The sequence below is a fragment of the Miniopterus schreibersii genome, assembly GCF_964146895.1.
Source record: "Miniopterus schreibersii genome assembly, chromosome: 5".
Taxonomy (NCBI): domain Eukaryota; kingdom Metazoa; phylum Chordata; class Mammalia; order Chiroptera; family Miniopteridae; genus Miniopterus; species Miniopterus schreibersii.
Window position 1 is genome coordinate 46,294,889 of NC_138106.1, and position 960,549 is coordinate 47,255,437.

Here is a 960,549-nt window from a genome sequence, read left to right on the forward strand (position 1 = left end):
AAATTTTCTCCAAATGCAAAGCAGTACTGTGTGTGTGTGTCAAAGTTGACCGGCTCTGTGGCTGTCACCGCGTGGTCCCAGCCCGCGGCTCCGCGGCGCCGCCCCCGCCCCTTCCTGCGCTCTCCCCGCCCCGGGCCGGCCGCGCGCGGCGGGTGATGTCAACCCGCGGAGGAGCCGCCCGCCCGCGACCCGCCCGGCTAATTAGCATGCAGCGGCGCCGGGGCCGCCTCCGCCGCGCCCGCGCGGCCCCCGGCCGCCCCCCCGCGGCTCCCCACAACTTTTGAGGCGGGGACTGCGCTGGCAGCCTCACTTCGCCGACTTCCCCGGCCCTACACGCGCCCGCCGCCAGCTTCCCTCGCACCCGCGGCCGCCGCGCGGCCGCCCCGCGAGCCGGGCATGTGAACCCGGGCGGGCGCCGCCACCATGGCCTCGCCGCGCGCCTCGCGGTGGCCGCCGCCGCTCCCGCTGCCGCTGCTCCTGCTGCTGCTGCTGCCGCCGGCCGCCCCCGGGACGCGGGGCCAGCCGCCCGCCCCGGCCCGCCGCGAGCCGAGCGGGGCGCCTCCCGCAGGCGCGGGGCTGGCACGGCCGCCCGAGCCCGGCCCCGAGCGCGAGCTGCAGCCGCCGCCGCCCACGCCGCCCCCGGAGCGCCGCGGGCCCGCGCCCCCCGGCCCCAACCGGACGGCCCCGGCGCCGGACGCCGCCGCACGGCCGGGACCCTCGGGCCGGGCGCCCCGAGGCGGGAGCGCGGGTGAGTGAGAGCCGGGGGCGGGCCTCGGGCAGGGGCGCGGGCGCCGCGGGGCCGCATCCCGGCCCTAGGCCCCTCGGAGCCGCTCGGCCCGCGCGGGGCTCCGCTGACCTGTGCGTCGGCGGCACCCTGCGGGCGGGCGGGCGGCGAGCGCGCGCGGTGGGCTTCCGAGACCATTTCGCCGGCCGCTGGACTGGGGGGTGTGACCGTCCTGTTCTCCCCCACCCCTTGGAAGAAAACTTACCTCCCGTGGTGTACCCTGGACCCACATACACCCTCCCCCCCTTAAAAAAAGGAAAATAGAAAAATCCCAAACCTTCCAAAGCGCCTCTGCCACCTCTCCGAGTGATGATGTCCGGCCTGTTCAGTCCCCAATTCCATTCTTTTCCTATAGATAAAGAAGTAGCCGCTCCAGGCACAGAGCCTGACTTTCAGATATAAAGAACTGATTTTTAAAGAATTCTAGTCCTTAGGATATTGTAAATGACAAAGGATGTAACTGGAAACAAAATACTGTACTGGTTCACTCTGAAAGCAGAGGGACTGGGGGGATGGGGCGGGGGGGGGGAGTTGCAAGATCGAACCCCTGCGAGGCAAAGGCTGGCACAGGACCGTCCCTGAGCGTTTTCCTCCCCTTTCCTTTCATACATAGCCACTGCCCGACCTGCTCAGGGGACCTGCCCACTCTCCTCCTGTCCTTCTGATCCAGTTTCCTTCTTTAGGTCTGGGAGAAATGCTAAAGACTGAGCAAAATTTCAACCATGATACCAGTGTGACCTTGGGAATGTCGCCTCTTTAGATCTGTCTCTCCATCTGTGATATGGAAGTAATGATCCCTGTTCCTCCTAGCCTCCTAGTGATGATGTGACAAAATGAAAGTAAAAAGAATGGAAAGTGCTTTGAACAAAGTCAGCAATGTGGTGGTGTTAGCCGGTGCCTTCCTGTGAGCGACACAGGGCATACATACGCTCTCTCAGGGAAGCAGGGTTGCTTGTAACGCTAGGCGAGGATTTGGGGTTCAGGTAAAGGTTGAGAAGATTTCATCGTCCTAGTCGATGCTTCATTTGAGTTTCTCGCATCACACAAACTTTGTGGTATAGGAATTAGTTTGCTTTGTTGAACCTAGGGATGCTTCCTGTAATAAGAAAAAGAAGTTTAAAAAAAAAATCAGATCCCCTATTAAAAACTAAACATATTCAGTAGTACTCCCATCATTGCAAAATACCTTGCCTTTGTGAATTTCTAAATTACTGGCACAAGATTGAGAAACTGAGCTACAGTAAGGAAAGGGAGAGGAGAAAGACACTTTAAAAGACCTGCTGGGAACACACCCACAGTGACTTCCAACACACATTGTTTTAAGTTCCACGGGAAGGAATTAAGAATGTAAAGGAGAACATTTCCTGGCTTTCTTGCACTAGAAAAGTAACTAAGGAACACTGGAGCATTTTGTGAGTTTTCTAAATGGAAAGTGGAGTGCAGGGGAGTGATGCCATGCCAGAGGAGACACCCAGGAACTGAAGGCAGGTTTCTCAGGCTGGTAATCAGGCTTTCTTAGCTTGGGCCCTGATCTTCTTAGGGGATGGGTAGGAGGGATGATGCCTTGCAGGAAGGTGGGGGTGGGGGGCTCTGGCTGGATGAAGCTGGCACCTGGATCTTCTTCCTTTTCTTATGGCTGGGAATCCCTGCCTCACAGAGAGCTAGGGGTTAGTCAGAGAGAGCTAGGGGTTACAGGGAGAGGGGCAGTGGAGGGAAACTGGCTTCGGGGACTCAGCAGGTAAGAATTGGGGCTGATCTTTTTTGCTAGTCAGGGACTCCCTTCTGCCTTAAGTAACCCACCCTTCCTCACAGTTCGTCAGATGACACTGCCAGCCTTGATGTTACAACCTTCCCAGTTTGATTCATTTTGGGAGATGAGAGCGATGGAGACTTCAGGTGCTCAAGATCTGGAGGAATGCACGTGAGAGTCCCAGAGAGCAGGCAGGCAGGAGGTAGAGTAGTCTAAAACTTCTCTTTCCTAAGAGGTTCTCTTCTGGTGCCCCCATGAAGACCGCCCAAGGAGAGTCTGCTGGTCGGCTGATATAAGGCTGCATGCCAACTGCCATGTTAGAAACCCGAGATTAGAAGAGAGGAAATTGATTACCTATTGAAAACCGCTAGAAGCTACTAACATGACTGAGGCATCAGGCATGACCTGTGCTTGTTTTCTGGTTGTGGCTCAAACAATGCCACTTACTGGGGAAAAGAAAGAACAAAAGAGCCAGCATTGCATGATTTCAGTGAGTCTGAGTTTCTTAATAACCGCCAAGGATTTTCTTTGGACCCTTTTTTATTGGCTACCTTATATCACAAGGTACAGTCATTTTTCTCCCAAGGCAGCAAAGTCTCCACGCTGGAAAGGCTCCCCTGAGACCCTCTGGTCCTCATTGTGTCCCATGTGTATCTGCCGTCTCAGCACCCTGACAGATGGCCGTCCAGGCTGTACACCAACGGTTTTGTGTTTGTGGAGGCGCTCCCTCCTGCTGGTAATGAGCCCAAGTCTTAGAAATAATGTGTTTCATTTGATTGTTGTGGAAACTGCCTGCAGCCCCTTCTGCTGCAGGGATGCTTGTGGTCAGTGCATCCCTGGCCCTTGTGGTTTGGGCTTCCAAATACATGGGCGTCAGCAGCAGGGACTAGAGATGTCCTTTTCTTCCCTGGAGCCATTTCTTGCCCTTTTCCTCTTGACAGAGTCCAAGGTTCTCACTATTAAGTAACCGCACTTGCATTGTGTCTGTGGGTTGTTGGCCTGCATTAGACTGCAAGACCCAGGACAGCAGTCCCCCACCCCAACGCCACTGTTAAGCTTTTACTCTCACCTGTGACCTGCAGGCTGTTTAGGTGAAGTTGTTGCTGGTAGTTTAGCCAGAGGAGATAGAGAGGATGACAAGTCCTGGAGGGTTTTTTCTCTGTGTGTGCTTTTTTTTTTTTTTTTTTTTTTTAACAACTCAGGGCTTCTAAACCACAGTTTTAAGCTGATTTTTATATGCCTTGATTTTTGCAATTTATAGGCCATACATTAATTGTGAGATCTGTAGATGAGAGGGGGAAAAAAAGGCTTAAGTCACAATGAAAATCAATGCAGAAGAAAAGAACTTTCCCACCCAAAAGGGAAATGACCCTGAGTAGCTGAGCAGCCAGCCCAAGGAATAATAATCTTAGAAAAATGCAACTCCCTAGAGTAAAGGAAACACTATGGGCCTGTCCCTTCTGGGCTGTTACATAGCTGTCGCCTGAATTGCTGTAACTTTGTGGGCCAACTTCTTCATTTAACTTTAGCTGCTGGGAAACCCAGTACACAGGGCAGTGAAGACTCAGGCTGGGCAAGAGGCAGCCCCGCAGGGAAGGGAGAGGGGCTTTCCTCCAGGAGTTTGGCCATCTCTGTCCTGGCCAATACTGGGGGAAGTGGGGGGGGGACTCCTGAGACGCCTGCTTGCTTTGATGGAGGGTGTCCCAAATAGGAGGAGGGATGTGGGGAAAGGGACTCTCCATGCCTGTGTATTTAAAAGCCACATCCTTTTAACCTGGCAGAAACCCTTTTATTGCTTCCCTCGGCATGTGTGCAGGTGCTGAACTGCTGTTCTGTGCCCAGGAGCTGAGTGGTGTGGGCAGAGGGAGAATGAAAGGTGTTTGATGCCCAGCTGGACAGTGACTGCATTCCTGTCCCGGGGAGCTGGGGAAGGAGCCTCTGCCCGCTCAGTGATCCCCTGCGCCTTCCAGCAGCCCTGCCCAGCTGGCTGGAAACAGTTCTTGGAGTTGACTAGTCTCAGAGTCGCTCAGAAAGAAAGCAGAGAACGGACGGCAGTTGAGTTCTCATGAGCCACTTATTGCCTTCTTCGGTGGCTTCCCTCTGCCCCCAGGCCTCTTTTATATAAACGGTGGGTTTCAGCTGTAACAAATGTCTCTCCCTTTGAAGAGTCGTAGGGAAGGAGATTGCTGTTGGTCCCTCTTTGGACTTCAAGCCTTTGAGCACCTACCTGTGATGGGAGCTTTCCTTTCCTCATCCCAGTGAATCCTGTGAGAGGTATTATTTCTCCTTCTACAGTCGTGAAAACTGAGACCTGGTGAAGTTAGAACACACAGTAAATGGAGGAGGCAGAATTTAAATCAGTTTGGCCAAATTGATTTGGATTTTTCACAATATCATGCAGCCATTGGTAAAATGGGGTGAGGATTGTTCTAATCTCCAAGATCCTCTCCAGCGCATCACCCTCCCTCTCCTCTCCGGTCCCTTGCTCATGCCCCTTTTAGAGAGTAGGGACTAAGGCTGGGTGAGGGATGGGATGAGCAGAGGCAGTGGCAGTGAGGACTACCTGCAGAGTAGAGAGAAAAAAAACCTTTTTTTAATTGCTCAAGACAAGACCACGTGTGTGTGTGCACACACATATATATACTTATATAATGGTATTTTATAGAGAGATTTGAATTTTGCCCTACTTATATGCCAATCCATAGGTTATTGTTGCCAGAGGTAGCTACGTTAATTATCAAAAAAACGAAAATGCATCGGTGATGTTCTTAACCGGCTCTCTCCTGGGAACATGGCTGATGTTGTGAGGCAGTTGTTATACATTCCTCCTCAGTAGGAGGAGATGTTAAATGGCGCCCCTATTCAGGTCCTGTAAAATTGTTTTCTTTTTAATATCTATGCCCCCTTCTACCCTCACCGTCCATCTTACATAGAAACAGAGATGTTTCTGTGCTGTCTTCTTTCCTCTTATTTTGCTGAAGTGCAGCAGATGTCTCAGGCTGTGTCACATTTGACTGATTTGTAAATCAGGAAATACTTACAGAGCCCCTTCTGTGTGCGAGGAGGCTGTGCCACGTGACGTGGAGGGTGCGGTGCTCCCAGGGAGCGTGGAGCGTTTTGGAACGATGCACTGGTGATTCACCGGAGAACGTCGAGAGCGCGTGCCGACCTGAGGAGTGATGGGGGTAGCTGACAGCAGACGCAGCGGTGAGAGGCTGCTGGGGGCGGGAGTCCGGGGAGACTTCAGACACAAGGAAGGAGTGGAGTGGGGTGTGGGTAGACAGAGGCGGGGGGGTACTGGCACCAGCAAAATCCCAAGTATTAAAAAGCTCAAGACTTTTAAAATGGAGGCAGTCAACAACCAGGAAGGTGGGGTTGGGGCAAGGAGAGGACTTGGGGAAACTAGTTAGGCTCTGGAATAAATGGAGTCATTGAAGACAAGACTAGAAAGGAGCATTAGTGCGCATGGTGGAGGGCTTCAGAGGCCTGTTGAAGGCATTTGTTGTTATCGCATTGCATTGAGGAGCCCCTGGTGGCTTTTGGGGAAGGAGCAGTGTCATTTGCTTGTTAGTTGTTCATTTGTGCTTGGTGCTGGGGTGCCATGGCTGAACCATGTACAGATCTGCCCTTACTAGAGCCAGCAGTTATTGCAGAAATGTCGAATGCTGGCAGGCATTGTATCAATACATTGGGAGGAAAAGACTGAAAACGGCCTGGGCTAGAATGGGGGTGGTGGACCTTGAAAAGGAGCTATGCAAGGGTGAGGCAGGAGGACCTGGTGACCGCCTGGCTGTGGGGATGCCAGGAGAGTGGAGGGGCACCGGTTTACCATCAGAGTCTGCCTGAGTTCCTGGGGCTTTCACATTCAAGACTGCAGCATGTCTCAGTGGAAGTGTCTGTGGACAGTTGAGAATGTGGGACTGAACTGGGAAGTCGGGGCCAGAGTCAGCCTGGAGGGGTTGAAGCCACAGGAGAAGAGGAAGCCTCTGACTGGGTGGAGAACCTCCAGTGTGGCCAGTGGGGGAGGAGGTGGCGCCAGCCGAGGAGCCAGGCCATCCCGAAGGCACAGCGAGGGCTGGGCAGTTTGGACCTGGCTGGGGGTTGGCAGGTGGTTTGAATATAGCCCACGGTTTATGCCTAGAATGTGACGGTCTGTGAAGGTACATGTAGGTTAATGTGTATCTGTCGGGATTTATCTCATCTGGGCACTATCCAAGTTAAAAGGAAAGGGAGATGGGAGGGGTATGAGGTGCGGAAAAGCCATTGGACTTGATTCTGAGAGGTTTAGGGGAGCCTGTAAGAGTTCAGGAGGAAGGCTGCTCACTGCGCGGGAGACCACAGATGTTAACTTCTCTGGACGCAGTGACACCAAAGAGGCAGGTCAGCGAGAACCAGCACCCTTGATGCCCGCCCCCTAAACCTGCTGTCAACTCCCACTCTTCCCATGTCAGAAATTGGCAACATCATCTACTTAGTTGCTTAAAAAATAAGCCTAAAACCTATCCTCCGTTCTTTTCTCACCCTCTCCTCCCTTCCTTCCTCCCCCCCCTTCCTTCCTTCCTTCCTTCCTTCCTTCCTTCCTTCCTTCCTTCCTTCCTTCCTTCCACTCCAGTAGATTCTCTTTCTAGAGTATATCACAAATCTGCCTTCATCTGCACTACTCTTTTCTGTTTTCTCTGTGTGCACTGCTGCTCTCCCTCTAATCCATGCTCACAGAAGCCCAGGTGATCTTCTTAAAATGTAATTCAGGTCACCTAACTCTTGGGCTGTAAACTCTCCAAGGACTTTGCATTGTACTTAGAATAAAATCCAGATTCCCTTTTGGAATGCAAGGTCCACAGGATCCGACCCTGCCAACCCTCAGGCCTCATCTTTCTCCACGCCCCTCTTCTAACACCAGACAACTGTTTATACATGTCAGACTCTTTCCTATCCTGGAGACTAGGCACATGGTGTCCCCCTGCCTGTAGTAGAACCAGCCTCCTAGCCAGTGCAAATGCCCTGAGGCTGGAACAAGCTTGGATGTTTCAGGACTGGAGAGAAGGGAGATCATGTAGTTGCCATGAGAACTGCAGTAAGGAAGGAGGTCAGTTTCTTCTGGGTCCCATTGGAGGGGTGTTAGCTGAGGAGGGATGTGGAGAGTAGACTGTGGGAAGACCAGAGGAAGGGAAGGTGGGAAGCCAGGGCTAGTTCAGTGCCTGGCCCATGGTAAGAACTCATGGTGGTTGCTGAAAGAGAAAATGGGTCCAGATGTCAAAGTTGGTGGTGGAGAGAGGAATGCATGCTTGCAGTAATCTTTCTGACTGAGCTATTCTTATGTTCCTGTATCATCAAAACACAGGGTAGGCTACTCAATACCTTCCTCTTGCTTTACTCCCAAAAGGAGTAGGACAGTGGACTGGACGGTCTTCTTCTCTGGGTGGGGGAGAGGGCAGGGCCTGCCATTGGAGCAGAGGCCTGCATCCTTGCTTGAGGTAGGGTGGGGTCCGCGATACTGGACTGGGGCACGGTGGACGATCTCTGGCGTCAAGGGTTTGGATGTACGTGTCTGAAGTGTTTGCTTCTTTCTTACTGGGTTCTTTCCTCCCTCACTGGCCCAGGAACTGTCAGAGGGCGAGGAAGCTTCTCCCTTCAAGCAGGACCCCTCCTCCCTGACAGTTGTTACCCCTGCCAGACCCGGGACCCTCAGCCCAGAGAAGCCTGGCTTGCCATCAGTCAACAGTGCGGCTGTGAGGTGACATTTTTGACTTAGGCTCAGGATAAAGTGCTCAAATTTTGGTATTTCCAAACTGTATGGTCATCTTTGCTTTTAAAAGATTATAACATTAATTTTTTCCTGATTATAAACGTTTTATGCGTTTGTCATACAATTTGGAAGTTAAACAGAAAAACAACAAATAAAATATTACCTACATTCCAACTGCTAGAAGTACATTAAAACATTAACAATTCTTTTTTTTTTTAATTTTTTTTTTTTTAATCCTCACCCAAGGATATTTTTTCCATTGCTTTTCAGAGAGAGTGGAAGGGAGAGAGAGAGAGAGAGAGAAACATCAATATGAGAGAGACACATCGATTGGTTACTCCCGCAGCCGGGACTGGGGATCGAGCCTGCAACTGAGGTACGTGCCCTTGGCCAGAATCGAACCTGGGACCCTTCATTCAGCAGAACTGAGCCAAACCAGTTAGAGCTAAAACATTAACAACTCTTATTGTTTCTCATTTATGTGGAATATAAAGTTTTATATATCCATGTGAATATCCAGAATAGATGCTGTTCCATTATACCATAACTTTTTTTGTCTTTTAGCTATTTATTGGATATATAGACGGTTTCCAGTTTTTCACTATCATAAATAATGCTGTGATAAACATCTTTGTGCATCAGTTTTTGTATTTGTACCTGTTTATTGGCCTAGTATCAATTCTTGGATGTGGAAAATTTTAAGATGCTGGCAGGACTACCCAGTGGTCCCTTAGAATTGTTCCAAATTATACTCCCAGCAGCACTGTATGAATTTATAGATCTTACTGTGCCCTGTTTGTCACCGGGCATTTTGATTAAAACTGAGCACCTGTCTCCTGCCTTTCTTTTTCATCCAGGTATCTTCTGCTAGTGGTTTGTGTGTGCGGGGGAGGGGGGCAATCACAGCATTGCTCTGCTAACCCCATCTCCTGAAGCTCCTCGGGCTCCACCTCCTCCTCTGGTCCGAGGCAGGTTGAAGAGAAGATGTTTCTGTGGGTGCCTGACTGCAGGGTGTGAGGTGAATAGGAAGCTTGGTGGACACTGCTGATGGAAGTGGGTTCCTCTGGAGAATCTGGCAAGCTCTTCTCCATAGATGCGTCGAGGTGGCTACATCTGGGCAGGGAGGCAGCCTGGCAAAGTGCTTAGGCAGAGTGGCCAGGCAGAAGGCAAACAGTGTTTCAGAAGGAACTGGAATGCAAAATTTGGGATGGGGCAAGAGAATGCCACAGGGACCTGCATCATTCTAAATTAGACCCGTTTCCTTGGCAGTAATTGATCCTTTAAATTGTGGAGTAATGGGGAAAATTAGATTTTTGTTTTGGGTCTAGAAGAACATTTTGAGAATTCTTGACTCAGGATTAAAAGGGACCTTAAAAGGTCCCTTTTAATTCATTAAATGATGGAAAAGCATATTTCCAAAATGAGGAAAGAGAAGGCTCTCCATTTCGTTCCAGAGCTCCCACTCTTTGGCCTCATCTTCCCTGGTTGATTTCCAGCCAGAGTCAGTAAATTTCACTTTGTGCTCAGAAACTTTTGGCCTCTTTGTTCAGGGCACAATGCAAAACTTGAGGTCACCTTAGATTGGGAGATTATTTGATAAATCAGGACGCTTCCAACCAGCTTGAAGACTTAGGTAGTCCTGGAGAGGTGCCGGAAACCAGTGAAGCAATTTCACAGCTGTCGTCGTGACAGTCAGAGCTGCAGTTGGGGGTGGAAATGGCACTCCAGTGACTTGGCGTGGCTGGAGGTGAAAGCTGGTCCAAAAGGGCAAGTTTTGGCTTGGCCACTTTGCCAAAGTGTGACTTAGAGCAAATCAGGTCCATTTCTGGGCCTCCGTTTCTTCATTATGAAGGGGAGGGATGGTCCTCCCCATGCTAAAAGCTCCATTCCTGAGAGGGTCCATCTTTATCCTGTGAATCTCCCGACTTCCCTGATGCTGGCATGACGTGTAAGGAGACACACCTTGCTTCTGAGCTCAGGGTCTGGGAGCTATGAGAGCCTGTGTGCGGGATGAGGTAAAGGGCCTCACGTAGGATCTGCTGGTACACCTGCGAGCTGGCTAGACCTTCAGCTCCTTGGGAGGAGGCACCAGATCCTATTCATCTTTGTTCCCTAGTCCCTAGCACAGGCTTCAGCCCAGGGAGCACCTGTCTAACCTGTGACCTCAGCTGCCCAGGTGATACTGCAGCATCGCCCACACCACCACGTGGCCTAGGACTCCTGTCATCAGGAGCTGGCGAGACCACCTGCCAAGGCTACAGAAGCTGTTAAAAATTGACACTTTTTTTTTTTCTTTAATATTTTGGTTCTGGGGTACTTGTGCTTCATAGAACCATTTGGGTTCCCTGTCATGTAAGAGTATTTGAGGAAAGCTCGCAGGTGAGGTGGTGTGGCTGGCAGGCTCTGTGTTCCCGGTTGCTGGGGCTTGAGGGGAGGCTCTGACCTTACTGGAGACCCTGAATAACAGGGGCTTCTACCTTCCTGTGCTGGAAAGGAGTTGGGCTGCTGAAGGCAAGGAGATGGATCTGATAAGTGTGACAAGTTTCTACTTAGAGTCTTTGCTAAGTTGGAAAATGAAGACCAAAGAGGAAGATGAGTGATGAGAAGAGGCCAGAGGCCAAGGTCAAGCTCTCCAGTTGGTCCTCCACCATCCTGGGCCATCTGAACTGAAGCAGTCACATTGGAGGAAGGAGTAGCGAGAATGCAGGGGAAGATGCCTGGTTGTAATCTGGTGGGATGTTGTTCTTTGCACAAGTCGTGACTAGTGATTATCCTACATTAGGCCAGTATTGAAAACCACTCCTATTTCCTTATCTGTATCGCAGGAGGAGACCGAAACAGCTTCAACTTGGGGACGAGTTTCACTCCTGTAGACTCAGGTGAGGCTATGTGGTGAGACTTCAGGGATCACCTTTTTGCCCAGGTGTGGATAAGAGCCCTGCTGGCTTTGCAGTCACAGACCTGGCATGGGGGCCAGACTGCTCAGTTCAAATCCCAGCAGTGCCACTTACCAGTTATGGGACTTGGTAGGTTATCCGGCTTCCCTGTGCCACCAGTTTCTCATCTGTCAGATAGGCTATCAGTAGGCCCTACTCAGGCAATGTAAGTGTCATGTACGCCTGTCAAGCAGATTGCTCAGTGCCTGGGTAGGAGAGCTCTGCAAACATTGGCAATGATGATGCCACTGAAACCGATGCCCATTTATCCGAACCACTGCATTGATGACAGCACCCACTCCATTTCCAGGCTTCTTGAACAGGGGTCAAGTTATGAATGTAAAAGGTTCAAGTCCACCTTCCAAGGACCTCTGGTCCTTCCTCACCCTGGAACCCTGCCAACCTCACCCCTCGGTATCCCTAGAACTTCCTCTTTGTCCTTAGCTTCAGGTGCAGAGAGGAAAGAGCAAGATTTGAAGTTAGAACAAGTAAGTGCCACACCTGTAATCATCTGAGGAGACCAGCTTAACACACATGAAGCAGTTAGCATTCAATAAAAACAGTATGGGACAGGTTTGCTACAAAATAATAAGCTTTAAAAATCAATATGCTGGGACCTTTGTGGCCAGTGAGTGTTCCCCTTCTGCTCAGAACCTTTGCAGGTTATTGGCACAAGCCTAAAAAGCATTTGAAGAAGGTGGAAGCTACCTTCAGAGCCAGGGAGTGGCCCACAAGCAACTCACTAGTGTTTCTTTGCAGTGAAACCTCCTTCTGGATCCCAAATGGGGTCACCAATCTCCACCTCCTGCATCAGTCACTGGATTGGGCTTTGAATTTTTGTCTATCTCTAAAATAATCCACATCCATTATCAAGGGATGAAAATTCAGGAAACTCAAGAGAATAGTCTGCAGGCTCCATTGAATATTAGAGAATTCTGGAAACCAGCTTGAGCTATCAGCATTATTGGAATAAATATGTTTTAATGGGACCTCTTTGAAGAGGATCATACCCATTGGATAGGTGAATTCCTGTGGTTTGTTAGGAGTTATTTATAGTACAGTCACGCCTCGGTGGTGATGGAGGGCTGCTGTCTGTCTGTAGCTGCTGGAAGAGTTAGGGAAGGGAGGTGCCAGTGGTGGCTCAAGAGCTCTGTTAAGGTCAGAGGACTTTTGGTCTTAACCCCTTCACTTTCTAGCTCAGTGGCATTTGGGCAGCTACCTAATGCCTCTGGGTCTTAACTTTCCTCGTGTTAAGAATGGGGATCATAATATCTGTTTTGCTTCCTTAACAAGGCTTTTGAAGCACAGCAAATATAATTATGACTGCGAAAGCACTTTTAACCTTTATTTGATGAAAGGGCACTTTAGTTCCCGGTAAGGAGTGGGTCCCGCTGGCCGAATTTAAATGCTGACGGAATTTAAGTGCCGTCTTTTAAAGGTTAAATACTCAGAAACCTAAGCATATACGTTCTTTTTTACAGGCAAAAGGAAAGAAACCATTATTTGTACAGTTGATCCTGGAAAATATATGGAGTTTGTATGATGCTGTCTTTTAAATGCCGTCTTTTAAAAGTTAAATGTGGACATAGCAAGCAATTTGAGTTATAATACAATGAACCTTGGGCAGGGCATTTCATCTCTGAGCCTGTGTCCATATCTGTAAAATGGGGATGATCATTCTAGTTCTGTCCACTTCACAGTGTTTTGTTGGGGTAAAACGAATTAATCCACACGGACAAGCTTAGTAACATGCTGTGTGCGTGTTCGTCATTAACACTCCCTAAAACACATGGGCATGACCATGCTTCATGAAGAAAGTAGATGCGGGAGGGTGAGTAGAAAGTTGGAGAGGAGGCGGAGAGAGGGAGACCATCCTAGGCAATCTCAGTGGCCTTTTTCAGTCCTTCATCTCTGTCCTCTCAGCTACCTCTGGTCGCCATGAACTCTTTCCCATCTCCTCTCCCTCCCACCAACTGGGATGTTCTTCACAGTCCTGCCGTTGGCCTTCCACGTCCAGCTCAGTTCAGTGAACATTTATTGAGCCCCTCCGATGAGTCACTCTTTCACAAGGACATGGAAATGTGATCAAATAAGTCATAATTGTGTAACAAGGTAAAGCAATAGCCGAGAGGGAGAGGTCTCTCTGGGAAAGACTTATTGGAAGTGGTGGCCTTGGAGCCGGTTGTGAGAAATGAGTCAGATTTTGCCAGAAGGCCAAGGGGGAGGCTAGCTGGGTATTCCAGGTGGGGAGGGCAGCAGGGGTGAAGGGGTGGAGAGGAGACTGCGCATGGCCTCACCTGTTTTCCCTGATGGGGTGGTTCTCAGAACTTGCTTCTCTTCAGAAGTCCAGTTCTCCACCTTCAGCGGCCTGCCAGACCTCCACACAACAGATGATGGCTTTAAATGCAGACATGTCACCCCTTCCTCCTCCATAGCCCAGCTTCCCTTTGGTTATTAATGGTCCCATCCATCTCTCTGTCGCACATTCAAAACCCCAGCCGTCCTTGCCTTGCCTTTTCTTACTCATGTGTGATCACCATCGACTCCCTCCTCTCTTCCGTCCCCCTTCTGAATCCTGTGCGCAGGTAACCGCCGTGGACGGGAGCCGCGCGGGCTGTGGGGAGGTGATGCTCCCTGCGCGTCGGGGGCCTGCGCGTGGGTCAGGCGGCCTGCGGGAGGGTCAGTCGCCTCTGTGCTCCCTGGCTCTCCTTGTCTGAAGATGCTGCTGTTTTTGAAGCTGTTGGCCTTTGTTTTGCTCTTTTCTTTCTCATCCTTTACTCTTTCTCTATTTCTGTCTTTTTTAAAATTGGACTTCCTTTGGAATCAAATAGACCTGGGTTGGGGTCCTGTTCTACTCTGTGCCGCGCAGCTTTGGGCAACTTCCTTCCTCTCACTATACCTCAGAAAAGCGGAGACGACAATGACACCTACCTCTTAGAGCTGTTGCGAGGATTAAGGGACAATCCCTGTGAACAGCTTAGCGTGGTGCCTGCAGGGAGCAAATGCCACCCACGCTTGGGCTGGTGTAGTGATAATAATAGTTACCCTATGTGGTGGCGTCTGCTTTTTAAAATTCTCCCTAGCTTTATTTCTCCCTCCCTCTGCAAGTTTCTCCCTTTTGTTTCATTTCTCTTTTCACCTCCTTCCTTTTTCCTCCCTCTGTTTTATCTCTTTTTCTTAACTGGCTATGCTGTACAACTGATTTTTAAAGTATTGGTTATATTTGAATTGAGTGTCAGGTTTCCCGATCTTAATTGTAAAAGTCTACTAGTAAACTAATTTATCCCTTTAAATAGCTCTTATCCAAGCCCGGAGGGTCCTGGGGGGCCCTCGGTGAGCACCCTGGCCTGTGAGGGGCAGTGACAGCAGTGACCATGCTCCCCCCCAGTGCAGGCCTCAGGCCCTTTGTGCTGCAACGCCATTCCACTGCATATGTTTTCGGACGCTGTAAACTTTCCAGACAAATGATGTTTCTATAATTTCCTTAGCGTCCTGGGCCGCTTCACACGGGTCTGTAGATTAAATTAACCGCTGAACTTATAAAAACTCGGCCGCCAGGGCCGAGGGGGTGTTTAAAGCCCAGGGCCACATCTCATTAAATCCGCCCTCGCCGCCCCGGTAGGAGGCCCCTCTTCCTGCCCTTCCTCCCCCCTTCCTCCTCGGAACCAGGATGTTTTTCCTTGCCTTTTTATTGTTTCGCTAACCTGGCAGGCCTCCTTAGGTGGAGCCCTGCCACCAGGCTTCCTCTCTGGGTGTGATCGAATGTTCGGGTGACAGCGGGAGACAGGGCTGCCCACTCCCCGTCCTGGCTGCCCCACCTTCACCTCCAGGCGCCACAGGGAGCTGCCCTTGGCTTGAGGCTCCTCTTCAGCCCCTCTGCTGGGTGTTTCCTTTTCAGAGGCTGAGGGGGCAACGAAAAGGGAGGCAAAGGGTAGACACATCTTAGAAACCAGGTAGGCACCCCGGCACCGTTTTGTTTACTTAGCTAATTGAACGGGAATCTTCTGACTTTGGACCCTAGGGCTTTGTCTCAAGTTTTTTTTCTTCTTCTTTTTTTAAACCCGTAGAATCATTTCTAAAGCTTGAGGTCACTTCAAGGTCTTCATCTTTCATTCCTGCCAGGGAACGCAGCCTCCCTCATCGCCCCCAGGCCACCGCAGGGGCCATTCCATTTCTGAGAGCCTGACCCCCGACTCGGGTCAGCAGATCCCTGGGTCAGAGGCCAGGCCTGCTGGTCTGCCTTTCTCCCCGGAGGATGGTCAGCTGGACAAAAGCTGGCCGTCTCACAGGGAGGGAGGGTAACGTGTCTTGTAAACGTTATGCTTTTCATATCTAGAGGCTGTTCCAGGGGAATTTTTTTTTTTTTTTTAAATCAGCTCATCGGATCTCAAGTCCAAACACTTCTCAATGTGTATGGTTTTTCTTAGGGCCTCTCCTTTCAGGGCAAGAACAAGGAAGGAAACGAAACTCCCCATGAGCCCTGGACAGTTCAGATCAAGGGCTGAGTCTTTTGTTCACACAAACTCATTTGGCTCCTAAACGCCCTCCACCCAGAATCATGACATCCGGCAGCAGCGTTTCCAAACACAGTCCAGAGCAGCCAGCTGAGTAGGAGGCTGCCTCTCTGGTGAGGTCGCAGCCACCTGCCCTCACACCCCCAGGGTTCCTGTGTGCCCCAAAATATCCCACCCCTGGCCATCCGGCCTGAAATCCCCCTCATTGAGAGGATTCCTGGGATGAACGCATGATCTGGAGGAAAGGGCCGAAGCCTGGAAGGGCAGGTGGGATTCTGGTCTCAGCCCTACACCTTCCAAACTCTCAGGGCATCCTCTGTGGTGCTAGACCACTCCCCACACCCCAGTTGCTTTGGGGGATGTCTTTATTGACACCGGTCAGCTCTCTTGGAAGCGGTAAGCTCCTTGAGTCTCTACTTTGTCTTGTGTGGGATTGATACTCAGTAAATATACATATATAAAACAATATACAAAATATAAAATTGACCATTTTAGCCATTTTTAGTATTTTTTTTTTTTAATATCTTTATTGATTTCAGAGAGAGGAAAGGAGAGGGAGAGAGAGGTAGAAATATCAATGATGAGAGAGTCATTGATCGAGCCTACAGCCCGGGCATGTGCCCTGACAGGGAATCGAACCCCGATCGCCTGGATCCCAGGTCGATGCTCAACCGCTGAGCCGTGCCTGGCTGGGCCATTGTAGCCATTTTTAAGTGTACAAGTCACTGGCATTGAGCACATTCACAGTGTTGTACAAATGGCACCACCATCCATTTCCAGAATTGTTCATCATCTCAAATAGAAACTTGTTAAATAATGATTCCCCATTCCTCCCTCCCCCGGCCCTTGCTAATCTCTATTCTACTTTCTGTCTCTATGATTTTGCCTAATCTAGGTACTTCATACAAAGAGAATCATACGTTATTTGTCCTGGCTTATTTCACTTGCCATAATGTTTTCAAGGTTCCCCCATGTTGTAGCATATGTCAGAATTTCCTCCCTTTTTAAGGCTGAATGATATTCTATTGGATATAAATACATTTTGTTTATCCATCTATCCATTGGTGGGCACTTGGGTAGCTTTTACCCTTTGGCTATTGTGAATACTGCTTCAGTGAACATGGGTGTGCACGTATCTGTTTGGTTCTCTGCTTTCAATTCTTTTTTTTTTTTTTTTTTAATCTTTATTGTTGAAAGTATCACAGGTGTCCCATTCCCCCCCCCAATTGACCCCCTCCACCTCACTCCCACCCCCTCCCCATGCCTTCTCCCCGTCATTGTCTGTGTCCACGGGTTATGCATATAGCTTCTTTGGTTAATCTCTTCCCACCCTCCACCCCCCTTCCCTCTTTCCTCTGAAATATGATCGTCTGTTACATATGAGCGTCAGTGTCTCTGGATCTATTTAGTTCATCAGATTCTTTTGTTCATTAGCTTCTTGTTAAAGAAGACCCTTCAACATTTCCTGTAGTGCTGGTTTGGTGGTAATGAACTCCTTTAGCTCAATTCTTTTTTAAATTTTATTTTATTGATTTAAGAGTGAGAGAGGGAAAGAAACATCAATGTGAGAGAGAAACATCGATTGGTTGCCTCCTGTACGCTCCCCGACTGGGAGTTGAGCCCAAAACCTTTTGGTTTACAGAACGATGCTCCAACCAACTGAGCCACACCAACCAGGGCCCTGCTTTCAATTCTTCTGTGTATATACCTAGCAGGGGAATCTTACGGTAATTCTATGTTTAAATTTTTGAGGATCCATCAAATTGTTTTCCACAGTGGCTGCACCATTTTACATTCTACCAGCAGTGCAAGAAGTTTGCAATTTCGCCACGTCCTTGCCGACACTTGTTCTTTTCCTTATTTTATAATAGCCATCCTAAGGAATATGAAAATAAACTTGTTTTAAAATTCATAAATGCCACTCACTGGCTATATTGTGGATTTTGGACTGTTATTGCCCCTCTTGGAGTCCAGTCCTGTCATCTGAGGGTCAGACTAGTTGGTTGCTATAGTGCCTTATGGTGGAGTTCACCTTCGGAGAGGGGTGGGACACCCAAGACAACCCAGCCAGTTTCCCAGCTTGAGCCGGAATGAACGATCCAAAGCACTGTGGGTGCTGCTAGTGAAGCAGGCTGCACACCACACGTTAGTTAGGGAAGAGATGGCTGAGCTCAGTCCTCACTGGTTTTCATATGGGTGGTTAATTAGGAAAGACACCGAATGAAAGAGCTGGCTCTAGTCTCTACCCTGCCACTTCTTCTCTGGCTTATCCTGGGAAGGTGACCTTAGTACTGAGCCTCAGCCTTCTCTTCGGTGAAATGGGGTAAGAATTCCTATTCTGCCTGCCACCCAGAATGTCAGGATCTAACAGGTTAATGGAGGGCCCTGAAATTATCCCATGAACAGTGCTTTGCAGATTGAAAATAGGTGGGATTTCGTTACTCGATCTCTGAGAATAGGAGTGTAATTTAATTCTCCGTAAAGTTCCTGTGGACAATAACCAGCTCCTCTTGTGATTTACACCAACCCCCCCCCTCAGTACCCAAAGGGGAATTAAAAAGAGAGGGGGCTAACAGTCTATTTATTTAAAAAAGTCTTCTCCCCTCCCTATGTGAGCAATTGAATCTTAAGGAAATATTTAAAAATTACAAAGAAACCCACCATCATAAATACAAGATCCATGCTGGTACAAAGAACAGCTCTCGTAAGAGGTTCCCAAGTGGAGATCCGGGAGAGCTCTAAGCGGGAGGCCGGGATGGGAATTCTGCAGCTGGGGGTCAGTGTCTTACTGTTCCAGAGCCTCCCCCTCATGAGCCATATCTCCTAGCAGTCTTGCTTCATCTTCCATCTATCAAGGATCATTCTGGAAAGTCCTGGGACTTTGGTTGATGACTTTTCTTATAGGCCTGGTACCCATGGCCTCTCTCTGCTGCATTCCAGCACTTACCACCTTCCTGACCCGTGGTTTTAATTCTGTCCCATCCTTCCCTCGTCACGTGTGTCTTCTTCACTGGCTCTTTTCCACAGTCCAGATTCAAGTTTCCCCTTAATTCAGTCCGTGACCCTTCATATGCCATCTCCTTGTCCTTCCTTCTAATCCATAGTCCCCAGTGTTTAACTACCTGTCAGACCTTTCCGCTTGGGAGTTCCAGCCTCACCCCAAACTTCACATTTCAAAAGTAGGCTTTTCTTGTCCCTCACACTTGTCCTTCATCCTGCCTTTGCTCTTTCTTCCTACCCTTATTTTCATTGTTCATAAGACTGCTCTCTGACACTGAGGCTAATTCAGAAGTCCTCTTGTGCAGTCTTGTAGCTAAGGCAGAGTCATAGAGTAAGCTGGGGTGGGCTAGAGTGACACCTGGGTACAGGTTGGTTCTCTCTGCTGCTGAGCATGTGGCCTTGAATAATCCCTTAATCATCTGCCCCTCAGTTTCCCCTTGATGCCCACTTGACCGGTGACATGCGCATTAAATCAGAAAACACTTAGTATGTGGTGGTGAAATCTGAATCTAAAGAGAGGGAAATGGGAAGAAAGGCTGGTGCTTCAACTCTGTGCCCCAGAAACCCAAGATCAAATCGTGGCTGGCAGCACTTGGCACATGGCCCGCTGAAGCTGCGTGGGGGCGCCCTGCCCTCTGGGAGGAAATTGCCTCTTTGGATGACACAGTGCACTCCCTGTCCACGCCCACTCCACTGCTCAGGAACAATGCAAGTTGAGAAACCCCCATTCATGGGATGGGTGGGTGACAAGGAGTTGACTCTGTAGCAGCTGCTAATTAGGAAATCCTATTCCTGGCCTATGCTAGTGTCCCTGATGATGTCGGTTCACAAACAGATGTTTTGGAACATTAAGACACTACAGAAGTGGAAGTTGTCATGGGGGGGGGGCAGGCAAAGCAATAAAACTGTCTTGTTAATTTAATCTCCAGTTATGGTAACAAAGGAAAGTGATGGTGTGACACAGGGGGCTGAGTGCAGAGGGAAGGATGGTATTTCCGGCTCAGAAGATACCTGGGAAATTGGGACTTGTAACCTCCAATAGGAGGCTGGTTGGTGTGGCTTAGTTGCCACAGGCTCTGAGGGGAGTTTGAGCAATTGTCTCTGACCATCAGGGGAGAGGGATGGGTGAGGTGAGGAGCACCAGCTTCTGCTGAGCCTCAGGGTGCCCCACCTATCTTAGCATCTGCCCCTAAGTGTCTGGTGGGGCACAGCCTCTTCTCACTCCCCGTCTGGCCCCGGGCTCTGCAGCCTGAAGCATCCCTTTCCTTCCCACTTCTCCAGGGCCATTTCTCTTCTTCACCAAGGGGAAGAGCAGGTGTCCCCGAGACCTCTCCCTGCTTGTGGTAGGTCCCTGTTCAGTCCTGTCCACTTTGCTCTGACTTACCCTCCCACTCAGCATTTATACCTGTGCTGAATGGGGAGCCACACCACAAATTAAATTCCGCTGTACTAGCCCTAAGCAGCTTGGGGCTTCTGAAAGGATTTGGCCTTTGACTTCAGTAACTGTTTCAGCATTCGACCCATCATTCTCCCCGAGATATAGCGCGGAGGGGTGGAAAGCATTGGGATGTTCACAGTCACCTGAGACCTCAAGTGCCAGCGGGTGGGCTGGGTGCTGCCTGCTTCAGCCTGCCTGCTTTGTTAATCCCTCATCTCAGGAATAGTTCAGGGGCAGTATACGAGGTAGGGGGACATCCAGAGTTAAACTGGGGGCAGTGGGACACTGCTCTTTTGGAACTCCAGGCCAGTGACATCAGGGACTTATGCCAGAGGTGGTCACCGTGTGCCCCAAGTTCTTCCTGCACCTGCCAGGAGGGTGTCATGGTGCAGAGCTAGAGCCAGGCACAAGCTGCCCCAGCAGCCGCTTAGCCAGCCTCGGTATTTCATCAGGATGCACGCCTCACTTCCAGGAAGGCTGGGGGCCTGCATGGTACAGGGGCTTTCACCTCGTACCTGCTGCCCAGAGAAGGATTGGAAAGCTGGGCTATGACTGGTGGGCAGTGCCTGCCAAAACCATCCCCACATTTGTGTGTTAAAAACGGATAGACCTCAATCCATTGAATAGTTACAATGAATATAGCACTCACTATGTCCCATGTACCAGATACTACTGGGAGCTCTCACATGCGTGTACTGTTACAGTCCAGTAAGGTAGGTACTCTTACTGTCCCCATTTTACAGATGAAGAAGCCAAGGCCCAGAGAAATTATGTGTCTTGTCTAAGGTCATCGAGCATGTGAGAGGTAGAGCCAGAAGTCTCACCCAGACAGCCTGACTTTAACCACAGTCAGTGTGTTACCACTGCTGGTCTTACTAAGAAATGAATTTCTAGATGCAGGCATGGAGCAGGAAGCAGGCTTTTTTCCTTCTAGATGAGAGGACCTTTGCATAGGGAACACTGATTCACAAGGTACAGGTAAAGCAAGTGACTTTTTAGGTTGCCTCCTGTGTTCCTGGGGGAAGAAAGAGAAAGATCTCTAGATAAAGGGGGCCAAAAAAAAATTCTGACCAGTTTAGGCAGGCGTGGCACCGTGACCGGGGGAAGAGGGTGGAGGTGGCAGCACACACCAGCAGGTCTCTGAGGCCAGCCCAGGGCCCGGCAGGGGCAGCACTAACCAGGGGTGTGTCTTACCTCTGCGCTGGAGAGATGGTCACTGACACCTCGCCTTCATCAGCCACCAGCTGAGACCACAGCTGGTGCTGAGAGAAGTTGATAATCTAGAGGCCAGGTGGCCCAGACATAAGTAAACTCCTCAGTCCTTCAGCTGAGCAGTCAGAGGCCGCTCACTTGCTTACGTTTCAGAAATGTTACTAAACCCCAAACCCACACGCTGTCTTACTGGCAAGTTGCATGAGCCAACTTTATACTTAAGTCTGAAGCCTTCACCTACCTTCCCGGCAGGTCTGAGGACCAAAGAAAGCCCATTACAAGGTGGCTTCTGGACCCGGAGATACCAAGATACCAACCTTTTTTGTTCCTTTTCTTGGGAGATGCATTTTTTTTTAACAGATTTTTTTTAACTGTATTTTTATTGATTTCAGAGAGAGGAAAGGAGAGGGAGAGGGGGAGGGGGAGGGGGAGAGGGAGAGGGAGAGGGAGACATCAGTGATGAGAGAGTCATTGATTGGCTGCCTCCTGCACTCCCCCTGCTGGGGATCGAGCCCACAAATGGGGTGTGTGCTCTGGGAATCAAACCGAGATCTCCTGGATGCTAGGTTGATGCTCAACCGCTGAGCCACGCCAGCCAGGCTAACAGATGTATTTTAAATAACATGAGATTATATGATCCATACTATTTTGTAATTTATGTTTTCACTTAACAGTAGAGGGTGAGCATTAATATATTTTGGTCAGTTCTTTAAAATTTTATTTTCTCATAATTAAGTTAACCAACTCCCCATTGCAGAAATTTAGGTTCTTTCCAATTTTCATTTTTATAAACAATGCTGTGATAAACTTCCTTATGCCTGAAACTTTTTGTGCTTCTTTAATAATTTCCTTGGAATTAATTTCCAGAAATGGAATTTCTAGTTCAAAATACAGGCCCATTTTAAAGCTTTTGCAATGGATTTGAAATTTCTCATAAGAAAGAATGTGCCCATGACATTCTTACTAACATCGTATGCAAATGTCCGTTTTCTTGTTATTTTTTTCATTAAAAATTTTTTTTAATCAGATTACATTCAATATTATTCTGTATTAGTTTCAGGTATACAACATAGTAGTTAGATAACCATATACTTTCTAAGGGGTCCCTCCTATATTTCAGGTACCTACAGTAGCAAATGTTCATTTTCTATACCTGCAATGACATTAGATATTATAAATTTTTTAATCTTTGCCAATTTGATAGGAAAAGTAGATGTATAAAAATTTTAAAAGGTGTTTTCTAGTTTGTATTTTATTTCTTTCCAACAATACTTTCATATATTTATTCTCTACTTACTTCCTTTTGTGGATCACACAGTCATGTTCTATGAGATGTACACCTTAGGAATGTGAAAAAGTTCTTCATGTATTAAGAATGCTAAACTTTTATCATGCACTGGAGACATTTACCCCAGTTTGTTGTTCAACTTTTAAAAACATTTAATATTCATTTTTATCAAACTTATACATAGTATTAAGATCAAATATGTTTTATAAAGCTATTATTGAAACCCTGGCCACTCGTACTATCATCATTTTCTGCTTCCCAGAATCAACCACTTTCAATCCTTTTAACTGATTATTTTAGTAATTATGTTCATATTTCTAAATAACAGGCTTCTATTGCTATTGATTGATTGGTTTGTTTTGGTTTTAGGCAATATTCATTGATTTCCATCAATGGAAATTTTGTATTATTTCAAGCTATGCCATTCAGAAGTGAGAGACTCAATCTCAATTCCTTAGGGTCAGATTGAGGAACTTTAAAATGCATTGTTGATACAATTTAGTTACCTCTCTCCTACAGTGCAATGCCGATAGTCCCCTCCCAATTTATGTGCTGTTGTTATCCAGGATATGCTCTGTCTTGTTTTATTAATCCCACAAGTGAGAAATTATTTTATAAACCCACTATTTCTTTAGATTTATGTCCACATTTACCGTTTTCTTTGCTCATTATTTCTTGCATCTCAAAGCTTTCATGTAGGATTGTTTTTCTTTTGCTTGGAATAAATTCTCCATAATTTCCCTGAGTGGATGTGGTTGATAAACTCAAATGTGACTGAAATGTTTCTATTTTGAGACATAATCTCAAGATTTTTTTCAAAGATAGTTTTGCAGAGTATTCAGTTCTAGATTTTTCTCTTTCAGCACATTGAAAATATTCACCCTCTGTCCTTTGGCTTCCATGGTTGCTGTTGGAAAGTCAGCAGTTAGACTGTCATCTTCTGTAGATGACTTGTTATTTTTTCCCTCTGGTAGTTTTTAAGACCTAGTTTTTTCTGTGATTTTCTGCAGTTTCACTATGATTAGGGTTTGTGTTTCTTTTTAATTCAGCTTCCCAGGACTTGTTGGGCTTCCTTACTCTGAGGATTCGTACTTTTTATTATTAGTTCTGTAAAATTTTCAGCCATTGCCTTCTTGAATATTGCAGTTCTCTTTGATCTCTCTTCTCCTAGAACTCTAGTTAGGTATATGTTGGACTTTCTTCCTTTTTGTTCCTTTTGTCTTCACCTCTTTTTCGCATTGTCTGTCTTTTTATACCATCTGGGTACGGGTATCCTTTTGCCACTTGTCTTGTAATTCTTATTTCTCTTTTCAGCCATATTTAATCTGCCGTTGAATTTCTTAATTTCAATTATTATATTTTTTCATTTCTAGAATTTCTATTTAGATTTTTAAAAAATGTTTTCGGCCATTATTTATAGTCTTTTTTCCCCCTCTCATTGTCAGTTTCTTATTTATTTTCATGTTGTCTTATATACTTATATTTTTTGTCTGATAATTCCTGTATTTGAAGTCTTTGCTTGTCCACTTTGCTGACTTGTGTCCATGGAAGCTTTTTTTCCTTGTATATTTTGTGATTTTCTTACTGTGACCTCTTATTCCTTAGAATTTATCAGTAAATGACAAAATTGGATTGTGGGTGTGTTCATCTAGAGAGCATTCACATTTGTTTCTGCCCAGTACCTGAAGACACTATATATCAGGACCACTATTCCCCCATTAACAGGATCTGCGTGTGTTTGTGTTTGAGATGTAATTTAAATACCACAAAAATCACCCTTTCTAAGTATTCAGTTCAGTGGTTTTAGTATAGCCACATGGTTCAAGACCACTTTTTAAGCACATACGTGGCTTGAGTTGTAGCCAACATAGGTATTGTGCGTTTGTGCTGCATGTGCACACGAGGGCCAGTTTTATGGTTACAAATTCTCGGCTGAGATTTATTTTTCTTTTACCTAAGATCAAGATGGAAGGGCCTTGCTGTTTTCCTTGCCGTTTCCTTCTGCAGGGCAGATTGGCCTCTATTTACCTGACACCCAAGGTACAGCCCTGGCCCAGCTTTACCCTCTCAGACACCCTCCTTGAGAGTTTTGACTCCTGTCCCTTGCATCCCCATAACCATCAGACAGAATTTCAAGGACGCACATTTCGAGCAGGTGCCTCAGGGGAGCTGCCAGCTTCAGAGTTAGCTCACCCCCCTGGATTCCAGCTCTTCCTTCATTTTTGGCCTCAGAAGATTTGATTCTTTACTTACTTGTGAACTCAGCAATACATTTAGAAATATTTTTAAACAATATTTTATTCAGCATTTTGTGTTTGATGGCAAGGTTATTCAAGATGCCTCAGGATCGTTGTCTATCTTTTAGTTTTGTTTTTAGTGTGCATTTTTTCCCTCTTCCAGGGGAGAGTGTGGTTCAGTGCTAGCCATGTCCTGTTCCATGTGGCCGTTCTTTCCCTCTGGAGACTGCAGTGGCATTCCCTGACTTGACTGGGGTCTGCCACTTCCACTGGTCATCCCTAAAGAAGGGGGCGTTGCTCCTTCCTTGGAGGCCCAGCTCCATTAGTCTCACATTCGTCTTAGGGTATAATATAGCTAAATCCATTTCCTTATCTTTGTTCATGGCCTGCCAGTTTTGGGGCATGGGTTTTGAGTCCCTTCTGTCTCCCCTCACTCACTTTTTTCTGGCTCCTTTTGAGAATACTTTCTCTCATTGTACCAAGAGGGCAGAGAAAGCATCCTCAAACACTTTCACCTCCTCCTGGAAGGCCAGCTTGCCTTGGCAGCTCAGATAGGAAGGACAAAGGAAACATGTCATATGGGTCACTGCTCTTCACAACCTCGGAGTCTCAAGTTCAATTTAGGGACTTTGCATCTGCCCCCGGAAACATCCCTCCACATCCCATTTCTGGGTGAGTTTGTGCCTTGCCCCAGAGGAGCCCAGATGCCTGGACAACTTCCCTCCCCCTTCAGGAAGCTTCTGTTAATTATCACTTACAGGAAACAGAATAGGAAGCATGGAAACAGTAATCTCAAGGGATTGGGGGAGGAAATGATTCCCTTAGGAAAGTTTGTGACAATCTCTTATGGAAGTTTTCATAATCACCACCCTTCCAACCCCACTGCTTCTGGTAGGAGTGGTCTAGAGTGGGAAAATGTTGAGAACGGTTGATCTAGAATCGCACTGTCCAATACGGTTGCCACTAGCCACATGTGGCTATTGAGCTCTCACAGCACGGGGAGTAAAATGCTCCCTGGGCTTTAAAGGTTTAATACAAAAAGATGCAAACTATCTCGGTAACTTTTATATCAATTAGATACTGCAATGGAACTATTTTGGATATGTCAGGTTAAATAAAATATTTATTAAAATTAATTCCGCCTGTCTCTTTTTACTTTTTAAAATGTGGTTGCTAGGAGATTTAAAGTTACATATGTGACTTGGGCATCCCACCCACCTGCCCTGCCTCTGAACTCTCTGCCTTGACAAATGACCTAATACTACAAGATGATTTTCTCTGAGCCCAATTTTACCCTCAACTTACTTCACCATCATAGCATGTTTAACCATTGCCCTCTTTGCGATCATCTTGGGCAATGTGGAAGTAAATGATCACTTAAACATTTTTCTGACTAATATAAATGCATTCCTAATTTATGAACACCAAGTAACAGTGCACACTAATAAGCAGATTTCCTCAGCGCCTCTGAACTGGAAGTAAGAGAGATCAGCAGAGTTTGCTTGAACACTCCTCTTCAGCACTTTATCTTCCAGCTGAGCACAGCTGGGAGCTGAGGGCTTGGGCTTCCAGCCTGCTGCCAGGTGACTTGGGCAAGGAACGGGACCTCCGTGGCCTCCTTTGCATTCCGTGCAAAGTGGGGACAATGAGAGCAGCTACCTCCAACAAGTGCAAGGATTAAATGAATGCGCGCATGCCAAGCGCTTGCATCAGTGTTTGGTACATACACACACGGTTGCTTTTATTATTATTTTTTAACAAAATGAGACCATGCTCTAAGTTCCATTTTGAAGCCTGTTGCTTTAATTAAATGGTACCTGTAGAATATCTTTATCCTATTTTATAACCTAGTTTTAATGACCTCATAGTATCCTTTCATATGGATTTACTGCAACTGGTTTAACTGATCTGCTATAGGAATTTTAGGTTCTTTCTTCCTTTCTTTCTTGCCTCCCTCTCATCTCCTTCCCACCCCTTCTTCCTTCCTTCCTCCCTGCCTATGAAGTTACTGCATCAAACCCATTTACATTACTAAGGTTTTGGTAACATGGCCAAATCCTTCACATGCTTTTCCAGAACTGTGCAGGTCCCACCTCCTGCCTACAAGAGCAGGCGTCAGGATTAAGAGCTGCCGGCTTTTGCCCACTACCACCGAGAAGGCACAGGTCACAGCCTTGTGCTTATGAAGGGCTTTCTCCCCCCCCCCCTCCGCCCCCCCCCCCCCCCGCCCTCACCTGACCTTCGTCCCCCATGCCCCTCCCTGAGCCTGCCCACATGCCAGAGCTTCCGGCCCCCTTCCCTGAGCCCCACGTTGATCTCTATCAATTTCCATCATTTATCCCACGTATTGTAAACTCTAATCCTATATACAATTGTTGCTTCATAATTTCTTCCACTGGATTGATCGTAAGAATAATTACTGTGGGGAAAGGTGAAATTACTCTGCTTGAATCCACTTCTTATGGACAGTGCTGCTCTTGGTGTCGTTTCTGAAGGTTTATTCCTCTTTTCAGAAGCCAGCTGGTTCTCACCGATCCTTTTTTGATTGTTTCAGCTGCTCTAAGGAACCACTGGCCAGAAAGCAACACTGAGCCCCACACAGAGAACATCACCTCTGATCAGAATCAAGTGGACGTTTCCACAGTGGCCTCCAAGGAGGGTGTGATGGCTCAGACCCCCGGCCAGATTCGTGCTCCTTCAGGTGCCCCAGAAAACATCGCTCCACCGGCTGAAAGCGCAGGCGCTGGAGGAAAGAACCACTCCGCGAGGGGAACCGACGCCACCACCTCCCCTGCTGGGCCCGAGAGAGCAGCCGCCCTGACTTCCCGGAGCAGCACCTCGGGTGAGTTTGTGCTCACGACACTCACTTCATTCACGAATGTCCAGCCCTGGACAGCAAGGCTTCTGCCAGGCTCCTCTCTCCCTCCCTGAGCCTCGGTACCATCGCAGGGTCCCGGGCTGGGGGTCAGACCTGTGACTTGGGCTCCACCTGTGACATGCTGCGGTGGACTAAGTTAGAAGTATAAACCAGACAAGGGTGTGGATTTGCTGGGAGGCCTGTCCAGTCCCATAGAATCTATATTCCATGGCTGGTCTGCATCCAAACAGCACCCAGCCATCCTGCTACACTTTGCAAGTATCAGGCACCCGGCATGGTGGCCTGTGTGGCTGCGTGTGTGTGTCGACGTGGCTCAAATGGATGTTCTTGCTTCAGCCTGCACAGCTGTGGTTTGCCATTTTTAGCAAAGGATTTCAAGAGGGGGCCGGGGCTGAAGGAACAAGATTTGACTGAGGAAGGGAAGATAGAAAACGAGCGCTGCTTAGGCCCCTACTACACACAATGTGTCTGGTCTCTCAGTTCTCACAGCAAGCGGTGGAGTCACATTATCCTCATCTTAGGAATTCAGAAATTGAAGCCCAGAGAGGTCAACCCATCCAAAAGGTGTAAGTCAAACAGCTGACAAGTTTCAGAGCTGGGATCTGAGCCTCAGTCTGCGTATCTGAGCCAGGCAGAGGGGCAGCTGAGGAGTAGGTGCCTGGACCATGTGAAGGGTGATACAGAGGAGGGAAATGTGAGCATTTTGTGTGGCAGCAAGGCCCGGAGCCTCCCTTGAGGGAGGCAAAAGTCACAAACAGGAGAGGAGCAGTGGGTAGGATGGTTGTGTGGATGGGGTTAGGGACAATCATGGGGGACTTTAAAAGGCTGGCAGTTTAGATTTGGTATGGTGGCCAGAGTCCCTGAAGGTTTCTGAACCAGGCAGTGACATGATTAAAGCGCATTTGGAGAGGATTCACCTGGCAGGCAGGTGTAAGAGGTCTGGGGAGGGAGATGGGCTGAAGGGAACCTGGAGTTGGGGGGGGGGACCACCCAGGCAGACACAGAAATCCAGACACCAGGTGCTGAAATATGGCCTGATGGCCTCAGGGATGGAGAGGAAGGGATTGATAGTCTTCACAAGGACAATTGATAGGCGTTGGTAACTGCCCAAAAGTAGAGGGTGAAGCCATGAAGATGCCCCCAGGGTTTTACACGCTAGTGACAGGCGGTCTGGTTGGGGCACTCAGTGCTGAGGATATTTTATGTTTCGTTCATGAATGATGAAGTTAGAGCTTAGAGCCTCTGCACATAGTGCTGCCTGGGTTTGCTGGTCATCCAGATACTGGAAATTCTGTTTACGCTGAATTCAAGTAAATTCTGGAACCAGCTTTGTGGAATATGGGTGATGAGTCATGGTGATCAGAAACCAATCTCTGGTTCCATATCGTTGGCTGTTTAGCTTCATCGTGCTTGCTTTCTGATCGTCTTACCGCAAGGTGCACAGTCTTTGTGAGATCTAAAGACAGTTTTTGTCTTAGTTTGTGGTCTCTCATGCAGGGGTTAGCTTTCCACAGAATGAATAATTGCTCCTGACTTCTTCTCATGTCTGTATATGGTATAGAGGTCAGAGCTGAGCCCGCTAAAGGATTCTTCAGAAATTGGGAGGTCTGCTGGTGGAACTTTAATTGTTGCTGTCTGCTTTCAGCCTTGGGAGGGCTTCACCTGCCAGCCAGCAGTACAGGATCAGAAGAAAGCAGTGCCCCTCCTCACACAGAGAGCAGAACCTCCCGGGGTTCCGAAGAAGCGTCCGTGCGTGCCCACGTGGCCACTTCAGTTTTGAGCCAGTCCTTTCTTCCTGCTCTGGAGACGGGAGAAGAGACCACACTGTCCAGGAGGAGGAATTCCTCAGAGGCAGAGTTCTCCTGGCTGCATTTCTCCAGGACATCAGCTTCCTCCCCTCCCTCAGGTCACTCCGAAGGTGAGTACCCTGTCCCAGCTGAACACTCGGAAGTCACTCAGAATAGAAGTAAACAGACACGTACAGCTAGACGTCCTCGTCACAGGGGCCAAGGGGAAAAGACATTAAGCACAAATGCAAAGTGTTTGGGGTAAAAGTGCGACCCACACAATTTATCTCAGTATTGAAGTTCATATTTAAAATGTTTTATTTAACTGTATAAGGAGTAAACTAATAGCTGGTCTGGTGGCTGTTCTAGACCTTTCTGTCCACCGGCCCCTGTTTCCCCCCACCCCCACATACACACACATATACACACAGCAAAGACTAAGTGGTGTTGGTGTGAACTCTTGCACAAGAGGCCATATACTGGGGTGAATGGAATGGTGAGCATTGTATCATTTAATTAGGAGTTAGATTTATATTTCTTCACTATTGCAAAAGTTTCTTTCAGTGGCAAAGATAACATAGAGAGCATTTTTCTAGGCATCATTTTCTAAAAATCATACAGTGCAGGTGGTTTGCAAGGCTGTAGGAGTGGAGTAGTCACCTCTCTGCCATTCCAGTTCCTAGTCATCAGTTGAGTCTTTCTCAGGTATTTCCATCTCCACAAAGCCTTTCTTCAGCCCCTGATCCTCTGAGTCATTAGTGTATCTTATCACACTAGGTCATCTAATGCCTGTCTGCCCAGAGGGATCGTAATCCTCTTGAGGACATAGGCTGTGTCTGTTACTTCTCTTAGGTTCCCCGCTGCCCCAGAACAAGGTACAGCTGATAAGTAATGGGGAGTAGCATTGCCCAGATATTACAGGGCTCACCCAGCCCTGGGTCAAAGAGAATGCTGGAAACTGCCGGCCTTTGCTCTTCTCTGAGGTTTTGTTCTGAGTCAGTGACACTGCAAGTGTTTTCATCCCCACACCTGAAGGAGCAGGACAGAGAGGGTTGCAGATATTCCTGGGAAATAGAAATTAGGCTGCTTTAGATATTGCCATTTCAAAATTTTTAGAGGTCAGAGGTTTTTAAAAGTACTTTGCAAGACTGGGGGTTTGGGTTATGCCATCAAAGTAAAAACTGAATCCAGAGGTCCTTTCTGTAATGCCCATGTAAAGCCACCAGTTTCTCTCCCATGTACTCTCTGTGCACCATTTCCTGACTGGGATGTGCGTAATTTATGATTCGTGTCTTTCGGAGATTGCTTTTTAAGATTATTTTTAAACGTTGGTTAGATCAAATGAAAGCTGCTATCCTTTCCAGCTTCAAAGTCCTGTGGTTTTAGTGATTTACAACCAGCTTGACTAAATGGTGGAAAGGAAACATGTTCGAAGAAGCTACACTTCAGTTCTGGTCAGAGTCATTTAATATTTATAAGTTAAATTCAACCCACTATTGTGGTATATTTGGAAATCAGCCTCTGTTTCTAACTTTACTGCACTTGACTCTGTATTCCCCTATATTTTTCAACATTAAAAAATAATTGGTCTTTAGATTCCTTGAGTATTCATCCTTTTAGAACCTTATACATTTAATTTTAAAGAGTAGTGCTCTGTCTTTCCAGAGTTTCCCCCTGAGCATTTCTCTTCCTTCTCAGCGAACTGGGTGTTCTGTGCTGGGTGGAGTCCCACTACCTTCTTAGATGCCGAAGAGGGCGTTGGCTGCTATTAAATGAGAGAATAGCCAGGCATCCGGGAAGTCTGGGTCCAGCCTCCAGCCTCCTCTCCTCCCTGTGGGGATGCAGAGGGGACATGCACAAGGACCTGAAACCAGTCGGGAAACAAAACTCTGCTTCATTTTTAAGGCTGGGCTAGCACCCACTAACCTACTAACCAGAGCTCTGGTATACCGAATTCCTCCCATTGCGTCTGCATCTTGAGATTTTACTATCCCTTTCTGGCCATGGGATCCAGGAGCTCTAGGCACGCAGGCAGGAGTGCTGAGAGGGCTGGCGGGACTTGTCAGAGGCAGACCCATGTTGGGGGGCCCAGCTGGTCGATCTGTAGGAGAACAGTAGTGAAGAGGAAGTGTGGCGGTGGTGTGTGTCTTTTGACACTTGGCCACTCCCTGCACTAATAAATGTGACTCATCAAGCCCCTGGCACTTAGACCAGTCAGATGAATGGTGCCCCTCACAGTGGTTGCTAGGGTGGCAGCCAGGAGCTCGGCCCAGGGAGAATGGGCCTCCTTATTTGAAACATGAAGGGGTTAGAGCAGCTGATCCTAAAGGTTCTTTCTAGTTCCAGCATCTGTTACTCCAAACACACCAGCCTTTGCACTGTGTGCCTCCTTCCTCTCCTCACTCTGCTGCACAGAAGCAGGCATGCAGCACAGCCTCTTCTGAGGCTCAGGGAGCCTGGAGTACCTGCTTCCAACAAGAAATTGTATCCCAACAAATATATGCATGAAAGCAGGTGTAGGCCCAGAGAGCCGACTCAGATTTAAGACAAGAGATTGGAAGCCATTTGAAATTATTTTTCTTGCTGCTTTACATTCTTTGCTGCTTTACATCTTTCTGTACTTTCCATACTTTCTATAATGACCATGCACTATTTGATCATAACGGGGAAAATAAGTAAAGCAACTAACAGGGAAAAAAGTTCCCTTTTGAAGGTGGAAAGAGATATGTGTATGTTGAATTGTGGGAGAGCAGCTACAATCGAGCACTAAATTTAGTACTGAGCTTCCTGGAAACCAGGGCACAAAGGGAAGCCGGGAGGGGCATGAGATTGTCATCTGATAAGGTCAGCACACAATTCCATCCATGGGCATACGTGTTCTGGGGGCAGTAAATTCTAAGATGAATATTTATGTAAGGAATGTTGAGAATCGTAATAGAAAATGCTATCAATTGCTATTCTGTGGAAATTGTGCTAATGTTCTTTAAAAGGTGGTATTTTATATAGATTCTCAATTGGAGCTGAGGGTATAGTAATGGATCTCTTCTCATGAAAGTATTTCTGTGAGGAGCTGAGCTAATGTGGTCCAGGTAAATTGCTTTGTGGTGATTTCACTTTGTAAAGGAAGGGAGCATAAATAACTCAGAAGATTGTAGATTTAGCATATCTTTCTCAAATATCAGCTGCCTCAGCTGGATTTTTGGCAGGTTCTGGGTAGCAGTGAAGCCAAGGTTGAGCGTTCTGCTGCATGCCTGAGGCTCCAGGGTTTGTGCTGCGACTGGAGACTGACCCATATACTTTACCAGATGAGTAGTCGTTCTTTCCACCTCCTGTAATAAAATCAAGGAACTTGGCTTGTTTCTGCTCCCAAATGGATGGTCTTCCCATTTTGAATGGCTGCTTTAAAGGTAGAAATGAGCAAGGGAAGGCAACTATTAACTAATCAGTAGAGCTGGCCTGTTCCTGAGAAACATGGTCTGTTTCCCCTACGTGCCGTTAACAGTCGCTCACTTAGTGGTGTAAGTGGTCACCGTAGATTAGTTTGACCAAACATTTTGTCTTTTTGTTAAGAGGCACCAGCTCTATGGAAGCCTTCACACTGCTTCAGAACTTTACCAAGAGGATTCAATGAGGTTATGTATACAAAGTACTTACTTGGCACCATGTGTAAAGGTTCATATAAAGTACTGGCATGCCGTAATTGGTCAGTAGATGGCAGCTTTTAATAATGCTGATAATGAGTTGACGAAGCAAATGTTCCACGGAGCCCTCGGGGCCAGGGAAAATACAGCCACTTCCCTTTTGGGACTGTCAGCATTGGTGACTTTTATAACTGTATTTCTGTGGCCGTTGATTTGCTGGACAAGTATTCAGGCTGAGTCCAGGATAACAGCCACTGTACCTTGAATCGGTAAAATAATGCAGTTTCCTGAGGCTGTAACTTGGTGGATTTAGATGGTAGCTGCAATGAAGTGAAGCCTGAGAAGCTACGTGGTTGAGTGAGGATTTGGGGTATATCTCTAGTAAGCTTTCCTGTTGTTAATACTAATGCGTTTTTGTGTTAAGTAGGGATGGGTTTAGGTGAGCTGGGATTATGATTTTGTGTTTGGGTCTCTTTTTTCCCTTGTTTTACTTACTAGTTGTATGGATCGTCTGCAGCTTCCTTTTGTCTTTATTAAGGTCCAGTGACCGGAGCTGCCGGTCGTGTTCTAAGCACAGTTGATTCTATGGTCTGTACTCCAGTACGAGGAACCTTTGTGTTTCCTGTGCTCTCTTTCTAATTATACTTAGTATTTATTTGTGCTTTTGGTCATAACTGCACATAGGACTGGTCTTCAAGGAACCATTTATAATGAGAACTTTCTTTTTCCCTTTCTGGGTCATAATTAACAGCTTAAAACCTTTCATTATAAGGTATAGAGTCCTTTTAATTATTTTTGGCTGATAAAGAAAAATAACACTCTTGTTTCTTGATTGGATCCCGCCTGCCATGTTTCTTCCCACTCACAGAGCTTTCCTGCAGGCTATTCATTCCCGTTTGGAGTGGGGATTTCAGCGTGCCCGCTGGAGGTCTGTGCCCAGGGTGCCCTTGGGAAAGTTCTGTGTGAGAGGAGCCATGAGCGAGCCACCTGGACTGTGCATTTTGAACAATGGCGTATAATTCAGTTCTGAGAGGTCCTGATGATTAATCCAGCCTTTTCCATCAGTTCATCAGAAAAACTGCTCCAAGCCTGGAGTCCTTGATCTCCTAGGGCCCGTTGGAGGAGAGTGTAAACATGAGAGCTGGCCTCCAGAGCCCAGAGAGGCTGCTTGCTTTCGGCTGGAATTAAATCAAATCAGTAGGGGAACAGTGACAGTCTCCTGCTGATTAGAAACTGTGTTACTTAATAAATGCATTTCAGTTCGGAGTCTTTCAAATCATAAGGTTTATGGTGGCCCTTAGGTGGGAAATAATAACCTTGATGGTGACAGGCTGGAAATTGTTGCTCGGGGCTGGTGTTGCTTCTGCTGTGCAGAGCCCAAGGCCCTCCGCTGTGACCTGGGAGCTTGGTGCCCTGGAACGGCCCACTTTTATTCATTTTTATGTATGGGTTTTCCTCTGTGATAGCATTTGAACATATGGTTACAGCTGCTAAAATAAAACAGACAAAAACCTGTACTTGATCACAATGGCCTGTGCTATATAAGCTATAAGGTGAATTCAAGGGTATAAGCCTCTTCCTTCCTCTCTAAAAACCAAGGCAAATAGGGTCTAGAGGCATTCTCTCTTCCTTTTCTGGAGCAGAAGCTTTTCATTGAGCTTGGTGAAGGATGCCACTGGTTCCCCACTTAGCTCTACAAGAATTGGAGCGAGGGGGGGAGAGTAGGTGAGTGTGTCAAATGTGTTTATCTGTATCAGATCTACGTTATCTAGATTTACTTACCGAAATGTAATAGACGTTATTTGTGTCTAGATACAACCCTGATTTTCTCAAACCACCCCCTGAGTGAGTAGTCTTGAAGCATTTCTTTTTTTTTTTCATTTTAGCTTCTGGAAGTAAGGAGGAGCTAAACAACTCTACTGCTCCTCGAAGCCCTTCAGCCAGTTGGACAGAGAGTGTGCAGGTTGCCACCACGTTCCCCAATGGTGTCCCAAGGGTGATTCAGTCTTTAGCTGTCAGTCTGGGACGGCTAAACGTGACAGAGGGTTTCTCCAATGGCTCTGAAATTGCCACGACTCCAGCATCAGTCCATTCTTCACCGTCTGAGACAGAACTGAGGAGAAACACCAGAGTAATTGGGAGTCTAGGGGATGGGGAATTCAGTGAGCCGTCCACAGAAAATGGATTTGGCCTTCCATCTTCCGAGGCCTCAGTGGGATTTTGGCAAAATGATTTCCCAAGTAAGTATTCAATTTTGCTTAACTATTACGGACATTTAAAAATTGTTGGATTTTCGCCCTAGCTGGGCGAGTCAGTCAGTTGGAGCATCGTCGCATACACCAAAAGGTGGCGGGTTAGATTCCTTGTCAGGGCACATAGCTAGGTTCCGGGTTCGATCGCTCGTCAGGGCGAGTATGGGAGGCAACCAATTGAAGTTTCTCTCTCACATCAATATTTCTCTCTCCCTCTCTCTCTCCTTTCTTCTCTCTCTGAAATCAATGGAAACATACCCTTGGGTGAAGATTAAAAATAAAAATTGTTGTATTCTCTTAAGGGATGGCTTCCAGACCATTTGCAGTCTCTAAGAAAAAGAATGTCCTTAGATAACACCATCCCCTTTCTCTTGTATATCACACGTTGATTTTCATCCTTATGAAAACATTGTGAAGTTTGTCCAACAGGCGTCATTCCTCCTGCTTTCTTTGTAGATGACGAAACCAAGGGTCAGAGGGTTTCGGCAGAGCTGAGACCTCAGCCTCGGAGCCCTCACTGCTGATTGCGTCTTGTCACTGCAGCATCGTCTCCAAAGTGAGAGCTGGCCTGCTCTTTAAAACTAGTTTGAGTTATTTTATATATCATTAGAACTAAACCATGTAGCTATAAATATATTCCCCAAATTCATACTTCAAAATTAGAATAATCTAATAATCAAAATTAGAATAATAATAGAACTGTTTTAGAAAAATGGTTCCTACCATTTTGAGCCGCATTGGACATAACACCCTACCTTTCTTAATCACTTTTGGGAAACAAGAACACAATACTCAAGCCTATCGGTTACTCTGCTGCCTTGCACATGCTGTTTAAAAGCTCCCCTCTTCACCGTTCATTTTTAGTATTGCTATCTTATTGGCACTGAAGAGTTTTGAATTAATTATTTAGAATATGAAAATGCATGTCAGATTACACATATAATAAATTCTATGCAAGGTCATTGCCAAGGGGATCTTTCCTTAGAGAGGACTCACATTTCAGTTGTGGAGGGGTCTCTTTCACATCCGTGTAATGGCATTTTTCCCCCTGCCACCTTACAGTCTCGGAAGGACACCAGCGGGCCAGCAGCTCTGACCCGAGAACCGGGAGCCCCGTGTCCCAGACTGAGACTGTGCCCGGGCCCGTCCCGTTGGGCAGCACTGGAGAGAGCGCCGCGCGCTGGGGCTTGACCAGCAGCAAGACGGTTGAAGATGTGCCGGGAAGCTCTGCTTCCTACCCTGCAGCTGTGAACTCTTCCGCTTTGACCCGGTTCTCAGCCTCTGCCCCACAGCCTGGAGGAAGTGACACAGCGCTGGGTGAGAGGAGGCGCTCCGAGCCGGGCACCGAGTCCTCGCCCTCCTCCTCCTCAGAAAGCCTGGAGTCCTCAGCACCGCGCGGCCAACGCTCCAGTGAGTTTCCCCGCTCAGCCTGGGCCGCGGAGGGGCGGGTGCTGCCAGGCCTGTGGCCCGCAGCAGGGTAGGCCACGCGTTAGTGAAGCAGCGCCATAGGCCCCTCTGGTTTCAGTAATCCCGGCCGTTCTTCTAGCCGGTGGGTACAGATATACCTCTGTGCCCCTAAATTTTTTCTGGGACATCTCCACAGAGTTGCCGTTGCCACCTGCCCCTCCCACACAGAGCTCAGGGGCCTCTCTGTCCATGTCCTTCCACCCCCTATAGCCCACCCCGCCCCCCTGTACCTGCCTCAGTCCCATAGCTCTGGAAAGTTGTTCACCCCAAGTCCAGGCATTCATCAAGAGAAACTCTCTTTTTATAATAGCTTTATTAAGATATAATTTACATTCTCTACAATTCTCTCATTCAAAGTGTACAATTCAGTGGTTTTTAGTATATGCACAAAGTTGTGTAACCACCTATCTAAGATTTTCATCACCTCAAAAAGGAACCCGGTGCCAGAAGTCATTCCCTATTCTCCCCTCCTTTCAGCCTCTGGCAACCACGAATTTACTTTTTGCCTCTATGGATTTGCCTGTTCTACACATTTCATGGAATCATGGAATCACATGGTATTTGGCTTTCTGTGTTTTTCACTCAGCATAATGTTTTCAAGATTCATCCATGTTGTAGCATGTATCAGTACTTTATTCATTTTTATGGCTGAATAATATCCCATTGTGTGGATGTCCCACATTTTGTTTATCTTTTTATCAATTGGTGGATATGTAGGTTTTTAAAAAAATCTTTTGGCTATTGTGAATGATACTGTTATGATCATTCCAGTACTAGTTTTTGTGTGGACACCTGTTTTCAGTTCTCTTGGATTGCTGGGTTAAATAGTAACTCTATTTTTAACCTTTTGAAGAATGCCAGTCTGTTTCCAAAGTGGCTGCCCTGCTTTATCTTCCCGACAGCAGTGTACTGCTGGGGGTCCCAGTTTCTCAGCAACTTTACCAACACTTGTTATGGTCCATCTTTTTTTCACTGTTGCCATCCTGGTGGGTGTGCTGTGGTATCTCATTGTGGGTTTGACTTGTATTTTCTAGCTGAGCATCCTTTCATTTGCTCATTGGCCATTTGTATATCTTCTTTGGGAATGTGCATTTAGATCTTTTGGCTATTTTTAAATCAGGTTGTCTTTTTTTTTTTTTTTTTTTTAGTTAAGGGAGTTCTTTTTGTGTTCTGGTTACCAGTCCCTTATCAGATAGATGATTTGCAGGCATTGTCTCCCATTCTTTGGGTTGTCATTTCACTTTCTTGATGGCATTATTTGCAACACAACAGTTTTTAATTTTGATGAAGTTCAATTTATCAATTTGAGAAAACTTTTCTTTTGATGTTCCTTTCTAATAATGTTTTTGGGTAATTTTTTAAAACCATTTTCAGCAGCCTTATCCATGTAAATTTATGTTGACTAAAGCAAAAATGCATTAACTTATCATTTAAAACTTATAATAGGTTTAAATTCTTACTCTCTACCACTAATAATAGCATCCCTATTTTACTACTCATGCGATGTGAGAAAACATGCTTATCATGAAAGAATACCACATGTATGGGTGAAGTTATCTTGTTCGTTTAAGTCTGTGCATGGAAAACGCATTATCTATCTCCTAAACAAAAAGAACCATTTTCCACCCTCACAGTTGTGGGGCTCAGGCTTGTTACCCTTCGAACCAGGAGCTTAGGTTCCTTAGCCTTTCCTTTTTCCTTCCTTTCAGTGCCCTTCACGCTGCAGTTAATGCTCAGCTGGTTCTAGTAGAAAATATGAGTGGATCTTGGGGTTGGGTTATAGAGTGCTGGATACAGAAGAGCCTTGTTCCTGAAACCACCCCACTGTGGGCTGACACAGTGCTTTATCTTGTTTCCTCTGATCGCCCAAAGCTGACTCTGCCAGCCAGCCTTCCAGAGTTCTCGAGCTGTTCCTCTCTGGATTCCAATGCAACCCCTCTGTTCCAGGTCATGACGCTCCACCGAGTTAAGTCTGTCAGCCTGAGGGGTTGTTTGCCTAAATTTTGTCTAACAGAGCCTCTATGGTCTCCCCATCCCGGGCCTCGTTCCCTTTGCCTAGGGAACTTGTGCTCAGATCCGCTCAGCTCTGAAGCCTTCCCTGGTGGGTCTTCCATGGGTCTCTTCAGCCCTTCAGCCTAAGTCTTTCCCTGGTTCCTGGCTTCTCAGTGCTGCTCCAGGTCACTGTATCCCGGCCTCCTCTCATTCCTGTGTGTCAGTGAATGCAGACCTCTCATGAAGTGAGCTTACCTAACCCTCAGCTTTACCTCCATTTTCCTTCGAGGTGTGTCCATGGGGCATCAAGAGCTAGCCTGGTCTGCGAATAGGAATAAGAACCGGGACAAGAACTTGTTTTCTCATAGAGCCAGGTTGTGACGGATTTAGGCCAAGAAAAATTGGACCCCACTTCCATACCCAAGAAAGGATATTTATTCATGTGTCACCTGTCCCTATCCCATCACCACCAAGAAAATAAAACAAATACGTTTAAACCCACACACAAACCAAGCACACCTTTAACCTCTGATCGCAGTGCCATTTCTCATGGATGTGTAAGGGCAAAGAATGAAAGGTCTACAGAATGACAGGCCCTGTTTCAGTTCATGCATTGCTGCCCTACCAGGAGGTGAGAGCCTTTGGAGTAACATGGGCCCCCCTGCTTGATCTTGTCAGAAAGTGTAAAGCCCCAGTAGGGCTGTTAGTCTTTTGCCCATTGTTCACCTTCCCTGCGGCCACCACCAATTCCCTGACATAAACTCTATTTATTATGTATCGCCGAGCAGAAATACAGTATTGATCGTGTTCACTTAAGCAATAAACCTTCCCATAAATCCAAGTCAGCTGAACACGCTGATCCGCAGTGCGTCCTGAGGTTTCCGCCACTGGCAGGCGTCTGCGGGAACACCACACGCTTGGTTTTCTCAGATAGAGACCCTGAGAGAGCACAGGGAGGCTCTCGGACTCCCATAGTCCAGGAAGCGAGGCTTGTTCCTGAGACTCAAGTCCATACCGTGGTCTCCCTTCCACCCCCGAATTGGCCGGTCATCCCTTTTCAATCTTCTTTTTAAAATTTTCCTTTTTATTGAATTCACTGGGGTGACACTGGTTAACAAACTATACAGGTTTCGGGTGCACGATTCCACAACACATCACCTGTACACTGTACTGTGTGTTCACCAAGCCAAGTCAAGTCTCGTTCCATCACCATTTATTCCTCCTCTACCTTCCTCTACCTCTCCCCACTCCCCCCTCCTCCTGGTAATCACCACAGTCCATGTTTATGAGTTTTTCTCTTTTTTTCCTTTTTTGCTAAATCCCCCCCCCCCGAGCTGTCAGCCTGCTCTGTATCTATGAGTCTGTCTCTATTTTGCTTGTTATTTCATTTTGTTTATTAGATTCCATATATGAGTGAAATCATATGGTACTTGTCTTTCCCTTTTCAATCTTCCTGTAGCCACTGAAGATAGTCCTGAGCTGGGCGTCAGTGCCGACACCCACGAGGGGCCCCACAGGACATCAGGAGCCCGTGCCCACAGCCCGCACACTTCAGCTACTGTCGCTGGAAACGGAGAGCGCACGCTGCGATCAGTCACCAATGGGAGCACGACTTCGGGGGGCGAGGGGCACTCTGAGGCAGCGCCCCGAGAAGCAGAGAGCGCCACTCCGCGTGGGAACATGACCACGACTGGTGAGGCTGTCGGAGGTGCTGAGCAGGATCTCTTTCCACACTCTCTCAGTTCGTCTCTCAGTGTGCTCAGGGCCCCAGAATGATGAAGCTCGCGGTCCACCCCAAGTACCTTACAAGCTCTTTATGAAGAGAACTTTCTGGGTTCTCTCACCTCCCTTCCCCTCCTCCCGGCCCCCTTCGCTCACCTAAGGCGTTTGCCAGTGGTGTCTGCCAGGAGGCTTAAATGAAAGAGAACAGTCACTTTGTGGCTAAGGTCAATCTCCTGGGAAAGAAATATCTCATTCAGAATGGAAAGTTGGGAGGCTTTTCCTTTTTCCATTTAGGCGTAACAATTGTTCTATTTGGGGTCTTAAGAGCTTTTAAGATACCAATTTGCTTTTATCAAAAAAGGCGTGTGGAAGGAATTCGGACACCCCCCCCCTAATTCTTTGGCCCCTGGCCTCACTTCTCTTTTATTACCATTCCATTGCCGTGACTGCACTCCTCGCAGGAGGTAAACCTGCGCGCAGACACGGACCCTGCCTGCCTTCCACACTGTCGGGGTCGCCCCCCCCCCGCCCGAGAGCTCCCTGTTGGACACCACGGCTCCGGAGGAAGTGTCTCTCCGACCGGCGTTCGGCGTTCGTGGATAGGGCACTGGCAGTCTGCTCACAGTGTGTGCTCAGGAGATTGCTTATTTGCTTCGTTGGTCTGACTTTGGTTTTTCCCTTTGCAGTCACTGGAATTAGCCACAATCAAGTGACTGGCACAGGTACTGAGCAGAGGACTTCCAGCGACCACACGGACCACACCTATGTCTTGTCTACTTTAACCAAAGGAGAGCGAGCACTACTGTCCATCACGGACAACAGCTCATCTTCAGAGACGAGAGAGAGTTCGACCTCTTCCGTGAAGGTCTCAGGCTCCCCACGTTCAGACTACCCTTCCCCTTCTCAGGTTCAGACTGAAGGAAGTAACGCCTCATCCTACGGAGGGGTGTATGCCCAGCCTCCCACGGAGCCGCTGGGTCTGCATACAGCCAGCCTGCCACCCTACACACCCACCGCTAAAATGTCAGGCACCTTGGGTCTCCCGGACGCGCATGCCGGATCAGTCGGTGGCTCATCTTCTTCGTCAGGGCCCCCTTTGCCCCTGCCCTCAGTGTCCCAGTCCCACCAGCCGTTCTCCTCAAACTTATCCCCCAGGGCCTCCGCTCCTCCCCTGGAGGCCACCCCTGAAGCGCCCACACCTTCGCCCTCCTCGCCACCACCTTCGCCCATATCCCTGACAGCCTCTACCCCTGCTTCACTGTCCCTGACCCAGACAACCCTACCACCTTCATCTTCTACCTTGGTCCTGCCCCGGGCAGGGGGCACTCCTGTGACAGCAGTCCGGATGTCGACAGTGGCATCGTCTGTGGTGATGCTCCCCGGCAGTCAGACAGCAGATCCTAAGGACCAGAGCAGCCCACACCACGAAAAAATGGTCACGGAATCAAAGCCACTGAGCCGGGAGTCTCTGCCTACAGAGGTCACCGAAGCTGAAACTGTGAGCCCTGCTTCGGGGATCCGTGTGTCCCCTGCCTTAACAGAGTTCTCCACTGAGCAGACCCTTCCAGCCACAACCACCGGCTTAGCCCAGACGCCTCCAGCTTTGACAGCCACCACTCTCAAGGCCTCCCATCCCCCCGCGCCCACTCCCAGCCCCACGTCAAGCACAGCGACTCTGACGGCTGGCCCCACCGCAGTCCAGACTACGGCTGGAAAACAGTTCCTGACGACCACTCCTGAAATTCTGGTGCCACGAATCTCAACAGAAGTTGTTACCACAAAAAGAAACCAAGTTCATATAGATAATACCACCCGATTAAGCCCCCTGACCAGTGCACCCACATCAGCAGAAGTATTGACCACGGGGCCTGGCATTCCAGAAGAGTCCAGCCCAGCTTCACATTTCCCCAGAACATCTCCTCCCCAAGGCTCACACGTTTCTCCGGCTGAAGTGCTGACTCCCAAACCTACCGCCTTCCGCGCTCAGAGCAGCACACGGTCACCCACGGCGTCGTCGTCTCCAGCCCCAGGTAGAATGCAGTCTCACAGGCATCCTGAAAGCTGCTGGGGCGGGGGTTCGTGTGTATGTGGGCCAGTGGTTGGTACCTGCAGGAGTGCAGTGTGTGTTTGATGATCTGAAATGTTTCCCGTAGAAGCACTTAAAGCATAAAATAATGTCACGGTGGACCTACTTTCCTCACCCCTGAGTTACATAATTCTTCTCGAAGAGAGGGGAGAGGATGCCATTGGCTGTGTGTGACATCAGTAGATGGTGTAATTGTAGCCTGTAATGCCCCATAATTGCAAGAGCTTTTCAGGCATGCCTTTAACTCCTCCGTGGCCAGAGTGGGCGGCAACATAGGACAGGAGGGTGCAGAAGATTTCGGTGGCCTGGCTGGGACATGGAGTGAGTAGGTGACTGCTCCCAGACCAGGGCCCCAAGTTTCTGGGTCAGTCAGGCGGCTCCACAGTCACCAGAGAGGCTTTCTTGGTCCAGGGGAAGCCCAGGCCCCTTTGTCTCCCTCAGATTATGCTGCTAGTTGATAAACATGGGGTGCGGGGGGGGATAGGTGCTCATGTTCAATCGGGAGATGATGAACTAATCTTTCCCCATAGCGGCTGCACTGTGCCTGAGGTTATCTTTAAGCCCACGTTGGCGTTCCCGGCACGCACGTGGTTCTTTATCATGTAAGGAGAGGTGGAAATGAGACCATCTGTCTTTTGATGTCGTGTTTGAAGTGGTACATTTAGCTTGTCCAGACCCAGGAAAGGAAAAACGCTGGTGGTTATGGGGTACAGCGGAGATTGACATCTTAAGGAAAAAGAAAAGACGAGAAATGCTTTATCGCGACTGGAGTAGGGAACTCAGTTAGTGGCAGAGTTCCACCTCGTCAGCCATCAGCAGGCTGGCGGATGGGGGGGCCATATTTCTGCCCCGCCAGCCCCACAGTGCCAGATGCATCAGTGCCCCTTTGTACCAGTGATCCCAGCACCTCTGGGAAATTGAAAGCTGGGTCCTTCACCTGAGAAGTGTGGGGTCCCTGCTTCAGACTTCACAGGGCTTCATTTCCAGCGGCCAGATATACAAAGCTCCCTTCAAGCTGATGACGGCCATTGCACTGGTCACTGTGAGCGGGTATTAGGAACGTCGTGACTGGCTGGTAATATATCATGCAGCAGGATCCCTGGGTTCAGTGTTTGGATATATAGCTGCTGTGCCTAGACGGCTGGATTAGGTATATTAAAGCAGCAGTGAGGAGTAGGAGCACCATCTTCAGGTTTAGCCCATTGGTTTTCAGGGTTATTCTTTTGGAGTTAGAACCCTTGACTTTTGGTCCTTCTACCACCGATTTTCTCCTTGGAGACGCTGCAGTTATTTTGTGGGCTTCGGCTTTTCTCAGTATGTGTCAGAAACCTTTACTAGGCAGTTGTTGCGTAACTGGAGCGTGACAAGGCGGGTTACACAGGCCGAAATAGAGCGCTGTGGTCACTGCCCTTGGGAGCTGGGAGTCCGAGATGACGCTGAAACCAGTACCTCACCGAGGCCCAGGTGAATCCTATGGGGCTCCTCGTTACGTACGTAAAGAGAAGGCGTTGTAGTGCTCACCTCCAGTGAGTTTTCTGAATGATTGCCCAACATGTGGAGGCCCACGTACTGTTACATTCTGAGATTTTCAGATAAAGGGAAATCTTGCAGCAGGATCCTTTTCTGCTTAATAGGTGTCTTAACTGGGCATCAATTCAAGTAGAACTTCCTAAGTGTCACAAAGTCAGTATAATTGTCCATCCTGAGCGGAGTGATCTATGGGCAGCGTTTGGATTTGAACCAGTTCTTGCATTCAGGGACCCAGCTGTCTGACGCTGTGTCATTCCACCAGCAAGCACCGGAATCCAGGCCCACCGCCTCTCTGCTGCCCCTCTCGGGAGTCCATTCCGTTTGGGTAGTGCGGCCTTTCAGGGCAAGTAAACAGAAATAAGCGAGAATCAAATATTAGCCAGGAGAATTAAATATTTACCTTGAGCTGCCTTTACATTTCGCGTGTGGTTAACTGCTTTATTCCTGGAATGTGTTTTTAGTGAACAGCTGTGCCCCTAACCCTTGTCTTCACGATGGGAAATGCGTTGTGGACCCCACCCGCCGTGGGTATCGATGCGTGTGCTCGCCTTCCTGGCAAGGGGATGACTGCAGCGTGGGTAAGAGGAAAAGTCATCTCCAGTCGTCTACAGGACAATATGCACCTCGAGATAGGCAGCAAACTCCTTTTTCTCCAAAATGCAGGGGAGAAAGATTTTTAAATTAATGCCCTGCTGACTTGAGAGTTAGCATGCTCATTGTTGTCTGCAGAATAATGTCAGGCAGTGAGGCTGACGAGTTGCCACGATCTGGCTTCATTTTGTGGGCTCCCTCCACTCCTGCCACACTGGGCCACCCACAGCTCCCCAAAGACCCCTCTGCTTTCCCGTCCTGGCCTTCACTGCGCTGGTGCCTCAGCCTAGAATCCCGCCTGCCCCCCACTTACGTCTGCTTATTAAAGTTCTTCTAGTCTTAGTCCAGATATTATTTGAAACAGTCTTTTCCTGTGTTTTTATTGTTGACACTATTACAGATTGAAACAGTCTTAATCCTCTCCTCCATTAAAATCTGCTACTTTCTCTGTGCTCCTGCCTTGTGTCCATAGTTAGCTGTATACATGGCTGCCTCCATCCTTAATAGACTGGTAGCCCCTTGAGAACAAGGATAGTGTCCTACTCGTCTCTGGGCCCCACTACACCTAGTGCCATTTGGCCCTTCGTAAGTGCTTACCGCACTGGGTTATGGTTTTGCTGTCTGATACAGTCAGTATGGCCTGTGTTCTGTCCTCTGCAGATGTGAATGAATGCCTCTCGAACCCCTGCCCACCCCTGGCCATGTGCAACAATACTCAGGGATCCTTTACCTGCAGATGCCCAGTTGGGTACCAGCTGGAAAAAGGAATATGCAATTTGGGTAAGAAAGTTTGTCTATCTTGGAATTCTTTCTACACCACAATATATTTTGCAAAGTAATACAAAAAGTAACATTGTTTTTCTTCCTAATCAAAACCAATATTTGCCCAAGGTCTAACTTCAAGGAATAGAGAAAGAATTGGCGGATGCTGCCTCTTATGCCACCACTTAGAAATATAGCACCTTATATGAAACTCTTTTAGTGTGCGTTATATTTTTACATAGTTGAAATCATATGGTATCTATACAAACTACATCGTAAACATTTTCCCATTTTATTAAAAATATTATGCAGACTTCTTAATGATTGTATAACTGTGCCATCATTTGTGCATAACACTGTTTGCTTAACCATTCCACCCTGCAGTTAGGAAAAAATATGTATATATCAAAGGATATTCTAACCACATAGTTTAAAACAATACATTTTAGGGAGAGAGAAAAAGAGAAAACCCCTGACTGTCCTTACCAAATTCACACATTCTTTTCATTTTTAAAAACAATCTTCATGTTCTTGTCCACAGGCAGAAATATTTTTACAAAGCTATTGCTGTCATTGTACTGTTCAGTTTGTCATATGTTGTTTCCTAATTTGATAAGATTCATGAAGCTGGTTGAGTTTAGATATAATCACCACTGTAAGATTAAGACGTAAACAACCCACGGGGACACTAAGGCCCGGATGAGGTGCTAAGCGACCAGGCGTATACAACTGCTAGATTGGAGGCCGGGTTCCAGCCCACAGTTCCTCCTAGCACACAGTGATTTGTCCATTGTAAGAGCTTTCTTGCACACAGTGTGTAACCCTGTGTTGGAGTCCCGAGTTCAACACATAACTTGAAGAAATTAGAAGCGAAGAACTTAGAGTTATTATCTAAGCTCGATAAGGAAGCTGGCAGGTAAAGTGACTCATCCTTGAATCATTTTAAATCGCCCAGTGTGATACTTAACATATGGAAAGGACTCAGTAGATAGTATTTTGAGAGAACAAATGTCTTTGTGTTTTGAAAATATCATTTGCATAAACTCTTGTTGCCTATAGGCTGAAGGGAATCGTCAGATGTTTTAGAAGGTTGTGTCAAATGACAACTCTAAAACAATTTAGTAAAGAGCTTGACATCCTTGATTCAAGAAAAACAACCCGTGGAGGGGAGTGCAGGGCCTCCTCACAAGCCGGGGAGCCCTCTCCTGCGGGGGGTGGGCAAGTGCGGGTTTTATAGAGGGTTTGAAGCGGAACTGTAGAGACAGCCTGTGACTGGCTGGGGTTGCGTGCCTTATCTTACCTTATTTAGAAAGATCAAGGCACAAGGAAACAAGTGTGGAGTCCAGGGTAGATTTGGCATGTGGGGTTTGGCTGGCTGGATACAGCAGAGCATTTATAGGAAAGTTCTGTTTGCTTCCATGGCACCCCAGACAGGGGCAGCTCCATCTTGGGCCTAGAAATTTATTTCAACAGTTGCTACCCTATTAAAATAATGGTAGAATTTTGAAAATTGTTTAAAACACAAAGATCAAGTCAAAGCATTATTTAAAGAAATGAAAATGTAGTAGTATAGATAGATATCAGTCAAAATTAAGAATTCCTCTTATTCTCATAGTTTATTTGCTTTGGGGTAACCTATTCCATTAGCTGCACCCTGTAAGAAATAAGCCAGGAGTTTTGGGTTTAAGAATAGAGAAGATGGAAATGATTTTGTTCTGAAGCAATGTGCAAAATCCACCTGCCCAGGAGCTCAGATGCCTGACTGCCAGCCCCAGGGCCACCACCCACAGCACATGATCCTTGAGTCTCACTTTCCTCACCTGTAAAATCAGATTACCCCCTGGTCTGCTTCCCACTTAGGGTTATTGTGAAAATCAAAGAAAATAATGTATTTGAGCAAGCTTTGGAAATGATAGCATTCAGGAACCCTCCCTGGCATATGTTGTCAGTTTGACTCAAATAAACTTATAAAAAATTTTTAAAAAGAAAATGGTAGAGTTCTCCAGATGGGAGGCATCATTTAACATTAGTCTAATCTCTTGGGCCGCTTGGACCAGAATTGAAAGCAATGAGAATAATAAACTACTCTGAATACAAAGTAATAATTATGGATCTTTTAAAAAATCACTTCAATAACCTGTGTAACTCAACGATTACATCTGAAGTAAGAAATTGCCTTAAAGCCAGGTGAGGTAACTGCAGACTTGAAGATGTCTGTGTGCCCGGGAGGGTGCAGGGGTTGGGAGGACACTGCGTGATGCCACCTTCACATTCACACTGAAAGTTAGAGGCCACAGGAGAGATCTGTGTACTTGGCATTTAGAGCCCGTATATTTCTCTGCGGAGTGTCTGGGTATAAACCTGGACCTGTGAGATGTGAGGATGAAGGAGTGGGATGATGGTGCGGGAGTGTCCGGGGGCACCAGTACTGGGAGGAGAGCGGGTCTATTGTGTTAACAATCATCTTTCCCTTTTCAAGTCATTTAACTTCATTGTTCATAAACATCAGAGGGACATGCAAATTAGAGCATGCTGAAATGCTTTCATTCGGCCAAGAATGTTTTCAAAGAGCTCCCTGCTGCTCAAAAAGAGTCCTAAGCAGCTGGCTTCGCTGAACTGTAGAACAAGCAAAAAGATGTTAAATAAGGATTCAGGGCTTTAGACAGTAAGTATAAGATGTTAAATGTTTTCCCTGGCTCATTCGCAGGCCTTTTTCTAAATTCAGCAAGCGCGCTTTCTGTGAAAGAGCAGCTTCAGGGGTTTCTGTGTTTCGGGTTATTATTTTTTTTCCTGTTCAGAAGGGAAGATAAGAATTTAATATAAAGGAAGATAAGAGCCAGATATACAGCAGGCTATACTAATTTTTGGTTGCCTGCCTAAGCTCCATTCCCCTCAGGCCCAGTCAGCACTAATTGATGTTAACTAGAATTTTATTTTATGAGTGAAACGGGCCTTGAAAACGGGGCTGCTTTCTTTCATGTCTGAATCCAACATTGTCTTGAATATGGGTTGTTTCATTACGTGACTTATAATCATGGAGTCTGGCAACCCCCTGGAGGTTTGGAACCTTTCTCTGTAGCCCCTTGGTTGTCCTTAGAATACCAGATTCCTCAAGGGGCTGAGGGTGTAGAAGAACTTGGAAGATGGGCACACATGACATTAAATGTTCATTTTGGCCCTTGGGAGCTGTGCGACCTTGGGAAGTTACTGACTTCTGGCAGCTTCTTTTATCAGGATAAAATGGGCATTTCCTCTGAGAAAGAGGAATAGGGGTTGACAGGGGTAACTCTAGTGAGAAGAGAAAACCAAAGCGTGCCCTTGAAGGCGAGGGCTTGTCAACTTGGTGAAAGACCCAGAGGGCCAGAGCTTTCCTCTCTAAAGTGTTACAGGGCCTGATGAGCATTTTTTGTGTCTGGCCCCACGTCTCCCTGCTGGGATTATGTTGTTTAGGCCAGCTCACCTTTCTTTTTCGTCACAGCCTTATTGGGCATGTATTATGGGAAGACCATTAGGGAGACATCAAGGAGGCTCCTTTCAGCAGCCCCTCCCCCGACCCCCCACATACACAAAAGGCTCCTTGAAGTCCCTCACAAAAGGCTGTCTCAGTCTGAGCCTTCAGCTCAGCTCCCTGGATGCTCACTTTCCTAGAGAGGAGCCTGGAAAGGGAGAGGTGGTCTCCGTCCTCAAGGAGGAAGAAATGCACAGAGATAGATGGTCCTTTGAGGTGGAGTGAAGCTGGATGCCCCATAAATTTACAAACACAGCCTTGTGTAGGTCAACTTGCCATGTAGCCTAATAGGTTATGTTTTTATTTTCAGTTAGAACCTTCGTGACAGAGTTTAAATTAAAGAAAATGTCTCTTAATACCACCACGGAGAAACATTCAGACCTACACGAAGTTGAAAATGAGATCACCCAGACAGTAAGTTTCTGAAGGGCGTCTTCCTTCCAGTCCTTTGTTTTCCAGAACAGATTTTGTTCAGAATTGGGAACCTCCCGGGGATCAGTTATATCTCTCAGTCTGTTCATTTCTGTTTCATTTGGAAGGAAAACTTCATGGTAAAATAAAAGGCCTCTCGGAAGTAGAAGGGAGATGTTGAGAAGTAGTGGTTCCCAGTAGGAGCGGTTCTTGGAACGTGCCCTCATGTGCAGCCTTTATCCATGGCCTGGCATTTCTTTTCCATGTGCAAACTGACAGTCACAGACATGTAGATGACATGAACCTATAAAAGCTGTTGGTGAAGAGGAAAGCCCCAGAAGATCCTGCCATCCCACCTGCTGCTGACCTCTCTGTGCTTAGGAACATGGAGAGGATGCTCTCTTTCCTCAAGGGAATGCGAAAGGAGGAGCAGTTAATCCTGATTATCCAGGGCAGATAATTCGTTGCGTAGATTATCAGGGGCCTTTGATTCTTCTGTTCCTTTTTACTTACTTTTTGTCAGGGCAGGGGGAAAAAAGAAAGAAAGAAAAATTAAAGTAGAGAGGAAGAAAGAAGAGATGAAAATGAAGCTCAGATAGTAAATTTTGCCTCTCAGCTGCTACCTGAGTCTAAGATTTGGTGTCTGGAAAATCAAAGTTTGCCATTAAAACAAGTTTTTGAGATCAGTCGATTTCTGATTTCAATTTACTAGTTCTTTATGGGTGAGAGTTAATGTGTTAGCCACAACCTCTAGGAGTTTACAGGACTGTGGGTTTTATTTGCGTAGAATTTAGCTTCCAGTTCTGTTTCCGTATCGGCCGAGCATCTGCTCTGTGGCAGGTATTTGACAGGTGCCTCACTTCTGTAAGAGGTACTGCAGACACCTTTACAGGTGGTAAACTAAGAGGCTCGGGAAGTCGATGACATTGCCTGAGCTCACACAGAGCAGGTACAAAGTTAGGGAACAGTCCACCAGACCACTCTCATTTCTGACACCAGTTACAAGTTTGGGGATCCCCAGACCACCCTCAAATCTGATAATTCAGTAGGACTCACAGATCTTTCCCAAAGCTTTTACACTGAGGTTATGGTTTATTACAGTGAATGGATCCAGGTTACAATCAGCCAAGGGAAGAGAGGCATGGGGCAGAATCCAGGAGGCTTCCAGATGTGGTGTTTCAGTTGCCTTCTCCCCCATGGAGACACGGACAGTGCTAACTCCTCTTGGCGATGATGTGTATAATAGTCACGGACTATTGCCAGCCAGGGACGCTTACCTGAGTCTTGGGGTTTACTGCCAAAACGTAGTGCTTGCTTCGTCAGCACATATACTAAAATTAGAGCCAATATGTAGACATAGTAAACTGCCCACATGGCTGACCTCAGTCTCCAGCCCCTCTGGAGGTCTAGGGGATACCATATAACTCAAAGCCCTCACCATAAATCACGTTCCTAGACTATCTGGAGTGGCCCAGTCCTCCAAGTAAACAAAGGCAGGCCATTCCAAAAGCTTAGAGATTACCTCCCAGGAGCCAAGGGCCAGGCCTCTCTTTGGGCAAGGTTTAATTCTTTATTATACAGTGGGTTTTATGTCTATTCTTACATCTTCTAGCCCGACACCAGGTGTTCTTGTCACTCCACCACACCTGCCCCTTGGTTGTGCTGTTGGTCAGTATTTCCTTCTAAGACAGTACAGGGCCTTAGAACCCCGTGCACGGGTGCAGTCCTTCCCATTCCACAGTGTTTGTGACTGCTCTGACTTGTTAAGCTTTACCCAGTATCCACGGATAATTTATTAGTGAAGTGACATCCCCACCCCAGGGAATATTAAAGATTTAGGCAGTGACTGCAGAAGCCACTCAGGTGGCCTTTCCCAGGATGCCATTCTATTCTGAAATGTGCCATTCCTGTTACGGGGGGGAGGGGGGGGGTGCCTAAGTACTAATGCTATAATAAATCATTGCTTATCAAAATATAAAGGGGTGTCATACAAGGCCACAAAGGGTCTGATGACATCCCACGTTTGAATCCATCTTCTGAAGAGTGAGATGTATCTTCCCCATGGGCTGTGAAGCCAGGTGGGTCTGCACCGGTCAAGGTATTGAGACCCTCTGCTGCATAAAAGGAATCTCCAGCCCCAATGTAGGGGGAACAGGGAAGCAGGCATGGTACTCTCTTTACTCCCTGAGGGATTTCCTGCTGTCTCTGAGGGCACAAGGCAAACACAGGCAGAGTCGCTCTTAATTTGTTCTCAACAAAAGGCTTCTTGACCCACATAATGTAATTTCCCATGGAGAGCCTGTTTGAAGAGGACCTATCTTTGAGTTAGGTCAGCTCATTGTAGATTAGGAGGGGTCCTCGCGGGGCCTGCCAGACCTGGGGCAGCTGAAAGGAACCAGCCTTTCCATGAGGCTCGTTCACTATGTGAAGTCCAAATAAACAGTTGCCTCTGAGTTTTTTGAAACCCTGTATCTTAGAAGAGATCTGCTGCTTTGAAGATGTTTTGCATCCAAGGGCGCTGTTCCGAACATCCCTTCCTGCCAAGACTTTCCCCACTGATTCACTAGCTGCCTCTCTCCCTTTGTACTCGCAGAACAACAGAATAAGCCCAGGAAGGCATTTAAGAGGGAACACAAAAAGGACACCACTCCTCTGTAAAGCCCCCTGCTGATAAGTTGATGGCTGGAAGATGCCTGTTTCATACTGAAAATAGGAAATTGGTTCCAGGTCTAAGGCTTTTGTCTAATCCACAGTTAATTTACCTGTTCTTCCTTTCAGTTAAATATGTGCTTTTCGACATTACCTGGTTATACCCGATCCACAGTTCATGCTTCTAGGTAAGTACATTGGCTTGTGAACCAGTCTGTAGAAAGGAGAGGATATTTGTACATGGGTGGCAGCAATAAAACTGGGCCCTGTTTTGACCAAACCACAGGGTGACCCAGGGCCAAAGTCACTGGATCTCATGCTGTCCCATTCCCTCACTGGACAATGGAGATGACACTCATTTTTCAAAAGCCTTGGGGCCCACATATCATTTTAGAGCAATTAAAAACCTACACACTTTGCCTGTAGAGAGCCCAGCGCCGTGGTCCTGTCACTGCAGACCACCTTCTCCCTGGCCTCCAACGTGACGCTGTTTGACCTGGCTGACGGGATGCAGATATGTGTCAACTCCTGCAGGTCCTCTGCTGAGGTCTGCCAGCTCCTGGGATCTCAGAGGCGTATCTTTAGAGGTGAGAGAATGGCCCTCCGGGAGGACCCGGCCCATACGGTTAGGCACACACCTGAAATAGAAATGTAAGGCATTCAGGGCTCAGGTCCAAGTAGAGCTCCTCAGAGAGCAGGCTGTCTTTGAAATGGATGTTAAGCAGAAGACCTTTGTGTGTGTGCACCTTTGTACATTCGCGTGGGAGGGGGCGCTTGCTCGCATGCGTGCACACACACACACACACACACACACACACACAGTCTTGCAGTTGCCTGCTCCTTGGCCTGCTGCCCCGTCTACTCCTACACAGGAGCTGATGTAAAGAAGCAGAAATCACTCTTCTCTCCCTTGAAAAGTCCCTACTCTCTCTAGGGAGACAGACATTCACACGCAGAATGTACCTGCTTGTCAATACCCCAAACCCTCATTGTCATATACCATCGAGGAAAGAAAGCCTGTGCGGTATTATCGGTCATTTTTGTTTGTTTGCAAATCACCGATACACAAAAACAAGACCAGGCTGATATAGACCAGCGCCGGTGTCGTTCAGGATAATCTCCCTATTCTTGTTCCTGCTTTGTCTGTTTTGTCAAAAGCTTCTACAGTGCATCTAGACGAAAGCAGATGAAGAAAGGGATTCGAGACAAGTTTGGAAGGCAAATGTGGGTCTTAGAGGGGAGGTGTTGTCTCTGGGATGGGAGAACTGCTGGAATCAAAGTGCTTCCTTGCAAAGGGGGCTTGTCCCTGCTGCCATCTCATGAGTGATCAAAGCAGGCTCTGCTAAGCTCTTTTCTCCACACAGTTAGGATGTGGAATCTGTGTGGACCTCCCACCTGGTGCCCAGACGCTGGACCTGAGCGGGTTTGGTGCGTTGTCTGCTGGTAGATCCAGGACTTTCCCGCTGGGTCAGGGCTCAATGCGTGCGGGAGAGCCTGGGAGCCAGGAGTTAAGCCTTTCACTCTGGGATAGATGCCGCATCTTTGGCCTATTTCAGGGCTAGCTATGCTTTTTTTTTTTAAGTATTTTTTTTTATTGTTGACAGTATTATAGGTGTCCCCTATTTCCCCCCCACTTTCCCCCTCCACTGAGCCCCTGCCCCACCCCAGGCCTTCACCACACTATTGTCAGTGTCCGCGGGCTATGCATATATGCATGTAAGTTCTTTGGTTAATCTCTTCCTGTCACCCCCTCACTCTCCTCCCCTCGGAGATCTGCCAGTCTGTCCCATGCATCCATGCCTCTGGCTAAACTTTCTGAAGTTGTAGTTGCTATCATTCAGCATCATTGGGGAATTAGCTTAAACATTCTTGCCCCAGTAGGCTGTGCTCTAAACTCTGAGGCGAGAGCTCTTAGGTTTTACTTTGTTTTTTTTTGTGATTCAAGCGTCCCAGTTTGCCCTCCCCAGCAAGTAGGAAGGAAACCTTTCAATTCACTGAACACTTACTGAGTACATCCTATGTGGTCGGCATTGTGTAAGGTTACTTTTTTTGTCCCCACTAAATGCATTTCGTGCCTTTCAGGTCACGTGGCCAGATACTTGGCTTGGTAAGGCCCTGTTCAGAGCAGCCCTGCCCACTCTCTGACTCCCACTCTCCCAGCTTGGATGTGTGAGGCTCATGGGAAAACTTGTTTTCCTTGCTGAGGTCCCATTCTTTTTCTTTTCTTTTTTTTAAGACTTGAATTTTTTTTTAGAGCACTGCAAAATTGAGACTAAGATAGAGAGAGATCCCACATACATAGCCCCTCATCCTCACACGTGCTGGTCCCCATGCTTCACCTCCCTTCAGAGCCTGTGAAAACAAAGACAGCCAGGCATCTGGGCTCAGTGCAGGCTCACTTCTCTATTCTGAATTCCAGGTTTTGCCAACACACCCAGCTTGGTCTATCGCTCACCTTTCTGAGTGCTAAGGAGGCAGGCATGACTAGCAGGAGCTCTCAGGCTGACATCTGGGGGTTTCCAGCATCTAGGCCATGCCCGCTACTCTGGATGCAGCCATTGGGAAGGCAGGTTTTTACCCTTCAATTCACAAAATACCTACTTCCTGGCCTTTTAGAACCCCACAGCTCTCGTGTCTCCAGAGGTTTAGAGTCCTTGGAAATCCCCCTGGTAGTGTCTCAGCCTTGGATTTATGTAAGTTCTCATTGTCTGGCGGATGTTATGCCCAGGAAGGACCATGGGAACTGTGGATGTAGAAAAATCACATCGCCAGGCTTCAGATGAAAATGGGATTCTGCATGGTTCCATTTGATGGATTTATGGTAGACTGCTCTTCAAGGAATTTTAGGATTGCAACTCCTCTTTTGCAGGGGCAGAGCCAGGGCCAGGGCCAGCTTCCCTTGTGTCCCCATGAATCTGCTTCTGTGCAAGGAAGGGTTGCTTCCACCGGGCGAGTCGTTTTCTAGCGCTGGATTAAGGGGCAGGATGAAAGGAAAACATGACATTGGTTTCCAGAAAATATCTAATCAGACCAGGCACCTTAGGCTGGCTGCTGGACAAGGCTGGTGCTGGACAGGCAGCCTTTGGCCCTGGAGGTATTTCTTCAGATTAAGGCTCGAGGACTGGCAGCACCTTCAGAAAGTATAGATGAGGGATTGCAGGGTTTTAGAACCTCTCTGGTGCCAGCTTTGCAGTGTTTGCTCAGTGAGATTTTCCATTTTTTATTTTTCTCCCTTAAATATAAACTTTTCACAATAAACAAAGGAAATTCGATCACACACACAAACAGGGTTCTGACTTAGCACATCAGCTTCCACTGATAAAGACAGGAAGCTCGGCATTGAGAACTAAAATTGTGTCCTAAACTTACCTCCCTGTGACCAGGCCATCCACCAGGTCCCAAGCTCTCAGGTCTCAGAAAAGGAGGCTGGTGCTGGGACCCCCCCCACCCTACTCCCCCACCCCCAACAACCCGTGTGGGCTTCAGCTCCCATCACCAGAACCTGCCTAGGCAGGGTCAGTTTTGCCATGTGAAGAGCTAGTTTCTGAATAGGTTGGTGTCTTCCTTAAGGTGGGAGAAGGGAGACCATCCTCACTGCACGATATACACATTGCCCTTCCACGGCTCTCCCCCCTTTCTGAACTTGCCCTTGTCTGCCAACAACAGCAGCATATACCAGACTTGCCTTGCCCTGTACACAGTTCTAAATAAGTCACTGCTTACGAACTCTCCAGTTGGTTTCATATTTTTGTTCTATTGTCTGTGTACCCCAATTACATGTGTCTTTTTTTTGCTGGGCTTATCTTAGATGGTAAAATGCACCCTCATTGTTTCTGCTGTATACAGTCTCAGAGAGTGTATACAACCTCAGGGAGGGCCACATGCCCAACTTGAATGCTTTTTGATAAAAATGAAGTAGTTCTTTGTCATCCATGAAATGAATGTGGCCCCCACGTGCCTAGGGCTGGACACAGCCAGGTGGATACACATGGAAGAAATAAGGCCTTACAGTGAAGGAGGTAGAAAGCCTGAAAGATACATTCCTTCTTGGCCTGCCTGTCTCTCCTGGTGACCCGGTGACTGGTGGTCTGACGGCACCTTCAGCATGCGTGTATCAGGCATCGTGTGTGGGCCAGTCTCTGTGTGAGGTGCTGAAGATCCAGAGATGAGTAAGCCTGAAGACATAGTCAATGTAGTGGGGAGGCAGACAGGGGACATAATTAAACTAGAGCCCCTGGAGAGCAGATTATCTTCCACATCTCCCCTTGGGATCATCTATCTTAGGTAGCAAGCTACCCTCCACAGGAGCACCCCCTGGGCTGCACAAACAGTGAGCTGAGACACCTTCAGCTCGAGGCAGGGTCTGACCCCTCGGCTTCCTCCGAGGGGTGTGGTCACAGCTTCTGGGTATGTGTTGATCTCCCCACTGCAGACCTTACACAAGAAGATACCACACATTGGAGGGCCATACTTGCAGTGGGTGCTGGAGTTGGGAGCAGCACCCTGTTTCTCCTGGGTTTCTCCAACTCGTGCCATGCTGTAAACTGGCCTGGGGGCCAACACGGGGGAGGAGTGGCAGAGGCAGAACAGGCTTCTGAAAGGAGTGTGCACCAGGCAGGCTTTTTGGAAACCTGTTCTCGGAGCCTCTTGAAATAGAAAGTTCAGGCATCTTAAGGTCTGGCGTGGAGGAGGTTTGGTTTTGTTTCACTGTTTTGTTTTTCCATTCCAGCGGGCAGCTTGTGTAAGCGGAAGACTCCGGAGTGTGACAAGGAGACGTCCATCTGCACTGACCTGGACGGTGTGGCGCTGTGTCAGTGCAAGTCAGGCTACTTCCAGTTCAACAAGATGGACCACTCTTGCCGAGGTGCGCAGCTTCCCGGGGCTGTGCGGCCCAGCTTGGGACAGGATAGATGCTTTTCTCTGCCGGGGCTCTCTTCCTGCTCTCGGTGTGCCTGTTCTAAACTCGGGGTAACAGTTCTTGTTATTTTGCTCACAGCAGGCTAGAATACATTATCTCCTTGGAATAATAGCATTATCTCTGACCTCTCGCTGGCTAGCCCCTGGATTCAAAGGAAAAGAAAGAGAATGGAATGCCTGTGACGGCAACGCCTTTTCTTTTTTTTTCTTTTTTTTTTCCACTTGAAGAAAGTTAGAAAAATTTTTGTTTTAATTCCCAAAGCTTTATTCTATTGTATGCTAATCTTTTAAAATGGTAATACAGTCATGGAGTCAGGCTCTACCTTTCAGCAGCAGCTGTGGCCCAGTAGACAGAGTCCCGATGAGGCTCAGCGACGTGGCTCAGAGCCCACCGGGGCCTCACCATGTATGATCTTAGGCCAGTCACTTCACTTCCCTGAATCTCAGTTTCCTCTTCTGTGAAATGGGCGTAGTGATACTTCATTGGATAGACTAAGAATTAGAGAAGGCAGTATACATGGCAGCACTTTGTAAGCTATCCACATTTGCTCTTGTATTTTACCCAGGTTGTTGAATAGACGAGTCTTAGTTTTAAAGGTTTCATAAAGTGTTTGAGGTGAGAAAGCTCATTCTGCAAACCTTTTAGGTGAGGCTTAAATTCATTTAGTTTGAGATTAAAGGCTGCTCAGTGAGTGTAAAGCTTTAACATAAATGAGCCCAAGTCCAGAGCGCTGTGTACCTGACTTATGAAGGCTGCTGTAGCGCAATCACCAGGGAAACCGCAATGCAGATGCCAGAATGTAGCTTTAACCACCGCATCACATTAGAATGAGTGTGGCTTACTTTTCCTGCTCCGTCAGCACCTGCTGGTGACAGGTATCCTGGAATCTGAGTAAAATCACATACCTGGGAGAGGTGACATGCCACTTGTACCTGGCAGGACTGCCCGCTAGAGGACTCATTCTGTCAGGAGAGGATGCAAATACATTTCAGGGTAGCACTCTCATCCTGAACTTGAGACCCTGTGGCTTAGGTTCACGTACAAAGGGCTTTGAAAGTGCACATCCTGCGCTTTGCACGCAGGCCCTGCGGCGGCTGTTGAGAAGAGGGCCAGTGCTCCGCGACGGGCAGCCGCCCTGACACCTGGCAGCCTCACAGCATTTCTCAGCACGTGTCAGGCTGCCGCCTGGATACAAAGAGACAATGCTTCCTAATTTCGTCTCATCTGGTTAATGCAAAGTGTTCCTCCCCCTTCTTAGAAACTGGGCCATTGAGCCCCACTTCATGTGGGAAGGTCACCTCTGCTAAAATCCATCTGCTGGGGCACTGTGCAGCCGGCCGGAGGGAAACGGAAGGTGGGCAGAAGTGTGGGCGTTGTAGGAGTGCCGGCCCCCATACACCGTGCCTCTGGTGGCCTCCAGAATGGCCCTGCCACTTCTGCTCCGGCTGGCCTGAGCCACTTCCCCTCTACTTCCAAGTCGGTGGTTTCATATTTGCGTCGCTTACAGAGTAGCATTAGCGATAGCAGAGCCATCAGAGGTTTTTCAGATGCAATGGCACAGGCACCAGCAATCTGTGTTTATCCAGGATGACCCAAAAAGTAGCATAAAGAAACCTTGGGTAGCTTGTGGGCTTGTTGCCCAGGGCCCGTGAAGCCTCATTTCTGCAGTATCCTCCTTGATTAGATTTTCGCCTGTGGCTATCAGGCCTCTGATGAGTACAGGTAGGATCACCTTGGGTCACAGCCCTGTCAACTGGGTTCTAATGGGTTAGCAGTGACATCTTCTGGCCATTGGTGCTGGAGCACAGGGGTATTTAAAATGAGTCCCCTTTGGACACTGCAAATCAGGGCTCAGTCCCCTGTATAAATAGAAGATAGAGGTGTGAGTGTGTTTTCTAAATCCCTGCAGTTCACAGCTGTGCATTAGCAGGGCTGTATCATTCTCTGTCGTATACACATACACTCTTAGTATCTCACATACAGTGTTTTACCAGACTTTCCAACTGTCATAAAATTACAAGGGGTGGCGATGAGGTGCACTGGAGTGCCCATGACAAGGTTTTCCACCAAGAGCCCTAGAACAGCGCCATGCCCACAGTAGCATCAGTCTTCGATGAATGACCAAATGAGCCCATTTGAAATAAAGAAATATTGTATCAGGAGTCAGAATTTTTCCAGAGCTGAATGAAAACAGCCCAGCCCATCAGCTGCAGGCAGGGCGACAGCCAGGCCTTACCTGTGGCTGGATGACAGTCACAGGGTGCAAAGCCCCCACCCAGCAGATGAGGATTGGGTGGGGAGATCTGATGTAAAGACATTTCCAGGAAGAAGTGTTTACATAGGACAGACTGGGGTGACATCAGCCTGCTGAGTCCCTGGGGATGCCAGCAAACTGCCCTGCAGACAGAGCCATGGGTCACCCAGCAGCAGCTTCCATGACCTGCCACAGCATGAAGACTGCCACACAAGCTGCTTTCCACTGGGAGGCAGGAGTGCTTAGCTTGTTCCTTAGAGAAGGCCCCGCCTAACCCAGGCGTGGAGCACTCGGGAGGGCCTTGTTCCTCCTTCTTTCCTGGAACGTGATGATGCCCTACCTGCTTGTGGAAAAAGAATTGAAACCCCTAATGAAAATTCATGTAACCAAATGAGATTTAATTTAAAAGGTAAATCAGGTTAAGGAGAAATAAAATGACTTCTTTGTTGAGGCTAGAAGGAAAGCGACTTTGCAGAAAGGTAGACCATCAGGTCCTGCATGTTTGCTAAAGGTAGGCCGCTCACCCAAGTTCTGAGCTCCCTGGTCACTGAGGCAAATAGAGAAGCGTGATTCTGAAAACAGGCGGGGACCATAAAGTAAAGTGCAGCTGTTCAGGAGCTTCCCATCTTCCTAGCCCCTGGGCCCGAGAGAAGCATCTCTGGGGTGTCCCCATCAGGAGGTATTGTGGCAGTGTTGTCCATGACATCCCACAGTTGATACCATCAGGACCTGCTCAGGGCTGCTGCTTATACCAGACAGCCCTGAATACAAGAATATGTGGCTCAGGAAAAGCGATTCCATGGAGTCAAACCACGCAGTCCAGCTTTCACAATAGGCTGTGAGACAATTGTAGGTTGTTTAAAACAGTGTTTTCCAAACCGCTCTACAAAACTCTAGTTATGTGTCTGCGGTGTGTGACTACAAAGCAGATGCTAGGAACATTTAATGTCTAACATTAAAAAATAGAAGGAAGAACACCATTAAGCACATCTATGTAGTTAACATTATTACGCATTAATCTGTAAGGGAGGGTGTGGGAAGTCTGCGAGATCTCTCCTCCCTGCCTGCAGGGCCCGCCCCTCTCCTTTCCCGGCCTTGCCGCTGCTGGCATCACAGCTCACCATTAGCTAGCACGTAGGCTGTGTGTGCAGGGAGCTCTGCTCTGCACTTCATACCTGCTGTTACCCAGGATTTTTTTATGCAGTGTATACCGGACTTTAATCACAAATCAAATTTTTATCATTCCATGCAGCAATGGATTTGTCTAGGGGGCCATTTTTTATTGTCTGCTTCCATCCAAGCATGTGTTGTAGCTCATGGCATTCTGTCAGCTGATTGTAGTGTTGAAAGTGTTCTGTGACCCAGTAAATTCAGGAACTGCTGATTCAGGGGGATGGCTGGGCCACACACAGACCTTCAGGGAAGCAGTGTCCGTGAGCAGCACCACCAGAGGGTGCAAGGTTATGCTCTTGGGTGACATGCCAGTTAGGGCTCATCTAGAGATCCCGCTGCAAAGACTGTAGGGGGAGCTGCTATTGTGAAAACGGAGGCACCCACTGGAGCATAGCCCAGAGGATGCCACCTACCACCTCATGGAAGGGAGCCACGGGGCCAGCAGCAGGTTAAAGGTTTGACTTAAAGAAGGTGAAGCGTGCCCTAGCCGGTTTGGCTCTGTAGTTAGAGCGTTGCCTGCAGACTGAAGGATCTCAGAACCCTGGCCCTGGCCCCACTCGGGCACGTCGGGGCAGCCAACGGATGTGTCTCTCTCACATCGATGTTTTTCTCTCTGTGTCTCTCCCCCTCCCTCCCACTCTCTCTAAAAATATCAATGAAAAAAACAAATATCCTTGGGTGAGGATTAATAAGAAAAAGGTGAAGCGCTTGTCTTTGTGTGTATGATGTTGCCCGGGGGCCACAGGGAGTCTCCAGAGGGCATTGCATTTGTTGGAACATAATTTTAAAAATTTATTTGGTGGTTGCTGTGTGTCAGACACTGTGCTAAGCCATTTGCATGCCTTATTTTACTTGATCCCCTCCAAGAAACTATAAGGTAGATGATATTATTATTATTATTATTATTATTATTTACTCTTTATAGAAGGGAAACTGAGAGCCACAAAGAGGTTAAAAATTTGGGGGGCGGGGGTAAAATTATGAGTTGAGCTGACAACAGTATTTAGCCCAGATAACAGATAATTCTAAAGCTATTTGTGGCCTTCTGGTTCTAGAATATTCTTGTGGACTTTAGGGTGTCTGGTGCTTAATTAACTGTCAATTTGGGCTGAGGGAAGTAGCCACGTTCATGGACCGTCCTTTCCTCTTTCAGCATGTGAAGATGGCTATCGGCTTGAAAACGAAACCTGTATGAGGTAAGCTCTTGAAAACGAACCTGTATGAAGTAGGCTCCGTGTTCATTTATTCTGATGAATTTGTTACAAACCTAATTTAGAAATTATGTAGTAAATGGCCTCAATTTCTTTTGAGATTTGAAACCAATTCTTGTACTTTCTCTTTGTTCATTTGCAGTTGCCCGTTTGGCCTTGGTGGTCTCAACTGTGGAAACCGTAAGTATGCAGGATAGCTTTGTCCTTTATTCTATAAACATGCCAACAGTCTATATTCTAAGTTTACTTAAACCAAAAGTAGACATGATTTTCTCTACTGTGTTTAAATTCCCCAGTTCCTGTTCCCCAGTGGTCTACGTTGCATTTTATGTCCTTGATGATATTTTCTTTGCTCATAAACTTTCTTTTAGTAAGTTTCATTATGTACTTTTTTTGAGCATAAATAATAAGTTAAATGAAATAATAAAACAAATTCAATCCTGAGTATACACTCCCTTGGAGTACTCAGCATGGAGCCACTCAGACCAGACTCTAGAGATTTGGAATTAAATATCCATGTAGGATTACTGGTGACTTTGGTCGTCTTATTTATCCTGACTGCAACCTAGCAAGAGGTTACAGTAGACAGCCTAAGAGAAAGACTAGGGAAGTACTTCTAGGAGCAACTATATTTAGAGTCATATTGAACAGAGAGGGAGGAGCTCACAGAATTAATGTTTGTTTTTAAGTAGCCCTGTCAGCTTTAGCAGTCCCTGAGGACAGCGTGAAACGACTTAAGTGCAGACATTCATTAAGATGGACCCAAAGTATCACACACTAAATGGTATTCCGTGTTACCATGAACTGATTTTTACTCACAACACTTCTAACACCAAATATGTGGGGGTTTTCTCCATACCAACCAATTCTGACATTACCCAGGGTAAGTTCAGACCTCCCATGGGAAAGGGCTCAGTTCCACAAAACTGCCGCCACTTCAGACACCAATCCCAAGTTCAGGCCTCCAGTACTTATGACCAACCAGCTATAAATCAGAGGTTCCCTTGACCCCCCCCATCACATTCGATAATTTGCTAGAATATAGAGTGTCGTTAAACTGATCAGAGACAGAAGTGACTTGCACACAAGAATAAACCAGAGAACACCTAGGACTTTTCCATGTGGAAAATGGAGGCTGAGTAGTCAGGCAAAACATATGACATTTGAGACCTGTTCACCGAATGCTGGAATGAAGACTCGAACTAATGGTATAGCCTTTTAGAAGACATGGTTGTAGAACTCACAGTAGTGACTGCACCACAAGCCTGTGGACCTTATGCTGTGACATTAGAAGTATTAAAAACACAGAAGCTTGCCCTGGCCGGTTTGGTTCAGTGGTTAGAACGTCGGCCCTCGACTGAAGGGTCCCGGGTTTGATTCCAGCCAAGGGCATGTACCTCGGTTGCAGGCTCTATCTCAATCCTGGTTGGGGCTCGTGCAGGAGGCAACCAATTAATGTGTCTTTCTCACATCGATGTTTCTCTCTCTCCCTGTCTCTCTCTCCTCCCCCTCCCTTCCACTTTCTCTGAAAAGCAATGGAAACAATATCCTCCTGTGAGAATTAAAAACAACAAAAAAGAGGCTTAGATAATATAATTAATAAAGAATAATTTAAGCGAGGGAGGAGATTACAGCAGAGTTGTATCACATTTGCAAGGAACTTATTGGAATATAGTCCCATCAGATGGCAAAGAAAGAATGAACGAACAAGACCGGTGAGGAGTGTGGAGCTGCAGCAGCTCTGGGGTGAGCCAGGGAACAGAGGGGAGAGAGGCTATCTGCCAAGTCCTTCTGGGCACTCTGGGCCCTGACAGGCTCTCCCAGGATGAGCCAGTACCTCAGACCTGCTTTGGTCAAACAGCTTCCTAAATAGTTTTCACTGAAAAATGCTTCCTATTTCTCAGTGAATGGAAGAGTATTCAGTAGAGGGAAATGAACATACGGGAAAGCCCAAGAAAGGGTTGAAGAAAGGGGAGTGAATGCATGGCATTGTTCTAAGTGGCAGTTAGTGATTTTTTTTTTTTTGGAGATTATTAAATGCCATAAATGTCTGGAGATGATAAGCCCCTATGTCCTTGGACTATTCTGTAAGTTTCTGTGTCTCCCCATTATGTGTGTGGGGTCTTGGAAGCACCCAGGACTTCTCTCTGATCTAAGACTTCTTTTTCATCTCTGTTTATCCAAATTGCTCTCCTATCCAGCAGGGGACACACTGCTGTTTGGATGGAGGCTAGCTCCCGGCCCCTTTTTGTTGGTGACGTCTGTTAATTCAGTGATGGTGTGTGAAAACCACTTTATGACTTTGATATCTCTATTAGTTGTAGTGTTCCCAAGCTGTTAATAGTGGCTGATAACAAACAGCACCTGCCATCTGCCCCTTTCCCTGAGATCTCAGACCAGCCCTGGGTGTTGGTTAATGAATTGGTATCACCTGAACTTCATCCCTCTCTGTAGCGATGGCGCCTTGGCTTGTCACTCAGTGTTTTGTGCCAAATAACAGGGCTCTGATCACCTTAGTTTTATTTTATATTTACTATCACTATAAGTTAAAAAATCTAAGAAACAACACCAAAGGATGGGAAGTAACCAAGAAAAGATCCTATTACTTTTTAAAAACCAATTTAACTGGAGGCATTATTTACACATAATAAAATGCACACATATTAAGTGAGAAAAAAATAGGAAGGACAGAGTCTTAGAAGACAGAACAGTGATTAAAACCGAATAGATTTAGTTTTTGAAAAATTTATACATCTCCTTTATTTTTCTGTTTACCCTGGGTTGGTGAAAATGTCATCAGGGCTGGTCTGCAAGTGCAATTTGGGAGCCACCATTGTAGGAGTGGCTGAGAAAGAGGAACTTTACTCAGAACAGTGTAGGGGAGGAAAAATAATTTTCCCTCTACTCTTCTATGTTCTTCACTGACACCCCCAAGCATCACCATAATAAAATATATTAATAGGTGAAAGAAAATTTTAATTACATATGTGCACATGGGAGTCCCACAAGATGAGGTTCAAAGGCAGCCCAGATGACTGAAGCTAATGTACCCTCCTGAGCTAAGGGTGGGGCTGGGGGGCTGGGGCTGCAGATCAGGGGAAGACAGTTCATGGCAGGGTGAGAAGAGGAAATATTTGGTAAACAATAGCTTCCCTGCCATGTAGGTAAGTCTCTCAGATGAAAAGGTTGTCTCTGCTAATAGCTCTATTCCTGGTGCAGGCCACCTTTCTAATGTAAATTTCCCTTACAGACCAGTAAATAATGCTCAGTTTTCAGAGCTTCTCCTATGTCTGCAGTTTCTCAAAAATAATAAATATGCGAAAGAGGCATTTTTGGGGGTGGCAAATTCTGCTGCCCTCTGAGAAAGAAAATGTAGAACTAACCCCGAGGAGCCCTTGCTGGGGGCCCAGGAAGTGACAGATGAGATCACCAGCTGAGGCACAGGTGGCTGTGGGGTGGGGAGGAGGACCATTCTTGTGTATTCATTTATTCACTCATCACCTCTTACCAGTCTACTTTTTTTTAAACCTGTTTAGCCTATCAGCTTATCACTGTGGTGATTGCAGCAGCAGGAGGTGGGCTTCTGCTGATCCTCGGCATCGCACTGATTGTCACCTGTTGCCGGTGAGTGATGGAGTTCACATTCTAATTCTGTTTCTCTGTGTGTGCTATGCAAGGGCCAATTTTTACTCTTAAGGGATGTTTGGGGTGGTTTACAACATTAAATCATAATGTATGACTGAACCATTAAAGAAGGGAGAAAAGGAGATTCTTGATAGGTAGTGCCATTGGAGGAGAGAAAAAGACAGTTATTTTCTTTACTAACAAGGAATATCCAGAAGCACAAGCAATAAAAAGGATAGACTGGACTGCATCTAAATTAAAAACTTTGCTATGTAGGGAAGAAAAAAATTTTCTCTACCCTTCTAGGTTCTTTGAGTGATCTAATAATCAAATTAATGTAAGACAGATTAACAGGAGAAAAAGAAATTTAATTATGTATGTCGGGGGTGGGTGGTGGCACATAAGAATATGAGACCCACAGTTAGTCAGGCATTTGAGGCTTATGTACTGTCCTAAACTATGAGAAAGGGGTAGGGATCTGCGACTTCAAAGGGGAGGAAAGTGATTTACAGGAAGATGGAAAGAGCAAATGTTTCATCAACCAGCTTTAGCCATGCCATGCAGAGAAAATGGGATGCAGAGACAATGGGACACAGAGAGGACTTTGAACAAACAGGCCCTGCTGAGCTCCCCCACAGCTTGCCACACCTAGCCCATACTCTGTAGTTACCTCTGGTGATGGCTCTCTTTCTGGACCAAGCCCTCTATCTAAATTCTTTTAGGCAGCTAAAGTGAGTCTTTCTGGCCTTGATTGTCTTCAGCTCAAAATTGTCTGCATGTCAAAGTGGCACATTCTGGGGAGACTTGTTCTGAACCCCTTCAGCTTCAAAGATTACTATCAAGAAAGGGAAAAGACAGCCCACAGAATGGGAGAAAGTATTTGCAAATGAATCATATGTCTAATAAGGGATTTGTATCTAGAATATGTAAAGAATTCTTACAAGTCAATAATAAAAAGACAATTCAATTTAAAAATGGGCAAAGAACTTGAAAAGACATTTCTCCAAAGAAGATACACAAATGTCCAGTAGGCACATGAAAAGATGCTCAACATCATTAGCCATCAGGGAAATGCAATCAAAATCATCATGAAATACTACCTTATACCCACTAGGATGGCTATTTTAAAAAAAAAAGGCCCTGGCTGGGTAACTAAGTTGGGTTAGAGCATCGCCAAGGTTGCAAGTTCAATCACTGGTCAGGGCACATACAAAAATCAACCAATGGGAGATTAAAGGTGGTGGCAGACTGAGTGGAAGCTACACTGACACTCTCCTGGGACCAAACTGGAATTACAACTAAAATATAGGAAAATCATCCGGAATCAACTGCAACTGAAGACGAGCTGGAGAGCACCCTCATAACCAAGGAGGAAAAGTGGAGACTGCATAGAAACTGGTAGGGAGTACGGAGGCATGAGAGAGCTGGCCAGGCTCCCACAGGCAGCAGCTGAAGGTCTGGAGGGACAGCTCAGCTGTGGGGGTTTCCCACTGAGAACTCTGGGACCTAAACCCCAGGCTGGGCTTCCCAGCTAAGAGCACCAGAACTCAGAAAGGTGCCCATATAACATCTGGCTGTGAAAAGCAGCCGGGTTTCTGTTGGCCAGGGAGAGATGGCTGGAAATGCAGCCACCCTTTTAAAGAGCCAACGCACAAAGTTTTGTGTGCAGCCACTTACCTTGGGCTCCAGCTGAGGGAGGCCAGAGTGGACTGGAGCTGTGTGAAGAGAATCTAGGGTTGTGGGTTCTGGAGATAGAGATCAGAAGGCACCCCTCTGGATTCCTGTGCCGAGTCATTCCCCTATACTGCAGAGGACATTTTTCTCAGGTGGACATTTACCTTCCAAGCAGCTTTTGCTGAGGGGGGGTCGGGGGGGAAGCAATTGCCCTACCCTGCTAGAAAACCTCTTCACTACCCAGAGGAGCTTCTACAGCATGAGGTTTATTAAGAGACTGATAACAATCAGCAGCCCCACCCTGTGGAGTTTCTACAGACTGAGGCTCATTAAGAGAATCAGATTAATTAGTCTGCAGGCAGAGGCAGAACTCAGAGTGCTTTGAGTCTTTGCCTGATCTGATTCTGGACCCGGGCCTTGGAAAAGCAGACTTTGGTGTGCATCTTGGTCCTGTCCAAATGCACCCAGCCCCAGGAGGGGAGACCTCAAGTGGACGGTTGTTGATAGCTCCAAACAGGGTACTCAGGGCCAGTCACAAACTGCGTCTGACATTGGCCTGCACCAGAGACCCTCCAAAAAGACTGAGAATCCTAGCAAATCTACCTAATACATAGAAACAAACCCAAACAGGCAGCCAAAATGGGGAAACAAAAAAAAACAAAACAAGCCCAAACGAAAGGACAAGAGAAGTCTCCAGAAAAAGAGCTAAATGAAATGGAGATAAGCAATCTATCAGATACAGAGTTCAGAATACTGATTATAAGGATGCTCTACAGCATAAAAAAAGATATGGAAACTGTGATGGAAATTAAAAATAACATAGCGGAAATAAAGAATAGAGTGGAAGGACTAAACAGCAGATTAGAGGAAGCTGAGGATTGGATCAGCAAATTAGAAGACAAGGTAGAAAAAAATCACTCAGAGATCCAAAAAGAAAAAACAATTAAAAACCAGGAGGGCAGTCTAAGGGAGCTGTGGGACAACATGAAATGTAACAATATTTGCATCATAGGAGTGCCAAAAGTGGTCGAAAGTAAGCAAGAGTTAGAGAATCTGTTTGAAGAAATAATGGCAGAAAACTTCCCTAACTTAGTGAAGGAAAAAGTCACTCAAGCTCAGGAGGCACAGAGAGTCCCAAGCAAGAAGAATCCAAAGAGGCCCACACCCATACACATCATAATTAAAGTGCCAAAAATTCAAGACAGAATATTAAAGGCAGGGAGAGAAAAGCAATCTGTTACCTACAAAGATAGACCACATGTTAGGACACAAAACAAGTCTCTACAAATTCAAGAAGGTTGAAATCATATCAAGCATCTCATATCACAATGGCATGAAATTAGAAATCAACTACAGTAAGAACACTCAAAAACATTCAAACACATGGAGGCTAAATAGCATGTTTTTAAACAATGAATGGGTTACCAATAAGATAAGAAAGAAATCAAAAATTTCCTGGAAACAAATGAAAATGAACACACAACCACCTAAAATCTATGGGACACAGCAAAAGCAGCCCTAAGAGGGAAGTTCATAGCACTACAGGCCTACCTCAAAAAGCAAGAAAATTTTTTAGTAAACTATCTAACCCTACAACTTAAAGAGTTAGAAAGCTCCCCTGTGCAGCTGTCCCAACCAGGGCTTTTGTTTGTTGGGAATTTTTTTTTTTTATTACTGCTTCAATTTCATCAGTTGTTGTTAGCCTAATCAGATTTTCTGATCCTTCCTGATTCAGTTTTACATGATCTCACTCATATGTGGAATCTAATAAACAAAATAGGCTGAGGAACAAAATAGATCCAGAGACATAGAAGCATGGAAGGAACAGACTGATGGATTTCTGTGGGAAGGTGGGGGTGGGGAGTGGGTGGGGAGACATTAATCAAAGAACTTATATGCATATATGCATAACCCGTGGACACAGACAATAGTGTGGGGAAGGCCTGGGGGGGGGCGGATGTGGGGTGGAGGGGGTCAATGGGGAAAAAGGGGGGATATCTGTAATACTTTCAACAATAAAGATAAATTAAAAAAAAGAATCAACCAATGAATGCATAAATAGGTGGAACAACAAATCTTTCTCTCTCTTTCTCTCTCTTTCCCCCTTCCTCCCTCTCTAAAATCAATCAATCAATAAATTTTTAAAGCCAGGGAATTACAAGTTATGGTATGAGGATATGGAAAGATTAGAACACTAATACACTGCTATGGAAATGTAAAATGATGCAGCCACTTTGAAAGTGCCTGGCAGTTCCTCAGACATTAAACACATTGTTGCCATTTGACCTAGTACTTCTACTATATACCAAGAGAAATGAAAACTTATGTCCACACAGAAACATGTACATGAATGTTCATGGTACCATAATTCATAATAGCCAAGAGGTGAAAATAACCCCAACATCCATCAACTGATGACTGTATAAGCAAAATGTGACATATCCATACAATGGAATATTATTCAGCCACAAAAAATAATGAAGTGCTGATACATGCTGTAATGTGCATGAGCCTTGAAAATATTATGCTAAGTGAAATAAGCCACTCACAAAAGACCACCTATTGTATGATTCCATTGATATGAAATGTCCCAAATTGGCAAATCGAATAGGGACAGAAAGTAGACAAGTGGTTGCCTAGGGCTGGGTGGGCAGGGGGTAGAATTGAGAAGTAGTGGCTAAGGAGTATGGGGTTTCTCTTTAGGGTGATAAAACTGTTCTAAAATTGATTGTGATGATGGTTACACAACTCTGAATATACTTTAAATGGGTAAGTTAAAAAACAAAGATGAAAGGGGTTGCCTGAAGTATTTGAGCATAGAGGAGTTGTAGCAGGCTCATGGGGTGAGCAGAGCCTCAGCAGTGTGCTTGGTCTGGGCTTCCTGGGAGCCCGTGGGGCTGGATTTCTAATGGGAAAGGAAGAGAAAGGACAGAGCTGGTTCCCCTTCTCTGTGATTATCTCTTCAGATAAAGAAACATTATGACCTTTGATTTAGATGATAATAAATGGCAGAAATTATCCTGACATAACAGATGGAGGAAACCTACCGAAATAGCAAGTTCTTTTTTCAAGCACTGACATGAAGGACGTTTTAAGATGTTCTCTATCTCCAGTAAGGCTACAGAGAGCAGGTTGCCCTAACTGACCATTTGGAACACAGGCCTCACCGTACGGCCTTTGCCTGTCATTTACAAAGTTGCCACCAAATGATCAGAGATAAAGTATGAGTGAAGTAAAATTCTCGGCTGAGAGGAGCTGGAGAGAGAACCTGAGTGCTCAAGGGGACATAAGCCTCCTATTTGCTGAGTGCCCTGTGCCAGGTAGTGTCGCCATTTGGGGAAGGAGCCTGTGACTGTTGGTCACTGGGAAGGGAGGCTAGTTGTGAATAAGCCATTGTTTGAGACCAGACGCCCCACCCTCCAGGGGCAGCACAGGGGTGGGCCTCTACTGAACTTGCAGGAGGGACACCACCTAAACCACACACTGGACATTTGGTTTTATGACCTTGAGTTGTTTCTTGCTTCCCCAGAAAGTTTACGTATAGGAAAATGAGGTAGAAGGAAGAAACTTCCAGGGTAAATATGGATAAAAAATGTCTCTGAATAGGTGAATAACATATTCCGACAATGTCCAGTGAACTGTCACAAGTAGGGAACTTGTCCCAGGATTTCCCTGACCCACTGGCCTGAGAATATGTGTAGGGATATAACTAGTTAGGCTTTTTTGCAAACAAAACATCCTGTTTTTATGGTTTGTGAAGCAGCTTCATGTGTTAGAAGAGCACTGGCCAGGGAGTTGGACAGCCTTTGTTCTAGTCAAAGCTTTGCTACTAGCAAGATGTCTCCCTGGGAACAGGTGGCATCTCTTCCCAGCCAAAAGTGCCCCATCCCCTGAGGTCCTGTTTTAGTCAATCTGTGTGAGGTCTAGAAGCTCCCATGTAACATTCTGATGCTCATGCTGGCTGGGAACCAGTGGATGAAAGGCCTTCCTCTCTGATTCTTGGTTCCCCACTGCCCCCAGGATGCACTGATCTGTCCCCCAGGGGAGCCTAAGTCAGCTCCATGGCAGCTGTCTGAGAGGTCTGCCCACGGTAAATAACCTGGGCATCTTAGGTTGGAAGATTTTTGGCATCTCTTCTTGCACCTAATTGCATTTGTGCTTGTTTTGGGAAAATACTAAAGATAAGAACAACAATAATAACATTCCTCAGGGGCCAGCTACAAAGAAATACAGTGGTAGCTTTAGGTCTAATTGACCTTGTAAAATACTAGATGGTGCTTTCACAAGTATCTTTTTTTTTTTTTTTTACAAAACTTAGTCATCTAAATTTTCAAGTATTTTTTACCCTACAGAAAGAATAAAAATGACATAAGCAAACTCATCTTCAAAAGTGGAGATTTCCAAATGTCCCCGTATGCTGAGTACCCCAAGAACCCTCGCTCACAGGAATGGGGCCGAGAAGCTATTGAAATGCATGAGAACGGAAGTACCAAGAACCTCCTGCAGATGACGGATGTGTACTACTCGGTGTGTATTCCCGTGTCCAGGGTGGTCCCAGGCCCCGTTCCCTCAGAATGAAAGGGATTCTGTTTTGCTGTGGTGAAAGCACTGCAGCTGGTTACGGGTTAAAGAGAATGATGGCCTAAGCCTCTTATTCACATAACTGAATGTTCAATTCACTTATGACCTATTTGCATATTATTTATTAGAATTGATGTTGAGAGATTTCCACAGAGCACGTTACTTTTATGGGATTGTAGCAGTAACCCTCTTGTTACTGTCCTTGCTTTTAAGTTACAGGATTGGATACTGAGAGAGAGAGAGAATGTAGTGATATTCAGCCTTTGGCCCTCTCATTTTTCTCTCTTGTCTGCCACCTTTGACCTCATGTGGTTGGGTAATCGAAACCGAGAGGCTGGAGAAAGGTTGTAAAGAGACCAATTCAACATCACCCTCGACCAGCACTTCTCAGAAGTTTCGGAGATTATATATTTAGTAGGTGTTTAATAATTTGCTATGCCCAGCCCCGGATTACGTCTCTTGGACAGATGTGACACTCCCTTCGCCCCTTGCTACTTCTGTCCCACATTGAGTAACCCATGTCCTATTCCCGGGAATGCACTGCTCGGTTCACTTCACATTACACTGTGTCAGCCATAAAGCAAACACATAAAGCTGAAAAATAAATAGATGTCAGGTGACTTCTCACACCATGCGGACTGTCTGAGCTATAGCAATAAACATGAAACCTGGCCCCACAGGGACTTAATAGCACTAGGCGAGCCTGTGACAGAAACCACAACCCCTCTGGTTGCTATGGGGATTAGCCATGGGGGTTCAGACTTTGGATGGGAAGGGCAGGTTTTTTCATGCTGAGAAAGCTGTTGTTTCCGTGGGCTCTTTGACAAATTTAAACCCGGAGGAAGAACGAGAGGACATGGGAAAGAGAAGCGTAGACACAAGCTTAGCTCTTGTTTAAGTGGTTCGGTCGATGTTTCCGCATAAGGGGTTTGTTTTCTCTGTGTGTCAGGAAAGTCCTTTTGCTCTAATAACTGCAGCCATAACTCCAGGGGTCTCACCCAGGAGTGACCGCACACTCACAGCCTTTGCTAGGGTCTCCTCAACCCCAGCGTGGTGTGACAACCTAGCCACAAACTGGCCTACGGAGTCCTAGGACCCAGCTGTGTGTTTCCATGGCGTTAGCTAGCGAGTTGCCTTAAATAGACATTGTCGAGAACTTAAATGAACCCCATCTGCATTTAAAAATAGGCCGAGCACTCTAGAAGCAGAGCCTAAGCTACCGCGTGAAGCCGTCACCTGTGTGAGAGCGCTGTCACTCGCCCGCCGTGGTCTCAGGCGTGCATTGGGCTTTGCGTTTGTTATATGCAGTATCTAGTGTTTTATTTCTGCCAGGCAAGCATTTCCCCTGCTGGTCCCGAATGAGGGCCTGCACATCAGATAGGGAGGTAGTCACAACCCACTAAGCTGGGACCTGGTCAGATACCTAAGAATCGCTGTGGCTTCCTTCTTTGGGGTCCTAACTCCCTCCACCTCCAGCAGGGGGTCACACAGCCGAGTTCAGCTAAATGCCAGAGAGGATTTAATGCTGCTGTGCTCTGCAGAGAAGAACACTTTTTTAAAAGGTCAAGCTAATAATCAGATGATAATTTACCTTGATAATAATAAAGACAATAATTAACCCAGGTATTTTCCTTTGTTGTTCAAAAACCACTGGACTGCTCTTGATTAAAGTTTTTTCCATAAAGAGACGGCCTGGAGGAGGGTCCTGGCTTCTAGGTCAGACCTTGCTCTGCTTTGTACTAACTGCCTCCATCTGAGGTTTATTAAAGTGCAGCTTTCTTTTTAAAAAAAAAAAAAACTATTAAATTTAAATGATGAATCATAAATTGACTTTTTTTCCTTTTTTCTTTGGCCACCAGCCCACAAGTGTAAGGAATCCTGAACTTGAACGAAACGGACTCTACCCGGCCTACACTGGATTGCCAGGATCACGGCATTCTTGCATCTTCCCGGGACAGTATAACCCATCTTTCATCAGTGATGAGAGCAGGAGAAGAGACTACTTTTAAGTGAGAAGAGAGAGGAGCCTGTTGCTCTGAGCAAGTGGCCAGGGACCGCAGTTGCCCAGAGGACTGCACCTGGGGAGCCCCGCCGGCTGGCTGCTCCCAGGACCTGAGGAGCCACACTGGAGTGGCAGGCAGAATGTGGGATAGGTGTGAAGGGCGTGGCCACAGTGGGAGAGGACAGATGGAACCTGTGGACGTGACGCTGCAGGCTGCTCACTTGTTACTGTGAATGTGAACATGGCCAGTACCAGGAGGTCTCTGAGTGACTGTGGCTCGTCCGCTGGCTGCAGGGGTGATGTCAGCTGGGCAGCTCATAGGCACACCACTGCAAGGACCCGGTTTCTCCTTAGTTTGCACTTTAGTAAATTGGGTAAGGGGTCTCCTTTCGGATTTTTTTCAAGACTGTCCTAGAAAGAAGGTCTCATTTCCCCAGACATTTCCATAGGCCTCAATTTGGTGATTAATTTATAGCAAAATACGGGCTCTTTTGTTGTTTTCCTGCCCAGCACCACGTGCTAACAACAGGTGGTGGTGATGAACATACCACTAAGGTTTGGAGATGTGGTAGGTGTTTCTAGGTCTTCTTGTGCTACAGTTTCCAAGCCAATCCCCAAAATGAGAAATTGTGAGGCACAGCACACAACTCCAGTTTGTCTTTTGAGTCAAGGTGACACCTGGATTTAAGATTATTTCTTCCCTTTGCAGTTAAATCTCACTTTTTCAAATAAGCCTAGATCAGGGCAAAATTACTTCCACTTGGTTTTAGTTCGAGGCATCCAGCTGCCCTGCAGTGAGGCCCAGCGAGCAGCCCTGGGGCACTGAGGCTGAGCAAAGGCCCCAGAGGAAGAGTTAGACCTGCAGGCGGAGGGGCGCTTTTCATCCCTGAGGACAGAGCCTGGCACCTGGGGCTCTCACCGTCATTTTTGAGGCCCAGACTGCACCACATGGAGTAGAAATGCTAAGCTGAATGCAGGTCGGGTCTGAGCTGGTGTTGCACCACTAAAGGAAAAGCAGCTTGTGTAAGCCTGACAGCTGACTGTGGTTAGAGGAATGGGCTGAATAGGCGAGTTCGCTGCCTGAAACACCAGTGCTCTGGGATGCCGGGAGATGCCTGAGGAAGGCTGGGGAGCGGGGATGGAGCCACACGTGAGTCTGCTCACTTCCAGGTGCTGCACCGTTGATTGTATCCCTCCTCTTGTCCACCAGCTCGTTATAAACTTTCATCCAACTGCTCAGAGCTATTTATTCACTGAAGATGTAACTTATTTTCGCTCATCTAGTGATTTGCCCCGCTTTATACTACTATACAGTTCCCTCCGGAAACACGGCTCTAATTCAAGTCAGCATCAGAGAACTAAAGACTTCGGGACAGGTAGGAAGTGAGAGTTTGCCTTTGGGAAGGGACTTTCTCGCGTCTTATTTATTATGCCTGTGGCGTGGGTCCCGCGACGGGGGCATATCCAGTGCTCTGTCCTTAGCTGCTCCTTGTGGACCTGTGATGATTCTCGCCATCCGCTTCTGGATGAAATGAAGAGAACACGGGGTAAAGGAACTCTCGCCCTGAAGCCCAGAGTTCAGTGGAACCCATAGTTTTGGAAATGGGGTAGACTTGGGGACAGTTCTGTGCTCGGCATGGCTGTTTCTTCAAGGTTCTTAACCTCTTTAGAATGTATCTAATGCCTATTCTTACGTGATTCTCATCTTAACAGTTTTAAGTGCGAACCCCTGTGTCCCGTGGTCTCCGGGGGCCCTCACTCCCCTGCGGCCGCGGGAACGCGTCAGCTGTGAGGCCTATTAGAAGTTAAATTGCACTCATCTCTTGAGATAGATACAAAAAGAACTCTGTTTTAATCAACGGATGCCCACTTAAAATTTCAGAGCATCACCTTTTTGAAATCTTGGGTCTTGCATCTCCCTGTGGAACCAAACAGCCCTTTGTACTCATGGCCTCACATCTAACTAGAGAGCTCTGAGCTCCTGCACTCAGCTCACCTGAGCCAGCAGACTTGAGGTGGCCTGGCTTCCTGGCTCTCGAGCAGATCCTTGCTCGTCCCCAGGACCCAGAGCCACGGTGGGGGTGGTCCTCAGGCATGCGCACCTGCCACCTTCAGCTGCCACCACGTCATCTCCTGTATCTGGGCCAGAGCTCTGAGCTCCACAAAATGAAGGGTTCCGTCCCAAAAGCATTCTTGAGAAGAATCCTGAAAAGTACGTCCTGTGAGCTCCAAGAATACTTTCCTGTGAATGGGTTTTGTGCATATGAAGTGGATTAAGAGTGTTGTTTTTCTTTTACTGTGAAAAGAGCAGGTCACCTGCAAGGTTGAGTTCACAGAGACTCTGCAGTTGCTAGGAGGCACGTGGGGGTGGGGAGGGTGCATCTGCAGGGCATGAGGGTCTAAGAAGGCATGAGGACAGCGTGACAGTCGGTGCCAGCTTACCCTGGGCGAGGAAGGGAGCGGCTGGCTTCATTCCTGCTCGGGGTTGGTCATACCTACGTAAGGGCCCTTTCTGCCAAGGGGCCACACCTAATAGGGGGGCAGCCGCCTCTGGACTGAAGTGACAGGACTGGATGCACCCCTGGCAAACAAGCTCTCAGCTCTGGCACAGGGGCTCAGTGTCATCTCCGCACCTGGAATCCATGGGCACAGAAATGCCACAGTCCTACGTCCCTGGGTGGGGCCCACAGCCGGGGGAAGGTGGGAGGAAGGGGAAAGTGACACTAACTGCCCACGAGACCCTTAAATTTTTGTAGGGACGAGTGGGGCTGAATGGAACCCACCTGTCCCGCAGCATACCTGAGCAAGGTGACTCGCAGAGCAGGGTGGTGCTCACCTGCTGGCCTCCTAGCATCTGTGGCTTTTGTTTAAGCTCTTAACCAAAAGGTCTGATTTCTCCTGTCCTTTCCTCTTTGTCCCATGAGCCCTCCCAGGGCTGTAGAGACAAAATAGGAAGCCTAAAGAGTCACACAGCATCTCTGGTGTTCCTGCCGTGGCCAGGCTCCATGCAAAGTACTTGGCCTCAGGACACCCTTGCGAGGTGGGCATGAGATGCCCATTTCTCAGGTATGGGAAACTTCAGAGAGGATAATTGCCTTGGGGAGCCAGGATTCACACCCTTTTGCCTGGCTTGCTCTTCTCACTATCCTCCTGCCTCACCATCCAGTGTGCTTTAAATATCAAAGGGCATCAGAGAGTGGGCTGTAAATACCTTATTGTTTTTTAAAGAACCTTAATGTTATTAAGCAATAACTAAACTAATGACATGCAAAAACAAAATGTTGACTCCCCTTTTGAAAAAGCACTTTCAGGTTTGTCATTACATGGATTTCTTGGACACTTGCGGCCATTAAGAAGATAGTGGCTGGCTTGTGCTTAGCAAGAAGCACATTGGTATGTGGCTTTGGGTGTAGGAGGTGTAAGGTAATGATGACCTGGTTTTTTGACACACAGCCAGATTTAAATGTCTATCTGAGGGCCACTTTGAAACGTTTATTTTCAGAAGCAGCGAAGTCATTTAGAGCCAAAATTGCTGAGTGGATAGTGTAATCAAGCTGGCTGGTAGCATGGGGTCAGAAACTAAGATGTGATTGTTGAGTTCTTGAAGAGGTGACTGTAAAAGTTGGTCCAAAAGAGAGGGCAGCATCTTTTCAATACAAGGCTGGATGGCTGCCCAAGAAAATGTCTTTGAAGGATATTTATTCAGATGTGAAAGTTCTCAGAGCAGACACAGTAGAGTCTTGTATGTGACTTTTGGGGGCTTCTATTTAGCCACCCTGCCCACTGGTGAAGTGCCCGGGTGCCTGTAGCTCTAGGAACTTTGCCTGGAGATGCTAGAGTTGTATTGTCCAGTTGTCCCTGGATTAGTTTTGCCTAATGAACCCACCACTTAGGTGTGACCCATAGTTCTAAGATACACTGATTTCAAAACTAAAGCAATTCTGTGGAAAGAGGAAGAATTTCCGTATTTTACGTCTTGTTTAAAACTACCCTTACTGTCAGAGATATTTTTTTCTATGTGAATATTTTTGCGGGGACTAGAAGGGACATTTTATTTCACTCTGGGGTTCTTGTGTATGTGTTTGGAAAATGATACCCGGTTTTGCAGAGTTGGCTTTTGAGTACAGTGTGTATTCTTTTTTCTTTTTCTTTTCTCCAATCCCCAGAGAAGGGAACGGGTTGAAATACTAGGAACATTAGAGTATTAAATGTCAGTTAATTTGTTGTGCTAAAATATCCTTTTAATAATGTTATAATCCATCCTATTTGGTGTAAACTGCTCACAGAAAAACCTGTGAAGCCAAAGGGGACAGTTTGGGTCTGAAAAGAGACAGATCTCAGACTGGCTCTGTCCCCTTGGCATTTTTTAAGAGGACACATGAGGTCTGGTTCTATTGTCGTTTTGTGGACACACCTAATGCACATCAGATGCAGGGTCATTAGGGAGGAAGGACGGGACCACACAGGGATGGATGGAACCAGTCTACCCTGGGGAACTAACTCGAGTCACTTATCTTCCTCTGTTACCTTGGTATGTTTCTTTACAAAAAAGGTCTTTCAACATGGGCTGTGAGTTTTCTCAATGTTTGTGTTGCTGGATTTACGGTGAGAGGAAGCATGTAGCTGGAATCTGAACTGTTTGAGTTTTCACATCCTGGATCTCTCTCTGCAAACTTCTACACCTTAGCCCCCGATTGATTGTGTTAAATCCATTATGAGAGTGTTATTTAAAGTTGTATTATAATGGCAACCTCCACTAATTATTCAGTACTGTAGCAGCAAAGTATTATTTGTAAAAATTCAGTTATTTTTATACTTATACTCACTATAAGTCTGGCGTTCTAGTCAGTAAAATGATGCAATAAAATAAATATCATTTTCTTTGTGTGTTTTTCTTGTAAAAACAAGCAAACCAAACAGAGTACAGCAAATCGTTTTCCCCGAGGCATCACGTAAACCATGACCCTCTCTACAGTGAGCCCTTACACAGTGAACTCCCACATGGCAAATGAAGGGACCGAGTATTTCTGTGTCCTCAGTGCCCAGCACCGTGAGGAGATATACTTTTTTTTTTTAATATATCTTTATTGATTTCAGAGAGAGGAAGGGAGAGGGAGAGAAAGAGATAGAAACATCAGTGATGAGAGAGGCATTGATCTGCTGCCTCCTGCACGCCCCCTACTGGGCATCGAGCCCGAAACCAGGGCATGTGCCCTGACCGGGAATCGAACCGTGATCTATTGGATCATAGGTCGACGCTCAACCGCTAAGCCACGCCCGGCCAGGTGAGATATGCTTTTGATGATGGATAGATAGATAAATGATAAAAAGCCTAATTCAGGTATAACACCTGCTTTGTTTACTTTTCTTTCTGTGGATTGAGAGCATAAGGAACCAATTCAGACACTGAAAATTTCCACCTGAATTCCTCCCACTACCTCTCCATGCCAGTTCTGTATGTCTTGGAGGAGAGGGGAAAGTAAATATCTGTGCTCTGTTGCCGTGAACCAGCCGCGGCGAACAGGACTGTGCTCCGGAGGTGAAGAAGAAAAGAAAGAGAAGAGACAATGGGGCTGGGAGGGCTCTCTCCCTCAGGGATGCTGAGTGAGAGTCAAGCAAGCTTTATTCAGAGTCACAGCGTTTTAGGGCATTCGGCCAACCTTCTGAACTTCTAAGACATTCCTAGATACAACACTTTAGAGGAGGCTGCAGCCACACTGGCATCTCAGAGGAATGTTTCCCAGATAAGGTAGGGGAGTATCTGGTCTAATTGGATCTGGGAACCATGCGGGGCTGAGCACACAGGGCAGCAGGCAATTAGGCGCTCCCTGATTTACAGGGGGCCTCAGCACTGACGCACCTGGCTGATCTCTTTCAAGAACACCAGGACGCCGCGGTCCGCTGCCCCGGGGCCCAGGACCCCACACTCTGTGGTGAAGAGACTATGGAGCTTTAAGATAGTGGGCCGTGGGCCTTACACTTACAGGGGCTCATGAACGTGGCTGCCTGGCTCGATGTATGTTAATGAGTTGCTTCCTCGGGTGTCTTTCGTGGCAGGAGATGGATGAGCCCCTCAGATTCAGCTGTATGACCGAAACCTTGGCACTAGGAGAGACCATTAAGGGCAGCTGGGGCACACCGGTGGTTTCTGGGCAGATCAGGCATTGTAGCCCACCAGACAGCCCTGAATGGGGATGACCAGCAGCACTCTCCCTTCCTAGCCTGTCCCTCCCACTGAGCTTTCCAGCTTAACAGAAACCCAGCGCTGGGCCCTTTATTGTCCTGCTCAGCTCAGCCAAACATTATAAACATCACAGATGCCAGGAATAAGATATTTGTGCTGCCTTTTATTGACCTCATAAAAACTTGCACAATCAGAAGGTCTGGGCGCTGACAACTGGTATAAGACCATTTTCTAACAACTTCATGGCTGTTTTCCCCAGATTGTGATGTCAGGCCTAAGAGTCTGCTCAGCTCTCTGAGCCTCTGTGTCCTAATCGGTGATGTGGGGATAATAATTACTGCCTCCCACAGCTGTTATGAGGATTCAAGGGGAGAATTCATATGAAAACACTCTGTAAGCTGCAAAGAAACATAACACACATTGGTTCTCTTAAATAGGGCCTTACTGTCACCACAAGAAAGTCTCACAATCATAGGATTAATATGTCATTTCAATGCTGATTCACTAGTAACTGGTCCTGAAGACCTTAGACTTGATTCAACTTTTTGGAAATCAATGGCATGTGGTGATGGAAGGCAGAATTGCCAGCAATAGGTGTTGACCAGGTCATGACAAAAAAAACATATGTCAAAAGTGACTCTTAGGCCCTGCGGGTGTGACTCAGTGGTTGAGCATCGATCTGTGAACCAGGAGGTCATGGTTCCATTCCAGGTCAGGGCACGTGCCCAGCTTGCAGGCTCGATCCCCAGTAGGGGGCGTGCAGGAGGCAGCCGATCAATAAGTCTCTCTCATCGTTGATGTTTTTATTTCTCTCTCCCTCTCTCAAATCAATAAAAACATTTAAAAAAAATAGTGACCCTTAGCCTGAGAGGAAGCAGATCTTCAGGATTTTTGAAGAGGATGGCTATAGACCCTAGGGGAAGGAAGGTACAGGGAAACCTCTGCAAATGAAGTGATGTGTCCCAGCACCATCCCCTGTGGTAAGCATCAGTAGTCAAGGTAGAAATTATACAAGTGGAAAAAAGGTATGTTTCAGGACATTTGAGAGGAGACCTTTTGCTTTAAGAAATATTAACTACAAATGAAAACAACACTATGAAACATAAAATACAGAATCCTGGAGTCTCAGGTCTGGAAGAGATCTTAGACACTGTTTATTCCAACTACCCTTGAAAAGTACGTAAATCCCCTCTCAGCTGAGTAGCTTTCCCAGGAACAAGGAGCTCATCTGCTTTGAGGAAGCCCCCTGCTTATCTCAATAACTCCAACTACTAGAAAGTTCTTTCCTACTTCAACCCAGTTAGTTCCCCCTTCCTGGACAAGAGTCTTCTTGGGAGGGGCAAGGAGCTTGAAGGGGGTGAAAGTACTGGATTTAGGTTAGGGCTACATGGGGACAGATTTGAGCAAAGCTGAACAGGAGCGAAGAGAGGTGACGCTGGGAAGGAGGGTCCGTATGAAGGCCGTGGGCTCCAGGTGCAGACAGACAGCAGTGATAGGGGCACAGGTTCTTCTGCTCTGGGTGAGCCACAAGCAGCTTTCCAGGGACACTTGAAAAATGTGTGAGGAGAAAGAGGCCCTTGCCCACCTCTGCCCTGCAGGCATGGTGGGGGATGGCAGAGGCTGACAAGGCGGTGGAACAAGACAAATGACCCTGACCACTCACACAGACTTCCTGGATTCACACCCCCACTTACTAGCTCTGTGGCCCTGGGCAAGTTATTTTTAATCTCTTTTTAATTTTTCAGATGTAATAATATAGAACTTACCTCTTAGACTTGTCATGAGAGTTAAATAAGTCAATGTCTATAAAACACTTACACCAGGACTCTACATGTAGTAAGTGCAGTGTGTTAAATGTAAAACATTTTGGAGTTCAAACTAAATGAACCATGACTTGGGATTCATGTTTATGTAGCTGACTTAATGTACTCTCTTGTTTCTTTTTAAAATTGTATTTCTGACAACCTCTTAAACTATGAAACACGTTGAGAATTCCACTATAATGAGAGAGGCATTATAATTGCTAAAAGAGTAAATCTTAAAATTTCTCATCACAAGAAAAAAAAATTTTTTATAACTATGTGAGGTGATGGATGTTAACTAAACTTATTTTAGTAGTCATTTCACAATACAAACATCTACCAAACCAATGGGTTGTATACCTAAAACTAATACAATGTTCTATGTCAATTATATATTAATTGGGCGTGGGGTAGGGACAAGATCTTCTGGAAAAAGGAAGAAAGCAGGTGATATGGGTTGAAAGGAGGGAAGGAGAACACCTGAAATGGCTGGTTAGGAACATGGGGGGAAGCTGATTCGGGACATGGAGTATATTAGATACAAGTTGAGAACAGGGCCTGTGGTAGCAGCAATCCCCACATAAAGTCATTTTACTCTCTCAGAGCTCAGCAGTGGGTATTAGAGCAGAGAAGGGGGCCAATGGATTGACCCAGAATTGAGGTTTTGTTTGGCAGGTGGCACCAGAACAGGAGTGTACTGGCTGCAGAACTTGACTGTGAGCAAATGGGTCTGGACTTAGAAGAGGGAAGGGCTAGGTGAAAATGAAGGGGCGACAAAGCTTAATATCTTTAATCCATAAATTATCTAAACATCTCATTCACTTTAACTAGAACATTATGAATAACTCTTCCCTTAAAACAATAGACAAAAATCAGGAACAGGAACTACAAATAACCTAACAAATATAGAGAGAATGTTCAGTCTCGTGAGTGGTCAGATAAATGAGAATTTAAACATGGAGGTATCCTTTTTACTTACCATGGTGGGAAAAAAAAACCTACTTTTAAAAAATGAATATACTTCATGCTGATGGATGAGAGGACAACTGTAGGAGTATAAATTAATATAAGAATCTTTAAGACTAATTGTTCTTTATTATTAAAGAATAATAATTATCTTTAAGAAGATAATTAGGCAATGATTTCTAGAAGCCTTAAAAATATTTAACCCTGGAATTAGTAATTTTACTCCCTGGAATTTATACTAAGGAAATAATGCAAAACAAAAACAAAAAAATGAACCCTAGCTGCTTTGGCTCAGTGGTTAGAGCATTGGCCTGTGGACTAACGGGTCCTGGGTTCGATTCCAGCCAAGGGCATGTACCTCAGTTGCAGGCTCAGCCCCCAGCCCTGGTCAGGGCATGTGCATGTGGCAACCAATTGATGTGTCTCTCTCCCGTCGATGTTTCTCTCTCTCTTCCACTCTCTCTGAAAAGCGATAGAAAAAATATCCTCAGATGAGGATTTAAAAAAAGAGAGAGAGAGGCACACCCTCTCACTCCCTTGCCCCCCAGCAAGCACTATGCTTATATTCAAAGAGCCAAGTCAGATTAACCTTCAGGAATAACGGAACTTGGAGGCTGGAGGCTCTCTGTCCCCTGATTGACAGGCATCACAATAAAGCAGGATCTCTCAGTCTACTTCTCTACAGAGGCAGGTAAGTCTAAAGGCCCCCTAACTTTGTTGCTGTTGATTCCTACATTTCTGTAATTCCTAAGTTTCTATTAGCTCCTTGGTTATTACCACCCACTAGGCTGTGAACTCCTCAAGAGCAGGGACCAGTTTTACAGCATTTGTCTGTTTGTCTTGCACTCACCTGCACTCCCTTTTGCTGGCACTCACACGGCAGATGCCTAATAAATATTTGTGGAATTGGCTGTTTTTCCAGCTGTGCCCCACTCCATAATGCCCCATTCTCTACCTCTTTAGTTTGTACACTGGCTGAAGATCAAGTTGTTCTCTTTGTTCAGTTAATTATTCTTAAATGTTCTTGTGTATGTGCAAACCAATTGGCACTTCAGGGGTGCTATGTCTATTAATAGACTCTTGTCATATACCTTGCAGCAAGGTTCAGGGGCCATGTCTCTCTGAACCTATCAGCAGTAATAACTTCTCATAACTCTTACTAATAAAGGAACATGGTGATAAGTGGGTAATAAAGCATGAGGAGGAGTCAGTTGACTCCTAGAAAGTTAAAACCAGGAGGAAGTTCAGGAAATGATGGCCTCACTCAACCCCCACTCTGATTCTATAATAATGAAACTGAAGATCAGAAAGGGGATGTTTCCCCAAGATTACATTCTGCTTCATGGAAGGGTTGGGATAAGAATCTAAAGTCTAGGCATCCAGTTTATTATGAGTTCCAGGATACATGATGTCATCAAAAGTATGTGTTGTAAGAACATGTGAACTACAGCAGTGTATGGGACAGGGCAAGGCCAGCACACCCAGCTGTGTTGACTGACAAGGCCAAGCTCCATAATGGAGACAGAAGTCACTGTGATTCTGGGAGAAGGCCTGGTTGGAGAACATGGGCAGGGGTGTGGGGCAGGCATAGACAAGTATCTGGATGAAATAGAGACAGTATGGTATGGTGAGTAGAGCATGGCCTTTGAAACCTGGAATTCAATCCCAGGGCTGCCACATATCCCCTTGTTACTTAACATCTCTAAGACCCAAGTTTTTAATCTGTAAAAACTTGCCCATAGAACTGACTTCTCAGAATGGAGTTAAAGGAGACAGTGGATGTATTGTAATCAACTCAGCACTGGGAAGGAGCTCTGGAAGATGGTGGTTTGTGACATCTTCATGGAGGTCAAGTCCTGTGGTCCGTCTAGGAGGTTAAAACTGAACACCAAGACAGCAGAATTTCTTCCTGAAATTAAATAAGGAAAATTAGGCTATAATCAGAGCAAGTTTCCAAGTGGCTCATTTGTTAGTCAAGCAAGGAAAGCCTTTTAGGGATGAGTTAATTAAATTCTGTTTGACTGAAGCAGTCCAAGGAAAAGAAATTTGTTTAAGAATGTTTTAGCAAGAAAAGTTGCTCAGAGAATTGAGAGCATTGGGAACAGCATCAATAGTCAATAAACAAGGCAAGTAATTCTGAGTTGCTTTCCTTGGTTCTTGATGAGTTAACAGATGTTACCACATGACTTAGGTGTTTATTCAAGGAGTCAGTGACAAATTTGAAGTGACTGAAGAATTAGCCTCTGTGGAACAACTATAAGAAACAATATTTTTTTAGATGAAATCATACACTTTAAATGGGTGTATTGAATGGTATATGAATTAAATCTCAATGAAGTTGGGGGTTCTTAAGTGATTTTCAAAGAAGCGGAGAAAACATTATTTCAGTATAAACTGAAGTGGAATCTGCTAAGATGTGTTACAATTAGAGGTGGTAGAAATATTTGTGGAGTAGAAAGGCTATAAAGTGACTCATTTACAAAGCTTATAAAATGTCAGGCATTTAAAGATTATGGTCATTCATTGTATTATTCATGAGTAAGTATTTTGTGGAAAATACTTCACTATATCATGTGTTGTGGAACCACTTAACCACTCACTCACTGCCAGTGAACTTAACCATCATTGGTTCTGTGATTTTTGTCAGATATAGAAGCTAATATTCTGACTTACCCTACTATAAAAACTTTAGCAGTAGTAAAGTTTTATTTCAAGTTTTTGAGCACAGGGCTGAGATTAAAATATTTCTGAGTGAGAAGAACCGCTCTTATCAGACAAGAATGACTTACATGCAAATTTTATACTTTGGTGAAGTCATTTTAACAACTGATGTTGTGTAAATTACAAGCAATGGCAAGCTACTCTCTGTACTTCCTGTGTGGTCAAAAGTTAAAATCAGATCTTCTTTCCCACACAAATCTGCAGCAGACATATATTCTGAACTTAAACTATAGTTCCAGCAGTACTTTTTGGACCTTAATGCAAGTATAAAAAAAGTTTTTGCATTTCAAAGACCGTTTTATTAAGCAATTGAGGAGCATCTACCTTTCAATTGGAAGTGATTAATTTGCAATATAATGGTATGCTAAAAGACAACTACCAATAAAAGAATCTCATAGAGTTCTATAACTTCCTTCCAAGAAATAAATATACTTAATTAAAATTATATGCTCATGGACTGATATCAGCATTTGGCAGTACATATCTGTGTGAAAGACATTTTCAAAGATGAAATACATAAAATTTCATTATAAATCAGCATTTACAGTTGAATGTTTGTGCTCAATTCTGATAGGAAACCTAACTCTGAACCTCAATTAAGCAAAATATTATTTCCACCCCCACCCCACCAAGACTAATTATATTCTTCTATTAGTAGACCAGTATTACCAAAAATTGTGCTCAATTATTATATTTTAAAATTTTTTGGAAATTGTTTTTTCTCTTGTTTTATAAATGTCTACATAATATCCTCAATTTCGCCTTGTGGCCCACACAGCCTAAAATATTTACTATCTAGTTCTTTATAGAAAAAGTTTGCTGACTCTGATCTAAGTCACAGTCCTACCTGTGCTTCAGGTTTCTAGCTATAATATGGGTATGATAATAGTAAATCTACTTCATGGTTTTGAGTTAATAAGTTTAAAGCATGTAGAATGGTGGCGCATGGTAGGTGCTTTTTAAGTGTAAGTTGTTATTAACAACTACATTTCTGTAGCTCTTCTGAACTATACAGAGTTATGGTCATTGCAAAAGTTATGTGTAGGTGCAGGGAGGTCTCTGGTGATAGAAATTTCCTTTAAGACAGTCCTCTCTAAAATTGCTCTCGTGCTGTTTCCATCTAATCCATCCCAGCTTATTTTTTTTAATATGTTCTTTTATATTTCTTGTGGTAGTAGCTTTATTGAGATATAATTTATATACCATATAATTCACTCATTTAAATTAAATTTAATCACCACAACCAATCTTAGATTTCCATTATCCCAGAAAGAAATCTGTACTTAGCTATCATCCCCAAATTCTCTCACTTCCCATTAGCCCTAGGCAACAACTAATTCACTTTCTGTCTCTATAGATTTGCCTATTCTAGACATTTAATATAAATGGAATCATACACTATGTAGTCTTTTGTGACTGGCTTCTTTCACTTAGCATAATGTTTTCAAGATTCATCCATGTTGTAGCATATGTCAGTACTTCTTTCCTTTTTATGGTAGAAAAATATTCCATTGTATGGATGTACCGTATTTTGCTTATCCATTCATCAGATTATGAATATTGGGTGCAAGTTTTTGTGTGCATATATTTTGTTTCTCTTAGAAATATAGCTAGAAGTGGAATTTCTGGGTCAAATAGTAAGTCTATATCTAACTTTCTGAGGAACTGTCAGACTGTTTTCTAAAGTGGCTACACCATTTTACATTTCCACCAGTAGTGTATAAGGGTTCCAAATTCTCCAAGTCCTCATTAATATTTTCTGCCTTTTTTAAAAGTAGCCTTCCTAGTGACAATTGAGTGATACCCAGTTCACTCTTAATTCTCTGGGGTGGAGTACGGTGGAAACTGCCTTCTTTACCCTCCCTGCTAGGTCCACATGGGAACACCACCTGGGAACCCAGCCCTGAAAGAGCATCAGGGTATTTTTACTAAAACTTAAGTTTTTACTCAGAAGAGGAAAGGATCCCATAGATTGTGCCCCATTGGTAGTTTTTTAAATTCACAAACCCACACATTTACACTGCCCTTTAAGAAGGCATTATTGAGAGACATAGAAATGTTTTTCAAGGGACTACAAATACTTCCAGGGCAGATTATTACAAGGCATCTTGACTCAGCAAGAGCTAGGACGAGATTGCTGCTAGAGGGAAGTTCTGTAGATATGACTGCCCAGCCCCACCTTCCATCTTCCATCCTGGGATTTATAGAGACAGTAAGGGGCATCCTGGGGAGAGGAACCAGGGCCACTGGGAGAGAAATCTCCCTAGGGAGTCAGGCCCCACAGCAGGTCAGGAGGTCGGAGGGGGGGATCTTTCTGGTCCTGCCCTGTGTAGCAATTGCAGAGATTGCTATATTTGCCACTAAAGAAAGTCAGCCGATCAAGGCTTATATATTATGTCCCTACTGTGTGCTAGCCTCTGCCGAGTGTCGTTACTGTGTAGTTTGCCAAGAGTGTTTCAAAGTAAGGTCTTCCCTCTTAGGGAATTGCTTTGCGTACATGTCACAGTTTTGTTTTATTTTTTTCAAATTTGCCATAAATGAAACGGTTCCTGAGAAAGCCAAATCAAAGGTTCCTTCTTGGTTCCTTATAGGTGACTTGGAGCAGCAACAACAAGCAAACAGAATGTCTGGTTAAAGATTTTGGGGATGGTTGTAAGCCGTGTTCAAGCCTTGAATATTGAGTCAGCATGGGGTGGGGGTGGGGTGGGGGTGGGGTGGGGGCTTCCCAACAACAGGTGTTTATCTGATTAAAGTCAATCAGAAACTAACTCAGAGTTCAGCTCATTCCGTTTTCTCTTTTACTAGTATGATGTGGCATTTTTCATGTTGTTGATATTGCGTATTTCTTTTTTACTTATTTTAGCTGTTTGCTTCCCCTGCCCCCACACCCTTAAAGGCCCTCTGCCTCAGCAGCCACTCGACCATGTGTCCTAGCGCAGCGTTCTCCAAGCCTCAGTCAGCTTTGTTCCACCCTCAGGTTCCTGACAGACCGCGTAGAGCGGTCCCCGCCTTACTCGAGGTTTCGATTTCCTCTCTTTTACTTATCAATTGCAGTCCACCTGAACTACCTGGCCCCAGGGATGAAATCTCGAGTCCGGGTCCCCCCCGCCCAGGATGTGAATTGCCCTTTTATTTGTACAGTACAAGCACTTAGTAGCTTTCTTGGTGACCAGATCCACTGTCACGGTATCCAGTGCTTGTGTGAAAGTCACCCGTAGTTTACTTGATAATGACTCCAAAGAGCAAGGGTAGTGATGCTGGCAGATGCCCGTGCCAAAGACAAGCCCTTGAAGTGCTTCCTTTAACTGCAAAGGTGTGACTTCTCGACTTTATAAGGGAAAAGAATCATATGCTGAGGTTGCTAAGATCTATGGTAAGAAAGAATCTTCTATCCATGGAATGGTGAGAAGGGAAAAAGAAAATCGTGCTAGTTTTGCTGTCTTACCTCAAACTGCAACAGTCAGAGCCACTGTGCACGGTAAGCGCCTAGTTAGGATGCGGGAGGCATTACGGTTGTGGGGACGTGAACAGGAAACATGGTTTGACTGATGCTAACGTGTTGTACCAGAAAGCACGGAGGACTTTATGAGGACTTCGGCGCGGGATCCCCTGAAACAAGTGACACCAAGCTATTCACTGCAAGTAAGGGCTGGCCACACAGATTCAGGAATAGGTTTGGACTGAAAAATGAAAAACTTCCTGGAGAGCCTGCATCTGCTGAGGAAGGCTCTGCTGCCGCAGAGCTGCCGTTGATCAGGGTTTGGCACTGCCCGAGGTGTCAGGCGCTCCCTGGGGGTCTCCAAACACATGCCCTGTGGATAAGGCGGGACTACTCTATCGCCTTTACCTCTTCCATAATATTTCTCATGAAATCTACTTATTTCTTTAAGACCTAAATGAATTTCCTTTTAAAATAAATGACATCATCACCTCAAATAAAACACTAGTCTTCTTAGCCATAAATAGAAAGTCACCACAAAATAAATACAATAAAAATAAAGTGTTATTGTATTCTGGGTGTGTATCTTTGATTACCAAAGGCTCTGTGCCTGAGGCCTGCTCTCTCTTCCTTGTGAAGGGAAATATGCACGTAAGGGAAAGACAGGTAAGATATACTAGCAGTAAATGAGATTTTCTCCTGGTATAATCATAATGTCTAAAATAAATCGGAAAGGCAATTACTTTCCCCCTCTATGTGAACTGGTGTTCTCTAATGCTGTGTCCATGGACCACTTGAAATCTTTTGTGCCGCGAGCGTGTATCAGAGATACTGGGAGTCTTGTTAAAACACAGATGGCTGATTCAGTAGGTCTGGGCTGGGGCTTAAGATGTGTATTTGCAAAAGGTTTCCAAGTCACGCTGGTGTTGTTGGTCTGGGGAACATGGTTCGAGAGCCACTGCCCTCGTTGCATCATCTCTCACTTTAGGAATAACTGTGTTGGGGAAGGCTGACGGGTGCAAACCAGAAACAATTGCGAGCTGCAAACAGGGGCAGACTTGCTCCCAACTGTTGTTGGCAATTTTCCGCTTAATGGGCAACAAACCCAGGCCCAGCATGAGCATCCCCAAGAGCAGTTTCACTTTCTAGAACCACGCACTTCCTCTATGAGGAAACCTAAATTACAATCTGAGCTGCCAAAAGAGAGCTTTCTGACCTTAGCCAAACCTCCCCATAATCCCACTTAGTGAGGGGAGGAGGAAGTAGCTGAGAAGTGAAGCTACATCCTGGGGAAAGCCCCATCCGTGTAACTTCCCCAAGAGCTTATTAATTCCAGAAGATAGATGATGATGAAAAGTATTTATTTTTAGAGCTGACTAATCTCAGCAGGACCCGTAGATAAGTGATTGTGGAGTTTTATAAGCCAAGACTCCAAAAGCCTATTCCTGCGCTTTTTAAATGGAACACATCTCCAGTAATTAAAAGTCCACACGGTGGCATTTAAACCTCTCCTGAGCCTCTGACATCCTTCGTGTTTGAGAAGAGAAAAGCCCAGGGAGAGAGCTTCAGCCACTATACTGCCTTCCAACAAATCAAAACACATTCATCTGTCCATGTTTCCTTCTAGTGCACAACATTATTTCTGTGGAAAAATGGAGTCTGTGTTCATGACTTACAGATACAGCCCTAGAATGTAGCTGGGGTGGCCCTGGCTGGGTAACTCAGTTGGTTAGAGCGTTGTCCCAAAACGCCATGGTTGCAGGTTCAATCCCTGGTCAGGGCACATACAAGAATCAACTAACGAATGCATAAATAAGTGGAACAACAATGTCTCTCTGTCTCTCTTCCCAACCCCTTCCTCTCTCTAAAATCAACCAATACATTTAAAAAATATATATATATAGCTGGGGTTGTGCTAATGAATATCACCCCCTTTCCTCATCCAGGTTTTGAATCATGTAAGAAATAAAACCAAGAATATGACAGGTGGAGACAAAATATCACTTCTTATGGAGAAAGTGGCTTAGGGCTTCCTAATGCTGACTCCTTTCCCCTGCCCAGGTACAACAGTTGTGAATATCCAGGACCTCTCCCAGAAGGGAAAAGGCAGGGTCAGAGGCAAGCAGTCCCAATTTATTCCTCTGAAATAACTCATTACCCCTCGCTTAGGGCAGAGTGAATGAAGCAGCGCCCGGGGACCAGGAGTGTGGCTCTCACCGAGTCCCCTCCATGGGGCGAGCAAACACAGACAATAGGGAAGAAGCATTTCCCATAATGAGAAGCTCTGTGTACCTTGTGTCTATAATTCTGGGGTGTTGCAATAGGGTGTGGTCTGGGTTAGGAGGGGGCATAAAGAATGATTGCTGGTTGGTACTGTCAGGGCTGCCAGACTTTCTTATTGACTAAGTGTCCCCAGGTAAGGCCAGGGATGAGTCAGGAGGCAGGTGTTTAGCAGCCTCCATGCCTTCCTGGTCACTGTTCATTGTATGCTCAGCAGAAGTGATACAGAAAACCAGGGTAGATATTGACACAGTTGTAAGAAATATAATGGCATTAGCAGATGTTGGCTGTAGAGCTCTGCGGGTACTACTCCCTCGATATCTTGAACCCAAGACAAGATAGAGCAGTGGGCTGTTCCTGCTTTAGGAGACAGGATTAGAGGCCCTGCAGCTGATTTTGTCACCTCAGGCCACTTTTTAATTTTTCCTAGATTCCTGGTTAGCCTTTTATAAAGTAAATGTAGTAGGTTGAAATGCCATGTAAAAAGGGAGACCATCTTTGCAATACATATAGAAAGAACTCTTACAACTCAAAAATAAGATGACAGGCAACTCAACTTTAAAAAACGGGCAAATGATTTGAACAAATATTTTACCAAAGAAGAGATATGAGTGGCTAATAAGCACATGAAAGGTTGCTCAATATCATTTGTCATCAGGAGATGCAAATTAAAACCAGAGTGAGATACCACTACATACCCTTTGGAATGGTTAATACTAAAAGACTGGTAACAATCAACTGTTGGTAAGGATGGGCAGCAACGGAAACTCGTGGAAATGTAAAATTATACAACTGTGGAAAACAGTTTGATGATTTATTAAAAGGTAAACATATTCCTACCATCTGATGAGGTCATTTTGCTCGCCAGTATTTACCCAAGAGAAATGAAAGTATATATCCACACAAAGACGTGTACACGAATATTCATAACACCTTTATTTGTAATGGGCAAAAAGTACCCAATTTAAATATCCCTCAACAGATGAATAAACCACGGTATATCCAGCATATCTACTTTTACTATTCAGAAATACAAAACCTACTGATATATACAGCAACATGAATGAATCTTAAAATAATTATGCTGAGTGAAAGAAGCCAGATCAACCGTAAAAACCCCCAAGCCCAGTATACATCCATATGGTTCCATTTATATAAAATTCTAGAAAATGCAAACTCACCCATAGTGACAAACCAGATGAGTAGTTCCCTCAGACTGGGGGTGTGGGGAAGGATGGACACAGGAATGCTTTGGGGTCTATGAGAATGTTTGATAGCTTGATTGCAGTGATAATTTCATGGATGTATGCACAGGTCAAGACTTTAAATATACGCAGTTTGCTATATATAAAGTTTATGTCAATAAAGTGGTAAAAGAAAGGAAGGAAGGCAAGAAGGAAGGAAGGAAGGTCTCACTCAGTAATGTGGAAGAATTTCAAAATCATTGTGCTGAGGGGGAGACGCCAGACATATAGAACATACCATATGACACCATTTTTATACAGTCTAGAAAAAGCCAACTACTCTCTAGTGACAAAAAGCAGATCAGTGGTTGCCTGGAGTTGGGGGTGGAAGGAGGAATGGACTGTGAGGGGCAAGAGAAAATATTGGGGTGCGATAGTAATGGCCTGCTTCTTGATTGTGATGGTGACTACACATGTATATACATCTATCAAAAGTCATGGAATTTTACAATTTAAATGGGTTTGTTTATTGAGGCAAATTATACCCCCCTAAATAAAATGAGTTTGAAAGGAAAAGAGAAAAGAAATTTTTGTAAAGGCTTTTGTTTAACTCCTGGTATCAGGGATCACTCAAGCTGAGAAAAACAGCACGAAACATGGGTGTGAGAGGTGACTTGCGTGGGAAAAGTAAGTAAATGGGCCTCTTAGCGCTTTTTTTTTTTGTTAACCCTCACCCCAGGATATTTTTTCCATGATTTTTCTGAGAGAGTGGGAGAGAGGGAAGGGAGAGAGAGACACACACATCGATTGGTTGCCTCCTGCACGTGCCCTGGCCTTGACCAGGGACCAAACCTGTAACCCAGGGATGTGCCCTCGACCGGATATCAAACCGGCAACCCTTCGGCGTGCGGGCCGGCACTCTAACCACTGAACCACACTGGCCAGGGCTGGGCCTCTTAGATTTATAAGAGCCAACCCCAAATCCCATTGCCGAATGGAGACTTTTGGGAGAAGAAAGTAACCTGCTATGTAATCATATAAAAATGTTGTTTTTACAGGGTCAGGGTGAAAACTGTGGCTGATATTCACCAGGTGTTATTGGTTTCATTCCTCAGGCTGGGGCTGCACTCAGGGCTGGAGTCCTGGATTTGAAGGAGGGAGGACTGGATTGAGAAGCCCCTCATCCAGCTGATGAGGCTGGCTCCTGAAATGCGTGAGAGTCCGGTGGCCGAGGTGCAGCTCCTGAGTAGAGGCACCAAGGGGGGGGGGGGGCAGCACGAGCAGTGAGCAGGCGGGAGCGGAGGGAGAAAGTCATCTGTTTTAAGTTTTTCCCCTTTTCTACACTGTATTTCCCCTTCCTTGACCTGTCACCCACAAGCCTTCAGTAAACAGGTTAAATGCTACAATTTGATATTAACTGTGTTTGAGGACGTTAAGGTGGGGGGGAGGGGCAGGGCTGTGTCCACGCAGAGTGATCTGTGGGGAAGCACGGAAGCTTGGAGACATGCTTACCAAGTTGCTAGATGTGACCATCAGGGAGGCCCAGAGTGGCGAGTGGCAATCCACAGCAAAAGGTGACAAATGCTAAGCCACAAACAGCCTGGGGAAACATGTAAGTACTTCTCAGGGATTCTTGAAACTACTGATGGGCCTGGCGGGGCGTGGCTCAGCGGTTGAGCGTTGACCTGGGATCCAGGCGATCAGGGTTCGATTCCCGGTCAGGGCACATGCCCGGGTTGCGGGCTCCATCCCCAGTTGGGGGCGTGCAAAGGGCAGCCCATTGATGACTCTCTCATCATTGATGTTTCTGTCTCTCTCTCCTCTCCTTTCCTCTCTCTGAAATCAATAAAGATTAAAAAAAAAAAAAAAGATGAAAAAAAGAAACTACTGGTGGAAGCAAATAGATTTCCTGCACTTGAATGAGGGTGAGTTAAAGCAGAGACTATATACCATTAGGTGTTTAAAGAAACAGTGATCTCCTAAAAGGAGACGTTTGGGATATAAAGAGATCAACTGCCACCACCACCCACCACCACCCCAACTCTCAAGGATATTTGTGCTGTCCTGAATTATTTTAGACCATGAGACAGAAAAATAGTTCATAAGGCCAGGTCCTTCTCTTCTATCTCAACAGCTCACCTGAGACCTATGGTATATGACCAAACCCTCATGAATAATTGCCTTTGGCTGATTTGACGTCAGTTCCTGACTGGACTTTGAACCTGAAAGAGAGTTAAAGCTAAAGATAGCTGGGGGGAAATCACTTCTTCCTTGGATTGCCTAGCGAGACAATCCAAAATGCAAGCCCTCACTCACCTAGCTCTTCTCACCCTCCTTGCTGTAACTTCAGGTAAGGAACAATTCAATCTTTAAAATTCTTTTAATCAGTGTTTGTTGTCTTTGAGATAGAACCAACAGGCTTTAGCTACTAATTTCCACAGCCCAACAGTCAGACTATTTTGTGGATAAAATTTCCTCTCCAACTCTGCTCAAGACACGAGGCATTTCAGTCTGTGACGAAGGAAGATAGAGCAGTAGTTAGGCGGCCTCTGGACTAGATTTGGGGTTCAGCACACCAGAGATGTGTCCTTAAGAGTTTCTGAGGGCAGAGAAGAGAGACTTAGGAGGTTCCAAGGGCCCAATGCTCTTCTCTTTGGCCCCCAAAAGTCATTTGGGCCCCAATGCAGTACAGGGACCTAATTTAATCCCTGCTTCTAGCATCAAGAGTTTTTGGCCCCTTTACTTGTGGGAATTAAAGGGTTACCCCCAAGTAAATCTCTTAATCCCTCGGAGTATTGGTGCACTCTTCTGTTAAATGTGTCTCTCGTATCTACCTCCCAGGTCCTGTCAGGCACAGGGTAAGCCCTTGATAAATGAGAACAGTAGGAACAGGAGTGGCAGCAGTCAAAATGACTCAATGGTGGACTAGTTTCTTGCCCCTGGAAGAACAATTGCTTATCTCTTCAACACTTAGGAATGACTATTTAAGCTAGGCTCCATTCAAGGTGAAGAACCCCCATCCAGGGGCTCACAGACCCATGGGGGAATCAGGGAGCCTCTTCGGCAGTTTTCTGTTTTCGAGGGTTTAGAAACTGCTTTCTCACTAAAACTTTTAATAATTTTTTTTAACTGACTGTCAATATCAGAGTTCTAAAGACAATTAAGGGTTCTAGAAAACTGATTACTGGATCACTAAGTGTTTACTACCCCTATGTCCAGAGGCTCCTAAGAGTTAAAAAAAAAAAAAAAGGCAACATTGATGATCACCATAGCCCTTAGGGCAAAGATCATCTCTATTCATCTTACTCTTTAAAAAGTTCATGTGTCTAGAATTACAAATGGGTGAACATTACTAGAAAAATGTTTTTGGAATAAGTTTAATACACACTTAATGAGGTTTTTTATTTCATCACTCTTTAAACATACCCTTTGCCTTCCTCCATACCCATCAACAGCTAAAATGCCATGTAATGAAAAATTGGGACAATTGCCTTAAACTAAACAAACAAAGGAGTTTGTAACAGCGCCACCTGGTGACATTTTTAGTTGTCCTCAGTGAGGACTACTCTGAGGAACAAACCCAGACTGACAGTTCTGCAACTACAGGCATAAATGATATTACTTCTTGGTATTCATTAACTCTATGTCATATTTTTAATGACATTTTCCCAGTTTCATCTGTTTAATTTTTTAACTTTATTTAATGTGAGTTTTGTGTTTGTGTGTGTGTGTGTGTGTTTGGAAGTAGTCATGTATTTTCGTTTTTAACGTAGTCAATTAAACAGTAATTCCTTACCTCACATTGTCAATAGGTTCTGCAACTTAAAGCAAAATATTGTATAATGAAACCAGTTTTGCCATGGGCTAATTGATACAAACAAGAGTTAAGTTCCTACATCATCTTATCAACATTCTAGCAAAAAAAAATGTTGAATGAAACATTATTCAAGGGCCTGTTGCATTTATTTTTCAGAAAAGAATTAGTTGAGTACTAATTACAGCTGACCCTTGAACAACACAGGTTTGAACTGTATGAGTCCACTTATACCTGGATTTTAAAAATCAAACCTGTGTTGTTCAAGAGTCAACTGTAGTATTAGATGATAGCAACTGTCATTATATAGTCAATGTTCTGTCTTCTGAAACTTGGTATCTTTGTTCCATCAACCAAATTTACCTACTAACTTTCCAACCACCACTCCCACAGCTAATCTCACCTCATCGGCAGGTCCCGCAAAAAACGCCGCCACGCCTCCAGGTCCCGCAAGTAACACCACCGTGCCCCCAGCCCCCCCGAGCAACACCACCGTGCCTTCAGGCCCCCCGAGCAACACCACCGTGCCTTCAGGCCCCCCCAGCAACACCACCGTGCCTTCAGGCCCCCCCAGCAACACCACCGTGCCTTCAGGCCCCCCCAGCAACACCACCGTGCCCCCAGCCCCCTCGAGCAACACCACCGTGCCTTCAGGCCCCCCCAGCAACACCACCGTGCCCCCAGCCCCCTCGAGCAACACCACCGTGCCTTCAGGCCCCCCCAGCAACACCACCGTGCCCCCAGCCCCCCCGAGCAACACCACCGTGCCTTCAGGCCCCCCCAGCAACACCACCGTGCCCCCAGCCCCCCCGAGCAACACCACCGTGCCTTCAGGCCCCCCCAGCAACACCACCGTGCCTTCAGGCCCCCCGAGCAACACCACCGTGCCTTCAGGCCCCCCCAGCAACACCACCGTGCCTTCAGGCCCCCCCAGCAACACCACCGTGCCCCCAGGCCCCCCGAGCAACACCACCGTGCCCCCAGCCCCCCCGAGCAACACCACCGTGCCTTCAGGCCCCCCCAGCAACACCACCGTGCCCCCAGCCCCCCCGAGCAACACCACCGTGCCTTCAGGCCCCCCCAGCAACACCACCGTGCCTTCAGGCCCCCCGAGCAACACCACCGTGCCCCCAGCCCCTCCGAGCAACACCACCACCCCGGCAGGAAATGTCCCCTCAGTGACTTCCAGCAGTGCCACTTCACCCAACACCAGCAACCCAAACGCAGGTAAGAGCGACTCCCCCAGAAACGCCTCTCTGAGGAGTAGTGTTGCGGAGGGTGGCAGGCAAGTATGTTCTGCTGGGAACCCATGGAATTAAAAAAAATCTGAGTCCCAAAGGCTCAGTAATGGTGGCAGAAACCCAAAAAATTACCTGCAGTTTCATCTGTTCTCCATTCCATACTACTCACCCTACCTCAAGCTGTTTGCCAGATGTGGGACACTTTCATGAACTTGGACTTTGTGAAAGGCACTCCTCCAGCTGCCCTGCCAGTGGGAGGTGTTTGGAAATAGTTTCAGCTTCTCTGCAAAGGCCAGGTCTAAATAAGCACCAACTCTCCAGCCCCATTGGTCTAGCTCCTTTACCTAAGGAAGGAGTCACTTCTACTCTGATACCTTATCAGATGTTATTGAAAAATAGGACAAGTTATAATGGTGGCTGATCATAATTGGGAGTTTGAGCCAATTTGTGGAATTTGAGCCTGAGGGATTAAAAGCCAAACAGCAGTGCTCAAACAGTCCTAGACATGATCGGGGCCATTGTCCAAAGGACAGATGTTCCGGGGATATTGTCTAAGAGTTGACTTCAAGCCAGAGTTATTGAAACAAACCACTCGACTCATTTCCCAAAGCTTGGGCTACAATTGGGGTCAACAGACTTTATCAATAAAGGCAAACTAGTGCCTGACCGGGTGTGGCTCAGTGGTTGAGCATTGACCTAGGATCCAGGAAACTGAGGTCCGATTCTTGGTCAGGGCACATGCTAGGGTTTCAGGCTCCATCCCCAGTAGGGGGCATGCAGGAGGCAGCCGGTCAATGACCTTCTCTCATCATTGATGTTTCTATCTCTCTCTCTCTCCCTTCCTCTCTCTGAAATCAATAAAGATTTTTTTTTTTTTAAAAGGGCAAACTAGTAAATATTTTAGATTTTATGGGCCACAACAGGGTCTCTCTTACACCTACTCCACCCTGCTATTTTGTCATAAAAGTATAGTCAGTATATAAATGAATGAGTCTGGCTGTGTACAAATAAAACTTTATTTATAAAATCAGAAGTTTGGCCAGATTTGGCTCATGAGTCATGGTTTATCAAACCCTGGTCTAAAAGAATCCTCAAACCTAGGCTCTCAGATAGGGAAACAGAGGCCTAGCAAGGGCAGCCATTTGCCCAAGGTCAAAGAGCAAGTTGAGTTTCCCTACACTTACGTTGTTTGGCTTCCCCAGTGTTCTTTGATAGATGTAAAGAGATGGATGATTAAGCAAATGGAGCCAGAGCCTGTATCTAAGACCTGGCTCCCAGTCTTTTGTGTTTTGGAGGGGCCACTCCGAAGGGTGGGCCAGGTGGGCACAGCTGCACACTCAGCTCTCCTTGCATCAGGGAAGGGAGCTTTTCTAAGCCATTTCTGCTTCCCCAGACCTTCTGTGTTCTGGCCCTGGCACTAACAGCAGGGGGTGGGGTGAACCACTTCTCTCTGGGCTTCAACTTGCTCATCTGTAGTAAGGTGTGACTGAACTAAATAGCCACCCAAATCTTCCAGCTGTAACATCCAGTGACTATTCCTGGCTCACAGAACAAGCCACGTTTGTCCTTTGTTGCCAGAAAGAAGGCATTCCAGGAGTTATTTGTCTGGTGGGTCCAAAGTGGAGCTGCATTCAGTTTCTTACCTAGGTTTCCCAAAGCATCCTTGCAATGTGACTGAGGCTTTTTTACTTATTTACTTCATCTAGAATATTGGTTCACACCTTGTCGGAGGGGTGGCCCTTGACACTCCACTATGCCTTTTGTCCCATGCAGCATTTAAAAAAACTCTTTAAAAATTTTAAAAATAGACTTAATTTTTTTAGAACAGTTTTGGATTCACAGCAAAATTGAGAGGAAGGTACAGAGATTTCCCAGATACCCCAGCACTACATATGCGTAGTCTCCCTTACCAGAGGGTACATTTGTTACAGCTTACATTGACACATCATGATCACCCAAAGTCCACAGTCTATATTAGGGTTCACTAGTGGTGTTTGTGCATTCTATGAGTTTTGAAAACTGCGTATCCCATCACTATAGTAACACGTAGAGTGCTTTTACCACCCTAAAAATCTTCTGCGCTCCACCTATCTATCCTCTCCTCCCAACCCCTGGCAACCACTGATCTTTTAACTGTCTTATACTTTTACCTTTTCCAGAATGTCATAGTTGGAATCATACAGTATGTAGCCTTTTCAGATTAAATTCTTTCACTTAGTAATAGGTACTTAGTTTCCCCCATGTCTTTTCACGGCTTGAGTATCATTCAGCACTGAAAGGCTCATTTCTTTTTAGCACTGAATGATAGTCCACGATCTGGCTGTGCCACAGTTTGTGTATCACTTCACCTACTAAAGGGAGCACCTACTAGTTGCTTCCAAGTTTTGGCAATTATGAATAAAGCTGTTAGAAGTATTTGTGTGTAGGTTTTTTTGAGTGGATATAAGTTTTCAACTCCTTTTGGTAAATGCCAAGGAGTTCACATGCTCTTCATATGGTAAGGGTATGTTTAGTTCTATAAGAAATCCCTAAACTGCCTTCCAAGGTGACTGCACCATTTCACAGTCCCACTAGCAATGCTGATCCACATTCTCATCAGCACTAACTTCCTTTTATTTTATATTTTTAAATAAAAGTAAGTTAGGCCACCCTGGCTGGTGTGCCTCAGTGGTTAGAGCATCAGCCCATGCAGTGAAGGGTCGAGGGTTCAATTCCCTGTCAAGGGCACATACCTGGGTTACAGGTTTGATCCCCTGCCCCAGTCGGGGAGCTTGTGGGAGGCAACCAACTGATGTGTTTTTCTCACATCCATCTCTCTCCTTCTCCTTCCCTCCCTTCCACTTTCTCTAAAAATCACTGGGAAAAATATCCTCAGGTGAGGATTAACAACACCAAAAAATTAAATTAGCCCAAGAATTATGGGAAAAGAAGCGTAAACAGGGTAAAAATATATTCAATAAAAACTAAATCTCCCTCCCATCCTAAATCCCTAGGACCCAGATTTCCAGTTTCCTTCCCCAGAGGCCAGTTCTGTGGCCAGTTTCTTATGTCTCCCTCCATAGATAATCTATATAAATAGAAACATACACATTTGTGTTTTTGCCTATTCCCCCCTTTTTAATCATAAAAAGGATGTTATACACATTGTACCTTATATGTAGATTTAAAAAAAAAAATCTATTTCTACCTATAGGTTCATAAGCATTTAGACAGCTCTGAAGGTTGTCAGACACTTAATTTATTCAGAAATCAAACCTCAGACTCATTTCATTTGAAAGACATGAATTAGATGGCCAGCCGAGATCAGCATTTGGCCACCGACTTGACTTGCTTCCTTGGATCCCATCTGATCTCTAGAGATAGAAAAGACGCTGCACCCTGCCTGGTCTCAGAGTCCTGGCCAGTAGCGTGGAAACAACTGCAGTATTGTTCTCACCATATGTTCCAGTTGTCCACTCAGAAAGACAGAAAGAGGAGTTTCATTTCATCAGTTCCTCTTAGAATTTTCACTGACTTAATCCAACATCCCTTTCCTTTCATGGACCATGTATGCTAACCAGAATATAACATCTAGTTTCTTTTTGGAGCTTCTTGCCCTTTCCTCCCCATAAAACAGTTATTTGTACCTTCCTTAAAAATATGACTCTTTCTACACTAATTTGAAAGAATATATGCACCCCTACTTCATTGCAGCGTTGTTTACAATAGCCAAGATTTGGAAGAAGCCCAAGGGTTCATCAGTAGATGAGTGGATAAAAGAGCTGTGGTACATTTATACCATGGAATACTACTCAGCCGTGAAAAAGAAGGAAACCTTACATTTTGCAATAGCATGGAGAACATCATACTATGTGAAATAAGCCAGTCAGAGAAAGACAACTACCACATGATTTTACTCATACGTGGAATTTAATGAACAAACTGAACTACCAAGCAAAATAGAGACAGACTCAGAGAGAGCAGGCAGACAGCTCTGGTTGGGGGTGTGGGAGGGGACGGATTGAGCAAAAAAGGAAAAAAGAGAGAGCAAACTCGTGGACATAGACAACATTGTGGTGATTGCATCGGGGGGGGGGGAGTGGAGGTGGAAGAGGGCATAGAGGGGATAAATGGTGATAGAGAAAATTTAAATAAATTTAAAAATGTTTTAAATGATGTTGTCTATTAAATAGTGTTGGGGAGCTCTGTCTAGTGTTAGAGGATCAGACATCAAGTTTCTGGAGGGTTCTTTAGGTGCAAAGATTCCTGACTCCTTGGAATTAGAAGACTGCTCTGAGCACAGTCTTGCCCACCAACCTCTGACCTTTACTGTTGACAAGCACTTGTTCCAGAATTTCAGCAACAAACTCCCTGGATACCTAAGAAAATATGTATTTATTTCCAACTCTTCTAAGGGTGTGCCCTGGAATTACACAACCAAGGAATAGAAAGTGTGAGGGAGGGAGGCATGAAAATTTAAAAGTATGTTTCTGGGTGTTATTTGTTGTTCTGTGGATTTTTTATCTCTTTTTGCTCCCTCTCAGGTGTTTGCCAAAGAGATACCTGTGGCAAGGATTCTTCATGCGTTGCTCTGAATAATACACATTTTTGCTTGTGTGTTGATGGGTATTACTATAAGTCTTCCATGTGCAATAAAGGTGAGTCACAAAGCATAAACTGTGCAGAGCTGCACCTCATACCGAAAGCGGAATAGAAAACTTAAAATAATGGCAGAAAAGAGCTTTGGGAATACTAGAGATAGAGGAAAGTTTAGAGGCCCTGTCTTTGTCTCAGTGGAACCAAGTGTGAGAGGAAATGGACCGAGTCAGATTGGTGAGCCCCTCCTGAAGGTCCGGGAGTAGGAGTGTCCCTTCGCCCTTCACTTGACCTGTTCTAAGAAACCATGTCATGAAGACAAAATGAGAGTGATAGGTGTTGAAGGCCCAGAAAAGGCACAAAGACCGCCCAGGGTAGTGCTGCCACATGGGGACACTAGAGCAGAATAGGTGATGTGCCTAAAACCACATGGTCGGACAAGCCTGGTCGGTTCTCTGTCATAGGATTTGCTTGCTCTGTAATAGCAAACCCCATTTTTAGAGACTTAAGAGCCTCTCAGGTCTAGAAATGGACTTCAGGAGCAAATGGCCGTAAATTTGACATAACACCCTTCTGGTTAGATGAACTGGGTGCTGTGAAGAAGGCTGTTTCCTGTGTAATAAACTTTTGTTTCATGAATGAGAAAAATCCCCCCTCACCAGAGCAGATCAATTGAACAGAAAACAAATGCATAGTATTGGCCACAGGGATTAGAGATATTTCAAAAGCCAAAAGGATGTTCTTATTTTTACACTAATAATCTTATTTCTGGGGATCCTTTCTAAGTCAGTGACCCCAAATATAGAAAGGCTTCGGCATAAAGATGTTCATTACACCCCCCCACATACACCCCACGCCCTGATCCTTTTAAATAATTAAAAGTGCTTAAAATAAAAAATGACTACATCAATGAAGGGAACATATATTTCATAGAATATTATGCAGCGTTTAAGAAAATAATTATAAAGACCAGGTAATGACTTGGGAAAATGCTTGTTCTTTAATACCAAGTAAAGAAGATTTGTGATATAAACTTGGAATTATAATGATATAAACTACAGGAAAAAAGGAGCTGGGAGAAATACAGGTTTCCCCCACTATCTGAAAATAGAGCCTTCCTATGAAAACTTTTGGGGGTTTTTTCGTTTGTTTTTTTAAATATATCTTTATTGATTTCAGAGAGAAGAAGGGAGAGGGGGAGAGAGAAACAGAAACATCAATGATGAGAGAGTCATTGATCGGCTGCCACGTGCACGCCCCCTACTGGGGATCGAGCCCGCAACCCGGGCATGTGCCCTGACCTGGAATCGAACCTCGATCTCCTGGATCCTAGGTCGATGCTCAACTGCTGAGCCACGCCGGCCGGGCCCTATGAAACTTTTTGTAATCCAAAATTGCAAAAAAGGAAGATGCAATTACCTTAGGACTCATCTTGCTAACCAATCCACAGAATAAATTGCGGCGAAGCGCAGATGCTCAGACAGTGCAGAGCTGGGGCCCTAGGTCCGGGATGCTGAGTGGCGTTTCCAGGGAAGGCGCTGGCGGGGCCCCTCTCGCTGCCCAGGGCCTGCGCCGCCTCTACAGCAGCTTGCTGCAAAAACATTGAATGCTGTTTTCGATTTTCACCTTTTTTCATAAAAGCAAAAATCCTCTCAGGATTTCTTTCAGTTAGCGAAAACAGGTCCTAATGTAGGTCTTTTGTCAAAGCGAAGTGGCATAAAGCAAACTTTTGAAAAGTAGGGGATACTTTTATACCAAAATGAAAATGGTTGTGTGAGGTTTGGTGGGATTTGGGGTAGCATTTATCGTATTTCCAGGCTTCTTGTAGTATCATCACAAAATGTTTAGAATTTTTAAGAAGTACGTCTTAAACAAAATGAAAATGACCCTCTTTACATTAAACATTAAAGAAAGATTCTGCTTGAATTTCAGGAAAGGTATTCCCTGGAACAATCCAATTAAAAGTGTCAGAAACATCTGACTTGGAAAATGAAAAGTCGGTAGCCTATGAAAAATTACATATGGAAGTTACAAATTTTGTAAGTATTTCCCACCTTCCTTCCTGTGTAAGTGTTCTTCATTCCAACACTGAGTTGCAGAGAGTAGGGCTGGTGCTCAGGTGGTTCACACCGGTACAGCTGCTCCAGTAGTTGTTCAAATAGTGAAATACACCCTTACTGGCTGGTGAACAGCAGCTGTCCTGAACCCCGTGGGCACCTCTGCTTCCTGGTGGCCCAGGCCCGTCCCCCAGGCCCCTTGGGCCTCCCCGTGATCCTGCTCCTCCCTACGTAACTCCCAGCTCACAGAGGACCTTCAGAAGCTTGCTCCAGGCATGCCATACTTGTCATTCCATAAGCTATTAGAATATTTTTTAATGAACAGGTAAATATAATGATGTTTTAAATTGAATTATTTCCACAGAATTGAAGAGAAAAAGTTTTAAAGATGTTGCTTCTTTTTTTTTCTTTTTTCATTCCAATTTGTATACAGTTCTGTACTAGTGTGACTTTCTTAATGTCTGAAAGAGGAGCTCCATCTGAATGAACATCTGTTCCTTCTTTTCCCCATTGTCAAAAATGTCAGAATGAACAACTGCCTCTTTTCACTGTGGTTATTGTGAGTGGCTGTGCCTACATGAGATCTCCACTCTAGAACCACAGGTACTAGACCTGGAAGGGCTTGCAGAGGGCATCCAGCCAAGGTTTCTCAAAGCTTAGCAAGACTTTAAAAGCTAAGGTCTTATTCTATGACGATATCTTTCAATTCGGAATTATATAATACAAAGGAGTTTTGTTATTAGAACTGATAAAATATAAAAAACAATTATCCAAATGATTTTACAGATTGAACAGAGAGAACTAGTGCTCACGATGGAGCAACTGGTCCCGACACTGCTGGGGTAAAACCCCCGGCTGCCATAGCCCAGGGTTCCCCTGGCCCCTGTCATACCACCTGTGACCGATGGGCCAACTGCCCATGACGTCTCCTCTTCTCCTGGATCCACACTCCCATTTGCCTGCTTGGATGAGAATCAGTACCTTGAAGAAGGCAACGTCAATGTGATCCTATTTCCAGGGAGTCCCTTGATTTTCACATGGGCCTTTACTGAGCACTTGGCCACGGTGGCCACCAAAAGGCCCCTCCAGCTCCAGGCCTATGCCCTGGTCTTCAGAGACCAGTTTAGAGACTCGGTCTCAGCCAGGTCTTGATGGTCCCAGGGGTACCAGGAAGGAGATAGAGCATTCTTATAATTTCCAAGAAGCTGTTAATCCAAAAGGGTTGCGCCAGAGCTCCCTTGCAACTCCTAGAGATAGTAAAATAGAGGCAATTTACTTTCTTCAGGGTCCTCTTAGCAGACTTTGCAGCTGGGGCAGTCCCAGTTCAGACCCTGAGAAGTCTCCCAGGATCCTTTTTTTTTTCACCCAGCTGTATCCAAACGGATAGTCCCTGACTTGGAGTTCTCCTGTTGCATGAGGTACCTGCCATTTTCTGTGTAATATTTCTAATTCTCAGAATAGGCCCATGAGGGTGGTGCCTCTTTTGTGAATTAAGCAGTCAAGGCTCAGGAAAGTGAAGTAACTAGCTGAAAGTAACCCAGCTGATGAGGGAGGAGGTCAGCATTTGAACCCAGATCTGCCTGACCACAGATCAGCCTTCTCCTCACTTGCTAGCTCTGTTGTGTGGTGGAGGCCAGGCAGGCCAGTTTGGGTAGTGCCTACTTTCGTATCCAAACTTACAGCTCTTTAGACCTACAGGTGTTGATATTCGAACATCTCAAAGGATGGCCTGAAAGAGAAAAAAAACAAAAACCACTTTTTCCTATGCCCAATGCTAATTTTGCAATCTCTTCTTTGGGATTAAGTAAACTAAATGTGCAATGGTCAGTAGGGGAGCCAAAGGGACCCTGGAGGTCATCCAGGGCACCTGTTCCTATGTGGTTCCCAGTGCCCTGATGGTTTACAGAAACACCAGCTATCCCTAGTACTTAAAAGAATTATAAGGAATATGGATATATTCTGGATATAAGGCTGCCCAGGCTAACTAGAGCATCACATTTATTTGAATTTGACTAGAATAAAAGAGAAATTATTTAACATCTTTTTAAATGACATTGGTTGGCACAAACTTTTTAAATGTGGGGTTCCCATGGGGAGAAAAATAATAAAACATCATGAATTATAAAAAGGTTGCAACACTTGTGCAGTAAATATGGAGACTGGGGCCCAAAGAGGGGACGACATGTCCAAGGTCGTGTCTTTCACATTTCATTTATTCAATTATCAGTCAACCAGTGTTGAACTTTTCCTAGGTATCACTCTATGCTGGGTGCTGTGGGGTGGGGGTGGAAAAGATTGTGTCATAAGAAAGAGAAAACAAACCCCATTCTTGGCATCAAAGAACTTCTGTTCTGATTGGGACCCTCAGCCACCCCTACCTCATCCCTGCCGGAGGCCTCAGCTTTATCTCTGGCAACATCTCTATAAGTATCTAGAGTTGTCTCTGTTCTTAGAACACAACTCAGGCCTGATAAGATGCACCTTCCTGCTCACAAAGCCCTGTATCATATACTCCATCTCATTTCATACACTTATAGCCCTACATGGTAGGAATTACTGCTCTCTCAAGTTTTCTATTGAAAAAGTGAGGTTCAAAGAAGTTAAATTATTCAACTTATGGAAGAGAGTTTCCTTGCACTTCCACAGGAGATCATTTCAGTCTATGGCACTTACCTGTCTCAGCCTCATGGTGTGGTTCCCTGTTTGATCACAGTGCTGGGTCAGCCCATCTTTGTAATTTCTAAGTCCCCTGGAATAATTGCCTTGCAGGCAATTATAGAAGTGTTCCTTGGGTAAATTGATGCATGCATGAAGCCGGCATGGAGATAGGTCTAACAAATACACAAAACTTTTTACCATGACTTTTTTTTTTTTTTTTTAAGTATATCTTTGTTGATTTCAGAAAGAGGAAGGGAGAGGGAGAGAGAGAGATAGAAACATTAATGATGAGAGAGGGTCATTGATCGGCTGCCTCCTGCACCCCCCAACAAGAGATCGAGCCCGTAACCCGGGCATGTGCCCTGACCGGGAATCGAACTGCGATCTCCTGGATCCTAGGTTCATGCTCAACTGCTGAGTCACGCCTGCCCGGGCTACCGTGACTTTCAAAAGACAAACTTAATAACCCAGTCACCTTAATTTTTGAGAGTATGATCATTGATTGGTTACTTTAGATTTCCATCTTGGATAACCCAGACTTATATTAAGTTCTTACTATTTTACAGCAAAAAATACTGAAAGGCGTTAGAGAGCATATCAAGAATAAATAATTTGCTATGATGAACCATGTATATTTATACACAGGAGTTTAGAAATGTATGTATGTTAAAACCTAGATATAGTATCACTCCCCCCCTCCCTTTGAAGTTGTTATTAAATTTGTTTTCTTTTCCACAGTTTCAAAATGCATTTACGAATTCTGATTTTGGACAGACTGTAATTTATAAAGTCAGGTAAGTTTTCTGTGTACTGATGGGGTACCTTGGAGGCAGGTGTGCATTTATTTAACTTCTTGTCTTCGCCTGAGTTCCCTGTGCAGAACTAAGGCCCTCCAATAGGAAGCCACAGGTCAGGAAGAGGTGGTCGGTCTGATGTCACGCTGACCTTGGTGTGGATGGGCAGTGTAGCCTGGGGACAGCAAGGTGCTGTCTATGATTGGCTCTTCAGCAATTTGCACCCATAGTCCAGCGCATCACCTGGATTAGCCTGTTTGGTTTGATCCCTTGGCTACAAACCACACCTAGTCATTCACCAGAATGTGCATTCCAGGGGGCCAGGAAAAGAATGAGTGGCTCACCTGGCCGGGCGTGGCTCAGCGGTTGAGCGTCGACCTGGGATCCAGGCAATCGGGGTTCGATTCCTGGTCAGGGCACATGCCCGGGTTGTGGGCTCGATCTATAACTCTCTCATCATTGATGTTTCTATCTCTCTTTCTCCCTCTCCTTTCCTCTCTCTGAAATCAATAAAGATATATTTAAAAAAAAAAAAAAGAATGAGTGGCTCATGGTCATCTCTTCCCTCATGTCTGGGCAGTGAGGGAGCTAACACCCAAATCTCACATGTGGCTACAGTAGTGAGCTCTTCCTGCAGTAAAAATTAGGATTTATTGATCCTATCAATATGCAGTGACCAGTGCTGAGTGCTATTTAGGGACCCAAAGAGGCAAAGGATTCTCAGGAAGTTGGCGATTCTATTTCAGCCTTCCCTGAAGCACATTCAACGCAAGTGCAACAGCCCGAGGAAAGATGCTCTAAGACGAATGAAGTTGTGCAGGAAAAGCAGCCCTAATGTATTCATATTTTATGGTTTGACTATTGCATCTGTCTTTATAAGCTTTGTGAAATTCTTGGTGAAATAGGATACAGTGTATATTTATGCCTGTAAATTCAGAGGAGGCCTCCTGAAGGTGGTGAGTTTTGAGCTGATGGTGAGCGGGTGTGGTTGATTGGCAGCCAGGAGACCACAGTGAGTGCGGCATGGCACAGGGCAGGCAGCGGGCAGGAAGGTGGGTTCTGAAGCTGGAAGCTCACAGCGGGCAGCTGCTGGGGGGCTGGGCACTGCTTCGGGGCGTTTGGTTTGGTTTAGTGGACAATAGGAAGTTCATGCTCTGAGCATAACTGGTTAACGCAGGAACAGTGAGGTGGGCCGGCTTCAGCCAAATCTGTACTTGAATCCTGGCCTTGGCGCTTCCTCGCTGCATGAATGGATAGTTGTTTTAACCTCTCTGAACATTGCTTACCTCACCTGTATACCTGGGATAATCTGATCAGCTTTCCTAAAACCTTGGGAGGAATGAATGAGGTAACATTTGAAAGATCCCCTGCACAAAGTACGTGGCCCGTAAATGATTTCAACATGTGTTAAATCATCTATTTCCTTTCCAGAACATGGGACCCTGCAAGTGTAATGAAGAGCTGGTCCCACAGGTCATTCTGAGGGGTTCCCTGAAATTGCACTCCTTTTTTCTTATGGAGATACTAAAAGGGAGCCAGCAGTGTTCAGAGGCAACCTTCGCCTGTGAGCTCAGTGTCCTAGCGAGAGACTACTTCCCCCACAGAGGCTGAGGCAGGGTAAATGCACCTTAGTCTCACCTAGGAAGGCTTTTTTTTTTTTTAATCCTCACCTGAGGATATGTTTTTTATTGACCTTAGAGAGAAATGGGGGGGGGGGGGCGGGAGAGAGAGAGAAACAGAAACATCAGTTAGTTACCTCCCATACACACCCTGACCAGGAATCAACTCCCAGCCTTTTGGTGTATGGGATGACACTCCACCAACTGAGCCACCCATCCAGGGCAGAAGACATTTCTTGGGCTCCAGTCAAATGCTCTTTCCTTTGAATCACCAAGATCTTTGTCTGTGGTATAAATGTTGGAATTGGAAGGATACTCAGAATTTCTCTAAGTCTCAAATCTCTCTTTGGACAGAGGCAGACACTCGGGCTCAGGGAAGCTGTGACTGGTCTTGGGCTGCAAAAGACTGAGGCGATCTTGGGTCTAGATCTCAGGTCTCTTAACTCCCAGTCTAGAGCTCTAGTCATCTATACTATAGCTTTTGTGTCACCTAAGTGCACAGTGGCTTCCTTAAGTCATGAGTGTAATGTGTCTTGCCTCCTAAACTGGAGTGTAAGCTAGTAGATTCTTTGAATGGGTGAATTATGGATGGCATTTCTTTCCTAGCCCCACTGTAAATTTATACCATAGATTTCTGGTCATTTTTTAACGCAAAAAGAATAACTTGAATAAAGGAACCCTTTTCACTGCTGTCTACCTTCCCTGCCACCTCTAAATCCTATCATAAGTGAATCATGGGGCGACCATTTAAAGTGAGAATTCTGAAGCCATTTGGTTTCTTGGACTCCCCTTTGAGGTGATCGTTCTTAAAAACAGAATTTGGTTAATGTTTTGGATTATGCTGATGGTTCTGAAGAACCAGCATGGCTGTAAACATTTCCTAAACAAGTTGGCTATGTTTTTGAGCTTGTGTATTTACTCAAAAGTCATAATGGGGTAGAGAGAAAAAACTGGGCAGGAAAAATATATCCCGAGTCTTAAAAATACACAGCCACAAATCAAATAGGGAGAGAGTTTTTTTAAAGTCCTTTTATTTCTTTCTCAGTGGTTGTATCACTTGAGTCCTTTGGGGCAATGAAAGAATTAGAACTTGGCCCAGCTGTTCTTAGGGCTCCAGACTGCAGTGCTGATGAGAGAGAGACTCACAATGTTTTGCTCATGGCAGACACTCAGTATTTGGTGATATGATTTGGTATTATATACTCATGTTTCCCACAGCCCCATCTCTCCTTGTTTCAGTTCTCCTCGGCCTGCTGACTTTCTGACCATTCCTGGGAGTGACCCAGACTCTGTGTGGCTGATTACTGCTCTCTCTGTGTTCAGGGAGGAACACACTCCCCTCTGTCTCTCTCAAAGTACAATTTTGAGGTTTAACAGCTCAGCAAGAGACTTTCCCCCCCCCCCCCAATCTTTATTGATTTCAGAGAGAGGAGAGGGGGAGAGAGATAGAAACATCAATAATGAGAGAGTTGTCATTGACTGGCTGCCTCCTGCACGCCCCCGACTGGGATTCAGCCCGCAACCTGGGCATGTGCCCTGACGAGAAATCAAACCTCGATCTCCTGGATCCTAGGTCGATGCTCAACTGCTGAGCCACACTGGCTGGGCAAGACTTACTCTTGGTTTTTCTACAGAAAGTGACAAGTTACTCTTTCAGGTGTTACTTCTACTTCTGGTTAGTTCCAGGCTCCTAGATCCTAAAAATGATTGTCCACAATTTTTCTAAGTATCCTCCAATGGGATATTGTTTTAGCCATAGGTTTCCTCTGGACACACATTGAATAGAGATCTCTGGGCCTGTAAAGTGCCATCTTGTTGCAACCCCAGGCCTCCTTATTGGGCCCCCAATTATGAAAATATCTGTGCATCAGGATTAGAACTGGGAGACTTGAGAGTATGGGAAGTTCAAAGACCAATTTGTTGATGTTTGTGTTTAGTTCATCAAGTAATGTATTCATTTCATTTTTAGATTGTCTGTTTCAGCAAGATCTGAAATGCGTGCTGATGAAAAGCTTGTTGATGTTACAGTAGTAAACCTTTTTGCAGAAACTACACAAGAAGATGAGACGACCGTAAATAATAAAATTGAGAAAGCCATTTCAAGCAACTCTAAAACCTTTACAAGCTATAATAGTAAGTATGAAATAATTTTATTCAAAGTTTACCTAAACACCTACCTACCTTTTTGTAAACTTTTCCACTGTATGTAAGTAGGGGGCAAGAAGAATTGGATAACTGGATCTACAGATGTCTCCAAGAATAGACCTTTTCACCAGTCCATTCTTCCTCCCTTTCTTCTCTCACTTGGCTTCTACTCCTTTCTAACCATCTCCCAAGTCATCAAACTGACCAGTTTGTTTCTCTTTTTGGAAGGTAATCTTGGACAAATAGTCTCTGGAATGGGAAAGACGAAGCAAGGCAAAACAAGAGGGCTTTATCTCAGGTTATAGCTTTGCGAGTGATTAGAAAAATTTTACCTCTACTGCTTCCCCTTTAGGGGGACACACAAGGTCACAGCATAGCTGTAACAATTCACTTTTACTGTATTACAAACCACCCCCAAAACTTAGCGGCCTCTTTATTTATTGCAATGCCATCATTCCGTGGGTCAGAATTTGGATCCGGCTCAGCTAGGCAATTCTGCTGATCTAGGCCAGGCTTGGCTGATCTCTGCTGCGCTCACCTAGGCAATTGCTGTTAGCTGCTGGGTGAGTCAGCTAGGGGCTGACTGATCTAAGGTAGTTCAGCTAGATGGTTTGTCTCTGCTCCACATGGTCTCTCATCCTCCAGCAGCCTAGTCCTAAAGGGTTTCTAAAGCAGCAAGAGGGTAAGTTTCAATATACAGGTATTTCTCAAGTTTCTGCTTACATCACATTTATAGCTGTCCTGATGGCCAAAGCAATTCACATGACCAAGCACAGGGGGACAGGCCCTACCAAAGGGCATGGGTACGGGAAGGCATGAATACATTGACACTATGACAGCAGTCGTCAGAGGTTTCTCATCTCAGAGCTTACTGTTAAGGCCAGCCCTGCTGGAAGCTCTGTACAACTGGTTCTCAGTCCTGGTTGCCAAATCCAAAGGCCTCTAAGACACAATAGATTTGAGTTGTCTGTAGCATTTGGCACTGGTATCTTTCCCTCCCTGAGGCCCTCCTCACCCTGGGCCTCCACCCACCGTTCTCCTGACCCCCTTCCTGCCTCCCCCATTCTTCTTTGTGATCCTTCTAAGACTATTTCTTTGGTCTCTTAAATTTTTGCTTATTAATGATTATAACCTCCTTGGCCTAGGGTGCAAAACTTCTCTTTCTGAGAATATAAACAAGTCCTGTTCATTTATAGTTTTCCAGCGCCTTTTATCTTTCTTCAAGATTTCACAGAGATCCTCACTATTCTCTCAGGACTTGGGATGTCAGTGCTCTATGATGAGATGCTTAGAAGTCCACCAGGAAAGATGGGGTCTCCTCTGTACTGTTCGCTCTCCTTGGGCTGCAGTCCCTTCAGCAATGTCCATTCAACTCTTCTCTACCTAAGTGTCATTTCCTGGCAGAGGAGACGAGAAAAGTAGCTGTGGAGCCGTCCTATTTTTCTTATGTTGTCCGTAACATAACATCAACCGGCCCTGGCCTCTCCTTGAGTCCCTGTAGCATGGGACACACACACACACACACACACACACACACACACACACACACACCTCCATTTATTTGCCTATTTTCCCACTTTATCCCTTTGCTATCTGTTGTTGGATCTTGTTGTTATTTTGGGTTTTGTTTGTGGCAAACCTGAGCTCTTTTGGGGCTCTAGCCTTTCTCTGCCACATTTTTAATATTCTGACTTTGGTTATGGGACCTTCTTTCCATATTTCACTTGTGTCCCATTTGACAGCTTCCTGTGCAAACCATGCCAATTTCTTAGACTACCAGACCCTCTCCCCGCTTGTTTTTTTACAGCTCACTTAGCAGCTGCACAGCTAGAATTACATTTTCAGAGTTTCTTACCTTCTCAAACTATTTTCACCTTCCAGAGTCTGATCCCACAGAATGACACCCTTTCCTTCCTGAACATTTCAATATGCACTCTGTCAAAGGCACACTCCTCTCTCTGGCTGTCACTTTGTTCTTGTATTCCAAGGGACCTATTGCTTCCACCTGCCAAGCGATTTCTCCTTGGGTCAGAATTTGGTGCAGAGCAGCAATTCACGCAGTCCCAACCTCTACTCCCTGGAAGAGGAAATTGTCAACAAGGCAAGATGAACCTTAGCATACACTCTGCTTTTGGCGAGATGACACTTCTAGCAAGTGTGAGGAAGCTGAGGGTCCCCATCAGCATGAAGACTGACCACTCAGAGTGGTTGCCCACTGAAAATCGCCGGTGCATTCTTCAGGATAAAGATGGGGTGCCTGTGTAATTCTCTCAGTTTGGCTCTCCCTAGTAACTGCCTTGGCTCTAAGCCCTGGCATACTTGAAACCATTTGACCTCAGCTGGGGAATTGCTCTCTTTTGACAACTCCTTTCAACATCTCTCCACTCTGAGACCAGGCATGCACTCTTAAATGCATTAACAAATTACCAAATGATGCCAGTTAGAGGTGGCCACAAAAGCATGAACCGCCCAGCAAAGGGAAGTGAGAGGCTAGGAACTTTGAGGGGAAAACACCTTTTCCTGCTTCTGCTGCAAAGACAGATTCTGTCTTCTGTGTCAAAAGTTGCACAGTCTTTTTCTCCAGACTTTTAATTGGAGGCATTTTTAAATAGATGAAGAAGGAAGGTTTGTTACAGGTCTGGGACGATTAGAAGAGAGTAACCACAGAGCTGTTCTGCCTCCTATTCTCTCCCCCTAATCTAGTCTCAGATTCATCTTTTTATTCTGAATGCCTTCCAACCTGCTTCTAGGTTAACATTCTTTTTTTAAGTTTATTTTTTCAATTACAGTTTATATACAATATTATATTAGTTTCAGGTGTACAATACAGTCTAGTACCCTGATAAGTCTAGTACCCATCTGGCACCATACATAGTTATTACAATTTATTGACTATGTTCCCTGTGCGGTATTGTACAACCCTGTGACTATTTTTATAACTGGCAATTAGTACTTCTTAATCCCTTCCCCTTTTTCATCCACTCCTTCAGTCTCCCTCCCATCTGGTAACCATCAATTTGTTCTCTGTATCTATGAGTTTGTTTCTATTTGTTTGTTTTCTTTTTTATATTCCACATATATGTGAAATCACGTGGTATTTATCTTTTTCTCTCTGACTTATCTCACTTAGCACAATATCCTCTAGGTCCATCCATGTTGTCACATATGGCAAAATTTCATTCTTTTTATGGCTGAGTAATATTCCACTGTATGTGTGTACCACCTCTTTATCCATTCTAGACTAACATTCTTAAAAGATTGCTTTATCATGCCATGCTCCTGCTTAGAATCTGCCAACGGATTCTCAAGCTTGTAGGATTAAAGCCCTTGTCCTTAGCCTGGCATTCAAACCCTGCTATACCTGTGAATGAACAAAAGAATGATTATTTGCTGAGACTCCTGCAGTGGGATTGCATTTACATTAGCTCATTCAATTCTCACCACAATCATGTGCAACAAGAATTACCAGCCCCATTTTATAGATGGAGGGAACTTGGACCCACCAAAAATCAAATGACTGAACAGAGAGAGCCCACAGCCAATAAATGGCACAGCCAATAAATGGCACAGCCAAGAATTTTCTGTTTTCTTCTACTTTACCACACCACACTGCCTTTCCCCTACCCAAATCCAGCACCACTACTCCCTGACAAGAATTCTTTGCTTCTGCTCATGCCTTGTTTACTCTACTTAGAAAGACTTTGCCTTTCCTTTGTTCAGATCTTCCCTATCTTTGAAGACAGCCCAGTTCCCATCTCCTCCATGAAGTTACCTTTAGCTACTTGAGCCCCCGAATTCCCATTGTACTTAAAGTCTGGAGGATGAGTTGCTTGAAGCAACTCCCTATGGGCTCAGTCATGTAACTCTACAAAGATGGGACCCAAAAGATATATAGTTATGTTTCCCCTGTGGAACCCAGCATAGAGCTTGATGCATAAGAGATCTTGAACTGGAACGTGACTGCAGTGCTTTGGATGGAATTCATTTGAATTGAATAATGTAAGGAAATAATCATGAAGAGAGGATTGGGGGGTTGGGTTTTAGAATCCCAGATTTTTATCTGTTAAATCACCCAAACTTATTAAAAGGCAACTATAACACAAATATATTTGGAATTATTTGTGCCCCTCAGAGCAAGATCTGTGTGATTTTTATGGTTGTATAAAGACGAATGACCAAGATAACTGCAACAGTGGCCTACTGTGTACATGCAAACCAGGGCTGGAAAGGCCCAACCCACAGACTCCTTCATGTCTTGGTAAGTGTCCCACCTGCTTCTAAAGGTTCTTCAGAACCCCTATCCTCTCTCCGTTCATATTTTCAAATTCTGGCCTTACCGCTCAAGTGTCCAGGTGCATTGCCGCTTCTGAGCGGTGTGAATTTTGGCTTTAGACATACGGCCCTGAAGTGTGGCCTTGGCCATGGTGAGGCGGCCCATGGGCAGCTTCGCAGGGGCACATCGTGTGCACAGCCAAGGGGCACCTCATTTTGCCTAGGAAAAGAAATGTGAAAAAATTGGATTCTGTGACCTATCACTTTGGGGCTGACAAGGTTGTTTCTGAAAATTACCCAGAAATCACTCTGTTTTGAAGATCTAGGTCCAAAGTGTTCTGACGACTGCAGGGCAGAACACAACATGCAGTGCGTCGTGAGGAGCAACAGGAGCGCGGCCTGCCTGTGCTTGCCGGGCTACCAGAAGGACCAGCGAGGGGCCTGCCAAGCGTAAGAGAGACCGCTCCTTTCTTATCTTGCCGCAGCTGGAGCTTACGTGTGGGGTAAAGGATTAAAAGGGTCGAGCTTGCCACATGGCTTTAGGCCCAGGAAGCTGGTATGCTGGCATGAGGCGGTAGGCACAGGGCAACATCACCAGGGGCGTCACCGTCGGCGTTAGTTTTCGAACGTCCTCTGTGTGCTTGGGGCCGCTCTAAGTAATGCCTCTCCCACAGCGACACCGTCAGGAATGTCGCGGCTCCCCCCATTTTCAGCTGAGGAAACTGCAGCTCAGAGAACATAAGTGATTTGCCCCAGCTCACAGGGCAGTACCTAAGCGGAGAGCCGCAGGGCCTCAGGGCCCGAGGGGGACCCACTGTGCCCCGGCCCTCTGGGGGACCCACTGTGCCCCTAACCCTCCCAGAGCTCCACGAAGGTGCTCACCTGGAGAAGGGGACCGGAAGGAAGGAAAGGGGGGGGGACCAGGGAGCGAGGGTGAAGGCTGGGTGGAGAGGAACGCGGAGGCCGGGAGAGCCACCTCGAGGCCACGCGCCCTGACCGCGGCCCCCTGTCGTGTTGCGTTTTAGGTGCGCCTTCGGCTACAGTGGAGTCAACTGCGAAGACAGTGAGTATAAACGTCTGCTTTGTCGTCAGGCACCTGAAAAACAAACATCAATCCCATTCGGAGTTCAGTCCAGTCCCCTTTACGAAGAGGGAGGAAAATGTGCCTGTAGTTTGCCTTCTGGGTCGTGCCATCCGCCCCGTCCTTAGGCCGCAGGCCGCAGCAGCTTTGCCATAGGGACACCACAGAACTCAGCCCAAGAAGTGGGCTGCCACCTCTGGACAGGTCCCCGTCTGCCAAGGGCATCCTAGTGTTCTATTCATTTTCTCCATTAGCTTAAATATGCATTTTCTGCTACTAGAAAGGATAAAAGACCAGTATGTTCCAAACACGTTTGTGGTCGTGGGAGGAGAGCAGAACTAGGAACCGGACATCTAAATACTCAAACCTTTGCTTCAGAGCTGCTTAGTGGTTCAAGATGTGTCATCGCAAATTCAATTGCCTCATTTCCTCCCATGCCCCACACCCACCCACCAGATTATGACAATACCTTTATATTTTAAATTATTTTATATTTAAAATTTTACATAATGAACTAAAGATCCATGAGTGACAACTCCGCTCCAACCTGGTTGCCCCCAGCTGGTCGCGCAGGTCGGGCGTGGTGGGCAGGCAACGGCAGCAGAGCTCAGGGGGGAGTGTGGCCCTCGGTTGAGGTCCCATTCCCCAGGAAGCCCGGGAAGCCCTGGCACCATGGCCTCTTGAGTTTATGGTCTTTTATCTGGCAAGCCTGCCTTTTCTGATTGAGTTCTGAAGATACAGTTGGTGTTTGGAGGTGGTGGGGAGAGGGTTAAAGGAGATGAGGGACCCATGCAACCTGGCCCTGAAGGGATCACAGATGAGAGCCTGATTGTCCTCACGGCCAGGAGCCCCTGGGAACACACGTACCTGTGCAGTAGACAGACAGTGCAGGCTTGCTTGTGGGATACTGCTCCTACTCCTCTCTCTTCCCTTTCAGAATTCGAGCTGATTCTCACCATTGTGGGCACCATTGCTGGAATCCTCATTCTTGGCATGCTGATTGCACTGATCGTCACGAGGTATGGAAAGCAAATGTCTCTGTACTGGGGTACAGTGCCACTGGCATTACATTCTGGTTTCCAAACACACACAGCCTTTCCCAGGCGAGAGAAGGGAAGTAAGGCAAGGCTTCTCTAAAACCACTGAATTTTTTTTTTCTTACCTTCTGATTATATGAGCTGTACATGGTTCTGGAAGAAAAGCTGGAAAATAGAGAAGTGTGTAAAGGAGCAGAATAAAAAATCGCCCACAAAACCCTCCACTCTGAGGCAACTAACATTTTGGCGTATATCCTTCCAGGTTTTTCTCTATCTTTTGAAAGGATATTAAAAGCATAATTTTGTATTCTTTGTGTTTTAAAAGAATTTGCTGAGGTTATTTTTGCTTCACACTATAATGTGACATGGCAACTGTTTTCTTATGTCATAAAAACTCTTTGTTAACAGTATTTAACTCCACTAATGTTGTCAAATGTCATTTTCATTCAGTCCTCTGCCCAGGACCTTGCTGAAATCAGCCTCAGCTGGAGCCCCCTGTTTTAAGTAGAAAGTTTTCTCTGTGTGCAGTTTCTCAGCTAGGGGCCTTAAGTGTTCTTCTTAAGAACTTAAGTTGGGCCCATTCATTTATTCAACAAGTGTTTAGATATCCTAGAGTCCCTTCATTAACAGAGAGAGAATGCTATTATCTATTCCACTCTAAATGTGCCAAATGGAGACCCACTTAGATAGAAAACAAGCTACTTTTAAAAATTAACATTTAGCTCATATGTTATATTTTGGCAAAATGGGTGTTTTTGCACTGTAATGTGAGAGGATAAGTAGATTTTAAGTTCCTAAAATGTTTTGTTTCTTCCCTTTTTAAAAATTTCATTTTGATATTAACTCTTCCCCAGAGATAATTATAAGGACACAAAGCAGGAGAGGGCCCAGAACATTCTGATCACGGAGCGAGGCTGCCTCCTGCTTTCCTGGAAGGACTGGCTCTCTCAGCCCGGCCTCCAGGGCCCTCAGGGGCTGCTGCAGAACCCTGTGACCCCGGGGCAGCCACGCCCCTTCTTTCTTTTGTTCTTAGCTTAGCCTCAGATTCATGGTTCCTGGGAACACACTCCAAAAGTTACTTCTTGCCCATTTCGAAAGGAAGGGAGCCTCTTCTCAGGCACCTTAGACAGGAGTGTTGTCAAAGGGCAGGAACTCTGTTGTGGGCTGGGCTGGCCATCAGGATCCAGAGTGAATGGGTCTTCCTTTACAACATTCTCAGTGTGACTGAGGAAGAGTGACTGTCACCCTGGGAGGCCCTTGGGCATCATGGATGTAGCCAGACCGCACCCCCCTTCCTACAGTCTAGGGCACTGCAGGGGCAAGTCCATGGCCTGGCGGACAGGAGGAAGAATGGGGTCACAATCAGGGTTAACTGGGGCAGATGTCTCTCTCACCTGCAAGAACATTCACTTGGCCTTAAATGCTTATCCTTGAGAGGCCAACACTTGAACTTGTTTCATCCACCGAGGTGCTTCTATAGACATTGACTTTGCTTGAATGTAAAATCATATCACAAATCATCTTTTCTCTTAGACTTCTATTATTATTTCCATAAATAACCCCAAAGCACACTTAAGAATACTAACATAAGCAAAATTTACACAGGCTGGTGGAATTAGATGGTAATGTTGGATCAGTATTAGCCTTCTGGTTTTGATGGTTACATGAAGCTTGTGAGGAAACTGTTCTTAAACTTAGGGACTCTACACTGAATGAAGTAATGAAATATTATGGGTAATGGGTCATCAGGTCTGCAACTTATGCTTAAATGGTTCAGAAGTGTTAACAGTTGGGGAATCTGGGCGATGATGTATGAGAACTCTGCAACAGTTTTTTGGTAACTCACATGTAAATTTGAAAATATTTCCAAATAGAGTATTAATATTAACATTTGCTTTCAGGAACTTTCTGCCATTGTCAGATCCTAACTCCTTTACTAATTACAGATCAAAGAAGAAACGGGGTATTGAAGAAGAGAACTTGATTGAGAACGACTTTAATGGTCTGAGAATGCAGCAAACCACGGACTTCAGCAATCTAGGAGCAGGAGGGAGCATCTTCCCTAAAGTCCGAGCGTCTGTCCCCACGAGCAGCCAGATGCAGAATCCCTACGCACAGAGGGGCATGCCCCGCCCTGACTACTAGGTGAGTCAGTGGCTTTTCTGAGTGCAATGCCCAAGGCAGAGTAAGGACCTGGTATTGTGTCTTCACCTAGCCCTTGCTGCCTTGCAAGCCTTTTTGTCTTTTTAAATCAAGAGAAAGGGCAGAAGAAGCTCTCTGCTATTGTAAATAGCTACCACTTGGTCCCTAACACTGACCATCTTTGGGACTTTAGCTATGTCACTTAATTCCTAGGCCATCTATTTCCTCAACTGTTAAATAAAAATAAATAAAGCAAGCAAGCAAGCAACAACAGCAGCTTAATTTAGATTTCTTTAAGGCCCCTTGAAAATACATGCTTCCATGGCTATGACTCCTGTGGTTGTGTGGGGTTGAGTTATAATTCCCAGGCTGTTTAAGGACCCAGGACATAGGTGGGGCCCGAGGAAGACTGTTGGGTGTACACATGGTCTGTGGATCCTTTCCAGCCAGCCCATGTAAAGCTCTCCTTTCCTTCCCCCAGACTTCAAGGCAACTGAGCACTTTCTAAAGAGACAAGGCCAGTTAGGCCGACGGTCCTTAATTTCCCACAGAAGGGCTGTGGCGGAGAATAGCTCCTACTCGTTAGATTTGTATTGGATCATCGTGGCTGGCCTTGCTCGGGGTGACTGGCCCAAAGCAAAGGCTGAGAGGAGGAAGCCTGAGAGAGGCAACGCTTGTGGGGCGAGTGACCAGGGGGCTGAGATGGATGGAAGAGCAATGGGGAAAGAGGAAGGCAGGGGGGCCAGAGAAGAGCCAGGAAAAATAAGGCGAGGAGAGAAATGATTTTTTTTTTTTAACTAAAAAGGAAAGACAAGGGGAGAAAGGGAAAGAAGGAAGGGCTGGAGTGAGGCATGCCCAGAAGAGTTGAAAAATAAAGAGGATGGGGAGAGGGCACCCGGGGTGGGGGGGGGCCAGGAGGGCGGGCATGGCCCCTGAGGTCTCCGTGGGTCCACTGGACGTCCGCGGGCTGCCCAGCTGAGCGCACTGCCCTTTTAAGGATCTTAACACACTTTGAACATGCCGGGAAAACTTGGCCTATTTTTATTTTGAAATCCTATGGTTTATGTTGCTCAGAAACTTTCCTTTAGTCAAGGAAGTCTAAGTGACCAATGTGTGTGCAAAGGGCTGACTGGCCCAATATGCACCATGTTGGGTCAGACACGGGGCCTCGCCAGCAGTATTAAAAAATGGGTGTTCTGTTGGTCCCACCTAAGGTGAGCCTTAACTACTGAACCCATTAAAAACGTCTTTTCCTCCTTATCAGTGGAGCCTTCACTTTAAATTTGGGATAAGTGTGGGATTTAGATTCCTAGAGACCTGGGCTCAAAGCCTCGCCCTCCCTGTTACTACTTGCTGTGTGATCTCGGACGAGTTATTTGACTTCTCTGGGTTTGTTGTCTCATCTATGAAATGGACAAAATGCATCCTACTCATAGGACAAAGATCTAGCAGAATGATAGATTCTGATTTAAAAATAGTACTCAAATGATGTTAATTAAGTTAGGTTAATAATTTATGAATCTACATTTTCTCTTGGGTTTCTATTGGAATGCTGCTTTTCTAAGAGTTTTTCTTTTCCTTCTCTCTTTCTCTCTTTTTGTCTAGGATGGTAAAAATTTGGAACCATCCATGAAGCATCCAACATATGAGCTTTTATTTTGATGAAGAGACTGGTGGAGAAGTGAGCGGCAGTGAAGATGTGGCCTTTGGCGTTGTTATTGCATCTGACACCTCTCTCTCTGAATGAAAGTCTTGAATGTTTGCAGTGACTACATCTTGTTTGCTAACCAAGTACCTATGAAATTAAATGCACTTAGATGCTATTAGCACTTGTAAGACAGTTGGTTTTCTGTAATCAGTACAATGGTCAGGGTTTTGTTGTTATTGCTGTTTTTTCTGGTGGGCAACAATAACCATTTTCAATCTAGAGGAAAGTCTCCAAGGTTGACTACTCCTGGGAAAACATTGCTCTTGAGTTGATAGCCTGCAGATAAGTGACCTACGTCTGGGAGACTCTGACACATCAGCTGTGGAAGTCCCAGGGTATTAGAAGAGATACCATCTTTTAAGGTTCTTCTATTCCTCAGCTGTAGGGATTTCATTGCCCTTGAATTGCAGGAAGCTTGTGACCTGGTCTCACGCCAAGAAGAGAGAAAAATGACATGTCTCCGCTTTTTCAGGAGGAGTGAATCCAGGACCTTTTTGTTCATTAGGTTTGGACTATAAGTGTCCATCATGGGTGCATTCTAGAGTTTTTGAAATGCCAGTAAGTGGGAGAGGCAGGGAGGAAAAAACAAAAACGTGACCAGGAGCAGGAAGAACAGAGGCAGAAGGAAGCTGGATTGAGAGGATGAGTGAGGGACAAGGTACACAGGACCTACCTTCGTCCTCAGATTCCCCTCCTCAATGAGCAAATGGGCACTTCCTCTAATGCATCCCCTACCCAAGACTCAGAGCCTAGGAAAAGGTGTGGAGACAGAAACCCCAGGAGCAAGAGCTTGAAGTCACTTTGAAGTTGCAGACATTCAGTCTGGCTGATGGTGGGAGAGGGAGCTTATGCTCTGGACCTGATGTCTAGCCTTGTGATGCAGATTCCAGAGGCCCATCACTGAGGCCTCAGCCTTCCCTGGCGACCCAGGCTTAGCTGTGGCCACCAACACATACACAGCCAAGAATGGGGGCAGCCACATGCAGCACGGACTTTCTTTAATATTAATAGTGTCCTTATTTATGTCTAATGTCTGATCCCCTTGCAAGTTTTTATTTGTTGTTATTGTTATTTGTTCTTGACTTCGTGTGAAAGGTAACAAATAAAGTATCTTTGGTAGATGGTGTCCTTGTGTTCGGGGCTTTTGGCGATGCACAAAGCAGTAAGTCTCACTCTCAATAGCAACCATGACACATGGAAAACTGGATTGACATCTGCTGTCCCTCCTCGGTGGCTGTTTAACAGGCAGCAGATATCTTCTGCTGCTTCCTGGTGCACATCCCACTCCCCTCCCATTATGAAGCAGCCGAGCCCTGCAGGTGGGACCGACTGGACCCTCATCTCCCAGGGGTGGCCTTTGGTTGGCCTGAGCCAACCAGTGGAATCCCACCCCCCTTGCCACAGTGACTGACTGAAGAGTGAACACCTGGCATAAGTGGATGCAATAAGAATGAAGCCCAAACTCTGTTAGGAGGCTTGGAGGAAGAGAAACTTCTGGAGAACGGGCCTGAAGATGTAAAGCCTCGAACTGCTTCAGCTTTGCTGAGCTAACACATAGAGGGAGGACAGAGCTGAGAAAACCACAGAAAATGGAGGTGGAGCATATAATCAGGCCACAGCTCAAGTTTCTGGACTTTATTGTTAGGCCAGTTTGAGTACAGGCATACTTCGAAGATGTCATGGGTTCGCTTCCAAACCACTGCAATAAAGCAAGCTATAATCTTTTTGCTGGTGAAGGGTCATGTTTTCAATTTGCAAAAAATGCAACACTACGCTGGCCTGTTTGGCTCAGTGGTTAGAGCGTCGGCCCCCAGACCAAAGAGTCCTGGGTTCGATTCAGGCCGAGGGCACATACCTCAGTTGCAGGCTCAGCCCGGTAGGGGAATGAGCGGGAGGCAACCAATCGATGTGTCTCTCTCACATCGATGTTTCTCTCTCTGTCTCTCTCTCCCACTCACTCTGAAAGAGCAATGGAAAAAATATCCTCAAGTGAGGATTAAAAAAAAATAAATGCAGCACCTGTGAAGTGCAATATAGCAAAACAAAATAAAATGAGGTAAGCCTATTGTAGTTTTCAGTTTTGCAGTTGAAAGTATCCTCACTGATTCCACTTGTGTTTACTCTTGTGTTTGCAAGGCTAGGTGGTGAATGGAATAAAAGAAATACACTCTTATGAGCTACTAATGCCCACAGGGAAGACATTAGCCACCAACCAATCGATTAATAGCAGGAGAATCAATGCAGACATAATTTAATATTGTCTAACACTGTGACTTGTAATCATAGACTTTATTTCTGACCTGCCTGTTATCTCCTTTATATTTGAAGATGGTTCTGGATTCAGTGCTAAAACTAGGCTATTTGAACCTGTTTTCTAAAGAATCCACCTCCCTGGTGCCCCTCTGCTCCAGAGCAGGCAAGCTTCCATTGCTTTTAAAAGGTCCTGAGCCATACAAACTCTAGGCTTCACAAACCAGAGTACCATCCATTCTTCAGAGACTTTCATCACCATTGTTTAAATAAAAACAATGCTCTAAATAAGTATATAGGTAATGTTTATGAAAACAGCTTTCGCATTCAAAATGGCTTTTGATTCTTATATAATATGGCCTACAATTCATTTGTTTCTGCTAAGACCTTTGCAGAGGTTTTCCAACTGCTTGTCCTGCAGCCTTGGAGGGCTGTCAGAATGAATGTTTAAGATGCAGATCTGATCATGACACTCCCTTGTTTAAGGCTTGCAGGGTTCTCCAGGAGAGAATAAAGCTCATAGAACCAAGCCAGACTCCTTAGGGCTCATCACTCCTTGTCCTCTGGCTGTTGCCACCAACTGCTCCCACTTTGCCTCATCCCCCCCCCCCCCCAAGGGCACTAACACTGGCCACACCTGCTGCTACCTAAACATAAGGCCTCTTCAGCCTCCACTCTGCTCGCGCTGTTCCCTTCGCTTGGACTGCTCCTTGCCTTCACCTGCCCTGTAAACAGCTCCACCTGTCTAGATCAGCTACACCGCCATCTCTTCTGACCAGCTTTTCCTAATTTTCTCTCTGCAGCACTCCCAAGTAGAAGTAGGGTCTCCTTCATGGCCCAGGGGGTCCTGTGACCAGTTCCCGCAAGGAAGAGGTTGTGCATGGTGAGTCTGTGTTTCCTTTAAACCCAGCACAACGCCTGGCGTAGAATGACTTAAATAATTGTGAAACAGGAGTATCGAACTGGACTCTTCCAGCTCAGTCTTGAAGAGTATGGTCCTTATCTTGTTGTGGGGATGGTTTCACAGTTATATCAAAACTTGTCAAATTGTACACTTGACATATGTACAGTTTATTGTACATCTATACCTCAATGTGACATTATGATTTATAAGAAATATATATTTGGTCAGTCAGATGATCAAAGTATATTTCTCACATGTATTTGGCCTTGTTCACAATTCCTGCTTCACAGCTCGGGGAACTCTTGGAATTTCCTAGGTGTTGAGAGTGAAAAAGGTGGCTTTTGTTATGGTAATGAGGTGGCTTTTGGAAAGCCGGCCTAAAGAACCAATGGAACCAACTTTGTGATTGGAGGGTTGGAACTTTTAGTCCCACCCCTGAATCAAATGCAAATGGCAATGATTTAATCAGTCATGACTAGGTAACTGAAGCCTCCTTAACAACCCAAGAGTTTGGGGTTGGGAGAGCTTCCAGGTAGGTGAACAGATAGAGATTCAGGGAGAGTGGCACACCTAAGAGAGGGCATGGAAGCTTCTGCCCCTTCCCACATGCCTTGCCCTGTGCATCTCTTCCATCTGGCTGTTCCTGAGCTATATCTTTTTCCAATAAAGCAGTGATCTAGTGAGTAAAGTGTTTCTCTGAATTCTGTGAGCTATTCTAGCAAATTAACTGAACCCAAGGAGGGGGGTCATAGGAACCTCTGATTTATAGCCAGTTGGTCAGGAGTACAGGTGACAACCTGGACTTGTCATTGGCGTTCTGAGTTGGGAGCGGGTCATTGGAACTTCCAATCTGTAGCCAGTAAGTCAGAGCACAGTGTTCAGCTGGTATCTGAAGGGGTGGGAGGTGGGAGGTGGGAGGGGGTAGTCTTGTAGGCCTGAATCTTTCATCTGTGGAATCTGGTGCTATCTCCAGTATCAGAACTGAGCTGAATTCTTGGATACCCTGCTGGTGTCTGAGAATTGTTTGTTGGTGTGGGGGAACACACCACCATGGTGGATTTGGGTCTAGAACCTGGTTTACTCAATGAAGTTCCGGGTTTGTGTGTGTGTTTTGTTTGTTTGCTTGTTTGTTTGTTTTTAAGTGAAAGCACTTCACTGATCTTGAGGAAGGCATCCTGGGATCACAGCCCCAACACAGGACAGGAACATAGACATGCCATCCTGCTGCTGATCTCTGCATTAGACTGAAAGTTCTTTGAGGTCAGCAAGGGGTGAAAAAAACTGGGGATGGGCCACTGCCCTGACAGCTACAGGTCTCTGCTGCACATTGGACTCACCTGAGGAGATTTAAAAATCACTGATGCCTGGGTCCCATCCCAGAGCGCTTCACTGGTGTAGGGTAGGCCTGAGCATATTGAGTTTTAAGCTCCTGAAGTTATTCGAATGGGCACGGAATTCGAGAACCACTGCTTTAGGTCACATCATTTCCCATTCCTTCCTCCAGGAGGCTAGAAACCAGAGCCCATTATGCAAGAAGCTTCAGTGGGCTCCCAGCTTCCTTATGGAGAAGGAGGAGGTTAGGCGTTTGGGTGGCATCGACACCAAAACAGCTTGAAACAAATCTTTTTGGGGTTTTGCGCCTGAACCGCCGACCCTCTCACCGCTTGGCAAATTCCATGGCCAGTAGGTGGCGCTGTCTCCCACGGCTTGCAGATAGCTCAACTTCCAGCAGGGCAACTCTTAAAGGGCTTGTTTGAAATCAACTTTTAATACACCAACTCAAATAAATTTCCCTTTGACTTTTTCTTTGTCTTTTCATTCCTTGCTCTTGTGCCACGAAAACATGAATGTTACTCATTCTTGTTGAAATATTTGCATTATTTTTACTGGATCGTTAGAGATCATACATTGTTCCCTTTTAATGGTCCTATAATATGCAGTATTGAAATAGTGTTAATGTCATATTAATGGTGCATAAAATTTGATATAATTGTTTAGATAATCAACGTTTTATTTAAGGGTGATTTTTTTTTCAAAATAAAAAAAGGAGATAAATCCATTTTCACTGAAAAATTCTTCAGTTAAAATAAAAACAGAATACCACCAGTGGGAGGTCTGTCTTTCATCAGCTTTTAGGAGATGAACAAGGTCTGGCTGTGTTTCTTAGACAATGAGGTTGGGAGAGCCCAGGGGCACAGTATGGGGGTCTTCCCAACCTCCAGGCTGTGAAATGTGGGTTCCTTTATTCAAAGACAGAAACAAAAGCCTCATAATTCCTGCAGGCCCAGTAACATCTTTTCTGAGCCCACAATTATGACAAGTGGTCCAATAAAAGAATTCTCTCCTGCTTTCAGAAGAGAGCCATTTTGAAAAATAATGATAATAATAGTTAATATTATGGAGTGCTTACTATATGCCAGGCACAATTCTTAGTGCTTTATTAACCCCTTTAATTCTTATGATAATTATGAAGTAGGTACTATTATGAATTTTGTTCAATAGTTAGGGAAACAGAGGCAAGAAACTTGCCCAAAGTCACATATGTAGTAAATAGCACAGCTAGGGTTTGAACCCAGGCAGTCCAGCTCCAGAGCCTACCTCTCTGTCATTGAATGCCAAAATAGTGACATGTAGGATATTTTAGTGGTCAGCAGAGACAATAAGATATATATTTGAAACTGAGAGGTTCCAATCTAGGCCTGGTGCCAAATAAAAATAGAGCTTCCTGGAGCTAATAGGTTAAAAGGCCTTTATTACCAAAAATGAAAAATTCTGTCTAAATTTATGCAATTGTTCAAATTTCAGAAAATAGTTTGTATGTTACTGGGGAGATGATGAAAAGGCCTTGGTTCTTGTCTTCTTGAGGGAAAGATTTCAGTCAAGAGACAAAGTAGAAAAGAAAGCAAGAATTTATTGGCCACAGCAAAAATACATTTAAAAAGGGCATAGAAGAAACAGAAGAGTCTAGGCTGGGCTGCGTTGGCTCATTGAGATGTCAGAGAGAGAGACAGGTTCAGAGGTAAGCTTGGGATGAGCTGCCACTGCCCATTGCTCCCCTGGTTGCAAGTCTCTTGGGGTCCCCTGGGAGGGAAGAAGGAGATGGTGCTGGCATGGGTCCTTCGTCAAGAGCTTAATCTCTTTCTTGCAGGCAGGAATCTGAGGAGAGGTCCTAGGGGAGTATCTCAATAGAACATTCATCAGCTTTCCAGGGGTGCTCTTTCAGGATTGTGGTCTCCACTGATTGGTCAGTGCCAGGGGCGTCATTAGTCAGTGTATCTGGTCCTGAGTCAGCCACAGGGCACCACCTGTCTGCTTTTGCCGCTTATCTGGGCCTGGAGCTGAAATACAACTGTGGTCCAGATGTTATCTTTAGGGATGAAAAGGTCATGGGGTCTAAACTACACGACTAGTGATATGCTAGGGGAGGAAAGGCCAACCTGGGGACAAAGTTCTTGTTTTCCCAGTTTCACTCCTTGCCAGGCATCTGGGGCTTCCTGCCCTGGTGAGTTTCTATATCTGGCCCATGGTCCTTGTTCAGCTCCTGGCTGTCGAACTGCCTATATAACATCTCCATTAAAGTAATTCATTTAAATCCATCTGTAAAATGCCTGCTGTTTATTACTTATTACCCCAGGTATGGCTTCTACCTTTCTTTGAGGGGCCCTCCAGCTTTTCTCTCTCCATTCTCAGACCAGCAGTAGTGTCTTTCCCTTATGTGGTATTGGAGAAAACTTTTTAAAATATAATGTTTTTACTTTTCTATTATAGTTGATATTCAATATTATATTAGTTTCAGGTATACAGTATAGTGGTTAGACAATTATATAATTTACACGGTGATCCCCCAGTAATTCGAGTACCCACTCAGTTATTATAATACAGGGTGGGGCAAAAGTAGGTTTACAGTTGTTTGTATGAAAAAATAATACAATTAATAAATAATTAAGAATAAACATGTTTCATGTACTCACAACTGTAAACCTACTTTGCCCCACCCTATATCAGTGACTATATTCCCTATGCTGTACTATATATCCCCATAACTATTCTGTAACTACCAATTTGTATTTCCTACCTTCAGTTTTTTCACCCAGCCCCCCAATTCCCATCCCCTCTGCCAACCATCAGTTTGTTCTCTGCATCTATGAATCTGTTTCCATTTTGTTTGTTCACTTATTTTTTCTTTAGATTCTACATATAAGTAAAATATGGTATTTGTCTTTCTCTGTCTGACTTATTTCACTTAGCATAATTCCCTCTAAGTTCATCCATGCTGTGACAAATGCTAAGATTTCAGCCTTTTTTATGACTAATATTCCATTACATACATGTACCACTGCTTTTTTATCCACTCATCTATTGATGGGCACTTGGGTTGCTTCCATACCTTGGCCATTGTAATAATGCTGCAGTGAACATAGGGATGCATATATCCTTTTGAATTAGAGTTTTGGATTTCTTTGTATATAGACCCAGAAGAGGAATTGCTGAGTCATAGGCCAATTCTATTTTTAATATTTTGAGGAACCTCCACACTTTTTCCAAAGTGGCTGCACCAATCTGTATTCCCACCAACAGCACACGAGAGCTCTCTTTTCTCCACAGCCTCAGCAACACTTGTTTGTTGACATATTGATGATAGCCATTCTGTTAGGTGTGAGATGGTATCTCATTGTGGTTTTAATGTGTCATTTAAGGCCACTGCTTCCTTGCTGATTTTCTGTCTGAAAGATCTATCCATTGATGTCAATGGGGTATTAAAGTCCCTGACTAAAGCCTGGCTAGTGTGACTCAGTGGTTGAGCATCAGCCTATGAACCAGGAGGTTAGTTTGATTCCTTGGTTGCCAGCTTGATCCCCAGTAGGGGGTGTGCAGGAGGTAGCCGATCAATGATTCTCTCTCGTCATTGATATTTCTCTCTCTCTCTCCCTCTCCCTTCCTCTCTCTCTGAAATAAAAAAGTATATATATTTATAAAGTATAAAAAATAAAAAATAAAGAGGCGATGTGATCCTCTTCGGAGTGTTGCCTCAAGGCAGGCCCTCACAGTCTTCCCACAGACAGGACATGTTTGTGTTTTTTAAAAATATGTCTTTATTGATTTCAGAGAGAGGAAAGGAGAGGGAGAGAGAGACGGAAACATCAATGATGAGAGTCGTTGACCAGCTGCCTCCTGCACGCCCCTGACTGGGGATGGAGCCCTCAACCCCGGCATGTGCCCTGACCGGGAATCGAACTGCTGTCTCCTGGATCCTAGGTCGACATTCAGCCACTGAGCCATGCCCGCGGAGCCAGAACATGTTTTTAAAAATCATTGCATCCTCTGTGAAAGGGCAGTGGTTTTTTGAAGGACACTTTTTAGTTGGTAGAACAGGTTATGTAAACCAGATCCCACTGCCAAGTGCCAAACACGTTTGATTTCACAGCTAGTAATTATAGGGCCAGCTCTGGCATGAACCAGATCCTTTGATTTCCAAATCAGCTAACTGAGGTGTACAGAGGGGCAGGCAGTTGTGTGCTGCTCAACTAGTTGATGGCACTGAGCACTGGAACTCCGAGTCCAGATTTCTAGTTTTATTCCAGCAACTGACTACGACGAGCTGTACTCCTCAAAAGGGGCCACAGCCTCCGCATACAGGGCGAAGCGGGGTCCCAGACTGGTGGCTGGTGGCTTCTTGCAGACTCAGTCCTTGAGCAGCTGCTCAGCCTCCACTCCCCCATCCTACCCACAACCGGGGCCCTCAGGAAGGAGTAGGGGTCTGAAGCTTGTCTCACCTTTTGAAAGGCTGCCGGACTCTAGCGAGGCATTGTCTTAAGGGCCACTGATGGACCTAAGGCAAGGCAGAGGAGCGAGGCGAGGAGGGAACAGAGTGTAGTTGAAAAGAAGAAACAGAGTGGTATTCAGGCGGCCAAGGCAGGACGCCGGTTCAGCTTCCAAAAGCGTTTCCCAGTTACTGGCTTCTCCCTTCTGGTCTTCAGATATCTCTGTCCTTGCCTGTGTCTGTGACGTTCACTCACCTCTGTCCCATTCTCCCACCCTGTGACATTTCTCCTCAGGTCACACCTGCATGGAAAGTACCTGTTCTGTGCCCCTTCTTCATTCCCTACCAACTCCTTTTTTTTTTTCCCTTGGCATTTACTCTAGAAGTTTCCAGCCATGATTAATTACAAAGGGTGTGTGTGTGTGTGTGTGTGTGTGTGTGTGTGTGTGTACTTATATTCATTCATTCTACTTTCTAAAAAAACATGTTTTTATTGATTTCAGAGAGAGGAAAGGAGAGGGAGAGGGAGAGAGGGAAACATCAGTGATGAGAGAGTCATTGATCGGCTGCCTCCTGCACGCCCCCCAAATGGGGATCGAGCCCGAATCCCCAGCATGTGCCCTGACCGGGAATCGAACCGCCTTCTCCTGGTTCCCCGGTTGATGCTCAATCACTGAGCCACGCCCAGCCAGGCATTCATTGTACTTTTTATTGAAATAACAGGAAAAGAAAGTTATGCATAACTTTAGGTGGTGTGCATAATTTACAGGAACGGAGAAACAAATTGTGATGGCTTTGCTAGAACAAAAAGGGGCATTTACGTAAAGACTTTAGCAGTCTCTTCTGGGTCTAAGACCTAAGAGAATTTTAAAGAAAAGTTTTCTAAAAAGAAAGCAAACATGCCAAAATTAAGTGAAAAATATCACACTTTTACTATAATTATACTAATGAATATTGCTTTAAAATATTTCTGTCCATGAAAGCTGGAAAACATACATTCCATCTGGAATACGTAATCTTAAATTGCTCTCAGAAAGATGTAATAATTAACAAGCACTTTCAGAACTGATTATCATATGACCAGAGAGGTTGAAAACACATGAGTTATTTGCCAAGGCTACTGCTTTAATAAGTTTAAAATGCTTCTTAACTTCAGAGAAGTATGGCATTTCTATGACTCACAGCAATGTTTGTCATTAAAAGCAAAAACAACAAACAGAAACACCTCTCCCTATTGTTGAAAACTTCTGTCAAGACCTGTTTTTTATTCCCCTTCTCAATGTGAAATTCCACCCATTCAGGCTTGGTATAACCACAATGTGCATGAAAGCCCCAAAATAAGCAAACAAAAATTACTGAGGGATCTGCTATATGTCAGTTAACATAATAGGCGATTTTCACCAAAACAGCACCACGGCTCGCCCTCCACTTCCCTCCTGTGTTTACCTATTATCTCAATGTTGCCGCTCGGTCTGTCCTTGGCAGTCTGTATGGGCTGTAAACTCTGAGAGCGGGAATGGGGGTTATTTTTTCCTAACCAGGATCATGGTACACAGGGGAGAGAAAAACCTATAAAGAACATTTTCCTATAAAAAGGAGTATTATTTGGTATTTTTAAAATAAAAATACTAACATTAAAAAAATTTGATGCATTGCTGCAAAAGAATTTTGTAATATCCTGGCGGCAGGGCCCCTCATTTCTTGCACTGTGACAAATCCCAGGCGTAACTATTAAAAGCAGAGTTAAGTATAGTACCTAAACTAAGGTGAATATTGTACGGTTGTTGTCTTTTCCCCCTCAGTTTTTCCCCCCTGCATATCAAATTGCAACCGTGTATCAGTAAAGTGTTCTTGACCTGGATTATAAACTGAATTGTGCAATATGGCAAATCACTGTGGGAGTGGTGAGTTAACATGTAAATCTGAGTTGCAAAATAGAAAAGCTTTAACTAATCTGATTTTTAAGTGTTATTTTAAATTATGGTAAAGTATATATAACATAATATTTACCATTTTAACCATTTTTAAGTATACAGTTCAGTGGTATTAACTCACAGTGTTAACGGATCACCTCAATCCATTTCCAGAACCCTTTCATTATCGCAAACTGAAGATCTATACATTCTCTCCCTCTCCAGCCTCTGAGTTTGTCTATCTAGGTACACTCATAGGTAGAATGATATAATCTGTACTTTTGTGTCTTGCTTATTTCACTTAGCATAATGTTTTCAAGGGTCATCCATGTTATAGCATGTGTCAGAATTCAATTTCTTTTTAAGGTTGAACTATAATCCATTATATGTAGATGCTACAATTTGTTTACCAATTCATCTGTTGATAGACATTTAAGTTGCTTCCAGCTTTTGGCTATTGTGAATAGTGCTGCTAAGAACACAGGCGTACATATATCTGTGTGAGTCCCTCTTTTCAATTTTTCAATTCTTTTGGGTATATACTAGAACTGGAATTGCTGAATCATATGGTAATTCTGTGTCTCACTTTTTGAGGAACTAACCTTATGTAATGTTATGTTATGTTACTTATTTAAATCCTCACCCGAGGATACTTGTTCCATTGCTTTTCAGAGAGAGTGGAAAAGAGAGAAACATCGATGTGAAAGGAACACATTGATTGGTTGCCTCCCGAACGTGCCCCGACCAGGGCCAGGGATGGAGCCCGCAATCAAGGGACGTGCCCTTGGTCCGAATCGAACCCAGGACCCTTAAGTCTGCAGTCTGACGCTCTAACCACTGAGCAAAACCAGCGAGGGCCTAACCTTATTTTAAAACTAATAAGAAACAAAGTTTCTATGGGTTATCCATGCTCAAACCTCGAGAGTCAAACCCAATCCAACCAGTAGCCTCCTTCGGGCCCAGAAGCTCAGCAATAATCAGAAATGGGATGTTCCCAGTGACTGTGGGAAGTCCTGCCTTATCTCCCTTCTGAGGGGGCTGTTAGTACACCCTGACTTTGCTGATTCGAGAAAGTCAAAGCATTCGAAGGGCACTTTTACCCTCCAGTTTAATAAAAAGAGCGAAGGGTTCTTGGACAGGAAAAAAGCAACAAACCAGAAAGCAAAAGCTTCAGGGGAATTAGAAAAGGCATCTCCAAACCAGTTCTAAAATAACAGAATATGGAAGAATGTTGTCATCAGTTGGGATTCAGCGGCTTATGGCAGGTCTGCACAGGTTGGGAACCACCAGGTGGGATGGGATGAGCACAGATCCGATGGCAGCTCTTTCCAGGTGCAGTACAGGTAAATAAGGGGTCTGTGTTGGTCTGAACAGGGGACCAACGTGTTGGGGTGGGGAAGGTGATGCACAGAAGACCCGACACCACGGGGCCTTAAACTTTGAGGATGCTTGATAAATGCAAGTTATTATTGTACTTAATGCACTATTTACCCAGTTTCTGAGACTTGACTTTCTTCCATCTAATCCATCCTTTACAACCCTGCCAGACAAATCTTTTTAAAATCACCACCTGGCAAATGACACCACCCAGTTCAAACTTTTACTGGCCTCAAGTGCTTTATAATCATTGCCTCTCAGGGTTGGATAAGAGTAGCCCAAGGCCACTCTCCTGAGAGGCAGAAAACCCAAGAGAAACCCCGGGCAGCCTCTGCAGCACCATCAGATCAGATAAGGAGATATTATAGATAGAGTAAATGATATTTGCATGCAGGTTTAGGACGAAGCACTGGCCTTCAGGGAAACCTGGAGTTTTGCCTCTAGGCACAGTACACTGCAAGAACAGGTTTACTTTCTCATGCGTGGGGGCACCACCTCAGTAGGGTTGGTGGTGGTGTGTGTGTGGACTATTTACCTGGACTGCACCTGGAAGTGAAGGTTGAACTCCAAACTCCCTAATCTGGGCAGTTAGAACTATTCCCTGCCTGGCCCCTGGGAGCCATCTGTCCACCTGGTTCCTGACCTGCAAGGCCAGGTCACATTGCTCTTGACCCCTTTACTGCTTCTGTTTTTCATCAAAGCATTCTGAACTTTTGGACAAGGCACTTTCGGACACTGTCACTCCTGGCACATTAACCTCTCTGTGCCTCAGTTTTCTCATCCGGGTAACAGTGGGGTTGCCAGGAGCATCACCCGAGTTAACACGGCAAAGTATTTAGTAGAGGGCCCGACCGGCCGTGCGCCGCTTTCTTCTCCTTTCCAGTCTTCGCCCCTTCGCCATCCAGCTCCGCACGTGCCGCCAGGGGTCGGAGCTCCCCCTCCGCGCCCCTCACGGGCAGGTTCAGAGCCAGCTCGGGTGTGAACCGTCAGGTGGACTTTCGCGGGAGCAGCTGGATGCTTCTGAGTGTATCAGTTTGGCTCGACGGAACCCGCGGGCGCATCGAGGTAAAACAAAGACTAGAGGCGCATCGGCCAGTCGCGAATCCTCGACAGAGGCAAAACGTTAGCGAGGAAGCAGTGGGGTCCGCGTTTCCCCACCTTCTCCACCGAGCTCCTGGCCTCGCGATTACGCGCGCGGGCGCCCCGGTCCTTCCTCCGGCCGGCGCGGGGCGCGGGGCGCGGCTCTGCGGGGACCCCAGTACCTGCTCTCCCTCCAGAAGTCCCGCCTCGGAAGAACCCAGGCTCGCGGGGCGGAAGGTGTCCCGCCCCCTCCCGGTGGCTCCCAGCCCCCAGGAGCGCCGAGCCAGACCCCACCCAGCGACTTGGAGCCCCCGCCCCTGCGCGCCGGAAGGGACGGACACCTGGACCGCGGCCTCGGTCCCGGCCGTTCCCCGCGCGTGGGCGGAGCTGGCCCGGCCCGGAGCTCGCCCCGCCCCGCCCCGCCCCGCCCCGCCGTAAACTGACCGAGTGGCAGCCCGGCAGGGGCCTGGAAGGGGAGAGAAGGGGAGGAGAGAAGAGGGGAGGAAAGTGGAGCCTGGCGGGCCGGAGGGGGGAGCGAAGGGGCGGAGGCGAAGAGCACAGTGTGCGGCGCGCGGGGGAGCCTCAGCGCGGGGCGCGTCCCGGAGCCCAAGTTGCGGCCACTGAGCGGAGCCAGCCCCTCCCCTGCTCGGAGCCGCCGTCCGGGGCCGTCTGGAGCTGGGGCACCCTAGGCGTCCGGGCCGGCGAGCCAGGGCAGCGGCTGCCCCGGGACTCCGCTGCGAGCGCCGCAGGAGGGATGGTGGCGGTGGGGCGCGGGCCAGCGCAGCCGCCACCGACTCCCGCCGGGCCCCGGGCACTGTGAGTCCCGGCTGCGCGCCGGGCATGCGGCTGCGGCCCCCGGCCCTCGGCCCTCGCGCACCGGCCTGGGACGCACGCCCCCGCGGAGCCCGCCGCCCGCGCCGCCGCTGAGGCGGGCGCCCCACCATGCCGCGGGCCCCGGCGCCCCTGTACGCCTGCCTCCTTGGGCTCTGCACGCTGGTGCCCAGGCTCCCAGGTAAGAAACTTTGTTGCAGAAAGAAACTTTGTTGCGCGCAAAGCGGCCCGAAGGCGTCTTGGAGGGGCCGGGGCGGGAGGCGGTGCCTGAGGATGGAAAGCGTCTCCTGAGCCCTCCCAGGTGGGCGAGCTGCCTGGGCTCGGCCGGGCGAAGGGCTTCCGAAGTGCGCGCGCCACCCCGCGCAGTCCCGCCGGGCTGTCGTCGGCCGCCGGTCCCCTCCCGGGCTGAGGAGGAGCCTTCCCTTCCCGTGTAAACAGCCTGCCCGCCCGCTGACCCAGTCCCCGCGCGCCCGCGCCCAGGGCGGGGAGGGCCTCGGCCAGCCCGGAGTCGGGGCCGGGACGCGACACTCCCTGGCACAAAACGGCCCTTGTGGCCCGCGGGGGGCCGGCGGGCTTGTGGTAGGCGCCGAGTGATGTCGCCGGTGCCCTAGTCCCCGGACAGCGAAGGACACTTGGAGGTGCGAGACCCGGACGGCTCGTCTCCTGGAACTGCGGGCGCTCAAGGCCCTCTAGGGAGTCCAAGAGATTCACTGCGCCCGGGCCAACCAGCTTTCTTTAAAGGTGTAATCCCTCTGCTTCCTCCCCCAAGAAACCGCAAACCCGAGGGGAGACCCCGGTCCCTAGCCAAGGCCACACCTGGGATTTCCCGATCTGATTCCTCTGCCTGGCATTTTACCGCGATTTGCAAACATTCCTCGGTGCGGCACACCTCCCTAACTGCGGAGGATTCTGGAGTGGAGGTGGGGGGGGTGGGGGGGGAGGGGTGTGGGGTGTGTGTGTGTGTGTGTGTGTGTGTGTGTGTGTGTGCGCGCGCGTGTGTGCGCGTGTGCGCGCTAATACACTCCACACTGCCCTGAGCTGGCTGCTGTGTGTTACCTGCTTTAAGTTTTCGGAGTTGGGAGACGGCTGGATGGCAGTTAGAAAGCCAAAGGATGCTCTGTTGGGTGCCAGGCCTTTGAGACAGGGGAGGAAGCCCCAAACTTTCTCTTCCCGTCGGAAATAACTGTTGGCGTGCTCCGTTCACTTTCAAGGCCGAAGTACTTAGTTGCTCTTGTGAGCCTAGTGCCTGGCTGCGGAGGGGGGCAGGACAGTCTCCCCTACGGTGTCTGATTTACACGAAGGCAGTGGAGGTTTCTGTCTGAGAGCCCTGGGGGAGTCTCGGCAAACAAAAAACGTATTCAGGCCCTAATTCAAACTTAATACTGTAGCTAGGCTTCTTTTATGGGACACTAATCACTGCAGAGCTTGGAATAGATCAGTGGTTTCCAAACACCCATCTGGCAACCAGTGCCCATCACTGATGTTTTCATGGGTCCCCAGGAAAATGCAACTGAAAAGATGTAGCCTGTCTCATACCTAGGAGTGTATCTTTGCCAGCCAGTCCCCTGTTCACAAGGACTGTCCTTTAATTTTGAAATTCTTTTTTATTTTTAGTGAGAAACTCATTTTGTTTTAATGATTAAAAGTGGTAACAGAGGGTAGTTGTTTTTTTGTGTTTTTTTTTTTGACAAAATAAAAAATGTCTGGCAATCCTATATAAATTTCCCTGTTTTTTTTTTTTGTTTTGTTTTGTTTTGTTTTGTTCTGTTAATGTCCTGTGAAATCCAAAAATTAGGAATTGCTAAAGGAAATGACTTCTAAGTTCCCTTACAGCTTGACATTCTGTGGTTCTAATGAAACCTCGTATTTTCAGCTGCAAAGAATTATTTCAATATATGATTTTTCATTTGCGTCATGATTTGTTTTTTGAAGTTCATATACATGATCTTCATTTTTCGAGTGGGCCCAAGAGGGTGAAGTGACTTGCCCGTCCACCTTGTCTGTGGAACTCAAGACTTTTTAGGCCCAGTGCCCTTTGTCCTACCTGACACTTATTAAGTGAAAAACAACAACAACATTGAGCCATGGTGGTATATTTCCAACTCCTTCAGGTTTCCCTTTTCTTCTGCCCTTACCTTAGAGCTCAGCCAGCCCTGGTGGATCAGCAGAATGGTGGCAGAGCAAGTCCATCGCTGGCCTCCAGACCTGGTCATCTCCCTCTTATGCCCTGCAGCTTCCCAAGGTTCAAAGGGGCTGACTCACATCCCTGTGAGTTCTCCTAGTTTCCGGTGGTGCTGAGCCAACATCAAACATAGTTTGAAAACAGTTTTTCTTCTCTCTTCCTTCCCTTTTCTTTTTTTCTTGAAGCCCTGCAGATACTTTCTCCAGAATTTGTTTCTGTCTTGCTACTAGGAGCATGATTTGAAAGAAAACCCTTCCTTATCTAGTGAAAGAAAGAGATGACCTGCAGGGCCATGCCTGCCTGGGTGTCCCTAGACCATTAGCTAAGTTGCCGGTCCGTTGCTTTCACCACACTTTCATCTCCGTGCTTAATCCAGCTGGAAACAGACTTTTAATGTAAGGGTGCTCATTTCAAACAAGGCTCTGACAGGCTGACAACCCCCCACCCCAGGGTTATCTTCTGTTCTCAGTATTACCCCATGGTCAAGAGCCTCTGGACGGACCCTAGGACTGGTCTTTCCACAGGACCAAAGAAAGGTTTCTCTGGGGTGAGGCCCTTGCTCTCTAAGGAGTGGGGAATGTGCTATTGATCTTACTGTAGGACCAGAGCTGTGTTTGCTATCATAGTTTATTATTTTTTAAATGTTCTTTTCGTGATGCCCTGCAAATTCCAATGCTCTAAGTCCTAAGGGAGTCCTTTAGTCTATATTAGTGGACTCCTGTTGGCAGCCCTTCCCCCAGCCCACATTTCCTTGGTCTGTGATGGGGCTGTTTGGATTTGCCTGTGGGTTTGTGGCCCTCTTTAGGTAATCAGACACAGGTTTAGAAATGACTGGGACAGTGAGATGCACATAGGGGGCCTGGTGTGCGGACTGCTGTTTACCCTAGGTATTTACATTTTAGTTCACTCATCCTTGAATTAGGGGGCTTTACATAAAGGGGATTGAAGCAGAAGAGGGCAGGGTCTAATTAGCTTTAATTAGTATTCCTCTCTTGCCTGTTCTCCATGCTTATTTAGCTACTGAGGCAACGGAGAATTAAAATATCTAAGTGGTTGGCAAAAGGCCCTTTGTGCCTGCCTGCCCTGGTAACTACTTTTTCTTCTTCAGCTGGTTCGTGGACATATTCTGAGAAGTCTTAAGGATATCAGCAATGTGGGACAATTACACAGTACTTAAATAATAGTGTCCGTTCACTTGGTGGTGTGCGGCTGGGTTAATGGGGTAGGGGCTCTTTTCACAGGTATTTTCATTTGGCTGGGGCAGAGGGCTTTGGAAAGCCACAGCTATGGTTTGTTTTCTTTCTTTCCAGTTGGAATGGGATTAATGGTCTTTATAAACGTAAAGGAACACTTTATTTACAGGCACCCGTTGGTTTGTGAGGCTGCCTCTTCTGTTGAAAGCAGGGTTTAATTCCTCTGCCACACCATGAAAAGTTTGCTCCAAGACAGGCCTGGACACATCCCCTGTGGAGGATGTTTGGAGGGGGCTGTAGTGTGGCCTGTCCTCTCCTTACTGGATTCCCTCCCCCACCCCCACCCTCATGCCCACCCCCACCAGAGGTTTTCAGAGATGGTTGCTTGTCTCGTAGAACTGGGACCAGTTTCTGCACTTGTCCCTTGAGTAATTCTCCATTCTAACTCAGAGTGATCCTGTTAAAACAACGCAGATCATGCCACTCTGCTTAAAACCCTCCAAAAAGTTCTGCCAGTGCCCTGCCAGGCTCTCTATGAACTCTCTCTCCCTCTCTCTGTCCCCCAAATTCCTTACCACTTCCCCTCACACACTTCCCTCCAGCATCACCAGCCTCGTCCTGGCTGTTTCCCCGCACAATACCGCTGCTCCTGCTGCAGGCCCTTCCCTCTGCCTGGAGTACTCTCGGCCCAGAGATGCAGGGCAGGCTTTCTCTACCTTTTCTCAGTAGTTTCCCACTCAGCCAGTTTTCCCTGGGCATGCCCAACTAAAACTGCAACCTCTGGCCCCACCTTCTTCCCGTGTGCTTTCCTTCCTCGATTTTCCTCCTTAGCTCTCTCACCATCTAAGGTACTTGTTTACTTTGATATTGTGTATCTTCCCTACCGAGGGTGTCCCCAGCCGGGACATGAGCTCCATGAGGCAGGGAGTTTTAGCAGTTTTAGTCATCTCTCTAGCCTCTGTGCCTCGAACAGTGTTTGAATCATATTGGCTGAATGCATAGGTGAGCAACAAGTCTTGGTTGTGTGTGTGTGTGTGTTGGGGAGAAGGGGTGTCCCTTCCTTACCTCCTCACTGCCTTCTCCAAATAGTTTTGAGGTCAGGGACTCTGCATATAGCTTATTAGGAAGACACATTCTGGGGGGGAGAGAACCCATTTAAATGTTGAGATTTTGGGGGGATGGAATCTATGATAGAGACTGTTTAGTTGAATTGTTTGCATGAAGATGCTGAGGCCTGGGAAGGTAAAGTGACTTGCCCAAGGTCATGTGGCCAGTAAGTGGAGCTTTCATGCCCAGCATATCCTCTCCTCATCCCATAATTCCAGCCCAAATATCCCCTCCCCTGTGAAGGCTTCTCTGCATCCCTCTGGAGGAGCAGAATTGGCCTCCCCTTCCCTTGGCTCATAGCGCATACAGGGACTGGAGGGGGTCTGTCTCACCTGCTACCAGGTGAATTGGCCTGGTCCTACTTACCTTAGGTTCCTGATACAACCACAATAGTTGGCACTCAGTTGATTTCTCCCACTCCCACCTCCATGGTTTCAATGGCATTTTTAAAAATAACCTTCAACTTAAAAAAATAAAATAAAACCGGTTTTAGATTTACAGAAAAATTGAGAAGATAGTACAGAGAGTCTCATAAACCCATTTCCAGTTTTGCTTGTTATTAACATCTGATATTAGCATGGTACATTTGTTAGAGTTAATGTACCACATGGACATATTATTGTTAACTAAAGTCCATACTTATTCAGATTTCCTTAGTTTTTACCTAATGTCCTTTTTCTGTTCTAGTTTCCCACCAAGGACAACACATGACCCTGCGTTGTCCAGAATATTGCTCAGACCCCTTCCCTGCACAGATTACCCCCATTAGGCCTCTTATGTATCCAGAGTGTTTCTATGCCCTCCCCCAATTTTATTGAAAGGCAGCACTAAAAACACTTCTACATCTTGTCATTTATTTATTCATTCATTCATTCATTATTCCTCACCCCAAGGATATGTTTTTATTGATTTTTTAGAGAGAGAAGAAGGGGAGGGGGGAGAGAGAGAGAGAGGGAAACATTGATGTGAGAGAGAAACATTGATCGGTTGCCTCCCATACTAGCCCTGACTAGGGATCGAACCCACAACCTTTTGTGGTACGGGACAACGCTCCAACCGAGTGAGCCACCTGGCCAGTGCTTGCCTTTTATTTTTAACTCAGCAATATTATCAGAGTAAGCTTTTTTTTTAAAAAAAAATGTTTTTATTATTGATTTCAGAGAGAGGAAGGGAGATAAAAATACAAACATCAGTGATAAGAGAGGGTCATTGATTGGCTGCCTCTTGTATGCCTCTTTCTGGAGATCAAGCCTGCAACCCAGGCATGTGCCCTGATTGGGAATCCAACCCTGACCTCCTGGTTCATAGGTCAACGACTGAGCCCACACCCCAGTCTGGCCAGAGGAAGCTTTTTATTAGTATATAGGGAGCATGCACATTTTTTTTTAACAGTGCAAGTATTCCATTATATGAATTGATATTAAAAATTCCTATCTGTAACGTTGACATTGTTGGACGTTCTGCCAATGCCTGATGTTCAGAAAGGCAGTCTAAGATGTGAACTAAGATCCTTCCTAGGGCATGTTTATTTCTCATAGTAACATCTTTAAACCAGTGCTAGGTTCTGTACCGGAAATAATGTATTTATTATGTGACAAATGTGGTAGGTGTTCAGGTCATGGGGAGAAGCATGCCAGTCCCTTACCATCTTTTTTCCTTTTTTAAACAAGAATAACGAAATGTTTTTATTTTCTGTTGTCTTGAAAACAGTGACTAAAATGTAATTCAGGACTATATTTCTCTAGCCTGGCTTCTCACTTGTGTCATGAAGACGATGGCACAGACATTAACTGCTCCGAATAGCATGGCCTGTTACTGTTCGTGTGCTTGCCAGGGAGGGTGTGCACCCTGTCTCACCACCCAGCTGACTAGGGTCGTGTTTCCTCTCCCCCAGCCAGTAGGGCCGGTCCAGCTTGGTACTCACTTCTGTTGTCCCACTGAATGTTTTGGATCAGGAAACTTCAACTGCTGGGTACGTGCTTCAGTAGGTGTTGCTTGGCCTTGGACATGTGTGCTGGGAGAGGCAGAATGGAGGGAGGCCAGGCAGGAGGCTGCTGCAGGGATCTGCAGAGGGCCTGGCTTGGACTGTGTGGGGTGGAGGGGCAGGCAGGAAGGGTTGGATTAGAAGAAAGAAACATTTCATACATCTTGAAGGAATGATCGCCGGATATGGTGGCTGCCTGGATATGATTGATGAAGGAGAGGGGTAAGTCAATGAGTTTCGGAAGGAGAGCGTATTTTTAGATTATGGTTTGCAGTAAACCCCAGGCTTCGTAGACATCAAGAGCTGCAGGCAGTTGAAGTTGAGTTGGGAGTAGCCACTACGCAAACAGCAACTAAGAAAAGACATGGCCATCGTCTGTGCCGCCAGCGACGGTTTCCGTGACCTAGACACAACACTCTGACATCTGTGAACTCCAGCTGTTTAGCTTTTTATTCATTGCTTCCTTCTTTTCACAGTGCTATTGGTGCCGAGTGACTCATCCAGCCAAATCCAAACTGTCTGAAATATTAATAGGTGGAGAGAGGAGAGATGCCAAAGGGAGTGACTCTCTGGCACTGTGACCCGTATCAGCACACAGCCTATGCCGTCGCAGCCTGGAGTGCCTGGCTGCTGCCTGGTACCCGGCAGGCTGTGAGCTCTTGGGGAACAAGGCCTGGGTCATTCATCTCTGTACCCCTGGCATCTCCTAGTCCCATGCATGGCATGCTTAGTGCAAGTTTTCTTGAATTTGATTTTGTTCCCACAGCAACCTAATTCTAGAGGAATCATTTTGAGTGCAGTAAAATACTACTGCATGTGAATGTGTGATAATAAAATACAATTAGTAACACAGTATGACAGATATTTTACAGTTGTTCCATATGTTATCATACCAGATGTCTGTCACATTTGAGTCTTTCCAGTGTTATGTCTAAGGTCTCAGGCTGGCAAAGTAGAAGACCAGAGCCCAGTCTGATGTGGGTCAGAACTGAGGACCCTTGAGCCCAGGACCACCACCCCCGCCCCCACCCCCACCCCCACCCCCACAGTTCCCAGAGCTCAGTGATGAGGCCCTCCTAACTAGAAAGTGGTATTTGTGAATTTATATGGATTGGGTGTAGAGACATAAGTGAGATATCCGATCTCAGGTTTCTTTCTGACCAAAGGCCCATTGGAGATCTCTTCCAGAGGACACTGGAACTCACCGGTCATGTGGCTTTGAGTCTGGGATGGTGCTGGGACCACCAGGCAGGTGCCCCACGTGGGCACTTGCTGGCCAGCACCACCTCTGACCTCTTCCTGTAGACTGGACTCCTGGTTTCAAGTCAATCTTATTTCTCATGTTTTCATCTATAAATTGAGGTGACTTGACTAGCTCATCTTAAAACATTTTTAGCTCCAAGGTTCTGTAGTTCCGTGATTTCATGGAAACAATCTTATACACCAAAGCACATGGTTTGCTCGAGTGTGTATTTGACGAGCTGAGGGGAGAACAGGAGGAAAGTCACTTTCCTCCTAGATTTGATTACCACCCCCAGGTGGTGGTTCCTGACAGGTAAGGGGATTGGACCAAAAAATGAAACTGGCATTTTGAAACTTACCCTGCATGCATTCTCTTTTTCAAAGGTGCAAGTGTGTATTTAAAAGTCACCGCAAGCAGGAGGCAGGCAGGATTCTAAGATTTCCTTGGCCAGTGTCTGGCTCTTCCTGTTCAAACACGGTTTTGCACCATGGTTGGTCCCAGCTTGTCTTTCCTGGAAAGGGTGTTCTGAGTCCAGCACCGCACCCAGGGGGCCCTGCTGCAGGCCTGGCAGTGCGATGGTGACAGAGCAATGCCAGCTCCGTGTGTGTGTGTGTGTGTGTGTGTGTGTGTGTGTGTGTGTGAGGCAGGGGTCCCCACGGGGTGCTGGCTGGTGGGGATGAGGGGCCCAGGGCTCAGGGTTGGGGTCTGTGGCTGGTGAAACCATTGTTTTCACCCTCAAAGCCACCCTTCCTTTCTTCCCAGCAGCTCATGTCCTGCCAGTTCCTCCCCCCTTCTATCCAGCTACCATTCTATCCTTCTAGTGTCCCTTGGGGCCACACAGTTCGCTTCCTGTGTCTCCCAGTTTCTGTGGGTTTTTACTTCTAGTGACAAAGGAGAAGCAGGAAATTAAAATGAACACATTAGGGAAATGTTAGAGTTTCAGGATGCCTTACAGTAAATGTTGTTATGGTGTTTAGTGGAGATGGGACTATTTCCACCTCCCCGTGTCCTCTCTTCCACGTTACCCTTTTCGTCTTTTTGACTCCCCCCCCCCACCCCTGACTTCCTGAGCCCTTTTTTCCTATGGCTGGTAGCCCTGGGTTTTTCTTATTCTGTCCGTCATGCCTCTAGGCAGCAACCAGGAGAGACCAGTGGGTCTGTCTGTCTGTCAGTGTTGTAGGGACCAAATAAGAGTCATTTTCATTGGAGAAGAACCGTCAAGTTCTGCTCTTGGTCAAAAGAAGTCTGTCCTGATGCTTCAGAGAGGAAGGGAAAGGAAGGGATAAGCTTCACCAGGGAGGGCTGTGCTGCTGGGGGGCGGGGTGGGGTGGGTAGGAGTGTGAGAAGGGGGGTGAGTTAGGGCGCTGGGGTGGAGGGAGGAGAGGGGACAATGGATTAACCTCAACACCATGGGAGGTGTTGGGGGGAGGTGGCCTGGGTTTGAAATAAATAACTTTTACAGTAAAGAAGCTTCCTTCTAATCTTAGTTCCTGATTTTGTTTTAAGGGGGATGGGCTTTTGAATTTGATCAGATGCCTTTTCGTTACCTACTGAGGTGATGATATGGCTTGTCTTATTTGACCTACTAGTGATGTATTGAATTAATGGATTCTCTTTATCTTAGCCCAGCATTGTATTCCTGGGCTACCTTCTCGAAGGGCTGTGCTGGCTTCTTTTGGTGTACTGTGGGTTTGGTGTGACAGTGCCGGATTTAGGATTTTTTTTTTTTGAACATATCTTTATTGATTTCAGAAAGAGGAAGGGAGAGGGAGAGAGAAAGATTGAAACATAAATGATGAGAGAGTCATTGATCGGCTGCCTCCTACACACCCCCGACTGGAGATCGAGCCCGCAGCCCGGGCATGTGCCCTGACTGGGAATCGAACCGCGATCTCCTGGATCCTAGGTCGATGCTCAACCTCTGAGCCACACCCGGCTGGGCTAGGATTTTTTTTTTCTTATGCCTGAAGGAGACTCATCTGTTCTTTTTTCTTTCCTTTTTTGTACTCCTTTTTTTGACATTTTGACTGAACTAAATGTAAAGGGGCCTGTTCCCCTCAGTGAGGGAGAACTGCTGTGTTGTGGGAAAGGGGGTGGAAATCCAAGTGGTCCAGCAGAAGAAATGGGAATTGCTCACACAGGTGTGCCCGCTCAGTGGGTGCTTCAAAATGTCAGTGTTTATATTCAGCCCCTGAGCTTTAACCTGCAGTTAGCACTAGGGCCTGCACCCAGCAGCCTTACCCAGGCCCCTGTTCAGAAAGGAAGTGACCCCTCCTCCCATCCCTTTCAAAGGCCTCCTCCACAGGGATTATGGCCAGGGACTCATTGGTGCACCTTTATCTTGCTTTGAAGGTCTCAACGAATGCACTCGAGGGAGTGCCACGTCTTGTGAAGAGTGCCTGCTGATCCACCCCAAGTGTGCCTGGTGCTCCAAAGAGGTATGTGGGCGGGGGAAGCTGAGACAGAGGGGAAGAAGCACTGTGGGGGTGGGGTGGGGTGGGGTGGGGTGGGGTGGGGCTGGGCTGGGCTGCGCCACAGCGCGCACGTTCTTTGGATAAAAAAAGTATGTGCAGATTCTGCAAGCTGCTCTTCCTTTTTTCCCAGGGTGGTGACAAGAGAAAAGCTGCGTTTTTTGTAACATTACAAGTAAAATTGGGTCTCCAGATAGTGTCAAAAGTTTTAATTGTTTTAGGGAAGCAAGGTCTTCCTTTCTTTTTGTGGGGGAACCCGTTAGGACTCTTGTATAGTTTTCTGCTCTTTAGTCAGAGACCTGAGCTTGTGAAGTGAATTCATTGTGTAATGATTCAAAACATCCTGGGTGGGTGACATGTTGGTGGGTGCTGCTCATCTTAATGTGGCTTGAGGATGAATTGAATATCCATAAGCTGGCCTTTATGGAATGATTTTATTTAAAAATAATTGCAATTTCTTCAAACCCTATAGGAAGGGGCGTAAGTTTGGGGTGGTGATAAGCAGACTGCTCTCCTAAAGCAGTACAGATACAAGGTTGGTGGGCTAACTGGGAAGTGATTGATTTCTAAACTTCCCATCCTGAAGGAAGTTTCTGGGTCAGTTTTCTAAACTGTTTTTAGAACCGTGGGGCATAAATCCTTCTTGCACGAGTGCATAATTAAGGTTCTTTTTGAAAGAACGGAAAACTTGTCATTTGGACTGGCTTAGCCTCTGCAGTTCAGGGTGTGGTACCCGTCAGGGGGACCAAGAGTCGGCTTCTGGGAGGCCAGGCTTCTTTGCCGTGACACAGCCTCAGAGGTCTAGGGAGATCTTTAGCCTACAGTGGCTAAAAATGATCACGAGGGGACCCCTACTAGATACCACACACTTTGTGCACAGTATCTTTAAGCACAACAGCTCTGTTCGGTGGGTTAGGTAATACACCCATTTTATTGATGAAAAGTTGAGGCTCTGAGAAGTAAAGTGTCTCTTTCAAGGCCACATGATGTTCCAAAGCTGGAGTTTGAGTCTGGCTTCTTGGATTTCTGAGTCTGAGCTCTTTCCTGTAGGCTCTACTGCCTCTTACATGTGACTGCCCTAGAATCTTTTCTAGTAGAGAATAGGGTTATGGCACATGTATTTTGAGAGAGGAATCTTTGCAGTATGTAAACCCTTCATTGATTTGTGTTTAATTAGTGTCTTTGTAATGAACATTCTTTAAAACCTTTCTCTGGTTCTCTATGACCTGCAGGGCAAATCCAAGTTCCCACCTTGCCCACCTCCAACACGGGAGCCAGGGGGAACTACCTGCAGATCCCCAGAGCCATGACTGTGAACACTCTCCTGATTTTCCCTGTGGTGCTGCTCCTCCTGGAGGGCCTCGTAGTCCATACCTTCCCTGACCAACACCTTGTCTTCTAGTTTCCAAGAATCAGTTCAGACTTCATTTATTCTATGAAGACTTCCATGGTTTTCCCCTGAGACATCTGTCCATCCATCCATATTTGATATGAGAATGTAGGTTCTTTCTACCAGAATGTTAGGGCAGGAGTTTTATCTGTATCCTTCATTGCTGTATCTCCAGCACCCAGAATGGTACCTGACGCACAGTAGTTGCTCAATAAATATTGATTGAAGGAGTTCTTTAAATGGCTATTTACTGTGTGTCTGCATGTGCAGGCCATGGCCACTTCTTTGTCTCCCATACTCTGTGCTCCTTCAGTGGCACTTATAGTCTCTTATTCTGTTCATTTGTTCTCATGCCCATTACCAACTAAATTGTCATCTCCTTGAGAACCTAAACCATGTTTTTTTCATCTTAGCATCCCCAGATCGCCAGGAATCTGGCAGGAATTCGTCTTTGATAAAAGAGGCCCACTAAAAAGACATGGAGTTAGAAAACCAAAGTTTAAATACTGGTTTTGTCATGATTTATTCTCAGTTTCTTGATATGTAAAATGAGTGAGATATTTCCCACCCTCCAGCGTTATTGGGAGTATAAAGCCTCCAGAATGAGGAGTGAGAGTTATCCAGCAATCAGCTGCCATCACTGGGTATATTTTCTAGTGAAATGTGGGCAGTGGGATCCAGACACCAGGATCAATTTGTCTGTTGGAGGTTTTTTCCTTTCTTGTGTCAGTACTTCCATGAGTCTGTCGTCCTGATATTGACAGCGAATGACATTATTCCCAGGAGCATATCATTGTCCCAGCTCACACCCGGGTTCCTTCTCTAGCCCCTTGGGCTCCCTCTATGCTTGGATAGAGCCTTCATTCTTGGCTGCAGAACTTCTTGTGAGGCCTGCACCAGAATGCAGCTTCCTACCTTCTTTGGGAGTTAACTTTCCCCGGGGCCTGAGGGTGTTTCAGAGGATGGGGTCTGGAGAGTTTGGAATGGCTTTGATCCGTCCCTGCCCCTTAGCAAGACAGAGTGAGAGTGGCCTAGTACCGTCTTAACCATACATCCTGGGACATCTTCGAAGAAGTAACGTATCTGCCAAGAGCATAGGATGTGTGTGTATTGCGGGGTCATACCAAGTGGGCAGCATGGAGGGCCAGGTCCCTCACCATGTGGCTTCTGATCTTCGGGTTCCTGGTCGATGCATACATACCGCCCGGGATTAGTCCCTGCACACCAGCCCGGGTTAACCCCAGCACGCATCCCACGGGACTCCCCTGCGCTATATCCCACACTGACTTCCTTATTTTACTTGAGGTGGAGGTGGGGACTCCTTACATTTGACACCCCTCGTAACCTAACTCCACCTCCCAGTGCTGCCGCCTCCAGGTGTCCTCACGCACTGCAGCCCAGCCCAGCTTGCCAGCTCTCTACCCAGCTCTGCCGCCTGGCCCTATGAACCTGGCTCTCCTGTCTTTGTTTCCCAAGGTCACTTACCTGGCAGCTCCAGACTTACCCTCGGGCTTTAAGACCAGAGTTGCCAGACTCTCGCCTGCTCTGAGTAGGACATGCAGGGAGCTGCCTGTCCACCTGTCTGCACTGCACACCTCAGCCCCTGTCCCTTGTCCTTCGTGACCCCTGGGCTGTTTTTTGCCGGCCTCAGCCCTTGCTTCTCAGCTTGAACACTTTTGCTGTGTGTACTGCAAGCATAACACACAGCAAACCCAAGCAGCTTAATATCTATCTTGTCCCTCCTTTTTTTTAAAGTGGGAATTCTCCTCTGCTCTAAGATGGTCGGTTTCGCAGCCCAGCCAGCTGTAAAGAGGAATGTATGGGGAAGGCTTCGTGGGTGCCTCAGGGTAGCTCTCAGCACATCCGCCTATCTAAAGCCCAGTCTTCACTACGCCTGCAGCACTGAGAACTGGAAACAACCTAGCTGTGAGGCCAGGAGGAAAGGGAGGGTGGGTTTTGTGGACTAACAGCATGCTGGAGGCAGGGAGGCTGGTATGCCTTGTAAGGGGACAGTGGTCGACAGGTGGCAGGCCTGAGGGACCCATGTTTCCCGTGGGACAGAAAGCAGGGTTGGTGGGAGCGAGAGAGGAGGCAGAGGCAGGCAAGGAGATGGAGCTCAGGGCTTGGCTGGGGGAAGAGGGGAGGATCTAGGTGTGAAAGTGAGACCCCTTGAGGTGATGTGGCCTTGGGCAGCACAGGCTCCTGAGACACTGGAAAAGGAAGGACCCAGCAGGCAAGGCTGCTCTGTGGGAGCTGAGAATAGGGAGGCCTGGGACATGTGGATGGGTGGAGATAGGGTAGGGCGTGGAAGAAGCCTGGGGGAAGCCTGGGCTGGGGCGAAGGGTCTTTGCCTTGGAGGTAGACGTGGAGGAGCGAAGAAGTCAGGACTGGAGGCAGGAAAGTGAGAAAGGAGACGGAATTAGAGGCGGGGAAGCAAGACGGGCTTACTGGACCTTCCGGGAAATTATGGTGGCAGGGAAAAGTGGAGGAGACATTACCAATATTTCCTTTGAGCTGGGAAAAAATGAAAAAAAATGAGCATTTACTCCAGCTCACCACTAAAATATAGATTCGTTGAGAGAACATCTCTTTGTGGTCATGGAAAGGATAATCTTGGCCTGCTGTAGATGCTTTATATAAATATTTGTTCAATGCATTAACTCAGCCGACTGGAAGCTGACAGGGATTTCTCTAACCCCAGGCAGGAAGCACACATGGTAGCGTGTGGCTGGTGCACAGATTTTGGGTTGCATCACTTACCTTCTCTCCTCCCCCCAAACCACGAGCACTCTGCCAAGCCAGGACTGCAGCCTTGGCAGGTCAGACAGCCTGGCCTGGTCGTATCGCAGGGGAAGGCCAGCCTCAGAGGACAGCCAGCTTCCCGCCTGTGGCCACTTCTCTGCCAGGCTCTCCGCCTCTACACCAGTTTGCTGCTTCCCTCTTCATCCCAGGGATTGGCCTGGCTGCCTCCTTTTCTCCTTGGATTCCTCTTCTCCCAGGGCCTGCGGTTTCAAACAAACAAAAATCTGTCCTTCCCCCCAGAACGATCACCCACATCTTTTTAGCATTTTAGCCTTCAGAAAGAATGGGTGGGGTGGTCTGCAGATATAACGTAATGACTGGTGTGGCACAGACAGACGGCCCTGAATGCACTGGCCGAGATGCCCTACTGCTGTGCTAAGAGCCAGCTGAGCACTGGCCTTGGCCGCAGGAAAAGAGATTGTGATTAGCAAAGTGTACAGTGAGTCAGGTGTCACAGTGTTACAACAAACAGTAAACCTCATTATGTCCTCTGGGCAATGGGACAGAGAATAGAGAGGGGCAGGATGCAACGGTGTTGTAACAAATTAAAAGGATCTAAATTTGGAACACCTCCCTTTTCTTTTTTGTGTTATCTCCATATAGTGACTAAAAACCACAAAAGATAGTTCAAGTTCCTGTTCCCATTCTGTTGCTACTCTTGTAATTTGCCTGTAATGCAGTTACCCTATATGAGTCCTTTGGAGGATGGATGATGGAGGTTCTGGCGACCATGGACAGAGGCGTCCTTCATGAACTGAAGCCTCCTCAGCTTGGAGCACCAGGAGCGTCTGCAAGCAATTGAGCTGTGCCCATCAGAAGCCCATCCTGGAGCTAGTTTCCATTTTTCAGTGTTGAGCTGAAGTCGTCCCCCCACCTTCCATACTCACTTTTCTGCGTGAAGAGGACATTTGTCCTCCAAGTTTGCTAGGTGGCAGGAAGATCTCTGCATTTGGGGCAGCAAGCAGATACTAAATTCAGAGGGATAGAATCTGTGTGCCCAGTTAGTTTTCTGCTGTGGAATTCAGCAGTGGTCTTGGCTGAGATGAGAGGGTGACGATAAAAAAGAAGCTGAGGCCAGAAGAATTTAGACTTCTCGGGTGAACGTAGTCAAGAACTCAGGCATGTGGTCCTCGGATTCCTCACCCACAGAAGCGAGGGGCTGGCACCAGGCGATACGTCCACGGTCCCCTTCCCTTGGAATTTGCTGCATTCCCATGCCTGTCGAAGGTTTGGGTGTCAGGTCCCTGGGATATGAAGGCTCTTAGCACATCAGATGTTGGGATGTCATTCATGTGAGGAGGGCTTTCTTAATCACAAGTCTTCCTTTTCTCCAAGGATTTATAATTCGGGGCATCTGCTCTCATTGAATTTGGAGCTTGGAATTGTAGTTATTGAGACGTTGTCTTTATAATGTTTGTGTATCTGAAAGGTCATAACCATCACAGTATGTGCCCCTGGCCTCTGTGTTTTTGATTTCTTCTATTTAAATGTGCATATGTCCCTGTTTAAAATGAACTAGAAAGGAGCTCAGGGGAATAGAGGAGAAATTCTTGGGCTTGTGGGATGAACACTCTCTTTGGGGTCTGCAGCACTCTCTGTCCTATTCTTGGGCAATGAGAACCTATGGCTAGAAATTAGCCAGGCTTGTTTTCAGACTCGATGCCATAGGAACCTTCAACTGCAGTGGGAATCCCACTGTTGAGGTAGCTGCCTTACTCTCAAAAGCTTCTTCACACCTGCATGCCCAGAGGTGCCTCAGCTGGTATCTCTGAGGCCCTAAGGCTCTGGAACAATGTCAGGGTTTGACATATAGGTAAGGATGCCTCAAAGGCTGTTGAGCACATCAGTAAAACCATTGGGACTGCCCTAAGTAGCGAGGCACTGAGCTTTGTGCAATAGAATTTGGACAAACTGATGACAGAGACGAATGGCACTGAGACTAACCCTAACTTTGGCACGGGCGCCGTGACAGATGTCCCTTGCTGACGTAAAGCTGGAGCTGCTGGGAAGGGGGCGGCCCGGACTGTGTTGCTGCCTTGGTTGGCACTTCTGACGTCATACTGAAGTTGCAGATTTAATGTGGTCAGTGGTGGTTCTCGCTCCAAGAACCAGGTGACGAGGCAGGAGTTCACGGTCCTTCCTGCGGTGCAGCAGACTTCAGGAAAGCCATGCGCATTGAAGCTGAGGTTTTACCACAGCCTTGAAAAATGGCATTAAGAAGAAAGAGGGGGGATGCTGCTACCAATGAGGGGAATGAAGAGGGCTCTGCTCCTAACATCCTAGAGAATAAAGAAGCCCTAGAGTACAGTTGGAAAGGCCAGCTACACGGGCAAGGTTGTAACTGGCGCAGGTGTGGCCGCCTCTGAGATCTTCAGATCTGGGAAGGCTAACCTGGACTTTGAGTCTCCTGATGATTCCAGCAGGTCCATCTTTCCTGGCCAGCAGGTGGCCCTGTATGGGTCCTCCACCAAGAACTGGTAGTGTGTATCAAAGACCCCTTTAAGCGGGACAGCCAGGAGGGTCCAGGCAACAGGGGATCATCTCGATGACCAGCCTAAAAGCGAATGGCTGAGGCTATGGGTGAGGAATCAAGCAGCTGCCTCCTCAGCGTGAATCAGATTGGTTCTATGACCTAGCCTATTCCAGAGTATAAGCTGCTCGGGACCATGGGAGGGACAGCAGGGGTTCCCATCGCTCTCTGGAGAGAACAAAGATGCTTTCCTTGCCAACTTGGTGGCAGGAATCTGCACAGGACTGGGCAAGACGTGCACCTTGACAGTCAGAACTGGGCCAAGGATAAACAGCTCCTCAGAATTGGAGGAGCCGGCAGCAAGGCCCAGTGTGTCAGCCAGAAGTTCAGAAGTTCTCTAGCCAAGTGAGCTCCGAGCAGGCAAGCCCCTGAGCCCTTCCAGACCTGGGCAGCTAGTTAAACGTCTGCTTCAGACAGCTCAGGACAGCAGGGCGATAGCTGCAGGGCCCTCGGGAAGGGAACTCTCCCTTCCCCTGTACCTGGGCTTTTTTTATTGCTTCATTAGAATTGTTACATCAGAGGCAACCTTGACCACTTGGAACCCAGTTCTGGAAGCCCTAGCTTTGAAATCTTGTACAATTTTAAGGATAATCATTTTACGCTAGAATAATCATGTTTCCCACCTTGTTCCACAAGAGGCTGTGGAGTTGGTTATACTTATGGTGCAGTCCCAGAGGTTTTGATAGGCAAGATCTCCAAGGGTTCAATACAGGGGGAAAAAAAAATCCAGTTATAAAAACACACACAAAAGAACCCAGAAAACTCACAGAGGCTCAGAATAACACATCTGGTTTTACTTATTTAAAAAATACTACACAGTCTTTCTTCTTGACTTCTTGGTCTTGAATCTTGCAAAGACTCTGACATTGACCAGCCTCGGGGCATCCTAGACCACGACTGAGGGCGAGTCCCTCTGCGTGCTTGTGCTTCTGCCAACAGTCTGGCTTCTAACACGGCAGACAAGGCACACTTGACCCACTAGAGGCTTCCAGGCAAAGTGTTACCGAGGGGGGAGGAAGGTCAGTGTCCCGACTCCTCCAGCCTTTGTGTGGATCATCAGTACAGGCCTGGCAGCCAACCAGCGGGAGGAGGTGATCTCAGTTCTCACCTCTGTCAATGAAAGGGCATTCAGAGAGAATCCTGGGTTTGCTTTGCCATTTAAAAACGTCATTACTGGAAAATAATCAGTACTTACTGTCACCATATATTAAAACAAAGTATATTATTTCATTTTAAAGTTAACGGCCCAAACTCTTGGTGCCCACATTAGGTTGGTTCATGCTGATTCCCTGCTTCTCCTCATTTCATCTTAAGAAAAATATTTTTCTTATCGATGTGGCTTTATTGTTCAAACAGCAATAAAGAACAATTAGGGTAGCTTCTCTATCCTAATACCTCAACTATATTCATTTTAAAGTTTTTCTTTTGAATCCCAGTACAGATATGATTATATTTTCTGATTTTTTTCTTAGTATCAATGTTTTGAAATTTCTACTTAGTCTTTATAATCATTGGTAATGGCTGTGTCATCCATTGAGGTGATATACTGTGTTTCTTATGGTTTAGGGGTTTAGGTTTACAAATTTATAAGATTATACTATTCTCAACAACACTGCAGTACATATCTTACAGAGTTCCCCTTCATTTTTACTATTTTCTTGTAAATTCCTAAAGTGCACCTCTAGGCTAGAGGATATGATGTATATTGCCAGTTGTTCTCTCAATGGTTGTGCAAAGCTCAGTGCCTGCAGAATAGAGGAATAGACAGTGGACAGCTCAGAAGTTAACTCTTGATTGCCTGAGTGATGACTAACTCGGACACTATGTCTTTCAAAAAATTTTAGTTATACAGCTTCTGACCATTTCATTTACTCTCTCCTGCTGATCACGTAGACAGTTCAGCACGTTTTTAAAGGAGCATTTTGACCATTAAAATAATCATGAAACCAAACATTTTTATTATGTATTTATAGTTCACAAAATGCTTTCATATCCAGCCCCTCAGTCCACTTAATATCTGGTGTGGCATTTGGGATACAGATGATCATTTCTCCGTTTTCAGACAATGCAAATGGAAAGCAGAGAGTTCAAAGTCAACCAGAGGGTGAAGGTCCTACAACCTGAGATGTTCCGGAGAGACACCCTGACCACTTCCCTTCTCCTCCTCTGTTTCTTTGCTTAGAACTTCGGCAGCCTGCGGTCAGTCACCTCCCGGTGTGACTTGAAGGCAAACCTGGTCAGAAATGGCTGCGGAGGAGAGTTTGAGAGCCCGGCCAGTGTCACCCAGGTCCTGCGGAGCCTGCCTCTCAGCAGCAAGGGCTCCAGCTACGCGGGCTCAGACGTCATTCAGATGACGCCACAGGAGATTGCTGTGAACCTGCGGCCTGGTGAGTGCCCTTGAAATGGGACACGTTAAAAATGGAGACATGTGCCAGGGCAGGCTGAAGGCAGGAGCCAGGGGAGGGGCGTGGGAGACGTGGCCCAGACCCTAGAAGCAGCGTACAAGGCCCCTGTGGGAGGACAGAATATCTTTGCTATTTTTTTTAAATTGGTAAAATAGATGTAACATAAAATTTATCATTTTAACCATTTCTAACTGTGTAGTTCATTGGCATTAAGTACACTCACAGTGTTGTACAACCATCACCACAATCCATTTCCAGAACTTTCTGCATCTTTTCAAACTGAAGCTCTGTACCCATTGAATGGGAACTCCTCATTCCCTCTCCCCCAGCCTCTGGCAGGCACCGTTCCCCTTTCTGTCTCTACGAGTTTGACTGCTCTGGGTTCCTCAGATAAGTGGGCTCATACAGTATTTTTTGTGTGTGTGTCTGACTTATGTCACTTAACATAATGTCATCAGGGCTCATGCATGCTGTAGGATGTGTCAGAATTTTCTTCCTTCTTATATATTTATATTTATTTATAATATATAATGTAACTATAATATACTTAATTATACTCCATTGTATGTATATTCTGTATTTTGTTTATCTATTCATCCATCAGTGGACATGTGGGTTGTTTCCACCTTTTAGCTACTGTGAATAATGTTACCGTTCAAGTTTCAGGGAAAGTACTATTTCGGGGAAAAGTACTTTTTTCTGTCAGCAAATTCCATTTGAATCAGTGACATTCTAAAGGGACAAACTTTCAGAGTAGAAATATTTTGCTTTATGACCCTGGAGCCTCTGTAGGCCCTAGAGTTGATTGTGCTATAAGGAAACTAACAGATGTGCAGTTTGTGCTAAATGCTTGACCTACCCTAAGGTAGAGCATATCATTTTGTGCAGGAGGAGTAACCTGCTCAGGTTCTCCCGGTTGGAAGTGGTGACTCTGATTCCATCCCAGGTCTTTGGGACTGCAGGACTCAAGGTTGTCTCCAGTTCACCACTTTTGTTATCCAGTATTCTACATATTAGAATCATTGGATATCGAAGGATGGATGTGGGTGTGACTAAGTTAGGAAGGATTACATTGTTGAGAGAAGGCAGCTTTTTCCCCAGATTTCATTGATTTGTAGCTTTTTCTTCTATCCCATTGTCTGGGACACCGCCGGCAGTCACTATATCTAGATGGCTTTTTTTTAGATTCCAGGGCCGCTTGGCACAGTGAAAAAGCACAGATCTGGTTGGCCGTTCTGGGTTCTAGCTCTGCCTCTGTCCCTACCTCAGAGGCCCAGGGCAAGTTACCTGACCCTCACGTTCATTCCTCACAGCTATTTTCAGAGGCCTAAATGAGGCTTTTTGTATAAATGCACTTTAAAAAGTTAAAATTATTATTTTCAAAGAATAATGACCAGAGTTTTAGATTCTGGAATCAGCCAGATACAGGTTTGAGTAGGGATTCCCTGTGGGTCAGAAATGGATTTAGCACAGCTCTGCACATCGGAAGTACTGCATAATGCTGCTTGTTTTTGTTAATAGAGCTCTGAGTCATCATAGAGTTGAAAAATGTTTTATTTGCCTATTGAGTTATCTTGGAAGTAAGAAACCAAAGAAAGATGTTAAGTGGCCCTGCTGGATAGAGAGGCACAAGCTCCTGGACGGCCCAGGGATTAGTGCTGGGATTAGCTGAAGTTGCTATTTTTATGCGTCATCTCACTATGAGTGACACTTAGCCTTTTTGTTTGGTAAACATCAAGTTGAGAGGGAAGGAAGGGAGCCTTTACAAAGCTGTGTGGGTGAGTAGAAAAGTCAGCTGAGCCTTTATGTGGGCAGATGTTTGGTGACGTCCTTATGTGGAAAATAACTCATATCCTTATGTGCAGACAGGCTCAGGGTCAAGGGCTTTGACCTAGAAGGGATGTAGCAGTTGTGGTAGACTCTGGAGATATTGGAGCACTGTGCAGGAGAACAGTTATCAACTAAGGTGAACGATGTATCTCCGTTTTTATTGTAATAAGTCTAACGGTAACTTAAGGGAAATTTTTGAAAGATCCACTTCAACACAGTATTATTTTTCATTTTTACTAGATACTCTGTCTTTATTCATGTGTTCATATTTTTCATCTACTTATAATGTATTTATAATTGTGTATAGGTTTTACTCAATAATCTTTGAAATCAAGAACCAAAGTTCATACCTTCAAAAGAGTTTATTTTTTCCAGATCATCACCGACGGAGATTTTTATATTTTTGGAACCCCTCATCTAGAATTGTTCCCAGAGTAAATACCCTTCATGGTAGCAAATTCTAATTCTTTTTTATTTTTATTTTTATTGATTTTAGAGAGGTTGGAAGGGAGAGAAAGAGTAACACTGATGTGAGAGAGAGAGACATCGATTGGCTGCCTCCCGTACCTGCCCCAAACCCATGCCCGTTGGGTGCACCGGCCAACTGAGCCACACCTGCCAGGGTGGCAAATTCTTATGGTTTAGGGGTAGATTTAGTTTAGGAAAGAGTTGGAGGTCACACAAAGCCAGAGATATCACAGTTTTAATGCCAGTTTTAAAAATCAGAATTAAAGTGAGACTGTAAGGTGGAGAAATTGTTGTTTGGTTTGACTTTTCACCTGGCTGTTAAAACAACCCCCAAAGAGAAGCTAAGAAAGAGTGAGCAGCCTCCTTGGGCAAAGTTCTCTTGGCACTAAATTTATGCGCAGTCCTTATTTATGCATAAAGTTCAATGTCTGCGCAATTAAAGAAAAAAGAAATTCATTTTACTTGGTGTGGTCACATCTCCTGCTAAGCATTCGGATACAGTGGCTGGTATTATAAATAAAATGGAAAACACGATCCTGTGTTCATACCAAACCGTGTTGCGGATGCGTGTTCCTCTCTGGTCCTGTGGACAGTGTAGCGATGGGGGTCAAGGTGATGGAGGGGCTGGCTGCCTTGTGAAGACACCCACGTCGTGAGGATGTTTTAGTCTGTAGAGATGAAGACCAGGAGCAGATCTGGTGAAAATATGAATTCTTAAAGGTCAGAACCTTGTGAATATGTTTCTCAAATATAGAAATACTTAAAGCCAACAATGCCTCTTAACATTTTGAAAATGTTAATATTTAAAGAGAAATACAGGCAAATCCAGATATTTATTTACTTAGGGGAAGGAGAAAATGGTATGTTGCAGTTAGCGACATTGTCAGTTTACCAAGTGCATACTTACCTCAAAGCAGAGACCCCTAACTCTGGGGCAGGTGTTCAGCTGTGCAGTGATTTTTTTTCCCATTACGCCTGCTTAGAAATGCTTCTGTGTCTCCTCCCTTAGCCTGCTTCCCACACCTCATAATGGATGTTTGTTGAGTGCAATGTAATGCCAGCCTTATACAGACTAGCCAAGGACAAGCCTCACCATGAAATGAGACTTCCCCAAGGCAAAATTGTTGTTCCAGGATAAGCCTACAAAGAAACATTTCTCTCTACTTTAAGCAGGATGTTTTGTTTTGTTTTTATTTTCTTTCTTAACTGAGATATAATTCACATACTGTAATATTCGCTTTTTAAAGTGTACAATTTAGTGGTATGGAGTATATTTGCAAAGTTACGCACCATCACTGCTGTTGACTTTCAGAACATTTTTCTCACTCCAGACAGAAACCCTGTACCTGTTAACAGTCACTCCTTGTCTTCTCCTCCCCACCACATTCAGTCTCAGATGCCCACTGGGCTATTTTCTAACTCTGTGATTTACTTATTTTGGACAATTTCATTTAAATCAGATAGTATGTGGCCTTTTATGTCTGGCATCTTTCACTTGGTAAAATATTTTCAAGATTCACCCCTGTTATATCACATATCACGATTTCATTCATTTTTATGGCCAAATAATATTCCACTGGGTATAAATAGATATACCACATTCTAGTTGATAAATAATTTGGGCTATTTCCTCTTTGGGGCAATTATGATGAATGCTGCTATGAACATTCATGTGCAAGTTTTTGTGTCGACATATGTTTTCAATAATCTTGAGTATGTAGCTGGGAGTAGTATTGTTGGACCATGTGGTTGTTCTGTGTTTAACTTTTTGAGGAACTGCCAAACTTTAAGCAGGATTTTGTATAAACACAGGATCATGTTTTCCATTTTGTTTTCAATCCTGAAAATGTCAGGATAACAATCTTAAAAAGGCCTTAACAGGGGACATAAAACCCTTAAGAAAGGACATAAACTTTAGAATAAAGTTTATTGAGATGGTAAAAAGCTAGATGTGGAGCAATTAGAAAGGGTTTACTTAAGTCATTGTTTGCCTCAACCGTTAGCCTCTCTAAAATGACCCTTGATTGATAGGGGGTGTGTGTGTGTGTTTTAATTTAAAGCTTTTTATTTTTAAATAATATAGCACAGCACAGTGGGACCTGGAGAGTATTATGCTAAGCAAAATAAGCCAGTCAGAGAAAGACAGTTATCACATGATCTTACTTATATGTGGAATCTAATGAACAAAATAAACCAATGAACAAAATAGTTCCAGAGACATAGAAGCATGGAACAGACTGACGAATCTCAGAGGAAAGGCGGGGGTGAGTGGGTGGGGAGAGATTAACCAAAGAATTTATATGCATATACGCATAACCCATGGACACAGACAGTAGTGTGGTGAAGGCCTGAAGGGGGCTTGCAGGGTGGAGGGGATCAATGGGGAAAAAAGGGAGACATTTGTAATACTTTCAACAATAAAGATAAGTTAAAACAGCCCGGCCGGGCGTGGCTCAGCGGTTGAGCATCGACCTAGGATCCAGGTGATCGAGGTTCGATTCCCAGTCAGGGCACATGCCCGGGTTGCGGGCTCGATCCCCAGTCGGGGGCGTGCAGGAGGCAGCCGATCAATGACTCTCTCATCATTGATGTTTCTATCTCTCTCTCTCCCTCTCCTTTCCTCTCTCTGAAATCAATAAAGATATATTTTTTAAAAAAAGATAAGTTAAAATATTAAAAAAATAATTTAAAACTTTTTATTTTGAAATAATTCTAGATTCACAAGAAATGGCAAAAATAGTAGAGTCCCTGTATGCCCATCTCAGCTTTTCCCAATGATGGCATATTACATTACCAGAGTATGTTATCAAAGCCAGGAAACGGACACTGGCACTGTACTATTTACTAAACTGCAGGTGATCGGTTGCCTTTGGTATGGGCTTCCGGCCGGCTCCTGGCTGTGCTGCTGTAGAGGCGCCAGTTACCTGATGGAGGTATTGCTCCTGCCACCCATACTGACAGGGCGCACACGTAGAAAGACTTGCTCTGGGTGGGTGAGAGATTTGCTGTAGACTGAATGTTTGTGTCCCTGCAACAGTCATAAGCTGAAATCCTAACCCCCGTGTGATGGCATTAGGAGGTAGGGTCTTTGAGACGTGATTAGGTCAAGAGGGTAGAACCCTAATGAATGAAGTTAGTGCTATAAAAAAAACCGAACACCAAGACCCTGGAGGGCCCCTCCGCCACATGAGGACATAGCAAGAAGTCACAGTCTGTGCCTGGAAGAGGGCTCTCACCAGAACTCTCCCGTGCTGGCCTGCCTTCCAGCCTTCGTCACTGTGAGAACTACATTTCTGTTGTTTCTAAGCCACCCAGTCTATGGTACTGTCCAAGACAGGTTATTTTCAAGGAAGCTAGGAATGCTGAGTCCTAATGCCTGGGGGCAGAGAGGCCAATCGGGGTTCCACCTGTCAAGAGTCGCATTCTGAGGTGGGAGTGGGTGGGGTGCGGCATAGCAGCCTTGTTCTAAACCAGTGAAGCGAGCCTTTGGTTTTGGGTCTGGGTTTAATCCTGGGGTGTCACTGCCTTCTGCTGCCGTGAACAGAAGAGCTCAAGTGCACTAGAGCCCTCATTCCCTGTCCAGCTGTAGTCCTGTTGTCATAGAGCTTATTTTATGTTTCCACTCTTCTTTCAGTTTCTAGCAAAGAAGGGTAATTCTGGGGCATCAAACACTGTTTACATTTATTTGGGGATGGCAAGAGTGTTTATTGTTGAGGTACTACTTTGCCTTAACGTACTAATCTTAAAGCACCTGCACGTTCTTGCTGGAGTTCTCTACCTTCACTCTCCAGAAATGTTTGTCATCTCATACATGCCCCTAAGGAAAAAGTTAGGTTTTTACTTTCTATGGAAGGGAGGGCAGAGAGAAGAAAGCTTTAAAAAAAATCCATTTCAGGCAGAATGCAAGTTGATACCTGACTATGGTGGAGAGCCTCCGGTTATGAACCGAGCAGTGTCAAGAATTCTGAGTAAAACACAGTTGGAGCCGGCTGCTTTGGAAACAGGGAAAACCAGGACACGAGAGGGCTCCATGCAGGAGTAGATGCATCCTCACAGGTGCAAGGCAGTCAGCTTTTCTTTTGTGTTTGCTTTATCCTATTTCTCTGATCCTGCTGCTGGCCCCGAGGCGGGAATTATGTGGGATGTCCTCAAAGAGAAGGGGTGCAGCCACACAGGGAGACGAGCCCATAGGGTCTTATGTGGAGAAGAGGGAGGAGGGGGCTTGTGAGCCAGGATGGTGTCACCAGAGACAGGCAGAGACCTAGCACCCACAGGGGAGGAGAGAAGGCCTCTGCACCCTGCTGGTCACAGGGGACGTGTGACTGGTTTAAAGCCTCAGGTGGTGCAGGACTGGGTGGCTGTTTTGTGGGAGTGTGGCTAAGCGTGCATGGTTCCGGACATGTACCCTAAGATGGTAAATGTGCTCCAGACCTTCTCTCAGCAGGGAGGGTGCCTCCCATGCAGCAGCAGCTTCCCCGTCAGTTTGCTAACCTGGGAGGCCACCCTTGTTGGGGAGTTGGTGCCCTGCAACTTAACTCCAACACTGAGCATGGGCCCAGGAATGTCATTCCCTCCAAAATCTGCTGACAGGACATTCCTTTTTGGCCAAGGCCCATGGAGGAGTTGGTAGCATTTAATATCAGGCATAATTGAGGTAGCAATAACCCCTCATTTGTAATATTAATGCTGTTCCTCCCTTTCTGGAAAACTGGAGGAATATTTCTTTTTAACACCTGCAGCCTCCCTATCATGTGGGTGCACGTGCTTTCTTAGTGATCAGTCTCTCTTAGAATTTAATGCCAAGAGATTGCTCACTTCAGAATAGATACCCTCTTAGCATACAGGGAGACCTACGTATCACATCTTGTTTCCCTCTTTGCCTTCATGCCTGGAAAATGTAGAGTTAAATTTAATGCCCAGGGCTGCAGCCTTTCATACTCAAGTTTCTGGCAGAATTTTCTCTCTTTTTATCCCCACAGGAAATTGCTTTAATAATTGACTTTGGGGGTACTGAGGCTGAAGTTTCCCTTGTGCAGGAGCATTTGTATGGTGTTTGTATATAGTCTCCCTTTAATTCCTGCAGTAATTAACATTCTCCCATTTTACTAATCCAGGCACTGAGCAGCAGATTTAAAGAAGCCTAAGGTCTCCAGGTCCTTGGTGACAAGGTCTGGATTCCAACTCAACTCCCCCTCCAAGGCCAGTGTCCCATTCCCTCGCATGAACAGGGCTCCCTAAATCCAAACCAGTCCCCATTTCCTGGTCCTAAAGTGCTCATCTGTTAATTACTCTAAATCCCCAAAAAGGTGGAAGTGGATTCTGGATAAAAGAAGGTGCAGCTGGGAACTTGGGGGCAGGGGCCCAGGTGACAGGAAATGCAGAAGACCCTGCAAAAAGGTCATGGGATTGGACAGAGGGGACATCATTGCAGGCTCTGGCCATTTGGGGTCTGTGGTCTGCCCATGCAAAGGCCAAGGAGTGTCTCCCCTCCCCTCAAGATCTCCCTCCCTCCCACCCCTTCCCCACTGGGATGTGGTGTCCAAAGCTCTGTCTGCCTGATGGGAACCAGAGACAGACACTGCAGCAGTTCAGAATTCATTCTGGAAGACATCTCGAACACTCTTCCATTGAGTCAGACTCAGATGTTTCTTAAAAACAGGCTTATACCAACAGGCAACCCAAACGACATCAATCTTGAGGCGGCTAGAACAGTACAAGCAAAGACAAGTCCGAGGAAGCAGGCACAGCGTGCTGTTCTGGCTGCAAACAGTAATTACAGCGCTCATACTTCATTTCTGCAGGCTTTTGCTGCTTACAAAACGCTTCTCTCCTGTGTGAGTGCTTCATAACCTGAATCAGTGCTGTGTTGTTACCATTTTTATTTTATATTTAAGGAAATTAAGGCTCAGGCTGCACCCCTAAATGAGGGATAGAGCTGGAACTTGGACTAAAATCTCTTGATCACTTTATTCTTCATGATCTAGTCAAGGAAGTATGTCTTGTCTGGAGTGGGAGGAGGAGAGGGAGCCTAGCGGATTGGGTTCCCTTTCCTGCAAGGTCAAGAAAGCTTCAGCTTGCTGGTGTCAGCTGCAGGTGAAAGATTGGTTTCTCTGATCCCTGATGCTGGCAGATCAAGCATGGGCTCCTTGGGCAGGTGTGGCCACCTTTGCTAGTGCACCTCTGAACTCATAGTGTACACCCAGATTTCAAGTGTGTGTGGACAGTTCTTTCACATCTGTTCAAGCACATCTCTTAGTGCCTCTGAAGGGCTAATAAGCCCAAGGGCAGATAGAATTACCTGGTATGATTCGCTTCTTGACATTGGATCTAAACAATATGTTTTTAGAAATTGTAAGTGATTTAGGATCACTCTCCTGGTGTGAATCCTCTAGGTGTTGAGTTGACTTGTCTATACACCCTGGGGGGAGGGGGAGAGATTGCAGAGGCCACGCCTCCTAGACACTGGCTTTTCTCTTTGTTCTTTCCTCTGTCTGTTGACTATCTTATGCTAAAACCAAAAATTATTTTCTTTTTCTTGTAGCTGGTGGACAAATCTAGTAGTGTTTTTAATTGCTTTCTTTTTTTCCCCTTTGATGGGGCTAAAATTTGGAATCTGTCTTCCTGTATTTACACATATAATTTCTGAGGATAATGATTTGTGTCTGTGATGTTCCAAAATATCAAATATGCCCAAGAACTAAATACTGTTCGTAGCCTGCCATGATGAAATAACCGCTTGAGCTAAAGCTTACTCTACAGCTAATATTATTGTCTGATAAATAGCTAGAGACATAGAAATCGGTGACTTGGCACAAGCATGGGGGGGTGTTTTAAGGAATGTCTCTGTGTTCCCACCCTCCATTGCCTGTAATCTCTCCCTTCCCCGCCTCACTCATGTCTGTACCCTTCTTTTGTTAATTTCATCACCATTTTCTATCTCACATACACCTTTATAGTCTCCTCCTGGCCTGGCCCTTTCTCTGAAGTTGGTGCGTGGTTGGTGGGCTACTCTCACCCAATTTGTGTCCATAGAATTGTCTGGTTCACTGTCCACCAATTACCCATGTGAACACCACTAAAGAGACTGGTTATTAAAGAATTTCCTTAAAAATGCTGAGCCAAGCATTTAGACAGAGAACCCAGAGCTTCATTCTTTAGCACCCATATTCCCTTCTGTCACTGAGCTTGCAAGAAAAATATCTTCTCAGAGGCGCACGATCCCTAGAGAAAGGTAAGCGGTGGACCAGCTTTGAAAGCAAAATCCACCCCTTCAGGCCCCAGCAAGTCGGATGATGTCTAATGTGCACGGCCTCTCTGTTGGCACAGGTGACAAGACTACCTTCCAGCTGCAGGTGCGACAGGTGGAGGATTATCCCGTGGACTTGTACTACCTGATGGACCTCTCCCTGTCCATGAAGGATGACTTGGACAACATCCGGAACCTGGGCACCAAGCTTGCTGAGGAGATGAAGAAGCTCACCAGCAACTTCCGATTGGGGTTCGGGTCCTTTGTAGACAAGAGCATCTCTCCCTTTTCCTACACAGCACCGAGGTACCAGACCAACCCATGCATTGGGTAAGTGACCAGCTCTCCTTCTGTTGAGTACTTAAGGGTGGGGGAATGGAGTAGTGGGAGAGCTTAGCCCAAAGAAAGGACTGGGGGTGCATATTTAGGAGGGAGAACCAGGCTTAGGTGTTTAACGTGATTAATGATGACCCAGTTCTGTCTTCCCACTCTGGGGGAAGAAATGAACTGTCACAAGGTTGCATAAAGATAGAATGATCCAGACTCTGGCTGGTGTGTCTCAGTTGGTTGAGTGCTGTCCAGTGCACTGAAGGGTCACCAGTTTGATTCCCTGTCAGGGCATATGCCCAGGTTGTGGGTTCGGTCCCTAGTCAAGGTGCATACTGGAAGGAACCAAATCGATGTTTTCTCTCTCACATCGATGTTTCTCTCTTTCTCTCTCCCATTCCTTTCCTCTCTCTCTCAAAAACAAAAATCAATAAAAACATATTTAAAAAAAAGAAAGATGTAATGGTCATCACTCATCTCCTTTCTTGCCTGCCCGACATGGGACTCTTTGCTACATTAATAGATTTTGGAGAATGTTGTCAGGAAGTGACAGACCCAGGTGATCAGGGAGGGAGCAGAAAGAACAACTTAAACTTTCTCCTTGTTTGGAGTGACTGAGGTGCTTGTAATAAATAAATTCAGAGTCTGTCCCTGTTGTTTATATAAATAACTACAACTTACCTTGACAAAACAAAATGAAAACTCTGTGTTTTAAAGGTATGATTTTTTCCCCAATATAGGTACTTGAATTAGAAAATATTTAACACATTATTAGAGAACAGGAGTTTCTAATTGCTGCAGCAAACAAATCCAAAAGTATATAATGGCTTAAACTTAATGGAAGTTTATTCCTGCTCACCTGAGTGAGCATGGATCTCCTGATCAGTGGGCATCTCTCCTCCAAGCACATCTCAGGGATCCAGACTCCACTGTCTACCATATGTGGCCTCTAAGGTCATCATGCCTCGAGATTGCTCTTAGGAGATCTTATGGGCCAGGACTGAGTGGCCTTTGCCTCTTCTGCTCCTACATTGTAGTCTAAAGGACTAGGTTCTAGCAAGGAGGCTAGAGACTGGTTTAGCTGTGCCCAGGAAGATGAGGAAGCAGAACTGGTCAACAGGTGTGTGGGCGATGGAGGGTAATATCCTCCAACTCCCCTAACACAACCTCTACAAGATGGGTTTTTTTCCTAGTCTTTAAACCATTCCTTCAAATATGAGGATTATGCAATGTCCCTCATTGTGACTACAATGAGTAGTAATTCCCAACTTTTTCTTGCCTCTCATTCAACTCTATTCAGGCTTTGGGATGTCCCTGGATAAAGAATAGCTACGATTTAAGTTCTTACCAAGCATCAAGCACCATATTAAATTCTTTACATGGACTATTTTATTAAATCTCATGATCTTGTAATTTCTACATCTTTAAGGTAGATGTGTGCCATATTTTAAAGATGAGGACACTGAGGCTTAGAGAGAATAAATAACTCACCCAAGATTACACAACTAGTAAGGGGTAGCCTTGGGATATGAATCAAGACAAACGACTTCCAGAGTCTGGGTGTCAGTTAATATAATGCTTATATCTCCCCCATCCAAATCACACTACAGCATACAAACTTTACCTGCATGTAAGTAATAATACCTATTCCAAAACCACCCAACCTTCTAGATCAGGGGTGGGGAACCTTTTTTCTGCCAAGGGCCATTTGGATATCTAGAACATCATTCTCGGGCCATACAAAATTATCAGCTTAAAAATTAGTCTGCTATAGTTGGTCTGACATTTAATTAACTCACCCCTAATGTGATGACTGGAACTGCTTCTCTTTGGTGAGGCCTTGGCAGGGCCAGACCAAATGATTTCGGCCCATGGGCCAGACATTCCCCACCCCTGCTCTAGATACTTTCCTAAGGGTTGTGTTGGGTTCTGCTGCAGTAACAAACAATCTGCAGATCTCAATGACTCAACACAGTGGAAGATTATCTCTTGCTCATACAAAATCTGATGAGGGTTGAACTGTTTTCCGTGGAAGCTCTCCTTCAAGCAGTGACTCAGGGATCCAGGCTTTTTTCCATCTTGTGAGGTCATTTTTTATTGACTTCTTTGGCTGCCCCTAGGGGAAGAGAGCTATTCTTAAGTCCCTGAGCCTGTATAGCACTCCACCTCTTCTTTAGCAGCCTCAGCAGCTCCCAGCTCTAGGTTGGGCTGGTGATTGGGGTTAGGTGGTATTTATGCTGGTGCTGTATGTTCTTCTGACTCCTTCCTGATTCTTCTATATAGAAGTTAACTTACGTCTTCCCTAGGGGTTGAGAACGGACACAGTGGTGGAAAAAACACTAAGAGAAGAAGAAATTTTAAATACAAATGAGATTGAGTTCCTTAACCATGAAGAAACACTAGGTGTCATCATTTGCTGGGTGTAGCTTCCTCCTGGCTACAGGTGGCTGTTGGCATTATTACCTTGGTCCTGTCTCCAAGGCCCTTTCAGCTGAGTCCCAGTGCCAAGTATTCTTTTGTTGGAGTTTTGCTACTGACCAGGGGCACCGGCATTTTAGCCGAAACTTGTTTCAGTTCATCCGGAATAGTGATTCTATCTGTTCTTTTCACCTCTGCCCTCTGATTGGGCCCTGTCTCCAGACAGACAAGGTGTGTTTCCACTTTCATTCTTCTGTGGACCATCCACTAACTGTGAGGTGCTAGCTGGGAAGCTGGCAGAGGCTGAAGGACTGGCTCTGGGCACCCAACATTTGAATTCAAGTTATTACATGCTACTTATTCAGAGCTCCTTTTCTGAATAAGCCCTAGAAGGCAGAGCCAATTGCAGACAGTAAAAGTCTTGACAGTGAGGACAAGGCACACTGAAAAGCTGCTTGTAAGACAGGAAATCTAGGGAAGAATGGGAGTCTTGAAGGAAACATCACATCTAAGTTATGTAAATCTATCTTTTGCAAGCTGGGCAACACATCAGGGAGTCACTCTTTGGCTCAGTGAGCAGCCTGAAATTTCTCTTCCATGTCTAAGCAGTGAAACATGTACAGTGTCCTTGGAGATGGCCTCTGCTCCTGGGAAAGACAGAGCAAGCTGTGGGATATAATCTGTTCCTGTGCCTGATCCAGCCTGTACATATGCTTTGTTTGCCTTTCTGAGTTTTAATGGCACTGTGAACAAGTTACCAACATTTAAAAAATAGATTTAACCACAAATAACCAGGATTCCTAGATTTTCTTGAAAAGCTGAAAAGTTTAGTAAGGCTGGGCTTATTCCACTTGTTGTTTGGCTGCCACAGTCCCCACCACTCCCTCTTGTCTCACAGCTATCCTTCTTCACTGGTTTGTGTTCCATGCCTGGCTAGTAGATGTTGTGATTCATGTATATTCTTTTTCTTTAGCAAATGTGCAGAGAGAGATCACAGCATTCTTCTCAAGCTGCAGTGGCACCTTCAGTTAGTTTTTTCTCCCCTGTGATGATGGGGGCAGCAGAAGCAGCCCCCAGGAAGTTTTGGGGCCTGGGGGGGGGGAATCAGGAGAGTTGACTTAACCACTTGTGCAGGACATCTCAGAGAAGAGAGCCAGTTCTTCATGGGGCTTTCCTGAGGTTTGTCCCTTCTCCTCTTGTTCCAGATGTTTCTGCCAAAGGATCAAAATCCTAGACCTATTCCTTCTCATCTTAGAGTACACCAGAAAGGCCAGACTGAAGTAAGCAGTACTAGGGCTGCCATGGCAGGAAAATGTAGAGTGACCCTGGCCAGGTGGTGCAGCTGGTCGGAGCGTCGCCCCTTACACCGAAAGGGAGCAGGTTCAGTCCCCTGTCGGGGGGTGTAAGGGAGGCAGCCAATTAGGGTTTCTCTCTCTCTCTCTCTCTCTCTCTCTCTCCCTTCCTCTCTTGCTAAAATCAATTTAAAAACATATCCTCATGTGAGGATTAAAGAAAAGATGTAGAGTAATTTAATCATCAGATTAAAGAACTGTTTAATTGCTAGTCTGAGCAATATGAAGAGTATCACCGAGAAGAGTCTCAAGATATTCACTGATTAGAAGGATTCATCTGGATTGTTATTTATGGTCCTGAACACTTTTCCTTTTGTTAGAGGTGTTGGGCTCTTGTTGAATTACATGTTATATATCATCTACACGTGGAATCTAAAAAAGCCAAACTCACCCTGGCCGGGTAGCTCAGTTGGTTAGAACGTGATCCCGATAGGCCAAGGTTGCTGGTTGGATCCCCTCTCAGGGCACATACAAGAATCAACCAATGCATGAATCATCAATAGGTGGAATAGCAAATCATGTTCCTCCCTCCCTCCCTTCCTCTCTCTAAAAATCAATCAATCAATAAAAAAAATTCCATTTGTAAAAAATAAATAAAATTAAAAAGCCGAACTCAGAAACAGAGTAGAGTGGTGGTTGCCAGGGGCTGGGGGGGGGGGGGTCAAGGGGAAGGGGGAGACGTTGGTCAAAGGCTGCCACCTTCCAATTACAGGATGAACATATCTGGGGATCTAATGTACAGCATGGGATTGATAGTTAATAACACTACACTTGAAATTATACTTGTATAGTTGAAAGCTGTTAGGAGAGTAGATCTTAAATGTTCTCACCATCCACACAAACAATGGAAATACTCGGTCTGCTTGTTTAATCAGAGAATAATAGATCATTGTTCTCGGAAATTCTCGGACTTTATCTCAGCGAGTCCCCTCTCCTGTTCTGTCCATTTTCTTTCTAACACCACCAGGTGTGTGTCGGAGCGTCTCATTCTAAACTTTGTGTTTTAAAATTTTTTCCCGTAATTTCTACCTCTTTTTTTCTTTTTTCCTCTAAACTGCCTAAGAAATTTCTTCCAGTTTACCATTTTGTTCTTCACTTGTTTGACTCATACACTGAAGTTTCATTTTGGAATTTTGGTGACTGTATTTTTGATTTGGCTCTTTTTTAGACTTTTTTAGACTGTTGGTTTTTCATACTATTTTTTCACAGCCCCCTCCCCCCCATCCAGTAATTTCCTGTTCTAGTCGTTGGTATTTATTCCGTCCTCTCCTTGAATGTTTTAAATATCCGTGTTTTAAAGGATCACTCTGTTACCTCTGCCTCTTGAACTGCAGGCCGCTGGGCTTGTTGAATTTGCTGACACCCCTTCATGGTGGTCTGTTTCTCAGGGATCTGTGACTTTGCCTTAGCTCCTCCTTGTCAGGGGATCACCTACTCCAGGTGTGCTGGCCGCCCTGCAGGGTGGATTTTTTGTGTGTGTGATTTTTAAAAAATATATCTTTATTGATTTCAGAGAGAGGAAGGGAGAAAGAGAGAGATAGAAACATCAATGACAAGAGAGTCCTTATTGATCGGCCCCCTCCTGCACGCCCCCAACTGGGAATTGAGCCCGCAACACTGCATGTGCCCTGACTGGGAGTTGAACTGTCATCTCTTGGATCCTAGGTCAATGCTCCACCGCTGAGCCATGCCCTGCGGGGCCAGGGTGGTTTTACATTTGCTGCTGCCAGGGTCCTCCAGCTGTCTCTGGGACTAGTTTTCCTGTTCATTTCTTAGTTGGGGGTTCTTTCACCATAAAAGAAGTGAATTCTGACTTGCTCTGGCCTGGAGTTGCAATTTTTATGGGTGATTCATCTCGCTCTTGGCCCAGAGTGGATGTTCCCTCTTTCCCAGGCCAGTGGCTGGAATTTTTCTGTTTTTGATTTTAGTGACAGGGTAACTCTTCACAGCACCCCGCTCCCCTAGTCCGGTGCTTGGCCTTGCACAGGCCTGAGGCTCATCACCGTTCCCGTGAGAATCCTGCCCCAAGCCCTGGCCCTTAGGTCCTCTGTCAGGTCCTGACACGTGAGGAGCTCTCTGCCATGAGCTCTTGCTCACTCCCTACCTTCTCTCTCCAGTCCATTCATTTGCTGGATGGCTTCCTCTTCATTGCAGACACCTGAGATTTCCCTGCTAGGCTTCTAGTCTTGGCTACATATTAACATTTTAAGAATTGTACTTTACCCAGCAGTTCTCTAAGATCATAGCAAGAGATGAGCTCTTTCCCTGTCAGCTCGATGATCCCACCGTTTTGTCCTGAAGCATTAGCTTGTTTTCTCTGTTTGCCTAGATCTAGCGTCTTCAAATTGGATTCACTTTTATATACACACCTCCCCAGGCTCTTTAAGCACATATATTTTATTTGTCTTCCTGTCTTATAATCCTTAATTTAGTAACTCCCTGGACACAGCCCTAAACTGGGGGCCCTGTGGCGCAGACACAGGGTGGAGGTGGGAGGGTTTGCTGGCATGAGACCCCCAAACATCTAGATCTTCAGGTTACTCAGCTCTTCCAGGAGTTAAATTAATCACAGGTGACATTGTATTCCAGTGACTGTGGAGACATTCAACGATGTCTGTTTTTCTCTAAGAGGTGACTCTAATTTGGTTATAATAAATTCTCTGTAATGAAGGCTTTTCTCTGACAAACACATTTTCTAATTCCTAATACTTAATAGCAATTCTCCACAGTAAAAATTTATCTGCAGTTGACCCTTGCACAACACAGGTTTGAACTGCACAAGTCTACTTACATGCAGATTTTTTTTCAATAAATATGTACATTACTGTGAATGTATTTTTTCTTCTTTATGATTATCTTAACATTTTCTTTTTTCTAGCTTTATTATAAGAATACAGTATGTAATACATATAAATACAAAATATGTGTTAATCACCTGTGTTATCTGTAAGGCTTCTGGTCAACAGTAGACAGTAGTTAAGTTTTAGGAGAATCAAAAGTTATGTGCAGGTTTTTGCCTGCATGGCTGTTTGCAGGGATGAAAGAGAAACGGTAAAAAATGCTGAGCTGATTTAGCTGAGGTTTTCACGACTTTTCTGGTTTTCTCATTGAGCGGCTATTATTCTGTTCCTCTCCTCCCTTTCCTTAACTAACCTGATTAACTGCGATAGTCAGCACATACCTGAAGTCCTAAATCATGGACCAGAACAACACAGAAGGGAGTAGCTGCTTAGAGGAAGGAGGAGAGGAAAGTGAGAGTTTGTATTTACTTCCTCCTGGGCCTGTCTATTTGTCAAATAACCCCAGATGGGACCTCAGCTCAGTTCCTTCTTCCAGATGGCAATATAATTTCCACGACCCTTCTCTTTATGGCAAAATCAGACAGGGATAAAAAGTTTGGGTGGCCTCAGGCACGGGTTATAGGAATCTGATCTGTCCAAACACAAGGTTCAGGTGAAGATTTGGGGGGAGGGGGAGGGAGTGAAAAAACAGGACAGGCAGGTGGGGAAAGCCTCTAGCTCCTGCCCATCTGCAGAGGACCGTGGCCACTGTATCAGTGGGATTGACTGTCCAGAGCCAGCTTGTTGCTAGTGACTGGTGGACAGAGCAGGCACTGTAGGTCACAAAGAGAATGGAATGGCCTCTTAGAAAGCCAAAGATTGCCTCTGCAGGACGAGGGGAGCCTGTCCAGACCTGCCCTGGCAGCCTGCTTCTTGGTGACAGGTAGCCATGATCCCTTAGAAGTTGCTAAGCCTGTTTCCCTTCCCATGCACAGGGCTTGCATTGGAGTATAAAGCCTTCCCCCAGGTCTCTCTGTTAGTGTTTTTCATCCTTTGTTCTGAAAAAAAGGCTCTTCTCAACATGTCCACAGATCTTGTAGTCTGGTCCAACTTGCCTTCCCAGCCTCTTCTTAACCCAATCTTGCCCTTACCCCCTGCACTGCAGCCCCAAGGGCTTTCCCCTGCCCTTGGGCTCTCCATGCTCCCTCCTGCCTCAGGGCTCTTGCATGGGCTCTTCTTCTGGCCAGGATGCTCTTCCCTCTCCCCTTTTACTTAGTGAACTCATTTGTGAAATCGTGTAATGCCTCTCTTCCTATTTCATTGGCTATATATCAAGCTGAAACTCCTCGCACTATAACTGGGATCTAACTTCCTCCAGGAATGGGCCACTTGGGATCTCTACTGCAGACTCAAGATGAGATTGCCCAGTATTTCATTAACATTGTGCATTAACCTCCTATTGAGATGCAGCACTTACCTCTTTCCAAACTTCCAGATTTGATTTGCCACTGGGAAATGGTTGGTTTCTAAATGATATTTATTCCATCTAGGAGAGCTGATAGTTTAGCGTTGCAGTATTTGTAAATGATTGAAGAAGCAGAAAGGACGTCTTCGTTCCTGTTGCATTTAGCACTGGCTCATGTGCCAGCACGTCCTGGTGGTCTCTGAGGGTTGACATGAAGGGGTTATGTGATCCTTTGTCACGTGGCAGCAGCCGAGTCGGAGAAGCTGGTTTCATAGAGTAACTGCTCACATTGCCTTCACTTGACATGGCCCACCTTCCTCAGTCTTCCCACTGTGACACCCCAGCACAGCACCTAAACCACTGGTCCCTCGCATCTTTCAAGGCCACATCAGGGCTGCTCCACGATGTCTTCCTCTGAGCCCAGGAGTCTACCATCACCTCCGCTTGTCTCACCCATTCGTCATTGTCATCCACTTACCACCTGGTATATGCTGTTTTGCCTGCAGTTTAGAGCTTGATGTTCTGAGAGTCAAGACTGTGTTACTGCTCTTTGTTTTCGCCCCTGTGCTGGTCCCAGGGGCACACAGTAGGTGCTGGGTGAATATTCGAAGGTACTTGGTTGTTTAAGATGTAGAGACAGTGATGGAAAAGTGACTTTTTTCTTCTTTCTAGTTACAAGTTATTCCCAAACTGCGTGCCTTCCTTTGGGTTCCGCCACCTGCTGCCTCTCACAGACAGAGTCGACAGCTTCAATGAGGAAGTTCGGAAACAGAGGGTGTCCCGGAACCGCGATGCCCCCGAGGGGGGCTTTGACGCCGTCCTCCAGGCAGCTGTCTGCAAGGTAACTTTCTTCTCTGGTCCTGTCCCTGGCTGGGAGGTCAGGGAAGACAGCCTCAGGGTGGGTGTTCACACTGCTTGCAGAGATGGCAGATGCTGAGCCACCCTAGCATGTGGCTTCCTGTCCACTCTTATATCAGAGGGTGAGCTCAGTGGGCCCTGAGGGAAATCGATGGCAGTCAGAGTGGCTGGAGCGCAGGGCTGGACCCGGCTGGTGTGTCTCTCCCAGGGTGTAGCTGTGTGCAGTGGGATGCTGTCTGTGCCAGGAGACAGCTGTTCTGTGTTTATACATTTGGCTTTTAGCATCTCTTCAGGGAAAAAAAAAAATAAAGGTCCAGCCAAATGCATGGACGCTTATAAAGCTTTCTGGCCCAGTTTTGATAAATCTTAAATGTTGCTCTATTGGGGAATCCAGCTGAAGAGGAGAACTGCACGTCATCTTCGTTGCATTTCTGTTTGTTTGTTTTTTCTCTTGCTTCTCTGTGATATATGAATCCAGAGGGAGGACATAGACTTAGGTCAGAAATGAACTCATGCTTTGAGAGGTTCCAGTCTCAGCAAAATGTATCCTTGGAATGTTGGTAATAACTTATTCTTAAAATAATTTTCTGCTGTCAAAACAACACAGTAACAACAACAAAACATAAAAATCACTCTTGAATTTGCTATCCCAATGCATACTTTTGAAATTTTTCCATAGTGGTTATAAAGCATGTGTAATGGGCAATGCTTCCTTGAAGTTTTAGGTGGGCTCGGCAGTAGGGCAGTGGTGAGGACTGTCATGTTTGGGGAGGGCTGGGGAAGGAGGTTAGGACTCAGTTTGAAGAAACTGCATATCAGCAGCTGCTGTTCCTTTGCTGGTTGATAAGCACTTAATTGTCCACTTACATGTTTCTGACCCTAGAGAGCCGGTGTTCAGTGTGTCTCGCTCTTACTTTTCCTCCATTCAATCCTTGATAGGGTGATAAGAGAGCCGTGGTTGTCCTTTCTGAAATAAAAAACCAAAATGGTAGACAGAGAGGGATAAGGGGAAGGAAGAAAGTGAAGAAAGCAGCAGTCTCCTGCAGTCCTCTTCTTGGTCCCACTGCTGATCATGTGCTGTGTCCTTGGGACCGCCCTGGAGAGGAAGGTCTTCCCCTGACCCCCTGACCAGGGTGGCTGCAGAGTGGCCCCTTCCCAGCTGCTGGCCAGAGCCAAACGGTTTGATTCAGAGGTCCCTGATGCTTTGTAGCACTCCAAGAAAGCCAGATGGAACACAGCTAGAATGTGTTTAGCTCTTAATTTTTCAAATGCATCACAAAATAGACAGAGTATAAATTTGCTTCAGAAAGAAAAATTGTATTTTGATTGGCATTTAGACATTGATAGTATGAGGCGTTGTCTTCACAGACATGCTGCCAAATTCCACTTCTCGGAAGGGATGAATTGTGCAGGGAAAATGTAGAATCCCTCTCTCTCCCCATCTTGAGAATTTTGTGGACTTTCTTTTGGGGGGGAAGAAATTACCTTTAAGGCTTAACTGGAATGGCATGATTGAATGCTGAAAGCACAGTGGTCTTTGAGAAGCTATTAGATTTGTTCTTGTGCCTACAGCACCTTCCTATGTTGTCTCAGACCCATGAAAATATTCTGCCCTTTGAAAACTTAGTATTTCAGATTATGGCTTATCTTTTTTTTTTTAACTTTAAATAATTTTTTATTTTTCAGTTACAGTTGACATACAATATTATATTAGTTTCAGGTGTACACCCCAGTGATTAGACATTATATAACTTACTAAGTGATCATCCTGATAAATGTCATATCCATCTGACACCATACATAGTTATTAATATATTATTGACTATATTCCCTATGCTGTACTTTACATCTCTGTGACTGTTCTGTAACTCTTCGTACTCCCTTATCCCTTCACCTTTTTCACCCATCCCTCAACCCCCCTCCCATCTGGCAACCGTCAACATGTTCTATGTATCTATGAGTCTGTTTCTGTTCTATTTGTTCATTTATTTTGTGTTTTAGATTCAAGTGTTGATATGTATTTATTGCCATTTTATTATTCATATTTTTTATTTATTTTTTCTTCTTCTTCGTAAAGAAGACCCTTTAACATTTCATGTAATACTGATCTGGTGGTGATGAACTCCTTTAGCTTTTTCTTGTCTGGGAAGCTCTTTATATGTCCTTCAATTTTAAATGATAGCTTTGCTGGGTAGAATAATCTCGGTTGTAGGTCTTTGCTTTTTATCACTTTGAATATTTCTTGCCACTCCCTTCTGGCCTGCAAAGTTCCTGTTGAGAAATCAGCTGACAGTCTTATTGGAGCTCCCTTGTAGGGAACTAATTGCTTTTCTCTTGCTGCTTTTAAGAGTCTTTGTCTTTAATCTTTTGCATTTTAATTATGATGGGCCTTGATGTGGGCCTTTTTGGGTTCATCTTCTTTGAGACTCTCGGCTCTTCCTGGACTTGTATGCCCATTTCCTTCATTAGGTTAGGGAAGTTTTCTGTCATAATTTTCCAAATAGGTTTTCACTTTTTTGCTCTCTCTTCTCCTTCCGGCACTCCTGTGATGTGAATGTTGGTATGCTTGAAGTTGTCCCAGAGGCTCTTTACATTATCTTCATTTTTTTGGATTCTTTTTCTTTTTGCTGTTCTGATTGTGTGGTTTTTGCTTCCTTATATTCCAAATCACTGATTTGATTCTTGGCTTCATCTACTGTACTGTTAATTTCCTATAAATTATCCTTCATTTTAGTGTATCCTTCATTTCTGACTCATTCTTTTTTATTGTCTCCATGTCCTTTTTTATGCTGTTGAAGTTTTCACTAAGTTCATTGAGCATCCTTATAAACAGTGGTTTGAACTCTGCATCTAGTAGATCATTCATCTCCAGTTTGTTTAGGTCTTTTTCTGGAGTTTTGTTCTGTTCTTTCATTTGGGACATGTTTCTTTGTCTCCTCATTTTGGCAGCCTCCCTGTGTTTGTTTCTACGTATTTGGAGAGCTGCTACGTCTCCTGGGCTTGGTAGAGTAGTAGGTGTCTTTTGAGGCCTAGTGGCACAGCCTCCCTATTCACCCAAGCTGGGCTGTGTACACCCTTCTCTTGTAGTTGAGCCTTGACTGCTGTTGGCACATCAGTGGGAGGGATTTACCCTCAGGCTAATCAGCTGCAAGGGCTGGTTTCGACCACCATGGAGGATCAGCTATGCAGGGGCCCACCTCATGCAGCGGGACTCACTTCAGCAGGGCTCTGGTGCCCACTGAGTCCATACCTTGAGTGTATCACTTGTAGAGGTGGTTGGGTGGTGTTTCAATGTGGCCTGAAGCTATCTACCTGGTGCACTGGCTCTGGAGCCTTCCAGGAGGTACAGACCAAGGTCAGCCGCCTCCTGTATTCTGCCTGGGGCCACCTGGCATGAGCTACAAAGCGATCTGCATTTGGCTGTTACTTGTGCTGAGATTGGAGGTGCCTAGGACAGGCCAAGCTGAAAACCAAAGCAGCTACTGCTGGTGCTGGCCCTGGCACCACTTTGTGAGAGGTACAGCGCACACTGAGGCTAGGTGCTGCTTGTTTGAGAGATTTTAGGAAAGTCTAAAGCATGAGCCAAGACTTTGGTGGGCCCGCATGTTGGGTGGAGTGTTGTCTCAGGGAATCAATCACCAGGGCAGGGCTAACTGTGAGCCAGATAGATGGAGGCTCAGATATGGCACCCACCTACCAGCTCTGTGGGGAAAGGGCTCAGAAAAGGAACAATGGCTGCCTCTGTCGGCACTTTGGTCTGGGAGAAAGCTGCCCCTCCAGCTCTTGGCCTGATGCCAGGCAATTCACTTCCTCCCTGTATGTCCCTGGTGCCTTTCAAGCTGCTGCCCTAGCACTAGAGCTCAGAGCCACTGAGTCCAAGTAAGTCCTTGTGCGGGCCCTTTAAAAAGAACTTCCTGAGACTCCAGCAGCCCTCTGTCTCCCTCAGCCTCAGTCCCCCGCTGGTTTTTATAGCCAGAAGTTATGGGGGTTCCTGGCACTGGAACCCTGGCCTGGGGGGCCTTGTGTGGGATGAGGACTTTTCACTTCTCAGGGTGGACCTCCACAGCTAACATATCCATCCATCCCGATTTTTATCTGCCACGTGGGTGTGGGGCTAGCCCGTTCCATGTCTCCACCCCTCCTATCAGTCTCAATGTGGCTTATTATTTAAATCCCTAATTATAGGACTTCCAGCCAGCCAGATTTCAGGTGGTTCTGAATGATAGTTGTTTTGTAGTTTAGTTGTAATTTTGATGTGGTTGTGGCAGGATGAGAGTACTGCATTCACCTTTGCTGCTGTCTTGACCCTATGGCCTACCTTTTGATGAATTAACTATGCAGCAGTCATACCTTTAAAGAATATTTAAGGAATTGAATAATTCATAAGATAAATTAAGAAGGGAGTGGAAAGCAAATGATAAAAGCAGTATGAACTGTATGATCCTATTTTGCAAACAAAAGACAGAAAAACACTGGAAATAAATAGACCAAAGTGATAACTGTAGTTGTCTCCAGTGATAGGATTACCTGTGGCTTTTAGTTTTTATTTTGTGGTCTAAAAAATTTTTGTATTTACCTAAATTTCCACAATGAATATGCATGATTTTTTAAAATTATGGAACATTTCAACCATACAAAAGTAGAGAGGATAACAGAATTAAATCCCATGCACCCATAGTCCATCTTTAACAATTACCAGTTCATGCCCAGTCTTGTTTTGTTTGTATTCTCAACCACTTTATCTCCCATTATTTGAAACAAATCCCAGATAGCATGTATGTCAATGACATTTTGATTTTTAATGATAATTAGATTTTGGTGATAGATTTTTAATTTCGGTGATAGATTTTTAAAGTTTTTTTTTTAAGTCCCAAGCATTCCTTACTTTCTTTACTGAGTTTTCTGCCTACCGATTTGCCCAGATTAAAGGCTCTTCCACTTAATCCTGCAAACTGAATGTGACAGAGCCAGCAGGCCGTGAACCTCCACAGTTGGAGATGAACCTCCTACAGGCTGGAGCTGGCTGGGCCATGTGCCTGCAACAGTACAGTCCTCCTCTGACCCCAGAGCCCTTGGAGACGCAGCTGATGACAGGCCTGTCTCATAGCCCACAGAGGTCTTTGTTCTGGTTTTCTTCTCACTCTGGTTTCCCTAGGATGGATGGGAGACTTAGGGGTATGGAATGTTCACATGACTGACCTTAAATCCCACCTCCATGGCCTGCTCCATATTTCTTGGAAAGCTGTTCTTTGCAGACAAAAGGAACCCTCTCTGTTTATTTCAGATTTGAGTCAGGATAAGGACCTTGCTTCTGTAAGTGGACATTTCGAATGACTATCTTTCCCCTGGAAGGCCACATTGCTGTGAGAGGCCATCGGAACAGTGTCCATAGCTAAGGAATGCCTCTGCCATCAATGCAGGCACTTTTTCAATGCATCATACCCAGCTGGATTGGAATGAGGGGATGTCACTGTATTTAATTTCATATCTTTACCTAGAAACCTATTATTGAACCTGTTTATACTTTTTCTTGGACAGAATAACAGTTTCTCCCATTACCACTTTTATTGCTGTCCCAGGACTTTCTAGAAGTTGATTCTAAGTTGTTTATTTTAAAATTAAAGGTGGAAGTATGAAGAGAGTGGTTCAGATAGAAACTGTGGCTGCTTTCCTGTTCTCCCAGACGGAGCGTGCCCTTGGCCTGGGGAAATGGGAGGAGTGGCCGCGGAGCTCTGTGTTCCAAGTTTGCTTATCTTCTTCATGGCTCTCAGAGTAAACAAGCTGTCTGCAAATTTGGGCTCAGCTGGGTACATCCCAGCTGCACAGGGGTCTGTGGACTTCCCTCTCCTTTCAAACAGAACGTAAGATCAATGCAACTCAGCACATTCCCTTTTGGCCTCAGCTTCTAGTGCCCTAGCATTTAGCTTCCATATCCTTCAGACAGACTTTCTATTTTAATCTTGATTCTCACATTTTGCATTATGTGTTCAATTTTTAAAGCATCATATGCCCTCTCAGAAATAGGTGGATTAGTAAGTTAGAAAGTTCCCCTGTGAAGCCATCTGGACCAGGGCTTTTGTTTGCTGGAATTTTTTTATTACTGCTTTGATATCATCAGTTGTTACTCACCTATTCAGGTTTTCTGATTGTTCCTGATTCAGTTTTACATGATCTCACTTATATGTGGAATCTAATGAACAAAATAGACTGAGAAACAAAATAGATCCAGAGACACAGAAGCATGGAACAGACTGATGGATCTCAGTGGGAAGGTGGGGGTGGGGGAGTGGGTAGGGAGAGATTAATCAAAGAACTTATATGCATAACCCATGGACACAGACAACAGTGTGGTGAAGGCCTTTTGGGGGCGGCAGATGCAGGGTGGAGGGGATCAATGGGGGGAAAAAGTGGGGACATCTGTAATACTTTCAACAATAAAGATAAATTTTTAAAAAATTAAAATTAAAGTCTCAAAGGAAATGACATAAATTTACACACTGAATAAAACGTCTTGGCAATGGGTTGGGTCCTTTCTTCCTTTGCTGGCTAGAGCAGTCTGATCTACAGTGGAGACCACAGCCCCGGGGGCTGGAAGGACAGTTTCACTCTGGGAGACTTTCTGCAGGAATGCAAATTCTGTGGACCTCTAAAAGCAAAACAATTGATGCCCTTGCTCACCAATCTCTGTGCTCCAGATGTTTTGTGCACGGTTCCTCTGATCCACACCACGGTCTTTCAGTGAATTGGTGGTAGTCATCCCCAGTTTACAGCTGAGGAAGCTGAGCAGCACAGGGATTCATTACACTTACTCTTAGTAAGGATGGGAACCAGATCTGGTCCATTCTAAAGCCCAGGCCTTGCCTGTTACCTGGTGCCTGGGCGCTTTGGGAAGTAGTGACAGTGAAGTGCAGAGCAGGAAGTCGTATTGTCCTCATTGACACTCTGCCTCTTCTGCTGCTAACTGGCTCTGTGGAGGCCCGCTGACCTCTCTGGGGCTCAGATACTCATCTGGAAAATGCAGGAAGGTGGCATTGGAGGGAAGGTCTCCAGGATGCCCTCCAGCTGTACTGGTCAGTGCTGCCTTTCACAGAGGATGTCCCAGCCTCTGTTCCCTTTGCTCAGAGCCCTTGATTTTGCTTTTTTCTCCTGGTTCAGGCTTGCGCTTCAGGCCGGCCAGGGGCTGCTGCAGGTAGCAGTAAAGGCACGCACGGAGTCAGGCATGGCTGTGAGAGGTTTCCACTCTGCACCCTCCCCTTTCCCAGCCTCCCGCAGAGTTGATTTGGGTTCTTTCGAATTGTGGCGTACTTCCTTGTAGACCTCAGACTTGTATCATTTTTTTTCTCGAGCATGAGTTGAGAAATGTAGGGAATTGCCTTTTTTCCCTTGAGGAAGGCAACCACCCCTGACACTTGTGTGTCCCCTGATGGGACTCCCCACATGATCTGTTTTTGTGCTTTCTGGGTTACCTGCCCAGCATGCATGAGCTGTTTCTGCTAACAGGTAACCCTACAGTGTCTCTGGGGCTTGATCCAACCTAACCTGCTTGCTCACCCTGTGGTCCAGGGTCTTCGTGAAGCACCATGAAAGTTTTGACTTTCCCTGTGGCCCGTGGGAGCTGTGGGGCTGTGTGTGCAGGTGTGCTGGTCCCCTGTCCATGCAGCGCTTGCATTGGAGGGGACAGAGGTTCTCCCAGGCTTTCTATCTGGCAGGTCGTTGTGTTTTAATTGTGTACTTTTGAGTCACTTGATTGTCTTAGTCTCCCAGGCAATGTGAGCTCACTGCCCTGCCCAAAGCTGCTCCTTCTGACAAGAGGGGTGAGAACTCACTGAATTACAACTCAGAATTGCCAACAGAGCACGAGTGACAGTTTGTATCTCTTTTCATCTTCCAGCATAAATCTCTACTTTCTGCTTAGAAGGTGTCTGCACACCTTGGCTCCCTGACTGACAATGGCCGGGAAGACTTATCCTGGGGAAAGTTAGGAGGCCCCTTCAACGACTGAGGCTGTATTTCTGTACCTGTAGAGAACGTCACTTTTTCCTTTCGAGCAGTGGCTCTTTTTTTGCTTTAAACGCCCTTTTGGCAAAGAGGAAAAGAGACCAGGGTTTCTTCCCGGCCCTGTGGGACTGCTCTGCCAGCCTCCGTCTCTGGCCTTTGCATTCCAGCCACAATGACCTGAGTCGGTTACTCTGACTCATGCGAGGCCCTTTGCACATACTGTTGCTCTGCTTGGAATATTCCTCCCCTGTATCCCTACTCTTCTTTCCCTCCTTTCTTTTCTTTTTTCTTTTTTAAATTAATAGGCTTTATTTTATAAGAGCAGTTTTAGGTTTACAGTAGAATTGAGCAGGAAGTACCCAGAGTTCCCATACACTCGCCCCCACCCCCGTATCCATACCCCCCACGAGAGTGGTACATGTGTTACGACTGATGAACCTACAGTGACACGTCATTGCCACCCAAAGTCTGTAGTTTACATTGGGGTTCACACTTGGTGGTATACATTCTGTGGGTTTGGACAAATGTGTAATGACACGTATCCCCTGTTACAGTATCATACAGACTAGCCCCACTGCCCTGAAAGTCCTCTGTGCTCTGCCTCTGCACCCCTCCCTTCTTCGCCCCTGAGCCTTCTTTCCCCTGGTTCAGATCTCCGCCTCCCTGTCTGTGAGGGAAGCCTTCCCTGATCGGTCCTCCTGACTAGGCCAGAGTCCCGAGCACCGGCCCCTTGGCCACATCCACCCCAGCTCCCATTTTGTTTTTATCTGAGCCACTCCTTGAGTGGTACTTGTTTCCCTTTGAGACAGTAAGCTCCCGGAAGACAAGGACCCTGTGTTTTTTCTCTCCAAACTACAGGTGCTGCTATTTCCTCAGAGTCTTGTTTTCTGCAGGAACCACTGGTGTTCTTGTTCTGTAGCAGCCCCTTCAAGACTGTCCTCTGCGTTCCCACCGGTGTGCCCTCCACCCCCAGCCTGACTCACTGCCTGGCACATAACAGCTTCTCCGTACATGTTTGGCGAAGAAATATGCTCTGTTCTTGCAGATTCCTTTATGCTTCCAAAGTCCAAGAACCCCAGGCCCACCCTCTCATCACATCAGGCTGCTCTATGCATGTCCACTAAAGCAGAACCAGAAGTACTGTCACCTGGCAGTACTTTCCAACTCACAGAGTATTTGTCGAGTCCCAGTACGTGTGCAGTGGCAGGTAGGGTGATGAAAATTTTAAAAAGATGAGAAAAAGTCCCTATCCTTGGGGATTTGATTTGAGCTGGTGGATCCACCAGAAAGTCAGTAAAACAACCTGTTTATAAACATTAGATGGAACCCTATGTAATTATTGACATTTGACTGTCAGTGATATTTGGATATTTGACTATTGATCATTTCCCCTATAAAAATAGAAAATTCCTGTGGTTCAGCGGTACATGTTGCAATGCCTCTTCTCTAGTGTAGGTTGGACTCTCTGTTGAGTCTGCACCAGACTAGCCCTACTGCACCCTGCTGGGGCTCGGGCTCGAGACAAATGTCTAAATCCCGAGTTCACAGGCTAAGATTTCTTTTCCCCAAGGAAAGAAATAGTACACTTTTACCCTCAAGTTTAACCACAGAACAGATTTTTTTAAAGTTTTTTTATTACAAAATATGGATGGAAGCAGGAAAAAAACAAACTACTATTGAGAATATGTTTATTGTTATAAAGTCACACAAAGTCTTGAATGTCAGTAAGATTGGGAAAGCCAATCACAGAGGAATCTAACCTTGTTTTTCATTGTGTGTTGGTTGGAATTCAGACTCCTCAGAGTCCAAGCTCAGATCTGCTGTGAGGACTGTCTCCTGGCCGGTCAAGTCATCCCCCTTTCCTTCCTCATCTCCTCCCCCAAACCTGTTTGTCTCTGTCAGTGGTTACCTGGACTGTTAATGTACAGTGTTTTATTATGACTTCCGACAGTCGATTGAGTACTTACTGTGTGCAAGAGGCCATGTTAGGTGCTGTGAGGGGTGCGGAGATGAACGGGCCACAGCTCCTGTCCCCATAAACATCATTTCAGCTGGAGGACCTCCAGCAACCTCATGTGTCAGCTGAGTGCACGGACTCTGCGGAAGGCCTGGCCCCTTGAGACCCAGTGGTTGAATCTTGTCCTTCAGGGTCACCTTGGTCTCTTTGCCTCCCTGTGTTTGCCCTGCAGCTCTGATGCTGATTATGTTATTGATTACCATTGGCCAAAGGCTTTATGAGAGAGGGCTCTCTGCCAAGCATTCCACAGAAGTTATTTTAGTTTACTGTCTGCCCTCTTTTGATGAGGAAACAAGCCTAGAAAGGTTGAGTGGCTTCTCAGAGGTCTTACAGCTGGAATGACAGAGCCAGAGATGGAACTGTACCCACCAAAGACATAGCTCTTTTTTTTTTTTTTTTTTTTTTAAGAAATCAGGAAGCAGTTCATGTCCACACTGGGCTGTTAACAGGCGTGAGGTTCATTTCTGACATTCCACCTCGGTTACTCAGTGGCTCTGCAACTGAAGCTACTTCCTCACCTTTTTTTTTTTTTTTTAAATATGTATCTTTTGATTTCAGAGAGAGGAAGGGAAGAGGGAGAGAGAGAGAGAAACATCAGTGATGAGAGGGAGTCATTGATCAGCTGCTTCCCGCGCTCCCTCTGACCAGGAATCGAACCGTGACCTCCCAGTTCATAGGTTGACTCTCAACCACTGAGCCACAGTGGCCGGACCAGAGCTCTTAATGTTGCGATTAGAGTGTCTGTTGCAGGAAGAGAGAAGGGGAGGCATGTGCTTCCAGACGGAGCAAAGTCCTTATCTAAGGGGCCATTCCCACGAGACCCAGCTTGCAGCCTGTGGAGCAGGACTGACTCAGTCCCAGGGGAAAACAGTTGCACATGCTACTGTGTTCTGGAGCTGAGAGTTTCCTGTTTACCAGGCAGCTCCGGCAGCTCTGCCAGCCCTCAGATTTTCCAGGCAGACCACTAATCCTGTCCCTGGCCAGGTTGCTGATGGAGCCCAGCCCTTTGAATGAGGATGTTTATCTTTGTCCTTAGCTTCTCTGTGAAGTGGGAACTCTGATGTCTGCTTTCTCATTCATAATTCAGACGGCTTCTCAGAACCGTGGGCTCTGCTCTCTGTCTCTTACATAGTGCGCAGTGGAGACACTTTCTCAGCAGTGAGAGAGCATGTGGCTGGTGACTCTTCAGTGACAACTGGGGCCCAGGGGCTGTGTTGACATCTGGCTAGAGGATCCATTCATCTGGGTGACCATAAGTTTTATTTAGACAGATGGACCTTGAGATCAGAAAACCCAGTCATTTAAAAGGTCTTGTTTTTGTCATCACTGAAACTGCTCCCTGGACAAACACTGTTTACTAGAGAGACTATCGTGCAAGATCAATGATGAGAGAGTCATTCATCGGTTGCCTCCTGCTCGCCCCCTACAGGGGATCAATCTGCATCCTGGCCATGTGCCCTGACTGGGAATCAAACTGTGACCTCCTGGATCTGATGCTCAACCCGCTAAGCCATGCCAGCCGGGCAGAAAGAATTTTCTAACAAAGATCACTGTCCAGTAGTAGAGTAAGCTGCCAGACATGGCAGTGAGCGTATGTAGGGCCTCCTGCCCATGGGGTAGGGGTGCCAGATGAAAGATTTCTGCGTTGGCTGGAGCTTGGACAAACCAACCTCTGGGGTTCCTTCCAAACTTTAGGTGCCACTCTTTGCTAAGTCAGTTTTTCTCTCCAGTAACCATTGTGCTTTTGTTCTATAGGAGCCCCTTTTAGCCTGTCTCCTATGGTTCTCAGCGGTGCACCCTCTAAGCTGCATTTGTAGTGGGCCACCACGACCATGAACTCTACCATGCACATTCATTGTATGCCAAGCTCAGCTTGCTTTGAGCTGATGCTGAGAAAAGCTTTCCCTGGCTCCTGATGGCTTCCCCCTTAGCATGTTGGTAAAAGTGCGGGTGGTGTGGAGCAGCTGTACAAGAGGACCCAGGGACCAACTGGAGGCGGTCAGGAAAGGGTGGAATTCTGTTCTTGGTCCTTTGGGTGACCTTCCTCCTTTCTCAGATCTTGCAGTCCCTGAGTGACCCCAGAAACCAAATTGCCCACAGGCTGGAGGCTCATGTCCTCAAACAGAAAAACCACATCCTTGCTCCCTAGCCCTGGTTTCTCTTTCCCCTAGCCCCACACTCCAGAGCCAGATGCTAGAGATGAACAAGCCAGAAAGTCTGTCTTCACTCTTGGAAGGAGCCAGTTTTAATCTGTCTTCTCAAAGGCTAGAAGGCCCGGTCTTCCATCCCCACTCTGCTTCCCCTTTTCATGGACCACTTCCTCTTCACCATTTCATAGTCCCCCATCACTGGGACTGACTTCCAGGCCTGGCTGCCCAGATCCTCCGTAACCACCCCACTGGCTACCCTGGCCCCTCTCCCTCCCCCACCCTCCTGAGCTTGTAACAACCCCCGTGGCACTGTCGGCACCCTTTCTGCAATCTCCGTTAGTCTTCTCAAAGCTCTGCACATGGCAGGTAATTTGATTAAATGTTTTTACTTATGATAGCTTTTTAGTGCTTCTCATATTTATGTTTAAATGAAGATGTTTGTTAGAGCCCTGGCTGGTGTGGCTCAGTTGGTTGGGCCTCGCCCTGTACACAGGAAGATCGCAGGTTCGATTCCCAGTCAGGGATCATACCTAGGTTGTGGGCTCGATCCCCAGTTGGGGAACGTGTGGGAGGCAGCTGATCGACGTTTCACTCTCACACCAATGTCTCTCTCTCTCTCTCTCTCTCTCCCTCCCCCTCCCTCCCTTTATCCCTCCCTCCCTTTCTCTCTCTCTAAAACCTATAAAAGCATGTCCTCAGGTAAGGACTAAAAAAATTGTTTAAAAAGATGTTTGTTAGATTCCAGAGCATATTAAATAGCTGGTGGAATTGGGAGTGAAGTGATTTAAGACTTGTAGACATTGTGAGGGAGGTTTTTGGTACCCAACCCCAGTCGTGTTTATGGTTCACTTGCTCAGTCCTCACTGAGTGCTGGGTATGTGCCCGGTGGTACTCTTGTTATTCTGGAACTGGGCCCTGTACCCCTTCTCTTCCCTCAGCTCCAGATCCCTGCTCTTTCTGAGGACAGAGCAGAGTTTGGACAAATACTCTGCTGAGTTCCTACTCTAAGAAAGTCCTCTCCAGCCCCAGCCCTGGTTGAACTGGTTGGCCCCCACAGAACTAGAGGGTTTGCTTCTTGCAACCTGGATAGAATCAGAGATTTGGGGCATGGCAACGGCTCCCACAGCCACTCATTACTCCTGACACATGCCCAGAGCCCATGGATGGCTGCTTTTCACATAGCATGGCCACCTACCCACGTATCTGGCTCACCTGCACCAGCTGGAGTAACGTGGGTCACAGAGCACCCTGGGGTGGCAGAGTGCAGGCTGGTAGCCAGGCGGGAGGTGAGCCTGGGGCTTCTCTTGCTCACCAGGTGTGTTTAGGGAGGGCAGGGGAAGGTGCAGCACAGCCCACAAGCTGCAGCTCGACACAGGTCATGGGAATATGGACTATGACAATTTGGGGCTGGACAGATGCTCTTGGGAGGCCAGGATAGTGTGATGGAAAAGGTACTTCAGAGGTTTCCTGACCAGGCATTTGATGGTCCCATTGCAGAAGCAGGAAGCCTGGAGGGCAGGTAGTTTGCAGGGAAGTTGGTGCAGCAGCTTCAGGGGAGCTGAGCTCCAGGTGATGGCATAGACCTGGGAGTGGAGCTCAGGAGAAATATCAAGTGGTGGCGGATGTGACTCAGTTTTCCAGGCAGATGCACAAACTTGGATAAATCTCTACAGGGGACAGTGTTACCTTTGACTCCGTCTAAGTGCCGAGAGGGGAGATGGAGTCAGCAAGCAGCCAGAGTGGCCTGGGGGAGTTGGACCGTGCCAGGTCCCAGAAGCCAAGGGCAGAGGGGCTCGCAGCAGGCCCTGGTCTTCAACAGAGAGGCCACAAGAGCGAGGCCTGAGGATGCCTGTGGGGCTGGTGACAGAACCTCAGCACGAGGTTCTCAGCCTTGGCAGCAGGACAGACTCATCGGGGAGCTTTAGAAACCTTGGTGACAGGGCTGCAGGTCAACCTAGTTATATGAGAACCTCGTCACCAGCATGGTGAAAGCTCCTTAGAGGAGCCTGCAGTGCTGCCAGGACAGAGAACCACTGCGAGCACGAGGCAGAGAGACAGGACTAAGAGGCACTGTGAATGTGAGGCAGGGACATGGGACTAAGAGCCACTGTGAGTGTGAGGCAGGGACATGGGACTGAGAACCACTGTGAGTGTGAGGCAGGGCGACGGGACTGAGAACCACTGTCTGGGAGAGGGAGTGGGAAAGGAAAAGTCATGTGGAAAGGTCAGATCATAAGGAATTGAAAAGAGGAAATAGAGGCAATAAGTCTGCTAGTCTTGAGAGGGAGGGAGGGAGGAGGGAGAGAAAAAGAGAAGTGATGAGAGGTTGGCAGAGTAGCTGAGTCAAAAGAAGGGTTACTAAAAATGAGTTATGAGTAGATTTTTTAAAATTTTGTTTATTGATTTTAGAGAGAGAAAGGAAGGGGGAGAGAGAGACAGACATCAATTTGTTGTTCAACTTATTCATGCATTCATTGGATGATTCTTGTATGTGCCCTGACCAGGGATTGAAGCCAGAGCCTTGGGGTAATGCTCTAACCAACTGAGCTACCTGGCCAGGGCTGGTTATGAGAGGATTTTTAGGCACATGGAAAGGAAACAGAGAGACTGATCACTGAACAAATTCTCTAAAGAGGGTGGAATTTGGGGACTGTGTTTCCTGGGGGAAGGAGGAGCACTTCTTCAGTAAGGTCAGAGGAGAGGCCAGGAGGTGGCCCCTTTATTTACGGGGCATCCTGGGACTGTGGAGTCAGACGCTGTAAGAGATGGAACAGGCAAGAGGCAAGTCTTGTTACCTTCCTCTCTGTTGGTGACAAAAAAGACCAAGTCACCTCCTGGAGTGAGTGTGGGAAGGGGAGTTTAAAGGCTGACACAGACCTTGTGGTGAATTTGATGCAGATTTGACCAGGGAACAAAGAGAAGTTAAGTGAATTGCAGCCTTGGCCAGACTTGAGTCCCGCAACTTTCCGTCCCGCCTACCCCTGACATTTTCATCTGAGGGGTGACCTCTTTCATCTTGAATGAAATTGGCTTTTAAAAATTCTGTTTTTACTCAGAGACATGGAGAAGAGTTTAGGTCTTTTTAAATTTTTCTTAAAATTTAACATAAATATCACCCATAACCCTGCAACCCAAAGATAAGATTATGTGCTTCTGGATTGCAGACTCAAGTCACAGATTTTTCAACTGCATGGAACACCGATGACAAAAATTGTCAATTCTTGACTGTTTACTTAACGCTCGGGTACGGAGCTGGGTGCACCATTTTATTTAATCCTCTCAACAACCCTATTTTATGGGTACTCTTCTCATCTCCTTCTTAGAGCTGAAAAGCAGGAGCTGGGAGAGATTAAGTAACTTGCCTAAGGTCACAAAGACAAGCTGAGGCAGGTGTGGGGGGAACTGGGATTTGCCAGACATCTGAGTCCAGGCCACTCACTGCTGTGCGGATGCTGCCCCAGAACAAGTAACATGTATAAGTGCTTTTCCCAGCACATTACTAATGCTCAGTCTGTTCGTGTGATTTATTATATTTACATAACTTTCTGAGTGAATCAAACCTTCTTTTAAAAAATAAAAAGCTTTATTAAGGTATAATTGATGTACAGTAAACTATACATATTGAAAGTGTACAACTTGAAAATGTTGACATATATATACACACCTGTGGGATATATATATGTATGTGTGTATATATATCACAGCCAAGGTGATGAACATCTTTGTCATTTCTTCCACATCTCCATCAACATTTGGTGTGGTTAGTCTTTTTAATTTTTTAAATTGAGATATAATTGACATAACACTATATTAGTTTCAGGAGTACAGTGTAATGATTCGATATTTGTATATATTGCAAAATGATCACATAATAAATCCAGTCAACATCCATTACCACACAGTTACAAATTTTTTTTGGTCGTGAGAACTTTAAGAGCCACTCTCCTAGCTACTTTCAAATATGCAATACAGTATTATGAACTATAGTCAACATGCTGTATATTATATTTCCATGACTTATTTTATAACTGGGAGTTTGTACCTTTTGACACCCACCCCCTTCACCCGTTTCACCTTTTTAATTTTGGCCATTCTATTAGGTGTGTGGTAGAATCTCACTGTGGTTTTAATTAATACAAAACTTTTAAACTCTGTGGTATGTACCACTTCATAGTCCCTGTAACAACTGTAGTAAAAGGATAAGCGAAGAAATGTAAAAATTATTACTAGTCTTAGAATAATAATTGCAGATCTTTTTATGTGCTAAGTACTTTTATTTATTTTTATTTATTAATTTTTAAATATATCTTTATTGATTTCAGAGAGAGGAAGGGAGAGGGAGAGAGAGAGAGAAACATCAATGATGAGAGAGTCATTGATCGGCTGCAGCCCGCAACCCGGGCCTGTGCCCTGACTGGGAATCGAACCCCAATCGCCTGGATCCTGGGTTGATGCTCAACCGCTGAGCCACGCCCGGCTGGGCTGTGCTAAGTACTTTTAAATGAATTATGTCTAAACCTAGCATCAACCCTGCAAAGTAGAATTATCTCTGTTTTATAGATGACAGACTAGAGGCTGAGAGAGGGGAGGAGGTTAACTTAAGGTCTTGCAGTTAGGGCAAAACAAAGATTTGAACTCAGCCTTGTCTGTTCCAAAGCTCGCACACTCTGGCCCCTATGCTATACTTTGTTTTTTTTTAAATGTGTTTTCCTTTTTTTTAAAAAAAATAAAAATTTACTTTTCCACTGTTGCCCTCTGCCCCAAACATGGGGTACAGAACTTAAGACTTGAAAACAGATAGCTCTGCTGACCAGGCAGACAGTAGGAAAGTTATTTTGAATATAAATTCTTTGTGGAGTCACCACTTGTAAAATCTCCAAGCCCCAAAGCCTGAGTGAGTAAATAGGCCATCCTGACTCACTCTCTGTAGCCCAACCTCTCAGCCAAGTTTGCTCACATCACTTACATAACCAGGGCCCACTTCAGAGAAAACAGAATTTATTATTGTTATGCCTTGCCACTCTTCATTTCTGGAGCTGTTTCCATTTCAGATTCAACCCTTAGATCCAACAAGCACTTATTTGGGTTCTGGTAGTCATTAGTTGAGAGCCTACTGTGTCCTTTCACGAGTTGTCACATTTATTATACACACACACCCCTCCTCTCCTCTCCCTACGTGATCGGGTAGTTTAGCTTAGTGGGAAGAGACAAGCAATCTGAATATAGCTTCTCGCGTCCTTACTAGTTCAGCGACCTTGGGCTGGTTACGTAATGTCTCTGAATGCCAGTTTCCTCATCTTCAGGATGGCAGTACCTACCCCACAGGGGTTGCAGTGAAGATTAAATGGAATAATGGAGGTGAGCAATGAATGCTCGGCATTAGTATTCCCGTTTTACTGACAAGCAGAACGCTTTTGAGGTGTTAAATAATTTGGTCAAAGCTACACAGGTAATTTGGGTTAACACAAAATTCAAGTGCTCGTATTCAGGCACCCAGGTTCCACGCTGTTCTGTCTCCCCCTACCACCCTCCTTTAGGTCCCCACAAGTCCCTCAAGAAGCTGGCATGGAAGAAGAGGAGAGGAAAAACAGCTAAATGGCAGAGCCACCATTCAGAGCTGTCTTGTAAAAGTAGTACTTGCTAGTTAAAGACAATTTGGAAAAAAGAAAAAAAAGATCGCCCGTAAGCTTAACCCCAACCCCACTACTATGGTGTATTTTGTTTCAATATGTCCTGTTGTCCTTTTAGTAGAAAGCAATGCTTGTTTCCTGTATAGTTTGCAGTTGCAGCGCTGTATTCTTCGTTTTACACTTTACATCATACATAGTTACACATAATTTCGTACTTTTCATGGCCATATAGGAGTTATCTCCGTTTACTTAACTGTTCCAGAATTGTAGGATATTTATGTCTCTCCCTTTTCATCACTATTGGTAAAAATATTGTTGTGCATGTCTCAGAATTCCTTTTTTGGGTTTTTTTAATTAATCTTCACCCGAAGATATTTTTTACATTGATTTTTAGAGAGTTGGGGAGGAGAGAAACAGTGATGTGAGAGACACACATCGATTGGTTGTGTCTCGCACATGTCCCAGCTGGGGCTGGGGATCAAACCTACAACCCGGGTACTTGCCCTTGACCGGGACTCGAACCTGTGACCCTTTGGTGAGTGGGCCCATGCTCCAGTCACTGAGCCACACTGGCCAAGGCTGACTGTAAGTTTTTTAAGTAAAAAACGACTGATACCCAACAAGTTTGATGACGTCCTATTCATCAATTATTTTATCCTGTGAACTGCCTTATCTAAGAAATCTTTGCCTAGACTCAGTGCCTTCATTGGGGCCTGGCACACAGTAGGAGGTCAGCGAGTATATGTTGGATGAATGTTGAGAGTCAAGGAAACTGATTCCCTAAAAGACTGAGTTCCTTACTCGCCGTAGGCCTCCTGGCTTTCAGTCCTCTCTGGCCTCTTTTCAAACCCCTTTCTCCCTCATGTTACTCTGACTTTCTGTGATTTTTATTTTATTTTATTTCCATGCTGCTTTTGGAGCAAGTAAGAAAACAGCACAGCTCTTGAAGGCTATTTTATCCATCATTATGGTGATAAGACAGAGAGGAAGAAACCCTCAACCCCTCACCTGCCATAAGATCGATAGCTTTTACTTAAGTCTGTGGATCCAGTCTTGATTACTGTACCCAGTGTGCATGGGTCGATAACTCTCAACAGTGTTTAAGCCCTTCATATGTTCACCCTGCTACCAGCGTGTTTTGGGATGCCCTTTCACTGTTAGCAAGACGGCAACCATATCTCAGTTTTTGTTTCTCTGTGTCAGGGTCTAGCTGCTCCTAATAAAAATGAATGGGAGTGTTTTTGTGTAATGTTGGGGGGCCATAGCGGCTAAACATTAAAAACAGAGACCTTCCATTGCAATGCAGACGATGTTTAGCTGAGCCTCCGACTGAAGAGTGGATGTATTTCATGTAGCAAAGCAGTAAAGGTAGAAAAGAGCTTATCTGATTTAACTAAAACACCAAAGTGGTTCAGTTAATGATGGGAGTGGTTCACACTCCTGGCATGGATGGCAGATCCATCCTGCCAGCACGGATGCAGATTTTACCAAATGCTCTACAGACAGATTGTCGGCTGGTCATTTGAGCACTCCATTCTGAGTGATTCAGTCTAACCTGAGGACTGAAGTGTTCACTTACTTGTCACCTTAGACAAGCCCGCCCACCCAAGTGTGCTGGGAGAGGTTGCGGAGGAAGAGGGGCTGTTCTGGGGAGGGGAGAACAGGTGAGGCTCGAAGGGGAGGCAGCCCTCAGGTGTGAACTGGAAGGAGCAGGGAGGAGAACGATGGGCTGGAGGGAAGGCTCCAGGCACATGGACCTGGATGCCCAAGCCTGGGAAATGTATCTCCACGTATTTAGGGTTCCCCAGTCCAGGCTGTGTCTCTTCTGAGCTCTGTGGGGTTCCTCTCCAGTGGTTTTGTGAGTGTCCCCAGGTACACAGGAATGAATGCTTCTGATTCAGACCATGTCCCCTGGAGATGGGCCAGTGCCTTGTCCGAAGCCCTGGGCAGGGTGGGTAGGGCCCAGAAAGGCCTTGCACCCATCAAATCTCTGTTCCTCAGGAGAAGATTGGCTGGCGGAAGGATGCCTTGCACTTGCTTGTCTTCACAACGGACGATGTGCCCCACATTGCACTCGATGGAAAACTGGGGGGCCTGGTGCAGCCGCACGATGGCCAGTGCCACCTGAACGAGGCCAATGAGTACACTGCGTCCAACCAGATGGTGAGGGCCGGGACCCCAGCTCTGCTCTGACCCTGCCCATGCCCATGGTCCAAGGGCTCACCTGGCCATGAAATCCTCAGCTGGCCCTCTGCTCACTGACTTTCCCATCCTTTTTTGGGATTGGATTTCATTATTCCATCTTCTCCAGCTGGGCTTCCAGAACTCCTCATTGACTCAGAGCATTTCTTAGGCATTTCTGTTGCTGGGTCATCTTTCTGCCCTTGTGCACCTAAATGGGAGTGTTTCACTGAGGGAAGAGGTGACCTGGGGAGACAGGATAAATCTCAAAGAGGAGAGGTGATCTTACAGGAGGGTGGGAACTGTGCTCCTGCAGAGACCAAATCTGGGATAGAAGTTACAGGACAAGCCAAGCCAAAGCTTCCCAACTTCTAGGAGCAGCTCCTGGAGGCACTGGGCTCCGTCAGTGTCAGAAGTGGGGCCGAGGGCATCCTGCGTGGAATAGGAGGCCCCAGGGACCTTCCACTCCCAACGATCTACGACCAAGGCCATATAATTTAAAAGAATTTATGTAAAATTTCAAACATATATAATGATCAATAGACCAGTGAAATGAATTCCTACATTCCCATCACCCAGACCCAACAGTTACCAAGATCTATTCAATTAAAGTACTATTCAATTAAAAATAAAATAAATCTATACCTTCTTCCTTCCCAAATCCATTCTGGTGTCTGACTAGAAAGGAATTCTTTCTAATTTTCTTTGCCGAACAAGCCCATTTTGTCCAGTGTCCAAGCCTTCCATATTATCCAAAAATAGTGGGGTCTGGAAAAAGGGCTCATGCTGTAGAATCTGATAACTACAGAACTGATATGGGTCCCTGTACCCATCATTAGCCCTTAAAATCCTTCAGGACATTGTTAAAGTGCCTCTCAGTCTCCTCCCGCCCTCCCTGCTTGTACCCCATCCCCTGCCATGGCCTAACTTTTAGTGCAGAGGTCAGCAACCTCTCTGCCCTTCCGAGCCATGAGCAGGACTCGGCAGGATGTCGGGGGGGCATTGGCAGGCCCAATCGTGAGGCCTGGGAAAGGGAAAGTCAGACAAGGAGATCGGGAAGGAAGGTCTTAAGGAACAGAGGAAAGGCAGTGGGTGCTGATGGTAGATGGAAGGATGTGCTAGCTGTTCTTTTGGGGACCTCCCAACTCTGCCCCTTCCCTGCTGAAAGGATGGAAACATAGACCAGGTAGGGAAACCTCCATGAATCACTTCTCCATTTTGGGGTGGGAGGGGTGCATCTAATTTGGCAGGTGCCAGAGGTCCTTTCCTGGAGGGTATCCTCTGCACATTCCCTCAGTGGAGGCTGCTGATGGGCTTGGCGATGAAGGGGCTGCCAGGGGAAGGTGCTTTTCATGGGAAGCGATGAGTTACTGAGTGCATGTTGGAGCCTGGTAGTACCTCAGCCTGCCTGAAATGTTACAGCCTTGACTTTTGCATTGGCCCTAGGACTATCCATCCCTCGCCTTGCTTGGAGAGAAGTTGGCAGAGAACAACATCAACCTCATCTTTGCAGTGACGAAAAACCATTATATGCTCTACAAGGTACACCTGAAGGGAGTGAGGGAAGCTGGTGTCCTGAGTCTGGGGGCCATGCTGACCCTAAGGTGAATGGGAGACTAGAATGTGGGCGAGGAGTGTTCACGGCCCTACTCTGTGTGCGGGGAGAGCCAGAGGAGGGGTGGATTATAGCCCTGTCTTGTTCTGGTGAAAATACTAGTATTAAGCAGTTCACCTAGCAGTGCCTACCTTTACGAGGAATTTAAACATATCGTATGTAATTTAATCTTGAGAAAAACTTGGGAAATATGAATTCCCGCTTTTCAGATGATGAAATGGAAACACACGGGGCACACTCTCATGGGGGAGGACGACATAAAATGAAAATGTACAGAAAGAAAACGAAGGCATGGAAGCAGGCTCCGTCACTGACTCCAGTATTCCCAAATTTTTCTGCCTTGCCCACAGAGTCCGGGAGACCAGGACTTCCACAGGAAACAATAAGTGTCTTGAGTGAACAGAGCAGTCTGTGTATGAACCTGCTCTGTCTAAAAGAGACTATTTTCGGGTCATCCCATGGACCATCATAAGCTCCCTCGTGAATGTGCTCTTTCCCACGATCACACTGGGAACTAGGGCCCTCCACCGAGTCTCAGGGAGCGCGTGTAAGCTAAACGTAAAGCCCAGCTCGCCTCCGACATCTCGGCATTGAGAGGTTATGGGAACCTCATCCCCACCCCTGGAACAGCCATCCCTGGTCCCCTCTCCTTTCCGCTCTAAATACCCACAGAGAGCCTTTGTCTTAATTACGTTTTTCTACTGCTCCTGACTGAGGTTATTGCCGATAAAATGCCATTTACAAGTCCCTGAGCTCTTTATCTTCTTTGAGTCCGAATCAATTTTAGATGAAAACGAGAGAAGAGGATTGTTTTTCTTTTTTTGTTTCATAGGCGATAGCAGGATAAAACATGTCCTTTTACAAATAGCATTTTTAGAGGCTCAGGTGCGCACACTGTGCTGAGTGTGCACAGGAGGAAAGATGCACCTTGGCTTAAGCCGTCCTTGCTCAGAACCAGGGACACCTTGCTCAGGGAGGAGTCCAAGGCAGGCTGAGGGGGGTGGATGTTTCTAGATGTTTCTGTTACTTTAACAAGCGACACGCTCAGGTGCTAGTACAACTGACAGGCAAAAGGCAGCTACTTCAAGGCTGCCTGCTTTGTTGTAGGACTTCACCCAGAGATACCCCAGGGCACCATTCACATCGCGGTTCCCTGTTAGGGAAAGAGGCGGTGAGCCCTTGAAAAATTTCCCGTCGCTTCTGCTGAACAGGTTGAGGGCATCCTTGAGCTGATCCTGGGAATACCTGTGTAGACTAGGGGAGAGATGGCAGGAAATATGGTAGACTATGCTGACCTTGGAGGATGGACTTTCAGAGTTGTCTGTCACATCGGGGGTGGGGGTTCTCCAAGAAGGAGCATAGCTTATACTGTAGGAACAGATCTGTGCCTTCGGGAGTGAGTGTTGCACAGCCCACGGCAGGGCCTCTGTTTCCCTGTGCCAGTTCTTTCCTCCTTTCCTTGTGGCATCCTCTCCAGTTTATGGAGTGAGAGTGGCAGGCGAGTGTGGGTCCCCTCACTGTTTTAGAGCAGGGTTCCCTCTGATGGTATGGAAAGGCAGATGGGCTTATTTCTTTTTTCTTTTTTCCCCCCAAGAATTTTACAGCCCTGATACCTGGAACAACGGTGGAGATTTTACATGGAGACTCCAAAAATATTATTCAGCTGATTATCAATGCGTACAATGTAAGTCATCAGTTTCTTCCTGATCCACACCTCCTTCCCTGCCCTTTCCCGCTGAGGCCTCGGGAGCCGACTGGCCTCAGGCGGGCAGCCATACCACACTGGCGCGCCCGGCTCTGCTCCCCGCCTCTTGCCTCTTGAGTTTGGTGCCTTTCTCCTGAGATACGGGGTGGAGAAGGCCATCCTGCTAGAGACAGCCCTCTTCCCTCACCTCTGCCAGCTTGACTCTCATAAGCCGATCCCTGTGAGTGCTCAGTGGAACTCAGCCTGTGGCCTCTGACTGCAGGGTACCCCGGGTCCCATCGGAGCACCTCGCTTGGGTGAATGCAGATGCTCTCCACCCATCCAGTTGCCTGGGCGATCCCGCCGCTGTGCTCCCTGTGGGGAGACGGGAGAAGCATGTGCACTGATGTCACTTTTCAGTGGGCCGGACAGTTGAAATTCCCAGGCTCATGGAGCTTAGCGTAGAGCTGCAGACTGAATTGGATAGAAGGCCCAGAGAAGAATCAGCAGTAGGTCTTTGCTCACAGCCTTACGACCTGATTGTAATTGGAGGAGCCCAAGTGGGCCTGTGAAATTCTGTGCTGTTGTGAATCATCGAGTTACAGTGAGTACAGCACCTACAGCTGTGGGCTAGGAGCCGCTTCCACACCCCAGGCTGACTGTCGGTGATCCCTGAACTTCCCTCCCTTTTACTCTCTACCTCAATTCTCAATACCCAAGAAGTTCTTGACTCAGACCTACCGTTTTTCTCAGGAAAGTGCAAGCACACTTTGCTGCGCTGGGAGGTGTTAATGTACTGTCTGTCCACTGTCCTCTTGCTGCTGAGCCCCTGAAGGGTTGTCGCTTCCAGTGCCCACCTTACCCTTCCTTCATAGGGCCAGGTCATTCCCAAGTAGGATTCAGAGTGTATCTTCCCGTTAAAACAAAGTTACACGTAGAGTAAGTATAGTTTAAGTAGCACTATTGGTCTTAAACTTATGTAAAGTAGACGTCTGTGGGCCAACCTGGGCACCCAGTTAACCACTGTGACATCACGTGGGTGAGAAAAACCACCTTTCCCAACCGCGACTGCCTTACAGATGAGCATTTGGATCTCAGCCTTTCCCAGTGCTGACTTTTTCAGCCTACTGCTGAAGCCCTTTTCTGAGTGACAGGAGTTCTGCTCAGCTAGCCCAGGAGCCATAGGAAATGCTCTTGCCACTGCCCCTGAAGGAGCCCTGCAGCTTGGGGGTGTGGCCAGCCCCCCTCGGTCTCCTGGGGCTTTGGTGTGAGTTGGGGGGCAGTGAGGATTTGTGGCTGGTTTTCCCTCCTTCCCCCACTTTCTGTTACAGTTAAGGATCCTGGTCACAAATTCCCCGACTCTTCCCCACCCTGAACTATTGAGAGAAACCAGACTTCTTTTCCCTCTCCCACACCACTCCCCACACACTAACATCTTCTTTTCTGATCTCTGACCTCTAAATCTTTGTCAGACCCTTGGGCCTCCTCAGAACCCAGAACCCAGAACCCCGTAAGACAGGGTTTCTAGGTTGACTTTATACTCAGCGATTTCTGATTGCCACAGCGAGTGGAAACGTAACAGGCTGAGAGAGGGTTTGAGAAGAGAGCACGTGCGAGGGGGGGACTGGCCTGCCGAGTAGCATCTTCTTTCCCAGGGCCACGCCTCACCGTGAACCTCTTGGGCACAAGCTCTGGACACTGAACTAAAAGAAGCTAAAATGAGAGCCAGAAGCCCAGCCTGGGTTGTTCTCCCCATCCTTCTGGGGGGCCTGGGCCTGGGTTAGGAGAGGGGCTGCTGCCAGACCTGCTCTCTGGTTGCCTCCTGCCGAGCCAGGGCCGTGGAGGGAGCAATGGCTGAAGAGCAACCACATCTCAAGCTCTGGGGTGAGGTGAGGATATTCTCCTGAGCTGGGGAGGAGCCACTTCCCAGCATTTCCCTTCTCAGCCCCTGAGGCCAGACCACTGGGGGTGATGACAGACTTCTGGCCCTCCCCCAAGAGCATTTCCTGGGGAAGGCCCGAGCTCTCTGCTCCTCGTGGCTTTCATAAAGGAAGACACAGGGACACTCAGTTCCATAGCGCTGGCTGGGTGGCATTCGCCCGAAATGAAGCATTCTGCCAGGCAGTGTTGTGTGGCTAAGTGATTCTGCATGTCCACCCCCATGTGGGGCTCCTAAAAACCGGGGAACACCAGGCGTTGCTGTTGGTTCCCTGGGTGGGGATCTCCAATGCCTAGTGGCGGTCTTCCTCTGAGACATGTTGCACAGGCTCCAAGCAGGATTCATGATAAGTAGTTTGTGTTCTTTATAGAAATCCAGGGACCTGGGCAAACCTGCTCTGTCGGTGTGGTGGGTGGAGGTCGGGAGAGGAATGGGGAGCCCGCTCTGCTGCTGAGGAGTCAGGACAGGACAAGGAGAGAAAATAATCTTTTCCAGGCAGGAGCTGCATCTGGAGCCCAGGAAGAATCTGTTGAGGAGTTGTGGGAACCCCACACTGGAACCTGAGTCTGAGTTAAACCGGTTCCTATAAGAGCACATTCGGGACTGAGACATACAACAGATGAATGAACGTTTGAAACTCAGCTGTTTTCAAATGGGAAATTCTGGAATTCCATCAACAATGACTAGTCAAAATCAGTGGGAAATTTTAAAACAGCTTTACTGGTAGATAATTAGCGAATAATAAATTGTACAGATGCAAAGTGTACAATTTGTTTCGACACATGTACCTACCTGCAAAACTATCACCACAGTCAAGGTATTGAGATCTGTCACTCCAAAAAGGTGGGACCTTTGGTAATTGCCTACTTCTATCCCCCCTTCAGTGGAAATTTTTAAGCAAGATATTAAATACAGAAATGTGAAATGGCAGGGAATTTGGACCAAAGCCCTGTTGGTGGAGGCCAAGTTGGGGGTGTGCTGGTGCTGGACACTGACTAGTGCCTGTTTCACCGGCTGCCAGTGTTTCTGGCACATGGAAGGCCTGGGCTGGACTTCAGTCCTTAGCACTTCTCCTAGATTTGAGCCTAGCACTGGCCTCTGGTGTGTGTGTGGGAGGGTGTGGTGGATGTGTATGGTGTGCGTGTGTGTGTAGTGTATATCATGTGTGCTGTGTATGGTATGAATGTATGGTGAGGGGGTTGTGTGGGGGTATGTGTGTGTGTGTGTGTGTGCGCGCTATGTGTATCGTTTCTGTGTGATATATAGGGTGTATGTGGATATGTGTGGTGTGGGTGAGTGGTACGTGTGTGGTGTGGGGGTGGGGGTGTGTATGGGGTGTGTGTGGTGTGGGAGGTATGTGTGGGGGTGGGGTGTGTGTGGTGTGTGTATGGTTTGTGTGTGGTGTGTGTGTGTTGTGTGTATGGGGTGTGTGTGTGGGGTGGTATGTGTATGGTTTGTGTGTGGTGTGTGTATGGTGTGTGTGTGGTGTATGGTGTGTATGGTTTGTGTGTGGTGTGTATATGGTGTGTGTGTGGTGTATGGTGTGTATGGTTTGTGTGTGCTGTGTGTATGGGGTGTGGGGGGTGGTTTGTGTGTGTTGTGTGTATGGTGTGTGGGGGGGGTGGTATGTGTATGGTTTGTGTGTGGTGTATGGTGTGTATGGTTTGTGTGTAGTGTGTGTGTGGTGTATGGTGTGTATGGTTTGTGTGTGGTGTGTGTATGGTGCGGGGGTGAGCTTTTGCCTGCACCAGAGGCTCCGGTTTTCCTTTCACCTGCTTCTGTCCCCAGCCGGGGTCCAAGCACAGCTCTGACTGTTTGCATTTCTGTGTCACCTCACCGTCTCAGTCACCCACCGTGGTGGATTTCAAATGAGTCATGCAACACATGACTAAGTGGGGGTGTTGACTTTTACCACCCCTGAGAGTTGCTGGCAAACCATCTGTGGGGACATTCGGAAAAGATTTTGGTTGGAACATGTGTAACAGATGAAATTGCTGTGGTATTTAGCTCGGCCGAGGAGGGAGCAGAATGGAAAGGGTATGTTTAATTTAATGTCTTGCAGAATCAAGTCTGTCATATGCAATTTTCATAGTGAGAAATCTTCAACTCTGGGCTTTGATTTATAAAAGTATTCTTGCTGTGCCAAATTCTTCATCACAAGAGATCAGCAAATCCTCCCAGGGGCGTTAGCGATGCGGAGCTTTGCTGTACAGTTGGTGCTGGTGACGGTCTCTTCCAGCACTGAGGCGGCCCCGGCTGCACACAGCACCAGCACCGTGCCACACAGAAAGGGGAGGCGGGACGCGGAGGGAAAGCACTGCAGCCTCTCTTCTGAGTGGGAAGGAGCAGAATGAGCTGGAAACCACTAGAGTTGCATGTGGAGGGTGACATCAGAGGCCGTGGTATATGTTTTTCCTCGCTGAGCACATGTTTCTCCTTTTGCTGTTGCCATAAAGTCTGCTCCCACCCGCCCCACAGCTGCCTGACTTAAAGCAATTGCAGATGTGACCTAGCCTGACCGAGTATTTAATAGCCTGCAAACTTCTGACATTCTTGACATTGTCTCCTAGTCCTAGGATGAGGGGTAAGGAATCATTTTCAGGAGCAAAACTGGCAGGAGCTCGTTGAGTTTCAGGAGTCGCACATCAGTCTTTCTGTGAAGGAACTGCATGCGCTGTGGCCTTGATCCTCTGCTCTGTCTTGTTTCCTATTTATTCATTCATCCGCTCATTGAGCAAATACCTGCGAAAGGCTGTGGCAGGCATCACGCTAGACCTTGGGAATGAAGCAGCGAACAGAACACAGTCCCGCCCTCTGGGATCTCATGGTCTTAGGGAAGACTGGCCCTACAAGCGGAGTACAACCTGACCACACTCTTCACAGTCAGAGCCAGTTTTCCAAGAAAGAAGAATCGGGTGTCGTGATTATAGAGAGCGCTGTGGGGGAATCAGACTGCCTGGTCCTGGTCCTGATCCTGGTCCTGGTCCCGGTCCTGGTCCTGGTCCTGGTCCTGCCTGCTTCTGGCAGCTGAGGGACTTTGGATGAGCATTTTCTTTGGCTTCCGTTGATGATGACCCTGGATGAGCCCTTTTCTTTGGCCTCCCGCTTCTATAAGATGAGCAGTTTGAACTAAATAATCTCCATGGTTCCTACCCCTCTAATATCTTAAGAGTTTCTGATTTTAGAGAATGTGTGGGATCGGGAAAAATACAAATTTCAGATCAGAACACAAGGCTGTGGGGTCTTATGGCCACAGTAGGACATAGAATTCAGTTTCCACCCATTATAGTTACTGATTCATAAACTGGGAGTCCCAGTCCCCAGTGCCCTTTCTCCCTCTCCCAGGTTCTGCACCAACACTCCCAGGTTCAGGATCTTCATGGGCAGCGCTGATGCTCCCTCGCAGCATCCTGTTCATGAACCACAAGGCCCATACTTCACATGCCTCTTCCCAAGTAACTTTATGTAGCTCCAGCCCACCTAGCCCTTTCAAGACGTAGCATTTTGCCTCATCCTCATATTTATTCATGATTACAAATTTTAAAAAATTATCTTGTCTTTCAGAAATAACTTCATTTAAGTTTCTCCCACTAGGCCTGAGCTCCTTAGCGTCGCTGCTGTTACACCACCCGTCGTTCTATCCATTCAACAATAGCTTATGCACAGTTCTCGGGAGAAATATAATATGGCCCTTGGAGCTCACAACTCAGTGGGCAAAACAGATCTGTAAATAGCTCATCACTTCCAGTAGGAGACTGCCCTGTGTGAGGAGTGGCACTCTCACAACCCTTTTCTAGCCGAGGCTGCCACTTACAAGAGGAAGTGGATTTAAGACAAAGTATTTTTAGAGTTGTAGATGCATTTGCACAATTTGTTGCAAAGGGAGAGACTTTTTCACAGAAAATATTTTTACCAGCTGTTAATTTGTTAGGAAAACTGCATATTTAACTTATACAAGTTTAATACTACATGCTCAGCAAAAACAAAAGGAAGAAAAGAAACCCCATGAGAACAAGAGGCAGTTCTGCCTACTGTTCTGTTCTGTGCCATGTTCCTGGAGGGCACCTGAGAAGTCAACCAGCCCATCAGTTGATCCTGGGTTCCATGTGTCCATGAGTCTCTTTGGAGTGCATACGTCCTACTATACAGAGTGTACTAAGTGTACAAAAAAAATTGAGGGGTAAAATATGCCCCCTAAATATAATAAGCCAATTACTTTATTTAGTTGCAGTCTCCAAAGTGCATCCTCCTTAGAGATTTCCAATAGGAATTTTTAAAACTAACAGACACAGAAAATTGTTCAAGCTTTTCACTAAATACACCTAAGTATTCAGCACCTAGGTAAAAAAAACCAATAATATGACTAGCACCCAGAAGTCCCTGTGATGCCCTCCTACATTACTGTCCCCCAAGGGTAACCATTATTTTTGCCTGTTTTGAATTTCATATACATAGAATCACATAGTATATGTGCCTTTTGTGTCTGGCTTCTTTGGGGCATTGCTATATTTATGAGGTTCATCTGTGTTGGGACATGTGGTCATATTTCATTCATTCTCATTGCTGTGTGGTATTAGGTGAACATACCACAGTTTAAAAGCAAAACCTACTCTGTTGATAGGCACTCGGGTAGCTATTACAACAGTGTTGCTGTAAACATTCTTGTACATGTCTTCTGGTTCGTACATATCTCTGTTGCGTCCACCCTTGGGTGAATTGTTGGGTCTAAGGTTGGCCTAACGTCTGGTAGGTACGGCCGAATGGTTTTCTCAGAGCTGTACCAATGCGCCCTTCCACCAGCGGGTACGAGGGCCTCAGTTCCTCCACATCTTTTCTAACACTTGATGTTTTCAATCTGCTATTTTTTTATTCCAATGGGAAATATTGGCTTGATTTTCATTTTAGTCTCTGTTTTGAGAGCATAATCCATACAAAAGACGTTATTCTCTGATACTGTCATTCAGCCTTATCCAGGTGGATCATCGGGTGGGGTGGGGTGGGGTGGGGAACAGTGGGGTGGCTTCCTGGGGAGGTGCCTGCTGAACTGATTTGAAGGATGAGAAGGAACCAGCCAGGGGAAGAGAGGAGAGGAGAGGAGAGCCATTGAGCAGAGGAATGTTATTCCAGGTGTAAAGGCCCGAAGTCTGGAGAGCACAGGGCCGGATTTGAGGAGCTGCATGTCTGAAGCTGAGGGTGGGATGAGAGGTGACTGGAGAGGCAAACAGGACAGAGCATCGCCCCTTGAAGCAGATAATAATATATGGCAGGTGGACCATTATCAACATCTCCAAGCTCCTGGAGGGAGATCTCAGGCCAGGTTTAGCAAGATGGGTATATGGATGTAGAGAGAAAGGAAGAGCTGAGACGGGCAAGGAAGGGGCACCGGAGCAAGCCCACTCAGGCAGGCAGGGTGGACTCCAGGGAACCAGCTCAGAAAGACATAGAGTGCAGGGCTGGTTAGACCTCAGTCTTCTGGGGTTTCCTCACATCCCATAAGCGATCCTCTCCTCCCTCCCTGGGGGACATCAGGAATGCAGAGGTGAACATCTCTGTCTTCTGAAGCTCTAAGAGAACATTAAGCACAGGGCTGTCTGAGGGTGGTGCCCTGAGCCACTGCACAGGCACATGCCCACAGAGCTGGCCCTTGTAGGGGGAATTGGGGGCTCTTGCCTTGGCTTGAGGCTCCCGAGCGAGAGGAAGCCACATGGGCATCAGAACCACCGTGGAAGCATCTCATCCGCAGCTTCACTAAGTGGCTTGGGCTTCCTCTCTTCTCTCTGTTCAGAGCATCCGGGCTAAGGTGGAGCTGTCAGTCTGGGATCAGCCTGAAGACCTCAACCTCTTCTTCACTGCCACCTGCCAGGATGGTGTATCCTACCCCGATCAGAGGAAGTGTGAGGGCCTGAAGATTGGGGACACGGTAAGCTCTCTCCCCCTCTCCATTTATATGACACGTATCAGCACCGGCCATCATTCTTTGGCTTCTGATAACTTTTGTGACTTATCAGAGCCCTCTAGGAGTTTGCATTCTGCCTTCCAACTCATCACCCGGGAGGACTTTCCTAACCCTGCCCTGTGCATCCTCAGGGTGCCAGATGGACTTGTTAAAAAGCTCCAGTCAGTAGGCAGACCTCAACACATTGCCCCCTCAGTCTTCCTCAGGTTGACGTTGTGCCCTTGGTGTTTTACATAATTATTATCTTCACTGGACAGGGATGACGTCAGGTGGGAGAATGTGGGTAGGAATCTAAGAGACCTGGCCTCATTCCTGGTCTTCTACAGCTGGCTCTATGCCTTGGGTAATCTAACCTCACTTTTCCCTTCTGTAAAATATGAGGAAGCCCATTCACCTCTTCTGTTTGATGAGATGGAATGGATGCCTTGTGTGCACTAAGTGGCTATAATTAAATGGTAGGGAAGAAGTGTTGTATGGAAAGATGTGTACCTGTTGCCAGACCAAGGACTTGAGGGGGGATAGATGGGCGATGAGGACACAGATGGGACACTGGCCTGTAGGTAGGCGGAGTGGGCTCCAGGGAGACAGGTCAGAAAGATGTAGGGAGAGTGCAGGGCTGGTTAGACCTCAGTCTTCTGGGGTTTCCTCACATCCCATAATCAGTCCTCTCCTCCCTCCCTTGGGGACATCAGGAATGCAGAGGTGAAATCCCTGTCTTCTGAAGCTCTAAGAGAACATTAAGCACAGGGCTGTCTGAGGGTGGTGCCCGGAGCCACTGCACAGGCACATGCCCACAGAGCTGGCCCTTGTAGGGGGAATTGTGGGGCATTCCCTCCACCCCCTTTTTGCTGAAGGAGAGGGACACGTCCAGCTGGCACCAATCTGCTTTTCCTAACCCTGTGCCAGGAAGTCAAACTTTCTGTTCCTCCTCTCAAGCTGAATTATCTTTCTCCAGAGCTTACAGCTGGGCTTTGGCAAGCAGGCTTGCTACTGAGCATGTGGGCATTTCCCTCCTAATATGTGTCCCAAGGGCAAGTCTGGTGGAGGAAATGAACATGCAGCCGAGTTAATTCTATGGAGGCCGATGGGTACGGTGATAAAAAGCCCGGCGTGGTGCTACAAGAGCCCCAAGGAACAGGGATCCCCACATCACAGAGGGCACTGTTTGAGCTGAGACTGGAGAAATGAGTAAGAATTTTCCAGACACAGAAAAGGAAGGTGGGCAGGTGCCATTAGTAGGCGTAGCATGTGCAGAGAGCCGGTGAGCCTTCAAGGCTGGGAAAGAACATTGTCCTTCATAACTGCAAAGCAGCTGAGGGGGTGGGTTGGGGACTGAGGGCAGGGGGGCTGGAGCTAGGGCTGGAGCCGCTGAGGCAGGTCAGGCCATACTGGTAGCACACACGTGCAAAGGTAAGGTGTGTGGCCATTGTTTGGCAGGCGGGTCCCCTTCTTTTGAGCCACCAGTTGGGAAGGCTTCAGACAAGTCAGAGAATGGTGGGGGGCTAGGCAGGAGTGTAGAGAACAGCCCTGGGACTCACCTAGAGGCGAAGGTTAGTGAAAACACGCAGGGTATAACTGTCATCTGGTACCTCGGCGTCTGGCCGATGGGTGAGGACGTGTGGGGCAGCCTTGCGACAGCGGGGTTGATGTGGCAGCCAGGTGGCCTCACCTCCTCATAACCAAAGCTTCCTGCTGGGGGTGGGGTGGGAGATCTGTGGTCACTTCCAGCCAGAGTTCGTGGTTTTGTGACTCTCTCTTCTCTGGGTTAAGAGATCTTGTCCAGGCAAGAGCAGGAGAGGTGGCTGGGAGTGAGAGGCAAAGATGTCCTCGAAGAGAAATATTACATAAATAAAGCCTCGAAAGCCCCAAATTCAGTGAGGTTCTCTTCTCCAGCGACTTCATATTTTTCCCTAATTTTCTTCCCCTCACCCCAACACTAGCCAGCGCTGCCTGTGGCCCAGCCCTGGGAGTCGGTTTTCTCTTACAGGGGCTTCGACAGATCAGTATGCGAGTGGCCGGCTGTGCGGCCAGCACTAACGCCCAGCACAAAGGACCCAGTGAGCCCGTAACGGGCTTCCCATGGTGTCCCGTTCCTGTCTCCCCCGGGGCTTTGTACCCTGTGCCCATGCCCAGCGCTTTGTTTCCATGTGCTCCTAGTGGACTTGGCATCGGCACAGCCCTGAGTTTGGTGCTTTTGGGGTGGGGGCTGGGTGGTCTGTTTGAAAGGGTGGATCAGACCAGCAGCCCTGCTGGGGAACCAGGAGCATCCCAATGAGGCTTAAATAACACGACTGGGCGGGCGGGAGGGCTGCTCTGTCCCTGACCTTCCCCTGGAATCTCCGAGTGGGGAGCGGGAAGCTCCAGGAACCGGGGAGCCTTCAGGATCAGCCGGAGGCCGTAGTATCAGGGAAGAAGCGCCACCTTCCAGATGCCTGCCGGACTCCAGATTCTTCCCCGCTCCTGTAGGGAAATACCCTGAAAGGAAGGGTCCAGAACAGATTTACTTGCTGTTCCCAAAGAGCTTTTTATAGCACTCCTGTGCCCAGCAGGACCTGAGACCCAGTGGCTGAAATAGAGCCATTCTGTGGTCATTGGCGGCCGGCTGCATGCCAGGACTGGGGAAGGCCACCGGACCTGCCTAAAAGTCAGGTCCTCCTTGTTTCCCCGCCAGGCAGCCAGGGTGTGAGCTTTTCTAAATCCTGAGTGATCGCTGCCAGCACTGATTCGGTGGTTCCCCTAACCTCTCCGCTCACTCCCAGCAAACAGATACATGAACGAGATTGGGGAGAAACCATTCTCTTTCGCTTCTTTGTCGCGTGACGCAGGCAGGATTTCCTAGGGGAAGGTTATGCGCACAGATGGACACTTCCCACAGACTTTCAATAATTAAATGGCTCTGGCTCTTGGTCCAGGTCATTCCTTTGTAGTTTTTTTTCCACTTCTGATCCACAGATGCCTTTGGGGGCCAGGGCCTTTCATCTAATAAGTGCAGCAAAGCCGTAGCCCTGGGAAACAAGCCACAGAGCAAGTCACAGCTTTTCTCCAAGCTTCGGAAGAGAGGGATGCTCACCTCTGCATTCTTGATGTCCCCGTGGGAGGCTCCGATCAGGCACAGTTTCCCCTCCTCATCTGCGGGCTTAGGTTATCCCGAGCCAAGGCAGGAAGATTTGAAGGAGCCTTTGGCCCTTGTAGGTCACCCTCTAGTCCCCACAGTGAGCCAGGCCGCCTCTGCCTCTGTACCCAGATATGGACACTGGTTATCTGCCTCATTCCCACTTCCAGGAGGTGACATACCAAGGAGAGCACAGGCCAAGCCCCTCACCAGTTGTGATACCAGCTTAAAGCTCACCAACCTGTTTTCTCCCTGGTAAATGAGGGTGCCCCCTTCTAGGGCATATGAATGAGCTACTTGTGGAAATGCCTGCACAGTGCCAGGCAGGCATGGGTGCTTGGCACCTGGTACCTGTTAGTGTATGTTGTCATAAGGCAGATTTTAGTGCCCGGTGGGTCCCCACTTTGGTACTGTGCCTCGAGAGTCCACGTATACCTCAGGGCCTGGGAACTAAGTCCTGAACTTGCTTTTGTCAATCCCTCTTTTTGTCCCCTCCTCCCACATACACATTAAGGTTGGGGTGAGCTAGTCCCAACTCTCTGCAGCTGGCTTGGTTATCCCAGTGTCCTCTGACCTGGCTCCTGGTCGTCTTCAGCTCACCTGTCATCTCCTGTGACGTCCTTTGGCTAACGCTGACTCCTGGGTGTCTGTTGTCGAGTTCCTTGAGTCTGTAGCTTGCTACCAAGCAGGACTATCTCTAGGACCTAGAGAGCTGGGTCTTCCTCTCTCCTCAGTCTCTCACACCCCCGCCCCCACCCTGGGGTGTCCCTAGATGTCACAGAATCTGAAGGGAGGCTTTTTAGAATTAGTAAAGATCCCAAAGTGATAGGGATCTGTAGAACATTTAGAAAAAAATATTCAGTGTTTTCCAAAAGTACACTTCATTACCTAAAGAGTGCCCCGTAAAGCAAGTTATTGGTGACTTCTTAAACCTCAGCTGTATTCCAATGCCAATAATAGAATTAAGAATAACAGTAGCTAAAGGTGATTCCTAATCCAGTTTTGAGCTTTAGAATGATCGAAGGAGACTTGAAAAATAAAGACAGTTGGGCCAGACGTGGTGAATCAGTTTCTAGAGTCGGCCCAGGCCTCTGTCTGTGTAGGGAGCACCACCATTCAGAGGAGAAGCACCACCTTTCAGGGAGAAGCACCACCACTGTTCAGGGGAGAAGCACCACCTTTCAGGGAGAAGCACCACCACTGTTCAGGGGAGAAGCACCACCATACAGGGAAAAGCACTTCAGGACATGTTTGGTCAGGGCATGCCAGCTCCCTGTCTGTGGATTTCCACAGTGCCCTGCTCCGAGGGCAGTGCTGGATGATTCTAACCACACGTGGCTCCTTTCTCAGTGGCAGGAGGGTAGGTGAAGAAATGATGGTCTGTTTCCTGGGAGAATCACATCGAGCAGGGCACTCGCTTTCCTCACATTGCAGCCCAGTGGGCAGCTAATGGGCATCTTTCCTGCCACCTGCCGCCAGCTTGGTCCACCTTGCTGCCTGTTTCTAAGGCAACCCAAAAGTAGCTCAGGAGTTAGCAATGCTTCTTTACATGCTTTATTTAAAAAGAAACAGTCCTCGTGCGTGGCACCATTTCATGAGCAAAGACTTCATGACCTCAGGGCCGTGGGCTGATTAAGAAAGATGCAGCCGTGAGAACCACTCGTGTCCTTTTAGGCGTGCCTGTGAGGAGGCAGGTGCGCTGGGAGGGGGACCCAGGTATCCTATTGTCCCTTCTCCAGCAGGGAGGAAACCTTTCTACAGAGGGGTCTGTGGACCCTGGCACCCATGCACTCAGGGAGCATGTGACGCAGTGCGTGGCACAGAGGAAGCACCCAGTAAATGATTTTCAAAATGTAGATGGGGAGAGGGTAGGCTAGACGTGAAAAGAAAGGGGAAGAAAAGAACTGTGTACCCGTGAGTGAGTCTGTCTTTCTGTGGAAGTCATTTCCTCAGGGTTGTGAGGATTAAAAAGACAATGAACATTCAGGAACCAAGCACCGTGCCGGTCAGACATTGGCAAGCCTAATTGTCTTCCTTGATCAAGGGTGGGAGCTGGCTCGCCTGGGCCTCTTCCTCCTGGGGCCCGTGTGCGTGGACAGGGGTGGGTTTAGCCACAGCTCTCCCCTGGGGACCTCGGAGGAACTGTTCTCGGGCCAGGTCTCTGGGATATTGGGAGGCAATGCAGATACCCTGACTCATTGTGCGCACAATGTCCCCCCTCTTCTTTCTGCCCAGGCGTCCTTTGAGGTGTCTGTGGAGGCCCGGAGCTGCCCCGGCAGACACACGGAGCACACGTTCACGCTGCGGCCGGTGGGGTTCCGGGACAGCCTGGAGGTGGGGGTCACCTACAACTGCAAGTGCAGCTGCAGCGCGGGGCTGGAGCCGGACAGCCCCAGGTGCAGCGGGAACGGGACTTACGTCTGCGGCCTGTGTGAGTGCAACCCCAGCTACCTGGGCAGCAGGTGCGAGTGCCAGGAAGGGGAGAACCAGAGCGGGTACCAGAGCCTGTGCCGGGAAGCGGAGGGCAAGCCCCTGTGCAGCGGGCGCGGGGAGTGCAGCTGCAGCCAGTGCTCCTGCTTCGAGAGCGAGTTCGGGAAGATCTACGGGCCTTTCTGCGAGTGCGACAACTTCTCCTGTGCCAGGAACAAGGGAGTCCTCTGCTCAGGTAGGCACCCTGGGCAAGCACTTTGCTCTGAGCCAGGCCCACGCGCTGTGAGGACATCCCCCAAAGCATGCCTTTAACTTACTACCACTGTCCTGGGAGGAGACCAGGGCAAGCCTTGCCCACCACCAGGCCTGGGAGTGGGGACCAGTGTGTCAAAAAATGCAGGAGAAGGTGCTGCCATATGACGTGGACTCAGAGTTGGAGGCGCCTGTCATGAGTCACCCAGGACTTGGCCTCCACAGCATTCCTGACAGCTAGACGTTCCGCCTTTTCTTGATTGCCTCCTGGGACAGGGAGCTCACTGGAGCTGGTGGTGATTATTCCCTTGTTAGATGTCACATTCATCTCCTATTGCTGCTTTAACAAGTACCAATAACTTAGTGGCTGAAGACAACACAAATTTATCCTGTTAAAGTTCTGGAAGTCAGAAGTCTGGGATGGATGCTATCTGGCTAAAATCCGGGTGTCAGCAGGGCTGTGTTCCTTCTAAAGGCCTAGGGGAGAATCCGTTTCCTGGCCTTTTCTGGTTTCTAGGAGCCATCAGCATCCCTTGGCTTATAGACTTGTCTCCATTTTCAGAGCAAGCAGAGCAGCATCCGCAGAGCTTTTCTGGCTCTAAGAAAGAGTCTCAGCTTTGTTGCCACATCTCTCGCTCGCTTGCTCCTGCCTCCCTATTATAAGGAGCCTTGCAGTTTTGTTGGACCCAAAAGGATAATCCAGGAAAGTCTTCCACCTCAAAGTCCTTGACTTAATTACATTTTCAAAGTCCCTTTTACCATGTCAAGTAACATAGACACAGCTCTGGAATTAGGCTATGGATGTCTCTGGGGGGCCCTATTCTCCCTCCCACAGACAGGGTTTGAAAGTTTCTTCCTATATTGAACAAAGATTGTTTCTCCATTACTTTCACCCAATTGTTCTCATTCTAGACCCCCTCTTCCACCTGACAGCCTGTGAAACATCTGGAAACGTCTTTATGTTCCTCTGTTCTCCTCCAGGCTTCTCCAGGAGGGCTTTCTGTTTTGTGCCGCATGGTCTCAGAATTGAGCACAGTATTTATCCTGTATAACCAAGGCTCAGCCCAGGGCTCGGGCAAGCATTTGCTTCCTGTGATCTGCACATGCCACTTCCATTGACACATCCTAACGATACATTCACTTTTCTTTTCAACAATCACATTATGCTATTGACATTGTTTTTAACTTTACTACCAAAACTTGAAGTTTTTAAATTTTTGGAAGTATAGCCCAGCCAAGTTTTTATTGTGTCATGTTTGAGCACTTAAGTTTTTTAATCTAGGCTTAGGACTTTATGTGGATTCCAATTAAATTACAGCTGGGCAGTTCCCGTTCTGAGAGTTGCATTCTGGTGAGATAGTGCAAAATCGTGTCTCCAAAGGGTTGTTCCATCCAACACCGGCCACTGCAAGTAGAGGAGGCAGAACCATTTCAGGTAGGATTGTAGTTTCTGCTGCTGTGGATTCTGTTGTGTAGTCTGTTTCTACGATTCCTTCCTTGAGAATGGCCTTCCAGTCGGGAAGTGTTGGTGAGAAAGGAACTTAGAGAGCAGCCGGGAAGATGAAGCACAAGTATGTGAAGCGAATCACAACATATAAATGAGCCGTCACTGTGAGAGGAGCACCCATCCCTCCAGGGAAGAAGCAGGTGCTGAGGGTTGTGCAGATGTGGGTCAGCAAGCGAGGCCTCCCCGGGCTGCCCACACCATGAGACTAGCAGGAGCACACCCATGGGTGCAGTGGGACCAACATGTTCAAAATTGGAATTACTCCAGAAAGTGCAGGACATTTGAATGCCGTTAGAAGAGTTAGGGTTTGATGTGCTGAACATGCAACAGGGGCCCGTCCATTCTTTCCCTGTCAAGGAGATGATAGATTGGATTAGCTGGCTGGCTCTGTCTGGGTCAGCAGAAAGCGTGCTTAGGATCAGGCAGACCTGTCTCTGACTATAATAACACCACACGCGGCTGGGTCGCTGTGGGCACAGAGGTGTTCTGAGCAATAAGAGAATGTGGATGAAGCACCTAGCACATTGCCTGGCACAAAAGGAGGGCTGGCTGGCCACCGGCTTCCTTGTGAGTCAGTGCCACACGGCTCCGGGAGCCACAGCTGCTGCCCTGTGCTGGAGGGGCGGCCTCCCCCTGTAGATCTCTGGGCTTTGCCTCAGAGCCCCTGCGTGCTGGGATGGAGCTTCCAGTCCCTTGAGCAGCTACCATAAAAGCTCCGAGAAGCCTGGCAGTGTGTGCAATTGGCTCTCAGCAGTGTTTGTTTTGTTTTTAAACATATTAGCAAATATTTTCACAGAACTGTCCCTCCTTTCCCCTCGGGAGCCAGAAATAATCCTCTGATAGGTCTTCATCCAGAGGCTGCTGCATCCGTGTTGCCTGCGAGCGAGGGCTTAAGTCAGGCGACACGCTCGCTCCGTCCCCACAGTTTATCAGCCTACTGCCTGGGTTGTCCTGGACTTTCAGGTTTCCTGTCTGTAAAATGGGCAACACCCCTGTTTCTGCACTGTTTTGATATTTGAAGAAGATGTAGGTGCAGGACCTGGCGTGCTTGGCAGGAAGCAGGGCCCCTGTGTGGTAGAGGCCTCCTCTCTCAGACGTGACAGTTCTGTGAATGGGGCCCGGAGGTGCAGGGCAGGTGCAAGATGAGGTGTGAGTGGCTCCATAGTGAAAACTTGTTGCTTTGAAAACAGGAATATTCTATAGCTGAGTGAAAATGCAGCTCTTCTGCTGAGCCTCCAGAACGCACAGTTCTGAGTTAATCGCGTGTCAGAGGCCTGCCGGGCCCGGTGCGCTTCTCTGCCCCTCCGCTCCATGCAGCCCTGTGGTATCTCCAGGCTCCCCTGCCCCTGGGTGGAGAAAGGGGGGTTTGAGAAGCCTGAGGCTCCCACGTGCAGGATGCATCAAGTTACTACCTTCCCGGGATTGCTGAGGTGCCGTGTCTTCCTCCCATTAGGAAAGCCATACACAGTCTTAAAGAAAACTGAAAAATACCAGGAAATCAACGGGTGCGTGGTCATTCTGTGCCATCCGTCTCCCTCTTGGTGACTGGGACTAATGTGGACCACCTGCTGAAGCAGATAAGGACCTCCTTTCACCCTCCTCGGTCACGTGTGCTCCGTCAAGAGAATGACTGGGTAGCCGGATGATTCTTCTGAGGTCTAGAATATTCTGGAGTAGAAAGAAATACACTTAGGATTCCATCACTCGTACTTTAAGAGTGTTTTTCCTTCTAAACTTTTTCTAAGTTAGTGTGTCTGTGGCTGTGTACAATTTTGTATTTTGCTTTTTTCACAGACTGTTATATCCTAAGGAGCATTTACAGTTCAGTTACCTTACCTCGCCCTCGACTAGGACATTTTGACTCTTTCCATTGCTTCCCCGGTGAGCCGCCTTTCCCCGCACTTCAGGAGCCACCTCACACTGCAGGGCGAGGCTATCCAAGTCTTCCCAGGAAAGCAGTTTCTGGAATGAGGTCGTTGTTTTGATTATTGAGGAAGACTTGAACCCGAGCCACTCCAGGCAGGACTTGATTATGCGTCCAGGCAGCCGCCCCTTGAACATCCATGTAGCTCCCAGCTCTTCGTTCCACTTGTCCCCGAGGCAGCTGTGAGCGGGTGGGGGAGGGGCTCCAGCCCCAGTCCCTCGGCACCTGTGGCCAGCTTGGGGCTCCCACCCCAGGACTGTGTGTATTGGTTTTGAGCTCTTGGCTGCTGCTACATTTGGGGTTTTTCGTGGGAGAGAAGCCTATTTCCCAATAACCACTCTGGTCTTGAAGCTGCTGACTCAGAGACTCGCAGGCAGCTGACTTCAGCTATCTCTCAGTCTTTCTCACCCCTTGGCCCTGCGGCCTGTCCTACAAGGGGACTGTGTGGTTGTGGTTTGTCTTCAGACCAGGACGGAGGCAGAGCCAGGCCAGAACTGGTGGGACGTCCCGGAGAAACTCCTACTTATCCCTGGTCTCTCTGTCTGTAAGAGGCTTATAGTCCTTCCCCACAGCTCCCCCACCAAGAGCCAGGAGTGAGCGGGAAATACAGGCAATTACAGGTTTGTAGTATGTTACCCATCATAAAAGTGATGAGGCAGATCAAACTAAGGTCTGGAAGCAATTGAACAACCGTCTTATTACTTTTGTGACACACACTCGTGGGAATGCGTGCGCAGTCGGGGCTGCTGTGCCTCCCTGCGGTTTCTGGAGGCAACAACTCAGAGTGGGTCGGTCCACAGGCCATTCCTGTGTGTGCAGAGGGAGCTCCACGGGGCCATCGGGAGCGTTTCTGTTCTTTGGAGTCTCGTAACGTGTTGACCCTTCAGAGTCCCTCTACTAGTAGAATATGGGAAGTTGTTTTTATTGTCATAAAAGATTATTGCTCAGACTTTTGTTGTTCTTTGCTGGTTTCTGTACCCAGACAGTCCATTTCCTGGGGTTCGAGTTAGTCCTTTATGGTAAAGTGTTGAAAGTAGTCTCAACTCTGATGTTTTTGGCAGTCTCTGCTTAAAGTGACTGCACTGGGGTACAATGAATACTTTGCTAATGACCAGCTTACTTCTTGGGATTCACATATTGAGAGAATTTAAATCAAATAAGACAATAGAATTAAGAACAGAACCCTTTTGGTCATGTGACTATGGGATGCCCAAAGTAATCTAAATAAATTCTCATATATTTTACTTTATCTAACAAGCTATTTGACACACACACACACACACACACACACATATATATATAAAATTTAATATGTGGCAGGTTATTAGAGGTCAAGAGGCATCTGCAGTTCTCTCCCAAACATAAAAAGATGGAGAATGACATGGTGACACTAGTTTTCAGTCCCAGTGGCAGAGCCGGCATCTAAGCACAAGTTCTGGGCCTGGGCGGATGGCTTCCAGAAGGCTTCACAAGGTTCTGCTAAACCTCCCCCGTTAAAGATGCCTCTGACCTTGTGGCTTGGTTCTGGACCTCTTGATTCTTGCTAAATGAAACACTTCCTGTGGCAGCAGTTTTCCAGATGTGTTTATAAAAGGACTTCTCAGCATATTTGTACTGTTTTCTCCGGAAATGCAATTTTCACACTAAGAGTCACAGCTTGGTGGCCATTCCCAAGGCTGTGGGCATGGCTGTACCTCTGTCACTCCCCTGCAATGTGCATATTTTATAAATGACTTGTTGCAGGACCATCTCGAGTGTGGCTCCATGACAAAGGCCTCCCAAAGGACCTTTTGGATGAACCAAGATTTGACATATTTAGTTTCCCAGGATGGCTACCATTGTGTGCCCCAGGTGGGAGGCCTAGAAAGTCCTTCAGCTATTTTTCACGTATATTAATCTCTGCTCAGTTTGTTCGTGGTTACCAGGTGCTATTTGTAAATGTAAGGATGCAAATATATATATATTTTCTAGATAAAGCCTGTCTCCCTCAAAGGCATGTCTTGTGCAGCAGTTTCCCTCACCTGGTGGTACATGAATCCTTACTGTGCACATCTCAGCGAAGGCCGTGAGACTTTTATTCCATTTGGGGGTACTGAGAATACAGTGTTTCTGAGAACAACTTGTTACAGGATTCTTCAGTAACTATGATGATGAGGAATGATATACCCATAATTAGTAAAGGTATTTCCACCTAAGACCATTTCCCGGAATGGTTGAGGACCAGTGCATGTTCAGATCTAAGCCTGGCAGTGCCCTTTTCTGCCTCTGTGACCTTGGGCTCTTCATGGACCCTCTCTACAGACGCCCCAGAGGGTCGTTGTGAACATCAGATAGGGTGCTACTGTAAAACTCCTTGCACGCTGCCTCTTCCCCAGGGGTATTGCATCAAGGTTATTACCTGCTCATCCCCTTCCTGTAAGAACATTTTCTTACAGCCAGGTAAGCATCGGAGATATTTATGGCACCAAAACATATTGGTTTTGGAAGTTCCCAATAGGTATCTCATGGTCAGGAATTCTCTAACTATTCCATCTGTATCCAGACATTGCTCAAGTTCAAAGGAAAGTCAAAAGGGAACTGAATGTAGGACTTAGTCATATAAGGAAACAATGCATCTTTCAGACCAGTCATGTAAACCAAGTGAGCTGGGCTGCTTAGATCCGGAGTCAGATAGCTTCTGCAGCTTGTCGTTGGAGAAGGCTCTTTGGAAACACCAGAGCTTAATAAGTATCTGATCTTAGACAGTGCAGTTACAGATATGGAAACAAGGATCTCTCACTATGGTCATTTTGTTTTAGGTAGGTTGCTGCTTTCTTCTCAGTCAACAAGAGCTCATTGAGCAGCCCTCATCTGCCAAGTTGTAGTGGGTGCCCTGGGGACAGAGTTGGAGTTGCTTGTACTCTTGAATTAATTTCTAATTTCATGTGGCCCCTGGAATTTTCCACTTCTCAGAAACTTTCTGGGATTGAGGAATGAGGATCTGAATCCTTTAAGCTTCTCCCTTCACCATCCAGATTTATATGAGATCTTAAAAGACAAGAAAGTATTAGGAAGCCCCTTTGAGAATCTGCCCAGTTCCATGCTCTGAGCTTAGCTCTGGGAATGGAGTTTTCTTACTGCCCTTGCTCACTGCTCAGATCTTGTTTTTAGAAACATCTTATGATGTTTCACCAATGATTGTGACAATGGAGTGATCTAAGCATTGGATTTCACCTCACTGCCCTTCTCTCTCTACTTGAAAGGGAAGCGTGTGAATAGGAGGACCTCTGAACTTCAGGCCTGGTCCTCAAGGTCATGAAGTTTGGCTTGTGAAGTAAATAGTGAAATTTCAAAAGCACAGGAAGATCCTAGGAAGACACGTGAATGTCATGTACCGATTTCGGTGTAATTAGCTTTTTGATATTATAGAGTAACACATTAGAAAAATTTTTATTTTTAGTTAACTTGAAAACTACAAGACACCTCTGGTGGCAGAAAGAGTTATTCCTAAGGTCCCTTTGGTTCCACTTCTTGGGTGTTGAGCCATCACTTTGAGTTTGGTCTTGATTTTGGAAACTGTGACATCATTGGTTACAGGCCTCTGCGCTCAGTGCCTCTGGCCGGGTGGGGCAGGACTGGATGGAGCCCTGTTTTCCTTTGGGGTGAGTGTCCTTGACTCTCAGAACACTGACCTAAGAACTCCACCCAGATCCAGCTGCTCCCTGGTGTCTGGCAGTTGCTCTGAGCGAGCCTGACCTGCTGGAATTTTTGAGTCTTTTCTCCAGGGCGCCTTTCTGAGCCCTGCCTGTTGTCCTCTGACCTGCAGGAGGGGGCCTCCTATCACCCCAGCCCACAACCACTACCATCTTGATAAGATGACTCCACTGTCCCCAAGCTAAAGAAATGTACTTCCCAGGTTGGTGTGCTATTCGACATCACTGTGCAACAATAGGAGAATGTAGTAATGCGAGGAGAATCTATTTTAATATCCTTTTTGTTTCTTGGGAAACAGGCTAATTTGTTAGTATTTTGCACTCATCATGAACAAGCACTAGTAGTGGGATTATGTGCATCTCATGCCTTTTGTAATGCCACCAGTCACTGGGTCAACTGTGTAGTACCTGCTTTGACTGTTTACATTTGGGGAAACTGAGGCCCAGAACCTAGACTAAAGCTCCTGTGATTCTTGATTATAGATTCAGACGAGGAGAATCTTGCAAGTAAGAGTGACCTAACTCCCACCTAATTTTACTTATTTTGATTGAGACCCTTCCCAAATATCTGAATTACCAGTTCAGCATCCCTGCAACCACCCAAGCACTTAGCCCACATTTTCCAAGTCTCACCTAATAAGTGCTCCTTATTTCAGAAAATTTTAGGAAACATTTGGTCTCTGTTTCCCTAAGTGAGTGTCTCTGGGTTACATAAGAATATATCAGACCCAGCGGACCAGGCTGAAGGACACACGTGGACCAGGGGACCAGCTGAGGGCCCTGTCCTGTGATTATTACTTAATGAAAAGCTCCTCGTGTTCCTTGTAGTGTTCAGCAGGTGTCCGGCTGTTGTAGATTATGCTGACCCCACTTTCCTCAAGTGAACCTTTGTTAGCCTGTTTTATTTGTAAAATACTTTAGACAGGATGATCTCATTTAGTTGTTGACACTCTTCCAGGAGATTGATGTGGCTGTTACTGATCTGACCCATGTGGGGAGGCTGTGGCTGAGGGAACTGGCATGTTGGCCACACTCCTCACCAAGGTTGGCCCAAAGCCTTGACCCAAGAAAAGCCCACCTCCCCTAACCCTCGGGAGCTGGGTGCTCCCTTCCGGGCGGCTGCTTCCTGCCATCCCAGGCGTCAGCGTGGCCACTCCTGTGACATTCCAAACCAACTCCGTCCATTGAGGCCGCTGCACCAGGCTGTGAGCGGCGGCCGGCCGCGGGTGGAATATGCAGCTGCTAACCAACCACAGCGCCCTGAGAGCTTTCCAGGTTGAAAATAGTAACCCTCACATCCTGTGGCTGCGACCAAGAGGTTGTTGAATTCGTGTCTCCTCACATGTGGCTGGCATTCCCCCAGCAGTGCCTGCCAGGCAGATTGGCAGGCTTAGCCAGGCTCAGTGTCGATCAGAGGCACCTTTGTTGGCCACAGGCCTTCTGTGTGTGTGAGTCAGCATTCTCCGGTCCCCTGGGGACGCCGGTTCATCTCACTCAGTTGTTTACAGACTTCTTTGACCTAGGAAGGTGAGTTCATTAACGAACATGGGGTTTTTCCATCTTCCCTTCATTACCTTAACCTTTAAAAGACGGCATTTAAAAGACGGCATCATATAAACCATATATTTTCCAGGATCAACTGTACAAATAATGGTTTCTTTCCTTTTGCCTGTAAAAAAGAACGTATATGTTTAGGTTTCTGAGTATTTAATCTCCCTGTGATATGTAGAGTCGGGCCAGAGAACAGGCCTCTTCCTCGCCGCTCGCGTGTGAAGTGCGGTGGTAATTAGGGGACTTGGCGCCTGGGCGCCGCGCTGAGAAACCAGGTATGAGGCCAGAAAGGCCGAGCTGTCCTTCGAGAAGGCTCTGGACTCGGACAGCGGGGTCCGTTTTCTAGCCAGTGCTGTCACCTCCGAAAGTCACGCTGAGGTTCGGGAGGCTGGGCTCAGAGCCCGTCCCCTTCCCTGGCCCGCAGTGGCCGCATTCGCCGCCCCGCTGCGCGGCCGGCAGAGGAGGGCAGGGGGCGCCTGGCAGGGGGCTGCCCACTCACCTCCCCAGGGCTGGTCGTCGACACTAAGCCAAGGACAGCGGCAGCTGCCCTGAGACTAAGGAGGCATCGCTGTCGCCATCTCCGGGGTCTTTCGCCCTGAGACATGAAATCCGAACGATATGAAAGAACAGAATTGAGGAGCAAAGCCCGTTGGACTGTGGCCACGTCCTGCCCCTTTTTTCCTCCTGCTCCCCTGAAGTCTCGGGGTGAGGAGCAGCACATGGGTGGCTGAGGTTGCCCAGTAGCACCCACTCCGAGAGGCCATCCACAACCCAGCAGTTCCATGGAGTTTCAGGTGGAGGGACAAGGACAGGGCTGAGCTGGGCAGGGAGACTTTCTGCAGGAGCTGGGGTGGGGCTGGGGTGAACCCGAGGGCTGCGCTTCCTGGGGGGCGGCCTCGGCCCACAGCTTCTCCGGCCAGTCACTCATCGCAAGCCCATGTTTGCAGGCTGAGGAAGCCTGCGGTGAGGACACTGCTTGCAGGGGGACTTCTCTCTTGCCCCCGGGAGGTTTGTTCCATTTCTGCTGAAGTGCCCGGAGCTAGGCTAAGGCTCCTGTGAAGGAGCTGGGAATCTCCGTTTTTCACTCTTTTGGAACCAAAGCCCGTGTATGGAAGGGAAAGATAAAGTGGTGGGAGGGGTACATTCCCACAGGGACCAGACTCGGAGACACGGCCCAGCCGAGCAGGGACGCTCAGGACAGGGGAAGCCTGTTACGTAACAGTAACCTGCCTGTCAGCAAAGAATCAGGAAGGGCACGTCCCAGGAGGAGCTCTCCTTCCTGTGCCGAAGCCCCGGACAGAGGGGCCGTGCCCGTTGCAAGCCAGCCTGTGTGTGGGTTTGACCACGGAGAGGTCAGCCCACGTCTGGCTTCGTTTCTCCATGGAGATTTGTGTGGGTTCCGGGATGTCTGTGACAACGAGGGTGCCTCTGCTGTATGTCCACTGGCTCAGAGAGGGGGCTCCGAACACCCGCCTGGTGCCGAAGAGGGCAGGGCTGTGGGATCTGCCCCCAGTTGCCCTGGCTCAGCAGAGTCTCTGGGCCCCTGGGTCCCACAGACCCTGCGACTGGAAGCTACGAGTTGGTTTCTTGCTCCTTTTAACACAGTTGTTGGAGAGGTTGCTGGAGAGTTGTGGGAGCTGGGCCCAGGGTTTCACCCAGAGGTGCCCAGAACATAGACTAGACCTGACTCCCAGTGACAGGGAAATACCCCAAATGAGAGAAGGCCTTCCAGGGCTCCCCCCTTCCTGTTTTCTCGGTGCTGCTTCCTGGTTACATGGCTGGCTTGGTTCTGAGAGGGAGGGCAGGCTGTGGGGCAGGCTGTGGGGCAGACGGGCTGAGAGGGAAAGGGAGGGAGAGGGCCGCTGGGGGCCCGAGGAGAGTGGAGAGTGGGCTGCTGTGAGAGGCAGAAACTAAGAGGAAGCAATGGGAGAGGAAGTGATCACGTACCTGGTGTCAGAGAGAGAGGGAGAGGGAGACAGGAACATGAGAAAGGAGAAACGGAGGCTCCTTCCTGCCTCAGGAACTGAGCTAGTCCTCCCTGCCAGCCTGAGTGGACTCTTGGAGGGGACGGAAGCTGCCACCGAGGGAGGCCACAGTGCATTCCTGAGCTGGTGGGAGCTATTTTTGGACTAGCTGTGGAGAGACGATATGGACAGCTCTGCCTCAGACGGCTAGCTGTCCCTTCCTGCTGAGGGCCAGGTTCGGTCCCCTCCCTCACTGGCTGGCTCTGCAGTCCCTGCTATCCTCGGTGGGGCTCCCCAACAGGGCCTCGGGCACCTCAGCCTGTCAGCCTCCCCACGAAAGCTCTGGGGGCCCCAGGTGTTATCCCTTCAGGCTGGGTGTGGATTAGGTAACTTTATAGAAGCTTTTAACCCTGAAAGTCTTTGATCTGAGCTCCCAGAAAATGCTTCCCCTCCCCTCACTCCCATTATAACAACAATGATGATGATGATGGAGGTAGCAGCATTTATTGAGCAATTACTATATGCCAACGCCAAGTGCTTTGTACAGATCAAGTGGTTTAACTCACACAACAACCCTACAGGGGGGGCATTTTTATTAGCCCCATTTTAAAAATGAAGAAACCATGATCCAGAGGGGTTAAACATTCGTTCCTGCTAGTAAGTAGCAGATTCAGGAGGTGACCCAGGCACTCTGGTCCCAGAGGTCTTGTGTTAACCACTCCACTGCCCCATTTTCTAAGTGTGTCCTTGTATCCAGTTTTGTTCTTCACCACCCTTCGTGCGCCGTGGCGAACAGCGTCCTCGCCATCCTTAGACTGTGCAGACAGCCCCACCCCCTCCTTTCCCTGATGGTCCCCAAGAGCATTGCTGGGGAAGGTTGTGGGGTGCTGGCCCCTGCCCACACCCAGTCAGCACTTGTCTCCCTCCTCAGGGCTCCCTTCAGGTCTTTGTTTCCACCCTCCAGAGGCTCTCCCCTCTTTTGAGGTTGTGCCCTCCCACTGCATAGTCCTCGACCTGTCCCCATCTCTGTCACTTACCGACCTCCTGGTCACCCCTACATTCCACCTCACACTCACCCCTTCCCCCCAAGTCCCACTGTCCACTGCATTTCCCTGTGGAAAGCTGTCCACTACCCTCTGAGTCCCTTGATTGCTCAGCTCCAGTGGAGGCCCAGCAATTCCAGCTGCCACTCCCTGAGCCCCCTCATGGGCCAGATACCGTGTGGGAGCCTTAACAGTGCCCACATTTTTAGCAACATTCCCACGAGGAAGGCACCGTCCTCATTGACATTAGGAAACAGATCATCACACAGGTTTGGGGACTTGCCCAAGGCAACACAGCAGATGGTGGGGGGACAGACTTGAACTTGGTTCCAGCACAGCCCCATGGCCTTTCACACAGCTGATCGGCACGACCTGGAACTGCACTGCGGGAACATCTCCCCGGCCACAGCCCGCCCCCCTCAGCGCGTCCTCTCCTCCTGCATCTTTCTCTGCTGTGATCTCTGTGGAGTTTGCCATTCACTCGATTCTCCCATCTCCCCAAAACTCTCTTCTGAATCTTTTGCTTTAATCAGAAGTGTGCTCAAATACATCCCATCCTCAGAGTCCCGGCCTCCCCCCTCCTCCCGGCTTCCTCCCCTACTGCGGAGCTGCCCCGGCTGTCACCACTCCCCACCTCTCTGCCGGCTGAATCCGCCCGCCCGTCTCCCCAGACAAGCCCGGCAGCACCGTAGGACTTGCCCGGCCTGACCTCCACAGAGCGCCGGGGCTGGGCTTCCTCTCACGTCCCTCCTGGCTGCCGGGCCACTGGTTCCTCTCCCTCCTTTCCGGCAGCTCCTTCCCAGCCTACTTCAAGGCCTCTTCCTCTAAATGGCCGCCTTTCTATTTTATGAAAGAAGGCGAGGGGCTGCGCCTTGGCCCCCAGCCCACACAAGCACTGTTGTGCTGAAGGAAAGCTGTTGAATTCTGTGGAGCTGAAATTCTGTATAAATAGACACATTTACAACTTCCTGTCCATTTAGCTATCAATCATTCTAACAAAGGTAGTACTAATAATAACTTGCACATGGAGCAATTCACAGCTTGCAAAACACTTTCACATGCCCTTCAACGTCCGTATCTGTGTGCAGTGAAAATATTGTTATGTCTGCACAGAATTAAACAGGCGCCGTTAAATTCAGCTCGCTTTGCCAAGGTGCTGGGGACGGCATTCTCAATGAGCTTTGTTTTGATGAAGAGCCGTTGCTTGGCCCTCTGTGTATTGTTAGCCAGGATCACGTTCCCGGTGCCCCATTCAGTTCTGGTGATTGACAGGTTATTGGTCCTTGGGACAGGGCCAAGTGACCCTCATCGTTTCAATAACGTGCTCCTAGGGTTTTAGGAGAGGCCAAGGGCTGTCCAGAAGATGTGGGAAATCTCCGCACATGCAGGTAGAGGCCCAACTGCGGGCTCTGAGACACTAGGATCAGGATAAAATGTAACCAGACCTACGTAGTTTCTGACACTCTCTGTGGGTCATGCTTTCTAAAGGAGACTGGATGATCTAAACCAAGATGGCAAGTACTTGTATCTTGTGTGCTGCGAGTCAGTAGGATCTACTTCGGGTGCAGTGCTGCGGGGGATCCTGAGGCCCAGCCCAGGCTCCCTGGAAAAGACTCCCGTGATTAGGCAGCACTGTCTGCTGTAGGTGAGGACGCGGTGGCGTGTGCCGCATCTCTGCCGTAGCTGCTTTAAGCTGCCTTTGAAAGGCGATGAGCTACCTGAAAAACTAAACCGGAGCTATCAAGGGGGTTGCTGAGGACAAGCATTCAGGTGGCTCCAGCCATTTCACCAAGCAGAGAGCCCGGGGTTTCTTTCCTAGTTGTGGCTTGCTGGGACTTAGCTTTGGGATTGTCAAATATTTGAGTCAAAAGCCACATGGATAAGGGTTTTCTGATGTCCCTCAGGGGCTCCCACTTGCTGGGGTGCGTGCTCTGTCCACTTCCCGGGTTCTTTGCAGTGTTCTTTCTTACTGTGTCTTTGCTATGCTCAGGTGCTATGGGAGGCTTTCAGGGACAGCTTATGTCTCTGGTGGTGAGTCCTGTTTCTCTCCTAGGTGACTTCTGGTGAATCGTCAGCGGTGAATCCCACTGTCCTGCCCTTGACTCCTGACTCTCTACTTGAATCCCTGTCTGGGGCACACTCACCCGCATTGGCCCTGGGGGGGTTTGGAGGCCTCGGGCCTGCACGGTAGATGTACCCAAAGCAGCTGGGTTTACCTGCAAATCAACCGTCCTGGTGGAAAGTACAGAGCAGCAGGTGCCTCTGCCTGGTTTGCCATCATTTTCACTTAGAGGCTCAGTCTCCATGGGGAGCAGGTTCTCCATCAGCACACACATGCTTCAACCAAAACCCACTCTCCACAGAATAATCTAGTACTTCCTCTCCGAATTCTTTGACACTTTGGAGTATTGTGTCAGGTTATAGTTGGATAATTTTATATGGGTGCCAAAAACAATTTGTGTAGGAAGAAAACCAACACTCAGCATCTCAAGCAGAGCAGTCCCCTGGCCTGGGTCCGCCTTTGCTGCTCGTGGGTATGGCACTGACCATGCCTTTTACTTTTTGCATGTTTGCTCTGTGGGATGGTGTGATGTACAAGCCATTGGAGAGGGCCAGAGCTGTAGAAAAACCTCCCCCTGAAGTGTACTGATATCTGCAGTTGACTCTTAAATGCATTTTAAAAAATATATGGGTGATGGATGGAGGGCTGGATGGATGTGGGATAAAGGAACAGGTAACGTACTAAGGGTGGAATGTGGGTGGTGAGATGAATGCTCACTGTATACTTTTTTCAGCTTGGCTGCCGGTATGGAAATTTTTGTAATAGAATATTGGGGGGAAATTACCCCCGACAGTGAACCATGTTAATTTAAAACAGGCTCTGGACCAGTGTGGTGGTCCCTGAGGCTGGAGACTGAGGGAATTTTGTGATTGGAGCCTAGAGCTGTTTCATTTGGGAAGACTTCCCGTGGGGAGTGGTTTCCTGCTGGCCAGGGCTTGGAACTGGTGCTGTTCACAGACTGGTGGAGAGGAGAGATTGCAGTCCTCCTGCCCCAGGTTGAGCTATGCACCCAAAGCCATTCTCCTCCCCCCTCCTCTCCCCCAGCAGGGGCGCTGCTCTCTCCTGTGGCTCACACGTCACACTACCACACACCAGCTTCCAGGCAGTTAAACCGCACTGCACAGCCTCCTCCTGGCCCAGCCTGGCTTTCCTCACCTCTCCTGGAGGGCAGCAGTCTGCTTGGCACTGCCTGTGAGATGGGAGGGCGCTCTGGCCCAGCACATATCTGCTGTGGCTCTGAGCCCTGGCCCAGCGAGTGGAGAGGCTGTTGGCCTGGCAGGGTTGGGAGGCCTGGCTGCTCCAGATGGCCTCCCTGCCACCTGCATGGTGTCCGCACTGCAGAGCTGACCTGCTCACTGAGAGGGCAGGGGGCAGGAAGTAAGTGGTGGCGAAGAGGCTTCCTGAGGTTAGGTCCTGACCAGAGTTGTGGGTCACACTCACTGGTGGTCTCACAGAAGATGCTGGGATCCGGCTCCCAGGATAGCTGACTCAGGTGTGGGAGTGAAATGCAAGACCCCCACCTGTCTGATGCCCATCCGCACCCATCCTGTCTCCTGCCCATGTGTAAGGGGGAGCTCAGTGAATACACATTCTTGATCCTGTTCGTTTCAGCTTTAGCAAAATGGCATCAGGAAGGAAAATATGCTGTGACAATAGTATTAGGAGGAGTTTTAAAAATTAAGTGCCATTTATAGCACTGCTTTCAGCCTCTGTTAGTGTAGAGACTTGTGAATCCACCAACTGTCTGGTTCCTGGCCCCTTGGCAGATGGCACTCTTCATGCTTCTCACCGCCCATCACATGTGCACACACCCACTTACAGGTGCCTGGTGCACACGTTCACTCTGTCATACACACACTCAAACACGTGCCTGGTGCACATGCTCACTCATACACATGTGCCTGGTGCACACACATTCACACACATGCCTAGTACACATGCTCACTCACACAAACATGCCTGGTGCACACACACACACACTCAATCCTCTGAGCTGAGCGCTTCCCTGCCCTTGCCACGTGCAGAACCTTGAGGGGATGCCCAGCTCCACTCTCCCGCTGCCCTGCAGGCCCATGAGGGGTCCCTCCTGCAAGGGGAGCAGGATGACCTCAGCTGGTTCCCATCTTGGTTCCAGCCTGCTCTGTCCTTTCTTTCCTGAGAGGCAGTAGATCCTGTAGTCAGACCACAGACCTGGAGTCACATTCCCTGGTTGGCGTACTGGCTTGAGGGTTGCTGGCTGTGTGACCTTCATGGAGCTGCTCCACCTCTCTGTGTCTCAGTTTCATCACTTGGGAAGTGCGGAGGAGAAGGATCCCTCGCCTGAGGGCAGTAAGATTCAGTTGCTTTTATGCTGTGAAGCCCGAGTGTGTGCGGTGAGCACCGATCAGTGTTGGCCACCCTGCTCTCGCACCTGCTCTGCCGTTGCCCACTCTGGGCTGCTGGTCTAAGGCCAGAGCAAGAACTCAGCATCTTGCCAAGCCCAAGGAGACAGCTGTGTTAAATTGTTATGGTGCTGAACCAAATTCCCACAAATTTAGTGACTTAAAGAGACACAAATTTATTCTTTCAGTTCTGGAAGTGAGAGTCCGAAGTCATTTTTACTGGGCTGAAGTCAAGGCATTGGCACTCCCTCCCGACGCCCCGGAGGATCTGGGGCGGCAGGATCTGGGGGAGCACGTGTTCCACCATCTCCATCTTCCTGCTACATTCCTTGGCCAGTGGCCTCTTCTGCCTTCAAAGGCAGCAGTACAGTGTCTTGGTTCTGTTGGCCCATCTCCCTTTGCTTCCCCTTAAATGGACCCTCGTGGTGGCACTTAGGACCCCCTGGATAATCCAGGAGAATCTGCCCGTCTCAAAGTCCTTCGCTCAGCTGCTCTGCAGAGCCTCTTTTGCCACCTGAGGTCACGTTTGTAGGTTCTGAGGATGGGGCCATGGACATGTTTAGGGACTAAGCCACACACCCACCAAGGCAGGAAGCTCTCTGGGTCCTGGTCCTGTGACAAGGCTTGGCCAAGTTCTGGACCAACTTGGTGCACAGGCCCAAACCCAGCCGGCCACACAGCTGCCCTGTCACTCTGGGGCAGCTCTAGGTCCTCTGTCTGCCCAGACAGACTCGGAGGGCACAGTGTCTCATTCGGTTGGGTCCCCAGTGCCTGGCACATGTTGGGTGCGGGGTGAGTGGTTATGTGTTCCTGCAGCCAGGTGCTGATGTGCTCTGTGTCACCTTTTAGGCCATGGCGAATGTCACTGTGGAGAATGCAAGTGCCACACAGGTTATATCGGAGACAACTGTAACTGCTCAACAGACATCAGCACGTGCCGGGGCAAGGACGGCCAGATCTGCAGCGACCGCGGGCACTGCGTCTGTGGGCAGTGCCAGTGCACAGCGCCAGGAGCCTTCGGGGAAACGTGTGAGAAGTGCCCAACCTGCCCAGATGCGTGCAGCACCAAGAGGTAATGGCCCCACCCACAGCCCCTCCCTCCAGCTCCTCACCCCAGCCAGGCCTGCGTTCCAGCAGGTCAGCCCTCAGGGCTGGCCATCCTCCCTTCCCAGCCCAGCCTTGCTGAGGAGCGAAGCTTTTATTAACATGAACTAAAATAGCATCTTTGAGATTCCGGTTCCATGGCGATTTTGTAAGAAAATAACCAAACAGAAAAAAAACCAAGACTGCTATTCTATTGCTAAACAAATTTAGAAATTACAAGATTACTGAGTTAAATGAAATTAAACTGGTTGTGATACCAAAATAACGTCATCTCAGAGCCATTAGTGTGCTATTGAGTATTTCAGAAGGGGATTCAGTGTGCATCTTGCCTCAAATGCATTTGATCCCCCCCCCCAATTTAACATTTCCTAAACACTGTTTCATAGGACACTATAGGAAATGCTGCTTGAAACAAAACATAATCAGAAGGTAAATGGGGTGGGAGGGCACCCAGCCTAGATAAGGCACGCCAAGACAAGCTGCCCTGGCGGCTGCATTTTCTGCTCCATTTGTACAGATAATGGACCGCTGGCTCTGTGCGGCTGATGAATGCACAGATTGTCCAGACCGGGCACTGGGCCTTCCCTGACTCAGCCGTGGGGTCACATTCCCTGGGCTGACCTCCCACAGCTCTGCCCTGAATACCGCCAGTGAGAGGGAGCTCAAGAAACCAAGGAGTTATGCCACCAGGAAAGCGAGAGTGGCAGTTTCTCTTTAATTTTATTGGAGAAAGAGCTATGTCATCACCATCTGTGCTAAGGGGCCAGCAGGGAGGGAAGCAGAGGCACAGATAATCAGAAACAAATAATAACACAGACGGCATTTCTGGGGAACGCAAATGTGCAATTTTCTTTTGGCAGATTTCCCCTCCAAACGTCTGGCTCAGGCTGATAATGAAATGAGTTCATGCTCCCGAGCCTGCCATGGCTGCTGGTCAGTCCGTGTGCAGAGACGTTCTGGGTGGCAGGACCCTGGCTGGACACTTGCCACAAACAGTCCAGGCGTGGGTAATTGGAAGCTGGCTGCAGATGGAGAGACAAGATGGACAGGGCCAGCTTTTACTTTGTGTAATCAGAGGGGAGCTGGGGAGAGTAAGGGAGACGAAAAACAGATCCACTTTAGACCTGCAAAGAGGAGAGGAACTGCAGAAATTCAAAGGGAAACAACCCAGGGATCCAGGGCCGCGGATACTGGATCTGGAGCCCAAAAAGCCGTGGCCATCTGGGTGTGGAATTATAGCCATAATGTACATTTTCTGTTGGAGGGAGGTGCCCTCCCCCAGCTCCCACCAGCAGAGCCCTTCGAGTGTATGTTCCCAGTGCTTGGGGCACACGGAGTTAGTGGGGGGGGGGGTAGGGCCAACCCAGGACAACACACGTGGAATCAATAAACATAGATCAAGCCCATTTCTTCCCTTTCTCTGGAGCAACAAGGCAACATACTACTGGCTTGGGTCAGTTAAAAAATCCCAAGGGAAGACAGCCCTAGCTTCAAATGTTTAAAGCATTCATTTCCTAGAAGACACAGACTTGATCACTTGTTATCTACTAAGCAATACCAAAGGAGCGAGGAGAGCACACGGACCCTCCCTCTTTCATGGCCTAGTTGCAACTTTTAAAAAACAAAAAAACACACAAATCCCCTTTAATGTGACTTATACCAGCCTTTTATCTTGCTGCTCTGCTGAGAGACGCCTTATGTCTTTTCCCTCCCTGGGTTTCCAAGCAGCCCATCTCTTTCTAGAACCACACAAACCCTTCACCTGGGAGGAGTTCACTCAGTCTCAGCTGATTTCAATGAACATATTTTGTGCAGAGTCTCTCTCAGCGGCTTGCTTGTTTAAAAGACCAGACTTATTTTAACATGACTACCATATATCACAAGTTTCAGCCTAGTACATGAATCACACAGGTTAGACTGACATGTCTTCGTGGCTAATCAGGGAATGTTTCCTAGAAACGGTCCTGTGGTTTAATGACAACAGGGGTGCGGACAGAGGGACAGTGAATCCCAGCTGAGACCGGAAGCAGCTCCCGTCTTTGCAATGTGTTAATCCAGGAGGCTGGAGGGGGGAGGGGAGCTGGGTCAGCAGGAATGACCGGGGCTGGAGCCACCCCTTCTGGACCCCAGCCAGGTCTCCCATGCCTGCCCTCTGGAGCCCTGGCCTTGGGGGGGGGGGGGGGGGGGGGGGGGATGGGGAAATGCAGTCACCACCAGCTTATTTGTAACTCCAGAATGTTTCCATGAAGTCATTCCCAGGCCAGTGGGATTTTGTGGCTAGTTCTGGGATAGCTGAACTCTTAAGCCTGTGAGAACTCTCTTGAGAAAATCTTACCCACTTTTTCTTAACAATCTACTCACTTGCCCATTCCTCCTTAATGATCAGAAAGTGGAGTCAGGATCTGGGGAGGGGGTTGTCTGAGACGGGCACCTGGGAGCTCCATCCAGCTGCCCTTGACTTCCTTTGGCCTCACTTCCCTCACCTGTGACTAAGGGGCCTGGTGAAATGCTCTCGAACTCCCAGTTCTGCATTTCAGTTTCTGCCCTGGAAATGCAGTAACTGGGCCTCTTAATCTCAAGGAATTAAAAAACAGGGATGATAATAAAGGTGGTGCATTGTGGTTGTACATCCTCTGTAGCTGCTAGAGCACTCTCTAGATGCACAGGCGTATGGGGAAAGCAGGGCAGCCGTCACCCATGTGGCTGAGGCTCTGTGAGGTCACCCCTGCACTCTGGTGCCAGGGTGTAGCTCTGGAGTCCTCCAGTTTCCTGAGGAAGCCCCTGTTTGGTGGGCTCTCACCTCCCTGTTTCACAAAGTCCCTGAAAGTTCATAGTTGGCTGGCTGTTTTGCCTTGACCCACCCCTCCCTGGAGTTCTCACCGTCCCGTTTGTGCATCCCCACCCCACAGTCCCCTACAGAGTCAGGGCTCTTCTCCCTCACAGCGAGCAGCGAGCATCACAGACCCTTGGTCAGAGCTTAGCTTCTCTGGCCTGCTGTCCTCTGGAGTCCTGTTCTCCCTGGTGTAAGTGAAGGTGGATGGAGAATTTCTGGAGTTGGGTTTTGACTATAGGAAGTATAAATACTAATTATTAATTAAGCATTTAAGCATTTCACACAATCTGTTTTAAACTGTTGGCCTGAGGTGGGAGGAGAGGGGCTCAAAGTGTCTCTTTATGGATCCTCACCCATTTTCTCCAGAAGGCCCCTGTTGAAATGTGGGTTCCCTGGGGGGGCTGCCACCCTGTAGCCTCTACCAGAGTTTAGTGTAGCTCAACTAATAGGTGAGTGGACAGAGGGCCCTCAGGGAGCCTGCCAGCTGAGCTCCATCAGGAGGGAGAAGGGGCAGGGGCCTGCGAGTTTTCAGGACAGTGGTTCTCAGCCCTCACTGTTCATTCCTCTGAATCCCAGAGGCCCAGGCTCTGCCCCAGAGATGTGATTCTGTGGGGTGGTTGGCCCAGGCAGTGGTATTTTGTCTTCACAGCCCCCCTGGAGAGTCTAATGTACAGGAGGGTTAAGAGCCCTGCCCTGGTGGTGACCAGGGGGTGGAGGGATCCTGGAAATTGGGGCAATGTGGGGTCATCAAGCACTGGCCATAGGGTGTGAGGAGCCCTCCAAGAGGCTGGGGTCACAGTTTATCACTTGGAAATGTCTTGCTTGGAGCAAACTCCTTAGTCCGGCGTTTGATGTGCCAGAGTGCAGATGGAGTTGGCTCCTGGTGTCAGGATTTGAAAGGTCTCCAACCTGCAACTTGACATGTAGACCAGACAGGGCTCTGAACTCAGATATGTTCCTCCAAGAACCCTGAGGCTTCCCTGCATCAGAGATGCAAGAAGGGCAGAGTGGAAACATCCCCTGAAGCCAAACATCTGAAGCGAGGCAGCAGTTAGAGCCTTTGGCCTGCAAGAGGGCTGGGATCACACTGTTGGGAGCTCATTACATGTGTGGAGCTACTACACAGCATCTAACACCCACATTTATTGCCTCTTTTCCAAAGAGATTGTGTAGAGTGCCTGTTGCTTCACTCAGGGACCCCAGCTGACAACCAGACCTGCCAACACCTGTGCAAGGATGAGGTGGTCACATGGGCGGACGCCATCGGTGAGTGTGCCAGTGCAGCCCCAGGAGCTGTCCCCTTTTGGATCTTACACATACACAGAGGCTTTCTCCCCTGTGGGATGACCTTTAGGGCTGCTTGGCGGGGAGGAAGGTCATTTCAGCCTTGATTAGAAAGCATAGCTTCCATGTCCTTGGCATGACTGCTGCTCCCCAAGAGAACTTGGGGAACCCATGCTTAGGCTCCAGAAGCCCCAGGTATAAGACCTCCTTGTTCCTAAGTTTCTGTCCCATCACTGGAACCCAGTCTCCTCCCAGGCTCCCTGAGAAGTTAGTATATTAGAATAAGTAATGTTTGCTGCTATAACAAACCCACCCCAAATCTCAATGACTTAACAAAATGTCAGTTTATCACTCACTGAAAGTCCAGTGAAGATGCTCCTGGTTGACAAGGCCTTCCATGTGGTCATTCAGGATTCCAGGCACCTTCTATGCCGAGGTTCCTCCCTCCTCAAGGTCCTCAGAATCCTCTCCATTTAGTTAGCCAATGGGGAAAGACAGAGTGAGGGATCACATGGGAGGTTTATATGGGCTGGACCTGGAACGTGGTGCACATAACATCCATCCACATGTAACTGCAGGGATTGTTGGGAAATGTAGTTCAGCTGTGTGCCTAGGAAACAGGGAATCCACAAAGGGACAAAAATATTTCTTTTTACCATCTCAGGGCTGCATCCATATTTTTTCTAATACAACTGTTGCTGTCCAGGCTGAGGAGTTTCTAAGGGTAAGAGATGCAAAGCACATATCTTAGTCCCATAAGCATATAACTGAGTTTGGAACTGTTCCAGAACATTCTATTTACATCAAGTCAGAGTAACCCTGTGTTGAAACCCTCATACACTGCTGGTGGGAATATAAAATGGTGCAGCCACTTTGGAAACAGTTTAGCAGTTCCCCCCAGATTAAACATAGAGTCACCCTACAATCCAGCAATCCTATTTCCTGGTGTACACACAAAAGAATTGAAAACATAGGTTAATGCAAAAGCTTGTACCTGAATGTTCACAGCAGCATTATTCACAATAGTCAAAAACTGCAAACAACTCAAATGTACATGAACTGAGGAATGGAAGATAAAATGTGGTACATCCATCCTCTGAGTATTATTCAGCCATAAGAAGGTATGAAGTGTTGGTCTGGCTGCAGCACGGACGAACCTTGAAAATATGCTGAGTAAAAGAAGCCAGACAGAAAAGGACAGACGTTATAGGGTTCCATTTATACGACATGCCCCAAATAGACAAAAGCAGAGCAACAGAGAGTAGGTTAGTAGTTGCCAGGCAATTGAGACTGACTGCTAACATGTATGGGCTTTCTCTCTGGAGTGGTAGGAAAGTTCTGGAATTAGGTAGTAGTGATGGTTACACAACATTGTGAATATACTAAAACTACTGAGTTGTACACTTTAAAAATGGTCAAATGGTGGGGAAAAGACTACGTACTTTGAAAGGGACTCTGCATCTGAGGCTCCCTGGCCGCAGCCTTGCCCTCTACCTTGACCACAGCTGCCTCAGACTCCTAGCCCCACCACCTGTCCGTCTTGGCTCTGCTTTTCCTTTTTTGTGGACTTCCTGGCCTCTGGCCAGATCACGGCTCCTGAGTATGTTGAGTCACGTATGCAGCCGACACAGTCATTGAGCACTGACTGTACACCAGGCCTTGTGCCAGACCCAAGGCCAGTGGGAGCTTAGAGTCCCATCTCTCACACGCATTTTCCTCTCCCCATTTCTGTCTTGATACTTAAGGCAGAAGAGCAGCTTCTGCCTGATTACCCACAGCTGCTTCCTATTCTGTGCCTAGGAGAGGAAGCGGGTGCTTCACAGAGCAGGTTTCTGTTTGAACTCACCCTTTACCCTTTCCCTTCCTCTTCCCTGGCTTTTTCATACACACACACATTCACACTCACCCAGACTGGGCTTATGATTGGGGGCTGAGGGAAAAGTCCAGGCCTTCATGTTTGAGAACCACACTGCTTTATCTGGTTCCAGCTTGAAAGTCCTTTGTGCAACAGGGTTACAGAGGGCAGAGCTGAGAGCATTCCATGTCACAGCAGGAACCGGCAGCATTTTTCAGGCTGACTGCCCTTTCCTAGGCACTCCCCTCCCTCTGACTCACACTCTGCCATAGTTCCTAGCTGCTTTCCCTCCTAGAGACCAACCTAACACTTTCCCAAGGAAGCCCTGGATGCAGATAATGCCTGGATGGGGACTGTGACCCCTTAACCTTGGGAAGCAGCCAGGGGACCAGGAGGAGTTACCACAGAGGAGAGGCTGGTCGGTGTCCAGGCTCTGCTTGGGACACAGGCACCACTGTGGGTACCAGTCTTCTCCCAGATGTCCTCATCACCTTGTGGGTCTTTCTGGTTTTGATCCCAAGAGAGCACTTCTGAGGTTTGGCCTTGAGCCAGTGCTCAGCTCAGCCAAGTGGACTCAATGTGAACTCTCATCACTCAGGATGGCTCTTCTCTTCTTTATCCCTTTAATGGCCACAGCCAGTTCCATGGACCAGTCCTGCCCCAAGCATCCCTGCCTCCTTTCATTTCCCTTCACCCCAGCAAATACTTTGGAGGTTGAAGATTCTCTTGCTTTCCCACAGGGATCAGATCCCCTTGCATCTGAGGGAATTCACATTCCCTAAGCAAACTAAACTCAGTGCCTGGGCCTGCATTCTTGATGGGAGAAACCTGGGCTTGTTTTTAAAGGCCCAGCCTCCCTTTAAACCTGGTCTGTACCCCTGTCCTCTCTGAGGTGTTAGGCTCCTTGCCAGTCAGTCAGCAGTCTGGATTGCTCAGAGACATACTCAGGACACTCCTGCCTGTTTTTTTTCCAGTGAAAGATGACCAGGAAGCTGTGCTTTGTTTCTACAAAACTGCCAAGGATTGTGTCATGCTGTTCACCTACACAGAGCTGCCCAGTGGGAAGTCCAACCTGACGGTCCTCAGGGAGCCAGGTGGGTGAGGGCCAGCATGTCTGCTTCCCGGAGGCCTCGGTCCCTAACACCACTCCCTGTTCTAAGCATGTCGCCTGTCCTCTCCTCACCCCCTATCCAAGCTCCAGAGAGAGAAGGGTTAGGATTTCTTACAAAGGTCAGACTCTGTGGCCACCCCTACCTGACTCCAAAGTTTAGAAGGAAGATAGCTGCATATCTGGGATCCATTGCTGGGGGCGTAGCTCTGGGGGGCATCAGTGTTAGAAGAGACCGGGCTTTGCCCTTAGGGAGTGTCCTGTCTTAGAGGAGAGCGCTGGGTGAAAGTAAGCCAGGAACACACTTAACCTGCAGGGCTAAAGGTCTATGGTGGGGGGTCCTGGATTCAGCAGGGAATGGCTGCAGGGCTCGCCTGGGTGATGAGGGCTGAGCGGCCAGCACTGTCTCACGGAGACCTGGGTATACTCAGGCCTGGCCAGGTTGCTGCACTTCCCAGCATGGAGTCCAAGGAGGGCAGAGGGAGCACTGGGTTAGATATTTCTGTGTGCTGCTGGGCCCCTGAAGAGGCCCAGCTTTAATCCAAACAGACGGTTCTATTCTGCCTTGTGCTTTGTGCCCAGGTACCGGTGGTCTTTTACCTTGGAGTAATTAGGGTTTCTAGTGTGACCCTTGGAGGGGGTTAGGGGAGCAGAAAAAGGTGTGCTCTCTTTAATTCACAGCATTGCAATCTGCTTTTCCAAATTGGGCTGGACCACATAATGCGCCTTCCCTGGGCAGGGTGGAAGAGGGGTGGTACCAGTGCAGGGTGCATGCCTGTAAGAACGAAGCTTTGTTTCCAAGCACTGTCTTTGCAGTTCTTTGAAAATAAGCACTTTTGCTCCAGAGGGCACCACACTAAGGGTTTACAAATGTTGGCTGGCCCCAGCCCAGCCCTTATGGAAGTGGCTTCATAAAACTGTCTGCCTGCCCAGTCTGCTCCTGAAACCATGTACATGGAAGCTGAGGCATGGTCCAGCGTCCTGCGCTAGGCACTGGGCCAGGCTGGGGTGGAGGCTTCGAGTCGGGGAGATGCAGCTGTGTACAGGGCACGTGGAAGAAGTGGAGCAGCCACCAGGGTTCCCACCTCCACTTTGCCATAGACTTGCTGTGTGGCCTTGGAACAGCACCATCCCCCTCTGACTCTCACTGCATGTGCACTGAAGACACCTGCCTGCCCAGCCACGTCTCCCAGAGCAGTGTGAGGATCTCAGAACAGGGAAGACTGAGGGAGAGACACGGACCTCTCATTGTAGACAGGTCTGAGGCTGGGGTAGGAGGGGTGCATCTTTGCTCACCGTGCCTCCTGGTCCCATCCAGAGTGCGGAACGGCCCCCAATGTCATGACCATCCTCCTGGCTGTGGTCGGCAGTATCCTCCTGATTGGGTTTGCGCTCCTGGGCATCTGGAAGCTGCTCGTCACCATCCACGACCGCAGAGAGTTTGCGAAGTTCCAGAGTGAGCGATCCAGGGCCCGCTATGAAATGGTAAGCCATTGGGAACTTGGAAGTAGGAAAAAGCCAAGTTTAGAGGTCTGGGTGAGCTCAAGCAAGTGGTAAAGGCCCATAACATTCAAAACAAAGAACAAAACCTGAAAGGAGGTGTGTCGCCCAGGAGCACCAAAGACCCTGCACCAGACCAGGCTGGGAGGCTCAGGCAGAGGTGCTCAGCCTGGCCTCAGCAGAGAGAGTCTGGAGGGTCTTAGAGAGATGACAGACCCAGGAAAGGACCCCAAGTTCTTATAGTCTATTATAGTACCCACATGCTTTAAGTCTGGTGTCCCCAGGCAAACTGCACATTCCCAAAGGACTGAGCACAATGTAAGGGAGTTACTCACCTGATCCCCAGTTAGTCTCTGAAGTTCCTTCCAACTTGAACAGAAATTACCAGCCCTTGTTTCAGAGAGGGAGTAAAGAGAGTGAAAGCTCAGAGAAGGGAGGGACTTGCCCAGGGCTCAGTGAGTTAGAGGCAGCCAGTCCCCATGCACAGGGCTGTCACTTCCACCTCTGTGCTCTGCTTGCTGTCCTCCTGGGTGACTGACTGGCCAGGGAGGGCCTCCAGCCCTGAGTATGTGTGTTGGGATGAATCGATTAACACATGTCCTCCTCCCTTCCATGTTCTGCAGGCTTCAAACCCTCTGTACAGAAAGCCCATCTCCACACACTCCGTGGATTTCACCTTCAACAAATTCAACAAATCCTACAACGGCACAGTGGACTGATGGCTCCCCTCCCTCAAGGGCTGGAGAGGGCGCATGATGAAGTCAGAGACTGACACACTTTGGACAGCTGCTTGACTCAATCACAGCTCCCTAGATAGATAAGCACAGAGATGTTGGGGTGAGCCTGGGAAAGGAGCCCATGGCCTGCACAGGAAGGCATTAGCCATGCCACCAGGCTGCTGGGCCAGAGCCGTGCCAGGCGGCCACCCCTCCAAGCCTGGGAAAGGCCAGGGCAGCTTGGCGCTCTTGACCTTCTGGGCCACATCCAGCTTGTCCTGTCAATGGGCTGCTGAGGTGCTGGGCTGCCTCTCCCTTCCAGGAGGGCTGGACCTCTGGTCTGGCCAGAGGAAAAGGCTCTCGGGAGTGTCAGAGTGCTTAAAATCAACGCACGGCCTGGCTTTTTTCGTGTTGGTCATTTTTATATGAAATAAAAAGGTCGTGCATTTATGGTGTAGTTGTGACCCCTGAGACTGCCTGCCTAATGTCTATGCCTTCCACATGGGTGTTGGTGATGGAACTATTGAGACGCCTGTTGAAGGCAGTTTGCAAATGTCCGTTTTCCTCTTCTGTGTTTGTTTAGTATTTTTGTAATGAAAAGGAAAGAGATTGTTTGGGATTGAAAGTAAAGATTAAAGCCAAAATATGTTGTGTTTGCCTGATGCTTTCTATGACGTGCGTGTCCCTTTCTGAAGTAGTCTTGAATGGCGCCTCAGTGGGGACCGACAAAGCTGTGCACTTCCCTCAGGGGACACACAAGCTGGTCCAGCAGTCTGACCAGGGCTCCTCAAACATGGGTGCATGGGGGACTCCAGGGACAGAGAGCAGGTGCCCTCTGGATCCTCCAGCTTTTGCTTAAAGAATTTAGGCTAGAAACCCTGAAAACCACCCCTCTGGCCTCCCTCCCCAGTTCCCAGATACTGAAGCCGGAAATAGATTGAAGAAGTTGTCAGGATGTGGTTTCCATACAAAAATCCCTTACCCGTCATTCCCAAAACATTATCTCAGTGCCTTCCCCCACCAAACTCCTACATCCCAACCAGGTCTAAAGCACAAAACCCATTTCAGCCCCCTCCCCCCGCAGGACCCTGAAGTCCCCTTAGGTTCCTATATCTGAGATGGAAAAAGTGCCACACCTTGTTTGATTCTATCCCCTTTTTATAGAAAAGGAAACTGATCACCAAAGAGGGAAAGTAGCTTGTCCAGGTGTCAGGAAGCTAACTCATGACAAACTGGTACTAAGGACCCAGGTCTCAACCAGAGTGCTAGCCTCCCAATACCTACTCTTTTGTGTAAAATCTCACTAATCATTTTTGCTTCAGCAGTATTTCAAGGCTATTGGACTTCCATTCCAAATTCATGTGTTTTAGCCTGGGGCCAAATTCCCCTTTATTTTGGCAAACACAAAGACAAATACTTGTCAGTAAATAGGGCCTATTACCTGGAGCAAATGTGCACAGACTGTTTCCTTTGTCCTGTGCAATTAGAAGACCCTGTGACTTGGTAAAGCTGCTTTCAATCCTTTTTGAAATAAAGCCAAATCTAAATAAATATATAAAATAGGTAAATGGTGGCTTCGAGACCTTCTAAATCGAGAAAAACAGGATTTTGGAAGAAATGTTGGGTTTCTCTTCTGTTTAATTGTGGGTTTCCGGGAGAAAAATCGTTAACTTATTCAAAGTGTCCTTTTCTACTGGGCAGCTCTGTAAGGGTGCAGCATTCTTGAGAGCCGGCAGCAATGGATGATTTGCTCCTGGCTTCTACCTGATGTGGAAGTTAGGGCTGTTTAATGTGACACCTGGTGACTAGCAACAGAACTGGCCGCTCAGTGACCTGCTGCCCCCTGCTGGAAGCTCTTGGGACAAGCTGTTTGGATACCAGATTTCTGAGATTCTAACTCGATACTGTATGTGATTTATTTATTTATATCCTTTCCTTTCCTTTCCTTAGAGGGTTTGGCCATGATCCTCCCCATCCCCCTCACCCTTCCATCCACCACCAAAACATAAATAATGGTGCAGGAGCTAAAGGTGGGCTGGAAAGCTCTCTCAAGCCAAGGGCTGACACTGCCCTTTCTGTTCTTATTGTGGAAGAAAGGGAATGAGCTTCTCATGCAGAGGTATCACCACGTGTGGCTGCAGTGGCTCTGCAAGGAGCACCTGGCCATCCCTGGAAAATTCTTTCCTAGTACCTGTCTGGGAAGATGATTAGTGCTGTGGCTGTTTGTTGGAAAGAAGGGGGCACTATTTACCTTTGTAATCAATCTGTTGATTTGCAGATTTCCAAATAGTACTTATTTTTATTGATTTTAAACAACTTTTTAATTGCCAAAGTAATACATGGGAAAGGTGGAAAATAGATTATAAAGAAATGAGGAAGAGGCGATGTAGCCCAAGGCTTTGGGAAAGTCAGAGGACAGAAAGGTGGCAGAGGTGAAAGAAGAAAGGGAAAGGGACAAATGACTTGGCTCTATTTTTCCTAAGCAAATACTATGAGGTGAATAAGAATCTTTAGGCCATGCATTTAAGTATGCAAAAAACCATAATGTTACGGTTTTTTGTCTTCTAACTCAACATTATCTCTACTTCAAGTCTCTATTCCAGTGAGGGAGAAAACAAAGTTACTAGGTACATGGGGACAGTGTGTCTTGCTAGTCATTTCGGGATCCTCCTACCCTAAGTGCAGGGAGACAGGGCTGTGTTAGGACATTAGAGGTAGGAAGGCTCACAGAGCCACATACGTGCACACTGACACCTGCTAAGACATGGCTGCCCTCAGGAGAATCACTTTCCACAGAAATGTCCTTACATGATGGTTGTCCTCCGGTTCAGGTCCACCAGATCTATTTCCCAGCTAACCCTCAAGCTCTTTCAGGGATGCCGGGCCTCTCTGTCATGTCACTGAGAGGGGACTGTATGGCTGGATTCAGGATAACTGGTTATGACAATCCTTCCTTCCAAGGACCTGTGGATGTCACTGTCTCCAAGCTGCCAGTGTTACAGATGACAGCAGGCTATTCGTCTGATCCCTTTTACTTTTCAAGTAACTTATTCCTCTAGATGCTTATAAATTTTTTTATCCTTGATGTTCAGTAATTTTTAAGAGTGTTCCTAGGTGTACACCTTTGTCTGTAACTCCTGCCCAGAACTTAGTGGGCCCTTTAATCTGAGACTTAAGTACTATTTTCAGAGTGGAAATTTTCCTCATTTTTTTCTATAATTACTTCCTCTCCTCCCATTACGTCTTCTCCTCTAAGACTCTCATCTACTCCCTCATTATTTCCATTTCTTTGTCCCGTTGTTTTGAATTTTGATGACTCCTTCCACTTGATCTTCCAGCCCACAAATGTACTTTACAGTATTATACCAGCTTCCAATTTTTCCATCAAATTTTGAAATTCAAAACTAAAAATTTTTCATTCCAATAAAAGGTTGTGTCTTGTTTTTGTCATTTTGGCCTTTGAAGTGTGTTTCCCCGTGGCAGCTAACTTTCACCAGGAGCCTTGGGCTGGAGCCCGTCCCAGGTGCGGGGAACGCTGCCATGGACACAGGAGTGAAATCCCTGCTCTCAGAGCCTGCACCTGTTACAGGTGGTTTGCTCTGCTTTCTTCCCTGGTTGGATTTCCTCAGGCGCTTTCTTTTGCCTACCCTTCGCTCTGTCCACCTTGAGAAGTGGGGTGGACCCTCATGTAGCAGTAAACCCCTGGTTGATAGGAGGCCACAGACTGCATCTATGGGCCAGCATTGCACCAAGCAGGCTACTCCGTCAGAAACCTGTTCTTTCCAACAAGGATGATCCAAGGTGTGTACAGACACACACACACTTCTCCTCCTAAGTTCTGAGCCTCCCCTTTATTGCTCCTTGCTCCCACCTGCCTTAAAGGAAACGATACCCTCACCTGTCCCCTTCTCTGGAAACCTAGGCAGAGCCTGTGGTCACTGCTTCCAGGCCTTACCTGACTAGAACCAGCAACCATTTTGCTCAGAAGAGGCAGGTGAATGGGAATTGGAAAGAACATTTAAGGTGTCCTCTGGCTGCCGTCTGTGCCCATCAGTGCCTTTTCTCAGACTTCACAGTCCCCAGGGGTTACTTTTAAGTGAGGGTGACAGTAGGGACTGAGACACTGCAGGTCTATATCAGCCACAGGCTGGCTGCGAGCAGGTCCCTTTACTATTCTGGGTCTATACTTCTGTAGTTTAAAGCAAAGGGCGTCCTGTCAGGTTTCTTAAGTTCCCCCAGCACTACAATTTGACTGGCTTATGCGCCACTAAATGCCTGAAGTACTGGGAGATGCCAGGATACAGTTCTCTACTCTAATAGTTTAACAGATGTTCTGGGCACCCTGTGGGAACCGTTCCCATTTTCCTCAGTAGGACCAGGTGTTGTAATGCTCAGAGCTTCTGCTCTGTAATATTCCTAGACAGAAAGGGCTAATCTAATGTCTCTGAAATACTTCTGTGCTGAATAGCACCTTCACAGGCCCTGAGGCAGCCAGAGTTCTTTGTCTGAATCAATTTGTGCTCCAAAGTTGTGTCTCCCAAGCCATCTGGGCTTTGCTTACACAAGGTCTACAACACTGGGCTTATTCTCAGGAAGCATCTGTATCACCAGGGCTCCTGTGAGAAATGCAGATTTCCAGGCCACAGGCCAAAGCTGCTAGAGCAGGATCTCTGATGGCGGGGCTCAGGGACTCTGCATTCTAAATAGGCAACAAGGGCCATGTGATTAACACCCCTCTGATCTCCCTTCAAGTCACCTAGATGGAGCCGTGGGTGAGCTTTAATAATAGAGCAGGCAGCGCCAGTCCTGGTGTGCCAGTTTACACTTCTGAAGGGCAAGTGTAGGTGCCTCAGAGAGGGAAGCAGACCTCAAGACCAGCTCACTGCAGAAGAGAAACGTGACTGACCAGTGCAGTGGTTCTGAGTGGTCAATGCACCAGGAGCATCAGCACTGCCCAAGAACCTGTAAGGAATGCCGACTATCAACCCCATCCTAGAACTTTCCAGCCAGAAACGCTGGGGCTGGGGCTGGGGCTGGGGCAGGGGCAGGGCAGGGCTGGCGTGATTTAAGACTCCAGGTCATTCTGAGGCAGAAGTGTGAGAACCACTGACCCCTAAGTCCATTCAGTGGCCACTTGACACCCCAGCACATCACTGCAAAGGCTTCAGCCTCAAGGGCACCAAGACTTTGAAGACATCTTTGATCCTACAAGTGTTATTAGATCACCTTCCCCTTCCTAACATCCAGCTCCTTCAGAGGAACCCCGAGGCCCAGCCCCCTTCCTTTTCCTTCTGATTGTCTCCTTCCTTGAGAATTGCCTTTTCCAAAGGGAACTTCTCTGGAGGCAGCACTGGGACTTTTGAGCAGCAGCTCTTCAGTGCAGACTGAGAGGGAATGCAGTGAAAACCCAAACAGAAACCCCAGGCTCCCATCTGGGTCATCCGGAGAGTGGGACAGCTGTCAGCATGAGGAAATGCTGTGTCCTCTGACACCTGCCACTGTCTGCAGGAAAGGTCCAGACGAGAAGCAAAGGCAGATGGTGGGTGTGCTGGTGGAATCAGAACCAAGCCTTCAAATGCAGCTGCCACCCTGGCCCTGCTCAGACAGGGTTCTGAATGCGCAGAGTGGGGCCATTTCCAAATGGTCATCTGAGCCCACACCCTTTACTCTCCTCCCTACAAGATGCTTCCTGAATAGACCAAAGAAATATAAAAATGGGTACTACTGATCAGTATTAGAGAACAGGGATTATTCAGAAACTTGGAGAAATTTCCAGGAAATACAGTGGAATCTCGGTTCTTGAACTTAATTTGCTCCAGAAGGCTGTTCCAGAAGGCTGTTGGAAAACTGAAACATTTTTCCCCCATTAGAAATAATGTAAATTGAATTAATCTGTTCTAGACCCCCAAATGATTCCGTTTTAACCTTTCTTATGTACAGTACATGTCTGATGTACTGTTTAATCTATAAACACTTTAAAAACAAAGGACATAAAATGTAAATAAAAGTTTAACAAAAGGGAAACTAAATGTACAATAAAAAATGAAAATTTAATAATAAGCAGCAAAAGCAAAATAAAACCACAAAAATATTCACAGCACAACATCCTGAGATGTTAACAGTGGTAAACTGGCTCATACTAGCGTTTTCTCTATCGCTGGAGAGACGTGACTGATCACAGATATCAGCATTGAGAAGGGAATTGAGATGGGAGACGTTAGTGCACTCAGACCTGAGTGAGAGGGTTGCCTAACTGGTTATGCCACATGTGTGAAGGTGGGGCCAGTAAGGCAAGGTGATGTCCTTGGCCCCACCACAGAGATGTGGCGGAAACCCAGAGACGCAGACAACATCAGCTCTGTTGCTGGGCTCCTTTCTCCTTATTTCAAGTGAAAGCTGACTTCCCTCTCTGTCAATGACAGTTGAGACAAACTTCCAAATGGAACCTTAGACCTCCGGATGCTGCTCTTTTTACATAAATGAAGGAACAGCTTGTCCATTTGTAATTCAAATAAGGCAAATGGAAGCCCCGTGACTGGATTTCAGCACCAGGCCACAACTGCTGCTCGGGGAAGAGATGAGTCAGAAGCTGGCTCTGTTTGTTGAAATGAAAACAAGGTACTGGTTTCAGGGGCCCAGTGGTAGACATCTTCTCTCTTCCCCACCTTGCTCCCTTTGGTGAGTGAGCAGTGGCAGTTCTGGGAACCAGCACCATTTGGATACCTGGACTATCACTTTTAAGAGAACAGTTAATATTTAATATTGTTTGGGTATCACATTAGACACAGAATAAAGGACATTAGAAATGTTGTCCTTTGATGTCCTAAATGTTGTACTCTTGATGTCCTAAAATTTTTGTGTCACAGCAACTAAAAGAATCAAAAAGTCTGATCTAGAGATGGGGAGATCCTCAAATGTGACTTTAAGACAGGACTGTGACTGCCTCTCCAACATCCGTCTCACTACAGAATGCTTGAAAATGGAAGTATTACAACGATAATGCAGTGATTACAGAAGTTTAGTATTTCCTAAGCATCGTGATAACTCTAGAAGTCACTCCAACACAGGACCCATGGAAGAATCCAAAAAGTATTAAAGGCTGATTGCTATTTCCAGCCAATGCATTCCTGGAGACAATGGATCTTCAAGGCCTTCACAAAATGTATCTGAGGCACTCAAACATCAAGTCTACTCAAATAGGCTTCCCAGGCAGCTTTTCTGTATATCTCAGCTGCTTCCAGACGATTAGCTGATGCTATTATGCCCCGGCCTACAATGATGATATCAGAGCCTCGTTTGCCAATAACTTCTTGTGGGCTATTGTACTGCTGGCCAAGATTATCACCTATGAAAACACAAAAGTTACTACTTAACACAATACAAAACATCAGAAAACCTGTCACATGACTTCTCTGGAAAAGTATCAAAACAGCTTTAAATAAAACCATGCTCTTGCTTTCCATGCTCCTTTTATACAGCAAGTGAGTAAATATAGGTGTTTCAGGTGTTACATTCAAGTGTTTTATCCATTTTGAGTTAATTTCCGTGTAAGGTGTAAGATAGTAATCTCATCTCATTCCTTTGCATGGCTGTAGTCTTCCCAACCACATTTTGTGGAAGAAACTAGCTTTCCTCTGTTGTGCATTCTAGGTTCCTCTGCTGTAAATTAATTGACCAGATTACATGTGGGTTTACTTCTGAACTCTATTCTGTTCCATCCATCTCTATGTCTGTTTCTATGCCCGTACCATACTGTTTTGATTACTGTGGCTTTGTATTATAGCGTGAAATCAGGAAGTGGGATGCCTTCGGCTTTGTTGCTCTTTCTCAGCATTGCTTTGGCTATTCAGGGCCTTTTGTAGTTCCACACAAATTTTAGGTTTGTTCTATTTTTATGAAAAATGCCATTGGAATTTTGATAGGGACTGCGCTGGTTCTGCAGAATGCTTTGGGTAGTGTGGACATTTTAATAACATTAATTCTTCAAATCCATTAGCACAGAAAATATTTTCATACATTTGTCTTCTTGGATTTCTTTCATCAGTGTCTTGTAGTTTTTAGTGTACAAGTCTTTCACCTACTTCGTTAAATTTATTGCTAGGTATTTTATTACTTTTGATGCAACTGTAGATGAGATTGTTTTCTTACTTTCTCTTTCTGATAGTTTGTTATTAGTGTATAGAAATGCAACAAATTTTTGTAGATTGACCTTGTATCTGGCAAATTTACTGAATTAGTTTATTAATTACAAGTTTTTTGTGTGGAGTCTTTAGGATTTTCTATGCGTAATATCATGTCATCTGCAAACAGTGACAATTTTATTTCTTCCTGTACAATTTGGATGCCTGTTCTTGACTAGTGTGTCTATTTAGGACTTCCAATACTATGCTGAATAAAAGTGGTGAGAGTGGGCGTCCTTGTCGTGTTCCTAATCTTAGGAAAAAGCTTTCAGCTTTTCACCACTGAGTATGAGGTTGGCAGTATGGCCTTTATAATGTTGAGGTACTTCCCCTCTACTCACTTTGTTGAGTTTTTTATCATGAATAGACGCTGAATTTTGTCAACTTTTTTCTGCATCTGTTGGCATAATCATATGATATTTATCCTTCATTTCGTTAATGCGGTGTATCACACTGATTGATTTGTAGAATTAAAATGTCCTTGCATTTCTAGAATAAATCTCGCTTGGTCATGGTGTATGATCATTTTAATGTATTTTTAAATTCAGTATGCTAATATTTTGTTGAGGATTTTTGCAACTATGTTCATCAGAATATTGAACCATACTTTTCTTTCCTCATGGTTTCCTTGTCTGGTTTTGGTATCAGGCCTGGTAAAATGAATTTGAAAACATTCCATCTTTTGCTATTTTTTGGAAGAGTATGAGGAGGATTGGTATTAATCCTTCTTTGAACATTAGAATTTACTAGTAAAGCTGTCTGGTGGATTTTTATTTGTTGAGAGTTTTCTGATTAGTGACTCAATCTCCTTAAAAGTAATCAGTGTATTCAGATTTTCTATTTCTTCATGAGTCAGTCTTGGCTGGTTGTATGTTTCTAAGAATGTACTCATTTCTTACAGGTTGTGAAATCTGTTGGCATAACAGTCTCTTATAATCCTTTGTAGTTCTGTGGAATCAGCTGGAACATTTCCTCTTTCATTTCTGAGATTGAGTCCTCTCTCTTTTTTTCTTGGTGAGTCTAGCTCACCACTGGCCTCCAGAGCCTGGCTATCTGGAGGTGTCCTCTATGCAGCATACACAAAAATCAGGGCTCCTGACTACTAGCAAGCTGTAGCGCAGCAGAGGGAGAGCACAAATACGGTTTTCACCAGCTTAAGTTCCCTGAGAATAGTTCTGTATGCCCCAGGTTTGTGCCAAATCTGAAGCTAGCCCCTCAGGCAGAAACTCCAGCACAAGTAAAAAGGCCTCTTTTCACAAAAAGACTAGGGGCATTTTTCAGTATGCTATCTGTGCAGTGCCCCGGGGATGGTGATATTCTAAGAATTATCTCTCTAATTGTTAAGAGTCCAGTAGGACCCAGGAATGCAAGCCCCACCTGAACCACTAGAGCCAGGTGATCAAGGGGTGCCCCCCCCCCCCCGGCAGCTGCAAAACACTGGGGGACTAGACATATGTAAGAGCTCTGGAGTACAGGAGAGGCAAAGCACAAAGAACACACCTGCCATTTGAGGCCTCTGGATAGGATAACAAATAAGTCCTTAGATGTGTGTTTAATTAGAGGCCTTCCCCTCAGGTTGCAACTATGATAATCAGCTAATAGGCCTCTTGCACAGAAAGACTAAGTTCAGGCTCTGTTGCCTCCTGCTGTGTACTGTAATGGCAGCTGTTTAAGAACTTTTTCTCTGTTGGTTACAGTCCTGTGGGACCCATAAGCTCTGCAGGCCGCACAGAGGTGTCCCTCAGTGGCAGCTGCAAAATTTGAGGCACCAGACAAGGGTATAAGCTTCTTTCCAGGGAAAAATAGTGATTTGGCGTGAGGGAGGGTGCGAAGACTATGTCCACCAGCCTCAGTTCCCTGAGAGTACTTCCACAGACCACTGAATGTCTGTCAAATTAGGTCTGCTCCTCAGGCTCAAGCTCCTGGACAAGAAATAGGCCTCTTTTACAGTAAGTCTGAAGCTGTTATTTCAGCATTCTACCTGTGCAGTGCCCTGGGGAATGGTTGCTTACTAAGAATTACCTCTCCAATAGTTATAGTCCTGTTAGAACCCAGGAACACAAGTTCACCTAACCTCCAGAGCCAAGTAATCAAGGGGTGTCCCCTGAGCAGCAGCTGCAAAAATCAGGGCACCAGACACATGTAAAAGCTCCCTTCCAGGAGATACTGGTGCTCCGGATGCAGCAGAGGGAGTGTGGAAATTGTGCCTGCTGGGCATAGCAAAGCAGAAGGGGAATGTAAAGATGGTGCCCTGGCAGGTAATTCAGTTGGTTAGAGCATTATCCCGATATGCTAAGGTTGTGGGTTTGATCCCTGGCCAGGGCACACACAAGAAACAACCAATGAATGCATAAATAAAAAGAGTAACATATCAATGTTTCTCTCTCTAAAAATCAATAAATAAAAAGATGGTGCCCATTGGAAAAAGTTTTTTTGTGTTTTTTTTTTTAAAAGGCCTAGTATTTAAAAAAAGAGAGAGATGGTTCCCACTAGCTAGAGCAAGGCAGAGGGAGACCGTGAAGATGGTGCCCACCAGTCTCTGTCCCTGGAGAGTGTTCTGGCAAGCTCTTAAATGTGTGTCAAGTCAGATGTCTTCCCATAAGACTGACACTTTTATTAGCAAATGAGTCTCTTCTACTTAATGTCTTGGTACCATCAGCTCCCTAAGCTGTACCCCGGGGGAAGGTGAGTCTGAGAGAGTAATCCCTTTAAGAGTCATTTCTCAGATCACTAGCCTTGTGGGTTTCATGGACACAAGTCCGTGTTCAAAGCTAGATGTTTTGGGGGCTCATCTCTCAGTTGTAGTCTTAAAAGCTGGGGTGTGTGATGTGCAACTCAAACCCGTCACTCCTCAGGGAGCAGCTCTGGGCCTGGAGTGTGGGCTGCCGTGGCAGGGGCGGGGTTTACGGCAGGGCTGCGCTCCAGCCTCTCCTACTAACCTAGAGCTATTTTCTGACCTGCTGGGTGCTTAGCCCTCACTCAGCAGCCTGTAGTTTCTGTTCTGCCCCAGAGGAAACTATTCCACGTGTAGCTGCAGACCCAGTATAGTCCATGGGAGGAGCTAACTTCCCACATTACCATCTTGAACCAGAAACCTACTTTTTCCTTCTTTTTAAATTCTGTTATTCTAGGAGCCTTCTGTTAAATGGCGTATTACCTCTCATATACAGATGCTTTCAATATCCCCCAAAACCTGCATCCTAACTGTACAATCTAATCAAAGTACTGTGGGTCCTATAATGAACATTAGCAGCTGACAAGCACAGAGTGCTTACTCCATGTCAAGAGACTTTGTTAAGTGTTTTAAACACACCACCTCACTTAAGGCTCTGAACACCATTTGAGATTAACACTATTATCCCCATTTTACAAGATCAAGAAAATGAGACAGAAGTAAAGTGACATGTCCAAAGATACATGGTTACTAAATAGAAAGCCCAGAAATCCAAACTGACTCATAAAATGTTTAGCATAAATGTGGAGTTTTAAAAAAAGTCAAAAGTTCAGTACTGAGGTAACTATTACAAAGCCCTAGATAGGTGAGTCATTCTGCTGAGGCCTACTCTATATTGTGCAGAATCTGTAATGGGAAACTTGGGAATTGGAGACCTCCAATATTCTGTAACCTTGGGGGTACATCTATCATTAATTTATTTGAGTTCTCATTAATTTTCTTTCTGATTAACTTTCTGTAATGTTTTTTGTTTACAGTACTTAATTAAACCCCCAAAAGGCACTACCCTCCCCTTTTTTAAAGTGTGGTTAAATTATTTACGTAAAATAATTAGCTCCTTCAAGGTTAATGAGTATCTACTAGTTCTAGTATTTCAGGGTTTAAAAAGAAAACCAAGGTTTACCACACTCATACCCATACCCTCAGTCATTATGTTCCCTTTGCTTTCATCCCAGTTACAGAAAATACTAGCTCTTTCATCTGTTCCTAAAAAGCATAGTGTCCATTCCTTCAACATTTGCATAAGCATTTACAGAATATTTATGTAGCAAGGGGTACTGTGCTGAAGGATAAGCAATCTTCAGAAAGAGCACTCATCCTTGAGGAGTTTCTAGCCTAGAAGACTATTCCAGAAATACTCTACATGTACAAAAATGTATACAAGGATGTTCACTGTTGGTAAACAGTTCAAATGCATCAACGGGGGAATGGTTACACATATTATGGCCCAATCCTAACTAGGAAACACTGTGCAGTTGGTAAAAGGTAACTCTAGATGTGGAAATGTAAGAAAGCTGCACAGACAGAAAACACTCTCCAAACTTTCTGTGCATATGTGAACACATGCAAAGCCAAAGGCCTATAAGGACACGTCACACCGGTAGTGATTACCTCTGGAGGGAGAAGCAGGCCTGGGAAAAGAACAGTATGGAGGAGAGATGAGCGTGAGTTACATCAGAACGGATAGTACAATTCTCTGAATATTTTTAAAGGTGCCTTTTGAACTTTTCAATGTAAAAACAGAACATCAGAGTGTCAACTTGGCAGCCTGACCTGAGGGGTAATAAGCAGAAGTGTTTTCATTTTAAATAGTTCTGCTGAGAACACTACTGTTCATAGTTTCGATCTCCAACTTCTTAAGCCTAATCCATAAAGAAGGAAAGAGATGGGAAGTAGGGTAGAATGAACTCCCATACCTGTGATAAGCCAATCCAGGAAAAATAAAAATTTTCCAGGTCAAGATTTCTTCCACATTCAAATTGAAGCAGCTTTACTGAGTCCCATAGGATAAATATGTTTATTTTTATAACCTAGATTACTACTGATTAGAGACTATCAGTGAAAAAATCTGAACAGTTTTTCAGCCACATCAACTGTATTTCTCAGACTGCTGAAAGTGTTACATGTTCAAACAAGCTTGGGAGACATGACAAACCATGTATCTCCACACTGGAGTCACAATAATTAGCACATCAAAGGCTCTGCAAAATCCTCTAACAAAGAAACAAGATCTTGATTTTGTTTAGCCTAGCACATTGTTCCTGGAGCACAGAACACCTTTTTTGGCAGCATATTAAGAACATCATTTGGGAAACACAATTGAAATATCTGGTACATTTTAATGAGAAATAGCTTTCTAAATAGTCATCCTAAAATTGGACTGCAAGATATTTTGCATACTGAGGTCAGTATCACCAGGCCAAAGGGCCAATTACTGTTCTAGACGAACAAGCTTTCTCTTCAACAACTTTGTAACAACACACAAAATTTCATCTTGCCCTTGCTGACTTGGATAAAGAAGCATTTTGGAAGAACCATGCCCAATGAATAGACTTACCTCCTGCTTCTAACTGAACTCCTGGAGTCAAGTGAAGAAATTCTGGTTTCATGCTTACTCGGGAGCCAGAAATAAACCCAATCACAAATTCAGAATGCTCCTCAGCCATTCTAACCTAAATGGAATGTAATAGGACAGATTATAACAAAGCAGTTAACCATGCCCTGGCCAGTTCTGCTCAGTGGTTAGAGCATCAGCCCACAGATTGAAGGGTCCTGGGTTCAATTCTGGCCAAGGGCACATACCTCAGTTGCAGGCTCGATCCCTGGCCCCGGTCAGGGCACGTGTGGGAGGCAGCCAATTGATATGTCTCTCTCTCACATCTCTTTCTCTTTCTCTCTCTCTCTTCCCCCCTCCCTCCCTTCCATTCTCTCTGAAAAGCAATAGAAAAAATATCCTCAGGTGAGGATTAAAAAAAAAAAGCAAGCAGTTAACCACACAGAATAATAGTTCTACAAGTAACGTAAAAAACTGGCTCTATTAACTAGTAAGCAACTTTGCTACTTTATAGATGTCTTTCCTCATTTCATATTAAATTCTAAATCTAAAACAGGTAATCTTAGATATGAATCTACATACTTGCTCCATTAACCCAGTCTCTCCCCTTCTCCCAATTAACCATACCCTAAAAACACTGAAAATCCTATACTATGCATGTCTAGAATCTAGATGCTGCATAATTACTTATTTGTAATAATGCTTGGGGACCCACCTACTTCCAAAAAGGATATGAGGAAAGTACTCTAAATGGTATAAAACCACACTGAAGACTTACTGCCTATCTACACAGGGTACTCCACATTCAAGGAGAGCCACCATATAAAAAACAGTTATATTGTCAAGAGCTAAAGAAATCTCAAGTCTACCACTTTCCCTCTTCTTTAACCTTTGCTAATAATTGGCCTCCACAATTTCTCTATCATTACCCATTCATAGAAGTTTCTCTAGAACATCTGACCCCCTAATTTGGCTCTTCCCTGAGACTTACAATGTTCTGTTCTTGCCACCAGTACTACTACCTACAAGAAAGTGATGTCTTGTCCTTGAGCCAGATCCAGACTTCCAGAATGATTCATGGACCCTCTGTTATGGGAGTTGGGAAATCACAGACATTTATGGACACTTGAGGGGTGGAGTTAAAACCTGGGGCTAGGGCCATGTGAGTTTTTCATAGTTCCATCGACAATATTTAAAATAATATAAAAAAATAAATTCCCATATAAAAATTAAATTGTCATTAAAGTAAAAATTTCTGTTACTTTAAAAGTAATAGTCTTTGCCCGGCCAGGCGTGGCTCAGCGGATGAGCATCAACCTAGGATCCAGGAGATTGAGGCTCAATTCCCGGTCAAGGCACATGCCCGGGTGGCGGGCTCGATCCCCAGCAGGGGGCGAGTAGGAGGCAGCTGATCTATGACTTTCATCATTGATGTTTCTATCTCTCTCCTCCCTTCCTCTCTCTGAAATCAATAGATACATTTAAAATAATAATAATAATAATCTTTAAAATATCTGTAAAGGTGATCTATCCAACTATGAAACTTTTTAACTAGATAATTATCCTTTCATTTTATTCTGGCAATGCAGGGGTGAGTGCTGGGTATTAATGTATACAGTGTTATAAGAACTTTCAATAATGAGGGAGTTACTGGAGGAAACAATGTGTCTGGACTCTAGTTTAAAGAGCTTTCCCATATAATGCCAATCAATATCAAAGACTAAAAATAAATAAATAAAAATCCACTGCATATGGCCAACTGTCCTGAGAATGCATCTATGGGACAAAGCTCTTCAATTTCAACTCATGGTTAGACGAAAAAACACAAAACTATCTTAAAGGTCAGGTAAACATACAGGTAGATGTTTATCTGACCAAGTATCTGTGTTTCAACAGATCTCTTAAGTGTCCACTACAAGATATAAAATGCTCTTAACTATCAGGGAACTCCAGCCAGTTAGTATTAATATACTGTCATACTAACAACTGATTTTTTTTTTTTTTTAAGCAGAGTTTCATAGACCCCAAATTAAGGTATTTTCTTCCTCTGGAACACGGAGTGTACAGCCCAGTCCCTCTGTCACTTACCGCTGCTTTAGTGTAGTCCCCAGTGGCCAAGGAGCCAGCGGAGCTCATTTCTGCAATGAGCAGGCACCCTCGGTGCAGAGACAGGCCGACTTCCTGCAGGCCTTTCACAACTCCCGAGCCTGGCACCACATGGGCATTTACTACATCTGCCCAGGAAGCTATTTTAAAGACACCACCTAAAAAGAAGGGGGGTAAAAAGGCATTTATCAAATTTCACACAAAAACCTTTAACTTTTTGCCTAACTATGTGCAGTATGAAATAATCTCCTGGGACGATGTTAATGAAATAGTGAAATGCTTCAAGAATTTTAGTGTTTCAGTGGACTCATGTATGGTTGTGTGAAAAATTTATCTGTCCACCTAGTAGCTGGTTGAGAGATCACAATGAGAAAAGTCTTGTAAGTTCTGTGCTTAGTTTACAAGCAACACAGAGACTGTTTTTCCTTGCAAGCTGAAGTTGTGACCACCAATAAAACTTATGCAATTAGAAATGGACCCTAGTGAAGAGAGTGTTTATGGAGGTCTAAGACACTGACATTTGGAAATTCCTCCAAAAATGACAAATTTTCATTCTGCAGGGATCTTTACTATTTCTGAAATCTTTTACTTGTTCCTAAGGTCTCTTTCGCTCTTCAGATTTCAACAGGCAATTGTATTCATTTTAAAAGCTGCCAGCAATAACCCTAATTGATTCCTGAAAAGACTATATGTAAACCTATAGAAAGTAGAAAGTTTGTATAACTTTTACATCAGTCAACAAACTAAACAGGACATCTTAGGCATATAAGAAAAACCACTTATAGACAAATCTATCCTAAAGAATAGCTTAAGAATATGCATGCATTACTTTAAAAAATTACCTCAAAAGATGACTATGTTAATAACATGATAAAATATAAGATTAAGTGGGGGGAAAAAACATCAAATATGTACAATATGGCAGAAATTTGCATAGACGAATAGGTAGAGAATTAAGCCAGTTTTTTCAACCAACATGCTCTACTCTGAGTTCCTATTTAACATAAAAATTTTAAAAAGACTGTGTATATCAACAGATCTTTTTCGGCTAAAAATAATCTTACAACTTTATACTACTTTTTCATTGTTTCCTGTATCTGCAATTTTCATTCTTCAAATATCAGAACTCACTGTGTTCTGCCAGGGACAACCTCTGTCATTTTTGCCTGCCTAGAACCTATGTTCCCATCTTCTGGCATCAGCACGCCCATTTTCTTTAGGGGAATTACCCTTGACCAGGTTTCAGTTTAAGAAGTTTACACACAGTTACCAGGGGTGTATTACCCAAGTGTTAGCTATACCATTAGCTATTCTATACCTAAATACACCCAGTGACTGAACTGGGGTGGGCGTGAGGAGTGTGCCTGCCTGAGGAAGGAGGAAGAAAGCAAGCAGAGCTGAGAGAAGAGAAAGTAAGTTCAAAAGACATCGCTTGAGCTCCTGGATCCAACCATGCTTGACAGCCCATTCTATGACTGGTATTTCAGTGATGTGACCCAATACATTTCCTGTTTGCTTCAGCCAGTTTAAGCTGGATTTCTGATTCTTGCAGATTCCTGGATAATACTTACCTTCATATTGCTTTTTTACTGTGTTTCCTATATCTGCAAATTTCCGGTCTTCAAATATTAAGAATTCATGGTGTTTTGCCAGAGTTGTTAACTTCTTCATCACATCCAGAGTAAAATCATTCAAAATATCTACATGAGTCTTGAGCATGCAGATGCTGGGTCCTAAAGCATCTGCTAGCTGCAACAGCTCCCTGGACTCGGAAATGTCAGCAGACAGACACAGATTGGTCTCCTTCTTTTGCATAAGCCTGAGAAGCTTCGATGCAACTGGGTGGATCCTGGGCAGCTCTGCACGTGCACCAAAACTGAGTTCTTTGGGTGCTTTCTTTACAGATGGGAGAGAACCATTACGATCATCTGCTGTAAAAACATTCTCCTGAATAAATCTCTTCACTCTCTCGACCATCTCAGTATCAATTTTTTTCTGTTGCTCAAGAATCTCCAGCACTTTGGACAATGTACACACCGAGTGGAGGCAAATCCCATGTGCCTGCAGCTTATCCTTGCCTCCTTGCTCTCTGTCCAGCAGCACTATGACATCAGTGACTTTCAAGCCCTCCTTCTGAAGAACCTCAACAGTTTCCAAAACACTAGATCCACTGGTAATGACATCTTCAATGATCAAACAGTTTTCTCCTGGATTAATAGCCCCTTCTACAAGACGCTTAGTACCTGGACAAGAAAGAATATTGATTCCAAATAAATATTTCATTCAATTCAAGATGTATCTTACAAAATAAATCCGGCATGTATTTATGAAGAGGTAGATGATCTATATTTTATTTTCTGATAATCTACTTTGGAGCTATTTTATTCTGATGAATCTTCAATATGCCATAATTACTTTTTTATTCAGTGTCTCTGTATCCCAAAATGTCAGTTACAGATACAGAATGTTTACAGTAAAACTAGCAAATTATTTTGCAATGTAAATAAAAACCACTTAAGATGTTTATGATCAAAGTTTAAAATATAGAGTTTCTTAAACAAGATCACCTAGATCAAGGGAAGTAATGAAACAAAGTATAATATTTCTCAATGAAATCATTCCTTTTTCCATCAACAAATGAGTTCATTAATCAAGATCAGCCAGAAAAATTGGCCTTTGCATATACAGATTCAGGAGGGAAAATACTCATTAACCATTTAGACCAATCACTACAACTTTACAAATTATACAATGCATGTGACTAAATACACTTTCCTATTCCAACTCCAGGATAGACTATTTTCAGATAATCTACAAAATGTAAATAACTCAGGCTGTAGACTTTACAAACTTATTTTCATATTTCCCATTACCAAATTTGTCTTATTTTGAAACAGAAACAGAATTGGTGAACATTTTGCCCACTTTTTGAGCTTTACTACAGGTACCATCTTTGCCCTTTCCGATGCCTTTTCTCTTAACTTCTTTCCTCCCCCCTGAAGAATTGGTAAATTTAACTGAGCCATCTTGGACTAGAACACAAGACTGTGAATATTTATAGGCATATAATGATCTTATTCTAAGGAATATTTTTGAAGACATGTAATAAGGAAATACAAATAATAGTTTCCTTATGGGCAGAGATTCATCTAGAGCAGGGGTGGGGAACATCCAGCCTGAAATCATTTCGTCTGGCCCTGCCAAGGCAACCACAGGCGGGACTTAAAATAAGTATAGGAACTTTTCTCACAGTTAATTTTTAAGTTGATAATTTTGTATGGTCTGCAAATGATGTTATAAATATCCAAATGGCCCTTGGCAGGAAAAGGCTTCCCTACCCCAGATATAAACACTGTGCCTTCAAGCAGCAAATATTTTTACTATTTTTTAAGTAGACAATTTTCAAACTAATAAAACAAGACAAAATAGTTTACTAACACCCACTTCACCACTTAACAATTCATGATCAATCTAGTTTCAGCTATATTCCCATTCCCTCCCTTCCCCCATAGTTTTTGGAAGCAACTCTGAGAAACCATGATTTCATCATAAAAAATTTTTAGAAAGGTAAGGATTCTTTTCAAAAAAATATAACAGAAATACTATCACATCAACTCAAAGCAAAACAAACAAAAACACTGCTTCCTTAATATCAAATATGAAGTCAATTCCAATATTTTTAGAATGATTTGGTTTTAAAGCAAGCCCACACGTTTAAAACATCTACCCGATAACCTATTGCCATGGACCCATGAAAAAAATATCTTCATTAAAAATTTCATGTGGCATTTATATTGCTTTGAGTAATTTTATTTAGGCATTTTTCATCAGGCAATTTAAATATAAAGATACTGGGAAGGTGCTCTTAAAATATCCTGCTGATGAGAGAAGGGTTGGTAAAAATGCCAAGTGTCATAGATGTAGTCCAAAAAAAGCACTGTTTTTCCTTGCCATTTCACCCCAAGACTCTAAAGGTAAAGACAATGAGTTACAGCAAAAGTTAACAAATCCCACAAGCCCCAACAACTTAAAGGACCTATGAAGAACATTCAAGGTGATTGGTAAAGCAGCAGTGCCTAGAACAAAAAATTCTAGCAGTATGAGGTGACCTATCAACTTAATCCTTATACTACTTGAACTTTACCGTAATCCTTTGTTTCTTTTCTTCTAATGAGCATTGGAATTTGGTTAGTTGAACAGATAACTGTAGCCAATGGCAAAGCTGTGTAAGGTACTCCACAGACTGTGTCAAAATTGATCCCTGCATTTTGAGCAGTTTGGAATAAAAGTTCTGCAACCTGTAAAAAAAATGAACACATAAACTATTATTATTCTATTTTAAATCATGTATAAATAAGGTAACATAACCTTAAAGACAGTCATAGAAGCTAGTAGGAAACAGTCTCAAACCTGATTAGAAAACTACAAATGCCTTTTGGTTAAATCACCCTCTGCACAAACCCATTTACAAATATAAAAACACAACAATGAATCTACTCATCTAAACTCAGGGTCTCCTCTGACAGAGGACAATATAGGATGTGTAAGGGAAGGCTATGATGCTGGCCCCAAAGACTAAAGATGACCCCCCCCAGGGTTCCCAGTTTCCCTTGGTAATCCATTATGCTTTCAGTATCTAAACTTTTCTATCCCCTACTAGTTATATTTTCTTCCTGGAAAAAAACACACACTTCAGTTATGAAGTTTCACAAGAGAAATTAAGAAAACAATCCCAATTATAATTGTATCAAAAAAAATAAAATACCTAGGAACAAATTTAACCAAGGAGGTAAAAAACCTGTATACTGAAAACTGTAAGATAATGATGAAAGAAAATGAAAACACAAAAAAATGGAAAGATATCCCATGCTCATGGACTGGAAGAACTAATATTGTTAGAATGTCCATACTATCAAAACAACATACATATTCAATACAATCTCTATCAAAATTCCAATGGCAAGGGCAAAGTCAACATGGTAGAGTAGGGGCGCAGGCTGGGTAGCTCAGTTGGTTAGAGCATCGTCCCAATACACCAAAGATGCAGGTTCGATTTCCAGTCAGGGCACATACAAGAAACAACTAATGAATGCATGAATAAGTTGAACAACAAATCAACATCTGTCTGCCTCTCTCCCCACCCCCTTCCCCTCTCTCTCTAAAAATCAATAAAATAAAATAAAAGATGGCAGAGTAGGCAAACCCTGAACTCATTATCTCCCATGAACATATCAAAATTACAACTGAATTATAGAACAACCATCACTGAGAATCACCTAAAGACTAGCTGAACAGAATTCCTAAAACTAAGGACATAAAGAAGCAGCCACAGTGAGACAGGTAGGAAGGATGGAGATGCAGGCTGGGCAGTTCCCACACTACAGTGTAGGGATTATTTAAAAGGGAATAGCTAGGCTATGGAGGTCCCCTCTGAGGAGTGAGTGGTCCAAGCCTCAAACCTGACACCCCAGTCTGGGGAACCTGAGCCAGGAAGAGTGCCCATAACATACAGCTTTGAGAACCAGGGGGGAGTATGCCCCAGAGAGGCCAAGGGTTATGGGAGACTGAGGTGCTGCTCTTAAAGGGCTCGAGGACAAACAAACTTGCTGCAAGCTCCAGTACAGAGGCAGCAGCTTGAGAAGGGCCTGGGTCATATGGGCAGAAGGAATTCAATTCACTAACTTTAGGATGCGTGCTGGAGGAGCATAGATTGGGAGAACCCTCTCAGGGGATGGAAGTGCTGGCAAGCACCATTGTTCCTTTGTTCAGCTCTCCTCACTCCCAGCTGGCCTGACATAGGCCAGTACAAAATATGTCCCTTTTCATTAACCTGGCTAACATCCCTTCCCTGGCATCTTCCTGAGATGCTACTCCACTTAACCTACCCAGCTAGCTGAAGCCTCTTCCAAAGCACCCTCCCTAGGTCACAAACTGCAGACTCTCCCAAAGGTCACAAACCCCACAAGGAGCAAGCAGCCTCAGCTTGCATTGTAGCTCCTGCCAAGTGGCCCCAAGCCTGGCACAAGTGATGGCTAGTCTTGGCTTGCAATATGGTTCCAACTAAGCTGCCCCACGCCTGGCACAAGTGGCAGCCAGCCTTGGCTAGCGTCTTAGCCTCTCCCAAGTTCCTCCAAGCCCAGCGGAAAAAAAATGCTGAAATATACAAGTACCAGAGCCCCTCCCAAAGCAGCTTCACAACTGACACACCTGATAGGTGAGCTTGCCTGGCACCAGAGCAGTGCTAAAACAACTTCCCCTCCCAAGCTGTCGTCAAAGCAGGCTCTCACAGCCAGTTAGCCTGAGGGTCAACCCCATCCTCAGACATGCTAGCACCAATCAAGGCTCAACTACAACAGGAAGACACACACAAGCCACAAAGGGAACACCTGCCTCAGGTGACCAGGGGGAACTGTGCACGGACCCCACAGGACACCTTCTATATAAAGCAGCTCTTTCAACACCAAGAGATGTAGTGGGATCTACCTAATACATATACAAACAAACCCAAAGAGTCAGCCAAACTGAAGAGACAAAGAAACATGTCCCAGAGTAACAACAAACAAAACTACATCAAAAGAACTAAAGGAAATGGAGACAGGCAATCTAATAGATAAACAGTTCAAAATATTGGTAATAAAGATGCTCAATGAACTCAGGAGAATAGAGGAACTCAGTGAGATTTCAACAAAGAGATCTAGACTATAAAAAAGAACTAATCAGAAATGAAGAATATAATAACTGAAATGAAAAATTCATTAGAGGAACTCAACAACAGATTAAATGAAGTAGAAGATCGAATCAGTGATGTGGAAGACAAGGTAGCAAAAAACACCCCAGTTGAAACAGCAAAAACAATAAAGAATTTTTAAAAATGAGGATAGTTTAAGGGACCTCTGGGACAACATCAAGAGTATCAACATTTGTATCACAGGGTTCCCAGAAGATAAAAGAGAGAGAGAAAGGGACAAAAACCTATTGGAAGAAATAATGACTGAAAACATCTCTAACCTGGCAAAGTGAAACAGACATATTAGTCCAGGAAGTACAGAATCCCAAACAAGATGAACATCAAGACACATCATAATTAAAATGACAAAAGTTAAAGACAGTGAGAGAATCTCAAAAGTACCAAGAGAAAAGCAGATAATTACATACATGGGAGTTCTCATAAGACTATAAACTGATTTCTCAACAGAAACATTGACGGTTAAAATGGACTGGCATGAAATATTCAAAGTGACAAAAGCAAAGACATACAAACAAGATTACTCTACCCAGCAAGGCAATCATCTAGAATCAGAGATAAAGATTTGCAGAGACAAGAAAAAGCTAAAAGACTTCATCACCATCAAACCAATATTACCAGAAATGTTAAAGGGACTTCTTTAAATAGAAAAGATCAAAAATGTTAATAGGAAAATATAAGAAAAATTCTCACTGACAAAGGCAAACACTTAGTAAAAGCAGTGGATGAGCCAATGATAAAGCTAGTAAGAAAGTTAAACAGCAAATGTAGGAAGATCATTACAACAAATTAAGGGATACAAACAAAAACACAGAGAGAAGTAAAAAATAATGACAAAAGCACAAACAGGTGTGGGGATATAGAAATTGTAGTGGTTTTAGAATGTGTATGAACTTAAGCAACCATCAACTTACAACAGGCTGCTATAAACATAGCTTGCTATATACGAAGCATATGGTAACCACAAACCAAAGTCTACAAGATTTATACAAGAAACAAAGAGAAAGGAATAAAAAACCAAAACACTACATAAAGTCATCAACATAGAAGAGAGCAAAAGAATAAGAAAGGGACAGAGAATTATAAAAACAATCAGTAAACAATTAATAAAATGTCAATAACTACATACCTGTCAATAATTACTTTAAATGTAAATAGACTAAATTCTCCAATCAAAAGACATAGGTTGCTAAGTGGATAATAAAAACAAAACCCATACATATGCTACCCATAAGAGACCCATTTCAGATCAAAAGTCACACCAGCTGAAAGTAAAGGGATGAAAAAAGGTATTTCATGCAAATAAAGACAAACAAACAAAAATAGATGCGGGAGCAATACTCACCAAACAAAACAGATATTAAGACAAAGGCTGGAACAAGAGACAAAGAATGGCATTTCATAGTGATAAATGGTTCAATCCAGAAAAAGGATATAACCTTCATAAACATCTCTGCACCTAACATAGGAGAACTAAATATAGAAAGCAAATATTACAGACATAAAGGGATATCAACAGTAACAGTCATAGTAGGGGCTTTTAACACCCCATTGACATCAATGAATAGATCTTCCAGACAGAAAATCAACAAGGAGACAGTGGTCTTATATGGCATATTAGACCACGTGGACTTAATATTTTTAGGACATTTCACCCAAAAGCAACAGAACATGAATTCAAGTGCACATGGAACATTATCCAGGATAGACCACGTTAGGCCACAAAACAAGTTTCATGTGTTCTCCTATCACAAAGGTATGAAACTATAGATCATTTACAAAAAGAAAACTGAAAAACACACAAATATGTGGTGGCTAACCAACATGCTACTAAACAATGAATGGGTTAACAATGAGATCAAGGAAGAAATCAAAAGACACCATGAAACAAATGAAAATGAAAATACAATGACCCTAAATCTGAGGGACACAGCCAAAGCAATTATAAAAGAGAATTTTATAACAATACAGGCCTACCTGAAAAAGCAAACAAAAAAATCTCAAATAAACACTCTAACCTTATACCTAAAAAAACTGAAAAAAGAATAAAGCCCCAAGTGAGTAGAAGAAAGGAAACAGTAAAGAGCAGAGCAGAAATAAACAAAATAGACTGAAAAAACAACAGAAAAGATGAATGAAAAAATATTGAATCTTTAGCCAGGCTTATCAGAGGGACCCAAATAAATAAAATCATAAGTGAAAGGGAAGTGACAACTGACATCACAGAAATACAAAGGATTTAAAATAAGGAAATATTATGAACAATCGTATGCCAACATAATGGACAACCTGGAAGAAATGAATAAGTTCCAAAAAACATACAATTTTCCAAAGCTGAATCAGGAAGAAACATAAAATTTGAATACACTGCTACCTACTAATGAAATTAAATGAGTAATTAAGAATACTCCCAACAAACAAAAGCCCTGGACCAGATGTCTTCACAGGTAAATTTTTACCAAACTTTCAAAGAATTAATGCCTACCCTTCTCAAACTATTCCAAAAAAATTGAAGAGGAGGGATGGCTCCCAAACTCAATTTACGAGACAAGCATTACCCCATACCAAAACCAGACAAAGACACTACAAAAAATTTAAATTATTGGCCAGTATCCCTGATGAACTTAGATGCAAAAATCCTCAACAAAATATTAGCAAACCACATTCAGCAATACAATACAATGGTCATACACCATGATCATCAAGTGAGATTTATTCCCAGGGTGGAAGCCTGGTTCAACATCCACATATCAACTAACATGATACATCACATAAATAAAATGAAGGAGAAAAATCATATGATCATGCCCTGGTCAGTGTGGCTCAGTGGTTGGAGCATTGGCCCTCGGACCAAAGGGTCTCAGGTTCAATTCCAGGTCAAGGGCACATGCCTGGGTTTCAGGTTCCATCCCTAGCCCCAGGCAGGAAGTATGCAGGAGGCAACCAATTGATGTGTCTCTCTTACATCAGCGTTTCTTTCCCCCTCCCCCCGCCTTCCCACTCTCTAAAAATCAATGGGAAAATTACCCTTGGGTGAGGATTAACAAAAATAAAAATAAAAAATCATATGATCCTATCAACAGATACAGAAAAGCATTTGACAAAAATCCAACATTCATTTATGATAAAAACTTTCAGCTAAGTGGTTACTGGGGAACATACCTCCACATAATAAAGGCCATATATGACAAAACCACAGCTACCATCTCACTCAAAGGTGAAGAGCTATAAGCTTTCTCTCTCAGATCTGGAACAAGACAAAGATGTCTACTTTCACCACTTTGACATAGTATTGGAAGTCCTAGTCTTAGCAGTTAAGAGAGAAAAAGAAATAAAAGGCATCCAAATTGAAAATGAAGAAATAAAACTGTCACTGTCTGCAGATAACATGATACTATATAGAGAGAAAAAAGATTCCACCAAGAAACAATTAAAACTAATAAATGAATTCAGTCAACTTGCAGGATACAAAATTAATATTCAGAAATCGGTTTTTACATATTAACAACAAATTATCAGTGAAGAAATTAGGAAAACAATTCCTGGCCAGGTAGATCAGCTGGGTTGTAACATTGACCTGATGCACCAAGGTTGCAGGTTTGATCTCCAGTCAGGGCACATACAAAAAGCAACAAATGAATGCATAAATAAGTGGAACAACAAATCTCTCTCTCTTTCTCTCTCCCTCTTCCCCCTCTATCTGAAATCAATACAAAAATTTTAAATTAAAAAAAAAAAGAAAATAATTCCATTTACATTGGCATTAAAAAGAACGAAATGCCTAGGAATAAATTTAATGGAGGTAAAAAAACACTGTACTTTGAAAACTGTAAGAAACTACTGAAAGAAAATAAAGACAAATAAATGGAAGGATATACTACTTTGTTCATGGATTGGAAAAATTAACACCATTAAAATGTCCATATTACGAAAACCAACCTATATATTCGATGAAATCCCTATCAAAATACCAACAGCACTGTTCACAGAACTTGAACAAATAAACCACAAAAGACCCCAAATAACCAAAGCAATAAAGAGAAAGAACAAAGTTGGAAGTATCAGGCCACCTGATACCAAATTATACAAGGATACAGTAATCAAAACGGCCTGGTACTGGCATGAAAAGGCACAAAGAACAGAGAGCTCAGAAATAAACCTGGGCTTATATGGTCAATTAATTTACAACAAAGGAGGTAAGAATATATAATGGGATGAGGACAGCTCTTTGATAAACACCACTGAGAAAACTGAACATATACATGCAAAAGAATGAAAATGGATCACTTTCTTTTTTTTTTTTTAATCCTCACCCAATGATATTTTTCCCGTTGCTTTTCAGAGACAGAGAGGGAGAAACATCGATGTGAGAGAGACACATCGACAGGCTGCCTCCCGCACCCACTTCAAGCTTGCAACCAAGGTATGTGTCCTTGGCTGGAATCAAACCCAGGACCTTTCAGTCCCAGAGCCAACGCTCTAACCACTGAACCAAACCAGCTAGGGCTGGATCACTTTCTTAAACCATATACAAGAATAAACTCAAAATGGATTAAAGACTTCAATGTAAGACCTGAAACCATAAATCTCCTAAAAGGAAAATAGGCAATAAACTCTTTGACATCACTCTTAGTAATATTTTTGGGGGGATGTCTCAGTAGGCAAGGGAAATGAAAAAAATAAATAAATAAAAGGCACTACATCAAACTGAAAAGTTTTTACACAGTGAATGAAACCATCAACAAAAAGAAAACCTACAGAATGAGAGAAGATATTCACCAATGATACATCCAATAAGGGGTTAATATTCAAGCTATATAAGAAACTTATACAACTCAACACTGAAAAAAACAAACTGATTATAAAATGTGGGCAAAGGACCTAAACAGACATTTATCCAAAAGGACATACAAATGGCCAATAGACACATGAAAAGATGCTCAACATCACTAATCATCAGGAAGTGCAAATTAAAACCACAATGAGATATCACCTCACACCTGTCAGAATGGCTATCAATAAATCAACAAACAAGTGTTGGCGAGGATGTGGAGAAAAGGGAATCCTTGTGCAGTTGGTGGGAATGCAGATTGTTGCAGCCACTATGGAAAACAGTACGGAGGTTCCTAAAAAAAAATAATTAAAAATAGAACTACTATTTGACCCAGCAATTCCACTTCTGGGTGTTTATCTGAAGAAATCAAAAATGCCAATTCAAAAAGATCTTATGCACCCTTATGTTCATTGAAGGACTATTTACAATAGCCGTGATATAGAGGCAACCTAGACATCCATCAATAGACAAATGAATAAAGATATGTCAGACAGAGAAAGACAAGTACCATATGATCTCACTTATATGTGGAGTCGAAAACGAACGGAGGGAGGCAGGAAGGAAGGGAGACCAAGTTCACAGATACAGAGAACAGATCGGTGCAGATTGGTGGTTTCCAGAGGTGGGGCTGGGGGTAGGGAGGGGTGAATGAAATGGGTGAAGGTACAAACTTGCAATTATAAAATAAATGTCATGGGGATGTACATAGAGCATGGTTGACTACAGTTAATAATACTGGACTGCATGTTTGAAAGTTGCTAAGAGAGTAGATCGTAAAAGTTACCACCAGAAAAAATATTCTTTAAGTATGTATGGTGATGTATATTAACTGGACATAGTGCAGTGATCATTTTGCAATATATACAATTATCAAATCATTATGTTGTACACCTGAAATTAATATATGTCAATTATACATAAAAAAAAATCAATGGAAGAATACAAAAATGTTAAAAAATGAAAAGTTTCATAATACAGAACCTATTGTGAGATGCTATTTTATAATATCCTTTCCACGTAAGTCATCATATATTAATGCCAGAATGCATACTGCCACTCAACATCACCTTATTTAAAAAAATGAAAAGCAAACAACTCAGAGTTGTTTAGTGATCAGAAGTCTTCAAAATATTTTACTCAAGTATTTCTAAAGATATGAAAAAAATCTATGAATATTTTTACGTGGCAAGAGATGTAATTTCTAGAGTACTGAAAACATTAACATATTATCCTAGAACTGTTACATCACTCTTTTAGGTGAATACAATGGTATCCAAATGCTATAGTGATGTGATACTCAACATCTCCATTAAAAAAAAAAAGATCATGCTAGACTATGATAACTGGAAAAATTTACATTTTTGGGGAACTCATATTTTCATTTCACTATTTCCAAAGAATTTTATTCTAATGCATTATAAATTTAGGTCTGCATAACTTTTACTGATCATTCTATACTAGTTTTTCACAACAAAAACATGTAAATTGAAATTTAAAATTGTAAACTAAAAAAAATTTCCTCTGTCTCTAAGTGTTAAAAATTCTTCTGTATTGAGTTATCATTTACAATTGTTATGAACATAAATTAAAACATAATTTTCAATTTTTGATAGAAGCACAAAAACTGATTATTTCAGAAATGCATTTCTGAGTGAGATGAACAGTACCTTTCTTCCTTGCATTAGTTTATATATCTACTGTGGTCCAATATTACTTATTACTAGGAAGTGAAGAATTTAGTGTAAATTCTACTGCTTTTTTTGGGTGGAAATATCGAGAAACCCTATTCATATAGAGATGAAAGAAGTTCTGTTATACCCAGGTCTCTCAACGTTTTTAACTTCTTTCAAATTAACTACCAAAAATCACACCCACACCAAGATCTAGTATCAAAAAATAATTCTGTCACCTATCAAATGATGACTTGTTAAAAATACACCAGTTTTTCATTAGAAGATTCCCCCTCATCATTCACTTTGTCAGCACTGATGAGATGCACCACAGCAAGGTTCTGGGTAGTGAGAATAGTCCAACCCATTTCAACTAGTGCTTCAATCTTTTTCATAATAACTACACAAAGGGTGAACATAAAAGCCCTTAGTGATAGGGGAAACCTCTATGTCTTCTAGACAGAACTTCTGTGATGATGGCAATGTTCTATATCTGCACTGTCCAATATGATAGCCACTAGCAACATGTGGCTATTTAAATTTAAAAATTCATAATGCTCAATATTCACATGTGGCTGGTAGCAACTCTATTGACCAGCACATTTAGAACCTTCTACTCAGAGTGTGGTCTGCAGCTTTGGCTGGCAGCTGCTGGAAGTGCATAACCTCAGGCTCCACCTCATATCTACTCAATCATATTATACCTTCTAACAAAATCCCCAGGTGATTCATATATACTCAAAGCACTATGCTAGTGCCCTCTAATTTGTGGCAAGTATTTCCTTATGTTGACACGAAACAAAACCTCCCTCCATGAAATGTCCACCCTCAGGCCTTAATTCCTGCTCCCGGTCAAACAGTTGCAAAATCCAGCAACACCCCTTCCAAGTATTTGAGCAGCTACGAAATTCTCCCCCACCCACGTTTTTCTCTCTTCTCCACATCTAACTTTCTCGAGGTTAAATACAACTCCTTCAACCACTTCTGTATGAGACAGGGTCCCAAACTGGAGCCCCGACTCTCGGAAAGCACGTGTCAAAGTCGGTGGGTGAAAGAGCTGGCTGCTCTCTTGGTCCCCAAGAAACTAACAGTTCCTGGCCTCCGGGCTTCTCGAACTGACTCCACAACCCGGCAGTAGGGTCAACCCTCCTGCTCGGCTCTTTCGGTCCCACTCGCAGCCCAACTCCTGTCACCCTCCTCCATCTCCTGGTCCCATTTCCGCCACCCAGCCCAGTTCTTCCCTTTCCCGGGCTGACACCTGACTCAGAAGACGTGGCCGAGACACGATGCCCCGCAGATCTACGTAGATGGGGGAAGAGAGCCCGCTCTTCAGCACGAAGTTCCCAAACTTGAAAGCCTGAACGTCGTAGAGACCCGCTACCAACGACCCCAAAGCTGCCTCGGCGGTCGCCATGGTGCGTTGGTCCACGTTCGCGCCAAACCCCGTAGTGCGCCGGAGCTGAGGCGCTTCGATGACGTGCCAGAGAAGCTCCGCCTCTTCCGCCCCCACTTTCCGGCGGCCCGACTGGCTCGCAGCGCGCGCGCCTTTGGGGCCGAGGTAGCGAGGGTCAGGTGGCGGTAGTGGCCTTTCCCCCGGAATTGATGCTAATATTGGCCGCCTCTGGTTGGAATCCATGGACTTTAAAGCCCAGAATAGTTAGGTCGACTCCAAGATCATAAAGTGAAATGTTTCAAGAGACTTTGTGTAAATCCTGCCCACTTTTCAGAGCTTGGTGTCCTCTTAATTATCTCTACTACTCGGGCCAGCCCGTCGTTATTTGCTTGTTACTAACCACGCCCCCCACCCGGTTTCACCAAATAGAGTGTAAGTTCTCGAAGACGGGAACCTGTTCTCAGTTCTACGAACGGCGCGGCGTCCGTCACGTGACAATGTCGGACTCTAAAGCGCGGGGCAGGCCCGTTACCTCGTCCGTCGGCGCCGCGTATCCCGGGAGACGTGCGCTCCCCTTAGAGGAGGCTAAGCGCCTGGCGCAGAGCGCGTGCGCGGAGGGGCGGGGCGCGGAGGGGCGGGGCGCGGAGGGGCGGGGCGCGGAGGGGCGGGGACAGTGAATGGACTGGTACGAGGCTATCCGGCGGGCACCCTGGTCTGACAATGGGGAAACCCCAGGGTATTCGGTCTTCACAAATAAGTCCCTTAAAGGGAAAGAAATTCTCATTATGTGTAGAAGGCAGTACTTTAAATAACCCATAAAGCCATTGGGCTAATGAGTGTTGCTCGTTACATTGATTTTTATTTCATCTCAGTGTTTTTAACGTATGTCTGTATTTTCTCTTGAAGAAATAGTGCTGACCAGCCAGTGTGAAGAGCGCGTGCGTTGACAGTTGTTTCTCATTTTAAGTAAGTGCGGTCAAATCTTGATGAAACAGAAGCCAAATATTAAAACATTTTGCTCTTACTGGCAGAATGAGCCAATCAAAACGCTTCAGTCTCTCAGCGGCCACCGCGCTGTGAATCGGTCTTTGCACGCGGGTGGCAGGTGCAGAGAGTCAAAGCCCGGCCACATCTGCCTGGGCTAATCCAGATTCCTCGAGTTTGCACTATGATGCATGAACCTGTGAAACCCAGCCCCAATGGCCTGCCAATTTGCTAACAAAGTTGCCACGTGAAACACTAGAATGAAGTTAACGATGCACACCTGAGGCTAATTCAGCATGGGGAGGGGAGGCGTGTAAAGAAATGCCTTAGAATGCTTCTCCAGGCTACAAAACTGTTACATTCTATACAAAATCCTGGGCAAAAAGTGTTGTAATAATAATGTGATGTTTTTACCATGTCACAGGCTTCCATATATTTGGGGAAAGAGAGAAAAACATTACTTTTTTTGGACAAAGATTTTAATTAGAAAGAAAACAAAAAAGACCACCAGAAATAATGATCTTTAGTATAGTATATTTATAGGAATGCATAACTTGTGAGATGTACATTTTGAAGTTTCATCCATAACTTATAACATTTACTGTAGTAATAACAAGACAGCAGGTCATCACTTTACAACATTACACATGAGTGAATTTGACTTACAAATAAAATATTTACAACCTACCTTTACAAAAAGACATTGTGTGCATACAAAATGAATAACTGCAGAAAAATTTAAAAATAATAAGACAACCAAAACCCAGAAGATACACTTAAGGCAGACCAGCAAGACACTGAAATAATTAAGGCTGTGGAATTCTTCTGCACCTTGAAAATATAGAGCTATTTATCAATACTGTGGAGTGATTTTTAAACCAATTGTTACAAGCCTGATGGAAGTATGTACTTATATGTATATGTGTAATGGTCTCTATGGGGAAACCTGTCCACTTATGGATAAGGCCCTTTATCTGAATGGCCAGAGAAGCCACCCCAAGCTCTCAAAAGACTTGGTGGGGAGGGGTCATTCAAAACCAAGAGATGCCAATGCCGTTTGCAAACCAACTGTTAATAATTCAAATATAAAGGTACTTCTGACTCCATATAAACAATCACCTAAACGATGGCCCCATTATGTTGCAGGCTTTGTTGACTTGGTTTTGTGGACTTCAAAACATAAAATAATTCCTAATTGAGTAGACTCTATCTCTACCCATCAGCCCTAATGATTTTGAATGGCCCTGAATGGTTTTCCTATGGAAAAACGAACCCACCTGGGCTGTCTTCAAATGGATAGATTTCTGCATATGAGCAATAACATATACATACATATTATACACTATATACATGTACAGATGTACATATATCCATATTTCCCAACAGTTTGCACTTTGATCACTACTGTTGTCTAAGGGTCTCACTCTGAAGAGGATGTTTTAGTTTTTTCAGTCTTCACATTTGTCTTAACTACAGTTTTACTCACCTTCCCCACAGAGTAGGCTGGAGTTTGGCAAAAACAGAGGTAAAAGCACCAGGGTAAAAAAAAAAAAAAATCAAACACAGAGATGACAGATATGGCTTAGGTCAGTAAGAGAAGATGTACGTTTGTTAACTTCAGATTCATAACCACAGCCTTTGAGATCACGGTCACAGTTCCCACAAGACTCCCGGGTGTGGATTCATCTCCTGACAGAAGTCAGGCGTGGATGGGGCTCGACTCCAGCAATCCCTGGGCTGGCACATCAGCTTGCTTAAATCAAGCCTCCAGAGTTGGGAGTCCCTTCCTCCCTTTTCTCAGCTGTCACGGCTACCCAAAGTAACAGTTATCTGAGTAAACAGTTAATCTTGAACATTTGAATAGAAAGTAAACCTGACCACAATTTAGACTCTCCCAGCAAACAGGCGGACAGGAAAACACAATAGCCTATGAGTACTGATGTCCGGCTTTCCGTAAATGTCCCTTAAAGATGAAAATTTGTCTTAGAGTAATTGCTCTTTAACTTCTACATATGTTAAAAATGAGTAAGAAAATGTGCCTATGATATTTCTGTGTTCTACTTCTGTATGGATTTTTCACATGAATAATATTTTCTAAATGTCTAGTGCTGTGGGACAAATTCCAGCCCTTTTTAAACCTCTGGAATTAAAGGAACATGAAAGCCTTAAAAGTTTTAGAAAACAAACATAGTAGCTTCCCTTTTCTTAGTGGCGTATGTGCAAACCTCATCTTTTTTAACCCTGCCCCAGTTTTTCTCATTCACTTCCAACTGATCCCTAGGTTTTAGATAGTTCAGAAAAACCATAATACAAATAAATCCACCGAAAGCTCATACTGTGTTTGCCTCGCCCAGACTCCAGAGAGGCTGCACAGGAGAGAAAGAAATAGGTCATCATTCCCCCAAACTGAGCAAGGGATGGTATTTGCACCGTTGCCCTACTACAGAGACCCCCTATGTGTGAAATACCCCCTCCTCTATCAAATTCATGGGGCAAAGTTTTAGTTAATACACAGAAATGACCACCGTCCAGTTTACAATATATTTCCTCCCTCATATTCTCACAAATCTAAATTTCCATGCTCTTCCTCGTAGGCAAGAAAAAAGTAATGACTAACTCACAGACACTAAATCATGAAGATGGTGAGAAAGCAAATATGATACTCCTGAAAAAACGAATTATCTACGAAAAAGATCCAAGGTTTTCTCTCCAAAAATCAACAGTTCTATTCATTTCTACACCTGTGCGTTTAATGTGCCTCCTCTATAGTAGATGACCATGAGACTCTGAAGAAATGAGTTGTGAGATCAGAAAATATTTTATTCTCACTTCTGCCCTCCCAGTGAGGAAAGTGGCTGTTTGGGTTCTTCTCTGGAAATTTTTCCAGAGCGCAAAGCTTGAGAAGAGAGAGTAGCCGTTGCTTTGGAGGGCATCTTACTCGTGTCTGCCATAAGAAATACTGGAGAAAAGTTTATTGACATAAGACTTCAGTCAGCTCTTCCTAACCTCCTTCTGTAGACAAGCTTTTAAATGATCAAAATTACAGGCTAAGACCAAATAACATTTAGACGAAGATCACCTAATACTTCCAATTAAAATCAACTGATGGACTCTAACCTCATGAGTTTGCAAGTGGTACCTAAAGACATAAATATTGAAAACCTGGAATGTTCAAAGTTCCTATCGGCAAAATTCTTAGCACTGGCAGTGTGTAGCACTTTAAAAAAAAATCAGAGTATTTTCTAGACATCCCAACTAAGGTATTCTTCCAACATTCCTGTGAAATTAACGTCCGCCCTCCTTCCCCCTAACTTTCATTTTAACAATGGGGACGCTTGGGGCAGGAAAAAAACAAAGACTTTCTGCAAGAAAGGACGAATCAGGAATAGCTAAGGTTGAAACTCAAGAATTCCCAGGCTCACCCTATATTTAAATGTTTTCCTTTAAAAGATGCTATAAAACAAAGAACCAATGCTGCAATATAAATACAATGTCAATCTAGATACAACGAGCTTCTTTATCTCCCATCCTCTCCTCCGAAAGGCACTACTTTTATAAAGGCTTCGTGGACCACAAAGCAGTGAAGCCAGCTTTCCGCCCCCTCCTCAACTCCCCCAGGCCTGCTGCGGCTGTGAGAGGCCTGAAGGACACTGCCAACCAACACTACAATTTTCTTCTTAAAAATGTTCCCGCATTCAGCTGTAAGTGGATATAAATCTATTTAATTTGAAACAATTGTAAAAGATGCAGTAAATCATTATACCTTTTAAAAATTATTATGGGTTGTCCCTGATCTTTCCCTTCTTTCTCCATCCCACCTCTACAAAAGAAAACACCCCCGCCCTCCCTGCCCCCGCAACCCTATGCAATGAATATTAGCCAAGCAAGAAACTTGTGACTTGAACCAACGCTTATTTTTCCCGGTTCAACTAGAAGTTCATGTTCACTAATTCCTCATTAAGTTTTTTTTTCCTTCAAGGACCACTGTAATTAAAGAAGTGGACTATTTTATCTTCTCTAACACAAAGGACTGAATATCTCTTCCAAAACAGGTACAAGAAAGTGGTCCCTGGTCCTTCATCTCGCACCACATTTGCCCACGGAGCAGCCGAAAGCACGTTTCCCAGCCCTGCTCTGGGACTCCTTGTTACTTCCAACTTGCTACGGAGAATTCTTGAACCAGGACGGCTACCTCATCCCTGTTGGGAGGAACCAGAAGCTTTGCAGGCAGGGAGCCTCCCCGATAGTTTCCTTCAGTTACCAAACTAGATAAAACATACTCTCTTTCTCTTGGGGCCTCTATTAAATTCATCCTACTCTAATGATTGTACTTTGGCTCCAGTTAACAACATCATCCCACTTTTCACGTCTGTGTCCTTCCTGTCCTGTCTCCTCACTTCCCCAGCAAGTGTCCTTGGTGGGGATCCCATACAACCCCATTTCTGGATCATCCCACTCTGCTGTAAAAGCTAACGTAAAAGCTTTGGCTCTAACATTCTGTCACCCACCCCCCCCACAACACGATTCCATCCATGCTCTCCTGGGCAGTGCATGATCCACTGTCCCAGGCCCTACCCTTCTCCTGCAGAAACTCAGCTTGTCTCCTGCGTGGTCACAAACACTCAAAATGACTCAGCATGGGGCTCTTCAGTCGCCAGGACAGGGGACAGAACAGAATGTGCCAGGCCCTGCTCCGTGGATATCTGGAATCCCCGGTGCCTGCGCTCTATCTCGTGACGAGCCTAGGGACCGGGCTCTCTTCTTTCATGCTACGTCTCATAATGAAGACATGTTTACTAAAAGAGTTTTTAGTAAATTGTTTTACATTTTAAAACATCATGTCATATAGCATTTGTATATACATTTGTTTTTCAATGAAGACTATGGAGGGTTAGTCCGGAGAGCGCTGTGAGGAAGGAAGGGGTCCTTGATGGCCCAGGGCCATTCGAAAACTAGGAAACAAACACAGTCGGAGCCAGTTTCCACGTATTTGGTTAATCCTGGAAATACGAAGTGCTGTCTAGTCTTATTGCTTATACTTTCTACTAATTTATTAATTTCTAATCTTGGATGGGATGAAGCGGAGGGCAGATGAGGAAGTTGGCTTTGAAGTCAGTGGGAAGGAACGATGAGTGTTTTTAATTCTACCTTTCCACTGTGGGAATAAGTGTTTTTACACATTAAAGTTCAGGCGTAGTGTCCACCCTTCTTTTTCACTTAGGTTTGTCATTCTTTATCCTGCATCAGCTCTCTGCTTGCACTTCTGAGCTGTATGATTTCAATGTTCTCAACCCTACAACGCCGTTAAACCTGATTTGGACAAACACGTGAGTTATATTTTTAAAATATCATTTGTGTAACCACAAGTTTCAAAACACGTTCTAGAGAACAAAGGGTGGATCGTGTACAAACGCAAAAACAAAAACGCTTTCCAAAACAAAAAAAAAGAAAAAAAACCCGTGAAGCGCCCAGGTTGGGTTGTTTTTCCACTAGCAGAACAAAGGGCAGTTAACAGTCCTCTAGTATAGAAAACATACACCAGAAAGCAGCATCGGCCTCAAAGTGCAATTAGTCCTTTCAGTCCCAGGAAATATCGGCGGCTGCGTGGTGGTGTGGTGGGTATTGCAATCGCAGTTAAAACTCAATGCTCTCTAAGGGTGATGGATCGGATTTTATTCCATGGCTTCAGAAAGGACATGGGACCAGGCCTCTACGAGGCCCATATGGCTGCCTCCTTTAGGTGAGCACCCCTTCGCTTCCACACGGGGTAGAAATCAAGTAGGCCCGCTTTCCGAGGATGGCCGCCTACAGCTGTAGAGCGCAGAGAAAGCGTCGGTACGAGTCCAGAGGAACCGTAGGGAAGGTGTCTATTTGCCCTTTTGTATGAACCTGTTACACTCGCTATAGATTTCAAACCAAGTGTAGACGTAAAAATAGCCCACAACTCGTACTGCATTTGGACTGATTTCCTGGCAGGTTTTCCTGCCAGATGAACTCTGAGCTGCCAGTGAATTTGGGGAGTAACATTTCATATACAGAACCTACGTGAGTCAAAGGCCTGTGACTGAGAGAAAGGTCTTCTCGTCCACAGACTGCAAAAGGGTATCTGCTTTCTCTGAGTGCACAGGTTCTGGTAAAAGATTTCTATACAAGATGTAGAAAATGCTCTAAAAAACTCGTCATCTAATTGTGCTTCGTCAAAACAATGCAATGCTTCGGTAAATAAATTACTGTCTTAACTGGAGCACTCAAAGTTACTTATGATTGATTTCATATATATCTCTATGTTATAAAACTCTGAAACCAGAATGGGATATATTTCACCGTGTGTGTAGATGTATCCTATTAAGAAACTATAGCTAAGGAATCTAAACCAGTTGGCAGACATGACATCTGTTAAATAGAACTTTTTGCTTAAAATTTCAGCCGAGGCAGAAACCTTGCAGCCTCACTAGTGAGCTGAAGCTCTGCCCAGGTGCCCGCTCATTTTGGAACGCACAATTAAGATTTTGCAACAGCTAATGTTCTTGTTATCCTCGCCCCTCTTTGTAACACTCTCTGTGATTTTCTCCTTTATCTCTTCTGAATGACCTTCTGGAGAGCCCCCAGATTTAGGGTGATTTTACTGCTGCTCAGACCCTGAATATCCACTGACAAGGTTTAAGAGGTACCGTCTCTCAGCCCAGAGAACTGCATGGGGTGAAACAACGGACGGGGTTATTTACAGACACATTCAGTCTTGCTTTGGTTCACACTGCGCTTCCATGTGAAACCGCCCGGGCCGGGCCTGGCTACGTCCCTTGGTTTCCCCGGTTGACAATGTAGCTCTTGACGTTGGGAACAGGCCGCACGTCGTTCTGATGCTTGCGGCGCTCGATGAAGCACGCCAGGCGGGAGGTGTCCAGGGGGACCTTGGAGTAGCTGCCGTTGTGGGGTTGCAGCCACGGGTGCTGCAGGCAGGTGGCCGCCGTGGGCCGCCTCCGGAAGTCTTCCTGCAGGATCACGTTGATGAAGTCCCTGGCGGCGTTGCTCACGCCACAGAAGTACTCGTGGGGGAAGCTGAAGTCCACCCTGCACACGTTGATGCACGTCTCCTCTTTGCTCTCATCCAAGAAGGGGGAGACCCCGCTCAGCATGACGTACGTCAGGACCCCGATGCTCCAGATGTCAGTGCCCAGGGACACGGGGATACCTTGGATCACTTCTGGGGCAGCGAACTCGGGGTTGCCCAGCAGGTGGTGGATATGGAAGTGGCCCGAGATCTGGACCGCATCCTCCAGGTCGATGAGCTTCACGCGAGGCACGGGAATCCGCAGGTCGATGAGCAGGTTTTCGGGCTGAGGAGGTAGATCCCGGGAGGCGGGGGGAAGAGAAGCACATTCAGCTCTCGGTTTAATATCCGAGGACTCCACTAGTTCAAACCCAGTTCTGCTGTATTTTGATAAATCCTACAGTGTACAGGACACTCCCTCTGCAAAGCACACAGGCGGCTTCACGCTCGGCTAAACTGGGTTTGGGTGGAACGTCACAGAAGTCGTTTGACAATGAAAATCATGTCATCTTAACTACCCCTAACTTCTGCAGAGAATCAAGTAAATAAATTATTCATTTTGGGGAATGTGGGGCTTTTTTGAATAGTATGGAAAAGCTGACACTCACTTGCTTCCTTCTACAGAGTCAGACGTAGTGGTTAAAGCTTGTCTGCCTCCTCTTCCCCCAAATGTCTTTGTCATTGTGCTCTCGTTAACTCGGGAATTATACACTTAAATTGTGTGGCAACCTAGATTCTGTTTAATATTCACGAGGATTCTAAGTAAATAAAATGAATTAGAATTGACATCCCTCAAGGGTACTGACTGGCAGGTTGGCCTTGGTCATCTCCCTGCAAGGTGGCTGTTTCTTATTTACCTTGATGTCCAAATGGGCAACCCTGCAGTTGTGAAGGTACTGCAGAGCTTCCATGACGTCTCGGACGTAGAAAGCGACCTTTTCTTCCATCAGCTCGTCGTGGTTCATAAGGTAGTCTAAGAGCCGGCCATCATCCATCCTGAAAGCAGGGAGGAAAAGACACAGAAACATGCTTGTAGAGAAAGAAAACTGTAACACACGTATGCGTCTGTAAGATCTTCCCTACAGCCCCAGGTCAGGATAATGTTCAGAACTAAAATAAATTAGAAATCAAGTAAATAAAATTAGAAATGCGCTGTGCTTCAGAGCACAAACCTGTATAACCTTGTTGACGACGCATTCTGTTTGGTTCACTTTTAAAATCGCTCGCAGGATAGAAGGTCCAACTCAAAGGCCCTTTGAGAGGTTAGGTTGCAAAATAGAGAAATTCTTGAGAGAGAGAGAGATTGGGAGCTATCTCAGCAATATTCTGATTAACTTGTGACTGAGAACAAGGTAGGAGGAGCCAGGCGGACCCTGATGGGAATCCCGACTCTGCCCATTACAGGCTGGGAGCTCAGGTCAAACCATTTGAATTCTCTGCGTTACGGTTACTTCACCTTTCAAGTGGGAAAAACCACAGCGGGAGCACTAACAGCGGCTTCACTACAAGGCACGTGCAAGGACCAAGTGCGACAATGAGGCACTGATGCATAATCGGTAGCAGCAGTAGCTCCTGTCGGGTAGCTGTGCCCTCTTAGCAAGGTGCGACCGGATGCCAGGCGCGTGTCCTCTAACGTGCGCTGGGCTGTAAAGGCGCATCCCCAGGAAACGCCCAGGCAGAGAAGCTTGAGCAAGTCAGAAACTACTTTCCAGCACGGCTGAAACCCCCTGGCCAAGTTTCCATTCCCTTCTCCAGCTCGTTCCTTCCCACTGGTCTCCTCTGCTTCCCTGGACAGGAGCAAAGGTTGGGACCAGGGAAGACCTCCTCTGCCTGCCTTGCTCTGACCTGCCGGGGGTGGGTGGGCGTGGGGAGCGTGGGGAGAGGTAGTGCTGGGCTTGTGAGATGCATCCCCCTGGACTTCTTGGAGCACTTAAGGGAGAAATTAACAGCAGCACTGCCCTGAGATCCCAAAGTCCCAGCCACCCAGTTCACACTTAGAGCTCTTGGGTAATGCAGATGCCCAGGACCTCGACTGTCTTCTTCAGTTGTCTGGGAGAGAAACGCTCTACCGGCGATTTGGATGGACACAGACAGGGAGATCCCCCAGTCACAGCGTAACCAAGATTCAGCACAGGACCTGCCTCTCAGAGATCTCCCCTGAACCTCAAGTCCAACCAACTACCTTTCTATGTTCTCACAGTAACCCTCTCCAAAATATGCATTTATCGCCCAGCCTGCGTGGCTCAGCAGTTGAGCATCGACCCAGGATCCAGGAGATCGCGGTTCGATTCCCAGTCAGGGCACATGCCCGGGCTGCGGGCTCGATCCCCAGCAGGGGGCGTGCAGGAGGCAGCCGGTCAATGACTCTCATCATTGGCGTTTCTCTCTCTCTCTCTCCCTCTCCCTTCCTCTCTCTGAAATCAATAAAGATATATATTTTTAAATATATGCATTTTTCATGCTACATTGAAATCGTTCATTCAGCTGCTTGTCCTCAAGGACTATTATTTCCGTCTTTGGCTCTCCCGCCCCGGCCCCGGTCTGCACAGGGGTCAGCACATAACGAGTGCCCAGTAAATGATAAACTAGTTCAATCTGATATTCTTCTAATTTAATCCCCGCAACATCTCTGAGACGTGGGAATAAGTCTTCAGACTTCACAGATGAGGGCCCTGAGGTCCAGGAAGCCGCACACACTGCCTCAAGCCACGGAGCTGGGGCTGGAGCCCAGCTTCTCCATGCCCAGGACACTTCTGTCCACTGCACCAAGAACCTGGCAATCAACACCTTCCCTGGGAACGGCGACCTGAAAGTCTGAAGGGAAAGAGGTGCTGGGTTGCTGTACCACCTTGGTACGCAAGCGATAATACCTTTTATTGGAGGGACAGTCAAGTATAACATGTCACTTACAAGCAAAAATAATTCACTGTCAACAGAATTCACCTTTTGAGTTAGGAAGCTCCCAGCGAACAGGTTACGCTCGGAGAGGCTGTTTGTAAGTGTGTCTGTTACATCCAAAGTGACAGTCTACCAGCGACTGCGCAGCTGTGTGAGTATCGCAGAAGAATTACAAAGGCAAACAGTGTCGGCTTTGTCTCCTCTTGTTTCTTTTCAACCAAGTCCAAAATTTGGCCTAAGATGTTTGCATTTCGGCTTTCTTTTTTCCGTCATAAATACCTTTACGATAAGTTACTTCTTCAAAGACCCCCTACACACACAGCTAGACCAGCAGTTTTCAGCCTTTTCCATCTCATGGCACATAAGCGAATTACTAAAATTCCGCAGCACACCAAAAAGCATATTTTTTGCCGATACAACAAAAAAATAGGTGTAGTTTTGATGCACTCACACTGGACAGCTATTATTGTGCTGGGTGTTGTCATTTTTTATTTGACAATCTGAAGGAAAAGAGGTCAGTGCCCCCGACGAAATAGTCACGTATCGCATGTTTTCTTGCAGCACAGCGGTTGAAAATCGCTGAGGTAGACTAAGAAGCACGCGGGAGCAAGACTAAAATGACAGCTGGGCGCTGGACGTGGACGTGCTTCTCTCCTGAACAGAGGCTCCTTTGGAGCCACACACAGCACTGGCCTTAGCGGACAGTGTCTGTCCTCTCTCCAGGCCCAGGGCCTCGGTCTCCGTAAAATCTCTCTAAACCACCGAGCATGCTCTCTGCTCTTAGCTTAGGGTAGTGGCGAGGGGCATGTGACCTCACTGCTTTAGTTGATGTCTTCTGGGGCCAAGTATATGGTTGCCTGAGTCCCTAGAAAATCTAGAAGGACCGGGATGCTTCAAGGATAAGGTTCTACCCGAGAAGGAATTTCTTGCACGGTCGATGGGATGCAATGGACTGATGGACAAACCCCTTTCTTTCATCTCTGCTCCACCCGTCAATAAGCCTATTGTCAATAAGCTTTGACTAAACTGCCCAGCTCAAGGGCACATAACAGAAAGAAAATGAGAACTGGAATGAGAGCTGTGGGTTCAAGTCCCAGCTTTTCCAGTTCCTAGTTTTAAGGAGTTCATTTTAAGGTGCTTCCTTAGCCTTGATTTTCTAATCTATAAAATGGGAATAACATTTTTATAAACTGGAGGGCAGAGCGCATGTGACAGAGCACTTCGTAAACTATAAGACACTGTATTAATAGAACTGCTATAAATAACCCAAACAGCTGGGGACCAGCTTAGAGAGACGACACCCGCACTTACAGTTCCAAAATCAGGATGTAGGACGTGGGGGACTCGTAGGTGTCGTGGAGAGTGATGTACTGTGGGTGCTGCAGGTGCTGGAGGAGGGCAGCCTCATGGGCAGCCTGCTCTTTTTTCTTCATTTTTTTGCTGACGAACTTCACAGCAACATCTTTTCGGGTAGCTTTGTGAATGCATTTCTTTACTATGGAGAAACGGCCTCTGGAAAACAAAAGGGAGCAAGCATTTTGTCAGCATTCGTTAATCAACTAGGAATTGTTTTATTTAAGGATTTGTGACATTTCCTCTGAAGTGGCCAGATGGTAACATTGTGTTAGGAATTCTATTTTCCTATTTTCTAGCCGCCCACTTATCCACAGGGATTTGCTCAAAGGCCCCCTGCAGACAGTGCTGAACCCCACATACGCTATGTTTTTTCCTATACACACATACCTTTCACTTAAAGGAAGCCCTTTACGGCTTCTCTTTGGTGTATCTGAATTGCTAGCATCACTACTCTTGTGTTTTGGGGCCGTTATTAAGTAAACTAAGGGTTACTTGAACACAAGCATGGTGACACCTCCACAGTTGCTCTGATAACCGGGATGGCTGGTAAGTGACTAACAGGCAGGGAGCCGGGCAAAGGGGCGAGTCACATCCTAGGTGGGAGGGAGTGGGGTGGTGGGAGATCACATCGAGCTACTCAAAACAGCGCACGGTTGAAAACTAATAAATTGATTATTTCTGGAATTTTCCATTTGACATTTTCAGACCACAGTTGACCACGGGTAACCGAAATTGTGGAAAGAGAAACCATGGATAAGGGGGGAAGGCGACTGTGTTTTTAATGATAATGTTTTCACTCAGAAACACCATTTTCTCTTCCTTAGCATTTTAGGATTCTTTGAGATGCAAAAACAAAACAAAACAAAACCCCAAACCAAAACTAATATCATTTTTTTTAGTCAATATATTTTTCCTTCATTCTGAACATCAACCACAAGTTCCGTTTTCTAAACAGAGTATATTTCTATAAAATCCGACAAAAACAACAGTAACAACGTTAAAGAAGGATAATAATTTCAAAAAAATTTTTTAAAGAGGTAGTTTTTAATTTTATTGTATACTTATCTTTTTATTATGGAAATTTTCCTATATACTCGACAGCGACGAGGACACTCGCCAGCCTCATCTCATCTCTTCCTTTCCTGCCCTCGGCGTCTTCTTTTTTTTTTTTGAAGTGTTTTAAGCAAAATCCCCATACCGTGTTATTTCACCCATTAGTACTTCAGTTTGAATCTTTAATTGACAAGGACATTTAACAAGTACTTAACATCATTCTGTTTTTACATCTAACAAAATTAACTGCACCTAAAATAAACAAAATGTTCCCAGACTCAGCTGCAGCCGTGTGGAGGGTGGTGAGAGAGTGAAGCGGAAAGGGGTGGGGGTGGGGGTTGGGGAGGGGTCAGGGAGGGGGGCTGATCGGCTAGGGCAGCGGAGAAAGGGAGGGTCAAAGACGTGACAAGCCAGTGCCACCCAGGCCCGCCCATGAGGTGCCCTAACCCACAAGTAGAGCAGCGAATGGTCTGAAGAGCAGCTCATTCCTGCAGCAGAAACGCACACATCAGGCACCGTGGCCGTGACCAAGGTCGTCCAGCTGACTCCTCGACCTGGCTCTGTGCTCACCAAGCAGCTGTATAAATATATATATATATTTGCTATAGATTTCCCTCCAAATAGAGAACGTGCTAATCAATTAAACAAGTATCGGGCAAATATTAATTGAAGGCCTATAATGTAGCAGACATCATTCTTGGCATAGCGCACAAGTATTTGGCCAAACTGGAAGTTCTCTTTCACATCATAAATGAATACATTGCCACTCCGGTTTTTAACAGCACTCCCTTGTCAGTTAGATTATTACAAGCGAGTCCTTCCAGAGGGCTTCGCTGAGGACAGATCTCCCGAACTTCGTGGCCATATCCAAGTACTGCCGCCTTAATTTCTATTTGTGTTTGTCAAAGCTACGCATCCCTGTGGTTTAAAGTCATTTAGCTTTACAGGGTTGGTTATTAAAAACAACAGCATCCCACCATCCCACCCATCCCCGTCTGTCTTCCCCTAGAGGTTATTTAACATATGTCGGCTGATTATTTAGGCATTTACTTCTGTGACTCTAAACAGAGTATGTTTTGTGTGACTCCTTGATTTTTTTTCAGTTTAAGTTATTATCTGTTGACGTCCCACTGTGAAAGATGAGATTTCAGTCTCTTCCCTCCGTCTCCACACTGAGCCACTTTCCCGTCCCCTGTCTCCCAACAGAATTATATTGTAATTAATGTTTCGTGTTTACATTCTTGGACCTACGTCAGTGCTGTTCACAACCAAACCGCTGGTAAACTACGAATACCTTTCCTTTTTGAGGTAGAAGGCCTTCTTCGATCAGTCCTGACAAAGAGCGCATAGAAGTCAGTTGTTTGAGACTTGCGTATCTCAAATGTGCTTATTCTGCCCATATACTCGATTGCTAGTTGAGCTGAGTATAATTCTAGGTGGAAAAACATTCATTTACAATTTTGAAGGAATTAGTCCATTGCCTTCTAACTTCCAGTGCAACTGATGATGTTAACTGTCCCTGTCCAAAGCATTATCATTCCTAATCTTTTGCAGGTGTCCCTTATAAAGGTGTCTAGCTTTCTGCTCACTGAGATCTCCCCCCCATTCTTTGGCTCCCCCATGGGCCCCTTTTTGTGGTTCCTCTGGCCGGAAGGACAGGATTCCCTGAGTTTTAGCTTCAGACAGTTCTGCATGAATGCTCTTGGGGTAAAGCAGTGAGAGAAGAAAGGGGGGACAGGGGAATTTCCATGCTCTCTTCAGCTCAAAGGGACCCCCTTTCCCCATCTTTTGGCCAGAAAAGATGGGTTTCTCTCGGAGTACTTCCTCCCTGTGTGTGCGGCACAGTGTCCTGACTTGGCCCAACCTTGGGGCAAAGGAGAAAAAACAAACAAACAGAAAACTCGCAGCCACTGTCTCTGTCTTTCCTCAGGTTTTGACTTCCTTCCCCAATTAAACCTTTTTGGGTCCTGCACCGGTAACCAGTCAGCTTTCCCGGAGGCTAACCCTCTGGCTGCTTTACACTGCACTGGGGCCCATATAGTTTATTTCTGGTTAATATGCCACGCTCAGGTGCTCTTTGCTTCTATAAATGGGCTGTAGGAATTAAGATATTTCATTTTGCACCATGATTTTTACAATATTCAGTTATTTTTAACAAGATAGTCATATGTGCTTAGAATTCTAGGTTTAGGTGTGACGGAGAAAGTGGGCTCACTTCTATGCCCTGGCACAGAGATCTTTCATGTGTCTCATGTGAGTACTACATGTTTTATTTCCATTCTATTAACACGCAGCACGTTTACAGGATCTTCTGAAAATATGAGGGACAGAGTAAGTTTCAGGTTGTCGGAGATGTGATTTTTGAAAACCCACTGAATGCTTTGAATAGATCAGAAAATTGACACCACCCCCCCTTCATAAATATCAAAACATCCATCTCTTCTTGCTAAAACATGCCTTAGCCTAAGACCATCAGCAGAAAATTTATGTCTCAGTGAGGAATTAACTGGGGCATCCAGCTGATGAGACCAGTTTGGCCTGCTCATGATGAGGGTCATATCTAGCTTCACAAACTTCAATACCATGAAGCAAACCAGATTTCAATTATTACAGCTTATTTTTGACAAAATTTGCTATGATGAAAAACAACATATGCAGGCAACCAAGCACAGGCCCAGAGTCAGGGAGCCCGGGGTTGAGTCCTGGCTCTACATGACTAGTGTGGGACCTCGAGGAAGTTACTTACCAGCCCCCCAAGACTGAGATTCCATTTACTGGAAATCTACTCAAATGCCGTCACAGTGTTGTAAGGATTAGCTTAAGCAGCTTTTGTGTAATATCTGCACAGTATCTGGAACACTACAGACACTCAATAAGCATCACCATCATCAACAACACATGCATTTCTATCGGCCTCTTGTCTACACAGAGGAGGCAGGAACGTGCAGCTAACGTCGTTTTTTGATAAAAGGTGCTCTAACGAAAGGCAGTGATTTACAGAGTGACCCCTGCCTAAAAAGTGAGGATAACAAACATTTTGGCTCTTCCCGCACCTCTGTGACAGCCGCCCCACTTAGGAAATGTTGTGCTTCACTGAGAGACGTCAGTCAGACACGGAGGTGATGCGGCTGGCCCCTTGCCAGCGGGTGGGTGGGAGGCTCCCAAGATCCACTGCCCACGTTTTCTCACTGAGACAACCTGGAGACCAGCGCATGACAAGGGACAGACCCTCTTTTTGTTCCTTTCCGTCAACTATTTTGTGGGACAGGTGATACTTTTTTTCATTGTTCTGTTAAAAGTCATACTTATATCCCTTTTTGTTTTTGAGGACACACTTTTCTAACCAAAATACAGAGAGAAAGGGAGAGAGGGGTGTGTGTGTGTGTGTGTGTGTGTGTGTGTGTGTGTGTGTGAGGGGTTGGATTAGAAATGTCCACAAAACAATGGGTCTGACACATGGCCATCCACAGAGACCTCTACTCAACAATTAGTGATTATACAGCCTTCTCAGGAACACATGGAGCTTGTAACAAAAACTGACCATATTCTACTCATACAGCAAGTCACAACAAGAATCAAAGAATCAGTGTCATATAGACCCAATTCTTCAGTCACAATGTAATAAGCACAATAATTTAGAATCGGTAATAAGAAGATACTTTGTAAAAATCTCATACATTCAGAAATTTAAAAACATTTCTATTACAATTGGATCAAAGAAAAAAAAATCACAAGTGAGGTAAAAATACTTAGAACCGAATGGTAGTAAAAATGCCACATATCAACTGAGGAGATGTAGCTAAAATTGTAGTTGGAAGAAAAAGTTGAGCCTTAAACTCTTACATTAGGAAAGAAGAAAGGCTGAGAGCTGACGAGCGAAGCCCCCAACTTCAGAAGTTAGAAAAAGAACAGTAGAAAATACACATAAATGCTCTAATTTTATCTGTAGAGAGAAGGCGCTTAGTGAAAGAAACAAACAACAGAAGCCAGTTGGGATCTGCTGGGACGTCGCCCACTGTTCATGAATGAAGGAATTGAAAACCGGGTCATTACCTTCCAATTTCATTCAGCTCAGTATAAGTTGAATCGAAATTTTCCTTCCAAGAAATGGTGGCCCCATCAGCAGCAGCATCTTGGGAAGAGAGAGAATCCATGTATGACACTGAGGGAGTCACAGGATAACAGAAAGGTCAACAGAAAATCTCCAGCATCCCCCACAGCATCTCTTGGGACTAAACACGGAGTCTAACTCGGTGGGAAAACGCCGCGGTGCTCCAACACGCTCTTTTTAAAAATATCACCCAAGGGGAAGCTGACGTGGCATTTCGACCCTTCCCTGTGCCATCTGCATCCACACGGGGAACTCGGGACAGTCAGGAACGGAGCTCCCAGATATTTTATGAGTAAATATCTGGTAGGAAAATTAAGAGGGAGGGAGGAAACCACACTGAAGGCCTAGCAAACCCCGTGAGGGGACAGCGGACAGGGTCAGGGAAGAGCCACACAGCCAGGAAAGGACGAGAGGAGAGGAATGTGCTCCAGACATCCCAACACTGCTCTTTCTCACCCGCTGTTCTCGGGCATTAATGCGCCCATCCCGTATATTGAAGGATTTAGCTTAACCCAGAACGCACGCCTGAGTGAGCAGAGTCTTCGTAGCACTTCCTATGGGATGTGTCAACTCCCTGGCAGTGGTTTACACACTCGAGCACGCACACTATTGCCTATCTGTGCCGTCTCTGCCGTCTCTGGGGACCGAGGCTCGCAAGAAACAGAACATGAGCAGGGGTCATCCCTGAGCACAACCCAGCTGAGCCCGAAGGTGCCTCTCCACCCTGAACTCTGAGGAAACGGAGACCCAGGGCCAAGGCTTCCCAGCGAGTCACAGGCCCACCAGAGAGAAGCCACTGGGAGGGCACTGAGACCGCAGGGTGGGGCTGGGGGGCATTTTAGCTTTGAGTGGGGGTGGGGCTGTATTCTGAATCCCCAGGTTTCTGGAGCCCCTCTTTAGACTTTGGGACTCCTTTAACCCAAAGAGACACGGAGTCATTGCCTTTTAAGTACAGAGACCTCCTCTCTCCATCCCAACACACACAGTCCACTCCCCTGCACTGCCCCAAACCCCACTTCTCAAAGGTTTCTTCAGGCTAACAAGTTTCCTCTCTCAAAACGTCCTTGGGCCCGAGGCGGCTTGGTGAGATAGTGAATCGGGCAAAATAATAGCCTCGTTTGTAAAATACTCATGTGTAGCTAGTTTCATGTGCATCTTAGTTAATTATTCAGCACATCCACATAAAAATGTATCCACATTGAGAGGAGATGTTCTGGGAGGGGAGGGGATGGGGAAATGATTAAATCCTTCAACCAGGTTCCTTTTCTCTCCTCATTTTAAATTGCAGGTGGGGGTGTGAGGTACACTTGTGCCTGAGGTGTTCCAGGAAGGGGAGGGTTTGGTGTTCCTTCCTCAGAAGAGGGGCAGGTGGCATCCATGTGACGCATGACGTCTGCCTGCCCTTCTCTGTTCCTGGAGACACACGTGCCCAGGGAGCCTGGCAGGCCCAGGGTAACCACAGGGAGCAGCAGGCCCAGGGTAAACATGGGGGGCAGGTCTAGGGTAATCATGGGGGGCAGGCCCAGGGTAAACATGGGGGGCAGGTCTAGGGTAATCATGGGGGGCAGGCCCAGGGTAATCATGGGGCAGATCTAACTTTTGCTCCAAGACATGGGAAATCACGCTTTATGGAAACACTCTTACTAGGCCTCTGCACCCGACTGAAGCCCCTGAGCACATCCAGGCCACCTGCTGCACAGTGGCTGCCATGCCAGTGGACAGACTGTGCCGGTGAGTGTGTGACCCGAGTGGGGTGCCCGGCCTCCACCCACTGGGGTCCAGGGCGTGGCTGGGACTCACCGTATTCAGGGAGTCGCACAAACTCTGAGGGCTCGCTGGGGAGGCTGATCCCCCAGGGGTTGCTGGCACTGACTCTGAACTGATAAGGACTCCCGGGACTGAGGTCTTCGATGACGAGGTAAGTGTCCAAGGTCGAAGCTACCGACTGCTGCCAGGCCTGGGAACCTAGAGCACCATTTCCGAGGGGAGAGAGAAAAAGCCAGAGGGACATTGTTTCAAAGACCTTCAGCAAACAAAGAGAGGAAAATCGACACATTGTATTCAAGGGACAGTTGTGGTGACTGTGTGGCCTGTGGGCCGATTGTGGCAGATTTGTGTTCAGTTTCCTAAGCGATCGACTATATCAGGTGGAGTGTGGAAGCAGTTGGCCTGTAGATTCTTCTGTTCATTTCAAATGTGCACATGTGAGAGTGAAAGACACACGGATCATACAGAAGTTACAGAGGAACATGGGGCAGATTCTTCATGAGGCCAGAAAACATAAAGTAAGAACAACAATGAAAAAATATGATTTGGAAATTGAAACAAAATAGAAATGAACATGTACTGAGCACTACAGTACTCAGTGGAAGCATCTTCACTAATTCTCTCCTTTCACTTTCTTAGATCCACAGAAACCCCACAAGAGTGGGAGCACTCATCTGACTTTACAGATGAGGAAATTAAGACTCAGAGAGATTAGAGATTTTCCCAAGGCAACTGACTGATGCCGAGTAAATGTGAACTGTGTGAAACGTGCCTGTCAGCTCAGCAGGAATTTGTGCAGAGTTAGAAGACACAAGAGTGAACAGCCTAAGAAAGATGCAGAAATAAACAGCTTTAGAACTGCCCAGAACCCATTTAGCAGGAGAGAGGAGAGTTAAAGTAATAAGAGTAATGGAAAGTAGAGCAAAACGCCTGATTTTGGTTCTGGCTGCAAGGGGTACTTTCAATTCCGATATGTAATTCACGTGGGGTTCAGAGATGTGTTATTAACAATTAGCTACCTGGCTTCTTATTTTAGCTAATTCTAGTAGGTGTCAGGCTCAGTTGTTAACAACTGAAGAAATGTATGCACTTTTAGCATGTAAATGTAACATTAAAAATCTGAACAATGTGTTAAGAAGTTACTATATGTAGTGACCTCTACTTTTTATCTGGGTGGGGGTGGGGTACAGACAAAGATCACAGATTAGCAAACTGGAGACATTGGTTCTAACTTCAGCCTCGTGCTTCCTAACTTTCTTTGGGCCTTGGCCTCCTGGTCTATAGAATGGGTCTAATTGTCTCTGTCTGGGTCATGGGGCTTGTTACGCAGGGAAGTGCACTGGGAACCTTCCGTGGGTCACCGTTTTGTCGAAAACCACTACTGGATGTTTGAGCTCCAAGAAGGCGCTGAGGTCTTTGTGCTGAGTTGGAAGACACAAGAAGGAACAGCTGCTGAAAGGCACGGAGACCAACAGTTTTACGGCTCTGAAGGCCCTCGTTACAAGGAAGAGAAGACAAACAGAGGGCCCACCTTCCTCTCTGTACTCCACGGTGTAACCAGAAATAGTGCAGTTCCCCGTGCTGGACGGGGGCAGCCAGCGTAGGATCACCGAGGTGCAGCTTCTCTCCTGGGCGATGGGCCGGTTGGGGGCGGCTGGAACACCTTCGAGGGCGGAAACTGGGGTCAAGGGCTATTTCTGCAGAGCTTGTTATTTTACACCAAGGTTGAAACGTTACCTAATCTGCATCTCACATTTTTCTTACGACTTTCTCCACCGAGTGGCATACGTTTCTCCAGGTCCGAGGGAGACCTGGGAGACAGGCCTTGCTGGCAGAAATTCTTTCCTGGGCTAAATACTGCACCCGGGAGACGAAGCTTGGTCAGGAGGTGCAGAGTAGGCCGCAGGCAGCTCTTAGCGAAAATTCCTTCTCTCTCCGTTCGCTAGAGCTTTACTTTGGAATTTTCACAATGGAACCTCCCCCCCAGGTCTCAGCAAACCCTTATAATGTCCACAGAAAATGTCTGACTGACACAAATTCACAGAGACGGAAAGTAGAATGGTGGCTGCCACGGGCTGGGGGCGGGGGGGACAGGGTGTTATTTAACGGGTACAGAGTTTCAGTTTTGCAAAATAAAAAGAGTTCTGGAGCTTGGTTGCACAACAGTGTGAATCTATGTCACATTACTGAGTTGTACACTTAAAACTGGTTTAGACGGTAAGCTTTGTTATGTGTATCTTAAGACAATAAAAATATTTTTAAAAGTATAAAAGATGTTCAACTAAAAGGAGTCTGTACCTTGCACTTTAACCGTTGCGGACGTTGATGCTGTCCCGTGGTCATTGGTCGCTATGCAGGTGTAAATCCCGCTGTCCTGGGGCATCAGGTTGCAGATCTTCAGGGTGATTTCTCCGGAATCACTAGAGACACCAAAAGGACCCCTCAAACTCCAATAATGAGACAATTGACTGGTAAAGGGCTGGCATCTGGGGGGCTGAGCTGACTCCTCAGGCCCGAGGCCCAGCCCCAGTTGTTACACACCTGGGGTGATCACCTTGCCTCTCTACACTCTCCTCTCCTTAGGGGGGAAATTCTTGCCATGTCTCTCTCTCAGGTTTGTTGTGTAGGAGGGATAGGGGTAGAAAAAGAGTGAAATGAGATACAAATTAGAATGTGGTTTGAAATCTGTGAAGTTCTATACCAGTCCTGGTCCACAGTATTGCCCATATTATTACCACCAGCAACTTTGTTCTAAAATATTTTCAGCTTCACAAATCAATAATGAATGGTACCAAAATAATAATAATAATAATAATAATAATAATGTAATCATGAAAAGACGAAAGAATGAAAATGTTCAAGTATTTCAAATTCTACATGGGAGACCCTCAAAATAACTAAGTGCATTAAATAAAGGGCAAATCCCTCCACTAAATGATAACTTGCCCAGTAGTCCCAGCCTGGGGTCCAGGCCAGCACACGGGAAAACTGCTCTGAAAGGGTTAAATACAGAAGGCACAGTCGGCCGCCCTTTCCCCAGTGGCTGTGGCACAGCGATCCTCAGGGGCCTCCCCAAGCACTGGCTCTCACGCTAACCTCCGGGGGCCACTGATAGGTTAGGACCCGGGCGGGAGGCTTTGCTGGGAACACCACTTCACACACACCAATATCAAGTTAATAGGTGAAAATGTCTCAGTCCTAGGAGTTTCTTCAACAAGTTTCCTGAGCATGTAGGGCCTGTCACTGTGTGTCCACTGTGAGCAGTAGTCCACAGTATAGTTCATAATTAGCAGCAGTAAGTATTAACAGGGTGACTGGGAGGCCTTTGCATAGATGCGTGCTGGGGCTGGATGTTCTGTTTTCTACTGCACATTTTGGAGTGGGTCACTTTTTTTTTCAGGTAAGAAAATTGTTCTCAGGTTAGTGGGAGAATTAAATGTGTCCCTGTTTCACAGGATCCTGGGGGCAGAGGGACACTGGGGTGTCTAGGTGTGAGGACCGCATTCCTACGACAGGTCTGCAGCCTTCCTCACTCCTGACAGACATGCGCTTGGGAATCTGTAGGGAACGGTAATGAAACAGGGTGAATGTAAGTCAGAGCCTGTCAGAGCTCTCCAGAAGCATGGTCCAGCCTTGACCTGAGAGATCTGAGGTTCATGTTTTCCTTTCTCTGTTCAATGTGGGTCCTGAGTAGTCTTTCTGAACCATCCTTTTTGATCCTAGATCTGTCTACATGGTGCTGAGCAACAGGTGAGTGTGTGCTGGTCGGGACCCAGGGGCTCCTGGGGCTCAGGCTGTGCCGACAGCTCACAGCTCTGTGTCTGCTGCCCTGGGGGCACGTCACCGGAGAGGGCCCTGCCGTGGGCACGTCACCGTGAGGGGGCCCTGCCGTGGGCACATCACCGTGAGGGGGCCCTGCCGTGGCCACGTCACCGTGAGGGGGCCCTGCGGAGTCTGAGCTAGAATAGGCTCCAGGGCAGCTCTGCTCTGGGAGAAACCAAACCCCTGGATCAGTAGCTGCACCTGAGACTTGGCCTGGGGGTGCCGAGGGGGGCCCCTCCGCTTACCAGGAGGAGACGCTGTATGTGGCTGAGCTGTTGTCAGTGTCCAGGATATTCTGGTCTGGACCCTTCCAGGTGATGATGGGCTTTGGCCGCCCGCAGACTTTGCACTGCAGTGTCACCGTGTCCCCAAGCAAGCAGGTCACATCCACTAAGGGCACAAGGAATTCTGGGGCCACTGTGGTCAAATCGACATGAATTCACATCATTCGGAACTTGGAATGAAACAGCCCCTTTGCAACACATTACTCTCATTTCCCACCCACATTGTGTAACGACTCCAATAACCTTCAGCTGAACACTGTCGAGTCACTGGGTCCCGTGAAAAAGGATTTTAAAGGTAATAAATGTTTATTGTGGAAAAATTAGGAAATACAGAGAAGCAGAGAAACGAAAAAGCTCCGTGATGTCATGATCCAGAGGTAACTACTGTGAGCATCTGCTATATATCCTCTCGGGTTTATATCAACACACTTGGTCTTGCAAAAATTGAATCCCATCCTACATACTGCAAACTGTGGTCTTTCCACCCTCACACTTCGTCATGAACACGCTTCCCTGTCTGTAAGGACAGCATGACCTCACCACTGGTCAAAGGCTGACTCGGTGCTGGGTTCGCCATTGGTTAGTAGCCAATCCCCATGTTCTCAATTCTACCACTTTTTAAACTTACCTTCTTGGATGAAATTTGGATTTAAGATCTGAAAAACAAAGAAACAGAAAACTGCTTAAATCCTAAACTAGTAAGAGAACAGACTTTTACCCTATTGAGTAAAAAGTACAGGTTAGGGAGGGGAGCCCAGAGCCCAGCCTCTGTTGTTTGTGACCCTGTGGCCATCACAGTGACAGCAAAGGGCACCTGGTTTACTTTCCTGTCTGCTCTGGTGGTCACACTCCTCTGGGTGGTCTGGGCACAGGCGGGGCTATTGCGAGTGTGACCTCTGCAGGCCACAGCTGGCCTTTCTGCCCTCATGGCCTCAGTTGCTCTCCTCCTGCCACGTGAGTGAAAGCCCATTCTGCTCACCCCGTTCAGCACCCACTCATGTACGGTGATGGCTGATCCTTCCCCAAATCATGAATTTTCAAAAACAGAGGGCCTGACACTTATCAAATGGGAAGGGTCATTGACATGAACCACTGAGCACTAACCTAGTGGTTTCCTTCCAAATGTAACCCCCCACCGAGCAGGGAAACTTCCCTTCAAGTAGCTACATGCACAGCTTGTCTGGCTGAAGGGGAAAGAGAAAGGTCATGCCCACCCATCTTGCCCCCTGCATCGCCTCCTACGTCCCAGGCCTCCAGAGGGCAACTCGAAAACCACCGACCCCATGGTTCTAGCCCTTTCGGCTGCTGAGGTGAGGAAATGGGGACATGGGCCTCCTCGGTGACTTGTCTGGTCTCATGGCTGGAGGGCAGAGCACTGAGGGAGCTCTCTCCACGTGCCACGCTGACCGTCTCCTGACACCATGGATCTTCACAGCAGGAAACACCTTCCAGCCGCCAGCCGTGCTGAAAAGTTACTGTTTCTTCAGGGGAGGGAGCCTTGGTTTTCCTCCCGTCTTTGTTACCTCTAACCAGGCAAGTCCGCATCATAAAGCCTGGCAGCGTGACCAAAACATGGGTTCTGGAGTCCGAGAGGCTGGGCTCAGCTCTTGTATTTAATGTGGTTTTATGCTAAGTACATGACATTTATTAACAATGACTTCCTCTGCTATAAAATGGGAATAAATAATACTTAGTGCAAAATGTTATCACAAAGGTTAAGTAAAATAATGTATGTCAAGTGTTTAGCAGTATGCTTGACAAGGACAAGTCATCAATGACTATTTAAATAAAGAGAGATTATCTTATTCTGATCATCTCCCTTCTGCTAAGCAGCCTATTGTCGCCGTGGCTTATCTCTAATAATTTATCTTGCAGAATTATTCTTTCTTTCATAATGAGGCCAGAACGCTCACGTGCCTTACAAATAGCCCATGGTGGTGTTCACACGTAGCTCCCTGTATTTATGTTGTATCTGGACATGGTTTCTGTGTGTTCTCCCCTCATACAAGCATCCACGAGCCCTTTGGAACAGAGGTGCTATTTCCTCCTTTGGGTTCCCCTCTGCAGACCAATAGCCCACGATGCTGCCCGGGGTTTTCAGGAAGCAGGCCACAGGGCAGCCGGTGATGCAAGTCCCGGGCTGAGCGGCTCAGGACTGACCCCTGCAGCGCCCTCTGCTGGTCTCAAAAGGCACTCACACCACTGCCTGGCCTCCGTTTAACTGGTGGTTCTCAATCTTTGACCTAGGCAGCTTTAAAAACATGAAAAGACCCGTGCCTGGGCCGCACGCCCAGAGATTCTGTTTTAATTAGTGTGAAGGGGATCCAGGCAGCAGGAGCTTTGAACGCTGCTTCAGGTGAGTCAACATGCAACATCCTGGAAGTTTCCCTCAATTCAAGGGAAATGATCTCAGATAGAGGCTTTTCTCAGGTAGGGAATGTGGGGGGCAGGGGGAATTTAGTAAAAGCTTCTGCCTTCCCCACACCTAAGAGAATCCTCTATGTGAGGAGACATGGGAGGGGACTGTCCATCACTTGTTGGGGGTGCTAAGTAGGCTGTAAATTTGCCTGCCTGGCTTAGGTCGAGCCAGAGAGAATGACATCTGAACCAGTCATTTCACAAAGAAAGAGACTAAGAGTAGCGTCTAAAGTCCACAGTGGTTATCTCAGGGTGCTGGGACAAAGGGTGGCCTTTCCCCGTTCAAACAACATTCACTGCCGTCTCCTCTGGGCTGGTGAAAGGTCCCATGGACACAGAGACACTAAGATACAGGCCCTGCCTCGGGATTTATACACTGTTGTCTGGAATTTGTGTGATATTTTTCTTTCTCTTCTTACCTGGGCTTTCCAAATACTCTGCAGCCAGAATGTTTCCCTTTCGTAATAACTTTTCTTTAAGGGGAAAAGGCACAGTCAGAGCTACCAGACTGAAGGTTCCTCAAGGACAGGAACCACTTGCTATTCATCTTTGTGCCTCAGGCCCGAGCAGGGGGTCTGCTGCCCAAGGGGCATTCAACGCATGTGGGCTGAACGAATGTCCGATCTTTGTTCTCACTTCAGTTCTCCCAAGAATCGAGGACTGGTTCATAAATAGAACCTGGAAATGGGACCAACAGATCTAGAAAATAATCACTTCTGGGTACATCCCTATTTGCCTAGAGCCTGTTTTCAAACACAGATGGAATGCAAACTTTTTGGGAAATGATTAAAAAACAATAAACCCCGTTGCCTCTGAGAGAGGAGGTTTCCCAGCAGCAGCTGGGCAGGAGGGGATGTAAACTCTCGGAGCAGACAGAGCCCGAGGAATCCAGACCCTACGCCAGACATGCTCTCCTGACCGGAAACATTCTTAAAGCAGCTCGGCCTCAGGTTTATCTGTAGATGGGGGACAATAATGCCCACCTGGGAGGCTATTTGGTATAAGGACTCATTCACCGAGGAAGGTTTTTTGAGCTAACCCTTGGTTAGGTGGTGGTGTCCGGCAGGGAGGGAGGCAGACGTGCTCGCTGCCTTCATGGGGCCAGCAGTGTGGCGGGAAGAGTGGGATTAAACGACATCAGTACAGTGGCCAGGGCTGAGCCTGGCTGATGTTGTTCATGACCAGCCTTCAACAAGCATGAAGCACTGTCCTCACCCTGTCCCACCTCCACTCAATCAGGAGGCCCCTCGGGGGAAAACGACGGGGGAATGCGGGCAACGCTGTTCGGCGGCCTGCGTCTCCCACCCCGACGGGAATCCACACGGAGCAAGACAGTGAGCCGTGCCAGGGGTCTCAGAGAGGAGGCAGATGACAGATGGGAGAGGTGAACGGCAGGTTCCCACGTTATAAAACTGTAAGTGTGGTTTCACAAGTGTGGTTTACGGCCACTGTGCAGTGCTTTTATAAAACAACACCCCCAGCTGCTGCCTCGAGGGCCTCCTGCCTTACTTCTCTCTCTCATCACAACCCCAACTGTGTCACGTACACTGTTAAACACAGGCCCTGGTTAAAAAGCAAATCTTCCTAGTTTGGGTGTAGACTTCAGAGGGGAAGCTGGAGAGAGAGGCTGCCAATAGGCTTTATTGCAGGTCCTCCGTCTTGGAAGGGCTCGCGGGAGGCGTGTGGCTCTCCCGCCCTGCCGCCTGGCTGGCCCGGGCATTGCGGGCAATGGTAATAACGTCACTGTTCTGTGCGCACTACATCGCTGTGGTGAACTACTCCAGCCCCTTCCATCTCCTCCTCCAAAACCCAGGGAGGAAGGCCCGAGCGGGGCTGTGCACTCCCGTTTCAGATGAGAAAGGCAAGCCATGTAAGGCCGCAGCCGGTGGCGGAGGGCTGGCCTGAGCGCTCCTCGCACCGCAGCATCCCGAGGGAAAGCGCTGTGAAACTCTGTCGCCCATGTCCAAGGCCTACCTGCTTGCCCTCGCCCCCCAGCCTTGCCCCCCATCCCCTCTACCTAGACCTCTTTAAACCCCTCCGGCGAGGACCGAGAGCCTGGGCAAAACCCATGCTAATGATTTTCCAAACTTTGACTCTGGACGATGCCCACAGAAGGTTCCTCCCTCCCGTTTCCTTTCTACTTGGAAGCAAATCGGATGTGGACTGGGAGAGGGTCCCGACGGCCTCTCACACTGTGGGGCAATAACGTGTGCGCTGGCCTGTGGCTCCCTGTGGACGGACCACAGGGCCCATGTGGGGCAGGACCATGTTCTGTTGAGAGTTATACCTCAGAGCCTGGCACATAAGTGCTTCATTTATATTTGTCAAATCAAGGGAAATTTAAAGTGGTGGGATCCTAATATGGGGATGGGAGAGTTGAGAAAATGTCTTGCCGTGAGGATGGGGTGTTTTTCTATTTCCATCAGGCAGGATCGTGACTTGCTCTGGGACTTCATCGGTCAGCCACGTGGAGACGCAGCCAGCCTCGACCTCCCTGTGGCACTGACCACGTGCCCATCTATCCTAACATCTTTCCCGCATGTGACTGCCCCCACTAGACTGTGAATCCTTTAAAGACGGCAGCCCTTTTGCCTGTTTATGTTCCGTCTGCCATGCTGCTTAACACAGCATTTTGCACAGAGGAGGGAGGTCAAGTATTTGTTGAACCAAATTCACTGACATCACGCAATTAGCAGATGAGAATACGGCCCCCTGACCAGCTCGTCTAACGACCGCTGCTCACGTGTGAAGGGACCTGAGGCATCAGGCTGGGACCTGAGGCGGCAGCGGAGGGAAGATGACGCTCTTTATGCGAGAAGCCCGAGCCCTCCTGCTGGGCCGGGCGGGGAAAGAGCTGCAGAGGACCCGGGGTTTCTCTGAACAGCAGAGGGCGCCGGGCGGTGGTGCTTCCTCCTGGATGGGGGGGAACCACCATAATGTGGTCCATCCGCAAGCTAGTTTCCTCCTGCTGGGGAGAATTCCCACCGTCTCCTTGATTTTCCTTCAACATGGGAGGGCACTGAGGCGACAGGAAAGGATGACAGGTAAAATCAACCAGCCCCAAATAACAAGCTGATCCCTGAAGACATCTTCAGCCTGTTTCTTGCCAACGTCCAAGATTCTGACTCGCAGGCCTGACGGTGAGGGAGAAACCTCACCACCTGGAAGAGCAGGTCACCACCGCCTCCAGGAGCAAAACGGCCCCACTCGGTTCTTCCAAAGCCCTCCTCACCCGTCACAATACACCGCTGGAAACTACACAGTGAGAACACTAAAGGAATAAAAATGACCGAAAGAAACGGAAAATACACGTCCTAAACTGAACTCAGAGCTGCCTCGAATGAACCAACGTTTCTGTTCTCTGCCCTTTCCTTCCATTCCCTTTGTGCTCGTTTCATGGGGATCTGTGTTCAGAGGAGGAAGGAAAGGGATCTCGGATGATTTTAGATCATGAGATTTGGCAATTACACAAACAGATATTAAAAAAACACCCCAACAATTTCTAAAAATTTAGGTTCAATTTCTGGTTTGGAGGGTTAACCTTTTATGTTTTCAATCTGGCCAAACCAGACACGATTTTCTGAATTTTTAGAAAATATTTTTTTCTAAAGTTTTAGAAAATCTCCCTACTTCTGCTTATTCTTAAATGGACATAAAGCAAGCTGCAATTAAAAGCATGTAAATGCAACTCGATCCCAAACAGCGGTAGAGCTGTCTCTGCACTGGTTCCTTTCGTACCAACTATTTTCATTATCATTTTGTTCTAAATATTTTTCCTTCAACTTTGTTTCTTTGACCCAATTGTAATAGAAATGTTTTATAATTTTTAAATATATGTGATTTTAAAAAATTATATTTTGTTACTGATTTCTGACTTAACTGCATCATGGTTGGAGCAGTTGGTCTATGGCTGTTTCCTTGATTTCTTGATAGGACTCGCTTTATGAGGCCACTTTTGTAAAAGGTTCCGTGAGATCTCAAGGAGAATGTATAAGCACCAATTGTTGGGTACAGGTCTCTATAGATGGCCATGGGGCAAGCGCATTGTTTTACGGAGATTTTCTAATGTAAACCCCTCTCCCACCCCTCCTTGGTATTTTGGTTGAAGAATGCTGAATGTGTCCTCAAAAATTAAAAGTATGAAAATATGGCTTTTAACAGAATAATGAAAAAAAATCCATCCCACAAAATAGTTGAGGGAAAGGAACAAAAGGCGGCAGTTTATCGCTGAGTCTGCATTGCTCTTGAGGTGCCCCAGTAGCCTGGACGCCTGTCTGGGAAGGAAGCGGCTGGGGTGGGCCAAGGACCCTTGGTGGTGGTGATGTAGCTTCATCTGCATAAATCAGGTTGCCAGCCTGGAGGCAAGGTCTTGACTTTGGGCACAGTCTTCAGGGAGGAGTGTTTGGAGTTCTCATCTTTATCCCCCAAACTTCTTTCACTGAGTGAAATTACCTCCCGGAGTCTAAGGACCGAAAACAGGTTTACAACTGGCTCTGAGGACATGGGGGGTGCAAGGTTGAGTTGGGGGCTCAGTCCCCAAAGAGGAAAACCTGCACCGGATGCCTCTTCCCTGAGCTGTCATACTCACTATAGCACTGTAAGGCTGTGTTATTAAATTCTGATTCACCGAACTGACGGGGCCATCACACCGAGGGAGCCTTCGCAGCCCCGGTGGGGGGGGGGGGGCGTGGGGAGGAAGAGGGTGGCCGGTGCTCCTCTCACAGCTGGTCCTGAGAACAGCTTCTCCATCACCTCAATAGCATACAACATACAAGAAATGGGCTAGGCCTCCGCTCCAGGGGCGGGTGCCCCGGGACACGCATGACTGACGGTGCTGGCCTGAGAAACCAATTTAGACGGTTCTAGCTCACGCAATTGGACTTCCTTTCTTGGCTTCTATGAATGGACGCCTGAGTCACTGGGAAAGGGTGTGGGTGAAGACAATCAATTGCCTCAACTGTCAAAAGATTTAAAAAGTTGTTCAGGGAGAAATTCTCCTCCAACCAGCAGATGTGCAACAAGGCAGGGCTTGAGCCTGACCCTCCTTAAGAAAGTACCTGAGCCTCAGTGACAGACTTCCTCTCTCTCCCTCGCCAAGTCTGGCCACTCACAGCACCGCCAGGACCTGCTCTTCTCATTGGTTGACTAACCATGACCTCTGGAGGGTAAGAAAACCCCATCTTCACAGGGTGGTTGGAAGGAACAGAGGCAGGACAGAGGTGAGTGTGCAGGGAAGGCCTCCAGGAGAAACGCCGGCTCCAGCAGGCTCAACGCCCTTCCCTCAGTGGCGGGATATAAACCGTCTGCACGCAGTCAGAGCAAAGCCAGGCCAAACCCATCAGATACGTTACAGAGAAAATATTTTGTAAAAACAAAACGAGAGGAATGTGATGCTTCATTTTCTTTTCTCCAAAGAGTTCTTTTCACACAAAAATTCTTTTTATAAAATGCAGAAACAGGCGTGGGTGGAAATTCACTGGCGAGGCCAGGAGGTCAGCCACCTGATGAGGGCCCCAAGTGTGTCCGTCCATCTGTCTGGCCAGGCTGTTTTGAAGCCCTGAATCTGGAACAAGGAGCTGAGGTGGGAGCCACAGGCAGCTCTTGGAGGACGTGGGGCTGGGGGAGGGAAGAAGGGTCAGCTCCGGCCACTCCGACCCTCCCTGAGCAGAGAGTGGACAATCCCATCAGGTCTCAGGAGGCCTTTCCTGCCACGGCCCCCGCAAAGCAAGTTTTGGGAGCAAGGCACCAAATCTTCTGTTTCTTCTCCTTTTGGGGTCTCATTGTTCTCAGAATTGGAAGTTCAGGAGAGCAGAGGGTCTCCGGTCCCCTGGGAGCGCACCTCAGGTCTGCAGGGCGCTCAAGGGCTCCACATCACTGGCAGCACCCGCCCTGGGAGCTGTGCGACTCCCACAGAGCCCCGCTGGGAAGGCTAGCTGGCCCGCGACCTCACAGCTGCAGCTCCCGCACGGCGTCCAGTTCTTTCCGGGGACCCTGCCTTTGTGTGATTGTTATTTAACTCATACTTGAGCCTTGGAAAGCTGGGAAGGGCAGAAGTGATACTCCTTGTGGAGCTGGGACACTGAATGAGAGTCGCACCACAAGGCGGGTCTCATCACCTGCCAGTGTCTGTGATTTATCTAAAACCAGCCCAGAGACGGCTGCTGAGAAAGAGACGAGGGTGGTGAGGCGGGGGACCCCCAGGACTGCCCTCGGGGCACTTTTCTCCTTTTCCAACAGGAAGTCACAACGTCTTCTGCCTCCGTTTCCTCCCTAAAGGTCGTCCCAGGGGCTGCAGGGAGGAGATGGGGAGCTGTGGTTTAGTGGGAGCAGCTTCAGTTTGGGGATGAAAAAGCCTGGAGATGACAGTGGTGACGGCTGCACAGCTTGTGAAGGCGTTTAATGCCACTTAGAGAAAGACGGCAGATTTTGTGTTAGGTATATTTTACCACAATTTAAAAAGCACACGAAGGGGACGGGGCTAACTAAGGTTTCCAAGTTTCCATCAACTCTGAAAGTCTAAGATTCTTAGCCTAATGGGAAATTTTCTCCCCAATCAGCCTCACCTTCCTAAGGGTTTCTCTCCCTCGTCTCTCAGCACCCCTCCCACGAGATCCCAACCCCGTTCCTACGGCAGGAAGCGCCCCTGAGCGGAATCCCCCCGGCTGGCATCACGACCGCGGGAGCGTCTGCGCTCGGTCACGCCCCGTGCTAAGTGGCCCGGGCAGACGGTCAGTCTTTCTGGAACCCTGACAACCTCTTACTCTGATGGACTGACCTTCTCTGCTAAAAGTGGTACCGGGCATTAAAAAAACAAGATGCATTTAATTAATTGGCCTTGACCTAAAAGCTGGGCCAAGACTCCTTGTCCCTGGAGACGAAGGCTGGGAGGTGGGGTCAGGCCTCCTGCTCCTGCGTAGGATGCGGGCCAGCGGCCGGGCTGGGGCTGGGGGGCAGGGCAGAAACCCAGGCATCCAGGCCGGCCTCAGACAGCTCTTCAGAGGCGGCACGGTGGGGAACCTGCCTAGACTGGTCCTAGAGAAACCCAGTACGGCTCAGACTCCTCGGCGATGGGCGTTGGATCGGAGGGCAGGGGCTGAGCCCCAATCCCGAGCCGGCTCCAGCCTGGGTGTCAGCGCAGACCAGGGGCAGGGGCAGGGCTGAGGAGCTGCAGAGCGGGGACTATCATGTCTATGTTCCTTTCCAAAAAAAGGCAATCAGTGGTCTAAGCTGTACTGGAAATTGTACTAAAAATTGAATTAATATTAACTTACTCCCAAGACAGCCTAGTGTTTGGTTTTTAGCCTGATATGACTCGTTTTCCACGTAGGAACTTTCAGCTCTAATATCCCCTCGACTCCTACGCCCAAAGTGTAGCCAGTGCCGGGTAAGGAAGGCGAAGAGGTGAGCCGCACCAGGGACGGCTCCTTGTCGTTTCTGGAACAGTTCTCCCCAAGGGGCTGTCACGGGTCAGCAGGTGAGAAGGGGGTGTCAGGCCACGAGGGGATCACACAGACTGGGAGCCAGTCTCGCAGCAGCGAGTGGTGTGGCCGGTGGTGCTGGGAGCAAGGAGAGGGGCTGTACTTGAGAATATTCGAAGTGTGTCCCCACAGGGGAAGGACACAAACGTTAGAGCAGAACGACCCCCTTTAGGTAACGGGGTGTTCTTGGAAAGCTTTGTAAATCAGATTCCTAGGGTTCAAGGTGATTTATTTTCTTCTTAGCTTTCAAAGATGTGCCTATATATCTCCCTAGAACAGTATGGTGGGATATATCTGCTTGCTCTCGGGGGGGGGGGGGCAAGCAGCTGGTAGATAAGGAAGGACCCCGGGAAAGGCTCTGTATAGGATTTAAGAAAAGTAAAGGATACTTGAGTAGTGACACGCCTGGGGAGGCTGGATAAAAGCCTACACACAGCTGGGAACGGCATCAACCTGCTGGCACCAGGTCAAGGGTAGGCGGCCAGCAGGGCAGGACGTGGCAGTTGGAGACCTAGTGCTGAGCAGCGCCCAGGGCCAGGGTGGCAGCCAGGGCTCCAGAAACGGGATCGTGGCACAGGCCACAGGAGTCACAGTGCAGCTCCGTGGAGCAGAGGGACATGTTCCCAAAGACAACACGTATTACAAAACTCAGGTCCAGAAGACAAGAGTGAGGCCGGGACCAGCCTGGGCCTGCTGCTGATGCCGAAAGCTATCACCTGAGCAGCGGGTGGCCTTCAAGAGGGGGCCCCCCACCTGCTCCTCAAATGCACCTTCAAATGCACCTTTGGCCTTTTCCTCTGCAGTGGGCATTGCCATAGGTTCCACTCACCTGCCCCTTGAGAACACCCTCAGCGAGCACTGAACAGCTGGACTTTCTGTATGTTACTATTTGTGTCCGAAACCACTGAGCCAGCAGTGACACCTGCTTCCTCTCAGCGCCTGTTCAGGTGCTCAGAGTTAACGTCAAGGTGCCAGCACAGTTCAGAAAAGCCCGCTGACGCTCAGAGGAGCGTGTGGAATATACGAGGGCCACACGCACGCCTACCACGAGACGTGCTGGTTAACCCCAATATCTGCAGTTTCCAACCACACACCCCTTGAGAGGTCCAGCTAATGGAAATGTGAAAACGTCTGGACATGCATCAGGCAATGTTTGCCTTTCCTCTGCTCAGCACTGACACCCCAATGCCTACACTCATGCGCCTCACAGCACCTCCCTGGGACCCATCGCACGCGAGCCCTGCAAAGGCTGCGAGCTCGGGATGAACAGGAACCTCAGAAATGTGTGTGGTTCACCAAGCAGGGCTAAGATGCGCGCGTGTGTGTGCGTGCGTGCGCTTTTGCTTAACTGAATGTAGAAGGGAGCGTCTGATCACATCAGCGAACCTCAGTGTGTGTTCCTTACCGGGCGAGGAGCACACACTGAGGCCGCAGTCCTGGGCCTACATCATCTAAAGAGCACAAAAGCAAAGTCACTCTACCCCCCCAGCCCCCCAGGGCTAGAAAGGTCCCAAACTGCCTTCTGGAACACAGATACCTGGCTTTCCCCTCCCTCGGCTGCAGATGACACCTCCCACACATGCCAGCAACGTCAGGCTGGAGAAACAGGGGCCGCCAGGCACCTACAAGCTGACAGGGGTGGGCTCCATGGGGGCTGGTGCCTGTCCTACAAAATGCAAGGAGAGCAGAGCCAGAACCCCCCCCCCCCTCAGCTCCCTCAGTCTCTAAGACACATTTAGGCTACGAATGCCACACTCACTTCCTCCCACAGCAGAGCACTGCGTGGGCCCACGCCTGCCAGATTTAGCTCTGTGGCAACAGCCGCATCCACAGGGGACTATTTTGTCCTGGCAGGACTCCCACTTCCAACCACTTGTCTCTGGCCCGATTCAACTCAACTGGCATCTTCCACAGCTGACTTACCCGTCTCGGCAGCGCGGTCTTTCTTGGGTTTTGTGGTGGTTGTCATAATTTAGTGGTGGGTTTTACTGGGATTAGGTCAAATTAGAATAAAAACAATACAAATCCATCTAGTTAAGTGAAAAGTTTAGGGCTATAAAAAGGAAAAGGGATTATTATTTTCTTTCTTTCTTTTTAAATTCTCTCCTCCGTCCTTAGAGGAAACCTCTAAACTTTTATCCATTATTGGAGATGGAGGCACGGCTTTGGAGAAAAGCATTTCAACGAACCCTGGAAGGCAAAGTGGTAAGGAGCCCCTGCGCCAAGTCTGCTCGCATTCCCTGGGGTTGGCACATTTACAACAGTTGTCATTCACTGGTCAGCCAGGCGAGTCCCGTTTCTGTAACCCCAAGTCCTTTCTAGCCTAGAAGGAGCTGGAAGCCGATTCGATGTGCTTGTTGGTGGAGGTGTGGGTTCCACCCCACCTCCCTGTCACCCGAGTGTGAGAAAGGTCCCAGGGCAGTGTTTCAGTCTCCCTGCCTCTAGAGGGGAGGCATCCCCAGGGCTCCTTTCCCTTCATGGTGGGCACGGTCGGTCGCTGCCCAGAAGCCCTGGGGGCTGGGCCGAGGCGGGCTCTGGAGTTGCTGTAATCGCTCCTCACAGTGACCGGGTGCCAGGTCTCCACAAAACCACAGTTAGAATATGATTTTGCTGGAGTCTTGAGGGAGGAGTAGATCCCATTGAAAGAACCAGATAAAGAGGACAGTGGGAGGAGGGAGAAACCAAAGCGGGGAAAATGAAAACTAATGGGTTCTCGTCTGTTAGCTGGAAACCAACCACTCTTTATAACGCTGTTTTCCATGAACAAAAAAATGCGTTCTCAGTTTCCCATAATGAAGCTGGATATTTTCTACATAAAGTCAAACCCGCCAAAGAAGAAAACAGCAAGCAGGCATTTAAGAGAAGTGTGTGCTTTAAAAAGAGTATCTAGGCAGAGTTTTCTATCAAAAGTGAGCTGCATTAAGTTTGTTTTTTAAGTTAGGATGAAACACCCAGAGAAGCCCTGAACTTATCCTAGACAGGCTGGTCACGTTAGCAAGGCCGCGGTCACAGAGCACATGAAAAAAGACAATCATCGTAGGAAACAGGACAATAGCTGCTTCTACCTCCATGCTAGTATTAGGGTCAAGATCGTCACACTCTGACTCCTCGGAGCTGTTCGTCTCCTTGGTGGGCAGCATGGGGGGGGGAAGAAAGAGAACACAGTTAGAACACAGGCAGCTTTGCTGGAGAGCGAGGAGAATGTCAGAGAAGCACGGGCAATGGGCAATCGGGCAGAGAGGACACCAGGCGGGGGGGCCGAGGGCTGCAGCATGCTCTTTTCAGGAGTGGAGGCTGGGACCAGGTGCAGCTGCTCGTCTCACAGGAAAGAGCAATGGAAGCGACCGAATGGAGCATGAGTGCTGTCGGACTGAAACTGGTCTTCTGTGAGGCTGGCCTTCCCAGATGAGGGTGAAGGACAGAGTACGATTTCTTTTCCCCAAGAAGGATGTTAGAATGGGTTTCAGTTGCTCTTATTTTGCTAAGGAAGGGGGAAAAGTGCCCCGTAGATACTGTAGCACAATTAAACATCAGTAGTCTAATTTCTATTTCCCAGAGGGCACAATGCAGAAAAGAGATCACATTGTTTCAAGGCGGGAGGCAACAAGGGTCGGCCAAGGCCTAGACCCAGTGAGTTCAGAGTAACAGGTGGATATTACAAAGCAGTAACCTGGGCGTCCCCAACGTGCCACCCTCCCTGCCATGCTCAGGCTTGGAAGTGATGTCTGGATTCTGGGGAAAAGAAATGAGACTTGACAAAGGACACAGTGGCCCTTAAGTTCCAAACCTCGGACTTCACAGGGTCGAGGGTTTGGAAAGCATCCCTAATCTCTTTACCCTGCGTGTGCTCTCTAACCTATGATACTGAATGGGCAGCTTTGAGAACTTTAGTATGAATCAAGCACCTTGCATTTCTAAGAGAATAATGCTGCAGATAATTTTGCTATAAAACATCTGCACAGTATAGAGTCATAAAAGAAAAAGAGATACTTACTTGAATCAAAGTTGCCAGGAGAAATGAAAAATAAAAAATAAATTGATCTTGCATGCACAGTCCTGTTAAACTACCTCCCCTCTGGTTCCCACGCTGGGAGAAAGATCCCATCCACCCGGATTGCCTCGTGAGGATGCTGCGGGGTGGGAGTGGATGAGAGGTGGGACGCAGCTCCGGAATTCCTTACTCACTTTAACAGAGACTTTGTTGCCCAGAATATCCTTGGGTTTACGAGGCCCTGTGGCTTCATTTTTACCCGTGTTCTCCACTTCCGCCCGCTTTCTCATGCGTAGAGTATGCCATGAACATGACTTCCTGTTGTACCAAAAAATGCACCAATCAAAATGGCAGGTCAGGGCAGAGAGAGGCGGCGGGTGGGCTGGCCACCCGTGGGTGAGTCAGCAGCGAGGTGCTCCAGTCAGGCCCCGGCCTCAGAGGCCCCACGCCTGAGCGCCAGCTCCTGTGGTAGGCAGCTGAGCTCACCTCCAATGGGAAGTGAGGATGAACTCTGACCCCCCGAGAGGTGTCAAGGCTGACGGCAGTGTTTGACAAAAACGTGAGTGCTGGGTTATTAAACTCTACCAAGGGCAATTTTTATAAAACGCCAATGAGGTCTTACAGGGCTGAGGAAGTTCCCTCCTGAAGGTGATGGTGGGTAGGGGGAGAACGGGTGGGGGTGGGGGAAACAGGAAAGATAAAAGGAGTACATTCCGTAGTGCATAAGCTACTGGTACTTTCCCAGGACCAGCTTAGTCCTGGGACCCAACAGGATGATTTTGAGGTTTCCATCTCGTTCCTTGTGTTTGGGCTGGGACCACTCCCAGACACGTAGCACAGGTAGGATTTTCTGGGGCATGAGATATAATGAACAGCTGAGCACCACTCATTTATCTGGGTATTTTAGGATAAAGGGTTTCCTGGCCTGTGTCTTCCCCATCACTCAGTGCTTGTGGATGTAGGGCCTGCCAACCACTAAGAGGCCCTAGGGCTTCCTGTTGGGAGAAGAACCAACATGCGCTCTCAGGGAGGTGAGGCTGGCCATGGCCTCACACTGCCCTGACTTCTTCCTTCCCACCAGGAGGTGGGAGCTATGTCTTCACAGGCCTGTAGAGAGAAGCTCAGAGCAGAGCTCTGGATATGTTAGGACTCAAAGACGAAGACACCAAAAGCCATGTCCCACAGGGCATCAGCGACGTGGCCCTGGGCAGGCATCACCAATCCCAGGTGTGGTCGCAGGGTCTGAGGGAAGCTCTAACAGTGTCTGAAATAAGTGAGATTGGCTTCCCTTCGGTGTCTCCTTATTCGATTTAGGCCCATGCAGACCAGAGCTCAATGTAAAAAGCCTTCATTGAGGGAGAGAGAGGAGGGGCACATGAGGTTTAGGAGGAAGGAGGATACTCCAAAACGCATAGCATCCCCTCCACAAATTCCACATTAGGAATTTTAGGATGTTCTGAGAAGGTGTCCCGAAAATATTTATCACTAACACCCATGATCAAAAATCAACCTTCTGAGCCCAGCCGGTGCGGCTCAGTTGGTTGAGAGTCATCCCATGCACCAGAAGGTCACCAGTTTGATTCCTGGTCAAGGCACATGGCAGGGTTGCGGGCTTGACCCCCACTAGGGGCCTGCAGGAGGCAGCCGACTGACATCTCTCTCTCATCGATGTCGCTCTCTCTCTCTCCCTCTTCCTTCCTCTCTCTGAAATCAATAAAAACACATATGCATATGTAGGCAAGAGCAATCATAGTCACATTCTCCAGTTTTAAAGGCAGAATCTCTTGGCCAAACCTTCCCTGTAGCTCCTAAATAAGCAGGCTGCCTGGGATCCCTGCGTGTCAGCTCCCACCCCCACCTGCTGTATCTGAGTGAGAGCCACTCGTGGAAGCTAAGCTAGAGGATACCACTCTGTTCCCTTCAGACTTTCATCTCATGTCTTTATCCAAGTCTCTAGCTCTTTCTGAAAACACGAGTCAGGCAGGTCCTTGCTGGAGACTCCCGGGGTGCGTGTGTGGGTGAGTTCTGAGGTCAGTACAACCCTCTGGGTCATTCAGTATGCTCGCTGAGAAACTAGAAATGTGACAAATGGTGTTCAGAAGGAAGACTCAGAGTCGTACAAGTGGCAGGACAGGCTCTATTTCATATTCTTCTTCCCGGGAGAGTGCATCCTCATGGTTTGGGAAGCTTCCATCTCTCGGCCCCAAGCCCAGGGACTGACGTGGCAATAGGGTTTCGGTGACACTGGTCCTGTGGGCATCACACTAACTCCAACCTCTGTGGTCACGGCCTGCCTCGGGGAGGGTACGGTGAACGTCCTTCACTGATAAGTGACAACCGCTTTGAGTCAGTTGCTCTGTTCCATCCCCACCAACCCTTGTGCAAGAGCAGCTGACAAGGAACCAAAAATGACCAACTTGTATCGAATCTGTTCTCTCTCACCCAGCCTGACCCCCTCCCACCTCCCTCCCACCGAAGGTGTGAAAAAGCGACCCAAGGACAGCAAGGCGAGGAGGAAGAGTGCTTAGGGCTTTGATAATTAGATGGCCTATCCTTAGGAGTGAGTTCTGTAAGGTCACTGGTTAATAAGAACGTCAATGCCTCGGGGGCCCAAGTTCCCGAGGCTTCTTAAAGGGGACCAAAGCCAAGTGACTTTAGGATAAAATGAATTGGGCCTATTTGTGCCTCAGGGGCCACTAATGATTTCCAGCTGGGCCTGTGGTTACCTAGAAAGGCCAGGGTGAGCAAGGTCAGTAGCCTCTACACCTGCGCTAGAGAAAGACCCTGCTCAGATATCCTATGGGAGCTCCTTCCACCCCTGACACCGATGACCACACAGCACAAGATGCAAGCCAAACACGACCTTCTGCTCTAGCCATTAATTTACGTCAGCACCTCAAGGTCGCCCGCCCAGTTGGACAGTATCCAATCTGCACTATTCCTCATCCCAGAGGTTAGAGAAAACCAATAGAGGCTATTTAGAAGGGAAGGCTGGGGTTGGAGATTTAGAAACTGTGTGTGTGGGAAAAGACTGTCAGTGCATTCAACCAACTCCTAAAATATAGAAAAGAAAAAGAAAGAGAGAGAGAAAAAAAGAATCATTTGCACATTTAAAAGTCCCAGAATAGTGAAATGGGCAAAAAGGGTCAACTAGTCTTGAACCTCATTAAAACATGCTCATGGTGAAAATTTATTTTACATATTTAAAATAGTACATTTAAAATTATTAGTTACATTACAGGTACAATGATGAACATTGTGACTCTCCATTATATTGCACAGCCTGACTTCATCCATATGGGTTTCTTTAAATAGTGCAAAATACTTTATACAGGAATGTGTTCGGAAGGGTCTTTGCAACCAAAATAAGGAAAAGAAATATCTTACAAATTACCATGAACATATATTAAAGGAACAGGGTAAGGGGAATTAAAAAAAAAAAAAGGTACAATCTGTACAGAGGAATTGCCAATAGACAACCAAAAAGTTCCCTCTCTCCTGGGAGAAGCAGCGGGCCTCTGACCGGCACAGGTCTGGCATTTGTGCTAAGGTAATTTTTTGGTGTCAATCAAAAAAATATCTATATATATCAGTAACTTAATACAATATAAATAGAAGTCCAGTCCAGTGAATCCTGTGGTGGGCCAGGTGGAGCAACGAAGGCATGCTTTTGTCACCTAGGGTCTCAGTAGGGTTCTTTTCTTACCCGGGGGGAGGGGGGGAGGGAGGGGAAAAAAATGAACAAAAATTATAAACAAAAAGGAAAGAAAAACCACCACCACTACCATCCACAAACACAAGATTCAGAACAATCCAGCCTGGATGCCGTGCTGCGTGTGGCTCCGGCACTCAAGCTTTGCTTCCGGTGGCACTGTCCAGGTTAAGCAGCAGTAATTCCCTACTGTGTGTTTGCATTTTTGTGGTCTTTGTTTGTTTTGGAATTTTTTAAAATCCACATACTCCTCTCCCTGGGAAGCCAACGAGGCACTTACTTGATGCTGCCGTCACTATTTTCTGCTGCCGCCGTGGCTTTGGTGAGGGGCGCCAGGATGCTGCCCGGGACCCAGCCCTCGGCCGCGGGCGAGTGGTCGCTGGCAGGCTGGTACACCAGGCACATGTTCTGCTGGTTGACGGCGAGGACCTGGACCACCTCACCTTGGCTCACACAGATTTCATTCTCCTTCAGTGCATAGTAATCTTTAATCACGGCCATGGACGAGGTCCCGTTGCAGCCTCCCAGGTCGCTCTGCTGGGAGACAGGGCGAGAGGGACCCAGATACAAGAAGGCTGGTTCACACGGACCTGCTCTGCTTCCTACTGTGTGGTTAAAAGCCAAACCTCCCACTTGCAGGGTAAAGAGCAGGCAGGCAGATTATCTTGAGCGATGACGTTATAATCATAAACGCACTCTAGTTTCATACAATGTACGATCGAGGGTGAACAGGTAGAGACACTGCCGACCTAGGTAAAGGTGTAAACACACCTTCCACCTGGAAGCCCCTTTCTAGCATGCAACCTTCCCGCCCGCGTCCTCTAATGGAAGGAAATCGTGGTACTGGCACAGGGATACATGAGCACCTGGGCAAGGTGAGGGGAGGGCAAAGGTCAAGCTAGGGGTCATAACCCCCAGTGGAAAGAACACAGACTCTTTGATGCATTCTTTTCTTCCTTTTGAAACAGCACTGGTCTTACTCTATTGCTACATTCTGACCCTCCCAGAGACAGAAGTAACAATGAGGCATTTGCCCAACTCAAAGGCAAGGTCATGACCTATCCGACCCAACTCCTGTGGGAACAGAACTCCTCCAGATTCCCCGGTTCTCATTTATACAGAGTGCCTGCCTCTTTGGCTTTTCTAGGCAGGGAAGCTGCTTCTAGGCAGACCCGTAAGTCCCAGGGAGGCCGGACTGCCTCGTAGAGCATGGTAAGAGCCAGAAATTCTTCCAGAAAACTTGACAAAATGCCAATGTGACTTCAACTCATGCCACAAGAGCAGAGGGTTTTTAAGGCGGAAAATCTTTTCCAGGTGATGTGATAAAATTGGTTGGTATAGTTACTTTAATACAGAATTGAATTTAGACATTTTAAATTAAAAAATCAATATCATCTAATAATTTGGGTAAAAAGAATGAAAGTGTAAAATCAGGACATGTAGGTCAAATATAGATGCTCTAATTCACAGACCCACCAAGTTCTAGAGGAAACTGAGGCGTCATCGCATTAACTAACTTGCTGAGGTTCTAGAGCAAGTGAGTTGCAGAATTTGGAATGGAACCCGGATTACCAAATTCCTCATCTAGCACTTGTCCCTTCTGTTCTCTTGTTCCTACTACCTTGTAGTATCAAAACAATGTCGTAGACTGGGTCCACAGTTGTCTGTGGCTATCCTCAGGGTGATGTCTGAACGATGGAATATCCATGATACCGTTTGACTCAAGGCTGGCTTCCCCATTCACACACACGAGTGGCTTCTGGCCACATCAGCCAATGTATGGTGAAGGACAGTGAGCTCACTCTGGCAGCTCATCCCTAGAAACGGGAATCTGTTTAAAATGTCAAACACTAGAGTGGTGAGTTTTAGATGACCTACACTACAACTACTCTATTGGTTATAAATCACCTGTTTTCATAATTGCTGCTACAATGACACCTTACATTTGTATGGCGTTTCTACAGGTTACAACAGCCCTTGAACACAATGTCTGAGACAGAGGGAGGTGGTCTAACATTCAACTTGCAGGGAAGAAAGAGAAATAATTGAGATTAGTCTGTATCAAATGATCAGCATAAAAAGATGCCATTTCCTAAAGTGAGCCCTGAGGCCGTGTCCGCAGAGTGGCAAGGATGGGAATAATGGGCTGTTACTTACCTTGCTGGCCTCAAACTTGTCCCCAGGCTGGTGGTAGTCAAACCCTGGACTGCCATTGGAGGTAGATATCTTCAGGGGTGGCAGAGGTGGGTTATAGCTGGAGCCCTTGGGGGGCTTCTCAGAGCCCACGGGGACAGAGGAGTAGGGCCTGGGGCTGGCCTGGGGGGCCCTGGCGGGCTGGGCCCTCATCACTGCGGTGCTCCTTTCCTTCCGCTGGTACTCAATGGGCGACTGCAGTGCTGCAGGGTGAGAGCGGACGGTTACTCGGAGCTTTGGGAATCCCACAGGATTCGGAGGCTTCTTAGGTTCAGGCTGTGCCAGGCACAGTGGGGATACTTGAGGAAGACACTACCCTTGTTGTTAAGGAACTTACCATCTCCTATGAGAACTAAGAAACCTACCTGGATAATGAAAACACAAAGCCCAAATCGTCGCCATAGGTGAGGTACGAAGTGTTGTGTGAAAGGAGGGCGAGAGGGCTGTGGGGTGTGGGGGACTGCGGGTGCCTGCTGTGTACAGTTGGTAGCAATAAAGAACTTCAGAAGAGGGCCGCTGTCAGACTGACAGGCAGACAGTGCAGGAAGGAAGCAAGTGTGACGTGTGTCTGGAGGCAGACTACATGGAGCACGGGGCCATGGGTCTCCATGGAAGAGGAGATGAGATAGGTAGGGGGGCTGGGAGGTGCCAGGGTGCGAACGGTCTAGAGGGCTAAGGCTCAAAAAGTCTGAATCACTGACTGGATCTGATTCTGAAGATCATGAAAAATGATTGGGCTCAGTGAACTTGGCTGTTTTAAGTTCAGATTCTATCACGAGAGCCATGCTTGAAGAGCATTCCAACCCTAACTTTGAAGCAGAGGCTGGTTCAGAGGCCATGGGATAGTAACACGGTAGAGGCCCAACCAGAGCAGCGTCAGGGGGCATGTGGGAGGGGTTTGGTATGGTGAGTGTTCTGGAGGCAGGCTAGACTTGGACCCGGCCTAGAAAGAAGGCAAGACTCGAGCATCACTCAGATTTGGAGGCTGGGGGAATGGTTGCCAGGGAGAAAGGGGAAAAGCTGATTTGAGAGGAAAGACGTGAGCTTTGTTTTACTGAGTTTAAGATAACAAAGTTCCAAGGTCTGAGCCTCAAAAGGTACAGCCAGGCAAAAGCCTTACAGGTTGAATTCTATAAGGATGACTTCAAGGGCTGGTCCCTAATGTCGGCTTTATCAGAATTCACTGTAACAAGAGAACTTTCAATTATAAGGGTATTTCTATAGTGATCAGTATGAACTTCAACAGGACTCAATATGGGTCATACTTCCTTCCTATTTAAGGTCTCAGGAGGGAGAGACGGGCTCTGAGATGCCTGCACATGTCTCCGTAAGCAAGCCTGGCCTTGGTCCATCCTCACGTCCTTGTTTTCTGATAGTGTCGAAGTATAGAGCAGGCTCTGCCAGAGCCTAGCCTTTCTCCCTGGAGAGTGTTCTGTAGGCCTTAAATACTGAGGTATTGATAATCTCATTCAGCAATAGCTCCATAATTCACTAAAATTAGGAGAGAAGTCTCTCGGAACCAAGTAAAAGTCTGAATCACTGTGCTCAAGGAAATGCTGTCCTGAGTTTTCAGTAGATACTTTTAAGTAGAGCCGGTGAACAGGCCTTGTCATACTGACCTCCTGAAGCAAAACCTATCACATGGAGTCGGGGTACTAACTGATTATATGCAACAACTGTGCTCAAGTGTTTGAACACACCACATATTCTTAAATAACCTCACGGAGGGCCTGTGTCCTGACATCAGCCTCAATTTGCGTAACTCTGGTCTTCAGATCAGGAAAGCTGTGCGTGTACTGGGGTTTGTTTCCGGCTGATAAATACAGCATCTTATGCCCGACCCTGTTTCTTTCCTTGCTTTGTTGGCTACGGAGCTCACATATAAATGTATGTTCTACCACGAGCAACTCTACCACAGTTTTGTGGCTAAGAGCCCAATTTTAAGTTATACAGTCTGGGTTCAAGGCCTTCCTTCTGTGACTTTGGACAAGTTTCTTAACCTCTCCTCACCTCAAAAACACACAACGACAGCACCTGAATTTCCATGTCGACATGAGAATTAAATGTGATAATACATGTGAAATGCTTAGCATAGTGCCCAGCACAGAGAACAGACAGCAGCCATTATTGTTATTTCAATGATTTCTGGTTTCAACTTATTCTCCTGCCTCATTTTCCTTTTGCCCGGAACTGATGAATTTAGAAACCTCATTCCAGCTTAGAGTCTATCAGAAATTCCTGATAAGAGTGAAATTTAGTAAGTATATTTTATATATGCACATATTTTTGCATAAAATTACTTTATCAATATAAGTGTTAATTCAAAGTTGTACATTCAGACACTGTAAATTATATACAACTTTCATTACTACCCCTCAGGGTTGGGCTGGTGTTTAATTTTATGCTTTTTAGAATGAATCTTAGAGGCCACTTAATTTTTTTCTCAAACTAGTCTACAGCTGGGAGACCAGGAGTCATGACCCAGAAATACTTTCTGTGAGTGTGAAACTGCTTTGAAGCCTCATGTTCTATCTTAAAACGTCATGGCATCCTGAGATAGAATTTTTTTTATTTTTTTTAAAAAAACACAACGTGTTAAACCTCTTATCGTGGAGTAGAACTGGTACTGTAGGGAGGTGTGCCGTGTTTTCCTGTTTCCAGGACGGCTGGCACACCACGGCACCTGCCAGGGTGGGCGGAGCACATCGGCTCTCCCTCGCACAAAGTGAGCCAACAGAGGCCCCGAGAAACACCACGACTTGCCAAGGTCCTCAACTAGGTCCTCAAATGCTCTATTTGTGCCGTTTCAAAGAGTCCAGATTGTAGTGCTGGCAAGAAGAGGCGACACAATGGAGGGTGGGCCGTGTGTGTGTGTGTGTGTGTGCACGCATATGTGCACATACAGGCCTATGTGCTTGCTCAGTCCCCAGATGTGCTTTGTTACTGGTTATGTTTTGCCCTCAACTTAAAGCTGCAGTTCTGCTCAGAGAGACTTCTGAGCTCATTAACTCCACAGATCACCGCTAGTTTAACCCTGTACACTTCCTTTCCCACACCAAGCTTAATGTGAAGATCCCAGCAGGGGAAACAAATAAAATAATGTAAATAAGGTAGCAGCTCCACTTCATTCCAGTTCAAGCAGCCCATTAGGGGACGCCTGCAGGTCCACAGAGAGCCACATTCTCTGTGTAACCAATCTGTTCTAGGGAGTTCAAGGTATTCCTAAAATTTTGAGTGTAATCACCTCTTATTGGAAGAGAGGACTTAGCCAGATTCTCACACCATTGGGAGTAGAGGGGACATTTGAACTGATCTGCCAAATTCCCAGCTGTCTCTAGATAACACTGGAGAACCTGCAAGAGTCCCAGCCATTAGCCACCAAATGGGAAGACACGTGTCGTTGATAGTCAGCCACTAAGAGAAAGAGGGTGTGCCCATCTCAGACTTTTGCCCCAATTATTACCAGCTGGTAATGGTGGCCATAAGGCATATGCCCTGTGTGGAGGCTATAAGGGAGTATCCTTCCTTTGGAGAGATGGGGCTTCTTTATAATACTCCATCTGCTCCACTGCATATTCAGGTTCAGAAAAATTCTAAACAATGTGTTTCTGAAAGCTACAATGTTGAACTCCACATAAAATGTGACCTGGGCTCATAACTCACCATGAGCCCAGACCCAAGGAAGCTCAGAGGTGTGGGGTCCCATAAAATTGCCCTGCTAGAAGCCAGGCCCAGGACCCACCATTTAAGAAGTCTCGCTGTGTTTCTAAGACTTGATTGATGTCCTGCACCCAGGCCTGCTGGATGTCGGCGTTGGCGGCTTGCAGAATGACCCTCTCCGAAGTCTCCCTGTTCATGAGCGCAAACTTGCAGGGGTCATTGTCTATGTTCTCCTCCAGGACCAAGTGGTTCATCTAGAAGACACCAAGTCAATCCTGTTCATATGTAAGTGGTTTAATGAAAATCAACAACATATTACAGTTCCTCGAAGTTTTTATTTCAGGAGATGTTCCCAAATTTTTGCCCTGGATCTACCAGCTAAGTACTTTGGCCTCTGTCTCAGAGTGAATGACGTGACCCTGGAGACCTGCAGGATCCTGCTAGAGATGGGCATCCCGTCATGTTTTCTCATAGATGCTCAACCTTCACGCCCGAAGTTTTATTGGGCTGAAAGATCTTCAAAGTTCAGGATCCTGACTCATTCCACGCCTCTGTCTTAGGGAAGCAGCTCCCCCAAATCTGGCTCTTCCTTGGCCCTTCTCCTCCCAGAGGGATCCTCACCTTGATGCTCCTTTTGAACATGTAGCCCGGGGTGAGAGAACCCTTCCTGAGTAGCTCACTGAAGATGACAATTTGCTCAAAGAGGAACACGCGCCTCTCCTTGGTCCGGGACGGCATGCCTGCGTCCAGCTCAATCACGTAGAACGTATCCTGCTGCAGCAGCTTCCCCTGGGCAGTCAGGGTGCCCTGATGGAGAGAAGGGCTGGGGTGAAGCAAATGAAAAATGGGGAGACCACTGCAGCCCTCTGGGTCCACAGAGTCTCCCCTTTGGGGACATGGGCAGCAGACCTGATACCAAAACCCTCAGGGCTTTAGAAAGAGACTGAATTAGGCCTTCCCCCCCCCCCCCCCCATTCATCTAGGGCAGGCAAGAGGGCCCTGGAGGGAAGGAAAAGAAGGAAACAGAACCACTAAGAGGCAGCCCCAGGAAAGGTAAACTTACTAGCTAAAGAGATGTTCAGAAATTATCCTGGCCCTTGTGTTTTATTATAAGAATGGAAAGTAAGTGACACTTGGAGCTAGAAGTGGCCTTTCTGTCCCTGGAGCTCTGGGAAGCGTGCCTGCCTGGCTCCCTTGCAGCTTGGGCCAAGGACCTGGAGTCCTCCAGCGGCCACGAACCTAGAGCCAATTGTGGCCAAGAAAAGTGATGTCAGCAGGGCCACACGAGTTGGGCCCCTCTTTTCTCCTAATGGAGGAAATTCTGAAGTCTTAGTCTCCTCCTACAGATCAACAGGTAAAGTTGGGGTCCTATAGATACGTGCTCATATTTTATAAGTTGGTAGGAATTTTTCTGGGTCCTGTGATACTTCTTTTTTTAAAAAAATTGATTTTTAGAGAGGAAGGAAAAGGGGGAGAGAGAGAGAGAAACATCCATGTGAGAGCAAGACATCGATAGGCTGCCTCCTGCATGGCCCCCACCGGGGATTGAGCCTGCAACCCGGGCACATGCCCTGATGGGGAATTGAACCGGCAACATGTCAGTGCATGGGACGACGCCCAACCGACTGAGCCACACCAGCCAGGGCCTCTGATCCCTCCTTTTTTGTTAATCCCCACCTGAGGATATTTTTTTTCATTGATTTTTAGAGAGAGTGGAAGGGAGGGAAAGGGGAAGTAAGGATGAGAGAGGGTGAGAGAGAGAGCGAGAGGGAGGAAGGCAAACACCAATTTGTTGTTCCACTTATTTATATGCATGCATTGGTTGATTCTTGTATGTACCCTGACCGGGGATCGAACCTGAAACCTTGGCGTACTGGGAGGACATTCTAACCAACTGAGCTACCCACCCAGGACTTTCATTTTTTTTCATGTTCTTGAGAAACACCTTCCCTCTGCTTGGATCATGGCTCCTCCCTGTCAAGGTCAGCAGCCAAATAGGCTTATCTCTACCCTGGTCCAAAGTTAATATTAAGCAGGTGACCAGCTAGCCAGGAAAGCTCTAAAGGCTCTATTAATATTACATAAGAGCCTGACCATTGGTTATAGCCTTTCCAATGCTGAAGGGAAAGCTAGAGGATATGGAAGGGAGGGAATCTAAGTGAAGGGGCTGCCTCCTCCCTGGCCAAAGCCAGGTCTTCAGAAGGAATGGAAATATGCTCATGGTCCTTCCCAATTAGCCGAAGGGATGCAAAGCAGATTCTCTGGGACTTGATGAAAAAAGGAGATGGTGGTTCTTGATTTAAAAGAGAAAATAATTGCCCTGGCTAGTGCGACTCAGTTGGCTGAGTGTCGTCTCATGCACCAAAAGGTGGCCGGTTCTATTCCCGGTGAGGGCACATGCCTAGGTTATGGGTCTGATTCCTGGTTGGGGAGCGAGCACGAGGCAACTGATTGATGTTTCTCTTTCACATCAATGTTTTTCTCTCTCTCTCCCCTCTCCTTTCCTCTCTAAAATCAAAAAAAGAGAAAAAAATTAAGCACTCTGACATGTGGCTTTTTGTGGACACAGGCCTGGACAGGCCCCTTCCTCACAGCCCGCAGAAGGAACCACCTTGCCTTGACCTTGACTTTGAGCTCTAGCATCTAGAAATGAAGGATAAATGTCTATAGTCGAAGCCGCCCCATCTGTGGTACTTGGCTGTGGCAGCCCGAGCAGACTATCCATTGACTGAAACCAAAGTCCTGGGACATCTAGATCCTTCTCCTAAACTCGAGTCTCCTCTTCAGAGAACAGAAGTGTGCACTCTGATGCTCTAGAGCTTTAAATGTTCACTTCACCAAAAAGCCAGCCGCTATGCAGACCCGCTTATTGGAACCACGCTCTGGAAAAAGTGCTCCACTTTCCCCCCGGTTCTATTTCCATCACAGGGTCCTGCTCTCCTCACACAGCCAGCACTTCTCAAGCAGGAGAGAAGAGGGAAGAGGTCACTGCCAGGCCCACAGTTACAAAGAATTGGGGTCTTCCCAACCCTCCTAGAATTCTGGCTCCAGCTTGGGTGACTGCTCTGTGACGTCCTATGACTGCACTGTCACTGGGTGCCCTAGAGAGATGAGTCTTCTAGGCTTGTGTACCAGAGGGCCGGGCATAGGGGAGTCGATGGTGAGTGAAGGAGGCAGAGGGGGTGGGCACTGTACTTCAGAAGGAGGCACCTCCGCCTGGGCTCTGCTGTCCTAGGAGGGAGGGCAAAGAGGGTCCTCAGGGGCTCACCTCAAAGCCCTGCAGCCGTCCTAGGTTCATCATGTCATTGCAGCGTTTTGGAACAAGGCACATTAACTCCACTGCTTTCTGTGGGAAAGAACAATAGTGCTTCAGGAGGGGAAACGGGAAGCTCAGGGCAATTTCATGCTGGAAGGCAGGGACCTCTGTGAGTTCATTGATTCTAGGAAAGGACACAGGTCCCTGCTGCCCAATCCCAGAGGACTGTGGGATTGCTTGTTCTGGGGGTGAGGTTGGTCACCAGTGCAGGGGCCCCACGTGAATCAGTGACCACATGTGGGGAGGACGCTGACCAGGATCCTTTTCCTACCTTCCCACTCCTGGGTATCAATTCCCTTTCCCTCTTGTATGTTCTTTCTTCTCTCTGTCGCTTCCTAGATGCCCAAGCAACAGCCTAGCCTGGCTTGTGAAAAGCTAGAGGTTTTAACCTAAAATAACCTGCCAGAATGGTCTGGCTGAAAATAATCCCCATGGTGACACTGTCTCAAAGGGCTTCACTTAAGGAGGGATCCTTGGGATGGGGAGGGACTGAATACGGGACACTTTACATGTTAGACTCAAACAGCACCTGGGTTCGTGGATAAAGATGCACATTGAAACACCTGGTCTCTGAAGGATGTCAGAGGGCTCAAATACCATCCTTTCCCACCACATGTCACTGGGACCCACAAGAACACCAGTGGGGCTAGGCTCTGATGTGGCCCAGGACAGGATTCTCGAATTCTAGAAAAACACTCCATGTGTTTGCCAATACTCGCAGCTCCTCACCCTGCTGAATAGCTGCTTGCAAGAGGCTCTTACTGTCTTAGAGGACCCGGCCTGGACCCTTGGTCACCAGAGACAATCTTTCCCCTTTAGAGACAGACATCCAAGAATTGTCCCTAATACAGTCAGCATTACCCGTAGAAAACTCACCTCGATCTCTGAGCACTCCAAACCCGCCTTCTCGCTGTATCTCAGGAAGTCCTGGCAGGTTGGGGAGAAGGGAAGGGTGTGGGAGGGTGAAATCAGTTAGGAAAATCATCAGAGTTATAAAATCCTAGCATCACAGAAACCGCAGCAACACCCAGAGGCTCTCCTTCCCGTGCAGATGGCGATGCTGTGTAGTAGCTGGGATATGAGACTATGAATCATACTGTACATGTATCAGAGAAGCCCCAGAATACTCAAATATTTAACACTATGAGAAAAGGGAGGGAGGAAGGGAAGTTAAATCTCCCTTCTGTTTACCTCCTATGTCTGTAAGACAAATCAAATTAAACCATTAAAAAAAGGAAAACATGATCAAATTTTAGATATTACTCATCTAAGGTTTCTAGGGTGTTTCCTTTCCTTTCTCCTTATAATCCACTCTGATTTGATGCTGTTGTTATTTGTTATTTTTTAAAGACACCAAGTCAGTGATGGTGACAAAGTAAGAAGTTGAAAAAAAGAAAATGAATTAGCCAACCTTAAAGGCAGGAACAAAAGGCATACCGTTTACTTGGGTTCAGAGCTGACACAAGTAACCACCAGACAAGATAAAAGCCGACGCATGGCCCCCCGAGCCCACGGGAACAGCGCAGTGGAGACAGAGCCTCGGCTAACCTGCCTGCTAGTTCAGAGCCTGCGGAGACTCTTCTCGGGGCCCTGGCCCAGGCCCACAGCTCTCTTACCTTGAGGAGCAACTGATACTTCGTTATTCTCTGAATGGGCTTGATAAGGAAGTCGCTAAGCGTCAGCCTTTGATTTATCTCCTGTTTCACCTCCTGGAACACAAGGGAGCGACGGTAGATAAAAGGAACCAAAGCTTGGGGTGCTCTGGGTCAGGCTTCAAAGCCAGGAAGACAGGTCTTCGGGTTTGCCACTAAAGTTTTAGAATCTTCAAACCACGTGAGAGGCAGGACTACACGACTGCAAATGTGTTTTAATAACAGAACGCACGTCATCCCTCCTGCCTGTCCATCACTGTCATATCCTGAGTCTTCACCCTGGCCCTGGGGACGAGCAGGAATGGGTATTCTTCCCCCTATGGCTCCAGGGCCCAGGGGGACGAAGGGCTTCTCCTAGGACATGAAAAGCCTGGGGGCCCTCAACTCAGATCTGTAAACACTCTTCCCAAGTGATGGCTGCCTCTCCTCCAGCAAAACACACACTTCCAGGCTGGGGCAGAGCAAACACCTGAGGTGCTTGACTGAACCCTGGGATCGGAAGCAGTGACCATGAGGACCGTGCGCACCTCGACAAGGTGGAGGGCCCTTAGCAAGCAGTCTCCAGGGATTGGTGGGGAGCCGCGTGGCCAGGGTCCGCCCTGGGGCCCCATAAGGAGCCCGCAGCTTCGGAAGCAGCCTCCGCATCGCGTCACAATCACTGCTCAGTTCCTCTCAAGCGAAGGGGCTCCTGAGAATCTAGCTAAGAAGCCGAGGGCTGTGCTGAGGCAGCCGCCGGTCCCGAAGGGGGATGGCGGCCGCTGTTTCGGAATGTGGCTGTCTCGGCGTGAATCTCCTCCCCCGACCCGGGCCAGCAAAGCCGGGCAGCTTACTTCGAAGTAGGTGTCGTACTCGGCCACGATGTACTCGGAGCGCGGCTTGTTCTGGCAGTACCACACGTAGATGTGCAGCTTCCGCTCCTGCACGGGCACAGGGCGGCGCTCAGACCCCGCGCTGCCCGCGGAGCCCGAGTCCGCTCACGGGGAGGACGCGGGTACACACACACACACATGCACACACGCGCACACACACGCACACACGCGCTCACACACACGCACACACACATGCACACGCGCACACACGCGCACACACGCACACACACATGCACACACGCGCACACACACGCGCACACACACGCACACACACACGCACACGCGCACACACGCGCACACACGCTCACACACGCACACATGCACACGCGCACACACGTGCGCACACATGCACACACATGCACACACGCACACACGCGTATGTGCGCACACACACGCACACACACACACATGCACACACGCACACATGCACACACACGTACGTGCGCGCACACACACGCACGCACGCACGCACACACACACACACGCGTGCGTGCGGGCCGCACTCCGGGCACGCACCAAGGCAGTGACATATCAAGGACAGAGGAGTAAATGGGGTACCCAGAGCCCATTGTCCAAACAGCCAAGACAGTTAAACCACCCAGGGAAGGGTGACAAGGAGTAACAGCAGCAGCAGGAGGAGGGAGCCCGGTGGGAGGGGAGCGGCGAAGGCGCGGGAAACACTCACGTGTTTAATGAAGAGCTGGGCCAGCCTGTCTTGCTCCTGGATACATTTTTCCAGTTCAGCCAGGAAGAAACTGAAAGGAGGGAGGGGGTAAAATCAGGGAGGCACATTCTCCAGCACTGTGTAACTTCTCAAGGCTGAGGAAAATGACGGACGCTCTCCCCAAACCCTGAGGTCAGGCCAGGGGGGGGCTGGGTTCCTAGGATGCCGGGTCCCCAGGGTGACGTGGTTCTTACTCCTTGTGCCAGTCATAGATCTGGTGAATGTTTCCGAACACGATTTTGTCCTTTCCTCGCATGTCCTCGGGGACACCCTTTTCTTCTATCTTCTTCATGAAGCCCTGTGGGGCAGAGGCAACGGTGAGCGGGCCACTCTTCATGAGACAGCCCTCTGCGCGGAGCACCGCACCGCGGCCCCATGCAACAGCCCCATCTGCCTGAGCTTGGGGGCAAGTGCTCCTGCAGCTCCTCACTAGTCAACCAGGACTTCACCCTTGTGCAGAGTGACACACAAGACTTCTGTGAATTTCCGGGTCTCTTTCTTGGTCTCCAGCCTCCTTAAGCAAGCAGAACAAAGAAGAAATCACCTGCCCCTCTCCCTTTCCCAGTCCAAGGTCTGTGTCTTTAAAGGCTCCGAACTAGACCCGTGTGGCCTAGAGGTAAGTCTTCCTATGTTAATACTTGAGCGTCTGTAAAATGTTATCGTGCATAATCTCATTTCAGCTTTCAAGCCAAGCTTTGAGGTTGCACACGCAGCAGCATGTATCCCTGTCTGAGAAGCCGAGACACTGGGGAGTCAGCGATCTGCCTCCCAGTTGCACCACTGATGTCTGGCTGCCCCGGATCTCGGCCCCCAGGTTCCCGAGCCCCCTTGCTCCTAGGCTGGACTGCACATGGAGGCACCCCTATCTGCCCCAGCCGTCCTTGGAGGAGAGAGCAACTTTCTATAAATTAGAATTCAGGTCCTCTGAATGCCAGGCTAGTCTGTGTAGCCGAGGTTCGGGATAAGCAAACACAAACCATAAATCAGCAGACTTCATAGGATGGGGACTTACAGGCCCAACGCGAGGAACCGGCAGGCGATTCAGACATCAGACAGTCAATGTTTAGAATCTACATTCTTTTGCTTAAGAAGTTTAGCCACAGGACTCTAAGCCACCTAAATTATCCATTTACTTTCTCTGGCTTTCTCATCCAAGTGTCTAACCCCCCCCCCCCCCCCCGAAGTCAATCCCTACAGGGAAAGAGCTGTTCTGTTTACTGCCAAGCTGACTCTGAACTGTGGACCTGCCCATCTTGCCTGATTGGTGTGTTTTTATTTTGTCTGTCTTCTTGGCAGTTGTAACATTCTCCTTAAAATCTCAGGACACATATAAGCCCCAATGTGTTGCTAAGAGTGACCTGCTTAGTGCAGGTCATGGCGGCTCATGGCTCTGAAGCATCTATGTCCACGTGGTTACATACCAGTGAAAAGCTCGGGGACAAAAACTTGGTTGCCTAAAGCAAGGTGAATGGACTCAGCGCTAACATTTGGGCCCTCCCTCCCCTTAAATCTCTCATAACATTCAAGGGGGAAAGAAAAAAAATGCCTTTCCTACATATTCTAGTTCATTTATTACCGTTTGCAGTTTTATTTCTGCAAATCCTGGAGAGAGTCAACAACATATATGCAAATGAAAACACCTCGGCCCTGTGAGGCCCAGTGGGTGACAGACCCGCCCTGAGCCATCTACTCACTTCCACCACGATCCCCAGGTCCTTGACGTAGTCCTTCTCAGTCTGCACCAGCTCATTCAGGACAAACCTGAGCGGGAGGTTAAGAAGAGGGGGGGTTTCTGTTCACCATAAGGCAAGGAATCTTCACGTTTAAGTTCACAGGGAAGTTCCTCTGGTGCCCTTGGGACGAGACCCCCCAAAAGCTCACACCGGGCGCCCTGGAGGAGGTGCTCACTGGCTGGTGCTCTCTCTCTGAGAGAACTGCCGAGGGCACAGAGGCTGAGAGGGCTTTCCCAACCGACCCACAGCAGCCGGACAAAGAATGCCACTCACAGCCCGGCATCGTCTTCCTGCTCTTTGCCCTCTGCCTCCCTCACCTTTAACTGAACAACCATGTAGACACAGGGCAGAAAGAAGGACAACCACTTTGGCAAAACTGAGTTACAAAAGCTCTAAGGCCAAGGGATCAACGTGAGTCTTCTCTTCCTTCATTCCAGCTCTGTTCTCCGCTTAACAAGAGGAGAGAGGCATCTGATAACCAACCTTGGAGGCCTCGGAGACACCGACATCAAGCGAGGCTTGTGAGATACAGAAGCTACAGTTCTCCAGGTGGGTATCCATGGCCACTGGCCTGCACATTCCCCAGTGAAGGCCAGCAAGGTGACTGCAGACATTCCGGAGCCACAGCTCTGCATGCACAGCCTCCCTGCCCACCAGCAGATGTGGTGTCAACGACCTCAAGGACATGTGCTTTCTTGGTTTCTTTCTTGTTAGTTTCTTCCCCTTAGAGCATGTACTTTGTGCCAGTTGCTTCATCAGGATTTTCTCACGCTTATAACAAGGTAGGGATTGTGGGCACTGCTGTATACACATGAAACCACTCAGGCAGTATTGCCCAAGAGTACAAAGTGAGTAGCAGAGCTGAGATTTGAACCCAGTTGTACAAGAGTCCAAAGTCTGCTCTTTCACTGTCGCCTGCTGCCTGGGAAACTACTCAGACCGGCTCTCTCAGGAGTCCCTGAGGCATCAACCCAAACACTTCCCTCTCTGTCCAGACAGCACAGAGCTGGACACAGAATGCTGATGGCCATGAGCTGGCGCAGGTGAGATGCTGTGAGGCTGGCTGGAGTCGGACATACATCAAAGTTCGAGAGAGTTTTGCCTGGAGTCACGCAACTGCATTTTTGGCCCAAGTAGCAGAAGGGATAAAGTTCTGAGATGTCAAAGAGGGGCCCCAGCATAAGGGGTTGTAACCATTCTGAACCCAGGAAGCAATTCATCTGAAATTTCTTGATCTCTGCGGCACAGAGAAGCCACCGCATCCCCGGGTCTGGGGCCTTGGGCAATGGGAGGAAGCCAGGGAACACATGCTCCTTTATCATCACTCCCAGCATGGCCAGCCGGCCCCCTCTCTGAGACACACAATCATGTGTTGTGGGCCACAGGAAGGAACTGGCAAGGCCAAATAAAAGCACTTAAATGTATCTTTAGCACAGCCCGAGTTACTGCTTGGGAGAAAGCGGTCAAAGGAAACCCACAGGCAAGTCAGAGTGGGAATGTGGGGCTGGAGGGGCCCTCTGGAGATGAGGCCCAGGCGATATATATATATATTTTAATATATCTTTATTGATTTCAGAGAGAGGAAAGGAGAGGGAGAGAGAGAGACAGAAACATCAATGATGAGAGAGTCATTGATCGAACCCAAAACCTGACCGGGAATCGAACCCCGATCGCCTGGATCCTAGGTTGATGCTCAACCGCTGAGCCACGCCCGGCCGGGCTCCAGGCGATATTTTTATCCTAAGCTGTCTGCTGAGAGACTGAGGGCTGCCTTGGGAAGGGGGCTGGGCGAGGTGCTGCTGGTGGACCTGGCATCTTTTCCCTCGAAGGGCTCTTTGATCCCACTCTAATCCTCCCCAAATTTCCCGCAACCATTGCCCATCACCCACTGCACACACGTGCACCAGGGTGAATGGGGGAAGCCACTTACATCCTGCCTCTCATGGCCTTGGCTTTCTGTTCTTCTTCCAGGTTTCTAGTAGGTGTGGGCGGGGTCATCCCCTCATTCAGGCAGCCCGCTGGGTCCTTCAAGCTCCCCCGGTATGATCCTCCTTCTAGGCTCTGAAAAGAGAGAATGAACAGCCTTAGAGAAGTATACACTGAAAAGTCTTCTGGAAGGCCCCGTGTCCCCTGGCCTGGCCATAGGCAACGTGGTAGATTTGTAGCCGAGGCTGTTCTCCCTGGACCTCAGTGAGGCCCCAGGAGACCAGAGACTCCCATCTTCCTACAGCAAGGAGCCCAGCACTGTCACATTCTCAGGCTGCCTGCCAGTTTCCCAGACACTGGACATAGTGAAAACTGTCAGAGTGAACTGTCTCTGGGTAAGAGCTCCAGAGGTAAAGCCAATCTTTGCAATTCTATACCAAACAAGCAGTTAGAAGAGAAAAATCAGTTGTAGGAACATCAAATGCAAATGAAAAGGGAGGGTTGTGATAGGAAAACTAGCTTGTTCAAAATCACACTTGTTTAATTAGCTGCAATTTTTTTTGACATGGTGAATAGATTTAGCCTTTTCTAAAAACATCTTTGCTAGGTCATTTACCAAGGGCTTTCTTTCATTTATTAATCCCTTTCATTTCTTTTAATTAAGTTGCTACAGGATTGAGAAACATTTAAAGGGATTAATATGGTACTCTAGAAAGAGCAGGTGTAAAAAAAGGATTCCAATCCTAGATTTGCTAGTGACTGGTTAACAAGGGAGACAGCTAAAATTATTCTATGATTCAGTTTTCCTCAATTTGAAGATCAGAACTCTCCTTTCCACAGATTTCTCAGGACTAAAAGTATCTGGAAGAAAGATCGCACAGTGACACTGAGAATTTCACTTTGCAGACTGGCAGAAGCGATGTGGACGATCAGTAAGACTGGAGAGCAAGTCAGTGCGGGCAACTGTAAAACAAGTATGGGAGACTAATTTCAGAGCCTTTGAAAACATCAGTCCTAAGAGTGAAGTCACAAAGATCAAAAAGTATCCAAAAAGGTAGTAGGCACAGAAGGTGTCAGCATGGCCCTCAACAACCTGCACTTGGACCATCTGTCATGAACTCTCTAAGCCAAACAGAGGTAGAAAAAGTTCAGGAAAGTGAAACGAACAGTGCAACAGTGCCCGGGGGGGGCCTGCATGAGAACACGTGGGGAACATTAGACTTGAAGCTGAAACACGTAAAAGTTGAGATGTAAACCTTCTTTCCCCCCTCTGTACCCCCGAATCCACAGAATGTGCGAAGAGCCAAACAGGAATCTGTTACCAACATAGAAACTAGAATTAAGAGGACAGGGTATTTAAGCTGGAGAAAGAGAGTTCATTTTAACTTGACAGGAAGGTATTTTATAGAACAGTAATCGGCCATGGAAGCCGTTATCCAGAGAGGCAGCGCCGGCTAAAAATATGGAAAGGTCAGGGAGAGTTTAGCTAAATTTATAGGTTCAGGATCTGTAACCAGTTATTAAGGAAATGAGTGTCTGGTGCTGAGGCTTGACAAGCCACCGGACAGGCAGGCTTTTCAATGACATGTGCCATGTCCCCTGGTGCCATCGCCAGAGACAAGCTCCAGGCAGATGGACGCAGCTGGTGATTGATCTGATTACATGCCTTTTACTCCCCCTTCCTCCTCCCCACTGTCCTGTTACAGTCTTTGTTTTGCAGCCTGTTGGCTGGCAGGATGCTGGCTGCAAGGCCTGGGAAACAGGCTTAGATCTCTGCCTACAAGGCTCTCCCGTGGAACATCCAGCGTGGCATGGTCCACTCTCAACTATTCTGCAGAAACAAGGACATCTGAGGAGTCCAAAGAGTCACACACAAAAATAGGTTCCATCTCCTCCTGCATGACCTGCTAGGAGAGCCAAGAAGCCCAGGTTATCTCTGGGATGGAGCCGAGAAGGGCAGAAGCTGTGAGAGAGGAAGGAGAGAAAAGTAAAGGGTTTGGCTAAGCTGTATGCTGGGTAATCTGCCTCAAAGAATGACGTAGGCTATAAATACTTACACTAATTCAACAGTGATCCCCTCTGAGGACTTAGCTACCTGTGCTGGAGTTGGGATATGGGTCCCACCCAGGGGCCCCTGGGGGTGACCTTCAGCTGTCTGCGCTGCTCCTGGGGGGAAACAGGCAGTGGTGGCCGGTTGATGACTGGTGGGCTGTGCACCCCCACGGGGAGAACTTCTGCCCTGTCAGGGTGCGGGTCACAACAGTCCCAGTAGACAAAGAAAAAGGTGTACAAAGGAGGGAGGAACGCAAGTTGCACAATGGGTGCTCCTATAGTTGGTCCAAGGTCAGGGAACAGAAATGCAAATAGAATTTTAAAAAGTAGATTAAGTGTGGGGGAAGGCTGCCCCCATGTTAAAAATGAACACATTTCCTGTCCAGTAGATCTTGGATCACATACCCACAAAACGCCCTTCCTCTGGGCTCCTAGAACCACCCTTCACACACCCCTGCACAGCATTCATGGCACAGTATTGTAACTGATCGTTTGTTCGGACCTAAGCAAATATATATCCACACGCTGAATATCTGCAAAGTGCTGGGGAAACAAAGATGAATAAGATACGAGTCGCTGCCCTCCACGATCTAAGCTCCAACAGGGGTTCTCCAAGACAGAACAGGGCCATGGGGGATGAAAAAAGGAGCAGGCAGCTCTGTGGTGGGGTGGAGAGGAAAGGGGAAGACTTCATGGAAGAGGCAACCTGAACTGAGCACTGAGAAAGGTCTTATTGGATATCCCAGTGGGAGGACATTCCGGAGCAGCACCGTGGGTCAAGGATCAAGCTGTGGAGCCGCACAGGGCAGCCTGGGGGGCTGGGAGCTGCCTGGTACAGGGGGACTGCAGGGCGTGAAGTTGTGGGGGGTGGGGGTGAGTCAGTACTAGGGAAGGAAGAGGTGAGGGATGAAATAGATAAGGCCGGAGAAGTATGCAAGGATCAGATCATAAGGAGCCTTGTGTGTAGCATTAGGAAGTAGAGACTTTACCTTCTAACACCAATGACAGGGGAATTTTAAGCAGGGAAGTAACATCATTGAATTTAAGTTTTAGAAAGATCAGTCTTACTGTTCCTCTTCATGACTTGGGGAGATGTGGCTCATAGGATAGTAAAGGAAAACAGGCCTTAGATTTAATACACACTATGAATGTATTATTTGAAAAAGAGTCAAGTCCGGCCGTGCTTAGCTCAGCGGTTGAGCATTGACCTAGGATCCAGGAGATCGCGGTTCGATTCCTGGTCAGGGCACATGCCCGGGTTGCGGGCTCGATCCCCAGTCGGGGGCGTGCAGGAGGCAGCTGATCAATGACTCTCTCATCACTGATGTTTCTATCTCTTTCTCTCTCCCTCTCCCTTCCTCTCTTTCTGGTCAATAAAGATATATTTAAAAAATAATAATTATTTAAAAAGAGTCAAGAAGAAAACATATTTAAATTTCAACACTATGTCTAGATGATGATATTACAAGTGATATAATTTGTTAATACCCTTGTCACTTTTCCAATTTTTTTCTTGAATGAGCATATATTGCTTTTATTAGTTAAAAAGAACCATTAAAAAGTTGTTGTTTTTTAAAAAAGAAAAGAAAGATCCTTCAGACAGTCAAGTAAAGAGATAGACTGAACTCTGAGAGGAAAGGGTTGCAATAGTCTAGGCAAGAGGGGGTTTTGAGCATTAATCCCAGACTGTGAGTCCCCTAAGGAAGGTTCTGTGCTTGATCTCAGAGCTGGCACACAGTAGGACCCCCAGAATTTACTGAATATACTATGGAACTCCTGGGGAGAGGTCAAAGCTCACCTGATAAAACAACAGGTAAGGTGCCACCTACCACACCACCTACCACACCAACCTCTTAGCTGTCCCACCCTTTTATAAAACTGTATATAATATTCTCTGGACAAAGGTATAGATCTCAGTCATTCCCAGGCAAGTTGGGGTGGGGGTGGGGGAAACAACCATACAGCAGAAAAACTGAAGTCTGGCTTTTCCAGGCAAATGACATTTCAGGTTTGTGACTTCGGGCTAAAATATTTTTGGTGGAAATCTAAACTTTTCTATCTCAACAAGCTCAATAACATTTCCATAGAGGGATGTCAGAGGAACCCAGTTCCTGAAAACATACACCTCCAGAGTGGACATAATGGGGCCATTATTTTCTCTCGTCTGGACTCTGAACTTCTGCTAGCTCCCTTGCCCCGACAAAGCCAGTCAGTTCCTCTAGAGGCGAGCATAGCACACCCACGAGTGCAGCCTGCCTTACCCATGCTATGTCCCCACCCAAACTGACCGAGGCTGACCGAGGAAGGTGACTGCTGTCAAAGCAGGAGTCCCGGAGGGCGGACAGTCCTGCTGAAGCAGGTGGACACCTTCTCAGGAAGCCAGCCCAGGAAGACTTAACAAGAGTGCAGACCTGGCCAGCCCCTTCCCTCAAGGCAGAGGATTCTCAGTAAGGGGGCCATGGTGCCATCCTGAGGACAGGAGCTCAGGGAGGAGGCTTTCTTTCCTTCATCTCCGGTAGGTGGGGGAATCTTGGGGCTGTTTAGAGGCACACATGGCCAGGAAGCTCTGTGGAGCTTCTAACTTGAGGAATAAAACCAAATCATAGATTGTCAAGCTATTACCCAGCAACATTCACCCAACCACCACCATCCTGGCTGACAAACACTGTGTCCCTGTGCCCAGGGCGTGGCTAGAGGACCAGATTCCCTTGCCCCGCCCTTCCCAGTATGTAGGAGCTGGCGAAGAGCTAAGGTTTGTGGGGTGCTTGCTTATCAGTTTACAAAGTGTATTCACACCTTCATACTCAATCTTCATAACTCTCTCGGGATTAGATTTGGGTGTGCAGAACCAGCACTGTTGATAAATGAGATAAAACTGAAGCCCAAGTAGCCTAAGTAACTTGCTCAGGGCTACACAATAAGCAGCAGGGCCAGGACTAAAATGCAGGTCTTCTGATTCCTCAGACACTCATCACCACCAGTCCACATGTCTAGAAAGAAGCTTTATTAAAAATCACATAGGGAAAGCAGGGGGAGGCCTTAGTCCTGCCTCAGAATTAACAACACCTTAGTACAAAACCTAGAAAAAGCACATTAGCTCTCTTCAGGGAGGTGGGTGGGCATCCTCTCTTGGTAAATAAAAGCAGTGGTTAAAGACCAAGGCTGGGAGGAGAGAACTCAGAAGGGCCCATTAAAGTGCAGAAGGACTTGCCAAAGGAGGTTCTGGGGGCCTCAGGGGTTTTATCTGCACAGCAGGTGAGCCGAGAGCGCTGCCCACGTTCTTGAACAGCAGCTCCCATGCAGCAGAGGTCACAGTTCCCAGAGAGGAAGCCCTCGGCTGTCATGAGCACCAAGGGCAGCTCTGAAACTCGGAGACACAGGGATCTCACCATGGCTTTTAGGGGAAGCTAGGGGGCCAAATGAATTCTAGTGCAAAATCTGGTGCCATCTCTTGAGCAACCAAAACAGAATTCAAGGCTTAGACATAAAAGTCCATGTATACTAGAAGCTCCTGTAACATTTCCAGGCTTTACATTAAAAAGGACCATATTAGTTCTTCTTATGCTGAACTAAGACAACTTCTACCCACAGGTCCAGGACCCACCCTCTGGAGCAAAAGAGCATCGAGGCCAAACCTTCTTTCCCATGGCAGTGCTCAGCTCTTGCGTCTTCTCTCCCCTAACTTCTCCCCATATTTGACTTTTCTTCAGCCTTCCTTCAAATGACATGGACCACTCGGCACTGGTTCCTCCTCGGGGGCGACTTCCTTTGCGTTCAAGAACATTCTGAAACACTGGGTTCAGAGCCCGATACATGACTCACACACAGCTCACGACAGGCGTGGCCAGAGGGCTTTGCGCACCGGGGGGCGGCTCCTGCTCTCTGTACATTGTACTTTCATTGACCCAGCCTAGGACCACACTGGCTGTTCTGGCAGCTGTCCCACTGTTGCACTTACAGTCAAATAAAAACTCCAGAACTTTTATGGGCTCTAGGTCTCACCCTCCTCTGAGTTAAAGGGCTGATAAGGAACAGCTGATAATGAAAATGCAACTCAGTATTCCCAAACGTGGCTGAGGAAACCACCACCCACTGCTGGCTCCATCGTTGCCCACGGTGGCTACGTGTGGGAATGGGGACAAAGGGAAAGTAGGGGACAGGACAAAGGACTGGGTTTTGTTGAGAAGATTCTGAGAAACCAAACCACGGCTCCCTCATTCCTTTCCCTGATACGAGCTTGGTTTTATATGTTCAGCCAAAGAAATCTCTATAATTCTGGGCTCATGGCAGGTCCTCATGAAGCAGTTATTGGTGGAAGTTAAAGCCCTTATTATGGTAACTCACCGCAGAAAGGCCCTTCATCCAGAGACATCTGTGGAGAGCTTGCTATAGGGCCAGTCAATTCCACCACTATCCTATACCCCTTTCCTTTGGGAAATTTGCTCTTATAGGACTTTCCAACATCTGTGCTCACATGTGTAACGCCAGACCCATTGCTCACACAGACTGGAGGCGAACAGAGACTCCTAAGAGTGAGCAGTAGTAGGAAAAAGGTAATCCAAAATATGAAAAAACACAGACTTTTGGAAACAAGTATTTGCTGACAGAAGTGTAAGTGTAAAAGGCTCCTGCATGCTAGTGGAGGAGAGAACATCCTCAATGACAAATCATCTACCTGGACAGGAAAGCTGCAAATGACAAGATCAAGCAATTTTAACAGATAACATAGTAGGGCCATCTAAGAGCTGCCCCAGGCAGGGTGTGGCTCACACAGGAATTACTGTGGGATGCAGAAGACAGCTGGCTTGGGCTGGTCCGGGAAGCCCTTGTGGAGAGATGAGATTTGAGTGGGGCCTTGAAGGACCATTATGTTTTAGACAAGCACAAATAAGAGGGAGAACATTCCAGAGAAGTGGAGTGGTATGAACAGAAACCTGGAGGGAGGAAAGTCAAATGTGTGTTTGAGGAGAGTGAAAAAGACAATTCGGAGTTTATCAACCCAAATAATACATGGATGCTGGAAAGACAGGTTGGAGAGGAGGCTATAGAACATTAGGATTCTGGGTAAGTGTGGACTTTATGGGTCAGTGATTTCCAAACTTTGATTATTTACCTTTATCAGTGAGCATAATTTTGGTTATGCATTCCCAAAGCATGTAACTTATTAATTTCTGTATTACCATTATCCATACAGATTAAAACATACACAAAACCATTTTAAAATAATGAGATAAAGAGATGCTAATATTTTCTTTCTACATCTCAATAAACTGTCTTGAGTATCTGAAGCCCACCCCCCGACAACTGGAAACGACTGCTTGTGTAGGCGAGAGGGAGGCCGGGAGGCCGTGAGCCTTCGTGGAGGAGGGAGGCAATAAACAGTGCTTGTGGGAGACCCAACTGAAGAGCGAGGCTGGGAGGCAGACCAGGGTGGGGAAAGATCAAACAGTGGATACTGCAATAGTCCAGGCATGAGGTCAGAGCCCAGGCTCAGGTGGTGAAAGAGAAAATGCAAAAAAAAAAAAAGGGTGATTTTTAAGGAAAAATAATTTAAATGGTCTTTGGAGAATGAAGAGGGTACATAGGTCAGTGTATAGAGGGAAAGAGAGCAGTGAGGGGTGGTGGGAGAGGTGAGCTTTGGAAAGTCAGTGCAGTCCCCCAAGAGTATGCAACTCAGGACAGGGAGAGATGGCAGGAAAATGAACAACATTCCAGAGTCTGACAGTAGCTACTGAAAATACCAGCCAAGTTTTTTAATTAGGAAGAAAAGTTATAAGGAAAGAAGAAATTTACGTGTATTAAATTTCATGGGTACTCTGTAAGAGCTGGGATATTTAAAAAGGCAGTTCCTGTAATTAACATTATTATCAGGCAGCTTTCCCTAGAGAGCATCCATCATTTTCCTCCCGTCCCTGGGCCACATGGAGACAGGTTTAAATGGTGCTGATTAACAGGACTGCCCAGCAGAAGTCTGACAGAAGCAGACATTTATCCTAATGAGAGCTGCAATAAAACCAAGTGAGTGACACAAATGAGAGCAAAGGAAAGGAAAAAGCTTCAGATTGTGATCTTGTCCTCATACCCTTAAATGTGAAACTATGGGAGAGGAGCCGCGCTTCCCAGAAAGGAGCCCCGTCACCGGCATCAACGTCGAAACCCTGAACCAGCTCAGACTCAGAGCAGGATGGGCAGCAGGCCCCTAATTTCCTGTGGTGTGGTATCTACGTACTTGTGCCCACTTCCTTTCATAATTAGCAGTCTACTTGTGTAAGACTTTGCAAGCTAGAAGGCTGTCTGAGGTCCCCAAATAAAATTACTCAGTGCTTTCAAAGGTCCAATCCATGTCTGTGCCTCAGCAGCAAAGTGAGCTTGAGGGATAACCAGACACACATCAGTCACTGTCCAAATGTCACTTCCCTGGAGAACAGGGGACCAGGCTTACAGGGAGGCTCTTTTGTTTTGAGTACTTTTCACCTTTCATCAATGTCACAATCCCAAAGAGCCTGTTAATTGCTCATGCCCATTCCCAAACTAAGCCCAAAAGGACTTTGGGGCACAGCTTTTTAGAAGCACGATTAGTTGGGAACAGTCCTGTAGGAGGAATGAGGGAAGGTGCAAAGGAGAACACGGCCAATAGATGCCAGGCCCCAGGAGTCACACGGAGGTGAGATACAGGCAGAACTGCCTCCAGGACCCCCACTTACCAGCTTGCTTTTGACCAACTGTTCTATTGCACTGACAAGGTCTGCAGCAGTAGGCACTTCGGTGGAAGCCTGCCGGGCTGCTAGCAAAGAGGAGGACTGCAAGACATCGAGCAGCAAAGGAAAAGCAGATTAGCAAGGAATGAGGAATAGCAATTAGGAAGCAAAACAGCAAGTCCAAAGCTCAAGGCAGGCAAAGCAAGCAAAGCTCTATGTTTCGAGGGAAGAGATGATAGAGGGAGATGGGGGTGTGTGTGTGGGGGGGTGGGACAGGCCTGCCAGAGCCCTTGTCAGGAAATCTGCCAGAAGTGATGCAGGGATGGGCCTAGGGTCTCCTTAAGCAGGCCACCAAAGGAGCTGAGGCTGGGTCCCTGTGTCCCCGAGAGGCCAATAGGTAAGGGCTGCACCTACTGACAGCAATGGAGGTGGGGGGTAGACAAGACTGTGGTCATTACCGGGCTGCCCACTGCTGTTCCTGGTTATGAAAGGAATAAAAAAACCTAGCCTCAAGTGTGTCCAAAGAAGAGAAATTGCCCTTGCTTTCCTTAGACGTAGATCTTAAATATACATCTTCACCTTGTGTCAAGCAAATATGCTAGGCGCAGGGCACTTAAGAGTCCAGAAAGCTAGATACCTCCTCCCCATACACACACATGCACACACACACACACTCACACACTCTCACACACACATACTCACACACACACACATGCACTCACACACACACATATACAGTCACACACACAGTCACAGTCACTCACACACACAGAGTCACACACACACTCACACATACCCCTCCACAAATGCGGCTATTCGGTAAGGCCCCCACACTGGAACACTGGGAAGTCACAAAGGGCTTTAGCGGGATGTGTGTGTCTCGTGCTGGAGCAGTGAGGGACTCTGTTGTTCACAGTGAAGAGAGGCGCAGCCAAGGGCCTGTCCCTCTTCCCTTTGCACCCACAATAAGGATGGGTGCATGCGATGGTTTGGCCAATGGTTTGGGGACTCCTGCTCACTGAGGAGTGGTGGCATATTTTCTTCCTCCTCCTACTTGAGAAGAAATTGGGGGAAATGATTAACCCCATGCATGGGCGAGCTTTTACCCCTAGCTCATTGAAGATGAGGGCAATGGTGTCCCCAGGGCCCAGGACGCGTGCACCTTCAGCTTTTGACACTAAAGACTGCGGGAGTAGAGGGCTGGATGTCCTGGCCGTGCTCTGTGTTCCAGTTTGTCCCTTAAGTTAGGGGCAGGAGTTTCAAAACAGAAGCTTCTTGTTGTCTAATCTAAGTGTGAGCTTAGGTCTTTGCTTCTGAGACGGGGTAAAAAAAAAAAAAATCAAATGTCATTAAGAGAGACATAAAAACAATCTTTTTCCTTTCCTGGGGAATGCAGGAAAAAAAGCTTAAGTCTGTTTGGAAATCCAAGTTATCCGTTTTTTGATCTAGTCATCCTACCCCTGGGAACCTTTCCCAAGGGCAGAAGCGAAAAGAACAAAGGCCGTGTGTCCTGAGTGATCTGGGCGGTGTTATCCGGAGAAGCAACAGTTGGAAACAACCTGGGATATCCCCAAACAGGCTGGTCAAGCTAATCATAGCTCATCAAATAAATGAAATAGCCCCCAGCTAGCGAAATTATAGCTACGGAGGTAAAATCAATAAGATTTTAGGAAATATTAAATAAAACATACATGCATATGAACAACTATTAGAAGGGAACATGGAGAATTAATCACGCAACATCACAATGAGCAGACTTTTAAAAATTCCTTTCACACTGTTGTAAAAATTATTTTTATAAACCCAACACCATTTGCTAAAAGTTCTAAGGATCCCCAAATATTCCAGAACAACAACGGTTCCAAAACCAAACAAGCAGGATTGAGGAGGGTTAATGAGTCTAAAAAGGGACTGCGGCCACCTGCCCTGCTTCTGGCTAAGAAAAGTCTACACAGACGTCTGGGCGTAAGTCCGCATTTTCAGTTAAAAATTATCCATAAACAACATAACGTCCTTTTCCCCAAAACAAGCTGGTTCTGAAGGTATTAGAGGGGGAGGGTTTGTGACCTTTACTAATCTTCCACAAGCTGGAGATAACCTCAGGGCGGAGCGCTGTGTGGGACAGAGGACCAAGGGACAGGACTGTCCCACTCTCCACGGGCCCTATCGCTGTTTACAGAACATGTTATAAGGACAGGCCTCCGGGGACACGGCGGCTGGTTCTCGTTCCCACCTCAAGTGAAGCACAGGAGTCCGGGCTGGGCGCCGCGCCAATGCTTCCTGCCACTTTCCCCAACAGCCAAGAGTCAGAGCTGGCCCTGGAGACCAGGGTCACCAACGTCACCTTAGGAGGGGCTGCAACTGTGCTTCTCATGGGTGAGTCACAGAGGGGCAGGGACCATTTAGTCATCATCCTGTCCCTCGAATCGGTCCCTCTGGCGCAGAGGAAGCCCTCGATTAATGTCTGTGGGTTAATGACCCAAATGGAGAGCAGAATTGAAACAAGAACTGGCTTTACCAGAAACACTGAAGTACCCGCACAGTCCTTTCTGAACAGTATCCTGGGGGGTATTGTATGCTGGGCCCACAGCATCAGAGGAGGCTGCCCCACTGCCAGGCAGAGCACGAGAGAGCACAGGGGGACCCTGGGCAGAGGCTGAGCCACCACCACCACTGCCACTGCCACCACTGCCACTGCTGCCACTGCCACAGCCACCGCCACTGCCACAGCCACCACTGCCACAGCCACCACCACTGCCACAGCCACCACCACTGCCACAGCCACCACTGCCACAGCCACCACTGCCACAGCCACCACCACTGCCACAGCCGCCACCACTGCCACAGCCGCCACCACTGCCACAGCCGCAACCACTGCCACAGCCGCAACCACTGCCGCCACTACCACTGCTGCCACTGCCGCCGCCGCCGCTGCCACCACTGCCACTACCACCACCACCACTGCCACTACCACCACCACCACTGCTACCATGGCCACCACTGCCACTGCCACCACTGCCACTGCTGCCACTGCCACCGCCACCACCACCACTGCTACCATGGCCACCACTGCCACTGCCGCCACTGCCACAGCCGCAAACACTGCCGCCACTACCACTGCTGCCACTGCCGCCGCCACCGCTGCCACCACTGCCACTACCACCACCACCACTGCTACCATGGCCACCACTGCCACTGCCACCACTACCACTGCTGCCACTGCCGCCGCCACCGCTGCCACCACTGCCACTACCACCACCACCACTGCTACCATGGCCACCACTGCCACTGCCACCACTGCCACTGCTGCCACTGCCACAGCCACCGCCACAGCCACCACTGCCACAGCCACCACCACTGCCACAGCCACCACTGCCACAGCCACCACTGCCACAGCCACCACCACTGCCACAGCCGCCACCACTGCCACAGCCGCAACCACTGCCGCCACTACCACTGCTGCCACTGCCGCCGCCACCGCTGCCACCACTGCCACTACCACCACCACCACTGCTACCATGGCCACCACTGCCACTGCCACCACTGCCACTGCTGCCACTGCCACTGCCACCACCACCACTGCTACCATGGCCACCACTGCCACTGCTGCCACTGCCACCACCACATGGCACTCTGAAAAGCAAATGCAAAGTAAAATAAAAACTGACACCACCACTTCAACTCCAGAGTCCAGAGAACAGCAACACTAAGAGAAGTCAGGAGAAACACAACACAGCGAAAGTGTGGTCTGTGAGGAAAGTGAGTGATGGAACACACGATTAACGCAGCCTCGGGCCTCGGGCCAGAACTGGAAAGCACATCCCACCTCGGCCCCTGCTGCAGAACAACCGGAATGATCGCCCTGTGATTAGAGGCCCAGTGGCCATCACACTTCACATATCCATGAGCCTCTGCCGGTGAGTCAGGGCGTTTCGCAAAGCAGAGAACTTGAGCAACCTGGCATGTCAGGTTTGCCGACCTTCGACAGCAACCTCCCCTGAGCGGCATCTCCATCCTCATGCTGTGTCTGCAGAATTCCAACAGCACCGGGCTTGACTGGGAGTTACCATTACTTCGGTGTTAGAGTTGAGTACCAGGAAAACATCAACTAAAACACAGGTCATACAGTCCGGTACAAGAAGGCGATCATGGCCGGAGCCACCTCAGACTCCTTTTTGAGACTAACAGTGCCTTCAGGGACCAGCTGCTCCCAAAGACAGAGCCACTGCCCTTCCTCATAGGACAAGTTACCAGGAAGAGTCCCACTCTGAGCATTCTGCACACACGGCCACACTGCCCAGAACGAAGTCAGACAACCAGGGTTGGGGGTCCTACCAACTACAGTCAGAATCCACACCACCATGGATTCATGTGGTGCAAGAGATAACAAGGGGAGACAGTATCACTCCCCACTACACACAAACAAAAGGAAATCACATGCATCACACATGCTCTTTTAAGTGAGAGAGTGAAGGAGTCCTACCATCTCATCCTGCGCAGGGTCATTGTCAAAGATCTTCATGGGCGGAGGGAGGGGGGTGTGGGATTCTTCATCTGGCTCATCTTCACCCCAACCTTTCTTGCTCTTCTAGAACAAAAGAACAGCATTAGTCACTGTTTGATATACTTAAAGATGCCAAAGAACTTGGCAATTTCTTAAAAAGCAACATATAAGATACCTCCTCTCTCACTGGACCCCTATTTTTTTGGCCTCAGTGTCCTCCTCGGTCGAATAGGTCTACTTGCTTACCTCAAACGACAGTGAGGACCAAATGGGGGAACACACACACACACACACACACACACACGGGAAACATCTGCTTTGTTGATTAGCTAGTGAAAGAGAAAGCTGAGTGTGGTCAGAGACAGCCTAACTTCTTGAATTTTTGAAGGACTATGAAACCACAGTCTGAATATCACCAGGCTCCCTGCTATGTTCATAGGAAGAAATGGCAGATGGCACAGAATTATAAGAGTGCATGGTCACATATCAGGAAGTATTTCTTAGCCACAGCAGTGACTGGAGTAGGTTAGTTTGCCAGATAATAGCTACCTCATTCCACCAACCAAAACAGATCCACTGATCACAGAATCTCAGCTTTGGAAGGAACTCTGAGGTCACTGAGTCTGACCTCTTGGCTAACACAGGCGTCTGTTACGTGAGATCATAGTCTCCCAAGCCCTTCCAGTACGGTATTCATTCAATCCACGAAGGCTCATTCCATCACTAGCTGCCCCCTGTAAAGTCTCTCTTTGAGCTGAAACCTGTTATAACTTTCACCTGTCAATCATAATTGTCCCCTCTGGAGCAAGCTGAACTTGTCTGCCCCCTTTCATATGTGGCACTGTTCAAGACACTTGCAAACAGGGATAATCCCCCACATAATCCCCCAGCAGTCTTCTGTTCTCCAGTGAAATGGTCTCGATCCTTTTACTCCTATTCTAAGCAGGCCGAGAGGGTTCTGAGGGAGTCCCTAGCAGGGGCAAGGAACTAGGTGACCAACTGGTTCCCCCTGGACCCAAATCTGGCAAAATGGTGTCTGTGTGCCAGGTGTGCTAGGTGCTGGTCAGTCTCTGAACTGGTCACAAATCATACTGGGAAGGTCTTAAGAACACAGAGAACTTGGGTTACTTAGGCTCAAGAAGATATTAGTGGGGACTAGAGACTGTCCCTTTACCACACCTGTGGGAAGATGCCCCACAGGGCCCAGGGCCGCATGTCAGTACCTCATCAGCGCTGTCTCCCTGGGGCGTCGTCTCGTCCCCAGGCTTGGGGGAGCCCAGGTCGAAGCTCTTCCTGCCATCCCGCACTTTCTTCTGCTTCTTGATGTTTCCGTCTGCTTTCCCGCTGTTGAGCCTGCGCACAGGACTTGTCAGCCACTTCTTGAGGGTGTTGGTGGAGCGCTTGGGACCGGGGGAGCTGTGGATGGAGTTCAGGGAGGGCTGGGACTGCAGGTTGGCCACTGACTCGGACTTGCCTCCATTTTCACTTGAGGAATGAGAGTATGCATCTGAGGAAAGAACAGACAGACGGAGCCGGGTCAGGGGCAGCCTGGGAGTGACACGGCTCTGTCCTCAGGAAGCTAGAACTCGAGGCAGAAAGTCCAGGCCAGCCGCAGGCCCCGCCAAGGAAGCACCCTCCGGAGAGCAGGACTCGGGACACTCCCTCGGCCTCTGCTGTGCGAGGCACCAGTCCAGGCGCTGCGCATACAGGGGAGGACAGAAGACAAAGACGCCTGCCGTCATGGAAAAACCCAGGGTCCTGAGAACTACTGACCCATCACAACGCCCTGGAGCGCCTATTAGTGTATTCAAAAGATATATAAGCCATAGAGTTTATTTTCATAGGCCCTTTATCTGGCCACACACACACACACACACACACACACAGGAGGGGAGAGAGAGGAGAGGCGTCAAAGAGCACATCAGGGCCCGTAAAGGAAGGAGAGTTCACACAGCAGCGGGTGATTAATCGCCAAGGGACAGCACGGACCCAGGCCCAGGCGGGAGGGCAGCAGGCGCTGGCGGCTGGCCTGCGAAGGTTTGCTGGGAGAGAGGCCGGCGACTAGGAGGGAAGGGAGAAGGGATCCCAAAGGCGGGGAGTGGGCGCAACAGCACAGAGGCGGGGAAATGGGAAAGTGAAGTTACCGGAGCCCATAGCCTGTAGGTAGATTTTTGGAATGAAATGAAGATTAACGGAGAAGGAGAAATGGGGTAGAAAGATCAGTGAGGACATTTAACAGTGAACTGGAGGAGCATGAAGTTTATTGTGAGACTTTACTGTAATGACAGGATAAAAAGGGTGGTGGTTGTTAGTTTGTTAGTTAGTTAACCTGGTAACTATACATAGCGCAGCCCCGGGAAGGGGGTAGTTAGAAGCCACACTAGGGCTGTGCACAGGGACTGCAAAGGAACGAGTGTGCGGCATTTCAGAGCAAGAAGTGATACTGTTAGTGTCTGGACGGCAATCAAAGCTGAGTTACCTCTCTGCGTGCTGTTTCTTTCTCAGGACCGACATGGTCTTGGGAGAACACCTGACGAGCTTTACCTTGACCCCTGATGCCCCCCCCATCACTTCAGTGCTAGTTCGCATATTGATATTTAAACCAAACTCGTGACTAGGTATTTAAACAAATTATTGGAGTGGCTCCTACTTATCTCAAAGACTGAATCACCTTTCCCTAGAATGACTTTATCCTGGACCTAGACTAGAGGTCTGATCTAGCCTTGGAGCCCTCTGGCTAGACCAAGAAGAAACAAAATCACCTTCTGAGAGAAGGTGAATGAATGCTTTTGCCAATGGCGAGCTATCTCCAGCTTCTACAACCACCTGACCTCAGGGCACCAATCTTGACCTTGCAGGGACTTTCTTAGATATTGCCAGAGGAACTATTACAAAAGTAAAAGTGAGCTCCCAAAGTCCTCCGTTATGGAGGATAATTCCACTTTGCTAAGGGAATATTTGAGGCTCAACTCTCTTGGTCGGTGTCCCTTTAAGGACAAAGCTGTAATCTTATCTCAGAGAATTCCCTGCTGGCTGTGGTCTTGGGTATGTCGACATTACTTCTGAAGTGTTGGTATGGGTGAAACTCCTGTTCTCAGAAGCCTGGGTGATAAGCATCTCCCAGCACAGCAGTGGGACCAGGACCTTCTGTTATCTTCCTGCTGATAAGCTGCAGAAGCTTGTCATTCGCCAGGCCCCTGCGATACCACATGGCTCTACTAAACTCAAGCCTTGAAACTTAGATTTATCAGCACATACTCAGCCAGCATAACCGGAGGCCCAGCCACACTGACCGTGCTGTGTGTCACTGAGCAACACAGAGATGACTGCCCACGTTTCCTGTTCCACGGCAAATCGTAACCCGGCTCTGAGATGCACTAATGCAAATCTGACTGACCATTCTTTCTTTCCCATTGTCATCTGGTTCTGCTTTGGTGCGTCCTGTACAAATTAATGGCAAGAGTACAAATTACAAAGTACAAATTAAAAATCAAGAGTATTCTCAATTTTGTTTTTTCTGTGTGAACAATTAGGGCCACTCAACCACAGCCCACATAAAAGAGAAGTCACAAGATGGAAGCAATGCATGATTCATCTTCTAGTTAGAATTGAGACAGAACCTTTTCTAAATCACTTTTTCTTGTTTTTGTTTTCCAGTTTTGAGATATAACTGTTTTTAATATTTGTTTTATATTTATAATTGTTTCAGTTTTGAGACATGTAACATTGTATTAGTCCAAGGTGTACAACATGACTTGATATATGTATATGTATCGTGAAATGATTACCACACTAAGTTTAGTTAACATCCATCAGCTCACATAGTTACAATTTTTGTTCTTGTGATGAGAACTTTTACTAACTTACTTTGAATGTATGGTTATAAAAGAATGAGGCATCATTTAGTTTGTTACTGCTTCAAAGGATAACTGGCACGTTATGCTCCTCCCAAATTTGAAAGTGGCTGCAATGAGCTGTTTGAGAATTTATTCTAGTACCTTTCCAGGCACAAAGGATAAGGTGCTGATTTGTAATGTCTTCAACAATAATACTCTTATCTCATCAAATCTTTCCAAGCTGAGGTTAGTGCTATTTTATTCTCGTCTTAAGAAATAGGAAATCAGAATATTTTAGGAAACCATGGCTCATGGAAGAGGCTGTGAGGCTAGATTTAAATCCAGACCTGACTCCACTGCACAAATATCTAATCTTACTCCTACATCTGTGTTCATGCCATGTACTCCTTTAGTCTCTATAATTACTGTAAAAAGGAGTGTGAAGTCACTAGTCTTTGTAACATTTCAAATATACATTTATATATCATTGATACAAATTATAAAATTTCACTACTGAAAGCAGTCTCAGTAGCACTAATTTTATGGAGAAGGCAATGAAGGTTTTGACATGGTATCTCAGGCACAACTGGAAAAATAGAAAACATGGCAGGGTAACCCTTGAGGTTGTGGGTCCAACTTCATAGACTGAGTGGCACGAGCTTACGTGCTTGGCCGTGGGAATATAACAGTACTAATGAAATCAAGGAAATCTATATAAATCAACAAACAGCAAACTCTTATACATCAGCAGACTTTCACACTATTTTTCATGCCTACTTTCTCCAATTCCTGAGCTACCTCTCTAAACCACCCAATTTCTTCCTTAATACCTGAGGAAAAAAGACATGCCATGTAGTCACAGAACATATTCCACAGCTGAACCAATAACCAGAGAATTCTTAGCACCAACACTCATTTTCAGTGATAATTTGCTGAAGTTGACTTTGAGAAGTGCTGCTGGTCCGGTCATTTTCCTGTCTTGTTTATCTAATCCAAGAGCAATCTGCTGGTGTGTACTCAGTGGATTACAACACAGAGATGACCTGGGCTCTGAAGCTGCTCTGCCATTAACTAGCTGGGTGGCAACGGACACTCAGGCCTCTGTTTCTTCATCGACAAAACGCACAGATTAGAGAGGATGCATTCAGAGCCTGGCCCCACCACTGACGAGCTGTGGGACTTTGAGTCTCTCTGTATTTCGGTTTTCTCATCAGTAAATGAAGATAATATGAATATCTATCCCACAGGGCTGTTATCAGGATTTAGGAGTTAATATTTGTAAAGTGCTGAGAATCCTTTAGACCCATAGGAAGCATCATCTAAGTTAAATCAAAATCAGTAAAACTATAAAAGCCTTCCCTAATCCATGACTGTGATTTCATCCTGTATGCTCCGTCATTCTAGCTGTATGCTCTTCTAAAGACTAGGCTAGGTAAGTTAAGGTCATTTTTAGCTTCAAAGTTTTACGCATCATGAAAGCAAAGAAAAACTTAATGCCAGTTGCATTCTCTTAATGCCAGTGTCACTCTCCCTCTCCACTTCAGGTAACCACTCCTATGATCAGTGCCTGAAATCTCTGAGAGTAAGGTAGTCACATCCTCGGACTACCAGGCCACTGCCGTCCCCTCCTCCACCATTTGGGAGTGTGAGCAGCGCAGGTTATTCCCTGGAGATGACATAAGCCTCCTTATCTATAGTGGTATCTAGAGAACGGGAGCTTCTGCTGGACTTCATGACCAGGCAACTTGGCGGGGGGGGGGGTGCATGCGTGCTTCTTTGCTTTTGGTTTTTAATCACAGCCGCATGTTTCCAAGCAGCACAGGAGATGAGAGTTGTCTGCCTGACCTGAAGATGAACACTAGAATAAAACCCATGAGACTATGTACACTGAACACATTGTACCAAGCCCACTGTCTACATCAAAGATTGCCCTTCTTTTACTTGGGTAGCCCTTCCTTAGCAAACAAAACAGAAGATACTTGTGTACAACATGGGTAGTAACTGAATATCCTAGACATGTTTTATCTAAATATTGCTCATTTATAAACTCAATTTCCCTTTTACAAAGCTTCAACTCATATTTATTTCATGTTGCACCTTAAAAAAAGCTACTACAATTTTTGTCCTAGTGTAAATGTTTCAAAACTACTCTGAAAGCAAAATACATTGTACATAAGTCATCAAAGATTACAAATTTAGGATGTGGCAAATGCCTTGTGTCTGCATCCACAGGACTGTCATCCTCTATTTTTCTAATCACAAAACATTGATTCAGCCTTCTTTCCTCTGGCCTCAAAGTGAGCTGAAAGTAAAGGAGGGCTATACCTCCTAGACAAAAAGAGGACAGTTTTATGGGTTTTGTATCCCCAAAGATCAGGAACAGTATCCTTAAAGGGCTAGGCTAGGACCCCAGAGAGCCTGTGTACACGCAGGTGCCATCCAAAGTTTCAGTGGATCATGAACACCCAGATGCGTAACTCACAAAGCTGGCTCACCATTTCCACACCGCTTTGAAGGGCACAACTCAAGACTGAGAAGCTTATTTTCAACCCATTCTCCTGGAGTTCAGTGATGGTATTCAATCACACCCCCAAAGCATGTCTCTCATACAGTGTATTGTGTAATTGCTAAAAAAAAAAAGAGGGGGGTCTTCTTGTTCTATATTAAATATGCCTGTTTTATCCAAATGGTCAGTGGGTCTATAAATGTCCCCCTGGTATGCATCCTAATACTGTATTGGAAGCTTTGACGCCACTGGCCCAAATCAGAAGAAATCACTAGATGTTTACAAAAGAGTCCTCACTCTCCTGTTCCTTTGTTTTGCTTTAGCTCCAACAATACAAGAGTAACTGTAAACTCATCCTCATTGCTTTCCATGGCTTGCACTGTGTAAGGCAAATGCATTTCAATACATCTGTTTGCAGAGATTATACACCCAAACACTGCTGTTTCCTTTGGCTTTCTATAAGTAATTTACTTAATATATAAAAATTATCAAAGTATTTATACTTTTTTTTTTCACACTGGAAACTGCACATCTAGAGAAGGGCATATAATGGTGAAGTGGGGGGTGAAAGTTCTCTGGGCAATAAATCCATAAATCCAATGGTTTGTATGCAGGGACAGGGCACTGTCCCTGTCATTGTCTTTGGAAGCTAAGGGCTGAAACACTGTCTCTGTTTCATCACCACTTTCTCTATATCCCAGGGGTGGATTCTAAAGCTCGATATATCAGATCCAGCAAGTCAGTGAGAGCAGCTCTTCTAAGAATAAATATTATAGATACTATTTCCATCTATAAATCCATTTAATTCTCCCAGACCAGTCCACAGCCTACGGAGAGGGAACACACATTTCTTCCAAACTGTGGAGTAGAGAACTCTCCTAGAGGCTTTGGAACTGTTCAACACACAACCACCAAAAGAACAGGGCAAAGCTTCACAAATTCACACTGAAAAATGGACATGCCATATTAGCATGAAACCTAAATACAGACTTGTAACTAAGAAATGGTTCCTACTTGTGACTGGGCAATAAGAATCAGTGGACAAGCAGGAACTGGGGTCACCCGAGCTCTGTGTTCGTCTATAAAGAGATCATGAGCACAAGGAGCCATCTAATCATGACGCACGGCGCATGCCCAGTTCCGAGGCGGGGGTAGGCATCTTCCTCCATCCAGCTTCATCTCCTCACATGCAGCCCTCCCGAGCTCCATCACACCTGGCAGGTAATCCAAGTTTCCCTGGTAAAATAGGGCCACTCCTGAGTCCAGGATGTATTCACACCAGAGTCTTCTCCTAGGCCTTCAAATAAGCCCTCAGGTTAATTAAACAAGTTTCCTAAAAAAGTTTACCCTATTAATTTACACAGTAACATTTTCTGCTTTTCTTTTCAGATTGTGTACATGTAAACAAGTTCAACCCTAATAATATTCACCAAGCCTCAAAATAACCTTAAACAGACCACTGCACATAACTGAAGACTCCCCCAGGGAAGGTCTGAGGCTACCTCTCAGCTAGCTCTCTCCTACGAGCAGACCCTTCATTCACCAAGATTTCTGCACTGGTGTTTTTCTCTCCATTCCCACTGTCATTGCCCTAACTCAGACCTTTTAGATCCATCTGCTTTAACCATGTAACAACCTCTAAATATGACTCTCTGCGTACTTTTCTCTTATCCGTTTGACCGATCTCTGCCACCAGAACAACTGTGTGGCTTTGTGCAAGTCACTGTTCAAAACTGGATCAGTGCCCAGCTGCCATGGCTTGATCTAGGAGATCACAGTTCGATTCCTGGTCAGGGCACATGCCCCAGTTGCAGGCTCGATCCCCAGTGGGGGATGCCCAGGAGGCAGCCGATCAATGGCTCTCTCATCATTGATGTTTCTGTCTCTCTCCCTCTCCCTTCTTCTCTCTGAAATCAATAAAGATACATTTTTTTAAAAACAAAACAACCCCCCCCCCAAAACAACAACAACAACAACAAAAAACTGGATCAGTAAAGTCTAACTTGCCAGCCTGCCATTTACACTCCAGGGTCAGGTCTGAGTTTACCTTTCCTGCTCTATGAGTTTCCATTCTCTGATAATCCGAGGTTCTCAAACCGTGGTTCCCAGATGGGCACTGTGAGCACCATCTGGGAACCTGTTAGAAGTGGCCACTCCTGGGTTCCACTCCAGAGCTACTGGATGAGAAACTACGGGGCTGGCCCAGCACTCGGTGCTTTAACAAGCCCTCCATGTAATTTCAGTGTATGCCGAAGTCTGGAAATAACTGTTCTATCTGAATCCAGCCGAATTGTTCAGTTCACGGCAGCACCCATGCGGCACCGCTCACTGCTCACACCACCCTGCTGTCTCTCTGCTGTCTAAAGCCCACCTGGGCCTTCTTCGACGACCACGCCCGGCACGTTCTCCTGTTTCTCCGAGGACCTCTCGTACCATTCACCTGGCGCTGACAAACGCTTGTGTGCATAACCTCCTTAACGCTAAAGTCTTTGAGAACAGAGATGTCGTCCATCTCTCTGTCCCCAGCACCAACTCCTTGGTCACAAAGGAGCTCATTAAATGGCCGGTGTTGAACGGCTAAGTACAAAGAAAGAGAAATCACTGGAGTTTGACTATTTTTAGGTCTAGACACCTCTAAGAAAAAGTCAACATTGGCGAGGCACTTGTCTTTTAAACTCAGCAACGTGACTATGAATATAGGCTAGTGCTTCCTGTTCCCTAAGATGGTCTAAGTGCTGCCCAGTCAATTAAGATGGATTAAGCAAAGTCACCTGTTCCCTTACTTCAGGTAACTTGGCTTAATCCCTTGCTTCAGGACTTTGTTAAGATGCTGATTAACATACTCATGTAGATGATGACTCTCCAAGAACAAATAGCATTTACTGAGTGCTATTCACGTTACAGAAAGCAGCGTGGTTAGCACTGATCTCGGCTATTATTCCGCCTCAGTCTGGAATGTTAAAGGTGCATCAGGTTCCTGAGGATGGTATCCTGACGGCAGGGATGCCAGTCAGACTCTTACGCACACCAAAGTAGGAGGAGATAAGTTACAGTCGGCCCAGGCATTTTCAGCTGGAGCTCGAGCACCTCAGAACCTACCCAGAAGCCAGCGGGAGGCCTGACCTGGATCTCACTTACCAGGTGCCCTTCGGCAGTAACCTTAGCCAAGGGTCACCGTGCCGGGCTTAATTACAGAGGCCGAGGGAAAGGCTGAAGCACGGTGACGCTGGAAAGTCTAAGGCTGTAATTAAGCACTACTTAACTAAAAATGGTGCAATGGAAATTCTCCGAGGGAACCCAGGGGAAGCAGAGGAGGAAGCTGCCTACCCAGGTGGCTGGTGTCACTTCTATCTGATTTCAGGGTCCTTTTTTGCGAAACTATATTTTTTGTATGTGGGTGGGGTGAGAAAGAAAGTGTTAAGGTTTAGGGTCTCCTGGACTGAAGGTAGTCTGACACCCTGCAGAAGGAATGCAGCCCAGTTTCCCCCCAGCATCTGTACCAAGGGAGTTTTCCTCCAGGTCCCGGCTACCTGGCTTGGACGAAAGCAGATGAACAAGCTGAGTTCAGCCTGCGCCTCCTGGCCGAGTGCAACGTCTCATTCCCCATTTCTCCCACTCTGTGTTATTCATGCAACAGCGCCCTCGAGGTCCTCTGCCCCGGCCTCCTTGAACCCAGAACACAGATTCACACTCAGGGAACACATGGCCAGGAATACATGCCCGGCCTACTTGGGGATGAGATTCACGAGTGTGATCCCACTGGCATCATTTCGTTAAAACTTTTTATTTGGAAATAACTCAGATTTAGAGAAAAGCTGTCAGATTAGTGCAAAGAATTCCTGTATACCTTTCACTCAGAGCTCTCAAATGTTAACATTTTGCCACCTGTTTTTTCTTTTCTCTTTCTCACTCGCTCTCACTCTTTCTGAACTGAGAATACGTCACAGAGAAGATTCCCCCTTATCCCTAAAATTTTCAGTGTAAAAGTTTCCTAAAAACAAGGGCGTCCTCTTATGTAACCACAGTACAATTAGCAAAACCAGAAATTTAACACTGATACTCTACTTTATTCAAATGTCACCAAGTGTTCAAATGATGTCCTTTATAGAAAAAGGTCATGTCTTTCGTGACTTGGGCATATTTCTGAGTACAAGGTAGTTATTTCGCAGAATATCTCTCAATTTGGGTTTGTTGAATGCTTCCTTATGATTAGATTTAGAGAATGCATATTTGGCGGGAATACCCCTGAAAATAATGTACCATGTGAAGAGACATATAATAGCGATATAATGCTAATATGATATGATGCTAACTTTGACCCTCTGCTTAAGGTGGTGTCTGTCACTGGCACAATTTTCTAATCATTAAATTGCACATATGCTTTGTCCTGTTTTAAAGTTCTGGTACAAATCAACTGTAAATGATGTTTGAATGTAATTCTTGTATAAAGGACCCAATTCTATTCATGGAACAATTTCCTGATCACAAATATGAGAGGGTAATTTTCCACTCCATTGGAAACAGATGGAGCCATGTATAATGGAAATGACCAGTAAGCTAAAGGCTACAACTGCATTTTGTTACAATTTTACAAGTTGTGCTTTATTTGACATGCTGTATTTAAAGTAATTGTAGCCTTGTGCACATACAAAATCAGTCAAGGTGAAGTTCCACATGAAACTCATGTTCCTGAATGGGGATTCTGAAAGCTAGTCAGGGGTCAGGTTTGCATTCAACCCATGAGTTCCTTCTATAGATCTTGACATTGTCACTGAAAATGCTGTTGGAGGATTTTTGGGGAGGCATAAAGTTCTGGCTTTCTCTGCTAATTACTGACAATATTTTACTAATAAGTACAGACAGCTCATCATGGCAAAGAACACTGGCTGCCATGGCGACGACAGTAAGTATGACCAGATGGAAAGGCCAGAGGCTGAAGAAAGGAAACGTGATTCCAAGGTACTGTTAGATGCTGAGGCATTTGCTTTCTCACAAATCAAGTGGCAAGTAGGTGATGAGAGACAAGATTGGTGAGAGAGTTGGAAGCGCAGATGTTGACCTCTAGTCTTAAAAAACACTGAGTGAGGCTACTTAACTGTTGTGATAAGTATTAAGCCTTGAGGGCATGAAGAACTGGGTGGAGAGGCGGGTTAACACAATACCCCGGGTCCTTAGAAAGGTCACTTCCCAATTATACTCTGTATGTTATTTGCATAACTGGGACGAGAAACTCCCTTGAGCAGAGCATTCTCTGCCTCTGGAGCAGGTAAGACACGCTGACACCTTGTCCTCCAGCCATGAGCTAGTTCCTAAGGCAGCAGTATTTCAACTTCCCTTCAATTAGGAAAAACATCCAAAGTGCCCACCGGCTGCTAGGACGCAGGGCTAGTATTCTCCTAGGGCAGGGGTCAAAGGTCAGATGTTCTCCAGGACCAACAAGTAAGGTCAACATGAGAAGACCTTGGATACAGGACAATCAGGAGAGGCACAGTGTGACAAATGAAGTGTAAGGTGACTGAAGGAATGCACATTCCTGTATTTACTTATTTATTTATAATTATTTTTTAATATATCTTTATTGATTTCAGAGAGAGGAAGGGAGAAGGGGAGAGAGAGAAACATCAATGATGAGAGAGTTGTTATTGATCGGCTGCCTCCTGCAAGCCCCCGACTGGGGATTGAGCCCGCAACCCGCCCATGTGCTCTGACTGGTAATCGAACCATGATCTCCTGGATCGTAGGTCCATTCTCAACTGCTGAGCCACGGCCGGCCAGGCCACATTACTATTTTTAAAAAGAAAAACACTGTGCTGTCAAATACTACACATCTGGGACCAAAGGCCCAAGGGCTGCTACTCTGCCATGCCTGCCCAATGGTGACAAGGCCATCTCCTCTGCTAGAGCTAGAACCCCCAGCCTCAAGGTCAGCAATGACTGGGATGGGATATTGCCCAGCACCATAGATATCCCTGGAGGCATCCTCTGCAGGAAAGATACAAAATTAGACTATTTCTTTAAGAGTATCCCTTTCCTAGAAGACTGCTAGACCCTGTCCTGTTATGAAGGCTCTTTTATTCCCTAAGTGGTGGGCCCTGCAGTCTCAACTTATATAACATTTATAGTTGAAGACATCGTGTGATTATCCCTTCATTCAACAAGTGCTGACTGAGTGCAGTCCCTATTGCAGGTGCTGTTCCTCATGCTGGGCTGTCACAGTGAAGAAGACAAAGTCCCCGAGGTTAAGAAGTTGACATTCTAGTCATCATGGGCATAGGGTCAGATAATAAATGAATACATGATTTAGAGAAATTTCGAATACTGTTCAGCAGTAGTTAGAGAATTAATCTGGCTCATGGGCTGGAGAGGGCCTGGGTAAATTCTTCAGAGTGAGCCGCTGGTGACAGTCTCTCTGAAGAGTAAGCTGAGAGCTCAGTGATAAGAAGGAACCAGCCACGTAAAGATGAGGAGAGGGCCCGTGCCAAGGGCACACCCTGTGCACAAATCCCAAGGCAGAAATGAGTTTGGGATGTTCAAGGTACCGAAAGGAAGTTCTTGTGGTTGGACCACCGTTGGTGGGTGGAGGGATATAAAATGAAGTTGGAAAGGTCAGCAGTGGTTAGACTCGGGTCCTTGGAGGCCATGGCAGGGAGATGGAACTTCATCCCAAATGTGGTGGGAAACCACTGGAGTGTTTTCAAAGGGGTTGGGGTGAGGGATAGGTGATGAGATACAATTTTACTTTAGTTGATAATCTTCAGTTTCCGATTGGTCCATATTGGTCCTTAACCAGATAAATTTCTCCTGGATTAGAATCACCTTTCTACCAAGAACCACCTTCTCCTCTAAAGGATTTGGAGAGGAACATCTTACCAAATGTGGGTGAATGGGAAACACGTTACCAAATCTACTCTCTGGACAAAACATTCCATATTCAACTCATACACACAAGGCCATCCCGTTCCTTCCTACCATCAGCTTGTGTTTCTACCACCTACAAGTGACCTCATCTCTCCCTCAACTATATTTTTCCTGCTATGGTCTAAGGCACACTGATACAGCTTTAGGTGGCATTATCACTGAGATATGCTCCCATCCCATACGGCTCATTTCTCCTCTGCCTTCAGGTCTTTATTGAAATGCTACCTTCCCGTTAGAGTCTTCCCTAATTACTCTATTTAAAACTGCAACATCCTACCCCTCCACACTGACACTCCCCATTCCCTTCCCCTTTTATTTTCCCTGTAGCACTTGTATTAACCATGCCTTTTTATTTTCTGTATTCTGATGCTTTGATATCTGGAGCCTTGCTGACTAACTCCGAGAGATAGCAAAGAACTCAACTGAGATTGTGCCTTTTACATGCAAAACCACTAATCCAGAGCCCACAGCTGCATCCGGCTTCTTTAATAGGCTCTGTATTTTGGACTACTATCCACCAGCCCTAATCTCCCCAGGGCCAGGTACCAGATAAGAAGGACGCCCCTATACTCCTGCTGAAATTACCTGAACTAGCCAACCCTTAACCTGATAACCCTGACTCACCTCCAAGGCTTCAGCCCACTAATTTCTTGTCTCTTCCTGCAACCAAACTCAGTGTTTTCTCCTGTGGCCCTGTGAGGTGTGCTTTCTCCTCTAGGAACTGTGAGAAATGTATCTTTTCAGTGGCAATTATCTCCTGATCTGTTGGTCTTATTGAGCCTTAAAATTGTCTATTAATATACTACATTAAAAAATACCTGCTATAGGATTTATTATTTGTCTCTCCTACTCCCCTTACTAGAATATAAACTCCATGAGGGCAGGGAACTTTTTTTTTAATTCAATCCTCACCCATGGGTATTTTTTCTATTGCTTTTCAGAGAGAATGGAAGGGAGAGGGAGAGAGACAGAAACATCGATGTGAGAGAGACACATCAATTTGTTGTTCCCCAACCCCCATGCCCCAACCAGGGCCAGGGATCAAGCCTGCAACTGAGATACGTGCCCTTGGCGGGAATCGAACCTGGGAAGCTTCAGTCCGTGGGCTGACGCTCTAACCACTGAGCCAAACCTGACAGGGCGAAGGCAGGGAATTTTTGTCTGCTTCTGTTCACTGTTGTGCTTCTAGCCCCTAGAAGAGGGCCTGATACAGAGAATTAAAACACTCAAACCTCTGTTGGAAAAAGATTTCATAGAGAATGCTCAATAGAGATGTTCCAAAAATTAGATGAATAAAAAAGAAGCCAAGGCACCTGTTTGTGTGGGCATGGATAAATGCAGGAGACAACCTAGAGTGAAATGGATTCTGAGTTCCAGCTCTACCTCTTCACCTTTCTGAACCTTGGTTTCCTTATCTATGAAATGGGGCTAACCAACCTCTGGGATAATAATACCTACTTTAAGTAATAGTGAAAGGTGATACGACAATAAACTGCAATGATGACGACTGTTGAATGACATTGAACAGCCTTGTGTTGTAATATAGTAATGCTCATGGGGCCTATGGCCTGGGCGTCAGCCAGCCCTTATCCTGAGCCATGTGATGAGTGAGTTCTCTCTCACTTTCCTGCACAAGACAGCAAACACTGTTGAGAATACACTTCCTTCTTCTGAGATCTGCCCCCTCCTCCTTTCTACCACCTGCTGCTCCTCACCAGTCACAAATGCAGAAGCAGATCTCAGCAAGTGCAAACACACACACACACACACACAAACACACAGATGTGCATGACAAGTGTGAATGGGTTGGTGACAGTTTGTAGAACTTCCACAAACTGAGGTCCAAGACCCCAGAACTATCATACTCACATTAGAAGAGAGGATTTACCTGGTTCATAAAACTTCCCACCCATTTCTTACTCCAAAGTTAGAAAGCACTTCATGACTTCAACAAATAAAAATACTTAAACAGGAAGACTTAAAAAAAAAGTCAAGCTTTCAAATGTAATACCTAGTCATTATAGAAAAAAATAGAAGACAATGAAAAGTTCCTGTCATTCTACTACCACATGATAATTACACCTGTAACACTTTAGAACATTTACTTCATCTCTGTGTGTAGAGCAGGATATTTGTGTAATGAACGAACTAAAGCTTAAGCCCAGGTGACCTTTCTTCAGCCCACTGTCCCTCTGACTGAGTCTCAGGGCTCCAGGCAGCCTGAATGCTGCTTGGCTACCTTTCATGGCACACTAAATAGAGCACTGGGCCACACCAAGGATCCCAGGTGAGGATCCCAGCTTCACTGCTAACTTGCAGCATGGTTTTAGGCAAATCCCAGTCTGGCCGGGTTTTAATTTACTAGCCTGTCAAATGGAAGAACAACTCCATCATCTTGACCACCCCTTTCCCCTTTAAAACTCAGAGATATAGAAGATTGTAATTTGTATTCCAAGCTGACTTTCAGATGTCACTCCATCAGAGGAGGGCCAATATTTCAAATCCTGCCCTTTGGCCCCAATTCTCAGGCAGAACTATAGCGGAGACAGCTCTCAGAAGCCTGTTAGAACCTGAGCTAGGAGCAAAAACATAAGGTCTCTTGACCACCAGAAGACAAGAGGGGAGAAGGGACGCTGAGTGGTTTCTTCATGCTTCCAGTCCTGGGCCTGACTTACCCGCCTCCACTTACCACTTCTGCAGGTGAGAGCTGAGTCTCCAGGTACCTGCCCCCCCACTGCTCTTGAAAATCCTGCCATCTATTCTTGAGTCTTAAAGTGTGTGAATTTATAATAAACACTTAAAGGTAGCATGAGAGGCTATGAATTTATAGAACGGTGGGGAAATGCTTAGACAACATGAAGTGAAAGAAGAGGGTACAATACTGAGTATAAAAATGGAACCAACCAGCTGAGGCAAATTCCCTGTTGGGGTGCTGGCTTTTCTTATTGGTTTATAAGAACTCTTTACACAGCCCAGCCTGCGTGACTCAGCACTTGAGCATCAACCTATGATCCAGGAGATCGAGGTTCAATTCCCGGTCCAGGCACATGCCTGGGTTGGGGGCTCGATCCCCAGTCGGGGGTGTGCAGGAGGCAGCCGATCAATGACTCTCTCACATCATTGATGTTTCTCTCTCTCTCTCCCTTCCTCTCTCCCTGAAATCAATAAAAATATATTAAAAAAAAAAAAAACTCTTTACACATTCCGGATAGTAATCTTTTGTCAATTATGTAGGTTGCAAGTCTTTTCTCTTGATCTATCATTTGTCTTAACTTCCTTTATAGTGTCTATTACATTTGCCTAAAACCCATCTGGAAATTATTTTTATGTATAATGTTAATTAGGGACATAATTTACCTTATTTTATTGTCAGGAAAAATATTTTAAAGTAGAAACTTCAAAGAACCTCTGTTTTACATCTGTCCTATAAGCTTCCCACATTTTATAAATCAAAATTATGGAACTTTAAGGAGACAGGATGCTGAGGAAGGGTCAAGAAGAAGCCTGGCCGCAGATCTCATAGCCGAGGTATTTTCACAGCTCGGAGCACGGAGCTGGCGGACAGTGAGAAACAGACCTCAGCTCTGGTTCTTGCAGCACTTCCCATGCTCCGCTGAGTCACAACGTCGCCAACGAGGGCCCCATCTAAGGAAGGACACACCAGCCTCGATTTCACTTAAGGCCAAAGTTCAAGGACCTGGGAATGTTCCACAGGAGGACAATATACTAATTATTCCAAAGCATAATTCCCCTCCTGCAAAAACTTCAATAAACACGATTTTATTTCTCTGTGTGTTTTAAGTTTCAGTATATTACTCAATAAATATCTGATGAATTCATTAATATGCTAAGTCAAATCTTTAAATCATTCGTGATGAGGATGATCAGAAGGAGTTGGCAGACCCCTCTGCTCCAGGGTGTTGTGACACATCACATTGCTTTGGGTGAAGCACGGGCTGAAACACACCCGTGGATACACACACATCTTTATTAAATACTTCACACCAAAAAGCCCTAAGGTACTGAAACTCTAGAACCAGGAGTCAAACCTGATGTGGCGCCTGTGGACACCACAGCTCAGAGGGTGGGCCACAGGAATCACCTGTACCTCCCACCCGACTCCTCGATCCCTTGAGGCAGTGCCTGTGGCCATGGGTGTGGCAGAGGCTGCCTAGGACAGAGGTCAGTGTGGGGCAGGAGGGAGGGGCTGCACTTGTGACCCTGCCCCCATTCGCCCCCAGAGCTGCTGGGGCAGGTGAGAACAAAGGGTCCCGGTCTGCTGGAAAGTGTGGGTGGTCTGTCATTATTTTGCTTAGCTGTTCCTTTGTGCATTTAGCCTTTTGTTGTCATTTAATATGTTCTAGCTGTAGAAGAAAATAATATTGGGAAATTGGTTACCTAACTGTTTTTTACTGTGTATCAGCCCTTCTACTCCTTTCAATAAACAAAAAAATTTTTTGAACACACACACACACACACACACATAATCAAAAAAGTTTAAAGAAGAGAATTAAAAAAAAAAAAATCATCCAGAATCCTTAATACAGCATGTTTTGGTGAAGTTCCTTCCAGTCTTTTATAAATTAATAAACTGCTCTATTTCACACATATACTTTCCTTTTTGGGGCATAACGTAAAAATTCTTTTTATTGTGATAAAATACTTATAAAAGAAAATTTATCATTTTAATCACTCTTAATATTTTATGTGCTACTCTCTACTGAGAACTTACAACGTGACAGATATGCTAAGCATTTCCCTGCCACTGTCTTACAGCATTTGCAACAATCCACATGCATGGGTGCAATTATTATGCCCACAGAGAGGTTCAGTCCCATACATGGCAGGTTACAGAGCTGAGAAATGAAGAGCCAGTATCCAGGACAGGTCCGCTGGGCTCTGAAATCTACCTTTTGTACAGTTTTGAGCCCCATTTGGATGAAGGACGACAACGGGGGTGGGGTTGAAAGTGTCTTAATGCACCTATTATCCGCACACACAAATACGAACATGAAAATATCTAGTTCAAATTTCTAGTTAGAAAAATCTGAACAATTTCTAACCCAATAGAATGAAAATTGGACAGTACTCATTCTCTTTATTTAGTGGGATAATTTATTTTAATGGTCATAAAAATATTTTTAGGGCTTTCATAGCTCATCTGCAACCCTCATCTCCCAAACCTAATTTCCACCATTAAGCACCATTCTGCTGCCTCAGGGTCATGCAGAAACAACCTCTGTGGTTTGGGAAGAACAATATAGTCCAACACTGGCACCAAGAGTGGCTCTTGCCAGAGCTCAGTGGGTGACCTCCACGCCCCCACTTGGGAGAACACACTGTTCAAATCATGGGGTAAGCTTGAAACACAGGAAAGCAACTCTGACCATCTATTTTTTTAGAGTCCTGACTCTGTGGGTTTTAGTGTTTGCCACCCACGTGAAAAAGGATCTCTTTGTGACAGGATCCAAGTCCAGGGTTCACAACACAATTGCATGTGTGAGTTGACGCTGTTCATTTCCTTTATCCTAGTGATGGCTCTCAGAAAGACCTTCTCAAATAAGGCCACCAAGCTCCAGCTGGTAGCAGTTATTCCTCGCTTGGCATGAAGTATTAGTCTAGGGGGTGGGGGAGGTTGGGGTGCTGCAGAGATAGAAATCATAAGATGAAAACACCTTTTTCATTGTCTTCTGTTTTTTACTCTCATCAAGTGCAAAGTCAAAATGAGGCAATTTTTAGTTCAAAGCAATAGACTAGCATAGGGGAATACTGACTTTCTCTGAGACAGAACCCCAAAGCAAGGACAGAAGTTTTTTTGTTTTTGTTTTTTAATATATCTTTATTGATTTCAGAGAGATGAAAGGAGAGGGAGAGAGAGATAGAAACATCAATGATGAGAGAGTCATTGATCGAGCCCACAACCTGGGCATGTGCCCTGACCGGGAATCGAACCCTGATTGCCTGGATCCTAGGTCCACGCTCAACTGCTGAGCCACGCCCGGACGGGCAAGGACAGAAGTTTTTAGTGCTCATGCTGGGGGGCCCAGGTGGGAAGATATTCCATTTCAAATGTCACTTAGGTCTACCCCACAGGCCAGTCTTTGCTTGGCTTTTAGGCCACTCTCTTTGGGAAAGTCAACCCCTGCACATTGGCATGGTCTGGCAGAGCCACGGACAGCAAGGAGGAATGGCTGATGGACATCTCAGGGAGAGTTATACTTTCAATTACCTGAGTCAACAGGTGGGGCCTAAGCGGTGAAATCCAATACTTTCGCTAGGAGAGGCCTCCAACTCCTAAGGAAGGACTCAGGAGTGTCGACATAGGGAGCAGGGAAATTAATGACAGTAAATCATGGCTGCTAAGGAGACAGGGGAAGGCAGGGAGAAGAGACAGGGTTCTTGGAGGCTGTGATGACTGGAAATAGCCTCCTTGGGAGAGTCAATACTATTTTAAGAGACAAACAAGTGTGACTGTGGTTAAAGATAATCACAGTCAGATGTTGGCAAAAGTAGACAAACATTTCTAGGCCTCTGCTATTTAGGGTATAAAAGAGTGCGTGTGTATGCCAGACAATGCTTCTGTTAAGAGCTTTGGCGGCACAGGGTTTATATATGCAAATAAAAGTAACAGCCCACAAGCAAAAGCTGCTTCTGGAACTGTTAACAATATGGAATTGTACCAATTCCATTACAGTAATTGAAAAAACACACACACAGAACTTGACACAATGATCAGAATCGAGTTGGGCAGCAGGGTAAGTGGGAGAGAGAGTAGAATAAAGAGAGGAAACCAGGACTCAATTTATTAACCACATGCTCTTGGGAAAAATCACTTAATCTCTGAGCCTCAGTCTTCCCAGCCCTGAAATGTGTAGGCTACTCCCCAAAGCTGAAGACTGAAGGCGATACTACAGTGTGACATGGTAAATTGCTATGTGTTCATTATTTCCAAAGACACTCCACTTCAATGCAGGACTCACGTCCTTCCTCATGCTATTTCCTTTGCCTAACTTCTTAGATAAAACATATCCCTCCTGATCCTGCAAGACCCAGTCCCCATGTTACCTCTTCACAAGGCCTCCCCTCCACACATCTTCCTCACTCCTACACAAAAGCTGGTCACGCTGTCCTCTGAGCACATACAAGGGAAGAGGCAGAGGGATTTCTGTAGTCCTTAAACTCACCGCAGTTTCTCATTTGACTGTGGGCTCGCAGGTCCACAGACAGGGTGCCTGCTGGTTTCCTCCCCAGTACCATTTCTCTTCTGCTCCTTCATAAGAGCACCTAGATTTCTCTGCTTTATGAGTTCAATCTCCACTCCCACCCCAGGGGTGGGTCCTAACATAACTGGAATATTTTATTCCCTGGGCTATGGGAATTAAATCAAGGATGACTGAATGACCTGACTCAGCATAGACAGGCTCAAAGAGAGTCAATTTTGGGGACTGCTGACTTCTGCTTTTCTACTCAACATGCAGGTCTATAAGTGAGTTTCACTATTGGGCAAAGTAATCTAACCAATAAGACATTTAACCAAAATGTCAAGTTTCTTTGTTTTCAACTAAAAGGAATACATGTGGTTACTGGATACAAGAACCTCTGATTTGGAGAACCTCTGATTTGGCTGCTGATGACAGAATAGAAATTTTTGAGCCATAAATGGCAGATCAGATATTTACTGGAACAGAGCAGATAAATGTAGTAATTAAAGGAGCATATCCAAGATGATCAGCTTTGACACAAATATAAATATAGGATAATGGCACAGGATAAACCCTGCGCCACCAAAGCTCTTAACACAAGCATTGCTTGGCGTGTGCAGGCCCCCCCCCCCCCACACACATACACACAACACATTATACCCTAAATAGCAGAGGCCTAGAATAAATACATATAAAGGATTTAGTGCTGGCTTGTCAGAATTGCTCATGAACCCAACACACTGCCCTCCAGGTAAAGGGCGGAGACCTTTTATCTTTCTTAATTAAGCTGTCACTTGGTGACCTACCAGATCAGGAGCTTGTTTTGAGCTGGGACACTCCCAGGGATCAAAGATTAGGCAAAAGGCCAGTAATTAGAGGCCCAAGTTAAATGTCTGTTTTTCTGGACAGCTTTGAAGAATATTCACTAATCCCCCATTCCACTTAATGGTTTGACCAAAACCACTGGCCTGTAAGTCAGAAAAATAGACCAACTCTGACCATCTCAACATCAGACAACTCTGACAATGAGAATGTTGTTGTTCATGAGCCAGCATTTGCTGAGTGCACTCTAGGTACCAGGGAGCCAGGAGCTACACTAGGTGATGCACACACGTTCCACACTTTTATGTGAATCCTCACAAGTACCCTAGGGATAAACACCTGTGTTTTCCCAAGTAAACAGATGAAAAATTAGCATAAATAACTTAACTAGACTAATGCACCTTAGTAAGTGCTGATGCCAGGATGGGAACTCAGTCTGACCCTTTCTAATTCATGCTCTTCCCTTAAACCCCTCTAGTTTATTTACAGAAAATGACAGACGAGCACAAGAGGGCCAACTGGCCCATGTTCCCCTCTTAATCAAGTCCCTGTTTGTGATACTAACCTGGGCATTTCAGAGAGTGTTACATCCCAGCTCCAGATTCTGTGATCCGGCTCTCCTCTCAAATGTAAGCTAGTGCATTTTTCAAAGACACATACACTCAAGGCAGCCTCTCAAACTCTGCCTCTAACTGTTCCTTAGGGAGCCAACAGAAAACTGAAGATAGTCCTATCTGATCCATAATCTGATGCCAGGCTAAGAATGTCACATATATACGTATATGTGAACTCTATCGTGTAGGGTGCTAATCATGACTATAAATACAACTTGGAGGTGTGACTAAATTACGAGCTAAATTTCACAAATGAAAGCAGTTAGCATTTTATACATTTTTAGTATACAAATCCGCAAAGCTATTTCACTACAGAATTACAGGTACTGCCCCTGCCCTAACTCTGAGATAGGCGCCCATTAATACAGAAAAAGATGTAAACCAAACAAAGAGGCAAGCCAGGTGGCCAAACAAAGGCTGAGGTCTACACAACACAATGTGCAGACTGTACCTCGTGAACCTGCGACTGGTGACTTTGGAATAAGGGACAAGAATGAACGCATAACTGCGGAATAATGCGTGGCGGAAAGCCAGGGTAATTACAAATCCAGGTGAGTGAGGTCACAGATACTTTACAGTGGGAGGAAACTGGGAGGGCGGAGAATTTGGCTGCTTCTCTCCCAGGGACCCAGCCCAGCTAGGATGGATTCCGGCAGTCACTTGGGAGGACTACACTTCTCACCCTGAACTCCTCTTCTTCCCCCAGGGGCTGGCTGGCCTTTTGAGGAGCCTTGCCCACCCTCTCTTCTAACTCCTGCACACACACATACACACACACACCCCCCTGAGAACAGCCCAGCTCCGATTTTGCTCTTGCAGCCCTGGCCTGCGTATGCTGACAGAAGGTCATGGTTAAATTTAGACCTGACCACCTCACTGGGAAGGAGCTGGGAAACTGGCTGTTTGAGGAGATCCATGGACACTCTGGTTGAGTTGGCTGCTTACACTCTTAAGTGAAGGCACTACTTGGCGGTTAGGATGGAAGTTAAATTAGGAAGGGGGTATAATTTCCAAACCAAAGCGCAAAGAAACAGGGTCTTAAAATTTTTTAAAGCAGAAAAAACCCTCAAAAGGTTATTGAGGTCTTCCCCTGCTCTCATGCACAATCCAAGTAAACCAATAGGATCGTCACTGTTTTTAAATCCCTCTGTGGACTGGAAGTGGGAAAGATCTCAGAGGCCTGTGAGTACAATGTCCTGCTAGAGTTGAGTGTACAATGTCAAGAGAAGGTCACTGAGGCTCACTAGGGGTGGGTCACTGCAGGAGGCAGCAGCTGGGCGAGGCAGTGCCTCAGGCAAAACCTAGAGCCAGGTGGGAAGGCCCAGGTGGGGATGGGGGACGGGAGTCTGGCCCTTCTAATCTGGATCCCAGTGTCAAAATCTGCAGGAACATACAGCTCGATTGGGACTCAGGTCATGAATTAGGAAGCGAGGGTCTCAGCACTGGTCCCTTGTGAACAGAGTATAGGTTCCTCGGGTGATTACTGATCAAAGAGCAGCATGCGAGCTCTGGAGGCAAGTCGGCTTCAGGCAAGTACCAGAAACGTGAATTCCAAAAGGGGTCTGGCTTCACGCTGTTTAAATTCTACTTCCCTTGTGCTCTCCCATAATATTTAGCAAAACCTTTTGGGAAGACTCTTTAAACTTGGTCCAGAACGCAAATAATATCCATATTGGGGCCAGAAGAATGGTAGTCACAAGAGTTCTGGTACATATGTCAGTTCCTCAGGCAGGGTCCCTATTGTCCCAATCTAAATTCCACCCCACCTCCATTTTTACTATTTTATTAACAAGTATTCTCATAGTATCCTTTGAGAACACTTAGAAAAGTGTGTCTGTGTGTCAGAGACCTGCTGCCCGCTCTGAACTGTATATTTACGAGGGCTTTTCCCTGGCTGGTTCTGATTCTCCCCCAGTCCTGGAGGGGTCAGAGATGACCAACCCAGGAGATCCTGGGTAAGAGCCCGGAATGCTATGGCAGCCAGAGATTTCCCTGGTTCTACGGGAAGGCTTCACAAGACCCTGATTAGATTGTAGCACACTCGCTATCCAGGCCTGGCTTTGGATCAACACTGGCCTTCTAGCTGGCCTGGAAGGTCACAGGAAGGTCCCTTGAGATGTCTCAAGAAGGTTCCTTTTGTTGGCTGGCCTTGCTTGGAGAGACCAGGCCAGTGGGGCAGACCCTGAGTTTATTGGGACCAGTTTTTTGGGACTAGCTCTCAGCTTGAGGTTCTGGGAATCTAGCCATGGTTTCAGAGTGGTAACAACCCGACTCCCCTGTCCCCTCATACATTTAGAAACACCAGATGCAAGATGCCACTGTGGGACAGGTTTCTAAGAAAGCAAATCTGGAGCAGGTGGCTAGGACACAGTTCCAGGAATTTGAGAGTGACTTCTGATCCACTGAGGCCCCTTGCCTCCAGATTCCTTGCAAAGAGCTGAGTCTCCTTGCAGGCTTGACCCAGTGCCTCTTCCCTCCCCATTCCCCTAAAACAAAAGGGCAGGACTTTTATGGAATATTTCACTATCTTCTCTACAAAGAAACAGCAATACGCTACCAACAGAAGGGTATCATTTTACTAATTACCAGAGACCTAAGGCAAGTCATTTTCTTTTACAAAGAGCTCTTCTCATGGGTAAAACTGAGGTCTTTATGATCTGACGCACTGTAAAACTCTTGTGGTCTACAATAAGAAAGCTGTATATACAGCCTTCCCTAGATACACAGGGAGACGGTTCCGGTAGCTTGTATGGCCCCGTGCTCAGCCAGGCACTCAGAGATGCTTCATAAGGATAAGTATGGGGATGAAAAATGCTGCTCAGAATGACACAGTCAAACACACAAAACATCATTCAGCTAAATGACAAAATGAAACTTGCCCAAGTTCAGCCAGGAGTTAGAGTAGGGGGCTCCCCCACCCTGCCACACAGCCCCATCTTTTCCCTTAGACCCTGGGCCTGTTTATGTCACATAAAGAAGCAGGACCGGTTTAGATCAGTGAGCTGAGGGGTTAGAGAGTTGGGAGATGGTAGCATATTGTCACTCTCTTCCTGTTCACTATTCTTTTCAGGATTTTCCTTCATTATGTTCCTAAAAGCTGGCTAATGTGAGCTCTGTGAGGAGAGTTTAGAATTTAAGGCCCGTTTGTTCCCTCACAGTATTTTGCTGAGAAAGGAATACGTGTAACTGCTTCTTTTGACAGTTTCAGTTGAGAAGGTCTGTGGGCATCTTTAAGCATCAGAAAGACCACCATTCTCCTGGAATTATGCGGAGGGCTCGGAGGGTGGCCTTGGGTTGGCCCTGGAATGGAATAAAAGGCTACGGAGCTGGACACTTTCTACTGTGGCACATCAGTGTATCATGGACTGTGAACTCTAGGACAGCTCGTCCAATAGAAATAGAACGCAAATCACAAATGGGAGCCACATATATAATGTTAAATTGTCTAGTAATCTAGTACAATTAATTTTAATATATTGCATTTAACCCAGTATCTCCAAAATATTAGCATTTCAACATGTGATCAATATAAACATTATTGAGATACTTTACATTTTTTTGATACCAAGTTTTGGAAATCTAGTATGTAATTTATACTCACAGCACATCTCAATATGGACTAGCCTCATCTCAAATCTGCAGTGGCCACATATGGCTAATGGCTACAGAATTGGACAGTTCAGCTCTTGAGGCAGCTCTGGCCTGCTCTGTGGTCCCCAGCATACCTCTGCCGCTTCGCTCACACTGTTCCTCATTCCTTCAAAGAACCCTTCCTGCCCTTTAGGCCCACAGAGAACCCTGCATCTCCTGAGGAGCCCCCCCAGGTGACCCCAGGCCACTGTGCTCCCATCAGCTCCAGCATAATTATTTTTGTCAGCAATCAGGTAGGACCTTGGAGCATCCTTCCTCTTATTGTCTTCAGCAATTTTCCTTTTATTTTCTTATTACTTACTGTATCATACTTAAGGAGCAGCTCCCAGCTTAGACAGCAAGATCCCCAGGGGCATGGAGACATCTTAAATTCTCTGTGGTCGCTAGTCCAAAACCTGCCACATGGTACTCACATATTTGGGGACACAAAAAATGCTCAGCTCGCTTTCTCATATGATGAAGGGACTGATGAAAGCACTGGGATGCGACACTGGCACAGTTCCACAGAGACTTCTATATACCCACTGCTAATAGTCACCCAACACTGACCTAGCACTTACCATGTGCCGGTGCAAAATGATTTACATATGTCAACCCATCTAAGCCTATAAAAACCCCATGACTAGATTCTATGATCACCTCCATTTTCCAGATGAGGAAACTGAAGCAAAGAGCTTATGTAACCTGTACAAGGTCACACATATAAGTAGCAGAGCTGGGATTCAAACTCATTCTGGCTCCGAAGTCCAAGCTCTTAATCATCACAATACACTGCCTCTCCATCCAGAACCACAACCTTTATTTTTTTTTAATGCCCTGCATAGCAGTATGTAGCCTAAGAATCAAAGGCATTCATTTATTATACTCTCAGCCAGGGAATTTCCTTACATAAAAAGAATTAAGGTAATTCAGAAAATGTAAACAGAAGTAAACAATAGAGAGACACGGAATTCCTGGCCCTAGAGGATGCTGCTTATAAATCCTCTCAAAACAGAAAAAGTACACTCTTCCTTTCAAAGGGTGTGAAACAGGGAGGTAACAGGCAACAAGAAAGTCTTAAAATTCTGGCTGTCCTTTGATTCAGGAACTCTACTTCTAGGGAGTTATCCTAAGGAAGTAATGGTCACTACAATATTGTTTACAATAGCAAAAATTAGAAACAACCCAAACCAGGGAGATTGCAAGGAAAAACAAGACATTTCACCCATGATAAAATGTGCATCTGATGGTATGCTGATAAACCAACTCTCCGAATGAAGCATAAAAACTGATTTGTGGTGTCTGGTGGTTTTCCCAGTATAAATGCCGCCACCGTGGATCATTCCAAGCCACCAATGGTTTAGCAGTCTGCTATCGAAATCCTGAATGTTTAACAATAGCAGCCTGAGCTGAGCTGGCTCCAGCATATTACTGAAGGCACACATCATAGAAGCTGCTCAGTGTGTTATGTGAAAAAGTTTATAACACCGCTATATCATATTTCTGGAAAAAAAAATGCCCACATGGGAAAAAAGAGTTAAGGGATATATTCAGAGTGTTAATGTGGTTCTCTCCAGGTAATGGAATTTTATCTTCATTTATTTGTATTTCCAAATGATTTCCCAAAGGATTTTGCTAGTCAGAAAAACGTTAGCCAAGGCTCTCTTTCTCAGTTATAATACTTTAAAAATGACCTATCTTTGGAGGTACGTCTCAAAAAAGGAAAAGAGAAGTCCCTGGGCCTGTTCAGTGAAAGCAACTGCACATTCAGAAGTCTCAGGAGTGAGGAGATCCCTAATGCCACATGAATAAGAAAAGGATGAGCCCGGCCGGTGTGGCTCAGCAGTTGAGCATCGACCTAGGATCCAGGAGATCGCGGTTCGATTCCCAGTCAGGGCACATGCCCGAGTTGCGGGCTCCATCCCAAGTAGCAGGCATGCAGGCGGAGGCCGGTCAATGACTCCAGTCATCTATGTCTCTCTCCCCCTCTCCCTTCCTCTCTCTGAAATCAATAAAGACATATTTAAAGAAAAGAATAAGGAGAAGAGGATCAAGGAAGCCTTGTCCTTTCTGAAAGAAAGAAAGAAAGAAAGAAAGAAAGAAAGAAAGAAAGAAAGAAAGAAAGAAAGAAAGAAAGAAAGAAAGAAGAGAGAGAGGAAGAAGAGAGAGGAAGGAAGGAAGGAAGGAAGGAAGGAAGGGAGGGAGGGAGGGAGGGAGGGAGGGAGGGAGGGAGGGAGGAAGGGCCGAGAGGGGAGACCCTGTGGCTCTCAGCACGGTGCACCCTGACCTCCTGAGGATGGCATCCTTCACCTGCAGAAAGTAAGGGTGGGAAGTAGGGAGCTGACGTAAACCCCAGGACAAGAGTCAGTGTCTATAGACTCTGATTCTGGGAAGATCTGTTCATTCCTCAGCCCTTCCCACTGACCTTGAACCATTATACTGAATCACTACTAACAACTCCCCGAGAATCTGAATTTGCGTTTCTGACATGTTTCCCGGTGACCCCACTTCGGGAACTTCTGCTTTCAGTAGAGAAGAGGAAGAGGCACGGCCCAGGCATAAAACAGACCTGAAATCTGTGCAGAAGCAGAGTGTCTGCAATTCTTTTTAACAGTGAGACTTCGTTCCCCTTTGGATGGGGAAAGATAACGTCCTTTTTCCACAGGAGCAATGCGGAGATTTTAATGGTGGGAGGGCAGAAATTGGGAATGTCCTGAGAGCCTGTTACACACCAGGTCCTCTAAGAGAACAAACACATGCCTACAAGTAATCCGCCCCAAGGAAAAGCAGATAAACCTGGAAACAAGTTTCAGGAGGCACAGTTTCAATCCAGGGGCAGGAGGGGTTTCCCTTCCTTTCCCTTTGACAGTTTCCTCACTGTAGTCACCAGGAAAGCAAGAATGTGGGACAACCTGTTCTGTAACTCTGATCTTTGCTCTTTCATCTGGCCAAGACCAACCTGGCAGCCTTCTAGCTGCCTGGCAGGTGTAACCAGGGCTCTCCTCCTTCCAGGAAGTCCAACATGAAGGTTCTGTCAACCTCCAAAGTTGTGCTCCATCACTCACTGAACAGACTAAGCGGGGAGCCAAACTACTCATGTCCCCCAATCTACATGGAATAGACGGTATTTCCCAACCCTCAGGGAGATGAACAGAACCTCGGGGGCTGTCACGGGCAGCAGGTCATCACTTTTATCTAGGCAAAACAGCCTGGCCCTGCCCAGGGGGCTCAGTGGGTCGGAGGGTTGTCCTGTCCTCCAAAAGGTGGTGGGTCTGATTCCCGATCAGGGCACATACCTAGGTTGCAAGTTTGGTCCCCAGTTGGGGCATGTGCGGAAGGCAATGGATAGATGTTTTTCTCACATCAGTGTTTCTCTCTCTCTCCTTTCCGCTCTCTCTCTAAAAATCAATAAAAACACATCCTCAGGTGAGGATTAAAAAAAAAGTATAAAAGAAAAATAGCCTGAAGAAGAACCAGCGAAGCTTTGCACATAAATGGATGCACAATAAATCTTGGCTAAGTGAACAGAAAAATGTAGCCAAAGTCAAGGGATAGGCAAAGAATACTGATGTCTTTTTACACAACATACCTTCTCGGGATCTGAACGTCAAAACTGGTGTCGCTATCCTTCCATTCTTATATCTCGTGTTTACCTTCAGAGAAGAGTAACTTAGGGGTGCTTAGGTTTTTTTTCTTTGCCAGTATCTTCTTTCTAATGCTCTTTCATATAACACACAGTGATTATAAGACTAGAAGTGTCCTATGTTTTTGTTTTTTCCCCCCAAAATTTAATTTAAAATAATAAGAAGAGAATCCCTATCATACTTCAAGATCACAAGCTTTCCCCCCAACGGTGACAACTCCACAGCACTGAGGCACAGCTGACAATGGTTTGAACCAAGACCATTAAATTGCTCAGGAACTTAGATTGACAGTATTACCACCTACAGGATCCACACAATGTAGCTACTGGGAGCCCCCTGAGGATAGGTTTATATCTAGTATTACAATTACTATTACCATCAGCAGCTAAATTTTTTTTTTAATGTTTTTATTGATTTTTTAGAGAGAGAGGAAGGGAGAAGGTCAGAGAGATAGAGACATTGATGAGAGCGAGACATCAGCCGGCTGCCTCCTGCATGCCCCCTACTAGGGATGGAGCCCACAACCTGGGCATGTGCCCTGACTGGGAATCGAACCGGGACCTCTTGGTTCATGGGTAGATGCTCAACCACTGAGCCACGCTGGGCGGCAGCAGCTAACTTTTTAAAAGCATTTTATATACCTGGTGCTATCCTAAGTCCTTTACATGCATTGTCTTACTTAATCGTCGCAACAGCCCAACGGGGTCAGCACCATTATGATAGCCCCATCCATTCTCCCCAGTACCTAGCTCGGGGCTGGCAGGCAGTCAGCACATAAACATGTCTCAAGTGAATTAAAACACTGTGTGTTACATAAAAACCTGTGCCCATCAAAGATGGAATTATAAGAATGCATTTCATTGATCTGTTTCCATGTGAAAGGGTATATGTCAAGAAAAGGGACAAGAAAAGAGGGGGAAAGGGAACTTCTCAATTAAACTGAACCAGAGGGACAAACATGAACAGACATTTATTAAGAACATGTGCACGAGCTGCTCTGGAAGAGACAGAGCTCTGCCTTCTGTGGTCTCGGGACAGAACAGCCACTCAAAGCAGACCAGGCAGGTCCAGTTTCAAATGGCTCCGGGCAAGACGAGTCACCCCCTCCCCAAGCCACAGAACTACAGATCATTCCAGTGTCAGCAGCACCCAAGTCCCAGCTCCACCCTTCTCAAGTGTGTCAGCCTTGCCTTTGTGCAGAGTGAGAGAAACCCCGTGCCCATGAAAACAATAATGGAGACGGGGAAAGAGCACAGGAAAAGGTTCTAGTTCTGAGCCTGCGACCAAATAAAGGAGGAGATCTATTAAATAATCTCTAAGGTGCCTTCTAATTTTCTATGATTTAGCCCCTCAGGTTTCAGACCCATGCTTTTTTGGGAAAAGCCAGGAATTTGGTTGGAAGGAGAGGGCAGGCCAGGCAGCTTCTCACCCCCTGACAGATGAGCAGCGCTTCAGAAGGACAGGGATATTTTCAGGACAGAAGAGAACAGCATCAAGATCGTCGGGAGGAACACCAGGAAACAGAACACCAACAGCACTACTCCAGGGTAAGGTGTGCCTGCAATATTGTCTGGGCTCTGGAGGGAATCCTCAGTGTTCACTTGTTGTTTTTTGTTTGTTGGTTTTTTAACTTTTAAATTATTTGGCATAAAAACACAGACAGAGCCCTAGCTGGTTTGGATCAGTGGTTAGAGCTTCAGCCTGCAGACTGAAGGGTCCTGGATTCAATTCCCGCCAAGGGCATGTACCTCAGTTGCAGGCTTGATCCCCGGCCCTGGTGGTCAGGGCACATGCGGGAGGCAACCAATTGATGTGTCTCTCTAACATCGATGTTTCTCTCTCCTTTCACGCACACTCTCTCTCCTTCCCTTCTCTCTGAAAAAGCAATGGAAAAAAATATCCTCTGGTGAGGATTAAAAGAAAAAAAGTTTAAAAACATAGGTAGAGTCTGAAATTTTACCTTCGTATTCCAGGTTAGGACTTACCACCCTATAGCACATGGAACCATTAGGGTGACCTGCCTACAGAACTATCAGTGATCACTGGGTCCATAGCTATACCAGAGTAGGGAGATTTGGCTTCAGTTTCCAGTCTCCACCTCACCCCACCAAACCTACACATTCCCATTTCTACCAGGCTCCATTCTGACTGGCAGTCAGTACTGTTCTCTCCAGGTAATAACTGATATCCCTGTTACTATCCTCAGTCAGAGAATTGGGTATGAGAAGAGAAGCATAGGATTTGGGTTGGGGACACTGTGTGGTAATTCTCCCCAGATTAGGGTATATCCCCGGGAGGCAGAGAAAACCAAGAGGTGTCTTGGAAAAACATACATGCCAAATGGTCCATCTAATTTTCATTGTGGTTAAAGGCACTTCCTGGAAAACGAAGAAAGCACAGGGCACACATCAAGGTCCCAAGGACTGTGTCCCTTGGGTGGTGAAATAAAGTAAATGAAAGTGAATGTCACAAGGGCTCCTCTCTGAGGTTACCAACACCTTTCTAAAGAAACGTGGTGTCATGGTTTCACACCTTCAATTCAGTTTATAAAATGAGCTGTACTAATTTATGGGCCAAAGAAGAGATAATCATATCAAGTCGTAAGTTTCTTGCTTAGTGATTCCGGGAAAAGGTATGGGTAAAAAAAAGAGATTATAGATGAGAATGACTTGGGATGCCCTGTGGACACCCATAACCCTTATCCACACTCATGACATCAGGGTCAGCCTGGGACCCAGCTGCCCTTGTGGTGAAAGAGCCATGGCGATCTGATTCAGCCTGGGTAAGTGCCACCCCTTCACTCTTCTGAGACACTCAGACTCCTGTCATCGTCTCATAGTGTAAGTGGGGGACACGAGATAAGCTTGAGATGCAAGGACAATGATACAGCAATAATCAAGTATAAATACCCCCTGCCCCCCTTGCCCACACACACACACTGTGGAGGAGCAGAGGAAGGGCGTATCATAAGAGTTTCTGAGAAGGGACTTTGGTCCACATACTCCAATTTAATGACAAGCTGACCAGAAAATTAAAAGCCCTAAAACTGGCTTCCATCTGGTGAGGTCAGAAAATTCTCTAGGTTCTGTGATCTAAGAAGTCACAAATGCCAGTCTGCAACATGCAACTTAGCAGCCTCCAGGTGATGTGAAATCCCTTGTCACTCTGAAACAAGTTGCTTTTTAAAATTTTAAGATAACTGAAAGAGAATCCAGAATTGACCCACTTCTTCAGGCCTAAAGGAAAGTATAAGAAGCCAAAGCAATCCCGAAACTTCCCACAGGGTGTGACATCACCAATTAATCACCCTCCAGACACATGCCTGCCATCATCTCACATTTGGCCATTTTTCACCTCCTAAAAGGCAGTTATTAATATATTTGTTGTCTTTCTGCCTTCTCACCTGATCTCATTTCCATCCTACCCTTATTTTTCCGTTTTCTTGCCCTTCAAAACCGATTTCAAGGTAGGGAAGAAAGGTTTCCTTTCACCGTAGCCCTTTACCATGCTCCACAGAACCAAAACCTGGAAGAGAACGACGGATTGTTGCTTCCCTAGCTTTTCTGAATCAAAAGACAAGCTCAACTAACTTCATTCCATATTTTTTTCAAATATGATATTTAATAGCCACACAAGTACATCACTAAATCCTTGAGTCTTACCCTGAATTGTTAGTGCTAACAATTACAACCACTTAGGATTCACCAGAGAAAGTACAGGATGCCTCACTTAGCTTTATTTTTCAGTCAAAAATAACCAGAACATTCCATTTCCTCTTGGTTCCTTTTCGCCAGACTTTAGACAGAGGTATCCTTTAAATCCTGAGGGACAGGGAGCCAGTGAGTGAAGGCCCCTTGAGTTGGGAACCATCGTGGGGGTTCTGACCCATTAGCTTCAGAGTGCAGCTCCTGGAGCAGGAAAGGGCCGAGTTCTCTCAGGAGAAGAGATAGAGGCCAAATAACCAGCTGCTTTTATTTAAAATCAGAAGCTGCCTTTCAACTGTCTGAAGTTGGAACAACCCGAGAAACTGGTTTAACTGAAAAGGGAGGCAGACCTCCCTGGCTGAGATGCCCTCCACTCTCTTCAGCCTCTCAAAGACTCTTCCCTGAGCCCTTCTCTGTGATGCAACTGGGCCAACTTTTCCCTATGCAGTTTTGGGGCTCTGGGCAATGTACTCAAGCTCAGTGCAAGACCTTATCTTTTCAATCTACTTCTGAATAGATGCCTACAGGCTGGGTGGAGATTCAGCTCTCTCTTTTCAGTTAGAGCAGACTGAGGGGCCCCAGGGGAGTTCCCAACACCTCAGATACCATTACCCTGCCCAGCAGAAGCAGCAGCTCTGTGAAGGGTGGCTAACTCACCTCCCCCACCAAATTCCTCAGATTGGAGCCTGTTTTCCATCTTCCCATGTTTCAGGTCTGGGGAAGAGTAAGGAGTAAAGAGGAAGAGGGTGACGAGGCACCGACCTTCGTTACCCTCCTTTTCCCTTCAAAGCTGCCTTCCTTGCTTGGGCCTTTTGGGTCCTTCAAGGTCGGGCTGAGGGTTAGTGGTCTCCTCCAGGGCCTGCTTGCTGGTTCAGCATCACCTTTCTTCCTGCATCAGGTCTCCAAGCCAAAGAGCTTGCAGAGTCCGATTTCCCAGTCCTGCCAGCAGGAGACAGCCTAGCAGTCTCTCTAAGCAGGCTCCCCACCCCCTCCACGGCCAGAGGCAGAGGGACAGCCAGGACAATTCACGAACAAAGCAAAGGCTGGAGAGACCCCGGGAGAATTACTCTGCAGGGAAGCTGGGCTGCCACACATCTGGAAAAGCGCCCAAATCCCTGAATTCTGTCTTTGGACAGGAAATGGACTCCCAAGAAATCTGTTTGGAAACCCTTCATCACTGAAAGTAGAGCAAACCCACCCACTCAGATTCCCCTTGGCTATTTCCTGCTTTCTCACCCTTTTAATACCCCCTTCCTTCCATTCCCAGCCTTGGTTTTAAAGGTCTCTGAACTAGGCTGGGATTTTTGTGAGGGTCCTGGACCTCTTTGATTCCTTCTCCATTTGAATTCTGGCTTTTAGAGCCGGCTGCCACACAGTTCCCAGCTATTCTAATTCAATGCAGGCTGAGAGACTCTAATTCTGTGATTATGAACATTTTTAATTTGGGGACACGACCTTCAGATTTAATTCGTTTTTGTAGCCTTATATCTGCTCAGGATGAGGCATATGCCAAGGCGTGTGTGTGTGTGTGTGTGTGTGTGTGTGTGTGTGGCATAGAAGATGCTGAAGGGTTACTTGGATAAAGTTTATTCATCAGTAACTCAGAGAGAAAGTTCCACTTGGACTTTGTTAGATAAGAGGACAGAGGCTGGCGCATGGTAAACGGAGGCGGAACGGAGGCAACAGGTCCAATAGATGACACTTAAAAAGGGCAAATGTCAAGTGAGAGGCTATATTCTCACTTCTAACCACAGAGAAACAGCATCTCTCCCCCCTTCCCCAAGCTGAAGTGTTAAAGTGACAGGACAGCTTTAGGCACATCTGCTAACTCTGTCTAGGAAAACTGAATTTCTTTTCCAGGAGAGGCTACAAAATGGATAACTTTCCCCTCTGTCATACATCTCACCATCTTGTTTTGCAGGCTGATTTGGGGGGAATTAGTCTCTTCCTGCAAGTCTCCTCAACAACATTACAATTAGCAGGATAATTACAGTTCTAATTGGGTACATAGAGAGTTCTTGGTTAATTAATGAGCCAAACTCCGGCCCAGAGCTGCAAACCTACTTAGGCCTTCGAAAGCCCAGGCAGAGAAAAGCCCGCTCTAGTCCCCAAAGAAAATTGTCACTTGGCAAAAAATAGTTCCTGATGTAGAGGCAAGTGTCAAACACATTCCTATAGCTAGGAGTCATCAGTGAATCCCGCAGCTGAGATCCATATGTAAATGAGAGCCGGGAAGGGTGACTCTGCCACCCTGGGACCCACACGCCACAGCGTCTCCCCACCCCCCGCACCCCACCCGCTCCCCCGCTGGCTGGCGGCCCGACATCCAAAGTCGCTGGTAAGTATGTAACAGTTTGCAAACTGCAGCTCCGCACCCAAGCGGGAACTCGGCGCGAGCCGGCGCGTAACGCAGGGAAACTGAAATACACTCGGTGCGGAGCCAGCTCCCTCCCCGGCCGCCCCCCGCTACCCACCCGCCTTTCTCCCACCCCTCCCTCGCATTCGGCCGTCCCAGTCTCTGGCTAGAAGAAGGCGCAGACGTCGGCTGCCACTCACCTCTGCACGGGAAGCAGCAGCAGCACTTCGCCAAGAGCCACCCGAGAGAGGGGCCGCGGGGGTAAGGCCGGCCGCCGCCCTTCATGCTGCCGCGCGGCCCGAGCGCTCCCGCATGGCCCGCGCGCCGGCGGCCGGTGCGAGCGCGGCGGGCAGGAGACTTGGCCGCCCGCCTCCCCGCCGTCCTCTCCCCGCGCCGCGGCCGGCTGACTTTCTGGGAGCCCGAGCCACCTTGGGGAGGAGGGGAGGGGCCCGAGCGGGAGGGAGGGCCCAAGGGGGGCGGAGTTCCAAAGTCCAGCTGTTTGCGGGAGTCCCAGCCGGCCGGGTGGCCCGGAGCCTCGCGCAACGCCGCCCGTGGCTGTGGGCACAGGGCGAGCGCAGGGAGGACGGTCTGTAGTACACACGGCCCCTGGCACAAAACTGGTGCGTCTCCTGCTGTGCAGCTTCCTCTCCTCAAAGGCCACCATGATCAGCTTTAGCTTAAAACATACAAGATGACGCCACCCATAGTCGTGGGACCGGAGCAGATTTAGGTTCAATAATGCTTTTTCTCTCCAACAGGTTCACCCTCTCCTTCCCCTCGGCCTTCAAACATGGGCAGCCTCCTCTGCATTGAAAACACCTTCACCTCTCCCTTTTCTTTCCCTCTTTTTAATATTTCATGCTAACACTGATAACAGAGCCTCACTTTTTTATTAGCTCCTGGCTGTAATGACGTTGTGCGAACGCACTCTGGATTTGGAATCATAAAACCAATGTTTAAAGCTGCTATTGCAGCCGACTAGCTGTATGACCTTAGGCAAGTCATTTCACTTTTTTGATCTTCAATTTAATCATTTAAAAAATGAACAACGGAAGGAGGAAGAATTCCTATGTTACAGGATTGCTAATAGAATTTTAAAAGACTTATCCCTGGGAGTACCTGTTAGAGAGATGTTGAATGGTTCCAGTTGAGTGAATGCCTGCAGGGAAACTCCAAACATCTTACTTATGGTGGAAGACATCCATTCACCCCACACCCAGTGGGGCTATCATTCCTTTATTATATCCCAATCTTTTTCTCCTTTAAATCTTTTTCATATTTTAAGGCCAAGCCCATATTACCCCTCCCTCCATGAAGCCCACCTGGGCCACATCAACTGGACCTACCCAAGAATCACTGGGTCCAGATTAAGGAAAAGGGGATTGCTAGAAACATACGACTCAGAAAGTACAGAGGGCTCATTCATCAGAAAACAGGGAAGTTTGTGAGGGGAAGAAAAAAACAGAAGCTTCATCACTCAGGTAACCAATTCCCACCTGAAAGAAAGAGCCAAGGGGCAAGACTTTTAGGAATTGCCAGGATTTGGGGCTTCCTTTTTCAGTTTGAACCGTTTAAGTTCTTCCCTTATTTATCTATATGTTGCAGCATCTGCCTCATGGTTGGAACACAGTAGATGCTCAGTCAATGACAGTAGACAACTTAATAAGTAACAACGCTAACAAGTATTGAGCATTTATTTGTGCCAAGCAGTTTCCTAATTGCTTTGTACTAATTCATTTGTTCACACAAAAGAAACCTTATAAGGTAGGATCCCCTTTTACATCTGAGGAAACTGAGTGAATGAACTATGATGAGGCTTTGATGGCCCCACCTCGTAGGAAAAACAAAATCAAAAGTCAAAATCTAATTTCCAGTTCTGCCACTGCCATCTCCCTGATGGCCTCTCCTGGCAAGAATTACGTAAGAACCTCACTGTTGAGCAGGAAATGTGCCTCTGGCGCTCCACATACAAAACAGAGAGATGAAAGTTCAAATTGCTTATGAAGCCTGCACTCCGATTCTGGATTCCCTGCTCATCCTGACTACTGGCCAGTCTCATCTTGCCAGCTTGAATTACTGCAGGATCACAGTTATCCTGGGTTTCAGTTCTGACCCGTAGCAGACTTCTCTCTTCCATATCACCAAAGACAACACTCATTTTGCTGTTTTTTGCAAGCCCAGAGCAGAAAATGGCCAGCACCTTCAGCCCTTCTAAAAGTGAACTTTATTTGCTTGTGATCCTCTGCATGGGAGCTATGATACAAGAATTGATAAATATTTGGTCTACCCACCCAATCCATCTCTTTGGACACTGTGCGCCAGGCTCTGTTCTGCACTGGTGAACAAAAACCACCCCAGCCCTTGCAGAACTAGCCACTAGGACAGACTCTTCTTGAACGTGAAAGAAAGGGGAATCAACATCTGATATTTGACCAAGTTTTGAGTTGAAGGATTTAAGGAAATAGGTGCCTGAATCCTGTAACCTGCATCTAGATGTTTTAAGAACAATTTAGAGGGGATGGTAGGTCAATGTTTTTTAAACATGGTGCTTATTAAAATCATCAGGGAAGCTTTAAAAAATACTAGGCATTAGTTTGTTTGTTTATTTATTTATTTGCTTTTTTAAAAAAAGGCTCTCCAAGTGATTCCAAGGTGGAACCAAGATTAGGAACCTTTGATGCCTGGGTCTCCCCATACCCCCCCTCCCAAGCACTGTCTCAAGATTTAGATTAATTCACTTTGGGTGCAGGTGGGTATCAATATTTTTAAAAGTTCCCAGGTGCTTGTAATACGCAGTAGAGTTTGAGAACCACTGGTATAATGAGGTGGTTCTCAGACTTGAGTATGCATCAGAATCACCTGGAGGGTGAGTTAAAGCAGATACTGGGCCCCACTTCCAGAGTTTCTCATTCATTAGTCTGGGTGGGGCCTGAGGATCTGCATTTTTACAAGTGCCTAGGTGATGCTGATGTTGTTGGTATAGGGGCCACACTTTGAGAACCACTAGCATAGAGGATCCCCCCCATCTGTTTGTGATCTATGCTCACTTTTTTTTTTTTATAACAGCACATTGGTCTCTCTTTAAGGTATCAGCCCCCCTCCATTCTCAGACCATGTTGTTAGGCATGACTGATACCCCCCCCCCCCCCACACACACCCTCTACTCCAAGGATGGGCCCATGATCTGCACTTGGTCAGTCAGTCAGAGGGATTGGTTCAGATTTAGCACATGATCCAATGTCAGCCAACGTGCAAATACCGGCAGACCTTAGCAAGAACTACTGGGAAAGCAGCTTCCCGCAAGATTTCTAAGTTGGTACAATGTTAGCCTAAAGCAGCTGGAGGCCATGCTGCCAGGGAGAGAGAGAGAGAGAGAGAGAGAGAGGGAGGGAGGGAGGGAGGGAGGGAGGGAGGGAGAGGGAGGAAGGGAGAGAGGAGGTTTGATAATGTCATCTGAATAACTAGATAAAGTTTTCCTCAAAGCATTATTGGTCTCTGGACTTTATTTGAGCCCCCCAATAAACTCCTTTTTTTGCATAAGACAGTTGAATATCCATAATTTCAGGATTTTCAAACACCTAGCCACTCACTCCCAAAGTTCAGGCTAACAGCCTGTGAGCTACAGCAGTATCTTTAGAGTGTTAACTTCCAAACAGATGCTGAGTCTTATTCTCATCTTTGGCAGAGTTTGTCTTTATGATGCCTCCAGTCAAGGTCCATTTTACATGAATTAGGTGTTCTACCCACCTATGTGTCCATATTTTACGTCTCATCTCCATTCCCCACAACAGTGAACCCCAAAGAAGTCCTCGTGGTCTCAGCCTGCAGACATACTGGGCCAGGTCCACCACATGCCGAACCTGGTCATGGGGACTAACAGGACTGTCCTCTCCCACTAGTTAGCCACAGGCTTCAGTAACGCTGGACCATGACCTCAGACATCTGCCCTTTGCACGGACAGGTGAAACAGTTTCCTTTAGGATTGTTCTCTTCAGATTTACAGGAACAGAGTTTTTCAAATCACACTTGCCCGTATTTGTTATTGAGAGCTCAGCCCAGGGACAGAAGGAATAGCAACTGTGCCTGCACATTCCTGTGAGAAGCCGCGCACTGTGCTGAGTACAGCACACACCTTTCACAGAGCAAGCTCGAGTGGGCTCAGAGAGGGCTGTGGGCTACCTCCTGGCAAACAGGACGACAAGCCCTGTTTTCCTCACCCACCCACCCCACCCCAGGCCATCACTGACCTGCCTTCTCCGCAGTGAATCTCACTTCGAGCACCCACTCCCAGATTCGGATCCAGATTCCTATCTATAGTTTTTAAAAGCTCTGCAGGTGATTTCAAGGCGAAGTCAGGGTTAAGAGCCACTGACCCTGGAGCTCAAGGCCACCTACACACAAATGCTTTCACTTTCTCAAATTCTGACAACTGGTCCCTTGACGCATCTCCCACTGCCTGTGATGCTCTTCTTTTGCCACCTGCACGTTTCTAAGTCATCTTCCCTGTGCAGATTCCTGACTGTGAACTGCCTGACTGCTGACGCCACGGTGGTTCAGTTTCCCCCAAATCACCCTGTCCTGGCCTCCATTTACGACCGTGGATTAACCTCTAAGATTCCTGCCAAGCACTGATCATGGGTCCAACAAATGGTTGGTTTCTGAACACCCGCCTCTGCAAGTCACTAAGCTAACCTGTAGTGGGAATTTATACAGGAAGTTTATATATGAGAAATATAAAGTGAATAAGACATGTTCCCTGAACAAAGACAAAGACCAGGGTAAGTTCTAGGAGAAGCAGCTGGCTCAATTTTTTTGTGGCAGTAAAAGGAAACCGGAGTCAAACCAGGATGGGACACAGGTAGATGTTTTGTCTTTATGCGAAAAAGAGGAACTGAGATAATCATCAGTGACCAGAAACACCATTAGAGAAAGGAGGTGCAATATTGAATTTGAATTCCAAATATACCTTTTAAAATTGTACAACATCCATGGGGGTAACTATTCTGAGGTAATAGATGCTATTTTAATAATGTCTACAGAAAATCATGGTTGCCAGCATTATGCAGACTAATCTCTTCTACTATCTCTGTTCAGTGTGGTCTAACCACTGCGCTTGCTAGCCCTGCGGGGACTGCCATCCACCTGGTGGCAGCTCCCAGACTCCAGCGACTAGATCACCGCTTGCTCATCCTGCGTGTGTAATAGGTCCTTCGGTGCCTGCCCACGGGCCACCCGTCTGCCTCACTTGTCCTTCAGGAAGTTAAGCTCCAGCTCGCCCTGTCAATCCTCCTGTTTTCACTGATCACCTTCTGGTGTGAACCAGGCCCCAGGTTAGGAGTTCAGACAGTACTGACGAAGACTGTGGGAATTCACGGGAGACAGGGTGTCTCCCTCCCACGCTCAGGTTCTGTGGGGACGAAGGGGTGGGGCTCCCGGAGATCTGCGCCCAGGAGGAGGCAGGCTGTTCATCAGAGTGAAGATGACAGCGGCCGGCGCTGCTGAAAGCAAACCACTCCAGGTTTTATCTGCTCCCAAAAACATTTACTTCTAAGTAGGTCAAAGTGTTCCCAAAGTAGGGCAGTAGGAAGTGCCAGCCTATCACTTTGAGCTTCAATTTGGGAAGGCTTACCATTGCTAAGTGTCCACTGTAAAGGACGGCGTCTCAGCTCCGACCGTCAGTGCCCCCTTCCTTCCCACGGGCGCAGCCGCAGGCGGAGTCACGGGCGCCGCGCAGAGCTTCTGATACATTACATCAAAGCGCATCCTGCCTTGATGTAACTCGGGTCAGCTTATTGAAGATTTCAGTAATGGCAGGGATGTGGGAGGTTCTGCCCATCCTTATATTTCTGACTTTTCAACAATTCCAAATAAATGAGAGGTGCTGAGCCCATGTGTCCCCAGAGAAGACTTCTCAGGAAATAGGATTTCAAAGGCTTCCTCAGTCAGAACTCCTAGCACCAGAACATTCTTTCCTGTTCCCACCCTCAGGCTCCTGCTAAAGTTTCTTTAGTTGGTAGGGGATGGAGAACAAACTGAGCCTGGTCCTTCACACATGGACTCCTCAGAGGTCCTTGTCTTCCCTCCCTCCCTCCCTCCCTCCCTCCCTTCCTTCCTTCCTTCCTTCCTTCCTTCCTTCCTTCCTTCCTTCCTTCCTTCCTTCCTTCCTCCCTCCCTCCCTCCCTCCCTCCCTCCCTTCCTTCCCCTTCCTTCCTTCCCTCCCTTCCTTCCTGTATTTAATGAAAACTTCGTATATGCCAGCCAGTGTTCTAGAGGCTGGGGGTAGAGCAACAAACAAAACTGACAAAAGTTTCTGCACCTGTAGGGGAATTTGGAGGGTGGGGCAGTGGGAGGAATCGGCAGTAAACATTAACAAATAGGCCGGGTAGTGAACGCAAAGGGAAAGGTGAAACAGGGAGAGGCCTATGCAGTGTGATGGGAGGTGAGTGAGGGCAGGCCTCTCTAATCAGGTGCTATTCGAGGAGAGATGTGAAGGAAGTGTGGCAGCAGCCATGCAAGTATCTGAGGATCTGGAGGATCTGGAGTGCCCCAGGTGTAGGGAACAGAAGGCGCAGGAGCTGGGAGGGAGTGCGCATAGCTCTACTGGGGAACAGTTCAGGCAGGCGGGCTGGTCAGGAGAAAGGGAGGATGTAGTAGGAAGAATATGCCCCCTAAGATGTCCATATCCTAACCCCCGGAACCTGTAACTATGTTACCTGCCATGGTAAAAGGGGTTTTGCAGGTGTGACTACATCAAGGACCTTGAGGTGGGGAGGTTATCCTGGGTTATCCAGGTGAGCACAATGTAACCATGAGACCCCTTACAAGCAGAGACCCTTCCCATTGTGGTCAGAGGGCGACATGGCTATGGAAGAAGGATCAGAGAGACACAACACTGCTGGCTCTGAAGACAGAGGAAGGGGCCACAGGCCAAGGAATGCAGGCAGCCTGAAGATTCTCGGTGGGAAAGGTGAGGAAACAGCTTCTCCCTGAGAGCCTCCAGCGGGACCACCACCCTGCCGACACCTTGAGTTTAGCCCAATGACCTACAGAGCTGTGGGAGAGTAAATGTGTTGTTTGAAGACACTAGGTTTGTGTCTTTGGTAATTTGTTACAGCAGTAAAAGGAGACTAAGACTTACGAGATGAAGTCAGAGAACAGGCTCTGGGGCGGGCCTGGTAGAAGTCTCTTGGCAGACACAGAAAGCTTAGCGAGCTCTAAGAAAGGGAAAATCTGTTTTTTACTCAGAGTGAGACAGGAGCCATGGGAATGGTGGTTTGAGCTGAGCAGGACTTTCAGCCCAGGCCTCTTCCCCGCACCCAGGAGCTGGCAAGGATAGTTGTCTGTTTGCCCACCTGAGTACAGAAGGCAGGACACCGTACTTCCTGTGGCCCCTGGGGCCTTGTGGAAAGTGAGACAAGTGGCCATGATATCAGAATCCACATCCCTATCTGGGGCTGGGGGATGGTGGGGGCAAAACTAGACAGCCCAGTCGTCTCCTGGCTGCTGGGACAAAGAAAGGGGTGGGCTGTCCAGTGAGTGGATGGCCTCCCTGCTCCTGGAGGACAGGGCACTGGTACTAAGCATGGCAAACACTGTAAACCAAAACCCTTCTACATGCTGCAGGGTCTGGGAATGAGAAGCAGTTTCAGTCCTGCACAGGTCCTGGATGAGGGGGGTTGTTCTCAAGATTCACAGGATGCAGGGGAAGGCAGTGAGGGGAGGAGAAGGATTCTGACCACTCTCTCCTGCTGAGAAGCATCAGAAGGCCTCTGCTAAAGTCCCCCGAGCAGAGGCCTTAAGGCCCCTTCACCTGTGACCTTCCCGAGCGGACAGGCGGGCACAGCCCAGCAGTCAGACCACTGCCTGCCTTCTCTGCTTCCCAAGCCACACTTGGTGCCTGGCATTTCTGGTCCCTTTGTTCTTTTGAGGGGAAAGGGGTTTTAGCTTAGTGAGCTCTAAGGAAGGAAAAATCACATTGGCTTCTCTTGGGGAACATTTTGTTTATGGGGGTGATCTCCTCTCCATCTTTTGCAGCCTCTCTTCAGAAAGGATAACCAGGGGCAGCCTTTCCTGTCTGGGATCATCAGCTGGCTCACGGGGCTCCCAGGAACAAGGGGAATCAAGCCCCACCCTCCCTCCCCTCTGGATGATAAGAGGCCTCATCTGCTGTGGACTGCATAGGTTTAGAGCGCACACCAGGAGGCATGAAAATATGCCTTGAACTGAGCACTGGACGTGAGCTAAGTCACAGCAGGCGGCTACGGAGAGGAGAAAGGCAGGAGGGCCCAGAGAGATCAGTTCTTTCCCCAGACAGTGCATGTCTTCCTCTTGCTTCGGCTCAGCTTGGAGGCAGCACCACACTGGGGAGTATTTAGAGGTGGCCTGGCCTGACAGCTTCCTATTTGAGGCTTCAATTCCAAGCCCTTTAATGTCCTAAATAATATCAGATGGATGGCAGCTAGCTAGCTTCAAGCAAGACATCTCACGCAGAACAAAGTCCTGGGGCACACTTCCTAACCATTCCTGCTGATCCCCTAGTCTCAAAAAAGGGGGAGGAGGGGCAGAGTGTGGGCTGGAGGGCACCTCCACCTCCCTCTTCCTGAAACTGCATCCTGAGGGGGCTCCCAGACTGTTGTTCAGTAACCACAGAGCCATTTCTGGCCCATCCTAACATAGATAAGTGGAAGAAACTCAGAATGAAATAAGGCAGTTTTCACAAAACTCCCCTTTGTCTTTGTCTTGTTTGAATTGAAGAATGACATGCTCCGAGGCACCCCAGCACTCAAAGTCTCACAAAGCCCTTCAGCCCATCACTCTGGTGTGGTCCAAATGTTGCCTTCAATGACCAGAGTTAATACTGAAAGAGAATAGGTCACTGGGAGGTGCCAGAGGTACAAGCCAGGGAACAACTTGAATTTTCAGCTCAAACATATCAGATATGATCTTGACCCCCTACATAGAAGGCAGGAGAACATTAGAAGGAAGGAGTAACCCATTATTTCTTGGGAAATCGTAGAGCCAGATGGACCTGCTGTTGATAGGCTGGAGACAGGGCTCAGGATAGGCCAGGAATAGAAACTGAGGGAAGGGGGAGGGCACAGACTAGACACAATGTCAGGGCCTTTGCAAAACCCATGAATGAAACTGGAAAGAGAAGTTTGATTCTTTGGACAGCCCTGGAGAGGATTCAGGCTGGAAACACCCTAGACTGAGCCCTATCGAGGTATCAGAACTGGGACAAAGAGGAAGCAGGGAAATGAGCATCAGTGGACTGCTCACCTAGGCTGGGAAGTCAAAGACAAGGGAAGTAAGCACTGTTGTCCTGTTTTATGGATTTTAAGTATGGTGCTCAAGGTCATCAGCTGGTCAGTGGCTGAGCCAGGACTCAGACTCAGGTCTTCCACCCAAGACTCTCAGCTACTCCATACTTTTCACCATCTCGTCCATGGCCTACCACTTACCATTGTCAAGCCTTGTGGTAGCCAGGTCACTTTTGTTTCATTCTACGTATGATCCTGTGCCTGAAACAATAAATCTGACCTCACAGTTCAAAAGCAGTTTTACTTCACATTGCCACCTTAGCCTCCCAGCAGCTCTGTGAGACTGGCATTTTTATCAGCTTTTCATCACACAGACACAGAAACTAAGCTTATGTGACCTGCCATTCACTCCACACCCTGAGAACCAAACTCTCCCATTTTCTCAGAGATTTGCCAGTGCCCTAAGTAAAATATAGGCTGATTATAACATACTAGGTTGAACTATTTAGAAATTGCTGATACTGAACCATTTTTGACTACAAAAATGACAATTTTGTGTGGTCCAAACTGATAAATTGGACTTCAAATGAAGATATTTATGCTAGGCTTGGATGAATTAAACAGGATACTTAGGTTAATCACTTAAGGTTACTGAGGGCACTTAACTGATATGGAGAGAAAAAAAGCAGATGATTTTTAGGACTGGAAGGAATCCTAGAGATAATTCAGGAAGGAAGATATGGATGAAAGGTAATAAAAATGCTATTTTAGAACAAATCACAATGTGAATGACGTAGAGAGTAACTAGGAAAAAAGACAAGTCCGTAGAGAGGCTGAGAATGGAAAGCAGTGGCCTCTAAGTCCGGTGCCTGAGAGAAGGGGACAGGGTCAGAGGTCTGTGAGGGAGACCAAGGGCTCCTGATGTGCAGGGGAAGCTGTAGGGCTGGAAGTTCCTAAGTCCAGGTGGTTAAGTGACTATAAAATGACACACGCAAATAATCATTTACATAGTTAGGGTCACTGAAGTTAATCCAAAATGTGTTGTTCTGCTCTAAGGATTTAATAAAAGAATTTATGGAGAAATTGCTAGTCTTATTAAGCAGTAAGTACCTTAGGAAAGTGTCTAACATTTTATATGCAAATCAAATCTTAGAAGGAGATGGAGAATGGGAATTAAGACTGCTGGGTTTCCATACAATGAGATTTGGGACTGGAGGAATTAAGGAGGCGCGGTGGCAGAAGTATGTGGGTTTCAGCACTAAATGCGAGGCATTTTCTAACCATCAGAGTTGCACTAAAATGCAACAGGCTTCCTCTGGAAGTAAGGAGTTCCCGGGCCCTGGGAGCGCTCGAGTAACGTTTCGCTGGAGCATTCGAGGAGGCGGTCCCTATATTAGGGGGCAGAGTGAACCAGGAGGCCTAAAGTGCTTTTCAATCCTAAGGTTCCAAGAGCCCATAAAAGCCCATGGTCTGGTGTGAAATAAAATCTAATCAAGGACAACTTTGGTTCAATTATAAAAAGGTTTAATTCTAATTTTTTAAAATACAGAAAAATGACTGGGAGTTCCTTTTAGAATCTCTACCTCTTTAAGAAATCAGCACTCAAGTTAATTACATTTCTTATTCAAATGCAGTATGTTATTCAAATTCAGTCATTCTTATCCAGCAATACTGAGATTTTTAAAAAGCGCCTTACCACTATTTTCACTGCACACATACTATATCAAGCTACATTCTCCCCCCCCCCCTTTTATTTTATTAAATTTAATGAGGTGACATTGGTTAATAATAGCTGTTTTTCTTAAATAAAATTTCTGGGCTAGTGTGGACACCTATTCCCATCCTCACCCCTCACACCCCCATGTGTAATTTTGTTCTGTGAAGTGGGTTCTGAATTTCAAAGTGGCTACTTCACAGCTGGTTGGTTACAGATGCGGGCTGCACACATGGAGTGGAGTATGGACCAGTAAGCTGCGGTTTGTGACGTGTCACTTCATCCCCGAAAGGAAACGTCTGGGCAATATTCATTCTGTTAGCTTGCAGCTTCCTGCAGTAAAGCCCTGTGTGAGGCATTATGGAGTAAACTAAACCTGAGAGCAGTTGTTCTTAGTGCAGAATTATACTGAAAAGTGAGTGTGTGTGTGTGTGTGTGTGTGTGTCGGGGGGAGTGGTGGAGAGTGACTTTTGGTGGACTTTCCAGAATCAGTAGGCAGGAGGAGCCTGTAAGTTTCTGGATTTGACAGCAGAAGGGACAGGAAAGATGCATTTTGGCTCCTGGCAGTAGAAAATTCAGGGAATTCCCATCCTGCGGAAAATCTGGTGGACAGGCTGGCCCAGCTTCAGGGGCTGGCTGGTCCCTATCAGAGCTGGACCCAGTTTTGCCTGCTGTCCAGAGTGCTGCTCAGAGTTGTTCTGCTCTGGCTGGAGACACCAGGGTCTTTATAGTGAGCAAAACTCCCACAGGACAAAACCTGTCTGGTTGTTGCTACTGCCTCTGGGAGATGGAGCCCATGAGGCCAGAGGTGGGAGGGAGAGTGAGAGGGCTCTCTGAAGCCTCACCCAGCGAGCCTGACCAAATACAGGGGAGCCTAATCAGATGCAAGGGTGATCAACTCAAGTACCTGTCGCCAATGCCTTCAGCCTTGGGAGGTCATACAGCTAGGTTCACCACTTTTAAGTTATGTGACTTTGGGCAAGTTCTCTTATCTTTCCAAGACTCAGTTTCCTTGTCTGTAACATGAGGAAAACATTACTGTTATTGGTATTAGAGCAATAACCCAGAACCTGGCCCATAGTAAGCTCAATAAATGTTGGTATTTTTATGAGTTGACTACAAACTTAACATAAGTTGACAGTATCATAGAGTTGCTCAACATCTTCAGCTGTTGGTGATATATGCTCCATAGCCCAAGTTTTCTCCATTGTTCTACACCATCACTACATGGGCTAGCTGTTCCTGAGGCCAGCTAGGTGACAACAGCAAAAATAATCAGGAGACTCCAAGGGAGAGGACTCTCCATGAAGTCAGGGCCCCCACGGCCACTGCCCCTCTCCTCCAGGAAATCTGCTTCCAGAGTTTACCTGGCCCTGGTTTAGGTTTGGCTAACAAAGTGGTGTTAGAAGCTGATAGCTTCTCTAGGCACTCACTGGAGCCAGGGAAGAAACCGTACAGGAGAAGCAAAGGAACACAGGTGTCCTCCAGAGCTAGGTGAAGAAGAACCTAAACTGTTTTTGGAGCCTGGGGCAGACATACCCAGTGTTTTTACCATTTGTAAGTATATACAGTTCAGGGGTATTAAGTATATTTGCACTGTTGTGCAACCATCACCAATCATCCATCTCCAGAAATTCCTTCATCTTGCAGAACTGAAACTCTGTACCCATTAAACACTGACTCCCATCCCGCCCCCAGCCCCTGGCAGCCACCATGCTGCTTTCCGTCTGTGCATTTGACCGCTGTAGTTACTTCATACAAGTGGACTCACACTGTTCTGCCCTTTTGTGTCTGGCTTCTTTCACTGTTAACATGTTAACAGCAAAGTTCATCCATGTCGTAGCAGGTGTCAGATATCCCTTTAAGGCTGAATAATATTCCGCTGTGTGTAAATACCACATTTGCTCATCCATGCACTGGCTGATGGACACTTGGGTTGCTTCCACCCTTTGACTCTTGTGAATAATGCTCTATGGACATGGGTATACAAATACCTCTTAAAGTCCCTGCTTTCCATGCTTTTGGGTATATACATAGAAGAGAGATCTCTATATCATATGATAATTCTTTTGAAAATTTTTCAGGAAGCCTATACCATTTTCCACAGCAATTCACTATTTTACTTTCCCACCAGCAGTGCACAAGGGTTCCGATTTTCTATATCCTCACCAACACCTGTTATTTTCTCTGGGTGTGTGTGTGCGCTTAACAATAGCCATCCTAATGGGTATGAAGTGGTATCTCGCTGTGGCTTGATTTGCATTTCCCTAATGAATAGTAATGTTGAGCACCTTTTCATGTGTACATTGGCCATTTATACATCTTCTTTGGAGAAATGTCCATTCAAATGTCTCTGCCTGTTTTTTAAACAAAGTTTGTTGTTGTTGAGTTGTATGAGTTCTTTATATAACCTGCATACTCACCTTCCCAGTGTACCTTTAAGTATGTTTCCTAAGCCTGACACTCTGGGGGCACCAAACCCATAAAGCAGTAACTCAACCCTCAGGGAACATCAAAATTACCAAGGAACTTAAAATATACTGATGCCCAGGCGTGGCTCTGAATTAATTGGTCTGGGGTGGTGTGTGAGGCGTCAGTATTTTGAAAAGTCTCCTCCAGGTGTTTCTAAGAGGTATCGAGTTGAAAACCACCACTACAAAGTCTGTCCCCGGGAAGCACTGCTCTCTACCACTTAGACCTGAGAATGTGAGAGGGAGTTAGGAAGACAAGGGGATTAGATCCCAGAGGACCCAGCCCCAATGAAAAGCCTTTCAATGTCAGGGTAGCAGTAATGTAATAGGAAAGGCAGGCACCCCACTTTGTCACACAGCCTCATCCTCAGTCCTGCCATGGATATATCAGAAGGAAACGACCAACCACTGCATCCCAAGAAGGCACAGGAGGGAAAGACCAGAGAAGGGCCCTAGCGCCTGTCCCAGCAGGAAGAGTGGGGGTGTGGACCCTAGTTCTACTCCAGCTCTACCACCAACTCTCCCTGCAGCTTTGGGGAAGTCACCTGTGCCCAAAAGTTCCCCTGAAAGACAGGAAACTAGGCTGGTACAGTGCTTCTCAACCCTGTACCTTAGATTCTTTTAAGGAACATTTAAAAAAACACTAACCCTCAGGCCCCACCCTGGGGATTCTGGTTCCAGTAGTTCTAGGCAGGGCCTGAGTGCTGTCAATTGGTAAAAGCTTCCAGGTGCTTCTGTGCAGCCAGGGTCACACCTGGCAGTTTTCCCAGGTTCCTCCTCGGTGCTAGCACTCTGTGGTTCTGCCTCCATTTCTGCTGCTGACAGCCACACCTGAAGACTCATGTGACACTTAGTACATCCCACAGACACTGCCCTGCTCCTCACAGCCCATAGGAGCGCTGACTCTCTGCAGTGCTCTCCACAGAGATGAAGAGGACTAGTTCCCCCCCAAGAATTGAAAAATAAATAGATTTGGACTTCCAGTGACATGGATGAGGCAGCCCTCTCTTATCCCACAACCCCCAGAAGAACGCTTCATTCTCAATCCAGTTGTGCATAACTTATAAGGTGAAGTGCCCACTGGAGACAAACTGCTGCTCAGAGAAGGCCAGCTGGCCAGAAGTTAGCTGGCTGAAATGGAAGAAGGGACAGTTTATTGAATTTCCAAACCTACCCTCTGGGCAGGCCCTGGATAGAGAGGGAGGGGGTTTTCCAAGCTGGGACAGGTACATGAATACATATATCAGACCTATTAGGGCCCTCAGAGATGCTCCATGGAGACTAGGACTTAAGTCCTGACTGCTGGAAGGCAAGCACCTGCATATTCTGAGCCTACACAGGTGACAGGGCAGTGAGAGCTCACAGGTTCCCACTTGAAGGTCAAGCCTAATTGGTCTATGCTTGTAGAGAAAGGAACCAACTTGCAAACAAAAGGATCCAAGGAAATGGACTGCACTGCAAGGAGTGGAGGTAGAGGGTGCAGCCTTTAAGAAGCCATTGTGGCTGGCAGAGTTAGCTAGAAAGTTCTATGACAGCCTCCTTCCTTGCTTTCCCTCAAGCCTCTATTTTCCATCCTTCCTCTTCAGCTCCTATTTTCAGTTAACTCACCACTAACTCCCTTCTCCCTAGAGTTTTTATCCAGAATGTGTCCACCTCCTGTCTCTGGATCACAGACCCACTCTGACTGCTCTCTCCTTCTTCCCCTTGGGTTTGCTCCTTCCAAGCTGCATACAGAGGGGGCCCCACCTGGGCTGGGGGTAGGGAAGGGATGAACATTTTACTCAGCCATAGGCGAGGGAGACTGGACCTAGGTCAGGAAGTGTCAGGTCACACTCAAAGGGTGGACTCAGCAGGCACCGGAGCCCAGCTAAAGTGAATCCTGCTCTGTGGGGTCAGTCCCTGCACAGCAACTCCTCCGCTATAGTTACAATCACGCCTCATAGCCCATCAGCCTGAGGGTCAATCTCTCCCATTGATGTGCCAATAGCAATCTAGGCTCAACTACAATAGGAGGGCATACACAACACATACAAGAGACACACCTGGAGCACACAATTCAGGTGACCAGAGAAACTGTGCCACTGAGCCCCATAGGACATCTACTACATAAGGCCACTCTACCAAGCCTGGAGAATAGCAGCTCTACCTAATACATAGAAACAAACACAGGGAAGCAGCCAAATGAGGAGACACAGAAACATGTCCCAAATGAAAGAACAGAACAAAACTCCAGAAAAAGAACTAAACAAAATGGAGATAAGCAATGTATCAGATGCAGATTTTAAAACACTGGTTAAAAGGATGCTCAGTGAACTTAGGGGGAGAGTAGATGATCTCACTGAAAACTTAACAAACAGTAAACAAAAACGGAGACAGAAAACATAAAAATGAAACAGTCATAAATGAAGACTACAATAACTAAAATTAAAAAATACATAAGAGGTAATCAACAGAAGATAAGATGAAGCAGAAGACTGAATCAGCAAACTGAGAGACAAGGTAGCAGAAAATACCCAATCAGAACAGAAAAAATTAAAAATTTAAAACATCAGGCATATCAACATTCATACCATAGAGATACTAAAAGGAGAAGAGAGAGAGCAAAGGATTGAAAACCTATTTGAAAAAATAATGAAGGAAAACTTTCCCAATCTGGTGAAAGAAATAGATATGCAAGTCCAGGAGTTGCAGAGTCTCAAACAAAATGCACTCAAAGAGGCTCACACCAAGACACATCATGATTAAAATGCCAAACGTTAAAGACAAAGAGATAATCTTAAAAGCATGAAGAAAAAAACAGTAAGTTACCTACAAGGGAGCTCCCATAAAAATTCTGGCAGATTTCTCAACAGACACTTTGTAGGCTGGAGGGTGTTGGCATGAAATATTCAAAGTGATAAAAAGCAAAGACCTATAACCAAGATTACTCTACCCAGCATGGCTATCATTTCAAATCAAAGGATAGATAAAAAACTTCCCAAGCAAGAGAAAGTGAAAGGAGTTCACCACCATCAAACTAATACTACAAGAAATGATAGTATTAGGAGAGGAGGAGAAACAAAAAATAAGAATAATAAAGGGGCAAAGAGTACATATCTATCAATAATTACTTTAAATGTAAATGGATTAAATGTTCCAATCAAAATACATAGGGTGGCTGAATGGATAAGAAAACAAGATCCATATATATGCTGTCTACAAGAGATTCACTTCAAATTGAAAGACACACACAGAAACTAAAAGTAAAGGGATGGAAGAAATATTATGCAAACGAAAATTAAAAAGAAAAAGCTGGGGCAGCAAAGTTTATACCAGGCAAAATAGACTTTAAAACAAAGACTATAACAAGAGACAAAGAAGGACCCAGCAATTCCACTTCTAGGTATTTATCTGAAGAAACTCAAAACACTAATTCAAAAAGACAAATGCATCCCTATGTCCACTGTGGCATTATTTACAATAGCCAAGATATGGAAGCAACCTAAGTGCTCATCAATAGATGAGTGGGCAAAGAAGATGTGGCACATGTATACAATGAAATATTACTCAGCCCTAAACAGAGTAAAATCTTGCCACTTGCAACAACATAAATGGACCCAGAGGGTATTATGCTAAGTGAAATAAGTCAGACAGAGAAAGATAAGAACCATATGATTTCACTTATATGTGGAATCTAAAAAGTAAAATAAAGAAACAAAACAGAAATAAACTCATAGATACAGAGAACAAACTGATGGTAGCCAGATGAAAGGGGGGTTTGGGGAATGGGTGAAAAAGGGGACGGGATTAAGATGTGCAAATTTCCAGTTATTAAAAACAGTCACAGGGATGAGAAGTACAGCATAGGGAATACAGTCAATAACATTGTAATAACTATGTATGGTGTCAGATGGGTACTAGACTTATCGGGGTGATCACTCTGCAAGTTATATAAATGTCTAATCAGTATATTATACATGGAAACTAATGGAATCGTGTACATCAACTGTAACTGGAAAATAAAAAATTACTTTTAAAAAAGCAGTGTCAGGTCTTCTCCTGAACTAAGTCCTTCCAGATGGACCCACCCGCACTGGACCTCTCTGACAAACTAGCCTTTCCCAGCAAACTGCTGTGCTTGGCTTTATCTCTGGAGATGGGGTCTCTAGATGGGACTTGTGGGATTTTTAGTTATTTTGCTGAGTAATCTATGACAAATGACATAATAACTATAACTTATGACAGCTAAATATATTAGTGCCGGGCACTGTTCTAAGTGTTTTGAATATATTGTCTCACCTCACTTTCACAATTCCAATCTCTTTGTGTCCCAGTTTCCTGCTTGTTTAAACCTCAAACAGAACCATATTCCCGTTTCCCTGATTTTCCCTTCACTGTACCATGAGTTTCTCTAAGGCTACTTCAAAGGACTGAGGAGCTACATGGGCAGTTCCAGGTTCCACACAACTTCCTGACACAGCCCCTCCTTAGTCCTCAGAGAAAAGGGTGAGGGATGAACTGGGGGAGGGGAGCGTAGCACAGGAGTGTGGGCCTGCGGAGGGAGAAGTAGGTTTTAGTTCCCAGGGAGCGGGATGAAAGGCAGGGCAGTGCTAATAATGCCGCCTGCTCTCGCCATCTGGTGGACGCAAGGAGGAAGTCAGGCTTTGGGGATGGACCCGACGGAATTCCAGAAACCGGAGCATTTAAACCTTGTTAGCCTGTAGTGTCTACTAGGAAGCCTGCAGCAGGTCTCCATGGTAACCCTCGTCCCTGATTCCCGACAGAACCAGGTCCCTGCCCTCTTCCTATCCCATGAATACCTAGCACGGGTCTGCATATAAGGCACCCCTGATGCAGATTACCTGACTAGTTACCAAAAGCTCAGAACTAAGTCTCTCCAGGCCTCAGTTTCCTCAGTGTAAAATGAGTGACTTCAAGGCCCCTACCAACCCTGACTTTTGATGTATCAGAGCCTGGGGGGGGGAGGGGGGCTTGTTAAAACACAGACCACTGGGCTCCACCCCAGCGTTTCTGACCCAGGAAGTCTGGAGCGGGGCCTGGGAATCTGCATTTCTAACAAGTTCCCAGGGGGTGCTGAGGCTGCTGATCCAGAGACATCCCCACCCTGGAGAATCACTTTCTCCCTGGTGTGAGGAAGTGAATAGACAAGCCTGTGGAGGGAACACAGAACTACACAAAACAGAAGCCGAGGCTCCAATAATTTATCCATCAAAGGCACATAAATGAGTGCCTCAGGTCCTGGCAGGGACTCCACCCTGGGTTTGCTCGGTGCGTCTGTGTCAGCATGAGCACTTGGGTGGGTGAGGGTGTCAGGGAGCCAAGGGAGCTGTGCAGGGGGAGAGCCGGTCAGTGGAGACAGGCAGAGCCTTGGCTTTCGGCCATAGGTAGAAAGGACTTTTCTAAACGTAAGGTGATGATACAATGGGAGAGCTCGAAGAGGTCCAATGCAACTTTCATTTTTAAGATGAAACTGACTCAGAAAGCTTAAATAACTTTTCCAAAGTCACAGGGCTACTCAGTAGCTCTCTCTCTTTAAGCTCCCAGCCCACTCCCTTCACAAGGAGGTCTCAGGGAAATCCCACAAGGTCAAAACGGGTTCATGAAACAGGTTAGTGCCATGATGGTCCTCAGTTAGAACCCTCCCACCCCCCAACCCCAGCAGGGTTCTGGTCCACACCACCCCCGTGGTCCCTACCTTTCACCAAGGGGAAGAAGCAGTCCATCTCCACGCTGCTTCGGGAGTGGGAGATGCACAGGGCGCTGCTGGGGACCAGGCCCTCCTGCGGGGGACTCCGTTCCGTGGTGCGCACCAGACACCAGCCGGGCCGTTCGCTGGGCCGCTCCAGCAGCTCCACCGTCTGTCCCACCTGGATGGTCAGCTCGCTGCTGTGGCCGGCATTGAAGTCCTGGAGGACCACGGTCAGCTCACAGCCACCAGAGAGCTTGGAGGTGACGGGGGATGGGAGCACAAGGGAGGGAGATGGGTGGGCCAGAGGCAAGGGGAGAGAGGATGTGTGAGAGCAGAGGAGAAGGTGCAGGGAGGGGGAGGGAAAAATGGGATTCAGGAAAGAAGGCAGAAGATGGGAAAGGGAGTTGGGAGCAGGAAAGAAAACAAGGAAAAAAAAAAAGGAATTAGCGGTGCCATGAATCACTCAGCCGTTCCAGCTGCAGCCACAGTCTGGAGCCTGCCCGGAGCCAGGGCTTGGATTCTAATTCCTTCTCGTATGGTCAGAGCTCTTTTCGTTATTTCTCAGCCAAGCTTCCAGCTGACGGTGTCTTTGTACCCGTCCCCCAATGCATCCCTTTACTTCTTCCAAGGGCTCTGCCCCAGGCCCCGTTCCTGCCCCACAACCACCCTCAGACTCTTACTGAGCATCTATTTCTGAGTCGCTCGCTCTCCCTTGATTCTGGTTGGTGTTTGGAATTAATGGAAGAGAAGCCTGCCTTCCTTGTACCCCTGCTGCCTTCCCCACCCCACCCCTCAAGAGGGGTCACATTTTCCTTAGGGACCATCCTTAGTGCTCCAACCTGCCTTCCCTCCAGGCCTGGCCATTCCCACGGCACTGATCCTGGGGCAGAACCAATAAAACTGGGTAGAGAGACTAGGAGATCGGAGAAGCCTCTACTAGCTAAACGCTGAGACTTTCACTTTCTCCATGAGAACCCGTCAGTTACTGATTCATCCCATAGAGCTAAGCACCAAGCCTCCCTCTTGGAACATTGGGAGTTGGTTGGACCATTGTCCCTTACACCAAAAGGTTGCGGGTTCGATTCCCCGTTGGGGCGTGTACAGTGTTTCTCTCACATAGATGCATGAGTCTCTTTGGGTCTCTCTATCAGAGAATAGTTGGCTCTTCTTTCAATGAACACTGTTCCCATTTGATGGGCGGCCTCAGGCCCATCCCTCACCACCAGAGGCCATGGGAGCTATCACGCCCTGTTCAAAACTCCGAGGACACGTCATATTTTTACTGTATATTTTAAAACTATCTGCAATGGATGTTTAACTTCCAAACTATCAATGCAATCCTGCTTCAGATTCTAAAACCAAACTTGTTTCTACTAGGGAAATGCTGGGAGCCTGGAGTGAGTAGCAGACTCTCAGCACGAAGTCAGGTGTGTCTCGGTTTCCTCTCACCTGTACCCCAGGATCTGTAACCAGCCCTCATCTCACTCCCGTCACAGTACCTGCTACCCCAGCAGAGAGCCTGGCCTTTCCCGCAGAGCCTCTGCCTGGGACCCTTCCTGGGAGCTTCTCAGGCATTGATTTTAGAAAGAGAGTGTCAGGGAGAGAGAGAGAAACACTGATCGGTCATTCCACCCACCCAGGCACCCGCTGGTTGATTCCTGTATGTGCCCTGACCTGGGATTGAACTCACAACTTTGGTGCATCTGGACAATGCTCCAACCAACTGAGCTACCCGGCCAGGAGCACAGCAGGGCCCTTTTAAGGATACCTAGCTCTCCGCTTTAGGAAGCTGTTCCCTCCTGGTGCAGTGCTGCGGTTTTAACATTTTCTTTGTCTTTATAATTTCCATCCAGGGTTCTTAGTCTGCCCTCTAGGGTTAATACAGAAGCAACTTTCTTCCACAGAGCTCCACATATGTGAACACTAGGTCAAGCATTCCTTAAGTCTTCTCTTTCCTAAATGTTCCTTCAAATCGCTCTCAAATGTGTGGTTTCCAATATTTTTATCTGTTCTTCTGGATGAACTTCATTGTGTCACTGTGGCTCCTAACTGGGGGCACGCAGAACTGAACCCAATCCTTTAGATGCAGTGTGTCCTGCTCGGACCAACTCAAGCATTCACTCCCCAGTGCAGACACTATACTTCTGTCACTGTGGTCTGAGCTAGGGAAGTCACGCTGTTGGCCTGCTAAACGCCCTAATCTGAGTCACAGCATCTTCTCGAGCCAGCTCCCCCACTTTTCTACTTGGGGTTCTGAGGCTTTTAACTCAGAGAATTTTCTATTAATCGTCTATTAACCTTCTAGCTAAGACGTAGTGTTCATTTATCAGAGTAGAGATCCTTCCAGCGTTGTCCCATTTGAAAACCTGAAATTTATGTTTCAGTGTGTTTAAGCCAGTGAGAGATAAAGAAGAGGAAGGACGGAGCTCCTTAGCAGATGGACTTGACTCAGCCAGTGGAGCGGCGTGCTCCTGGGCACAGTTAACACCAAGGGTGGAAGCTACAGGGTTTCAGATTTGGCTTCACCTAATGTTTATTCATTTGTTCATTCAACAAGAATTTATCAAATGCCGGTCAGAGCTCTCCAATAACGGGGGCGGGAAATGCAGACTGATACAGAATTCTGTCTGCTTCCTATCTCTGTACTCCCTGCCCAGGCTCCAGCGACCATCTAGACTAGGCACAAACTGTCAACAGGAATGGGGTCAGGAGGATTAAACCTGGCAATGAACTTGGGCCTCTGCAACACTGAGCCTTAGTCTGGAGATAACTGTCCTGCCAGGGGGAGGCTCTCTGGCTCCGCTGTGCTTGCCCCAGTCTGTCTACACTGCTGTTCTGGTTGTTCTTGGACAGGAAGGCTCTTCCCTGCAACACTAGCCACAGCCTGGGCTCCGAAAAACCCCGAGGTCACCTACAGCACAGGGAGGAGAGGCGGCTGGGAGAAACCAAAACCACAAAGAGCAACGCTCCAGGCAGAGGGAAGCTGTGGGCCGCCCCCAGGCATTCCTGCAAATTGTCCACCGTGTTTGTGCAACACTGAAAAGTTGAGCTTCAGGGGAAGCCCGGCCAAAGACCAGAGAGGATTTCACAAAAGCGCAAAATGTTATCAAACCCCGGTTATTCAGATGCGAGTCACCATTCCCCATTTTGTGGGTTACTGGGTCTGGAGTCGGACTGCTAGGTTTGATTCTGTCTCCATTGCCACTATCTGTATAACCGTAGCGAGTTAAATGGTCTCTCTCTGGTTCGTTTCCTTATCTGTAAACAGGTAATAGCAATTCCTACCATTTAGAGTTATTGCAACAGTTACATGAGTTCACACAGGCTGACACAGAGTAAATGTTACTTGGCACAAACCCGACGCATTTTCTGCACTGATACTGCATGTCGAGGGAACGGAAGTCCATCTCCAAAGCATCTCTAACGGTGCATATGGAGGGAAACTGGCAGATTTGAAAATAAAGAAAGAAAAGCAGCCATATATTCCCATGTCCAGGGTTAAAAGCTTAGGGTACAATTTAGTCTACAGTTTCCCTTTGCAGGGCCGTGGATGTGAACATCCCTCCTCTCCCTACACCAGGCCCCCTAGAGGAACTACCAGGCAGGAAAGGGATTCTTGGGACCATTTGCCGAATTAGGGTGGATACCACACACGTCTACACTGCAGTGAGAGGATGGAGGTCCAGGCAGACACTCATACATAGCAACTGGGCACAACAAGCACTGGAGAGAGGCCCTGCCTTCCCATGGTCCCATGGCGAGCTGAGAACGCGACCAGCCTGACTGCTGCTGGGTGACCCGAGTGCAGGCAGCAAGTCTGCGGGACTGGCATTGGGAAGGGGGCAGAGGCGAGTTCAGGGGTATGCTGCTGAGTGCCTGTGAGGGGCCTGTCTCGGCATGCAGCCAGCCAGCCGCTGGCAGGCTAGGGGTGCACTCCAAGTTCATGTTCAGAAGAAGCACATTCCAAATGCTTGGACTCAGAAAGCAAACATCCAGAGTCACCATCTTCCAGGCCAAAAGAGATACGAGTGGACATCTTGTTAATATCTCATTTTCAAGCAGAGTAAGAAAATAATTCACACTCATATGGCCCTTTATAGTTTGTAAAGCTCCTTCACAGACATTGTTGGATCCTCATGGACCCTATAAAGTAAACACTATCATCTGATTTTATAGACGAGGGAAGGGAAGCCCAGGGAAGTGAAATGCGTTGCTCAGGTCACACAACAGCTAATTGCAAAGGCAGGGCTCCAGGTCTGATGGACCCAGTTATCTCATCCATGCGCTTACTCGCTTATTCACCAGCCAGCCACAGCGCTGGGCATGGGCACAGGGCAGGGGTCAGACGATCAGGATGACCTGCCCTTATCAGCTTACTTAGTCTGTTGGGAAACACACATCATACAAGCACCTTGAGCATGAGAACAGGAGAAGCGTGGGGTGCTGGCCCAGCCCCAAGGGATGGGGTCCCTCAGAAAGGGACCTGCTCTTCCCATTACCGCCTCTCCCAGCTGCTCCCCTGGATCTTGCCACGGCTGTCTCTCCTTGGAGCTGTTTACATTATTAGCTTTGGCACCTCCTTTGGCTGTGAGAGTCACTAACAACTTCACTCCGGCTCATCCAGCAGCCATGTGACCCTGCAGCATCTGCCTTCTTGCTGTGCCAGCCAGCTCAGCTCCACCACCACCAGGCCATCTCCAAGTGCACTAGTGCCACCCTGGTGGCGGAAGTTGGAGGAGATGCTAGCTCTTTAGAGGAAGGATCCAGATCATGTGCCCAACAAGGGTTCCCAGAGTCTTAGAGTGTGTTCTTTAATGGTTATCAAGTTTTTGCCTTCACCGAATTACAGATTTTCCTGTATTCCTGATCTTGTCCTGTCCCTTCAATGTGAAGACAGGCCTTTATCTGTGACCCCACACTCCTTATGTGTCCAGGTTCACCTTACTGAGTGAGTTCTAATAGGGCTTTCTGCTTTTACCTGCTGCCGCTGGCTGGTTTTGCTATGGGATGACAGCTACCTCCTGTCTCATGACTGGTTCATGACACTGTATCTTTCTTACATCATCGTCCCACCTGGTTACCAACAATCACAGCGTGTCCTCTGTATGCCTCTTACTGCTTGTGCCCTCGACCGACTGGGTGCATGGTCTATGATTCAGCTCCGCCTTAACTTCCTAACTTTCCATTCAGATCCGCAATCCAGAACAGACGGGCAAAAGCACAGTTCTGGTGGTGCTAAGTGGCCACTAGAGGGAAGTAAAAGCCAGGATTTACTAAAGGAAACAAGGTTATTTGAAGGAAGGCTGGACTCGACTCTGGCTGGGGCACACCGCCAGCCCACATGGGAAACATGGGACAGACAGTTTCATAGTGCTTAGCACATATTAGGTGCTCAACAAATGTTCACTGGATAATATTCCTAATTTCAGAAATGAGAAAGCAGAGACCGGGGCAGATTAAGTGATGTGATCACAAAGCTGGTTGGTGCTGTGGCCTGGTTTTCCCCATTCTCGGGCCAGGGTGCCTGCCTTTCCATCGCATAGTACATCGGTCTTCTTCCTCCCCCCTCCTGGTTTGCTCCCTCCTCTGTGCTTCAACCCATATAAACTACCTGCCCATTCAAATTCCAAAACATTTGGGACAAACCGCAGTCATTTGAGACTCTTTTCTCCATCCGTTATATCTGATCTGTCACTTAGCTCTGCCAGGCTGTTAAAAACCTTTCTCTTGTCTTTGGACAGCTCCCTTGCTAATCCAGGCCCTCATCACCCACCAAAGTGTCCACTCTCCTCTGGACAGAAGGCACTGGGGACCCAGCCCTGGGGCTGCTTCTTTCTGGTAAAGGGCAGGAAGCAGAGGTCCCTCACCTGCTGGGCTTCCAGAAACAGCCCTCTGTCTGTGTGAGGTTCCCACACTTCATTCAACACAGCTGCCGCTAGCAGCTACGAGGTGGGTTTTTAACATCTCAGCACATGAGATTTGAGAAAAGAAAGGCACCTTACACCTTAAAGATACTGGAAATTATAGCAAGAAATCCACGGTTCATTCCCTAGGCATAAAGCTACCTTGTCTTATGTGCTACAGATACCACTGGGTTTCCCAGGCCTAATGTTGACCTCGGGCTCACTGGCAAAGGAGGGAGAACACAAAAGACCTCGATAGAGAGTTTTCCCCTGCTTATGCCAGAAAGAGAAACTGGCAAATGAACTGCTGTTCACTACAGTGAAAGAGTCAGAATCATTGGTCAATGAGCAGCAAATCGAATGTTAGTAACATAGAAACTGTAGCCTTGAATATGTTTAAATACAGCCAGACCATAGAGCAAAAACACAGGCTTCGCTCTGGCCTTAAATGTGGTGTTTAAAAACATGTCCGTGAGTTCTCTGATGCTCTACCCTTCTGTTGGTGGAGCCTAACTCTCCTCCCCTTGCGCGTGGGCTGGACTCGGTGGTCTGCTTCCAATAGACAGGCTACGCTGGGAGCGATGGATGATCTGTGACTTCTGAAGCTGGGAGATAAAAGGCACTGCAGCTTCCTCCTTGTGTTCTATGGGATCCCTGGCTTTGGGGGATGTCAGTGCCACGTCAGGAGGACATTTAAGGAGACGCCCATGTGGTAAGGAGCCAGCCGCAGGAGGGAGCCATCCTGGAAGCAGGTCTCTTGGCCCCGGTCAGACCTCCCGAGGCTGCATCTCTGGCTGACACCTTGACTGCAGCCTCATGAGAAACCCTGAGCCAGAACCACCCAGCTGAGCCACTCTCAGATTCCTGACCCACAGAAACTGTTAGATAACAAACATTTGTTGTTTTACATCGCTAAGCTTCGGGGTAATTTGTTACACAGCAATAGATGATTAGGTGACTCCTGTTCTAGTCCTATCACTGACACAGAGGGAATCAACGAATCTCACGAAGCCTCAGTTCCTCATCTATAAGTAAAGGAGGTTCGGGCCAGAAGGCTCTAGGGGTGCCAGCTCTACACCCTATGTTCTCTGAACAAAACACTCTAGGAATAACGTACTTAGGGTCAGCTATGTGTAAAAGGCAACAACTCTGATTTCTCTAGGGTGTTTCTGCAGGTTCAGAGAGCAAGGCAGTGATCACCTAAATCTGGAGGTACAAGCTGAATTCTGGAAGTGATGGCCACCTTAGAAAGGAATCCACAGAAGTCCCACAAACAGAAGGTTTTATGCTTAGGATGGGCTTAGGGGAGGTGATATGCTTTGCATGGGAGTGGCGCTACATAGCTGACAGCAGGTTTCATGCATATTATTTCATTTAATCCTCACAGATCTCTATTTTACAGATAGGAGGTCAGAGAGTTTTGGTAATTTGCTCAAAGTAAGGCAGTTATTAAATTCCAGAGTTGGGAACTGAACCACAAATTTTTTGTTGCTAAATTCTATTTTTCCATTACTCCTGACTGCCTCCCTGATGATCTGACCATGTGTTACATTAAGCGGGTTAAGGACATTGCCTGGCATGGCCACGACTCCTTCTATACGGGTTGCCCTGCTTACAGCGGCTGACAGGGCAGGGCTACAACATCACCACCCTCCATCACTCAGCTCCCCTCTGTCCTGCACCCACGAGCCCTGGGCCAGAGTGAGCATCTGCCCATGGAAAGCTTTCCTAAAGGTTGCCAGCAAGAAATGACATGGCCTGGGGCAAAAATGAGTGGGGCCAATTAGATTCCATCGATCAAGAATGTGACCCAGGAAGTGGCAAGAGAATGACCCAGTTACCTGAGGGCAGTAAAGGTTTCTACAAGGGAAGAAAGGTCAAGGGGCCATAATGGGCCACAGGCAAGCCTAGGTCATGAGGGCACAGAAACTCAAGCAAGCAGAGGTGATACAGGGAAGGAAAGGTGTGCTTCCTGTGGGACTTGGGGAGAGGATCTGAAACTGGAATGGCAAGCGGGGTCCCTAGGGTCACCCTGTATCCAGGATCATCCTAGAGATCCAAGTTCCATAAGGTGCAGATCTACTGTGGCTCCTAGCATGAGATTCCTATGAGATTCCATCTCCCTCATCAGTCCCTGGTAATACTCTACCCCTTCCTTGACCTATCTGAGAGAGCTCTTACCTTGCAACTAAGTGAACTGAACAACAGCTGGCCTGGCTGATGTGACATTTAAAACACAAAAAAGTGCGATTACAAAACTCCAAGAATCACAGGGATTTTCTAAAACAAAATTCACAATGACCTCTGTGGATTCTGACAATTAAACAATGAAAACAGTTGTGACACCCAAGACTGTATGTCATGGCACTGAGACACAGGACATGAGTTCTACAGCCTCACAGAACAAGCTGTGACCAGGAACCGACCAACTGCTCCGTTTTTAGGAAACTGTTTCTCACTGTTCAAAAGAAGTGACGATCATCCCAGAGTAACACAAAGATCAACTATGACACACACGGGCTCTGCTGGGTGGGTTTGGCTGGCATATAATTAAGGAACAGGCTTATGGACCTCTAATGTCACTTGTGATGGACATAAACCAATGCCTCATAAAAGACTGCATTTTGTTAACCGGTACTTGTGAACAGCCCTGTACCTGCCAAAAAATTGACCTTCATAGCACCAGGACAGACAGACACAATGTAAAGAGTTCTAGACCGAAGATGAACCATCCTAGATAGAACTTCCAGCTCTGTTACTAGTAGCTATGAGGCTGGACAAGATATTTTAACTTTCTAAGGAAGCCACAGTTCCTCATCTATAAAACAAAAAGTATGGACTAAAAAATCACCCAGGTCCATTCTAGCTCTAAAACTGTATACATGTGATGCAAAGATTCTCAGCTCCTCACACAGCTAGCCACTCAACTAGCCGCTCACCGCACACACGGCAACACAGCACCACAGCGTGTCTGTGAAACCCCAGGTAAACAAAAAACCAGGACACCTGGTCTAGCCATAGGCAGATTCTTTAAAATCAGACAACTCTGACCTCTTGCCTTTATCTCCTTCGCTTCCTTTTAAAAGAATCTAGAAAAGAATCTAGAAAACTGAAGTCTTGTCTTGCTTTTTTTTTTTCTTTAGGTTTTCCTATAAAAACACCAGTGGTCACAGCCCCTTCTTTATGCAGCATCTCACTAAACCTCTGGGCAAGGTGCTTGCATTTCCCTCTAATTCTGCTTTGTGCTAAGCCCTGAAGCATGCTGCTGGTTGGGGGCGCAAAGGGTGCATCCGGTCCTGCGTCTCAATGAGATAGACGGTGGGCTGGTGGAAAGTTGCTCATTTCATAATATTATTGTCATGCCATCATTTCTAATGGAGCAGCATTCAGTGTTTTCAAGCTTCCAGTCCCTCACCTCTCAGTTGGGAGAGGATTTGGAACTCTGACTGTGGGCTGTCGCCCTCAGAGGATCAATGCACTTTAGAAAGAGAATCGCTCAGACCCCACAAGCACAGAAAGCCTGAATGCAGGAGGGCAGTTTGCACTGCATTTTAATATCCCCGAAACACGGTGGTAAGTAGATTTTCCCCCTAAAACCCTCTTAAACCATTTTAGGACATTTCCTGAAATCCCCATCTGACTGCTTCCCTCGGCTCTTTTCCATCTGCAGGCTACAGGCTACCCCCCCCCCCCCCCCCAGTTGCCTCTTTCTCTAGGAGTGACACACGCAGCCATGAGGGCTGGCACAGAGCTGGGCTGTGGCTCTCAGGGTGGACTCCATGGGCCCTCAGGACAACTGACCACACTGTAGAGATGGTGGGGAGCACTGGGCCAAGAGGCGGCATCTGGGCAGTCATCAGTGTGCCCTTACTTGGATGGTGATCTTGGGCAACACACTGGCCCTTACTGGGCCTATTTACTCATCGATAAATGAGGGCATTGGGTAGATGAAAAAAATATGTAAAAGCATCCTTAGCTCTAACTTTGTGTTTCTATTTACAGCTTGCCCTTCACTGGTCACATGGTGGAGACTGCCAAGGACACAGAGTGCAAATATATTGGGTGAGCTGCTCCAGCCACTCTGAGCGCTTTGGGGCCCCACTTAGCTCTGCTGCAGGGCTGTCATTCCGCAAGGTACTCTGCTTAAATCTCCATATTTACCGTGGGTATTCTGACATTACCATACCCTTCGGAAAGAAAGGAGGGAAGAGTCTGTCTCTCTCTAGCTCCAGAGATAACATCTCTGAGTTCCCACTTAAGTTTCTCTTGCTAAAAGTTTCTTTATGGAAAATTCTCTCCCTTTGACATCACTGTGCCCAGAATATCCAGCACCGCTTGAAGACATGTTCCAAATGTCAGCCAGCTTATCCGCAGCGTGCACACATATTCCCCTGACCAAAGACTACTACCCAGCGATCACTTCTCCTTAACTGCTCAACTAAGAGGAACAAATCCTGTTCCTCTCTCCTCTCTCTGTCTGGTTACACACACACACACACACACACACACACACACACACTCTTCAGCTATTCAAGGTTGTTGTCCTTGGTTTCCACATTACCAAGGTCACTCAAAACCATTCCAATGCTGAAAGGAGGCGCATCTTGAAATGTCAAGCCATGCACTTTAAGAAAAACACGCCGTGATATACTTGTACTTGTCAAGAACTGAAATGTTATTTAACCTTACATGTTTGCCTTTTTGCTCTTGCTGTCAGAAAATCTAAACACAAATTCACTTGTAACACCTCAGTGGGGATTTTGAGACTACTCCCAACCCCGCTCGTTCCTTTTCTAAACCTTTTACACTGCGGTTAAAGAACATACTTTGCGTGATTTGAAACCCTTTAAATGCATCGAGACTTATCTTATGGCCCACAATAAGGTCTCTCTTGGTAATTATTCTGTGAGCACTTGAAAAGGACACGTGGAGAGTTCTCTGTCAGTGAGGTCAAGTTGGTTGGTGTATTTATTCAAGTCTTCTGCATCCTTATTGACTTTCTATTTACCCTGTTATTGAAAGAGGAATATTAAAATCTTCAACTGTAATTACTGAGTGTCTGTTTCTCCCTGCAGTTCCATCGGTTTTTGCTTCATGTGTTTTGAAGTTTTGCTATCAAATACATAAAAGTTTAGGGTTGTTAGGTCTTTTTGATTTTCATTATGAGATATATATCTTTATCCTTGGCAATCTTCTTTGCTCCGAAATCTACTTTGGCTGATATTAATGTAGCTCCTCAAGATGTGTTTTGAACAGTGTTAGGATGGAATATCCTTTTTAAAAACCTATTTGTATATTCATATGTAAAATCTATTTCTTATAGGCAGCATATAGCTTGATAATTTTTTAAAAATCCAATCACTGACTTTCAATTGGAATATTTAAACCATTTAAACTTACTGTGATTACAAATATGATTATGTTTGCGTCTAGTTTTTTGCTATTTGTTTTCTATTTTTCTCTTCTGTTCTCTCTCCCCCTTTCCCTCCTTTTCTGTCTTCTTTTGTATTGCCTGAGAAAGTTTTACAATTCCATTTTACCTGCTTTGTTGGCTTATGCTATGGACCGAACTCTGTTCCTGCCAAATTCATATGTTGAAGCCCCAACCCCCAATGTGACTGTATTTGGAGATGAGGCACATAGGGATGAAATTAGGGTTAAATGAGCTCATAAGGGTGGGACCCTAATCCAGTAGAACTGTGATCCCTATGTTTTCTCCTGCAGTGTCTAACCTACTATTATTCCATCTGGGTATTTTCACCCCAGACATTGCCGTCTTCACCTCTAGAAGCTCAATGTGAATTTTTCTTTATGTCTTCCATGTCTCCACTTAACTTTCTGAATGTATGGAATACTCTTAAATAACTGTTTTTATGTCTATGTCTGTGATTTTTAACATCTGTGTCAATTCTACGTAGGTTTCAATTGATTTTCTCCCCCCATTCTGGATCATATTTTCCTGCTTTTTTTGCCTGCCTGGTAATTTTTGATTGGATGCCAGACATTGTGGGTTTTCCTTTATTGGATGCAGTTAAGTTACTTTGAAAGAGTCTGATCCTTTTAGGACTTGTTAGGCAGAACCAGAGCCTAGTTTGTCTGGGCCTTATCATTCCCACTAATAATGTAAGACCCTTCTGAATATTCTACCCGGTGCCCTGAGAATTTGAGATATTCTAGTCTGGCTAGTGCAGACAGGCACCAGGTACCTCTGTTTTTCTAATTATTCATCCAACTTGCTTATTTAATTACTCTTACATACACTCATAATTACTCATCTATACATTCAAAAAGTTAAAGAATTACTTTCTTATAACCCCATTGGGACCTCTTGTTCATGGAGCCCTTTGCTTTCTCCCAATCATTTGACATTTTCCCTGCATCATTTTCCCTCTTATGAAGCTTGGATTTCAGTAATGCTCTTGCCAATGTCCTCAATTTCCTTGTTCCTCTCTGCTCATGTAACCCAGCTGATTACATGGTAATGTTTAAATATTTTCTTAAGGAATGGGTAAATAAATGTATAATACAATAAAGCATATAAGTTAATTTCTGACACCCTCTTTGCCTATATTTCAAATTGGTTTCAATTAACCAATAATAGAAAAACAGAATGTTTAGGAATGAATAAAATTTAGAGGTAAGTCCCTATTACTTTCCAATTTTATAGATGAATAAACTGAGGTTTTGAGAAGATAGATGATTTCACTAAAATAGTTTTCAAAGCTAATACACCTGGTCAACAGAATTAAGACCAAAACTAAATTTCCTTATTACAGCCCAGGGTTCTTTCCATCCCATTGCAGTGCTATATTTTTTTGCCTGGTCTGCTTGTCCAGCACCCTGTGTTTGCAGACAATTTGAATGTGGTTTACAGGAGGTCTTGCCCTGGCTTCCCAGTGATACCATAAGCTACTTAATAATGGAATAACCTGTGATTTCTAGAACAAAGTCATGCAATCATATAGCACTACTTGTAACAGGAGCAAAGTGGCACATGGATCGTGTTCTCGCAATTAAGTAAAACATCCTTTCAACAACATTAGTCAGTGACTCTGCTATAGGGGATTCAATAAGTTCACATTCCTACTGTGCAGCACCACTATGTAGAGTTCAATGCCAGATGCCAGTAGAGAACTTCAGGTTAGCATATAAACAATGTAAAAAATTAAGCCCTAAGACATGTCTCTATAGACCAGGGGTGGGGAATGTCTGGCCCGCAGGTAATATATGGCCCGCAAAATCATTTGGTCTGGCCCTACCAAGGCAACTGCAGGTGGGACTCAAAATTCAATAAATCTAGGAGCTTTTTTCATAGCTAATTTTTAAGTTGATAATTTTGTATGGCCCGCAAATGATGTTATAAATATCTGAATGGCCCCTGGCAGAAAACAGGTTCCCCACCCCTGCTATAGACTCATCAGGATATTGTACCCTCAAAAATTGGTTCCATAAGTCTGGAAAAAGTTTCAAGAAGAACAAGATGGCTTCTCTCATATTTATACTGACTAGACATTGACATTAGCACTGACCGGATACATATAGGGTCTAATATTATGGCCAGGGCCTACTGGAAATTAGGCAGTGGGAGTAACATAAAGCAAAAATGAGTTAAACACGAATAACGTTACTTCAATGTATTTGTTTGAAATTCACACACACACACACACACACACACACACACACACACACACACACACACATCAGTTGAGTAGATCCAAAATGTGAAAATCTGAGTTAGAGCTGAAATGTAAATTATTTGCAAATATAACAATATTAGTTGCTAATAGTCATTCTGATGTTCACCAACTATCTCTGGCTCTCTGAGTTCTAGAAACACAACTCAATTATTTTTCTGGCCCCTGCTGGCTGAATAGGGCCATGTAACTAGTTCTGGCCATGTATATTGAGCCATTTCCAGGCTGGATCATTTAACTGTGTGTTAAGATCCTTCAAAATTCTCTTTCTATGTGAGATGATAATTGGCAGCTTTAGAATCTGGTCCATCAGCCTGAGTCCCTGATTCCCTGTGATGAACAGAGCCCCCTGCCAACCCATAATGAACATGTAGTATTAGCAGGAAATGAATCTTTAAGCCACCAATATTTTTAGAGCTGCTTGTTACCACAGCATAACCTCGCTTATTCTGACAGATACATCTGCTTTCATTCTCTTCTCTGGATGAAATTGTCTTAGACATGGATACTGGTAGGAGTCCAGAAACACAGATAGAGTGGTAGGAAAGATAAAGAAAAGAAAGGGACAGAGATGTAACGGGGCCATTCTAAGACAAATATAGACATATACAAATTGAATGCAATTTGGGCAGACCTACTGGATTTTATTATTGTTGTGTTACTACCATTACCATGATTATTAGTGTTTTGTTTTTTTTAAAGAAAACCCTAAAGATTACTGCCATTACATGCTAGGACTGGTCCTTGGTATTGGATTGATATAGAGAGGGAGGAGAAGTCGTTATAGCTTTTGGACCCCTCAGGCTAATGCAATAGCTATTCCTACCAAACATAGTGTGAATTTTCTTTGAGTATTTATTTTTTTTCTCTCCCAACTGGACTATACAATTCTTTTAGTTAAGGACCACATTTTATATCCCTTTTGTGTACTTTTGGAACAGCCTTAAAGCTCAATAAGATCAAGCTGAAAGCCAGCTTCACCTGCTCTCAGGAATTGACATGAGAACACATTGGTGACCATCTCTTGGGTTGACTCACACCAGATACATCAATTCTTCCATTTTCATTTCCTGGAGCTTCAGGAATGCTTAATGAGGGCAGAGAGGAGAAGTGCATTTTCAATAACTCTGTCTTTCAAACTTTAGTCCCTCTCATTGCAACCAACTCACTGAAGCAAACCAAATGAGAGTCTGATTTGACTTCTCATAGCAATTGTTTCATTTTTGGGGGGCTTGTGCTCTATTAGGTTGGTGCTTTTCATTTTTCAACCTTCCCGTTTGCCATTCTTAATTAGAAATGATTTACAGAAGTTGAGTGGTACTTCAAAAAACTCATTTTGGGAGACGGGCCGGGAACACAATAAAAACTGTGTTGAGAGATGAGTCACCATTTCTTAGACTTCTTTGAATTGTTAGTGTGCAAACCACACAGTAGCTTCCCACACCTGGCTGTGCACGTGGGCATCTACTATCCACTTGTCTGTTTGAATATTAGCCTTGGAGCTTTGCTTAATTTTCAGTTGCTTTCCCCATTTATCAATCCTAGCCCTTGATCCCAGATTTTAACTTTGCCTGTCAGATCATGCACCAAACCTGTCTTCTACTCTTGCATTATTTGGAAGTAAAGCAGCATGCTCTGTGTTTTTGCTAAATATGACATTGTCTGTAGGGCTCTTTCCTACTCCTAGTGGGGCAGTGAAGGCACTTGCCTACCAGTCTGGTTGCATTAAAACTGGAGAATATTTCTCTCTCTATTTCTGCTCACAAAAGAGACTGCACTTGCTCTACAGACTGTGCAACTGTATTTGCAGTATGTACTATGTTTCTGGCATTACTATAGGCAGTGGGGATATAGCAGTGAAAAAAGCAGACAAGAATCCCTGCTCTCATGGAACTTACTCTGTAACAATGACAAATCTAATTACTAGTATGATTTGACGTGGATCCTATAGAGCTATCCTAGTTCTTCATCCAGCTGACACCTACATGCAAGTTCAAAAGTTTTTGCATCCTACAAATAAGGTCTGAGTCATGCTCAAAACCAAATTTTTATCAGGACAGGCCGAAAGATGGTTGACCTATACCAAGTATGGTCAGAACAGCCCTGCCGAGTACATGTGCTGATCCAAGAAAATAAAAAATAACCAAATGCCACATTTGATTTCTCACAGCCACATAGAGAATGTGATTTTGTTTGTCATTACACCACTTGGTTCCAGGACGAAGACCTGAGCTGGAATGCACTTGTCCCATGCAGCTCTTTTCTGGAGGAGCTACTAACACTATTTGAGACTAATTTTTCTATATAGCGATGACAGACAACTCTCTGGACTTAGTGTTGCAATGTATGTCTCCAGAGATAAGGCTTAGCATGAGATGAATTACACAGTGAAAGGAAGGGTGTGTGTGCTGGTACTTGAGTTCCCCTCTCATTTTGCTTCAATCTCAAAAGCTTGCCTTTTGAGGTTGTACTGATGCAGCTGGGGGGAGGACACAACCAATTTTTCCTTAACTCCCAAGTCTGCTGCCTAAGTTTAATGGGTGCTAAGTGGGGTTTGGGAAGAGGTAATGGGGAAGCTACACTTAGGCTACAACTGTGATTAAACATACCTCCTGCAGCCTGGGTTGAACACATCTATTACGTGGCGGCGAGATTATGACATGAATTCTTGTACCTCTTCACTGGGTCTCCTGGGGCCCCCAGCTCTTTGTGATAAAGAACCTGGACTCTCTCTGCCCTCTCTCTGCCTGGTGACTGGGCTTTGCCCCAACCAGGCATGGTTGGTAACTATTCTTTCTGCTGCTGCTGACTTTTTATCAAGTTGGACTTGAGGGGCACTGCAGCCTGCTGGGAACTGAGGGAGGTAACCAAAAGGAGTTTATATTTTAAACCAATTAAGGACAAGACAAATACTTTATCACATGCCTCAGAATCTGCAATGCCCATTTGAGCTTTCAGAGGTTTATGAATAGTGCATGCCCTGAACTCTTGGTTCCTAGATTCATTTTATACTTGGACCATATCTGGATTTGTTTTCAAGAATCTCACCATGTGAACTTTGAGGGATGTTCCATCATACCATGGATGAGGCCCTCATCACTCGGAATGAAACCCAGATTCCTCTAACCTGGCTAACACTGTATCAGAAGGGCTCCCTTTGACTCCTGGTGGAGGCTGGGGGAATAGTCTGCAGTCCCCCTTTACCTCCAGGGCACATTCCTGGGCACCTTCTTGGCTCCAATGGGGACATGAAGCTTGGGGGGAGACCATCTTACCTGAGAGCCCCTGCCTGTTCCTAGATAAGATCACTCCTCCCCAAGTCTTGTTTTTTGGTGAGTAATAAAGATTGCTAAAACCTTGTGTGTGCTCCTAGCAGAGGAGCGTACCCTCCAGCACTCACAGCCTCGTCACCTCTGTGAGCCTTGAGACTAATTTCGTTATACCATGTGTGTCTGTCACTGCAGCTATATTTTTCTCTGCGGCATGTATCATCATCTGGCATATTTTACTTGTCCACATTCCCATGAGGATGTAAGCTCCATGAGGGTAGAAGTTCTTGTCTTTTTGTTGTTGTTGTCTAACATAGTGCCTGACACATAGTATATACTCAATAAATATTTGTTGATGGATACCTAATATTGAGTCACTAATTATTAACAATGTCTATTCTCTTGTTTTTTGGACAAATGACCCCCTTACGATCTCTGAGGATGTATTAGCCTTTCCCATAGTCTCTGACACTTGAGGGGACCCTCTAGAACTCAAATTATCACATCACTTTGGGCATAATCCTTGACACCCTTGGACACGAATGTATCCAAGGTAACTATTGCTATTATTCTATCTCAACCCTCTACATCCTACTCCTACTTCTGCTGGTATTTGCATTCTTTTATGACATTTAATCCAGGAGAAATCAGTTAGCCAGAAATCTGAGGTCTAGGGCATGATGGGAGAATGGCATGTGGTGCCAGTCTAAGAAATTGTCCTTGTAACACCATCAGAATTATTGGGCTAATTACCTATCACTTTAATTTCTGAAAAAAATCCTTCCTCAGAAGCTAGAAATGCCAGGTTGATGGCCTCTCCTAGGATAGGCACCTGTCTGGCCCTAGAAGCAACCCTGCGCTGTGCCATTAAGTTAGGCTGTTACCACTTATATTCTTCAACACCAACCAATCACTCAGGCCCTGCAAGGACCTCCCTCTTTAATGACCGATTTCATTTCTAAGCATGACCGTGTGGCTCTGCAGGGTGGGCAGAGCATACTTAGATCATTTTTGATGGCCTGGCCTTGAGCCTATATGTACGACTTTCCAACAAGTCTGTTGATTGGATTGTCCCAGAAATATCAAAGAATAAAGCAATATGTCAGTATTCTCAATAACAAATGAAAACGCAAGAAGAATCTGGGAAGTACAAAGCCTCCTATTTACATTGCTAACTTGCAGCCGGCCTTGAAGAACTTAACTGTGTAAATCGATTTCATCACCAACTTGCTCCTCGTAGGGTCAAGATGCCCATGCAAGTCCTGGTAAATCTAGGAGACACCAGAGCAACACCTGGAGTGCCATGCACAGGGTCACTCTCAGGGTGCGAGTGTCACACCAATGAAATCTAAACCCTGCTTCTCCATCACGGAGGTTTCAGGCCCCATCCCCAGCCCAGTGCTTCCTTCCACCCTCATGTGTGCCTTAACCACCACCTAGCAGAATTCAGCACAGCCACATCTAAAACCTCCACACTGTGCTTGGGTGAAGGCCCATTAAAAGTCACCATCGACAGGCAACAGAATCCCTTGACACCCAGACAAATAACATCCTTATTCTACCATCCCAGAAACTCAAAGACAGATACACAGGGACCGGACCCTCTCCCCATCACTGCTGTTTCTGAACCCTCTAAATTCTCCCTGTGACCACCACTGTCCATGACCGCACCCGCCCACTGTAGGCCTGGCTGTTACCATGCCACTAGCACCCTTAATGGTCATTGGGAAGCCTGGATACAGCACACGGGCTGTGAAAATTCTCCCCAGGTCGCAGAGGTGCCAGAAATAGGGTCCAAAGCACAGATCCGAGACCCAGCTGCATATCTGCCCTGAGTCCCTGTCCTGTCACAAAGCCCAGCCTACAGCAGGGTGGGGTGAGCCCGAGCAGCTGCTTGCAGTGGGGAGGGAGTGAAAGCTGACGCCCATTCGCGGGAGGCAGGTGGCTCAGGGGTAGCTCCTCAGCTGCTTGGTTACCAGAACTACAACCTTATTCTTATTTTCTTTTTGGTTTTCTACACTTGTCTTCCTTTTTGGATTATGACTTTGGAATTTATTTAAAGGGTTCACATCCTCTTAAAATTCTTTCTATTGGCCTTGGCCACTTCTGTGCGTAAGTATTTGTGTACAGACATTGTTGGATTACTGTCTGCGTCTCTTCTCGTAGATTCTCTCATACTGACCCGACTGAGTGAACCTCTGCGTCCCACTCCATTTCCCCCAATCCAGCCTATTTTCTTACATGCTCAGTCCCCATGTGGAATTGGGCGTGAACTATTTGTTTTTAAGGAATAGTTATTTTTACAGCACACTTTGGAATCTAAAACTCAGCAAAAACACATTCACACTGGATCTTTCATCGATATGGAATTTCTAATCACCCAAGCTCGTGACCCTCACATACTCAATTTGCGATCACCCACACGTGCAATATTTACAGCAGATTTTAGGTCGCACGGCCCGTTGTCGCCAAGCCTCGGGCTGTGACGCAGATCCCCGTGAGTGCTGAGAACCAGAGCAGAGCTTCTGCCTCGCCCACTCTCCTCCAGGTGTGTTTCCTTTCTCTCTACGCTGAACCTAACACAGCTCGTCAATTAGCTCTATCTGAGCCCAAAGTGAGTGCAGACAATAGAACTGGAAGAAGCTCACATGGGTTTATAATCTACCCTAGAATATACTTGCACGTTCATTATTCTACATAATTTACAGAGTGAATCTCTTATATGGTATTATAGGATTCTATCTAACTCATTTTCGTAGCTTGTTCAGTGGCTCTTACAGGGTTTGGTACACATTAAGTGCCTAATAAATGCTTACTGAATCAATGAGCGGTCCCAATGGCAGTACCAGAGGAAGATGTCAGAATATCCATGGGTTGAGAGACCAATGAGGGCAGTTTTAAATTTCTAAAACTTTAAGCTCCTGGATGGTCAAAACCAGTATGGAAGCTGAAGAGAGTCAGCTCCATGTAACCCATGGGTCACTGTCTGTGAGATTCGATGGGAGGCCTCACTCACTATGAGGAATCAGGGCAGAACTGGAGAAAATAACTAGAAGGGCGAGTACTGGAAGGTATCTTTCACGTCCATGATAATTTTTTTGTATATTTAAATACCTAAAAATGTGATTCACCAGCCATGACATTTAACAAAATCCACTCTCATTTTGCTGTGTGCCTTGTGATACAGAAAACTTCCAATTATCTCCACTAATGGAATGAAGCGATGGAACATATAATCACAATGTCATTTCTATTTGTCTTTGGAAAGTAGTATGTGTGCTTTCCCCCAGCAGGTTTGCTTTCATACTGATTAGTTCTAGCTTAGGCTAATACTAAAACGAATTAGCATTTTCTCTGAACAATAGCTGAGAAGAAATGCATTTATGGCAGAGAAAACTCGTGCAGGGCCTAGTGTCTGCCACAGTTAATCACCCACATGAATCACCTACTTGCAGCAAGTGGGATTTTGAACAGAGCAACAGGCAAACAGTGACTATATGTCCTGGATTTTAATGGCCCAGGGGTCGAAGCCCTAGGAGAAAGCTACAGCTAGTGTCATGAAAAGTGTTAAAGAAGAAAGCACACTGGGCGAGGTGTAAGGCAATGGGGGTTCTCATCCTTGACGCCCAAGGGAGGCCATATAATCTCTTAGTGTCACAATTTTCTCATCTATAAAATGTAATAATGACACCTGTCCTGTCTGCCTAGCAGGTTAACTATGTTCAAAGAGAGTAGTGGGCAAAGGGCTTGTAAAAGTATCAATGCTATGGAGATGTAGAGCGCTGAGAGACAAGCAATGAAACACTGTTGTCACCGCCTTTTCGGGGTCTGTCCTTTGCCTGGCTCCTCAATGCTTGGAGGTCTTGGGCTGTGGCTTCCAAAACTTATCCCAGTGAGAAAAGAGTCTCATTTCTCAGGGATCCTGCTCTTGGGAGAGCTACTCTGATAAGATCCAGAGATCCTAATGAATGGATGCATCCTTTCTCAGATAATAGTTTCATTTTTACAGGGATCTAACAGCTATAATGGCTTCACCTAGTGGCTCTCAAAGTGTGATTCCTGGATGAGCAGCATGAGCATTATCTGGGGATTTGCTATAAATGCGAATTCATGGATCTACCCCCGACCGACTAAATCACATACCCTGGCAGCACAGCCTAGCAACCTGTGCTTTCACAAGTCCTCCGGTGATTCTGATGTTTACTCAAGTGTGAGCACCACTGTTTTAGCTCAAAGGAATAAAGAAAAAGCTGAGAATTGGTCTCTGGGATATGCACTGAGAAACCTTTATTTTTCTGAAGGAGGTAGAGGAAGGCTTATGGGACTTTTCAATTCACACTGCACACAGATGTGTGTGTGTGTGTGTGTGTGTGTGTGTGTGTGTGTGTGTGTGTGTGTGTGTAAAATGATGACCCAGTACATTGTTTTCTCAGGGAGATCTTCTCCCCAACCACCCCACTAAAAATACTTCCCTACCTCTGGGCATTCCCTACCCCACTTCCTTGATTTATTTTTCTTCATAGCATTTATCACCTTCTAAGATGCTGTTATTTATTTGCTTACTGTCTGTCTCCCCCAGCTGGCACGCACGCTCCACAAGGGCAGTCCATTTGGTTCACTGCTCTGAGAACTGTGCCTGGCACGTAATGGGTGCTCAATAAATATGTGCTGAATTAATGAGGGAACGAGTGACTGCTGAACCTGGGAGATAAGAAAATGTTGGGGTCAGACCTAAACCCCTGCAAGCATCCTTCGTAGGCAGTGTTGCTATAGCCGGGAGCCTTGCCTCTGTTCCTGCTTTGGGCTCTGAAATAACTCTGCAAACAAGGCTTGGTAGATGCCCTCCTCAGGGGTTTGGCTCACTGTACTGTTTATCATTACAAAGTGTGCTGTCTGGTTGTCCTTAGTTAGGTATGTGGATAGTGTACCGATTGGTCAACATGTTTAATGGCTGGCCGGGGTTAGGGGGCAGTCTGTGGGTGCACACTAGATTAGAGTGTGACGTGGTAGGGAAAAAGTTGTCTGCAAATAAAAATCAGGAGTTCTGAGTTCCAGTCCTCATTCTGCCCCTAACTGGCTATATGGCCTTGGGAAAACTGCTTAGCATTTCTGGGTCTCAGTTTCATCTGTTGATCTCCATGATCTCCAAGGTCCCTTCCAGATGTAATTACATATCCATTTATGTGTTACCTGATTAATGTCTGACTTCTACTGGTAAGTTCCATGAAAATGGGCTGAGTCTACACATATTTGCACACCTAATTCATGATGCTTAGCATGGTAGGAATTCAGATATTTGATGAGTGAGCGCATCCCTATGGAAACCAAATGGTGATCTCAGCCTTATCAACCTGTGCTCTACACAGTGAAGTCACGGGTACATGGATGGGGGTTGCAAAGGCCCTGGCCTGGTAGGGTCTCCAACCCACAAGGAAGAGCCTGAGCTGGCTGTACCTCTCCCTCCGCCCCCAGGGCATCCCGGAGCTGCCGTGTCCAAGGGGGAGCCCAGTCTGGGCAGTGGGCCATTTGCACTGTGGTTTGCAAAAGCATGGGCTTGGGGACAGAGACTGAATTTGAATCAGTGATCCACTATTTTCTAGCTTTATGACATTGTACAAGTTATTTACTTCCCTTAGCTTCAGGCTCCTCATCTGGAAAATGGAGACAGTACTGTCTGCCTCTCAGGACGGCTGTGAAGATGAGAGATGATTTGTATCAAGTGCCTTCTGGCCTCTGGTACGAGAAAGGTGCTCAGTAAACAGAAGCCTCCTTGTCTGGTTCTGCCTCACCGCCCCTCGTAAAGTTTCTAATGATGCCTCCTTTCCCAAAGAACTGCCTAACTTTGTCACCAGCCCATGGCGGTGCCCTAACCTGTCTGGCTGGAGAGGGATAAAGATTGGGATAAAAAGTGTTTCTCAAAATATCTACCTTTGGAAATACATATTTTCTCCTTTTGCTTCCAGTTTGCTTAATGAGACTTTGAGATTTGCAACCTGCTATGGTGCAGTTTTGTAAGTAAAATTTAACAATGGATTTCCACGGAATGTGCCGAGATTTCTCACTGAACAGACCGAGTTTGAACTCTGCCTGTCTCATCGCTGCCTCGGTCTCCCCTTCCCGCTCGCTCCCTCCCGCTCCCTGGTAGACGGAGTCAGGCGCCTGTTCCCGCTGGTCCTGCCCGGCCTCCACTTTCTCCCCACCGCGCTCATCTACTACACACGGCATCTGTATTCTGGAGGATGAATTCTGCTGCTAGACAACCAGAAGACAACATTGCTGTGGTTGACGTAATTCTTATTAGTGATTGTAACTGCAGTGGTGCCGCAATCATGCCAGACGCATGCTCAAGGCATCTGTCCCTGGCTAGACAGATCTTTCCAGAAAGTGGGTTGGGGTGGATTTTTGGTAGAAAATTAAGGGCCTCAGCACTCAACAGAAAGTATTTATAAATCACTGTATATCAACAGCCTGCTTTAGAATCATTTTATTAGAACACATTCAAGAAAGTGACATACGGAAAAAAGACAGCAGCAATTCTCAGTCATGCAAATGCCCGTTAAGGTTCTCCATTGGATTCAAATTCAAGTACAGACAGTCCTTTCCTGAGCCAGGTGCAATTCCAGAGAATGACACTTTGAATTGAGAGCGCATTTCCTTCTCAAAGTTCAGAACACTGAACAAGTCCCATCCTCACATTAAGACTGTGAGATACATGGAAGTGTAAACTTTCAGGATTTTGAGGAACCCTTTACCCAGCCCTCCCCCATAACCCAGCTGGGGAAAATAAGCCCAACTGCGGGACCTCTTAGAAATAAGGTTTAGTCTATTGAAAATAAAGCAGTGGGCTTTAAAAAAATTAGAAAACGAATATACATATATATATATACAATGGAATCACCTTTGCCTCTTGCCTTACAGTGGGGTTTCCAGGAAACCGTGTTAGGGGTTGGGGCTCTCTCTTAAGTGTCTCAGAAGCTGAAGGACTTTTTTTATTCTTTAACTTTTTATTATGAAAAATTGCAAACATATACAAAAGTGGAGAGAATGGTATAATGAACACCCACGAACCCATCATCTAGTCTCAACAACGATCAACATGTCACCAGAGTGTTTCATTTATTTCTTCTCCTACTTCCCACCCACCCCCTAACGGGATCTGAAAGCAAGGGAAGCCTAGGAGGGTGGTCTTCGAACCACAGACCTCAGGAGTGGGGGGAGGTTAGGAAGAAACTAGAAAATCTTGACATGACCTGGGCAGGCGGAAGCAGATAGAACACTTGTTGGGGAGTGCTTGCTGCCAATGCCTGGGATGGCTAGAGCTAACCCCCTCTTCTCTGTCACAACCACCCCTCCTTCCTCCTCCCTTCCTCATGATGTGGGGAGGCAGCCAGATTAGAATGATGGGATTTTCCAGATTGGGGGCTACTGACAATAGAAGCATTCAAGCTGGAGGAAGACTCCAGAGACGAGTATGTCCCTCTAATGAACCTGTCCACTGACACTGCAGACTAGGACAGCAAGGACCTGGGGTACCTGGTGCTCAGACTGGGATCTGGGGGAAGTATCTTGGGTCATGAGGCCTCTCACAGTTCCCTGCTGTCCCACCATTTTAGACTTTGGAGAGAAGCTTGGCAACCTCGAATTGCACCCAGTAGAGAAGCAGGGAGCCCTGAGGGGTGAGCCCATGGCCCAGGTGGGTAGATTTTGCTTGGAACATGTTGCCCTCTGAGCAAAGGCTGCAGCCCACACCAGCCCTGCCAGAGCAGTCTCAAGAGAGGTGGGTGATGGGAGTCCAGGTGGGAGGTCTCAACGGCGGCACGGCTAACCAGGAGAGCTGCAGGGACAAGTCCCAGGCTGCGCGCTAAACGTAAGTGGAGAAAGGATCTCCAGGTCCCAGGTGCCACCGAGGAGCCAGGTTGCCATCCTGTTAAGAAAAGGGCCGGGGCTCTGTGATTTGCATATGACTTTGCAAAAATTTGCATGAGATCACGTAGCCCTTTATAGAAAACAGTTAAATCATCAGTGCAACCTACTGTATTTCTAGCAACCCAGGGCAGAGTGCAATGTGGCAAATACACAGTCGTTTTTAGCAGAGGTAATGGAGCAAGCAGTGCTCTGAATGTTCGAAGCCAGCAGCTCCAGGATCCAGATGAGGATCGCTGACTGGCCAATTGTGCTAACTTTGTTAGGGCTCAAATCCATGCATTGTTCCTCACATTAGTCCCGTGTAGGACAGTCCTGTTGTGGCTTCCCAGTGTCCAAGACATATAAGCAGGAGTAGGGCCAGGAATCATATGAATAGAGATGCACTAAATAGGAGGTTCTAGTAGCAGTGATCATTAGTGTTTATTACGCTTTGTTTTGTTTTGTTTTGTTTTCTGGGTTCAACCCTTTTAGGATCCCTATGCCCTACCAACAAGTCTTGCTATGACATTCAATTGGGGGAAAGAAACTTAGAAAAGTTTACTCATTTATGTAGGTTTTTAGCAGTAATAGACTTAAAATTCATTATTTCAAGTGTTTCTAGGACCCACGACCTGTGGTAATCTGTAACTTTCCCAAGGCATGAGGTTGGCTGGAGCTGCTGCAAGGCTGGCTGAGGGATGGGGCCACTGAGTGAGAGAGAAAGAAAGATGCGCCAGGATCCAGATCGAGCTTCCGCATCCCAGTGTGGCTGCGCCACCTCTACGGGGCCCTCTGGAATAACGAACCATTGTTTCTTTAAGAATAGTGATCCCTCCAAGAGTCAACTTCTAGTGGAATTGGAGGAGTGACATATTAGAATCAGCAATGGCTCCCAGCCACGAGAAAAGTTCAGGATAAATTAGAGTCTGATCACACATTTGACTGTGGCTCAGCTTGTGATGTCAAAGGTTCCTCATACTTGCCAAGTACAAATGAGAAAAACAGTTTCAAACCGTCTTAGTAAGAACTCAGCAGGGCAAACACTGCTTGTTAAGGGAGAAAAAGCACTTCAGCATCAGGTTCAGATGGTGGTTACCCTGCGCTGTGAGGAAGACGGGTGCTTAGGACTCAGAATGGAGAAGAGATGCTGAAGGCAGCCGGGAGTGTACACAGGCATTTGTGGAGTAACTCACAGGGAAGGCAGTGGGACCACCGAGCTCACGGTCACCAGGGCACGGGGTCTGTCACAGGTGTTAGGTGGGGGTGGCATCAGCTGTCCAGATTAGCTAGCCCCCTACATTGTAATTCACTGTCATTTCCAGTTTAGTTTGTAGATGTGCTATAAAGTCTGTAGGATTTACTTTTGTGGCAGAATTCAAGAGTTTTAGAAATACTGAGTTTGACATTCTTTATACAGTTGTTAAAATTCTGAAGGGGAGAACTGGTTTTAAAAATATTTTTATTGTCATTTTTATTAATACCTAATTTATGTCATTATTTTTCTTATCCTTATTATTAATAGCTAATGTTCACTGAGTGTTTAGCATGTGCCAAGCAAAGTGCTGAGTGTTTGCCATGCATCATTCCACATAATCTGCAGCACACCTGAGGGGGAGTAATACCATTACCCCCATTTTGCAGACTGAAGCATGAGAGGCCCTGCCCAGGATCATACAACTGGCACGTGGAGGGGTGAGAGCGGTACTGAGGCTGGTTTGGTTCAGCGCTGTCCTTACCCACGTTCTATGCTTGCTGCCTCTTGTGAACGAGGCTCTACCTGCTAAGTGAGATGTTGGTATACTTGTGGTTTCCAAATGCCTTGGAAAGCATCCTCATATATTTGAGGATCCATCTTATCCTCGAGGACCCAGCTAGAAGTGGTTTGGGTCACTTCATTATATATATATTCATTAGGTTTTGCATAAAAAAATGGTATCCCTCTTAAACCTCAAGTTGTGATTATCTCAGTGCACCTGCAAATCTGTCCTGGATGGTTTGATACCTGAGACATCTAAGAAATAAGTGCATGTAGGCAAACAGAACATGTGTTCTCTAAAACCCTGAGAAAATAGACACTTTTACATGGGCAGCCATTATTTTACAAAGCCCAGCTGGTACCCGGAGGAGAAACTAGCACCAATGCACAGATAAATGACAGTCATTCGCAATCTCACTGGGATTATCCCTTAAAAAATTTGGCCTAGGGAAAGGACTAGTGGGAAAAGTTTAAGTGGAAGTGTGAAAAAGAGAAGGTCAATACATTTTTTGGAAACACTGATGATTTCTATTATTTAGGAAACAGCTCTCAGCTTGGAATTCACATGTACTGTCCATACCCAATCACCCTACATCTCTGGCATTCTGACTCAGCAGGCCAAGGCAGGGTTTGGGATTAGCTTTTGGAAATATTTCCCGGTAATTCTAATTTCCCTGGTTTGCAATCCTTAGCACAGAGGCCTTTTCTGTGTCCCAGCCATTCTATCCCTGGGAAAGCTAAGTTTTGCAGAGTTTCAACTGCATTTCCACAACTGCCAGCACCCTTGGCCTTGGTGTTTTCCATGAAGAGCAAGAATCAGTGAGACCCACTTTGATAGGACAGTGGCTTTTATTAACCAGCCCTCCCAGCATTCTTTTTTTGGAGGTGGAAGGGCCTATGCTGAGATTTCCCCCATCCCCCATATTCAGGCACAGACCCCTTCATATAACTACTTTACATATTTATTTAACATACCATAGGTCCCATTCTAATACTAGACACTCATAATATGACTTTTTTGAGCTACAGGGAGATGGTCTGCCATCCCTGGGTGCACAAGAGATATCATTGGACATCCAGTGAAATAAAAAAAGCCACCAATGGGGAACATATTTATTATATTATAGATTTATACTTTTTCTTGCTCCACAAGGAGTTTGAGGCAACTATTCTGCAATACATTTTTAAACGCGTCTTCAGCTGATTATATGTTCTGGATATTTCTGTCTGATGGATTAGGAAATCACTGAGGCAGGGATATGCCTAGATTACTACTCTGATGGCTAAGACATAGTAAGTGGCCTCCTCTACACTCCTGGCTCATGCCTTGCTCTGCTAGGCCCAGAAAGCAGTGATTGACTGGTAGATGCAACAACACATGGAACATGGAACGTTCTCAGTATTTTAATCCAGCCATGTTTCATTCGGTGGATTAGGAAGGGGGAAATGACAAGACTTCCACCATCTGGGCCAAAATGTTACTTTGTGTGTTTTTGCCCGAATCATTCCATTGTTTTCTTTGGTGGGCTTGGCCAGCGGAAAGCAGTGTGCATAGTGGACACCAAGGAAAGACCTGGGTTCAAATCGCAGCTCTGCCACTTTCTGGTTGTGTGACCCCGGGCAAGTTGTTCAACCTCTCTGAGTGACATTTTTGCAAAATGAGGATAATGATACTTACCTTGAAGAACTGTTGTGAGGATCAAATGAGAGACTGTACGTGAAAAGCCAGGCTCACACAGGAGTGCAGTAAGAAAGACAGAAGGCAGTTGTTACTGTCAGTCGGTTATGCCACAGGCAGTTTCCTTGCAGGCAGCCTTTGCGCTTTCCTCGGCCTGCCAGGTATAGCCAGGACTTCCGAGGGAAAGGACTGCATCTCTCCCATTAGATGGGTGGAGGGCAGTGTCCTCGGTGGGGACTTATGTTCCTCCACCTTGAATTTCAAACTAGAGGCCAGACTGGAAATTTTCCTTGATGTGGCCATCAGAATTAAAAACTGAGATACAGAATAGTAAAAATATTAAATTCTGCATATGGAGAAGACTATTTGCTCTTTGATGCTTCCTACTCTGCCTGAAGGACCTCCTTTTGGCTTCTAAATGTGTGTTTGCTGCTTGTGCTGACCCCAGGGCTCCCCATTCTGAATTCTGTAGGGAGGTTCTTGGCTGGGCAGCTTAGTGATGAGCAGGAAGGCCTGGCAGGGTACAAAGTTACCTCTGCTGTGCTCCCCACCCCCAGCACTACCCAGAGAACAGAAATCAGCCACGGCAAGGAAGAGGCAGAGTCCATCTCCCTACTTTTCCCCTTTCCATTTCTCCCTCTGTTCAGGGAACCCCCCCCCCCCCGAGAGAACTACGAACCTAGGCAGTGTGGGAGAGACATCCTTGAAAATACTTGTTTCATGATGTACAATTTGTTTTGTTTCAAGTTCAGAAAGATTAGAAACTGCCTCTTTATCAAGAATTCTTACCAGAAAACATTCCCTCTGCCCTTAGATGAGAGGAGGTGAGGGGAGGTGAGGGGAGGTGAGGGGAGGTGAGGGGGGATGTGGGAGGTGGGAGAGAGACGGGCCTTGACCTAATGATGCGCCTCCTATTGGAAACCTTGCTGCCCATGCAGGGCTCACCCGTTTTCTAATGAAAGCTCTCTGTGCCCTCCTAACCTGGGTTCCAGGGTCCCCACACTGAGTCACTCTGGAAATCCCTCCCTCTGCAACAACAGGACATTCAAACCAAACTTGAAACAGGTCTGCTTTCTCTCTCTCCCACTGCACATCTCTTCATGAAATCTCTCATGAACTTGAAAATATACTTCAAGCTTTTCCTCATCTCCTCTCACCCTCAATCCTCCACCCACCAAACTTTCCTTCTCATTCCTTTCACTGACCAAGGCTCCTGATCTTCACAAAGTTGCCAGTTCCTCAGCTCACCAGCCTTGGCCCAACCTGCATGTCAGGCCCAATTCACTCTCTGATCACTTTATCTCATCCTGAGATACTGAGAAGTTGATCACCCAGTCCCCTACTAGGCACCTGCTTGTCCCCTTGTCCTGGGATCACACACAGGGTGGACCTCAGCAACCATCTAATAATCACGTCCCTTCCTATCCTTTAAAAATAACATCTACTTGGGTTTTTTTGTTAATAAAGGCAATTTTCTTATCTGAGAGAATTTGGAAAAAGCCACCATCCGGAAATAACCACTATGTGTATTTTGGTGTATTTCCTTTATATATACATACATGCATTCACATATGTATATACATGTATATGTATACATGGTGGTGCAAAAGTAGGTTTACAGTTGTTCATATGGAAAACAATCTAATAATAAATAATAATACAAGAATAAACCCTGTGTTTTGTGTGCTCACAACTGTAAACCTACTTTTGCCCCCCTGTATACGCATATATAAGCACAAATACACACACATATATATACACACACATTTCTTTTCTATGTTTAACAGAATATTAGTTAATATTTAGAGGGACAAGGAAAACCCCAAGCAGATGGGAAAGAAAAGGAACTGCAGGCTGCGGCTCAGGTAGCCCTTCACCTGTGCCAGGCACAGCCATGAACTTGTGGCGCGCATGACTTCTTGGTTTATGATGTCATGGGCCTGACGGCTAGGGAAAAAATCCAAGATATCCCTGCCTCTCAGACCACATGGATGACTTAGAGCGTATATGGGAAACACATCTAGAGACATATACAAATTCATAAATACACACAAACAGAAGGTATACACACAACACATTTCATTCAAACAAGTATTTTCTGAGTACTTTCTGTGAATGCCTAACTCCATCTCAGTGCACTGCAGACAATACACAGTATCCCTCGTGAGCCTTATCTTCATGGAGCCTTATCTTGGGATTCAGCTGCTGAGACAAAAACTAAGCCATGGACGCTAATAAACTGCAAGGAGATGCTGTCTCACAAAGTGCTGAGGGAAGGGCCTCAAGAAGGCATTCTAATACCGAAGACGCGCTCCAACAACACTCTTCCTGAGGCCAGAAACGTGGCTATCAGGACAGAGACATCATTCGGGGACACATACTGCACAGTGATGCAGTATGGGTTGGTAGACAAAGGCAATTATAATAGGAAACATCATTATATTTTAGTAAAGATAACCACACATGTCTACCAGAGAACTCATGTCAGAGGACAGGTCTGCAGACGGCAAAGGACCCAGGGGAGGGACAGCACCAAGGGGGAGAGGTCTGGGTATAGGGAGGCTCTGGGTCTCAGAGCTGTTACTGGGGTTTGGGAGACTCGCTTCCCCTCTCAAAGCCCCCAGGGACAGACTTTATATAGTATGTGGAAACCTAACGCCAGGCCGAGGAACGTGCAGGCACGGTGAGACCCACCGCAACCATTTCAGAAAAGGGACTGAGGAGGAAGGAAAACCAAGGCGGCTCAGAGGCCGAGCTGAGGATGCGGGTCCGAGAAAAGGGGCAGGTCTGGGAGGCAGAGGGTGAGGTCAGCTTCAGTTCTGCTGAGGAGAGTGCAGGGCGCCATCCTAGTGCAGTAATGCCATAGACCGGGGGGGGGGGGGGGGGGGGGGGGGATGTCGCCCTGCGGGCCTCATAGGGCCTGAGAAATCATGTGGTCTGGCTCTGCCACGGCAACCACAGGCAGGACTCAAAATTCAATAAATCTAGGAGCTTTAGTCATAGCTAATTTTTAAGTTGATAGTTTTATATGGCCCTCAAATAATGTGATAAATATCCAAATGGCCCTTGGCAGAAAAAAGGTTCTCCACCCCTTCAGACAGCTGGAAATGTGGTAGTAATACCAGGGGGAGAGATAAGAGTTAGAAACACAGATCTTCCAGCTCACTGTGTAAGAGTGTAATTTTATGCTGAGCAACGTGGCAAATACAAAGTAAAATATATAACGTATGCCTTGGAAGTTAAAAAATAATAGTTGACCCTTGAATGACACTGGTTTGAACTATGCAGGCCACGTATACATAAATTTTAAAAAATAAATACAGTGCTGTAAATGTATTTTCTCTTTCTTATGATTTTCTTAATAACATTTTCTTTTCTCTGGCATACTTTAGTGTAAGAATACAGTATATAACATGCAAAATATACGTTAATCAACTATTTACATTATTGGTAAGGATTCCAGCCAACAGTAGGCTATTAGTAGTTACGTAGTTAAGTAAAGTTATACATGGATTTTCGATTGTGCAAGGAGTCAGCAACACAACCCTCTTGTTGTTCATGGGTCAAATGTATTTGATTTGAGGGGGAGCAATATTGGTAGCTCAGAGGTGGTGGCAGGAGGTGATGTGGAGAAACAGTGAGCATCTCAATGAAGGAGACGTGAGTCAGGCTGGCAGTGGAGGGTGGGCCTGGTTCGATTAGGCAGAGCCGGTGGGCATTACAGCAGATGGAAGCAGCCGGAGCAAAGCATGACGTGGGTGGGAGCATTCAGTTCCCAGTGGCTACTATGTGCCAGATGCTGACATAGACAGGAAAGACATAGCATCACCAAGACACAGGAGAAAGACATACAGGCCAATGATGTGCGTAAGTGCAATTAGGTTGAAACATAAGTTGCCAATATTCAACCATTTTGGATACGCAAAAATGGCAGTTTCATATGATTTATTCTAATGTAGGTGCATTACAGTGTGTATAACAGATGAGGGTCTCTTAAGGATCATGTGGAGGAGGGAAAACCATAGGAATGTGTTTGGAAATGGGCCTGTACTTTATCCTAAGTAAATGTGCTATTGAAGGCTTTTAACAAACAAGTGAGATGCTTAAAGAAATGTTTTAGGAAGATGAATCTGGTGTCAGTAGAAAAGAAAAATGCAGGGGCAAAACCCCAGAAAGCCGGGAGGCGATTTAGGAGGCGACTGAAAGGATTTAAACAAAGGGTACTCAAGGCCGCCTGCGGCGGTGAGGCAGAGTTCTGAGTCATCCTCAGAACTGGGCCACAGACCCGCTGTCTGGGAGCAGGCCAAACGTGAATCCACAGATAAAACCTGCGTATCTGGGAGCATCATGCTGGTCTGCCCCCAAAAGGGAAGTCGAACCATGTTACTGATTTGAGAGAAAAAGGAAATAATTTTCTGATGCGCACCCAGGTGACCAATTACAATGACTGCACCCAGCAGTGACAGTGCTCACGACGTCGCCAGCTGGTCTCATATGTGCTTGTTGGTTTCCTGGGTCCTCAGTAGAACTTAGCGTTCATAAGGGTAGGAACTGGCCTGTTCTGTTTCCCTGCTGCATCTCCATCCTGGAACAGGGCCTGGCAAATGAGCGCTCAAAACATGTGGTGAGCGAAGGAGCAAAGAAGAAACTGCCACCAGAAGTGAAGCCACTTCAGGGATATGCCCTTGAGTTTTGTCACGGACGTCAGAATTGAAGCAACATGTTGCTGAAGGGCGGTGAGGAACTGAGGGAACAAGAGCCAGGGGTAGAAGCTCAAGTGCAGACCTCGCTGGAGACATGAAGTAGCAGATGTGTCAGACGGCAGAGGGAGAGGGGTTGTTTGACAATAGGAGGAGAGGCAGAATTGATACTGGAAGTGGGGAGAAAGGATGAGATTCAGAGGACTGTGGATAGGTTAACCTCAGACTCTGAGTTTAGAGAAGGAATGAGACAATAAAAGGACAGTGATTCATCCAGGTGGAGATAAAAGTGATTCTGCAACCACCATGCTAAATAAAAACCCCAACCCTCAATGTTTCTTAGGTGCTAATCAGTAAAATCCTTTAAACGATCTCCGAAGCTGCCTGGACAATTCCACCCACTTAGTAAAGTCCAATGCTGAAACTTCTCCAAACTCATCAAACTAGAAAGTTGATTTTCTTAATTATACTCAGTCTCAGTGTCTAGGTCTCTCTCTCACCCATAACTCTCTGTGTTTATTTGTTCCTTATTTATTCATTTAATAAACATTTACTGAGAACCTCTGGATCAGTACCTGGATTCGGTGATGCGTTGGGGGTATGAGACAGACATCTCTGCCCTCATGGACCTAAAGTCTGGCGCAGGAGGCAGTCCCATGCTTACACGGACGGTCCCAGGTACGAAGAAGTAACAGCAGAGTGTTGTGAGAGCTATGACTTCGGGAGGAGACTTTGCCGCAGTGACAGGAAAGGTTGAGATCAGCAGGCAAAAGTGGTAGACTGGGGCATGGAAGGAGAGAGAATTTCCAGGCAGAGGAAACCAAGTCTCTTTGCCAAGGCCTTGGGCCGGGAAGAGACCTGACACATTTGGGCAAGGCCAGGGAGGTCGCCAGGCAGGAAACAATAGGAAGAGCGGCCTCAGTGAGGCTGGAGGAGTGGACCAAGGTCATGAAACCCTCACCTGCCGTGCTGAGGGTTTGGGTGTTCATCCTAAGAGCAAAGGGTTGCTACTGAAGGGCTTGACGCCAAGAGTGATGGGGAGAGCCTACATTTTACAAAGATCACACTGGCTGCAGTGATGGAGAGATGAGAGGAAGGTAAGAAGGGCTGTCTGGGGACCAGTTAGGAAGCTTCTTTCACAGGTCACATGTAATAGGACAGTGGCTGAGTACAGTGGATCACGCAGGTGCTCAATCAATGCCAGGGGAGTGCGGCATCAGTCTGTGGAGTCAACCTCTATCTTTCTAGGTCTTGGAGCTGTTTGTCAGATAGTGGAGTGCCAATTCCAATGTATTTATCATCTTTTTCCCCCAACACATTTCATTACTTTAGCTGCATTACCTGGCACATCATTATAGAGTAAAATACAACAGATATATGCATTTCAAAAAGTCAACTAGTTATTCTTTCATTAGAAGAGAGTTGTACTTAGGGACTGACAGAAGCCTGCATTACACATAAAGTCTCCATGTTGGTACATTATGCTGTGGAGAAATAAATGGTGAATTATGTTTTAAAATACTAAATATAAGAAATGTCTCATAATCACATCCTCATATGTCAAAGGAACCTCTGACTTACAAATGTATTGCCTCTAAAATGTCAAATTAGATGTTTATCAAGACAAGATAAAGGGAGTAAAAAGCCTAGCCACATAGACCAGATATTTACAACATGTATAACCAACAAAGGACTAATATCTAGAATATATGAAGAACTCCTAAAAATGCATAAGAAAAAAACAGACAGCTCACTAGATTCAGGGGCAAAAGGCTTGAACAGGGACATTGTAAAAGAGAAAATCCTAAGGCCCAATAAGGATACGGAAGTTGTCCAACCTCATTAGTAATTAGGGAAATGCAAGTTAAAACCATAAGCAGGTTTACCACATACTTACCAGACCTGCAAAAATTTGATGTCAGATAGTTTCAAGTAGAAGCAAGGATAGTTTCAAGGATATGTAGCAAGAGAAAATTTCACATGTATTAGTAAGAGTGTAAATTTGGTACCAGCATCTAAAAAAGTGGTTTACATCATCTAGTAAAGTTGAAGATATATATAAAAATACCCTATTAGCTAGCCATTTTTTTCACCAGGCAATTTCACTCCTAACTTTATACCCAAGAGAAACTCAAGTATAAGCACACAAAGATATATATCCAAGAATATCCATAGCAGCACTGTTCACAATAGTCCCAAACAACCTGTGTACAGAGTGGATAAATCAATTGAGACATACAGAATGGAATACTATACAGCAATGAAAATGAATAGCTCTACACACCAGCATGAATGAATTCCATAAATATAAGTGTTAGGTGACAGAAACAAGAAACACACGCAAAAACACACAGTATGATTCTAGTCATATGAAATTTAAAAACAGCTACAGTGAAATTATGTTGTTTTAGGAACACATACATAGGAGGTAAAATTATAAAGAAAAGTAAGGACATTATTATTACAAATGTCAGGAGAATAGTTGCCTCTGGGGGAGAAGGACCAGGTTGTGACCAGGTTGAGGGGCACACAGAGGCTTCTAGGAAGCTGGCAATGTCCTGCTTTCATGAGCTGCATGGTTATTACACATATGCTCACTTTGTAATTATCCATTCACTTGTTTAGTAGTTTTTATGCATTTTCAACATATATATTTTACATTAAAAATTTTAAACTTTAATGTAAACCAGATGTTTATAATCAGGAATGTATTTTATTCATGGGAATAAGAGTATAAATAACAGTTAGTCAACCAGACAAGCCTATAACTCTCAGTAGGCAATAGTATAGATTAAATATTGTACATTTTGATAAAAACAATAGAAAATAACGTAGTTGCAATATTATCAGTTAAACAAAACATACAAGAGCAATATGAATAATGATTATTTTTAAAGAATCTGATATCAGATTGGAAAAGATAAAAAATATTAATGACACACTAGAGTGCAAGACTGTGGGGAAAGAGACACATATACACAGCTGGGGGGAGTATAAATTGCTCTAACATGTAGAGGGTGATTTGACAATGTCTATTAAAATGTAAATGCATATCCCTTTGATGCAGTAATTCTACTTCTAGGAAGTTATTCTATCAATATACTCACAACTCACAAGTGTGAGAAGCTATGCCTGTACAAGGATTATTGCCTTGTCTGTAATGGTAGAAGACTGGAAACATCCCATATGCCCATCAATAGAGAACTAGTAACATAAATTATGGTACCATAAGTAATGGAATATTAGGTAGCCACAAAAAAGAGTGAAGCAGCCCTACATATCCTGTTATGAAATTACCCAGACTTGTTACAAGGCAAAAAATTGTAAAACAGTATTTATTGTATGCTACTACTTGTTTTAAGCATGAGATGGTTATGAGTTTTTGGTAAAGATTCTAAGCGAACTTTTGAATAGTTCTTGTCAGAGCTAATAGTCCATCAAAGAAAAGTAAAATTCTACATCAAAACAAAATACTGCTTTTGATACAGATGTATCAGCAGCACTGCTCTTTTATATACTGTCCCTGATTATAATACTTATTTTGGTATCAAAACTGATACGAAGGGAGAGAAATAGAAAGGCAGATGAACTTCAAGTCTAAGTTCAAATTTCACTTCTGGCGTAATAGTCTTCCCTGGTTCCCAGGCTAAATTTGTGTTCAAAGGTGGGTATACTTCTGTTATAAAAAATAGCATTTTGCGTGGTAAGTATGTGTCCCATCTAACACATTCATCTCTGTAGTTTTCTGGATGTCCCACACAGCAACTGGCATATAAAGGCAGCGCTGAGTACAACTGTCTCCTTTCATAAATACATGTAACACGCGTATAGTCACTGTACGTGGTATCAGGTATGAGACACTTAGAGTAATGAGTCAGAGGACTATGGCACGAAGGCAGAGATTGTTCTCATATATCCTGAGTCTCCATGGTATCTGGTCATCAGTGGACACTCAATAAAATTCTGTTGAGTAACAAAATGAATTCAGCGTACCAGTGTATTTGAAATGATTTTCTATTCTGCCTCTGACATTTCATTCTTCCCTGTTAACAGATTTTCCTGCTTGGTCATGTGTTAATGGTAGAGCCTACTTGTTTGCCCTGTAAATAACACAACCGACGTAGTTGTTTGGACTTTATATGCCTCTGTTAGAGGTATTATCTTAAATCTAAATGTTAGAGAACATACCCTAAAAATTTTTTCTTTGGGGATTTTTTTGAGAAATTTATCATGAATGCAATAAAGGCTCTTGATAGCCCGTTACAAATCGTGACCATTCTTGTTTTGGGAGGCTGTGAGGTGGCATGGGTTGGGAGGTAAGATAGCAGAGTCTGCATTACAGATTTCAGATTCCACAGGTTGAAGCACCTTCCTTTAACAAAATCACTCCCCACTCCTCAATCCTTTAAAAAAATTAGAATCATTTTCCTTTTTTTAGGAACAATTTTTCTCTGCCATTCCTGTTTTATGAGGTAGAAGAAATTTAATAATATTTGGGGGTTATGTCACTACTTCCTGATCTTTTCTCCTTGTGTACCTAACATGAATGTAACCTTCCTGAATCAGGAATCTGCTAAATGAAACTACAGCAAAATGATGACAGTGGGGGTGGGGGGTGGGGAATCTAGCATCCTGGTTTGAAATGGTTATGAATCAGGGAATTTAAAATGTGGGGACTACCTTCAGAACTCCCAAATGATCTTTTGGAAAGAACTGCTGAGTTCCTTTAAAATAAAAGCTGCAGTGGTGTCAGTCACACGGAGGTAAAGGTGAAAAAAAATGAAGCAAGTTCTAGTGCATTCCAAATGCCTTAAAACTGAGCATGTCTGGGCTGACATCAGCACAAGAGAGAGTGATCTAGGCGGCCACCAAGGTTGCTTTTGCCTGCTATGTTCACTGCCATCTCTCTATGTCTAGAATAGTGCCCATCATATGGTAGGAACTCAATAAATGGTTGATGAATTAATGAGATAAAAAGATAGCATACATCTTACTCAGTATTATGCTAAGGGAAATGAGCCAGTCAGAGAAAGACAAGTACCGCATGATCTCACTTACATGCGGAATATAATGAACAAAATAAACTGATGAACAAAACAGATTCAGAGACATGGAAACATGGAACAGACTGATGAATCTCAGAGGGAAGGGGGGAGGCAGTGGAGGCAGGAAGAGATTAACCAAAGAACTTATATGCATAACCCATGGACACACACAATAGTTCGGTGAGGGCCTGGGGGGGGGGGAGAGGCGGGAGTAGGGTGGAGGGAGTCAATGGGGGGAAAAAGGGAACATCAGTAATACTTTCAACAATAAAGATAAATTTAGAAAAAAGAAAAAAAGATAGCACACATTAAGATCCCAAGGAAAAGAAGAGATAATGAATTTTTAATATACTCTAGCACCCACTAAGCCAGTCTGTTGTCTACGTATAAGTGAGAAACAGCAAACAGTAAGCCAAACTTTGTCAACCCCATTCCTGCAGCTGAAAGGACACCAGCTAGTAGGAGACAGGAGACGGACATAGTAAAATACAGAGCCTGTTTTTTTTTTCTTTTCTCCCATACATCATGAAGTTCAGAGAGGAGCGTACGCTCTTGCAGTTGGTACAGGCAGAGAGCAATGTATATGGGAGCCTCCACCAAGCCGTCCACAGCCAGCTGGCTGGGCCGTGCAGGCGGGAGGAAGCTCTCCTGCACCGCTGGTCAGTGTAACGTCTCTCAGCAGGAGCAGTTTCAACAGAATCAACTAGGGCATGAAAACATGATAGTACACGAACATTCTGAACTTGGGAGATTTCACTTTAAGCCCTGACATACGAGGAGCTGAAAACTGACTATAGCTCAGACACAACCAGGGTCAGGCCACGTGGGACCTGGTTGGAGAAGAACACTAGGCTGAGTGGTGCTGGCAGCGGTTGAACTGGGCAGTGACCCCTGTCCTGGGTCTGGTCTGCACAGTTCTTCACCTTCTAACAGTTGTCTCACCACAGAAAGAGCTAGCAGGGCACCCTTGAGGGCATCGCTATTTAGCGGCCCTGGGAAAGGCCCGAGTTGAAGTCACATCCTCACTGGCCACCAAAGGTGATGTTCAACTTGCTTCTTTTGACAGGCCCCTGCTTTCTGGCAATAGGATCACATCGTCTCACTCCAATGACACGGATTCTTAGATCCACCCATCCCCACCCATCCCCACCATCCGTCTATGGCAGTAGCCTGGTAGTGGCCAGCAGGGGGGCAGCAGCCACCAGCAGGGAGGGAGTGATGCTAAGCTGCCTGGCAGGTAAAACCCAAGCAAGTGTTTTCTTTCTTTCCCTTCCTTCCTTCCTTCCTTCCTTCCTTCCTTCCTTCCTTCCTTCCTTCCTTCCTTCCTTCCTTCCTTCCTTCCTTCCTTCCTTCCTTCTTTTCTTTTCTTTTCTTTTTTTTAAATATATCTTTAATGATTTCAGAGAGAGCAAGGGAGGAGAGAGAGAGAAAGAAACATCAATGATGAGAGAGTCACTGATCGGCTGCCTCCTGCACGCCCCCCCCCCCTCAGGGATCGAGCCTGCAACCCAGGCATGTGCCCTGACCGGGAATCGAACCGTCATCTCCTGGGTCCTAGGTCCATGCTAAACCGCTGAGCCACGCTGGCCAAGCTGAGCAAGCATTTTCAATCTGAGCCCAGATCAAGGAGTAGGGAAATATTTGGCCACCAGTCTATCCCACAGGTATCCCCCAAGAATCCCATGTGATGGCCACACGTAACGTATGTCATATTTTATAGCACAGCCTGGACATGTAAAGGTGGTTCCTCCTGAAGCAGAACCACCACTTCTAAGCCACCTGCACCTGCTCCATTTCTAGTCTCTCTGTTTTGGTTCCAGACATTCACTTCTAGCAATATTTCTGCATTAAGTTTCTAAAAAGAGTTAATTTTCATACAAAACCACTGGTTGTTAATCTCCAGATACCATAGCCCTGGTGTCATGTCCAGTCACCCAGGAGCACAACCTTTTAAGAACAGTATTTCCCACAGCCTGTTCCCCCCACAATTAGCATTAATAAGGGATTCACTCATTCTGTCCAACACTAAGAGAACTTCTCTTTAACTCACACACAAGGAAAAATGGGTAAGTGATGTGCCAAGAGGTTTGTGCAGAACACTCTAGTACAATCCGTGCCCCGAGGGCTGCCGCTTCTCTCTGCCTACATCCTCTGAGCCCTGCTCTGCCCTCCCTGCTCCATCCCTGCCGTCTCCCCTTCTCATGGCCCCTTCTACCCTGCAGAATGCATCCCGCCCAACGTGTCCTACTCACTTGGGTCTTGTTTGCCTTGGACTGTCGCCAGCTAATCCACTTTGACATCTTGGTCCCCCCTGAGATTTGTATTCTCCTTCCACCAAAAATTTAAAAAATAGAATTAAAGTCTATGCTGGGCGGTGGCAGGGCTGAGCGGGTTCCGGAGACTCACTGCTCCAGGCAGCTCGGAGGCAGGGAGCAGCATTGCCACATGTCAGTGCTCACTGCCAAGAGCTCAGAGCCCAGCCGGGAATTTGCCTTGAAGACTGTCTGGGGCAGAATCACACTCCCACCAAGGCCACTATATGAGTCACAAGTACTTGGTATGAAAGAGTCTGTGATAGGCATTAATACTTGAGAAATTATCTTTCATATGTGCCAGCCTTAGAGGCACTAGACTGGGCTATAGAACTACTTTGCTATTTACTTTGGGTCACTATGATTCACCGGTGGCAGGACAGGGTGGTGTGGAGGCAGTCGGAGAAGAGGGTCACAAAAGTGTTCACTTTTTGCTACAAGGATCTGGAATCTGAACTCTCAGGGTTACCTCAAAAGTACTATGCTTATAATCCAATTTAACAGGCAGGAAATTGACTTGGGTTTGATCTTAGGTCTGCCATTAACTGGCTTTGTGACTCTAAGCTAGTCACTTTGTTTCTTTTAAACAGGACGAAGGCAGAGGGCTAGATGATTTTTCAGTTTCTTTTCTTCCCAAAGCTTCTGTTTCCACATTCCAAACTCACCTGAGTCAAATCTGGCCTCTCTGGCCACCCAGCAGCTATCACACATAGATTTCATCTACTGGCGAACCACCTGCAGTTTCCTTATTTCTGTAACAGATACTTGTGCAAAGCTGCCACCAGAGACAGAGATTCTGTGCAAAAGCAATGCACACACCCATGCAGTGCTCTGAGCATCGTGAGCCTGAGGGCACTGAGGTTTTCCTCCCGCTGCCTGTGTGTAGCAAACTACTCACTGGCTGCTTTACTTTATGAAACTTAATTGCTTTTTCAGATGATTGGTAACTTTAAAGGTACAACTTTCAAGGGAGGTATTCAAGCTATGGAGTATAAATCAAAATATTAAGTAATGTGGTCATGGGAGATTGTGCCCTGTCTTTCACACCCTTTGTTGGCGGGCAACTTCTGGAAGCCGGTCCTTTGAGCAACCTTGACCTCAACTCCTCACACTTTATCATTTTGTTCTGAGAAGCCAGCACATTTACTGTGCTGTGTCGCTCAGGAGAGGATGAGGCTGTGCTTCTGGGGAGGTAACAGAACAGCCACAGATAGGAGCCTCTGGTGTCCCAAGAACCAGGGATCCTGTGTGTTTTCTTGCCCACTGCTGCCATCTCCCACTCCTCCAGCCGCTGCCACCACAGATCAAAGTAACAAAGGAACTACACTAGGAAAAAAAGCTATTTTCAAACCTAGTCCTGGACTTGTTCAGAAAACTGAAAAAATAAAATAAAAAATCAAAATTTTGGCTTAATACTTTAAAGTGAAGATGGCGTTATTTCCTACTTGTGACTACCAGAATCAGAAATCACTGAGAAAAATCAGAATGCCTCTAAGATTCGTATAGCAATTCTGGCCCACTGTACAGTCAGGCATGGGGTGCGACTGAGACTCAAGATTATGAGCTTATGAAGTCCAAGTTTAGATTTTAGATATATCTACTCCAAGCCTTGGTAATAGGAAGCACAACTGTATACTCTTTTCAGGTATTTATTTAAGAGTTAGAAAGTGTTTTGTTACGAGGTGGGAGGCAGCATAGATCCCTACTTATAAAGAAATAGTTTATTGGCCCTCAGGCCCCACTGAGACAAAGGAAAGGAAGGAAGTGCTGAGGAAAGTCTCTCCCAGACCCATCACATTTTCTTCAGCTTTTAATATAGTGCATTGAATGGGCTGGATCCCCAGTGGGTGGGTCACCTCCTCAGGCACCCCGGCTAAGGGTAACACACTGTCACAATTACAGTCTGGAGAACCAACCTTCATTGGACCATCTTGATGGTTTTTAAAATTTGTCAAGTGAAAACTATTACCTAGTGTAATAGCTTTTTATTAGCCCCAACACTGCTGAGTCTCCACATTTCCAAATGTTTGGTTTTCTTGTCAGTGGCAAAACCCAGTGATCTGTGGGCCCTTAAAACTCCAGGGAGCACGTTGTCAATGCTCTTGCATGGGAGTGCCCTGCAGTCACCTGGACAGTGACCTACCTCCAGTCTCCTCTGCTTCTGACCCTTTTTCATACAGAATCCCAGGACTCAGAAATCATTGCCCTCACAGTTCAGATGAGGAGACTGAGGCACCAAACGATTACATGATCCACTCAAGGTAAACAAGCGAGGATTGAATCCATGCCTGATTTCAAAACCCATCCCCTTCCTACCACATTCCCCTTTCCTTCCTATGGTAGAAACCTTGCATCCCACTGGATCCCCTTTCCCACCAGGGCACCCATGCCCCAGCTCTTGTGCATGGTGCTTACTAACAGTTGACAGCTGACACAAAAGGCTGGCCCCCTGGTCTCAAGGTGGAGCAAACGCTGGGTGTACTTCATGCTCCAGAGCTCTGGGAGGGATCAGACGGAACAAGACTCCCACTGAAACCACATGTGTGTTTGCCTTCTCTCCTTTCCCACTGGACCGTTTCCCTGCTCCTTTGCCTGAGAGACCCCCCAACCGCCATAAATTACATGCACAGGAACCTCAGTCTCAGACTCTGCTTCCAGGCAATGGGACCCAAGATGCTCTCCTTCCTCCCTTCCCGCACTCTCCCAAGTACCAAGTACCCCTATCCTATCCCCAGCGTTGTTCTCTGGGGGCTTCCCCCACCCCAATTTATAAGCCCATTTTAATGAAGAGATTCCTTTCCCCCGAGTCATCTGTTCCCCTATCAGCACTAATCTCTACAGGAAAAATAATTTCTTACATCCAATTAAAGTTCTTCCAATTGCAGCATTAGCCCACTTTTTCTTAGAAGAAAAACTGAGTAACCTTTTATCTCTGATGTCATGAGCAGAAGACTAGGGGTGTCATCCTTTCTCTTTCTGGTTGTTTACCTTTCCTCCCTACAAGAAAGGAATCTAGGGGACGGCTTGGCTTTGTTGTATTCATTGCTGTACTCCCAGCAGGGAGAGCTGCACCTGCTATGGAGTAAGCAGGACCTCGGCACAGTGCATGAATAAAGAGAGCTGGAATAGGCCAACACAGGGGCAGGGCCCTTGCCAATGTGCCACTGCAGGGGCCAGGTCCTCCTCCGTGCACCAGTGCAGGGGTTAGATCCTCCTCAGTGCACCAGTGCAGGGGTTAGGTCCTCCTCAGTGGACCAGTGCAGGGGCCAGGTCCTCCTCCATACACCAGTGCAGGGGCTATGCCCTCCTCAGTGCACCAATGCAGGGTTGTGCCCTCACCAATGCACAAGAGCAGGGGCAGGGCCCTCACCAATGTGCCAGTGCAGAGGCTAGAACCTCTTTGACTATAGCCCTTGCACCCAGTGGCCTGCTATGTGCTCCCAGAGTGCAGGTTTCAGGATCACCAGGTTCTGATAAACCAGGTGGGGCTCTATGGAAATCTATTCCCAGAAGGCTCCTGCAGCCAGGCTGCCTCACCCCTAGTTAGACACATGATGTTACTGCAGTGAGTAACACTCTAGGAATCTGTGACTTTCCCCTTAGTTGAGCCCTCACCATCTCTAAACACAGCCTTCCCTCCCATCAGTAAAACAAAATTTCGGTCATGACCCACTATATTAATTTGACAGTCTAGAGTTTTAAAACAATCACTGAGTTAGATCTTGAAATCACCAGGTTCTTCAGACATTTCCCCGTCCCCCTTAGCTCACTGCCATTATCAGCCCATCTTGCATCTTAGCTCACAGCTTGTTGTTGAAGTTCCTCATTCAAATCATAATCGTGTTCCAGCAGTGCTTCCTCTCTTACAATTTTTGCAGAGACTTGCACCTTCAGGTCATGCTCATGTTAATTTCCCTGTCTTCAGCCAGCCTGGACACGTCCAGAAATTCATAGTGATTTTAGGATGGAGAGTATCCCTACTAGGATGTGTCTGAAATGTGCAATGCAATGAGCATGTATTGGGCATGTCTAGCGTGCCCAGCCTGTGTGGGTAAACACACACACAGGTGCCTCACAGTGCAGACGGCCTCTTCTGAATCATCAGTGGGAAATTAGTCAGTGGACATCCAGCATGTTAAACAACAAAGGCACTTCTTCACGACCACCTCATTACTCAGCCTTGCTTGACTAGAATTCTATAATTCTGGATTTCTCTGAAGTGTGGTTGCAAAGCCCCATCACTTAATAATAAACCTATAGGCAAAGGTCTCTTTACAGTGGAATGCCCAGAGTAGTGTGAGCATATGCCCAGGCAGAACAGGAAGGGGCTCAGTCCACTAAGGGACAGCGTTAAGCACACCCATTTGCCTTTAGGGAAATAACACTTCTGCATGGGACAGGTGCGAGGTAGAACCTAACCACACAGACCCAGGTGAGGAGAGAATAAAAGCGACTTTGGGGGAAGTTATTAATAGCATTTACCGAGGCACCCATGTTGGCTTCGTCAGTGTTTAATGCAAAATGAAGAATATTAGACTAATTCCTCATCAAGGGAGTATTTATAACTTAAGTAAACAAAGCAAGCCCAGCTCTCCTGCTACAGAGAAAAGTGGGAAAGTTTCCCTTCCAAAAAGTCAGACAAGGAAGGTTCCGAGTGCTAAAACCTGGGTGAGAAATTAGGCATTGGTCTTCTGTCCTCAATCTTGTATTTTTAGCAAGAATTTGGATAAAGCCACAGGTGGTATGTTTATCTAATAATGCTAGGAGATGTAGCTGATATACTGGGCAAAATAATTTATATTCAAAACATGCTGGAATACTGGGATGTAATCAAGTAAGAGAAACCTAATAGATATAAAGTAGTCCAACACTCAGCTTACTAAGTCACCTTCCCAACCAAGGCCAGTCCATTGAACCAGGTGTGGGGATTTTATGAGCAATGGCACACCCTTCCTGGGCATGGTGCACCATCTCAGGGAGAGCAGGCAGAGTAGCCCTAGACTGAGGAGCCAAATTCACATTAGTTAGATCACATCCGTAGTATTATGCACCATTCTGGATGTACTATTTTTACACAGATCATTACATACTGGAGTCAATCCAGAGGGAAACTAGCATATGGAAGGGCCTGAAAATATATTAATATGAAGAACAGCTGGAGAAACTGAGGGCTTCCAAACTAAACAGAGGAAGATTAAAAGACAACTGTCTTCACATATAGAAAGCCTTATGGGTTACCACTGGTCAAAAGTGGTACAATTTGAGGATTAAAATGAATACCTGATATTAATGGGTTATAACCCATTAAATAATAAAATAACCCATGAGCCAGTGCTAAGCACAAATATCTAAGCCTTAGATTATAAGGGCAAACAAATGGAAAGAGGAGTAAGGTTATTCTGTGTACAGACAGGCAAAATGAAGCTACACCTCTTTAGGTCTAGTATGGAAAAGAACCTGCTGACAGTTAACAGAAGATGAACCCAGAGGTCAGGACTCTGCTCAAGAGCTTTCAGAGATCCTCACAGTCTGCTAAATAATTGGGTGCTCTTATTCCTAGCACCTAAACTTTTGTTTCCCCTGTAATAAGGGTGGGGAATTAACCTTTACTGGATGTTTAATAAAGGTTAATGTGTGTTACTGAATCTTCCCAATGCCTCAGTGAGATGGGCGCTATCTTCGTTGTACAGGCAGGGACATTAACGCGCAGTAATTCATGCAACGTGACAGAGAGTAAGCGCCAGAGCTGGGACCTGAACCCAGGCGTGAAACACCGCCCTCTCCACCACGGCAGGTGCACGCAATGCACGCAGGGTGGTTAGAAAGGTGCCACCCGAACTGGTCTCTCACGGCCCTTTCCTGGTTACCTTTTCCTCCTCTACGCAGCCCAGCAGCCCCATTCTAACTCCTAGAACCCCACTGCTGAAACGGCCTGCTCCCCGCGAGGCGTCGGCCCTCCCTCCCCACAGCTGCCCCCTCTGCCCTCTGCTGAGCAGGGTTTGGTTTACCTGAATCGCCCACTTTGTCATCTTTCTCTTCTCCAGGGTCTGTTTACCTGACCACTGGGAAACCAATGGAGTCCAGTTTCCTGGTCTCCCAGTGCAGTTGGGGGGGGGAATGGAAAGATAGTAATTCATGGTTTCTCTGATGAAGGGGAGGGCAGGTCAAGGGCACATGCTGTCTTGTTATCACTCTTCTTTGTTAGAAGGGTGAGAATGTTCTGAATGACAGTGCATGGTCACAGACAGGCCTTCTATTTTATTCTGAAAGTGTGGCTTTCTAAGCGGTTTTCCAGGTTAGCATGTGGAACACAGGCTCTTATCATCTCTCGATTTGCTGCCCACGTTAACCAAGGCTGGGGGTTAATGTTCCTAACAGGCCAGGTTGTATATAAAAATACAATGTTTGCATGTTTGGCTGCCTTCAGGCCGCCTGTTTAAGCTGCTTCTTAATGCTGAAGTTCCCTGAGATCTGGGACTATGTCCCCTCTGTCAATTCACTCCTGTATTTCCTGATCGCCTGTGTGTGCTGTGTGTCGGGGGTACAGCAGTGAAACAGACAGACATAACCGATGCCCTCATCAGGGCTGAACAGCTTGGCTAGAGACACACACGACATGAAAGTTACACAAATAAGGATTTACACTCAACAAACAGCCCACATCTCCACGGCATCCAGCACAGAGCTTGGTACAGAGTGGGTGCGTCTTTACGAACATGTGACCAGCAGTTTTGTAGAAAGTGCAGAGAGACCCATAAACTCAGTTAATCTTAGCGTGGGGAGTTCAACACTTTGACTTTTATAGTGAGGAGAAAACATGAGGGTAAATCAGGAAGATCTGGGTTCCAGTTTTTGCTTTTCCACTAATGACTAGAATTTTCTTGAGCAAACCACTCATTCTTTCTGGGCCTCAGTTTCCTGACTTATAGAATAACATGTAGGCACCAGGATTCCTCATTAACATCAGAGGTATTCTCACTCAGGCTCACTTCCCTTGCCAGAAGACAAGGCAAGGCTGGAGCCCATGGCTGCCTAGGACAAATGGCTCTGTCGAAGGGGTCCATGTGAGTCAGGGCTGCCAGGAAGACAGCAGCAGTGGGAAGGGATGAATTCCCTGGACCCTGAAACTAACAGGCTGCGCTTGAACATGGGAAACGCTGAGCTTCACTTGCCACCCACTGAGTGTTTAAAAAGCAACACTTGCATTCATAGGATATTCTAGGTTGTGTTTCTAAACAACAGATCAGAGGAGAAAGGAAAGTACAGAAATAGTTTCCTTTGTATGTTTTTACAAGTGGAAAAAAACAATTTTCCATCCACTGTGATAGTCAAAATGGCTCAGTAACTTGAAGGCAGGATGTCAGAATCACCTTGAATGTCCTTGAATACTAGTCTAGAGTGTGACTGAGCACCGTGATTTTAGGAGGTTTGGGGACATAGTCCTTTTTTCCCAGTAAGAAAAACAATTAGGAGAAATCCTAATGAATGGAGATCATCTTTTTAAAAAAATACCCATAACTTAGAAAATGAAAATGAAGCAGGGACACAGCCTGTTGCCTGAGGCTGAAGGACTAAGCCAAAATACTCGGTCTAGGTAAACTAGGGCCAAGTAGTCTTTGCAAATCCATCCCTTCCTTAATTAAATCACTAATATGCAGCAAAGGGTCACCTCACACTCTTCCGACCTTGAGGTAAGCAAGTGGGAGTAGGGTCAGAGACAAACCTTACCGTGGCCCTGCTGCAAATTCAGACAGCTGAATTCTTCCCCGACTGAGTCTGGGCTACAGTTTCCTTTCTTCTGCTTTCCATGACAGCGCCTAACTTTTGTTTACTTGCTCCCAAGTATAAGAGAGCAAGTGGCCAGGCTTCCTCACAAGACTACCACACCCCTACATGCTGCTTCACACGCCACCTCCTGGTCCTCCACCTCTCGGGACTGAGCCCTAATATCTAGCTAGAGGAAGGCATCATTCCCATGGGACCCCCTTTAGCTAGAGGGCTCCCACCAACCAGCATTTCTGTGGTGATTTCCCAAATCATTGGTCTTGGACTAACTTTGAGATGAGCCCATTCAAATCATAAATATGAGCCAATCATAGCCACTAAGGTCTCAGGAAACTATGGCAGCCTCAGCTCCCTGAGTCCTAGCCTCTCTGAAGGCAGAGCAGCCCAAGTAGCCAGGTGAGGCATCTCAGAAGGAGGGGAGATCCAGAGACTCTCACTCCTCACCCTCACCACTTCTACTGAAATCTCACAACACGAGAGGTCCAGCTGACCGCCCTACTCTCTGTCCCCTCAGACAAGATCTCTGTGTGACATACCTCCTTTAGCCCTACGAACAGACCACCGGCTCCTGCGGTCAGCCTCCACAGTGGGAGAAATCCTTTGGGGGTAACTCTCCAGGGGTGGTTAGCCAACAAGACGTCTTAGGGGAAGGTTGGGGTCCTACCTTGTCACTGTCCACTGTGTTCTGAGAGGTTCTGGAGGCAATGGAGATGGTATCTGGCTGGCTGCTCCCATCCCCCTGGCTGTCAACATCCTCTACTCCATCCCTGCAGGAAGAAGAGAAAAAACACAGGGGTGGGGGTGGGGGGAACCACTGTGGGTGTAGAGCACACAGGATTTCCAGCTGGGCTGGCAGAGCAGAGCCTTGGCACTTTCTAGCAGGGATTTGTCTAAAATTATCCTACTGAAGGGAGCAGCCTGTGTGATTTTTCAATGATATAACTGCTTGTACTTAGTAAACACATAACCATACTCTGTTGATAACTGAACACAAATGACTCCTTCTCCCAAACTCTACTGGGCGATGGTGCAGAGGGGGAACTATTTATTCATTTCTACCAGGAAAGGGTCTACAGTAGGCACTAGGGAGAGGTACATCCTACTTAGGACCCAGGTTTCTATCCAGCCGACTGGGTCACCTCCAACAATCCCAGAGCTCAGGGTATTCACATAGTTTTCCTGCATCCTGCAACAGGATGGGGGTTGGTTTTTAGTTGGCCTATAGAGAAAACAGAACTGATAAGACACTGTTTTGACTTGTGTTTCATCTGCTCCAGAAACTGGAGTGGGATCTTTTCTCCAGAGGAGATTATCTTTGGGAAGATCCTGATGTTGGACCCTCAACTCCTGGGTAGGAGAAGTTTACTGCCTTCATTTTTGGTGGGTCATGTTGATTTCATGCTTATTTATGATGACTCCTTATAAACACAGAAGGCCAAGGCATCTTCTCAGAGATAGGAGAACAGCCACAGATTCCATGGCAGCTTTCCAGAGAGCTGTGCTCTTCCCATCTGATAAGATGGTGTCCTAAGTGCACTCCTGGTACCTGTATCCCTTCCTGGTCCCCTGGACCATATAGCTGCCCCACATGTCCCACATGCTCCCTCAACTCTTCAGCTTTAGAACTGTGTCCCAATCCTGCACTGAACCCACAGCCAGGGCCACAGGGATTAGGTGCCTGGGAACTGGCGACGGCTAAATGGTTTGTGTCTGAAAAAAATTGGAGGAGATATGGGCCAAGGGTTGGAGAGGTTAGCACAGGGAATGAATGACAGCCCTTCCATGGAGGGTTTTATGAAAGTCACAGCCCTGATGCTGCTTATGGAGATGTTATGGCTTTAGGGGGAAGGGGAATTCGTTCTCTGAGAATGTTACCGTAATATGGGCAAAACACCCATATATTGAAGCTGCCTCGCAGTCTAAACAATGACAACTGCGAGTGCATGTGAACATGTGTGAGTGCATGTGGGCACACATGTGATGCACATGTATATACATGGTGTCCATTAGTCATAAAAACTGTTGTCTCCTGCCCAGAATATTTCTAAGTCGACTGTTCTTTTACCACTCCTTGTGGGCTTGGAAAATGCCAACATATTTTAATAATATAAGCCACACATTTGTAGGAAGGAAAATCTGCTGTAAAAAAGAAATTATGGGATTCATGTTGAAACCAAAAATAAAGGCCTTTCAGATCATCTGTTGTTGTAGATATCTGGCCACTGCTCCCACCACTTGTGGGGAGCCCATCCAGGAGTGTGGGCAGCATTCCCCAAGCCAATCCACTCCTCCGTAAACTCTGTCCCCACATCCAGGAAGCCAGGCTAATAAAACTGCAGACTGCCTGGCTATTCTCTAGAGAGGATGCTGAGGTTTCTCATGGTCTCACCACAGAGCAATGACAGAGAAAAGGTGGACGCATTTCCAAGATAGGCCCACCCATGCTCTAGAGATGCTCGAACTCTGCTAATGTAGGAAGAGGGGCTCTTTCACGGTCACCCTAGCCAACCTCATCTGAATATGCTTTCCCACCGTGGTCCTAGACATTCGGACCTTTATGGCCGTTTCCATTCTATCTCCTTATTAAAATAGGGCCTTCTTGCAGCAGATCTGTCTCTAGTGTTTAAGTCTATCCCTTACTGAACTCTGGACATAGGTAACTGAAATCAAAATAATCCTTCCTCCAACACAGTCATAATTTGTCCTTCTGCCACAGAGAGGTGACCATATCCGGGCCATGCAGGTCTTGGGACTTTTGCCGCGTGGAGGTCTCTCTCTCTCTAGCTTAGTCACTCCCTCCTTTTGGCTACCACCTCCCTCTGGGCTAATGCTGCTACTCCCGAGGCCCCGCAGTGGCGCTCCAGCTGTGTGTCCTGGTTGGCGCCAAAGGGTCAAGTGAATCTTCTTCATTTACTCCATTCATGAACAGGGGAGGAGAGGAGAGCTGTTACCATCAGATCTCTGGTTTTTGTTTTGTCTTCTCCCTCACCCCAAATTGACATGAAGTTCTTATATGCTTTCTTTTAAAGTGCCCTCCAAAAGAGTCCTTGTAGATGATTATCACATGGGGACTTGAGAAAGAAATACTTAAGAAGTCACACATTGGTTTAAGGGAAGCTGGGACTGTGAATGGCCCAGAGAGATGAAGGTACAGAAACTAAGGTCTCTTCTGCACGATCACATTGTTTTCCTTGGATGAATAAAGGTGAGGACTTGGGGGTGTGGCAGTAAGAGCTGCAGTGATAACCCCATCATTCCAACCCCCATGCATTACAGCACACGAAGCCCTCTTACTATCTAATAAGCCCAGAGCTCCCCACTCACAGCCCACCTCCCACCTAAAAGTCTTCCCTAGACATGCCACTCTAGTGCTCATTTACTATCCCCACTTCCCACTGGTTCCTTTGTCTCTCTCTGTCACGTGTGAGACATGACTGTTAGATGGTTCTGGAGGGAATGGGCTCATTTCACTTCCTTTATCTTCTTGTAGCACCTGGTAGAATGTCTGTCAAATAGGAGGCGCTCAATGAGCCTGCTGAACTGAACTAACAGTCACTAGTAAGATGCTTAAAGAGAAGGTAACCCGTCTTAGGGAGAGCTCGGTGGGGCTTCCTGGAGAGGGGTGCCACCTACAGAGCACGCTGCCCAGGGGAGGCAAAGGTTCACCTCTCTCCTGCCCCTGGAAGCATGTGAGGCAGGACTTGGGGGGTGGGGGAGAGATGCCGGTTACCTCTTACTATTGTTCCTCTGTTTGGCTGGTGTTTTGGGGAGCTGGATTGGCTCCTTTAAAGCTCCTTTCAGGTGAATGATCCTCTCTTGAATCACCTCTCGTATGTTCTTGATCCACTCCTGCTTGGTTTCGATGTTGGAGGCCTGGAGTGCCACAGGGAGAAGGAGTCAGAACCCATCTCCCTCCCTTCCACCCAAACAACTCTCAATCTCCTCTTGCCCATTACGTTTAAGAGACTGAACTTTTGAGGAGCTTATTTCCGTTTTATACTCAGGACTCTTCAATCCCAGGGACATGCTGCTTGAACTCTTAAAGCAGGGCTACGGCCCTGAGATGCAATGGAGACAGGTATAGGGTGATTTTCAAGTATTTATAACCCGTAAGGTGTTCACCAATACTGCTATCTGCCCTGGGGCTGGAGCAGTATCTGTAGGTGCCCCTGGGCGAGTGATGAACACTTCAGATACTGGATTCTGAGAGGTCTGGGAGCACTGGCAGGGCAGAAAGTGGGCATTTGAAGGCAGCAGCTAATGTGGACAGAGCTCAGGACGTTCAGCACCTAGGATGCCACACAGGCTGTGCCAACTGAAGGTCAGCCCTGGGTTCTTAGCTGGTAACCCTATTCATCAGAGACATTACTCCCAGTCCAGGAACCCCTTTTGTCTTTGTGGAATTTTGTTCAGGTAATTCTGTCTCCCGACAGGTAGCTGTGCTGGCAATTCAGTGATGGGTGCTTCCCTGTTAAGCAAAGGGGTGGTGGGTGCTCCATTGGCAGGATCTCTTCTCAGTGAGACTAACATTTCTTTTTTCATTTAAAAATATTTTTAAAATCTTTATTGTTGAGAGTGTTACAGATATTCCCCTCATTTCTCTCCCATTGCCCCCCTTCACCCGGTTCCTACCCCATCCCAGGCCTTTACCACACTATTGTCTGGGTCCCTGGGCTACGCATATATGCATATAAGTTCTTTGGTTAATCTCTTCCTGACACCCACCCTCCCCACCCTCCAACCCCCACCCACTTCCCTCTGAGATCCCCCAGTCTGTTCTAGGTTTCCATGTCTCTGGGCCTATTTTATTCATCATTTTATTTTGCTCATTAGATTCCACATATAAGTGAGATCATGTGATACTTGTCTTTCTCTGACTGGCTTATTTTGCTTAGCATGACACTCTCCAGGTCCCTCCATGCTCTCCCAAAGGGTAAGGGATCCTTCCCAAGAGCCCTGACTCGGTTCCCAGGTGCGCGCGCCCTGCAGAGCTGAAAGGACTCCTCCAGGATGTCATCTGGTGAGAGGCCCTTTTCAGCGTAATTCTCAATCAGCATCGTTCCCACACATATAATTTACTAGCGCTAGTTCCTGGAGGATGGGGCCCACATCTTACACATAGTGTCCCCCACAGCACTGAGCAGAATACCTTATATGTACAAGATGTTCAGGAAAAAATGTTGAATGAATGTAGAGCAAATCAAGGTGCCTTTTGTCAGAGTCAACTGTTGTCCTTGACACTTGAAAGGGACACATGGGCAGACCATCCTTAAGTGGGCCCTGCTGAGGAAGCCCAGTGGGCCTCATCCTGCCTTCTTTGCTCTAAGCTCCTACAAGTGCATGGACTTAGGGGACCACTCGTCTTTGAGGTGTTGAGTCTACTTCATGACACAGAATTTGCCTCTCAATCCCCGTGCGATGCTGCCTTTCCCAAGACAGGCCCCAACTGTTAGGTGTCAGGTGCCCATATCCCTCCACCCCCAACCCTGGTGTTGTGCCCAGCAGAGAGCAGTACTTACTTTCAGCACGGTTTTATTGTCTGAGGATGGGGTGCGCCCAGACCACAAGGCGAATTTGCAGGGATCCCCCTCTACGTGCTCGGTCACACCCAGCTCTGAGGTCTGTAGACAGGAAATGCCTGTGAGAGGCGGGGAAGGGGAGGGCAGTGGGGAAACTTAGGGCTGGGGTGGGAAGGGAAAGGCAACAAAGAGGAGAGGACCGAGGAAGGGGCTTCTGTCAATCAAACTGCCAAAGGCTGGACATTCTGTTCATCTACCTGGGATGAAAGGACCCACAGGCTTGCGCCTGATTAGCAGGTAGTAGGGAGGGAAGGTGAAGAGGGAGGAGCTAAAAGCAAACAGGAGGAAGAGCTGTGAACTCTAAAATGCAGAAGTGGGAGTCGAGGGGGGGGAGCTTTCCAAATAGGAGGCACTTCCTTTTGTCCAGGATGGCTCAGGTGTGGCGCTGGGGGAGAGATGAGCCAAGCGTTCAAGATCCCTTCCTACCCAAGGGCTCTATGAAAACCAGGAGCCTAGTCCTACCCCACTGCCCCACCTACCAGTAGCTTGTTCTTGTAAACATATTTCGTGTGTCCTGAAGAGTCTTTGATCTCCTTGCTAAAAACCAAGGAGATCTCAAAGAGGAACAAGTGCCGTTCCCGCCCCTTCCGGATCAGGGACTTGGGGTCCCACACTTGAAAGGCGTCCTGGAGGATCAGCTCCCCCTGCACGTCCAGGTTCTCGTCGAACCCTGAAAAACACCCATTTCCACCCTGCGGAGTTTCTCCAGCGCCACATTCAGGGTGCTATGATCCACCCCCTCTTGGAGAAAGGCTGTGCTAGCCTCGCGCCCTCAGCTCCCACAGCGCCTTCTCTCTGCTGGTTCCTGGGACGCCTGAGCACATGAGTAGACAACTCTTTAGAACTGTGACCAGACCCCCCTTGCTGCATCAGCTCTCCCACACATAACCAGGGCTAGTGGAACCTCCTGCAAAGCTCCTATGCAACCTCCCCACAGCTCCACTGTCGGTCTGAGACCTCCTATGAGGGCGAACCCACAGCTCCTTCCCTGACATCTCCCACTGACCTTGACTGGAGCTCAGAGTGGGGCTGAGGATGCGCACTGCCTGACCAAGTGCCCTTGACCCCATTTTACTTGGCATGGCTCTAGTTCTCAGAGTCCATTCCTAGGACTACTTCCTTTGATTGTTCTTGTACATGGTGGGGCATAAACCTTCAAAAGTTTATATTTATACCACTTTACATCTTTAACAGAGGTTCTGAAACTTGACTGTGCATATGAATCACCCAGAGGTTGTGAGAACACAGATTCCTGCCCACCCCTCACCCCGCAAGAGGGTGGGCTTCATTCAGTAGGTATGGGGTGGAGTCCATGACTTTGCACTTCCTACAAGCTCACAGGTGGTGATGCTGCTGGTCCACAGACCGTACTTGGAGTAGCTAGATCCAGAGTACAGGTCAGGGAAAGGCTAGAGGAGAAGGGTGCACCCAGGGGCTTCCTTGCTAAAGGTGACCCAGAAGTATTGAGACCAGCCAAGTGTTTTAGATGGGGGGTGGAGGTGATGGGGGAGAAAGAGCCCATAAGAGAAAAAAGAGCCCACAGGTTTACACATTTACAACAAAGTACACTTATCTCCCTCCATACCTGTTTGCAGCCCCAACCTGGAGGAGTCGACTCATCTCAGAACTTCCACCCCAATGTGGTTGCTCTGCCCATCTGTTTTGCGGTGTTAAGAGCACTTTATTGGAGTCTCACTCTACCAGGTTTCTGAGTCCCAAGAGAAGACATGGTTCCAGTGGACTGAATGTACTTCAGTGAAGTCCTACCAGGTTTACCTGGCTGGACTTTCTCACCTGCTAGGAATGGCATAAGGGTAGTTGCACACGAGTGTGAATGTACTTAATGCCATTTAATGGTGCACTTAAAATTCAGGTTATGTATGTTTTACTACAATAAAAAAGAAGGGCATTGGGCTGAGGATGGTGTGCGTGTGTTCATGCCCGCAGGATTTCTGCGTATTCTGCTGACAAATACAATGCAATTGCTTTGCAGATGGAAAGGACTGCTGTGGGTCAGGGCTGTGGCACATCTGTAATAACGATGAAGGCCTTCGTTGCCTGGACCTCACAGGCAACAAGTAGTCCACATACCTGAAACGGCTCAGGCCTGGTCCTACCTGGAGGTGGGTGCTAGCTGAGCTGGACCCTGTGGAGCTCCTCACACACCACCCAAGGACCTATGTAACAACTTGCCATTGCTGCTCTCCCCCAGCCTTGGCCCTGCCTGACTCCAGGCCACTTCCCTCCTATGATACAGCTCTCTGGTCTTAAGAAAGGAGGAGGCTCCCCCAGGGAGGCTGAGAGGACAGCTACCTTCCAGCATGCTGACATGCATGGCGTCATTGGCTTTCTTTGGGACACTGAGCATCACCTCCAGGCCATCCTTGAGCTCCCCTTTCCCTTCTTCACAGCAAGTTAAAAGTTCCTGGGGAAAAAGTCCAAGCACAATTAGAACCATTTCCTCCAGCTTCCCCACCTTCCCACCACCTAACCCATCAAGGCAATTACACGCCAGCTTCATTCCCTACAATGGTTCCCTCTAAGCTATAAGAAAAGTGGGGTGCAGTGGGGTGGGATTATCTCCAAGGAAATCAACCACAATTTCTTCCCCCAACTGAGCTTCCTCAGCTCAATCTCATCCAAACTAACTCAATTCAATCCAACTCCCAAATGGCTGACACTATGTCAGCAACTAGGATATTCTCTGTCACTTGACTGCCCTCCTGGAAAAGGGAATAGCCCTTGCAAAGCACATTAACAGAGGTGCAGTACTGTGGGATCATGAAGAGAGGACAAGGGTGTGCATGTGCTAAGGATGCCCAGCATTCATTCATCACTGCACTTTTATGTATACACCTCTACTGCCTGAATGCTGACTTCCACCATACTGGGAGCAGTCTGGGGTACAGACATTACAGGCTTATGTCATTTCAGAGTTAGAGAAGATTTTTGGATTCTGTGGCTCAGGAGTTCCTAACCTGGGGTGGACAGATGGGATTCTGGACTAGTCCTTTCATTGTCAGATGAGGAAACTGTGATTAAAAGGTATAGAAATTTTCCCCAAGTTACAGAACTCATTGGAGGTAATGCAGGGGCTTGAATCCAGGTCTCCTAAATCCAAGTCGAATAGTCCAACCCTGTCTCCTCCATGTCCTTCACCACACTGAGACTTCAGAAGCATGCCCTCTCTTTTACTTCCTCATTGGAAACTAGGCCATTTCCATCTCCATAAAAGATATATGGTATCTGGGTGATGGAGGAAAGATAATTTCTAACTATCTTAGGAATCATAAAGACAATATGGAATGATTTTGACCAAATCAGAAAAATGCTGGCTTTCATTATTCCTATCAGGGTTATTGTATCTTGTTCACTTTGAAACTGGGAAGAAAACAGTTAAGCAACAGATATGTAATCCATGCTCTCTTCTTAAGGGATTTGGGTGGGGAGGATGGGTGGATGGGTGGGAATGCACTTCCAGGAAAGAAAGAAGTTAACCAGATCAAGCCTTGTAAACATGTGAATGACAGACCTAGCAAATAAACTAATGATACTTGCTAAGGAATGCTTTTAGTAGAACAAATACGGCCTACCTATCCAGGATGTCTTACGGTAAACACACCTGGAACCTGGGACTCTATGGGCATGGCTCCCTGGAAAGTATCATGTAAGCTATGCAACTATTTAAGCAAAAAGTGAGTATGCTTCATGACCAAAATGGCTCTCTTCAGGGTAGGTGATATGATATATCATTTAGAAACCTTGTATGTTAATCGGGGCCACGACACATCCCGATTCTGCAAGAAGGGACTTGGAGCTGTTGGCAGTCCTGGATTTCTGTTTTACCTCTTCCCTAAGATTATTTGTATCCTTAAAATTACAGCCATGCTCCATTTAACAATGGGATATGTTCTGAGAAATGCATTAGCAGGCGATTTCACCATTGTGCAAACATAGAATGTACTTACAGAAACCTAGAAGGTACAGCCTGCTACACACCTACGCCGTGTGGTATAACCTACTGTTCCTAAGTTACAAGCCTGTACAGCATGTTAATATACATCCAGCACAAGAGAAAATGCTGCAATCAAGAGATGAGGTAGACATCAAATGTATGAGGCTGCTGCCCATGTAACATGTACACTATTTTACAGCAAACATTTTTTATAGGTTGAAAGAGTGCACTCTAAAATAATAAAAGTACAGAAAATACGCTCGGCCGGTGTGGCTCAGTGGTTGAGCATCGCCCCAGGAACCAAGAGGTCACCAGTTCAATTCCAGATCAGGGTACATATCCAGGTTTGGGGCTCGATCCCCAGTAGGGGGCATGCGGGAGGCAGCCAATCAATGACGTTTCTCTCATCAATGTTTCTATCTCTCTATCTCTTTCCCTTTCTTTCTCTAAAAATAAATAAAAACATATTTTTAAAAAGTATAGTAAATACATAAACCAATAATAGTCATTTATTATCAAGTATTATGTGCTGTACATAATTGTACATGTTATACTTTCATACGACTGGCAGCACAGTAGGCTTGTTTAAACCAGCATCACCACAACATGTGAGTAACATGTTGTGCTACGACACTGTGACGGCTCTGACATCACTAGGCGATGGGAATTTTTTCAGCTCCATTATAATCTTATAGGACCACTGTCATAAATGCCATTTATAGTTGGTTGAAATGTCATTAGGTAGCACATGACTGTATTGGCAAAGCTTTACACTTAGTAGGGCATGTGATTAGTGAGCATCTGGTACAAGATTCCAATCCTTTGTGTTATCCTGGACACACTGCACATGAAGAAGGGAACTTTGAGTATCCACGGAAGAGGTGAACTGCCCAGAGCACATGTTTGGGAGGTAGAAGGAATCAGTCAGTTCTCAGCTCTGTTTTGGCACCGGTCAGTATAATGGCATCACTGTTCAGAAAGTTGCTTTTCTTCTGCCAACTTGAACTTCTCTGATTCCCACCCCTCGCCCTGCTTTTCTCATACTAACCCTCCCAACCCGTTTTCATACATCATCAAAGGAACTTCTAGGCAGAAACATAAGAGAGAAATAAGAAATATGCTTCAGTTTACAACAGAAAACACCAATTAGTTGAACCCCCAAAGCAATTTGGCAAGTCCACTAATCACCCAGCAGAGCCAATAAGTTCTCCTCAGATCCTGGCTATAGTTTATGATAAAGAGAAGGCTCCACATTTCATTTACACCCCAAAGGACAGCTGTAGCAGATTTACATAGAGAATATTGAACATTTGAACTGATAAATAGTTTTTACTTTCGTGTAACACCTAAAGTGAGGAACCCCAGAGGATACTGATAATTAAATATCAATTTATTTGGAATAAAACCGACTTTAATGAGAAAATAAATCCCATATTATTTATTTATAGGAACAGCTCAGCAAACTATTTTTCTTTTACTCAGCAGGCACTATGCTACCAGCACATTTAAAAGAGGCCAAAATTATCTTAAGAGTTTTCCCCAATAATTCTACCACTTCTCCACAAATTCCCATGACTTTATTTTTTCCCTTCTCAGTTACCTGCACAGTCACGTCTTCCTAAAACATTCAATGCAGAATGAAGGCCCAGAGCCCACCCCTCCATCTGCCTAAAGCACAACTCAGGGCAGCCCATCCATTCTCCACATCCCTCCCTTGTCCATGTCACAGAATTAATCCTAGGAACCTCAGCCTTATGGGCTTAAAAGGGAGAGGTGAAAAGCCGCCTTTCTCTTAGAGCTGCATCTCAACTGATTTAAGACACTGTCAGTGGAGATGGGTGAGTTGTTTCCCCCTCCCCCCCAATTCCTGAAAAGGCTTGGGATACTTAAATTTAAAAAAATCCCAAAAAACAAAAGTAAATTTAAAGAAATCTTTTGGCATAAGAAAAATCATTCTGTGGGATAGGAAAGGGGAGGATAATTATGCACAGAGCTCTGGGCTAAGGAGAAACTACTGGTGAGCAACCCCAGAACTCAATGCTGACTATCTGCATTGGCAAAGAAGGGCCTAAAGCTCTTGTGATCTAGAGGTAGAAAGCATATCCGTTTTTCAGGAGAGACCCCCCCACCCTGCCAATGCCTCACTCTGAGATCTTATGAGAAATTCTGAGTCTTTATATAAGAAACTCCAAAACACAGAGAGGATGACATCTCCAAAAGCAGTTCTGCCCAAGCAGCTGAGGTGTCCAGCACATGGTTATTCCTCACACTAGCCCTCTGTAAAGGCCGTGGGCACCACGCCACACTGCCATTCTGTCATTTCCACAGAGCCAGAGGGCTTGGGCGCCTGGCAGGAGAAGCCCATAGTCTCTTCCTGGAGACAGGAAGGGGGCTTGAAGAAGGCTGATGGGGAAGGATGGCTCCTGGCCCTGCCCTGACCCAGAGGGCACAGGCTCACTGCTGCCCCCACTCTGCTCATCCCAGAACCACAGGTGCTGAGCCAGGGAGACCCGTGGGCTCGCTCTCTAACTTGACTAGAAACCTAGATTTGAAATTAGACTGCTTTCCAGGTTTAGTGAAGCTAGAATATATGAGATTCTGCAGGCATCTCTAAATGTGAGCGAGCCCGGTTGGGCTTGGCTCAGCGGTTGAGCGTCGACCTAGGATCTAGGTGATCGGGGTTTGATTCCCAGTCAGGGCACATGCTCGGGTTGCGGGTTAGACAGCCGATCAATAACTCTCTCATCATTGATGTTTCTATCTCTCTCTCCCTCTCCTTTCCTCTCTCTGAAATCAATAAAGATATATTTAAAAAATAAATAAATAAGTAAATAAATAAAATAAATAAATGTGAGCGAATTTCATTAGATTTTTCTCTGGTACTATACTGCTTACAATATGCCTCTCACTATCCTTTGCATTTGAGGAGCAACCAGCAAAATATTCAAACTTAGGGAAAAGTGCACTTTTACACGTTAAGAATTAGGATAGACCGGGGTTATATAACTGCCTATAACATCAATTTCCCGGGCTTTCTGTGGAGAAATGTCATATGTCAGTGTATCCTTTTCTGAGAAGAACTAGCCCAAATGACTTAGGAGTTTACATGATTTTATTATTTGACTTTTAAAGAAAAGACTTTGGAGGAAATCCCAATCTCTTGATTGGTTCCAGGAGAACCTCTAATACATGGGATCCTATGGACACCGTGTGTCACTGTGTTTTAATACTCACTTTTCAACTACTTTCCCTCAGAAACCTCACAGTCTGACAGACAGAGATTAAGGCAATGGCAGTGCTGCCCTGGGCCTCCATGCCCACGCAGACTGGCACTGCGCCTGAGACCCTGACCCCTGATCCTGTCAGAAGCAGGTGCCAGCAGGGGGAACCTGCCCCAGGAGAAAGGGACAGGACAGGCTCTACGTACCAGGCAGTGGCTGGGGTGGCAATCGCTCAGAGAGGTGCAGGGGTGGGTGAGTGTAGGAACAGTCACAACCTGTTCCTGCTCCCATTTCTCCTCTTTCCCTCAGTGAATAAGCCTCTGGAATTTCATGGGATGGGACATGCAGTCCGGAGCCTGCGATGCCAGCATGGGCTCATCTCTGAGGTTCTGCTCAAGGCAGAGGGCATGTCTTCAGGTGGAAGCTCTCCCATCCCTGGACAAAGCTGGGCCTCCCTGGGCCTGGGCAGTCGTGGGGTAGGGGGAGCCACAGAGGGGAGGGGAGGTACCTTCAGGAGCAGCTGGTACTTGGTGATCCTCTGGACGGGCTTAATTAGGTAGGAAGAGATGGAGTTGGCCAGACCGTGCCGCTGCTGTATCTCCTGCAGGATGAAAGGAGCACCGTTAGACACGGGGGCATGCGTATGTGTGTTCTGGGAGGAGGCAGGCGGGGCAAGAAGAAAGGAGAAAAGCAGAGGGTAGGCAGTTATGAGAAACTGCTCTTTGATGGGGAGAGGGGAATAGAAAGAGAAATATGAGAGACCGCGGTGCATATATACACAGAAAGAAAAGGAGAGATGGAGAAAGGGGAGAAACTTTAGGGGAAGAAAGCAGATTTGTGGAACAAATGGAACTTAAGAAATGAAGACAAAGATAAAAAAAGAAAGTGATGAGATAAATGACAGAAGCAGCAGAAGTAGAAGGAAATCAACCCAGAATGGAGGAAATGAAAGGGGGATAAGGGAAGATGAGAACAAAGGGAAGGCAGAGAGTGAGGCTCTGACTTCTACTCTGATGGCGCCCGAGTCTTTATCGGTCTGGGGTCTCCCTCCTAAAGCTGCACAAGGACAGATCTCATTTCTCGTTCCTCCTCTCTCCAGACTTAACACATCCCAGCTTAGACTCTCCACCCGCCCTCTTATCTTGCTCACTGGGACGAATGGTAGGCGCTTCCCTGGTTCTTCAGGGCTGCGGAGCTGGGAACCAGAGTCATTTCCAGCTGCTTTCTCTCTGTGATCCCTGACACCGGGGAGGGCAAGTCCTTGCTGGCCTTTTCCACCAACACTGCCCATGTCATTCATGCCCAGGCTGCAGCCATGGCCTCCACTGCTGTTTGTGGCTCTAGTTCTCACTTTAGTCCACTTTCTATGCTACCTCCAAAATGACCCTCCCACTCCCCAAGTTTGAAGGACTGTGAACATTAGAAAAGGCAATATTTTAGTCCCTTCCCTTAAGAACCTTATATTCTAACTAGCTGACAATACTCACACACATGAGATAGAGAAAAAGGGAATGGAGAGTCTCATTGGTTACCACCAGGGAGACTAGAGAAGAGTCCCTGGGTCCAGGAGTGGCTTTACAGAGATAAAGCCTTCGGCTGGGGCTTAGAGGACAGGCAGGGGTGGTGAAGCAGAAAGTTGGAGGAATGGTACTCTACAAAGGGGAAATATATAAAGAAAAATACACAAGAAGTAATCGTTATGTATTTAGATGACAATGAGGACCATGCCTGAAAGGTATAGAGGATGCACACCTGTATTCTAGAAAAAGTGAAACACAGCTAAATAAGCAAGATGCTTTTGGGGCATTGATGAGGTTGAGCTAGAATAAAAACTTAGGATTTGATGGTGAGCTTCTCAATGTAAAGTACCGTAGACATTAAATGGAAGGAAAACATGGTGAAAGCAATGTTTCAGAAAGAGAAATTTAAGCCTAATAGCAACGAAGAGGGTGGAGGTTGGGAAATAGAGATGGGAAGACTGATTAGGAGGTTATTGTAAAGGCCTAAGTGTAAACACAGAGTTACCATATGGTCCAGCAATTCCACTCCTGGGTCTACAGAGTGGGGCAAAAGTAGGTTTGCAGTTGCTCATATGGAAAATAGTACAATAATTAATATATAATAACACAAGAATAGGCTGTTTTGAGTGCTCACAACTTTAAACCTACTTTTGCCCCACCCTGTAGACCCAAGAGAAATGAAAACATATGTCCACACAAAAACTTGTACACAATGTTACTGCAGTATTATTAATAATATGGAAAAGGCGGACACAACCCAAATGTCCATCACCTGATGAGTGGAGAAACAGAATGCGATATATCTGTACAATGTGTAGCCAAGGTTGAAACAACTGCATTTGAGTAGTGATTCTCAAACTCGAGTGGGCATGAGAGGCACCTGGAGGGCTTCTTAAAACTCAGATTGTCAGGTGCTAGCCCTGGAGATTCTGATGCAATAGGTCTGGAGGGGAGTCCAAAATATACATGTCTAACAAGTTCTCAGGTGATGGTGATGTGGCTGGTCTGAGGACCACACGTTGGGAACCCCCCATTTGAGGGAGCTGTGTATTAAGTAGAAGAGAAGCATCTTAGTCAACACCTGCATCATAGCAGGATCCTCTACACAGATTTACAGCTAGCTTGGTTTGGAGTTGAGGCTGGAGGCAAACATCCCTTGTCCAAAAGCACAGCACTTGAGATGGGATGGGGTAAAACAAAAGACCAGCGCGGCTTTTGTTTCCCTCCATGCCCTACCCATGAGAGAGAGGTTTGGGGTGGCCAGTAAAGAAAGGTGAGGAAAAGAGGACAGTAACTCATCCCAGAGCAATGAAGCGTTTCCACGCGCCTCAGTGGCTCAAGAATGGAAAACCACAGCTTACATCAAAGAAGGTGCCTGCATGCTCCAGGATCAGCTGGTTGGAATCAGGTTTGTTTTTACAGTAGGTGACATACATCTGAAATTTGTCTGCCTAGAAAGAAGAAAGACAATGATAGATAAGCATCCATTCGTTGTTTCCTTCTGTTGACTGTGCCTACAGGGTCCAGTAAGGGCTGTGCAGTTAAACCCTGATACAGTTAAACCCTGATATCAGTTAAACCCTGATACAGTGTGACACAGGACTGTCTGTGACAAATGTTCTGGGCTTATCCGGTCCATGCTCCCCAGACACACTTTGGATGCTTTTTTCCTAACAGCAGGAGAAAGCGCACTTTCATTTTAATACTAGTCATGCTGGAAAGAATTGGCAAAACCAATTCACATATCATGAAGTATCCTGCAGCTGGACAGAATTTATTTAGAGATTATCCCCTCTTTGGGATTCCCTACAATCGTGCCTCACGTCTTGAACAATGACAGTGTTTGCTCTGAAAGCAAAAATCAAGGAATGAAAATGAACTATCTCAGAGCTAGATCTGCTCTACTCCAAATGTCTACATGGGGGGGGGGGTAATTTGTAGGGGGTGTCAACTGACTATGCCGCCATCTCCAGCTTCTCAGAAGCAATGATGGGGGGACAGGAAAGCAGGGTGACCCTCTGGGACAGGGTCTGAACAATGAGTCCTAACCAGATTGTTATTTTACATCAAGAACCTTATGGCTTGGTGAAAATTCATTTCTTATTTCTCTCAGGACCCTCTGTGGTAGTGCTACACTGGGAAAAGTATGTGTATTTTGGCCACCAGGTACTTTCCCATTTATGAAATGCTGCCTACAGAACATTTGGGATGTCCTCTTCTAAGAAAGCAGCCTGAATATGCATCATATATGTAGCAGGTTTCATTTATGCCAGCACTAAGTGCTTTACATCAAGAGAACCCTATGTGGTGAGACTCATTACCATTGTCCCCATTTTACAGATGTGAAAACTGTTCAAAAGTGGTGGAGCCCACGGAGGTGGACTTCAGGTGTCTTGGTCATAGCCTTTTAATACGTTACAAATAACTCTTTCTACCATTTACTCCTACACTACATTCATAGGTAAGATTGTAAGACTTAAAGTCATCTTGGGAAAATGCTTGGCAAAATGTGCATATTTTATGCAATCACCAAAGGTTTTCTGAAACCAATTTTTGGGTTTCTGTACCACCTGGGAGGCATTCATCATCCCTAAAGAGATGCTGCTAAATCATACTTATGGTTCATTGTAAGGCAAATTCACAAATTGTATGAAACAGGGTTTTTAAAAAATCCCTTCACTTAATGGTCAATCTTGTTTTCTCCTCTACATTGGCTGTGCAAGGAATCATGAATTGTTTATCAGCATTAACATGATGTGTGCATGTATTTAGAGGTAGAAAATGTATTAGCACAAAATAAGGTAGCAGTCTAAGACTTCTTAGTGCCAGGGAGCAAATGGGAAGGCTCATGAAAAGAAAGCAACACAGGTCCTGAACTGTGGAACTGACTGTGATATATGTCAGTGGACTAGTGGATCTCACAGCTCATCTGAAATGTTTCCATCTTTAAAACATAAAACACAACCATAGCCCTGCCTATTCTATAGGCTGTTGAGAGCATTAACTCTTGAATCATTAATTCTTGAAACGTAATTCACCCATTTTGAGCAGAAGTTATAATTAGAAAATAATTATTAAATATTAGAACTCCTGACCCTGGAGAAGGATTTCCATGTTCAGTTGCATTTAAGTGTCCTACGTGGCCTTCTCTGGAGATCTCTGTACTCAGATCACAAACCATGGCTGAGGATAATGTGATGTGGAGATGGTAATGAAAATAACGTTTCCATTTACATAATTAGAACCTGATACATGCAGCCCATTTACTTGGCCCATGACAATAGCACCTAGAAGAAAGAGCAGATACTCCTCTAGCAGGTCAGAATTGGGATGGATACCCAAGGAGTGCGCTCTTCTCCAGCAAGGAAGAAGATGTAACCAATGGTGTGGTGGCTTGATGTACTCCTAAAATTCTAATTCCCTAATCCTCACCTAGGTAAACAAACAAACAAAACCCTAACAAACCAAAACAAAAACAGTGGGTGGAGCTAGAGTAGTTCTCTATCAAGGATGGTGGTCTTGTTCCAGTCTCCTGATATTTTAGTTTTAGAAAGTGCTTAAAAACCTAACACGGCACTTGGACACAGTGTCTAAGGACTTTTCCCAAAGAGGACTCTGTTCCTCAGGGAGGGGCTGTTCCTCTCAGATCCATTCATGGCCTTCTGCAGTCCCTGGCCCTGTGTTAGAATGTCAGGAGAAATTCTCAGAGCAGGCACCGAACAGTGATGCCATCTGGTACCATCTGCACTCCTGGAAAGCACGGGGCAATGGGAGAAACAGGATTTGGGGTGCGTTACCCAGGTGACAAAGCAGTGTCCCACATCCTCAGGCAGCTGCTCGTACTTCTCCAGCTCTTTGAGGAAGATGCTGCAGGGAGAGAAAGGCTGAGTCAGGCATCTCTGTGCTGCCGCCCCCGCCCCCAGAGGGTGATGCGGAGGCTCACACAACCGCCTAAACCCTCCGTGCGGTACACATGGCTTCTCCACTAAGGGATGACGTGGTCAAGAGCAGTTTTAAATACATTGGGACTAATTTCATTAAAATGCACATTGATTAACTAGAGCTACTTAAAATTATATAGTTTCCCTTAGGGGTTTATACTCCTCAGGCTGAAAATAAGGAAATATTATACTTGTTCTGGCCTTTTATTTTAACTACAAACCTATTTTTTATACAAGTCATCTGAACACATTGTAACATTTTAAAGATATAGATATGAATATCAAAAAGAACAAGTTAGAATCATCTACAATCCCAGAGATAAAGTGGAAAAAATTTTTAATCCTATACAACTTCTAATTCTTGGCCTTCCACCATAGCAAGTATGTGCTAAAAATGATGAGTCAGTGTTTTCTAATGCAGACATCATTAGGAAAAAAAAAATTAATAGAGAAAAAGTTACAATCCATTTCCAAGTTGAACTGATTTACTACTGAATTATCCACTATTATAGACATCTGTGTCATGGCTTTCTGTGCTAGTAAATAATAAAGAGCTGGCTATACTGACCTCAAATTAATATATTAAACAATTTGTTTGAGCTCAGAGAATATAAACTCTAATAAGCCAGCATCATTGGAATGGAATTAGCTTTTTAAAAATCACACGGAGTTTTTCAAATAAATAATTATGAGGCTGTGGTGATACATACTGATGGAAATGAATGATGGTGTAATCTTTACAAAGGACAATTTGACAGTTTCTATCAATATTCTGTCTCTGCAATTTTAATCCTGGAAAACTTCCTAATGTTGGATTCGCATGTGTATAAGGTGATGGATATACACGTATATTCACTGTGGCACTGTTCATAGCAGCAAAAGATGGTCTGCAGGTTGCAAAGTAAACTATGGTACATCCACAAAGCTGAATAGTACATAGCTATAAAAACTGACAAAGCTTTCTATGTTTTCATATGTTAGATCTCCAGGGCGGCTATTAAGTGAAAAGAGAAAGGTATGGAAGAATGCATCTAATATGCTGCCTTTTGTCTAAGTAGGACATACATATTCTTATTTCCAACCCAGAAAACCAATGGTCAAAGGGTAAAATTTCAGTTATACAAGGTAGATTCTGGAGATCTACTATATAACATAGTACCTCTAGCTAACAATACTACATTGTATACTTAAAGTTTGCTAAGATATAGATCTTATGTTAAGTGTTCTCGACTAATAATAATAATAATAATAATAATAGCAGCAATGATAACAGGAGAAAGTTTGGGGAGGTGAGGGATATGTCTATTGCCTTGATGGTTTCATGGATGTATACTTATCCCAAATTCGTCAAGTTGTATAACTTAAATGTGTACAGCCTTTTACGTGTGAATCATACTGCAATAAAGTGGTTTAAAGAAAAAATTTTTATCATAGGAAATCAGGTGAAGGAATGGGTGAGATAGTGGTTGGTAGGACTTCTCAATCTATATTTTATATTTAATTTTGATTTAAAAAATTAATTCAAAAGTTAAATAAAATGATATAAAGCAGTTCTGAATTATTCTTCAACTTACCTCTACCATTGAAAAAATTAATTTTATTAATTTGATTTCTTCTACCGGCTCCTACTGCCCAAGCATTTTGACAGTATAATTGCAATTGGTTATGGGTTCTGTGTTCTCTCTTCAATGACACAGAAAGATGTTGGTTTTGGTTTAAAAAATACATATGTGTAATTTAAAAATATTTGGCAAGTCATATTTGGAAAGCCAAAATGCTAATAATGATTGGCAGGATCATATATATTTTTATCTATCTGCAATTTAAATTTTCTACAATGAATTGATATTTAGTCATAAGAAAAAGTCACTTAAAAATTTGGGTGACTCCTAGCAGTACCCATTTGATGATAATTACCTTTCCCCTAACATGTGAATTTTAAAGTATCCTGAACTGAATCATGGAATAGGAATAATTATAATGCAATTTGAGCTTTTGAAATACAAATATGCAGAGCTCAAAAGTCAATAATCCTGGAAAATTTCCAAAAATCGCAATTACTACTACTTTTAGAAAAATTGCAGGTGACAAGCATATATGTAATACAACTTCCAAAACAGAAAAAGGAAAAAATATTATACAATGCTATAACTGAGGATTAAACCTTTTTCAAGACCAAAAAAGAAACATCCTGTTTATTGCAAAGAAAGGCAATCTGGCTCATTACTGTATATATAATATGTTAATTCTGGAAAATTTCCATAACAATATGTTAAAAATATTAATATAATATTAATCTATTTTTAACATATATTTTTACTTTTGGAACTAAATTCTAAAAGACTCTTATTATGTGACTCTTTTGCATGAAGAACACTAAATAATATAATGTACAATATCTTCACTAGCAGTTTTTCAGAAGGTGTTGAGAGGTTCTTTACATGGTCATTTCTCATATTGGCCTTCAATATAAATCTCAGTGGAGACAATGAACGGAAATCCAGCTCTGAGCCATGATGGACTCAACAGGGCCTGGGGGTGGGGACTGGAATGACTTAGGAGGTTGGGGAAGAAAACCTGAGGAGCTATTCTAGGGCAAGGACTGGTGACAGAAAACAAACTGCTTAGAGAAAGGAGAACATAGGAGGCAGAGAGAACTTGAAAGGAGAGAGAGGAGGAAGGGGAGAATCTGGAGGCCCCAGGCACTAGGATAAATGCTTTCAGGAAACCTCCACTTCCCACTCTCAGGAGCTCACTCCAGGGCCCTACACTCCAACTCTCATGGGAGATAGGCGTCTCTCTCCAAGGGTGATCAAATGAACAGTAAAACAACCTGGATTCCATACGGGAGAGAAAATTAGATTTTTGTTGTATTTTTATCATTTTAAATTTTATTTTTGTAAGTCATAGATGTACATGATAAAAAGCAAACCATCCTGTCTGCCTGGCAACTCCTCAGAAGCAACTGTAGTTACTAATTTAAGGTGTAGTCTATGAACTGAATGGGTGTGTTTTTGGCTCTCGTTTTGTTGTTGATATTTTTCTATTTTTAAAAAAATTATTGGGGTAGCATTGGTTAACACAATTATCTAAGTTTCAAGTATACAATTCTATAATATATCATCTGTATATATTTTTGTTTTAGAAGTTGCAAGGATACCCGTAATAAACTCAGGGAGAGTTTTTCTCTTTCCTTGACTTATGACCCAAAGTCAGTGGTCCGGTTACTTATGATTAATTTTAAACAAACAGTAGTAATTATAACCACAGAATTGGCAATTAATCTGGATGCTGAAAACAGTGCTAGCAATTTTATTAAAAATTTGTTATTTAAATAGAGCAATACCCTGATTTTTTGTGATAGCAGTTATCAAAAACCTATGGGAGGGTGCTCAAACCCTCAAAAACAAAAGCATTAAATGCACTGAATTAAATGCATAGAGTATTATTTCTATAATTAATGCCTTTCTGGAAAATGAAGGTTTTAACGGCAACCATCACTAGTTCACCCTTCTACTGATCCCACGTCTCACTTTCGTTTCCTCCCACAACCAAGCACAAGTTAAATAACTAGAGTTCACACTTAGTTCCAGTTGTGAAGGATCTTCCAAAGCTTCACTCTCTTATCTTTAAATAACGCCCTGGTGGGGTTGTTGTGAGAATTTAATAAATCCACATAAAGAACTCAACCCAGTGCCTGGCATACAGTAGGCACTAAATAAACATTAGTTCATCAGGATAAGTGCTTCCCAGTCTTAATACAACCATACTCGCTTTGATAAACATACGTATCTCACACTCTCCCCCACTCAGAGACACATTTAGGGAGCTCTCCCTGTTTAAAAATCTGTAGTAGCTTACCTTCCCCTAAACCATATCCTGGGAAAATCTTGATTGGGTCTTAGTGCAAAAATTGGATTCCAAAATTGTATATCATTTAAGTTTGGGAAATTAATGCAAAAATTAAATTCCAAGGCCACACATCATTTAAATTTTGGAAATGCGGGGTAAGCTGGTTTCTCTACTGCATGACTTCCACAGTCCTATAATACGACTAGGCACGTTATAAGTCTCTGAAGTGATATCGTGTGCAGTGCTTCCCAAACTTCTCTGAGTGGAACACGTTTGGAGGGAGTATCAGACTTTGTCTCAAGGAACACTCTTGGAAAAGTGGTTAGTGGTCCCCACACCTGGCTGTGCACTGCCACCTGGGGGTAGGATCTGAGTATCTGCACTGTTTAGAAAGCTGGCTGGGGAATCCTAATGCATCTAGCCCATAGACCAGCATTTGAAGGTGACTGAGAGATTCTAGTGTGCTTCCACTTGGCAGGTCCTACATTGACTCTATGTGACTGAATTTTTAAATAAAAAAGTTAAGAACTAAAGAAACTGTCTTGTGCTGGGTATATGATTTCAAAACTCTGAGTAAGATATTCACTACAGTCTCAAGGCACTTGTTGCAGGCAAGTGGCGCTATTAAACTCTATCTTGCTTTTTAAATTTGAAGCTTATGAAGATGACAGATTATGTAAGTCTCATCAATATCATTCCACCTACTTCAAATAGACATGATAAGTTTAAATGAAAGCCCAGGAGGTGAGAACTCTATCAATGATGGAATATTCCATCTCATCTGTTATGGCAATATCTTGGTCCTCACCATTTCAATTATTATATGTAATAAATCGTGAAAGAAGGAGCAAAGTTTAAGTGTTTGTGTGAATGTCTGCGGTTCTTTCAGAAATGAATACAACTTTTAAAGAAATGTAAAGATCTGAGCAATGTCACTGCCCTATGAAGTCATTACAATGCAGTGTATTATGCAGTCGCTTCATGAGGAAGATGCTTCCCTCTGGCTTTGTGCAGAGTCCCAGAAGATGAAACCTCAAACACTTATTGACAGAAAAGCTTTCTGAGGCTTATCATTAGCACCATGGAGACAGCACCATTTCAAAGGTACCCTGAGCCATTCTGATTTTGTTCTCTCCAAAGATAAATTTGGCTGATAGTCTCAGTGCTTCTAGAGAAGTTGCGTCCCTCTCTGAGGGACTCACAACGTGGTCCGGCAGCCAGACCTTGACATCAAGGGTGCAGCCTGCATGAGTATATTTGATGACGTTATGTATGCATGTGCATGTGTGTGTGTGCATGTGCGTGTGTGAGCGTGTGTTGGAATGCCCGAGGCGGGAAGAAGAGGAAGGCGAGGCCATGGCATGGTGGGGAAAAGAAGAACAAGGAGGATACATAAGGCTGGAGGCTGGGTGGGGAGAAAGGCATCGGGCTCGCCTAGACGCAGGGAGTGCTGCCTCCTATCAAAGCAGGCTGGGTTCCTGCTTTCACACACATAGGGATCATTTCTAAAAAACCCCTCAGCCACCAGACAGATTCAGAGCCTAGCCTGTAAGAGGCTCTGGATCACAGGGGCTAGGACAGCTGGTTAGCATACTGGAGCAGCTACAAAACTATCAGTCACGTGCACAGGGGAAGGTGTGGGACTACGCATGCAAGAGCTTCAGCGCAGTTCCATCACCAGGGCCGGGCCGTGAGAATCTCCTGGCTCTGCCCCTTCACTGCACACCAGGAAGCTCGGCCTAGGTTATAGATGAAGGGGAAAGGCGTGCAGGGCTGGACTCCTGCTCCCCCTATTGCCCACCCTCAGCCTCCACCCTCAAGCAGCAGTTTACCTGGATGCACTGCTACCTGTTGAATAGGTTTTGCTAATATTTTCCAATTTTGTTTAACTTGTGTGATCAGATGAATCAAGAAGTGTTTGCATAGATATAGAACAAGTTTAATGTTAAAATAAAATACAGAAATTAACCTCACATTTAATGTTATACATATCCATTAATGTGCTGTTTAGCAACTAGGCACGGCTGCTAAGCAGTCAGTGCGTGCAACTAATATCAACATTACTTGAAACGTCCAAATCTATGTTTAGACCTTGTCTTGCCTTGTGTATTCCCCCAATATCCAAAACCATACCAATGTTGACAGATACAGAAAAATCACACAGCAATGCAACCACAGCTCCATTCCTCTACAGCCTTTCTGATGGGTTGTGTACAGCCTGCAGTTATCCCTCAAGTGTGGGTTTAGTGCCGTGAAAAATCACAGCAGGTCTCCCCTCTCCTCTTTCCTTGACATGTGGATATTCAGAAAATGACAGTGTGATGTCATGGGCGTTAGAAAGACCTGCATTCTTTGGCTGTGCTACTGATTGGTTTGGGAAGGTCACAAACCTGTATAAGCTCCAGTTTCTATAAAACAAGGGAGTAGAAAAGAACGAGATTATCTCTAAAGGCTTTTCCCCAGGCTTTTATATTCTGTTATTCTATGATTTTCTGTAAATGAGATAAAACTAATACCAAAGGCATCTGGAGGGGAGAAGCAGCACAGAAAACATAGAATATGCGTATTTTAGCAGGGAGAGTGTGTTTTGGGAAGGGGTAGAGAGGCAGGGAGGAGCAGCAGCAGCCTGCGGTGCAACCCTGCTGATGCTGTGGCTGCAAGTCCTGTGTCTCAGCACCTGGTGGAGTCAGCTCCTTGCCTTGTGGCTATAGATTGACCCACAGTGTTTCAAGGCGTTGTAAAATCAATATAATGGGGGTGGGGGTGGGGAGTGTAAATCAGCATTCAAAAAGGAGGAGGAAAAGGGTGAGGAGAGGGAGGGGAGAACAGAATCTAGCCTAAAATATCAGCACACATCACACACAGTGATTCCCTATCATATATATCAGGACATAATGTATAATCATTTTCTTTGGCTCATGTCAGAAATGTTAGAAAAGTATCTTGCTGATTCTCCTGCCTGCAATACGATGGTAGCCCCAGGGAGGGCTAGGCCTTTATCCATCTCTCCCTTCCTCTGCCCCTAAACACGGCCTCTACAACTTCCTTCCTTCCCTCCACCTGCCCATCTATCTACTTACCTATCTCCTGCACCCATTACACCACCCTCTCCTCTACCCCTCCCCGTCTCTCCTTCCCCCGTTATCCACGCACTGCACTTCTCCCGATCTGGGCATTTAATCCCACTTTCCCACCTCACCTGGTCTCTCTCCTCCCTTCCTTTGTGCCCCCTCCCTCAATTTCTAATTCTCACTACGTCCACCCAGCACCTCTCCTTTCCTCTGCCTCAATCTCACAGACACAGACATGACAGGACACAGTCTAGCTGGGAGCTGACAGCCGGACCTCTCCCTACACGGACCCATGGTTGAGACTCACCCACAGACTCCTGCCATTGCCTCTGCGGCCTCCCTGCTACACTTCCCCACTCTCCTCCCTTGGGGGGCTTTGTTCTAACTTTCCCGCCTAATTGAGGGAGCCATCTCTGCTGCAAATGTCCTCTTATTTAAATCCCACCTTAATGTCCTCTCCTCAGTAAACCTTTCAGTTAGTCCCACTGAGGCTATTTTCTTTGCTCCTTTGAACTGCATTTGTACTCACCTCCATCCTTAAAACAGGTACCTAACTAATTCCTGGAACTCAGAGGGCAGGGGCCGGGCTTGACTCATCACAGGTACCAGCTCCATCTCCAAACCAGCATGGGGCTGGCCCAAGAAGGAACTCAAGGAAGATGATGAAAACGTGGGGCCCGCCTTTCCTTTTCCATGTCTTCACCCCTTGCTGCACACCATCCTCTGCTCCTGGCTGACCCTGTCCACCTGCTACCCTAGCATGACCCTGTCCTGGCCAATGTTCCCAGCTCAGTCCCACGTTGCTCCAGCCCTGTTCCCTCAGCCATGGGCCTGTGACTGCCAGGCTGGGAGTGCCAGGTCTGGAGGGAGGGAGTGTGCAGGAGAAATATCTAGCCTGGGTAATTGGTTTCCCCACTTGCTTTTCCAAGTCTTGTTGAAAATGGACTTAAGTCAGAAAATTAATGGAGGGTGCAGGACCTGGATGACATACTATGGAAGAAATGAACTGAAGTGTTCCTCAGATGTGGGGATCCACATGAAAGCTGGTTAGGTATGAATCAAACCGACCAGATTTGGCAGTCCCAGTGGTGGTCTGTGGAGTGGGGGGTGGGGAGAGAGCACTGAGCTGGGAGACCAAACCCCTGGAATCTATGCCTAATCTTTAAGGGGCAGGGGCACACATTGGACAAATCACTGGCTCCTCTCTGAGTCTCAGTGTCTTTATTTGAAATGGAGATGGTTGTACTCGATAGTGAAAAAGACCTTCTGAGCCTGACAGCAGAGATTTTATAAAAATGTTATATGGCAGTATTTCCAAATGACCAAAAAGGAAAAAGTAGATTTCAGATTTCAGTGAAGGTAATAAATATTTTAAATGAACAGTTGTCCTCACCAAAGCTGAAAATCTAGTAATCAAGGCAAACAAAATAAATTATTTTCCTGAATTATAAGCTGTAAGTTAGCCAAAGTGGGGAGACTGCATTAACACAGCCATCACTGTTTGGGGATGCACTTATGGAATATACTGTCGTATCCGAATGCTCCTGGAATGCTTGGCAGTGAGCAAAAGAACTCGATCTAGTTCTTGTGTAGATAAGTTTCATGATGTTTATGTTCAGTTCTGTAGAAAGGTGATGTAGGGTAAAAGAGCGGAGAGTAAAAACAAGTATCATTCCATTTGAAACTCCAATTTGTATTAAAACCACTACTTGTATGTATTAAATTCTAGACAATGTTGTGGTGAAGGCCTGGGGTGGGGTGGGGTAGGAACCGGGTAGAGGGGGACAATGGGGGGAAAAAGGGAGGACATCTGTAATACTCTCAACAATAAAGATAAAAAATTACACATGTTAAATCATTCTTCTGCATAGAAATTTTGGTGCTGGGGAATTTCTCCATTCAATACTTACATAGACAAAGGTCCTTGAGAAAGATGTACACACACGCATGCACACAACTAACCTTGGTTGTAATTTTTCAAAGTGACACCATTTAAAAGGATCAATACCATATCACCCTAGGTCTAAGTACTAATTTCCTAGTGACTCAGCTAATTGGGTTATCCAGGCAATGCCAATCTCAATCCCTCTGCCTCTCTAACCCTCCAACTCCCAATCTTCCTCCCTCCTTCCCTCCCTGTTTCTCTGGAGTATAGGCAGAAAACCTGAGCTATGCACCAGAAATGAGAGGATTATGTTTCTGTTAGATTACACTTAATTGTAACTTTGGAAAGGTGCAAGCAATTGGGGTTTTAAAAACCCTTAGAAATTCTCATTAAAAAGTGACCATTTCAGAAAATGATTCCTGAAGAGCAAACAGGTGTCTGGACCATTGTATGGTCCTCCCAATAAGAAGCTCCCAGGAAACTCCTCCATTCAGAGAGTCAATCATCTTGCTGGTCTAGAACGTTCTGGTAGTGATAGGGGGAAATCATACCTAACGGTTTTCTCTATCTTGAGACTTTCATAAACAAAAGACTGAATTATGACTTGAAGAACATTAGCCATAAGTCTGCAAATTGTAATTCTATTTTTTGCCCATCCATTCATCTGGCAAATATTTACTTAGTTTCCTGCGTGCCAGGTATTGGGGTTATGCAGTGAAAGACGTGGTCTCCTATGGAAGTTCACAGTTCCTGCATTTTTGAAGTTGGGCTAATTGCCATTTTATCCCTTATTTATTAGAGATTGTAGAAGTTTTATGCTTTCTCCATTATTCATCATTTGTATGGCATAAGTAGGAAGCATACATTATGAGTAAAGTCTTAGCCCTCCAGATCCTGTATGAAATTAACACATGGCTTGATTTTCTTAGATGTTCCTTTAAATTGTGGATAATTCAAAACTTTTTTTTTTTTTTTTTTGGTGGATAGCTTTCTAAATGCATCACAGAGTTCCTTGCTTTTTAATGCAGAATACTAGTGGCTCAGGGTTATTACTAATGTCGATTATTATGCTATCCTGTGAGACCATGGCTGTGCTAAGCTCTGTGATGGGATTAGAATCATTTGCACCAATGATGAATGGCCTGTGACCACTCTGATTTTTTGGTTCTTTTGCCTATTTTTACTGCAGTTTGTCTTCTTTCCTGTCAGGTTTCACTTTATGCTGCTGGTATCAAACTACTTGCTCAAGTTCTTGATTCTTACTTGGTTCTTTGGAAATTGCTTGAACTTCCAAACAATCTAACCGAGAGGTAAAGTGATTCTATGAAAAGGTAGGACTTTATCTTGTGGTAGCTCTTTCGGTTGCTCAGAGGCTGGTTTTTATTTTCTTCTTGTTTCTTCGTAATGTCATAAATAGGTAACATTTGCTTGGTAGCTGTGTTCTTGATCACTGAATTTATTCCTCTACAGTATGCAGCATTCTATATGGTTTAACTTCACTTTTTTTAAGGGTTTCTTAGAACTATACTTTGTAACTGGTAGGTAGACATTCAGCTATTTAAAAAACAACCAAGCTGCTTACCATGGTTTAATAGGGTAATATTGTAAAACCAGGTAAGGGGCATGGCTGTGTTAGATATTTTGTTATAACTGATCAATTTTAAAATGAATATATTTTCCCTTTATTCACTGATGTGGAAAAAGCAGGGCTCAGAGGAAGCGTACCTTGTGATCTCTAGATTTTTGCACTTTGACAGTCAAATTGGTAAGAATATGAGGAAAGTGAGACTTGTTAACTAAATTCCAGAGATCATCAATCAGAAAAGTAAAGTAACATGACTTACTGCTTACCAGTCCCACTCTTCTCAGATATCCTGGGGGAGATGGGATAATGCTGAGCTGGGCTCAGATGACAGAATTTGGAATCAAGGATCAAAAATGGCTTTATTAGGGTCTTATGAAATAGGCATGAAAAGAGATAATTTCTAAGTCAAAAAATGTGTTCTATCAGGTATTTTGATTATCTGTCTATCATCTATCTGTCTATCTATCTATCTATCTATCTATCTATCTATCTATCTATCTATCTATCATCTTCATCATCATCATCATCATCATCTTTTCTACATTGTTGTTTTGGTTGAGATGATGGGTGGTTGGGAGGAAATATTTAGGTTGAATGGGAACTTCAATGGAATTTGAAACCTAAGACTCACAAGGTAGAACAGTTGGCCTCAAGTGAATTCTAATGTCAGGATGTCCCACGGTTTTAATGAGGAAAAGCTACTTTCATTTCCTCAAAGCCAGGTTATCATTCTGATTGGGTACAAAGATGCTGCCAGTTAGGTCTCTAAGGAGAACACTGCTGAACACTTCACTCTCCTCCTAGAGCTTACTGTTTACATAATCTGACAAGGTTATGTAAACAGTAATTTTGGACAATTGTGGAGAAATATGGGTGAGGGAGAAAGAAGTCTGACAGCACTGACTTGGAAAATTTAACAGATAACAATTTTCTAGGCAGGGTTTTCCAAGCAGATTTGATCGACATGTTGGGAAGCCCTGTTGTTGGGTATGTGTGGCCCTAAGTGTGCTCCTTGGAAACCCTCCACCAACCTACTTGTTATGAAAGTCGTAGATCTCCTGGATGTTGCCAAAGATGATGTGCTCTTTATTAAGGATCCCAGGGGGAATCTCCTCCACACCACTGGTCATTTCCCACAGGTAGGTCTACAAGACAGCAACAGTTTCATCACCGCCAAGAACTGCCACATGACATACAGATGAAATAAACAGCCCTTCCCACTGTGGTACAAGACTCAGACCAGCAACGCATGCAGAGTATAAAAGTGAGATGGTAAATAAGCAGGACGGAAAGAAAGAAAACCGGAGTTCCATTAGCTTGAATGGTTGCCAGGGAAACACATCCTGACCTCCAGCAAGAGGACAAACTCCACACTATTCTTCTTTATTAAATGTGTACACGTCTGAGCGTGGGTCGAGGGGAGGAGGCAGATTTTCAGACTCAAGTTCATTGACTGTGCCATGGTTTTTATTTTGAACTCAAGGGTCTTATATACTTTTTTGCTGGGTCTAGCTCAAGTCTGAGGAAAGTCTCTTTTCAAAAGTACTTTAAACTCCCATGCAATTACTACTGACTCCGGTAGAAAGATTTCCTCCCGTTGGCTTTTTATTCATGAAGCTCCAGGGGAAGACAAAGAGCACTGAGCTCCTCTCAAGAACCTGGCGCTGTCAAGGATGCCATTTTTCTCATACACTGTGAACTGATTTCATCCAAGATTTACCTCTAAGCACTCGTGTAAGTCCCTTACATAAGCCTTCTCTGTCTGAAGCAGCTCAGCCATTATGAATCTAGAAGGAAACACACGGCGTTTAGTTGGTTAGAGATATAATACCTCTCTTCCTTCAAGCTTCACTTCCCCACCCCAGCATTTATGACATTATTGGGTGTCCTATTTTTCTACTTTACCAAGATAGGTCTCTTCCTTTCTTCACAACTCCTTGCCTCTGAGTATTATGTGAGTCCCTCATTTGCTCTGTATCCCTCTGGCAGGTTTGTGCTCAGCTACTTCCATATTCTCTCTCCCTTTTCCCTCCCAGTTCTTCCACATTGTGATTCCATGCTCACATGTATGTGTGCTCAATTACACATGTGCACAAGTGTGCAGCACCCTGCATATTCATTCTCATCAACTAGATAGCCTCAATCTCAGCTTCCTATGTTTCTCTAATAGCTCCCAGAGGGTGATTTCTGTTTAGTAGGGTTGTTGACTTACACCAGAACAATTCACAGTACTATAAAAGTTAAACCAGGTTTAAAAGCTAAAAATAAACAAGTGCTAAGACACCACCAAGGCTGAGGGTGTTGGCAAACTTTTATCTGTAAAGAGCCAGATATAGCCCTGGTCAGTTTGACTCAGTGGTTAGAGAGTCAGCCCGTGGACTGAAGGGTCAAGGGTTCAATTCCCAGTCAAGAGCACATAACTTGGTTGTAGGCCATTTGGTCTCTATTACAACCACGAAACTTTGCTGTTGTACTGTGAAAGGAGCAACAGATAATATGTAAAAAAACAAAACACAATGTGTGGCTGTGTCCAAATAAAACTTTAAGGACACAAAAGAATTTCATTTAATTTTTACATCACTAATATTATTATTCTTTTCCTATTTTTCAATCATTTAAGAATATAAAAAAGAATATTCAGCTTACAGACTATATAAAACATGTGGTTATTAACCAATGTCATGCCAATAAGTTTAATTTTTTAAAAAGCAGGTGGTGGGTCACAGTTGGCCTGTGGGCCACAGTTGGCTGACCCCTGGCATAGATCATCCTTGCAATTTAACACTATGTGTAGTGGGGTCATTTGTATCACAGGCTGATGTGCGTGAAGTGTGATCACAAGCACAGCACAAGTAGACGATGTTCAGTGACTGCTCTTCAGCCTCCCATAAAGAGAAGCTTGTGCTGTATCTGCAGGGAGGGGGCCCCTTCCTCCTTGGCCCTGATAACAAAGTGTGCCCAGGCAGCAGTAGACTTATGATGGATTCATGGTTTCACTGCAGGGTACCGACCTAACTCTCTTCTTTCACAAGTTTTTATTAGAAATGGTGTTTCCCAGCTGGCATGTGATACATAACAATATATCATTTAGCACCAAGTATGTATTTATGTTTATTTTAGATTTTCCATGTTAGTTTTTCATGATAGTATTTCCAAGTGTTTCATCAGGTGAAAATTTTGAGAATGATTACCCCCATACTGTCCCCTGTTGGAAATTTCACAAGATTAAAATGAGCAGCATCTTTTCCTGGACCTTTACTGTGGTGGGATTTTCCTTAAAGCAATACATTGTACTAGCAGTAGCCTTTCTATTAAAGTTGAAATAGTGATTAAAAATATTCCCCTTTGCAGGAGTTAATTATATGCTCTTTTACTACAGGGTGCCCTCTAAAAATATATATATATACACTTTAACAACTGATAGCTTAATTTTGAAAATGAAGTGTATTTTAATAAGCAGCACCTTTATAATTATTCAAAGTGTGTGTATGCATTTTTTTGGGACACCCTATTTTCTTACTCTATTGGTAAAGTGGAAAGTGCATGAGCTTTGAAGTCAGACACACAGGAACTAAATTATGACTCTGTCATTTACTAGAGGGAGCACTTGCTTCTCCAAGCCTCAGACTGCTTGCTTATAAAATAGGTGATCACACAGGACTGCTGCAAGGACTAACGAGACTGTGCAAGCAAAGTTTCGAGTACACTGCACGTGCTTAGTAAACACGGAGAGGAAGAAGGTCAGAAGGAAGAGAATCTGACATGGTCGGGAAAGTTGTCTTTGATTTTACTGCCCTGGGTTTCTGATCTTCTGCCTTCTTCCTTTTCCTTATTTAGAAACAGTCATTACATGTAGTTGGTTAAGATGAGGTTATATTGGAATAGGGTGGGCGCCTACTCCAACATGAAGGGTGTCCTTATAAAAGGAGGAATCTGGATTCATGCGTATATTCAGGGAGAAGGCCAGGTGAACACAAAGATGGCCATCTACAAGGCAAGGAGAGATGCCTGGAACAGATCCTTCCCTCTCGGCCCTTAGAAGGAATCAACCCTGGCAACGTCTTAATGTCAGACTTCTAGCCTCCAGGATGGTGAGACAGTACATTCATGTTATTTAAACTACCCAATTTTCATACTTTGTTACAGCAGCCCAGACAAACTAATACACTTCCCTGACGAAACACAAGCTCTGACTTTGCAGAACAGCTTTAGTTTCTTTAGCTCCAAGGGACTTGTGGTTCTATTTCATTTTTATAAAATCGTCTACCTAGGGCTTCTTAATTTTAGGAAACGCTATCTCCCCCCAGCATTACCCAAAAGGAATCTGTCAAAACAGTCTTCATAAAGCCCTTGAGAGATCTCTGGATACATGTAACTGTGCAAGACCAGTATAAAGACAGCAGAGTAATCTGGCAATGCTTTGTGTGGCAGGTACGATCTGTTGTGTCCACTATCCAGTAACCTATAGTTCTTGGTTAGCATGACATGTAGGTGGGAGCATCATGCATGTCCACTCCAACCTCTGTAGGTCATTATGAGGACACATCAGGCTGTCAAAAGGGGCAGGTGACAGTGAAAACCAAGCATAGTCATGAGGAGCCTGCCAGTTGGGTGGAAGCTCCCCCAAAACATACTCTTTCTTCCGAGCAGACTTCCGCTTCTCCTCATTGACCTCGTGGTTGGCATCCCGCAGCTTGACCTCACGATCCGAAAGGCTCGCTGGGATGATGTCCAGCTCCAGGTCCTTGTTATCCTACACACAGAGAGCACAGAGGTCACCTCGGAGACACTTTGGGAAAGCAACTAAGCAGAGCTGGGGAGGGTTGTAGAGGCAAAAAATAGAGATAAATATAATGGAGAAAGACGAAAAGATGGGGACTCCCACAAACTGCCACCCACAAGCACTCTTCTTCATGTGATCTTTTTTTTTTTCCAAATAAGAATGATATGAAACGTTCAGGTCAAATGTTCAGAGCTAACACCCATAGCAAGAAAAAACAATGAATACATTTGATCATTAGTGTCGTATTTCTCCATGGACTTTGGTCCTGATTAAATCTAAACACACACATGCAAATTTAGTCCAAGATTGATTATTATACATTAAAATATATGTGAAACAGAAACACATAAAGATGTAAGAAAGCTTTCATTGTCAAGGGAAAATAATAAAAGCGAATATTTTTATTTAAAAAAGCAACTTCCCTTGGAAACAGAAAACAATTACTGAATTTTCTAATTGCCCATCCCTGCTTATTTCAACCACTGTTTGGTATCTATATCTATATAGGACGGAAACCTCTAGAAAAAAAAAAAATCTCATAGATTAGACATGAATTCTTCCAATTTTAGTGGTTTGACCACTTTATTCTCTAGTCTGCTCTGCTTCAGAGCACGGGCCTATTTAAAGATTTAAGATTAGAAATCCTAGGACTGAATTGCCAGCCTGTGTTCAGCTCTTAATTCATAGGTCGCTAACCCCTATTATAGAGAAGAGATTAAAAGTCAGTCTTCCCATGCTTCATGGCAAATAGTACCTCTTTTCAGTTGAAATGTCAAATGGCCTTTGCACAAATTGCACCCCTTAATATTGAAAGAGCACTATTATGCATACTGGGGACTCTAATCAGGTGCTGATTAACGTAACTGGGTAGATGACGGTACTGATGAAGCCAAGAAAAAGGGTTTAGTCCTCAAAGTCAACAGTTAACTCTACACATAGAAAAACTCTGTTCTGTAGCTATAAGCCCCAACCCTAGCCAGTCCATTTTGCAATATATATATCTCACTAGTCATTCGAGCCTATCGGCCAATGGCTGAATGGCTCAGTAAGATCCATCCCTCCACTAGGAAATCACACAAGGCAAATGCTGTAGGGGTCCAGGGCTCAGAAAGGCTGCTCTGGAAACTGCTTCCTTCCATGGCAATGCCAGCAGCAGTGCTGAAGGAGATGAGACAGGAGGTGTCCCAGCTGGGCAGTACAACACCTACCTCTGTGTTGACGCCCAGGGCTTTCTCCAGGGAGTACTGGTACTTCCCCATCCTTAGGGAGAAGTCTCTGTAGTGCTTGTCCACCGTGGTGACCCATTTCCTGATCTCCGTGGCATGAATGTGGCCCTTTTCCACAAAGCTATCGGCCAGCTGAATCAGAAGTTTCACCTTCTCCTTCGTTTGCTGCCCCAAAAGATGGTTTAAGTTACCAGATGACATTTACTCTCACGGCTCTTACCCTCCCGCCTCCTTTTTCCTCCTCACAGCAGCCATAGGTACCTCACAGACAGACTGCCTGGGTTTCTATCCCAGCTCTGTCACTTACTAGCTTGGAGGTCTTAACAAATTACTTAAACCCTCTGTGCCTCAGTTCCTTCATCCGCAAAACAGGGATCATAAGGGTACCTACATCATAAGGTTGCTATGAGCATGACGTGAGCTGGCAATGTAGAACGCTTAGAACGGTGCCCGAAACAGTGCTCACAGTGAGAATTCCACAAGCTATACACAACAGTCATTGTAATTATTGATGTGAGAATCTCTTACATTAATTTAGCGCTTTATCAGTTTTCAGAGCATGTTAATGTCACATCTGATACTCATCTGAGTCTTTTGTTGTTATTAATCCTTACTCGAGGTTATATTTTTTTTCCTCATTGATTTTTAGAGAGTGGAAAGGAGGAAAGGAGGGGAAGGGGGAGGGAAGGGAGGGGGTAAGGAAGAAGAGAGAGAGAGAGAGAAACATTAATGTGAGAGAGACACATCGATTGGTTGCCTACTGCACATGCCCTGACCCGGGCTGGGGATTGATCTGTAACCCAGGTACATGCCCTTGCCTGGGAATCAAACCTGCGACCCGTGCCTGCATGGGCTGACACTCTAACCACTGAGCCACACTGGCCAGGGCTGATCTGAGTCTTAAAGTATCCCTAGGAGGTAGGTGGAGGGAGGTGGTATGGGTCTCTTTGAAACAAAGATGGAAAAAAAAAACACAGGCTGAGAGGCTCAGGCCTTGTCCAAGTTCATACCACCCGTGAGCGACAGAGCCTGCTGGCCACTGTCCCATCGCTGCTAGTTCTCTCCCTTCACTGTACTGTTCTGAAGTAGGCTTTCTAAGGGTCAGGTAAGTGGCACATGCCAGGATCTAAAGAAATCCAAGTAGCAGATTTAAGAGTAAACTGTCCTCCCTTTTGCCACCAGGATCTGCCTGTCATTTCCACAGAGAAAGAGAAAAAAGAATGAGTGAAGCTGGTATCCTTCGCAGGGCTGAGTAAGGTAGAGCTCGGATGTGTTTTGGGTTATTTCATTTCTGCACGAGTTTGCTCAACATTCTACTCTGTCCACACTACCGTGCAGAGGGCTGCGGGGAGAAGCTAGGGGGGTAAACAAAAGAAGAAAAAAGATACTCATGTCCCCAAACAGCCGGTATCTCCAGAGGGGGCAAGATTTTCACAGAGAGTAGTTAAATGACTCAGGGCTTTATGTAATTGGATGTCAAAATGAGACATGTATAGTTTACACAACAGGAATTTTAAACCGGGGGGGAAGGGGGAAAGGTGGGCTGGCATGGACAGAAAAGGTCCCGTAGGTGGGATTTCATGCTGGGTAAGATATGGAAATGGGAGGGATGTTTGAACAAGAAAACATGTGCTCATCTTTTATCTTAAGTTCGGGTTTTGAAAGTCTAAAATCGATCAGGAAAGCCTAAGAGTTAAGGGGGAAAAAAGGATATTTAAATAATAGTCTGAGAAGTAAAATTATCTTTTGGACTGGAGGACAGTAGGCCCAAGGTCTGTAGCACACCACAACAAGAAATTCTGCTTTCCTCTTATCCTCACCCATATTCTCTCTGTCTTACTTTTATTCTTACACTGGTGGGTTGCTGTCGGAAAGCACCTTTTTCTATTCAGTGTTTCCTGCACTTGATCTTTCCCTAGAGCAGAACATCATAATTCAATGAGCTCCACTGCCCTGTTCAATCCTGAGGTCCACTATATTTACTCTCTTGTGGTTTAACGTCACTTTGGTTTCCATTTCAAATTTATTTTACTGGTTATAAAGATTAAAACTGAAGCTGTCTGGTTAAAAGAGGAATTCCTCTGGGAAATGGGACTGGGGTGGGCAAGGGGCTGTTGCCTTTCATCGGAAGCACTCAGCTGGATTTGTTACTCTGTAGTTATTCTACCACCAAGTAGCCCTGAGACTTGGACCATGATGGATGGGCGAAAGAGACCCCATTAACAGAAATAGCCTAGTCAAGAAGGAGAAACAACAGAGAGAGTCAAGGTGAAGGAATCATATTAAACATAGATTTTGAGGATGAGGGTTGTTCAAATCTACCCAAATTTCCTTTTCCCCTTATGTTCACAAAAGTTTGTGGACTCCCTTCAATGCAAAAGATACAGTCAGGTCAGTGAAAAAGAGTGGTTCTTGTCCTTCAGGTTCTTGCTGGCTCCCATCGCAGGTAACAGTGCACTCAGCTTACTGGAGAACAGGACAGTCCACACCAGGTGCCTTAAGGGTCACACAGACAAGGGCTGCAGTGCAGGGCTGGGCCAGGCCACATCCCGGCACGCAGGCAGCACCACAGAGGCGGCGGCACTGAGGCAGGCAGGTGGGCTCTTTTAAAGGGGACAAACTAGAGGGAAGGAAGGATATTCTAGACAGAGAAATGGTATAGAAAAGGTGCAGAGGCAAGAAAGCGTATCAGGTAACTCTCAGAGGGTAAGACAGCACATCCATTTAGCTGGAATCTGCATAGAAGAATAACTGAAGATAAAGCTGGGGCGGCAGGTGCAGTTGTAGAAGTTGCTGAGTGTCAGCCTGAAGGCTCTGGAGTATCATCACAGTTCTTGAGCTGGGTGGTAATGTGACCACAGCAGTATTTTAAAGATGATGAGCAATGACGAGCAGGATGGATTGAAAGGAAGGAAAAGTCCAAAGCATGAAACCCAATTAGGCTCGTAACAATGTGAGCGGAAAAGAGAGAGAATGGATTAAACTGACTGATTCTCCGCATTTCCACTTCGGTTATGGACAGATTCTGATCCTAGGACATTCTGGGTACCTGCTGTGATCCATCCTATGTGAGTAGGGACACCAGTGGAGCTGACACTATCTGGCTTATTTATGGTTCATTACTGATACTACAGTATTTAGAGAAGAGCAGATAGATGCAAAGTGGGTAATTCCAAAGCTATTTCATTTGGATTTGAAGGGTTCTGTGCACCTGCCACCTCCCTAGTGCTGTTGTTCTAGCTGGTATTGAAATGAGTCTCTCATCCGAACTGACAGCTTTTCACATTGGCTGAAAAGGTCAAAGGCTCACGAGAATGCAGGGGAAGGCTTCCCACTGTCAAGAGTTCACAGTGGAGGATTTGTCAAGTGGGAGGCCACTTCTGACACATCAGCTCAGGAATGAGCTAAGGCCCTAATTTTGTCACAGCAAACCAGAGGCACATTTGCTGTAGTGTCAGAGGCACCTCTGGGTAGGATGGGCCTTAATATGGCCCCCTTGACTCCCTGAAATCAGCTCTCCCCCTGGGAGAAGCATCTGCCATGTGTGGGAGTGATGCCCAGAAAGTTCCTGCATGACAGGGAGCCCAGAGTGAGGGACAAGGAGGGAACTCACACATATCACATTTTCACTCAAGCCCAAAGGCCCTCAGATCAAATCCTGGCTGTGAAAACAGATGAAAATGAGAATTCCTCCTACTGTACATTCTCTGCCTCAGTGTGAATGAAAGTAGGAGGGTGTGGTACGTGCACCAGTGCATGTTTAGGTCCCCAGAGACCCCAGTCTGGCTCATGTGCAGGTCTGAGGCCAGGCGGAAGTGTAGCTAACCCCTGAACAACACGCATTTAAACTGGCAATAACCTCACCTGTTTTGTGAACCCATCCACAGCCATTGGCTCTTCCCATAAGGTGGATTTTCTATGCCATTCAAGTTTCAAGAACATGTGTCGAGGTGCAGGTGTTCACGTATGCTACGTGCATTTCACATGAATACACCCCTTTCCTGTTTTTGGTCTGAAAGAACATAGCAGATTCCAGGACTGGGAGCATGAAGGGGAGTTTCTGGAAGCACAGTGCACAGAAGTTGACTCCTGCCTATAGATGCTCTACCCAGCAGCCGCCATTCTTTGGGTATTTGGGTTTCGAAGGACATAATCCTGCCTGTGCTACTCCTTTGCCTCTGTAGTTGAGCATTTTTGTGCAAGAGGCTGCTCTCCCTTCTGCAATGTGAATTGGTCAGACTGGCTGGGGGCTGGGTAGATTAGGGGAAGGCCCGGGGTGCTTCCTACCTTGGCAGGCCCCCTGAATTCCACATATTCCTTCAGTAGTTCCTGAGTCTCCTCTGGGGTCTCTCCAGTGGAGGTATGTGTTGAGAGGTAAAATTCACCTGTTTCTTGGATCCAGTCCAGCGCCTGTGGGAGGAAACAACCTAACCAGTCCCCCAAAGGCCAGGTGTCAGTGGGAAAATATGCCATGCTGCCATGAAGGCTGTGGTTTGGGACAGCGTGATGGACCCAGTGAATTCCAGCATGATTCCATTAATACGTAGCTTGGAAGTTGATTTTATGAATGAGCCCTCCCTTGTTAGACTTGGAACATCCCACCGACAAACAGTGTCTTGTCCATCAGACTGACCCAGGATCATCATGAATTAGGGGTAATCTTCCTCCACAGTCTCCTCCCAACTCCTGGTAACAGGAGAGCTTGAGAAAGGCTGATGACAGGTGAGTGGCAGCCTGTTCTCTTTCCTCTCCTCATCCCCACCTCCTACCTTCCCTGCTCGGCCTGCTGCTATGACCCTCTTTTGGATGTCCCAGGAGATGGTGATCTTGGCCTCTGTGTAGCCCCGAGAGCTGAGGCAAAGCCAGGGAAAGCTCTAGACATACCTGCTTGGCACTGCGCTCAAACACTACGTATTGCTGGCACTGGTCCAACCGCCGCTTCTTCAAGGTCCAGAAGTGCAGGACGCGGTTTTCCCTCTGCAAGAGCTCACTCAGGATGGCTGCAGGGCGGGGAGATGAGCACCGGTCACAGAAAGGCCCTGAACAAATCTGACTGGCTGCCTCCACCCTACATCCAGGTGCCAGATAACTGTGACATTCATGCCTCTCCACAGGACCAATCCAGGCATCAGAAGCAAGGGAGTGAAAGCATGGTCCAGAGACAATTATCCAGAGGGGAGCAAGGTGAGGGAGGCTGGGGAGAGAGCCTGTTGATGAGGTTCCATCAACTAAGGATGGAAGAGTATGTCCCTAGGGCAACTTAAAAGTGACACTGATTCTTTCACACCAAAGCTGGTCCTTGATGGTAAGATACCACAGGAAGTATCAGTCCCTAAAATAACAGCTAACTGGGTGGCCCCTGGAGTATACATGAGTGACTGGACTTGACAGGAGTCCCAGCTGTTCTGGAGGAGCTCTAGGCTATGAGAGAGGGCACCATGGCATCAGGGCTGGTGGTTCTGCATGGATAACCTGAGGCATGTGCCCAATGCCCTGCCCTGCACACAAGGCTGTGCACACAGCACCTGAGCAGTAGAGCCTCAACTTTAAAACTTCCAAGTGGTGGGCAAGGGGAAGCTGTGTGGGAACCACGTCCACATGGAATCATATCTCTAGGACCAAACTTCCATGTTGCTTTGGATCAGATCATAAGAAAAACTGAGAGCTGGTCTCACTCACATTACCTCCAACGATGTTAAGTGTGAGAATGTGAACAAGGCCTACAGCACACAGTGGGTTGTGCAAGGTGTTTATCCAAGTCATCTTCCCTGTTCTGTTGTTTCAGGAGCAGCCACGTGGTTAGATTTCCTAAGTGTTATAAGTAGGTTCTGTGCTTGAAACAATCAAATTTCTTTTCTATTATGTCTGCCTCCTGCTTGCTGCTATAACTATACTAGATACCAATAAAATACATAATAAGGATTATATGAAAAATTAATATTTATTAAGCCTTCACTATGTGGCAGGCAGATATTTTCACAGTACCTCATGATGCGTGCACTAGTATCTCTGTTCTATGATGAAGAAACTGGGGTTTAGAGAATGTAGGTAATGCCCAGGGTCATTCAGATGGGAAGGGGCGAAGCTGTTTGACTTCAGACCCCTGAGTCCTTAGCCACTATGGTCTCCAGGGCTACTGGGGCTGTAAAGCACAGGTTACTGTGTTCTACAAAGGACACAACCCGAATCACAGTACTTATACTTAAAAGTTTGTGTTGATTTTGTGTACTCTGAATGCTACATGGAAGCCTGGTTCTCTAAGGACAGAATCTGTCTCTCCCCTCTTAGGCTGAATACTTTTACAGGCCCTAATTATTCACTTCTCCCTACATCTATGCCTGTGTCATGTAACTTTTTAGTTTCTCCCCAAAGAGATAAAGTGTATTTTCCTACCCCAAGACTCAGGCTCGGCCATGTGACTTGCTTTGGCAAATGGGTTGTTAAGATACCACACAGCAGGGGCTTGAAATGTGCTGCACACTGACCTTGCCTTGTGTCTCTGCCATCGACACTATAAAAAGTTCTCCTAGGTAACTGCTGCCCCTTTGCCAGAATTAACACACGTGGAGCAGACAAGAACCTAACCTGCAGTGAAGGAGTGGAGTCTGCAAGACTTGCAGCCTGAAGCAGAACTGCCTGACTGAGCTCGGCCAAGACAGCTGACCCCCAGCCAACACACAGTCACCTGAACAATAGATGCTTACAACTGTATACCACTGAATTGTTTGGCTGTTATGCAGCAGAAATTGATCCTGCACAAAAATTTAAAATAAGTGGCACTGTTCTGGGTCTAGGCAGCCAGTGGAAAGGAAACAGAGGAAGAGTGTAGTTCCCACTTGGGTGGAAGCTTCAACTGGGCAGATGAGTGAGAACCTGTGTTTCTTTCAGTCCTTTTGTCTCCTAGACAGAGCTTTCCTAGCTGACAGCATCAACCAAGATTAGGCAAAAATCCTAGAGGGTTTCAGGTTTCATTTTACCCCCTTCTTAAAGGCTTTCCTAAGGGCAATCACCTGCCCTCGCCCCCACAAAGTTGTAGCGAATCCTGTTCTCTCTGGGTTCCTGCCACTCTTAGCACCCTGAGGTGTAGGAGGAGTGTCTGCTCTCAGCAGGCAGCTGGTCTCACCTGAGCAGCCACCTGCATTTGGAAGTCAGAACAAGTGCTCTGCAATGTGCAGGAAGGGGAGGGTGACATAATGCCACCATCCACAGGGTTCCTCGACCACAAACAGCAGCACACCTGCAAAAGGAACCTGTTTACCTCTTCTCTGTGGGAGACTTTGATTTCTAAAATTAATTCTTCCCATTGGCCTCTGATCTTCTCACCTCTGGAGCTCTCTGAGCAGGCAGAAAGGCTCTTCCTAAACCGGATGAGCCCCTCCCATTGTCCACTCCACAGCTCTGCAAGTCTGTCCCCACCCCTCACTCTCCGAGTCAGTTTCAGTTCTCTCCCTAGCCTCGGTCCTCAGGGTTTTATTTCTCTGCTGTGTCAAGACATCTGTTAAAAGCTATACTCACTCAAGGTGAATTTCTGTGTGGTCCAGAGTAAGCAATCCCACCAATTATAAGTTAAGCTTAATGTGGTCAGCTAATAAGTTTTTAAAGGTTACTGATTTTTTCATATAATTACAAATTTTATAGAATTCAGAGAGCTATTAAAGATTATCTAGACTAGCACTTACCTAAATTTAATGTGTACACAAATCACCTGGTTGGGGTGGGATGGGGGAGCTCTTGCTAAAATTTAGGTTGACTTGTAGGTTCAGGTGGGGCCCGAAATTCCGTGTTTCCTACAACTCCAAGTGACATCGATGCTGCTGGTCTGGGACCACATTTTAAGCAGCAAGAGTCTAGATATCTTATTTTATTTATCAGTAAGGAAATTGAAGTTTTAAAAGCTTAAGCAGTAAGTAATAAAGCCCGGATTGGAACTTGTCTCATTCCCAGGCTGTAAGATACCCTAGCATTGTGGCTCGTAGATATGTTAGCCATATTTGGCTACTTACATTTAAATGGATTAATATTCAACAGAAGTACAAATTTAGTTCCTCAGTCACACTAGGCACATTTCAAGTGCTTAACAGCCACATGTGACTAGTGGCTAATGGATTGGGCAGCATAGATACAGGCCATTTTTGTTATTTCAGAAAATTCTATTAGGTAGCGCTGCTCTAGACTCTAAGATAAATAAATGAAAATGCTTTGGTGAAATTTTATCATCATTTTTCCCATTCCAAATCTTGATGCATGTTTAAAAATTTTCCCATGAATTATCACTGCCATGCCATCCCACATCTAACTTTTTCTTATCCAAAAAGAAAACCCAGGAAATCTGAGGTTGCATGAAGACCAGGGACACAGCCTCTGGTCCATGCCGCTGGAGTGGCTCATGGCCAGCTGGTCTCACACTGACCTTTCACTTGCTGCTCGGGTCCCCGGGTATGGCTGGCAGCACTGGGCATGCTGACGTTGTTCCTGTGGATGTACTTGAGAAACACCTCTGCGTTCCGCCGCGCCAGGGTGCAGGCCTGAGGGAGACAAAGGTGTGAGGCCCCGCACATAGGTCCTGGTAAAGCAGGTGCATGGGATCCAAGACCCCAGAGAAGGCGCTTCTGAAGCTGTGGGTGAGCAGAGCCCTGGAGGTCACTCCGGCTCATGGATACTCCGGTTCTAATGTGAGAAGCTCACCCTTTTATTGAGTAAGGAACTGCTCCCTGTGCCTCCCCCCTTCCCATCACAGATAAAAATCAGAAATCAGCCATCCCTTGCTGAGAATAAGTTGAATCAGTGGTACTAACATTCACCGGTGGATATCAATTTAACATTAGTTCAATTTAGACTTGAGAAAGCAAATTTGGGAAACAAACTTATTAACTATACATGCCAAATCTAAATGGATATTACCCACATTTAAAATTTTATTTGTGTATCAAATCAACCCACATCTCAGTAACTGTAATAAACACACTACTGCTGGGAAATACTGCTCTACCTAAGGAATAAGAGCTGTTGTACTATCCCTTTAAGACTCACAATAGTAGGGATGGCAGAGAGGACAGGTGTGTCCCATGTTGTTGTACCCACGGAGGAAACTGAGGCTCTGAGAGGGCAGGAGTCATGAAGCAAGTCAGGACTAGAATCTAGGTCCACTGACAGTATTTCTATTTTCTCTCGAGACCACAGATGCTCTGAATTTCTTGAAAAAGCAGTTTTTTTCCTGATTGTAGAAGTAAAACATGGTAGTCCACTAATTTTTAATCTACAGTTCTGAGAATCAAATTATGTCTAGACAAAACTGTCAAATTTTAAAAACTTAGCATCTGATTCTACAAAATTATAGAGTAGAAAATATTTTAAATGCTGCATTAGCAATAGTGACTTCTGAGAGCTCTGGTAAAAGACTGCTGGTGGGTCCATCCATAGGTCCATGAATTTAATAGCTGGACGGTGGTCCAAAGCTAAGAAATCCAAAATAGATTAACTACTGCACACAAATGGAGAGCTCGATGTCCCATCCACTGGGCACACACTTCCCATAACAACAGGGAGTTTCTCAACTATAGTTTGGGCACATGTGCAAAACATCTAATCAGAACATTTTTTTCCTTCTTCAAAAGAAGCATTTTATCTTATAAAGAAACACCTTTATACCTCTATTTAAAATCTTTGATATACTCTCCTTAAGTTGTTTCGTTTTAAATTTTGTTTTATAACAGGGAAGACTTTTAAAATCATTGTAAGCCCTGTAGAGAAGAATTTCTATTTAATCCATTAGAAAGAGCTGATTACTAAGGGTTCCAATTGACTGTAGGTGCAGGCACCAGACAGATGGAGGAGGGTTGGGGGAGCCTATCTTAAAAAAAGGAATAAAAATAAAACTCAGAGAGGTGGTCAAGTAGAGAAAATCCCTAATAGAAGAAAGGCAGTTAATTACAGAACTGAAGAAAATCAGTGGCAGTATGTCAGGGTATAAAAATTCTCTTTTGTACATTCAGAAACCTGAGAGGAAGCAGAGCATGAAAGCAAGAAATCTGGGAGTAAGTGGAGCCTTGAGATAAGTTTTAGCACAGAATACTCGTCAGAGAGATCAAAGGTGGGAGGGAAGAAGGTTGGGAGAACTTTCCACACCAGCTGAAAGCCCACTCAGAGCAGCCCTGTGCTCCCTCCCTGGGAAGCTAGAGCTCACTGCAACGATCAGTAATTGATAATTATTAAATTGATAAATAAATGAGATGTCTACATTTATTTCTTTTAATTCTTGCCCTAAATGGAGCTTATCCATTTACAAAAGATTTATTTTAATATTGTTTTATATCTAGGTTTATGTATTTCAATTAAAAATATTTTAATAAACCAAATATAACTAAATGAAAGTATGTATTTTGCTCAATTAGCATCAATGGGATATTATGATATCTGAACATAGCACCAGCAGATATAGTGCATCCTAACTGCCTAATTATACAAAAAGTGTTGAGAGAAATAAATATTTGAAGTGTGACCTTTCAACCTTGCAAGTTAACCAACCAATATTTTCTCTACAAATATCTCCTTTTCAATAAAAGAAGCTAGAAAAAACAGGAGTATGGAAAGCCCATATGAAGCAGCATGTGTGAGAGAGAGTAGGCATGGGATGGGAGAGAAAGAGAGACAGGAGGAGAGAGGAGAGAGGAGAGAGGGGGAGAGAGGAGAGAGGAGAGAGGGAGAAGGGAGATGGAAGAACAGGCTAAGTCCCAGACCTTGGATGACAATGTGCTCTGACCTTAAGAAAGGCCTCCTTCTGTTCCAGATGTTTACTGATGAGTGGAATGACATGGTCGATCTCTGCTGCTGGCCCCAGTTTATCTCGTCCACCACACCAGTCCTCATCTCTCCGGTACTCTTGCTCTAAGCTCTCCAGGACACTGCAGACCTGTGGAAAAGAAGAGTCAATAAATTAATCGTTTGGGAAGTCTTTTATGAGGCCCTTTAGTGAAGAGAGCCCCGCACAGATGCACACTTTTTCATCAGAAGTTCAGTTTGTAGATTGAGGCCATGCAGGGTCCCTGGGACATTGAAGAGAAGTCCAGGAGGCAGGGGGATCCAGCATCTGGACCCTGGGAGACAGTCTGAGACTGAGATATGGATTTTGGAATCATCCTCTGACAGTTGATGACTAAAGGCTGAAGCTACGGGGATTGATATCGCCTAGGGATACCATGCAGAAGACAGACAGACTAGTAATTTTTGAGGGCTTTAAAAAATATATTATATTGCTTTAGCTTTATGATAACCTTGTAAATTAGGTAGTACAGGGAAATGAGGTTTGGAGAAGTTACGCTGGTTGCCCAACCCCCTGTAATTGCCCTACAGGAAGTAGTTTCAAGTAGAGATAAAGGAGGAAGTTGCCTATATATTGTGTGACTTATGGGCCATAAATGAATGTTATCTTTCCCCTTCTTGGGGAAAAACCCCAGCAAAAATGTCTCAAGATACTACCATATAGCAAAGACATCTCTAGGCCTTCCATTGTAAAATGTACGTTTCCTTCAGAGGGGTAACAAATTTGGGTTAAACTCAAAGAAAGTTAAGGAGCCTTTTCAGTTTGAAAAATGCTGAGAGGCCATGTTCTAAATGACCTTATTAATGAACTCACAAAAGAGCGAAAGCACAAGCATTCAAATGGGGCTTGGAGCGAAAGTTATGGTTGAGTATAACTGTAGGAGACCCAGGCAGCCTAGTGTCAGGGCCTAGGGAAGGACGCGGGAAATAGAAACTCATAATCCTAGACTTATAATCCTAGACTTTCTTTCAACAGGCTTTGATTACTTGCTTGTCTATGGCAGCACGTGAGAGCAGCCATTATCCTTGGCCTTGGATAAGACATTTATTGAGTTATGAACTGAGCTGAAAGGTGTCCCAGGCAGAACACCCTCCTTAGCCAACATGTTTCTCATGAATGAGAGGCCTGTTGCTGAACTTGAGCTGACTTCTCCAGCACCACACAGCTCTCTTTAGGCAAGGCATGAAAACACTCAGGATGCTCACATCTTGAGAGAAAAGATCATAGACGTTCAAAAACTCTAAGGAAAAGAGTACTTGACTCCGGTTCTGTGATAGTATTGGGCTTAAAACCAATCAGTTTGGAAGCTGAAAAGATTATCAAGCATAAATCCTTTAATAGGCAGAGAAACAGAAGTCTTGGGAGATAAAGTGACCTTTGGCAAAGTCAGTTCAGGTTCAAATTTCCTGACTCTTAATCTAGTGCTCTGTCCTCTTCAGTAGCTTGATTCATCTCAGATTAAAATTTGTGTATGATAGTAGATAGGGATTAAGCCTCATTTTTACATGAATATTCAGTTGTCCAGAATCATCTGTTTAAAAGATTTTACTTATTAAATTGCTTTGTCAAAAATTAACTGACTAGCCCTGACCAGAATGGTGCAGTTGGCTGAGCATCATCCCATGACCAGGAGGTTGCTGGTTTGATTCCCGGTCAAGGGCACATGCCTGGGCTGTGGGCTCGATCTCTGGTAGGGGGCATGCAGGAGGCAGCCAATCGATGTTGTGGTCCCACATTGATGTTTCTCTCTCTCTCTCTCCCCCTCTCCTTTCCTCTCTAAGAATCAATAAACTATTATTATTATTATTATTTTTAAATTAACTGACCATATATGTATATGGGTCTACTCCTGGAACCTCTACTCTGTTATATTGAGTCTATTCTTACACCCAATACCATTCTGTCTTGATCACTGCAGCTTTAGGGTAAGTCTCAAAGTCAGGTAGTGCAACTCCTTCAACTTTGCTCTTCTTTTTAAAAATTGTTTTGGCTACTCTAGGTTCTTTGCATTTCCATGTAAATATTAGAATCAGCATATCAATTTTTACAAAAAATGCTTGGTGGGATTTGACTGGGATTGTGTTGAATTTATAGATCAACTGGGGAAGCTCTTTATCATCTTTGTCTGCTGCTTCCACCTCTGAGACCATTGAAGGCATCATCTTTCTGAAACAACAGAAGGAAGGACTGAGAGAAGGCACAGAACACTGTACCTCCAGGGAACACTGGCTGCAGGGCCCTCTGATAGACATGCTGCATTTGCTCCTAGACATGTTCCCAGGGTTCCTATAAACCACCCAGAAGAGAATGTTTTTCTGATCTATTTCTACTAGGGAGCAATTGGAACAAGGAAAAGTAATTTATACAGAATAAAATAACTTTGGATTTAAATCTCTATTTCATGGAAAGAATTCCCTACCAGCATCCAAATCATTTAAAAATCCTCTTAGCTCTTATGCATATTGCTGTACAGATGTACTGGTAATGGGCCTGCACCTTTATGGCCCTGCTGTATATATTTCCTGCCTTTTCTCCCATAGCAATACCATCCTGCCAGTTAGGCTCACAGCTCTCCAATTACAGAGTCGTGTTTCTTCCATTAGATTGGGAGCCCCATAAAAGAACTGTATGTTTCTCAAGAAATGCATAGTGCCTGACTGTGGTAGATCAGATTATGTTCAGCAAATTTTCACTCTCTTCTCCCAACTTCCATAGGAGGCATATGCTTCTCTGCATCATTGATGTTAGCTTGGTCACATGACTTGTTTTGGCCAAAGCGATGTTAGAGCATGTGACATAAGCAGAGGCATGAAATGCACTTTCACAGAAGATTTCGGGCTCTTGCACTGTTGCCCAAGTAACTGCTGGTCAAGGAGGATGAGAGACATGGGAACAGATCTAGTCTCAATCTGCAGCTTGGGGCCAGTTCCACCAAGCTCAGCCAAGACAAGCTGAGCTCAATAGTTAAGCAAAAAAAAAAAAAAAAAAAAAAAGAATGCTTATTGTTTTATACCACTGAGTTTTGGGGTGATTTGTTACACAGCACTATTGTGGCAAAGCTGACTAATATACCACTCCAATCTAGCATTACTATTACTATTTCTATTTCAACAGCTAGCACCAATGAATTTGAGAAATTTATAAGAAACAAATCATACGGTCCACTTCTCTAATGGAAAGCATTATAAGGAAGCCAACCATGGTGTTTCCACAAATCATTTTCTTATTCTCAAAGATTAGTACCAAGAGGACTGGCTTCTTGCTGTGGTAGATATTGCAGATTTGCAGTGTGAGGGAGAAAATAATCCTCCATCAATCTCAGCCTCACACATCCCACAGCTCTTTCCCTCACCTGTTCAGAAGTTTTGTAAAAGGCCACAGAGGCATTGACCAGCTTCAGCCGGTCTTCCATCTTCAGCATGAGCTGCTGCCAGTGGAGGGCCACCTTCTCAGCACATTCCCTGATGGCGTCTGCATCGTAGTGGCCGGCCTGGAGCAGTGCCTCAGCTTTCTGCTGGACCTGCAGGGCGCTCTGGTGCGTCTTCTGCAAGGAAGTGGCATGAAAGAGGGACTGGGCACAAGGGGAGGAGAGAAAGGTCCATGGGAACAACCCAGGCGTGGTATGGGAGGGGGTGGAGTGAGGCGTGAGTGGAAAGATGCAGAGAAGTTAAAGAGCTTTAAATGACTGATTCAAACATTTTGTCATGATGACTAATACATCATTGTTTTCAAAGCATATTTTTAAAAAAGAATATCATACATTTTCATTAACTAATCGCTCAGGTCCCTAACTCCTGTCCCCACTCCTTTCTCTTCTACTTGCTTCATTCTAGGTCATAAAGACATTTCAGTGTCTGTGGCAGAGAAACAACAGTTATGTATAAATCTGCTCTCTGATTAGCTCATACATTAGTTAAATTTCCTTTTCAAATCTAATCATAAAATTGTTCATCATAATGCATTTTCAAAGGAGGTTACGGCTGCAGTCCTATTTTACAGATCAAATAAATACGGCACATCAAATGACCTTCATGTAACAGAAATCTGAGCCAACAATGCAATCATTTTAAACATTAACATCAGTTGAAAAGGACGCCAGTAGAAGGGATCAATTTGGCAAGTGAATAAAGCAGAAGAGTAGCATCTCACACCATCCCTTAGCAACCTCGCCAAGGGAACAGAGCACTACAATAGACAGTTCAGCTCAACACAGCATCCCTACGTTCCTGCACTATGTGTGCTTGCCTTTAGGATAATTATATAGTAGAAGGTTTATGTTCTTATTCAGGCTCAATACGGTTTGCATTCTCTGAGTTTACATTAACTGTAGGTACAGGACGTAGGGAGAACAGGCTGGAAAACTGGGTGGCAGGGAGAGCGCCAACTGGGATTAAAATTTATTAAAATGAAAGACTAATGTGGATGAACCATACAACTTCAAAGAGCTAATATTATCTTAGCCTCAAGTGCTGAGGTCATTTCAACCCAACGGCACAGTACAAATTTGGCCTTTGCACTTTTAGGAAAGTATAGCTCAGCTGGCAGTGAAAATGAGAAACTAGGAGCCCTGTAACTGACTCGGGAGTTATTTCTGCCCTTTGTCTTGGGCAGCAGTGCTGGACAGTTCCCAAGAGCACATCCATTCTGCACTCTGTGTGTGAGGACAACCTCCCTCCTTTTCCCCTCCACCTTCCCCTTCCTTCTCCCTCATCCTGCATGGCACTCCACACAGTCCTATTAACTTTTCCCAGTCTATCAACCACCTCCTGGCTCCCTTCTCTGGCTCTGGAATCTGTACCCAATGGGAACTATGTTAGCACTTCTCCTCTAGCAGCCTAGACTCCTTCATTCCCTTGCTTTGCCACTGAGTCAGTCTCCGATCCTAGTGACCACATCAGCATTTGGGTTCCTAATTGCTGAAAGCAGCTGGAAAAAGTAAACTAATAGGCAGAAACGATCCACTATAAATCCCTGGTTTCTTTCTGTTTTACTTATTGGCAGTGGTTTCTTTTCTTGTCTCCTAAATGCAGAGGTATGCCAAGGCCCATTCTTGTGTTTTTTTCTTCTGCAGAGCTCTCCTGTTTCCTTGACTTCCATTCTCCTCTTTGTGAATGACTCCCAGCTTAGACCTCTCTCCCCAACATCTGGCCCTTTAACTTTAACCGTCTTTGGATGTGAGGGGAAGCTGCCTATCATTCCTCTCACCCAGGTCAGCAGCACCGATTCAGATGCTCTGTCTGTTTGCCCATGTTAGTCACTCACAGAGACTCATTCTCAGCAAATAAGTGAAAGGTTTTCCTAGAGAAGGGAGGAACCCTCATTAATGAATGCAGATGTTTTTACCCCCATCAGAGCATCCACCTTCCTCCCAGACATGTCAAGTTCTAAATCTAAAACTAAACTTCTCCCTCTAAAACAGCCTTCCCACACATTGTCTCCTCTGCGGATGGTGCCCTCCTCACTGCCATCTAACGTGACAACCTCATCACCACTCTGGTCTGCTGTTCCTCACCATGAATCCCAGTCCAGCCCTCGCCACTTCACAGCTAGACTGCTGTGCTGGTCATCCAGTTGGTCGCCTCGCCTTCCATGTCTAATCCATTCAGCCTATCCCTTAAGCTGCTGACAGATTTTCTGTAATAGGACGTGCTTGTATTAAGTGACTTCTAACATCCTTTCCAGGTCTAAAACTCTAATTTTATGCTATAAACATCTTTCCCTTCTTCCAATTAAAAAGCCTTCAGTAGTTCCCTCATTGCTATGAAATGAAGCCCAAAATTTAGAGGATGTCATTATAAGCCTCATAATGTGGTCCTAACTGCTTCCATACCACACTTTGAAAACACACCATGCACTTTTTTGTTTTTTGCTACTGTCACTCTTCCTGCCTTTAATGAACACCCATAGCTTCTCCCCATCTATGTTCCAGTTGCCTTTTGAGACTCTTCCAACCTCCTTCAAAGAGGCCTTTTCAGACAGTCTGAGCCTCACTAAACCCTACCTTCTTAACTGTATCACTCATCTAATATTTGGCTGATTCTCCTTACTTGGACTGAAACTTTCTGGAAAGGACTATTTAAAACCTCACTTGAATAGCTGTCATTTAACCAGGTGTACCCTGTGCCAGGCCCTGTGCTTATGTATGCTTTTTTCTAGTTCTCATAATACTACTACAAGGTAAATATTACTATCCCCAACTTCACAGATTAAGAAACTAAGGCTCAGGTTGGTTAGGTGACTTGCTCAAAAACGTATAACCAAGGAAGCGATAAAACCAAGAACAAGATTCAGGTCTGGTCTATTCCCAAGCCCAAGGCCTTTCCACTATATGACTCACATCGCTTTGTCCCCAGCAATCAGGATGGCACCCACAATGTCTCCTTTAGAGGAAAGGTTCACCCATTGAACACTGAGTGATTATGATAATTATCTGGCCTCTCCTCAGCATAGGAAACCAGCATATAATTGTCATCACAAACCCGTTATTATGCCTTTTTCTCTGACAGTGGAGGAGTAGCTTTAATTGTCCCGTAATTTATCCTATGTAATAAATCCTCTTTATTCTAAAACTCACTATCATCTAATAGTCCTGGGAAGCCCTTCCTCCTTTAATTTCCAAAATGATAAACTCTTACGCACAAGACATTTGACATAACCTTTGCACTAGGTCTGAGTCGTTATTTGCATTTATTTCTGCTCTTTAATCCTATTGAGTGCTATATCCTAAATCACGGATTACCAAAGAGGTTAATATTTAGTAGCAGAGCGGGAAGGAAAACTGAACCAAATCAACTGAATTTATTATCCAGTTATAACTATTGGATAACTATAACTTAACTATTCCTGCCATAATGCTTAAGCTGAAAATGCATAAGAGGATTTCAAATAAAAATGGAATTTAAATTCAAGCTTGTTTCTATGGTGTTCACAGTCCTCAAGGACACATCAGCCACAACACCTTGGATGCTAATAAATAATAACCCAGGTTTGCTGATAAAGCTGTGCTCTGGGTGCTAATACTCTATGTTCTCAACAGCTCTGGGGAGTTTTTCTGAAACCAAAGCTACTTCAAGTAAAAATCTGACCTCCTTTTGTGAGACCAGAACCTTCAAACTGATGAGGCCACCCAAGCTAGAGTGAGCAAATCCTGGTTTGCCCCTGAGAATTTTAGCGTAGGCCTATTTTCTGGCTTAGTTATTAATATTTCCCTCCTTCACTCTTAAAAGTGTCTCTATTTTAGCGATAAATTACATGATCACCCTACTTTTAGCTATTTTATTTTCTCTTCTGGAATCCAGGTTTCCTTCTTAGGGCTCAAGAAGTCAAATTAAGTTCCCTATCAGCAATCACCGTAAAGGCCTCCGGTAACACCATCAGAATGGGTTAAGCCAAACTGGACTAGTGAGATCTGCTTTCAAATTGCGTAAATCATCCCTGGCATATTCCTCCCAGTGCAGAGCCTGGTGTAAACTGACACATGTAGAGAGAAGCACAAGGCCACCTGAAGAAGGAGCATACGCTGAAATTCTGGTTCTGTTATCATTATTCTAGCCGTGCTGCAGACCCTGCCCGCCCTGGCATTCTCAAGATCTTCCAGAAATCCTATCTGCACTGCCATGTCCTCCTGAAACCATAGACATAAACTCTACAAGGGCCTCTATCATCAATTCCAAGAATATCTGATCAAGTTGCACCCAGGCAGTTAAGAGACATCTATGCTTAGTGAGCCTTTATTCTTTCAGGATGCAGCAGCATCTGCCGTAGATTAATACGCTGCATATGCAAGTCATGTGACAGTTATTGCAACAGTGTTGCGAATGAACTTACCCACTATTTTCCACTAGCTCATCAAGATGCTCAAGTGTGTCATGACACTTGGTTTTACTTTCCCAACATCTGATTAAGGGACTGAAACTTTAATTACCTGCCAGGCACATACACCTTCACATGCAAGATAAACAAGGAGGCGGTACAGCCAAGAACCGTTTACTCTCTGCCTAGCATCCTCACAGCTTCATGGCATCCCTCTAGTCTGACTGACAAACCTTCGTTCTCTGCACTGCTCCTCTCCCTGGGTCTTGTCCACTGTGTGCCAGATTCCTGATTATAACCTGAGTCCTGACTTTTCCTTTACAGTGAATAGATCCCAACAGAGACAGCTAATGATAATAAAACGTCTCTTCTCTGGTTAGTTCTTCTTTAGAAAGTTATTTGCCCATACTGTATGGGTAGTACCCAGCACATTTAAAAATTTTAAATTCCACACAGAATGCTAGTACTAGCAGCAGTTCCTAAGAAGATGTCGGAAATCTTATAGAAACATGTCATTCACGTTCTTGCTCTTTTTACACATATAAGATGGCTTTTAGAAAATTAAATGGTTGAAATCAACCAATACTAGTTTAAAAATGAGTAACAATCAATTGGGTTACTGTATTAAACATATACTTATTGGCATGACCAGTTAAAATTGTATCATTATTGTGGAATGTTCTCATTAACGATAATTTTTTAGTAGAAGATAACACCTTTGCATTTCTTACACACTCAGAAGTGGGTCGAAATTTGTACTGAACCACAAGTAATGAGTGTCTTTGAAGTTTCCACTATGTCTTTTCCCATTGGTAATGAACTTATTTTATTTTTAATATCGTTCCCACGTCCCATTTCCTACCCACCCCCATTACCACTCTAAAGCAATCAGCTCAAGTCTCTTTGGGAAGGATAATGTTCTAGTAGAAAAGATCATTAAAAGTATTATTTAAAGCAAGATAAAGTTTATATTAGATTATCAAAGTGGAATTTTCTTTTAAAACAGCCTTTAGGACAGCATCATTGAACAACTACTCTCAGCGGAGCAAACCATCTAGTGCCGTCTGTTCCCATGAACACTGTTCTTGTTAAAAGGCAGCATCTGACAATGGAATCAATCTTACATGTAAACTAAACGTTTAAAAACAAAATCCTAATGTACTAATCATTTTTGTACTTGTTTATCCTCAAATCTGCGTGATCTTCTTTACATTTCTCACATGGTGCATAATCCATAATGAATCAGAAACTCAATGTATCAGGGGCCATTGAGTACCAATGAGGTACTCGAAGGTACCAATAAGAGCTTGTCTTCTAATACCAAGCCTCCTTGGGGGTATGAACCCTGCATTTGCTTCTCCATCAGTTCCTGGGTAGCAGGGAGGCTACCTGGACCACTTCACTAGGAACAGTAAGGGCTTCATTACATAAAGGAACACCCACATCGTGAGGAGCCATCCTGCTTGAACCACAGAGCAGAAAGGGGGAGGGAGGACAGCGCAGCCAGATTTGGGTGTTACCTCGATGGCCAGTTGGAACTGCTCGTGCTCCCGCTGCAGCTGCTCTGCTTCTGACAAGGAGCTAGCGTTGACCAGGCTGGCGCTGAGCATTGACTCCCCATTGCGGATCCATCCCAGGACCTAGGGAGTTGAGACAGGAAAACAATTGAATGGGCTTTGCAGATTCCCCAGAGCTGTTGCTTTGCCAAATGGGTCCTTCAGTCAGAGAGCTCACTATCTTCTACCCACAGTTGGAGAGAGGGTAGGACAGGTCCGGGTAATTAAAAAGGTCACCTTCCTAATCTTACCTGGCACCCTGTGCCATAGATACTTATTTTAAGGACCAACCTCATTCCCAGCTTCATATATTCTTTCCTACCCTTATCATCGCTCTGTCCCAATTTTCCCACCCACTTAATTTAAACATTACTTAATCTGATTGCATGTATGCATGTTTCTGAAGTTCCTACTAGAACACAGGATGGTATTCTTTTCTTTTTCAAAGGCCATTTTAAATATCAATAATGTCTTGAAATCTACTATACCTAATCACTCCCATTGGAAACAAGCTCTCTGTCATCCAGCACAACCATGCCATTTTGTCTGTACCACCTTTGCGGCACTTACCACAGACTGCCTTTGGTCAGTTATTTCAACCTGCTTCATTTCTCCCCTTAGAATGTAAACTTCCAGAAGAGGAGAGTATTATACTAGTCACATTTTCATCCCGTACAGTGCCTAGCACAGTACCCTGCATGTGATGGGCATGCAGTAATGTTTTTGAAAGCATGAGTGAATGTTAATAGTGAACACCCGAGTCACACCTAGGCAGTAGGTCCAACCTCCTATGCCTTTCAAAATAGCTAAGAGTAGACAGGTTTGAGCCTTGGTAGGTAAGCAACCAAAAGGAAGGAGGAAGGAGAAAGAAAACAAGCAAAATAGCGTGAATAATCCATATACTGAATCATTAGAAATGGGGAGAGTAAGTTATAATTGATTTAGAGGCTATGACGAGGCTGAGTAAAAATTTCTAGGTGACCTTAATTAGTGCTCAGCTAGGGAATATTAGGATAGAAGGAGAAACAGCTGACACAGTCTAGACAGTCCTAGGTGAAACAGACATGTGGCAATTTTCCAGCTAATAGTGTTAGCACAAATAATCATATTGGAAGAATCAGGCCTTGAAAATCTACCTTTGTCTGGTCACCAGAAAATTGCCAAATATTTTCTTTATTAGGAAATCTGAGTTTTATTTGAGAAAAAAAAAAATAACTTTTGAAATTTCAAGATCAGTAAATACCATGCATCTGTCACTTCAACATAAACAGAAGTCACCACAATCTGTTTCAGGAATGTTTTTCTCTCCTCTCAACTTCATGTTAAACAATTAGAAAATACTAACCCTGGTCTCCTATGCCATAACCCTCACAGGCACTTTGCAAATTACTTCTTTGGGCAGAAAATGACTGGTGCCATATTGTGCATGGATAACACCGGGGCAGAAATCCCACTGAGGCTGGCCTATCTGGATTGAGATGTTAATTCATGGCCAGTCTGGCAGATTGCGGATGAGGTGTCAATCTGTACAGCAATTAGCTGCAGGAAATAACTGCTCAGGGTGTATATGTGAAATCTCCAATGCCACCCGTGTACTGAGGCTGGCTGGCTAGAGGTGCTAGTGGTTTCCCAAAGCTGCCTGTAAGTCTGGGTACATGCATACATGTATTGCATGCCCCAAATGCTTCATCTCTTTGCAAAGTGGAGCTCGCAATGTATATTTCTGAACTATGTAAGTCCTTCTGCCATGATTTATTGCATTTTGCTTGGTTCGAGATTCATTTGAGGGTGTCAGAGAAACATTTTCTCCACGTACATCACAAATCAATGGTTGAGGGGTAGTTTGCCTCTCTCTGGGCCTCCTGAGTCTTGCTGGAACATTTTCCTCCCTAGTTTCAGCCAACTGAAACATCAGTTATAGCAGTGGTTGTGGGATCCCCATTTACCAGCTTTTCCATTTAGCAACATTATGGGCTTCAGTCTCTCCCTCTTTCATTAAATCATGTCATATCCTTATATCGTTGTTCGTTTTTATTTCCCAAATGCTGTTTATAAAGGCACTGCAGAAGTGTAAAGTGGGAGACTTGATTTTAGGAAGATACAAAAATGCACGGCAGTTTGCATCCATGCCTTGTGTTCAGGGGGGGACTGATCCCTATGACTGAGTCAGTCCTAGACGCAGAATTAGGGTAGTGTGGAAAGAGCACAGAATCTGAAGTAAGAACACCTGGCTCTGTTACTACTCTTCTGAGCCTCAGTTTTCTCATCTATAAAGTTAGGAGAGCAGAACCTTCACTTTCTGTAGCAGGGTTGATACAACTGTAATGTGTATAGCTGGGTGGTGGTGGTGGTGGTGACTTTTAGTTTTGAGCAAAGCTAGGTAGTGCTATGATTCTTTGTTTGTACCTTTCACACTGAGAAGAAAGCCTAGGGATATTCATTTTTGCCCCAGTAATTGTAGCACTTATTGGCATAGTCTGGGCCTCCTGATGTTATGCAGGTACCGTCGTTGATTTGTTATCATGCGTCTCTGTACTGTAATGACAACTCTTGTTGTTATAATTTTCTATTACTATAGTCCTTTGTCTTCCTGGTTCATAAAGTTGGTTATTTATTCTCCTGTGAGTATCCAAATGAGTGCAAGGTAGTAGAAGAAATATTGTAATAAAAATGAGAAAATGTTGGTCCTACTAATCTCGAGCTATGTGTATCTGGAAACATTTCATCTAAGGTTCAGTTTTCTTTTCTGTAAAACGGTAACACTCTGCTTGCCTACGTCAAAGGGAAAGGTGAAATGAAATAATTAATGTAAATGTAATAATTACATCTAATTATTAATAATTAATAATTAATGTATTTTGAAAACCATAAAACATAATCCATCAAATGAACATTTTATGTTGATCAATCATTGAGGCAACAGTTTACCTATAGGTTAGATGATCTTTGAAGGTCACTTTGAGCCCTAACATTCCATACTTCTTTCAGAATTCAGAGTCTGTCCCTATAACCATAGGATACGAGAGAAACTTAGCTCTGTAGAAATGAAGGACCAAAAGAATATGGCTGCTTGGGGACTTAGGAGCCTGGCCATGATTTCAGCTCAGTCAGAGCTGAGAGGGGAATGGAAATGGGGATCGATTGCTTCCTCAGGCCAAGGAAGCTCAACTAACCCGGGTTAGGGGAAGACTGGATTTAGTTAACTTGATATGGATGTCCATAAATGATGCTGCTGTCTAAGCTGGGCAGGCAGACCCTGTCACCACATAGGCTGAGGAAGCTACTGGTATATGGCTGTGTTCTCTAGGTCATACCGACAATAAATCTGTGACGTTGCACTCAAAGCCATTGACTCTGAGGTCTGCTACTGCAGATGCCATCACAGGGCAAGTTCATTTCTGAAACTCCAGCCACAGGAAAACCATCAGCCCCTCAGACGGTAACTGGGAGCCTCTCATGTGTTCAATGTTCCTTAGATCTAAAAAGTCACAATTTTTGAGACTGTACGGGTTCATCCATTGTGGTTTTATAGACTGTGACCATGTGTCTTCTTCATTATCTCTACTGTGAAACAAATGGATAGTACTTGTCCCTTTGGCTGCCTCTCTTTTGGATCTACTCCAACTCCTTTCTAAGTTTTACGTACAGTGAACCCAACTGAACACAGTATTCTTGACAGAAGCATAAGAACAAGGTAATATTTTCTCCTTTGTTTTGAATGCCCATCTTGATTCTATGAAAATTTTGGCCAGTATTTGGTCCACAGGGCTAATTTAAGTTAATGTTTTCAGTAGACAAATATGTGTGATTTCTTTTCCCATAGCTTAGAGCCCCCAAATCTTATAAATCCATTTTGGCCTATTTTTGGCTAAATGCACTGCTCTGCGGGAATACATACGGAAATTCACTTCATTTTAGGCCCATTAAATAGGTTTTTAAAATCTTCCTGAATTATCTAATAAATGTGAGGTCATCCTTACCAGAGTACAATTTTCCTGGAAAGCAATCAGAGCATTCTGTGGGGTCTGGAGAATAATCTGAAAGAATTAATCTGGGTGGTCTAGGGCGCTGGACCATGGGCTGTAATCAGGAGAGTGGTTTCCCTTCAAGACTCAACATTTTTCTGGAGGTATCTGGGCCATTTATCTCAGATACAAAGTCCTACGTAACCCCTCAGGGGGAAAAACCAGTTGCATTAATCAATTTCCTTTGTCCTGAATACTTGAAAATAATTTTCAGTCTAATGTCTGTGGCATTGTCACTCCTCAAAGCTTCAGTTTCATATAACTGTGATGTAACAACACTTAAGATTATGAGGGCTAAATCTCAACCTTTCATTCACAAGAGTTCTAACGATAGAGTGGTATAGTAACATATTGCTGTCCTCTCCTTTTCTATCCTCATTGATGGCATTTAAATTAAATGTCCCTTTTCTTTTATTCTTCTTTTTTTTGAAAGTATATTCAAAAGAGAACCTCTCAAGCTAGTGGCTAAATGTAGCCCCACTGATCAATACTGACATCTAAATTAACTCCCTCTTTCCAAGTGTCAACAGCTTCCGAATCAATATTTCCTGCTCCACCAACTTCCATCAAACACAAATGCCGTCTCTGAAATGGGATCAGATGACTCTCTAAAGAAAGTCTTACACTGACAAGGAAAACAAGTCTGTCTAATGAGGCATGGTGGCTGAACCGAGCAACAGTCCCTTGTCACCTCCAAGGGCTGCTGTCCTTTGCAAAGGCCTTCTGGGTTTTCCTAAAGTCTGACATGAACCATCCAGTCCTATTTGGAACTACAGTTCCACTGTGTGTCATTCTGAGCATGGTGGGGAAAAGGGATTTTTCTCACCCCAGTAAAAGAATTCTTCTTTTGTTCTCCAACTCATAAAATACTGAATGTAAATGTATACAGATATTAGTCAAGCCTGAATTACTCATAGGTGGATGTTTTCCTTTCCCGTTTGACAAACTACGTTATTATCATCATCCCGGCTACCCATTCATTTCTGAGCCCCAAGCCAGACCAGATAGAGGATGAACATTCATTTCTATTTTCAGTTAAAAAAACCATAATTAGGTATTGGTTCTACTATTAATGCTGGAGGAAAAATAAATAAATAAAATTAAAAACCAGGAACAAAAGCAAAAGTATAGATTCCTTTCAAAATCAAATAGGGATAATTTTCATGTAATCTGTTTTGTTCAGATGATTGTCCCTGCCACCATCCACCGACAGGATTAACTGAGCATACAGAGTAGAGGAGGACTCCCATGACCTGCTGGAGTCTGAGGACTGATCGGGCAGGTGCCACCCTCACTACCAGGTGTAAACCATGCCTACCTGTCTATCTGGATGTAATGCTGCCGAGGCCAAGAAAATCCCAGACTGCATTCTGCTGGAGGGTGTCTTTCCCTCTCTCCTGAAACCCCAGGGCGGGAAGGGGGCCTTGCAGAGGCAGACTGGTAGGACCTTGGATTTAGTAGGCCCGGGCTCAAGTTTCAGCTTGAGTTAGTCAAGAGGCCCTGGGAGCACTAATCCTATGGTGCCTCAGTTTCCTCATTTGTAAGGTAAACATACACCACTTTTCCCCATGGCTCATTCTCTTAAAATGAGATCACAAATGAGAAAATACTGCTCAGATGAAGAGAAAGTACTATCATCACTGCCAAGAGTTTCAGATTTGTATCTTCCTCACTGCTCCGGGACTGCCAGGATTCCCACCATGTCTGCATGAATATTTTTCTCCAGAGAGCCAGACTTGAACCCAGTGCAACAAAATGGAAAATGACTTGGATGGTGGCACTGTGATCTGGTCTCTCCTGGGGCTCAGTGATGAGTCTTTAACACGGAGTGTTTGGGCTCTAGCTGAGCGCTGATTGGAAGAGAAGGGAAGCAGAGAAGATATTTTTGCCCATTATAATAAATAACAATGTAATAACTAAGATGTAGGCATTAGCAAGGATTATCCTGACTATAAGACACCAAGCAATAATTAAATCAAATATGTTTTTGCTCCTTGGGGTAAATTAATAGATTTAAATCTAAATGCTCTGGCAGTCAGTGTACATGCGAAAAAAATATGTAGTATTTTTTAAATGTGCCACTGGTCATTGTGTGTCCCTAGAGATTCCTAGAGACCTGGGTATTTCCTTAGAAAAATGGCTAGTGTAATATCTCAGATAGATAAGAACTGTTTTGCCTTTTTAAAATTGACTTTAATGTGGTAAGAAAATTTTATCAGAACCACACACACTGGAAAGAATGATGGCTACTGCTACCATGTAGTGACTATCAGCTATGTGTCAGGTACTGTACCAGGCACACAGGTGCCTCAAATTAATCAACCTAGCTCTAAAGGCTCCATATGTTTATTGATAAAGGATTTGTATTTCCCACGAACTATATGCCAGGATTGGGGATGGAAAGGAAGAGAAAAGCCTTCAGTGACTGAGGACAACTTGGGAATGCTCTCCTTAGACTGTTATGAAACAGAAATTATGCATTTCTTGTTTGGGCCGTTGTAGCACTAGACCTGCTTGTTAGATCCAACAGATGGCAGCCTAGCTTTCAGAAACTAATACAACCATTTCTTAACTTATCTATTTTCTAAGGTCTGGTTGTACCCATGGATCTGTACGCCTTACCCCATACCAGGAGCAGGCCCAGCCTAGGTGGGAAGCCCGGGTTGAAGGTGGAAGAGCCAGGCTCACCTGTTTGACCTCGGCCTGGAGGTGCCGCAGTTGGAGGCACTGCTCAAGCCGCTTATGAGTCTGCTCCGCATTGAGCTCCAGTTCATGCTGCTTCTCATGGAGAAACTCCAGTAGCTCTTGCACCTGGGCTGCCAGATCAATGTCTTTTTCACAGATTAACTCAATTCCTGATTTAAAAAAATAAGCAAAATTAAAAACCAGGTAGTACTGTAAAGACTGCATTTCATTCAATATGCATATGAAAGCTGGAGTTTAGAAACAGTCGTTATCAGTACCCTACCAAGCTCTACATATCCCTCTCTGAAACTGGACAGACAGACTGCCATAACCAGTTTTGTTTGGGATGCTCCAACGTGCCATCTCTTTTGGATTAACTGAGCCTTTGCCTGGGACTAACTTCAACAGATGATCAGCTCCGTATTATCAACTGGAGTTAGAGAGAGGTGGTTTTTCTGGAATCCATCCACAGATAAGACAGCACCAGGCTGAGGGGGATTTACCAACACCCAGAATATTCACAAGCCAGCCTCTGGATCATATTGGGAAATACAAAACAAAGCCAAAAAGACCGTCTCAGGAACTTCTGCCCAAGGTACACTCTTATTAGCTCGTCAGATGGGGAGTCCACCAACCTCAATGTATGACCACCTGGAAAAGAAATCCCCTTTGGGAGACTTCCCCATTGCTCTGACTCACATCATCCGACATTCATCACTGCCACCACCAATACACCTGCAGAATACAGTCGGCGGAGGAGCATAGGGCTTGTCTACACACTACAGGAAATTCATTTCTATACTGGCAAAAATAGTGTTTTATGTAATGACAATATGGGAGAGTGGGAAAGAAATGTCTGGTGTTACATGGTAATAATTTCAGTATCTTTTCATGTTTACTTTTTCTGTCAGTTTCATAATTCCCAGTCCTAGCTCCTGAAATATATGCAGGAGACAGTGAGAAGAACGGCTTGTCCTTTTGGCAGTCAACTCCCTCCACTTACTATTTTCAACTACTGAGAGGATAAGGTACAGTATCTCCTTGACTGAAATAAAAAATAAGAAGAAATATAAAATTTCTATGTCTACAGTGCTCAGCAAAGTGGGATGACCTTTGACCCCATGTTTACTTTCTGAAAACCTAATTAAAATCCATCTGCAGAAGTAGATGCTCTTCCCTGCTTCCATCTACCATGTGGGTTTTTTCCAGCTTGTTTTTATTCTGCATCCAACTCTGGTGTTTAGTATGCTGGGCTGGGTAAAGTGCCTTCCTATGGGAAGCTCATGGCTCACCCCTGCTGCACTACATGTAAATAGACCTCTAAGCCCAGGAACACATCAAAGGGGCCATCCACCTGCTTAGGACATCATCTGGAAGAGGCTTGCAGCCTGCCCTTTATTTTTATCTACCTCACTTGAGATTGTTTTATGAGAGATGAACACAGGAACTATAATGGGTGAAGACGATGCCTACAACACCTCTGCACTTCTCAACACATCATGTTGTGGATGGAGGATGGGAAAACGGGAAGACTACTCCAGCTGCACCTAGAATAGAAACTCACCCCTCTCTTCCACTGCCCCTAACACATTGACATGGGTCCCACTTAAAACCCATCAATTGGTACATATCCATCCATCAATGGCAAATAGTTTTCTTGTGTTGACATTACTTCTCTCAATCTCACTAGCACCCTCAGGGTCTCTCAGAAACGCAACAAGAATGTCTGTTCTTTGCATCATGAAATATATTTGTAATAAAATAGTTTGTCAGTCTCCTTACAGAATGTTGTTTTGAAGTTTCTGACGTGCTCCCACAATGCCCTGTACCCATCCCTTCATGAGAACACTTCCACTGAGGTTGGTTTCTTATTAACTTGTCCAGGTTCTCGCAGAAATGCTGGCTCTCTGATACTAGATCCATGTCTGTCTGATGCCTCTCTTCATCTTTGGGACCAAGCCAGTGCTTGACTCCTAACACCCAAAAATACCTGTTCAACGAACACATGGGCCTCTTTTGGGAGGAGCTCAGGTCATGTACTGTGGTGGAAAGTACTTGAGAGCTTTGGGGAAGGACACATGTAACTTTGAATCCATGGTCTGCAACCTATTAACAGTGAGTCTCTGGGCTCTGTATTCTGGGGGTGTCGTGAGGACTCAGAGATAAAGTATATACAGTGCCTGATGTTTAGTAGGCTAAAAAATATATCAATTTTCCCACTTTTTCCTTTCCCTTGGGGAAATGATAACATATTCACTATTGATTACTGATGGGACTGTTGAATGACGTATAAAATCCTACCATTGGTGTTTATGTACTTGCTCAATGTATATCATTAGAAACTATGGTGGTTTGGGTGCTATTAGACCAGTGCTCTCAACCTTGGCTCATTTAGATTCATCTGAAGAACTTTAAAAAGTCACCATGTTCTGGCCACACCCCAGACCAAGAACACCAGAGTCTCTGGGGGTGGGTTCCACACATTAGTTAAGTCTTAAAGCTCCCAGGGTGAGTCCAACATGCAAACAAGATTGGGAACCACTGGATTAGATGGTACAGTGGCCAACAATCCAGGGACAGAGATATTCCTTCTGCTACACTGTTACTAGAATGTCTGGCATTGTGTTTATTTGGGACTCAAGGCCACAGCTTATAATAAACTTCTCACTTTGCTTTCCTTGGCTGCCAGGTCAGGGGAACCACTTTAATTTCCTCAAGGAGAGGTGGCTATAGTCTAAGGTAAGAGTTGGGGGTTCCTGCCCATACCTGTAATGTGTTTTTTGACTCTGTTCTTTTTTTTTTTTTTAAATATATCTTTATTGATTTCAGAGAGAGGAAAGGAGAGGGAGAGAGAGAGAGAGAGAGAGAGAAACATCAATGATGAGAGAGTCATTGATCGGCTGCCTAGCCCGCAACCTGGGCATGTGCCCTGACCAGGAATCGAACCCCGATTGCCTGGGTCCTAGGTCAACGCTCAACCACTGAGCGATGCCCGGTCGGGCTTGACTCTGTTCTTCAAATAGGTATCTGCCTCAGATAGAGAACATCTTTTCTCTTTCCCCTCCCCTTCCCACTCAGTATAACACCCAGTTCAGAAATTACAAAGTCCTTTAATCAGGTTTTTAGATCAGTATTCTCAACCTTGGCTCTACATTGAAACCACCTGGGAAGTTTTAAAAAATCTGGACCCATTCCAGACTAATTAAAGTAAAAATCCCTGAGAGGTGGGGCTCAGGCCTTGGTATTTTAAAGAACTTCCCCATGTGATTCTAAATATGCAGCCAGGAACTGAAAACCCTTGTTTTACACCAGGTTCTCCTCTGCCCTCCTCTCAGCCCCTGCCAGATTCACATTCTCATCAACCCCAGAGTAGCTTCCATTTTGGAAAAACACAGGTCTTTCCTTCCTATTATAACCTAAGTAAAAGTATGCATGGCCCATTATTTTTGCCTTCATCTGTCTCACCCACACTGATGTTCAATCTTGATGATTCAGCAAATATTATTACTGAGAACTTGCTATGTGCAAGACATGACCCCTCTGCTAGATGATGGGAAAGCACAGAGAAGGCAGACAGAGTCCTGCCCTCATGTTGCTGCAGAAGCTACAGGAACATAGATAACCCCAACCAAATGCACTGTGTGCTAGAACACTAGTGTAACGTATGATCATCATCGGGCTCTAGTGAACCCTTACCAAGCTTGGGTATCACCCCACTGCACCCTCACAATGACTCTCTTTGGTTGATATTCTCATGATCACCATTTTCCAGAGGCAGGAGAGGCTTAGAGAGTGAGTCACACGCTCAAGGTCACTCAGGGAATAAGGGGGGGGTGGGACCACAGGCCAAGCCATACCGTCTTCTCTCCTTGATGCACTCTTAACCTCTATGCTCAAGGATAAGAGTGATCCCCCAAAACTTAATGTATTTTAGAACTTATTTTCAAATACTGTGGCCAGAATCTTCCCAGGCATAGTATATTTTAAGCTTTACTGCCACAAATTTGAAACATTTTTTCACTTTGAAACCTTGCATAAAGAGAGAATTTGAAGCTTTGATTAAGCCACCAAAGCAACATATCCATAGGATGTATGGCTCCTGTCTGATTCCTAAGGTCAAGTACAACAGTCTCATGGTCAGATTACATTGGAGAGAAGACCTGAGGCATAACCAATGGAAGTGGTGGGGCTGAATCATGGAAAGTAAGAACTGAAGGGATGTTAGGAATCGAGGTCCACTGGCCATACTAGGCTGAAGAAGAGAGCAAGGTCTAAAGAGGAAGAAAAGGCACTTTTAACTTTTGATGGAGGAACTGGCCCTTGAATTCAGTCAGCATGTTTTCTCCAACTTGACTCTAACCAGCGAGCACCCCCCAACTTGAGGCTCAAGCAGATACAGCTACTGTGGGGAGAGCACAATGAGCAAGTGAAGAAACTGCTCCCGTTCCGCCCTCTATTCCTAAGGCTGACGCTGATTAAGCAAAGGCGTTTGCTTTGGTTAGAGTTGTTGGCACCCAGAGGGGTTTAGTGGAACCTGGCTCGATGTTACAAACTTCACACCTGCAGATAAGTGTATGGAAATTCTCTACTTCCATTTGCTCCTACAAAATCAAAATATAAGCCCTTAATTTAGCACGAAGAGCAAAATGCCAACCAAATTCTTAATTCTGCTTGTTGTCTTTTTCTAACACAATAGTTTATTTTACCTTTAGTTCAAATATACTTCATTAGATGTACATATCATAAATGCCCAAGCCATTTATTGCCTAAGTCCTGTGTCTCTAAAGTCCTGAATTCTTTGGCCACCAGGGTACAAGTTCCAGCTGGGCCCACCCCCACCTTCCGGTTCTGACATGACTCTGCCCTCCCCTCCTCAAGGCCAGAGGTGCTGATAGATGCCTCCTCTGCAGGACCAGGCATTCAGCAGCAGAGGGAGTGTTCTTGAAATCCCTGGACTCATTCCCTGTGAAGCCTCCTGGGCTGTGCCAGACTGAGCAGCTAGATGCGGTAGGAGCAAGGGAACAGCCAGTCCCAGCAGAGGGGGCTGAAGAGGCCGATGCAGCCTCTTCTGACAAAGCTCACTTCTAGAACAGGATGATGTGGGGGTGGGCAGCCCATCTGCCTGTGGCGTTTCACCCACTCAGCCCTCATGGTTAAGGTGGCTGCCAAGTACAACTACGCCCAGTCTTAAGCAGTCTTCAGGGACTGCCAGCTCCCAGCAGTCTTCCTGTTACCATGGATACCTGGCTCCTGGAATGGAGGTGGGCTTCCCCCAAGCATGCCAGAACCCTGGTCCTAAGTGTCATGGTTTGCAGGCAGACAAGCTCTCCTTCTGCCAGATTCATCAATACTGAGGGATGAAGGGTGAACATCCCTGTAAGGCTTCTCTGCCCAGCCTCTCTCTTAGGTACTGTGTCTGCATTCTCTCATGTTTCCTGGCCTTAGGTGGATAGCTGGCTATTGTGAGCATCATGAGGTCAAGCCATAGGGTGAAACCCTGAGTCTAGAGAGAGTTCTCAATCACAGAGAAAGGATCACAGTTTCCTTCATTGCTAACAAGGCCTTGAAAAGGTACAGGCCATGGCCTAGAACTCTGCTTCACAAACTTCAATGTGCACATGACTTACCTGGAGATTTTGTTAACACGCAGATTCAGATTCCTAAGTCTGGGATAAGGCCTGGAATTCTGCATTTCTAATTAGCTCTCAAAGATGCCGATGGTGCTGGTCCAGGGCCCACACTTTGAGCAGCAAGGCCCTCGACCAGCAGTGGTACATCAGAATTATCTGGAGGGCTTTGAAACACAGATTGCTGGGTCCGACCCCCAGAGGTTCTGATGTGATAGGTTCTAGGGACGGGCCCTTAAACTTTAGACTACAATGTGAATGGCTCTTTCTGGGACTGTATGGGGCATAGTCTGCACACCCATAAACAGACCTGTTCATAACACAAATGAAAATTCAAGGAAAGATTATGCTGACCAAAGTGAATAGAATTTACTCTGGTTAGAAGCGAAGTTCCTTTGAATGCTGGTATGTACTCTTTCAAGTCATTAAAAGAAACAGTACTTTACAGTTAAGTTTGATTGCTAAGGTCCACCTAACAATCTCATGATTGTAAATATCCTTCATGATCAACAGACATGGACCAACAGAGCTTTAAATAAGAGTCAATGGTCTGAGCCTGTGTCTGCCTCCTCCTGGAGGGTGAGGAACCTGAGCCAACAGGGTGAGGGGGTTGAGGGAGAGGAGGGCAAAGGTGGGTCTAGGTGCACAGGCCTGGGTTCTAGCACTCCAATGGCATGTGCTCACATGAGTGGTATCTTTTTTCTGGGCTAGTTGGGCTAGGGACTGTGATGGCTAGCAACAACAAAGGTTCTGACAACAAAGGCCAGTTTGGGGGAATAATAGCAAGGTCCCAATCATTTGTAGGATAAATAGTGAATAAATCCTGAGCAGAAAAAGAAGTCAAATCTGGGTAACTTGACCATGTTTTTTTTGAGAAGTTATAAAATTATATGACCTTGCCATAAATTTTTACCAGCACTTCTTGGGCTCATGCACAGACCAGTGATAAAAAACAGAACTCTGAGAGGCATGAACTGGAGATAAGGAACCAGCCTTGGGGATGGAGGACTGGGCAGGAAAGTGTGTATGGGAGGGGTGGGCGGGGTGGAATAGCAGATGTCTAACATTTGAATACCATTCACGTGGACGGCTGACTGCTTTTGGGGCCCACCTGGTTTTTTTTCCAGGCCATCATTTTTTTGGAATCTGTGCTAATTTCCACCATGGTTTTTCTCCATTCTCTCCACAGCAGCGGGAGAGCCTTTACCACAGCCTAACTGCAGCCTCACACAAGTTATTTCAGCTCTCAGGCTTCAGTTTCTTTTTCTTTAAAATGGGGGGAAAAACCTGATTCTTTGTACCTGTAGAAATAAAATGAATGAACAGAGTGGAAGTGCTCGTTGGAGTCAGCTGGTGCTCTTGGCTTTCATCACCTCCCCACCAGGAGTAGGAGGACAGGACAGGCTGCCTACCTGAGGCCTGGACCTCCATGATGTACTGGTGCAGATCCTGGCCCTGCTGGATGACCTCGAAGGTCATGTTATTCATGGCTAGCTTCCGTTCTGTGTGGCGCTGGAGCCGCTGCTCAGCCAGTGTCAGATCTTCCGTGTTGAAGTCATTCATCTGCCGGAGCAAGTCCTCGTTCCAGGCGTCTAGCTCTGCTGTCACCTGTGAGGGAACCACCATCAGTCCAGGCTCGCTGGCCCATGAGAGACTGCTAAGCTCATGGATCCCAAGCCTTATTAACTAACCTGACTCTCAGATCAGTCTCCGCTTTGCATTTCCTTGACTCAGGCTACGTTTAAGCAACATTGCCGCATACTCACCTATGCATGCTTTTGAAAGTGTTTTGCATGTGTTGCAATGTCTATAGCAACAGTAATGATGAAATATGGTTTATAAAGTTTTTAGTACTCCATCTCGTTCAACCACAATGCCCTGGAGAGGCAGGCAGGGTGGGGACCCTCAGGTCCAACTTGCAGAAGAGGAAGCTGCTGTCACTCAGATGGATGGAATGCTGTGCCTGGACTTCACCCTGCTCGCAAGGGGCAGACCGGACGCCATAGCTCAGGTCTTCTACTGACTGCTACTGCTACCACCCCGCTACTCTTAAAAATCTTACCACTGGAGAGGTCCTCAGAACTTAAGGATTGAGTTAACTCCTTTCAAGAAACAGAGACTGAGGGCTGGAGAAGACTGGTCAATGGCCTGAGGTCACACAATCAGTGAGAGCTGGTGTACATCACAGCTGGGGTCTCAATTTGGTTCCATGTTCTACTGTGCAGGTTCTCTCCCTCGATTACAAAGGTTGATACCTGGAGATGGTGACTACAAGGGGCAAATGTGTGGTATATCTATAGAAACCCAAGCAGATTATACTCCACTGAAAGGTATTAATGATTCTAATAAAGACAATGAATGGAAACCTTGTCTTAATATGAATTTGCTAATTCATTATTGCTTTATACCTCTGCTCATGTGCCTTCCCCTCATCTACTCTCAAATATGTGACTGCAGAGAGTCTGAATCCTACGCTTTACAAATGCTGCAATTAATCCCAGAATAGGAGCTCAGAAGTTCTGAGCTGGGTAATAATTTCACCTGATATATAAATCAGATAAAAACTTTTCTAACGTGGTTTTCAGGTCTGCGATCTCTTGCTACCCCCACAGCAGCCCTGTGAGGGCAATGGCACAGGGACGTCACCCCCTTTTCACAGGAGAGAAAATGAAAGCCTCATCCCAGGTAGAACAGCTACAATCTGGCCCAGGCAGCCTGAGCACAAATCCCAGAGCCAGTGATTTACATGTGGCATAGCCTCCCAGTCACCAAGAGCTGCTGCTCCAGGGACATTGGGGACAAAGGGAAAGAGAAGCCCAGCTGGAGGCAGGTGGCACTCTTCTCTCGTGTGCTGGGGCCACACAGGCTGGGAGGGGAAAGGCAAGCAGTGAGGACGGAGGGGCTGCTCTCTGGGATACAGGATTCAATTTTTTGTCTAACAGTAAGAACTTTCTTCATTGAAAGTTACTGCTGTCCCTGATGCAGAGGTGGGGGAACTGTAAAAATACCACCTTCACTGTCCTGGCTCCCACCTCAAGCCCCCACATCTTTTCAGGTTCACTGAGGGATCCACTGGGCTTAGCAGGAAAGCCTAGTATGTACTTATTGTGGGGAGGCCTTGGGGATCAGGTTGCCAGGCAAAACAGATTTTTGTTGTATTCATCTTTGAAAAATACTTAATCTCTAACTAGAGAAAGGAGTTAAACTGAGAAGAGAGATAAATGACTTATAATTTATGAAATAATTTATAGAATGAATAGGCCTACATAGACTAAGTAGGCATGTAAATGTTTTCCTTCTTGTATTTAAAAAAATTCAAGTATAACTTATATACAATAAAATACACATACAGGGTAGGGCAAAAATAGGTTTACAGTTGTTTGTATGGAAAATAATACAGTAATTAATACATACTAATACTAATAAACTCTGTTTTGTATACTCACAACTGTAAATCTACTTTTGCCCCACCGTGTAATTTAAGCATTAGTTCTATGAGCTTGGAAAATTTTATGCACCCATGTAGCCATCACCAAAAACAAAATATGAACCTTTCCATCACCTAGGGAGTCCACTTTTACCCTCTTCCAGTCAGTTCCTGCCCCCACCCTCCCCCACTCAGGTGCCATTTTCTGATTTCTATCATCAAAGATGTAGTTAAGCCTATTCTTGGATTTCAAACGAGATCACAGTATGGATTCTTTTATGCCTGGCTTTCTGTGTTCCACACGGTGCATTTAATGGTCATCTATGCTGTGTGGATTGGTAGTTCATTCCTCTCTACTGCTGTCCATTGTATAGATGTGCCACAGTTTGTTTATCAATTCTCTGGCTGATGGATTTGGGGGTTGTTTCCAGTGTTTGGCTGTTATGAATCAGGCTGACGTGAAAGTTCCTACCCAAGTTCCTCTGTGGACACAGATTTTCACTTCTCTTGAGAGTTTCCTAGGAGTGCAGCTGTAGGGTCATAGGGCAGTGTGTGCTGAACATTCCCAGGAGCAACCTTCCATTCCCCTTAGGCATGCATGGAAGCTCCAGCTGCTCTGCATCCTCACCATCACTCGGTATTATGAGTCTGTTTAAATGCAGTCATCCTAGCGGCGTGAAGTGGTATCTCGTGGTTTTAGGATGACTAATGATGGCGAGCCCCTTTTCATATGCTACTGCTCATTTGTGTCTACTTTTAAAAAGTGTTTTTTACACTCTTTTGCCCATTTTTCAAAAACTAGGATAATTACCTTTTGATTAGAGATTTGTCAGAGTTCTTAATATGTGCTGGATACAAGCGGTCTATCAGATAATATATTGAAAAAAAGCCCAAACAAAATTTTTACTCCCTTTCCTTGCCGGCAAACTAAGAGAAATTAGAATAAAACTAAGACAACAAGCATGAAAGGAACAGCCTGCCTTCCTTTCAATTTTGGTTTTTGTTTTGTTTCCATAAAACTGAGTCTGTACAGGGTCTCTTTACTGCAGGAAATCCCAGAGGGGCCCCAAGGCCAGGGGTCTGTGAGTGGGACGTGTCGAGGTCCTGGGGCAAGGAGCCGAGCACAGGTGAGGTGCTCAAGCTGGGACAGAGGCTCAGGGGTCTGGCGTCTTGAGAGTCTAAATACAAACCAAATGTGAAATGTGTCCAGGATTCTGTATCCAGTGTTTCTGTATCCTTGCTTCTCCGCTTCCCTACCTTCCTCCACCCTCACCACCCAACACCATCAAGTATAGGGCCCAAATTTGTTACGAAGCCTGAAGAATGTGAATTTCAAGGAGCTACTCAGCAGAACGCCTGGGTCTTAAGCTGCCCTTCTTGTATTTAAATGCCTTTTACTCTGTGGCTGACTCTTTCCATTCTGCCACGCACTAGAGCCTTGTAATGGTCTGACTTACGTATTTTTTTCTGATTGACTTGTGTATTTCTAATGCTTGCTGGAATTTAAATTATCCTCTCTTCTATTTGCTCAAGGAATGTTCTTTTATTGGGTTCCTCCTCTCTACCTTCTTTCTGGGGTACAAGGCGGGCATTCAATACGTGCTCATTATTTTTTTTAAAGAAAAACTTTGTTTCAAACCTGAAGTTTACCTACTGCTAATGGACAAACCTAGCTCTCCAGCCTCATCTCATGCACTTGTTACATGAACCAGACAGCTGCTTTCCTCACTGACCCTGAGAGTTAGCTCTGCCCTCTCCAGTCTCCCTCCCTGGTCCAGTAGCCTTGAAATACCCCTGCACCTCCTTCCAGTCTATTCAAGTTCTCACCACTTTCGAAGTAAACTTTCTGGCATGAAAAGACCCCCAGGCCAGAGGTTTATCCCTGGCTTATCTCATAACATGGGGCAGGGGCTAGTTTGCCAATACAGAAACAAGACTGGAAAGAAAAACTTGCACTGGGAATAAATTCGGTGATTTAACTCCATTTGGAAAAGAGACCTGGAAGAATCTGTTCAGGGCAGAAACTAGGGCCTGAACCAAATAAATGAAAGAACACAAGGTGCCCACAGGGAATTCAGCTTTTAATCAACCTATTTTGCTTTCTCCTTCCATTCAATTAACTCCACCTCAGCTCCTGGCCCACTCACTCTTGGCTCCAGTGGCCTCCATCTCCCATGCTCTCCTGAATTAATCGGAGTGTGACGGTACAATGACCTCTCTGAGAGGTACATTGGCAACGTTTCTATTCTAACAACTGTCTACTCTAGAGCCACGACCATAAGGGAAATCAGAGAAGGAGCTAAACAGAAATCTATAAAGGGTAAGAGGCAGTGGGAAATGGGAAGGCTCACATCAAAACGAAGCCCAAGGCTTTCCTGCCAAATGAGACTCACTGAATCCAGCATTCTGCGGCCAAAAACTGACCCTAGGGACTTGGCTTAGCAGCTGCCTTGGGCTCTGGTCTCAGGAAGCCCTCTCCATTGTTTCTCCCATTTTTGGGTCTTTCCCAGTATTTATATGTAGAGAACACTTTAGCTTCTCCGGTCCAAACGTTTTATTCTGTATCTGCCTGAATCAAAACTCACCTGCCCCTTCTCTCCCCACTTCCTGTTGTCAATTCCCATCAACTCAGCTCTTTGTTATCACCTGCACAGGTGGAAACCTCACTGTGTTGTCCTTTTCTTCAGCTCATTTTTAGATGCCGGTGGTCATGATAAAGATAATGATCAGGATTAAAGAAGATATTTTACCTTGTGCGTTTATTATGGAGTAGACAGTGTGTTGAGCAGTTGACTAAACTTCTTTTAATCCTCATAGCAACTCTGGCAGGAAATTGAGGCCCAGAGAAGTCAGTTTGTTTTCCCCATGGTCACAGAGCTGAGCATCCAGCTACAAAGTCCAGTGCTCTTGACCATGGTGTTATGTCAGTAAAGCTGGCCCAATAATTGATTCTGGGGGTAGCTTTCTTTTTATTAATCTTGCTTCAGAGAAGTGCCCATGTAACCTTTCCCTGTTTTCTTTTTCAAAATAACCTCCAGGATAACTCCATTCTCTACTTCACATGAACCTTTTAAGTTAATTATTTGTCCTTTGACTAGATCAATAAATTAATTGTGTGCTTGTGACCATATCTAAATGCCAAGAATAATTTAATTTATCCTTGTAAGAAAACACATAGACTTCCCCCAATAGGATATTTTTGTTTAAGAGTTTGCTAATGTTTTTGTTTTGTTTTTAAGCCGACTCTGCCAAATTACTAAGTATAGAGGTAATGTTAACCTATCCAGAAATTTCTGATCCCCTAGGACCCTCTGTCATGAGCAGGAGACACATCTGCAATATGATATTAGGGTGTGAACAGCAGGATGGGAGCTTCAGCAGAGAGAAGTATAACCTGCCCTCTGTAGGGCAGGAGCAGAGCCTTTGCTTCTCACAGCAGCTGCATGAACTCAGGGATTGCCTAATCTGACCCTGTAACAAATTCAGAGAGAAACAATGGGGGAAAATAAGATGGGATACTTAACTGCTTAAAATATGAAAGCAAATTTATATATGAAAATATATTGTGAATAATAATAGCATGCCAATTACAATGTATTAAGTGTTTATTAAGTGCCAGGAGCTTTGCTAAAAATGTTCTACATGCTAACTCATTAAATCCTTAACAACCCTACAGATCAGGAATTATTATTCTCATCCCCATTTCTCAGATGAGGAAATCGAGATGAGGAAACTTGCCTAAGGTCACACAATTAATAAAGCTGGTGAAACAAGTTTCAAGCCCAAGCAGTCTGACTCAAAATACTACATACCTGATAACTGTGCCATTGCGTCTCAGCACACGGTGTGTGTGTGTCTATGTGTGTTTATATATGTGTAATATATGTGTATATCTATCACATATGTTACATACATTAAGGTCCAATCGCATTCCAACTAAGAGTGGGAGGAAGGGTCCGATTTCATTGTGGTGAGACTGCTCTGAAATACATGGACTATCAATTGCAAAATGAGCATATTTCTGTTTTATGATGTCATTATTTTTACTAGGATGAGAAAAGTGAAAGCTAAATATTCTCTACTGACCTAGAAGTGGTGGATGGTGGAAAGGCATACTGCAGTGAGAGAGACAGGCCCGTTACATTGGAAGAGCTGTTTTATCTGTAATGGGTTTGTATACCGATACAGGTTACCACTGTGAAACTAAAATAAGCTGAATTCCCATAATCATTTATTCTTCTTGTCTAAGAAGATAATGTAAAGTTCTTTGCTGTTAATCAATGTACAAAATGATGAAATTAGTGAATTCTATTGCAGCTTATTTGAAAGGTAGATTATAACATTTCCCCATTTTAGGAATATATATAAACTGTCTTAAGAGTTAAAATATTTCTTTATGCAGCTATATAAAGACCTTTGGGACTATAACAAGAATTTTTTGGAAAAGCAAAAGGACTTGGCAGGAAAGAAATACACTGAGTTGTTTTTCATTTTTGGCAACATAATGTAAGAACATATTGCAACATGCTGTAATTGATGAGTTTCAATGTTCAGCTACCTAATTTCTATTCCAATGGGATAATCTGGATAACTGAATACATTTTATGACCAATTTCATGTTCTTTTCTTCATTATCATCATGATTAAAACTGAGATCTCTAGTACAATCGTGAGTGATCCTGAGTGGTTCTTCTGTCCTTATCATTGCTTCTTAATCAGTTTGGGACCTGTGGGAATCTATTCTGTTTTCCAAAGCTCTCCCTTTGTGGAAGAGCTCCTCCAACATCTGCTGTTCATTGTTCACTCATTCTAGTGCTTATCAATGCTTCAGTGTCAGATTCTTCTTTTCCCCTCAAGCTAAATACCTAGTACCGGAGCTCACATCCAAGACCTTCTGCTGAATCCCCTGCATCCCTACCAGAAACCAGAAGCACACAGCTTTGAACTTGATAACATAACCTGACTTCAGGTCTACAGCCCCAGACCCACCCCATTACAGAGTAATATGGAAGTTTCATCAGGAATCTTTAATAATTTACTAAAAACATGTGACTTGCCAGAATTAATAATGCTGTGTGAAGAATCCTTAAAAAAAAAAAAAAAAAAAAAGATGGAAGGGGAAAACTCCCAATGATCTTCAAAAATCAATTTGATAACAGTCTAGAAGAGACTATCAAATAAATATTTTGTGCAGACTATGGTGTACTTTATTGTATTTATTCTGCATTTCCGTCTCAAAGGATCTGGGGCATATTTATAAAATGCTACAGTGATCCCTAGGAGGAATCCACAAAGACTGATCTCAAACAGACCTCATTTGCTTTCTTGATACAGTTACTACGTGGTGGAGTTGAGGTATATTACAAACACGGAGAACAGCAAGGCTTTGCCGATTCTCACACTGTATCTATAGAAGAAAAGGTTATGAAATGGCCCTTCTATGGTCCACAGTCGATGGCTATTTGTCAGTGGAGCTAGAACAGTGAAGCCCTGCCTGACCTGGTCAATATTTCAAATGGCCACAATGTTATAGCAATAATAAATTAAATTTATTTTGATAGGCTGAAGAACTGGGCCAACAAAAAAAAGTAAAATTTGAGAGGGAAAATATATAAAAAGCTTTCATTTAGGTTAATAAGAAAGTCAGCATATGCAAATCAATTACCTTGAAAAACTAACCAGGGGCTTTTAGGAGAGCACAAGCCCAGACAAGATAGGTGGTAACGTCACTGAAAAGGCTACTGTCTCCTGGGTGCACTGGGAGGTGCCAGGGTCCTGAACATGCCACATCCAGGTGTGTCTAGTAAGCTGGGCACGATCAACTAGAGTCCCTTCAGCAGCAGGTAACCAGGAGGGTCAGGTGTCTGGAAACCATGTCACATCCAGAAAGAGGTGATTAAATTGGAAATATGTGCCACAGAGAAGGGCTGATGATGAAATACCACATTTTTAGAGTCGGAGGGGACTACAGAAATAACTTACATGATCTCAACATTTTTCAGATAAAGGAGAAGAGGCCTGTGATGACCATTTTCAAACAGTTTTCAGGCTGCCAAATAAAAGAGGGAGCAGATTTGTCCTGTTTTTCCAGAGAGCAGATCCAGGACCAAAGTATAGGAGGGTGAAGAAATCCTGAGCTCCCTCTTGTCTCTCCCCTCCTACCCACCCCCTGCTTCTGGGCTCTGGAAATATTCTGGTAGAGGCTGGGTGGCATCTTCCAAGGATGCCAAATCCTGGCCACCAAGTTTAACCTGTTTTCTAGGTAAAGTCTCATCAGGAAACCCTCCATGGGCAGCCTGACAAAGCTGGGCATTCCTGCTTCCGTGTTCTCATCAAACCGTGAGCCCCTCTTTTTCACAGAATTATCACATAGTTCGATGGTTTTGTTCCTGTGTTTCTCTCCAACTATCCCCCTAATGCCAGGGGCCGTATCCTCAATGCCCAACATAGTTTTAGGTACATAGTAGGTACCACTAAATGTTTATTGAGTGGAATTTCTATCAGGTAAAAGGTTGACTGAGTGACCTCTTTCAAATATAAAATGTTAAGGGCCTCTTCATACAAGCAACTGAAGAGTTGAGACCACCAGTAAATTACAATCAGTTTCTTCCCCTCTAGGCAGAATTTTCTTTCTTGAAGGCCATTTCTTCCCAGCCTCAGCCTGGCCCCAGTTTGTCCTAATGCGCATCCCATGGATTTATAGTTAGCTATTCTATTCCTTACTCAGGTTAATTGCACAGATTAATTTTCAGGTGCACTGAGCAAATTTTGATTGTAATTACAAAGCCAGAGATTTAAAAGAAAGATCATAACCGTGACCCATTTTTCATCAAGTCCCTCGTGTAGAGTATCTTTCTTGGTGTCATTTCCAGTACTCTCCAACGTGGGTATGCCCGTCCAGGGGGTGTTCAAGATTATCCATTGATAACAGAGAGAAAAATTATCTGTCTATAAATGTGCATATATATGTGCATATGTATTATATGCATACATATTAGATCAAACCACTAAAGAAGATAGGCCATTTCCCTGAACTTTCTCTAGTAGAGTGAGTCTCCATCTGACAACCTGGTGGATAGTATAGCCGGAGGGGACTCCTCAGGAATGGTGGGGCCCCCACTGCAGAGGGGCTGGCTGTGGCTCATTTGTTCAGCTGCTTTAATCACATTTCAAATTATTGCTCTTTTCACGTGTCCAGCTAAATGGATTTATCTATCATCTAGTTTTAACTAACCTAACCTTCACAGAAAGACACATGGCTCCATAAGGTTCCTCAAAGATGGGAGCTTGCAGATAATACGAATCATGAAAGCACAAGAGAACTTGGAACTCTTTGTTGATCACAATGTGGGGTCAAGAAACAATGACAATCTAATCAGGTCTGTCAAGAAACCAGGCCCAAAACATAACTGAAAATGATCCAGAAGATTATTTGAAGTAGGGAACTACAACTTCTAATGAAAAAGTGCAATTTCACCCTAAGGGCACACTGAGTTTTGAGATTATTAGTCATTAGTGATGGTAAAACATGCATAATTTATATACCAATATAAATGCATATATAGAGGGTTGCAAGTTCAAAATTAATTTTACTGAGAGAGTGCATAATCAAAAGAGTTTGGAGACCACTGGACTGTTCTTGCTTCTAAAAATATATTTTTAAATTTCTTTCTGATCATTCTGATTAACTGTAGAAAACTTGAAATGCATGGATGTTTCAAAAACAAGAAAATATTATCCATATGCCAATCATCACAAAATAAACATTATTTGTATTTGGTGAAATGTCTCTTTCATCATAATCACTTCATATACAATGTTTCTCATAGAGGGAGGCTGAGCCTACAGAAAAAGGCTTTTTAGAACATCTATAGGTCACTTTGTCTAGTCTCCATGGCGTCTAAAAAGGTATGTCAGGAATGCAGCCGCAGTCCCGGGTTTTGAACGTTTGCCGAATCCATTTGGGATAAATTTCACTCTTACTGGAAGTGCCCTATGACTTCATCCTAGGTTACATTGTGGGAGCCATGCACACCATTCTTACTGAGCAGGAAGACACTGATGCAGCAATTCCTATGTTACCTTAATTCTTACATTAATTAGCCCATTTCCCCCATCGGTGATATGGTTAAGGAGCCATGCTTAGATCTCCAGAAGTCAGGGAGCAGGCCTGCTCTGGTTTTCTTCGGTAATCCCCAGGAATTCGGAGCATGTCCATCAGACTCCCTCCTTTAGGGGGGGAACCATAGTTTGGCCCTGCAGTGACAGCCCTGCCCTGCCTTATGTCAGCTCCGACACGTCTCGTTACAGAAACTACCCTTGGCTTCACATCCTGAAACTTCTCTACATGTTTGCTCTCCATCCCCACAGTGAACCACTAGCTAGTATGTGAAGTAATCTCATCACCCTGAAAAATAACTTCTACAATCTGACTCGAAGCAGAACTTTTCCATGGGTTTGGCAGAATTTCCATTTTTATCTAAGATGAAATGTGGCATTTCCCCAAGGTTTGGGCCACACCCCAAACGGGGAACAAGACCCCTTCACTGCCTAACCCAGAGGGTGCAGGGCACATCACCACTTTTATCTCACTGTTTTCCTTAGACCCTCATACTATGGCCCCACACTCTCTCTACTGCATCCATAATCAGCTGCCCAAGCTGCTGTCCAGGATTCGGGGTGGGAGGGGGAATTTTTATACAGATGGAGGCTGAAGAATGCAAATCTACAATTTAAATATCAAGCTCCCCTATTGTAACATTTAAATAAGACCCATTTGAGTTACAGCTAGCTTTTTTTTTTTTTAAGTCTATTTTTTGCATATACTTTGGGCTCTTTTTCAGGAGTAAAAATGGATTTTCCCAGAATCACTATAGGCAAACACACCCTCGTGATGCCCCCAGCAGATGTCAGGGGTGCAGTCCATGGCCAAGCAAATCAAACCAATGCATTCCGGAAATAAACTAGCAACCCTGACCTTGAAACCACAGCCATCTAATGAAATAACATGTAAACATCCAACTCCCAGATTGTTTCCTTCCCCTTAAGCATTCTGAGATGTGGACCCAGAATGAGAGGAGAGTAAATAAAGAACCACCTGCTAACATGATCTCCCCTGGATGTGTTCATACTCTATGGGCGAAACGGAGCTGAGGAAGGACTGTGGGAGTGCCTGGGGCCTACATCACTGACATAGAATGTAACCTCCGTTTATTTCTGCAAGGTTTACTCCCAATGACCAAAGACTAATAACTCACACCCCTTAATTCTTTCTTTATTGCCTCTGTAGCCCTGCCTTTATGAAGTCCACTATATTAACTCCTTGCTGCATGCCAATATCTCTAAATTTTCACTGGCATTTAAACTGTTCTTTCAATATGTGTGTTTTTTTTAATTAATGTTTTTATTGATTGTAGAGATAAAGGAAGGGAGAGAGAGAGAGAGAGACATTGATGTGAGAAACATTGATCGGCTACCTCCTGCATGCTCCCTACTGGGAATTGAGCTTGCATCCCGGGCATGTGCCCTGACTGGGAATCGAACCAGTGACCTTTTGGTACATAAGACTATGCTCAACCAACTGAGCTACACGGGCCAGGGTGTCAATATATGTTTAATACTGCTTGACACCTGAAATCCTTTTGAGTGTTAATTCAAAATAATCAACACTTTGTAAAAATACAAAGCATAAATAAATTAACCTAAAGTTAAGGACTAAGTTGGAAGGATAGACGAGATCTAGGTTTAAAGACTTAACTCTTTTCCTTTGTCCCACAAAATGTCCAGAAGGAACCTTTAGAATATGAAACCTTGAAGCAAGAAATGGCAGTGGCGTCTGGGGAGGCAGGGGTAGAGGTATGTTTATGAGAAGAGAAAGATCGTAGGAGAGGAAGGGACAGGAAAGACTGCTTTAGGACTGCTTGTCTTTCACAGTTTCAATTCTAAGCATAAACATTTTTGGTCTCAGGACTGAAAAAAAGGGCAGCTGTTGCCAGGACAGTTTTCTGGTTCCGTGTGGGATTAGGATATTGGAGCTTTCAACATTAAAAAAAGATATCTTCCTTCCAGACCAGTTCCAAGGAAGTTTCCACAGTTATTGGAAAGATCAGTTCCAGACACCCAGAAGCCCAACTTGGAGAAGATGGTTAAAATGAAAAACAAAGTTTTATAAAGGGTGGACAGTGAACTGGGTCTCTCTGGGAGCGAAGAGAAGACAGTGTTTTTAATTTAACCTTTTGCCTCCCTGAGAAGGACAAAGCACCTAAGTGTCTGATACTCTTCATACCGCAGAAGCCCTACTGCCCTGGCTTTTGGGCTTTAGTTACAGTTTCAAAGCAAAAAAAAAAAAAAAAAGGATATCATTTGGGACAGTTTTAATAGGTATCACAAAGGGGGCATTACTATACCAGAACACCCAATCCTGATCCTTTCAGAATGAACTGAGGAGGCTAGAGATGACCACCAAATGGCCTGAGCACAGACTGACTGACTTAATAAACAGAAAGCAAACTGAGGACACACATGGGTCTTCCTTCCTATGGCTCCCAGCTTTCTGGCTGCTTTGTGATGTCCGCTGAAGAGACCTCCAAATTTTAACACCTACCTACTCATGATGATAAGAATTCAAGGACTCTACCTCAAGTCTAACACAGCCAACTCCATGGTCTTTCAGGAATCAAAGTACCAAGAGTCCAAAGCAACCCAACCAAAACCTTCTCAACGAGGTTATCCCCAGATACACAGTAAAATTGAGGAACTCTATTTGGCAGTGGAGGTGAGACGGACAGAAGAATATAATAATGTGGATTGTGAATTTGTTGATTTCTGTAAATGTACCCTTGATGCATAATCCCTTCTAATCCCCTTAAGCTACACTCCCTTCCCAGACCCCGGGCAGTGCCCTTGGCCAGGCAGCAGGCCACCCTGCAGCCTCCCGGCACTCTCATGACCGCCCCTGCTCACCACTCTCCCCGCCATCCCTACCTCAATGGTATACTGCTCAAAGATGCGCAGCTGCAGGAAGATGTCCAGCTTGATCTTCCGCTCGTGGAAGAGCTCTTCCATCTGCACCTGGGCATCGTCCAGCTGCTGCAGGACCGACTCGATGTGGCTGATGGAGCTACTGTGGGGGGTCTTGTTGTTGGACACAGCCGAGTCCCTGTGGCAGAGCGGAAGAGAAGGGAGGGGCCTTGTCATGATAAACGTGATAGAGGAGCAGGGGGCCTTCCTCTTCTGAACAAGGTGGACGTCAATCAGTTGAGTCACTCAATGGACAGATATTTATCAAACTCCTACTGTGAGCCAGGCCCTGTCTGCTTAGTAGATGAACCAAAAGTGCATGCATCCTCTTTGGGGTTCACAGCACAGTAGCTCCAAGACTAGCTGCTCTCCTGTTCCTCAGACAGAATCGCAAAAAGGATCAACTGAAATGCTGTTGAAGGGGCTCTACAAAGCATAAATGGAATGATCCCATGCGCATATGTAGTCTAATACATGTAATTTTAATACACACACACATGCATAAGAGTAGCCACATTAAACACAATGCATGAGTAGACACATTAAAGACATAGAATAAAAACCTCTTCCTAGTTTTACTTCACAGGATTGTTGTGAAAGTGAGGCCCTGGCTGCCAGGATTAGTCACCCACTTTATAATGCTCTGCCAAAGTTACAGTCTGCTGTTATTACACAGGCTTCCAGCTGTACTTAGAAAAGCATGGACCTGAAGGCTACAAGCTGGGAGTAAGTCCCCGCTCTGACGTACATGGGCTAGTGGCCTTGGGAAACGACCTCCCTGAGCCCCAGCTGCCTCCTATAAAGTGGACTTAATTATCCCTGCCCTGCTCACTTCACATTTTGCTGTTAAATGAGACCTTGTGTGTGAACATGCTCTGTGACCAGGAATGTGCAGTGTGAGTGACTATTAATCCTGAAAGGACACAAGTGAAATACTGAGTGCTGATTGGGGCACAGGCCCAGATGGGGACAGTAGAGGATAGGGCACAAGAAGCTTGGACTGCAACAAGGTTTCAAAGAGGAGGAGTTATGATTTGGATGTTAGAACAAAAGGACGAATCCAGCCAGGAAGATGGGAGGGGTACACTTTCTGAGCAGGGAGAATGTATACAGAAGTATCAGGGGAGGTGACACATTGTAGAGGGGAACCAAAAGATAAATATATTGACCTGTTCAGAGAAGTGAGGTGGTGGAGAGACCTCCAAAGAGATCATTATAATAGGAAAACTGGAGGTTAAGAAGTTAACATCCTATAGGGCCTTGAGTAAGCTAGAGCCCTAAAACTTGAAATAAATGGGCACATTCAATGTCTTGCTTTCTCATACAATTTAAGAAGTGAGAGGACAAGGGGGAAGTCATTAGTATTGAGTCCTCTCATCAGCAAGCTTTCTGAAAAATAGGCCTTTTAGCCTGTGTTTGTCTAAGAAGCAATAGTATCTGAGCTCAGACTGTCTGCTTCTGATGGAGCCTAAGACCGGTTGGTCAAGAGCCTCTCCTGTCGTTCAGAGAGCTCCCAATTGTACCTCCTAGCCCTGGCCTATCTGGGCATGAAACCCCACCATTGCACAGATACCCCCAATCATGAGGCACGTAAGAGATGTACTCATACTATGCACTATGCATTTGTTAAGGGCTTTGCTATTGGGAGGATGTGACTGTTCTTTCTAACTGTTCCTCTCAGTCTCTCTCCATCACACATCTTCCAGAAGGAAGAAGCTAATTTCTGACCATTCTGCACAGCACCTACGTCAGGGTCACACTCACTGGGAATCACAGAGAGGATGAGAAGTGACGTCAGGGACTTCAGTGATGAGTGCCAGACCTAGAGAAGCGGAGACCTAGAGAAGGTATGTGCCTGGTGTGGTGAGATGGCCTGCCAAGGTCTACTAGGCACCATCTACATCTCTTTCCCTTTGACTGGTCTTGATATCAGGGAGGAGAGCCCAGGCTAGAGTCAGGCTAGTAGGGGAATAAGTGGTCACCGTGGGTCTCGAGCACACGCCTATGGTCTTCACTGAAATCCATGGACCTTAAACTTGTGGAACTGGCATCAGCCAAGTCACTGCCTTCACCATCTCTGAGTAGCCTTCTGCCCCTAGGCATGGTGCAAGAAGACCCAGCTCCACAGAGAGTAAGGCCAACCAAGCTTGTGAAAAGTATTGGGAGAGGAAATACAAAGCCATTACAAAATTCCAGAGCTGACAGGTCTCTTAAGAGTGAGCACCTTAATCATGCAGATGAAGCAGCTGAGACCCAGAGATGTTAAGTGACTGCCTGCTTATTTGGAATTTCCTTTGGAAAAAAATAACAGTGGAGTTTCCTAGGTAGGCAGACAAAATTGTTATGTGTTATATGTTGATGAAGATGAATTAGGGGACCAAGGGAGAGAAGCTGTCTTGTACGTATGCAACAGGAAGATTCAGAACATCTCATGTGCATATTTAGAGTAGAAATAATTAATTTCCAACAGAAAAACATGCCAGGGACATTAAAAGGTAAGTTCTCATTGTTTATTTAATTAGACAACTGATATGGGGGGGCGGGGACAGCCCTCTCAATTGAAGGAATTCCCTCAGGCCCCAGGCTTGGCCTGGGACTTGTTGATGAGATTATTTCTGTCCAGAGCTGGCAGAGGTCCCAGCTCTCAGTGATTCTGGGATAGGAACAAGTCCCTGTGGGCAGGCCTCATTAGCACCATCAAACCCTGTTTAGACAGCACCTGGGCACAGGGCTGGCTGCTAAGGGCTTGCTGCAGGCCTCAAGACACTTTATCTGAGGAGCTGGTGCCCTTGACAGGAGCAGGAAACTAGATATTAACACCAACAGAAAGGAGGCAATGGTGTGGATGATTCTAAATGAACTTGAGATTTTGGACAGGATTTTCCTTATTAGTTATGTTTGTTTATGTTAATACAGAGGATTTTTATTTTCTGGGCAGCAAGGACTGGTGGAAAGGTCATAAGTGGGTAATGAAGAACAGAGCAGGACAACATCACACACTCTACATTCTCATGGGCCAAAGCCAACCATTTTTGGTCACATTTTGCCGACTGGGGCACTGGAGTTCAGCATGAGATCAGGGGCCAAAGAGCACTATATTCCTGATGGCCCTTTCCCCACGTGGCCGAATATGCCATCATTTTCAATGAAGATGATATTTATTTTTCTGTTCAATGCTGCTTATTTCTGTTGTAATTATGTTACTTATTGGTTGCTGAAAAACATCATGAATGATAAACAATGCTTTGGAACATGAGCGCTTTTCTGTTTACTTTCGCATTTTAAACTCAAGTTGAATATGGTGCAGGCATTTTTATATCTGACAGATGGAGAAACTGAAGATCACACAAGACCACAAAACTGGTTGTGGCTGAGCCAAGACTGGGACATGACTTATCTCACGTCTAGTCCGAGGCATTTCCCACTGGAAAGCACGGCCCATGCTGACCTGGCCTCGCTGGGCTCCCCCAGGGAGGGAGGCGCTGACCTGAGCTGCTGGATAAGGTCTTCGCCTTCCTTGATGACGTTAAGCGTGGCATCCAGAGTGGCGGTCTGCTGCTGCTGGAACTGCTTGATCAGTTCCTGGACCGCATCCACAGAGTCTGCACAGACATCCTCCAGCATCTCCTTCTGAAGGTCTTCCATCCATGTCCACAACTGTGGGGAGAGAGCAGAGACTCCACTCAGGGCAGACAGGAGAGGTCAGGTCTGGGGCAAGAGCAAGAAAGTCGGACTGGGGCCATGCAATCCATCTTCAACCAATCAGTGCAATGTCATGTCAGACTGTCCTTCTCATAAGCACACTTATGGTTTGTGCTTCTGTATTTATATTCATTACCCATCTTTACTAAGTTCACTCCCTTACTGTTGCCCCTAAGGATGGGAAGCACCCCTGGCTTAGCTTCCTTATGGTTCAGGGAAACTTGTGGTCTTAGAGCAGGAAGATCACTCATCTTTGAGAGTCTGGGAAGAACAGGAGACTGTCGGATGAACAAATCAGAAAGGAGGAGAGCGAGAGCTCTGCACACTTTCTCCAGGCAGCTAGATGTCAATGCCTAGGAATGTATCACAATTTTGGAAATATGTAAAAAAGAATGTGATACTCAATTAGACCAAATGAAGGTTAATTAAGGGAATATATGCTACGTTAAATCATTTTGTCCTTTGCAGGACTGCTAGGTTGGTTAGAAATTTGAATGCTAAAGATGTAGCTTATCTTAAATAAGTACATTTCCCCCAGGATATTTGAGATGATGAAATGCAGTCAGGATGATATTACTAGTCAGACAACTTTACATCCTTTGATTAATGAATTGGAACTGACTTCTCAGATTTCTCTTCCTATATTCTACTATATTATAAAGAAACTTGTCTACAGTAGAGTTAAAACCTACTGCTGAGGAAAACCAGCTAACAGATAAGCAAGTACGAGATCAGATGCAGTGCAGCCCAGTGGCTAGCAGACTGGTAAGGAAAGGAAGGTCTACCCTCAAGAGAATAAAATGGCAAAATTGCTAGTGATGGAGGAGAGTGTGACTCAGAGACAGGGAAGGGGACAGAAGCACTAGAGACAGAGGGTGACACCTCTCTCTCTTCTCCCTTCTGTAAATAAGAAAACAAAACAAACAAAAGCCCAGAGAAAAAGGAGTTCTCAAATAGAATTGATATTTACTGAGGATAATTCTTTTTAATTTTATTTTATATGTTTTTATTGATTTTAGAGAGAGAGAGGGAGAGAGAAAGATTGATGAGAGAGAAACATCAACATTGATTGGCTTCCTCTTGCACACCCCCTGTTGGGGATCAAGCCCACAACCTAGACATGTGCCTTGACCAGAAATTGAACTGGTGACCTCTTGGTCCATGGGGTGACACTCAACCACTGAAACACACCAGCCTGCATACTGAGGATAATTCTTGATTCTGCTCTTGTCTGGCTAGTTCTGTGACTAGAGGAAAACTACTTTACTTCAATTACTTCATATTTAAAATGAGAGTGTGTGTGTGTATGTGTGTGTATGGTTTCTCTAGCTTGTCTCTAAGATCTCTTCTAGCTCTAACATGCTATAGTTTCCCTTCAAAGAGATATAAAGAAGGCAGTAATAGAGATGCCTCCCTTAACTGAAAAACTGCAGTCACAGCTTTGACACCAAGACATCCAAAGTCCAGACAGTGCAGCACCAGTTTGAGGATAACGGATACTAAGGTAAGTTACTATTACAACCTGGAAAGCTTGAGTAGAAAGCTACTTGAAATTCCATGAGACCACATGCACACAGTCACCTCCCGGTGGCAGCAAACTTAAATTGCAGACTTGGAGGCATAAAGTGGACAGAAATAAACATCACTGCCACTAAACTATGAGTAAGGGTCAATATTCCATTTCTTAAGCTGTAATTTTCCTACTATCTGAATGTCCTGTAGGCCTCCTTCTGTGTATGTACCCATCTGACTTATCCCTGGAGAACATGCCTAGATTGCTTTGAAAAGAATCCAAATCAGAGAGCCACTTCTATTAATAATTTACTAATTATCAAGCAGCCAATAAGACTATGCTAGAATGATCTCTCACTTCAAGCCACCACTGCAACAATTGCCAGAACTGGGTAAAATTATGGCGTGAGGGAGGGAGCTTGGTGGCAATGATCACATGTTTTTTCCTCCCGTTCTCCATTTCGGTTCCTCATTGCCCTCTAGTTATCTAGAATCTAACATGCTAGTCTTGCTAATTCTCCATCAACCCACCTGCTGTCCAGAAACCCACCTCCCGTTTCAGGAATTTCCAGACCCTCTCTTCTTGATCAAGTGCACCTGTGCTGTGCCCCATTTGTGCAGGACTCTGCTCTCTGCTTGGCAGTGATTGCTTGGTCCATGCTGATAGATACACTTAAATGGCTTCATGTGTTATTTCTCTCAGAGAACACATATGGTTGTGGCCAAAAATATCTACATCTAAAAGAATGGGCCTAATTTGAGAATGTCCAGAGCTTGGTGGGGGTAGAGTTAAGGGAGCCTTTCAATGCTCTGCATAAGGTTAGCTGTAAGAGTGAAACCAGTGAGTTCAGGGGGACCCAGCCCATGGACCCTGTCCTGCTTGCATGTAAGGCAGTCTGAGTAAAGGGCAACTGAAAAGGAGAAAGCAGGGGACACAGGAAGGAGAAACTAGGAGGTTTATAGAAAACATAAGGCTTATGGTGAGTGGTTAAGAAGAGAGGTAATTTTATTTCTTCTGCTGACTGGCTGTTGCTCAGTTCTGGCAGCCATTGCACTGCTACAGTTGACTGACCCCCATAGGTGTGGAAAGGAGCACCAGTTCCACAGGGTTAACCACCCCCACCCTCATTTTGAAAATACTGTTTTTCTTTGGCATTAACTATCAGCTTTTATTTCTTAAACACTATGACAGCTTGGCAATCGAAATAGAAAATGAAGCTGTTTTATTCTTAAGGCCATCATTCCCTGAGGAAGACTGATTGAGTTTTGGTTCTAGAGTGGGAAGGTAGAAGGACATGTATATGTGTGAGTGTCTGTGGTTATTTGTGGGGTCTGTGTGTGTGTGTATACGTGTGTGTCTATTTGAGCAGGAAATAGCATGGAAGAATGATTTCTCAAGGTGAGAAACAAATGGAAATGGGCATTTAATTGAGCTGTATAATAAAGAGCTGATGCTGACTATCTTGGCCACATTCCTCTGTTAATTTGACTTTCACATTAGTACTACAAAAATACCTAAAAATTGGTATTTTGAAAGCACAGCAAATATAACATTTCCATGGATGCTTGGCAAGGAAAGAATTCTAACTGGGTAATCTCTGAAGAGCAGATGACACTTGCTACAAGTGTCTTTTCTTTGGATAAAAAAAATGAGGACTTGGGTAGATGCTTCTTCTACGTGCTAGCTCTCCAGACCAGCCAACTCCAGCTGCCCGCTTGTCCCCAGGCAAAAAGGAGATATTTGGAAAGTTCAGCACAATATGTACTAATAGCTGAGGCTCTGGATGCATAAGAAGGTCCCAGTCACTTGTCTGTCACCTTTTCTTTTTTTATCACATAGCTCTTCTAAGTATGGATGAAAAGTTTTACGTAAAATATCACTTATTAGGATTATTTCCAATTTTTAATTGAAAATATCATTGAAGAAAACGTATAAAACCAAAAAAATGTAAAGAAAAATTAAATCACCCATAACATTCTTAAATTCTTTGTGCAGCCCTTTCTAGTCTTTATTCTATGTGTGTGTGTGATCAAAATTGTGGTCATGCTGGATACAGTTTTTTATGTCTTACAACACAAACCCTTTCTCATGCCAACTAATGATCTTTGACAAGGTGATTTATGATGACTGTATAATATTTCACTATATAGATGCACTATGATTTGCTTAATAAATCACCCAACATAGAAAATTAAGATGGTTTCTAATTACTCAAGATTATGAATAACATTGCAGTGAAATGGTTAGAAGGTTTTAACCCTCCATCCAGACTCCTATGGTCACCAAGAATTCACAGAGCAGGACCAACAGGAATAAGCAGACTCTTCAATCTGTAGAAGAAATGAGGCTGGAGGGTATATTTTTCATATATTTCTCTGTCTTCTCTCTGATCCTAATTAGAGTAAATCTTTTGATGTAGGATGTGAGCAAATGTAAAATCATGAACTTCAGCCTGGGGAGTCCTAGGAAGTCTAGGTTAAATCATTTATGAAGATAGATATTCAGTTCCTGCTCAGAAATCTCCTATAAAGGGGGCTTTCATTCCTTCAAAACTGTATTCTACAATGAGATTCTATTATACATTGGCACTAATGCAAAAACTCAGCAAATAATTATAGGTAGGCATGGAGGAAGAAGGAAGAGAAAGGAGGAAAGAAGAAAGGAGTTAACCATAACTAGGCAGAAAGGATCTAGGACAATATTTATCAGCCACCCCAATACCACCCATGGCCACATTAGTAAAAGTGAGTGGAAGATCATCCATTCACTCTATTTACTGTAAGAGGGAAAAATACCATAGCTACTCAAAGTTCCCTAACAGACTTGTAGATGTGGCTACTAATCTTGCCTTGAGTAAAAAGCCAGAAGTTTGCTTATAGAGTCAAGAGGAAGGAGCCACAAGTTGTTAGGCACAGGACTCGCACTTACTAGGGTTTGAGAGGTGGCGTGTCTTGAGGGGTATTAAATATGGAAAGATCCTCCTTTGTTAGATTATCCAAGGATGCTCACTTCTGCCTGCCTCATGACGTGTTTCTACTTGCTACACAGGTCCTAGAAGAAAGCTCCCATAGGTAACTCAGATCCCCCCACTCCTTTTATCTACCTTGTCTATAGAGTTCAAGTCAAAGAACTGGAGTAGATAAAACATGATTGAGTGGTCTTTTCCCTCTTTTTACCCCCATTTTTTTTTTTTTTAATGAAATGACTAGCTTCCCATTGTCAAGTAAACCTGTTCAATATTTATTCAGCATCTCTAAGTATCAGACATAGTGGCAGAAATGTACAGCAGAATCCCTACTTTTGAACCCACATGTGTACCCTACATATGACACTTGGAATCTAAAGAAGAAGAGCCAGTCAGCTCCGTGAGACCCCAGCGCAGGGATGGAGGCATGCACATGGTGCTCTGGTCCAGTCTGGGTGGGAAGCTGGGAGTCCGGGGAAGAATTTCAAGGAAAAATGATGCCCAAGTTGAGTCCTTAAGTTCCTTATTAAGCCTACTTTAGAGATGCTGTAAGGATAAATTTGGGAGGAATTTTTCTACCAGGAAGAAAAATAGGTGTTAGTATGGTACTACTCAATTTTGTAATAATCATCATCATAATCATAACAAAGTAACAGAGATTAAGTAATTTTCCCAAGTGCACACAGCATGCTCAGTGAAGCTCCCTGAAGTCAGACCTCCCTGACATCCATAATCTTGCTGTACTTCACGTGTGTAAAAGCTATATGTGTGCATGTGTGCACATGTACATATGCATATACATGTATAAGCGCATAGAATGCACAGGTGTGTACATACATACACCCAAGTCTTACCCTCTACTATGCCTAAAGGGGGCCTCAGACAGATTAGTTTGGGGTGGGAAGGAGATGGAGGGAGCATGCGGATATGAAGCCCTGCTGGCCCCTATGAACAGCTCTGCCACAAGAGCCCCTCAAAATGATGCTTTTCTCTCTCTCAAAAAAGTCAAAATCTGTTGATCTGAGAGTTACAGATCTCTTGAATAGAAGGATCCTCAAAATCACACGCCCCTTTGCATCCAGGCAGGACTGCTCCTAATGTCTCTCATACTTTGGGATCCCGAGGAAAGAGACTGACAGCCCCGTTTTCTCCTGGTGGAGAAAACCCCTCCCGATATCTATTTTCCGGCCTTTATGTAACAGCCTGTGTGGCAAAGGGAAAAAGGGCGGGCCTTGCAGTCAGAAAGATTTGGGGTCAATTCCCACATTTACCACATCCTAGCTACAAGACCCTGGACAGATTATGAACTTCTCTGATCTGTGAAATTGGAATAAAAATGGTAATTCTCATAGTTATTGATTAGATAGCATGGCACACAGTAGGTGTTAAGTACAGTTTAGTTCCTGTTCTCTTTCTTCACCTGTCCCCAGTGTTATGCTGCTCCCTTCAGTACTATTTCATATAAATGTGATTTTATAAGCTGAGCCCCAGTGTGAAAACAAGTCTCAGGTGGAAATAGGACCAAGCTTAGCAAGGTGTGAGAGACATGTGGGAAAACAATGACTAATGACTATTCCTATCTCCCACACCCTGAACCCTGGCAACACTTTACATTTCTCAGCTAAGGTCAAGTCCCTGCTTTGGGGTTTGAAAATGTAAAGAGGAAAGAGAAGAGTAGGAAGAAGGAAGTAGAGCAGAGGAAAGGAGGAGATAGGAGAGGAAAAAAGAGGACAGCAGGGTGTGGGGTAGCAGTTCAGAACAAGGGCACAGTGCTTAGGAAGACAGGTACAATCCCTGCACTACTGAGAGTCTCTGTAACCTTGTGTAAGTTCTCTTCTGAGCCTTAGTTCCCCTCTTGGAAATATGTTTAATAAAATCTATGTCATACAGCAAAGGAAACCATCAACAAAATGAAAAGGGAAACCAGTGAAAGGGAGAACATATTCACCAATACATCTGATAATGAGTTAATATCCAAAATTTATCAAGAACTTCTAAAACTCAACACCAAAAAACCCCCAAACAGTACAATTAAAAAATGGGCAAAGGACCTGAATAGATACCTCTCCAAAGAGGACATACAGATGGCCAAGAGACATATGAAAAGATGCTCAATGTCACTAATCATCAGAGAGATGCAAATTAAAACCACAATGAGGTATACCTCACACCTGTCAGGATATCTATCATCAATAAATCAAAAAATAAGTTCTGGCAAAGATGTGGAGAAAAGGGAACCTCATGCACTGCTGGTAGGAATGCAGATTGGTGCAGCCACTGTGGAAAGCAGTAGGGAGATACCTCAAAAAATTAAAAAAGGAACTGCCTTATGACCCAGCGATTCCACTTCTGGGAATTTATCCAAAAAACCCCGAAACACTAATCTGAAAGAGTATATGCACCCCTATGTTCACTGCAGTGTTATTTACAACAGCCAAGATTTGGAAGCATCCCAAGTGTCCAACAGTAGATGAGTGGATAAAACAGCTACAGTACATTTACACCATGGAATACTACTCAGCTGTAAAAGGAAGAAAATGTTACCCTTTGTGACAGCATGGGTGGTCCTGGAGAACATTATGCTAAGTGAAATAAGCCAGTCAGAGAGAGACAAGTACCATATGATTCCACTCATATGTGAATTTAATGAACAAACTGAACTAACAAGCAAAACAGAGACAGACTCATACATACAGAGTAGGCAGAGAGCTCCGGTGTGGGGGGCATTGGGGGTGGTGGTACAGGGATTGAGTAAAAGAGGAAGAAAAAGAGAAAAAACTTAAGGACATGGACAACAGTGTGTTGATTGTGGGGGAAGGGGGGGTGGAGGTGGAAGAGGGTATGGGGGGATAAATGGTGGTAAAATAAATAAATTAAATAAAATAAAATAAAGAAAAAATCTATATCATAAGATTACCTAATGAGGACTGCATGTAATGATATATGTGTCTGGCAAGTAGTAGGTACCCAATAAAAAAAAATACTAGCACCCTGGCTGGTGTGGCTCAGTTGGTTGAGCACTGTCTCATGCACTGAAAGGTTGTGGGTTCGATCCCCAGTCAGGGTGCGTATGGAGGCAACCAATCTATGTTTCTCTCTCTCTCCCTCCCTCTCCCTTCCCCTCTATCTAAAAAAAAAAAAAAATCAGCCCGGCCAGGTGTGGCTCAGTGGTTGAGCATCGACCTAGGATCCAGGAGATCGGGGTTCGATTCCCGGTCAGGGCACATGCCCGGGTTGCGGGCTAGGCAGCCGATCAATGACTCTCTCATCATTGATGTTTCTATCTCTCTCTCTCCCTCTCCTTTCCTTTCTCTGAAATCAATAAAGATATATTTTAAAAATAAAAAAATAAAAAATAAAAAAATCAATAAAATATTAAAAAATACTAGCTAATATACTTGTCAATATAAAAATTTTAAAAAAAGAAGAGAAGAAAAAGAAAGAATTCACAGTGAATCTTGAATTCACATTGGAACCATTGGGTTTTTAGGGCCACAGAGTCCAACTGCATAATTTTATAGACGAGGCTACCCAGGGCCAGGGACATAGTGATTTGCACAAGCTCACATGGTTCTATTGCAGCAAAATCTGAACTAGAATCAGCCTCCTAGCTTCATGTACAGGAGGTGGGAGATGTAGCTAGAAAGGGGTCCTGGAAGCCATGGTAACCCTTTCAGGAGTGGCACTTCCATGGAGACTGACCTAGTCTACCCCCTCCCTGGACTGCCAGCACCTCCCCTCTGCCACAGCCCTCACAAGGAGCATGACTTTTGTTCATTCATGCTCCATTCCATCATCTGCAGGATCATAATTAAAGGAGAACACACATGCCTTTGGTTTCTGAGACCATTATTTAGCATCGGGTGAGCCACAAGCAAGCAGACAACCAGGCAGGAAGACCTGGATTAAAGCTAATCCACTTGCTTTCCAGACACTCATCAGAGAACGGCTGTGGGTCCCATGGAGAGGAAGCAGAGTCAGCTTCGGGGAGCTCGCCAACCCTTCATCTGCCTGGGGAATCTCAGTTTAGAAAACATTATCTTTTCATGTTTTTCTCTGATAGGCGCTGCAATGATTTGCATTCATTCCCACAAAGTGTCAGGAAGCCTGTGAAGTAGTAATAACCAGGCTTCCTAATGCATTTCAAATTTCAAAAATCAACTTAATTAAGCAGGGTTAATTTTTTTTTTTCCTGAGCAGCAATCAAACTTTAATTAATACTCCATTAAAATGAATTCCTGGGGGAATGCAAGCATGCATATGCCTAATGAGTTTCTCTGCCAAGGGTGTTATTATAGAAGATACTAAATGTGTCTCCTCACCGGCCACTTACTCAATTTCAGAGTGCCCCGTGCTAATTAGAAGTGAAAAGCAATCGCAGGTTTACAACCTCCTCTCTCTCTATGGGCCCCTCTGCCCTGCCAACATCATCACATCACCCGTCCTTCCCCTCTGCACGTCCTGAATGACTCGGCCAGATTCAAGCCCAGCAAACTTTCTCCTGTGTGGAGGACACTCCAGCCCCCTTCCCTCACTGGCTGTCACTCCAGTCAGGGTAGGTGAGGACCAACTCACTTTAGTATCACCCTGTGGCAACAAAGCTCATTATGAAGGCTGAATCTTCTGTTTTTAAAAAATAAAATAACAGAACACATTTGCAAACTCTGTATGTTTCTTGTCGGCAGCAAAGCCGATCCAAGCTCTGCAGGACTCTGATTTCTGACAGGAAACAGCAACCAGGAGCAATTGGGTGTGGGGTGGAAAGGGAGTCCTGATCCTTTTATATTTCCTCCTATAGTGACTATTTCTCTACCAGGGATTCCCAAATTTCTCTAGCTGAGGACAAATGCTCTAGCAGACCCCAGAGCCAGCTGCAGCTGTGGCCTCCTCCTCACTAGAGATGAGGGGGAAATTTTGCCCCATATTGTTTGTGAGTTTAATACAGGTCATCAGGAACAAATTGCTAATATCATCAACCTTAAGAGGCTAGGAACCCCCAGACCATCCAGGACCCTGGGCATACCTTGAGGGTCATTGTACTAGGAAACTAACCGGACCTTTGCCACAACAAATCGACCAGACCAATGCCCCTTCTCCACTGGCTGCTCTTACCTCTTTGGTATGTGTGTGGAAGGAGACAGACATGTCCAGGAGAAGCTTCCGCTGCTCCACCCTGCGGACAAAGTCTTGGATGCGCACCTCCAGGTGCCGAGCAGCCTTGTAGATCTCCTCGGGGTCACATTCCCCGGTCTGCGCCAGCTGCTCCGCCGCTTCTAGGAGCTTGTCTGCATTGGTGTACGTATTCTGCCGGCAGCAACAGTGAGAGAAAGTCAACTTGCAGTCACGAAGGGAGCTTCGCGCCTTCCCCCAGCCCACCCGGGGCTGCCCAGAGCTGGAGCGCAAGGCGTGGGCGCCGAGCCGACAGCTCCCTGATCTGGCACGGAGGAGCTGCGCGCTGAGCCCGCCTGCCGCCTCGCAGCAAGCTAGCAGCCTGCCTGGCAGCTTGGCACATAAGTGGGCACTAGCTTGGTGCCTTCTCAGTCTCTGGGATTTCTCAGAGGTGGGGTGCCCTGGAAAGGAGCGAGGAGACATGCGAGAGTCCCCATTCCCCATCCTCTCCTTGACCCACCCAGGACCGGTATGAAGCTCCATCCTTGCCCTCCCATCTCAGGCTGTAACTGTCTGAGTCGGAAATACCTCATCCACAAAGATCGTCTGGGTTTCTAGCGAGAACACCAGGGAAACAGTAACTGGGAGACTTGCTCGACTATTCCCCCAAGTTCCTTGTGACTATTAGTGTTTATCTTTTGAAACAGAGCTATCTCTTAGGAGGGGAAGGGGTCAGGGACTCAGGGAGCTGACAGAACCAAGCAGCCACAGCCGGTGGAGGCTAAGCAGGCTATTCCCTACGTGCCCCGGGCTTAATGCTTGCAGGAAGGTGGGGGAGTCTCTGGTGATTTTGTTTATTATAAGCTACTGCACCACACACACACACACACATTCACACGCGCACTCCTCCAACCCTCGTCTGTACATACCATGGTATTCTCCAGAGCATTTTAAAAGTCAACCAACTTACGGTTATTATTTGTCAGGATGTAATACTTATTACATATATGTCATGGATACAACTTTTCCTTAGCAGGCTTCCCTTTTAAAAAGATCTGATATTCACGGATTTAGAGCCAATGAATCAGGTGTACATTGTATTTCTAAATATCCCTACAGTCACAAAACGTCCTAGAGAGTGGTTACAAGTGGTTACTGGTTATAGATGGGGCTGGCAGCAGAGATAGTCAGCAGCAAACACAAAGCGAATGTAGAATTGGAATGGGTTTATGACACTGTATGGGCTTTACTCAGCCCATGGAGAAGAGGCCTCCAGCCTCTGTGGAGTTTTTTGGACTCACCCAAAGACCTGGGTGTTAAGGGTTCAATTGTGTCCCCTCTAAATTCACATGTTCAAGTTCAAACCCCCAGTACCTCAGAATGTGATCTTATTTGGAAAGAGTCACTGCAGATGTAATTCAATAAGATCAAGTCATCGTGGGCCCCTAATTCAGTCTGACTGGTGTCCTTACAAAGAGAATGCCATGTGAAGAGTCAGAACACCATGTTGAGATGAAGGCAGAGATCTGGGGATGTCTCTACAATCCAGGGAATGACAAAGGTTGCCAGAAAACCACCAGAAGTTAAGAGAGAGGCATGGAACAGATTCTCCCTCAAAGCCCTCAGAAAGAAACAACCCTCCTGACCCCTTGATCTTGGGCTTCTAGCTTCCAGAACTGCGAGACGATAAATTTCTGTTGTGTAAGCCACTCAGTTTGTGGGACTTTGTTAAGGAAGCCCCAGCAAACTAATATACTGGGGTGGAAACTTTCAGAGGCTGCTGACCCAGCTTTGGCTGTATTGGAGAATATGGGCAGGTCTTCAGCAAATACCTGTCATGGCTTTAAGGAATACTGTACCCAGAGAGGCCTCATGGATCCTTAAGACATGCTGTCTGAAAAGCAACTGCCCAAAGCAAGCACTGTCCAAAGCTGGTGGGAGTGGGACTGGGACTGAAAGCAAGAAAAGCCCTTTGGCTCCACCTGGGGAATTCATAGGAAAACAGATGATCCCTGTGTAAAGAAAGCAGCTTTGTCACTGAGTTAAATAAGGGTATGCTGATTCTGAAAGCAAGTGAAGGAAGTACTCAGAGTCATGATGGAAATTCCAGGAGAGAGAGGAAAAGACAGGCAGGAGAAGGCCTCTGGGGCTGTGGGCCAGGTTAAGGAGGCTTTTAGGGAGTTGTTCACAATTTCTAGGAAATATACCCAGAGCTGATGGAAGAAAGGTTTTTCTAGAATTCCTCAGAGCTTCCACTTTAAAGTTAAGGGGAATCTCAGGAAACCCCAAAGAAACCCAGAGGTTGTAACTGTATTTTCTAGCCAATAAATAAAAATCTGCAGCAAAGCCAAAGCAAGCTTGCTGTCAAGTTAAGTTAGGGACCAAAAGAGATAAATAAAAGGCAAAACTGAAGTGTCCGCTGCTTGTAAAGTGGACAATTTTGTCCCAGTATTCCAAGGACTTTTCTGGTATTAGCATCCTGGAAAGCCTGTCAGTCAGGGCAAATTGGGAGACATGCCCCCAACACTGTGGGTATCTCAGGAGTACAGACACATGTGCAATATATGCTGCCCCAAAGAAGAATAAAATCATTCTTGAGAGAAATAATATAACACATAAAACGGGGCATGCAACACAGTAATAGATAATTAGGGGTTAAAGTTTCTCAGTGTGATATGGGCACTAAGAAGAAAATGAGTAAAAACAATAATAGCTAAAAACAATTAAATATTTTTCACATTTGAAGGACAATTCTCAAGCTTTATATGCATATTAATTAACTCATTTAATCTTTGCAATAACCCTACAAAGTTGATACAGCCACCAGCCCCATTTTACAGATGAAGAAAAGGAGGCACCAAGAATTTCTGGCCAGGGACACATGTCTTATAAGTGACAGAACAAAGATTAAAATCTTGTTGTCTAGCTTTAGAGCCCAAGCTCCAAACCATTACACTGCCGTGTCAGATGATGAAGGGCCTTGAGTGCCATGCTAAGGTGTTTTACTCAAAAGTCATGGGAAGCCATGGAGCAGTTCTGAGTAGAAGAGGGGTATTACTAGCATATAATATATAGAGAGACCACCCTGACTCTAACAGAGTGAAGGCAGAGCCTGAGATGGGCAGGATTTAGCACAGAGGAGCAGGGCTTCTCGTATACAGGATTCTCTCTCTTTTTGCCCATGGTACTCAGTTTATCCCATACCACAGGCACTATCATGCTCACAGTCACACTGTGCTCCACAGGTATCTCCCTGCTGGTCTGTGTGCTCCTAAAAGGCACGTTCCATGTCTCATTCGTCTTTGGTTTTCCATGCCAGGCACTGCGGCTGGTATACAGGAGGCACTTACTAAATATTTGCTGAACTAATAGGACTCAAAGATGGGAATGAGCATGGGAGTAAGTTGAGTCAACTTGACTAAAGTTGGAGAGTGGCAATATATCATTTTGGATAAGGAAGGAAAGAGCTAGATAACAGATTTTATAGAGAGAAAGGGACAATAAAGGCAAGTGGGAGGGCAATGGGGTCAGCATTAAAAGCTGGGCTCCCTGCTCTACCCACTGCTCAGTTTGCCTCCCCATCACTACCAGAAAGAACTTCTAATATTCAGATCTGGTCATACCTCTCTTCTCTTTAAAACTGTTCAGTAGCACCCCTATGTTCATAGCAGCACAATTTACAATAGGTAAGATCTGGAAACAGCCCAAGTGCTCATTAGTAGATGAGTGGATAAAAAGGCTGTACATTTATACCATGGAATACTATGCAGCTCTAAAAAAGGAGGATCTCTTACCCTTTGGGACAGCACGGATGGATCTGGAAAGTATGCTGCTAAATGAAATGAGCCAGTCAGGGAAATACAAATATCACATGATCTCACTCATATGTGGAATCTAATGAACAAAATAAACTGATGAACAAAACAGATACAGAGATATAGAAGCATGAAACAGACTGACAAATCTCAGTGGGAAGGTGGGGGTGGGGAGTGGGGGGGTTAATCAAAGAACTTATATGCATATATGCATAACCTATGGATACAGACAATAGTGTGGAGAAGGCCAGGGGTGGGGAGGGGTGGATACTGCGTGGAGGGGATCAATGCAGGGAAAAAGGGTTCATCAGTGATACTTTCAACAATAAAGGTAAATTTTAAAAAACTATTCAGTAGCGTATCACTGCCTTTGGGGTAAAATATCTTGGTGTGGCATTCAAGGCCCTTCTTCATCTGACACCTGTTCTTTTCCTTCAGCTTCAACTCATGTCACTGCCCCACAAACAGCTTGTGAAATAAACTGCTTACACTCCCAGAAACTCATTAAGCTAAATATTGCCTCTGTGCTTCTGCCTGGGATGTCCTTCCCCTACTTTTCTACTTGACCAATTCTTTTTTCTTTTTTAAAAAAAATATATCTTTATTGATTTCAGAGAGAGGAAAGGAGAGGGAGAGAGAGAGACAGAAACATCAATGATGAGAGAGTCATTGATCAAGCCCGCAGCCCGGACATGTGCCCTGACCAGGAATCGAACCCCGATCACCTGGATCCCAGGTCGACGCTCAACCGCTGAGCCACGCCCGGCCGGGCTACTTGACCAATTCTTACTAACCTTTTAAGACCAACCCAGGTATCACTTCCTTCAGGAAGTCCACCTTCATATCCACTTTCCTCCTAAGGCTGACTTAGGTGTGCTCCTCTGGGCTCCCAGAGTGAGTTGTGCTGACCCTTCTCATGATACCTGTCATATTCTAATGCAAATGTTTGCCTTTTTCATCTGCTTAGGAACAGAAAATGTCTTTCACCTCTTTTTCCCCTCTTTCACTTAGTGCCTGGCATCAAGTAAGTGCTCTATGAATATTTAGTAAGTAAATTAATAAATTACAGACTACATCAATCCCCACCAATCCCAATATTCAATCCTTGGCCTTCATCAAATACCTGGCACAAGACCTGACAATCCCATTTGGTTTATCCTATCTCCTGGCACAGTCCTGAAGTAGGAATACAGTTAGAGAATATCAACTAGAGTATTGTCAGAGCACTACATTGATGCTTGTCATTGTCTCAACTTGGGACAAAGATCACAACAGGCTTATGCTCGCCTTCTGACCAAATAAACAATAGTTTCTGCCCGAGGGCCAAAGTTCGACCTCAATTATACATGTAGTTCCTAAGCATTCTTTGGTTTCCAGCCTCTTGGCCTCAGCCTTGGACTTGACCCCTCATTAATATTTATCAATTGATATGCCAAAAATGGGTTATGAGTGCTGGGATATCAATCCCTCAGACCCTGAGATGTTCAAGCAGGGCCTGGGGGAGTCAGAGACCTGAGTTAGAGATTTGGGCTGCAGTTCCTACTCTCCCTCCCAACCTCCATCCCTATGTCAGTCAGGTAGAATGCTCTAGATAATTCAGCCATTAAGTCTACCTTTCATCCTCCTCTGGTGCAGCCTTGACCCATTAGTTTTTTGCTTTCTCCTCAGGAAAGAAACAGAACATCCTAGAATAACTTGTCTCTAAAAATACAGGCATCCCAACAACACAGATGTGGTGTCAGACTCCCTGGGCTGAAGCAGAGGGGCAGGGCTTGTTAAAGGCAAGGGGTGGAAGAACCAGTGAATGCAAACGCTTCTGGTGTTAAAAGCTCACTTCCCAGATAATACAGAGTTAGCACCCCTGGCTCTATGCTCTGGGGATGAAGTGAGAAATCCCTCTTATTATTCAAAAGAGGCAGTATGGACTGGAGAACATGACTACGAGAGGACCAGGAAAGAACTCTCTTCCTAATGATTATTTTTCCAGGCTGACATGGCTGGGACCAATGGGCAGTGAGAGGAAAGGAGCAAAAATACACAAGCATTAGTGGAAAAGTACAAGGAGGTACAGGTATTGGGGAGAATACAGACTTTTCTCTACTTCATATTAGTGAATGGCAGGCAAATCAAGAAAATGCCTCAAATCTTACATGTGAATAGTACTTTATAGGTGACAAATAAATCTCTCACCTCTCCCTTCCTTACCCAACAGGGGCAGATCTGCAGAGGCTCCATCTGTATTTGAGGAAACTACCTGAAGCTGGGGGGAAAACCCTAAAAGGATTAGGGGTAACAGCACCCTGCACTGACACAGGGCTAGGAACAGTGCCTATTCCCACCAGTCAGACGGGGAAAACCTCACGATTCATGGGATGTTGGGTAGAGTACTCAGAAGAGTCTTGCCTTATCAGGGGTAAATAATTAGCCCTAGACCGAGCACTGCTCTTGTCTTACCTAACAAATTTTAAAAGGAATACCTGAAGGGATCAAACATTTCTCAAGTAACTTAACTGTGACAAAACAAAACTTAATATATATACACACACATGACTGACAAGGTAAAATTCACAATGTCTACTATCTAGTAAAAAATTAAAAATTACTAGGCATACAAAGAAGCAAGACACAAAACAAAACAAAACAAAAAAACCCCCCTATAATGAGAAGAAAAATCAATCAACTGACCCAGAACTGACACAGGTGTTAACATTAATGGACAAGAAATTAAAAAATTATTATTATAACTATTTCATATGTTCAAAAAGTAAAGTAAAGAAATAAAAGACATTAAAAAAAGACCATGCAACACTTCAAGAGATGAAAAATATACTGGATGGTATTAATAGCAGATTAGACATTACAGAAGAAAAGATTATTGGACTTGAGAACATAGCAATAGAAATTATTCAAAATAAAATGTTGAGAGAAAAACAGAATTTTATAAAATGAAGCATCAGTGAACTGTGTGACAGCTTTAAGCAGGCTAATATATATTAATTAAAATTCCTAAAGGAGGGGAAGGGAAGTGGAAAAGATATTTGGAGAAAAAAAAAAGACCAAAAAGCTTCCAAACTTAATGAAACTACAAATCCACAAATCCAAGAAACTCAGCCAACCCTCAAGAGAAGAACACCAAGGCACATAAAAGTCAATTAAATCAAGTGGTAAAGAAAGAAAAGGAAATTTTAAAAGTGACCAAAGGAAAAATGGAATGCTATACACAAAGGAACAAAGATAAACATGACAGCAAACTTCTCATTAGAAACAATGCAAGCAAGAAAAGAGTGGAGCAACATCTTCAACATAAAAACAATAAATACTGTCAACCTAGAATTCTTCCTATCTTCAACATAAAAACAACAACAACAATAAAAACTGTCGACCTAGAATCCTGTGCCTGGCATAAAAATTTTTCAAAAATAAAGGTGAAATGAAGACATACCAAGGCATATGAAAGCTAAAAGAATTTTTCACTAGCAAGCTTGAACGAAAAGTAATGTTACAAGAAATCCATCAGGAAGAAGAAAAATGTTAACAAATGGAAATGTGGATCCACACACAGGAATAAAAAAGCACTGGAAATTCTAACTATATGGGTAAATCAATAAGATTTTTTCTTATTATTTAAGTCTCTTTAAAAGATAGCTGAGCCTGGCCGATGTGGCTCAGTGGTTGAGCATCGAACTATGATCCAGGAGATCCCGGTTCTGATTCCCAGTCAGGGCACATGCCCAGGTTGCAGGCTGGATATCCAGTAGGGGGCATGCAGGAGGCAGCCGATCAATGATGACTCTCTCATCATTGATGTTTCTGTCTCTCTCTCTCCCTCTCCCTTCCTTTCTCTGAAATCAATAAAGACATATTTTAAAAAAAGATAGTTGAATATTTAAACAAAAATAATAACAGTGTGGGTTTATAGCACATTTGTCAATAAAATATAGGATAACAACAGCACAAAAGTCAAGAAGGAAGAAAGAGAAGTATACTATTGTAAAGTTCTTATGCTGAATGTAAAGTACCATAACATCACTTGAAGGTAAACTGTGATAAATTAAAGACTCATTCTATAAACTCTACTGCAACCATTAAAGTAACAAAATAAAGAATTAGAGGCAATAAGCCAACAAAGGAGATAAAATGAAATCAAGAAAATATTCAATTAATCAAAAAAATGAAAAAGAAAAAGTAGCAAAGAATAGATGAAAGACATAGGAAAAAACACACACTAAAATGATAAATTTAAACCTAAACATAGCAATAATTACCTTAAATGTAAACTGTCTAAATACCACAAACAAAAGGTAGAGATTTTCAGATTGGAAAAAAAGGCCAGTCTCAACTACATGCTATCTATAAGGAATTCCCTTCAAATGTAAAGACACGAATAGGTTAAAAGAAAAATGATAGATAAAATATAGTATATTAACACTAATCAAAATAAAGGAGGAGTAGCTATATTAACATTAGACACAGTAGATTTCAGAACAAATAATATTACCAGGGAAAAAGAAGGTCATTTCATAATAATAAAGGGGTCAATTCACCAAGAGGATATAATAATCCTAAACATTTATGTAACTATGAACAAAGCTTCAAAACATGTGAAGCAAAAACTGATAAACTAGCAAGGAAAAACAGACAAACCCACAATTACAGTCAAAGATTCAATGCCTCCTCTCAATAATTAATAGTACAGGTACACAAGATATTAGTAAGGATATAGGAGATTAAAAACTTTCAATTAATGTAACCTAATGGACATTTATAGAATACTACACCCACAACAGCAGAATGCAATATTTTTTTTCAAGTGCTCACAGAACATTTACCAAAATAAATCACATCCTGGGCTATAAAACAAGTCTTAAAAATTTTAAAGGATGTGACTCATACAAAATATTTTCTCTGATCATAATCAAATTATAAATCAATAAGAGAAATATCTCTGGAAAATCACCAAAGAGTTGGAAACTAAGTAACATACTTCTAAATAATCCAAGGGTCAAAGAAGGCCGTATCAGTTTACCAGGTGTCCACAGTATGCTAGGGTTAGGGTCAGGTTCTTTAAATAGAGTACCTCTAAGGTTGGGGATCAATCATAAAGTTTTTTATTAATCATTTTACAAATGAGAAAACCGAGGCTCAGGGAGGTAAAGTAATAATGTTTGAAGAATGTTCCATAGCTTGAAAATGGCAGACCATGTTTGTAAACTCCAGGCACTTTTCATTGAACCAGGTAACTCTCTAAGACTCAATGTAGTCTCCATCTCCTCTGCTTCTCTTACTTTGCATTAGTCACTCTTATGCTTTTGCTTTTTAAATTATGGCATTGTAATTGTTCATCTGTTACTGCCATGTTTTTGTTTTGCAACACACTTTCAATGAATATGTGTTGACTTTAGAGAGAACTGTATTCTCCTAGAAGGAAAGAGTCCTATCTTACTCACCTTTTCTATCCCAACTACTCATCAGTTCACCTAGTAGGCAAAGTGCTCTTAATAGGAACTTAACCAAAAACCTCTACAGCCCAGCATCTTGTCAGCAGGAAAGGCTTGGGAATGGATCTTTACCTTATCTCCTAATGGAGGTAGTTCCCAGTTTAAGAATGAGTAGTGATTCAAAAGTTCCTTTGTAAGCTTCTTATTCAGTGCTGGGAACTAAATGTGCATGTAAATGGGACTTAGAGTCCAGGATAAAGAAATTCAGCTGAGCACATAATATCTTTACAATATAATGCTGATATAGCACATCATGTACAATCAACCAAATTTATAAATAGGGCGATAAAGGAAAATGCCTTTCAGTGTTCATCCGGGAGCACCAGGCACACATATCTCCTCTATCTGCTGGCTCTTGAAAGGAAGGAAGGGCCTGTATTTGGGCAATAGCAAAGCAAGTTTTGGTGGGAAGCAGTAGGAAGGAAAGGAGGAAACTAGTTGGTACCAGTGATAGGTTAACCCACCACATTACATCTGCTGGAAGAACATCTTAGGTTTTCTGAGTAAGGGAACAAACAATAGTTGCCTTCGTTAGGGCAATCTGTATGCCCAAACCAGGAGTGTCTACTGTGTAGTCCTAATCAGATGCTCCTTAAATTAGAGACTGTACAAATCTTCAGTCTACTAATTGAGACTGTTATCAAAAGTAATTATTGCAGATACCAATACCTCCCAACACAAGTGGTTTGGGTGCTGAGATTATCTCTGGGAACCTAAATGCTGGCTTTCTCACATTTGCATATGCAGTCATCACCCTACCCATTCTCATATACATCTCTACATGCTAGAGGGCATTTTCCTCTCTACATCTAAAATGCTTCAGCACCTTTCTCTATTAGTGACAAATAGTATATTTTCAGATCGCCACAATTTTTAAGTTTTGTTTCCCTACAGTCTAACTTTTGTGTGTTTAAGAATGTACCCAGTCCTAGGAATTTTGAGAAGAGCAGTGTTCTTTGCTAGGGTGCGCTCTCTTTTACTGATTCCTTTCTTTTCCATCTAACCCAAACTAACATTATGCTTTAAAGAAACATCAATGTATTTCCTCTCAGCTATAGGCTGGAAGCTGAAGATCTAGTCACTCTCAGGCAAGAGAGCAAAATAAATAATGAACATTAATCGTCAGCATATTACCTATTTAATACAGTAAGAATGACAACATAGAAACACCTCATTTCTGGACCAAAAACAGGGTCAGCACTAGGGGTTGCCAACAAAGGTTACAAGGTATGATTTGACAGAAGACACCAGGTCCAACTTGTAAGGAAGGACCAGCCAGAATCCACAGGGGTCTCAGTCCTCTGTGGCTACCCCTCGGGGACTGAGACCCAAAGCAAGGAAGGACTTTCTCCCTGACCCTCGCACCGATTCCTCCAGGGCATGGAGAGTAGTTGAAGGCAGAGCCAGGGCTGTGAGTCAGGCCTGGGAGAGCCAACTGGTGCTTAGACTCAAACACAAATTAGAAGATGATGCAGACAGGAAGCAGAGTGGGAGCCAGAGGTTGCCCAAAGCTAAGTCATTTATTTCCAAGAGAAAAACCAGGAGAGTGTCATGCAGACACAAAGCTCTGAAGCCTGCGGAGGGAAGCCTTTAACTTTCTTCCCACTGAGCAGCCCCAGATGCAGGCAGCTGGCATCCTTACTGCTCTGGAAAGCAGCCCACCACTCTGGGATTTGATAACAGTCTCCATTCTGGCCACCCTTCCCCTCATTCTACTCAAATTGGTGAAATAATGAAGGGGGACATGTAACCACAACAGAAGAATGTGGACAAGAAATATTTTCAAAGTGAAGAAGGTGGGCCTAAGTGTTCAGACAGGGACATGTGGATTGCCCAGTTGTCCTGGCCCTGCAGAAGTTCATTCTCGAGAGTGTGGAATTCTTAAGCCAAAGAAACAAGCAGTTGGTGAGACACCCTCCCATGGAACAAAGACGGGAAGGGCCACCTGCTGCAGGGTCTGGCAATTTAAGAAATACGGGGGAATGTGTACTCAAAGCAACATTCTCTCCCAAAAGATGTAACTTTGCAGTGTTGCTGTTTTTCCTGTTTTCCACATTCTATGTTTGGCTGTCAGTGGGAGGCAGTGGGCGAGAGAGGGAGAGGCAGGGCTTTAGAAAGACAAGACAGCTGGCTTGAAAATACTGCTGAAAACCTTGGGGATGGTAGATTTATTTTTTTCTCTGTTTCACCCCTGAAGGGGACAGTCAGGGAAAGGGTAGGCCTGACCCAGGAAAACGGGGGTCAGATGGTGAGGTGAACAAAGCCCACACCTTTGCTTCTGCCCGTTACCACAGTGCTCCTCATGTCCTTTTACTCTCTTCGAGTCACACATAGCCGTGTAGGTCCGAGGCTGCCCATATCTATACAGATCTGCAGGCAGCCCACCACCTCTGGCTTAAGGGCTGAGGTCAATGACCCTCCCTACTCACTTTCCATCTTTGAAGACCTGGGACCCCTCCTACCTGCCCTGTTCTTACCTTAGCAAACCTCCCTGGGTTTGATACACAGATTTTGTGAAACAGGGTTGAACTTTTGGGCTGGATAATTCTTTGTTTGGAAGACTTATGGGTTGAGTTCTGTCCCTCCAAAAAGGTATGTTTAGGCTTTAACCCTCAACACCTGTGAATGTGATATTTTTTGGAAATAGTACCGTTGCAGGTATAATTAGTTAAGATGAGATCATACTGGGACTACGTGGGCTTTAATCCAACATGACTGGCAGCCTTATAAAAAGATGGCCATGCAAGCATACAGACACACAGAGAGCACCATGTAATGTAAAGGCTGAGATTAGAGTAATACAAAGGAACGCCATAGATTGTCAGCAACCAACCAAGTCAGGAGGGAGGCCTGGAACAGATTTCCTCACAGCCCTCAGAAGGAACAAACTGCTGACACCTAGATCTCAGACTTGCAGCGTCCAGCACTGTGAGATAATGCATTTCTGCTGTTTTCAGCCACCCAGGTTGTGGTACTTTTTTCACAGTTTCCCTGGAAAAGTAATATAGGGGCTGTTGTGTGCATTGTAGATATTCAGTAGCATCCCGGGCTCTACCTACAGGATGCCAATAGCAACCCCTTCGCCAGGTGCAATAACCTAAAATGTCCCCCAACCTTGCCAAATGTACCCTAGGGGGCAAAGCTGCTTTCCACTGCTTTAGACCACAAGACCCTAGAGGAAGCCCCAGTGAAGGAGGCCCTTCAACTTCCTCAGAATACAGCGCACTTCTGATAATCCTCCAGGTGGCATAGGCTCTAAGGAATCAACTAATCTGTGGTTCTCATAGGACAGGATGAGGGGGTAGGTAAAGGAACTTGGGGGGGAAAAAGTAATGCCCAGGCCCTGCCCCAGAATAAATCAAACTATGGTTCTGATTCCATCGATCAATCATGGTTAAAAAAAACTACTGATTATGATGGCTGCCAGTTTTGGATCCACTTACAAATACTACAACATGCAGTAGGCTATGCTATTCTGTCATGTTACAGATAAGAAAACTGAGGCGTGGAAAGGCAAAAGAAAGAACTTGAGCTAGCTCACACAGCTGGTGAGTGGCAGATGCCAATCTGGAATTCACATTTATTTAACCCCAAGCAAAACATACTTTGCATTCTGCTGTGCTGAATGGAAATTTGCCAATAAATATTAATGATTTACATATAATTATCTCTGAGTGATAGTAGGGATGATTTTTCCTTTCCACTGTTTTCTTGTTTTCTAAATGTTCTATGGTGAACATGTATTAATTTTATAATCAGGAAAAAAAAGGAAAAAGCATTTAAAGCATAAAAATTACATTCTAGGCATTCTTTAAAAATTATTCCAAAAAATAAACAGAAATTTTTATATTTGCATATGTTTGCTTATTTTTATATGTGTAAGAAGAAAGATGCACAAGATAACTGATTATCTTGAAAGAGACTGGGAAGTGGGAGTGCAGGGATAATTAGCATTTTTATTTACATATCTTTGCAATGTTTCACTTGTTATTACAACTAGCAGGAATCTCCTTAAAAATTTGAAAAATTCCAAATAAAATAAATTTTAAAGGAAAATAATCCAATATATTTTATCAACTGAGTGCATTTAGAAATACAAATAAATTTCATTACAAATATATTTAGCTTAGAGATGGGTGCATTTCCTAGTTCTGGGATCTTGAAGACACTAATGCTTGACCGACCACAGTGAAATACACAATCACAAAAAAATGTAAAATTTTTCTGTCACTTCAGAGATTTCACCTTTCTTAGTTTGAACATTATGACACTGCTCAGCAGAGCTTAGAAAAAACATGTTTTTGGTATGACATATATATGCAAAAAAATTCCAGTTAAAAATAATCACCTACAAAATCCTAAAAATTATTCTCCCTGGGCACAATGCCAACATCAGCTACGCACTGCCCTGAGTTGTTTTGTGCAGTAGTCAGAAGTATAGGACATGTCAAATTTGAAAATGCTTAAAAGTGAGGAAGGCTCTTGGACAACTCCCCAGGAGTCTCTGTCTGGAACGGGCTGTGTGGTTTGTTTGAAAGGCTTCCCTATCAGCATCATATAAACATCAGAGCCTAATGCCCAGAACATGGAGCTGACAGCTACAGAGTAGCAGGTAGGGGCCAGTCCTGCTATGGATTGACATGGTTAGGGCCCTTTAAATAAAAATCAGCAAAATAAAGGTGGAGTGATATACACATGAAAGGGGTAATAGGAGACATCTAGTTCTAGAAGAATCAGCCTCCCTGTTTCAATCTCACTGGTCCACTCTATGACTGAGGTTTCAGTGGCTTTAGAAAGCCTAGGTCACTTACATCTCACCTTCCCTAGGTATACCATTAAATCTACCACCATCATCATCACCATCATCATCATCATCATCATCATCATCATCATCATCATCATCATCATCAGAGAAATATGGCTTTTAGCCACAGGGCTGCTCCAGGGCCTGCAGGGAGCGACACATACTGCTCTGGGGGCTGCATCCCTTATCAGGTCCCCCTGAACACAGGCCAGCCCTAGAGGACACTGCAGTGTTGGGAGGGACCCTCAGTGAAGGGAAAAGGAAAACCTTTGCCTCTGCAGTGGCCCTGGAGGTGTCTCTATTCATGACTGGAATTAGTGAATCCTGCCAGGGTACCCTGAGGCATCAAAAAAAAAAAAAGAGGGTGACTTATGTTCAGACTACTCTGCATATAAGGCATGGGAAATTTAAACTGTATTTCAGAAAGTTTAGCATCAATAAAAATGAAATTTGAAAAGTTTCAAATAGGGTTAAGTCTTGGCTCTGTATGAAATTAAATTATGTCAAACATTCATTCTCCAAGGACTAGAGAGAAGTGAGGCGTGACACTAGTACAAAGCGGTGACATAATGCTGAGGGCACACCAGGTCACGGAGAGCTCAAGCAAGATGAATAAGCCTGAAGAAGTTTTCAGGAGGCACATTTTTAAGCCAACTTTAATGAATCTAAAATGGAAAGGGAAAGGGGAGGAATCTGTTAGGCAAAAGAATGGCTTGAACAAAGGTCCAGATTGGAAAATCAGGAAGACGTGAGGGGCCTTGGCAAAAACCCGAGCTCTCTCAGGCCTGGGGTTTCTCCTTCAAGCCGGGGTTGGTGCTAGAAAACTTGTTGGGGGCACGTACTAAAGGTGGCTAGTGGCTCTTCAGGAAGAAAAGCCCCGTTGGGGAGTAAGAGAGCCCAGGTCTGGCCTCACCGTGGGACAAGCCCCGACAGTGGCTGTGTGGTGGGGAGCTGTGAGAGAGGCAGGAGAGGCAGAGGAAGGGGACCTGCACTAAGAATGAGGCCTGTGCACACCCTTCTAAACAGGGTGTGTGTGGGATTCAGAGATTTACTCTGGGACGGAAGCGACACCATATATCCACCAAGGGCTGTTCACCACAAACCTCTGGCCAAGACCTAGGGCCCTCTGAGTCCTCAGGATCCCCACTTTCAGAGAGCAAACAATGCATTCTTCCCAGTTCAATTCCTGAGGAGATTAAGTGGAGAGACTTGCCCATTGGAGCATTTAATTTCCTCAGGGCAGAGATGCTGGGGAGATCAAAGTCTCCCCGCATAGGGCCCTCAAGGGAAAGGGCAGAATCTGAATAGCTGGAGACTGGACCATGGGACAGGGAAGGGCCATGAGGTTCAGGCTCACATCCCATCATTCACCTCGTTATCTGGAGCTCTTGAAGGCTGCTAACTTTCACAGGCCAAGAGCTATCTTCTATGACCACAGACTGTACCCATAATCCTCAGTCATGAAAGCCTCGGCAAGAACTCTGAGCAATTCAGTACAAACACACCTTCAACACTACAAAGGGAAAATTAAGCAATGGGGTTACGTGAATGGTGACACAATGAATAGAAGCACGTTGGCTAAAATGTGGGTCTGGCAGGGTGTGAATAATTTCACAGAGAGCCCCAGGACTCTCTGGAAGGACTGGGCATAACTGGTCAATACTGCTTGCTGCTGAGCAGGTCACTGTGAGCAGGGCTTCTCTGTTCCCTCTGGTTGGAAGGGCAAGTAAGATAAGTGGTCAGGGCGGTCTACATACAAAGCAGCATGTAGTTTCCACTTCCATTTCCAAAATCCACTGTTGACCCCAAAGTCTCACTGATCTACATTTATATAAACATCAGAACAAGGCTTATTAAATAACTAGCTTTAGCTTCAGAATGTGGAAAGTTTCCCCAGCTAATGCTGCTATGTATGGGAATCTGGCCCTCAAACAGCCTAAGAAGTCTGGGACATGAAGAGTTCAGTTAAACTCAGAGACTGGTCAGCACATTCCCTCTCTTGGGAAACACCCTGTGTGGGGCAATATCATCAATCTTTTCTAAATCTTTAGTTCCTCTTTTCTGAGCGTGTTCCAGACATGATCTCATCCACTGTCACTATATCCCCCGAATAATGACGATGATAATTTACATTTGCTCCGTGCTCTAGACTTAAAGTGCTTTTAAGTACATTATCTTATTGGATGTCTACTTCAGCCATGATGGAATAAACATTTTTCCCATTTTACGGATGCAGAAATGAGGTTTAGCGAGGTCAGGTGACCTGTGCACACAGCTGGAGTAGCTCTGGGCCTCCCACCCAGGTGTTCCAATCCTTGTACCCTTCTCACTGAATTTTGTGACCTCCCACAAGGAAGAGGGGAGAGAGTCTGTAACTCCGTTTTGTTGATGGGGTGATTGTGGCACTAATTGTTGAAGTGGCCTTCACATGAGGCGTAGGGTAAGGAAAGAGACAATCTGGGAAATGGCCCTGTGCCAAAGTCACCTGATACCAAATCATCTGGCCACCCTAAGCCAGGAGGGAATATGATTTCTTTGTGTAAACCTCAAACATTTCTAACTTTATAAACTTGTAAAACTTTTACCAGTGTGACAGCTATGTCAGGTGCGTCAGATCGAAATAACCCTCTTGTCTCTAGCTGTATTTTTTTAAGCAAATGAGACTGACCTTGCAAATTCCAAGACACTAAAGAGTCCATGACTTAGGCAGAGTCCAAGCCTCATGAAGAAGAAAACTGAACCACGTCTATCGCATGGACTTGGAGTTCCCTTTTTAGCTTTACTCAGTGCCCCCGTCCCTCACTGTTACTTTCAAATTCTAAGCATGTGATGGGCTAACGTCCACCAGAGATATTTCAATCCATACTTGGCATCCCTGAAGCTCAGATATATTGTACAAAAGAGCCCACAGTGTGAAACACCATGGAGATTTGTAATTACAGTTGAGGCTGCCAGTACTTAGTGCTGTCGGTCCCTGTAATGTAGTAGGACAGCTGCGCTAGTCTCTACGGAAACCCAGGCTGGCTGGGCATCTGCCTGGTGCCTCCCAGGATGAATAAAGGCGTCCATCCTGAGGAATCCTGGATGCCGCCCGGTACCATAGGAGCTCGGCTCCCTCTACTCCAAACCTAGCTTCCTTTCCAGGTGGAGTAAATCAGATGTAATGCTTTGTTCCTGTCAGAATTTGGCAGTGGGCTGGCTGTTAGAAATTTATTCCAAACAAAATTGGTTCATGAAAATGACTCTAGTTGCTCACTGGCAGAGAAAAAAAGGCACATAATCTACTTGGTGGGTTGTTCTTGTTGGTGATGTGTGTTTGTTTTTTGGTTTGCATAACTTACAGCCTGAAGCCCTTTCACCCAGGGCTCTCAGGTGCTGGTTCCTGGTACTCGTCTCCTGTCCCAGCTGCCTCACCTGCCCACACATTTCCAGAAGCCCTTACCCTTCAGTACGCACGCTCCTGATTTGTTCCACAGCCCTGAATGCAAGGGAGCACTTGCCTCAAGGAGCTCTTAGGGGTCCTGGAAAACACTGCCCACCTGAGACCACACTTGGACCAGAGCTAAGCGCTGCATCCTGCACCTGACTAGAGGCCCTGTTTCAGGCAAGGACCTTCCAGGAGAAGATGGGACAGACATAAAGGAAAAAGAGGAGGTGGGAGAGAGAAAAAGGGGGGGAGGAGGAGGAAAGAGGCTATAAAAGTCACTTTTTTGAAGCACCCATACCACCACCACCAGCACTGCACCCCACCCAGGCCAGTTCCAGGGGCCCAGAAGGTCCTCTTGGCCCTCTAATATACACGCACCTACAATGGGAACTGGAAAGGCTTGGGAGGACACTTGTAAATTGCCATTTTCTGAAGCTTTCTCTTGGGAAAAGATCCTGGATGCTTGGCGTAAACCCAGCCCTGTTTTCAATGCTTATTTTGCTTCTTCTTACCCATTTACAACTGTGCCTTATTTTCAATAGCCTATAATTAGTTACTAGAATCTGGAAAAGAGTAAGAAGTCTTAATATTAAAGACTTCACAAGCCAAAAAACCCAACATTGTAGATATATCTCTATTGCCATGGAGATCATTAAGTGAAAAAAGCCAGAGGATAATATACATAAACGTGTAGAGAAATATCTGGGAAGTATTGGCAACTGTTATGCAGACAACTGAGGGGGCAGATTATTTTTGTTCTTTTTTTGCTCAGCTGCACCACTATACTGAAAATGTGTAGTTTTATAATTAAAAATTTTAAAAATAAAGATAAAACTTCATTTGGAAAAAAAATCAAAATGAGAGTTGAATAAGCTGTTTTTCCCATTACTCTGGAATGTACGTGAGCTGGAAGTGTGGGCTCTGGGGTCAGACTGCCTGGGTTCAAGTCTTGCTTTCTGCACTTGAGTGATCCTCTCTAGACCTGACTTTTCATCTGAGAAATGAGGATAATATTAAAACCTACTCTACAGAGTTATTTCAAGGATTAAATGAGATACTTCTCATAAAGGTATGTATGAGATAAATAGCAGTTATTACTTATTCTTAGGTTTTTCTTTATAGCACAGGTTTAAAATCTTCAAATACTTTTCAAAACATTTTTATCCTGGAGAAATATTTTCATTGTGGAATTTGCATATGTTCCCCTGTATGCAATGCTCCCTCTTACTTCAGCTTGAGACAGTGTGGCTTCCACAGCAGCAGCACACTCCTGCAGCCATCCTGCTCCCTCTGTGTCAGAGACGTGAAAGAAAGAGGGAAAAGATGGGAAGTCGATTTGGCTGCTCTTAATCTGGGCAGGTTGACTTGTGTTGAAACTAATTATCGGAAGACATGGTAATAGATGGTTTGCATTTAGAATCAATACTGGGCGGACGAGAAAGCTTTCCTCTGGACCAGTGTTCCCTGTTTCCGTTCTAAATCGTGTCAATGCTGAGAGCAACTTGAATCTTCCTTTCTGTCTGTCATTCTCACTATGCATGGTAAGTATGTTGTCACATTGTGAAACCAGTGGTCAGGCAGTTGTACCCCTCCAAGGAGGCCCACTGAGTCAGAGAATCCTTTAGCAGGGAGAGTGCTCTCACTTGGTGCCCAGATTCTCTCCTTCCTTCTCCCTTCTCTAGGGCCCCAAGGAAGGCTCAGCTCCAGTTCAGTTACAGAAATCAATGGAATCACACATCTTACTAACACATGGGTCCCCCATGTCAGGTCCCATGGGCAGCCAATCCAGCCATGCTCTCATGCCCATGTTTGATTACCAGACTTTTGTCCTGCCCTTAAGCATCAGCTCTTCTTTACCTGGTGGCGAAGCAACCCTGCCTCTGATTATCAGCCCAGTGGCTGGAGCCCTGCTATCTGTCAAGAGCTTTCCCAATGCAAACTGCCTATCATATCCCTTGGATCTCTGAACACTCTGGCTCCTGGATGCCCAGGGCTAGGTATCCCCTACCCATCCACCCCCTGTAGGATGAACCGTTAGTCTATTGCCTTTGTTTGGTTCTGAATGGTCAGATTGAATGGCCACCTCTTTCATAATGTTCAACCTGAGGGCCAAGCTTGTCAGTACATGTAGCTGATCTGTCCCCTGGGCACATGACGCATCTCAAAGGACAGGCTTAGTCTTTCCAACATATAAACAGACCACACCAAGTTGAGTCATGAGAAATGGCAGCATGGCACTTGATAACCTGGCCTGGAAGGGAGTGAGGCTTAGCTGTATTCCATCACCACCACCACCACAGTCACCACTGCTGCCACAGAGCCCACCATTCATCAGGTACCTCCTATGAGCCAAAACCCTTACTAGGTACTTTCCATATGTTATTTCTAATCCTCATATCACTCTTTAGGGTAGGTGTCACTATCTCCATTTTAGAGTGACACTGAAGCTCAGGAAAATTAAGTGATTGTCACAAGGCCCAAAACCAATAAAAGGAAAGAGCAGACTGTAAATGCTACACTTTCCTTCATTAGACCATGTATCCCAATAGATGGGAAATCAGAACTGAGAGGAAAGTCTCAAACAGGTCTGCGATCTAAGCAGGGGGATGCACCTTGTATCTGGAAATGATGAGGTTTAGTTAATGATAGCCTGACCTCAGCAAAAGATAAAAGGAAAGAGACAAAAATAATGTCCTGGGCTAGCCAAGTGTAGTCCATCATTTTGGCTAGAAAATGGAAATGAAGACCCAGGTAAGATAGGCCAAGTTAATGGTTAAATAGGCCAAGCTCCAGCAGAGAGCAGAGCCAGGTGTCACCAACTGTGGGTATATATGTTTCAGATACACCAGAGGACAGGTAGAGAAAGGTAAAGATCAGTCACATGGTTCCTGGGGTCACATAGATCTTTTAGATTAAAAAGGTGTTATAAAGGATCATGAAGGTGACCCTTGAGTCCACCAAGGGAAATCTTTAACAGAAGGAAGGAAAACATGTCACTTAGTGGTCCTGTGGCCACAGTGCTAACATATAGCTGTCTGAGGGATTACCCAGATCCACACTCAGGAAGAAGGCTAGAAACTGCCTCTGGGTGGAACTGAGGACCCCACCAGGCCTGATTCTAGAGACATCCAAAGTTCTTGTGCAGCAAGAGACTCCATGGTAAGGTGGTTGAGAGCCTGGCCTCTGGAGCCAGACTCCTGTGGTCGAATCCCAGCTCTAGCACTTACTAGCTCTGCCACCTTTAGTTATCCAACCTTTTGCCACAGATTCCTTATCTGTGAGAATTAGAAATGATGAGCTCATGGGGTGTTATGAGAAATGAGTTAACACAGGAATAGAAAGTACTCAGTAAGTGTTATTGCTACTGTTACTATCATTATTTCGGTGGTTATCAGGGTCTCCCCAACAGGGAGAGGGAAAAGAGCCTATCGATGAACGTGAATAAAAAGTATGACTAAGTGAGTTGTCTCAGACGTAAAATCAATATGCTTCTTTTGTCTAATTTACTTTTTTTGTTTTGTTGTTGCCTTTAAGATCCCTTTTTAAAAAGCCAATCTTACCCACCTTAACAAATGAGAATTTCTGAAAGCGAAAAAGAACTTCACCACATATCAGGGAGAGGATTAAAGCCTCCCCCGCCAGTCATGCGAGATGTAATGATAACTATCCCAGCTGGAAAAAACATGGAAACTTAGTGGAGCTGGGGAAGTGGAGAAAGTAAGGAATACCATGCCCTTTCATCAAATTTGGTCTCCTATGGCTTCATCTGAAATAACTATTTAGTTTTATAAATTAAAAAATACAGTAGAGTCCAAAGAACTCACTCAAATTTTGACTCAAAGATGCTTCTTCCCAAGGGCCAGATGGTAGGCTGGGGCTGTCTGGGCTGACTCCAGTGCCATGCAGTCTCTAATTCTATCAGGATGGCTCTCAGGTTCCAGGTTATATGATTCTGGGTCCTGTCTTCCTACCAATATCCATCTCTCCTACATTTATCGTTTTTAGAGCTGGAAGGCACTGTAGTGATCATCTGGTCTGATACACAGCCAACAAAGGGATCCCCTCTATACCATTCATTCCTTTATTTTCAAATGCCAATTACAGGCTAGACTCACCATGCTAGGCAGTGGGATAAAAAGACTAACGAAAATAAATTCCTGCTGTAAGGAAGGTAATAGTCTAGCTGGGTAGTGAGGCTAGCATACAATTGATGACACTATATGATAACTACTACCATGATATGAATGTAACCTAGAAAAGTGGCATTCAATACAAACCATAGAAGCCACTGAAGGCTTCCTGGAAGAGGTGATACTTGAGATGAATGTTTAAAGATGAATAGTTGGTCAGGTGTGGTCGGAGTTAAACAGGTGGGGAGGATTAATGAGGAGACAGCACTGACACTTGAGGGCATGGCATGCTCAGGTAAACTCTGGGACAGCAGGACTATAGGGTGGGGTAAAGGGAGCACAGAAGAAGTAAAAGGTAAAACCAGAGAAGGCCGTTGCCAGATCATTAAAGGTATATAATATCAAGAATCTGAACTTTACTCAGATGGAAAGCCATCTGTGGGTTCCCTAACCAATGAAGTAGCATGATGAGATGTGCATTTTAGGAAAACCATTCTTGGAACAGTGTAGGATGGATTTAAGGAAACCATGACTCGAGTCAGAGAAAATAGAAGGCTACTGTGATAATCCAAGCAAGAGGCAAATCAGAGTCTGCTCCAAGTCTATAATAATGGAGATAGAAGGAAAGAGACATATTAGAGAGGTAGAATCTGTAGGACTTTGTGATGGACTCATGAGGGGTGAGAGCAAGAGGGGAGTCCAGAATGACTCCCAAGTTTCTGGCTCAAGCAACTGGGTGGCTGGTGCCCTTCACTGGCATAGGGAATATAAGAGGAAGAGGACACTGGGAAGGGCTGGGAGAAAAGAAAATAGCTTTTAGACACACTGGGTTTGAGAACCCTCTGAGAAATCTAAGTGGAGGTATCCATAAAGCAAGTACATTTATGAACAGGGAGCTCAGGGAAAAGATCAGAGATGAACCATAGATTTGGGAGCCATCAGAGTAGGGGTAGCACTTGATCCTGGAAAAGAATATAAAATCATGCAGGGAGTATAAGGTGAGAAGAGAAGATTGGAGGAAGAAATCCTGGGAAAAGGGGAGAAGTATCTAAGAAGGACCAGCCAGAAAGACAAGAAAATCCAGAAGGCATGGTATTGTGGAAGTCTTGGTAGAAGACAACTTTAAAAAAAAAAAAAGTGGTCGACAGGGTCAACTGCTTCTGAAAGACCAATTAATATCTGAAAACTGTCCTTTGGATTTAGCAACAAAAATGTTCAGGAAAAGACCTGGGTAAGATTAACCTCAGAGGAAACAGAAGCCAAGTGGCAGGGGTCAAGGGCATCTAGGAAGTGAAAAGGTAGAGGTGTAAATACAGACTCTTCTCTCAAGAACTTGGGGTATGAAGGGAAGGAGAAATGGGAAAGTGGGGCCCCCAAAAGTCAGTCTTGGTTTCTTTTTATTTATTTATTTGTTTTAAGATGGAAAAGACTTGCAGATGTCTATATTCTAAGGAAAAAAGGGTTGCCTCTACTGGAAAACCTCCTGTGATAAGAAGCACAATATATTGCAAGACATTTCATTCTGGTTTTGGACAACACATAAAAAAGGAACTGTGGGTTAGAAGTGATACTTAAACTTCCACCCTGATCGCTTCTACAGGAAGCCTTCAATTATCAAACCCACTCCCCTGCCTCCCATCAAAAAATTTATTTACTCAAAACTGAACATATCCAGTTTCTTCAACTTCACTGTCCTGGCAACCTTCCAACAGTCACAGCATAGCTTGTCAATATCTTTTTGAAAATATATTTTCTAAAATTGGGCACAATATTTCATATGAGATCTAAACAGTTAGTGTATAGAGAAATTCTTATCCCTCTGGTTTAGAGGTTATATTTTAATTTAGCTCATCACTCAAAAACCTTTAATACTCCTTTTGGCTCTGAGAGTGCAGTCTAAACCCTTTCATCTAAAGGGCAAGGTTCTTGAGAGTCTAGACAACCTAGATGCTCTCTCTCATGTAGAATCTTCTGCTCTCATCAACTTATTAATGTTTCATTTACAGTGTCACAAAATTTATAGGAGATGCCGGGAAACTTGAGGACTCTCATCACTACTATAGTTTTCCCTGGGCCAGAACTGAAATCACACAGCAGCATTTTCCGTATCCTCCACCTGACGGAGCAGACGGCTGCCCTCACCGGTAACCACCAGGGCTTCCTTTAGCTCTTCTTCATTCTCTGGGATTTCTCCATATTGCTCACTACCGCAGGCTGTGGGTCTCACACAGATGTGAGCCTTTCGATGCACCCTCACCCCGCCTGTTAGAAAGAGTCCTTTAAACAAAACATACTCTCGATTGCCATTTTCTACTTAGGAGTTCAATACCCTTAAGTTTATATATAATATTTATTATATTTACCTTCTTGTGTTAAACCACCTTACTTGTTACACATGCCTTTTGGTGATATATAGACAAGACAGACTACAAATATTGTTTGCAATCGATATTCTTGGTATTTTCTTTAAACCTAAGGTGATGATCTAAGGAAATTTACTTTACAAAATGCTTCTAAGTCACCTGGTGCCTCATACAGCTGATTTTGGCTTTACTGGGATAACTTCCTCATTCCACTTAAAAATTCCCTTAAAACCATCTAGATAGATCAACAAGGTTTTCTGTCAAAGTGCATCTTCCCCGGTCTTTACAAGAGTCACTCTGCTCCTTGTCAGAAGTCCATTATTCTGATTCTGTAGGATATAGTCCAGGAAACCTTTTAAAACGCCATCTACATTGGCAGCCACTTGTTTCTCAAAGCTTCCCTTCTTTTCCATAGTCACTGCCATCACATGAAATAAGACATAAAAACACCACCTGTGCTTTCAAATCTTTTAGTTGAGTACCCAGAACTTCAAGTCATTAGGAATGCAGCCTCAAATTCTTCTGAGTGTCCCGTTGTTTCACACAGGAGGCCGCAAAAGTGGAGGCACAATTCCTGGTCTTGGTAAGAGGCTCTTGCAGGCTCGCTATAATCTCTGGGATAGTGGCTTTGACCCCCTCTCAATTTTCCACATCAGTCACCTTCAAAACCCTTGGTTCAGAGTTACTAAGACATGAAGCATCTTTCTTCTGAGTTTCACAAGAGCCCTCTCAGCAGCTCAGGACAGCTATGTCTGCCTGTGTCTGCGGAGGGAACATTCTGGAGCCACCCCAACGGGAACCGTGCTGTGGGAGATCCAAAGGCTGAGGCTGCCCTTCATTTCTCTACTGCCTCACTTTCTTCCACTTGCCCACTTCATGACATTATTTTTTCTGCATATTCCTGGCTTTCTTCCTCACTATTTTTTTTTTTTTTTCCATCTTGCTTAAGAACCTTCCATCCTCTAAGAAGCTGGAGTGTGAAAAAGCATCTATTTAGGCTCCTTTCCTTCTGCTTGCATTTGCAGCTGCTATAATTGGTCTTGGGCATGAAAAGGAAGATGTCACTTCTTCCAAAGGTCACTACACCACCCCCGAGACAGGTGTAGCTGCTGGATTGCCAAATGTTTCCTCTCCACTTTTACCTATTTTGACCTAAGACTTAGAATGAAAAAAATTTCTTAAAGTGTAAAAAAGCAAGGGTCAGATAAAGAAATAACTAACCAGAGGTTATTGAATGAAGTACTTACTTGTGACTATGTTTTTATATTTCTTAAACATCTTTCTTTAAACGGTCTGCTTTTTCAAAAATGTTACACTAATGCTACTTAATATGCTTAGCTGCTTAAATGGGATTTGAGACACTGGATAATATATATTTGAATGTAAATACTTGATAATTTTTGACTAAGCTGGCTTACAGAAAGTCTGGCATTTCAGATAATGAGGTGATAAATCAGACTGCTAACAGAGAATGCACAGCTGCTGTCTCAACCACAGGCACTTGAGTACTTTCCCACTAAGTAATAGCAAATATCTTGGGATAAAATACAGTACTGTATCCCAGTCTACTTCCTGGGCAGATACAGACACATCTATCCCCTGACAGGCATGCTATCATAGGCAGCAACTTCATCTTATACTTGTTTATATTCCTGATGATACGGATGATACCTAGCATGCCAAATTTACATACGTGTAACTTACCTTTTAAAATCTCTTTTACTCTATGGCCCACATCATTTGATGAGTTTGTAAGCAACTTGAATCAGGTACCTACCAGAAATAGGAGGGTTCCTGCTAGTGCCCAGGTCGTCTATCTGAGCACAGGCAATCTCAGTAGCTTGGCTAAGAAAGACAAGACCTGTGGAGAAAGACCCTTGGTGCATCCCCTGGCCCAGACCCTCACCACCTGCCCATCAGGGGCTCCCTTAGTCAGGCCATCAAGACTGTGGTTCCCCTCCTTCAGTTCAGCATCTATGCAGGCTATTCAAAGAGTGCCATCTGCAGGATGAACTGAGGACTCATAAGTACTTAATTCATTTCCTTCAAATGACAGTTGAAGAGTCTGTTTAAAATGTGTTCAAGAGCTAATAAACACAAAATTTAAGTTAAAGTTTAAGGAGAGATAATAAGTTGCTACATTCATTCCTCACAGCTATCATTTATATTTATTTTAACAATTGTCTTAAATGTCTTTAACCCCAAAGAGTAGCCAATGGTGAGAATCACAGGTGCCCCCACTATCCCAGAATGGGGATGGATGTTGAGCGGCTTTTTGCTGGGCCTTGCCTTCTCCCTATGCAGTCATCTCTGCCTGAGGGCTGGTCTCCCCTGCAGAGGCAATTTCCAGGAGCTGAAACACAGGCCAACAGCTCTTTCAGCTTTGATTCAAGTCCAAATTTAAACCTGAATATAGAGAAAGGGAGCTCAGAGTTCCCTCCTCAGGTCAGCCTCAGGTAAATAATCACAAAATCACAAAGGTGAAAACAGTTCCTTCACTAGTCATGATTCCCTGTAGGTCTGCCAAAGAGTGGTGCCCCAGCCTCCTACGCACACCATGTGTGACATCCTTCCTGACCATATCTCATAACCAGCACCCCAAGACACCAAGGAACAAGTTTGTACACTTTCACTTTGTGTCACCGACCTCTGACTAACCCAAGAATCATCCAATTCCTGGTTAAATCCACCCCTCTCCTCCAGTGGCCCTCACCTAACTAAGAACAGAAGCAAGAGAGAAAGAGAGTGCCCTTTCCTGCCTGGATCTCCCCGGTTCTCACCACCTGAGCACGATGACCACATTGAGCAGAACAAGGCAGGGCTGAGGCAGGCAGCTACCGACGGTTATCTGCCTTTGCCATGGTCAGGGTTGGTTTTCCCAAGTGGACTACCAGTTCCAGGATGCTAGGAATCTCCACAGCCCACTCCCTCCCCCAGAGTAGGGGCGAGGGAACAAAACAGGATTGATTTCTAGACTACATGACCTACCCATCTCTAGAGGCCTATGTACAGGGCAACGTGGAGACCTCATGGCCCCTTGGTTAGGTGCTCCCTTTGTGGTCAGGTGTTCCACATCTGCTGCTCCTCTTTCCAGAGGAAACATCCTCCTAAAAGCAGACCCTTTTGGAAGGTAGAGCTCTCTCTTCTTTCTCACAAAGATACAGTTTTATCAGAAAGCAGAGGCAGGGATAAGTGGATGATATCAAGAGATTACTCAATGTAATATACATCCAAGGGGGTGACTATAGCAGCACCCCCTCCTCCCATTCTTGCTCTTTGTCCTGCACTTTCCATGAGCAAACTGGTACTCAGAAATGAGTCTTATACCCAGCTCCTATACCTCAAAAAGGAGGGACAGCCTGGCTGGGCGTGGCTCAGCGGTTGAGCATCGACCTAGGATCCAGGTGATCAGGGTTCTATTCCTGGTCAGGGCACATGCTCGGGTTGCAGGCTCGATCCCCAGTCGGGGGCATGCAGGAAGCAGCGGGTCAATGACTCTCATCATTGATGTTTCTGTCTCTCTCTTTCCCTCTCCTTTCCTCTCTCTGAAATCAATAAAGATATATTTAAAAAACAAAAACAAAACAGGAGGGACAGCATGGAGTTAGGTAAGAGCATGATTCTGGAGTCAGACAGACCTGGGTCTGAATCCCAGCAGAACCACCACCAAGCAGATGGCTTGAGCACACTGAGGATTTTCTGAGCCTTAGTATTATTCTCTTCCATAAACAAAGCCAATACCATCTGTCAGTTAGGATTGGTGGGATGTGAAATATGTAATGGAAACATAAGCTTTAAAAAATGTGTCCATTCTTTCTTTAGTGTGAATTTAAGTTAACATGTGTCTGGTACTAAGTGAAAGGCATTGTCCCATGTGAGAGGCACATCAGGCACCAGTGAGCAGGTAGAAGAGAAATTGGGAGAAATGGGGTTAAAGTTGGGGTGGCTGCCAGGACTGCTTGGTTGTAAAAACACACAAAACAACAGCTGGCTCATGAGCCTGTAACCAAGGCTGGCATTGCCTATGAGACTACAGCAGGAAGAAAGCAGGAGAAATGGGCTGGATCAGGGCTGGGGGTGGCTCTGGGGACATTCTCCCTAAGTGAGGAAGGGGTAAGGCACAGGATAGCCAAAAGGCAAGAGCATCATAGCTCTGGGATAGCTCTATTCGAACAGATTAGCCCAAGCACCACAACCCCCCTCTCAGCAGACAGGGGGTCCAAATGGCCCTCTCCCTTTGCCCCCTAACAGACTGGAGAGGTGCCCAGAATGCTTGGCCACCCAGATGTTTGAGGTCTGTGCTACATCTTGTCCACAAAGGCACACTGGGCCTGTGTCTATACTATGCTGGCATAGTCCAGCTTGTTCTGCAGAAGGTCCTTGTGTAGCTACAACGCTTCTTTTTGTTGTGGTGGTGGTGGTGGAGGTGGTAAAATATACACAACATAAAACTTGTTCAGTGGCATTAAGTAGATTCACACTGTTGTGCAACCATCACCACCATCCATCTCCAGAACTCTTTATCTTGCAAAACTGAAAGTCTGCACTCATTAAATAATAACTCCCCATTCCCTTCTCCCCCAGCCCTCTACCATCCTTTGCCCCCTAACAGACTGGAGAGGTATCCAGAAGGCAACCATCACTCTACCTTCTGTCTCAATGAATTTGACTATTCAATGAATTTGACTATTCAATGAATTTGACTACACGTAAGTGGACTCATACAATATTTGTCCTTTTGTCACTGCCTTATTGCACATAGCATACTGTCTTCAAGGTTCATCCATGCTGCAAGATCTTTCCTGAAAGCTGAATAATATTCTGCTTATGTATATACCACATTTGGTTTATCCATTCATTCATCGATGGCCACTAGGGTTGCTTCCACCTTTTGGCTACTGTGAATAACGCTGCTATGAACATGCGTGTACAAATGCCTTTTCATGTGCCACCTTTGAATCCTTTGGGGTATATATATCCAGAAGTGGGATTGTTGAGTCTTACGGTAATTCTATGTTTAGTTTTTTGGGTTTTTTTTCCACAGTGGCTGCACCATTTTACATTCCAACCAACAGTGCACAAAGATTCCATGTGAGGCTTTATTCCATAGGTTGGGTCTAAGCTACACTCATGCACCAGGTTCCGGCTGCTGCTGACACAATCCTTCTGGCTCCTGCCAGGACTCTCACTTTCCAGCATGCACTTGCAGCTCCTGTGTATGCTCCCACTACTTTCCTGTCCTCTGGAAGATTCCTTTGGTTCTTGGCCGTCTCCTTTGGCACCCACAGCTCATATTTATCTGGGGCTGGTGGCCTCCCTGAGTGAGGGATGGGGCTTTGCACAATGCCCAGCATGACACCCATGCTGAGAAGCGCCTACCTAGTGGGATCAGAGCCAGCCCTCATTAAGCTGTGACGTGGAAATGCAGTTGTGATCCTCACTGCTCCAGAGCACCTGCCCCTCTGTCCCATCCTGATTCCCTTCCCAGCTGCCCCTTCCCTCCCTTACTCTTAAAAGTCTTATTTTCCCCTGCAACTGATCACACCTGACAACATAACTGGACGGCAGATTTCATCTTGAAGATGAAGATTCTCAGGATCCATTTGGAATACTCCCAAAAGAGAAATACAAGGGAGTTAAAATAAAATTTTGGGGGTGGAGGCTCAGAACAGAAACCCTCTTACATCACTTCACCATTAAGATAAATGGTTAAGGCCTCTCATACAGCCTCTTAGGGCAAATCAGAAAACAGGGCCCTTTTTGGGGCAGGTATGCGGCTCAGCTAAAAGGCTGAATCCTGTGCAAATTACAGACTAAATATTGTGCCCATGGTACAAAGGCACTTTCTCTGGGCACACTCAGCCTATCTGGTACATGACTCGGTGAACAGGTGCCACCTCTCCCTCCAGGTCCTGAAAGGTACACAGCTTTGTAAGCAGAGCACCACTGATTTTTAGCTCCCACTCGACTGCAGTGACAAGCATAGGGGTGGCTTTGGGCTGTTGATGGTCCTAATGTCATTCCCTCCTGCTATCACCACCTTGTAGATGAGGCATTTACAGATCATGCCAGCAGACTGATTTTCTTTGAAGATCATAAACTGAGGGCCTATTTACCACTCATCTAGGGATCCAAGAGCACACAAAGGTCTCCTTGCATTAGGCAGGAAGGCAGCCCAGAAGCCATGGGCTATCAACCAACATGCCCCACCAGACACCAAAGCCGCAGCCCTGTTCTCTCTCACCCGGCTCCACACACACGTGCAACATACACACCTACAACCATACACAATATCTCACCTGAGCCACCTCTTCAAAGTCATCATGTCGTTTCTGCAGGGCTCGGGCTCGATGCAGGGATTTCCCAACCCCTGTGTGTTTGCTGAGAAAGGCCTCACCATGGTTTTCAATCCAGTCCAACACCTGGTCAGAGGAGGAAGACAGAAACAATGACTTTTTGCAGAAGAAATGACACGTGACAACATATGCAACTGCTGAAGTCCTAGTGTCCCTGTCCCAATCAGAAAGCAGCAAGCAGTCCAGGTGAAAATGTTTAATCACTGTGGATTCAGGGGATTTCAGGACTACCACTGGCAATACAACAGTCCCCACCCTTAACTAAAAATCAGCTCTTTTTTTTTTTTAAATTCTCAACTCAGGATATTTTTTCCATTGATTTTTAGAGAGATTAGAAGGAAAGGAGGGGAGAGCGAGAGAGAGAGAGAAACATCGGTGTCAGAGAGACACATCAATTGTTGCTTCCTGCACACACCCTGACTGGAGCTGGGGAGGGGGGAGTCAAACCTGCAACCCAGGTGCGTGCCCTTGACCGGGAATCAAACTCAAGACCCTTTGGTGCATGAACTGACACTCTAACCGCCCAGCCACACCATCCAGGGCCAACTCATACTTTTTTATCTCCAGAATATCCCCTCATTACTTTTTCAGTTTTCTCAACCTTAATTAGTCCATTTCTAAAAACAAGCTACATAGGCCAGTTTAACCCCCTCACTACTTTTATTCCAACCACATAAAGTCAAACAGATTGGCAGAAAATGAGGCATTATCAGGCTGGGGCAGTTCCTAAGCCCTCTTTCTACCATAAAAAATGACCACAGCCCTGGCAACCAGTTTGGGGCCTCTCTGCTCCTGGGACTCTGCTCCTAATCTTGGAAATAAAGTCCAGAGTAGTTGGTCCCCAACTGGAGCTACTCAAGATAGCTGATCACCAGGACAACCGCCCTCTCTCCTCTAATCAACACCAACCAACCAACCAAATAAAGTAAGTAAGGTCTTTGCATCCTTAAGGCCTTTAGTATCTATGATTCTCTTGGGCAACAGTGACCACTCCATGCTCTCCCAGGCTTAAAACCTAGTGATTTGGCCTCAAGATACTTTTCTCAGTGTCTAGAGAAGCTAGAACAGAGGTGGCTGGAGCAGTAGAGACATGAGGGTGGGGATGCTGCGAAAGTGAGAAAATATGTTGTCTTGAGGGGCACTGGGCAGGGGCAGTGGACACCCCTTAGTAAAAGCCTTGAAGTGCAGGGAGGACCAAGTCCATTTTGCTTTTGCTTTTGCTCAGGTGGCCTAACCAAAACGTGGGTGTAAAGCAGCAGTTCACTTTCTGTCTCTGAGGAGCTGGTGCTCAATAAATCAGGTGGCCACAATTCAATCTGAATAGTGCAGACACCCCTGTTACAAATCCTGCCAAGACTCAACTGAGCCCACTCTACTCCTACTACATTAACTTTAACTGAACATTTGACTAATGCTGCATTATTAGCCCTCTCAGATCTTAGAAGGACTTTTGAGAAAATGATGTAGATGAACTAGGCCTGTTTAAAAGGATGTTTTAATCCATTCCTCTGTTTCTTCTACAGATTGTCTTGTGGCAAGCAGATAAAATCATTCCATGGACTGCAGGCAGAGGAATTCTAGCTTTATAGAATCTAGTCTTTGACTTCACTCCCTCTTACGTTTTGAAATAAATTAATGCCTGCAATTGTGAAAAGTATGGAAAGCCTTCGAAGCCTTCAGTGACTTCAATAAAGCCCACAACAAGACGGTATTAAGTTCAGAGAAATATACATGTGAATATATATATATATGTATATGTGTATAATATACACACACATATATATATGTGTGTGTGTGTGTGTGTGTATTTAAATATGTTTTTATTGATTTTAGAGAGAGGTAGGGAAAAGGAGATGGAAACATCAATGATGAGAGAGAATCATCCATCAGCTGCTTTCTGCATGCCCCAGACTGGGGATGGAGCCTGCAACCCAGGCATGTGGCCTGACTGGGAATCGAACTGTGACATTCAGGTTCATGGGTTGACGTTCAACCACCGAGTCACACAGGCTGGGAACATGAATATATTAATGAGGTTTAACAAACAACAACTTAACAAAGCCAGAATATCCATTAAATTGTCAATTAAAATGAAGAAAAAGGCTTTTTTTAAAAAATGACTTCATCTAAACAGAGTGTAGGTAGAGATTTTAAACATTTTATATAACCAATTCTGGCATTATATGTATTTTTTTTTTTAATTTTGGAGGCACATCTGTAAAAAGAAATTGCAGTAGTAAATGAATTGCGTTTTTACCTTTTGCAAACACTGAAAGGCAGTATTGAAAGGAGCTCTAAATGCTCCTTTCTTAGAAGAAAGAAGAGCCCACGCTTCCTTAGAATTATGTATGGTGAAATTTCAACAACAGCAACAAATCAAGAGAGTGCATATTGACCTGACTTGCCACAATTTGATCCCACAATTCTCTATTATAAGGGGAGGATGAGCAGCAGCATGTGAGGTCAAAGATAAATAGTTCTAGTGACAAAGTTTCCCATATATTATGTACCACGGATAGTGCAGTTTTGTAATGTTTATGCATATCTAAACTTTTATTAATCCCCTTTTGAGAATGAATTGCAGCTTGGGGATAATTTTTATACACAAAAGAGCTGTCTTGCAGCCTTTCATGAAGGCTTTGGAATTTATGACAGATTTTCAGATTACAATTTCTTTCTTAATTTAGTTTTGAGCAGTTAAGTGTGACCTGCTTGTCTAGCACTGTTTTCATGAATTTTATTTTATTACATTTCATTTTTTATCTCTAGCCTTAATAAAATTGGCTATTCTAAAGCACATTGGTTAAAGAAGAATGCTTTTCATCCACCAGTTTGCAAATGGGGGTGATTTCACAACTTTATACTTTTTTTTTTTTTTTTTTTAAAAAAGCAATTTGTCTCCTGTTTAAGTGCTTTTTTGCTTTCTTTAAAATGTCGATTAATTTCCAGTTAGTGAGTTTACTTAATTAGCTCTACCTTAACCATTTGAAAATCTATTTACTTCAAATCTGAGAGGCTTTTACTTAGTTAAAACATAACTTTGCTCTGTGATGTTGCAATGCCTCCATTTAGTCCAACTTCGGCCATTAGAAGCTGTGGGGAAAACCTGTACAACCTCAATGAGGATTCAGGAACTGCATGGAAATCAGTCTAATAGACAATAAAACAAATGATTCAGGAAGTGAACAAAATTACTTTAGTAATATATAGGGACCAAAAAAGTACCTAAGGATAAACATAATCAATATATGAGTTATTATTTAAAACGCAGATTTCTGACTACTTTGTATCACATGGTTCATTTAGAGCCAGCATGGCTTGATACACACATTTAGAACCACATACTCTCTTAACCCTGATTCCATGTCCCCAACCCTGGGAGTACAATCCAACTTCCCACAGAGTGGACAGCAGAGAAATGCGCCTCTGCGCAGATACTAGCAGAGCCGAGTGATTAATTACACACCATAAATTCAGGGGCAGCACTGGAAGTCTTCACATCCCTCAGTTTCTGGTCAGTCCCAGGCTCTGAACATCACTGCTTGAAGAATAAATTGCATTTCTAGCCAAACCCTGGACCTACCAAAGCGTAGGTACCTATCAAGGTACCTCTTATTAGCTACCCCTGTTTCATTCTCTCTATCTAGAGTATTTTTTAAAATATTCAATTATAATCAGGATAGTACAGAATGGTAGTTAATTATACCTATGGATGGCTTGGAGTTGGTATTTAAGTGTTTCCAACACAGAAGGTTTTATCTTTTTTTGTGTGTGTGAGGGCTCTTCAGGAAGCAGAGGAGCACATGTGGGATGTGAATATTCATACATTCAAACAGATACTTATTAGTCTCATTGGGTCCTAGAGCTGGGCACAAGGATAGGCTGGGTATGATGTTAAACAAGGCAAGTGTGACCCCGACTCTGGAAACTCAGGCTATGTGAGTAACAAGCACTAGACCCAGAATCAAACAATTTATCATTGATTCAATGGTGAGAAGTGCCAACAGTCAAGTGCTCCTAGATGGGGGTCAGGGAAGGCCTCTCTGAAGTAAGGTTTAGCTAAGAAATGAGAGCGAATAGGACTTAAGTTAGGAATTAGAAAGATCAGCATGGCTTGAGCAAGAAGGAAGGAGGAAATGGGCCCAGAGAAGGCAGGAACCAAATGGTGCTGAGCCTGGTGTGCTGAGGCAGCTCCCAATGTTCATGCTAAGAGCCACTGAAGTGCTATGAGGAGGAGACATTGTGGGATCTACAGTTAAAAGTCATGGTTCTGTCTGCTTTATGGAGAATCAGTTAGAGGATGGCAAGAACAGAGGTGGGGAAACAGGAGGCTACTGCAGAAATCCTGACAAGAGACGATGGTGGCTTAGACAGGGCCAGTGGCAGTGTCTGTGGAGAGAGAGGTTTGACTAATATTTAGGGGAAAGAATGGCCGGGATTTGGTGACTGGTTATGAGGGTGACAGAGAGGCAGGTGGAAGGCTGACCCCAGGAGCATGGCTTGAATAACTGCATGGGAGGGACCGGTCACTGGTGCAGAAGCAAGTTACGAGGGAGAACACAGAAATGACAGATTTTTCTTAAGTTTTCTTTCAATTTTCATATTCATGCTCTGGTTTTGATCAATGACAGTTGTGCCTCTGAACGTGATAGTTGTCAATATGCTTCTGGCAACATGTGCTTTTAGTATCAAAGAAATAATTTTATATATTATGGTTTAAAAATAAGTTATAAATTGTTAATATAGCTGGAGCCTAATAAAAAAAAAATTAGGGACAACAAATCCATTTGAAGAACACAAATTTAGGCTCCAATAAAATTAATCCATGCATTCTTGAGAGGGTATTTCACTGAGATATAGTTTTTGAGGGGCCCCTTAACTAGATATGCAGAGTCCTCTATGGCAGGCCCCACCCCATTTTCAACCCCACCTCCAGTAAGTTTCAACCCCCCTCCTTATTACCTCAAAGCTGCTTTTTGCCTCCTGAGTTTTGCTGTCCCTTTATTTAAAATGTCTATATCTTGTCTCTCCCTATATCCACATTCCAGGCTTCTTCTTACTCATCATTTAAGCACCATCTCAAAATTACTAGTCCTGTAAAGCTTCTTCTCTTTAATAACCCACCCAGGGTGGGGTGGGGTCACTCTTCCTGATTCTGTTCAAACCACAATTATTGCCAATGGGCCTGTCTCTCCCACTAGACTCCGACCTCCTGTGATTTCCAGACACAGCATGGTATCAGCACAGAGTGCTTTGCTTAAGACATGTTGAACTCACTCAACTCAAGCTCATCCCCTCAACACACAGCTCTGGGGTGAATGTCTCCAGCTCCACACTCCTACTGTGCTTAGCTCTATCTCAGCATCTCTCACAGTCTGCATTCTAAGTTCTCTCTGCGTCTCCACCCTCTCCACTGCCCCACGTGGCAGGAGGGTAGTTCCTGCCGGTGTACGGTGTTCTCACATTGTATCCCACCCTTTCATCCTGCCCCTGCCCCCAGCAGCCCTGCCAGCACCATACAAGCAGGAGATACTGAATGAACGTTTACAGCCATGAATTGTCAAGTGCAAATATGGCTGAGGCTCCTGTCTTACTGTCTTGGGAGAAGCTGTGCCACCCTATTCAGCAAGAAGTCTGAACTTCACCCTGTCACTGGGAACAGTAGCCCAGGTAAGCGTGGGACTCCTCGCCACTGCAGCAGACGGGCAGTCTTGCATACAACCTGTAAAGCTCTGCCTCCTTTCTTGTGCCCCAACTTTTCAACTAGAAATTACTCCTTTCCCAGAACATCCCTTTCCAAGAGAGACACTCACATCCTAAACCAGATCTGGGAGCCAATCTAACAGCCATTATGCATAATTCCCTAATCACCCCCTTTCTTCCTCATCTAATTGTGTTTATTTCAACCAGCATACAATCAAGACAATGCTTTTCAGGGGAAGAGACAGTCCTTTCTAGCTGCTAAGGAAAGAGAAAAAGTCCTTTTGAAGAGAACTATTGATTATTTTCTGAACAGTGGCCATGAATGCAGCTCAGTTAATGGGAGAAAAGTCAAAGGATCTAGCTGCCTCTGTTCCAGGACTCTGATTTTTTTTTTTAATTCTTCTAGCTCGAAAGACTTAGTTTTAGAGGAGACCCAAGCACCACCCAGTGCAGGAGACCTTGCACTTAGAGACAATCACCTTTAAAACAAAGTTTTAAGTTAGTATCTAAGCTCTACTTACATATAAAAGTGTCTTAGGTCCCTACAGCACCACTGAAATGTGGCAGCATCATGATCATCCTAACCTAAAGACACCATCCTTGGGGTCTCACCCCAGCTCTGCCCTATCCAGTTGGGACCCCAATGGGTGTGTGTCTTCTCTCCGGACCTCCCTGCCTCAAATGAGGATGCTGGATCAGACCTTCTCCCAAAATCTCCTTCCAACTCAAATATTTCATGATTTTATTATATTGAGGGTACAGCAGCTCCCATCCCTGGAAGAAGAGACTATGGAGGGTTTGCTCTTTGTCAAAAAAAGTGAGTCTCAGAGAGGTTACTTAACTTACCTGAGCTTACACAGCTATCAAATAGTGGATCAGGATTCAAACCCAAGTGGTCTGGCAGCAATACTACAATCTAATACCCAGATCCCACTCAAGTTTTGCCATATGTCCCAACACTGACTTTTAGAGCAAAAGGATACAGTTCAGGAGCAAGTGTTGTGGTTACTTGTCCCTTTAATCGAGAACAGTTCCTGAGGCTTCCCCTGCCTTTCCTGCCTTTGACACTTGTAACAGTTACAGGGCTATTATTTTATAAAATGTCCCTCAGTTTGGGTTTATCTGGTGTTTTCCCATGATTAGAATCAGGAATATCACAGAAACGCTTCTTGTTCTTCCTACTGCATTCCATCAGGTGGGATCACTTTCAATTTGTCCCAGGCTCCAAGACACCCACTGCAGTCCTACGTTCTCATCTTCCTCATCTGCCAAGCCTCTACATTTTGAAATGCCCAAGGGCTCAGTTCTGGGCCTCTTCTTTCTCTTCTCTTACTCCCTGGACGATCTCATCCGGTTCCATGGTTTTCAATATTATCTATGTGCTGGTAATTTCCACAGGCACAGTTCCAGTCCTAATTTCACTCCTGAGATTGAGACTCAACTGCCTACTCTTCCACTCCAATGTAGCATATAATGGGCACCTCACACTTAACATATCAACAACAGAACTCTTTACAGTGGTACCTCGGTTTTCAAATGTCTCCGTTGACGAACATTTCGGGTTATGAACGCCGTAAGCCCAGCAGTAAATGCTTCGGTTTTCGAACACACCTTGGAAGTGGAACATGCCACTCGGCGTCTGCTGAGGGCAAGACCCTGAGGCCGAGCTGTCGGCTTTGGATCCCTCGGTTTTCAAACGTTTCAGAGCTCGAATGGTCTTCCGGAGCAGATTACATTCGGAAACCAAGGTACCACTGTATTTCCTTCTGCCTTACTCCCCTCCTGTCTTCCCTGTCTCAGCAAAGACACCACAATTCATCTGACTGCTTAACCGCAAGCCTGAGAGTCTTTATTTTAACTCTTTTCTGTCCACTGTTTCTGCCACAACCATCCCAGTCCAAGCCAACATCTTTCTTTACTCATCCCGCGAACCCTCTAAGTGGTTTTCCTCCTTTTACTCTTGCATGCCCATATATACAGGAGCCAGACCTATTTCTTTAAACATAAATAAAATCATGACACTCCTCCTATTGAAACTCTACAATGGTTTTGTACCACACTTAGAAAATCCAAATTCTCTCCATAGCTTATAAAGCCTAATTTGACATGGACCCAGCCCATTTCTTTAAACTTCTTACCCTCTTTTTCCTGCTCTCTGTTCACCACCCACCCTAGCCATTCTCCCTTTTCATGAACACACCCGGCTCATTCTAGTCTCAGGTCTTTCTGGGGCCCATTTCACGCGCCTAGAACCTCCTCTTGAACACATCCCATGGCTTATTCAGCCAGCTCTCTGCTTCTGCGGCACTGGCTATCACTATATGGCCTATTTCATGTTTGTTTATGGTGGTGCTTTATCTCTACCTCCTGCATAAGCTCCACATGGGCAGGGATTTGTTTGGGTCACTGCTCTGTTCTCCAAGAACATTTGCTAATAAATAAGTGAATGAACTCAGCCAGTCTGACTTGAGAACTTCCTGTGTAATAAAGGGCAGAAACCATTAAAGGATACGGAAATGTTTTGCAAACAATTGTGGAATCAGAATCTCAGCTCTCTGATTTCCTCATCTGGTTCTGATCAATCATCTTATTTAAAATCGATTACTGAATCTGTGCCATAATTTGATCGACAGTAAAACAGGCAAGATGTTTTGTTGTTTTACATAAACAGAAAAACTTCCTCTCAGCTCTTCCCTCCCAGCCCCCAGCCTCCCGCTCTTTAGAAAGCCATTTTTTCAGAGGCCAATGGAGGAGAGTTTACACACCATCAGGTGTCTAGGACACATTTTGTTCTGTTAAAGGCTCAGGCTCACACGATATATAAGAGCACCCACAGCAGTCTATCAAGTCATTATTCCTGTCTCCTCGTACAGCACACTGAGCTTCAGTGCTAGAGGGGAAAGGCTCATACTGCCAGTGCCACCCGGAGAGCAGATAGGCGCCACTCGAAATGCCCAATTACCAGTAATTCATTTTCTGTTCCCTCTTTGGAACAAGTATGATCAAAATAAATGTCCTGCTATGGTGGGAAAGCCATCCTTTTCCTGAGAGGGCTCAGCTGAAATTTATTAGCAGGTGTACAGATTCTCTTTTCACTGTGAACTGTGGTCCTTGCACCTGACAGATGCCATGCTGGGTGGAAGATGGCTAAGGGGTCGGAAAACCCACACTTTCAGCTGCCTCCCTCCCTTGAGCCCGTCCACGCCCAGCCACCCCACACCTGGCCCTTCCCAACACAGCGGAGGCTGCGGTGACTAGAACTTGTCTGGTCCTTGGCACCTCCCTGGGAGAACCTCCTCACCCTGGTGCCTGACGCCTGTTTACGATTTCCCCACACTTTTCATCACAAAGGCTAGAGCTTCTTAAGTCAGAGGTTCTCAAACTTCAGAATCACCTGGGGTGATTTAAAACAGACACCACCTTCCCCACAGATTCTGAATCAGAAAGTATGGAAATAGGGCCAGATAATCTCTTTTTAACAAGACCCCACTCTGCCCAGATGACTTTAACACTAGGGGTCCAAGGATCACACTTTGAAAAATACAGTTCCATATTCATACTTGACACCTCTCTTGTTTTCTATAACAAAATAGACAACAATTCCCAGTGATTTTTTCATAAATGCTCTCAAATCTAAACTTGCCTCATCACCCTAGTCCATGCTCTGTGACCACACCATAATCGTTGCTCCCAGGATCTTCCCACTCAAACCTAATCCCCCAATGGCACCAACATACCTCACATCTTCACTCTGATCACCTGTTTCTTCTGCTCAAACTCCTTCAATAGCTTCCAGCTAGTCATACAGTTTGAGTCTTTTACTCTTTAGCCTGGTATTCAAGGCTCCAGAAACCACATGTTGACCATGCTGAGCATAGGGGTTATCAAAAGGAAGTGACCCTGGATGGTGACTGTCTTGTCATTTGTCAACATAATAGGAATTGAGGACATTAACGGTGTTTAAAATTACCATGGACCGCCCAGCCGGGCGTGGCTTAGCGGTTGAGCATCGACCTAGGATCCAGGCGATCAGGGTTCGATTCCCGGTCAGGGCACATGCCTGGGTTGCGGGCTGCAGCAGCCGATCAATGACTCTCTCATCATTGATGTTTCTGTCTCTCTCTCTCCCTCTCCCTTCCTCTCTCTGAAATCAATAAAGATATATTAAAAAAAAAAAAAAAATTACCATGGACCAAGAAAGCCCTCAGGCTGGGAAGGGACACCTTCTCACTGCCTCTCAGGCCCTCCCAGCTTCCCTACTCTGCCTGGATGGAGGCGCCCAGGTGCTCCTCAGAAGGTGCTCATCATGGAAGAAGCACTCTTCAGTCAGAAAAGAGTTTGATTCAGAAAGTCAAAGTAAGTACCAAGGGTGAAGGCCATGGTGGGGAAGGGAAGAGAGGAAGGCAGAAAGCAGGGCAGAGGAAAGGAGTGGGGTATAGAGTGCAGAGGGGTACTAGGAGTCCACGAGACTCCCAGGCAGGAGGGTCTGAGAATGTCAGAGGCCAGCCTCTAAAGCTCACTCTCCACCCTGCCAATTCTAGCTAGAGGAAAGCATGGAGAGAACTGGAATAGAGCCTTCAGTACCAGCCTCCTGTGATGGGGAAAGGAATAGTGTGCTTCCTCTAAAATCAGGGACACCAAGGTGGCAGACAGGAAAGCTTCCTCATCTTCCACGCCAATCAGAGAGCAACCCTGACAAGTGGGCCCTTCTTTTCTCCCCGCCTACCTCCCCAGTTCAGCTTCGTTTTATTAACCCAGCTCTTTCTGGGCATTCACCCTGCCCAAAGAATTATCTGTTATCTACATGAATGTATTTGAATGATTGGATTACCGCCATCACAAACTCAATTGAGAACTTTAATACTGCTAAATAGTACCATGGAAAATGGGTATTATTTGAGCTATATGCTACAAAGAAAAGTGTCAGCAATGCGGACTTAACCTAATTATGATTGTGAAAAGCAAATGAGAATGGGTAGTTTCTGTTTTAGGGAAATTTGTGTAAAGATAATTAACTGTAGAGGGCATTTTATAATGACAGAACAGATGAAAAAGAGTATTTGGGTTATGAGTATGACCTTGTAGGTCATACTGGACAGGCAATTTGAGGCTGAATCTCAGATGTCAGAGGCTATACATCCTTTGGGACCAAGTAATTTGCCAGGGTCCTTTGAGCAATGACATTCCAGCATTAAATTATAAACCCCTGAAGGGCAGGGGCTGTGCCTCTCTGCATTCCCATCACCTAGCATAGTGCCCAGGGCAGAGCAGAGAGGCTCAGAGCATGGACCTAGTGGTTAGGTGGACTTGGGCTGGAATTCCTATTCTGCTAAACTGACCTATCCTTTCGAAACTTCAATTTCCTCATCAGTAACATGAGGATCAAACTATCACCTGGCTTGTAGTGTTGGAAGATTAAATTTAAAAAGGCACATGAAGGGATTAAGTGCTCAATCATATTTACTCATAAAGATGAAGAATCCTGAGCTTTGAACAATATAACTTTTATAGACATTTAATCCCAGTAACAAAATCTCAGGACGGGAATCCAACCACCTCTGATGTTTGAGTCCCGTCCCCAACCCAGCAATCAAAGTTCGAATGGCTCCCCCTTGTGTGTCCCCCCATCTATCTGGGACTACACCCTGAGCATTTTCCTTTTTAGATGCTTTAATCCTTCCTTCTCACAGGAAGAGTTAATTGCTAGATCCATCATCATTCTGATCACTTTTTTCTAACGGATCCTTCTGTGTGCAACCCAAAGCACTCATCTTTTATTATGCAAAGCTGTCGATTGGATTACACCATGACCAAACTGGTTTTAGTATGACTAAGGGGCTACAGGCACTACAGTTAGTAAAAGATTGGATATCTGGAATTAAAAAAAAATTACTCTCAAATCCTTTTTACACATTCTTAGGCAGGCAAGAGCTGACATAGTAAAAGCTATAATTTTCCATGTGAGGCTCCAGAAAAACTGATAGAAACAGGTGAGATTCATTTGTAATACAAGGACTACTGACTTTAACATTAATATATTCATTCAAAATGGAAAGTCACTGAGCTAGATAAATTCTGCCATTACTCGCCCTTACTAGCTCACCTGACTGGACTGCTTAAAAGCAAAAGATATTATTATTATTATTTTAAATCCTCACCCAAGGGCATGCTTAGAGAGAAGAGAGAGGGAGGGAGAGAGAGAGACAAACATTGATGTGAGAGAGAAACATTGATAGGTTGCCTTCCATAAGCTCCCTGATCAGGGATCAAACCTACAACCCCGGCATGTGCCCTGACCAGGAGTCAAACTTGGAACCCTTCGGTGCATGGGGTGATGCTCAACCAACTGAGCCGCTCTAGCAGGGCAGGACATATTTTTAAGGGGGGCATTGGAGATTCAAACTTGTCACTGTCCCACACACACTACAGAGACCACTCCTAAGCCTTCCAGCCTTACCTCTCAATTTTACTGTCAGGAACAGGCATCTGGTTAGACGTTGTCTTCCAGTCCCCTGGCTATAACTTTACTCTCCGCTGTCTGCCCTTTCCCAGGACCGCCATCCCCATCTCCTCACTTGCAGACAAAGACCAGTGCAAATCCAGCCCCAACCACAGAGAACTTTCCCTGCTTCGACTCCACCAGACCACTGTTGTTTTGCCTCCTTGGCGCTGAACCCAGATAGCTGTGTGCCACTCACAGGTTCTTAGGTGTGTATCTCTTCTCTCAGGCCAGACATCTCCAAGTCCTAACACAGGGCCTGGCACACAGCAGGTGTTCCAAAACACTTTATAACTCATTCTTGTACAAAATGGAAAGAGAAGAAAAAGGGGAAACAGGACAAGATGGCCTGCGGAGACTGCTCAAAACGGTTGCTCTGGCTAGGAAATAATGGAACAGATTTTGCATCTACCAGAAAGATCAAGAATCTAGCTACTCCTTGTTCTTCTCCCCACAGAGTCAGGCCTACCTGGGCTTGAAAGTATTCCTTCACATCCATGGGAAACTACAGGAGTTAGGGGAAAACAGAAGGCAGAGATCAGTGACTCTGTCCTGGAGCACTCTTTCAGCTGTTGCTTGGTACTATCCCACTTGAAACCAGAAAAATAACGGTATTGAAAATTATTTCACAGGCAGTACTATGGCAGGTGTGTCCTATTCATGCCTTTCTGCAGCTTAATGAGCCCAAGTTCAGTGTGATCCTTAGAGATTTATTTTCACTGTCCCCAAGCCCAATAGGGAAGAGAAAGCTGAGAGTACACTTGTTGGGACCCAAGGGAGGGCTACCACAGAGATGATGCGTTAGGCCAATTCTGGCTGCAGATGTTTAAATGGAATCTCATTTTCACCGACATCTATCTTTAGTTTTCATCTCTCTGCTTTTACTCTGTTTTGGGCCCTTAAAGGGCAAATGGTTCCTACTTGAGCCAAGGCCGCCCACCGCTTGAAATGGCAATGGGGTGAGGAATCAGGCAGGCACTGTCTCTTTCCCTTCTGTCTCTCCCCTCCCCTTCCTCTTCCTCTTTCTCCTCCCATCCCATGTAAGTGTGTTTCTCTGATCTGTCTATAAATTTCTCTTCCTTTCTTTCTCTCCCCCCACTGTCTCTGTCTCTCCCTCTCCCTCCCTGTGTGTATGTCTGTCATTTCCCCCTCTATGTTAAGGATGCATATGTGTTCCCTGTTTCTCTTCCAGATCTCCTTCTCTGTCTCCCTCGCTCCTCTCTCATGTGGCTTTTCTCTAGGACACCTGGACTGGGAGCCAGGAGACCTAGCATCTAGTCCCAGCACTATCATTACCTGGCTGTGTGGTTATGGTCAAATTACTTCACATCTCTGGGCCTCAATTTCCTCCACTGTGGAGTAGGTTAGACTGGATGCTCTTCCAGGTCCTTGAGAGCCCTGAGATATTATCACTGAATGAAACGGAACTCAGCAGACCCACCAAACAGTGGCTGCTGTAGAAAAAGGAGAATCGTGCTGAGGGTCCCCAACGGCACAAGCACCAGGGGGCGCCCGAGTACCACTCAAAGAGGATGTGACCAACAATACTGACTACACTAATAGAGGGTTTACCACGAGAGGCAGGCACTGTGCTAAGCCCTCTACTTGTATATCATTCAATCTGATGAGCTAGGTTCTATGATTGTCCCTACCTTAAAGGTGAAGAAACTGAAGCACCAGAGGTAAAGCAACTTGCCCGTGGCCACACAGCCAAGATCTGTCAGAGCAGGACTGAAACCCAGGCTCCAAACTCCAGAGCCTGTGCTTGCTGAATAACTAATCATCTGTGATTCTGTATTGCCCCAGCCACTGACTCTCTTTCACAGGCTTCCCACTTAGGCTGCTAAGTAAACATCTCTGGACCCCAAATGTGCCTCAGGAATATTAGATCCAGACTATATGGTTCAATCAATTCTCCCCTCCTTCAAAACACCAACTCGGACTTCTCACACCTCTGCCTATAACTGTTCCGTCAATACTCTATTGCCCTGCACACTGACTGGCATGCTCTCGTAGACTATCCTTTACATTTTCAAATGTGTATGTCTTATGCCATTCTAACTGACCAGGCATCTTGCCAGAACCTAGTGAAGTGCTGGGCCAACTACAGAGGCTCAGGCTTGCTGAGTGACTGATGAACACTGGGGGTATGTCTCCGTGTCCTCTGCCTGGGCTGTAAACATCTGGAACCCTCAAGACTTCCACATCACAATTCCTGCAGGCAGACTCCAGCCACTAGCAACTACTAAATAAATATGTTCAAAGGTAGGGTTAAATGATGTTCATTTCACAGAAGCAGAAACTAGGGTCCTCCAATGATAATTGCAGCTCATAAATAAAAGTAAAGAGAACCCCAGCCTCATGCCAGGCACAGCTAAGAGCTGTAAGGGGCACAGAGAGGAAGAAACCATGGTTTCTACTCTCAAGAAAACACTGGAATAAGAGACATGAAACATGCAAAATTGATAACTGTATAAGATTTATGTAAGTATATAAAATATACAAAAATTTATATAATATATAAAACATATAAAAATGATAAATATATAAAATTTCTGGGAGTCAGGAGTCTTTCATTCCAACCATTACTACATTATGTCTAGCACCCTTCTGAAACCCCAGCTCAGATACCTGTCGGGCACTAATGGTTATCTGGGTGTCAGGTAAGCATTTGAGATCACCACCAGGTTTGGTAGCTCTTGTTTTTCGCATTTTCTTTGTCCATCTGTCTCAGTGTCAGCTACATGATGAGTGAGAGAGTGGGTAGGACAATGGGTGAATGAAGTGATGTTCCCAGAAGTGATATTCACATAACTTGAAAAGGACAACCAAACGAACTGGGGGATTCAGTTCTCATGGAAAAGCCAAACTCCTATCACATCTACCTCATAATCTGTTTGCTCTTCCTCAGTGCCAGCAATATGATTTGTATAGTACGGATGTATTAATGGGGGTTCACTTCCAGAAATGCTCTCATTTTTAAGAGCACGATGTAGAACAGCCACAGGCGTAGCTTTAGTGCAGATGCCACAGTGACTACAGGGGCCACAGGAAAGTCTAACAATTCCCAGATAGTCCAGGTCTCAATGCCGCCCTCCTGACAGGGAGGCCTTTTGCCCTCCCTCCTTGAAGCCCCTCTGCCCCTTTCCCGCATCCATCCTAGTACAACAGCCATGAGAAGAGAAGGAAGGCAAAGAGCACATCAAGAAAGCGGCACAATCTATAGACGTGATGATCTCTGTGCGTCACTCACAGTTCACTGAACTAGTAACTCCCCCTTTGTGTGCCTTTGGAGGCTGGCACCGCCCTGTCTCAACCACAGACAGACTCCATGCTCTCCTGTGCTCAGGGCTGATGTATGTCTCCGGACAGCTCCAGATGGCAGGAGCAGGCAACTGATTCACTTGCTTCTCCATTCCTAGCAGCACCCCTCAACGGGGTTTCAGAGCTGGGCCAGCACATTAGTAGTGCCATCTCTCCTGAGGCTGAGGCATTGCCTCTAATGACTCAATCACTGGCCCAATTGGGGAGGGGCACAGGGCTGCAAGGAAGTTAGGGCAGCCCAAGAATGGGAGATACTCCTGAAGGCCTGTTTACTGCATAGCGACCCTGTGCCCAGATGGGGTCCTAGACAGTGCTAGGATGCCCTGCTCTCCCTCCACCCTGCTTCTATCTCAGGGCACCCACCACCAGGGCCCTCCCAACAACAGTGGTGAAAGGAATCATCACTCTGGAGACATGTCCCATTGGCTCTCAATTTTCCATGTACAGGGTGGAGCAAAAGTAGGTTTATAGTTGTTCGTATGGAAGATAACACAGTAAATAATAACATAAGAGTAAACTCTGTGCTTTGCATACTCACAACTGGAAACCTACGCTTGCCCCACCCTGCAGATTTTGATACACTTTTGGATTACACTTTGTAATACCACAGATGGTATGGAACAAGAATGAAACATCATTTTTTACCTATAATCTTGAAATTATGTGGTGGTTACATAAAACTCTAATAACACCCCTGCCCCTACCCCTGCTGCTCACACTGAACCAGCAGGGAGATGATGCTGAGCCTCCATCCTGTCCTCAGCTCCAAACCAGCCCTCCCCAATATATCAGTGCTCAGAGCAAAGCTCTGAGTCCCCAGGGAGACAGAGAAAGTATGAGGGGAGAATGGGCAATTTCATCCAAAAGGGCATTTGTGGCAAAGCTGTCCTTTTAAAGTCAGAAACATGACCATATCTTTGTTATTTGTGGTGAAGGAAAAAGCCACGGCTGGTATAATAATGCAAAAAGACAGGTTAAGCCAGAAATAACCTCTCATTATGGGACAGACAGTCATCAACAGCCCATGCTTTAAATCTGGTTTCCCAAGTCTAATCTTGCCAAATAATCCCCTGCAAGCCCTGGATCCCACCCCAAACCCTGACCCCAGCAGGCTGCCTATATCCCTGATAAAGAAGTGAACTCATTTTATGTGGGGTCCAACCTTGACAGTACTCAGATCACCCCTGGGCTATTGAATTGTCCAGAAAGCTCATGCCTGAGTGAGGTCAAACTCCCCAAAGAAAACTATGTCATATGACTGAATGGAATTGCTGTTCCTCAGGCTGTCTCCTTCTCAAAACTGCAGGGTGGGAAGACCCAGTCTACAAAGCTGTTTAGGTAAGAAGCATGCAATGAACAAGTCCAGGTAGTTTTATTTGAGGGGAGGATGCAGCTGGCGGCTGAATTGCCTTTTTCTCTTCACAAATCAGGTGATCCCAGGCCTGATCACCCAGGTCAGGGACCCAGCTGTCTGCCTGCCTGGGGTGGATGCCGGGTACAGGGGCCTGTTACCTGCTGGACATCCTGCTGGAAGACACAGAGCTGCAGCCGCTGGTGGAGCCGCACTTTGCGGTGCTGCCAGATGCTCTCGAGTCGCCTCTGGTGGTGCAGCACCTCATGCACCACGTCCAGCACCTGGTGCACTGCCTTGGAGTAGTTGGCTGTGGCCGTGAGGGACTCAGAGTTCCCAGGACTCAGGGGGCGCTGCAGCACATCCAGCAGGGCTTTGCCATCCTGGCTGACCTGCAGGAAGGGAAGAGGGTCACGTCACGTAGCGAAGTGGCAGACAGGACACAGAGACCCATGACAACCAAGGAATGTGCTAGCCAGAGCTGCCGTGGTGCCCAGCTCACAGCCCAGGGGAGGTCAGAGCACCCTGGAATCCAGGGGAGAGGAGTTGCAGGGACAGCATGCAGGTGTCTGTGAAACTCTTGAATCAGTCTCTCCCCGCCATGAATTTTAGCTTCATGAGGGCAGGAACTCTGCGTGTCTCCCCAACCCTGGAACGGTGCCTGGCACATAGTACTGGGTAGGTATTTTGACTAACTCACTGACAGGTCAGGCAGCAGAGCTCTTCAGAAATGAAGCTGAATATATGTCGACACCATAAACCTCTCCCCCTCTTTCTGCTTCCCCTTTCTCTACCTGGCTCCAAACTGCTAGAGGTGTGACCAGAGACAAGTTATCTAATATCTTTGGGCCTCGGTTTCCTGGTCTGAGGAACTCATAGGGAGAGTGATGCCATACACCTCAGGGTTGTGGTGAGGATTAATGAGTTAACACACGCAGGGTGCCCAGCACATAGGACTGGCTACCAATTCTATCTTCATCATTTCTTTCTCCTGTCTTCTTAATTTCCTTGCCATTTTCTTTCTTCCATATTGATCCTTCTTTTGCTCTCCTTCTAGACAACCCCCTTTTTTTCTCCTGAAAGTGGTGATATCCCCCTCTTTCCTGAATATACCATGCTCCTGGGTTCCCCAACACTCACCCTCAGTGCTGTGTGCGGGTGTGTGTGCACGCACACATACACCAAGGTGGTGCTGGCTGATGCTCCCATTTTTTATGCTTCCTGGCTAGAGACATCATCAGTCATACATCAAAGATCTTAAAGAGTCTCCAAGGAGAGAAAAATGGCCTCCTTTCATATTAGTCCCACCTAGGGTATTCCACATACAGGCCGGTGCTCTCACCACCCACCCGTATACATACACACTCAAGATCCTTGCTTCTCACCTCTGTGTAGGCCTGAGTCACCTGCTCATACAAAGACTGGTGGTGGTGGATCGCCAGTTCCAGGTCCTGCATCTCGGATGGCAGGCCACCTTCACTGCACATCTTGCACCAAGCGTCCACTCCTGACAGGAACTGGAAGGAGATGCCAGCGGGGTCAGTGTGGGGCACTGGGGGTGGGCAATGGGCAGGTTATATAGTAGAAATGGTCAGATGCCTTGGGAAGAAGCATTAGGACATCTGGAAGGAAGCCTTCAGAGACCACTGCAGAGGATGGAGGTTTTTCTTTAGTTGTACAAACATTAACTCCATGTAAGTCAGACCCAGTGAGGAAGTGTGGTTTCCACAAACAAAGGTGACTATTATAAAACTGCTGGGGGTGGGAGCATCTGCATGTTCAACAGGTTATATCCACACACTGACTATAAAGCACAGGTATGTAAACAGCTCACTCCATTACATGTATACATCACAGCTGCTTATTCTGTGCACACTCACAGGCACATGGGAGAGGCTACATTTAATGTAAAGGGATGTTTCCATACAGGTACTTTGTAGTGTCTACACTGAGTTGTAAAGAGGAGCAAAGAACACAAGGAATAGAGATTAACCCTCAAGAAGATCCCTACTGCTGGGTCAGTAGCCTTAGGAGTGGGAGAGGGGAGGAGCAGCTTAGGGGGATAAGCTATACTGTGCCTACGGTGGCAGTGTCTCCTGGAATGTGATATATATATAGATCTTGACAGATATCAAATTATTTAAAAATGAAAATTAACAATTGTGGAAGACTATGGGTGTCTGTGCACAAAGGGTAGCCAACTGAAATCACTCAGATTTATTAGGTGGAAAAATACACCTTTAAAATGCAAATAATTCTTCACCCAACAGTCTGGAATGGTTCTGTCTGATTCCTCTCGCCTGGGTGCACAGCTCCATTCAAATTAACTGCCTAAATACCTTTTAATCTCGTTGCCTAGAACAGCCCATGTGAGGACAATAAAGAGCTGCCTAAACAAACGCATTGAAAAAACAGCCTTGAACCCATTGTCTGGTGTGTTTTTCCCCCTAGCTAAAGAGAATCATAGTTTATGAGTTTCCCTGAAGAACTGGTAATACCTGAGGAAACTGCATTAAAAACAGATACAAATAAAACTGCTCCGGATCCAAACTAAATCAGGAAACCGCAGCAAGACGTTGACTCCTCCAGCTACTCTCAGTTCCGGCACTGCATTTTCTGCAACTGCTTGAGTTCTAGTCTTGGTGTCACTGTCAGCTTTCAGTCCCTGGGCTGTTGGTTGTTGTGGCTGCTTTTTCATTCCATATGTTTTTCTTTTAAATCACATTAAGACATTTCTTAACAATTCTGGAAGAGTTCTGGAGATTTGATATGAATATTCTCATGGTCCTTAGAATGAACTAGTCACAATCAGTCATTGCCACCATCATCTTAAAAAACAAATGAACAAAATAACTCATGGTGAGATCTCTCTCAATGCAGGGGGCTGCCCTGGACTCATGACACAAGTATTTTAGTCTTTGGTAAGGTCTCAGGTAGAAACAGGCACAGTGGAGGAAATACAAAACACCAGGATATAATGTTGAATAAATACCCGCATTAGAATCTACCATTTAAAAAACACACTAGGCACCTTACATGCTCCATCAGGCTGGGAGATTTGTGATTCTCCCTACATTAGAGATGAGGAAACAAGCTCAGAATGGTGAGATGGCCTCCCTAAGTTAATAATGATGGGGTGGTGACTGGAACCTACATGTGTCTATCCACCAAGCCTAGACTCTTTCAATTACTCCATATTGGCTTCTATGTTGGGTGGGTAACAGAGGAAAAGATTTAAGGTAAGAACCTGTGCCTAACTCTCCATTATCTGTGAACTACCAAATGTCATACAAAGAAAAAATTAAGAAGTTAACACCACAGACTTTAACATTAGACACACCTTCCAGCTTGTCCATAAATTGTGTGGATTTCACACTGGTGTGTTAGTAAATGTTTAACCACCAGCATATATATATGTACGCACACATGTATTATAAACTTTACTAACATAAAAGACATGTAGCACATAATTTACACAGAATAATAACATACCCAATGTTCTTTATTGTAAATTCCATGTAATGAACTGATTCTCACAGGATGATTTTGTATACGACATACTTGTATAGTTTTGGCATGAAAGCTGGTTGGCCATTTCACTTATGTTGGTGTAAGACAAAAGTGAAAATAGCACAAAACTTATGGTAGAACACTGCTTGTTCATCCGTGATGCGAAGGGCTTCTTGGCTGAATGGAGTAATGGTTTCTGAATATCAGAAGACTATTTCCTCAATTCTATGCACTATTCACAATGTAGAGCTACTGGCCAGACACACTTTAAGCTTAGTCTGTACTTTTAAATATTTTCTCCCTCATTTTGTAAGACTCTAGACAATCAATAAAACAATAGATCAAGCCTTGGTTGGTAGCATTTGATGATTCCCATGGTGTAAAACTCCTACCTGGGTCTATTTCAAGCTATTGATATGATATCACCAAACGTGGAGTTAGGAAGAGATGATGTAGCACATACTGTATAGTATTTCCACCATCGATATAAACTTCCAAAAAGATATAAACAACGTCAAGAACCTAGATAATAAAGTGTAGCAAAATAATTGGGAAGTAGTGAGTTTTGAGTACCTGTTGTCTTTGCTTATAGTATGATATATTTAATGTAAGTTTAGTTTTAAGTAACAGCTATATTTAACAACCAGTTCACAACATTCCTGGAATTTTAACAGCTGGACCTCCATGATCTGGTCAGAGCCAGCTCCAACACACCACTGGATCTTAGGCAGGTCACTTAATGTCTCTGAACTTCAGGGCTCCTCTCTGTAAAAGGAGTTGGTAATGTCACCGGCCAACACCAGTAAGTAAATGGGAACAAATCATTGTAACTTCTAACTACTGTGTTATTGCTCCTGTAAAATCAGCTTCCCCTGCTCTCAGGATTCTACGATCAGTTCAGTTTCACTCCTTTGGTCTATGCTCAGGGGACGCAAACTAAGCAGTAAACACACACAAGCACACACAACAATAAACTACCCAGTGGAATGTAAACAGGCTCTGGTTCTTGTTTGGAAGAGAAGCAAAGCCACCAATGTTTCTTTATGTACACAGGGGCCATGAAAGTAGTAGACTTGGGTTGTTTCTACTACTCAGCAGGGCCTTCAGTGTTTCAAAGAGAGGAGGGGCTCTCTACAAAGTGTATATACTCCCATCTGCCCCTCCCCTGGCCCTCCCTTCACCAACAGCAACCTCAGCAATGCCCTTGGCCTCACCTGCTCAGCCTTTTGGTGGAACACCGCAGACATGGCGAGGATGGTGCTGCGTTCGTCCAGGGCAGCCGCGAAGCTCTTCCACTCCTGGTCCAGCTGCGTGGAAATCTGCTTGATCTGCTGCGAGGCATAGTGGCCGGCCTCAGAGAGGCGGGAAGCCACAGACATGATACGGTTGATGTTGACATAGGCATTCTGGAAAGAAAGGAGAGTGAGCACTTAGTGGGGCAGGCTGAAAAGGTATCCACTGAGCACTTTTGGGGTGGGTATTTGGGGAAGGAAGCTACCCCCAACAAAAAGTATGAGAGAGGATGGTACAGGCCACACTAGCATATCTGTTTTGGGCCCAAGGGAAGTCTTTGTCTATGATAACATTTCAACAGATAGCACGTATAGTAACTAAGGTTTTTCATTATAGGGACCAGCACAGTTTTTGTGCCATTAATGCACATAAAATGTAATGACTTTGCATGGACTGCCTCAGTAAACCTCACTTTCATCTTATGAGGTCATGCCAAGGGGACAGCATTGTACTTCTAAAAGTTACTCTCTGGAAGTAATGGCTTAGACTAGGGCAAAAGCTGGAGGAGGCAAAAGCACCTCTCTTGCTCAGGAGAGAGCCATACCTAGGACATTACTGCCACCTACAACACGGGAGAAATGCACATCAAAGAGGGCAAAGGACATTTGTTATATGATAACTCTGCATCTTCCCATCACCAAGCAAACACTTTGCTGCCTCACGCCGCTCTCCCCACCAAAAGAGCTGGGGCACTGGCCATCAGTGGGTGTTTAAACAAAGAGAACATTTGATTCCCAGCCAGTGTGGCTCAGTGATTGAGCACTGACCCATGAACCAAGAGGTCACTGGTTCGATTCCAGGTCAGGGCACGTGCCCACGTTGCCGGCTCCATCCCTAGTGGGCAGCGGGCATGCAGGAGACAGCTGATAGATAATGTTTTTCTCTCATCGATGTTTCTCTCTCTATCCCTCTCCCTTCCTCTCTCTCTAAAAATCAATTAAAAAATAAATAAGTAAATAAATAAAGAGAGCATTTGAAGCCACATTTTTCCATGCTAAAAATAAGATTGATGGAAACTTTTATCTCTACTTGACTTAAAAACATTTCTCCAACTGACCCCAAAAGGCATCTGTGGGGGTCTCCCGGCCCTGCTGACTCCTTTCATCTTGTGTTTTGTTCACACTCATTCCCATCATTGATTTCCAGTTAAAATTCATGACCACCATGTGCGTTGTTTCCTACTAGGCTAGTAGAAAACTCTCCAGGAAGGAACAAGACCAAAGAAAAACCCCATAAACATAAGAGTAGTGAGCATGGTTATTTTTAACTGCTACCTCATATTAATTGTCTGAAGTGTCAAAACAATCAAGTAACACTGTGGCACCCACAGAGAGCTTTTCTGACTCACACAGTGTCTGTCTGAAGGAGGATGAGGGTGACTTGTACACCTCTGTTCTTTGTTTCAAATCTTCTCAGATGATAAATATTCTTCAACAATGGCATTTTCTCTTGGTTCTATTAGCTCAGGGATAGCGCATTAATAGTGGGTAAGTTGAATGAAGGTTCTTTTACTTTTCTTTCCCTCTTCCCTCATGGTCCCCATTCATCTTAGCTTTCCCCTAAGCACTCCATCCCAAACCTGAGCCAGGTGGATAAGGTCTCTTTTCATTTAAAAGGTCTCCATGAAAGTTTGAAAGGTTAAGTGACACGCTTGAACACAAATCCATCCTGATGTCTAATGACCCCTGTGCATAATCTCTTTCTTTAGTCTGGCCCAAGATCTTTCTGACATAGTACATTTCCTTAATAGACCAAAATATTACTACTATTATTATTTGAAATAACTATCCTTCAGAGATTTAGAAATCATTATCAGCCCTGTTTTCTGAGTTAGGACACAGATTCTACTTAAAATTAAACTCTATTTATAGAACTGACAGAAAAACCAACTCTGCACTTAGAAATAGAAAGAAAGAAAAAAAGGCATGTATTGATTTTAAAAGTTCTGTCTTCTAAGGGAATAACATTTGGCTTCCCCCCAAATTTCCTGTTTGTGTCTTTGTCTTAGTTTAGGTTCCCCCAAAGCAGACCCCGAAACAAGGATTGAGGGGCAGATGTTTCTTTGGGTGGGATCCTAGGAAGTACAATGAGGGAGTGGGGAAGTCAAAGAGGACAGGGAGAAAAATGAATAAAGGATGTGTTCATGAGTGGGTTACTGCTATGAGCAAGTGGGGGTCATCCTCCTGAAACTTTTTGAAAGACCGTGGAGAACGCACTTCTGAGCTGCCCACTGGGAGGTGAGGAATCTGGGGTACTTAAGCACCAAGTCCCATTGCTCACTGTTGAAAGTCTCTCCCGGAGTAACTCCCTGGCATTTCCAGCCTGACCTCCACACACGCCAAGCATAGTCCACAGGTTAGAGAGTGGTCATGGGCAGAGAAACACAGGAAGCTGTCCGTGTGTGTGGGAAGGTCATCTGTACATGACCTTCAGGGTGGGCTGAGGGGATATGGGTAGAGAAATGACAAACTGGATTCAAATCCTGAAACTATCCCCCTCACACATTTATAGAGATCTATCTAGGGTTGTTGGGTTTTCCTGTCCTAGGAAAGACCTTGTGTTCTTTGGCCAGCTGGGAAGCAAGAAAAGCAGTAAGAGCAGGCCACTAGGCTGTATTTAAGGTCCCTCATGTACATCATAGATGTCTGGCCCTCTGTCATCACCACCTGTTTCCATTCTCCCCCACAGGGAACACAGGGAGGCATATTTCTGCTCACTTTCAGGAAGAACTTTCCAGTATTAGCAATGTCCAACTGTGGCTGCCTTCTTGAGGCTGTTAACACCTTGTCACTCATTCAAATATTTATGGAGAGAGGGCCAGGCTCTGTTTTGGGGGCTGTGGGAGATCAAAGAGGAATGAGACAGGATTCCTGCCATCAGGGGGCCATAGCTGAGACTTAAGAAAAGCCCTCAAATAACTGTAATTTAAAGCAAAATGAAGCAAGTGTTTTGACAGAGATAGAAGAAACTCTCTGTGGGGATGTGGAGGAAAGGGACTGAACCCCTGGCCGGGATGCAGGGAAGGGGCTTCCTGCACAGGAGGTGGTGGTGAGGCTGGCTGTCCTCCAAGGCCCCCTTCAACCCTAAAAGCCTGTGATCATAAATGAAAGCTAAAAACAAACAAACAAAAAAAGACCACAGCTTACATTTCACATTCTAGAAAGTAGCACAATAAATGCCTCTTTTGTTTCCTTATCAGTGGGCAGAGAAATGTCTCACTAAAACTAACACATGATTACACTTCACAAAAGAAGTGGAGGCAGTATTCCTCATGGTAGAGGGATAAATAGAATGCTGACTTATGAATTTGCTCATTTCCCCCCTCTATGCTCCTTTTCAGAGCAGCACAACGCTGCAGGCAAGTCACACTGCCCAAGCTCCTCATCATCATCTTCCTCACTTTCCTTCAGCCAAGAACCTGAGACAAACGGGTCCATAGGTTCTAAACGGCAGCCACAAACCAGATGGGAAAAGGAAAGGCAGAGATGGTCCCAAATGACTAAAAAGGAAAGAGCAAGGTTAAACAGCTGGATTAATAGGCTGGGTAAATAGGGGTGCTCAATCCTTAGGCACAAATGGCATGCCATGGCCTTTGTCAATCTGTCCCTGTGGTTCTTCTATGTCACTGTTTATGCCTCTGTTAAGGAGCATTTGGGGACATGGTCTGTCTTGGAGACATAGCCAGAAGGAATGGATACTTTGACTCTTCACAGCCTTTCCATTTCCTACCAGTTGCTCCCCCCCACCCCATCTGCCTGGCCCTGTGGCTCTTGCCTGCCTGCCTTAATGCCTCTCATCAGCAGAGCTGTCCATCTGACGAGGGCCAGGAGTCAGGAGACATGAGTTCTGGTTCACCCCTGGCACTCACTTCAGACACCACTTGCCTCCTCTGTGCCTCAGTTTCCTCATCTATCTGTAAAGTGAGGGAGTTGAGCTAAATGATCTCAGAGATTCCATTTCTGAGAAAGGGGTGTCAGCTCCACACAGCCCAAAATATAGTTTCCTCTTACAGAGGGCACCAGATCAGATGCAGAGAGAATTCAGGAGGTCACAGGTTCCTTCTTTCTTATCTTCAGTGCCTAGGGGAAAATGATGACTGAATCTATTCCCCTCCCGAAACCCTCTTCTTTGGAGAAAGTGGGGTATAAACTGAACTCCACATATAACAGGAAGGTTTTAAACAAAAGAGTAACAAGATCTGACTCGTGCTTTCAAAAGACTGCCCAGTGAGTTAAAGGGCTGGTGAGGGGAAGAGTGCAGGGAGTGAGGCCAGGGAGAGGAGTGCCGCCTCATGCAGGTACACAGCCCAGCCTCGGCTGTCCGGCTGTCCTTTACCTTAGCCCTTCATCCTGGCTCTGCCCTCTGCCCTGTCATGTGAGGGCCACAGCTGCAGCTGAGTGACCAAGGGCCAGCTGCTCCCCTCCCCCTGTCCTCTTCAGCCCCTCTCCCTGAGCAGAGCTGCCTAGACTAACCCGTTTCTCTGGCCAGAAGTTAATAATTAATAATTCTGGCTTAGGGAGTATTTTCTCAATCCCTCACTTTAAAGCTGCTTTGTTAATTTAAATCCCCCACATATATGAAGTACTATTATTATTATCATTACTCAAAGTATTGCATAATCCAGATATAAACACTATCTACCTTGCAGAATGCAAATGCCCACAGCATTGTCTATTGCTTCATCCACCCCATCCCACCTTCCCCCAAGGCTCTCCTCCTATCATTTGGTCACAAATGGGAAAAATAACTAAATTCCAGCAAAATCTTGCTAACTCAAAAAGTCCTCTATATTTACACCCTATCCCCACTTCTGTCACCTACAAAATTCTTCATTTTCTCATTTCATTCCTTCATTCATTAATTGGAGATTACGGGATGGACGGCCCCCTTCTCCTGGGGACTTGTCTCCTGTTGTGATTAACTGAAATCAATGGAGTGGAGTCATTCTCCTGAAAGAACTTCTTGGCAGAATCTTGATGAAAGTTTTCAGCCCTGCCAAAGGCTTTCACTTTGAACCTGGCTCCTGGCTGCCCTCACTGGCTACAAACACACGCAGAGTTGTTTGTAGATAACCATAACTTTCCACATAAAAACCCAGCTGACTTTTCTCTTTAAAAGAAGTTTCTTATGTGGTATACTCTGAAAGAGATACTAGTTCCTCTAGAAACAATCACTTGATGCCAGCTGCCATTCTGGTAACCCTAAGCCCCAAGCTGGGGGCTGATTGGAAGGACAGATCTTTTCCGAATACATGTATTATCTGAATCCCATTCACTTCACTCCTATAAGCAGGGGTGACTTTTACACTCCTGTGGTCACAGGTTCCCACTCTGAATCAGAAACTCTCCCCTGTGGGTTACATGAGACATAAAGCATCCAGTCCATTGCCTGGCATATAACCAATAACCCAAAGAATGTCATATCTTTTCCCTCATCCAGTTCCAGCAGATTGGTATTAACTCTCCAAATTAAATGCAAACCAACTCAAAGTATTAGTTAAAAGCATAACAAAAGAAAAACATATCAACTATTCCAACTAGAGGCAAATATTCCAACGAGAGTCCAAAGCCCCATGTATTTCACAGAGAGCACGCCAAATCCACCCTGCTATTCCTGGGGAAAGTCCCCGCAGCAGGCGAAGCTGCCCTGGCTGTTTGTCAGGCCACTGCCCTGCACACCACCCCCGTTCTGCTGGCAGATATTCGAGGGTCTAGGGCCCTGACTTATCCACAGGTCTTTCCTTGGCCCAGAGAGATCAGAGAATTCAGAATCAGCCAGTGACTTGCTCTGTGAGCCAAGCCCCTTCAACACAGTGTTCTTCCATACCTTAAGTTGGAAGAATAGAACTCTTTGCCTCTTGGGATGGCCTTCTTCAGGCATTTCCACTCCCTTGGCATGTGTTAGCCATGCCCAAGGCACCCAGAAGTGGGAATGTCTTGTCCTCAAAGAGACAGATCCTTCTCCTTATTACTGACTGTTTTACTAAAGGTGTTAGAACCTCCTCCTCAGCCTGGGCACGGGACCCTTCATTTTGTTATCCAGAGCCAATGTTTCTCATCTTTACCTCCAGAGAGGAGGAGGGGAGTCAGTGAAGAGGTGTCCCAGCACTGGGAGAAAGGAGTCCTGGGCACGGGTTCTCAATTCCATTCCAGTTAAAGGGGCTGCAGCTTTTAAATTATTATTATGAAAATGAAGTTGTAATCTGTCAAACCATCAAAGAAGGGGAAGCACAACAACCATGTAGAGGTCACTTTCCTGAAAGGAATTCAGTCCTTTAGACAAGCTCTGGAGACCTTGCCTCCTAACATCCAAAAGTCAAGGGAGGGAAGCCAGGCAGATAACTGTCCAAAGGCCAAGGTACTCAGCAAAAATCACTCAGGTCAAATGAAAACCAAATGTTAAATCAAAATGTGAAGGACAAAATATATAAAAATAGTATAGCCTCAGCTGAGAAAAACATTATGCATAGTAAGGAAGCACACCCAAGTATTATCAGTCATTAACTGCTTATTTTGAATCAGCTATACATGGTAGTGGGAACTTTTCTACAGGGTCTTTTGCTCATCACAATTCTCTTGTGCACAGAGAAGATTTTTAAAAATTATATATATATTTTTTAAAAATAATTTCTTAAAATTATACAGACGAAGTATACAGTATTTTATCCCCCAGCCCTTTTCATACCCACTAAACCATCAAAACATCAAATGTCTATAGGTGATGGAGCTAATGGGGAATTTATGTTTAACCTTTTGCTTTTATCAAACTCCTTTTTATTGATACACAAAGGTTATTTCTAGTTTTTGCTTTTTGTTTCCCCTGCAAATAATGCTAGGAGTTGTGAGGGGGAAAAAATTTTAATACATTTAACATTTTTAGTTTTAAAATTTATTTTGATGTATCTTTAGTTTTAATAGATTTGGTCAGGTTATATTCCATGAAAACTGTAATTACTCAAATTTCCCCATTTCTGTTTACTTTTGAAGAGCTTTTTTAATTTTTTTAAATTATTTTTTTCAATTTTTATTTTTTTTATTTTTTTTAATATATCTTTATTGATTTCAGAGAGAGGAAAGGAGAGGGAGAGAGAGAGATAGAAACATCAATGATGAGAGAGGCATTGATCGAGCCCGCAACCCGGGCATGTGCCCTGACCAGGAATCGAACCCTGATCTCCTGGATCCCAGGTTGACGCTCAACCGCTGAGCCACACCCGGCCGGGCCGAAGAGCTTTTTTTAAAAATATATATGTTTTTATTGACTTTAGAGAGAGAGGAAGCGAGGAGAGAGAGAGAGGGAAACATCAATGTGAGAAACATCTATTGGCTGCCTCCTGCATGCCTCCTACTAGGGATAGAGCCTGCAACCTGGGCATGTGCCCTGACCAGGAATCAAACTGGTGACCTTTCAGTTCATTATATGACGCTCAGCCAACTAAGCCACTCGGGCTGGACTCTTTTTTCTTTTCAAGTAAAGTATAATTTATATCAAGTGAAATAGGCAAGTTTTAGTGAGCAAAAACTACTTTAATAAGGAAAGGAATATATACACACTATTTAAAGTATTTTGGAAGCCAAGTTCATATAACAATCTCATTTTACAGTTAGGGGAAAGAAAATCTCCAGACATTTCTTGAGTCCATCTAGTAGGTACTTAAAAACTTGTTAAGTCAATTAAGTGGTGTTCAAAGTCACAAAGAAGAGACAAATTGGGACTAGACCCAGGCCTCCTGATTCCTAGTCTGCATGACCTCTCTGCTTATAGCTACCTTTTCTCATGCCCTGCAGCCTATATTCATTTACATTTTTGTTTTGTCACACTCAAAGAAAGTCATAAGGAGAAGTATTTGGAGATTTTCCCATACAGTTTTCAGTGGCTTGGTGAGTAACATTCAACATCAGTAAGAAAATAGACTGTGCCAAAGCGATGGAAAAAGCTGAACCTCACTTCCTTTCTCCAGATTAATAATGCCATATGTATCGCTTACATCTTTGCTAGTACCAAACCCACTTTGGGTACTGAAGCTGTTAAAGCATCAGCTTATGATTAATTAGTTTAACATTACCATGTAAACCTGCTGATTCCCCTCGAAACATATGGACACTGGGATAGTAACATCTGGAATAAGAACTGTCCATGTTTGAAACTCTTCTGCGATAGCTGAGATGTGATGAGCTCTAAATGAAAACTCCTACTTCTGCCTCCCACAAACCACAGGGTGCCCTCTAGGGGGCCAAATAGGGCAGTTGATGGATGACTATCTGGTCAAATCTGGCCAAACAGTAGGTCAAACCATGTGGAAGCCATCTGTCACTGTCAGGCGGAGAGAGGAAAGAAGCTGGAGCAGCCCCGGTGCTCAGCAAAGATAACATTGGCCCAGGAATCCCTCTGTCCCTTTCACCTGGCTTGCTGTAGCAATGTTTCCTCCAGCAATTGCTTTACAAACCATTAAGCAGCCATGAAAACAAGCGCCTGGCCATATGTCTGAGGGCCAAGGAAACCCAGGAGCAGATTTAAGCTAAAAAGAAGCCAGCCCCTCTTTCTTGTCTTTCTCAGTTCTGAGTGAAACTTCCTTGCAGGGGGTGAGTATCTTTATATGAGGCATCACTGCAGGATTGATATAACAGGGAGGGTAGGGACAGCTGGAATCAGGATCAGGGACAACAGCAGAGACAGTGGTTGGAAACAACGTAGCTCCTCTGGATTGCGATGTAGTAATTTCAGGTTGCCTGTACAGGTTGAAATCAGAGGCTATAAGACTTTAAGAAAATGCATTCTCCAGTATTTTATTCTCTCAGCCTTTTCTCTTGTAGGATGTGGCTATTCAGAGCTTGTATTGTATTCAGAGATTGTATTGTGGCATCAGTACAATCTGGGAGCTGGTTAGAAATGCAGAATCTCAGGCCCTTCCCTAACATCCTGAATCAGAATCTGCACTTTAACAAGATTGTCCCACGTGATGCGTGTGTACATTAAAGTTGGAGAAGCTCTGTAGATGGGAACTCTGAGGATCTTCCCCTGAACAAGGAGAACTGTTTCTTCTAGCGCTCCCAACCCTGACAATAATAATAGCTGAACATTCACCAAGCGTAACACCAAGCAAAATGTGCTAAAGTGCACAAATCCTGTCTCATCCTTCCAACATCCCTGGAAAAAGCACAATCATTGTTCCCCATTTATAATAGTGAGGCTCTGAAAATTAAAATAACTTGCCTATGATTGCACAACTAGGAAGGAAATAGAGAGCCACGGTTGGCTCCTAGTGCCCATGCTCTTTCACACATTGCTATTTTACTTTGCCATAAATGTGAGACAGTTGGGCTGGCCAAGGATGTCCCTCAAGGGAGTAGAGAGAGTATGAGAAATCTCTCCCAAAGATTTAAAACTTCATATCTGAGAGAAACAGGGCCTCTGGAGAGAGAATTAAATAAACATTTCTACATCTCTGAGGCCTCCCCATTGGGACCCTTGATTTGCCCTTGGAATGCTCTTGGGAACAGCCCAGCTCCAGCATGGGCAGGAACCTTGCAGGTGGGTTTCTCTTGTCCTTTCTCTCCTGGAGCAATAATCTCCATCTCATCTGTAAACCCAAAGGCAGTCACCCTGGGAACACACAGGTGCCTGTCTCCACAGAACCACAGGAAAGCTAAGGATTAAGGCAACACTTTGCCCCTTTAATCAATATCTTGCCTTATGGCTAGAGTCTTCAATCTCTATCCTATTTGTTATTCAACTATTCATTCAACAGTGTAAGGCACTATGCATGCAGGGAACAAGACAGACAAAATTCCCACATTCATGGAGCTTACATTTTAGTAGAGGAGTCAGAGAATAAATTAATATTTATTCTATATTTCTTATTTTAGCACTGTATAAAATAAAGCTGAGTTGAAGACAGATCATGACGAGATTGAGAAGCACTACTGAAGACAGAGAAGTCAGGGCAGACTGACCCCTGAAATCCAGGATGACACACCTGAGCTCACCCCTGAATGAAGTGAGAGAGTGAACAGGTAGGCAGAGGGTACAAGTAGAAGGAACAGCAAGGGCAAAGACCACGGGGCAGGAATGACCATGAGAGGTTTAAAGAACAGCAAGAAGCCCAGGTGACTAGAGCAGATGAGTAGGTAGTAGAGGTTGAGATTCAAGAGGTAACTGAGGTTCAGACCACACAGAGCCTCATAAACCATGGTAAGGGACTTCAGCTTTTATCCTGAGGATAGGAAGACATTAAAGCATTTTGAGTGCAGGAGTAACATGATATGACATACTTTACTTTTGGCAGGATCACTCAGGCTGCTGTGTTGAGAATGGACTGTGAGAGAGCAAAGGTGGAAGCAGGGAGACCAGGTAGGGGCTACTACCAAAGTCCAGGCAGGAGCTGATGGCAGCTTGGAACAGGGTGGTTGGGGTAGAGGTGATAACAAGTGGCCAGACTCTGGATATATTTTGAGGGTAGAACCAAAAGGAGTTGCTGATGGAAAACCTTTAGTTCTTCCTTATTTCTGGGCCTCTGGCAATGTTGTGAACTCTGACCTCTGCTTTAAAGTGCTGCTTCTTTCCCATCCACCTACCTGGTCCTGACCTCTCAGTTCTCGACTGTCCTTACTTGTAAAGGTCTTGCCTATATGTACTGAATCAGTCGCTATGCCTCATCTGGTACTCCCGGCTGGCTACCACCTATAGCCCAGAATGGCATATGCAATGCGGCTGCTTATTATTACCAATATTCCATATTTGTGGAAGCCCTTTCATGTACATTATCTCATCTGACATGCTAGGTTTCATAGACCATTTCATGCCTTTCATTTGGCTCCAGGAGACCTCAAAGGGGCATGAATCAGCTTTGGCTGAATTTCAGACAAATTAACCCGTTGGTGGCTACAGATGGCAGAGGGCAGACACTGGCTGTATGTGAGTATGCGAAAGTGTGAGCTACAAGGCTCAGGAGGTACACATCCAAAGGGCACCATCAATAACCTGAGGGTAAGGAACATAATGACAGAAGGCCCGAGAGAGCAGTGGTTTGAAGTCTGAAAAGAGGTACCAAGGCTGTTGGCAGAGAACTAGGAGTGAGGGAGAAGAGGAGGGGAATCTGGGGCCAGGAGGAAGGGGGCAGTGTACTATCAAGAGAGGAGGCTGTGCCAGGCTAGTGCTAGCCCTGAGTTAGAAGTATAAGTGGTCAGCCAAGCCCTGCTGGTCAGCTCAGAGAAGCCTTTCAGAAGGGAACCAAGCCAGGTGACTGGGCTGCAGGTGAGAGGAGCCTGCATTATATACCAGGCTGATGCTGAAAAAGCCTCTGCCTAAATCAAGGAGCTTCCCTATGTTTCTTGTTTGAATAGGAGCCAATCCCCAAAGCATGGCTGAATAGAGACCAGTGGGCAAAGGTTAATGGGGCACCTAGAGAGGCTGGGGTGGGGAACAAGGACCAGAGAGTAAAGACAGATGCTGCTGCGCCCTGAATACTCCTGACCTTAAAGGGAAGTCCTCACCTCCACTTCCATAGGCTAATGATCCAGTAGCTTTAGAGCTTGTCCCCAGCGCAATTGTCCCTTGGCTTATTTTCTTCACCCTGGACTAGTGATTCTCAAGCTGGTTCTTAACCTTGAACAGATTTCCTGGGCTCCACTCCAGCACAGTTAAATCAGAGTCTTGGGCAGTGAGGCCCACCTGCAGCATTTTTTCAAAGCTTCCCAGATGACTCTAGTGGCAGCCAGGGTGGAAGACTGAGGCCTTAGACACAAGCACCAGCTTTAACAGGCTTAGTTCAGAGCATATTCTTCTCTCCTTAGGACAAGTTTAACGCTGACAATGGTGACAAGAACCAGGATCACAAATGGATCCTGAACAGATCAGAAAATAAAATCTAATCCTCCCACTCAGTTGGAAGAAAAGGGAAGTTCCACCCACAAGGCTGTTTGTGGAGATACAAACACTGCATCCTGTTCAACTTTATTAGCAAGAATAGGTCTGGCTGGTGGTATAGGCAGCATTTTACAAGCGCAGATTTCCCTAGAAGCCTGCCTTAGGGATCCCAGTGTTAACAGCAAACACTGGACCACGTTCATTCTTGTCAGGGAGGGACACATGTGAGAGGCTTTACTTCCATCTTTAGGGTTAGAAACTCAGGAACAAAGATGCTGGGGTCAGGCGGAACTTGAAAGATCATCTAGTCCCGTAGTTTTTGGACTTTAGTGTGCATCACCTGGGGACTTTGCAAGGCGCACCCTGATAAAAACCGCTGCTCTCATTCATCGTCTTGTTCCGCTTCTGCTGGAATCACATCCTATAGGGCTCCCTCAGAAGTGAAGGACCTGCCTTACCAGTTCTATGTCCTTACTGCCCAAACTCTGCTCCAGGTTGGTGATGGATGCTGCGGCATGCTTAATATCCTTATTCATTCAACAAGCATTTATTAGAAACCTACTTGGTGCCAGGTATCATTATAGGTCCTGGGGATGCAGGTGTGAATGAAAGACAAAGCTCTGCCCTTAGGATCTGACATCCTAGTAGGCAAAATTCTCTCTGAATTAGGTACATGAATTTGAAGATAGCTAAGCTGCAAGGTCCTTGAAAACAGCTTTGTGTCTTATGAATCTTGCTGTTCTCAGTGTCTACCAAAGGGCACTGAGAATACAGACAGCAAAAGTCTGCTGATGCCCTAGCCAGTTTGGCTCAGTGGTTAGAGCATCGGCCCGAGCACTGAAGAGTCTCGGGTTCGATTCTGAACAAGGGCATGTACTTTGGTTGCCAGCTGGATCCCTGGTCCCAGTCGGGGTGTGTGTGGGAGGCAACCAATCGATGTGTCTCTCTCACATCAGTGTTCCTCTCTCTCTCTCTCTCCCCCTTCCACTCTCTCTGAAAAGCAATGAAAAAAATATCCTCAGGTGAAGATTTAAAAAAAAAGAAGTCTATTGACTACACCAATAAGTGAATGCCAAGTGGTACACCGAACCTCCTACCTCAGCCTCGCTAACACCACCACGGTCAAGTTCTGTAACCATTAAGAAGGTGGTATCGTAAAGCTAGTGGGAACCCACTTAAAAACATTCCTTCTACAGTTGTCTTCTTTTTTTTCTTAACAGTTTTATTGAGATATAATTCACATACCATACAATTCACCCATTTAAAGTATGCAACGCAATGGTTTTTAGTATAGTATTTAGAATATAGATATATGCAACCAACACCATAGTCAATTTTAGAATATTTTCATCATCTCAAAAAGAAATCCTGTACCCTTTTATTACTGCCCCTCTATCTCCCATCCAACCCAACCCCAAGCAACAACTTTCTGTCTCTATAGGTTTGCCTATTCTGGACTTTTATATAAATGAAATCATATAAATATGTGGTCTTTGGTGACTAGCTTCTTTCAAGGTTCATCTGTGTTAGAGCATGTTTTCAGCGCTTCATTGCTAATATTCCATTATATGGATAGACCACATTTTGTTTATCCATTCATCAGCTGATGACCATTTGGGTCACTTCCAGTCTTTTATCATGAAGTAGGATGTTAGCTGCATATGATAATACCTTTAATGGTGTCCCATATTTTTCCGAGGCTGTGTTCATTTTTCCTCCTTCTACTTCCTCTCTGTTCTTCAGACTGAGTAATTTCTATTGATCTATTTTAAAGGTTGTTAACTCTTTCTTCTGCCAGTTCAAATTTACTGTTGAGCTCCTCTAGTGAATTTTCATTTCTCTGACTGCATTTTTCCTTTTGGTTCTTTTTTATAATTTCTATCCTTTTTGCTGATATTCTCTTTGACAAGACATTGTCATCATACCTTCCTTTACTTCTTAAATCATGTATTCCTTTAGTTTTGTTTTTTTAAACAAAAAACATTTATAATAGATACTTTGACATCCTTATTAAGTCTGGCTTCTAGTGGCTCTCACAGGCAGTTTCTATTGTCTGCTTTTATCGGCCCCCCCCCCCAGTTATACTTTTATGTTTCTTTGCATATCTTACAATTTTTGTTGGAAATTAGACATTTTAGATACTATATTGTAGTAACTCTGGTTACTGGTCCCCCCACTTCTGGGGCTTATTTTCTTGCTTATTTGTTTAGTAACCAGTTGGATTGTTTTAGTGAAGTCTATTTGCACCTCAGCTCCCACAGTGGAAACCTCTGATGTTGCTCCTTAGGGGGTGCAGCCTTGGGTAGCCAGAGTCACCTTGGGATGAAGTGGTTTTGGCAGTGCTCTCTTTAATGTTCTCTTTCCCTGACCACACCCAGCTGTTAAATTCCACTAATTTCCAGCTGATGGTTGTTTTCAAGAATGCCCTGGGGCAGAAATTCCTCCACAAACTTATCCAATCAAATTGGGCTCCTTTGAAGGGATAGTTTCTGAGGTCTGCGCTCCAGATTTATTCTGGTCCCAGGAAGTCTCTTTCCCCTGTTCTCTCTGGCAAACTACCATGCTTACCATTCATCCTGTATCTCCAATGACTCTACCACTCTACCAATCTGCTCCCAATTGCCTTTCACGAGAGCCTCCCTAAGGGAATCTCCGAGAGTGCTGTTGGTTTGAACTTCTCCAATCTCAGCTGCAAATGAAGTTAGCTGCTTTGGGAAAAGTTTTGGTACTCTCTACACTACAGTTTCTAAGCCCCGCCCCCCCCTCCCCCCCAAAATCTCTGAGCTCTGGCTCTGCAGCTGCATTAGGGAAAATGATGTGTTTTCCTGAGTGATATCCCCACTGTAGGAGCTGAACACTCAGTGGAGGGGAGAAGGTAGCCTCAGGTCTTCTAGGCTTGCCTCTCCCAGCATGGTTCTACATTACAATCTGGGGCAAGGGCAATTGGGGCCCTAGAATTCTCAGCTGTGCTGGACCCATGGCAGAGCCTTTGGCAAAAGGAGTTGCCAGCTCTTGGCCACACTTACCCAGAACTTAGCTGTAGCAACAGGTAGCTTGGAGAAGGATAAGAAAAGACTCATCTGGAAAGACAGTCCTTCAACTTGGAGCTTGGGGAGAAAGGGAGCCCTGTGTCCTTGGTTATGACAGTCTGGAGTGGAGTTTATTGAGCTTGGATGGGAAAAGGAGAGAGTGGGTCTTGATTCAAATGCCATAGACTCATTGTTCTTATTGAGGTTTAGTAGATTTTCTTGAATAAATGTTCTTTCATTTTCTGTATGCACTTAGACCATTTCCAGAGACTTTAAGTGTTTTTAAATAATTTTCACCAGTTTCACTGGCAAGAGGGTCTGTGGAGCTCCTCATGCTGTCTTGCTGGAAGTAGACTGTCTTTCAGAACTTGGGATGATTTACTTTAGTAACTATTTTGTATGTATAGATAGTCACAGAACAACAGTTCTCTAACCTAAATGTGCATATAAATCACCTGGGGAACTTGTTAAAAATTTAGGTTCCGAGGGCCCCCCATCACCCAGAAATTACAATTTTCTAGGACTGGGGTGGAAGCTAAAAGGAAATCTGCATTTTTAGCAAGCTCACTACATGATTCTTTGGAGAAAAAAATTATACTAAGAAGACTAACACACACCGGATGTCTTCTTTTTTTAATGGGTTCTTTGTTTACAGTGGGGCTTTGCAACTATAGCAGGGTCAAATGCTGGCTACTTAAACATCACAATAGTGCGAGTGCATGTGTGTGTGTGTGTGTGTGTGTGTGTCTGTGTTTACACACCAAAATTTAGAAATAGTGTCATTATAGGAAGTGCTGCTTGTCTGAGGATGGGGAAGTGCTTTAGAATCATGGTTTAGGGCTGCCAAGAATCAAAGATGACAGAGGACCCCAGAGCAAGACTTCTCAGATTGGGTCAGGAAGCCTGCCTCAGAATCTTGATTTCTCTTGCACCAGATCTGACATTTCCTTGGTGCTACCATTTGTAACCATCCCTCAAAACAAAGAGAGAGCACCACAGGACTTGCTGCAATTGGTCTGATTTGCACACCATCAAGTGGCAATATGTGCCTCTGGTGAGAAAATTAATAGGATTAAAGCAGCTATCAAACATGCCACAGGAGAAAGGATTCCTGCCGCCTCTCTGCACATGGTTATCACTAATGTGAATCCTCAAAGTCCTACTAATAAAAAAATGAATATTATTTCATATTTTAAAATTCTAGACAGAACCATTAGCAATTTATTTTTTCCCAAAGAACTGGCTAATTAAAATTGTAAATAAGGCTGTGTTATGTTTGTATGCACCCCTGTGACTTTTTCATAAAGAACTAGAACTGGATAGCTAAATGATTGTTCTGTTTCATATTACAACCCTACTTCCATCTGCCCACATTCCCATCAGAGGAGAAGGCCACACTCAGGAGAAGGAAAATAATTGTGATAAAGGCTTCCACAACATAAGGCATAATTAATAAAGAGGACGGCTCCAGGGAACTCAAGAAACCTGTCTACTGGGTTTAGTAGGTAGATTACTATTATTATTTTTTTAAAGATCAAAAGACTAGGATTCCCCAGTGGGAACTGCAAAAAGTATGTTAGACAAAAAGCCAAAAATAAACCGATTTTAACCTTTTTCTTTTAAAGTTGCTCACATACCACACTCAGTAGGGTATCACTCCCACTCTTGACATGTTAATAACCGATAGCCTTTATTGGTACTAACTCATATATAAAATTTAGGAAATTTCTGATTTTTCCTCTACAACTTAATGATATGCAATTATTTGTAACTAATGGTCACCTTAGCTGGAGTTGGGTCTTTAACCAGTATGTAATACTAGACACACGAAAACAAATCTTAGAAAACAGGTAAATTATAAATCGATAACTTTAATTTACAAAACAATATGCCTAGGGCTTCTTTATAAGTTCTTTGGTACATTATATAGCTAATTCACAGATCATAAATGACTATCAGTGGATGAACCATGAGCAAATCGGTACTGATTTCTGATTGAAAAATACACCTGACCTCTCACTTAAACTGAGCCTCTTTTATTATACTCTCTCATAGTGTCCCTTACTCTTTCACCATAAAATTTATTGGTTTTAATTATATTTTTACATTAGATTATATATTTAACATCTGTCTCCCCACTGGAGCCTCCATGGAACAGACCATCTCTCTTTTGTTCACCACTATATGCCCAACATCCAGCACAATGTCTGATCCTTAATCATCTGTGGAACATCTGAAAGAAGTCATTAGGTCCTTGGGATCTTAAATTGGGGAGGTTGAAATTGATAGGCTTTAGGATTCCCCTGAATTCCCTGAAATTATCTTTAAAAATGTGTTCATATATGTATTTCTCTAGATTTTAAGGGGTCTGTGACCTCCCCAAAGGGTAAGAAATCACTGGCCTATTTAAATTATAAAACAGGATTCAATACCAAAGAACTCACGTGTAGCCTAAAACCAAGTATGCTACATGTATGTACCTGTGGAAAGATGTGTGGCTGTGTGTATAACTTCCGAGAACAGAATCAGAAAAGCCTCAGTGAATTTACAGAACAATCCCCATTCTCACTTCCCCAGAGTAACTTATCATTCATGTAGTCACTGGGCTCCAGCAGTAGCTGCTTGTATTCATCTGTTTCTTGGCAGCAACATCCATCACTCAGGCCAGAGAAAAGGAGTCTGTAATTCCCCCCTTTCACCTGTTTGGGATGCTCACATCCCCCTTTGTGGAAGTTCCTTTTAATAACAAACCTGCAAACCTCCCAGTTAAAAAAAGCACGGCTGTGTTTATAAAGCACAGGTGCCCAGGCAACTTAATCCAACAACCCTGGATTTCCCTTCCCTTGTCCTGCCCTGCAGGCAGAGAGGAGATCCAGCCTAATCAGGCTACGGCCTCCGAATGCTGCAGGTATTCAGGAGGTGGGAGACTTCGGGATGGGCTGGAACAGGCTAATTGGCCATTGTGTATGAAATCTCTTCTTCCTTCTCTCCCAGCTCCAGAAGATGCTTCCCTTTAGTAAATTTTCTCCCTCATTTTTGTCCTGAATATGGAGACTTCAAAGGTAAATTTGTCAGAGGAAAGATTTTTGATGTGCCACTAACTCTCAGTTATCCATGTTAACAGAGACGAGCAGTGGTGCAGATAATTCAAAACCAAAGGCTCTTCCTATTTAGCTTTGTAGTTTACCGTTTTGAGTGGCTTGGTGGCAGACTTACCTCCCTAATGATGTCTGTCTTTGCTTCTTATTAAAATGAGTGTGTCTGCCTTAGGGCCAGGCAGATGGGTGACAGGAAGATTCTGGCACAGAATTTGTAAAATTCACCAGGGGAAATCCACAAGTCACACAGATAATCAGACTTGACTAGATCTGAGTTCATGTTCTTAATCACCTGTGATCAATTGCTTTGCTCCTCTGTGACTAAAGTGAGCCAGGGAGGAGACATAATTATAGGAGTCTAGTTGGAAGGCAATGAATCTTTACATTTAGATGAAGATATAAGACTGTTGTGGCCAAAATTGAACACAATATCTATGTTGATATTTTCCCTCCCTGGGCCCACAACCTTCTATTCTGCAGCCTGAGTTACCTTTCTATGCAAATCTCATGATGTTCATCTGTACCTGACATCTTGCAATGGCTCCCTGTGCTAGTCATTAGGGCTAGTCACAACTCTCTCCTCCCCAACACGTGATAGGACCATACATTTCCACTCACAAAGTGAGATGTGCCTGTGGGGCTGGTGCTGGCTAATGAAATATGAGTGAAAGTGGCATGTGTCACCTCTAGGTGGATGGTTGCAGAGCCAGCATGTGCTTGGCTATATGCTTTGTCTAGTTAGACAACTGGCAGCATCTGAGACAGCGGCTGCTCCATCAGCCCCGGTCCCTTAGTAACTGTGATGAGCAGAGCTCCCTTCAGCCAGTGATGGGCATGTGGCAAGAGGAAGAAATCAACCCCTGTTTTCTTAAACCACCGAGATTTTAAAGTTCTTAGTTAACTCAGCACATCATCATGGCACATGTCAAGCTGCACTACGACAGTCTGAGTTATCTCCCCAGCTAGACACACTGAAACACCTGAGGCCAGAACTATTTCTTCTTCAGCACATCAAGTCCAGTGTGTAGCATATTTAAAACAACCTGGTAGAAAATGAAATTCTCTTCCTCCTGGCCTCCATGACCCTCTATGTTTGTTTTTCTAATACTTGCTTCCCTATCAGCATCACAGGCTGAAATGATAAAGTATCTTTGGTGTTCAGATATATGGGGAGTGGTGGAGCTATTCTTATGGATCAGAATAAGTAGGAAGAGCTGGCGGGGGCGGGGGAGAGAGGCATACTTAGGTGTTTCAAATACAATACATGGGTTCAAGGGTCAGGCGAGATTTTGAAATGAAGTTTCTTGGAGTGGCCACATGGAAAAAATAGTATCCCAAAGTGTCAGCTTTATAAGGGATCACACGTATTATCTGAACTAGGCTCCTACCTCATCATCATTATCATAATACCAATAATTACTGATAAGTTACTATGTACCAAGCACAGCTCCTACCACTTTACAATTAATTCATTGAATCCTTACAACAACTTTATAAAGTAGCTATTATTATTTCCAATTTTAGATGAAGAAATTGAAGCACAGAGAGGTAAATTCCCTATGGCCACACAGCTAGCAAATATCCCTCTCTGAATTCAGTGGCTGCTTGAACACTCCCCATGATGGGGGGCTCACTTCCAGTGCATCCCCCTGAGTCATGTCCTGCCTCCCCCTCCAACTGCCATCCCCCAGATAGTTGTCCCTCCAAGACCAACACAAAGCAATTCTATACTCTTCTGTCCAAGGTAGTCTTCACGTATCTGAAGACAGCAATCGCATGTCTCTTTAGGCTCCTCTTCTCCAGTCTAACCAGCCCTAATTCACTCAACCATTTCCTATGTGCCCCAGCCGGAGGTCCTTCACCATCCCGCTCAGTGACTCACACATGCTAGTCGGTTAACTCAGTAGAATGGAACTGGTGGCTCTCCCTTCTAGTCTTCCACTGAGCACATGCCTTCTACAACCCCAGCACATTGCTTTCACCATGTAAAGCAAGGTCAGAGGCAGAAATGGGACCATAATCTGCTACAGAACAGCTGGCTGGCCACATGTACTGCACACGTCCCCATCCTGCCAAACGGGATGCTAAAGGACTCATGCATTCAGAGTTCCTCATTCTCCGGGTGGAAGTCTGTTCCTGCCCCTTCCCATCCTCCCCAAGTTCCCTTCCCTCACCACCCTCCTGCCCCCAGAGGCAGTGCTGAGAGCAGGTGCTCACTCACCATGGAGTTCATGGCGAAGTGATTGTGCTGCGTCTGGAGGTCGAGAGCGTGCTGGTAGCTGACTCCGATCTCTGTATGGCTCTGGAGGAATAACTCTTTGTTGTGGCTTATCCAGTCGAACATCTAAGGAGACAAGATCATACAAAGTAATCAGAAGGGTCATGGGGCCAAGAGCACAAAACTTTCAGAACTACTGGAAGAAACAAAGCCCTCCTGCTGGTTCTCAGTGAGAACGAGGGATCACTTTCAGAGTAGGGTGGTCCGCAGCCTGGTTTCCCAGGAGGGCCCTCACTTTTAGCAGAGGGACCCACCATTGGCTTCCGCATTTCTCTATAAGCCTAACAGAAAAGGAGTAAGAGAATCAGGAAGATGGGGTGGAAGCTACTTACTATCCCTAATTACTTCCCCTTTGTAGAACTTTTTTAGAAAACCTCAAAAGGGCCCCATATATACTTTAGGGACAGGTGATGAAGGGACAAGCTGGGAGGCTTAATCTATCCCCTACTGCCTCAATAGAGGAGAGAAAACCTTGTTGAAAGCAACAGGGCATACTAACATGCCATGCACACAGTGACCAACCACACACTGTGTTGAGCTGACTCTGAATTGAATCAACTTTCTTGTAGCTCCACGGACTCAAAAGTCCAGGGTTTCTGCTATAACCCATCAGGAACCAGAAGATTTTCAGGGTACAGTATGCACTGCTTGGCACAGTGATCACTGAGCCATTTTTCCCCCCGTAGCTCTGTACCCTGGTTTTCATTTAGGTTTCTTCTGGCAGCCACAGGCTTTAAAGGTCGCTGACCTTTAAAGGTCCTCCAGAGGAGGACCTGACCGCTCTAAGAGTGATCCCTACTCAGAACACCAGATCTAAGCCAATCAGTTTCTATAACATTTCCCAGTCAATGGGATTTTCTCAGAAGTAGGAGTGTTATCCAATTCAGTAAAACATGAGGGGAAGCTTGCTGAAAGTTTCTGAGAAAACAGAACCCTAGTTCTTTAGATACAACCTCACTTCCTCTGATACTGTCATTGTGACCTTGGGCCTCAAATTGCTACAGCCATTCTGCTGGCAGACTGAATGTGAAGCCAATGGGTAGAGAAAGGGTGTAGCCAAAATAATGGCCGGAAACACAGGCAGAGCCATGACTAAGCCTACCTTGTCCCTGGACTTCCTTAATACCTGAGTCAAGAAAACTTTATTATTCAAGCCTATTTCAGTTGTATTTTCTGTAATTTTCTGCCCAGATCAGTCAAGTTATACAGCCAGGAGAGGTGTGAAGCCTCTACAGAAGAGCAATGCTATACTTGGAACTGACTGTCTGTAGTTTGGGATGGGCAAGGGGCTGCAGGTCAGCTGTAGAAGCTGAGCACAGGTGCAGACTGGAGAAGTTGCAGAGACCATGCCAGCTTTCCTGGAAGCACAACCACAGCCTCATTCATTATTTCCTTTTATTTTCAATTAATTAATTGTTTTATTTATATTACTGTTGTCAGTATTGCAGCTTTTCCCCATTTCCCCTATGTTTGTCCCCTTCTGCCCCACCCCTGCCCCACCCCAGGCCTTCCCCACACTATATACATGCATATATGATCTTTGGTTAATCTCGTCCCATTCCCTCTACCCCCTCCCCTCTGAGATCCGTCAATCTGTTCTATGCATCCATGCCTCTGGACCTATTTTGTTCGTCACTTTATTTTATTCATTAGATTCCACATACAAATGAGATCATGCGGTATTTGTCTTTCTCTAACTAGCCGATTTTGCTTAGTATAACAGTCTCCAGGTCCATCTATGCTGACAGAAAGGGTAAGAAATTTTTCCTTTTTTACAGCCATGTAGTATTCCATTGTATAAATGTCCCACAGCTTTTTTATCCACTCCTCTGTTGATGGGCAACTTGGACCGTTTCCAGATCTTAGCTATTGTAAATAATGTTGCTATGAACATAGGGGTGCATATATTCTTTCTGATTGGTGTTTCAGGATTCTTAGGATATGTTCCCAGAAGTGGGATCGTTGGGTCAAGCAGAGTTCCATTTTTAATTGTTTGAGGAAACTCCGTCCTATTTTCCACAGTAGCTGCACCAATCTGCATTCCCACCAGCAATGTACGAGGGTTCCCTTTTCTCCACATCCTCCTGTTAAACGGAAAAGTGAATTTACTTTTTCAGTTACATTCAACCAACATTTGAGGAATACTCGCTGTGTGCCAGGCACTGTCCTAGCCAACAAAAGGCAAAAATGACTAAAATGTGGTTCTTGAGTTTAAGTGTCTTAAAGGCCAGTGTGGAAAGCAGACATGGACTCAGATTACATTGTTAGTACAACTTGGCATATGACTTGACTAAAGTCACACTCAGGAAAAAAAAATATATCAAGATAAAGGCCAATATGATCTATCAAGATAGTACCTGCCCTTGATGATGTGGGGCCAGGGGAGAAGAGAGAAGGCTTCCCCCAGAGCAGGTGACTCTTGAGCTGAGCCTTCACTCAGGTAGGAATTAGCCAAATGAAGATGAGTAGGATGCGAGCTCCAGGCTAAGGAGAGATCAAAGGGACAGAACTGAGGGGCAGTCCAGTGTGTCTAGGGCTCTAAAAACACCTCATCTGTGCTTCTGGAGCCTAACATGAGGAGAAGATGTGTCTAGGGAGGTGGATGGGATGGCTGACCATGAAGAGCCCTGGACACAGGCTTCAAAAACCTGGACCATATACTATGGGCAGCCAGATGTTGGTAGAGGGTTTTACGCTGAGCAGTGAGGTGTGGTGTGAGCACTGAGTGTGGGATGTGGGTGGGAGGGGTGAGATGAGGCAGAGAGAATGGTGAGGAGGCTGTTACAGCAATGCAGGTGAGAGGGTGAGAACATGGAAACCTGGATTAGGGGAACAGCAGTGGAGTCAGAGAAGTGGGCTGACTTGAGATCCATTAGGAACTAGATTGAGGACTCACTATTGTTTAGGGAAGGAGGGCAAGGAAGAGCTTAAGAGGATAGGTGTCTGGTATGGCACCCTGGCATGGCACCCTGGGTCCTTAAAGAAAAGTTGCCACCACAGGTGCTACCTAAAGAGGAAGGTAAGAGGCTGGTGTGGGGTGGGGTGGGGAGGCAGTGCATACAGTTTAGAGTTTGAGAGGCTTGTGAGGTGCCCATGGGCAGTTAGATTTCCGTGTCTGGAGGTCAGGAGAGAGGTATCGAGGCTGTGGCAATTCACACTTAAGTATAAAATCCTCACCTTCTGAAGACTAACGAGCATGATTTGGAGATGAGTCTCCCTTTGGCACTCCCAGGATCACTTCTGGCTGTCTATGCAAATAATAAAGGACAAAGTGTCATTCTGCACTTGCAAGTGTCAATGGAGGTTTCAGGCTGGGGCTCCTAGAGCTGGGTCCATATCTATGTGTGCACTATCCTGGGCCTGCTGGCCATGGTCAGCCCCACACTGTAGATGCTAGGGCATGGCTTTTGTCTTTTAAAAATTATTATTAAAGCCCTGGACGGGTAACTCAGTTGGTTAGAGCATTGTCCTACACACCAAAAGGTTACCGATTGGATTCCTGGTCAGGGCACATACCCAGCCAGGGCCTGTACAGGAGGCAGCCGATAGATGTTTCTCTCTCACATGGATGTTTCTCTCTCTCCCTTCCTCTCTCTCTAAAAAATCAATAGAAACATATCTTTGGGTGAGTCTTAAACACAAAAATTATTATTAAGGACCAGGGGGAAAAGATGACAAGTGGCCCAGGGGTTCAGCGGAATCTCATTCTATAACTTTTGATCTTGAAATTTCTGCCTCTCAACCCTATTTTAAAATAATTTCTTATCTCTTTTCCCTATTGACAAAAGAATCAATAAAGTAAATGAAAATCTGACGTGCCTGAAGTTCTTGGAACTTGTGATGAAAAGAGCTCACTCCACATACATTCTTGGCCGTTCCAGTGGCCAAGAAGTCACCTTCCCTGTATTTTCTGTTCAATGCTATTTAGATATGCAAATAAGCGGAGGAGTAATATGCTAGCTCCAGAATGATTAGCTGGCCCAGCGCCAGGTCTCTGCGGGACTACAGAGCTAGGAGAGCTGGGCACAGGCCAGTTAGAGTAGAAATCAGCAAGAAACGTAAGTTAAAAGACATGCCAGAGCGGAGAGTACTAGAGGGACTGCGCATCTTTGAATGGGCTTCTCACAGAATGGGGTCTGTGCCCATTCCATTCCACCCAATTCTGCATTCGTTGTTGGGGCACACAAGCTGCTCTCCGGTGGCTAGACATTCTGGGAAAGTTTGCTGTGCTAGAGGCAGCGTTCCAAAGAGGTGACACACGTCTCAGGCACAGAGAAAAAGACCTGCTCTGGGGACCAGATGGTACCATGGGATATCAGGAACTAGGGTCTCTCCAACATGGCTGCTTGCTAAGGGACTATGTCAAGTCTGCTCTGGGCCTGAATCTCCTGCCTAATGGTACATAATCCTCACCCTTGCAAGCCTGGATGGCTGTCTGCAAGGGTCATTTTTATTTCTGTTGCATTCAGTGGAACTGACTGCAGAGAAAGAATATGTACGCATGCATATGTGTGTGTGCGTGCATGTGTGTGCACTCATATGCATGTGTGCAGTCAAGTTGGATGAAGACTAGGCTGGTTCCAAGCCTGTCTCTGTCACTAATTGCCCATAAGACTATAGGCAAGTGTCTTCATTTCTGGACTTCTCATTTGCAAGGATTATTTGCAAGGTTCTCAGAACAGAGGTAAGCATCCTGGTTGACAATCAGCTCAATTTGGAAATATATAGAATTTTTTTTTTTAAATATATCTTTATTGATTTCAGAGAGAGGAAAGAAGAGGGAGAGAGATAGAAACATCAATGATGAGAGTCATTGATCAGCTGCAGCCCGCAACCCAGGCATGTGCCCTGACCGGGAATCGAACCCCGATCTCCTGTATCCTAGGTTGACGCTCAACCGCTGAGCCACACCCGGCCGGGCTAGAATATATTTTTTCCATTCAAAATAAAAATAGTTTGATTGAGTCTCCTGGATAAGAACACATATTCATGACTACACCTTACATTTTTAAGGTTGTGAATAAAAGCATGTCATTAAGAAAGCTGACATTAATTGATAGCTAAAGAAAGGCAGCTTCTTCTCAGCCCTGACATTTGTTTGGTGTGTTGGAGTTTAGAGCATCCATTTGCACACTTCATCTCATTGTGTCCATCAGGCCCACTCTACATTTGGGAAACAGGGGCAGAGAAGTGAAGCCCAGGGTTTAGAATTCTTTGATCCCACCCAATGCATATTCACTGAGTGCCTGTTGAACCAGGCTCTTGGGACAATGCCCTACCTCCCCCACTCTGTCTGGGCTCCACGGGGCAGTTACCCCTCACTAGGCAGCCACTAGGACACTGTGGGGCTCCAGCTGAAGTAAGGTGCTGTCCCTCACATGGAGTCAACCACTCTCTAACACCCAGCCTCCTCCTCTCTCTTCACCCCTACCCCATCAGTGCCTGGGGACAGCTGACTCAAACAGCCCCACTTGTCTCAATAAACACTTAGTGAATGAATGGATGCATGGGTGAGCTGGCCATAGGCTCTTGGGTTGCTAATCTCTAGACGAACTGACCCTTTCTAAGCTCCCTTCCAGCTAGAACATTTTATGATTTGTTCTATTTGAATTGGGCTCTCTGGAAGACACTTGAACTAGATGAACCAAAGATCTAAAGAAAAACTAAGGAAAATATCTCTACAGTGGTTTTAAACATTTTGAGTTTTGTGTTTTTTTGAGAAGGTATAAATGGTAGGTTCAACAAAATGGAATATAACAACAAAATTCCTCTAAGAGGAAAGTCATGTCTAAATAATGAAATTTTATCTCTTTGTTTGGAAACCAACATAGTGTTGTCTAATTAAGAAGATAGATGTTACATATAAGCTATGTGGGGTTTTTTCTTTTAAACTAAGCTAAGTATTTTTTTTATGCTGGCGAAAATTCAGTGAAAACATAAAAATCTGATTCTTACTATATAATAAATGATAAAAGAATCTATTTAAATGCAAATTAGGAAAATAACAAGGAACCTTTTTCCCCCTTTCCTTTAAAGATGGGGATAGCTAAAAGGTCATTATTGTTCTGTTCTGTTTTTAGTGAAGCATAAACTATTTCATAGAGCAAAGATATTAAATAAGAATCTTGGGCTTATTTTCTTCATTTGCCAAATTTAGCAATGGCATCTGATTTACACTTTTAACTTTCAAACAACCTTACCACCTACTGTTAGTATTTTATACTGTCTGTAATTATAGATTATATTGGTTTTTAAGTTGCTCACATTTAGCTTTGATGAGTTAAGTGGACAGAAGACAACCAATGGATTTTCTTTGCCTAAGTATACACATTCTAATATCACCCGTGTCCCTTGTACCCTGCTTATACACTGCAGTGACCCATCCATAAAAGCCTAAAGAGTACTAACAACCTCCTTGCAGGTGAACCTTGCTACATTTGGAAACTTGATGTGCTGTCAATTTCGCATAAAATTCTATGTGTTTGAGTGCAAAGAACAGAGGCCTCAAACAGGACACCTGAGTTTCAGTGCAAATTCTGCTGTATAAACTTTGACACGTGAGGTTACTGGTCTGAACCTCAGTTTCCTTATCCGTAAAATGGGGATGGCAATTTATATTTCAACCTTAGCAGAGTAGCAGTGAGATTCAAACGAGACAATGATTTCATGTTTTGTCAAGTGCTACATACCTGGTAGGCATAAAAATCCACAGAGTGAGCATATTCTATTGCACATATTTCCCCCTATGTTTTCACTTAGAGCACAAAACAGATGAAAAGTGTAGATTTAGAGTTGCAGTAGGTTCACCTTACTAAGAAATCACCATGGGCTAATGGAAATCACACCTGCAGCTCAAACACAGACACATCCACAGCCTGGACCTTTTGGAGATGCATCCCCAAAACAATCACAGGATGCTTCACCGACCTGGGCACCCATGCATCCTCCCACTGCCTCCACCGTGACATACGCTCAAGCGCTGTGTGGGTACCCTTGCCCACTCAGGTTTCAGAGACCCATACACTCTCTCGGGGCTTTGCCTGAAGGCACTGGTGCCCTCCTGCTCTCCTTGTGCTGCCTGTCCAGGGATCTCACTCCCTTCATGCCTTGCTTCCAAACTCTCCCTTCCCCATCCTCTCTGACATACCCCAACCCTTTCACTATTAGACACTCAATCCCTTTGGCTCTCAACAGTTTTTCACTCAGGAGAGATTCCTATTAAAATGCATTATACCTGCAACCCCTCCTGGAATTAGTTTATCCTAATACAGAAATAGCTCAGTAAGAAATAGCTCAGTAAGAAAGCAAGGCCCTTTGTGAGCATAACCCAGGGACGAGATCCGAAAATGGGGTGGCGGAGGAGTCCTAGACAGAAGGAGAGAGGCCCTAAAATGAGAAGTGGGTGGAAACCAAAAGCAGATTTCCCCACTTTACAATTCTGATTCCACATGAACTCTGACTGACCCTAGGGCACATGTTCTTGTGGAAACAGGGCAACACACAGATCCCGTGTGTGTTCTGGCCAAGGACCCTTAAGCCCCTTCAACCCTGGTTTTTAATTATCCACTTTCCTGAGATTGAGCTTTCCTGGTTTTCCAAAGTGAGGCAAAGAGAGAGGAAAAATTAAAGGACCCCAAAATGTGAACCTAGTTTCTAGGTTCCTAGAATTCTTGATTAAAGAGACTTGGACACCTTGCCTCTTCTGTGTTTTTGCCAGGCTTGAAGGCCAAGGGAATTCAAGGTTCTGAGAGACCATCTTTCCATCGGTATCTATAGATAGGGAAGGTGGTTGGGATTTGTGCCCAAGACTATAGTTGCCAATAAATATCTATTGAGAGAGGTAAGATTCTCTGGGCTCTACCTGTTTCCCTTTAGGATTTTGGCATGCCAGCTGGCATACTTTAATATGTTGTATAAGAGAGAAGCCATTTTTATCTTTCACCATAAATCCTGCTGCTCTAGGAGGATGGTTCACTCCGGTTACCTGAGAGACCTCATCACTGTAGTCTCAGGATCAGTCAGGTCACCAAACAATTTCACAGGCTAGGTTGTGTCTCTTACCTATAGATATGTTATGGAACCCAACCACGTTTCTTACATCCTCTATACCCAAATTCCCAAATCTCAGATCTAACATCCTAGCACACTGCTCACATCTAGAACTGTCCAGGTTTCTCTTTAAAATAGGTAAATGTCCTATTGTGAGCAAGGAGTTCACAAAACCCTTTGCTCTTCTGTGTAATAATCTGATCTTCAGTTATCCTAGTTCTGTTTTCCTGGAAAAAGATGAAGATAGTACATGTCAACACAGTACTAAACATGCCTACGGTAAAAACAAGCCCCTAGTTGGTCATCTGTATCTTATTGGAAGGACTAACAATGAGCTATAAATACCTGATAGGGACACCATACCATGGGCTTCCCTGAGTGGGGTGACTCCTATAGCTGGCACGTCCACGGCAGGGACCCTGGAAGCTATGCCAATGCCGTTGTTACAAAATATATTGGCTCCTGTGGGACATGGAGTTTTTAAGCCATGGCAGCCTCTGCCCTCCATGGACCTTGTCTGCTTACACCTGAGCTGGACTGCACAAGGACTGTCCTGCTGGTAAGCCAGGGTTCCCATCTTATGTCATCCTGAGTAGGTCTATGCCAAAAGTGGCCCATAGTGGTCTGGTAAGTCAGAACACTGAGTGGAGTCTAAGAAGACTTACTGATTGGTGATACATCCTTATTTCAGAGCCAAACTATATGTACAACAGTATTGTGCCTCCCTCTCCTTGCCTTCCCTGCCTCCATTCTCCTTTCTCATTTTCAATTTCTCTCAATAATAACAGTCGTGAAATGGTAACAACAACAATAATGGTAACTGCAACTAGCGTTTGTTGAATGCTCACTATATGCCAGGCATTGTTCTAGGACTTCACAAATGCTCACTCATTTAATCCTCTTAAAAACGTCATAATTATCTCCCTAATATTAACCCCCAATATTATCATCCCCATTTTACAGATTGGGAAACTAAGGCACAGAGAGGTTAATTACCTTGTCCAATACCACACAACTAACAAGTGGGAGAGCTGAGATTCAGACCCAGGAGGCTTAGTTCCAGTGGTAATGTTCTTAACCCTGTTTCTCCATCTTTCAATGTGCTCAGAGCTTCAATCCATCTATCCTTCCCATCATCATCAAACTTGCAGAAGTGTGTTCTGCCCCAGCTGCCTTTGTTTTCTCTCCATCCACATCCTCCTTAGCCTGTATTATGTCTACCTTTACTACTTTCTTAAGTCTGCAACCACAATGAAAACTGATCATCTCCTTTCTGAGTTCTTTGTTCAGTCACTTCTTCCCTTTGATCTGATGCAGCCCTTTCTGAAATTCTACCCTCTCTCTGGCCCTCTCATGAAGTCATTTTCAGGGGCAGGCCATCTGGCTGCAGAGACGATGAGCTTTCCCCTCCTGCTTTCACAGGCCTACCCAACACTAAATTCTCTCAGGAGAACTAGCGCCTTTATACTCGCACTCTCTTCCTTGACACACCATGTCTAGTCTCAGAATGACAAAAACAACACAAACACTCTGATTTTGAAGGCTCACCAACCCTCCAATCCTACACTGATTCATCCAAATTTACTTTCCTTTCTCTGGTTGCCTCTTCATGGCTCCTTTCCCTGTCCCCCTTAACCTTAGGGTGACATTCTAGAGGCCTGGCCATCAGTCCTCTGCCCTTTATTCATCAGGCTCTGTCCACTTGAAAAGCCACCCAGGCTCAACAACATAAATAGTATTTCAACAACAACTTCAACAACATAAATAGTATTTCCTACTTCACGTGCCAGGCCCAAGTACCTCCGTGGATTATCTCATGTAGCCCTTATAATGCTACAAAGACGGTATTGTTAATTCCATTTTAAACATGCTGAAAAACTCAGTAAAAAGAGGGGAAGTAAATTGCCAAAGATCACACAGCTTGTAAGTGATGGAGATAAATGTAGAATCTAGTGCCCATTTGAACCTTAATCCCATACAATTTCCTCTGTTCCAGGGTGCCCTCTAACTTTAGCTTCCAGATAACTGACAAGAATAAAGATGTGTCAGGCTCTGCACAATGAGCTTCACACACATTATCTCAATCCTTAAAACAGCCCTGTTAGGTAGTAGATACCATCACCATCATCTTTTTCTAGTTAAAGAAACACATTCAAAGAGATTAAATAACTTGGCAAAGCTCACATAATGAAAACTCAACTGGCATATTGAAAGCTCATATCTAGGTCTGTATAACTCCAAAGCTCATGCTTTTAAACCACTATCAAATTGTCTCCCAAATACAAACCTAAATTTCAGACTATTCCTAGTCACATGGTGCCTATGGACTCAATATGAATATCCCCTTGATGTCCCACAGCACTTCCAACTACTACTTTTTTTCCATGAAAATATTATCTTCTCCTGACTTCCCACATCTTCACCCCATTTGTTCTTTCTTTCATCAAATCAATCTGAAATATACCCTTTATTTCCCATTGCTGTTGCCACTCACCCCTAAGCCTCCTGCCTAGACTACTGCAATCAGTTCCCTACTGGTCTCCCTAACTCCATTTTCTTCCTTATACCAAGCCATCTGCCCCATAAAGTATCCTCTGCTCTAGTATACTGCTTACACTGTTTTCACCATCTCATTCCTTTGACATAGATATTGCTGCTATCTGTCATCTCCAATGCAAAATTCAATGTCCTTATTCTGGCCTTCAAGGTGCCCCCTTCCTCCCTGGCTGGTCTAAAACACACCACTGTCCTACACCCTTTTGAAATATAATTGAAGTCTCACCTCCTCTTCATGCCTTCTTTGACCAACTGAGCCCATACTAATTTCTCTTCCTTCCAAACTCACTACTCCAGTGTCTACCACAGTAGTTCACAAACCTTTATTCACGCTATCTGAAATGTTTTCTGAAAAAATATATGGCTTCCTAGACCCTACCCTTGAGATTCTGATTCAGTAGGTGTACTCCACATAATTCTGATGGACTTGCATTTTTATTTAAACAGTGCATGTGGAGATTTATGGTCTGTCCAACAGTGAGTAGCTGGTATCAGATTTAACCCATGTATAAACTAGTTGAAAGCATTGGTAAACAATCAACACGGACCAACGGTCCTTGAAGGAAGGTAAGCACACATTAAACCCAATAGTCACCCTGGCTTTCTCCTTGAGGGTATTTCTCAAACTGTGGAGTGAGAAAATAGGAGCTGAGAAGAAAGCAGCAGTTTTGATGGGTGTAAAAAAACAGAGATTAGAATTCAGAGCTGACAAGGTGGTTGGAATTTCAGTGAGAGGATAGGAAGGAGCTAAGAAAAGGAGCCCTAAAAAATCTTCATTAAAATTTTCTTCAGGTCCTTGGCCAAATCCTAGGATATGCATATGCAAGGCAAGACTCCAGAATAGCTAACAAAAATAGCTGTGGGAGGTGGAGGATACAAATTATAGAGATTACACACTGCTGGGAAAATGTTAGGAGTTCTTAATGTGAAGAGACTTTGGTGAACACTCTGGACATCAAGTTGGGATTCCAGAAAGACTAGGCTTTAGGAGTACAAACTACATCCTAAGTATAAGGACTATACCCTATGATTAATAAAAAGATGGAAGTAGACCTGCCACAGCAAAGTCTAAACCAAGATTCAACATGATCAAGATCAGCCTGTAATTTAATTGCATCTCAGAACAATATTTAACAGTATTTAGAGGAAGGTAACCTAGAATAGAATCAGGATTCTATACTAAAAATATCATTTACAATATCCAGTGTACAATACAAATCACTAGATATATGAAGAAGCAGAGAAAAGTGGTTGCTAATTATAAAATAAAATAGTCAACAGAAACAGACCCAGAGACGATTAGGCTATGAATTAGCGGATAAGACTTTCAAAATAACCATGATTAACATCTTTATAAAATAGAAAGGGAAGGGACAAAGTGGATTAAAAGATGAACACTGCAAAAAAGTCTAGCTTTCTGTTTCTTGTAGCCAAGAGCATCTTCATATAAATAGTGCCATGTTCATGATGCTTACCATAATTTTTATTCACTTATTGAGTACCCACTGTACTACAGACATTGAATTAGAAACTGATGATAAAAGATCAAGGTGAAAGTGTAGTGAGGGAGACAAATGTATTCAATATTCTGTCAATTTCAAGTGTGAAAAGTACTATGAAAAGTATATACTATGGACTGAAAGCAGAGGAGCACTTGGTACAATTTGGTAGAGGTAGAGGGAGGGAAAAGGTGGCAACAGCTGAACAACACTTGAGAGACAACAGGATTTGGGTGAAGGAGTAGATGAGAAGGGCATCTTAATGAGAAAAAAATAGTTTGAGCAAAGGCCTGGAGGCTTATAACTACAGGGAATAGAGAGAAGGTACGAAGAGCTTTAGAGCATGAAGTTGAGTAGTGAGAAGGGATGGTAAGAGATAGGGAGGGGCCAGATCACAAAGGGGCAAAGGTCAAAAGGCAGAGGAACTGGGCCTTTATTCGGCCACAGTGGGGAGTCACTGAAGGGCAGTGATCTGGTCAATTAGCTTTTAACCCTGAAATAGATGTCTACGCGGAGGCCCCCAGATAGACAGACATTTATCTCATTGCAAAGGGGAGTCCAGGCCAGCCCTGATCTCACAGACAAAATCAACTGTCACATTATAGACTTCTCACCAACTAAGTGTTCTCGGCCTCCCTCTACTCCCCCCTTTCCCCCTCCACTCCTTTTTCTCGCAAATCCTTCAATGTCTGGGTCAAAGAAGATAAACATAAAGGAGGAGATAATGCATGAAAGTACCCAGCACAGTGTATGACACATAGTAGATGCTGAATGATGTTAATTCCTTTCCATGCCAGGATAAGCTGGCAGTCACCAAAAGGAGCTGCTTTCTGATTAGAGAAACCTAGGCTGGAAAACTTCACACTAAAATCACACACTGTCCTTGAAAATGAGTGGCAGCTCAGCTCTGCCTGGAGAAGCACATGCTTATGCTGGGCCTAAAAGGCCTCCCTCCTTGCTCTTGCCCTCCTCGTGTTTAGTGATGTAATGAAAAGTCTCATCAAGTCCATTATTAATGTAAATATTTTCAGACTACAAATAAGGGGTTTTTGCATTTCCAGCCTGTTTGCTGGAAGGCCCGACTCCCCTGCAGCACTGACAATAGACACAGTATCCCCTTGTGGAGAAGAAATGGTCATCCAGGAGCCAGCAAGTCAAGCAGACGAGAAACAGGACGAACTAAGCCAGGAGTCAGCCAGGCAGCCCAGGGATATTGACTCCAAGGGGCCAAATTCCTTCCCTCTGAACCACAGATGCTGATAAAATATTTTCAGGAACAGAGTGAGGGAATGTGCTTCACTCACTTCCCAAAATGTAGAACTGAAGAGGTCAAACCCTACTTAATTCAGGCTAAGAAAATAGTGCCCAACTTTATCCCATAGCTAAATTTAGACATAAACTGAGATCTGGTCCTTGGCAAGTTAATTTAGATGAGCTAATGCTTGTTCCTGGCACACAGGATGCACTCAGTAAATGGTAACTATTATTGTTGCTACAAAAATGGAGTGTCTGCTGGATGTTCGCATCCAGTCCTCCCACACATCCTAAAATCGGCTGTGCCAATCACTTGCACATCTGGGAAAGAATTTTCACACAGGCTAAGTAGGAGGTGGCCCTCCTCAGGAATCCCTGAGGGGGCAGGTGCTAGGCTGGAAGGGATCTGTGCTAGGTGGGCTTGATCTTGAGCAGAGGAAGGAAGTGAGCACTCCTCTTGCTCCCTTCTCCCATCTTCCAGCAGCAGCTTCAGCAATGGGGCCCAGGCAGATGAAGGACCAGGTGGGAGCCAGGCTCGGGCACATCCAGGAGGAGGTGCTTCCTCATGATTCCAGCTCCCAGATCCTGGCTGGCAGAGCATACTCTGTAGGAGCTCAAGAAGGACTTTTGGAATAAAGAGCTCAATCCCTCCTCAAAGCCCTCCATTTCTTTAACAATCCTATTCAGAGGACTAAGGTGAACTCCTGTGTTTGGATAGTGCCATTGTCCCTAAGAGTAGGACAGATATGCAACAATGAGGTAACTCATGGTGATGTTTTTAGTAACCTTCATCACTGCTTCTCTCACTTTTCTGTGTCTTAAAAGAAACTACAATTTGAGTTTAATTTAGTGACCCATCCTTCTTCCAAAATGTTTTGGAATTTCCTTCCACTCCCATCCTATTGTCACCATCCTACTATGAAGCCCTGTAGTTACCTGAGCTTTCCTTCCTCCCTGACATCCAGTCGGTTGGTCACTTGGTCCACTTTCTTTCCATTAGGGTCTCCAGGGTTTGCCCCTCTCCTTCCACTTCCACTGCCACTTCATCTGGTCACACTTGGATTAGTATAAAAGGACCAACACTGCATTCCCTGACTCCAAATCTCTCCACTGCAAGATGAAACTTGCTAACAGCCCAGTTAAGTGAGAGCATTAAAGCAGTGTCCCCTGAAACCACCACTCAGCAGTAGGTGGTGCTCTTGTGCTAGCTCAGAGTGCTCACAAAGTTTGTTCCATCAGGCAGCCTAGTGAGTACAGACTGTGCCACAATCCATTCTTTATTTGGCACTGACTGTGTGCCTCTGGGGAACACGGAATTGTCTAAGATGCTGGTCCTGACCCCCAAGAATCTGCAATATCATTGGGGGAATGAGGCCTTTGAGCATAAATGTATCATCATTTGGCATAAAGCTGTAATGCAAGATGGGTTGGAACAGGGTCAATTTGAGCGGAATGGATAAGGGCTATAGGAAAATGCCCAGAGGAGAGAAAAACAACTTCCAACAGGGAAGAGCAGGGAAAGTAGCATTTGAGCTGGACGTTCAGCTAGAGCAGGGTTTCAGTAGGCAGGGTGGGAGAGAGGGTGGTGTAAACAAAGGCATGTGTAGGTGGGACAGTGCAAAGCACAGAAGAGTATGTCCTGAGGGTAGGGGCTGAATGTCCAAGTCCAGTCTCACTCTACATCCTAGGTCCCTCTGGTTGTAACCCCTCTTGACACCTCATGACAAGGGTCAGCTACCCAGGGGAATCTCCTAGGGCAGGACAAGTGTCACTCTGAGGTAGGACCAGTCAGTCTACCTACTCTGTGCAGAGGAAACTGAATATCCCTTTTTCCTCTATACCAAGGAAGGACATGTCTTTTCTCACCACATCAGCAACTGTCCCCACAGCAGGACCTTTCTTATCCTAGAAAAGGATCTCTAAGGAGGGGCTGGAGGGGAGCCAAAGGGCAAGAGAGTGAGGTTTCTTGGTGGACATGGAATGAGGGGCATGGGGGAAGAACCCTTCTGAGATTCAAGTAGAGGCAGATCTCCTCTAAGGAATGAATGTTCTTTTGCATGTTTTACTGTGGGTTCTCTGACTCTCCCCAGAATAAGACCATGAAACTTGAGGTCTGCTTGGGAGAGTCATGAGACAGGGATGGGGCTGGAACAGTCGATACCCTGGAATGAGCCTTTTCCCTGAGGAACAGTGATTACTACTGACCTGAGCACACCTAACTCAGGGGACCAGACACCTGTCAATTCAACACTTTCATCCTGGAAAAGTTTCTCTATGTGTAGATGTGACAAGACATCCTCTTGTGTTCACATAAGAGACAGTGCCTCTCTCTATTTGAATAACAGAACATCATTCTCTGGGTGGAAATATCTTGGGGTTTCAGACTGACTAACTTGAGCTATAAGAAACAAGTACATCTACACACAAAATAATTTTCTCACTCGTGAAAGTGGGAACAAGAAATGCAGACCCTTCCCCATCCTTTCTAATATTTGAAAAACTTATCACAGGAAGGCCACATTGAAGAGTTGCGCTGACATCAAATGAAAATAGGCCAGGAGAACTGATGGGAGTTCACGTGGAGTGGAAAAGACTGGGAAGGTCAATGAGGACTGTCTCCAAGTCATTGGAGGGCTACCCAGTGGGAGAAGGAAGAGACTAGTTCTGGGGGATCCCAGGGGGCAAAGCTGGGACCAGATGATGGAAGCTCCAGGAAGGCAGATTCAGGCCTGATGGGGGGACGACCTTCTAACAAATGGTGCTGTGTAACAGGCTGCCTCAAAAAGCTATGGTTTCCTCAACCCCAGAAATGATCATCAGAGTCTAGAAGAATGCATGTCAGTGAAGGAAGCTGGAAGGGAGCTCTGCCCTGGGTTAAGGATGAGACCTTCTGATTGATTCAAAGAGTCAAGTATTCTCAGATGCTCCTGGCAGGGCCTGAACCATTAATTAGAATCCAGTTTTCATCACAGCCCCCTGGGAGAGGTGTGACTAGATTCCTGACCCTCTGTTGTGACTCCTGGTAAGTGGCACGACATGGGCTTCACCCTCCTCCACTCCTCCCCATGGAGCCTGAGCTCTGGTCACACTGGATAGTGGGTGCTCCCAGAGCCCACCCTAGACTTTGAGGCTGCCATGCTTTTGCTCATGCTCTTCCTTCTTTCTGCACCCAACTTTGGCTGAATGTTTCCCCATTGATGCTGTTCCTATAGCAGCGATGGCACCACAGTGAACTTTCCCATGCAACAGCTATTTGCTCGCCAGTGTCCTGTGCTCCAACGGGGGGAAGGCCTGACTCTAGCCCGTCTTCCAATTGCCTGGCCCCAGCAAAATATCCGGCACTTATTTAACTGGCTTATCTTCAGCAACAGTGTTCTAAGATCTTGCCAACCTGGTCACATGCTTCCATTTCCCTTTCCTTCCACTAGCAGCAGATCTTGTACCTAACACTCATGGACTAGGCCCTTCTCAAGATCCCTTCCTAGTTGGTCCAGGCACCAGGTCCCCACCTCACCTCCATGCTCTGCTGCCATACGCCACCCACTGTCTGCTCGGCATCCCTACTGTGAATGAGGGTGTACTCTTGGTCCTCTCTCCCCAGGCCATGCAAGAAAGCCTCTCCACACCCCTCTTCCACTCCTGATCCCATCTATGTGACCCAGCTCAAGTCTGTCTCCATAAAGCTACTGTCTATTGATCCTACTGGGCTCCGGGCATACTAGATGCTTTATATACATTTTTAAAAATCCATGCAACAATCCTAAGGTATGTACTCTAAAATCTACATTTTACAGATAGATAAATTGCTCAGAGAAGGTGAACTGGCCACAGATAGCCTATCAGCTAGGAAGTGGCTACTCTGGGATTCAAACCCAGGTCTCTGTGATTGCAAAGCCAGTGCTCTTTCTAGAAGCCCCTGCTGCCTCTTCTGGCCTGTGCTCTCTCTGCCTTCCATGAGAGGCCTGACCCACACATGGAGCTCTTCCTTAGCTCCACCCAAGGAAAGAAGCAGGACTGCAAAGGGGAAGCTAAGCAACAAGTTCAGAGAGAATGGATGCACGAAAAAGGTGGGTAAGTACAGGCTATAAGAGGTGCAAAGTCAAGGAGAAGAAAGGTCACAATGGGAAAGGAAGGAGAAGGGGTGCAGTGGGGCAGGACAGAGGGTAAAGGCAAGGAAGGTAAGTGGGTTCTTCAAAGTAAAATGCCTGGAAAGGAATCTTGAAAAAGCTCCCTCTCCAGACTCAATTTGTTTTTTCTTTCATTCTTCATAAAGGGACTTAGGACATTTCTTCTATTTCCTCTACTGGGGCAGAGCTGACAGGTTTTCTTTTTTCTCTTGGACTAACTCCCACTCTCTCCCCCATATACACTAGTTCCCCCACCCAAACCTAACTCCTGCTGCTAAGGAACAGAAACCTTGTTATCTAACTGGGGTCTGACCCTTGGAGTGGTTACTATTTCTAAGCCATTTTTTTTCTTACAAGGTATCGGAATCACATCAATGCTGAATCTGATTTTCCCACAGTATTCCTCCACCCAGTGCTGGGAGTGGGGAGACATGGTCCCCCACACCTAGCTAAGACCTGACACATAGTAGACACTCAATGTTGACAAATGAATGTTTCTCAGTTACATCCTTGTGCCTCAAACAACTCCCATCACTGATCAGGACCCTACTTTTCCTAGCTCACCTAAATTGCTGTGGACAGAATCAGTGTGACAACCTGGATTCTCAAAAGTACTGTTAACATAGTGTCCACGTTCTCAGTTCCAAGGGCTAACCATGGAGTGCACAGTTCTATGGGTTCCATTCATAAGGAAAGGCCACATATGCAGGCTATTCACATACAATAATTCAGGTCTTGGCCCCTTCCAGCCCTTGTGAGAGACCTGGGAGGGAGCCAGGCCTCCCCTGCCTAGTGTTCCTTCCTCCAGTTGCTCCCACACCCACACTTCTGGTGCAGGCCTGGTGACCGCAGCATACAGTGTGGCTGGAAATGCAGGCAAGGGAGAGAGGAGAGGGAGAAAGGATGTAAGGAAGAGAAAAACAGCTTTGGGAGAAAACACACATGCAGCCTGCAGAACATTGTGACTTAGATTATTTTTGGAATCTAATGTTTCTAATGTTCAAGAGGAGGAAATGAGAAAAAGTAAGCAGAGATTCCCAGGATCAGCAGGCTGGAAATAATACAGGACACTGTGTCCTGTTTTGGGGCGGAATACAGACACTTCCTTACCCTGAGCCCAGTCAGTGGGGGTGGAGGGGGCGTGGTTTTGGTCCCAGTAGGAGAGAGGGCAGGATTGAGAGGGCTCTGGAGCCTTTCTCCAAAAAAAGCAGGTAATGGGCACCAGAGCCTTTCTCCAAAAAAGCAGGAAATTACAAACTGACCATAAAGACCTTGCCCTTCTGGCTGCTCCCAAAGGTCACAGCTCTTTGAAGCCTCCCTCCCAACATGAAGGGCTCAGGCAACTGAATCATAAAGACTTGTTGGCACGCCCCCTGGAGGCCTGTTTGGTACTTGCCCTTTTACCACAGAGACAGCCAGGACACAGATCAGATGACTCTCACCCTCCAAATCTCCCCAGCCCCAGTAGCCACCTCCTAGGTTCCTGCTATGTGCCTTCTTTCTCCTGCAGGGTGAGGTCGGGTGGTGGTGGTGGGTGATGGTATTGGTGGTGTATGTTGAAAGTGTGTGTGTGGCGGGGGGCAGCCTCAGAGTAGAGGGCTTACCTTCTCTCGCTGCCTACCTGTCTCTATCCCAGGCACACCTCCCAAACTTATCAAGTCTCAGCTTTCCCACCTATAACATGATACTCACATTCAAGCCTCCCATCAGTTGATGGGAGACCAACCGATGACCCACCATGATGGATGACTTTGGGTGGGTCTGGTTCTGGGTCAAAGTTTTCTATGTAAAAGGAAGGGCCGGGCCAGAAAATCTCTTAAGGTCAAGGGTGTGAGAACACTTTAAAAACCGACATTCAAAAAAATACTATGCATTATAATTACTACAATGGCACTTCACTTTGACAAATGACTAAGGAGTCATGCTCACTGCTGGCTTGAGAGGCGTGGGGGTTAGAGCTGCAGTAAAGAGAAGAGGCAGTGGGCCAGGGACTGGCAGGAAAGAGAGGCAGCGTAGTTTCTCCACACTAGCCCCACTGGTTCGTGTCACCCCAGGCAGGACAAGACTTTGGGTCCCACTCTGGGCCCTAGGGAGTGATTAGAACTGTTTATGCCTTGGAGGGAAAAGGGAGGAAACAGCAGTGGACACTTCGCCCAGTGACGGGGCATCCTGGGGATGTCCTGAATTGCTAATGTGGTTAACAGGACATACAAACAGCAAAACAATAAGCAGGTAACCCTCAGCACTGTGCCCTGCTGCCTACCCTGATGCCCTTCTCCCAGTGGGCCCCATAAATACTTTCTCACGGTGAGTATCATGAGAGTAACATTATTTTGTTTGCATGGGCCTCCAGTAACATCAAAATGTATAGATTATTTTGCATTTTGTCTGGCGCCAAGTTTCCAGAATAAGACAAATATGCTCTTAACTAGAATGCAAAGCAGAAGATGACAAGTATCTCAGAAGTTTCAAGAAACTCATTCCCCTACTTCCCACTCTCACTTTATACCCTGAAAGGCACAGAGTAGGTGAACTGTGATCCATCCTAGCCTGCATGATTTGGTCATATCTTTTTATACAGCCTAAATGCACAACCAACAACACACACACAAACAGAAAGGAAATAACCATCTTAGCAAAGTTCAGAATGTAAAGGACCTGGCAACTGGAAGGTCAAAGTTATGATCATCTGTAGGTCATCCACAACCACACATTCTTTTTTTTTTTTTTTTTTAATATATCTTTATTGATTTCAGAGAGAGGAAAGGAGAGGGAGAGAGAGAGAGAGATAGAAACATCTGCTGCCTCCTGCACGCCACCCACTGGGGATCGGCTGCCTCCTGCACGCCACCCACTGGGGATCAAGCCTGCCACCTGGGCATGTGTCCTGACTGGGAATCGAACCCCAATCGCCTGGATCCTAGGTCGACGCTCAACTGCTGAGCCACGCCCAGCTGGGTGACATTCTTTCATTCTCTCAGTCCAGGGTCCAGCCTGCAGCCACAGTGAATGCAGTTACTCAGGAGAGAACCACAGGAAATTTTGCTCCATTCCTGTTGGTGGGGCAGTAATTATTGAGCACCCCTGAACCTGAAGATAAAGCAGTGTCTGTCAAAAGTGTGGTCCCTGGACCAGCAGCAGCAGCAGCACCCAGTGCATGGGAGGGGCAATACCCCCCGCCCCCGGGAGAATCAATTTCCTCTGTGGCTGCTTCAAACAGACACTGTTTTTCTAGGGATCCTTCCAAGTGGCATCTCCCCCAACCATGACCCATCAAATATGATCTCAATTTGATCTGGATGTTCCTCTCTTGTGTCTCACCCAGGGGCACCATGCAACCTAGTGATCTCTGGGGGTCCCCATGAACCTACATCATAATTGCCAACTTCTCTCAAAGCTCAGTTCTTGATTTTGTTCCATTAGGAATCATTGAAAATTATTTGGAGCAAGTTCACTTGGAAGATAACATCAATGACACTCTGCATGGTCTCAGCCGGCACTGGATGACTAGAGAGTAAATCATGACTGAAATAGTGCAGGAGAAGGAAGGGAAGCCGATGCCTGGGGAGCAGCTATGCTGGGCTGGGCACGATGCCGGGCACTACCATACACACCATCCCATTCCATTCTTGTAACAAATCTGGGCAGCAGCTTTGGGCTCTTTTTTTTTTTTTTTTTAAATGGGAAAAGAACTCAATAGATTTTGATTCTATTTGCTGAGAAAAGTTTCTTATTTTCCATGATCACCCAAGATGACAATCCTGAAAAGAGTCTCTTACAGACATACAAGGAGAATGAACAGCAAAAAGGCAAAAACTGTTACAGACTTGTTGAGCTATAAAGGCGCTTAGGTGACTTTTAGTGCAGCAAGTCTCAAAGGAGGAGGAACAACAGGCACATTTGGTTGGGGCGGTTGGGGACCTTTACCAAACTACCCTGGAGATGCTAATATGCCCCTTACAAGCCTATTCTCCACCACCACGGCCACTGCCACCACTACTGTGATCACACCCTGCCCTGCCCTGCCATCCCACTTCTCCTGCTGAAAGATGTTGTCGCAGAGAGAGCACTGTACATGAGAACAGTGCACATGGAGGCAGAAGAAAAGTCAAAAGTCACTGAGCTAGCCCAAATTCTTCATCTTTGTTTTGTTGAGAATATAATTGGGGGTCAGAGGTCAAAGATGTACCTAAGGTCTCCCAACTGGTAAGTGACACCCCAGGAAAAATCCAACACCCCCCCCATACAGCTCCATTTCAGCATGCACATGGCACCCATGGGTGAAGAGAATTTCATCATGCAAGAATGAATATGCAAGAAGGCATTTAAAATTAGGTTCTTCAAAGGCCAGTCTCCCCTAAGCAAATGAGAGGTCCTTATCTGGACAGATGTGTTGGTCATGGAGGAGGTGGGCACCTAAATATCTTCCACAGCATGGTGACCAAGATCTTGCTGTGAGTGTGTCCCAACCATAGGTTTAGACATGAAACAAACACAGTGTGCTGCATAAACCAATAATTAGCACAATTCCAATACTGGAAGCCCCATTGGGTAGCTTTGTCCATTCTTTTGGGGCTTCTCCTATAGGAAGTGGGAATATATATACTCCTTTCTTTTCTTTTTTTAATATATCTTTATTGATTTTAGAGAGAGGAAAGGAGAGGGAGAGAGAGAGAGAAAGATAGAAACATCAACGATGAGAGAGTCACTGATTAGCTGCCTCTTGCACGCCCCCGACCAGGGATCGAGCCCGCAACCCTAGCATGTGCCCTGACCAGGAATCGAACTCTGATCGCCTGGATCCTAGGTTGACACTCAACCACTGAGCCACGCCTGGCAGGGCTACTCCTTTCTGGAATAGCTTTGGGCAAGACTAGGGTATGGGTCTCCTGGATAGACATCAGTATAGCCTCTTTTATTCAGAAGCAAAGTAGACAAAGATTACTCCATCAGTTAAGTCTAGTTATAAACTGGAGCCCTTCTAAGCACTTTTCCTTCCCTTTAAAGACTGGAAAACTGTAGGCCTTCCCCAGATCAGAAGGCAGGTGGTGGGGTAGCTTCAGTATTTTCTGGTACATATCATTGGCATCAGTACATAGGCAGGCATAGTGAGGTCACATGGCTGTCATCAGAATGACAAGGCTGGGTTTCCTACAGTGCATGGTAGGTAGACTTTTCCATATCAGGGTCTCTTCAGTTGTGTTGTTTTAAGTTATCCTAGGCACCCAGGAAAGGAGAGGGGCCTAGGGAGGATCCTCCACTGAGTAGTACCCACCCTTCCCTTTTCCAAGGGGACATCTACCAGGAGTCTACTTAATCACCCTTAATACCACAAACTGCCCCCTATTGGGAAAGAGGCCTCCCTTCTCTCTGGGAATGGGATGTGATCACAGGGTAGGCACCTTCATCGCACAAGTTCCACTGCACCTGAGGGGTCAGCTGGCTGTGAAACAGGGCTGCAAAAAGAGCCATAATCTGTGCCTGGCTAATGAGGAGCGGCCTGGCCTGTGTTCTATGAACACAGTGGAGGACAGGCCCATTAGTTACAAACCAGAGGGCAAGGGCCAAGGCAGCAGTGTTCATCTTCCAGCAGGATACACTGTACGCTACTTGAATTACCTTTGAATTACCCAGCTCTCCCACAAATTGCTCAGTAAGGCTTTCCTGTCATTGATGAGCTGCCATATACCCCATTCTCTAAAAACTCCCAATTACAGAGGCTGTGCCTAGGACAGTGGGGTGCACACAGCAGACATAAATAACAATAAGTAGGAGTATATGACAGCTTGCTGCTCCAGGACAAAAATTCTGGCCTACTTGTCCTTATCCAAGGGCCTTGTTTTGGGCTCATGACAGCTGCTCGACAGAAGTTTATTAAATGACCTGGTGCTCTGCTTCATGAATTATCTGTGGAACATAGTCCCTCCTCCCTAAATGCTTAATTGGGAGAGATAATGGCTCCCTCTCCACGCCCCCCCCCCCCCCAAGACAAAGAATGCAGGGAGTCATCACAGAGGTCAGGGGAAGGTGGTGAGAGGTGGCTTCACTCTCCAAGGCCAGCTGGCAAAGGGGGACACCACCGATTATTCAAGCCCTGGGAAACAAGCTGTCACCTTATTGAGCCAGAGGGGAGACTCTGAGCCCACCCCTTACCAAAAATAGAAGCTGGGTGAGCACCAGACTCCTCTGATTGCCAAGAGCTTCCCGGATCTGGAATTACAGCCTCCAACAAGCCTCCCACCAGAAGAGCCTCAGCTGTGGCTCATGCAGTAACTATTTCCTCGAGCCCTTGTTTAGATGTGGATCCACATACACACAACCCTCATCCAAACCGCCACCCTCCTCACCCCCTTTGAGAAACACCAAATAAGTCGAGGGCTGAAGCACTTAGTTCTGCACAGATATTTTAGATTAATCTTGAGGCCACTTAAAAGGACTGTTTTCCCCCCATTCCCCACACCCAGCTCATTTTCTGTGGCAGCTGGGTCATGCCTGAGCAGCATTTTCACCACTGACTCAATGTCAAAATATTCCTGGGCTGCTCTCTTCCCATCACCCTTTCAGTCCCTGTTTTGTTTTTGACATTCTCTACCCTCCCCTCCCCCTCTACACACCACACACACACACACCTTTATAAGGTACAAGCACATCATGGTACATGGAACCTAAACTTAGAGTATTGGATTCAGGGATCACATACTTGGATGGGGAAAAGATATGCCTTTATTTTCACTAGCCTCTAACCTAAATAGAGCATTCTCTTCAATTATGAATGTAGGCAACAAACTACATTACTGTTAGCAATACCTGCATCTCTGAATCAAAAGAAATATACACATTTTCATATCACATCAGGGTTAGTTGCTCTAAAATATCATTTATGCTCATTGCTACGTCAAAATCATAGTAGTTGTGAGACTTCAAGTAGATTTTGTTATTTAACATGTTCCTAAAGAAGTACATATGTTCCTGCTACTTTTAAACTTGTTGACTATATTTCAATAATTATTTTCTAAGCCTACAAATATTATTTTTTACATTTACAAATATTATTCTAAGAAGGGGTCCATACCCTTCCACAGAGACCCCAAGTAGAAAAGAGCTAATCCAGACTTTTCTAACACTAGTCACAGGAGCCAAAGTACCTGTGACTGGTTTCACAGAAGAGATGGCTCCTGACCTGGTGTCTCATCACCTGGTGAATAGAGCCAGGATTCTGTAGTCTAAGTGGCCCTTCCCAGAGCAGACCAGGGTCAGACCCAGGCTGCCAGGCCACTGGGCAAAGAGCTCTCAGGAAGGTCAGGGAAAACCCAGCAACTTCTAAGATTATGTAGGAAAGCTCTACATGTCCCTTGGCTTAAATGATGTTCAGAAGTTCTGTTGTAGAAAGGAACTATGCATTCTTTAAAAATTACATGTATTGATTTTCTTCTGATTATAAATTATAAAAAACTGGAAAATACATAAAATTTATACAGAGAAATTAAAATTAACCATAAGCTTGGCCCCTGAGAATCAAAACTATTAACACTGTGGTGAATCTTCTTCCAGGCATACTTATGCTGGCACTCCCACATAAGTTGGGATCATCATTATATGGAGGTGTTTTTTACTTTTTTTTTTTATTGTTGACAGTATTACAGATGTCTCCCATTTTCTCCCTTTTTGCCCCCTCCACTCAACCCCCACCCCACCCCAGGCCTTCCCAATGCTACTGTCTGTGTCCATGGGTTATAAATATATATGCATATTATATAGAGTTTTATATCCTGATTTTATCATTTAAAAATATCTAGAGACATTTTCAATATGAGCTTTGAAAAGACACAAAACCACTGTATTAGACACTGTCTGTAAAATTCACAGGTTACTGAGAGATGCAGAGTAGCATGGCGCATTTAAATATGTTATTTCCAGAAAACTGATAGGAGGAGAGCCCATTTCACCCTCCTAAAGCACATATAATAGCAAACTCTCTTCTTTAGCTTGAAAAGAACCTAGAGAAGATACCTTTGTGTCCTCAGCAAAGAGGCACTATATATTTTTCTTTTTCACTGTCTCATATCTCCCCTGATAAGGGGAATGCTATGAAAATTCACTGCTGGAAAAATGGGGCTTTGCTTAAATGCCGAGCTGCTGAGAAAAAAACATTCAGAAAGAAGTGGGATGGCAAAAAGAGCCCCACACTTCAAACTGAAAAAAGCTGGATTCATACGTCAAGTCTGCCATTATAGCCCCAAGATCAAGGAGCACTCAATTTCCCTGCATTCAGCACCACCACGCACCTCAAAGGATGAGAAAGCCGTGCAGATTAAATAAGGCTCTGCATTGAAATGCTCTGTCAGTAGTCAAGTACACTGCCCGGCAATAATCACTAAGTCATGGTACTGTGCCTGGCAACAGTATTGTTATTTTTGTTGCACAGCCGGCTTGAACCCTCCACTACATGTCCTGAGAGGGCAGTGTCCAGCAGTAGGGAAAAGCATGGACTCTGCAGCCTCACTGTAGTTCCTTGTTTGGCCAAGTTATTTAGCCTCTCAGTTTCTTCATCTGTAAAATGGGAAAATGATAATACACCTACCTATAGGACATGAGAGGATTAAAATGAGTTAATTTATACTCGGTGCTTAGAACAGTGCCTGGCGCATAATAAACACTTTATAAGAAGAGCTTTAAAAAGTCAGTGATCAATGGCCAGATACAAGATTGAAATAATTGTGTACCAGCTAAAACCAGTAAGTTCTTTTTAAAAAAAAGCTTTCCACAAAAGTATTGTCATTAATCAGAAAGCTGGACTAGCAGCCTCGATCAGTTTCCCTAAAAAGCAGTGCCCGCCTCTCCCAAACCCCAGCCTCAGGTGGGCCAGCTCCCCTCCTACCTTCTCTGCATCCTGCTCAAAGAGCCGCAGCTGGAAGCACTGGTCCAGCTTGAGCTTGCGCACGTGCCACATCTGGTGCAGGTGTTGCCGGGTGGAGTGCAGCTTGTCCAGGAGGCTGGTGATCTTGGGCACCAGGCTCTGGAAATCGGCACTGCCGGGGATGCAGTTGCGCCCTGAGAAGCCATCACTGCAGCGGATGCACTGCAACAGCCGCTGCCCCTCCCGGTCCAACTCCTCTACAGGGGCCTTCAGCACCTTCTTCTTGAGCTGCGTGTGCTCGTCGATGAGCCGCCGAGAGCCCTCCACGTCCACGGGGAACTCCTTTCGAGCCAGCATCTCCTGCAGGTCCTCCAGGCGTGAGAGCAGGTGCACGGCGCTGTTGAAGAACTCCTCCAGAGAGAGCCGTAGCTCGATCCACTCCTCATGGTTGTAGTCCAGGGAGCCATCAAACTCCTCAGTCAGCTGCGAGGGGTCCACCAGCTTCGTGAGGCCCTCAACGGACACCATGCTTGTCTGGAGGGCAGACACAGAGAGGGAGACTCAGTGAAGTGGGGGGAGTGAGGGGAAGACCAGGGCAGCGGTAGGCAGGAAGAGAGAAAGTCAAGGGGAAAGGCCAAGGTAAGTCCACATAATGATGACCACAGCCTGCCTAGGAAAGTGCCAGTGGGTGAGCATGTGGCCCACTGGGCATTAGCCACAAATCAGCTGGAGTAAGCAGTTTCAAGAGACCGGCTGACTGGCTCAAAAAGCCTCTTCACCTGCCCACCACTTGCTATTCTAGGAAAGGCTGTCTTTAAGTCTCTGCTGCCTTCATCTTCCTCCTCTCCAGCCCCCAGTCCACTGCAGCAGGGCTTCAGGTGCTAGAAGCAAGAGAAGCAGGATAAGTGCCTGGGGGTCTATTTCTTCATAGCTTGAAAACCTGCCCAGGCTCATGACCCAGGACATCATCACAGTTGCATTAAGCAATGTGGGTCAATACTTGGCCTGCAAGGATATGAGTCTATCTTTCTGCCTCAGGCTGGGTGGGCTCAGCCTTGCACTGAGGCTCTCCTGGTAGCACATACCCTTCGCTGATTTAGTTGGCCTGGACTGGAGCTTGGACATGGGTAGTTATATATATATATATATATATATATATATATATATTTTTTTTTTTTTTTTTTAATATATCTTTATTGATTTCAGAGAGGAAAGGAGAGAGAGATAGAAACATCAATGATGAGAGAGTCGTCATTGATCTGCTGCCTCCTGCACACCCCCGACTGGGGATCAAGCCTGAAACCTGGGCATGTGCCCTAACCAAGAATTGAACCGTGATCTCCTGGATCCTAGGTTGATGCTCAACTGCTGAGCCATGCCTGGCCAGGTGGACATGAGTAGTTTTAAAAGCTCCCCAGGTGATTCTAATGTGTAGTCAGTGATACAGACCTCTGCTAATCTAGATCCTTGTTACTCAAAGTGTGGCCTTCGGGCAGCAGCATTAGGACCACCTGGGGGCTTGCTGGAAACGCAGCATCTCAGAATTCAGATCTGCTGAGTCAGAATCTGCACTGAACAAGATCCCCAGGGGACTCTGTGCATTAAACTTTGAGCAGCCCTGTTCTAGAGCACTGTCCCCTTCTAATCTGGCTCCAAGTTTACCATGTCCAGGAAGTCTGCCATGATTATATGCACCAATTATTCATTAAATATCTGCCATTGAACAAGCCTGTACTCTCAGTCTGCATGAGGCAATGGCTCTTTGTTAGGCACTGCTTTGTAAATGCTCTTCTGAGTGGGAGGTCCCAGATCCTTCCTGTGCTTCTTGTTTAGGAGGCAGAAACAAGCTTGCTAAATTTGGGGTGAAGGGAGATGGGATGGGATGGGCAGCTATACTGAAACAGTTTCAGGACTTGTTGGGAAGATTACTTTCAATCTTTCAGGCTATTAATATATAGGCTTGTTATCACCACCTCTGTATAAACAAACCAAAACTACAAAAATACAGGGCTCCTAGTGTTGGGTAGGGGTGCCAGGAGAGTAAGAGAGCTAACGGTTTTTATACCAAGTCAAATTTTTTGTGTTATTTAAACAGAGTGAGAATTGCTTCACTCAGGTAGTCAGAGTGTTGTGCTCCTTCACAGACTATGGGGGCCACCACACCACACACAGGCACTCCTGGCCCAGGGGAAAAGGGTCTTGAATGGAAAGTTGCTCCAAATTTAAGAGCAGCTCTGCCGTTCCAACATGAGGGCTAGAGTTTTGGGAAAAGGGAAAAGCTTGGATTTGGTTGGAACAAAGGTTCCTAAATCACTGATTTAATCTGATGTGTCACCATTAAAAATTCTCAGGAGAGACATATGCTCTCTGGGAAAACCTAGCTAAAAAAAATAATAATAACATGTTCTCTATAGTATAAAATAGAAAATATGACGAAAATAAAAATCACCTTTAATCCAGGCACCTATAAATAATCCACTAACATTTTCATGTGTCTCTCAGTCGTCTTCATACAAATTCTAGATTATACTGCCCAGACTTTTTTATAACCTGCCTTTTTTTAAACAATATATCATGAGCATTTTTCAAAGACACTATTTCTCTAAATATGATTTGAACTGAGATAGAATTGACATATAATTAAATGATTTTTAATGATTTCGTAGTATTTGTGTATTAATGTCACCAAAATTAATGGACACTCAGGATACAAACTATATATGTGTGTATGTAGATGTATATATATGCATATATGTATATACATGTGTGTGTATATTATTGCAAAACACTATGATGAATGAATATCCTTGTAGATCTTTATTTGTTTATAATTACAATTAGATTTTCAAGACGTTTTGTTTAGTTTTTATATTAAACATAATTCCCAAGAATTACTAGGTCAATAGGTACAAACTCTTTTTAAGGCATTTGACCCAAATTACAAAGTTGCCCCCAGAAACAATGGTCCTAATTTACACATTCACCAACAGTACACAGAACTGCCTACTGACACTGTGCAATCAAGGCAATCTTTTGATCCTTTCATCCCTCCCCAGACACCAACTGGCAAGGCCACAGTAGCCAAAGAATCCTGAAATACCAGCCACAGACATACGTACAGTAGGGTAGATGGAGAAGCACAAGAGAGAAATGCGTGGGTGGCGGAAGGGAAAGGGGGTTCTAAGAGAGAGGTCTGGCTCACCTCAAAGATGAATTTGGAGCTGCCAAAGTTGGTCTTCTGTTTCTGCCAGAAGTTGTCGGGTTTAATGATGAGGGCCACATGGATCTCGGCTGGAAAGGCTTCCTGCAGTGTCTTGAGGAGGGGCTTGATGAGGTCCCACTTAGAGCCCCGCATGTCGATGATGACGGTGAAGCCACGTTTGCACACGTCCTCACTGTGGGGAGGCCAGAGGTCAGGCATGGTCACACTGGGGAGCTGAGACTCTGAAGTACACAGTCAGAAAGCATCCAGAAATCTGCATTCCTTTTAAGATCTGGATCACCCTTCCAACTTCACACCAGGTCTCCTGGCTGCCTGCCAATCCAACTCAAAATGCACTGCCTCAGAAAACCTTTCTGGATTAACTCCATCTGATGAGGGCATTCTGCCTTCTCCTAGCACTTAGCAAATGACTCAGCCTTCCCTGCAGTCATTTGCACCTGTTGGGGTGTTTACTGTTTGGGTACTCGCAAATTATAATTTTTACATTTAGTTTTTGTCTCTCTTGCTCCTGGGAGGAATCATGTTTTCCCCATTTCAGCCAGGGATCCTGTCACACTTACCTCTGAGATGGAAAGTCCTTGGCATGAAGGCTGCCCTTCCCCATGCCCACAGCAATGGCAGTCACTAGTACACTTTACCACTGAACCCAAACTGGGCCAAAAAGTCTTTTTCAATAAGAGGTTCTAGGTTAATTCTATCAGTTGATAAGAGATGGTACAGGAAGTATTAATAATATATATTTGCCACCATGGTATTGAGATGTATTACTTGTAGTTCAAAATGTTTGTCAGCTTTATAAAAAATTAGGTTGTTGAGTCATGCTGATTACTCATAGATGGCCAAATGTGGGACTGATTGGAAAGGTAGATACAGTCTATTTTCTCATGTACTTCCATTATAAGAGTCAGGGTATAAAAAGGCATATTTCAGGAAGTTAAGAGAGGAGAAGCTACTCCTAAAATCAAGGCCAGACGAAGCAATAGTGACCATCTTGAAAACCGAAAAATAAGCAGGCTAAGTGAATCAAGATGTTGCTATATTGCTTATTAAGTAGCAAAGTTTATTTAAACATTTGAACTTTAACTGTAACTCCTAAGAATCAAAAGAAAAAAAAAAAGAAGGTCAAAATAGTTATAACATCTCAGTTTAGAAGAAAGTTTATACTCTGGTAGTTAGGGGGTCTTCTCTTCTTCGTGGCTTATTTAACCTATCCATTTATTTTATAACTCAAAATATACTTTGGTTAATTTGCATTTTTATATAAACACTGGTGGAGTATTTCCTTAGGGTCTTCCACTTAATTTCCTATTCCCCAGATTGTACTTGCTTAAACCACTGTGCATGTTACCCGACCCACAGATGTGCACCACCACATACCAATCGCTTACAGCTACAGGAGGTAAGGCCACAATGGGAAGAATTAAGCCACAAATGGAAACAAAATCTCTTTTCAGGCTTCACTCTCATATCTCAACAGTGTTGAGAATATTGCACCCTGGTGAAGAGACCAGAGCTGCTGTGATTGTGTGATTGTCTCAAGCACAAGGCAGCTTACTCAGGCCTCCCAGTTAGACGGGGAACTGCCCAGGCGGGAGACTCTTTCCATTTCTTCTTGCTGAGACAAAGGACTAGAGTCAGCATGGGAAGAAGGCTGAGTCTTTTATTTCTCCCAAATCTGAGTCAACACATGGCCAGAGTCATTCATAAATAATTTTGTCTGACCTATTGTATGAAAACAATGTATCAGTTTCTTAAATTATGTAATTTCTTACCCATTATAAAAGAAACACCTGTTAATTATAGAAAAGTTCAAAGATCTATATGAAATACCAATAGGAATTCATAACACTCTGTCCTATTTTCCCTCCAGTCTTCTTTGTACATGTAATTTTCATACCATATACTGTTCTACTTTTCATTATAACATAGTTTTTATCATGTCTAAAATTTCCTTGAAACTGTTACACTTAATGACATATAGTCCATCCATCTTATTCCTATACCATACCTTATTTAATCACTCTCATTACTGCTTTGCAGAAAGACGTACCAACTTACATGTCTACCAGCAGTACATGATGGTACCCCCTCCACCTTACTATATCCTCACCACATTGAGATCTTTGCCCAGTTTCTAGGAAAAACATTGTATTACACTTAAATTTGCATTTCTCTGATTACTAGCTATAGCTAATGACCTGGAAGTATTTCTTCTGTGAATTACCTAAGCAGATCTTTTATCCACTTTTCTACTGTGACTTAATGGTTTTTCTCTTTGAGCTGTTTTGTTCAGGTTGACTCACATTTGCTGCATGCCCACTTAGGTCAGGCACTGCAAGGTAACTGTAGATCTTACCTTCGATACAACCAACTTCCTGCGCCTCAGGCTCCATCCTGTTGCCATAATTGTGCTGACATGAGAAATCTCCATCCCTAACAACAGTGAGTGTTGCCACCAAGAACTGGAGTTTTACTATCCCAGTATCTAAACGGGGTGGTCAGTAGAAGGTTTCTGACAACTAAAATAGAAATCAGGTACTAATATTCTCTAGAAGTTCTCACTAACTCAGGAGATGGGAAAGAGGCCCGGGGCTGAGAGCTAATATAATTGGCATCTTTCCGAGAAACAGCCTGATCTCTCAAGGTGCTTGTGTGTTTGGTTTCAAGTAAGAAGCAGAGCTGGGGGAGGGAAAATAACTTTTTACCACACACTTACTCTATGCCAGGGACTGTGGTAGGGCACTTGACATAAAATATTTCATTTTTTCCTCACAATACCTTATAAACTGGTAATCTCCATGTAAGAGATGATGAAATTGTGGCACAGAATTTACTGATGGTCACATGACTAGCAAGTGGCTAAAAAAATAATCCAAACCAGGACTGCTGACTGTAAAGCCCATACTCAGGTCACTATATTCTATTACATCCCACCACCATTGCCACTACAAGTGGTGTTTTGGTCATTGGTGGTGGGGGCTAAGTGTCAGAAATAAGGGGATTAGGTTAGGGAGCTCACAGGAGATGAGGGAAATTATGGCAAGGAGTCTAAGGAAATGCCCTCTATTCGGAAGTCTGCAAATGACAGAATCACAGAAGCCAAGGACCATGGCATACTGAGAAAGTTCAAGTAATTCACTTTGGTTTAGGCACGTGGGTAAGGAAGAGAGTGATAACGCGCTAGAAAATAAACACAATGAGGGCAGGGATTTTTGTATTCATTCACTGCTGGATTCCCAGTGGCTAATACAGTGCCTGGTGTGTGCTGAAACCCAATACACTGAGGAAGCAGAGGCAGGTAAGGGTATGGAATCTAGAACCACCCTTCCTCGGTCTAAATCCCAGCTCCATCATTTTCTTATTGAGAAACCTTAGGCAAGTTGCTTTTAATCTCTATGCCTCAGCTCCTGCACTGTAAAACACAAACAGTAACTACATTACATGGCTACTTTAAAGGTTAAGTTCGATATACGTAAAGCACTTATGACGGTACCAGGCATATGGGCTGGATGATGTCTCATCTGTTGTAGGAGCCGCTGTTGGAGTCCCACCCAGGGCTCTTTCGTTGCCCACTGTGCCCGGCCCCAGCTCAGGCAGTGTTGCGCTATCAGCTTTATACCTGCCCCATCTCTGGAGACTTGCCTTTGGCTGATGGGTTCCCGTTTTCCAAGAGGTTATACCCACACCCCAGGGAGGGCAGTGCCTCTCTTATACAGGAATGCCAAAGCTCAGACTCTTTACCTTAATGCAGAGCAACTCCGGTGTGTGATTTAGGCTCCAAAGCCTCCCATTCAACCAGTAGGTCTCTGATTAGACTGAGACCACATCCTTGCTCAGTCCTTCCCGTTCCTATTCTGTTTCTCCAACTCTCTGCTCCCTTACAAGTTTTTCCCGAAGAGAATAACCTTACTGAATCATTTGCTCCTGAAGCCCTGTCTCAAGCTTAAGACAGTTATTTTTATTATTGTATTATGAATAATAATGTAAATATAAATAATATTTCATGTATATATGTGAAATTCTGAAGGTAATTTGATGAGCTGTCTGGAGATATAAAGAGAAATTTTAACCTGGGAGTCATACTGTGCCTGGCACCTAGTAGATGTTCAATAACATTTGCTGACTGAATATACCCATGAACAGTGGTAGTAGGTGTGCACAGAAGAGGGTGAGATCACCCAGTGAAAATGAGTAAGATGAGGAGAGCCATCTTCTGAGTCAAGGACAGAACACTGATGGAATATCAATGTTTAAGAGATGAGAGAAGGAAGTAGATGAGCCTGAGGGAAAACACACAGACAGGTGAGCGGAAACCAGGAGAGGAGCGCAAAGAAACAAGGGAGGAGAGGATTTCAAGGAGGAACAGGTGTAAAGTGCTGCAGAGAGTCAGGTCACTGAGATTGGAACTACCACATTCAGCAACTGAGAGGCCTGGTCCCATTGGTCAGGGCAGTTTCAGTGGGTGCTGGGGCAGGAACTGGGTGGGAGCCGGGAAGCAGTCTTCCTAGTTGATCTCTGGGATAACTGTAGGAAATGTCATCGGAGGTTGTTTTGGGTGCACTCCCATCCCTTGGCCCTGTCTCCCTGATTCCAGAAGTGGCCACGGTCTACACACTACTCTTTGGCGACCCCAAGTCCCACAGGGGCTCCCCAGCCTGCCTCTCTCCCAAGCCTCCATGCCCCCAGAAATCCCCTCCTCTCGCTCAGTGTGCTTGTATGTGCAGCAGTCTGAACATAGCAATTTACACTGGAATATAACTAACAGGTATCCCTCCTTTCCCCTTTAGATTATTTACCTTTTAAAAGATACGTATTAGCCCAAATAAAATTTTCAGGGGCTGAATTTTTGCACTGTGTATTGTGAGGACAGGGACATAGAAAGGTGAAGCTTGGAGCAGCAGGCCTTTAAGTCCACTGAGAAGAGGAAAAGAGAGGGAGTGACCCTCCCTGTTTCCCACCCCCTACTTTAGGGGGAGAATACAGCCACTGCTCCATCACCCTGCCATTACTTCTCATTATTTCTCATTTGGGGCTTGAGACCTGGGTCCCCTTGGCCAGCTTCTCACCCTTTGTGATAAATTCCATTCCCTTCCATTCCCTTCAAACTGAGCTGGGAACTGTTTCACAGGCCCTCAGGGGCTCTCGGCCCAGAACATACACATACTGAATGACCGGATGATTGATCAGATATTTCTTGTACTCAGTTCTAGACCATTTGTTTTTTTGTTCATTACATGTCACTGGGGCTGTTTGCACTCAGAGAGCCTGTGCTATCTCAAAAAAGCATTGTCACAACTTTATGCCAATGTTTTTCATCTTTAGTGACTTTCACTTATCACTTAGGACACATTTAAAATGATGATCAGAAGGTTCCCTTTCAGATATTCTGATGAAAATCAGTCTGAGGTGAGGCCTAGGAGTCTCCCCAGGTGATCCAAGGACAACACCTAGACTCTCTTAAGCGTGGTTTGTGAGAGTTGAATGATAAAGACTCACTCTGTCCAAATCAGGTTAGAATAGGCATTAATAAATAGCGGGTCACACACAAATATATCAGACAGAACAACAAAATGCAGTCAGAACAACATCTGCAAGGAGAACCAACAGCTGGGCTCTACAGGAGCCTGTCAAAGATGCAAGCAGATTCCTCTCTCCATGGCCTGTGCTCTCTCGAACAGTCACTTACTGTAAGCACAGCTTGGAGGGTTTCCATCCTCGCAGTGCATTTCTGTTTCCTTCTGCAAAGGAGCTCCTCTTCTCTTGGCCCCAGGAAGCTTTCCCTTCAGCCTGGCAGCTGCCCTCCCCACATGTCTGTGCTCAACCAGATGCCCACTGGAGAGCTGCTTTCCTGGGCTTCCCTCTCTACTTCTAACTTGCTATGAAATCCCTGGGGAGTTTCTGCTTCTTGTCATACACCTGACCTGGCAGCCTCACCTGAAACTTCGGGGTAAATAATGGCTGTCTCTTGGTGCCCTGAGGTCCTGCCCACATCTGATTCCCAGAGTCATCTTTTGACCCACTGAGCTGGGAACTCTGAGGCTGCCCCGGGTCTGACAGGTGCAGGTGTGGGGTCTCGGCAGTGGGTGGTAAAGAACTAATGAGTAGGTGTCACCCCTGACCCTCTGCACTCCTGGTAGCCCCCCATGCCTCGCAGAGATCAGAATTCAGCAGCCCACTATTGAACTCAACCCCCCAAAGTGGTTTTATTAGGCACAGTTGTTGTTTGTAATGCTTTCAAATGTCTTTGGAGGGGGCTTAAACTCTCCATTCTTGACACCTTTCCGGCTCATTCACACTCACATGACCAGTCTGCTTGCTGGCCTTTGAATCTGCCTCCAGTTTTAGCTGATATTATTACCCCAGCTCTGTCTCACACATTAGAATTCTCAGTCAGTTTAGAAAGCAGGGATTAGGGTATCAGTGCCTCTAGCCAAAGGGAGCTCTGGGACCCGGACAGCAGGGCAGAGCACCTGTCGGTGACAACCCCAGAACCCTTTATCCTGGGTCAGAGGTCTGGCCTCAGGAAACCAAGTGCCACCTCCTCCCAATACCTGCTCCCTCAACTCCTTCTCAGGTCCCTGGCCAAGGGAAGCCCAGACTCTCCCTCTGGATGCCATCCCAGCCACAGCAGTGAACCACTCTGGATACCTCCCATTATCGTCTGTCTAAAGGGTTGGGTAACTGCTACTTTCTCCCAGGGTCTTCGCTGATCTCCTCTGTCAGAGAGCCCTATCCCTCACTAAAACACACAACCTATTATCCACACCTCTCTGAACTTCTTTATTAGTTTCAATTTTGTATTACACTTTGCCCTCTCATCTCTCTATGCCTTTATGCTTGCCTACCCCAACCCCAACTTTGCCTAGATCACTGCTCACATTTTGAGCTCAACTCACACGCCTCTTCCTCCCAGAAGTGTTCTCTTACTGACGCTTTCCCTCTCCATCCCATTCCATCCCCAACGGGATAAGGGCTCTTCCCGTGCAGTGCCATCGCCTTGTGCTTCTTCTGCATGGCAGTTGTCCTATGGGGTAAGTACTGCCAGACTCTGGCTGATCAATCTCTGTGTCCCTTACAGAGATTTATACGACTTAAAAACGAGAGACCGGTTATGAAGGTGCTGCATAAATAATATTGTGTCATATAAATACATCAGATTCTCCATTAGTTAATTTATTCATTCAACATTTATTTACCGAGCATTCACTTTGTGGCTGGCCCACTGCTAGGTACTAGGGATATAAATGTGAACAAGACAAAAACATGAGGGTTACTTTCTCAGGGGAGAGATGGACATAAGACAGTAGCTAAAGAGAATATGTACAGATTGTGATAAGTCTTAAGAACGTATCAGGTCATCAGGACAGGCCACTATGAGGAGCTGACAATTTAAGCAGAGATCAAAACTATGAGAAAGCTACTTAAGGGAACAAAAAGGAATAATGCAGGCGGAGCAGGAAGCCTGTGCAAAGGCCCTGAGGTGGAAGAGAGCCTGCGTGCTGGCCCCTCCTCCACTGCAGGAAGGAAGCAGAGGCGGTGAAGTTCAGCAAGGAAGCAGGAGACCAGTAGCCAGCTCAGGGCTGGGGCTCTAAATCCTGAGGAGCTCAAAACCTCAAGCTGGAGAGAACTAGAAAATGAAAGTCAGACTACCGAGACTGGGAGCAGCTGTTTTTGATAAAAATGGGACATAAACATATATTAATAATAAAAGCCAATTTTATTGAGCACATGAGAATCTACTTTTGCTAAGCATTTTGTATGTATTATCTTGTTTATTCCTCATGTGAAACTCATGAGTAGCTGCTATCATAGATAAGGAGACGGAGGCTCAAAGAGGTTGAGTGGCTTGCTTAAAGCCACCAGGAAGAGTATTTAAATCTGACCTGGTTGATTCCAGGCTCTGTCATGCTCCCTTGACTCAGAGAGACACAGAGTGCTTGCACATGAAGAAACTTTAATGCTTACGCTTGCTAATCCTTCATTTTAGTGCTGATGGCAGCAAGTTCCAGAGGAAAGAAATGACTTGCTCAGGGTCACACCTGGATGGATGTTTTGGCCATTTGGGCCAGACATCCAGGTGTCAATCTTCCTGCTTCAGGTCTTCTATTAAGCCACGAGGACTCTGGAACTGAGAGGAAGAAATACCCTCCTAGACATCAAGTAATCTGGTTTGGGGACCCAGGGGACCCTGTGTTGAGTACTGAAACCCCTTCCCCAGGAATGAGGACCATCCTGCTCGTGGTTTCCACTGTGCTCTGGCCTGACTCCATTTGCCCCAGCTCCTGCGATGCAACCTGAGATTTACCCTGTATCTCTGAACGTCTGGAAGATCTTCCCTTGAAACAGTTGTTGGAAAAAATATAACACTGCTCCATCATGACGGCAGGTGGGGGAGTAGAGATCTGTAATGAGCACCACCCCAGCAGACCAGGCGAGGGGGCGATAAGAGGTTCTGCTCAGTTGGTGCTAGTTGTGGCGTGTGGGGTGTCAGAATCTGAGCGTGGGGGACCAGGAATGCCCAGTGCTTGAGCTGTGATGGAGCAGAAATAACTTTCAAATCAGACCTATTCATTAAATTGTCCAAGGAAGGTGACAAATTGAACACTGGGGCAAAGGGTTGGATTAAGGAGTGGGTAGCAGAGCAGAAGGACAGACCAGTGAAGGACCTCCTGCTTAATGAGGGCAGCACAGGCCCTGCCACACACACAGCTGGCCCTGTGTGTGGCAGGACCATCAATACAGGGCGATCTGAAGGGATGACCAAAGTCTGACCCAGGGTGCATGGACAGCCTTTAACACCTGGAGACAGTTCACAGAGCAGACAGAAACCAGTAAAGGAGGAAGAGTAGCCCCAACAAGTCACTCACTTCACACTTTTCCCCAGAAGTATGCTGTCTCCATTTCTCCCTGAAGTCATTTCAGGAGTCAAACTCTGTTCAGAATTTAAGGAGAAAGAAGTATCTTGGAGTTCTGAGGAGAAAATGATTCCCCTGACCCGTTTGTGAGGTTCTCATGCCATTCTCAGGTGGTGGAGGGTCCAGCTGCAGGATCTAGATTTTGTTTCCACCCCTGGCCCATCACTGAGATCTGTGTTAACCAGTTTTCTGCTCCTTACTGCTACTCTAACAGCAGCTTTCTGCTGATTACCCCAAACCACACCACACCTACTTTCTTAAACAACCAGAAATCAGCAAGTGTTAAAGAAAAGTGTTAAAGACACATTAGCACCTGCTTTAAGCTTTCTAATAGGTATAATCAGAAGCAGTAAAGAACGGAAGGAGCAGTGCCTTATAGAAAAATGAGCCACTCCTAGGAATGCTGTGTCCTGAAGGAGTGTTTGCTGGCAGACAGTTCTCAAACTCACCCTTCACAAGGTGGAGGGCACCTGGATGGCTCCATGTCCGAAAGGCAGGAGAGGAGCTCGGAGAGGTGGCAGGGCTCCCTTGCCTGCACCTCTCTCAGCACTGTCCACCATCAGCCGGCTTTCTCTCACTGCGATTCAGCTACCATCAAGGCCTCCTCAGGATCCATATTCATCCATCCAGAGAGGTTTTGTTTGTTGGTTTTTGTTCTTTGTTTTGCTTTGTTTTAATTTTTACGAGAAGACATTCTCTGTCCGCTTTCCCAGGTCATAATTATTTCAAAGAATTTGTGTCTATTCTACCCATTTAACAACACATGTTTTGCCTCTGCACCTCCCCCTGTGGTGCCAGGACTGGGGGTAAAGGTCAAAGGTGATGGTGTCTTAGCAGTGCTCCTGTTCCCTGATGACTCACATGTATGGCCATGGTTAAGTTCTGCTATAGTAAAGATTCTAGAGATTTGTCTGCCCATCTCCAGGTCTGGGAACTCTCCCTTGCTAGGTCCCACCCTCGGCTTTACCAGAAGCAAACCCAACCCTTACCCCAGTAAGAGTTCCAGGGAAACCCCACTCTGGTGGCCAAATGAGGAAGGCTGTCAGTTTTCACCTCTTTAAAGTCAGCTACCCAATTCCAGCCAAATAATGCTGTTAAAACACACACACAGGCCCAAATGCCGTGGCTCAGTAGTAGAGCATCAACCTATGATCCAGGAGATCACGGTTAGATTCCTGGTCAGGGCACATACCCGGGTTGCAGGCTCGATCCCCAGTGGGGGGTGTGCAGGAGGCAGCTGACCAATGACTCTCTCATCATTGATGTTTCTATCTCTCTCTCTCCCTCTCCCTTCCTCTCTCTGAAATCAATAAAGACATTAAACACACACACACACACAAAACAACAACAAAAACCCCTCCTACTGCAAAAGTGCCAGGGGCAAAAATGTGCCTGATTCTCTTTTTCCCCATGACAGGGCATGGTGAAGTATTAAATAGCACAGACCCAGACCCGAAGATTACCTCCTGCATCAACCAGGTGTGGCAAAAAAGTGACAGTTCTGATGGTCTAAAAACACGCAGGATCTCTGCATCTGCATACTGACTTTTCCTTGATGTCACCTTTAAACAAAGCACTGTCTAAAAATCAAGTTGGCTCAGAAAGAACAAAGGTTTACCATCCTGCAGACAGTCTGAAGAGCATGCCACAGGCCAAAGGGAGCTCCCAAAAAGAGTTCCAGAAATGGCAAGTATGCAGCCTTCCAAAGGAGGGCTGCCTCAGAGGGGCCAGCCTGGGTTAGCTGCATAAACCCTGGTGTGCTTGTTAATCAACCAGATTATTTCAGAGTCTCACAAGCTCTGAAACACAACAGCCAATGAGCAAAGGGAGAGACCTGTTTTCTAAATCAGACTGGACTGGGGGCAGGGCATCTGGAAGGAACTACTCTGATAAGACAAAGGGAGCTGGGAAACTCCTGGAGAAGAACCAGAACCATTGCTCCCAGAAGTCTAGGGGGTGCTGGCCAGAGAGGGCAGGTGGCAGAGGGGCAGATCCAGGGGAGATGGGATGGAAATTGACATATCCATTTCCAACAGCAACTTCCTGACCTATTTCCCTCCCTCCCTCACAGAGCTGTCCATCCTCTCCTTCTGGGACACTCAGAACATGAAGCAGAAATGAAAACCAAAGCAGCAGAGCGAAAGAAAGAACCAACTGGAAACCAAACCACAAACTCCCTACATAGCCCTTCCTTATGCCCCCAGACAAACCCCAGGGCCACGCTCCTCTGGCCTTCTCCATACCCCTTCTCCCCTCACCCCTCCCCTGTTAGGCTGAGTGAAAAATAAGTCATAATTTAACTTTAAAAAAGTCACAATAATCACTGCTCATACCTCTGTGAGTAGCAAACCAAAGATGGAGTCCGTGTTCCAAAGACTGTGACTTGTCTAACCACAGTGCCTCAGTCACCATGACTATAAGATGCAGAGGCTTTTCCAAACGGGATGACAGAGAGAAGACAGCTGACCCAAGAGAGGCTGCGGTTGTGTGGCCATGTGCTGCCCCGGCTTGGCCTGGTGTGCAGCTGGCCAGGAGGTAGAGTGGTCACTTTCCTTTGCTTACTTCAACCACTGTTGCCACTATCCTCACTCTCTCTCCTCCTCTCACCACATCCCCTCCTCTCCCAACCCATTCACAGGATCCCCTACTCTCCAGCTGGGTTCCCACTTCCTGTTAGGGCAGGTGGAATCCTCACTTAAAAAACCACACACTGCCTCCAGGAAGTAGTCTTTGGTCAAAACTCACCTGCATGCACCTTCATCCGTCCCCTCCCTTCCTCCTGCTTAAGTAACAGACACTTTCTTGAAAGCCTCAAATCCTATTTGCCTGCACATACATACATAGACACATCCCCAACAAACCCAACAAACCCACCAACACAGGCACCCTCTGGGCAACAGCCCCTGGGCTCTGCCAAAGCAGTTCTGCTTCATACAGGGCAGGAGCCCCCCCCCCCCCCCCCCCCGCAGCCAGCCTTCCTTCCTGCTGACACCTGGCAGGGCTGTCATGGTCAAGGGTGCTGATGAGGTCCCCGGGATTTACGTGTAGGATAAAACAGTGTGCCGGCTCAGGCACTGGTGCAAGCCTGAGAGCAACAAGGCAGGCCATGGGGAGCCAGATGGGGGATACCTGAGGGAGGGACATGTTTAGGACTTGAAACTAAACAGGCAGGGCTCTAAGGGTCCCTCCTCAATAGCCTGCAAGTTCAGGGGCAGCCTGAGAAAACTAGAGGATTAGTTGGCCATTCTAAGTTGGTGTGTATGTAAGAACTAAACAAGTGGGCACAGAATTAAATCTGGACCCATTTGCTGGCATCCTAATGGACTGTTCCACCCCGGTCAGGGCTGGGGGAGGGGGAGGAGTGAGTGCTTCTTGCCTTCCTCCAGGTCCAAAACAGGGAGTTTCTCTCCAGCAGACGAGTTCTGAAGCTGGAGCGTCCTGCAAAGGCAACAGGCTGTGGTCTAGAGATGACAGGACATTCTCTTCCTGGGCAAGGAACCAAAGTGGGGCGTGTCCCAGCTCAGGGTTCAGAATATGCCTCAGGCACCAAGCCAAGAGGAGTTAATGCGCAAAACCTGGCACATGAATTACTAGTGATGGGAACATGAAATTCCAGCTCGGGACAGCACAGAACAGCCTGAGAGATGAGAGGGAGAAAAACGCATCAGTTTAAGGGTTTCTGGGTAGCTCTCAAAACCAAGGCTGGTCCTCTCTTGACCTAGAATGAGTGGGGGGTGGGGAGAGGAGGGAGGCTCTGAGGGAAAAGCAAACCGGAGCAGGGCCATCAGGACACACACTTGGATTATGTCAGTAAATTATCCGGAAAAACATTTGTCCTAGCTGAGTCACCACAGCTCTGACAAAGTGCTCCCGTCGTCTGGGTTCTGGGAGACATGGGGCTGGCTGTCACACTTGCTCAATTTAGAAGCAGAAACGCTCCTCCTTGGTGAGAGAGCATCCACTCCCAGCTCCCTGGCACGCTCCTCCATGCTCCGTCCTCAGGAGAGGGCTCTGCCTTCTCTCTGCCACAGAGCCAATCCACCCGCCCGAGGCTGGGCATCCCCTGTGGGTACAGTCCCTTACAGAGGAAAGAGGACACCCAGAAGAAGACCTCGGTCTGGCCTCAGTGACTTCATGTCTGGAAAAAACCTGGCATTGGCCCCAAGTGGTCTGGAGGTGAGACACTGCCCTTCCCCCTTGGGGGGCTCCCAATCTAATTGAATTTAGCCAACTTGCAAGGTGCTGCTCTGTAAATTCACCCACCAAACAAGAGCCACCATCTCGGCCCTCAAGAAATTCACTGTTGCCCTGGCTGGTGTGGCTCAGTGGTTAGAGTAACGGCCTATGCACCGAAGAGTCACAGATTCGATTCCAGGTTAAGGGCATGTACGTGGGTTGCAGGTTCAATCCCCAGCCCTCTTGGTCAGGAGGCAACTAATTGATGTGTCTCTCACACATCAGTGTTTCTTTTTCTCTTTCGTCCTCCCTCTCCCTCCCTTCCTTCCACTCTCTAAAACTCAATGGGGAAAAAATATCCTGGAGTGAAGATTAACCAGGGGAGGGGAAGGGAGGGGAGGGGAGGGGAGGGGAGGGGAGGGGAGGGGAGGGGAGGGGAGGGGAGGGGAGGGGAGGGGAGGGGAGGGGAGGGGAGGGGAGGGGAGGGGAGGGGAGGGGAGGGGAGGGGAGGAAAAAGAGAAAATCACTGTCTATCTGGGAGAGAGCCTTGTGGACAATCAGAACCAGTAGAAGACACTGGGCCCATCACTGCTATATGGTGGTTTTCTAGATTCAAAGTCTTTTTCAAATTTTGTTCAGATTATTTTGTTCTACTTAGGTGATGCTGGACTTTTAAGAAAGACATTCTTAAGAAGTATTTTTAGCCAAGAAGAGATGAGATGGAGTGGAACAGATAGGGGAGGGGGGAGTGTTCTTTTAGTAAAAGCTACAGTGGAAACTGGTACAGAAATTACCTATGACAAGTCAGTGTATTCACCAAGGTTATACTCTCAGCAACAAAAAGTCTGAGGCAGTGATGTATTTCTTGTCCTCATCTTCCATGTTCAGAGAAAGAAAATTGTGTCTGGAAGGGAAAGTTTGAAAAGACAAAGACTTTTATCTTCAATGTATGTGGCTGATGAAAACAGTGAGGGGGACAGTAGCAGTTCCAAGTACGCTTGGGGCACTGTGACTTTGAATCTACCTAAGACTGAAGACAAAACAACAGGAAGGATGTTTTTTAATTTAAAAAAAGATTTGATTTTATAAAAGAAAATTGAGAATTGATTTAGACATACCACATTACTTAGGCATTTGCTTTCCCCCAAAATAGCATCACTATAAAATTCTCAGTTTCAACTGGCAATTATTACATGCCCAGGCTATTTTCACAAATGTTATTTTATTCGATATTTACTACAGTTCTCGGCGATAGATGATATGAAATCCATTTTGTGGTTTAGGAAAAATAATTATTGCTTAGTGGTTACTTAAGTTTCAGTGTTTCAATAAAAATTTTTAAAAGTAAAGCCTGGAACATCCAAGGTCTAATGTGTGAGGGAAGAGCAGAACATTTTCATTTGAAGTTTCTGACAAAAATCCATCTATATCTTCTTGGGCAGCTGAACTAAGGTACTCCACCACTTGGTGGCAGCATACCTAACTTACCAGAAGTGTATATAATAAAGACAGTCTGTCTACAAAATTAGTGTCATAACATAAAATGTCAATATCCAATATGTGCTAAAAACATACACAACCCCAAACATAGTGAAGAACACTTGATAAGACTTAACCAATTACAGGTGAAGAGAGAAATACAAAACATGCTGAAAATGATCATATAATGGGGGAGGGAGAAACAGCCCCAAGTCTGGAACCCGCCAAGTGAAAAAGGTATCATTCTTACCTCATCCATGGCTGTCTCTCCAGCATCTATTCAGGGAACTCCCTCATTTCCAACATCCCAGCAAAACGAATCTGAACTAAATTTAAATCATCCTGATGCCCTAGCATGAATTCCAGAAAAACTTGAATGTACTGGGTGGGACTTATTTCACCTGATGTGCTGAAGTTTACCTAATCTAAGTGGAACTAGAAACATCAGCTTCCTAATAAGCCTCCTATTGGTGAGCCACAGACTTTAGGAGCCTAAAAAATAAATCAAAGTGGCTACATCTAAGCTTTGCAGGTGTAGGGAACCTTCTTTCTGCCAAGGGCCATTTGGATATTTATAACATCATTCATGGGCCATACAAAGTTATCAACTTAAAAATTAACTATGAAAAAAGTTCCTAGATTTATTGAATTTTTGAGTCCCACCTGTGGTTGCTTTGGCAGGGCCAGACCAAATGATTTTGTGTATGGCCTGTGGGCCGGACGTTCCCCACCCCTGCTTTAGAGGCTCATTCAACACTGCTGCCCAGAAGACAAAAATGCCAGAGAGGCCTAAGTTTCTTGGTGGAAGGCATATAAAGATCTCAGTTCAGATGAGCACGGAGGAGGTTAAAACAACTTTAGGACAACCCAGAAGCTGAAACACACCTAGAGGCAAAACTAAAAACTCAGGTAAAAAACAATTAAGCCTGTCTAGATTTCATTTTAGATCCGAACTTTAATGTATGGTCCCCATTAAGAGGCCAATTAGTTAGGGAAAGTAAAAAGAATCCTCACCTGGAAGACCCCACAGGGCAGGTCTTAGGACCAATTACTCTTTTCAGATCTGAGATCAGGTTTAGGTGCAGTACACAGGGCCCTTAGTCAGGGTTTCTTGATGATCGTGATAGCACTGTTTGCACAGTGGGGCTTGGGCAACCATGAGCAAATAAACTTAAACTTGAAGAAATGTAAAGGCATTCTAGAAAAATAAATGGGGAAATTTGGAAAACAATTGGGCAATGTGTAGCACCAGTCTTAAAAAAAAATATCCACGATTGCCACAAATCAATCCCAAAGAAACCACAGAAAAGGTAGACAAAGGTTTATACACAAAGATGTTTACTGAGAGTTACTTATAGCAATGAAGCTTTGGAAATAACTTAGACATCTAGTGATGGGATTATAATTAAAATAGGGTGCATCTCAAGATATACTATTTGTATGAAAAGTTTTTAATACAAAGAAAACATTCTTATGGTATAACACAAAACGGAATAAAACAAAAAGCAAAATTAAATAAACAATTTGATTCAATTTTATTTTTAAAAAGCTCTAAAGAGGCCACCAAGGTGATGCGCCCAGCACCACCTCCCACCCTGCGAGGTGGCAGCTTATCATCTGAGGGTGAAGAGAAGTGATGTGTGTGTCTACACAGGGGGCGACTGTAGAGGGCACTTGCAGGCTTGTAAAAGGTGCTGCATAAATCAATTATTAACACTAATCAGAGCATAACAGCCCCAGAGCCAGGAGGCCCGGGGGCGGGCAGGCACGATACTCTCTTTGACATCATCCTCAGGAGCCAGGTATGTCATGAATTATGAAGAGATCTGAGGAGACATGGCCCAAGGATTAACCCCTTCTCTGCAAATCCCATCTGGCCTTTCAAAAGCCTCCACCTGACAGCACTGCCTGAAATGGAGAAGGTTCCAGAACTTTGGAACTGTAGAGTGTGGAGAGCAAGGCTTTCGTGCCAGTACTTAGTTCTAAGCTCTTTGCTGAATCCACCCAGGACTGTAGTTTACGCTGTTGGACTCTAGAGAAAATGCTGCCCACCGAGACATGTTTCTCGTAAGCAAGCTTGCCATTTCCTGGCATCGGGTGGCGCCATTCACAGCACCAATGAGCTGGGTTAATTTTCTCAAGGCATTTCCTGTTCCGTCCTGGGATCCTCCTTGTGAGCTGGGGACAAAAGGTACCATTTATGCAGACAGCTTCATAAAGGCAGCTTTTTCATCTAATATCTTTCTGCCATATTCTCTGTGCCAAGCTGGATTCTGGCCCTGCTGGGAGTGCAGAAGATGAAGAGAAATGTTGGGAAAAGTGAAGAGAGGCCAACAACTTCACAGTTACAGCAGAGTGATGCTATCAGGGTAGTAAGAAGTCACCGGAGTGTCCCCTTCTAGCAGGTGAAGGGTTTAATGACCCATTCTGCATGGCATTGCATAGTCACCTTACAGTCAGTGAGAAATAGATGGCTTTCATTTTTTTCAACAAGGCAAAGATTTCTCCCAAATTGGACTGAAATGCACCCTCCCAGAGTGTGCCTGGAATTCATGTACAGAAGACAGTGACCTAAAAGCATGACTGAACTCATTTCAGCCTGTCCATCAAAGGTTATCATCCTGACCTCAGGAGCCACCTCAGTGAGAGCCATTTTCAGAAGTCTTGTGATTCTAAAGAGTCCTCCCTTAGGATACTCGGAAAATGCATTCAATAGTCTTCCAATCTACAATGATTCCAAATGAGCGGGGTCATTTTCTAAGTATTTATTTGCCAGATTGCCTTTGACTAGTTTTCACACTTGTTTGCTTCCTTTTAACACAATTTTCTAAATGCCCACCAAATGCCAAATATTATTGCAAGGCCCTATTACAGTGTCCCAAATGTATATTCACGGCTTCCCAAAATTCCTGATCTAGTGCAGGATAAAGACAAGTCTACAAGGAACTATAATATACTGCAAGGAACTATGTGATGGGTGAAAACCCCCCATATGAGCTTTTTTTTTGCTTTCCGATTCTTTGCCCATTAGGAGCCAGCAAGTACTTGGAGAATGTAAAACCATTTCATGATTAGCTAAAACCAATTTACAAGGTGAAATTGCTATTCTAATTTTCAGAACACACCCAAAGCAAATTGTCAAATATGTTTAGACTTTCTGATGCCTAGGATGATCTGCTCATCTGTTCTCTGCACATAGAGAAGGTATGAGATTGCTCACACTTCAGATGTTTTAATAATATCATTTGAGTGTTGAAAATTAAATGAAAATGCACTTAGGCATAGAAAACAGGTGACTCGAGAGTCTTTAAGAGTCCGGCTTTGAGAAATTGGTTCAGGATAGAGATATGGTTTAATTCAAAAACATCTTGACCTGAAAAATATGTTCACCTCCCTGACTCATCAAAAAAGAAAGAAAGAACTCAAAACCACAACCTGGTTTTCAAAATCAGTCCACACAAATATTCATGATTAAAGATGCCCCTTATGATGTTACTCATAATACAAGAAATTGGAAAGACTTTAAAAGTCCATTAATAGGAGACTGGTTAAACAACATGTAGCAATTAAAGACATATAAAAAGCTTTCACTGACTTGCAAAAGAAATGTTTCTAATGCTATCTCCATTGTCTACACATTCACAGTCACCATCACTACCTTGGCCAACAGAAGCCCAGGTTTGAGGTAATCACCACCTGCATTTCCCAACTGCATCAACCTTCACACTTAGAATGTTGAGAGAACCTTAGAGAAAGAAGGTTTGGTGCGCAGGTAGCCACTGCTCACCATCATTATATCTGTCTGACCCCTCATCTCCTTACCACCCTCTTTCACCCTGTTCCAATCCAATCCTTTGCCCATCCTTCGGATTCTACCTTCCTACTCTTCCCAGATCTATCTCCTGCAGTCCATTATTATTGCCTCTTCACTCAGACCTCCTCATCACATCAGTGGATAAAAGCTCAGGTTCTGGTGCCAGACCACCTGGATCCAAATTACTGGCTGTGTGTGCATAGATAATTTACCTACCTCTCTGAGCCTAGTTTCCTCATATGTAAAATGGGAATAATAATATCCATCTCAAAGTGCTGTGAGAATTAAGTTAATGCATGCAAAATACATATCAAAGCGCAATAATGTCGGTTAAAGATAATAATAATGACTTCTAGACCAGTTCCAGAAGTAGGAATCATGAAGTGCCTTTTCCCCTACTTAAAATTATGTTTGAAGATTCATCCATGTTGTTGCATATCATAATAGTTCAAAAAAGTTAGTCACCGAAAACTACATATGACACAATACCATTTTTATAAGGCTCAAAAACAAGCAAAACTAAATAATAAATTATGAAAACATTCAGTAAACTATACCAAAAAATAAAAGAAGGGTAAACACAAAACTCAGAATAGTAAATATTTTCAGGGGGTTGAGGGGATCAGGATGGGGAGGAGTCACAAGTAACTTCAAGAACAGAGATGATATTCTGCTCATGAAGTTGGGGATGGGGCCTCAGGTGTTCATTTTAGTATTATACTTCATAACTTATATATACATCTATTTCTTCACATATAGCAAACATTACTATATGTGTATGTGTGTATATATATTATTACTACTACTGCTGCTATTATTATTATTATTACTATTAAGCTCCTTCAGGAGGAGAGTAGCAAGTACTGAGTGCCTGGTGCTATAGAGATCGCGAGGTAATTTCTTCACAACATGCTTGTGAGACGGGCATTCTTTTTCCATATTAAAGGTCAGAACACTCGACTAAGAAATGCTGAGTAATATGCCCAAGGTCTCACTCTGTGCCAGATTTCTCCCAGTTGCCCCTTCAAATCCATTCTCCATCTTTTCCCTCTACCTGATGCCCTGGGAGGCTGACCCACGTGGACCCTGTCACTCGGGTTCAGTTGCATTCAGCCAATGACAATGACAGGAGGTCAGAGAATAGGAGTATAGTGAAGTAAGAATATGAATCTCCCTTGTCCTCATCATGGAGTCACCTGAGTGGCTGGCTACTCTCCACCAAAGTCCACAGCCGCTGCAAGCTCTCTTCCTCCATATTCTAGGTACTGTTCCTCACGTTGCTCCTTCAGATCCAGTAGTCCTGCCTCCCCTCTCTGCTGTTTCAAGATCTGGGGTAACTTGGAAATTCAGACCTTGCTGATGTCCCTGTTCCCTGCCCACATCACTGTACACTGTCCCTTCATTAGACTCTCTGAAATTACCCAGGTTGGATGGCCACACATTTCCTGACTGAGAGGGGGTGGAGCTGTGATCTGAACCCACATGTCTCCCATCCATCCTAATATGCCTCTTCTCCCTTTGCTGTGAAGGTGTGCATGGCACCGATGAAGATGACCCCTCACAACAGTCACTACTATTATGATTTTATGTTCCTTAGCAGCAAAGTAGAACTATTTGCTCTTTAGGGCTTGTGTTCTGCACAGCTAACAATAGGTTCACAACTGATATTTCTCAGAAATTTGTGTAGAATGTGGGAACTGTAATAGAAATAATAAACCCTCTATATATAAACAACAAAATAAATTTAAAATGGGTATTAAAAGGTATAAGTTTGCCCTAGCAGGTTTGGCTCAGGGGTTAGAGTGTGGGCCCACAGACTGAAGGGTCTCAGGTTCAAGTCTGGTCAAGGGCATGTACCTCGGTTGCAGGCTTGATCCCTGGCCCCAGTCAGGGGGTGTGTGGGAGGCAACCAATCGATATTTCTCTCTGTGTGTCTCTCCCTCTCCCTTCCACTCTTTCTAAAAAATCAATGGAAAAAATATTCTCAGGTGAGGATTAACCCAAAATAATTTCAAAAGTATAAGTTTTAGGCCAGTGTTCTCATTGATCCTGTCTTCCAGACTTTCCATCGCTCCTCCCCGCATCCTCCCATAATGGATGATCCCAGAGCAAAGGTCAGGATGCCAACAACACATCTCAACAGGCCCTTACAAGAAAACACATTCAGTGATGACAGTGTGGATAGCTTGGGCCCTTTCATGCTGAATATAGTGGGAGGAAACCCTTGCAGTTTTTACCCCCTCATCTTTTAACTGTCTTTCTGGCTCTCTCTCTGCTTATTTCTATTTTTCTGGTGATGCTGCAAAAAGACAGTGCTGGCTATAAGCCCAATCTACCTCTGACTGAAGTCAGTAGAAGAAGAGCAAATGTTACCAAATAATAAGCTCTGAATATTGGCACCTTGGTTTGACTGGCATTGCAGAACATCCCATCTTAATTTCTTGTCTTCTTTCCTCACCAACATGACACCTGCATTCCTTGCCGGAACACTTAGCATCTCAGCCACGCTGCTAAGAGCAGTTAAGTGGCAGATACATCAAGTCGCTAACAACGGGTGCCCTTAGGAGCAGGAGAAAGATGATTGTAACAAAGCAGGATAACAATGATGATGAAAAGGAGGAATTCAATGCACTAAAAACGACCCAGGATTCCTTTATTAGATACTTAGAAATTCCTATTTCAAGCATATGGTCAACTCCAAGAATCACTGTGGGTAGATTACCCACACTGTGAGCTCTGCCTGGGCAATTATTCATTCTCGGGCTAGATTTTCTATCCTGTCTCTCAATTTCTAGGGATATTCATCAGCTACTTGTATCTGAGTATTTCCTTTCCACTCCTTTCATGTACAAGTAACTGCAAGCAGATAGCAGGCCAGAAAAACAAAAAAGCTAGATAAGCGTAGGATTGATGACAGTCAGAAAAGATAACACGAAAACTCACCATGATCCCTATCCAGGCACTGGTTCATCACAGGCAGCCATAAATACTTGTTGAATTCAGTGAAAAGAGCTGTTAGGAAATTGAACTAGAAGATTTTTAAGGTATCTTCCTGCCCTGGTATTCTATAATTCCTCAGCACAAAATGATAGAAAGTTTGGAGAAGACCAGAAGGCATATGTTCAAACTTATCAGGAACAAGAAAGGGAAGCTGCAAAGGACTCATCTCAGGTTAAGATGGATCCCAAAAGAGTAACTAGGACTGTTCCAAACTGTCACATCCAGGATGATCCTTGGTCCCAGGTGATGTCCCAAAACTCCCATTAGGGGTCCACGGGGACTAGAAAGCAGGATTTAAGATGTGGACAGGATCTGAAGTGAAATTCTAGGCCTTAGCTTAGTTAGGGAGCCTGAGAAAGGGAGTGTATGTTGATGGGGTAGTAATACTCTGTTTTGAGGTCCTAGATTTTATGGTGTATGTTTTTTCCAATATTACAGAATCACATAATTCAAGGCAGGAAAGCTTCTTAGAAATGATCTGATCAGCCTCCAGCCCCAGGAAGGAATTCCTCCTACAAATCCCTAGCAGAAAGTTATCCAGTCTCAGTGACAGGGAGCTTACTTTCTCCAGAGGCAGCAGCATTACTGCTGGACAGCTCCCCCATGGGCAGGCTCTTCCTTCACTTCAGAGCCTGGATCTAACTTCTACCCCTTCATGCAACAGAGACCCTGCCCATTCCCTGCTCCTTAGAGCAGCTCTCTAGACACCTGAAGTCAGGATTCACTTTTCTTCCATTTTCACTCCTTCCAGAAAATGTCCTTCAGTCCTTCAACTGCAGAGACACAGTTTGTGATCCCTCAATGTGCTGCTCCCCTGACAATACTCTCTAACTGGTCATAGTTCTTACAAGAGGGCTGGCTGAGTTCAATGCTGCAGAGTTGCATTCAGTGGTCCAGACATGGCCTGACTTTCACAGAGGACAGTGGGACTGTTTCTGCCCATTCATTAAACACAATCTGTTTAATCATCTACTCTAAAATGGTGCCCCCAAATGGCCATCAAGATAAATGGTTCCTTAGATTCCAGGATCCTCTTTCATTACTTCCTGGTCCTTATTTGCTTGTCTTCTGCTGGCCAGTTCATCTCCTATGTGACCAGCTCAGTCATATGTTTTACTGCCCTTTATGGTTCCTGGTCTGGTACTGGGTAGGGAAATACCCAGGTTTTCCCTAACTTTCTCTAATATCTCTTCCTTCTCACTATGAATCCTCAATCTGCCTGACATATAAAGACTCTAAATATTTGTTAAATGAAGAATGAATACATAAATGAATAAATGAATGTCAAATGTTGCCTAAAGATTATCACACCAGTCTGTGGAGCACACTCCACTAGCACAGGAGCCTGTTTTTTAGCCTCCTGGGCCATCACCCAGAATACATCATTTCTTCCCATCAGTATCACCCACCTAATCTAACTATTCATTTTCATAGTTTCCTTTCTTTCCCAAAGCCACAGCTAAGGAGAAAAGTGGCAAATACTGTCTGACCTACTCAGTTCTTCAGTTTCCCTCACCAAGCTTCACTGTCTCTAGAATAGTTCTGCTCCAGGTTTTGTTTACAACAGTCCTCATGTGTGAACTTGGAGCCAGGAGAATTAGGAAGGGATGGGGTGGGCATGACTAGTTGGTAAACCCTGCCAGGTACTCACACTCCTGGTGAGCAAAGCCCCCTCAGGAGAGAGGCAGCAAGCATCCCAGAACAATTCTTCCCACCAAAAGCGGCAACAGGACTCTTGCCTCCCACCTGTCAGAACCTGTAAAGAATCTTCTCTGTTCTCAGGAGCACAGGGTATGATGCTGTGACCACGCTCTGGGAAGCAAGAGAGCCTGCATCTAGTATATTCCTTCAGTGACGATGTGCTGTTTCTCCTTTCTCATGACCTTCCTCTCAGCCCCTCTTGGGTTTCATTCCCCTTCACCCGGCGGAAGTCTTTTCCTTTTAATTGCTTCCAATCTATTTCATCCCATCTCTGCTTAACGAGTCAGAATAAAGAAAAGTGTTCTTCCAACTCTTTCACCTTCCATTCTAAAGAAAAGATGGGCGTGCATTAGCTGCAGAGATGCAATAAACATACCAAAAAGAAAAAAAAAAATGTACCCTTCACATCCCCAGGGATCCCAATTTCTTCTGGCTCTAAAAGCACCGAGAGTCCATTACGGGTCCCCATGAAAACTTTTCTTGTAAATTGACTTTAAAAATGTCTGGTTTTATGCCCGTTAGTGTACCTGGGAAAGGTGCTTTTAAAACTGTTTAGCCCCTCGATGGCTAAATCGCTAAATTACCTAGATCAATCATGGGTTATTTAACCCATCTCCTTACCCCCAAGGCAGATGGGAATACTTTCTGTACAAGAAGAGGCTTGTATTCTATTCTTCAGTTTAAAGTCTATGTACAAAGTTTAAAAGTCCTTCTTTGAATATTATCCAAATTCTCTTTGTTGGAGCTGAAAACCTTTTGTCTTTCTTCTAGTCCCCACTAGATATCATAAAGGGGAAAATACAGATACTATTCGATGTCTGTTTGTTCACAGCCTTCTGCTTGGAGCTCTTTAGGGCTCCTAGTTCTGTTCAACATCCTTCCAAGCATGTGAAGACTACTATTAAATCCCCTTTACCACCTGCCCATCACCACCCACTAATCCCTTTACACCTGTCTCCCCTGTAGCTCTTTCAAATATAGTGATTGCCTCACCTGACACCGGCTTCAAGAACTTAATCAACATGTTCAAGAAGTATCCAGGATTGCCCAGCAAAGGCAGTGCTGAATATATAGCTCCTCTCTGTAACGCACTAATTCTCCCATAAAATGCACAGGCACAAGATGAAGACTCGGAAAGCCCCAGGCATCACTTCTTATTGGCCACAACAAACACTTTCCAGGGTCCAGCCCCACAAAGATACAGAGAACAGAGTTCTCATCTCTGCGAGGATGCAGAGAGCGTGGGCATCAGTCAGGAGGACTGAGTCCCAGGCTAAGCTCTGTCACTGACACTCCACATGCAACTCTCACTTCTAGGGCGCTTCTGGCTCTCACGTTCTGTGATTCTCTGATTAGGCAGAGACTTGTCCTCTCCCTCCTTAAAGGACATAAACTAATATATATACCATGTTCTTGGCATGTCTCCTTCCACCAACTTCTATGGTCAGCACCACCTAGAAACACTCAGAAGTCAGTGTTTCTCAACCTTTTTATTTTATTATCATCATCCCTTACCCCCCCCCAAATAACTTCCTATACTTTTTTCCCTAATCATCCACACAATAAAATTTTAATACTACAACTATACCATATTTGTTTACATACTGTATATAGAGCTATGCTTAATGCAAAAAAGAGCAAGATTTTTTGCTTCCCCCAGGACCAATGCCCCTTAGTGGCACTATTACCCCCGCTGAAAATGTATGACCTTGATTGAGCTGAAGGCTGCCTCTTGAATGGTACAAGTAGAGTTATTCGACTCAAAGTCCAAAAGCCACAAACACATTCACAAGCCACAGGTTTTAAAAATAATCCAATATACAAGCCAGAGTGTAATCAGTCAGAGTTCCCATTCCCTCAAAGTAAACAGCAGCTTCCCAGCCCTCCTCCCCAGGCCAGACTCTCCGGTTCCAGGCCCTGTCCCAGTCCTCTTAGCCTGGGACCTTTACCTCTGCCCACAGATCCCACCTCCAGCTCCCACTCCATTCATATGAATCTCAGAAGTAACAATGGGAATGATGGGAATGAGATGAACAATGGCTGATGATGTTCCAGGAATCATCATAACCTACTACAAGGGCAGAAACAACCCTGGCCTCTGGCAGGGACAGAGACTCATTCCATCAGCCAGATCCCCTCTCCCATCCCCTGAGGCCATGCCCCTTCATCTTACCTTGGCACGCTGGCCAAATAGGTCACGAGTTTCCTTAGGTCTTCCTGTCTTATTCTGTCATGATTGCTGCGAGCAGGGAAGGTCAGGATGGGCCCACCTCGTTTATCACGGCCCCCTGCAGGGAGGGAGAGGAGTGAGTGTAAGAAAAACAGCCAGAAAGTATGTTGCAGAAGAAAAAGAGTTTCATCTGAGTGCTGAATGAAACATGCAGGAATATGTTGCCCAGAAAAACCTGGTCACCACTTAGGACAGGGGCATGGGACTTGAATGCGGTAACTCGTGTGACCTTGGGTGAGTCTTCTGACTTCTCTGATGCCTCATCTGCAAAATGCAATGAAAATTAAAATGACCACATTACAGGGTGGCTGCAAGGAGAGATGATGGAACATGGGGAAGCACTTTGAAAAGTTAAGCTCTTTACAGATGTGAAATTATAATGAAGGTGGTGTAACTATTCTTATTGAGAAAACAAGCCATTGAAAGTGCTATGGTCTTTGGAAATTTAACCTCCAATTCACTTCTCTTTGCAGGCTCTGTGAGGTGGAGTGCTCAGGATTAACTGACTACTGTGGTGAGAAACCCTTAAAGCATCCACTGGGTATCAATGCTGGGAGGTTTTTAGATTCATAGAAGAGACATTAAATGTTTTCTACATAACCAAGGACCCACCCCTCCCTGCCTGTCTGAGGTGCCACCTGTCCCTCCTACTGGAGGAGCACATGAATCTTTATTAGAAACAAGGACACTCAAGGTCTTAATCCCTACAAATTCACTGTACACGCTATGATTACAAATGTTTTCTAAATATCACGTTTTTTTAAAAGCTGGAAGGAGTACACTAAACTGATGAGCATTGCTGTTATTAGAAGGCTGTGATTTCACATGATTGCTTTTTCTTTCCTCTCTTTTCCAAACTTCCTGTTCACTATTTACTCTGATTTAAAAATATATTCATTAATGGGTGCTATAATTAGGAAGCAGGGCCAAGTTTCTTAGGAGAGTTAGATGGGAACGAAGCTAAGGCGCAGCAACAGGCACTAACTATTACACAAAGAAAACCTCTGAGCTGTGACCACAGACCCCCATCCTGCATGCTTGTCCGGCAGTCTCTCACAGCCTCCAGAGCGGGGGCCACAGGGAATCTCATGCAAGTGGGAGGAAGGTTGGCATGGTCATCTCAACGCTGGTCAAGAAGCTTAAAGCTTAGCCCTTGGAAAAAGGATCTCGTCCAGGGAAGGTAGAGCCTACAAGGGCTCCCACCCAAGTGTGAGTTCATGAATAATGCTTCCCTGTGACTGTGGAGTCCTGAAGTCACACAGACACAGGGGAGGCTGGACAAGAAACACCCACCCATTCCAGAATACCCCTAGAGAAAATAAGGAGGCTGCAAGGAGCAAAGGACCAAGCAAAGTCAGGGCCACCGAGACATCTGCTTGAAGGAAAACTGTTTCAGGCCCTAGACAGTTTTTGCTCAGTGGTTAGTGTTGGCCCAAGGACTGAAGGGCCCCAGGTTCAATTCCAGCCAAGGGCATGTACCTCCGTTGCAGGCTCTGCCCCAGTTGGGGCGAGAGTGGGAGGCAGCCAATTGATGTGTCTCTCCCTTTCTCTCTCCCTTTCTCTCTCTCTCTCTCTCTCTCTCTCTCTCTCTCTCTCTCTCTCTTTCTCTCTCTCTTTCACTCTTCTGCTCTCTCTGCAAAGCAATGGAAGGAATATCCTTGGGTGAGGATTTTAAGAAAAGAAAAAAACTGTTTCAGCACTCCCCAGCCCCACATCACGGCAGACTTGAGTAGATACACTGCAGAGTTGAATCCGGGCCCCCAGCTCCAGGCTTTCCACACCACAGACCCTGGTTCTTTGTATGAATAACCACCCCCAGGCTCCTCTGCCTTGGAAATAGTCCCCATCTCCCAACTGCCTTCCACCTAAAGAAAAGGAAGCAGAAGGACTGAATGGAAGATTTCCTGAGAACTGGGAGGTTCTCCCATACTCTTGACCTTCCCCTCCAGCCTTGACCTCACCTGAAAATTTTCACTCCAGTGTTTTTTTGTGTTTTTTAAAAATTGATTTTTAGAGACAGACAGACAGACATCAATTAGTTGCCTCCCTGTATGTGCCCTGACAGGGGATTGAACCCACAACCTAAGTATGTGCCCTAACCAGGAATCAAACCCGCAACCTTTTGGTATATGAGACAATGCTCCAACCAGCTGAGCCACTGGGCCAGGATTCACTTGGGTGATTTTAAACACAGCCGTTACCTTTCTTCCTGACCTTCCAGGGGCAGGTTGAGAGCAGAGCCATGGAAACAAGGGGAGCCAAGGCTGGCCTGATTGGCAAAGGCTAACTAAGGAGTTTGGAGGACTGTTGGCAGTATCCTCCCTGAGGCAGAGCCAGTTCTGTCCTTGGAGATAGAAGTTTCACAAAATCACGGCTGGGGAAGGTTCCAGATGGCAGGGGAGGGGGGTGAGGAGAGAAAGCCTGAGGTAGTACAATCCCCTCCCTTCAGGAAGTATGGATAAGGAGTCAAGAGGGGGCAGCAGGATCAAGTCAGATATTTTTCAGAAAGGAGGGGCCCTTATGAGAGTATAGGAAGAAGAGGAGAGAGCTAGAGGAAGAGAATCATTATGCTGGAAAGAGGGGGCAATGGATGGAACAAGGCCTCAGAGCAGGTACAACGGGAGGGGTCCTGCCCCTTTCCCCGTGGCCAGCTCACAGAATTCAACGAGGGAGGAGGAAACAGATAAATTATGGAGAGGGAGGAGTTCAGCCCGCATGGGGAGCACAGCTCTTTAGGTGAAACGGAGATGAGATCACCCGCCAAGGGTCCAGGTAGGCTTGAGGTGCTGGGAGAGAGGTAGAATGGGTCATTGTTGACGAGTGTCCCAGAGAACTGGGTACAATATGGGCTTAAGGGAAGGTGGGCATAGTGAGGGCTCTGTGGAAAGGCCTGGCTGTGGTGTCCATGCCAGGCTCTAACTTGAGTGAAGGCAGAATAGAGCTAAGGCCTAAAGTGAGTGGAGCAGGCCCACTGAGGGTAGAAGACATCCTACTGAATTATGAGTTCCCAGAGAAGAGGGAACAGCATCTGATACCCATATTCTCCCAACTGACAGGGGATTATCAGAAAGGGTCAAACGTAAGAGCCTAAGGCCACAGACAGACATGTCAAGGGTCAAGGTCTTGGATGTGCATGGCCATGGTAGGAAGGTGTAGGACTTTGTTGCCAAGGAGGCTGAGCAGCCACAAAGCTGTAGAACTTGATCTTAACTGATATGAGTGTTGAAGTTACAGAGGGAGATAAGCAGAGATGAAAAATGAGAACCCCCTGCTAATGTCAATGTACATCATGGGAATGGGCCCCAGAGGGTGGGAGACAAAAGTAGCCAAGTTTTGAAAAGGTGATAGAGAAGGTGGCCAGATATTCCGAAGCACCATTCCCTTGCTCATCAAGTACCTGCTGTACGTCTACTCATGCAAGGCTTTGGTGATAGAAGCTATAGGATAAGAATGTAAAGAGTAAAGAGGAAAGAGATGGATTGGTGTTCTAGAGATGGCACTGATCCCCTTCCACAGAGGCAGGAAAGTCAGGGCTGGGAAGGAGGCAAGGCTGGAAGCAGGGAGAGTTAAGGCTTCCCTGATTGAGGTGTATGAGAATGGTGCTTATATTTTTCAGGGGGATTCAGGCTCCAGTTAGGGCAAGCAGATCAGGGCAGTTTTAGGGGAAGACAAGAAAAACACATCTAAAGAATCATACCAAAGTTTGGTCCATGTAACTAGTTCTGCAGGATGTTAATGGATAACATGGTATTTTTAAGGGAATGAGGTTGTTGTGTAGTTTGGGAAATGTTCTCATGTGCTCAATGGATATGTGCTTCAAAGAACATGGCAGATCTCTAAGAGGGAGGCTATAACATGCAGTATTTCCCAAACTTATCTGAGAGTAGAACCCATTTTTCTGTTTTGAGGATCACCTCATGTGACTGTTGTTCCACGGAACACACTCTGAGAGACACAGGTCTAGAGTACAAAAGACTGTGCCACAGCAGCATAGAGTTTCCCTGGGAACAGTGATGCTGTATCTCCCACAGGATGCTGGCGGGAGATAAGACTGGCAGAGAGGGACATCAGGAGGTGGCGCAAAGGAGGGTGTGAGTGCACACGAAGATAACAGGGGAGCAATGGGGCCCTGCACAAGAAGGTTGAATAAAAGGGGCAGTGGGTACTGTGAGTGGGAGGCATAACACACAAAGGAAGCCAGAGAGAGAAAAGAGGGCCAAGGGGGAGGTTGTGAATGAAGGAGCAGGGTAGGGCCCGGGGAAAGACAAAGGCTCCATGAGGCACAGTCATAGATCCACCGCACACACGTGCACATGCTCACACGCAGAAGCTGCTGGGCTGCACTGGGTTATTTCAAATGTGTGTTCCCATGGCAGCACAGTGTTCCTGTACCCTGGCCACACCAGGGCACCAGCACAGGAGGGTGGGCACAATACAAAGTTTTGTTTCTTTGCTCATCACCTTCCTACAGTGCTTTCTTCTCAGAAAGAAATGCAACTGCTACGCTGCATTACTTAATTGTGGGTTTCTTTATTTTGTCTGATTTTTGTGTTTTATCTTCTAAAAGCTCAGGATAGGAAGAGCTTTTTTAATTTGTTGGTTTTGGTTTTGTTTTTTAGATGCAGGCAGTCATCTCCCTGGTGACTTCAGCAAACTTCCCAGGCACAGAAGGACAATGTTCCCTAAGCCCATGTGCATGAATAAGACTTACCCCAGGCTGCTTGACCAACATGGGCATGAGCTACACCCCGCCCCCCGCCCCCTGGGTCCTGCTCTGGGAAGTGTCTACCTGGCGCCTTGCTTCTGGGTGCTCCATTAGGACAACTCCCTATACTTGGGAAGCTCTTCTCTAGGGCTGCCTGGGCCCTGCCCCAAAGGTCCGACTGAATCACATAGGGAAAAAATAAACCATGAACAATCAAGCAAGAGTCGCCATGTCAAAGTGTACCATGTTTGTGTTCATATATACACCAAACTGAAATGGAACAAGATGGGGCTCAAAGTCTATGCATTTAAGTCAGGAAGGCCTCCTGGAGGAGGCAAAGTGGGGACTGACTTGGAAAGGAGAAGAGAGGCTCAGACTGGAAGAAGGTGGGGAAGGCACCGCAGGTAGAGGAAGCACTAGGCATGAGAGAATGGGAGGATTAGCAAGACACCCAGGGGACAAGGAAGACATCAGGTTGAATAGGCTCAGGCCATAAAGAAGAAGAGGAAAAGATCTAATCGGGCTCCCCAGAGGACTGTGGGCCATGTTCTGGAAGCCCAGGTGATGGGCAGCAGCAGAAGTCCGAGGTCCAGTGCTGTCAGTGGCCTCCGTGACTTCTCAAGATATTCTCTCATGCTCACCCAGCACTCAGATTCAAGTTTACAGAGGCTTTGGAGATCATCTTACCTCCGCCTCCACTCCTACTGAAATCACTGCCACGTGATCCTGCCAAGGGATCAGCCTGTGTTTCAACATCTTCAGTGACAGGGGTTCACTATCTAACAGACATACAAGCACCTAACACTAATGGGGACAGGCAGCTTCCTGGTCACCCTCTTCTAACAGCAACAGCAATAAAATACTACTACTATTACTATTATTACTATTACTAATCCTATCTAATCATAATAACATGGAAAACACACAGTACCTTACAAAGGCTTACATACACCCATCTCATACTCTGCCCTCACCTTCCACCCTGACACTGAATCATTAAGACTAATGCTTCTTCCCTCTGGTCCAGTAGGAGACATCCCCTGCTTGGTTTTTCCTCCCCTCCTCCCTTCTCTCCATCTTGGCAGTCGCCCATCAGGCAGGCCAGCACTGGCTGTGCAGTGAACCCTGCACAGTGGGACAGTACTGGCTCTTTCCCTGCGATTCCACTGCCACTCCTTGCAGATGACCGGGATCATCCAGAAACAAAAGTTCAGTCCACAAGGCTTAAGCACTTGAGCATGTTTCTTTAAATGTGATCTTTGGCTATTCACATTGCCACTCCCCCAGCCCCTGCCAAAGATTCTGATCCAGGAGGCCTGTAGGAAGCCCTAGAACTGGCACCCAGAGTGGTGCTGGTGCACCTTAGAGTTTGGCTTCAATTACATCAGGAGTCACCAACCTTTTTCTTAAAGGGCCAGACAGTAAATATTTTATGTTTGTCACCATCTATCCCTGCTGGAACTATTTTGTCACTTCTCTTTTAGTGACAAAAAAACCAATGACAACACTTGTAGTAGACTGAACAATGGTCCCCAAACATATCAGGTCCTAATTCCTGGAACTTGTAAATGTTACCTTATTTGGAAAAAGAATCTTTGCAGATGTAATTAAGTTAAGAATCTTGAGATAGGAAGATTATCCTGGATTATCAGAGTGGCCCTAAATGTAGTCACAGGTATCCTTACTGTGAAGCAGAGGGAGATGTGACACAGACAGAATTGTGGAAGGCATTGTGACTATGGAGGCAGAGATGGGAATGATGCAGCCACAAGCCAAGGAATGCTGACAGTCACCAGAGCTGGAAGAGGCAAGAAATAAACTCTTCCCTCAAACTCTGGAGGTAGCACAGCCCTGCTGATACCGATTTCAGCTTAGTAAACTGATTTGGACTTCTGCCTTCTATAACTATGAAAGAATAAATTTCTGTTGTTGTAAGCCACCAAGTTTATGGCAGCTTGTTACAGGCAGCAATAGGAAACTAATACACTACCTAAAAATATTCACATGGCTGCAATCCAATAAAATTTTATTTATAAAATACAGGCTATAGTTTGCTGACCCCTGATTTAGACTTTAAAAGCTCCAGGTGCACAAAATGGGTTAGAGAGAGAAGTCAGAAATAAATACAGGGTGTCCCCCAAAAATGTATACATAGTTTACCAGCTGATAGCGCAATTGTGAAAATGAAATGTATTTTAATAAACAATGCCATTATAATTATTCAAAGTGTGTGTATACATTTTGGGGGCACACCCTATATTTGGAAGTCATTATTCAGAAAAATAAATAAATAGATACACTCAGTTGAGTTACCTTGGCCAGGAAGGAGAAATAAGAAGGAGACAGAGAAATTTTTAATATCCTGTCCATGATCCACTCAGAGATTAACCAAATCAAACCTCTGGGAATTGTGATGTGGACAGACTCCTCCAGCTGGAACATCTCTCCGAGGGGCTTCAGTGGCTCCTGCTGGGCCCAATAGGCCTGGGAGCGTGGGTAGGGTGAGGTAGATGTGAGGTTGGGGGACATCCACCTATGATTGTAAATATCCTCCAGAACACCCAGGTGGAGCTCTCCCTTCTCTTTCTGCCTCCCTCTGTAGAGAGAAGGCGGCTGCTCTGGGCAGAAATTCCACCCCCACTTCTCTCCCGCTAACCCACAAAGAAGTGAGTGCCACACACATACACACACAACTTCTCTGGGTCCATTGCAGAGGGAAGTTCCACAGACACTCACCAGAAACGAAGGCCACTTTTTCCTTCAGGATGGGAAGGACATCAGAAGCTTTCAAACCATCATTCCGAAAAGAGCCTGTGGGACAAAAAACAGAAGAAATCAGGGTGAAAGAGGCCAGGTGGCTGAATCCCTGGGTCCCACCTTCTACCTCCGAACCCCATCATGGGCCAGAAAGCTATAGCTTGTTCAGGCCCTAGAGCCTGGCCCAATGGAACAGGATAGGGTCCACAACAGACACTTCCACACAATGCCAGGCCACAGGGGTGACCAAGGGTGAGGCCCTCCTGGTCCCTTTTAGGGAGAAGACAGTCCAAGTGATCCCCCTCCACATATACAAAGTTCCATGCCCTGGAGGCAACACCTATAGCCCTGTTGCTATGAACTTGAAGACAGAGGCTTTTTTAAAAGTCATTTTTGTACTTCTAGTATTAGCACAGTGTCTGGTATACAGTAAACAATAAATATGTGCTGAACAGGTTCACTAATTTCAAGATGGACCACAATGCCTCAAATAATTCTATTTGCCTTTCTTCTATGTGGCACAGCAACTATGAGTCTTCATTTTACAAACGGGAAAAGGAAACCACAAAAAAATCCCCAAGTGGAAAGCAAAGTTGAATGTGATACCCTTGCCCACTTCTCTCTCCCTCCCCTTCAAAGTCGCCATCATTGGTCTTCAACAAACGGGGTAGCAGACACCAATCTCCTGGGGAGAAAATGCACTCCCTTCTTCAGCAGCTCGTTCTCTGCTTACATCTCACTTCTCTGTTGAAAAGTCCTTTCTGGGGTCTAGTTGAGTTACTGTTAGGGGGTTGGAGGCAAAGGCATGGGGCTCACACTAAATGGAATACAATCATGTGACTGGAGAAACAGTAGCCTCAGGAGGCAAAGTACAACCCAGCCAGGGGTGAGATGCGTGGGAAGGGAGGACCCAGCTGCTACATACATCCCAAACTTGAGGCCAGCCCACTGTGCCCCGATTATTTCACCTGGGTACCCCGGAAGGACTTTCCGGGAAAGCCAGCCCACGCTCAGATCTCAGCTGTGTATCACCACAGGGGACATCACACAGATGGACTCCAGAAGAGAGGCACTCTGTGTGAGCTCAGTGAGACAGAACCAGAGCCCACAGATACCCATCTAGTGCCTTTCTGTACTTGGCTTACTCCCTTGCAGTACAAATGTGACAATCTACAGAGGGAGAAACGTGCTGGGCAGGCCAGTCCCACTCAGGGCCGCCTCAAGCCTAACTTGACTATTTCAAGAGATCCAAAATTGCTGGGAATTTTGACAACAAGCAGGATCAAGATCACTGGCCTAGAGAAGGGAAATGAGCCAGATGCACACTCAACCAAAGCAGGGAAGTAATATATTCCCAGAGTGCCGGTCGCCACGGTCAGACATCATACCCTAACCCCAAACAAAGTTCCTAAGTGTCTCTGACTATTTCATCTATTTCTTCCTTTTCATTTTTCACTAAGTGAAGACACTGAGCCTCTTTTTTTTCATCAGTTGCTTCTCTTCACAAGTTGGTCCATGGTACCTGGCACTGAGTAACCCACTGCAAGGCTCGCTTTGAGAAAACTGTAGGCAATCAAAGGAAAAAATAACACTATAAAAAAGAAAGTTTTAATTATAAGCATTGCTTTGTATTTTCTATCCTTAATTTCTACAGATCTTTATGCTCCGACTTCATCTTCCAACACAGGAAAGCTATTAAACCTCACTAGTAGAAACTAATTAGGATCAACACAAATTATTACAGAAATAACAAATAAACACATAGGTTTGTTTGTTTGTTTTTACCCTCATGCAAGAAGGACAAGTTTCAGCTTGCTGAAGAGTTGTATCACAAAAAATTCCCAAGTGGAAAGCAAAGTTGAATGTAATACCCTTGTAATACCTGAACAGACAAGGAACATCTTTAATTAATACATGAATTGTTTATGTAAAATTATGCTTCTACATCAAAATAGCTTATTTTCATATATGAAATGTCTTCCTATACATCAGTTTTAAAATATTCTCCTCTATATCACTAGACAAACTATTCATTTCCATAGACAAGTGATTTTTAACCACTGTGCCACAAGAATTTTTAAAACATGTAGTTCCTAACTATTTAGTCAGGGGCACTGACCTCTTTTCCCTTAGATTGTCAAATAAAAAAATGACAACAGCCAACACAACAACAGCTGTCTGGTGTGAATGAATCAAAATTATACCTATTTTTTTGTCAGATGGGCAGAAAATATATTTTTTGGTGTGCTGCAGCATTTTAGTAATCAGTTTACGTGTGCCATGAAATTTTTTAAAAGGCTGAAAATTGCTGCTATAGAAAAAAAATTGAGCCTGGCCGGGTGTGGCTCTGCGGTTGAGCATAGACCTAGGATCCAGGAGATCACAGTTCGATTCCTGGTCAGGGCACATGCCCTGGTTGTAGTCTCTATCCCCAGTGGGGGGCATGCAGGAGGCAACCGATCAATGACTCTCATCACTGATGTTTCTATCTCTCTCTCTCCCTCTCCCTTCCTCTCTCTGGAATCAATATATATTTTAAAAAGAAAAAAAAAGAAAGAAATTTGATATGAAAATCGAAACTTCAGCCCTGTCTTCTTCGAGGTTATTTACAAGTTCAAAAATAGTAAAGCCCCAAACTAATGAGATTTTAGTGTATAACAAGAATCTGAATAACCCTCTTCTCTCCTAAACTCCTGTCCTATTTTTCCACTCCTCTTCCTCCCCTCCCTGCTGTGTTAAAACATACAAGAGAGCTCTAATTCCACACAGTCCCCAGACCTTAAGGAAAAGAAGAGGGAGCTCCAAATCTCATCTGCACACCCCACTCATCTTGCCCACTGCTTCCTTCTCTACTCCAGGCTCCAGGACGTGCAATCAGGGGCTCCAGTAAATGTCAGTATCTTGGGACAGGCTGGTCTAAGATTCCTAGACCTCCTCTTTCCAGGCCAGAGTCCTCTTCCATCTAGTTCAGAGCATTGCTGTGCTATCTGCCAGGCTGTACCCACTATAACAAACCCTAAAGTGTCCAGATTTACAAAATCCTTAACTAGGAGATGATAATTTCCAACAGCAATAACAAGATATTTCACATTACAGAAAGAGTTGCTCCAGGGTCTCTTTTTAAATAAAAGCTGCCTTAGTGGTTTGAATTAAGTTTTTCATTTGCCAAAATTGAATTAAAAATAACTTTTCAACAATATATGTATCAGGTAAAGCCAAATAGAGCTAAATTAATTAGCCCACCAGCTCAGAAGTTGGTGACCTCACATAGAAAATCTATTTGCACTGGCTGAAGATCCTACGTATCAATTCCCCCAGGGCCCTTGTAAAACCAGCTGTCAGAATCTATAATAAAGGGGAAGCTCATTGAAAGCTACTCAAACAGGACCAATCAAACGACATGTTTTCACCATCAGGTACAAGTCTGGGCAGACTTCTAGTAAATGGCCAGTAAATATTTGATGAAAAAATAAATAAGTGAATGAATTGTTAACCCTTCCTAAAGTGACTTACACAAGGTCAATGGCCTCATCTGTCACACCAAGTGCTGGTGATCTGAGTAGATGATCTCCAGAGTACCACTCAGTTCTGAGACTCTTCAAATCTCTTCTTCATATTCATTAGCCTTTAAGATCCTCAGATGATCAGATCAATATGCTTTGAAAGGAAGTACCGTGAACAAATTCCCTAATGAGATTTGGTGTACTTTCAGAAGATAAAACAATTCTTCCCTGGCCTCTCAGCCCATTCATCCCCAGCAATCAGGTTAGGGATTGTGATGTTCTAGGCACATCCCCCAATTGTGCAAGTAGCCCAAGTTCCCAAACCAGGAGACTAGTGATGAAGACCTTCTGTGAGGCAGACCTGAACTGCAATTATGATCTCTGATATAAGGTATATTTGCTAGCCCAGATTATAAACTCCAGACCAACTGCACATCAGCTTCCCCCTCTAAAAGAAAAAGCCTGTTGAAACAGTAGGGCCCTTGCTAGCTCTAAAGAAAGCCTGAAAAGAAATAAAAGCCCCTAAACCCTTGGAGTTACTGCAAGGGGGGGGAGGGAGGAATCAGAGGGCATCCTCATGGACCTGACCCAATGGGAATGCTGTTTTCTCTTAGGGACAAAGGCATGCTCGACTGGCATTCAGCGCCAGTCTCACACCATTCCTGTCCTGCTGCTGGAAGAATTACCAGCCTGCTGTTCCCGTTAATTAGCAAAGTTGAAATGCACTGCATCTATTAGGGAAGCAAAGATTAGCACTGCCATTGCCCGGGGATCTGGGATCTCCAGCATGGGACTTCTCCAAGCCCCACCTTTGCCTATGCCTCACTCCAAATGCCTTGTACTTACATTGCTGCTGCCTGTTCCTTTTCACGTTGTTCTGCCACCATTCTCCATGCTGGAAAACACCAATAATCCTCACTCTGGCCCCCAGCCTCTCTGTGGCCCCTTGAGGCAACAGCAGGATTGGTGTCACACAGTCCCTGCCCATGATTTTGTGGCTCTGGGATGACAGTGAGTCCCCCAGGGTCACTGGGTGCCTTGTGCTCCATGCCTACTCCCTTCAGAAAGCAATCCCGATTTCAACAAGTAAGGAAACAAACAACTAAAGGTTGAGCATTTGGAAGTGCAAGGTGCCGGGGCACCCGTGGATTGCTCTTTACTTCCTTTGGTCTTCAGTCACATTTCTTAATTTGCACTTATTTAGAAATCACTGTGTAAGTATTCTAATGTTGCCTCAAGTGGGCCTGAGCCCTGTGTCACCACTGGGATGGTAAATTTCCCAACGCTTAGGTCTCTGCCTCCTCTTCCCACTCTGTCCTTGCGGTGTCCAGCATGGAGCCTCTGTCAGAGTGGCGCTCCACATCTAATGAGAACACAGTGCTCATCTCAGGTAATTCTCTCCCTTAGAGGGGAAACCCAATTTCTGCCCTCTGAGAGTTTCCAACCTAATAAAATACATAGCACCCATTTCCCCTGACAGCAGACTATATTAAAAAAACCTTAAGATTCTAAGATTACAACACTCCCATCCTGCTCTCAACCTGGCTGCCCCATATCCCCTATATCCTGATTGCTGGTGCCATCATCCACTGGGTTACCAAAACAGAAACCTGGGCAGCATCCTAGACTCCTCCACTCCTACATCCCAAATATTGATTCAGTTGCTCGGTTCTGCTGATTCTACCCCTTAAAACTCTATCTAATCCATCATTTCCTCTGTGCACTTCCCCTCACCTCTGGTCAAGCTGAGAATACCCTGGTTGTTCCTTGTATTCTATCACTCCTGAAAGGCATTTCTGTGTTTTCATTCTACTCCCCAATAAATGATCCTGACACCTTGAGGGGAGGACCGTGTCTTACCCACTCTTCAACCCCAGCATCTAGCGCAGTGCCTGTCACACAAAAGGGGTTCAAGGAATATTGAACTAAACCTGAGCATGCACAGACCCTAGGAAGACAGGGAGTAAGGATGGTGAGTTGGAGACGAATCATCAGGGCAGCTCCCTCACAAGGAGGTAATCTTTGAACCGGATTTTGAATAAAGGAAGGGCCATGGAATGGTACTCTGGTGGGGAGCAGCACATGCCAAGGCAGAGAGGAAGGGGCAAGCAAGCCGGATGCCAGAGACGGAGAGAGCTTACTGGCTGAACAGAAAAGCACATTTAGGGGGTGACAGAAAGGAGGGCATGGAGGTGATCTCACTCTGAACCCGATCTCTCAATAGCACAGGCTCAATAGCATAGGAAGGTGACAGCAAAGATGTGGCTGCAAGTGCCATTGGAAGCTCAGAGAGCCAGAAGCAAGGGCCAGAGCTGGGTGAAATCTGGTCCCAGAGGAAGGCTGTGAATCCAGGCAGAGCTGGACCCCGCAGGCTCTGACTCTAACCTCCACATCACATTCTACTCTATCTTCAAGGAGACAGAAGAGGATGGGACACATGGCTCCTGCTGAGATGGATGCTGGAATATGGAGGCAGGGGGAGCTGAGACTTTGTCTCTTTATCTTCTCCCTAAGTCAGAAGGTTTGCTGTGAGGTACCTCTTGGGAGCGTGCCAGGCCAGTAGCAGGTAGGGAGTTCATATAAGACCCCATGAAGGTGTGATGCCGAACTAAATCATAAAGAGACTTAAGGTCCCTTCTGTATAGGGACTAGATGGGCAAAGCCCTTGGGAGGAGACACTGTCAGCCCAGCTGGAGATGGGAGGGAACTTACTGGTGGGTAGATCTTCATCTCTCTCTGTCCTTTCTCTCCTTCCCCCTTTTCTATATTAACACAAGAGAAGGAGAGAGAGGTGGCAAGAATGAGAGGAAAAGGGTGAGAGCAGGAGAGTAAGAGCTGGAGACACACACACACACACACACACACACACACACACACACACACAGATGAAGGTTAATATCTCCTGTTTACAGACACTAATGAGCTATTGAGGAAACTGCCTGTTGGAAAACTCTTCCAGCAACTATAAACATGTCCCTTGGAGCTCTTGTTAAAACAACTACCACTGAGGCAGGAGGTGTATGCTAAGAGGAAGGAATAAATCTGTCAGAGAAAGAGACTGGGCAGCTTTGTGTCAGCAACAGAGCACATAGCACAGTATGGGGATTCACCTGCCTCTCTCCAACCTGGGGTCCATCTGCCCACTGTGAGGCCAACTCCCACACGGTCCCTCACCACTGACACCGCAAATGTCATTGCAGCCCTGGCAGCATCCTCCTTCCTTGACTGAGCTGCAGCCGTGGAGGACAGTGTAGCAGAGTTCTCCACCCTGACACAGGGCCAGGGGCCTTCTAAGAGAAGGACATGAGTCACAGCTAGCCCGATTTCAATGCTCAAGGGGAGAGGAGAAAACAAACAAACACGGGCTCCTCTTTGGCAAGTGCTAAATACTGTGCTTTTCTAAACAAACTGACAAGGTCTCATGCAACTTGAGGCAGTAGCCAGGGACTTGAGATGACAGCCAGGCTGGACAGTCTTCACACTCGGGAGAAGCAATGTCTGTCTTCTCTCAATTCTGACATGCCCTTGAACATCACTCCTCACAGTGACTGTGTTCTGCCCTGAGCTACAGTGAGCTGTGTACCTTCCCCAGGGAGCCTTCCCTAAGCCCTTCCCCACCCCCGTTGGGCTGGTTCCTCCTTCTATGTCACATGGCAGGTACATCACTGCTGTGCCATCTCCTCTGCTGCATCTGGACCCCTCACCAGACTCCAAGCTCCTGAGGGCAGGGGCTGGGTGCTTATGTCCACATCTCCAGGGCCTGCAGACAGCTGGTGCTTAATGAGTGACTCGAGGACTGACGCTCACTCATCTGCAGTGCCATGGTGCCTTCCACAAAAAAGGTGCTTAATAATTGCTGTGCCTCTTCTTCCCCTGGTCCCTCTCTGTGCTTGTTTCTACCCCCATCTCCCTCTTTCCCTCACACTCCCATGTGAACTCTAATTGAGTCCAATTTCAATATTAACTTTCTAAAGTCAATATTCGATATAAAGTCCTGGTTAATGGGCTACTTCTAAAGAGCAAAAATTTGTGACACTTACTATTGTTAACTTAGCTCCATTAAAGATCATTAATAATTAGCACTTTAAACATGTGGGTAACACCTCTCTAAGCCCAGCTAATGAGCAAACTGTTTCTGTTTATTCTTCACAAGATTTAATATTAGCTCAAGTTGAGACCTCAGCAGCAATACACACAGGCCCTCCCTCCCTCTCCGGAAAAGCTGACATCACTCAGTGTACTCTAGACACAAGAAAATAGCTACTTCAGAAGTGATTATATCTGCCCATCACTTTTTAACTGATTCTGTGCTAACTGACCAGATGGTGGTGATGGCGGAAGATTTACTGTCGTTTTGTCACACTGAGCATTATTCTTAGAAGGGTCCTCAACGTAACACAGAACATCAGCCAGTGATGAATATGAGTCAACTGTTGAACATGAGCTGTATATTTACTTTTATATCATATTTAGAGAGAGTAAGAGGTGCTCAGAGGCAGAAGATAAGTCTGTGGAAGTTCAGACATATAAAGGTCTTGTTCCTTGGGACCCTCACTCTCAGTCCCCTGCCCTCTTCCCAGTATGCCTATCAATAGTATTTTAATGTTAATTAACTTTAATTTAATCGGGGCATAATGACTTTAGTTTAAGATGAAATTATTGATTTTAGAAGCCAGCTTTGGTCTCTGGCAGGCATCCAAACATGGAATGGCCCAGCACCACCCAATGCCTCTTCCCTTCTCCCTGTTTCCCACAGCCTGAAATTCAAGTGTAGGATGCAAACAGCAGCAATGGCTGACTGCAGAGCTCAGAGTAGTGGACCCTCATGGACAACCCCTGAAGCAGTCTCTCTTGCCCCAGCCCAGAGCTCTTGCTCTCCCTGCTCCACCTCTATGCTTTCGGATTCCACAGCTGTGCCATTCTTGCCCTAGTCTCACTCCCATGCTCATCAGCGGAAGCAATGCCACAGCAACATACCAGGCACAGACTGGACACAGGCCCACCACAGACATGGCACTACAAGGGCCAAAGTAATAACCAGGGTTACAGAAGTGCAACCCAACAGGTGAGAAGGGCTACACCCAAATGTCAAATTACTGAACCAACTTTAGCAAACTAAAGCACTTTTGCTGCCTTCAAAGACACGCGTGCTGCTGTCCTTGGTCCTGAGCTAGTTGTGTAGTCTCTACTTCGAGTGGCTGCTGTCCAGCCTGTCCCAGGATATATGAACCAAATGAGAAAGACAGAGATTAAAAGGGACATTAAGATATATCGGGGAGATAAATAAATGTGAAGAACTGATGAAGGGACACAGACATGGAGAGATTACTGTAAAGAATAAAAATACTTTTTCTGGTGTTTTCAAAAAATTGCAGTAACCAAGAAAGAAAGGTCTGGGCACATCATACATACACATACGCACACACATACCTGCCATGCAAATGAGAATAGCATGAACTATGTAATACTCTGTCTTCCAATACTATGTTTAGGTTTCTGGATAAACTGGTTCACTATATCTGAGGTGGATGGGTTGGCCATAAAAAGATTCCTACAGTTTTAAGCAATTTTAAAATCTCTCCTTCAATTATTACCTTGGGTATCTAAACACTGTCCAATTCAGTTCAGTAAATATTTATTGAGCACCTATATGTGTCAGAGAAAGTTCCAGTCACTGTGGGTACAATGATAAAAAATGTAGAATTCTTAACCTGAATGGACTTTTTGTTTAGGGGAAAAAGTCAGATACATCAACATGTAATTTAATATCATGTAAGAAACACAATGATAGAGGTATATACATACATACAAGACAATCCCAAAGGGATATAAAACTTGAGCTCTAAGTGAAAGAGCAATTATTAGAGAAGAGGCAAAAGATTATGGGATCCTCAGCAAGGTCTTGGACTGGACAGGATGGTGGTAAATATTGAAGCCTCTCCAGTAGGTTTAGGGGAACAGAGAAGAGTAGCTAAGACATGGTAGTTTTTCCCCTGACCCAGACCCTCTGCAGAGATGAGTTAATGTCTGCCAGAAATAAGTAACAAAGTTCCCCTGTGGACCTAGCATAGCCAAGAGCCAGCATAAACTAGGAAATAACCAAGATCAGGAGAGTCTGATTTGTAAAGCCTGCTATTTCTTTATAAAGAAGCAATAACAATGTCAAGTGCTACATAGGAAATCAGGGATAATCAGAATATCTCATGAAGCTAGAATCCTCCTCCAGAATTATAGAAAACATGGAGCTGGGAGGTATCTGCAAAGGGTTGTCCAGGTAATTCTCAACTTTGCTCACTAGAGGACATATTAAGCCAGACATCCCAGGAGCACCCAGTAAAGTGAGCAGGCTTCTTATTCCTGTCTCAAAACTGTGTGTGGTTGGGGAGGACCATGATCCTCACAAAACTGCATGCAAATTATTGCATATATGTCCATATGTGTTATTTTTCTGAGAAGAGAATCTGTGTAATTCTAGTTTGCATCAGATTTTCAAAGGGGTTGATGACTCCCTAAATGGTTAGGAACCACTAGTCTAAGGTAAAGTCAAAACGAGACCCTGTAATTTGTCTCAAGTTCTCACCACTAGATCCTGTCACCAGCATCTGCCTCACTCATGGTGTAGTTCCTAACACTCAAGGTTTAGCTGGGACCCAATACTGTGGTTGGGCTGGCAGAGAACATAACATGAGAAGAGTAGTGATTTAGATTCCTTAGCTTGGATAAAAGGAAGCTCAGGCAGGTGGTGGGAGGCAAAGGCTGTCTACAGGATCCTATGCTCTAAGGATAAGTTTAATCAGAGGTGGTTCTGTCTTCTCTCATTATGGAGTAACTAAGGACCAGGAGAACTGAGGTTAAATGTGAAATGAGTTTTATAGATGCCGTGGCAGTACCTTTCCAGAAGTCTTCAAAACTGAACGTTCCCTTGGCCTCTAATGCCTGTCAGCAGAGGAATAACAACCTGACTCCTACTGGAATCGTAAGAGCTATTCAAGGTTAGAGCCAGCCCAACGGGTCAGCAGACTTATTTCACAAGTTCCCTTGAAGGCTGGTTCATGCAGGATAAGAAGGGGTTCTGGAGTGTTCCCAGTCAGGCAGCCATGACCAGGCATGCCTGGCCACTATTTGCTCAGCAAGCCAGTCTCTGCATGAGATGGCAAGTTCTCCCAGGGCAGGCACATCCTGAGATACAGCCCCAGGTAAAGCATTTATTAGCTGTGTGCCCTTGGACAACCTAACCTCTCTGAGTTTCTGTTTCCTCATAGAAGATAGCAGCACCTACTTCACAGGTAATGATTAAAGGAGAAAATCTGTTTGAACGCACCAGACACACAGCTGATGCTAAGCTAACATAACACTCCTTCCCTCTTCCCTGTTCATCTTGGCAGCCTTAGCATGGGGCATGGCACACAGATGCTCGATAACAAGTGTTGATTATATGAACGAACAAATGCATGAATGAACGAGTAAGCGAATGGAGTAAATTCCGAAAACAACAGCTCCCTAGCACCCTCCTCCTGCATCCAGAGGCTATGATCATGGGCACCCTTCCCACATTAATCTGTGAGCTAGTGCCTGGGGCTGTGTGTCTCATTCCTTCTTCCATGGCTCCTCTTCTCCCCTCCCCCACTCTTATGAGCTGGGTTTCAGACAAGGGTGTGCAGGTCTAGGCGGCGTTTCTGAGAAGTACCCCTACTGAAAATGCATCCCAATAGCAGATCCATCATCTAAGATTAGGTAGTCCCAACACCTTCAGAGGTCCATGAGGAGCCCCAGCTGCCTGTAGAGAGAAAGAACAGGAGGCCTAGGGGAAATCTGTGCCCTGTGGATCTTTTCCTTGGTTGGCCTGGAGCTGTCAGGCCATTGTGAATGGGGAGTTCATAGAGGAAGAAAGGCTAGAGAGATTGCAGAGCTAGGTGTGGAGGCACAGGAGAGTGGCAAAGAATATAAACTCAGGTGAGTCAGACCCTCAAATCCACCTGCTCCAAACAATACATGGCCCCAAGCTGCTAAAATTCTCTGTTCCATGCTCTCTGAAATGATTTTCTCATTAATTCTCCAATACTTAGAATTTCCTCCAATAATCTGAGCAGAGCACTTCCAGAAGGCTGTATTACCTGATCCTCTTGGCTCTTTTCCAGCTCTTGGAATACAGGGGGCCCTTGCCATGACCAGGGAGTCATGAGATTGTCTTGTCCATGAATGAGTGTGCACGTGTACTCACAACACAGCTTATATGCTACAGATTAGAATAATGTTAAGGTAGAGAGTAAAGATGTTTATTATGGCTTTATACTACTGAAAAATCTCACCAAACCTAAATGTTCAACCACAGGGGAATGACAAAATAATCCATGGTATATCCACTTTCTACAGCCATTGAATATGACACTGTACAAGAATAATTAATACCATAGGAAATTTCATGGTATATTGTGAAGTAGGGAAAACAGATTATAAAATAGCATGTAAAACCTTATTCTGTTTTTATATATACTGGGGTGTGTGTGTGTGTGTATAAAAACCACATACATACATGTACACAGTGGTTACTTCTGGAAAATGAGATGATGAGATTATGGCTGATGTTAATGTTTCTTTAATGTTTTTCACTGTCCAATTTTTCTTCTTTATTCTTGAAATAATTGTAGAAGAGCAAATTCCCTCCTTTGTATATTAATCTTCCATAAACAGGATTGTTGCATAATATTCATGCACTTTAAAAGTTTAATAACTAGATTGTTGTTATGACACCAGCTGCAAACAGCATTTTAAAAGCAAACTTATTTAAAGTTTAGAAAAACTGTGTTAGGCAGCTGTTCACTCTGCAATGCGATTCCGTGGCAAAGAAAAAATGGCTACCATTCATCACACATAAAATTGTCTTACGGCTAAAGGTACTGAAGTCCCACGAAGCTGTAAAAAGAAAATCAATTTATCATTATATGTCATTTAAAGTTTTGCCATGTATGCAAATAGGGTTTATCTCAGGAATGCACGACATTGAAGAAGACTCAAGTAAAATAAAAAGTCAAATAAAATCAACATGTCATTGGATTTAAAAAGCTAAATATTATAGCAGATATCTGTTGAATTCATCTCTAAGTACCTGTTATGTGCCAAAGGGATTTTAAACTAGACTTCCATTTGGAGGAGTTAATAGATGAAAGTAATTACCATTTTCTTGGAAAAAAGATGAATAATGGGTTGGGCTTGCCCTACTAGATATTAAAAAAGTTTTCTAACCACAATTATTAAAAGGTAGAACAGACACAAGAATTAACATACAAATGAATAGAGCCTGAGTTATAGACCTAATACAGATCTGCCATATTTAAGAACCTAATAATACGATAAGGGAAGAATCTAAAGCAGTGGGGAAAAGACATTTATTCAATAAATGGCACTGGAAAAATTCACTATGTGGAAAAGAAAAATCAGGTTAATTCTCACAACTTCATACCATACACCAAAATAAATCTGAGCAAGTTTAGAAACCCAATCTTTAAAAAACAAAAAACAAAGACAAAAAATCTTGAGAGAAAACATTCGTATTTAGCTGATCCCTAAATGAGAAAGAGCTCTTAGGCAAGAAAGCACTGAAAGAAATTGAGAAGGAAAATACTGATCGTTTTGTCTGTGGAAAATTATAAACTACACATCAAAATGTAAACAAAATTTAGAACATAAATGAAAAGCTGGAAAACATATTTACAACAACTCTGACAAAGAGAGGATTAATACTATTCCGTTTTAAAAACAGGCAGAGAATATAAATATACATTTCCAAAAAGGAGAAATGGGTAAAAAACATTAAGAAAAAGCAATTTATCTAATTAGTAATCAAGGAAATGCAAACTAAACAAGGAGATGCTTCCATTAAATCTGCAGAAATGTTGAAAAGGCAACAATCCGCCATGCTGGTGAGAGTTTGGTGTTAGCACTGCCTGCCCATATCCCTGCTAGTGAAAGTAAAATTGCTACAACCTTTCTAGAAAGCAATGGGGTAGTATGAGTCATGAATAATAATGCATACATAATTATGCATAACCAGTGACCTAGTGATTCCCATTCTAGATGTCTATCCTAACGAACTAAGGGAAAATGAGGACAAATATCTGAGGACAAGGGTTTCAAACAATACCTTTTATTGTGGTTCCAAACTGTAAACAGCCTAAACATCCAACAGTAGGGGATGAGTAAGATAAACTTGAGATAGCTATAAATGGAACACCAATCAGCCATTAAAATTTTTATTTTTGAGTAATTTATAATTTCATGGAAGAATGCTCAAGTATGTCAAGTAAAAATTAGGATACTAATGATACATGTACTATACATATGTTAGGCTGAATCATCTGAAATTGCTGAGACTAAAATGGTTTCTTACCTTCAGAAATAGCCATCTGGTCTGATCTCAAATATGAATATAATGTATTTCTGGGTTGTGGGATTATGGAGATATTTCGTTTTCTTCTTTATACACATATAGTTTCAAACTTTCTACATTGAATATGTATTAAAATTTTAAAGTTGTATAATTACATGAAGACCATAAGAAAAAAACACTCAAAACTCAAATCTATATTAAACCACTCTGCTTTCTCTTGTCTGGATTTTACAGTTCTCTGCCTCTTTGATCTCTTAATCTCCATGCTCATCTTTCCTTCAATTTATTTGCATGTTCTATAATCTGCTCTTTGAGGTTAATCCCCAGAATAAGAAGCAGAGCCCTAGAAAACATCTGACCTGGGCTGTCAGTCCCCCTTCCTCCAGGAAGCCTTCCTAGACCAGGCAGGAGGTTCATGAGATTTCTATTGCCCAGAAGTGGCCAGCTGTAGCACCACAGTCAGTAGAAGTACCACAGAAGGGGAGACAGTCTCCTTGTTGAGAATCCTCCCCACTCATGCCATTCCTTTAAAGCTGGGACTGAGGTTTCTGTCCCTGTCCTGTGGGCTCACAGGTAAAAGGTATAAGCCTACAGGCTTGGGAGAGAACAGCCAGCAGCTTGCCTACAACAGCACAGTGGTGAGAATTAATCGCAGTCACCCTGCCTGGCATCTTATGTTCTGCTGAAGTCCTCACCCACAACCTGATGAGGACTCATAACTCTTGGGGACAAGTCTACTCTCAGCACTTCTTGACTGTGCCACTCATGGGTCTTGTCTGGACCCCATGAGGTGGCAGAAAGAACACCAGACTTGGAGTCAGAAGACCTACATTCAACTCAGATTAACTTAGCAACTTTGAGGAGGCTCCTCACCCTCTCTACACTCAATTTCCTCAAGTGGATACGTCAATCCTACCCCAGTAAGGACTGAATAAATTCAAGGTAAAGCAGTTTCCAAAGTGCAAAGCCCTATACAAAAGGAAGGTATTAGCTATCATGTCTCTATTGCAGGATTTTTGTGGACGCAATTACAGATTTTATGCCTTTGTGATCTTGAAGCACACCTGTGCTTTTAGGCTTGAGCTAATGCCCTCCCACCACCACCACCATCACCGCCAACCTCAGGAGGGAGGCTGTCTCCTGCACTGGTGACAATGATCAGAGGAAACCTGGGCCATCCCATGCCTACCTACACTGCTCTGGTGTCTCAGGCCTGAGGATATAAATGCACTGGTGGTAACCCTGAACTCCTGGCAGGCATTAGTCTGCAGGGCAACTGTGGGGCTAGATGTTGGATGACTGTGTAGCTATGTTCCCATCCCCATTCAGAGAACACAGAAAACATGGTTCTCAATGTGAGGTGAGGACTGTGTCAAAATAACCAAAGGCACTTCCCTGGATTCCTACATCTCAGCACACCCACTAGGACACTCAGACAAACAAAACCTAGATAGACACTCTCAGTTCATGAAATGCCAGCCCCAGTAGAGTCCTGACACCTCTTCTAACCTCTTTCTCTTCTGAGGACTAAATGTATCCTTGCAACCCCTATAATGCATAACAAGAGGGATGTCCCCACTGGGAACGGGGTTAGGGCCTCTACCCTTCACATTTATACCAGCTTCCCAAGTAAAGCATTACTTCCCCTCACCTCCTTCTCCCACTACCCTCATCCAGAAAGGTCTAAATGTACCCATTGGCTTTACAAACAGCCCAGGCCAATGAGTTGAGCAGAGAGAACAACCTTCCTTCTCTTCAGGTCACTGAACAAAATGTTCCCCTTCCTAGAGGATCCATCAGGGGCCAGAACCAAGCAGAACCAAATGGAATGCCATAGCTAGAAAGACCTTACAGAGCCACTAGTCCTTCATTTACAGGAAGAAAAAATGTGATCCAGGGAGGGGAAGGGACTCAACATCTCATCATCATGGGTCTAGAAACCCAATCTTAGTCAAGCACTCTCATATTAAAATGCAAGAATGGGTAGATAACAATTTAGAGCTTTGCCATCAACACAGTATCCACTAGATACATGAGGCTATTTAAATTTTGATTAAATAAAATTAAAAATTCAGTTCCTCAGTCACATTAGTCACACTTGAACTAGCTAATGGTTATCATATTGGAGACAGAGAACATTTCCATCATCGCAGAGACATTCTACTGACAGTGCTCATCATTTAAATGGGTAGATATGCTACAGATGGTTAAGTTCCCTGAGGGCAGGGTCTTTGCCAAGTGCTCCCTTGGAATGTGCGAGGAATGTTCTCCATACCCCATAACCAAGACTGAATGAGTAAAAGAACAGCCCATGATCTGACCAGCAAGAGGCTGAGTCAGCAAAGACCCAGAGTTCATGAAAAACAAGTTTGCCATCCAGAGGAGCCACAGAGATGGCCACCTTGGTCTAAGCACATGAGCCTAGGGGAGAAATACGTGCCTTCTGTCTCCTCACCTCTTTTTTTCCAAAAGTGTGACAATTAACTTTTGAACTCTGATCACATTTTCCAATGGGAACCAAAGCTTTCAGTTGCCAAGCCTCATGTAGATGCCTTCGAGCCTCTCCCACTCCGGGAGGCAGCTGTGCCAAAGGCCAAGAAGAGTAAAGGAAAGGGAAGTTCTGGGGTCCCCTAATGGAAAAATATCTTCACAAAGCTAGGAGGCTGGACATTTTCAGAAGGCAATTTGAAAACTTGCATGTGCGCTCACTTTGTCGTGTCCAATCACTCTCTATCAAGGCAACAAAAAGCTGAATGGTCACACTAGAAAGCAGACCGCCGCACTATAGCAAGAAGCCAACCTGCCCCATGGCTTTTGATGTCCACAGTCTAACACACGGCAAGGCGAGAAGTCACTCAAAAGGCTGGGTAAACATTGTGTCATGAAAAAAGCCCCTTAGCAAACAGGTTTGACTTGCTCTGCTCTATTCGAAATTTTAAGTATAGCCTGGTTAAGAAAATTGCTGCTAATAAAAAATGAGTTTTAGAAATTTCTGGATGGAAAACCTCCAATAAAGACATCCCTTTAAATATAAAGTATCATTCATTAAAATGAAACCAAAGGGGAGAGAAATTAGCTGTTTACAGAGGCCAGAAAAAGACCAGGCCCTCGGGATATTTTCAACACTGAAGTATAATCTACACATGAGACAAGGAAGAGAACTATTCTGAGATCTATCGGCTCAATTAAGAATGACTGATGCAATTAACGTTTGGAGTTCATAAGCCACTCAATGAATATTCGATTTCTTGTCTATAGGCTATGGGTATAATTTTGTAGTTGTTCGCCCCTATGGTATAAAATAATTCATATTGCTATTTCAATTTTAAGACATTTTTCTTAAAACAATAAGGTTCTCTCCCGCTTTTGGAATACCCTAGACTGTTTTTCACACAAAGTATTCATCAATATCCAACTCAAAAATATGTTGCTGAGCATCACTTTTCCTCAGTTTTCCCATCTGCAAAACCTAACATGAACTTCATAGGGATATTATGAGAATTAACAGATTATCTGCCTACCTTGTAACTAGCAGATAGCAGGTGCCCAGTAAGTGTTAGGTGATGGAGTAAGTGAATGAATTAATGAATAGATGGTGTCCAAACTGCGTGACTGATTTGTCACCAGGCTCAGCTACACAAACATGGAAGCAGCCAAATTGTAGAAATAATTGACAATTGAAGATACACTCATCCACACGCTGTCAGGTCCTGGAACTGAAGACACATAGCTGGGAAGAAATAAGCTGCCTCCGGAGAGCATGCCTTGCAAATTCAGACTACTGTAAGAGTGAGGACATTATAGTTCCCATGGGAAAAATTATTCTGTTCAGCTCTAAAATTTTATGATTCTGTGTTTGTGCAAATGGGAAGAGTAGCCAACAACCTAATCATTCCAGCTTCGGGACTCTAGGATTAAAATCCATCAAAATCCAGATGTAGATTTGGCCCTGCCAATGTGGCTCAGTTGGGTGAGCGTCATCCCATGCACTAAGAGGTAGCCAACCTGGTAAGGGGACATGCCTGGGTTGCGGGCTCCTTCCCCCATAGAGGGCATGCAGGAGGCAGCTGATGGATATTTCTCTCTCATCGATGTTTCTATCTCTCTCTCCCTCTCCTTTCCTCTCTAAAAAGCAATAAAAATATAATTTTTTGAAAATCCATATGTAGATTTGGATGTGTTCACCATCCAACTGGGGCCCAGGCATGTAAAGAGCCACTGAGTCATAGCTGTGGTATTGTATCAGGCTAACAACTTACCTGACCTGGGAAACACCACTAGACTAGAAATCTGAAGACCTGAGTTCCCCTTTGACTTTTCCAAAGTCTCTTCCCCTTTCTGGCCTTCATTTTCAACACAAGTACCAGTAAAATGAACAAGCCAGGCAAAATGATGACTGAGGCTGTCCCCTCTCCAGCTGTTTCATTCCCTAATTCTGCTTTGCTGTGGAAGAGATAATAGCTGACAAGAAGTTAGAGAAGGGGTCATCCCAGAGGAAAAATGAGAACCTCCAGGGTGAGAATCATGCTGGGGAAATACCATATTTAATGAATGGTAAAATGAATCACTCGCTTGTGTACAGTAAGAAAGAACAAACTGTTGTAATTAAACTACTACATACCAGAAACTATAAAATGCACCCTGGTTTCAGAGACAGCAAAATGTGGAGTAAAGGGACCTCTTAGAATCAATGAAACATGGGAACTAGCATTTCCTTGGCACTTGTTTTATACTAGGCACCGAGGCTAGTATTTTATATATATTATATTATTTCATTTAATTCTAAAACAACCTGAGAAACAAATAGAAATGTGTGAAAGATCAGCATTTTATAGGGGAGAAACTTGAGGTACAGAGGGTTTACAGAACTTGCTTAATGTCATTTAACTAGTAGGTAAAACAGGTGAGATTTGAACCTACCACTGTTTCACTCCAAACTACATCTTCTTAACTCTTCACCCTTTGCAGAAAGGCTGGAGCATCTGACACAAAGCAAAAATGAGTTCTCTGACACAGACAGGGCTGAAACACTCACACTGTCAGAATACTTTAAAAGAACTTATAGGATGAAATACTTTGAGCTAGAGGGGGCCTTAGAGATAAGGGTAATACAAGCACATATTTTACAGACAAAGAAACTAAAGCCCAAAGGGGTTATATCATTTGCCCAAGGTTACACAGCCAATTAGTGCAAAAGCTAGAATTTTAGAATTTTGCCAGGTAATAAGATCAAACTCGCAAGTCTATAGTTTCCTGAATCTGCCTATTCCTGTCTCTTCAAGTTCTAGGCATTTTCCTATCTGCACTCAATAAATTCTTAATGATTTCCCTGTGATCACATAGGCAAGTTCCTTCAGCATCCCAGGATACAGCTCTTTCAGGCCTGAGACACAGAACCATTCTCAAAGCAGTGTGGGGAGGTGGACAGACAAGTTCCAATCCTCCTACCTCTAGAAACCCAGTATGCTCAATTTCTCTGGATCTTGTGGATTCATATATAAAGAGGCCAATAACATCAACCCCATTAAGAGAAAGCCATATAAAGTCCTTATGGCACAGAGTAGGTGGACAATCGATGCCAGTTATGGCTATGACTACTGAAGTAGCTTGGTTCTTTTACTATCATATAAGCTTCTTGACCATCAGTTCTTTTTTTTCCTTTTCTTTATATATTTTTTATTTTCTTAATTTATTGTTGACAGTATTATAGATGTCTCCCATTTTCTCCCTTTTTGATCTCCAACCAACTCCCCACCCGAGGCCTTCCCCATACTATTGTCTGTGTCCAAGGGTTATGCATATATGCATGTATGTTATTTGGCCATCAGTTCTTATATGAATAACCTATTTTGCATTATACAATTTGAAGTACATTCTCTTGGCTGAAGACAGTGGAAGCAGAATTACAGACCTGTATCCTTAGCTTCTCCATTCCCCTTAACAACAGACTGGCTTTTCCAAGCAGAAAACCAAAACCCTCCTCTATCATTCCTGTTCAAAACCTGGCCTCCTGCTGGTTTTAATCCAGTTACCTGCCCTTTTTTTTTTTTTTAACTTTTGTGTAAGGCCTTTAAAAAAAAATCAAACTTCATGAAGGAGTCCCTTTCCTTTCGTAATTCATCCTGCTTATCTTAAATAGTGAAGGCCAACCCCTTTCCAAGGTGTAGGCAGCCCTCAAGACTTCACAGTCACTTGAAGCTCAAGGTCAAAGCAATTTATGTTCAACCTTCCAACCATTAGGGGCTGAGTGCCAGTACAGGAAAGGCCCTTTTCTACCCTTATAGGGATCTTTTTGTGCTTCTAGTTACATGCGTGTTGGAAGACAATGCGTGATAATCATATTGTGGGCTTCCAGGACAAAGGGCGGGCCCCTTAAGCTGGGAAGTAAAAATGCCAAAGAAGCTAAGTAGTCAGGATGTGGGCTGACTGAATAGTCCTAGTTTCTATTTTAAACACACCTAACTGGCAGGGAAGAGGGGGAGGGGAACACGTGCCCAGCCCCACAGTTTAACAACACTGTGGGAAGGCTAGCTGGTGACATTAGCAAGGATAACTGAGGCACCACAGACCCCCCTGGTGACAGCTTACTTCACAAAACACAGGCTTAGTAGCCTTGGCCTGGTGGCTTAGTTGGTTGGAGCATCGTCCCGTATACCAAAAGGTTGCGGGTTCGATCCCCAGTAGGGGTGTGTATGGGAGGCAACCGACTGATGTTTCTCTCTTGCATCAATGTTTCTCTCTCTCTCTCCCCCCCCCTTCCTCTCTCCCTAAAAATCAATTTTTAAAAAACATATCCTAGGGTGAGGATTAAAAACACACAACTAAAACAAAAACAAAAATACTAAGGGCTTTGTAAATCAAGCATCATAAGAGCCCAAATTTCACTTCCTGCCTTTGCAAGGCTGCCTGGCTATTATTATTCTTGCTGCTTTTGCGAGCTTTGTAGGAGATGTTTGCCCTCGCTAATTAAAGGTTCCTACCTAGGTGCAGCCTCCCTAAATACCTTATATATTTTATGTTGTTTAATTCTCACAACTACCCCTATGAGGTACATATTATTTTCCACATTTTATGGCTGAAAAACTAAAGATGAGAGAAATCAAATAATTTACCCAAGGCCACAGAGCTAGGAAATGATGAAGTCCAGATATGAACTCAGGTTTACCCCATTCCAAAGCCTGTGCACAAATACTCCTACCATATGGATCTGTCTCATCGAGTTCCTGAGTCACCTAAGTCAAGGCATATTGAGCATCAATCCCTTTAGGTGGGGATCTAGCTGTGTTTGGTGCATCCCAGACACAATATTTGGCATGCCTGGGATGAGGACCCAGCCCCTGAGTTTCTATGAAGTCACAGGACAGCCAGACTGCTGAGCTTCTGCCTCAGTTTCCTGCTGAGTGCTACAGTTTGTATTCTGCAGCTAGAATTGTGACCTAAAACCCCACCTGACTATTCAGGGTCTTTCTCATCCCTTTCCATGCTCCTCTCCTGGCAGAGACTAGACTCCAGAGGCTAGAGGGAAGGATGTCTTAGTCCTTGTGCCTCCAAGTCACTGCCTGGGGGTGGACTGCCAGGAATGGGTTGATGGTCCCCAGTGTAGGACCACTGACTGACTTGGCCCAGTGTCTCCCACCTCTTACAGACTCCGGACACACACCCCCACCCCAGGACTGCCCAAATCTCCCTCCCCAACCTTGGCTGGTAACACTGGCCTGAAGAAAACTTGCTTTTGTGATGCTCCATTGGATCCCATGTATTTCACTGCTGACCGTTCGCCTATTTCAGGCCAGCTACAATCCCTGAGCTCCCAGCCAGACATTCTGCCACCCCCTTCAAAAGTGCCAATGCCAATCTTGTTTTGAGGTGGGAAGTCCGTTTTCTTCATGTAGGCAAGTGACTAAAATATCCCATAAAAGACTGGAGAATTTTAGAAAACAAGTAGCTAAGTTAAAAAGTCCCAAGAAACTCCCCACCCCACTGACTATTAAAGGAGTGGTAATTATAAACACAACAGCAAATATTATTACCAGCTTCAAGTGCTAACTTGAAACCAGCTGGTACAGTCAGCAAAACACTCAAGTCCTGGAAAGTTCAGAGAACTCATGAAACAGTAAATTCAACAACTGTAAATCCAACTTAGATGAAATCTCTGTCTGAGTGTGGGAATGGGGTTGGACTTCTCAATGTGTCACATTACCCAGAAAACCCTGGGGATTAAGCACAAGAAGTCTGTGGTCACCTGGATTAACCTATATACACGGTGGCGACTATTTCTGCCAAGTCATGTAAGAATGGGCCAGAGACTGGCCAGATGCTCACCAAGACTTTCCCTCTTCTTCTTAGGGACACAACTCACATTTCCTAGCCTCCCGTGCAATTAGGAGCAGCCATGTGACTGAGCTCTAGCCAATGGAATGTGGAGAGAAGTGTGATATGCCACTTCCAGAGCCAGCCCATGAAATCATCCCACATGTGTGTCCTCCACACTCTCTCTCTCCCCCTCCTCAAGCACTGGGTGCAGAGGTTCCAGTAGAAGACTCCAAGATCCTACAGGATAGCAGAGTCAAGGAATGGAAGGAGCTTGGGTCTTGGTTGTCACCCGTGACATGAGCAAGGAATAAGCTTCTATTGCATTACCCTTGATATTTGCAGGTGATTACAGCAGTCAACCTAGATGACGAATAAGCAGAAAATGCTGACACTGTTGATAGGATTTTTTGTGAACTATCAGTGTGGCAAACTATAGAGACTGAAGAAATTACTTTCCATCTCCATCCAAAATCTTATACCAAGTGTTAATGTATTCTGTAAAGGGTAGACATGGTCTCTTTTAAAAGCAGTAAGGAATATGTGACTGAGCTGGGTACAAAACCTGTGAGAGAACTTCAAAGAGAAGGAAAACAACAAACACAGTGGGGAGGAAAGGACTTAGATACCAGCTGCCAGTAGTGAGCCAGGCTCTCCTTTCTTTCTATCTAAAGGAGCTCACCCAGGGCAGACAATAGTACGGTCATCGCCAGAGGGGGATGGGGGTGGGGGGCAGGCGAAGGTAAAGGGGGGATAAATGGTGATGGAAAGAGACATGACTTGGGGTGGTGAACACACAATACAATATACTCATGCTGTATTATACACCTGTATTATACACCTGTAACCTATATAATTTTATTAAACAGTGTAGCCCCAATAAATCCAATAAAAATAAATAAATAAAAATAAAAGAGCTTACCCACTTCCATGCCTCTGACAAACACGTGTAAAAGTACCGGGTACATTTTAGAGAGGAGTATGAATACAAGGTGCTATCACTGATTCCCAGACCTAAATCCCCGGCCTTGTCTCTTACTCAGCATAACTCCAGCTGCATCTCCAGCCATCAGCAGGTGATTTCTCTTCATTTAGATGGCACCCAAACTTCAAAATCTTCCACTGTTCTCAGCTTTGTGTCTCCATCAGGTTGGAGAGGGGAATAACCATTCGCTTCACACCTAACATACGCCAGGCCCATTGTAGTAATTACCTCATTAAATTCTCTTCATTCTTTCTTGAGATAGATACTATCTGCATTTCACACATGTGGAAACTGAGGCTCACAAAAGTCAAAGGACTTGCCGAACATCAGACAACCGGTAAACAAGACTGTAAGAATGATTTTCATTTGTGTAGAACACCATAACTGATTGGAATCCTCCCTTAAACAGCTAACTACAACCAGTGGTGTGCGGGAGCTTGTTTGTTCAGCTCCCAAGAGACAACTGTAATTTTCAGGATTTTTGCGAGCTGGTTGTCGAACAGGTTGGTAGCTTGAAATCTGCCACTGATAGGAGTATTTACACAATGGAAATGGGCAAACGCTACAAAGGCTACCCTCAGGCTTTTTAATCCTCCTTGGAAACATTTACCAGCATATCACTAGCCACACCTTTCTATGTGAACCCATATGGCAAGACAACACTGTGTTTTGTTGCAGTTTCAGGAAAAAGAAGTAGAAAGAAAGAGCATCTGGATGCAGACTTCAAACAAAAACTTACAGAAGTAAAGGCAAATGTTACAAAGCCACAAAGGAATGAGAAGAACTATGTCTCCCTTAGCCAAGCTTCTGACTTCCATAAAGAGTTCTCCTAACAAGCCGGTTGATATGAAACAATTAGGAAGAATGCTAGTTTTAGGTGGGCAGTTAAATTGTGGGGCAATGTAGAGAACTGCTATGGAAAGTAAGATCTTCGAGGTTTAGTTTTAAACTAAGTGATAAAAGAAGCATTACAATTCCCTTGAGGTAAATTCTGAAACAGGAATTATTTTTTTAAAAAGAAAAAGAATGTGCAGTTAGCACATTAAGGCGGTGGCACAGATAATCCAAAGCAGAAGATGAAATCACATGCTGCATTCCGAAGCCAAAGATAAACGACTGGAATATTTTCTTTGATCAACTGCACATGATTTACCTCTGGAATCAAAGTGCATCTTAATTAGATGAGCATGCAGTGATTCAGTATCAGGGGAAAGGAGTGTAGAAGCTCAGGGAGCGGTAAGGGGCAGTCAGCCTGCATTCACTTTTTTCTTTTTAAGTTAACATTCCACATGTGAAAAATAACCCCCATGTGAAAAATAAAGAAATTGGTGTTTTTATTTGTGGCCTTGAGCAGTTGTTCCCAAACCTGGCTGATATCAGATTTGGCTAGGCAAATTTTAAAAATACAGACTCTGGTGTCTATATTTAGATTTAGATTCAGTGAGTCTAAGAGATTGTGTGTTTGCCAGAACTGAGAGACTCATAAAAGCCTAACAGCAAAACAATAATTATGACAATGAAAGGATCCTAAAAAGAAACTTAAGTAAGGTTGACCAACAGACCCAAGTACAGCCAGGGAAGGGAAAAAACACAACAGAAGGTCTGAAGGGGATTCTGGTTTTCTGAAGAGGAATCATATCTGAGTGTAAGGGGAGAGACCATTTGCCACTTATTAGATATGTTTGGAGGAAAAGCGACTTAACATCTCTGAGCTTCAGAATTCTCATCTGTAAAACAGGGGAACTCATGCCTAACAGTTCCCGTTGTCGGAGAACGGAAAGCACCTATCACAGTTGCTGGCACGGAAGGGTCATTAGTTATCACCCTGTTATTATTTTCTCTTTCTCACTGGCTTCGGGAACATTATCCTAAGCCAAAGCACAAAGCACTCAGATGCTGCCGCCTGGGCGCCCCAACCTCCCTTCTTCCTCAGCAGCTGGACAGCAGGCTCACTGCCTTGCAGCCTCTGAGGATGACAAAGGGAGCTAATCGCTGCACCATGGGTCAGAGAGCCAGACAGAGGCTTTCACTTGGCTCTGCCCTCAGCTCGCTACACGACCTTGAACAAGCCTCCTCCTTCCTTCCCTTGGTCTTCATGTCTAGCCCTGCTAAATGGGCATGATCAAACAGAACCCATTTCAGCCAGAAGCTCTAATGAAGAGCCCAGAAGAATGGGTTAATGCGAAGACTGGCGCAGCTCCGAGATAATGAGCCAGCCTGTCACCGTCCCCAGGAGCCTTCTGTCCCCGGTCAGGGAGATTGTTGGCACCCAAACTGCTGCACTGAGCTTCAGCTAATTGGAGGCTCGAGGACAGATGACACCAGGTTTCTGGGAAACAAAATGATCTCTCCAGCCCCAGAGCTCTGCACTAAGGAGGAGGAAGGATGAGAAACTTCCACAGAGTAATGCAACCAAGGTTCCTGGGGCCAGCTAGTAAAACATTCATGGAACTCGAGCCACCACCAGAACAGGTCAGCAAGTAAAGGAAACAAGCAAAGCTGAGGGTGGAGAATGCTCCCAGCCCAGCTTGCCAGCTGGCACAGCACACTGGAAATGAGACACGGCCAGCAAGATGAGCAGCAGGACAGCCGCAGAGGACTGCAGTAGCACAGAGGGATCCAGAGATTCTGGAAGACTTAGGAGTCAAGGGAATGACACTTTGCTCTCTACCAGAGAGGAAAAGGCGGTGATGTAAAATTATGGGGGAAGGACCCCAGTTGTATCTGTTGCAAGAGATAATCACAGGAGGGGACAAACAAACGCCACAAGTGGAGGAGGCAGGCTTGTGAAGAGGGGAAGAGTAGGTGGGTCCCTGAAAATGCAGCCTGAAAGAAAGGTAAGGGAGAAGGAGGGAGTGGGTGTTACCCAAACTCTCTTTAAAGGAGTGGGGTGGAGTGGCTGCCACCTCTCCACACAGAGAGAAAAAATTCTAGACCTTCAAGCTGACTTTTTTCTAATTTAAATTTTCTGAATCACTTCCGTGTAAATGAAGTATGTCAAACACATGGGATTTCATATTTCCAGCTTGAGCTAGCTCTGAAGCCCCTGTGTTTTCTCTTGCAAGGAAAGGGAGGTAGGAGATGGGAGGGGTGAGAGTGATACGATGTGACAACAAATGTTTCTGTGGCCCCAGCCTGTTGATTGGATGATCCTCATTTCCAGCAGCTACTGGTCAAAGCTCCATGGCCCAAACTAGCGAAAGAGAATATACAGCCCTAGTAAAAACTGCTTCTTCCCGAGAGGGGAGCCACACAATTAGAGCTACTCCCTGGGCTGCATGCATGGATTTAATTCATAACAAATTAATTTGCATATCCTTAAAAGTTAAACCTTCTCAAAGAATAAACATTTCCAAGTCTATCACTTGTTTATGTTTGATGTCCTCCACCAGATCCAGAGCTCCCAAAGGCAGCTCTACATGTCTCCCCGCCACCAGGGGCTTTGAAAAAACAGAAGTCGCACCCACCGACCTGTATGGACCCCAGTAGAGCCTCCATACACCAGGACTTTGTCAAAGCTTTTTGATGAGGATGGCATTTTAAATTCCTGTTTTCCCCAAGGTGTTTTCTCCAGGAAGAGGAAAGTTCTGAAAACTGGCAACGTCAGTCAAAAAAGAAAACATACACAAGGTTTTGGTCTTCCCTAGAAACTGCCGAGATGCTGGAGTGACCAGGAGCTCAGCCAGCAGTCAAGGAAGGCCACTTTCTTCACACTACGAAGGATAGCCTGCTCCACAGTGTCTCCACTACCCTCTGAGCCCAAGTTCAGTTGAAACTTCCCAGACCTCCCAGTTCTGTAAGGTTAGGGTTGCGTTTGGCTGAGAGTAGCAAAAAGCCCAACTATGATGGCTTAAACAATTAAGGAGCTTGTTTGTCTCAAGCAACAAGGAGTCTGGAGCCAGCAGCTTAGGGCTGCTTCATTGGTGGCTGTCCTCCTGATACACCACCTCTGCACATGGCTTTTGCCTCCTGGTCACAAGATGACTGCAACACGTCCTGGCATCATGTACCCATTCCAGAAAGGAAGAAGGGTGAGGGGCAAACAGCTTTCTTTTTGGATGGCTTTATCTCCACTTGAGAAGAGATCTTCCCATTGACTTGTGTCTACATATCAGTAGTCAGAATTGTCTCACATGCTCTGCCCTAGTGGCAAGGGAAGCTGGAAATTTTTAGTATTTCACTCTCCATCCTTTAGTTTTTGAAATGGATGTTAAGTACACCAACCTGCATTATCTGAGCCACACACAGATTCACAAATCAAAGGGACATTCACCCTCCACACCAAGGGATGGTGTGAGATGCCTCTTCTTTGCCTGCTCTCTCAAATGTGAAGGGCTGTGCAAAAATAAACCCCAGACTCAGAAGAGCCTCTAAGGTTCCCAAATTGTCCCCTCCCATTTAATATGCTGAGTCACTTTTATATGTATTCTCTCACCATTCCTCACCACAATTCTTTAAGGCAGGGATACTCTATCCCACTTTTACAGATAAAGAAGGAGAGGCTCAGAGAAGTCAAGTTACTTGCCAAATGCCCCATGTCTTATCAGTGGTAGAATCAGGTTCTGAACCCAGATTTCTAGTCTCAAGCCAGTGCTTTTTATCATCATACCACTGGCCATTCTCATCATGCTGCATGCCTGACTGTGATTGCTACTGCTGCAACCCCTACCCTTCCTGTTTTGTATGATTCTTTCCCATATTAAAATTTAGATTAATGCAAGAAAAGATAGGTCATGGGGAATCTGGCAAATATCATAAAAGACTGAAAAAGATCAGGAAGCTATTGCCAACAGAACATGCATCTTGACAGGACACTGTCCCAAAGCTCACCCAAAAGAGGTTCTAAAACCAAATCCAAGAAGAAAAGATGCGTTCTAGGGGTCACCCCCTCTATCTCCCTCAGTTCACCCCCCTCAAAGAGCAGGGACTGACCTTGAAGTTCTCTGGCACGTCTCCAACTACCCTTCTGCTGCGTGTTACTGTGCAGACTCATCATGGCTCAGGCAGCCACTACTCCTCCAGTAGAGCTGCATGGTAACTGCCTGGTCACTGTTCTGACTTCCACATGAGACCATTCTCTCCTTAAGAAAAAGGGCTGTATCTAACTCAACATTGTTTCCCATCATCTAGCATGGTGCCTGCACATGGAAAGTTCTTAATAAAAATATTCAAATAAGTGAATGCAAAACATTCTTATTATATGTCCATACATTTCCTTTTACCCTCTCCAGAGTGGAAAAAGGAAACAGCTGGCCACTCCTGTGGGTGCCCAATTAGGACTCCACAGATCCCAGGGAGGGTTGAATTGAGGCCATTCAGCACAAATCCAAAAACCTCTTTGAATGCAAGAGCCCAGGGAGGCTGAGATCTATGGCACTGGGGGTGATCTTTCTGCATTTCTGGGGTGGATGGGGTGTGTGAGGAGAGGAAAATGGGCTCTGAACTTCTAGCAGACAAACTCTTGGTGCATGGAAAGCAGGGAATGGAAATGGGAAGAAGCCCGGCCTCAGAGCAGCAAGAGTGAATGCCAGGAATGCAATGCAGTGCCAACACTCCACCTGGGCCCCCACTCAGGGAATCAGTGCCATAATCACACGGGCAGTCCTCACTCAGCAGTCCTATCTCTAGCTTTTCAGGCCTTTCCTAAGTCTGCCCCACTGCCTTGCCTTGACCTCTGGTACCTCTGGCACCTTGCCCCTGACTCTCTTCTAGCGCTGATTCATAGCTTCCATGAACTTCCTGAGTCTGCCTGAGGCCTCACAATCCATTCCCAGGCCCTGCCCCTGAAGCCACAACCACTGCTGATGGAGGAAGAGGGTGCAGAAGCCAACAGAGCCTCTATAGCAGTGGTTCCCAGCCTCTCTGGAGTCAATGATCCTCTAGAGAACCTGTTGAAAGCCACGGACTTTTGCCCTAGTCAATTGTACACATATACACAACCACAAAATTTTAGGAGCTTCAATTACAGGAGCTGCATAGACCTCCAAAAAGCCCACTCATGGACACAGAGTAAGAACTCCAGGCCTAGAGGAGGTCATGCACCACTTTTGTTTTAGGGCTGTTGCCCTCCCTCGGAGAAGGCCCTAGTAGCTCAGTCAGGCAACTCTTAGTTTGCCCTCCCCATGGGGAAGTGTTTGGAACAGTGAGAATGAAATGTCTCTGATCCCTCCCACTTCAGAAGTCTTTAATGGAAAAAACACTGAGACCTCACTGTGTGGCCAGCTGTGGGAATCCAAAGGACTTGACATTCTGGAAATCTAATCTTTACAATAAACTTGTGAAATTCATATTGTCCCATTTCAGATGAGGAAATTGGGTTTAAAGGAGTTAAGGAATTTACTGTGGTCACACAGAAAGTTAGGGAATGTGGATCAAAGCCAGGCTTGTACAGGGTCCACACCAGCTCTTGCTAGCACCACACTCTGGAGACTTCCCAAGGCTATGTTACCTTTAGGGGTAAACAAAAGAAAGCTCCCCTCGCCATCCAAAATCTACCCACCTAATTAATCCCTGTTGCACAAAGTCTTTAATTCCACAATCAGAAATCCAGCTAAAAGAGATTAATGGTTATGAATCTGTTTCTCTGGCTTTATATAAATGTATTAATGTTTTTCTGGACAGTTCATGGAACTGTCACCTGAGTTAGTGAGTGTGAACTGGAAGAGAGGTTCAGGTAGCACTCCAGTAGGAAACAGGGAGAGCAGTTAAAGGTGGGGTGAGGGGAAAGAACAGGCAGAAGAGCATCTTTGAAGATGTAATAAGGAAAATCAGCTAGCAGATGGAAGGAACATTCCTAGATAAACTGCATAGCAAGAAAAAAAAAAGATAAGACTCCTGGTCAATTCCTTCCTGTTCACAGCACTACAGGGGCCCAGGGTCAGGGCAAAGGGTAAGCCCTGCCCTGTGGGTACCTGCTGAAGGACTGGAGCCAGTTGGGAGTTAGAAATGGTATTTAGAAAGGAATGTCTTCACATGCTGTCTCCAGCCCATGAGAGATGCTGAGGCTGGGCAGGAGGGTGAGCCAGGGAGAGAGCAACCAGGAAAGATATCACCACAGCTGGAGGACGAGTGCCACAGCTGGGAGGGTCAGGGTTGTGGACAAAGTCAATTTATGGTTTGGCCAAGTCTGGAATCCAGGAGACAAGATCAAGTGAAACAGGTTGGGAGCAATAAGGGAGCAGGAAAAGATTGCGTTTTGGGTGCCTATTTACAACCACACCCAGGGCTTGATTTCAGAGGCCAGAGGCAAGGGCTTGGTGAGCAAGGGGGCTGGTCTTGATTAAAGCACCTGGAGAATGTGGGTACCATTACCCAGCATCATGGATGTTCAGGAAACCAAATAAAAATTATTATAGAGAATGCCAGTAAAAAGCTTAACATGTACGACTCTGAAGAATACCATGTTCTTCAAAGATAGAATGATATAAGCCAAACCTAGTCAAGGGGATAGAAGTATGTGAAAATTAAATAATGGTTTATATTTTTTTAACTTAAAAAATCCCTCAATGTCCAACAATAAGAGAGCAGTTAACTAAATCATGGTACGGTGATGTAGTTGTTAGGTGTGCAGGGTCAGAAATCAGACAGCCCAAATTAAACCCTGGCTCTGCTACTCAAGAACTGTGTGAACTTTTGAAAATTGCTTAAATTCCTTAAGCCGCCATTTCCTCACCTGTAATAATCATAATTATAGTACCAGAGTCTTGATATTTTAACTCAGCACGAAGCTTGATACATTCCTAGATATCTATACAGCAAGAAACCATTCAACAAATGTTAGCTATTAATATTGCTGTCATTATCAAGATGCATTAATAAGGCAGAATACTACTGAGCCATTAAAAATAATTTATAGAAATATAACAATATTGAAAGCTGCTTTTAATCTAATGATACCAAACAAACAATGTGTTTTAGGTTTCAAAAGCAGATTATAGTATGTACGCTTTATTTTTGTTATACATATATTTATATATTTATGTTTATATAATTTTTTATTATATGTGTATGTATTTAGATGATTAGAACATGAGATGAAGATTCAGAAATAAATAGCCAAGGAAAACAGGAAAGTACTTTTGCCCTCAGAAATGAAGAGAAAGAAAGGGCAAACTTCAATAAAGCCAAAAAAGCTCTAAGGGAATGTGCTCCTGAGGAATTTCTTTGATGAGTACTTATAGAAAATTTCTGGCTGTCACTGCATCCCCAGCCCCCACCATGCCCTCTTCTCTCTAGCTTTGGTCCATGAACTGGGATGTGGGCCTCTCCAATCTCATGGAGGTGGCAGCCTTCTGCACCAGTATCAGTATTATCAACACCTCTCCTGGGAAATGCACCTCACCTTTTTTCAGAGCCCTTCACTTGCCAACTGGTCTTTAAAACAAACTTTACCTGAGCAGTGTCCCTGAGAAGGACCCCACCTGCATCTTGTCAGTCTGTGTCCCATAGGAGCCGGGAATTAAACAAGCAAATCAGGAGGTTCACTCAGGCCACACGAGTCGGGAAGAGGGCCACATACACTGTGCAGACATCACTGAGGGGCAATTCTAGGGCTTCTTGGTTAAGATCAGTAGATTCATGGAAAACATTTTCACCCTGTCTCTTTTATTCTCATTATTCAGAGTGGAGAGCTGGGGACAGAGTCCCAAGCTCTGAGGACAAGTCTGATGATGAAAGAAAGGTCCCTAGTTCCCTCCCTCTTGGCTCTGTGGCGCTCTGCCTCCTCCCAAGGCAAAAGAGCACTTTTGACAAGCACCAAAACAACTATGGGAGTGCACTACAGGGCAGGTGAGTTTGATGCAAGTGTCTGAAATTAGATTTCTGGCAGTTGGCAGGCCTCTGCAGGCTTCAGCAGCTGTCCTTTTGTGCAGAAGCATGGACAAAGCACCCCATGCTCACTGCTAAACTCGGTTCCTCATTGTTATCCAAACAATGGAGTCAAGAGGTAGATGAGAGTGGAGGCACAGACAGGGGCTCTTGTGGAGCCAATTCTGTGCCCAGGAATAAGTATTCAGGGACAGTGATTCACTGAGCCTCTGTATTTTAAGACCTTCCCCAGTAGTTCAAGTCAGGTGGCTCTATAAGGCGCTTAAGGGGGAGAAGGAAGAGATTTCTCCCATCCTCCCACCCTGTCCACACAGGGGAGCCTCAAGAGGAGGTACTGGAAATGTGGACATGCTCTATTATGGCCCTTAAAATGTCAGGGCCCGCTCCCAGGAGCACCCTCCCCACCACTGACAAAGCACTTCTACATATGCCATCAAGGGAATTGGGCAGCATCCCAATGAGCATGTCACACAGGAAGTCTTGAGTAAGGTGAGTGACCATGGAGGAGGAGTGAGGCCCTGTGAAGTCTCTCACAGACTTGGCTAAGCTCCAGAAGAGAAGTTAATTAATGTGGGGCGCTACAGTACAAATTCTTTCATACCTTCTGAGTGTGTGCATATGGTTTCTCCCTAAGTCTCAAGTAGCAATAACAAGCCAATTTTGCAAACAGATTCTAAAGGTATTTTGGGTTCACAGACATCTGTATTAGTCTGCAGTTTTTGCAACAACCACATACACATGTTCTCAGGCTTGTCAATCCCCCAACCTCCCACCCCTACCATCACCAACTTTTCTTCCAGACATGCAGGTCTACCAGCTCAGGGTCCTCAAACACATGTCCTTAGCAAACATACTCTCCCAGCACACAACCCTCCTCTCACATAGCTGCAGATAAAGGTCCACCCATAAGGGAACAGGGCCAAAATGAAATCTGAGAAGTCATACTGACCCATGAGCTGGCAGTACCTGGTGTATAAGAGACACTGTGCCCCATGGGTTCAGCTGCACCAGGAGATATACAGCTCAAACTCAACTCAGACTCTACTCCTCTGTTCTTGTAGGCAAGCCATTTATGCTTTCGGTAACACAGAGATGCAGTTTTAACTATAGGTAACAGCTCACAGCAAGTGCTTACATGAAGATTATTCATGTCTGTGCTTACCTGGAAGAAAGTTTGAATCCTGGTGGGAAGAATAAGATTGTTACTCTTTTGAATACTGCATTTCATTCCAAGAAGTAGGTAGTACTATCATTACCACCAAGAAACTGGGGCTTAGGTAACCTCCTAACTTGCCTGTCACCACACAGCTAGTAGAGATGAGATAGAGCCAGGACTAGACCCAGGTCTGCTTGACTCCAGAGTCCCTAGTCTGCACCCTGCTTCCTATGGAGCTCCTTCCATCTCCTCCAGACCAACCTGAATCCTGCCCATGTTGACTCACTATTCCAATGGCATCATAGGAAGAAACTTTGGGATACAGTCCAGCTCAGATTTATCTCTCCCTCCTCTGCTCTTTTATGACATTCACAGTCTGAAGTACTCCCCCTAGCAACTGATTTTTTAAATCTCCTATTGCTTTCTAATTGCTTAGCATGTGTCCTCTTGGCTTCCTAACCAGTCCCTGCTCTTAGACCATTTCTTCTCTCACTTATCCCACTCCACCATGGGCACCATAAGCAGTCAGTGAATGCCTGTTGAATAACTAGTTTGAGAGATTCAGATGCAAACCCTAGTTGTCACCCTCTTTTTGGAATACAGAATTTCAAAAGTCAGAATTCTCCCTAATTCCACTTTTGTGGTTCCTTTCACAAGTTAAAAGTAGTGCTTATAAAGAGCTCTAAAGAAATGGGAAAATGCTTCTGATAAAATGTCAAGCTAAAAGAGATAGGATGCAAAAATAGATATACTGTGTGAACTCAGCCATATAAAATGCATAAAAATATTGGAGAAAATATATTTTTTTAAAAGAAAAAATAAAGGCTGGAAGGAAATATACCAAAGGTTAAAGAGGGGTTATTTCTGTCAGGTGAGACTATAAAAGATTGCTATTTTTCCATTTAGATTTGTCTTTCTTTTGGAAATGCCAGAAACTTCACTTTAAAGGAATTCCAGAGTGAACATTAAATTGGATTCCATTTGTAGAGGAGGTTCTATTTGTGGGCGTGAACTTGGGAGTGGAAAGCTGTATGCAGTTAGTTAAATTAGGCAAAAATAGTAAAAGAATATATCATTCAGGGTCCAACCAGATAAACAAATCACTCTAGGAATTAAAAACTGGGAATTCAATGCAGGATATTGGTTACCCAATTATAGAAGTGTTAAGAAGTCAAACAGGATGGAATGGAAACCCAGAGATTATCAGGAGCCAGGATCACCCATGGAAACTGAAACAAGGAGAGCTGAGCCTCATTTCCCTCACCCAGAAAATGTGGTAATCAGAGAGGAAGGGTGAGATACTCCTGTTTCCTCTTTTGTTCCACCTTTCTATCTCTGGCCATTGGTTTCCACTAACCAAACTCAGCCATGAGCCAGCTCTCACGAAGCCTGGGAAATGTGGTCTGCAGGGGGTGACACCATGTAAAACAGGACAGAGTAGAAGTTGGGAGAAAGAGGCAAACTGTTCCAGCACCAGCATGAAGGGGTTAAAAATTAGATAAAATATCAGATTGTAGGTCAAGTCAATAAAGAATAAAAATACACATGGTGACAATTTTCTGGAGAACATAAGTTTCATATACACAGAATTAATTCAAGGCAAACATACTAACTCTCAATACCAGCATTTCCCCAACTTTCCTGACATATGGATTTGATCTGTGAAGACCTGCCGTTGTAGATTAAAGATGGCGACAAATCGTTTGCCAGTCTTCCCATTATGAGACAGAGTCTAATCCCCCTTCCTTTGAATCTGGGCTGGTCTTAGTTACTTGCTTGACCAATAGAATGCAGTGGAAGGGACATTCTGGGACTCCTGAGGCCTTGTAACATCTACCCAGGACCCTTGGAACACTCGCATCGAGAAAGCCAACCACAACCTAGGAAATATGACTACCCTGAGACTGCCATGCTCTGAGGAAGCCCAAGCTAGCCATGTGGAGAGACCATACGAAGAGACAAAAATGGCTGCCCAGCCCAAACATGGATGAAGCCCTCTTAGACATTCCAGCCCCTGCAGATACAATGTGTGCCTGTGTGCTGGGGGGGCTCAGGGGAGGACCTAGCTATAGGCAAAATAGAAACCCCAAACATATGGCCCTAATGCACATGTCCCAGATATCTCTAACTACTGGAGCCACCCCTGAAGCCCCAAGCACTGTGAGGTAGAAATAAGCTCCCCTCACTGTAATCTGCCTGAATTCTTGACACACAAAATCATGAGCATAATAAAATGGTTGTTGTTTGTTGTTTCATGCCGTTATGTCTTGGGATCAGCAACAGATAAGTGGGACACCTGGCCAGTGACTTGGTAGTCTTCGGAGGTGATCAGGTTTGCCCTCCTCAAGTAGGACTGTGCTCCAAGTAACCTGCCCACAGATGAGTGTCAGAGTTGGTGATGGTGAAAAAGGGAAAGGGAAGGATCTTGAGAAATGACAATACTCAGACATATAACCACTAAGGGAGAAAGTCAGAGGCCCTGGAAGGGTTCAGAAGAAAAGTAGGCAGAACCAACCACCCCAAGAGCTCCCTGTTCGTTTCAGCCTCTTGACCTGCACACACACTCTTTGCCTGGCCAAATGCCCTCTGTTCTTCCTGTCACTTCTCTTCTCCATCCCATGCCTTCACCACCCTCCAATTATGTTTAAAAGTTTCTTCCTGGGATAAGTGGGATCTGACCTGGTTCTAATTAGTATCATTTCCCACATTTTCTCAGTGCCCGTGCACAGAAAATGGGGAAAATAATTGTGGAATAAAATGAGATAGTTTGGGGCAGTATTTGTGTGCTGTGAAGCACAATAGTGCAGCAATTGTGGGGGAGAGGGGAATGGGTAGAGGTGGTAGAGGACATAGAGGGGATAAAAGGTGATGGAAAAAATTAAATCAAAATTTTTTAAAAGATGAAATTATGTAAATTTACATTTAAAATTAAATTCAGACTTAAAGGAAGAAAATAAAAATAAATAAATAAATAAAGTATGTGTGTGTGTGTGTGTGTGTGTGTGTGTGTGTGTGTGTGTATATATATATTTTTTTTTTTTCTCCTTGTATGTTGCTTTTTATACAATCTTGCATGTAAGACTTTTCCAGAGTCAAGAACTGGGTGGTCACACAGAGAAGCATTTCTACCTCCTGCTTCCCGTACTTCTTTCAAAACCCCTGGAATCCCTTGCATGCTTCAAAGATATGAGCTGACATATCAACACTTTTGGACTTGAACACTATGGGTACTTGGCCTAGTGTCTCAGAACACTCTCCATGCCATCCCAAGGTGAACCAGCATGCTCCGCCTCCCTGGAGCATGGGATATAAGTGAGAAGACTGGGATAGTCTCATTGCAACCCCTGCCCACTGGGAGACTTTAGGTGTTAGGTGTTATACGATTCCCCATGGTCTCTTGTACTTCTTCACATCTTATGAGCAGAGTCCCTGAGAGTTTTGTTCCACTACCTTTTCAAGGATGTTCATATAAGTGAACAGCCTTGGAAGATAGACTGGCTCCTTCTGAGGGGAGGAGATCTGTTTGCTGACCAGTATAATAAAGATAGTGTCTCCCTCTGGGATAAAGGTTAGGCAGATTTGCTTGCAGCCCCTTTAGAAGCCCAGAGTTTCCTAAGGATCGGGTTCTCCAGCTGTGATGCAAACCCACTGCATGAGCAGGATCCACTGGGGCCCCTCGTCATTGTCCCTGTGGGACATTGGAGATAGGGGTTCCAATGAAAATATGCTAAAGCTCATGCTACTTGTTTTGCCCTGAGTAATTAAGTCCCTTGTCTCTGACCCAGGAATCTCATATCTTTTGCCAGCATCCATGAAACTATGGCAGGCTAACCTGTTAGCTTGCAAGTAGATAACATCTCAGGCCCTTCACAGCTCTTGACACTAGGTAATAGAGTACACAATCCTCCCCCACAAAACACTTACTCCAGCCTCTCTCATTCTTCTTGTCCAAAGTACTTCCTTCTGCCAGACCCTTGATTATAAAACCCACTGTCTGTGCTAGCACAAGACAAGAGAAGCTGAAGGTAAATGTAATTAAGTGACTAATTCAAGTGCTAGACACCAATTTCTGTCAAAAACAGCCATGCTGAGGGGATCATTTAGTTAGTAATGATACTAACTAAAGCAGAGTTTGCTCTAAAGGAATATTTTGGAAATGACTTTTTTCTTACAGAGCATTTCTCTTCCACAACCCCTGACCTCTCATGGCTGTTTACTTACTGTCATAAATGTCCGCATCCCCCAATCCCTTACCTATACTACTGTACAATCCGATTTATCTTAAACACTGTGGACTCAACTCTGACTACATGTGAAAACATGATTCCAGGACTCCAAGCTAGAGATTCTCATTTATTTCTCTGGAGTGGGGCCTGAACATGGGGTTTTTAAGATGCTTTCCTAGGAGACTCCATTTGCATTCAGGGTTCAAAACCTCTAGTCTATTGACCCTAATGGAAACAAGAACTAGGTGAAAATGCATATATTGGGGAGGTTTTTTTCCACATTGCTCTGCTTCAACATCCTAAGTGCTTTTCAGCAAACTCATTTAGTTCTTCCCTGCTTCAAATAGAAATCTTAAGAACTCCCCCCACCTTGCAATTCTCTAATAATCACTCACAATAGAAATCTATCCCCATGATGTAGATTTAATCGGCCCATTCCCTTTCTTTTACTCCACCTTGGCACTCCAATTAATCCATTTATAGTTATCTACCCATCAATCCCTGTGTGCCTTGCTAAAGATATCTTTAGGAACAACTGGGTTTCTCATGGCTTATTAGTCTGCCATTCGCGGTCAATTCTTCATGCTTCTCTCCTCTCTGCCCCCATCTCTCAGCACCCAAATCTTCAGAGGAACAGAAGCCAGGATGAAGATACTCTTTCATACCAGAGACTTAGGAACTTTTGCTAAGAAAATGAAGTCTAAACAGCTGCTGTAGATACTGAATTCAGCAGGTTTGAAATGGAAAGTCCACCTCTCTCTCACTCTGCTTCTGAGGGTACCACTGAATAAGAGGGTCACTTGGGTATCTCTAAGTATATGACATTTACTTCTTATACTTGAGTATATACAGAGCCCCTGTTCCACATCCTGGAAGCAAGATTTTGTCATTAAAGATGGAGCAATCCACATGTTCCATGTCCTAACTGTTGTGCCTTTCAGAAAGACACTCCCCACCCCCACCAAGGTGAGCTCTGGGCAGCACTGACAAGTCAGCAAGGTCCATCTGTGTATATAATATATTGTGAGCTGTTCTTCTAGCATCATTCTCCTCTTCTGCCAGGTTCCTCTCCCAGAAGACTATCCCCACACTCTCCTCATTGTCACCTCTGTCAACAACCCCACTGAGAAGGGATCTGGTACTCAGGTTTGGAGCACAGATAAGGCATTGCGTGGGAAACATCTTATGTCCAAGGAATGAGGTACTTTAATGGTGGAAATGTGGGCTGTGCTGAGCTGGAGGGAGAGATTCTCTAAGGGGACAGTGAGAGGGTTTTTATTCCTAGGGAAAAAGGAACAAGTTTATTAGCCTCAGCCCTTGCCTAGTGAAGAGATAAGCTATGAGAAGCCAGAGATCTCAGCATTTCATTCAGTAAATAACCAGGTGCCTGCTTGCAACAGGCTATGGTTGGGCACTGCATGGATCCAGTGACGTCTAAGACAAGTTCTCTCTCTCCAGAGCCTACCATGAATGGCAATCAACACATTAAGAAGACTTGTGGAAGACATACAAATGACCAATAAGCACACAAAAAGCTCAACATCATTAGAGAAATGCTCATTTAAACTACAATGAGATACCACATCACCATTCATTAGGATGGTTACTACTAAAACAAAAAGAAACAAAAACATAACATATTTTGGTGAGGAGGGAGAAACTTGATACCCTCATGCACTGTTGGTAGGAATGTAAAATAGTGCAGCCACTGTGGAAAACAGTATGGTCGTGCCTCAAAAAAATTAAAAATAGAATTTCATATGATCCAGTAATTCCACCCATGGGTATATATCCCAAAGAATTAAAAGCAGGGTCTCAAAGAGGTAATGTTCATAGCAGTATTACAACAGGTAAAATGTGGAAGCAACCCAAGTGTCTACTGAAAGATGAATGGACACACAAAATGTGATATATATATATACTGGAATATTATTCAGTCCTAAAAAGGAAGGAAATTCTGACACATGCTACAACACAGATGAACCTTGAGGACATTATGCTAAGCAAAATAATCCAGTCACAACAATAAAATACTATATGGCTCTACTTTTATGAGGTACTGAGAGTAGCCAAAATCACAGAGAAAATAGAATGGTAGTTGCCATGGACTGGGAGGAGGAGATAATGGAGAGTTATTGTTTAATGGGTCTAGAGTTTCAGTTTTACAAGATGAAAAGGGTGACAGAGATGGATGGTGGTGATGGTTGCACAGCATTATGAATGTATTTAATTCCACAAAACTACACTTAAAAATGGTTAAGATGGTAAATTTTGTTATGTGTATTTTACCACAATAAAAAAAAAACAAAAAAACAAAACCTGGAGAAAAAGAAGATTTTCAAAATAATATCTATTACACATTTGCTAGGCATGCTTCTAATTACCTTTAATATATTAACTCATTTAATCCTCACTACAATCCTGTGGAGTTTGCCACTGCGATTACACCTGTTTGATAACTGGGAACACTTAGGAATAGAAAAGAGAAGCAAGGGAACCAGGATTTGAACCCAGGAAATCTGGCTCCAGAATCTAAGAAACTAACCGTTGTGATGAACATGTTCAAGAGACCAGTGGCACCAAATACCCATGATCTGTGTACTCCACAAGGGTAACCCTGTGGGTGGCAGCATTATTCTAACAGTACTGCTATTGCTCAAAGACATTCTGCATCTTCTCTGTAGGAACAGTCCCTCAGGGCCTTGTCAGTATCCTCCCACAATGCACCTTTTTTTCTCACAGAGAAGGGAGAGAAATTCCAGAGTAAGCAGGGGTCTCTAGGACAAGAATGAGGCAACCACAATAAATAAACTGGGCCCTCAAGCCAGGTAACTCCACTCGAAGGCACTACTGTAAGTGTGGTTCTAACGCTGTGAGACTATGCCTCTGCCCTCCTAACCTGGGTCAGAGGGCAGTTCCCTTTGCCCAGGGGTAGACCCCGCAAACCTGTCCCCAACTCTCTGCTGAACATGCTTACAAACCAGGTCAAAACGAATATCCAATGCTGTTGAAAATGAAAGAGAGAGAGGCAGCTGAGAGCAGGGGAGAGGCACTACCACCCTCTGAGTGCTGGGGCGCAGGTGGGGTGTTCTAGACTCACACTTGACCCTCGGGTTGCCTTGGGGTTTAAGAGATGAGTCCCCAGAGCAAGGAAGAGGATAGCCAGCACTGTCTGTACACCAGGTTTGCCTGGGCCATGGGCATCCCATGTTGAGACCCTGACCAGAGGAAAAGGAAAGAACAAATACTGGAGCAACTACCAGTCACCCAAGAGCCAGCACCAGACAGACCTTCCAAGGACAGAGCCTCAGCTGGGAGGACCACAGTTGATAGGACACAATATAGAAGCCATAAGTAGGAGTTTTAATTAGAGCTTTGAGAGAAATATGGAAGTGGCAGGGAAGAAATGAAGCCCAAGTAAGTGGGTCTCTTTTCTGACAGAGAAGGGAGAGAAATTTAAGAGTAAACAGGGATCCCCAGGACAAGCTCTTGCCTTAAGCATGAAACAAGGTGCTTGGCTGGGTCAGTTTCCTCTTAGGCCTCTTGCTTGCAGATGACCACCCTCTTGCTGCCTCTAAGCATGGTTGCTTCTCTGTGCAACTGTACCCCTGGTATTTCCCCATATGTCCTAATCTCCTCTTCTCATAAGGACACCAGTTTTGGCCTCATTTTACTTAATCAGTTTTTTAAAGGCCTTATGTCCAAATACAGTCACATTCTGGGGGTTAAGGCTTCAACATATGAATGTGGGGGGACACAACTTAGGCCATAATATCCTGTGTACATATAAATATATATTTAATATTTTTAACTCTTCTGCCCCTCTTCCCTATCACTTTATTTTTCTTTTTATGTGTTTTACATTCAGTATAAAAATCTTTAATGAGAAAGAACAGCTGTGAAGATGCTGTTTTCGTCAGAGTGGTAGAAGAGCCCAAGGAACCCAGGCAGAACGCATATCTTTCAAGACTAGAGGTCAATAGTCAGATGGCTAAAGAGCCACAAGATGGAGCCAGTTGGGATTGGGCCACCAGATCCCTCAATCTCCTGGGTCCTTGTCTTGGTTAATGCTCCCTGCCTGTGACAAGCAGACTCTAAGACTGTGCCCAATAATCCCTAGCTCCTAGTTTTCATGCCTTCATGAAATCCCCTCTCCTTGAGTGTACACTGGCCTAGTGACCTACTTCTTAACCAACAGGATATGGCAAAGGTGATGAGATGTCACTTCTGTGATTAGGTTACATAAGACTGTGACCTCCATCTTGCTCAAGGTCGGTCTCTCTCTCTCTCTCTCTCTCTCTCTCTCTCATTGGCTTTGATGAAATAAGCTACCATAGGGAAGAGACCCACATGGCAAAGAACTGACATCAGCCTCCAGCCAAGAGCCAACTAGAAACTAAAATCTCAGTCCAACAACCCTTGAGTAACTGCCAACAACCATGTAAGTGAGCTTGAAAGTGGATCTTTCCCCAGTCAAGCCTCACATGAGACCCCAGCCTTAGATGACACTGTGACTGCAGCCTCACAGAGACCATGAGGAAGAGAGCCCAGTAAGCTATGTCTGAACTCCTGATCAACAGAAACTAAGATAATAAATGTGTGCTTTTTTAAGCCATTAAGTTGTGGAGTAATTTGTTACACAGCAAGAGATAACTAATACACTGCCCTAAAGTCCTCTTTCTCATCCCCAAATATTTGCCACCCTATTGACTTCTGACCAATTAGTATCTTCTAGTATCCACATCCATGTTGAATTCCCTTAAGATAATTTTGTCTTGTATATAATTTCCATCAAATAGATTTTTCCCACTGCAAAAGACTGTAGTCACTATAAAGGCACTCCTGGGATACTAACTGCCAATGTGGAAATATCCCAACCTAGGTTGGTAACGAGATTATCATCCCTGATCTGCCACAAGGTCACTGGACTCTGGTACTAAAATACTTGAAGGCCCTTATTCTCACATCTGACTTGGTTTCTCTCTTTTACTTCTTCCTTTCTTACCCATCACAGGAAAGACGTTATGCTTCTATATCCATTAGAGGAATCACTTTCCACCATAAACATATTTTTGCAACACATACATATCCATCCTACGCCTGTCTCTCTTATTTCCAATTTTTTTCCAAACTAACTCAGGAAAAGATTTCTTTCTCTCCCCCTCTACTTTTTCCTCCCTCCTTTGTTCCAATTTTGAGCCAAAAATAATCCTAAAGGTGGCTGATAAGTGCGAGATCAGTGCCAGGGATTTACACCTGCACCAGAAAAAAGGCAAAGCCATTAGTTTAGAAGTAAATTAGAGCTAATAAAGAACCAAAGACAGAAAAGCCCCTGAACGCACCAGAAATCAACGTCAGAGCCTCTACAAAAGCTTCAACCACCCACCTCCTCATCGTCTAATTTAATTTAACCTCTTTTTTTTTTTTATCATAAGCAGCTTTCCAGAAAAAATAAAATAGGACTTCTCTTTGCTGAGGTTTTTGTTATGCTTACTTTTAAAACAATGTTGTTCTTGACTTTTTTCCATTGTAAATGTGTCTATGTGGCAAGTTATTTGGGGTCTAGCCTGGGAACGTTTAACCATTATGCTTAAATGTGAGGTTTTCACAAAAGCAAAAATCTAGTTCTGACACCTGACTTGTGAATGAATTTTTTAGATATAACCCGTTTGTAAGTTTGGGTCGCAGATACAAATAAGGAGAGTGTTGTTCGTTATAGGAAAGGAGGTGAAAGTTAGGGGAAGGTGCAAATACGGGCAAGGGGGCCAAGCAGAACCAAGAGGAAGAAGAACAGAGAGTGAATGACCTTTGTGGCAGAGAGAACCAGGGGAGGACGAGGAAGGGTGATATTTATTGAGAAACTAATATGCGAGGAGCACTGAGCCACAGCTTCCTCCTGATACTGTATGGAAACCTCACAGCAGTCCTGTGAGGTAGGTCATCTTCTGCCGTTTTTCAGATAAGGAGACTATTCTTAGTGTTGATATGACCTGCCAAAGGTTACACAGCTTGTAAGTGGTGGGATTGAGAGTTCAACTTGATTCTTTGTGAAGATCCAGAAAGGACCTTCTTGTTACTTCCCCTTGCACCCACTCCCTTCTTTTTCTAGATTAAGAGAAAGGAGGTAGAGTGTTCCACTTTTCTTGATGAAAGTTGGGGGAAGGAAATGCCAAAGCCCAAGAGTAAACTGGCAGAGAAAGTCTGGGGAACCAGAGAGTTTAGGTTTCTCAAATCATGGAAAACTCTACTACCTTCAAGGTAGGAGCTGAAGGATTGGAGAGGCTGAGTCTGGAACTGCCAGGAGCACTAGAAAGAGAAAGACAGGGCACTCCTTCCAAAAGCCACCAAAGCCTCCCTGGGCCGGTGAGGAGACAGAGCAGCCCTAGCAGAGAAGGCCAAAGGCAAGGTCAGCAGCTGAGAAGAGCCACAGCTATGAGACCAAGAAAAGTCAAATGCCCTCACTCCCACCAGTTCCCCAGGCTCGAACTGTGCACTGTCCTGATCAATGTTTGTGTATATGATTAAGGTTAGGGGAAACCGAGGAAGGGGGAGCTGTGCCTTAATGAGGAAGACACAGCTATATATCTTGGGTATTTGTTTCTTTAAAATATTTGCTCTGCAATAATTATCTCCTTTTTGTGTGTGTTTTTTTTTTTTTGGTGCTGTGAAAACATCACCCTTTTAATAAAGAGGTATGCTGTGGACCCAACTAGAGGGATATAAAAACCGTGCTCTTCTTTTATCTCAGGTAAACACTTTGGTGCCAATAACCTGCATGTCCAGGTGAAAGAGCCCCAGGTGGTGGTGATGCGAGTGGTCCAAACCACACTTTAGGGAACACTGGCTTGGAAAAAGTTGCTATGGAAAAGCCCACCTATTACACAGCGATATATGGATTAGATTGGAACTGCTTGCCAAGATACTGGGTTTAGGAAACTATGGGAAAACTGCAAAGGATAAGAAGAAATTACTGGGCAACTGGCCACTAACATGCAATTACCTCCAACATACTTCAAACCTACACCTCACCAGCACTTTATAAACTTCTTCTGACTCCTTATGACCCCTTCCAAAGCTTCTGACTCATTTGGGACCCTCACCTCCCTAATCTGGGGATTAGCAAAAGTAGGTTTACAGTTGTGAGTATGAGAAACAGAGTTTATTCTTGTATTATTATTTATTAATTATTGTATTATCATTATTACTATTAACCTACTTTTGCCCACCCCTGTATTGCTCCCAATTAACTGCCATTCCTGATATTTTTACTAGACGTCAGGTTATGGTCAAGGTTACCAGAATATTCATTAAATTTAAAATGCTGCAGGGAGGTAACAAGAGCTTTGTCTGGGTCCACAATTGCCAAGCAACGGCTTTGTCCTGAGTGCATGGGAGGTGGTTGACTTTCCCCTAGGAAGCACACATACAAAGGTCTCCATCTGCACAGAGCAGAGCCCCCAGACTCCCCAGGTGTCATGGAAAGGAATGGAGAGAAAACAAAAGAAGCCAGTGAGCATAACTCCCCCAACAGTGGTGCCCACCAGGCATTTGGTCCACCTGTAACAAGGGAGAGACTGCCTCCATCTCCTCTCAGGGAAGGTCAGGTGATTCTTACTAAGTGCTCTGAGCCCTTGGGGCCCAGTGGGCCTCTCTGCCCCAGGAATCTGACAGGAAATCAATCTGCTGTCGCCTTGGCTTTCTGAATACTATGAATGCCCATCAGGGAGAAGTTTGAATCAGATGATCATGATCTCCAAGGTCCTTCCTAAAATTCGGAGCACACACTAGTCAGATAGTGAGGACAGGCGCCATGGCCACAGTTAAGTAGCAGAGAGAAGCCAGCCCAGAATTTTAAAGCACCATAAAAGTATCACAGTGTTGGTGGGTATTCTATATGGAGATTATGAGTAATAAAAATGACCACTGAATACTATTGGGGGCTCCCTCAGGATGATTTTCCTGGTAACCCCAATCATCCCACGTGATCTTCTCCTAAGTAATGCTGACACAATCCTGTCACTGCTCTAGGAGGTGGGCAGCAACTGAAGATATTTGCTGTTTTAGGAAGACTGAGCTGGGTGAGCCAAAAAGGAACAAGGGAGGACCAAAAACGCTGCTCAGGAGGCTTCTGAAGGACATAGGCGTGAGTGAAAAGGTGGGAGGAATGGAAAGCAGAGGTTGTACATGGCAACTAGATCTGAAGACTAAGATAAGGCAGTCATGGAAGGGAGAAATATAAAGAAACTCAAGGGTTGTTTTGTTTTGTTTTTAAACAGAGAGCTGAGGTCAGGCCCTTACAAGCTCTTTTTTTTTTTTTTTTTTTTTTTTTTTAAATTGATTTCAGAGACAGGAAGGGAGAGGGAGAGATAGAAACATCAATGATGAGAGAGAGTCATTGATCAGCTGCCTCCTGCACACCTTCTACTGGGGATCGAGGCCGAAACCCAGACATGTGCCCTAACTGGGAATCGAACCGTGACCTCCTGGTCCATGGGTTAACGTTCAACCACTGAGCCCTGCTGGCTGGGCAAGAAACTCAAGGTTTTAAGTCTTGAGAAAGAGGGGCAAAATATCTTGGGAAGAGAGACTGAGTTTAATGTTCAACATGTTGAAAAAGATGTTCACATAGGATTGTAGAATAGAGAACTACAGAAGAGAACCTGAAATATAAAAGATGTGAGCAGGGTGGCCACATCCACAGTGATGAGGGAGAGCAGGCCTGGACACTCAGCAGTGCACACACTGTGCTGGGCGCTCAATGCCTCCATGTGTGCATGCATGTGTGTGTGTGCATGTGTAAGCATCTTGAGGGGAGAGAATTTCACATGCCTCACCATACACAGAGCAGGGCACAGGGAAGCACAGCACAGAAGCCTCCTCTGGCTGCACACGCGGGCTGGATCGTGCCTTCCAGCTGCAGGGCCCTGCATATTGTCTCACCCACAACATATTTTCATGATAACAGAAGTCAAACTGGTCCAGGGCCATGGGGCACTGGTGCTGCCAGCTTCCCCTTTTCTTGGGAGGCCAACACAAGGTCCCCACACAGACTGACCAGGCAGAAAGGAAGTCCCTCTGTACATTAAGTCCTGCCACTGTTTTCCTAATTCTGCAGATGGTGAGTAGCTCACAGGACACAAGCCATCCTCCAAACATCTTCCCTACCAAGGATTATATGAGTTAAAATCAAGAGAGGAAGAAGAGCTCTGACTGACAAGGAAAGACAAGAATATCCAGGCTCCAGGCCTCTGGGTGAGTTTCTGGCCAAAAACCCTCTACCTGCAGCTAAGGCCATTGCCACAGGTCCCTCCTGTGCCAGTGCCCACCTCTGGTTCCCAACTACATAGCCTTCCTATCCCTCCCTGATGCAAAGTCCCACTACCAGCCTTCACATTCTTATCCCTGCAGTGAGACTAGCACTCTTGCATCTCTCTTTCAAGGCACACGGTAAGGGCTAAGCAGACAGGCTGACAGCTAGATGCTGATACAGTCCTCAAAAAAACAGGTGCATTTACCTTCTAGAGAATGACTGTCACTGAGGAACACATTTAAGGTAAGGTCTGTTTCTTTCCCTTGTGTCTGAGGCAGGAGCCAGCAAAGAGGGTTAGGGGTGGAGAATACCTAAGAAAAGTACAGGCCTCTCCTCCCCAGGGGTACCATAAAGCTCCACATCTTCAGGTGAGATGGGGGTGCTGGTGTGGTTCATTCTGCTCCTTCTTCATGTGATCAGGGAGTAAAAGCTGAGCACCCCAGCCCTGGAACAGACCTCAGCAACTACCCCTGCATTCATAGCCGGGACTCTGCCCTCAGAGCACACTGCTGGAACCCTCTAGCGTACCTGCAGGCTGCCCCTTCCCTCCTTCTGTGGGAAACCTCTCCTCTGTGTGCTCCCTGACCAGGGGCCTGGTCAGGTCAGGTGTGCTCATACCTGAGGGCCCTTCTCCAGGGAGTCTGCTTCAATTCTGGACTTCTGGGAACTTTGCCTGATATCCTGGGGGTAGAGGAGGGGCCCAACCGGCTCCAACAACGGAGCCTGATGTGGTAGTGTCTGGTGGCAGGGCCCAGGAGAGACAACCCAAACCTGAGGGGGAGACTGGCAGGGAATGACAAGCAAGTAAACCTTGTGCCTAAAATGGACAAATGCTGTACTTTTATTTACTTACTTTTTATTTATTATTTTTAATCCTCACCCAAAGACATTTTCATTGATCTTTAGAGAGATGGAAAGGAAGAAAGAGAGGAAAAAAAACATCAATGTGAGAGAGAAACATCGATCAGTTGTCTACCACATAAGCCCTGACCAGGGCAAGGAATTGAACCCACAACCTAGGTATGTACACTGACTGGGAATCGAACCTACGACCTTTCAGGGTGTACAGGATGACATTCCTACCAATTGAGCCACATCAGCCAGGGCCAAATGCTGTACTTTTAAAAGTTCCTACCTCACTGCTACAGAAAGTGCTGGAACACCAGGAACTCCTTGGTGGGGCATTTTGTACTTCACAGTATCAATAACAAGCTTTATATATTTTCCTCCAAACTTTATCTCTGCCCGGCTGGGGGCTTCCGAGTCCTTGGCCTGGTCTCTCCAGTTGGCCCTGAGACTTGGCCATTCAAAACAGGAAACCTTGACCCCTTCCATCTTACTTCCCCTCCCCTCAATTACCACTAGGCCAGGAGGCCAAGGCAAAGAGAAATGAAACAGAAGAAGCTTCAATGCAATGGTTGCTGACACCTACGTTCCCTTCATCCCCCGCAAACCTTCAAATCAACCTAAGCACCATTTCCATGGGGTAGTTCCATCCTCGAAGCCTAAGGGGGTTCACATCCACTCCCAATTCTGTCTGCCCTTTGTCCATTACATTCCGTTCTAGTCTGGGACACCCATGTCTATCACCTAAACATAGGCCACTACTTAGGCTCTGCTCTCCAACCTTTCTCTTTCTAAATTTACTTATTTTCTTTATAAAATTTATTTGAGCCATTCTAAAAGCAACACGTTTCAGCCTAGAAATTCTGAAAAATAAAGTAAACATAGGAAATAAAATGACAGTGTCTCAACCCCATTCCCCATATAGTTAACTATGATATTTTTAATGCATTTCCTGCTGGTCTACTTGCTGTATATTTTTCCTTTTTTGTGTGACCTGGGACAAGTTATTTACTTAATCTTCCAAAGCCCAATTTCCTGGCTAGACTGATGGCAGAGGAAAGCTGATTGTGGCAGCTCTGCTCATTCCTATCACATCTGCTTTCCAATAAACTCCTTCACTGAGATCAATGACCAAGTCAGTCAATCAGGAAATAGGACTCAATTTATAAAAATTCGCATGACACACAACTTTTCTGAAATGTAGCCATCATATCCCAGGAGGGAGGTCATTCAGAGTGTGAAACGGTCTTACTCCATCACTTCCTACGGATGACAGCAGCACTGAGACACAGGAGCAGTGATACACAGTGTTGAGAGAGCTGAGAACAATCACAGAGCTATCCCTTACAGTGCACCTACTACATTCTAGGCACTCTACTAGGCACCTGGCAAATATTTTCTCCTATTCTCAACAAACTTGCAAAACAAAACTCTGGTCTCTACTCTACGAATAAGAAGAGCTAGTTTAAAAGGTTTGCCCAGGACCTCAGATCAAGAAGACCTAAGGTCCAGGTCTTCTGCAACTATTTCCTAAGCAGTGACCTGATTTTCTGTGCATCATTTCTGGTGGCTCCATCAAGTACTCAGGCAGAATTTCTTGTCTACAGCAGACTTCCTAGCTGTTTCTCTTAAACTTCCTCCTCTGGCTTTTTTGCAGGGGGCTGTGATAAATGAGGTGGACCCATCCTGACCTTCCCTGCTCGCAGCACTCATGGAAGAATAAAACAGGAAGACCTGTGGAAACCCATCATCTTTTGGCCAATGTGCCAAGGTAAGGTGAGGACCATAGGGGTGGGTGTGGGACTGGCTTGATTCAGATCTGAATGAAAAGCTCAAGCTCACTCTGCCCTTGGAATGGATTCTAATTATTCCTGGAACTTCATCAGCCATCACCTCATCTCCAATCAATCACACAAAATAGATATGCCCATATCAATATTATAAATGAGGAAAGTAAGATTTGGAGAAGTCAAGGTACCTACTGAAAGCCATATAGCCAGTCAGAGTTAAAGATGAACTGGCTGAAACCAAGTATTTACAACTCCCAAAACCATGCTTTTCCTCTCCACCAAGCTGCCTTCCTTCCTACTGCCCAAAAGTGTATGGAAGAGCACAAGGTTTTGGGGGATATCCACCAGAATCTTTCCCAGAACCCCCAGAAAGATGATTTTATTCAGGGACCCTGATGGCAACTGCTTGCAGTTATTAAACCATCTGCCTGAGAATCCCAATTCTAATTTGATTTCTACAGGCAGGAATTCCTCAGGGAACATGTAGTTCAAACATAAGGGAGGGTAGGAAAAACAGAAGTAAATCTATGGTAGATAATTTGCAAAGCTGGCCCCATCGAGTCCTTCCATCCATGTGTGTATGTTCCTTCACCATGTGACTTTGCCTCTCATTCCATCAAGAGGTGGAGTTTATCTTCCTCCCCCTGAATCTGAGATAGTCTGAGACTTGTTTTAACCAAAAGAATACAGAGGAAGAGACACTGCCTGACTTCCAGGCCTCAATTTCAATAGGTCTTGAAGCTTCTACTCTCATCCTCTTGGAATAATTCTGCCATTATATAAAGACACTCAGTCTGGTCTTCTGGTGGATGAGGTGCTACAAGATGAAGAGGGAGAGGTGCCCAGCTGACAGCCAGGACCAACTGCTAGACATTCGAATGAAGCTATCTTAGACGGCCCAGCCCCAGTCAAGTGTCAACTGAGTACAGCTACATGAGTCACCCAGGTGACTCCATCCCAAATAGCAGACCCATAGAATTATAAGCAAATAAACAGTTGTTTTAAGCCATTAAGGTTTGAGTATTTTGTTACACAGCCATAGATACCTGATAAATCTTTTCTTTGCCTCTGGGAACACTTCCCTCACCTATTCCTCCCAGCAACCCCACCCAACTATCCAGTGAGGAATCTACTTTGGTTTGAGCAACCCCTGTGTAGGACTTCTCTCAGAATTTTCTTCCTGATAATCACTTTCACTCTGTATATATTTATGCAGTGTATCCTACAAGCCCAGGACAGCGCTGGCAGGCATAGGGTATTCATAAATGAGAAAGTTGAGGACTCTTCCCTCACAGAATTACAGATGTTAATAAACCAAGTCCCAAAACAGTAGCAACACAAAGTGGAATGTGAGGTGCACAGCTGAGTTGAGCACCACAGGTGGGCAGAAGTATGAGTAAATTTCATACTTTTCAACATAGAGAAAAGTAGTTTGGGGTCCAATTCCCAAATAAACATAGAGGATTACTCCAATGCACAAATCCATCACTTATAAGTGCAGGGGTAGCATAAAGAATGAGGGAACAGAGGAAGATTGTAAAGTAAATTTCAGACAAGGCAGCTGATGTGGCTTATGGCCTGAGAGACTCCCCAGGCTCCAAGAAACCCCAAGACTGGAGCCAGAGAGCATATACAGTCTGACTGCATAAAAAAGAACCAAGCCCAAGGGTTTCACAAGGCCTCATAAAAATGGGAGAGGTTTAGAGGCTTTTATTGATGTACAACTTCTCTGTGTGTACTCATCTCTCATATATCAAGCTGTTGGTCATAGTCAACAACTCCCTGTTGCCTTCTAAAAGAATTCCAAACTCCTTAACCTGACATTCAGGGGCTCTCCATGATCTGGTGCTAAAGTCAGATCTGGAATTCCAATCCCAGCACTGCCACTTATTCACCCTGGGCAGGAACTTCACATCTCTCAGTCTGTTTCCTAATCTATAAAACTGGGATTTTTACATGCATAGATCATGGGGATGTTATGCAAAATAATATGACATAAAGTGTGCAGTATTATTCCTGGCATACAGTGAATGTTGACTAAATGCAAAGTTCCTTCCCAATGGTTCAACACCCTCCATCATATTTGGGGAAGAGTGATACCTTCAGAGAACAGTTTGTGAGAAGCCAGAGAGGAGGTAAAGATTCCTTGGAATAAAGGAATATCCTGAAAATTGACATGGTTAGTAAGGGACTAGAGTGATGACTAAATCTCTCCATCATTTGCCTGTTTGGTTTTTACTGCACATCCCAAGTACATCTACACAGCAATCAGGCGGCTAACCTAGGCTTTGCAAACGCGTCTGCTGAGAAAGGAACTCTGAGACATTCTCAACTGAGTTTTAAACAAGCCAGCCCTTGTCTAAGCCTCACACTTCATCCCATCGGTGGGCATTCACCTCTTCTCAGAACACTGGTCCCACATTAGGACTCTTCTCACCTCCTTCTCCAGTTTCTTAAGTGGGAAAACTCTCTAATCCTAATTTCTCCTAAATTCCATTCCAGTAAGGCATCACTCCCACATCCAGGACAACTGAGAGGACCAGAAAGAATTTACCCCCTCCTCTTCCTATAACTGTTCCCCTATTGACAGGAAAATCAGTCCACTGTTAATCATAACTCCTTTCCTGTATCTCTCACACAAATATACACTCATATTCTATAGTAAAAATGATAAACCAAACTAACAGAACTAAATATCCATCAGAGAGACCAATCAATACCATTGACTGGAACAGCATTTCACTGAAGGTGAGGCGCCAGGAAGCCAAAGAGATCCTCCCCCCATCCCCTTAAAAGTACACAGACTGTCCTTCCATCAATGCCTTGTATTCCACTGCATGTATAGTTGTAGATTGTCCACAAGTATCAAACACTGTCCAATAAGAGCCCACAGTTGGGAAGAAGCTACAGCTGCTAAAATGTCAAACACTGGCTCAGGATTGAAGAGAGCTAGGCTCCTTCATATCTGTGAGCCCTTATCCTATAGGGAGGGTCTGCCCTGACCCAGCAAGCCAAACCCACCCCTATCCCACCATACTATTCAAATAGCCCAGAGAGCCCACATGCAAAGTGCGGAGGCTCCCAATCTCTAAGCATGAACTCCCTATAGTTGCTCCATCACTCCCATCCAAGTCACAGCACTGACTCCTCATAAAGGCAGTGGAAATAATTTAAGTGACTGAAGGTTGCAAGCCTTCTGTTTGGTCCTTTACACACACGTTCATCATTCATTCCTATAACATTCCTGTGAGTAACACATTATTATTTCCATGTTACATATGAGTAAACTAAGGTTAACAGAGCCCCAAGATAACGCAGCCAATAAACAGGATTTGAATCAAGGTCCCTTTTGCTCAAAGTCCATGACTTTCTACCCAAGAGTCGACATTTAGAGTTGGGTTCTCTTATTATATATTCTAAATATACCTGCCTGTGTTTGGATGTTTGTCTACCCAAGGACAGAGTTTGTGCCTTAGTAGCTGGTTTCCTACAGCCCCCAGCACAGCGTCATGTTTGGATGTACTGTTGACAATGGTGACAGATGGGGCTGCCTTCCAAATCATTTCCAGAGTTCTCCTCCATCAGAGTCCCACTGACACCTAACCCAAACCAGAGGGCATGTGAATGTTGTTACCAAATTCACCAAAAGTGGTGCCTTTTCTACAATATTTAACATACCACATTGTCACAAAGGAGTGAAGACCATGATGAAAAGACATGGGAGGAAGTAGAAGGGAAGCCAGACCAGAAGATATGCAGAGAGGGTAGACAAAAAGTCACCTTTTCTATGATCTCACTCCTCACCTGGGAAAAAAAGATTGCACCCCTCAGCCTCTTCCTAGGGAGTTTCCCCTAGTTTTCAAACCTGGCTAAGTCCTGATCCAGGTGAACCTCCTGATTCTCACCACTGCTTTAGGTCCCCCCCCCCCCCCAAAGGCAAGGCAAACAAAATTCTCCCTAGCAGAAGCCAGCCCTCCATGGTCTTCCCTGAACTCTCCCACATTCTAACCCAGTTCCCAGAACTTGGACTAGGCAGAGAATCAGTTGCCAACGGTGACTAAACCCCACTGCTTCAAATCCAATTTCACTTTGATTGGCTTTGAGTCAAGAAGGAGCTAGGACCAAGATGCCTTTGTGTCTAATGCATTCACTTAACAATCATCATGCCTCATACTCCTGTAACTCTTCACCTTTCCTAAGAGCTTTCCACTATCATCTCATCATTTCTCAATCTCTCCACTGTTCCTGAAGTGAGTGACCATGTCCTCAGACAGACAAGAACTCCTTGAAGCTGTTTTGTTCCTCTCCACCAACCTCAGCACCTTAGGAAGCCAAAAGAACGTTCAGCAGAAGAGCAGAAATATGATCTTCCCAGTACAAAGCCACAGAATCACTTAGCCTAAGAGATGGATGAGACCTCAGCAGCAATCTAACTAGACATCTCTCATCCTCAGCAGGGGTGCCCTCTAAACCAGCGCTGTCCAGTAGGCCTTTCTGTGACAACAGAAATGCACATATCTGCTCTGTCCAATACTTCTGTTTACTTAAGAAGACTGCAAATGTATAATGTATGTCAGTCTAATTTTTGTTAGTGTTATTTAGAGATCTTTGGTCATACTGTTTGTTAAGGAGAAAAGTCTGTGACATAACCATTAATTCATCAAACATTTATTGAACACCTTCTTTACAGTCACTACGCCAGGCACGCAGAGCATTATCTTATAGGGGTGACGACACTCATCCCTTCAGTATGTATTGAGTCCCTACTAGGCAGAGAAAGTTCCTGTCTTCATAGAACTTTCAATAATTGTATGTACAAAATAAAAATACCCTTTCAGACAGTGCAAGCCATAAAAGAACATACAAGCAGTAGGACAGGGGATGACGGGTGAGGGGGTTGGGGGTGCCACTTTGGGTAGGCTGCTCAGGAAAAGCCGCTTTAAAAAAATGACATTTGGGCTAAAGTCTGAATGTTGGGAAGGAAGCAAATGAGAGGATGAGAGGAGATGCCCCAGGTGGAGGGAACAACATGTGCAAAGGCCTTGAGATGAGAGCAAGCTTGACATGTTTTAGGACCAGAAGGCTGGTAAGGCTGGAGTACAGTGAACAAGTAGGAAGTGGCTGGGTCTCAGAAAGGGGCAGGTTCAGATTATGTACGACCTTGGGGCCCAGGTAGGAGGTGTGGATGTTATTCCTGGTACAATGAGAAAGCATAGGGAGTTTTAAGCATGAGAGAGATACAATCAGATTTATGAATATAAATACATACAATTATGGGTAGAATATTTACAATACAGGAAGATGGCTACAAAGCAAGAGCACAAAGTATTATAGGAACTATGCTAATAAAGAAACCTGCACTGCAGGAGGGGGGTCAAAAAACACACACAACTAGGCCTCTTGGGTGATGGCATCCAGGCCATAACAGTAGATGCAAAGGTGTGGACGTGTGAAACCACACACATGAAACATGATGGCACAGGTGGTAGGCAAGGAGGACAGTAGGTTCAAACCATGAGTGGGAAGGACTTCCTTATATACCAGCCTCAGGAATTGAATTTATTTTGCAGACTACTGGTTCTTAACTTGGCTTTTAAAAATACTGGTACCCAGACCTATGCCAGACCAATTAGGTCAGAACTTCCAAGGTGGCAGGGCAGGCACCAGTATACTTAAAATGCATAACCACGGTTAAGAACCACCACTATAGATGATTGTGGGTGCTGAAGGATCTGAGACAAGAAGGATCTGAGACAAGTTTGTTATTCATTTTCCATAACAAACTTGCTTTTCTATAGATAGTTTAGAATACGGTATTTTTAAAGTATAATATATTCAGGTGATGATGACAAATTAATTACCTACATTTGCATTTAAAAGTTTTTATCATTATTGCAAATAAGAGTCACAAGTCTCCATTCCTCCTGAACTCTGGCTCTTATGGCAGTTTATGAGAAATCTGGAAACTTCAAAGCAGAAGAAACTTTACAAGACAAGTATAAAAGAGCAAAAGGATAAAAAATAAGAGTCCAAACTAGTCAAAGACAGTTTTTGATCAATGGAACTTTATTTTTCAGGTTATCCCTAGTTAATGACCTCCAATGTTACTGTTTCTTCTGCTGCTTTATTTTCATATTTCCATAGGCTTCTGTAAACTGAAACTTTGTTCAAAGACAGACAAGTTTTCTACAGGTCAGTAATTCCTTTCCAAGGGACATATTTCAAGATGTAGACTCATGTCTTTCTCTGGCCTCCAGGAGGTAGAAGAGGTCTGAAGCAAGAGGCACAGAAGACTGGGTCCTTTCCCCATGCTGCGGGCCACGTGTGCAGGACAGAATCTCTGACTCTATGCTAGAATCAAGCACCTAAGGTTCCTCTGAGTCTATATTTGGAAATACCATTCCCACACCCAAGTCCGAAATATGCTGCATAATTTACAAGTGTGCCAGGCAAATGTAGCAGCAGTGTCGCCTGCATTTATACCACTACCTCTGAGCTTGAAAGACAAGATTCACTCTGCAGCAAAAGCCAACCTTGTGTTTCTTCTCCATTTCTTGGTGAAGTGTTCCACTGTACTTCCCTCTGGACAAGCTGGGGGAAGTGCACTGAGATTTTAAGTGCCAGCTGAGTTTATCTGGAACAGAAGTAAGGGATGTCTCAGCCAGGATCACTGTCCCATTTGGATGCAGCAACAGATATAGAAACTGAGTGTACAATCAAGTGTTTGAGTTCTGCAGTGAATTCAACAGACAGTGCTTCCTGCTGCTCAGAACAACCACAGAAGAGACTAGATTCAAGATGGACAGTGTGTCAGCTCTGAAAGCTACAACAATCACCAGCAGGGGCAGATGTTGCAACTAAGTCAACAGAAATAGTAGCTTGGCCAAGGCTTGGTCATGCAGAGATAGAAGTAAATCCTCAGGTGTTCAAAATCAGTCAGGTGGCCCAGGAATAAGACTATGTATGGGGAAGCTTGGGAGGAGGAGCCCAGAGCATGGAAGTTGGCCCAGAGCAAAATATGAGGCCCCTGGTCAAGATCAACCCAGTCCACAGGTGGTCGCTTCCGATTTAAAGGGACCGAGCTCATCAGGACAGTCACTGGTGCCCTTTCTTCAGCCCAAATCCTCTGAAATTGTCTTGGGATCTTCTCAAAATAGGAAAATAGATCCAGAGCTCTACCAATGTCAGAGATATGGGCTCTCAGAACTGGGTTATCTTTCTAAGCTGTGAAACTACACTTTACACTCCTTAGAGATCCTCAAATATTACTCTCTTGAATAACTTCCTTATTTTGTTTTAAAATCCCAAAGGACATCACTACTCTACATTATCTAGTTTTTTCCACAGCCTCTCAGTGTCTTTTATAGACTTTTTTTTTCAATCCCTGAGTAAAGGTCCTAAAATAGTTCCATGTCCTATTGTAGTATTCATACATTTCTTCTACCTTTATATCATTTCTTTTTACTTTCTGTGCAGCTCTAATTCTAAACATATTATGTGTCGTAAATCCTATTTTGCTCATCTATTTTCTGGAGTGCATCCAACTTATAAAAATCTATAAAAAACACCAACAAAAATATATTTTAATGTCATCAACAGATTTGGGCTACAGAATGCACGCCCTACTGCAGCATTAGATGTGGATATTTTTCTTCACATTGCTTTCACATCACTTGCAAAGTGACTTGTCAAAACAAATACTTTACCACCTCTCTTCTGTAAGACATCCTATACTCTATAGATGGTGGTTCCCTTCTATTTTCAATGCTCTAGAAACATAAAAGCTGGTTCAAGAGTCATTATCATGGAGTCCATGGTTCCTGCCCTACATGTGAGTGATCAAACACCCATCAGCAAGTCCTGCAAAAGATCCTCACTTTTCATGGATGCTTCCATTATCCAGTCACAGTCTCACCCTAAAGAGGTTCTCCAAGAGTGTCTTCCAGACCGGGGGCTAACGTGCCCATGAAACCTGGCCCAGGTCCACTTTCAGGCACTTATACCAGAGAACAGTGCTCTTTTTTTCACCCTTCTCATCTTCAAGTGTTGTCTTCTCTACGGTGTGTTTTGAATACATCTAAGAGGACTGTGGGCTGTTTGCATTTGTTCCTGGTGTGGTGTCAATGAGGATGCTGTGGCTTCAGACACAGCAGCAGCAGGAATTCGGGCAGCGGAACGCTAGGAGGAGGTGCTGGCGTTCTCTCCATCACGTGCCTTCTCTCATCATTAAGCTCTGTTCCATGCAGCAGACACGTTCCACACGTGAGGACGCACTCAGCCATCCTCTCCATCAGGCAGGCCCGTTTCCTTTGATGGTATGTGGGAGTAACGCTGCTGCTTCTCCTTCGGAATAACCTGCAGTGAGGAAGGGTTTTATGTGCAGAAAGGAGGTTCCATTGTGCTAAGGAGAAAAAGTACAAAAGTAAGGTTAGAGCCTATCTAGTTTCCTCTCCATGGTAATACTAATAGCCCCTCCCCTTTTTCACTAAGCAGAGTCCCAGCTCTGAAGGCCCCACCTCAGGAGTAAGACTGGGTGTTCGACTTTGCCTCAGAGCACAGATTCACAATAATTCAAATATAATTTATATAAGTTATGGAACTATGCCACTGGAGCTAAAACAGACTATAATATTCTGAGTTTAGATAAATTTAAACTCTTACCTCTCAGCAAGGAGACATCTCTTTTTCCTTCGTGAATCTCAAAGGGAAGGGCCACAAGGAGCTGATTTCCAGCTTCCAACTCCCATGCCTTCACACCGGCTCTTACTCCTGCCTCTCCTGACCGCGTAAGGCAGTGAGCTCCTTGTTTTACAATTTCCACAGGTTCCAGCGAGCATCCACTCCACCCAGACTTTAAGGCCTAGTTAGGAGGACTGGAACTTATCCTGTGGAGCAAAATTCAACAAGAAGAAGCCCACAGGAACACACTGATTTTCCCATCCTCAATCCCCTCTCAGTGAATGCCTGCCTTCCCTGAAGGCACAAGCACGCGTAGCTGTTACATCTGAGAGCTATGCCTGGCTCTGTGCATGACTCAAAACTACCGGGCGCCATGGGAAGTTCTACACGAAGCAGGGTTCTGCATTATTTTCAGAGATGATTTAGATGAGGCACAACCAATATTTGAACACGAAACATTACACAGCTTATTTTGTGCTAAAATTAAACAATTTCTCAATCAAAAAGATGTCCATTTTTCAGCCCCCTTCACAGAGTTATTTTGTGGGCCTTCAGCCTATGGGGACTTCTCAGAAATGGAGAGATCCTCAGGCAGCAATGATGCCTGCCTGTGGTTCTGTTCTTCAGAAGCAGTTCGGAGCCAGAGAAAGGAGAGAATTGGGTGAAGTTGTAAGGGAGGTGAAACTGCAAGGCTTTGATGTAGATGCCCACAGGCCCGGAGAATGAAATGCTCTGGGAGGTGTGCAAATAGCTCTCACTTCTGGGAGGAAAGTCTGGGCCAGAGGACCAGAGTCTGTGATAGCACGGGATGTTTTTGGTGAAATACATGAGGCCACATGAGACTCTTCACATGTTTCTGTGCTGCAAATGCAAATCTGTTTTTACCCTGACCTGGGATAAAGAGTAAATTGGGAACCAAAAGGAAGGAAGAAAGAAGAAAGAGCAGTGCTGAGGAGGAAGCATAACCTTGGGGGCAAAGGTAGACCCAGAGAGGTGGTCTCAGATCATATATTATTAAGTATAATTTACAGTTTACTTCAATTCCAATTATTATGATCTATTTACTCCCCCCGCCCCCCCCCCACCAAAGGAATTTCTGGAGCCATCCAAAAGTAGTAACGATAATATATGGTGTTAGTTCAGTCCTAGTAAACAGGGCTAATTCTGCACAATAACTGTATATATGAACATTCACCACAAAGTGCAGTAATTACCTTGTAACATCCAAGTGTCAAATTGACTTGTTTGCTGCTACTTTGTTTGTTACAGGAAGGTGCTTATGATTCTTTTTGTGCTAAAATACACATAACATAAAATTCAGCACTTTAACCAGTTTTAAATGCACACTTCAGGGGCATTAAGTATATTCACATGGTTGTGTATCCACCCATTTTCAGAACTTTTTCATCTTCCCATACTGAAACCTACATTACTTTTCACACAGTCTATGAGCCACCCCAGAACCCCAAAGAATGAAGACTCTACCTATCTCCTGGGAAGAACTCTAAAATACAATAATATATAGAACTTTAAGGTTCACAAAGTGTTCTTCCTCAATGCTCACATAAACCTCATACACCTCCTGTAAAAGGGAGAAGACCAAGGCTTGGAGAGGAGCACAGACTTGCTCAAACAGAACAGTGATAGTGGGTGTGACTGGGGGAGGCTCCCACTGTGCACCCCTGTACCTCACCACCTCAGCGCTGAGAAGGAGGAAGAAGGTCCTCCAAAGACAGAGCTGCCTTTTGTCCCACCCTCTGCTTTGTGGGATTCTCACTGCTTAGGAGACAAACAGCCAGAACTTCCCAGTAGCCCAGAAAAAGGTAATTCTTACACAACACTCACCACAAAAGCCAACCTGGGTGGTTGAGCACCATCTCTCCTCTCCTTCTTCACTTGTATCAAAGCAAACCAACATCCCATCCACTTTTTCAGAGGTTCACCATAACACACTGCCCACTCCCCTCTCCCTGTCCTCTTCCCAAGCACACTCGTCCTCTATTTCTGATGATCACTTTAGCCATATTTCTTCTGCATAAAAATGGGAACAACCTGGAGATCCGGCCTGGTGTGATTTCTCCTTCCTGAGTCTTGTAGGATGGCTCTACCCATAATTTCCCATCAGGCCTCACATGCTTCATGGGCCAGCCACCTCCATCCAGATGACCAGTTGCTTCCAAGAGTAAATTTGCCCCTGGGTAGTTCTTGGCAAAATTGCATCACAAATGACAAGTGCAAACTTCTTACCATAATTAGAACCACAGTGGGGTTGCAGTACTGAAAACACAGATCTACTGTCATCTAAGGATTAGATCCCCTGAATTTCTGATATATATGCCCTAAATACACTGCCTTCATTTCCTAGGCTGTCAGAACAAATTACCACAAACTGGATGGCTTAAAACAATAGAAATTTATTCTCTCACAGTTCAGGCCAAAATCAAGGTGTCGGCACCTAAGGCTCTAGGGAAGAGTGCTTCCTCACCCCAGCTTCTGGTGGCTCCTGGCAATCCTCAGCATTCCTGGGCTTGTAACTACATCTCTCATCCCTGCTTCCAGATCCACATGGCCTTTGTCTTTACGTGTCCTCTGCTCTTCTCATAAGGACACCACTCATTGGACTTAGGGTCCATCCTAATCCACTATGACCTCACCTTATCTTAACTAAATATATCTACAAATACACTATTTCCAAATAAGGTCACATTCTGAGGTTTCACATAGACATGAACTTTCAAAGGACACTTAATCAACCCATTCACTCATCTTCCATCTCCAAGGTGTGTTATACTCAAACCCTTTTTTTCTGTTTGTTTTGTTCTTGTCTCTAGCATCTGCTCCATTTCAATCCTCCTCTTAGCCACTGCCTTGTTGGAAACCTTTCTGAAGCATCTACCTTCATTCCCTGCCCCCCCCCCCCATTAAGCAACTCCAGACCTCACTATAAAATGGGTGCATGAACACCAGACCAAGAAAAAAAATAATACTAAGTTGTCCAGAGAGGGTTCATTATTTCAAGTACCATCTCTGCCCATTCACCCAAGAAGCAGTGTGTGTGCACTAGAGGTTACAGGAGTTCCTGTCTCCAGGGACTTGGCATATGTTAGATAAATGGGCTATTGCATAGCTATATGAGAAGAGAAGGCTGAAGGGCCAGGCACTGAAAGAGGGACTGGATTTGAGCAGGTGACAGAGCAGAAGACACAGGAACAGCCTGGGGAAAGGCATGGGGGTTCAGATAAGCCTGGAATCTTCAGGGTACGGTGAGCAAAGGTCATCTGACTAGACAGTGGGCTTTGCTGCAGAGGGTGAGCTTGATCAGTGATACGGTTGTAAAGGCAACTGTTTGTGAATGTGAACCTGATCCTGCAGGGCCTTGAGTCCAGGCCAAAAGGATCCATTAAGGGTTTCTAAGCAATTGGGAAGTTTGACTAAGTGGTGTTCAGGGAAGCCAGATCTAGTTGGGTGTGCATGATGGACTGGGGGGGGGGGGAGGAGTAGGGAGTTGGCAAGGAAGTGCTGGCTGGGAGCCCAGTTAAAAAGACAGGCTCCAGGGCCAGAGCTTTATTCCTCTACTATCAATGAATCCCCATCCATTGCCATAACCTTCCTCTAGACACTTGTAATCAATACAGCCATCCCGACATGGCTGGGCCTCCAGCCCTCCCTTCCCATTAGTGTGATGAGCTGCAGAGGGCATGTCAGGGAGAGCTTTCAGTGAATTCCAGGAATGGAGATCCCCTTCAGACAAAAATCCCCAAAGAGGAGTTCAGGAGTGCTTTGCGAATCAACACATGAATGCCTCCTATGGGCAACAGCCTGTCCAAGGACAGAATCACCCTCTTAGCTCAACTCCAGCTTCTCCCCACTGCCAAGCATCCCTGGGAGTGGCACTGGCATCCAGGAGGCAGCTCAGGCACTGCTTTGCACTGGAGGCCATCAGGCAAGTGATTATCATCTCCCCATCACTGGGAGCTTTCCAGGAAGGGCAGGCTCTCTCACCCATAAGGCTCCGTCAGGGTCCTTCCAGTCACCAGACACAAAGCCCGGGGCGAAACACAGCGCTTTTTCCATCCCTATTTACCCACAAACTCCCTTGCTTAGGACCTTAAGGAGCAGAGGGAGGGGTGGGGTGATACACTGGGTGCAGGAGCAAGCCAAGAGTGTGGTGGGAAAAATAATTTCTGAAATCCACAAGGCACATCTTTGAGCCTCTTTTCTTGCTCTAGGCCTTCCTAGACAAACACAAACAGAAGGAGGGGAGCTCCAAGGAGCGGGAGGATGGCTGACTCCTTTAGTTTTCCTTCTCCTTAAGAAATGCTTTGTACACCATCGCAGGAAGTTCCACAACTATAGCCACCCTTGCCCAGCCGTAAACCGGCCCAGAGCAACAGGCCTCAGGAAAGAGCCTGAGGCAGGGGCACCCGCAGGGTTAAGGGGCCTGCATGGAATTTCCTGAATGCAGCTAAGGCAATGGGGAGAAAAGGCGCACTGTCCACTTCCACCTCTATTGGACTGGAAGTCCAAGCTTCACTAGAAATAGATGATATGGAGGACAGCAGCCCGCCAGGAAAATGACCCTCCTCCAGATGTTTTCCCATTTTCATTATCTTTTTATTGATTTGAGAGGGAGAGAGGGAGAGAGACAAACAGAGAGAGAGAGGGAGAGAGGCAGAGACAGAGACAGAGATACAGATAGACATCGGTTTGTTGTGCCTCTTATCTATGCATTCATTGGTTGACCCTTGTACGTGCCCTGACTAGAGAATCAAACCCACAACCGTGGCGTATCAGGAAGACACTCTAACCAACTGAGCTACCCTGCCAGGGCCTGTTTTCCCATTTTTAGCAGTTAATTTAATTTTAGCAGTCAATCTAATTTGAAAGACGTTAACAACTTCCGCCTCCTTTATTTCTGAAGAGAGATGAGAACGGGCGATCTGTCTGAACTAAAATTAAACTCCCTCTGTGTTTAACTTCTTGGTGGTATTCGTATATTGAATCTGAGACACACTTTTGATGTGGAAAAGTTTTATTAACATAACTACTTATCCCAGTCTACCCCCACTGGGATTCATGGCACTTGCCCAAGGTACATTTTGGCTATTTCTATGTTACCTTAAATCCTAACATGGATTAATGTTGCATGACAAACACGTTCACGGATTCTATGTGAAATTCCTGGCTGTCTTTGGGTAACAATTATGAAACAAAATTGGCAGAGAGAAACAGCTATGTCTAGACAAGCAACGACCCCCCAGATTGGGGATGTGGACACCCAGGATCTTATCACACCACTATCTGTGTGATCCAGTCACTTGCCACCTCAGGGTCTTGGGTCCCTCATCTGTAAAATGAGATTGCTAACCTCACACAGTTCTCATTTCTCTTTCAGCTCTGACTTCCTGTGATTGTAAAAGACATTTAAAAATATCTCCAGGGAGAGAAATCTCACAATATTATTTAGTCATGAGAAGATTGAACTAATGATATCTAATATCTTGGGTTCTGAAAGTCTGTTATTCTATTATATACAATGGTTTTTTAATGTGCAAAGATTAATTTTAAAATCTTTAAACAAAGAAAACAGAAGAGTCTTTTTTAAATGCCTATTTTAAAAGAACGTAAGTTTAAAAAGCTAAAATAAAATCTCTAGCCATCCTGTGTACACAGAAAATGGATGGATGAGATCAAAGTTACACGGCATCTGAGGCAGCACAGACTTGTGGTGACTAGGATTCTTTGCTGATTAAAACATTATACCATAGTCCTAACTCCACATCACTGTTACATACCATTTGCCATTAGGCATAGGGGTACACCAAGATCCCAACATGTGAATGGCATTAAGTGAAAAAGATTAATTCTCTCTTGAAAAGGGAACTACTCTGTCCCCAGCTCAATGGCAGACCCTGGGGCAGCAGAGCAGCATCTTAAGATACATAGGAACTTGGGAAGGGCAACCAGGGCTTCAGCAGCTGCCCAGATTGGATGTTACTATGCAAAACCTGCCATCACATTTGGAGTCATCCTGGTTAACACACCATAGATTAGCTCAAGTCACAATGGAGGTACAAAGAGGGGTACAATGCAGGGGCATGCAGGTGAGACTTATCACCATATGCTCAGCTAGGTCTAGCCATGGCAGGGAACAGGGATGGGAAAGAGCCGAGGTCCTGTGACCTAACATCACTAAGGTTTTTGTCAGGCCTCAAGTTTAAGTAGAGATAGTCATTTTACTCAGTCAGAAGTAAACTAAGCACCTCAAGGGCTAGGAATAAATTTTGAATGCTGGTATACAGCAGGTGCTCAACTGTATCTGTTGACCAAATGGAAACATAAAGAAGCTACTGCTTCACTGCTTGTTGAACCATGTCTCCCATTCACGGCAGCCCCAAGAGAGAGGAACAGGGGTGAGGGGTGACTCTCCAAGCTTAAAAGTGCTGAAACCAGGCTCATGTCCCCTAGGGGGGATTCCACTTCACTGACCACCTGGGTATCACTGATTAAAAGGAGCTATATTACCTGGATGGGCTGGGGGTCAACCAGAGTGCCTATGGCTCCATAGTTTATGTTGGGTGGGGCCCTTGGAAAAGGGGTGCTCCTCCATCTGAGGAACCACCCCTTAGCAGCACCCCAGACCCAGCTGCTTTAAGATCTTAGAAAACCTGAAAGATTTCAAGCTGCTAGAAGTAGATGGACACAAACAAAAGGGCCTTCACAGAGTAATTAAAATAAGCAAGCAATTAAGGTCTTTATCCTGGCATGCAGGTCAGGCAGATGTAATGAACCCAAAGAATAGGCACTAGCTGAGCCTGTTTTCAGAGAAAGCATTCCTTTATTGTAAGGAGAACCTGTACGAGATAAAGTAACACAACTTCTCACAAGAGTCAACTGAAAACGATTATTTAATTTGAAACGAGGCACTGCGTTCCTTTAAATTCCATTCCTACGGTACAACCATCTTCTGATAGAGAGGACAGTTAACCAATACATACTATGATTCTACTAAAGTTATTTCATTTGGAGAAGCATATCTAAATACAGTCTTTGAGCCAATAGGTTTCCTACCTGGAAACTTTTCTGGAACTCTGACCTTGCCCTGGCTTCCCTTAGTCATCCATACCTACACCCAGAGTCTAGCTAGCCACATATTCAATACAATCAAACTCAAGGTAATCCCAATTACTTGGTGGCAGCTCCAAATTTTAATGCTTAGAAACAGACCCACACATATATTGTCACTTGATTTATGACAAAGGTGACACCACTGTGCTGTGGGGAAATGATTGATTCTAAATCAATTAGATGATAAAGCAAAAAGGAAAAAAAAAGAATCTTTCCCTTGCCATACACAAAAAATACTTCTAAATGGACTGCCTATCTAAGTGTGAAAAGTAAAACAAGAAAGCTTTCAGTAAAAAAACTTAGGGAAGACAAAGATTTCTACTGGACACAAAAAACACCAACTGTAAAAGAAAAAACTTGATAGATTGGATTACATTAAAATTAATAAGATCAAAATACAACATAAAGAACATGAACAGCCAAGCCATAGACTGGAGGAAGATATTCACAATACATATATTCAACAAAGGACTTATATCCAGGATATCTGAAGAATTCCTACAACTCAATAAGGTAAAGGCAGATAATTCAATAGCAAACTGGGCAAAACAACAAAAGATTCACTTTACAAAAGAGCATATCCAAATGGCCAATAAACATATGAAAATGTTTGTGACTCCATGCATAGTCAGGAAAATGCAAAAACAAAAACTAACAACAACAAAAACAAGATGTGGCACTACCACATAAATACCACAGAAGCTAAAATGGAAAAGACAAATAATACCAAGTATTGCCAAAGATGTGGAGCAACTGGAAATCTCTTACCTGCTGGTGGAAATGTAACTGTTACAGCCACTTTGGAAAAGTATTTGGCAGCATTCACTAAAGTTAAACATACTCATACTCTATAGCTTAATAAATTATTCTTTTAGGTATATACACCATAAAACTGGATAGATATACTCATCAACAGACCTATACAAAAGTGTTCATTGCAGCTTTAGTCACAGTAGCTCCAAACTGGAATCAACTCATATTCTTTATACAGTAAAATGGATAAATTGTGATGTAAACATTTGACTCTTGAATAACATGAGTTTGAACTGCACGAGTCCACTTATATGTGTATTTTTTCCAGTAAACACATGTACTTGAATTTTCTTAACATTTTCTTTTCTCTAGCTTACTTTACTGTAAAAATATAGTATATAATATATAATATACAAAATATGTTAATTGACTGTTTCTGTTATCAGTAAGGCTGCCAGTCAACAGCGGGCTATTAGAAGTTAAGCTCTGGGGGAGTCAAAAGTTATATACAAATTTTCAACTGCAGGAAAGGTCAGCACCCCTAACCCCAGTGTTATTCAAGGAGCAATGTATATACAATAGAATATTAGATAACAACGAAAGTGGCATACAGTTGCTAACACAATATGGACTAATCTATCACATATAATGTTGAACAAGGGTACAGATACAGAATAGTATGTACTTTAAGATTCCATTTATATAAAGTTTCAAAACAGAGAAACTAATCTTCAGGTGTTAGAAGTCACCCTAGAGATTACCTTGAGAGAAGAGACTACTTAATGGAAAGGGACACTGGGGGACAAACAGTCTAGGGTGCTGGTAATGTTTCTCCATCTGTATGCTGGTTCACTGGGTAAAAATTATCACTTAAGATTTGTATCTTTTTCTGTATGTATGTGAATCTTCAGTAAAAAGTTTATAATAAGAATATAAACACAAAATGAATTTAAGGCATAAAGTCTATGTGAGGGGGGGAAAAAATCCATGAAAACTGCCTTGCAAATCCAAACCTATTAAATGATAGCAAAATTTATAGTTTCTAATTGTTCAGATTATAAAACTTGCTTTTTAACTTAAGATATATGCCCTACTTTCAAAAATAACTGGAAGCCACAGTCTTAGTTATTGAACAAATACACATTAGAAGCTTTTTAGTTTTCATTGGAAGCTTTTAGGACATTAAAATTATTAAATTTTGTTTGGTTTACTTTTATTTTATTTTCCATGTTAATATATGGGTTTTTTAAAAATACAATTTTTCTTGGCTAACACTCTCTAATGAAGATTAACAACCCTAATATTTACATAACCAGCGAGCAAATTATGCTGAGCAGAACATGGTCTGCCCAATCAGAATCTTTGGAAGGCTTTCAGCCAGTGACTATCATTCAGGTCTAATAGCCTTGTGCTCATTGGAAAGGGAAGATTGGGAGCAATTATCTCAACAATCCAAGCCAAGAAACACAGCCATGCTATTCAGGAAAAGCGGGGGCCACAGAGACAAACCTGCTCTAGTGAAACAGCCTGGCTGGCCAGAAGGAGCTCATGTTTTCCTACCCTGATGTGTGTGCTGGCTTCTGGCCCTTCCAGAGGAAAGCTTTTCCAGGGGACGGGGTCATTCTCTTTGATGCACCAGACTTACATTTGTACAATGCCTATGGTTTACAAAGTTTCCTAGATTCTAGTATCATCTGAGTCTCATGCTCACCCTAAAAAAACATTTTTTTAAAAAGTAGAGGTTATTACTATGTCCTTTTAGTTGGTGAAAAAAACTGAGGCTCAGCCAGCTAAGGGACTCCTTAAAGCTGGTAAGTGGCACAGCAAGGACAAAACACATTCAGGCATAGTGCTCTGTCTCCTGTACCATTAGGTCTCCCGGCTTCTCTCCAAGTCTGCTTATGAGAATGAGAATACTTGAAAAAACTTGGGCTAGGATTATTAGACACTGGGCAGCAGGCAAGCTGGAAACTGTGCCCTTAGCCCAAGGACAGTGTTCACATCTCGGGAGGAGAGAGGGGACCAGGGGAGGACCGAGGGCTGGGGGCAGCGAGCTAGCTGGTGAGAGCGGCAGTGGTCAAATGGCTCAGTCTGACTACTACAGAAAGGTCATCAGCATTGGTGGAAATGTGCCACCTGGGCAGACTTTCCTACGCAGAGGGACTGGCACCTATGTGCTTGAAGATAAGATAAAGTTCTGAAATCTACTGATGAACACAGTAGGTTTGGATTCTGCTAGAGATGGTGTATCACCAATACTAAACAACATAAAGAACACTGGATCTGGAGTCCAACAGATCTGGCTTTGAATCCCAACTCTATTTTTCTCACTCGATGTGTGTCCCAGAACAAGTTACTTATCTGCTCTGAGCTTCAGTATCCTTGGCCATAAAATAGCAATGATAATACTTACCCATCAGAATCACTGTGAAAATTAATGAAATATTATATGTAAAGTTCTGGGCATAGAGTAGGCAATAAATGTTAGTTCCTTTCCTTACTCCCTACCTGAAAAAAAAAAAAAAAGTATGTTTTCTTTTTGTGAGTTTTTAAAAACATATGACATGTATAGTTTGTGTTTTCCTTGGCAGCTAAAATGAAATTAAAACATAAATTTTCAGGATAATCATATATGAATATATAATAACCTTCTTGGGTGGCCTAATTTAAGAACCTTGCCTTTTTTTTTTTTGTTCTCACCTGGAAGTTATCTGACTAACTCAGTGTCTACTTCATTTCCTGGAATAGAAATTGCAATAACCTTCTTCTTAATTTCAATAAGTGATTAACATGACAAAAACATGTCAGCTGTAGTCAGAATCCAATTTTCTCCAGGACTGATGTTGCCAAATGCTGCCTAGAAGGATGAGTGTCTAATTACCAGGTTAACTCCAGATTTGCCATGGACAAATTCCACAGGTTACACAGAGGACATGAGATAAAGGGTTGTATGTATGACTGCCTAGGACTTTTCCTCTTATTTTTATTATTATTTTAAAATATGTCTTTATTGATTTCAGAGAGAGGAAGGCAGTAGAAAAGAGATAGAAACATCAATGATGAGAGAGTCACTGATAGGCTGCCTCCTGCATGCCCCCTACTGGGGATCAAGCCCACAACCCGGGCATGTGCCCTGAGTGGGAATCAAACCATGATCTCCTGGATCCTAGGTCGATGCTCAATCACTGAGCCATGCCCGGCCAGGCTGACTTTTCCTTTTAAAAAACAAATACAATCTTTACAAAATCTACAGATGTTCTTCCATGAAAATGCATTGCTGTCATTTCAAATTCCATGAATACCTCTCTACCCATAAACTGGTACACCCTTCCCAGCTGCCTTATTTTTATCCTTGCCTGCATGTTCTTAGAATCTCAGAAACAAGAAACTGGAAAGACTTCCATTAAGCCATTTGGCCCAATATCAATAAAATGCAGGAATAATTTCCACTGCATCCCTGATGGTCTGCTACTGACTAAATACTTCCAGAACAGGAGAGTTGACTACAGGCCCTGCTGCATTGTTCCCACTCTCGGTCAAGTCCTTCCATAAATCCAGCTGGGTGTTTCTCCATATGTCTTTTCCCCATTACCTAATCCTAGCTCTGCCATCAAGAGCAATAGGGGGTATAAATCGCACCCTACCTCCACCCTGGAGGCCCAGCAATATGGAAGGCAGCCAGTATGCTTATACACACGCTTTTTGCTCTGAATTAAACATTCAGTTCAAAAAATAAACCACACATTTGTTGAGGGTCCACTAAGTGCCTCACACTGCTCTAGGTACTAAGACAGGAGAGCTAAATAACACGACATCTACACAGAAGAAGTTCACACTAGTCCCTGGATATGACCCAGCTTCCAGACCACCCATCCTCTCCCTCCTACAGATACACTATGACTTGTTGAGGTTTCTCTTAAAGCATGGTGCCCAGAATATGGGGGGGGGGAAATGGATGTTACATTGTGCTTCTTGGTATTTACCCAAAGGAGTTGAAAATGTATGTCCACACAAGAACCTGCACAAGGATGTTTAGAGTAATTTTATTCATAATTGCTAAAACTCGGAAGCAAACAAGGTATCTTTCAGTAGATGACTAGATAAATAAACTGTGGTACATTCAGACAATGGAATATTATTCAGTGCTAAAAAGAAATGAACTATCGAGCCATAAAAAGACATGGAGGAAAGTCAAATGCATATTACTAAGTGAAAGAAGATAATCTGGAAAAGCTATATACTATATGATTCCAATTATATGATGTTCTTGAAAAAGCAAAACTATGAAACAGTAAAAAGATCAGTGGTTGCCAAGAGTTAGCAAGGAGGGAGGGGTGAATAGAAGCACAGGAGATTTTTAGGGCAATGAAACTACTATCTAAGCATGATAGTATAATGATGGATATGTATACTTGTATTCTTGTCAAAACACATAAAATGTACACCACCAATAGTGAACCCTAATGTAAACAATGGACTTTGGGGGATTATGATGTGTCAGTGTCAATGTAGGTTCATCAATTGTCACAGATGCACCACTCTGGTGGGGGATGCAGACAATGAGGGAGGCTGTGCATATGTAAATGGGAAATCTCGGTACCTTCCTCTCAATTTTTCTGTGAATCTAAAACTGCTCTAAAAAAAAAGTCTTTTTAAAATTTAATAGAAAAAAGTAGATGGGTGAGTCTGTGGATTAGACCAATGTTGATCTGCTGGTTTTGATACCGTACTGTAGCTGTACAAAGTGTTCACAGTGGGTGTGCTGGATGAAGGGTGCACGGGACCTCCCTGCATGTTTCTTAGCAACTTCCTGCTATTTCAAAATTAAAAGTTTAAAAATAAATAGATGGGTGAGATGCCATTGTCAAAAGATAGTGACAGGACAGTATAAAGTCTAATAAAAGAGCCAAACCAGAGTGGGTCCATCTACTGAAATACCTCTGGAAATAAGCATTCAGGAGAGGAGAGGGCAGAACAGTCAGATAAAGATCCACATCCTGCCCTTCCCAAGGAGGTCGGCCACCTTTCTGGAAGGACAACCCTAAGCTCCCTGAGCTAAATCTGTAGGACCTTCTCCTCATTCCTATTCTGGAATATCTGGATGGGCAGAGTCTGTGGCCCATGCTTCTTGTCACCTGGAGTGACAACTGGGGTAGAGGTGAGGGGTCATAAATTATCAGGCTCTGGAGTCCATCCCGCCTGACTTTAAAATACAGGCCTGCCACTCACCAGCTGTGGAAGCCTGGGCATTATTTGCCCTCTGCAGGCCTGCGCAAAACAAATATGATAACAAGCACTATTATCACATAGGGTTGTGAGAAGAGTCAATGACATAATTAATACCAATCATATAGAAAGCATGGATAAAGTTCCAGCATCCACCAAAAAATCAATAAATATTCACGGTCTTAGAGCCTCCATGAGTAAGATCTAGGTTTTCAGAACACACTTTTACTCTTTCAATATCAGCTAGAACATCTGCCTTTTCCCCACCTGCTGGTACCTCTGCAGCATTCCATGACATCTCAGATTTCCAGCTACTCCAGTCCAGGGCTTCTCACACCATCTGTGGTGAAGGAAGGACCAGTTTTGTTTTGTTTGTTTTTTTGTTCATGTTTTTATTTCAACCTGTCATAGACTAGTACTTTTGTAAAATATATGAAAATAAATTACTAGAGAAATGCAATTTTGAAAACAAAATATAAGGCCCATTTTTTAATTTTTTAATTCAAAGACAAAATTGCTCTGGCAAATTGCTATAAAAGTGTCTAAATGCTTCCTTTCCGTTTCCGTATTTGTCATTACTGACTGATCACAAACATTTGGCAGAGCTGTGCCATGGACTGTACTTTAGGTAGCACCTCTCTCATACTTCCTTTCTCCAAACTCCTGATAACCTTATAGTCATAAAACACAACTGAGTACTTAAAATCTCTATTTCTTTATAGTAGCCAAATTCCCCGGCTAGATTGCCTGTTCTTTGAGTGTCAGGATCATGTCCACTATACCCAGCATCGAACAGGTGTCTCATAGGGGCTCAACTCCTTGCTGATAACCCAAATAGTAAATAGACATTATTTACTTTTACCTTTTCACAATTTAGACAACTTGATAATGCATTTGTGAAGACCTGCCTGATGAACACATTTTGTCCCCTTAACATCACCTTCTATCTGCCTGTCTTCCACCTACTTGTGTGTCTTTTTCACTGCCTGCTTCAACTCCATTTAACTGAAATGCACCAGATATAGTCACTGCTTCTCTTCCACTGAGGTACAAGACAGGACAAATCACAGAAAAATCCCATTCATTAGAAGAGCTGGCTCTGCATCACCAGATAAACATTCAAGGAAATGGAGTACATATATTAAGTTACTTAAGGGTATACTGTTATCCTCACTTCTGTGTCTCTCTAATGTCAAGCCCCCATAATAGCTGCTCAATAAACATTTATGTGAACTGGCTATGTGGGCTATATTTATGTGGGCTATATTTCAGTGACCTCAGGTCACTTCTTCATTCATGTCACTGAGAAGGCAAGAGCAGCATAACCAAAAGGGGCAATGAGTGGTGGTGTTATAGGAAGGAGCCTTGGGGTCATTTAGACCAGTAGTTTTCTACCCTTGTTCCTAGACCTAGATATTTTTTAATGTAATTTTTATGGGGCAAAACCTCAACATCAGTATTTTCAGGTTGCACAGGCAATTCCAATGTGCAACTAGGATGAAAAACCAATGATATGGAATATCCTCCCATCCACATGGTATTAGCAGATAGATGTTCCTTAAATTTTTGTTGAGTGGATAAATGGCTCAATCAATGGTTCAATTCACTGATCAATCAATTAATCAATAGATGAGAATGAGTCTGTGGCAAATGTGGAGATCGTCTTGCCTCCCATCTCCTCAGACTGATTCAGTATGCATCCTCTCCCAAGGCCCAGCCTTAAGCTCCAGCCAGAAAGCATCCCTCTTCCAACCTCTTGCTGGTGGGAGGAAGGCTTGTTTCTCTGCTGGAGCACTGGCCCTGAGAAAGCACTAGCTTAGTTCTTCCTCACCACTTTTAAGCAGGAAACTCCTGGGCTTTCTCGAATACACACCCAGAAGGTCCCATGAATACCACTGGCCTCAACTCCTACAGGATGGGAACATGTAATCTCATCTATTTTGTGTTTACTTAATGGTTGTTCTTTGATTGTTTTTTTGGCGGTCCATGGGTCCAGGATGCTATCTCAGACTACAGACTTCCAGAGGACAGAGGCCCAAGAACACTTAGTACAAAGTGACTGGTTTGTAAAACATCTAGTATACGGTGCTCTTGTGAGGCTGAAGAAGGGCAGGATGGCAGGTAGGGTGGCAGTATGTGAGGACAGAAGGAGGAGGGTGGGGGGAGCAAAGTGATGTACAAGCCTGGAAGGGTAAATGAGATGCTGGCTGCCCACTGTGGGCAGGCACAGGTGACACACAGGATTAGGCGGTGTCCACTGCGTCCCAAGGGGCAGGGAACAGCTTAGCGGAGCTCCAAGTTCTCTGCTGAGAATGTGTGCCTGGGTCTGCCCCAGCTTCTGACCTCTGGCTGCTCCCTTAGCTGCTGCTGCTGCCGCCGCTGCGGCTGCTATTTTTAGCTGAGCAGTGGCCCCTCCCCAGCCTCCTCTTCAAACTTATTTCCATAATCCCAGAGGAGCAGATGAACTTCCATTCTCCCTCTGGACCCTGAACCTCCCACTCCTCCTTGAACACTGAGTCAGTGAGGATGCTACATGAGTATGTTTGGAAGGAGATGAACACAGGGTATCTGGGAAGTAAGTTGTGAAATCCAATACTTATTTTTTAAGCTAGGAAACAAATACATTAGGTCCAGGAAGAGCAACACTCCCTCTGGCCCCCAAAAGCAGATACTCTTTGGGTCTCCCTTTCCCTGCCTACCTGCATATCGATAGCATCACATCACTAGCATTAATGAGCATGTTTCTGTCTCCCCCACTAGAAGAAGAAAAAAAAAACAGGCACTATTTGAGCATCCCTGTCTCCTGGAACTCTGCTAGAGTCTATTGTGAATTCTCTCATACAAACCTTACAATCTAAGAGTTTAGTTAAGGGACCCACTGAGGGTCACACAACTTACAACTAACAGAACTAAGATTCAAAGCTAGTACTTTGTGACTTCAAAGTTCAAAGAGGGCCCAGTCGGGCATGGCTCAGCGGCTGAACATTAACCTAGGATCCAGGAGATCGCAGTTCGATTCCCAGTTCGGTTGCCAGCTCAATCCCAGTCTGGGGCATGCAGGAGGCAGTGAATCAATGACTCTCTCATCATTAATGTTTCTATCTCCCTCTCCCTCTCCCTTCCTCTCTCTGAAATCAATAAAGATATAAAAAAAAAAAAAAAAAAAAGTTCAAAGAGCATCATCTTCTTCTAAAAGCAAACCTCATCTCCTGTCACCAAAGAGAGTAATCTGTCCTGGCCCTCTATACTATGAGCTTCCCAAGACAGGAATCATGAAGCCCCATTAGATTGGTACCTCCCACCAGGCTCAGTAAACCATGAGGGTTGACTGAACCACCAGCTTCTATAAAAGAGAGGAAAAGATATTTGCCATCTACATGCTACTGAAATATGAAGAAAAATGTGCACTCTCCTGCTACATCAGCTTCTTAGGTAGTTGGAGAAAGGGAGAAGGGAGGGGTCTAGCTAGGAGAGGTGAATTATGAACCATTAGAGTCCATAATATTTCTCAGTCCCAGAAGAATCTCTCAACTATAGGGAATCTGATAAAATGATTCATTCATTCATCATCTAGTAGATATTTATTGAGCACCTACTGTGTGTCAAGAACTATACTAGATGCTAGGGATAGAAAAGTAAACAAAGCAGTCAGTTTCTGTCCTCTAAAGCTAGCAGCTATATGGGGAGTAAGGTTGGGGTTCAGAGGCATTTGTAGGGTAATGGCATCTTCTGACATACTACCTTAAATTTAGTGCTGAGGGACTTGGACGAGAAGGAGAAGTAAAGGAAACCAAACTCGTTGCTATGCAACCATGATGATTTATTCTTAGCCAGAGCCAGCAGAGCAGCAGCACTGAGCAGGGAGTGGGTGGGGGGAGGAGATGGGAGCAGGGGCGGCCAGAGGAGTACAGAGTGGGAGGCAAAGTGGTGCACAGAGGCAAAGTGGTGCACCACAGCTACATGCATAGGCCTCCCTCCCAGAGCCGTTCACAGATGCACACTGCACAGAATCATGCTCGCCAGAGGTAGTCAGAATATTGTGGGAAAGCCCAGGAACCTCAGAGAGGACATCCTGCCTGGATGCAAAAAACCCTTGTTCTTGGACCTGAAATTAGCCTCCAGTTATTATAACCAGGTCTGTACTGAATACCAAAAAGGACAAACAACAGCATAAAGGCTGGCATGTTCCCACCTGGGAGAACAAACAGTCCACCAGGGCCGTAAAGCACACACATAGAAGCAGTCCATCAACAAGTATTTATTAAGCACATCCTCCACGCTCATTCTGCACTGTACAGGATGTTGTGGGGGCAGAGACAGCCCTGGGGGTGAGGGAAGGCACATGTTGTATGCTGACAGACACCTGCTGGGACTCAGGCCTGAGTGCTAGACCTGGCTTGGCTGCCCGTGGGCTCTGGGCAGCATGTGGCAAGTCACTGGAGGTCTCTGGGCCTCAGTCTCCTGATCCCTAAAATGAGAGAGTTAAACTAAGCAATCTTTCCAGGTCTGACATGCCTGAGTCTTAGACATTAGAAATGCTACCAGATGTCAGTGGGAGCAGAGTTGCGTATCAAAAGGAATACTCAGGAAGAGCTACATGGAAAAGGGAGGATTTGAAGATGGAGTTGGGGAGGGAGGCTAATGTTTATTGAGGGCCTGTTAACTAATGATAAAGAATTTACAGAATTGAAAAAGCCGATGCTCAGGGAGATTGAGTAACTTGGTCAAAGCCACATAGCTAGTAAGGAACAAATCCAAGAGTCAAACACAGATCCACCTGGCTCCACACCTGTGTACTTTCCACTGGATCCCACTGCTTCCCTAAGACTTGGATAGGCACGGGGTCTGAGCAGGCCTAGGGAAAACAACCTGAGCAGACACTGACAGCCTGAAAAATTGCCAGGATTATCAAGGGAAGATCCCTGGGGGCGAGGATGGGGCTGTGAGAGAATGGATGGTGTGGTGACAGAAAGGAGCACCAGGCAGTCCCCTAACCAACACTCTGTGCTAAATGCACTGTGCTAAAAGCTATAGAAAAGAAAGCCATGTATAAAACAGTCCTTGCCCTGAATTAATTTGCAAACAGGGAGATAAAATGTGAAAATTAACAATTAGTGAAATGTTATAAAAAGTGCCAAAGAAGGCACACAAAAATAAATCATAGTACAGTTAAGTGGGGGAACTGTTGCTTCCAATTGCCATGGCTACAGGAGATTCTGTGGAGGAACGGGAGCCAATGTAGGACTTAAAGGATTCAAGGGGGGAACAGATGAGAAAGGGGAGGAGAGGTAAGGCCATCTGGGATAGGAAAAATCTCATCCATTGGAGAAAAGGCAGGAACTATGCTCTCTGTGTTACAAGAAAAAGCTGGTGGGAAACAGTATAGACCAATTGGGTTGGGAAAGACTGGTGAACTGGGCAGATAAAGTGAAGAGTCTGATCCTTAATCAGAAAGCTCTGAGAAACCACTGACTGTGCATGAGCAGGGGGAAGACATGGCTAAAGAGGGCTTTAAGTAAAGGAAACCAGTAGTGCTCAGAGTGCAAGGGAAAGGACTAATAGACATGGGATGAGAAGGGTCAGAACCAGGGAGTGGTCCTGAGGATGGCAGGGAAGGATTAGTTTCCCGGGTATTTCAAGATGAACAGATAAGTCCTAGTGACTGGGGAGTAACAGAAGGGGTGAATCAAAGTTAACCCAAACTTCAAACCAAGAGAATGATAGTGTAATATTCAGAACTAGAGAAACCCAGCAAAAAATAATACTTAGGGAAAGGGTGGTGATGAGGTTGATCAGTACCATATTAGACATTCTGTAAGGGGCTCTTCTAGGATATCCAAATGAAAAAATTAGGAATCACAAACTTAGGAAAAGGAAACCTGAGGCTGGGGGAGAAGAGGTGGATTCACCCATCACCCAGGATGAGATAAACCACCCTTCCCTGTTCCTTAAGCCCCCAGGGAAGGCAGTAGGAACTGTATGTCCTGATGAGAGAAGTCACAAAGAGAATGGAAATGAAATCCCTGAGCCAACTCTTCATTATTCCCATAAATAGAGCCAGTGTGGCTCTCAAACAGGGTCAAGCCTAGAAGAATGGAGTTCATGTCCCTCTCTAAGCAGGAATCCCTGTTGTTTTCCAGTGAGGGATCATCAGCCTTTGCCAGGGACAGGGAATCACAGGGGACCTTGCCCAGCAGCTTGGTATAGAGACAAGGGGTAAGATTTTAGAGTCAGAGAGATCTGGGTGAGAATCACAGTTTTCCATCTGAGAGAGTATGGGTGTTACTCAACCTCTCTGAAGAGTAAATAAGAAGCAGCTTAGTACAAGGCATACAGACAGCATCAGTTAAATGTTAGTTCCTTCCACCCCCACCCCAGAGCAGGCCTTTCCATTATGTTCAGTTGCCACTGACACAGTTTTTTTCATTAATATCTACTCAGAAAGCCTAGTTATACTCTCTGGTATAGCACAAATAATAAGTCAGTGCCTCCTTCTGCCTGCCAAATGTTGATCGTGTTTCCCCTGAAGCTGGATTTGGGGCACCTTGAACTGAATTCCATCCTCGCAGTAAGATCTGGCAGATATATTGCAGAAAGGAGTTATATCTGCTCTTCTACACATGTACCCCAGGGACCCCAAAATATCACCTCTATCTGACTTTCAGTGACAGTAAAAACTCTACCATTAGAGACATTTCTTTAGCTAACAAGCTTCTTTTAAATAACAAATATCCCATGAAGAATAACTCATTGAGCTGTTACCAGTCATATGTAACAAAATGTGCATTAATTTATGAGCTGTCTTGGGAAGCGAGAGTTTTCATGTGTTGGAGAAGAGGAGGAGGGAGACATTTTTGAGTTAAGATCACTGGTCCTAATAGGGGAGGCTTTTGAAGTGAGTTAGAAACCAGAGGGCAAAAGGACCTAGAAGAGTGAGTTTCACAGCTTCACCAGGGATAGGTGGAAAAGGGGGACAAGTCACAGAAGAAGTAAGCCTGCTGGCTGCAATTACCATGTGACACTGTGGGGCCTTGGGGGTACAGTGTGAGAGTTGGGCAGTACTTCTCCAAAGGGCATAACAAAATACCATAGAAAAGCCTTCTTTATCTCCCATGGGAGCACAATAAAAGGGATCAAGGTGTACCAGGAAAGACTGAGGTCAGGGCCAGGAAGCACTTCCAGATGAAGCAGGAATTTCCCCATGTTGCCCAGCAATGCGTTCCCTGTGCCCCCATCACTCCCCTGAAACAGTTCCTTCAAAGATGACCCAAGACCTCCTAACATCCAAACCCCAGGGTTCTACCTCACTCCTCAGTAGATTGAAGGCCAATGCCTACACCTCTCTTTAAATCCCTGTGTGAGACAACCTCAGGAGCCCTGGTAAGACCACTCCCACATTCCTTCTCCCTGTGCCCCAAAGCTCTGCCTTTCTCCGCTCTGCACTCACCCTGTCCCTAACAAGACAGAGGGACCACTGTCCCACTGTTCTCAGCAAGAAGAAAGGAGTGGTTGCGAAGAGCCTCTACCACACAGGGCTAGCACAGAGCTAGTGCATAATAAACTGCAGATGTAATAAAGGAAGTCAATGTGTTAAAATGCTGGCCAAAGTGTGGCACAAGAGGGTCACATCATAGGACACTACAGAAGACACAGCACTTTGCTGTGTTTCAGAGGAAGCTTTCACTCTGCATATAAGCCCTAACTTTGACACACAAGCACTTGTTCAGCATGTTTTCTCCAGAGAAAAACTTAGAGAGAGTGCTGTAAACCTCAGGGCCCTTTGCCTCCTCATCACTCTGGACTCCTGTATCCAAGGAGAAGTTCTCACAGAGGACCACATCACCATAGGAAAACTTTCCACAGATGGAACTCTGAGAGGACAGCATGTCTCTGCCACAGAGGGACTCTCTCTTGCAGGCCAGCTTCACCAGCCCCTCCCACTGCAGGCCCTCCAGCATCCTCCCTGACTCGCCTTTGCCCATCCTGCCCCAATTTTCTTATCATTGCAGTCTTTCCATCACCTCACATCTGTATTTTATGTACCAGCATAGACATATATGACAGAGAACACCACATTCCCAACCTTTGGGATCCCTTACACCAATGTCCTTCCTCTCCTCCTAGCAGAACCACTATGGAGGTGGTGAAGCCCTCACTCTCTCCCAACAAGTGGGTGTCTCTAAAGACCAAAGCCATGATGGAGAGTCACACATTGGTCCTTGGCTCTTCCCCTTGTACCCACCACTTCCCTTCCTCCCCCAGCAGAACACTGCCCCTAGAGGCACCCTATTCATGCTGGTGCCTGGGTGATATGCATATCTGTGACCACCTTACCCAGGTTACAACCTGCACCAGGAGTCCATGTCCTGGATTACAACTACAGGATCTCTTAGCTGCCTTGAAACACTACCCAGAATTACTGTGCTCCAATAGCCACTAGGTTTCCTGACAGGAAACTAGTATTCTCTCTCCTGTGAGGAGACTGCAAAGACCAACAAAGTCTACCATCTTCTCCAAAGTTAAGTAGACAACAGGCCCACCCCACTCATCTTCCCAGACTCCTGGAGAGTTGGCCTAGTGTCATGGGAAAAGGGTAGGCTTTGCTACCAGGCAGGCTAGAGTTCAAATCCTTGGGAAATTTGATGTGCCTGATTCAATCAGCATTTACTGAGGGCCTACCCTTGTTTTAAGGGATCAGGGCCTCTCCAAGTGTGGTCCTCACACCAGCAGCATCAGCACCATGGAACTTGTTAGAAATACAAATCCTTAAGCCAACCCTAAACCTGATGAATCAGAAACTCTGAGGGTGGAATCAGCAACATGTGTTTTGACAAACTCTCCAAGTGATTCTGATGAACACTCAAATTTGAGGACCACTGATCTGGGCCCTGAGGATACACAAAAACGAAAAACCTACGATGTAGACTAGCAGTTCTCAGCGCTGGATGCACATTAAAATCACCTGGGGAGCTTTTAAAATAACACCAAAGCCTGGCCCCATCCCAGACCAATTCCATTAAAATCTCTAGGAGTGAGCAAATAATTGTAATGCAATGTGCTGAGTGTAAAGACTGAACGAGTGTGCTGGCAACTGAGAAAGAAGAAGGCAGTGAGGAGATCAGGGAACTGGCTGCACTACCTATGCCTCTGCTTTCTCATCTGTAAAATGGGGATTGTAATGTCTAGCTTACATGACATGACGTACTGCATAAAAATGCCTGCTATACAGTAGATGCTCACTCTACATCAGTTCCCTCCCTTCCCAGAGCAGGCTCCTTGCTGACTCTGAGCTCAGCAGCTGGACTAATGCGTTTAGAATGCCCATACATCATTCATCATCAAGGATCCCACCCTTCCAAGGAAAAACCTCCTTGCTGCTCACAGCTTTGGGCAAGGGGTCTCTTCAGCAGCCACCTCGATATTCCCAGTGTCCTCAGTCACTGTCCTGAAAGACAGCCTGGGTCCCTGGGAACCAGGCTGTCCCCGGAGAGCCACTCACAGCCCAGACCTCAGCTCTGACACACCCAATTTGTTCAAAAAACGGCTCTTTAAAAACAAGTAGATGAGGGCCACTTGAATTACACTAGGAACACGCTGTCCTATTCCTATCCCCTCTCAAACTCTTTTTCCTGTGGGTCCAGGCAGGTCCACAGGCTCAGGGTGAGTGAACTTTCTAGGCATCGGGCAGTCCTCCCTGATGCATAATCTTTTATTACTCAATCTCCCTCCCCAGCAACATCTGAATACAGGTCTATAGGGGACTTGGCAATAGCCCCAAATCTGTCTACCCCACCCTTCCTAAAAGACACAAGAGAGGGTCTGCAGTCACAAAGAGAGCCCTGGGCCTCCCACAATGCACAGACCCACAAGCCACCACCATGACCTCCCCCACTGAACAGAGAAATGGGGACTGTCCTTGCAGCTGCCCCTTGGGCTCTATGCTTAGCCCAGCAGATGCTAAAAACATTTTTGTCTCCTCTTGGGAACAGCCATCTCTGTCATTTTAAAATGAAAACAAGCAAATTATGTCATTACTTCATAGGCAAACCTTGCTCTTTTTTTTAATACTAAAAACACCATCATTCAGCTTGCCCAGATTTGGTTGCCTCTTCCCTAGATTTCCCCAAATGAAGTTGGGCTGTTTCCAAAAATTATATTATCATTCAAAGAACAAAGTTTTGTCACCATTAAGGATAGTCAAGGGAAAACAAAACAAAACAACCTGCACCACTAGATTAGAAAATTGCTCCCAGAATGCAGATCCCACGCGGTTTAAAGATGGTGGCATCTTGGCATTGGCTCCCCTTGGGGATCCTGCTTTGAAGGGAGTACCACTTCAGTTGGTTAGTGAAGTGGTCAGTCATGCCATCAACTATGAGTAGCTTCAGAAACCAAACTCCCACATCAAATAAGGGAGTGGCAGAGGGGACAGAGAGAAGGGACTTGACTTCAGAGAAAAGGGTTTAGACACCCCAGAAACAGGAACCAGGACTATTCTCCAAAGAGGTGGGGACTGCCAGGGGAGAAAGAGTGTCCTTGGAGGTCAAGGCCTAGCCTAGTTTCCTGCCCCTGACACACAGAATCCCCACAGAAGAATATGGAACATGAGACGGGAACAAAACTCCCTGCTGAAACAGTCGCTAGAGGAACAGCAAAGATAAAGGTGCCAAGCAGCTTTTCTCCAATTCTCTGAGCAGTAGTACTAGGGCCTGACTCCTTCCCAGACACTGCAGAGTCACCCTCTCCTGGCCCCATCAACCCTCCTCTCTTCCTTCCCCAAGTCCTGCCACGTGCAAAGTAAGACCTCTGCCCAGGTTGGCCAGAGGAGAATGAGATATTTTCTCCTTGGCTTTGCATTTTCATTCAGCCTTAAAATGCTCAGACCGGGCAAGAAGCCCACAGTGTATCTTGCCTGGGTGCTCACCTCCCCAGTGCTGGCGGCTCTCTCTTCACTGGATTCCTGCTCCTCCCACCAGCTTTCTCACTGGCTCAGGTGCCAGACTCTGGGCTTTGGGAGCACTGCTCAAGCTGCCCTCACAACCCTTAGGAAAACGTGGCCTAAAAACAGAACACTACCCATGCTCAGCTTGGCTCAGCAAGGCATGCTAAACTGGGGCTCCAACGAGAAGAGTGAGGCTGAAGGACAGGGAAATGGTTGTGTCATCAGGCAATGCTCAGTCATCTGCACTAATGGTGGAAAGAGATGCTGGGTAATCAAAATGATGGACAATCGATAATCAAAAATTTATAACATTTTTATAGGAGACAACATGATTTTTCACTGCAGAGTTACGAAGGATCTATTTGTTCAAAAATAAATTTGTGTTTCCTGAACACAAAGACCAGTAAGGATAGAAAACAGCCACATTAAAAGAGAAAGCCAGTTCAGGGTTTAAAATTAATAAACTGACCATACATTACACTTAAATAATTGAGAATTGACTGTATGGGGAAGGCGCATAGGAAATTAGAGCTGAGAGGGACCCTAAGACATCATCTAAGTCCCCATTTTACAGACGAGAACACTAAGGCCAGGGAAGTAAAGTGATTGTTCATATCACACAGCCATTTGGCAGAAGAGTCAGAACTAGACCTGGATTGTGTACACAGAGCACTGTTCACTTGGCCACATTAGTCCATGGGCTTTTCCTTGAAAAGAACCATCATCCTAAACCCCTGATGCTGACCAGTATGTGGCCTGGACCCTGCAGGCCTCCTGACAGTGCCTGCTTCTGTAATCACTGTACTTCCCTGCACATGAGTCACCCTCATGTGCTACTGACTGCCCCAGGCCAAGCTGAAAAATGATTCATAAATCACTGCCCAATTGTTTGAAATTACAGCATGGTCTTTGCTAGCAGCACCTTATATGTTTCAAATCAGTAGCTGCTATCAATTTCATCTAGTTCAAGTATAATAATATTCTTTGGTATGTGGGTGGCCCTTTTGATTTTTTCCAAAACTCTTTGACATGTTGTACCTAATGTGATGTTCAGCAAACGCTGTGGATTAAAAGTGGAGGAGGGATGGAGGTGCCTATTTCATAGACCTCCCTGGTGAACTTACCCATATCTAAACAGCTGGCAAGTAGGGCTGAGAGACTATGGCAGAGGCTCCTGACTCCCAGACCAGGCCTATTTCCAGAGCAAGCTGGGAGCAGGAGAAAGAAGCTAAAATTCACGAGAAGCTTCAGCAGCAAGAGTCCTAAGAACATTGTCTGTTAACCTGCAGACAAATAGACGTTACCAGGGTCTGGGGCAAACTACTCAGCCTCATACTTCATTAATACCTCCTTTCTCTTTTTCTTTAATTTCTTTTGTTTTTCTTTTTAAAAAAGAATAACTTGCACACAATAAAGTGTACAACTCTTAAGGGAAAAGCTGGGTAAAGTTTCGTATATGTATATACTGATGTAACTAACCATCGCCTAAACCAAACTTAGAACATTTACAGCTACGCAGAAGGTTCCCTCCTCTACCTTTCAATCAAGAATAACCATTATCCAACCTTTATCCACACAATAGGTTTTACTTGTTCTTGAACTTCATGTAAATGAAAGAACATGTATTCTTTTATATTGGGCTTCTTTTGTTCAACATACTATTTGTAAGAGGGCCATGGGGGTGTACATAATAGATGCCACCCAAAATTCTTCGAAGTGATTGTACCAGTATACACCGCCACCAGCAAAGAGAGTTCCAGGAGCTCCACATCCTCACCAACACTTGGTATTATTGGTAAAGGCTCCTTTTTAAGGTATCATTGGGAAACAAGGTGCCCCGGGTAGGTTTCCAAATAACTGATTTTAGTCTTTAAGCAACTTTTACAAAATTCTAATTGTTTTACTTCTTAAACAGAGTAAACCCCTTTACCCTTGAAGACCATACGAAAATGTGCAGAGAGATGGCTGCCTCTATATTAAATATCTAGGCATTTCACTGTCTCCTCATTCATGGGTAGATGTCACAAAAGTAAGTAGCCATAGCATGTCCTCTTAATTGCTGTTCTGGGAAATACTGAAGATAGCCTTATCAGGAACACTATGTCCAATCACAGGTCAAGAAGTTCTGGTCTCATTCATTGTACATAGGCTTCTTTGCTGATGTAAGGCTATTTCCATTTTCTGAATGGTAAAGGTTGCCCCATAAATAGATAAGTGAGTTATTACTCATTTCATTTGTTTTAACGTGGCTTGGCAAGTGTTACTCAGTTATCAAACAATCAACACACATTTATAAAGCACATATTTTATGTTACTGAGCTAGACATTCTGGAAGTCACAAAGAAAATCAACAATGCTTCCCTCAAGGGGGCAGGGCACAATGGTAAATCACATAGAATGCTGTCATCTGCCTTCCTTTTCTCACTTAACCCACCCAACCTCTTCCACAGATTTAATAAGGTTTTTAAAAAAAATCAATGATGGCCTTGGACTTGGAGGGGAAAGCAAGTCTTAGGGAATGAAAATGGAAAAGGGGTGAACAGCCCTGCCCATGGTACCATGGTGACAGAGTGAATAGATGGTAGGAGGTGATATTTCTACCAATAGTCTTCTCTTAGGACAAGGTCAAGTTCTACTTTATCCCTTCTTCCCCTGACCTCCACCCACCACCACCTTCCTTCTCCCCAGCTACAATCTCTCGGTGCCATTTTCCAATTTACCGAAGCAGAGTGCGCTGCCCATCCCACACCTCACCACTAAGTACAGTGCCGAAGACAAAACATGTTCCCTGACGTTATAGAACCTATCAACCTTAAAGAACATAACTATGGTGATCACCAAATGAAGGACTGAGCCCAAAGAGGAGTCACTGTAGACTGGCATGTGCAGGCAAAGAGTGATGGGCCTTGGGTAGTGGGGGAGAGCACTCTGTCGTCTAGTAGAGTAAAAGACAAGAGTGGGAAGAAACATGGGGTCCTTCGAGTCTGTGAATGAACAGGATAAGCTTTCCACTATGATGCTGGGACATGGTTCAGCTACTGCTCCAGAGAACAGTCTGACTTCCTCACTCAAACAAAAACTGCCTAAGCACAGTGACTGAGAATTTTATAGACTTCCTTAGAAATACCCTCACATAAGCAAGTATTTTACAGCCTCAATTTCTCAATTCATAGTTTCTGGTTTGGTTCCCTAGATGTCAAATGCAAATGACTGAGAACAACTTTATGGCTTTTCTGGACTGGAAACCTGCTTCTGTCCCTGTGCAGAGGTGTAACCAAGTAAGCAGGGCAAACATTGGGGAGTGGGGGAGGGGACAGGGAACAGCACAGGAAGGTGAGACCTATGAGGTGATTCTAGATCCCAGAACCCTTCAGAACCAGTTGAAGAGGGCAGAGACAGCACCTGAGCAGGGACATGTGGGAACACCTCAGTACCATACAGAGCCACCCATATGAAGACACAGTTCTTGAAGAAAGCTCCCCTCCATCAAGCTCACTTCTTCTCAAAATATCTTTTAGGGACCTAAATCAAGTTATTTCTCAGGAATCTGTAGTCTCATTTCATCATGAGGGACCATCTACTTCTTTTCGCTTGGTTTAAATTTTCATTTGGTTTTTCTGCTTCCCCGTATTGTCAGTCCAGAGAAAACACCTCCCCTCTGGATGAGGCAAAAGCAAAACTACCACTCTTGAATCAGTAAAGCAGGATTGGTCTGAGACTTCCATTCTCAAACCAAATATTTATTTCACCTTGGGCTTCTGTCCTCATCGTTGGTTATCTAAATAACCTCTGTAGGAAACACATCTTTTTAAAGGACCTTTTAATACACAGAAAAGAACAAGTGGAGAGAGGGGCAAGGAGCAGCCACAGGTTAAACAAACATAATGGTAGTTGAAAGCATCTACGTCTCAGCATTCCAGCCCTCTGGTTTTCTCTGTTCACTAGCTGATCTTACTCCATTGATAAGTTGGACTGTAGGTGAAATGAACAATTGAGGAAAGTTGAGTAAGTGTTTCTTGAGGGTGGGGAGTTGGTAGGGCTTATTTACTGCTGTCTTTCTAGTACTTACCATCGACCTGCACACACACACAAATACTTAATAAATATTAATTGAGGGAGAATATGAAGAAAATAATTGAGTAATTTAAAACATATTGTACACATCAGAAGCATAAATTCTTAAAGGGCACAAAATCACAGAGAAAATTTCCCTATAAAACTGAAATAAGAGTGATAAAATGAAGCATAAGAAAAAGAAAAAATTAAGGCGACACAAGGATCAACCAAAAAGTATAAGCACTGCTCAACAGACAATATGGTAATAATAACTGCTGTCCTCAGTTATCTGAAGGATTTCAAGTAAAAATGGAATTATACAGCTCTACATTACTCTAGAGGGCTCTTTATGTTTTAAAATTGTACTAAAGGTGGATTTCGCAACAAAAGCATTCTCTCCTTTGTTTGCTGATGCTTTTTGTCATGCTGAGGTATCAGCATGAAAGTGTTGTCAGGTAGAGAACCGAAGTTTTGGTTGACAACCCTGACATTTTTTCTGTGAACAACTTGGTTGAGAACTGAATTGTTTGAGATGGGAGACAATCGAGAACTGAGGTTTGACTATAAATTTAGACTTTACTAAATTGTTGATAATCCTAACCTGGTTCAAACTGAAATGGGAAAATCTTATCAGATATTTAGTGAGTTGATGCAATATGGAGAGGCCTTATAGTTGGAAACGAAAAGAAGCCAGAAACAAGGCAAGTCTAGGCCACAAATCTGTAACCAATTTGGAACTTGTGAATGGTGGTCCCTGAGCTGCCGCCATAAAAGTGCCCATCCTGGCAGCCTTGGAGTCTTGTCATTACCAAAGCAGGGGTCATTATTTTATGAATCCTATAATGTAGCTGAGCCAGATGGACAAACAGTACCTTCTTTCATTTTGCTTGAATAATGGCCAAATACAAGACACTTTACTATGACTTAAAGAGTATGTGCCCATCTGTTCACAATTGATGGGAGTAATTGAGGGGTAGAATGTGCCAGGCACTCTTGGACAGTCCTGCGGAAGCGGGTCAGGGCTTTCTTGGCCATTTGCCATGTGACAACACTTCCTTCATCTATAAACATATGGACTTGATGAAGCTGTCACTTGGAGAGCACGGTACAGCAGAGCTTAGGCCATTTCATTTCCACAAGAAAATTTACCTAAGTTATAGCAAGGAAATAGCCTTTACATTCTGTGTTTCATCATGAGAAACTTTTGCAGGCATGCAACTTTGTGTTATTTCTCTTAGAAGAATCTGGCTTTGTGTCCTCTAATTAGAAAGGAAAAGTTGTGACTGCACAGCATCCCCACCCACCATCTTGAGATTAAAACAGGGAGGTAAATCACCTCAAGGGAGAGGAGTGGCCAGGTGATGTCAAGAGACCAGAAACAAACCTCAATTGGCCACCTCTCCTAAGATGGAGCAGTGCAGGGGATCAGGAAGGGTTCTCAAATATTTGTACAGATTCTGAAACAGTTCAATGGTTGAAGGAGACAGACCTCACCAACAGTGACTGAGTTTCAGTAACGCGGGGTTATTTTTAAACATAATTTTGAGTAAAAAAAAAAAAAAAGGGACCTTGCTGGAAAATCCTTCTGATGTCTGTCTTTCCACATTTGGAAATTTTTACTCATACTTAATTTTTAAAAAGAGAGAGAAAAAGAAGAGAACCATTAATTTGAGGCCTGGCAAAAGCAAGGGAATCTCTTTTAATTCTTAGCCAGGAATTCCCAAACCATGATCCTCCAATATTCAACATTTTTATAGTGAACACCAAGGTAAACCATGAAGGCAGAAGAGATGTTGCTAACGGGCACTCCAGAATGAGGAGTATTAGTAGGTGAGCTGTTGAGTTTTTTGCTACAGGCTGGTAGAGTCAGCTCCTTTTCCTCCACACTTGCCTTACAGAGTCAGGGCCCAAACCAAGACAAGCCCTCTAACTCGTGGAGCCACCACTGCTCACAGTGGAAACATCTGGTCAGTACAGCCCAGCCCTAATCAACTAGAGGGGCTGATGGTCTAATTGAGGAAAATCCAGATTCTTAACATCTCCTCTTCTCTCCTAAGTATTTCCCTGCTCCCAGGGGATTCAAGGACAGTAGCAGAAGAAATTCATTCCAAGGCATTTTGCTGTTTGTGGGCCGTGTGTTGAAAGCATTTCTAAGAAAGAAGGATTATGTTGTAAGTTAAAAAGAGATCTTTGTGTTCCCTCCTATTTCAATTATTCAGGCCCTCAGTGCCTTTGATTCCTCATCAGTATCCTTTGCATGCCCAGGAATAATGAAGAGGAGGCATGAACAACATTGTCTGCCAGCATTTCCAGGAACACCACATGCAGCCCTCTGCCCACCAAAGTCATGGCTTCCACTCCTCTGCATGACAGCACAAGGTCACCTGCTCCTAGAACCTTTTCTTACTCAGAACACCATCTCTAACCTTGTGTCTCCCTCTTTACAGTATTAGCTTCTTTGAGTCATGTCATGTGTATATCTGTCTGACCTCACAATTAGGATGTGACGACATGAAATAACAAAACAAAGCAAGAGGCACACAATCCGAGGTCCTGGATTCAAGGCTTAGCTTCTTGCTAGCTGGGTGACTCAGGCAATTTTCTTCACCTGTTTGTGCTTCAATTTCCTCAGATGGAACAGGATGATCATAATCCTTGCCCTACCTATCTCAGAAGGCTGCTGTGGATTTCAAGTGAAATAAACCACGTGAAAGCTTTTTGGAAATCGTAAAGCAACCTGTTTCTATTGTTGGTGGTCAGAGACCATGTCTCTTTCTTATAGTCCAGCAACTGAACTAGGGTTGTGCCCCCTCCGTGGACTCAGCCCAGATTTGGTTGAAATGTCACTGAATGGCCCCCTTATCCCTATACTGCTAAACAAAGACCTTTTCCCAGCTTCACCATCTTTGCTCAGAAGTCCAGCTTCCATTCACTTCATTGTAAAGACACCCTGCAGCCTGGCCTCGTGCGCTCCCAGGAGACAGGAGAGCAGGTCCAGCTCCTGAAGGACAAAGTAGCAGCAACAGCAGAGGTGATGCCTCTTCTAGCACCGCAGGTCACACTGATACATCCAGCCCCACTGCTCAGAAGGCAAATTATCTCCATGACACCCATGAATTTTTTTCTCCTTCTCTAACACCACCACCTGCAGAACGTCCATCACAACCACTGCAGCCAAACTCCCTGGCACCACTTACTTCATCTTATTGGCAAGCTAATAGCCCTGAATTCTCTCACTGGGACTTGTTTTTAGAATCATAACTAAAATCTCTGACTTCCCAACAGAAAGCACCCAGGAGAGCAAAGGGAGAAGGATGCAATGTGACATCTGAAGCCACTAATTGCCCATCTTCCTTGCAGGAGTGTGTGACAGTGTCCTGTCGCCTTCCCTGAGTGTCTGCTCACAGGTCTGCCTGTGATTAGGAGCACTTATAGTGATCCTAACTCGCTCTGCATCTTCAACAGCTGACACCTAGAAGCAGCTCCTTTGTTTTACAACAAAGAAATTCAATAATTAATAGCCTTATAGAGAATTCCAATCCACGGCTTCTTTGAACAGGGCTCCACAGGCATCCCCGAACTATAAAAATGCTTCAAGTAGAAATAAATCACTATCTCTTGCACTTTATCATACAACCAGGTACCACAGGAACCAGAGTCAACCCTTCCCTAATAGTCTGATAAAGGAGGTAAGAAATGGCTGAGTGCTCATGAGTGACGTGTGCAATATTTTATAAGCATGAAAGAGAAATCAATATCAGAGTGCTGTAGAGGTGGCAGTGATTTCCCCTGAAAAACCTGAAACGCCCTCCTCAATGCTACCCAAATTCAATCATGTTTTAAATATCTAACTCAAGCTGGACTTCTTCCATGAGGCTTTCTCTCACCACTCCAGCCTAGCAAAATTCATTCATTCACTCATTCACTCATTCATTCATTCAACATTTATTGAGAGCATCTACATGTACCATGCGCTGTGCTAGGTTCTGGGGGTAGAACAATATAAACAGTCAAAATCTCTGTTTGGTGGCTCCATCCTCTGATCTACTAATAGAAGAAGTGCTTACATCCCTACATCAAATACAGTCTTTCACAGAGAGCAGTTTCCTGGAACTCATATTACTCTCCACTTTACAACATAATTATGAACATGTCTTTTTAAGCAGCTTGAGGGTAAAAGTATCTCTGATTTCTTTTGCAGTCTGTTAAGAGAAGGTGCTAAGCAAATACATGATGAATGACTAGTTAGCTAATTACATGAAATATATAAATGTATATTTTATATAAATATATATATTTAATTTTTCTGTCTAGCTTGTAAGTTTCTTCAAAGACAAGAATTTCTCTGTTAACATTTCTGCATCTTGTAGAGTACCCAACCCAGTGCTGGGTACGTGGCTCATTCTCGGTACAGATGCTTCTTGACTTATGATAGGGTTATATCTTGATAAACCCATAAGTTGAAAATATCATAAATCAAAAATGCATTCAATACACCTTACCTACTGAATATCATAACAGCCAAGCCTACCTTAAATGTGCTCAGAACACTTACATTAGTTTATACTTGGGCAATTATCTTGAGTTTCATCTAAGAGTAACTGCCTTCCTCCTCTTCTCACTAGAAGCAGGAGGCACACATGGGCATTTTGTAGACATGATGATATACAAAAATACAAAACACAATAATAATAAAATGCTGGCAACACAGTGCACTGCAGAGTATGATCACATGGCTTACTAGAAGCTGCAGCTTGCTGCTGCTATGCTGCCTCATGAGAGAGTATCGTACCACATGTCTGGCCCAGAAAAAGATCAAAATTCAAAATTTGAAGTACAGTTTCTACTGAATTCATATTGTTTTCTCACCATCATAAAGTCTAAAAATTGTAAGATGAACAATCATTAAGTGGGAATCGTCTGTATGTACTTTGTTGAATTCAGTAATTCTGCTAGCAGGGAGGGTTCCTGTTCCATGCCAATCCTGTAAATCATACCCTAGATTTAGATAATGGGAAGCCTAAGGCCAAGGAAAACAATACAGTCAGTCTTAAGTAACCTACAATCCCCCACATACTGGCTAAGCTTTCTCCTGGACCAGAGTGCTATGTTTGTGCGGGAGGAACAAAGTTATCTTTCATCCATGAGGACTGGCATAGGCAACCTGTGAACTGCAAGAAAAAGCCCAAAATGAAATTGGAGCAGCAAGCCTACCTTTGGACAGTAAGACCACTCATGGAAAAATCTATCATTTGACCCACACATGATCTGCCTGCCAAAAGATCATGAACCCATGAGTCAGGGCTACCCACTCTGTCAAGGGTACAGCTGCTGCCAAAACCAGTCCAGAGACCCTGGGTATACTTATGGCCCCAAGTACCCGTACTTACTTATCTCTTGAAATCCATTTCCTGGAATAGCCAACTCTGCTCTGATCACCCTTAGGGAATGCCATAGCTAAGGAATCAGTAGCTGGAGCTGACCTCTGTGAGGGAGATGAACCAATATTCTTTACTACTCTAAGTGAGATCAGATGAATTGATGGTGCTCTCCCAATCCCCACAGGGGTCTGTGAGCCCTACCACCTGTACCACTGATAAGCACATCACTTGCATTGGCAGAGTACATCAGCCAGCAGACTGGAAATGGCATCAGGATATCTGTGTGTCAATTACAAGGGCCTTAACCCAAATCAGAGAGTTACGTTTAAGATATCCTCATAGGATATCTCAGGACTTACTATCTGAAAATTAAAGGTACTTACCCTGAAACCCATCTTCCCTATTACCCAAATTAGAAAGTACCCTAGGACCTTCAAAATCAACACTAAATGACCAAAAATTAAATTCCCATTTCTATTCCAGACACAATGCTAGACTTTTCCTCAGTCTCACCAGATCTGAGCAGTCTGCCCCCAGCTCATGCTGGGTCAGCCTGGAAAGATTCCTGCCTCCTCCCCCATCCTGTGATCCAGATGGATCCTGAAGAAGCTGCTCCTGGAAGCCAGCAATGGCATTTAGTAATGCAAAGCAGTGAGCTGACTTCATTTCCCTCAGTAAATATTTCATTGAGATTCAGAGAAATAAGAGAAACCTTATTCATGAGATTTATGTTTGTCTTAATGATTTGCAGCATAATTTGTTCCAATTAAATATTTATTTGAGTATCTTCTTGGGTCTGAAAATGTCTGCCCATTCATCAGGGAGCCTTCGTATCATCAGTCCCCTCACAGATGTGAAAACGTTGGGAATAGCCTCACTCTCCCCTAACGTGGGAGTTTTTCCTTTCCAGCTCCCTCTTCACGGGGAGCCTATGCCAGGCTTGCACTGTCTCTGATGCATCCCCCATAGCCCTGCCAGTCAGTCTCCAAATCTTGGTCCCTCTCACACTGCCTCTCTACTCTATACACAGTCTTAAAGTCTTACACTGCTCAGAGGCCTCTCCCAGAGAGAATCCCGAGAAACTCTCAATAGAAAGGAGAGTAAGGGAAAGAGTGCTGGGCATTGTGGTCTGGTGAAAAGAAGACTGGAACTGCAATAAAGACCTCTGAGTTCAAGTTCCAATGTCATTACTTCTGGCTGTTTCCAATCCATATAATGAGGAAATACATAGTTGGAAAAACCAAATGAGATGATGGAGGTGCTTTATAAACTCTAAAGAATTATAGCTACCTTCTGGTGCTGTTGTGACAATTAAATGAAAAGATGTATTTCCAGTCTTTAGGGCAAACCTGGTATATAATAAATGCTCAAATAAGACACAGTTATTATAAAAATATGAAAAATGAAATGTGTTTACTTTTATTAGAGCTCATGACTATTTAGGCCTCACTGCCTAACTTTTTCATGTTACCTAAGTGAGTGTTTCTGTTACTCCCATATATAAATACACAGAACTTAGTCACATCCAGGACCTATGTCAGGGGCAGGGGGTTTCTGTATGTGTGTGTGTGTTGTATTTTTAAACTGTTTACATTTACACACACCTTCATAGTCTCCTCAAGAAACTCTCACACAGAGCTGGTGTAATCCTCGCTCAGTTGCTAAAGTTTCCCTAGATCCTAAGAAAAGCATTCCCTGTTTCCTTTCCAGTCTAAGCCACTCCCACTCCTTAAACCTCAAGAACAGCCCCCATCAAGTGGCAGCCAGAGCCTTCTGCCATCTGTGGTTCCTCTGTCCTGACCCCAGCTGAGAGTTCACCACTCAGTCACCCTGAAATCTAGCTCCTGGCACAGAGGGAGATGTCCTCTGCATCCCCACAGAATGCTCCTTGGGCTGGCAAGTGCAGCAGTCACCTTGGGGAAGGCACTCCCCTCTGCCTGCCCCCATGCCAGCCCACCCTCAGAGAGGCTTCCTGGATAATGCTGAGAGGAGGCAGGAAGGGCCTGGTGGGGGAGAACGAGTAGATTCCCAAGGCCGCTGGAAACCCAAAGGAATTTTACCTTTTGCATTAATTACATGTCATTTTTAAAATTTCTAAATCCTTGGCACTCTGAGAAAGATTTATTATGCCAAAGCAAAAGGGGCTTTCGTAATGTAATTATAAAGGCTTATAAGTTAATAATGGCTTGTACTTTATACTACTAGAGCTAATTCTATTATCTGAGAAACTGAAAACTGATGTTTGGTAACTTGGTGAATGTCCCAATTCACAGCTCCTCAAAAAACAATCCTCTTTGCCACCACACCATGTTAGGTACTTCTCTCCTCCAGAAAGCCATCCCAGAATATCTCACCACATCTGAGTCATTCCATTCACTCTAGACACCACCCACCCCACCCCACTACACACACACACACACACACACACACAGCCTTAATGTTCTGCTACTTCTTCCTTCCGGAGCCAAGGAATCTTAAATTAACACCAGAGTGCTCTATTTTCACACTCATAAAAGAATTAGCTGAGTGATATTGGCCCAAAAGAATAAATGACCTCATCTGGGGCAACAAGGCATGCCAGGGTCAGAGAGGTTCTGGGCAGGAAGCACTTTCCTAGCACCTTTCAAATCATACCAAATCTGCCTTACTCAGAGATGACTCTTAATAAATGTTTTAGTTATTTAAAAATCAAATAATTTGCTGATCTTTTCCCCCACATGCTCAGGGAAAAATCACCACTGTTTTTCTTTTTCATAAAAGAAATTCCAGTATAGACCCCCAGCTCAGGGCAGCAGACCACAGAATATACTTGTCCCCACACTGACCAGTACCCCCTTGTCTCCTTCTGCACTGTTGCAGATCAGAATGAACCCTTCAATGTCTGAAATCCGATCTTCCATCTGTCACTTGATCTTCCATCTGTCACTTCCCCAATTCAGCAGGGGGCTAGGGGCTAGAAGATAGAGCAAGTGAGGTCTCCAGGGGTCCACTTGGCAATGAGCAGATGTTAACTTGGACACCAAATGGGACAGAGGTAACTGCTTCAAATAAAGAAGAGGCCTAAAGTCATAGCCAAATAAACCTTGGTGGCCAGAGGATACACTAAGTTTTCACTGAATGGTCCAATATCTGACTCTGCCTCTAGGAGACCAGGGTATAGGTATTCTTGCCACAGTTTCCAGATGAAGGAGTGGAAAGAACATGAGGTTCAGAAAAAGAAAACCTAGGTTAGAATCCTAACTCACCATTATACAGCTGAATGACTTGGGCAAGCCACATAACTCCTTTAAGCCTATTTCCTACCTATAAAATAGGGACAATACTACTGTGATGTTTGAGATAAGCACCTAGGACAGTTCCTGGCACACAGGAAGTACTTAATGTCCAAAATCATGAAATTACAACACAACCACTATCAACAGGCTATAGTTTCTGGCTTCTTTTCCCAGTAGAAGGACTAGATTTTTATTTTCTGTCTATAAAGTTTTTGCTAGTCCTTGTATGACTAATAAAAAGCTACTGAGAGACTATCAGCTGGGACAGAAGATGTGGTCTCTAACAATAACCAGAGAGAAGTTACCCAACTTCCAGAGACATAACTCCAGATCTGAGCCACAGCCTTCCCTTCACGAATACAGTGTCCAGGCCAACTGAGCTAACAGCACCATAAGGATATTTTAAAACATCACTGTCACTGGAAGATAAATCTGCACCATACCCTTCATTTGAATATAGACAAGAAGTTTTAACCAAATTTGCTTCTTTGCAGACTGTGTCCTGGTAGATACATCTTATCTTTAAAAATGCATCTCCATCTTTGTTGACAATCCTGTCTTCCACACTGAGAAATGTTCCTAGAAGCAGGGTCTGTTTCTGGAAACTAATTTAAATTTATGAAGCTGCTTATATTTATGATAAAATGGAAATAAATATGGCTAAATCAAAGGCCTACATTACCAAGATAACTGACCATTCATTTATTAGTTGCTGCCCCTTGCTAACACCCAAACCATAAGCTGCTCCTTGTTCAACCTCCTTGAAGGAACCCTGGGTCATTCAAAAGCACCGGGAAGTAGCTGAGAAAGCAGGGAAAGCAAACAGCATTAAATCAAGGGCCACACCCTCTACAGCCAAGGTCAACACGGAGGAGGGGCAGCAGGGCTTGGACAGTGGCGGAAAAACTCCACCCACACAGCACTTTGAACAGAAGCTCTCTTCCAACTGGAGGCACAGAGCTGCTAATCTGACGCACACCCAAAACAGAGATGTGGGTAAAAATAAAACTAAGACTGCTCCCATGAGAAAGCCAGGAAGAGAACATATTGAAACAATCACAGCCTGAAGCCGTGCCTAACATCAATGCTACTAAGTGACCTCAGATAGAGACAGGAAAGGATTGATCAAGTTACTTTCCTTGCTCAAAATCTCCCAATAGATGGCCATAAAATACCAAATAAAATCCTAAGTCTCTAGTGAGAACATAAAGCCCACTCAGCTGGCCTTTCCAGCTCTCTCTCTCAGCATCCCAAATCCCCTGCAAAAACACTTGCAATGAGTAAACACATACTACCTCCAAATGAAGACTATTTCCCAAACTCTTCAAACTTTCCCACTCTGCACCTTTTCTCTGTTGCCCTCCTCCACCTCCACAAGTCCAGCTTCTACCCATCCCTCAAGGCCTTTCAAGGTGAAATCCATAACTGGAATCCTTCACTTCCTCTTCTGTTCTCCCATGGCACTTTCCAACTAAGTAATCCTTTCCCTTCACTGCCATTTCCATGAATACAAAGACTTTGCCTGGCTTGCTCACTCTCATAAAGTAACTTTTCAGAGTAGGTATGCAATAAATACTTGTCAATTTAAGGAGTACCTCAGTGCCAAGGTGTTTCTTCTATAACTGGAGTTGTGCAGTCCTCACTAGACAAGAAGTCCCTATTAACAGAGGCAATTCAAATTTCACTCACTTTGGCCTAATTTCCTTTCTCATGTGATATCTCAGCCCCTGAAAAGTCTCATCTCACTATGTCCAGGAGCCCTGCTCACATCTCCCACAGGCTCCCCTGAGCTCACCAAACATTTCATCAACCATACACTCCATGTCCTTCCTTTCCTGCTCTGGCTGCCCGATACTGCTGGAGGTGCCCTCTTTAAGGGCCCAGAGTGCCTGGCTCCAGAGCTCTCAAATTCCCAACACGCCAAGTGCCAAACAGCCTGAGTCCCATGCAGTTCTCACTACCCCCAGATCAAGCCCTGATGGAAGCTTAGTCCCTCTTCCCCACTCTCTGTTCACAAGATCAGCATCATCTGTCCCCATATGTCACACAAAGCCCTCATGAGAACAGCTCCTTCAACTTCTGCACAGCACTCCTCAGGGCTCAGGCACGACGAGCCCATGAGGTTGACTGGAGACAAACATCTGGGAAAGAGAGCATGTAGCTCTCTAAAACCCATTTTCCCCTTCCTCCCATTCAAACCCATCACACAAACAGGGACCAATGGGCTGATGAAATGGTCAGCACACATCCAAATGCCCACAGTGGCCACTGAAGCTACACTCCTTTTGCCTCTGACATAACCTCTCTTCCAATCTGCTCCTACAGGCCTCATCACTCATCCCTCTACTCGCGGTGACAAAGGAGAAGAGCTGACTACAACTACCTTTCCTATTTATAGAGGAAAACCCTTTCTCTGCCTCCCTCCTTCTTTGAATGATTCTGTGAAGGGAGGGCTCCACCCTTCCAGCAATTCCGAGGACCCCACTGCCTCAGCCAGACCCTCTTCCTCAACCAGGCATTCACCATTGCCCTTGGATCCTTCTCTCCCAAAGTGGTCGATAAGAATGGATTTCAGCAGATACTGCCCAGAGCCTGAGATTTATCAATGCTGAAGCCTTCTAATGCTTGCCGATTAGTGTATCCATTATTCTGGACTGGGACGGCCAAGCCCTTAATCTACTTAATGGAGAAGAACCCCAGGGAGGCAGGGAGCACCTTGAGCAAATGGGCTGAGCCAGCAGAAGCCAGCAGAGGAACTGCCCCTCAGAGGCAGCCCAGCTCAGCTGCCTGGCAGGTAGTCTCAAGGTGAGGAGGCAGAGCCTTAGAATAAGGAGCTACTGATGGATGACCCTATTCCCATAGGAAACAACTCGGTCACCAAGAGGTGCACCGGGCAGCCTGGAGCTGAAGATTTCCCCCAGAGTCTTGGGTCAAACTTCAAGGCAAGTGCAGGTTGGCCTCTGATTCTCTCCCACATACCCGATTCCCAATTGCCTTCTCTTAGAGCCCTGGTACACAGCATTCATGGCACATTCTGTCTTCCCCACCCTATCAAAACCTGCCTACGCTTCCAGGCCCCCAATCTCCTCTTGACCAGTCCACCACTCTCTTCTCATCCAAAAGTTAGATTTTAGGCAATATAGATTAAGAATTAATAGCTGACATTTATTAAGCTTTTAACATGTGTAACACCACTTAATCCATACAATAACCCTATTAGGTAAATAGTGATATTGTCAACATCTTATAAATGAGGAAACTGAGTTCTAGAGAGGCTAAATGGCATGCCCAATATTAGGCAGTAGCAAGTGGTGGAGTTGTAAGCTAAATCAGGCCATTTTGATTTCAAAGTCTCGTCACACTAAAACATTCAGCATATGGCCTAAAAGCAATCCAATCAGCAAAATAAGCCTGGCCACTGGACTTGATACTTCCAAACTTTATTAAGTTTTAGGTTTTCCTTTGGGTTTTAAAGTAGCCTCGTCATGCAAATTAATAGCTTTAACTGGTGGAGTTAAAGGATGAAATACATTGGAGATGATAAAAGAGGACAGAACCTACATGTAGGCATACTTTCAACTCACTTTTACTCCACTTGAAACCACCCTCTCCCCCCACCCCAAAACAACCCCCAGCTGTACTCATGTGCCCATGGCCAAAAATGTCACCCCATGCACACTTTCAACCTGCTTGGCACACCTTCTTTGGGTATCTCTTTTGAGGGATTTCCTTGCAACCTGTGGCAAGTGATGGACTGACAAGAGAAACTTCTAAGATGAGGTCAAGCCATAGACATGATATATGAAAAAGAAAGGGAGGCAGGTGGATCCTGAGCCTGTTAAAGGCACTGATTCAGGAATTGTATCTCCTCTCCTCAAATGGAAACTATGGAGGGGCTAGTTGGGGATGGGGGGGATAAATGACCCTCTGCCTGAGGCCTTTTGTCCCAAAGAGAAGATGTGGAGTTCATCCAGTTTCTCTAAGGCAAAGAGCAAGCCAGCCTTCAAGAAAGGTGGTCTTTGATACCCTCATATCTCAACTCTGTGCCCTCCAATGCCGCTCCTAGGTAATAAGGGTAGGTATATTAGAGCAAGGGTAGCCTTCCAGCACTACTGGGGAAGTGATGCTCTTGTTCCTGAGGTCTGTAAGGATTCTTAAACCTTAATATAATCTTTCTTCTGCAAGCTGCAGCCCACTTCTGCCAGGAACACCTGGAAGGACCAGTGAAGCAATATGACTCCATCAGGTGCATTAGTTGTTTTACAATATGCATTTACAGAAGTATTTTGTAGTATAATTGAATTTTGTGAATAAACTTCCAATAAGGCCATTTTTTTCTACTATAGCATTTTATTTTTGAATAGTTTTGATTAAATTTATTACATTTTCATCACAGGCTACCTTCAAATTTTTACAGTTTTTAAGTTACAAAGTATGTTTTCAAGGAACATGACCCTGATATTTCTGAGTCTTTTCCATTAAGGTTTGGCTCTACATTTTTATACATCATTTGGAGCAAGTTCATCCCCAAGTAGGGCAAGAAAAATGCCCATACTTCTTAATCCCTAACTCCACCTGGGCACAGAGTATGATAGATACAGTTGGTTGCCTGCCCAAGAGCCATTTTCTCCCTTTTTCCTTGCTCATAAAACCTAGATTTTTGTCCAGAAATCAAGCATCTGTGTGCATCAGTGGAGGTAGAGACCCTTCCAGCCCCACAGGGTAAGTGGTAATTGTGTTATACCAGTCAGAAAAACTGAATCCCCTTTCTGGTGTCTTGTTTAAAAATTGGTGGTGAAATTGTGTCCTTTGAGACATGAGGAAAAGTCTCCCAAGGGACACCAGTAAAGGTTCTCTTGGTCTTAAAAAGACCTATGTGACTACATGCATGAAAAACAGGCTCTTTTGGTTGTTGGTTCTCCATGTAACACATGGAGTTGTCGCAGCCATACTGCAACTATAAGGAATGGAAGATGCAGAGAACTGGGGTCCTGTGATCTCCATTTTTTGTAATGGCAGTCTGGGCAATCCTTTCACTGAAGACAATTTTTTAAGTCTTCTTAAAAGTATATGAGAGCTAAAAAGATAACAAAGAATTATTAGGCCAAGACTTAGAAGAAGGTAAAAATCCAAAGAAGTTGGCCCAAAACATAAAGCAGCTTTTACCCTGAGAGCATCTGCCAATCTGCCAGAAATAGTGGCAAAACTAAACTGTGCTTTTGGCAGCCAGTATGGGGAAGGAAGGCATAAATCAAAGTTCAGAGCATGACCAAGGAATAGAGTTTGATAAATAATACCCCATTCTAAGCTGGGCTTCCTCATACAGGGAGGGATTCAGACTCAAGGTAAAGGTAACCTAGAAAAAAGCCAGCTCTCATGGAAACTTGAAATAGAGCTACCTGTAATCTGGGTCCAAAGAACCTCAAGCATTCAACTTCAGTTAAAGTGCAACTACATGGTAGTATCCCTAGGACTCTCTGGCAAAAGAAAATCATCATTGCAGGAGAAAGTTACTATTCTAGGCTTCAAATTATTCTCATAAGATCTTTTTCAAAAATAATGACCAGGACACAATTGAAGACAACACAAGGGGAAAAAACACCATGAGCAAGAACCATCAGAAAGAGCACACTACAGAAACATAACCACAAAGACCTCAGATATTGGAATTATCAGAGATTATAATACAATAAAGAAATAAAAGACAGCTTAAATTTTTTAATTAAACATCCTTTAAAAGTGTTTTGAAGCCCAGCCGGGCATGGCTCAGCGGTTGAGCATTGGCCTAGGATCCAGGAGATCATGGCTCGATTCCCAGTCAGGGCACATGCCGGGTTGCAGGCGCGATCCCCAGTTGGGGGCTTGAAGGAGGCAGCCGATCAATGACGCTCTCATCATTGATGTTTTTATCTCTCTCTCTCCCTCTTCCTTCTTCTCTCTGAAATCAATAAAGATATATATATATATATATTTTTTTTTTTTTAAGTGATTTGAAAAAGAATTAACTGGAGATTCTAGCACTGAAACATACTTGAAATTAAGAAGTCAATGAACAGCCCAGGCCAGCATGGCTCAGTTGGTTGGGCATCGTCCCATACATCGAAAGGTTGCCAGTTTAATTCCTAGTCATACCCGGGTTGCATGCTCAATCCCTGGTAGGGGGCATGCAGGAGGCAGCCAATTGATGTTCACATCACATCAATATTTTTTTTCTCTCTCCCTCTCCCTTCCTCTCTCTCAAAAAAAGAAAACAATTTTAAAAAGGCAATGAAAAAATTTAAATGCAGATTAGACACAGCTGAAAAGAGAATCAGTAAACTGGAAGATAAGTCAGAAGAAAAACATAGGATGCATCATGGAGATATAAAATTATGAAAAATGTAGAAGTAATGATATAGACAATACAGTGAGAAATTTTAATTTCAACCAATTTGAAAATTTATTTATTCAAATCCAAGAAACTTCTATCTCAATCAATTGGTATTCCAAAAGAAAAGAAGAAAAAGAGCAGAGATAATTGCTGAGAATTTTCCAAAACCAATGAAATGCAACAGTCTATAGGTATAAGAAATCTAATGTACCCAACCAGACTAATAAGAGAGAATCTGGTGATAATATTGAGCCTCTGATTTTTTTTTTTTTAATATATCTTTATTGATTTCAGAGAGAGGAAAGGAGAGGGAGAGAGAGATAGAAACATCAATGATGAGAGAGTCATTGATCAAGCCCACAACCTGGGCATGTGCCCTGACCGGGAATTGAACCCCAATCGCCTGGATCCCAGGTCGACGCTCAACCGCTGAGCCACGCCCGGCCGGGCGAGCCTCTGATTTAATGACCTAACTTCTGAACTTCTGGTTAAGAGAAGCAGAAGAAACAGGAAGAGAGGAGAAGTATTCATTGTTTAAGTGATTTTGAGTTTGGGTTCAGTTACCTACAGCCAAAAGCATCCTAAATTATCTTCATAGCAAAAATAAAGTATCTATCATTTACTGAATGTCTACTATTTGGCAGACACTGCATAAAGGCTTCAGTTTTATGTAATGCCCCAGAAGGCCTTATAAGATAATATATATCAATCAATACAGGCTTGATAGACTATGACTGCAAACCACATCGAAATGTCAGTAGTTTAACAGAAAAGATGATTATTTCTTGTTCATCCTACATATTCAGCATGGTTCAACAGAGGGCTAAGCTCATAGTCACTCAGGGTCCGAGGCCAGTGGAGGCTCTATGCCAGCACAACTTCTACAACCCATGACACAGTAGGGCAATGAAGTAAATAGTATATCGTCTTTTAAAGCTTCCATTTAGAAATGAAACACCTGCCCTGGCTGGTGTGGCTCAATTGGTTGGAGCATTGTCTTATATACCAAAAGGTGGCAGTTTGATTCCCAGTCAGGGCACATGCAGGAGGCAGCCAATTCATGTTTCTTTCACATTGATGTTTCTCTCTCTCTCTCTTCCCCTTCGTCTCTTTAGAATCAATAAATAAATTTTTAAAAAATAGAAACGAAACACCTAACTCTGCTCATATTTCATTGACCAAAGCAAGTAACATGGTCAAAGCTATAGGAAAGTACAATCTTACCATGTGACTGGAAGATAGAAAGCTGGAAATATTTAGTAAATGGCTCTTATAACTACTACAGATAGATATTACCATAATCTTTTCAAATGAGGAAACTAAGGCTCAGACAGGTATTTAATAGATGTTAGATAGATGACTCAAAAATGTACTCATCAATACATCTTCTTGAAGGTGATATTATGAACTGACTTCCTTTGGTGATAAGTGTAGTGAGAGGAGAAACAAAGCAGTGATATGATCACTAAGGAGCCAAGCAGAGTGCCTAGCTGTGTCTCATCTTGTTCTATCCCAGAATCACTACCATCAGGAGAGAATATGGGATCAAAGCAGTCAGGGGCAAATATCCTAGTCCTTCCATTGTTCTCTGTGCTAACTAGAACCTTATCTCATGGATAAGATTGGTCTGAAACTGGCCAAAGAGTAAGTTTGTATACGTGCACTAAGGGTTCCCACTATCTTATATCTTCCAGGTGTTCAGATGTGGTTAACATGGGGAAAAAATAAGCCCATGTAATCCAGCTGGCTGTGCCAAGTTTCTTAACTTTGATCTTTGCAGATTTAGAAAGCTTGTCAAGGCAAAGGAAACACAAACTGAGAGAGATCTCAGCCCATCATATCCAAATACAAGAAAGGGGGCCACCTTGTTCTCTTAGGTCCTCAAAAGATTCCTATGAGGTGGATTTTCCAGCCTGTAATGTGCAAAACATTTCCCACCTCCCCCCCCCAATACCTCCCGATGACACGTGCACGTCTCCCTCCTAGTACCCACATCTATTGTCAGGCTCTCTTGGCTGCCCTTAACACTACACGTGTCCTGCCTCTGCCAGCCCTGCCCAGCCCTCTGCAGACACAGCAGCATCTAACTAAGATTCTCTCTCTCTGTGGCACGGAAGGAGTCAATGCCAGGGTTATTTATTTATGTGTGGGTTTATTTCTTCCCAGGGATGGGGCAGTAGTTAAGGGGAAGGGGAGGGAAGGCCCAGAAAAAAAGCTGTAGTGGGCCAGAGATCAATGGAAGAAATGTCTCCATAATTTCAACTGCTTTCCAACAATAATGTTTCTAGTTGAGCCCCCCTGGGGTGAAAGGTCTGTGCATTACTGGGGATGGGAGTTTGTAACCTTAATTACGCCTCAAAGCATTTGGCTGTGTTCATCCTGAAACTTTTTTTGGGGGGGGGAGCCGGGGGGGAATGTGGTTTCTATTACAGTGTCACTGAGGGACTTATACTGGGGTTGGGATCATTAAAATGAAAACACTGATGAGTAAGCCATGGCATTTTGTCTCCAAGACTTACGTCCTTCCTCCACCCCAGCCTCCTACTTTATTTTGAGACAGGCTTAAAATAGTCTATAAAATATGGAGCTCATTATCCCATCTAACAGATTTCATTTGGTATGAACATAGATTAAAAGCCCCATGCCAATTCTTCCTCCTTGACTGGGTTTATAAGGAAGTCACTCCTCTGCCTTTGCCCTGGGCTGGGTTCTTTAGAGGGCGATTTGCAAAAGACTGGGAGAGCCAGGAGGTGCCACTTCCAACTCTATTCAGTTTATTTTTCATGATAATAACAAGGAAAGATGGAGAAAGAAATACAATCCTGCTTTTGGGGCTTCTTAGAAATTTTGTCTGGAGCCTTAAAACTCCAAAAAAACGAGATACCCTTCAAACCCATGAATCTCCAGTCTGCCCATCCTTCCACATACAATGATACATCAGGGCTGCTGAGCACGTAAAAGGGGCAGACCTGAGTTGAAACCATGGAGGAATGTAATGGATAGAAGCCTCAACTAGGAGTTTTTGTGCCCTGGTTTCATATGTAGGCTCAGCCAACAACTAGCTGTATGACTTTGGAAAGTAAAGTCATCTCTTTGAGCTTAGTTTCCTCATCTCTTAAACGAGAGGTGTCTTCCAGCTGTGTGTTTTCTTCTTTTGCTGGGGTAAAGTTATGGAAGCAAAGAAAATGTTAAACATCTCTTCAAACCACTGATCTTGTTTGAGCCAATAGCATCTCTCCAATCAGTAAATTCACTTTTATCTGATAAAGCCCAGCCTTCTCTGATTACACCTATGCTCTGAATCACTACTGTGTTTGCCCTGCATCTTCTTTCACCCTGAATGCCCTTTTCCCTTGCTCTATTCAAATCCTTAAAAATCCAAATACTCACAAGGACAGTGTGCTTAACAGAAAATACGTGCTGATGGCTTGATTTATCCATTTTTAACACAGTCCAGGCTCAGATGTCATTTCCTCTCCAAGGGTTTCCCACAGGGCCCAGCATAGGGTTTTGTGTAAGAGGAAGGGGGAGGAACTGATCTCTTGATTACACTGACAGGCTCGTGGTTCCTCACTCATCAAGGGCCCCTCTGAGCCACTGAATGGCAGACTATCCGGGTGACAGACCTCCCCCCTTGCCCCTAGTTATGGGTCTATGGGGGTCCTCTCTGAGTCCCCTCAGTTATCTCACCTATTTAATGCGAATAACACCTCCTGCATCACAAGGTTGTTGGAGGCTTGAATGAGGCAAGTAAGGACCTATCCAAAGTCTTGATGTATCCCACCTCTCAGGCCTCACTCAGCCCATGACACTGCCTACTCCTTTGCGTAAGAAAATAAAAGCCATCTGATTTACATTTCCTCATTTTTTCCCTTTTTCTACCTAAAAATAGTTCTCTAAGCACCCTTTCTTCCTTCCTTCCAATAAAGGAAGCACTCTCCCTCTTCTGGTCTACCACTTCCATCTGCACTCTTTATTCAACCCATCCCTACCTCTTCCAGGTCATGGCTACACTTTACAGCACTTATCACAAGCTCTTATTATACATGTGCATTGTCTGCCTCATTCACTAGAATATAAACTTCATGCCCTATTCATGCTGTATACCCACCAACTAGCACTGTGCCTAGAACATGGTACTCAATGTATATTTATTGAATGGATTAATAAATCCATTTCTGTTCATCATTTTCAAAGTTTTCTCTGTCATGGCCTCCTCCCCTAGTCTCAGACACATTCAGGCCTCCCTTCTTTAACAAACCATCACTTGCCCCTAATGTCCCACCAATCACCATTCCATTTTACCTGGCATTTTCTGATATATTCCTCAAACAAACAATATGTGCTTGCTGCTGCCTCACCCCCACCACCTCCTACCACCACAATCTGGTTTCTCCTCATTGAGGATGTTGAAACTATGCTGTGAGTAGTCATCAATGCCTTCTGTCACCAAACCCCTCAATATCACCCCACATCCCTACAGATGGGGACCCCTAACTGTCCCTTCTCCTCTACTCTCATGAATTTATGGCATCCTAGCTCTCCTCCTACCCTTAGATATACTCTTCCCATTCCTTTGATTCTGTCTCCCCATGCCCACACTTTCTAAGATCAGTCTACACTAGTCACATTTTCTCCTATACTGTCTTCCCTGAGCTAATATCAATTTCACTATCACTTTTAGGCAGATGACTCAAAATCATGCATCTCCTACCCTAACTGCTCTCTAGAAACAGACACACTTCAATTGCATGAAGGAACTGGGCCTTTGGTTCTGCTATGTTATATCACATTATGCTTCTTTGTAGTCCCAGTACCTAGTCTACTGTCTGGTATGTGGAAATCGCTTGATATATTTTTTAAATTGAATGCTACTACCCTGCCATCATTTGCCTTTAGCCTGACATGCAAGCAAGACTCTTCACAAGGTGGCCCCAACGCATCCCTCCAAACTTAACTGACCATGCAGGCACTCTAGACAGTCTGCACTCTCCACCTTCCATTCTCATCATTAAGGACTACTAAAGCTTAATTCAGTTCTCTATTCTTTATTCTACCTGCCATTCTATTACTTACTGTGCTATTTGTCACTGTCTATTTCCCTCAGTAGACTCTAAAGCTTCATGAAGACAAGAACACTGTCTTCTTCAGCATTGAATTCCCAGAGCCTTGAATAAGGCATAGCATATAGTAGGTCCTTAGAAGATATTTGTTGAATGAGTGAGCATTCCCTCCTTCACTCAGACCCAAATATTTATCCCTCTTGTGAATTCATTGCACTCATTTAGCAATTCAACATGAAATAATACCTTGTGGGGTTACACAGATATACCATAGGTGTTGTAGGTGTATTATTTTGCAGGAATTGTCCACATAGAACCATGAAACTAGAAGGAATCCTTATAAGTAATCCATCATTTGATAAAGGGGCCAAAAAGACTCAGAGAAGTTACTGTTAGTTCTTGATCTTTTAGGAGTTTGAATTGTGAGCTCCCTGAAGGCAGGAATCCTACTTCCTACCCCTAAAAACTCCTTGCTATGCCTGGGCCCTTAGTGGATACTATTACTACTGCCACTAATGATAACACCATTGCATTAACAATTTCTTTGATATCAAGCCACCTCCATCCACAAGATGAAGAGCAAATCCATCACTCACACTAGAATCTACCTGTCTTTCTGTCCATCCAGGCACATAGCTGCCCCACTGCCCCTTGGATCTGAGCAATTGCTGAATATGCCACACCACATCCAGGAAAGTGCTGCTTTACTGTTCTCACATCACAGTAACCTCCAGCCCACTGGATGGAAACACCACACCAGGACCTCACAGAGCAGCTATCGGTGTCCTCCCCCAGGACTTGGCCTAGATATATCTTGTCTAGTGATCTCACACCACAGACAAGACACCCCAGTGATATGCTCTACTCTGCGCTGACAGGGGAGATGGGCAGACACCCCAGTATAACATGCATGCTGGAGAGAGAAGGATGGGGATCTCCCCACCTGTATGGCAGAAGGTATAGGAGAGCACTTATCCCAGATGGAGTCGGGGGTCCCAGACTGACTCTTCTCCTAGCAGCTCTGTGACTTTAGTACAGTGTTTAAAACCTGTTTTCTATCTGTGAAATGGGAACTAAAGTAACCTATCTCACAGAGACATACTGAGGACAAAAGGGATAAGATATTGGAATTGTCAAATCATTACAGTAATCTTTTTTTTTTTTCTTCCTTAACAATTCAATGATAATCAGTACCTTTTCTTCATTCCCTGGAGAGTCAGACACTCTGTTAGCCAAAGTTATGCACTGGTTTTCCTATTAGAATGCAACGTTGAACTAGATATCTGGGTGAGAATACAAAGGGATGGTGGGAAAGAACCTGCCCTCAGGGAAGCTCTACTTTCAATGGAGGGAAAGGACCCTCTAGAAGCAACTAAGCTCCTAAAAGTAACAGATATCTCGGAGGACAGCACACACTTACTGAGCACTTACCTGTTCCAGACACTATTAACTCCTTCAATGCTCACAACAACCCCACAAGGTGTGTCCTATTACTACCCACAGGAGCATAGAATCATGGACACCAGACTTGCACCAAAGTGCCCACATGTCTCTGAACAGAACCAATATGATTATCAGGGGAGCTTTTTCTGGAAGACATGGGTTTTGAAGTATGGAAGGGGAAGGATGTGGATTAACTGGAAGGGGAGACTTTGGGCATTTCAAGTGGAAGCACAGAAAATAGGAAGGTTGCTGGGGAGACTCTCATGTAGAGCAACAGGAAATTTGTTCTGGGACAGTGTTTTAAGCTGTGTTCAAACTGCTTATTGGACAAGAAGCCTGGTTCCTTTAGGAAAGTAGCCTTGTGCAAAAAGTCAATTAAATAACTATAAGAGATACCTATTTGTGACTTAAAAAGCTAAGTTAAAGTAACTTCTTTATGTATTATATGAATATTCAGTTCAAATGGGAAGGTAATTACAACTTAACTTCCTCTAATTAGGAGATTCCCAGCACAAGAGAGCCATCCTATGCACTTTTCATACACATGCTGCACGCTTTTCTTTATTTTTTCCTACTGAACCATAGGAGGAGAGGAACAAGTCATAAAGGCTGGCCCAAAGAACCCACACATCATGCTGGGCACATATAAGCAACAGCTAACAAGAGCAAGACAAGCCAAACCCAGGTGAGTATCCAGCCAGGGAGTCCGTGGCAGGCCAGGAACTGGCCTAAAATGGACTAAGCAGAAATACCAAGTCTGACCCAAAAATACCAAGTCACAATACCAAGTGAGAGCCAGAGCTGAGCAGCAGGTAAGCCAGACAGGGCATCTGTCAGTGACAGGAAACCAGGGGCCAAGAATAAGGCCATATGCATTGGAAGGAAGAGACAAAAGATCAGGGTGCTCTGAGAGCTGTGGCCGTGAAGGCCAGCTGCCTCCTGACCCTGCACTGACCCTGGGCAGAGTCAATGCTTGGATTAGAATGTTTGGGTGATTTGAAGGTTGAGGCACAGAGAATGGCCACGCAGGGAGAGGTGAACTTCACTAAGAAACACGAGTGGACTCCTAGCTGAAGAAGAACCCAACAAACACCATGAAGGCTTGAGGGAAGTCACTGTCCTCCCTGCCCATCTATCCAGAAGGGAGAAGGGATTTTTCTTTCTCTAATTGTAGCTGAACACGGGCAGTAACCACCTATTGGAGTTACACTAAGCAAGTAAAGAAAGCTGTTTTGTTGTTTTTTGACATCTGCAGTGACAAACTGCCATCTCAATCTCCAGAGCCCTAGGAAGCCAGAGCCAGAACAGAGAGTGACAAACCCAAAGCAAGCTGGAGTCAAACAACATCCTGGGACACAGGTAAATTTTTTTCCTGGGAATATAAAGAAAAGTTAGGTAGTGATAGAAAATGGTTATAGTTGAAGTTTCTGAAGAAAGTTGCATGAATTATAGCCAAAGGATTATGTTTTTAAATTTTGTTCCTTATTCATTCCCATGTTTACTATTCCCATACAGTGACTGATTTTTCTCATTTATTTTGTTATTTTGCTGAAGAATTATTTTTCCTCTACTCTCTGACATCCATATTAAAGGATGGCAATGAGCACTTCTCAGCCCTGACTGCTATTAGAATCACCTCCAGAGCTCTTTAAACATGCGAGTGTCCAGCCTCCTTTCCAGCAATTCTAATTTAATTGGCTGGGCGACGTGAGGAGGGAGGAACTGGACATTGTGCTAAGACCTCCCAGATGATTCTAATGTACATCAAGGGATAAGAACCAGTGGTTTCTGATCCAGAATCCAAAGCACTTTGTGGTAGCTACAGGAATGTAGACCAAGGGCCAAAAAGAAATTAGCAGCCTATGTTGTAAATTCAACATATCATTTAAGTTTTCCACAGTCGTTTTTTTATTTCTGTCCCCATTTCACCATATCCACATACCTCCTGCAGTTATTTCCTTTATAATGTTTTAAATCAACTCCATTTTTCACTTAAATTTATTTTAAAAATAAACTAGTAGACTGGGGATGATGGCAAGGTCACATAAAAAGGTAGGAGCACAAGAAGAGAAGACAGTGGCTCCTGGGAGGAAAAACACTCAGTTAGAAGGCAGGGAAGTCAGGAAGGGGCAGGCCCAGGGTGGGAAACCCAGGATCCACATGGCAAAGCTGGCCCAGGCATAGGGGTGAGAAGAGATGGAGGCTTGGCAATGGGTTAGGGAATGATAGAGGAATGCCAGGGGATGGGGCAACAGGTGGCATGGAGCTATGCCTTTAAAGGAGCCCTAGGGGTGGAAGGAGAGAACAGGCTGAAGGAACAGGGAGGCTGGAGGAGGCCGCGATCTGGGACCAGAGAGAAAGGCAGGGCAGAGTGAGACCCAGGCAGGGGTGGTGAAAAGGTAAAAGAGAAGCAAAGAGGTGGGAATGAGGGGAGATCTGAGGGATGGGTGGGGCTAAGGAGGGCCTGCACTGAATGGGATGGGGGTAGGGAGGTGGACAGCTCAGCAGAAGCAGACACCAGGCAGGTTGGATTGTCCTTCGAACAGTGTCAGGTAGTGACCAGCAAGAGGACCTCCAGCAATTCCTATAAATGGCCTAAACATCATCTCAGTACTACCAATGGTGGACGTTCCCACACCCTGGAAAACACTGCCCGAGGCTTTATGAATAAAGAGCATCAATATTTTCACTCTTCCTTTTTCACTACAAAAAAACCCAAAAAAACATGTAAACAAAGGAATATAAACCTCCACCTCACTTGTCAGGTTCCCATGGATACACCAAAACTCAACAACAAAAAGCAATGCTACTTCTCTTCTCTCATGTACCACTCATGTTTCATATCTGTATGAGCTCCTTTCTTTCAATGGACAATCCCCACCATAGGAACCGTCTCCTTAGTCACGGTCTGTAGGCAGAGAACACAATCAGCAGAGTGACAAACACCCAGCAACAAACACTGTAAAAACAGCATCTGCTATTAATGAAATAAATCATCAAAATAATCATGTTCCTAAGCAAGCTGGCAGTTCATTATCATATAAATCCTTACATATAGTTAAGTACAGCTCTAGAAAACAATCCCTTTGATTTTTTAAAATCCTTTCCCATAATGAACAAAGACGGGGGAGACAAAAGATTGGTCTGCAATCACCAAGCATACACTGTCATCTTTTTGTAAAGTTTATTTCTGCTCTAAGATGTGTTCTAATGCTTCTCCCTTTTCCTAGGTGTGTCAAATCACAGATTCATTTATCCCCCAGTCACAGCCAAGAGAATGACTCAGGCTGGCACACAGCTTGTCGATTATTTCAGTTTCCTGGGCTAAACTCATCATTTCCCACTTCTCATTTCTTATTCCATCCTCACTTTCTTGAGGCCTGTTACTTTCAAGATGACAGGAGGCATGACAATGCCAGGGTGAAATAACATAAAATCCTAAAACAGTTGAAGGGAGCTAAATTCTGTTACATGAGAGATTTAAGAGAATTTTGTTCACTGCCCAGAAGGACAGGTTCAACAAGTATTTATTGAGCAGCTCCCGTGAGCTAGCTCAGTCTAGCATGCCATGGTAAAGTATGCCATTGTCTACAGAATGTTAGCTAACATTAGTTACTAGAGGGAAGTTGCTATATCCAAAACTTCTGCTTAAACATGGATGTGGGTGTACACACATGTACATGTGTAATAATGTGATACCCATTAACCAGAACTGGGCACTATAGTCAACACTAGATCTAAGGAATGGGTGGGGCTAAAGAGGGCCTGCACTGAATGGGATGGGGGTAGGGGGGTGGACAGCTCGGCAGAAGCCCCCAAAAGCCTGGAAATAAGTTGCCCTACACAGAAGCTGCTAGTCTAAAGGCTCACATTAAAGAAAACCATAGAGACTCTGTTTATGAAAGACCATAAGCTTTCCAGTTTCAGCCACACATGATGACAAAACATGCATGGAAGAACACACAATTCTGGCAACCAACTTTTGCTATCAAGGAGACAGATTAATCCTTTAATCCACAAATTCACTAACCTGACATTTCTAAGAATGCCTGACACTTTTACATGCACTACACAATTTCCCAAAAATTCTATAATATAGGAATTGTTGTTAATATTCCCATTTTTCAGTTTAACAAACTGAGGGTCAGTTTAAGAGTAAATCATTTATTCAAGGGTCCTGAAAAAGTAATGGAGCCAAAACCTTGGTTTGCAACTCATGGATTCAAGCATTTTCTAAAAAATAAAACTTAATTATTGGTAGTATAGCTTACATTAACATGTAGTTTCTTCTTATAATTAGCATCGTATGTTAGTTGGAATCTTGTTTTAATTTGTGTTAAGTGTACATTGTCTCTAAGCTTCTAACAATTCTTAATTGGACTTTTCTCAGCTCCTGGTGATTACATACCACCTGTTCTTCTTTCCTAAGATGTTAGTGAGAGAGTAAAAATTAACTGTCTTGGTAATGAAAACTAACATTTAAGGGGCACTTTCTTCATGCCAGGCACTAGAATAAGTATTTCACTGAAACCCTATAGCAACCCTCTGAGTTGGTGCTACTATTATCATCATCATCCCCTTTTATAATGAAAGAAAGGAGGCACAGAGAGGTTAAGCAACTTGCCTGAGGTCACACAGATAAGGGGGATTCACACCTGTGGTCTCATTCCCCTTTCCTGGGGCTATGATTTCCACCAGTTAGAAGTTCTGGCTCTCTTCCTAACATTCTCATCTCATCTCAAGTCAGGGCTCCCACGGGCCTGTTTCTCAATGCTAGTGAGAGTCTGCTTTTCACATGTGCTGGTTTGGTTTCCTCCATCTTTGATTTCTCCTAGATAAGAGCCCTGCTCTGTGCAGTTTTCTGCTTCCACCTGGTATTGACCTCCTGGCACACCTAAGACTGTTCCCGATGGAGATCAATACAGACTAGGGGATGCAGCAGGGCTTCCCCAGCACCATCTTTTCCGTCAGGGGGTTGATCTCATTTTTGTCAAAACCTCTTAAAGGAGCCATAGCTTTTAAAAATAACACTGAACATTTTTTAAAAACCAATTACAAAATCCAGTTAACAATGGCTTTTCCTTATAATGCAATGTCTGGATTTGTGTCACATGACCAGGAGATTTAAATTGCATCAGTATCTGATGGTGGAATGTATTAAGGTCAGATTAATCTGAGGAATAAAACAAACTTTCCCTTCCCTTCCCACTAACTGCAAATTCTGTACCGGCTGTCTACCTACAGATAACCCACAAAGGATGATGCTCAGAGGCATAGAAGGAGGAAAAGAACACTTACAAAGCACCTACTATGCACCAGACATTATGCTGTGTGTTTTACAGGTATGGGTTAAATAACAATTCCACAACAACCCCAGTAGATAGGTCTTCCATGCCTATTTACAGATGGGGAAACAAACTCAGAAAGGTCACATCAGTCAGCCGGGGCTCACAGAGCCAGTGAGCAGCAGAGCTGAGAAGTGAGCCTGTGTCTGTTTGCCCCCCAGCTTCTTGCTGCAGGGACCATTCTCCTTGCTGCACTACTTCTAGGTGTTCTATCGAGACCCCTGCAAGACAGGGTTTAACTTGTCTTTGACTATCGTACTGAGCAAGAAATGAGATCCTGATATACAGATGTTCCCCAAATGGCCCCCTGCTCCTGATTCCCAGCTGGGTCACAAATGTCCCCAGAAAAACAGCCTTTCTTTACTTTCATGGGTTGGCTACTGGCCTCTGTATCATTCCCTCTTCTCTCCCTTCTTGTTCTCTGCGCACCTCTCTGCTGTGTCTTTCTTTGTTTTTATCTCGTGTCTATGTATGTATATCTTCCTCTGTCTGTCTGTCTGTCTGTCTGTCTGTCTCTCTCTCTCTCTCTCTCTCTCTCTCACACACACACACACACACACACACACTCAGGAATACCTCGATCCAGTAGCCGGAGCAAGCGGAGATACCAGAGATACCACTGATCCCAGAAGCGGTCCGTCATCCCACCCCGAACTCATCCTTCACAGCCAGTCCCCTCAGCAGAGTCTAGTTCCATGGACGCTGATTGAGGAGGCCGGAATTTCTTGACGCGGGGCTTGCACACAGCCTGCTCTAAGCAAATGCCTGCCTGCGAAGACAACCACCAGTCCACCCACACAGAGGCTGACTGTGCCGGGAGCCCGTTTCACAGCAACAAAGGAACAAGAGCACAAAACTGCCGCCTGTGCAGACAGAGGCTGCATGGGCCCAACGGGAGGGAGGTCAGAGGTGGGAGGGGAGGCAGGGAGGGCTTTCACAAAGAGTTTAGGTTAGAGGTGGTCTTAGAATGAATCCGCAATCAAGGTCAAGTCTTGAATTTCATTCCAGGATCTCCTGATGTCCTGCTTTCCCCTGCCTCCCACGCCAGAGGCCAGTGGCCCCCCTAATAGGACAGGGAGGGGGTGGAAAGTCGTGGACTCCAAAGCCAGCCCAGAAAACCCAGAGTCTCACTGCCTTGCTCTGTGAAACCCTGCCCAAGACTGCTAGACCCATGTGACCATAAAAAGGCCACAGACCCATTCTCCCTACATCCCTTCATGGATCGATCCTCTAATATAGTGGAGACAGCATAAGCCCTGGAGTATCACAGTTATAGGTTCATATCCTGCTACCACTTAATAGTTATCGGGCTTCAATCAAGTTACTTCAACCCCCTAAGCCTCAGCTTCCTCCTCTATGAACTGGAGAGAACAGCATTTGCCTCACAGAGCTCTTGTGAGGCTCTGAGGAAAGGAAGAATTTAACCTTTCTGGAATAGCTCTCGGTAGATAGGAGTACTCGAGTGTTTGTTCCCCCTTCCCTTTTGCCAGATTCCAGTTCCCACACATCCATACAGCCCATGGTTTCCTACCTCCATACCTCTGCTCCTGCTCTTCCTCCCAAAAGTGTACCCGCCCGGCTTCCCCCCCACACACACACACTCCATCATGGTCAAATCCTCCTGAATGTTCTAATGTCTAACTCAAATGCCACAGAATCCAGGAAGCCTTCCCTGGTCATCTCCCGTTTATACTGCACTTCACGTTCTCCTTTACATAGGACTCTGCTCCTTTACTTGACCATAAACTCCATGAAGATAGGGTCTACTGGGTGACCATCACTGAGTCCCCCAAAGTGCCTCATATAGCGCCTTGGACTTCAAAGTGCTCAAGTATTGACTAACATTACGAATAGCCAGGCAAATGAGTCTGGGCACCCATAAAAACAGGGTTTTGTTTTTATGTCAGGGAAAGGAATGGACTGTGGGCGCCTCAGTTCCTGGGCACTGCCTAAGGCCTAAAGAAGGATGACAGGCATCATGTCCTTGCCCTGCTGGGGACCCATTCCATGGTGGATTGCCCACCCACATGGTGAGACTGTGCCCTGGTGGCCAGGAGACCTGCTCACAGAAGTGAAACCCAAGGGGACCCAAGGTCTGGGACAACCTTGTACCCCAAGCCTAACGACACAGCAGCCACGTACACATTCATCACCACTTCTCTTTCAGCCCAGACTACGCCAACAATGTATCTTCTCACTGTCCTAATAGTTGGCTTTCTGGGCCTCCTGGTCTCCTCCAGGCAGCTGACAGAAGCAAACTTCTCTCAGCATCAGCTCTTCCTGGGGCCTAGACCTTCAAGATGAAACAGGCTGCAGATTCTGGCAGGACTCAGACTGGGGAGGAGGCATGTCAGGGGCAGGAGCCAGGAGGGAGAGGGAGAAAGTGAGCAGAGCCACAGTCTTAACTGGCCTGCCCTGCCCCAGCACCACCACTGACTGTATTGTGGTTCCTTAAAGAGCAGCACTGGCACTGAGCAGACACCACTGCCCGAAAGCTACCTCTCAGGCTTTGTGAAGATTATTTTGTTATAACCTTAAATGGACAAAACTCCAGAGTTTAGTTAACACAAGAATGCAAACCCCTCCTCCTCTCTTTCCAGACAGAAGTGCAGGACCCATAGCCTCCCCCTTCTTCATGAATAACAAAATCCATCATCCAGGTGTGGCCAGGACTCTTTTAGCTCCAAAGTACTTTCACATCCCTCAACAGTTGGGCCTCTTAACAGGCCTGCAAGGTCTGTAGGATGGGAACCAGTCTCCCCAGGCTACAGAAGAGAAAACCCATGTTCCAAGAAGTTAAATAACTTGCTTATGGTCAAATGCCTAGTAAGTGGCTGGGCTGAGAAAGAAATATGTGCCATCTGTCTCCTCCCAAAGAGAGTTTCTGGGCTCTGAATCGTCCTCTGAGGAGCTGACATCTTTCAAAGTGTGAAGGAAGCCCTCACCATAGGACAGGATCTCCAGGGCAGTGCTGACATGCATGGGCACAGGCTGAGGACAGAGCCTGCATGTGGCCACTTACTAACAGCCTGTCATGTTTTTCTTTGGCTCCTGGCTTGTGGCTTCCCTGAGGGAGAGCATCTCCAAATAAGAATACCTAAAAGGGCTTTCTCTTACACAACTCAGGAGAAATCTGACATGGGAGGGGCACACTCATGGGTCTTACCATGCAGGAGACACAGTCAGGATGGCCTATGGGAAAAGTCTGACTTGAGACAGAAAGACCCAGTGACTCTGGACACTGTGTAAACCAGAGTACTCTGACTGTGCTCATACTACTATTCCGCATCCCTTTTTCCCAAAGTGAGAAGTTGGCCCTGTTCCATTCCTTCTGGTAATCAGGGGCAAAATATTCCATACAGCCTCGTTTTCAAAGACAGAACAAGAATAAAGATGTTAAAGAATAATACTGGTGCAAGCACTTCCCTCACAAACTGTGAACCTAAGAACATAAGCATACCTGTTGGGTCAGGCCCAGGATGAACCCATTCAGGCAGGAATTTTACTAGACTGGCATCAACCCATCAAGCTGGGCTCCTTGGAGCATCCCGGCCCACCACTGCTCTTTCTCCATCTCCCACAGAGCCCCATAAGCCTTACTTTCAATACAGCCCCTCCAGAAGTTGAATAAAATGTTTCAAGAGGCTGTCAGAGTTGCAATTCAGCTGCAGTGCAATTAGAAAGGATGGGATATTGGCCAGGAAAGAGCCTTATTGGGTTGTTGTTGTTGTTTGTCTTAAACAATGCTTCTGCAGTGGCTCCCTCCTTCATCGTGGTCAAAGCAAGCATTGGCTGCTGGCATGGTTTCTCCAGCCCAAGCAGCTGGCTTCTGGGACATGTTCTCCAGGGACAAGCAGCATCTCCAGGCCAGCAGCAGCCCATCCTGGATAATCACTGGTTACTCGATGTCACAACATAGATATGTTCCCTTCCCTTCACTGTTCCTTCTTCTTAACTTGGCACTGTTCTTTCTCCCTCTCTCTACCCGCCCCAACATGAAAACACTGTGTTCCCGATTAGATAAAAGCCAGCGCTAGTGTATGGAGCAGAAGGCAAGCAGCATGGAGGGAGGAGAGAACCAATCACATCCCAGATCTTTCCCACTCATCCCCCACCCCACCCCCGAAAACAATGACCACTAGTCCTGCAGCAGCACTGGCCGACTCCTCGGACACATGGAGCCACCTAACGAGTAAAGGCCGCACAGGAGGTGGCACAGTTGCTAGCGTCTGCGTGCCAGAGTGAAGACTCCTGCCAACATGTTTCCCCCCACCCCACCCTAGGAAGTGGGCTCCACCAGGCTGCCATTTTGCCCTGCAAGCTGTGCTTCAGTTGCAACATGAAACAAACACCCCAGCAGACACCATCCTCAGCCACCTCCCACACCACTTCTGTCCCCTTGGCGATTAGCACCCAAGTGGTGAAGTGAAGCCTGTGGCAACACATTCACAGCCACAACATCCATGGGATGGGATGGGCGCCCACCAGTCTCTCCTATGAGAGCTTGGTGTCCCCAGGTAAACAGGCTCCTTAGGTCCACACCTGAGGACAGCACCTAAGACAAGTATCACCTATCACACTGAAATTCAAGTCCACTTCTCCCAAGAGGCCTTTTCCAAGCTAACCTCATTCATTCTCTATCACAGAGGTTCTCAAAGTTTAATGGGCAGCAGAATCACCTTAGAGAGTTGGTTATCCATGCAGATAACTAGGCCTCACTCTCAGAGGCCTGCATTTTTAACAAACTCCCAAGATGATCCTGAAACAGTGATCTCTACCTGCTTCTGTCCCTGCTCTCTTCTGTTAAACACAGCACTGACTTAGTCATTTAACTATTTTGGTTGAATTCTAGAGCGTACCCCATTTCACCCACACACCTTAAGAGTCCGGAAGGAAGGAGGATTCTGAGTCCTGAATCAGACTAGAATCTCCTAGATAGTAAAGGGAGGTCCCACCTCCCCTCCAGACCCAGTAGAAGGCCCCACAGGGAGGGGCTGAGAAGCTGCCAGCCAGGAGGCTGAGAAGTTAACCTCATCTCTCCACAGGCTCCAGAAAGTGTTCGTTCCACCGTGGCCTCACTGCACATCTGTACAATGGCTTTAAATGTCACCTCAAATATCAGGTCAGGCAGCAGGAGGGAAAGGTGGAAGCTAATTAGCCTGTCTTGCCCTGGTTTTTGTCTCTTTCATCCTTGCTCACCTCTGACCTCCGCTGAGATCTTTAACTCTCCATTGGCCAAGAGAGCCACAGCCCATGAAGACTTCGTACAACCATGCTCTGCACTGTGCTCTAAACCAAACTGTTAAATGAGGAAACACAAACCCTCCTGGGCCCCTCCCCTGAGCATTTATAGTTCCCCCACCAGTTGACAGACCCACATTGCTCTGAACCTCCAACCATAGCACACCACCCCAACACCCCTCCCCATGTCCTAAGAGTCTGACTCTTCCCCTCTTTCTCTGCCTTTTCAAAGTTCACCCTTCCTGGGTACATGAAAAGTATTATAATAATTTTATCCCCTCTAAGGTTTTCAAGATGAGAGCTTAATATTTAGGCCCTCCGGGAATATTTACATTTTGGCAAAAGACATTGCCTTAGGTCAAAGGAAGGGGAATGGAAGTCAAGGCCTTAGATACAAGCAGTGGTGGGGTGGATATTGGGGGCAAAAAGAAGGGTCCATAACTCTCTTCCCTAAGCCTTCAAAGGCACTTACCTGTCAGGCCATTTTGATGAAGGCAACTCAAGGGAGCTGATGCCTCTTCCACCCTCCCTAACTCACTCCCCTGACCACCCATTTCCTACTCAGTACATGGCCACCTGGTAGGTTGCCTTCTTCAAAGCACCTAAATTATACAGTAGTTCTCGAAGAAAAAAGCTAATAAATAGTTGGAAAGAATACCTCAGAACCTGACTGAAGAGGCCTAGGTAATCCAGAGAGCTCATTATTGCCTCCTGTGTTTCCCTCACAGCCAGGAAGGTGGCGCCTCCATCCTACTTCCACTACTAGTAGTATGTTCAGCCATTAGGCGAGGTGGTGTGACTTGATGACACAAAGACCCTTCAAGACGGAGATGGGATTTCTCTTAACTGTTTCTCTCATCTGTCAATTCCCACAGTTCAACAGAGAATCAGGAAAACTTAAGTTGTCAGTCACCACAGATGAAACGTGCACATGGGATCCCTACTGTGGAGAATTCTCTCTCTTCTCCTCTCTTCTTTGCATGCCCTCTCCATCTCCTCCAAGAATGTTTCCAAATAATCCCCATCAGCACATGTGCCCTGTAAAACCAGGTACCACTATAATGACTGGTGTTGGGAATAATGAATGTGAAGTTCAGCAAGATCAAAAAGAGCCCACTGACCCTGGGTAGGTAGCTCAGTTGGATAGAGCGGCGACCCCATGTGCCAAGGTTGCAAGTTCGATCCTTGGTCAGGGCACATGCAAGGGTCAACCAGTGAATGCATGGATAGGTGGAACAACAAATTTCTTCTCTCAAATAAGTAAATAAATATATATTTTTAAAAGAGCCCGGTTAGCATATATTCAGAACTAAACTTTTTTTTTCTATATTCTGTTGGGGTTTCTTCTTTCTTAAAGAATGTATAATCTGTGTGTGTTACATAGGGCAACCCATTATGAGTGCCCTGACCTGCCCTCATCCACAAATACAAATAGGCTGTACATAAGCCAACCTGAATTCTCTCTTCCTTGACTCTTATTTTCAAAAAGTAAAGAATCAGTTGCCATGATCACTTTACTTTCCAGCAAATGAATTCTGCTTATGGTTCTAAAAACAAATGACTCCCATAAATTCTATAAAGAATCTCTTTATAATCTCTTTATACTGGTAAGTTGAAGCCACCTAGCTGTTGGGAAAGGGTATGAGCTTTGGAATCAGACCAACTGGGTTCAAATCCCAAATCTTTTCCTAGCTAACTGAGTAACTTGAGATAAACTACTTAATTTCCCTAAATCTCAGTTTCCTCATCTGTTGGGTAAAGATAATGCTGATCTTATAAAACCTGAACAACATTCATATGGAAGAAACAAAAGAACTGTATATAAAATGCTAAACACTGTACCTGATCATAACAGGTGCTTAATAAAGTGAGTGCATTCTCCCGCAATAGAAAACAAGCTCATATCAGGTTGAAATTCTCAATTCATTGGACCTATGTAGACAGACAAGTCAACAAAAAACAGCATCAGTTCTGCCACTGAGGACAGCTCTAAGCCAAGTGGCCCTTAAGAAGTCCTTAGTTAGGAACAAGCCGTGAGTCCAAATCCCCCAGCTTCTCTACCTGACTTCAGCCGGGGCAGTCCTATATCTTACTTGTTCTACTGTCCAACTCATTTGGCTTCCTCCCTCTGCCCCTACACAGGTTGGAAAGTTCTAAGAGAGACTCAGTTATGAAAAATCCTTTGACTCTGCCCACGTGAACCATGTAGATGACCCTCAACACTGAGGAGATGGGAAACTCCAATGATTTGGCTGCCCTAAAAGCCCATCAATTCTGGCCTCACAGCATACACACAGGAAAGCTTAGTTAAACATATCCATGCCAAAAAAAAAAAAAAAAAATTATAAAATTTTAAGAAGAAAAACGTCTTTAGTTTTAGGGTGGGAAGGTTTTCCTAAGCAAGACACAAAATTCAGCATATTGGCTTATACATGCATTTTTTTTCTCTCTGGGAGATATACAAATCATCTGAGGAGAACAGATGCTGGGCAACAGCAGTGAAAGCAATACTTTTCACACTATACCTTTTTATATCTTTTGAATTTTGACCTTTGGACTGTATTACCTATTTTATTTTATTATTTTTTATTGTTGACAGCATTACAGCTCTCCCTCATTTTCCCCCACTTCTCCCCCCTCCACCCAGCCTCTGCCCTACCCCAGGCCTTCACCACCCTATTGTCTGTGTCCGTGGGTTATGCATGTATGCACATATTATCTTTGGTTAATCTCTTCCTGTACCCCCTAACCTCCTCTCCTCTGAGATCTGTCAGTCTGTCTATGTATCCATGCCTCTGGACCAATTTTGTTCATCAGTTCATTTTGTTCATTAGATTCCACATCTAAGTGAGATGATGTGATATTTGTCTTTCTCTGACTGGTGTATTTCACTTGGCATAATAATCTCCAGGTCCATCCATGCTATCTCAAAGGGTAAGAAAGAGAGATCCTTCTTTTTTACAGCTGCATAGTATTCCATTGTGCAAATGTACCACAGCAGGTGTTAGGTGATACCTCATTGTAGTTTTAATTTGCATCTCTGTGATGATTAGTGATGTTTAGCATTTTTTCATATGTCTATTGGCCATTTGTATGTCCTCTTTAGAGAAGTATCTATTCAGGTCCTGTGCACTTTTTAAAATTAGATTGTTTGTCTTCCTTTTGTTGAGTTGTATAAGTTATTTATACATTATGGAGATTAACACCTTATCAGATGTATCATTGGCAAATATGTTCTCCCATACAGTGGGCTCCGTTTTCATTTTGATGCTGCTTTCTTTTTCTGTGCAGCAGTCTTTTCTTTTGATGTAGTTCCATTTGTTTATTTTTTCTTTTATTTCTCTTGCCTTAGGAGATGTATTGGCAAAAATTCTGCTACATGAGATGTCTGAGAGTTTGCTGCCTATGTTTTCTTCTAACATTTTTATGGTTTTGTGACTTACATTTAAGTATTTTATCCATTTTGAGTTTATTCTTGTGTATGGTATAAGTTGGTGGCCTAGCTGCATTTTCTGCATGTACCTGTCCAATTTTCCTAACACCATTTATTGAAAAGACTATCTTTACTCCATTGTATGCACTTGCCTCCTTTATCAAATATTAATTGACCATAATGGCATGGGTCAATTTCTGGGGTCTCTGTTCTGTTCCATTGATCTATATTCCTGTTCTTGTGCCAGTGCCAGGCTGTTTTTATTACAATGACTTTGTAGTATAGTTTGATAACCAGTACTGTGAGCCCTCCATCTTTGTTCTTTCTCAAGATTGCTGGGGCTATTTGTGGTCTTTTTTGATTCCATATAAATTTTTGGAATATCTGTTCTATATCTGTGAAATATGCCATTGGTATTTTAATAGGGATTATGTTGAATATATTACCTAACTTTTCAAAGGACAGTTTAAAATGGTGAAGTCAAGACTAAATAAAATTGTTCTTGGAGTCTAGCTGTTATGCTGTGAGAAGCCCAAGCCACATGGAAAGACCACATAAAGAACTAAGGGCCCAGGCTCAGAACTCTAAGTCCCATCCCCACCCACACCAACTGCCAGCCATGTGAGTAAGGCCATTTTGGAGCTTCCAGCCATCCCAGCACCTGCCAGACACCTCATCAAACAGAAGAACTGCCTGGTTAACCCTCATAATCATTAGAAATAATAAATTGTTGTTCTAAGCTACTAAGATTAGAGGTAGTTTGTCACAGCATAATAGATAAATGAAACAGAGTCATTGGTGAATGGTGAGCAGTTAAAACCAGAAGATTGAGTGAGGTCACCAAAAAAGTATTGAAAAGGATTATACCTTATCTTATCTAGAAGACAAAAGCTTGGCTAGTATCAGAGCCATATATCTTAGACCTAGAGTTCTGAAGATAGGGTTGTCACAGGCATGGGGGGAGGGGAGAGGCTGTCTGACATGAATTAAAAAGAAGTCAGACTTTCTCTAACAGGAAGTAAATATGTGTGATTTGGTTGCTTGCTTTGACAACAAGAACTGTCTTTTCCAATTCGTCAAATTTACAGCTCCAAGATTTTGAAGAAAATATTATTTAAAGCCTGTATATAACACATGCTAGAAAATATATTACTTGCAACCATTGAAACTTATAGTAAAAGAAATGTTAAATGTCAACTTAAATGTGTGAGGAGGGTATATAGTTTTCAATACTGTTTTAGGGCATACATAAGCAAAAAAGTCTGAAGCCCACTAAACTATGGATGGTCTACCCAAACAATGGAATACTATGCAGCTGTTAAAAAAGAATAAGGCAACTCTAGCCAGTTTGACTCAGTGGTTAAAGCGTTGGCTCACAGACTGAAGGGTCCCAGGTTCAATTCCAGCCAAGGGCATGTATCTCAGTTGCCACGTGTGGGAGGCAACCAATGGACACATCGATGTTTCTCTCTCTCCCTTCCATTCTCTCTGAAAAGCAATGGAAAAAATATCCTAGGGTAAGGATTAAAAAATAATAATAATAAAATTAAAATATAACTTTAAAAAAAAGAATAAGGCAGCTTTCTGTAAATTGATATGAAAAAATATTCCAGACATATTATTGGGTTGAAAATGCAAGACATTGAACAATATAATTAGTATTCACTTTCTTTTGATAAGAAAAGGGTTAAATAAGTATAGATTCAGATTTGCTTAAATTTGGAAAAACAAACACTAGAAAGATTCACAATAAACTAACCCTGATGGTTACCTGTGGGGCAAGGGCATGGATAGACAGACATAAAGGTCTTATAAAGAACTTTTTATATTGTATTAATTTTTGAAAAAATGTGAATGCATGTAATTGTGGGGCTTTAAGTCTTCACAGAAAAAAGTAGATAAAATTGCAAAAACATGAACAATATTAAAGATAATCTAGGACACAAATACTTGCCACATTGCAACAATACATACACAACGGTTTAGCATCTCTAATTTACAAAAAGCTTATTTAAAAAACATTTTAAAAAGTTAAACAATCCTGTATTTTAAAAAGTAAAGAATATGAACAGGCAATTCACAGAAGAGGAAATACAAATGACTGATAAAAATTAAAAGATGCTAACCTCTACTAATGATCAGGGAAATGCAAATTAAAGCAATAACAGCACCTGTTATTTTACCTGTCAGATTGGGGGGGAACCATATAATCTGGTAGGACAGCAAACTGATATCACATTTTTAGAAAGTAATTTGGCCGTATGTACATTTCTAAAATGCATAGCTTCAACCCAGCAATTCTACTTCTAAGACTCTCACCTACTGCATTTATACACACATTTCAGTGTATTCTATAACAGCAAAAACTGGAGATGACCTAAGTGTCCAACAATAAGACTAGTAAATTATGATAGTTATAATACAATCTGCATTATACTTTAAAACCATTTAAAAAGACCAGTAGTTCTGATGTAGTGACATGAAAGCATGTCCATGATACATTGCTATGCAGGAGAAAACAATTTGTAAAATAATTTGAAATAATTTGCATTATCCCACCTTTTTGAGAAATAGACATATAAATATACCCATGCACACTATGAGTATGTATTTCAATGTTCCATAGAAATGGAGTTCTGGTAGGATATACACCAAATTGTTAACAGTGTTTTTCCCTAGAGATTATCAGAGAATTATATTTTATAAAATTTTATGTTATACTTCTTTTTACCATAAGCGGTCACTGCTTTGGTAATCTTCAAAGCATTTAAGTACTCAAGCTGACTGAAGTAGCAGCTCAGACCTACTCTGAAAAATGGGTGTTCCCTCAGGGCCAGGACAGCAAGCTCCCTCTCTCCCTCCCCCTCTTAGGATCTGGAATGTGAGATGGTCTCCACAGGTCATAATAACCAACTCCTAGGCCTTAGACACCTGTCCACCTGCCGCCAGATGTAGCTCGTCCCCCCACTTTGCTCCACAACAACAATCAGATGGGTGCTCCATTAACTTAATGAGCATTCAGCAAAATCCAGTTCTTAGACCATTCATTCCCTTATGGACCATTAGACACCTGCAGGGCTTTGGTCAGGGATAGCAGCTATGTTTCATCTCAAGTTCCAATTCTAACCAAGTGGAAGTGATTGTCCAGAGCTTTGTGTTAAATAGAGTTACTATATTTCCCTTTGCATTAATAAATATCTTTGAGATTATGGGGGGGGGGTGGATTTTGAGGTCACAGGCAGGACAGATGGGAAGAGTGGTGCCATCAATTAAAGGTGTCTGTCAAGACACAGCAGGAAGAGCCGTAACACAGACTGAAGTCTGCCATCTCTGTCCTTGACTCCCTGACACTAATACTTTCAAATCCATCTCTACCCACCGTGTTGAACTTTGGTTAGAGGGAGCTGAAGGTGGTGAGAGGTGGCTGAGGGTGAAGGACTTTGACAGCTGACTGTGACTGTGTCCTTATGTGCTATGTCTATTAGAAAACAAGATGAAAATGTGGAGAGTCTGAGGAAGGGGAAGGAGCCCCCAGCAGGTGGAGATGGGGCCTCAAGCAGCTGCAGATGGAAGACTCTAAACACATGGGTACAATGCAGGCCTGAGGTAAGCCCTGAGCCTGGGTTCCATCTGTCAGGTCTAGCTGAGCTCCTTATCCCAAGGATCCAGCAATCATACACATGTAATAACATGCCTTTCACAATTTTGAAATGTCCAAGTGCCCTGCTAATTGGGATTTCACTCATCCTCCCTATCCTCACAACCAAAAACAGAAAGAAAAAACATAAAGCTAAAAAAATCTCAGAACTTCACGTGTTGTAACTAAAAACACTCAATAAACAAAGCCAGTCCTTGGGCTCCCTTGGGGAGTAATTGTCTAAGAATGCTTCTTTTCTTTCAGCTGGTGAGAGAGACACAGATGTGCTAAGAACTGTGCGGAGCTCATCTTGAAAGCATTAATTTTTCCAAACGCCAATGTGCAGTCCCTGTGCTTTTCCTGAGCAAGTGACAGCAGGCAGTGAGGAGGCTGCTGAGGACACCCCTCCATGCCTAAGGGGCTTTGGAGGAAGTGATCACAGTGAAACCTTGGGGGAAGGATGGAAACTTGGAAGGTAGGGGACAAGGCCCAGAGGCCCTGACCTGTCCCTGGGAGGGGCTGCAGAAGCCTTTGAGGATACCAACGACTTGGCAGTGAATGATTCCTTTCTAAACCTTCACCCCTTTTCAGGCCCATTCTCTAGAGGACAATCAACCAAGATCTTCTGCCTCACCCACCCTTCACAACCTGTAGTCTGACAACCACACAGCGGCGTCGCACCAGGATAGGTTGTCCAGTGTCTGGGTACGGGTCTTCAAACCATCTTCCCTCTTCTCCCCATTCAGGGATGAAAGTCCACAGAAGAGAATACAATTTAGTCATCCACGGTTTAACTGTTCTTTGTTGCCCCAATCCATTCTCCTTAGGAGGTTGGGAACTCTGTCTCCTCTGCAGTCTGTTCCAGAGGAACAAGACCCAACAAAACCATCCACTGAGGCAAGAAAAAGTCTCACCATCTGCCTAACAAAGGCAGACTCAACAACTAGGATATACCAGAAGCCCTGTCAGTCTTTACTAGGCATTTTCCAAGTGGACTGCTACGACCAGGGCCTACCCACATCCAGCCATGTGCCAGGATTCCCACCGGGAATGGTGCCCTGCACACATAGGCTTACATGCTTTATCACCCCCAAGACTTCATATGCCAATTCCACCCCTTATTAGTGTGAGACTGACCAACTTATTTAACCTCTTGTGCCTCCGTTTTATTATCTGTAAAATGATGATAATAATACTACTTAAATAAGTTAATAAATATAAAGAGCTTAGGACAGTGCCTGGCACACTTTAAGTACTATGTATCATTATTATTATGGGTTCAGCCGACACTGTCCACACTAAGCCAGCTCTCCCCTTTGGACTACTGCATATGCTCTGCCCATGCTTTGGAACATGGTTTCCCACCCTGCCTTCATCTGACTATCTGTGCTAATTCTCCACATCTCTAGGAAGCCTTCCCTGACCCACCCAGCTGAGCTGAGTGTTCCCGCAAATGCACCCATTATAGCCTGCACTTCCTTGGTATCATATTATATTCCAGTTGTCCGTATGTCTGCCTCCTCAGCCATGTCCTGCTCATTGCCATATACCTGGTGCCTGGCACGCAGAAGGTATTCAGTAAACATGTGTTGAATGAATGAATGAGGAATAGATAAAGGGCAGCTTTCATCCATTCGACAAGCATTTACTAGGTGCCGACTCCATGTCACACCCTGGACTGTGCCTGGAAATACATGAAGTGGCAGAACACCAGGCTACTTTCCACTAATACAGTCTGAACAGCAAAATTTCTGCCTTCTAGCAGTAACTAGAGAAAGAAGATGGGTGGCCCCGGCCGGCATGGCTCAATTGGTTGGAGCATCGTTCCATGCACAGAAGGGTCATGGGTTCAATTCCTGGTCAGGGCACACACCCAGGTTACGGGTTCAATCTCTGGTCAGGGCACGTAGGGGAAGCAACTGATCGATGTTTCTCTCTTTCTCCCTCTCTCTTCCCCTCTCTCTAAAATCAATAAAAACATCCTTGAATGAGGATTTAAAAATACATTCTTAATAAAACGTAAATAAATAAATAAATAAATAAATAGGGTGAGTATATCCCTGCCCAAGGCAAGAGGTCACCAGGTACCAGAGGAAGGGATGGCTCTCAGAGAGGAATACAGGTTTGCCTTGAGTGGGTCTGTTTAATTAATTTATTTATTTTTATTGACTTTTAGAGAGAGAGGGAGAAAGAGAGAAAAACATAGATGTGAGAGAGAAGCATTGATTGTCTGCCTCCCGCAAGCATCTGGCCCCAGGGATGGAACCTGAAACCTGGGCCTGTGCCCTGACCAGGAATCAAACCAGCGAACTTTCAATGCATGGACAACACTCAACCAACTGAGCCATACTGGCCAGGGCAGTTCTGTTTCATTTAAATCAAGCAACAAAAGCTTTGAATCTAAGATTCTGTTTATCATCCCTGCATGTGAAAAATAAATATAGCTTTGCATGAGCTATGAAAAAGAAAATATAGACTCTTCTTTCTAAGGATGGTCTACCTAACACTTAAGAGAAACACTGGTCAGTTCTATGAACTCCTATGGATAGAAATCATAGTTTTTGCATTTTTATAACCCACCCACTCCTGCCTGCCATTGGAACCAAGCCCCTAGCACAGTGCCTTACCTAGAGTAAAGAAACATTGCAGGATGCAAACAGGAACAATTCCCGTGTTTTGTATCATTTCTTCCCTTCTGCATGTCTATGTTTATGTTTGTTTTATTAGCTTAAGTGAATAAAAGGGGGGGGAAAAGAAACGGAAGTTAGAGGAATATCTGTCTTTCCTTCTGCTTTTCTCTTCTAAAGCAGAAGCAGCACCACCCCCACCCCACTGCCCAATACAGATGGCTGCGAGATTTGAGAGATCTATCTACTTGGCTGCAATTTTGCCAGAAGCTGTTGATAACTCAAGCTTACTGAAGGAAAAAAAGGAAATACAATTTCTACTTATAGTAAGAAAAAGCTGAAGCAACTTTTCCCTTGGAGATTACATCATAGACACTTGAGGTTATGCTTTCCATCCTGGGTGCCCTAAAAATAAGGTAAGAGGATCTTACCTTATTAAATAAGAAGAGTCTGGGCCTGGCCACCTCTAGAAGGGCAATGATGCTCCCAAACCCCAGCCCGGGGAGTGGAAGGACCCAGAGCACTGCCAGCCTCTGCTGTTGCAGCAATATGAATACACAGCTGTCCTGGAAGAAGATCTTCAAAGTCACACTGCCTCTCTCCTCCACTGCTCACCCCAGGTCTCTGGTCCCACCATCACTACTGTTTTGAGGACCATCTGTAGTATATCACATAACAAATTTCAAAGCAAGATAAAAGTGAGTTGGAAATTATCTGCCCCATCATTTCCACCTTCTCGTGGATAAAGCAGAGTAAGCTAGTAAGGCATGTAACTTGGAGAATGTCCTTTTACCATGAAACAGAGAAAACGTGTGGAAAGCCACATATGTGGGCATACATATATGCACATAGGCCTGTGAATGTGTTTATGTGAATATTGTATCCATTTATATTGTATCAGGGGTGGACAAAGTAGCCTGAATAATACTTGAAGTGTAACCCTCCACACTGAGCTTGTCATTAAGGCAGCCATGTCTCCGCCATCAGACACAGTCTCCCTAGAGAGCAACTGATTTGGGAACATACAGTATACAGGTAAAAGGGGCAATTTGGGAATAGATTACCTGTACTTATTTTTCCCTGATATCTTTGAGGTTGAATACACTCTTACATGGAGGTACATAAAACACTGCTCACTAAAGTGTTATTACAGGATCTATTTTCAATGACATCTGCCCTAGGGCACTACATGCCATCCTCATTTTCTTCCATGACAGGCTAGAGTGGGTGGTCAGGAGAATGTCATAGAGTGTGTGTCTGGTGTTCTGCTAACCCTTTGACAAATGTCCTCCACAACAGTCTTGTAGATAAGATGGTGAAAATGAACAGGGTAAGAGTATAGTTGGGCGAAATTAATGCACATAAACCGCAGGACCCAAAGAGTGTTTATTAGGAGAATAAACTAATGTTTATTAAGGACCTGTTTCAGGTAGAATGGAGGGTCTCTGGTGGTGACCCAAGGCTCTTCCCATAACTGTTGAGTTTGACTTTTAAAAAATTATTTCCTGCCCTGGCCAGATGGCTCAGCTCAGTTGGTTAGCGTGTTGTCCTAATATGCCAAGATTGCGAGTTTGACCCCCCCCCCCCAGTCAGGGCACATACAAAAAACAATCCCTGTATGCATAAGTAAGTGGAACAACAAATTGATGTTTGTTTTTTCTCTTTTTCCCTTCTCCTATCTCTCTAAAATCAGTTTAAAATAATAATCATAAATAAAAATAAATAATAAATAATTTCCTAAGATGACAAGATAAAAGACATGCTTATAGTATGGGCAGATGATACAAAACTGATATAGTGGGCTTATTACTACAATAAATGACCAAAATCAATATGTAAATTTATCCCAGCAGATTCCAAGACTAGGTCAAAATTAACTATTTTATCTCTGAAATCCACATTTTAAACTTAAAAATGTACAATCACTCACATAGCAATAGCACTCCTTTGTGTCAACTCTAGAGAAACACTTGTGTACATGCATGCTTGTTCAAAATGCTCACTGTAGCACTGTTTATGATAGTAAAAAATAAAAGTAAAAAACAGAAACAACAATAGAAGAATTGCTAAGACAATTACAGAATATCTACAATGAGAAATACTATACAGAAGATTTTCAAGACATGTCACTGCATGGATAAGAAGGTACAAAATGATATGAAAAACATGATATATTAACCTGACATATACATACACAAATTTACAAATTTCTATACGTGTAAACAAACAGAATAGTCTCGAAGAGTCCCTAATATCTGAAACCAGGATTTACCTACTGGGAGAAACTAAGTTGGTATAAAATCAAAAAGGCTTTACCTGTTACATCTGAAATTCAGAATGTATTGTGCTAAGCTTGTATAATTCTTTCTTTTTCTTTTTATTTTTTTAAATATATCTTTATTGATTTCAGAGAGAGGAAGGAGAGGGAGAGAGAGATAGAAACATCAATGATGAGAGAGTCATTGATCGAGCCCGCAACCCGGGCATGTGCCCTGACCGGGAATCGAACCCTGATTGCCTGGATCCTAGGTCAACGCTCAACCGCTGAGCCACACCCGGCTGGGCTAATTCTTTCTTTTTAAAGTCTTGCTTTTAGATTTTATAAAAGGTTCAAAAATATAGGGAAGGGCACAGATTCTTGGGCTTGCTGTTACCACAAACTTAAGAGCGATCAGCATTGTGGAAATACTACAAGAAGCCACTTCACACTACACAGAGTGCATTAAGTTTGGTGTCTAGATAGCCTGCAAGTACCAGGTATCATATCACTAACCTGGTCGATCATGTCTGCAACACTGTGTGGGATCCAATCCTGGAAGCACAATTAGGCAGGGACCTTGGCAAAGTAGAATGCAACTAAAGGAAAGAAATGCCTGTGGGGAATCTTAAAAGCATGGCTTAAGAATAATGACTGATGGAACCACAACTGTTTAATCTCAAGACAAGAAGATTATGGGGAGACAGACAGGTTCCTTGTACTATTTGAAGAGTTATTATGCAGATGGTGCAGTAAACTTATTGGGGTTTTTTTAGGGGTAAATACCAGGATTAATAAATTCAAGTGATTTTTAATTAAAAATACATTTTAAAAAACATTCTAACTAATAAGAATGAATGACAACAGAATAGTCTATCAGGCAAGATCATGAGTTCCCTGTCACTGGAGGTATTCAAGTAAGAGATTCTATTAAAAAGTGTTGGATTTCATTAGAAGCAAATTGTGTAAACTTTAAGATCTCTAACAACTCTGATAGTCTATGATTCCATATGTTAGCTGTAGGATTCATTTTCAATCAATGTGTACCCCCATCAATTCCAAATCCCACGGGTGTATACTCTGCCACCAGGTGGCAGTAGATGCCTTGGACTCTGGGTCCTAAATGTTACATGCGGTAAAAAAGAAATTTGCAGTTTTCCAATATTTTTTAAATTAAAGATAAATAAATAAAAGAACAGATGCATGCACTGGGCCTAAAAGTAGCCCCTTTCAAAGCAACATATAAATATAATTTGTAATTTTTCTGATTATTCCATCACAGTGATTATCACTTGCTTTCCTTTGTACATTTCTTTTGTACAGGGTCTACAAAGAGACCCTTATCTTCTTCTGTGGCCTCCTCTCTCTGGTGTCAAGTTTCCTGACTTGCACACAGTTCCAGAACCCTAGGTCTCCTCTTAATGCAAAAATGCCCCCCTGCTTCCTCCGCAGCTGCAGACCACATCTGCCACTACCATGTCTTTCTTCCCAGCCCAAGAAGAAGAACCAACAGGAGGGTCAGAGAAACACCCCAGCCATTTCCTGCTTTTAGCTCTCATGTCCCTTTATCCACACAGCTGAAGCCACAAAACAAACAAACAACAAACAAAAGCAGAATTGGAGGAGTAGCTGAATCTCCACACCCTGACAGTGACAGTATATGATTATCTTTTAGTAATTATAAGAGAATAATCTCACACCCAGCTCAGAAAGAAAAGAGAAACTTTGCTTCTCAAGCCACAGCTGGGGGGAGGGAGGGATATTGTTTAAAATTTGAATACAATCAACAACCTTTGTCCCAGTCCCTAGCAACCTAAAACTGTTGACATTGCCTTGGTTACAGATCACTTCAGAAAACCTGGTTTTCAGAAAGTATTTCTGTCAGTTTGTGAGTGAAGGAAAACGAAGCAAGGTTTTCTTTAAAATGAAGATTTAAAGCAGTTTCATCACAATAAACCATGGACCTGAGTCAAGGTCCTACTCAGCTTTCTGGTTTCAGGTGAAACCCTTCTTCCAGGAAGCCCTCAGGAGCCTAGCACCCCTGCAACGTGCACCAGTACCACCCTGTGCTTGCCCAGTCACAGGCCTATCATAGCCATGTACCTGCCCTGCCACAGTCCTGCACCTGCCCTGCCACACCTTGCACCTGCCCTACCACCACCTTACTACACATACTTCAGTGGACTCTGTACCAACCCATTTCCCCATTTCACTGCAGGATCCATGAAGGCCTACACTGTATTAGTTTCTTTCACCACTAAATCCCCTAAGGACAGTGGGATTCAATAAATACTCATGAAACTATTATAAACATACACCTTATTAATTGACTAATTAATGTGGAGTCCAAGTCCAGGCAGCTGTTCCACTGAGGATAATATTCACCCACTCCACAAACACTTCCTAAATGTCTCTTGTATCAAAATGGTACAGGATGAGTCAAACCCAGGCCCTGCCATCAATGAGCACACATGAAGCAAGGAAGCCAAGTCAAGGACACAAATACCTACAGTACAAAGTAGATACAGCAACACCAAAAAGGATGGGTATTGGAGATGTGAAAAAAGAGACCAAGGCACTGGAATCACCAGGCAGTTCAAAGTGGCTGGAGCTAAGGCTGTGGGACAGGTAATACTGCGACCAGAGCCTGAAGGTCCTTGAATAATACCTTTTATTAAATAGTCAACATGGGCCAGACTAAATGCTTTACATTCATGATTTCAATTATTTCTTAAAACAAATCTATGTAATACCCTCCTGTTCCAGAGAAGGAAAGTCTGAGCCTTCACAGAAGACAAGAAAATTGCCCAAGTTGGGATCCACAGCCAGGCCAGCCTGACAACAACAGCAAGACCATGGTGCTCTGGAGCCTGAAATGCCAAGTTAAGGAGCTGCTACTTTATCCAATAGGCAATGGGAAGCCACTTTGAGCAGGAACATGCCAAGGTCAAAGCTTGTGCTTGGGAAGATTTATCAGGTAGTAATGGGGAGAATGGATTGGGAGCAGTCAGGCTTGAGGCCCACTGCAATGATCCAACGTTGTATCATGAAACTCCTGAAGTGGAGAGCAGTAGCCAGACTGGAAAGGCAGTTCAACAGCTGAGGAATTCCAGAGGAAGAGTGGGACAGTCGGAATGATTCTAAGGTGTACACCCAGGTAAATGAGAGGATCGACTGGCATATGTGTGCTTCTCCAGCGCCTCTGCACCTGTGCACGTGTGTGCAATGTCGTGGAAAAGGGAGGTCTGTGCCTGTGCCTGTGCCTATGGAAAAGGGAATGAGTAGGAATGAATGCAGGCATGGGTCTGGGAGTATGGCAACTTTGAACTCCAAATCAGAGGGCAGCCTAAATTCTCCCAACACACCCCTCCCCCCTCACCTCTCCCGGTGCTTTGCTGTTACCAGCAAAAGCCTCCTGAATTCCCCTAGCCGTCCTATCCATTTGGGGCATTTGAGCCTTAGCCACTCACAAAAACAAACAAAAAAACACAAGAGCAATAATGTGGCATAAGGCATCAGACAATCATGTCCACCCAGGTCTACTCTCCCCTTGCTGGCCTGCCCCAACACAGAAAATGCCTGGTCCCAAATCAGCACCAAGAAGCAGAAGAATGCCAGACAGGAATCACAGGTCCCAGCAGTAACTCATGCCCTGTAGCCTTGGGCTAGAGGTTTAACTTCTCTGGATCTAAGTTTCCTCATCTGTAAGACAAGCAGTGTGGACTAGAATCAGAAGTCATAAAACTGGAGGCTTGCAGGGACAAATTCACCGTGCAGACGGACTTTGCTTGACCAACACAATGTCTGTTAATGGAATTCGTTTCAACGCTTAAGAATGAGGCTATTTCACAAAGAAAAATGCATATTTGAATCCTCTCTGAATTAAGAAGATCTGGCAACAAGGAACTCACATTCCCACATGGCATCAATCAGCTAGAACTGAGAAGCTGCTATACCCTCCTTAGATGAGGCACCACTCTCCTGTCTGCAACAGTCCCTACTACCCCTTACTGCTCCCTGAGAGTCCCCACTCATCATCTATACCTAGCCCATTTCTATCTTTCATGCTAATGGTCTGGCTTCTCTAGGCACCGGAGTTCATAACCCCTAGGAAGATGATCTAAAATATCACCATTATAAGGATCAGGAATTGGGGACAGAAGCACAGAGAAGCTGGCTGTGAACTCCCCACACAGGCAGATGCAGAGGAGCAAGGTCTTGCTGCAGTTGATCAAGGTTCATTAACATGTGGGTCAGGCCTATGCATCATCCCCCCCATTCCCACCCCACCAAGGAGGAACAAGACAGATGACGTCAGCCTTGGACACAGTCAGAGAAACCCCATCATGAAGCAATTTGCTTCCCCAGCCACTCTAATTTAACAATTAGCTTAACAACCCTGGTCAGGCACTTGCCGCTGGAGCAGAGAAGTGATGCCGATCAGCAGCAGCTTCAACCTAGAAGCTTCAGGAAGTCCTTTCCCCACTGCCTCACTTCAGCTGGGCCTGAGTCTCTTGATCACACAAATGGGTGTTCTAAATATCTCCACAGAGGCTCCGCCTTCTCCTTGAGTCTCCTGCTTGGGCTCCTTGGAAATTCTCCCATGTCCAAAATCAGTTTCTCCTACTGCAACCTCAGCCCATTCTCTCTCCATTCTGTCCTGCAGAGATTCTGGCCTCATCACATGAAGCATGCCAGGCCAGTATGCTCATGTCAATCACTTCTCTGGCCCTTTGGGAATTGGGGTGTGGAAAGGAAGCCTGCACATAGGCCACACTGCAGAGAGGGACGTAAATTCACAAGGCTGGCAGCATTGGGACATCCTGAGCACAGATCCCGACTCAGAGAACAAGTCTCAGTAACTAGGCTTGCCCTAATCTGGACAGTATGCTCAGCTCCCCATCTACATCACCAAGGGGCCCCTCAGTAGGGTGCACAATAAATACTTCCCTCACCCAGCTTGTCCTGCTCCTACCCCCAAGTCCTTTCTCAAGCTGTACCCTAAACCCCAAATGCCAAATTACAGAGAGACACACACACACATTGGTAAAAGGAGACTGAAAGGAAGAGTTTATAAAGTCACGAGTCCACAGAAACCTGAAGGCTGTTTTAAAATATAGCATTAGAGTTCTGGGATAGATAGGGTGAGGCCAGAGCCCCAAATAGCAGACCATCCATGAGGAAAGTATCCATGAATGACCAGGTAGAAATTTCAGAGAGGCCATGGAGGAAGAAGTGGCACATAAATACAGAACAAAAACCCAGGAACTTAAGCCAAAAGTACAACTGAGGAATGCCAATGCCAAGGTCAATCACAGAGGTTATTTTGTTCCAGCAAAGGGAGACAACAAGATGGGGAGTCAGGGACCAGTTGGTAATGCCTTGGTCCAAGAGGTATCCTCAAAAATAAAAGTCCTGCCCAGCCGGCGTGGCTCAGTGGTTGAGCATCGACCTATGATCCAGCAAATTGTGGTTTGATTCCCTGTCAGGGCACATGGCTGAGTTGTGGGCTCAATCCCCAGTGTGGGGTATGCAGGAGGCAGCTGATCAAGGACCCTCTCATCATTGATGTTTCTCTCTCTCTCCCTCTCCCTTCCTCTCTCTGAAATAAAAAAAATAAAAAATAAAAGTACTTCCCAACCTGCCCTCCTTAATAGACAGGAGTGAGGTCAGGGTTGACACTGTACTAAGTGCTCAGGAACCTGACTGACAAATGAGGTATAAATAAATCACTAGGACCATATGGCATCCACCTGGGAGTCCTAAAGGAATTCAAGGGTGAAATCATGGCACTGCTAGCCAAAACGTGTAACCTCTTATTACAAAGTCACTCATGCCCTAGAACTGCCAAGTACTCATGAAGCCTCCATTCATAAGAAGGGATCCAGGGAGAATTCTCATTTTCATACCAGGGAAGTCGGCAGAACACATATAAAGAACAGGACTACTGAGTGTGTAAGCAAGCATGATCTATCAGAGGGAAAGACAGGATGATTCTTGTAAAAGCAAAGTGTATATATAAGAGTTTTTGAAAGAATAAACAAATGTGTGAATTAAAGAGAATCTGTGCATGTAATTTACATACATTTCCAAGAAACTATTAGTAAGGCATATAGTAACTTTTTTTAATTGAATACAATAGGGAAAACACTTTTTCAGGGAACTGACTTGGACATCAGAAACAGAATGAAAGAATAAACTGACACTTCCCCAAATTAAGAAATAAAAAAGTTTCTTAAGGCATAAACATTAGAACTGGTCCTATATAACATTCTTATAAATAATCTGTCAGAGGGAATTAGCAGATTGATACCATACAGGTCTACACTCTCCAGGTGAGAAAAAGAATTGCTGATTCAGAGAAATGATAGGAAGGTCTTTTCAGGTTCTAAGAGCTGATGAAAAGAGGAGACTGAGTTTCAGTGTGATGGGATCTATCTGCCCATGACAGCTCCATAGCCTCCTTTCTCCAGATAAGATGAGTTCTGGGCTCCACTCCCTGGATATTACGATTGGGGGCTCCAGAACCTACATATGCCTGAAAAATAGGAACAAATCCAGATTTAACTCACAGAAAACACTTCTGGCTAGACTAACAGGGAAAGTGTCTGCTGCATTTGGTTAAACCCTGACTAGTCAGGGCCAACCATGGGCCAGCCCTTCCTCCCTCATCTGCAGTGCACATTCAATACATAGAAGTTCAGGTTTATACTCCAAAATAGACACCCAGAGAAAAGCCAATATGATGCTATGAACCAAGAATTCCAAAACAAACAAGAGAGTATGATTAGATTTACCTATTTCTCTGAATTAATTTCTGTTATTGCATCTCTATCTTAAGCATACAGTAGGGAGCTGACCATGGAAATGAAACCTGAAAGAGCTCATCCTCCCTTAACAGGCCCCACTGTCCCCTGTGACCCATTCCATCTGCCTATTCTGTTTCTCCTACTGTCACTAACATAAGTGACTGCCACTTGGTAAGACTTCCTCAGCATCCATCTCTGCTTATCCACATGCATCCATTTCTTCAAAACTAGGGGCAGCCCAGCTGGTATGGCTCAGCAGTTGAGCATCGACCTATGATCCAGGAGATCGCGGTTCGATTCCCAGTCAGGGCACATGCCCAGGTTGCAGGCTCGATCCCTAGTGGGGGCCGTGCAGGAGGCAGCCAATCATTACTCTCTCATCATTGATGTTTCTATCTCTCCCTCTCCCTTCCTCTCTCTGAAATCAATAAAAATATATATTTTTTTAAAAAACTAGGGGCAAAACAACTTCTCCCCCAGTGGCCCCCTAGTATCATGGATCCTTGAAATCTACTCTCTTGTTTTGGGTCTGAAGTCAGTGCCTTATTGGAGAGGCAAAAACAAAAGAGTTCAATATTGTGTCGCCTGCTAAAGCTTGTTCTAACATAGCGGTTATGTGCCTAGGTTCAAATCCTGGCTCTACTAATTACTACTTGTGTGAACTTAGACCTCAATATCCTCATTTTCAAATAAGTATAGAAATGTTTACCTACTTCAAAAGGCAGTTCTGGAGATCAACTGAGGTCATGCTTATAAATAGCTTAGGACAGTAGCTGGCACATAATAAGGACTCAATAAATGTTAGCTACTACTAACAATATCTTACTAAACAGATCTATTCCTTTCTTGATTTCCTCCTCAGTATTAATAAGGCTTTTAAAAGGCAACTTTTTTAAAAGGTGATTAATGATAGCTCTCTCTGTTCTACAATCCCTCAGCTCTCAGTTGTCCCTTTATTATCTTCTTGTGCAGTATTTGTTTAGACCTGTATGTTGCTTTATAAATTGTGAGGTCCTTTCCATGTGCCAATGTCACTGCTGTCTGTTCTTGGGTTAAAGTTTGCATGGAAACTTTAACTTGCTAGCCTAGTTGAAAGCCACTAACTGCTTCCAAGACGGTTCACATATGACACTGTCCTTGATGAATCCATCAAGGTAAAGGGAGTGCACTCTGAAACTAGACTTTGTCAGCACTTCGAGAGCAGACCCACTGTTAGTGCAGACTCATTAACCAAGCTCACAAAGCTGATGTATAAGCCAGAAGCTCCATTTATTGGGTGCCAAAAACAAAAACAAAACACAACTCTCACAGGACCAGGAGTGCTCAGGTCAGCATGGTCAGTGTAGGTTGATGGACTGGGAAAACCAAGCCATCATACAAAAGGTGCATAGTGAGCATGTAAGCAAGGCTAGGGGAGTCTACAGAACAATTCATGGCTAAATGGCAGCAGGCAATGCCAAGCTGATGTATCTACCGCAAGATAAGGACTAGACCTGCTAGAGAACCCAAAGTTCCCTTGTCTGTGGCCAGGCCTGAATGGGCACTACCAGCTTCTGCCTCTTTAACTTGCCTTTCAGAAGTGCTCCAGCTAACCAGCCCCTTCTACACAGAGTCTTTCTCCAGACTGCACTCAGTTCAATTAATTAGGTTTCAGATTACTAAATTACAGTCACATTTCATTCAGCCCAGCATCCCTGAGATTATTCCCAGGTCACACTGATGAAGCCCTTTCTCCTCCTTTGCATATCTGAAGAACATCCTCGCTCACAGTTGCAAATGGCAGATCACATCCACGTAGGATATACAGATGGACCTAATTTAACCCTCAGAGGCAGCTTCATGTATGTTATTTCCCGATTCCTAGGAGACTTCACTGTTATCTCCATGAAACCTTATGGGCAAAACTTGCCAAGGCCAAGATCATCTTCTATTTTATTTCATGGTTCTTCAGCAAATAGAACAGGAGTTCACTGAAGTGAAGCTGCAAAAACATTTGCTTTCATTAACAGGGAGAGACCACTTTTCAAACATTGGTTGGAGAGAGAGGGAGGAGGATGGGGGAGGAGAGGGAGAGGCAGAGGCAGAGGCAGAGACAGAGACAGAGACAGAGACAGAGACAGAGACAGAGACAGAGACAGAGACAGAGAGAGAAGATTTGGGGAGCAGATCATAACAGAACAAAACCAGGAAGAAGGGAGTTCTGAGCTGCTGTCTCTGCTACCTTTACAAGGACTTGCAGAGGGAAGTGTAAAATGTCCTGGGTATTTAGAAAATGGATACCCGCTACTTGAAAAGAAACAGCTCCTCTTCCACCACATTTATCCCGGTCAAAATCCTTTTTTCCTTCCCTGGTGTCTTAACAGCCGGTAGAAGAACATTCAGTTTTAGTTCTTAGAAGAAAGACACTTGGAGCCTGAGAGTTTCAAATCACAGACTCCTTAAGCTGGAAAAGATCTTCAAGAGGTCTCTCAGGACTCCCTCTGGCTCAAGGACTGATGTGCCTGAGGGAAATTCTAACAGAAGAGACACCTTGCCAGTTGGGAGATTCTCGCCTTCCTATGTAGTTGTGGCATGGATATCTTCTGCTCTCTCCTTCTGGGTTTGAGTTGCAAGGCAATGTTGATGAAAAGAACCCAAGCTTGGAGCCCGAGAGCCTTAGGTGAGGTCCTGGTTTTGACAATTTCTGGCAAAACACTTCTCAGAGCCTATTCTCTCAGTTGTAAATGACAGTAACTACTACCTTTCAGAATTGTTGGGAGGAATAGAGATGATATCTGGAAAGTACTTAATCAATGGTTGCTTTTATTATGGGAGATTTTTGGCTAAGGTGGCACATGCAAGGGACACCACCATTAGAGAAGTCACCACCAGGTAATACCTGACTGGAAGAGCACCTAAACAGGCAGGAACACCATGCCCCCCATGCCATCCAACAAGGCAGAAGGCTTCCTCCTCCCTCCTCTCCCTGGTCATCCACATGAGAATGCGACCTTCCTGAGTCCAGAGTTTTAAACCCCTCAATGGCAGACATCAAGCACACATGGAGGGGAGGGGAGTACAGAAAGAGTACAACAAGGCAGAAAAACAACCCTAATTCGGGCAATTTCAATCACACAATTACATACGTAGAAAGGACCCCAGCAATCATTCAGTGCAACCCTCTCATTTTACAGGTGGGAAAACTGAGATCTAGAAAGAAAAGACAAATCCGAGTCAATGATAGATGGATCCTAAAACCAAGACCTTCCGAATGGGTCGAGGGCTCTATTCACTATCCCACACTGCACAGACCCACCGAAACTGATAAAATGATACACGAGGCAAAGCAAGATACTGGAGAAAGGGAATGTCAAGCTCATATTTATTTAGCTTCTACTGTATAAACAACATTGGATAGCCACTAAGATTTACAAGAGTTCCCAGCTCTACTCCAGGAGCTTAACATCTAGCTGAGGGGAAATATCTGGAATGTGAAACAGCAATAAAGGAGATTTGTGGAGACAAGCCTTGGAATGAATTCAAGAAGATCAGAGACAGAATCAGGGTGATATCACAAAAGACTTCTTCCCTACCTGGAGTGGGGCAATGCTGGAGCCTCACAGAATAGATAGACCATGAATAGACCATGACTAGAAAGAAAAGAACATTTAAGCAAAGGCTCCAGCAGGAGAAAAGTCTTGAGACAAGTTTGAGTAACTACACACCTGGCTGCTTACTGGCTCTCTTACCATAGATCATGGAGCCTGGCACTCAGAGCAGAGACCTTGAGGATTCCATGTTTCTCAGAAATTGCCAAGGTAGTGAGCTAGCACTCACTCATTCCTGCTCTCTCTCTCTCTCTCTCTCTCTCTCTCTCTCTCTCACACACACACACACACACACACATATACATACATATGCACATGCATGTACACAAACAAGGCTGGTGATGAGTCAGCTGCTCAGATTTCTCTCTTCCTACATGCTCCATGACCCCAGAGAATTCTCATCTGGGCTCCACCAGGCTTTGACCAGTCCATCACTGAAGCAGCCTTCATCCCTGGTCTCCACAAAGGCTTGTCCAGCTATTCTTGTTGCTCACAGTCTCTGTATTTTATAGCAATCTCTGTTCATAAGCTTTGAAGAACAATCCCTAAAAAATAGGGATTAAATCCAGCTAACTGTGCTAACCACAGTGCTAGCTTCCTTTCACTTTCCTTACTCCTATTTCATTGCCTCATTGCATCTTGTTGTGGTGCATATTTTTTTATAAGCTGCTGTAACTCCTTTTTCAAGCAAGATGGTATCTAAATACATGCCTGGTGGTCTAACTCATTTCCACAGCAGCCTGGCACGTCTCTCCTCCAGGGATACCTTGGTCTCCCCATCACAGACTCCCCAAATTCATCCTTCCAGGCCTAAGCCAAATGTCACCTTCCTACAAACCATTCCCTAACTTCCCCAGGTAAAGCTCTCTCCCTCCCCTCTGAGTTTCAACTGCTTGTGGAATCTACCCTTTTATAGCAGTTACCCTATTCCACTGTAATCCACTCTAACCACTAGCAAAACAAAACAAAAAAATGTTGTTACAGCAAAGCAGCCCTATCATGTCATTCGCTCATTCAAAAACATTCAATGGCTCCCCACTGCACAATGAAGGAATCCCTCACTTTTCTACCAGTTTACCTCTCATTTGATTTCCTATGTTCATCCTACATACCTGCTAATCCAAACTGCCTACTTTTCCTCAAACATGCCCTTTTCTCTGCTACAAGCAAAAGGGGCACAGCAGATTCTTTGTGCTTCTCTCATGTCCCTGGGCTGCAACTAGATAGAAAGGCACACACATAGACTTAGCTCTGGGACATCCCCAGTCTCTTAGACATTTAAATTTTGTTTACTCAGTATTTCTTCCTCCTACTACTACTAGGTCTCATGAATTTATTTTCCCCCAGGGTGATGCAATAGAAATAACATGGGCTGTGGAAGTAGACACGTAGACTATTTCTTGGTTCAAATCCTAGCTCTGCCATTTAATAGCTGTGTGATTTTAGGGAGGTTCCTACTCTCTCTGAGTCTGTTTCTTTATGTTAAAAATGGGAACCACAAAGATTAAAGATTAAATATGTGTGACAATGCCCAGCCTTATCCCAAACATATGGAAGGTGCTCAATAAATACCAAGTATGATTATTGATGATTAATGTCCTTGTTATTATTCACACTTCCATGTCACCAAAGACAAAAGCTGCAAGTCAGACACTACAGCCTTGCTCCAGTCTAACACAGGCACTTCTCAGGGCCTGGAGGCCCTTTCCACATCACAACCACGTTGCTTCCTCAACGTGAAGTGCAAAATGCCACTTTGTTCTTTCCTCAAACCGTCAGTCAGCAAGGGATTTTCTTCACCCCTCCCCAATTCCTCCAAGCTCCGTGACTTTTTTCCCTTTTGCACTACATGTCCCAAAAGCTTCTGTAAATAAACAGTATTCACCTGTTAGGGGAAAGGATCTAAATCAATAAATGCCTAAAACCCACCAGCTTCTCTATCATCTCCAAACATGGCAGGGCAGAGGGAGGAGATTTTTGATGTTCAAATGAAAAATGAACTATTAGTGTGCGACAGAGGCAGGCAAGCAAGGAAGCGAGTTCTATTCTGGTTGCCTCACATTTGTGTCTCTGGGCTAAACACATATGTTGAGTGTACTTGGTGGAAACACAGGTAGGACTAGGTGAAGTCTAAAGGTTAAATCTCAATAGCACACTCAGCACAGGAGCCTCCCAGTGACTCAGAATGTAAGTATAGTTTGGGGTTGTCATTGGTGCCCCTGGGAAAACTAACTTTTTCTGTTTTGGTCCCAATTTCACAAAGTAATCTGAACACTTCAGTACTGCAACCTGGCACAACGTCACTGAGGCTGCTACATGGAGAAAGGCAGGTTACACCAGGTGGAGGTTGACAAAGGCCCATGCAAGGGCCCCTGAGTTCCACAGATGAAGAGGGGTGATTTCCTTAATGAAAGAAGACCATGCTCCTTCCCTGACTTCTAGTCAATCCTAGAACTGGGATATGGTTGAGTTATCCAAACTTTATCATCCTGTCCTCTTGATGAAGGGACTGTCCGAATAGCTGTCCAGGGTTCAAGGAGAAAACACCTGTGGAAGGGAAGCTATGTTTGCCTCTGTGCAACACTAGCTGGGCACTATCCCATTAGACTATGGTCTGGCCTACTACAGGACACTGCCAACCACTGAGCTACCAGTACAGGTCCCAGGAAGACACATGCAGGATACCAGGAGACACATGGGTAATCAGCAGACCATGTAAGGAGCCCCTTGACTGTCTTTACATCTCATAGTTGGAGATATGCAATGATCCAATTCTGAAATCCATGAGGATAGGCAAAGGAGAGGTAATTTCAAGTGAGGAAAAAGTCACTTAAGAGAGATCTAGCCCGGCCAGCATGGCTCAGCAGTTGAGCGTCGACCTAGGATCCTGGCAATCGAGGTTCGAATCCCGGTCAGGGCACATGCCCAGGTTGCAGGCTTGATCCCCAGTCGGGGGCTTGCAGGAGGCAGCCGATCAATGAATATCATCATTGATGTTTCTATTTCTCTCTCTCCCTCTCCTTTCCTCTCTCTGAAATCAATAAAGATATTTTTTTAAAAAGAGAGAGATCTAGCTCTTTTTATCTTTGAAAATTAAAAAAAAATCTCAAATATTTTTTTGTCTCCAAAGCCTAGAAACTGAGGTACAAAATGTGAACATTCAGCCTAAATACACAGAGGTGTGATGTGTGTTTGCTCTCTAATTTAAGAATGCTCAGTTCTTCTCTATAGAAAACAAGAGACACAAAGTGAAGATATAGAAAGTACAGGCAATAAGCAAGCAAGTATTTCATGAGACGAGTTATAAATAGATAAAATAAGAGCATGCATGTGTTGAAGAGAAACTAGGCAGGGAGGAAAAGAACCATGTAGTCACTTAACATTCATGCCAAACATCGACCACTCTTTGGTGACCCTCATTCAGGCCTCATGAGTCCTCTGCCCACATAAAATCCAAAGCTGTTTATCAGGACTGCTCCAGCCAGGCTTACCTACCCTAGCATCTCTCCTAAAAAAGTATGCATTGGCCACAGGCAACCTTCTGCCTGCTCTGGCCTCTCATTCACCTCTCAATTCTGGTTTCCATAACCACATCATCAGTGGGGAAGGCTGACATGGCAGAGGGACAGACGGGACCTCTGACCCAGTATAACAGAGAAGTCAGGGATGTGGTCTTTCCACTCAGTTCTACCCTATCCTAAACGCATAAACCTATCCCATGTCTTTGGCTGTGAGCTTTCAGTTCTACAACCTCTGGACAGGGTGCCCACTAAGTGTAAAGCACACTTAGAGGCTACCATTGCATCAAAGTATATCATAGCACAATAGCAATGGTGTAGTGACCATGAAGAGTAAGGGTCAGAGAATGCAGAAAGGGGGAAAAGTTAACCAATTTCATGTCTGAGGCTAGAGCAGAATTAGGGCCTCAAGGAAAGATTGTTTGACTGAGAACCAGGATATAAGTGTCCTCTTTCAGGCTCTGCCACTAACAAGCTGTGGACAAATCACTTTGCCTCTCAGGAACTCAGTTTTCTTATCTGCAGGAATGAGGCAGTTAGGCTAAGTTATGTCTAATACCCCCTCTGGATCTCCCATTTTCACCACAGCTAACACTGCATAAGCACTACTGGTGCTTATGTAGAGTACAAAGATCGCCTGCATCCTATACAGCCATACCTCTTTATTGCACTTCACTTTATTATACTTCACAGATGATGTTTTTTACAAATGGAAGGAAAGACCCTCCACCAGCAGAAAGATTCTGACTCCCTTTATTGTAATACTTGTTTTATTGCAGTGGTCTGGAATAGAACCTGTAATATCTACAAGGTATGCCTATATTAGCGATGGGGCAGTAACTAAGAGTAAGTCTAGGGGAAAAAATATTTTTCCCTAAAAGCCTCATATTCTCCTAGTTGACTAGATATCTCCTGTTTGCCCCTTCACATCCACCCTCCACCCTGTTCTAGGTACACCCTTCATCCTTCTGCAGCCTGCTCTGGGCCCTGGAAGCTGACTGTTTAGACAGCATCAAGGCTCCTTGCCCTCTGGCACCCTGCTGAGTTCAGCCATTGGAAAGCTCTAGCAGGAGTCAGGAGAAGCAAGGGGAGTGAGGCTGGGATATGCCCTACCTCTCTACAACCTCCCTGTGGGGTCCTGATGGGTTGGCTGGCTGTGTCCCTTGACCTAAAGTCACACCTCCTTTTGAGGTACCCCTCAACACAGACTCTCTGTCTCCAAGTTCTGCTAACCACTCCTTCCTCATTCCATTAGGTCTAGGGAAACAAACCTCCCCATTACTAGCCTGCACCTATGTAAAAGCCCCTTCATTCAAACCTTCCTTAGATTACCCAACAAGGCCGATTCATCTGTTTCCTGCTGGGGCCCTGACTGGTATGCTTAATGAACCCATGTTCTCCCTAAGCCTATCTTTGAACGATTGAGTCACTCTGAAAAATCTCTGCACTGTGCAACTCACATTCCAGACTTTCTCTGGTGCAGCTGAATTCCCAGACAGAAGCTGAGTTGTCTCTTTTCTCACTAGCCCTCTTCATGCCTACCTGCAAAACTCCCCCTTCCACTTGAAAATAAAAAAAAAATCACGATGGCTGAAAAACGTCAGTTCTGTGTGTGGATGAACAGCATAACACTCATGTCATTGTCGAATATGCTCTTCCACCCAACCTGGTGATTCAACATCTCTCCTTGGAGATGACCTCACAGCAACGTCTTCCTACTCATAGGCCTCTCCTTGACAATACCCAGCCCACGTGATAATACCCAGCCCACCCTCTCAGGGAAAGGTTGTTATCAGGAATCCTGGATCCCCCTTAAGCCCAGCTCCACTTCTGCTCTCTGGACTCACAACCTCATACTGACCCAAGTTGGATGCTTTTGTTTGGGCTCTGGAGAAATTCTTTTTTTATTTCAGCTTTATTGAGATATAATTGATTGGCATATAAAACTGTAAGAAATTTAAAGTGTACATCATGGTGATTTGATACTCATATACATCGTGAAAGCATTCCCCCATCTAGTTAATACATCCATCATGTCACATATTTATCTTTTGGGGAGGGGTGGATAAGAACATTAAAATTCTACTGTTTTAGCAAGTTTCAACCATACAAAACAGTGTTATCAACTATAGTCACCCTATTATACATCAGATCCTCAGACCTTATTTATCCTGTCACTGAAAGTTTGTACCCTTTTACTCACCCGTACCTATTTCCCCAACCCCTCAGCCCCTGGCAACCACTTTTCTACTCTGTTTTTATGAGTTTGACTTTTCTTTCAGATTCCACATGTAAGTGATATCATGCAGTATTTATCTATGTCTGGTTTATTTCACTTAGCATAATGTCCTCAAAATCCATCCATGTTGTCACAAATGGCAGGAACTCCTTTGGTCTCTGGAGAAATTATGTTCTCTCTCAGCCCCACTCTAAACTTAACATCTCAACTTCTTGAGATGGTTTCTTTTTAATAATAATAAGAAGAATTTTAAAAGTATTGAGTATTTATGTATCAGACACCAATCTAACCATTTTACGTGTTACACAACTCAATCCTCACACAACCCTATGCGTAGGTACCTTTATCATCGCATCCCATTTTAAAGAAGAGAACGTGGCACAGAGAGGTCAAGCCACATGCCAGGATTCAGGTCCATGAAGCCTGACTCTAAAGCCTGTATTCATTTTTATTTTTAATGTTTTATTATGAAATGTTTTAACCATAAAGTAGAAAAAATAGTATAATCAGTCCCCATGTACTCACAACCTAAATTTAATAATTATTAACTTATTGCCATATTTGTCTTCAGTACCATTATCACACATAATAAATTTAATAAGTTCTTAATATTTATTATCTAATAACCAGTCCATATTCAAATTTCCCCAAATGTCCCCACAAAACTCTTCATGAGTTTGCATTTCCTCCTTACACATGGCTGGTCTCACCTTGTCTGAATTGTTCCAATTTTAGTTCACATGCTGTACCCATCCCATCACCACTATGCTATCTGGTCTTTGCTCTGCTTTTTCCTCTTAAAAATAAAAAACCTTCCCTTATTCCAGTTCTCCTTCGATTCAGTTCTTGTATAAATCTAGTGCAAACCAGTCTTTCCTGATGGAAAAGAACCACCTCCCCAATTTAGCTACTGTCCCACTGCAGCAGGGACCATGTAAGAGACATAGTAGACAGTATGCACAAGATGTACTACTGCTTATGTCCTCTGAGCAACTCAAGGAAGAGGGGAAAGGGTTCCTGAAGAGAGGGATGGGGGTCTCTCTGGAGTGAGTAGTGTCTGCCAGAGGGAAGAAATTCTCAAATTTGCTCCATGTCTTTGCTATAGGCACACTGTTCTGAAAACAATGTGTGTATAGCTCAAGTGATGCCAGATGAGAAGGAAAAGCAAAGCTGGGTAATTCCCAGTTAGAGTCACCTTTGAGATTCTAGACCCCAAATCAAAAGCAGTCCTAAATACAGGGTGTCCCAAAATCATGTATACACACTTTGAATGATTATAAAGTCAGTGTTTATTAACATATAGTTCATTTTCAAAATTTAAAAGAATCTTCAGAAATGAATTTTTTTTTGTCAATGTCCGTTTTCAGACTGATGACTGTTCTGGTCTAGGAACTGATAATAATGTGAAGCAAACATCAAGAATCATTTCCTTCAGTATTTGTGAGCCCTTAATTTGTCAACTATTGCTGGTTTTGTACAGTAAACTATCTTTTATGTATCCCCATAAAAAAAAGTCTAGTGACACTTTAGGATAAATTTTCTTTGTTCAAAGCTTAGTCTGGCTTCACCCATTATTTCAAGTCAGTTAAACCTGAAAAGGAGTGAAAATTAATTGAGTTATCACTGTTAAAGTGTGTATACACGTTTTGGGGATACCACCTTCTTTTCCGCAGTGCCCAGCTAATCAGCACATCCACCAGTCAGATGTCATTTCTGGCACCCTCTCATGAACCTTTAGGTTTTTCCCCCTCCCCTGGGTTGACAAGGAGAATGGATCATCGTTACTGTTGCTTTTTCTCCTGCTTCAAATCTCTTTGAGGAAGGAGAAAGACGATGAAGAGAGAAATGGAGGAAGAAGAGTATAGAGAAGGCGGCATCGTCTAAGTCCCTAACACACCTCTAAAGACCCAAACTCTGTGTCCTGCCTCTAAAGGGCTGCCAGAGGAATCTCATTTCATTCACTGATTTAAAAAAACATGTGTCTTACCGTCTCTCAGCAGTTTAAACTCCTACTTGTTCTTTAAGACTTAATCAAAATCCCCTCCTGAGTTTGGTGCCCTCGTCTATGCTTCCTTAACATCCAGTGTTGACCTGATCAAGGGATGTGTCAGCCTGAGCTATAATTATCTTTCTTTGCTTGTCTACCCCTCTGCACTCTAAGCTCCCGAGGCCAAAACCATATCTTATTTGTCTCTGTACCCTCAATCCTTAACACAGGTTCTGTCATATATCAGTCATTTAACAAGAACTGGCCAACAGGTACTGAATTCTAGCCCTTCTCCCAAAACCACTTCTGCGTCTTGCTAACAGCACTAGAGTGTGTTTCTTTCTTTACTTTTTCTTTACTTAAAAAAAAAAAAAAGTCCCCAGGGGCTTCTCAGTAGCTCACCTGATAATCAAAGTAATTGGAAAACTTATACATCCAGAAAACTCATGTCTATATATATAGGGAATGTAAGTCTGCCTCTTACTACTTTTGTACATCAATCTTTTTATACCATGACTCCTAAAGGATTGGCCCAGCCTTTTTCGATCCTCACTACACCAAGTCAGTACTTTACATATGGGGCTCCCTCAAGAAATGCTTGTTGAATTGACCTGATGGTGTCCATGATCTGAGTTCCCTAGAGAAGTTGACCATCTGCCAAATATAGCTACAGTGTGTTTGAATTATGTTAAGTAGCTGACAAAGTTCAAGCGAGAAAGAAAATTACCAATCCCTCCTGGAAGGAAGTGAGCGGAGAGGGCGGCTTTCTTGCTTCCAAAATGTCCAAACATCTTGTTCTAAATACTGACATCTGTTTGCCTCCAGCTTGCTGCTCCCAATGTTTGCCAACTGGCCAAGAATATTTGTGTCTTTACCAACCATCATCCCCCACTGCACCCACATCCCTTCCTTCCCGAGCTGGCAACTTCAGACACTACCATATAAGCACTATGCGGGCACCAAGGGCAAATATGCCCACCCAGTACTGAGGAAGCCAGGCCACTGCCTGTGCACCCTGGACAAGTCCACCATCAAAATGTCTTAGGGGCTCCCCTCCCCTACAAAAAAGCCAGCAGTGCCATCACCCCAGTCACCGGCCCCATTGTCTCCCTTCCTCTGCTTCTCTTCTCATTGCCCTCTTAAATCACATATAATCTGACTGCCAAAGACATCGAATCCTCATTGCAAATGCATGAGTCTTTCTGGAGACAAGACTGACAGACCTCCAGTGTTTGACTGGAGACCATTTCCATGCTCTTCTCTCCTGGTGTCCTCACCACGGGCTATCCTGGCTCCTTCTGCCTCACCAAGTCTGTTTGGATGTCTCACGGACTCCTCTTTACCTCCCACCCTCTAACTCTGAGCTTTTCTCAAAGTCCAACCCTGAAGTCATCCATGAGCTCTCTCCCCACACTCCCCGCACCCTCCCACTCCTGGGAGGCTCCACTGCCTTGTGAAAAAACACCTTCTTGTACTTAAATGTGCAGCATTCTTTTTCCTTAACACCACTCAATAACCAAAGGTGACTGGTTGCCCAACCTACATCAGGCACTCCCAAACCCAAAAGTCAACCCTTTTCTCTCATATGTACTTAATTAAGCCCCACAGCCTCAAATGTTTTCTAGACAATTGCACTTTAGTCACCTGCTGTCACCACACATTCAGTGTCATCTGTCTCCAAATTGGCTCTTTCCCCTCATCCTCCTTTCTTCCATTGTGCCTCCATTTTTCTAAGGCACCAAGGAAATATAATGATTTGGCGGGGGGGGGGGGGGGGGGAGAGGAAATAATTAAAGAACAGAAACAGCAGAGACTTTTGTACTTGGAAAGTAGCAGGAAAGTGTTAACACCTACATTGGCACCAGAGGTTAAAGATGTGGACCCACCCCCAGAGACTCCAATTCATGAAGACTAGGCTGGGACCAAGGAATCTGCATTTTAATAATGTCCCCAGTGATTCTGATACAGATAGTGATAAGTCACATTCTGGGAAAGACTGGGTTTTAGTAGTTGGGTACAGGATAAAGCAGACAGGGCTAAAAATGTGTAAATGCCCAAAGGTAGCTTTAAATAGAAGCAATAAACTGCTGCTACAAATCTCTGTTGAGTAGGGATTTCTACTAAAACCATAGAACCAGGATAGACCACAGAGATTCTGTGGTCTCCCCTTATTCATTTGACAAAGGAAAACTGAAGCTCAGAGGAGGTGTACCCAAGGCCACACAAGTCCAAGGCAGAGTGTTTAACATAAGTCACAAAGGATATCTTTTTTTCCTTAGAAGTAAATAAAATAAGCACACACACTGGCTTAAAATGGTACTTCCCAAATTTTAACATGCCAAATAAATTAAATGCTCTTTTTACTATGCAGAATGTGATTCAGCAAGTCTGGGAGGCCTGAGGCGCTGTATTTCTAAAAAGTTCCAGGTGATGCTGATGCTGCTGGTTCATGATCCAACCTTTGAGTGGCAAGGTCTTAAAAAGTAAAATAACTGTTCTTCTGTTGTTCTAAATAAACGGTCTATTTCTTAACAATGAGCATTTGTGCTGCAGAGAGCAGTGTACCCTGGTTTCCTTGGCCGCACTGTGTGAAATGAGTGAACTTACTGCATTGCTGACTCAGACTTGGGCCACTAATCACCTGTTGACAGCCAGCAGGGGTGGAGTCCAAAACAAAGGACGACTCCCACACCTCCAGCTTCAGCCTTGTTACTGAAACATCCATGTTGAAAAGTGTGATGGGATGATGAAAACTGGGGATTGAAAAAGATATTGATACATACTTGCCTTGAAAACATATTTAGGAAATTAGGAGACTATTTCATTTTGAAGAAAACTTTCGAATTAAAAATAAATGTCCTTGACAGGAAATACATGTAGAACCAAACAAAAGGTTTTGCTTGGAATTAGGAAATAAAGACACACTTAAGCACCATTATTACAAACAAAAGCTGGATTACACCCAGAAAGAGAATGGCATCCTGGCTTGGCTTGGAGTGGACTCTGGAAACTACTTTCTGGCTTCAAAACTTGGCTCCATCACTTACATACTGTGGAATTTGGAACAAGTCATTTAACCTCAGTTTCCTCACCAGTAAAATGGAGTTATTATGAAAATGAAATGAGTTACTACAGGTAAAGCACTTAGCGTGATGCCTGACACATGGTAGGCATTCAATACAAATTGGATATAAATATTTCCAGAGATGTAAGCACAGGTTAGTGAATTCAACTACTAAGGAATTCAGCTTGATCAGTCACAAGGTAGAACTGTCTACTGTGCCTGCCTCCCCAAGGCTTATAGGCTCCTCTGGAGAAAAGAAACATACATAAAGGTTACTGTCTCCATCTTTTCCATTCATCTTGGGGCATCTCCAGTCCAGGCCTGTGACAGGGCAAGTGTGGTCAGTCAGCCATGTCTAGGTACTTGTTACCGATCCCTTAGCAACCACAATATAGGTAGGGCCAGCTTCATGGGTGTGTAGTCGCACAGGGTCCCACACTGAGAAGGCCCTGTGCTTGGAATTTAATGCTCTGTAAATTCTTAAAAATTTAATCTTTGAAACTGTGTTTTGTAAGTGAAATCTGGTGGGAAAATAGAGCATGTGCCAGGGGGTTGGGCCTGAGCTTATGCACAGTCCACCTCCAGCCCCCTATTCTCCCACCCCGTGGGGCACCAGGCCTTGCCCAGTTCTCAATTCCTGTCCCCTAGCAGGGGCCTGGACACAAATATAGCTGAAGATGGGGGAGGGAGGTCAAGGTCAGGCACACACACACACCACAACAGCTCAAGGCAGAGGACAGTGGCAGCCATCCCTTCCCTGGACTGGCAACATCACAGCATGCTCAGTGGGCAACTCATCAAGACTGCAAGCCTCTTGCCCACCTGCAATCTAGGCAGCTGGCATGTCCCTGTGCTCGCAATATCCTTGGAGATTAGGCATCTACTCTGGGTTGAGGCAGTGGGCCCATGGGAAGGGGAGACACCTGGCTCAACTTATCTGCCCTTGGCCAGAGGTCAGTCCTGCAGATGGCAAAAGGGGATCCCAGCAGCCCACAGGCCATGTGCACCCAATCACAAGAGGGGAGGGGGCCAGGGACCTGTGAGGGTCTGCACTGGTCTCCCTGGGGTATCCTCTGCTAAGGGAGCACATCATTAAATAGCAAACTAGGAACACCATGAAAGGTCAAGAGAGAGACCATGAGAGAAAGAAAAAAACCTTATATTTTAACACCTTTAACAGCACATTTTTCCTGTTTTTGAACAAAAGGCTTGCATGTTCATTTAACATGGCCCTGTAAATTATGTAGCCGGTCTTCACCCTACTCCCAGCCCCACCCCAAATCCTCTACTTGGTGCCACTTTCACCTCTCCCTCATCTCATGTTGGGGGAGTAAGATCTAGCCCTTTCTCATAAAGGCTCTAATAAGTACCAGTTGGCCTCAAGAATAGTCAGTAAAGCCAATGGAGAGTGGAATGAAGAGTCCCTTGAGAATAAAGGCCACCTGGAAGGAATTCTCAGGAAATGTCTGGCAATCTAGAAAATGGCAACTAGGCGACGAAGATAAAAAGCACTAAAATTGACCCCAGAAAAGATTTCCCAACAGTTATGCCACTATCCCCATGGTTCCCAAACTCTGTACCTAAGCACCTCAGACACCACAGCAAATTTGTAGGGGATCCACAGGATGTTTAAATTTTTGAGGGAAATACATCAATGCTTGACCATTGTCAGATACCACATGACCTACTAGCACTAGATCTCAGTTTCAGCATGAAATCACACTTCATTCCTTTCAAAGACATCATATCTTTGCAAAACGGGATTTGGGGAAGTTGTTATGAACAAAATCAAGCATAACACACAAAAATCAATATAGAACAGGAAATGAAGGGAGCAATATCCAATCTGATTTCAAGGTCTGAGAAGTTGTACAGTGCCAACATCATATACATCTCAGTAGTAAGTAACCAAGGTTATTCAAGAATGAAATAAAAATACTTTTCTTTCAATTTATGTGTGTTATTTTTTCAAATGGCTACTACATTATTAGGACATAATTACTTATTAAGTTTTTTGGGGCCTACCAACTTAATGAGCAGATCTATTAAGTGTTTTGTTTGGCCTAAGGGCACCATGGAAAAATTAGTGAGCATTAAAGTACTGTGAGCCAAGAAAGTTTGGGAACCTCTGCACTACACAATCCTATATTTTATATAATGAAAGTCTCTGGAAGGGGAAACAAGGACAAGGATTGTGAGGAGCATATACCCAGTGGAACCAGAGCTAGATTCAACCAAGTATAAATCAACAATTGACGCAGAGTGACGTTTCTCACATTACATTTAAAGAAGCCACTGCCAAATGTCAAACATTACCTTCGATGTTAAAAAAAACAAAACCACAACATAATAAATGTAGACCCTTTCATCTTCATCTGAGGATGGATGGTCCAATTTGGAGATGGTTGAAGAAAATGCTAAATCCACAGGGGAAGAATGCAAAGACAGAGACAAGAGAGAAGCTCATTGATTTAATTGGGCTGGATTAATTCCAGTAAGGAATCACAGAAAAATTCAATTGCAGGTCAAGACTATGAAGCCTGCAGTGCTAAGGCAGACCACAGATAAGGCTGATGCTCTTTGGCGCCATAGGGAGATGTGTAACTTCAAAACTTTCAAGCTTGAGAGGGAAGAGAAAAATAACTGAGAGGAGAGTTTGGATCAAAAACAATAATGTTGTCAGGTTACAACATGTTTTACTTGTGGCCAGAAAGAGTATCTGACCCACCTACGAAAATTAACTAGCCCCAACTATGGACTTGGGAACATAAAGATGTGACACTGGCCAAAGAGACAGGGAAAGACAGGTAGCTCTGTCTGACGGCGGAGATTACACATATGAAAATCCTTTAAGGGAAATTTGGATGCCCAGTGTCTCACTTTCTTAATATAGTCAGATAGTTTGAACCTTCAAACTGTAACCCCAGGCTTAGGGAATAAGCCTGCATGCTGGCAGGATTGTTGAATGGGGGAGGACAGAGGGCCCATGAGCAGAAAAAATTGCAGAAACTCATGAGATGACTTGATCCATAGAGAGGTATGGGGACAGCAGCTGATGACGTCAAAAACTATGTCCCAAGCAGGTGCTCTCGCCAGGCTCCTGCTCCTTGGGAGTTGTTGCCTGCACATGCAAGGGACAGGACCAAAGCAAGGAGGTTCCTCAATCAATAAGAACTGCTGCAGCTAGGACTCAATCTGGTCCCTCTCTCCTGCTGCCCCTTATTTAGTTTCTGCAGATGCCCTGGGTGCCAAATGGATCTTTTACTGCTTTCCTTGACTGACCTTCCCCCGCTTCACCTTCTTGACCTTTATTTACCTTACTTGTGCCTGGCCCCTTGCTGTCCTGAATCTGGCTTTGGGGTGCACTCTGACCTGGCTACCCTCTCTGGTTCTGACTCTTTGTCATTCTATAATAAACTTTAAGAACTTCCTGGCTTTTAAACCCTGCTTGTGTTTCCTTAATCCCTGTTTCTCATCCTCTGCCCAGCTTCCAAAAGAATACTCTTATCTGAAGACAGAGTGGCAGAAGAGGGAGTATGGTGGGGGAGGCTCAAAGAAAAAGAACAGGATATGGTCCTGGAGGCTCAATCTCCACAGGAAGAATCACTCTGAGGACTGCCCTCCCCGCCAGCTCTTCACCAAGCCAAATGTGGTAAAGGATAAATCAATGGAAGTTAAAACTCCCCCTAACAGGGAGGGAAAAGATCTGGCAGGGCCAGCCAAGATGAATATCTCTGGGGGGAAAGATTTGCCAAATATCCAATTTAAAGAAGTTGGAGGCTCTGAGAAAATTCAAACAAAACTTTTCTCCTTTCAAAAATCCTCTTTACAGACCAGGAGAGAAAACAAATCATGTTTAAGAGTAGTTGTTATATATAGATTACGGCTACCCCAAAATTGTTGACTGCACTTTCTTGGGAAGCTCATAAATATTTGGTGGGTCCTATAAAAGTAAGAACTAAGGATACAGTAACTGGCTCAGAATTTATCCTGTGCAGCTCACCCAGAGACCAGCAAGACTAGGGGCATGTCATTGCTGGATTCCTAATGGCTGGCGACGGATACAACCTGTGACAATTTATACCGAATTTTGTGTGTCATGTGTGTAAAAAGGGGCACCTCCCCACCCTAAGGCAATCTTTATAGGACCAGCACTTTCTCAGAGGTGAGATATGCAGATGAGGACCTTCTCCTAAGCACATTCTCAAGGAGACCCCACAGACTTTCAAAATGACTTAAGGATTGAAGAAACCTCAGCAATCCCCCATCTCAGCACCATTACTCTACAGTGAAAAAACTCAGGCCCAGAGAAGTGCAGTGGCCTGCCCAAGATCACAGAGCTGAGAGCAGGACACAGGGCTCCCAACTCCAGACTGGGGATGTGCCCCTTTGTACCACATTGCAGCCATGGATGTGCCACGAGCCAGCCAGCAGATTTGAGAAGGTCTCTACTGGCATCCAAAGCAGAGCAGACTTCCATTGATCATATTTTTGGGGAGTCCTTCCCCTCCAAAAAGGACAATCATACACAAATTTCTTTCCAAGGGCTAAGCAGTGCCTGGAAAGTCCAGACCCAACTACAGCACACACATGACATATAAGACAAGGGGTGACCAAAAGTCAAACCACCCTGAAGGAGAGGATGAAAAACAGAGGGTTAAAAGTCCTGACACTTGAAGAGATAAATTGTCTCCTTTGTTCTTAGCCTTCACAAAGGCTGTCCAAGAATTTGCAAGGCTCAAGCTATTTAAGCTAATGTATGGGGAGATTAAACTGAATCCAAGAGCCCAGAAATGGAAAAGTCCCAGACAACAAAGCCTCAGGAGTGCACATGCTGGGGGTCCTGGAAGGAATGAATAAAGCCTGTACCTGGATGCAGAGCCATTTAAATGTATAAGAATTGAAAAGTCTTAACATGGCACCACCTCCTCCCCATGCAGTGCTTGACAGACTCCTAAAGGGATTGCATTTCTGCTCTACTTTAAAGAGATTTAGGATTGGATTTGATAGTGCCACCTCTGTCATAGGGGTTCTATAGGCCTAGGGCCTCTGGAAAACCTAAGGTAGCACCTGATCGCACATTTCAGCCGTGGGTCTGTCAGACAGGACTTCATCTGGGGAGCTAGCTGCCTTGGTCTTTCTCACAGGGAAAGCTAAAATCTAAGGGGAAAATCACAAACATGCTCATTTAACACCTAGCATAATGCTGTATGGAATAATGGGGGGAGGGGAGGGCTGAAAAAAAGTCTCAGAGAATTACCTCTATGCCTAACAAATCAAATAAATACTTCAAAACAAACGAGGTAGAACAGATTGAATGGCTGTCAGAGCTTAGAAACTGGGCCAGGATAGAGAGAAGAAATTAGATGACCTCCTTTTGGATTCAAGAGACATGGGTGGCATCAGGAACAGAGAGAGGAAACATTCTGGCTAACAACAGTCAGCAGACTCCTGTGAACCCTGCACCCCTCCAGCAGTCCACTTATCCTGGCTTAAAAGAGAGACATTACCATCAGATTCTATGAGAATTGCAGAGAATTAAATTATATAACAAAGTGTGCCCTCTCCTAGAAGTGATGCATTTTGGAATGTGTTGGGAATTGTTAAATATCATTTCTGTTATCAATTTATATAAAAGTTTTTAGCCAGTGGAATCCAAATCTGCCCCCAAAAGTAATTGTTACACCAGATAATGTGGAAGTTTTGCATTTTACCCTTCAGGATGAGGAATTCACCAACCTTCTTAAAGTTCCAAAGGTCCTGAAGGCTGAATGAGCTAAAATATATGCCATAGCCCCACTAATTAAAGAGCTATATTCAACTAGACTATAGACGATAAGCTCCTAGAGAAACTTTGGTTGGAACTACTAATAATCAGAACCCACAAAGTTGAACTTAAAGTTAAATAATACTAATCAGGACTTTCAGAATTCCAGGTTATAGGAAAAGAATACATAAGCATTCTCAGGAAGACTCTATAAAACATTTCACAAAGCTCCTACTGCCAAGATACAAATTAGTTCATCAGTGGACAGTATAGCCTAGACCACCATGCTGTACAAAGGTCAGCTGACCAATGGTTCCAGCTGTGGAAAACATAGTCTGGAAGTTCCTGGTCTGGTTTCTGGAGTCAGGCACAATGCAGTAAGGCTAGCTGCCTGGGCATCACGAAGCTAGGGGCTACCTGCTAGGGAAAGGCCTGAGAGGTCCATTCTGAGAGTCCACCAAAGCCTGCAGGGAGGCTTCAGGACAGGCTGAAAGGAAAACAGCCCCAGAGCTTTCTGAAGATTTCACAGCAGTGAGGTGGAGAAGGATAGTCAGCATGTTCTCCATTTGCTTCCAGAGGCTTCCGCAACCTTTTAAATAAAGCAGTAACAGGAAGATGAGGCATAGAAGTGAAAGTGGTACCACAGCCGATGATGAAGACCCAAGCCTTATACACAGCCATCTGTATCCAGCCTCAAGTGTTCCTGTTACCTAGGAACAGTCACAAAGCATGCTGGGAAGAGTAGCTAAAGTATCCAGGTGCAAGCTCTGAGGGTTATCTAGGCCAATTCTTGACCCAAGCCTGACTTTACTCATCTATCTGAGCTTGCATTTGGCTAGTGGCCTGGGGATTTCCCTGTTTTCTACATGGCAGACATTCTCCCTGAAAAGGGAAAAAATTAATTTGACATAAGCAATCAATCCCACTGGAATGTTTGTGCACACTGAGCCAAGCAGAAATGGATCCTAAAGGGAGCACTTCTGGGAGGTGATGGGAATTTTAATGCTGAAAAATGATACTGTGTCAAGAACCCAGTATGATAGAAGAAGCACGCACATCTGCATCTAAAGCATAAGCAACATTGCACACATATATGCACACACACAGACATGCAGACTTGCCATCCTCATGGGAAAAGATGTTCGGGTATATAATTGTCCGGCCTTCAGTCACTCTGTTTATGTTTTATATTTAAACTGTTTAAAGAGGTTGAAGAATAGAGTAGTGCTAAACCCCTTTACAGTAGAAAGCTAAAGTAGCTTGTGAAATGTTCCTGATTCCAATGTGATTCTTATGGTGCCAAGCTTGGTAAAAGCACAACTTTACCCACAACCCAAGTCAAAAACCTGAAGATTACTTCAGACGTCACCAGTCCTTCAATCCCCACAATCAACTAGATGTGAAACCCTATAGACGTCATGGCCATCTCATTTCTTATATCAACTCTTTCGGTAGTTTCCTAACTAGAATTCTTATTTCCAATTTTGTCCCTTTCAACGCTACACTGTCCTTCCTAAATTATAATTTTAATTCCATCACTTCAATTCTTTATAACTCCCCACTACTTGCAGGATAAAATCCAAATCCTAGAATATGAAAATCTGAGATCTCACATTCATCTCCAGTCTCTCACCCTATAACCTCTAATTCGCCATGATCTTCCACAACTCTCTGCCTTTGCCCACCCTTCTCTTTCTACCAGGATTGCCCCTTCCTACCTATCACTCTGGATAATGAACTCATCTTCCAAAAGCCATTCAACCATCTCCTACCCTATGACTACCACATTTGCCAAAATAGGCTTCACTACGCCCTCGTTTATGCCTCTGCATTCCACTAGTGTAGTTATATCATATACCTGGAATGCTTTAACGTACTGTAGTTTTTTTAAAAAATCTAATGTTTCCCTCTATCAAAATGTGAGTTCTCTGAAGGTCTAAAAAATGTGAGGGAAAGGAGTTGGAGTTTTGGGTAGAAGGAAACATGAAGACAGCCAAGATAGCTGCCTAATTACCCAGTGTCTCCTTTGGAGATGATGTGGCGGGCTGGGTTTGCACATGCCCTATGAAATGAAGATTTTGGATTGCTCTATCTGACTCAAAAGAAGAAACATTCAAGGACATGAGCTGGCAGGAAGATCAATAAGTTAGTCCTCTCTGTGCCTTGGGAGAGCTGGCACAGCAGCTCTGATGGAGCCCTGAGGAAGGCACTATCTAGGGTGTTCAGGCACATCCCTAATTACATACTTGGGATCCAAAGGAACAGGCAAGCAAGTGTAGTCTTTTCAACACAGGCCCAGAAATCCAAGAAACTTGGCCCTTCTTTCAAAATATTCTAACAGTCAAAACAGTGTGAAGCCACTGCTGACCATCAGGATGATTCTCCTCAAGGGAATCAGAGCCTGTCTTCACCAAGCAAGGATGCAGGGTCACCTACAAGCTCTGGCATCAGGGGGTCTGACCAAGCAATCTCAAGCTACAGAGACAAAAGGCCTCAGAATGATGGAAAGTCTTCACAGCCCACTTACCACGTGGTTTCTGTCCCTGCTGGCTTTACCCTTGTCCAGTTAGCTCAGAATGTTATAGGTGGAAGATGCATTCAAGACCACCTAGCTCAACTCTCTTTTTGGTCTGAGAGAGATAAAAGAAGTCAACCAAGTTCATCAATAACAACGCTGTTCTCCCTACACCCAGCCCACTGCCCTTCCACTTGAACCCAGTCATCTGGCACCATCATTTACCTGCACCATCATTTACCTACTTCTTTATTCTTGCTCTGTACTTTCCTGACCTGTCTGGTTTGCGAGTCTCCCAGTTTCTACCACCTTCACAGGGAACAGTGTTCCTGTTTTCCTTGGTCTAACTAGAAACACTGCACATAGCTACTAGGGCTATTTGAGCCCCAGAGCCCTGGAGTGAAACAGTGTGTAAAACACAGAAGTTTTTCTGTGTAAGAGAGATGAAAGAATTTTGGTTAAAAACAACAGCAAACAGACAACTCCACCACAGAAGAAGCAGAGCAACTGCCCTAAGCTGGACTTCATTTCTCTATTTACTTATTATTGATTTAAATTGATCTTGTTTACCATGTTCTTTTTATAGAAATGTTCATGAAAACCTAGATTGGTGTTAAAGGAATTAGCTTTATTTGGAAAAAGCAAAACTCACTGGAACTGGTCATTTTAGGAGGCTAAGGAGACTTGGAAAGCAGATCTTAGCAAGGTAAGGGGGAAACCAGGCTCATTAAAGGCCCCTAACTCAAGCGTTAGTCATATTTACCAGACCAAAATGCAACCTCTCTGAAAGCAGGATTCAGTAGTTCAGCCCTATATGTAATTCATCACCACCCCATGGCCCTCCTAAGACTGAGCTCCTTAACGAGAGACTGTGCCATACTCCCCCCTGTACACAGTGATGGGCTGTAAGAAGTGCTCACTAATGCTTACTGGAAGAATCAACAATGCCACGCTTGCGTGTTTACACACACATAAAAATACATGTACATAGATGGAATCCCAATGAAGGCAAACTTAGAAGCCCCATTTCTAAACCTTTTGCGCCCCAAATTCCTGTTTTAACTAGAGTAATACTTTTAAAAACATAATGCACCTTTCTCTTCTGCATGTCCTTACACATATTTAATCTCTCATCTATTTGCCTTGGAGACATTTAGGATAGTTATAGTAGCAGGCAAAGAGAAAGTGTCAATGTTCAGCTGCTGACATTCAAGATAGGATTTTTTTAGTATGCACTTGAATTCTCAAGCTCCCATTAACACATCAAGATCCAGGCTGGGTGAACTTGACCACTGAGATCACTTTAAGCCAGAAGCAGAGAGTACTCAGTATGTGACAAAAGGGAGATTCTTGCCGTGAGTGAAGGAGGGGAAGCCCTGTCCTTCAAACATCAGGGGAACATGGGAAAATTTTCAGTCTAGGAGATCAGATACCAGGGTCTCAGGCTCCTCCTATACACCAACCTCAAGGCCCAGCCAGGGTTTGGGGAATAGGGGAGGGCAGCTTTAAAATATAATATCCCAATAGATGTGAAGGCACCTGAGAACCCTATGGCCACTCCTGAGGAGGCTGGGGGCCTCTAGGAGAATGCCTACCATCCAATCATGTCCCACCATCCAGTGTAGAGGTGAGGAAATGAAAACAGCACTAGCCAAAGTGGGTATCTAGTGGGGTGGGCCACATACATAGTTTCTTCCTTCTCACAACTGGTACTAAGTGAGCTGATGTTAGTACTCAGAGATGCTCAGAGTCAGTGACCAGTCAATGGCCTAGGGTCAGGACTAAGAGGCTGCAATGTGTAGGAACTCTAACTCCATAGGCAAACAGTCAGGGCATGAATATTAGAACTAGGTATCAGCACACTACCTCCAAAAAGCAAGACAGGTCTAGCTACACCTTTGCAAACACCAGTATAAGAATCAGACCAGCCCCCAGGAAGCAAAGACCAGGGGAATCCAACCATCATACCATGGCTCTAAGCACCCTTAGCCCTTCACCCCACCACTACCACCACAAGTTCACGTGTGACCTCTATGCAGACCCTGTTCTGAAGAGAAGTGGGAGAAAGGAGAAAAATCTGAGTGACTAAGAAATTTACCTGAAAGAAATTGTCATCCAAAATGACTGATTCAGAAAAAACAAAAAACAAACAACCTTATATACTATAAACTAGCCAAGTTGGGGTGAGGATTTACGAGAAAAATTAGCTCCACATTAGTAAATTTTATTTTATTTTTTTATTTTTAAATATATCTTTATTGATTTCAGAGAAAGGAAAGGAATATATCTTTATTGATTTCAGAGAGAGGGGGAGAGAGAGAGACAAACATCAATGATGAGAGAGTCATTGATCGGCTGCCCCCTGCACACCCCCAACTGGGGACCAGGCCCTCAACCCGGGCATGTGCCCCGACCAGGAATCGAACCCTGATTGCCTGGATCCTAGGTCGACACTCAACCACTGAGCCATGCCCGGCCGGGCCACATTAGTAAATTTTAAAAGCGACATTTTCTTTGCATGTCTGGGTAGTAAGAAGTAAGTGGGCAACTGAGCTACACTGTCACCCCTCAGAGAGAAATCCTCAACCATCCTGGGCAGTCAGAAGAGCCACTCTTCCACTCTCATACACACATCTCTTTTCTAAAAGCAAATGGAACTTATCATGAAACATTTAACTCCATCCCTAGTGCTGCCAATTTCCTACCAGACATGAAAAAATGTGCAGTCCTCAAACACAGTTTGGGCTGTCACTCCCCTCTGAGTCCCCTAGCTCAGCTTTCAACCACACTCAAAACCAAGAGAGACCCCCGAGAAAGGCAGCGACAAAAGCTCTTTTCATTTAGTCAGCAATTGTTCGCTAAAGCATTTTCCTTCTATTATCTCACTTTATCTCATACTATTCCTATGAGGTATGACAGGGCAAGTATGTTTACCTCTTTCTTCAGATGAGGAAAGAGAGGTCCCATCTGTAAAAGCAGACATGTTAACTGGCTCGGCCAAGTCACAGGGCTAATTAGTGGTGGGTAGAATTGGAAACCAAGGTCTCCTGAATCACATCCTTGGATTCTTCTAGCCAAATACAGACTATGGCTTTTGCACACACAACCTAAAGCACTTCCATACCTGTGGTATTGGAATTAACTTTCACTCAAGCCCACAGAACACATGTGGCTTTTTTTGGCTAATTGTGACTGCAAATCTGGCTTCTTAGGTCACTTAAAGACACACAGCAAAAGAAGCCAAGAATGGCCTCTACCATTTATTTAAGCATCACTAACAAAAGCATCCTTAAACATTACACAAAAAGTTATCCTCCAACAGGAACTGGAACTGGCTGTTCTCCCTCTCTCCTGAGGATAAAAGCAGAGGAAACATCCTGAACCTACAGTGTCCTACATCACCTTTGAAAAGGATCAAATAATAGGTGACCCTTCTTGCTACTCTTTGGACTAAATAATGTTCCAGAACAAACACTAGTCCACAGAAAAACTGCGTTATAAATATCCATCATTAGGAGAATGGTTAAATAAAATATGGCACATCCACACAACAGAAGGTAACACAACTCAAATCAAATGAGATAGAGCTATATGTACTGACATGGAAAAATGTCCATGATTATAAAGTGATAAAAACAAGTTGCAGAAAAACAGGTATAGCATGATTTCTTTTATTAAATAAGAAAGAAAACCATACATTTGTATAAACATGTACATGCAACAGGTACATATATCTGGTGACTTTATCTTAACATCAGGAAGGAGGGAGAAAGAGCATTCATTTTGGACCACAATCCTGCACTTGTGTTTTGTGTAAATATTTTGTACAACAATAAGTGTCAGTGCCTTTACCCCTCCTCTGTCTTCCTACCTTATTCCCATATAATGGTTACTTGGCTTATGAATGTCTTACTTTGCTCAATAGAAATGTGTCTACTAGTGTGTCATACATTTAAATTAATTGGGAAAAGTGGCTTCATTTTGGAAAAAGTCAACACCCCCTCCTCCAATTTGTCTTTCAACTTAACTCAAAGGTCAAAATACAAACCATGGATCAAGGGAAAGTGTACACATAGAAAATAAGACCAGAAGGAAATATCTGAAATAAACAAACAGGGGTTCTCTCTGGGTGATGGGATCACAGTGGCTTTTCTATCCTTTACATTTGATCATATTTTCCAAATGCTCTACAGTGTGCCAGTATTAATTTTATAATTAAAAAAACTTTAGGATAAAAATATGAATGTTCTATGAAAGTATACTGAAAATTGAATCTCTCTAAATGAAACCTTGTTTACCACTTACTTAAATTAAATTATCTTTTAGTTTATAGACAACAAATACATATTAAATAAATCAATGAATGAAACTCCCTTTCTGATTGATCTCCAATTAGCCAATTTCTCCCTCTCCCAATGCAACAAAGCCATAAACTCTTCAGAGACAAGAACCATTTGTTACCCATCTTTAGCAGCCCCCGTAGTATCTGACATAATACTAGGCACATGGCAGACACTCACTGAATATTAATTAGTTGGTCCATTTGTATGTTTGAACCTTCCTGTATGAGTTTTTCTGAAAGAAGATTACATCTTTACTTTTACAGTGCCTATGAAATATATGAATTTGTAAGGAAATTATAAAAGGGTCCCTTCTAATTAATCGAGAATCAACAAGAGTTGTGCACTATATTTGACAGTCAATATTCATTTCAAAGGTCTTTTTGTTTAAGGTAGAATTGCCTGTCCACAAAAAATGATTCATTTCCTTAGCACAATGTTTCATTATAAAACTCCCAAATGGCCAACACACCAATAAGTAGCTCTTTTAAAAAATCAAGCCAACAAATACTAATCAAGCAAGTATCTTCAAGGCACTGATCTGGGTGTCAAGAGGAATGCAAACAAGTTCAAACCAAAGGTGTGTACAGCCTACTTGGGGAAACCAACATGACCATTTTCCAAGGTAGGGCCTTCAAAAGGACTTCAAGCCAACAATGTTCAGTCAAATTTTAGGAAGAGGCTGGTGTCAAAACGAATCTAATGCACACCTCATCTCCACCCTGGACATCTTGGCCAAGTCACCACCTAAGAACTCAAGAGCCCACTGTTTTCACCTCCATCTCAGAGCCTCCAAAGCTGAGCAAGATGGAGAAGCCTGCACACCTGGCCCAATCTGAACTCAACCAGAGAGATCATTCTGTTATGTATTTCTCCCTCATTCTCCACAGAATGGATCCAGTCTGTTTCCTCTCTTTTCAGGTTCTTAGCATCCTTCAGTCTATCATATGACCTTGGCTCCTATTCACAGAGAAGACTAAAGTCAGTTTAATAAAAGCTCTAGCATCTGACCTGAACACTACCTGATATTTTCCCATAGCCACAGAGGGAAAAAAATGTCCCTCCATCCCAGAGATAACCTGTTTGCCTAGGAATCCCATCCTTTTCTGACTTTTGAGGAAGCTAGAGCTCACCCTGTTGCCTGGCCAATATACATACCACCTTCTAACACCTTTAGTCTCCACCACTGTCTCTTCTAATGACTTTCTCACACATTGAAAGATTTCTCTCTCTCTCTGAAATATAAAAAACAAAAAATTTCACTGGACCTTTTTAAAAATTATTATTGAAATATAATTTGCACACATAAAATTGCACATTAAGTCTACAGCTCACTGACACTTCGCAAACAGAACACACTTATGGTCAAGAAACAGGACATGGCCAGTACTCTCAAAATGTGCTTTCAATCACCATTTTATTTTTCTCCTTATTTTTATTACCAAGCTTTTTGAACAGTGGTCTGTCTTCAATTTCACCACCTCCTCATCTATTTCAGCCTAAGCAACCCCTCTTGAGTGAATTCTCCCCACACCCATCCAGACGAGATGGTTGATCCTTCCTCCATATCTTCAATGTATAAAGCATGCCGATCCTCTTATGGCACTTACTATGCTACACTGCAGTTACTTACTTATGTGTCAGGTAATCCCACTAGACTGTTACCCTCTATGTAGAAAATATTATTTTTAATTTGTTTGTGTATACCCAGTGCCTGGCACTTACTAGGTGCACAGCTTGTATTTGACACTTGAATGAATGAGTGCAGGAATAAATAAAGAGACCCACTCACTGAAATCTAGTACTCTGCTGAACTTGATCGGTTCTTTTTCCAGTTCTTATCAAAAGTAATAATGATATTTAGCTGTCAAAACTCAGCAGTTGGGATCATAAAGAATGACTAGGAAGTTGTACTGTTCCAAAGTTTGGTTAAGCATTCTCTTTACATCCAAGTATCTGAGCCTGTTATGTGCCAATGCACTGGGGTACAGAGGAGAGACTTAGTATCTCACAACTACCCTCTAAATTAAAGCTGTGACATCACTCCCAATGACATTCTGTCCTTCCACGGCCACACACCAACATGGAGTCCTGCCAATCTTTTCCCCAACTGCTCCTGAAGCTACTCCTCCCTCTCCCCACAGCCTCCTTTCTAGGACAGTAAAAAGTCAGAGACAGGAATCCCCCAGGAGCCCCAGACCCCGCCTCCTAGCCCCCTTTTGTCATATCCAATTAACCATCTGCCAGTCTCCGGGGTCTCCTTCAAGGCCTACAGTCCAGCTGCCAACTCAATACTGTTTCCCCACCCCCACCACCCATAGATGCCCATTGTTCCTGGGTTACAGGGTAAAAGTATAAAAGGCAGGGATTTTAGCCACATTCCCAGTCTCTGCCTGCCATGCCCTGGAATAACTATAACTGCAAGTTTAAAATCATACCTCTACCTATCTGTATGCTGTGACAGACAGAAGGAAGGGAGGGAGAGGGAGGGGGGAGGGGAGGGGAGGGGAGGGGAGGGGAGGGGAGGGGAGGGGAGGGGAGGGGAGGGGAGGGGAGGGGAGGGGAGGGGAGGGGAGGGGAGGGGAGGGGAGGGGAGAAGCAAGCTATTGAAGCATCATAGTTTTCATGATTTGGAAAACAGATTCATCTAACTAGTAATATAATCATATTACTAGTAATAAAATCCCATTTCAATTACTTTTTACAATATGAATATAACTATAACAATATACAGTATATCTACAAACATCCAGAAATCCTGAGAGGTAAGAATTTTTTTTTTTACCCATTTTACAGATGAGGAAATTGAAGGCCAGAGAGGCAGTAACTTGCACAAGGTCACACAGCTAGTAAGTTTCTGTTCTAAGACTCTATGATTCTGGAACTGAGCACCTAAGGCAACTCCCACACCCTTCTACTCTAAGCCCAGTCCTCCCAGCCCACCTTTTGGTAACAGCAGCCTACTCCCCACCCCTCTAGAGGGCTGCATCCGGTCCTGAGAAGCCTTTGATGAAATGGGGATTTTCACTTAGAGACAGTTCTTGGGTTTGGCCCCTAAAAGGATAGTTGAGAGGCCAGTCAGAGGGAGTGCTTTGGGGCCAACAGAATGGGAGTGCTCACTGGTATCTTCCCTCTTGTGTGAGGGGTTCCTCTTCATGAAGAATGACAGACGAGAGGCCCTTCCCCGATCACTATGCTTCCTCTTTCTTCTAGGACTTCTGGAGGCATTAAGGAAACTCCGGAAATCCAAGAGCAGTCCCATCCCTGGGAGATACAGTACCTGATAGCCAGGCATGGACCATTCCCCCAGAGGCTGCCCCCAACACCTTCTTGCGTGAGTCCCCTCCCTTTCTCCTCTCCCCACTCCTCCGCCGCACTACCCTGCCATTGGGGCTCACACTCTGTTAGAGGTAATTCTGCAGACCTAACTATATAGTCTGGAGCAGATTCTACCTCAGCCTGCAAAAGGAAACCACCATTTCTAAAAGGATTGCTAATTCAGAATCTCCTAGACTTCTTTCCATCTTTTCTGTCCAAGGGCCTCTGCAGGCCACACGCCAACTCAGCTCACCTATTTCACAGCTGCCCTCAGCTTACACCACCCTCCTCAAGCATGGCACTCCTAGCCCCTGAATCTCCAAGCCAGCTGATGCTGTCTCTACTGGGACTGTTGATCAGGCACATTGTGCCCTCAGCTGAGGTACTTGCCAGACAGCTCTTTTACTAAGATCTGCCTTCCCCTAGTCTCCTCTTCTAGCCCAATGCTTACCCAGCAGCTGATATTGAAATGCATCCTTCCAGGCTCATCCAGGACTTTCCTCCATCAATTCCTCCTCTCCTTCCTAAATATTCATTCTTTTCCTAATGCCTGCCTTCTCCCTCCTCCCCTAGGTATTCACATATCTTCCCCACCTAAAAAAAGCCTTCCCTCAACTCTGCTACCCATCTCCAACTACCTTACTATTTTTAACCTTCCCTTCACAGCCAAACCTTTCCAAAGAGTCATCTATATGCACTCCCACCACTTCCTCCAAATCCACTCACTCCTCATTCCCCTTGCAATTTGGATTCCACCTCCCATACATAATTTCAAAGGTTACCAATCTCCCAACTTCCAGAACCAAGGAGATCTGCCCAGGCCCCGTCTCCTTCAACCTCTCTGCAGCTTTAGGCCCTGTTGATGACCTGGTTTTCTCCAAGCACTGCTCTCTCCTGGTTCTCCTCCAGCTCTGTCCTTGGCCCTCTGCCCTTAAGTCTATATATGCCTTTCATTTATTATCTCATCTATTCTGATAACACCAGCCACAACTTCTTACGGATATTTCCCAAATCTACTTTTCCGGCTCTGGCCTCCCTCCAAAGCTCCAGACTCTCTCCGTTATCCGCCTACGGAATCAACACCTCCCTTAGCTATTTCACTGACACCTGAAATGTAACATGTCCCAAAGTAAATTCCCAAATCTTCTCTCTCCTCCTGCCTCCCCACAGCTGCTGGTCCTCTTCCTAACTCCTTATTTTCATTTAGGGCATCCACATCCTCCCAGTCACCTAGACTCTAAGCTTTGGGGTAATCTTTGATTCCTGCCTTTTCCTTGAGATTTCTACATCCAAATTGCCAAGTCCTATAAACTCTACCTCCACGAGGTCCCTCATATCCATCATCTCCTCTCCATTTATACTGTGGCACTTCAAGTTCAGACCCTCCTTATCTATCACAGTGGTCTCCCAATCTGGCCCTGACCAGCAGCACCTCCCCCATTCTAATCAATAGGACTGCCAGATTTATCTACCTGATCATGTCATCATCCCATTCAGAAACTTTTAGTGTCTCCCAAAAGCAAACTGCAGAAAAGACCAAACTCCTTGGCCTGTGACTCAAAGCCCTTTATAATCTAGGAACCCAGTAAATGTTTCATAAAAGCAGCAGTCAGTCAACCTGATCCCCATGCCTTTCTGAACATTATCTCCCTTTGGTCCTCCACCTGCATTGTGAGTCACATACACTGGACCTCTTACTGCCCAGGTACGCCATGGATGTTCGCACCTCCTCCTAATGCCGGTCAAACCTGCAAACACAATACTTTCCATCTTTCCCATCCAAATCCTACCCATCCTTCAAGTCTCGACTCGAGAAGTAACCGCTTCCTTGAGAACACAGCTCATCTACCACTTTTCACTCCTACTTGTGTATCCCTCATGTCCATGTTTTTTAGCTAATGTCCAGCTCCCTTCTAATAATGCCATGGAACAGAAGGGGAGGAGACAAAGCTAATTCTCCAAAAGTTTCTTCTTTACTTCTCTGAATTAATTCCTCTGTCCTACCAGCTGATTCTTTCTATTCTCTCACTCCTCAGAAGACATGATTTCAAGCAGCTCTATTGATCCAACAGTCCCGTGGCTGTCAATCATTTACTAGTTATTTTGCTGCCAGTCATTCACACACAAAGCAGTGGAGGAGGAGTCTGAACTGCATGCAGACAGAGAAGGTGCAGGAAGGGACTGATTCACTGCACCCACCTGAGGCTTGGCAGAAGAAAGAACTCCATTCTTGCTTGGTGCCTCCAGATGGCATGGGGCCATGTGCCAGAGCCTGGGGGCTGGCATTTTTATGCTTTTGCAGAGGAGAATAGGAGTGCCCCGAAAACAAAACTGAGAAGGATTGCTCTCTTCCTGGGCTGGAAAGGTTCCATGAAAGTCAGATTAAATAAGATAATACTTCAGAAGAGGCACTTAGAGTAATAGAATGTTCAATTTGGATAGAACTATACAATTTATAAGACCTTTCACATAAACTATCTTATTTGAGTCTCTCAATAGCCATACTGAGGGCGGGGATATTATCCTCATCTTATAGGGATGTTAAAGTCACCTGCCCAAGTCATTCAGATAAGTAGAGAGCAAAGGGGAGTGTTTGCCTCCTGCTCTCTTGCCTAACCTTCTGAGCCTCTTACACAAGCTTCTTTTCTCTCCTGTTCCTACCCCTTAAATCCAAGTGCTCCCTGACAGGGTACATTTATATCCATTTCCCTTCCTGCTCTATATTTTTTTTCTTGTAATGGCTTTATACACTCCCATAGCACAGTACATGGCTGCAGTAGGCACTCGATAAATATTTGTCAAACAAACTGTTAAATGACTGAATGAAAGAGCCGAGACCCAAATCCTAGCCTTCTGAGTCCACAGACTCTCTGCACTCCATCAGGCTGCCTCTCTGCCATGGCACCCTCTTCCACCCCATGTCAAAAGCCCTGCCCAGCACCCTTTCCTGAGATCCCCCAGCCTCTGTGCCACCATTCACTTAATAATTAAAACAGCAGGAACAAGGACGGCTAAGATTTTATGTGCTCCTACTATGTGTCAGAAGCCGCTAGATGCTTTTTACACATTGCTTTCCTTGTTAATTCTCTCAACCTGTAAAACAAGTATTATTAGTGCAGTTTTGCAGAAGACAGGATGAGAGAGATTAAATAATTTACCAGGGATTCTACCCCTAGTTAGTCTATCTTATACAACAAAGCCCATGATCTCTGGTACACCAGGGTTTTTCAGCCTCAGTACTATTAACATTTTGGGGCTGGATAATTCTTTATCGTCCTGTGCATGATAAGATGATTAGCAATAACCTAGACCTCTACCCACTAGATGCCAGTAGCAACCCCCCTTCCTGAATTGTGGCATCTAGACATTGACAATGGTTCCCTGGGGGATAAAACTGCCCCCAGTTGAGAACCACTGGACTATACCCTACTGACTATCTCCAAAAGTAAACTGCCAGCTTCCAGAACCAGAAAGAACTTTGAAAAGTAAAAATGTTCATTCTCCAACAACTAAAAAGGACCTGTAGTTCACCTGTTCTAGTGTTTTATTGATATTCACAGCCAGTAGATTTTTCTTACTTCTAACTAATTTATTTCTGTAGCTTCAGTTTATTCCAACACCTCCTTAATCCCACAAAAGATGACCAAATACAATTAGACAGAATGTGCCAATAACAGAGTTACTGATGGTTGGTAGCACAATGAAGAGGCAAAGCCTCCCACATCTTATGGAGATGTGCCTGGATGTCATTGATATGTTCTAAAATACATTAATATAGAAATAGCCGATATAAATACAGTATTAGAAATATTAACAGCCTTCCCTCTCCAGAACAACAAAGTCTTCTCACTCCTGCCCAGAAGTTTCTGGGAAAAGGTGTAACCAAAAGCCCAATTCATGATGAGTAGAAGTGGAATAGAATCAAGAAGGAACAATAAACATTGAATTACGCATCATGTTTACATTCTGGAGCATCCAGCACAACATCAAAAGGAGATGTTTTCTGTTGCTGCAAAAGAGAGCTCAGGAGGTAAGAGACCCCTCCCCTTTAGGTGCCTGACAATGCACAACCAGGGTGGTGATATTTACTCGAAGAACTGCACACAAACACAGGTTGATATTACCAAATATCCCTTCTGTATGATCTGAACATGAGATTCCTCACAGACAATAAATACCAAGGTTTTACATATCATGACTGAGAGAGGGAAGATGCCACTTGCAGAATTAAAGAAGGCAAGAGCAGGAGCTAGTCTAGGTAGAATGGGGCTATCATCCACGAGAAAAGTTTAAAGAATCATACAGTGAATACCAACATACCACCACCTAGATTCAACAACTGCTTATGTATTGCGATGTTTGCTTTATCTATATTGGGGGAGGTGATTTTTTTTTTAAATAAATCACAAGCTTTTTAAAAGATCCTTTTCCTTACCTCAAAAGAACAAATAATTTCAATGGTAAAGATCAACCCTACATGTATGAAAGGGAAAAAAACAATATAATACCAATGATGAAGTGAAAAAATGAGTATAGATGAGTGAGTGTTTCAGGAATTTGGAGGAGAGTGTTGGTCTTGTGAGTTGTGAAAGCTCCCAGGAGAAGGTGGGGCTCAAGTCTTGAAGAATGAGTTGGATTTAGAGAGTAGGGGTGCCAGGGAGGTTGATTCAAGGAAAACATGAGTCAAGATGCCCCTAGATAGTGAAAAGAGCAGTCAGGCTGGAGCTAAGCCGTGAAGTAAGAACTTGACTCTGAAGGCACTAAGGAGTCACTGCAGGTCCAGAGACCAAGTAGAGATGTTATAAAACTGGAGCAATCTACTTATGAAGTGCAATCTGCCTGCAGATGCCAAATTGGAGAGGAGGTGAGAGAGCAGACTCCAAGGGACAAGAATGAAGGCTACTAAAGGAGTCTGTGAGTGGCATGATGGGTCCTGGCCTAGGACAGAAGCCCTGGGGATGAACAACAAGGGTTAACTATGAAAGATAATTCAACAGGGCTAGTTCAAGGAGAGATTCCTCACAGACAATAAATACCAAGGTTTTACATATCATGACTGAGAGAGGGAAGATGCCACTTGCAGAATTAAAGAAGGCAAGAGCAGGAGCTAGTTTGGGGAGTTGGAAAGACACACACAGTTGAGTCTGAGGCTGGATAAAGTCTGAGTAACATCAAACACTCCAGTTGAAAATGTCTGGACTCACAGGACAAAGCTCAACAGAAAGACAGAAGTGAAAGATATTTCCACATCATTCTGTTCTCATTTATCTTATGTTTTTCCTTGGAATCTTAAAGAGGTTTCTCCTTTGTCACCAAAGCTAAGTTATTATATTTGTTAAATAACCTACTCTTATTTCACCTCTTCAGGTATCTAACTCAACAATCAATCTCACATCTTCAGTTTTTCCTGTCCACAGGCTTGCTCCCTTCCACCTCCAAACCTGTTCTGACTCTGACAAAAAAACAACACTGCTTTTTTTGATACTAACATCCCTTATGACCAGCACACAACGTCTTTTTCCTTTCACTGATAAACTCTGCAAGTAACTGCTTCCTACCCACCACCCCAAGTCCCTATTCTGAATTCCTCTTTTAATACAGCGCTGCCAAGAGCTCCCAGTGGCCTTCTTTTTCTCACATCCAGTGACACTTACCCAGCGCTCCTCCTGCTCAACCTGTCTGCAGCGTGTCAGCACATCAGAACCCATGCTGACTTTCTGGGGTCCCCAGGATCAAGTCTCCTTTGCTGACACTTCCTAAATAAGGGTTTCTCCCCCAATTTCTAACTTTAGCCCTTCCTCACTTTTGTCCACCCCCTCCAAGAGCCAATGCATCACAAAGCTTCAGCTGCATCCCTTGACGCAGAAAGCTTCCAAGTCTGCGTTGCCAACTCTAACCTCCCTGTCTATGCTCCTGTCTTGAGGTCCACATTTCCCACAAAACAACTCCACCTGGATGCTGCTCAATCACCTCCAATTATCCACATTTGAAGCTAACATCAGGACCTGCAAAATGAGCTCCTGTCTTCAACCAACTACGTCAGTGGGGACACTTGTCAGTCCTCTACACTATCAACCAAGCTACTTCTGTTTCCTCAGGGGCTTAATTTTCTTTTCCCCCTATAACTAGTTTGTCAACAAATCCCCACATTTCCACCTTTAAAAATGTCTCAGTGTTGTCCTTGACTCCCCATCCTATCTGCCACCAATCCACACCAAGAGGCCCTGGGTCAGGTTTGGATCACTTCTGTGTCTCCCTGGATTCTCTCTCTCTCTCTTCTCCAGTTCATCAGTCACATTACCTCCAGATTAACCTTTCCAAATACCATGTTCTTCAGGATATGCCCTTGCTCAGTAACATAACTGACTCCCTACTGACCCTGAATCAAATCCAAGTCTTGGGCTTCCAAGACTCTCCCTACCTAGCCTGGCCCTGCTTACCAATCTTGCTTCCTATTCCTCCCCAAACTACACCTTCCATTCGATCAGCCAGAAATCCTCAATGTCAATGTCCCAACCTCGCTGTGCCTTTGCCCATGCTGCTCTTCCCACTCCCCATCCATATCTCCCCTCAAGGGTGACTCTTGGTTCCACTCCTATCTGTAGTTCTGTAAACTTTTTATCTTATAGTACCATAATGTTTACAATTAATTAATCTCTGAGAAGTAATTGTCAACCTTCTTTTAAAAGTTCTTCCAGGGCAGAGAGCACTTTGAATATTTCATTTGTATTTCACAGCATCCTAGACAGCAGAAGGCATCTAGCAGAAGTTGAAAAGTCCTTGTTGGTTTTCTATTCCAGTTGGTTCCAATACCCAGTTTTGAGTTCCCACATTTCCCTTTCTGTCTCATAACCATGATCAATAAAATTAGTAAGACACACTTTCCTAGGTTTGGAACAGAAAAGATGGTATGGAGCCCACCAATCTGTAAGAATAGTGGGCTGGGGGGCGTCTGTGTGTGTCCACATGCATGCAGGGAAGTAAGATTTAAGAAATATAGATAGCTTAATCAGTTGGTCAAGAGAACTGAAATACCAAAATAGTCAGAAGATGACAAGTTAGGAACCAAAACGACAGAATTATTTGAAACATGCCTAATTAGAGGCACAGTATGCCATGGTTTTGACAAAGCAATTGCCAGTCTGGTCTTTGTGCATGCAAAATTTTCCACCAAAAAGAAGGGGGTAACCCTGGTACTAGGTACTTTGAGAATTTGTTTGAATGTTTTCTCAGCTGTTCAGTTGAATAAATTCATAATGTCCTGATTACCAGGTATAGTGCTATGCTCCACAGAGAGGGGAAGCAGAAGGAAGAAGGTTAAGAAATATGGCCTTTTCCAGGCTTAAGAATCCAGAGAAATAGCCCAGGCTAAAGACTGGAAGGGATAAGATCAGGGAGCAGAGCACAGAGGGCCAGACAGGACCACAGGCAGCCTGCACTCCCTTTTGGAACTTGTTACAGGTCATCAGTCATTTCCAGCCATATGCATTGAGGATTTCACATTTCTCTAATTCTAAGTGCACATCAGACCTAGCCTCCCTTCAACAAGGCTGCCCAAGGAAGAAGAATATCCCTAACAAGAGTCCCACAGGAGTCTGCTATTTACTCTGTGACTTGAGCCTGGGATAGACAATGTAAGCTCCATGTCGTGTTTTGAAAGGCCCTGGGAAAAGTAACACATTGGACCATTATAGGCCATTAACACCATTAACACTGTGTGAATTCATTTGTCAGAAATTAGCAAGCCTCCAGAAACTGAGCTCTGCTCCAAGGGCCTGGGACAGAGAATCGACAGGAACTAATGTTTAGATGGTAGGAAAGGGGAAGGAGGAATAGATGCTGGAAAATGAAAGTGGGGTCTAGAAAGAAAAAGTGGGAAGGCTCCCACTTCAAGAGTTTTCCCCAAGCTAAGAAGAGGCAGGCTTTTGCCCCAGATGGGAGGCAAAAAGGGTTAGGAAGACCCCCTGGTGAATGTTTCGAGGTATCACTTAGCTCCCAGAAACTTGACCCTAGATGGCAGGCTATAAACTCAGATCAAGTCTGAGATGCTGGCTCCCCACACGCACTTTATTTATTTATTTTTAATCCTCACCAGAGGATATTTTTTCCATTGCTTTTCAGAGAGGGGGGGAGAGAGAGAGAAAACATTGATGTGAAAGAGAAACATCTACTTGAGAGAGACACATGGATTGACTGCCTCCCACACTTGCACTCAGGGCAGGGGATCGAGCCTGCAATGGAGGTAGGTGCCCTTGGCAGGAATCAAACCCAAGTCCATGGGCCCGCACACACTTTAGAATCCATGCTTTGGGTCCTAGGCGGGGGAAGAGAGAGACAGTGTATGTGTGTGTAGAATCCACCTCTGGGGAAAAGGTAGGAGGGAGAGAAGCAAGGCTGAGCCCTGGGAAGCAAGATAGGGTAACAGGGACTCCTTCTGCTTTCTCCAGTTCCTGACATAAGCTTCTGTACTCCAGCGTTCTCCTTTCCAGACCCACTAGAAAATGAACATATGGGCCAATCAAGTCTTGCCTTCTAAAGCCACAAGTCTCCCTGACAAAACACTCCACCCCCTTCCCTAGAGATGACCTCCAGGGCAAGTCAATGAGGTTAGGAAGCAGATGGATGTGCAGAGAGCCTTCAGAGCTAACCTGATCCCTGACCCCACCAGTTTGTGCCCTCTCATCCAACTTACTGAAGGACATGGCAGAAGCGCAGGGCCCCATAACTTATTGGACTCCTTGGGACAAAGATTCCAGACAAAATGGTTCCAGACATGGGAGACGGGGACCTCTATCCACCGAGTTGGTGGAAGCCACAGGTAAAAGGGAGATGGGGAATCCCCGGCCACCAGAGAAACAGGGCCACAGGTGGTGGGAGATAAGGATGGTGGGTGTCTGTTCTGGGGAAGGGGCTCTGTAGTCGGGGAACAGGAGAAGCTATAGACCTGGGGGATGGGTGGTGGCGAGGCTGCAAACAGCTGGAAAGACAGATCTGGGGGCTTTACAAACCACAGGCAAGCAAAGATTCAGTGGGTGTGTATGAGGGGGACGCTAACTCACACTTCCCGGAATGAGTGATTCTTATGAAAATCTCATCCGTTCCCAGAACTGGAGAAGAGGAGGACAAGGAGGAGGTCCGGGGTGCCCACCGCCCTCCCAACACGGTCTGCCTCTCAAGTCTAAGAGGCTGGCTCCCCACACACGCCCGCTGGACCGTCCTGGGTCCGCCCCGCTCCTGTCAGTCTGCAGCCTGCATGACTCGGGGTCCCCACGGCCCACCTCAGCATATCAGGGCGCCGGGACCCTGGCCCGAGAAGGGGTGCCAGCCCAGGGCGGCCGGAGCGGGGCTGACAGGCTCTGGGAGGCGAGGGACCGAGGGAGGGGCCGGGACGCGGGTAGCGGGAGCGGCGCGCTGCAAAGTGATCCAGCCTCGCCCCATCGCCGCGCTCCCGGAGAAGGCGGCCGAGGGAACCGCCTCCCGCTTCCCCACCACCGACTCCCGCAAGTGGGGTGAACGCCGAGGGGCGCCGCGCTCCCAGCCCCCACCCAGCCCCGAAATGCGACCGGCATTGCCATAACAACAAGAATCTCGGGAACTCCAGCCCGGACGACGAGGGGAGCTGCCCCCCAACACGCACACCCCAGCAACAGCCCTGCTTCCCCAAACTTGTCCGAGACGCCGCGTCCCAGGCAGCGGCCCAGCCCCCGGCCGTCCGCGCCCTGCCCAGCCTACCTGTCCGGAAAAAGGCGTCCACGTCCGAGTCCGCTGCTCCTGCTTCCTCCGCTGCCCCCTCCGGGGGGTTCATGACTGGGGAGGGCGTCCGCAAGCAGCCGCGGGCCGGCGAAGCCTGGGGCCGAGGACGGCTCGGCGCCGGGTGGGCGGAGGGCGCGGGGCGCAGCGGCTGCGGCCGCAGACCCGGCGGACTCCGGGCTTCGAGGGCTGGAGGCTGGGGCGGCGCGGCTGGGGCAGAGGACGCCGAGCCTCCCTCACACGGAGGCGCGCGGCGGGCTGGGGGCGCCTGCCGCCGGCTCCCCCATGGTACCCCTTCCCCGGGGGCGTTGGCCGCCTGCTGTCTGGCCGGGGCCGGGGCCCGGGCCGGGGTCCGGGCTGCCTCGGCGCCCGCTCTCGCTCAGCAGCGGCAGCTGGCTCTCCTCCTCACCCGTCTGCCTGTCTCTATTGTTCAGCCCTGCTCGGCTCTCCTCTTTATTTTTCCTCCTCCCTCCCACCCTCCCAGTCTCTCTACCTCCTCCCTCCCTCGCTCGCTCGCCCGCTCGCAGCCTCCCTCCCTCGCTCGCTCGCTCGCTCTCTGGCTCCCCCTCTGGCTCCCGCCGCCGCCGCCGCCTCCCCAGCTCCTCCTCCGGCTCCCGCTCCTCAGTCCCGGCCAACAATGACCCGGGCAGCGCCGAGCTCAACTGAGGCTTCGGCCCGCGCCCGGGGCTGGCCGCGGACCCCCGGCGGCGCGGTCGCCTCCTCGCGCCGCGGCCGGGCGCCGGCCTCTCCGGAGCGCGGACCCGGCCCGGAGCTATTGTTCCCGGCGGTGCTAGGCCGGCTTCCTGAGCCCCGCAGGAAAAGCCCCGCGCGGGAGGCGGCGGGGAGGGGGCGGGGCCGCGGGGCGCACGCCGGGCTCGCCGCGGGCTCTGCCGCCGTCGGTGCTCCGCGCCCCGCCCCGCTCCCAGGTGCGTGGAGGGGAACCCCGGGCTGCTCGTCTGCCTCCTCTTCAGGCCGGTCCCCCAGCTGGACCGACCTGTCCCCGGGGGCTAGACTTTTCCCGCCTCCTTCCTGATTAGCTCTCTCCTGTCTTCCCTCCTGAGCCTCCTGCATTTTCCTCACGATCTCCCCACAGTTCTTTTCTTGTTTAGCTCTCTCTTCCTTTCCCCCCTTTCCAGCGCCCCTTTAAACATCTCTGCCTATCTCTGTGGCTCTTTGTCGAGTTCATTCCTTTGCGACGCCCCCCTGCCTGTCTCTCTCCCGTCTCTCTCGTCTCTGCCCTGCCTCAGTACTTGGCCCGCATCTCGGCGCTTCTCTTGGACAGCTGTCAAAACTCCCTAATCCCCGGGGCTTTCTCTGTTTTGTTCCTCTCCCTCGTTTGAATGGAGAAATCCAGTTGGCCAGGAGAAGGGAGGTGTTCCAGCAAGATGAATTTCAATTAAAGTGGGGAGAAGGGCTGGAGAGGAATCGGGATGACGGCAAAAAAGAAAGCAGATGCTGTATGGGGTAATTAATGCAGTGATTGTATTGTGCCAATTGGTTTTTAAGCAATAATTAAACAATAATTAGCCAGTATTCTGTTTATAGTTCTAGTGACTGCAGAGCCTATAAAACAGAGGCTCTTTAACCTGAGTACTTAATGTGGTAATGTTGGGGGCTGTTGGAGAGGCTGTGGCCTAACCTAATATGTTAAACACACCTAATAGGAAAACCAGGTTCTAGTCCAAAGTGGATGGCTTGCTACCCACCAGCCAGAATCTTCTGGGTCTGTTTGTCTCTGACAACCTACTTAGTTCTACCTCTCTTTGGGCCAGAGCACCTGGGATCTTTCCAGAGCTACCAACTGGATAACTCAAACAGAAAACAGAATGAATTAAATAAGTTTTCAGTGAACCCTTTCTGGCTCTGTGTACTCATCACTTCCTTCACTGAAAGTCACAATTTTTTGTTTGTTTGTTTGCTGTACAGTTACATGTTTCCAATCTTGGGTATATCTATCAGACCCATTTCTTAAAAATCATTAATAGGGACTCTGAGATCACAAGTGAACTGCCATGAGATCTAATTCATCTGGCCCTGATATCTTGCCGTGCCTTAAAGCAGCCAAATGCCCTCCACTTACCACCTCCTCCTCTGACAATGAAAGTACTTCTCATTTGTCTTTTCTAAATTTTGCCTCCCTATTTTAACTCCATGACAAAACCCTGGCCTGGCCTCCCCCTGTCCCCCCTAACGCCCCCACATGACACACAAACACACAATCACACACACACGATGACAGAGCTGCTATTAACTGCCACCATTGTGCAGATAGAGGTGTGGCAAGAGTATTATCTCATCCCAAAAGAGTACATGTTTAGAGGAAGTTTCATATCAAAATCTCAATAAATATGGACCAAAATGGGGGATAACCTTATATAATTACATTGATTTTTAGAAGATATTTGGCTATTTCTATTAAATTTTTAAATGTTCTTAGCTATATTAATATCAGACAGATATTTCAGAGCAAAGAATATTACCAGGGATAAAGAGGGACATTTCAATTAACTAACTGGGCGTGCAAAAGTTTTTGCATTTAATAAGAGTTTCTAAATATATGAAGCAAAACTGATAGGACTACAAGGAGAAATAGACAAATTTATAATTATAGGCAGAGATTTTAATATCTGTCTCACTTAATACTTGGTAGAATAAGAAGAGAGATCATCAGTAAGATATGGAAAACTTTAACAATGGTATCAACCAACTTAACCTAGCTGACATTTATAGAATACTCCACTCAACAGCAGATACACATTTTTTTCAAGTGCACAGGTAACATTTATCAAGATAAACTATATGCTAAGCCATAAAACAAGACTCAGTAAATTTAAAAGGATTAACACTATGCAGAGTGGTGTGCAAATTGTACCCCAGCTGGTTTTTTAAAAAGTCATACAAAGTATGTTTTCTGAGCACAACACAATTAAATTACAAATTAATAACAAATATCTGGAAAATCCCCCCAAATATTTGGAAACTAAATAACATACTGCTAAATAACCCATGGTCAACTAAGAACTCAAAGGGGACATTAGAAAAAATTTAAAGGGAATAAAAATGACAAAACATCATATAAATATCTGTGGGATATAGCTAAAGCAGAAGTTAGAAGGAAATATAGATTCCTAAAATATTTTTTAAAGGTCTCAAATCAATGATCTCCTGTTCTACCTAAAGAGCAAATGAAACCCAAAGCAGAAAAGCAGACATTTTTAAAGAGCAGAGCCAAAGCAATGAAATAGATAACAGAAAAACAAAAGAGAAAAAGCAATTAATCCAGAAGTGGGTTCTTTAAGAAGATCTATAAAATTTATAAACTCTTGCCAGACTGAAATAAGGCAACAAGAGAGAAGAATCAAATTACAATTAGCAGGCATGAGAGAGGTGGCATCACTATAGATTATAGAAACGTAAAAAATAATAATGAGATATTATGAATAATTTTATGCCAAATAAATGGACAAGTTCCTTGAAAGACACAAAGTACTAAAGCTTACTCAAGAAGAAATAGATAATTTAAATAGCCATACACCTATTAAATAAAATTTCCTACAAAGAAAACTCGTCACCCATAAGACTTCACTGGTAAATTCTGTGAAATATTTAAGGAAATAATAAGAAATAATAGCAATCCCACACTCACTATTCCAGGAAAATGAAGAAGAGGGAATTATTTCTCAATTATTTCTATAAGGCCAGCATTACTTTGATGCAAAAACTAAACAAAGGTCAATTAAGAGAAAAGAAACTATAGACCACTGTCTTTAATAAAGGCATATGCAAAATTCTTAATAAAATTTTAGCAAGTCTAACCCAATAATATGTAAAAAGGATAATACATCATGGCCAGGTGGTTTATCCCAAGGACACAAGGTTGGGATAAATGTAATTTACCATATGTTATGAGTTGAATTTTATCCCCCAAAAAGATATGTTGAAGTCCTAAAACCCAGTACCTATAAATGTGATCTTATTTAGAAATAAGGTCTTTAGAGATGTAATCAATTTTGGATGAGGTCATTAGGGTGGGCCCTAATCCAATATGACTGGTGGCCGTATAAGAGAAAAACTCCATGTTAAGACAGAGACACGAAGGGAAAACACCGTGTGACAACAGAGGCAGAGATTGGAGTGATGCTACTGCAAGCCAAAGAACACCAAGGATTTACAACAACCACCAGAAGCTAGGGAGAAGCAAGGAAGGATTCTACCCAGAGTCTTAGAGAGAAAATTGCCCTGGTGACACCTTGATTTGGACCTCTAGCTCCAGAACTGTGGTAGAATAAATTTCTGTTCTTTTAAGCCACCAGTTTGTGGTACTTTGTTACAGCAGCCCTAGAAAATTAATATACATACCATACTAAAAAAGAAAAGCCATATCATCATCTCAAGAGATGCATTTGACAAAATACAACATCCATTTTTTTAATCGTAACTCTCAGAAAACTAGAAATAGAAGGAATTTGCTCAACTTAATAAAGGGCATCTACCAAAAAACCTATAGCTAATATCATACTTAATGGTGAAAGATTGAATTCTTTTCCCCTAAGATAAGAACAAAGCAAGGATGTTCACTCTCACTCCTCTTCAACATTGTACTGGATGTTTTAACCAGTACAATAAGGAAAGAAAAAGAAATGAAAAGGATCCAAATTAGAGAGGAAGAGGTAAAACTGTCTTTATTCATAGACAACATAGTTTTCTATTTAGAAAATTCTACAAAAATACCACTAGAACTAACATCATGTTTAGCAAGATTTCAAGATGTAAGACAAATATAAAAAATAAATTGTATTTCTATGCACTAGCAATGAAGAGTTGGAAATGGAAATTTTAAAAGTCACTTTATATAAGCTTTAAAAATATGAAACATGAAGGCTAAATCTGATTAAAGATATGCAAGGCCTTATACATTGTAAACTACAATACATTGCTGAAAGAAATTAAAGAAGACAAGTAAATGGAGAGATATACTGGGTCATTGATCAGAAGACATCAATTTTAAGACATCAATTTTGCCCAAATTGGTCTGTAGATTCAATAAAATTCCAATGAAGATCCCAGAAGACCCTTTTGTAGATATTGACAGGATGATTCAATGCAAAGAAACTAGAAAAGCCAATAACTAAGAAAGAAAAAAGTTGGAGGACATATACTATCCAATTTCAAGACTTATTATAAAGTTACAGTAATCAAGACAATGTGATGTTAGTTTAAAGATGAACAAATGGATCAATAAAGTAGAATGGAGTCCCAAAACAGACTCACACATTTATGGTCAATTGATTTTGAACCAAGATCAAAGGGAATTCAGTGTAAAAATGATAGCCTTTACATGGTACTTGAACAACTAAAAATCTGTATTAGCTTCCTATGGTGCTTATAACAAATTACCACAAACTTAGTGTTAGTGACTTAAAAATAACACAAATTTTATTATCTTGCAGTTCTGGAAGTCAAAGATCCAAGATGGCTCTCACTGGGCTAAAATCAAGGTGCTAGCAGGGATGCATTTTTTTTTCAGAAACTCTAGAGAAGAGTCTGTTTTCTTTGCTTTTTCCATCTTCTAGAAGCCACCTGAATTTATAACCTTCTGTCTACCTTCCTCCATCTTCAAAACCCACAATATTGTTCAAGTCCATTTCATACTGCCAACTCTCTGGTTCTCTCTTCAGTTCTCCTCTCACACCTCTAAGAGCCCTCATGATTACATTGAGCCCACCCAGATAAATCTAAGATAATCTCCCTATTTTAAGGTCATCTGATTAGCAACCTTAATTCCATCTGACACTTTAATTCCCATTTGCCACGTAACCTAACATATCCATAGGTTCTGGGGATCAGGACATAGATATCTTTGGGGAAGGGCATAATTCTGCCTATCATAATAACCATATGCAAACAGAAAACGAACTTAGATCAATATCTCACACCACATACAAAAAGTAAATCAAAAGGATCATAGATCTAAATGTAAAACCTAAAACTATAAAATTTCTAGAAGACATTAAAGACAATTTTTGTGACCTTAGAGAAGCAAATATTTCTTAGGTTTGACACCTAAAACATAAATCTTAAAAAGATAAACTTCAAAATTAAAAAGTTCTGCTCTTCAAAAGACATTGTTAAGATAATGAAAAGATAAGCCATTGGGAGAAAATATTTGAGATACACATATCTGATGATACACATGTAGTCTGGATATATATATCATACGACCCAGCCATTCTTGAGAAATAAAAGCATATATTCATGCAATGACTTGCATACAAATGTTTGTAGCAGCTTTATTTATAATAGCCAAAACTTGGAGGAAATCCAAAACCCATCAACAAGTGATGGGATAAACAAATTATGATATGTACATATGATAGAATACTATTTAGTAGTGAAAATGAATGAATTATTGATATACCAATAATACATGGGGGCATCTTAAAATAATTATGCTGAGTGAAAGAAATCAGACCAAAAAAAGAATACATACTAAATTACTCCATTTATATCAAATTCTAGGAAATTAAAAGTAACCTATATTGACAGAAAGCAGATCAGTGGTTGTCTAGAGATGACCAGAAGAGGGGGACTAGGAGAGGAGCAGTAAAAAGGTGGGATGACAAAGGGGAACAATGAAACCTTTGGAGGTGATGGATGTTCTTGATTGTGGTGAAAGTTTCATAGATGTCAAAACTGATCAAATTGTGTACCTTAAATATATGCAATTTATTAAATGCTGATCATACCTCAGCAAAACTGTTTTTAAATCAATAATTTTTTTCAAAAGAATGGGGTGAAGCTCTATTTGAGTACAAGGAAATAACAGTTGTCTTGAGGGGACTATATGGTCTATTAAATATATATCATCTTTAAATATTTAAATTTCATAACATGGATTCTTTACAATGAGGAGAAAGAGAGAGGGAGAATCATTTTCATGTGATGCACAAGAATATCAGGGTGGAGAGATGTTCAGGCACACGTATTTAGAGAAAAACTCTCACGTAATCTTGACAGATACCCCCTCCTCTCCATCCCAATCTGAAGATTTTTGAAGGAGGGGGGCAGGATGGAAGAAGTGCTTAAGTAGATGTCCCCAGGAGACTGAAGAAGGGGTTGGAGTCCATAGGCACGGCCTAGGAGCAAGGCCGTAAGCACCACAAGGAGGGTGTGGCTGTAGGGCTGAAACAGGGAGCTGTGGAAGTCAACAAGATGGAAAAAGCCATAGCAAGTTTTGGTGCTTATATGTAGAGTGGAGAAGGGGTGAGCAGGAAAGAGGGAGGGCTGAACAGGAGTTTAAGACAACTCTGGGCACGAGGTAACTCAGAGAATGGGGGCATGACTAACAGAAAAACAAAAATCTAGGAGACAAACCAACCTGAGGAAAGATGAGGAAGTGATTCAGTAAAACATTACTCAGTCTAACCCCTCATTTCATCAATGAGAAAACTATAAACTAGAGAGTAAAGTGACCTGCCCAAGTTCACACAGCAGACTCTAGAACTCCTGACTCTTAGGCCAGGTTTCCATGCTACTTCCCTGTAACACATTTCCCCTTACCTGAGGAGTCTGAAGTGATGATGGGCATCCAGGTGGTAATGTCTAATCAGCAATTAGAACTGTCAACGCAGAGCCTGAGAGGGCTGGAAGCTGGAAATATTGATTAAGGAGCTAGGAGCTAGCCAAAGCAGCAAGAGCAAATGAGATAAAAGGCTTTCTATCCATTTCTATTAACTTTCCGCTTTAGACATATTATCCACTTGTAGGTCCTGCTTTCTACTCAAATCAAATTGCCTTAGAACCAGCACCTCTTCCTGACTTTCCTGACTTCATTAATCCAGTTTCACAGGCTAGAACTCTGGGAGGCTTGCTTGGTTCATCAGCCTCCTATACTTCCTGCATCCATACTGCGACTAAGCCAAAGTTTTCCTTTGACATGACATCGGCTGCCCCTTTCCCTGTAATGTCATCTAGCCAAACCTTCAGCCCTGTAATCTTGAATTTCTAGAACAGCTTGCCAACTGGGAAAGATAGGTCAGAGAGACAGACAAATCACAGGAACCTGTTGGCCATGGAGATAAGAGACAAGAGACAAGAGGATATCAGGAGGCAGATGGGTCAAAAAAGTCAGGTGCCACAGAGAAGCGAGAAGCATGGAGACAGGGTTTGGGTAAGTGGAAGGTTACAAGAGACCTGAGGGAGAAAGAGGAGGGTGGGCCCCAATTGTAAGAGAGAGTATGTGGTGAAGGAGTGAAGTGGAGGGTGGAGCCTGACTGGAGACAGGACAGGGGCCTGTGGTGAGAGAGTGGAAGTAGTGGAGCTGAATCATCTGTTCACCAAGTTTTGGCAGTGAAAAAAGAAAAGACAGTGGCTAGACAGGACGGTCAAGTTTCCAAATGTTTATTTCATTTTGTTTTTTAAAATGGAGCTAGCTATGCAGAGTTGAAAGACACAGCTGAGAGGAAAAGTGAGGGGTAGAAAATTCTGAAGCTGGGAAACTAACAGCATCACTCAGAACTGGAAGGGCCGGTGGCCTTCCCTGTTGCCATGATCAGTCGGCATCCTGAGGGTTGGTCTGCATAGAGGAAGCTGGTAGAAGATATCCTGGCCTCAAAGCTCGATTCCCAGTCCTCTTCTCGTACTGCACAGGAAATTTCTAACACAAAGCTGTTTCCTTTGTCACACTATTTTCTGTTTAGAGTGAGCATAGGAAGTAATCTGTCCTGTTCTTTTAACAATTCCAAGAGAATGCCAAAACATCCCCTGGTCTTGGCCTTGTTGGATATATAGTTGTGACAGAACCAAAGTTCTTCCTGACCTCTGCCCTTAATCTTTCCTGCAGCCATTGAAGCCCATTCCCTCTCATCCTGTCTTTGGGGACAGCATGTGGTAGCCAAAAAAAACCTGCCTGGGTGAGGAAATCTGCAGCAGGTAAAGTAATATGGATTTCCTCTCGATCCTAAGGAAGTTGTCCCTATAGATTCTACATTCATGTTCCCTGTTAGCCTTGCCTCTCATGCAGACATGGGGACACTCCAAAAAAGTAAAGAACATTCCAATATATTTCAGTTTCCACTGACTTTGTGAGATAAATACCCTTTTGGTCATCTCAGAGTTCAGGTCTGAGGAAGCCAGCAGGAACTCCACAGCTAGGAAACGAAAGCATATCTTAAGCTACTCAAGAAGAGTTACATGTGCTTAGGAAGTAACCACACACATAATCTAGTCAGCCCCAGAGCCGCTCTGTGTCACCTAGTAGACTCAAAGAAGAGTAAACTTTCCCCTCAAATGCCATCTCAAGAGGCTAAGAGGATCTGCCAAGCATCCCTCAGGGACGTATCTTGCAGCAAGTAACAAAAAAGGAATCAAGGAATCAAGGGGCGGGGGGGGGGGGGGGGGGGATGAGAAACAGAGAGGTTAAAATGAGAAAAGAATAAAGACGAAGATGTTAAGTAGAGAGAGAGAGAGAGAGAGAGAGAGAGAGAGAGAGAGAGAGAGAGAGAGAGAAAGAGAAACTCTTCCTGTTGTTCATTTAAATCAAGGGGCTTGTAAATAAAGTTTTATTGGAACACAGCCATGCCCATTCACTTACTTAGTGTCCATGGCTGCTTTTGTGCTACAGTGGTAGAGATAAGTAGTTGTGCAGAGACCATATGACCTGAAAAATTAAAAATATTTACTATCTGACCCTTTACAAAAATAAAGATTTGCTGACTTAGAATAATAACATCATAACTTCCTCCAATACTAGTAAGCTCTTTGTGCTTCTTCAACTATTTGTTATGTTTAAAGTTATCTACAGAAAATATTATTCTGAAAGAAATCAAGGCTAGAGCCAAAAAATAGGAAAATTAGTCAGATCTGTAGCTTAGAGAGTGACCAAAGCAAAACTGCACCAAGATACAAAAGAAATCAGAAAGCTGAAGAACAAATCTGACTCTCTGAGGGGAGACAGAAGAGGGTAAAGAACTAATAAACAGTGATGGAAAAAGGCTTGTCTTGGGGTAGTGAACACACAATACAAGATACAGATGGTGTATTATAGAATTGTATCCCTCAAACCTATATAATTTTATTAACCAATGTCACCCCAATAAATTCAATGTTTAAAAAAACACAAATCTGACTCTCAAAAAGATGGCTACAGATGGGAAATATATATGTGTGTGTGCATATATTTGTGTATGTGTATAAAATACAGAAATCTATATACAGAAATATATATGTACATATATTCTTATAAGTGTTATGTTTCTGTATATGCATTTTTTTCTAATTAGTATTTAGCAATACTAAAATCACAGTTTTTTCATGGTTGATATGTATAGTGCCCAAGGGAATTAAAGAAGTCAGTTAATATAATACTTGAATAATAATAGAAATTTGAAATATGGACAATAGGTGATTTTAGGGGGAAAAATGGTTTAAGTCTTTTCCATCATCTTCTCATATTGACATGAGGGTACAGGTGTGAAAGTGTTGTTTTTTATATCTCTATCCAAGGTGCTGTATAATATAAGACTGAGGAGGGAAAAGGCTGGGAGTAAAGGATGAATGCCACCCCATGAAACATGAAAAAGTCATCTAGGCTATTCTTGAGCTTTTGCAGAGAAATTGAAGAGCCAGGTGAAAGCCACATATCTCCTGCCTTTGGCTCATCTTTTTCCAATCTTATCTTCTTCAGATTACTTCTCCCCATACCCCATGAAGACATCCACTCTGTCTTGTCCTGCCTACACACACACACACACACACACACACACACACACTCCATTCCAGGCACAAGATTTTGCTCTTCATTATCATTTATTCAGCAGTTCCTGCCCTGTCCCTATCCCTAAGCTTCTGCTCAAAGGCACAGACACTGCTGGTTACCTACCCAAAATACATTCTCCCATGCCTCCTTAGTAAAAGAATCGTAATGTTATTCGGGAGGGCAATGTGTTGAGATAAAGTGCTCGCCTTCCCTGGCTCCCTTGAAGCTAGGGTGGCCATGTAACTTGTTTTCTGTCATGAAGTATGACTCAGAGAAAGTGTGCTAGGGAGGTGGGGAAATTGTTTGCCCTCCTCATAGGCATCCTACCTTTCCCTTTCACATGCCTTTCTTTTTGCTCTGTTCTTTTTTCCTTCCTCCCTTTCTTCTTTTTCCCACCTGCTTCACCAATAGGAGACTTGAGGTGGGGCAGTCATCTTGGGAGCATGAGGAAACAAAGCCATAAGTTAAGAACGGAGGAACAGAAAGAGAAAAGAAGCCTGGGACATTGATGACACCTTGAAGCTGCTGCATCAGGCCCGACTGTGTATTATGTGAGAATAGTGTGCCCACATTTAGTGAAGGCCCTATAGTCAGGTGTATGCAATGAGTAGCCCAATGCAACTAACTATCGTGCCCATACTCTTTCTTCTACCTGGCAAGTCACTTCCTCCCTACCCCATAGTCAGTTTCTGAAGTACTGTGCTTTCTTCAAAGCCCACCTTAAATCCCACCTCTTTCAATAAGGCATTCCATAACATCTCAAAATTAATCTCCCCTCTCCCATAGGACACAATTAAAGTCAGTAAACTAGTATGCATGTATCAAGCCTGTTTCACGTCATGAATAATTATGTATGTTTAGTCACACATACCCCCACTAGATTGAGAGCTGCTAAGGGCAAGGATCCTATTTCACTCACTTTAAATGCCCTGCAGTACTACCCAGAGCAGTCACTCAATAAAAGATTGTTGAATTACTTTGAGTGAAGAAACGCTTCCCTTCCCAAGTGTATATTACTGATCATATTAAAACTCCTATCTTCTATATAGAAAGGGTAGGAAAGTCACCACATGGGAAAAGAGACCTTAGAAGTTCTAATCATGTTTTGACCATGCTTTGACAGTGTTGAAACTGTACAGCCTGTTCTGACTAATGGCCAAGATGTATAAACTAAGGTCAGAAGAAGGGATAGAAATGAGATTGTACTTACAGCCTAAGACTGGGCCTATATGCATCAAACTCATGTGCTAGTTTCACTATGCTCAACCTCAAATCAATATCTGCTGGAAGTATACCCCTGTCCACAGCAGTTAATCCAACTTATTGCATTATAATTCCACTTACTCTTCTACTGCTTATTTATTTCTTTTGTTTGACAAAAATTTATTGAGCACTTGATATGTTCCAAGCGTAGGGTGACCAATCATTCCAGTTTGCCTGTGACTGGAAGGTTCCCAGAAACATAGGACTTTTCAGTGCTAAAACTAAGAAAGTCCTGGGCAAACCAAGAAGGTTGGTTACCCAAGAAGCTCTGTGTTTGATACTGGATATAAATCAGTAAAAAACAAATATGGTCCATGCCCATGTGGATCTGTACAATCTAGGGGGCTTTATTTGAGGCTCCTAGTAATTACAAGTAGGTTTGCATCCTTCAACTATATTTTCAAGTCATTCATGTTAGATTTTATTACACAGTAATCAAGTCCACCCAACACATCCAGGTGCTAACACCACAAATCTCTCAGCACAGCTGGCTGTCTATGTGGAGGAAAGATGAAAGACTTTGGAATAGGAGAGTAAGCAGAAGCTCATTTCATGAATGTGGTCATTGTTCTACCGGTTGTGAATTCCAACCAACTTTAATCACAGCCTGAGCCAGTTGTCTGTTGTTCTTGGAACAGCAGGCACACTCTATCTTCAGATTCTCATCCCTCTTTGTGACACTGATTAAGACCTATTGGGTGGAACAGCGTCAACTTTGGAAAGGGCCAGGAGATGTCAACCTTTCCTAGGGTGATGTAGAGGTAATCTGACTGTGGCATCTGCTGATGTAGCCATCACAGCTAGCTGGGGCATGACTTTTCTCAGTCATTGTTCCAGATGAATTCCTCCTATAGCTGAATGTTGGGTAAAATAAAAACTCTCTCATGCTTGGGTCAAGGGCATGTGGATAGCTTATTTCCTCCTTTAGAATGTCAACCTTTCTCCCAGATAGATAATATATATTTCTGAACTTCATAATCTGAAGATGCTACCCCCCAACCGTAGCCACTCACTCGGCAAAAGCTGAAGGTCCAGGTTCCTCCATTTCAAGAATCAGAGGATTATTTTTTACTCTAAGGTGGACTTTTTCTCTTCAATCGCCAGACTTCATTTCTGTTAGGCTTTAATAACAACCACCAATTGGTTTTCTATGATTGGCTAGACACCATACTGTGTATTTTTATATTCATCATCTTATTTAACTACACAACAACTCAAAGTAGATATTGTTATTCCCACTTCCAGATGAAGAAACTGAACCACAGAAAGGTTAGAGAACTTTTCCTGGATCACATATTATGAATGGATAGAGTAGAATTTGAATTTAACTCTATCAGACTTTTCTGGGAGTTGCTTTGATGATGTGAAAGGGAACAGATTTTGTATGCTTAGAGATAAGTGTGAGAAAGACTTCAGGAAGAGAAGCAATTTTGTGTCCATTGAGGTCTAAATTTTGCTTGAAGATGGGGTAAGTAGGACTGTGAACACTGCAAATCAAGGAGAAAGGCTGGACAAAAGCCTTGGTCTACTGCTCTGTACTAGGCCAATGTTAATTTATAACTGTATGTGAGTGTGTTTTGAAACCATCAGGAATTAATTTTAAAACTCCCTTAGAAGTTTTTTATGGGCATTTTTTCAACAAACAAAACTAAAAGGCCTAATTTTTTTTTCCAAAAAAATTTGTATGGTAAAGATGCTGTTTTTTTAGAGTTAAAAGTGAAAGAAAGTTCATTAGTGAAGCAGTGGAACAGAAAGAAAACTACTCCACAGGCAGAGCAGCCACAAAGATGCTTTAAGTGGCCTAAAATTACCCTTTGGAAAGATATAGAGCAGAAATGATAGGGAGTCATATCTTTGTTGTGATATGAAAATATCATATCAACACCTACGCAGCTTTATCATTGAAGCATAGGATTGAGGATCAGAGCCTGACCACCCACTCCCTACGCTATCCATCAACACAGTGGTAGGATAGTGCAGAGACCCCAGAATGAGCATTTACAAATGAGAAAAGCAAAGCCCAGAGTCGTATCCTCAGTGTCTTGAAAACTGCCTGATTTGTAGCAAGTACTTGGTAATTTTATTGAATAAATGAATAAATGGACAAATAAACTAAGTGATTTTTCAGAAGGTCACACAGCAGGGAGGGAAATCCAATATCCTAAATCTAAACTTCATCCTTGATCTCTTTACATCATCCCCTGGGTAGCCTGGCCAACTTTAAATGGGTATTTGGATGTCAGATGTATCTGACTTAAGCAATGTCAAAAATTTAATTAAAGACTTAGAAAAATGGAGTTGGTGAAGACCCCGTTATCCAAATGCCAGGACCATTCGGTGTGGTTGGTTTCATTTCCAATGAGCATCTGCTCCACATCACCAATCCCTTTACATTTTCATACAATGTCCAGTTCACATTACAAAGTCAGCTAGCCTTTGTCATCCGTGTGGCCATTCACCTTCTTGCTGTCTCACCCTGGTGTTTAATCTGCTTCCCTTCCATATTTCTCAACTGCCTGTTCCCGCCTGCCTCTGTCAGCCAGGTGGTACTCAGGGAATGTAAGGGCACAGGAGGCATTCCGAAGTCAGTTATAACTGATTGGGTATTTATCCACTCCTTTGGATGATCCCCATGCCCTGTGGATACATGGTATAGGCTGGTTAAACAGCCATCCACAGACTGAGGAGCATTCTAAGGTTTATACTCAGCTCTCCACTGTCTGTGCTAATAGAGGGGAGGAGAAGTGTCGATGCACAGCAGATATATTTTTTAAAATCCACATATAATTTATACTCATTTTAATTGTACTTTTTATTGAGTTTTTTTCAAGTTTGTATACCTATGCAATCATCATCACAAAAAAGACATCCCCAAAAGTTCTCTTGTGCCCCATCTCAGTCAATCTTTCCCAACGGTGGCTCCCAGTCTGCTTTCTGTCACTCTAGATTAGATCTGTCTTTTCTAGGGTTTCATATAAGTAGAATCATAGGGTATGTACTCACCAAAGTTATTTTTATTTGACTTTGGAATAGCTTCTCTGATTTCCTTCCCCGTCCTGTCTGGTTCAGGCTGATATTAAAAGGAGTTCATGTTCCCCACACCCACACTGATTTGACAGGGCGGGCAGAGCTAGGTCTGGGAAGAAACCTGAGAGGCAAGATACAGAGGCTGCTGAGAATAATTTTTGGCAATGAGAAGAATGTTGATTCTTCCCAGCATTGGTAGAATATGGCAATGAGTGTGTGCCACTTTGTGCCTTGAACCTATTTTTCAATGTCGCTCAGTACAGCTTCTCCTAAACCTAACTGCCTACGAATTTTGTGTGCTTTGTCTTGAATGGGCACTTTCCTTGTAAACTCCTGACTCCAACCAGCCCCTCTCAGCCACGGAGTCATTGCACCCTCTGGTGTAAACATGGGGATCTGTCACCCCTTTGGCATGAGGCATTCCCACCCACGCAGCTGTCACCTACCACAGCCTCCCCTGCCAGCAGGATCCCTTGGCTCCCCTCACCAAGAAGCCAAGGGCAAGGAAATGTCAGCCTCCCTCCAGCTGCTGTTAGGTTCATGGGTCAGAGGCTGAACTTGTAAATACATGAACATAGAGAAATACTGAGAGATCAACCACTTGAGAGAGGACATGAACAGAGAGAAGGGAAACCCCAGAGAAGACAGAGCAAGCTAAGCATGAAAGATGAGGTGAAGGGCAGAGGCACAGCCCAGAAAAAAAAGCAGAAGCAATAGAGGGATGGACTTTTTCCATCTAAGAGTAATCCTAAAAATTCACTTCTCTGCCCAAAATAAATAGATTCAGACCCAGGCTATGAGAATCCCTGAAGAGTGTATTTTAACACGGAAATGCTGATTTTTTTTAAAAACACCCCCAAAAATACCCACCCTATATACTTCTAGATGCTGCTGAACCTGCTTAATCCCTTTAAACCTCCAATAACTTCAACTATGGTGTTTAAAGTCTCATAAATCTGCACTAGCTTCAAATCAAGAAGCACCAATCACATTCAGGAGCTTAGGGGTAGGGACAGAAGGTGGGCATCCCAGTGATATTTAAAACCACAGCACAGGCTTTTCATAAAATTATTCCAAGAAAAGCTGAAATGGAAAATGCTCGGGTTTCTGAGCTGTGCTTCCATACGTTCCCAATTAGTTCTGTTTTTCTTTTCATCAATGGGTGGGGTGGAGAGTGAGGGAGTGCTAATGTGCTATTTAGCTGGAGAGCAAAAAAATGGCAAAGATCTATCTCATTTAGTTCTATTTTTACATAAAATAAAACCAAAAACAAACAACAAGAATTTTTTAAACTACTGCCAGAAGTCATTAGAAAATAGCACTCTTTCTAGTAAGGCACCAACAAAGTGATGTCTGGTTTTTGTTAAATGATTAATTCATGCCAGAGAGTGAAAGTTATGGATACTATTCTGCTAACAGTAACTACCTTTTCTTTTTCATTCCTACTGTACTCCAGGCATCTCCTGTATAAAGAGGTTTAGGTATATCATCTAATTTCATCCTCACAATAGCCCCAGGAGAAATAAGATTCTCTCTGTTTTATAGATGAGGAAACTGAGGTTCAGATTGTTTAAGTAACTTGCCCCAAATCACACAACTGGTAAATTACGGAGCAAAAATCCAAACCCAGACTTTGCTTTGGAAGCCCTAATGTTATCCGGGATACCTTCTGTGGTGCCATGGACCCAGCCCACAGACCACCTGGACAAATCTCATATATCACACTTTGGTAATTGACGTGTTTCCATCGTCCCCTTTATTGACCTGGTCCAACCTTTTCAAATCCTAAAGTCTTTTTTTAAAAGTTGGCTATGCTAACTAAATCTTTACTCCAAATTCAGACCACACAGAAAAAATAAGAGTGCCTCGACTGTGCTGCTTGTTTCAGATCCAGTTTTCCTGCACTGATGTTCTACCAAGTGACCCTGAGAAAATCTCTGAACTTTAGTCTCCTCATCTATTAAACAAGGATCTGTAAGATCTAACTTCGGGATTATTATGAGGATTCATGTGTTGGAATGCAGTCTGGAGACCGTAAAGACTAGACAACTGCTGGGTTTATGATTATTATGGTACCTTAAATATAATTAGGAATGACAGCCCATTAAAGTCTAGCTTCACAGAGAAGAGAGAAGAGAAAAGACATTTCAACTACTGGGATGGAAGACAAACTTCATTTCAAAACACTCATGATTGAAGATATGCACTTGGGAGAGTGAAAATACATGCCTCTCAAATGCAAATCAAAGCCACAATGAGATACTGCCTCACACCTTTCAGAATGGCTCTCATCAGTAAATTAACAAGCAGCAAGTATTGGGAGGAGGTGTGGAAAAGCGAACACTCGAACACTCGAATGCAGACTGGTGCAGCCACTGTGGAAAACAGCGTGTATTCCTCAAAAATTGGAAGTGGAACTGCCTTATGACTCAGCAATTCCACTTCTGAGAATATACCCAAAGAAACTCAAAACACTAATTCAAAAGAAAATCTGTACCCCCATGTTTATTGCAGTGTTATTTACAACAGCCAAGATATGGAAGCAAGCCCAGGGCCCATCAATAGATGAGTGGATAAAAACGCTGTGGGACATTCACACGGTGGAATACTACTCGGCCATAATGAAATCATACCCTTTGCAACAGCATGGTTCGACCTAGAGAATATTATACTAAGTAAAATAAGTCAGACAGAGAAGTAAAAATACCATGTGATTTCACTTATATGTGGAATCTAAAGAAAAAATTAAAAGAGTAGAAACAGACTCATACATACAGAGAATGGATTGATGGTTGACAGAGGAGAGAGGAGTTGAGGGACTGGGTGAAAACGGTGAAGGGATTAAGAAGCACAACTTGGTAGTTACAGAATAGCCATAGAGATATAAATTATATCGTAGGGAATATAGTCAATAATATTGTAATAACTCTGTATGATGATGGTGTGTGCTAGACTTACTGGGGGGGATCACTTAGCAAATTACATGAATGTCTACCCAGTATGCTGTACACTTGAAACTAACAGAACAATGAATGTCAACTATAATTGAAAAACAACAAAAATTTATTTTAGGTAGACAAGGTCCACGTAAAAGCATCAGTCCTTTTATTGAACTTTGATTTACTGTGCTCGGAAAATGTCATGTTCTTTACCAGTTGAAGGCAAGACCCTCCAAGGCATAAGATTACAGACTTGATTGCGATACTGGCTTCTATGGAGGTGGTGAGTGTGGAGCTAAACCCACAGTGTCTCTGGGGGGTGCCTGCTTAGATAGGGTTGTTGGATACCATAGAAAGGGATACAGTTTTTAAAAATTTATCATCTCATACACTTAAGATTGCTATTTTCTCTATATTTTAATGCATACTGATACAAAAGCATACATATAGAGGTGAAGGAGAATGATCATTCAGTAGTCATGGAGACAAGAACATTTTACTTACAAATGTCCCCCCACCCCAACGATATCACTGAGGACAATTCAGGGTCGCCCTTGTTGGATTCTGGGTGGAGTGTTGGGGTGTCTCCGGCCTGTTGTGGAGGGAGGCTCCATGGCGATGGGGCAGTCCCTGTGGGGATGGTTCATGGAGGGGCTGCAGTCCTCTGTGGAGATGGGCTTTGGGCCCATCCTTGGGAAGCTGGGCGAGGCGGTGGTAGAGCTGCTTCCCATGGCCTTAGTCCGCACCTCATGGTCTATGTTCTCCAGTGGGAGACACTGGGGTGTCCACCTGTCATCAGCTTCTTGGTGGGTTTTATGTTATAGTCAGATTTGTTCAGCCTGTGGGAAGTCAGCTTTATGTAAGATGTGAATCGCAGCTCACAAAAGCACTGGCCACACAGATGGAGTAGAAATGTCACCTCATTGACAAGTACAGCCCAGCGAGAGAGGAGTGCACGAGCCGTCCTTAGACGATGCCAGGCTGAGTCATTATATATATCCAGCCTTGCTGACACTTGCTGAAAGGTGACCACAACATACTGGATACTGGGGCAGGAAATTAAGTCCATGGTTCACGAATTGAAGGAAGAGGGATCCAAACGCTCAAGGCAAGAGGAGAAGATGGTGGAGATGCTAAAGATGCTCAAGTCCCTGGAAGAGGTCGTGAAAGCACCTCACAAGCTGCTTTTCCAAACCTGTGAGAAGGCCAAGAGCCAAGCCCTGATGGTCCCCTCCCCAGGAGTGGACCTGGGTCGTAAAGTAGCGCTGTCCTCCCCTCTCCACTCGGGCCTCTCCAGCTGTCCCCTGTGCTGCCCACCTCCACCTCCACCAGACAATCTCTCAGACCAGTGGATGCAGGAGAGCCCTCTCCCTGGGCTGGGGTCCCTCCTCCTCCCCCCGCTGCACACAGCAGTCAGCTTCTGCACGGACATCCCTCCAAGTGGAAAGAGCAGGAGACTTCCTGGAACACACCAAGAAATGGGAGACCTCTATATTCACAGAATGTTTGGATTCTCTCTCAGAAGCAATGAAACAATTGCTGTGCTTAAATGCATCTTTTACTCAAGCTGAATCTTCATCAAACTACATTTCTCGATGTTTTGTGATATATATATATCCTCATATGTACATAAATCTTCATATATATATTAATCTTCATATATGCATACTAATCTTCCAAGTGAACGTTTATATTTTATTCTCTCCTTAAATGTTGTATTTTATTTTGGAAATACATGCAGTTTTGCAATGAAGACTTTTAATTGTCAAAAAAGAAAATAGATATTTCTCTACCATCACTTCCCAAAATGTTTTCAATGGGGTATTTATTAACAGATGTTTTCTCAAAAGATCTATTGTCAGAGAGATCTGGAAAACACCATGTATGCGATCCCTAACTCAGAGAATCACAATGTATTTTGTCTTATTGAAGGTCCTGGGAAGTCTTACCATAAAATAGTCTTAGCTTAATCCAGCAATTCCCGAACAGTTGACTGTAGAAACTTGATTTTGGGGTTTTGATTTATTAAGAATCTTCCAGAACACCAAGGCACATAGTTTAGAAAATGCTACTCTCAATAAAGATAGCTCCTCTCATCCACCGTCAGTACAGTCTGTGACCCACTCTGTTTCCATTGTGACCAATGTTCTTTCATTTAATAATTCATATCAATGAGAAGACTCCCCAAAGCCTGTGAACATGTTTTTACAACACCAGGCTCTTCACAGAGGAGAGTACATCCAGTACACCCCACAAATCTCTGTGTACAGGCCCTCCTGCCTCAGATGAGAAGAGAGAAGGGGTAAGAGGAGGAGGAGGGTGTCTTGTTTAGCAGCTCACTAGCAATGCGTGTTTAATGAATCCAACTTATACGAGAGAATTGTCTTAGTTTTGGGGTCCCCCAGAAGCTGACTCTGAAACAAGGGTTTAAGAGCAAGTAGTTTATTTGGGAGTTAATCCAAAAAAATACCAGTAAGAGAATGAGGAAGTGAGTCAGGGAGGCGAAGACAGCCAATAAAAAGTGAATTATTAAGCCAACTACACAGTGGACAACTGTAGCTAAATTCTGCTGGGAAACAGTATAAAACACACACCTCAGAATTATTCCACCCGAGGCATGACATTGCTAAGATATTTATGCATCATCTCCCGTCATTCATTGGTTCAAAGATGCTGGGAGGGAGCAGGGCAGCTGATTTTCCAGAACTTCTGAACTTCCATGTATCTTGGTGTAGTGATCTTCCAGAGTTCCAGGTAAAGTCCTCAGCATCAAAACACAGATACTGGCCATTGGAAGATGTCTGGAACACCTTGACATGGTAAAGCCTGAAGGATATGGGTCTGCATCAGCGTCTCTCATACTGGTTCCATATGTCCAGATGGGAAAACTAAGTTAAAGGAAGTTGTATAACCCTGAGCAACTGTTCCAGGTATTTTTGAGGTGCAAGGCTGTACTTAACATAGCTCCATGCCAAGAAGATAACTATCTGAGGACATAGGTGACCCCACCTCCATTTCTTCCCCTGGTTGCAGTGGCTTTCAGGCTTTTTTCTGGCTCCACATCAGTAATATTTCTCATTACAGTGATTCTCAACAGCTGAAGGTGAGGGTAAGCCACATTCCTCTACAGGTGGTGCATGAAATCCAGGGATGACAAAGTCTGTATTTAAAATATCTATTTACAATTGCTTGACTCCCTCATCATGCCAAGTCCCTTGATGCTAGATCATTGTGAGGAGTGGTAATAGCCCCATAGGTTGGACTAATTCCTGATCAGATGAAGTAAGTCACTGTGCTTCTGAAACAAGCAACTATTTCAGCTAAAGGCATTGCCTTTTTTCTAAACATGTAAGAAAAGATACAGTAGGCATCTAAGGATGGTATGAGTGTCTCAGGAAGCTGGCAAAAGACAAGAGTTTGGGGGAAAGCGAAAGCAAGTTATAGTTGTGAATTGCTTTCAGTGGTTCAACTTGAGACCATCATTTAGCATCCAGTCCAGTTGGAAGTCAGAGGTTCCCTGTTTTGGTTCAAGGGATTACTACTTTCTGTTCCTTTTTCCTGAAAATCTCACCTGCTACCCTTTCTCTTTCCATGAGTTCATCCCTATTAATAAAACATTTACAGATGTGGTTAAATGAGTAAAAATGTCAATAATTTATACCAAAGAGAACCCAGTTACTTTGGGAGTTACCCAGTCTCCACAGCATTCCAAATTGCAGACCTGAATTACACCTATGGTCTGAACTTGTATCTTGTCAAGTTATGGAAAATAGCTCAAAAGGAAAGAGCATTTTAGAAAGGGCCAGGAGTGATGATTCCTTCTGGTAAGTTGTGTTTCTTTTATTAACATTACATCATATGATTCTTTGGCCCCTAATAAAAGTCATTATTGATGCTTATAATTTTCTCTCCTAGCTCCTAAGCATTTTAACTCAAAGTATCTCCTCTTCTGATTGGCATCTTCATTGCTGGACACAGCTTCAGGGAAGGCAGCAATAATATCGCTTTGCCCAATTCTGACCTCTCCAAGTTGAAACTTCTTTTCACAATTCCTCTATAGACAAACACAATTTATAATACTAGAGCTATTTACAAGGGTGGAAGTCTAGACTTCAGATATTGACTATCTGAGAGCCTCCATCCATCCATCCACCTTTGCCTCTGGGAAGAGAAAGAACTCAAACCATCTTCGCTTCTCCCCAGGCTCCTCACCTCTGTACCTCAAAAAGAAGTCACATCAATATGATGGAGGGATCCTAGCCTGCTGCGCAGGCATCGCTTAGTAATGGATGGCATCCCTTTCTCTGCCCCTTTCCTTTCTCCCTCCTCCCTTTGCTAAAGAGGGTGTCCGGCTTAGTTTTCTTCTCCCATTCTTGCTGCTGTACACTCATTTCTTTGTGGTTTTGTTCCATGAAGAAGGTCCCCTAACTTGGGTTTATGCTAAAAGGAAGGAGAGGCACAGGTAAGCCTCTGCCCTAGGCCATGTGCTCTAGAAAGGGGCACTTACCTTCCAAACACAAGCTCACTGAAGAGCTACTTTCCTTTGTCTTTGCTCCCTTTGCGTATATTGTCCTTAGGGATTTATGGGATAGAGAGAGAGACTATGTCCCTTGTTTGGGGATGGGATTTGGGCATTTCCTGGGGTCTCCTGGCCACCTTCTCCCTCCTGCCCCCATGTTTACTGTAAATATTTCAAACAAACAGGAAATTCTAAGAATAAAACAATGAATATCTGTATATGCTCCTCCTAATTTACAAATTGTTAACATTTTGCCACATTTGCTTTATCTATGTGTGTGGTGGGAGTGCATGTATATTTGGTGGGGTGTTTTAATTGTTTTGAACCAATTGAAAATAGGTCATAGATATCATGACACTTTATCCCCAATGCTTCAGAATACATCTCTCAATAAGAACATTGTCTTCTATAACCACAATACCATTATTTCACCTACAAAATTAATAATTCCATAATACCAAATATCCCCATTGTTGCAAAAATACCATTTATAGATTTTTATTTTAAAAAAAATATATCTTTATTGATTTCAGAGAGAGGAAAGGGGAGGGAGAGATAGAAACATCAATGATGAGAGAGTCATTGATCGGCTGCCTCCTGCACGTCCCCGACTAGGGATCGAGCCCACAACCCAGGCATGTGCCCTGACCGGGAATCGAACCCTGATCGCCTGGATCCTAGGTCGACGCTCAACTGCTGAGCCACTTTAAGTGTACAGTTCAGTGGCATTAAGTACATATATACATTGTTGTGGGATCGTTACCACCACCCATCTCCAGAACGTTTCCATCTTCCCACACTGAAATACTATACCCATTAAACACTAACCTCACATTCCCTCCTCCCCCCAGTTCCTGGCAACCGTCATTCTGCTTTTCATCTCTATGAATTTGGCTATGCTAGAAACTGCATATAAGTAGAATCTTACAATATTTGTCCTTTGATGTCTGGCTTATTTCACTTAGCATAATGTCTTCAAGGTTCATCCATTTTGTAGAATAAGTCAGAATTTCCTTCCCGTTAGGGCTGAATAATATTCTGTTATATGTATACGCCACATTTTGTTTATCCATTCATCCACTTAACTGTTAGCTACTGTGAATAAGGTTGCTAATGTCAACCAATGGTTGTTGGCGCCAATTCAATGCCAACTGGAATCCCCAATTTGGGGTGTAGTAAAGAAGGAAACTTTATTCAGTGCAAAGCAGTTCAATTGTGATACAGCATGTCCAGCAAGGTCAGCATGGCTGGGGGATGGCCCTGACACCAGGCTCCTCTCCCGCCAGGCAGCTGTGCTCCACTCCTCGCTGGTCTGGTCTGGTCTGGTCTGGTCTGGTCTGGTCTGGTCTGGTCTGGTCTGGTCTGGTCTGGCCCGGTCCACTTCACTCTGCTCCGCTCCAGCACACAACTTTGGTGTTTCAGCTCCAGCCTGGAATACTTTCGGTGGAAAAGGAAAGTGCGCTTCCAGAGTTAGAGGGGAGCTGATTTATAAAGATAGAAGTCCCCATCCCCAGGTCCCTGATTGGTCTGTCCTCATGCAAATGAGAACTCCAAATTCTGGAAGTCTGATTTGTCCAAAAGATGCTGTTCCAGATTGATCAAAAAAGAGCTGCTCTGATTGGTTGGTGAAGAAGCTGATGGAGATGTAGCTGTGCAGCTCCAAATGGATGGGGAAAGCTTCAGTCCTCTTGGTTGAAATAGGATTTCGGAAATTCCTTTATAAGGGCTGGGCTCAGATGGCAGAAACACAGTGCAGGCAGGTAGTTCAGTGCAGTCTTCTCCCAGAAGTGCAATTTGCATGAAAGGGCCCTGTGTAGAAATGGCTGCTAGGCTGTTTTTTGGTTTTGGTTTTAATTTGAGCCCAGTTGCCACCGGGAGCCCTTCTTAGTAGGTATCTTCTTTCTCAGGATCCACACTATTAATATGTACACCTTGGTATAAATGTGTTACCTTGAACAGTTATACAGATATCTATTCAATTTCCTGCTTTCAATTCTTTTGGGCATATACCCAGAAGTGGAATCGCTGGATCTTATGGTAATTCTGTTTAATTTTTGTGGAATTGCCATACTGTTTTCCACAGAGGCTGTACCATTTACATTCCCATCAGCAATGGTTCGAATTTCTCCACATCCTCACCAACACTTGTTCTTTTCCATCTTGTTGCTAATAGCCATTCTAATGGCTGTGATCTCATTGTGGTTTTGATTTGCATTTCCCTAATGGCTAGTGATATTGAGGATCTTTTCATGTGCTTATTGACCATTTGAATATCTTCTTTGGTGATAAGTCTATTCAAATCCTTTGCCCATTTTTTAATCTAGTATTTTGTTGTTCATTGTGTCCTTTGTTGCGCAGAAGTTTTTAATTTAGATGTAGTCCAATTTAGCTATTATTTTCTTCTGTTGCCTGTGCTTTTAGTAGCTACTAGAAATGTTAAAATTACACGTGGCTCACATTATATTTCTCTTGGACAGTGCTGGCCTGGAAGCTTGATTAAATTCGCTTTTGGCAAGAATACCTCATAGGCAATGCTGTATACTACATAATGTATCCCAGCAGGTTTATAATATCAGGTTGTCCCACTAGAAGTGATGCTAAGTTTGATCATCTGGTTAAAGTGAAAACTTCCAAATATCTGGATTATAAAGAATATTTTCCCCTTTGCAATTTCTAAATATTTGTAAGATAATACTTTGACAGCAGAATACCTTTTCATTTTTTTAAATTTATCTTTATTGTTGAGAGGATTACAGATGTCCCTTTTTTCCCCCAAGAATACCCTTTTAAAATATCATCAAACCTTGATACCAGTCAGCCCTCAGTGAAACCAACACCGACAGAGCAACACTAAGGCTATAATCAATGAGTCAGATCCTAAATGCATGACCCTTTTAAGGAAGGCAGTTCAGATAACTCCCTGCATTTTGTAGCCCTCCTGCAACAGCCGGAGAACATGTCTTACCTGCCCTCTGCCCCATCATCCTTCCTAATGGCTGTAAGGAATCAGTAACTGTACTTAAAGCTTACCAGTCATTTCCACAGTAACTGTACTAAAGCTTCCCCAAGTCTCACTTCTAGTCTTGTTATTGGCACTAACCCTCCACCCCTGCATTTTTGAGATTCCCAAGGGACGTCTCTCTTGCACTCAAGAAACTCCCTCCTGTTTTTCATCTGTCCCCACTTCTTTTTTATCTTTTTAATCCTCACCTGAGGATGTGTTTTCATTGATTTTAGAGAGAGGAAGGGGGAGGGGAAGAGAGAGAGAGAGAAAGGAACATTGGTATGACAGAGAAACATCAATCGGTTGCCTCCCATTCACACCTGACTGGGGATTGAACCCACAACCTGGGCATGTGCCCTGACCAGGAATTGAACCTACACAGGAAGACACTCCAACCAACCGAGCCACACTGGCCAAGGCTGTCCCCACTTCTTTTGTTCTGCGACCATACTGACATCTGTGTCAAGGCTGGTGGCTCTTGGAGCTTCCAGAGCTACAAATTCCCACAGTGCCCAAGAGGCCCTGTATCCCCCAGAGTCTTCCCTGGTTAAAGCCATGCTGAGCCAATGTGAAGTGGGCACTTTCTCCCAGATGCCAAGGTGGCGCCTCTATTTGTCCTCCTCTGCCTACAGCATTAGTTGTGAAATCATATCCCTCAGTTTCTGTTTGAGTCACTAGAACTTGGCTCATCATAAATACTCAGTATAGACTCCTTGCTCCCTCCTGATTGATCCCTCAAGGTGCCGGAGCAAAACACCTTCCCACTTCCTTTAGCCAAATAAGCTCCTGGCACCCATGCCTACTTTTCTCCAGAGGGATATGAATCTCTTTTAGGCTCTAGATGGGAAAAATAGTCATAGTCTTCATTATGGTACCTAAGTAGGGAGAAACACTCAGTAAAATTTCTAAATTTTCTTCTAAATGTTTGTGTGCTGTGAGACCAAATGGCTGATAATGTAATCAAAGGGCTCCAGCTAGGTCTTAAGGTTTACTCCCATGATAGATAAAAAGAGATACTTCTGTTATTATAATAAAATTGACTATATTTCCCTATGGCTACTAGACTTACCAGGGTAATCACTTCATAAGGCACATAAATGTCTAATCACTATGTTGTACACCTGACACTAATATAATATTTGTGTGAACTGTAATTGAAAAAGTACATTTTTTTTAAAAGAGAAATATTTCTGACGCTTACAGGAAAAACCTATGGATCTCAGAGATCAAAGGAGGAAGCTAAGATTATGCACAAGTGGTATAAAATTTTAAACCATACAATTTTTAGAAGAAAACACTGGAGAAAATCTGCAACCTTGAGTCAGGAAAAGATTTCTTACTATACATAAAATAAGAATGATTTTTAAAAACTTAACAAATTGGGCCTAATCAAAAAATTTAAATGTTGCTCTTTGAAAAGACACTGTTTAAAAAATAAAAAGTTATGCCACAGATGGGAAAACATATTTGCAATACATATACCTGTCAAAGGACTTAGATCCAGAATATATAAAGAACTCTTACAACTCAATAATAAAAATGCAAACAATATAATTTTTAAATGGGCAAAAAATTTGAAGCCATACTTCCCCAAAGAAGATATATGAATGGCCAATTAGCACATGAAAAATGCTCAACACCATTAGTTAATGTTGAGCATTAGTCATTATGCTAATTAAAATCATAATGAAATGCCATTGCACACCCATCAGAATGGCAAAAAATTTTGAAAGACTGACCATATTATCTGTCGGCAAGGATGTGGACCAACTGAAACTCTCCTGCAATGCTGTTGGGAACGTAAAGTGGCACAGCCACTTGGAAAAAGAGTGTAGCAGTTTTGAAAAATGTTAACTATATGCCTGTCATTCGATCTAGTCATTGAGCTCCTATTTACTGGAGAGAATTGAAGGAAGCGCAGAAGTTTGTTTGTGAATATTCATATTCAGCTTTAATCAGAATTGGCCCAAAAAGAAAACAGTTCAAACGTCTCTCCACAAGCAGATAAACAAAATGAGATGTAGTCATACAATGGGAATACTATTCAGCAATTAAAATGAATAAATTACTAATATGCCAACAAGATGAATGAATCTCAAAATAATTATGCTGAGTGAAAAAAGCCAAACACAAAAGAATATATACTATACAATTCTATTTATGCAGAATTCTTGAAAAAGCAAACTTCCCTAGAGTTACAGAAAGCAGATCAGTGGTTCCATGGTGCTGGAAGCAAAGGGAAAGGTGGACTCCAAACATGTACCAGAAAGCTTTAGGGGATGATGGAAATGTTCTATGTGCTGATTACAGTGGTGATTTCCTAGGGGTAAACACCTGGCAAAACTCATCAATTTCATAAGTTGTATAAATTTACAAAGTGCCAACGAGACTTAAAGAAGAGGGGGAATTAGAAGCTGAGAGCCCCTCACATTCCCAGGGAAGTTCAGAAAAGACTTCTTTCCTCAGTTGGGAGGGTGAGTGGGAGGTGGAAACAGACTAGACTACATGCCAGATAGCTATGGTCAGAAAAGGAGAAATCTCCCATCCGTAAGGACCATTCAATGATGATTAGCCCGAGACCCTGCACACGTCCTGCCTAGAAAGCTTTCACCTTCTCAGCCCATCTGTCACTTCTTGTAAGACTCTCTTTCTCCAAGAATTATTTTCTAACTTATCCCTGCCTGTTCTGCATTCACAGCATGATTCCCACTAAATCGCCTCTACTTCCTTTCACAGCTAGTTGTTGCCAACAGCTACATGTGCTTTTTGGGTCAGATATTATTACCAAACATTGGCAAGGAAGTGAGGAAATAGTACTCCCATCCACTGCTGGTGCAGCCATTCTGAAGGACAATCAAGTACTTAAAATCCAGCAAGTTGACCCCTGGGTGTAGACCTGGGAAATTCATCTAGGGAACATAAGGGGATGTGCATAGGAAGTTCACTGCCACACTGCGGAGGGTAACCTAGGTGTCCATCTCTAAGGAATGTACAAGTAAAACATGGAGTGTGAATGCAACAGGATCATGAACGAGATTTTTATATAAGCAACCTGAATTGATCTCAAAAACAGTTGAGAGAGAAAAGTAAAAACAGAATGAGATTTATAGCACAATTCCATTTATGTATTACACACCCACATAAAACAGCCTTGCATGTTTTTGTAAGGGTGCCCATATATCTAAATAAGCATCCATCAGATGAACTGAAAGGACTATATTAAATATATTAGAGAGTATTCCTGTGGGAGGAGGGCAGTGGGATTGGAAGTACTGGATGAAAAGGGAAGGGAATAGGAAGAAAACAATAACATGAAAATTTTTTCTTAAAAAGAGAGAGGGTTTTTCCATGGATGATGATGTTCCATGAACCAAGAATGGGATTAAAGCAAGCATGTACACCTAAATTCCAAAAGTTAGCAATAGATTGTTTTTGTCTGTATGTCATATTCAGAATGAATGAACTGTTTGCTGGTATGGTGCATTAGTTTCCTTTTGCTTCCATAACAATGTACCAGAAACTTAGTGGCTTAAAATAACATGAATTTATTGTCATGCCCTTCTGTAAGTAAGAAGTTCAACATACGTCTCAAAGGGTCAGCAGGAATGCATTCCTTTCTGGAGGCTCTAGGGGCGAATCCACTTCCCTGCCTTCTCCAGCTTCTAGGGGTCACCCACATTCCTCGGTTCGTGGCCCTCTTCTCCCATCTTCAAAGCCAGGAAGGGCAGGTCTACTTCTTCTCACATCTGCTTCTCCGATTCTGACCTCTTCTGCCTCCCTCTTTCACTTTTCAGAGCCTTGTGATTCCATCGAGTCCACCTGGATAAACCAGGATACTCTCCCTAACTTAAAGCCAACTGACTAATTATCCTTTGCCATGTAAGGTAATATATTCACAGGTTTCAGGGATTAGGACATGGATGTTGGCGTCCATTATTCTGCTACAAACCTCTGGTCATATGGCAAATAGTGAAAAACACACATTCTTTATTATTGTGAATCACTTGTTATTCAAGCCAAATAACAACCAAAAAAAAAAAAAAAGTATTGATTCCTACTATGTGCCAGATCCCTGTGGTAAGAGATGAGGTTATATCGTAGGGGTCAGGGATTGGGGGTTTGGTGCTTTTTCCCTCCCTTTCAAACAAAATCCCCATTCTGGCTTATTTTAGCTAACGGATAAATGAGAAGCAATCTGATTAAGCTATAGTCATTACATTGTAAATGACTGGCCTAGGGTGCTTCTTTTTAAAAGGAGCACCAACCCAATGCTTCTTAAACTTTCATGGGCATACAAATCACCTGGCAAACTTGTCAATGCAGCTTTGGTCCAGTAGGGCTGGCGTGGGGCCTGAGACTCTGTAGTCCCGACAGGCTCCCAGGTGATGCCGATGATGCCTCTCTAGGGCCGCAGTTAGAGGAGTGAGGCCCTAACTCAAATAAAGCTCTAATCCTGGGCAACATTCAGTCTGACCCTGCCATCAACTCATCCTTAAAAATGTTTGCCTCCTTCTAAGAGGTTATGGTCTCCCCAGCCAGTTTGGCTTAGCGGTTAGAGCATTGGCCTCCAGATTGAAGAGTCCTGGGTTCGACGCCGGCCAAGGGCATGTACCTCAGTTGCAGGCTGGATCCCCGGACCCGGTCGGGGCGCATACGGGAGGCGACCAATTGATGTGTCCCTTCTTACATAGATGTTTTTCTCATACCTCCGCCCTTTCCCTCTCTTCCACTCTCTCTGAAAAGCAATGGAAAAAAGAGGTTATGGTCATTAATCAGTTTGCCAAAACACCACACTTTGTCACTAACAAAACGTCCATAGCTGAGGGAACAATCTGCCTATTGGTAATGGCCTCAGTTTCCCGAGGATAGTTTCTGACCAAGACCCACATTCATCTGCAGAGATATGGAGCATACTTGATATAATCCTTGATATAATGAGCCTCCCTCCTCCTAGACCAGGACTCCCAACATCCAAGGACATATCCCCCCAGACAGTGACCCAGTGACCCAGTATCTGGATTTATACCAATTGTTGGAAATTTATAAGGTTTGAGCTATTTCAGAATTCCCCTAATAGGCAAGGTAATACAAGCTAATAACATTCAATTTATTTCTCTAATGGAGTGGGGGTTTGTATTCTAGTTCTTTAGGGATGGGAGTAAGGGGGTGAGGAGGTAGGGGAGAGATGAGCAGGAAGGCAGAGCAGAAACAACAGAATCTCTACAGGTAACTTAGATAATCTATATAGGGACCTCTGGCCAATGAGACATCCTTAGTAATGCTCATGGATCAATGGGAGAACACATTGTTGCCTCAAGGTGAATTGATAACGTAGTTTTTAAGGTAGAAGAATGCAAGGCTGTTCCTAATTAATCAGTTTGGGCAATATTATGTCATAATACAGTTCTGAACACTGATGTACTTTGGTGTCCCTATCATTTCCCCAGATTCTTATTTGGCCTCAGAAAGATCTGTCACTTCAGGTAAATGAAGCAGAACCATACCTACAGTTACATGTCTTCCACTTGCAAGATTAGGTAGATCTCATCTTCTCAGCAGAACACTGGTATACTGTTTCTCTCAAGACCTCCTAGAGGAGCCTTCATTTTAAGTCATCTAGAAGCCTCCTTCCCACTTTATTTTGGGTGGGTAGTTGCTAAAAACCCTTGTATAGCCTAACTGCTGGAGCTCCCTCAAGCAAGCAGCACAGATCCAAACTTGGCACCTCTGCAATACAGAGAGGTGGTAGGAGGCATGAATCTCTGCAGTACAAAAGGAGAGGTACTCTGGCTAGACCAGGACTTAAGGCTACCCATTCAGCTAGCACCTTAGCTGGATGTTCTCCATGAGAGCTGTTTCCCATTGTAGAACAAATTCAATTGGGGGGGTCACTGTTCTCTCCCATCCAAAGCACTCACCCAAGTATTAAAAAGTAGAGTTGCAAATATTGAATCATCATGTTGTACACCTGGAAATGATATAATGTTGTATGTCAGTTATACTTCAATGAATAAAATGTAGAATTGTACACCAGGCAGCAGCTTTTAAGTCACAGAGCCTAATATCCATCATTGTTTGGATAAAAAAAAGGAAGTCTAGACAAGGGAAGTAAATAGATCAAGATCAACTAGGCAATTTGTGGTAGTCTATGTTCAAACCCAGCTCACAGAGGTTTGAACATAAACTACCACAAGGTCAGGTGACTTGCTCAAGGCCACATGTCTACTTAATGGCGACACTGAGATTAAAACCCATCTTTCACTACAAGACTTTTTTCCCACTATAGCCTCCCTCAACCATAGTTAGAACACCTTCTCCCACCTCTGATAGAAGGACACCTCATTATGGATTCACTAATGCCTTTGAAGATACCTTGAGGGCTGAAGGTCAAGGTCAGCTTTCGGGGAAAAGATAAATGGAGCTACCTGGGAATGCTACGGATCAGGTCTGGTCTTTTATCTCACATCATATCAGCCTTCCACCTAATTCCATTTTTATGGCTTAAGCTTTTTAATTTTTTTCCTACTCAGTCTCTCTTCTGGCCATGTGTGATTACTATCTTATTTCAAGTTTCTCTCCGGCTAGGTAAATCTTCGCTCTTGGCCCTAGAGCTGGCTTTTGCTCTTTGATTTCATCTCATCTGTCCCAAGGGACCAGTTTACCTTCCCACACCTCTGTTCATATCTCACTCAGTTCTTCCCATCTCTCTACTTTCCACCACCTTCATACTTTCTACTTTCTCTCTCCCTACCACTTCTCTTGGAATGATGGCTCCTGAATTTCTTGTCCCCACCAAAACTGGATGGCTTCCTCCCTCCGCTTAAGTGGGGAAGAGCAGTGAAAGCCCCAAATGCCATCTTTCATCTTATTTCCTATTTCCAGCACATATCCTATTTATAATTCTGCCTCCTTCTTAGCAGATTGACATGGCACTCTGCTTGCTTCCCAGAATAAAGGCAATTCAAGAATGAGAGGTAAACCCAGGCTCCCAGATTCTTCTGTAGTCAGGCATTTGTTAGGAGTTTCTCTGCCAGTGTTTGAGAACTGTGTCTGCTGGCATCTGTGCTTCTCTGAGCCCATCTTCCACTGTCCTGGAAAGTCCTTCCATATAGGATTTTCTTCCTAGCAGGTTTCCCTTCCAGGTCATGTGTAGACCAAGCTTCTATTAATGGTGGTTTTTATTCCCCTAGCATACATGGACTATACCATAAAAGATACTTAAGAAATATTTGTTGGGTAAATAAATGTTGTCATATGAATAGTAGGTCATAAGTGAGTTTGTAGGAAGCCAATATGGAATTATAGATGATTCACATAGTGAACAATGTATATTTATGTATAAATTCACATTTAAAAAATAAAAACCAATTTTACATTATACCCAATATCTCTGATGTTCCCATCACCAAATCATTATAAAATCTGAATGAAGGAGCAACATTTAGAGTGACTTCCATTATTAGGAACTGTGCTTTGCTGAAATGATTTCATTTATTCCCAAACCTCTGAAATGGGTATTATCCCCATTTTGTGGGTAACAAAACTGACAGTGAGATAGGTGAGCAGCTTGAGCTAGGGAACATAAACAAGAAGTGGATTTGACCCAAGTGCACCTGCCTTCAAAGCTCCCTTTAAAAACCAAAAGGGTACTTGGGGCCTTTGAACACAGCATTTGAGTAGCATGTAATAACCTCTAGTTCAGCCTGTGTCCCCTTACCTATTTCTTTCCTGCTTGGTACATAGTAGGTGCTCAAACAAATATTTGTTAAATTATTGAATGTACCATTTAGACTCAGTTTCTTAACCTGGTATTATTCTAATATTCCGGGCTTGACATAGACACTTTAGACGCAACCCAGCATCAAGCTTCGGGAGGTTATCAGATGGGGACACATGAGCCAATGTTCTCTGTCTTCACCAAGGAAAACAGATATGGGAGGAAACCTTAGGAGGCAGGATTTAGGTTAGAACTAAGGAAAACATTGTAGGACACTGGACCAGGCCACTGAGGAAAACAAAACGTTTTGTCTGCAGATCCTCACCTCTCTGGGCTGAGCCAGACTCCTGCTGCTGGAAGGCTCCCCATCTGGGGGTCTGCAGAGGCGCCAGGAGCTGCTCTTCTGCATTTGTGGCCACGTAAGAAGAGGCTGCTGCAGAAGCTGCCCTCATTCAATGGCATCCTCTTCACAGTGATGCGGGGCTGTTAGTTCCCTCGGTTGTTCTCTGGTTCGTAGCGTTGTGTCCTTGCTTTTATGTAGAGAATAGAATCATATTCCCAAGGGGATGGATCAGAAAACCCACTGCCAGCCTCAAATACAAAAAGGAGCCAGCAGAAACCCTGCTTCGTGGTCACAGGGAAAAGGAGATGAGGAAGGACAACTACCTCCAAAGGTTTGGGGTTCAGGCATGGAAGGATCACCATCCCCCTTGCCCTCTTCTAGGAGTATAAACAGCAGCAATGTTATTCGTAGGAAACAGCCTGGAAATTGCATAGGAAATTACCTACGCATAGGAAGGTGCCTGTGGGGGAGGGTTTATGTGGTGCTTAAAAGCTACCATCCCCCCAAAAAAAGCTGTCCCTCACCCACACAGGAGCTTCTTTGGATTAATACCACTGTTGACATAATTATCTATTACCTGTCCTCAATTTTTTATGCATGTTTTGATACAATTAAGGTCATACTCTATGTAAATTTTGCAATCTGCCCTCTTCAGTTAACATTGTAGTTTATAAGCCTTGAGAAGGGGGCGTAGTAAAATCCTGCCATTTTACAGTTGAGGGTGACATCAGGCAGAAATGACAGCAACGGCCAGCAGTCCTGGGTTGGCTCCCAGGAGCTTGAATAGTCTTTTTCCACCTGTGGTGTGAGTCACCAGTTAATATACCTTTATGCGGCAGTGGGCAGCGATTGGTTGGCTCTAGGAAGTAAAGATTTCAAAAGGTTGTTGGTTTTTAAAAATCTTCTCTCTTTTTTTTTACTTTCAAATTTTTATGTAATATTTCTGACTTTTATAGTCAGAAAAATTTATTTTAAGTGTTTCTTCTTTCTGCTGCCAAGAAAGCAGTAAGGCAATAGAATCTGAATTAGCTGCAGAAGAGCAAGCCATCCAGGTGCCTCCCACAATGCCGTAGGCTCTCCATCTGTGAGATGGGACGATCACCCTGGACCCTCCCAGAGTAGAGACTGTAACACCATCTATATCATACAGGGAAGGAGAATGGGACAGCTAAAGAGATAAGTAGCCCATATCTGGGAGGTGGCTGAGCTTCATAGTCCACAGCTGGACAACTCTCCACAACCCCCCTACACCAAGCTTCTCAGAGGAAGAATGTTCATTTGCTTTATTTATGATCATAACCTCCTCCAACTTAGGCATCATTGAGAACAGACTGGAACCCAGGTATCTTTGAACCCTGAAAAAAAGGAGTCAAGAGACTTTCTTTTCCCATTGCTTATTTATAGGGCTGACTTACTCACTAGGCAGAGGAGGTACAGTGTCTGGGGATCAAAATACTTTTAGGGATCCACAACCATGTTTTAATATGCAATATTAATGCATGTATTTTCTATATACCAACACAGCTAGAAAATATAAGTTTACATATTTGTAATGAAATAAGGGGCCCACAAAAGCAAAAGTGCATAAGGTCCATGAAAATCATACTGTGGTCCTGCTCAGCCAGTATCAGCTTCATTTTTTCCAACCCCGTCCATGAAATCAAGGTGATTGTGGACCAGAATGTCTACCACTCCTCTCTATTCATCTCCTTTATCCTTCTGATACAAAGGAAATGGAAATTGGGTCTGGATTTTTGGCATGAAAATGACCAGAACCATGAGGTCAAATTGAGACCCTACAGCAGAACTAGGCAGCTGGAGACACATTTAACTGAGAGCAGAAGAAGTAGCTTTTTTAATTGCCCACACAAACAGCCATTACAACACAGGAAGAATAAGAAGCAATAATTAGGAAATGGCTTAGAGTTTCCTACCCTTTTTAGATTTTTATTTATTGATTTTAGAGAGAGAGAAAGAGAGGAAGAAAGAGAAGGAGAAACATCCATTTGTTTTTCCAATGTTTTGTGCATTAATTGGTTGCTTCTTGTATGTGCCCTGACTGGGGATGAAACCAGCAACCTTGGTGTATCCAGACAACACTCTAATCTATTGAGCTACCAGGCCAGGGCCTCCCCCAACTTTTTTTTCTTTTAAGACTGATTACCCCTCATTCCTTAGGATAAAGTTTCTGTAAGATGTGAACATCCCCTTGAATAACTCTAGTCTTTCTTTTCAAATCAGAGTCATAAATAAATAAGTACAATTTGCAATCCATTTGATTACATCCCTGTACTTTCCCAAGATTCCCTAAGGAGGCACTTACACCAGTTTCTGCATCATTAAATATTTAAATAAAAACTTGAGATGAATTGTGGGGCAAAATGGCATTGATGAAGCACAAGTCTGGGCACAATGCAGCACCAAGCTTTAGACTTAAGGAGGGGTAGAACCTTTGGTCCCTGCAGACCAGAATTAGAGTGATGACACAGCAGAGTTTTGAAGAAAGAGAATGTTGGTTTCAAGGGAGGAAGCCAATACAGAAACCCCCAATTTGACTTCCAGTCCTTTGTCCAGCAGCCACAAATACACAGAATACCATCGAGAACCAGGAAGTAAGCAAAGCAAAGCAGTTGAGCAGCCAACCTCAAGTCCCAAAGCCCATGCCTCAGTCAGTTTTATAACGTTGTAGAAAAGTTTCTGAGTTCAAGCCACCCTAAATACCTGTGGTACAAAAGAAAACAAGTAATTTAAATTCAGAAAACTTTGTTTATAAAATCAGGTGATTTTTTTTCATAATTTTCATTGGTAAACATTTACTAAGCACACCACTATGCCAAGAGGGTATAAATGATGTATTAAACAGTCCCAACCCCGAGAGATTTGCAGTGTTTTGAAAACGTGGGTAATACTAGATGAAAAATGGTCACAGTGGTATCGGGGTGTATGCAACAAATGGCACAGGAGGGGTCCGGACTAAAGTTCTGCATTCTAGCCAAGAGAAAGGCAAATCCTCAAGTGACTGCCATGTCATTGAGGATCCACAGGAAGCAGATGGCACACTCAACGGATTTAACTAAAAGAGTTTAAGAAAATACTGACTGAGGTGTGGGCAGAGTTAAGCCAATTAATCACAGTTGTGAACTCAGGGACCAACAACAGTGGGAAGCAGTTATCACATTACCACTCTAGGGCCTGACGGGCCAGAGCAAGGAATGTCGTCACTGGGCCCCACTGAGAGCTGGTGCCATGGAAGAGGGGATACTAGACAGGAGCTGAGGCTGTGAAGGCAGAGCAGGATGCTCAGGATGGGAGTTGGGGAATAAATATCCAACTTCTGTTCAACGGCTGATGCCTCCCACAGGCCAAACCCAATCAGAAACTGGAGGGCAAGGGAGCCAGAAGATGCAGCTTGGGGGCACAGATCAGGGGAAGAGTGGAGAATGGGCATAGGGGGACAAATGGAGACTAGCCCAGCACACTGGCTGGATACTTTCCTATGGGCTTTAAGAGAAAGGGGAGATTTCTTGGCATAGAAATGGAAGGGGGAGGACATCTCGGGCAGAGGAAGACATGCATATGTAGGAAATGGGAAATAATGTTTTTCAACCAGATAATGTGTGCAGAGGGCATTTTCTTAAGAAGGGGCAAATTATAACATTCAGGAAGCTTGAAGGGCTAGACATCTAGCAGGGTTTCTTAATCTCATCACTACTGACATTTTTAGCTAGACAATTCCTTGTTTAGGAGATTGTCCTGTGCATTATAGAATGTTTAGCAGCATCCTTGGCTCTACCCACAGGAGCACCCTCCTCTCAGTTTTGGTAACTGAAAGTGTCCTCAGGCATTGCCCAGTGTCCTCTGGGGAGCACAAAATTGCCCCCAGTTGAGAACCACTGGGAGAGGAAAGGAAGGAGGGTGTAAGCAGGAGTCTGTCGAAAGAGTGCAGGCAGGAGATGCCAAGGACTTAGACCAGTGTGGAGCAGCGAGGCGGACAAGAAAAGGGTGAGGGCACAGATCCTGCAAATGAGGAGCAGGCAGCCTGTGTGGAGTGGCAGGGGGTGATTTTGAGGTTTGTAGATTGGATAACCGGGAGAGCTTTCGATTTACCATCATGTTGTTTGGGATCCGGACGAGTCATTTCAATAGAGTGATGAGGGTGAAAGCCTGATTCAGGTAGGTTCAAGAGAGACTGGAGGAGAGAAGTTAGAGGCAGCAAGGACAGAAAACTCTTTTAAAGGACTTTGCAATAAAGGAAAGCAGAGGAATAGGGCAAATCTGGAGGGGACTACGATGGAGGAATTATAGCATGGTTCTATGTTGATGGGAATGAGGGGAAAATGAAACATGTACAGTCAATTCTCAATTACACAAGAAAATAGAAATAGTGTGACCTATTTGATGAGTTAAAAATTTTTAAATAATATCTACAACATATAAAAAGTTTATGTAAGCTCTGAAACATAATGGACACCCACAAAACCACCATCCACACCACCAATCACATCCTTCTATGCGCTCCTCCCTCTTCTACTTGCCTATCCCTCAGAATTTTGTGATTATCATTTCCTTGTAAAGTCATCCTCTCAGTTATATTCTATTGCATCTATTGACTGAAATATCAAGGATAACCTCACCTCTGCCCCTCAACCTGGCCTTCTGCAGACAGGTATCAGACCACATCAGTCAGACAGTATCATGAAATTCCTCTCTTACATTTAACCTACCACACTAAAATTCTATTTTCCATCTTCCATCTCCAGCTGGCTACTGGTTTGCTGGGAATACCCCTTCTTCTATATGAAGATGATTATTATTCATTCCTGTCTGTACCACTTACTCTGCATGCAAGCAGAAAGAGGCCAGCCTCCTTCTTCCCTCAAGTACACACAGAACAGACACCAGTGGCCTTTATTCTTCTGGAAGATACACCTGTAGCCCTCAAACATCTAGCCTTCCCCTCCTCCAGTCCTAACACACACCCTGCTGGACAGGTGGCTACACCAATGCTTGGTGGCCCCTCCACAGAAGGCTCTGGAAGGCAATTGATGGTCAGTGGTTACATTTCTTTCATCCCCAAATCGCCTGTGGGCCAGTGGTCATCCCCAGATCATCCAGAATTCTCCAGGTGTGCAAGGACCTGCAAATGCTTGACAAATGCCAACAGACTGGGCCCTTTATAAAGGGATGACAGCAGGCTCTGAAAAGCCCTCTGCATACATAAACCAAAAACCCAGCTTCCCCCACCCTTGTTCACTGATGCTTGAAATTGCTTTAGGAAGAGACAACAGCTTTCATCTCACAACTAAAGAAACCTTTGATGACCCTGGATGAACTCATTGATTTAGAGTAGTGCAGAGCACTGTATAAATGCATTGAAAGATTGGATGGTGCAATGGGCACCTTTTAAAAAAGGGGGTGTAAAGTGACAAAGGGTGTATCAGAGAAAGACGGCTTTTCTTGCCTCCTTGAGAACTTGAAAAAGAAAAACCTTAAAATCATTAGACCTGGAGTCCTATTTGGCTCTACTGCCAGCTGTTCCTCCATAGCCAAGTCACTCAAAGTTTTGAGCCTGTTTCCTATTTCTAAAGCGAAGGTAAATACCTACCTCCAGAGTCACTGTGAGACTTTGATGCCGTTCTACCCAGTGAATATTTTCCTTCTTTCCCTGTTGCTTCAGGCATCTCGAGCTCTATTCCTATCCACAGTAATTCCGCCCCCATTCTTAGCATTACAGAGAATAAGAGTGAGGAATCTGGAACCACACAAAGTGGGTTCAAATCCTAACTCTATCATTTGCTAACTGTGATCTTGGGCAAGTTACTTGACCACTCTGCTGTTTCTCATCTGTCCATGAAGATAATAATAGTACTTGCCTCATGGGGTGGTCATAAGGATTGAGTTAATATGTGCCATCACTTAGGAATCATCTGGCACACACACACACACACACACACACACACACACACACACACTGCAAGAAATGCTTGCTATTATTCCCAAGGGCTTCTCTTCACTTGTCCACCTTCCACCAGACAGAAGATCATTTTAAGCTCCTGCACATCGCTCTCTAATGGACGAAAGCCCACTGTACATTTGCACGCATCCCCCTAGGTTTCCTAACGCCCCCAGCCGCGTCCTCTAACCGCAAGGCCATCTGGTCCCCCCACCGCGAGCGAACCCGCAGAGCTGTTCTCGGTCTCTCCCAGCCCCGCCCCGACGGGACTTCGGCGGCGCAGCCTCCGCGGGGGGTGGGGCCCCGCGGGGAGGGGCGGGGCGGGGCGGAGGGCGGGACGGGCGGGAGGCTCTGTGACGCTGCGGCCCCGCCCCTCGGCCGTGGTTGCCAGGCAACGTAACCGGCATCGGGGTTGCCAGGCGAAGGCAAAGCGCTAACAAAGCCGGGTCTCGCTCCACCTCTCCTGTGGCCCCAAGCGGAGGCCGGTACCGCCCTTTCCCGCCCAAGCCCTGCTGCTTTCCCTCTGCCAAGGGTGCCAGGCACTGAATCTCTCCCCACACGTCCTGCCTGGTGCCGGACAGCTTGTTTGGGAGCGAGCCTCAGGTAGCAACCCCGAAGGGGAACTGGAGGTGGGGGGGGGGCGCTTGGAGCTCCCCGAAGGCTGCGTGGGTCTGAGGGAAGAGTCCTGCCCATGGGCACACCTGGGTTCTATCTACAGAGCCAGAGGAGGGGACGGTGATGTTTAGCAGAATAGGCCCATGGGTGATTATTGCTCTCTGCCCATGCTATACCTGTGTTTTTGTACCAAGAACTACTATTTTATGACTTCTACACAGAGGACAGTGATTTGGAAACAAAACAGAATCTGGGATCAGAACCCCCCACCCCACTGACTAGCCAAACCTCTTCTTTTTGGTCTGTAACGTGAATATAAGATTACCTAGGGAAGGACTGTCATGAGGACTAATGAGCTTGACTAGCACTTTTTAAACGGCTATCATTGATTCATTTTCCTAATATTTATTGAGCACTGACGGTATTCCGGGCACCAGGCTAGTCAGTGGGAATTCTATAGTGAACAGAAACTGAGCGTTCCTGCCCTCAAGTTTATAGTCCTTTGGGAGAGGCAGGTGTTAACGAAAGAATCATGCAAATAGTGTAAAATTAGAGCTAGATGCTGGCAAGGAAAGTTGGGCAAGTGGTGCTCTGAGAAGATATAATGAAACAGAGAACTCAGGGACAGCTGAGCTGAGATCTGAAGAACCTGTGAGGAGGGCATTCTAAGCAAGAGTAACTACGTGTCCAAAACCCACCACCACCTATCCCAAACCCAGACAAGTGCATGCAGTTGCCTGGTCTTGGGTTCCAAGAGCTGTTCATAGAAACTACCTCTGTTATTGTGGCGTCTGCAGCCTTTTATTCATGTAACTGGAGCCTCTCAGTTATAGAACTCAAGCCCTGTTTAGTCCCCACCAATAAAACCAAACGAGAAATTCCAGAAATAAACCTGTATTCCATATATGATAAGACCTATGTTCTTCAGCACTCAGCATGCATGTATTGGCCACAATTCCACATTGGGAAGGATATGAGATGTTTGGTTTTTTTAAGTTTGTTTTTTTAAATCCTCACCTGAGGATATTCTTTCCATTGCTTTTTCAGAGAGAGAGTGGAAGGGAGAGGGAGAGAGAGAGACATCAATGTGAGAGAAACACATTGATTGGTTGCCTCCCACACACACTCTGAAGGGGACTGAGCCTGCCACCAAGATATATGCCCCTGGCGGAAACTGAACCCAGGACCCTTCAGTCCGCAGGCCAATGCTCTAACCACTGAGCAAAACTGGCCAGGGCAAGAATATAAGTTTTAAAAAAAGGGATTTCTGTTGAATTTTAAGAGCTTGGGGGTGAGGAGGTTAGAATAGATCATTGAGGAGGGCCTACCATACTGAGAGCTTTAAGAATAGAAAAGAACGTTATAAAAACATCACAGTCATGGAATATTAAGATGATATGGACCTTTCCCCACTTCTTTTATCTGATGTGAACAAATGATCCATATTACTCCAAGGCATAAAAGTTGGGCTTTGGGCCTCTCCAACCTAAGGAGCCTATGATTCTACATCTCTGTGGCTCAAAAGTACACAGAACTCCTAAGAGTATATGGGAACATGGGAGGAGAATGTGACCTGCCCCTCCTTCAGTGCTCTCCATTTGTACTGTGGTGCCACCAGCTACCCAGTCATCCAAGATTGAAAAGTGGGGAGTCACCCTAAATTCTTCTCTCTCCTCATCCTCCTTCCTCAGCGGTTATCAAGTCCTGTAGCTCCTGTCTTTCCTACCCCTCCTCATTGCAACTGTTCTTCAAGGCAGTGATGCTCAAGAGTTGTTGCCAAAAGTGCTGCCGTATTCTCCTAACCAGATTCCCTTTAGCCCATCTACTCAGCTGTCAGTCAACGCATAGAGTCTGATAAAGAGAAAGAAATCATATAACAAGTTTAACATAGAAAGTTCAATATAAAGAATTTTTAATTATAATGGGATTGAAGTAATGGAAGATCGGTTAGTAAGACATAAAGAGATCTAAAGCATACACAGATACAAGAAGCAACCATGACCCTTGAGATAGATCACCCAAAAAAGAAACAACCTCCCAAGAGCTTCTTGCAGAGGTTGTGACCAAATCTCATTGGCAGAAAAATTGCTGAGGTGCCAGGGAGGCAAAAAAATCTACTGTCTGGGATGCCAGAGAAGCCACTCATGAAAAGGTCACTGACCCACTGGTTGCACTCTGCTACAAAGCTTCCCAAGAGAGGTGCCAGGGGGAGCTGGACACTGCTGGCTTCTGTGCACTGCAGCAGTCAGGCACTTAAGCAAACACATTCTGCAGATGCTGGAGAAGCTGTGCACTGCAGGATGCCAGCACTGGAGAAACCGCACACTCCTGCTCCTAGCTAAGGGTACACCTGTGGAACCCACAGAGAAGCCCTTCCTCTTCCATTATACCTCCAGCACCCCCTACAGAGGAAGATGAACATTATGCCCACTGACAAAATGAGAAATATTTTAAGGGCCTAGTTCTGTTTTTGCTGAGGAGGCAATGCAGGGTGAATTTGGAGCATAGAGGCACTAAATTGATGATGGGAGCATCAGGCTAACACCAAAATCTGATTGTATGACTCTAGTGCCTAAATTCTCTAGTGGCTCCCTATTGCATTTAATATAAAGTTTGAAAACCTTACTTACCATGACATACGGGGCCTATTTTATATTCTGATCATGGGCTATATATATGTTAAGCGTTAGGCCCAACCACTCTCCTTTTTTCCACTCTAGCCCCCCATAACTACTCATAGTTCCCTGAATTCACCATGTTCTCTGATACCTCCACACCTTTGTTAAGTATTCCTAGCCACAAAGAATTCCCTCCTACCTCTCATCAGTAAACAGATGCTTATTAAGTACCTGCTCTGTACCTGGCACTGTTCTGGGGTCTGGGAATACAGCAATGAACCAACCAGGCTTCCTCAAGTCTCTGTTCAAATATCATAATCCTTTGGGAAATATTTTCCTACCTCCTCCTCCTACCTTTGCATGAGTTAAATTCCTTATCTAGGAGTTGTTGACACTTAACATATCCTCTTTTAACCACTGATTTTCCTATCAGTCTCTTCCAATAGCCTATGAGCTCTCTGAGGGCCGGGTGTGTGACTCATGTATTTCTATAGCCCAGTATTCAGCACTATTCCTAATACACAGGTTTTGTCAGATTATTTGCCCAGGATCACATAATGAGTCAAAGATAGGCCCAGGACTAGAACCCTGGTCTCCTGCCTCACAGTAAGGAATGCTTCTTAACGAGAGCTTAATCCACCTTACGGAATTTATGAAGGACAGCGCCTGTGCTTTGTATTGGAAAAGACAAGTCAGTGTTGAATACTGTCAGGAATGGTAACAGAATAGGACAGAAACAAAGCCCTGATCTTATATTAAAAACTATGGTGCATTCACCCCTCAGAGCCCTTTTATACTTTGAGTTCCTGGATCATAGAAATGCTATAATGAAAAAAAGTAGGGAGGACAAGTAAATGGGTGAAAATGATGTGGGGATATTCTGACACTTGATTTTCTAAAAAATGAAGACTTTCCTATACTTATGAAAGATAAGGTTAAGCTGACCCCAAATTTGTATACCAGATTCCCAAATCAGAGGATGTACTTCATAGCTTTAGGGAACACAGTTCACATGGCTGTCTGTAAATAGAAGCCTTGGACTTGTGGACCATGATGTGAACATGGGGGAAATCATTGAAATACAAGCATGGCTAAGTTAAGGTAAAACAAGAGATTCACTTGTTAAATAATAAACGTGGAACTCATAACTTCCAGGAGGTATGATATACAAGCAATTTTGGGAATTTGCTATAACAGAATCACAAGCTCTACTAAAGAAAAGGGAGGGGTGGGGAACAAGGTCAGGTAGGAGTGCCCTTAACAATTTTGTTGTTGGCATCCAGACACTGATTTGGCTTGATCATGGATTGGCTCAGGATAAAAATTTAAAAAAAGATCCAGACTTCTGTGAAATAAAATTGAAGGGGAAAGATAATATAAACAAGACAAATTGTGGAGAGCTTGAAAGTCAGGCCATCATTTTGATAAGAAAAGAAATGAAGATGTGTAATTGCTTTATCCAGAGAGAGGCAGTATGTTATAGTGTAGAAAGAGCAGTGAGGTAGACCTGAGTTCTTGATTCAGCTCTAATATAAACTGTTACCTTGTGTCACTTATCTGTACATCAATTCTCTCATTTGTAAATTGAAGATATTGAACTGTATTGTAAGTCAGATTAAGCCCCTTCACATCCTTGTTTCTCTCTCTCTCCCTTCTTCTCTCTCTAAAATCAGTAAAACATATCTTCAGGTGAGGATTAATATATATATATATATATATATATATATATATATATATATTAAGAAATAGAATTGTATTGTGGGGAATGGCAACAATCTCTGCAAAAGCAGGAGTGGAGGAGCTAGGGGGTGGAGGTGGTGCAAGTTTGGAGTGTGCTGCACTGGATGATATTGTAAAGATTACTATTATAGTATTGTTTTATAAAATAAAAATGGAATGAGGCCTAAAGAATAACCTCCATCCAGATATGATTGCCAATTAAATGAAGCCTCCTTGACGTAAGCCTGTTTTTCTGGTTCTTTCTAACTCACTCCGTTTTAGAATCAGATGACCATCTTAAATCTTTTTATGCTTTGGTGTTTTATAGGTGTCAGAAACCTTAAAGACCCCTTCCCTCTACCAACCCCGGCAAGCAACATCAACTCTCTCGAGGGAATCCCAGCTCCTGTTTATAAACTAATACAAAGTTACATTGCTTTATCATGCTCCCTCAGTTAAAGAGTTAAGTGGTTAGCTAGATGTTCTTATTTCTTTCTCTTGGCTTCTGTTTTCTTTAGAAAGTCCCAGGTGTTTTTGGCCTGTGTGACATTCTATGAACTTTGCAATCAAAATTTCTCTGCAGTCAAAAGAAATTCATCTGCTTTGCAAATTTGTCTCAAACTTTCTTCCTGGCTTCTAATCATTACTTTAGTTGAGTAATTTAAATCAGAAGCTAATTATTCCCTTAACAACCAGTTTTTTTACAGTTCAGTTTCTAATGAACATTCCTTTTAAGTTATATAAATCTCTGAGCGGGAGAAAGGAGGGGGAAGAGTTACGGTGGCAGAAGAGGTGAGGAAAATAGAAAAGCAAGAATGGTGTATACCATCAAGAAAGATAAAGCCTCAGGAAGGACAGGACAGTCATGTTGAACAGGCTATTTTCCACTCAGGCTGTGTGTGTTTAAATCCTACTTCTTTCACTTATTAGTTACATGCCATTTCAGAAGTTTTGTTCTCTCTCTCAGTTCATCATTTGCAAAATACTGATAGTATAATCTACCTCATAAGGATATTTTGAGGTTTAAGTGAGAAAATACTTAACACAGTATCTGGTACAGATCAGAATTTAACAGATGTAATTGATGACTTTTAGGGAAACAATAGAATGGTGACAGCAGAAAAGATTGCAAGAGATTAAAGAAGAACTGAACATTGAGAAAAGACAATAGGTACCGAGAACTTACTAGGGTAGGGATTCTTTGGCGAAAAGTGATAAGAGAGCACAGAATAGTTGCCAGAAGAGGCAATGGGGTGAAGTAAAGATTTTGCTTAAGTCTAGTCTGTACTGAGCTAAGGTTATCATTGTTAGCGTCGTCATGTTCATTAGGGTTGGGCCATTTTTTTAGGCCAGTTTGCTGGGATTTGTCTAATATCTAGGTGTTTTTTGAGGAAGGGCTTTTCAGAATACCTAGACTCTTTCTCTACCAAAAAGCAGACAAAATCTTTAATCTGTTGTTTGTGCCTAGAGCTGTATAGCACGTATGGATCTTCATATTTTGTTTCAATTTGTCCTGGAACTTTTTTATATATATATATCTTTATTGATTTCAGAGAGAGAGGAAGGAGAGAGAGAGAGAGAGAGAGAGAGAGAGAGAGAGACAGCAATGATGTGAGAGTCATTGATGGGCTGCCTCCTGCACACCCCCGACTGGGGATTGAGCCCACAACCCCCAGCATGTGCCCTGACCGGGAATCGAACTGCGATCTCTGGGATCCTAGGTCGATGCTCAAACACTCAGCCATGCCGGCTGGGCAGTCCTGAGACTTTTTGAGTGAAATATACAGGTGTTCTCTTTTACAGTTAGAGTAGATAAGTAAAACCAGACACAATGGGTCTGGGCTATCTCTCACCACTTGAGCCAATTAAGCAGACACAAGATTGAATGGTATATGAGCGTTTGTTCCAATAATGCTGGCAGGATGGGAGAGCAGTTAGGTCATCCAGAAAAATCTGCTCTACCCACCCCCCATTAGCCAGTTGCTTATATTGGGTAGAAGGACAAAGATTACATCGGGAAGTGGGCAAAAGGAATAAGAATGGGTATAATGGTTTACAGGTTAAAGGAAATGTGGGCTGGGGGGTTTGCAAAAGGGTGGGGCACCTCAGGGACCCCTTTGTTTCAGGAACAAGGTTGTTATCTTTCTGCAATAAAAGGAGAATTGACCGCACTCCAGGGTAAACTCCCCTGCCCTGGGGCATACAACTCCCAGCCAGGTTAGAAAAAAAAGTGCTTTTTTTTTTTTTTTTCCCATTAGAACAGAACAATCACAGTTAACAGAACATTATCAATATTTCTTATAACTATAGCTAACAATCACAGTCAACAGAGCATGATCAACATCTCTGCTCCCCAACATAAGTACATACAGATGTAAAGAGAGATGTTCATCAAATGGCTGCTTAATGATTATTTTTATCTGGAAATAACCTAATGTCAAATAATAGAGGATTCACAGAGTAAATTTTTCTACTCTTATTTGGCCAATAAGAGTTACATGATGTGGAAGATGCTCATGATATGCTGTGGAGTAAATAAGCTGTTTTGCATGACCCCATTTTTATTTACACAAATATATATTTACATTGAGAAAATTCTGGACGGAAGGAGACAACCAATATTTGGGGGTGACATTGTCAGAAGATATATTTGTTTACTTCTTGTTGATCTCTCCTTTTTAAATGAATAAGTATTCTGTGTGTATTTTTATGTTAAAGGACAGTATTATTTACACTAACAAAAAGCAGGGGTTAGTGAACCACATTCTAACCTCTGAGTGGTGTAACTAAGAATGTATCTGCCTTGTGAGGTAGTGAGCTCCCCAGTATTGAGAGTGTCAAACAGGCTGGGTGCCCTCCTGTCCAGGATTCCCGTCATTCTGATTTAGAAATTCCCATTTTATTTATTTTTTTCTCTGCCAGTAGGTCAACCAATCCATGCCTCAGACCGATAAGCAAATATGCATTCCCCCGGAGCTGCCCGAATTGCTGAAGCAATTTACCAAAGCTGCCATTCGGACCCAGCCACAGGATCTCATCCAGTGGGCTGCCGAGTACGTATCTCTTTCTCACCTCCAGAACCCCCCCCCCCCCTTTGGAGGCAGAGCTGGGTGATGGAGGAGGGAAGGTCTGGGGAAACGGTGAGGAGGTTGTCATGGCTGCAGGCTGGGAGCCGGGACTGATTAGCATAATCTTGGTGACGCGCGGCTCTCGCAGCGCTTCCTCCACACGTAGATGCATCAAACTGGGTGAACATGAGACGCCCTAAAGAGAACCAGACCCTGCAACAGGAAACCAGGGCAATGGGCAAAGTGTCCTGGGGCAGTCAACAAGCTAGATTATCACACCGCGTCAGCACACTCACATTCGACTGCTTCCCCGCACCCCAGCCCCGCGTCCCAGGGGAACGGGAAGTTCAGAGTCCCCGAGCTCCGCCGGCCTAAGCCAGGCGTCCGCCGCGCCTCGTTCTCCGGCCTCGCCACTAGGTGGCAGGCGAGCACCTAGGGGAGGGCGGCGATCAGCGCCGGCGGGAGCTGTGGGACTCGCCCAAGCTCGTTCACTCCTTTCAGCAGACAGCTGCCTCCTTTGCTGTTAAAATTCGCTCTTGCCCCAAACACTGACCTTTTGTATTTTGTCACTGGGGAAATTGTTATTCTCTTTCGTGTTTCTTTCAACTGACTTGTCCACAGAGTACACATTACATTCTGGAGAAATGAGGCAAAGCAGGGGGCTGAGGGCTGGAGGGCACCTGGCCTGGCTGAAAACTGCACCTCAAAGGCCAGTGCCCTCTGTCGGGAGAGAGCCCCAGAGGCTGCTCAATGGAAGGAGTTTACACAATAGCTGCTGGCCCCCACTGAAACAGCCTCACACAGAAAGCCTCTCAGCTTTGAAATTGTCTTTTAGACAAAGTGCCTCCTTCAAACTGGGGAACTGGGACTTGGGGCAGGAGTTGGGAGCCAACCAGACCTCCAGACCTCCCGGGCCATTTTCAGGCTATTTTTTACTGTTTGAGGGCCTCCGTAGTGGCGTTTTAGCGGGAAAGGGGAGCCAGACAGGCTGCTGAGCCGGCTGGTGGGTTGGGGGAGGGAGAAGGCGAGGTCCAGTAGGTGTATTGAGCAGGTGGTGAGAAAGAGGGGTGGACGCCTTGAGAAGCCTCACAGTGGAATCTAAGAAGAGCCTTCCAGAGGTTCTGAGCCAGTGAGCCCATGCCCCTGGGTTGGGCCACAATGAAACTTTTACAAATGGGAGGAAAATAAGCCAATGGTGCTCATAAAAAGAGACAGAAATGGGGTTGTTTGCTAGTAATGAGGCCTGTTGTCCATTCTAAACATTATGTATTACCTCTAAGCTTGAGCTTCAGCTTCCGAAAACTAATTTCTTTAGGCATCTCAGGCAGACTTTTAAAATACTATACAACAGTTTAAAACCCCATTTTATTATTCTTGTGCTGCTGTTTTATAGCACGAAAAATGACATTTCTTAGTATTGTCCCTGACATTTATGTAAGAAAACACTCCACCGTTGTAGCCTGCTTGGTCCTGTACTGTATCCTGTGCTATAAATTTTCAGCTATCCATGAAGAGTCAGTTTGTAGTTCAACTGCAGTGAAAAGGGAGAGCATGACCTAAGAGCACTCTCCATCTGCTCGGACACTGAAAGGCTCTTAGCAGATGGTTTTATGTGACTTACAAATCTGCAGCATTTCAGAGCATAAAACTCCACAAAGTATTTCCAAGACAAAATATATATTTAATTCATCACAAGCAAGAATTTCCTGCATGTCACTGAAGAAATGTTTTTCTTATAGTTATTTTGGGGCTATGTCCCGCGGAGAGATACCTTCGGTGAGAGATCGTTCTGAGCCAGCCCCTTCCTCTAACTGGGCAGAGCTTACACCTGACCTGTTGAAGATCCTGCATTCTAGGGTAAGGGTCACACTGCAGCATCTAGCAGAAGGGCGGGGACAATGCCAAGGTGGGGCTGGTAGGGACAGAAACTCACCATCCCCCTACCAAGTCATCTGGTCACTCAGCATCATCCTATGGCTTATTAAACCAAGCACTGAAAGTAACTCTTCCCCGAGGGAAATAGGAATGATATTGAAATAGGCAGTAAACTGAGTTGTTGGTGGGGTTGTCCCAGGTTTCCCTGAGGCTGGCGGGATGTCCAGGGGCTCCATGCAATGCTAATCCTTTCTCTCCAGAAAGTGCAGGTCCACATCCCTTGACTGCATCTCCCTTACTGATCAAGATCATAAGATGAGGACAATCGCAGTTTGGGGAGGGGTCCATTGTAGTTCCCCGGTTATCCCAGGTGTGTGTGCACAAGGCCTAACTTTCAGGGTCACCCTGGCGCCCTCCACTGCCACATCGCCCTGGGCGCTGCTGGTGAATGGGTGGGGCAGTATGGTCTAGCACCATTAGGTGCTGCTTCAGGGTCCAGGACAGAGCAGTTGGGGGTGGTTCAGGACTGACTTAGCCAGGGGCTTAGCATTTCACTAGAATCAGAGGGCCTGGGAAAGTGTAGAAACAATTTACTGGGGCATCTGTACCTGTATTTCATTGTGGGCCAACACTGGCCATTTGTTCCCTTTTGCTCTTAACCACCCAGTGCCTTGTGCAGTGGACGTGGCAGAGATCTGGGGTAACTGGGACCAAACAACATGAAGCATCTAGACACGGACCCCATGTTATTCCTGGGAAAGATGAAGGGTGCATGTGAGGTCTAGTGCAAAGAACTGAAGTCTAGAGCAAAAGACTTAACAACTAGTTTTAGTTTCACCACTAAATTGGGTCTCGAACAGTCCTCTGCCCCTTGGTTTCATTTCAGGCTGCCCTATCTGCCTTATAGGGACAACCCAGGAATGAAACAACAGATAATAAAAGCATCAGAAAAAAATTAAAATATAATATAAATGTACATTTTTCTCATAATTCTGACATCTGAAGTTAAAATGATTAAATTATATCTTAGCATGTTCTTCACTGGCAAGGATAAGTGCCGATCTGAGTCCCTTTTATGCCATCTCTTACTGGGTGCTAGGAGAACTCAGGGCCTTTCTTGAGCAGGTATTTCTCAGGGCATGCTCCCATCCTGTCCGTCATTCTCTGTCCTGTGTCTGTCTCCTACCCTGCAGGTTGGTGGCCGACTGATTGTCCATGTCGATGAGCTGTCCCAGATGTGGAAGGTGCTGAGTCTCCCAACAGAGCTGTTTAGTAGCGTGATAAATGTGGGCCGCTTCACGGAAGAGATCGAGTGGCTGAAGTTTTTAGCCCTTGCTTGCAGCTCTCTTGGTGTTGTAAGTTAGCTTTAATGCTTTTTGTCCTTAAGGGAACGTCTCTGGGCCTGGAAGGGCAGTGCATCTGTATACATAGTTGACTCTCCAGGGCTGGTGATGAGTGTGCCTTTTCTTGTCCGCTCTCTCTCCTGTCTGAACTAGGTCATTTCTCAGCTCATCAACCAGAAGCAGGGGTTAGGAGGAAAGAGAGAGGACAACTGTCACCAGTGTCTGGGGAGAGGTTGACTAAAATGTGGCTTTTGGATTATTTATGAATTTCAATCATTGCACTTAAATGTATTTCCATCACCACTTTACTCCATCCATTCATCTTCCTAGAGATAACCAAGACCCAGCTGTGGAATAAGATTTGCTTACACTTGGGTTCCCATTACCTAGAAGATATGCATGAGAGACTGTTAAAAAGAGGTGCAACTTTATACAAAACTATTTGATAAGCGTAATTGTATAAAACTCAGAGATAAGAGAGCAAGGAAGGAGAGACAGGCTGCATCTACACTTATAGTCATGACATCATCATGGATGCAATATGCTCATACAAATGTATGCCTTTTCCAAATCTGACTTGGTTTAGACTGGAAAAGCCGTTTTCCTGTTTTAAAGAAAAAGATACTGCAACCAGTTCCTACATATATTTAAACACTGTAGGTGTCATCTTATATGTGACTCACTCTTGTTAAACACTGTTATAACTTGAATGAGAATTAATCAGAAACATGGGTTTTTAAAAAACAAACCCCTGAAATACATACAAGTTTAAAAGTTAATGAGAAAAGTATCGCCTCTGCCAAAACCAAATGGTATGGGAAGGTAGTTGGAATCCTTCAGCACATCTAAACACTATCTTTTTCTTTCTTTTCCAATATGCTTGAAATGCATATTTGACATTTTTGTTTCTGGGAAAAGGTACCAGAAATATTGTAGTCCACCTTTTCCCATGGGTTTCCCCTGCAGCTTTCATCATAATCATTTCTCTAGAGAGGAGGAGAGGAGAGGCCATTTGTGGTTTCTTTATGGCAACGTTATATAATGAATAAATAAATACTCTCTTCCCGAGAGGAGAGGAAGACGCAGCAGGGGCAGGTGAGTTACCACTCGGTACATCACGCTTCTGTGGAAACAGCCCCAAGCACTGGGGAAAATCACAGGAAGGGAAATAAAAAAATAAAAATTGACAATTTTATCAAAGTCTCACAGGGTGATGAATTTATTCAAACCACAGTCAGAGATGTTCGGGAGGTGGGGAGAATTATTTTATCTGTAGTTGATTATGATTTTCCTGATATACCCCACCCACAAAGGGTGAAGTAAGAAAATAAGTAGATTCTATCCAATTCAGGAATTTTCATCTGATGCAGTAACTGCAACAGCTTTAAGGTAAATTGTCCAGGCTCTCAGGTTTCTCCTCACTGCTCCTCTCTTTAAGATGACGGTAAATTGCCAGTTACTAAATAGTCACAGGGATGTGAATAAAACACTGCTTAGGGAATAGAGTCAGTAATACTGTAATAACTATGTAAAGTGTCGGGGGACTAGACTAATCGAGGGGATCACTCTGTAAATTATATAAATGTCTAACCACTATGCTGTACACCTGAAACTAATATAATATTGAATGTGAACTGTAATTGAAAAAAAATTTGTTTAATCAATTGACACACAAAAAAAGATAGCAGTTGAGTGTATTAGGAAAGGGGTGACTCTAGGACCTTAGAACACCCAGCTGAAGGGTTCCCCACATCCCCTGGTGCTGTCTGGAACCTCTGGTCTGCCTGGAAGTAAATACTCACCTTTCTGGTCGCTACCTGTTTGCAGCTTCAGTCTTTGGTCTCTCTCACAGCACAGTAGTCCCCACCGGCTCATCTGCCTTCTCGCTGGTACTCAGGACCTCCTTGAGTCCCTTCCAGATGGTCCTCATCTGCTCCCTGGCTTCGGTGGTCTACTTCACAGCCTCTCACCACCTTGTGAGATATCTGTGTCCCCTCCTAGTCCACATACCTCACAGGAACCAAGAGTGACTTTGGAAAGCCACATTCCAACCCTCCCTCTGTGTAGCTCACTGTCAGCTGCTTCGTTGACTTTGATGGCTGCCTCCCAAATTGGGGAGGGGCAACCACGAAGTGAATTGTATCTTTCTACCTCCCTGCTCAAATGATGAGGTTGGATGAGATGTTCCACGAGGTTCTTTCATTTCTAACACTCTGTGATTCTATTCTCACTTCTTTGTTTCCTCTGGGATACCCTGAAGCCTGGCCATGGATAACAGTGGGCCTCTCCAATTCTGGGAGGTCCTGGGGTGGATGACTTTGTCTTTCACCATTTCTATGGCAAAGGACATCCAGAAGTGAAGTCAGTCTGAAGGACTAGTCCATAAGTAAAGGGTGCTATGTGAATCCAGGAACCAATATTTTTCTACCCATTTGCTTCATATTAGACAATCGCTGGGAATGTAAATGTGAGGTGGTCAGGGTGTCGCCAGCTAGGGGAGGGTTTGCATTCTAGTTGATCCATATATCCGTAGAGGCAAGCCCCACAAATCCCTCTTTTCTTTTCCAACTCACCAGCCAGCCATGATCTCTGTGCCATTTAGAAAATCCAGTTCCCTCCTTGTGGAAGAGTCTAATGGCAGGAATTTTAGGTAGCGGGGACCTTTACTCCAGTCTTGAGCTCTCTGAGTCTACAGGCGTGATTCAAAATGCTATATGAGGACATGTATTCCTCTTCCCTTTCAGCACTCCCTTCTTCTAGAACAGACTTCACCACCTCCTGGTCCACTGAGACCAATTATATAAAAGAAGAGATTGTGTAATTGTGTTCACTGGAAGGAATGTCATATTTTGTTAGCAAATAAATTCACTTTCTGAGACTTTCACCTCTAAGTTTGAAAATGAGATTCATAACATGCCAAAAGACTGTCTTTGTGAAGTGGATCTCCATCTGACAGAAAAAAATCTGTGCATCAGAATTCAGATTTCTGTTTACTTTAGGTTTATTTAAGTTTACCAAAAAGCTCTAGTCCAGAGAGTTCGTTATCTATTCATCCATCTATTAAATCTTTTAAAATCTTCTGAGGGCAATAGAATTTGAAGGTTGTTTGAATGATCAGTAAAAGATGTTTGGGGTAGAAAACATCTATATTAGTTTGCTAGGGGTGCCATAACAAAATACCACAGACTGGGGGGCTTAAACAAGGGAAACTGATTTTCTGACGGTCTGGAGGCTGGAAATCTGAGATGGAGGTGTGTCTGGGGCCAGTCTCGTTTGACTTGCGAATGGACAGCGCCTCCCTCCCTCTTCCTGGTGGCTCCAGCGTGCAGGCGTTTCTCTCTTCTTATACGGCAGCGGACCATTGGGTTAGGGCCCGCTCTAATGACTTCATTTGACTTAATTACCTCTTCAAAGGCCCTATCTCTAAATGCGAGCTGGGGCTTCAACGTATGAACTTTGCGCAGACACAGTTCGTCTCATAACAGCACCTCAGTTTGGATGAGACCGTGGGAAGAGACCGGGAGAAGGGCAGTACAGGAGTAGGATTTTTTTGTTTGATTGTTGTTGTTGTTGTTGTTTAAGAGAAGCAGTGAGAACGAATGGAAAGCACAAAGTTCAGTGCACACATGCGTACAGATCTACCCAAACCAGTGTCACGCTGCGCTCGCGCCCACGCGCGCCTTTCTGCCCCACAGCCCCCTCCGCAGCCGCCTCCGTGGGGCTGCCTGGCGCGCGGCCGCCGTCAGGGCCCCGCGGCACTTTCTAGGCGAGGACTCCCAAGCGTGGGAAAGAGTAAATGGAAGTGGCCTGCTGCAAACCTGAACTTATTGACATCATGTAGTATATCATTTTAAAATTCATGTAAGTTGGCCCTAGCCGGTTTGGCTCAGTGGTTGGAGTGTCAGCCTGCAGACTAAAGGGTCCCGGGTTCAATTCCAGCCAACGGCAGGTACCTTGGTTGCAGACTCATCCCCTGCCCCGGTTGGGATTGGGGAGGCAACCAACCGATGCATCTGTCTCTCTCACATCGATGTTTCTCTCTTTCTCTCTCCCATTCCACTCTCTCTAAAAAAAGCAATGGAAAAAAATGTCCTAGAGTGAAAATTAAAAAACAAACAAATAAAAAAACCACAAACTCACATACGTTGAAGATTTTATTTCATAAAATAGCCATGTTTATAAATAAAACAAAATTTAAATATTAAATCAAGTATAATTAATTGATGCAAATAATGTCTAAATTACCTGCCATCAGGTAAAACTGCCACTCCAGGAAAGTGAGCCAAGTTTACTCAGCATCTTCATATACCTCCTGACTTATAGACTTAAATTCCTGGGTAACACACACCGTGGTTAAAGAAACTTCATCTAGATATTCATAATAGTCAGAGAGAGGAAGGGAGCAGAACAGCAAACAGGAGCTGCAGGGGAGAAAAAAGCTGGCCAGCCTCCTGGGGAGTTAGAGCAGCTGCTGCTTCTTGCACCCAGTTCACCACTTAGGGCTGAGTTTGCCCCTGACCCCTGGAGAGTATGTGAGGAGCATCTACACATCATGTTTTATTAAATCACCAAGATATATATGCTGACCTGTCTTGCTGACTCAGAGCTAAACAATCCTTTCTCTGAATCATTCCTCTATCCCATCATTTCACAACTATTTTGCTTATGAAATTTATTCATAGGGTAGGTGTATTTAAAAACAAAGATGTAAAACCTCAGTTCTGAGCATGATCCTTTAATGTTCAAGTTTCATTGTAAGGAGTGTTTGCTTCGGTAGCAACCCTTCCATTAAAATGTCTGCTGTTCATCGTCTACTAATCTTTCCCAGCAACTACAAGGCTAGCGTTATGCCATATAAAGTGCTGGGTGGTTCTGATTACATGGGTTCACATGTTTCAGAAGAACTGTTTTTTTTGTGATGCCACTTTTCCCAAATCTGGGATTCTTACCTCTCTCAGGGCATTACCCTTCTCCCCACCTCCTGTGTATTTGCTCCAAGCATCTCACTAGACTAATCCCCTCATCCCCTTGGAGAGAAGACTGGAGACCAGTAAGAATAAGAAATCATTTTAATTTTGTAGAATGCAAATCAAATTCTCCTCAAGTGACGTTCTGATTAAAATAATAAATATTTTAAAGTATTCAGCAGTTTATAAACTTAACTCCTTGAGAGTATCCCTCCAACATAGAAAGGAAAATTTTAAAAAAAGATACCCAGTAGACCAAGATTTTTTTATTTATTAAATAACATTTTGGTGTAAAAAATTCAGACTTGCCAGAATATTATATCTTAGCCACTTCATTTCATGAGAGCAAAAATGTTTGTTTTCTTTCTCACCTCTAAACTGACCTTAGGAATCTAGTCTGAAACAGTGACTCTCTCCTGATTTAATCTTATGGCTTTATAGACCATTTCCAAAACTCTCCAGATAGCGTGTGAAGTTTTGTCATGTGACAATGATAGCGGGCCTGCCCGGATCCCTTTCAGCACCTTCCAGTTTCTCTACACGTACATCGCAGAGGTGGACGGGGAGATCTCCGCATCGCACGTCAGCAGGATGCTGAACTACATCGAGCAGGAAGTGTAAGCAAACTACCCGCCGCAGGGGCAAGGACACCAGGGGAATGAATCTAGCAGGCCAAGGAATAGCGAGGTCACTGTACCCTACTGCTCTGGGAACAGAGAAGTATTGTGAAGAACAAGAGATAAGGACCCCAAAGGGAAGGGGATCGGGGAGGGGAAGGGCACAGGACGGGCCTCTGAGTGTTGCCAAGGCCAGCAGCACAGCATCACCTGGGCACCTGTTAGATGTGCAGTTTCTCAGGTTACACCCTGAACCCACCCAAACAGTAACTCGGGGGCAGGGCCCAGGCACCTGTGTCTTAGCCAGCCCTCCAGGTGACTGGGCAGCGTGCAGGTGTCACCAGTGGGGTAGGAGTGGTGGGGGAGGAGCAGGCAGTCAGGAGCTGAGAGAGAGAGAAGGTGGGAGCTGCAGCCGAGTTCATTTGGAGAGTTTATATATTCTTTCTGAAGATGGATTGTTAAATGGACTAACCCCAGATATACATTTTTCCCAAACAGAATTGGTCCTGATGGTTTAATCAAGGTGAATGACTTTACCCAAAACCCCAGGGTTCGGCTGGAGTAAAATCACAACTTTGGAATTTAAAGGAAGGTGCAAAGATGATTGTGCTTCAGAGTAGCTGAACCCCACACACCATCTGATGCCCATTTTCTTGTACAACCGGTTCGCACTAATAAACAATTAGGCAAACATATGGAATCAGAAGTGTGTGGAATTAAGACATAACATTATTGGAACAAAACACATTAACAGAAGATTAGTTTTCCTCCCACGCGGACACTGAGTAAAAGTGGCTGAGGAAGCATGGATAGAAAATGCATCTCAAGGCAACACCAGACTGCTAGATTTTCAAAGGTAGAATGTTAACCAGATGCATTTTTGATGTTTTGTGACTGGTAGGCATAGCTTGGACGAGTATCTTTTACACGGTCAATCCATGTTTTACCAGTTAACTTGTCCATTTGTTGGTACTGTTCTAGTCATTCACTCACTCACTCGCCAGTATTTACTGAGGTGGGCTATATGCCAGGAATAGGGTTGCCTGGTAAAACACAGGACACTGGTTAAATCTGAATTTTAGATAAACAATATTTTCATTTTCCCCCCCTACACTTGGCAACCCTAGGCAGGAACTATGCTGGCTTCTGGGCATCTACAAATAAATCACATCTGAATTCTGCCCTCAAGGAGCTCACAGTTTAACACTAAGATAAGACATGAACTTAAATCACTTTAATGCAGATAGCCCTGAGAGGCACTAATGGAGTATTTCAGAGATCTGTATTAAGGTCAATGTCAACAGATTTTTCTGACACCATATACAGATGGAATGGGACCCTCTTGGGAAAATCCCCTGCATGAGCTTAAGACTGGCTAACAAGGTCATAGAAAGGTTTTTCTTTCTCCCATGAAACAGATGAGATTAACAGGCCTTGTGGTTATTGTTCTTAAGGCCAGGTGTGCCAAGGTTGTTGGGTCCCTTCTAATTGTAATACTATCCCCTCTTAAAAGTTATTTTTGTATAAAAATCATACTAGCTTGCTTTTTTATACATATATCTCTCTACTGAATTATGGAGAAATTTGTCTACTAGTGTCTAAATAAGGAAAAGAAGATTGTGATGGGATATCACCATAGGCTCTTGATTTTGAGCTAGAGTAAAACAATAACAAGAGCTGAAACATATTCTATAGCCATGGTCATCTGGCTACACCTGCAGGGGCATGGCAACAACTAAACCTCCTTGTTGTCTGTCATCTTAGCCAAAGTGGCCCATCATTTATATCCCCTCTGAGACCTTGGGCTGTTTGAAAAGGCTGAAACACTGCAGGTGAACCTGACAGTGTAAGTAATCCAGATGAGAGAATGAATGAAATCCTTTAACCTACCTTGGTCTCTAAGTTTCTCTTTCACTGCTCTTTAAGAATTTGAATATGATCTTGCCTGGGAGTGAAGGAGAGCAAAGGGAACAACCCCAATTTGAAAGACCCTAAGACCCCAAATTAGTTCATAACCATAATAAAAGCAATGTTTCCGGGGCAGTGTTTCTTCTAAGCCCCACACGCTCATCAGACACCCAGTCTCTACAGCCCACCTTCCAAACCTGCTTCAGCAGCCACCCCGAGGGTGGAAAACAGCTTTGCTCTCAACCTGCACTATGCTGTATTAACAATATTATAAATATACTATTGATAATAGTCAACATTTATTAAGCACTCACTATGTACGAGCCACAGTGCACAATACTTCACATGCATTCTCAAATATCTTTGAATGCTCAGGTAGGAAGTCATAGGTGCTCACAATAAGCATATGGGTTGGGGCACCACCAACATCTGCTGAAATGCCTTACAGAGATTTTAATGAAACAAATTTTTAGCATACTAATCACTGTCATTTCTCAACTTGTGTCAGGAACAACTCCATAGCGACTGCAGGGCAATAATTAACTGACACTGTACTGTATTAAAATCATACCTGATCCTCAAACCTGGCACATTGTCCCAAACCAACTCTTTCTTCCTTGTAATGAGATCATTCCAAAGAGGCTCTTTTAGTCCTTGCAGCCCTTAGACCCTTGTCAGACCCATCTCACTAGCTTTCCTATCATGACCAAAAATATCTGAATCCTAGCGTGACCCAAGTTAAGCTGTCAAACTGAGGCCTCTGTAACATATGGTTTGTATTTCTCCTTTAAAAAGAAAAACATTCAGGAAGCAATAAAATCAGGATTTTATAAAGAAAAAGAAGTGGGCTCTTTATTTCCTAAATTAAGCTATTTTGATTAAAGTGAAGACTGCAGATACATTGAAAGCTTCAGTGGGAAATGCAAAGATTATGGTTCAATTCCATTTTCTCTGTGCTCCATGTCTTTTCTCTCCTTGATGCTGTTCAGTCAGGCACCTCACTATCCCTAGTTAACCAACAACTTCCAAGATAATCAGGGCCCTGCAACAGGAGCTGGACACCCAAGTGTGAAAAGCTGGTTTTGAATTAGGTAAAAATAGGATTCTTAACCTGCAATCCTTGGAGAGGCTCCTGAATGCTTCTAATAACTATATATATATAATATATTATACATATATAGTTATGTGCACATTAGCATTTTTCTGAGGAAGAAACAAAGCTTTTTAGCAAATTCTCAGATTTGTATATGATATCAAAAGGTTTAAGAACCGTTAGGTTAGAAATAATTCCAAAGACACCAAACGACTTGAGGAAAAGCAACAGGGCAGTCTCATATCTTTCCAAGCATATCGGAGTGTATGCTCCCAACATTTACTTTATTATCCATAATACAGCTTCTTACTTTTTGAATCTTGTATCCTGACTATAAATCTTAACTGTGTTTTTAATTTAGATTTTCATATACTTTGCAACTTTGATTGTTTCCTATAAATTGGAACATAGTTATATATGAACAGAGACTTTCACACTTCAGAGGTGAAGCAATTGGAAAAGCCAGTTGGAAATGCACTAAATTATAAAACATGGCCTCGACCAAGCAGAGTCACTAACTATGATGCTAGAAGGACCTAAATATCCATATCAGGCTCAGAGGGGTGAGTTCTGGATAATCCTGAGTCTCAGAGTGTTCAAATGGCTAACAGCCCCAATATGTCAAAGCAGTCCAAACACTGGTTGGTTCATCTATTTACTTGACAGTTTAAAAATTCCTACTACCTGCAAGACATTGTGCTATGTATTGGGATACTATACTAAGATAAGGTCCCTGCTTTCATAGAGACTAAATTCTACTTGGGAAGATAGGCATTAAACAACTAATCACACAAGTGAAAAGTGGTGGTATAAAATCCTGGTATAGGGGCACATGACCTAGTTTACAGGAGTGGGATAGAGAGGTGGAAGGAAAGGCTTTCTTAAGGAAGTAACCTGAAAGTGAACTCAGGAGCCTACGGCTTCAGTTCCCCCAGATGACTCAGAAATGTGTATCTGTAACCCATACCTCTCCACCAACCTCCAAACTCAACTGTCCAGTAGCCTTCTTGATATCTAGTGGATGACTCCAAAGCATCCCTAATCAATATGCCCCCAAATGATTTCCTAGTTTACATTTTTCATAATAAAACATTGGGGGAAATTAGTTCATAAACTCCCCTACAAAATATAGATCTCTCCCATCACTCATCCAGATACAAAACATAGAAACCAGGGTCAATGTAAAGACCTCCCAAATCGTCACCAAGTCTTGTTCATTTTATCTTCTATACAAAAGCACGTCTGTCCTCTTTATCTTCCCTCACCCCACCCTCCACTCCCAGCTACCGACATATTTCCTCTGGACGATATGGTGACTTTCTATGAGTCTCAATATGGTAGAAAAAAGAAGACACCCTCAGCCAAGATTTTAAAGATAATTTAAAAATAAACAAGAATGTATATGAGGAGGCCAACAAGGAGTGTTGACCATCCTTTTACGACAAAAACCACTCAGCAAACTAGAAATAGAAGGAAACTACTTCTGCATAATAGCCATATATGAGAACCCCACAATGAAAGTCACATTCACTGGTGAAAGACTGAAAACTTTTCCTCAACAATCAGTAACACGGCAAGAAGGCTTGCTTTTGCCATTTCCATTCAACACAGTACTGGAAGTTCCAGCCAGACCAATTAAGCAAGAAAAAGAAACAATAAGTATTCAAATTGGAAAGAAAGAAGTAAAAATTATCTTTATTGACAGACTTTATGATCTTACATGTAGAAAACCCTAAAGATTCCAACAAAAAATTGTTAGAACTGATAAATGCAACAAAGTAGCAGAATACAAATTCAACACATAAAAATTAGTTGCATTTCTAGGCAACTAACAACGAACAACTTGAAGAGGAAATTAAGAAAATAATTCTATTCACAGTGGTACCTAAAAATAAAATACTTAGGAGTTAACGTAATCAAGGAAGTTAAAGACTTGTACAATGAAAACTTCAAAACAATGATGAAATTAAAGAAGACAAATAAATGCAAGCACATCCCATGTTCATGGATTGAAATACTTATTAAGATGTCAATGCTATTCAAAGTGTTTATAGTTCAATCCCTATCACATTCCCAATGATGGTTTTTGCAGAGATAGAAAAACTTATCCTGAAATTCATATAAAATCTCAAGAAACCCTAATCAAAGCAATCTTAAAAGGGAAGAACAAAGCTGGAGAATTCACACTTTCTGATTTCAAACTTACTACAAGCTACGTTAATAAAAATAGCATGGTACTGGCATAAAGGCAGACATATAAACAAAAGGAATAGGTAAAGAGCCCAGAAATAAACCCTCACATATATGGTGAAATGATTTTTGACAAGAGTGCCAATAACATTAAATAGGAAAAGGACAGTCTTTCAACAAATGATGCTGGGAAAATGGATATCCACATGCAACAGAATAAAATTAGACCCTTACCTAACACCATATGCAAAAATGAACTAAAAATGGATCAAACATCCAAATATCAGACTTAAAATTATAAAAATATTAGAAGGAAAATATAGCAAAAGCTTCATGACATTAAATTTTCCAGGTATTACTTGGATATGACACTAAAGATGCAAAAGGCAAAATGGACAAATTAGAAACCATGAAAATAAAAAACTTTGTACATCAAAAGACAATATCAGCAGAGTAAAACAGCAACCAACAGCCCGGGTTGCTGTGAATCAGTTGGTTGGGCATGGTCCTGTGCACCGAAAGGTTGCAGGTTCGATTCCCCGTCAGGGCACATGTCCAGGTTTTGGGCTCGATCCCCTGTTGGACACATGCAGGAGACAGTGGATCTGTGCTTCACTCTGGAATCAATGTTTCTCTCTCTCCCTCTCCTTTCCTCTCTAAAGATCAATAAAAATATTTTTTAAAAAAAGTAATCAACAGAATGGAAGAAAATATTTGCAAATCATATATCTAAAAGATTAATCTCCAGAATATGCAGAAAACTCAACAACAAAAATATAAACAACCCAATTAAAAAATGAGAAAAGGATTCGAATAAACATTTCTCCAAAGAAGATATGCAAGTGGCCAATAAGCACATGAAAAAATGGTCATCACTAATCATCAGGGAAATAGACATCAAAATTACAATGACACCACCTCACACCCATTAGGATGGCTACTATAAAAAAGAACGCAGCAGAAAATTAAAAGTGTTGGCAAGGATATGGAGAAATTCGAACACTTATGCACTGTTGATGGGAATGTAAAATGGTACAGCCATTGTGAAAAAGGGTATGATGGTTCCTCAAAAATAAAAAATGGAATTACCATATGATCCAGTAATTCTGGCTATATACCCAAAATAATTGAAAGTAGGTTCTAGAAGAGACATTGGTATATCCGTTCATAGCAGCAATATTCATAGTAGTTAAAATGTGAAAGCAACCCAAGTGCACATCAACAGATATATGGATAAACAAAGTGTGGCATAAACATAAAATGAAATATTACTTAGCCTTCAAAAAAGGAAATTTTGACACATGCTACACCATGAATAAACCTTGAAGACAAGTGAAATAAGCCAGCCACAAAAGGACAAATACTGTATGTTCCCCCTTATGTGGGGCACTCAGTAGTCAAAATCATGGAGACTAAAGTAAAATTGTGGTTGCCAGACACTTGCAGGGAAGAGAGGGGATGTGAGTAGAATGAAAGTTATTGTTTAATGGGTATAGAGTTTCAGTTTTACAAGAATGAAAGAGTTCTGGAGATGGGTGGATGGCGGTGCTGATTGCACAACATTATGAATGTATTTAATACCAAAGAATTGTACTTAAAAATGGTTAAGATGGTAAATTTTATGTTTGTGTATTTTATTTACCACAATAAAAAAGTTGGGGGGGGGGTGCAAAACAAAAAGAAAAACCGAACAAACCCAGAAACTGTGATCTTAGAAACAAAAGTGGAAAAAAAACCACACACCCCAACAAACAATGTAAGTGGGAACATAAAATTCCAAACAGTGGGGAGATGGAACACCAGGCAGCCATTGTGTAATTATAGATTAATGAGAAACAATGTTGATGAGATACTGACAGAAAACACTCCTTACAGTTATATGTATTGTATTGTTGCTATATATATATATTTAAGAATAGTTTATTGATTTTTAGAGAGAGAGAGAGAGAGAAACATCATGTGAAAGTGCAAAGTGCAGCATGGAGACCAGCAACCTCCTGCAACCCTCTCAACTGCCCTAACCTGGGCTTGTGTCCCTGACGAGAACTGAATGACCAACCTCCTGGTGTACCAGAGGATGCCCAACTAACTGAGCCACATGGGCCAGGGCTGTTGCAGTATATTTATACATGTATACACAGTTAGAAAAGTCTAGAATGGAATGCAAACTGTTAAGAGTGGTATTCCCTGGGTAGTGGGATTATATGGGTGATTTTTATTTCTTGCTCATCTGTATTTTCTGAAATAAGCATGTATTTAAACAATCAGTATCAGTTTTTAAAAATCATGTCAACTAAGAAAAAATCCAATTTCAGGTGAATATATTAAACACATTATAGGAGAGGGATGAAGGAAGGGAGAGGTTTCACAGTCTCATCTAATTCAAGACTAAATTTATTAATATCCAGTTTCCCAAAATCACTCAGTATGGGTGTGCAATATATTGGGGGACAGATTTTAGTTTCTGAGGTGTTTTGCTGTGTTTTTTAAAAATTGCAATCGAGACTTTCGAGACATTGCTCTTTTTCCTATTTAGTGAAATGGAATAAATTAACTTGAAACATTAGCCCCAAACTCAATGCCTTAAAAACTGAAGACTGCCCCGCCGGAGTGGCTGTTGTCCTGTGCTCCCAAAAGGTTGCCGGTTCCATCCAGGTCAGGGCACATACCTGGGTCGCGGGTTCGATCCCGGGTTGCGGCACGTACCAAAGGCAACCCATGGTTGTTTCTCTCCCTCTCTCTCCCCCTTCTTCTAAGCATGTCCTCTGGTGAGGATAAAGAAAAATCCCCAAACCAAAGACTAATTTCCATTAAAAGTCATGCTTTGGTAAGAACAGTGTGTCATTCTTTAACAGTAATTACCTAGACTTAAGAGTACTACGCATGGAAAACCAGAATCCCAACTTTCAGGTAATGAGCACCATTCTGAGGTCAAGGCTCACAGTGAATAATTTTGAAATTGCCATTATTATTACGCAAAGATAGCAAGGCCGAGGATTGATTTTTATTGACTATCAATTAGAAAATCATTCAAAATGGCACACAAGACACAGAGCTAAAAGAGACAAAACCCAAGAGCCCAGGACAATTCTTTCTCCAACCTGTGCACCCTCTTCCCGCGTCCCTTCCTCTAGCCCCGTTGAGTCTTTGCTGTCACTTCCCACAGCTGATGCAGGGCGGCGATCCTCCACCAGAAGCCCTCGCAGTAGGACCCCGAACTCAGATCTCCCACGTTCAGCGGAACCGGGTTGCTCTCAGCCGGGTGACTAGACTCCTCGCCCCGCCCCTTCCGGCCCCGCCCTCCCCGCTGGGGCCCCTCCTTGGCCCCGCCCCGTCCGCCGGAGCGAACGGAGCCCGGAGCCTGGAGAGGTCTATTGCGCAAGCCCAGTGCGCCGGGCTGTGAGACAGAGAGGCCTCGGCGGCGCTCGGGAGACGATGAGGCGCGACATTCCGCGGGCTTCTTCCCGGAAGCGGAAGCCCGGGGGGCGGGCCAAGGGCGGCCGGGAGTCCACGGCGGTTAATTCCTTTTACCGCCTGGCTTTGTTTCCTTCGGCCTGGGCTTCTCTGAGGCTGCGAGAGATGGTTAGATCCGGGTCTCGACCGGGCCAGGTGAGGGCCGTGGACCTGAGGCTTCCATTGTGGGGGCGGAGAGGGACTGAAGGGGGGTTCTCGGGCCGGGAGAAGTGCAAAATTGTGAGAAGAAAAAAAAAAAAGCGCGGCCGCCTTAAAAATGCTGGGAAAGAGGAGTGGGGGAGACACCTAATCCTAACATCCTAACAGCCGCTCCGGGCATAGATGTACATTCTGTGTTAATCGTTGTCCTCCAGACCAATGGCTTTAGTGTAGGGCCCGGGTTCGAGTTCGGCCTCCGCCGTCGGGTCGGTGACTTCACCTCTCCGAGCCTCGGTACGTTGTTGCAGCAAATCCGGGATCTCGGCTCTTCCACCCAGTGCCGCCTTTAGCTGGCCTTTCGTCACAATTGCTGGTATTTGAGTAGTAGTTGAAGCCTCCTAGGCCGTGTCACTGCCTTTAGCCTTACCCCTCTAAAAGGCACAGCCTCGTTGTAATTAAATGACTGTCTTTTCTGCTTACAATATGACACTGGAGCACTTCTTTTTCAAGATAGAATCTCAGTTCCTTGGCCCGGGAGTGCCTGTCTTACCAGCCGCCGCCCCGTCCCCAGCACCCAGCACCGCTCACCTCTTCTGCAGCGCCCTGGGTGCCCGTGTCCTCATGCTTCCATGCCTGTGCACTCTGCAGCCTCGCATGCCCTTCCTCTCTGGTATCTCCACTTCCCATCTCCTCTCCCTCAGCTCAAGGGCTACGTCTAGATGCCTGGCCCCACATTCTCCCACCCCCATTGCTCGGGTGCTCCTTGGCTCCCCTTGGGTGCCTTGTTCTAACCTTTGTCAAACTACTTTTCGGGCTAGAGAAGTCGCTAATCTATCTGCGTCCATTACTACACAATTTGTGCCTGCCTCTTCAAGGCCTAGGACAGCACCTGACATAGAGTAGATTTTCAGGTAATGAATCAACTCTTCCTCACACAGACCGCTACTTAGAGTGATCTTACTTCTCCTTAAATATATCCAGCCTCCCCCCTTGTTTTTGGTCTTCCATCCTTTACTAACTCATCTAAAATGTTGTCTTCCTCATTAATGTGACTCTTACCCCTTTTTTCAAGACCTGGTTTAAGACTTTCTCACGAGTGCTTCCAGACCAGCCTCACCCTTATAGATCTTTTCCCTTATATTGAATGAACTCAGAATATGCCCAGTCAGCAAGGGGTGACAACATGGTTTTGTAATTATGGTCACCTACAGATTCCGATTCCTGTTCAGCCACTACTGTTGTAGGGATAGTAAGCAAAGCACGTTTTACTTCTCTGATCCTCCTCTATAAAATAGGTATAGGTAGGTATAAAATTATGCCTCAAAGAATTGGGGAGATTAAGTCAAAGAATCTGGTGATTCTTTTTCACACTTGGCATAAATGCAACAAAATTTAGCCCCCTTGAAAATTTAGTTTACTACCATCTTGGTATCAATAGCAGCTAACATTTAGGTAGCAATGTGGCGGGTACCACTGTAGATTCTTTTACATATTACATGTAATTTCTCATTTAATCTTCCCTTTAGCCTTAGGAGGTAGGTACTACTGTCATCCCCATTTTATAGATGAGGAAATTGAGTGATGGAGCAAATAACTTCCTTGCGGTTACACCACTGGTTAGCAGTGGTGACAGGATTCAGACCCACAGAGCTGGTGCCAGAGACCATTCTTTTAAGCATTACGCTATACTGAGAAGGTGTCCAGATGAACAAGCCACCTTTCTGAAATTTTGGTTTCCACCTCTTATAAATAAATCAGCTCACAGGGTGTGGATAATTGGAAATGAAAGGCTTTAGTACACTCTAAGTCATTCTACAAATGTAATTTTATCTTGCACTGGCTAGTAGGAGGTGTGACTCCTAAGAAATGCTTATATTGTTCTCAAATAGCAAAGTAAAAAGTGGAAGAAGATGTGAGGTAAAAAACTGATTCTCTCATGCATTGTGATTTGGAGCATTCAGTTTGGAGAGTGGTTTTATAATTTGTATCAAGGGCCGTTGAACAACAAATAATAACTTTTCACCAATAAGCTTTTTTTTTAATCCTCCTCCAAGGATATGTATTTTAAATTGATTTTAGAGAGAAAGGAAGGTAGAAGGAGAAACATTGATGCGAGAGAGAAACATTGGTTGCCTCCTGTGTGTGCCCTGACTGGGGATCAAACCCTCAACCCTAGGTATGTGCGCTGATAGGAATCGAACCCGTAACCTTTTGGCGTATGGGACAGTGCTCCAAACAACTGAGCCACCCAGTGAGGGCTAATTAAGCGTTTAATCCTGAATATGAAAAGGCTATTTTCAGTATATGAAAAGGTTTACTTCAAGTTTGTTTTTTAATTATGAAAAACATTAAGCAAACCAACGGCACATTATATTACTTGCACTCAAGGAAATACTATGTAACCATTAAAAATTTTTGAAGACTGTGTTAATATGGAAAAAAATTTAAAATTAAAAACACAAGATCAAAATTATAACTGTCAAGTCATGATGACTAAGTAAATAATCCATGTGATAAAAGATTAGAGGCCCTAGTAGCAAAGAGCACATCTAGTGCCTGAATCTTGGTTTCTAAACACCATTGTCCACTAAAAGGAACCTGGCTTCTTGGAGAAATGGTCAACTTCAGGGCTGAGAAAGAGAAATCATAAGATGAGCACACCAAAGGGAATAACAGTGAAAGCACAACTTACGGAATGGGAAACATATTTGTAAGCCATATATCTGATAAAGGGTTAATATCCACAATATATAAGGGACTCCTACAACTCAAAAAACAACAACCTGATTTTAAAATGGGCGAAGAACTTGTAATTATTAATTATAGACATACAAATGGCCCACAGATATGAAAAGATGGTCAACATCACTAATCAGGGAAATGCAAGTCAGAACCACAGAGAGATGTCATCTCATGCCAGTTAGGATGACTATTATAAAAAATAAACAGGAAATAACAAGTATTGGTGAGAATGTGGAGAAATTGGAACCCTCGTACGCTGTTGGTTGGACTATAAAAGGGTGCAGCTGCTATGAAAAACTATGAAAGTTCCTCAAAAAATTATTCCAACTTTGGATATCCAAAAGAATTAAAAACAGAATCTTGAGGCGATATTTGCACTCCCACGTTCACTACAGCATTATTCACAATAGCCAAGATGTCGAAACAACCTTAAATGTCCATTGATGGATGGACGGACAAAGAAAATGTGCTATATATACACCATGAAATATTAGTCAGCCTTAAAAAAGCAGGAAATTCTGCCATATGTAGCATAGATGAATCTTGAGGATATTACACTAAGTGAAGTAAGCCAGTTACAGGACAAATATCGCATTCCACTTACATAAGGTATCTAAGATAGCCAGACTCATGGAAGCAGAGAGTAGAATGGTGGTTGCCAGGGGCTGGAAGGAGGGGGAAATGGGGAGTTGCTATTCAGTGAGTATAAAGTTTCAGTTATGCAAGATGAATAAGTTCTAGAGATGTGCTATACAATATCATGCCTATAGTTAACAATACTGTGTTGTACACTTAAATATTTGTTAGGAGGTTAGATCTCATGTTAAGTGTTCTTGCCACAATTAAATAAATAAAAAAAAGTCTGGAGCCCCTTGTTGCACAAAGTAAGGGATAGCTCAGAAACTAATGGGGACACGTTGAAGGATACGGGAGCTGGTTTGAAGAGACTAATACTGGTAGAATCTGAGATGATTTGAGCATCAAAATAATAGTGGACATTACCCCTTTGACTAAAGTAGGAATCAATGAGTCTATAGTAACAAGTAAATGAAGAAGGAAAAGTGCTTCACTGAAGTCAAATGCTAGTTAATAAATGTAGAAGGAATGATGTAAGTTAGAAAAATTAGTTTGGCAAGCAATTGATTAAGGCAAGAATCATCAATGGATGATGAAACTACTGGGTGAAAGTTTGATGAATAGGATGTCTGCATAATCTGGCAAGCATCGTCTTCAATAATCAAAGTTTACATCACCAGTGGTAGGACAAACTGACATCATATGCCTACTCAGGTTGTATGGAGGACACAACATCCTTTTTATGGTCCTACTGCCAAAAATGTATATCCTGATTCTAATCATGAGGAAGCACCAGATGAGTCTAAATGTCCAGAGGGACACTCTACCAAAATAAATGGCTTGTACTCTTTAAATATATCAAGGTTGTAAAAGACAATGGCAACCCAAGAAGCTGTTTCAGACTAAAGGAGACTAAAGAGATATGACAACTCAATGCAACATATCCTGGATTGGACATGGGTCAGATTTTTATCTGTAAAGGATAGTATTGGGGTAATTAAATGTGAATAAAGTATGTAGATTAGATTATAGTATGGTAGCAATGTTAATTTCCTGATTTTGATAATTATATTTTAGTTATATGAGAGAGTGCCTTTGTTCTTTGGGAATATTTAGGAGTAAATATTTAACTATAAAGGGGTATCATGTCTGAAACTTACTCTGAACTTAGTTCAGACAAAAAATTATATATAATTTCTGAGACAACATGGCAGATGTCATAAATTATCAACAGTTGGGGAATCTGGGTGATGTGTATACAATTCTTTGCACTATTTCAAAATAAAAAATACAAAAAAAATTGATGGAAATGTGTCAATATGACAATTATTTTTGCAGAATGTTTTTAGCCTGGGTAGTTTTCTTTGCCTGATTGTCTGTAATATAACCTCGCATATATTTTTTGGAGAATACTATATGTAATCTTAAAATTTTGCCGTTTATCTCAGTACTTTTTTAATTTTGAAAGATAATAATTGTGGTAGTTGTTTTGGACTTAGCAGCCCCCATAGTTTGGATTTTTATTATAGTTATGGCTAGGACACCAACATAGATATACTGAAAAGAAAGACCCTGAGTGTCCACAAGGACGAGTGGAACTACATGGGATCTTATTCCTGCAACATTGGTTCTCACTGCTGACTTTGTGACTCCATTATATTTCAACTTAGCTCAAGGAGAAATAGAAATCTGTCAGCCCAACTTTTTCAGTGTATACTCAGTAGCATTCTTAGAAGGAAGGAGGACATATTCAAACAAAGAATAGAATATTATGTAACTTCAGAAAGTTTAGTTACTGTTCATAGCTATCTTGGGGTGAAATATGTAAACAGGTCAAGAAAGATCATAAATGTAACTGCCAACAGTGATTACATCTGAGTGGTGAAATGAGGGAGTGAGTAGGGAATTTAACCATGTCTTTTTAAAATTATATTTTAATAGAGATAATATATTTATCTGGTGTAAAGTTATAAAGCTATGAAAAGGTATACCATGGAAAGTCTCCCTTCTTGCTCTGTCCCCTAGATTCTCAGTTTCCCTTTCCAGAGGCAGCTACAATGAATTGTTGTAAAAGCAAATGCATATTTTTTTTTCTTATACACAAAAGGTAGCGCACTTACATTACTTTTAATTTAAAATTTTAATAAAAACAGTATTGCTATATGATTTTAAAGAAAAAGATTGAGAGAATGAGATATAGATGAAGAGGAAAAATAGAGTTGTATGTGCTGCTCTTGTCAGGCATTATAAAGAATGTGGATAAATAGCATCAGAGTTATAGACTCTGTCCTATATCTTGAATTATATGTTTTGAAGAATTTGGGGAATGTAGAACATGTTCAGGGATTGACTGTCTTCCAATTTACTATAGTTGGTTAAAATAATATTTCAGCTTCATTTTCAACTCAGATAGACTTAAGTAACAAATATATGTGTTGCTTTCTTGATATTTTATGTACAACAGAATGTGAGTTCAATTGTAATTGTGTGTTTTTAGAATATATCACATTTATTAAAAATTAGTATCATGGCCCTGACTGGTATGGCTCAGTGGATAGAGTGTCAGCCAAAGCACTGAAGGGTTGCGGGTTTGATTCTCGGTCAAGGGCACATACCTGGGTTGCAAGTCAATCCCAGCCCTGGTCAGGACTTGATGCGTGTCTTTCTCACATTGATGTTTCTCTCCCTCTCCCTCCCTCCCTTCCACACTCTCTCAAAAAAAAAAAAAAAAAAAAGAAAAGAAAAGAAAATTTAGTATCATGGTACATTCATAAAATGGAGTATTATTCAGCCTTAAAAAGTCAGGAAATTTTGACATATGCTGCAACATGGATGAACCTTGAAGATGTGCTAAGTGAAATAAGCCAGTCACAGAAGGACACAAATACTGTATGATTCCACTTATATGAGCTTCCTAGAGTAGTCAAATTCATAGAGACAGTAGAAGAGTATTTGCCAGGGGTTGAGGGGAGGAAGAGATGGGAAGTTAAGTTTAATGGGTACAGAATTTCATTTTGGGAAGATGAAAAAGTTCTAGAGATTGATGATGGCAATAGTTGCACAATATTAATGTACTTAATACCACAGAACTATACACTTAGAAATGGCAAAAATGGTATATTTTATGTTTTACCGCAGTAAAAAAGGAAACAATGAGCAATATTTCAGGTTTTGTCAAGATAGCATACTGAGAGTATAATAGAAGATACTTGTATATCTACTATAATATAACACATTATTTCATAGGTGTTATCTTCAGGAAAGCACACTGGACCTGCTAAATTAACAAATGGAAAGAAGCAGTAAGTACTTCAAGAAGCTTACAACTTCAGGAAATACCAAGAGGTTTTTCAGGTCTTTGGGCTGGACTAAATTAAACCTACCCTAGAAAACTAGGTGGGTCTCTATCATCACAAAACTCTGGGGAGGAACCTTCCATATCTACCCATGTTTAACAGACTTTACAATCTCCATAAAGTGCTATATAAATCCATCTTATACATGGTTGGACAAGTTTTCTTATCCAACCTTTGCTAGAAAGAAAATGACTACTTACAATATATTTCAGAAAAAAAGTTTTTATATTATTTGTAAAAATATTAAACTTGTTTTCTAGAACCCATTTAAGAAAGATACCACGTTTTAATGCAGATTCTGGCTATCACATCCATTCTGATTCAGATAGTCAGGTAAGATTAAACTGAATCGATATAATGTACATTATTTTAATTGGTCTTCAGGTAAAAGCTAAAAAGTGGGAATAAAAATTCAAAGGTAGAGTATTAATTGTCCTAAGGAAGTATGAATGCTTTTGTTTTATTTTTTTACTTATTTATTTTTTAATCCTTGCCTGAGGATATTTTTTCTGTTGCTTTACAGAGAGAGTGGAAGGGGGGGAGAGAGAGAAAGAGAATCATCAATTGGTTGCCACCTGCACGAACCCTGAATGGGGCCGGGGATTGAGTCTGCAGCAGAGGTACATGCCCTTAGCTGGAATCAAACCTGGTACCTTGGGCCAGCGCTCTAACCACTGAACAAAACCAGCTAGAGCTGAATGCTTTTGTTTTAAAACATGTTCTCTACCAATACTAAATTGTTACTAAAAGAAAATTTAAAACTATGCAATGTTCCCCCCCGCCCGCTTTAAAATTTTATATAAACATTTCTAAATGACTTTCTTCTTATAGACTGAAACCGTACAGGGGCTTGATGGTTGTGCTTCTTTGCTGCGGAACATTTTGAGAAATGAAGATTCAGGTTTTATTTTTTAAATACTTATTTGCTGATCATCTTTTCTCAATTAAACAGTTCTCTTAACACTTACGAATTTTTGTTTTAATTATTAATAGGTTCAGAAATACCATATTTAGAACATAGATATAATGCTAGACCATTAGAATGCCAAAGATATGGATCTAAAAAGAAAGGACATGAAAAACATACTGTTCCTTCATTAGTCCGGAAAGAAATTTGTAAGTATTTTTTGACTTATTTATTTAAATGTAATACCTAATTCTGAGGATTTTGCTAAATTATCAGGATTATGTGATTGGTCTTTCATTTTATTAATATGTCAGTTATTCAGGTGTATGTGTGCTTATGCCTGTCTTCCTCTATTCAACTTCTAATTGCTAAGTAGTTACTTTGTTTACCATCACGCTCCCAAACAGAAAAATAGAAAAGTGAATGAGTTTTGTAGAAGAAAAGATTAAAACTCAGAATGACATTTAGGAAGTATGTAGAGTTATCTTTGTTCTCCCTGCCACTTACTTCCATAAATAATATTGGTTGGGTTACATGTGTATATGTATTATTTTTTTACAGTCTTTTTTTTTTAACTCTCACCCAAGGATATTTTCTCCATTGTTTTTTCAGAGAGAGTGGAAAGGGAGGAGAGAGAGAGAAAAAAAATCAATGTGAGAGAGACACATCTATCAGTTGCCTCCCGCATGTGCCCCAACTGGGGCTGGGGATTGAGCCTGCAGCTGAGGTATGTGTGCCCTTGGTTGGAATCGGACCCGGGACCCTTCAGTCTGCAGGCCAATGCTCTAACCACTGAACAAAATCAGCTAAGGCTACTTATTTTTAAATTGTTGTATATGTATATATCCTAGTGGGTTTGGTAGCTCAACTTGTTGAGCTGCGCAGTTAGAATACATGGTACATAAGAATGTAAAACTCCAAGTTGGATAGATACATAAGGAGAGAGGGCCTGTCACTGATTGATGGTAAATGTAGCCAAGGGTATTTTACACCCTCACAGTTAACTTGCTGTCTTAAGTGTAATAATTCAGCAAACAGCTTAGAATAAGCAAGGTTTGCTTATGTTGTCCCTTGGAGGCATATAGAACATGATAGCCCAAAATGGAGATGAAAGTGTCCACAATGGGAATTCAGATGGACAAGAATGGGACTGGCTAGTTCCACAGCTCAAATGCGCCAAAAGTGTTTTTAATATAGCTATTGGAAAATTTTAAATTGCATATATGGTTTACATTATATTTTTATTGGTCAGCATTGGTCTAAACCAGTGGTCTGCATAGTACAGCCCGTTTTATTTCATAAATAATGTTTAGTTATTTTATTTATTTTGTAAATTAAGTTTTATCAGAGCACAGCCATGCTAATTTATTTATGTATTTTTTATGAGTGCTTCTGTGCTGTAATGGCAGAGTTGAGTAGTTGTGATATAGAGACCATCTGGGCTGCTAAGCCTAAAATACTTACCCTCGAGGCTTTTAAGAAAAAGTATGCTGACCCCTGTTCTAAACTCTTAAAGCAGAGGCCTATGTATTGAGGTCCAATGGACAAAGAAAGGATTGGTAGTACCAACTTCCTGTTCCTCCAGTGTCCTACTTTTTTCTCAAGGCAAGTTATTTCTTGTCCAGAGCATCCTTCCTCAAGGAATTCTCATTTGGAATGTATGTGGCTGACCGCGGGGCCATGGTAGCAACTTGGATTCCAGCTTAACTGCTTGTTACTCAGAATTCCAACCGGAAATAGATGGCAACACTCGACTTAAGATAATTCAAGAAGGGTTTATTTACAAAAAAAATCATTACAAAGGTGTGATTGGGGTATAGGGAATCCACAAAGGATTATGCCAGCCCAGTGCTAGCAACAGCAGCAGAGCTGTTATCATCCCTCGGCCTTAAAGGACGAGGTGACAGAGAGGTTACTGGGACTCAGAGATACTGTTGCATAGAGTAGGCCACCTTGAGAAGAGCAGTGAGCTTCATTTAAGGAACAAAGCCAGCCCAAGGTGACCTCATAGAGTTGGAATAAACACTGACTTCATGCTGCTTCCTTTCCTTGATAATGACAAGAATCCCATTGTATTGGACCCCACTTGTTTTTTATTCTTACAAGCTAATAAGTTAGCCTTACTATGTCACAGATACTGGCAGGAGACAAGACCTAGGTCAGAGACAAAAGAGTTTATTACTCATACCACAGCAAGCAGCAGGTACATCAGCATATTTGTCATGGTTCCCCCTCCCCATCATTTCCCGTGGGGGTGATGTGATGGACCTGGATGGGCACTGCACATGCTGTAGGTTTAAGTTTCAGCTGAGGAACACTGAGTTGGCGATTCCATTGCTTTGGGTAGTAAGCACTAAGCAAGCCTATACTTTTCTCAGGGGAAACATTACCTTATTCCTCAATGTTGCTCAAGATCTCACCCTTAGAGATGGCCCAGGTAAAGTGCTTAGGTCAAGGTCTTACTTTCCTGGTATACCCAGCAAGACATTTAGGAGCAGAAGAGACTCATGGAAGACTGTCTTTTAACAAAGTAATCCATATAGATTAGCATCTAAGGGAGAGCAGGGTGGAGACAAGTAGAGGATGGATTTGGAGAAGCAGATGAGAGATATCTGGCATTCTGGGTCCCAGGCATTAAATTCATATTTGGATTAGAGTCAGATCAGCCATTCTGGCCTGTGATCTGATTTAATATGCTTATCGTCCTTTCCCTATACTTTTGTTATCAGAAGGTAGGACCTATTTCCCATAGGGCAATCTCTTTTAGGGTTGCAATATTAGAAATTAGTTCTCATTGACTCACTCCTAAGGTTGACTAGTTAGAAGCAGAAGCCTCCTTTCCTTTGGATCAATACTCTCTTTTTTCTAGTTTACCAATCTGTAGCACTAGCTAGAAAGGATATCTTTGTGTGTGCTTGCAGCAGTTAATACTCTGTTATCACAGTGGTCAGCAATACACAGAAGCTATGCTCAATACTTGCTCTCTTTTCCATCTCTCCCCAAGTGAGGTAAATCATAAATAGATATTTTTAAAAAAATTTAACTGTATAAGTATTACAGATATCCCTCCTTTTTTTCCCCATTGATCCACTCCATCCTGCATCTGCCTCCTCCCAGGCCTTCACCACACTCTTGTCTGTGCCCATGGGTTATGCATATAGACATATAAGTTCTGTCATTAATCTCTCTCCATCTACTCCCCCACCCCTGCCTTCCCACTGAAATTCATCAGTCTGTTCCATGCTTCTATGTCTCTGGATCTGTTTTGTTCCTCAGTCTGTTTTGTTTATTAGATTCCACATATGACTGAGATCATGCAAAACTGAATTAGGAAGAATCAGAAAACCTGAATATGCTAATAACAACTAATGAAATCAAAGCAGTAATAAAAAAACTCCCAGCAAACAAAACCCCTGGTCCAGACAGCTTCACAGGGGAGTTTTCTAATTCTTTAAGTTGTAGGGTTAGATAGTTTACTAAAAATTTTTGTTGCTTTTTGAGGTAGGCCTGCAGTGCTATGAACTTTCCCTCTTAGGACTGCTATGTCCCATAGATTTGTAGTGTTGTATGTTCATTTTCCTATTTCCAGGAAGTTTTTTATTTCTTTCTTGGTCTTATTGGTAACCCATTCATTGGTTAATAACATGTTATTTAGCCTCCATGTGTTTGAATGTTTTTGAGTGTTTTTACTGTAGTTGATTTCTAATTTCATGTGATTGTGATCTGAAATGCTTAATATGACTTCAGTCCTCTTGAACGTGTAGAAACTGGTTTTGTGTCCTAACGTAGTCTATCTTTGAGAATGACCCATGTGCACTTGAGAGGAATGTATATTTTACAGCTTTGGGGTGAAATGTTTTGTAAATATCAATTAAATCCATCTGATCTAGTGTGCCCTTTATTCACTGTTTCTGTGTTGACTTTTTGTCTGGAAGATCTATTCAGTGAAGTCAGTGGGGTGTTCAAGTCCACGGACTATGACTGTATTGCTATTGATCTCTTCCTTAAAGTCGTTAAGGTTATTATTGACAGGTCCTTATTTATTGCCATTTTAATTATTTATGCCTATGTTTCTCTCTCTTTTTTTTCTTATTATTACAGCAGTCCCTTTAACATTTCCTGCAATGCTGGTTTGGTGGTGATAAACTCCTTTAGCCTTCTTCTCTTTGGGAAGCTTTTTATTTCACCATCTATTTTGAATGACAGCCTTGCTGGACAGAGTAGTCTTAGTTTCAGATCCTTGTTTTGCATTACCTTGAATACTTCATGCCATTCCCTTCTGGCCTATAGAGTTTCTGATGAGCAGTCAGCTGACAGCCTTATGGGAGCTCCTTTGTAAGTAACAGATTGCTTTTCTCTTGCTGCTTTTAAGATTCTCTCTTTGTCTTGAATTTTTGGCATTTTAATTATGATGTGTCTGAGTGTGGGCCTCTTTGGATTCTTCTTGCTTGGGACTTTCTGTGCCTCCTGAACTTGTGCGACTTTTTCCTTCACCAGGTTAGGGAAGTTTTTTCTGCCATTATTTCTTCAAACAGGTTCTCTAACCTTTGCTTACTTTCTACCTCCTCTGGCACTCCTACAATGTGAATATTCTTATGTTTCATGTTGTCCCACAGTTCCCATAGACTGTCCTCCTGTTTTTTAATTGTTTTTTTTTCTCTTTGGATCTCTGATTGAATTATTTTTTTAACCCTGTCTTCCAATTGACAGATCCTATCCTCAGCTTCTTCTCATCTCTAGTTTATTCTTTCCAAAGTATTCTTTATTTCTGCTATGTCATTCTTAATTTCCTTTATAGTTTCCATATCTTTTTTCATGCTATTGAGCATCCTTACAATCAGTAATCTGAACTCTATATCTGATAGATTGCTTATCTCCATTTCATTTAGCTCTTTTTCTGGAGACTTGTTCTGTCATTTGGGGCTTGTTTATTTGTCTCCCCATTTTGGCTACCTGTTTGGGTTTGTTTCTATTTATTAGGTAGGCCTGCTAGGATTCTCAGTCTTTTTGGAGGGTCTCTGGTGCACGCCAATGTCAGACACTGTTTGTGACTGGCCTTGAGTACCCTGTTTGGAGCTATGAACAACCCACGCTTGAGGTCCCCTCTGTTGGGGCTGGGTGCATTTGGACAGGACCAAGATGCACACCAAAGTCTGCTTTTCCAAAGCCTGGCCAGAAACAGTTCAGGCAAATACTCAAAGCACTCTGAAGTCTGCTTCTGCCTGCAGACTGATTAATCTGATTCTCTTAATGAGCCTCAGGCTGTAGAAAGTCCTTGGGGAAGGGCAAGAGGTTTTCTAGCAGGGTGGGGCAATTGCTTCCCCCTCAGGCAAAAGCTGCTTGGAAAAGGTAAATGTCTGCCTCTGCAGTATGTGGGAATGACTTGGCACAGGAATACAGAGGGGGGCCGTCTGAGCTCTATCTCCAGAGCCCACAATCCTAGATTCTCCTCACACAGCTCCAGTCCCCTCTGCCCTCTCTCTGCTGGAGCCCAAGGTGAGCGGCTGCACACGAGACTTTGTGCATTGGCTCTGTAAGAGGGTGCCTGCAGTTCCAGCTGTCTCTCCCTGGCAGACAAAAACCCAGCCGCTTTTCACGGCCAGATGTTATGTGGGCATCTTTCTCAGTTCTGGTGTTCGTGCCTGGGAAGCCCAGCCTGGGGTTTCAGCTCCAGAATCCTCAGTGGGAACCACCCCAGCTGAGATCTCCTTCCAGACCTTCAGCTGCTGCCTGTGGGAGCCCAGCCAGCCCTCTTGTGCCTCCACACTTCCTACCAGTCCCTATGTGGTCTCCACTTTTCCTCCTTGGTTAGGAGGGTGCTCTCCAGCTCGTCTTCAGTTGCAGTTGATTATTCAGGATGGTTTTTCTCTATTTTAGTTGTAATTCCAGTTTGGTCCTGGGAGAGTGTCAGTGTAGCTTCCACTTAGTCTGCCCCCATCTTTAATCTCATCATAAATAGATTTAAGGAATCTGTTACAGTATGTTAACTAGTATCCATGTATAATTTTAATGTTAACATACATTATCTTACTATTTTATGTTAACCATCTTCTGAGGTGTGGTCCTATATGTACTTTCTGCCTGGAACCTGCCTAATCATTTTGTGTCTATGGAGTCATGCCTGCCTACCTTGATGCATACTAGGAGTAAGGAGTCAGAGAGGCAGTTTCAGAAGTGCATTGAGCTTACTTTTAGAGTGCTCCTGACAGTTAAAGAAAAAACATTTTTTAATAAGCAACTTTTTACATTTTAACTGTGTTGAATGCTGTGGGCACAGGACTCTGCTTTCAGTAACAAACATATATTGCTGCTCTCACTTTGGGGAGATAAACTACTACAGGAAGAATACTTTCAGCATTGATTACCACCGTCTAGGCCAGGTGTTCTTTTACATATTTTAAATTATAATAGGCATCCAGCAGTTCTTATCTGCAATAGATATTTGCTGTATATTTGGCTGGCAGGAATTATCTCACCTGTCAGACAACGCATATACCCAAGCAGCAGTGCTGTATAGCAGCTGGAATTCAAGGACTGAAAAAGTTTTGTGGACTGAATAAATGAATGTATCCCTTTCATAATTTTAGTTATCAACTGACAGCAATTAGGCATATTGCCATCATAATCTGTTAGGTAAAATTTTCATGTAGGGTACTTTGGTGTGATGAACAAGAGCAAGAAAATATGCTTCATTTCTATTTGTGTAGTAACAGGCTCGTTTTGTTGTTGTTGTTTTGTTTATTTCAAAGTTGTATAGTAATATAAATGCAATCTTTTTAATATCCACTTATTGTTTTTAACTTGCCTTGGATAATTTGCTTTAAGATTTTTTCTCAAATACAAATCTTCACCATTATTAGCAGAGTTTCATATGGACTGAGTTAAGAAAGGAGTAAAGTAAGTCATTTTAATTATAAGGCTTTGATTTTTAAGAAATATGTTTGAAGTTCATTAATTTATGTTGGATAATGACATCTGTTGGCAGAAGTGTAATATTGTAGCTCAACTTTATCAGAGATCGTGAAAACCAGCCCTTGAAAAGAAGGTGAATGAGAGTGTTGACCTGTGAATGTGAAATCTGAGAATTCCTCAAACCAGACAATTCTTATCTTAAATGAAGCCAAAGGAAATTGAAGAGCAGAAGAAAGAAAGAAATCATTAATAGGAAAGAAAGAGCTATGTGCTGGATGGCCATGGGCTGACTATGATCTCACCCTCCATCATTTTAGATTTCTAAGTTAAAATATTTTAGAGGAGCCCAGCCAGACGTGGCTCAGCAGTTGAGCATCGACCTAGGATCCAGGCGATCAGGGTTCAATTCCCGGTCAGGGCACATGCCCGGGTTGCGGGCTCGATCAATGACTCTCTCATCATTGATGTTTCTGTCTCTCTCTCTTTCCCTCTCCTGTTCTCTCTCTGAAATCAATAAAGATATATTTAAAAATATATATATATTTTAGGGGATACTTTTCCATTTGATTTATAGTAAAATTATATTTCTAATAAATATTTTTTACAGAAATGTTAATTAACCAATTTCATTGTAGCTCATCTATTCAGATAATAAAGAATAACATTGCTTTGTGGGGGAGACATACTTAGAGGTTTATTATTGATATCAGATGGGAAATTTGTGAATTTAAAATATTTACCTGCCTGTCTTAAGACTTTCCAGCCATTTGGTAATACAGATTACATTTGGTAATACAGATTACTATGAACTATAGACATTGATACTTTACGAGCGTTATCTCATTTACAATAACCTTATAAAGTAGGTAATACTTTTATTATCATTTTTATGATTACTTAACTTCTCTTGAAAAGTAATTTGCCATGAGTTACTCAGCTAATTCATGATACAGCTTGTATTCAGGCCTGGGAAGTATGTTTACAGAAACAGATCCTCTCAAAAGGAGGCATACCCCAAGTCAGAATGGAAGTATCTAATATCTCCTACCGTTTTCATAATCAAACTTTTATTTATAGTAGTTTTTTTCTTTAAAATTTGTTCTATCTTCATCAGTAATAATATTTATTCTACCTTTAACTTTCTGCTTTTTGCATGTAAGTTTTATGCTTTAAAAATGTTTTTATTTTTAATTATATATATTTGTGGAATTCCATACCAGAAAGTTAGCTGTTTCCCTCTTAAAAGAATTAAGGAATAACTTTCATAAAACATAAATCTCAATAAATTTTTGTATATATGTACTTCCATAAAGTCACCACCCAGGTGAAGATGTAGAACATTTTCAGTACCCTACGATGCTTTTGCCTCATCAGTACCTATCCCCTCATCCCCGGGTAACTATTTCTCTCACTTCTATCTCCATTGGATAGTTTTACCTATTTTCAGACTTCAGTTGTACACTGTGCAGTCTTGTGTCTGACATCTTTTATAAAACATTATGTCTGTTAAATTCATGTAAGTAGTTATGTATATCAGTTATCTGTTCTTTTCCATTGCTGTGTAGTATTCCTTTATAAGAGTATACCACAGTTTATCCATTTCTACTATTCATGGCTATTGGGTGTTTTCAGTTTTTGGCTACTGCAAATAAAGCTGTTGTGAACATTTTTGTGCACATCGTTTAGTATACATAAACACTCATTTCTGTTAGGTTTATACCTAGCGTACAGTTGCAGTGTCATAGAATATTTGTATGTTTAGCTTTGGTAGGTACTGCTAAAAGCTCTATATTTTTCTAAACTTATCTTGTACCCTGATAACCTGTGATCTACCAAGAACACAATCATTTCTGTTAATAGCCCTTAAAAAAACATTTGGGAAGGAGAACTTATTAAACAGGGAAATAGATTTTGATACTTATTATAGAGTAGTGCTATTATAAGAAAACTTATAATAAACTAATACCAGGTTTCTACTTTGTACTACTTTGACCATAGATTAATAGGGGACTATGGGAGAAAATAATGAAGTATAAAATACAGTTCTGCCTAAAGAAGCTTAGTTTAGTCAGATAGAGAAGAGAATGAAAGATAAGCAATGTAATATAATCTGCGAGTGATAGGTGATTTGTATAGACAGTATGTGCTCTGGGATGTTGAAGAGCAGTCACTGGACTGGAGTGATTGGAAAAGGCTTCATGGAAGAGGGAAGCCTTCAGATGAGCCTTGGTGAGTGTAGAATTTCATTGGAAGAAATGGTTCATCATGAGTAATGTTACAGGAAGATGAGAAAGGCTTGTTGGGGGTCTAAATGGGCCTGACTAGAGTGAAAATTTTGAATTGGGGGTGATGGGGAAATGGTTGGAAAAGTGGGTTATGGTCAGGCTTTGGAGACTAAATGTCAGGTTAGGATTTTGTTTGAGTGCCCATTGTATAGATTAAAATTTTATTCTTGTTCTCAAAGCTCTGATTGATTTTTTTTTTACTGTCAAAGCATCAGAATTGTTACAAAGTTTACTGCTTTTTAAATTTTATTCCACCTTCCCCAAGAGCATGCAACTGGATAGGAGCAAGATAAAAGAGTTTTATTGGATTTTAGAGAGAAATAACACCCTTAAGAGGAGTTGTAATTGAAGGAGAGATTTTACAAGAAGCATTTAATAGAGATTTTATAGACATAGTATAGATAATTTTTGACTGGAGAACTTAATTGATTACAAACTGTACAAAAATTTGAGGTCATTTTCTTTAGGGATGATAGTGGTAAAACCCTTCTTTAAAGAATATAATGAATTGAGCTACTTCTGAAAGTCCTTTTTCCCCCCAATGTCTTATGATAAAAGTTTCTGAGGAACCGTATTTCCAGAATTGTTTTTTCCTTCTTCCACATTAGTATCTTCAGATTATAAGAAACAGATATCTAATGAAACCTCTGCTGGAAGTGAAGGAGGCACATCAGCTATACCACAAAATTGGTCATTCCAAGATCATTACAGAATGTATTCGCCTGTAATATACCAAGCCCTCTGTGAGCATGTGCAGACTCAGATGTCACTGCTGAACAACTTGGCTTTGAAGAAGAACCCTAGTGGAATTCCTGCTGTGCCTTGCCACACTGTGTCCAGTTCTGGTTAGTATTAGTGGTGCTTTTAAAAGCATGAGCATAAACTCTAATTACTGGTCTGATTACTGTATAAGCAGTATGAGATATGAATGATTTTTTCTCCTCCTTACCTTATAGAATCTCAGGCAACTCCACATTCTAGTTATGGCTCATCCGCTTCCACCCCAGTCCAGGTACCTCAGCAGCCACCCTGCCCTCCAGTGGTTCATTCTGTAGGTACACTTTATATGCTATATAAGTAGTTTGCTTTTAGAAGTTATCTTAAGAGAGAAAATTGAAGTTATTGATTGTATGTATCTTGATGCCCTAGGATGTGTAAAGACCAATTATTTCTTTCAGGTTATTACCAAGTTGTTTTACCTATTTATTAAGAGCAATGGTGAGGGGAAAGAGGGAGAAGAGATCAATAGAAAAAAGAAGTCACTCATATGCACCACCCAGACACAATTACTGTTAACATATTGATAGAGTGTTTTCCAATCATTTAATTCTCTATGTAGATTTTGTTTTCTGGTTTTTATTTGTTAAGTTTGCTTTTAAAAAAAAATACACTCATGCCCTGGACGGTTTGTCTCAGTTGTTAGAGTGTCGGTCCAGGTCTTGGGTTCGATTCCTGGTAAAGGGTATATACCTCAGTTGCAGGCTTGATCCTCTGCCCAGGTCAGGGCGCATTCAGGCGGCAGCCAATCAGTGTGTCTCTCTCACATCGATGTTTCTCTCTCCCTCTCCCCCCCCCATACCCCTCCTCCCTCCCCTCCACACACTCTGAAAAAAATCAATAGAAAAAATATCTTTGGGTGAGAATTTAAAACACACACACACACACGTATATATATAATATATATATGTGTATGTATATATATACACACACACACACATAGTTAAATTTTATATAGTTTTATGTTCTATAAATTTTTTAATAAGTTGATTATATGCTGTTTAGTGGATATACTGTAGTCTGTGTAACTACTCCCTTATGGCAGACATTTAAGCAACAGTTTTTTACTACCATAATATTTCTGTAAGTTTGTGCAAAAGCCTTTTGTGTGTTTGAGCTTATTTTCTTACAATTAAATTTCCCAAAGTACAAGTTTGTTTTAATCCTCAAGTAGACTAATTTTTGATGCCTTACCTTTAAACCATGTGTGATACTTATAAACAGTCTATTTTAGTCATGGCTTTATAATGTTCTCATATTGTAGAGTAAACTAATTTAACTTTTTAAAAGCTATAATATCATGCTAAGGGGAAATCCAGCTTACTCACTGGTAACCTATAACTCCATCCTGTAAAAGTCATTTTCTAATATTTCTGGTTTGAGTTTATTATAATTAATGCCAGTGCTCACATTTTTGAAGGCTTAACCTGTTTTTTTCTTTCTTTAGGAAGTACAGACTGATGGTGACAACCAGTTTGCATCACAGTGTAAAACAGTTCCTGTGAACTATACTGGTATTCCAAGGAATTCCTTCAGTACTAGTCTTGGAGTTCAGTGTAGCCTGCCCCAAACTGACAAACCAGCTATTCCAGCATTTCAGCAGCTGGATCTTGCTAATGGAATTCTGCCAGAACAAGAAGTTCCTAAGGAATCAGACCTATTAAAGTACTTCCAAACATACATGAATCTGTTGCGTTCTCATTCGGACAGTCAGACACACCGAAGCCCCACTCTCTTACAGCCAGCTTTCTTGGCCACTAATGAAGAAAACTGTGCCAAAGAACAAATTGGAGAGGTCACAAGTGAAGGAAAGGATTTAAATGTACATGCACAAGATTCAAGAATAAAGGGTGTCCAGAAAGCAAAAAATGGGAACGAGAATGCTGAAAAAGTTAGAACTATAAAGTATTTGTTGGGAGAGCTGAAGGCCCTGGTAGCAGAACAAGGTAGATGAGTACTTACTTAATAATTTTTGTAGCATGGTGTTAATGCTCTATAGCAAGGCCATATTATTTAGTCATTTAAATTTAGAATAATTGACATGGAGTTTGTGGTATTCTCCATAGAAATATGTCTTAAGCTAATAAGGAAATAAGTTCTGCTAGTTTTATTCTTGTTTTTTAGGTTTTGATCCCTCTTGTGTGGATTTGAAATGTACTAGGGAATATCAAACAGTCTTACTTTCAAGTGTGTACTCATTCTACTTGATCTAATGGGATCTGGAAAAGATTCAACCAAAGAGAATTTGTAGAGATCAACTTGTAGGGGTTAGAGGATCACTAAAGATGATTAACTCCCCGGAAGAGACTGATAATGTTTTTTATTTTAAAAAGCAGAGCTTTTCTTCCCATCATTTCTTTAATAACCAACTGTTCTAATGTTTAACAAATCTCACTGTGAGAAGCAACCCAAACCATTTTATAACTTTTTCATTTTACTTTTGGGATTTTAAAAAAATTAAATCAAGAAAAACGCCTTAGGTGGAGTTATAAGGTATTTGAGCCAGGTTGTATTTATTTGTTTGCATTATGTGTATGTATTCTAAATAATCACTTTTGCTTAGAGTGAGTTACAGATTTGTCATTTTAGAAAGCACAGTAATTGACTGAATACCTAATATTTGTAGACTGACAAACAAAATATCAAATCTTAAAATGTATCTATTGGAATATAGCACTATTATTATTCCAAAGGTTTGATACATTAAAATCTGTTTTTAGACCTTCAACTTATCACTTAACCAAATACTTTATCATAGTAACAATAATAATAACAATATTAGCTATCACTTATTGAACATTACCATCTTCCTGGCACTGTGTTAAGTGTTTTATATGCATTATCTCATTTAATTGTGCAGCAACCCTATGAGGTACTGTTATTCCATTTTACATATGAGGAAACCTAGGCTTGGAGAACAGTATCTCATTTAACCCTCTCAGGTACTGTTAACTCCATTTAACCATGAAGAAATTTAGGCTGTAAGAGTTAAGTAATTTGACTAAAGTTATATTGCTAGAAAGTGGTAGAGCCCAGGTCACTGCCTCAAATACTTAAGAGCGAATCTATTGTACAAATGATTGGTAGAGGACTGCTTAGAAAGTGGGCATAGTTTTTTACTTTGTGCATAAAATTTTCATCAGGGTGTTAAAATACCCTTGGAGTGAGTTATCTTTGCAACTTAGAATATGCTTCCTACTCCTTTTGGGTATCAGACAGTTAATATTATAATTATTAAATGTTTTCATTCTGTAAAATATTTGAATAGAAATGAAGAGAGAAAAATAAAAGGACAAAAGATCTAAATTCCACCTACTTGTGTCTGCCAAAACCATCCACTTCTCCTAATTAGTTAAAAAAAGGGGGGGTGATGCTATCAAATGAGGTGTGGCTGGCTATGTTAAATCTCCTTTATAAAATTAAATAATAAAACCTCATCTTAGTAGACACTCCCTCAATATTTTGCCAAATTGAATCACCCAAAGTGAATTCTGTGCAACAGAATCAAAGACTGTATTGTAAATGTGAATTGTACATCAATTATAGGAAACCCTTTAGCAATTTTAAGAGTCTAGTGGTCGTTTGGCAATGTCAACTAGGAGACAGGTGTAAACTACCTTCCTGTTACCCTCTGAGAAGTATCACTAATATAATAATGCTGTAATTTAAGATTAATCTTCAGTGTCTGAATTTAATTTCTTTAGAATTTTTCTGAATAAGCAGGCAGCAGGAAAGAGGAAAATAGGATTTGTGTATTAAATTTAGAAATAATTGAGTTGAGTTTATAACAAGGACTGTATGTATATATCTGAACATTTTTCTTTTTCAGTAATACACATGAATAATCTTATCCAAAAGCAACTTACAATATGTTTATACTCATTTCTTCTGCCTTTTGTAGAGGATTCAGAAATTCAGAGATTGATTACAGAATTGGAGGCATGTATATCTCTGCTTCCAGCAACAAGTGGAAACACAGATATTCAAGTTGAAATAGCACTGGCCATGCAACCACTAAGAAGTGAAAATGCTCAATTACGCAGGTAAGAATTGCTCTGAATATTTTGGTGTCTATGCAGATATGTTCCATGGCCAGAACAGAGGTGCCAAATGAGATATCTAGGCCTCCATAAGAAAAATAGATTTACTGTCTTCCTAGTTTTCCTTCCCCCATTTTGTAAACATTATTAGCATTCTCTAACATTTCCATTACTTCTGCCCACTGGTACATATTTTCTCCCACCTTTTGCACCTCTGTTATCACTTGGTTGGTAGTGTATAGAAAACAAAATGAACTACCTCAGGGTATTTATCAGGCTAGTGTAGGCTGTGCTGCAGTAACGAAGTCCAAAATCTCAGAGACATAACACAGCAAAAGTTCATTTCTCCCTCACAGCAAGACCAGCATGGGTCATCAGAGGCTCTCCTTCATCATATGACTCAGAACTTCGTTTCCCTTCATCATAAGGCCATTGTCTCAGTGTTTTCCAGAAAAAAAGAGAACATGGATACAGCATGCTGACTCTTACATGCCCTGGCCCAGAAGTGACAGTCTCACTTCTTATATTTTGTAGGCTGAAAAGAGGCATATGGCCCTGCCTAATATAAACATCTGGGGCATGATTTTCCCCATATTTCTCATACAGGAAAGGAGAGCCTGATATGGGTGAGCACCAGTAGCCCCATCACACTCAGAAAAAAAACCTCATTTCAATTTCTTTTGACCTTCTTATATTGGAATTATAGTTTTAATTTGTTTAGAAAAAATCTAAACCAGAGATCTAATCTTGAAATACAGAAATCACTTACATATTATCAATAACATCTTAAATTTAAGTGTTTCAGTGATGACTACCAAGGCCCCCACTTCAGTGTCTGTTTATCAGTATACTTTGCAGAGAACTGGAGTACACTTTCAGGCGTTTCGGCAGCACTGCAGTGTGAGTGTGCCCTGAGAGGGCATTGCAGTTGCATGAGCTGTAGATGTTTTATCGGGTAGGACCTGGAAGGACCTGTACAAACATTGTCAGGAAACTGGAAAGCAGGGGAAAAAAGGGGGGGACATCTGTAATACTTTCAACAATAAAGATAAATTTTAAAAAAGAAAAACTGGAAAGCAATAAAGTAGGATTCCTAGTTGTAAAGTAGCTTATATTCATGGATCGGGAGCCTGCAAAGACACAACACTCAGTGAGATTTACTTGCTTAGGATTATTTCTCTAATGATCATTAGTCTGTAGATACTATGATACAGGGTTGTGGGGTTTAAATTCTAATAACATTGTCTTAATTTCTGGCCTAAATGATCTCTATAATAGCACTAGTTTTTCAAAATCAAAACTAAATATAAATAATAATAATGTTAATAGCCAATACTACTTCTAACATTTATTGGATGTTTCTTATATACTAGGATATTAATAACCTTTTTTTTTTTTAAATCCTCACCCAAGGATATGTTTTTATTGATTTTAGAGAGAGGAAGGGAGAGGGAAAGAGAGAAAAACATCGATGTAAGAGAGAAACATAGATCAGTTTCCTCCCACCCTCGCCCCCACCATGGATGCAACCACAACCTGGGTATGTGCCCTTACTGGGATGATGTTCCAACTGAACCACACTGGCCAGTGCTTAACAACCTTTATATGTGTCATCTCTTTAAATTTACAGATGAGGAAACCAAGGCACAGAAGTTATATAACTTGCCCAGGGTCATATACCTAAGAAGTAACAGAAACAAGACTTAAACCTGGGTAGTTTGGTTTTTTAGAACTTGCTCATCTTAATTTCCGTACTTCTACATTGTCTCTGCTAGGAAGTAGAGACTAATTTATTTATACTTCAATATTTAGGTGTATTTTTGAAACAAAAGAATATACTAAAGCCATTTAAAATAAACAAGTATGTTTTTAAAGATACGACTATCATATAATTGGTTTCTTAAGTAAATGACCAGAACTTAGTCTTAGAATACTATTTTAACATTGTGGTCATGGAAAATACTAATGGTTATTATTTATTTCTATTCCTTAGAACATTTTAGAGTTGTTTTAGGAGCTTATTTACAAACCCCTTAAGAAAATGATACTCACTGCATTATTGGTCATTTGTTTTTAATTCTTTTAAAAAGGTATTAGTTTGATGTCTTAAACTAATTCTTCAGACTCGGCACCAGAGTTTTTGGCTCTGTATCCTTAGAGGACAAAGATTATATAGCATACTATTGCCACTGTTTACTTGACTTTCTAAAAATGAAATTTTTGAAAAATGAAGAATTTGTCAGGTGTATGCTCTTTTTTAGCCGAATGAGGTTTCCAGCACAAGTGTAGGATTGGAAATCTTAATTTAGAATCATCCATAGTCTCCATTACAAATGAAAATTGGAATATATTAACTCATTCAAAAGTGTTTTTCAGCACTTTCAAACAAAAAAGTTTCTTTCTGTTTGGGGATTTAGCAACTACATGTTTCTTTTTAGCCAAAAAGTGATCTTTCATGACTTTTCTTGGAGTTTATTGCCATCTTGTGGCTTTAAAAAAAAAAATAGTGAGGTGAATTGTTTCTCTGGCAAATGGGCATTTTGAGCATTTGGGGCTGGACAGTTTTTATGTGGGATTCTGAACACAGAGCTCCACATTTAGCCTTCCTGTTCCCTACCCACAAAGTCTGCAGTGCCCCATTCATGTGACCTCCAAAAGCCCCGGCACATTCCAAATTTCCTGGGTGTGGATTGGAGGGGTACTACTTCATTTAGGAATCATTGAGCTAGAGAGTGCCTTAATATTTATAGGGCAAGTTAGAACTCATGACCACTTCCTGATTTTAGACTCAAATACAAGACCATTCTTTACCCACACAGAACAAAATAGTGAAATGGGGTGGCATTCAGTCTTTCGGTTTCATCATTTGACAGATGGTAACATAATTCTTCCAGGTGGAAGCTACTAGAGAAAGACTAGATTATTTGTTTTTTATTTTACTTTATTTTTGCGTTAGAAGAGGCAGTGAGGAAGAACTTGTGACTTAAGATTTAGACATGCTGAATGTGTCATTTAGACCATCTGGACATATGCATGATACAAGTGGAACATAGGAATATGATCCAGGATAGAAATGTAGACTTAGGAGTTCTTCACTGAACGCATTTTTATTGAGCTTTTATTATTTATCTGGCACTGCTTTTGACACTGGAGACGGTGGTAATTAAAAGCAAGTGATTTATTATCAGTGTAGAAGTAGTAAATTCACCAAGAAGATTTAAAGTGTGAGCACAGCTAAGGGTGAATTGCTGGGGAATAACAGCTTTTTGACACAGGAAGAGGCACCTGTGAAAGAAACATGAGAAGATGATGTCACAAAAGCTATGGGAAGAAATAATTTATAGGAGAGATTATTGCATAACATTCTAAATAAACTGACAAAAGAGACAAAGGTGAATCAAGAATAAATGTCACAAGATGAGTTGCTCAAAGAAAACACAAGAAAACTTGAAACAGAATTCCACAATCTCCAGGAAATTAATAGAACACTTTTTAGAGGCAGAAAAAGAGAGATTGAGAGAGGAAAATCCTTAAAGACAAAAAAGTAAAAGGAGAAGAAAAGTGAATTTGATGAGCTCAGGAAAATAAAAGAGAGAAGCAAAAAATATTATAAAAAACAATGTCCCATTAGAAATAACAATAACAACAAAAATTAAGCAAACATGAAATCAGGATGTTACATTTCATAAGAACCTAAGCAGTATGAGGCTGAGTGTTTTTTTGTGGTTCTTTTTGGGTTTTGCTTTTCTTCCTCCCCCCAAATAATCTTTCTGCTTCAGTTGCTACTAAATTCATAGTTACTGACTCCTAATAGCGTTAGCTTTCTTCTTTTCCCAAACCCTTTTTAAAAATACTTGATTATTTTTATTGTGGTAAAACCTGACATAATAATTACCTTTTTAACCATTTGTAAGTGTACATTTCAGTTGTATTAAATATATTCACAGTGCTGTCTTCCCATAACCACTATTTGTATCCGAAACTTTTTGATCCCCAATATAAACTCTATACCTATAAACAGTAATTTCCCTTCTCCCTTCCCCTGAGTGACCTCTGTTCTCCTTTCTGTCTCTATGAATTTGAGAAAGCTGAGGTTTTGTCTCTTTGATTTGCTACTTTATATCCAGTGCTGAGAATTTGCCTGACACCCTCTCTAATAAGTATTTGTTAAATGACCGAATACATGTTGGATAAGCTTGAAGAAATAATACAAAGCAAAATAGAAAAGGAATAATCTAAAAAATTATCAAGAAGATGATACATATGGAAGAGAAGGAAAAGGATCCAAAATTGGCATAATTAGTGTTCCTGAAGAAGAGAACAGAATATATTATAGACAATATTAAAATAAATATAAATAAAGGGAAATTTACTAACTTAAAGATGTGTTAGCAGATCAATAGGGCATACAGGATCCCAGAAAAACTATCAAAATGATCAACACTATATTCTGATAAAGTTGCTACACCTTAGAGACAAAATAAAATTAACTTCTATAGACACTCGAAAGAAAAAGCAAATCATGTATAAAGAGAAAAAAATCAGGCTGGCTTCAGCTTTTTCACAGTGGTATTCATTGCCCGAAGGTCACAGAACATCATTTACAAAGGAAAAGAAAGTATGCCCCAAGAATCTCATATGTGATCCAGCTGCCCTTTTAGTGTAAAACCAAGTCATATTCTCTAGTATATGTTAGAATTTAGAAAATACAGCACCGTTGGACTCTTAAAAAAAAATTGTTCAATGGCAAAGTCCAGTCAACCAAGAGATGAATTCACATAAAGGAGTGGATTAGAGATGAACATTGAATCTAAGACAACTGTGGGAATTATGGTTATAGAATATAATATGTTAGTCATCTTGACAATATAAATTTTACTTCTTTTATTTTAGGTTATTTAGGAATGTGGGGGTTTTTGTTTTTCTTTTTTGTTTGTTCTTGTTTTTTTGAAGTAGAGAAATATTTGACTAAAGTTCATTGATGAGTTCTGGTTTTACTCATTACTTTTCCTTCAGTTAAAAATCACATAATCCTAAATTCAATACATATTATTTTTAAATAATGTTTGTAATAATATCCCATTACTTAAAAATTCTGTTTAGCCCGGCCGGGCATGGCTCAGCCGTTGAGCGTCGATCTACGATCCAGGCAATCAGGGTTCAATTCCCGGTCAGGGCACGTGCCCGGGTTGCGGGCTGCAGCTGATCAATGACTCTCTCATCATTGATGTTTCTATCTCTCTCTCCCTCTCCTTCCCTCTCTCTGAAATTAATAAAGATATATTTAAAAAATAAATAAATAAAAATTCTATTTAGCTGATTTTTCTCTGTGTCTATACTAGAAAAATGTCTAAATGATGTCTAGCAAATAATGATTAATATTCTATTTATTCAGCGTTGTGCTAGAGAATCTAGCCAGTGCAACAAGGCAAGAAAAGAAATAGAAGCCAACCACATTGGAAAAAAGAAGTAAAACTGTCTTATTTAGAGATGACATGATAGTTTTTGTAGAAAATTCTACGGAATCTACAAAAAAGCTACTATAATTAAAAAATGAGCTTAGCAAAGTTGTAGGATATGAGATCAGTATACAAAAGCCAGTTATATTTGTATGTATTAGCAATGAACAATTTGAAATGCAATTTAAAAGAAATATGGCTTATATTAGAATAGAAAAATATGAACAGTTTAGGGATAAATTGGATAAAAGATGTGTAGTACCTGTACGGTGAAAACTACAAAACATTGCTGAGAAAAATTAAAGAAGACTTATATAAGTGAGAGATAAATTACATCCATAGATTATAAATAACACTTATTGTTAAGATGTCAGTTTTCTCCAAATCAATCTATACATTCTTTGTAATTTCAGTGAAAACTCGAGCAGGTATTTTTGTCAAAAGGCGATTCTAAAACTTATATGGAAGTTCAAAGAATCTAGAATAACCAAAACAACTTTGGGAAAGAAGAACAAAACTGACACTATCCTATTTCAAGACAAAGTTATAATAATCAAGACAGTATGCTGTTGGCATGAATGTAGAAAAATAGGTAATTGAAAAATTCACATATAGTTAACTGACTTTGATAAAAGTGCCAAGGAAATTCAATGGGGAAAGAATAACCTCTCAATAAGTAGTGCTGGCACAATTGGAAAGCCATATTATTATCTTTATTTTTATTAAATTTATTGGGATGAAAACAAACAAAAAAATAAATTTATTGGGATGACATTGGTTAATAAAATTATGTAAGTTTCAGGTGTGAAATTCTGTAATACATCATCTGTATATTGTATTGTGTGGCTTCTTCTGTAAACCCTTGGTTATAAGCCTTCTCTTTAGCTAGTCTTCAGTTGGTTATTCAGGTTGATTGCTCTATATTTTAGTTGTAATTCCAGGTCGGTCCTGGGAGGAGATGAGTGTGGCTTCCACCTACTCTGCCGCCATCTTGGATCTCTTGAAGAGCCATATTATTTAAGAAAACCCAAAAACTTATACCTCACACCATGTACAAATATTAGCTTGAAATGAATCACAGATCTTAATATACAAGCTAAATCTACAGAATTGATAGAAGAAAACAGGAGAAAATCTTAGTGATCTTGAGTTGAAAAAGATTTTTAAGTATAACAAAAAATATAAGTAGAACAAAAATTTATAAGTTGGACTTCATCAAAATTAAAAATTTTTGCTTTTAAAAGGATACTATTACTAAAAATGAAGAGGCAAACAACAGAGAAAGTATTTGCAGTACATCCATCTGATGAAGGACTTGTGTCCAGAATGTATAAAGAACTGTTACAGCTCAATAAAATGGGCAAAATATTTTAATAGACACTATAGCAAAGAAAATATATGGATATCAAATAAGCCCATGAAAATATGCTCATCATCATTACAGGAAAATGCAAATTAAAACCACAATGAGACACCACTACATACCCACTAGAATGGCTAAAATTTAAAAGTCCATACCAAGCCCGGCCAGGCGTGGCTCAGCGGTTGAGCGTCTACCTGGGATCCAGGCAGTCGGGGTTCGATTCTTGGTCAGGGCACATGCCCAGGTTGTGGGCTCGATCAATGACTCATCATTGATGTTTCTGTCTCTCTCTCTCCCTCTCCTTTCCTCTCTCTGAAATCAATAAAGATATATTAAAAAATAATAATAATAATAAAAATAAAAAATAAAAGACCATACCAAGTGTTAGTGGGGATGTGGAGGAACTGAAACTTTCATAATTTACTGGTGGAAATGTAAAATGGTATAACTTTGGGAAACAGTTTTTCAGCTTCTTAGAAATTAAGGATACCATATGATCCAGTCATTTCGCTCCTAGGTTTTTACTCAGGAGAAGTGAAAGCATATATACTTGTTTTGAATGTTCATAGGAAACAGCCCAAATGTCAGTCAGTATCACACAATAGGATACCACTGAACAATACAAAGAAAGGAACTATTGGTACATGCAATGGCATGGATGAATCTCAAGATCATTATGCTGAGTGGAAGTAGCCAGTCTAAAAGTACATATTGTATGATTCCATTTATGATACAGTTGTATAAATGTATAATATAAAATTCTAGAAAATGCAAACTAATCTATAAGTCAATGATTGTCTGGGGAGGGGATGTTATGAAATGGGGCATGAGGACATTTTAGGAGGTGAGGAATATCTTAATTGTGGGATGGCTTCACTATATATATCAAAACTTGTCAAATTATACACCTTAAATGTGTGCAGTTTATTGTATATCAGTTTTATCTCAATAAAGCTATATTAAAAAAATGAATGAACTGCCCTGACTGGTGGGGCTCATATGGTTGGAGTGTCATCCTGTGCACCAAAAGGTTGCCTTTTCAATTCCCAGTCAGGGCACATACCCAGGTTGCAGGTATGATCCCCAGTTGGGGCAAGTAAGGAAGGCAACCAATCAGTGTTCTCTCTCACATTGATGTTTCTCTCTTCACCTCTCTCTGAAATCAATAGGCATATCCTCAGGTGAGAATTAAAAAAAGAATGAATTAAAAAAGAAAACATTTGCCTAAATGTCAACAGTTGTTATGCTTTGTTAAAATCAAGTATACTTAAATATAACAATATTTTAAAAGCATGCATAATCATTCTTTTTTTAAGAGTCTGTTATTTACTTTTTAAATCATATATCATTTTATAGAATACAATAATCATATTTTAAAAGCCTGACCCTGAAAGCTGAGAATGAGAGGGAAGGAGAATAGCTAATGGTACTGTTAGGTTGGAGGGAATGTTTTCTAAAATATGAGAGCAGTTTATTATGCTTCTCAGCTCAGGCACACAAGCCAGTAAAGAGGGAGAAGCTGCAGGTGGAGAAGGTAAAAGGAATGGAATAAGAGCAGAGTCCCTAAAGCATAGGAGGAGTTGGGATCCAGGGAGTTGATTAGGCCCCCATCCTCTAAAACTAGAAAAAAGAAGTGAGGATTGGTATATATATGGACAAACTTGTATACTCTGGTACAGAAGAATAACAGATTTTCTCCCCAAACCATGTTATTTTTAGTGAAAATAGGAAAGTATCTTATTGAGAGGGGGAGGGTAGGGATGAGAGGTTTATAATGAGTAATGAAAAGTTTAGATTAGCTATGTTAGAGAAGAGAGGAGAAGAAAAGAATTTCCCCAAGGACATACAAAAGATTGTCAAGCAAAGCTTCTTTCACATACTTGGTGTGTAAGAGGACCTTGGCACCTGCTGTTTGTTTTTTTTGGGAATATATAAAGTGTTTCATTTGGAGTTATGGATGACCAGTCTGTGCTGCCTTTTCTAGATCTGCTCTCTTTGTTGTAAAGGGGAAACTTCAGAAAAGTAGAATTCTATTAAAGCAAATACTTGTTTCTTTTCTAAGAAACAAAACAAAACTGGATTATATTATGCTCTTGTTCTGTAGCTTGCCTTTTTTCACTTTATAATGTATCTTGGAGCCCTTTCCATGTCAGTACCTATGGATTTCTCAGTTTTTAAAAATATATGTGTTAGTATTTCTTTGTATGGATATGCCATAATTTATGTAGCATTTTAAGTTGTTTCCAACTTCTCATTATTAAATATTGCTGTTGTGAACATCCTTTTGTGTATTTATAAGACTGTAGAAATTTTGCACATGTACATCTATTTCTGAAGCTAGATATTTTAGTTAGAATTATTTTGTGGAAGGTTATGAAACAGTTTACATTTTATTGGATACTGCCAAATTACTATCCAAAATGGGTCTTATACCATTAGACTCCCACCAACTGCGATAATTCATTTCCCCATACCATCTTTTCCTCACCAACAAATAATGTTATTTCCTTTTGTTTTTGCCAATCCTATGATCATAAAACATCTCCTGTTTGTTTTTCAAAAATGTTTTTATTGATTTTAGAGAAAGAGGAATGGAGAGGGAGAGAGAGAAAAACATCTATGTGAGAGAAAAACATTGATCAGTTGCCTCCCACATGCACCCTGACCAGCGATCAAACCCACAATTTGGGTATGTGCCCTGACGGGGAATCGAACCAGTGACCTTTCAGTGCATGGGATGAAGCTCAAACCAGCTGAGTCACACCCTTTAGGGCAATGTCTCTTGTTTTAAACCTGTATTTCTTCATATTACTGAGGCTGAGCATTTTTCACATGCTTATAGGCCATTTATGCGAATTACCCCTTCTTATCCTCGGTCACTTTTTACTGCCTTTCTTACTATTTGTTGGAGCTGTTTAAATGTATGTATCTTTTTTTTTGTTATGTATGTGGAAAGTATTTTCTTTTTTAAAAAAAAAAATATGTCTTTATTGATTTCAGAGAGAGTAAGGGAGAGGGAGAGAGATAGAAACATCAGTAATGAGTCATTGACCGGCTGCCTCCTGCACGCCCCCTACTGGGGGTTGAGCCTGCAACCTGGGCATGTGCCTTGACCGGGAATTTAACTGCCATCTTCTGGATCCTAGGTTGATGTTCAAGGGCTGAGCCACCATGCTGGTTGGGTGGGAAGTTATTTTTTTACAGACTGTTAATTCTAGAACAAGTTTCAAGTTTTGACAGTTAAATTCTTTATCCTTTCCCTTGATGGTTGCTAGATTTTGTGTCTTGCTTAGGAATGCCTTCCCCACTTCAAGATTATGTAGATTTCCAACTAAAACTTGTATACTTGGTTTTGTTTGTTTGCATATTTTATGTTTAGCTTTTTAATCCATCTGGAATTACTACAAATAAATGATATGATTCAGTAACAAAAATAAATACTTTAATGCAGAATATTCTCAGGTAAGTAATTCTGGAAAGATACTAGAGATAACCTTTATTTAATGTTAACTTCTTAGAAGTAAAGAAAACACTTGTAGTTCCTTTTGTATTTGTGAAACAGCTATATTTTGTGAAGTTCATTTGTAGGTCAAAGTTGCAGCTTATTAGCATTCTCATTACTTAAACAGGCCATTAACTTTTCCATCCAATAAAGATATTATTAGAATCGTAAGATTTGTTTCCTAATTTTTTCAGTGTGTGACAAACTAAGCAGATAGATGCCTGATAGCAGTCAGTCCCTATAGTTATTCTAGTTCATAGTTATGATGGATCTTTTAAAAATTAGATCATTACTACAGTAATGAAAATACAGAAAAGACAGAAGAGGAGATAGGAAATGAAAGAGGGAAAACAAATCACTGAAAAGAGAATAAAAAAGGAAAGAGGAAAAATCAGAGAAGTTAACCTTTTAATCTTAGGCCTACAAATAATAGTAGTAGTGTGGTTTTGTTGTTTTGTTTATTTGGGTTTTTTTTTGTCTTTTTGTGGGAGAAATGATATGGACTTCTGCTCTCCTACTGGGTGCCATTGTTTGTGTTGTCTTTTTTAATAGGCCATCAAATGTACACTGTTAAATGAGCTTGGAATTCTTGCATTCATATTCATATATCTTCATTGTTTCCTTTAGGCAATTGAGAATTTTGAACCAGCAACTTCGAGAACAAGGAAAAACTAAAAAGGCATCTGGGTCTCAGGAATGCAACCTTGAATGTAGGTAAAAGAACTTTAAGAACTGATGGTAAATTCTTTGTGGCTCTGGAAATGTTGATAAAGAATTGAGCTTTAATTATTTTGTCTTAAGTGGACTTTTTTTAAACAATTTTTTAATCACCCAAGGGTATGTTTTTATTGATTTTAAAGAGAGAGAGAAAGAAAAACATCGATGTGAGAGAGGAACATTGATCAGTTACCTCCCATATGCGCCCCAACTGGAAATCTAACCTGCAGCCTAGGTATGTACCTTGACCAGGAATCGAACCTGCAACCTTTTGATATACAGAATGATACTCCAACCAAGGAACCCATCCAGGGTAGACTTGCTTTTTAATAAAAAAAATTAAAAAATAGGAATAATACTCCTTATTAAAATTTAAAATAGTGCAGAAACAGAAAAATAAAAGATTCATGATAACACTTCCCAATAATATATCCCTGTTTCTTTTAAAGAGACTATTTCCTTTCACATATCCTCTGTTCATATATGATTAATTCATTTCGCAAATAGTTATTGAGTACCTAAGATGTGACAGGCAATAGAACTATGTAAGTACTTTTCTTTTTTAGATATGAAATTTGTATGATACGCACTCTTCTGTAGCTTGCATTATTCATCTAACGTAGTAGCATTTTTCTCTAGCAAAATACATATGTTTCTTTCTGTTTAAGAACTAGTTGGATATTCTGCTTATGTGGTTATATCATAATGTATTTAAAGTCCTCTGATGATAGATATCTAGGTACTTCCGCCAGTTTCCCAGTGCAAACAGTGCTACAATGAAAATCTTGTATATATGTCTTTGTGTTCATGTGTGAGCACTTTTACAGATTATAGTGGTAGAATTGATGAGTCAGTGGGTATACACAGTTGCACGTTTGACAGGTATTGCCCTATTGTCCTTATGGATCACAGACCTTGAAGAAAAGAGGAGAAAAAACTAATGGTACTAGAGGAAAAGATGAGTACTTTTTTTTTGTATTTGGGGAACTTTTTCTAAGCCTGACAAAAACTCAGATGCCAAAAAGGAAAAGATTGATAAAATAGATCCCAGAATTTTTTTTTCCCCTTTTCTGCACAGCAGAACTATAAATACATTCAAAATGCATCAACAAAATGGGGAACATTTTTTTGTATTATATGATATGACAAAGTCTTGATTTTCTTAATATTTGGAATAAGAAAAATATGAGCATCAACAGAACATGCACCTCATGGAAGTGTTTACCTTCCCCAGTGTGATTTTGGGAAAGATCATGTGATCCTCATGATAGGTATAGGGAGGAAGAAGGGAGAGAGGAGGCCAAGATGGAAAGCGGGGAGATCAGCGGCTCCCATTCTAAGTAGCTTATCGCTTTTATTCTCTACACATTTACTTAGTGTTTCCTTGAGAGCTTTTATTGCTATTTATAAGTACCGGTTTGTTAGCAGCTCCATGAGAGCATGGCCCACGTCTGTTGTTCATCACTGTGTGCCCAGATTCTACTGCAGTGCCTCAGACAAGGTAAGCCTTCACTCAAGGCTGCGTTTTTTAAGTGAATGGTATCATATACTTTTATAGCCATTAAAAGGAATGTGATAGCTCTATGCTAATATATACAATCTTATGGTGGGGGTAGGGGGAGGCTATACTGTAGTATGATTCTTTATGTTTAAGTACTTGTTTTATGCAAAAGTATTTTCCAGAAAGATACCAAAATTAATAGGCTTGCCTCGGGGGGGAAGGGGCAGGAGGGAGACTAAATTGAGAATCATTGGCATCATTGGTATTATGTAGTGTTTGAATTTTTAAAAAATTTGTGTATGTATTATTCTTTCATTAAAAAGGTAAAAAAAAAAAAAAAGGCCCACCTGAGTGGCTCAGTTGCCTGAGTGTCGTCCCGTGTACCAGAAGGTTGCCGGTTGGATTCCTGGTCAGGACACATACCTATATCCTGTTGCAGGTTTGATCCCTAGTTGGCTAGCATTCGAAAGGCAACTGATTGATGTTTCTCTCTTACATCAATGTTTTTCTCTCTCTCGTCCTCTCTCTAAGCATGTCCTCAGATGAGGATTTAAAAAAAAAAGGTGAAAAAAATTTTTTTTAATGCCCAAATTATCAATTGGAGAAGAAAAGCATGACATTTCTGCCAAACAATTAAAAAAAATACATTTAGTATTGACATAGAACTGCTTAAGCATGTTGTTAAGCAAAATCAATAAACCCTGAAACTTTTTTTAAACAGCCCTTTTCCAGGTTTGTACTTTTTAAATTGGAGAAACAATTACTTGATCTGTTTTGTCTTACAGTGTTTTCCCTTCAATCATTGAATAAGTCACTGCAAAATCAACTACAGGAGTCACTAAAAAGCCAGGAATTACTGCAGAGTAAAAATGAAGAGCTTTTAGAAGTGATTGAAAATCAGAAAGATGAGAACAAAAAATTTGCTAGTATATTTAAAGAGAAAGATCAAACTATACTTGAAAATAAGCAGCAATTTGACATTGAGACAGCTAGAATAAAAATTGGTATGTATCTGAGCTGTAGTTATGGTCACAATTTTAAAAAGGAAAAAGGAACCTGAAACTCATTTGTCGTTTTAGAATTGGAGGAAGCCTTAGTCAGTGTGAAAAGTTGCCGGTTTAAGTTAGAAGCTGCTGAAAAGGAAAATCAGATATTGGGAATAACATTACGTCAGCGAGATGCTGAGGTGACTCGACTGAGAGACTTAACCAGGTAATATTGAACATTTGAATAACTTATTCCTTTAAATTGATATATCTATACACTTCTAAATAATTTTAGACCTGCTCTCTTTCCCTTATTTTGTCAATATTTTTGCTAATTTCTAACATGGGTTTTTTTTTTCCTGTTTCATATAAGTTAGTTTAGAAATTCCAAACCTGGCAAATGCTTTTTAAACCATGTGATTCTAGGAAAAGGGCTCTGATGATGAGCTAAAGACTTGTTTAGGAAAATGGTTAAGAGCTCTCTGGCTCCAAAGCTAGAGAGACCTGAGTAGAATCCTAGCTCTACCATGTTTTAGCTATATGACTTTGAGCAAGTTATTTATTTCTCTGAACCTCAGCTGTAAAGTGGGGACATGGATAGGGTTGCTGGGGAAACAAAGAAATAACTCAGGAGAAGCAGCTAGCTCAGGTAGCATTCATGCCATATGATCTTGGGTAATTCGTTTAGCTTCTGAGCCTCATTCATCAGTAAAATGAGAGAGTTGGCAGCTACCCTTATGATCCCTGTTCCTGAACAAGTTTTTAATGAAATAAAATCACCTCTCTCAATTATCATGTGATATATACTTATAAAGTTTAGTTTTCTCTTTAGACATTTGCAAAGAATTGGATTTTCAATTTTTAAAATCCCAGAAGAGAAGCCAGTGATTTTAGGACTGAATAACCTCAGATCTGAACATGCCTTTGAATGATTCTGGAAGTTCATAGTTCTAAATATAAAACAATCTCCTTTGTACTTCAAATGAGATGATCCATTTTGAGTTGTAAACTTTCAGGAAAATAGATGAAATAGTAATACATATGTAATATTTAATTTATTAATTTAGTTTTGTAGACATTTGAAACGACTTCATATAAGCTATGTTTGTGTTGAAATACTGCTTTTTGTCCACATTTCTGTTTCAAAGAATAATTTCATTCAAACTTGATTGAACAGTGGGAAAAGCAAAAGACTTCTTGTATCTGCATAGTGTTATAATTAATTAGGCTATAGTCAATGTTTCTAAAATGTTGGACTATACCACTCTTGTTCAAAGTAAAGTAATTGAGAGAATTTCCCTTCTTATGAAAGTCTTTTATAAGGTTTCCAAAGAAATAACACCTCTTTTGAGGATATTTTTGGGGTGAAAACTCTGTTGTTATCAAGTATTTATGGTTAAAGAAGCCAGTCACAAAGGGCAACATATTGTATAACTCCATTTATATGAAATGTCCAGAAGAGGCAAACTCATGGAAATAAAAAAGTAGATTAGTGGTTGCCAAGAGCTGAGGAAAAGGGGGAAGAATAGGGAGTGACTGCTATGGGGACAGAATTCCTTTTTAAGGTGATGAAAATATTCTGAAATTAGATAGAGGTGACAGTCTTACTACTCTATGAAATACTAAAACCCACTAAGTTGTATGTATACTTTTAAAAGTTATATTAAATATAGTATGTAAATTATATCTCAATAAACTTTTTAAAAACATATATATGGTATATAGTCAATTTGAAAAAGAAAAACAGGACAGAAAGTCAGCATGGTCAAGGTCGATGAGGTTGCTTAGGTGTCACTGGGAGCGTCTCTACCACTCTAAGATGCTTGATCCTAGGCCCTAAGCAGAAAATGAAGCAAAGGATCTAGTTCCCTGGGAGTTTTTTTTCTTCTCACGTTATTTTTTAAAATTTTATTTATTGATTGATTTGAGAGAGAGAGATCAATTTTTGTTGTTCCACTTATTTATGTATTCATTGGTTGTTTCTTGTGTGTGCCCTGACTTGGGATTGAACCCCAGCAACCAGCAGAGCTACCCAGCCATGGCTGCTGTATCCAGAGATATAATCACTGTTGTTTAGTGTAGAGATTTCCTTTCAGTATTTTATTTAGATGTGTGTGACTCTTTTTACAGAAATAGTATTGTATACATGTTACTTATGGCCTGCTCTTTTTAATTTAACCTCATATAGTGAACATTTCCCCATTAGTATTCATTGTTTACATTACTATAAATGGTTGTGATGCTGTTATACCATAATTTACCTAAATCAGTCCACTGTATTTGAAGATAAAGATGTTAAATCCAATTATTTTTTAATTCTAAATTATATCTGTGGGTACAGTCTCTTGTGTATAGTTGTATCAGTAGGATAAATTCCTGGGACTGCACATTGATTGGTCAAAAGGTGTGGGATATACAGATCTGATATGTTGCCAATGTGTTCTTCAGAAGAGTTATATCAGTGTACACTAGTAGTACCCGCTTCTCCAAGCTTCTCTAACAATGGGTGTTTTTATTTTACTGTGGTAATTTGATAGGCCAAAAAAAAATCACACTTAAAAAATTTTAATTTCTCTGGTTAAAAGTTGAACTTTTAAAACATGCTTATTGGCTAGTTGTAATCCTTTAAAATTACCTGTTCGTGTCCTTTGTGTCTTTTTTTAAATTGGTGTGTTTCTTATCAATATGGACAAATGTGATTGAATTCAAATAGACTAAGACTTAGTTTAAAATGACTTTAATTGGACTATTAATAAAAGCTGCCGTTAAATGAACACCCATTTAGCCTGAAACTGTGCTAAGCACATTATTCTTATATTTTATTATTTTATCTTATTTAATGTTCACTGTAATTCTGAAATAGGTATCTTCATTTTGCCGTTGAGGAACTTGAGATTCAGAAAGGTTGAGTGACTTACCCAAGATCATAGCTAGGATTTTATTCCATTTCTGTCTGACTTCAAACCCTGTGTTTTCCTTAAGTCACACTTTTCCTGCTACATAGCTGTTGCTTATACCACTTTATCCCAGATAATTTCCTAACCATCCTTTTTTTACCAGTATTGCTTCAGTGTCCTTTGAATATGTATTTGAAATGGAGAGAAATAACTTAATTACTAACAGAATCAACTATCAATCAGTAGTATAGTTACCATTTTGCAATGTTGCTCAAGACTAAAGCATCTCCATACCTTATGAGGAAAAAAACTCCAAGTCTCTATTTTTAGACATAATAATATTAGATTTGATGCAGACCAAGAACCTTTTATTATTTTTTAAATTTTAATTTACTCCTTGGAAATGAGTGTATTCTATGATTTTGTGCTTTTAGTTGCTTTTCTCCATATTAAGAACCGGGCACTTGCCTCAAACCCTTTCTTTTAAAGATGAGCTATATATAAATAAATGAAAGAAATGGATAAAATAATAATTAGTGTACTAAATTCTTCTTAACAGAACTTTACAGAGCAGTATGGCAAAACTTCTGTCAGATCTAAGTATGGACACTGCTCGCTGCAAGTCTGGGAATAATCTTACCAAGTCACTTCTGAACATTTATGAAAAACAACCTCAACATGATCCAATTCCTATTCAGACTTCCATTATAAGCTACTTAAATAAGTTAGAGACAGATCACACTTTTACACATTTAGAGCCACTTTCTGCAGTTAACAGTGAGCAAAACATAGTGCCAGATAGGCCCTATGAAAATGTTCTGCCTTCCAAAAGCCCTCAACATAATAACACTAGGAGCGTGGAGGAAGAATCAGCCCCTAGAATCATTTCTACCCTTTCAAAACAGGATTCTGATGAGGAGAGCGAGATTACAACTTTAATAGAAGGTGAGTGTAATCTGGATAATACAATTTATATTCCATTTGCTAGAAGCACTTCTAAAAGGAAGTCACCACTATCTAAGAGATTATCCCCCCAGCCACAGATCAGTGTAGCTCCACCACAGCTGCTCAGCAACAGTGGACCTGTCTCAGAAAAAGAATATAAATCATGTGCACCCGGAGTTTGTTCTTCTTCCAAAAAGGAAACAGAAGATGCACCTGAGAAACTTTCCAGAACAGCTGAAATGAACGACAAGCAGCTCCTCAAGAAAATAAAGGAAGCCATCTGCAAGATCCCTGCTGCCGCTGAGGAGCCACGGGAACCGGCTGCGTGCCATGGCCCCTCCACTTGTAAGAGCAGCAGCTTTCAAGTGAAGAGTAGTGCTGTCTCTGATGGTAGCTTTTTAAATTCTGACTTGACATCTGACTGGAGCTTCTCTTCTTTCTCAACATTCACTTCTCATGATGAACAAGACTTCCGAAATGGCCTTGCAGCACTGGATGCCAACATTGCTAGACTCCAGGAGTCCTTAAGGTCTGGTCTTCTAGAGAAATGAACTCCTGATTATCAATGTAACTTGGTTACATTGAATGTATATTTTAAATTTCTTTATAGAGAAATGATGTTTTATATTAATTATGTGTGAAAAAATAAATTGAATAATAAATTTATTATTGGAATATATTGACCCTGTGGAGCTTATAAAAACAAGTCATTTTATTTATTTTTTAATCCTCACCTGAGGATATTTTTTCCATTGCTTTTCAGAGAGAGTGGAAGGGGGAGAGAGAGAGAAAGAAACATCGATGTGAAGGAGACACAGTGATTGTTTGCCTCCGGAACACTCCCCGGACCAGGGCTAGGGATCGAGCCTGCAGCTGAGGTACATGCCCTTGGCTGGAATCGAACCGTGGACCCTTCAGTCCTTGGGCGGACGTTCTAACCACTGAGCCAAACCAGCTAGGGCAAAAAACAAGTCACTTTAAATTGACATTTGCTAAGAGAAGAAAGTTGTAGATAACCAGGGAAGTATTATAAATAATATTTTATTATAGTAGTTAGTAATTAGAGTTATTTTATTACCCTCTGTATGAAGGGGGTAGGTCGGAGGAATTCTCTAAGGGATAATTGGAAGGGAATCTCTGGGTACAATTTACTATATTCAAGCTAGAGTTTCTCTTTTAGAAATTTTTTTTTTTAATGGCATTGTGTTTTTTATATGGGATGCTCTGTGCTACAGGCTAGTGTATTTGGTGAGATGTATAAACATTTAAGACAGAGTATTCCACCTCTTAAAAAACATTAAATGGTCCAATAAAATATAGGTAACATCCTAAGTTAGCATATGGTTTCTTAAAACTTTGGCATATTTATTTATTTATTTATTTTTTAATGTATCTTTCTTAATTTCAGAGAGAGGAAAGGAGAGGGAGAGAGAGAGACAGAAACATCAGTGATGAGAGAGTCATTGATCCTGCCTGCAACCCAGGCATGTGCCCTGACCGGGAATCGAACCCTGATCACCTGGATCCCAGGTCGATGCTCAACCGCTGAGCCACGCCCGGCCGGGCCATTTTTATTTATTTTTATCCTGAATGCATGTTTAAGATCTTTAAAAAATAAACTCAGACTGATAAATGCTAACAGAGAAGTTTCAGTTTTGGCAAATTGTTTTTGTAAATACTTATTTGGTTTTTGTCCTTATTATATTTGAAAATGATGGGCTTTGTAAATTTTGCACTGGTTGTAATTCTGCCTTTTTGGACCAATTATTTTCAGCACTTGAGCTGAGAACTTTATTCTATAAATAATATGAGCTAGGTTGGACCCTGCTTCTCTACTCTAGCACTGCTAACTATCAGGATCTCCTGCCTCCATGTAAGCAGCACATTTTAACTCAGGAAGCTGAGTGTCGTGCCGTCACTAATACTCCATACAGGTCACCTGCCTGGGCTCATGTGCTTAGTGCTTGAACAGGCCTTAGCATTAAAGGGTGCTCTGCTGGTCCCAGAACCTCTCTGCAGGTTTTTCAAGTGCTGGTGCTACAACTTCTAAAGTACCCAGATAAAGTCTGACATATTCAGATTTTATAGATAGAAACTTCTTAAGTCTAAAAATATTAGATGAATTCTAGGGTATTTTCACAGAATTGTCCATTAATACTTTTAATTTTTTTCTTATTTCCAGTATTCATAAATTAATACATTGGTTTATTTGGAGGAAACAGGTCACAACTCTTAAACACATAAGTGCAGCAGTACAGTTCAGAAATACAAAATAATAAAGCAAGGAAGAAAACTGTGTCACCTGTCTACTCCCAACTATTCAATTATTATTCATGCAGAAGTAAATGCTTAAGACTATTATATGATAGTACAAAAAGATGGTTCTGTTTATCCCTTAATACAGGATGAGCATCCTTATCTGCAAAGACAATTTTTAAATGCTTATCAGTTCATTTAATTAGGGGTTAATAATTTGATTGAAGAACAAATGAGGCTAGAAAATCCTTGAGGGACTATTTATTTGATACACATGGCATAGAAACATGAAAGAGTTCACAACATGGGGGTTGGTTGAGTAGCAGATTAAGAGGATGATAGGTACACCAACCTGAGTAAAACAGGGGGTCAAGATTATATAATGGTAAGAATAGATAACACATTTAGAAGAGTTGGGGTCAAACTGTAGAATGTCTTAAGCTCCAGGCTGAGCAATAACCATTACACATGAACTCATTGGGGTTTGGGTATCTTTGGTGGTGATGCTTTTTTTTTTAAATGGAGGAGCACCAGATAAAATTGGGTGTTCTTATAATTGCATGGGGTGATGACAAATAAGAAGGATTAGGGGAGAGATTGGAGACCACTTAGAAAGCTCTTGCAGTAGTCCAGACATAAATTGATAAACCTTTGGTAATAAAAGTGAAAAGGAGAGAGAAATTGAAAATTTTGCAGTAGGCTTGGTGGTTTACTAGAAAATGGAAGAGAAGGGGAAATAAAAAATGATTCCGATGTTTTCAGTTTGATCACTCCGAGTCATACTGAGCGACATCTAAAATGAGAAATGAGAAGGGTCAGTCTGGTCCCAAGTCACACCCCTCTCACAGTTCTTTTCAGGTGTCCCAGCGTGAGAGAAGCATTAGTCGAGCATCCCCTAACCTCTGCCAGGGTGAATTCAGTATCTCCTGATGGATATTGAATGTAGAATGAAGAACCATCCCCCAGCATTTTGTCACTATTCTACTGTCCTTTCTTGGATCTGTGGCGGTTATACAGAAACTTCACAATGGATTTAGTGTTTGTGATTACCACTGAAGATGAAAGAATCCAATTCTGTTTGACCAAGTGTAGAGGTCCTAGGGACAGGACTAAAGAAACCAAAGAAATTACTTGGGATACATTCTTCCCTTATTTCTACAGTTCTTGGGGTTAGCAAATCTTCCAGAAATCTTTACTTTTCACTAATGGTGGCATTCAAGTGCTTTAAGGCCGGCTTAAACTACATGGAAAGTAGAGCAGAATTGCAAGGCCTAGTTAGAAAGGGCACACAGCTAAATCACATCTAACAAAGTATGTATCTAGTGTCAATGAATGAATGAAATGTGCCAGGTCCTAGTTTGGGCTCAGAATACAACAGTGAACAAGACAGATATTCTCTGCCCTGACACTACAGTGGGACACAAGGAAAGGAACATATAATAAGTACTGTGAAGAAAAACAGTGTAAAGAATAACAGAATTAGCTTAAGTTTTGATTATTAGGGTAAGAGGCTCTTTCTCAAAAATAATGTTTAGTAGTCTAGAATTTAAGCATACAACTAGATAAAGTTGGATTTGATTTACAGCTAACAATCATTTTTCAAGTCTATTCTAAATTTCCTTCTGCTTAAACAAATGAGTTCTACACCTATATTACGCCTTGATGTTGTAGTATACCACTTGTAGAGAACTGGCTACTATTTTATTTAAAACAATTGGCCTAAGTAGGACCTCCCAGAAAATTAGATAAGATCTTTGGTACTCCTGAAGGGCTTGGCTTATAAGCCAAGTTTTCTAAAGGACTTCAGAAGTCATCTATCTCACTTACACCCAAAGAAGGAATCTGTTCTACAGCAACACCTACTACTGGTAAGATCCCAAGCATACCATGTATATTCCTTGCGCCTGGACCACTCTTTCGCCTACAGGCTCCTGACAAACTCTTACTCATCCTTCAAACCCCTAGCACTACTTCTGTACCTTCTATATCTCTGTTGATGCATATATCAGTTTACTTGTCAACCTTCCTACCCTGTATGCTTCTTAAGGGCAGGGGCCAGGATTTATTCATCTTTGACACCCCCTGTGATACTTGGTGTCTATTGTGTAGTAAGCAGTTAATAACTATTGAGCTTAATTAAATCCCTGACAAATAGTCATCTAGGCTTCACTTGGTTTTCTCTTGGTGTTGGTAAATTCATGCAACAGCTTTTTTTTTTTTTTTAAATATATCTTTATTGATTTAGAGAGAGGAAGGAAGAGGGAGAGAGAGTGATAGAAACATCAGTGATGAGTCAGCTGCTTCCTCCACGCCCCTGACTGGGGATGGAGCCCACAACTTGGGCTTGTGCCCTGACCGGGGATCGAACCGTGACCTCCGGGATCCTAGGTCGATGCTCAACCGCTGAGCCACGCCTGGCTGGGCTATGCAATAGCTTCTTAATAGCTTTATTATACACATCTAAACTTCTGGCATTAGCCTCCCTGTAGCTTTTATTCTTTATTCCTGTTACTTACTTCTGAAACAAAATTCACGTTTTAGCAAACATTTGCACATTACTGCTAGTTCTGAGGAGAAGCCACAGATGTTCAATATTAGAGACAGTGCAAAAACATATTTTAACTATGTCACCAGTGCAGGGATAACCTCCTCCCACCAGCCTACCTCACTGAATTGCGAGAGGGATAAATGTAGGCAAAGCACTTTGAAAACTGGAGGGCACTTAAAAATCTGTGTCTTACGGCGATATTTAAAGAGCCCTCAGCATCCACCTTACCCTCATTTGATGTCCTCCAGTTTGTCTATGTCTTAAAATTTAAATCCAGCAATGAGCAATGAACTCCAGATGTGATGTGATCAAGCAGAAGACAGATTATCATTTCCTATAATTATAGATTGTTTGAAAATGGACAAAGATTGATTTGGCTATCTCCAGCCATCGTACATTACTACAGCTCATATTCAGGCTATAGTTCATTTCCGTTTAACAGTATTCACATTGTCATTCTCAGTGTTGAGAGGCATCATGTTAGGACAACTTGGGGGGGGGGGGGTCAGGACAGGTCCAACTAGAAATGAGCAGTTCCTCAAAGACAGGTTCTGACCAAACAAATGGCCTCAAGTACCCCTGAAGAAAGAGCTCAGATTTACTACAAACTGGAAGTGTTGCTCTTGAAGCCAGGCCTGAAAGGCCATAAAGCATGGTGAAAAGAACTAGACTGGGAATCAGGAGGCCTGGGTTTTTACACAGGTTCTGCTGCTGTTTTTTCTGTATGAACCTTATTTTCCAGTTATAAAATGTGAGGATTTCTATATAGTCAGTCCATGCATGATTCAATAATATTGAGTCATATATTTTAGCACTTTGATAGGGCATATCTTTGAATTAGTCAACTGTGAGGGTTCTGCTCAAGGTATCTGAAGTAGACCCATCATTCTTCCAATCAATGGGATTGCCCTGCCAACTCCAGAGAAGATTTATAGAAAGAAGGCAGGTCATTATTTGTCACAATGACCTATATCCCGCTACTCCACTCTTCCCCCACCACAAAGCTGTGACATTCCTGGTGTGTCTATTAACAATTCCATCTATCTTGGCACTAATTTTTTAACATCACCATTTCTATTAGCATTCCCTACTTAGAAGATTGAAATATGGGTATAAAAACATTGTGGGCAATTTGTGCTTTATATTTTACAGACAGACTTTTATAGCTTCAAGGGACCTTATGATCACCTAGTTCAATCTCATTTTTAGAAATGGAAGCAAACCAAAAAATATTAAAGACACTTGCTCAAGGCCACATAGCCAATACCTTGAACTAGATATTGTGAGTCTCAGTCTACTTTCTTCCATATATTGTCTTCTCACTCTCAGCCAAATCCCATAACTATTTGAACCCTTGGGAACTAAATCTGTTACCAGAATTTAGTTGTATGCCATTCTCTCTCTACTAGCAAGGTCTAATAATAAGGAATTTCCTCTGGGATCTGTGAGTATTAAATAAGTGAAAATGCTTTGAGAACTATAAGCACCAAATAGATGCTAATGATCACTATATATAGGTAGTCTTCATGTGCACACGGGTACTGTACTAGACACTTAAGGTTGTACTTTTGCTTTTGAAAGGTACACAGTGTTCTTAAAATCTGTTTAGCATGTGACATAATGCTACTAGAACAGTTTTTCCACCTGTCACTTGGCCAATTCCATTGAAGTGACTATTCTTATTTTTAAAGTAGATAGAGAAAGTTACATGAGTTTTTCTCCCATTAACACTGACATCCGCAGTGAGTTCTGACATTTCTGGGACCCAGCACCTTCTTCTGCTCAGCCTGGAGGGTAAGATGGCTCGTTTCTCCATGGAGGTCTCCAGGAGACATGCAGCGGTGTCACGCACTGTCTAGGAGGGAAAAGTGGTCCCCTTTGGAGCTGGAGACTTACACATTTGTTGGAATCTATAGCAAGGAATGTTGCCCATGCTCAGTAGGGAACACATAGCCAAGGTACATATTTTCACCCATCATCCTTTCCAGATTATTCTGTACTTGGCTGTGAGCTCTAGGCTCAGAATGGGGTAGGAGACCAGAATCAAATATTTCAAAAGTCAGCAGCTCCAAAACAAGCAGAACAGACCTCTTGGAGGGTAGTAGTTTGCGGTTTGGCAAGAAGAAATGAGTAAAGGAAAAATAAAATTTGAAAACCAGAGCCTCAGTGGATGGAGAGAAAATTTAATCTTTTTTTTTTTTTTTAGGTCATTCAGTACTATCAGACTTTGCTGTCTTAGGATATGAAGATAGGTTGGTGGAAGATGAGACAGAAACTAGAAGTCAACAAATAAATATTTGAGTAAATAGGTCTTCCCTATTTGAACCATGACCTCTATCCCACTACTCCACTCTTCCCCCACCACAAAGCTAATGACCTTTATTTTTTTTTTTACCAGAGACTCAGACCACTGTCATCAGTTCTTCCCTCTCCCATCCCAACCAGTCTAATAATCTTGTCGGATTGCTGGAATAAAGGATCATTAACACATAGAGCAACTTCTCTCAAGCCCTAACTGACCCAGAAAGAATATTAGAATTTAATTGTAGTTTTCTGTCTTTGGCCAAAGTTTGAGAAAAAGTCATGATAGATCATTGATGAATGAGACACTTAAACAGGCAATAATATTTGAGTCTGTGGGAAGGTTCATTTTAATAATGATGCATTGGAAGAACAAGAACCCTGGATCGGGAGTCGTGACCTAGTGACTCTGTCTGCATGTTCATTTATAATTTATCAGCTCCCTACTGTGTGCTGCACACTGAGCATTTAAAGATCTCAGAGACCCTCTCCAGCTCAAAAATGCTATATATTTTTTTATTTTACATTCACGTTGAAATGATAGTTTCCATTGGATTTCAACATGAAGATGGTCCTGTCAAGTTGCCCCTTTCACCTTCCTTTGTAGAAATCTAAACCAGCAAGAAGAGTACAAACCCCATTTACGATGGGAAATGGGAGAGAGCTCTAAAACCAAGCCGCAGATTAGCTAGAAGGACTGACAAAGCAGTGCGTACTGAGCAGGGTGCTTAGGAGAGGAAACGGGATTCTGTGGCTCCAGACAGCAAGCAGAGCTAGTAGAGTACAGCTCTCAGTAGTGAAGTCACCCAGAGGGAAACATTTTAAATCCTTAGTTTATGGCACTGGAAAGAAGATTCATTGGCTCTACATTATGGGGGGAAATGTAGATGCCTATTGCCACGTGGAGACTTAAATACTAAATAATTAATGCACAGAATTCTGAATTTTAAGGAAAATTCCAGCCCTTCTTACACATAAGAATTCTGCAAATAGCTGATCTGGAAAAACCTTCCTATCCGCTTCAAAAAGGTGTCATCAAGAAGTACCATCAGAGCCCCCGGTGGGGCTGTTTGTCGGAGGGTCATCCTGTGCACCGGAAGGTTGCGAGTTTGATTCCCAGTCAGGGCACATACCCAGGTTTCGGGCTCGATCCCAGGCCGGGGAGCGTACAGGAGGCAACCGATTGATGTTTCTCTCTCACATTGATGTTTCTCTCTCTTTCTCTCCCTCTCTCTAAAATAAAATCAATAAAATACTTTTTAAAAAAGTACCATCAGAGGAGCTTCAGGAAAAACAAAAGAGGGAAGAAGTAAAAAAATAAAACTGTAAGAAATGAAAAAATAAAACAGAAAGATGTTGCCATAAAGTAGGTAAAAGTTGTGACTAAATCTTTGGCCATGGATTTTATTTTGATTTTTTAAAATATATCTTTATTGATTTCAGAGGGAGGAAAAGAGAGGGAGAGAGAGAGATAGAAACATCAATGATGAGAGAGTCATTGATCGGCTGCAGCCCGCAACCTGGGCATGTGCCCCGACCGGGAATCGAACCCTATCACCTGGATCCTAGGTCGATGCTCAACCGCTGAACCACGCCCGGCCGGACTGGCCATGAATTTTAAAACTGCATTTAAAAGCTGCTTATTCAAATCAAAGGCATTGAGCAGAGAAGCAAGAGCTTAGGTACGAGATGATGGGACAACAGGAGGCGAACCAGAAGCTGGCAGAGCTCAGGAAAGAAACAAAGAAAAAATTAAGCCGTTTCAGAAATGAAGGCAAAATTGAAAGGCAAGGGAAAATCAATAAATTTTAAAACGTTTTGGCATAAAATCCTAAGTTCACACTTCTTTTCCTTCACCACTTTGCATATTAGCCCTTTCTCTTCTCCCTCCCAGTGTGGCAGTTCTGAAGCCTATCATGGAGCTTTTGAAGGTGATATAATTTTTGTTTTGAAAGTGACATGATTTTTCTCTCTGAAAACCTTTAGCATATTCTAGCTTTGAAGATCTTAAATTTCCTTCTAATGAGTATGACAGTATTGTTGTTTTAGTTTTTAATTATTGATTTTTGAGCGAGAGAGAAACATGGACTTGTCGCTCCACCTCTCTGTGCATTCATCGGTTGGTTCTTGCATGTGCCCTGACTGCGGACCAGCCTGCCTCCTTGGTGCCTCAGGGTGACGCTCCAACTAACTAAGCTACCTGTTAGCTGCTCCCCACCAGGCGGACTCCAGCTCGGCCATAACGTTATTCATACAGGACAGTATTGGGGGTTTTTGTTTTTGTTTGTATGTTTGTTTTTTAAATATTATTGTCAGAGAGAGGAAGGGAGAGGGAGAGAGAGAGAGAAACATCAATGATGAGAGTCATTGACCGGCTGCCCCTACTGGGGATGTGCCCTCACCAGGAATCCAATTGCAACCTGCTGGTTCATAGGTCGACGCTCAACCACTGAGGCACACCAGCTAAGCAGTATTATTTTCTTAAATGTCTCCTGTTATTGCTCTATTAGCTCTTTAAATCAGCTAATTCCAACAAAAACCCTGTTGGAATTCTAATTGGAACTACATTAAATTTGTATATTAACTTTTTATATTGTCTTTCCTTCCAGGAACGTGATGTGAGTTTCAAATCTTGTTTAGTGTCTTTTAATAATTGTTTTCCCAGTTGTTTTTTTTCTTCATATCAATCCTGAAGTCTATCTTGTTAAATTTATTTATAAGTATTTAGAATTTTTGTCACTATCATAATTTGAGTGGATTTTTAGCTGTACTAGAAAGAATTTCCCAGGCAGAATGTCCAGCCACTGGA

General features: G+C 44.6%; 7 protein-coding genes and 1 long non-coding RNA gene across 36 annotated transcripts; 5 read left to right on the forward strand and 3 right to left on the reverse strand.

Moving 5' to 3' along the window:
* Positions 1–423: 423 nt before the first annotated feature.
* HEG1 (heart development protein with EGF like domains 1) lies at positions 424–78,499 on the forward strand (the record flags this gene model as incomplete). Its single annotated transcript, XM_081137616.1, has 18 exons — positions 424–748; positions 27,460–27,747; positions 29,429–29,701; positions 35,098–35,451; positions 36,526–36,873; positions 40,382–40,615; positions 41,331–42,674; positions 44,722–44,838; positions 45,512–45,631; positions 49,432–49,535; positions 52,311–52,369; positions 52,608–52,768; positions 56,911–57,045; positions 61,680–61,722; positions 61,880–61,917; positions 65,274–65,361; positions 71,388–71,562; positions 73,476–78,499. 18 exons carry the CDS (start codon positions 424–426, stop codon positions 73,623–73,625), a joined length of 4,356 nt encoding a protein of 1,451 aa, XP_080993742.1. The 3' UTR covers positions 73,626–78,499.
* A 15,199-nt stretch (positions 78,500–93,698) lies between these two features.
* Positions 93,699–122,455, forward strand: MUC13 (mucin 13, cell surface associated; the record flags this gene model as incomplete). Its single annotated transcript, XM_081137985.1, has 12 exons — positions 93,699–93,768; positions 96,423–97,235; positions 101,773–101,886; positions 103,757–103,863; positions 107,278–107,333; positions 110,922–111,085; positions 115,230–115,355; positions 115,690–115,819; positions 116,395–116,432; positions 117,388–117,469; positions 119,434–119,632; positions 121,235–122,455. The coding sequence occupies 11 exons, from the start codon at positions 93,699–93,701 to the stop codon at positions 119,630–119,632; spliced, it is 1,899 nt and encodes a 632-aa protein (XP_080994111.1). The 3' UTR covers positions 121,235–122,455.
* Positions 122,456–135,097: 12,642 nt separating this feature from the next.
* Positions 135,098–237,638, forward strand: ITGB5 (integrin subunit beta 5). 2 transcript variants are annotated; one of them, XM_081139432.1, is made up of 15 exons: positions 135,098–135,634; positions 145,515–145,600; positions 154,538–154,742; positions 164,385–164,634; positions 173,319–173,487; positions 193,301–193,462; positions 194,927–195,022; positions 196,690–196,779; positions 204,504–204,638; positions 210,022–210,451; positions 227,442–227,664; positions 231,692–231,795; positions 234,643–234,762; positions 236,095–236,261; positions 236,900–237,638. In XM_081139432.1, exons 1-15 carry the CDS (start codon positions 135,565–135,567, stop codon positions 236,993–236,995), a joined length of 2,403 nt encoding a protein of 800 aa, XP_080995558.1. In that variant the 5' UTR covers positions 135,098–135,564; the 3' UTR covers positions 236,996–237,638. The 2 variants fall into 2 exon arrangements, with proteins under 2 accessions (XP_080995558.1, XP_080995559.1); XM_081139433.1 differs by having other exon boundaries at positions 135,479–135,634; positions 236,095–236,232.
* On the reverse strand, positions 228,400–239,525 carry LOC308558170. Its single transcript, XR_013998965.1, has 4 exons — positions 236,073–239,525; positions 232,808–232,982; positions 232,170–232,423; positions 228,400–228,718 (listed from the first exon to the last, which is right to left on the reverse strand). It is a non-coding gene; the product is annotated as an uncharacterized lncRNA (long non-coding RNA).
* Positions 239,526–243,023: 3,498 nt separating this feature from the next.
* On the reverse strand, positions 243,024–267,807 carry UMPS (uridine monophosphate synthetase). 2 transcript variants are annotated; one of them, XM_081139435.1, is made up of 6 exons: positions 267,741–267,807; positions 256,711–256,864; positions 254,138–254,809; positions 252,549–252,724; positions 250,464–250,578; positions 243,024–244,337 (listed from the first exon to the last, which is right to left on the reverse strand). In XM_081139435.1, exons 2-6 carry the CDS (start codon positions 256,742–256,744, stop codon positions 244,168–244,170), a joined length of 1,167 nt encoding a protein of 388 aa, XP_080995561.1. In that variant the 5' UTR covers positions 256,745–256,864; positions 267,741–267,807; the 3' UTR covers positions 243,024–244,167. The 2 variants fall into 2 exon arrangements, with proteins under 2 accessions (XP_080995561.1, XP_080995560.1); XM_081139434.1 differs by having other exon boundaries at positions 267,074–267,803.
* A 7,176-nt stretch (positions 267,808–274,983) lies between these two features.
* Positions 274,984–846,890, reverse strand: KALRN (kalirin RhoGEF kinase; the record flags this gene model as incomplete). Of its 23 annotated transcripts, none has more annotated exons than XM_081139141.1 (60): positions 846,507–846,890; positions 669,415–669,489; positions 661,917–662,031; positions 636,638–636,830; positions 633,457–633,969; positions 607,037–607,159; positions 586,745–586,936; positions 583,406–583,537; positions 582,182–582,412; positions 565,087–565,209; positions 534,754–534,945; positions 524,910–525,118; positions 521,426–521,600; positions 508,428–508,623; positions 501,392–501,558; positions 494,643–494,762; positions 488,663–488,881; positions 485,251–485,400; positions 482,902–483,016; positions 479,376–479,491; positions 478,779–478,901; positions 474,474–474,656; positions 473,117–473,235; positions 470,203–470,269; positions 469,518–469,627; positions 457,946–458,015; positions 455,510–455,599; positions 453,137–453,229; positions 447,766–447,877; positions 445,932–446,122; positions 445,393–445,494; positions 443,604–443,746; positions 440,538–440,640; positions 391,833–392,079; positions 338,684–338,967; positions 337,440–337,544; positions 332,963–333,058; positions 324,211–324,341; positions 322,242–322,308; positions 320,742–320,845; positions 320,509–320,578; positions 319,785–319,871; positions 318,919–319,011; positions 318,179–318,229; positions 317,255–317,332; positions 314,608–314,793; positions 314,069–314,240; positions 310,291–310,529; positions 308,414–308,670; positions 304,616–304,739; positions 303,496–303,555; positions 291,163–291,190; positions 290,496–290,667; positions 288,727–288,848; positions 287,960–288,091; positions 286,462–286,626; positions 284,604–284,682; positions 279,453–279,653; positions 276,101–276,239; positions 274,984–275,529 (listed from the first exon to the last, which is right to left on the reverse strand). In XM_081139141.1, the coding sequence occupies exons 1-60, from the start codon at positions 846,577–846,579 to the stop codon at positions 274,984–274,986; spliced, it is 8,970 nt and encodes a 2,989-aa protein (XP_080995267.1). In that variant the 5' UTR covers positions 846,580–846,890. The 23 variants fall into 23 exon arrangements, with proteins under 23 accessions (XP_080995267.1, XP_080995265.1, XP_080995264.1 ...); XM_081139139.1 differs by having other exon boundaries at positions 308,414–308,667; positions 488,663–488,854; positions 524,949–525,118; positions 846,507–846,659; XM_081139138.1 differs by having other exon boundaries at positions 308,414–308,667; positions 337,440–337,541; positions 846,507–846,659.
* Positions 846,891–886,434: 39,544 nt separating this feature from the next.
* Positions 886,435–905,606, forward strand: ROPN1 (rhophilin associated tail protein 1). 2 transcript variants are annotated; one of them, XM_081138177.1, is made up of 6 exons: positions 886,435–886,648; positions 893,923–894,050; positions 895,805–895,922; positions 897,134–897,295; positions 902,692–902,867; positions 903,366–905,606. In XM_081138177.1, the coding sequence occupies exons 2-6, from the start codon at positions 893,935–893,937 to the stop codon at positions 903,430–903,432; spliced, it is 639 nt and encodes a 212-aa protein (XP_080994303.1). In that variant the 5' UTR covers positions 886,435–886,648; positions 893,923–893,934; the 3' UTR covers positions 903,433–905,606. The 2 variants fall into 2 exon arrangements, with proteins under 2 accessions (XP_080994303.1, XP_080994304.1); XM_081138178.1 differs by having other exon boundaries at positions 886,463–886,648; positions 893,920–894,050.
* A 5,918-nt stretch (positions 905,607–911,524) lies between these two features.
* Positions 911,525–951,317, forward strand: CCDC14 (coiled-coil domain containing 14). Of its 4 annotated transcripts, XM_081138277.1 has the most exons (14): positions 911,527–911,667; positions 918,235–918,290; positions 918,605–918,677; positions 919,176–919,245; positions 919,338–919,460; positions 929,057–929,293; positions 929,405–929,499; positions 930,673–931,171; positions 933,127–933,268; positions 944,217–944,299; positions 946,593–946,811; positions 946,887–947,019; positions 950,250–950,635; positions 950,728–951,307. In XM_081138277.1, exons 1-14 carry the CDS (start codon positions 911,638–911,640, stop codon positions 950,793–950,795), a joined length of 2,214 nt encoding a protein of 737 aa, XP_080994403.1. In that variant the 5' UTR covers positions 911,527–911,637; the 3' UTR covers positions 950,796–951,307. The 4 variants fall into 4 exon arrangements, with proteins under 4 accessions (XP_080994401.1, XP_080994403.1, XP_080994404.1 ...); XM_081138275.1 differs by having other exon boundaries at positions 911,525–911,667; positions 950,250–951,317; XM_081138278.1 differs by lacking the exon at positions 918,605–918,677 and having other exon boundaries at positions 911,546–911,667; positions 950,250–951,313.
* Positions 951,318–960,549: the final 9,232 nt, after the last annotated feature.

Coding starts and splice junctions, on each gene's coding strand:
- ITGB5 (XM_081139433.1), top strand. CDS start 135,565: ATGCCGCGGGCCCCGGCGCCCCTGTACGCCTGCCTCCTTGGGCTCTGC. Junction 173,488..193,300: donor TCCAGGCAGCTGTCTGCAAG/GTAACTTTCTTC, acceptor TCTGTTCCTCAG/GAGAAGATTGGCTGGCGGAA. Junction 227,665..231,691: donor GATGCGTGCAGCACCAAGAG/GTAATGGCCCCA, acceptor TCTTTTCCAAAG/AGATTGTGTAGAGTGCCTGT.
- UMPS (XM_081139434.1), bottom strand. CDS start 267,451: ATGGATTCCAACCAGAGGCGGCCAATATTAGCATCAATTCCGGGGGAA. Junction 254,810..256,710: donor AAAAGAAACAAAGGATTACG/GTAAAGTTCAAG, acceptor TTTCTTGTCCAG/GTACTAAGCGTCTTGTAGAA. Junction 252,725..254,137: donor AGTAAAAAAGCAATATGAAG/GTAAGTATTATC, acceptor CCTTCTTTTTAG/GTGGTGTCTTTAAAATAGCT.
- ROPN1 (XM_081138177.1), top strand. CDS start 893,935: ATGCCTCAGACCGATAAGCAAATATGCATTCCCCCGGAGCTGCCCGAA. Junction 894,051..895,804: donor CTCATCCAGTGGGCTGCCGA/GTACGTATCTCT, acceptor TTTTTCTTATAG/TTATTTTGGGGCTATGTCCC. Junction 897,296..902,691: donor CTTGCAGCTCTCTTGGTGTT/GTAAGTTAGCTT, acceptor ATGGCTTTATAG/ACCATTTCCAAAACTCTCCA.
- CCDC14 (XM_081138275.1), top strand. CDS start 911,638: ATGGTTAGATCCGGGTCTCGACCGGGCCAG. Junction 918,291..918,604: donor TTAACAAATGGAAAGAAGCA/GTAAGTACTTCA, acceptor CTTGTTTTCTAG/AACCCATTTAAGAAAGATAC. Junction 919,246..919,337: donor TTTGAGAAATGAAGATTCAG/GTTTTATTTTTT, acceptor AATTATTAATAG/GTTCAGAAATACCATATTTA.